This window comes from Schistocerca nitens, chromosome 5, assembly GCF_023898315.1.
Source record: "Schistocerca nitens isolate TAMUIC-IGC-003100 chromosome 5, iqSchNite1.1, whole genome shotgun sequence".
In the NCBI taxonomy this organism is placed as follows: Eukaryota; Metazoa; Arthropoda; class Insecta; order Orthoptera; family Acrididae; genus Schistocerca; species Schistocerca nitens.
In genome coordinates this window covers 481,567,164-482,720,596 of record NC_064618.1, presented here as the reverse complement: position 1 = coordinate 482,720,596, position 1,153,433 = coordinate 481,567,164, and the positions used below count along the sequence as shown (strand labels likewise).

The following is a 1,153,433-nucleotide window of genomic DNA, read 5'->3' as shown; positions in this document are numbered from 1 at the left end:
TGATTGTGGCGCTCACCTGCACGGCGCCAAACACGCATACGACCATCATTGGCACCAAGGCAGAAGCGACTCTCATCGCTGAAGACGACACGTCTCCATTCGTCCCTCCATTCACGCCTGTCGCGACACCACTGGAGGCGGGCTGCACGATGTTGGGGCGTGAGCGGAAGACGGCCTAACGGTGTGCGGGACCGTAGCCCAGCTTCATGGAGACGGTTGCGAATGGTCCTCGCCGATACCCCAGGAGCAACAGTGTCCCTAATTTGCTGGGAAGTGGCGGTGCGGTCCCCTACGGCACTGCGTAGAATCCTACGGTCTTGGCGTGCATCCGTGCGTCGCTGCGGTCCGGTCCCAGGTCGACGGGCACGTGCACCTTCCGCCGACCACTGGCGACAACATCGATGTACTGTGGAGACCTCACGCCCCACGTGTTGAGCAATTCGGCGGTACGTCCACCCGGCCTCCCGCATGCCCACTATACGCCCTCGCTCGAAGTCCGTCAACTGCACATACGGTTCACGTCCACGCTGTCGCGGCATGCTACCAGTGTTAAAGACTGCGATGGAGCTCCGTATGCCACGGCAAACTGGCTGACACTGACGGCGGCGGTGCACAAATGCTGCGCAGCTAGCGCCATTCGACGGCCAACACCGCGGTTCCTGGTGTGTCCGCTGTGCCGTGCGTGTGATCATTGCTTGTACAGCCCTCTCGCAGTGTCCGGAGCAAGTATGGTGGGTCTGACACACCGGTGTCAATGTGTTCTTTTTTCCATTTCCAGGAGTGTAGTTGTTCAGAACCATCATCGTTAACGCTACGTTTCAGCAAATTAAAATAGTTCATTTCGACCGTAATTCCGCCCTTGTTTCTATCTTCCATTGGATTCTGTCTTCCTTTGTTCCTGTCATACTCGTTTCCATTTCTTGGTCTGTCGCTGTTACTTCCTCATTGATTTCTACGTTTACGTGCATCATCCTCACTGAATATGAAATCTAATTCACGGATGATTCGTTTAAAGACTTGCACGTTATCTCCCCCTCTTCCTACCAATGATTATTGATACCATAATGGGAGCTTCATCGTACAGAGATGGATCAATTTCTCCATTGCTATTCGGATTACAAAGGTACTGATTCTTCTTCGCCATGTTCTCAAAGAATTCTGTGCTTCAGTAATGCGAGAGAAACAAAGATCTAAACTCCTCATACAGGGTGATAATTATTGAACTATGTGAAATAACATCATCATAACTTCTGAGCGGTTTGCGTTAGGACATTCAAACAGCACGGTTGGCCGCGGGGCATGATGGGACTTAAGAGGCGCAGTATGGCTTGGTTTAGCGACGAAGCCCAATTTCATTTGGATGGGTTCGTCAATAAGCAAAATTGTCGCATTTTGGGGACTGAGAATCCGCATTTCGGGATAGAAAAGTCTCTTCACACTCAATGGGTGACTGTGTGGTGTGCAGCATCCAGTCACGGAATAATCGATGCGGATCTGAATATATGATTCCTTTTTGTGGAGCTATATTAAACCATTGCTGAGCTGAAAACAGCCATTCAGGAAGTCATCGACAGCAGCGATGTTCCGATGATTTATAAATGTTCGGGGATGCAAGGTATTTCCATCCTCTTTGTAATGTTGAAATTTTCTTGCAATGTGGAGGTGGTCATTGTCAAATTTCGTCGTGGCATCACATTGCGTTTGTTCTAATACGCTATTCCTCCCTCCTCTCTAAGGTTGCCAACTATTATTCACAGATATGTGGGGAAACTAGAAATTTATATGTGGGACTTGTGAGAAAAGCGGACCCTACCTCCAAATGTACAGAAGCGAGAGAAAAACAATTTTAACCATTTTTACCAGTTTTATTTGAAATTTGAAACAAAATTAACAAAATAAACTCTTCGCTATTACAAAGTAATCGTCATAAAACATATTTAACAAATCAGTAAATAAGGTACTTTGCTCAATCATTTAGTTCTTCTTTTTGAAGGAGTACTTGTCTTGTAATTTGGCACATTTGAGCAATTTTTTGTTCTTCAAAGCATAATTATAAAAATCTTTGCAATTGTACTGAAACTTAATTTTTACTTGCAGTTCCGCCTTTATACGTTCATCACGCAGTCTGTTTCTTGAACCAGTCCAGGCATTACCACAAAGTGAAAATGGCCTCTCAGCAACGGTGTTAGAACATGGAACGGACAGAAACAGATTGGAAAATCTTTAATAAGTTGGGTGTATTCGAATGCTGAAATAGTTTATGCCAAGTTTCATAGAATTTGATTTACAGTTTCCTTAACACTACAGAACTCATCATAAAGTTCGCCCAAATCTATGAGTTTACTGAGTGATAATTTTTCGCAACACATTGACAGATCCTTGTAAATAAATGTCTTTTCCACCGCAAATGTTCGCATTATTGACACATTATCATCTTCCGAAAAAATCAGTGTGATCGTCCAGGTATTTCAATGCATTTTTGTACCATGCAATCAAAACAATTTTGAGACACTCGTTGATCATTTGTGAAACTGGCGGGGGCATTTGAGCAAATAAATCGAAGGAATTTGTAGTTAATTCTTTGCTCTGTTTTTAGGCATAAATCTCTTAGGATATTGTAGGTTTCACAAGGTAATGTTTTATCTTTTCCCATAAACATGATGCTGTTTGGAAATATTTTTAAAATATCATCTAGAAATCCAAGAATGCATTCTGTTTTCTTTTCGTGGTTGTCATCAAAATGTTTTCCTAATACAACTAGATAGTTATCTTCAAGGGTTATAAAATATGACTTCAACGTTGTAAACCAGCTTAGAATTTTTCCAACAGCAGAATGCAATGACAGCCACATTGTTTTGACGTGTGTTGCAGTATTTTGGTATTCTATTCCAGCATCAGTAAAGTGCTCTTTGAAGTTTTGAATTCTCTGGGCATGATGGGATAAGTGCCCATATGCTGTAAATACCAATTTCTCCACGTCTGTGTCGCACTTCTCCATAGCATGACGGACGATATTGTGTACCGTGTGCGCTGGAAACCTTGCAGGCAAGATGTTGGCATTATCTTGAGAAAGTAGTTTGTAAACTGAATTATTTTCGCCAAAACTAACATTGGCGTTGTCAGCTGAGTAGGCAGATACATTTGTGACCTCTAAATCCAGCGCTTTCAGTCTATTTTTATGTTAGTATAAATATCAATCGCTTTTTCATCCGAGTCCTCATAAAAATAAAGTAGGCAGGTGCCAATTCCATTTTCTGGAGAGTAAGATCTGACAATTACTGGAAATTATTTTTTATGTCCGTGAATGCGTGTGAAACATGCCTGGACTTGGTTTTTCCACGCTATCTTCGATTGATGTTGGAGCCAGACCATTTTAAATCAAAGAGGACGCCATAGTTCTACCGAGCGATATTTGGGAATCGTTATATGTCACGGTGCATAACTTTGAATCGCAGTCAATAGAATTGTACATGTTATGATTTATGCTAGGGCAACCGTTTGTCAGCTCTGCAGCTATCACTTTTTTTCGTCTGTTGTCAATACGCCTCGCTTTGTTAGCTGTTGTCAAGTCTGAGTACTCTGGTTCAAATGGCTCTGAGCAGTATGGGACTTAACTGCGGAGGTCATCTGTCCCCTAGAACTACTTAAACTTAACTAACCTAAGGACATCACACACATCCAAGCCCGAGGCAGGATTCGAACCTGCGACCGTAGCGATCGCGCGGTTCCAAGCTGTAGCGCCTAGAACCGCTCGGCCACTTCGGCCGGCTGAGTACTCTGGCACCCCGTTTGTGTTCCGGGACGCCTGCATGAAGCTTTACATAATTCAAACGTCCATGCAATACCATATATGCACATTTGTATCAACTTTTTTCAAAAAAGGATACGAATTCTCCCGTTCTTGCCAGTAGGAACGCATCCGTTTACACTTTATGTATTTTACTTTTTCACTGTCGCTGTCAGCTGTTTCTGAATCAGACATGATTTAACTGCGAACAAACTGTTCAAAAATAACAACAGCGAAGTTTCAACAAAACACTAATCACTATTTATTTTATGAATCGCATAAAAACATCGAAACCCTGTGACAAGTAGTGAGTACTAACTGCACGGCGCTGGCGTAACCGATGCAGCGGGGGAAGGGAGCAAACGAGTGACCGAACGCGTGCGACACTCATTTGTCTCTTTCGTCTCCGCGCCCGACCCCGTTGCATGTACGCAACGCGCCGCCCGTGTTTCCTTTGAATGTGGTGGTTTCTTTTCCGCTACTGCTATGGAGGCAGAGTTGCCACTGTTGTTACGGTGAGATTGTGAGCTCTGAAAGAGCTTCTGGTGCAGTACACCGCTAACACAATTTCTCCCTGCCACTATTACATAGCTATGCCTCAGGGTCAGGTAACACTCCTGAAAATTAGTAACAAAATCACACAAATGCGTTAAAAAGACTTACTTATCTTTATGACTTGTTGAATAATGAGGTCTGCAACACTGCTTGTAATATAACACAACTAATAGGTCCTCAATGGCTAAGTGCAAATAATCCTAGGTAGACTACACAGTACATAGAAAATGCAATTTACGACAACTGTCTGTTCACTTCTAAGAGTTCACTAGACGATGTTCCCTGTCTGATCTACAACCTAATAGACGAGAGCTGCTCTTCTATCTTCCGAGTAGGCTTCTGTCCGTTGTCGTCCGCAATTGGCCGAGGTGAAGACGATATCTTCATCGTGAGCGCCACCCGTGGCGCTGGTGAAACTCGCGCAAGTGGTGAGCCCCTTGGCAATGCCACCAGCTCGCATCCTTGCTCCTGTGGTGCTTTTGCCCAGGCTGTGCCTTGTTCCGACGACATAGCATTTCTTTCTAACCCAGGCCATAAATCTGAACAATTGGCCGTGGAAACTGGACGGCCCGCCTCACGCGAGATTGTTGACAAATCCACTCCTATCGTACCTACTTTACTGTCGTCTGTACGTTGTTCCGCCGTCTGGTATTACATACATCCACTGTCATCCAGACGCGTGTTACACTTTTGCAACTGTGCGCAGTTCTGTGCCTCAAATTGCGCCGTAGGTACTGGACTGCCTGTCACGGGTAATGCTTCGCGACCATTGTACATGCTGTGGTTACGGAGTTTGTGTCCTGACTCGCCAGTGGCACTGGACTACTGTACTATATTTACTGTCCTATACAGTGACCTGCTACTGTGGAGCTGTGTACTGATTTGTTTGACACCTGTCAGCGTAAGTTACATTTTGCGCCTGCCGTGTCGGACTTAGATGCGCTCCATATAGTTCCGTTCCTATCCCTGCGCAAGTGATGATTTCATGTACTGATTGTCAATACTCGCCGGCCGCGGTGGTCTAGCGGTTCTGGCGCTGCAGTCCGGAGCCGCGGGACTGCTACGGTCGCAGGTTCGAATCCTGCCTCGGGCATGGGTGTGTGTGATGTCCTTAGGTTAGTTAGGTTTAAGTAGTTCTAAGTTCTAGGGGACTTATGACCTAAGATGTTGAGTCCCATAGTGCTCAGAGCCATTTTTTTTTGTCAATACTCATTGTGTGCATCGCACGTTTTATCCGTTAGCAAATACATGCATTCAGACGTTCATCGACATCCGCGTCTGTTAACTGCTTCGCTATCTTTTTCTGTGTCATTGCCACATGGGGGTGATTTTGCTGTGCTCTTAATAGCTCTATTTTTCGGACGTGCTGTTGACTCTGACGTCACAATAATAGACTGACCACATGCTACATTGCTACTCTGACCAAACGTACTCTGTAACAATTCTGATGCGAACCGTTGGAATTGTTCCTTGATTTTTGATTCTACTTTTAGCATTCGGCTATTAAATCGATTCAAACCTGCTTTCGTAATCCTGCTCTGTACTATTGTCTCCTCGATTACATGTTGCTCTTTACGAGTTGCAAATACTTCGACTCGTTCGTTAACATTTTCGACACTCTGTTCAGTGTCGTCACGGAACGTGTTCATGTCCTTTTGTACCTTATCGATGTCCGTCCGCATTTGTTTGTGACCCACCATGAGCGTTTCAATCACGTGTCGTGATTCTTTTGCGTCGTTCCGAATCAGATCTGTTCGCGTGTGTTGGATTTCCTGGTCGATATCCTCGCTCATTTTTTGTTCATCTGTTAAGGTTTCGTACCCCCATATTAGGTTTTTTTTCAGCGTTTCCTGCAACCCCTTTTGCACGGTTCGCATGGTCTGAGTCACGTATTGAAACATTGCAAACTTATTATTTGGTACGTTCGTGCCGCCTCCTGTAGCTATTTGATGCAGTCTTTTCCTATTCTATCTTCCCAGTGCCGATTCATTGAGTTCGGAACTGTGTGATGGTGCACTAACACCTTTTCTTTCGGTCCTATATTGTGCCGGTTGGTTCAGTATGATTACGTTCAGTTCTACATACTCTAACTGATGATCATCTGAATCCACATGTACCTCACTCTAAACCTCTTCTCCACGTTCGTCATCTGAAACCAGGTACAGCTGTTCTGTAACTATGCCTTTCTCATAATGTGACATTTCCTGCTCTGAATCGTGCTCTTCACGCAAATCATGCGTGTCGAGCTCGATCCTGTCTAGGTCGCCAGAAACCTGCCTTTGCCCTGATCTACATCTTTCCGCCACTTCGGATCTTTCTAACGATCTCTAAGCTTCACGACGTTTGCGCGCTTGACTTCGTGTTAACATTCGATCATACGACGTAACTCTCTTCCAAAACAATATACATAGTCCCCATGTAAATTTCATACGCTTTTAAATCGAAATTTCAGTGCAAAGTTGTACTTTCAAACTCAATATTGTTGAAATAGAATCCAATGCAACACAAGAACGACGAGATTTTCACTTGTGCGCCGGCAACGAAAGACATAGAAATTTCTCTAACTACTGACTAACGTCAGTTTGGAGTAATCAATTTTTTTTTAACAGGATGACGCACCTTGTGACTGCTACTAACTCACAGAGTATCAGTCAAAAGAGAATCCTTGCAGTTGATACTACGTTTCCTAGAAACTAACAATTCCATCTGTTGGCAAATTTTCAACTCTTGTTTCCAGCAGGATGTTGCCCCTATACTGCATATGATCAGAATAATAACCATTTAAGCATGCTGGTAGGGTCGCCATCATCTAACGGGCGGAGTGCTTCAGCTTTTGTGTAATCTGCCCTACCTCTTACCGTGCAAAGAGAGGTTCTGAAAAGGAAAGTGTTAAGCCTGTGAACCCATGCCCTGCCATGAAGGGAGATCCCAGACACTTCCACTGTTACACATCCGAAGACCAGCTGTTGTCGGAATATCTACAATATGTCAATAAGCAAGAGGGACGTCTGTTTTAGGACAAACGAACAATCTACTCACTGTACATAGAAGTTTTTTATTACATAAATTACCATACACATTTGGGTTCAGGATGCGAAAATGGTAATCTTAGGAACATCCTATACAGTCTTGGAAGATCCTGTGTAAAAAATATAAGGCAAGAAAAATATATTCATCAAATTTAACAAAACTTAATACGGAAAAGTTATAAAAGTGCAAGTAGTAATGTCAACTGAAATTTCCGCCTCACTCTGACAACATAAACTAAGCTACTGTAGCTGGGCAATGTTTCCTATCACCTGTATGACTTATCCAAATATAAACCTCAGGGTGACGTGGCTGTCACGAACTTGAGGGAATTCTTGCTATTACCCCAATATTACGCGTACTTGCTTGTTTGAGCCAATCAGAATTTTCCTGGTAAATTTCTGCGTCGCAATAACGTCGCCTTCTGCCTCCTTGTCTTCCTTTCGTTCAATCAGCGTCCGAGTTTGTGTTTAAGTTTCGCCAGGGCCGGTGTGTTTACATGTGAAGCCCATGAGCTATCACGACAGGATCGTGTGGTCCGTATGTTTATGAAAAAGGGCCCAGACCATTGACGTCTTAAATTGGCTCCCTGCGGTGAGCGTCGTTTTGTTGTGTCTCGCTAATGTTTACTAAAGTGGATTTCCATGTTGTAGTTCTGCGTCCAAACCTGAGCGACTGGCCCCTTTCACTTCAGTTACAGGTTGCTATAAAAATGAAAGCATTTATATGCATTAATACCGTGTACACGAAAGCCACCACGTATGTGCTTATTACTCATTGCACTCCTCATTCTGCAAATTAAACTAATTACGTGCAAATATGGTATTGCCATACCAAATGAATCGACATCTCGTGGAGAATCACATGCGAGGCGGTAAAATACCCTGCCATCTTATAACACTTTGTAGAGATGTGAAATGGAATGATCACATTAGGCTTAGTTGGCGGTAAAGCAGATGGTAGACTTGGGTTATTGGTAGAATACTGGGAAAACGCAAGCAAGTCTACAACGGAAATTGCTTACAAATCACTTGTGTGACCCTATCTTGAATATTGTTCAAGTGTGTGGGACCCATACCAAATAGAAGTAACAGGGAATATTGAACGTATACAGAGAACAGAACAAATAATTCAGGTTTGTTTCAGCCATGGTAATGTGCCACAGAGAAACTGAACTGGCAGACTCTTGGGGATAGGCGTAAACTATCCCGATAAAATCTACTTACAAAGTTTCAAAAAAAGGGCATTAAAATGATGACTCTAGGAACATACTATAGCTAGGACCCGCTCTAAGGCTGGGCAAGCCGGACATTTGTTCGGGGTGCCAATATTTAGGGGCGCCACTTTGGCTGTGAGTGTAAGCAAGTGGTTGCCATTGCGTCGGTTAACTAAGTTTTCATTACTATGAAGACGTCTCTCGCTGGGCGATCGAGAGCGTCTGTTTGATTTACGCCGCTCCCTGCTATGGCGGAGGTTCTCCGCTCCATCGCTCCGAGACACACTATTGTCTCGGTTATGACACCTATTGTTACATGGCTCGCGGTAAAGGGAATGGCAGCATTGCTCCATCTGCATAAGAATTCGCCATAAGAATGACAATGAACTTCTCATACGAAGCACGAGAAGGACCCGTCAAAGATCCAAAAGAACAATATGAAATATATTTGTATTTTTAAATTTCACAATTGATCAAGCGTCTAACGCACTAGATGATAGATTTGAACAACTTAGTAATCATAGTAACTATTTTCAATTGTTAAATAATAAATACAATTTAAATGCCATCTCAAAAGATATACTGCTGAAACACTGTAAACATTTAGAATGTATTGTAACTGAAGATGATTTTGTTGACATAAAATTTGCAGAATTAGCAGAGGCAATTTCAGCAGTACCTCTGCTTTTGGGCGAAAAAAGAAAGCCTAAGCAATGTCAATGTTAAAAAATATATCGGCTCAACCACTTGTTTATAGTGTAAAACATTAAGATTGACGCGTTTCGGAAGTCAAGCTTCCATCATCAGAATAATAAAAAGTAAAAGAACCTGTTAAAACTCGCTAAAATGGAACATGCACCAGGCACAATAAAACTGATAATAAAATTAAAACATCGTGGCTACTTCCCTTGTTGCAGCCGTGTCTTCCAAGGTGCATCTCCACATAGTCGTCAAAATATAAAAAACTCTAAAATGATGTCGCCTATGGTGTTCAACATCTAACCACATGGCTCTCTCCCCTATCGTCGTAAACCGCCCGTGCGTCTTCGTTGATACCACACACCACGTAGCCAAACACGACACTGAAACGCGAGTGAGCTCACGCGCAAGTGAACAAGGAAGTCACAGAGATGTCTATACAAACAGATAACGTATACATGTTCCAAGGACCTCATGAAATGATGGTACCCTACCAATTGCTAAAAATGTAGTTACTAAAAGAAGCCAGTGAAATGTTTGAAAAAGCTATTTGTATCACCAGTTAGCTGTTCATTCAGTGTGTTCTGATTATCTACGCTATGTATCATAATTTCCAGCTGTTCTAGTAAATCCAGCTTTTTGCCTTTGTCCTGTCTATGTAAAACAACGAGATCCTGATCTATTCCCAACATGGGGTGTCCCGTTTCCCAAATATGAGTGGCTACAGCTGACTTTTCGAAATTATTAAGCCGGAAAGCATCGCTATGTTCTTCGTAACGTACTTTAAAGGACCTACCAGTTTGGCCTACATAGCTTGCCTTGCACGTGTTACACTGAATTTTATAGACCCCAGCTCTCTCATATTTATCGCTTTCCTGCTGCAAATTATTTCTTAGTTTAAACCGCAGCGCCGGCCGCGGTGGTCTAGCGGTTCTAGGCGCGCAGTCCGGTACCGCGCGACTGCTACGGTCGCAGGTTCGAATCCTGCCTCGGGCATGGATGTGTGTGATGTCCTTAGGTTATTTAGGTTTAGGTAGTTCTAAGTTCTAGGGGACTGATGACCACAGATGTTAAGTCCCATAGTGCTCAGAACCATTTGAACCATTTTTTAAACCGCAGCGTATTATTGGTCTGAAAAGCGGTATCAACTTTAAAAGGTTTGAAAATGTTAGCCAATATTTGCGAAATATCACCGAAGTATGGTATTGTGACTCTCGTAGTATTATTTGCGGTATTCTTCCTTGCGCGAATGCCATGGAGGCCACTTTGAACATCTGTTGTGATGTGGATGCGATGCACATCTACACTGTGTTCTGGGACGATCTGTTCTCGTTGCATACACACCGTACGTTTCCGGGCCTTTTTTCCTCCATTTTCAGCCAGGAAATAAAGGGTGGCAATTTGTCTTTTTGTCCGGGGCAACGTAACTGCTGGAGCTGGCCCTCCTACTTATCGCTCACAAAGGGATCGGGAGGACAAGATTAGATTAATTACTGCACAGAGACATTTAAACAGTCATTCTTACCACGCACAATACGTGAATGGATAGGAAGAACGCTAATAATTGGTACGATGGGAAGTACCCTCCGGCATGCACTCCACGTGGTGTGCAAAGTATAGTCGTAGATTCAGAAGAAGGCGAAAATCGTCTGTCGACATGCGGGTGAAGTTCTGCAATAAAACTAGTGATGGTTTCAGCTGGAATCCCCTAATTTGAGCCAAACCGCTTCTGCGCAAAAATTCACATTTTTCTGTTGGCCACGCTGTTTTACTTTGATGACCAACCGCGTGCTCGCCATGCAAAAATACCAAGTTGTATGTTCCTGTTCTTCATCTTGCTGTACGGAATATATGTTAAGCAACATCCCCGCGACAATGTTTTAGTGCCAAAAAACAAAAGACAACTGTGCATTCTCATACGTTGTTTTTTTTTCTTTATTGTTATTTCATCCCCCTTATATGCGGTGGAGGGGGGGATGGGCTGTCAGCGGAACAATTCTTCACTCTTCAACCAAGCGAATTAAAAATATATATAATGAGAAATAAAAACAAAATTTAGGGATGTTATCTATTTTACATTTAAAAAGCGAAAATATATACATTTTAAAAACACATCGCAGGAAGGTGAAATTCTTCTGATAAAAACATTGAAGCATCGCACTTTCACTTAAAATCTGAAGGAGCTGCACTAGGGTGAGAAATATCGCCGGAGGAGAGTGTATGCTCCATAGGGATGAGGGATTTCGGTAGAAACATCGGGGTCTGGTAGACAGGAAAACTATGGAGATGAGAAGTATTAGTTGAGAAGGATAGTGGGAAATTTGGTCGGTGGGTTCTCTTACGTTCGCTACAGTGTAAATCCTTATTCGCAGTTATAAGTCAGTGATGGTAGGCGCAAGTGACCTCCCTTCGTATTGTTTGCAGAAGCACATTCGCTTGTGTTCGCTTCGGTGTACAACGGGCTTTATGCTACAACATTGCGTATACGAGAAGAATGACTCTGTAACATGAAAATCAACGCTCAGTTTTGGGCTGCTTCATACGGAACCACTGAGAAACGCTTCACGGTAGCGTTTCTTCCTGGCGAAGTATTGCTTTCAATACCAGCCTTCAAGATCTAAGTCGAAACAATGCCCCAGATGTAGACGATTTGCGTCAGAACTACTGATAGCCTCAGGAGAGCCAATCATGAGAAAACATCTTCCATCTAATGTGCAAGATGTATGAGACAGGCAAAATACCCTCAGACTTTAAGAAAAATGTAATAATTCCAATTCCAAAGAAAGTAACTACTGCCAGGAATGAAAATTACCGAACTATCAATTTAATTAGGTATGGTTGCAAAATATTAACATGAATTCCTTACAGATGAATGGAAAAACTGGTAGAATCCGACTTCAGGGAAGATCAGTTTCGATTCTGGAGAAATGTAGGAATACGCGAGGCAATATCGACCCTGCGATTTATCTTAGAAGATGGGTTAAGTAAAGACGAATCCACGTTTATAGCAATTGTAGACTTCAAGAAACTTCGTGACAATGTTGACTAGAAGAGTCTCTTTGAAATTCTGAAGGAAGCAGGGGTAAAATAAAAGGAGCAACTTGTACTACAGAAACCACATGGAATTTATGAGAGACGAGGGGTAGGAAAGGGAGGCAGTGGTTGAAAGGGGACTCAGACAGAGTTGTAGCCCATCCCTGATGTTTATCAATCTGTACATTGATCAAGCAGTATGGAAAACCAAAGTAAAATTTGGAAAAGGAATTAAGGTTCAGGGAGAAGAAATAAAAACTTTGAGGTTTGCCGACAGCATTGAAATTCTGTCAGATACGCCAAAGGACTTGGAACAGCAGTTGAACGGAACGGGCAGTGTCTTGAAACGTAGGTATAAGACGAACATCAATAGAAGCAAAATAAGGATAATGGAATGTAATCAAATTAAATCAGGTGTTTTTAAAGGAACCAGATTAGGAAACAAGACACTTAAAGTAGTAGATCAGTTCTGCTCTATGGGTACCAAAATAGCTGACAATGGCTGAAGTAGAGAGGATATAAGTGTAGAGTGGCAATGGCAAGAAAAATATTTTTGAAGAAAAGAAATTTGTCAACATCGAATATACATTTGACTTTTGGGAAGCCTTTCCTGGAAGTATTTGTATGGAGTATAGCCATGTATGGAATTGAAACGTGGACAATAAACGCTTTAGGCAAGAAGAGAATAGAAACTTTTGAGATGTGGGCTACAGAAAAATGCTGAAGATTAGATGGGTAGATCACTTAACTGACGAGGAGGTACTGAATAGAATTGGAGAGAAAAGAAATCTGTGGCACAATCTGACTAGAAGAAGGGATCTACTGATAGGCCATATTCTCAAATGTCAAGGGATCACCAGTTTACTGTTGCAGGGAAATGTGGGAAGGGGAGCAGGGTAAAAATCGTAAAGAGCAAACATTGCTGAGAATGTCTCTATTATTCCTGCATCATGTGTGTACGCTACGAATGCAACATCTTTAAACATGAACTGTCTACACTCACCATCATAGAAACCCTGAGCGTCTGCAATGATGTTCACACCTTGAGATGCCATTGTGGAATGCTCTAGGTATGGTGCAGCACCTGTTCATTTATACAGCTCGTTGCACAACACCGGTGAGTGGGCACTAGCTGATCACATGGTCATGTAGAACTAGAGCATACGCGGCATTGTGTTCTGGGGAATTTGTCGAAGATTCAAATTCAATTCGCACATCTATAGGTCCAGACTTAATTATCTTGTTCTGTTTCGCGCAGGCTATTACGATGATCGGTGAAAGCTCCTTGAACTTCCGTGGTCTAAGTAGACACCCTCCTCCCTCTCCTTCAGCAATTTCATAGTAAGAAGCACGAAACCTTGCATACATGTCACATGCTTGACTGTATGCATTTTCATTCCATTGCAGGTGTATATTGTCATATGGGTAGAAATCTGAATTCTGGTAGACTTTGGCCTTAGTTAACTTGCAGTTGTCAAACATGGTGGAATCATTTGCTATATTACCTCTTCCCACAGTCTGAAACGCAAGTATAATGAATCTAGGTGTCTCTAGCGGTGAGGAGGTTTTAATAGCCCATGTTTGTCTGCTCGCAGTTGGCAACACTAGGTACTCGAAGACCACCCACAAGCGAAATGACAGTGATAGAAATGTACCGGAATTCAGAACTTCTAAAAGCTTCAAACGCTCCTCATCTGATACAAGGATGTGAGGCATTGACCATATTATCTTGCTGATTGTGATCACATTCTCTTCTTGATCTCCTTGGATGTATGAGTTATTATCCGTCACACTCCCCACCAGAATGAGTTCTTGTTTAGCTTTCATAATAATCATGTCCTCAAAGTAGCCCATAAGCATTTTTAGAGGTATGCATGCAGTAAATCACTTGTACTCAGCAAATGTTCTATCCTCCGGATCGTCTATGAACCACCCCGCATTTTCTAAACTATGCAAATCCGCAGGTGATTCAGAGACGTTATGTTTTAATGGTTGATGTTACGCTGACATTGCGTGTATGGTCGATCACAGACCCACTGAGTTCATAGCGTATCTCTTGGAACAGGAATGCTAAAGCGTTTGTGTTAGCTTGGATACCACTGTATCGCTGCCCCATCGGTTTTCTTGAATGACCCCTCTAGATATATGAAACTCTTGCATGGAAGCGTCAGTGCTTCCTGGTGTTGGTTGACAATCCTAATTTCATCGTTCTTGTTATATGTGGTTGAAGCGTAAGGTTTATGAGAGAAGTATTCGTGACGTATAATTCACTCAGTATACTCTGCTGGATTAGTCATATTGAGTGAGGACGTCATTGTAAGGTTTCAAGCCAACTGATTTAAGAAACTCGTAGTTTACACATGTTATCACTTTGCGGTTCGTTAGCAAAGTGACGTGCTGTGGATTTCGTGCACTTGTTTTATACCATATGCCCATCCTGGCTTAGATGTAATCTTACAATGGTTTCCTTACCACAAAAGTCAACAAGTTGATTATTCTGGTCCACAATACTCAACTCCAAATAGTCCACTGTCTGAGCTGTCACTGGAAGTTATGTTGCATTGGCAGGGGTCTCAAAAATCTTATACCTGATGCAACTGAGGGGAAGAATCGTAAATAGTATGAATCAGACTGTCGTTGAGGTAGGGGTTCGTTGCAATGTTACACTCGACTCGTATTGTGCTGATGGGAAGTACGTTCACAGTCTGATCTGACTTGTAAAATTTACTTGGATTCTTCTTCGAAACCTACCCTTTTGTGAAACCCAGTAGGTGCCCTATTGAACGTTTCTGGTTAAAGCCAATCATTGCATTTACAGTCCTTATTTCAGATTTAAGTGCATTTATGTTTGCATGTACCTTTTCCAGCCTGTCTTAAGACTTTGTTTAAATCATCGATATCGTATGCACCCGGTTTCATTTCCACAATGTCTTTTTCACCACTAATATCCAGATGCGGTTTGTTGTTAGTCTCAGTGATATTTGGGATGCTGTTGTATGTCCCCAGTCCAATCAATGCAATACTCCATCCTTTTAATATCAAAGTGTACGACATTGCATCTGAACCTCAACTGATAAAGGAATATTTAAAGCACCTCTTTATATAGCAGGTTTATTCTTCTTCTTTGTAAACGTCAAGAGAAACGTGATGCATAGATATCTGCAGAGGTATGTATTAAAGTCCTTATAGCGCTGATAATTGTAGGAAACATGTCTTTTGTGAGTGAAGTATCGCCGTAATTCATCTGGAGGTTGCAGGCCACCAAATGAGTCGAAATAGTAGACGATACCCACATTTTTCATAGCATATGATACCCAGTGGGTGCCGGGGCCTCCAGCAACATCTAAATTCACAATGCCACATTCACCAGTTTTCCACATAGTCTTCAGTAATGTATTCTGCATAAACACACCACGGAATCTTGGAATGTTGAATTTCTTTCTAACAAACGTAAGAAGATCAGTATTTTTGAGTGGTCGGTCTGGTAGGACCGCTAATCGACCTTTTTTTTTTAAATTTATGAATAGAGCAAGCCCCTTCCTGTACAGTTTCAAGTATAGTTTCATCATGCATTTACTTCTTCTTGCCTCTTCTAACCGCGCTTGGGAGTTTTGCGTGTTCTTGACCATTCGAGCAATAGCTGCAGCACCACCAGCGAGGGACTCTACCGCCGAGAGCACAGAGAGGGTCGGGATGAGAAATGGAAGGAAACCGGCAGATGTCTTGGGTATTGGTAGAACTCAATGTGCTTTAATTGATCCTCTTCTTCTTCTTCCCGCACCTTTCTGCTTCATACGTCTCTGTCAGGATACAGTTCTTCAAACAGCTCTGCCTCCCGCCCTTGTCCTTCTTCAGCATTTATAACTCGCTTGAAATTCATCACCCCTAAACTCAACTTAATTTTTCCTCGTATGGTTTTATCAACTGCAGATGCTGTGATGTGTTGACCTATACCAATATCCTTTCGTCTCTGTATCGCCTTAGCCTTATCAGCTAAAATCTTATCTGGAATTTGACGATTTGATATATCTTTATTTGCAGATATACAATGTCGTGTTCCATACACGCTTCGTAGAGCAGATTAACACCCTTATCACCTCGTGCCAAGCTTTGTCCCAGGTCCACAGTAGTTATACCCAGGGATGTGTAATTCCACTGGCAGTTTGTCTAGAATACCACCACCTCCTGTAAAGCGTCTCCATATAGCAAATCGTTAGCATCAATCCAACTGTTTCGTGGAGCAGGAAAACCAACCCATTTGACTAGTGCTTTATTTCCCCGACGTCATACGACTGTCTCCATGAGAAACACATCCAGATCTGAGCTTTTCTGCAACTCCTCGGTGTAGAAGCAGCCTGCAATTTCTTCATCTTTACCATCCTTCAATATATAAGTTCTAGGATTCGTTCTTTGCACCTTAGAAACTGTAAATATCTCTGTTGAACAGTTCGGTAGGTATGATTTCTCAAATGCCGTCCTGTGTTTTGAGATACATACCAAATGACCTACATTAAATTTCTGTTTGCATGGATCCAGCGTCTTAATGTTATAATACACCGTATCCATGAGTCCATTATGGTGAACGTCGATTGGTCTCCTTTTTATTGTAGTATGTTTGGTTCGATCATACTGAGCAATTATTTCTGGGAGGGTATCTATCCATTTGTATGAGACGCGAAGGTTAAAACGCATCCACATTCGACCTTTTATTGTTCTGTTCAGAAGCTCCACGATACTTGCCTTCATGTTATTGAATATTGAGTAGTAATGTATTCCATACTGCTGCATCACGGTCTAGAAATTCCTATTGTAAAACCCTGTGCCGTGATTGGTTTGCAGGATGTCTGGGCATCGGTTCGTCCCTGTCTGTAGCAAACGCGCAAAAAACATCCACAACATTTCTACCCGTTTTTTGTTTTAACAGGTAATGCCCAGGAAAATTTGGAGTATATATTAATAACTATTAAAATATATTTGAATCCATTATTCTCATGTGAATATTCCATCATATCTATAAGATCAGCTTGCCATAATTCATCCAAACCTTTAATCATAACATGCCTACGAAGGTTTGTTCTGGGTGCTGGTTTGTGCAGTTCTCGAACTACTGGCTCCGTACTTATTGGATGATACCTCGCTCTCTAAGCTCAGAGATTACTGAAACAGCCTCATTCGAGTGAGCTGTATTACCTGCAGCAGCTGATGCCATGAGCAGCCGTAGTCGATCTATTAACTCGTTGGGGTCGTCATAATATATATAAAATGGTTCAAATAGCTCTGAGCACTAGGGGACTTAACATCTGTGGTCATCAGTCCCCTAGAACTTAGAACTACTTAAACGTAACTAACCTAAGGACATCACACACATCCATGCCCGAGGCAGGATTCGAACCTGCGACCGTAGCAGTCGCGCGGATCCGGACTGCGCGCCTAGAACCGCTAGACCAACGCGGCCGGCCATAATATATATACTGCGTGATTCGATTGTTCACTGCTTTATGCTCAATGTCAATACCATCACCGCTGCTGCTGCTGCTGTTGTTGTGGTTGTTTTCGCCATCAAGTATTGGTTTTATAATGGTTTTATATTTCTTGTTGCTCAGGCTTTGCGCGATATTATGTACGCCAGTCATGTGCAGTATTTCACGGCACGTTTCCCTGTCATTAACTGAGTAATTTACAGATTTTTTGGTAGGTCTTAGGAAAATACGATTCATTAAGCCAGATGCTCTCTCAAACTGCCTATCACCAATCTGTATTGTGTCATGAGTTACAGTTACAGGATGCATGCCCAACATGTACGGTCTTCCCCTGCTAATGCCAAATGTTCTATCTATCTGACCAGGAGCATGGCAGATAATGAATTCGTCAATGGCAACACCATCGTTATCGTGTGCTTTTGTTTTTGCTGAGAGCTGTCGGAGAGATTCAGTAACCAGCTTAAAGGTCTCTGTTCGTGTTTGCTGTCAATCCATATGCCCTAACCTCAGCAACCGTAATTTCTCTCGAACTGCTTTCCGCACTTGAATCACTTTCTGCTTCATCGACATCTCGGTGCGTACTGATCAGACATCTCTGCAGCGTGGGGGGCTTTATATATCCGCTCTTATTCTTCCTCTTACTATGTGCCTGCACCCCCCCCCCCCTCTCAACAAGGAATTCTACATCTATTTTCCCCTCAATAACCTCGACCTTTTCAGTTAAGTCGGTTACTTTATTATGGACTTCATCAACTAACTCATTTAAAGCATTCACCATTCTCAGAAGTCTGGTTCCCTGCGCACACCTCTAACTTTATGCACAATAGCCTGAATTTTCGCATGCATGTACAGACGCATGTTCTGTCTGTGTACACCCATCTTCTCGGGTTGAGAGGTAGACATACGCGCGAATTTGTCCATGGTGTAGCGTAGACCGATGTACTAACCTCTCTTACCAAGCTATACAAGGTGGTCCAATGATAGTGACCGGGCCAAATATCTCACGAAATAAGCATCAAACGAAAAAAATGCAAAGAACGAAACTCGTCTGGCTTGAAGGGGGAAACCAGATGGAACTATGGTTGGCCGCTAGATGGCACTGCCATAGGTCAAATGGATATCCACTGCGTTTTTTAAAATAGGAACCCCATTTTTTATTACATATTCGTGTAGTACGTAAAGAAATATGAATGTTTTAGGTGGACCACTTTTTTCGCTTTGTGATAGATGGTGCTGTAATAGTCACAAACGTATAAGTACGTGGTATCACGTAACATTCCGCCAGTGCGGACAGTGTTTGCTTCGTGATACATTACCCGTGTTAAAATCGACCGTTTACCATTTGCGGAAAAGGTCGATATCGTGTTGATGTATGGCTATTGTGATCAAAATGCCCAACGGGCGTGTGCTATGTATGCTGCTCGGTATGCTGGACGACATCATCCAAGTGTCCGGACCGTTCACTGGATAGTAGCACTGAAAAATAATGACATTAATAAGTGTAATACTTTGACTATAATGAGAGAGGTATGAAATGGTATGAAATAAAACACAATCACGGTTTGAGATTATATATACATACATTCTTTATTTAAATATCATAGATAGGATGCAGTATTTCAAGAAAATCATCAGATTCTTTCTGTATCTTCTTCTTCTTCTTCTTCTTCTTCTTCTTCTTCTTCTTCTTCTTCTTCGCACCTGTACAGTATAACCCAAACAAAGCTTTTTGGCATGTAATAAATTCCGCGCACATCTCCATCAAGCCAATAGATGCCTCACAGTACTCGGGTTTTTCACACACACATTTAATCTGCTTCTCTTTTTGTTGAGCACTCATGAGCACACAAAGGTACTGCTCCAAATCATCGAAATGTAGACTATGCACCTGTAGGAACTTTACAACATCATTGTATGCAGAGTCTATGTTCAGCAACCAATGGTTCAGTCTCTCCAATGCAAGATGTAGTGCAGTATCCAGATCGTGCAAGTTCATAACTGAGGCGTGCCTTAGACAAACACAGTTGTCACCCGATTTCACACAGTGCACAGTCATCACACACTGTTGTAGTAGATAGTCACACCAGTAAGGCGAATGTCTGCCGGAGAACGAGTTGGATAAAGTAAAGCGAATGTCTGCCGGAGAACGAGTTGGATTGCTGATTGGTGTAGCGCACTGCATGACATATTTCGTCCCAGTCGAACTCGGAAATTGGCACTTTAACACCCTTCAATGCATTTTCAAATTCTATTCTCGCATGCAAGCCCCATACATGATGTCCTTCTATACCAATGTTTACGTGTTTCATTCCACTGGGAGTCAAATTGTATGTAGAACTAAAAAGCATGGGAAAAATCGATGCCTTCTTATCCACAGTATCTGCACACTGTGCCTGCACTAGCTCAGGGATGTTCTGCTGGGATGGGTTGTATGTTGATGACGAGTACTGTCCTCCATCTTGCTGCTGTTTAGGACCACCAGCAGCGTTCGATGTGCTGGGAGCAGATCGCATGTCCTCATCACACAAATCGATGAGTGGGACAGACAAAAACAGCTCCTTGTCCTGCTCCAGCAAGTGGGCTATGTGCACTACAGGATCCCACATGCTCACTACAGGCTCTGACGTGCTGGAGGTTGTTGCCGCCGTAGGTCCAGAGGTCGTTGCAGGTCTCAACAAGATGGCAGCTGAAGTTGCTACAGGTCCGAACGCGGCAGAGATCCGCATGTTGGCGCTCGACCCTATGGGCTTGGACATGTGAAGGGCTACTGCTGAACAAAGACGAGGAAGCATTACATATGGACCAAAACTTGAAAACAACTAATAATAATAATAATGCTAACCACAGGGAAAGAAGTGATAAGGGATACTTACTTTTCCATTTCCTCCTGTTGTGGAGGTCTGTGTTGGATTGTTACGGCTGTTGATGCTCAATGGTTCTTCTCCTTCTTCTGTTGTTGCTGACTGATTGAGCAAGACTGAGGTCCCAGAGCTGTTGAGCCTGCCCTGTATCCCCTTCAATGACATTACCAGATACCGCCATCCTACTGGCTGAAGTCACATGACTGGATTAAGGGTTCCTATTGGTTCCCACCACTTCCCCACCCCCCACCCCCCAGATCGCCATCTTGAATTATGTCACGGGAGGGACGACAGCGCCCTCTGGTGGCAGTACTGCGTACTAGATCAGTTGGACTCCGGACCTCATGGTGGACACACTGGATGGAGCTACTGCCTCAAATTCTTTAAATAAACACTGCATGCAAAATAAAGACTTATGTCTATCCTATCCAGCAGCCCAGCACAGGCTGAGTTCTTTCCCAGCCAGTTCCTAGGAAGAGGTGGCGGTCGGTTGACTTAGGTTAGTGGAGGTAGCCCAAGTGACCTATTTTTCCCGCCACTTTCTTAGGTTAGTGGAGGTAGCTGTGTGTTGCATTGTCCTGCTGGAATTTGAACTTCCCACCATTTTCTTGGGGGGGGGGGGAGAAGGGGGGGTAAGGTTAGTGGAGGTAGCCCAATTGACCTATCTTCCCGCCAAAGTTTGAAATTCCCGCCATGACGTCATTGCGATGTTACCATATCTATCGCTTCCATCTTGGATCCGCCATATTGACTAAATTTGGCAGCAGTGGAGAGTTGGGCCACACATACTTTGTTCCACTACTCATGTTGACTGAGAAACGTCACTGAAAATTCGTTTCCACAGTATCACGAACATATTCATTTGCCCATACACAAGAGTTGCATGTGTTGTTGATTCCATTGCGGGTAATTGTTGACTCATCAGTGAACAGAATACGTGGAATTAATCACTCATTGGCAATGATCCATTGACAGAATTCTTGCTGGGCGGCAGCATCTCCTTCATGTTGTACACCCTGCCGATGAAAGAGATACAGACGTTGCTCGTGTACTGTGCGTATCACTCATGTTTGTGGGATACCAAGTTGGGCAGCAATTCTTCTAGACCTAATACCAGGGTTGCGTTCACTACTTGAAGAATGTTCTCAAGAAGTTGTTGTACCGGACGTTCATTCGATTCCCGGCGGGGTCAGGGATTTTCTCTGCCTCGTGATGGCTGGGTGTTGTGTGCTGTCCTTAGGTTAGTTAGGTTTAAGTAGTTCTGTGTTCTAGGGGACTGATGACCATAGATGTTAAGTCCCATAGTGCTCAGAGCCATTTGAACCATTTTGAACCGGACGTTCATTGACAACATTTAGCTGGGAAGCGTACAACGCTCACACAATCCGTGGAACACCCTACTAAACACCCTACTATCTTGCATTCTGTGATTCGGAAATCGTTGTTAGTATTCTCGCACAGCAGCTCTGGAATTCCCATTGGACAAACCATAGACAAACACCATGTCAGCATATTCTGCACGTGTGAAGATCCGTGGCATTTTCACTACACAAAACTGTATTTGTTGTTCACGTAACAACACTGTAGTGCGGTGCACTACGACAAGCACTGTCGGACTGAGTCTTGAGGCAAACAACTGCACCATGCGCAAGTGAACTGCGCACTGACACGGTTAGTAAGGATGTCGCTACACGTTTCCCGTTCCTAGCTGTTTTCATTGGTTTACCCGGAAACGGTTACGAAAAGGGCGTTTGTTTGGCTGGTTCAAATGGCTCTGAGCACTATGCGACTTCTGAGGTCATCAGTCGCCTAGAACTTACAAGGGAACCTCCCCATCGCACCCCCCTCAGATTTAGTTATAAGTTGGCATTGTGGATAGGCCTTGAAAAACTGAACACAGATCAATCGAGAAAACAGGAAGAAGTTGTGTGGAACTATGAAAAAAATAAGCAAAATATACGAACTGAGTAGACCATGTGCAAGGTAGGCAACATCAGGGATAGCGGGACCTCAGCAGTGCCGTGGTCCCGTCGTTAGCGTGAGCAGCTGCGGAACGAGAGGTCCTTGGTTCAAGAAGTCTTCCCTCGCGTGAAAAGTTTAATTTTTTATTTTCAGTTTATGTGACAAACTCTTATGTTTTCATCACTTTTTGGGAGTGATTATCACATCCACAAGAAAATCTAAATCGGGTAAGGTAGATGAATCTTTTTACCCATTCGCCAAGTGTACAAGTTAGGTGTGTCGACATATTCCGTCATGTGACGCACATGCCGTCACCGGTGTCGTATAGAATATATCAGACGTGTTTTCCTGTGGAGGAATCGGTTGACCTATGTCCTTGCAATCAAATGTTTTCGTTTCCCATTGGAGAGGCACGTCCTTTCGTCTACTAGTCGCACGGTTTTGCGGTGCGGTCGCAAAACACAGACGCTAAACTTATTACAGTGAACAGAGCGTCTTTGAACCAACGAACAGATCATAACTTTGCGAAAATAAAGAAAGTAAACATTTCACTCGAGGGACGACTTGAACCAAGGACCTCACGTTCCGCAGCTGCTCACGCTAACCACGGCACCACGACACTGCTGAGCTCACACTATCCTTGACGTTGCCTATCTTGCGCATGGTCTACTCAGTTTGTATATTTTGCTTATTTTTTTCATAGTTCCACACAACTTCTTCCTGTTTTCTCGATTGATCTGTGTTCAGTTTTTCAAGGTCTATCCACAGTGCCAACTTATAACTAAATCTGAGAGGGGTGCGATGGGGAGGTTCCCTTGTTAGAACTACTTAAACGTAACTAACCTAAGAACATCACACACATCCATGCCCGAGGCAGGATTCGAACCTGCGACCGTAGCGGTCGCTCGGCTCCAGACTGTAGCGCCTAGAACCGCACGGCCACACAGGCCGGCTGGGCGTTTGTTTATTAGGAGTTATTTGTTCAGAATCACCACTAGTATCACCCCTCAAAGCATGTACCTATGCTCCTGACTCACCTTGTATATGAAACATAAAAAGAGATCCTCAAATGCATTTTACAAAGACATATGAAATTGCAAATGCATCTGGCAAGGTCCTATTCGTGGAACTAAGGGCTACTCTAGGAGGATATTTTCAGGATATTGTACACTGTAACTGTTCTTGGCTGATTCTACTTATCACTTTACCGAGCGAGGTGGCGTAGTGGTTAGCACACTGGACTCGCATTCGGGAGGACGACGGTTCAATCCCGTCTCCAGCCATCCTGATTTAGGTTTTCCGTGATTTCCCTAAATCGTTTCAGGCGAATGCCGGGATGGTTCCTTTGAAAGGGCACGGCCGATTTCCTTCCCCATCCTTCCCTAACCCGAGCTTGCGCTCCGTCTCTAATGACCTCGTTGTCGACGGGACGTTAAACAACACTAACCTAACCTATCACTTTATATGATATATGTGCAATGTCTTCATCAAAGAGACAGGGATCACAGCTTCGAGAGGTAATTAATTTTAACAAACGTCTCGTTTTATTAATGTTCGTGTGATCTGCCCTCGATCTCTTAATAGTAACAGTTTATGTTCTCGGAAGCGTCGGACTGGAAAACCAAGTTTGACCGTGAGATCTACTGCTGAATCGCCCGATACCATATACCTTTGACGTTAAGGTCCATGTCCGCTAACTTTATACATTCCGTTTTTGCTTGACTGGCAAGTCTTCTATGAAAATCGCTGTATCGTGGGGATGTGTCAGCGGGAAGTAGATGTTGCACAATTTTCGGCAGCTGGTCCGAACGTCCGTTATCCCTAAATCCAACATGTCCCGATATCCATTGTAGATGAATTACCTGACGCAGATACCTTGCTCAATGGAGACTTGGTATATCGCCTGCCAATGGATTTACAGTTCTTCCTTCAGCCGCCCTCGCAAGAGACTACAGGGCACACGTCGTGTCATTACGTGTTAGGGCTGTGTCAACTTATTAGTCGACTACGTAAGCCGTGGCCGCGCTTAATATCGGCACTTCGGTTGGCAACGAGAAAGATTATCCATACGCTGCTTGATAAAAAAAAAAAAAAAAAAAAATGCGGCTCCTGCAGAGGCAGACATTTTGGAACCATTCGTGTAAAATTTGTACCAGTCATGCCAGTCATGATCCAAGTTTGGCAGTGGGCTAGAGACAGAGTCCGTACTAATGATTTCATCTGTGAAATTAAAGAAAAATACCTATATGGAACGTGGAGTGTGAGGAATGTGCAAATAAACTGGAGAAGATTAATTAGTAGTTGACATTACTTTCCAAGTCGTCACCAAAAACGCTTCAGAGAAGAAGGCAGTTGGTGACTGTTATAAAAGTGATTAAAAACTGAAAATACACCACATTTTCATTTTATTACATGATTAAATATGGAAACAAAACTTAATGTAAATTAAATTTTGAGCGAGGTGAACTCATATTTTATCAAACTGCCATGGTAATTGTCCCTCTGTGCTGATAAATTAGACGGAAAATTTGTCACAAACACTGTTCACATTTCTTTCTACTTTTGTTGGCTCCGTTGATGTGTCAAGAACACTACAAGTGTCTTCGAATCTGTATCCATCTCGGTGTCCTCGGTGTCATATGTAATTGTGCAACACACAGCTTGTGATAAATCTTGAGCAAGCTCTGGAACACATTTAAAGTCAATGAAAAATTCTCCATTTGTTAGCAAGAATGCCGGAAGTACTTTAAAAAAAGTTCGTCAAAGGATCGTAGCTGCAGCACGACAGCTGCCCAGCGTGATTTCAGTTGCACCTCTTCTTAGTGGCCGCTTGCCTTGCCGCGCCGAGGGAAGGCCAGGTTTTCGGTGGTGTGTGAAGTCAGCCTTACACAGTGTGATCGAAAAGTTGCGCGCATGAAAATACATGTATCTATAGATGAGATCTGCACTGCATACGTTCCATCAGCCACCGCAAGATAGCACCACAGCTATTACCGACAAAAAAACAAAGACGCCAATGTAACGGATACAGGTCACACATCCGTGACGTTGCGCAGTTCACTGCTATTTTTCCCAACAGCAACGAGTTTTCTTTAATGAACAGTATTGTGCCAATCGTTCGTATGCACGTGCTGTAGACGCATTTCGTGGGAAATACTCGGATGCCGTATTCCCGAACAAGCCAACTATTACGAGTTTTGTCGCCCGTTTCCGGGAATGCGGCTCAGCTACAAGTCAGAGGAGAAAGCGGTGAACCGGCCATTTTAACGCCAAACTGACTCAGATGACGGACGGTGTTGAGCAAAAAGTGATGCAGAAGTTCATATTCGTAGTGAGGAGGAATTGAAGGCACCGGATAAGGAAAAGCACTAGCGTACTGCAAGTGGTTTCGGTCATTTGTTGCCTCCTTGGAATCGCAGCATTGGGCCGTGTTTTACTCACTGATGAGACGTGGTTTAACCTTAGTGCATACGCGAATAATCAAAAGAAAAGAATTTTGGCAAGCGAAAATGCACGTGTATTTGCTGAAAACACCTTGCATTGTCAGGGAACTGGTGTATAGCGTGTTGCATCACGTCGTCGGACAGCGGGCCCCAGAATTGAACCTCAAGACATCAGTACACAGCTGCCTCTGGAGACAAGTGAACGTTATTGTTGGTTGCAGTAGGGCGGCGCCACTTTTCGCTAGTCTAGTGAAACAATTCATATCTTGCCGGCCGGTGTGGCAGAGCGGTTCTAGGCGCTTCAGTCTGGAACCGCGCGACCGCTACGGTCGCAGGTTCGAATCCTGCCTCGGGCATGGGTGTGTGTGATGTCCTTAGGTTAGTTAGGTTTAATTAGTTCTAAATTCTTGGGGACTGATGACCTCAGATATTAAGTTCCATAGTGCTCAGAGCCATTTGAACCAATTCATAGCTTAAGCGACTGTTATGTCGACTGAGTTGTCTCTATCATCACGGCATCCACGTTCTCCCAATGTGACACCTCAAGACTTCCTCCTGTGGCGCCACCTTAAAGAAAGGGCCAATAAAACAACCCGCACACACACAGGCTAACTAAAGATTGACAACATCAGTGTCAACGTGTTCGAAAAGTGTCCTCAGACATGGTAAAACGAGTTCGGGCATGCATTACAGAACAGGGCAGCCATTCTGCGCGTATGTCTTGAACAATACGTATTCAAATGGTTTAAATGGCTCTGAGCACTAAGGGACTTAACATCTGAGGTCATCAGTCCCGTAGAACTTAAAACTATTTAAACCTAACTAACCTAAGGACATCACACACATCCATGCCCGAGGCAGGATTCGAACCTGCGACCGTAGCAGTCACGCGGTTCCGGACTGAAGCGCCTAGAATCGCTCGGCCACGGCGGCCGGCAACAATACGTGTGAGGTTACGAAATAAAACACATATTACATACAGAGTACTTGTTTTAAAATATTTCGAAAACGGTACATTGTACGAAAAAACTGTTCTAGATGAAAAGTTTATATTAGTGAAAAAGACATGTGTCTGTGCTACAAATGGCCACTTCCTAACTGCTCCTTCTGCGTGGGCGGGGTCAACTTTAATTTTCAAACGATAAGCCCCATTTTTATTGCGTAGTTGGGTCCTACGCCAAAAACACGTACAGTTTACTCCATTGTCTTTCGTTCGTGGCAGAAGGCACTATAATCGACAAATGTCAAGTGTGCCTGTTTTTGCAATCACGAACCGATGCATTTGATTCTACACGTTCACGGTGTACGAGTATATATAAACATTTGTGTCCGACATTCAAACAGCTAACCATATTGTATTTGCACAGCCAAATTTGCAACACTAAAGTAAATTTCGAACATTAATATCGTTCGTTGGAACACAAAGGTTAACATTTACATCTAAAGGAAATGTAGGATCAAATGAGGCAGTACTAATTGCAAAAACAGGCGCAACTGATGTTTGTCGATTACACCGACATCTACCACGTATGGAAAACAATGGTTTCAGTAAACTTTACTTTTTTTGTTTGTAGAGTGCGAGTATGCAGTAAAACTGGGGGGGGGGGGGGGTTGTTCCATTTGAAAATACGAAGTTGACGCACTTCACGCAGGAGGGGGGGTTAGGAGGTGGCCAGTTGTAGCGCAGACATATGTCCTCTTTACTAATAGTAACTTTTCACTTAGAACATTTTTTTTCGTATGATGCGTCGTTTTCGAGACATTTTATAGTCTCCAGTTAAACCGGATGCGGATATGGAGGGGCATGTGGTCAGCACACTGCTCTCCCGGCCGTATGTCAGTTTCTGAGACCGGATATATCCGCATCCGGTGACGCCTCTGGATCTGAGGATGACACGGCGGCCGGTCGTTACCTTTGGGCCTTCATGGCCTGTTCGGGCGAAGTTTAGTTTTTAGTTTTAATTAAAACAAACACTCTATATTTATACGCTTGATTATTTTTGATGTGCACGACTTTTCGATCAAGCTGCATAGGTACAGTATGTCCTCACGATGGCTCTTTCGTCATGCGTAATCGCAGAAGCACTGGAATGAAGGGGCATACACTAAAGTTTGTGGAAAGAACGCATGTACACATGGGCGTTCTCATGTCCACACGTTGCCTCATTATGCAGTCTGCTAAGCATTCCCGTCTTTGCCTGGGAGCTACTTTTGCTTTTACTGTCATGACAAGGCGACAGAAAACGACAACACAAAAGCGACTGTAGGTAAAGAAGTGCCTAAATAACAGAGGTGCGGGAAATGCGAAGAGATGACAACGTTTTTTCTGTAAATTTAAAGGAGGTCACAGCGAGATTTTTAGATTTTCTGCTTGCGAAACTGCAGTGGAAAGGCAATAAAATTTCGTTAGCTAGTGAATGGCGACTTACATACCAGTTTGATCTATTTATTCCTCATTTCAAAACAAAGCATTTCAGTGATTATTCTTGAAGCAGAGAAATATTGAAGGGAGATTCTTAGTTGTCATGTGAAAGATAATTAATTTTGGATGCGTCATTCTTATTTCATTTGTTTACACAGCTTTAATCATGAAAATTGTTGTCTAGCTAGCACTAGACAAATTTGGGAATCTCATAGATGCCAGAATCAACTACAACGGCGGTTGTATTTTTGTTTTGTGTTTGTACTTAATTTCAATTTTTAGCAGTTTTTTGAGGAGCTAAACATACCCCTTCACTTCTTTTGTTCAACTGTCAGGCTCCCCGGATGGTGTACTTTTAAGTCGCCGTAGCGTGAGTATTCGTCCACGTTTTCAGTGTGCTCCCTGCCGCCGTTGGATAAGCAGCTGCAGTCGTATACCCCTAGCTTACTTATTTGTTACATAATTTAATTCTTAATTTCTTTGCGTGTTTTTGGGTGCTTGCATTGTTTAATTCATAAATTTCGGGCGTCTTATAGTATTTGAGAGTTGTAGCATCGCGCTTTAGTGTTTACTTCGTAGATTCTTACTTAAATTGCGTGTGAGTTTCGTATAGGAGGTGTAATTTCGAGTTTTAGTTACTGTAATCGTAAATTCAGGCAGATTATAGCGCAGTCGTTAGGCATTTGTACAGGTTAGTTAATTCATTCTTTGCGTGTTTCCCTTGCGTTATCTAGGCACTGACTCGTGTTTCAGCAACTCTTGTTCAACATCGATTAGAATGGACAGGGACTGTGATTGCTGTGTTCGGATGAGGGCTGAGTTGGCATCCCTTCGGTCACAGCTGCAAGCGGCGCTGACTTCGGTCGCGCAGCTTGAGGCTGTCGCCAATGGGCACCACTGTGGGGAGCCGGACTTGGTTTTTTTTTTTTTTTGTCATCAGTCTACTGACTGGTTTGATGCGGCCCGCCACGAATTCCTTTCCTGTGCTAACCTCTTCATCTCAGAGTAGCAGCCCGCATCTCGTGGTCGTGCGGTAGCGTTCTCGCTTCCCACGCCCGGGTTCCCGGGTTCAATTCCCGGCGGGGTCAGGGATTTTCTCTGCCTCGTGATGGCTGGGTGTTGTGTGCTGTCCTTAGGTTAGTTAGGTTTCAGTGGTTCTAAGTTCTAGGGGACTTATGACCACAGTAGTTGAGTCCCATAGTGCTCAGAGCCATTTGAACCATCAGAGTAGCACTTGCAACCTACGTCCTCAATTATTTGCTTGACGTATTCCAATCTCTGTCTTCCTCTACAGTTTTTGCCCTCTACAGCTCCCTCTAGTACCATGGAAGTCATTCCCTCATGTCTTAGCAGATGTCCTATCATCCTGTCCCTTCTCCTTATCAGTGTTTTCCACATATTCCTTTCCTCTCCGATTCTGCATAGAACCTCCTCATTCCTTACCTTATCAGTCCACCTAATTTTCAACATTCGTCTATAGCACCACATCTCAAATGCTTCGATTCTCTTCTCTTGGGTGTCACGGGGATATCAACCACGTCCCGTCTGTCCCCAGATCGGTCTGCGGCTATGGTTGCCCCGGTTGCTGCCCGCAGTGGGGCTGAGCCCTCGCCTGTGGTTGATTGGGAGGTCGTTCCAAGGCGTGGCAGGCAGCGAAAGACGTCCCCGGAGGCTGGTCAGAAAGCCTCCCCGGTGCGTCTGACAAACAGGTTTCAGGCACTGTCTCTGGCTGTGCCAGATGCAGCTGCCTGCCCTGTTTCAGAGGATGATTCTCAGTCTTCAAGGTCCGGGCAATCACAGAGGGTGGGCTTATTGGTAGTTGGGAGCTCCAATGTTAGGCGCGTAATGGGGCCCCTTAGGGATATGGCGGCTAAGGAGGGGAAGAAATCCAGTGTGCACTCCGTGTGCATTCCGGATGGAGTCATTCCTGATGTGGAAAGCGTCCTTCCGGATGCCATGAAGAGCACAGGGTGCAACCAGCTGCAGGTGGTGGCACATGTCGGCACTAATGACGTGTGTCGCTTTGGATCTGAGGAAATTCTCTCTGGATTCCAGCGGCTATCTGATTTGGTGAAGGCTGCCGGTCTTGCTTACGAGATGAAGGCAGAGCTCACCATCTGCAGAATCGTTGACAGAACCGACTGCGGACCTTTGGTGCAGAGCCGGGTGGAGGGTCTGAATCAGAGGCTCAGACGGTTTTGCGACCGTGTTGGCTGCAGATTCCTTGACTTGCGCCATAGGGTGGGGTGGGGGGGGGGGGGGTTCGGGTTCCGCTGAATAGGTCAGGAGTTCACTACATTCAGCTGGCGGCTACACGGGTAGCGGAGGCTGTGTGGCGTGGACTGGGCGGTTTTTTAGGTTAGAAGGCCTCGGGAAAGTACGGGGTGGGCTGCAATCTCAAAGGGTGCATGGCAAATACAGGACGTGCTTGGATCAAGGAACAGTCGGAATTGTAGTTGTAAATTGTTGTAGTTGTGCTGGGAAAGTCCCTGAGCTTCAAGCGCTAATAGAAAGCACAGAAGCTGAAATCGTTATAGGTACAGAAAGCTGGCTAAAGCCTGAAATAAGTTCTGCAGAAATTTTTACGAAGTCTCAGACGGTGTTCAGGAAAGATAGATTAGGCAGAATTGGTGGTGGAGTGTTTGTGTCTGTCAGTAGTGGTTTATCTTGTAGTGAAGTCGAAGTAGATACTCCGTGCGAATTGGTATGGGTGGAGGTTATACTTAACAGCCGAACTAAGTTAATAATTGGCTCCTCCTACCGACCCCCAGACTCCGATGATATAGTTGCTGAACAGTTCAGAGAAAATTTGAGTCTCGTAACAAATAAATACCACACTCATACGGTTATAGTTGGTGGGGACTTCAACCTTCCCTCGATATGTTGGCAGAAATACTTGTTCAAAACCGGTGGTAGGCAGAAAACATCTTCCGAGATTGTCTTAAATGCTTTCTCCAAAAATTATTTCGAGCAGTTAGTCCACGAACCCACGCGAATTGTAAATGGTTGCGAAAACACACTTGACCTCTTAGCCACAAACAATCCAGAGCTGATAGAGAGCATCATGACTGATACAGGGATTAGTGATCACAAGGTCGTTGTAGCTAGGCTCAATACCGTTTCTTCCAAATCCACCAGAAACAAACGCAAAATAATTTTATTTAAAAAAGCGGATAAAGTGTCACTAGAAGCCTTCCTAAGAGACAAACTCCATTCCTTCCGAACTGACTATGCAAATGTAGACGAGATGTGGCACAAATTCAAAGATATAGTAGCAACAGCAATTGAGAGATTCATACCTCATAAATTGGTAAGAGATGGAACTGATCCCACGTGGTACACAAAACAGGTCCGAACTCTGTTGCAGAGGCAACGGAAAAAGCATGCGAAGTTCAGAAGAACGCGAAATCCCGAAGATTGGCTAAAATTTACAGACGCGCGAAATTTGGCACGGACTTCAATGCAAGACGCCTTTAATAGGTTCCACAACGAAACATTGTCTCGAAATTTGGTAGAAAATCCGAAGAAATTCTGATCGTATGTAAAGTACACAAGCGGCAAGACGCAGTCAATACCTTCGCTGCGCAGTGCCGATGGTACTGTTACCGACGACTGTGCCGCTAAAGCGGAGTTATTGAACGCAGTTTTCCGAAATTCCTTCACCAGGGAAGATAAATGGAATATTCCAGAATTTGAAACACGAACAGCTGCTAGCATGAATTTCTTAGAAGTAGATACCTTAGGGGTTGCGAAGCAACTCAAATCGCTTGATACGGGCAAGTCTTCAGGTCCAGATTGTATACCGATTAGGTTCCTTTCAGATTACGCTGATACAATAGCTCCCTACTTAGCACTCATATACAACCGCTCGCTCGCCGATAGATCTGTACCTACAGATTGGAAAATTGCGCAGGTCGCACCAGTGTTTAAGAAGGGTAGTAGGAGTATTCCATCTAACTACAGACCTATATCATAGACGTCGGTTTGCAGTAGGGTTTTGGAGCATATACTGTATTCAAACATTATGAATCACCTCGAAGGGAACGATCTGTTGATACGTAATCAGCATGGTTTCAGAAAACATCGTTCTTGTGCAACGCAGCTAGCTCTTTATTCGCACGAAGTAATGGCCGCTATCGACAGTGGTCTCAAGTTGATTCCGTATTTCTAGATTTCCGGAAAGCTTTTGACACCGTTCCTCACAAGCGACTTCTAATCAAGCTGCGGGCCTATGGGGTATCGTCTCAGTTGCGCGACTGGATTCGTGATTTCCTGTCAGGAAGGTCGCAGTTCGTAGTAATAGACGGCAAATCATCGAGTAAAACTGAAGTGATATCAGGTGTTCCCCAGGGAAGCGTCCTGGGACCTCTGCTGTTCCTGATCTATATAAATGACCTGGGTGACAATCTGAGCAGTTCTCTTAGGTTGTTCGCAGATGATGCTGTAATTTACCGTCTAGTAAGGTCATCCGAAGACCAGTATCAGTTTCAAAGCGATTTAGAAAAGATTGCTGTATGGTGTGGCAGGTGGCAGTTGACGCTAAATAACGAAAAGTGTTAGGTGATCCACATGAGTTCCAAAAGAAATCCGTTGGAATTCGATTACTCGATAAATAGTACAATTCTCAAGGCTGTCAATTCAACTAAGTACCTGGGTGTTAAAATTACGAACAACTTCAGTTGGAAAGACCACATAGATAATATTGTGAGGAAGGCGAGCCAAAGATTGCGTTTCATTGGCAGGACACTTAGAAGATGCAACAAGTCCACTAAAGAGACAGCTTACACTACGCTCGTTCGTCCTCTGTTAGAATATTGCTGCGCGGTGTGGGATCCTTACCAGGTGGGATTGACGGAGGACATCGAAAGGGTGCAAAAAAGGGCAGCTCGTTTTGTATTATCACGTAGTAGGGGAGACAGTGTGGCAGATATGATACGCGAATTGGGATGGAAGTCATTACAGCAAAGAATTTTTCGTCGCGGCGAGATCTATTTACGAAATTTCAGTCACCAACTTTCTCTTCCGAATGCGAAAATATTTTGTTGAGCCCAACTTACATAGGTAGGAATGATCATCAAAATAAAATAAGAGAAATCAGAGCGCGAACAGAAAGGTTTAGGTGTTCGCTTTTCCCGCGCGCTATTCGGGAGTGGAATGGTAGAGAGATAGTATGATTGTGGTTCGACGAACCCTCTGCCAAGCACTTAAATGTGAATTGCAGAGTAGTCATGTAGATGTAGATGTAGGCCAACACTTCTCATAAATTTTTGGCTTATTCTTCTCAGTTTTTCTACTTCTAAACTTGCGGTGCCTTATGCTTTACAAAAATATCATCGGAGACCTTTTGTGGTGTCACTGCCAGACACCACACTTGCTAGGTGGTAGCTTAAATCGGCCGCGGTCCATTAGTACATGTCGGACCTGCGTGTCGCCACTGTGTGATCGTAGACCTAGCGCCACCACACGGCAGGTCTCGAGAGACGTACGAGAACTCGCCCCAGTTGTACGACGACGTTGCTAGCGCCTATACGGACGAAGCCTTTGCTCTCATTTGCCGAGAGACAGAATAGCCTTCAGCTAAGTTAATGGCTACGACTTAGCAAGGCGCCATTAGCCTTAGATAGCTTGTATCTAAAGAGTCGCACTTGTATCGCCACAATCTCCAGATGTCTCATCAAGAATGCTGTATTCACAACAAGGATAAATAAAAAGTATTAGAGGAGCTGCATACTTTTCTTATTAGAATTCACTACTTATCCTGTTCCAGAATTCACGCCCGTCTGCGTTAGATAGCGTGCATTTCGGCCTCCTCTATCTACAAGGTGTTGGCACATTCACCAACACATCACCTTTTATATAATACTTGACGCTCAGGGCAACAAATCGCGAACTTATATTCAAATAATCTTCAGAAGGGGCAGTCCATACGACTTCCTTCTTTGTAATCATCTATAAACTTACGGGTCCTTCTTTTGTAGTCTGAGAGGTGGCATGAGCCCCCTCTCATATTTCTATCTTACGATTTTCCTCTCTAATTGCATGCGGTGAAAAGTGGCTATTCCTTCACACGCGGGCTTCCCACGCCGCATCTCTCGTCACCCGGGTGGTCCGGCGACAGGCGGGCTCTGCTGATCTCGAAAGGGTTAAGCCGACGGGTGTGAGGGAGTCGAGTGAATGCTTTCCAGACACCGACATTGTAAAAAGACACGCCCGCAGGGGCCTGAAGTAGCGGCTGGGCTAGAGGTTCCGTTACTTTGCAGAAACTTAGCGAAAACACTTTCTGGCGGGCTACCAGCGAGGCTTGGGAATGACTTGTGTACCCAGGCAGTTGTGGCGGGAAAATTCCCGCGCTTTCTGCAAAATAGTAACTGTGATTGGCTTGCTCAGGGCATAACTCCGTGACATAGCAAAATCAGAGCAGAAATTGGCGCCAAGAATCTCCATTGATGGAATGGTAGTGCTCCGGCAATAGAGTGGAATTTTCCGCCGGTTTTCGAGTTGCTGATTGGAACGTTTAACCACGGCCACTGTCGTGGGGGCGGGAATGTTCTGTGTTCGGTTTGTACGGGTGCTCTTGTAGGGGAGTCGTCTCTCGCCTTTCGGTCGGAGTAGGTTACAAGACTGAGCTCTCGCTGCTCTGGACAGCCTGCCTTTCGTTGGCTGTCTAATATACTTTTATTTAATTGTAACTGTTTGACGAAGTTGCTGAAGTTTCGACTTCAACGTAACTTTCCGAGTACAGTTGGCAATTGAGCGTTCTGCGTACAATCGGCCTATGTTGTCTGTCTTGAGCAGTTTTGGCTAAAGTTGACTGTATCGGAGTTAGAGTGTGACTTCGCTTGTTAAAATCAATCACTGTACCGTCAGTGATTGTGTGGCGAATCTTCTTCGTCTCCCTCAGAGGCACATTTGTATTGCTAGGAAGTCTTTAGTCTGGAACAACCAAACCAGGATAATTTGTTTCGGGCTATACTCGTGACATTATCATCACCACGACGGGACGTCGAAGCAACCAGCCATCGCCTCCGGTACGCCAGATCGTGTTCTGGCAGTTAAGAAGACAGTTTGGTAATGTATGTCCGCAGCACCGGCAGATAGGGATTTTCCTAGGTGATAATCAGAGCTCAGCAGAGCGCGCCTGTTCGTCTTTTTCTAACTTTGTTCTGTCTTGGGTAGCAGCAATTAATGTTGGGTTGGCTGTGTGTCTCTCTTAAGATTTGAGTTGCAAGGAATTGGCTCCACATACCACTTCATCATAAATGTCACAATCTAGTTTAGGGACAACTTCACCTTCACAGCATTTATTTGAGTATCCAATTTGAGCCAATTTGATGTGTTGTAAATTTTTTTATTATTATTTTGAGTTTATTATTTTTATTTTTTTTATTTTATTATTTTGAGTTTAGTCATAATAAATCATAGTTATTTTGGACAGAACTTTCATTCTTTTAATCGGTAGAGCAACCCTTTCATTTCTCACTACGTTACTGAAACTTCCCTTTATTTAATTAATGTCTATCAAACTAAATTATTGCAGGTGCCAAACTCTTTTCTACTCCACTTGCAGGGTCGATTACAGTCAGTTCGCGTTTCTTTTTAATCCATGTGCAACAGCAAAAGTCGGAGTTAGAATAGGGGGGGCTTAGAGCATCATTTATATATGAAGATTCTCGAAGAATTTAGTGTTAATTACACTGCTAGCTCCGGCACCTCGCATGAAATGGGTACCCTGCCAGGATCTTTCGTGTGAATCACTGATAAGCTAACAGTATTCTTAGTAGGAACATTCAAATTCTTTTTCTCTATTTTTTTTTAATAATTAATACCCAAGTTCTTTTTTCTTGTAGTTCTGCGATTAGTTTTTAAGTAGCGGCGCAGGATTACAGTTTTTGTTTTCAGTATATATATTTTCTTTGTTCATTGTTTTTTTGTGTTTCGTTAATGTGGTGTCCGTACCACATCGCACTTTGTCGGATTTGTGTGCGGTTTCTGTACCACATCAAATTGTGCTTGTAATTACAGCGTTGGAACAGCGTTGTTGAAATTTTATGTCTATGTGTAAAAATACAGGGAGTAGATTATTTTTACTGTGTATTTGAGATAAATTTTGTTTCTCATGAATGATCACGAGAAGTAAGGCACGACGTTTAGTGAGCGAAGCTAAAACAAAAGTGGATACTATAATGGATAAGGGGCACGTTACTGACGGGGATAGGTTCGGAGGTGAGATGGGCACATTTTTAGCAGGACAGGACGACAGGGCCATTGATGAGGACGGTGATTTGGACGCGATGTTAGAGCAACATCGCGACCGTGATTACGATAGTGAGGTAGAGGATGAAACAGAGACAGGCACACAGGTCGAGATGGCAGCAGAAGTTTATAATCAAACGAACGAGAGCAGACAGGGGCCAGCTCGGTCACGTCAGAGCTCTAGCGCCCAGGTGTCCAGAGTTACATCGCCCATGTGTGACGAGGATCAAAAAGATGGCATTAACCCGAAAATGAGCTTCCTACGATCAATGAAAGAAAAAGATGAGAAACAGCGTAAGGACACTCAGACTATAATTTCGTATATAGGAGAAATTCGTGGGGAATTACTAACAATAAAGAAAGAATGTGGAGAAGTAAAACAAATGTCAATGGCTGCACAAAAAGTAGCAGGCCTGGCCAAAACGGCAGCAATAGGGGCAATGAAAGTCGCGGAAGCAACTTCTAAACTCGCAGGGCGCTTGCGACGTACACTCTTTGACATAAAACTCGACCGGCGGCCGGCCGCTTCAGAGGCTAAGTCCGCGCCGATCGCGACATGGGACAAAAAAACTGGCCAACTCGCTAATTCTCTAAGTCCGGTTATCTGCACAATCTGGCAACACTGTAGACTGCGGAACTTCCTGGAGGAAAACTTGTCCCATGATAGAGAAACTCTACGCTGATTACGCCTGTGGTCTAGCGGTAGCGTGCGTTGTTTCTGTTCATAATGTCAGTGGATCGAGAGCAGGTGGCATAAAATATTTTTATAGCCTCTTCTGTCTGAATGCTGAAGACGTGAATGTAATGGTAGCGCAGATTCAATCTATTTCGCTTTGTGACACACCGATATCAAAATTTTATCCAGTAACGATTTTGCGGCAGATTTCCTGCAGACTGTCCTCCTCTGGACGCCGTATGCGGCAAAGCTCCGGGATCCATTTGCTGGCTACTGGCAGCGGCCGTGGCGACAGCAGCGGCGCTGCACTCCCCCGTTCTTTATCGAAAGCGCCTGCTACCGCTCATCGCTTTTGATGATTTAAAACGCTTTATTATTAAATGTTGCTCCACAGAAAATTTCTACAATTTCCATTCACGCTCAAAAGCAACGGAGACAGACGCCCTGATTAGTAGGCGGGTATTATATTACATTAATCGGCAAGAGCTGAGTATGGCCCGAAATTAATTTTATAGACTGGGACGAAATTAAACCACCTCACTACATTCGATGAATTTATAAATGCTTCATACCTCGTTTCTTTTCCCTTCAAACTCAATTATTTGTGCAACTTTTGGTCAATGTTTGGATGTTTTCGTCAAGCCAGAGTGAGCGTCTGTGGTGTAAAGTGTATTACTGTTCTTGTTTCATTCCTTATGGTAAGTCTATGTGATAAACTGTGTGAATACCTTGCAATGCATGCTCTGTAGCAGTGCAGGAACACTGCACATTTGGAGTTCATGAAGTATTTATTGTTGATCGGAAGTGATAGTTAAGGTCATCAGATTTAAACCAGAAAAATTTGTCGTTTTGAAGGTTTCAGAGAACGGAAAGGAATTACTAACGCCGGTGTTAGAAAACGTCTACAGTTAAATGCTATTGCAAAAATTTAGAAGAAGGGAACTATATTAATGAACATGTGCACTTCATAAACAACCTTCTGACATGTTAGACCTATATGACGAACAAAGCTCAAATTTATATCGTTGACAGTCGGTTTGAATCTTTTCAGGGTCTATTTTACAGTGAAGCACCTTGGAATTTGCAAAGCAGAAATCCATGATATTAACTTAATTTACTAAGTCGAAATCGGACGAAGATTGATGTTTAAAGGCATTCTTCAGATTTCGCATAAGAAATTTTTACTAGCAGTTTGCAACTCCATTAATTAAAGTGGAAAATAAAAGGTTGTAGTCAGCGGCTTCTACCGTGATTCGAACTGCTATGTTTTATAGTACAAGCACTGCAACGCACAAGGGAACCTCTGAGCTAACGACACACTGGCTGCCAAAGGCGGAATATAGTCACTGCGATGTTGCGTGAGCCTCAAAACGCAACCTTAAACACACGAACAGAGGAGGTGGAGATTACTGTTCTAACGTCCCGTCGACAACGATGTCATTAGAGACGGAGCACAAGCTCGGATTAGGGAAGGATGGGGAAGGAAATCGGCCGTGCCCTTCCTAAGGAACCATCCCGGCATTTGCCTGAAGCGATTTAGGGAAATCATTGGAAACCTAAATCAGGATGGCCGGGCGCGGGATTGCACCGTCGTCCTCCCGAATGCACACACCAACAGGTGTTACTTATGTGAAGAACGCCGTTCTTGGAGTCCAGAAATTAAATATACTTTCTACTTGTGTCATCTTGCAGTGGATTATATCGTACGAGTCTTCGATGTGGAAAACGAATGTCAAGTGAATTTAGCGAGGTAACGCCGATCTACACCCGGAAGTAAATGCACTATCAGAGTGTTGACAAATACTTGCTACGACGCTGCCATTTCTAGGCTCTCTGACGAGGCAGCTCTTCAGCGAAATGCTTGCCGTGATTCTCCGATACGGTTCTTCAGAGTGGAGACGCGCGCGCACGTTTGGTTTTTATGCGGCGTTCTCCCCTGATGGTTTCTGACGTCGCCTTGTGGGCTATGTATACATATGAGACATTCAATTATCATTAATCCAGAATCATACAAGTTTCAGCTTCCGGCGTGGAAGAAGGCTGTTGACGCCGACATTATATCATTTCAACGTAGGGAAAGCAAAACGGATCATTCAATGTTTCTCATTCAACATAAAGCATGTGAGATAATTTTCCGTAACGTTCATAATCATCTAAAAATACAAACGAAGTAAAAATACACCGGAAGTTTATTCGAATTGAATATAACGCTTTGCACCTCGATGTCGAATTTGTCCACTTGCAATCTTTTGCAGCATACACATAGAATGTCATGATTACCACGAGAATGAAGAAATATGTTGGTAAGGATGGAAGCAAGAAGAGACGCAGTCAACAAATATTCTATTCCTCATGGCATTCATTTCATTTGACACGTAAGAAGAGGTAAAGCGGGAATTTACTTTCGTTAACACGAAAGATATGCCGCACATATTGATAACGAGGAAGTCTGCGTCTTCATACGTTTCCTCCTTGAAATCTGTATGCTCTATTATACACTAAGTAGCCCGATCATTGTTTCAGTAATGTTACCCTCTTGTTTGACCCCGTAACGATGAACAGATTCCAAATGCATGTCTCCCTTCCTGGGATGTTTTTTGTGTTTTATTGCTTGGAATTCCTGAAGCAAACCACTGTGCCTTCCCCCCTAATGGGTTAGGTCTCAAAACTAAACCGCTTTGTATCCAATGGCATAATTTATTCAGACAGCATCAGCATAAGACTATCAAACAAAGCCTTCCATTTACAGTTGCAGCACTCTAACCAGCACTGACCAAAGTGTAATCCACGGTCATGGTCCTAAATTACCAGCTGTCTGCTACTGTGGCAAAGTCCGTACTACACTTTCGATTCCGCAGCACCATTTTATCTGGTAACACTGTGTAGTTGCACAGTTGTGATACCAGGTCTGTCCTCACACTGTCAACTTTATGTATCTCACTTCTCCTGTAGCGTAGATCACGAGGAGCCGAAGTAAATGAGTGTATTCTGCATGACGTAACATTCAGTATTCCCTTCTTTCATAGCCACTCTTCATGTGCATCGATACCAAATAGGAATGCGAAAACTCTTGCGAGTGAGAGAATGACAATAACAATCGTAACAAGAACAAGCAAATAATGAATGATGTTTATTCCAACGCAGAACGAGAATGGCTTTAAATATAAAAATCTGTATCTATATCTATATCCATATCTATTGATCTTTGAGTTGGCACAATGCAAATATATTCTTAGCATTTAGTTACTGAATTTAGTTCTGGATGTTTGCAGAGAAAAGGAAAAGTCGGTACTTCTTGCTAGTGTAATATAATGTGAACCAGCAACTACCCTTTCCTTAGAACACGACTCAAGCAGGTCCTCAAGTAGGTAGCAAGGCACTGCTGCATTCTGTTCCCTGGCATTGCTCTGATGACGGTTAATGCAGATAGTTCCGATTATGAAATACAAAAAGGATTGCAGGTTAGTTCCTAGGATAGTAACATTAAATTTGCGTTGTAGACGGCACATGAACGTGACTACTATCCATATTACTCATCAATATAAAAAGACAATATTTTGGGAATTTAGCAGGATTACTCAAAATGAATTCTGAAATTGGGTGACTGACTGCACAGGTGCTAAACGTCGTCAAGAGTATACGATGTCCTAATCGCATTAGGAATATGAAGATCGTCTTCGACAGCTCGCAACTTTCACATTGCTATCTCCACCCTACTCCAGACAGCCCTCGGTGGAGTTGCACTACGTTGCCGATGTTATGGAAGGCCTTCAAACCGACAACAGACCACATATTGAAAAATACAAGCGAATTCTCTTGCAGCGTAAGCTTATTGTAACTAATCTAAAAATTATTGGAGAGGAACATTGTCCTATTCAAAAAAAGTAAAATGTTACACACTGTTGACGTCAAACGGACATTATCTATGTCCTGTCTTGTGTCCTACTCATCTATAATATCAAGTGTACTATGAAAATGATTATATATAATGGATGATAGGGTAATGCATTGATACCAGATGGTGGGGGCCGGCCGGTGTGGCCGTGCGGTTCTAGGCGCTTCAGTCTGGAACCGCGTGACCGCTACGGTCGCAGGTTCGAATCCTGCCTCGGGCATGGATGTGAGTGATGTCCTTAGGTTAGTTAGGTTTAAGTAGTTCTAAGTTCTAGGGGACTGATGACCTTAGAAGTTAAGTCCCATAGTGCTCAGAGCCATTTGAACCATTTGAACTATTTAACACAAAATGACATTAAAAATTAAAGTTATTCACGAGCAGCTAGTTGAGAATATGTATGAACATTAAATGACACGACGAACTGAAATAATATGACGAAGAGTTCAACGCTCACTGGGAATAGAGCCCCACACATATCGTTGTTGACTACACACAAAGAGACGTCAGCTACCGAATTTTTCTCCACCAGCTGCTCAGAATAGCATCTTGAACTTACAGTCATCTCGCAAATAGTTCTGTGTCTCACTGGGAGTTAAAAACGTCAGATATCGTTAGTGTTGACAATGAATGAAAATACATTAAAAATCAAAATTATTACCCACCAGCAGATAGGTGTTCTCATGATAGAGCTTGATAATACATAATTAAATCTTTAGTGCCGGGCCAGGATTCGATCCCATTCACGCGTAATATGTGAAGGTGTTGAGGAATCTGCAGTTTTGAACAAACAACAAATTGTAGCCGAGCTGTATTGCCACGAAGGGATCAAATTCCGCGTTAAGGGCGGTCTGAGTTGCATTCCCACTTTAGAACCAATTTTATCGGCATACAGAAGCTCAAATAAAAGATGGAATAAGTGTCCTGTGACCATACATAGCGTTTGTGTCGTCACTTGAAATAAATAACTAGTATAAGAAAGGTTACTGGTGATAGAGTTTCTACATGTCGCCACTCCAGACTTTATTGTGGTTCAACCTACCGTCTACTTGGTAAAGAAGGAATATCATCTTTAATGTGAATTTTCAGACCACGCAGCCATTATATCTCCTTCACTTGGTGTAGCCAGGAGAGAATGGAATCTGTCTCTCCCTATCTAAAATCATTGACGGAAGTGGGAATCGAACCCAGACCATAGGTATAACAACCTACCATCCGTCCAACAGACCACGAAATCCTCTTCTCTGCGAGTCATTTTTCTATCGTAACGCAGTTGCGCCACACTGGATGAGAATTCTGACACACAGGCTCCCTGTAGTAATTTGCAGCATGTTCAGTAAATTCATTTACTTGGTTGACCGAATCACCATGAACTAGCTGCCTCGGCTACCCAGTGCATACATTCGACTATTTTGTAATCACAGAAATAAAATCACGTAACTGCCACCTACACACAACTGCAGAAGTTTAAATAGGAAGTGTTCCTTTCCACCTGAGCTATTCTATTGCGCTATCTGTTACTAGAAAACGTCGTTCAGGCCAAAAGAAAAGCTGTAACTGTTTGTCTCTCAGAAGTCAAGACCTGGCCATATGCATAATCTCACAGTGCTGTGGAATCCAAAAGTTCTGGAGGAATAGTTGCCGAGCTCTGGAGCTGCTGTAGCTACGTGTCAGCTTGTAGCATAGATAAGATGTCGCGAGTTCAAATACATTCAGTGCTACATTTTTTAAAACGCAATTCTGCTCTCTGCTGAAGGTATCAATCTAATGGAACTTTGAACATAATTCCCTTCACTTCTCAACCCAAAGTAGTCGCATGTGGAAAAAGGGCTAACTACTGTGACATTTTGTTCTATTCAGGTTTAATAGACAGCAGGCAGCAGATGCATCTCGAAGATGTGCAGGGAGAGCGCATCGTGCCATAATATGTCAGAAAAGTATTTCCTACATTAGCCGTCGTGTGGTAGTGATATTTTATTCTTCTTCAAACTTTTTTTGACAGCTTTAACTCAGAACAAGTTTTCTACATGCATGTAATCAATAAACTGCATGTGCATTGTCAGACTGTCATAGGTAACATCAGAGAATTCGCATGTATCGTTGATGATTAATTTCTCTCTCATGTTTACTATTGTTTTAACAACACTAAAGGAAACCTTACGAAAATTGTGCACTGTATTATAAGAAATGAAATAAAACTAACCATGATAACCTTACGACGAAAGTATCTGTACACAAGCATGCCTCTATCGACACGAATTAGGAAAATACTACTCACATAGATTTTGATTGGGTCTGTGTTTAATTGGTATGCTGTGTCATACTCAAGAGGTATGCAAATGTGGCATTTCATAAATATAGTTACGTATTCCTAGAAACCCAAAATTCGCTTGGCAGCAGTGGAAAGAGGCCTTACCTGTTGTGCAGCATTGTAAGTTTTTCAACATTGCACTATGAGCTGAAAGCATTTTCTTGCGATTTCCTTATTGATGTTTGCTCTGACTTCTTGTAGCTCTTTCACAGAAGGGATAAAAACGTTACATTCGGTGAGACTGGAACTGCGAACCGTAACAGACGCTTTTTCACAGGTCAGCACGTTACCACAGAGCTGGCGAGGAGGTATGGGTCTTAGCTTCCTATTACGAGGGCAATAGTAACTCGAACTCGTAAACCGCTATTTGAAGGTCGAGATTAGTTGCGGTTTCCACCTGCAACGACTTTCCTGGGCTGAAAACCGTAAATTTTCAATCTTTTGTTACCCTTCAAGCGATAATAACTCAGATTATTCAATGGAAATGACAGGTAAAATCAAGTGAACGTTGAGGCTTAATTCCGTGCACACCAGGAAGTAACTCGTCGATCACAGAGTTGCCAAACATACGTTGCCTTGTTGCCAAATCTCAGTTACAGTACCAGCAGGAAGAAGACGAACCGATGTGATCCTACAGCGGTCTGGGAAGTGACCATAGCTGGTGTCTCCAAGTCGCGGCTGCTACGGCCTGGAATACGTAATGCGTCTGATTCGCTTTCTGTAACTAGGTTTAGGGACTGGAGCGTAGTTACTAATAATACTCAGAACTGACTGCAAACTGAGCATCATAAATCAGTAACTCTCATTGTTGTTTTTATATTTCTTTCGTAAGTGTACTCAAAACTAAGAAAGTCATTCACAGGCGTTTTCGTGCCTCGCCGATAGTCGAGCACAACATACAAATAAAAATAAAAAAGAATGTGTGTGTGTGTTTGTGTGTGTGTGAGAGAGAGAGAGAGAGATAAATAAAAAGCAATGAGAGAGAGTGTAAAAAATTGTTGTAAAGAAATTGAATCATGGTATTTAAAGAAATCTTTCATTAAAATGACACGTTCCACATCATTACGAAATGTCGTATTCATGATCTATGGAACAAGAGTTAATCTAATGTAATCTAATCTAATCTAATCACATCATATTGATGATTAGCCATGAAGAGTCATGAATTACCGAAATTTTGGCCCATACCAGTAACCAAATCTAAACTTGAAAATAAAAGACGACAATTTTTGTAATAAACCGTGACTCCTATCAAGACCCTTTCGTCCCTGTTATCTAACCACGAAAGATGTCTGATATACCTCCATTCTGAAGTAACAAAGTGTGCATGCATTTAAAGATGAAGTGCATGATGTGAAGTTCTGTGACGGAGATACGAACCCCGAACTGCACACCTACCGTGCATCCACGAATATAGCTTAAGTATCAGTTGCTTACTCATGAACAGTAGGATGTGTGCGTGTTTGACCAGAAATAACGACACCTGTTGCGATTGTTGGAAACACATGAACAGACATTGAAATTGCGCGTTAATTTTCACTAGCAGGTGGTTGTGCACTTGATAAAGCTAGAAATGAAATTATGAATATTTTTGTACTCGATCAGGTTTCAGACCCACATACTTACCTTTGGAGGAGACCTAGAGAAGATTGCAGTCTTGGGAAAAGGAACGAAATGACTGAACTATACTGTTCCGAGAGATTCAGATCCTCGAAAGAGGAGATACGAATTCGAATCACAGTCCAGCATCAAATTTTTAAACGTCTCTAGTTCAATCAAGTACAAGTAAAATAAGAGCCCTGTCCCTTTAAATGGCTATCGGTTCATCAAATAAAATAAAATTTTCTAATGTAAGTAAGCTTACTGGCGACTGTATTTCTGTTTACCATGACTTCCGCTGTGTCATTTCCTAACGTAAACCGGCTCTGCCCAGTTGGTAATGAAGGAACGTGATGTTTAATGCGGATTCTGGATTATAACGTCTTTCTCTTGAGGTTACCACAGGTAAAATAAATCTGTTTGTGCCTCTTAAAAGTAAATGCCTGAACCCACGCATTGCACCTGTGATAGCTCGTTCCACCATACCATTGTGGCCACATTACCCAGCCCCAAGAGTGTGCTGTAACGGATGATGTGCTTAGCTTACAAAATTAGTCACGGTGGAAAAAATGCGAGTCTATTAAATGGTCAAGTAGAAGCAAGCTTCTGACGCAGAGATTATGCTATTCGCATGTCAGCAGGATGTAAAGACTCTTCTAGGCATCATAGGCTGGATGTGAAGCCATTTTGATTTTTCACAAATTCAGCAAATTTCATAGTTCGAGAAAATCCACTGTGAAGTGTGAAGTTGCGGGATAATTTGATTATTAGTGTTATTATTAATATCATTTTATTCATACCGCTGCTGTAACACAAGTGCTTGAACATCATTTAATGCCTTTTGGTCACTATAGATGTAATTTCCCAAGAACAGGTTCTTTCCCTGTCTACGGAATCCTTTTCATGTTAATATCAAACACCAGCAATTACTCGTAGATTACTTTAAAACTAAAGTAATTGACGAAGACGTTGCTTGGTAACAAAAACGCACTGTCTTTCTTCATTTACTTTCGCCTAGAAATGGCTATCGAGTACTGACAAACCAAAAGGCAAGAGATCTTACTGCCTTCCGATATACGTTGCTGTTAGTTCTTCCACATGATTTAGTCGACATGACCTGTTTCAAGTTGTGTATGACAGACAGTGTTTTAGAAAATCTATTGTTTCCCTTTGAAATAAACAGGAGTATTTTCATTCTAAGCTGTCCAAGTACAAAATTTTCGCAATATTAGTTCAAATTTAATATTCGCTTCTATAATGTAGGAAAGTATTTCACAGTCGCAAAACTCGCATCCGAAACGTTGACCTTACACTTAGTCGCTGACCATAAATTCTAGCTCAGAGTGACACCAGTTTAAATAACCTAATGTAGCGAAGACTGTTTGCCAGTGCTCTTTCTCACCGGAAAATACGCAATTCACTCATTTGGCTCCATAAGTACACTGTAACAGTAATTTGTGTGTGAAATTTGTCAGTAAGCTTTTGCCTTCCAACCGGCAAAATACGGCAGAGTACGGCCGGTAAACAATTCACAAACCACGATTTAGTGCCAATAAGACGATTTCTTTAAACATTGTCGAAGCTGAGGGAATTTAGTTTCTGCTTAAATCGTCTTAAGCAGCAACGTTCACAGATATCTCAAATAGGAAAAAGCTGAATATCCAGGTACGAAGGTTGTAAAACAAACTTCCCACAGTTTGTGTCAGGTTGATCTTTTCGTCTGATAACACTGCTTAAGTATTTTGTCTAAGAGGTATCACAGGTAGTATCCCTGTAGCTGTGGGAACCATTGGTTGAAAACGAGTTTAACACCAATGGGTACAGTGCTGCTAAATTTTCACAATTATTATCAACCTAAGTCTGAGTTCATCCACAAACTGAGGCGTATTTATAATATTGGAGCTAGACTGTGTATCCTTGTCTTTCTTGAGTGGTCATTGGAAGGCGTTTACACACACGTATACAATACTATGAATACTTCGAACGCTATGGTTAACGTTGCTCTCATAAACTACTTTTTTTTAAAATTCTTCTGGGTCTTCAGCGTGCAATATGTGTTGTAGATACAGTCTCAGACCAAAAAATTGACCGCGGAGTCGTTCACGTAAGGTGGACAATACAGTCGTGCTCCTCTCAGAATTCTATGTCTGGCAATATGCTCGATCTAGCAACATGTAGACTGCGGCACTTCCCAGAGGAAGTCTTGACTCCAGTCTTAGTACATTACTCTTGACTACGACCGCAGTCTTGAGGTAAAACGCGAGACCAGCTAATATGATATTGTAGATTCGCTTGAATTACACTCATAGCTTCAGCACCGAGAGGAAAGGGGCGATAAAAATTTTGTCGATATGTGCTTTCGGTCGCCAGACGTCATATTAGCTGGTCTCGCGTTTTACCTGAAGACTACGGTCGTGTTCCAGCAGCGGTATGAAAAATATGATAGTAATAATAACAGTAATAATCGAATTATCCGGCAACTTCACACTTCACAGTGGATTTTCTCGAACTAAGAAATTTGCTGAATTTGTGAAAAATCAAAATGGCTTCACATCCAGCCTATGATGCCTAGAAGAGTCTTTACATCCTGCTGACATGCGAATAGCATAATCTCTGCGTCAGAAGCTTGCTTCTACTTGACCATTTAATAGACTCGCATTTTTTCCACCGTGACTAATTTTGTAAGCTAAGCACATCATCCGTTACAGCACACTCTTGGGGCTGGGTAATGTGGCCACAATGGTATGGTGGAACGAGCTATCACAGGTGCAATGCGTGGGTTCAGGCATTTACTTTTAAGAGGCACAAACAGATTTATTTTACCTGTGGTAACCTCAAGAGAAAGACGTTATAATCCAGAATCCGCATTAAACATCACGTTCCTTCATTACCAACTGGGCAGAGCCGGTTTACGTTAGGAAATGACACAGCGGAAGTCATGGTAAACAGAAATACAGTCGTCAGTAAGCTTACTTACATTAGAAAATTTTATTTTATTTGATGAACCGATAGCCATTTAAAGGGACAGGGCTCTTATTTTACTTGTACTTGATTGAACTAGAGACGTTTAAAAATTTGGTGCTGGACTGTGATTCGAATTCGTATCTCCTCTTTCGAGGATCTGAATCTCTCGGAACAGTATAGTTCAGTCATTTCGTTCCTTTTCCCAAGACTGCAATCTTCTCTAGGTCTCCTCCAAAGGTAAGTATGTGGGTCTGAAACCTGATCGAGTACAAAAATATTCATAATTTCATTTCTAGCTTTATCAAGTGCACAACCACCTGCTAGTGAAAATTAACGCGCAATTTCAATGTCTGTTCATGTGTTTCCAACAATCGCAACAGGTGTCGTTATTTCTGGTCAAACACGCACACATCTTACTGTTCATGAGTAAGCAACTGATACTTAAGCTATATTCGTGGATGCACGGTAGGTGTGCAGTTCGGGGTTCGTATCTCCGTCACAGAACTTCACATCATGCACTTCATCTTTAAATGCATGCACACTTTGTTACTTCAGAATGGAGGTATATCAGACATCTTTCGTGGTTAGATAACAGGGACGAAAGGGTCTTGATAGGAGTCACGGTTTATTACAAAAATTGTCGTCTTTTATTTTCAAGTTTAGATTTGGTTACTGGTATGGGCCAAAATTTCGGTAATTCATGACTCTTCATGGCTAATCATCAATATGATGTGATTAGATTAGATTAGATTACATTAGATTAACTCTTGTTCCATAGATCATGAATACGACATTTCGTAATGATGTGGAACGTGTCATTTTAATGAAAGATTTCTTTAAATACCATGATTCAATTTCTTTACAACAATTTTTTACACTCTCTCTCATTGCTTTTTATTTATCTCTCTCTCTCTCTCACACACACACACAAACACACACACACATTCTTTTTTATTTTTATTTGTATGTTGTGCTCGACTATCGGCGAGGCACGAAAACGCCTGTGAATGACTTTCTTAGTTTTGAGTACACTTACGAAAGAAATATAAAAACAACAATGAGAGTTACTGATTTATGATGCTCAGTTTGCAGTCAGTTCTGAGTATTATTAGTAACTACGCTCCAGTCCCTAAACCTAGTTACAGAAAGCGAATCAGACGCATTACGTATTCCAGGCCGTAGCAGCCGCGACTTGGAGACACCAGCTATGGTCACTTCCCAGACCGCTGTAGGATCACATCGGTTCGTCTTCTTCCTGCTGGTACTGTAACTGAGATTTGGCAACAAGGCAACGTATGTTTGGCAACTCTGTGATCGACGAGTTACTTCCTGGTGTGCACGGAATTAAGCCTCAACGTTCACTTGATTTTACCTGTCATTTCCATTGAATAATCTGAGTTATTATCGCTTGAAGGGTAACAAAAGATTGAAAATTTACGGTTGTCGTTGCAGGTGAAAACCGCAACTAATCTCGACCTTCAAATAGCGGTTTACGAGTTCGAGTTACTATTGCCCTCGTAATAGGAAGCTAAGACCCATGCCTCCTCGCCAGCTCTGTGGTAACGTGCTGACCTGTGAAAAAGCGTCTGTTACGGTTCGCAGTTCCAGTCTCACTGAATGTAACGTTTTTATCCCTTCTGTGAAAGAGCTACAAGAAGTCAGAGCAAACATCAATAAGGAAATCGCAAGAAAATGCTTTCAGCTCATAGTGCAATGTTGAAAAACTTACAATGCTGCACAACAGGTAAGGCCTCTTTCCACTGCTGCCAAGCGAATTTTGGGTTTCTAGGAATACGTAACTATATTTATGAAATGCCACATTTGCATACCTCTTGAGTATGACACAGCATACCAATTAAACACAGACCCAATCAAAATCTATGTGAGTAGTATTTTCCTAATTCGTGTCGATAGAGGCATGCTTGTGTACAGATACTTTCGTCGTAAGGTTATCATGGTTAGTTTTATTTCATTTCTTATAATACAGTGCACAATTTTCGTAAGGTTTCCTTTAGTGTTGTTAAAACAATAGTAAACATGAGAGAGAAATTAATCATCAACGATACATGCGAATTCTCTGATGTTACCTATGACAGTCTGACAATGCACATGCAGTTTATTGATTACATGCATGTAGAAAACTTGTTCTGAGTTAAAGCTGTCAAAAAAAGTTTGAAGAAGAATAAAATATCACTACCACACGACGGCTAATGTAGGAAATACTTTTCTGACATATTATGGCACGATGCGCTCTCCCTGCACATCTTCGAGATGCATCTGCTGCCTGCTGTCTATTAAACCTGAATAGAACAAAATGTCACAGTAGTTAGCCCTTTTTCCACATGCGACTACTTTGGGTTGAGAAGTGAAGGGAATTATGTTCAAAGTTCCATTAGATTGATACCTTCAGCAGAGAGCAGAATTGCGTTTTAAAAAATGTAGCACTGAATGTATTTGAACTCGCGACATCTTATCTATGCTACAAGCTGACACGTAGCTACAGCAGCTCCAGAGCTCGGCAACTATTCCTCCAGAACTTTTGGATTCCACAGCACTGTGAGATTATGCATATGGCCAGGTCTTGACTTCTGAGAGACAAACAGTTACAGCTTTTCTTTTGGCCTGAACGACGTTTTCTAGTAACAGATAGCGCAATAGAATAGCTCAGGTGGAAAGGAACACTTCCTATTTAAACTTCTGCAGTTGTGTGTAGGTGGCAGTTACGTGATTTTATTTCTGTGATTACAAAATAGTCGAATGTATGCACTGGGTAGCCGAGGCAGCTAGTTCATGGTGATTCGGTCAACCAAGTAAATGAATTTACTGAACATGCTGCAAATTACTACAGGGAGCCTGTGTGTCAGAATTCTCATCCAGTGTGGCGCAACTGCGTTACGATAGAAAAATGACTCGCAGAGAAGAGGATTTCGTGGTCTGTTGGACGGATGGTAGGTTGTTATACCTATGGTCTGGGTTCGATTCCCACTTCCGTCAATGATTTTAGATAGGGAGAGACAGATTCCATTCTCTCCTGGCTACACCAAGTGAAGGAGATATAATGGCTGCGTGGTCTGAAAATTCACATTAAAGATGATATTCCTTCTTTACCAAGTAGACGGTAGGTTGAACCACAATAAAGTCTGGAGTGGCGACATGTAGAAACTCTATCACCAGTAACCTTTCTTATACTAGTTATTTATTTCAAGTGACGACACAAACGCTATGTATGGTCACAGGACACTTATTCCATCTTTTATTTGAGCTTCTGTATGCCGATAAAATTGGTTCTAAAGTGGGAATGCAACTCAGACCGCCCTTAACGCGGAATTTGATCCCTTCGTGGCAATACAGCTCGGCTACAATTTGTTGTTTGTTCAAAACTGCAGATTCCTCAACACCTTCACATATTACGCGTGAATGGGATCGAATCCTGGCCCGGCACTAAAGATTTAATTATGTATTATCAAGCTCTATCATGAGAACACCTATCTGCTGGTGGGTAATAATTTTGATTTTTAATGTATTTTCATTCATTGTCAACACTAACGATATCTGACGTTTTTAACTCCCAGTGAGACACAGAACTATTTGCGAGATGACTGTAAGTTCAAGATGCTATTCTGAGCAGCTGGTGGAGAAAAATTCGGTAGCTGACGTCTCTTTGTGTGTAGTCAACAACGATATGTGTGGGGCTCTATTCCCAGTGAGCGTTGAACTCTTCGTCATATTATTTCAGTTCGTCGTGTCATTTAATGTTCATACATATTCTCAACTAGCTGCTCGTGAATAACTTTAATTTTTAATGTCATTTTGTGTTAAATAGTTCAAATGGTTCAAATGGCTCTGAGCACTATGGGACTTAACTTCTAAGGTCATCAGTCCCCTAGAACTTAGAACTACTTAAACCTAACTAACCTAAGGACATCACTCACATCCATGCCCGAGGCAGGATTCGAACCTGCGACCGTAGCGGTCACGCGGTTCCAGACTGAAGCGCCTAGAACCGCACGGCCACACCGGCCGGCCCCCACCATCTGGTATCAATGCATTACCCTATCATCCATTATATATAATCATTTTCATAGTACACTTGATATTATAGATGAGTAGGACACAAGACAGGACATAGATAATGTCCGTTTGACGTCAACAGTGTGTAACATTTTACTTTTTTTGAATAGGACAATGTTCCTCTCCAATAATTTTTAGATTAGTTACAATAAGCTTACGCTGCAAGAGAATTCGCTTGTATTTTTCAATATGTGGTCTGTTGTCGGTTTGAAGGCCTTCCATAACATCGGCAACGTAGTGCAACTCCACCGAGGGCTGTCTGGAGTAGGGTGGAGATAGCAATGTGAAAGTTGCGAGCTGTCGAAGACGATCTTCATATTCCTAATGCGATTAGGACATCGTATACTCTTGACGACGTTTAGCACCTGTGCAGTCAGTCACCCAATTTCAGAATTCATTTTGAGTAATCCTGCTAAATTCCCAAAATATTGTCTTTTTATATTGATGAGTAATATGGATAGTAGTCACGTTCATGTGCCGTCTACAACGCAAATTTAATGTTACTATCCTAGGAACTAACCTGCAATCCTTTTTGTATTTCATAATCGGAACTATCTGCATTAACCGTCATCAGAGCAATGCCAGGGAACAGAATGCAGCAGTGCCTTGCTACCTACTTGAGGACCTGCTTGAGTCGTGTTCTAAGGAAAGGGTAGTTGCTGGTTCACATTATATTACACTAGCGAGAAGTACCGACTTTTCCTTTTCTCTGCAAACATCCAGAACTAAATTCAGTAACTAAATGCTAAGAATATATTTGCATTGTGCCAACTCAAAGATCAATAGATATGGATATAGATATAGATACAGATTTTTATATTTAAAGCCATTCTCGTTCTGCGTTGGAATAAACATCATTCATTATTTGCTTGTTCTTGTTACGATTGTTATTGTCATTCTCTCACTCGCAAGAGTTTTCGCATTCCTATTTGGTATCGATGCACATGAAGAGTGGCTATGAAAGAAGGGAATACTGAATGTTACGTCATGCAGAATACACTCATTTACTTCGGCTCCTCGTGATCTACGCTACAGGAGAAGTGAGATACATAAAGTTGACAGTGTGAGGACAGACCTGGTATCACAACTGTGCAACTACACAGTGTTACCAGATAAAATGGTGCTGCGGAATCGAAAGTGTAGTACGGACTTTGCCACAGTAGCAGACAGCTGGTAATTTAGGACCATGACCGTGGATTACACTTTGGTCAGTGCTGGTTAGAGTGCTGCAACTGTAAATGGAAGGCTTTGTTTGATAGTCTTATGCTGATGCTGTCTGAATAAATTATGCCATTGGATACAAAGCGGTTTAGTTTTGAGACCTAACCCATTAGGGGGGAAGGCACAGTGGTTTGCTTCAGGAATTCCAAGCAATAAAACACAAAAAACATCCCAGGAAGGGAGACATGCATTTGGAATCTGTTCATCGTTACGGGGTCAAACAAGAGGGTAACATTACTGAAACAATGATCGGGCTACTTAGTGTATAATAGAGCATACAGATTTCAAGGAGGAAACGTATGAAGACGCAACTTCCTCGTTATCAATATGTGCGGCATATCTTTCGTGTTAACGAAAGTAAATTCCCGCTTTACCTCTTCTTACGTGTCAAATGAAATGAATGCCATGAGGAATAGAATATTTGTTGACTGCGTCTCTTCTTGCTTCCATCCTTACCAACATATTTCTTCATTCTCGTGGTAATCATGACATTCTATGTGTATGCTGCAAAAGATTGCAAGTGGACAAATTCGACATCGAGGTGCAAAGCGTTATATTCAATTCGAATAAACTTCCGGTGTATTTTTACTTCGTTTGTATTTTTAGATGATTATGAACGTTACGGAAAATTATCTCACATGCTTTATGTTGAATGAGAAACATTGAATGATCCGTTTTGCTTTCCCTACGTTGAAATGATATAATGTCGGCGTCAACAGCCTTCTTCCACGCCGGAAGCTGAAACTTGTATGATTCTGGATTAATGATAATTGAATGTCTCATATGTATACATAGCCCACAAGGCGACGTCAGAAACCATCAGGGGAGAACGCCGCATAAAAACCAAACGTGCGCGCGCGTCTCCACTCTGAAGAACCGTATCGGAGAATCACGGCAAGCATTTCGCTGAAGAGCTGCCTCGTCAGAGAGCCTAGAAATGGCAGCGTCGTAGCAAGTATTTGTCAACACTCTGATAGTGCATTTACTTCCGGGTGTAGATCGGCGTTACCTCGCTAAATTCACTTGACATTCGTTTTCCACATCGAAGACTCGTACGATATAATCCACTGCAAGATGACACAAGTAGAAAGTATATTTAATTTCTGGACTCCAAGAACGGCGTTCTTCACGTAAGTAACACCTGTTTGTGTGTGCATTCGGGAGGACGACGGTGCAATCCCGCGCCCGGCCAACCTGATTTAGGTTTCCAATGATTTCCCTAAATCGCTTCAGGCAAATGCCGGGATGGTTCCTTAGGAAGGGCACGGCCGATTTCCTTCCCCATCCTTCCCTAATCCGAGCTTGTGCTCCGTCTCTAATGACATCGTTGTCGACGGGACGTTAAAACAGTAATCTCCACCTCCTCTGTTCGTGTGTTTAAGGTTGCGTTTTGAGGCTCACGCAACATCGCAGTGACTATATTCCGCCTCTGGCAGCCAGTGTGTCGTTAGCTCAGAGGTTCCCTTGTGCGTTGCAGTGCTTGTACTATAAAACATAGCAGTTCGAATCACGGTAGAAGCCGCTGACTACAACCTTTTATTTTCCACTTTAATTAATGGAGTTGCAAACTGCTAGTAAAAATTTCTTATGCGAAATCTGAAGAATGCCTTTAAACATCAATCTTCGTCCGATTTCGACTTAGTAAATTAAGTTAATATCATGGATTTCTGCTTTGCAAATTCCAAGGTGCTTCACTGTAAAATAGACCCTGAAAAGATTCAAACCGACTGTCAACGATATAAATTTGAGCTTTGTTCGTCATATAGGTCTAACATGTCAGAAGGTTGTTTATGAAGTGCACATGTTCATTAATATAGTTCCCTTCTTCTAAATTTTTGCAATAGCATTTAACTGTAGACGTTTTCTAACACCGGCGTTAGTAATTCCTTTCCGTTCTCTGAAACCTTCAAAACGACAAATTTTTCTGGTTTAAATCTGATGATCTTAACTATCACTTCCGATCAACAATAAATACTTCATGAACTCCAAATGTGCAGTGTTCCTGCACTGCTACAGAGCATGCATTGCAAGGTATTCACACAGTTTATCACATAGACTTACCATAAGGAATGAAACAAGAACAGTAATACACTTTACACCACAGACGCTCACTCTGGCTTGACGAAAACATCCAAACATTGACCAAAAGTTGCACAAATAATTGAGTTTGAAGGGAAAAGAAACGAGGTATGAAGCATTTATAAATTCATCGAATGTAGTGAGGTGGTTTAATTTCGTCCCAGTCTATAAAATTAATTTCGGGCCATACTCAGCTCTTGCCGATTAATGTAATATAATACCCGCCTACTAATCAGGGCGTCTGTCTCCGTTGCTTTTGAGCGTGAATGGAAATTGTAGAAATTTTCTGTGGAGCAACATTTAATAATAAAGCGTTTTAAATCATCAAAAGCGATGAGCGGTAGCAGGCGCTTTCGATAAAGAACGGGGGAGTGCAGCGCCGCTGCTGTCGCCACGGCCGCTGCCAGTAGCCAGCAAATGGATCCCGGAGCTTTGCCGCATACGGCGTCCAGAGGAGGACAGTCTGCAGGAAATCTGCCGCAAAATCGTTACTGGATAAAATTTTGATATCGGTGTGTCACAAAGCGAAATAGATTGAATCTGCGCTACCATTACATTCACGTCTTCAGCATTCAGACAGAAGAGGCTATAAAAATATTTTATGCCACCTGCTCTCGATCCACTGACATTATGAACAGAAACAACGCACGCCACCGCTAGACCACAGGCGTAATCAGCGTAGAGTTTCTCTATCATGGGACAAGTTTTCCTCCAGGAAGTTCCGCAGTCTACAGTGTTGCCAGATTGTGCAGATAACCGGACTTAGAGAATTAGCGAGTTGGCCAGTTTTTTTGTCCCATGTCGCGATCGGCGCGGACTTAGCCTCTGAAGCGGCCGGCCGCCGGTCAAGTTTTATGTCAAAGAGTGTACAACACAATCCCACTCAAAATCCCTAGCGTTCTTAAAAACTCAAGGTAATATCGCGGTTGCGAACAACACGAAACGAATGGAAGAAGTAGAGAGTCGGTTAGCAAAACTAGAGCAAAACGGGCACACGAGCACTGCGCGTTCGGATACCAATGATGGAGTACACAGAATTGTGTCTCCGAGGAAAAGCCCGCCGTGCTCTAGCCCAATGACCGAGTGCGGAACTAACAATGCACACGCAGAAACAGCGAGTAATAGCTCTAATAATGGTATCCCACTTAGGAGAGTGAATTCTGTGTGCCACTTCCACTGTGATACAGAGGTAGCACATCACAATTATCAGCAAGATAGATCAGGACACTCAGCTGACGTGCAAGTATCGGAAACGAGTGACAACACCAGTGCGAGGATCCGACAGGATTTTGATCACAACCACTTCCTGTCGATACTAAAATTCCAGAAGTTCAAAGAAAATGGAGGGTCGATGTATCCGAAGAGGTGGGTGATGCAGTTTACAAATTCATTACCGACATCATGGCCAACCCAGGCAAAATTAGAATTCATGTGTGGACACATCGAAGGCCAAGCCGCAGAAAAGATGCGAGGTGTGGCAGCGACGTGTCGAACTTATCAGGAATTTGTTGGTGCATTCCTGCGAACCTACTGGTCAAAGGAAACGCAAGACAGGATTAAAGAGGAAATAATACACTCCTGGAAATTGAAATAAGAACACCGTGAATTCATTGTCCCAGGAAGGGGAAACTTTATTGACACATTCCTGGGGTCAGATACATCACATGATCACACTGACAGAACCACAGGCACATAGACACAGGCAACAGAGCATGCACAATGTCGGCTCTAGTACAGTGTATATCCACCTTTCGCAGCAATGCAGGCTGCTATTCTCCCATGGAGACGATCGTAGAGATGCTGGATGTAGTCCTGTGGAACGGCTTGCCATGCCATTTCCACCTGGCGCCTCAGTTGGACCAGCGTTCGTGCTGGACGTGCAGACCGCGTGAGACGACGCTTCATCCAGTCCCAAACATGCTCAATGGGGAACAGATCCGGAGATCTTGCTGGCCAGGGTAGTTGACTTACACCTTCTAGAGCACGTTGGGTGGCACGGGATACATGCGGACGTGCATTGTCCTGTTGGAACAGCAAGTTCCCTTGCCGGTCTAGGAATGGTAGAACGATGGGTTCGATGACGGTTTGGATGTACCGTGCACTATTCAGTGTCCCCTCGACGATCACCAGTGGTGTACGGCCAGTGTAGGAGATCGCTCCCCACACCATGATGCCGGGTGTTGGCCCTGTGTGCCTGGTCGTATGCAGTCCTGATTGTGGCGATCACCTGCACGGCGCCAAACACGCATACGACCATCATTGGCACCAAGGCAGAAGCGACTCTCATCGCTGAAGACGACACGTCTCCATTCGTCCCTCCATTCACGCCTGTCGCGACACCACTGGAGGCGGGCTGCACGATGTTGGGGCGTGAGCGGAAGACGGCCTAACGGTGTGCGGGACCGTAGCCCAGCTTCATGGAGACGGTTGCGAATGGTCCTCGCCGATACCCCAGGAGCAACAGTGTCCCTGATTTGCTGGGAAGTGTCGGTGCGGTCCCCTACGGCACTGCGTAGGATCCTACGGTCTTGGCGTGCATCCGTGCGTCGCTGCGGTCCGGTCCCAGGTCGACGGGCATGTGCACCTTCCGCCGACCACTGGCGACAACATCGATGTACTGTGGAGACCTCACGCCCCACGTGTTGAGCAATTCGGCGGTACGTCCACCCGGCCTCCCGCATGCCCACTATACGCCCTCGCTCAAAGTCCGTCAACTGCACATACGGTTCACGTCCACGCTGTCGCGGCATGCTACCAGTGTTAAAGACTGCGATGGAGCTCCGTATGCCACGGTAAACTGGCTGACACTGACGGCGGCGGTGCACAAATGCTGCGCAGCTAGCGCCATTCGACGGCCAACACCGCGGTTCCTGGTGTGTCCGCTGTGCCGTGCGTGTGATCATTGCTTGTACAGCCCTCTCGCAGTGTCCGGAGCAAGTATGGTGGGTCTGACACACCGGTGTCAATGTGTTCTTTTTTCCATTTCCAGGAGTGTATTTTGTCCTGAACTGGAAGTGTCCGGGCATAGGAGCGCAATCAAATTTCTTGATGATTTACTCAAGAATAATCAATTTTTAGATAGCCCATATAGCAACGGAGAAATCATTAAATTTTGCTTTTCCAAATTGCCAGTTAGGTACCAACAGACACTTGTCGGGAAGTGTGGATCTGACAGAAGCATTCAAGAGTCTATTGCGCGAACTCGAAGTAGTCTTTGATAAACAAGACGCAAAGGACAGCAAGAAGGGGCAAAGTAACAAATACCACGGGCCAGGAAGGGAAGACGACAACAGATCGCATAATCGCACTGGTCAGTTAGGAAACCAGGGTTACGGAAATCAAGGTTACGCTATTCAAGGTTATGGAAACCAGAGACACGGAAACCAGAACGTCAGGAAACAGGGTCAATCTAGACAAGGAATCTGGGACAGGAGGAATAACGAACGGCAAAGCGACCGTAATTGGACAGAGCGAAACCAAGGACAACAGGAGATCCAGGAGATTCAAATTAGACCTGCAAATCCTAATGCACGTCAGAGGAGGGGGAGTCTGACAAGGGATTGGCGCTAGTCAATAGGACTCCACCACATCTCTCACACAAAGAAGTTCGTGGAATAATAGTAGTTTAAGCGGTGTACATAGTAGAATAGGCAAATATATGAACGTTTCCACGGAGAACAATAATCGTTGCATTAATAGATTAAGATTGTTAAAGTGTTAACACGCTGCGTTTTCTCGCATAAGAATTTACTGCTGCTAACATTTTTTTTGTTTATGTTCGCGATCTCCACTGTCGATGCGATAAGAGGCACTACCTTTCCATGAGCAATGTTTCTATCCTTTCCTATCTGGTGTCCATGTTAAGGGATAGTGATGAGTGACGAGATGTCGCACAAACGGGCGCATACAAGAACGTGCTCTTAGAAGCGTTCCGAGAAGTCGTGATACGCTCCATAGCGGCCACAACCAGTTCGTGAGACGTTCATACCAATGCTTGCAGGCACGCAACAGTGCACTGCAAGATTCTGGTATATTGCGTGATTTCGAGGATAAATATGGGCAGTTTAGTTTATACAGTGATGCGCCAGCATCGTTGTCTTGCAAGTCGGGGTGAACCTGTGAGCGTTTGACTCCAATGGTGCCCTGGACGGTAGAAATGCGGGCATAAAGCCTATCATGCCAATGTGCTGGTTGGGGAGTTAGCGTGCTGCTTGTGACTGTCACAGATGAATAACCAAGGAATTATACTTGGAGATTGGTGACATACTGTGTAGCTGGTGTGTGGTGGGCGACGGAATCGTCAACAGGAACCAGTCCTGGCTTGGTCATATTACATTGCCTCTGGAAAGGGGCGCTTTGATAGCGAAAACCGCATCACATAGAAAAAGAAGTTGCAACTATAAATTTATTGTATAGCCATGGCTAACCCAGTCTCCGGAGTTTCAGTGAGGTGTAATGAAAACTCGGAGGTCATGTCGTACAGCGCGCACATCACTGTCGTCAATAGCGGCGAGCAGCGAGACATCTCAACGTAACAGGAATTATGTAAGAGTATTGTATAAGGTAAACAAAAATAAATAAATAAATAAAAATAGAAAAAAGGAGAGTACTATATACTAGGATAAGTTAAACTTTAGGATTTAACAAAAGCTAGATCCTTAATATTGTGGGGGTTTTCTACCATAAGTGTTTGGCGCGCGCGTGTTTGGATGCTATTTTTCAGGTCACCAACCACAGACCCCAAGTGGAGGGACGACGGGCGAGCGAATGTAGAATAGTTGCATGTTCTTTATAACTCAGTAAAACTTCGACCTGCATAACATAAAATGAAGGTCGTTGGCAAATGGTAGTTAATTCTTGAGCATGTCTACTGTCGTTCTATATAATTAATAGTAATATTAGTGCGCGCCCGCACATTTAGTTGTTCATCCAATATAGCGTCACACACCATGTACAGTAGTGAGATCGGTCTCTACACAAATATCAAGATAAATTATTTCCATGTCTAAATTAGATACACCAAGATTTTGTTATAATGACAGCCATAGATTAATAACTATAAAAGTAAAATAAGAGTGTCTGAAATGACAGACCATCAATGTGTCGTTATGTAAATTTATTATAACATAGAAGGTCATGGGAAAAAGTTAGGCATAAGATTTTTGTCAGAATTGTGCAGATGACAGGTATCGTGGCAATGCAGAGGCCAGCCAGAGCAAAAACAAGAGGTCTTCGGCTACCTGCAAGAAGGGGAGCGTCAGCGCGCCACCTGACGAGAAGGGCGCGGGAGCGTCCGGTCCTGCAAGCTGACAGTCACTGGGCCGTATACCTGAGGGATTAGGCGGGATCCTCGCCGGGCCACAAGCGAAAGTGAGGCTGGCCGTTGACACTGACACGCGACCCACACGCAACAGCCTGCTAGCTCTCCGGACGCGGAAGCCGTTTGGAGGGATTCCCTGTGGCATACCACGTTGTTGTGAGTACACGAAGATCACATAATTTGTCAGAACCTGCGCCTCATGTGCCTCAGGACAGAAAGGGACGCTATATACTCACCTGTTTGGGTTTTTACAACTCACTAGCATTGGCCGATCTGCATACACAAAGCAGTATTGTGCCACACACTCCTACAAATGAATGGTCTCATTTCTAACTTCTCCTCTCTATTTGAGAGTAGTTGTAGCAATCGTCGCTCCTAGTTTGATCCAGTATGAATGACCTCACACACTTGTGGAGTCACTCCACGTGCCATCATCCCTCGTCGAACTGCAATATTGGGAAACGTAAAGTACTGTCCAGGGAGAGAAGAGACCTAGACTAGTGATGTATCCCAACAAGTAGACCTCAGAGACAATTAATTGACGTGAGGAGAGCCTATCACTGTGACTTCCTACCGTACTGCCGTGATCATATGCGTGGGTCTTGCTGCAATCTCAACAGAGTACTGCAGATGCTCCAGCACACCCTATTGCTGTTGCAACAACGTAGCAACAACACCCGAAGTTTAGCCCTATGTGATGTCAGTACTGTGGCCCCATCCCAAAAGCCCCCCTCCGATGCTCAAGACATGGAACCACGTGCATCAATGCATATGACTTAACATACCAACCCCCTGAGAGAAACTAACGAATTTGTGAAGTGCTTCGAATATTTCTAACAATTTGATTTAGCGCCTCATTCTCAGCACAGTCGTGAACATTCGGCAATGTGCAGGCACAACTTGACGCCCCATGAACCTTGTTTTTTTTCTTAAATTTCTTTCACGAGTGTTGTTTTTGTAATGTATGTTATACCTTGTGTGTGTTTGTGTTTTACACTGTAATTCTTATGTAAGTGATAGAGTAGGGCGCACAAATTGCAAATTACTGTATTGTTCTCCACACCATGTAGTTTTTTTGGTATTTTGTATTTATTGTTGTGTGTATGCAAACAGTGTGCCTGAAGTCCCCATAAACTGAAGCAGATACCACCACTGTCATTGTGAATGGACCATCAGTTCAGGGAACATTTTGTAAAAGTTATTCTTGCTGCAGGGAGACAGAATGAATCGGAGGTTGTAATTAGATTCTGAAAGCCACCTCTCATATTTCTATCTTACGATTTTCCTCTCTAATTGCATGCGGTGAAAAGTCGCTATTCCTTCACACGCGGACTTCCCACGCATCGTCTCTCGTCACCCGGGTGGTCCTGTGACAGGCGGGCTCCGCTGATCTTGAAAGGGTTAAGCCGACAGGTGTGAGGGAGTCGTGTGAATACTTTCCAGACGCCGACATTGTCAAAAGACACGCCCGCAGGGGCCTGAAGTAGCGGCTGTGCTAGAGGTTCCGTTACTTTGCAGAAACAAAGTGAAAACACTTTCTGGCGGGCTACCAGCGAGGCGTGGGAATTACTTGTGTACCCAGGCAGTTGTGGCGGGAAAATTCCCGCACTTTCTGCAAAATAGTAACTGTGATTGGCTTGCTCAGGGCATAGCTCCGTGACGTAGCAAAATCAGCACAGAAATTGGCGCCAAGAATCTCCATTGGTGGAATGGTATAGCTCCGGCAACAGAGTGGAATTTTCCGCCGGTTTTTGAGTTGCTGATTGGAACGTTTAACCATGGCCACTGTCGTGGGGGCGGGAATATTCTGTGTTCGGCCTGTACGGGTGCTCTTGAGGAGTCGGCTCTCGCCTTTCGGTCGGAGTAGGTTACAAGACTGAGCTCTCGCTGCTCTGGACAGCCTGCCTTCCGTTGGCTGTCTAATATACTTTTATTTAATTGTAACTGTTTGACGAAGTTGCTGAAGTTTCGACTTCAACGTAACTTTCCGAGTACAGTTGGCAATTGAGCGTTCTGCGTACAATCGGCCTATGTTGTCTGTCTTGAGCAGTTTTGGCTAAAGTTGACTGTATCAGAGTTAAGAGTGTGACTTCACTTGTTAAAATCAATCACTGTACCGTCAGTGATTGTGTGGCGAGCCTTCTTCGTCTCCCTCAGAGGCGCATTTGTATTGCTAGGAAGTCTTTAGTCTGGAACAACCAAACCAGGATAATTTGTTTCGGGCTATACTCGCGACATTATCATCACCACGACGGGACGTCGAAGCAACCAGCCATCGCCTCCGGTACGCCAGATCGTGTTCTGGCAGTTAAGAAGACAGTTTGGTAATGTATGTCCGCAGCACCGGCAGATAGGGATTTTCCTAGGTGATAATCAGAGCTCAGCAGAGCGCGCCTGTTCGTCTTTTTCTAACTTTGTTCTGTCTTGGGTAGCAGCAATTAATGTTGGGTTGGCTGTGTGTCTCTCTTAAGATTTGAGTTGCAAGGAATTCGCTCCACATACCACTTCATCATAAATGTCACAATCTAGTTTAGGGACAACTTCACCTTCACAGCATTTATTTGAGTATCCAATTTGAGCCAATTTGATGTGTTGTAAATGTTTCATGTGTTTTTGTTTATTATTTTGGGTTTAGTCATAATAAATCATATTGTTATTTTGGACAGAACTTTCATTCTTTTAATCGGTAGAGCAACCCTTTCATTTCTCACTACGTTACTGAAACTTCCCTTTATTTAATTAATGTCTATCAAACTAAATTATTGCAGGTGCCAAACTCTTTTCTACTCCACTTGCAGGGTCGATTACAGTCAGTTCGCGTTTCTTTTTAATTCATGTGCAACAGCAAAAGTCGGAGTTAGAATAGGGGGGGCTTAGAGCATCATTTATATATGAAGATTCTCGAAGAATTTAGTGTTAAATACACTGCTAGCCCCGGCACCTCGCAAGTCAACAGACATTATTGCGCATAATTCGCATCACAGCATAATCTCAACACACTACATACTTTAACACAAGTGAGCCTCAGCTACTTCTCATCTGCTAAAAAGTGCAAAGATTCCCACCGAAGACTTAATTCACGACCTCCATTTCCAGGAAATTACGCATGCTCAAATGCGCATGCGTAGCTGCGCTGTTCGATATTTACGGTCAAGCGGGAAGTTGAACACAAGACAGGCATCGTGTGGACGCATCTTATGTGCACCTCAAACAGTGCCACAGATAGGCGCGGCAAAATGATGCTATTGGCTCGAGCGTCACGGGATGTAATGGTCCTTGCCATTGAGCTTCACCCCATGAGAAGCCTTCTTCAGTGCGTTAATATTCTCACAGTGTTTAAATTACGGAAATTTAGTTCCGTTTGTTATGGAAAATAAATCATGTTTATTAATACCCAAACTTGTTTCACTACTTTTGTATTATCAATTGTGCATACTTTTATTCAGTTCTGCAAACATGGTTTAAGTACCACTTATTCTAACGAAAGTAAACCCAGAATTTTGATTGTCGGGTTCTGTAGAACCATCCGGACATTATTGTATACCGGTAGCTTGGTTAGTTGGTTGGTTGTTTCGGGGGAGGGGACCATACACGTTTCATCGGCCCCAACGACTAAAGGACGGATGGGGAAAGGGCCGTGCCGTTTCACAGGAACCTTCCCGGCATTTATGTGAAGCGATGTATGGAAATCACGGGAAACTTAAATCAGGATGGGCGGACGCGTGTTTGAACGGTTGTCCTCCCGAATGCGAGTAGAGTTTGTTAATCATTGCGCCACCTCGCTTGGTCGATAGCTTGTCATCTGCCCCTAAATAAAGTACGGTTAGCTGTCCAGTTAACAAATCATATTGTCTCTAAAAGTAATTTTGTCACGCGAAAATATTTCGCGACAATATACTGCATTTACTTGCAGTTATATTAGTAGTATCCGTGCTCGTGTGTATGCTCCTCTTTCGTGAAAATATACACAGAAACACGATACATGCTTCGAGAAGTTCCGCTCGCTAATTACACATTAGCACTTCACAAAACACAGTGTTTGCGTTGCTGCTGTATGATCAGCACTTGTTGAGGTTCACTTGTTTTTATACCAGTCTGGCGCCAATTTCGAACTTCGAACTTAGTTTACTTTCTCCGTCTCTCTCTCTCTCTCTCTCTCCCTGTGTGTGTGTGTGTGTGTGTCGTCTTTTTTTTTCTTTTTGCAGTTCCTTTAATGTGTTAGACACTGTGGTGTGGCATTGTGTAGTGTAGTCGTTTATTATCTGTTATCCCTCTGCTAATGCGTTCGTCTACGTGGAAGTTTTCTTCTGTTGTACACTATCTGGTCAAAAGTATCCAGATACGTAATGTGGAATTGACGACTAGATGTCACAAGTGACGGACACGCCAGTATAAAAAGGAGAGTGGGAGCTTTCTGTTGTCTGTAGAGAAGCAGTAACGACAGAATAGGTCAGTCATTGACTGTCAACTGAGTAACAAATCCATCAGGGACATTTCAACCCTTCTAAAGTTGCCCAAATGATATGACTGCGAAGTAGAAACGCGAAGGAAATACCACAACTATACTACGACTAGGCAGGCCTCATGTACTTACAGGGACCGTGGAACATTGTGGAAGGTGGTTGTAAAAACTCACTTGGAAGGAAGAAAGCACTACTGAGTTCCAAGACGCTGCCAACAGTCTAGCTAGCGCAATGAGTTCGAAGAGGGGTGGATCTAGTTGCTCACTTGTTAAGTCACGCGTGACGTCATTATGACGTGAACGTGCTGTACCGAAGACGACAGAGGTCGCGTATCTTTCGTGATAGCCATAGAGTAAATATCTCTGGAGTGATCATTCACATGCGCAGAACAGATTTTGTGTTCAGGGGGGTGAAACTCATATAGGGATTTCCGGTAACACGACGTTGGTTTGGTCCCAGGCCACTTGGAGCGCTGCAAGTTTAGCAATTTATAGTCTCGTGTTCCTATTGGATGACGTAGTCTTCCATAATTGTTTTGGTATCGTAGCAACGTGATCGTGATTTTTCGTTTAAATTGCAGTGTAAGTATGTTGCTATTATTCTGCTTAATTTTTGGATGCATTCGTAATATTTGATGGTGTGATGATTCAGTATTTACTTTTTTACTTTTGCTTCATATAGAACACGAGGTTGTATCATCACATTACGTTCTGTGGACTCTTGTATATTTGTTCCTGCAAAGAAATACAATTTCCGTTGCTCAGTTTACTTAAAGGGTAAGTATATTTCTTATTTCTGTTCATATTTCCTTGTATTTCATAGAGAATCCCATGCTAGCAGCTTTTGACATAGTTGGTATTCAACTTTCCGAATCCTGTAATGGAATATAATTGTGGCTTTGATTCATCTTCCTTTTTGCCACGAAGTACTCTTAGTGACATAATAAGTACCATTTATTGTGCCGTTTACTACATACCAAATATTGGACGTGTTACAATTGATTCGTAATGCCTCGAGTGTGTTCTATTTCCCGTTTTCGACAGTAAATATTCTGTACAGTACATAATACTCTATCCAGGTAAAAAGTGTTTGTTGCTGTTGTATCGACAAAGGTTGTGTTCTCACATAATAAGAAATTTGTTTGGAAGTCACACAAAGCAGGTCCTTCAAGCAGTTGGACATTTACACGTATTATTGTGGCAATATTCAATGCAGTAGAAATCTTCTCGCACTTTAATGCTCAACACAATGTAATACAGATTTACAGCTGTAACTGTTACTGATAATGTACATTTGAATTTGGTATCTACCATGGTATCTAGATGCTGAAATATACTGAAATGGTACAATAAGCAGTGTTTCTACTGCCTGATAGCACTGTTTAACGAAGTAGTGTTGAATATAGTGCAACTACGCTCACGCAGTTATATATAGAATGATGTTCATATCCGTAGTAGAAATGAGAATTTGTTTCGTTTTTTCACTATTTTGTAGCAATACCACATCAGATTACAAGCCATGATAACAGTTATCAATACTTCAGTACAGGGTAGCTGCATTTAGACATAAGCTAATATGATTTTTGATAGTGAAATTAATTTCACATTGAGTTTTCTTTAACATTAATCAATGTAAACCATACCTGATCTTTTTTCTCGTTCCTAATTTTTGGTTTGAATAACATTTCAGGCACATGAGGATGGATCATACAGGAGGAGAAGAATCCAGTTTGAGATTGAAATTGAAATACTCGTGCAAGTTTCCCGGATGCAGGAGTAGTTATTATGTAAAAACAAATTCCAAACACAAGAATAAACATTTCTATAAATTTCCAGCTGCATCAAAAAGTGAGACTTTAAAGAAGTGGAAATTGATCTCTAATATAGATGAAGGTGTCAACTGTAGTTATTATTATGTGTGTGAGGATCATTTTTATGAAGCAGATTTTGTGAACTTTACTAGACACAGGCTAAATCCTGGTGTTATACCAAAGCACATGGAATTGGTGTTGTATCACCCTTCCCCCCCCCCCCCCCCCCACCCATCTGTGTTACACTGGTGGTGGTGGCGGCGGCGGCGGTGGCGGTTTCACCACATTGGGTGCAAATATAAGTGTGCACGGGACGGGTCACATTGCAAAATCTACAGTAATACAACGAAGCAGTCCCCCTTTACAGAGCACAGATGATGGTGAGTACAGCTTTTTATCCTCACCTGTTTATGATGCTGAAAGTAGTCCAGGTGTAATGGGATCTGGCGTTTCTAAACATGATTTAACTCCAAGAAAACACAAAATGTATAAACTGCATAGAATTACAGTTTCCAGAGTGTGTAAATTGAAAAAACAGCTACAGAATGAGAGGAATAAATTGAAAATTCTAAAAGAGTTATATGATGACAGGAAATTTCAGTTAATTGAAGAAGAGTTGAATGATGTGACTAAAACTTTTATTAATAGTCAGTTATGAAATGCCAATATGCAGCCCACAGCAGTACGGTGGTCTATACAAGATAAGGCATTTGCTTTATCTATTTATAAGCGTAGTCCCCAGTTGTACAGATATTTGGCCACATACTTCTCCCTTCCATCTGTCAGGCTGCTCAAGGGAGTGCTTTCCCACATACCATTTGATACAGGACTTAATCCAGCTTTATTAAACTTTTTAGCAAGGGAAGTAAGTAATATGCATGAAAATGACTAGTATTGTGCTCTACTTTTTGATGAAATGTCTCTGGATGATGGTATGTACTGTGATGCACACAAACAGCTAATCTATGGGTATCAGGACTTGGGTCATTTAGGAAGTTCACCTGTAGCTGCTAGTCAAGCATTGGTTTTTATGCTGAAAGGCATTCACAGAACTTGGAAACAAGTTCTAGCATATTACTTTACCGCAACCACTTTCCACTACATCCATTTGAAATCGCTCATTGTTCACATCATAAGCGAATATTGGGTTCAAAGTGGTTTGTACTGTATGTGACCAGAATGCAACAAACCAAAAGGCCCTTAAGCAACTGTGTGAAGCAAATTTGTTGAAGCCCAGTATATTTCATTTTTTCGCCAATAATCAACCAATTGTTACCATTTATAATGTACCACATCTGCTCAAAAACACTAGAAATGCTTTGATAGATAATAAAATTCAATTTGAACCTCACAAAGCAGCATAGTTTGAGTACAACAGTACAGTGTTATTTTTGGATAAAAAAAACGGTTCAAAACTCTACCCAAATTAAAAGCACAACACTTTAACTTTCCTGATTCCCATGTCAAAATGAAGGTAAAAGTTGCTGCTGCACAAATGAGCCATACTGTTGCAGCTGCAATTGAAACATATGTTTCTACTCACACATTACCATCTGAAGCTATACACACAGCTGAGTTTGTGGAAAAGGTAGCTAATCTCTTTGATTCACTCAGCAGTAATGAGCAATATCCCAGGGATGGAAAACAATTTAGGTGTGCTTTATCAGAAAATTCGCCACATTTAGAAATGTGGTATAGCATATTGAGGGAAATAGGCAGCTGGCAAATAATAGATTTAAAAACGGGAAGAAACAAGACTAATATATTTAGCTTCATAAAAGGTTGGCAGATTACATTACAGTCTATTATTTTCTTGTGGAATACCTTGAAAGTGCTTGGCTTTAAGTACTTAAATTTAAAGGCGTTCAATCAAGATGCTTTAGAAAATTTCTTTTGTTGTATAAGACAACGTGGTATTGCTAATACAAACCCAACTTGTTTTCAGTTTATACAAGCTCTGAAGACTTGTGTTGTCAATCATATGACTTTGCCTTTCAAAGCCATGAGTGTAAGTAACTGTGAAAATGATGATTACACTCCCTTGGGCAGTTTGTGTCACTTTTTGGCAGCTAGTGGTAGGAGTGAACATTTAAGTGAATGTGAGATGAATGACACTGATACACCTGAGAAAATTTATTCTTACTCAGATGGTATCATCGAGTCTGTAGAAGATCAACAATCCTTAGCCTATGTAGCAGGCTATGTACTAAAAGCCATAGATGTACCAGATGATTGTGAAACATGTAATACCAGTCTCTACTCTGTTGTGACTGAAAATCATTTGTTTACCTCATTTAAAGAGAATAGTGAGGAACATTCTCATTTGAAATATGCAAGTGAAAGAGTCATGATTTTCCTAAGGGCACTCCATGATCATCTGTATGAGTATCTAAATAGTCATGGTCACACAACAAGACTACATGATAATTTTAAAAAAAATTTTGTTCTGTCTCATACAACAATTTGTAATAAACATGACATTGAAGAGAGACTTCTGAAGACAAGTATTCCATTTATAATATACAAGTATGTGAAAGAAAAGAAATTTACAAAGAAGAGGAAATTGTGTATGCAACAACTTAAAAAGAAGTTCAAATCATGTTAAAAGACTTTGTATTTTGTTTATTATGTGTACAATGAGAATAAGCTCCCTATACATATACAAATGTTGTGTTAAAAGCAGAGAATTACATGTTCTTGTATCAAAATCATGCCTTTGATTTGTTATGACAAAATCTGGTAATTCAGCAGGAACATAACTTAACACTTTCTAGATGTGATGATTGGATTCTAAAAGTATAATGAGTAAAATGAGTAAAGTGCTGTCAACGGGAATTTGTGTTAATTTTCAGTAGTGTACCAAACAAAGTTTTCAAAGAGGAAGTAACTAAATAAAAATGTTAAAAATAAATGTTGTACCAGCGTCTTCTTTCATTATTTAAACATGATGGGTGTTGCCAAAATAACAGCCAAGTTGGGGAAAAAAGAAAAAAGAATGTTATGTGTTGCAGTTCATTTTCTTTGTATGTCTCATTGGCAAAAACATTTTGGCTACATTCATGGAGTGTCTACCTGCTCTGCTCCCAATTTGTTTTTCAGTTGATGTAAAGTAGTATTTTGTGTGTTTCATAAATTTATTTGAACTGTGCAGAAGTTCAATTTCAGATGACTGAATATCCATAAATAACAATCAACAGCAAAAAATAATAAATCGGATTTTGTAGACTTTACAGTACATCCTTGGTTTGTAGCACAGATTTTTTTGTAAATGACCTCTTGGTTATCCATTAGCTGTGTAGTTATTTATTTGTGTAACCTACTATTCCACTTTCGATCATGCGAGTGGACATAATGTGCTTTAGGATATGTGGAAACGTAAAAATCATTTATATATGCATGCAATGTCAGATGATTTTTTAGTCTGACATGTGCTAAAGCTCGTTTATTTCCACATGATAATGGCCACACGGCCAAAATCGCAATATTGAGTTTTACAAAAAAAATTCACAGTCAAAAGGTGACGTAATTTACGAAAATTTTCACAATGTAAACTGCAGCTACGAGTAGGTTAATGTTTGTTTTTGATTGAGATTTCTTTTATATATTACTTTGCAAGATCTCAAAAATCTTTATTACTGCACTATGCGGCCCACATTCAAAGGTTAAATGAAAAATATTGTCATCTAATTCGCGTATTTAGAAATAAACATAAGAGATTTTCGCGCCATATTTTTTCGTATTGAAGTTCACAGCCAGGTCACAAGTAGCGCTGGTGTCGTTCTGTGTTTCCGTATAATAACGTGGTCTCTGCACTTCTACTATATTGGTGTTCTGTTTTTGTGTTGTCAACATACATTGGTCACGTGTTCTCGGGACGTCGTGTGTTTGTCCGTATAGCGCCCTGTATATTTAGAATGGCACTACATCCCCAGTACAGACGGATTGTTTTGGTACGTGTCGTAGATTATTTATTTACATTGCGCAGACATTTTAACAGAATCCATTTCATACCGGGAATAAACCAGCTACGTAACTTTTAAGGGCAAGTGATATTGCATTCTGCTTCTTTGCGATAGGTGTCACAGTTCAGATGCACTCGATTTTTGGTAGTTTTCGGTATGATACGGCACTTTATAGTATTACAGAGCCTGACGTACATATTTGCAGTGATAGTCTTGCAAAACGACTTGACAGTACGCTAGTACTTTTGCAATTGTCCGAAAAACACCGAATTTGCCACACATTAGTGATTATATCCCTGCTAATTCGTCCTTTTTTCTGCTATTTCTGCGTATTTATTTTCTCGTTTTTGCGACCTAAAGCACAATTTTTCCTACTGGTGACACTTTGAAGTATTTATTTAACGCATATTACCTACTTGCTCCCAGTTTATTAAATAAGTACTAGACTGAGTAAGAAGGGGGAAAAAAGGCGATCGGACAATAAATGTACTGTAAAGCAAATTCAGTTGGTCATGTAACAGTCAACCCATATAACACCATTAAGGGAAGTGGAAAGTGACACAAATGAAAGAGTTTGGGGACATGTTTACTAGTATTTTACGCTTCGTAATCAAATGGTGAGGAAAATAAAAAAATGGTTCAAATGGCTCTGAGCACTTTGGGACTCAACTGCTGTGGTCATCAGTCCCCTAGAACTTAGAACTACTTAAACCTAACTAACCTAAGGACATCACACACATCCATGCCCGAGGCAGGATTCGAACCTGCGACCGTAGCGGTCGCACGGTTCCAGACTGCGCGCCTAGAACCGCGAGACCACCGCGGCCGGCTGAGGAAAATAAATTGAAGGTAAAATACACCAAAGAAGATGAATGTGTACTTTGATTAGCTACCTTCAGCCACACACGTCCAAATTTTTCTCTGTCTAAACATTCCTCTTCAAAGTGTTTTGAACATACTTTGGAATATTTTGTGGGGACAAAATTATTTTCGGGAGCCACATCTTTACTCGTTGTTCACCCTTCGGGAACCTAAAATATAAATCACACATAATCATTCTCCGTGTCCTAGACACACTTAACATGGTCTCCCACTGTAACTTTATAGTAAACAAAAAAGTTTGGGCACACATATTATACGAAGACAATTACAGACTCCCACTCTATTGAATTTATCTGTCTCCCGTCTTTCAAATCTATATACATAATCGACAAGTCACTGAAAAATGCATGGAGGATAGTATTTGCTGAAACAACTAACCATTCCCTTTCCTGTTCCACAAGCAAATTTACAAGAGGAAATGGTTTCTTGTAAGCTTTTGTACGAGCCGTAATATCTATTATATAGTTATAAAATCGTAGAAAAATAGGTTTACAGAATCAAGTCTTAATTATAATACGTCTCGAAATTTTTAAACATATACAGTGTCTCTTACTAATATGATAACTATAATTAGAGCTACATGGTATGTACCCATAAAAGTTACTACCCCTCCTTTCACATATTAGTCTTTGCACCCTTCGCAACAACAGTAATTCACCATCGCTATTACACTATCAACGAACGGTGAAAACACAACAAAAACCCTTGATATTATAAACTTCAAACTCTGTGTAAAGCACACACGCACAGCGAAGTCCCGAAAACACGCGACAGTCCTGGTTTAATGATGACAACATGCGCAGTACGCAATGCTCACTCCAGAGATATGTACTCTATGGTGATAGCTCGAGTCGCTGTACTGCGGTAGCCATTTTTGCAGACGAATTAAAGGAGCGGCTCATTATATCTTTAGTTGGTATATTTGCTGCGGTTCTGGTAGCTATTGATGTCTTTATTTTCTTTGAAAATATGAATCTGCCAACTTTTTGAAAAAGCCTCACAGCACGATTGTAAACGGTAAAATTGGCAATCTGGATGCAACGTCAACATGGCTAATTCAATTAAATACAGTTTTACGTTGACGAAGATTCCGTGTTCGAATTATCGAGAGTGATTTTTTTTTTTTTAATTGCGAGAATTGCCGCTAAGTAGCAGCGTGGTGCGGAATCCACGTTAAACTGACACTTGACAGACATCACCTATATTGTCGACCTACTGCACATTATGGTATCATTAAGGACCTGCATCAGTGTGTCCAAAGTTGTTCTAGTAGTATAAGGATAATTGAACCTGACCTTCAAACACACTTTTGAGATTTTCAGTCTCACCACGGAAAAAGACAGGTGGCAATATCTGACTTACTTGCATTGGGACATCAGGGAAATCATTAGTCACATCTAATGCTAAATTTAACTTCTCATTTCGTTTCCGTGTACATGATGGATGTACTTTTTTCTCAAGTACCAGTTGCAAGGGACTGTACTCAGGTGACAACATCTGCAAATTTTTTAACGTTACTCATCGGATACTTTGAAAAATTTTTAAAATTTGCAGTAGTACTTTCACTGCAGTTTCAAAATGACGATGAATACTGAATTTAAAAATTCTGTGCATGTTGACTCTCGAGTAAAATCTACATCTACATCTACATTTATACTCCGCAAGCCACCCAACGGTGTGTGGCGGAGGGCACTTTACGTGCCACTGTCATTACCTCCCTTTCCTGTTCCAGTCGCGTATAGTTCGCGGGAAGAACGACTGTCTGAAAGCCTCCGTGCGCGCTCTAATCTCTCTAATTTTACATTCGTGATCTCCTCGGGAGGTATAAGTAAGGGGAAGCAATATATTCCATACCTCATCCAGAAACGCACCCTCTCGAAACCTGGCGAGCAAGCTACACCGCGATGCAGAGCGCCTCTCTTGCAGAGTCTGCCACTTGAGTTTATTAAACATCTCCGTAACGCTATCACGGTTACCAAATAACCCTGTGACGAAACGCGCCGCTCTTCTTTGGATCTTCTCTATCTCCTCCGTCAGCCCGATCTGGTACGGATCCCACACTGATGAGCAATACTCAAGTATAGGTCGAACGAGTGTTTTGTAAGCCACCTCCTTTGTTGATGGACTACATTTTCTAAGCACTCTCCCAATGAATCTCAACCTGGTACCCGCCTTACCAACAATTAATTTTATATGATCATTCCACTTCAAATCGTTCCGCACGCATACTCCCAGATATTTTACAGAAGTAACTGCTACCAGTGTTTGTTCCGCTATCATATAATCATACAATAAAGGATCCTTCTTTCTATGTATTCGCAATACATTACATTTGTCTTGTTAAGGGACAGTTGCCACTCCCCGCACCAAGTGCCTATCCGCTGCAGATCTTTCTGCATTTCGCTACAATTTTCTAATGCTGCAACTTCTCTGTATACTACAGCATCATCTGCGAAAAGCCGCATGGAACTTCCGACACTATCTACTAGGTCATTTATATATATTGTGAAAAGCAATGGTCCCATAACACTCCCCTGTGGCACGCCAGAGGTAACTTTAACGTCTGTAGACGTCTCTCCATTGATAACAACATGCTGTGTTCTGTTTGCTAAAAACTCTTCAATCCAGCCACACACCTGGTCTGATATTCCGTAGGCTCTTACTTTGTTTATCAGGCGACAGTGTGGAACTGTATCGAACGCCTTCCGGAAGTCAAGAAAAATAGCATCTACCTGGGAGCCTGTATCTAATATTTTCTGGGTCTCATGAACAAATAAAGCGAGTTGGGTCTCACACGATCGCTGTTTCCGGAATCCATGTTGATTCCTACATAGTAGATTCTGGGTTTCCAAAAACGACATGATGCTCGAGCAAAAAACATGTTCTAAAATTCTACAACAGATCGACGTCAGAGATATAGGTCTATAGTTTTGCGCATCTGCTCGACGACCCTTCTTGAAGACTGGGACTACCTGTGCTCTTTTCCAATCATTTGGAACCCTCCGTTCCTCTAGAGACTTGCGGTACACGGCTGTTAGAAGGAGAGCAAGTTCTTTCGCGTACTCTGTGTAGAATCGAATTGGTATCCCGTCAGGTCCAGTGGACTTTCCTCTGTTGAGTGGTTCCAGTTGCTTTTCTATTCCTTGGACACTTATTTCGATGTCAGCCACTTTTTCGTTTGTGCGAGGATTTAGAGAAGGAACTGCAGTGCGGTCTTCCTCTGTGAAACAGCTTTGGAAAAAGGTGTTTAGTATTTCAGCTTTACGCGTGTCATCCTCTGTTTCAATGCCATCATCATCCCGGAGTGTCTGGATATGCTGTTTCGAGCCACTTACTGATTTAACGTAAGATCAGAACTTCCTAGGATTTTCTGTCAAGTCGGTACATAGAATTTTACTTTCGAATTTACTGAACGCTTCACGCATAGCCCTCCTTACGCTAACTTTGACATCGTTTAGCTTCTGTTTGTCTGAGAGGTTTTGGCTGCGTTTAAACTTGGAGTGAAGCTCTCTTTGCTTTCGCAGTAGTTTCCTAACTTTGTTGTTGTACCACGGTGGGTTTTTCCCGTCCCTCACAGTTTTACTCGGCACGTACCTGTCTAAAACGCATTTTACGATTGCCTTGAACTTTTTCCATAAACACTCAACATTGTCAGTGTCGGAACAGAAATTTTCGTTTTGGTCTGTTAGGTAGTCTGAAGTCTGCCTTCTATTACTCTTGCTAAACAGATAAACCTTCCTCCCTTTTTTTATATTCCTATTAACTTCCATATTCAGGGATGCTGCAACGGCCTTATGATCACTGATTCCCTGTTCTGCACATACAGAGTCGAAAAGTTCGGGTCTGTTTGTTATCAGTAGGTCCAAGATGTTATCTCCACGAGTCGGTTCTCTGTTTAATTGCTCGAGGTAATTTTCGGATAGTGCACTCAGTATAATGTCACTCGATGCTCTGTCCCTACCAGCCGTCCTAAACATCTGAATGTCCCAGTCTATATCTGGTAAATTGAAATCTCCACCTAAGACTATAACATGCTGAGAAAATTTATGTGAAATGTATTCCAAATTTTCTCTCAGTTGTTCTGCCACTCATGCTGCTGAGTCGGGAGGTCGGTAAAAGGAGCCAATTATTAACCTAGCTCGGTTGTTGAGTGTAACCTCCACCCATAATAATTCACAGGAACTATCCACTTCTACTTCACTACAGGATAAACTACTACTAACAGCGACGAACACTCCACCACCGGTTGCATGCACTCTATCCTTTCTAAACACCGTCTGTACGTTTGTAAAAGTTTCGGCAGAATTTATCTCTGGCTTCAGCCAGCTTTCTGTACCTATAACGATTTCAGCTTCGGTGCTTTCTATCAATAGGACGGAGATGTCAAACTACCTGGAAAAATAACCTGCGGCATGCCATGCACTTCTATATCTAAAAGCAGCGCTTACATACATTGCCATTAGTCACTGAGTTCTTAGGATTGTGGTGAGTAATGTTAACAAAACTCTGCATTTTGCTGATATAAAGAAGCAGTTGCAAATATTATGCGCTCAGTACAGTCACCTTAAACTGGAATTTCAGGGAAAAAAGCCGGCCGGTGTGACCGAGCGGTTCTAGGCGCTTCAATTCGGAACCGCGCTGCTGCTACGGTCGCAGGTTCGAATCCTGCCTCGGACATTGATGTGTGTGATGTGCATAGGTTAGTTAGGTTTAAGTAGTTCCAAGTCTAGGGGACTGATGACCTCAGATGTTAAGTCCCATAGTGCTTAAAGTCATTTGAACCATTTCAGAAAAAAGCACATTTTTTCAGCAAAAATGCTGTACCCATCATGTGAACAGAAACGAAATGAGAAGTTAAATTTAGCATTAGATTTGGCTAATGTCTTCCCCGATGTCTCAATGCAAATAAGTCAGACAGGCACCTGTCTATCTCTCTGGTGAGATTGAAAATCTCGAAAGCGTATTTGAAGGTCAGACTCAATAATGCTTACTGCTAGAACAACTTCAGACGCACTGATGCAGTTTTTCAATAATACTGGTATGTGTAATTGGCTAACAATATGGATGATATCTGTCAAGCGTCGTGTTTTAACTTGCAGCTACTTGGCGGCGAAATTTCTTGTCATTGTAAAACTGCATGTAACTGACTAAGCCATGGTTACGTCATATCCAAAACTACCAGTTTTACCGGTTACAAATCGTATTATGTTGGTCTTTTGCCAAAAGTTGGCAGATTCACACTTCCAAGGAAAATGCGTCAAAAGCTTCCAAAACTGCACGAAATTTACCAATTGAAGATATAATGATCGGCTCCTAAAATTCGTCTGTAGGAAAGACTGCCGCAGTTCAGCATCTCATTGGATCACAGAAGTCCATACGTGATCGATACACGGCCTCTTGTCGTCTTTGATACAAGGTGTAGACGTCATAATGTCGTTACGCGTGACTTGTAACAGCATGCAAACACACACACACACCCTTGCTTACGAAGTTAAGGAGAGTTGGGTGCATTGGTAGAGCAGCTTCTTTAAGTCACTCATTTCTGCAGCCAATGTTAGCGACGCCTGAGGTGGTGTAAAGAGGGACTGGACAGAAGATGACTGGAAGCGACTCATCTGTAATGATAAATCAGACTACTCAGCGGCAATCCGATTCGTGCGTGGTGAGAACAATGAAGTACGGAGGATGTGATGTTTTGGCATGGGGGTGTTCTCTGTGGTTGGGTATAGTCCCCTTACTGCTCTCAAGAAAACACTAAATGCAGAAGGATGTAAACACAATAAAAGTATTGAGTACTGCGTACAGTAGAGGAACAATTTGGAGACGATGATTGTTTGTGTCAGCACAGTGGTTTGTGTTCCTGAGAAAGACTGGTCTCCACAGAATCCCGACCTGAACACTGTGATGAGTTAGAACGTCGACTTTGCTGCAGACCGCATCGTCCGAAATCACTACCTGCTTTGATTTCGGCCCGTGAAGGGAAAAAAAAGAGAGAGGCTACCATTCCTCCACAGACAATCAGATATCTCAATGAAAGTATCCTGGCAAAGGTCAAGCTGTCATACAGACTAAGGGTGGACACGTTCCACACTAATGTCCACTAACAAGCCTATCGATACTTTTGATCATATAGCGTTAAGTTTTTGGTATAGGCTGTGGCTGGATTTTAGAATTTTTAAATCTGTATCTATTGTAGCTGGGTGCTGATCGTGTGATGTTAAGGAGCTATGCGAGTTATTACTTTGTAGTGCTACAAGTTGTGCTTAATATCTTAATTATAACTTTCGTCCATGTTTGCCCTCTGTATAATGACTAGTGTTTGTGTTTCTATCTGCTTCGCCGTTTACTATTTTCCAGTGGCGGTCGTTGTGTAAGAACACAAAGGCACGTGAACAATTCAACTTTTGACGCCTTCCGGATTTATTGGTTATTTTTCTTTGAATGCTATTAAACGTCACGTAGATACGGTAATCTGAAGTATACGGCACTAAATCTACTGCACTGTGTTCAATTGCTGCTCCTCTAGATTGCGTGAAACTTGGTGTCGTCGTGAGCCAAACTTCAGTTGTGCACGTTTTACGAAGCTTTTGCGCATGCGCAATTGGCTTGGTGTAATTGCCCTACGGGTCAAATTCATACAGTTTTGAAAATAACGTACACGGTTTTCAGGTTGCACAACTACCTATACTCTGTAGCTAGCCGTTACCACTCAACTACAGGTTTACGTCAGTGCCACCAGGTAGTAGCACTGTCACAGACTCTGTGGCACAGTGCAGCACTCCTGCATCCCTGTTCGCTTGGCAGATTCCCGCTAGACGGTAGCACACTTCTCACATGCACCAATAGAAAAATTAGGTCGGACGTCAGTTTTATACTGACATAAAAACCTATTTTGTGAGAATCTGAATGAGATTTAATATATTAAGTTCTGAATTTTATCATACAGTAATCAATTTAGGGCGCTGAGAACCACGATTGTGAGACTTGCATTTATTCATGCTTCTGACATCTGTTGATGATGGGTCAAGTTGTATTGTATTGCATGTATGAATATTCACAAAAAGCTGTCTCTCTGGTTTCTCTGACATCCATTTAAATGTAGGATCGATGACGGTGTGCTTTCGGCCCTTGTGGTTCTCAGCGCATTTGTATTCTAGTCAAGTGACTATGTTAGTAGATTGTACTACTTGAAATTAATCATTTCCACAAACCGCAGTCTGTGTTTGAAGTTGGTTGGTTTACGATGCAGGAATCGGCTTTCGTATGCAGTGTCAACATGAACTCTGTTGAATCTGTTTTAAGCGCTAACAGATATGAAAATTACCGGAAAAGTTAGCGGTAAAGGAAGTAGGGCCTCCGAGATCAAATCCGTTGACTGAGAAAGTGACGAAATCAAATGAGGGTGACTACAAGCAAACATTTCACAAAGAAGTATGTAATAAACGTTTTTGTGTGGCTGCAAGGTTAAGAATGATTTTCAGCCCAGAAGTTAATTCGTTAACTAATGCATGTGCATTCAAAGGCATCGTTCAGTATGCCCTAGACAAGGTTTTAAGGGATCGGAAAGATCCACCACGGTTTAATAGCCGTGTTAGAAAAGCGCTACGTAAACAAGAGCACTTCATTTCGGATTCAAGAGAAGTAAAAACCTAACTGACAAACAAAAGCTGAACGAAGCGAAAATGAGCGTAAGGAGAGCAATGATTTCGAAAGTAAGACGTTTTCAACCGACCTGAGTAAAAACCCTAAGAGATTTTGGTCGTGTGTAAAATCATTCTCTCAGCGACCACACCGGCACAGAAACGGAAGATAACAGAGAGAAGGCCGAAATGCTGAATTTGGCCTTCCGAAGTTGTTTCAGCGCGGAAGATCGTAACACTGTCCCTCCTTTCAATCGTCGTGCGAACGTCTAAATGGGAGATATTGAGATAACCGATCGCGGAATTGAAAAGCAGCCAGAATCGCTTAGTAGTGGAAAGGCTTCAGGACCAGATGAGATACCTATAAGATACTATAAAGATTATGCGAAAGAATTTTCTCCCCTTCTAGCAGTAATTTATCGTAGATCCCTTGAGCAACGAAAGGTGCCTAACGACTGGAAAAAAGCGCAGGTCTTTCCCGTTTTTAAGAAAGGCCGTAAGACAGATCCACACAATTATAGACTTATATAGTTGACGTCAATCTGTTGTAGAATTATGGAACGTGTTTTATGCTCAAGAATTATGACTTTCTTGGAAAATGAACAGCTCCTCTATAAAAATCAACATGGATTCCGCAAACAGAGATCCTGCGAAACCCAGCTCGCTCTGTTCCTGCATGAGATCCACAGGCTGATGCCGTGTTCCTTGATTTCAGTAAGGCATTTGACACCGTCCCTATGTTGCCGTTTAATGAAAGAAATACGAGTTTACGGAGTATCAGAGCAGACCTGCGATTGAATTCAAGAATTTTTGTGCAGATAGAACTCAACACGTCGCTCTTAACGGAACTAAATCGATGGATGTGAAGGTAATACCCGGAGTACCACAGGGAAGTGTGATAGGACCGTTGCTGTTAACAATATACATAAATGACCTAGCAGAAAGCGTCGGATGCCCTTTAAGGCTATTGGCAGATGATGCAGTTGTTTATACCAAAGTAGCAACCCCAGAAGATAGAATTTGCATAACGACCTGCAGAGAATTGATGAATGGTGCAGACTCTGGCAGTTGACCCTGAAATTAAATAAATGAAACATATTGCGCATACATAGGAAAAGAAATCCACTGCTGTACAGCTGATAAACAGCTGGAGGAAGCGTCTGCCGTAAAATGTCTAGGCGTAACTATCCAAAGCGACCTTAAGTGGAATGACCATATAAAACAGATAGTGGGAAAAGTAGACACAAGACTCAGATTCATCGGAAGAATCTTAAGGAAATGTAACTCATCCACGAAGGAAGTGGCTTATGCTTGTTCGACCGATTCTTGAGTATTGTTTATCTATCTGGGATCCGTATCAGGTAGGGCTTATAGAGGAGATAAAGAAGATCCAACGAAGAGCGGCGCGTTTCATCACGGGATCGTTTAGCTGGCGAGAGAGCGTTACGGAGATGCTAAACAAACTCCACTAGCAGACGTTACAAGAGAGACGTTGTCCATCACGGAGAGATTTACTACTGAAATTTCGGGACAGCACTTTTCAGGAGGAGTCAAACAACATATTACTTCCCCCCACATACGTCTCGCGTATGGTTCACAAGGAGAAAATTCGAGAAATTAGAGCCAATACAGAGGCTTACCTACAATCATTCTTCCCACGCACTATTACGAGTAGAATAGGGTTGGACGGATCAGATGGTGGTACCGAAAGTACCCTCTACTACACACCATTATGTGGTTTGCGGAGTATGATGCAGATGTTATGGATCTTGTACGTTTGTCATAAAAAATGAAGTAGTCCCAACTTACACAAAAATGCGAAACGGACGTTAGTGAAAGCTTAAACGTTATTTAGTTCTTGCCCTAAACTGTTCTTAATTATCAATAAAATTCTTCTGGGTTTGGGACCGCATTGTCAGTTATAAAATTGCGACCAGCGACTATTGCAAGACGCCTTCCTCAGGGTGAATTGCTAACTGAGTAAGGCGTGTTGCAACAGTTGCCAAAACATCAGAATTTTAAGTTGACAATACGGTCTCAACCCCAGAATAATTATATTGACTGTAACAACGGCCGCGGGAGCCTACGCTTACATGTACTTAATTATGTACAAAATAACAAAATTCCACAAAAACAATTCTTTCTTTTTTAGACAAGGTATGCATATTGTTGTTGTTGTTATTATTATTATCGACACGGCTGCAAAATACTAACACGAATTCTTTACAGACGAGTGGAAAGACTGGTAGAGGCGGACCTTGCTTGGGGAAGATCAGTTTGGATTCCGTAGAAATGTTGGAACACGTGAGGCAATGCTGACTCTACGATTTACCTTAGAAAATAGATTAAGGAAAGGCAAACCTACATTTCTCGCATTTGTAGACTTAGAGAAAGCTTTTGACAATGTTGACTAGAATAATCTCTTTCAAATTCTGAAGGTGGCAGGGGTAAAATACAGGGAGCGAAAGGCTATTTACAATTTGTACAGAAATCAGAGTCGAGGGGCATGAAAGGGAAGGAGTGGTTGGGAAGGGCGTGAGACAGGATTGTAGCCTATCCCCGATGTTATTCAATCTGTATATTGAGCAAGCAGTAAAGGAAACAAAAGAAAAATTCGGAGTAGGTATTAAAATCCATGGTTCGCCGATGACATTGTAATTCTGTCAGAGATAGCAAAGGACCTGGAAGAGCAGCTGAACGGAATGGACAGTGTCTTAAAAAGAGGACATAAGATGAACATCAACAAAAGCAACACGAAGATAATGGAATGTAGTCGAATTAAATCGGGTGATGCTGTCGGAATCAGAATAAGAAATGAGACAAAGTAGTAAATGAGTTTTGCTATTTGGGGAGCAAAATAACTGATGATGGTCGAAGTAGAGAGGATATAAAATGTAGACTGGCAATGGCAAGGAGAGCGTTTCCGAAGAAGAGAAATTTGTTTACGAGTATAGATTTAAGTGTTAGGAAGTCGTTTGTGAAAGTAATTGTATGGAGTGTAGCCATGTATGGAAGTGAAACGTGGACGACAAATAGTTTAGACAATACGAGAGTAGAAGCTTTCGAAATGTGGTGCTACAGAAGAATGCTGAAGATTAGGTGGGTAGATCACATAACTAATGAGGAGGTATTGAATAGAATTGGAGAGAAGAGAAATTTGTTGCGCATTTTGACTAGAAGAAGGGATCGGTTGGTAGGGCATATTCTGAGGCATCAAGGGATCACCAATTTAGTATTGGAGGGCAGCGTGGAGGGTAAAAATCGTAGAAGGAGACCAAGAGATGAATACACTAAACAGATTCAGAAGGATGTAGATTGCAGTAAGTATTGGGAGATGAAGACGCTTGCACAGGATAGAGTAGCATGGAGAGTGCATCAAACCAGTCTCAGGACTGAAGACCACAACAACAACATTATCGACAGTGGCTTTAGTTGTATTAATATGTTCATAAGCATAACTGTTAGGCCGGTATTACACTGTCTTATTTCTTTGCCAATGTTGGTGTGTCAAATATTCAAATAAGTATAATCAAATTAGGGCCTCGCCGTAGATATGATCATAAAAGTCGTTCGTCTTCTGTTCACTGCAATGTGAAATGTAAGCGCTTCGAGCGCTGGCGTCGCTACAACTGTTTGACATCTCCGTGGTGTCCTTGTGAACGGGGCTTCAAAGCTGATTTGTTCCTTAGACTTGCTTGGTCTAGGGCGGGGGTGAGCAAAGTTGCACAGTGCATGCTATTTATTGTGTGGGCGACTTATTCTAAAGTCCACAATCACAGCTACAGCCATCTGGAAACATCCAGGCATCTTTTCAGCTACTGGAATAGAGGATCTGGTCATACTCTAAAGTAAAAAATTCTTTCTTAGCTTTCCATCCCACTTTGTCTATTTTTAACTCTGTATGCCACATGTTAAAAAGTGCTTAATCTGTTTCGTACTTCTTATTAATTTTGTAGTTGTTGGAACAATAACCCCATTCATTAAACTATTAAAAAATAAAATTCTTATTGGCCATGTAGTGTACTAAATATTTGTTTACATTCACATTCTTTAAAAATCGCTACACACGTTCCTGGAATTATTTTGATTAATGTGCGATGTGATACTCGATTGCTGTGTTGTAAACTGTAGTCCGTTCATCATAAGAATAAACCTAATGTAAACTAACACAAACGTGATGATTGAACAGAATCCGTAGCACACGTACACTGGGGTTGCTACGCTCTTGGAAGTAGGTCCTACTTACGTATTAGATATATTATTACTAAGTTACTTTAAATGAAACTTTAAGATATTCAAATGTATTAACAGCCATCAACGTTTTTCTTAATCACGCTTTAGCTACGTAGTTTTTGTTTCAAAAATCATTTACAGCCTCTGCAGCGTTGTGCTCTGATCTTAGCGCTGCTAATGCGCAGTATGGAAATGGCTGAGGTTGCTTTCTGTTACGTCGTGAAACACGCGTGTGGAATACGGTTAAAAAGTGCCGAGAAATAGGCTGTTCTTAATGTTTTTCATAAATATACGGAGATAAATCGGCTTTGAAGTTTTCTCAGCCACTGTACATAATACAGTTGATACACACGCCCATCTCATATAGGTAGTGCAGTCAGTAACGTAATGGAATGATAACCAAGGTACAGTTAATGCTTCGTTGAACAAATCTCCATGGAATCATTTTTTTTTTCTTGTTCAATTTGAAATACCGACATCTCGTAATTATAAAACTCATCATCATTATTTATGAATCATGCAGTTCTTCTTGTTTCTAATTACATATTGGACGCGAAATTACTGTTTTCATTTCAAATACAAATTCTTCATTATCGATGTTTTATGAAAGACTGTTCAAAAAAGTAGCTTAAATTAAGAACACATAATTTAATTTTTTAAGGTAAAAATAAAAAAACTAAGTCCTCTCTTTATTCATACCATAGAGGTAGATAAGTATATAGGAACATGAAAAACATTTTCACAGCATCGAGCACATCATACAAATGCTGCATTTTTGCGTTTGCTTCTGCACTATTACAATATTAACCCAACAGAACTGATCTGGAGCCAAGTCGCGGGATTTGACCTGAGAAGTAACAACACTGTTAAGCTGCCAGACGTATTGGAACTAACGACCGCAGTTTCTTCACATGTCGCTGCCGAACGCGGGCGAGATATAGAACGGCTCGTCATATAAGAAGAGAAAATGCAGAGCCTGGTTGGCTTTGTGAATTCTGTTGTTGACAGGTTCGTTATCAACGTAGCACATGACACTTCCAGAACTGAAATGTATTTCCCGGATTCGGTTAAGGAAGGAGCTAAGAGATTAACAGACGACTGGCTGTAATAATTAATACCTTCAGTGTTCAACAGTACGGTAAAATCCCTATAGTATGTTTTGCATTACACACAGCTCCCTCAGAAAAATTACCCTATGTTTAAGTTAGAAATTTTCATCACACTTGTTTGTAATTAGAATACTATGTCAAGTGAGAACGAGTGATCTCCTAAAGCGGTAGTGCTGGAGTTTCTCCGAATATTATTTCATTCTCTTCAAAAGTTAAATGACATTCGAAGCTATATTGTATCTTTGCTCGTCTCTTTTTACGTCTGAACTGCAACTACTCACACCGTTGCAGGTTAATTGGACCGCTGGCTGGCCAGTGCTGTCCAAGTTTAATGCGCCCATCAAGCTGTTGTCCCGCTTATCGCTCAGTCTATGTGCGTGTAACACAGCATAAAACGTATCCTTATGATCTTACGTGACTGCACTGGTCACAGTTTCGCTTCCGCTCAACGTGAAACGAAATCCAATGAGATTCAAGCAAACGCGGAAGAATACATGGTGTAATGTTTACACTAGGTTTATTCTTACGATGAACAAAGTATAGAGTATCTCTCGCATGTATCAAGAAATCGATGGGTTACAGTGTGTCTGTCTTCTGTACATATAGCATTTCTCACGAGAGTATTCTGTTTTGTAATATGAGAAGTCACTTTACTGAGCAAATACTGAAATACCGGGTGATCAAAAAGTCACTATAAAATTGAAAACGTAATAAACCACGGAATAATGTAGATAGAGAGGTAAAAATTGACACACATGCTTGGAATGACATGGGGTTTTATTAGAACAAAAAAAAGGGTCACAAAATGTTCGACAGATGGCGCTGGACAGCAAAACTGCTACCGTGACGGGTGAGAGGTACGCCGATATGTTACAGAATCGCATCATCCCCAGCCTAGCTGATTAACACCTGCTGGAACGTACGATATTTATGCAGTATGGCGCTCCACCCCATGTTGCTAGACGCGTGAAAGATCTCTTGCGCGCGTCGTTTGGTGATGATCGTGTGCTCAGCCGCCGCTTTCGTCATGCTTGGCCTCCCAGGTCCCCAGATCTCAGTCCGTGTGATTATTGGCTTTGGGGTTACCTGAAGTCGTAAGTGTATCGTGATCGACCGACATCTCTAGGGATCCTGAAAGACGACATCCGACACCAATGCCTCACCGTAACTCCGGACATGCTTTACAGTGCTGTTCACATTATTCCTCGACTACAGATATTGTTGAGGAATGATGGTGGACATGGACATTTCCTGTAAAGAACATCATCTTTTCTTTGTCTTAATTTGTTATGCTAATTATTGCTATTCTGATCAGATGAAGCGCCATCTGGCGGACATTTTTTGAACGTTTGTATTTTTTTGGTTATAATAAAACACCATCTCATTCCAAGCATGTGTGTCAATTTGTACCTCTCCGTGATTTATTCAGTTTTCAAATTTATACTGACTTTTTTATCACCCGGTACACTCACCCAATTGTAAGTAATTTATGTATTGAGACTTTGCTTCCTCCACTTGCAGCTCTCCTAAGAAAATTTTCTGAATGCTTTTATATCTCGACGTAATACTTAGCGCTTCATCTAAGTATGTTTCTTTCCGCCGCTTTTCTTCCAAATACACACAATACAATAGCGGTATAGCAATTGCAACGCATAATAAGTTGTCCGCCATCTTGAAATTTGACGAAAAATATGATGATAGTGTAATACCCCTTTTCAGCGCCACGTCAAAGATCTTTGTCAATGAAATTTGACAAATATTTGATCGTATTTATTCGCCAAAGAAATATGATGGTGTAACACTGGCTTTATACAGCAGAGGCTATTAATTGCACACTCCCAATGTATCTGAATCTAAAAATTTGTGAACACCCCGAATGTATACTCACGAGCCGCCACAGCTTTTTTCGCCGTTTTTTTTTTTTGTGGGAATTCAGCCACTGTGGAATTTTTATGGTTGCTGACGGGGAGGTAGCCGTTCGAGGAACAGCAGGTGACAACAGGTATAATGGCATAGGCGGGCACAGGGTCCCCGCTCCCACTGCGACGCCGGTCTTCTTTTTTTTGCGGGCTGGCGCCAAGGCCGTGGCGACTGGGTGGCTTTACATGGCCCCGTGAAGGGTGCAAAAACAGACAGAAACAAAAACGAGAAAGAAAAGAATTAACCGGAAGAGGTATGCGAGTTCTCCTACCGTTTGGGTTCCTATCTTCTGCGTAAGGAAAGTATCCTTTCCCTCGGCCTGCGACTGTAAACGCACGGAGCTGTCACAGCGTCATTTCGTCCGTGCAGCATCATAAAGAAACGGATAGTAACTAACGGTCGTCTATCACTAACATGGTTTATGTGGCATAAGTGCGCTTCTCTGATACAGCTGCCGCCTGCGCAGCACGTTCATGCTGCGTGCTGCATAACTTCCGACTTCTGCTACCGGATGACGAGCGAGACGCGTCTATGGTGGAAGCAAGCAAAAGCGTTGAAGAGATTGTAAGCTTCTGAACGGGACTTCGTTCTGATAAACCGCGAAAGTTGACGTTAACAATGCTAACGCCGCTGCATGGCGTCAGAGAGAGGGAAGAAGCTGAGTAATCCTCAGTCGGGTCTCGAACGGCAGCTCATTGTCGGCGCTTTCATTGTTTTCCATTAAGTACATTTTTTGTTAGATATTGTGGTTTATGAGACCCTGTTCCGAAAATGTGCATTCTCTGCTGACAGATAGCGTGTTCCTAAAAGTGTTGTTTTCGCCGGTCGCTCCGACCGGGTGTTCCTATGGAGTTTATAGCTGCTGTATCGTAATATTTGCAGCAGTTCCCAAAAGATGTTGCTTGACGATATTTAGTTTAATTTTAAATCACCAAGAACACACGCCACTTGGCCTGCTTAAGACTTCTTTATTGACTTTACTTAGCAGCTATCCCAGAATCATCACATCTTTGTTACCAAAGAATAAACAAAAAAATAAAAATAAAATTTTAAAGATATTACATCATGTTATCAGTAATTAACTATAACTATTAACGGTCTTGGCAACTTCATATAAGCCGGCCGCGGTGGTCTCGCGGTTCTAGGCGCGCAGTCCGGAACCGCGCGACTGCTACGGTCGCAGGTTCGAATCCTGCCTCTGGCATGGATGTGTGTGATGTCCTTAGGTTAGTTAGGTTTAACTAGTTCTAAGTTCTAGGGGACTGATGACCTAAGATGTTAAGTCCCATAGTGCTCAGAGCCATTTTTTGAACTTCATAAAATATAAAAATTCCATTTAGATTTCATCACTGTTGCCTTTACACTACTCCCCCACCAGTAACATGGTTACGAGTTAATACATGGTGATGAAGGAATTTTCTTAAAAAAAACTCAGCACAACATTAACATAAAACAATAAAAAAACATATTGGAATGACAAAAGAGATGATACAAAATAATTACAAAAACTTTTTACAATGTCTGGTCTGATATTCGATTAATTCTCCACAGAGACAACTGCTCTAAGAATCGAGGTGGGAACCTTATAATCCGTCCTGACTTCGATACTCTGATATTTGGAGATGGTTCCTCTGTGGGATTTGGTGGTTCAGTGTCCTTGGAAAAGTTTGGAAGTTCCTTCTCTGATTCGCATTTTTCTTGCAGGAGATAAGCTGGTTTAAGTCCGTCCACTGACACATTTATGTGTTTGCACTTCCTTTTAATAGTGCCGGCCGAGGTGGCCGAGCGGTTCTAGGCGCTACAGTCTGGAACCGCGCGACCGCTACGGTCGCAGGTTCGAATCCTGCCTCGGGTATGGATGTTTGTGATGTCCTTATGTTAGTTAGGTTTAAGTAGTTCTAAGTTCTAGGGGACTGATGACCACAGCAGTTAAGTCCCATAGTGCTCAGAGCAATTGAACCATTTTTTGCAATAGTGAAATATTTTTCATGTCTTGAAATGACAGGAAAGGGACCATCATATGTAGGTTCTAATGGTTTTCTAACCCTGTCACATCTCAGGAAGACATGGGAACAGGTTTGTAGATCTTTTGGAACAAATACTGATCTTGATTTGCTTTGTGTAGGCCTACCAGGTTTCAGATGAAGCATTTGCTTTTGCAAATTAGGTGCAAATGAATCAATGTCAATCTTTGTAGTGGGCTCTTCAAAAAATTCACCAGGAAGTCTTATAGTTTTTCCATATACCATCCGTGCTGTGGAATGGTTCGATGTTTCTCGCACTGCAGTGCGCAACCCCAATAGAACAGTAGGCAGAATTTCTGTCCAATTAGAACTGTTATGGGCCTTGATTGCAGACTTCAAAGTTCTATGTAGTCGCTCAATTTTACCATTGCATTGAGGATGATATGGCGTTGTGTGCTGAATTTTCATTCCACATACTATGCCCAAATTATTAAACAACTGCGATCTAAACTGTGTTCCTTGGTCAGTGATTACCTGTGATGGTACACCAAATCTTGCAATCCAGTGCTGGTAGAAGGCTGTTGCCACTTTTTCAGCTGAAATATCTTCAAGTGGTATGACTTCCATCCAAGATGTGAAACGGTCAATACAAGTTAAACAATAAGTCATGCCATTAGAAGAAGGAAAAGGTCCGATGAGGTCAATGTGTACAACACTGAAACGTTCATCAGGTTCTTCAAACTTCTCTAGCGGTGATTTAGTGTGGCGAGTGACCTTGTTTTTCTGACAACTGACACAGTAGTCCACTGTCGCACATCACTTTTGATGTTTGAGCAAATGGCTCTGCTAGTCAACAGTTTCACTGTTGTCTTTATGCCAGGATGAGCTAAACCATGAAAATGAAGAAATATTTGATAACGAAAAGGTTGAGGAATATAAAGTCTGCTATTTGCAGTGGATGTATCACACCACAATGTTTTCCCTGGTGGACATTGATATGACTTGAAGTTTAAGGAGTTGTTCCCTGTTCGGAGTTGCTGTAGTTCTTGATCTTGTTGCTGGTTTTTGGCAATTTCATCATAGTCCAGTATTACTGCTTCATCAGCTCTGGGCCCGCATCTCGTGGTCGTGCGGTAGCGTTCTCGCTTCCCACGCTGGGGTTCCCGGGTTCGATTCCCGGCGGGGTCAGGGATTTTCTCTGCCTCGTGATGGCTGGGTGTTGTGTGATGTCCTTAGGTTAGTTAGGTTTAAGTAGTTCTAAGTTCTAGGGGACTGATGACCATAGATGTTTAGTCTCATAGTGCTCAGAGCCATTTGAACCATCAGCTCTGGATAGGTCATCTGCAACAATATTGTCATGGCCACTGACATGACGAATATCGGTCGAAAATTGTGAAATGTACTGCAACTGTCTCATTTGTGGAGGAGATGCCTTATCATTGTTTTGCTTGAAAGCAAATGTGAGTGGCTTATGATCAGTGAAGATTATGAAGTCTCTTCCTTCCAGTAAATGCTTAAACTTTTTTACAGAAAGGTAAATCCCCAATAATTCTCGGTCATAGGTACTGTAACCCTTCTGTGATTTACTCAGTTCCTGTGAAAAGAATGCAACAGGTCTCCAATTTCCATTTTCCAGTTGCTGGAGCACAGAACCAACAGCAATATCTGATGCGTCTGTACGTAATGCTAGGCGTAACTCCGAGTTAGGAAAAGCCAATAATGCAGCATTTACTATATCTTGCTTAGATTTCTCAAACATTTTCTTTGCTTCTTCAGTCCACTAAATTTGTCTATTATCCTTCTTTCTTGCTCCCTTAAGATGGTCTTGCAAAACAGCTCGAGTCTGTGCCGCATCTTTAAAGTAGCGACGGTAGTAGTTGACAATGCCAAGAAATCTGCGGAGCTCATAGAGTTTGCTTGCACTTTCTCAGGTAGTGGACGGGATTCCTCTGATGTAATCCAGTACCCCAGGAATTCAATTTCATTTACTCCAAAGGTTGATTTTGATATGTTGATTCGAAGTCCATAATTAGACAATCGCTCCAGGACTAGTGTCAGGTGTGTTCGGTGTTCTTCAATACTGGATGAGGCGATTAAAATTTCATCAAGGTAAGGAAACACAAAATCTAGCCCAAACATAACTTCATTAATGAATCGCTGGAATGTTGAAGGTGCATTCCGCAGGCCAAAGCTCATGACATTAAATGCATACAGTCCAAATGGTGTGATTACAGCAGTTTTGTGCTTATCTTCTTCAGCAATAGGTATTTGATAATAGGCCTTAAAGAGACTGATTATAGAAAATATGTTTTTGCCTTGAAGAATACAATGGAAATCTGCTATTCTAGGTACAGGATAGTGGTCTGGAATTGTTCTTTCATTTAACCGTCTATAATCTCCACACGGACGTATTGAGCCATCCTTCTTACGTACAATATGGAGAGGACTTGCCCATGCAGATTTAGATGGTCTAATGATGCCACTGTCTAACATGAATTTAAATTCTTGTTTTGCCATCGCCATGCGCTTTGGGTCTAATTGTCTTGCCCTAGAAAACACAGGCGGGCCTTCAGTGGTAATATAGAGTTTGACATCATGTTTAATTTCGCTAGGTACCAAATTAGGTTTAGCTATGTCTGGATACTGTAACAGTAGATCTGTAAATTTTGTTTTGGCTCATGGTGCTCAGGACGTTTTCCTCTGAGATTGACATTACTTTACCCTCAGCATTCAGCTTGGTTACATCATCCATTAATACTTCATTATGGACATCTATTAATAATTGAAATTTATTCAAAAAATCGGCATCCAATATAGCTTTATTGATCTTCGCAACTATAAATGGCCATTGAAATTGACGTCGCAGTCCCAGATCAATAGTACGAAGTTCGATTCCGTATGTAGGAATTTCGGTACCATTTGCAGCATACAGTTTATATGGTGACTCACCATTAACATTTGCGTGAGCGGGAATTACAGAAACATCCGCCCCACTGTCGACTAAAAATTGCAATCCCGCTTTTTTGCCGGTTACAAATAAGCGGGTTTTGCGGCAATGGACTTGGGCAGCAGAACTTGCCGCTAATTCAGCTGCTGGGCCGCGTTTCCCTTTTCAGTCCAGCTACATGGAGGTGAGCATTTTTCAGGCTTGCAGTTTTGCCCAAAGCGAAAATGGTAATAACAGTACTTGCCCTTGGGGTTGTATTTATTTCGAGACTTACTACGACTTCTTTTACATTGACGCTCACAGCTTCTGTTACGAGACCTGCCTCGATAACCAGTTGACAGCGCGGCCATTTGTTGCTCTAGCCCCAAAATTCTCGTCATCAAGTCACTCATTGTTATCGAAACATCCTGTTGGCTACAAGCACCACTTTTTGTGACGAACAATTCGTTACGGGTATTTATTTCTGTTATTCTATCAGCCATTATAGCCACCTTTTCGAGTCGCTCGTTACTGCCAATTAAAATGTTCCTTATAGAATCCGGAAGTTTTTCTAGCCAGAGTGTCTTTAGGACTTTTTCTGACACAGCTACATCTGCCAAGGCTTGCATTTTGCGTAATAACTGACTAGGTTTTTGGTCTCCCAAATCAATTCCAGTAACTAATTTCTTAATACGCTTATCTTCACTTTCTTTGAAAATATTCAGTAGACGTTCCTTAGCCAACGAATATTTATTCGCATCTGTGCCGCAAATAATGTCCCAAATATTCTCGATGTATTTTGGTTCTAATTGTGACACTAGGTGGTTAAATTAAGTTTCTTCTGTGACAGTTTTGCAAATGCTGAACTGTGCTTCTACTTGATAGAACCAAATTTCGGGGTTTTCACTCCAAAAAAGCGGAATTTTGATGCTAACCTTGTTTGCTTCCAGGCGATCTTCGGAACCGCTCCCGTCTGTCGTCATATCTTCTTATTATCACGTCCGTGTCACCAAATATAACTGCTGTAACGTAATATTTGCAGAAGTTCCCATAAGATGTAGTTGACGATATTTAGTCTAATTTTAAATCACCAGGAACACACGCCACTTGGCCTGCTTAAGACTTCTTTATTGACTTTACGTAGCAGCTATCCCAGGACCATCACATCTTTGCTACCAAAGAATAAATATAAAAAAAATTTAAAGATATTACATCATGTTATCAGTAATAAACTATAACTATTAACGGTCTTGGCAACTTCATAAAATATAAAAATTCCATTTAGGTTTCATCACTGTTGCCTTTACAAGTTTATGACACTTTTGCGGGGAGGGAATGTCTGACATTTGCACGGAGCCGAGGACACTGTAGGTAGCGGACAGGGTGTTCCCGAAGCAGGATACATCGGCCTTCGTGTATTTTGTTTCGTTTAAGAAAGGTAAAAGGCGCTTCTCTTCAAATAAATAAAGGCTTTATGGTCAGCACAATACCTTTTTCCTTCTTCTTCTTCTTCTTCTTCTTCTGTAGTGGTCAATCCAAGGATTGGCTTGCAACCGCTGCAATGGCAGCTTGTCTCCATTCTGTGCGTCTTTCAGCTTTTCTCTTCATTTCTTTATATGTGTTACATCCCACATCTTTCACGATTTGATCCATGTACCTCAGCCGTGGTCTTCCTCTTGGTCTTTTTCCCTCGACTATCCCTCTATGATTGTGTTCAGGAGTCCTTTATGTCTTAATAGATGGCCTGTAAATTGCACTCTTCTTTTAACAATGAAACTCCAGACGCTTCTCTTCTCACCTGCTCTTTCCAGAACCACTTCGTTTGTGACCTTGTCGATACATTTTATTTTGAGCATGCGTCTATAGCACCACATTTAAAAAGAATTTAGCTTCTGGTCTTCCTCTGTCCCGAGAGTCCATGTTTCACACCCATAGCATGCCACACTCCACACATATGATTTCAAAAATCTTTTCCTGATTTCAAGGCTTATGCCCTTAGATGTTAAGATGTTTTTCTTCTTGTTAAAAGCAGCCTTTGCTTGAGCAATTCTACTTCTGCCTTGCTCCTTCCATCCCTGGTAATATTACTACCCAGATAAGTAAATTTATCAACTTGTTCAAGCAGTTCATTGCCTACATGAACTTGGACTATCACTTGATCTTCTTTGTCGCATGCCATTACTTTTGTTTTTGCTTTATTAATTCTCATATTATATTCTTCCCCCATAACTTTATCCATTCTATTCAGTAGGACTACAAGATCTTCACTTTCACCTAGGACAGCTATATCATCGGCATATCTTATCATATCTATTCGTTGGCCATGAATTACTACACCTGTCTGTGAATTTTCCCTTACTTTTTTCAGTGCCTCTTCAATGTATAGGTTAAAGATAACAGGGGATAGTGCGCAACATTGTCGTACACCTTTCCGTATCTGCACCTCTTCTTGTTTTGTCCGTCCACGGATAACTGCTGTCTCGTTTTTGTACAGGTTCCAAATCATTTTTCTATCTTTATAGTCTGTTCCTACATTTTTGAGTACCTCAAACATCTTATCCCATTTAACATTATCAAAGGCTTTCTCTACATCTACGAAAGCTATGTATGTTGTCAGGTTCTTATTTAGTCGTTTCTCTATTATTAGTTTTAGAGCAAATATTGCTTCTCTGGTTCCTCTATCTTTCCGGAATCCAGACTGGTCTTCGGAGAGTGTAGCTTCGACTTTTTGTTCTATGCGTTTTAGGATAATTGGGGTTACTATTTTAGAGGCGTGAGTAACTAGGCTGAGCGTCCTATAATTTTCACATCTTGCAGCGTTTGCATTCTTTGGAATGGGTCTCATAATGTTTTTCTCAAAGTCTGTAGGAATTTTACCCTGCTCGTACATGTTGAAAACAAGATTATACAACTCCTGATTCAGTTTTGCTCCTCCATATTTCAGAAGTTCAGCTGGGATATTGTCTATACCAGGCGATTTGTTGTTTTTCAGTTTTTTCAAAGCTAGTTCAAACTCTTCCTTTAATAGGCTATAGGTTCACCTAAGTTGTGTGCATCTATTTCTGTTTCTTCTTCTATGATGTTTTCAGACAGTTCTGCTCCGCTGTACAGTTTTCCTATATATTGTTTCCATCTTCTTGCAACTTCATCATCGTCATCCAACATATTTTTTCTTCAATCGACACAAAATCATTTGCTCCAAATAATCAACAGTTTAAAAAACAACCCGACCACAGCTCAAATGCTATAGATTCTTTCCAGAGTGGATACTGGAGTATTTACATGACCAACAAGAAAACGGTTTGGAAATAAGTTTACGTAAAACAGAATTTGGGAGCCCGTGTAATCGTTTTGGATACGTCAGTGCCCTGCACAACGTCGACCTGAGTATTTCTAGAGGAACACAATCTACCTGTCGCTTCTCTGCGGTGTTTTACGTATGTCCTCGTAACTATCGGTCATACGAATATTGCTACACATTTACGGCCAGCAAACCCGACCAATGGAAGACACGGCAGCGAGACTGCACGTTCTGTCCTGTAGCTACGCGGCTAGCCGCGGAACGAAATGCGGAGAGCCAAATTTCGGGTCAGCTGCTGTTCCTCTAAAAAAAATTGTATCATGTAAACGAAGCAAAGCTACATCTGTCTATGTAATTAGTTTCTCTACAAAACTACTTTTCGCGTATAATATTAAAAACCACTGTTCTGGGATTCGCAAGTGTTCTGCGCTATGCAATCTTTCTCATTCGATTGTGAGGAAATTATTCGATAAAAAATTTGGTTCTTCCGCATCTTACAGTCATATATCGCAGCCTGGTAATAAGCTGACTCTCTTTTCGTAACAGCTCACAGTTTTCATCATATTCGAAAAATATGTAAAACATCGCGCGCTTTTCGAAAAGTTTCCAGTGAAAATGTACTCGCTGACTAGTTTACGTCTGGTTCATTTTACGTCATACATTCCCGTGCACGAATTATACCTGATACATCGAAATTGTTTTTAACATTGGCAGGGCAGTCTCTTTTCAGTCCCGAGTAAAGAAGTGATATGTACGAGCTCTGTTCAAATAATTCCGGAACATTCGTAATTTCGCGCCAGTGTCGTCTTGGAGCGAAGTGCGGTTGGCGTCCCTGCACACGCCTGTGGTAATGTGTAACTGCCGGAAGTTTCATTGTTCATGTCCGTTCGTTATCGTTCAATTTTGTATTGCCTAGAACGTTGTTCGCACAGTCTGCGAATTTCGAGATGACTGAGTTACAGGAGCAAACGAGTCCCGAGTAAAGAAGTGATATGTACGAGCTCTGTTCAAATAATTCCGGAACATTCGTAATTTCGCGCCAGTGTCGTCTTGGAGCGAAGTGCGGTTGGCGTCCCTGCACACGCCTGTGGTAATGTGTAACTGCCGGAAGTTTCATTGTTCATGTCCGTTCGTTATCGTTCAATTTTGTATTGCCTAGAACGTTGTTCGCACAGTCTGCGAATTTCGAGATGACTGAGTTACAGGAGCAAACGAGTCTGCATTAAATTTTGCATGAAACTCAGCAAAACCTGTACAGAGACATCCTGACACAGCTTCTTGGAATGCACCGAGTTGCCCCGAAGTTCGTCCCACGGCTCATGAGTCAAGGCCAGAAAGACTTTCGCCTCGTAGTCTGTGAAGAGCTTTCAGATCGCGAAGATGATAACAAGATGTTCCTTAAGAGAATCGTAACTGTAGATGAGATGTGGGTCCACGGATATGACGTTGAGACCACGGTTCAATCTTCACAGTGGGTCGGGAAAGATTCTCCAAGAGCAAAAAAAAAAAAAAAAAAAAAAAAAAAAAGAAGCTCATCAGGTCGTGTCAAATATCAAAGCGATGCTAACAGTTTTCTTTGACTTTGAAGGATTAGTTCATCATGAATTCGTGCCACAGAAAGAAACTCTTAATCGATGGTACGTGTTGCGACGCCTGTGAGAAAATGAGACAAGGAAATGGCCTAAAATGTGACGAGAAAATTTATGGCTCGTGCATCACGATAGTGCACCCGCACATTCGTCCCTCTTGGTGCGCGACTATTGCACAAAAAACGAAATCACTTTGCTCCCTCATCCTCCATACTCTCCACACCTGGCCCTGCGGACCTTTTTTTATTTCCAAAGTTGAAAACCTCGTTGAAAGGGTGAAGATTTGCAACGATAGACGAGATAAAAGAAAATTCGCAGATGACGATTCGCGCGGTTCAGCAAGAGGCGTACCAAGGCTGCTTCCGTAAACGGAAACGGCGGTGGGAGCTGTGTATCAATTTTGGAGAAGAGTATTTCGAGGGCCGGCCGAAGTGGCCGCGCGGTTCTGGCGCTGCAGTCTGGAACTGCGAGACCGCTACGGTCGCAGGTTCGAATCCTGCCTCGGGCATGGATGTGTGTGATGTCCTTAGGTTAGTTAGGTTTAACTAGTTCTAAGTTCTAGGGGACTAATGACCTTAGCAGTTGAGTCCCATAGTGCTCAGAGCCATTTGAACCATTTGAAGTATTTCGAGGGAGGCCATGAACAATAAGTAAAAGGTTAGCATAGAAAAATTTTGCGGACGAAGTTCCGGAACGGCCATGACGCGGCATACTGGGGGCTGTGGGCGCTCGGTATGAGTTATGCCTCGTGTTTTTCTTTTGCATTGGTTTACAGTGACAGTCACATACTTCATGTTGACATTCCATTAAGAAGTTTTTCATTTTAAAAGCAAAGACAGACATTCGCAGAACCATGGACAGAGTTAGCTGTATGCTGCATGTATCACTTTCCTTGTCAATACAAACAGTTTAAGCCACAAAACATTCAGTAACTATTATTGTTAACAAAGTTTTTAAAAAAATAAAGTCGACCTGGTAATTTACCTTGCGACTAAATTACAATAGAAATTCAACACATAGACAAAACACACTGTTCATTCTAGAAGAACGAGAAATATTCTATGATGATGGCTCGCTCCGTACCTGCGAAGAGTTCGCGCGGATAGTCTGAAATTGGTTTCTTCACTTCTTTTTTTACATGTTAGTCGAGATGGATTCTCGACGCCGTGCAGTAGAGGCGTCCGTGGGCTGAAAATTTTGAGAAAGAAAAAGATATACTGAATGGACTCGGTGCATCCAGTAGTGAGTAGTCGTTTACTATAAGCTTTTTACATCTTGTTTAACGAGCTACGAGAGGATAAATCGAAATTTTTCAACTATTTCAGGATGTATTTCTAAAGCTTTGATCGATTACTTCGCTCGCCTAGAAACGCATAACGGAAGACACATTGATGTACCTGTAAACTCGTCTCAGACGTAAAACAAAGTAATGCAGTATCTACTTCCCATCGACATATCCCTACCATGTAGTGATTTTCGTAGTAGACTCGCCAGTCAAGCAAAAACGGAATGGCCAAAGTCAGTAGGCATAGACCTTAATATCAAAGGAACATGTTATTCGTCGATTGAGAAACAGACTCAACACCACCCTTGGTTTCTGAACTTGGCACTCACGGGAAGAGATAGATTGAGAGCTGCTCATATAAATGCGAATAAAACGGGACATTTACTAATCTTTAGCTTCCAGGGCCTTCTTTTTGCCACACTTTGTCCCAGAGGCGGTCTGACAGACCGCTATGTTTAAATAGCCATAAAAAATTGCATCACGAGTTTCAGTGAAACAGCTCAGTTTTCTTGTATAAAATTACATTAATACCACAAAAAATGTATTCAAAATAATTTGGTTAATATTTATGCAAAAAACGCATTTAAACAAAAAAATGCCAAAAATGAACACAATATTACATGATAATGTCAGTGCTATGAAAATCAAATATCCTGCACTCTAAATTTTACCTTTTGCCATATTTTAATTGTTTAATATACATATAATAACAAAAACATAAAAAAACTGCCACAAAACATTCAGAAAAATGAAGATTACGCTTGCCTGGCTTCTTGCAACAAGACAAATATAAGTCGTCTTTCTGTTCTTTTTTGGGTCACAGGTGGAGCATGTTTTGAGATTTTTCAGTCGTTCTACAAACGACTTCTTCTCTTGGTTCTGATACGAAAACACAAGGTAAATGGGCACACGAAGTCCACGGGCTATGTGATACTTGTTGACTCGCTTTTTATCTGTGGTGTTATCAACGAGTTTGCAAGCTTCTTCAGAAAATTAAAGCGGCTCATCTGTGTACCGTTTTTGTAGGAAATGTGAAGGACAAACGCATTCACAGTACTAATGGCCAACATGCGGGAAAATAATGCCATTGGTCATCATTGGAAGAGGTTTCGACGACCAGTGATATTTGTTTCAACTATATATATTTCTAACAGAACCCTTAGCTAAAGATTCAGTGTCTACAGTTCTGTCTTCGTCAGTTTGATCACTTGTTTCATTCAAGGATTTCTCAAGAGGCAAAACAAATTCGTCTTCACTTTCGTACTGCTCCTATTCTGAGTTATGTTCACATTCAGTTTCGTATTTACTGTCTAATCCAACATCACTTCCTAAACCGTCCTCAGGCCATTTTAAAACAGTATCCTCAAAATCAGGATCTTTTACATGAACAGCAGATGAAGACTTGGTTACTGAATCCATAACGCTAAGTCCCAGCTGCGGTTCAAAGACTGCTAGCACGAAAGAAGCAGTGATGGTATAGGTTCACATCACTTTAAAGTAGCGACAGAGTAACAATAAACGGCAGCGTCTGTGAGATCGCACGTGAGACGTTAACGTCAAGTTAGTTCCTTCCAAGCTATGAGTCCTGCTTCATTGAGGAGGACATTGTGCTTCTACTCATAGAATGTGATAAATACCGTCATCGAAGAACAATTACACAATACAATATTTTAAAAAGAGATGACTATTTTTTCTCTTAGAGTAGCTCTTAGTTTCATGAATAGGTCCGTTGCCAACCCTATTTGCCACTTCATTCAACTTTGTTAAACGGAACTTTAAAATTTGTAGGATATCTTCAACGTTTTATTATGTATGTGTATAACTGGATTCTATGACAAAATTTATTGGCTGTTATTGTAACGGTGTAGTCAGACTAAGGTGCTTTGTTGACTTTTCACCTCGTTTAATTATTTTTATGTTTTGTAATGAAATCAGACCACTGTCCTGTTTGTATCATCATATGCAGTAATAGTATATAGTGAAATGGGCTCTGCCTGAAACCAAATAAAAAATAAGCAAGGTGTAACATTTCAACAATAAGAGAAAAGTACGAGTTTCTCTAAGCTTATCACTGTTGAATCTCTGAACGAAAATTTGTAACGCGTTTGGGGAAACGAAATCGCTAAGCTGTTGCAATTCTGACAGATCCTTTAACTCAACGTATTGCAATAAAGAAGTACGAAGAAGAAACTTACCGGTAGATTTTCTCTCTCTACTTCAGCCTTCCCAACTTGAGGTAATTACCCTCTCAGCGGTGAAATGAAATTTTCTGAGGGGTAACAACTAAAAAAATTTTTTGTGTTTCAATCATGAAACTAAATTATGCTTAAAAGACCATTACTATGACCACCCTAATATTGTTTATATAAATCGTCAATAAATTTTTTTTCTCAAATTACTGGCATTACGCCACTATCCGGTGGAGCCTACAAGTTCTTCACATTAGACCACACTCACTGTACACAAGCTCTGTACTTTGTACATCACATCTATGATGGTAAAAGTGAGACATATACATAACAGATGAAAACGTCTTCTCATGGCTGTCAGTTTCTGCAATAAACCAGAAATTACTTCGTTACTCACTTCCAAACAGGTAAATGACCTAACTGACACCACGTCACAATAATAACTACATAAGGGCTACTGTAGTGCTGCCATGTGTGTGTGAAATCTGGGACTTAACTGCTAAGGCCATCAGTCCCTAAGCTTACACACTATTTAACCTAAATTATCCTAATGACCAACACACACACACCCATGCCCGAGGGAGGACTCGAACCTCCGCCGGAACCAGCCGCACAGTCTATGACTGCAGCGCCTGAGACCGCTCGGCTAATTCCGCGCGGCTACTATAGTGCTGCACACATTATTATTATTATTATTATTATTATTATTATTACTGTTGTTGGTGAGACACAAAACACTGGCAGCCTGGAGTTGTCAATTTCTGCCATTTCAGAAGCAACGAGATCAGCAATCAAATGATTTACCAATAGTAACTATAGAGCAAACATTTTAAGTTGGTTGGTTTTAAATGGTGGGAGCCAGGTGTAGGTGAAGCAAGTGCTGCCAGGGACAGCAGTGGTGCAAGAGAAGAATGTCTTGTAACGAGTAACTGCCCCCACTGTGGGCAGTTAGCTTTCTTATTGTAACACACACACACACACACACACACACACACACACACACACACACTTACCGAACACAACAAACGGAAAAAGAAATGTGGTATTCAAGATTTGTAGATGTCATAGTAGATTTTTGACCATGATGGCAATGAAAATAAAAACAAGAAACTGAATGGACTTTGAGCACGACTTCTGATGTGTACTGGCCGAGAACCACTCAAATACGAGCATAAAAAAGGTTGATAGACATAACCAGTGCCAACCGTCTGTCACTCGTTAATTCGTAGTTTAAGGGGGGATGTAATGGATTTTGGTCCAAAAAATCGATTTTTCAAAAATATTTTCTTGATCTGCACAGTGTAATCTACGTCGTATGTGACTTTTATGGTGATAGCAGCTTTACAAATGCCTTTAAATTGCGAAACTTAATTCTGCACTGGCGACCACTGCCACCTTTTCCGACATTTGGGAAACTGCTTGCTTCAGGGGAATTTTTGTCAGTGTGAAGGCAATTTTCTTTCGATATCTTTGGCTGACATCTATATCTCTGGCTGACATCATCTATATCTTTACCTGAAAACCTTCTTGCATGTGGTTTATTTATTTACGTTTTGACAACACTAACACATATTACTAGGTGGAAGGTTGAATTCGCAAACCTTTACGTGGAAGTCAAGATTTATGCATAATGAATGGGTCGTGGAAAAATTGTGTTTAGGAAACGGAGATTTCATGGAAACCGGTTTACCAACAAAAAAGAGGAAGCAGCTGGAAATGAGGAACAAAAGCTCTCAGCTTCAGCATCGGAACTTAGGAGGAGAATTTTACAGGTGCGTGAATGATGTAGATATGGATTCCACTGGATTCAGACTTATTGATTTAGAGCTTCTCTGCCAAGCTATAAAGCTTTGAAACGTCCCCTTTGAACAATTATACATGACTGTGCTTAAACTGACACACAATTTTTTTGGGTCAACAGAAGCGTCCGATCTTACCCGTCGGCTTTGACCCGTGACGTAAGCGTGTTGTGGTGTGTGACGTCATTACGGCGCGGAGTTTGATTTGCGATTGTGGCGTGTTTGTAGATGTCTTGTTTTTGTTTGTCGTGCTCTCTGGTGGTGTGTTCATGGTTTTCGTTTGTTTCGTGTGGTGGGGTCAGTTTTCTGTTGCTCAGGTGTTGGATTTGAAGCGGAATTTCTATTAGTGAGTTAATGGTTAATTTAATGCTCATTGCTGTACGTCTGGTGAGTTTGTTATTGAGTGTATTTGGTTGTGGTTTTTTGTTCAGGAATGGATATGAAAGACCGCCTTAACAGTGTTCGGTTGAGGGCGATGATGGGGGAGACAGCTTTAGAGCTGATTAAATTTCTTCAGCTATTTGGCTTAATTGCCGAGGTCGTGAAGTGCGGTGTGTGCCGTGAACCTATGAAATTGGTTAAAGTTCCGGACTCTCGGACCAGGGACGGATACATGTGGTGTTGCCGGAAAGATGGCGTATGGCGTTCTGTAAGGCGTGGTACCTGGTTCGAGAAGTCTAGATTGGCCATGCGTGAGATTGTGCTTATTACGTATTATTTTTGTTATAGTTGCGGACAGAGTTTTTGCGCGTTTGAGACTGGTGTGAGTGAGAGGACTGTTTTAGACTGGTATTCCTTTTGCCGTGAGGTGTGTTCCGAATTTATTAAGTACAGGGGTAAGTTGGGTGGGCATGGGGTGCTTGTGGAGGTGGATGAGTCGCAGTTTGGTAAAAGGAAGTATGGGAGGGGGAAGTCTGTGGCTGGTCTTTGGGTGTGGGGGGCTGTTGTTCAGGGGGGTGGGGGTACTGAATGTGTTTTTAGGGTTGTGGAGGGGAGGTCGAAGCCTGAATTAGTGGGGTTAATTGAGGAGTATGTAGAGCCGGGGTCCACAGTAGTTTCAGATGCGTTTTCTTCATATAGGGGGTTGGGTGAGAGGGGATTTAATCATTTAGTAGTGAACCACAGTCTAGAGTTTAAGAATTATGATACTGGGGCTTGTACTAACACAATTGAGGGGATGTGGGGAGCGGTTAAGTCAGTTCTTGGGAGGGGGAAGAGGCGCTCTTCCAACCTTCAGTCTCATTTAGATGAGTACTGTTGGCGGAAGAGTGTCCCAGAGGGCTATTGCATTCTTCGGGTTTTTTTAAGGGCTGTGGGTAAAATGTATAGACCGAAAGTGGTTAGTTAGGGTGGGCTGGATAGGTGGGTGGGTGGTTTATTTTGTTGTATAGTGTTTGTGTGTTGTATTTTGGAGTTGTGGGGGAGGGGGTTGACGTTTGGGTGGGTTGGGTTTCTATTTTAGTTCAGTATTTTTTCGTTGGTGTGTGTGTGTGTGTGTGTGTGCGTGCGTGCGTGTGTGCATTTGTGTGTGATTGTGGTGGCCAATCTAGTTTGTGGAGCTGGAACTTTTTTGAGGTAAGTTCCGTTTTTTTTTTTTTTTGGTTATTTATGTATGTTTTGTGTATTGGGTATAGGTTGGAAACATCCGATCTCACGCGTCGGCTTTGACCCGTGACGTAAGGGACCTACACATTGATCTGTAGCGTAGCCCTGAATACGAGGTTAGGTTGGGAGTTTTTTTTTTGGAATGCGGCCGCGGCAGCGGCCGCCTATGATTCGAAAATATTGATTTGACACTAATGAACATGTATACGTAATATGAAGCAATTTGATGAACATATTGATCTGTAGCGTAGCCCACTTGAGGTTAGGTTGGGAGTTTTTTTTTGGAATGCGGCCGCGGCAGCGGCCGCCTATGATTCGAAAATATTGATTTGACACTAATGAAGCCTGTGGGGGGATGGGGGGGGCACTGCAGACTCCCCCCACCGCATAACGACACATGATGATCAAATTTTGAAAAAAAATGAAAAATTTTTTCCGTACCTGCTAAACTGCATAAGTGCCGATGTATGTAGGTGTAAGGGAACCTTTCGTTTCTTAGTTTTCTATTGGGGGATGTGATCGGTAGGTTCTGTTGAGCTATATAGGTTAAGGGAAGTGTCCGATTATGGATAGGAATGTGTTTTTTGGTATTTGGTCAGTTTTGTGATGTTGATTTATTTCGTTGTTTTGCGTGGTTTTGAATGGCGGTCGGTGGCTACATTTCTGTATATTTAGTTTCTCCGCACCCAAAAACCCCTAATTTCCCACGCTTGTCCCGTTACAGTCATTACGCTTTTTGTGAAACTTGTGTATTTCAGTGTTTACAATACGTATGCGATGTTTTTATATCCGCCATATTGGAATTGTTTATAGTCGTTTCCGCGGTATTTGTGACATCATGGGTCAAAGCCGACGGGTAAGATCGGACGCTTCTGTATTTCCATTTTTTTTTAGCGCAACGCAATCTGACTTTCAAAAATCCATACAAAAGAATGGCCCTGACTAACATTAACCTATACCTTTCACAAATCACTTACCTCACAAAAATCTTCGTTACTCGAACTACTGCAATACAGCGAGCGCCACTACTGCCAGCTAAATAAAAGATTCAAACTACGGAAGGCACTAACTACTGATAGGCATAGTTAGCAAATGAAAGATTTTAATAGAGAACAAACAATGTATTTACCTTAATAGTGTTGAAAAATCATAATATACATAGCAGTTCATGACATCCAGTCTTACAAATTTCCAAACTCCGCCATTTCTCTCCCCACATCCACCACTGCTGGCGGCTCACCTCCAACTGTGCAACGCTACGCGCTGTTAACAGACAACAACCCAACACTACAATGGCGAATGTTACAACAATGCCACCCAGCCACAGACTGCACACAGCACAGCCAGTGATTTTCATATAGGGCGCTACATGGCGTTACCAATATAAAAACCTAAACAGCCTACTTACAGCTTTCATGTTCATGTGTTAGGTGTAAAAATACGGAATGCATGATTGTTGTTGAAGAAAGAAGAGCAGGAATAGCTTGTAATTTTAAATTAATTTGTAATTCGTGTAGCTATGAATTTTCATTTTCCTCCTCCAAAAAATGGACACTGGTACCTACGAAAGCAATTTTAGTTTAGCACATGCTCTGAGATGCCTTGGACAGGGCAGGGAAGGAAGTAGTTTATTGTGAGGTTTTCTGGTTATGCCTCCGTCTTGTGCAAGGTTTGAAAAAGTAGATAAAGCTGTATGCGATACTGCCAAAGTGTGGAGGAATTGGTGGAGATAAACCAAAAAGAAATAGATCCTGGGGTAGATATCATGATAGTGAATCTCCTACAAATGTTACTGACTTGTGTGTGTCTGTAGATGGGACCTGCATGAACAGGGTTGTATCTGTTATTGGTATTAAGTCAAGTTTCAGATGTATAAATTATGTCTAAATGCTGCCACCAGTGTGCAACAAGGAAAATGTCTAACAACGAAGACAGCGAGAAACTGTGGCGAGAAAAGCGTGCAGTAGCATGCTCTAAAAATTATAGTGGCTCAAGTGGGGCATAGAGGCCTCTGCAGTTTTGAGGATGTTCTCCAGATCTGAGAATCAGTATGGTGTTACATATACTGAATACCTTGGTGGTGGAGACTCCTCTTCGTTCAAAGCTGTAACAGATCAAAATCCGTACAACACCACAATAATAGAGTTGGAATGTGCTGGCCACATCCAAAACAGGCTTGGTGGTAGGCTTCGTCGCTTTCTGAAGGAGAAGAAAAGTGAAGAATTTGAGGATGGAAGACCACTACGAGGAAAAGGCAGGCTTACTCTGAAAGAAATTGATTCTCTTCAATTATTTTATGGGAGAGTTATCAGGAAAAACACACATACTTTAGATGCAACGAGGCGTGCTGTGTGGGCAATTTTTTTTCCACAAACTGTCCACTGACTAAATACCAATGCACATTCTGTGACCGAAAGACGATTGGTAAGTTCAACATTCATGTTACTTGCAAACCCTGATTTATTGTTCAACTAAGTCCATGGCTACGACCTAGCAAGGCGCCATTAACCATTTGTACCATTCCATGTACCTCAAGATAGAGTCTCACTTGTATCATCCAGAATGCTGTATACCAAAGGACAATATAAAAGTTAAGTGTTCTAGTAGCTACATTCTTTTCTTTATCACATTCATTACGAATCCTGTTCCAGACTTAACACCAGACGGCGTGAGTTGACGCGTGCCCTTTCGGCTACTTCACTGTGGACTGGCTGCCTTAACAGTCCACTACACCTTCAGTAGTATATGTCAGTATAGGAGTCAGAAGAATTTGTAATAGAGAACGGACTTAAGCAGTGAGATGCCCTGTCTCCGCTACTTTTTAATTTAGTCCTAGAATATATTGTACGAATGACAGCAGATAATTCAGAGGGTGTGGAGTTAAATGGAAATATTAGGGTATGCAGATGATCTAAACATCATTAGCGATAGGAAAGAATCTGTAACAGCAAATGCGAATGCGTTAATCAAGGCTAGTGAAGACGTATATATATATATATATATATATATATATATATATATATATATATATATATGTATAGTAATTGACTAGCTAAGACGAGAAAATCAACATACGTTAAATTTGTATTCCATACTGCAGTTATTCAATCTGTATATTGAGCAAGCAGTAAAGGAAACAAAAGAAATATTTGGAGTAGGAATTAAAATCTATGGAGAAGAAATAAAAACTTTGAGGTTCGCCTATGACATTGTATTTCTGTCAGAGACAGCAAAGGACCTGGAAGAGCAGTTGAACGCAATGGGCAGTGGCTTGAAAGGAGGATATAAGATGAACATCAACAAAAGCAAAACGAGGATAGTAGAATGTAGTCGAATTAAATCGGGTGATGCTGAGGGTATTAGATTAGGAAATGAGACGCTTAAAGTAGTAAATGAATTTTGATATTTGGGGAGCAAAATAACTGATGATGGTCGAAGTAGAGAGTGTATAAAATGTAGACTGGCAATGGAAAGGAAAGCGTTTCTGAAGAAGAGAATTTTGTTAACATCGAGTATAGATTTAAGTGTCAGGAAGTCTTTTCTGAAAGTATTTGTATGGAGTGTAGCCATGTATGGAAGTGAAACGTGGACGATAAATAGTCTGGACAAGAAGAGAATAGAAGCTTTCGTAATGTGGTGCTACAGAAGAATGCTGAAGATTAGATGGGTAGATCACGTAACTAATGAGGAGGTATTGAATAGAATTGGGGAGAAGAGAAATTTGTGGCACAACTTGATTAGAAGAAGGGATCGGTTGGTAGGACATATTCTGAGGCATCAATGGATCACCAATTCAGTATTGGAGGGCAGCGTGGAGGGTAAACATGGTAGAGGGAGACCAAGAAATGAATACACTAAACAGATTCAGAAGGATGTAGGTTGCAGTAGGTACTGGGAGATGAAGAATCTTGCACAGGATAGAGTAGCATGGAGAGCTGCATCAAACCAGTCTCCGGACTGAAGACCATAACAACTGCAGTTAACCTATACAGATCAGCTGAAGTTCGGGATACAACTCATATGTCAACTGAGGTAACGTTACTTCTGTTCATTTTTCTTTTTTGCAGTAGAATCGCATTCGTCAGTTGAGCTATATAGGTCAACTGAAGAATAGGATACTTGGACTCAAAGAAGCGATATCTCTAACATTATGTCCGAAATATGACTGTACGTGGTATACGTCTACCGTCTGTTTTCTCTGTCCTGCATTCCTTTGTTTATCAGTATTGTCTCTGCTGTTAAATCTATGCAATACATCATCTGTGGTCAAAGCCGACGGGTTGTATTCCATTCTTCAGTAATCCAAATTTTTGGGTGGAGTCAGTCCTTGAGCACCGCGCCGTATAAACTGTATGTTCGTATCTAAGGCTACGCCGAACCTAATTATGGTCTTTCCTCTGTAGGCAGCACATTGTTCGCACATCTGCGCTACCAATCGACCTTGCTCCTGTAAGTAACGTAGTCTGACCGTCCCATTTCACCGCGAGCGCTCACAACCCAGGCCGCGAGCGAACATGGGGGGGTTCGTGCTCGCCGAGTCGCAACTTCAACAGGCCTGCTGTCGTCGTATGTTACTAGAAATTAGTTTTAGCGTGTGTTGGAAGGTTGCAGAACTGTGACCAGTCACTTTTTATGATAATTTATTGTGTCTTTGCCGGTTCCATGCAGGTTTGCTCATCTTCTAACGGAGTGAGAAAGTATGGATTTAATTGCTTGTCATTTGCCTGCGTTTCTGCTGCAAAGATTTTGTATGCAGTGTCCATCCACATAGATTTTGATTCTAAGAACCTCTCAAGACGAATGCTACGACTATTCCCTAGAAAAGGCTTGTCCTTTGATATACTCTTGTCAGTCTTCATCAGAGAATTACAAATTTCAAAAGACGTTTAGCCCACTTGGTATCGTTTCTGGGGAACACCTCGAGTAGGTAGTCTTTTCTTGTTTCCTATTACATGTATTTATAATATTTACAAGACTGCCAATGCGCCGACCGAAGTGGCCGTGCGGTTCTACGCGCTGCAGTCTGGAACCGAGCGACCCGCTACGATCGCAGGTTCGAATCCTGCCTCGGGTATGGATGTGTGTGATGTTCTTAAGTTAGTTAGGTTTAATTAGTTCTAAGTTCTAGGCGACTGATGATGGTTCAAATGGCTCTGAGCACTATGGGACTAAACATCTATGGTCATCAGTCCCCTAGAACTTAGAACTACTTAAACCTAACTAACCTAAGGACAGCACACAACACCCAGCCATCACGAGGCAGAGAAAATCCCTGACCCCGCCGGGAATCGAACCCGGGAACCCGGGCGTGGGAAGCGAGAGCGCTACCGCACGACCACGAGATGCGGGCACGCGACTGATGACCTCAGACGTTAAGTCGCATAGTGCTCAGAGCCATAGACTGCCAATGCTTACATTAAACTACTTTCCGTATTTACAAATTTTTCAACGATTCTGACGTTTTAGTCGTCATTGTAACTTCGGAGCGTAGGCCATATAGGACAGAAATGATTTTAAGGTCCCATCAGTTCGAGCTTTCTTTAAGGCTTTTTGAATCATTTCGTCAGTCTTCATTGCTGACTTTCTTCTTCTTTTCCCATCAAGGTTTACAATTAGTCGGTCAAACTGGTGCCTGTGGTACTCCGCATCTTCTCGAAGATTTTACATTAATGAATATACATTCGGATGAACGTTTGATATTAATGTATTTCTTCTTCGGTTCCATCCTTCTGGGACGTTATTAGTGCGTGGCGCCTTCCACTGCAATTCCACGTTTCTTGGAATGTGTGTCATCGAGCCACTGGTCCACTAAATACGAAATGGTTCAAATGGCTCTGAGCACTATGGGACTTAACATCTATGGTCATCAGTCCCCTAGAACTTAGAACTACTTAAACCTAACTAACCTAAGGACATCACACAACACCCAGTCATCACGAGGCAGAGAAAATCCCTGACCCCGCCGGGAATCGAACCCGGGAACCCGAGCGCGGGAAGCGAGAACGCTACCGCACGACCACGAGCTGCGGACACTAAATACGAGCCACTGGTCTACTAAATAAGCAAAATAGTCCTGCAGGTTTTTGTTTTCAGGCGTGATCTGTATACACAGCCAACCATCATCCAACATTTCCAGAGAAAGATGTGCTAGAAAAGAACAAATTCTTATGTGACAGCGTATTGCCTCAACCTCTGCTCTGGAAAACAGTGTTAGCTGCTTGGACGAGGGCAATTTCGAAGTCCATCATCAGATATGCAGTGTTCCACCCATGCACTTTAGTTTTAATAGCTTCAAAAAAAAGTCCATTATGTTTCTCACTTTTTATATAGCAGCAAAGCGTAAACAACTGGTGCGGTTTTTGTTTCCTCCCAAGAACTATTAAGGTCGGTGTGGAATATAAAAAACTGTCCAACCTGCTTGTTCGAATTCTTGAACGTTCTACCCACAAAGAATGATTCGCGGTATGATAAATACGCTTTTCCCTTTACGCTGACAAACACCAGTATTCTGTCATTACCTGCAAATAAAAAATTGCTGCCATCATTCATCAGGAAATTATTTTGTTGGAAGAATATTCCTCCAGAATAGGTGGGATCTTGTGTAGTTCCCATAAATTTTCGCCTATTGTTTCGCACTTCTATGTGATGGTAATGATGTTACTGAGTCGTAGCCTCGATTGGAGGCAAACTGATGAAATTGTAGCTTCTGTTTCTTTTGCCCGCTTCTTTGCGATGACAAAATGTTTTCGTACTTCATTTGCTGCTTCATCTGGAATACAAACATTGCTACATTCCCCTAAACTGTGATATTTTTGTGGATAATCTTCCTTTGCATTTATTTTTTTTTAAAGTTTACACAACGCCAGTAAGCCACTTTTTGTGTGTTTGTATAGATCACTACCACACACACACACACTACGAACTGTAGCGGGGACAGGGAAATGGGGTTAAAGCCCCAGAATACTTCTAATTGGCAACAAACGTATTATGCTTCGTAGCTGGGAAAAGTGAAAACCATGATAATCGCTTCCTCTTACTGTCAAACTTTTTCGTCCATAATCATTTGCCGGCGACAAAAACATTCGCTAGCTCAGTGCTCTGGAACAGGAATGTGCGTTTCCCCATTCAGAATATTTCTTGCCATTCGAAGTGCTCAGAATTTTTGATAACAATAACGTTCAACCAGGGATCACTTCAGTTTTTTTCTAAAAAGCGTGTGTAATAAATGAGTCTCTATGGATAAGATTTTTAAACAACTCTTCTTGGACAACCTCCACTCATTAAAAAAATCTACGAAGACACCAAAAATCTCAATTCACGAAATTGTCTAAATCGAAACAGCTGGTTAACATAATCCATTTATATTAGACAAGTGACACTCGGAAACGGATATTTGGTCGTGTTAGCCTTATCTACAAACACTACAACGAACATGGCATTCGGATCTCGAATTCTTCTGCAAGTTGTGCCACACGTAAACATGATGATAGATGATTTCTGACAGTGCTCCACTTGTCAGAATGCTGGAATATACACCTGTACTACTTCCCCCTTCCTGTTTGTCGGGCGTAAATACGACACAGTGCTGCCAAGTGTGACCACATAACCAATTTGGTTTTACCTTGTAATACAGCTTGTCTTAGCTTATATTTCAATAGATTATTTTTAGTGAGATTGATTATCTCGTCTACATTTACATTTGTGTATAATAAGTTAACTACATTCAAGGATATGGATTTGGCCCTTCCTGGTATATTAATGCTTATGCAGGTCCATCCTACTGACTGGAGGTTTTAGGGACTTCAGCTGTTCACTGGTTTTCACGGATAACCTGTTACGACTATGTTTTATCTCCTACCAGATAGTCTGCCAAAACCAGCTGCTAGATGCTGGACACTGGTGAATCGTGTATACGATTGGAGTTAACCCCCTCAGCGTCAGTTAAGGCCTGAATATGGTATACTGAAGCACCGATACTGGTAGTCATGTAATACATAACATCGTAAGGACGGCTTAGGTGTTCCATTTTATTACATGAATACTTACTGTTAGCTCCACTAATTCATTCAAGTCTTTTAATAGAATAACGGTTTGTAAAAGGATAATGTTTGTTAATAGTGTTATTTAGTTTTTTAATAAGTAAATAACGAGGACTGCCTATATAGCTGACGACCAGCCTGATAGGATGACAATTTAAACTGTGATCTTAGTTTAGATGGACTTGGGTTCGTGGTAGCACAAGACTTTTGTCTCTATTTCTGTGAATTGAAGATCGTAGTTTTGAATAGTATTTTACTAGTCACTTGGAATGCATCAGTAACATCCCAACTCATTACTTTTGTTTTATTTTTATTAAAGAATCTTAAAAGTATCTTCTTCAATTATCACCACAGCATTTCCTGTGTCAGCCTTTAAAGCAAATGCTTTGTGGTAATGTAATTTGTCATGAATTTCTTTATAGTTAAATTAATAGGGTTCTGCTTATTTAAGGATTTTACTAATTTAATTTTTCCCCTACTATTTACGAAACGTTACTGATTTTATGGTGTTGTTCAACAACAGTCGTTTTAATAGAATCAGTTGCTGTTTTGTGTGTGCTGTTAATGTTTTTACATTTATTGTATTTAACTGAGCCGGAATCTTATGTTTAAACCTCCTAAAATTTCTGCTTCGTATGTTTTAAAAGCAGTATCAGTACGAAGACTACTTTGCTGTACAGCGCAAAAGTGGGCCAACCAAGTTGCTTACTAGTAATTTGTTTCATAACCTCTTTAATCATTTTACGATACCTTATATGTGAAACAGGATATATACCTCCGTACCTTAAAAAGAATATAAAACTTCCAATAACAAAAAAGAAAGGTGCTGTCAGTTGTGATTACAACCGAACACTCAGTTTAATAAGTCTCGGTTGCAAAACAATGACACGAATTATTTATAGAATGGAGAAACTGGTAGCGTTCGACTTCAGGGAAGATCAATTTGGGTTCCAGAGAAATGGAAACGCGAGGCAATACTGACCCAACGACTTACAACATAGACTGAAGAAAGGCAAATCTGCATGTATAGTATTTGTAGATTTAGGAAAACCTTTTTGCAATATTGGCTGTAGAACACCCTTTGCAATTCTGAATGTATTAGGGATACAATACAGCAAGGACGTCCATGCCTGGGGGCAAGGGGGAGTGGGCGCCTCGTCCCTCCCCCCGATTGATCTCAGTGAAAGGAACAAATAGGAATTTTTCTCTCGAAAAAATAATTTAAAGGCGGTATTATTTAGGCTTCTAAAAGGGTCGGAACTGAAACTTTATATGACTGCTTACAAGTTGCCATTCGTCTTCCAGAATATCAAAAACAGTTCATATACCCTTCCCCCCCTCCCCCCCCCCCTTCTTCCCGGTTTGTGTCCAGCCTGCAAACTATCGTATGGGCGCTCTTGAAATACAGGGAGCGAAAGATTATTTACAACTTCCACAGAAGCAGACTGTTGTAAGAATCGAGGGGCATAAAAGGGAAGCTGAAGTTGAGAAGGGAGTGAGGCATGGTTGTAGCTTCTCCCCAGTGTTATACAGTCTATGCTTGAGCAAGCAATATAGTAAATTCCAATGAAATTTGAAAACCGGAGAAGAAATGAAAACTTTAAGATTAGCCGATGACGTAGTAATTCTGCCGGAGGCGGCAAAAGACTTGAAAGATCAGTTGAACAGATTGGATAGTGTCTTGAAAAGAGGTAAGGTATTATTATCTTATTCCACTAACATATGAAGTACCTACTACCGCTACTTCACCAAGAGAAAAAAGCACAGACTTTGCCAAAAGAAACTGCATCATCCTTTACTCCAAATACTGCCCCCTTTGATCACCACGACATTGTCGCTGTAATAATACTGTCGCCAGTCAGATCGATAACGGCAAAGAGCGCGTCTATTTAACTAATCTGCGGAAAATTAACAATGTCCTGTATCAACTAAAATCACTTCAATCTCCCGGGATTGATGGAATAAGTAACACAGTGTTAAGAAACTTGCCAGAAGACTGTTGGTCACCGTTGTTAATTTAATGCCAAAAGTAAGGCATTTTTCCAGTCATTTGAAGCATGCCAAGGTAATTGCTATATCCAAACTGACCAAAGAACATAGATATCCCGAAATCTACAAGCAAATCAATATCTTACCCCAATTTCGAAAGGAGCTGAATGGATAAAATATCTTCGCAAAACATGCAACCACGAATCAGTCCTACCACATACCGAGCGAGTTCGGATTGTGTTCAAAACATTCAGGTCCATTACGGTTGTTGCGGCAAGTAGCAGCAATCGCAAGTGGCTATATGATGCTAAATCCACGACAATCCATCCCAAAAATTACCAGCAAATTAATCTCTTATCCTCCGTTTCGAAAGGAGCTGAACAGACTCCGCAAAATAGGCAACGACAAATCAGTCCTACCACATACCGAGTTCGGATTGTTTCCTAAACATTCAGGCCCACTATGGTTGTTGCGGCTAGTGGTAACAACCACAATTGGCTATAATGATGCCAAATCCACAACAGCCGTATACCTGGACATTGCTCTAGCCTTCGATAGCGTATGGCACAATGTTTTACTGTACAAGTTAATGATATTAAAATTCCCACAGTATGTTAATTAGCTCGTATCTTAAAGACGGTACTTTTAGTGTTTTTCTTGGTGATACTGCTTCTCATATCTACCGTATAGGCGTCGGCATACGACAAGTTCACTTTTGGGTCCGACACTGTTTAACACATATTTAACTGACCTACCACACTTGGACATAGCTTGCTTCACTGATGATACATCGTTCCGAACATTCACGACAAACTCCAATGGGCTCTAGAGCTGCTTGAAAAGTGGTTTACGCTATGGCGGGTCAAAATGAATGTGGCCATAAGTCAAGCTACTTTTTATACAAGAAAAAGACGGAGTTTACAAACGCCACAGACGCTAATTAGTGAAAGCGTTCCTTTGACTGACTCTACCAAATATCTTGGAGTTCACAAGGACAACGCCTTACCTTTAAGAAACATGTAATCGACGCAGCAAACAAAGCAAACAGTGTTTTAGCTGTCTTATATCGTTTATTACGCAGGTCTACTCTAAATGAAAAAAAAAAACAGTTTCCTACTTTCAAATGGCTAATACAACCTGTCATGTTGTATGCCAGCCTCATATGGGGACATGGAACGCACGCTCAACAAACTTCAGGTTGTCCAAAATGAGACATTCTGAATAGTATGGTTCGGTAGAAACACAATTCACAATGACCTGCAAGTTCGAACTGTTTCATAGGAGATCCGCTCCATATCTGAAAGCTTTTGAACCAAACTTCCTTACTCAAGCAACACACTTACTCGTCAATTATCCACGTGTATCAAACAGGACAAACATAAATGTCCTAAATTGGTATTGTTACCACGTCAGTAATATACAGGGTGGTCCATTGATCGTGACCGGGCCCAATATCTCACGAAATAAGGGTCAAACGAAAAAACTACAAAGAACGAAACTTGTCAAGCTTGAAGGGGGAAACCATATTGCGCTATGGTTGGCCCGCTAGATGGCGCTAACATAGGTCAGACGGATATCAACATATTCGTGTAGTACGTAAAGAAATATGAATGTTTTAGTAGAACTACTTTTTTCGCTTTGTGATAGATGGCGCTGTAATAGTCACAAACATATGGTTCACAATTTTAGACGAACAGTTGGTAACAGGTAGGTTTTTTAAATTAAAATACAGAACATAGGTACGTTTGAACATTTTATTTTGGTTGTTCCAAGGTGATACATTTACCTTTGTGAACTTATTTCTGAGAACGCATGCTGTTACAGCGTAATTACCTGTAAATTCCACATTAATGCAATAAATGCTCAAAATGACGTCCGTCAACCTCAATGCATTAGGCAATACGTGTAACGACATTACTCTCAACAGCGAGTAATTCGCCTTCCGTAATGTTCGCACATGCATTGACAATGCGCTGACGCATGTTGTCAGGCGTTGTCGGTGGATCACGATAGAAAGAAATCCGGGGACGTCAGATACGGTGAACGTGCGGGCCACGGTATGGTATTCAATACCGTTTCAACCGCACGCGAGCTATGTGCCGGACATCCATCATGTTGGAAGTACACCGCCGATCTGTCATGCAGTGAAACATCTTGTAGTAACATCGGTAGAACATTACGTAGGAAATCAGCATACATTGCACCATTTAGATTACCATCGATGAAATGGGGGCAGTTATCCTTCCTCCCATAATGCCGCACCATACTTTAACCCGCCGAGGTCGCTGATGTTCCACTTGTCGCAGCAATCGTGGATTTTCCGTTGCCCAATAGTGCATATTATGCCGGTTTACGTTACCGCTGTTGGTGAATGACGCTTCGTCGCTAAATAGAACGCGTGCAAAAAGTCTGTCATCGTCCTGTAATTTCTCTTGTGCCCAGTGGCAGAACTGTTCACGACGTTCAAAGTCGTCGCCATGCAATTCCTTGTGCATAGAAATATGGTACGGGTGCAATCGTTGTTGATGTAGCATTCTCAACATCGATGTTTTTGAGATTCCCGGTTCTCGCACAATTTGTCCGCTACTGACGTGCGGATTAGCCGCCACAGCAGCTAAAACACCTACTTGGGCATCATCATTTGTTGCAGGTCGTGGTTTACGTTTCACATGTGGCTGACCACTTCCTGTTTCCTTAAATAAGGTAACTATCCGGCGAACGGTCCGGACACTTGGATGATGTCGTCCATGATACCGAGCACCATACATAGCACACGCCCGTTGGGCATTTTGATCACAATAGCCATACATCAACACGATAGCGACCTTTTCCGCAATTGGTAAATGGTGCATTTTAACAGGGGTAATGTATCACGAAGCAAATACCGTCCGCACTGGCGGAATATTTCGTGATACCACGTAGGCCTACTTACACGTTTGTGACTATTACAGCGCCGTCTATCACAAAGTGAAAAGAGTGGTCCAACAAAAACATTTATATTTCTTTACGTACTACACGAATATGTAATAAACAATGAGGGTTCCTGTTTAAAAAAAAACGCATTTGATAATCGTTTGACCATCTGGTTTCCCCCTTCAAGCTAGACGAGTTTCGTTCTTCGTAGTTTCTTCGTTTGATGCTTATATCGTGAGATATTTGGCCCGGTCACTATCAATGGACCACCCTGTATATTGGGGCTGACGTAGGACGTACAACGCTATCATAATCGTTCTCACGTATGTTGCAGGTCACACATAATCGTAAACAATGTTTTACAGCTTTGTAAATTATAGTGGTGTAATTGCACTCTTGTAAATAGTAAATAATGAAAATTACATAGGTTGCATACCGTCTTTTACAATTGTATGAAGTTGAAAAAGACGGTATTTAACCTATACAATTTATATACCTGCAACTGCGGAAAAAAGAGGCCGAAAAACAAACAACAAGTAAATAATGTTTAGTTTTTTTATAATATCAATGTAAATTGCCCAGTGTTTATGTATAAAGATCATTGTAAACCTACCATTATTTACATTTCAATTATGATCTAGTCACTGTAACACACAATCTGAATCTTTGCTTATATGCTCATCTGTACCATGTCATGTTGTGTGCTCATCTTTACTCCACGGTTAATGATTTTCCCAATTATTGTGATGTTCTTCCAGTTATACGAACTGTATAATTATGTAGTTGGTGTAAGGATCCTCGGGTCGGAACCCTACAAGATAAATAATACGAATAAAGAATCACCGCCATACTGGCGCATTTAACCTGCAAGCCATGCTGCGCTCGGCGCCTCTGGAACCCTCTTGAGGGCGTGGATGAGGCTACAAATGTACAGCAGCTTTAACGTATAATAACACACGGTGAAACTTCCATTATGTGCTTCAGATGAGTTCCGGCGGAAAGCGAGAGGTACGAGAGAGCACGAGCGGTAGAAAAACCAATATTAAAAATAGGATATTGTACCTGCTTGAGGTTGCGTAATGGAAAATCGTATTAAGAGAATTTCGTCGTATAACAAAATACTGAAGCCACTCGAGACAATACTTAGTCATATCAGAATTCGAGGAAGCCATGTCGTAAGTGGAGCTGTCGTCTGTTTTATTCATGAGGAGGCGATCAACGACACCATCCAATTCCCAAAGATAATTTTCGACCGCATAGCACTTTCCACAAACTATGCACTTTTCCTAACGAACACTATTACCATCGTCTCGTCTTGGAGTAGACCCTCGACACAGAAACTCAGGTAAATTCTGACGTTATTTCTCAAATATGCTGTATTGTTAGCGACGTATTTTCGAAGAGATAAAGCGCAATATGTTTCTCGCTGCTTTTTACCGTTTTCAGTGCCTATGTTTCACTACAGAACACGAATCAAGTTCACACTTTCTCACACGAGAAAAGGACGACAAGACAAGAGGCGCAAGACTGGCGGGACAGAAAAATCGACTGTTCGGTGACATTTGAAACAAGAACCATACGAGTTAAACATTTAACACGATGACCGGTCAATGGTCTACCGAGCTCATACTCGCTAGAAAAATAAGGAAACGACTGGTACGTAAGTTAGGTCTATTTCCAGTGGCTTCACAACATCTTGTGTAGGTAACTGTGCCCGACGACCAATCGCTGAGCATGCTGAGCGATGAGCATAGTAAAGTGCGGTACACAGTTCCGGAGAATGCCTGGGCAGGGTTGAGGCACGGTGACGGTAACTTTCTTTCCCCTACCTCCGCCCCGCGGTTGCTAATGGTCTGTGGTGTTGGTCGTCCCAGAAATATTGACTGACGGGTAGACTTACTTATCTGACTTGCTGTGGCGTGTTTCATTGTTCGGCGTGTAAGTTTTCCAGTTTTTTCTTTAGTAAATTACATTTTCTAGTCATTTATATCTGTGTTGTTTTGCTGTTTTGTTTCGTACTTTTCTCCCATTTGTGAAAAAAACTACTTGGTTCAGTGACTGGTAAATTTGTAGTCCGCCTCCACAGTGTCGTCAGAGCACAAGAAGAGCAGACGATTTATAAGTGACGTTATGGAAATAATGAGGAATATCATGAAATCGAATGATCAGGAAGTTTGGGCAGGAAATTTGGCGAAGCAAAGCAATTTGCAAACTACTAACTATGCTAGAATGTCTACAAGAAAGACTACAAAAGCTCGGAAGGAGGAAATTCCTGTTGGTGAATGCCTTCCTTACACTTCTTCTAAAAGATATCCGAGATATGAAAAATTCAAGTTTCACTATGATAATTTCGGTACGGACGTGATAGACACACAATAACACATTTCCGCTCAGTAGAGACGACACTTCCTGCTGCACAAAGCTCCTCACAGCAGTGAGGGAAAGTATTTCCATTGTCTGTCAACATATTAAGGAGGCTATTGCATGCGATGGGGTTCAAATAGAAAAGGTGTCCTAGCATCAGGAAAATTTTGCTTGCGCGCGCGAAAAATGTCGTTTGGTAAACGAAATATCTGAGGAGCATCAGAACTTTCGGTTTGCAGGACAGAAACATTGTTCATTTAATCTTTTGTGGGCAGTAATGTGACATTTAGTAAATGGTGGTCGAGTGAAAATGTTATGTGTCACTACGAATAGCAGCTCATCAATACTTGTATGAACCGCTTGTTCGTACATGTTTCAGCAGCACATTTAAAGTAATTTTTCCTTTGATACCTGTTTTTTGACAATTTTTTTAATCTGAATCATCACCGCCAAAAATAACAACAATGACGCGAGCATATAGTCATCTCCAGTAGCGGATTCATGGGGCCGGGGCTAAGAGGCTCAGCTCCCCCCCCCCCCCCCCCCTCCCGATAAAGAATCTGGGTTCTCCCTGACAAATCTCAAATTAAACTTGATATTATCCTACTGTCTTAGTACTATACTCCTACACTACCTACAGCACAATTTTCATTAGTTGTTACGCAATCCATTTTAAGTAGATTTACTATGTTTTCAAATTTTACATTTCTCTAGGAAGGTGCTTATGTGACTAGTTTTTAAATCGCGCGCCACCCATTCGGAACGCAGCTACACACACAAACCACTGCCACTGCCACCGCCACCCACCCACCCGCTACGAGTGCGCGCGCCGCGCTACTGTACACATAGGGCAATGTGGAATCAATCTGCCTCCGTAGCGTAGCGGTAGCGTTACCGCCTACTACGCAGGGGGCCCGGGTTCGATTCCTGGCAGGAGAGTCATCATCATTGACTCGCAAGTCGCCGATGTGGCGTCACCTAAAAAGGGCTTACGGCGGCCGAACTCCCCCGAATGGGGCCTCCCGGCCATCAGTGCTATACCATCATTTCCATTTCCATTGTCGATTCAGACACAGTAGAAGGCGCTGTTCATGTGGTTTCTACTTGTAATCAAGGCCTGCTTTTGTTTGTATTTGTCAGATTTTCAAAACAATATCGAAACATAGACAAGGAAATTTTCGAACCAGTATTACCTGGAAACGATGTCGGTGACTTATTGTCGACTCAACGTTCAGCAGGTACATCTTTCTAATTATTTTGTATGCACTTAATGAAATTCATACAAACACGATTAGTTGAGTTTGTGACTTTTTATTGGGTTGAGTTCGTTGACCTTTCGGTCGCTGTGGTGTGGGTGGCTTGGGACTGGACTCTGGATCAGTATTGCGAAGTTAGTGATTTGTCCCACTAAGTTTGGTGGTTTTGAGTACCTGTCTAGTGTGCAGATTTTGCATCTACTGGCTGGTGTTAATTATGGTGGATTTTAAAAAGATTTCGATTGTTTAAGGTTGTTGTTGTTGTGGTCTTCAGTCCTGAGACTGGTTTGATGCAGCTCTCCATGCTACTCTATCCTGTGCAAGCTTCTTCATCTCCCAGTACCTACTGCAACCTACATCCTTCTGAATCTGCTTAGTGTATTCATCTCTTGGTCTCCCTCTACGATTTTTACCCTCCACGCTGCCCTCCAATGCTAAATTTGTGATCCCTTGATGCCTCAAAACATGTCCTACCAACCGATCCCTTCTTCTAGTCAAGTTGTGCCACAAACTTCTCTTCTCCCCAATCCTATTCAATACCTCCTCATTAGTTACGTGATCTACCCACCTTATCTTCAGCATTCTTCTGTAGCACCACATTTCGAAAGCTTCTATTCTCTTCTTGTCCAAACTGGTTATCGTCCATGTTTCACTTCCATACATGGCTACACTCCATACAAATACTTTCAGAAACGACTTCCTGACACTTAAATCTATACTCGATGTTAACAAATTTCTCTTCTTCAGAAATGATTTCCTTGCCATTGCCAGTCTAAATTTTATATCCTCTCTACTTCGACCATCATCAGTTATTTTACTCCCTAAATAGCAAAACTCCTTTACTACTTTAAGTGTCTCATTTCCTAATCTAATCCCCTCAGCATCACCTGATTTAATTTGACTACATTCCATTATCCTCGTTTTGCTTTTGTTGATGTTCATCTTATATCCTCCTTTCAAGACACTGTCCATTCCGTTCAACTGCTCTTCCAAGTCCTTTGCTGTCTCTGACAGAATTACAATGTCATCGGCGAACCTCAAAGTTTTTACTTCTTCTCCATGAATTTTAATACCTACACCGAATTTTTCTTTTGTTTCCTTTACTGCTTGCTCAATATACAGATTGAATAACATCGGGGAGAGGCTACAACCCTGTCTCACTCCTTTCCCAACCCCTGCTTCCCTTTCATGCCCCTCGACTCTTATAACTGCCATCTGGTTTCTGTACAAATTGTAAATAGCCTTTCGCTCCCTGTATTTTACCCCTGCCACCTTCAGAATTTGAAAGAGAGTATTCCAGTTAACGTTGTCAAAAGCTTTCTCTAAGTCTACAAATGCTAGAAACGTAGGTTTGCCTTTTCTTAATCTTTCTTCTAAGATAAGTCGTAAGGTTAGTATTGCCTCACGTGTTCCAACATTTCTACGGAATCCAAACTGATCTTCCCCGAGGTCCGCTTCTACCAGTTTTTCCATTCGTCTGTAAAGAATTCGCGTTAGTATTTTGCAGCTGTGACTTATTAAACTGATAGTTCGGTAATTTTCACATCTGTCAACACCTGCTTTGTGTGGTATTGGAATTATTATATTCTTCTTGAAGTCTGTGGGTATTTCGCCTGTCTCATACATCTTGCTCACCAGATGGTAGAGTTTTGTCATGACTGGCTCTCCCAAGGCCATCAGTAGTTCTAATGGAATGTTGTCTACTCCCGGGGCCTTGTTTCGACTCAGGTCTTTCAGTGCTCTGTCAAACTCTTCACGCAGTATCGTATCTCCCATTTCATCTTCATCTACATCCTCTTCCATTTCCATAATATTGTCCTCAAGTACATCGCCCTTGTATAAACCCTCTATATACTCCTTCCACCTTTCTGCCTTCCCTACTTTGCTTAGAACTGGGTTGCCATCTGAGCTCTTGATATTCATACAAGTGGTTCTCTTCTCTCCAAAGGTCTCTTTAATTTTCCTGTAGGCAGTATCTACCTTACCCCTAGTGAGACAAGCCTCTACATCCTTACATTTGTCCTCTAGCCATCCCTGCTTAGCCATTTTGCACTTTCTGTCGATCTCATTTTTGAGACGTTTGTATTCCCTTTTGCCTGCTTCATTTACTGCATTTTTATATTTTCTCCTTTCATCAATTAAATTCAATATTTCTTCTGTTACCCAAGGATTTCTATTAGCCCTTGTCTTTTTACCTACTTGATCCTCTGCTGCCTTCACTACTTCATCCCTCAGAGCTACCCATTCTTCTTCTACTGTATTTCTTTCCCCCATTCCTGTCAATTGTTCCCTTATGCTCTCCCTGAAACTCTTTACAACCTCTGGTTCTTTCAGTTTATCCAGGTCCCATCTCCTTAAATTCCCACCTTTTTGCAGTTTCTTCAGTTTCAATCTGCAGTTCATAACCAATAGATTGTGGTCAGAGTCCACATCTGCCCCTGGAAATGTCTTACAATTTAAAACCTGGTTCCTAAATCTCTGTCTTACCATTATATAATCTATCTGATACCTATTAGTATCTCCAGGATAAGGTAAAATTATTTATTAAAATAACTTGATTCGTTCTACATACGACGCGCGCAGTGGCCGCGCGGTTTGAGGCGCCATGTCACGGACTGCGCAGCCTCTTCCGCCGGAGGTTCGAATCCTCCCTCGGGCATGGGTATGTGTGCTGTTCTTAACGTAAGTTGGTTAAGGTAGTTTAAGTAGTGTGTAAGTCTAGGGACCGATGACCTCAGCAGTTTGGTCCCTTAGGAATTCACACACATTTGAACATTTTGTTCTACATACAGCAAACAGCACTATTTAATTTGCCGACATCTAGTAGCTCTTAAATTTATATCACCTAAACATTTATAATACACGGTATTTAGTCTTCGTTTCCGTGTTGTTTTGTGGCCGTATTATTATGCACCCATTTTGTTATGCCCTCTAGCATTAATAAATCTGCAATTGCATGCACAATGCATATCTGTATTGCCGGTGGTAATGTGGTGTTTCTTAAATCACTTGCTGTTCTTTTAGCGCTAAACATATGTAAAGTAAAGGGACAGTATCCTCCTCAGACTTGGTGTCCCCTATGGGGACATAACACATAGCATTATTTGAAATTTGTTCCCCGAGCTCGTATCATGTTGGCAACACTGAAATGTGTTTCTGAAGAAAGTTCAGAGATGGTAGCTCCTCATGCAACAGCAGTTCATCATCGTTGTGTTGAATCGCCTTGTTGCCAGGCAGAATAGAAAGCAGCAGGAAAAGGCATTTTTATTCACAAAATAAGTATGTATATGCTTTCTGCAGAGGATGGCCACACAAACAAATTTGTTAGAATAGAAAATGGCAGGCAAAAAAGCATGTTTTCAGAAGAGAGGCTCTTTGTAAGTATTTTATTACTACTTAATTCTGTTTTAATCAATATAATTTATATGGGATAATTATTTCAAATAATTATTTAAAATTATAATTTTAATAATTTTACAATTGTGTTTGAAAAATGTATTGAAATTCGAGTGTACCCCGTAGGGGACACCTGGACTTTGTGTAATGTATAACGTAATTTGTCAACAAAATATATTTCATCATTTTTTTTACAAAAATAGTATTTTAATTGTTCATTTTATATTCTGTAGTGAATATTACATCAATATCAATTATGTTTCAGGAAATTGTAATCTACAGGTGAACAATTTTACAATTTTTACGCCTGATTGAAAGGCATTTGAAGATTTTGTAAATGAATTATTTGAAGGGGATGTTAGTGAATTGGAGCTCTCTGATGATGGTGACGACGATGATGATGATGATGATGATGATGATGATATCTCTACAGATCCAGATTACCATGTTAGTAATGACCGGGAATTAGATATAGCTAATGAAGATGAAGATGAAGCTGAAGACAGGAACGATAGTAGATTTGAAAGAATCTGCTCTAGTCCATCTACCACTACCACCGATAGGACATTTTGGAAGAAGACTTTGGACTTTTTCCCATACCACCTGCACCTGAACATGAGGAACAAGTGGCAGTCGGTGTGAACTTACCATCACCTCATGACTATGTGAGTAAATATCTGCCAGAAAATATTACCGAATATACAAACAGAAGGTATCTTAGAAATACTGGGAAAAAGCTGAAACGTACTGAAACGAAAAGGTTTATCGCTGCAATAGTGATGATGTCATACTTGTGCTATCCTAGGATTAGGATGTATTGGGCCAAAACGACTGGGGTGGAAGGTATTGCTAAAGAAATGTGCGGTGACATATTTAACAATTAGTAAAGATTTGAAACTTGTTGATGATGAAGTGACCCCCAAAGTAAAACAAAATAATAAATTTTGGAAAATACAACCAATTCTTGAAAGTGTACGGAATGGTTGCAGATTGAACCCCAGGCAAACTAACGTTTCTGTTGATGCACAGATGATTCCATTTTGGGGTCTCAGTCCAGCAAGACAAGTCATAAAATCGAAACCTAACCCTTGTGGACTAAAGAATTTTGTACTGGCTGCAACTGATGGCCTACCTTTAGATTTAGATTTTACCAAGGGGAAGGTGATCCTAAAGTGACCGACAATCAATACCAAAATTTCGATGTAGGTGGAAAAGCTGTTATAAAACTGACAGCCACTCTTCCTCCTGGAGTGACCGTGTACATGGACCGTTATTCCACATCGGAGTCCCTTTTAGACAAATTTCACATTGAAGCTAAGTGTCAAGCTACTGGAACGTTACAGAACTCCAGAATTCGAAAAGCTTCCAAACTATCATTCGACAAGGATATGAAGAAAAATGGTAGGGTATCCATTGATCAGTCTGTGAGAAGTGATGGCGAAGTTTGTGTAGTGAAGTGGTTCGACAATCGCACTATTATCTTCATGTCCAGTAGAGAAGGAGTAAATCCAGTTGATAAATGTCGCCGCTGGTTCAGAAAGAAAAAAAGTACATTCAAGTGGACTGTTCCGCAATTGTAAGCACCTACAATTCAAATATGGGAGGTGCTGACTTTCTCGACAGGTTGATCAGCTGGTACAGAATAAGTGCCAGAACTAAGTAGCTGACGGTGAGAGTTATCATGCACTTCATTGATATCGCTATTTGTGCTTCATGGATAGAATACAGATGTGATCAATCTGTCTTGGGTGCATTGAAGAATGACGTTCTAAGCTGCCTCCACTTAGAGAAAAGTGTGAGGAATATCTATGGCACCTGAAGTGATATCTGATGATGATCCTGACTTCGAAAATCCAGCGCCAAAGCGTTCAAAATCGAGAGTTGATCACCCTCCTGATGCCCTTCGAAACAAAAATGTTCTACATCTACCAGAATTTCCTCAACTGGTTACCAAAAATCGCTGTCGATTTCAGGGTGTTCAACTAATGAGGCACGCATAAGATATTCCACCTGCAGAGTTTTCCTTTGTCTGCAAGATACACACAACTCCTTCAAGCTTTATCACGACTAAATGAATTAAATTTGTCATCAGAAATAAATGATTATGATAGACCTACCGTATTCCGAATTTTTTCTAATTACTTTTCTTTTGTTTATGTGATATACCTAGGTACAATTTTGTAACAATAAAATGTATTTTTAGTAATTAAAAAATAATGTTCTTAATGAAATATGATTTGTGGAACTTCGTTGCATCTTGATTTAACGTCCCCTGTGGGAGCAATGAATAATTTTTAAAACATTTTTCTTGTGTTTCTAGTGTTGCTAATAAACAGATTATATAAGAAGTATTAAAAATTAAATAAAAATTTTCTCAGGACTGAGGATGGTATACCCAGAAATTTCGTGCAGTGTCGCTACGCGACAGTAAATTTGCAGACGGGCGAGGAAGAATTCAAGGCGATGACACAAGAACGTATTGTAAATTTTGCCGTAATATTTTGTTAGCGTGTTCTGCTGCAATAATAAGTCACAGTGACGTAAAAAAACACAAGGCAGCGGCAGCATAATTGTCAACAAGTAAAAATATCTTTCAAAATCGTGAAAAAGTATTCAGAAGTGAATCAAGCTGACGGTTCCCTTGTATTTTTTGTTTACACCCATTGTCCGATCATGTCATGTCATCACGTAACTGATTTGTGCAAGAGTAAATTCACACACAGTAATATTGCCAGAAAACTTAAAACACGTAGAACAAAATGTAGTGCAGCTATAAAACATGTAATAAGGCGGTATTTTGTGGAAAATTTGCGGCAGGATATTGGAAAATGTAGCTTGGCAGTGGCAAAGAAAGCGTTTCTGAAGAAGAGAAATTTGTTATCATCAGGAAGTCGTTTCTGAAAATATTTGTAGGGAGTGTAGCCATGTATGGAAGTGAAACATGGACGACAAATAGTTTAGCGAAGAAGAGAATAAAAGCTTTCGAAATGTGGTGCTACAGAAGAATGCTGAAGAGTGATGGGTAGATCATACAACTAATGAGGAGGGATTCAATAGAATTGAGGAGAAGAGAAGTTTGTGGCACAAGTTGACTAGAAGAAGAGATCGGCTGGTAGGACATGTTCTGAGGCATCAAGGGATCACCAATTTAGTATTGGAGGGCAGTGTGGAGGGTAAAAATCGTAGAGGGAGACCTAGAGATGATTACACCAAGCAGATTCATAAGGATGTAGGTTGCAGTAGGTACTGGGAGATGAAGAAGCTTGCACAGGATAGAGTAGCATGGAGAGCTGCATCAAACCAGTCTCAGGACTGAAGACCACAACACCAACATCGGTGACAGCATGTATATCATTATCATTAATGAATGAACAGACATTAGCGTGACCAAATTTTTAGGAATAACAATAATGTGTTACAGTGCTGCATCCAATGCGATCATTTCAACGTTTTTAAAATTAGCCGATCTCGAACATTATAATGCACAGCCGACTCAAGAATTGAAATTAGATCTAAACATGCTGCAGGGTATAGACACAGACAATACGAATGTATTGTAGGTATTCACAGTGGCGTCAATCAAATTTTGAAAAACGTAGTTCTGGATTTGACTGTTATATTCAGCTTGCTACTTCTGCTGCAAATGAGACGCTCCAGGAAATCTGCACTTCTCAGTTAGGGAAACATATAATTGGTTTTTGAATTCTTCAACTTGGCAACAGTTGAATAGTGATATTTATCAGACTGTCAAAGGAGCAGAACCCCTTAAAATTCCAAGCGCATGTGATATGCGATGGTTGTCCATACAGTCTTGCGGTAACAAGAGCTACAGACCAGCGGTTAGAGGCTAGAACGCACGTTGAAATAATGCGAACCGAAGATAACTGTTACACTGCAGACGATCCGTGTAAGCTGTTAAATAACCACGTTGTGCTAACAGAATCATTAATAAAAAAAAGTTTTTGTCCCTACATCCTATGCAAAGAAAATTAAATTTAGACTTTGAAACCACTTAGGTCCCAAAACATATCTAGGATATTAGTTCGAAAATAGGATTAATGAACTGAGAAAACCTTAATTATACCCAGAACAAGAACATCTCCTATGTCTGAGATGCATCCAGTTTGTGTACTAGTTAATAATTCAGTTGTTGCAACGACTTCCAGACAACAATGAAATATTGAGGAGAATTTCACTTCTTTCAGTGTCCAAAGCTCTTCGTGTCTCTAAAGAGTCATTGATTCCCCTCCTTGAATCGTGTAACATTGATAGTGGCACAGTAACAAAAACTGATTTTCAGTGACAAGATTCAGCTCTTGTCAAATGGTCCGAAACAAACGCTGTTAATTTCTGGTGTGAAGTGCTTCAACGCAGGGATGCAAATGACGTCAACCCATTTCACGAACTCATAAAGTTTGCGCTGTCACGATAAATGTTACTATGGCCGAATGCGGAAGTGGAGAGAGTTTTTAGCCAGATGAACATTATTAAAACTAAAGCCGGAAATAAAATGAAATACGAAATGATGAATTCGCATTTGTCGATTCGAGCAGGAATCGGAAGGAAGAAACAATGTTGCCACAATAATGAACTGCCAACAGAAGTGCAGACGCAGGTAGGAACTTTTCAACTTTGTAACACGGGCAGCCACAGCCGTTGAAATTCATGGTGACCGGAAACAAAATGAAACCGCAGACAGCTGTTAACTGATGGTTTATTGATCCGACCGGTTTCGCTGCGTTAAAGCGGCGTATTCGGGTGTAAGTGGTGTCACATATATTAACACATGGAGAGGTTCCCCAAGTTCGTAGTCACAGAATCCACTACTGCTTTACCCTTGCGACTAGTGACTACAGTTGCCGCATCCCCTGCACTATTCGCCCCAATGTTTCGCCGATTTTTATTCGTTGAGCACTTCTCCTCTTCATGGGGTTGGATTCTCTGACTATGAACGTTGAGGTGTCTCCGTGTATTAATTTGTGTGACACCACTTACACCTGAAGATTTGCTTTAACGCAGCGAATCCGATCGTGTTAAATAGACCAGCAGTTAACAGCTGTTCGCGGTTTCACTAAATTTCATGTGATCTGATAGGAAGTGTTGACGACATGTAAAGCATCTGAACATACTTTATCCGCTGCTACCTCTGCCTCTTGTGTTGAACCTTCTGTCGAGGAAGACGTTGATAACCTCGAGCTCTTCATTTTCTCTTAGGTAAGTTCACTGTGCCACATTTCGTAATATTGTTCTAGCATTAAACAAAGGGTTAAATTGAATTGTCTCATACATTTGGTTACTCAACATACTCAGTGCCTAAAAAGTAATAATCTGATGGTTTTGTTAAATGCACGATTAAAAATGTAGCGGTTTACAGTAGTTTTGAATAAGTTCTTATAGCGGGAAATCTCATTTCACTGTTGGCAACAAAATTGCTCTGAGCACTGGATCCTCTCTGCCTGCCCTACAATGGACAGCGTGGAGTGATATTTAGCGTAAATGATGTAATGTAATATTAATCATCGGGTTTGTTCGGTTTTTTAAATCCTTTTTAAACTAGCTTTCTTCGCGCGCATGCCGGTGTTGCCGTGAATTTCATACTTTTACACTGCGTTATTTACCTAACATCGGTAAATAATCTTTTAATTGGTTAAAGTACTCATCAATAAGAACAGACTTCACTATGGGACCAGCTTTAAAATCGCGAAAACTCACCTGTTTCATACATTTTGGTCGAGTAGGTTAGTTTCTATGAAACTTTTACAGGGACTAGCTGATTTGAAGTTTGTCCCATAATAAAAGAAAAGCTTCATATTAATGAGTTTTATTTTAAACCCTTAAATGATTATTGGCCTTTTTAAATAACCCTGTAATTTAGTTCCGAAGAGTTATTTTAGTTGTTGGTAAGTTGTTGATTTGCTTATGTATGATTCTCTGATTGACGTACAAGTTGTAGTTTTTGTTTGCTGTTGTTACAGAACCGGAACCAGTGTCAGTGGGAGTCGCTGGTACATAGACTACTTGCACTGAAAATCCTTTTGGTATTCCTTATGTGGTAGAGAAAGTACTCAGAACAACTTCTTAATTATGAATTTCCGGAGCAGGCACAGGATGGACAAAAAATGTTCCGTTCTGATTGGCTAAAGGAATACTCTTGGCTAGTCTGTAGCCAACAACAGAACGTTGCATATTGTTTGCCTTCCGTACTATTTGCTGGTCCAGGTAGTGGGGGTAGGCATTCTGTGGCTCTAAGACCCTTAGTCACTCGTCCACTTCGCAAATACAAAAAAGCACTAGAAATCTTCAGAAACCATTCTGCTACAGATTAGCACAAAATGGCAGTTTTAAAAAGCACACATTTTAAAACTTCCTATGAAAACCTTGAAAAATCTGTAAATAATTTAATAGAAATTGAGAAACTGAATATGATTAAATCAAACAGAGAGCGGCTGATTCCTATAGTAACGACTATCATATTATGACATCGAGAAGACATACCGTTAAGAGGCCACAGAGATGATGGTACACTGAGTGATGAAATCAGCCAAGGAAAATTTCGAGCACCTATAAAATTTTGCATTGACTCAGGCGATTTGTCTCTCCAAAAACATTTAGGGACAACGTCAAAAAATGCTACATATCTGAGCGAAACAACTCAAAATTAGCCGATTGATTGTTGCCATTCTTCATTATGAAAAAGGTACTCGACAAAGTCAAAGAAGCAAAATATTATGCTGTCTTTGGCGACGAAACAACGGATACCAGTGGTACAGAACAACTCAGTGTATGTATCAGGTATCTGAATTTACAAAAAAGCACAATACACGAAGACTTCATATGCTTTCTATCTGCAACTGACATGACTGGTGCTGCATTAAGCGATTAAATCGTTCAAGAATTAAATCAAGTCGGCCTACAAGTTAAGAATTTGAGAGGTCAAGGTTATAATGGAGGTGCCAACATGTCCGGAAGTTCACTGGCGTACAATTCCGAATAAAGCAGCTCCAACCGCTAACGACTTACGTGCATTGTGCAGCTATCGTGAGGGCCTGCAGCTTGTCTAGTATTCGCAACATGATGGGAGTTGTAAACGTGTTACCAATTTTGTGTGCGAGTCAGCAAAAAGAAGGGAACTTATCAAGCCCTTGAAAAACACCCAGTGGCGAAAAGAGTTAGGTTACGAAGTCCTAGTGAAACACTAAGGCATGGTACACTCCTTCAGTTCAAAGAGCTCTTTTGAGTCTATCGTACAGTTCCTTGAAGAAATGGACAGAACTTCTCCGTCGTCGGAAAGTGCAAGTCTTCTGACTTCTATTCAACGACATGGCTTTGCCGGTAACCGCCGCTGTATTTGAAATTACTGTTTCGCCTTCACGGCAACTTCAGGCAGTTGCATTAGATCTCAACCTTTGGTATGAGATGGTGGACAGTGTAACAAGAACACTCGAACGATACAGAGAAACGAAATATGAAGAAATTTTCCCAAATGCGTCTCATTTTGTAGAACCTTTTGATATGCAAGTGCAGGCGCCCGGAATCGCCAAACGTTGTGCTCATTGCTGAAATATAGAAACACCTGATGCTAAGGAATACTACAGGCAAAATAAACCTTTAATACATGTTGCTTGTTGTCTGTTGCAGCATTCCTTTCTTTTCTTTTGTTTCGAGTTCGAGAATAATGTCATGTTGTGCTTTGTTTCAGATTGAATGTATTCCTTCCTTTCATCGATTTTGTATTGGTACAGTTGAGAAGTCGCTTTTCGAGAGCAGACCACTCTTCAGTTCTGGACCTGTTCACCCTTCTACCAAGTGCCATGGTAAAAACAGAAAATCTGAACTCTTTAGTGGCAGCTGCACGTGTTTACAGCAGCGACTTGCCTCATCCTCTCTCGTTATTGCGAGAAACAACTCTTTGGAGGAGTTCTGGAGAGACAGGAATATCCCCCCCCCCCCCCCTCCGAACAGCAGCAGAGGCACATCAAGAGACAAATTAATTTTTCCCTAGTATAAAAATTCTTTCGCAAATTCTCGCTACATTACCAATATCTACTTGTGGTGTGGAGTGTAGCTTCTCTTCGCTTAAACTGATAAAGTCGTACCTTCGTACGACAATGACGGATGACAGGTTGAGTGGTTTGGCTGCCATGTCTATTCACCGTGATGTATCTGGCAGCCTACAACCTGTCGAAGTCATTGAAGAATTTGCAAAGCGTTATGCGAGGAGACTCGCTGTGCGTAAAATGAGCAAAATAAAATTATGTGTGCTTTTTAGTATATTAATGTTTACCTTGGGTCAATCCCCTCCCAAAACAAAATTCTGGATCCACCACTGGTCATCTCATTGCGCATTAGAAACAGACGAGACAAACTGACGGAATAAGACGAAACGTGTATCATGGAGAAAAAACGCGTCAGCAGTTGAATGCACACCACAAGCTATTTACATAGCACCTGCAGAGCCCATGGTAAGTAAAGGATTAACCGTTATTATCCGAAAGTATCTCTACGTTGAAAAGAAGCGATGATTTCATGTACTGACGTCGCTTGTATGTAAATAAATCACTGACACAATGTTGACGCAATTCCATTAAAGATAATTTTAGAATGGCGCTTGCTATTCTGCTATCGACTACGTCACGACCTGCAGCCTATCTGCCGACAAATTTGCTCCATAGTCAGCACAACACAGTGACAAGGTTGTCGAGGAAGTGTGAAATTTCTTAGAGCGACAGAACCACACTACCACCAGGAAATAGTCGGACCTGGTGCTGTAATGGTAAAGTGCGTGCCTGGAAACCGAGTGGTCGCGGCATCGCGTCTTGGACGCAATACTGAAATTTTCAGTTTATCTTTAATTTAGCCTTCCACACTCAATTGTGTGAGGAGTCGCTAGGAACGGCGCCTCGTCTCCTTTCCCCAGTTGGATAAAGGCTGTAGGTTAGGGTGTCTCTAAGTCCACTTTCACGTGGCCATTGAGCCACGTCACACCAGTCATAGCAGGAAATCATATTGTGTGACAGAAAATGAAGATGTAGTACACATTGTTGGATGAACCATTCGCAGAAGTGTACCCGTGGAGGCCAATCAGTTGCTGATAGTGCCTGCACACGCTGTACATGGTACGGAAACAACTGGTTCTCCCGTAGCAATCTCCATACAGTGACGTGATCAACGTTACCTTGTACAGCAGCAACTTCTCTGACGCTGACATTAGAGTTATCGTCAACTGCACGAAGAATTGCCTCGTCCATTGCAGGTGTCCTCGTCGTTCTAGGTCTTCCCCAGTTGAGAGTCATAGGCTGGAATGTTCCGTGCTCTCTAAGACGCCGATCAATTGCTTCGAACGTCTTCCTGTCGGGACACCTTCGTTCTGGAAATCTGTCTCGATACAAACGAACCGCGCCACGGCTATTGCCCCGTGCTAATCCATACATCAAATGGGTATCTGCCAACTCCGCATTTGTAAACATTGCACTGACTGCAAAACCACGTTCGTGATGAACACTAACCTGTTGATGCTACGTACTGATGTGCTTGATGTTAGTACTGTAGAGCAATGAGTCGCATGTCAACACAAGCACCGAAGTCGACATTACCTTCCTTCAATTGGGCCAACTGGTGGTGAATCGAGGAAGTACAGTACATACTGACGAAACTAAAATGAGCTCTAACATGGAAATTAAGCGTTTCCGGACACATGTCCACATAACATCTTTTCTTTATTTGTGTGTGAGGAATGTTTCCTGAAAGTTTGGCCGTATCTTTTTGTAACACCCTGTATATATCTTTCTCTCTCCCTCTCTCTCTCTCTCTCTCTCTGTGTGTGTGTGTGTGTGTGTGTGTGTGTGTGTGTGTGTGCGTGTGTGTGTGTGTGTGTGAATAGGTGCAATTACACTTAAACTTTCTTACTGCAGACAGACACATACATTTGCATTCAGTTTTTTTTTTTTTTTTTTTACAATAGCCAAGGACATCCATAACCAGAGACATCCGCATTACACGCAACATTTCTGTAAGGAGAGATGCATTTACAATTTGGTGAAACTGTTGAAATATGAACGCTTACATCTAAACCTCAGATGCACTTAGCGCTACCTCTGTGCCAGAGGCCAGGGCCAGCAGCCTAGCAGTGGTGACCCATGGCCTGCGACTTCTGTGTGCAGCTCCTGCAGCGCAGAGCACATGAGGTTGTCTGATGCTGCAGAAGGCGGCATGAGGCAGCAGCACAGAGGACACTTTCTTGTAATGTGGTACTGAATAAAAACTCAGTTGCTCCTACTGCACAATATGACAGTGGCAATCACATAGTTTTACAGTACGCTTCAAAACAACTTGTTTAAACTGTGATGTCAGAAGAACAGTTGTTTAAACTTGGAGAAGTGGGCTTACAGATTTTTGAATGTAAATAACATGATGTGTATGATATATGTGTTGGGTACTTGGACTTCAGGGTGGCACCAGTTTAAATGGTGACATTAGAGGAGAGCACCCTGGAATTCTCAAAGTGACCTGACTGCTACAAATAGCCAAACATGTCAGATTGAAAAATAGCCTGTAGCAAACATGTGAAGTAGGTCAGCAGACTGATTACTTCCCTTTATCACAGCATCCGAAATTCTGACATCATAGAAACTGTGCCAGTATCGTAGGGGATTCTATACTTAATAGAAGTAACCTACTTCTACAGTGACATCGGGAAGAACTCAGAGATAATCTTGAATTCTATTTTTTTTTAATTTCCCATCAATTTATATGTAGGACAAGAGCCCTTCTTCCACAGTGACATCATAGCACTGGAGAAAAAACTTAGCTATTTTTGAATTTCTTACCTATTTTTGAATTAACGCCATTTTACATATAGGGAAATTGGTCTATGTCAAAGGGGTGAAGGTGGTGGGGTTGGGAAATGAGATGACTAATTGATGATGTCATCTATTATGTTACTGATGATGTCTTCAGTGACATATTTTGGGCCAGAGCTCTGCCTGTCTTTGTACTGATTTGTACAAGATTACGAACATAAAGTCAAATAGGGTTAATGCTGGAGCAGGCCCAATAATGGACAAGAAAATAGGAATGTGGTTAAGCTACTATGTACAGCATAAAATCGCATTGTCGTAGCCAAGATAGACACAAAGCTACCGTGCACCACAACTGTACAAGCATATATGCCAATTCTGCAGATGATGAACAGATTGAAGGAATAAAAGAATGTATGGTAATATAAATGAAATTTTCAGACAGTCAATAGAGACGAAAATTTAAGTGTGATGCATGACCGGCTTTCAACCTGCCAGGTTATCCGAGAGTGCTAATGCGCTGCTTCCTCGACTTGGGTAGGCGCACCGGCCCCAAATCGAATCCATCTGGTGGATTACCGACGTTGATTGGTGTGCCAGCTAGCCTGGATGTGGTTTTTAGGCAGTTTTCCACACCCCACCAGGTGAATACTGGGCTGGTCCCCATGGCAAGTGCCATGACTTGCAGACATTTGAACACGTTGACACTCTTCCATGGATTACACTAGACACAGACAGATGAGGTACACTAACTCCGTCCTGGGGGTTTTGGGGTGGCGACAGGAAGGGCATCCGGCCACCCCTTAACCACCTTGCCCAATCCGTCCTAACCATGCTGGCCCTGCAAAACCGGAACAAGGCACCAGCAAAAGAAGAAAGATGATTGGATTTCGATGGTGGGAAAAGGAAGGAGGAAAATCAGTAAGAGATGTTTGACTGGGCGAAAGTAATGACAGTTGCCTGGTACAGTTTTGCACAGATTGCTATTTAATCATCGCTAATGCTTGGTTTAAGAATCGTGAAAGAAGGTTGAAAAAGAAGTCTTTCACGACAGCACTATTGCTTCAGTTCAGGGTACAACGTCGAGCTTCCGATGATTACCTCCATTGTCTTCATGAGGATCGGCTGACTGTCAAAACTGCTACTGTGGCGATCTGAAGTATGTTACAAAATAATGACTATGGCTCACATGATATGAAATCAGCGTTCTCCTAGGAAAGGAAACGTGAAAATGTTGAACATTCACGTGATGAACCACCGATTGCGTTCTTTCTTTTCTGCAGCGCTACTTCCAGCAAAATAGAGTATTGGGAAGACAAGGTATAAGATTCATTTTCTGACCTCCTATGACGATAAAGGAGATGGATGATACACTCTGTTAAGGACAGTCTCGGCCTCAAGATCCCTGCAATTTACAACATCCCTTGTGAGCGCAGAAGCAATAACATCAGTCAGTCCATCCGCACGGTTTCCAAACAGTGTGCAGGCAATGACATATTAAAAATCAATAACTGAAGAAATCTGCAGATGCTGAGCACAGCCTCACAAGCATACATAAAATACTGTTTATCAAAACAGATGTTTTGTCCTAGGGTCCTACATCCAGGGATCCTGTAATTAAAGAGGCTACAGAAGTAACAATGTGTGGGAGAACGTCTTCAACCGAGACAGTGGATTTAATCTGAAAGGTGTATAAAAGCGAGTTCTTGTTGCAGAGAAGAGCCAGAGATATTTGTCGCGTGTGTTTACATATTGGCAGGAGCAGTGGCACCACCAGAGCAGACTTTGACACCATCTGCGACTGCTTTACGTAATTACCGACCGAACTAGGGGCTACATAAGGCCACCACAGCAGCAGTTTTGACGGTCGAGTGCTCCTGACGAAGGCGATGGAAGTAATTGTCGAAAGCTCGAGGTTTTACCCTGAATTGACGCAGCAAGAAGTCCAAGAATGTTTTATACTTGAAAGAAGAGACCAGGGGTCACTGGAAGGTTTCAGACTGATAATATAATGGTAAGACTGAGGTAACAAAACGACATTTTAAACTGGAAGACATTTCGAGGGGCAGATGCGGACTCTCAAGTATAAATGTGTTTCATTCTCAAATGTTGCTGCTACATGCCTAGTACATATTAGTTCGCGTGTTTGACAGCTCTATGATGTTGGTTATGTTATTTTCAGTAAATAGTCACCGTCCATTCCACACACAATTTTTTTGTGGTGAATTTTACAAACATAGCACCTTAGCACACTATTTTTTAGGCTTCAGAGCCACTGAACAAGTGTCTACTGTACCATGGGTTATCGATTCGGTAGTATGCATGTGGTGCTCTTCTCTGCCCTGAGCTGTCACTGACAGATGGTGAGCTGGACCCTGACGATTGACAGCTCAGCCCAACCTTCTCGCAATGGCGTGTGGTGGCAGACTTCTCAACTGCAGAAAGGGGGCTCTTTCTGAAAAGAAAGGTATTTGTTTAAATAAAGACTCAGGTATTCCTACAAAACAGTGTACAATTTGGACTTTAACATAGGGCAATAAATTAATGGGGTCGTATCCAGAAGTTCTGTCCCTTCTGGCGTTTTTTCAAATAAAGACACAACTAAATTTAGAGTTAGGAGAAGCAGTGAACATACATCTATGAGTAAATAATAGCCACATAAAACATGTCAAGTATGTCAGCAGACGGGCCTGGACCCACACAAACATCCTTATATATAAAGAATGAAACTTGTCTAGCTTGAAGGGGGAAACCAGATGGCGCTATGGTTGGCCCGCTAGATGGCGCTGCCATAGGTCAAACGGATATTAATTGCGTTTTTTTTTAGATAGGAACCCCTATTTTTTTTATTACATATTCGTGTAATACGTAAAGAAATAAGAATGTTTTAGTTGGACCACTTTTTTCGCTTTGTGATAGATGGCGATTCTGCGGTTGTCCAAGACTAAAGCATTCACTTCCGCAACCATTTCCGGTGTGATGACACGATGAGCCTGTCCAGGACGAACATCATCTTCCAGTGACTCGCGCCCCTCAAGGAATCGTTTACGCCATTCCACAACACTTGAACGACTCAAACTGTACTCACCGTATACAGCCTTCATCCCTCGATACATTTCACGGCCTCCAACTCCCCCCACTGCCAAAACTCGAATCCTCCTCGTTGTTCGTGCTTACTTGCCTGCATGTTCGGTAGTGGACGATAACTTACGTGACCACCTAATCTTAGGCGTGAAACCACACTGGCGCTATGCAACATCAAATGGTGTGCACACGTCAGTCTCTCTACCAATAGATGACTCCACCACACCTGCAGTTACGTGGTGCCACCTTCTGTGCAAGGCAAAAGTAGACGCACTGACCAGGTTTCATTTGAATGAACCTCATACAGTCCTGCACCATAGGTACGGAACTGCTACAGCCAAGTGTCAGAGAACCAACTCAAAAGTTTCCATTTTCCACTTCCCAGAGGAGTGAAACAAGGTGATCACATCTCCCCCCCCCCCCCCCCCCCCAGTTGTTCTCTGCCGCCTCGGAAATGGCAATGTCAGAATGGAATTGGGAAGGAAAAGGAATTAGAATCAACGAGAAGAGACTTAATATCCAAAGATTTGCAGATGACTTCATGCTTTTGGAAAATGATTTTGAAGAACTACAGACACTGGTATTGGATCTTCCCTTGGAATGTCAGGCGGTGGGACTGGACGTACACCTTTCCTAGGCAAAATTTATGTCTAATAAATTGGGCATGGTAGGAAACTTACAACTCAAAAATACACTACTGGACACTATCAGGGTATACATCTATCTTGGTCAGCTTGTAAATATGACTGAAGACGCAAGATGTGAAATTTTTCGATGCGTCAAGCTAGGCTGGCAAACGTTTGGAAGACATTAAATTATTTTTAGGGCAAACGTGGCAGTAAAACTTGACATGGCCACTCAAGAATATACAAGATGGAAACTTGGAATTGCACAGCGAGGGATGGAATTATACATTGGGATTTACGAGGAAAGACAAAGTAAAAAAAAGGGGGCAAAAGACATATTAGACAGAACAGTCACTATGAAATGGCAAACGGTCGGCCATGTCTCTGGAAGAAATAATGACTGCTGGGCAAAGGCAGTGCTGGGAGTCCAAAAGACAGAAACAGACCACGAGGGAGACCACCAGACCAAAGGGACAAAGACCTGTAGAAAACATCTGGAGCTAATTGGCTGAATGTCGTTGAAGACCATTGCTCATGAAAGAAGAACTCAGTACTTGGAGAGGCCGTAATTTAAGGATAGAAACAGCTGCTGATGATAATAATGAGCACTGCAAGAAAAACAAGAACGAGTAGATAATTTCAAAGAGGTTCGTAAGACTAAGATTGTCAAGTTACAAACCAATGTCTAAGTCTTTATAGCCTCTGATGATGACTCCTGTACTGGAAGGTGAAACGTTAGCACAGAAACATGGCTTCGACCATGGCCTAAAGCCCATACAACAAAAATAACTTAAAGGAGTTTTTCCTCGTTTCTGTACGTGCAAAATGGTTAATTAATTTACAAAATCAGTATTTCACACTCTTTCATTTTATACATAAATTATGTACAGCTACATCTCCACTCTGCAGATCGCTGTAAAATGCGTGACAGAGGATACTTTTTACAGAAAAATACGTTAAAATCTGATCCTCTTCCATTTAAAGATGGGACATGTGAAGATCCACTGCTTCTGTGCTTCTTTGTGAGCCTAATGTCATTTGCATGACCTCTACGGGACAGTTATGTAGGAGCTGAAGGACATTTGTGGTTCCTGCACTGAAAAAGGGCCACTAGTGTTTTCCAAGCACATAACTGACATGTACGATGTCTTACATCCAGTTCTGTTAGTGAAGATTTTTCAACATTCCTGTTACTGTCTCTCATCAGGCCTCCAACAATTCGCGCCATCCTCTTTCTTTTGATAATACTGCCAGACCAAATAGCTGTGCCTGTGTGATGGTAGAACGTAAGTATTTTTAAAAAAAATTAGCTTGGAAAAAGAGCACTCAGTTTTAGCAATGGCCGTAACATTTGTTAGATACATCAGGATGGTTGTGCATATGTCAGTGTATCTCGACATCAGCTCTGCTAAGTCTTGTACACCGGATGTTTTCTTACATTTGTCTTTTGAATAAAGTTCTTATCAACATTAGCTGTACTGGAAACAGAAGAGAATTGCCAGTACAATATGTCATTGAAAAACTTAACTGCCTCATTTTTAAGTTCTTAGCCACAGGCAGTAACTATGAATACAGGCAAGTAGACATATGCATCTGTTAACATACATCATTTCTTAAAACCAGGTACACTGGTGTGCAAGAGGTATGGACAAAAGTAACTATTGCGTGATGTGTCACTGTCAAGAACATAATGCGATGAAACTTGGACCATATATATAAAGAGCTGATTGGTATCCATATGCCGATTATGATCCAAAGAGCATATTTTTTTTAAATTCTCAGATTTAAAACCACGATTTTAGTTTCGCTGTTTCCCCCATTTAAAAATTTATATATCTTCGAACGATATTTTCATTTAATTAAAAAATAAAAATATAATAATTTTTTCTTTATAAATAAGTTCTTGAGATTGTGTTTAACTATATAGATGAATCAAATTTTCATTTATTTAAAAAACAAAAAACTAATAAATTTTTCTCCTTATAAATAAACTCTGTCAAACCTCATCTATCCATATCACTGTTTGAAAGTTTCATCCATAAACGCTTTTAAAAATTAAAAAACCTAAATTTTTTCTATATAATTATAAAGTAGAAACAATATATATATTCCAAAGCTGATTGAGATGCCCGCTAAACTCGCTGAGCAGAACAGGTAATAGGGTTGTGGAAAGGGCTAAAGGTTGATGTTAGTGTCTCCTTCTAATTGTCATTTATTGTAATTTAATAACCTTTACAACCAAAGAGGCACATAGCTGGACCTTTACCGAATGCAACTCATTCACGGCTGAGGGCCTCCAAACGAGATATCTTCACAAATCAACAACATAAAAATACAATTAAGATAGCAATAAAATAATTTAAAAAACCAGCAAACATATGCAAAGTGCAATACAGATGGCTGATGGCCACAATTAAATTTCAAAATTTTAGAATATATTACCATAGATTTTTAAAGGCAGAAGGCCAGAATGTTTGACAGCAACAAATCTTTAAAATCAACAAGATTAAAATGCAATTAAAGAGGCAAATCAAATAAATAAAGAAATGTATCACAGCTACGTGGATAGCCTTAAGGCTAAGCAGATAGAACATACATATGCAATGTGCAATACCAATGGCTGAAGGCCACAATTAAGTTTCAAAATTTTAGAATATATTACCATAATCTTTTAAAGGCAGAAGTCCACAATGTTTAAGCTTGAACGATAAATAAAAAAATTAATTTCGCGATTTAAAAAAACATAACCATAAGCTTTGAATTTAAAGTAGCCGACAACAGATAATTAAACACCAGTGGCACTCAGAAGCCTCCAGGGATGTCGGTCTGCCCTCGTTCATTTAGGCGAGTAGGTGGTGAGCCCAACTATACTTGATCCGTCGGAACCCAACCAGGGGACAGCCATGGACCGACCAACACAATGACTTGCTTCCCGTCAATCAGTACATAAGAACTCAAACCGGAAAGGTTACAAACGTCATAATCCACAATGGAGCATGTATTGGCTGTCAAAATTACACACCATGTTGGACAGCGACAACAGGTGAGGAAAGGACGCTGCCTGAAATTACGTTAGTGGCCAGGGCAGGTAACCGGAACGCTAACAGCCACTTGGCAGAACATTCCGCTGCTACACTTGATTTGGAACACGGCAATATAGTTAACTTCACTCAAAAGAACACTGCCTGAATTTACGTCAGTGCCCATGGCAGGTAACCAGAACACTAACGGCCACAAGACAAAAAATTCCATTGGTGCACTCAAATTATAGTAGACCAAAATAGTTAACTGCACCGCATGGCGGCTAAATTTCAGCAGTAGAAACACTCGGTGTTGCTCACAGGAACACCTCCCCAACAGCAAACCACCGAAAAGAACCACCACAACATGAATGGACGTGGCTTGGGTAGTTGAAACAACTACTCAAATTTGACGTCCTGGGTCGGTGAACCACGAATCTCGTAGCGATCGGACAGTTCCACACATGCTCCGACACTGCGCAGGGGCTGCCAGCGGCCCCAGCCAACTGCACCAAGCGGAGATAACTTCCCTCCTCGGCAACAACCTACCGACTGCCTGCTGGTCCATCTGTGACTGCTGCTCCGTCGCGACTGCACTGCTGTTGCGTCTCCCACTCACTTCCAGACACACAACGGCGAAAATACTGGCTCGGACCCAACCATGCAGAGGAAAAACACCCACTGGCTAAACGACATCCCTTCAGCAGGAAAGGACCAACCCAAGTTCCACAAGATGGTAATTGGAGGGGCCCAGAAGCACTCGGACAACCAGTTACACATCGCCCGGTGAGACGACTGACCTCTCAGATGCAGTACGCCGACAACATTTAAAATAACTTGTCAAGGAAATAATGCCAACTAGTCACACAACCTGACAAACACTTGCACAAAGACCGAAACGATACCCAACAGTAGCTAAGTACGCACGAAAACAAATCGGGAGTAGATGCACACACACACACACACACACACAGCCAACTCGGTGGTCTCGCGGTTCTAGGCGCGCAGTCCGGAACCGCGCGACTGCTACGGTCGCAGGTTCGAATCCTGCCTCGGGCATGGATGTGTGTGATGTCCTTAGGTTAGTTAGGTTTAAGTAGTTCTAAGTTCTAGGGGACTTATGACCACAGCTGTTGAGTCCCATAGTGCTCAGAGCCATTTGAACCATTTTGAACACAGCCAACTCATGAACGACTGCCGAGCCAAAACGCGTTGTCCGGTAGGACGACCGTCTGACGATCCACGAAGACTGTGGCCTGGCTCAAGTGATGCGTGGCATCAATGGTCGGGCGATCCATGTCGATGCAGAACTCACTGCTGCTCCAATCCAACTTCACTAGTGCCACATTGCAACTCCCCGACTGGCAGTTCCGGACTGCGCTCCAGACACTTTCCAACTCACTGGCCGACCCGAACTCGCAACCCAAACTCCTTATGACCGACAACGACTGGGAAGCAATACCAGTCGAGCAAAGATACTACGAGAGGGGATATATCGATACGCGCTGCTAACACCACTCATGGTCAGGCAAAGCAGCAACTCAGTGACAGTAGTAATTTAAATTAAGGCATTACGTATGGCTCACTGATTAAAAGCTTAAAAAACTGTTTTAAGGAAAATGAAGGACTGAGCTATACAGATTTAGAAAATTATTGTAAAGAATTTGGTTATTCAAATGTAACTAGAGAAGATCTCTTTGAATTTATTGATTATTTTAATATGAAACAAATGAAGAAGAGAGAACTATGACATATAACTATTTACCAAAAGAAATTAAAGATAAAAAAGCTGTAATTAATATAGAAAAACACAGATCAAAAATGTTTTCTTTAGTCAATGAAATCAGCTTTATGTGCAACAAATGATCATGTAGAAAGGATCAATAATTATGAGAGTATTGGGATGAGTATTCTAGATATTTCCAAAATAAAAATGTATGGTTTTCATTATAACATTATGAAACCAAAACATGGTGAAATTATTTATTTGTGTTACATGGGTACAGATTCATTTATTTATAATATAAGAACAGAAAATTTTTATAAAAATATTAATTGAATGATAAACGAATTTAACACAAGTGATTAGTCAAAAGGTAATATTTATGGAACTCCACAAATAAATAAGAAAGTTTTAGGAAAAATGAAAACTGCGGAAAAATTATGTTGGAGCACATTAGTTTAGATCGAAAATGTATGTTTATAAAGTTGGTGATGAAGAAGAGAAAATTCTAAAGGAGTTAAAAAACTGTTGTAAAAAGCGAAATTAGTTTTGATGATTATAAAAACATTTAGATAACAAAATAACACAATACAGAAAAATGAATTTAATTGGATTATTTAAACATGAATTGTATACAGCTGAATGTAATAAAATTGTTTTAAGTTCTGATGATGACGATAAACGTGTTATATTATAAGATGGAATTAATACACTACCATATGTTCATTACAAATTAAACTCAAATAAAATAATAAATGATGACAATGATTTCTCACAAAAATTGAACAATTGTATAGAAGATTAAGCAAAAACAAATAATAAAATAAAAAAAATTAATCAGTTTTTAATATATGTTCATGATGCAGTAATCTCTGATTTGTTTTCAGATACATTTTACAAACAAATTTTCCACAAATACAACCAACTTTTTGTTCATATCTTTCTTTATGTTTTTGGTAATTGGAACCTATTTTCTGTATTTTTGATTGATTATGGTCACTGTTATGAATATATTTAGAAGAATTTTTAATTCCCTTTTTACAATTTTCAGAAATAAATGTTTTTCATTTGAATTACTAACAAGTTCTTTTATATACTCATATCTCTTTTCCCTATATTCTTTTTGATCCTTTTTTATGCATTCGGTATATTCCATTTCTGAAGGCGCTTTGTTATTTTCATTTTTTAATGAGTTTATTGTTTTTTGATTGCCCAATGGACAAATCATTCTATTTATACTTTCTATTTATAAGGAAAAAATATATTCGAATATATTAGAATATACCTACATAAAAGTTTTAATAATTATGGATGAAAAAATAATCCATGGTTTTATGCAAATAAAGCTAGTAATATCTTAGGGTATAAATGTTCTCAAATGCTGTACAAGGAGTCGTTAAAGAAAACTATTGTAATGCATCTAGACTGTTGGTATCTAAAAATATTCATCCTCATACAAAATTTATTGATGAAGTTGCTTTATAGCCTGGGAATTTCATTTTCAATAGTTTTTGTTGTTAAAAAATTTCTTTTGTTTCTTCACCATTTAAGTCTTTCAGTTTACCTGTGGTTGTATTAAAATGAATAAAATCTTCCATTTGAAACATTTCTGTTGACTAATTTGCTGTGTGTCCATTTTAGAATATTCCTTTTGATTTACTTGTTCTTACTTTATCACCAATTTTATATTTAGCATTAATATCTAACAAATTTATTACATAAACAGTTTTCAATAAGATTTTTACATTTCCTTTGTGTACATCTTTTGGGTTCATTTTTATTTTTGAATGTTTTGTGTTATTATATTCATCAACTAATTTCGAAACTAGTTCAACCCAGCTTAAAAGTAGTTTTGCATTTTCATAGGCAGCCACAGGAACACAACTTCTTCTTCGTGAGTCAATGGAGAGCAGGGCATCAATAGAATTCAAGGTCCTGAATGGCAGCCAACTCGAAGATACGATGCATCCATTTGATCTTCTCCTCACCTTTGACATAGATGATGATTTCAGTGTGGTCAAATAATCAAAGTGACATCCAATGGTTCCAATGGCTCTGAGCACTATGGGACTCAACTGCTGTGGTCATAAGTCCCCTAGAACTTAGAACTACTTAAACCTAACTAACCTAAGGACAGCACACAACACCCAGCCATCACGAGGCAGAGAAAATCCCTGACCCCGAAAGTGACATCACCATTGCTTTATAGGGTATACCATTATCATCCTAGTGATTTCCACACACTTCTCTGTATTTTAGCACACCTCACAACCTTGAAAGACCTTGGTGATACAAAGTGTGCTGAGAATGTCTCTGTTATACGAGCATCTTCTGTTTATGTTACGAATGCAACATCTTTAAATATTAACTGTTCACTTTCATCATCATGGAGATCTGAACTTCTGCAATGATGTTCACACCTTGAGATGTCATTATGAAATGCTTCAGGTATGACACCACACTTGTTCATTTATACTACTCGCTGCATGACACCAGTTACCGGACAACAGGTAATCATACTATCACGTAGAACTAGAGCATAAGCTGTTGTATGTTTGGGGAAATTTGCAGAACATTGACATTCAATTTCCACATCTATAGGTCCAGAATTAATAGTCCCATTGTGTTCTGAGCAGTCTAGTATGATGATCGCCACTAGGTGCTTGAATTCCCATGGACAGAGTAGACATCCTTCCTCATCACAGTAAGAAGCATGGAACCTTGCATACATGTCAAATACTGGACTGGACACTTTTTCATTTTGCCTTAGGTGTAAGTTATCAGACAGGTAGAATTCTGATTTCAGGTGGATTCTGGGATTAGTTAACCTGCAATTCTCAAATTCATTGGGATCATTTGCTATATTCTCTCTTCTTTTGGGCTGAAATGAAAGTACGATAGGCATCTCCAATTGAACAGAAGTTTTAATAGCCCATGTCTGTCTGCTTGCTGCTGGTAGCATTGGGTACTCAAAAACCTCCCATGAACAGAAAGTTAATGGTAGGAATATACCTGCATTCACTACTTTTAAAAGCTGCAAATCCTGCTCACCAGATACATTGATGTGTGGCATTTTCCATATTATTTTATTGATGATGATCTCATTCTCATCATTAGCTCTGTGAATGTATGAGTTATTATCCGTTGCACTTCATATCAGGATAAGTTCCTGTTTAGAGTTCATAATAATTTGCTGCACATCCTCAAAGTAACCCATAAACAGTGTTAGAGGTATATGTGCAATAAATCTCGTGTGCTTCCCTTCAGCAGTTCTACCTCCTGGTTGATGTATGGACCATCCTGCATTTTCTAAATTGTTCAGATCCCAGGAACAAGCAGGGACATATGTTTTAAGAGTTGATGTTATACCCGCATTAGGTGTACAGTCAGTCTCCACCCCATTAAGTTCATATCATATCTCATGAAACAGGAACACTAAAGCATTACATGAAAGCTTTGACCCGACTCCAGCAGTATTAAGTTCATATCATATCTCATGAAACAGGAACACTAAAGCATGTTTTTCGTGTTCCACTAATGAATAAATACGATGTTCTAAGTGCAGACAGCTCAGAATCACGGACAAAAAATCTCAGTGTTACAGGTAACTGCTCAGAAAGATATGTTGAACAAATGAGGGCCAGCAGAAACACGTTATCATCAAATACTATTAAACGAAAAAATCGTGTGAGAGCAACTTGTAATAAAACTGAATACGAGACAAAATGGAAACAGAGAAGAAGAAGGAGGAAATATACATATTATCGACAAGTCATGGCAAGAGACTGGCTACAATCATGTCTGATATGCAGTCCGAATATGAAGTGACTGGAATTTCGAAACCTGGTGCTCCTCTACGAGAAGTGCTGAAAAACGGTGAAAGTTTCGTGAAAAGCGACGTCAACTGTGTCATAATCGGAGGGGGAAACGATGTCTATAAAAACGAAAGCAGCCTTGCTGTAAGAACACTGAAAGAATCGCTAGGAAAAATTTCACAGGTGAAGGTATTTGTTGTAAACATTCCCTACAGACACGACTTAACAGAAGACTCGTGTGTAAACAGAGAAATCATCGCAACAAATCGGAAATTCATGAAGATTTGTAGCGGTTTTGTGCACACAACTTTCATTGAAGCAACGAGTTCAGTAAGAGAGCATTTTACTAGACATGGATTGCACAGAAACAACCTAGGCAAGAAAGTGCTGGCCAAAGAAATTCTCCAGGTGATGAAGACAGCAGGAGTGGATGCCTATGTAAAAATAGCACTACCTGCAACAGGTTTTCTGCCAATGACAACAGAAAAGAAAAGTGCACCAACAGTATATGAGGAAGAAACATCTGCAGATACACTCTGTGATGAAAAAATTACAACTGTGCAAACATGTAAAGCGTCACAGTCACCGGTGGCATTATCAGTAGCAGCAGTGGAAAAGGAAGTAACAGTTGCAGTAACAGCAGAAGTTTCACCAGCAACAGTAACTACAGTGCCTCTAAACGGAGAAAAGAGAATTGCAGCAGGAGAAGCAGCATCAAGTGTTACGGGTAGACGGAAAACAGCGCCTCCTGTCCGTCTAAATGATTTTTTAGTGGAAGGCAGCAAGATGAAGAAGCCCACGAGATAAGTAGTGTAACAAATTTCATAACACCTCACCAAAACGTTCAATCTAAAATAAACAACAATTATGATCTTAAAATTTGCTATCTGAATGTTCAAGGACTAATAGATAAAGAATTTATTGTAACAGTTTTGGACTAGATAACAAATTTTATATTTTCTGTCTGAGTGAACATTGGGTTACTGAGAGTGTACTTCCAGTTGTCAAACTTGATAACTATAATGAAGCAAATAGTTACTGTAGAAAATTGCATATAAGAGGTGGTGTGGCAATATATATTAATCAGTCATTCAGCTGCTCCATTGTTAAGTTGGGTCTAGATTATTTATGTGAGGAACAGAACTTTGAAGCCACTGGTATAGTTATGGACAGTTTTAAGTTAGCAATAGTATCCTTTTACAGGTCACCTAAGGGTATCATCAATTTATTTCTAGAAAAATTGAACATGCTGTTAGATGTACTAAGAGGGACCAGATGGTTGCATTATGACATAGTAATTGGTGGAGATCTGAATGCAGATTTTGATATAACAACACTTAAACGTACTGTGACTGAGTTGAAAAATCTTCTAAGACAGTGCAATTTGCACTCAATCAATAACAGGCCCACAAGAGATAAAGCATTTCTTGACAATATTTTTGTCAACTTTAAAACTACAGAAGAATCATGTGACGTTACAGTGTTTCCATTTTCAGATCATGACTCTGTATCTTTAAACTATACAAGTAGGTGCTGTACTGATAATAGTAATATTCCTAAGCCTGTCCCAAAAGTAATAATCACCAGACCTGTCACAGATGACAAAATTGTTCAGCTCTGTAAGTCCCTTGCTGAGAGAGACTGGTTCAACCAATGTCATGGTGACAAGTTATAGTCTTAGTGCTGATTTGTCAGGGAAACTATTATTTGAGAGATTTTTTAAAACATTTCTGACACAATTTAATGACAACATCCCCATAAAGAAATGCAAATTAACTGACAAAGGCTTTACAAACAGGGCTACAAACAGACAAAATTCATGGTTCACTAAACAATTATCGCCGGCCTGAATGGCCGTGCGGTTCTAGGCGCTACAGTTTGGAGCCGAACGACCGCTACGGTCGCAGGTTCGAATCCTGCCTCGGGCATGGATGTGTGTGATGTCCTTAGGTTAGTTAGGTTTTATTAGTTCTAGGTTCTAGGCGACTGATGACCTCAGAAGTTAAGTCGCATAGTGCTCAGAGCCATTTGAACCATAAACAATTATCAAAATATGAAAAACCAAGTTATGGTGTTGCACAATATATGTAGCAATCAGAAAACAGAACATGCCAGATTAGTCTATATAAAATGCAGGAATGAGTATAAAAAAAACCATAGTGGAAGCCAAAAAAGCACATAATTTCAATACCATTGATAATTCCACAAATAAGTGCAAAGCTGCATGGAAATTAATAAATGGTGTTGCTAAAGATGTAAGAAGCAAAAAAATTAATATAAGTCCCCAAAAATTCATTGATTTCTTTATTAAATCTGTTGAAGATGTAGGAAATACTATAATCAAACCAGATATCAGTTCATCAGAGTTACTTTCTAAAAATGTTTGCAGAACACCAACAGACACAGGTACGTTTATGTTCTCCGAGGTCTCACCTAGTCATGTCCTAAGCATTGTAAAACAGATGAAATCTTCAGACAGTGTAGATATATATGATATATCCTGTAATTTAGTAAAGAAAGTAACTGACTATATTGTGTACCCCTTAACATTCTGTATAAATAAATGCATATCTGATGGATATTTTCCCGAAGAACTCAAAGTGGCTAGGGTAGTTCCAATACATAAAAATGGAGATATAGACTCACCTTCCAGTTACAGACCAATCTCCATGGTCCCAGCTTTTTCTAAAATACTGGAATGTGTAATTTACCAACAGCTATCTGTCTAGTTTGAAAAATTAGGAATAATTAGTGAATCTCAGTATCGTTTTAGGGAAAAGTTGTCTACTGTGGATGCTATAGACTTTGTAGTCAAATACTTACATCAAGTGTTTGAGGTTAAGGGCTATGCTCAACTCACATTTTGTGATCCAAGCAAAGCTTTTGACTGTGTAAAGCATAAGCCACTCCTAGGAAATCTGGAATTCTATGGCATTAGACATAACAGCCTTAAATTAATAAAATCATATCTTCAGAATCATAAGCAAGTTGTTTGTGTAGGGAAAGAAATGTCTAGTATAGAACAAGTCAAGGTAAGTGTTCCGCAGGGATCTGTGCTGGGCCCCTTTTTGTTCCTGATAATGATAAATGATCTGCCGTCATTTATCAAGTCCACCACTGCGTTGTATGCAGATGATACAACATTTCTTCATGCTAGTGATGATTTCAATAGCCTTAAAACTTGTGCAGCAAAGACAATTGACCAAGCATCCTATTGGTTCAAGGCAAATGGATTCCTGCTGAATGAAAACAAAACACAGCAGATGGTCTGTAGTCTTAGAGACAAGCTTCTGTCAGATGATCCAAGTTATGTCAAATTTTTGGGGGTATACATTGATGATAAATTATCTAGGGGTCAACATGTACAATATATTAGTGGTAAATTGTCAAGAGTTATTTACCTGTTAAGGCGACTTATGGATTGTGTTCCTGAAAAATATGTTAGAACATCCTATTTTTCATTCTTTCAAAGTATAATAACATATGGAATTATTTTGTGGGGCAACTCACGCTGTGTAAATGACATATTAATACTGCAAAAAAAGCTATAAGGATAATTACTGGTTCTGCATATAAGGCACACTGTAAACCATTGTTCTGTGAACAGAAAATCATGACTGTTATAAACTTGTACATATACTATGTTCTAATTTATACGAAGAAGAAATTACCAGAAACAAAAACCAGAGAAAATGTACATAGCCACAATACAAGAAGGAATAGGTGCCTCTATATTCCTTACCACAGACTGTCAGAGTCACTCAACAGCTCCGAAATCATGGGGTACAAATTATTTAATAATCTTCCTCAATCTGTTCAAGAATTACCTGAACAATTATTCAAACAAACAATTCATGACTGGCTATTTATTTATTTATTTTATCCATCTTTCAACATTAACATGCAATCGATGTCCTCCACCCATTCTATGATATAAGAGAATTTATCAACTGTAATATAATACTATAAACCTGTTGTTTCTTTCAAACTATTAATTGTATTTTAATATGTATATGACGTTGTCTATTGCTGTAATGGCCGAATGACAATAAAATTATTATTATTATTATTATTATTATTATTATTACATGAAAGCTTTGACCCGACTGCAGCAGTATTAAGTTCATATCATATCTCATGAAACAGGAACACTAAAGCATTACATGAAAGCTTGGACCCAACTGCAGCAGTATTAAGTTCATATCATATCTCATGAAACAGGAACACTAAAGCATTACATGAAAGCTTTGACCCGACTGCAGCAGTATTAAGTTCATATCATATCTCATGAAACAGGAACACTAAAGCATTATATGAAAGCTTTGACCCCACTGCAGCAGTATTAAGTTCATATCATATTTCATGAAACAGGAACACTAAAGCATTACATGAAAGCTTTGACCCCACTGCAGCAGTATTAAGTTCATATCATATCTCATGAAACAGGAACACTAAAGCATTACATGAAAGCTTTGACCCGACTGCAGCAGTATTAAGTTCATATCATATCTCATGAAACAGGAACACTAAAGAATTACATGAAAGCTTTGACCCCACTGCAACAGTACCATCCTTTTTCTTACATTCCCCCTCCAGATATATAAAACTCTTGCGTGGGAGAGTTAAAGTGTCCAGGTGATGGATCACTATCCTAGTTTCATCATTCTTGTTTAATGTGGTTGAAGCATAAGGTTTATTTGAGAAGTCTTCCTGGTGTATAATAACTTGTCATATTCCACTGGGTTAGCTATGTCGAATGACATAATTGCAATGTTTCAAATCTACTGACTTAAGGAATTCATAGTTTGCACATACTATCACCTTGGGGTCTGTTGTGAAAAGCCACATTTTGATTTGTTTGTGGTGGTCTAATACCTTATACCAATCACATCTTCATTGGCAATACATGGGTGTAGTGAATCTGCTGGCTGCTGCGAGTCCCGGCTGATTGAAGGCCACCACCATTTGCAGTCTGATAGATTCCAACAAATTCAAGGTTGATGTCGTCAACATGTGTCTGCCTGTTTGATGTCACTGCTGATCCCCCTTAGATATAGTTGTATTACAATTTCCTCACCACGGAAGTCATCCTCAACACACAGTTCCAAATAGTCCAATGTATGAACTGTTACTGGGATGTATATAGCATTGATAGGGGACTCAACAATCTTATACCCAGTTCCAAATGATGGGAAGAATCCATAAATTGTACGAATCAGTCTGTTGTCGAGATAGGAGTTCGTTGCAAAGTTGCAGTTGGCACACACTGTGCTGACAGGAAGTAAATCCACTGCCTGCTCTGATCTGTAAAATTGATTGGGTTCCTTCTTCAAAATGTGTCCTTTTGTGAAACTCAGTAGCTGTCCTATTGAACCTTTTTGTTGAAGTCAGTCTTTGTACTCCATGTCTTTATTTCAGATTTAAGTATATTGGTGTTTGCATGTAGCACAATCCCTTTCCCAGACTGTTTTTAAAACATCCTATAAATCATCAATATCACATGCACCAAGTTCTATTTCCTTAATTTCTTTTCTACCATTATTTTCCGGATGAAGTTTATTGTTAACCTCTGTGATATTTGCAATGCTTTTGTATGTTTCCAGTCCAGTGAGCACAATACTCCACTCTCCATTGCTTAAATCAATTGGTGGGAAGTAATTCACCCATAATACGAATGATCATTCATTTAAAATCAGAGAATATGACATTACATCTGGACCTCAAGAGGTGAGTGAATTCTTAATGCACCTCCTTATATACATGTTTCTTCATAGACATAGGGAGGAACATGATGCACAGAAGTCCACAAACGTAAGTATTAAAGACTGGTAGCGATGAAAATTGTACAACATACATCATCTGCCAGTGAAGTATCACTGTAACTCTTTTGGTGCTTGCAAGTCTTCAAATGACTCAAAATAGTAGATGTTATTTGTTTTTCTTTCTTAACATATGCCACCCAGTGGGTTCCGGATCCTCCACCAACATATAAATTCATAATTTCACATTCTGTGGATTTCCACATAGTCTTTGGTAGCGTATCTCACATGAACACATCTCAGAATATTGGAATGCTGATTTTTCCCTGTCTGATCTGTATTTGCAAGTGGTCTGTCTGGTACAATGTTTAATGCCCTTTTTTTAATTTATTAAGAGACTTAGTCCCGTCTTGTATGGTTTCAGGTATAGTCCTTTTCTGATGGCTGCTGCTTACATCATGTGGCTATGTCTTCTTGCTTCTCCTCCTAGCTGCTCCTGAGAGTTCTGGGCATTTCTGATTGTTCTTGCAATAGCCACAGTACCACCAGCCAGTGAATCGGTTGCCGATAGACCTGCGAGGGCTAGAATGAGGAAGGGGATAATTCCACCTGATGTCTTGTGCATTGGTAGAACCCAGAGTGCTTTAACCAGCCCTTAATGCTTCAGACCACTGTCAGGATAAAGCTTTTTAAACGCCCACAACCTGGCTTCTTCTTCTTCATCATTGTCTTCTTCTCCTTCTTCTTCAATGCACGATGTACAGTGTACGTAACTTGCTGGAAATTCACATGCAAGCGCAACTTAATTTTACCACACGTGGTTTTATCAACAAGAAATGCTGTAATGCACTGTCCTATGCCGATATCCTTTCTCACACATATTTCCTTGGCTTTATCAGCCAAAATTTGGTCCACAGTGTGGTGTCTTGGGTGATCTTTATGTTTCGTGTATGCAGTGTCTTGTTCCAAACACACCTCTTCAACCAGATTAACCTCTTATCACCATGAGCCAGTCGTTTTTGAAGCTTTGTACCAGGTTCGCAATAGTTATACCCAGGATTGGGCAATTCAACTGGAAGTCTGTTGAGAATATCAGCACCTTCTATAAGTGTCCCTTGTCACGCATGTTATGTTACTATGCTGGTTGTGCTCTATGCATCCCATTGTATAGCAAATTGACACCTTGACATCTTATGACCCTCTCTAAAAGAAACGTGTATCTGAGCTCTTCTGCAATTTTTATGTGTAAAAGCATCCTGAAATTTCAGTGCCACTGCTATCCTTTATGATGCAAGTTTTGGGGTTTGTTCTCTGCACTTTGGAAACTCTGAATATCTCACTTGACCAGGTGGGTAAGTCTACTGTCTTGTGTTTCGAGGTAATACCAAATCACTTACAATGAATTTCTGTTTACATGGATCTATTATTTAGTACGATAGTATTCCGTATTGATGAGTTGGTTATTACAAACATCAATTGGCCTCATTTTTACTGTGCTTTATTTGGTTCAATTACACTGTGCAATTATTTTTGGGATGAATGTCCCCTTGTATGAACCCCAGAGATAAAAATGTATCCACATTTGAACTTTTATTTTTCTGTTCATATGTGCCACGATACTCACCTTCAGTTGGGTGAATGTTGAGTAGTGATGTATTCCACACCTCTGCATCATGGTCTTGAAATACTTTTTGTAAAACTCTCCACTGTGATCAATTTGAAGGTTGTCAGGACATCGATTAGTTAGTGTCTGCAACAAATGCTCAACCATCTGGGCAACATTCTTCCCTGTTTTTATTTTAAGAGGTAGAGCCCAGGCGAATTTAGACTATGTATCAATGACCTTTAAAGTATATTTGAATCCATTATTGGCAGGTGAATATTCCCTCATATCTACAAGATCAGCCTCCCATAAGTCATCTGAACCTTTAATCGTAACATGCATACGAAAGTGTATGTTTTGCATGCTGGTTTGTGCAGTTTTCAGACTACTTTCTCCATTCTTATTTGATTATAGCTCACTCTCTAAGCTCTGAAATTACTGAAACAACCTCATTCAAATGAGCGGCATTACCAGCAGCATTGATGTCATGTGCAGTCGCAGTCTATCTAGTAGCTCATTTGTCGTAGTATATATACTACGAGGGTTGACTTCTGACTTTTTTGTACTGGATGTCAATACCATCACTGGTGCTATATCAAGCATCTAGGTATTATAATGGTTCTGTATTTTGCACTGCATCGGTTCCCCACTTTCCTGTGTATGTTGGTCATTTGCAGTATTTCGCCATACGTATCCAGATCTTTTAGTGAATAATTTAAAAGTTTTGCAGGATTTAGGAAAATGACATTCATTAGACCAGCTGTTCTTTGAATTCCCAATCTGCTATCTGTATTTTTTTTAACTTATAGGCTGTATGCCCAACGTGTATGGTTTTTCACCACTGACACCGAATATTTTGTCAATCCTATTGTTGCTCTGGTGGTTAACGAAGTCAGCAACTTCATTGTCCATTGCATTGAAATATTCAGTAACTGGTTTAAAGCTTTCTCTCAGTGTTTGCTCTTGATCCAAATGTCCAAATGTTAACAGTCGTAGCTTTTCTTGAACAGCCTTCCATGCAGTGATGATCTTATGCTTAGTTGACATCTTGTTATGTACTAAGCGAACTTCTTCATGGGATGTGCCTTTTATACATCCTGCCTAACTGAATCACACTTTACATGTAAGTCCTCTACTTTCTGTTCAATTCCTTCAACCTTTGTAGTTAAGTCTTTTAGGTTCTTTTAAAGTGGGGTGGCTCTAGCATCCAACTGGTTGATCAGTCTCAGAGGCTGTAGGGAATACATCTCTAGATCCTTAACTTTATGTTTGAGAAGCTGAAATTTTCCATGTATGTATAGACGATATATCTCTGTGTATGCACTCATATTCTCTAAGTTGGAGTGCTGGACATGCATATTAACTTGGCCATGGTGGGATGTATACTAATGTACCCATCTTTTTCATAGCTATGTATACAACAACTCCTAGAAATTGCATCTCTACTTACCATCATTCAGTTTTCTTGTTTTATCAGTAACAAGAAACCCACGCTGCATGTGATTCTAGTAATCCCTGCATTTATTTACAAATTCATTGAATGGCATATCAGTTCCTACATGTGCATGGTAATTGTGTTTTAAATTAATACTGTCTTTTTTGAAGGCTATAATAAGATTTGCATTATCCCTCACCAACTGTTATGAGAACAGCCTTGCTGCAGCTGGATGGACTTGCAATTATCACTCTTATACTATCAGGGAGGATTATTTCATGCTTCTTCTTCTTCTTGTGGTCTTTTTGCACATGGGACCAGTCGCTTGCAACAAGGTTCTGATGCTTCACCCATCCTGCTGAGATACTAACTACATCAGGCATTGACGTTCAATGGGTTTTTATGTCAAAACACTTGTAATAATATATGTAGCCACTATAGCACAATCAACACCCTACCAACTGAGCTACAATGGCTACATTATAATGAGAGGGTTATGAAGTAAGAAAAACAAAAGGTTTATGACAATATATTTTATTTACACTTCAGTAATCATAAATAGGATGCAGTACATCAGCTAAATCCACTGGTTCTTTCTTCGCGCCAGTATGGTATTTAGCAAGTAACAGTTTCTTGCCTGCACAGAATTCAGCATGTATTTCTCTTAAATTGATGGCTATTCTTTTAGTGTCTTCTTCTGGTCTCATGTTGATGCAGTGTTTTTAATTGTCTACATGTGCACTACATATGTGCAGATAGTTCACAACTCTTTATATGCACATTGAACATAGGGCAACCATCTGTTCACCAGCACAGTGAATAGCACCATCCATAGACTGAAAAAGTTTGTAATAGTAGACTGTGTATATAAATGGACAGAGCCCCCAATATCAGCATGAGTTCAGCACCACCATACAGTGATGTTATAGATGATGTTAGGTTGCCACAGCAAATGTTTGGGGGGAGAATGGGATAGATTGTACTCTGTGGTCACATGCTGATTGATATAGGGTTCCTCATTCCACAGCTCATCCCATCCGAACTCTGTAAACTGCACTTTAACACTTCTTGGTGCATTTTTTATCTCTAACATGCCAGTCACTATCTGCTGATGCTTCTTTTCCAATATATAAACCCTTTGAACTGCTAGGTGTTAAATTATAACTTGAATTGAACAGAATTAGAACACTAGGAGGAATCAGGCAGCTTCTCACCCACCACATCTACACCCTGTCCTTGCACCAACACAGGAATGTTCTGAGCTGCTACGTATGTCGGAGACCAATAATGACACCACTGTGGAGTGTTGGATCCCTGGCACACTTATTCAGAGATTCACAGACAGGTTGGGTGTCTAAATCGATAGTGGGATGGATAACAGCAAATCATTGTCCTGCTCCAGCATGCTGGTCAAGTGCACTACAGGGTCTCATGGTGCAGCACATCCTGACATGTGGTTGGTTGCTGCAGGTTCGGACACACTCGAGGTCACTGCCAGTCCAGACATGCTGGAGGTCATTCACAGTCCAGACATGCTGGATATCACTGTGAGTCTGGAATGCAGGAGCCCACTGATCATAGAATAACAACAAATAATAAGCATTCACAACAAAGACATGGAGTTGAACAAAGAAATGGAACTTGACAATGAACCACTACCTGTGTTAGTAGTAGCAAAGACTTGTAATGACTACTGCTCCACTGACTGAGACCTGGGGGTCACTGCGTTCACCTTATATCACCCCTGACATCACGATCATGTGACCAGTTGTAGCATTCCTGAATCTCTATTGACCTCTGCCAATTTTCAGGTGAGGGAAACTGGAATGTTACATGCCTACTGGTTCCTGGTGGGACAGCAAATCCCACTTCAAGCCGCATCTGTGGCAGTTTTGTGAACTAGCTCAGTTAGTCTGGGATTGTTGATGAAGAACATACATTTGTCTAACAATGGAAAATTCAGGATGGAATGTAACAATATTATGAAAAAAAAGTTGCTATTCACCATATTATGGAGATCTTGAGTAGTAGGTAGGCACAACAAAAACACTGTCACAAATAAAGCATTCAGCCAATAAGGCCATCATCAAAATTAGACCACAAACACACACATACATACACACTCACACAAATACAACCCTTACACACATCACTGCAGTCTCAGGCATCTGAGGCCACACTGGCTATGAGCTATGGAAGCAGTCCTCAGCTGTGTTCTTACATGCAGAACACTTATTAAAATACTGTCTGTTGTCACCAGCATCTCCTCAATTGAACACGTTCTGAATAAGGTGACTACACCAGAGTGGATGAGCATCTCACCTCTTGCACTTTGGAAGACTGTCTGGACGTTTCGTGAAAGATGACAGTTCCAGCACAAGCATCTATCAGCTTGAGTTGCAAAATGCATCTTCAACCCATCCCATTGCATCGTCATTATTTGATGAAACATATTCTTCGCTTATGCTCATCCAATGTCTGTCCTTTCTAAGCATCATGCAGGGAGCTATGAACACAGTCCTCAGCTGCACGATTACAGCCAATATATCTGTTAAACTCCTCCATGTCCGACACCAACATCTCATTCATTGAACCCATTGCACATACAACAAAGGCTCATGACCGTCATCTCCACCAGGTCAGCACAGACTGAGTCTTTTTCCTGCCAGTTCACAAATGGGAGAGGGGGAGTGGGAAAGTGGGAGGGGGGGGGGGGAGTCTGAAAGCGCTCTCTGGTGGTGGTATTGTGAACTAGGACCCCAAAATTTGAAATTTCCGCAATTTTTTGAATTTCTCACCATTTTTTGAAATTCCTGCAATTTTTTACTTTGAAGCCACTTTGAATTTAATTAATTTGCAGAATAAATTTAATTAATTAGCATACCAGTTTCATTAATTTGTCTATCAGTTTAATTGCAACATTGTCACATCGACACCCCAGGGAGAGGAGGTGGGGGGACCATCCAAGAAGAGCTGCCATCTAGGATAAATTTGGCAACAATGCAGACCTGACACACTTTAGCTTTATTTCCTACTTACATTTTATATCCTCTCTACCATCGTCATTCATTTTGCAGCCAAAATAGCAAAACCTATCTACTACTTTTAGTTCTAGTTTCCTACTCTGATTCCATTAGCATCACCTGATTAAATTTGACTGTAATCCATTACCCTTGCTTTGCTTTTATTAGTGTTCCTCTTATATCCTCCATTCAAGACACTGTCCTTTCTGTCCAACTGTTCTTCCAAGTCATTTGCTGTCCTTGACAGAATCACAGTGCCATCAGCAAACCTCAAAGTTCTTATTTCTTTTCCATGAAATTTAATTGTATCTCCAACTTTTTCTTTAGTTGCATTTACTGCTTGCTCAGTGTGCAGACTGAATAGGCTACAGTCCCGTCTCATTCCCTTCTCAACTATTGTGTCCCGTTCATGCCCCTTGACTCTTATAACTGCCATCTTGTTTCTGTACAAATTGCTACCTGTATTTTACCACTCATACTGTCAGAATTTCAGAGAGACTATTCCAGTCAACATTATCAAAAGCTTTCTGTAACTCTACAAATGCTATAAATGTGGGTTTGTCTTTTCTTAACCTATCTTCTAAGATAAGTCACATGGTCAGTGCTATCTCTCATGTTTGTACATTTCACTGGAATCCGAACTGATCTCCCCTGAAATTGTAATCTACCAGTTTTTTCATTTGTCTGTAAGGAACTCATGTTAGTACTTAGCAACCATGACCAATTAAAATGATATTTCGGTAATATTCACACCTGTCGGCACCTGCTTCCTTAGGTATTGGAACTATTACATTCTTCTTGAAATCTGTGGGTATTTCCCCTGTCTCATACATTTTGAACACCAGATGATACAGTTTTGTCATGTCTGGCCCTCCCAAGGCTATCAGCAGTTCTGATGGAATGTGTCTATTCCAGAGGCCTTGTTTTGAAATAGGTCTTTCAGTGCTCTGTCAAATTCTTCTCGCACTACCACATCTCCCATCTCATTTCCATCTGCATCACTTTCCCTTTCTATAATATTACCTTCTTCTCTTTGTATAACCCCTCTGTATACTACTTCCATCTTTCACCTTCCCTTCTTTTCTTAGTGCTGGTTTACCATCTGAACTCTTGATATTCACAGTTGCTTATCTTTTCTCCAAAGGGCTCTTTAATTTTCCACAATCTATCCTTGTGATAATACTGTTATTATTCCACCCTGGACTTGTTGATGCACAGAAGATACTGACGGTATGCTCTGGCAATCTCGTAGTTCTCACATGAGCTGCAGATCGCATTGCGGAAATGTATCCATCCATGTGTATTGCAGTTGTTTGTCCACAACTTCAAACAGATAATACTCTTGCTGCATTGCAAGCACAGATTGCTGAACTTACTGTAAAAGTCACTGCCTCGTACATGTGGTACATGTGGCATTCAAGTCACCAGTCACATCAGCACAACACACTGAGGAAGTGCAGCCACACACCTTTCACCACAAGAGTCTGTTGGTATCACAGAAGATTCTGTTCAGAGGCACAGGAATGTAGTCCTCTGTGCAAATGGGAAACACATCTGTAAGTCAGTGATGACAGCGACTGGCTCTGCAGGTGGCAGCTGTTGACCATTTGTAATGGGACAATATGTGAAGGTTCAATACATAGTGGACAATGGTGCTGACAAGTCAGTATATCCATCTTCCTGGCTACCATGCCACAACAGCAATAACTGGCACCTTTTCACCACCAGTGGTTCCACTGTTCTGATGTATGGTCCTTGTCAAACTGATATTGAAACTAGGCCTTTGTTCTATGTTAAAGTGGAAATTTGTCATGGCAGATGTGATACACTCTATTCTCAGGATAGACTTTTTGTTGTTCTGCAGATTCCTATCTGACCATCTTCATCGCCACCTTGACTCTAGCACCAACTTAGTTAGTTGTGAAAGTGTATAATGTGCAGTTGATAACACAGTGCAGACAAGTGCAGGTGATTCTCCACCTGTAGAACTACTGAAGCAGTTCACGGAAATCACTAGTGCCGGTCACAAAGTCCACGCTCGACTTCATTGTTTGACACCAGTGAAGTTGAAAGTAGCAAAGTGGGAGTTCTCCTTAATGCTTGCACAAGAAATCTTCCACCTGCCGAGCAATAGTGAGTCATTTCTATTCCACACAGACCCAAAGGAGAATAGTGGATGGTATCTGTGCAGGGATTATAAACAGCTCAATGCCAGGACTATCCCTGGTTGTTATCCAGTACCACACATCGAAGAGTTACATCCAACATCCATGGCAAATGCATCTTCCCCACATTGGACTCAGTAAGTGCCTTCTATGATACCAGTCACTCTACATAATGTAGTTAAAATTGCTGTTTGCACATGTTTAAACTATCTGAATTTACCAGAGTGCCTTTCAGACTATGCAGTGCTGCACAATCTTTTCAATTGTTCATGGACAAAGTCATGTGTGGCCTTGACTTTTGTTATGTTTACATCGATGATGTATTGCTGATATTGAGCTCAGAGACAGAACACGTAACATATTTATGCCAAGTTTTTACTTGTCTCTATTCATGTTGATTACTTATCGATCTGTTGATATGTGTATTTGGAGCAGCTAAGGTCCAATACCTGGGTTACATCATAATTGACCAAGGAATACAGCCACCACAGGAGAGAGTTGAGGCTATAACTGAGCTGTGCTGCGGCTCGCATTGGTGCTGTTTGTAGGTTTCTGCCCTCTGTTTCAGGCCAGACGTATCGTTTAATTAGCATGGTTGTGGTTGTTTCTTTTCTTCTCGTGTTGATTGGTGCCACTCGGTTTTGCAAGTGTTGCCTGTCCGCTAGTGGTAGCAGTGGCAATTATCGATATGTAGTAACTGTTGCCCTACCTTTGGGGCGACGTCGTCGTTTTTCCGGGTCGTGTGAGTGTGCCAGTTCGGTTGGGGACTCAGGAGGAGCCAGGTCCACGCAGTGCGAGAACACGCCGGGACCGCTGGTGGCGTGCATAGTCTGCCGGATGGAAGGGCTGTGGTCACGAGGATGCACGACCTCATTGTAAACCAGTCCTGCAGGCTTTAAGATGAGCGCATTTCAATTCAAGTAGACAAACCTCCACCATTGTGACATCTCGCGATTCTCCAGTGACTTGGGATCGTGTTGCTGCTCGTAATGTCACCGAGGCGAAGAGCACCGAGTGGAGGGCTTGGGGAAGGCGGATCTGTTTAGCTTCCCTCGACTTCTTATTATTATTTACTGTGTACAGCTTGTTACAATTTGTTAAGTTCAACCAGTGGTATTTTTCCTGCCTGGTAGCTGCTAACACCCCGGTTACCTGCCCTGGGGGTTAGTGTATGTAATGGCAGTGTGTGTTTCCTCACCTTGCCACTGCTGTCCAGTAAGGCATGTAGTTTTGACAGCTTTCTTGATTGTAGGCCATTTGTGATTCTTCTACTCTGGTGGTAGTGATTCCTTTCTCGTTCCGGGCGTCTACGCACAGTATTCTGGGAGCGTAGTGCAGTCCTCCAGTTCCAGCTTTCGCATGTTGTTCCATTCTTGCATTTGGTTTATTGGACATCAGGTAGCTTCACCAAGATTATCATTAGTAATATTTTTAGACTGCCACTAGTCTGAGTTGCCATCTTGTGAAGCGAATGCAACTCTTCGCTGCCTATCTCATCGCTCGCGAAAGTGTTTGTTGCTGGACCTTCTCAGAGGTCGATTCTTGGAGCACCATCTGTGACTGGTCCTGGTGTTTTATTATTGTATTATTTATTACCATACCTTGTAATGCCTACATTAAAGGTTATGTACGTCTAGTTAATAGTTCCGATCACCTTCTGGAATAAATCTAGCAGTGTAAGGGTTGTATTACAAGGTTACCATCATCTTATTTCACCTGTTTGGTGGTCAGTTGCTTGTTTCTTTTAATTAACCTTTGCTTGTATTTGCTGTTTTAGAGCAGGTTTCTAAATTTTTTGTATAATTGACGTTCCTGGTGTGATAGGCCTCCAGCAATGATTGTGTTCATTTGCTTTAAAAATATAATCCGATATTTGTATTTTAGCAGTAAGCATTAAAACCTTATTTACTGCCATTCCTGGCATCTGATACCTTTTGCTGTGTTAGTGGCCACTTACCTTTTAATATTTCAATAAGTTGTAATTTTAGCGAGTTCTTAAACATTCTTAATTTATTGCCATTCTTGGCGTGTAAGGCCTTCAGCTGTGATCACATTTTTTTTTTTTTTTTTTTAAACGTTATGTGTATCTGTATTGTATGGTGATTTGCTAAATTGTAACGCACTGAAAACACTATTATTTACAGTGTTGTTTATTCCTTCATTAATAATGTGTGGATATTTTTTATGTATTGTTGAGTCTGGAATTATTGTTTTAAAAATAAATGTGTGTAACTGTAAAAGGCAACCAATAGTAACTGATTACGGCCCCATCCACTACCAGGTCACGATAACTAACTTTCCACAGCCTTCAACAGTTTGAGAGTTGTGATGATTTCTTGGCACCATCAGCTTTTATTGCCATTTTGTGCACCACCATTCACCCTTAGCCACTCCACATAACGACTTGCTACGAGGTTCAGCAAAATGTAATATTAAACTACAGTGGTCTAGCGAGGCCAATATGGTATTTACCAAAGTGAAGAACGCCACTGCAGAGGCTACCCTGTTAGCGCATGTAGTTCTGCTCCAATGGTCGACGTATGTGCTGCTGTATTTGGTGCTATAATGCAACAACAAGTAGATGAAAACGGGCAGCCGTTGGCGTTTTTCAGTAGGAAGTTATCCCCCATCAAAACAGAGCTGGGCAACCTACACACATGAATTGTATGCAGCATATGCTGCTATCAAGAAGTTCCGCTGTGACGAAGCAAGCTGGGATAATTTTACTTCCCCTTTTGTTTTGCCATCTGCCTCCTTAAAATTCAGTTTTTCAGTTTTAACCAATTATCATTAACATATGTGAGTATAATCTGCATTTTTGTACAAGTTGAAGGTTGGACCTCAGTTTTAAAGAATATAACACCAGATCTAATTTTGTGCTTAGTTTACGTATGTAATTGATTTTCTAATTTATTTTGACTATTGCTAGTTAGTATCTTTTTTTATAGGCTGAAATCAGTAAATGTTTTGTAACTTAAATTCTATTGTTCACTTATAAGCAAATATAAATTCTGTACTAATTATAAAAATTTGGAGGAACAACTCATAGTATTCTTAAAGGATCTATTTGGCTCTATTTGAAAACATGTTAGCAAAGTCAACCCTTAATTAAATCCATAGTTTCATCAAAAGTATTGTTTGTGTAACTATTATCTGTTAATTTTATCATTTAAACAACTAATTTAACCTAACCCTTGTGGTGGAAGAAACTGTTAAAAGGAACCAATTTTTTTATGTATGCAGTTGATTTAATGAGCTAAGTTTTAATTGCAATTTCTGTAAATTAAACCTCAAACAAAGTGTAGTTTCAGTGCCTATTTTTGTGCCAATATATAAAGGCCCACTATTTGGTCATGAGACAGTCTGTCCAGAGCTGAATTTCAGACGAGAAACCCATAATGGTTACATCAGCAGCAATGTCTCAACTTAACTGTGAAATAAGTGCAACACAATTAGGCTGTGTGTTAAAAAAATGACAGTGTCTGTTACATACGTACCTTTTTATTCTTCAAGAATCGTGAAATATGTGGTTAGGCTTTTACTACTCATAGATGTTCAACAGTAAACTATTGTAGCAGTATGTGGATGTTTACCTGCAAACTATTAATGAGGCTTATCAAAAGTTAAACAATAGTGCACTGGCCCTATAACTGTATTATTGGGGAGGTTGTGAACAGTGAAAGTAAAGAACTGTGAAACGCAAATGTGCACCTGTTGGCTACATCATTTAAAGTAGTCAATGTTTGACTTCCACCCCCCATTTTTCTGACAGTATAGCAACACAGTACATCCACATCGAGGACCATCAATGAGGAAATAAAGCACGCAAACGTCGCACCACTACATGCTTTAGGGGCAGCAATTTACATAGGTTATGGATCACAAGGCACTAATATGTGTTTTCTGTCAGTGACCAGACAAAGTGTCACCATGCCAAGTGTGCCACCTTGATTACATAGGACTGTTCACCACCTGCATTATCCACATTGAGGGGGAACTGAATGTTCGAGTGGATGCTCTCCTTCAAATAGAAGTGATCACAGATGCAACAGATCTTGAAGCACTTGCTTTGGCACAGCAATCTAACACTGACCTGAGAGATTTGCTGATACAACAATCAGGTCTGCAACTCCGTCACGTCCCAGTACTGCTCTCAAGCTCACTGTTATACTATGCAGTTGCTACAGTGAAGTCATGACCATTTGTGACCAGTGACTTTCATCAACATGCAATAGCATCATTGCATGATATGTCTCATCCTGCGTTACATAGTATGACGCACCTAGTGAAGCGAGTTTTTGTGTGGGCAAGCACGGACAAAGACTGCCAGACATTTCTCCATCAGTGTGTGGCTTGTCAATGGAATAAGATTTACCATCATGTCAATGCACTCCTTGGCACGTTTGTCCCACCGAAATGATTATTCGAGCATGTACATCTGAACATCGTCGGCCCTCTCCCACTATCCAAAGCTACTGTTTGCTTTACTCCCTGGCCTGAAGTTTTCCCCATGGTTGACATAAACATCAAAACAGTTGTGATCACATTCTTCAGAGGATGAATAATCCACTTTGGAGCACCGCTCAGTCTTACAACTGACTAGAGCAGACAATTCGAGTTGTACCAATTCAAAACACTCGTCATCCTATTGGGCATGAAGTGTATTAGGACTACAGCGTACCATATGGCAGTGATCTTATTAGTAGAATGCCTGCTCAGAAAATTAAAAGTATCCCTTTGGTGTCATGACTCACTATAGTTGACAGAATCAATACCATTCTGCCCCTGGACCTCCGCACGTCCGTTGAGGAAGACCTATTAGCAACAACCACAGAGCTTGTCTATGGCCAACTGAACTGGCTGCCCACTGAGGTCCTCGGCATTGTGCCAAACAACCTAGCTGAGGCATCAGATTTAGTCCACAAGCTGCATTCACGAATTTAGCAGCTGTATTCTGTTGCTCTGAGTGCCAATACTTGCTGTCCCTCCATTTTCAATGACCTTTGGAACTGTAATCAAGTCCAACATGATGTGGTACGCAAGCCATTGCAGCCACCATATGACAGACCATATCCACTTATCACCATGGAGAAGAAGATGGTTAAGGTCAATTATGGAAAAACCAACCACCATATCTATTGACCAATTCAAACCCACCTTCAGCACCTCCTACACTGGTACAAATGCATCACTGGATAGACTTTCCACAGACAGGACTGACTCGCCTGCCGCTCCACCACCCGTCGTGGACCAGTGGCAACGGACGTCCTATGCTTACACTGATGATTCAATGGCAGTTTGCACAAAGCCTGTCATTATGCAATGTGGGCATCATGTCTGTTTTAACAAAAGGGAAGATGTAGCAAGGAGTTTGTCAAAGGGATGGTTCAAGCTGTAAAGAGCTCCTTAAAAATTCTCTTGTTTTTATTTATTCTGGTACAAAATTTATTTATTTCTTGATGTTATGTACATAATTTGCTTCATACAGAAAGTATGTGGTCTGTAAAATTAGGCAAGAAAGACTTTTCGTAACTAAGTATAATATTTATTCTCAACAGGGAGAGACAGACAGGGACACAGAGAGAGAGAGAGAGAGAGAGAGAGAGAGAGAGAGAGAGAGTCTGTGTGTGTGTGTGTGTGTGTGTAAGACTCTAATATAATGTATTGTCTCTTTGCTAATGATACACAGCTCGGTCTTCTAATATTAAGTTCACTATTGAGGCACAGACTAACCCTAACATTGGCCGCACGCTGTAGCCGAGCAGTTTGAGACACCTTGCCACGGTTCGCACGGTTCCCCTCGTCAGAGGTTCGAGTCCACCCTCGGACATGTGTGTGTGTGTGTGTGTAGTCCTTAGTGTAAGATAGTTTAAGTTAGATTAAGTAGAGTGTAGCCCTAGGGACCGATGAACTCAGCAGTTTGGTCCCATAGTAACTTATCACAAATTTCCAAAACTTCCTAAAGTTGGGTTGGATATTAAAGTTAAAGGGTTTAAACCTCTTTTGAGAATAGCCATCTTTCTCCTAAAACACTCATGTACTTAAATTTCCACTTGTCTGAAATCAAGTCGGAATTTCTTCAACACATCAAAGCATCCCAAGTTCCTCAATTGAATCTGAGATTAAAATCCTTCAATTTCCTTAAATGATCAAGAACTTCTTTTAAAATTATTATTTCAACAGTCTATAGCAACCAAGATCTATTTATAAAAGAAAACAGAATACACCAGTATTCCAGGCTACAGTTTGGGACCTTAACATTGATTTCAACTAGATTTGTATTGTATGAGACACCACAAATGAGTTTGGATTTATCCATGATAAAATGGTTATAATGTCTTCGATGCTAATAAACTGCTCTGTGATGTACAACATATGTTATTGGTTGTATGATGTTTATTTACAAATACATTAAGTCGTGAGGTTTGGACTCATTGTTCCTAAGATATTATGAATAAGACATTTCACAGTAGAACATCTTTCTTGTAGTAAAACTTGAAGATATAATATATCACCAATCCACTAGTGAGCCTTCTTTATGCACAAACAGATAGTACAAAATGAAAATTGCTAGCTACCTTCCAGTGTAAATATCACTTAGCTCAGCATATTGCCGAAATCTTACTCAAACCAACATTAAAACTGAATATTGTTTGCCTGAGAAATATACAACTATTCCCCAAATCAGGATAAGTACTGGTACAAAGCAATGAAAAAGTATTTTTATATAATTGTTTCTACAACTTAAAAACATTACAGTTTGAAGATAATCATAGAACATCTGGAAATACTTTGATTAGCATAGTGTTACAAGAGTGCAAATAAACTATGGATGAAAGGGATGGGTGGGGGGTGGGGCAAGGTTGGGGATGCAAGACGCAGTCAACTTGGACAAATTCAAGCAACATGTTGAAAAAATCTTTATAAACAACCAAACTATAGAGTATGCTGCCATCATATACCCCTTCTCCTGTCTGCAAACCCCTTCCCATTGTTCTATACTGTGACTGATTTTCCTAATTAAGTATCGCCTCTGTGGCTAGACTGGACAATATTTTGCTATTTGGGCTACTAATGATAGAATTTTGAGCACATTTTCTAAAGAAATGGAACCATTGCCATTTGGGTGACATTTTTGTTAATCAAAGCAATTTTTGGGTGATACAGCAAATACGAATGCATTTTTTTTTTTTGCACTGATTTTAATTTAATGTTATTTGTAGTTATGTTTATTGCTCCACTGCCTTCTGAAATACTGAAACACTGCAAACCAGTCTCCAAATAAAGACTCCAGTGCTATAGATAAGTAATTAGACTACTATAGTAGCACGTACATATTTTTAACTTATCATAACACAAGTGAACAAATCAAAATTGGTTTTTCTCTTCGTTCTTGTTACACACTTACCTGTAATTAGAAACTATTGCAACAACATAGAACAAAAGCAATAAACGGCAGCATTTACGTAAAATTCAACTGCAAGTACAAGAACTGAACTGATTAACAAAACAAAACAACCGAGCTCAAGTAAGGCCAACAATGTGCAGTAGTTGGTCTTGGATGAAATATGGATAGGCAACAGCTGATAGTGCTATCAATAATTTAAATCTATCCATGTCATTGTTGACTATCAAGAGTGCATATTGATTTTCATCATATGATTGAAAATCAAATATGCTTCAGTTTCATAACTTGTAAACTAGGTCATGTGTAATTACATTTATGTGACAGGGAGGGATCCGGACGCCTGGACCTCCTTTTTGGCTACATCCTTGACAAAAGGTACTGTTAATGGGGAGTGGTGAACTGATAGTGCAATGTAGTGACATATGTGAGCCAAACATAAAGTGAATAATATATAACTCCTGACATACATTTATTCTTGTATGTAATTAGTATTCCACTGTTGTTTGCATATTGTTGCTTGAACTGAAATGCCTAATTACATTTATGGTGTTTAACGTTGCAATAAAGCAAATCTGTTTAAAACTGCAACTCTTGCAACTGTGAACACATTTCTCCTACTCTGATATACCATGAACTTTCTCTCATCTGGCTACAACACATAATCCCAGAAGTCCACTGGACTTTCTTCATTACGTACTCACTGACAAATACTAAACACTTGTTCATGTTTACTTAACTTACATATGGTTTCCTTCTATCTGTTGTGGAATTGTACCCTGTACTGTTCAGAACCCCACAAATTCTTCTTTCATGAACCACCTCCCAAGATGTTCTTCCATATGTGCTTTGATTTCTGTTGCTGTTACTCAGGGATTTAACTCCACCATTTTCAGCACCTGTTAACTCTAGGAATATGTTTCAATGTAGCATTTGCCCTATGCTGATTCACTATGATATTATTCGTTTTATAGTGTTGGATGACACACCACACAGTGTCAGATATCTCTGTACAGATTTCCCAATTTCTTTACAAGTTCATGCATATGCAAGATGATTGTTCTCTCCTCCAGGGTCATCTCTTCCTTTTTGCCCAATGTGGACTGTGGCCATTAGCAGCTGAACTTGCTTGTATGACATTGGATGCGAAAGAGTTTGGAAGCTACAAAAGTCAACAATTCCACCATTTACTGTGTTTACTAATGTATCATAGGGCTCATTTGAATACTTATATGATAAGGTAAGGTAATGTTTTATGGGAAATCACATCTTGAATAAAACACACGAATTCTTATCATTCATGTATGGTGTATGTGTTTGAAAGACACGATAACAAATCATTGGAATCATGAAATAATAAATAATTCTGCCTTCTGTGTTGATTAATTCAAATTTAAAGCTGCATATCCATAGATATGAATATTGCTATCTGCCTCTGTAGAAAGACATGACAGCCTTACTAGCTACAAGGCCGACTGCATTGATTTGTCGAATGACATCATGAGTAAGTGGTGTTATCCAGTGAGGATGTGACAGATTACATCCTGCAACGGTCCATCACATATTTAAGCATCCAGTGGACACCAAGCATAATAATCATATCTTTATTATGCTACTGGGGTGAAATGACAGTGAGAACAGTGTATGTTTATTGTGAAATGACAGTTGGAACAGTGTATGTTTACTGTGGCGGCCCGAGGTTAAAAGCATGGGCAGAAACTAGCAACACAAAGGATAGAATTCACTCATCTGTCCCAGTTAATTCTTAAACTGTTTTCTTTTTCGCCGATTTTTGCACCCCCGTTGAGCTTCAATGTTTTATTCATACATAAAATTTTTATAATAAGTGGCGTATTCATCACTAGAGAATAAATACGTTTTCCAATAGTGAAATATACATGATTAGTGTTGTTATTATTATTAATAATAATATTTAGTTCCACTATCAAAAATATGTTGTTGGTTCATAAATCAAGACTTTTAGATATAAGTTATCTAATAATTATTATACTCTGATGCAACATTACCTTCTCACCAGAATTACTCTCTGCAGCGGATGAAAATTCATTCTGTAAAAAATCCCCCTGTGACTTTGCCATGTTTCTGCAGTATCCTTTCTTCCAACAGAGCTAGTCCTGCAAGGTATTCAGGATAACTTCTGTGAGGTTTGAAAGGTAGGACATGAGGTACTGGTGGGAGTAAAGCCATGAGGGCATCATGAATCGTGCTTAAATAGCTCAGTCAATAGAGCACTTTCCTGCGAAAGGCTAAGTTCCCAGGTTCAAGTCTTTGTAAGGCACACAGTTTTAGTATGCCAGATAGTTTCATTAGCGTCTTGTGCTGTGTAATCTCTCACTTGGCATGTATGATGTATGGTTAGTGACAAGCATACTAAAGTCACAAATCTTTCAGAAGGTTGGTTTTTGGAAAGCAGAATTTTATTAAGCCATGCAATGCAGTCAAATTTCTCATAGTACATTCACTTCCAAAGCTGAAATGAACATAAATGCAGGGAAAACACTTAGCGGAGTATAATTGAAGCAAGACATTTTGAGCACACAATTTATCTCCTTTACTGTTTACCAAACTTTCTATGATTCATTTTAAACTATGCTACTACAGACTTCTTATCTCTTCTCATGTAAAGTTCAGCAGAAGTTTTTATTCTGTCTTGAACCAGACAGACACGGAAGGAAATCATTCATGCCCTTTTTAAAGAACCATGCCTCCGTTTGCACAGCATAATATGTAAGCCAAATAAAATGTTAAAATGGGTGAAATGAGTATTTCAACCTTGCCCCACACACGTCTATAGCAGTACCCATTGAGTCTGATTCCTTTGTGCTAATCCTGCTCCAGTTAGTACTGTTCCAGCAACTGTGTAACTCAGAACTTAATATTTACTCAAATGTAGTTAAATTTGGTTCCAAGTGACAAAGGGCGTAACATTTCCAAGAACTTGCTTGAATGCATATACGAGGTGCGACAATAAAGTACTGACAAGGGAACCTCCCCATCGCACCCCCCTCAGATTTAGTTATAAGTTGGCACAGGGATAGGCCTTGAAAAACTGAACACAGATCAATCGAGAAAACAGGAAGAAGTTGTGTGGAACTATGAAAAAAATAAGCAAAATATACAAACTGAGTACTTCATGCGCAAGGTAGGCAACATCATGGAGAGCGTTGGCTTACGAGCGCCGTGGTCCCGTGAGCAGCTGTGGAACGACAGGTCCTTGGTTCAAATCTTCTCTCGGGTGAAAATTTTAATTTTTTATTTTCAGATAATTATCAAAGTTCAGGCACTCACACATAATCAACTTCGCTCTCCAAAATTCCAGGACATGTTCAGATTTGCTTGGACATATACAGAATTTGACGGTCTACGCACGGAAACATTTGAAATGGTAAAAAACATATGTTTTGACAGAACACAGGGAAAACTGTGTGACTCTGAAACTGTTGCATTCATTTGATGCAGTTTATGTGACAAACTCTTATGTTTTCATCACTTTTTTTTGGAGTGATTATCACATCCACAAGAAAACCTAAATCGGGCAAGGTAGAAGAATCTTTTTACCCATTCGCCAAGTGTGCAAGTTAGGTGGGTCGACAACATATTCCTGTCATGTGACGCACATGCCGTCACCAGTGTCGTAAAGAATATATCAGACGTGTTTTCCTGTGGAGGAATCGGTTGACCTATGACCTTGCGATCAAATGTTTTCGGTTCCTATTGGAGAGGAACGTCCTTTCGTCTACTAATCGCACGGTTTTGCGGTGCGGTCGCAAAACACAGACACTAAACTTATTACAGTGAACAGAGACGTCAATGAATGAACGGACAGATCGTAACTTTGCGAAAATAAAATTTTCACTCGAGGGAGGACTCGGACCAAGGACCTTTCGTTCCGCAGTTGCTCACTCTAACCACGAGACCATGGCGCTCATCAGATAATATTCTTCTTTATGTTGCTTATCTTGCACATGGACTACTCAGTTTGTATATTTTGCTTATTTTTTCATAGTTCCACACAACTTCTTCCTGTTTTCTCGATTGATCTGTGTTCAGTTTTTCAAGGCCTATCCACTGTGTCAATTTATAACTAAATCTGAGGGGTGTGCGATGGGGAGGTTCCCTTGTGAGACTGTTGTGAAACAAAATGTTGCTTACTTTTTTAGTCAAGTTTAGTGTTGTTTCCTACAAAGTAGTTCCCTTCTGATTCCACACACTTTTTCCAGTGCTTCTGCCATTAATGATATCATTTATGGAACTCATCTTCTGTAATATCCTCCAAGACCCTCGTCACAGCTTTTTGGACATCTTGTGTTGTTTGAAAAAGGTCCCTTGACCGCCGTTTTGACTCTTGGAAATTGAAAAAAAGTCGCACGGAGCGATATCTGGTGAATAAGGTGGCTGTGGTAGTACTGCAATTTGTTTTGAGGTTAAAAATTGCTGTAGTAACAGAGCGGTATGGGATGGCACATTATCGTGATGCAGAATCCAATTATCAGCAATGTTGGCACGGACACAAAGAACTCTTTTACGAAGTTCTTCTAAAATTTCTTTGTAGTAATTTTGGTTAACTGTTTGTCCAGGAGGCACCCACTCTTTATGAACAATTCCCTTGGAATCAAAGCAGCGCACAATCAAGCATTTCACTTTTGACTTTGATATGTGAGCTTTTATTGGTCTGGGTGATCCCTTTGAGCATCATTGTGAACGTTGGCGTTTTTTCTCTGGATCATACTAAAAAACGAACTTCCATCACCAGTGATAACACGGCTCAATTCTGGATTGATTTCTGTTTGCTCTAACAGATCGGCTCCCATCTTTTTCCGTGTTTCTCGTTGTTGCGGTTTGAGATTTTTGGGGACCATTTTTGCAAAAATCTTTCTCATACCAAGATCTTCAGTTATTGTTAGACGACCCATTTCTTGACTTTAGTTCAGTTCTTCTGCAATCATTTTCATGGATAATTTTCGATCAGATCATACAAGTTCACGCAACCTGGCCAAGTTGAAGCCTTCTGAAGCTTACCGTAAGTTGTCGGCACGTTTTCACCCAATTTAACGCAAAAAGAAATGGCATACTGTTGGGCAATATATGCGGTTCCATTTCCGTGACGAGAGACACAAACACGTATTAACATATTACAGCACAACTCACGACTGAGCAGACAGGCGTCTAAAGCTAGCGAAATGAGGGATGCTCAACTACCGGACCTACCGATAGATGGCTCTACCAGCTGATTACTGTCGTCTGTATTGCCCGCCATATTCGAATTTGGCAAGAAGTTTCTCTCGGTCTGTACGGTGTATAAGGAATTACGGATTATCGAAATGGTGATTTCTTGTTCCGCTTTCAATTGTACGAAGCGATGGAGTAAGGAGAGTGACTTACCATTTCACAGGTAATATGACTACCGACAGGTTTCAGATAGATTATATAATGGTAAGACAGAGATTTAGGAACCAGGTTTTAAATTGTAAGACATTTCCTGGGGCAGATGTGGATTCTGACCACAATCTATTGGTTATGAACTGCAGATTGAAACTGAAGAAACTGCAAAAAGGTGGGAATTTAAGGAGATGGGACCTGGATAAACTGAAAGAACCAGAGGTTGTAGAGAGTTTCAGGGAGAGCATAAGGGGACAATTGACAGGAATGGGGGAAAGAAATACAGTACAAGAAGAATGGGTAGCTCTGAGGGATGAAGTGGTGAAGGCAGCAGACGATCAAGTAGGTAAAAAGACGAGGGCTAATAGAAATCCTTGGGTAACAGAAGAAATATTGAATTTAATTGATGAAAGGAGAAAATATAAAAATGCAGTAAATGAAGCAGGCAAAAAGGAATACAAACGTCTCAAAAATGAGATCGACAGGAAGTGCAAAATGGCTAAGCAGGGATGGCTAGAGGACAAATGTAAGGATGTAGAGGCTTGTCTCACTAGGGGTAAGATAGATACTGCCTACAGGAAAATTAAAGAGACCTTTGGAGAGAAGAGAACCACTTGTATGAATATCAAGAGCTCAGATGGAAACCCAGTTCTAAGCAAAGAAGGGAAGGCAGAAAGGTGGAAGGAGTATATAGAGGGTTTATAAAAGGGAGATGTACTCGAGGACAATATTATGGAAATGGAAGAGGATGTAGATGAAGACGAAATGGGAGATAAGATACTGCGTGAAGAGTTTGACAGAGCACTGAAAGACCTGAGTCGAAACAAGGCCCCGGGAGTAGACAACATTCCACTAGAACTACTGATGGCCTCGGGAGAGCCAGTCATGACAAAACTCTACCATCTAGTGAGCACGATGTATGAGACAGGTGAAATACCCTCAGACTTCAAGAAGAATATAATAATTCCAATCCCAAAGAAAGCAGGTGTTGACAGATGTGAAAATTACCGAACTATCAGTTTAATAAGTCACAGCTGTAAAATACTAACGCGAATTCTTTACAGACGAATGGAAAAACTGGTAGAAGCGGACCTCGGGGAAGATCAGTTTGGATTCCGTAGAAATGTTGGAACACGTGAGGCAATACTGACCTTACGACTTATCTTGGAAGAAAGATTAAGAAAAGGCAAACCTACATTTCTAGCATTTGTAGACTTAGAGAAAGCTTTTGACAATGTTGACTGGAATACTCTCTTTCAAATTCTGAAGGTGGCAGGGGTAAAATACAGGGAGCGAAAGGCTATTTACAATTTGTACAGAAACCAGATGGCAGTTATAAGAGTCGAGGGGCATGAAAGGGAAGCAGTGGTTGGGAAAGGAGTGAGACAGGGTTGTAGCCTCTCCCCGATGTTATTCAATCTGTATATTGAGCAAGCAGTAAAGGAAACAAAAGAAAAGTTCGGAGTAGGTATTAAAATTCATGGAGAAGAAGTAAAAACTTTGAGGTTCGCCGATGACATTGTAATTCTGTCAGAGACAGCAAAGGACTTGGAAGAGCAGTTGAACGGAATGGACAATGTCTTGAAAGGAGGATATAAGATGAACATCAACAAAAGCAAAACGAGGATAATGGAATGTAGTCAAATTAAGTCGGGTGATGCTGAGGGAATTAGATTAGGAAATGAGACACTTAAAGTAGTAAAGGAGTTTTGCTATTTAGGGAGTAAAATAACCGATGATGGTCGAAGTAGAGAGGATATAAAATGTAGACTGGCAATGGCAAGGAAAGCGTTTCTCAAGAAGAGAAATTTGTTAACATCGAGTATAGATTTAGGTGTCAGGAAGTCGTTTCTGAAAGTATTTGTATGGAGTGTAGCCATGTATGGAAGTGAGACATGGACGATAACTAGTTTGGACAAGAAGAGAATAGAAGCTTTCGAAATGTGGTGCTACAGAAGAATGCTGAAGATAAGGTGGGTAGATCACGTAACTAATGAGGAGGTATTGAATAGGATTGGGGAGAAGAGAAGTTTGTGGCACAACTTGACTAAAAGAAGGGATCGGTTGGTAGGACATGTTTTGAGGCATCAAGGGATCACAACTTTAACATTGGAGGGCAGCGTGGAGGGTAAAAATCGTAGAGGGAGACCAAGAGATCAATACACTAAGCAGATTCAGAAGGATGTAGGTTGCAGTAGGTACTGGGAGATGAAGAAGCTTGCACAGGATAGAGTAGCATGGAGAGCTGCATCAAACCAGTCTCAGGACTGAAGACCACAACAACAACAACATGACTACCGATACAATACGATAAAAATACAGACTTAGTGTTGTTGTTGTTGTGGTCTTCAGTCCTGAGACTGGTTTGATGCAGCTCTCCATGCTACTCTATCCTGTGCAAGCTTCTTCATCTCCCAGTACCTACTGCAACCTACATCCTTCTGAATCTGCTTAGTGTATTGATCTCTTGGTCTCCCTCTACGATTTTTACCCTCCACGCTGCCCTCCAATGCTAAAGTTGTGATCCCTTGATGCCTCAAAACATGTCCTACCAACCGATACCTTCTTCTAGTCAAGTTGTGCCACAAACTTCTCTTCTCCCCAATCCTATTCAATACCTCCTCATTAGTTACGTGATCTACCCACCTTATCTTCAGCATTCTTCTGTAGCACCACATTTCGAAAGCTTCTATTCTCTTCTTGTCCAAACTGGTTATCGTCCATGCTTCACATCCATACATGGCTACACTCCATACAAATACTTTCAGAAATGACTTCCTGACACTTAAATCTATACTCGATGTTAACAAATTTCTCTTCTTGAGAAACGCTTTCCTTGCCATTGCCAGTCTACATTTTATATCCTCTCTACTTCGACCATCATCAGTTATTTTGCTCGCTAAATAGCAAAACTCCTTTACTACTTTAAGTGTCTCATTTCCTAATCTAATCCCCTCAGCATCACCCGATTTAATTGGACTACATTCCATTATCCTCGTTTTGCTTTTGTTGATGTTCATCTTATATCCTCCTTTCAAGACACTGTCCATTCCATTCAACTGCTCTTCCAAGTCTTTTGCTGTCTCTGACAGAATTACAATGTCATCGGCGAACCTAAAAGTTTTTACTTCTTCTCCATGAATTTTAATACCTACTCCGAATTTTTCTTTTGTTTCCTTTACTGCTTGCTCAATATACAGATTGAATAACATCGGGGAGAGGCTACAACCCTGTCTCACTCCTTTCCCAACCACTGCTTCCCTTTCATGCCCCTCGACTCTTATAGCTGCCATCTGGTTTCTGTACAAATTGTAAATAGCCTTTCGCTCCCTGTATTTTACCCCTGCCACCTTCAGAATTTGAAAGAGAGTATTCCAGTCAACACTGTCAAAAGCTTTCTCTAAGTCTACAAATGCTAGAAACGTAGGTTTGCCTTTTCTTAATCTTTCTTCTAAGATAAGTCGTAAGGTTAGTATTGGCTCACGTGTTCCAACATTTCTACGGAATCCAAACTGATCTTCCCCGAGGTCCGCTTCTACCAGTTTTTCCATTTGTCTGTAAAGAATTCACGTTAGTATTTTGCAGCTGTGACTTATTAAACTGATAGTTCGGTAATTTTCACATCTGTCAACACCTGCTTTCTTTGGGATTGGAATTATTATAGTCTTCTTGAAGTCTGAGGGTATTTCGCCTGTCTCATACATCTTGCTCACCAGATGGTAGAGTTTTGTCATGACTGGCTCTTCCAAGGCCATCAGTAGTTCTAATGGAATGTTGTCTACTCCCGGGGCCTTGTTTCGACTCAGGTCTTTCAGTGCTCTGTCAAACTCTTCACGCAGTATCTTATCTCCCATTTCATCTTCATTTACATCCTCTTCCATTTCCATAATATTGTCCTCAAGTACATCGCCCTTGTATAAACCCTCTATATACTCCTTCCACCTTTCTGCCTTCCCTACTTTGCTTAGAACTGGGTTGCCATCTGAGCTCTTGATATTCATACAAGTGGTTCTCTTCTCTCCAAAGGACTCTTTAATTTTCCTGTAGGCAGTATCTATCTTACCCCTAGTGAGACAAGCCTCTACATCCTTACATTTGTCCTCTAGCCATGCCTGCTTAGCCATTTTGCACTTCCTGTCGATCTCATTTTTGAGACGTTTGTATTCCTTTTTGCCTGCTTCATTTACTGCATTTTTATATTTTCTCCTTTCATCAGTTAAATTCAATATTTCTTCTGTTACCCAAGGATTTCTATTAGCCCTCGTCTTTTTACCTACTTGATACTCTGCTGCCTTCACTACTTCATCCCTCAGAGCTACCCATTCTTCTTCTACTGTATTTCTTTCCCCCATTCCTGTCAATTGTTCCCTTATGCTCTCCCTAAAACTCTCTACAACCTCTCGTTCTTTCAGTTTATCCAGGTCCCATCTCCTTAAATTCCCACCTTTTTGCAGTTTCTTCAGTTTCAATCTGCAGTTCATAACCAATAGATTGTGGTCAGAATCCACATCTGCACCTGGAAATGTCTTACAATTTAAAACCTGGTTTCTAAATCTCTGTCTTACCATTATATAATCTATCTGATACCTTTTAGTATCTCCAGGATTCTTCCAGGTATACAACCTTCTTTTATGATTCTTGAACCAAGTGTTACCTATGATTAAGTTATGCTCTGTGCAAAATTCTACAAGGCGGCTTCCTCTTTCATTTCTTCCCCCCAATCCATATTCACCTACTATGTTTCCTTCTCTCCCTTTTCCTACTGACGAATTCCAGTCACCCATGACTATTAAATTTTCGTCTCCCTTCACTACCTGAATAATTTCTTTTATCTCGTCATACATTTCATCAATTTCTTCATCATCTGCAGAGCTAGTTGGCATATAAACTTGTACTACTGTAGTAGGCATGGGCTTTGTGTCTATCTTGGCCACAATAATGCGTTCACTATGCTGTTTGTAGTAGCTAACCCGCACTCTTATTTGTTTATTCATTATTAAACCTACTCCTGCATTACCCCTATTTGATTTTGTATTTATAACCCTGTATTCGCCTGACCAAAAGTCTTGTTCCTCCTGCCACCAAACTTCACTAATTCCCACTGTATCTAACTTTAACCTATCCATTTCCCTTTTTAAATTTCCTAACCTACCTGCCCGATTAAGGGATCTGACATTCCACGCTCCGATCCGTAGAATGCAAGTTTTCTTTCTCCTGATAACGACGTCCTCTTGAGTAGTCCCCGCCCGGAGATCCGAATGGGGGACTATTTTACCTCCGGAATATTTTACCCAAGAGGACGCCATCATCATTTAATCATACAGTAAAGCTGCATGTCCTCGGGAAAAATTACAGCTGTAGTTTCCCCTTGCTTTCAGCCGTTCGCAGTACCAGCACAGCAAGGCCGTTTTGGTTAATGTTACAAGGCCAGATCAGTCAATCATCCAGACTGTTGCCCCTGCAACTACTGAAAAGGCTGCTGCCCCTCTTCAGGAACCACATGTTTGTCTGGCCTCTCAACAGATAGCCCTCCGTTGTGGTTGCACCTATGGTACGGCCATCTGTATCGCTGAGGCACGCAAGCCTCCCCACCAACGGCAAGGTCCATGGTTCATGGGGGGGACAGACTTAGTGCGTTTGCTAATTCGATGTTTTTGAACAGGTTTCCTCTAAAGCACCCAGAGCTACTAAAGACGTGGATTACTTCCGTGAAGCGGAAAGATTTTAATCCTAAGTCTTGCAGTTTTCTTTGCGGAAACTGTTTCCGACAAGATGATTACGTAGTGAGCCCTGGAACGTGGAAGAAACGTTTCAAACCCGAAGCAGTGCCATCAGTTTCCGATACATTTGATGCACCAAATAAACAGCCACGACGACATGTTAGGATTTTGAGTGACAACGATGATTCTACATTTGAGGTAGCTAATTACTTTCCTTGCTGTGTGTGCGCTTTTTACTTTTGTGAATTTATTTCATACGCTACATAGGTCTAAGCAATGTTGTAATACAGGTCCATATTTTTGTTTTTAGCATTCTGTCATGGAATCCGTGCTCGATTTGCCCATTGCAGACGCTACTGATTGTGTGGAGAATGTTGTCAATGAGAATTCTTCCGTGGAAAGCATGTCCCACTTAGCCAATGCAGAAGCTGCGAATTGTGTCGAAAACGTTACTATAAGGATGTTTTCACACCCCCAACGTTTTCTTATAATATTTTTTCATCAAGCCTTGAGTTATTTCAATCGTATATAATGAAATTATTTCCTTATTTAGAGTGCAGTTGGTTCTTCAGTAATTGATTGTGATATACAGTCGAAAGTAGAAATGGAAGACAAGCGAACGACACTTGCATTTTTTTTTTCTCAGACATTGTGCACGAAATAAAACGTAAACTGAAGTGCGTCCGTGAAAAACTTCGAAGAAGAAAGTGTTTTCCGTGGATGACATCATAAGTTCATTGAAGGAGAAGGGGCATCTTCCTGAGAAGTTACGTAACTTTCTCAATCATCAGAAAGGAACACAAGTGGAATTAGTGTGCAATTTAGTGAACAACTCTGTCTCATCAAAGGGTAATAGATACACAACAAATGTGAAAATGTTTGCGATGACTGTGTACTTTTATTCACCAGCAGCATATGAATACCTGAAAAAATTAATGCCTCTGCCCCATACATCATTGATTTCAAAATGGGTGGCAAGTGTAGACTTTGAACCTGGCTTCTTAAAAGATGTTTTCAAGTACATTGTAAGGGACCAGTTCAGCGATTCACGTCTAATTGTAGACAGTATGGCAATTAGGAAGCAAGCAGTTTGGAACCAAGGAACTAAGCAGTACACAGGTTTTTTAGACTTTGGTGGGGAAGTGCCTCAGTAAAAGAAGTAATAGAGCCATCTGAGGTTCTGGTTTTCATGCTTGTCTCTATTAAAGGCAAATTTAAATGCCTGATTGCATATTTCTTTATCAATGGTGTACAGGCAAATAATCAGGCCACACTGATAAAATCTGCTTTAGAGAGTCTGCATAGTTCTGGCATTAGGGTTTGGTGTGTTACATGTGATGGCTGTAAGGTAAATATAAGCACTTTACGTTCACTTGACAGTACTTTAAATTTTTCCAAGGGTGATTTTAAAAGCTACTTTCCTCATCCTGTGGAAAAATACAATGTTTAGTGTATCTTGGACATGTGTCATATGATTAAGTTTGCCAGAAATGCTCTAGCAGAAGTATCTGCTATTGAGTCTCAACTGGCATTATTAGATGGCATTTCATTGAGCAATTGAACAACGTACAACAAGGAGGTGGTATGACATTTGCCAACAAACTATCAGGACAACATATAAGTAGTGTAAATAGAAAAATGAATGTTTCATTAGCTGCACAGACTTTGAGTTCTAGCGTGGCAGATAGTATAGAGTTTTTGAGGAGGGTTAGTGATCCGAATTTTAAAGGAAGTGAAGCAACAGTAGAATTTTTGTATTATATTGATAGGATTTTTGATATTCTGAACTCCAGAAATCCATTAGGTAAAGGGTATAAGAGCCCCCTGATACTTGACAACAAATCTTATTGGCTTGGTATTTTCAGACACTGAAAATTATATCAAAAGCTTAAAAATCATTGGTGCTCCATTGCTGCTCCATGCAAGAAATGTTAAATCTGCATTAGAATGTATTTATCTCTATGCTTTTCCCAATATGGCCAATAAAAATGCATTTGTAAATTTTTTTAACTGTGGAAAACTGTTTAAAACAAGTGACTGCGTGTACTCTGTTATAGAATACTCAGAAACTGTTTCAGATGTTTGTGATTGCTGGGGATATGCGACAGAAATATATACAGGCCAAGATTTTGCATTGTGTTAAAATTAAATTTGTAGATTACCCATTTCCTGCTCCTGCTCTTGGTCATGATTACCATTATGAAATTGGGATTGAGGATTTACATCAGACTCAACTTGTTTGTAAGATTGCATCCCTGTACTCCTGCACATGCTGAAAAACATATGGAAAAAAAAGCCCGCTGAGAAAATTTTAAACAACAAATCAAGTATAAGGCAGAAGTTAAATAAACTCATATTGTTTAACCATGTATAGTGCTCAAATTGGAAAAGATTATGTATTGGGACATTTCATGCAGATGGGTGTGACATTTTGACAGATTTTTTAAAACTATTTTGTCCATAGATTTGTTGTTGTATAATGATGAACTTCAAACGATGAATCACATTGAAGTTAAATTAACTCTTTACATCATGTGTAGATATTGTAACAAAATTATAATTATTTATTATATAAGCTTATTTTAAGATGTTAGGTGTTACAAAATATGCACTTGCATTGAAAACAGGTGATTTGTGTGAAATTAATGAAAAAAAGTTCTGAGACTTATTTGACAGATAGCTTTCAGTGTGAGAAAATATTTCCCTCAATAACTATGTTAACTTGAATTTTTCACTTTAAGAAAACAGTTTAATCACAGAATGGGTGTGATCTAATGGAGTATGCAGTGGCCCTATGTTTCAAACAGTAATGTTTGTGGATACTCTGCAACATAAGAGCAATAAAATTGTTACTCTCTTAATTCTTGTTTTAATACTTTTTAGAATGAACACAATGTTCCAATTGATCGTAAGCATTCTTATTACTTTAGAACCATTCTAGAATAACGGGGCCTGATTCAGGCAAAACCTAATTTTCTTAATTTTGTCTTTATTTTGCTAGGAGGTCTTTCTATTACATTTTCCTGTGTTGAGGTAGGGGGGAGGGGAAGAGAATGCAAATAATCATATAGAATTATCTTTCTAGCACTACAAAGTACTGAATACAGTGATTACAGTTACACTTGGAAATTTCAAAAAATGGTTCAAATGGCTCTGAGCACTATGGGACTTAACATCTATGGTCATTAGTCCCCTAGAACTTACAACTATGTAAGCCTAACTAACCTAAGGACATCACACACACAGGCAGAGAAAATCCCTGACCCCACTGGGAACCGAACCCGGGCGCGGGAAGCGAGAACGCTACCACACGACCACAAGCTGCGGATTAGGAAATTTCAGTATTCATGTTACATGCCTAATTTTCATCAACATTTACCTTAATTATACAGTTACACTTTTTGTTGATTTGAACTGTGTACTACATGTTAAAAAGATTTTGTTTGGTCATAGTAATAAAAGCATTTCATTTTTTTTTTTTTTAGGTCATATGTCCCATATGGAACTGAAATTATCAAGTTACAATGACAAAGGAAGGAATTAACATTAAGGAATCTTACTTCACAGAAATTATGTAACAATGGTTACACTTTTTGCAAGTTAACTTTAACATAAACCATTTAGTTTTCCATTAAGAGTGAAAGCAGTTGCATGAGTCACGTAAAGAACAAAGTTTCCCATAGGGAACTAATGTATTTTACATTTGAGTTATTGCAGACCCAAAGTATTGTGATCTTCATATTTCTATTTAAAAAAGTTTGTAACTCAAATTCACAGACATTTTGGAATCTGTACATACATGTGTGTAACAACGTACTTTTCATGTGTCATGTGGAACCTTTAATTTTCTGGTTTAAATATAATTTATTTCATGAATTACCTTTAATGCTGACAAAGTCTGAATGCAATATTTGCCAATTAGAAGAAGAAATATTAGTGTACAGAATAACAAACCTCATGAAAAATGCGAGAGATTGTAATGTACCGAACTTGGAATGGCTCTTTATCAATAGCAGGTAAAAAGAAGGCTTCTATTAAATGTTCAACGAAACCAGTCAGTACCTCTTAATTCACCATAGAGGTGATACAGTAATAAAAGAATTTAGCCTACTTTTTTCAGAATTTCTACTAAGTATTAAAAGTGTGAAGACCTATTCAATAACTATTTGCTTTACCAATAACCTGTAGTACAAGCACATGTATAAGCATGTAATTAAGGGAGTCAAGACTTATGTTAAAATTAAAGATACTGACTGGCATTACTTGCTCACAAAACATTGTAGTGGAATAGTTGTATCAGACGTCTGTACCAGAAAACAAATCCCCACTGTGACACCCTCATGTTCTTGGTATGCTATTAGCTATTATTACAGGAATACTCTTCACATGGAGGAGGGGGAGAGGGAGGGAGGGAGGGAGGGAGGGAGGGAGGGAGGGGAGAGAGAGAGAGAGAGAGAGAGAGAGAGAGAGAGAGAGAGAGAGATGGGAGAAAATCATGTTCTTAGGAGGAGCAAGCTTTACAGCAGCATATGCTGTTAAAAGCGTAGTGAGATTTTCTTTTTCATCATTTCCAACGTTGTACACAACTTTCTTGCACTTTTATTTTATCAAATTTTTCCCTTGAGAATGGAGAAGAGAGAGGAAGAAGAAAAAAAGTAAGCGAGCTTTCATAAGAACTGAAAACTCTACTTGTGTCATTTGTTATTTTCAAAATGTTACTCTCTTTCCAAATGCTGTTCTATTTTTTCAAACCAATTCTGAATGTCTCAGTTTATTACATATTATTTACTGTACATTGTCCAGCAATACTCCTGTTGTTACTGGATAGTTTGTAATTTGGCACTACCTTTGTACCACTGGTATTGGCTAGTGTACTTTTGCAGATAAGAAAATCGACTGGACTAGAATGTCCTGTCAGTATAGGACAAATTCAGACAATACGGAACTTTTTACACTAAATTTGCAATATAATGTCACCCTTGTCTAACACAGATTGTAGCAGCCATTGGGGTGCCTGTGTGGCCAGCTTCTACAGCTTTCGCTTTCAGGTTTGTTTTTTGCTTGGGCCATATCATGACAACCAGTCATTCCAGTGATTGACACCATGTCAAAGACTGGAACCAAGATTCACAGAAATAAAATTCCATGGTTGTAATTCATAGTGTAATTAATTTTGCTCACTGACATGTTTTGAATTCAATTTTAAAATGAAACCATGGTACCAGTCATTATTTGGGTGTCAGACTGGAAAATTACAGTTTTACGACACCCCAACCTTAAAATTAACAGCTGTGATCAATGTTATTTTCAACAAGTTCCTTCACTTCTTACATCATCATGGATCAGTCCAATATAATATTATTACTACACTTAACTTCCAAATGATACAAGTTATGCATTTAAGAGGAGCCTTAACGTTGGCCTTTGTGTTTGTCTCATTTAAAGGTATTTCTTGTCTCGTATCAAAGACTGGAGCACTGTCAAAAAGTGGTGCTTCAACCTTATCACTCAGTTAAAATACACTGTGTCATATACAGGTGTTAATAAAATCATGGCATTTAAATTTCTGATCAAAGAGAGAGCCAAATTCGTAAGTGAATATTGCAATTACAGTGTCAGCATATATGCAGATCGGTAATGCATCACTTCAGATAAAGAAAAATAACAGTTTTTCCGTTTATAACTAGGTAATACTTTAATAGTTCAGTTGTAACTTCTGTTGTCAGTAAAGATACGCCTAAGCAAACAATGTCAACTTTTTTTCAAGACACGTCTTCACTGTTTTCCACACTCGATTTTCCGAATTATACCTGTAGTTAAAAGCTTTGGCAACCAAGGTAATTTGTTGAGCTCCATTGAATCTTAAATAGTATTTTAAAACGGGCAAATAAGTAAAGCACTCATAAAATTAATAGTAAACAATTTATAGGTCAGCTTGTCAAACTTCCAAAACACACTCGAATTTAGGAATTTCATAGCAGAACTGTCACTGTTTTTTCTCACTAGATTAGAAACACTTCATTATGTTGATGTGTAGATATCTAGAACATCCAATATAAAAGACTTATCAGGGCACAGAACGAAAAACATTTTCATCCGTGTTTTGACACTTCGTTTTTCGCCAAATTCATATATGGGGGACACTCAATGATATGATCTATGGCCGGCACGCGCTAGAGCCATATATCGGTAGGTCCGGTAGTTGAGCATCCCTCATTTCGATAGTTTTAGACGCCTGTACTGAGCAGTTGCATCAATGTGCCGTTGGACTAGAAGCAGCTTATAGACCAAGGTCAAAGATATTGTACCTACGCAAACCTGCAGGGTTGCCACATCTTGCAAAGAAAATCAGTGTCATTACTTTGTCACACCTCATAAGTTATATATTTCTTTATTCATTAGTATGTCAGTTTTAATGATCTTTTGCAGCTTACACAGTAAGTGTTCCAAATTACATTCTGGCTAGGGCCTGAGTCCCAGTCTAGCACAAACTGTGATGCAACATCCCTAATGTTGTAAACTTTGATAGATGACAAAATAATCTGTTGAAACCAGTAAACCGAAATAAAAATATCTGTGCAAGTGACGACAATTTTATTCTGAAACAAACTTTTAACCCATTTTAAATGTTCATCACAAATTGTACTGCCAGCTGTGGTGGCCCACTTTTCCATCTTCTTTCACATGTTAAGCTCTGATTATTTACAGTGCTCGTAAACTAATATTTATTTTAGGATGCATATCTCATGTGATACTAAATCCATGTGGTGCTACCATTTTTGACAACTGTTAATGACTGCAATATTTTTGAAAAAATTATTCCAGTGTTATCTTTGAGATGACTGTCCCTCATGTTCAAATCTATTTTCAGAAGTTAAAATGCACTGGGTCCTTGTTAAACCTACCAAAAACAATTACATTTTTAATAGATTGTTACTGCAGTTCAATGAATTGCTTATTTCCAAATGAAAGAGAGAAAATGAACAAGGAAAGTACTAATTAGTTTACTTTAAAAGCACAGCATAACTGAAATTCTAACAAAATTGATTATACAATGTTGCTCAATTCAGTAACAAACAGATTTCTAGCAATATATGACTTGATCTGGGCTTTCAGGCTACCTTTTCTCCATCCTGTCAACAACACAGCCAGTGTTGTTAACCTCTTGTTTTTCCTGGGTACTTTTCCCCCATTAAAAAGAAGAATCATTAATGGCTCTGAGCACTATGGGACTCAACATCTGAGGTCATCAGTTCCCTAGAACTTATAACGACTTAAAACCTAACTAACCTAAGGACATCACACACATCCATGCCCGTGGCAGGATTCGAACCTGCGACCGTAGCAGTCACGCGGTTCCGGACTGAAGTGCCTAGAACCGCACAGCCACCGCGAATCGTTAATAGCACAGTCTTCAGTGTTTATTTTCCCACTACAGCTCAATGATACTGCTCAGGATCTGCAAGCTCTTTGCTTTGTTCTGCTGATTCTTCCAGTGGCACATCACAGATCCCTCAACAAAAAATTGTGGTCAGTAGTTGGAAGGAAAGCACAGGCTATACCTGTCTACAAGGATAACAGAAGTGATCCACAAAACAACTGTCCAATATCCATGACGTCCATCTGTTGCAGAATCTTAGGACATATTCTGAGCTAAAATATAATGAGGTATAACTAACAGATAACCTTCTCCTTGCCAACCAGCATGGATTTTGAAAACTTCAATCATGTGAAACGCAACCTGCACTTTTATCACAACATATTGAAAGCCCCTGATCAAAGAAATCTCTAGGTGCAGTAGTTCTCTATTACCAGACAGCTTTTGTCTTAGTACCACACCTTAGCTTATTGTCAAAAATTAGATCAAATGGCGTATCATGCAAAATTGGTAGAGAATTGTTTGTAGTGTGGATGTAGCAAGTAATTTTGGATGGAGAGTCATTGACAGACAAAGTGAGTTTGGATGTGCCACAGGGAAGTATGTTAGGTCCCTTGCTGTATATTAATGACCTTGTGGACAGTATTAATAGTAACCTCAGACTCTTCACAGATGATGCAGTTAATTATGACGACACAGTCTGAAAAAAGCTGCACAAATTAATTGTGGTAAAATTTCAAAGTAGCACAAAGATTGGCAATCCAATTTAAATGTTCAAAAATGAAAAATTGTGCACTTCACGAAATGAGAAAAACTTATGACTCCAAAGTCAATGAGTATCTGTTGGAATCAGTCAGATCTTACAAATACCAAGATTTAACACTTTGTATGTAGGGCGCGCGCGCGCGCACACACACACACACACACACACACACACACACACACACACACACAGAGAGAGAGAGAGAGAGAGAGAGAGAGAGACTGTCGTTGGTAAACCAGGTAGCAGACCTTGGTTTACTGGTAATGTCGTGGAGATGACTGACAGAATTGAACTGGCAACTTGGAGATGAAACATGAACTAGCCTGAGAAAGTCAACTTACACACGATTTCAAGCACTGGCTCTTGAATTACTAGGAATATACTACAACCCTCTGCATATCACTCTCATAGTGACAGAGGGCGAGATTAATTACAGCATGCGCAGAGACATCTAAACAGTAATTCTACCCAAGCTCCATGTATGAAAGGAATGGAAAAAGTGCCATTAACTAGTACAATGGGACACCCATCTGCCATTCACTTCACAGTCATTTGCAGAGTATGGATGTAGATCAGGACTGCCATCTTCTGAGCAACTTGGCAATTAATTTTGTCTTCTTTTGTTAGGCTTGGACAATGGAGAGGAGACAGGTACCTGCTGCAAGCAGTTTGAGGTCTAACTTCTGTCTCCTCCTCTTAGCATCAGCTACTAATGTTAAAGCCACTTCTTTTTTCTATCTCTAACTTTTCTAAGACAGCCCCTCCTACCACGTCAATTTTTATTCATTGACAAGCATTCAAGAAGCTTTTGTCTGCTTAGCAGGACAGCTCCACACATGTTGAACCAAGAGATAAGGTTTTGGAGCATGGTTTCTTTTAAGACCTTCCGTCCATTTAGTAGTGCAAGAAACACTTGTCAGCCTAGACAGAAAAACTGTTTAAACAAGTAAGATAAAAAGAAATAAGCACTAGTAGGTAACAAAATTAACGAAACATACGCCTAAAACTGTTTGGGCTAGAGCTATCCCAAAACATCGTACAAAATTACCCCAATGGAAATATAGCCTATATTTCATACCAATGACATACAAGAGGTGCTGAGCTGCAGACAGACAGGATGAAAAAACTGCTAAATATTTAAGCTTTTGGACAAAAGAAGTCGTCCTGAAATATCATGCACACCTTCCTTTCATATTGTTTTAATTCAGTTCTGCACTTTCCATTGTCAGAAATTGAAATTTCTTGTTTTACACCTCGATCTTCACTTCTGTGACAGATGCAAATTGGACCATCACTATTTCCTACACTGATTGACACACCAGTCACATTAAGTGCTCCTGTGGCAGCAGACTGGTGAACTACAGAAACAGTGCACAAAAAACATGGCTACAAGTAGCATTTTGTAATTTAATCTGTTAGAGCTGCATAGCACAGAATATTGTTTTCCTCTGGGCCAATGCTACCTGCAAAGTGCCAATGTTACCCCAACTAACTGTACTTAATAGAAGAAATATGGCACATTTTGTCTTTTTAATCCCTTCAATTTCCTCAGTTCAAAATGTAGCATTTCGAACTTTTTTACAGGATTTAAAAAGAAATAGCTTCCTATTTTGTAGATCCATTTGCTGAAAGAAAATTATGTAGTCAGTTGCGGTCAGATTTGGTAATTATAGTATTGTTAAAAGGATGAAGACTTAAGAAAAAATAAATTAAAAAAGATCAACATATTTTTAATTTCCTTTGTTGACAGGAAAAGTCCATGTACAAAACACACAACCTTGAAATAAAATAAAATCTCGTGCAATGAAAATTATGAATGATTTTCATGATACAAATTTAGACAACTTCATTTCTCCCAACATCACAAAATAAGTTATTCCAGACAATATTTGGGACAACTTCAACATGAAGTTTACTCTTTAATTTATACACAATTGATTGCTTTAACAATCACTTTTATCATTGGCTGCCTGTGCAATAATTTTCAGGCACAAAAAATACAAGGAAGTCTCAACAAATAAATTACAATGCATTTTCTGTTAATGCTAATATTGCTATTATGGTAAGACAGCAGACTTGTCATTCATAATTGCTGCAAGAAGTTGTTTGTCCTTTAGAGCAGCAGCAACTTCTTCCTCATCCCACTGTAAGCAAACCTGGAAGGTGAAAAACAAAATATTAAGTTGAGAATGAACTTTAGCAGATAATACAAATACTGCAAAAAAATGAAGTGCTGAGGAGGGAAAAGGAAGAAGGGGCAATGAAGGGGAGGAAAAGGGGAGAAAGGGTGATAGAGAGGTAACTATTGAAACATTTAAATACATGACGAGTCTTGCTTGCCTAAGAGGAAATAAAATTATTTCCCAAGATAAATTTGTTATACCATCTGCCATTTGAAATTCACTGCTGGATCATTGAGTGTCACTGGTGTACACACACACACACACACACACACACACACACACACACACACACACACACACAACCACAACTTGTAAATAAATGTTTAACTGGTACTCTCCTCATTCAATGGTATGAATATTTACTACCCCATAAATATAAAAACAAAACTGAGCAAGTTTATTCTCTGCTATTTCCAAAGAGCACATTCTGACATATTCCACTGTTATGATGGAAAAATCCTTTTGTCACAAAGGACAATATCAGCTGGTTGCATCCAAGATCCGATTTCCAGAAAAATTTAGGGAAGTTTGAGCTCATTAAGACATGTTATCATGAAACAAGGAGGCAAAGAAAGACAGGTTTTTTCTTATCTTCAAGCATTTGTCTCTTCACAGTAGACATCACTACCGTAAATTTGTGAAATTGTGAGTCTTAGACGTAAGCCTGTTGGCATTGGATGACATGTGATTAAATTAATTCCTATCTTCTTCTCCCTGATATGCTTCTGCTTAGTCAAGTCATTCACAAAGCCTCTTCCAATCTTCTGTTTTCTCCCACAGTCAATCGTATAGCATTTGTTCCCACTATAGTTTTCTCCAATTAAAATTACACTTCTCCTGGTCTTCTTCCAGATTCTGTCCATTCCAGAGCTCACATCCCTATCGATTTCCTCCTATTCATCTCCTAATCTTATCTCATTACTTCTCATTGTTTTCCAACCAGTCAACTTATCATTTGTTTCACACTATAGTGCTGCCATGAATTTTCTGGCTGTGATTACTCACATTCATAAAAATGTAATAACACAGCATTAATTACACTGACATTTCTAAAATATTTTATATTCGTTACAATATATATTATTATGTGATTCTCAAGCACTACAGTATTACAATATCAACTGAACTAGTTTGGTTGATGAAATAAAACCATAAACATACATCAGATTCTGAGGATGTTATGATATAGCTTTCCCAACAGATTTTTATCCACATACATGTTTTGGAACCGGTAATGGGCATACGTCACTTAAGCATCTGGAAGGTACACCACTAGAATATGCAGGCACTAGAACCACCATATTTCACACAATACTTGGAATTTGTGCAGTGGTTTCTTCATTAAAATGCTAAAGGTGCTGCCTTCCATAAATGTGGCTTAGTTCATGTGTGCCACTTATTTTAACACTCACAGTCACATTTAGTAGAGTGAGCACCAACATGCTGTTGCTGGCAGATCTATCAAAATAAGTTTCCCATAAACATTTGAGCTGGAATGTTTGCTAATCTTCTAGAACCTGTATACCTGCAAACATACTTAACTGGAGCAACTTAGCATCAGTTCCTGCTTGGAAAACTTTACATGGTACCAGTTGCAATACAAAGCACCTTATGGTTCCAGCTTGATGGGATTCCAGCATACTTCAACACTTGACAGACTTCTGGCCACCCTCTGCCCCTCCCCCCATCCACCTCCAATATCCCAATAATCACTACAGCAACAGAAGAGTGAAGACAACTGTTCTAGGTAATTTTATACTACGATGTAGTCTTTATGTGACATCTGTATGCATGAACACCTGATGAGCAAAACATGCTTTAAATATGTTGAATGTGTTAAATTAAACATAAAATAAATAAATGACTACTAGCAGAAAAATACAAATAAAGTGTATTATACTTGTGAATTATGCTATTAAATTCTACAGATAAATTAGTGTTATTTTACAATCTGAAGGATTAACTTCATTATTAATGTATGAACAAATTTTAGCCCCCTCAAGACATCAGACATTTGAAGGAATTGCAGCAATACTTACAAGTGCAGGTCACAAATTACAAAACATTTTTCACCTGGGAAAATAAAGTTGAACATAAAAAGGTTTCTTTTAACTATATACTGATGCCTGTCATCCCAGAGTAACATTTCTATGTTGTAAACTTGGAAGTTATATTTCCCAAACACACACACACACACACACACACACACACACACACAGGGGGTGAGGGAGAGGGAGACGTGAAGACTTAGTAACACCTGAAAAGTTAGTATAAAGCAAAAGACTGAAAAAATAATAGCATATAAAATTTTCAACAGAGAAAAAGTAGAAACAAGATTGTTAGTCTGTACCCAGCAAAACTCTTAAGACATACTAAAGGTGGTCAAGTTACCTTTGTGAGCCGCGCTTCTTTACGAGCACCTTGTAACCGGATAATACCACGTATTTCAACCATTTGACACAAACTCCTGAACTCAGCCTGATCCACAGCTAAAATATTTCTTCTACTACAAACACGACGGTACACTTCATGTAGCTGCAATTGAAATATTATGTTGAAAATATGATTTACAAAAAGGAAAAACTTTATGTCATACAAATTCCAGATCTCAAGAAGCATAACAGAATGCTGTGTGACTAATGCTGCTATTCTGGCATTTAATTTTTTTGAGATCTTACCATATAATTCAACAAACACAGGAGCAACTCAACATATTAAAAGAAATTAAGGTTGGCTTACACAAGAACAACAAACACATGATGATCAATATTAATACATTAATTAAAACGAATCTATGTGAATAACCAGTATGCTATTTCTGCTATTTATGGATCTTTATTGTCTCATTTAGGAACTCTGGTGGTAACCATTATCAAGAAACTTAACATAAACAGAATATATTCAAGAACGAAAAATTTCAGTTCAAGTGCTCATCATGAAACAGTTTACTTAAGAAATTCCTATAATACTACCATCTGACAATTGAAATGGAGTACTAATTGTTCAGCATCACTTAAGTGGGCCCACTTCATTTTATGGATTCCAATACCTAAAGTGTAAGAATCATCTTGGGGCACAATAAAAAGGACAGCTGCCAGAAGGAATTAGTAATGTAAATGAGGTCTTCTGCATTTTAAAATATTGTTTAGTGCATGGCAGCAGCACAAAGTAGTCTGGACTGTATAATATCAAGGGAAATGAAGTTTAGCTATTGTCTGTTTACTTTCTAAAGAGCCATGGGCAGTGACTGTCAACAGCCACTGTTTCGATATTACCTCTAAAAACTGTATGTCTTTGGAACAGTACTCACTTGAAGCTTCCTGGCAGATTAAAACTGTGTGCCAGACTGAGACCAGAAATTGGGACCTTTGCCTTTTGCAGGCAAGTGCTCTACCATCTGAGCTACCCAAGCATGACTCACAACCTGTCCTCACAGCAGAAATTCTGCCAGTACCTCGCCTCTTAACTTCCAAACTTCACAAACTCTTCTCGTCTCCTACCTCCTTCACAGATTAGCTTCTGCGAAGTTTGGAAGGTAGGCAGGTACTGGCAGAACTGAAGCTGTGAGGGCAGGTCGTGAATCTTGCTTGGGTAGCTCAGATGGTAAAGCACTTGCCTGTGAAAGTCAAAGGTCCCAAGTTCAAGTCTCGGTCCAGCACACAGCTTTAATCTGCCAGAAAGTTTTATATCAGTGTACACACCACTGCAGAGTGAAACTCTCATTCCAGAATATTCACTTGTTTTCGATCGTTACCAACAACCATAGTTCTGATATTCTAGCAGTCATATTGTTTCCAGCTTAATTTCGCTGTGCTGTGACTTGTGATTTGCAATACAATTTACTGCTTCAAAAACGAGTGAGTCTGAGGATGCTGCTTCAATGATGGTGGCACCTTCAACTCCTTCCAGTCCTCTTCATGGAAAGAACAGCAATTTGCAGCCACACTCACACAATGATGGTGAATGTTGTTAAATATGCGACAAGGAAAAATAACAGATGAATTTGCTACATCCACTTGGTCAGTCAAGAAAGCAAGCTGCTAACGAGACTCTTCAAGTTCACAAATACTCATCCTGATGAATCTCCAAAGAAGAAGTTAGTTTCAGTAATTCTTTTATTCGACAGTCCTAGTCCATGAAAATTATTTTAATATGCGCATTCGATTATTGCCTGTATATCTGTGAGGAGAGGGAAGGTGGTGTCATATTACTTCTGAGAATACGCAGGTGGTCGAGCAGTCGGGACTGATCAAGTGGGTGTCCATGGCTGATGTTCAATGATAGAAAAGGAACTCAGATTATATATATATATATATATAACAGAGGGAAACATTCCACGTGGAAAAAATATATCTAAAAAGAAAGATGATGAGACTTACCAAACAAAAGCGCTGGCAGGTCGATAGACTCACAAACAAACACAAATATACACACAAAATTCAAGCTTTCGCAACAAACTGTTGCCTCATCAGGAAAGAGGGAAGGAGAGGGAAAGACGAAAGGATGTGGGTTTTAAGGGAGAGGGTAAGGAGTCATTCCAATCCCGGGAGCGGAAAGACTTACCTTAGGGGGAAAAAAAGACAGGTATACACTCGCGCACACACACACTATCCATCCACAAATACAGACACAAGCAGACATATTTAAATATGTCTGCTTGTGTCTGTATGTGTGGATGGATAGTGTGTGTGTGTGCGCGAGTGTATATATATATATATATATATATATATATATATATATATATATATATATATATATATATATATATATAGGGCATGTCTAAGGTAGGAAGTTACCAAGTGTAGATCAGTCTCTGACGTTGAATGACTGGAGAGGCAGTGGAAGAGGAGGCAGTTCATGTGAAGATCTGTTTGTGGCCAGTCATCGAGCACAGAGCCAGACACTCTGTCTCCCAAGAAAGATGTCTGTTCTACTCTAGATCTGCATCACATGAGAGAAGCAACTGTGTTCTGCTCTACATTTATGGATGAGCTGGATAGGACACTGTCTGTCAGTAAGGTTATTATATTTCAACAACTGCTGTCCACTGCAGATGTGGAGCCCACAAGTGGAAAGGCTGAATTGAGGCTTTTTGACATCAAATGGGTGACAGCTGTCAAAGTGGAAGTACTGATCCCAGCAGAAGTCCTGGTACCTTGCAAAGGCCTCAAATCTTGCCCAAAAACTAAATTTAACCATTCCATAATTATAAAAGATCTTTCCTTCACCCATTCTCTGCAGTGGAAACATTTCTTTGCCACACATCCCACTGACAACAACCAACCAAAATCCCACATAGCGTTGCTTAAAATAGTTCAAAACTCCAACGAAACTTGATCCTCTCTGCTTCCACCCACCCATGCCCCAGTCATCTTATAGGAACTCTTCACTTCAAACCTGACCTCGCCTTCCATTCTAAACCCTTTCCCAGTGTGTCCAACATCACTCTTATTGCACACACAGCTATCCGTAACCTCAAAATCAAGCCAGACCTGTTCCTTCTTACAGACAAAGGCTCCACCACAGTGGTCATGAATTATGGTAACAATGTGGCTGCAGATCTCCACCAACTCTGACACTTTTGCATACAAATTATTATGATCAGGATCGCAAACAATTCCACGTGAATCGATCTCCCTCCTCATACCAGCAACCCCCCCCCCCTCCCAGTTTTACCTTTTACCTACTCCTCAAACTCCGTAAACCCAGCTCCAAATATCTCCCCTCTGGTCATCCCATTGTGGCTGGGTTCTAAGCTCCTGCTGAACGACCTCTGCCTTCATTGTCCAACATCTCCAAACCATTGTCTGTAACATCCAACATACATTCAAGACACATTCAAGACACTGCTCACTTCCTTTGCCCAGATCCTGTCCCGTTAGCACCAGATGTCTGGTTTCAACATCCTTTTACACCAACATCCCCATACCCATTGTCCCACAGTGATGGAATACTATCTTTCACAATGTTGTCCTTAGTTAACCACGTCCTGATCCATGATTATTTCACTTTCAAAGGGCAAATCTATAAAGGAATCTGTTGTGCTGCCATGGTTACTTGCATGGCACCATCCTCTGCCAAATTTTTCATGTGGCACCTGGAGGAATCCTTCCCATTCAGTCAACACCTAAAGCCCCTTGCATGATTCAGGTTAATTAATATTTTCATATTAAGTGCACCAACCACCAGCAGAACCTCCCCTGACAGTTGTCACCTATTCCACATTAAAAACAAATTTGAAATTTCCATGCAAGGTATTTCCTCACAATGTGTTACATTTGTCATTAGTGTAGTACATCTATATGGGGGTGGGGGGAAAGTGAACATGTTGTGTGTTTTTGAAACTGGGACACTATTTGCAGAAAAGCACTCAATTATGCTTTAAAGGATATTATTTAACATTTCTTCCACTGCTGTATGTCATCTCTATTTACTTTCTCAATGCATAACAGTCACATAAAACATAACTGACACACTTATATATCCATTTACAATAACCAGTTAACTACACCATAGTCAATTCTACAGATCTTTCAGTATTTGTATATTCATGGTTGCATGGCAATGAAGTTTGTGGGTTGTGTATCACAAACAACCTGCCCAATTAGCATTCTTCAGTACTTAATTACTAAAAATTACTATTACTCTGTACAAATCTGAATTAATATATTCTGCATGTCTTCTCATCACTGGGTTTAAAATTGTCTGGATTAATTACAGTACTAGTATCATCTGCAAACAAAAGGTGGAAGGTCATTTATATATACGAGAAACATTGGTGCTTCTAACAGGAGGGTTACTATTCTAGAGTACACCATCTTCTCAAACACTTCGACAAAATGTAGCTAGTGAACAAGGTTGACATCTCTATCACCAATAACACATTCCACCTCCGATTGTAGAAACAGGCACTGCACTTAAGATTTCATTTCAGTCAACAGCAGACTGCTCTATTTCATGTCATAGGGCTCACAGCAGTGCTGAGCCAGGACTGGTCATTGTGCTGCAGGAGCTCTACGGACCTCACCTGTGGGTGCAGTTGCTACTCTTATTCAATCAATGTAACCCCTGAAAGCAGTATTTTTTTTTGTCTTTAGTCGGGATGTTCCCTGCTCCAACTATGATCACCCACCCCACAAACAAAATCCTTACAAAATTTTTTTATGTCCTCCATCATCTAGATAAGACTAGCAATCTGCTTTACAATACTGTTGATGCAGTACCATGTCCCTAATGTTTTCTGTACCATCTGGTCTACTCCCTTGCTTTGACTACCACATAGTAGCACGATTCTTCTTCCCTATCTCTTGATATTCGGCACTAAGTTTCTTTGCTGGAAGTCTTCTGCACCCTAATGTCATCTGCAGCTATATGATGCTCTTCCCCTCCTAATACAGGCAACAAGTCGAACTTATTGGATATTGGAAGCTCAAGTAGATAGCTGTTCCCTTTTGCCCATTACTGGTTACCTTTATCCAGCAGTTCCTACTCCCCCCCCCCCCCCCTCAAATTTAACAATATCTAATTCAGCATGAAGGCACGAATCTTTACTTTCTGTTCAGCAATTCTCTTGTCTTTTTTGCAGAGCTCACATTTCCATGCATGAGCCTCATTGAGTTCCCATTTAATTCCCCACCACAACTGCCCCAATGGAACTCCAACCGACAATCTTCACACACCACTCCTTGTCTGATTCATTGCAACAAGAGAATTAACACTTACCTATGTGCTGCAAAATCAGGTCTACAGTTTAGCATTTTAAGTGTACAATATAATTCAAAAAATTATTTTGGCTTAAAGCAAGAACTCGGCACTTAACTGCACTGTGTGTTAAGTTAGTAACAGCAAATGTTATTTTTAATCACCATATAACAAAAGTATCACTTGTCACTTGACAGTGTTTACTACTAGCAAAATACTGCTTGCTTTGTATGACAATTTTACTTGATTAATTAAATACAAAACCTCAGATCACAAAATATTTAATTGTCAAGATGAAGGTGATATAGAGGAATGCACTTGCATCACTTTTCCCTACAAAAATTGCCTATTTTTCAGTAGCAATAAAGAAGTATCTACAGATTACTACCAGTGATATATAAGTGCACAACACATTGTTTAACTTAGAATTACTGTGGGTATATAAATATTACATGCTTACCTTTGCTAAAGAAATGTCCTTTTTTGGTCCACTTTTCAACAATAGTAACAATGTGCAAACAAGAACCTTTTGTTGTATAGGAAATGCACTTTCTTCATTAAGGGTTTGTGATGTCCCATAAATGTTATTCAAAACATCCATAACTAGTTTAGTATCAACACCTCCAGTGCTTTTACGTGGTGATCTTTGATTGGCTGAATTTGATTCTGTTGGAAGACATCTTAGTTTAGAACATGAAAATTATTTGCATTTTCAAATGTGAGGTGTGTTTTCAGTACTACATACCATTTTGTGCAATTGGCTGTAATGGCAATGGGTCTGCCTGAAGTCTAGATTCGGCAATTTCAATTACTCGCCGTCCAATGTCTAAAGCACGTCTTGCATCTCCTGACACTGATGCAACTTTTGCAGCTAGAAGATGCACTACAGCAGGACTGAATATCTGGTTTACATTGAACTGAAAGAAATGTGGACATTAGAAGACATAAAAATAAATAGGCCTGGCTCACCGTAGAGGATTTCAAACCGTAATTAAAATGAAACACAATGACACTTACATGACCACAAAATAATGTTTGCTTCAAAGCTTTGAGAGATTACATAAAATAATCCTTTACAAAAATTACATATCTGTTAATAAGCTATCAGCACAAATGTTGATTTGAATCTGTATCATAAGCATTTGAGTTGAATCTGTATCATAAGCATTTCATTTCCTTACTCAGAAGTACCTAGCGTAGTAGTAGTGATACAATAACTCATCAAGCAACTGTACTCCTGCTATTTGACGTGAAAGAAAGCTGCTTAAAACCATAAATTGACAACAGTGAAATTTTTGGGGAAAATTTCATCATATAGTGGAAAGATAGGCTAATGGTAAAAGATGTGGTGTATTTGTCACAGCAGACAAACACAAATCCACCAAGACAATAACTGAAACTGTACGTGCAACTGTCTGGGCAAAACTCAATACAATGGGTGTGCATAAAAATTTAATTTGATCCTTCTATCTACCACCAGACTCACCTCCATGTGTAACAAAAACTTTAGAGGAAATCCAAGTTCACTAGCATGTACCTTCCCCACTCCAACCAATGTCATTACAGGAGACTCACAATCCAGCCATCAATTAGGATAATAACAGTTTTGTAAGTGGTGGATGTGTCAAGATGTCCCATGAAACAATACTAAAGCATTCCTTGATAACAACCTTTAACAGATTGTTCAGAATCCCACTCCTGATTCAAATACTTTGGATCTAATAGCAAATGGTTCAAATGGCTCTGAGCACTATGCGACTTAACTTCTAAGGTCATCAGTCGCCTAGAACTTAGAACTAATTAAACCTAACTAACCTAAGGACATCACACACATCCATGCCAGAGGCAGGATTCGAACCTGCGACCGTAGCGGTCGCTCGGTTCCAGACTGTAGCGCCCAGAACCGCACGGCCACTCCGGCCGGCATCTAATAGCAACAGACGTGACCTCTTCCCCAATATCCATGCAGAACTGTGTCAGTAACCATGAGGCAGCTGCAGCAACAATGATTACTAAAGCACAAAGGGCACTTATAACAAGTAGAAGCACCTAGATAAAGAGGGAGTAGTGTTGTATCTCAATAAGGAATTCTTTAAACATTTAGCTCTGAAGAGGATCATGTAGAAGATCTGGTAGTTTCGTCAAGTGGGTGCTTCATATTCCTCTTTTCAACAACACAATCTCAAAAACACAGGTGTCCACAATTATATTAGTTCGTCTTGCTCTTGCTCATTTCTTTTTCCAATCTCCTTGTTTTGCCACCCCCATTTGCACCGTACATCCTCATTTATACTCTACACATTTCTCTTTTATGTTTACGCATCTGGAGGACATCATAGAAACTTTTGCACAACCACAAGGACCCCTTGAAAATCATGTTAAATTCTTCTGAGTTTACACTCAAATTCCTGAAATTTTCCAATAAATTAACACATTTGCTCTATGAGCAAAATTACACTCATTCTGTTTGAGATACTTTGTTACACATAAGCATGTAATACAGGGTGATTCAAAAAGAATACCACAACTTTAGGAATTTAAAACTCTGCAACGACAAAAGGCAGAGCTAAGCACTATCTGTCGGCGAATTAAGGGAGCTATAAAGTTTCATATAGTTGTACATTTGTTCGCTTGAGGCGCTGTTGACTAGGCGTCAGCGTCAGTTGATGCTAAGATGGCGACCGCACAACAGAAAGCTTTTTGTGTTATTGAGTACGGCAGAAGTGAATCGACGACAGTTGTTCAGCGTGCATTTCGAACGAAGTATGGTGTTAAACCTCCTGATAGGTGGTGTATTAAACGTTGGTATAAACAGTTTACAGAGAATGGGTGTTTGTGCAAAGGGAAAAGTTCTGGACGGCCGAGAACGAGTGATGAAAATGTAGCACGCATCCAGCAAGCATTTGTTCGCAGCCCAGGAAAATTGACTCGCAGAGCTAGCAGAGAGCTGCAAATTCCACAATCAACTGTATGGAGAGTCCTACGAAAAAGGTTAGTTATGAAACCTTATCGTCTGAAATTGGTTCAAGCCGCCAGGCAGCCCGTGACAGAGCACTTCATCACTGGGCTCCAAGAAGCCCTTATCTTACCCCCTGCGATTTTTTCTTATGGGGGTATGTTAAGGATATGGTGTTTCGGCCACCTCTCCCAGCCACCATTGATGATTTGAAACGAGAAATAACAGCAGCTATCCAAACTGTTACGCCTGATATGCTACAGAGAGTGTGGAACGAGTTGGAGTATCGGGTCGATATTGCTCGAGTGTCTGGAGGGGGCCATATTGAACATCTCTGAACTTGTTTTTGAGTGAAAAAAACCTTTTTAAATACTCTTTGTAATGTTGTATAACAGACGGTTATATTATGTTTCTTTCATTAAATACACATTTTTAAAGTTGTGGTATTCTTTTTGAATCACCCTGTATATTCTACGACTCTACAACAAACAGATGCCAAAGATACTGGATTGTAGTTTTGTGCAACACCTTTGCCATTCTTCTTGTAGACTAATGTGACCTGTGGTTTCTTCCAACTACTCGGCACGATTTTTTGGTCAAATGATCTACAGTAAATTTTAGCTAATATGTTACACCCACTATATTTTCAAATAATTAAATCACTTCTTGCTGAATCAGCTGTTATTAAACGAATTTATTAATAAATATATGGGAAACATTGACACCCAATCTTTTAATGATCCTACTGCATGATTAGTCTTAATTTACTTGGGGCTCAGATGTTGACATCAACGACATAAGCCATTGATGAGGGGAGTCAACCCAATAAAGAGCTTACTCTCAGTCAAATAATCACTTCTTTTGTTTTTATCCTACTAACTTAACTAAATTTGTGTAATATTAAAATCTTACCTCTGATAACCTTGAAGACAGTATAGTTACAATCTGCTGTTTTGTATACGGTGGGAAATGAACAAGCGTTGGCTTCAATTCCACACGAGCTTGTAACCTAGGAAGTACTCGGTCAGTTAAATCAAGTGCATTTGCAATACCTATTAAGACAAGTTTTGAATCAGGTTTTGATGGCCATTCAAACAATGTATACAGAACGGACTGATTTCGACTATCCAACTGGTCTATTTCATCCAAAATAAATAATCTGCAATAGAAAAACAGATGTTAAATCAACACACAACCAAAAAATAATAGGTTATTTTCTCATTACATCTTACTCACATCATTTTCCCGCTGCTGCAGAGCAACTTTTCAATGATCTTTACATATTCCTTAACAGTTTTTGTTGAGGTCTTCAGATTCAGCTCAGAACATATTCGTGAATATATTGTTTGTGAAGTTTTTAATGCCGTGCAGTTTATGTAAACTGTTCTGTAACCTTCATTAATCTACAAAAAAGGAAGGAATTTTAGGAAAACTAACAGAGCAGTTAAACATGTTACCATCATTAACTCAAATCATGTGATAAAAGCAGTACTATTAATCTAAAAATGCACACTGCTTTTAGGCCCACCTCTTTCAGTCCCATTATCTTTTTCAGGCAAGCTGACTTTCCTGTACCTGGAGGACCAGACACATAAACAGTTCCTGGCTTTCTCTGAAGTAAGTGGTCCTGCAGATAATTTTGGAAGAATTCCAGCTGCTCTTCCCTTCCAGGTAATCCATTGCAGGACGTGCAATGGAGAGCCTTTCTTGCTTGATGAAAGGCAGGATCTGAAAAGTGGGAAAATGAATGAATAAAGGTAGATTTGTACCTGTTAGTATGCCAGGGTATAATAAACTAATACAAATTACTACATTTCTTCAAAATTTGAGTCAAATTATGCAAAGCAGGTCAAATAAACTTTAGTGATGTGACACACAGATACTGTGGGGATGAAGCCCTAGAAACAAAACTATAGAAAATACAAGACTATTTGGAATGCAAAAATTACAATAATTTAAAATAATGCAATTATTTAACCTCACGCAAGTGCACCACCACCACAAAGCATCTTACACTTACACATAGCTTAACTCCCTGGTAATATACTAAAGTTAGACTCACTGAGAGGTGGGTTGGGGAAAAGGATCATCTAGTGGGTTATACAAACAGTGGAGCAAAACACCTAATTTCAATTTCAAATAAACAGATGGATCAAGATAAAGAAACTATATTAAATTGAATGCTATATATATAGTGGAAATTTCATTTTTTAAACTGTTTCACTCAAATAGTATCCTCCACATCAATGTTTTGTCAAATGCACTTTGGAAATTCTGCATAACTAATGACTATTTCTTTAGCAGTAAGACTAGTTTCTTCCTGTACTTCAGTTTTTAGGGATGCGAAGACCTCAGCTGATGTTCTCAACAGCTCAGCCATCAGATGCCATAATACAAAAGGCTCACAGGGTGTAAGGTCTGGCGATCATGCTGGCCAGGTAATGTTACATGAAGAAATTAAGCATCTAGGAAACTTCTGTCTCAGCACTTTGAGAGAAATCAGAATTGCGTAGGCAGTGGCTCCATCTTGCTAAAACCAGATCTGATAAATCTGCAGCAGATTGAGACTTAGTGGGAAAAGAAAAAGGTGTTAATCAAGCATGTACAATTGAAGAGTTTACTGTCTCACTCGCTCTTCAAAAAAAACAAATACAAATCATCCCAAATCTTCCAACCACATATGAAATAGCAGTAATAAGGTCATTATGTAGCGTTTTTTTCAAGAAGTTCAAAACCATTCTGTCCACTCCAGTACAGGTAAAATCTCAAGTCGTGTTGAAAAATTTGATGCACCTTGTAATCAACTGAAGAGGTGTAACATGTTCTGAGCAGATCTCTTTACTGACAGCTGAAATAAACACCTTACCGTGTTAATGTTGTTTGGGGTATGGATGTTATGTGGCCTTCCTTCTCTTCGCACAGGGGGAATGTGGAAGCATCTCCAGAAAGCATACTGGGCAGCAACAACAGAATAACCATTTGCCAGAAATGATTCCACCGCATAAGCACAATCTTCATCCATCCACAGTTGGAATTTGTCAAGATTACAGAACGCACTAGCTTAATGTCAATTCGATGTCTTAGTCCTCATTTTAATATAATTATGTCAACCTTTCATTATAGCAAAGTGCAAGAACAAAACTTCTCACTCACTCATAGATATTTTGATCCACCTGTTTTTTTTATTTTTTTTTATTTGAACTTTGAATTAGTGAGGATGTTTTGAAACACACTTGAGTATTCATGTCTCCAAAGGAATGGCAGAAAAAGACCATACATGTACCACATCAACAGCAGTAACTCTTCTGAAAAATGGTTATGATCTATGACTGAATCACAATTCGTGAAGTTTCTGACAATGTTGACAATCAACTGGCTCAACCTACAGATGTTTTCGGTATGGGACTTGTGACAGCAAAAATTTGTTCCAAAATTTTGGAATTTTGAACTCTGCAACACATTAAAACCTCCATCCTAAAATCATTAGGGTGAAGGAAGGGCATACACTAAAATTTAGATCAAATGATAAAACCCACCCTCACAAATAAAATGAAAAATTAAATCAGATGGTGAAGCGTTATCAGATAAAATTAGCGGCAATGAGTCCGGTAACCCAAGATTTCGTCGCAGGGCAGTCAAAGTGAGACAATGCACCAGAATATGGGCCACTGTCAACTGGATGACGCATCGACACTGAGGCAGGTCTTCACGGCACACGAGATAGCCGTGGGTCACCCAAGCGTGGCCAACTCGGAGCCGGGAGGTAGTCGTGGGTCACCCAAGTGTGGCCAATGCGGAGCCGGAAGAGAACCAAAGAGTCCCTGCGAGAGACCAGCGTGGAGGACTGGCACACATTCGTAGTCTCCTTAACGGTACGCAGTTTATTATGCGTACTGAGACTACACCATTCCATCTCCCAAAGCTGAAAAACCTGGTGATGTAAGAACGAATGCAGGTCAGTTATTGGAATGCCGATCTCAATAAGCAGTTTCCGTGTAGCCTGTTGGCCAGCTTGTCAGCAAGTTCGTTGCCTGGGGTTCCGACATATCTTGGGGTCAACACAAACACCACTGAACAACCGGACCATTCCAGGGCATAGATGGACCCCTGGACGGTCACTACCAAAGGATGACGAGAGTAGCATTGGTCGATAGCTTGTAAGATGCTCAAGGAGTCAGTACACAGAAGAAATGACTCCTCAGGGCATGAACGGATGAGCTCAAGAGCACGAGATACAGCCACCAGCTCTGCAGTGAAAATACTGCAGTCATCGGGCAAGGAATGCTGTTTAGTAAGTCCTCCATGGACATATGCAAAGCCGACGTAACCATAAACCATCGAGCTGTCGGTCTAAACCAATTCATGGCCTTAGTACATGTCAAGAATTGAGATGAAGTGACTGCAGAAAGCTGCGGAGTGAACTGAGTCCTTTGGGCTATGTGAAAGGTCCAGGCGAATCCGCGGCCTAGGTGTACACCATGGAGGTGTACGCAATTGGACCTCGAGTATATGTGCTAAAGGCAAGGACTCCAGTTCAGACAGAAGGGATCGCAGGCAAACTGCAATTGTAAGCCCAGACCCCGGCCACCGATGTGAGAGATGAACCGCCGTGGGTGAGAAAAGGAGACGGTAATTTGGATGCGCAGGAGAACTACGAACGTGTGAAACGTAACTGGCGAACAGTTGTGCACGCCTGACCTGCAATGGAGGGACTCTGCCTCCACAAGGACGCTGGTCACCGGACTCATGCTGAAAGCTTCCATCGCTAGTTGAACGCCACAATGGTGCAATGGGTCGAGTAAACGCAACGCTGAGGGTGCCACAGAACCATAAACCAGACTCCCATAGTCAAGGCGGTATTGAACAAGAGCTCTGTATAGCTGCAGCAGCACGTAAAGTCATCAGCACCCCAGTTGGTGTTGCTCAGGCAGTGGAGGGCATTGAGGTGCTGCCAACAGTTCCGCTTAAGCGGATGAAGGTGAGGAAGCCAAGTCAATCGGGCATCGAAAACCAGTCCCAAGAATCGATATGTCTCCACTACAGTTAGTGGATTGACATGAAGGTAAAGTTCTGTTTCTGGATGAATGGTACGACGCCGATACAAGTGCATAACACACGACTTTTTTTGGCCGAAAACTGGAAGCCGTGGGCGAGAGCCCATGACTGCGCCTTGTGGATGGCTCCCTGTAGGCGCTGCTCAGCAACACCAGTACTGGTGGAGCAGTACGAAATGTAGAAGTCGTCTGCATACAGAGAGGGTGAGATGGACGGCCCTACAGCTGCTGCTAGACTGTTAATGGCCACTAAAAATAGCGATACGCTCAATACAGAGCACTGCGGGACCCCATTCTTGTAGATATGGGGGGAACTAAGGGAAGCACCAACTTGGATACAAAAAGTACGGACCGACAGGAAATTCTGTATAAAAATCTGGATTGGACCTTGGATACCCCAAGATGTATAATGTGTCAAGGATATGTCGTCACCAGGTGGTGTCATACGCTTTGCGTCGATCAAAAAAGATGGCAACAAGGTGTTAGCATCTGAAAAAGGCTGTTTGTATGGCAGACTAGAGGGACACAAGATTATCACTGGTAGAGCGACCCTGGCGGAAGCTGCCCTGACATGGAGCCAGTAGGCCACATGACTCCAGGACCCAACCCAACTGCCGACACACCATACGTTCCAGCAGCTTACAACGATCGTTGGTGAGGCTGATGGGCCGATAGCTATCCACATCAAGCGGGTTTTTACCAGGTTTGAGCACCGGAACGATGGTATTCTCCCACCATTGCAAGGGAAAGATACCATCGCAACAGATCCAGTTAAAGATGAGGAGATGGCACTTGTAGTCAGGCGAGAGATGTTTAATCATCTGACTGTGGATTCGATCCGGCCCAGGAGCTGTGTCGGGGCAATGTGCAAGTGCACTGAGGAGCTCCCACTCCGTAAATGGGGCGTTATAGGATTCGCTGTGGCGTGTAGTGAACGAACTTTCCTTTCCATGAGCTGTTTGAGGGTGCGAAGGGCTCAGGGGTAGTTTCCCAATGCAGAGGTTCGAGCCTAGTGCTCAGCAAAGTACTCAGAAATCACATTTGTGTCGGTACATAGTACGCCACTGATGGTAATGTCAGGGACACCTGTCGGGGTCTGGTACCCAAAAAGGCATCTGATCTTCGTCCAGAATTCGGAAGGTGATGTACAGCACCCCGTGGTCAACATGTACCTCTCCCAACACTCCTGTTTCTGTCATTTTATAAGCTTGCATACATAGGCATGGAGCCATTTCAAGGCTATAACATGCTCTATGGAACAGTGCCACTTATGTCGCTGGAGAGCTTGCTGACACTCTGTAATTGCCTCAGTGACTTCAGGCAACTACCAATGGACTGTTTTTTGCTGGGGGCACCCTAAAGAGTGAGGAGTCGCATTTATGCAGCAGAAATGATTGTGGTAGTCACCTCCTCAACCATCACATCAATGTTACCATGAGGGAGAGAGTCAACGGTGACATCAGAGGTGAAAGTTTCCCAGTCCGCCTTGTTTAAGCCCATCTGGGCAGGTGTCTGAGGGCGTGACACTGGAGCAGTGACAGGAAGATGTGCAAGTGGTGACTGCCACATAGGTCGTCAAATGCTCTCCAGCAGATAGATGAGAGAAATCCTGGGCTGCAAATTGATTAATCAATGGCTAAGTAACTACGTCGAGCCACAATGAAAAGTGTGGCAGCCCCCGTACTTAAACAGGCAGAGGTCGAACTGAGATGGTGAAGTTTCGACATCTCTGCCTCGGCCAGTAAGCACGGTGTCACCCGACAAGGAGTTATGGACATTAAAAACTCCCAAAAGTAGGAAAGGTTTAGGGAGTTGATCAATTAGTGCAGCTAATACATTCTGGGGTACTGCATATCTGGAGGAAGACATTCATTGCACACTTATTTCCTGAGCTGTTCGTATTCTAACAGCCACAGCTTGAAGAGGGGTTTGAAGGGGCACAGTTTCACTACAGATTGAGTTTAGGACATAAGTGCAAACTCCACCTGACAGTCGATTATAGTTGCTATGGTTCCTGTAATATCCCTTATAGCCTTGGAGGGCAGAGGTCCCAATTGCCAGGAACCAGGTTTCCTGGAAGGCAGTGCAGAAAGCAGGTGTAAAGCTTAATAGCTGCCGTAGCTCAGCCAGGCAGTGGAAAAAACCACCGCAATTCCACTGGCAGGTGACATAATTGTGAGACTGGGAAGGCATGGAATATTCAATGAGGCAGTTTACACCTCAGGGTTACCTGCTGCCAACAGCTTTTTGCCCGAGCAGTCTACATCCATTGTGTCTGAGGGTTCGGTGAGATCCAGGTCTCCAGGTCCGCCAGAATCTCCACCCCATCCTAAGATGCAGAGCTTGTAGGTAGCGGAGCTGTGGGTGCCACTTCAAGTTCCTTGTTCTTACAGGTCTTCTTTTTCAATTTCTCACGCTTTTCCTTGGGTTTCCTGGCTGGGAGGACTTCACTGAATGTGAAGCCCTATGACCAGCTGATTTTGGGCTCTTCAGCCGCTGGCGGGCGTCATCTTTCCCATTAGCAGAAGCCTGGGAAGGGAGTGACCAAAGGGACCCCTTTCTGGCGAGAGGAGCTGACTGGAATTCATGGAACTGATGGAGCTACAACCTCATAGCGGCGGCATATGCGGAGGCCATAGCCACAGGGTGTAGACACTCAAATTTCCTCTTAGCCTCAGTGTAGGTCAGTTGGTCCAGAGTCTTATATTCCATGATTTTCCCCTTTCTGTAAAATCCTGCAGTCTGGTGAGCAAGGTGAATGATGCTCTCCGCAGTTGACACAGGTGGGAGGTGGGGCACATGGAGTATTGGGATGCGATGAATGTCCACAATCTCGACAGGTGGGGCTGGAAGTACAGCGGGAAGACATATGACTGAACTTCCAGCACTTAAAGCACCTTATCGGGGGAGGTATATATGGCTTGACGTCACAGCGTTAGACAATCGCCTTGACCTTCTCGGGCAATGGGTCACCCTCGAAGGCCAAGATGAAGGCACCCGTGGCAACCTGGTTATCCCTCAGACCCCGACGTATGAAATGAGCAACTCGCCAGTCTAAATTGGCGCGTAGCTCGTCGTCAGACTGCAAAAGAAGGTCCCTGTTGAATATATTACCCTGGATTGTTTTTAAGCTCTTATGAGGCATGATGGTAACAGAAACTTCTCTCAACTTGCCACAAGCAAGTAATGCCCATGACTGGGCAGAGGATGCTGTTTTTATCAAAAGTGATCCAGAGCGCATTTTGGACAATCTCTCCACCTCCCCAAACTTGTCCTCCAAATGCTCCACAAAAAACTGAGGCTTCATGGACATTGAAGATTCCCATCAACTCTCACACATACGAGGTACAGGGACGAATAAGCTTCACTGCCATCCTTGGCCTGGCGTTCCTCCCGTGGTGAGGCCAAGGAGGCGAACGACTTGGGGACATGTTTCTTAGCTCTTAGATTTTGCCCGCTTAGAGACTGATGGCGGCAGATCACCAGCAAGAGATGATGTACTACGCTTCGTGGCGTGTCATCTGCCTTGATGCCACCCCCTCCGACCAGGGGGCCTACCCACGGGCGCCACCCAGCTGCAGCAAAGGCCACCTGGCAGGATGCCCATTGCCCCAGGGTGACGGGCATCTTCTCCTTTGCATATGTGGGGAGTTAAAAGGCACAGCCATCAGCAGAGTGATCCCTGTGTTGTCAGGGGACCACAACCAACAGCGTACATGGCAGCCCCACCACAACGGACTGGCTACCGTGCTGAATATGATTGGTGGAAAACGTACCCAGGAAGGTGTCCTCACAAAAGAGATGGAGAATGGGCACGACTGCAATGTGATGACAAGAAAGTGGGCTAAAGATCTCGATGCACAATGAGCACGATGCACCACGTAAGGCGCCCTTCCCCAATTAGCCCACTCTTTGGGAAAAAATTTTGAAAAATGAAGGTCAAACCCTACAGGGGACCATCACATAAAGGCTGAAACATGTGAGACTCCTTTTAGTCGCCTCTTACGACAAGCAGGAATACCTCGAGCCTATACTAACAACCGGATCTGCAAGGGTGTGGGGTGGGGGTGTAGAATGATTACAATCACTTTAAATTTTTGTAGTTTCATGTCCATGAGAGGAAGTGACATCATTTGCTCCAACAATGTCCACAGCAAGTAGGTTTCCCTGTATAGTCCGATTTAAACTAGTTGTGATGCTATAGCAAACATTGTCTACAGGCAGCCATCTTGATGGCAATAGAAAATCACTAAAGCCTCTTACAAGACCCACATAAAATATCTTTTATACAGGTATGATATATGTCTTTACAGTTTTTCTAAGCATTTCATAAACACATGGCACTTCAGTTTTATCAGGAGCAGGTTTTTCTCAAGAAAAAAAATTTTCAACACTGCATGCAGCATAAAATACAAATGATTCAACCAAGTAAACATTTTTCTTGGGAGCTTATCTGTATAGGATATGAAATTTATTAACATTAACTTTTTTGTAACGCCACAAAGAGTGGGGGAAAAAAAAATCAAATTCGAAGTTCGAGTTAGCACCAAATCCTTAAATTTAAGGTCGTTTCATTGTGGTTAGGCATACATACTCTCATAAATTTAATGTAATATCAACTGATATCCGTATTTGATTTCAGATAACTCCTGAGGGGTTACACTGCACGCAGTCTGCATACTTAAAACTCACAGGCCCTTGCTCAAACCCTAATTACAAGGGCTTTTTTCCTGTACTGAAAATCTAAGATGAAATAAAGTATGATCAATCATAATCCACAAACAGATCCTTTGAATGTCTTTCCATTGCCTCAAAAACATTTCCAAACTTTGCCAATTTTTTGCTCACTCAAATGAGAACCTAGCCTTAAAGAAGAGAGTAAAATTTCTAAAGACAGGGGTGAATATTACCAAATTATCAGTTTCATAAGTAATGGATGCAAAATAGTGACTGTTTTTTTTAATAGAAGGGTGGAAAAACTGGTGGAAGAGGACCTTTAAGAAAATCAGTTTGGTGGGTCTCAGAAAAAAGTAGACCCCAGGAATTATTTCAAAAGATATAATGAAGAAATTCAAAATTACATTTATAGCATTTGTGTTTAATGTTCTCATGCCACACATAGTTTGCTGCATGTTTTATTTACCACATTCCCATAGAGTTTAATACATTCCTACTTCTCCCAATCAAAGATCCTTTATTAGCCTGAGCTGACCTGCCATATTGTCATGAGGGTGTAAGATAACGTTGACATTTAAGTTTTTTCATAATGCTGACTATGACTGGAAGGAAAATAGAAAATACCAAGCGGAATGACAGTAATCACTATCCAGAAGATAATCACACTCCTGTTACTTTCACATTAACACCACAAACACCTTTCTCTGCCCTGCTGCTGCATTTCAACAAAATCAAAATGCAAACCATTCAAAGCGAAACAAACAAGAAGAGAACACAATGTTTATTGTTCTGCCATACAGCATTAGCTCAGCTGATCATGACAAGTAAGGTGTAGAACCACAATATAAAGTAAGCTACTAACAAGAGTGCTATATTCCATGCAAATAGCTTCCCACATTCAGTTCTCCTGTGTTGCATGATGGGAAACGCATCCAATCGCACAGCACAAGGGAATGGTTTTTATGGAATGTATGACCCTTTTATTCTTTTGACATTGAACTTTTGGTCCCATGGCAACAGTGGGTGAGGATAATGTCAGATAAGTAATTTTACTTTTTACACCAGATGACGAAATTAAAGTGTTCCAAAACTGAATGTTGCACGGTTTATTCATTTTTCCAAAATGAACTTATACAGTTGAAGATGATCCATAGCAAGCACTCTGTGTTAGTAGCTTATTTTAGATTGTGGTTCTACTCCTTACTTGTCTCTATCAACTGAGCTAATGGGGTGAGGATGACCTCAGATGGTCAAATGATTTTACTTTATACACCAGATGACGGAATTTTTTGTGTTTGAAACCAACCCCGTACACAATAAAAGACTGTCAATTAATCCAGCTGTTGTGTGGCTACAGCCACAGGGCTACCTAAACCAAGGGTGGGCATGCGGTGGTCCACAATTGGTTCCAATCCAGCCTGTGTAAGATATTCCGGGTGAACATGCAATGAATGTGCCCCATAAGGCACTAGGGATGCCATTCATATTGGTGCGTTAACCCACAAACATTTACATTTTGATTTTATTTACTAGGAGCACTGCTGTGTCAAATGCCGAGTTCACTCAAGAGCTTAAGTATGTGAATTAGGCCAGCTTGTCACCAAAGATCGTATATGTCTTATCTAACATTACACTTCTTATGATGGATTCATGGTAGTAAGATAGTGCTATTCAGCAAGTGACCATCTAACTCAGCTTGCCCTTTTATCATTTGATATCCTGCAGAAGAACAGATGAAAGGAAACATGTAGATTTCATATTGTTAGATTTCTGAAAAGTGACGTGCCCCACTGCAGACTTAATGAATGTACGAACACACCGAATAGGTTCCCAGGCGTGTGAGTGACTCAAAGATTAAGTAACAGAAACTAGTGCCTCATCCACGACATCGAGTGTTCCTCAACCAAAGATATCGTCTTGAGAGCACAGGAAAGTGTGATAGGGCTACATATTCTCTATATACATAAATGATCAGATGGACAGAGAAAGCAGCAATTCCGCAGCTCTTGGAGGATTCAAGATGACTTAGACTATTTCTAATTTGTGTGATGCGAAGGGCAGCTAGCTCTAAATGTAGAAAAATGTAAGTTATGCAGGTAAGTAAGAAAAACAATCCTGTAATGTTTGCATACAGCATTAGCAGTGTTGTACTTGACAAATCACATCAACTAAATATCTAGGCACAATGCTGAGAAGCGATATTAAATGAAACAATCATGTAAGGATTGTGAATGGACAGCTTTGGTTTCCTCAGGGAATTTAGGAAAGCTTGTTCCATCAGTAAAAGAGACCACATCTAGAACACTAGAGCAGCCTGTTCTGGAGTAATGCTCACATGTTTGGAATCCCCATCAGGTCAAATTAAACGAAGACATCAAAGCAATTCAGACATCAAAGCAATTCAGAGGCCAGGCTGCTAGACTTGTTACCAGTATGTTCAATCAACAAACAAGTATTATGGAGATGCTTCAGGAACTCAAATGGGAATCCGTGGAGGGAAGATTTTCTTTTCGATAAACACTATTGAGAAAATTTAGACCACTGCATTTGAAGCTGACTGCAGGGCATTCTACTGCTGACAACATATATTTCGTGTAAAGATCATGAAGATAACATCTAACATAAAGCAAGACATTGCAAAATGCTAGCAAATTTAAAGAAAATTAAAAACACATTTTCACTAATCACTGTTTGAATAAATTATCGCAAATCTAGATTCGTGGATTGCAAATTATTATCAAGCTACATGGAAAGCAGAGTTTTATTATGAAACATGAAGACTAGCAGCCAAGTACTGAAAGATGAAACGAAAATTTTTAGATGTACAAAAATTTATCTTTGAAAAATACATTTCTGATCAAGTAAATATTAGGCTACTTGCAGCAAATAATCGGCTACACGATGAAACTGACGCAGCAATCATACAAATTTACACTCAGATGTGTGTGAAAAGAAAAGGAGTTATATTTTATTGTTTCTATGTCGCCCTGCTCTCGTGATAGTGTATATCTTGACTCGTTACACAAGCCTGAAGGTTCTTCTTGATGGTGTATACGGAATACAATGAAAAGGAAAAGTATAACAACATACCTGAATCGAACAATTTTTTTGGGGTTAAGTGTTTTTCGTCTTGAGAATCACTTTTGGCTTTTGGACTAGTTAAGTTCAGTTTCATCAGTAGTTGGGATGGAGTAGTAGATGGGGTTGTTGCTGATACACATTTCTCTCTCTTTGGAGGACTCCCGCCATCAATTTGACTACCTAAAAAAATTCACATGTTAAGGCTAACGTCTTTCGTACATATAAATCACTTAATAATAATAATAATAATAATAATAATAATGGAAGAACTTACCAGCTGATTTCACTTCATTACTAGTACACCGTTTCCTTGCCGCAATACGATTCTCTGTATCTTGCTGCGGATTTTCGCTAGCAATTCCTGTCTTTGAGTTACTGTTATCATCTCCACATACATTCGTTCGTGATGCATCAGTATTTTCTTTGCACGAACCGTAGAAATCTTTCACAACCAAGGTTCTCTGGGGATTCTTTCTCACCTTAAATCTCAGATTCGTCTGTACCATTGACATTTTTGTGGAACTTCGTTTTCTAGTTCAGTTCGTAAGCAGACAAACTGATAAGCGTATAACAGACACCGGAATTATGCCGTTGATTTAGTAGCATACACCTTCACATCCACACTGAAAGCAACACTAGATTTGGCGCGAAAACCGCGCGGTAACGCTTGAATCGATAGCCGAAACAACGATCGGTATCGATAGAATGGAAGAAACATTTGGACATGTTTTTTCAAATTTGTATTTATTATCAATATTATTATTATTGGCCCTTGAATGCTCCAATTTAGCCATTACAGCGTATTGTTTTTAGTGCATAAGTAAATAATATTGTTCTTTACTCATTACGTCTCATTTCCCAATGACACTTTCTTATTTCTGCCTAGATTGGGTTGTATTTTGGAGAACACATGTAGATACGTGTAGAATAAATAGCAGCATTAAACAATCTCTAAACATCCAAAACTCTGATCGGTAGCAAAATTTTGCTTACTATTATTACTGTATACCGTCCCTTGCGTTATTCTGAATACTTGGAGCTCCCAAGACGCCTGGTTCAGATCGACAGTTTCGTAGATACATACATTAAACCTTATGCCATAGATCATGAATGCGACATTGCGCAATGATGCAGAACGTCTCATTTAACATAAGTTTTCGTTACACAAATTAATTGATTAATTTTTTTACAGTTACTACTTCATATCTAAAAATTTATCTATTGAGCAGATGGAGTTGTCATTCAGAAATACTTTTAATTTGCTTTTAAATGTTGGTTGACTATCTGTCAGACTTTTAATTCTATTTGGCAAAAGACCAAAGATTTTTGTGGTAGTATAATTCACCCCTTTCTTTCTTTTAAATGTTGGTTGACTATCTTTCAGACTTTTAATTCTATTTAGCAAAAGACCAAAGATTTTTGTGGTAGCATAATTCACCCATTTCTGTGCTCAAGTGAGATTTAATCCAGAATAGTGAATATCATCCTTTCTTCTAGTGCTGTAGCTATGCACTTCCCTGCTATTTTTGAATTGCGATGGGTTATTAATGACAAATTTCATAAGTGAATATATGTATTGCGAAGGTATTGTGAATATCCGGATTTCCTTGAATAATTGTCTGCAAGGTAATATTGGGTGGGCTTCAGCTATTATTCTGATTACACACTTTTGTGAAATGAATATTTTCTCCCTTAATGACGAATTACCCCAAAATACGATGCCATATGAAAGCAATGAATGTAAACAGGCATAGTAGACTAATTTACTGATATGTTTATCACCAAAATTTGCAATAACCCTAATAGCATAAGTAGCTGAACCCAACCGTTTCAGTAGATCATCGATGTGTTTCTTCCAATTCAATTTCTCATCAATGCACACACCTAGATGTTTTGAGTATTCTGCCTTAGCAACAGACTTCCGTTCATAGTCTATATTTATCAATGGTGTTATGCCATTTACTGTACAGAATTGTATAAAATGCGTTTTCCCAAAATTTAGTGAGAGTCCATTTGCAAAGAACCATTTAATAATTTTCTGAAAGACATTATTTGCAATTTCCTCAGCTGATTCTTCCTTGTTGGGTGTGAATACTGTACTTGTACCATCAGCAAAAAGAACTAGCTTTGCATCTTCATGAATATAGAGTGGCAAGTCGTTAATTTTTATTAAGAACAATAAAGGACCCAACTCTGCACCCTGTGAGACTCCATTCTTGATACTTCCCCAGTTAGAGGACTCTGCTGGTTTTTAATGATTGTCTGTACTGTGTTGGTGATATTGCAGCTCTGGTTCTGATTATACAGTTTCATGTTCCAGTTGCAATCTAATTAAAAAAGTCATCATCCTCCTAGATTAAGAAAAACTATTGGACCACATTTATGTGAATATGGACGACTAAGTATAACATCCACCCTTTTCTGTTCGTTGTGTAATGCAGTAAAAACGAGTAAAAATTATTTATTTTGGATGCCCTGAGATGAATATATAGGCAATTGGAAAACTCCCTTTCATCGTGAGTAATTTATAAAATATAAACCACTTAAAGAGTAGTGTAGCTGCCTGATACTCAAAATAATCATGTCATTAGAGGAGATATTTTGCACTGCAAACCCAAAGAACAAAAGTTACGGACTTAAATGTCATACACCAATATGGGTAACTTTTTGAAATACTTAAGGATAAGAATAAAAATGGTAAAATTCATCGAAAGTGTGAATTTCAGTAAGGTTTGCCTAAAGAAGAAACTCATCCCGGCCTACATCAACATCAAGATTTCAGCAGAACCAAGGTTGGTACCTCACATCAGACAATATGGGGCAAAATTATGGATGCAACGAGAAATCTGCAATAAACTGTCTTATAAGGAAAACCTAAATCAAGACATGTATGTGGCTCACCAAAAATTAAATAACAATACTACTCTATTAATTTTTCACATTATGTCACATTTTATAAATATCTATGTTCATAAGATTAGCCTAAGATCAGATCCACATACAAAAATAAAATCAAATGCCTCATGGAAAAATAATACCCATTTCAAAAACTAACAACGTAATATCTCCTTTCCATTTTTATCATACCATCGAACCTAGATTACACAATACTCAACAAAAACAACTAATTGCATCTGCAAAAGTATCACTAGACATAACAAACTTACATATATAGCAACAGAGTGAAATCACTCTCACAATAGTGAACACAACATAAAGAGAGCTCAAAATTGATAAAAGCTACTATTAACGAATAACAGTGGCCCAGTCTAGCTATCATAAATAAAAATGTCTGCATACAAAAAGTTAACGATTTCTTTGGTAGTAATGTTATCACAAAAATCAATAGAAACGCTACAAACAAATTTGTAGCCCCCACCAAGAAAACCATAAAAAGATGTCACACAGTGCTTACAGAATATGAAAAAAGGGCATGTATCCCAATGAACCCTAGAACACCAAAGCTCTGTGGACACCCTAACATACACAAACAATTTGTTCCTACACATCCCATAGTAGAAAATGTTAATCATCCCACATACTACATAAGCAAGAAATTAAAAAATTAATAAAATTAGTAATATTTATACATATAACAAAAAAACATACAATAAGAAACTCTAGAATAGTAGCTAAAAACATCAAAGACATAAAAATACCCCTGAATGCTAGATTTGTATCTTCCCATTAGTGAATTTATTTATTTCAAGAGGAAAGTCAGCTACATGAGGGTAAATTTTTAGCACATCATGGCTCTTTAATATCAAACCGCATGGTAAGTGACGGATAGGAATATATATATGGAGTGAGTGTTCAGGTGCACAGAACAGAATTATTGCCTTCAATCATGGAGGGACCGAGCGAGGTGGCGCAGTGGTTAGACACTGGACTCGCATTCGGGAGGGCGACGGTTCAATCCCGCGTCCGGCCATCCTGAGAGGAGCAATAATTTGTAACCCAAAAAACTGATCAATAGTACAAACAGGTATTTCACCAAAACTGCATCAAAACTACAGTAAAATTTTCCAGAATCATATAAATTGCATGCCAGAAGCAACTTAAACAACTCAATGGTTTTGTTACATGCTAAAAGAGCAGGAAGTCAGAAGCATAGTGTGCAGGCTAAATAATAAAAAAATCGTCAGGTTTATATAAAAATCCAATGTGTATGCCCAAGAAATGCATAGATAGCATAAGATATTATAAACGAGTCATTCAGATCAGGCATCTTTCCTGAGTGCTTAAAGCAAGCCAGAGTGTTGTCAGAAAACAGAAAGTGTGGTACTGAAGACATAGAAAACATAATTTAGTATCTTCGTTTTCAAAGACAGAAACGGTTATGAAATCCCAATCTATATTCAGATATAGAAGTAGTATAGAAGCATCAATAGCGGAATTTACTAAAATCCTAATAGAGGCTCTTTATGAGTTTTCCAGTTGTCTATATATTCATCTCAGGGCACCCAAAACAAATAATTTTTACTCGCCACTTTGATCAACAGTGGCGAAATCACTGGATTATACAACGAACGGAAAAGAGTAGATATTATACCACTACTTAGTCGTCCATATCCACAAAAATGTGGTCCAACATTTCTTTTTGAATCTAGGAGGATGATGACTTTTTTAATTAGATTGCAACTGGAACATACAACTAAGTAATCAAAACCATAGCCGCAATATCACCAACACGAAACTGTCGGCTTGCCATTGCACTTCTTTGGGGGCAAGGCTGCTGTTTTGCCTCGTCTTCCTAGTCTTTGTGATCATTTCTTCTCGGTTTGATCAGCTTCTGCTGATCTCTCCTGGGACGTACACTGCGTCATTTTACTGGTGCTAATCAGGCTTGAGAAGGCCTCGCAACTGCACCAGTTTATGAAATGGGGTTTACAACAGCGAGCACACGTTGGTCAATCATCCTTCTTCAGTGAGCAACCGTAACTGCCCTGTTTGCCTGATTGTTGCAATATTTGGCCATATGCCTCTCTTTTTGAGGCCTGAAGCACTGAGGCTTCTCATCAACTCCCACAGGGGGCGGTTATACTTGCACACGGCAGCCATGCAGCTTGTGCAGCACGAAGACTTTGTCAGCATCCTTTTTCCGTCGTCGGTTCTCCGTTCTGTCCACCGCCAAGATGAACAGCAATGGCTTCTGCTTACTGCCCTGTTGTGTAACTGGACCACCACATCTCTGAACCCAGCCTGGAGCAATCCTTTGCTGACCATTTCTTCGTTGCATAGCCACAGAAACCCTCTGAGGAGTACCCTACTTGACATCATCATCATCTTCTTCTTCTGCCGCAAGTTCTCCGGTGCAGGGACGTATTAGTCGAGGAGAGGGGAGAGGGCCTTATAATCGCTACAGTTTTCGACTTGCACCTCGTGAAGAGTGTCGTTATCTGGGCACTTTATGGCGATATCACTACTTGCAATACCCTACATTGTGCCAAGGAGCTCCATGCATTTCTCAACATGGTATTGGATTTAGAAAGAGAGAAGGGGAATCAACTTCTCTGTGTGCAGTGGTTCATCATCATCGCAGGCATAGTGACAGAGTCTACCAAATCACTGCCGGCCGGGGTGGCTGAGCGGTTCTAGGCGCTACAGTCTGGAACCGCGCGACTGCTATGGCCGTAGGTTCGAATCCTGCCTCGGGCGTGGATGTGTGTGATGTCCTTAGGTTAGTTAGGTTTAAGTAGTTCTAACTTCTAGGGGACTGATGACCACAGAAGTCCCATAGTGCTCAGAGCCATCTACCAAATCACTGGATGGTCACCCGATGATAGACGAAACTCGGAAGAAGCTAACGATAGCGTCTCCGCCGGTGACTGTTCATCGATCGTCCAGTGATTTGGTAGACCCAGGCAGAGTCACCGAGGGACATTTCATCTACTTGAACTTTCTCCTCTTAACGTTGCATCTGCCTTTGCGCATGATGGTAAGCACAGTGTCAATATAACAAATTTACTTTTCACTGTTAGAACAGCAACACGAAAATTTGCTAGAGTCATGCACACATCACTGGGCAAACACATCTCTCAGCATAAAACAGTGGAGCACTCAGCAGCAAAGATGCCCTAGCTACCGCTGCCCAAGAGTGTCTGGCGACGTTTGCAAAGTAGAACGGGTATAGTATTTATATCTACAGTCCGGGCCCCACCATGGCCAGTTCCAGGCATACCGGCTGCAGTCAAGTCCCACTTGTAGTGTCCTTAGTCGTTCTGTATTCAGTCCAGTGCATCTATCCATGTACTAGCGTTCTACTTTCGGTCCATGTTGCTGCAGGTGTTCTCGCTGTGGTGTAGTCCCATCAGGAACGTTCGTAAGTGCTCCCTCTTCAGTCCAGTGCACCCATTTGTGCACTATTGTTCAGTTTTCGCCCAGGAGGAGTTCTACTCGTAGATGTTCCCTCTGTGGTCCACACTCACTATTATAAGTGTCCTTTGAATTCCATTTTCAGTTTGGTGTATTGGTGCGCTGTCTGGAGCTCCTTTCCCATGTCCATGTTCTTAGTTCTTCTTTTCGTGGAGTTCTGCTGCTGCAAAGGGGGCAGCATCAGGATGCCAAAATGTCCAATAATTTATTGATGCTTTTTATTTGTTTTTTACAGAACTATTTGTGAGGTAAGTGCACTTATGTTAGCTGTTATCTTGTTTGCTGCAGCATACTCTTCACTTAAGTTTCCTGAAGCTGTGACCATTCCTTGTTTACAGTCGTCTTTATCGCAGAGAATGGCTGCTCACAGCGGTATGTTGACTCCAATGTGGACATAATCCGAGCTGAATTCCTACATGGCCTCAGATATGTTTCTGTGTTTAAATTAGGATACTATTGGGACAAATTCAAATAATTGCAGTACCTGCCCTTTAGCAACATTCAATTTTGTAAGTCAGGTAAAAGAATACTAAGAAACTGCTATTCTTTCTCTAAAACAATCTTTTCTTCGAGCTGTGACTCAAAATTATTTATTATCTGATTAATTATAGGTTGGTAATTTACAAACGAGATATCAGCAGATTAATTTAGAGAACGAAGGTGGGTGAAGAACTTCAGATTTCTCTTCCCTGTTTGCATCTCAAATAAATGGAGCTAATCTCCAAACGCCCTGAGTTTGTCATCCATGAATACAACTCTCATACTTTGTGAAGAAATGTGCCTGTGGGCTTGGAGGGTAGGAAAAAGCTTTCCACTCAGTCAGTTGAACCTGCTGCCCTTCAGGGTCTTACAGCCATCCAAGCCATACAACTTTACTTTTTTTACTATCAACAAATCTTTCGACTGCAATGACACAATTGGTGTGTTTAGGTGCATCGTTATAGCAGCCATAAAAGCAAGATCTGCTATTTATTTTGGTTCTCTGAGGCAAGGAGTTTCTTTTCTTTTTCTGTCTAGAAACGAATTTCCTCACGAATTGAAAAAGGGTCAAGAACCTTAATCTGCTGGTGCACTGAACAGTGCTGTGGTATGGCATATCTCAATATACAACTTCCTTCAGTATCTGGAAGAAACTCTTTGAACCGACGACAGTTGACACTGAGCCTTCATGCAAAATTCGCACACTTCATCACAATGTCCACTGCGTGACAAAGTTCCATAGTTTCGGTGCACATTGCCTCCCGATGAGGGAAACAGTGTGAATTGCAGGTATCCTTTCCAAAGGCGCCTTTAAGTGTATTTTTAAGCAAGATACGATACCTTTATAAGGTCCAATTATTTGTGGCGCACCACCTGTGGCCACAGAATGAGGGTTTTCCCATGCAAGTTCATTCTGTCCACATCACAGCTTCAAAAAATGAACCCTGTTTTAGTGTAATCCAGTGGTACCATGCTAGCTGCAACTCCATAACTTGCATTTGCTTGTCCATACTATGTACAAAAACAATGAGTTCCACACAATCAGATTTATCACTGCTCTTCTAGAGTGCGAGGGAACATGCTACTAAACTTCCGGTTTTATTACTGAGTTTTGCGGTGTTGTGTTGCCCTTATCATCGTTTCATTTCATTTTTCATCACCGGCGCGCAAGTCGCCCAATGTGGCGTCAACTGAAGTAAGACTTGCACTTGACGGCCGAACTTCCCAGGACGGGGCCTCCTGGCCAACGATGCCTTACGCTCATTTCCATTTTTGTCTCTAAACAAGTTCCCATGTTCGGGGTTCGACAGAAAGACGTTTTCTTTGAGAGACAAATGCCTTCAAAGGTTACAAACTCCGTGGAACTAAGCATTCTGCTTCTGCTGCCAAACATGACTTATCTAGAGGTATCAAAGAGAATGGTTTGCCACTCAGTGCTACGACATGAGCTACTTTATAACTTGCACAAATTACTGCTTCATTCAGGTTTTTTTTTCAGCAGAATTGAGATGAAATGAATAAACGTGTTACAGTAGTACAAGAAGTATTTTTACAGTCCTAAATAATCCTCAATCGCAGTATTGCAGTATTTTATTAACTTATTGTATGTTGCTCTTCAAACTGGAAAGTAGTTTGTGGCGAGCTGTGTCTTAAATACGATTGTAATCAGCTGCATGAAGGCGATTGCAGTTACGGTTTGAATTGTGTTTCATGACACACTATCACTTTCACTGAAGAGATATGTTCCTTCTAATCATGCAGGCAGCAGGCTTCTGTGACTAGACATTTTTGCTGACTTCACAACTACAAATCCACGAGAAGACAGAGGCACCACTGTCTACTTGTGTCCACAGAATACTAGCGTGCTTGATGCCAGCTCTCTTCACTATCACAGCTCCCTCAGAAAGCGTGAGTGCTACAGGGGTCGCCATCCCTTGACAGTCATTCTTCATCAGTACCTCACTGGAGCAGCAGCAGCATCAGTAAATTCAAGTACTATTTCACATTTCCAGCATGGTAAAAGCACCCAGGGGAATTGGCCTAGTTTTCACGAATTTTCGGCAACCTCCGTATTTCTGCAACACACGATGGTATTTAAGGTTTCATGGCTAATTTTTACCGATTTTCTAGGAAGACACCTATTTCATCGCTAGATTACCGATTCTCCACACTTTTTAACAATATACGAGTGAGTAATAGGTTTCTGAATACCTCCACGATACATATCCTACAGGCACCTCAGAGCATGATGCTATTTTCATGTTTGGGACAATTTTATCGATTATCCAATAAGATACACATAAATACACATAAATACACTGATATGGGTCTGCAGAATACCACCACCATATGTTTCCCCACCTCAGTGTATGACACTATTTACATTTCTGGGGTAATTCTTCCGATTTTTCGAGAGGACACACGTAAAAATTTAGCTGTGAATGTATAAAAATTTGTGCAATATATCTTCTGTAAGCACACCATTGCTACATATAGTTTAAAAATTTTTTCCTAGTAGTCCACAAATAGCTACCCTTTCCAGGAAGACCAACATAAAAGTGTCACTCAATCAATTGCCACATTGCGGTAATATAATAAATTATACGGATATTCAGCATTAGACAATTTATTCCCCACATTATTTGTGCATGACATCACTATCAGGTCCCATAAATTATGTGATTACGCTAAAAAAAATAACTGCTGAAACGTTTCCACAGAGGAATGTTTGTTCACTCACAAAGACCGCATTAGGCTGGGGGTGGGAGGTGAGTCTATGTGTGTGTTCGCATGTACCTAGCATATAGACATCACTTCCAGCTCAGGTCGTTGCTCCGCATTTTAGGGATGCAAACTACTGGGGTAGTATGCGAATAATTGCAACATGTATATTTAAACAAACACCAATGTGTCTTTCCACTGGGTGGAGGGTTGAAATACTGGGATGAAATTCTTAAACCATGGTTGAACATGCTGTGTGGTTTTCCAAATGCCTGTTTGGGCATCTTGTGAAGGTTAGGGATTTTGTGGCTAATATTTGTCAGATCAGAGATGCAAAAGTTACTGCAATGTATGCAACTGATATTAAACATCCATCAGGTGTTCTGACAGCAGCACTGTAAACCATAATATTGTGAGAGCTTATGATAATCCTCACCTGTGTAAAATCTGCTTCTGGTAAGAAACGGGAGTACTGTTTTACCCTACATATATATTGCTGCTCATGTTAAATGTGAATCTCCCCTTTCCTTGTATGCTATGTGTCAGAGATCTGTTTTAGATAGAGGAAGAGCTTTTTTGATGAAAACAGCGATGTTGTAAGAAATACTATTACTTTATGGTTTATTTTTATACACTGTTAATACACATTGTGAAAAATGAAGCATTGTTGCTAAAAGCGTTTTTCCTTGTTTTTTACTGTTGTTGTTGTTGTGGTCTTCAGTCCGGAGACTGGTTTGATGCAGCTCTCCATGCTACTCTATCCTGTGCAACCTTCTTCATCTGCCAGTACGTACTGCAACCTACATCCTTCTGAATCTGCTTAGTGTATTCATCTCTTGGTCTCCCTCTACGATTTTTACCCTCCACGCTGCCCTCCAATACTAAATTGGTGATCCCTTGATGCCTCAGAACATGTTTTTTACTACTTCAGTCAAACTTAGGTCTCCTCATAATACGATAGCGATGATTACACTGTGATCTTAACGCCTCCTGACCTGTGTTAAAGAATAGTGATTTTTTTTTAATATTCATAGACAGAATGGTTAGACAATATCATTATTCTGCCAATGTACGCAGTCTTCAACACGTTTAAAAAAAACATTAATTCATCCTAAACAAAGTACTATAGCTATGGCCTGCGCTAAGCAGTTCCACATGGTCCAGTAACAAGCGGTACAGCATGGAAAAAATGAAAATATGATTCTGTCTGTTCTGGCGTAACCACAAGCGCTTGAAGGAAGAAGAAGATGAATGCAAAACCAGAGAAGGTGGTGAAACGATGTGGGCCAATAGCGCACTGACCGGGACATCACCACAATAGAAGTGGCATCTAACTGAAGTGAATATAAGCGCCACTGCTGCCAGCCTCAGACAGACATTAAGGGACAGTATTAGCATAGCCTAGCAGAGAGTGCTACAATATCAGTTATTAGTGATCCATATCCACTGCTTGTTTGGACTTTGTTTATAGCGAAGAACATTACTGTTTGTATGTCGCCCATCACTTGTGACACTTGTTCTAAATATAAAGTTAAATATTGTCAATCTGCTTATTTAAATAAAACTGTTAATGTTATCTGCTTGAATTGTTGTACACCATTTCGAGAATGCAACATCCTTTAGGCACCCTATACGAGATGAATGGGCAGGACCCCAGATTTGGCGATGAGGACTCAACATTTGGTGACAAGTCTCCTCTGAACCTCGTGTCCGATGGCCACAGACTTTTTTTTATGTGCTGGCGCCTTAATTCTCTCTTGTCTTTACTTTCAGGGGCACTCATTAGCGTTAACAGTTTCTTGTCGTTTTTGCTAATCAGTGTTTTCAGGTAGGAGTTGCAGGAACTTTCTTTGCAAATATTTTTGTCTATTTGTTACATTTCTGTCTTCCAACATGGCCACCCCACCTGTCCCGCCCCCTGCTCATGCACCACAGCCACAAGCATTAGATGCCACACAGCTAATGCAGATGTTTCAGTTTCAGATGCAGCATATTTCTGCACTACTCAACATAGTGCAGCAGCTACTAATCAACGCAACATGCCCGATGGAACAAGCACTGCCTACTACAGCTGTTATACCATCTTTTGGACAGTATTGTGAACAAGAAGAAGAATGGCTCGAGTGGTTACACTAATTTGAGGCACACCTACTAGCCCACAGTGTTGTTGGTACTGTGAAACTTCCCTACCTACTGTCCACGGTAGGGAGTGATGTGTTCAGATTAATTCAAAAACTTTTTCCTAACGCCACTCCGAGTGAACTTAGTTATGACCAGATTATTGCTTCGCTAACTAACTGTTATGACCAACAAGTGAATGTGGTAGCAGCAAGGTATCAATTCTTCAATTGCAAAAAACGATCAGAACAACCGTATCGCGAATGGGTAACATATTGGCAGGGTATGACAAGGAAATGTAAATTCAAATGTGGTTGTGGTGTTTTAAATTCAGATGTTATGTTGTGTGATGTGATTGTGTACAATGTACCTGATTTCAAACTCAGAGAACAGTCCAATCCATCATTTCAGCAGGTAGTGCAAATACTACATCAGTACGATTCTGGTGCCTTATCGGCTCATACAGTTGTGCATTCAACTATTTGCCGGGTTGAGTCCCTTGCTTCACGATTGCCCCATTCTGCACCGGCGGCTTGTGCTGGCCATGCCGAGTAAACAACTTTCCACGTCGCGTAAGTAGTTTGCTAAACAGGAGGCTTCACAGGCAAACAGAATTAAGTCTTGCTCTAGGTGTTACTCACGGCACAGACGCCTAGACTGCCCCTCCCAACAAGCTCAGTGTTAAGCTTGTGGTAGGAAAGGTCATGTGCAATCCGTATGTTTGCAAAGGAACAAACATAAGAATTCAGCCCACTCACAAAACTCTCATCACAAGGCCCATGCCATTAATGTAGTATATTCCAAGCCTGCAACAGACATTAGTAAAACTAGCAAGTGTGCAGTTTCTTTGGTGATGTGCCAGTCAAACAAACTTTTTGTTCATTTACTTCTTTGTGGGAAACATGTGATACTTAAGTTGGACAAGCGTGCCTCTGCCACATCGCTAAATCATCACACATGTGAACTGTTAGGCTCCCCTGCCTGCCTAAAACTAGTACACGACTGATGGCTTATAATGGACAAGACATTCCCGTTCTTGGAACATGTACATTGCGTGCTATGCATCGCTCGCATATGTGAACAGTGACTTTTACAGTGCTACAATCATGCGAGTGTGAGAATATCTTTGGTCTTCATTCACTTGGTTTGTTCGACTTTAACATTCAGGACAATGTGTTGTCAGTGTTTGAATTCAATGCAAAAGACAGTGTAGTTAGCTTGCTAAAAGAATTCCCAGAACTCTTTTCTGAAGGTTTAGGCAAAGCTAACAATTTTGATACACATATTACGCTGAAAGACAATGCTCAGCCAAAGTTTTGCTGGGCCAGAACTGTTCCCACTGCGTTATGGGACAAAGTCGCTGCTGAACTTAAAGAATTGCAAGATAATGGAGTTATTGCGCCCATATCAGCTATAATGTCTGGCACGAAAATAGGACTTCAAGGTCATCTCTCCATCTTACAGCATTGCCAGTTCTCTTGTAGCGATAATTTCAAATGTTTGTAAAAATTTTAAAAAAGATATTGGGCAAGTTTATTTTTATTCTAGAATATGATTGAGTACTTTCCAAAAGAAAATTCTCACTAGCTGCTATGAAAAAATGTAAACTAACATTACAAGTAATTTTGGAGAAAAATAATTTTTTACTTCAATCTGTGGTGGTAACAGAATCACTAATGTAATTGGACTGGGAAAAAAAAGAACATCCTCAGAGTTTAAATATGCATATGCTGCGTCCTTTGTTTTGGAAACATAAAAGTATTCCGAGATAAAAAATAAAATATTATGAGAGGTGTGAAACTGCCAGCTGCATAGCGAAAAATGTAGTCGCTGATGAATTTTTCGTTCTGTAGGACTGCAAAGAGACTTCCCGTGAGAAAGACAACTACAAAATTATTTTTGGTAACTGTTAAAAGAAAAGAAAAAAAATCCTTGAGGTCTATGTTTATGTGCTGCTTCATGACTCTGCTGTCAATATCTTTATTCTTTGCTTTTGTGTAACTTCTGTGTTTTTTTTCAGTAAATGTGTTTTTCCGTATCCAGGGTGTAATTATAAAGTTAATAAAACTTTTTCTTGCCTTTAAAATAATATTTTTCATCAGGTTATGGGCCCAGTACACGTATAAAGGCAAACAACATAGTTTAATTAAAACAATATTTGAAATGAGCCTATGTCTGTAAAGAAACATGATTGCTACCGGCGATTATAGGGTCAGCATTGATAAGCTTGAAGGACGTGAGGACTGGGCCAAATGGAAATGGCATATTTCTATGGTGCTGCATTCATATGGACTAGAAGATATTAACGGTACGCATGAACGTGTAGAGTTGCCGCAAGATGCGACAAGTGCACAAAAAGAAGCGTATGTGGAATGGCACAAGGACGACGCAAAGGAAGCTACAAATGCACAAAAAAAAGCGTATTTGGAATGAAACAAGGACGACGCAAAGGCAGCAAGTCTTATAGCAAGTGCGCTAAGTAAACCTGTTGCAGAACTCGTCTTAACATGCAAGAATGCTAAAGAAATCTGGTACAAATTACGCGCCCAGTTTGAACGTAGCAGTACTCAGCGTTTGAATATGTTGATTGAAACATTTTTCCGTGTTAAACGTGATGAAACGGAAGATATTAGTGCACATGTGGCCAAACTGCAAAAGTTATTTGTGGACCTGAACGATGAATTAGCAAAACATGAAGAAAATACGCTATCTGAAAGAATCTTAAATGGTCGAATTTTGTCTACACTGGGAAAAGACTACGACAATTTTAAGGATCTTGGCGATACGATACCGACAGAAAAGCAAATCTTGAATTTATTAATTGAAAACCTCTGTACTATTGAACTGCGTGAACAACACATTAATGGAAGTGCAGCTTTTGTCGTTTCTAAAACAAGAAAACGGCAACAAGTAATCAGCAAATAAAGATGACGAAGTCACAATTAAAACAGAAGTTTCCGTGTAATATATGCAGACAATTAGGTCACTGGGCAGCAGAGTGTCCACAGAACACTCGTGACAGCAATAAAAGAAAAGAGAAGAAGGGAGAAAGTGAACACGCTTCATTTACTTCATACGCTATGGCTGTGTGTACCAGTAATCACAGCTACCCAAATAAATGGTATTGCGACAGTGGCGCTACAAATCATATCACTCCCAACAAACAGTATTTTGTTTTGTATAGTGAATCTGATGCTCCTCAAGTAATTTCATTGGGAAAACAAGATGTCAAAATGTGTGCGTACAGTCAAGGAACAGTTTACATCCAAATTCGACGAAACAATAAATGGTACAATGCTAGAATGGACAATGTTTTGTACGTCCCCGATGCAAGTGCTAATCTGTTCTCTGTGAGAGCCATTGCCTGCAGAGGCTACAGCACTAATTTTAGTTGTAATAATGTCTGTGTTCGAAAACAAGTCAGTGGCAATATTGTTATGACAGGTTATGTGAAAAATGGACTTTATGTGTTGAACACGCGTGTTGTTAGAAATGCAAAAATGAATCATGTGAACTTGATGACTTCATCCGAAACATTGCATGTGTACCATGAAAGGTTTGGTCATCAAAATAAACAACATGTGAAGAATATTTTCAAAGGAATGAACATTAATGTGGAAGATGCCAAGAGTGAATTTTGTGACGGCTGTGCAGTTGGAAAGATGCATAGGCTGCCATTCAAAACACAAACAATACGCTCTACCAGTACTGGTGAATTAATCCACGCAGATGTCAATGGACCAATGAGCACGAAATCTTTTGGAGGCAAGCATTATTAGGTATGTTTCAAAGACGATTTTAGTAAATTTTGTTTTTAAATGAAGCACGAACTAATGGACATGTTGTCAAACAATTTAGATATGATGGTGGCAAAGAATTAAACAATAAGAATGTCAGTGAACTGCTTGCAGACAGGGGAATAGAGCTTCTGATTCCTCCTCCTTACGCTCCTGAACAAAATGGTGTGGCTGACTGGGAAAATAGGACCATTGTCGAAGCTGCCGGTCAACGCTAAATCCGAGTAAATTACCTAAAGGGTTGTGGGCAGAGGCATGTAACACAGGAGTCTACCTAATAAATCGTACTGGAAAATCTTCAGTTGAAAATAAAACCCCTTATAAACTATGGTTTAATTGACCAGTAGGACGACTTGATCATCTCAGAATTTTTAGCACAGGCTGCTATGTTCACATTAACAAACAATTCCGTTCCAAGTTTGATGATAAGGCAGTTTTTGGACGACTTGTTGGATATGTTAATGACAAGGATGGGTTTAGAGTTTGGATTCCATCTAAAAGAAAAGTGTTGTTGAGTCACGATGTGAAATTTAAGCCAGAAATTGTTTGTGATTTACATAGTGATCATGTTGAATTTGAAATCCCTCAGGAACAATTTAATGATCCGAATTCATCTAAAGATGACCAATGTAAATCTCCTACGCTGTACACTTCTGGAGGAAGTCAAACTCAAGAAAAAATTGGCACTCTCGATTCTAGAGAAAGTCAAGAGTCGAGTGAATCTGATGAAAATAAAGAATTAACAGAATTTCTAAAAGCAGAAGCTGCTGAATCTTCTAATGAAGAGAAGCAGAAGAACAAAATGCAACAAAGAAAGCCAACCTGGATGGAAAGTGATGAATTTTGTATGGCAACAAAAGTTGATGCACTTGAATACAAAGATCCAAACTGTTTTTCAGAAATATTGCAGTCAAATGAGAAGGAAGAATTTTCTATGTTCGGAAATTGGCATGCAAGAGACAAAGCAATAATTTCATAATTTTTTTTTCTTATGGAGGAAGTGTTAAAAGAAAAGAAAAGAAATCCTTGAGGTCTATGTTTATCTGCTGCTCCATGACTCTGCTGTCAATATCTTTATTCTTTGCTTTTGTGTAACTTCTGTGTTTTTTTCAGTAAATGTGTTTTTTTCGCATCCAGGGTGTAATTATAAAGTTAATAAAATGATTTCTTGCCCTTAAAATAATATTTTTCATCAGTAACATTTCAGACATCATTATTGTATCGTATCACGGACAGAGGCAAATTACTTCCGCGATATTTCGTGCGTAGTAGCGCGCGAGTCGTCGTAGGCCGTCGCCAAGAGTTTTGTTCGGACGGCTCGCTTTACTATGGCCGAGAATATTCCCTACTTCCCGAAAATATTTTACTGGCTGTTAATACGTATCCTTCGTCATTGCATCCATCAATCAAAATGCCAATATACGCTACGCAAAAGTAATTGTAGTTAGTTTGAAGCCAATATTTTCACTGAAGTCGAGCAAAATATTTGTTCGAAAGGTTTTGTGAAACCCAAGTATTATCTAAATTTTCTGTAAGCCTATTATCATCAGCATGCAATACGCGCTTGGTGCACAAAACCTCGTTCTTACTACTGCAATGTCCATGTCTTCTGTTACAAATTTCGTCCATCATTACAGTTTCTGAATTAAAAACCAAGTGGGCGGAGAAGACAGTGCATTGCAGTGACTGGCGAGAATAATCAATTTTATCACAGACATTACTCAGTAGATTTCTATGCTCTTCTGCGGGAATCAGGTGTTGGGACTGTTCTGATGTTATTTCACTGTTTATATATACAGTCGATACAGAAGCACCACATCGTTTTGTCGTTTTATGAACTGCATTACCCTTACTACGAAACAGTCATCAATTTTCACACTATTTTCTTTCTTCAGCCATAAGTCCCCCCCCCCCCCCCCCTTCTCCAATAATATTCTCTTGCAATTTGATGTCATTCTGACCAGTGATGTTATTTCTACAGTGTTTTGAAAGTTTAACTTTAAGTATAATCACCATGTGTATTGCTGATTTTGAAACATATCTGCTGCCAACTGAAAACAGAACATGTAGACCATGTCTCTCAAGTATAGACCATGTTGGCATACATCTTGATGATTGGGCTATAAAACTGGAGTTGCAATATTGTCTTACAAATAACAAACAGTACAAATGTGTGCAGCATTTTGTTCTGCATATAGATTTAGGAGACCCTGAGAGTTCAGTAACCTAGGGTTATGGAACTAAGCTAGAACTGTGACTAATGTGCTATGCCCACATTAAAATCTGTATCATAGTGATACTGTCAACACCAACTGTTGTAACCGCGACTGGAACAGTCGCGGGGTGGCCGAGAAAGCGCGGTGGGACCAAACGGAGAGCGGCCCGCGAACAAACAAATGAACAGAAAGGATGGACACGAAACAATGACGGACGATGGATAGAGACCTTATGACGACAACACGCAGAAAGCAACTGAGTGACAGAGACAACCAAACGAATGTGAGATGTCCACTAGTAATGAAAACAAAGAACAGTAAACATGCTGTCTGTTGTTGAGACGATATGTCAAGACTCACGCAAGGATTATACTCGCTGGCTGAGCTTTTTTTTCTTTATTGTTATTTTTATACCTGTTACAGGTAGGCCATAAGCGGCAGAGTACGCTGCTCTTCGGCCACAGAGGAAACGAAAGATACGGAGGATGCTAAGTTCACCCAACCAGGATATGATGTGACGTCATTATGACGTATATACGCTTTAGTCGATTAACACACCTATCGACTTTTACGAACGTTCGAGATTATAAACTGTCGTCAGCTAGTGGTTTGTTTTGACACGTGCGATTCTGATAACAGCTGTGTGGCAGCGTATATGTATTTCGCCAAAATAAAAGTAAAAGAGCTGGATATTAATAGAAATATTCCTGTCCGTGGACTTGAAAACACCACGGACAACACGTTTCGTAAAAAAGTGAAGTCTTCTTATGTCCCGACCAGATTAGAGTGTGTGATTGTTGTATTGAATGCTTACGCCGAAAATAATATTTATTTATTATCAATATTTTAGTATAGTTTCATACAATTGGTCTTGTCAGTACATATTAGATTGTACCAGCATACTCTTGCTGACTTTTTTTTCTTAATTTATATAGCTGAAAGAGAACTCGTGCAAGTTTGTTAGCTAAGTAATTTATATGTCCATCCCAAGATAGTCTTTTATCAACCATAATTCCAAGTAATTTTACACTCGGACCGCAGAGACAGGTACCTTAGTGTCCAGTAATGACTGGTGTGTAGAATGATTGACTTTCGAACTTAAAAAGAAAAATATGAGGCATTGTTGAAGAAAAATCGTCGACCGGAGATGAAATACGAGGGGAAATGGATTTCTCATTGTAATCTTAACCAAAGGTTAGTGTCTTGACGCATCTGAAGATTTTGGTTGCTGAGTGCTTTTTCTCACCGAGTACGAATAACCGACGCACTTCAGCAGGGTCAGAAGTACATCAATTTCTGCTTGAGATTCACAATAGCCACGCAATTGCCCGTCGTCATTGATGCTGAACTCTTTCAGCTTTTCTCTCATTAGTCTCTCGAATGTTGAACACATAATTAGAGACGAGCAAACGAAAAACAACGCACAGGACGCAAATACAGTACAATACACGATTTAAACGCAAGGAGCGCAAAACACATTTAAACGAATGGTGCAGAGCACAGCGCCACCCTGTCACAACCTCTCGAAAGTTCACAGAAGTCGAATAGTCGATATACGGTTTCTATCGTTTTCGATGTAGCGTGTATACGTCATAATGACGTCACATCGTATCCAAGTCCGCTGAACTTAGCATCCTCCGAAAGATACAAATGAAGACAATCTAAGAATAAACATGGTGGATACATAGACGGAGACAGACACTTTTAAAAAACATGGAGCCGTTCACGGGCGTAGAGTGCAAGATAAAATTGTGCAGACACGTGGACACACACAGAGATGATAATTGTCACATTCGAACGTTGGAGCACAAAACGAATAACACTGGAACACTTGAGCACGAACGATGTCACACACAGAAACACTAGGAGATGATCTCCGGCACGCGAAAGTCCACTGATCGTGTACGAGTCCGGAGACCTGCCAATAGAGGAGGAGGGGGGTGGTGGGTGAGGAAGAGGGGAGAGCAGAGATGCCAAGGGCAGGGGAGAAAAGGGAGGGAGGATGGGGGGAGGTGAAGCCCAGGGGAAGAGGGGTGGAGGAAGGGGGCATGAAGGGAAAAGGAGAGAGAAGGGCGGGAGGATGCCCAAAGGAAAAAACACAGGAAGTGGGAGGGGAGGATCAAAGTTGATAGGAGGGGTAGATGGAGGGGAGGAGGGCATCATCAGGGAGGGGGAGCTGGTGGAAGCCACCTTTGGAGTGGGTAAGGAGGGTGGAGAGATGGAGAGCAGGTGGGACGTGGGAATACAGGCGTGGCAGCGGGCGGGGGTGGGAAAGGATGGGTGAGACAAGCGGGTGAGGAGGATCGAGTTTACGGGAGGTGTAGAGGATCCGTATCCGTTCGAGGAAAAGGAGGAGGTGGGGGAACGGAATTAGGTTGTACAGGATCCGCGTGAGGCTGGCTGAGCGTGAGGCAGGCGCTTAAATACTTTATCTGGAGTGTTGCTATTGGCCGCTGGAACCACGTGTTCCACTGTGGCGCCCTCACATTAAGTGCGGGCCAGGAGGCGCATGCCGCCACAGCTTCCGGCGCGATGGTGCAGAGACCTCTAGGGGTCTTCAACGTCCATGACAGCTGGCGGGGATTCAAATTCCGCGGCGCGCGGTACCAGACCAATCAATGCTCTGCTCTTGGAAGCAGTATAGATGCATGTCCATTGTGAACACCACCTTATGGTGGATACATTTATGTTTCATGGAATCTAATCTCTGGAGACCTTCCTTCTACAGACATTAGTTGAGCTACAGATGATCATCATTTCTCTTTTGATAAAAAGAAAGAAAGAAAAATGCTCTGCTTAATAGTGATTGGTACTAAACAGGAATGCTTACTAACTGTTAGCACTTCATAATTCCATTTTCTCTGCTTCAGTTTGTGCTCCATTCACCTGCTCCCCAAAGCAAAGTGTCAAATATTGTCAACATAGTCAAGACAACTATGTAAATGGATTATTCATGGTTGACTTGACAAAGTGCACTCTCTTACAGGATATGCAATAATAGTGGCTGCGGGCTGACTGATGGTTTGTATGCCTGGCACAAAATGAGGAGCTTTCACAGGACAAGCAGAGGCTTACCAGCTTTGGTAAAGAGTCAGGATGTAGTACTGGTCTTAAATGCTCATGTTGGCAACCTGTTCATCTCATTGTCAAATGATTTTAATGATCACCAACTCATATACAATGCATATCTATAATCAAACAGGGACTTTTTTGAAAGGTGTAGAACTTGAGCAGACTACCTATGTTACCCCCCCCCCCCCCGCCCCCAATCCCAAATTTTCCTTTAACAAGGCTGTCATGTTAGACTAAGATTTGAAATACTGCCCCAAAACGTTAACTGAATTGCTAAAATTGCTGATAGCGACCTCATCACTAATTCAACCAGATAACACATTACATAAAATTGTTTACAATCTGTTTTCTCCAAAGAATACATTAAACAACTAGCATTCAGCCACTCTGTCAACTTCATAATAGTGAGTCACAACTGCCTGGTAGTAGCTGCAAAGCAAAAAACAAGTAGTAGTGAAGTTGTCTGTGAGTATTGATTTTGTACAGGGCTCTTGGATGTTATTCTATTAATCACTATTACAAACAACATGACATGTATTTGTGGAACTTTCTGAGTTTGAATCATAATTCTTACTAATCCCCAAAACGTATTTCAGAATGGAGCATCAAATGCCGCCACCTTACATCTTAAGAAATGTAACTGAGTGCATCAGGATGGTCAGTATAAAAAGGATTTTGTGAATTACCTTCGTTGGAATATTTCAGATGGCAGTGAGTATTTAAAACTTAATAATTTCATACTTCTGAAGGTTTAGTTGTCATCTGGCAAATTGCTTAGCATAGTCAAGCAGCAAAGTTAGGGGTGTCTGTGATGGGAATCCAGTGTTTTTCAAAAAGAGATACACGGGCGGGTTATGGTTCAAATAAAGACAAGCTAATGTATCTTCAATTTTTCCAGCATTAGAAGTCTGGTTGCTTTCTATATCACTTAGAACATTTGCTGTGGCACTGACACTGGAAGTCGTTTGAGACATTTTCATCATGCTATCAGAGTAGGGCCTATAGGCAGTAAAAGATCTTTTGTAAAATGTCGAAGGATTCTCTTTCTTTCCTTCATAACTTTTTTATTCCTAATGGACTGTGTTATGTGGGTTGCAACTAATAACGGAATACAAGTCAAATAGAATAGTTTTTGTGTCACTCACTAATATAAGCAATTATGCCAGATGAGTCCTGCGCCAAACTCTAGCAATTCCCAGAGATGTTGGACGTCTGCTCTCACAATTTTGATAAATTGTCAGTTACTGAATGTAGCTGTAGAGAGCTGCTTACATCATTAATATTTATAGAAATAAAAAAAAATCAGACTCCTGTTATGGACCTGGATGTGAGAATGGAAACATTTCTTTCTATTCAATGCTGATAACCTTGGCACTGAGTGCCTGTAATTTCCTTCTTTCTATTCAGTTCAATCATCAGTGGCTGCAAATACTCAACTAACTTCTCAAATAATTGATGTGTTTCAACCAGGACCGTTGATAGGTATTTTGTTGGCTTAGGCGACAACTGAAAAATGATGCCCACTCTTTTCTACTTCCATCGGTCTCCCTGGAACCAACAGTTTTAACTCTGTGGGCAAGTAATTCAACACATGGCATATCATCACCATTACACATGTATCTGAGAACCTTAGATGGAGTTATCATCAAACAGGTTGCTATGCTTGACAGAGGGTGCCCATACAGTGGTAACCTATAAGCATGCATCTCTGTTCCTATTTCTGGCATAAACTTAGCAACATGCACCAACATCTCTAATGTAAAACACTCACCTGATTATGGCCGAATGGTTGTCAGCTGCAATTCCAAAACCTCAAGAAATATTCTGAGTTAAGTTCATCAGGTCATGTTCTATCTTCCATGCATCTCACTGTAGAGAACTGGCATAGATGTTGTATGAATAAAGGACTACATCAAATAGCAGATAGAAATTAAATTCGCATGCTGCACTAAACATCACGATGTTAGTGCAAGTGACCTAGGCATACACAGGCCTAAAAAAAAAAAAGACAATTTGCAGCAGTTTCAAAGAAGCTAAATATTTATTTGACCATGCTCATATTTCTCAAAAATAATGATTATCTACAAGATGTACAACTTTGCTTCCACAATTTTTTCCCCAAAATTTGAGGCTTTAATGAAAGAAACTGGCTGCACATGTATAATTCAAAGTATTTTCCATTGCTGGCCACTACTTTCTCCCATCTTTCAGGCAGTGTATGAATCCTGTGTCGAAAAAAACTGTTCATCTTTTGAATCGATCCACGAATTGATCAAATTTGTGACTTCTTCATGAGATTGGAAGTGTTGGTCAGCCAGGCCATGCACCATTGATCTAAACAGGTGATAGTTAGAGGGAGCAATGTCTGGAGAATATGGCAGCTGGAGTAGGACTTCCCATTTTAACGTTTCCAAGTACGTTTTGCAACATGGAGTCGAGCGTTGTCGTGCTACAAAACCACTCTGTCATGCCTCTCACTGTATTGTGGCCATTTGTCTCTTAATGCTCTGCTCCAACACATTAATTGCATTTGATGAAGAGCACCTGTGATTGTTTCACTTGGTTTTAATCCCCCATATTACATGATGCCGAGCTGGTCCCACCAAATGCAGAGTATGATCTCGGAGCCGTCAATATATGGTTTGGCCGTCGACATGGAAGCATGGCTGGGATATCTCCATGATTTTTTGCATTTAGGTTTATCGTAATGAACCCATTTTTCATCCCCGGTCACAATGCGATGCAGAAGTCCCTTCCATTTTTGCCTCTGAAGCAATTGTTCACAAACACACAGAGACAGTTCAACATCTCTTGGTTTCAGCTCACATGGGACCCAAGCTCCTTCTTTCTGAATCATGCCCATAGCCAGTCCCACTAATCATGCCAATTCTTCTTGAATTTGATGTGAGTCTTCACTCAGCAATGTCTCCAATTCTGCATCTTTGATAACATTCTCTCTTCCACCACTATGCCAGTAGTAGTAGTAGTAGAGGGGTTTTGTGGGCGCACGACAGCAAGGTCTTCAGCGCCCGTTCAGTATCCTAGTGAGACGGGTGTCAAGAAAAAAAGTTCAGAACATTTACATGAAACGGAACATAAAACACGGGGAACAATAATTTAAAAATATGTGCTCACCCACACCGAAGCGTGGGATGAAGCAGGGCGTCAGCAGTAAAACATGGACAACATAGGAAGAATTTGAGAGAGGGAGCTAAAACAATGTAGCAGATGGAAGTGGCTGGCTGACCGCAAAGAAAAAAAGGGAGGAGTCAGCCACTCTGCAATACACTAAAACCTCCAGCCTAAAAGTTTAGGCCAGAGTCCAGACACATCACAAAACTTAAAAACCCTAGACACACACGTCTCATCGTTTGCTAAAACACAAGGCAGATCCCCATCAACTTGTGCTTCTGCCCTTGCATCACGATATAAAATGCAGTCCGTTAAAATGTGCCGGACAGAGATGTGCACACCACAGACAGCACAAAACGGAGGAGCCTCCCGCCGTAATAAATAGCTATGCGTCAGAGGACAGTGCCCGATTCGAAGACGTGTGAGGGCCACCTCTTCCCGCCTGAGCAACCGGCAGGAGGAACGCCACGGCCGAGTGGTTGACTTTACCGACCGCAGTTTATTGGCCGTCACCGCCAGCCATTCGTCCTCCCACAACTCCATGCACTTCCTGTGGAGTGCAGCGATGACTGACTGCAAGGGGATAGGACACTGGACCACATCCTGCTCTCTGCAGGCCTCCTTGGCAGCCCGATCAGCCTGTTCATTGCCCCAAATGCCGACATGACCAGGCACCCAGCAGAAGGATACCTCTTTACCCCGCCGTTGGAGCAAGTACAGTTGGTCATGTATCAACTGAACCATCTCCTCAGTCGGGTATAGGTTCTGCAGCGATTGTAAGGCACTAAGAGAATCGGAGCAGAGAAGAAATCGATCGCCCTGAACACGATTCATCTGCTCCAGTGCCGTCAGGATCGCGTGGAGCTCCGCTGCGAAAACGGTATATTCAGCAGGGAGGCGAATCCAGGTAACATGATCAGGGAACACCACAGAACAGCCAAGGGAAGTCTCCTGTTTGGAGCCATCAGTATAAACGACAGTGAAACCGTGATGCACATCTAAAATGTTAAAAAACAGTGACTGGAATGTAAAATCTGGCGTGCCATCCTTCTGAAAACGAGTCAAATCTAAAATAAGTTTGGGTCTTCGGAGGAGCCAAGGTGGAGATCTGCTCCAACCGCGACGTAAAACACGAAGACCAGCCATAAACATTGCAGCGAGGCAATCCTGTGCGCGAATCCCATAGGGCTGCGTCGCACGTTGCCGGTTATGAAATAACCGTGCCAGAGGAGGCTGAGCAACGGTATGGTATGCAGGGGTGTATGGTGTGGACAAAGTTTTATACGCCTGGCGGACCGTAAGTAGCTGTCGCCGCATATGAAGTGGCGGTTCACCAGCCTCTGCACAGAGGCTTGGTATGGGGCTAGTTCGGAATGCCCCAGTGGCCAACCGAAGCCCTTCATGGTGCACAACGTCCAAAATCTTTAAGTACGAAGGCCTCGCGGACCCATACACCGTGCACCCATAATCGAGCCGAGATCGCACAAACGCCCTGTAAAACTGGAGCAGACAAGTCCTGTCAGCTCCCCATGTACTGTGGCTAAGACATTTTAAAATACTTAAAGCCTGAAGCGACCGCCGTTTCAGGTCTTTAAGATGAGGTAACCACGTGAGCCTCGAGTCAAAAATGAGCCCCATAAATCTCACCGTGTCTTTAAAAGACAGAATAGTGTCCCTCAAGCGCAACTCAGGAAAGGTGAAAATCGAACGAGAACGGTTAAAAAGAACACATACAGACTTCTCGGTGGAAAACCTAAATCCACTCTTCAGCGCCCAGTCATCCAAACGCCTAATCGTAAGTTGCAACTGACGAGTTGTCGTTGCAAGGCTTGAAGAAGAGCAGAACAAAGAGAAATCATCCACAAACAAAGAACACTGGACAGGACTTTTCACTATGGACGTAATGCTATTAATAGCGATGGCAAAGAGAGTCACACTTAAAACGCTACCCTGAGGGACACCGTTCTCCTGCTCAAAGCGATCAGACAGGACGTCACCAATTCGGTATCTAAAATATCGTGGCGAGAGGAAAGACTGAATAAAAAGAGGAAGACAACCACGAAAACCCCATTCGTGAAGCTGCTCCAGGATGAGACGCCTCCAAGTGGTATCGTAGGCCTTCTCGATGTCGAAAAATACACCTATAAGGTGATGACGGCGTAGGAAAGCTTGTTGTATAGCCGCCTCCAGGAGGGCAAGGTTATCGAAGGTGGAACGAAACCTCCTGAACCCACACTGAAAGCGACGAAGGAGTTGCCGGGATTCTAACATCCAGACAAGGCGGCGGTTGACCATCCGCTCCAAGGTCTTCCCTATGCAACTAGTGAGGGCAATACTACGGTAGCTACTTGCGCTCGTGCGGTCTTTCCCAGGTTTTAAAAAAGGGATTAAAACTGCCTCACGCCACGCGTCAGGAAAGTGACCCGACGCCCAAATGGCATTAAAAAGTGCGAGGAGGATTTCTTTGTTGCGCATTGTGAGGTGCCATAGCATACTGTAATGGATCCTGTCGTGACCAGGGGAAGTGTCACGAGCTCCAGACAATGCAGAATCCAGTTCCCACATAGAAAAAGGGCAGTTGTAAACTTCATGAGAGGTGGGCTGGAAGTTCAGACTACACCTCTCAGCAACCGCTCTATGGCGCTGGAAACCTGGATCCTGACTGGTTGTGGCAGTAACTGTCGCAAAATATGCTGCCATAGTCTGGGCAATGTCTCGCGGATCTGTGTGGAGAGTGCCGTTATTCATTACAGCAGCTATGGGGCACCTCCCTCCTCTGCCAGAAATTCTCCTAATGGTCTCCCACACAATGGAACTTTTGGTGGAACGAGTAATGGTGTTCAGGAACTTTTGCCACGACCTCTTCTTGCTCTCACGAATAATGCGGCGACATCTCGCCCTCGCCACCCGAAAGGCTGCAAGATTCTCAGCAGTCGGCCGACACTTGAACCGCCGCAGGGCCGCACGCCTGGTCCTGATTGCAGAGCGGCAGTCGTCACTCCACCAAGGCACAGGTGGCCTTTTCCGGTGGCCTGTGGACTGTGGAATGGATGCTGCAGCGGCGTGGTGGACCGTTTTGGTAATATGATCCACCCACACCTCAACATTCGCACAGTGTTCGAATTGGGCCAACTGGCTGTAAAGTGTCCAGTCAGCTCCTCTGAGCACCCATCGTGGTGGCCTCCTTTCGGGGCCCACGCCATCTGGCAGGTGAATCCAGATTGGGAAATGATCACTGCCGTGCAAGTCAGCGACCACTTCCCAGTGAGCACTAGCGGCAAGAGCTGGAGAGCAAAACGAGAGATCTATGGCAGAGAACGAGCCAGTCGCCGTGCAGAAATGAGTACTCTGTCCTCCATTGAGCAAGTAGGCACAGGATGACAGGAGAAGCCTCTCAATTGCTCTACCCCTGGGGCAGGTAATTGCAGAGCCCCAAAGCACATTTTGGGCATTAAAATCACCACAAATAATGAATGGCTGGGGGAGCTGTGTAAGAAGGTCGGTGAGGGCCGCTTCATCAAGAGCATCATGTGGGGGCAAGTAAAGTGAGCATACAGTCAATGGATGACGCACGTTCACGGACACAGCGACGGCCTGTAGAGTCGTCGTAAGTGAGAGAGGCGAGGAATGGTAGTCCGTCCTGACGAAAATACCTACGCCTCCTCTAGCTCTCTCTCCACTCAGGTCGTCCTTTTTATGGAGTGTATAGCCTCGTATCTCAGGGGAGTATGATGGATGGAAATACGTCTCCTGGAGACAGAGACACAGTGGTCTACCCTGAGAAAGTAGACGAAGTTCCTCCACATGCGTCCTGAACCCTTGCAAGTTCCACTGGAGTATGGGAGCCATCTATGTTGGGGGTAGCACCTTCATCCTGTCTCTCCGACGGGGTGGGGAGACCGCAGCAGGTGGAGGGGCAGGCGTGGGGCGAGATGATTGCCCCACACATACATCGTACTCCATCAACTCTGGGGAAGAGTCAGATTAAGCCTCGCGTAAAACAACATCCGCATGGTCAGAGGGTTTACCACGGGATTTGACCCGCTGTTGCTGCTGCACAGTAGCTTTCTGTGGCTTGGCGGACTTTGGGGGAGCGGATGTGGGAGTGGTAATTGGCGCACTGGGCTTGGGGACAACCTCAGCTGTTGGAGGCGCGAGGGGCTGGACCAAGTCCGCCACTGTACCTTTGTCTGCCGTGCGAGGAGGGGCTACTGGCTCTGGAACACTGGCTGCGTTGCAAGTGCACTGACAGCTACAGATGTTAGTGCCAACACTCACCACCTCAGTCTGCGTTGAGGCATCGACTTTTGGAGTAGGCTTCTGTACCAGGGATGCAAAAGATATAGCAAATGTGGGAGGTTGCATCGACTTATAAATCTTCTTGGCCTCACCATAGGGGATACGCTTGGTTGTTTTTATTTCCTGGACCTTGCGTTCCTCTAAAAATATGCGGCAGTCCCTACTCCAAACAGGGTGGTTCCCAGAGCAATTAATACATTTAGCCGGAGACGAGCAACCAACTCCTTCATGAGCAGCCTGACCACAGTTTCCACAACTAGCTTCGCCTTTACAGCCTAAGGTGGTATGCCCAAAACGCTGGCATTTGAAACAGCGCATTGGGGCCGGGAAATAAGGCCTCACACTAAGGCGAAGGAAGCCAGCTTTAACATGTTCAGGAAGTTTTGTGCTACTGAACGTCAGAATAAAGGAGTCGGATTTGACAAGAGTGCCATCAACCCTCTTCATGATGTGTTGGACATCAACGATACCTTCCGGAGCCCACTCACGTTGCAGTTCTTCCTTGGGAATATCAGCTAGATCCCGGCATGTCACAACACCTTTGCTATAGTTCAAGGTGCTGTGCAGTTCAGTGTCTATGGCATACTCTCCAAGGCATTTAGCAGATTGGAGGTTAGTTGCTTGCTGAGAAGTGGAAGTTTCCACTAGCAAGGTCCCATTACGTAAGCGCTTCACCGATTTTAAGGAGCCACAGATTCCCTCCAATCCCTTTTGAATATAGAAGGGCGAAACCTTCTCGAAACTACCCTCCTTCCGTTTCACAATGAGAAACACATTCGGATTACCAGAATGCATTCTGTTACCTAAGACTGGACTTTTCAAAGAAGCGCCGGAGTCAGGGGGACTGACTGCACGGGCCCTCTTAAGAGACTGGGTGTTAGAACCTTCCAGCGGCCCACCCTTTCCGCTGGGAGGAAGAAAAGAGGATTTCGAAGGATCCATCTCGGTCCCACGAGCAGCTAGGGAACTAGAAGTCCACCTAGACAGAGCCCCGCGTGCCTAGGTAAGCCTTATACAACTGAGGTGCGGCAGGTTCCCCAGAGGTTGCCCGCTATTGACTGGTCCACCTCAACAGCCATGCATCTCATCGGCGCGCAGCACACCTTGAGATTGAGGGGTTTTTTATAGAGGTTTATTCCATCCTCGCGATCCGGGCGGTCAAGCCAAGATCCCCATTCCCTGAGACACACAACGTTCCACCGCCGCGCCGCACGGTGGTCGTTGAAGTATGCCCAGAGGTTACGGTGACAGGGGACTGGCGGCGCTTACCAGTCCCCAGCTCAGGAACCCCGGGGTCGCCAAGCCCGTACCCAGCAAATGAATGCTGAGCCCCTGGGGGCACCACTATGCCAGTCTATGACTTTAAAATCACTGCTCGTGAAGTGTTGAAACCTCTCATGACACATTCTTTCACTAGTAGCGTCCTTACCATACGTACCTGAGAGCATTCGATGAGACTCAGCTGCTGTTTTCATCATATTGAAGCAAAACAGTAACATCTCCCTCAAATGATGAGAATTAGGCTCGTAAACTGACATTTTCAATCAAGAACAGCTTTATGTTGCAGACTAAAATCGACTAATGTTTGAATGATGTTATGTTGACCGAGGTCCAAGCTAACTGCCTGATGTCTGCAATCTGTTTCTTTAGACCGCTGCTTACCGTTGTCACCACCTATTGGCAAACAGTGGAAGCAATGTTGTACACCTTATACATTTGTAACAAGAGAAGCCTGTTTACAGTGATCATTGTTACTTCTTGCATGCAGCCAGTAGGAATATTCAATCATTGCATCTAGATAATCAGATAATTTGTAGGAGTGACTAATAAGTGACTTTTTAAATTTTCTTTTGAATATGTAAAGATTCCAAATGTTTAGTGGAAGCATGAAGAACAACTTTGTACCATAATGTAGAATTCTAATCTGAACCCTAAACAATGAATCAAACTCTAAATGAAAATAAGTTTGCATCTTTCATTGTGAATGCTTAAATAATGAACCAACTGAGACTGTTTTATATTATCAGCAATGAATACTACTACAGAATAAATTTACTGGAAAGTGGTTGTAAGAATTCCAAGATGTTTCAAGAAGTTTCTGCAAAATGGGAAGTTATCTATTTCACACATAATATTGGAATAAATAAGCCCTCAGTCACAAATATTAAGTCAAAATTGATCTGGTTTCGACACTACTATGGGCATCGTCTTCAGAATTAGACTAATTGTTCTAAAACATATTAGGTATATAGTACATTAATAAAATTATAGTTTGTACTGACTGGAAAAGATACAATACTTACAAGTCACATCTTTTCCAGTCAGTACAAACTTTAATTTTATTAATGTACTATATATCTAATATGCTTTAGAACAGTTAGAAACTTTAATTTTATTAATGTACTATATACCTAATATGTTTTAGAGCAGTTAGTCTAATTCTGAAGACGACACTCATACTAGCATCGAAACCAGGTCAATTTTGACTTAATATTTGTGACTGAGGTCTTATTTGTTCCAATATACGAGGGCGGTTCAGAAAGTAACCTCCGATTGGTCACAGTGCGGGTTGTGGGGGGAGTAGCGACGCCATCTGTGCGTTCACGCACTCAACAGGTCAGTCGGCATCAAGCCGTGGTCGAGTGAACGTCGTACCTGCGCTAGTTTAGTTTTTGTGGCAGTTTGAAATGTGTGCTGCAATAGAAAACCCCGCCAAATGTGAAGTGCGTGCTGTCATAAGGTTTTTTACAGCCAAAGGATATTCTGCAGCAGCTATTCATCGTGAGCTTTGTGCCATGTACGGACCAAGAGTTATGAGTGAAGGAGTTGTCCGTGAATGGGTACGTTTATTTAAAAGTGGACGAGAAAACGTTCATGATGAAGAGAGGAGTGGTAGACCATCATTGGTGACTGACGAACTCGTTCAGACAGTTGATGCAAAAGTTCGTGAAAATCGATGTTTCTCAATGTCGGAGTTGTCTACTGGTTTTCCACAGATTTCTAAGACTCTCTTGTATGGTTTGATGACGACGAAGAGCTCAAAGATGCGGTCACAGGCTGGCTCCAGGCACAAGCGGGTGATTTTTATGCAGAAGGAATTTCAAAGCTTGTGAAGAGATACGATAAGTGCCTCAATCGCTATGGAGACTATGTAGAAAAATAGTGCAAAGATGTAGTTGTAAGATGTATATATTAAAATATTTTTATTTAACTTGGTGTATTTTTTTAAATCAACCGGAGGTTACTTTCTGAACGGCCCTCGTAATTCTGACATGGTCACTGAACCTTAGCAGCTATGTTCAAAGTTTTTTTTTATTTTACACATGCTTATTACTGCTTGTTTTTCCTACCTATATATTATCAGTACTTTAACTGAATGATGTAAGAAGTAATTCCAAAAAGCAACAGTGAGAGGAAATATGCAAAATAAGCCATCACCCTGATCTTCAACTCAACACAATTAAAAATACTACCAAGTGCAAGAAATACAGTTTCTCAGTTGGTTTTCTTATGTATGGGCTCCTATTGTGTTGTTATGCAGTAAATTTGTGCATAGTGTCTATTCTGGACCCAAGTGTTAATGAGACTAAGACTCAAATTGTTAGCTGGGTAGAAGTTATAGGCTCCCATGGCCAGAGTCAGCTGACATGAAAGTATTTTGGGTTTTTTGTAGTTGTATTTTGGTTTTAGGGCGCAAAACTGCTATGGTCATTAGCGCCCGGTCCGCGACTGAGGAAAGAATAAAAACTGAAAATGGAAAACAGCAAAAATGGGAACAAAACTCAAAAAATTGGACACGAAAAGCAGAAACAAGGCTTAAAATTCCACTACAGAGAGGGGTTGATGGTCCCAGATAAAACTTCAAATGACTGACGTCATTTCACTGTCACTAATAAACTGGAGAACGCGGTCGGCTGAGCGCGTGTCATCTGCTAAAATCGACGATAGATCAGGCGATAGCTGTAGACGGGAGCGTAACGGATTAAAATAGGGGCATTCAATTAAAAGGTGTCTTACCGTCCACAGATGAGAGCAGTGGGGACAGAGTGGGGGAGGATCGCCGCTTAAAAGATGCCGATGGCTAAAACGACAGTGCCCTATCCGGAGTCTAGCTAAAATTACCTCCTCCCGACGACTCGTTCGGGAGGAAGAGGTCCAAGCGCAAGGAAGGGCTTTCACTTCCCGCAATTTATTGCGGGGAAGTGTTGACCAATGCGCATGCCATAAATGAGCAACTTTCCGACATAAACCGCTCCGTAGATCGGTGAAGGGAAGCGACTGAATAGCTGGCCGAGGAAGAGAAACTGCAGCCTTGGCTGCTATATCAGCCGCCTCATTCCCACAGATACCAGCGTGTCCCGGGAGCCAGAGGAACGCCACCGAGACGCCCCCCAGGTGGAGCAAGCGCAGACAGTCCTGAATCCGGTGGACCAGAGGGTGCACAGGGTAAAGAGCTTGGAGACTGAGGAGAGAGCTGAGAGAATCTGAGCAGATTACGTACTGTATCCGCTGATGGCGGCGGATGTAGTGGACAGCCTGGAGAACAGCGAAAAGCTCCGCAGTATAAACCGAACACTGGTCGGGAAGCCGAAAGTGATTTGGGGCGTCGCCAACAATATAGGCACTCCCTACACCCAACGATGTTTTCGAGCCGTCGGTGTAAATAAAGGTGGCGTCCGTCATTTGTGCACATAGAGCAGCAAATGCCCGACGATAAACAAGTGAAGGTGTACCATCCTTGGGAAATTGACAAAGATCACGGAGCAGACAGATCTGGGGACGAAGCCAAGGCGGTGCTGTACCCCAAGTTGTCAAGAAGGTTTTAGGAAAGCGGAAGGAAAGAGAATGGAGCAGTTGACGGAAGCGGACTCCCGGGGGTAGTAGGGAGGAGGAGCGGCCTGCATACCCTACATCAAAGGAGGCGTCGAAAAAAGGGTCGTGGGCTGGATTAGCAGGCATGGAAGACAGATGGCTAGCATAACGGCTCAGAAGGACCGCTCGCCGATTGGACAGCGGAGGTTCAGCAGTCTCAGCATAAAGGCTTTCCACAGGGCTAGTGTAAAAAGCTCCAGACGCTAAACGTAATCCACGGTGGTGGATAGAGTCGAGACGCCGAAGAATAGACGGCCGAGCAGAGGAGTAGACGATGCTTCCATAGTCCAATTTCGAGCGCACTAAGGCGCGATAGAGGCGGAGAAGGACCACTCGGTCCGCTCCCCAGGAGGTACCATTCAGGACACGGAGGGCGTTGAGCGTTCGCAGACAGCGAGCCGAAAGATAGGAAACGTGGGAGGACCAGCACAGTTTTCTATCAAACATAAGACCCAAGAATTTAGTGACGTCTGAAAACGGAAGGTTGACAGGACCTAGATGTAAGGAGGGCGGAAGAAACTCCTTACGTCGCCAAAAATTAATACAAACGGTCTTACTGGGAGAAAAACGGAAGCCGGTGTCGAGGCTCCAAGAGTGGAGGCGATCGAGACATCCTTGAAGACGTCGTTCAAGAAGGCTGGTCCGTTGAGAGCTGTAGTAGATCGCAAAATCGTCCACAAAGAGGGAGCCCGAGACGTCAGGAAGGAGACAATCCATAATTGGATTTATAGCGATGGCAAACAGTACAACACTCAGCACGGAGCCCTGGGGTACCCCGTTTTCTTGAGAGAAAGTACGGGAGAGAGTAGTGTTCACCCGCACCCTAAATGTTCGCTCTGCCATAAATTCGCGAAGAAAAAGGGGCAGCCGGCCTCGAAAGCCCCAAGAGAACAGTGTGCGGAGGATGCCTGTCCTCCAACAGGTATCGTATGCTCTCTCCAGATCAAAAAATATTGCTACTGTTTGGCGTTTCCGGAGAAAATTGTTCATGATATAAGTGGAGAGAGCAACAAGATGGTCAACTGCAGAGCGATGCTTTCGGAATCCGCATTGGGCAGGTGTTAAAAGACTGCGGGATTCCAGCCACCAAGCTAAACGGTAATTCACCATACGCTCCAAAATCTTACAGACACTACTCGTGAGAGAAATGGGGCGATAACTAGAGGGGAGATGTTTGTCCTTTCCAGGTTTCGGAATGGGAACGACGATAGCTTCCCGCCATCGTCTGGGAAAGGTACTGTCGGTCCAAATTCGATTATAAAGGCGAAGGAGGTAACGCAGACTATGGGTTGATAAATGCAGCAACATTTGGACATGGATACCATCCGATCCAGGGGCGGAGGAGCGAGAAGAAGAGAGGGCATGTTGGAGTTCCCGCATGGAGAAAACAGTATTGTAGCTTTCGCGATTTTGAGAGGAGAAAGCAAGAGGTCGCACTTCCGCTGCACGTTTCTTCGGGAGAAACGCTGGCGGGTAATTTGAAGAGCTCGAAATCTCAGCAAAGTGCTGACCCAATGAGTTAGAAATTGCGACGGGGTCCACTAAGGTATCATGCGCGACAGTGAGCCCAGAGACCGGGGAGAAACTAGGCGCGCCTGAGAACCGTCGAAGCCGACTCCAAACTTCCGAGGAGGGAGTGAAGGCGTTAAATGAGCTAATAAAGAATTTCCAGCTTGCCTTCTTGCTATCGCGGATGACGCGACGGCATCGCGCACGGAGTTGCTTATAGCGGATACAGTTTGCTAAAGTAGGATGGTGACGGAAAATGCGAAGAGCACGTCGCCGCTCACGGATTGCGTCACGGCATGCCTCGTTCCACCAAGGAACTGGGGGGCGCCGGGGCAATTCGGAGGTGCGTGGAATGGAACGTTCCGCAGCTGTAAGAATAACGTCGGTAATATGTGTGACCTCATCGTCGACGCTGGAAAAGCGACGGTCATCGAATGTCGCTAGAGACGAAAAAAGTGTCCAATCGGCTTGGGCAAACTTCCAGCGTCGCGGGCGCATATATGGCAGTTGAGGCTGCAGCCTAAGGACACATGGGAAGTGGTCACTCGAGTGTGTATCATCAAGGGCGAACCATTCGAAGCGCCGAGCAAGCGGAACAGTACCGATCGCAAGGTCCAAATGAGATAAATTTGTCGTGGAGGCAGACAAAAACGTGGGGACCCCAGTGTTGAGGCAAACTAGATCCGCTTGGTGGAAGACGTCTAGCAATAGGGAGCCACGTGGACAAGGATGTGGAGATCCCCAAAGCGGGTGGTGGGCATTGAAGTCCCCAACCAGCAAATAGGGGGGTGGAAGCTGACCAAGAAGATGAAGGAGATCAGCTCGTGCCATTGGTGTGGACGATGGAATGTATACAGTACAAAGAGAGAACGTGTATCCAGAAAGGGAAAGACGGACGGCGACAGCTTGGAAGGAACTGTCTAAGGGGATTGGATGATAATGGAGAGTATCATGGAGAAGAATCATGAGTCCTCCATGGGCTGGAGTGCCTTCCACAGAGGGGAGGTCATATCGGACAGACTGAAAATGAGGGAGAACAAAGCGGTCATTAGGACGTAGCTTTGTTTCCTGAAGACAGAAGATGACCGGCGAGTAGGATCGTAAGAGGATCGACAATTCATCCCGATTGGCTCGAATGCCGCGGATATTCCAGTGGATAATGGACATAGGGTGAACAGAAAATGGAGGAATGTGACCAAGGGTGCTGTCAACTCAACGACTGCCCAGAGCTTGCGACCGACAGCATGGAATGGCATTCGGCCGAAGGCAGAAGATCCTGATCCATAGGTTGGTCAGGAGCAGCTCCTGCCACCAGCGATCGGCCGGTTGACCGGCCACCAGCAGTGCGCCTCGGCGACACAGAAGACGGCCGAGGGCGATTTCCGCCAGGTGGCGCTGTGGATGGGACACGCCTTGGCGGAGAAGGAGAGGAACTGGGTTTCTTTGTAGCCTTCTTGGAAGTATGAGGTTTAGAGGAAGGAGGAACCGATGGTGGTGAAGTTGCCGTACGTAAAAAATCTTCACGAGTATGGTCTTTTTTCGAAGTCTTGGTGTCTGACTTTTGGGCTCGAGATTTAGCAGAACCCGATGAAGGGTGAGCCAAAGAGTGGGCAGGCGAAAGTGGTGAAGTTGAACGGGCGATCTTTGCGCTGGCCGATCGGACGACCGTGGCACTAAAGGTGAGGTCGCAAGTCTGCGTGGCCGCCTCCTTTGTTGGCCGAGGAGAAGCAAGGACAGTGCTGTATTTGCCTGTCTCAGGCACGGTGGACTGTCGACTGGCGAACAACTTCCGAGCAGCAAAGGTCGACACCTTTTCCTTCACTCTTATTTCCTGGATGAGCTTTTCGTCCTTAAAAACTGGGCAATCTCTAGAGGAAGCAGCGTGGTCACCCATACAGTTGATGCAGCGAGGGGATGGAGGTGGACAAGCACCCTCATGGGCATCCCTGCCACACGTAACACATTTGGCCGGATTAGAACAGGACTGGCTGGTGTGATTGAATCGCTGGCACCGATAGCAACGCGTAGGGTTTGGGACGTAAGGACGAACGGAAATTATCTCATAGCCTGCTTTGATTTTCGATGGGAGTTGCACTTTGTCAAATGTCAAAAAGACAGTACGGGTTGGAATGATCTTCGTGTCAACCCTTTTCATAACCCTATGAACAGCCGTTACGCCCTGGTCTGACAGGTAGTGCTGAATTTCTTCGTCAGACAGTCCATCGAGGGAGCGTGTATAGACAACTCCACGCGAGGAATTTAAGGTACGGTGCGGTTCCACCCGGACAGGGAAAGTGTGTAGTAGTGAGGTACGCAGCAATTTTTGTGCCTGGAGGGCACTGTGTGTTTCTAACAACAGGGTGCCATTCCGTAATCTGGAACAAGACTTTACAGGACCTGCAATTGCGTCGACACCTTTCTGAATTATGAAAGGGTTGACTGTGGAGAAGTCGTGACCTTCGTCAGACCGAGAAACAACAAGGAACTGTGGCAACGATGGAAGAACTGACTGTGGTTGAGACTCAGTGAACTTACGTTTGTGAGCAGACATAGTGGAAGATGAGGAAACCATTGCGGAAGAATCCCCCATGATTACCGGCGTCTCCGATGGCGCGCTCCTCCCTTGTGGGGGCCCTCTCTGAGGGCACTCCCGCCTTAGGTGATTGTTCACACCTCAGGTCACACCTCCTGACAAACGGACGGAGGGACCAATCGGCACTTTCGGAAGGTATCAGCTCGAGTAATCACCCCTCCCTGGGCCTGGCCGTTACCAGGGGGTACGTACGTGTCCTACCTGTCTACCCGGGGCGGGGAATTACGCGTTACCCCGTCACCGGCTACGCATGGAAGTGCGTGGGTCGGCCTTCAGACACGCACAGGGAGGAAGAAAGAGAAAGGGAAAGGAAAGAAGAGGTCTCAAACGCCGCAGCGGAGAAAAGGGTAGAGAGAAGAGGTAAGGAAAAGAGAGGGACAAAGGAAGGACGAAGACTTACAAGTAAGGAAGGCGAAGAATGTGGTACATTTACAAGCGTCCGTCTCCGGACGTAGGCACAAACCATTCCCCCAGAGGGGGAGAAAAGGAAGGAAAGAGCCAGAGGTGAGGGGGGGGGGGGGGGGCGAAGATGGCGGATGGGGAAGGATGCGGAAAGGGAAGGTATGCAGCCCGGAAAGGAAGGAAGGCCACATCAGCTCGGGGTCCCGTGCTCGCTACGCACGTATCCACAAAAGAGTTGTGGATCCCCTGGGGGGAAGTATTTTGGGTATAGTACTGTGTGTTTCAGTATTTCAACTGGCTCTCTCCTATCACATTTCACCATGGCACGGCAAGTATACTGGTTTCCTTTCTGCACTTTTTTGGTGTTCGGCCACTAGAGACTTGTTGTGCTACCCAAGTTGAATATAATACTTGTGCTCCTGTATGCATATTGCTACTGGCCTGCCAGTTTCTCTGATGCAGACTTCTCCATTCTCTCATTCCATCTTGTACATGCCTGCAGTGTGCAGAGCATCTACCTTGTTCTAGGTGGAACCTAGCACATCCTGGATCTTACTGCTGCTGCTGTTGTAGAGCATGGGCTGGATACCAAACCACTGCAGGTGGTTACCCATCTGATCAGTGACACTCTTATACGAGGGCTGCCCAGAAAGTAATGCACCACACTTTCTTAACCGAAAACAATGCTATGAATGCAAAACATTACGTATATATTATTTGAAGTCTCCTGAGTGAGCGCACCAAGTTTCTGTCACTTCCGACAGGTAGCATAGCTGCAGGACAGTTTCAAAATGGCGTCTGTAACTGAGGTATGTTACAAGCAATGTACTGTCATTGAATTTTTCACTACAGAGAAAGAAACTGAGGGGAATGTTCACAAACACTTGTTCAAGGTCTGTGGAGCATCTCTGTCAACAGAAGTACAGTCAGTCACTGGGCAGAGAGGGCGAGGCCATCAGAAGGCAGTTCAGCGGAGCTCCACGATTTCAGCGGTCAGGGAGACCATCCGTGGCTGTCACACCAGACATGTTGCAGTGAGCTTTGACTTGTTCGGGCCATTAAAGAATACCATTTGTGGAAGACATTTTCAGGTGACTCACACAGCGAAGCACTGGCTCCACCACGAGGACAAGGATTGGTACCAACAGGGCATACACGCCTTTGTTTCAGCTGGAGGAAGGCCATAGAATGGGATGGCGATTATGTGGAAAAATAGGGTGTGTAGATAAAACACCATTCTTTCGTGTGTGTAATTCTCATTATGTTCAATAAAGAATTGTTGGAGGGAAAAAATGTGCTGCATTACTTTCTGGGTAACTGTTGTACAAGGATGTTATCGCAAGAAACTTCATTCCCATTAATCTACAATGATGCCTTCGTCCCAGATTGCATTAACAATTCCACAAGCAATATTATTAAACTGATCAGGAGAAATTTCAGCTATAGTACAAATAACTGAAGTGCAGGAAAGTAAAAGGTTCCAGTTTGGGTTCAAAATCTGGATTGCTATTAACTGATTATCTCCATGTAGAGCGGACAGGGGATGCAAGACACTGCTTATGTTTTTGAATTGCTCTTAAAAATTGTTCCTAAAAGACCATTTATTTTTTATGGTTCCTTAATAAATTCAGAGTTGTGTTTGGACAGATGCTTTTAACAGTTAATTGATTATGTCTGTTGAAGAATTCAGACAGTTCTAGCAACCGTTTTACTCACTTAGCAATAAAAATAGTCTTTGTTCTTAAATTTGTGACAGTACTTTAAAAGAATGAACATAACCATATTTAACTAGCTAAAACTACTCCCATGTTGGTGAGTGGGGCTACTGTATTAAACTTCTAAGAAGGGTAATGAGTGTGTTTTTTCCACATAACGTTCAGACCTTTATTCAATCCTAAGCTAATACCCACATTTTACAGGAGAATTCATTTCTAAATGTTAGTATAGTATTACCCCTACGAGATTTCCTTTGAAGATTGTTGCATTCAGTTGTATCTGCAAACAAAGTAGAGATTTCCTTGAATGTCCTATTTATGTAAGCCAGTTTTTTCTTTGTTTTTTTTTTTTTTGTAATCATTGGAAAATAAAGCAGATAAAAAAAGATGTCGAGCCTTGGTTGCTCTCACTGATATATCATGAACACACATCAAGGAAAGCAGTCTTTTATGTGTAACACAGCACCCACTGTTTTGTTTCATGGCTGTATGAGATGACTGTTTGTAGGACTGAAACCAAACAATATGACACCACTCCTGTCCCATTGTATACTAATTTATAGTTTTATAATATATTAGGCAATAGTATGTGAAACCAAATGCCTAAGTTACACTAAAAATATTTAGTAGTCACAGCTCTTTTCAGAGAGCAAGTGAAAGCAAAAGGATAAGCGCTAACATCTCTTCTAATGATCCAGTACTTAATATCAAATGTTTATGGCATTATGTGTAATGAAACATACTTGTGGGAAAAGAAAACTTTAAAAGGTGTGACATAGGACCACGATATTAGGATAGAGTGCTGATTAATGACAGAAAGAGCAATGATTAACAGTACTGTGCTCTGAATGCAGTGGGAGCATGAAAACTCTGAAGAGTGCTTCATTGTTTCAGACACCATTTTGGAAGAGCAATTATGTCGACATGTCAAGAGAGATCCTATGAGCCCAATTCATGCAGTGAGCAAGCTAGGGCAGTAATTAAGACACTGCATTCATGTTCTGAAGGAATGGCATGCAAAACTCTTTTTAACACAATTGATTCTCTACATTACCTTTTAGCTAATGAGTTACATAGTCTGAGGTTTAGGTTCAATACAATTTCTCTAAATCAGTTAAGGTGAATGTTAGGATGGTTCATTTGAAAAGGTTGTGGCTTACTTTCTTCCCCATCGCTATCTATCTGAGATTGTGAACTGACTCTAATGAAATCATCGACGTGGCATTAAATCCTAATCTTCCTTCACAGTATGCAGTCAACATATTTTCAGTAAACTTAGCTGTAAGGTCAGTCTGAAGAATTGCTCAACACATTGGATGCAAAAAGGTTGACTGTGTATTTGCAAATCATGCTAGTTCCAGGTGCCAATGGAATACATTCAGCCTAGACCTCATCAGGCAATCTGAATGCTGATCACACAGTAACACCAGCACAAATTAGGGAGGATAAATGATGCCAAGTTAAGTCTAATGATGAGAGCAGATTCTGCCTTGGCATCAGCAGTAACTGTTGACCAGCAAAGCAGGAACTGTGGAAGTGTGTCATACCATGATGCAGCAGACCAACTCAGAGCATCATGAACTAGGGGAGTCATCGTCTACAATGACCATTAACTTCCGATGTTTGTTGAGAGGACACGGCGATATGGAGGGCATGTGGAACATTGTGTAGCTCATTCTGCAGCCTTTTCTACAGTGGAATCAGATAATACACCACTTCAGTTGTAAAAGATTTATTTGTTCAATCACAACTAGTTCTGGTCAATTAGAAGCCGATCTTCAGGTGAAAGAAGACTGCAGTAGGAGCATGGAGAAACTGTAATAAAAGATTGTCAGCAATCTAACTTCTGCTTAGTTATAATAATAGGAATACATCCCCAACTATAAATATGAAGCTGATACGATTAGGTTAGTCAGAATGGAACACAGGTTATGTGTCACATAATCAACAAAATTACTTAAACAAATGGGCAGTTAAAAGAGGGAAACAAGAAAAATGAACACTGTGAGATAACTTGCACAATGAGCTGTGTGGGCCACTGCACACTGAACTCCAAGCTGTGGGCTGGTGACAGCCACATGTGAAGTCTAGATATGGTATGATGTGGTGGTAGAATGCAGATGTGCCCAAAAACTAGTGACCATCATATTGCAGAAAAAAAGAAAAGCAATATAGTTGTGAATAACATCAGAGATGGATATATAAATTATAAATGGTTAGATGTATATTGTCAAAATATATTAAAACAAAATTATGTATAAATTATGAACTGGGCACAAATAGTGAGTGCCCAACCATCTGTTAAAAATGATATAAAGGTAAAATTTAAATTAAAAAAAGCCACAAATTGCCACTAGTCGCAAGTTGTATAAAAAACTTAATATAGTGACATATGAGTGTCCACAAGAAGAAATAGTGCCAGTTGATGATTAAAATTAAAGGGATACAAAGAAAATTACAATTCTTTGCAGAGAGAATTTTGAAAAGAATATTGCTGAGGTTTGAGTGCTGTACCAGAAAAGAATAACTATTTAGAAGATATTCATGCTTCAGCGTGATTTGCTCATTTAGGGCTGTTGAAGGCTTTTTGAGCCAGCCTCTGTGGCCGAGTGGTTCTAGGCGCTTCAGTCCGGAACCACGCGGCTGCTACGGTCACAGGTTCGAATCCGGCCTTGGTCATGGATGTGTGTGATGTTCTCAGGTTAGTTAGGTTTATGTAGTTCTAAGTCTAGGGGATTGATGACCCCAGATGTTCAGTCCCATAGTGCTTAGAGTCATTTGAACCATTTTGAAGGGTTTTTGTTTAGGCTGTGCATAATTTCTATTTCTTCTAATAAATTAAGGATGTGAACTTTGTGGTAATGATGAAGGTTACTGACACTGATTGAGCCAGGCAACTAGCGCGAGTTTTGGTGTTCTCGTAAAGATAAGTAATTTTAGATTATGACAACATTTAGTTTAGTACTGATTACATGGTAAATAGGTGTATTAGTGTGCTTTTTAAGCATGCCAATAAAGGTTTCATTTTTCTTTACATAATATAGCAGAAAAAGCGAAAAGATTGTACAGTCAGGTTACAGTCATATTTTCTTTAACATTTTGCCACAGCAAATCTATATAATTTTGTTTAATTGTTCTTTGCTTTCTCCAGCAATTTAACTGTAGCATACCTCTTCATTATTTAACTCACATTTCCGGAAAGTAGTGTAAAGTTCAAGTTGTTGTTTCAGAAACTTTGCGGTGTTGTTTTTGTTTAAATACAGCTATGTATAGGCCAAATTAGTGGAATCATATTTTCGTGTTTATCTGTAATTTAACTGACTTATCCTTAATAAACTATTACATTTATCATGAGTGAAAAGTGCTTGACTTACTGTAGAATTGTTAGGTCAGGGCTTTGGTGTGACGGGTGCTGTAGTTTTTCCCATGTGGGTGACTGTAGTGGCATGGGAATAGGGGAAGTAAATGAGACTCATTAGTGGTTTTGTACGATATGTAGTAGAGATAGGAAGATACTAGAACAGGAGGGGAAAATTGCCGCCCTTCAGGCTGAGTTAGACAAGGCCACAAGTGAGCTTGACAGGCTAAGGAGGGAGAAGGGTAAAGAGAGGTGGGAAGTGGCAACAGGCAACAGGAGGAACAGGCCTAGAACTTTGTCTGACAGCTTGATGGTGAATGTGGAAAATAGATTTGACCTGTTGCTTCAGTTAGAAGCTGGTGATCCTCAAGCAGTTGCAGGTGTAGACAGAGCACAACAAACTTTCAGCAGCAAATTGAAAAGTAAGAACGTAGGGAAATCAGCAAAGAGAAAGAAAGTGTTATTGTTAGGTAGTTCCCATGGAGGAGGTGTTGGCCAACTTTTGCAGGATAAACTAGGATCAGAATACCAGGTCATCAACTTTTTTAAACCTAATGCTGGTCTGGAGCATGTGACAGAGGTTTTAGGATCACTTTGCAAAGATTTCACTAAGGAAGACACCGTGGTTATAGTGGGTGGGCCAGGTGATAGTATTGACAGAGATCCTGGGTACAGTATAGAGTGTGACCTGGCAAAGATTGCATTAGCATCGATGCATGTATCTGTTCTTGAGCGCCATGACTGACCTCATTTGAGCTCTTCTGTCAAGGGAGTTAATTTGGAGTTGGAATGGCTACTTATGTTGGGTGCAGGGTCATACATTGGTGTGGTTCCTGTTGGTTCTCTCAATAGGTGGGATTATAGTAGGCATAGCCTTCACCTCAGCAGGAAAGGGTAGGGTAAACTGTCTGGGAAAATAGCAGGAAAGTTAAAGGGGGGAGGCACTGTCATGAGTGATAAAATACCAGTGGTTATAGGATTCAGAAAAGACCCTTTTTTCGGGTAGGGAGGACAGAAAGAAACCAAGTTTTAAGAGAGGTTAGGATTGAGACAAACCTTCAGTTTGAGAAAGAAACCGAAAAATATAATTCTAGCTTATTACATTAGCATAAACAGCTGTTCGGATTTCTAAAGGGTTCTGATATTGAGAAGGCTATCTACACTTACAGTGAAAATGTACTTAATTCACCAGACAAAAAATTGCAGGCAACTGGTATATTTTTGTGTTATTAGGCATCATCCAACTGGGGACTAATTACAAGTGGGGTCCCACAAGGTTCCATCTTAGGGCCCTTACTTTTCTCGTGTGTATCAATGACCTTTCATCAATAACATTACCGGATGCCAAGTTTGTTTGCCGATGCTACAAACATTGCAATAAATAGCAAATCAAGTGTAGTCTTAGAAAGATCAGCTAATAAATATTTGTGGACATTAATCACTGGTTCCTAGCCAATTCTTTGTCACTAAACTTTGAAAAAACACACTACATGCAGTTCAGAACTTGTAAGGGGTGTCCCACGAATATATGCCTAACAAATGATGACAAGCAGATAAAAGAAGTGGACAGTGTTAAATTTTTGGGATTACAGTTTGATAATAAATTCAACTGGGAAAAGCACACCACAGAACTGCTGAAGCGTCTTAACAAATCTCTATTTTCAATGCGAATTGTGTCAGACATAGGGGACATAAAAATGAGAAAGCTGGCATGTTATGCTTACTTTCATTCCATATGTCATATGGGATTATTTTTTTGGGGTAATTCATCAAGCCAAGCTAAAGTTTTCCAGGCACAAAAACGTGCAATAAGAGTTATATGTAGTGTGAACCCAAGAACATCCTGCAGAAGCCTGTTTAGGGAACTAGGGATACTAACTACTGCTTCCCAATATATTTATACCTTAATGAAATTTGTCATTAAAAATATATCACTTTTTCAAACCAACAGCTCAATACATGGAATCAGTACTAGAATAAGAATAATCTTTACAAGGATTTAAAGTCATTTACTATCGTACAAAAAGGTGTGCATTATTCAGGAACACACATTTTCAATAACTTGCCAGCAGCCATAAAAAGCTTAACAACCAATCAAATTCTGTTCAAGAGAAGCCTAAAGGATTTGTTGGTGGCCAGTTTCTTCTACTCCATTGATGAATTTCTCAGTAAAACCAACTGATTTTGTGTGTGTGTGTGTGTGTGTGTGTGTGTGTGTGTGTGTGAAGTACAATTTAACTTCTGCACCATTTCAGTGCAGTAATGTGTTCATTGTAAATAAGTATTGTTGTAGTTCTATTATATGTTGATTACCTTATAAGTAAAAAAAACATTTTTTTTTAAATTTTAAATTCAGTGCATCAATGCGATCTTAGTAAATGAGTGTCTGTAAAATGGTTCTTTCATATAGTGTTCATTAAAAAAAATGATGATCACTCCACTTGGGGCCTGTGGAAGGTATATTATCTTATTTGTTTCAGTTGTAAATATTTGTCATGTATTATTGTTTTTCTGACATGTTCTACATCCTGGAGGACCTCCTCACTATGGGTCAATTGGAATGAAAGTAAATCTAATCTAATCTTATCTCAAATTGGTTTTTATGTCACCAATAGAGTTGTTGTTGTGGTCTTCGGTCCTGAGACTGGTTTGATGCAGCTCTCCATGCTACTCTATCCAATGCAAGCTGCTTCATCTCCCAGTACCTACTGCAACCTACATCCTTCTGGATCTGCTTAGTGTATTCATCTCTTGGTCTCCCCTACGATTTTTACCCTCCATTGTTTTTCAAATGGATCGACAAACTGGATTTAGAATTATTAAGGTTCTGATGTTCCTTAAATTGATGTTACAAGTGTGCCCTGTCCACCCGATGTAGAGTCCTGGCCATCATTGTGCTTAATCCTAGCTAAATTTGTTGCTGAAATAAAAAATTAATTAAAAATAAGAACTTTCTTAACCCCGTAAAAATAAAAAGACCCATGTACCTATGAGTACTCAAAAATGCACTTTGCGTGGCCAACTTAACACGTGGTTGTTAACACAATTGATTCTCGTGATTAACTTTTAGCTAAAGAGTTAAATAGTTTCCCACTGAGGCATTTTTATTTTCCAGCCTCTTATACTGTGAAAAACAGGGATGAATTCATGAGACTTTTAAACCAGATTCCCATGATTATCTAGCTAGCTTCTCTGTCACCAATATGTTTACAAATATCCTGAATAAAGAAGTAATATTGATTACAAAATCCAATTAAGGCAACATGCTAATTTATATTTCCAAATAATTGATGAACTTCTTGCTCTCCTAAAGATGGTTCTAAACCACAATTTCTTTAATTTCAATAATGTCATTTACAGACAGACAGAAGGGTTAGCCATGAGATCACCCGTAGTTAGTGTTACTGTCAATATTTTTGTCAGCCGCATTGAATATCATTTCTTCCAATCATTTCTTCCAACACCTTCAGAATGTTGTTTGCTATAAACATTATGCCTATGATGTCTCAGTTCTCTACAGTGGTACTAAAGAACAAGCCCAGCAGCTTCACAAAAATCTTAATATGATGTACCATAATATTCAATTTATGTTAGAGCACCACACTAATTTTGCTTTACCATTTTTAGATCAGAAATCATTTTTTAGAACAATAACATTGCCTATCACACTTTTAGGAAAGAGACCACAACTGACAATATAACTCACAGCTTATCGAATCACCCACAGAAATATAAGATGGCTGCATTGCACGCAAATGTGCACCATGTCACTAAAGTGCACCTTAGCACACAGAGATATAAAAATGAACTTGAAATTATCAGGTACATTGCAAGTCCTAATGGCTACACAATTCAAGCTGTGGACATTCTTATGCAGCAAATGACATGTTAAGGACTTATTAGTACCCGGCAACAATTATTGAACTATATGAAATAAAATTGTCATAACTTCTGATGGGTTTGCATTAGGACATTCAAACTGCAAACTTGGCCACAGGACACGATGGGGGTTTAGCGACAAAGCCAACTTTCTTTTGGATGGTTCATCGATAAGCAAAACTGGCAGATTTGGGGGGGCTGAGAATCCGCATTTCATGATCGAGAAGTCTCTTCACCCTCAACAGGTGACTATGTGGTGTGTAATGTCCAGTCACGGAATAAGTGGTGCAATATTCTTTGATGGCATGGTGATTACTGAATGGTACATGAAGATTTTGGAAGATGATTTCATCCCCATTATCCACAGTGACCCTGATTTTGATAAGATGTGATTCACACAAGATGGAGCTCGACCCCATCGAAGCAGGAATGTGTTGATCCTGAAGGAGTACTTTGGGGACCGTATTCTGCTTCTGTGGTAGCCAGAGGCCACTGGCACGGGCCTTATCCTGAAGGAGCACTTTGGGGACCGTATTCTGGTTCTGTGGTAGCCAGAGGCCACTGGCACGGGACTTAATTTTCCACCATATTCTCCGGATGAATACATGTGACTCCTTTGCATGGGGCTATATTAAAGACTAGGTGTACAACAACCCCAAAACCATTGCTGAGCTGAAAACAGCCACTCAGGAGGCAATTGACAGCATCGATGGTCAGTCACTTCAGTGGGTCATGCAGAATTTCACTATTCGTCTGCGCCACATCATCACCAATGATGGCAGGTATATTGAACATGTCATAAAGTAAATCCAAATATCTGTAGTGATGTTTACATGTTGAACAAAGTGTGTGCATGCTGTAGTTTGTAATTAATTTATGTTTTTTTTTCCATACAATTCAATAATTGTCACTCTGTATTCACCATGGAATTACCCTGACACCCATTGATATAGACATTTAATGTAATTTGCACAGTGAAATATACTAGTTAGATAGTATTTCAGCTAAAGTTGGGTTTCAGTATAGGCGTTATGAAGCCAGAACCCACAAGTGCAACATGGCCTCAGGCATTTATCAAATTAAGTGCAGTGATTGCCAGTGCCTCTACATTGGGCAGACAGGGCACACTTTTAACACCTGATTTGAGGAATATCAAGGTCTTAATAATTCTAAAAGCCACTTTTTTCGGTCATTTGCAAGTCAATGGGCACTCTATTGGTAACAAATACCAATCTGAGTATCCTTCATCATCACTATGAATGTCATGTCCTTAATTTATTAGGGGAAATGGATATTGTGCACAGCCTGAACAAGAACCCCTCAACAAGCCTAAATAAGTGAACCACACTGAAGCACATGTACTTTCTAAATACACTCCTGGAAATGGAAAAAAGAACACATTGACACCGGTGTGTCAGACCCAACATACTTGCTCCGGACACTGCGAGAGGGCTGTACAAGCAATGATCACACGCACGGCACAGCGGACACACCAGGAACCGCGGTGTTGGCCGTCGAATGGCGCTAGCTGCGCAGCATTTGTGCACCGCCGCCGTCAGTGTCACCCAGTTTGCCGTGGCATACGGAGCTCCATCGCAGTCTTTAACACTGGTAGCATGCCGCGACAGCGTGGACGTGAACCGTATGTGCAGTTGGCGGACTTTGAGCGAGGGCGTATAGTGGGCATGCGGGAGGCCGGGTGGACGTACCGCCGAATTGCTCAACACGTGGGGCGTGAGGTCTCCACAGTACATCCGATGTTGTCGCCAGTGGTCGGCGGAAGGTGCACGTGCCCGTCGACCTGGGACCGGACCGCAGCGACGCATGGATGCACGCCAAGACCGTAGGATCCTACACAGTGCCGTAGGGGACCGCACCGCCACTTCCCAGCAAATTAGGGACACTGTTGCTCCTGGGGTATCGGCGAGGACCATTCGCAACCGTCTCCATGAAGCTGGGCTACGGCCCCGCACACCGTTAGGCCGTCTTCCGCTCACGCCCCAACATCGTGCAGCCCGCCTCCAGTGGTGTCGCGACAGGCGTGAATGGAGGGACGAATGAAGACGTGTCGTCTTCAGCGATGAGAGTCGCTTCTGCCTTGGTGCCAATGATGGTCGTATGCGTGTTTGGCGCCGTGCAGGTGAGCGCCACAATCAGGACTGCATACGACCGAGGCACACAGGGCCAACACCCGGCATCATGGTGTGGGGAGCGATCTCCTACACTGGCCGTACACCACTGGTGATCGTCGAGGGGACACTGAATAGTGCACGGTACATCCAAACCGTCATCGAACCCATCGTTCTACCATTCCTAGACCGGCAAGGGAACTTGCTGTTCCAACAGGACAATGCACGTCCGCATGTATCCCGTGCCACCCAACGTGCTCTAGAAGGTGTAAGTCAACTACCCTGGCCAGCAAGATCTCCGGATCTGTCCCCCATTGAGCATGTTTGGGACTGGATGAAGCGTCGTCTCACGCGGTCTGCACGTCCAGCACGAACGCTGGTCCAACTGAGGCGCCAGGTGGAAATGGCATGGCAAGCCGTTCCACAGGACTACATCCAGCACCTCTACGATCGTCTCCATGGGAGAATAGCAGCCTGCATTGCTGCGAAAGGAGGATATACACTGTACTAGTGCCGACATTGTGCATGCTCTGTTGCCTGTGTCTATGTGCCTGTGGTTCTGTCAGTGTGATCATGTGATGTATCTGACCCCAGGAATGTGTCAATAAAGTTTCCCCTTCCTGGGACAATGAATTCACGGTGTTCTTATTTCAATTTCCAGGAGTGTAGTTATTCTTGTTTTAAATAGTGCTCAGACCTCAACGATTTCAAACATTCCTCTTGGAAGAATTGTATTTTTTTTATCCCTTTAATTTTAACCACCAACTGGTACTATTTCTCCTTATGGATACTCAAATGGCACTATATTAAGTATTTTATCTAACATTCCACTGTTAGCCAATTTGTGGATTTTTAAATTTAAACCATTATATTATTTTTAACAGATGGTTGGGCACTCAATGATTTTGCCCCAGCACACAATTATTACATTTTTTAAAAATATGTTTTGATGATGGACAGTTTAGCATTTTTATCAGTTACATAACGAGTATCCATCTTTGTTAACGATTGGGCTAGTCAGCCCTGGCACTAGTCGCCACTAGATGACTTTATTTTCCCCTGGAATAAAATGGTCACTTTTTTTTGTGCGCGCCTGCCTTCTGCTGCTGCATCATCCTCTATCTCATCTTCGTGTGCAGCTGTCACCAACCCTCAGGCAGGAGTTTACAGTGCAGTGGCTACTCGCTTTATTGTGTAAGTTCCCCCTTTGACCACCCATTTTTTCAGGTAATTTTGTTGATTATATGAAACATAACCCATGTTACATTCTGACGAATCCGACCTTATCAACTTCATGTTTACAGTTGGGAAATGAATTCCTGTTATTATAACTAACCAAGTGTTATGTGGTTTACGATCTTTTGTTATAGTTTCTCCATATTTCATTACAGACAGTCTTGTTTCGGCTGAAGATGGGCTTATAATCACCCAAAACTGGTGATGATTGAACAAATAAATCTTTTACAGCTGAAGCAGTTTATTATCTGATTCCATGATGCTCAGTTGTGATGTCCTGCCAATCAAATTTTTTTTTTTTTTCCATTTCTACAATGTTACAGAGATGTGCTGCACCTGAAAAACAATACTCGTACACAGTCTTCACGCATTCCCCAATGCTCCTTCCGAGTTGTTCTTCAGTTACACTGGCCAACAAGATAAAATTTTGTTCATGCAAAACTTAGCTTTCATTTTCCATTAGTGTACTCTCCTTTGTTAACATGTGAATCCATACTGCAGCATTATAGTGATATGACCTTGTTTTTGTTTCTTTCATAGAGTCCTTACCAGAAGGACTCTAATAAATGAGCTGTCCACAACAAAATGTTACACAAGAGATTATTTAACTGATACTCATGTACCTCTTATTACTCCAGTTTTTGTGTACACTTGATCGCATAAGAGATATTCAGACTTGGCTAATCTGCAATAACTTGCAATTATTTAACATTCTTCAAATTTTTGGTGGTATCTGTGATAAGTTTAATTTACCATTTCACTGCCTTGCTCTAGGTAACTTCAATTTCTCTGTACATATTTTCACATTTTTCTCATAAACTCGTATATTAATTTAGCTATATTCTTTATGTGATGCTTTCCACTAGTGCAGCATATAATTTTGAATTATGTGGTAACATTTCTAAAAATATTGTAATAAATTACTGCAGATGACTGCTTGTCTGTGTAGTTAATAGCTCTGCCTTTAGCATCTCCAGGTAAAGCAGTTTTGGAAAAAAATACTAAAAAAAAGTTGTAAGAATGCATACATTTATGTTTCAGGATTTTGTACTATACAACTTCTTACTATTCTTGTTCTTTCACAATGTAGAGTGACCGTGCAGTCTGAAGAGCAGTGATTAATTTTCTACATGCTTGTCCAACTTGGCTTTCTATTCACGCGCAGTCTTTGCAACCCCCCCCCTTCCCCACCCCTTTCCCCCCACCCCTTCTTGCCCCAGCATATTGTGAGATAGTATTAGACAAGAATGATCTGTAGGACATTGAAAATGACTAAGAATGGCTTTTACCATTGAAAGATTTAAATCAGCATTTTATGGCAATAAACTTGCTAGTTAAAAGTAAGGAAGATTTAAAATTGAAAAATAGTAAAAAATTGTGATAAAGATATAGAAACCAGAGTGAAACCAGTAAAATGTAAAGATAGTGATTTCTAAAAATCAAAACTGGAAATTGAGATAAACTCAATATAAATTGTGAAAGACTTCTGAAATCAAAGCCAAGCGTGCAATGAAGCTTACAGGAAGAAGGGACTGGTTTGTGGGTCATATGATAAGGGATGTAAGAATGGGTAAATTTACTCCAGTGGTTGTTGTAGCATGACAAAATGTTCATGAAGGACAAAAGTTTTCAATATTTCAAATAGATAATTGAGGTTGTTGAATGTAGTAGGCATGAAGAGATGAAAAGTTCAGTGTTAGACAGGATTATACTATAGTCGAAGGACAAGTGGTGTTCCATAGAATCTCCGTATCATTACTGTGTATTGTGTAATGTCAGAGATGATAGAGTTTTTTGAAACACTGTCAGTACACAATTTATTGTCTGGAAGTCCAAGATATTTACACACACAGGTGTAGATATGATTACTTTATGAACTAAGTTTATGCCTTTGAGACACTATTTTGTATTTCTGTTTAAACTGAATTGGAACAAACTATTTTAAAAATAGAACATAAATGAATAATTAAAGATATTCATGATTCTTGTAGTTATCTTACTGTTAACAATGTTTTTACAGGACTTGCAGGCAGCAGAAAAAGATAAAAATACAGTAAAAGTATTCTGATATTCTTTGATTTTCATGGATAAAAAAGCAAGCCTAATTAAAGGGAATATGGCTGTAATTCAGGCTCCAATGAACATCATCAGATTTTTAGCTGCAGAAACAACTTTATTTTGCTCTTCAGTTTGTAAGTACAGAGCTTTTTTAAATGAATATAATTTATTTCTAACCATCATATATAGAAATTTACAATGCTGTCCCAAATAGCTTTACTCTAACCTTTCAATCAAGCACAGTCATTCTCTCAAACATCCAGATAATATTTATAATTTGAATTTACCAATATATATTTTTCATTCCTTTGGTGTAAAAAAAGAATTGAGGCAGCAACTATGACTTCTGCGCATAGTTTGTCTTCATTTATATAAAATCACAAAAAACCAAATACTGATTTAGCTCTAAGAGTACAGAGGATATTTTTCCATTCTTGGCTGGAATAGGTGGGTTAATAATTTAAATTTTATGATAATAGTTGGCCTCTTGTGCATGCAATAATAAAAATAAGATTTTCATTGAGGAAAATGCAATCATATGATATTAAAAATATTCATATGTCAAAAGTATTTTTCTCCTAGACAGTTTCTGTACTAACATTACATACCTATATTCTTTTGCGTGTAAGTAACATCTTAACATACAGAAGTGAATTTCTAAATGAATACAAAACTGATGCTTTACCTTCTATACTTTAAGGTAGATATTTAGCAGAAATGACATGAATTTAGTTGAAACTGTATTACTTTTGAACCCCCTTCAGACATGACAGGCAAGTGAATGAATTTTCATCACCTGGCATTTCCAAAAAATCATCAGCATTTTTTTAATGGTGATATTATAGAGGGTCACATATGTTAACACCACATACAGCATAGGAAAATTTGCATCATCCACAAAAAAAAGAAAAAAAGAAAAAAAGAAAAAAAAAACTTCGCTTAATGGGCATTTCATAAAGGCAGAAAAAAAGTCCAGTCCTCAATGAGAATCCTTCTAAAGTAAGTCTGAATTCATAAATACTTTTGCCAGCAAAACAGTTTTATAGTATTATTTTTGGAGAAAATAATTTCACAAAGATGTTTTTCATAACGTTATGTATACATGAGTGAACAGATAATCAGAGAAATTGCATAATTAAATTACATAGTACCATGCAGTTTAGAAAAATTTTGATATCAAAGATAGATCACTATATCTGCCATGTTTGGAAAACTAAGAGAATGAACGTTCTATTACTAATACAAGATATAAACTGAATGATTTGTTTTTGTGATTTTGCTATACTTCAGCATAAAAGAACAGTAGCACCATCCTGGTTGATGACGATAGCTACTAGATCACAGGGTACATCCAAAAAGATATGCTCATAATAGCATACAAATTTAACAGTGCAACATTAGCCTAAATGGAATCTGTATTTGGTATAATGATCACTTGTAAAAACATCATACACAAGACGTCAACATTTTCTTTTTTCTTCTAAAAGCAATTCATCCATATATTACTTAAAGAAGTATGCAACAGGTAAAAGTTACGAAAATAGTGTAGGCAAAACAGCTGTTTTTTAGCTGTGCCATCAGACTTAATGTGTTGCACCTTGGGAGACATCACTCCATATCAGCTAAAAAATTGCTGAATTTACATTTTTCCTATTTGCACAATCATAACAGTTACAGTGTGCATAACAATATATTACATTTCCTCTATTAATGAAAAATTACAACTTACAATTAAAAATGTTGATACCACAATATTTATCGTCGCGTAAAATCACAAGAAAAATCTGTTAGCATCCCGCATCAGGGGAGTAAAAACTGTTTATTGAATATTTACAAGGCACTTATTGATAAAACTGAAACACTCACAATTATTTGTGACCACTTAATTAGAAACATTTAATAACAAACTGTGTAATTCTTCTTACCTAACAACACAACAGCAGTTCGAACAACTTACATACGATTAGTTCACTCGCAGTATACCTCTGGTATCTGTGCCACATGGTTCGTTACGTGTTGTCAGGAGAGAGCGTAGTCAACACAAGCATTGATAATTCCCATTGTACATATCCTCGGAGAAATTTAAAGAACAAGCCGGAGTTCGGTATCTCTTAAAACGAGACACCTTCAGGACAGACATAGCAAATACTATGACCGACACAATTATTTTAAATTACTGATTGATTGGATATGTACACTTCTTTGCTCCCTAATTTACTGCTACACCAGAAACCTTCAAATTGACTCTGTATATCCTTTCCAAATGTTCAGTCGTCATCCTTTTTCTCTGGCTTTAACTCTACAGCAGCATGAACTTCCTCAGGAGAGCATCTGAAATTGCAAAATTATTTCATTAAATGGCAGTCAATCTTATAATATAAGTGGACAAAACTTTATTGGAATATTAAATGGAGCTGAAGAAGGAAATATAAATATCCAACAATCTTCATTAATATGCATCACAAGCATATATTTCCAATATTTCAGGGTGTAGAAACACTACAAAAATTTAAATCTACTGTATTGTACACATTTTACCAACTACTTTAAAACTGAATTAAATCACTGAATTCATCTGACCATTTGCAAAACTACTCGAGTTATAGTATCATATGTACAAACACTAACCCAAGAAGAGACTGTAAATCACACACAAAGCGATACACGTAGCGCTTTCCTGCTGTCTTGTGTATGATGTTCTTGTCATAATAGTAACGCAGGCCTCGGCTCAGCTTCTCGTAATTCATTTTGGGCTTATTTTTACGAATGCCCCAGCGACGAGCAACTTCATCAGGATCGGTCAGCTTGAACTCCCAACCATCTCCGGTCCACGAGATAAATGTTTGACACGATTTGTCAGTAAGCAGCTCCAGTAAGAATTGCCACAACTGGATTGGACCTGAGCCAGTGAAACAAGGGCCTCCACCTGACAACAACAAATTACTCATTAGAAAAACAACACAACAACAACCTACTATTCTGACATATTAATATTTGTAACTGTCTTTGTAAACTGCAGTGTGCTGTAAAGGGTAATGCACAAATTGTTACAATAAACTCTTCACGCCATTATTGCGCAAACCAATACTTACTACCCAAGTAAACACTTTACACAGAGTCGTGTTATGGCACTTAATATTACACACAATGCAGTAAGGAACAGGAGACAAAACCATCGGACAACATGTTAAAAAAAAAATATTAGAAAAATCATAATCAGTTCCTTCCATACATTCCATTTGCCCTAAAGGAAACCCTTACATATACAGCTTTCACTTCTTTGATAGTTAAGCTAACAGTCTGAATGAGGCTTTGGCCAAAAGCTAATGTGTAAGTATCTTTTCGTTGTGCCTATCTGCAACTCAATGTATCATCTTTACATTGAGTAGCAACCTGCCTTTTCCTTATATTGTTCATTGTGTCCCCTCTGTATTACCAGTAGTACCAGATTCTAAAGATACCAGAAGAAATTTGTGAAAATGATATCAACTCAGATTTGAGTCATATTTTACAATTAATTCATTTTTTGACATTGAGATTCTTGTGAACTGGGATTTGTTCCACTTCAAGCACATAAAGAAAGGTTGTTTCACATATAGCACAAAAAGAAAGGTTGTGGGTATTAGCATAATGCAGAAACAGTAGTTAAGATGTTCATGCCAAATCGAGTAAGCTGTTTTGAAAATTAACTTTGTTGTTGGTACGCAGTGGGCATTTCAAAGCAAATCTCTATTATCAAGTATTTAGTTCACTATGGAGGGGATGTACTGGCAGCATCAGAGCAAAATCCATTAACTAGAAATGAAAGAAAAATATTATAGTGGAATTAAAATATGTAAATGTACAGCCACATTTAGACACTGTTTTCTCTATTACTTATCAGTTGTATGCACCAGATATGTACATATATTCAGTCAAAGGTAATCATGCAGCTTCAAAGAACTTCACTTTATACACAGGCTGTCCAGTTGTTCTAAAGCTTTTGATAATACTGTAATCATTATGCACTGCACGTTTTTACTTTTATTTTTTCTAAATGCTGACCATTATTGTCATATTACTTCCACATGTGATTATGCGGCATGAAGGAATATTCATTTCCAAGGGTGTGTTAGAAGAATACATTCTTACTTTCATCAGCAAATGAGGGGCGTTTCTGCAGGAGTCAAACAGTTTCAATAAAATATTTTCATAAGAAGTTTCCATTTGAACATTACAGGATTAATGCAAACACTGCAGCACGTACTGTGAAATTTTTAAAGTTTAAGCCATTCTCACAGCAAATAATTCTTTTGTTGTTTTGTACTTAGCCGATATCTACAGATGGAATTCTCTACAAACTGTCTCTACAGACAAATGTTACTGTCACTTTGGCACTGAACTGAAGTTCTTCCGTAGTAATCTGAAGCACGGTGATGGAGCTGTTAACGACATACGCTGACAGTCGACTGACAAAGTTTAATTTTTAAGACAGCCAATTTCATTTGTCGCATTTAACATATTATTTAACCTTCTCAGGCTCTCAAGAAAAGCTATCAGTTGCCGTGAAAATGAAAGTGTCCAATACTCAGACAGAAAGCCACATTTATTCCACAGCAGTTTACATTTTAACACATCATTAAGATTGTGGCTGTTTATTCAGGATATTAATGAGTAAGAAAAGGAATGGTCATAGAAAATGGAATAGAAGAGTTGAATTATTGCTCTCAGTGGCTGTAATAATGAAGAGGGCCAAGAAATGGAGAACTGCATGTGACGATGACCCAATCATTTTTCTAGTTATCATCTGAGTTACAGATGCACAAAAGTTCTGTCATTAATCCCTAACTGAGTTTATATGTGTAATCAGATCAGATTAAATTAAATTAGCCAAAGACAGCAATAAAACCAGTCATTGGTGAAAATGCAATAGCTGTGCCCAAAAGGATGTTTTAAAAGTTCAAAAGCTGCTTTTAAAAAATCGAGAGCTCAAAGCTGCTATTTAGAGAATAAGGGAAGTCAGCATTAGTCAGACCAACTTAGTGAACTTCTCAACACACTGTGTAAAAGCTGTCACAGTGAACAAATATTTAGTAAATGCTAGACAATAAGATGTGGGCAGGCTCAGAAGAAGATCACAGACTGGCCCCATTAGTTTTATGTGAGCACTCTCCAAAATGTGACTCACATTGCAAGCACTGCAGACTGGCTTGTCTTATTGGGTATTTGTTAATGAGCAGTGTGCAATCTCTAAAAGTCTTATAAGAACCTGGTGTAGCCTCTATGGCCAGAGAGATGTATTCACTGATGACCCCCCCCCCCCCCCCCCCCTCAAATTAACATACTGCCTCCTCTTGACATTTACTATGGAATTGCAACATTGTTTATGAAGAGCAGTCATGAACGGCTATTACATTACATTATATTGGATCCTATACATCTTGTGGAGTGGGCTCTCCAGATTGTGGACAGATGTAGATGTTATAAATGCAATATAGTGAAATTACTCAACTTTATGAAATATTATTGTGTTGTAGTGTTTATATAAATTAATTTTAACAGTTTCTATGAAGATACTCTTCAATGGAGTATCAGGATTTGCCAACAGAAAATTCTTTAATTCAGCCTCAAAACCCACTGCACCACCCGCAACATGCTCTGGCAGAATGCTGAATAAGTGTGTACTAATGGTAAATCCTAAGTGTTTGTAGAGTGTGTTTTTCAATTACTGTGTTGTGTTCATGTTTCTGACTATTGATTTTGTGAAAAGAAAAATATTGCTATTGACAATGGACTTAAAAACTAAAAAAAAGTATCATAAATCATTTGTCAAAATAAGTTTTTAGAAGAAGTTTCTGCAAACTGACGCCAGATATAATAACAGGCGTAAGGTAATGAAATTACTCTCCCTTAAAGTCCACATTCACAAGAAAAGTATTCCACAACCCATTAGTAAATGGGAATATGCAGAATAAACTTATTTCTCCTTATATAAATTGTCTATAGCAGTAATCATGCACAGTGTAAATGTAGCTGAACTACATCTCTATGAATTCTAGGCAGTGGCTTTTCCTGTTCAATGACAAGTATTGGGTTGTATGTACCGAGTCTTGTCGAAATATAACAGTAATGCGTTTTCCTCGAACCGTCTGTTAATGATTTGGGTATGTCATTACCTGTCTTTTTTTTCTCATTAAGTGTACTGGTACTACTTTCTATACCTGTTCTCATATTCCCTCGAAAAAGAGGCAAAATTTGTAAGCGCAAGATCATTTATACAGGGTGTGAACAAAAAGTAACAGGAATTTTCCTTTCCCTTAATGAATCTTTATTTATTCATCAACATCACTTTGTTGCCCTTCAAAGTAATCCCCAGTAAGAAGTTACGGGGCGATACGTCCGGCGACTGCGGTGACCGAGTCGACGTAGCGGTTTTGTTTCTTTGCCAAAAAATCACAAATAAGCACTGAGGTGTCAGCAGGAGCATTAGCGTGATCCAATTTCCACAAGCTGTTTCACCACAATTTTGGCCGTTTTCTTCAGATTGCCTCAAGCAAATGAAGCATAACTTCCAGTCAGTATTTCTTGCCGACTGTATGACCACAAGGCGAGAACTCGCGATACACTATCCCACTGAAATCGAAGGAAACACTGAGAAGCACGTTCACTTGTGCTCAAACCTGTCAACTGTTTTTCAGTCTCGGCTCTTCATCCAGTTTCCATCGGGTCGTTCGGGCCCGAGTTTCATCGTCATACCTGTATACCTACGTTTCGTCACCTGTTATAATCTTCTTTACGAGTTCTGGGTTGTCGTGGACTTCATTCAACAATTTCTACACGATGTCTTTGTGACGTCTCATTTGATCGAAATGCAACACAATTTAGGAACAAACTTTGCTGCTATGTGTTCAGTACGCAAAAAAAAAAAAAAAAAAAAAAAAAAATCGAGCGAAGGGATATGCTGACATCATCAGCGACCCCAACCTTGACTGATAAATTGTATGCCTGGCAGGCATGGCCCCACGAGATATTAGAAGGAAAGTAGCAGCTAGGAAGGAAAAGACAAAGGCGTTGACCTCACCAGCCCACCCGCTCTACAAACACCAGCCAGCCTGCTGTCGACTAAAGTCTAGAAAAAGCTTCCTGCACACAGCAGAAAACATCGTCGGGACACCGCAGCAAGTGAGGCTGGCAACGTGGCGAGAAGAAAATGCGCACTTCGGGGAATGGTCAGTCCCAAAGGAAGAACTCCTTCCCGGCCATATGGAAGGATGGACGACATGGAAATCTCTTAATAGGCTGAGCTCTGGTGTCTCACGATCCAAAGAGAATATGAGCAAATGGGGCCTCTGAAATGAACTGGTGCTGTGTGACTGTGGACACACTCAAACCACCATCCACCTCACGCAGTGTGTGCTGTGCCCAAGCACCTGCACCAAGAAGGATTTGACGAATGCCACCGCAGAAGCGCTGGACGCGGCCAGATTCTGGTCCAAGACTTCATAAAATAAACTACTTGATCCCGCTTATATATCTGTATACTTTTTTACTCTTTTTGTTTTTGTTATATACTTGATATGTATGTGTAAATTATTCTGATTTTATGTACAATGTTTCTGACACGATTAAATAAAAATCAGCGACCCCTCTGGTGGTGATTTGGCTATTTTCCAGAACCATTTTCTTTACTTCTTCCACGCTGTCGCCAATAATTGTTGTTATAGGACATCAAGGACGGTCGTAGTCGTCTTGAATGTCTTCTCGACCCCTTTGAAACGTTTAATAACCCTCGTAAACTCTTGCCTTACTCGTAACAGGTTCGCCAAAAGCCACAGTCAACATTCTGGTTGCGGTGCTGCACTTAATTCCATTTTTCGAGCAAAATTTAATCCAACTTCTTTGATCCATCTTTTTCGAAATTAAAAATTCGGAGAGCACTCAAAAACGCATATAACTGACAACAATAAAGTAAATATTCAAAACAGCTGAAATTACAGACACACACATCGGGGACACGTGCACCAACGAGATAAGAAATCTTGGAAATGAGATGTGTAAAGCCCGCGAAATTAAGAAATTCCCGTTACTTTTTGATCACACCTCGTAGAAGAAAGGTCAGAGAACCCTGCAGGGCATCGTGCGAGCGGCTAGACACTGACCTGAGTATCCGGCGAGCATGGAGGGCTGCAGCACGGGCTTGGTGTCGGGCGCGCTGTGCGCCAGGTCCTGCGGGCCGCGCGCCGCGGCCGCGTGGTGCGCGTGTGCGTGGGCGTGCTGCAGGAAGGCGGCGTGCTCGCCGCCGGGGCCTCCCCCTCCGCCCCAGTGGTCGCCGCTCGTCGGCACCGTCTGGAACGCGTCGTACGGCGACCCGTACGCGTCGGCATAGCCGTCGTGGTGGCCGCCGTAGCGAGCTGTAACACACGAGGAAAGTCGAGATGAAGCCTCTGTCGCGCCACACACTCTACAATTAAGGGTCATATCTTTTGATAATATTGACTGGAACACACCCTTCGACATTCTCTGGTTATTACGGACGATGGAGTGCAGTTGTAAGAGGAGGAGGACACGAAAAGGGAAGCAGTAGTAGCGAAGGATTATAGCACCTCCTCTAAGTTATTCAGTATGTACACTGAGCAGGCTGTAGAGGAAACCGAGGAGAAATTTGGAAATGTAAGTCACGTTTAGACAGAGCGAAACGAATAAAAAATTGCGTTATTTTCTGATGACCCAGTAATTCTGTAAGAGATGGCGAAGGATTTGGAATACCAGCTGAGCGGAACAGATAGTGTCATGAAAAGAAGTTATAAGATGAACACCAACATAAGTAAATCAAAGGTAATGGAAGGTAGTCGAATTAAAATATTTAAGGAGGGAAATTATTAACAAATGAGACACGAAATGCAATAGGGCCCGCCAGGGTAGCCGAGAGCGCTAACGCGCTGCTCCTGGACTCGGGTAGGCGCGCCGGCCTCGGATCGAATCCGCCCGGCGGATTAACGACTGCGGCCGGTGTGCCGTCCAGCCTGCATGTGGTTTTCAGGCGGTTTTCCACATCCTACTAGGTGAATACCGGGCTGGTCCCCACGTCCCGCCTCAGTTACACGACCCGCAGACATTTGAAACTTTCACACTATTTCACGATTTACACTAAACACAGACAGCTGGGGTACACGGGGTATGGGGCGGCGACAGGAAGGGCATCCGGCCACCCCTTCAAATTAACCATGCCAACTCCGTTCTTAACCCTGACGACCCTGTGCACAATGCGGGATAACGGCAATAGCAAAAGCAAACACGAAATGCAATAGAAATGTTTTCCTAGTTGGACAACAAAATAACGAACGATGCAAAAGGTAAAGAGAATATAAAATGCAGACTGGCAAAAGCAAGAAAAGATTTTCTAGAAAGTAGTAGTTTGATAAAGTCGGATACAAATAAGTATTTTCTGGAAGCATTCAACTGGAGTGTAGCTTTATATGGCAGTGAAGTGTGCACAATGAACGTTACAAACAATAAGGAAAAGCATTTCCAGTGTGGTGCTACAGAAGAATACTGACGATTAGATGGTCGACTGAATGACTAATGAAAGGATACTGCATGAGACTGGGGAGAAAAGAAATTTGCGGCTCAACTACGATGGATCGATTAGTAGGACAAATCATGAGACATCAGAGAATAATTTGGTGACTGGCTAGTGGCTGATTGTAGAGGAAGGCCAAAAATCAAATACAATAAGCAGGTTCAAATGTATGGAATGTCCAGCAGTTAGTGTAAAATGATATGAAAAGACTTGCACAAATACGCTAACACGGAGAGATGCACGGAACTAGCCTAGCTACGACAGGAAATCACGCCTTAAGTATAATTTAAGCAATTTGTACAATCAAATACTAAATTAATAGGTGATGTAACTGCAACGGAAACAGCTGATAATCGTGAATTTACGTTGTTGCATCACTGATGTTGTAGCAAGACTCACGGGAGGTCTTTACTTGGAATGGTAGTTATTTCAACGAATAGAAGAGAAGATCTGGACTTTTAAGGGTAGGAGACATTTCACCCAGTGCGTCTAAAACTACCTAACAATCTGCCGTCTGTCTCAGCTGGAACCCAGAAACTGCTTTTACGAGCAAATTGTTACATTTCTGCGATTTAAAGAGAGTGCAAAAGACACAAAAGGAGAGAAAGTGAAAACTTGGAGATGCTAGTTGCGAGTGCCAAGCTCGAGAGGAAATGTGCTGTATCCCATACGAGTAACGTTCATCTACAGAAACAGACTACATGGATCATAACAGCGTTTCTCCTCGGAGAGGAAAATTGTTTGATACGCAGCACGTTGCGAGGCAGTTAGATGAAGAAGTGCTACAGCGTTACTCACCGCGGCTGAAGTTCTTGACGTACTGCTGGTACTTGTCGAAGAGCGGAGGCGCAGCAGAGTAGAACTCCGGGGAAGACTCGAGGTAGGGCGGTGGTTGGTGGGCGTCCAGCGAGTGGTAGTCCTGGTCGTGATCGAAGTGCGCGGGACCGGACGGCGGCTGCTGGCCCTGCGGGGGCGGCTGCGACGAGGGGGGCGGCTGCTGCGACGCCTGCGGGGGCGGGGGCTGCTGCGGGGCGCCGAACCCGTCGTCGGCGCTGCCCAGCGCCGCCGCCTGCGCCTGCCCCAGCGTCGGCTCCAGAGGACCGAATGCGCCGCCTGCGCAAACGGGGACACTCGTGACGGTCCGTGCTGGTCAACTCATTTCGACATTCACACTTCTTATGCAAGCCTGGGTTCCGTGTGAGCCACCTGAGAAAGCCTCACGAAGCCTAGCTCAAAGGTGCGTCCCTCTTACGTTCAAATCTCTGCATAAGCTGTTCTATTAACCGTTTAAAACTCCAGAACGAAAGGATAAGTATAGGACGACGATACTACTGTACTCTAATAGGCCCCATACGAGAGTGACAGATCGCAGTTATCCATACGAGGGTGACAGATCGCAGTAATCGTTCAATCTGGAGCGCGATCTGCCCATAGAATGCACTATGTGGGCAAATTGCATGTATGTGGAAAAACAGCCGACTGAAGCGATCGACTGTTGATCGTTCGGAATTCTCGTAAAGTCTGATGAATCGCATGTGGCAAATCATCCATGTGTGGCAATATGGCTGCGAGTCATTTGTCTAGTCACTGAGCGTGATTGTGTAGTTTTGTTTCATTTCGCTATGTGCAAGCGGAGTAAGGTCTTTTCGTCAGAATTTATAATTACTTAGGGAGGACTGGCCACTCTGAAAAGTGAACTTGAATGCAGTGCTGTCACTTATATTACGAACAAATCCAAATCTGAAAGCACTGATACCCTTAGATATTGCAGTTATTACCACATTGAAGCTGATCTGCAAAGTGGAAATTCATGGGGAAGTTCTTAGTAATTAGATATTCTGAGCTCCAGACGGTGATTTTTAGTTACTTATCGAACGATTAAACATGTTATTAAACGTTTTAACTTCTAAACAGAATGAGATAATATTAAATGACCGCTGTAATTTAAATGCTTAGGGCGTACTATTCTACAGATATACAACTATCCCTTGGCATTTCATACACTCCTTCGTCATACATTTTACAAGAGTTATGGAAACGAGCAGTGGTGCTGTTGATAACATTTCTGTAGAAACACAGAGATGGCAAGGAGACTGTGTCAATACTTGCAGTTAAACTACAAGACTAATAGACGCAAAAGGAGTCGAGAACATTAAGACACAGATTGGCAGAGAACGAGTCAAACGGATACAAAATATGTAGATATAAGTCTTGCCAATTAATATGATTCTACCAGGTATGTGATTCCTGAAATAGGCCTGCAACAGCAGAGGTTTATTGCACAAACAAAATGTTATTAAATACTTCGAAGTACACTGTCAATATTTCCCAACATTCACAACATGATACTAAAAGTATGAACTTCGTAATTACGTGCAGGACCTAACCGTTTCATAGTAGTGATACGTGTTGGAAGACGTCACGGCCGTTTCTATCCATATTCGTGATATAAAAATCACTCGTTCCCATCGTCGGTTTATACCATAAAAGTTTTCAGCCACTAGCAAGAATTAAGTACACAAGCATGGTGATACGTTGCCAGCTATCGTTGATTTTTATCTGTTTAACCAGTTCTGCCAGTTTTGTTGCAACTGAGGAATCGAACTGACGTAAAATAACACCGCGTGTTACGAGCTACGTTCAAAACTTTTGAGATCAATATCGTTTAGCTTGTCGTATAATATATTGTCACTGTCCCTGGCTGAGCGGTCAAGGTGTCAGACTGCGGGAGTATGACCAGAACCGCCAAAGGTTTCTCGATTTCAGGAAGACGAGGAGGAGGTAATCGGAAGCGGAAACGAGCAGTAATGAGATGTAGGTGGTGGCCGCAGCACTTACCGTCTTTGATGTGGTATCCGGCGGGCGGGCGGAGGTGTATGAAGGCGGGCGGCGGCGTCGGTTCGTCGCGGCCGCAATCTGCGTCGCGCGGCGGCACCGCCGGCGACCTCAGGTGGCTGTACCCGCCTGCACACAACACAACAACGGCACTTAGCACAACTGCACTTGCGTCTAGCTTGTCATTCCACCTGTAACGACGCATCCAAGGCGAATTGTAGCTCATATCGTTGTCCTTTCCTCGTTCATTCACGCGTGTTACGAGAAGACAAACGACTGCACGTACGTTGCAGACGTTACTTGCGGAGTGTACGTCTAGATAGGTATTTGTTGGTGTCATGCTTTTCAAATTCTATCGTTATGATTGGTTATACAGTAGGAGTGAACACACAGAATTACGCTTGTCGCAGATATTAGATCGAAATCGCCACACTGTGTGTACGTTTTGCTCTAAAGCCAACTTCAGTATTGTAAGTATCCTATTTTTACACATTTATTTATTAGTAACAGCAATGGTTGGTAATTGTTGCTGCTACCGATGTAAATAGCAATACGTGAAAGAAGCAACAGTAAATTTCATTGGGAAATACCAAGTCACCACGTGACCTACAGGGCAATGTAGGTTGAAAATAAAAATCTTTATCTGCTCATCTCAATGCTCATTCCATAGATATTCCTACTCTGATTCTCGTGTGACCTGCGCCAGCACGGTAATATCTTTTTACATCCTTCTGTGAAATCAGGTGTCCTTCGTAATGATTTTACTGAACGCTCTCACAGGTGAGTTTCTTGGAACTATATAACGCTTCCACTCTCGTCAATCAAAAGCCCTCGTCAATCTCGAAATGCTAACAATGCCCGATGAGATACACTCGGAAAACAAACGTACAAATTTTACTTTAAATGCTTCTTTCTTTATTAAGCTAGATAACTGAATTTCCTGTGTGCCATTTGTACTTCAAACTACAAAGGACCTATTCCGAGATAAAGCATGTAACGCTGACTGCCCACGATTTTCAATCTTTTGCTAGAGGTGTATTCCAAACTCTTCCCATCTATTTAATCCTACTACTTCTTAGTGACGAAAGCACCCTCTTAGGCTTCACTCCCAAAGTATCTTATTCCATCAATGGTGTGTATGTTTTGGAATTGTAAGGAGATTGGGTACGTAAGACGGAAAGAAGAAACTATGATGGCATTTGGCTCAACGGGTGTGAAAGTCCGCCTAAAATTATACCCTGATTAAGCGGCTGATCTCTCGCGATTTCGCCGCCCCTGCCGCACCCAATCCTATCTAGACAGCTAACACCTAGTGCTAAACAGATCAAATCATATACTTTGGGAGAACGATGCAGTCTAGTAAAGTGCAACTACTGCCGTATCTAACAGTGAAAATATATTAGTCATACAAAACGAGGATTTCCACAATAAGATTGCACACCAACAGTTTTCAGACTCTTGCCGTAGATATGGAACTTGCAATAAAACACTCATTTCTCGCAAACCCCTAACTATATACTTTTGCATAATTTGCAATGTTTTGAGACAAGTAAATTTATTTTACAATTATCGAATTATTAAATATTTTACTAGTCTCACTTGGGTTGTTCAAATGCTGAGTTTACTCTCAATGAGGTTTTCTTTGATAAAAAGCCGAAATGTAGACATTATGTAAAGAGTAACGTATCAATCGATGAGTATGTTACAAATAAGGTATATCCCGCACGGCTTCAGCCGCTGGGAAACTTTTGCTGTTGCAGAAAAATTTCGCTTACAAGTGAGAAGATGCCTGAATTTTACAACTGAGAGTAACCTGCTGTAGGAAACTCGCGAGAATAATAGATGCGTAACCTACAAGAATATGGCCCTGAACTTGTAGTGGAAAATAATGGCGTTGTAAGCACAATGTAAAGGACAATGTGGTGTTTCGTCAAGAATAAGTCAGTGATGTAAAGTGCTAAGAACTATGGCAGCTTACGCACGCCGAGTCTTCACAATTAGCGTCATCTAAATAATCCGTGTCCACTGTTTGCACTTCTAATCTAGTCGCGTTGACCTGCTTACACAGCGGCAAACAAATAACTATCAGAATCTCGCCAGTGCTCACTTCACGGAAAATTTATCGCTCATATATGGACAATCGGTTACAAGACGTCCAATTAGTTTAATACGTTCCTTGCACTCCATTGTCCATGTTAAAATCATCTTGTAAGCATTCTTTACTACAATGGCCTTCGCAGCGTAAAAAAGGTTGATTTCAACACTTGGGGCTAAGTTCGGACATGAATTCCTAATGCGAGAAAAACCAATGGAAAAAATAAGCCTACATAAAATATAAGTTCTTCACGTTTTGCCGCTCGTGTTCTGGCACATCCATAAAGCTACATTTTAAAAAATCTTTAAAAAGGGTGGTATTGAATGATTACACACATCTGCATATTCGTGAGATTCTAAATCAATACACAACTAACAGAAAACTCCAATATTTGTACTTTTTTCCGTTGTGCCCACAGAGTAGGAGCATGGAGTGGCAGCGTACTGCAATGTCGCCAACTTCAAACGAGAAATGTCACATGACTTTTGGTTCAAATGGTTCAAATGGCTCTGAGCACTATGGGACTCAACTGCTGTGGTCATAAGTCCCCTAGAACTTAGAACTGCTTAAACCTAACTAACCTAAGGACATCACACACATCCATGCCCGAGGCAGGATTCGAACCTGCGACCGTAGCAGTCGCACGGTTCCGGACTGCGCGCCTAGAACCGCGAGACCACCGCGGCCGGCCGACTTTTGGTGTAGCAGTGTTGTTCACACGAAACTTTAAAATCACCTTCAATACTAGGGGTGAACGTCAAAATACTTGAAAGAAGGAACACTTATTTTTCACAGGTCACACAGTCACGTGACGTGAGTGACAATGTAGGCGACAGAAATCCTACTTTGCGTATCCGAGTGCTCACTCCATGCTTGTTCTCACCACCCCAAACAATTTTTAAGCGTCTAATCCTACGGAAAGAAATCCCAGATGTTATGTACTCGTGTGCCAGAAGATATTTACAAGTTTCAAAGCGTTTAAAAGGCGTGCGCTATTTATCATCTAGCCAACGAGAACGTATTACTTCGTAACATCCGTGTACTGTCTGCTTCAAACGTGGCAAAGATTAATCCCAAACTAAAGAATTATGAGTACATACAACGTATATTTCGCAAACTGGGAAAAATTGCCTCGGTGCGGCCAAGTTCGGTGGTCGCTCGGCGTTCCATATGGGCAGCGAGGCGCGCGCCCACACGCGGCTTTCTCCCGGCTGCCTCCTCGCTCTGCCTGCCACCATTAATTGCACGTTTCGTAACACCGACGCCGCGTAATACTGCTCTGTAACGCGCGTGTCTTACTGCAAACGCGGAAAGCCGAGGGCCAGACATATAGTGCACCACATAAAACACCTCGTTACAGAATGGAACTGTCGAAATGACGTTTGCTTTTGAGCTTCCGCTGTGAAGACAGTTGCAGAAACTTCGTTATTCATTGTGTTCTGCCGGGAAGCTGTTACACGGGGACAACAAGAAGGTATACTCCGTACTGGATGCTGTAACAAGAGAGCCAGGTTGGTCTCCGCACGAGGGAGTGACTTTATCAGTGCCAAAGTCTGGCAGCAATGTGCAACTGCTCACAACGCGCTCACTGTGCTCCTCACACCTTATGTCAGTTGTTCCTCACGTGACAAGAATGAGGTATAGACCGGTGGCAGATCTCTGTGTCAACAAATAGCCTACACCTTTTCAGCATCATCAAGGGACCTTCTACGGATAACACCTTCAGAATTTTGCTGTAGGACGATGCAGAGAGATCTCCAAATCAACCAAGGGGAATGGCGTTCTGGCTGGCGACAGAGAACTGTGCGGCAGCATTGAGGTCATACCGAAGGACTGTACGTCTACATATTCCGCAAACTACCGTCGGTGCACGGCACAGTCTATCATTATTATCGATTTTCTTATTTGTTCTATTCCCGTGACGAGCAAGGGAAAAAATACCGTCTCTGTACGTGCCCTATTCTCTCTTCTCTTACACTATCTGATCAAAGTATCTGGACACACCTATGTAATTTAGAACTGAGAACTAGATGTCACTGGAAGTGGACGCCAGGATAACAGGATTGGGGGGGTGGGGGGGGGGGGAGTTTTGTGTTGTCAGCAGAGAAGCAGGAACAGCAGAATGGGTCGATCAGGAGGGCTCAGTGTTTTCGAACGTGGACCTGAGTAACAAACCCATCAGGGACATCTCAACCCTTCTAAAGCCGTTTAAGTACACTGTTGTTGATGTGGTTGTGAAATGTAACCAGCCACGGTTAAACCAACACCAGGCAAACCTCATCTACTGACGTGGAAGGACCGCTGAGCGTTGCGAAACGTGGTTGTAAAAAATCGCATCAAATCGGCGAAAGCAATCACTCGTAAAAGTCCCACCGAGCCGAATGACTGTCCGAAGGCAGTTAAAAAGAGTGGCAGGTCAGCCCCTCTACAGTCACACAGTTCTATAGTCTATGCTAAACGGCGCTTGATGTGAGGGACGCCGCTGGACAGTGAATGACTGGAAAGAGGTACTTGGAGTGATGAATGACGCTATACCCTGCAGCAGTCCGATGGAGGGGTTTGGGTTTGGAGAGTGCTTCGAAAACTTCACCTTCCATCATGTGTAGTGCTAGCGGAGAAGTACGAAGGATGTGATGTAATGGTATATTTTTGAGGTTAAGACATTGTCCTCTCATAGTGCACGCTAAATGCGGAAGAATATGATCACCATTTTACAGCATTATGTACTGCGGTCAGTAGAGGAACTATTCGGAGTCTATGATTGTTATCAGCATGATAATGCACCCTGTCATGAAGCACCGTCTGTGAGACACTTGTTTGTGGATAATAACATTCCTTTAATGGACTGGCCTGCCCAGAATCACGCGCTGAACCCACTATGTTTGGGATGAGTTGGAACGTCGATTTCTCTCCGAACCCCAGCGTCCAAAACCACTGCATTACCTGGTCTCATTCGTGATGAAGAATGGGCTGTCACTTCTCCACAAACGTTCAGACACCTCACTGAAAGTGTCCTTGGCTGAGTTGAAGCCGCCATAAAGTTGAAGACTGGACACGCCCCAGATTAATGTCCAGATACTTTTAATCGTGTAGTGTATACTGAGGGTCCCTACGCAAGACATATGCTCGTAGCAGCATAGCGGTCGCACAGTCTTATTTGAATAAATGTCCTGTAAATTTACTGGGTTTTGCGAGAACTATTTTGCCTTGCTTTCAAGAATCCACGTTTTAAGTTCCTCAGCTTTTCTGTTACACATTCGTATGGATCCGACCAACGTATGACAGTCCTAGTAGCGCGTCTCTGTGATCTTTTGATGTCTGTTGTCGTGCCTACTTGATGAGGACACCAACACTGGAACAGAACTCCACAACTCGTCACACCAGCGTCTCGTATGCGATCTCTATTACAGATCAGTCGTATTTTCCCAGAACCCTTCCAACAAATTTGGTCTTCCATTTGCTTTCACCAATAATGGCTTTGAATTCTGCTTGATCGTCTTATTTCATATAACTCATTAGTATTATCCTTAAATGCTTATATGATGTGGCGTGTGTATGTCGACAAGCGGCGCAGGTAATTTCTTGAGCTTGTAAATGTCTCGTGTGGCTTCCAAGATCGTGGACTGCCCCGAACGGTATTTATGGTGTACTAAGACCAACAAGGGGATGGGCTGAGAGTTTGAAGTTCGCTAGAATGCGTAGTGACTCGAAGAGGTTACCATATAAACGAAGAATGGGCTAAAACCGCAGCAAATTTCGAAATACCGTGGTAAATTGTGTGATAAGACACCCAAATGACAGTCAGTTCACCTGTACGGTTGACGTATGAGACTTGTGGATCAGTGTGCTGCAAAAAGCAAGACAAGTGATTTACGAAAAGGAAAACGGGTGGTTTATCAGACGCTCATCTCTTCTGTCCGAGAATCAGAAAGTCGACCTGGTGAAAGCTAAAATTAGTATATGGGCAAGCTCCTGACTCCCAGAGACTTTCCATGAGCTAATATCCTCCGCGAACTTTCAACGCTGGGTGACATACTAAAGCAATGATATAAATTTAATCAGAGGCCTACCGCTCAAAACGACGTGGGGCTCGTTAGAGTCCTCTTTCACCTTCGCAACATACAGCTGCCTACACGCAAGCGAAAATTCAGCTAGTGTATGTAATAACATTGTAGGATGTGTCAGTTTGTGAACATGCGACATACACCTTTTCAGGCAGGAGACTTAGCTATAGCTTCGCTGACAACAGACATTCTTTTTCCCCGAACGTAGTATTTTTAAAGTATCATCGAGATCATAAAACCAACTGTGGAAACTAAGAAGAGAAGTATGTAGTGGCTGCACATCCACATTTATTCAATTACAGTTACGTTAACTCGAATTAGTGTGACAGTTACAGCCTATGGCAACGAAAATGTGTGTATATCGAATAATATGATAACAACGTACACGGACTAAGCGTCGTGCAGTGAAATGGGCAAACGAAATTACAGACCCTAGTTTAGCACGCGTGTAGCGTAATCCGATACAACTTCGTTGTGACCATTGTCGCAATTATCTAATCAGCAGAGGCAAGCTTACCCGCTAATGAGTGACCCTATTTGGAGAGCGCACAGTTTCACTGTATCGGCTCAATGCGACCGCTCATTGTGTGCCGGTTGCTCGTTAGTGGCCGAGCGATGTTAATTAAAACTGGCCGCATCAGTGGCCAGATTAATGGCACACGGGCGGCCGACTGCGCCCACCTCGTGTCCAGCCCATTGTTCCCTGGACCCGCGGCCGGGTGGGACAGCGGGAGGCGTGGCTACGCAACAGCGGCGGCCAATGGAGGCCAGAGCGGAGCCCACGGCGCGCCAATTGGCTGGCAGTGTCACGCCTCCCCCCAATAGCGTCCTGCCCCGCCCGACCGGACAACAGCTCGGGCGGGAAAGTGTAAACAGACGGCGGAGTGGAAGGCGGGGACAGGCGCGCGCTCGCCTGGAACGGCCTCCGACCGGTGAAGTTCCACAGCCGCGCGACCTCATGCCTTTCCTCGCATCCGCCTCGTCTAAAGCAAAAGTTTCTTGTGAAGACAACTCACACAGCACAGAACAAAGGAAACGAAGTAGGGATCGCGCCGTCGAATTGTGCGAAACGTTTTCGTCGCCTCTGCGCTCAGTGTCTTTACCTAATTAAAGGGCATGATTACCTGTCTACGAGAAATACTGGGTAGTACACGAAGTAATACGGCACCTCGTCTGTTATGTGTAATGATATCATATGATCCTTCTCGGCGTATAGTATAGCTAGTGTATGAACCTTACGGGATGAGTGTAAAGAGATAGAAAGGATTCGAAGACGTGCCACAACCACTTAGTCGTTTGAGCCATTACTGAGTAATTAACAGATGCTCAGTAAGTTTAGAGGGGGGATGAGTGTAAAGAGATAGAAAGGATTCGAAGACGCGCCACAACCACTTAGTCGTTTGAGCCATTACTGAGTAATCAACAGATGCTCAGTAAGTTTAGAGGGAAGACATAAGAAAGAAGCGAGATACTTTCTGTGCAAGGAGAAACTGCTACAGACTTTTGAGTCTGTGACTACATAGATTTAAAGACTTTGAACCGCCGTCAGATAAACGGTTTTCTCCTTGTTGAATTCTCAAATGGATAAGTTACTTCCCCGTGTGCTCTACAAAATGTCACGCGCTGAACAGTGTCTTACAGAGAACGTATATATTTATCGTTACCAAAGGGAGGTCATCATTTGCCTGCAACGTTCATGCCTGAAATAGAATCCGATGTAGGATTTTGTACCATAGCGCGCGTCTTCTGTGCTGACAGACTTAACGCACTGAGGAAGGCTCACTTTCTGGTTTTACCCCTCCGTAAGGTAACGGTATATTAGCCTTCGGCAGCTTGATTAAGATCCTGTCAAGAGTTAGGCTGCGCCATACGGGAAAACTAAATAACTACAAAACAGAGAGCCGAGCTTCGATCGGTTTGCTTAGCTGCTCTTCGGGCCGACGAAACTGCAGTTTTAATTAAGTGGTCGTCAATGGGATCGTTCTAGAGAAAAATAAATCGTCATAAAACTTATGGGGTGTTTTGTATTCTCTTTCCCAGTCAAAAGAGCAAATCTGCTGCTCCGCAACTTGAAGTTTGTCGTTTTAGCGCGTCTCCCGGCCAAATGACGTTTCCATCGCAATATTAGTGTTGTATGAAATAGAGAATTACTCCTCACCTTGATCAATGTATTCCTGCAGATCAAAAGAGGAGCAAACAAGATGCCCTGTGAGTACAAACCACTCCTTGTGACTATCATAACTGCTCACCAAGTCGTAAATAATCAGTACATGTTCCGGATAAAACAAAATCTGGAACAAAATTTCTAACGTATGTGGTAGATATAACCGTGGAGTTAGCAGTTTCTTTTGATTGCAGACTCTTTGCATCAGTAATGTCATTCGACTCTAGGTCACATTATGCGTCGCGATGTTATGCAAACTATGCTTCGAGAGAGTAGTTGGTAGGCACTAATCTCTTGAAGGCCCTACAAGATTTCGATGTAAATCATGACAACAGGTCTTTAGGTTTGGATAGCGTGGAAATAAGTGAACAATTCCATGCTTCTGATACGAAATAACGTGCAAAGAAGTAGCTGCCGGTACATTTAAATTCTGACTGAATTACACATCTATATCATTTCATATTACTGCGGCAAAATCGCAGCATTCCGTTTTGAAGCCGAGGTTGTGGAAAACTTTTAATCGCTTCCGAAAAATAAATTGTCTTTGTAGCAATTGGTTTTATAACGCGCAGCTAACCAAAACCACCTTAGCACTTGGCGTGACCTGTATTAAGGCTTTGCGGGAATGAAAAATTCTGCAGACGTGATTCATCAGCGTGGCTCGTTGCAAAGAAAAAGCCTGTTCTGCTTGCGTGCATCTGCTATTTCAGTGATATTTTTTGCGCTTAAGGTAGCTTTTAAACTAAAGATTTTGTTTGGGAGTGGGCATGTGGCACTGTACACTGACAGGTCTATCACATTCTTCAGGAACTGGGTTGTGCAGTATCAAAGCTGATCATATCCCAATCATTAACAGCCATTAGACAAAGGAACAGTTTGCAAACATTTAATCCGGTGCTTCCGAAGGGAGTGCTGATAGATGAGAGACGAGACGGGTGTTGCTAATGGAAATGAGACTCTTGTCTCACACTTCGCGAGGAACACTTGAGAACAGCATAAATGACACACAGATCTGAAATATTTCACGTATCCAAAGTTGAAATAGTCTTGAACTAACAGTTTTGCGTAATCGTTTACATTACAACATAAAAATCTATTCTCGCAAAACCGCGAAACGGAACGCCGCTGCGTTTAACGCTGCCACTGTGTACTGCACTTAGGTGTTGTTTTACCGTAGAAGACATGGCTGAAACATGTTGTTCTTGCCAATCTTGGGGAGCGCTATAGGGGAAAAAAGTGCGACGATATTAAGAGCGATACCTGTTGTCAGCCAGGCCCCTGCCTGTTACAGTTATTCGCACGTGTCTATCGACTTCATGCTGCTCTAACCACTGTACAAAACTGTTGCATGTTACGTGAGAGAAACCAGAGACGCGCTCAAATGTAGAAGGCTCCGCATTTCTCGTCGAATCTCGAGTCGTATGACCAATTAACATTGTGACAAAAACACAGAATAAATGGTTTTAAAAAAATTGGAATGTGCGACAGAATACTCGGACTTCGATAAGGAGTGAGATAATCAAGATATCACGAATCGCTAATCCACTGCGCTATACTCTTAAATTCAAAATTATGCTAACGCTGAATCCATACTGTTTGAACACGCTACCATACTATATACGCTCTTGCATTTCAGCGCTCTAAAGTTTGAAAGGGAGCTCAGGGTGAATTATGCCGCAGCAAATTACGTGAGCAGTTTTCTGAAAATGTTCGCGATATTCAGCCGTGATGTTCTATCGTGCACGCTGTGATGTGTTGTTTCACAGCAGAATCAAACATGTTAAGTACAGTGTTCTGCGGTAAGTGATTCGTCGAATCAGTAAATTAACTGTGCCGCCAGTATATATACGCATGCCTGTACTATAAAAGTGTAGTACACAATCCAACAGGATCTGTCTCTTGCAGATTATTTGTTTTCAGTTAATATTTTTGAGACGAAGCCTGAGTCTCAAAGTATGACATATTACCCGCAACACAGTTTGCAAACAGTTTCCACATATACTACTGAATGGACCTCCAAGTTACATCATTTTACGACTCATAGTTCAAGAGAGATGAAGTTTATGGCAATGGACCACCGCTCGTCTAAAAAGTGTCGTGAAATTGAGCGAAAATGTCAATTTTCAAATTATTTTCACTTATTAGTTGCACTCATGAACAATAAATTCCCAAAGTTTCAATGATGAAATCGCATCCGAAGTGCCTGAAAAATAATGAAATGTGTGACGCAACCTACCTGCCACGCCCACATTTTGAAGCAACACTTCAATGTTAGCTCGGTGAACAACGATTCTGTTGACTACTTGGAAGCAAGCTTACGGATACATCTAGAAGGCCGTGATACGTGCTCTTTGGCTTTATGGATCATCTCTGATTTGTCAATGACAAGAAGGGTAAGATGTTGGAAGATCGAAAGGATATTGGTGGACAAAACGCACCCATAAAGAAGATGACAGACAATCTTCAAGTTGTTATGGCAAAGCTATCAGATAGAACTATTCAGTGTATGTAACATGAAAAGTGCAGTATGGGCTACATCCTTCCATATGGTGTCAAGAGATGAACATCCTATTCATCATCTGTGCCATATTAGCTGCTGTTAATGTCTACAGTCTCAGAAGGATAACAACCCCTACATTCACTAGGAAAGCCTTCCAAATTGTATCCTAGATGTTGACAGCCCCACGTACCTGAACTTCTAAAAAAGTGTGTTCGTAGCAAAACTCAGAATCCAAATGTGTCTCGTATGGAAGCGATTCTCTAAAAACCACATTTTATTTGCTACAGTTGTTAGAATTAGAACTTACGATGCAGTTCCTATATTTAATGATGGGACCCTAGGGAGGCTGAAGGTATCAGAAAGAATTGGCTTTAAGATGGGAAATTTCACTCAAGACATCTTGAGAAAAATAGATTTACAACGCCTGTCTGCAGCTGAGAAGTCAGTTGTAGACCTGGTAAAGGAAAGAAGGCAGAAAACAAGAAACCAGAAGAGAAGCCTTAAAGAAGGCACTGAGTACAAATCTGGGGCCTTCTGAAAAGGTGGCAAAAGAAAATAACGTTGGGTTGAACTTTAAATTGCATTTTCCAAAAAATACGTTTTTAAAGTTTATGTACCTTTTTCTCACAGTGTATAAAGGTTACAATTATGAGATTTTGCACACTTATTTCTATAAACCAAATGGATTTTGCCTCAAGAGCAAATTTTGAAATTCTGAGTGTAAGCTGAGATATGGGGCAAAGTGCTAGGAATTTTGCATGAATTTTCTATTATACTTACAGAACTACAATTAAAATTTTTTACAATACTTCTATTCGATATGTTCAAAAAACAATTACAGAAGCTTACTACATGCAAAGAGATTAAATAGAGAAAATTTGTAGAAATCTCTCATAGTTTCTGAGAAAAAGGTGTATAACGTAACAGTAAAGTGTCAATTTCACGTAAAGCATGGTACAAAATGTCATTGCCGTATCTTCAGAATTGTGAATTTGTTGGATTTTTTTAAATAGTGTGTGTTCTCCATGAACGCCCGAGCGCCGGCCGGCTGTTCCCGAATGCAGACAGGCGCCGCGACGCCGTGCGGCTTCCGGCTACAGCGGACAAAGGGCGCCGACGCCCATCGCGAGCCCTCCCCACTGTCCAGACTACCTCACACCGACTCCGCCACTTACACCTGCTCAGTGTCCGTACTCCTCCAGTACACCAATACACACCGACCCCGCAACTCACAGCAGACCCGTGGTTTTCTCTCGGCCACTCTCCACAACACGTCGGTAGGCAATGTTGTACGACTCTAGCAATGTTAAGCTAAACAATACTGTTGCATTTTTATTGCAAAACAGAGAGGGATGACGAAAAAGTACCTAATAACGAGCTTCATTTCCAGCTAATTTTATTGGCAATTTATTTTTAAGCATACTATACCATTTAAACTATGCACGAAACACTTCAGTGGGTGTAATCCCACATTTTACCATTTTGCAATTGCACGTTTTTGATCTGTGTTGATACCTGTCTTTCTTTAGTCTTACCAGTTTTGGTGCGAAACTACAGCCGACACGATTTACCCCAGTGTAATAAACCGTGTGTATTCTTTTCAAAATACTCATAAAATGTAGTGTTACAGGGAGCCGATTCAAACAAGGAGTTTAAAACGACAATGGAAATTCTTGCGCGCACTCTCCAAATGCTCGAGGATTCTACTGCCCAAATTTGTACACGCTCTTCTAAGTGAGGGGGCGAGATGCGGAATTCGGATAGACGTGTTCTTACAAGTCCAACGATGCAGCAAATATCCTAACTGCGTGCTGGCGAAGCCTAAAGCTACATCGATGAGCAGGCGTACTGGAGCACGAACAGGCGCCTACGTCGTTGAACTGGTGGAAGTACAGGAGTAGGACAAAAACACGAAAACACCGCGACAAATGAGTGCATAAACTTACGAGTAAATGCAATGCTAGCTAAACTGACAGGTTGCGCCGTTGTATTTGACAACGAACCTGTGCAATGTCCTCACTGCGTTGCAAAATGGTTCAAATGGCTCTGAGCACTATGGGACTTAACATCTGAGGTCATCAGTCCCCTAGAACTCAGAACTACTTAAACCTAACTAACTTAAGGACATCACACACATCCATGCCCGAGGCAGGATTCGAACCTGCGACCGTAGCAGTCGCGCGGTTCCGGACTGAAGCGCCTAGAACCACTCAGTCTATTCGTTGCAAATGTCAGTCGTGGTCAGAACAGTGTTCTGTGCAGTTGTGAGTCCATTATGTCGGAGCTGAATGGATTCGAACGTGGGCAAATTGCTGGTGCTTGAATGGTGGACGATTCCGTAACCAAGGTAGCCGAAGTGTTCTTTGTTTGAAGAGGCACCGTATAGAAGATTTATACCGCACACAGGAACACAGGAACATCATCTAAGTCACAAAGCGGACGAAAGTGTTTGCGTGTGTGCGTGTGGTCGTGACAGACGGTCAATAGGGGACTATGGATTGGAGGAATGTCATTTGGTCCAACTTCTGGCCGACGTTACTTCCCAAGAGTGAAATATGGTGCTGATTTAGGCAGAGGCATATCGTGGTATTCCATGGGCCACACGGTTATTGTGCAAGGTCTCGTGACGGCCAAGGGTTGTGTGACCGTTTTAGCTGATCAGATCTATCCCACGATTCGTAGATTGCCGTGTTTTGGAACGACAGGAGCCCCGGTATCACAACTCTCATCGTCCAGAACTGGTTTTGTGAGCACGAGGATGAACTGTCGCATGTCCCCTGGCCACCACCGTCACCACATCTAGACATTGTTGAGCCTTTGTCGTCTACTTTGGAGAGAAGGATGCGTCATTGCTAATCAGCTCCAACATTCTTACATGAACTTGCCACTAATTTGCAGGAAAAATGGCGTAGTTATTCATTCCGAGAAGACTGGAAGCGGTTTTGAACGCCAACGGTTTTCCTGCACCGTATTAGGCATGGTAATATGCATATTTGTCGCTTTTCCATATTTTTGTCCGCCCTCTGTGCATGCAGAGGAAATACTAGCATTAGCACTTAATGGATGATTTGAAATATTATCGCTGTGCCACATTTAAACAACGTGCGTAATGTACTGTCCTATTTCCAGGTTTACCAAAATACTCTAGTAGCCCACCACCTGTGCGGTTATGCCAAAGAAAACTGTTAAGATCTGTAAGTGGCGGAGCTTACAGTTAACTGGCGTTTTCCTTCGCTAGCTGTGAAGCATAACGACAGGGCCCAGTGATTAGAACTTGACTAGTGCGCGAGTTTAAAAATTCGGATATCTCTAAGTAACTGCAGGCGTGTACGAGGACAATCCCCTCAACAGTCCTTGTTAGTAGGGCATTAAAATCTTACGCTCTCCCCCTGCAGTAAAGCCGTGTCAATTTCCTTTTGTTAAACATTTTGTATTCTCCAGCATCAAGAAAGCTTTGTACTTATACTAAGTGAAGAAAGGAATTAGTATTGACTATTGAAACTTTATTCCTAACTGAATTGATCGTAATTAAATTACACCTTTTTCTCTCAGGAATAAGGGAAACAAACTGCTGTTCCATTATTTTAGACAGGGGTTGCCGACAACAGCGATAACAACAAAGCAGCTTCGTGGAAATTCGTGTCTGCTAGCGGCAGGCAAAGTGTGGATTCGCTAGAATTAAGCTAAGCTTTTCCACGAGTTGAGGCAGGAGCGCTATTGCGCCACAGGTGTCAGTGACTTGCTGCTTTCTGCACGCGATCAATAAGGTGGGCGACGCCACAGCCGCAAGGGCTACTTGAGCGGAGGGTCGCACGACAAAAGCTACTTGTGGGTGCCCTACTGCACGTGCTGTCAATAAGGAAGGAAGGAAGATTAAAGATTGACGTTCCGTCGACGACGACTTCATTAGAGCCGGGGGGACAAGCTCTGTTTTGCGAACCATCCCGGCATTTGCCTTAAGCGATTTACGAAAGACCGGAAAACCTAATTCTGGATGACCGGGCGGAGATTCGATACGCCGTCCTTTCGAATATGAGGCCAGTGTCTTACCACGCTCCCCTTCGCTAGATGCTGGCAAGAAAAAGGAGCTATTGTGACAGAGATACGCGCTGAAAGTCATCTAACATCTACTGATGCGGCACTAGAAAAACACAGGAATGATACTCTCCCAGAAGCAAGGATCCTATGCGTCGTCATTTACGTGTTATTGTTGTACACGTGAGGGAGAGAGAGAGAGAGAGAGAGAGAGAGAGAGAGAGAGAGAGAGAGTGAGAGTGAGAGAGAGAGAGAGAGGTAAATGTTGCAAACTGCAAGTTTTTGCGCATTTTTACTGAACTCATAATTGTTGTATTGCTGAAGCTGTGACTTTGGTGCACTTACTCAGATAACGTAGACTACACTTAATGTTCCATGTGAGAAAGGTGGTACAAAATTGTAAAGGGAACATGGAATACACATAGTTATCGAATGGACTGCACTTGGGCAGTTCAGTATAACAAAATCGGACTTTCCTCAACTCGCATCCACATGTGTGTGTGTGTGTGTGTGTTTTTAAACTGGTATACGCCTTACATCTCTTTCACTATTGATAAATTGAAGTCTCTAAGTACGAACAAAAGGAATTATTTTGTATTATAAGGGAGAAATAATACTGACATTTTCTCGTAAGTTTCTTCTGATGTTAGCCAGACATGCCAGTCGAGCGCAGTTCGCAGCGAGATCTGTGCCCTTGTCTAGTAGTTACTCGCCATCGCATCCAACTGGTTGAAACATGTTTACTCAGGCCCACACCTGACACGTTAAACTGTATGTTAGGCTAGCACAAGGCCCCAATGATTTGAAGATGCGATATTCGTAAAATGTGGACAACATGTTCACATTGTTATCGCAACATTAACTAAGCAATTAATAAGAGATTTGTTTAGTGTCATGTGTAAGACCGTAAGTTATATTTCCGATTCCTGCAAGGGTGCCGAACGTTTCATCGCCGGACTGCAAGTAGAAGAAAATGCCAGGCTTCACCCCGGTTCCTTTTTCCATTGCCACAATAAGGCTGTAGTGCCTACGCATAGTTCACATTTCCTCACCTCTGTTAGTGACCTGGCGGAAGGAAGGATTTCATTCTGCGGCGAAAAAGCCGCACAAACGTCAATGGAGATGGAGATCCCGAAACCACTAACAGTGACCTAATTTTTTGAAGCGCGTAGCGTGGTATGAATCCTCTTCGTTCATCAGGCAGAATTTACAGTGTTTGGAAATGATTCTTAGTGGCACTGAGGACTGGTTTTCACTGCACAAGCACATAATACTCTGGACTTGCTGGCAGGGGATCAGTAAAAATATGGTCCTCTAGAGAAATGAAGAACGACAAGGGCGCCCCATACCTGGGGGCAAGAATATGTTTTAAAAGTCGTTATTACGCAGGTTTTTAACTGGAACTAGAATTTTTTTATGGCTACTTACAAGTCACTATTCGTCTTCCAAAATACTAAAAATACTCTACATCCCCAGGTCAATCCCACCCCCATGCAAAATATCGTATAGGCACCCATGAAGGAACGAATATTCGAGATTTACCGTTCCGTCGACGCCTTTATTATTAGAGGCAGAACAAGAACTCACAATGGAGAAGGGGGGACTGAAATCGTTCATGGACTTGTAGCAGGAATTATCCTGATATTTACCTGAAGTGATTAAAAAAAACCACAAAGGTGAAAAAAATATGAAGATGACTGGTAGTTGACGTGAAGACCGTTGCTTCCCAACACACATGTTCTGTGCTAACAGGGGCACCAACCCACTAGTTTACATAGACAATTTCCAACAATGGTTTTCTGACATTTAGTTCATTTTGTAGAACATTGATAGCTGATGAAGAGGTACTGAATCGAATCCGGAAAATGAAATTTGTGGCACAAGTACCTCAAAGAAGGAATATGTTGATTCAACATATCCCGAGGCATGAAGGAGCAACTGATGAGAACTGAGGAGGGGGGGAGGGGGTAATAATGTGGGAGACAAAGGCGTGACTAGACTGAAGCAGCTCACCGATCACAGACTCTTAAGCGCAGTTCTCTGGAAAAATAAATAACTAATGAACGTACGTTACAGTTTAGCAATCCGTCAAAGAAATCGTAGGCGGAGCACCATCACAGTTGGAGAAAGATGGGGCGGTCGTCCACTTGATGCGGCGCCAATTGATGACACAAGTTGAGCCCGACCCAACACCACACTCACACTGACGACTACATTTTGTAGAAGCTCCCCAAGCAATTACACAAGGGCACGATATGAAGGCGGTTTCGTCTGGGGAATGAGGCGGTACGAGGAGGAGGAGATTTATGTTTAGCGTCCCGTCCACAACGAGGTCATTAGAGACGGAACACAAGCTCGGATTAGGGAAGGTTACGGCAGAAAACCGGCCGTGCCCTTTCAAAGGAACCATCCCAGTATTTACCTGGAGCGATTTTAAGTAAATCACGGAAAACCTAAGTCAGGATGGCCAGACGCGTGTTTGAACCGTGGTCCTCCCGAATGCGAGTCAAGTGTGCTAACCACTGCGCCACCTCGCTCGGTGAGACGGTACGAATCCTCGGAGCTTTATTTATCATTACTCTCTTTGCTGACGGTCTTTCGTTTGGTGTAATGTACGCCCAGTCACAGAGCAAATCCTTTTGCCGCTCGTAATTCTATTCAGGCATCTCCTCGGCAGTCGAACCACTTACAAGTTGGAGATCACTTGACTGCTCGCCAAAACAGTTTGTTGTCTTGTAATGACGATGACGAAGAGGTGAGATGAGGCGGCGCTAAGAGGGAACAAATAAAAGGCCGGGAGGTGGCAGGTGGAGGCGCACCTGCCCGCCAACAGATGGCGGCCGCCCGCCGCCCGCTGCTGCCCGGCTGGCCCACGCCGTTCTCTGGCACGAGGCCGCTCGCCACAGAAAAGCGGCACGACTATAAGTGAAAGAAGAGTCACGCGCACCCCGAAACAAGACTCTTCCAACACTAACACTAAAATGGAGGTGGCGGTCCCCTCCTCAACTAAACTTTCCCCGGTCGTGAGTGTATATCGATTCAGGGGAAACGCAGACTTTTATAGCTTGCATCACGTACTGCCATGTTTTGCATAGCACTGAGCAGATCCTACACGAATGTAATGGACTGATGGTGGTGTACCAAGAATGAGCCTTCCCGTCAGATATTATTGCAACAAGCCGTGAAGCAATGTGATACAGTGAGTGGCACCGAGCACGCACACTGTGCCTGTTTCAGTTCAGTTTCTATTTCGGTCACCGACTGAACACAGGAAAGCCATCCACCTCTGTAAAAAGAAGGTAAATCTGTGCTAAGCCCGAATACCGCAGTACTTTACTAGACACGCTCCTTTTGGAGGTGGTATGCCATACCATTCTTCCATCGTTTGCACTGACTTGAGCAGTGAGTTAGAGGAGTATATACAGTTCCATCTGCACTCCGTACCGAGGTATTAAAGCAGCGTTTTTCAAGTCATTGCCAAAGGTGAAACAACCGACTGCCGATGTAGCCCAGAATCTTTCGAGTTGTACACTGGCACTTATCGTGAGGGCCAGTTAAAGCTTTGAATAAGACCAAAAATATTTCGTAATTTTACTGCCATCCTTACACGCGAGATGATGACTGTAACATGTTTGTTGACGCTTCTTGAAACGTACATCGTAAGTTTTAAGCTTTTTCCTTATTGTCGGTGTCTTTCGTTTCCCCAACCGCCTTGAATTTTTTTTTTTTCTCGTAGCTCGCGAAGTAGAACAGCCAGCCCTTGTTAATTCCATTCACGATTTGAGATGCTCGTGATTGTAGCAAACTTTTTTGCAGCGTAATGGGATTTTGTGGAGGGAGGAAGGGGTGAGGGAGCGTTACGAGTGTGACCTTCGGACTGCTGTTCTGATGCTTGTTGATTTGTTCCCCATTTCTGGTGACAACGCCAACTGAAATCCTGAGAGGCCTTCCAACACCACTGCGTGCCGACCAACACCAATCACATGTACCGGTACTGAACAGTAGGGTTCCTATTTGAGTCATCGCGACAATCGTCTGCTTGATAGACGTTCACTTCTAGAGAGCGAATATTGGCGTCAGCATAGTACATACCTTTTTTAACGAGCGCAGTTTCATACGAAGTGACACGCCACGGGCATTTTCGGAACAAAAGTGCCCATCAATATTTCGCGCCGATTACATTTCAAGACAGCACATGCGTACGAGGGCGTATTTCACGAGCAACCGCCGGGACCAGCCACAAAGTCGATGACTGCAGCGCCTTAGACCGCTCGGCTAATCGGATGGAGGAGACGTCTGCCGGTCTGGGCTGGTAGGAAGGTTAGTGTGCCGGGAAGTCGGCGGCGGCGTGCTGAGCACGTGGTCAGAGCGCGAGGCTGAGGCGGCCGATGCGGGCCCCGAGTTCACGGCCCATGCGGGCACCCGCCCTCACCTTGACTCGCCTTGCTCCCTGCGGCGTCAGCTGCCCCTCATGTTACCTCTGTAGCAAACGTCCCACCACTTCTCGCCGTATTGTCTGCCAACTTAACTGCAACATTGTCATACACCGAGTGTACCACCAATCAATTTTAGCTTTATTTTCGGAATTACTCTTGCTCGCTGTTTATTCGCGATGATCCCCCGATACAATTAAGCTCTTGTTCTCCGATAAATTACACCGAGACATCTTTCTTTTCGATTGGTTCAGTAGTTAAGATCCGACGAATTCCACGACAAAGTATAATTTCCGGATTAAGGTGTGCAGCGTACTTTAAGCATCCGTTATTTGCAGCGTTGGAACGTTATGAAACAGGACTGCAATTATGTTTATGTTAAGACTTCACAAACCTCTAATCCATATTCTCGTTGATATTTTGCATCGCGGCTTATTTCCTCTTTTAATGCGCTTCTTCGAGTGCTAATATTACCCTACTGATCTAAATGCCGCCAAATGAAGTGAACGGATTTGCTTTCGTTTTTCAATACGATTAATGAAACATAACCTACTGTACCTGTAAGGAATCAATCAGAACGCGATATTTTCGTTTAGTGACAACTGATTCAAAATCTAAAATTTTCAGTTTCTCTTACTCAGCGATTAATTTTTCTTCCTAAGTGTGGTTTTTAATGACGCAATTGGACGACATTAAATCAGAAGTATCAGAAATCACAGCATTGATAGAAATGCTAGCTGCTGTTCCCTAAAGCTAATTCAATTTGGGAAAAGCTGTTCCCTGGAGCCTGCCTAAACACTGCTGACGTAGTCAGGGCTGGTGGGTGTTGTCCGATGAAGGAGGTGATGGAGGATGCTGAGTGGCGGCGCTTCCGGAAAATAAAGTACTGCTCCAATGACTGTCGCGTGCCCTAAATATGAAAGAGGGGAAATGGACTCTTCACTCCATCTTACGTATTCCGTCCTGCTAAAATAAGGCCGGTAAGTTGCGTGACGGTAGTCCCCAGACCAATTACGTAAGGTAAGGGGTCACTGGAGTAGTTGGATACTAATTTTCACCTCACGAATGACGCTGCAGAGACAAATAGCAAATTGCATCCTTCGTCTTTATCTGTAATATTACGTGTTTATACATCTCAAAAAGTCGCCAGTTGGTGTTAGGTTGTAGTTTTTTAGCTATCAACATTATCAGTTCCGTTTCGTATTCCATCCTCTAAAATCCCATTACACTGGAAAAAAAAAAGGTTGCTACAACCACAAACATCTCAAGTCGTGAATGCAACACCCTGTTCTCCTCCACACGAGTCCGAATTTCTCCAATTTTGGAACTTGATGATTACTAGGAGGTGGGGTGCACAGCAACAACATCCAGTACTCGTTTCTTAAGGACAGTAGTTGTACTTTAAGGCACAAAAACAGGCTGCTATTTGTGTGCGAGTGCACAAACTCCGCAGTTCAGTTTACGACCGTAATTTGTCTCTGTAGCAGTATGCGTGGCTTGACTTTTAATTGTATTATAGCCCTTCCGCTCTCTTATTTCGGTTAGTCGGTTAACACACCCTCATGCTCTGCACATGTGGTCTCTAGCTCATAGCTGAACAACTCAAGTGAAAGGACATACTTTATACTTGCGGCTGATACAGCTCGCTGCTTTTATAAACCATAATTGGGGAAAAAATCTCCCATTCGCTGCGCAATGAACGTTTGCAATTATTACGCAAAATACGTGTAATAATCAGAAGTTATCGAAGCTTGCTCGTGCTGCTTCGTCAGTAACAGTCACGAGACAACCAGTTTCTCCATTAGTACGCGTCATTATATTGACGTTGCACATTTTCGCGATGCCGAAGCAATAAACGGCTTTGTCGAAGCCGACTTACAATTATCTCGAATTGATCTGTATTAAAAACCAACAAGCATCTGCATTATGAGCCAATTTCAGGTGAATATACTGACCACCTTGCACATTAATTTATTATTTCACGATGCTACTTGAAATGAACTCCGTGGAAAAAACCGTTCATACACGTATTTCAAAAAATTTTAGGTAATGAAGTTCTGTGGCAATGAGCGTTCAAACGTGAAATTAAAAAAAGTGTTGAGGTATTACACTAAAACAAATTAGCTCACGCCTTCAGTTAGAGCATTAGAGACGCCAAGGACGGAGGAACATCTCGCAAAAGATGTCTAGCGATTATCGGGAACGGGAACAACTAAACGGACAGGATTCGGGTGTTGCAGTTTTGGCGCATCGAGCTGGCGCCGTGGTGTATGAGTGGAGGCCGGCGGTTAGTCGGAGACACGGGGCGGCAGATGCAGGCGACGCGTGGCAAGGCGGGCAGGTGCGGCGCCAACTGCTACAATTACGAGTGGCCGCTGGCTCACCTTTGTTCCCGGCGCCCGCCACCTGTTCCCTTCTCCACTGCTGCTGCCACTGCTCTTCTCCTACCTCACAACACACCATTCGTATCGCCAACCCTTTAGTGGCTTACTTTTTCTGGAACTGTCACAGACTTCAGAAAATAACAGCACTCTTCCTGAACAATCTGCTCGAGACGTTCGAAAGCGCCGGTTTTATTAGTATTGTATCACCTGAATTTTTCACCAAGCAGGCTTCTGTCTTCCACCATCTACCAAAGGACGTGCTGCGAAATGGATAATCGCACCGAAAGCCACACATTTGTCGATTCCCAATATTTATCCCTTAACATAACATACAATAAACACGGCTCCTTATGCTTTCGCAGTTAACAAAAACGTAACATCTTTATCTGACAGCTACTTCTTCAGCATGCAGTGTTACGCGATGAAAATGGATTGGGTGGTTGTTATCCCTTTCGAATGAAACCCTACTGTGTTCAATTCCTTCCAACTGCAACTCGACTGGGCCTAATCTCATCCGTGCTTTCTTCTACAATCGGTAGTCTATACACCCCGCCCTTTGAATCCAGACTAAGTGATGTAGATTCGAAAAAGGGAGAACAGAATTAACTGAAAACAGGGATTTTCTATTAATATCGAGCTGCTTTTGAATCATATAATTAAGGTATGTCCTTTCGGGCAACAGGCAGTCAAGTAACAACTTACACAGTATAGTAGTGTATTTACTTTCTTGAAAGAATGTTTCTGTTGCCATTCTGTCTTTTGCAACTTCTGTCTGGGTCCGTGTTACACGAAAATATTATGGTTTCTCTGATGTCAGTTTCTCCGGTTTCCTTCTTGCTTTTCTTTTTCAGTTTTCTTCTTTAAAACCTCTGCAGTACATAGATCCACTGCCTTCGGTTCCAGTTCAAATCAGTAATGCACTAGTGAACTGTATCGCAACAGACCCGAATTCTTCAATGTTGCCACTAGCCACACAACAGAAATGCATTCTTCAATTCTACCGCCTGTCACACAATCGATATGCAATCTTCGTTGCTGCCACCTGTCACACAACAGAAATGCATTTTTCAATGCTGCCACCTGTCACATAACAGAAATGCATTCTTCAATGCTGCCACCTATTGGTGAAGTGGCAACCATTCCTGTACGAATGGTCCTCTTACTGTACTGGATATATGACATACAGACTTTAAGCTTCTGAAACATTCACACGTATCCTACATTTTGGCAAAAAAGAGGCAGAAACAATGTTGATTTTTCGTAACACGCATCTAACCTCTCTCTTAACATCTAGCCCGTATCTTAGGAGTCCGAAAACTTTACGTGTAATTTTGCAGTAATATGCTATACTACTCTATCTTCTGTAATTTATTCTTCTGCAGTGATCTCTGTAAATGTGATGTAGTAACGAAACTGCTAACGAAATGCAACCACATAGACACTAATCACAATAAAAAAGTTAAGCTAAAGTAGCATTGTTGCAGAGGCACAGCAAGCTCGTGAGAAACACGCTATTCCAATCGCAAAACTACGGAAAGAATCAGGCTAATAAGCAAAATTTTTTTGCTATCACACGAAGCGTACCTGTGTCTGGATGTTCGAACGTAGGACTATCCGCGTAGAAGGCTTCGTGCGCCGCAGCGACCAGGTCTATAACTTGAAGCACCATGGCGACTAACGGCGGCCTTCCGCCTCGGGGCCGAACTCGTAACTGAAGCCAGCGAGCACCCAGTCCTTGGCTGGCGGCGGGCGGGAGGGGACGCTACACCGGCAGCGCCTCACGCGGCGGAGGACCCAACTAACAAGGTGGCGCTGCTCTCGGCGATTTTGTTGGTGGCGGGAGGGGGGGGGGGGGGAGCTGCGCCGCGTCAAGCGTTATTTGGCCTTCGCCTCGGAACACCGTATATTAGTGTCGGCGAGAGCACCCATAAGAAACGGACACCTCACGTGCCATGGGATGTAGCCAACTGTCGTGCCGCAGCCCCAAATGGGACGACTGTTTCCAGAAAACACCTGAAATATAACTAATTAGACATGTGCCAGCTATTTACGTTGTGACAAAACACTGGGGGATACTCCTATCGACTATACAGCAATGCTTATGTGAGGGGATATATGACATTATAAAAGACAGCCTTAAGCTGGCAACTTGAGAAAATTTTGCGCATTACGATAGGTAGCGATATGGCCCAGTTCAGTACCAACTCATTGGTTAATAATTTCGGGACAAGAGTTTCCTCAGTTGCACGATCCAGTCAGCGTATCAGCTACGAAAACAAAAGTTTTCCCTCAAATTCGGCTTACATTATTTAACTCAGTCTCGTATGGCCACAACCTCCACAGTCTTTTACTGTGTTATATTCCGAAATATCAGAACATGTTTGTGAAGAAGTCGGTAGTTAATGGCTGTAGATAACTGTGAATTGTATATTAAGCTCACATTCAAACAGTAAAACTAGTTCTCACTGTCTCCATCATAGCTGAAGTAAAACTAAGGTAAGAAGTCACTTACAATTCATAAATCTAAAACGAGAACCCTTTAATAATAACTGGAAACGAGGAATGAATGGAAGTGGTGCTCTGCTGTAAAAACGTTGTCTTTGGCTTCCTGTGGTGATGAAACCGTAATATGACGCGCGTCATGAATCTCTTAGAAGGGACTCCCACGCCTTCCGGAGATTTCCCCTCCACTGTTTTCCGAAATAAGAACACGCACGGTGCAGTCAGCAGAGCCTAACAGTACATGCACAACGGTGATAGCAAAGAAATTCACATTAACTTCATAACTTTTCAAGACTCGTATGTTGCGGACAAACTGTATGATCTAAGAATCAACTTTGCGCTGTGGCTAAGGCATATGGAAGAAAATGTGACAGAAATTAAAACGGTTTGCACAATGCAAGATAAACCGTAAAGCAGGTCAACCTCCAATAGTACTACATGAGCCACACATTTATCATATTCATTATTTTGTTGAGATATAAGTTACTGCCACTAAATCTCTCCAAGCAAACATCAGTTCGTAAAAGTATTGTGTGTACGTTTACGAGCTAAAACATAATAATATGCAGGTAGTTATCAGATTCATGCGTCAAGAACCGTTAGCGTCGCTTCAGCACGCTGATACGTTCCCACCCACAGAGAGAGAGAGAGAGAGAGAGAGAGAGAGAGAGAGAGAGAGAGAGAGAAAAAAATGCTTATCCAAAATGGTGTTAAGAAAGGCATTTTCATTCGTGGAATCAGTTCCTGCAATCTTGTTCAGAGCGTTCACTTGTGCTTTAGTCCTGTAGACAGCCAGAAGGAACAACGGGAAGCCTAAATCTCACAAATGGGCGACTACACTTCAACCCAGCTACCTCGATCGATGCGTTAATTTGCTGAGAGAATGTGCAGCACTGTAGTTTCCTTTTCTCCGTGTTGCCACCTCAAATGCAGTCTGTACAGGCTACATTATTAAGCTAAGAGCAAAATATTTCATAAAAGAAATGACCATAAGTGTGAAATGAAGGAAATACGAATGCTAACGGAGGTTTACCGACTTCCTCCTGGACACGATTCGCAAACGGAAGATGAAAGATAAGAGGAGAGAAGAGGAGCGGATGGTAGCGGTAAATGAAGTACTCTTTGGCACCCACCACAAGGTGCCCTGCAGTAGGCCCGTGTGCAGATACAGGGTAACGTCTGCTGTGTTATCTGAAACTGTGAATAAGGTATCTGTCTGACTCGGGAAGTAACAAACGCGCTTTCGTAATTCAGATGATCAGAACTTTTAGATTAAACGCACGAAACAAACGATGCTATGAGGTACATGAAAAGGAAAAGTCAGACGTGACAATGTCAGGTAGACCAAATAAGGTAGTACGGACTATAAGAGCGCTACAGATGTCTCAAATTTCTTGACCAAATGACTTACTTACTGGGAAACGAAGTGTAATTAATTCAGATAACGTAACGAATGTGTTTGATTGACATCTTTACGCGGAGATAACAGAAAATAAAACTGTGAACACAGAAAATGTACAGCTTGGATCTTTATATAAAGGAGGCACTGTCCGATACGAATACGGTGAAATTTAGCTTGTAGACTGAAGAGAGCGTTTCACTAGGAGCTTACAAGTAAGTACGACAGTTCCGTATAAAGTACCACGAGCTATTCGATTTTGAAGGTAACAATATCGTGAGAAACAGGTTACTGAAACAGCTAACGTGAATTTTCGGCTATCTGTCTACAGTAATAACTTAAAGAACGGTCTTGTAATCGAACGGTAAGGAAAATATTGAAGCAAAATCGAAAATTATTACAAGGAATATGTAGTGAACCGAAAATTCGTGCCAGACCGGGACTCGAACCCAGATTTGCTGCTGATCGCGAGCAGCCGTCATAACTATTAAGTTATCTGAGTCCACCTCCAGGTGCGAGTCAAATTTTTCAATTTTTATTACATATTTTCTACAAATCAAGTGCAGCATATATGAACAGTCTGCAGTGATCCTACTTTGTATCGTTGCATCTCCGGAGATTTCATCCCCATCGATGCATGCACTTCATTTCAGTGCAGCCAATTCGTTTCATTATTACAAGGTACAATAAAAAAAGAGCTTAGTTACAGTAAACCGGCTCACAAGACTTTCCGCTCGGTGTCCCGCTTCCTGAGACTTCCCTATACCGCACAAGAAGATAAAACAACCGCAAGCGTCCTGCTAGGACTTCTTAAGCAACGTACTGAAGAAATCGGCCGTGCGACAGAGCATTTTCACAAATACCAAGACAGAAAGAAATGACTATGTGACTACTTGCTAATGTCGCTGTATTTGTCATATCAAATTTGATATTTCTAGTAACTCTACAGGTGTGTCAGACTTATGGCGACGCAATTCATAGGTCGTAATACACTGATGAACTCTAAAAACTGAAACGTGTAAACTCATCCACATGAGTACTAAAAGGAATCTGCATAATTTCGGTTACACGAAAAATCATAAAAATCTAACGGCTGCAAATTCAGCTAAATACTTAGAGATTAAATAACGAGTAACTTAAATTGGAACGATTACATAGATAAAAAAGCAAACCAAAGATTACGATTTATTGGCAGAACACTCAGAAAATGCAACAGGTCGGCTAAAGAGACTGTTTACTCTTCTGGAGTACTGCTGTGCGGTGAGCGACCCGCATCAGATAGGGTAGACGGAGGACATCGAAAAAGTTCGCAGGACAGCTCGCGAAATAGGGGAGAGAGTGCGACGGAAATGATATGCGAGTTGAGGTGGAAATCATTAAAAGAATGACTTTTTTGTTAGGATGGAATCTTCTCATGAAATTTCAGCCAACAACCTTCTCCATAGGGTGCGAAAATATTTTGTTGGCGCTCACCTACGTAGAGAAATAATGATCATAATAAAATAAGATAAAGCAGAGCTCGCACAAAAATATTAAGTGTTCATCTTTCCCGCACGATGTTCGGGAGTGGGACAGTAAAGGAATAACTTGAAGCAGGTTGGATGAACCCTCTGCTAGGCACTTAATTGTGAACTGCAGAATACTCGTGCAGACATAGGTTTCTTGTAAACTGATGCTAACTGAGAAAATGGCAAAAAAAATTACAGTTTAAGGTTTTTCCCTCACTACCTGTGGATCAGATTTCATACACTCAAGTAAACACACTATAATTCTACATTCTCGTGATCACAGGTACCCCAGGAATTTCCCTAAAGAGTTTTCCAGTGTCATTTTAAGCATCTCGTAGAGATGGTGATAGTAGAGACCCAACTCTGACACACACGAGAGAGAGAGAGAGAGAGAGAGAGAGAGAGAGAGAGAGAGGGTAGGCTACGAGTTCGATGAACTAATCATTCCGGTGCGTGGAAACGTGATGTCGTATGGCTGATTAGAGATGTGATCCGATGCGGTATCAGAATTTTGTACGTGCACTACTCCGTTCGCATGCCTCCGCGCCGTTTTTGTAGTAGTTCGTTGAGACTGTCAGAGTCGCAGTCAATTCGACGCGAGCAGCGCATGCGAGAAGAGCGGCAGCCGTGATGGGACACGCATTGCGCCCGCTTGTGGTTTCTGCGCGTGTGAAAGCCAGAGCTCAAAAGCGACGATCCGTCAGCTGCCGGATGGCCGGGGCAGCCGCGTGTTTATGCCGAACGGGGCAGCGTGACGGAACGGAAAACAATGGCGCGGCCAGTGAGAGAGCCCTTCCGGTTATGCGGGGGCGTTTATTTGGGTTCGGCCAGGTCGGCCACAGGGAGGTGAGCAGCCATTTGTAAGGAGGGCCCGTAACTCAGGCGCACAAGTTTGTCAGGTTGTCGGCGCGGCGCACAGGACGCAGGTGCCGCGCCCAGCTGACACCCGTCAGCGCGCCGCCTCCGGAAGCTGGGAGCTGCCGCTGCAGCCTCCGGCCCACCGCTGCCACCGGGCTCTACAACCGGAACCACTAAAACACTGCGTTCGTTTTCTTAGTGAACGCTTTCGGATCCCGGTGCCAAATCCCGACCCGTAGTTTCCCGTATCTTCGATAAATCGCTCCTCGCGGATGGCACAGAGGCTGCAACAACTAGACAACGGTCGCCTGTTCCTTCTCTGAGTTGTATTTTCGACTCTGGTACGAATGAGGTCCAAAGAACATGATGCTACATGGGGCTCCCTGCTGCTCAGTGTGATTACAAGTATTCGTTTATTCTTCCCATCCTTCAACTTGAGCCGGCCGAAGTGGCGTTGCGGTTAAAGGCGCTGCAGTCTGGAACCGCAAGACCGCTACGGTCGCAGGTTCGAATCCTGCCTCGGGCATGGATGTTTGTGATGTCCTTAGGTTAGTTAGGTTTAACTAGTTCTAAGTTCTAGGGGACTAATGACCTCAGCAGTTGAGTCCCATAGTGCTCAGAGCCATTTGAACCAACCTTCAACTTGTTGACAGACGCATGTTCCAAAGTTCAGTCTCATCTACCTGCTATTGCTGAAATATTCTCAAATGAAACTATTTGTTGTGCACTCACAGAGCAGTAGGGCACCTTATTCTATATAAAAAAATTAAGATATATTGTGCTATTGTCATTTGATGATGCAATACAGCTCGCACCATAAATTCGCGTCGTTAACACACGGCACATCAATTTTTAACTAATTGAGCAAAACCATTTTTAAGTTATTTTAAACACTACCAGGAAAGGAACGAATACGATAAAACCTAATATAAGGTTCAACCTGTGCGACTTTCGAACCATTGATTATTTTAACGGATGTACATGTAAGTAGCAGTTACTACAGATGGCTAATTTCCGAGAGTTGCCTTACTCGGCACAGCTGTGTAACTGTCGGAATGTAAACCATTTACGAAAAAGTCTTTTAGTTTTTTATTAACCTATCTTGTCAGCCATTTCTACTTCTACAACTGAAAATGCTTTGAGAATGCTAATTTGTGTCAGTACTTAAGCTGGTTAACGATTTGTAACACACCGTCAGAAGACTGACGAATAAATAAATAAATAAATAAATAAATAAATAAAATGCATTTAAGAAAGTCGTTGGTTGCGAGAAATGGTCAGAGTTTTCGAAGTTACAGTAGAGTCCTGAACGTGAAAGTTACATTACGAGTAGCGATAATCGCAATTTTTGGAATTTTTATCGCATACGAGGATTAGGCCTGCACTAATTCAAATGGTTCAAATGGCTCTAAGGACTATGAGACTTAACATCTGATGTCATCAGTCCTCTAGACCTAACTAACCTAAGGACATCGCACACATCCATGCTCGAGGCAGGATTCGAACCTGCGACCGTAGCAGCAGCGCGGTTCCGGACTGAAGCGCCTAGAATCGCTCGGCCACAAACGCTGGCTGCACTAATTACTGCGCGTGCAAAATTTTCTGTACACCATCTGCGTCCAAATTTGTTCACTCACAGCATTTCACTTATAGACAAGTACGAATACGTCTGACTAAAAATTTCATGTATAATATGATGCACTATATTTCAGCACCAGTGTGCTAGGGAACAGTTATTATGGGTAACTACGTCAAAATGCATACGTTAAAATAAATGCATCTGAAAAAATGTGTGGAGTATGAAACGTACATGGTATCGTATTTTGTGTGATCAATTGATGTTACGGCAACAACTATAGTAATGATGAGAACCGTTCAAATACTCGACAAAATGAAAAGTTCGCTGCTGCGTTATAATAAAAGGAATAATCGAAAAATAGTGATCTATTATATAATGATTGTGTTGCAGAAGAATCCACGTGTCCCTGTGCCCTTTATGTCAGTGGTTCCCAACCTTTCTTAGACCATTAGCCCTGAGAGCAATTAGACATTAGCTAGTGCCCCCGCCCTCTCCCTCCCCCCCCCCCCCGGCCCCTGCTGACTGGTCCCTATCCCTCCTCCCCCCGCCCCCGCCGTCCCCTACATCCCACATTATCACCAACTTTAGTACCAAACTAAACTGTACAATGAAAGACTTTAGTTGGAACACTTTTATTTTTAAAGTGATGGAAGATGAATGACATTTAGTATTTAGTTTGTGAACGTACGTGTGTGTGTGTGTGTGTGTGTGTGTGTGTGTGTGTGTGTGTGAGAGAGAGAGAGAGAGAGAGAGAGAGAGAGAGAGAATGAATGAATGAATGACGAAGGAATTCGTGGTGCGTCGCAAATGCTACCCACAACTTCTTCCCAGATATGAAAGCTAACTATCCGCAGTGAGGGTAGACACTTGTTACAAAACATACTTCCCCTGCATTACTCATCTCTATTCCAGTACTTGCTTGATCTGCACTCTGCAACCCAGTTTCAAGTGAAGCACGTTAAAACGTGTGCACTATACTTAGTGTCGTAAATCACTACACTGCTGCGGTCCTTACTTCTGAACTGGCACAAACTGGAGATTGCAGGCTGTTAAAGCTTTGTGTCTGACCACAGCCACTAATAATAATAATAATAATTATGCTATACCAATATTGACCTACTCATTTGGAGTAGTAAAATGGAGTAACACAGACCTAGAAGCACTCAATACACTTACACGTTCACAATGCCACAAATATAGAATACATCACATACATTCAGCAACAGAAAGATTCACATTAAGCAGAAAGGAAGGAGGAAGGGGATTTATCGATATAAAAAACCTACATTATGGACAGGTAGACAATTTAAGAAAATTCTTTCTAGAACGAGCAGAAACTAGCAAAATACACAAAGCAATCACTCACATAAATACATCGGCTACACCACTGCAGTTTCATAACCACTTCTACAACCCTTTAGATCACATATCATCAACAGATACGAAGAAAGTAAATTGGAAAAAGAAAACACTACATGGCAAGCACCTGTATCATCTAACACAGCCACACATCGATCAAGACGCATCCAACACATGGCTAAGAAAAGGCAATTTATACAGTGAGACGGAAGGATTCATGATTGCAATACAGGATCAAACAATAAACACCAGATATTACAGCAAGATCCCAATACCACAACAGATAAATGCAGACTTTGCAAACAACAAATAGAAACAGTAGATCACATCACAAGCGGATGTACAATACTAGCAAATACAGAATACCCCAGAAGACATGACAATGTAGCAAAAATACATCAACAGCTTGCCTTACAACATAAACTTATAAAACAACACGTTCCTACATACAAGTATGCACCACAAAATGTACTGGAGAACGATGAATACAAATTATACTGGAATAGAACCATTATAACAGATAAAACAGCACCACATAACAAACCTGACATCATACTCACCAATAAAAAGAAGAAATTAACACAACTAATCGAAATATCCATACCCAATACAACAAATATACAGAAGAAAACAGGAGAAAAATTTGAAAAATACATCCAACTGGCTGAGGAAGTCAAGGACATGTGGCATCAGGATAAAGTTGACATTGTACCAATTATACTATCAACTACAGGAGTCATACCACACAATATCCACCAGTACATCAATGCAATACAGCTACATCCAAACTTATATATACAGCTACAGAAATCCGTAATTATTGATACATGTTCAACTACCCGAAAGTTCCTAAATGCAATATAACATATACCGTACAGTTAAAAGGAAGTCACGCTTGATCAAGGTCCGCGTCACTTTCCATTTTTGACCAGACATAACGTCTGAGAAAAGAAAGAAATAATAATAATGATGAATATAATAATAATTTGCACAACACTATAGTAGCCCTCATGTAGTTACTGCTGTGTCAAGCTGTTAATTAATTGATTTATCTGTTTCGAAGCGTGAAATGAAGCAATTTATGGACTACTGCAGGTACCATCTACAACAGGGAGAAGACATTTTCTTGAGATATTTAGAATTTATTAGGTATATGTCTCACTTTTATCATCAGCGATGTACGGGACAAACTACAACATAGGTGTTTAGTGGGTGGAGTCTGTGAGGAACTTTTAACTTCCACCGCATTAATGCTACTAACTGAGAGAAAGTAATTACTGATAACTTACATAATTATTATTAGAAAATTATGATAATAGTACTGATATTTTGAAAATAACTTAGTTTCGTGACTGAAACAGAATCGAATCGCTTAGTTTTTAACCCGCAGACAATGTCATTTTACCCCTCAGGGGACAGTTACCCCCAGATTGGGAACCACTGCTCTCTGTGGTGTACATTTTCTAATGTCAATTTAATCAGCGGCAGTGAACACGAAAGTCACAGGTGTAAAAGTAGTTAAATAATATAGACAATTTCCACTCATTAGGCCTATGCAAGTCGGGTAGGTAGTCATTCATTACTCTCCCTTTCACGGGAAAATGATTATCCGGAAGTAGCACTTGGCCCTTTAACTTGCAGATAGGCGATGTTCCGGGAACGGTGCAGCGTGCTAACTCATTTTTCTAGTAATTGCTTTGTATCAGCATCCACGACATAGTCTGTTTATGTTTCCCTCAGAAAGAGCTTAAAAAAATGAAATTTAATTCACGTCAATTTCAGTGCAAGCTAGAGAAGTAAGAATCTATCGCTGAAAAAAGCTACAACTTTACAATGTTTTCATGTGCCTGGAAAACTCATTAGGTACCACCAGTTAGAAAGGAACTATAAAAAAAAAAGCTACACGTAGCCCCAAGAGTAGTAACAGTGGCACGTAGCCGTAAAGCCGAGCATTTCGTTTCGTGTCCAGGCACGGCGAGGTCGCATTCCTTTGTTGGCCCGGCGAGTGATTACACGAGTGCAGAGAAATTCCTTTCCGCAGCGGCGGACCGTGGCCACACACACATACAGGTGGCAGTGGTACAGCTGATAAGTGGCGTGCGTGCCGGTGGCAGACAAAAGCGGGTGGGGGGAGGGGGAGGCCCACCGGAAGCCTATATATGGTCCAGCGGCGCTTTGTGCGCGCTTCCGGCCGGCCGCCGGCGGCACGGCTCGGCTCGGGTTCCACGGGCCGTCGTCGCCGTCGCCGTCGCGACCAGGGCGGCCTTGTCCGAACGGGAGGAATTTCTCGTCGCTCCTGCATCTCGGCGATCGGGAGCGCCCCCTGGCAAAGCGGCAATGATCTCCCTTTTCCCTACCGATCCCGGGCTGTTACATCGATGCCGGCCGCTGGTGGCCGAGCGGTTCTAGACGCTTCACTCTGGAGCCGCGCGACCGCTACGGTCGCAAGTTCGAATCCTGCCTCGGGCATGGATGTGTGTGATGTCCTTAGGTTAGTTAGGTTTAAGTAGTTGTAAATTCTAGGGGACTGACGACCACAGATGTTAAGTCCCATAGTGCTCACAGCCATTTTTTTGTTACATCGATAACAACCAGCTCTATCTTTCGTATTACTCCAAACCCTATTGAAAATGTCAATATTTACGGGATGGGCCCCAATGCAAAAATTTCGACGGCCAGAGAAGTACTCTGTTGCAAGATGACACCTCATAACCGTACAACGTTGGATTGTCTCCGAGCCATGTACACTGTCTGACAGAACGGTGAAACACCCAGAAGGGGAGGAGGAAACGAAATGAAACTTCACGAGCTGGAGGTTATGTGATGTTATCCCAGCGATTACAAATTTGAAATATACAAAGAACTTGGCAGTATGAGCCGATTTATCAGTGTGACGTTGCGTCACCTCTAGCCTGCATGCATCCGCACATTCGCTTGAGGACGGTGTCAAACAGTAGTATTATCACGCGAGGCAGGCTGGTCCACAACTTCATATCCCTAACACCGGCACTAGCAAGTGTTGTCGGAACTCGTCTGCACGTGTTCTATCGGGCAACGATCAGGGGATCTTGTTAGCCAAGGGATTAACTTATGACGGATACAGTTCGTGGATACACACGCAGCGTGACGACCGTTGTCCAGTTGAAAAATGGCACCACGATACTGTCACATTAGAGGTAACATTCGAGTACACAAGACGTGAGTAACATAACGTTGTGGTGTCAGAACACGGCCGTGCCGCTCCAAAACATTGATAAAATAAGACCCCTCACCAGGTCGACAATGGTCATCTGGGCTGGCACAGAACTGCGATTCACCACTGAACGCAAATGTGACGCCAATTAATGGCAGTCCATGCTTCCGGTTAGTGCTTCACGCCAAACGCAATGTTTGTGTTGTGGTGTTAACAAATGGTTCAAATGGCCCTGAGCACTATGGGACTTAACATCTAAGGTCATCAGTCCCCTAGAATTTAGAACTACTTAAACCTAACTAACCTAAGGACATCACACACATCCATGTCCGAGGCAGGATTCGAACCTGCGGCCGTAGCGGATGCGCGGTGCCAGACTGTAGCGTCTAGATGTGGTGTTAACAGCAGCCTACGCATGGTACGGTAATTCCCGACTCCGAACTTTAGCCAGTCTCCGACTAATGGTACAGGATGACCCGTACGTTACAAGGAGTCCGTTAGTTCTTTTCTGATGGCAGGCGCACACGTGGAGGGATTATGACGTGCTTGGTGCAGAATATGGCGCTCCTTCACTGTGGTGGTCAAACATACTCGACTGGAACCTTGTCGACGGGTATGTCTGCCGTCACGTTCCCATGCATTCCAATAAAGGGCAACTGTCACACCCGAATACCTCACAAATCTGGACACTGCAAGACGTGCCGGCTAAATGCAGACACACAATGAGGCCACCTTCAAACTGTCAGATGCCGAGAACGCTGCCACACACGAGTACGGGATGCCTCCGTGTTCTTCACTGCGATCGCTCAACATGCCACTCTGTTCACGCCCCTTACATACCCTACCAGGCCTGCTAAAAATACTAAACACGAACAGAATTGTGCGCTCTAGTGGCCCGTCTCAGGAAATTGCAACTCTAATCATTTACATACACCTCGACGCTGTGCTGTGGGAGTGGTGATTTAACAGTGATGTTTGTTGTTGCAAAAGTCTTTTGCTTGCTCCATTCTGCTGATTAAACACCCAGGAGACTGGACGTCCGAAGCTATAAATCCCTGTCACTGCGATTCACCAATCGACAAAACCGAAGGCAACAGGGTTTTTAACGCTCCGTGAACGACCAGATCGTTAGAGACGGAGTTCTGGATGGGGAACAAAATCGATCGTCTCCTTTTATTCCAAGGACCCGTCACGACATTTGCCTTAAATAATTTACAGAAAACCGAAATCTGACTGGCTTGGACAAGCATCTGAATCGCCGTCCTCTTGAACCCAAGTCCGCTGTTTTACTACTGAACCGCCTCACTGGTTAACATAGATAGTCTACGATGAAACGAAAATATCAAAATTTGTTAACTGATCAACTATTCTGCCGTCATGTTAGTATTAGTCCTTAACGTGACTAAGCAACCAAGGCAGCGCTGGAGCTGTGTTTATTAAACTGTTACGGAGGATAATTAGTTTCTGCACATCAAACTATGGTACAGTAGAGATATTATACTGTCATTTCAGCGGACCGCCGGGGCAATGTGGAGATGTCGCTGCGTCTCGCACGCGGAACTGTAAGTTTGTGAAGGCGATAAAATTTGTCACAGCGCGCAACCGTCACACTATTTCCCGCAGCTGAATGGCTACGCCACTATCAGCATCCGGGAAGTGTCGATGAGTGTTGCACGTGCAGAAGCAACGCACGGACGCACCATTGTTTTACATGCGTGTCTTCATCCTACTCTAATCCAAATCACATTTGTGGTACCAAAGCTTAGTACAGTTCATTTGCAAGTTCAGTCCTTGGCGAAGTATCTGTCCTTCAGCTGCTAAGGATAAAGGAATGGTTAAAAAAGTATAGTACAACTTGAAACTTCCTGGCAGATTAAAACTGTGTGCCCGACCGAGACTCGAACTCGGGACCTTTGCCTTTCGCGGGCAAGTGCTCTACCATCTGAGCTACCGAAGCACGACTCAAGCCCGGACATCACAGCTTTACTTCTGCCAGTATCTCGTCTCCTAACTTCCAAACTTTACAGAAGCTCTCCTGCGAACCTTGTCTCCGCAGTATCCTTTTTTCAGGAGTGCTAGTTCTGCAAGGTTCGCAGGAGAGCTTCTGTAAAGTTTGGAAGGTAGGAGACGAGATACTGGCAGAAGTAAAGCTGTGATGTCCGGGCGTGAGTCGTACTTCGGTAGCTCAGATGGTAGAGCACTTGCCCGCGAAAGGCAAAGGTCCCGAGTTCGAGCCTCGGTCCGGCACACAGTTTTAATCTGCCAGGAAGTTTCATATCAGCGCACACTCCGCTGTAGAGTGAAAATCTCATTCCATAGTACAACTTCTCAAAACATTTTCGGAAACGAATTAGCAATGGAGAACGTATGAATTAATGTGTGTTAATCGTTCGTTCTTATTGTTTCGTAATAATATAGAAAACAAATAAACAAAATCAATTTGCACATGTATTTCATTGCTGTCAGAAGAGACTTCACAAAATATCGATCCAGTTTAGCGTCATTCCATTCTAGTAAAAATCATTCAACCATATTACGGTTAATTTCACTTCAATAATGAATAAAGTTTATCACGCAAGGTTTCACAGGTATGGCGGCAGTTTGCGGTCTAACCTGAAAATGCACTTCAGCAACGATAGGACGAGGCAAAATAACAAACCTCCGGTGTGTTCGTCGCTAAGCAATCAAAGTCGTGTCTGGTCCGGCTGTGCAGAAATTCCGTTGTACGCTGAGTAGTGAACAATACTGTCGCGATCAGCAGAGCGTGATGTACGGGAGCCGTGGGTGACCAGAGGCTACCCGAGGGGCCTCCCGGCACGTCAGCGTGACACGGCACTATGTAACGGTCTGCACTCCACAGTAAGCGACAAACAACTGCTGCTTCCCTAAGGGAAGAGCCTGTCTGTTGTTCTGGTCAACAATATTCCAATGTCGGGGCGAGTGGATGTCAGTGAATACATGCAAACAAAAGTCACCGCTTTCTTACTCTAATCACTTCTACTTTTTTCTTCATAGATCGCTGTTTGATAAATAGACGGGAGACGTACATACTAAAAGTATATTGCATGGTGCAAAGAAAACAAAATCTGGCCGATGATATTAATGCCGTGACTACTGAAACGCGTAGTTGATTTTAAAGTCAAAATAAAAGTGGCTGAAGCAGCAGGTCGATGATATTGTTTATCTATTTTCTAATCAGTCTCAGGCCATGCCGAAACGTTCTTTATGAACGGAGTATTTCCCTTCAAAGCAAGGGAAATAAATGTTACAAAATTATTTTCACTCTGCCTTACGAAGCAAACGGGTCATAAACCTTTCACAATTAACACAAGAAGAAGCAGCACATGTAACACAGCGTAACATTCCAGAATCCGTATCATTAATCAATTTAGAGAAAATACAGTTTAGCCCAAGGCAAAAAATTAACAAATTTTATGTACAATTTACTCAACAGTAGTTTTTACAGGATCGAAATATACACCAACAAATTCGTTACTTTAAAAATGCTTGTAAAATAGCTAAAAAAGTAAGACAAGCACGAAGTCTGATATCACTGCCATCAGTTTTTATTTTCAACAATTCACTAAGAAGAAATACGAGACAAAACGACAGACAAGAGGAAAGCAATGAGTCAAACATAGGTAAACTACTTGTGTGTGTGTGGGGGGGGGGGGGGAAGCAAGAAATTTATATAACTTAAAAAAGGTCATAAAAAATCTGTTATGGCCGTTAACGTTAAACGAAGATAAATCAGGTGATGATGCGGGGAGTTGAGGATACGCTGGAAGAAGAATTCCGATTACGAGCAGATCGATGTTTCCGTTCGTTGTTCCGAACCACCTGTTGCGCCGATATTCTGGAGCGATGTTGAGAGAACAAAAACGAGGCGCGGCTGCAGGCGCTTACCGTCGGCGCAGCAGAGGCAGCCGTAGGGATCGCAGCGCAGCTCGTGTAGCGCCAGCATCGCACGCCGGCGCGGCCGCACTGTGCGCGGCGCGCGCTCTTCCCGCTCCTCGGCCGCCGCTCCGCTTGCGTCAACGACGCCGCCGCCCGGCCACCGGACGCCGTTTCCACACCTCCAGCGAGAGGGCGCTTCTGGCGAAACGCGTCTTCTACGTGTCGCCGTCCAGGACCACACTCTAATGTCTATTACGAATTTTGCCGCCTTGCTCCACATCTCTCTAAGGCGTCAGTCACGAGTCGACGTCCCTGTCTCTTATCTTATACTGTGCATCGCAAACAGTAAAAGCGAATTCGAGGAGTTCAAACTGTAGACGCCTTATTAAACGTATGGTCTGTCGCCTCCCGCGACCTTGGGCCTTTTAGAGCTCATTGAATTTCGTTTCTACTCGCATCCTTACGCGGCAGACTTTATTGCAAAATTCGCTCCCAGTATTTTATTATTTTCGCTCAAATATGAAATTAAGAGTGCTTTGTGGGCAATAGCATCTTTTGATCTCGCCCTGCAAAAATTGCGTGAAAGTTGTTGGTCCTCAGGACGTAGAGAAAATCGAACCTAGATTACACATAATATTAACACAATCAGCATCGGTTCCAGACATTACATCATCAACTGGACCCACTGCTGCCCACAATTAACTCAAAGACGATAAATCGGAGATTCGTCTCGTTTCAAAAGAAGTAACTTAGGCCCTATATGCACTCTATTGGAAAAAATGTTTTCAGTGGCCAAACAGTTCGTTAAAAAATTTATATATAAAGAAAAAACAAACTGCTCGTAATAAAGCTGAACGTCCAACTGTTACAGTAACGTCGTTAACTGGTAAACATAGCAGAGAACGGAAGTTTTTGAAATGTGATGTTTCAAGAGAATGCTGAAGACTATGTCGGCAGACCGGATAACTAATGAAGAGCGACTATATCAAATACTGCACAAAAAACACTTAAGGCAGAATTTTACTAGAAGGAGGGATGAGCTTGTAGGAAACACCTAAGGCATCAAGGAATAGGTGAGTTGGTGATGAAAGTGTGCGAGGGAAAAACTGTAGAAAGAAACAAAAGCTTGACTGCAGTAAGCAGGTTCAGCTCGATGTGGGGTCAAGAGGCTTGCACAGAACAGACCTGGAGAGATGCATCAACCCAGTCTTCGGACTGAAGGCATAACCAATACCGATTTATTGCACATAAAATTGAGTACACCAAGCATTAGCGATGGAAGAGACTGAAGCGTCGCCCATTTCATGTAGTTTTCTTTTTCTTTATTCTTGGAATTTTCTGTCACTTCATTGTTGAAATTATATGAAATGAACAAAACTAACCCAGATAGTAGCTTATTAAGGAAATGTTACATGAAGAATATCTGATACATGTTCGGCATTTGAAGAGCTACAGCATCAGCTGAAGTACATGCGGAAAGCCGATTAAGACTCATGTTTGATCCACCAAGAGATTCGAAAGAAAGTAGGTATCGCATCCCCGATCGACTGGGAAACTGCATCCTGAATAACGGAGTGTGTACTTTCCCATGACAGTCTGAGAAAAACACGCGAATCCTAAGTCGGCGAATCCAAACTCCTTGCTGGCTGTACGGAGCACGGGAACGGGCTCGGTTCGCCGACGCCGGCCCGTTATTCGTGCACTGCTTTCACCCGTACTCCATCATTACCCCCGTCTTCTGGCAGATAGCAGGACGGACACAAAAGGATGTTAATAAACGGGCGCGGAGCCGGGCGTATGGAAATGGCGTCGCCGGGCAACACAAGGGGCGGCATCTGATAGAGCGGCCGTAATGGAAACTGCGCCAACTGGACCGCGCGGCTTTCAGCCTGCCATTGTTTCCGGCGGTGCGGAACGCGGCTGCCGCTGTCGGCTGCTGGTTGCCGGCGTGCGCGGTGGCCGGCGCTGGGTGGACGCGCTCTGCCCCAAACCAGCCGCACACATCGCCCCGCTGCCACTTCGCGTCTCTGGATTCATACGCTGCTGTTGCCATATTAACAAGACTCCCGAAAATTCGTACTGCACAGAATTCGTGTTTCGTCGCTTCCCTTCGCCCTCAGCCCAACAACTGAATCACGTGGAGGGGAGCCAAAACCGTGCCATCTCAGCCACGTAAGAAATTGTTGTAAATTTCGATACACAAAAGCACGCACGCTCGCGAATGTTCTCAGTAACGTTCGTCGATTAGTGTGCACGCCGACCAGAAGGCAGGTGTGCACTAACTAAAGCCACCTCAAACAAGAAAATGCAAACTGTAACATCAGCGAGCGAATGATGAATTTTAACTCACGTCGACCTAAGGACGAGGGCATAAGGAAGAAATGTTAACCGGATATAAGAAACAAGTCCCAGAAGTACACCGTGCAGTTCACCGCAGTCGGATTAAAATAAGACGTACCCGCGGAACTGTTTGTGAAATCTGCTGACCACTAGATAAACGTCCCAGGGACACGACGAAAACATGTGCCGCAGCTGGTCTCCGCTTCCGCTTCCTCGGCGGTTGGAGTGCGAGATACGAGTTTCCGCTTGCGCCAGACTTCTCAGCTCTGCGTCGGCGATACGAGATAAACCCCTTACCATCGAACGCACCAGCCCCTGCTGCGTGTTATTCTCTTTGTGACGGTCTTCCCCCTGTTCTCTCTGTCGCTTTTTGTTTTACGCCCCGGCTTGGCTCCTCATTCTGATGCCAAGAGAACAGGTGAGACAAATCAGGAACCTTAAGTCATAGTTTCCAACTGAAAAATCAGCATCTATATATGAACTTTTTACCGATTACTAATATAATAAAAACCAGCTTCAGTTACCAGTAATTTCTTGTATACTACACGACCAGTTTTGAAGTTTGAACCTCCATCTCAAGGTGCCACCAAATAATAAAACTTGGTCAATCTATTCCTCTATGTTTGTAGATGCTTCGATTGCTTCCACCTCAGCCGTTTCTGGTATACTCTCCCCGCTCCCCCTCTCCACTCCCCCCCCCCCCACACACACACACACACATACACACACACACACACACACACACACTTATGAAGTCACATTTGAGACAGGCATGAATGAGAAAACAAGACCGCAAAGCTTTCATGATTCGAGGGTGGTCGGCAGCTAATTTCGGGGAAAGACAGTGACATCAGCGTTATAAAGCCTTTTATACGCATAAAACGGGAGAAAGCAGCAATACCACAATCTGATCACTCCCTTGACAAAGGGTGGGAAGGGTGATGGAGTACAGGGATGAAAGGGTAGGAATTCGCTTCTCACGACAAAAATAACTTTGGGGACACGAAAGATATGTCGCACATCGAGAAAATCAGAAGGAGCAATCGTAAAGAAGGCACTGGGATGGAATCCCAAGGAAACTGGAATGAGAGGCAGGCCCAAAGGCCCATGGAGAAGAATGCTGGAAGGGGAAGCAAGGTGAGCTGGCAAGATCTGGTTGAAAGTGAGGAAAATGGCCACAGACAGATGACGAGTTGTCCTGATGCCCTATGATCCCAAGGGGCCAAAGGAATTAAGTCAAGCAAGTGAAAGACATATCGCAGCCTTCTGAGCACGGGGCTACAATGGAACGTAGTTCTTCCCACAACCACGCGTAATAGGAAGCGAGGCCATTAAAGTGCTTTTAATAACTTACACCTAATTCACCCAGGACGGTGGCCAACGTCAAAACATACATTGTTAGCTACCGTACTCATCAGTGAAGCCATGGGGACTATGCTTCTGGGATAGGTTCAATTGGAACACTTCTGGGTCCACGTATTCTGATATGTCTGGTATCAAACTGTACGAAACATACGGTTCCAGTGGTGTGGATTTAGAAACGGTAGGCAACCCTTTGCTATTTCATACACACCTTGAGCAGCAATAAAGAAACTCCGTAACCCCTACATACGACAAGTGGCTCGTCATTATCAGTACCTACTACAACTACTATGCGAGTTATTGCGAGATGTATGAGGTTTAATACCGAACAGCGTCGCACATGCCCAATTCTGCCGCTGCTGATATTTGCCGCCATTTGAATTCCAGATACATACAGGGTCATCTCTCTCACGAAGCGAATGATAGGTCAACAGTTAAGATAGTGATGGGAAGCCGTTTCATTACCTGTGATTTATTCATGGTATAGCAATTTATCTTCAACTTTTCGTCAGCATGACGTCAGTAATCGGACATTGCATACGGTCAACTGCTGTTGAAATTGGCTGGGGAACAGACGTTCCCTCCAGCCTACTTTGCGTGTTTCCCGTCTTGCTAAGTTAAAGTGTTATTGAAAGAACGTCCCTGGCGCTATCTAGCGAGCTGTAAGGGGTTTCACATTGCATTGTGTTACCGGCAAATAATTTGGGCATTCAGTTAGCAGAACAATGCGAGTGGAGACTCTTTTGCTGTCGATATATACAATCTGTATTGTCTCCTTTCTTGGCTGTAGGTGTTTCACTTTGTGTAAGGTTTTTAGTATGAATATGAGCAACTTGTTTACTCAGGCGAAGAATACCTGAAGTTGCTATTAGACAGTGATTTCGAGCTCAGCAGTGAAAGTGAATCTGACAATGATTCATTACCACGACCAAGTGTTTCAGCACAAGTCACCTTCTGCAGGCCGTTCGATGACTTCAGATACACCGACGTCTTCAGGTACATCGGTGTTTTCCGCCCCTTCAACAATACCAGACTCAATGTCAGATGACTCATCAGAAGACGAGGAGAACGATGAAGAAGGAACCACGCCTTTGGATATAAAACAGAACCTGGTATGGACAAGTAATTATGTTAACAGCATGAAAACATCAGATTCTGGACTGAAAAGTGTAGTTGATACAGTTTCTTTAGCTTGTTTTCCCTGATTGTAAGTGGAGAAATTGTGGCTCATATTTGTAACGAAACAAATAGGTATTTTACTAAACGCTCTGAACACCTAACAGGCAGATGATGAAAGAGTGGACCGTGCGACACCAAATGAAATCTTTATTTTTGCAGCTATGTCTCAAATTATGGCAAGAGTAAAAACGATGTCTTTATCGGAGTACTGATCAAAAATCCACTTCTGTAAACACCAATTTCCTCACTAATTCTTTTACGAGATAGATATTTGTCCTACGATTTTTACACTTCAATGATAATACTGTGAATACAACTGACTACTTGTTCAGACTTCATCCTATTATGGATCACTTTCATATTGTTTCCAAAAAGCACTTATACCGATTTGAAAACCTTTACGTGGAAGAATCGCACCTTCTGTTCAAAGGGAGACTAAAAGTAAACCAACATAAAATACCAAACAACTAGCAAATAGTTAATATATCAGCGATGACATAATCAAACTGAGCTGCACGTGGCCGCGAACCAGCCATTCAGCGGGAACAAGCGGCCAGCCGTGCCTGCCGTCGACAGCGTTGCGCCCTACGCCCCCGGAGCCCGTCGTTAAAGGGTTATTTCACGAGTACGGTCTACGTACCAGGATTTTGTATAACATTACTGCCGAGGGGCCAACGGTCTAACGGTATGGCGGATTTTAAGTATGCTTATAAAGACGAAAATGTTGCAGGATTCTGTTACTTCCTCGAGTCATGCTGTCCTCGATGCGACCGGCGTACATGAAGCACTATGCCGGTGGCACTGTGTTCTCAGACAGCGACGGCAGCCAAGGAGCGCCAGCCTAAGCTCGCTGAAGAAATGAAATATCTTACAATATTATATTATGTCAGTTCCTGTACTGAAATGTACGAGTATAATAGACACATATCTGCTCCAGGTCAGATTTGCTCGATGTGTTAACGGAATGAAATTAATGTGGGTTAAGGATGCCAGGGACTCAAGGGGTGCAATATTTGTTTGGAATTCGAAACAATATATCTTGCTCGAGTTACAGAAATTTGTGACTTGTGATTAGTGGCTCGAAGTTTATCGGAGTGTATTTATCGGTGTGTTTACTGAGCACAAAGTTTAATATTGAGCATTTTGATTTTGTTTTGCTGTGAGAAATATTTGTGTTGGTTGTTTATTCTTTTGAATTCCTATACGACTTGTAGGAAGCAGAAATTCTCCATCTCTCTTTTCCAACTGCACGCAGACAGATACCAGAACGTTTCAGGGCTTATTAGACGATGAAAATAGCGGTTATGAGGGGATTTCATTTAGGCCCCCTTCGTGTGGTATTTGACCTAGATCGATGACAAAATCTTACTGCATCCAGGTTACGGCTGGGCAGGTTGATGGACTCATAGATCAGTCACCAACAGTAATTCCGTTTTCCCCGATAGCGACATCGTCACAAGGTACAAAAATATACGAACGCATTTGTTATTAGGGCTATGAGAATAGAAAATGTAGAAGAACCACAGGCACAAGGAACAGGTATTCTGATTCGTACGGATTTTAGACACCATGAAACCACTGAGATAAGGCAGTAGTACTGCAGGGATCAACGATGTCGCTGAAGAGCGTATTTTGTGTTATCAAATTCTAAGACAATGGTTCAAATGGCTCTGAGCACTATGGGGCTTAACATCTGTGGTTATCAGCCCCCTAGAACTTAGAACTACTTAAATCTAACTAACCTAAGGACATCACACACAACCTAAGGACATCACACACATCTATGCCCGAGGCAGGATTCAAACCTGCGACCGTAGCGGTCTAAGACAATGACGTAGATATATTAACGCAAAACAATTAATGTAGTAGACAGCGGTTGCTAGCAGTATGTATGGAAACTTCTTGTTATCAGCATATGATGCATTGGAAAACAGAACAGATCCGTCATCAGACTATTCGTTACAAAGTTGAGAGTTAGCGCTTTGTCGCCAACCACTTATATTCGTATTGTTTGTCTGTCTCTGTGTATACGTTTTTAAGAGGAAAACATATGACGTTTCGAGGATGATAATTTTGTTCGAAACGGAATTGTAGGCTAGTAAATAAACGTACTAAACAAAGATTATAACTGATAACAGCGCGCAGAAGAAAATTTGCATATTATGTGAAAACATTGTGGTAGGAGACTGGCAGCCGGAGGAGCAGCGGTCGACAGGTTGGTACCCGCAGACGGACACCAACTGACCAGCGCGACGGTGGGCGTCGGCGGAAGCGCGTCGGCGCGGCCGGAAGTGACGCAGGCGGGGTTCGGGGGAGGTGGTCCGGGCGCTGGCGAGCGGGTCGCGCCCCGGAACCGGCACCGGCGAGGCGCTTGCGTTATACTCGTAATAAGCCGGCGCGGCGCCTAGAAAGCGTGAACCGCGCACCGCGCTGTCTTGTTTCTCTTTTATTGGATGAGCTGCGCCGCGCTTGTGCAACACTCCGCTCGTCTGCCGCGCGACTCTGCCGACAGGCGAATCCTCAATTTTCCCACATTTCATCTGCATTTACGCGTAGTTCACTCATTATTCCGGCGCATCTCTACATGGCCGCTGCCAAAGCTTATGACTCATCAGTGGCTACAGTATGCCAAAAGCAAATTACTAAAAAGAGGTTTTGGTAAGGGCCGCAAGACTAATACCACAGTATCTATAGCAGTCCCCACAACAGAGGCCGCTGAACTGGCGCGTCACTAGCTGGTTGTGGCGGTCCTGAATAGCGGTACGGAAACAAATGACAACAACACGATTTGTCTCGTACACGGGAGAAACACTATTAAGTCATGAACTTCACTATATCCATTTGGCAGAGAGGAGAGCCCCTCAAGTTTATAATCTTATATTTTAGTTGTAGGAGTAGTACAAATCGTGAATAAATCGATAGGAAAATACTTCCCGCCTAGAAGACCGACCAAAGAATTATCTATACAGTTTACTTGTGCACATAAAGATGCGCAGTTAATTAGAACGACGGCATGCAGCATCACTTCCATACTGCCTTTACGTTCAATATTTATTTATTTTTCAGCGGCTTTCGATTTGCTCGCTTTTACAAGTATTTGCACCATCGCCATCACCACTCGCTTGTTTATTTATTTATTATTCCTTTTACAACTCAGAGCTATATTTTTAAGCCTGTAAGCTAATTACAAACTTCGTCCTCTGTCGCATTCAAGTAGGTCCACTGCCCAGTAAGGACGATCTACATAAACAGGCGAAATTCGGCTTATTAACTTGAGCACACGAGAAGCAGTGCAAGTTCTCGAAAATTGCAAATTCCCAATCTAGTCTCTACTCTTATTTTTCGTCTCAGGTTTTAATGGATCAAAAAATTTAACAGCGGACAGCCTGAGGAACAGTCGAATTTCTTAACCATCGACAGATTAAATTGTTTACAACTGCAAAGGTATAGCTCTAGGGAGTCAATACATTCCTGAATCTATCTTTGCTATGGAAGAACCATTTTTTCGATGACTGAACAATCCAGTGGTAGGGCGATGACTTTTAAGGAACGCATCGAACGCATGACTGGTGTGTTGATTTTGGTGCGTAAATACACGGATTAATATGTGCCCATATGAGTACAGTTTTATTGATTTTGAATTGGACATTAAATTTAACTTCGTCATTTTGGCCCAGAATCCTAGACGTAGAATTAATGATTTTTAAATGATTTTTTTTTTTACTGCAGAATCGCGTCCCTGTACCACAGAGCACTGAGACTGCCCTAAACGACCACGATAAGTCTACGGTGAGCCCATGTAATACCACCCCAGAACATCACTCCACACCACCTTGTTGCACATGTGAGACACAGATGTGGGGGCGTTTAATATACCTGGTTGTCTCCACACACCATGTCTGCGGTTATGTTACAAACAAATCGGAGTTTCATGCGTAAACAACACCAGACGCCAATCTTGGGGAGCCCATTTTGCATAATTTCTTGCCCATCCGTAACGAAGTACGTGGTATAGTCATGTACGACATGGTGCTCGCCGTGGTCGTCGCGAATGGAGATCCTCTTCGCACAAAATTAAATTTTCGAGCACTCAGCCCACGGGTCCTTTGACTCAAAAGTCGTAGATATCAATCACCCTGTAGACCTGTGGAACATAGAATGTAGACGGCCTGTGAGTCTTCCACACCACCTGTCAACTGGAACCGATTCATGTCCGCATCATATTACCTTGACTCAGTGCACACGTAGTGCAACACTGTTTGGCAAGTCTTCTGCGCTTAATCTTATGATGTGGATCCGACAATTGGTCGCAATTGTCCTTCATAGTATGATGGATGTTCACTATACTGTACCACAGATGACTAATACGTCCGTACTGGTGTTTTTCTTTCAACTGAAATGCTGGAATACATTGAAGGGCGGCGTTCTGCCCGTAGGTAGCGCTCATGGTAACCATATGTATGTCTACAGACATCGTCAGGGCGTGACCTTCCGAAAGGTAGAGGAACAGTTCAGATTTGCGAAACATTTGTTTATGTGTTTGTTTAAAATCAGAGCGACAATGCCCGTTGCATTATACAACTTAAGTATTGAACCTGCGAGTAATAAGATTGGTTTTGTACTTGCAGGGGTGCTTTCCAGTGCATATTGTATTCGAAAAATAAGAGAATCTACTATATCAAAGACCGAAGCAGCATCAAAGATATATACGTGAGATGAAGCCCACTCTAAACACGCCATCGTTAGTTTTGTCTCATTTCTACGAGAATAGAAGTGAAGCATTAATTTCCTGTGAACATCAAATCGGTTGCACAACACAATTTTACACCTTTTATTTGCAGGCAACAAGTGAGTGATATCTTAAGGGAAGTTACTTCTTGCTACGAAATTATATAACCGGTTTACAAGAGCGAGTGATTTTATTCGTAAGCAGTAGTTTACGGCGCCAATAAAAGGAAGAAACGAGAGCTGGCAGTAAAATGTACAGTCTCCTTTTGAGCTTCCGGCGTGCGTTCCCAAGGAGCCGTCTCGGAACACTGATGGAGGGAAATAGGTCCGGAGGTGATCCGTGTTACCTGTGCTCAGATAAATATCTCTAACGAGCCAATAAACGGTAGCTATAAAATTAATGTTACCGTTTATCTTTATGTGGCGTTTATGTCTTTGCCCACATGAGAAGACAGAGGTTATGGTCTAGCTTTAACCCCTAGGAGTGTGGCCACAGAGTTTTCGAAAAATCCGTTTGAGGAGTGTGTGTGTGTGTGTGTGTGTGTGTGTGTGTGTGTGTGTGTGTGTGTGTGGAGGGGAGGGGAGGGGAGGGGAGGGGAGGGGAGGGGAGGGGAAGGGAGCGATGAAACAGGTACGCTTAAGCAGTGCTGGTGTCAACATAAACACATGGCAAATGAAGACCTCTTCAGTACATTTTGGTCTGATAGGAATAGTGAGCGGTGGTTTAATAAAATCTCTAGAAATAATACTGCTTATGCAACTATAGATTATTCAGGTTGCTTGCACGCAGCCGTTACAGCACGCGGACTCTGTTTTCCTACATCTACATACATTGACGAAGATGACGGACTCCTGCATCTTTCATGTTCCAAGCGAATTTCCTGTGATGTTTCGGCAGGTATTTGCAATTTCGTTTTTGCAATGTTAAGTTGGTAGTCTAGTGGGATATATGTTTTATCGACGTGTGTTAAGAGGGACAGTAAAACACGAAAAATAACCAGTACTCCAGCAGCGCCGCCATGGCCCGCGCCATCTGCTACCGCCATGCAGCAGCGCTGCTCAGTCGCCGTTAGAGTACTTCACATTGTCTGTGTTTCACTGCCCCTGCTGTAGTCATACCGGCAAAATGAATATCGCACGTCACTAATTTGAGACAGCTGTATCGTATCGGCACATAAAATTTCGATTTAAAAATAATTTTGTTTGTAACGGGAAGCAAACCGACGTTTTCGGTCTACACTGGGCGTCGCAAGAAAAACGTGATGATCAGTATTTGTTTGAGCTGACTCCATGAGCACATTGCAAAAACCATATTGCAAATATATACCGAAATACCAGAGAAAGTCACCTGACGACTGTTACGAGGGACTCCATGTGTACGTCTACAACATTCAACAAAGGCAACACATTCGAAAGTTACAGCTTAATTTGTTGTCAAAAACTATACAAATCTTTAAGAACTCATTATTAACAACGTGACTGGAATTTGTTATGTTATTTCAGGGAACGCATTGTTTTGTAAAGCCCACGTCGAGGAATTGCTGACAAGTAACGTAATCTGTTTCGATGATCAAGCGACATTAAAATCAAACTCGTCACTTTGCCGGACGATGAATTTATTCCCACGCTGACACCACAGTGAGCGGCAACACGTGGGACAATATATCGACTGAAACATTGATCTAGTACGTATATAGTGTTGCAGCAGAATTCTTAATGTAAACTGGTAGCTTGCGTTAAGTGAACGTATTTACATAGCGGGTGTAACCGGTTTTTAGTGGGGAGACCGAAACAAACTGGAACATGAACGTCGTTTCTCTCTTTTGGATTGGGCTAACGTTCTTGTCACATGTACGGTTTTCCTCTTTTTCCGGCACGTGAGACTGAGACTCGAACTGGTATTAACTCTTAGCTCCAAACACTGCGAGTATCTAAGGGATTGACGAGACAGTTTTGCGTTGTGAATAGACTGAATTAGAGTTACACACACACACACACACACACACACACACACACACACACACACACACACACAAAGGAGGGGAGGAGGGGGGCAATTTTCATCACAGTAAGAGCAAAAAATGGTTCAAATGGCTCTGAGCACTATGGGACTTAACATCTATGGTCATCAGTCCCCTAGAACTTAGAACTACTTAAACCTAACTAACCTAAGGACAGTACACAACACCCAGTCATCACGAGGCAGAGAAAATCCCTGACCCCGCCGGGAATCGAACCCGGGAACCCGGGCGTGGGAACAGTAAGAGCAAAGATCAGCTGACGGCAACGATCGGCAGCGTGTCACGGAAGAATCTGCCTGAACTCTTGTATTTGTTAGCCAAAAATGCTGCATTCCGATAAAATGCCGTAGTGAGCCTCTCTGTTAATAATTATTATAAGAAAATATTTTGCTGATATTATAGACTGTGTGTCAAAATAGGCAGGATCTTCTCAAAAAAACAAAAATGATTTCATTTTTTATTGATTTAAATGTGTGTTGTAGAAGAGTAGCCAAAATAGTATTTACTACGTTCCGATGGAAGATCAAACTTGGCATGGTCAAGAGGAATTTTCCGGTAGCATCTAGTGACCGTTGCTACAAGTTGGAGATGCACGTTATGTGAGGAAGCTATATAACTAATGGTGGCAATTTGCGAATGATAATGTTTCGTGAAAACAATGTGATTGTTAAAAGAAGAGTACGAAGAGGCGTGAGACGAACTATGACAGCTGCCCCAATCGACCTTCATACGGAGAAGGTGGTGGTGGTGGTGGTGGTGGTGGTGGTTAGTGTTTAACGTCCCGTCGACAACGAGGTCATTAGAGACGGAGCGCAAGCTCGGGTTAGGGAAGGATTGGGAAGGAAATCGGCCGTGCCCTTTCAAAGGAACCATCCCGGCATTTGCCTGAAACGATTTAGGGAAATCACGGAAAACCTAAATCAGGATGGCCGGAGACGGGATTGAACCGTCGTCCTCCCGAATGCGAGTCCAGTGTGCTAACCACTGCGCCACCTCGCTCGGTTACGGAGAAGGAAGCTGCTTCTTGCCGACAAGGAAACAGCGTTAACACTAAGAATTACCAAAACCAGTGACATAGATACGTTTTAAGCTGAATTCTATCTTGTGTTTTCTTCCTAACATGTAATAACAGTTTTGAACCTATTTTACCAACGAAGCCTTTGTGTAATGCTGAGCAGTGGTTTATGTCACAAAACATTCTTTCAGAAACAATGGAGTTAGCAAAGGTATACTTGAACTAAATGAATGTTGCCCGCAGTTTATGTATTCCATTAAGCTTCTTCTGAGGAGATTTGAGCGCAGACTGGGTATTATCTATATGGCACGGAATAAAAGAACCAGGAGAGCAGTTTTGCAGACCACTGGTCTTAAGTACGACTCGCGATATCGATCTTTGTGTGTCTATCGAAGAATTTTCGGGAATAAGAGGTCAGAGCATCATACTATTCGAGCGGGTCGGATCTACACGTCATCGCCTAGTAATTCAAGTACCACAGAGAAACACGGTTGATCAAATTTCAAAAAACAAGCAGAAGGCAGAAAAGTCATAGAGATACTTGTACGCTATAATCAGACATCTTTTTCTTCGGATTAGCTACAATGACACAATGCTGCAGGTTACATGGACCTTACAACAGACATTACACACACAAAAAAAGAAAAATACGAGAAACAATTCCAAGCCTTAATAACAGGAGAAACTACGGGCTACCAGGAAAGATAACCATCAGCACCATGAGCGGAACGGAACAACACGTGATACTTTACGTACTGGAGAGGGAACAGAAAATGGCGAAAGATAGTGGAGGCGACATGCAGACTTGGAGAATGATGCAGCCTGTAATCACAGGCACAAATAGCATAAATCATTGTAGAAATGGAAACGAAGAACTCAAAAATACTACATGAACACGAGAGAACATTCATGTTGAACAGTTACTGAATGTGATTTCGCACTTGAAACACTTCCAAAGGAGTTAATGGAAGCAGAAATGTGCCGAGAAACATTACGTACGTGGTGGGTACTTCACTGTGCTAGCCAGTTTACAGCAGGTAATTGGTGAATGATCATTAGAAACGATGTTTAGATACAGCTCATAGTTTCCATTTACAGCTTTTTTTTTTTTTTTTTTTACGGAAGAATATTAGTTGGGACGATTAGTTGCGACGTAGATACCCATCGAAAACCTGCGCGGGCTCATTGCTAACGACGACCATATGCGGCAGCGGCCAACAGCGCCAGGAAATGTTTTAATGCAACATGGCACATTTTGGGGGATTACAGTATAGAGGCGTGTTACGAAGCAGTTAGAAGATGTTCAAGCGCGGGTTATCGAACGCGGAGGTGGAAAGGTCGATTTTTATGAATAGTGATACTGAGGATGAATTTAATGAGGATTACTTTAATTTTCCTTCGTCTCATAGTGAAGATATTGTTAGTACCGTCGATCTTGGTCTTTCTGCATCTCAGGCCTGAGAAAATCGTTCCTCGCGTTTCCCGCGCTCGACTTACAGGAATGAAAATGATGACGATGTTGATGAAGACAATTACTGCGAAAGAGATCCCCTTTATGTCTGTGGATAGTTTCTAGTGGTAGGGGACGGGCAGAAACGACCAGCACTGCACAGCCAGGGATAGGGTAAGGCGCGCACAGGAAGTGCACTGCTGCCACAGACTCACCAGCGAATGGGTTAATGGACGTGGATGTGCTGTAAATTTCCCAGTGAAACATTCCATCATTTTAAGACGCGGTTTGCCAACTTCCGACTGACTAAATAGTGACCAAAAGATACAAAATTTTCAACGTACATGTGAGGATACACTTAAGAAATAAGGCATCACAAATGAGCTGTAACTCATCAACATGACTCACGACTAGATGATAACTATCGTGTACAGTGATTTGGTCGGTGAGAATCGTTTAAAACTGTAGGCAACCGTTTAATATGGAGAGCGTCTTAAGAGTGACTGCTGTACCATACTTTCAGCTACTAATCTGCGGGGCGGCTGAGATGAGCGTGAGCGCGAGCAGCTGCTACACGCACTACATAGCGGGCCTACCTGTGAAGAGCATGCGTGGCGGCGAGGTGGCCGCGGCTGCGGCTGCGCCAGACTGCGGACTTTCGCCGGCCCGGCCCGCGCCTTACCCGCACGGCACGCCGCGCACGCTCCGCTGCACTTACTGCTCCACTCCAGACTGCTCTTCCTTCATGCCCAATAATCGGCCTACTCTGCTGTACCACGCACTCCCCGGTCGCGCTAACCCAAAAGAAACAACCGTCTACAATATTGTTAAGGCTTTCGTGGCCACTTGTTAACAGTCTTCCTACTGGCTTCTGTCTCGGGTTCTTCGGCCAAAGTTGGACGGAAAATTTTTCTGACGTTTCGTCAGCACGAGTGGCTGGCGTTGTCAAAGCTTCACCCTCCATTGCTGGTGGTGGACTCGCGGCCGCAGATTATATATACCTGGCACTCCAACAGCCAAGGGTTTTTCCGTGGTCATATTCGGAGCTGCTCATCCCCTGCTACCTACAGCGGTCGTCCGCTGCAGCACGGGAATCCAGGATCCGTCCAGCTTAAGGCTTTCTTCTCTGTCATGTTTGTGTATTTCTATAGCTTCACTGAACAAGCGGATATGATATCTCTTCTCTACAGCGTGTCGGCGAATTTTACTGTATGGTCGGTGTCGGACATAAGGCATTGATTTCTCCACCTGCCCCAACCTGCAACGCTTGTAGTTTTGTGCTGATTGAGCGTCCATTCATTCCAATATCCACTTATCCTCATGTCCACGGTATTCGGTAATAATCCCAACACAAGTGGGTCCCTTTCCTCCTCTGCCGATCTGAGTCACTCTTTCATCTTCTTTGTCGGTTTATAAATAGTCTTTAAGCTGTGTTTGCGCAATATACGACCTATTCTGTGCATTATCCTGCGAATGTGTGACAGAAAGGCAGTAGCCGCCACATTTTTTTTTTAACGACACAATGTCGCTACGTTTGTTTGATTCTGCGACACTTCTTATGTAGACTAACTGGTGAAGTACCCATTGTTCCTCATATCATTTTCCAGTTGTTGCATCTTGTGTCTGAAGTGTTGCGAACACATTGGTCTTTCTAAGCGTCACGAGCGTATTAATCATGTCTCTTTTCTGGCTCGGGTGATGACTGAACTGTTTGTTGCAGGTATCGGTCCCTCTGTGTCTGTTTCCGATGCAGTCTGTGTCCCACGTTTTCACCCTATGTCATGAGCAGAACACGTAGAAAGGGCAGCTGTTGGTCATTTCCACTCCATGGTAAATTTTACGTGCATGGAGGCTGTTCAGGTGTCCTAGGAAGTCACCGAGCTGTTCCTCACCACAGATCCACGCAACGTCAGTATCTATAGCACACCTTAGGTTTACAGGGTCCCCAGTCCAGCGCCTGTGCCTCAATGACCAAACGACAGCCTGGCAGCTTTGATGTTGCTTCTTTGTTTACCCAAGTGCCATCCCATGACTCTTTGGAATGCATTTGTTCCATTTTCCCGGAAGATGTCACCAAGCTCTCTCATGTACGTCTCACCACGAATTATTTCATGTGGAAGGACAACTTCTACTAACACTTCCAAGGCGTCGCGATGGGCAGTCCACTTAGTCCATTGGTGGCCAACTTCTTCGTGGAACATCTCGAAGCACAGGCACATGAGGTCGACAATACCTTCATTGCGCGGATCCATAGTGTGGAACAGCTCGGTGATTTCGTAAAACGCCTGAACAGTTTCCAAGCATGTAAAATTTATCATGGAGGTGGAAAAGGACCAATAGCTGCCCTTTCCAGATGCTCTGGTCACATGATATGTTGAAAACCTGGGGGACAGCGTGTATCGGAAACTGAGACATACGGACCGATACCTGCACCAACTGTCAAATCATCACCTGAGCAGGAAATAGGCACGATTAATACGCTCGTAACACGAGCAAGACGAATATGTGAGCCGCAACACGCGAGATGCAGTAGCTGCAAAGCGATCTGAGGAGAAATGGGTATTTCACCAATTAGTCTACATAAGAAGTTCACAGAATCAATGAGGTGAAGTGACACACCGTAAAAAGAAATGCTGGGTACGGCCTTTCTGCCATACATTCACACAGTAAGAAGATCGAAGAGTGTCTCAGGTCGGCAAAGGAGACTAGGGATCCATCCACAATGTCGGGAATATACCTCATACCTTGGACTTTCGGAAAAGTCTATGTTGGAATGAATTGACGATCAAGCAACACTAGGATTAGCGAACATAAGACGTATTGCAGGATGGGGCAGCTGGAGAAATTAGCCGCGGCGGAGGACACGTTATGTGACACCCATCACATAGTAAAATTCGCCGACACGGATGTTCTGGCTGTACAGAAGAGCTGTCGCACTCGCTTGTTCATGGAAGCTATAGAAATACACAAATATGACAACAGCTTCAACAAGAGAAGAAAGCCTGAAGGTGAACGGATTCTGGATTCTCGTGATGCAGCGAACGACTGTTGCCACCAAGTAGCAAGGGGAGAACCGCAGCGGGGAGAATCGCAGCGGAAATGACCGCGGAGAAGCCCTTGGGCGTTGTTGCAACAGGTACATATAATGTGTGGCCGCGAGCTCGACTCCAGTCCACCACCAGCAATGGAGGGTGAAGCTGTGACAATGCCAGCCAATCTTGCTGGCGAAAAGGCAGAAAAATCATCAAACAAACGTCAGCCGAAGAACCAGACACAGACGCCAACAGGCAGTTTGTTAACAACCATTTACTCAGTTTCTTTTAGTACAAACACACCTGGGACTGTGATTCACCTCTGTGACACCGACATTAAACTCTGCGGCCTATTCTTTCTTTTGAAACGCAGAGAGCCTTTTGTTGGCATCTAGTTTTACACCAATTCGGTTCCATAATCATGAATAGGGACAGATGTGACATTGGCACTTCGCTCACATGTTTGAGGAAGTCAATGTTAAACCCTTCTACACCGAGATACTAGTGCATGAATCTAAAGCGGAATTCCAGACCTGTCACCGCCTCTCGGTAACCACATCTACAGGGTAAAGCCCAGTTCCACCGACAAAATTTCGCAAGTTGCTCAGGGATATTTTTTCCAGTATCTCGGAATAAGGGACGCGAGGTCTCCGGTGGCTTGTTTCAGGCTGACTGCATTTCGTTCAATTTCTTGTCCCCTTTATCTTGGTATCTTTAGTGCACTGAAAATACCTATAAAACAGTCAACTGTTGGCATTATGCGGTATGCATGCGTTATTTGCAGAATAGTTCCATTCATTCACGATACTTGGCGTGGCCAACACTTCCGTTCACTTTACGCTTCGTCCTCAAACTTGCACTCAATGGTGCTCCGACCTGTCTACGGTTTGGTTGTTTTCCGGCAGTGTTACCTGTATGCCAACAGCGCTACATAGCAATACGGACTGGTTTAGCCTACTGATTACGAGTTGTATCACTTAAAGTTAACCAATACCACAGAAAAAAATAGCCCGACAGAGATCTGATCAGTACTATACGCACGGCCGCAGGCATTACTGTTGTCAACAGCAAGAATCGTTAGCAAATAAAACAAGTTTGTTTCAAGAAAGACACTACTTTTGCACTATTGTGCAGACATTTCCAGTGCAATACAATTACAAAGCTAAACGGCATTAAGAAATCAGTTACCCTGAAATATGTCCAAGGACACCATATGTCCCTCATTCCAAAATACTTAGAAAATTTCACTATACATCCTCCGAATTTTTTTTTGATGGAGTTAGAGTTCGCCCTATACATGAAGCAGACTAGTCAACATATAAGTCAATGTTGTTTTTTCCGGCACCTTACAGAATATTCCACTGGAAAACAACCCACCTCGAAAAACTGTCATACCTACTGCCACTAAATGAGATATACGTGTCACATTACAGTCTACCTATCCAGCCGGTCTGTATCTCACTGAAAAACGAAACGAGAACACTAAACATGGAAACATTTCGAATTTTCTTTTTCTTATTTGGTGTCCAAACACAAGCTACTGGCTTGGCTTAAATGGAAGAAATATTCCGTTCGATGTTGAAAGTGTTCAGTAATCAAAGTTAGTAGTAATCATGTCAAATTGACATAGCAGCGGAAAATGTACGAAATACCGCTGAACTAAAATAACTGACAGTCAGTGACTGCGGTTCGCGTATTTAAATTTCCTACGGCAGTGACTTGATATGAGATTTTAGTCTTGAGAGTCCATAGGTAAAGAATATGTTGTGCTCACTGGTGCAAGATCTTGAGTGTATTTACTCTTTTCCATACTATCAGTTTCTTAAAAACTTAGGAATTGCTGCACTCCTCCCCTATATGTTATTTCTAACGTACACTGATCAACAATGTCCGGACGCCCTTAGGCTTATGAAATGAGGAATCAAAAATGGTTCAAATGGCTCTAAGCACTATGGGACTTAACATCTGAGGTCATCAGTCCCCTACACTTAGAACTATTTAAACCTAACCAACCTAAGAATATCACATACATCCATGCCTGAGGCAGGATTCCAACTTGCGGCCGTAGCAGCACCGCGGTTCCGGACTGAAGCGCCTAGAACGCTCGCCCCCCAGAGGCCGGCAGTGCGGAATCAACCACTAAATGTCACGAGAGGTGAACCTGTTACTATACAAGCAGGCGAGGGGTATTGTGTTGACTGTAGGAAAGCAATACCAGCAGATAGGGTAGGTGAGGAGAGCTCGCCGACATCGAACGTGGAGTCGTCATTGGATGTCACCTGAATAACAAATCCATCTGGGGCATTTCAATCCTCCTAAAGCTGCCCAATTCGACCATTGGTGATGTGAATGAGAAGTGGAAACGCGAAAGAGCTACTATAAGCAAAACCAGGCAGACCTCGTGTACTGACGGGCAGGCACCGTCGAGCGTTGGAGAGGGTGGCTGTAAGAAGTAGTACCAGCAGTCCAGCTAGCACAACTAGTGTCCGCAAGGAGTTAGAGGGAATGGGGCACACTGTCGATCAGCTCCTCATAAGCGACACATTCCTGTCGTCAGTGTTAAGTGGCGTAAGAGATAGTGTACAGAGTCACGTCACTGGACAGTGGACGACAGGAAACGAGTAATTTGGAGTGGCGAGTCTATATACCCTGTGGAAATCCGATGGAAGAGTTTGGGATTGGCAAAAGACAATACACTGAAGTACAGAGGGAGTGGTGTTACAATATGAAGGTATTTTTCAAGGTTAGGCTGTGATCTTATTACATTTAAGAGGAAGGATGTGAATTTTTTTTACAGTATTGTGTTCTGCGTACAGCGTAGACGAGGACTGCTTCAGCATGCCAATGCACCCCGTCATAAGGCGGCACCTATGAGGCAATGGTTAGTGGACAACAACATTCCTGAAATGAACTGGCCTGCCTGGAGTCCCAAGCTCCACACGATCGAACATTTTAGGGATGAGTTAGAACGTCGACTTCGCTTCAGACCCCACCGTCCAACATCACTACTATCTCTAGTTTCAGCACTTGTGGAAGAATGGTCTGCCATTCCTCCACAGACACTTAGACATCTTAGATCAGATAGCTACAGCAACAGGCCTAAATGCGGTGAAACACGAGGCAGAGTGGACTTGGCGCCTGGCCGGGCACTCACCGTCGTGTAGGAAGGCCGCCTGCTGGCCGTGCGGAGTGTTGGCGCCGTACGCGCCGCCCGCGACGGCGTTGCCCAGGTACTCGCTCAGGTCCGGCACGCACACCGACTCGTACAGGCCGGCCGGCGCCGTGCCCAGCGACCGCTCCTTCTCCACCTCTGCAACACAACGCCCCATGCCACCAGGTCACTCCTCCGGCGAAACAACGTGTCCCCGCAAAGCCTCCAGTGTTACCTTCTACTCTTATGCCCAAAATACTCGCAGACGTCCATAGACGTAACCAACTTTCACAAAGCAATCTTTTCGTAACATCTTACAACCTTCTGCGACGTGTTCTTGAGAGGTATTTAGCACTTATTTTAAGTGCTCTCTCTCTCTCTCTCTCTCTCTCTCTCTCTCTCTCTCACACACACACACACACACACACACACACACACACACACACACACACACACACACACACACACGCGAGCTAACACACACACGCGCACGCACACACGCGCACGCACACACACACGAGCGCGCGTGCATACATATTATAAAAATTAATGTACGTATATATGAATGTATGTATGTATTTATGTATGTTCCACAACATCTCCTAAACACTGGACCGATTTCAACCAAACTTGGTACACGTGTATCACTTCCTGCCTGGAAAGAATCGCTATGTGGGTAAGTACAACTTGTACAGGGTGGTCAGGAAATGTGTGAAATTCTCGTAGGGATGTTACAGGGCAGGTTGTACTGAGACATAAATGTTAAGAAAGAAATTCGATACGTTGCTCCGTTTACGAGTTATTTAGCATAGAATTTAGCCAATCGGGGCGTCGCGCGCTCGCATTCAAGCGGCCTGCCAGGGGTGGTGTTGCCCAACGAGTGCTTTGTCTCGTTAGCTGAAACTTGAATTTACGCGCGCGACGAGATGATTGGCTAACTTCAATGCTACATAACTCGGAAACGGCGCAACGTATCGAATTTTTTTTGTAACATTCATATCTCGGTACAACCTGCCCTGCAACATCCCTACAAGCGTTTCAGACATTTTCTGACCACACTGTTTATCAAAGGGGTCGTGGTGGACTGGAAAAGCACTGCAGCCCATGAAGCGCGGCTACCCGCACATTAGTCGTCCGGTACTTGAGAATGGGGGCACTCAGTGCACTTTGCACATGATTGCAAACATTTACAAAACTTTTCCTTGGCGACGGCTCCTACAAAATAACGAAAGGAAAAAACTTTACCCCTTTCTGCATTTTCACTGTTAGTGCAGTAAAGATGCTGCATGAAGCACGGCGTTTTAATTTTGCTAACAGTATTCGCGACACATTTTGCTAACAGTACTCACATTTACCACTGAATGTACAATCAAAATTGTATCATTTTACGACGCACAGTTCAGAAGATATGAAGTCAGATACTGCGATGCGTAAAAAAATCTATGGCATCCCGTATGACGTTTTAATTTATTATTTCTTTACTACTAACTCTATTCGCAACCTATTTCGCAGACAGTATCTACAAATGCTGCTGAATGTCCTTAACAAAATATACCGTTATACGACACAATAGTTCAGGAGATACGACGCCATACACATTGACCTGCCTGAAAATAAAACTGCAGAGAGAAATTTGATAGAGATAAAGGTGAAATACGTGTACAAATACGTCTGAAATGTGTTAAATATATTTTACATATGCACGAGAAAAGTCACGAGCAATCAGCTCATCCTGGACCCCTAGAACGATTTCAACTAAAGTTAGTACACGTATTAGTTTCGATATGGAAAGACATATTGAGGAAGTAAGAACTATCAGAGTTCTATTCGTGTGTGATAACGTGGAGTGAGAGAGGGCGAAGGAGGAGGCGGACAAGGAGAGGGGAAGGAGGAAAGGGGAAGAAGGAGACAGACTAAGATTGGAATAAATACATACACACGGGCAATGTCTGTTACTCAGCTTGTTTCGAATAACGCTGTGGGCACGTAAATTGTTTTTAAGCTTACGATGGATCGAATTCCTGCACTTTCTCGATTTATTAGACGATTCCGTGGGATCAGTACATATCGAGCATAAGTTAATCCATGTTAAAGAGGAGTATCACAAATGAGATCATCAGAGACAAACTTAACATCAAAATGGAGACCATGTAGGAGACGAACGGAAAGAATTCTGTATCTTGGAATCAAAACAAACCATGACGGACGAAGAAACGATAATAATCAGACTAGCACAGGCAAAGAGAGCATTGTTGACCAAAACACGTCAAACTGTATGTGATACCTGGTTTAATTCGTTACAGAATTTTTCGAGGATGCACGTCTGGAGCACAGCATTATAAGTGTGAGCCATGGACTGCGGAAAAAAAAAGCAAGTAATCGGAACGTTTCAGGTGTGGTATGGGAGGATGCGATCTCTGGACGAAAGGAACTAACTAGAAGAAGACACAGTATGATAGACCAAGTGTTAAGACACCAGGGAATAATTTCCATGGCACTAGGTGGAGCGGTAGCGGGGAAGAATTTTAAGGGAAGAAACAGACTGGAATATATTTAACAAAATAATTGAGGAAGTTGAGTGTAAATGATACTCTGAAACGAAGAAAATGGCACAGGGTAGGAAATCTTGGCGGGCCACATGGAACCAGAAGACTGGTGAAAAAAAATCGAACTGCCACATAATGCAAAGGACAGGAAAGCTTTTATAAAGTGACAACACCTTGTATGAGCACGGCTGCGCTATTAACGTGCCTCAAGGTCATCTGACCTGGGCACGCTGCTTTTGTTCTCTACGTACAGCCGTCATGTGTACTAATAGGATAACCGGTCACATTCTATGCAACGAAATGAAAATGTTTTCTTGTCATCGTACTGTGGCAACTTCGGACGCTAACAGGAGCTGAAAGCACATCTGCTGTGTCACACTGATATCTTATGTATACAGTATCGAAGCGAAAAATTATCGAAACTGTTTTTCTGCCTAGGTTGAATAGGTTACCACTATCGTCGCTGAGTGCTTAATTGAAGACGAAGCCGAAAGAGCACAACGTCAGTCCAGACAACCGTGAGAAGAGTGGATTAGCACGTAGCTCTTCTACTGCAACCGGGTTGTTAGTACCGCATCGAAGGAATATTAGTCTTCGTCATGCTGAAAACGTATCATTCGAGCAAGCTGCCCCAAAAATGGTAAGGTGATACCGCAAGAGTGGTATTTACGGTAATGGCTTAAGTAAGTTTGTTTGGAGGACATGGAAGCAGTAACGTATTGACTGTCCCATGAACTACGTATGAAAATTTTGATTTAAAACATACAGATATACAGATCTTCCGCAAGCCAGGGCATAGTGCACGGCGGAGGGTGCTTCGTACTAATATTAGCTCTTTCCTTTCTCATGATCCCCACGCGAGGTATATGGTAGTGGCAGCAGAATAGTCTTTAACAGTATTCATTGAATACAGGTTCTATAAATTTACTCAAGAGGGTTACATACATAACTATAGCAATTAATAGTCAAAATAATAGCGATTAGAAACTTCACCTATTCGAAACACATGCCATATCCGTGACGACTTGACTACTGTGTTGAAGCTCGAGCTGAACGCAGTCGATTCGAATCCTTGTAGCAGAAGAAAAATTCTTCACCAGCATTCTTGACCAAAAGACTGAGTGCAGAGTCTGGAATAAATCCAGATATTCTCTGCAATGTCTCGTATAGTTAAGGTACATGTTGGTGATCCGTCCACCTGCTGATGACCTTAATGTGGGTGACACCCAATGTGCTATTCGACAGGAGTGGGCTACGTAGCGGCACCGAGGTTCTCCGTTTTCTTTCTTGTTGTCATCACCAACAAAAACTCATTCACTCAGTCCCCTTGTTACACAACAATTAACACTTCGCGAAAGTTGTGGTGACTGATTGACTGGAACAGTGAAAAACTGTAGCCATGTAGTGGAGCTCATAATATAGGTAATGAACTTTCAGCTTTAGTGACGTCTGCAGAGAATAACCACATCGGACAACGTTGCTGTCGAGGTAGCATAATTTCCATTCAGTCCATGTCCTGATGCAAGGCTGCTGCACGAGCGCCCACACGTCCAATAGGGAATTTGCACGTGTCCTATCACAAAGACACGAACTACACTCTTATGTGTAACACGAGGCACATATTCAGGGGCACCAGCTAGCGTGCTCGGAGAGTTGAAAGAAGCCTTCCTGTTGGCTCACAGAGTGCAGCTCGGGTCTTGTAGTCGACGAAGAATGGACGCCCACACGGAAACACACGATGGCGGGGAGCTTGAACGGCGGTTCCCTGTGCCTATACGCGAGCGATGGGCATGGGAATGTCCAACGCACACAATTCGTTAACTACGATTTTCCCGTTACATTTCCACGGTGCATCCTAGGCAGAAGGATACATTTCGGCGCGCTTGTAGTCACTCACGAGCCAGCCTGTATTTGATCCACCTGTGGAGTATAGAAGCCAGACACACAGTGGCCATCACAGTGTATTCCCCACTCACGCCTTCGTACACTGGTGACAATTTGTCAGAAGGGTACATTCCGGTGTTCTCGCAGTCCCACGGGGGAGAGCCAGTGTTGGCTGCAACCTTGCGATATAGGAGCTTGCATCGTGTATTCCGTAGCGACAACCGCACTCGCGCCCGTAGACATGGCGAACGACTGACAGCGCAGCGGCGGCAGCGGGACTAGCAGCGGCAGCGGCGGCTGCCCGGGGTGGCGTCCGGTCGCCGGCGGGACCGGGCCTGGCTTCCCGTGCCGGCTCCTGCTGCCGCTGCGACACTTCCGCGGCGCGACGGAAGCGTCATTGTCGCGGCGTTTCCTCTCATTAGGCGCCGCCAGCAGCAGCCGCTCCGTCCGGCCGGACGGCCAGCATCCGACCGGCATTGCCGATTGCTATTGAGCCCCGCAGGAAATCCTGCAGTCAATACGGGGGATGTGTGTCAGCGTGGTGCGCGCCGCCAGCACGCAGTTGTGGCCCGACACTCTGCACAGACGGACGCGACGCGACGCGGGAGATCCCGCGCCGCAGGTCACGCACGAGGCGAGCGGAGAGGGACGCCGGTCGCGGCGGGGTGAGTGTCGCGCTTCTGCCGTGCCGCCAGCCGCACGCAGCCACAGTGCGCTCACACCAATTTCCCCGAAATCGTGTGTCCTAGCTTTGCGTCTGTGTCGCTGCGTCCCACTAAGTATCAGGTGTTGCATCTCTTGCAATTATAATCCACTAAAAGATTGTGATAGGTCCTGATTTGCACGCTCTGAAAAACGTCTTTTTTATTGATACGAATTATGTGCAATCCCCAATTTCCGCAACAGTTATTACGTAACCGTATCTTGCGTCATTCGAGAACACTCTGACCGAATGATGTGGTTTCACACACACACACACACACACACACACACACACACACAAAATCACAATTTAGTTCTTTATAACTCAGATAATGGCTTATTTCGTTTGTCTGCTGTTATATGGAATTTTTCCACAGTTAATTTTTTGCTATCTGGTGCCTTAAATGTTCAAAAATGTTGACCATCAGATTGTTTGAAAATGTTTCGGAAGCATTTTGGTCCGACTCGCGTCGCTTTGACTTCGTGTGGAACGACACGAAGATATTTGACACTTGCAAGCGTTCGTTTACGTATTTTTCAGATACTGTGTGTGAAACAACAATGTACGGAGAAAAGATGAAATATCTGAATGTAGAGTTCTATTCCAAAAAATAAATGGAGACAAAATTTGTTGCAAGCATTAATACTAGATAGCGCGAATTGTAATGAATCTTTCCGTTACACACAGTGGCTCGAGGAGAATAGATGCGGAACCCGGGAACGTGTCAATATACGCGGGTTGTCTCAGCGTATTGACTCACACAGATGCGAGAAGTGACTGTTTAGCTGCTTATGGAAAGCAGGCGGGTAAGTAGCAATTTCCAAAGCAAATGTTTTGAGTTATCTTCATCTTGTGTGGTGTGTAGGAAGAGCCTGATGGTAAACCCTCTCGCAGGCTAGTACGTTAACGGACGAATTCATTTCTTTTAGAGCTGTGTGTTAAGCGCTACAGAACATCAAGTCTCATAACTCATGTACCACACTTTCTTCTTCCGATAGTATTCGGTGATATATCAGCTCCTGTTCTCGTTCCCTCTCAGTGACCTCACCAACGTCAACGATCCCGTACAGTGTTTGCTCTCTTAGGATGAATGGTTGAACCGTGCCTCGAGAAGAACTGCATCTATGTACACACAAGCAGCAGAGAGGACTGTGCGGTGCTTGAGAGGAAAAATGGCAAACAGAAGCTAGAGTAATATGACACAACGTCTCGCTGGCGAGGAATTCGGAAATATAAAAGATGTCAGATCATGTGAGATGTGACACTATCTCCTGGCAGTTATTGCATTAAGCTTAGCACCTGTGTCTCCAATACGTTGCGAATTATGCCTAATGTAGGTGGTTACTTTTTTGACACAGTGTCAAAATTTGATGTTAGTCTTCTTCTCCACCGCAAAAAATTTTTTGAAGTATTTATTTAGGGTGTTCCTAGCTGCAGTCACGAGATATAAGTTCCCCGAAGCCTTCTGCCGCATTGTAGCTCGACTGTCAGGCTTATCGTGCGACAGGAACTGCCAAACGACTTCGTCAACGCAGTTGGCACGTCGTGTGCGTGATCAACAGGTAGCAGGCCCCGGGAGCAGCAACAGGTGGAGGCGCGGTGCACGTACTCACCAGAGCCGTCGGCGGCCATCTGGACGCCGGAAGGCCTCGCACTGGCCGCCGCGCCGCGGACCCCAGCCGCCTGGCGGCACTCGCGCGCAACACCCGCCACCCGCCACCTGCTCCCGGCTTACCGCACGTCTGCCGCCGCACTACTGCACCTCCGCCTCACTTCTCTCATTCGACTGATCGGCGCCTTCTTTCGGCACGGAGATCGCGTCCTGATACACTTCCGTTTCCGTTGTAGCGTGGAGCCGTAATGGGATTATGGCTCAATATCGAACCTCGGAGGAAGTAACCGTACGTCTGACTTTCAAGCGCGAAGCGTGAGAAACAAACACAAATTACGTGGCAATTAGTCAACAGCATTCAGTTATTTCTTCCCATTTTATCGCTGTATTGGGTTTATTTCAGTTCAGAGTAAGGTCTGCCTGTCTTTCTTCGCCTGTGCGACATATCTACTATCCTCTGTCAATGGTTGTCAGTTGACAGTCTTGATGTCATATTCAGTCAATTACTTTCCGTTTAAATATATTTTTGGCCCTGAACAGCAACCAGGTCTTTCCGTCAAACGTGTCAAGTTTTGTCAGCCTGCTGCAATCATGCGAAATGTATGGCCGAAGGAAACCAAACTTCTTTTCTTGATGGTATCTGTTACCTTTACTACTTTGTTATGTAGTTCGTCGTTCTTCTGTATTCCATACATTGTTTTAAAGCACTGTCCAGTTTTGCACTTCAAGCTTTGTGTTTCTGATGCACACAGAACATCTAGTCTTACAACGGCCTGGTATCGTCACATCTCTGTTCCACTGATAGTGATTTCTTATTGTAGTATAGGCAAAAATGTATGTTAATTATTCTCTCATTCATGCCTAGCTCCTCGGTTTTCTTTATGCCCAGCTACTTTCCTATGCAGTGAAGGCTTCAATTCGTGGAGTGTCACCCCGCGTTGTTATTTGCTCAAACTGTCCCTGATGTTGGTCATATACACGAGGTCTGTTCAAAAAATTCCGGAACTTTTACTACAAAAAGTTTTTACGCTTACCTTTCGCTTATTGTGCATGGTCTCCTTCGAAATACTTTCCTCCGCAATTGACACACCGCCACCAAGGCCGTTTCTTGTTCCGGAAGCGGTCTTGCTAAGCCTCTTGCTGGATCGTGCGAAGCACCGTCTGCGAATTTTCTTCCAATTGGTCTATTGTTGCAAATCTTCGCCCTTTCAACGGGGTTTTCAACTTTGGAAATAAAAAAGAAGACCACGGGGGGCCACGTTCGGCGGTTACGCAGGATGAGGCAGAATAGTGATTTCGTTTCTTGTGCAATAGTCGCGCACCAACAGGGACGAATGTGTGTGTGCGTTATCTTGACGCAAAAGCCATGAATTGCCTCCCCACACTTCGTGTCGTTTCCTTCTCATACATTCTCGCAGGTGTCGCAACACGTCCCGATACTACCATCGATTAACAGTTGGCCGGCCGGGGTGGCCGTGCGGTTCTAGGCGCTTCAGTCCGGAACCGCGAGACTGTTACGGTCGCAGGTTCGAATCCTGCCTCGGGCATGGATGTGTGTGATGTCCTTAGGTTAGTTAGGTTTAAGTAGTTCTACGTTCTAGGGGACTGGTGACCACAGATGTTAAGTCCCATAGTGCTCAGAGCCATTTGAATCATTTGATTAACAGTTTGTCCCTGTGACACGAATTCACGATGGATTAATTAATCCTTCAAAGTCAAAGAACACTAGCAGCGTGGCTTTGACATTTGGCCTGCTCTGACGAGCTTTTTTTGGTCTTGCAGAACCTTTCCCGACCCATTGTGAAGATTGAACCTTGGTCTCAACATCATAACCGTAGACCTACATAATACGCGAAGCCCTCGGCTTATCACAGGTTATGATTCTCTTAAGGAACATCTCGTTCTCATTTGGGCGATCCAAAGGCTCTTCACAGATTGCTAGGTGAAGGTCTTTCTGATCTTGACTCACGAGCCGTGGGATGAACTTGGCGGCAGTACGATGGATTCCAAGGTGCTGTGAGGATTTCATGACATGATCCAGTTAAAATGTTACATTCTTTTGAAACCTCTTTGACGGTCAGTCTTTGACTCGCACGCGCAGTTTCGTTGACATTCCTAACAGGAGCGTCCTCGGCAGCCATCGAAGGGAGTTCTAAACAAGGGTCATCTTTAACTTCCGACCGGCCATTTTAAACGGTGTGAACCATTCGTAACACCGAGTATGGCCTAAGCACTCATCACCGTAGACTTCCTGCATCATTTGGCGGCTCTCTGTAAACGTTTTCCTGAGTTTTACGCAAAATTTAATGCAGACGCGTTTCTCCTCTGACTATGTTGTTGTTGTGGTCTTCAGTCCTGAGACTGGTTTGATGCAGCTCTCCATGCCACTCTATCCTGTGCAAGCTTCTTCATCTCCCAGTACCTACTGCAACCTACATCCTTGTGAATCTGCTTAGTGTATGCATCTCTTGGTCTCCCCCTACGATTTTTACCCTCCACGCTGCCCTCCAATACTAAATTGGTGATCCCTTGATACCTCAGAACATGTCCTACCAACCGATCCCTTCTTCTGGTCAAGTTGTGCCACAAACTCCTCCCCAATTCTATTCAATACCTCCTCATTAGTTATGTGATCTACCCATCTAATCTTCAGCATTCTTCTGTAGCACCACATTTCGAAAGCTTCTATTCTCTTCTTGTCCAAACTATTTATCGTCCATGTTTCACTTCCCTACATGGCTACACTCCATACAAATACTTTCAGAAAAGACTTCCTGACACTTAAATCTATACAGGATGTTAACAAATTTCTCTTCTTCAGGAACGCTTTCCTTGCCATTGCCAGTCTACATTTTATATCCTCTCTACTTCGACCATCATCAGTTATTTTGCTCCCCAAATAGCAAAACTCCTTTACTACTTTAAGTGTCTCATTTCCTAATCTAATACCCTCAACATCACCCGATTTAATTTGACTAAATTCCATTATCCTCGTTTTGCTTTTGTTGATGTTCATCTTATATCCTCCCTTCAAGACACCATCCATTCCGTTCAACTGCTCTTCCAAGTCCTTTGCTGTCTCTGACAGAATTACAATGTCATCGGCGAACCTCAAAATTTTTATTTCTTCTCCATGGATTTTAATACCTACTCCGAATTTTTCTTTTGTTACCTTTACTGCTTGCTCAATATACAGATTGAATACCATCGGGGACAGGCTACAACCCTGTCTTACTCCCTTCCCAACCGCTGCTTCCCTTTCATGTCCCTCGACTCTTATAACTGCCATCTGGTTTCTGTACAAATTGTAAATAGCCTTTCGCTCCCTGTATTTTACCCCTGCCACCTTTAGAATTTGAAAGAGAGTATTCCAGTCAACATTGTCAAAAGCTTTCTCTAAGTCTACAAATGCTAGAAACGTAGGTTTGCCTTTTCTTAATCTTTCTTCTAAGATAAGTCGTAAGGTTAGTATTGCCTCACGTGTTCCAACATTTCTACGGAATCCAAACTGATCTTCCCCGAGGTCCGCTTCTACCAGTTTTTCCATTCGTCTGTAAAGAATTCGCGTTAGTATTTTGAAGCTGTGACTTATTAAACTGATAGTTCGGTAATTTTCACATCTGTCAACACCTGCTTTCTTTGGGATTGGAATTATTATATTCTTGTTGAAGTCTGTGGGTATTTCGCCTGTCTCATACATCTTGCTCACCAGATGGTAGAGTTTTGTCATGACTGGCTCTCCCAAGGCCATCAGTAGTTCTAATGGAATGTTGTCTACTCCCGGGGCCTTGTTTCGACTCAGGTCTTTCAGTGCTCTGTCAAACTCTTCACGCAGTATCTTATCTCCCATTTCATCTTCATCTACATCCTCTTCCATTTCCATAATATTGTCCTCAAGTACATCGCCCTTGTATAAACCCTCTATATACTCCTTCCACCTTTCTGCCTTCCCTTCTTTGCTTAGAACTGGGTTGCCATCTGAGCTCTTTATATTCATACAAGTGGTTCTCTTCTCTCCAAAGGTCTCTTTAATTTTTCTGTAGGCAGTATCTATCTTACCCCTAGTGAGACAAGCCTCTACGTCCTTACATTTGTCCTCTAGCCATCCCTGCTTAGCCATTTTGCACTTCCTGTCGATCTCATTTTTGAGACGTTTGTATTCCTTTTTGCCTGCTTCATTTACTGCATTTTTCTATTTTCTCCTTTCATCAATTAAATTCAATATTTCTTCTGTTACCCAAGGATTTCTATTAGCCCTCGTCTTTTTACCTACTTGATCCTCTGCCTACTTCATTCCTCAGAGCTACCCATTCTTCTTCTACTGTATTTCTTTCCCCCATTCCTGTCAATTGTTCCCTTATGCTCTCCCTGAAACTCTCTACAACCTCTGGTTCTTTCAGTTTATCCAGGTCCCATCTCCTTAAATTCCCACCTTTTTGCAGTTTCTTCAGTTTCAATCTACAGGTCATAACCAATAGATTGTGGTCAGAGTCCACATCTGCCCCTGGAAATGTCTTACAATTTAAAACGTGGTTCCTAAATTTCTGTCTTACCATTATATAATCTATCTGATACCTTTTAGTATCTCCAGGGTTCTTCCATGTATACAACCTTCTTTTATGATTCTTGAACCAAGTGTTAGCTATGATTAAGTTGTGCTCTGTGCAAAATTCTACAAGGCGGCTTCCTCTTTCATTTCTTAGCCCCAATCCATATTCACCTGCTACGTTTCCTTCTCTCCCTTTTCCTACACTCGAATTCCAGTCACCCATGACTATTAAATGTTTCGTCTCCCTTCACTATCTGAATAATTTCTTTTATTTCATCATACATTTCTTCAATTTCTTCGTCATCTGCAGAGCTAGTTGGCATATAAACTTGTACTACTGTAGTAGGTGTGGGCTTCTTATTTATTTTGGCCACAATAATGCGTTCACTAAACTGTTTGTAGTAGCTTACCCGCGTTCCTATTTTCCTATTCATTATTAAACCTACTCCTGCATTACCCCTATTTGACTTTGTGCTTATAACCCTGTAGTCACCTGACCAGAAGTCTTGTTCCTCCTGCCACCGAACTTCACTAATTCCCACTATATCTAACTTTAACCTATCCATTTCCCTTTTCAAATTTTCTAACCTACCTGCCCGATTAAGGGACCTGACATTCCACGCTCCGATCCGTAGAACGCCAGTTTTCTTTCTCCTGATAACGACATCCTCTTGAGTAGTCCCCGCCCGGAGATCCGAATGGGGGACTATTTTACCTCCGGAATATTTTACCCAGGAGGACGTCATCATCATTTAATCATACAGTAAAGCTGCATGCCCTCGGGACTATGTCATCTCGAAATTCTCAAACTTTGCGACACAACGTTCTACTAAATACAGCACTGAACAATAACTAACAGACATACAACAATGTAACTTCTGGCAGTTACACGTTAAACACAGACGTGTACAGAGATGTCAACCGTATTCCGATACAATGTACCATTGTCTCGCAATTACGAATGTACCGGAATTTTTTGAACAGATCTCGTACTTTTCTTTTCCCGGTTTTCTTTGCAGCTTTGAGTTTTATTTATCTTTATCTAGGAGTGTTAAGACACTAATGTCGAACATAAAGGACAAGCACTCTCCATCGTGACAACCATTCGACCCTGGATAACAGATTCTTAACTTGCTTACCTTTGACGGCTTTTCGCCATTGTCTAATGCCCTTTTTTTTTTTAATCAAATAGTTCCAACGATGCGTCTTAACTTAACCAACATTTTTTCAGCAATACGTAAAGTTTGCATACTCTTCGTTCAGTTACATCGAAAACTATCGCAACTGATAGTGAAATAATGTGTGTAACTTCAGAAATTTTACTATTCGTACCACCAATTTCTTCACATGCTTCATGCCTTTAATTTTAGCAGAGAATGCTTCTTGATGTAGAGAACGATGAATCGCGTCTGTCGATTGTTGTTTTTTTTTTTTTTTTTTGCTCTTCCATTTTCAACTAAATCTTAAAATTCCTTTTTGCATGGTATTGCCATGTCGTTTGATAGCAAATTTAGAGATTATGTGACTGCATAATATATATCTAGAGTTCCCATCAGTCTCCTCTGTCATTCCCATTTATTTATAAAAATCGCTACACTGCCTCTTTTTGCGCAAACCTGTGAACGTCCATCATATGAAGAACAAACAGCGAAGGGTAAACAGAGTGGACACCATGATTCTGCCCTACTGAAGAGAGTTGTGCTGATCCAAAACTGCCACAGCGCAATTCTAAATGACATGTCGCACTGCACGAGGTACTTCTGGGAAGGACCTAGCAAAGCCGAGGGAGGGCAAGTCTCGGCCCTCGCGTCCGGCTCGCATGCGGTTTGGCACGCCGTGGCCGACCCTGATATAATCATATCCTACCCCGGCACGAAAAGTGACCCATGTTGAAAAACGGCAGTTTTATCTTTACCTAACTTAAAAATACGAAAATACTTGTAAAGTGCCCCGACATACATGAAACAAGTATTGGAATTTATTGCCAACGACACTTACTTGAAATTTAAAGGAAGCTTACACTGTTTCAATATAGCTAAGTTTCATAGACGTCATTAACCCCATTTTTCTTAAGTTATGCATTTTAAGTTATGCATTTTTGGGTTGGGTCACTGTTCGTTTTAGAGTTGACGTTAATGGCGTTTCAGGTACAACCCAACAACTTTACTTATCTGTGTACCCGTTTGACTCATTGTATGCTAGATGGTGTTGTTTGCCAAGGGAACTTGTTTATATTCGTCTGCCTTCAAGGTGTCCAAGAATGTTCAAATGTGTGTGAATTTCTAAGGGACCAAACTGCTGAGATCATCGGTTCCTAGACTTACACACACTTACTTGAGTGTGTAAGTCTAGGGACCGATGACATTCTAAGAACAACATACACACACACACACACCCATGCCCGAGGGAGGACTCGAACCTCCGGCGGGAGCGACCGTTCAAGGTGTCTAATGTGTACTTGTACTACAGACAGTGCGTTAACTGAAAGCGCACCGTTCAAACATGGCAGGATATTCATTTCGTGAGCTGGCAGACACGGTTTTTATGTACAGCGGTGCGAATGGTAATGGACACGAGGCAGCAGGGCTGTATCAGTCGGTGTTTTCATACCGAAGACAGCCGAGTCATCCAATCTTCGGTGCTGTTTATCGTCACGTTGCTGAGATAGAATCCGTAGCACCGCAGACTATTGATCGAGACGACCACGTGTTGCTCGTACGCCTGACCTTGAAGAGCACTCTGTACTGGCTGTTGAAGGACAGCCAGGTATTAGCGCTAGACAATTCCCCTGACGTGTCTACTGGCTGTTGAAGGAGAGCCAGGTATTAGCGCTAGACAATGCCCCTGACGTGTCGTCCACCTCCAAGTTCAGCATGGGGGATACTTCACGAGCAACTCGTGTATCCGTACCCTCATCAATGTGTGCAGAGCTTTATGTCTGCCGATCACCCACCACGGGAGAATTATTGCCGATTATTTGTTTCACAAACTGCCAATCCATTGTTAGTCACTTCAGCGTTTCAAGAGACATGACAATAAATCTGCACAACCTACACCTATTGGCCGATCGTAATCCTCGTGCTACAGCGTACACTGGACAGCAGCATCAGTTTTACGATTAATGTGTGGGCTGGAATTGTAGATACTCAGAACACCCTCCAAGGCCTACCACAAGATGTGCCTTTGCAAATAGGAAGAAAAATGTGATTTTTTTCACACAACAGCTGCGAGGTGGTTGCATACCGTAGAGATCAGATTGTACTGTAGGACAGGCGGACGTTACAGTGCATTTGAAGATGAGAATACAATTTTGCCGAAACATACAACAAAGTCAGAACTGAAACGGATATTTTCAATCTCATCAAGAAACATATGGTTTATGTATGATGGAGCTCCACCATATTTCAGTCTCAGTGTGCGAGATGCACTGGGTGGTATCCACAATCACAGATGGATACGTAGACCATGACCAGTTCCTTGACTGCACGTTCCTAAGATCTCAATCATTTGAATTTTATCTCCGGAGGTACCTCAAACCATTTATCTATGCAGCAGACCATCCGGATCCCGAAACTCTTCATCGACGTCGCATGGAAGACCGCGAAACCATTTGAACCGTCAGGGACTATTTGAAATAGTGAGACAGTCCGGGATTCGACGAATGCATGCGTGTTTTGAAGCCAGAGCAGGGAATTTTGAACATTTATTATGAGAGTTTGTGTGTTGATGTGCTCCAGTCACTTAACCAGTAAACTTTCATTAATGACTCGAAGACGAAGAATTTTCGGACATACGTTTATAGAAACTTTTTTCTTGTTTTATGTAAACAACCTGTCCCTAAAATTTGTAAAAGTATTTTTGAAAGACCAGTAATAAGAAATATACGGAATACTCAGTTTAAAAAAATTAGTACGTCATTAAGTCTACAAGAAAGAAAAACCACTTAACTTTATTAAGCCGAAAAGATTCCAGTAATGTAAAAGTTAAGGATCGCCGAACAACATTTTAGAGTGAAAGAAACTAATGTATGCATTTTTCTTACAAAACATTTTCACAAGAAATCGGCAAAACTTCTTACAGTTACTGAACGACAACTTCATTCTTACAGGAGGAACCTTGAAACAAACAAGAACTAATCTTCGTCATTGTAGCTTGGAGTGGAATGAGTAAGTTTTCTTTATTAGCATTCTTCCAGTGCTTCGGCATCGGAAAATTTCCAGTTACGCATACTTTAAGTACCAGCAGCATATTTATTTTCGGTACTGGAGTGGCACCTAAGAGAACACGAACTTGGGCCATCTACACTAACCCTGCTGACGAATTTCCACCCGTGCTGTCCTCCCCTCTATTTTTTAAGTCTTCTTCCGAGTAAATAGAAGACGACAGACACCTTTTTTTGCGTGTGTGTTTCTATCTGCCGCAGTTACTTCGCATATTTATGTTCAACTTCTGTTAGGAATACTTCAGTACTTCAGACTGCAAGATTATTTTCCCAAAATACTGTCGGTGTAGTTGCTGTCCCTGAGGTTTTTACATTTTGTGTGAACTGTGAAATTGTGCTTGAGGCTGCTGCACGCAATAAACTATTACGGGGTGTTCAAAACGTCTCTCCGGAGTGCCGTATGATTGTTAGCCGCGTGTGCCGTATGATTGTTCGCCTGCCTGGGTTACTTCCCTTCAAGCGGACTCTCCCAACATTCCACTGTTTCGTTTATCTCAGTAAAAATTAATATTCAATAAATTAATAACTTTTATTTCACTGAGCTTTATTTCGGTATATTCACTGCGGTATACGGCACGCGCGGCTAACAATTATACGGCACTGCTGAGACTTTTTGAACACCCCGTATTTCATAATTTCAGTGCCATTTGAGCGTTGTTCTGTGGTGTAATAATGAAACAGAAGATACACCTCGCAAACAGATAATTTTAATTTTGGTAGATTATGCGCTTACTCAATGAAATCGAAAATTCTGTCTCTGGGCGCCAAATTAACTATCTGAATTCTACCAAAATAATTATCTGAATTCTCACGGCACATTAAAAGAAATTGTAAATGGTCGTAGAAAAGTGCGATGATAACAATCATTGATACTTACACCGGGAATTCGCTTAATGACCTAGAGCTGTCTGATTCTGCTCACTATTGTGTTATCATTGTTTTAAAATATTTCTAGAGTAACGACATACGTTTAAAATCGTTAATTCTATCCAAATCTTTATTCTTAAAAATACGCCAATGGGTACTTTACGTTGTTTACTTGCAATCTGCGTGCACTCAATGTGAGTTAACTCGGACTTACCACTGTTTACTTGCTCTCGGACTTACCACTGTTTACTTGCTGGATGAGTTAACGAAACTTCACAAATTTAAGTAAAACATAAATCGGATAAAAGGCCCGAACTGTTTCAATTTATGACACTAATTTTAACATTAACAACTTTTAAAACAATGACGTGTAACAACCTCAGAAAATTACTCTATAATTTAGTATAATATAAACATTAACTTGCTGCATTGCTGCAGCACATAAAGAATGTTAAGGATGGCCCTGCCATCACACTATCTTGTAAATTCATATAAACAGTGAGTGGTAAAGGACACTACATTGTGTACTTATTTAAAGAATTATTCGCATTTACCTTAGCATCGAGTTTGAAGCGCATTTGCATTCAGAACCATACTCAGGATCTTTATCTGAGTCGTCGTCATCGCCATCTTCCTCAAAATTGTACAAATCGTCCCTGAAAAGCATTTTCCTGCACGAAGAACACTGTGTAATTTCACGTACTGGAAGCCATGTTTTTGGCACCAGTGTTTACATGCTCTCATCCTGACGATTTTACCAATAGTGAGAATCTGAAATTGAAGATGCTGTTGACATTTCTCGGTTTACCGTGGAGCCATCAGCTGATATGAATAAAGCACACCATGTGCCAAGTTTTGCCTACAATAACTCTGTTTCTCAGCGAGTGCCCCTTACCATTACTTACAACCGAAAGATATAGATATACCTTAGTATTCAATTTTACCCTGATCAGTAATCCACGACGTTGGTGATTTAGCCTTTACCATTATACAAACTGTAACATTCTAGACATAAAACCACATAAAAATTATCCACTTTATTTTGGTGCTCGCAGATACCTCGCCATACAGACTTGCAGATCGCATTTCTTTTGCTTAAAGCGAGCTTACCTGTTGCTTTGCTGCATCAAGCCTCTCTGTGTTCTGTCGTACGTACCTGGTTTTCATGTTATTATGTTTATTAACATGCTCCATTACAAAGAGTAATACTACATGTGTTGGTTTACTGAAGTACGGACTTCCATTATTCACTACACCACACTGGAAGAGAGGAATGTGGGTTAAAATTTTGTATCCCGCTGATGGTGTGATCACACAGAGAGAGCACTCTTTCAGTCAGAGTAGGACGGGGAAGCGAACTCAGCCGAAGCCGAAGCTTTTTCAGAAGAATTACGAGTACCCTGAATCAAACAGCTTCTTTTGCACAGAAATCAGAAAAGAAAACAGTATTTTAAAGCAAGTGAACGAAAGGACCATGAACTTTCACCGACTGAAATCCGCTGGTTAACTTTGTGGCACACATTTTTTGTGATGGGAACCTGTATCTTGCACCGAGATGTTTTAAACACTTCCCAATACTTCTCGTAAGTTGTTGTCGACAAAAGCGTATCCTTCCTTACATTCAACAAATATGGGAACAACGAATGAGCCAAATGTATATATTGCATGACCGTGTCTAATTTCCACGTTCTAGACCATCATGTCCCAAGTAACTGGTAATGTTACGTTATAGCAGGGCACTGGAATTTCATAAATCTTTTTAAAGGCGAGTAGGTGAGCGTAATGGCCAAAGGTAAAAGAAGGGCTTCGGAGAATAAGAATAGAAATCGATCTGTAAGAGAGGATTCAGCCAGATTACCTTACGTGAGGTCCGTATGGTTTGTTACCAGTAAGCGGCTTCTTGGTCACTGTCATTGCAACTCGCAAATGAAATTACATCGTAAAGAGAAATGCTCAAAAGGGGACGTAATAAACGGCGTATAATTACGGCAATTATGTGCAGGTGATATACGAACTGGACACTAACATTATATGTTTTATTTATGTGTAAGGAGGAGGTGCTCTGTAGCTTTTAAATATTTTTCAGAAATCATGATTGGATGGAATAACTGTATGTTGCTGTATTAAAACTATTATTTTCGATCAAATAATAAACCATCTTCAGATATAAAAAAACGATATTAATTAGAGGACATGCGTCAAATCATTAGCATTTGTAACTACAGTAACTTTATATATTAACTGCGTCAAAAATTTAGAATTCTGGAAAATATCCGATTTATGTTTTACTTAATAGGCTGGAGGGCATGGCCAAAATAACAGTCCAGCAATGTTCTTCGAGCTGTTAACATATTGTCTAACGTATAAATCAAGTACTTTCCTGCCTGCCATAATTCTGATGCCCTTAATGTATGACGTTGGTCTACATGCAAAATCATTATTGGACGGACGTTCTGTCAGTTTTTATGCACGATAATGGGCTGTTGTTCGATCACAAAATTATTGATTTATATTTAATAATGAAATGCAATTTTTTTTAGCACATATCATTCCCTCCCCTGAGAAGGGAGGTCGGGCCTTACTAGAGGCTGAAGATTGTATTGTTTCACATCTTTATTCACTGAGGGGGGGAGGGGGATTTTTACTAATGTCTCCCAATTGGGACTGTAGACCACGTAATGTAAATTTCGAATATGAGTAGTACTGCCGTGAAGGTGCTGTCATCAGGGGGTGTACGAAAGCGACGAGAAACAGGAAATTATTTATTTGTAGCGGGGCGGGCTGGTGGGACGACTGTGTGCGCTTGCGTGTGACGAGTGGGCATGTATTTTGTGTAGACCGGCGTTGGTCGAGTGGCGTGTAAGCGCGTACGCGGCGAAGGCCGAGCAGCTCGCAGGCCGGCGCGGCGCTGTGCGGCGCGGCAGGCCCCGTCATTATGCAGGTTAAAGGTAGCGCCGTGGGAACGCGCAGGTGTCCGCCAGCCGACACACAATGCAGCCCTCCTAATTTACGGTGGCCATTCCCAGACCGTCTGACGCGTTCCCTCCACGCCGGCCACCGCTGCACCACATTTCTCTACAACGCTGCAATGGCCGACACTGACCTCACTACAGCTCACCACACTGTCGTCTTCTTATTAGAATATGCGATGCTGGTACTGGCCGCGGATCGTCGTTTGGATGAACTATCAACTGTCATGTTTGTTAAGCCAAACACTAATTTTATAAACTAGCTGAACCTTTCCGCGTCGAAGCATTCTTGACACCCCTACACGGAATAATCAAAATTCGGCGCTCAAAGAACTATAAGATGTCGACTGGCAGAACGCCGATGTTACGGGGAAAATGGCAGCAAGAGCCAAGCTAGAGATTCGATAATAAGTAAGTGTTTCAACAGGGCTAGTTTCTGAAGCAGTAACTGAAGAAATGAGAATTCCTGGTGCATTTTATTGATATTTCTCAATTATTTGTTGTTTGCATATTCGTGAAAGGCTTCCAAAAATGTATATTATCAAGCTCATCATCTATGCACTACTCCTAGCCTATGATATCCATTATCGTCTCCATTCTGAAATCAGTTATGTACTGTATACAAAAGTGACGCCACACGTATACTTTGAAAACAGATTGAGTTAAAAGTTATGAACAGTTGGTGCGAACTCATTTAATAACACAACAGTTATACTTACGTCTTCTTTCAGGATTAGGCTATTAGCCTATTCCGACCTCAGTTTTCCTGCCAACACTTTGTGGGTTGACGAACATACGTTTTATCCAGCCACGCTTCCACACATCAATGTCGGCACAGTCACAGTCTTACAAAATTAAAGTCTCTTCTCCCACATCACCCTTCAGTGTTCGCACAATTGTTCCACGCATATATTGAAATGGACGAACGCTTTTCTTCATTACGTCACCATCGTTAAAAGATAAATCACAACCACAATGAGTCTAGCTTGAAATTTTTTCTGCTGATTGATCGGCAATTAGTCCCTTGGCATGATTCAGTATTTTCCTTACCATTCCATAACTTTCGTTTTTCTCCTAGATATCTGAAAATTACAACATATTTATCATAAGTAATGATTTATAAAATTCTTCAGCGCCCTGTAGGATTAACTGATCTTCTGCAAAAAGCCAAGTATTTATGTACACGTCGTTATTAAATTTGATTCCAGGGTGCACATTTTCCTACCAGTTCCTACTTATATCGTCTATATATATGTACTGAAGAGAGTTGAGAGCTTGCTACCTTGCCGTACTCTTTGACTTTAAAATTTCTTCCGTTAACTTATGCTTCAGATCCAAAACAATTTTTGTCTTTTCGTATGTACAACAGATAACTCGAATCCCTTTTTTTTTCTTTTTAATTTCAATTCAGCAGCGAAGACACATTTGCTACATTGAGATTCTGATACTTGGTTAGCTTCTGCTTTGAAAACCGTGCAATTCTCTGAGATATTTGCGACATAAATTGGACTAATGCGAAGTTAAAAAGGGAAAAGCGAAGAAGGAACTATACCGTACGTCTCGATCGACGTTGTGAATTAATTAAGGACTACGCCGCAACTGCCTTCATTATAAATGGTCAGATTATAATACGTAATGTCTTAACGACAACGAAGACTTTGAACGCATTCTCGTCTAAAGGAAAAATGTATCAAAAGTTTTCGTTTATTATTTTCGTGTGACAGAACCCACATGAAGACTAAATTTCAAGCACTAGTGCGAATAGTCATGCGATCTTATTACACACACACTTTCCTGAAGTTTTCAATCGTCAGTATAGTAAGCCACAAGCTATTTACATTCAAGACCATAATATTTTGCTTTTAAACTTTGTCTCATGTAGAATTCCATCCGCATAGAGTTTTGATTTGACTTTACGTAACCAGGATTAAAATCTACAAAATGACATCAATTACCAACAGATTAACCATTCGTTTTAGTTGAGTTCCCGATTCCGGCCTTTTCCGCACATCCGTGATGCAATTTGGGAAAGACAATACGACACCTCGAACGGACAGTAACAATCCGGCATTTGGACAAATAAAAGACGGAAACTTCTGACATTAGGAACGACAGTGGGCACGTCGAGATATGGGCGTCCCTGTTAGTTTTGTAAATAAGCTGTCTGGAATGAGTCCCCTCCTTACCGTAGAAAAAGAGCTATGTTGCTGTAGTATACTATTTCATTGACACTGACGTACAGTACTTTAGTTAGTCGTCAGATTACTCTATAATTCATGTTCAGTGCTAGCTGTCCTGCTTGACAGATTTTTAACAAATAGTGAAGTTATCTTTTCATAAGAAGTGTAATTAAGTAAAACCAGTAGTTTATGGCGCACTAGATGACACAGTTGAATTGCACTCATGAAATGACAATATTTTCAACGAGCCACAGTTTGTGCTATATTATATTTATTCCAACATCGGTTTCGGCCTGCCACCGTTTTCAAGTGGTTCTGAGGTGCCTTAGAGCATGTCACAGACTGAGAGGAACAGCCGATGCGCCATATGTTTGACACGGTCAACACTCATGACTGTAAACAGGCACATAAAATTGAAAGTCCGATGTGTCATCGGTCGTAGCATTGTGAGAAGAATCCTCAGTGTTAAGAGTGAGAACAAATCGGACACTCCATTTGATGTTCATGTATGCAAGCGCGATTCATTCTTAAAATTTTTTTGTATTTTCTCTGTTTTATGAGCTGTTACTGCTGCTTCAAATATCCGCTAATGCCACACGTTAACGCCTGCCTTTCGACGACTCTTTCTGAACTGTCTCTAGGTGTACTAATAACACTCTCATAGGCTTTGCCTGTCTTCAATGAGACTGCCGAACTAACAGAACATGATGTATCTGCCGGTAAATGAGTAGGCGATTGCAGCTGGTGTCAACCTGGAAGAAAATAGAAGCTTGTGCATATAATGGCGCATCATGAAGAGGTGACGTTTCGATCAAATCGAAACGGTAATTTCTTCTGGCCGTTAATACGCAGACCGACACTGGTGGTTAACAAGGCGTAGAGCAGTCCTTTGCCTTTGCTGGACGACAATGGCGTGCGCTACAGGACCAGTCTGCCCCACCCTGACCCGGGCGCAGCGGCGCCGCTGCCGCAGGCGTGGGAGCCGCCGCCGGCGTGTTCCGCGGTCGTTTCCCCGCGGTCGAGGTCATCCCAGCCCCACTCCTCGCCCTTCAGCTCTGGATGCCTATCCTGTCTTCTCACCTCGTCAACACTTTGTTCGGCCACAACACAAATATAAAGTGTAATTGGTGCTTCCGCTGAATGTAAGTTAATCGCTTGACTGATTATACACAGTCTGACCGAAAGGATCTGGCCACCCCTACGTAATGCAGAACTATGTTCAAATGTGTGTGAAATCTTATGGGACTTAACTCCTAAGGTCATCAGTCCCTAAGCTTACACACTACTTAACCTAAATTATCCTAAGGACAAACACACACACCCATGCCCGAGGGAGGACTCGAACCTCCGCCGGGACCAGCCGCACAGTAATGTAGAATTGACCACTAGATCGCACGGGAGACGGACACGCCAATATAAAAGGAAACGGGGGTGGGGGTGGGGGATACTGTGTTGTCAGTAGAGAAGGAGTAACAGCGCAATGGGTCAGTCCGGAGAGCTCAGTGACTTTGAATGTAGACTAGTCGTTGGATGTCACCTGAGAAACAAGCACATCAGGGATACTTCAACCGTCCTGAAGCTCCCCAAACTGACTGTTGATGATGCGATTCTGAAGTAGAAACGCGAAGGGACGACCACAGTTATACCAGGATCAGGTAGACATCATGTACTGACGAACAGGGACCATCGGGCACTGAGGAGGTTGTAAGAAAACAGCATGAAATCAAAGGAAGCAATTAAGCGCGAGTTCCAAGTGATACCAGCAGGCCAACTGGCACACCATTGTATGGGGTACAATGGTCGAGCAGCTCATCATAAGAAGAATTCTGAGATTGTATCAGTATGGCAATGCAACCTGTCATAAAGCAGCATGTGTGAGGCACCAGTTTGTGGACAACAGCCGGCCAGGGTGGCCGAGCGGTTCTAGGCGCTACAGTCTGGAACCGCGCGACCTCTACGGTCGCAGGTTCGAATCCTGGCTCGGGCATGGATGTGTGTGATGTCCTTAGGTTAGTTAGGTTTAAGTAGTTCTAAGTTCTAGGGGACTGATGACCACAGCAGTTAAGTCCCACAGTGCTCAGAGCAATTTGAACCATTTTGTGGACAACAACAACAACAACCTGAAGTGGAATGGCCTGCCCCGAGTACAAACTTGAATACAATGGAATAGCTTTGGTATGAGTTAGAACGTCAACTTCACTCCAGATCCCAGCTTCAAACATCACTGCATTCTCTAGTTTCGGCTCTTGAGGAAGAATAGTCTGTCATTCCTTCACAGTGGGTCACCCACCTCATAGAAAGTGTCCCCAGCGGAGTTCAAGGCTTCATAAAGGCGAAGTGTGGACACAGACCCAATATTAATGTCCATTAATAGGCATCCCGATACTTGTGACCAATGTATGTGATTTGTTTGTTTCGTGGCTGCCACAGTGCCTGTTCTTGGCAAAACCGAGACAGTGAAATAAATGGGACACTCATTAATAAGAAAATCGGTTTATTGTCTGAATTTTTAGTTTCGTAAGGCATTTCTTTTATGGAACGGTTAGAAGTTACCACACAGGAGCTGCGGCGTTCAAGAGTTCGTAACACACTTTTTTCTGCTTATTTATGGGAAATTTTCACTGTCAAAAGGCCGTCAAGCTTCCACTTGCGGCTACACTCACTAACATGTTTCTCCGCTTAATTTCTGTACAGGAAACGGAATACTAGCACACTTCTGAGTGACAAGAACACAAGAACTGTGGCTAGTTTGCCACAGCTTTTTTATATATTGCTCTAGAATTAGTTGTCAAGTGATGTGGGGCAAGTATAAAGATAGGTGTGTGTGTGTGTGTGTGTGTGTGTGTGTGTGTGTGTGTGTGTGTGTGTGTGTGTGAGTGAGTGAGTGAGAGAGAGAGAGAGAGAGAGAGAGAGAGAGAGAATGGTGCTCTTTCGTAGGGACTTCAAACAGTAAGTTGTAAACGTCGTGACACGCTAAGACCATTGCGCATCAGGAGTGGCGCACTATCAGAAGAGTTTACATGTTTCGGGTTTCCTGCAGAGACAGTTCTGCTGCAGTCCGGGTATAAGGCGCATCACACTGTGCGGTTGAAATAGCGCGACAACTGGAAACGTATTCCAAAGCTGTACTTGGTGGAACAGCACGATTCTCGTGGGCAAAACTAAATTGCACACAGATTCGCCGTGAAATTCTGCCGGTATATAGACCAAATGCAATATCGCGTAAAGCCGTGGTGAAATCGTGCCAACAGTTTTACCAGGGCTGCGCAGGAATGGGTGATGCCGATCAGGAGCTCCACATATCACAAGGTGCGGTTTCCATTTTTCCGGCAATCTGAAATAACTTGTTGGGGACAGATGTTTTCCAACGATGACGACATTGTCACAGCGGTTCTCGAATGGATCCGCTCCGTGACCAGGGAGTGGATTTCTGTAGTCAAGGAATTAGAACGACTGGTAGAAAGTTCCAACTGTTGTTGCAGAGTCATGGTGCCTGTCAAGTGAAATAGTATCATATGTCTGTATCACTTTAAACTACAGTGCAGCATTCAATAAAAGCTACTTGCTCGGCCTGCCACAATATTGTGTAACTTACTCTCTAAAGTCCCTTGTATACGTTCGCAAGTGCGCGTTAAACACATACAGGATGTTTCAAAGCTGTGCGACAAATGTCTCGTAATATATCACGTCATGGGAAACAACTTTTTTTAGAGATAAAATGATTGCTGTGGCGTCGTTTAAGACTGTTTAGGCCTCTAAGAGGCGGCAGGCCATAGGTACTCTGGGGCTTTCGTATGCATGTACGGTGCCTATCGTCCAGTCACTTGCTCCTTGTGATAGCCGGTAATCTATGCAAAATTGAAGTTCTTGATTCGCTTCTAAAATATCTACCTCCAGTTAGAGACATACATTCTTATGGATTTTCCCGTTGAAAATCACTATCACTTTTTTTGGAGTAGGTAGTATTCTGTACATAAGACCCTGCTACTTTGATGAAATCTCGTCGACACATGGCTGGGGAATATTAAAGGGCTCCGAGCGTTGCTGGAAGGAGTCAATGAAAATTTTATCTCTAACAAAATTTTTTCCCCTTGACTTTGTCTGTCACCACTAGATATTTGTAGAAAAGGCTTTGAAACACCCTTTATAACCATCTCCACGCTTGCTTGAAAAAGCAGAAAATCAAAACTTGGTGGACACGAAAGGATTTGAACTTCACTCCCAACAAACAGGAGTTTGAAGTCCAGTTTACGGCGACATATTGCTGGGCGCCAATACATATCCACATTTCTCTCTCGGCACTGAGGTGTACAGTTTCGCTTATAAACCACAAACCAGCGTGATCTGCTTTACGAAACTAGTGTACAGAGTGTGGCAAAATCTGAGGTAAACGTTTCGAAGCACGGTCTTCTGCATCTTCCTCCTGCCCGGACGGCATAACATAAGCAGCCAAGGCTTGAAATATGCACAAAAGTTATACATAGGCAGTAATCAAAGCGTTTACTAAAAATCTTTGTGAATTGTTGCAGGGTACTTTTAAATCTTTGCTGTCCGACAGGACTTAAAAGTCCCGTTCACTTTCTGGAGTCATAAAACAGCATGAAGTTGAATTCTTGTACTGTCATCCTGTGTGGACGCCTGTCTATCATTACTGTGGTACAGAAAACTCTTTGGTTGTGATAGTTCAATATATCTGTCCACAGAGGACAGAAAACAACGACACACTGTGTTTTAATTTCATCATTACGAAGTACGGACCTTGCTGACGTAAAAGGACATTATTCTGAGTGCTTTGATGTTTCTAATCTTGATTCGTATTGTTTTCGTTAACGTATACGGATATTACTAAATCCAGTAGCTAAATAGCCCTAACTTCCTGTGTGATATCAGGAGGATTCATCTGATCTGATAAACTAACTATAACACTCATATTCCTTATATGTGCTTAGAGCGAACAGTGAAGTTGGTTTGGTTGTCTAGAGACAGGCCAACCCTGCTGTCAACAGGAAGGAACATATGTAAATACACATTCACCTTCTCGGCGCAACGGCAACTGAAACACTTTTAATGTGCTGCTACGGTACATCATGCCACTACATACCGGTACCATTACTGTTACACAAAGCGCTCAATATTGCGCCCGTCAGTGTCCAGAGGAGTCAGAAAGCGCAGGATTACATTCTGCAAAGCAGAACGAAGCATGTCCGTAGCTATGCTGGCTACCTCTCTTGATATGCTGCGCTTCATATCAGCACTTGGGTGAATGATTCCCTGGTAAACCCCATCCTTCAGGTAGCTCCACAGCAAGAAATCACAGGATCGTGCTGGCCAAGCATTTGGAAACGCTCGGCTGATAAGTCGATCGTTTCCAAATGTGTTTTGGAGAAGCAGGTGAACTTCACGTGCGACGTGCTGTGGGGCCCCATCTTGCACGAAAACTGTTTAGTTCAATGCATCTCTCTGCCGTAAATGAAATGCTGGCGAAGCACATCGCAGTAACGCTGGCCAGTCACACTGCACGTCTCTGGTCCTTGAGCGCCAGCCTGTTCAAAAAAGAATGGGCCATTGATGAACGTAGCCATGAAGCCGCACCATACGGTGCAAAGTTCACCACACAGAGGATCTTTATGAACAATGAGTGGAGGTGAAGATCCTCATACTCGACAATTCTGTGTGTTCAACACAGCCGTCAGAAAAAAAAAAAAAAAAGATCGTCTGTCACAGGATGGCCGAGAGCCAGCCCTCGTCAACATCAGTCCTTGAGAAAAAGTGGAGAGCGAAGTCAATACGTCGTTTTGCGTCCTGTGGTGCAAGCTGCTGTACGATATGGATGTTGTATGGATACCATTCGTGAATGGTTAGAAGCATTTTCCGTACTGTGTACCACAGAATGTTCAACTGTCGTGACACAGCACATGAACTGCCTGAAGATCAGGAATTGCGCGCAGTATACCAACACCAGATTCGTCATGAAATACGCCTGGAGAAATGGAAGAATCACAACACCAATTTAATCAACCAAGTGTGGTGCAACCGGTCGTCGGCCTCTTCCCGGAGCGATGCCCAGTTCTCCAGTTTTTTTTTTTTTCGAATTTCAGCATCATGCTCCGCACAGCAGGTGGAGAAAGAGGATCCTTTCGTAATCCTTTCAGCTGGCGATATTTTCGAAGTGCAACTGCAGCAGTACTGTTATTTTGATAACGTAACTGAACCAATAATGCCCTACTCCTTTTGTCCAAGCTCAAGTTGACACGTTAAAATTCGATTTAAATGTGTGATAAGTTCCTATGGGACCCTAAGGTCATCGGTCCCTAGGCTTACACACTACTTAATCTAACTTAAACTAACTTACGCTAACGACACCACACACACCCATGCCCGAGGGAGGACTCCAGCCTCCGACGGGGGTGACCGCGCGAGCCGTGACAAGGCGCCATAGACCGCACGGCTACCCCTGACACGTTAACAAGGGCAATGTGGCTAGTTAGATGTGTGACTTGAATCACGGTGGAGGGAAAATTTAATTATAACCACCCAGTATGTGTGTATATATTTTCTCCGTCTGGTACCGCGTACATTGCGCACGGAACGCTGTCCTTGTTAGACAAGGATAAGGATATGGATATGGATTGTTATTATTTAGAATGATGGATCCAAGAATTAACTGTAAGTGAGAAAATCCAAAGTAAGGTTCGTGACGGAAATTTTGAAGACACTTATGTCGATTAGCAGTTTGGTGTCTGAATCACTAGATAATATTGATTCGCACCTTACTGTAAAGCAAAATGCAAATAGCTTCGGCGAAACATTCCCAATTTTCAAAACTTTAGCCACAATCATCAGAATAAATGGGAAATGTTCTTAATGACAATAGAGTCTTCATCAAACATCATACAGCGTTTCAGAATTACCCCTTCTGACTTGCACCGAGAAAAAGATCGCATTAGTGACTTACGCGTCTAGTAACCGTGTAGCTGGGTGGGTCTTAATGAAGCAACCGCCCTGTGGCGTAGTTTAGACAATAGACGTATACTGCGCGCTTCATTCGGGGGAGGGGGAAGTAGCTGCCATTGGTACAGACTGCCACTAATCAGGAGCACGCACACAGAAGGTGATCTCAGTATAGCTTTTCTCCCATCCAGAAAACTAATAACACTCAAACCCTTTTAGTTTATTATTACGATCGTATAATTACTGTGCCTTGTGTGAAATGCACATTTTGCTGAGGTGCGGCATCTTGAACGTGTGGTACAATGACAAGCTGCGGCGCCAGCACCAGGCCTCTCCGACCGGAGACCCCTGCAGATCTACCGAAGATGAACAATAGCGATCGATGTCCGGCGGCGTATTAGGCACGCCCACTGCCCCTCGTAACAAGGCGAGCAGCCAGCTCGTTACCGACACGCCCCACACGCCGACGCCGGCGCCGGCGCTAACGAACGCCACCGCCTGCCTTTGTCACATCCAGCTTCTCTGGGGCCACTCCAGGTTTCTAAGGAAATAATACCTAAGAACCTGAGTCTCACGGTTTTAATTCTGAAACCACCACGTGGGCGCCACACCAGTGGTTGTCCACTTCTCGAAATGAAAAAAGTGTTTTACAGGATTTACTAAGATTTCTGAAACCATTATTACAGTGGTTTCTTTCCCGAAATGGAGAAACTTTTGGAGCTGCAGGAGAAGCAGAAAAATGTTATCCAGAAAGGTAGCTGCGACGGGCGTTGTTCTTGGATGCCAAAAACGCAGAGATCTGCATTCGTCTTTGTGTCAGGTAGACGTAGAAGCCATGAACCCATTGAGCAGTTTGGATTCAGTGTGCAGACTCTCTTCTCGTTGTCTTCTTTTTTCCGATAATCGCTTCACAGCTATTTTGTATTAGGCTACCAAGGCTGAGATAATCTGAACTTGAGGCGTAACTGTATCATAATCCGTACGCAGTAAAATCGCAAACCTCAGGGTGGAAACATATTCCCAATATCTTTTAACTTAATGAACTTCGAGAGTATTAAACGTTGTGATAAGAAGAAAATTCCCAATATGATATGGACATTAAATATTTTAGAATTATAAATAACGCCACACTACAGTTAGTAATCAAATCGTTGAAGTCCGAAAGGGATATCTATCTGCAATGGCGACACTCTTTCAGTTGACAAGTTGCAATAAGAACAAACGAGAACAAGGGCTGACTTACGGCGTGTCGATAAAGAAGTTTGGGAAAAAAGTATGTCCTACTCTCAGGACGCCCACAGATAACTGAAGTAGAAATCACTAAGTTTAGTTATAATTAATGAGTACTACTCGGTATGACGAAAATAAATTACATGAAGCAATAAATTCGGCCAGAAATGAGAGCAAGATATCTACACGTGGTGGAGAAAGGTATGGCTTGAAAATTGAGGAAAAACACTACGTTGTTGTTGTTAAGGTACTTAAATGCGGCAAACGTTTGCTTCGTATTATGGTGCCGCCTTCTGCAATATGAATTATCGCTGTTATACCTAAATCGTGTCAAGCGTTTCATTGGGATCCTTATCAAAGCCAGCTAGCTATCCGCACGGAATACCAGCGTAGCCGGCTGAACAAAAGGGAAAGAAATACTTTAATATGGCGAGAGAAGTGGGTGGTTGCGAGACGTGAGGGTGAAAGAAGAGTTAAAATAAGAAACAAGAGAGAAAGATTGAAAGTAGTCCCGTAAGTAGTGAAATGCAAACCGTCAGATGTACCCTACTCGAACCATAACGATAACAGCAAATGACGAAAGCTGCTGACGGGATGGAGGTGCGGTATGCTTCAGGTAGGTGTTTTCCGCACGCTTTCACCTGGCTGTCGCACTGTGACTGGCTACGAATGCCGGGTGGAGCCAACCGGTCGCACACACCACACCCACCACTCACTGTACGTTCTCACACTACCTCTCACTGTATTGCCAGGCACTCTAAAGTCCACTACCGGTACGACAACTCCGTGTCGACATCATTTTACCAACAAGTTCAGTATGCAATGCAAATTTATGAGCGACACTCTCTTGTACGCAAATGTGTTTCAATAGAAAGTGGAATTTACTGAAGTGTCCATTAATTTCTTTGGAAAGAGGGAAAGAACATTTACTTTACTGAAGAATGTGAATACCGTTTATAGCCAAAGGTTACCATTTTGTTAGTCCGTTTACGACGTGATTATAATTAATTCCGCATTTTTGTTAAAAGGATGGACGACGTACCCATCAATTCAGAAACAACATTTATACCGTTCCAAAGTCAGCCTCGGAGAGCAGTTCTTAAACTAAGAATGCAACTGTGACAAATAGAAGCTGTTTCCTAGAGACTGGGATGAGCAGTTTTTGAAGGAACTTTACTTCTTTTAGATGTAGCACTCACTATAGAGCGGCAAATCACTGACTACTTATGAAAGCCGGGCACCGCAATGAATAGTGACCTTGTTCTGGGCAACGACTAAAGCGGTCGTCACGTGTAACGTCTTAGCTCAAGTTGACGTGGTGATCTACAAGTCCTGTGACGTCACTTCCTGCTATATCACGTTGAGAAGACATTTCGTCAGGTAAAACGCAAAATATTTCGGCCAAGTGCCACGTACAGTAGAACCTACAAGAACAGAGAACGCTCCCGGCATAACAAGCAGAACTTGCGAGACGTCACATTGTATTTTTCATGTTCAGCAGAAGCCCACATTCGTTGGGTTTTACGTTCTAACTTACACCCTATGAACGTATGCTGTTTCTAAGCATCCGCATATTGATTGTCTCGCTGTTATTGGTACGATTTGTTTAAAAAAAAAAAGGATGCGAAGCGTCATATTAATAGTTAAAGGATTTTAATGTTCCATTATTTTTATGTTATAACCCGTCTTTTTGAAAGTACGCCATTTTAAGGTAACGACACATTGAAGATTCATGAAAAACGTGTCGTTCTTATTAGGATTTGTTATAATTAAACGTCAGTTAATTACGTATCGGCGATTAAAGTTTTTGGGAGCTCGCAACGTAAAATACGAGGTCGCTCGTTGAAGAGCTCCAGTGTAGCGTAGTTTGCAGGGGCGCCAAATTACTGAACAGTGGGTAGAGGGCTAGCGTCCCTCTACATTAAATTTTTTTCCCTTCACTTTCGTGTTTTATAAAAGGTTGTGGAGATTTCATACGAAATTACTAGAAATAATTTGTGTAATGTCTGATGTTACGTAAATATGAGTGCGCTCTCTGAGTAGTAGTTTGTTCGATTTTGTGAAAGTCTATAAGCTGATGCTCCTACTGACTGGGCGTTTATCTTTTCGTCTTATTACATGTTCACGGACATTGCAGTTTTTATTTATGGATACCGCAGACAGAACGACATGACTAGCATATGGACATGAGAGGAAATGTTCGTTTTAACAGATTTGAAGTAGAAATTCTACATTCGTAAATTTTCGTGAACAAACAATGTTTCACGAGCCAACTAAAGCAGACAACTGCCACTGGAGAGCGCAAAATCACGATAAGCAGCTAGTCCCATGTGCCGACGGCGCTGTTTCTTATGACGTTGGATATGCCGTCCGTGTGCATGTCAATGTTAACTGCATCGTCCTCACTGACGACGGCTTTAGCTGGTCGCTTTATCGTCACAGAGCAGATGTCTGTTGCTTTGTATGGAGGCCACTTCCTACCACGAACGGTCCCCCACTCGCTAGTTATTGTTTTAACGCATCCCTTATGTACATCTGCTTTTTTCTCTACAGTTTAGAATCTGTTACTGCAACCTGACTGTCCATAATATAAGTTTTTGAATCAGTTCGTCATATTGTTTTATCTTCATTTGCAGGTTCACGAATGTTTCCAGTACCCGCGGCAAACAGCTGCCGGCTTGCGTCGGAAGACGCAGTACCGGCAGATGTCTACATTCAACCGGTTCGAACACACGGTGCACCTCAGTTCCCAACGCTGATTTCCTATAGTCGCCAGTCGTGACAGGTAGCTTATGTTGCACATTTCCTTCTTCCTACACTGCAAAAATACAAGAAAATGTTTTACGAAATATCACCAGTTTAAAAAGTCAGTGATATTCAGATAAAAAACAAGTAGAAACTAAGTAGAAACTAAGTACATAAGTAAACAAACTCAATAACTATTAAACTATTTATAGAATGACTGCTTGAACGCCGCATTGATGTAGGTTAAATAAATAAATGAAACATGTTAGGTTTCTTCGTTTTTTCTAAGACTCTTCTCTCGGTATGTGGGTAATTTGGAAATTAGACAACAGCACCACGGATAACTGCTAGTCTTGTGTTTCAGCGCGGAGTGAAAATTTTCTCTCTCTCTCTCTCTCTCTCTCTCTCTCTCTCTCTCTCTCTCTCTCTCTCTCCTCCCCCATCCCATTTAAACATTCCGCATACCAGACAATAACTTTTATAAAATTAAATTTCATGATATAAATGACGTTTGTACTTCATGTTAAATGGCAACAAGCAGAAAAGAAATGAATGGAACAACAAAACGCACGTCTTTCTTGTAGGCTACGGCTATTAGCAAGCAAAGCGAGCTACGCGCGTTCGATGTGACATTGGCTGTGCCGAATAGGCAGAAGCCTTCACGCCTCTCTGATTAATGGGCGGCAGACAACAGCCAATGGTGCGGCCGTAACGTAGCTCTGTATTACAGTCTTGCAACCCATTCTTAGCGCCTTCAGGTTTATATACATTTATAGACTAGGTGTGTTAACAGCAGTATGAACAGCCCACGTAGCTGTCTTCCAGACGATTCGGCGTTCTACAACATTCTATTAAAACTTTTCCTTGTTTGTTCTTCGCTAATTCCCATTGGGTGATCAGGAGTTTGAGTTACGTCCTTAATAAAATAACAGTAATTTTACAATACTGCCAGAAAATAAATAGTTTCACGACGCAAACAGATGGTGCCACTTCAACATAATTTGTCATCATAGATATATTTTTATTTTCACAAACATTGAGTTTTTTCACTATAAGTGTGCATTATTGCTTTAAGCACAACTCTGAATAATTTCTGATTAGGCGTTTTGCAACAACTAAAAGATGGGTTTTGAAAGCAGTCAAAAGAAGGAACACCGCAAATCCCTGTACTTCTTAGCGGTCTATAACTTTCTGTTCTTTGTTTTGTCTTTTATACCAAACATGTTATTAAACTTCATACCGAAATGCGAGAGCCATTGGTGAGTTATGATTTGAACAGTCCAGTACTCCATCATCGGAGAATCGATATTCACATGTTGAAGAATTATTATAGTTTAGTGTATACTTTAGAGCGCAGAAGCATTCATTCTGTTATTTCCCGTGAGCTTCAGAGAGAAATCGAGTGACTCAGAAGAAACACTTGGCACGATCGTGTTGCAGTTATTGATTTCCCAGGCATTAAATGGCATCTGTTAATGATGGTAAGAACACTAATTAGGTCGCATCCGGAGATTGTAAACTGGTTAGGAGTCAAAATGGTTTCTGAGTGTGTGTACATGTTTCACTTTGATCAAAGTGGCCTGGCTATTCTACAGTTACAACGGCTGGGTAATGGTGTTTGATGAGTGCAGAACTGTGGTGAAGCTGTAGCGAGCCTGTGCTGCAGCGGTCCCTGACTGCGGCGGAACTGGACAGATAGCGGTGGTCTGCTATCGCACAGTATCGCAATCCGCGGTGGTCTCGGGAAGTGCGCCTTGTCGCCGGAAGGCGCGGGTACAGTTGGGGACAAGCTTGTTGTACCACTGTACAGTCGCTGTTCTTTCCAACGACTCTTTGAGTGTTTCCAGGCCACGTCCTGGATCCCTATATCCTTCCATCGTGAAGCCGTTTCTGTTTATTTAATAATGATAGTGTAGGCAATTCTTCTTTCTCCATACTGGCGCATGTCACCATGCGAAAGTAATGGTCACTGCAATACTTCTGCACCAAGGAGAGCGCTTATTCAATCAAGCGACTGTAAAATTTGCACACGAAAACAGCAGAGATTCGTGTGTGTGTGTGTGTGTGTGTGTGTGTGTGTGTGTGTTGTGCGCGCAACGATAAAGCCATGTATCCCAGGACTTGAATTCGTGCGTGACGGTGTTTCAGAGGATGACTGGGAACCGATGTCTTGGCTAATTATAGAATGATTTTTTTTTTAAATTAGCATTCCAGATACAAATCCTGTAAAAAGCTGAAATCGCTGGGTAAGTAGGACCTTATATACTCAGGTCTTACTTAAAAGTCTACAATTAAGAGCATAATATTTGAAGCTATTAAGGAGATTTATCAGTTAGAACGGAATGTTGTCTTAAAATTTGGCTCCCAGCAAAAATATGGAAGTAGTGAACGAGTGAGGGCGGGAGGGAGGAGAGAAGGTGATGCCGTACGCTGGCGACGGCTTGCTATCCCGCGCAGGTGCGGCGGCTCAGCGCCGCCCCCGCCGCCGCACAGTTGAACGACTCGCCACGTACTGACGTCAGCGCCGCAGCCCTTATTCGGGAGCCCACGTGCCGGTCCCGCTAGACACGGCACGTCGTAGGGTTGATTGTACTCCGCTTCAAGGTGAGCACCGCAGCTCGATCCATCGCAGTACCACTGATACATAATAAAACAATCTGCGTGCGTAACAGCAAGAGCCACATAGTATCAGCTTACGTATTAGGTGAGAAATAACTGCACCAGCTACAGATTTAAATACCTACGAAAAATACGAAGAGGCACGAACGCTAAAATGAATTGCAGGGAAGGCGAATAGATTGCTCTGCATTTCTAATGCGATTTTTTTAAGCTGCTGTTGTAATTTCCGGATCCATTTATGGGGTCGGAGGGAGGCGTGGAATTCGCTGCACGGATCGCAAGAAGTCTGTATAGCAGACAAAAAAGAAAGGTGTCAATGCTGTGGTTAAAACTCAAGTCGCAAAACTTTAGAGACCAGTTATTCGAAGTGGACTGGGCACCAACTCTGGTCGAGGGTCACTCCAAAAGAAATGCACACTATTTTTGTAAACATACAGTTTTCATTCTGCATGTGTGAAAGGTTTACAGTGTGTAGATACATCCTTCCCGATTGTTTTCAAACTTAGTTCAACCAATTCCCGTGAGTGGCGCCGTCACAGCATGTCTTCAAGATGGCTGCTACACTTGACGTTCGTCAGAAGCAACGTGCTGTCATAGAATTTCAGTGCTGTGAAAACGAAACAGTGGGAAACATCCACAAGAGGTTGGAAAAGGTGTATGGAGATGCTGCTGTGTATCGCCGTACAGTTAGTCGGTGGGCAAGCAGGTTACGTGATGAAAGCGGGCACGGCAATATTGAGGATTGTCCTCGCAGCGACAGGCCTCGTACTGCACACACACTCCAGACAATGTGCAGAGAGTTAACGAATAGTTGACTGCTGACAGACGCATCACAGTGAAAGAATTACAGTGGCTCACAAAGAAACAAGAAAAATTGTATGCAGCTAACTTTTGGAACAGTACGAGAACGGTGGAGATGAATTTCTTGGAAGAGTTGTGACAGGTGATGAAACACGGCTCCATAATTTTTCACCACAGACGAACAGGCAATCAGTGGAGTGGCACCATGCAAATTCAACCAAGAAAAAAAAAAATTCAAAACCACACCTTCTGCTGGAGAAAGTTATGGCTACGGTGTTTTTCGATTCCGAAGGACTCTTGCTTGTGGACATCATGCCAAGTGGAACCACCATAAATTCTGATGCATATGTGACGACACTGAAGAAACTTTAAGCTCGACTGAGTCGTGTTCGACCACGTCGGCAAAATCAGGATGTTTCGCTGTTGCACGACAATGCACGGCCACATGTCAGTCAAAAAACCATGGAAGCGATCACAAAACTTGGATGGACAACACTGAAACATCCGCCTTACAGTCCTGACCTGGCTCCATGTGACTATCATCTCTTTGGGAAACTGAAAGACTCTTCGTGGAACAAGGTTTGAAGATGACTCCCTTGAGCACGCTGCCAAACAGTGACTCCAACAGGTTGGTCCAGAATTTTATCGTGCGGGCACACAGGCGCTGGTTCCAAGATGACGTCAGGCAGTTGAGAGGGATGGAAATTACGTGGAGAAATGAAAATATTGTTCCTAAAGGATGTATCTACACACTGTAAAACTTTCAAACATGTAGAATTAAAGATGGATTTAAAAAAATAGTGTGCATTTCTTTTGGAGTGACGCTCGTATATCCCCCTGTGGTCCATGAGAATAAAATGAGGCTAGGCCGCGTTTTTTCTTCGCGCCGGACCTGAATGGGAGTAACTGATTTTGGTACAAACTATGAATAAGAAGTACATTAGATTATCCGAAAGACATCGTGTAATGCGGGGCGATACATTTTCATCTAAATACGTATTCAACAAGCCACCTTATGGTGCATGGTGGTGGGTACCATGTACCAGTACTAGTCATTTCCTTTCCTGGTCCACTCACAAAAGGACCGAGGCAAAAACAACTATCTATATGCCTCCGTACAAGCCCTAATTTCTCTTATCTTCGTGGTCCTTGCGCGAAATATGGATTGGTGTCAGAAGAATTGGTCTGTAGTCAGCTTGAAAAGGCGGTTGTCAATAGTATACATTTTTCGTGGACGTACTTATCACAGGAAGCCTCTACTAGTAGTGATGAATGATTTCAGATCATTCAGGAAACAATCTGTTTTCTATTCGTTTCATTTTCCCTCTTGCTGTCCCTTTCAACTATTTTTTGTTTGAATCTTCACTTTAAAATACTAACAATGGTGTCTAATAAATTTTGTCATCGGAGCTCTAGATAACAGTTAAATCTCTACTAAGTATTTTAGTCAGCAGATGTTACCATAAAGTTACAGAAGATAAATTATAGGAGGTAGGGAGAGAGCAAACATTTTTTTCATTTGTTAGTAAACACACATTTATCACATTCTTTTTATTTTAAAGGAAGTTAACAACAAAGGAAATCAGCATACGAGCAAGTTGAAAATTGTAATATTTCATAAATACTTTTATTAACAGATGATACTCTTTTTTTTTTTTTTTACAACAAAATTCTCTAGTGCCGATATTTCAAACTAGTATGAAGTCATCACAAGCACTTACATATGTAGTCACCGTGGACACACTTGGAAGTTTCATGTGAACTGTTCACAGAATTTTTGGAAGTGTTTCTGTAGATTCTGCATAAAGTATTCCACCTAGTAGTTGCTTTATCACATTCATTTTGCAGTAGATCTGGCTCAGTGGATTTTAATCAAATATAATTATGGCTGATCCTCAAAGTGAGATATAAAATTCTGCTTAAAACTGCTCCAACAGGACACCGTCAGTGTGCTACATGAAGGTGCGGTTTTTGTAGAGCTGGTACGACATTGGCGGAAACAAATAAATTAAGGCCCACAGCGCGCTCTTGTGTGGCGGGACATCACCCTGGGCAGGGAAGTAGATCAGCAGGAGAGAAAGTTGGCTTACCCCACGTCAGACAGCCGCACGCCGCGCCGGGCAGTAATAACTGCCTGATGCTGATACTCGGTTGCGGTCCTCAATAACAAAAGATTGCAGCCTTCCTGTAACCGCAATTACACCAGTAGCTGTCGGATCGCCTTCTAGAGTAGTTGTGCTCGGGAACAACTACAGCCTACTGCTATACTGTTCTCGTTGGCGAGCAAGTCGTGTGGCTGCAGCAGCCTACGCCGGGATGCAAAATAAAACACTGTGGAGACTCAGGGCTGTAAAATCTCCTCTTTTTGTCCGTGGTCATTTTCAGAATAATTACTTCCATAAATTCGTGTGCTACAGTGTTGTTCAGTACTCATTCACAACCAGCTGTGGGGAAGAAGATTGTGCTCTTAATTTTACGTTCGCGTATAACGACCCGCCGGACACGTATTTTAAACACGATGCTTTTGACTTGGGAATAATTATCACAAATTGCACGTATCTCATGCTGCTTCACAAGGTTCTGTTATGGGAGGTAACCACATAATTCAAATAAAGTGTCATCCTACAACATAGCACAGGGTGAAAACGGTAGTTATGGTATTCAATCAAGCATCAGTTTTATAACTAAGTTTCTTTATAAGTAGTGAAGCTACTTATCGTCTGCCATTTGATTGGTCACTAACGCTGAACTATATTTTAAGGTACTTCTGGCCAATGTCTGGAGAACATAAATCTGAAATTAATAATGACCATGTTATATGCTCTCAGTTACTTAAGCATACTGTCGGAAGTAGTCTGTTTATCTGTTTACAGTAGCGCTCTCTAGGTTTGCAATATTCACACACAATCAGGATTTCTGTTCGACCAGGGGTACGGATCTAATTAGTTAATTACATGTATTCTTTTAATTTAGTTCTCGATAGACACAGTTCTGCGCCTGAGACAGAAGAGTACAAAATTCTTCAATTGACATTTGCCGTCTCTGACAAAGGAAGCATACACTCAAACGCTCGGCGAGTTCGGTCGTATTTCGTACCATGTTAGTACGTACCTATGTATCAACGTAAAAGGCAGCTGCTCTAATACGTTACGCTTCTCTAGCGTTTACGAGAAATCAAGGTTCAAAATTTTACGAGCCTTTTCAGTGGCACACGAGAGAGCCAGCCTTCGACGAGTGGCGTTTGCATAACCGGGTAAGGCAGCAGATCGGAAGTCTACCCGAACTGCGTTCGAGACATGAATGTTTTTCCTTTATAATCTTTTCCCAAATACTTATATAGTAACAACAAATCAAATCCCGTTTCTTCGGAAAGAGATTAAAAATAATCTTATGCTTATCCATTACGGATATTTTAGAACCGTGACTGTATATTAAATGTAAATAAGTTATACACAACAACTGCAACCAGTCACTTTTTTTTTTCAATAATAATGCTTTATTACATGAACCGGTTTTCGAACCCTTTCAGGTTCATCTTCAGATGATTTCGGGAGGATCCGGGAAGTTACATCATTACTGGTAGTACCATAATGCTGGGTGCTGGTTCTATGGCAGAAAGATGGGTCACACTTTAATGTATCGCCATGACTATAGCTTATCTGTCGACATGGACGTAAATTTAGTTTTTACTTACTGCGACAGTATAGGCGGCTTTTTTCGTATCTGACTGCCTCCATTTTGATGTCCAGAACACTTTCTAACGAACTACATTAGTTTACACTTTGACGGTGACACTTTACCAGCATCCAGCTTCAGAAAAGTTTTGACTTGTATAGAAGTATACATTGCACAGCAGACATAACGGTGTAACGATTTCTTATGATACCTCGATACAATTTTACTTCTATGATTGCCATTTTTATTGTTGTTCCTTTACGGAGAAATATGTTTCACTGTATTTGGTAGAAGAATGGAGAAAAAAGGCAAGACGTGAACGCAATACGAGCAGACCTACTGCACTAGCCTGTCTGGTATGGGATTCAACTGTCTCTTAAAACTGTAAAGCGCCATTTCTCGAAAACGCTAGAGCAGAATTTGTTGCACTAAAGCATATACAATAGTCGTAGGGAACATGGCTAAAATCGACGATCCACTGAGTGAACGCTTTCCCTAAAATAAAATTTTATATCATTACTCGTCAGCATTAATCATTAAAGTGTGTATAACGTTTAAAAGGATAGAAAATGTGTGGCTTTCGGTATGCTTGGCTGAAGCTCCAGTGCTGTTTTGGTACGGGCGCTCAAAAAGATTCAAATGGCTCTGAGCACTATGGGACTTAACATCTGTGGTCATCAATCCCCTAGACTTAGAACTACGTAAACCTAAGGACATCACACACATCCATACGCGAGGAAGGATTCGAATGGAGAGCAATGTAGCAAGTGAATGTTTCTGGATGTGGATGTTGAAGAGGTATTGTTTGTTGTGTGTTTCAGACGAGTACCTTTCTGGAGGATCTCGAGGTGCTCCCAGAGGATGTCGCCCATGAAGGGCGGCGTTCTGGCGAGGAAGGCCTCCTTGCCCATGTTGCAGATGTCCTTGCCGCGCATGTGCAGGTGCTGCATGGTGACGCCCTCCAGCGAGAACTCGCGGATGGCCCACGACAACCAGTGAGCCACCTGCGCCTCCGACCATTGCCTCGGGTCTGCAACACAGCGCAACCAACGTTTCAGTTAGCACGTTAGCATGCCATTCTGACACTAGCCCACGTTGCTGTCGACGGATGCTAGCTGAGTCAACCTGAGCTAAAGCAAATGGGTAAACAGATCCAGCTGTGGCAAAGATACTGAAGATACTCGTAGTCGATGTGGTGAGGAATGACTGCGAGCCGATAACAGCAAACACAGTGCTCCTGCTTCCTTAGCCAGCAAGGTATCATATAATTAAGTGAATAAATAAACCAAACATTTGAACAAAAGTAGACAGTTCTAAATATACACAGATTCAAAAAATGGCTCTGAGCACTATGGGACCTAACTTCTGAGGTCATCAGTCCCCTAGAACTTAGAACTACTTAAACCTAACCAACCTAAGGGCATCACACACATCCAAGTCCGAGGCAGGATTCGAACCTGCGACCGTAGCGGTCGCGCGGTTCCAGACTGTAGCGCCTAGAACCGCTCCGCCACCCCGGCCGACTACAGAGATTCATATTTTAGTTTCGATGTGAGCTCAATTTCGTGTAAGCATAGTAATTTGACTATCAGTCCAACAAAGGAAAATTTTCACCCGAACACTGTTTTCAACTACGTATAAGGGAAACATTAGAAAAATCGTTATCATGTATCAAATATTGCTGCCTTGTTTTTGTGACATGCCAATATTTTCTTCATGTAAAGCTAAATCAAGTTTTCTAAAATATGTTCCGCCTAAGCTTTTATTGCTGGTGAAAGTAGAAGACCTAGTTGGCGAAATATAGTAGCTGCATGATGCAATGGCACAAGTTTACTCAACACGTTTCCCTTCTGACGGTTCCCTGATATCTCAGAATGTGTCCTATCAACAGATGTCTTCTTTATTCGAGTTATGCCATCAATTTCTTCCGCCTTCCACACTCCAGTTCGAATCAGTGCCTCCTCATTAGTTATCCGACTTACCTACCTAATCATCATCGGCATGCTTCTTGTCTGAACTGTTTATCCTCCACATTTCACTGCCGCGGTTACAGTTCAGACAAATATCTTCAAAAAGAGTCTTCCTAATCGTAAATGTATATTCGTGGTGAAAAAGCTGTCTGTTTTAGAAATGCATTGCTTGCTATTGCCAGACTGCGTTTTACATCTTCTCTACATAGACCATCGACAGTTATTATGTTACCCAAATACTAAAACTCATCTACCACTTTTAGTAACTCGTCTACTACTTTTATCATCTCATTTCCTAATCTAACTCGATCAGAATCGCCTCATTTATTTCGACTACATTCTAGTTTCTTGTCTCCCAAAGCACTATGCAGTTGCTTTGCTGTCTCTGACAGAATTACGATCTCAGCGACAAACCTCAAAGTTTTAGTTTCTTCTCCCTGTACTTTAATTCCCTTTACAAATTTCTCCCTTGGTTTCTTTTTACTGCTTGCTCAATACGCAGACTAAATAACATCGGGGATAGGCTGCAGCCCCGTTGGACTCCTTTCTAAACTATGGCTTTCCTTTCATTCCCCTCAACAAACGTTACACTTTATAGATATGAAAACTGCTGCATTAAGTACTGAATAACGCTATATATGTTCTTCTGTAACAGAAGAAATTCTTGTTACTCATTTTATTCTTAAAACCTATATAGCTTGACAAAGATATTATGACATAAGTTTAATACAGTAAGGAAGCGCCGTTACTGCCCGTGAAATGTAAATCTGATTAAGTGTATTACCGAGAAGGTCATGTGAAGTTAAGGTGGAGAATATAAAATTGTCGCTCGCACGAATGCGGAAAATCGCTTGGACTGGAGACTTTCACTTGTTGGGACCCCTCTGAATTGTGGCCTGGTTGTGGGTGCGAGCAAGCCAAGCAGTTTCCCACTTGCCTTCACATGGGTACTTCATCATTCAAGGTGAAGGCTACAAACAGGAACACAACACTGCCATCAAGCGCAGGTCGGCGGCACAGCAGTACTGGTACCATCAAATTGTTATCTGTGCTGGCGACAGACTGTCACAAGGCGACTTAAGTAACGCAGCTGTGCAAATAAAAGTGCCCCCCAATTCCACTGCAGAAAACGAAAGCAAGGAGATTAAAAGGTGCCACTCGTCCTCGTCTTTGTAAAGGTCGTAGCGTACACACTTTCGTTAGGCCACACGGTTGCTTGTACGGTTGCTGCTAGGTTGCCCTTGAGGACATGTCCGGCAACTACGAAACGGATTCCTTATTTTTGTACTATGATTTAATTTCACCTTGTCTAAGCGCACTAAATACAGCGTCATGCTTGCGTAATTCAGACAATAGCTACACTTCTAATCTGTAAATGTAGTCTATATTTCGTGTTACCAGTATTAAGTACCTTGATCTCGTTTTGAAGCCAAAGTTCAGCCTTCTCCTACAATTAAACATAACAGTCACGGATAGAACCGTTATTGATCTAACCGATAAAGTGAAAAACTCATTAAAATTTGATAAACATACCGGCCGGTCGGACGTGCAATTACTATTCACCGTTCCAATACCTCCCTGTCTTCCGTCCTTCCATCACGCGCTCGACACTTGAACGCATTTTCACAATAGGAAAAAACCATATGTGACGAAACCATGAGAAACTTTTCTACACAGATGGAAGTGAACTTAAGCGCTTCGAGCAGTGTGCTGCACGTTGTCCTAATATGCAGTGTACTTCAGGAATAAGGGTTGCTTTTTTTCCTCTGCTTGTTAATGGATATTTCATCTCCTACCCATAACTAATCGTTTATACTTTAGCATGCAGGAATATACTGTACACACTATGTGATTAACTCTAGGGTCGTTCTAGCCTTCTCTTTAAAGGCACTGTCGAGGATGTCTGGAGAATGTTGTGTTACGCACATTCGCGTACTACTTTTGACAGGGAATACGTTTATGAAGAAATACTTTGTCAGATATTATAACTGGAATTAAATAGTATTATGGCTAATGCGTCCACAGTTAATAACCTAACACATCCTGAGTCCAAATTCATGTATATTCCGCAAGGGTGGAAAAAAAAATATTATGACCACCTCCTTATTGGTGAAATCAACAACTACTATTTTATTTTGTAGTTCCCTGGTCCTATACTTCTTTTATTGCATATCTTTTTGAACTTGACCCTCCTTCCACAGAGTCATTAACTATCTACCGGGAAAGCTACCGAGTTCACACTGCTTAAGAAACCTGAACAATAGTTTACAGCGGAGTGTGGTCGTCTTCCGGATGCAGCAACCATTTAATGAAGATTATTAACTGTATTTATTTGTAAAGTATTCTCACTTTGGAACATAGAACCAAAATTAAATGCAACATCGTCTATAGAGAATGTTGCGTAGTATAATGACAACTGTAAGATAATTAACTTCAGGGGAAGCGAGAGTGTCCTCATCCTTTTGGCTACACAGTGGAAAGCAGTTAATCAGGTTACTGGTCTGAGGTCTGTTCGCTGTGTGATATTTGCTACTGCTTTTTTGTAGTACTTATCCCTCCGGTGGAATTTCGCAATCTGAAGCAGCAGGAGCATCAGCAGCAGCAGTCTTGTTGAGTTAGTTTCATTTTAATCATTTACGACACCAATTTAATTTTTTACAATAAAATTAATTAATATAAATGGAGTGAAATCACCGTTGGAGGACGACGAGGCCATCCGGAAACACTCGTTTAAACGACAGCCCAGCAATAATGTCGAAATTGTGTAATTCGTGTATCTGCCTCGACTTAAAGAACCAGGTCTGTCAGTATGTGTGTTCGGTAGTCGGATATTTATTTGGAAGAATGAGCTTTCTGTTGATATTCATGTCGTTAAAGACAAAGCATTAATTTTGTTATGGAGCTCAAAAGTTACTCTCTTATGACTTCCAGTTAGTCACCTTTGTTTATCCACTTAATATACTCTAGCAACCCGTATGTTAAGTATTCGACTGTATGGGTATATCCTGTCGATGCATCCCATCATCTGCTAAACGTGGTAACTACAAGAGGTTGCTGGGATACATTGACAGGATACATTTGTGGTGGGATATTACATCGATTACACGGGTGAAGATGCAGCCGTATTTGCTCCGAAATGAAAAATGGTTGGTTCAAATGGCTCTGAGCACAATGGGACTTAACATCTTAGGTCATCAGTCCCCTAGAACTTAGAAATACTTAAACCTAACTAGCCTAAGGACGTCACACACATCCATGCCCGAGGCAGGATTCGAACCTGCGACCGTAGCGGTCGCGCGGTTCCAGACTGTAGCGTCTGGGACCGCTTGGCCACTCCGGCCGGCGCTGCGAAATAGGTTGCAGACAAATTACAGCAATAAACGCAGCTGACTGTGAGTGGAAAAGCAGTGCGAGAGTAACCTTTATGCCCCGTAGCAAAATAAGAGTATTTCGCAACTAACATCCTCAATTTCCAGCGCCATGGAAGCAATAAGATAAAGCATTAATTCCTACACAAGTTAAAGGAAAGGCAAAAAGGGTAAGAACGGACCAGCGGCGGCTTTACTAAGAGAGGAAGAAAAAAGCAAAAAAAAAAAAAAATTGAAAATGTCAACCAGGACCGCCGAACGGGAATATTAATAACGGTATGGTTTTTTTTCTTTTTTTAATGCTTGCTTTGCCCCTTTCTGAAGATCGTACTAATGGTCAAGTCTTATTAGTCTACTAAAGCCCTTTCTGAAGATCGTACTAATGGTCAAGTCTTATTAGTCTACTAAAGACGCAAGGAGCAAGAAACCTTATTCCCGCATCTTATGCGGTGAAACCGATGTCGCAAGCTGCAACCACATCGAAGTTTTCGTTTAGGATGAGAAGCTTCCACAGCAAAAGAAATTCCTCTGAAAGTTCTCATTCCGAAGAAACCGTCGACTAAGCCACAGAGGGCCTCCTGCTACCTGATGCGGCCCAGAGCTGGAAATCTGCGGCGTTATCGGCAGCGCCAGCCTTACGGGACGGCCCGAGGAATGGCGATAACGCCGGCGGCACGTCAGCTCCCGCCCGGCAGCACGTAACAAACAAACCGTTGTTATCACGCGGGAGCGGCTGGTTACTGGAGCGCGTGAATCACAGCCCCACTGTTAACGCGGAGTGACTTTGACAAATGCGCGTACAGTACGCGAGGTTTTATCGCACAGGCCTAATGTCGCTGCGGTTGTCAGTTGATGTGTCAGACACAGAAGTCCAACTAACGTACTCAAAACTTCATCTTTATGTGCAAAGTGAAATTTACGATGGGTAACACTGACATTAGGTAAATCTGCAATGAAGATCTAGGGGTATTCGAGTGCATGTGTGACGATTTCAGCAATTGGACATTTGAAATTTTATTCTAGTGTTAGTTCTGCGTCTTTCAATTTTTTTGGGATGGGGGGCGGGGGGGGGGAGGAGGGAGGCACGAGGGGGAGGGAAAGGAGGATGAAACTTCTGAATGCCGCATCCTGAATGTCGTCGCCTGAGTTGGTGTAGTTGATGGAAATTTTTATGGATCGTGGTAGTGATTGCACATGTCTCTGTCGAGTCAACTAAGTATGCACCGAGACTGTTTTCACACGTTGGCTGATGTCTGGATTTAGTGAAATCCTAGTAAGCCTACAGCGCTAGCCGTGTCGCAGAAGTTTACAGGAAACGGCGTAATTAGAGATGGAGCAAACTATTGTGAAAGTTGAGAAGTAAGTTTATTTCTAGGAAGTGAGTCCTACGAAATGATGGAAATAAAAACTATCTACACAATTTTGGTCGTTAAACAGGCCATACAGGCATGGGAATAGGAAATAGTTACCAATGTTGTATAAACGTCATCAGGGAAAAGCAAAATTTGGTCGAGAATGCAGAACGAACTTTTGTCCGGATTACGAACGAAAGTTGTAATATACCTCATGACACACACACACACACACACACACACACACACACACACACACTTGTACATCATTTAGTGGCAACTACACAAGAAGTTAATCATCACAAAGAAAAACAATTAAGCCTTTTTATTTCAGTAAAAAAATATTAATTGCTGAAGTTAATAAACGAGTGGTATTTTTTTCCAAACTCCAATTGGTCGCGGAAAGGAAACCACAGAAAAATAAATATTTGCGACATTTAGCTACATCTTTCTGCTACCTATCTACATAGTCGCCGCTTCGACTTACGACATACGTCGTAGCGCCTGGTACCAACTTTCCGATAACCTCATCATAGAACTCCTGTGATTTTCGTCAATTCCCTACGCTGGTCTGCAGCTCATTGTGCCGAAGTACTGCCCTCTTAGCCAGCGGTTCATGTGAACGAAGAGATGAAAATCAGAGGGTGCTAAGTCCAGAAGGTGTGGTGGGTGATGAAACACTTCCCACCGTAAACGCTGCAAGGAGTGTCTTAGTTGCACCTGCAGTATGAGGCCGATAATTGCCGTGGAGAAGGAAACGCACGACGGTTACGTTTTGTGGGCTGGATGAAATCGGGCAAAAGCCCTCAGCAGGACTTCACACGTGACGCGACAGATGGGCGTACTAGAGACACTGTGCAACCCATCTGCGCGAAGTTTCACCGAATTTTCGCTGTGGTTTGAATTCGCAACCTATCTGATGTTCATAAAAAAAATTAAAAAAAGGCCCCATGTTTGACAATAATGAGGCATAGTAATCAGAGGTAACCCCCTCGGGTTTGCTGCCGGATGCTAAAATCAACATGACTCGATATTTCGGCTATCAACCAGCTCGCTATCTTCAGGAGAGACGCTGCTGTCGCTGTTGCTGCTGCTGCCACCGCCGCTGAGTTCCACTGAAAACTGACGCCTAAAATGTGGCGGCAGATGGATCGCTGCAATACGGATTCATGTCGATTTATGGATCCGACAGCAAAACGAAGGAGACTGCCACGAACTGTTCATGCTTGCACGTGACCAGTGTCAGTAATAACGTTCAGATTTGTAGATCATCTTACGAGGGTCGTTCAATAAGTAATGTCCCACATTTTTTTTTTAAAAGCCATTAATATACATAGGCAAACGTCCTTGTTGGTGCTTCACATTTGATGTTTTTTCTGCGCGCCGGTGAAGTTTCGAACCGTTCTGACGGTTCGCAGAACCGTAGTACAGCATCAAAATGGCGCCTACTTACGACTCACGTTACAAGCAGCATGCTGTATTTAATTCGTGTGTGCAGAAAAAGAAACCGTGGTGAACATCTTTAACCGTTTTTGTGCAGTGTATGGCGATGCTGCACTTGATAGGAGAACTGTTTGGCGATGGGTTAAGAAAGTTACAGCCCCAGGAAATGCAGAAACAGAGCTCCATGATCAGCCACGCTTGGGACGTCCTGTTACAACCACTGCTCTAGACATGCTGAACCGTGCGGACGCCGTTATTCGTGCCGACCGGTGCATCACAATTCGACAATTGGCTCTATAGTTGTCGGACAAGAATCCAGCAGAGATCTTGCTCCAACACGATAATGCACGCCCACATCAAAGTCTGAGAACCTGGGGCACATCGTCAAATTCCGTTGGACATCATTGGCTCATCCATCCTACAGTCCAGACCTGGCACCCTCGGACTTCCATCTCTTCGGGCCGCTTAAAGATTCTCTACCGGGAACACACTTCGAAGATGACGAGAGTGTCAGTCATGCAGTGAAAATATCGCTACGCCTACAGGACAAGAGCTTTTACCAGCAGGGAGTACATGCTCTTCCCGCACGGCCATAGAGCGTGATGGAGGCTATGTAGGAAAACAGGACAGGGACAAGACATTTTCCCCAAATTCTGACTTAACAACAAATGTGTTCTGAGAAAAAAATGTTGGGCATTACTATTGAAAACGACCCTCGTAGTTTCATTCGGGTATTGTATGAAAAGATGAAGCTATGGAAGAAAACTGAAATTAGGGGACGATTATTAACAGTGTATATTTCCATGGACTTGCAAAATAATTTTGGCTTGTGGTACAGCGGATGCCCTTACGTCGGAAGTAGGTTTTTTTTTTATTTTTAAGGTTACGCCACAGAAGGCTCCACAGCAGGCAATAAACTGTTGATACGTATTTAACTAGTAACCGTTTCGTTAACCGCAAACGCGTGCACAAACAGTGACTCGAGACACACTTCTAACGCGGGTGCTACTGAGAGGACAACGCATCCAGGAAATGTTGTCAACGTGTTTGGAGACTTTTCTGATGACAGTGGTGGGTTCAGTTTTGGGCGATGCTAGCGCGAGCGTATTTGTGGGGGCGGAGGCAGGCGGCCATCCCGTCTACGGGCGTCGTACTTCCGGCGCGCGGCGCGGCGCGGTCCGCGGGCGCCTGCCAGCGGCTCGAGTTACCTGCCGCCTCCGCCACCGCCGCCGCCCATTGTTAAAAGCCGCCTGTCAGCCGCGGGACGCGCTTGGCACATCACACAGAGGTGCGAGCTCGCCTCCCCAAACCACGAGCCGTAACTGCTCAATCGCGTCGGCAACATTTTCCGCAAATAAGTCCACAGAAGCGTATGTACTCGCGAACGCGAACGCCGCGAAGAATAATTACGGCACAACTTGGAAGCTTCGGGATGCAGATATTATTGCACAATTCTGAATGTGCAAACTTCTTCCCTACCTACCACTGACAACTCGGGGAGCGGAGCGTTCATCTGGAAATGTACGGCGGCAACCTCTCCTTCTCCTCTATGGCAATTTCCGAGCAAGGAAATTCCTTTCAGCCAATACATCCGAGTGAGCACCACTGCACTACCACGGTTTTGCGAAATCGGTCGCAGGGCAGCATTCTGCAGCACATAAACTGTCATAAAGGCTACCTGAGTACCAATTACGTTTTGCAGCTACGCTGAGAGACTCTAAAAGGTGAAGTTAATTGTCTGCTTAAGAATGCGGAACCGAACAACATAGCTGGCGGCATGAGCAGCAGCATTTTAGTTCGCTGTACGACGAGACAGCGCTCTTAGTTTTGGTATTTCAGGGACAGTAGCAGGCAAGACATTTTTTTAACGTACTGTAACTCACGCTGGACGTATACTGTTCCTTTCTTTGCAAAAGACACAACCGTATTAAGACGAAAAATAACTCTCCGACGTAAATACTTTACATTTAAGAAAACTGAACAAGCGTATTGCTTTGAATTCCCGTATTTCCACATGTTCGGAACATTAGCCTCTACTAGATGAGGAACACGCCGTCTGCAAATTGGTTAAGCTATGTAGAAAAAGCAATTTTTTGAGAAGAGATGGAAGGAATTGAGAAGCGGAACGTAACGAATGAGACATGGACAATGGCCGGCACAGTGGACCCATCGTACGGCACAACGAACTGCCTCACTAGCCGTGCCACATTCCATTGCTTCTAAAAGACGGAACAAGTGTGGCTGGAGACGAACTAAGAAGTGACACTCAAGTCAGACCTTAGCCATTCATGGCAACAATCTGACAAATCACACGCACAGGCCACATTTTCAGATACTCCTGCTGTGGTCATACACATTGGAATGGGAACCTTATTGTTAGCATAATGTGAAGGTAACTATAATATTTTATGCTTGTCCAAGTAGGGTTTTGGGTTTCGTTAAAGGACGGGAGAGAGATTAGTGTTTCACGTCCCGTCGATGGGGAGGTCATTAGAGATGGAGCACAGTCTTTCCTTTGGTAAAGATGGAGAAGGGAACGAGGCAGTTCGAAATTTCCTGTAAACGGTTTAGAGAAACCAGGAAAACTTTAATACGGGACGGTGGACGAGGATTTGAACCGCCGTCCTCGAATGCAAGTAAGGGGGAGTTAAGTAATTGTGGGAAGCGGGTAATCGCACGTATTCAAAAATGGTTCAAATGGCTCTGAGCACTATGGGACTCAACTGCTGTGGTCATAAGTCCCCTAGAACTTAGAACTACTTAAACCTAACTAACCTAAGGACAGCACACAACACCCAGCCATCACGAGGCAGAGAAAATCCCTGACCCCGCCGGGAATCGAACCCGGGAACCCGGGCGTGGGAAGCGAGAACGCTACCGCACGACCACGAGATGCGGGCGCACGTATTCAGTACATGAAGCTTGCGACAAAAAGGACGACTTGCGACTACTGTTGCCCTCTTATGTTTCATACAAGTAACAAACTGGAACAAGAAGACAGAACCCATTTGAATTGTGGAGTGCGTGTGAAACAGGACAGTTTCAATTATTTTCAACAAGAAGCAAATAAGAAGGTAAGCTTACAGTTATTACAGATTTCTTTTTAACTGCATTGCTTTGCGTGCTAAATACAACCGTTCAACATCGTTAGTACGTAATATTACATTGGGGTAATGGAGTGCTGAAAGAGAACATGTGCCAAACCTGTGAAAAAGAAGCCAACAAATAAACACAACCAATAGATTGGGACGAAGAAGAAGAAAGCTGTTCGTAGGTGCTTTACTGAACAAATAGGAAAGAAGAATGGATGAAACACCAGTCATCGGACGTGCCTGATGTTTCCAGCAGATTACGACGACCAGTTTACTGGAGCATTGAAATCACTGGCTGAAAGTGGTAAAGAACCTGCTGAGTCGTTTGCATCTGGGGAGAAGTACGTAAAGACAAAGAAGTGTGGTAACGTGTGTTGGGAATCACGCTGCATATACTCTCACCGCAAGAATATGTTACTGATGACTCCTTATTCAAGGAATGAAAACTTGGTGAAATGTGAAAATGAAAGTAATTACACATTTCATCTTGTTCTTTAATACAATCCACTACAGATATTGGCAAGTAATTAAAGTTGCGATTATATTAATTCCTGTATATTTTATATAAGCTTCCCTTCTCGCGGAATTCCCCTACCACGCGGCTGGAAATCGTGCGTAATCGCATCTTTGTGATATTTGCAGTTATATTTCATTGTACTGTTTTTGGTTGCAGTTAAATTTATTTAGTATAGTAAGAGTAGGGAAAATGCAGCAAATTTTCTTAGCGTTGGCTTTAGGTTACTTACTGTGACTGTTTCAAAATAATAACTTTGTTCAAGTGCGCACCATTCCTCTACTTTCCCCCACAGTGTCTCACCACTGCTCCACCTCGCGCCGTAGGATTCCTTAAAGAAGACTTGCATGGTTGTAATGTCGGTGCCTCGTAAGGAACTAAAAGAAACAGCGAACTGCCGAAACGCTAGATACTCACAATTTTTTAGACTGATCTACGTACGAAAGAGTGGAAATCGACAAATATTGTAGGATATAATGCTAGGCATGAAAAGATGGTAACTCACTATAGCACTTGCCGTACCGAATTCCGATACAGTTAGCGGAAAGTGAGCAGGAGAGTAAATAGCAGCCGCATACACTGATGCTGCCTTTTCGTAAAGTCATTCAGGAAATAGGCTACAGCAAAAAATACTACTGACTCCCTTCTTTATATACACTACTAGTTTACTTTAATTAATCTTACTTTGGCGCTATAACATTAACTTTGCAAATAATAAGACATTTTGTAAATGTCAAATAGTCAACAACTACATCTGCATACATTATTTTTATCGTACGTAAATAATATTCTACTGTGAAGTCCTAACAGAATTGGGTTTATAACATTTGAATATGTTCATTGGAAGATATTACTCAACGGATATTATACAACATTTTCGTTTTCGTCAAAATAAAACAAAGGTTGAAGACAGTTTCTTATACGGAGTGAGATAAATGGCGATATATTTAGCTGGCTAACGTCGCAACAGAGGCGACGGTCAAGGCTCGCCATTTACATAGTGTCCCGCAGGACAGCTTGCGTCACGGCTAATCCTACTGCGGAAGAAATTTATTTTCCCACGTCTTCCGTTGAATTTAACGTCTCGTCGACAGCAGAATCATATGAGACGGATTAAGAAAGCTTTAAGGAAGTACAGCAGACAGAGAAATGTGAGGGCGCGTAACTGCACGTCGCATTACACGTATCTGTGAATGGAAAGAATGATCTTCGTTAGTACCTGTTGAGAACTTTTGCAGGTGCAGAAAAACTGTTTATACCCATGACATACACGGTTTGCCGTCCAGCTTCTAGTTTTACCTGCCGGGTATTGGCACCAGGCATTGCATTTCCCGTGGAAGGGAAGAGTAGCTTGTGGCACATGTTGTCGTGTGAATACGGAAGGCTGCGGGTGTTCGTTTTTCCACATGCTATTAGAGAGTGGACAGGTGGAAAAATAGTCAAACTGGTTGTATGAACCCTCTGTCAAGCACTAAGATGTGACTTGCACAGTAGTCATGTAGGTGCAAAATCTAATGTCATCGTACGATCACGAGGGAAACGGCAACGAATACCTCTTTACATCAACTCATCTTGATACAGCTCAGTATTCTATTGGTGTCGAGAAAAACCCTATGTTACGCTCTCAGCGATTAAAAAAAGCCTCTATGCCGCTTTTTATTCCATTTTTGTGAACAAATAGATATTTCAGGGCATTCCTTACGGCGAGTCGTCCTGCTCGCCAGCATACTCGTGCTACAAGCAAGATTCCGCTCTTTAAACTCAGCATATTCTTCGGCTGACTGCAGCATTTGGAAAGCGTTAGATGAGTTGTCTTGTGGTCTGCACACAGACGATGACCTTGTTTCCATCATCAAAGTTCCGGGCTTTGCTAGATTGTATTAATAGGACTTCATCAATTTTTCCAAAGATCATCTCTTCAGAATAACACAAGGTCACAGGATAGTCGTACGTTGGTAAGATCGCGAAACAGCTTTTAATGAGAAAACGTGTGCTTGCTTCCCTGAGTTTTTGCGCAACACACTCAAGACTACAGAAAGTGTTACTAAAATGTTATATCCTGCACCATGCAAAGTGTCAACGAACTTTTTCTGTAACTTTACCTCCAAATCAGTCCTTGCAGCCGTAACGTTTTTAATGAGTGCGATACCTGCCCAACCATCTTCTTTCGTCATCTCGCTTCGCATTTTTCGATACCGACAGCTTGATTTACTTTAGCGTTAACTAGAGCTGTGCTCTGCAAAAACTGCGGTTCGGTAGTTTTGGGACATTACATAAATCGGATTACCAGTGGTAACGTTGATAGGAAAGCACATAAATGGATGTGTAAGAGACAAACTGGGAGCCGACGACTCTTTTGTTTGTTATGCATCTAATTAACTAGAGCCGCACTTTATTGAATGTTAGTCCATTGTGTAATTTATATCCTTATAGAATATAAACTGCATTTTATAAGTATAAAAATCAGTTGTCACCTAACTTCCGCGCTTTTATGTACCCAAAGCAATGACTTTTGACACAAGTAGAGTTTACAGTAATAATATATATGTAATTATTACTATCATTTTTTACTCAGTAGACTGTTCATCATGAGAAAAGGCGAGAGTTTTCTGGTATTATTGATAGATGCGAAAGTTGTTTATGGATAATATTAACAAATTTATGGAAGTTCGACGAAGTGTTGAAGCTATATTTTTGTTTTGAGTTTTTTTTTAATTTTACCTTTTTGTTAAGGAAATGAGATTTCTAGTGCTGTATGATAAATCTGTATCGTTTATTTTTACAGCATCATCCCTCTGTTTCACGTTACAAAACGATTTTCGAATAACACCTGAATTAAACATCGAGAATTTCAATTTTGCTATAAATACTGTTTATTTTTAAGTAAGAGGCCGGAGGATAGCTATGTAGAACAAAAATATTCGGTAGGTTACCTAGCGCTTCATATATCACCACTCAGTTTCTAGACTGTTAACCGCTTCCAGGCTTTAGGGGAATCTTTCAAGACACTAATCGCATACATGAAGAGGGCGAAGTACCGCCCTATAGGTATGCAACACACCTAACGTACAGGTACCGAAGATACACCTTAAACTGACCAATACTACTAGGAAATTTACCGTAATCTGTGCTTACTTATGGTAGCCCTAGTTCTATCTAAAAATTATGATAATGTTCGCTACATTACGCGTAGCCTCCACTGGAAAGTAATCGCACACACAACACATTGAGGACCAACAGCGTAAAATGTCTCATCCCTGCGCGCGCGCGCGCGCGCGCGCGCGCGCGCGCGCGCGCGCGCGCGCGCGCGCGCACACACACACACACACACACACACACACACATACACACACACATACACACACACACCGACTCAAAGCCAGCCTGACCTCTTACTGCGGCACGTGTCCGCAACGCCACCAGGCGCCATTCAATCTCGCAGTCTGCAGTGGTCATAATGTTTTGTGTCGTCAATATATACTCTCGTTCTATCTGAGATATTAAATGCTAAGGAAGAACAATTGAGAGATTATTTAATCTTCCTTCAAAATTGCAAAAAGGTTCAAATGGCTCTGAGCACTATGGGACTTAACATCTATGGTCATCAGTCCCCTAGAACTTAGAACTACTTAAACCTAACTAACCTAAGGACATCACACAACACCCTTCAAAATTGCACCCAGTAGAACTTTGTTCCTCGGTGGTTTGGGGCTAGAAGAATGCCGTGGGGGGATTGGCAAAACAGAGCTGGGCCTGTCCTCGTGCTGCCGGCGAATTAGTCACGCCACGCTATCTGCCTTTGTTCCCCCGCAGGTGACGTCAGCGCCGGAGCGGTCGGCGCGCTTGTAGCCAGGTTCGCCGGAGTGCCGCCTTGTTGCAGTTATCTCGTCAAGGAGACCGCCAGTCTACGACTCATTCCACTCAGAGGCGCAACGCCCCCTTCGGAACCAGCCCACGGCGCATGGCCCGTGACCAGCGAGTCGACGCTGCCGAGGATCGCTAGCATATCATGACTCGTGCTCGGACGTACAAATCGGTTTCCACTTGGAACCCGCCAACTTGACGCCCTTGCGAGTCCAGAAACCAAAGCGATGCCAAAGCTTGTGTACAAAGCGACAAGAGTTGTTCCACCAACAATGTTGTCTCTCTTCACTGGTTTTTAGCGTTTGTACAAAGGGTGTTAAAAGTTTTGCACAGTCGTCTCTAATTTTTTATTTTTTGCACGAGGACAATGAAATTTTTTGTGAACATACTAGGAACATTCACCTATAAGTTGGTATATAAAAGTATTTTCTTTTATTTACAGGTGCGCCATAATGGACCGTGAAGCAGATGTCAGGTTGCACCAACGGTCAGTGATGGAGTTCCTCTTCAAGACCGGCGATGACTCTGCCACATCGATTCACAGGAAGTTGCTCCCTATTTATGGGGAGGACACGGTGGATCGCAGCAGTATCCAGCGGTGGTTGCAGAGGATTTAAAGAAGGTGATTTCTCTTTACTGTACAATCCTCGATGCCGTAGACCATCGACGGCAGTGAGTGATGTGAATAACGAGAACATTGATCAAATCATCCAAAATCACAAATGTGTGACTACACGGCAGCTTGCTGAAATGACTCGTTTGTCATTGGGTAGTGTGGTATCACTGGTATGGTCACTAGGGTACAGAAAAATCTGTGCACGTTGGGTGCCTAGATTATTGACAAGAGAAATGAAAACGACGAGGAAGAATACGTGTGAGGGTCTCATGAAGACCTTTACTGAAGAGTGGAAAAGTGCTTTGAAGGCGTTATCACCCAGGATGAAACATGGTTGTTTTTGTCCGAACCTGAGAGCAAAGCCCAATCCATGGAGTGGCGTTATCCGGGTTCTCCTCGGAAGAAAAGACCAAGACTTTCACGAACAGCAGGACGAAAGGTGATGGCCCCCGTCTTCTGGGATCAGTGTGGTGTCATTTTCATTGAATTTTTGGAACCTGGATCCACAATTAACCGGGACTGTTACTGTTTGTCATTGGACAAGCTGCGACGTACCATCAAGACCCACAGACCACAGCTTAAGGATCAGCTCATCAGACTACACCATGAAAATACCAAACCCCATACAGCCCTTATGACGCAGGAGAAAATCAGGAAAATGGGTTGAAAAATTTTTCCTCATTCTCCCTACAGTCCGGACTTGGCTCCGTCTGATTTTTACCTCTTTGGTAGTCTAGAGGCCCACCTGCGCGGTAAAACATTTCATAGTGAGAAAGACATTTCCTGTGTCAAGCGATAGTGTAAAAGTCATTTCCCAGAATTTTACCAAAGTGCATTTACATCATGGAAAGAACGTTAGGCCAGATGCATCACAGCTGATGGAGGCTACATTGAGTAGGCTCAATCTTTAGCTAAATGTTCCTAGTATGTTCACAAAAAATGTCATTCTCCTCCTGCAAAAAATAAAAAATTAGAGACGACTGTGCAAAACTTTTTTAACGCCCTTTGTATAATATAGTAAGTGCCAGCCTACACTTATCGTTTTACACTAACAATGCCCTTGAATGCAACAGCTGCCTGAAAGTGTAACGACAGCTACAGCCGAGGAGCATCCCACTACAGAGCAACGGAGGTATCTAGGAAATCAAAACATGGAAAATGTCTAACTACTATCTAAATCCGATGGACGAAGACGATGAAGGACACGAGAAGACAAATGTTTCAATATCTTGCGTCAATCACTTTGTATGACAGTGTCAACACAACGTGAACGGATCAGCGATGGTTAATAGTTCTCGGATACATAAAATTTTAAAGAAAAAAACTGTGGGACTGTTGGTGAACTGTCGTGCGTCGTCGTCGTCTCCTCCTCCTCTTCCGGTCCATACTTTTGGCTCTATCTCCACTTGACGTCATCTTGTGCGTTTTCAGAGAGGAGACCCACTATGTTGAGATATGCGTGGATGGTGGGTATCTAGCTAATTTAGTACGTTTACAACAAAGAAAACCAGTGTTCCACTATCTTTCTTCATTTGTTCGAAATACCTGCCGATATGTCGTAGACGGCTCAACCTCTCAATGATAGTTAACACTCCGTAGAGTATAAGAATTTTGTCATTTGTCACCCGATTCTAAAGTGTCAGACCAGATGTCTACCTAAGCACTTTTGTTTGCATTACACCAAGTCATTGCTTTACTTCTTTTGTTGCGGTAAGTAGAGCAGCAACTTGCTGTAGTGCTGAACCGTAGTGTGTGAAGCAGAAGACTGGGCGGCGATGACAAAATCTGGACAAGCTCTTCTCAATGAAAGTGCGAACGCTTGGAACCGTACGCCCGTCATATAACGAAAGTACTGGTATATCAACGAGCAAAAGGGCAACTGTGGGTAACAGTGTTATTGCTGTTGGAAACTAAAGAGAAACCCAGACTGTGCTCGGTCATACACCTTGCGGAGATGGGGACGCTCATTTCAATCTCACTCTGTGCCAAGGGCGTACACAGTATCAGTATTAGATACTCATTAGTAGCAAGTGTACCCAAAGCCATTTGCCGTGAAAAGTCCAAAGTATTTCGTGATGATGATGATTAGTGTTTTAGGGCGCACAACAGCGAGGTTATCAGCGCCCGTAGTATTTCGTCATTCACCGCGAAAGTAACATTAGGTGCTCCTCCACCCCCCCACTCCCACTTCCATATTTCTCGATCCTGACAACGTGCTTGCCTTGTTTGTATACGGAATATCAGTCGAGCGACAGTAGCGCAACGGGACGGAGATTTCCTGGTAAACAGAAATCATTGCTCCAGTCTGCACTTTCACTCCCTTCTAATACATACAAGGACTAGATTGGACAGTTACGAATACGCACCCCCACGTGGTGAGCACAGAGTGAGCTGAATCCTCGAAGAGAACGACAAACGCTTAGACCGCTCTTGCGGCTCCAGCCTGAAGGCGACAGACACGCAAGAACCCAGATGTGTTCGCGAGCTGACAAGCACGGGCGGCTCAGGGTTTTTGATGTCTGCCGGGTCGAGGGAGCAAACAGCGCCGGCCGGAGACTTCTCGGAAGTGTCGTATCTGGCAGGTACGCGGCGGGGCGCTCTCCCACTGTCCCATGCCCCAGGTCACGCCGGCCTTCTTTCAGCGGCGACGCCTTTCGTCCACTATACTACGACACAGCGTTTGGAGAATAACGCGGCACTGGCATTCACAGACTATGCGGCTGGCACTAGCTGTCGACCGCGAATGTGCGTCCGCGACTGTCCTGTAGAAATCCAGGTGTCACACACGGACAGACAGAACTCTTAACACTGTCTTCTATGTTTAATGCTGCTTTCATTTGAGGGTCAGATGCAGTAGGGTAGAAGTAACAACACGTTATTTCCAAGTAGAGATCACGGAGAAATTTGAAAAGGAAATTAAATTACAGGGAGAGGAAGGCGGAACTCTCAGGTTTGCCGATGACATTGTACTCACGTCGTAAACGGATATAAGATGATCATCATCAAGGGTAACGGAATGATAGCAAATTAAACCAGGCTATACTGCGGGAATTGGATTAGGAAATGAGACACTAGACCAGTTCTGCTGTTTGGGTAGCAAAATAATTGATTGTGGCTGAGGTAGAGGGCATACAAACGCACACTGGCAATAGCACGTGGAGTATTTCTGAAAAAGAGAATTTTATTAACGTCGAATATAATTGAACTATTTTAGCCTTGGACGGTAGTGAAATGTGAACGATAAACAGTTTATGGAAGAAGAGAATAGAAGGAATGTAGTGGATATTTCAGTCTGGCTTTATCGTTGGCGCGAGAAATCGCAAATGAGTGTACTGCATCAGCTCAGTTTTCTTGATATTGATGATAGACAGGGACCACCACACGCGTCTATAGGGAAAGTCAATATGTTAGATAAATTTCATACACAGCAACATATCATGCAATCTACACCGAACGCAAACTTACAGCGACCTCTATTTTTCACTGCAATTTATTTCGAATTTCGCGGTGTCTTATTGAAGTGCAAATATCGGAGTAACTATGGCCATTAACGAAACGATGGTCTCGTCATCATGAAGCTGACATATAAAGCTGTAACTAACGCAAAAATGAATTCTTTTACCGGATAGTGTCTGTAAAATCGTTTGAGAAAGGCTGCAGGGCGTGCGCCTCGACTCAGTCATCGCAGCGTGTCACCGACTGGTCGATAGAGGGAAAATACTGTCGGCCTCCCTTTCCGTACAAATTGTATGAACTCGTGCAGGGCATTCGACGTAAACTGGTCACTCCGCATCAGCCAACTTATTCTACAAGTGTTTCGAAGCACACCGTTCAGTGCACGTTGTTGAACACGAGGACCCGTAGCATACGATCTGTGTATGTTCCCATGCTGAACCAACCAAATCCTCAATTACGATTGCAGTAGGCGCGAAATCATTGAGATGAGACCGTGGATCGATGTAAATGTGTTACCCGATCGACCAGATCACGTTTCGTGTTACAGCAGGTCGGTGGCCGTGTCAGGATACGCTGTCACCCAGCCGAACAGCTCCTTGAAACACCCACTGCATTGAGGTCGCAGACCAGTTCGTGCATTATTATGCTAAAGGGGTCATTAGTCTGGGATTCCACCTGATCTGTGGTCGTAATCGAAGACACCATGACAGCTGTGGACAGCATTACCATTATTGCAGGCCGCATGCATATCTTCTCACTCCGTATCATCCCCGTCAGCGATGGCTCTTCCAACAGGATAACTGTCCGTTTCACATGGCCAGAATCGTGCTACAGTGTTTTGAGTACGATGATAGTGAATTCACGTTGAGATCTAGACCACCAAATTCTCCTGACCTGAGTCTGATGGGAACACATCTGGGACGCTGTGTGCGTGAATTGTGTGGCTCTGCATGGACATCTGATGCCATACCAACAGAAACCTTCTAAGGACGTGTGTAATCCATGTCACGCAGAATCGCAGCTGTAATGCGTTTATAGGTGGACCAAACTTTATCATGCAAGTGCTCATAATATTTTGGCTCGTCAGTGTACGAGACATGTGAGAAAAGTACTGAAACTAATTTTTTATCTACCAAAGCTTTTTTTTTTCAAACAATATTGTCTCCTTCAAAGTAGATCATTGTAGCAGTTCTACAGCGGCGGAATCGTTGTTCTCAGCCTTGGAAGCAGCGCTGAAAGGCTTCAACCGGCAGTGTCTTTTACGTGTCGGTTACATTCTGTTGAATGTTCTCCATAGTCCCATAATGACGTCCTTTTAAGACATTTTTTAATTTCGGGGAAAAATCCTTCATAGATCAGATGAATAGGGAGGTGGGGGGGGGGGGGGCTTTGGACCCACAGGACTACCTTTTGAGGTCAAAAATTCCGTGGTGGAAGTGTCAGTATGTCATGGGACGTTGTCATGATGCAGCATCCATTTGTCTAGAATGTCCAGTCTCACTTGATTCACACTTTTCCTTGGCTTTTCGAGGACGTCTTTATGAAACACTTGGTTGACAGTTTGTCCTAGAGGAACAATCTCTCAAGTACCCTTTCGACGTTTTCGTCGGTTTTTGAAACTGGAGTTCTCCCTGAGTGAGGTCCACGTTCAACGTGCCCTCGACCTTCGAAAAATGATTTGGGCCAGCGAAAAACTTGTGCTGTTGTTACAAGATGTTCCCCACAAGCCTGTTTCAACTTTTCGAAGGTCACACTCTTGGATACCCCAAGTTTAATACAAAACTTGATGGCATAATGTTGCTCTAAATTCCGCTACTCCAGTTCCATAAAAAAACAACTTCACTGATGGCGCTCTCAACAATCACGTGATGGCTGTATGGAGCTGGAACTCCTACTGAGCGTCTGGACGGGATGAAGACACCGGTGTACGTAAGTGGCACTACGCAGCGTTACCAGATCGCTCGCAGCGTTCTCGGTCTTACTGATTTTCTCACAGATGTAGTATTTTGTGAACTATGCGTTGCGCAGCAGTTATAAATCTGATAAAGATTTCTGGGTGGCGGTAAACGAAAAACGGTGGAACAGTTTACAACAAGATGCGAACAAATGCCCTGAAGACTTCTGTTAAGGATGTGTAATGTTTCGTCGTATTCCTGTGAAGTAATTATGAATATTTTCGTCTACCTTACGAGCAGCACAAATTACAGATTTGTTACACGATATCGAGATTATTGCTACATCCTGTCTTAAACAACAAATCAAGTTTTTAAAGAAAGAGAAAGTCCTGTCGTTTACAATATTGACACAAATGATTACTGATCATTGATACTGAATTTACCAGCCATAACACTGAAAATTCAAAGACCTAAGTTAATTTTTCAGCATAGGATTATACAGCCAAACGGTTGCATATAACTAGTAGGTATATTGACCTAGGTTTCGACACCTATTGGGGGGGGGGGCGGGGGGTCTTCATCAGAATGAAATTAAGATAAATCGTAAAATGAAACGTTCTAGCCTTTACCACGTGTGCCCAGCTGGGAACGACGTCAGACCTAAATAAATACACAACGAAGTCTTAACTAATACATCATCAGGTTTCATTAGTTACGGAGAAATTATCAACTTTTATTTCTCAGCCCGAAAGTGCTGAGAACGACTTTCCAAATGTTTCCAATGAGACTTGACACATTGTGTATCGATCTTGATACTAGTACACTGACGTGTGGAAGCCATTTTTTTTCCCTGGAAAGCGAAATGGGGGACAGGGGGGAGGGAGAGGGAAGAGCTGGAGGGAAAGTGAGGATAACAAATCGCGAAGGAGGTTGACACTCGTATAGATCTACACAGAGTTACAGCAAACAGCAGAAACCTTTGTGGTGGGCACTAGTGACGCCATAATTGGACGCGTCACCGGGGCAACCGGCTTCTGGTTTCACCGGTCGCTTGCGACACACAAAAGTGGCCCTGGCCCTGGGGATGATCCTCTTTGACGGACGCCGGCCGTGAAATATTTCTGGCCGTGCATTCCTCTTTCGCTGCAGCCGCCTTTGACTGGGTCCGACGAGAGCGCTGGACCGCACCACTGCCCGCCGTGGCGGCGACTGCACGCGCTGTCGTTCCGACAATGCAGGTGCCCGCAAAACGAACAGATCGCGCCGGTACGTGGACGGCCTTTTTTGTTTTAAAACGCTGGAAACTCCAACAGGCGTAAGCACTGAAGTCTTCTCTGACGCAGCACATAGGCAGGCAAATATCTGGATGAAATTTTTACACACCGATTAATCGAGAAGTTCTTTGTGTTTTTTCAACTGTAACTGGAATAACATGAAGCACCAAAGCTATTACGCTTCCAATTTCTTTTCTACCTGTGGTGCCAAATGTGCCCTATGCAGGACACATATAAAGGAATTGTATTTTATCAGTTCAATCATTTAGCACAACGATTCACAGAACATAATCAAATGGTTCAAATGGCTCTGAGCACTATGGGACTTAACTTCTTAAGGTCACCAGTCCCCTAGAACTTAGAACTACTTGAACCTAACTAACCTAAGGACATCACACACATCCATGCCCGAGGCAGGATTCGAACCTGCGACCGTAGCGGTCACGCGGTTTCAGACTGTAGCGCCTAGAACCGCTCGGCCACCCCGGCCGGCAGAAAATAATCCGTTGAATCTATAAATCGTCTTTACTATGGTAAAATTGTAATTTATCACGTTCCAAGCGCTATGTCCAAGCAAAAATTCATCCATCCATGTTCTGTCACAAATGAAGTTAAAACCTTGGTATTATTTTATCTTTTATTTGCAATTTCAGTGACATAACAGATACTGCAGATATGGAAATTTTTCGCTGGCATAGTAATGGACTACGGAAAGTATTTAAAATCACTCAAAACAAACGAGAAGGTAGCAAGAACGAATATCATGAGGGTTCAGTTTTGTTTATTCGTACTTTTATTTGGTCTAATTTAAATATTGATACTGCATTAAAATCCGTGTGTCACACAATGTATACCCTAATAACATTACCATAACTTCTATTTGGTTACATTAAAGACTCGCAGGAACAGTCCTAGAGGTACGAAAGTTAGGCAAATAGGTAAATATGATACAGCATTCACGTTGAAATAAAGAGGATAGTCTGTAAGGGACGTGAACAGGGGACTACACTCCTGGAAATTAAAATAAGAACACCGTGAATTCATTGTCCCAGGAAGGGGAAACTTTATTGACACATTCCTGGGGTCAGATACATCACATGATCACACTGACAGAACCACAGGCACATAGACACAGGCAACAGAGCATGCACAATGTCGGCACTAGTACAGTGTATATCCACCTTTCGCAGCAATGCAGGCTGCTATTCTCCCATGGAGACGATCGTAGAGATGCTAGATGTAGTCCTGTGGAACGGCTTGCCATGCCATTTCCACCTGGCGCCTCAGTTGGACCAGCGTTCGTGCTGGACGTGCAGACCGCGTGAGACGACGCTTCATCCAGTCCCAAACATGCTCAATGGGGGACAGATCCGGAGATCTTGCTGGCCAGGGTAGTTGACTTACACCTTCTAGAGCACGTTGGGTGACACGGGATACATGCGGACGTGCATTGTCCTGTTGGAACAGCAAGTTCCCTTGCCGGTCTAGGAATGGTAGAACGATGGGTTCGATGACGGTTTGGATGTACCGTGCACTATTCAGTGTCCCCTCGACGATCACCAGTGGTGTACGGCCAGTGTAGGAGATCGCTCCCCACACCATGATGCCGGGTGTTGGCCCTGTGTGCCTCGGTCGTATGCAGTCCTGATTGTGGCGCTCACCTGCACGGCGCCAAACACGCATACGACCATCATTGGCACCAAGGCAGAAGCGACTCTCATCGCTGAAGACGACACGTCTCCATTCGTCCCTTCATTCACGCCTGTCGCGACACCACTGGAGGCGGGCTGCACGATGTTGGGGCGCGAGCGGAAGACGGCCTAACGGTGTGCGGGACCGTAGCCCAGCTTCATGGAGACGGTTGCGAATGGTCCTCGCCGATACCCCAGGAGCATCAGTGTCCCTAATTTGCTGGGAAGTGGCGGTGCGGTCCCCTACGGCACTGCGTAGGATCCTACGGTCTTGGCGTGCATCCGTGCGTCGCTGCGGTCCGGTCCCAGGTCGACGGGCACGTGCACCTTCCGCCGACCACTGGCGACAACATCGATGTACTGTGGAGACCTCACGCCCCACGTGTTGAGCAATTCGGCGGTACGTCCACCCGGCCTCCCGCATGCCCACTATACGCCCTCGCTCAAAGTCCGTCAACTGCACATACGGTTCACGTCCACGCTGTCGCGGCATGCTACCAGTGTTAAAGACTGCGATGGAGCTCCGTATGCCACGGCAAACTGGCTGACACTGACGGCGGCGGTGCACAAATGCTGCGCAGCTAGCGCCATTCGACGGCCAACACCGCGGTTCCTGGTGTGTCCGCTGTGCCGTGCGTGTGATCATTGCTTGTACAGCCCTCTCGCAGTGTCCGGAGCAAGTATGGTGGGTCTGACACACCGGTGTCAATGTGTTCTTTTTTCCATTTCCAGGAGTGTATATTATACCATAGTTCCAGTTGATGATAGAAACAAGAACGAGTTATGAGGTATATGTTCCAAAGTAATGTGATACATTACTAACATCTTCAGCTTCAAGAACACACTATTTTAATTATAACTACTGATATTTCTTTGCTTTCATCTTTACAGTCAAGAGACCTAGAAAATATTAGAACTGACACACAACTGTTACTCTACTCCTAACAGGCCCTCGATGTAAAGATGTAACGGTCACATCTTGACAAACTTAGTACAGGTAATAAATGCTACGCACAGTTAGAAGCTCGTCTCAAAAAAATCCATTGGTTCTGGTAACCTCGTCATCACCGTAAATGAAATCCGGGAGGTCTATACGTTGCTAAACATTGATAATTGCGTTACACTTGATAATCACACTCAGTTATACTCGTAGAAGACATTCCGATGTGAAGTGGCTTCCGTTAATGATTTTATCATGCTTGACATTCTTCTCACTTACTGTACTATTGTTATTCCTTAAGTTTTGCTTATCAATTGTTCTGTTGCAGTGTCAAGTTAGATTCTAAAATTTTATCATCTACCTTCACTACCTAATGTTCGTGCTTGCGCAAGATGTCCTGGACTCTCACAATTATTCTCGGAACCCACGAACGCAGAATAGTGTAAGTGAACTATGGAAAGAACGACAATGTAAAACTGAAGTTATGATACAGATTCCTGTTTTTTCTTTTCCCAAACCACCATAGAATGTGTACAGGGGGAGTTCTTTTGAAAGATCATGGGTGATTTTTTCTCTGAAATCTGACTTCCCCTCTCTCCACCATTCCCTCCTCTTATCTCAAGTTTGGTACTCTTTCTGAGATTACACACATTACTGTCAAAAATATTAAATGCATGACTAATCACGAGCTTCATTTCGCTTCTACAAAAGGTAATTTCATCAACAACCGTAGGCAGTACTGACATCATCTTCCCTGAAACAATGAAATATACACAATTAGTTCCTGCATTTTATTTTATAATCTCATCGTCTGACAGGCATGACTTCGCGAATATCGGTTGTCCTCGGTCGCGGCGTGGCTTCAGAAAACTTGAACAGGTGATTACGACATCGCCAAGGGCGCCCGCACCACATTCCACAAAACTTGGCGTATACAGGTGGGCACAAAATAAAATTCTAGCGGGCCGAAGGAACACCATCATTCTGAGTGGCCAACTCATTTGTTTTACATTTTATTTGCTCCGTTCTACGGAAAGCATGACCAGATGGTTGGTCGAAAGCAGCATTTGTCGTGGTGGAGAAGGGCAAAGCGACGACTGGATGTAGCACTCAGTAAAGTCTGATGTTTCACCGTATTCCGTATCTACTGGACTCTGTCTGTCTCATATGAAGGCTTGCCTTCTGAACATGACAATCGGATTTGTTGTGCAAAAGCTATACAATATGCAGCTAACGGCAATTAGATCAATGCTACCAATTATGACTATCGCGATACGCGAGGAACGAATAATTATAACACGTACAGTAGAATTGCGCGATAATTATGATTTTATATCACATAAAGGTCTGGAAGCGAAGCGACAGACTTTTCGTGGTCGACTGACTTTAGTAATGCTATGGAAAATGCGAGAGAAACTGAAACGAACGTTTGCAAATTTGAAAATGTGGAATATCGGCAATATTAGGTGACAGGCAGGGACTGCCACTGCCAAGTACTTTAGAAATGCTACATGTTATACATCTTAGTGTAACTGCCACGTCGAAAATTCACTATCCTCGGTAATATTGTCTAGGTACGAAATTAGCCCACTGTCTAATTAGCCCACTGTCTAAAAAGACACTTCAAATGTTCAACAGGGTTCGATAGACAAGAAAAAATGAAATAATGGTGTCTCATATCATCCTGATACAAATATTGCAGGTTAATTCAAAAGTAATGCCAAATCATTACACTTACACATTACAATTATTGGCACAGATGAAAATTTGCACTGTTACACAAGAAAGTACGTACCGTGTATTATTTGGTGGATTTTTATTTAAATCAAGCGTCTCGCCCCACATTCATTTAATTCCTTTGCGAACGTGAAATGCGTATCAAATTTTATTACGCAGTTGCCTACAAAAAAGGGTATTCAAATCTGTATTTCATCATTGTTATTTACTATTTTCGTAAATTTTGCTGTGTGTGTTGTCCTTAGCGTAAGTTAGTTTAAGTAGTGTGTAAGCCTATGGACTGATGACCTCAGCAGTTTATTCCCATAGGAACTTACCACAAATTTCCAACATATTTCGCACGAAAGCCAGTATTGCGGAATAAGAAGGAAGTTTTTTTTACCACAGTAACGTAAGTCATTCACAACACCATGGGAATTTTTAAGTCGGTTTGCACTGTCATCAGTATTCACCGGATATAGCCGCTAAGAATAACGAATTGTTTAGAGGAATCTACAATGGCCGAAACTGCTACTGGAAAGTAGAATACAAAGCTATACTTCGACCAATTTTTCTGTGATGTACAATGCTTGGTACACAAATAATAAACGCTTATTGCGTATATTATGAAATACATTTCATTTTGCTGTTAAAAAGCTAAACAACTGCCTATCGCATATTGTAAAATTTGGAAAATTCTCGAATTATCTAACGTCATAAATCCACGGTACTGATGGTTCAGAATCTTGGAAATAGTTGCTGCACGTATTCCTCTCGAACGACAACGAACAAGTGAGGAACGGGAGGGGGGGGGGGGGGGGAAGAGGTGGAATCAGACGAACGAGCATGAGCCATGTAGGTCTGGTGGTGTACATGGACATATACACTTCATATACCATTAAGGTGTGTGTGTGTGTGGGAGAGAGAGAGAGAGAGAGAGAGAGAGAGAGAGACGGTCCCCTCATTGAGTGATGGCAACCCATTGAGGAGAGCGCCCCTCTTCAGGGAGAAGTGTCAACAGCGGCGGTCGTGTTTAATGTTTGCTCAGGGCGAACGGTATTTGCCGATCTCAGTCAACACCGTTCACGCACGCGACTCTACCTGTCGGCTGAGTGACAGTGCCGGGGCGGGCCTCGCCACACAACAGACGCACAGTTTCCGAGTCCGTCGCCAGGTGTTTCAGTGGGAGGAGCTAGCGGCAGGAACAGCAATTAGCACCCACCTACATTTTCTTGTTAACTCAGAGAATCGTTGTACAAAGCGTATCTTCCACGAGATAGTTCGCGGAACGAGTGAGCCATACTAAAATAAGCCTAAACTTGTCTTGAGGATAACTACCATACTATTCATAACAAGGGCAGTCACAGCCCTTGAAATTCATGATAATGAACTTCAATAAAACGGCAAACAACTATACATTGATGACTATCCACATGACCGGTTTCGCTGCTTTATAGCAGCCTGTTCAATTGGTAAGCATTATCACTTCTACTAGCACACGGAGACGTAGTCACCGGAATCCAGACCATGAGAGGGTATACATCCGGTCGCTTCCAGTGCTTTACCCTCGTGGTAACCAACTACAGGTGCCTCGTCCCCTACACCGTCCGCCCCAAATGCTCTGCCGATTATTATTAGTTGACTACTTCCCCTCATGGGCTGGATTCCGGTGACTTGAACATTTGGGCTGTCTCTTTGTGCTAATGTAGGTGATACTAATTATCAGCTGAAGAGGTTGCTTTAAAGCAGCGCAACTGGTCGTGAGGATAATCATCAATTACCAGTTGTTTGCCGTTTTATTCAAGATCAATTTGCAATACTGCTAGATTGCTAAGAAGGATGGGCGGGAGGAGGAAGACGGGGTGGGGGAAGGAAGTGCGCAGTATTCGTAGACTCCTTTAAAAATACTAATTGTTGTAACCAGTCAGATTTATTACATTCAACTTCCCACTACACGTTTCGGAAGGTTATACCTCCATCATCACGTAGACTTTTGTCAAGTAGTATTGTACGACAGTGGGTAACCTTTGGCACAACACGAAAAAAGAATTACTTTGGTGAAAAGCTCGAAGTTATGTGGATCGCTTGATTACACAGGTGAACAGTAAAATAAAAACGAGCCTTTGACCACTAAAAGGTGTTAATGTTAATACAACTGTTCAAGCAATGTAATCAAAACATCCACATGACATTGAACTTTGCAGTAAAACTGTATTTCTTGTTTGTCTTCTGTCGCCAGGCAGTGTAACAGTTTACCCAAAAGTCGCACTTGGCAATACATCGATGTTTTATTAACTAACGTAATCTACCTGATTAAGGAATAAGTTTAACACATTAAACGTCACTCGTTACAGCAATTTTAAATTGATACTCGTAACGGTGCTCAAACAAAAATTTTCCTAAACTCTCCTCCGGAAATATTCGTCCTTTAAATGTTTAGACAGATTTCCCGCAAGATGCTCACCGTCCTCCTCCTATCGTCTAGGCTGTTCACATTCTTGTACCTTCCCGAGACATTTATCGAGTCATACAAACGCATTCCTATCGTAATGCTCCTTACTGTGTGGCACCAAAACACGAGTATTTAAATGCCAAATGGTATTCACCAACATCTCCACTGCGGTGAGCTGGAATCATTCAGCTGCATGGTCCTCGTGATTCTACAATGTTTGGTATAGTTTCGAGTACATCCAGATACTTCAGCTAATATAGAGAGGTCAAGAAATCTGGTACCAGATGACATCATCATGGACGTTAAATGAGCACTGTAAGTAACCGCTCCTGATACAAGTGGGACCTTGAAGCGAAGATTATGTGATGGAAAAGGAGCAATAATTATAGTGTTAAGCGTGCAAATCATAAAATCGTCGTCTGTTAATGCAACATAAACATTAAAATAATACGGGATACTATTTCGTGATCGAACGAATTTCTTAAAGAAATACATTTCTCTGCGGAGGATGTTCAGGGGAGGAATGGGTCAGGTGGGCGTGGGTGTTGTTTCTTTGAAGATCCGATGCACATCCTGGCTCGCAGTTGCATCAGACCTTCATAATAACTGTAACCCCTGTCCCCGCAGTCCCCTCCCCCTTGAAGATGTCCTCCGCAAATGAGGACTGAACGCCAGGCTGCTACAAGAAAGTCACACGAGTAAGGCATAATATCCCGTAATATTTTAATATGTGAGACTTTTCCCGCTGCGAAAGTTTGTATTTTATTACTTTCACTCTCAACACTATGATTATTGCCGTCCTCTCCGAACATAACCTACTTCTCACTTCTACCAAAACCTATTACTTACAGGAATTGCTTAAGTTCGATGCTATGCACTTCCATTTCCTGGCCAACCAGTGAGCAGCAGAGCCTTGCAATAAAATGATACGATGTTGTTATATTAGCAACCAGAAGCAGCGAATTGTACAGAGAAATGTGTCATATTGCACCCAGAAAGAACTGCTGTTTCCACAGTGGGCGTCATTCGTATAGACTAGACAGGGAGGGAGAGAGAGAGAGAGAGAGAGAGAGAGAGAGAGAGAGAGAGGTGTGGAACTCGCGACGTTCGTTTGCAGAGAGAAGCCGCGACGAGGATGCTCCGGTAGCCCAGTTGAGGCGCCAAACAATACAGAGCTCGCGAGTTTCGCAACGCACCTTCTTAATTAGGCGAAAGTGGCGTAATTGCGAGAGCGTCAAGCTGCATGCGCTCGCTTTCGGGACTGCACCCGTGCCTCTCCTGTGACGTCACAGCTTCAGTCGTGTGAAGTTAGCACCCCTTTTTCAAGAAATATACGTTTTTTTCACAGCTCTTGATAGATGTAGCATAGTTCTAGAGTTCTTTGTACAAAATTTCAATAGTTCTGCAGAATTTAGCGACGAAAACAACAATCCTCGAAAAAATTTTCGTATCGAAAACATTCTTTGGCAATTTCCGCAGAATGTAAATAAGTACAAGAGTTCTGAGCACAGTTCTGAACAGAGCTCCAAGAGTTCTTTCGAAAATCCAAGTAACATTTTTTTGTGCAGCTAATAGTTTACGAGATAATTGCATTTTAATGAGAAAATCTTTTCACTTACTGTGAAGTTGGCACCCTTTTTTTTCAGAAATATATATATTTTTTTCAGAGTCCTTGATAGAAATGTCATAGTTCTAAGTTATTTGTACAACATTTGAATAGTCCTGCAGAATTTAGCGAAAAAAACAACAATACTCGAAAAAATTTTCGTATCGAATACATTCTTTGTCAATTTTCGCAAAAAGTAAATTCGTACAACAGTTCTGAACAGAACACCAAGAGCTCTATCGAAAATCCTAACAATATCTTTTTGTGGCGATGATAGTTTATACGGTAACTGCTTTAATGTTGGACGCACTTTCTCCACATAAAAAGTAAATTCGTTCAACAGTTTTGATGAACAGTTCTGGTTAACACCTCAAGACTTCTATCGATAATCATTAAAACATTTTTGTGGTTATAATAGTTTGTATGGTAATTGGTTAATTGTGGGGCACACAATGTCTGTTCGTATGTTCTGATGCCAGCTCTGGATAGCATTGTAAGAGTTCTATCGAAAATACTAGTAACATATTCTGTGCAGGTAATTGTTTACGTAGTAACTGCCTTTATTAAGGAATGCTTATGAGCATTTCCCGTGAAGTTTGAACCCCTTTTACGATAAATATACATTTTTTTCATAGTTCTTGATATATATGCAATAGTTATAGATTTCCCCGCTCAAAACACGAATAGTTCTGCAGAATTTCGGGAAGAAAACAATAACTCGGCAAAATTTTGGTATGGTAAGAAATTATTTGTCGGTTTGGAAAAAATAAATTTGTATAACAGTTCTGTTGACAGTTCTGGATAGCACCGGAAGAGTTGCATTGAAAATTATAAGAACATTTTTGTGGCGCTAATAGTTTATGCAAAAAAATGGCTCTGAGCACTATGGGACTCAACTGCTGAGGTCATTAGTCCCCTAGAACTTAGAACTAGTTAAACCTAACTAACCTAAGGACATCACAAACATCCATGCCCGAGGCAGGATTCGAACCAGCGACCGTAGCGGTCTTGCGGTTCCAGACTGCAGCGCCTTTAACCGCACGGCCACTTCGGCCGGCTAGTTTATGCAATAATTGTTTTAATCTGATACTCACTTTCTCTACTATAGCAAAATTCGTAGAATAGTTCTGATGACAGTTCTGAATATCACCCACAGAGTTCTACCAAAAACTATAACATTATTTGTGACGATGACATTATATGAGATAATTAATGTGGGACTCACTTTTGTCATGTAAAAGTAATAAATTCGTACAAATGGTCTGATGGCATTTCTTAATACGACCCTAAGAGTTCTACCGATAACTGTAATAACATTCTTTGTGGGGATAAGAGTTAATGAGATAATAGCATTTTCGAGAGACCCACTTGGTCTACATTATAATAAATTGACACAACACTTTTGCTGACAGTTCTGGATAGCACCGAAAGAGTTCTTTTAAACACCCTCATAACATTTTTATGGTGCCAGTAGATTATGAAATAGATTGTGTGTTCACTCTGCAGTGGGTGTGCGCCGATGTGAAACTTACTGGCAGATAAAAACTGTGTGCCGGAACGGGTCTCTAACCCCAGGCTATGACGAAGGAATATCGTCACGATATCCTTTCGTCCAGGAGTGCTTCTTCTGCAATTTTCGTAGGACAACTTCTACGAAATTGGGAACGCAGGAGATGAAGTACTGCTGGAAGTACAGCTATGAGGACGATCGTAAATTCTCTTTTATTTTGGAAAACCGAAAATCGAAAACCCGGATGTATACTACTAAATACAAAAAGTCTAAATGTTCAGCACTATACAAATGCCAGTACACCTTCTTAAGACTGACTGTAGTAACTGTAGGTGGAAGCGTGGGATGTGCACGCTTAGATGATTCAAGGAGAGAAGGCTCGTCAGTGCAAAACAAACAGATGGCTGAGAGGCAGATACATTCACACGCGCCACTAACCAGATGGTGTCACACCTGTCGAGAATCGCACCAGAAGTACAATGAGCTGTGGTGGAGTGTTGTTGGCGTGGTTACTATGCAAATTACTTGATGGGCATCAATACACCGTTATATTAATGTACAATACATGAGAAACAATGTCATTCACACACTCCGAGTTCCTTATCACTCAGTACTAGACTAAATCACCGGCCTAGTGATAAGCAGCCTATGTACCTCACCGACTACACATCTTCGTGTTATAAGAAAAAAAGAGAAAAATACCAAGCGACACAAAATATGAATCCGGATAAACCGGAAATCCGGATTACTGAGGACCAAATAAACGAGGTTCTTATTTACAAATTTCGAACTTCTTATTAACTTTAATACTGTATCCCCTCAACATAATAACACCTCTATCAGTCATGTATTGAATTAGGATTTAAACGTACTACTTAGTTCGTTTGTACAATATATTCAGTAAATATACTTACATTTCTATACATTGTAAAGACTTAACTCTCGCTGTAGTGTAACTCATCAAACTTCCACACTTCCTTTCTAACTAGAACAAATGTTTGCAACAATATTAACGACAGCAATTTCAAATTTATTCGTTACACACAGCACATGTTTTTATGTATCCTAGCGTCTGGTGATGTTGCCACATAACTTTCATCCATGAGGGTCCTGGGCATATTTTTAGCTGTTAGTGGGTCCTGGATGTCATGAGAGCTCAAAACAATTACTGTTTTACGTACTAAAATTCATCTGGTTCTTCCTGATTCTAAAAATACACACTTCATGTATGCCTTTCATTGTTGTATGATTCAGTATCGACGCTAATGCTCTCTTGATGAGATATGAGCCGATTGCTCGTTTTTATCCACTGTGCCCTTTCGTATTTCATTTCAGCGATTAATTTATTTGTTTATCAACGTAGTAAGTAGTACAAAGCTAATCCAGAATGTAAACTGCACTTAAATTCTGTTTGAACTGTTTAATCGTCAGTGTCCGCTGTCTGAACGTCAAATATCAGATTAATACACTGCGCCTGTTTGCGTTATTTTATAGGAATTTTATTATTTTAAGTGGGAAGTACTAGATAATGTTGAAGAAATCCAAAGCATATTGTTCGAAGAGCATAATATTATTCGAAATTTACCTGTACCAATAGGTGCAGCCAAAGCACCATTTGTGATGCTGTAATTACCTCATAGATAACGATATTTGTCTATTGTAGTTTTGTATTCCAATCAGAATTTTGAGAGCATCAAAGCCTCATTTCAGCGTGAGAGAGGGGTAAAATCAATAGATGATATTGAATTGAAAGCCTTCATCAGTCACTTGTTTTTAATTGTTGTTAACAAAAGTAACAGATAAAGTCTGGAAGATCTGTGTGGAACTGATGGTGATGGCATTGAAAAATTTCACCTCGCAAATGAACATAAAACGTTTCAAATTTATTCTGGAGAGCCTTAGATTTTACAGTCGCGCTATTCGTGATGAAAGGAGACAATTAGACAACCTAACAGCTATTCGGGAAATATTTACTGTGTTTGTACGCAACTACCACAAATCTTACACCCTTGGAGAAAATGTTACAGTAGACAAGAAGCTGGAAGGATTCTGTGGAAGGTACAGTTTTCGCCAATATGTATCAATCAAAACAAACGAGTATGGATTCCTAAGTGTGGATTCTTAAGTATTTTACCTGTATAATTTGGAAATATACGCTGTGTTGCAACCAGAAGGATTTGCCAACTGAGCAATAAATTATTCTGATGTTGTTCTGTGACTGTGTAAACCTATATATCAGTCAGGTCGAAATGACAAAGCGGACAACTGGTTTACTAGTACTGGAATGATAAGAGAGCTATGAAGGGAGAATTTTTCTTTTGTTGGCATGATGAAGAAAAACAAGCGTGGAGATTTCTCTAGAGTTTGCTATCAGTAAAAGAAGGGCTGCCCACATTGCCTTTTTTGGCTTCCACAAGACTGAACTCTAGTTTCCTCCGTACCTAAAAAGGGGAAGTGAGTGATCCAGGCATCACGTTTGCATGAAGATAATTCGACAGATGCTGACATTGTAGATAAACGGAAGCCATCCACCGTAAATTTTACAATAGCGTTAAGTGTGGTATTTTCACAGCGGATGAGCCGAACGCTTTGTACAACGCTGCAAGAAATGTGCGCCGCTGGTCAATGGTTATATTTCTGTAATGATCAGTACAGTTGGAATCTATGCACAAGTGATTTATTGTGGCAACAGTAAGAATTGTATCAGAAGGAAAGGGTTCCTGAATCAGCTATGTTATACAATGTTGTTTTCTTCGCTAAATTCTGCAGAACTATTGAAATTTTGTACAGAGGACTCTAGAACTATGACTTATCTATCAAAAACTCTGAAAAAAATATATATTTCTGAAAAAAAAGGGCGCCAGCTTCACAGTAGGAGCTCTTATGGGGTTCTTAATTAAGTTGCAATTACCTCTTAAACTATTACCTGCACAAAAAAATTCTACTAGGAATTTCGATAGAACTCTTCACGTGGTGTCCAGAACTGTCATCAGAACTGTTGTACGAATATATTTATATTTTCTGTAGAGAAAGTGTGTCCCACATTAAATCAATTTATCACAAACTATTATCGCCATAGAAAAATGTTATTAGGATTTTCGATAGAGCTCTTGGGGTTCTGTTCAGAACTGTCCTCAGAACTGTTGTACACGTTTAATTTTTGCGAAAATTGGCAAAAAATGTTTTCGATACGAAAATTTCTTCGAGTATTGTTTTCTTCGCTAAATTCCGCAGAACTATTGAAATTTTTTACAAAGAACTCTAGAACTATGGCATATCTATCAAGAACTCTGAAAATAATATACATTTCTGAAAAAAAGGGTGCCAACTTCACAGTAAGTGAAAATATTTTCTCCTTAAATTGCAATTATCTCGTAAACTATTAGCTGTACAAAAAAATGTTACTTGGATTTTCGAAAGAACTCTTGGAGCTCTGTTCAGAACTGTGCTCAGAACTCTTGTACTTATTTACATTTTGCGGAAATTGCCAAAGAATGTTTTCGATACGAAAATTTTTTCGAGTATTGTTTTCTTCGTTACATTTTGCAGAACTATTGAAATTTTGTGCAACGAACTCTAGAACTATGGCACATCTAACAAGAACTGTGAAAAAAATGTATATTTCTCGAAAAAGGGGTGCTAACTTCACACGACTCACAGCTTCTGAACACAGACTGTGGCTCAGCCGGCGCGCGCGCGCTCGCTTTTTACGTAAAAGTGGAACAATCATCCGTATAACACCACAGTTTACGAACAATTTCTTCATACTGACGGATCAATACCCAGTATGTTGCCTGTCCCCTTTTTTTAGAGGCACAAACTTCTTTTATCGTGTCGTTACACAATACCTAGTATTTGTTTGAGATTTCTGCAGCCTTTGTTCCCGGAGATCGAAAAGAGTGGCTACGCACCTACATATATATCCTCGAAAAGCCACTGTATAGTCGGAGGTTAGCTCGTACCTATATAAATGAACACTTGTCAAATGGTTCAAATGGCTCTGAGCACTATGGGACTCAACTGCTGAGGTCATTAGTCCCCTAGAACTTAGAACTAGTTAAACCTAACTAACCTAAGGACATCACAAACATCCATGCCCGAGGCAGGATTCGAACCTGCGACCGTAGCGGTCTTGCGGTTCCAGACTGCAGCGCCTTTAACCGCACGGCCACTTCGGCCGGCTGAACACTTGTCCCGTCTCATTCGCGAACGAAGTGAGGAGAAAATGCGTGTGTACATGCTGAGTTTTATCTTATTCTTCTGGCCCCTGTGCGAGATATACGATGGTTGCGAGCTAATGGTCGCATAGTCTTTTTCGAACGCAGGTTTTGTAAATTAATGGGATAGAATTTCGCTATAATTACTTTCTAATTCTTCCAAAAGTTCCCCGTGATTTTAATTAAACTTTTGTGTGGGCTGTACCGGTCTGTTACGATGATATCAACGCGTCTCTGTATTCGTTCGCTGTCTGTTTTTATGCCTACTTCATAAGGACTCCAAACACCGAGGTAATACTCTTTCGCTCATTATTTGTTTAATGTGTCAGTATGGATTCATTCGTCTCTAAATTGTTTCTCTTGCGTCTCCCTAGCATTTTCGCCAAACTGGTTACGTTTTATGAAGCCCACAAGAAACATCAACACTATTAACTCCTCTATGATAGGGAAAGCTAAAAACATGGAAACGACTCGCGCAGAATCAGCAGTGATCATTCGCGTATACTGATTTAGGAACCCTAAAAAACCTAAGTTGTGGCAACTGAACGAGAGAAATGGGATGTTTAACACACTGCCAACTTAAACTGATAGGAGTGCTTGATCTCGAATGAATGAGGTGTTCAGCCGTTCTGGTTTTGTTCAAAGAACCACGCAGACATGAAAATCTGAAAAACCAAATCACGTTAGCCTCAATGCAACACACTGTTAATCACTCAGGAGGGTTCTAATTGTCACCTCGAAGAAATAAAGTTGCGTTATTATTTTTGTTTGTTTGCAGGTATGTAACTGCAGTCCTGAAGCACACTGAAATCCCTGCGACACAGTACCGCAACACGCCGCTAGTAGGACCCAAACCCAAATTGGTGCGGCACGCTGATAAAAGACGAGTATCGTCTGATAATCCGCTTTCTGAATCTGAAGGAAAACAACACTGTAACAACCCACACGAATTGGTGAAATGTACAGTATCAATGCCATCAACATATGGCGCTATGGTTAGGCGACGCAGACGCTTCAGTTGCCGTCAAAATAATCTAAATGGCAGAGAACGAAGCGACAGAGAATCTCTCTTCGAAGAACCGGGGACAGCAAGAAGAGGAGGAGGGGGGGGGCACTGGTATACGATACCGATGTGACATTAGAGGCGAGAGCGGAAAAACTGAAAATCACTTATTAACCAGTTTGCACGACTGCATTCTCCGTTCTATTTTCTCCAGACATGGGACCCAGTAACTTCTTCTTCTTTCCTCAGATGAAGAAACTGTTGCGTGGCAGGCGTTGCAGAATAACATTTTCTAGCTGCAATGTTTCTTGTAGAGTCAAAACGTAAACTTCTATAACCTAGCTCTACGCCAAGCCATCCATTATCAGGAAAAATTTGTCGCACTGAAGGGTGATTACGTAGAGAAGGAATAAAACCATCACCAGCTTCCATGATCGCAGACTGGTTATTTCGCGGTGGTAGTTCAAACTTTACGATACTTCCTTCGCGGCGAAAAACGAAGCTGATTTTAGTGCCGATGTTCACGATGATTAACTAGATTGCTACTGCGGCTAAAGACCGAGCAGTGCTTCAGTTCCCCACTTGAGAGTATCTATGGCAACAGAATTTCAGATACTTGTACAATTGGTGGAATAAGCGTGTCATGCGATTGCCGATTTGTTTACTAATACAGCACAAAATCTGACATTTATGGATAACACACGTTATTTTACTGCAGTTCAGAACTACGCAGTCTCATAGTAAAACTCGCACAGCAACGGATACTTCAAGAATTGAAGTTCAAGCACAAACTCATATAGCCTGGAGTGCACTGAAATGTTATATTTCTCGCTCACGTATACAGGACACGAATGGAACACAGATGCAATGGTGTGGATCAGAAATCTGGAGGCGTTATGCAGTTCGGTACGTGCGCCGAAGCTAAGGTGGGAAATGTTACCACCGATTGTGAGACAGAAGCGACCGCGCTCCCTGACGCTGCGAACGCCGCTTCGGGGCATTGCGTCACATACGGCCACACTTACGGTGCCCCGACACGTGCCCTTTGTTCAACTCCTGGACGGGGAATGCTGGGAAGACGCCGCGTGACGCAAGAGCGCTACATGCGACAAGGACCAGGTAGGCGCGCCCGTGTTCTCGTCTGCTCTCGGCGTGCGGGACTAAAACCAGGTCACCTCACTGTTTCACGACAAACAACTTTGATTCTTAAGGCACTCCAATACGACGTGGCGCAAATAATCGCACAAATTTTGTATGGATGCACCAGTTTAAAAATGAGTGTCCCAATGATTCATTAATTGCTCATTTTGCTAAGTCGAAAAAAATCAGCACGTTTAATTGACTTTTTGTCAACAGGAAGAAAGCGTCCTTCCTAAATGTTTTTACTATAATTTATTAAGTCATGATCGCTAATATATAAGCACTGATGAGGCAAAACATTATGAGCCGGCAGCTGTGACCGAGCGGTTCTAGACGCTTCAGTCCGGAACCGCGCTACTGCTACGGTCGCAGGTTCGAATCCTGCCTCGGGCATGGAAGTGTGTGTCGTCCTTAGGTTAGTTAGGTTTAAGCAGTTCTAAGTCTAGGGAACTGATGACCTCAGATGTTAAGTCCCATAGTGCTCAGAGCCATCTGAACCAACCATTTCTCATTTCGGAGCAAATACGGCTACATCTTCACCCCTGTAATCGATGTAATATCCCATAGTGCTTAGAGCCAAAACATTATGACCACCTGCTTAATAGCTTGTCTGTCCGTCTTTGGAACGAAGTACATAATTGATTCTGCGTATCAGGGATCCTACAGATTGCTCGTAGCTTTGTGGAAGTATGTGGCATTAGATGTCTACGAACATGTCATGTAATTCGCGTGAATAACGGGCCGCTGATTTGCGTACGCGGTGATAGCGCCCGATAGCGACCCAGATGGGTTCCATAGGATTTACATGAGTCGAATTTGGTCGCTGAGACATCTACTTGAGTTCATTTTAATTCTCTTCAGACCAAAGTAGCTCGGCTCTGGCTCCGACACACTGGCAATTATACTGCTGAAATATGACATCGTCTTCAGGGAAGACATCAAGCATGAAGGGATGCAGGCGGTTCGAAGCTGTCAGCGTGTCTTCGATCACTACCACAGGTCCCATGCAAGCGTAGGAGAATGTTTCCGTAGTACAATAGTGCACCCAGCAGCCTGCGTTTCGAGCCGCCGATCATCTCGATGACAGCGTTTGTAGAGTGTAGCGAAAATATGATTCACTCGAAGAGCTGACGCGTTTTCACTGATCGACGGTCGAATCCCGATGGTCTCGTGCCCACTCAATTGTAATTGACGATCGAACACGTAGGGGTGGGTCTTCCGCGGAGCTCCATGTTCAAATGTACGATGTGCTCCGAAACACTTTTTGTCTCTCTTTGGGCGAGATGCCACAAGTCACCAACCATCCTGCTTTACGGAGCAGACAAGCCTATGGACCGCACGTACTGTGAAGAGTCGTGGACGTTCAACCATTTAGCGCTTAGTGGTGGTATCACTGTCGCTCTACCTCTTTCCGTAGATGCTCACGACAGTAGCACGTAAACATTCAATCAGCTTCGCCGTTTTCGAGACACTAGTTCACAGGCCCTGTAATAATAATGTGCCCTTTGTGAAAGTAGCTTATCTCAATGGATTTCCCCATATGTAGCCCATATCTTCGGTAGTGTGAGCCCCCGTCCGTGTCTGCTCCGCTTACATATAACCAGCGTGGCGGCAGACAGTGATTGTAATGTTTTGGCTGATCAGAATATATATATATATATATATATATATATATATATATGGTTTCGGCAACAGCTGCGATCTTCAGATGTGAAAAACTACAAAAAGCTTTGTACTGATATATAAGAAACAATTGGGCGCTTCGGATGTCATGAAGTCAACTAATATATTTAAAGGAATGTAAATCATATCGCCACATGATTAAAAAAAGTGTGTGTCATCCGGCCTCAGCTCAAAAACAACAGATTACAATTTACAAATTTCCTATAACTCAGCCAAAAATACTCATAATCTAAGAGTTTTATAATCTTTCTGAACGGACAACGGGAAACTACCACCAAAAATCCCACAGGATAATCTAGGCGTTTTGCGCAGGTCAGAAAATATACAAGCGGAAAAACCTTTTCACATAAAAATGCAGAATTGAGGCTTAAAGGAAGACTTCTCCGCAGCTGAATTGAAGACTTAAATGGAAAAAAGACAGGTTTTATTTGAATAAATTCTTCTGGAATTCAAAACAATCTTTGACCGTAATTTTTTTATTTTATTTTACGGCCGTTTTCGATCAGTTAGATCATCATCAGATGCGCCTTTCTTCTTAAACCTGTAAACAAAACGAAAAGGCTTGAAGCCAAGATGGGCGTCGTCATAAAATATAAAAGACATTATAATACTCTGATATAGACAGTACGCTGACGGTGACCCTTCACTATGGGTCATTTGTGTTTATCAAAGTATAGTAATGTTTTTACATCTTTTGTTGATGTCCATCCTGGTTACATGTGTTCTGTGTTCTGAATACTAGTTTGGGAAAACTGAAGCATCTGATGATAAGCTCACAGATCGAAATCGGTCATAAAATAAAGGCAAAAAATTTTCAAGACTGTACTGCATTCCAATATTTCTTAAAAATTAGGTCATTGTATTTTTTACTATAATCATGTTCGACTTCCTCATGAATGAATTTTATTGCCGACTGAGCCGATGAACTTTTTCATCTTTGTAGGAAAATCCATTATACAGAAAGCCACAAAATGAAAAGGACATGTTACAAAGAGAAATAAATTAAATGAAAATTAAGACGCTAACCGACAATCAAGTACAGTATGGACAAGCTTGTAAGAGAGGTTTATGCAAAGTTCTGGGATAGATCAACTAAAGAAATAAAGCATGAAGGTGAGAAGCAATAGGTGACTTAATTTTTGCGAGATAAGGTGGCAAAATACAAGCACTGTGACAGGTGGATTTTTCAACGCAAATGTTGTGATTCCTTAGTTTACGATACGTTCCCGTCAGTATAGTGCTCGTGTGGCGACTGCGCTGGCGGCGTCCGCTGATTCCGTGTCCGAGGGCGCGTGCTGCGCCGCGAGGAAGTGGACCGGAAGCAGACTCCTAGAGCTGCTAACATAACGGTCGCCGCACGAAACGTGGCCGTGGCCGTCCTCTAGCCCAGCCATATCTCTCTCTCTCTCTCTCTCTCTCTCTCTCTCTCTCTCTCTCTCTCTCACACACACACACACACACACACACACACACAGAGAGAGAGAGAGAGAGAGAGAGAGAGAGAGAGAGAACGCAGTTACATTTTCTCCTGATAGGATTTGCTACAGTTCCGTGAAGCAGAAAGTCGCCAGCGCCAAATAACGAACGACAATATAGCATTAAGACGACTACCATCTTCAGAGTCTGGTAACGATGAACACCAATTATGAAGGTCTCAGTTAAAGCCTTGTCAGGGAGAACTCTGTGTCGCATCACACGTACGTGCCGATATAATCTTTCGTATCTTCCATCCACTGCTAACAGCAAAGTCGTACTGAATTTGACCAATAACGTATAGGTTGCCTGCAGAACAGACCAGGGCCGTGGCGCGCGCCGGAGACCGAACCTTGTCGCAGCGCCCCTTGGCTGGCGGCTACCCGGCGAACAGATTCCGTATTATTTGTAACAACACAACTGAGATCTGGAGTGGACATTAAAAACACACAAGAACATACGCAGTTTGAAGGAATATCGCGTTACGAAATTTACAGGAATCTGATAACAGACTCTTCAACTTCTGAAGAAAATTAAAGGTGTCTGTTTGCAACGGCACACAGCTTTTTACCATCCGCAAAAGTCGGTGAGGCAATGTACCTACTACCTTACGTCACGCTATGACGAGGTATGAATGGGTTATGTTTATATCTGCTGAAAGTTCGCTACGAAAATATTCTCGACCAATACTATTCATCTGCTGGAACAGAACAGTGAACGACAAGGTTTATTTCAGAGCCTATCTGTCGTATTCTACTAGTGCTTGTGTTTCTTTTCAACTAAAATAGAAACGTTAAGGAATCGAAATATAGAATTTATATTTTCCTTAGTCAACTAGTCTGAAGTGTCCGAATAAAGTGTAAAAAAGAGTTTCTCCTTTCATAATAGTTTTGGGTGGAAGATAACATGAACTGTTGAAGGCGACAAGTGATATCGCAGAATTGAGAAAGATTTTCAGCGAGATCCCCTCAGCTACATCTTTATACCTCACATGTAGTTAGCGTCTAATGATGGAAAAAGAAAGGTAAAGTACTTGGGAAGTCACAGAGGTAGACTTGCTACAATGTCATCGAAGGACCGATTAGACATTAAGAACTGTCTTATGGCTTTTTTTTTGTTAAATAAAAACGGTCTGAAAATAGCTGTCGAGATAGTTCCAGAATCTCAAAATTGTATTAATCACCCCTTTTCTGTCAATGATTTGTTTAATTTTGACAGTATAATAGTACTTGACTAGTGCGTTTAGTTATTTTCTAATGAAAGAAAGAAGCACATGAATTATGAAATATTCCACTGATGAACGAACAGAAGGTAAAAATTATATACAACAACTAACTCTTAGTGCATTGTATTTTACTGCCAATATGCCTACATTGTGCATTTCGACACCCACATATCAATGTACTTAAAAAAGATAAGTAATTTCCGCTACGCACTACAATCACACCTTTTTGGAGAACTGACAATGTATGCTCGGTATATTAATACAAATACAATAATTAATACAATCCACTATTATTTAGAATGATACTTAGCACTCAGGGCCAGATATGGATGCGCAATTGCTTTCCGGTGAAACTCCTGCAGCGTAGTCTAAACAAGATTGGCAACATGTGGGTGTACCCATCTAGTCCCGCTCTGTCCCCATGCGATTTCCATACTTTTGGAGCCCTGAAGAAAGACATTCGTGGTCGTCGATTTGCTCCGACCTAGGTGCAATGATGGTTTCATAGACAACAATGAACATTTTCCCATGCAGGGAGCGACAGTCTCTTCTCACAGTAGGACAGATGTATGAACAGTTATGGAGATTACTTTTGAAATATTTAACAGTTTACTCACTTTTTTTCCCCATCTGTCTCGTTTTTTGACTGTCCATTATATTTATGTTTTGATAGTTCTGCTTCCGTCAGCGATACACCAATGGGAGCCTCGCATTATAGGGTACCACTGGATTGCCACTTTCACTGTGCACAGCTCGTGCCTGTAAGGTCTGAAATAGTAAATTCTAGCCTATTTCAAGAAAGAAACCTAATTCGAGAAGTAATTAAAATTAAGAACAAAATTTTAGTGGGTGTAGAGACGCTGTTCATAACATGTGAGGTCATCAGTCCCCTAGAACTTAGAACTACTCAAACATAACTATCCTAAGGACATCACACACATCCATGCCCGAGGCAGGATTCGAACCTGCGACCATAGTGGTCGCGCGGTTCCAGACTGAAGCGCCCAGAACCGCTCAGCCACACCGGCCCGCTAACATGTGTTAACTCCGGAAAAAATTACGCCACTGTTTGTAGGAAACAAAGACCTTAATCTTCATAATTGTTAAGAATTAAACGCTGACAAACTTAAGAAAGGACATTGAGTTCTCCAAAGCTTATTGTCGTACATAGCAAACACAATGTGGTAAGTAACATTCGAGACATCAAGTGAAGAGCAAGATATATTGGTGATCAACGAAAAAACAGTATTTCCGTGAATTCAGTGGCTCTGAGCACTATGGGACTTAACATCTATGGTCATCAGTCCCCTAGAATTTAGAACAACTTAAACCTAACTAACCTAAGGACATCACACAACACCCAGTCATCACGAGGCAGAGAAAATCCCTGACCCCGCCCGCCGGGAATCGAACCCGGGAACTCGGGCGTGGGAAGCGAGAACGCTACCGCACGACAACGAGCTGCGGACGTGAATTCAGTGTCCGCCTCAATAGCCCAGTGGTCGAAGCGACAGACCTCCAGCAGGGGGACACGGGTTTGGTTCCCCGTACTGCTAGCTAGGGATATTTCCTTGGTAGGAGGACTGGACATGACACCCAGAGCCACGGCCAAACTTCAGTGGCTTTCGTTGGCAGCCTGAACGTATTTTTCATTAAATACTGCACCGAGTCTAACACCTGGAACTTTCTATGAGATGTCATATGGAAGTCTGCAGCTGCTGTCACAGCGTACACTACCCGTGTCCAGTGGGGGCTAGTTCGGTTCTAGGAGACAGGTACTGCGCTCTAAATGTTGTAGGTTACCTGCTCGGATGTCGGGTCAACGACCTGCTGCTTCCTGCCACTTGATCTGAGTCACGGCGGCTGCGAGCTACTCAATGCACAAACGGTCGTAAAACGCAGATTACGCACAGTTTACTTTCGGCCGCATTGCCGGGCCGTAAAGCAGCGCCACGCATCAACGCCGACCCTGCCGTGTCCGGCATCGGACAGCTTTCCCGACAGCGCGTGGAATTCCACTTGGCACTGCCCCGATTGCCGGAAACGATGCATTACTCGCAACTGTAGGGTGTGTTAAACAGCGCGCATTATGCTACGCTGGGACTTCAAGAACTGCAACAAAGCTTGTAACTACGTGCTTGGCAATAATAATTGCAACTCAAGTCTTCCAGAACCCTTCAGGTGAAATGGTTCGCAAATATCATTCGCTTTCTTTACTTCCGAAAATAACTATTTAAGACTGTCGTTTTCAATAAGGAAACGATCTTCAATTAGACACACACAAAATGTAGGGAAAGCACAAGTTACGGAGTCATCCTCTTGCTGCAAGAGCTGAAGTGATACTCCAAAATAAAATACGGATACACGACCGCTCTGCAAGTATCTTTTTTTTCCCCAAATACCATGCTCTAAAAGGCTGTACGATGTCTCAATTATAGAAGTTTAATTTCGACCTGTTCAAAACGTGGTCATCCAGGATTCAAAGTTTATTAAAATATATGCTGTATAACAAGACTCATCTCCACAACTAAAAATTTCTGGAAAAGAGATAACAGAAAAGCGAACGGATCAATTACACAATTTTTTTCAACAGAAATGGGTTCATTTTCAGAAAAACGTGCAGTGTTGAATAGGAAATGGAACGCGTATAGGGAAAATATATATTCCGTGATTGGAGCAGCTTTTTATTTGTCGCCGAAACTCTAACACAGTCACTGTCAAACGATATTTATGGGTTCTGCATACTAGAAATTGCAGAAATGGATTTACGGTTCATCGGTAAGCGCTTTTGAGCATTGCTTGGTTCAGATGTAGATAAATAGTCCTTACGCCACTGCTTAGTGTATGGCCGAGGGCACTTTGTACCAGTTCGGTTTTGACCGAGGACAAATGCCTGCCTATATGCCTCTGTAAGCACCTTAATCCACTCCCTCGCAGCCTCCTTTCTCTCTCTCTTTTGACATAATTACGTAGAAGGAATTATCCCTACATAGGATATGCGAAGGTTGCAGATTAACAGTTGTACAATTTTCTTTGAATGCCGCTTCTCTAAATTTAACTAGCAGTTCTGAATTCTTACCCATTTAACTTCCCCAGACACTTTTATTACACATTGTTATGGGCTACACTGGTTTGCAGCTCTGAATTCGTTCAGTGTCTGCTTGTTATGCCTACTTGATGAAGACTCCAAACGCTAGTACAGTTCTCTTGAACTGGTCGCAGAAGCGACTTCTACGCGTATTTCCTTAACATATTCACTGCACTTTCCTAGAAATCCTGCAACGCGTCTTAAGTCTTCCATTCGCGTTCCCACTTCTTACTGCTACTCCCAAATATTTAAAAGATGTCACGTTTTCCCGATGTCTGCATTTCCCTACGATCGTACAATTACGAGTATGCTACTTCCCCGTAGACAATGGCATGGTCGGCGAACGATCTGACGATGCTACTGACACTGTCCGATGAATCGTTTACGTACTGCGAGACTATTAGAGATCCTATTACACTTTTTTGGTCGGCACACGATGTTACTTCCATTCCTGTTGTGTATTCGCCGTCCAGTTTAAGGAGCTGGTTGAAGAGCGTAGCCGGTCCCCAACATCCTAGCTGTACGCTACACACCCATCCCAGTTTCGCGTTGACTAGCGAAAGAGTTTTGGGATTACACGACAAATGCTTCTAATTACACTTGCAACTAGTCAGCCTTCTTCAAACTAATACTGTATCGATCCATACAATTGTGGGAGTGCAGCCGTAACCAAACTTTGCTTGCTGCTAACATTTCGGCTGCAGACCGTTTAGTCATTTTCGGAGCTAGTCGGAACAGACCGACGGTAAAGTGCTGGCGTTCACCTGATACAACAGTAGAGCGAGCCAACTGCATTTGGGGACAGGGCAAGTCACAGTGGGAAAAATAAAACAGAGACGGCAGAGGTATATGCTACCGTGACCCCTCTGTGGCAGCTTCTGGCAGAAAGGGTGGTCAGGTCCGTAGTCTATGAGAATTAACAACTGCGAATGTCAGATTCCAAATTTTGTCGAGCTTAAAACCATGATCAAGATTAATTAAATAATTCGTGAAACTTATTTCAATACCTGACCTGAAAACGCATTCCCAGTAGGATGGAACAGATGTTAAAATCCGGACGTTCGCGTTGTCAATATTGTGCAACCTGCCTGTACACAGTATACAGTGCTCAGCCACGGCAGAATTATCAGGCTGTAGCAGGCGGATGTAGCGTCTATGTTACGTGCAAACTTCAGCTGTATGTGAAGTACCGACTTCACAGAACTAACGAGCAGAAAAATGACCTTAACTTTATACTTACTGTGAGAAGCACAAATAAATTACAATACACAAAACATTACGTAACAAGAATGACTAGCACCAAGCAGGTGCACGAAAAATACATAGATGTCACATAAAATATATATAACAATTAAAATGAACAGATTCTGTTAAGACAAAATGTACACATTTGGGAATGAAATAAACCTAGTCTGAACAAGTGCAGTAAAAGAACAAAGATAAAAGTACATCTCCTGGCTGGTTACATTTAACCGCTCCTTTTGAACCGTGGCAGTTCTGCGGAGTTGAGGTGGAGCGATACGGACTCGGGTCGGAAGCCACGCAATGGGAATGGATTTCAATGTGTCTGTTACTATCCTCATTGTTTCGTTTAGTTGGACGTCGACTTTGTTAGCATGACGGCTCCTATACCACACCGGAGCGCAGTATTCTTCGGCTGAGTACGTTAAGGCCAACGCAGCGCTTTGTTCCCCACGAGGTTCCAGCTAGTTTGCTGAGAATTTTATTCCTAGACTTTATATTCTGGGCACTTTTTGTCGCCGGCCGTTGTGACCGAGCGGTTCTAGGCGCTTCAGTCTGGAACCGCGCAACTGCTTCGGTCGCATGTTCGAATCCTGCCTAGGGCATGGATGTGTGGGATGTCCTTAGGTTAGTTAGGTTTAAGCAGTTGTAAGTCTAGGGGACTGTTGACCTCAGATGTTAATTCCCATAGTGCTCAGAGCCATTTCAATCATTTGAAGAGCACTTTTTGTCAGATGTTGCTTATACGTCAATGATCTGTCCAGAGTGACTTCTACGTACGTGAGGCAGGTGTTGCGACGTACTCTTTCTCCGCCAAAGTAAACAAAGTCTTTTGTGAGCCAACTTAGATGGAAAGCACTTCTGATTTTTGGGGATTAGGTTCGAATCAGCATTCCATGTACTATTTGTGTATTATTTCTAAGTCTTCCGATAACTGGTCACTTCCTTCCTCCAATTTTGATATTGGGTTGTCAGTGCCATATCATCAGCATAGGTAAATTTCATTGATGATCTAGGCGATGCTTCATGCTTATATATTAAAAAGGACTGGTGCCAGGACTGATCCCTGGGGTAGGCCATTTTTTGAGAGAACGCGTAGAACTGGATCTTTCATTAACATGCAATGTAATTATTCTTTCACCAAGCATATTCTGGGTTAATCTGGTCATCTTTTTGCATGGAATTGCTTGTTGTAGTTTGCATATCATCCACTTTTTCGAGACCGTGTCGTATGACGAAGATAAATCTGTAAATGCTCATGCGGTTTTAGGAATGGTACGAATGCCATAGACTTTAATCTTTCCCCTTCAGCTTCTTGAGGTATAACACTAATCTTTGGTTTGAACTACAAAGCCTTCCGGGTTTTTCAATATAGATAACGCTAATCATCAAAAACTTTCTTGATATGTTAGAGTTCTTCCTGTAGACGGTTCTTGTCAGCAATCATACGTGCTCTGTGTACAAGTGTACTGAGGACACCAATGGACTGTGCTGGATGATGACAGCTGTCCGCTCACTGATAGAGATCCGTATCTACTGGCTTGCGAAAGACCCTATGTCTCAAGGTGCCGTCTTCCTTATAAAGAACCATTACATCCAAGAACGGGAGGCATCCGTGCTTTTCTACATCGAGGGTAAATTGAAATTTGCCGCAAATGGAATGATACTGAAATGAGACTTTTGCCTGTGCGGTGTAGCAGGACATGAGCTCGGTTTGTGAAGATTACTTTTCTTTCTGTTAGAAGCAGAGGAGTAGAAAAAAGAGGAGGGGGAAACAGCTGCCCGCCATGCCCTCGCCTAAGGTAGTTGCCAGCTCGATCAGCGAATACCGCAAGCTCTACCCGAAAGCGCCAGGGCTGATCCAGTGTGGACCCACTGAACACCCACACGTCTGGGCCGGCAGAGAGCGTGTCGCGCCTCTGGCGGAGCGGATCCGCCGCTCGGAGCTGCAAAGTGTGGCGCCAGCGAGATGTGTTTCTGGTCTAGTGGGATCAGCTTTGACTCGCGGCACTTCCTGTAATTGTGTTCGCCGGAGGCCGGGGAGCCGCGTATTGTCCTGTCAACAATGACTGAGCGACGGGCCCGGCGCACGGCGCCTGCCGCACGCGAGCTCTGGCCGCAAGGAGGGCACGTTCGCTTGCCGCCACTTTATGCACCTGTTTCCCTAAAACACTGCCGAGCTGCGGGAGGCCATCACTGGGCGGAATCTACATCGGAGCGTAAACAAAGTAGGCTTTTTGTAGGATCATAATTCTTGTCAAGGACAGTTTACCGACGAATAACTAAACTAGCGTACAACTTATAGTCAGTGTATGAAGGGAAGTAGCACAGAGAGAGCTACGCGTAACGGTGCAGGGTTCGAAACTAATGACGTGCGTTTATGAGTTGGGCAACAGAATTTCTCGTTATCAAGGTAATGTGGATTCCAATGAAGTCTTCGCACTTTCTTCGACAAAGAGTGTGAAATTTACATGAATATCGCACATTTCTTATCAGATGTTCGAAAATACATCAACGAAAATTAAAAAAAATTAAAAAAAATTAAAAATAAATTCTGTGTTAGCAACTACTTTGTAATTGGATGACGGGGTGAAGTAAGACAGATACACACACTGATCAAAAGTATCAAGACATCCCTACGTAATGAGAAACCAGATGTCACGAGAAGCGGACCAGTCAGTATAAAAGGAGGGGAGGGGGGAATATTGTCTTGTCAGTAGAGCAGCAGCAACAGCAGAATCGATAAGTCAGGAGCGCTCAGTAACTTCGAACGTGAACTAGCCGTTGAATGTCACTTGAGTAACAATCAATATCGGACATTTCAAACCTTCTAAAGCTGCCCAAGTCCACTGTTGGTGACAGCTCAGCTAAGATCAGGGAGATTTCAGGTACTGACGGACAGGGACCGTCGAACGTTGCGGAGGGTGGTTGTAAAATATCGAATGAAACTAGCGGAAGGATACCTGGTGAGTTGCAAACTACTACGAGCAGTCTAGCTAGAACAATGACTGCGCGTGGGGGCGCAATGGTCGAGCAGCTCCTCAAAAGCGACACTCAAGCTAAGCGGCGCTTGAAGCGGTGGAAGAGTGACGCCACTGAGCAGTGAGCTACCATCCTCCACAGGCTTCCAGACACCTCACCCAAAGTTTCCTCAGCAGAGTGTAACCCATCCTAAAAGCGAAGGGTGGACGCACCCCATATTAATGTCAACTAATGACCGCATACTTCTGATCAGACAGTGTATTGCTTTCCTCTGGCCTTCGAACTAACTGACTCAGCCAGTTATAGGAGGAGCTATATTTTAAAATGGTTCAAATGGCTCTGAGCACTATGGGACTTAACATCTGAGGTCATCAGTCCCCCTAGAACTTAGAACTACTTAAACCTAACTAACCTAAGGACATCACAAACATACAAGCCCGAATCTGTGACCGTAGCGGTCGCGCCCTTCCAGACTGAAGCGCCTAGAAGCGCACGGTCACAGCGGCCGGCAGCTATATTTTAACATGGACCCGAAATCACGGCCCAACTTTGTATTTTACAAAATAACAAATCACTGTCAGAGGTGGAAGACACGGTACATGATAGAGGGTTCGATCCCTAGTCTGGATAAGAATCTGATCTGACAGTTTCAGTTGAAGGAAAGAAGGAAGGAATATTAGGATTTAACGTCGCTTCGATAACGAGGTCACTAGGAACGGATCAAAAGCTCGGATGCAAAGGATGGGAAAGGAACTCTGCTATGTCTTTTACGAAATTAGGGAGGAACACGGAAAATCTTCACCTGGTTGACCAGTGGACAATTTGAACCGCCGTCCTCCCAGACGTAACATCTCGTTCGGTCTTTGAATTGTTAGTCTGGCACTTTAATGCTGAGTCACCGACACACATAGTTCTTTTGAATTCAACAGAAAAGTTGTTTGATATCGACGAATCATATCTCTGTCTAGTTAAAACATAGCAAAAATGAAATGGTCCATGCCTGCGTTGTTGGGCTACCTGGTGCAAATATTTCAATTTGACCCAACATCGGAAGTTTGCATGTCAGTGATGATGATTAGGACAACACAAACATTTGGTCCCTGAGCGAAAAAAATCTGCGAGCCGACTGGGAATCGAGCCCAGAATAGCGCGGTCTAGAGGCAACGACGCTAACCAGTAGACTACGAGCTGAGCACTAAAAACCGACCGTAAGTCAATCAAATCCATGCACTGCACCTTCCTGTTCCAGCCATCGAAAGATTATCAGATTGAAAAAGATATATATTTTTCTGCTGCAGTCCCTGTGATGCGATTAGCTGAGAATATCGGCGTTACATCATAAACAGCACCACGGATTTAACGTTTTAATGTGAACAACGGAGCAAGATACAACAATTTTCAACGTTAATGACTAGCTGAAATTCACTTTTCCACAATGAGCCCCATTTCAGTGTTTAAACTGTCACCTTCTAGACATATGATCACCATTCTACCTTTTCTGCCACAAGCTAATTGACTGTGACATGTCTTTCCAAAATTAGGTGCACAGTAATTCGCAATTCCTCCGGTAAGTATGGTAGTATTAATCGTGTAAGAGCTTCAAAACTGTATAGCAACTCACCAGTGTTGGGACGTAATAGTGTGAGATTTCTCTACAAGAATCAATAAATCAAAATTAATCAACATGAATAATTGATATGAACTGCGGGCAATGTGACAAAATTTTGTCCAGACGAGGAGGACTAGAAATGCTCGTTTTGAACAGCCATGCAATTCACTGCGTGTCTTTGTTTATATAAGAGAGTGTCATGCTGGTTTGTGTGAGTATGTGGCTGTAAGTGGAACAGCACTTCATGTATAACTGGCGGTCACTGTGGTTAATTCCACCAAATTAAAAGGCAAAGTAGTTCATTATAACGGGGACCAAAAAAGGCTGTAAGGAGGCAACCAAACTGTTATAGCTGCTCCAGTCTCGTACTGCCTCCACCGCTGGCTCAGACGCTAGCACATGCGCAGTGCGGGCAGCCTACCTTTGACGATGCTGAGGCGCAGTTGCTCCTTCTCCCAGGACGCGAAGGACGCCTTTAGCGCCTCCGTCATCTTCTTGTTCGTGCCCGGCGTCAAGGGGGGCACTTGAGTCGGCATGTCTGCAAAAACCAAACAAAACAACTGGTCAGTCACACGGCGCGCTGCTGCGGTGGGAATATCCCAATTGTGCGTACAAAACTGAGAATTCACTTCACCAGAGAAACGGAGACGAGTCTGACAGGCGCTCTTATACTGTAACAATTCCCTAACTTACCAGATATGGCTCAGAGGAAACCCCACTCAATTATTTGTTATAGTCAATATCAGTTTGCCTTAGTCCTTTATATTTTCCATTCGGAATGTATGTCATTTACATTAATCAGTACATGTTTTGGTCCTTCCAGTGTGGAATATCCTTCTCCAGGCTGTCATTATGTCTAAAACTAATGAGACAACTTTTAATGACAGATTGCGGTAGGTCTCAAAGACGCCTCTACAACGCAGGCATAATAAATATTAACAAAGATCTCATATGAAGTACTTCCTTCAAAACTATACAAAGGCATTTACAGTACACACAAACGTGAAATACGGAAATATGCGCCTGTTTGAAGAGTCTAATATTAACGACTGCCAAGAGCATTTTTAAGTCGAAGGCTAGTTAACGAAGAAGTCTCGTCGATAAGTTCAGCAAGCAACACCAAACGTACAAGTGGAAGTCTACATATAAGAATTGGCCGGATGTTGTGACCCTACACTCATTTCCCGCAGAGTTGTCTAATATTTATACAAATATAGAGCATTATATTGCGTTTACCCGGAAATTGAGACACACTCAATACCTGAAAGAGAATGTTTACCAAGTACTGCACGCTCAATTTAAGGCCATGTAATATTTTCATCGTGGAAGAAAGCAGCTGAATAATGCAAACGCTTGCAGTGTCATGCTAAGGTAATACTTTATGCAGCAAATGAGCCCGCACAGGCGTACACATTACTCATCGCGAGCTACGCTTTGTCACAGTATACGCCTCACATACCGATGAGGATGTCGTTTAGAATACTACTGCCGTCGTTTCCAGCAAGAACGACCACACAACAAAACTCTTCAAAGGCCCGTAGAACTTGAATGGTAGGATTATACACAAAGCAGCGCAAATTACGAAAGGTAAAGAGTCGAAATGCTCAGACTGAAAGAACGACGTGAAGTAACAATCTTAGAATGTTTTTAGAAGGAAAATAGTCGCTAGATAAACATATTCAGTGTTGCGTTTGGTACTCACCAAGAATATTGAAAAAAAACGTATTTCTCAACTCAAAAACAGCGAAACAGATAAACAACCGAACCAAGTTGATATGAAGCAAACTAGTTAAGTGTTAAAACAGTTGAAAAGTTGGATGAAATTGACAATGCTTGATTCCCATCAGATTGTAAACAAATGATCGAAATATGAATGTCTTAAAATAATGAACAGCGGCTACACTATAGAATTCAGCACAAGCTATAGACAGTTCTTACTGGGTTTCCTCGCAAATCAACTCCATGACCATAACAGGGCATAGTAGGTTACTCCCAGAGAATGGAGCACATTCGTCGCAATCTCAGCATCAAGCAGCACTGATGGGAAATTGAGGAAAACTGACACGCAACTACGAAAACCACATAAATCAGCGAATATTAGAATAAATGGAGTAACTCGTTAAACTGCACCCCTGAAAAACAGATCGTCTTGGTAGGATAGTGGAACTAATTTAGATTTAAAATCTCTTGGGTACATGCAGTGCGTAGCCTTGTAAACAGCAATTGAGAGCGGAATTTATATATTAATACCTCGGATTAAGGAGAAGGTACTTTTAGCAAACATTAAAGAAAACCAAAGCAAAACTTGGACAGAGAATTGAGGGAAAAGAAGTAACATGTTTCAGGTTTCCCGCTGACATTCTTATTTTGTCAGAGACTGCAAAAGAACAGATTGGATAGTGTTTTGAAAAAAGCTTATAAGATGAAAACCGAAAGAAGCAAAACAAGGGCAATGGAGTGTAGTCTAATTACAGCAGGTGACTTTGAGAGGAATTCGATTAGGAAATGGAATCTAAAAGCAGTAGATGAGTTTTACTATTTGCATAGCAAGGTACGGACGGTGGGCGAAGTAAAGAGGATATTCTACATGTAATGTTATGTAATAGCCCACTGAAGCGCCACGAAATGTCGTTCTACTGGCTTATACAACTGAAACCAGAAATAATTTGAACTTTAGGAGTAGCATAACTATTTTTTCGTCTTTCTTCGACCACTGCACGTAATATGCTCTGCATATTTACTAAGATACTACACAAAAAATTTCTCGAGAAAAATATTTTTCCATTCAAATGCAGAAGAAAATGTTGGTGATCTATCTCTGACGTCTACTGGCATCAGATGAAACTACCAACATACGCGATGTACAGGGATGTAAATTTGGGGTTGTCTCCGTGTATATTACCCTGTAGAAGTGCGTAAGGGGACAAACCGAGCTGTATGTTGTCCCTTAGCGTAAGACACTTAGTCTCAGCACAGTTTTGAGATGGAGTGTGCCCTAAGGAGGATTGTCTGGCTAAGTCGCAGGATGATACGTGCCCGCCGTTGTTTCTAGCATTCGTGGGCGGCCGACTGCTGGTTGCGCTCCGCTGCGCAGCCAAATTGCTTTCGACCAAGGACGCAACATGGCGGCGGCAGCGGCGACTGGCTGGACGAGCCAGCGCTGCCAACCGCCGGCGTCTGCCCAAACTTCCCACGCGGACGGGGCATTTTGGGCGGGGAGGGCGGGCGCCTGCCAACCAGTGGCCCTGCCCGCTCCCTTCCCACGGCTGACGGGGGGCGCGCCCCTGGCACCCGCCTAGTAAAGACGCATTTTTATGGCCGCGGCGCCGGATAATCCTGGCAGCGACAGCGGGTAATTGCCGGTGACACAGGAGGCGCCCGCGCTACGTTTCGGCAGCAAACAAATTCCCCTTGCCCGCTTGCTCACTCTCCTGGCCACCTGTGGCTCGCCCTCTGCCGCACGCTATACGTGAGTGCTGGTTATTGTGGGCAACCTCGACGCCAATTAAGTGTCACGCGAGGATAAGTGAATCCTGCAGCGACCAGCGTGTTGTTTGCGTGCTGCTCACTCATTAGTAGAATGACAAGATACGATGAAGATACATCTCTGTGGCCCAGTAATCTAACCACAGTGAAGTCCTTTAGATACTAGAATCCATTGCTGGTAACTATGAAAACAGACTATAAAGTGAACAGGACCAAAATTAAGACTACGGTAATTGAATGCAGTTGAATTAAATCTCAGGTGATGCTGAGGAAATTGGATTCGATGAGACACTGAAAGTAATACACCTGTTTTTCTATTCGGATAGCAAAAAAGGCGGACGTAGACAGGATATAAAATGGAGAATGGCAATAATACGAAAAAGGGAGATATTTTTTTATCTAATATAAAGCTAAGTATTCAGATGTCTTTTCTGAAGCACACTATTTGTCTGGAATATAGAAAATGGTTCAAATGGCTCTGAGCACTATGGGACTTAACTTCTGAAGTCATCAGCCCCCTATAACTTAGAACTACTTAAACCTAACTATTTTAAGGACATCACAAACATCCATGCCCGAGGCAGGATCGAACCTGCGACCGTAGCGGTCGCGCAGTTCCAGACTGTAGCGCCTAGAACCGCTCGGCCACACCGGCCGGCAGGAATATAGAACTGTACGGAAGTTAAACGTGGACGATAAGCAGTTCAGGCAAGAAGAAAATAGAAACTTTTGAAATGTGGCGCTACAGAAGAAGGCTGAAGACTAGACGGGTACATCGAATAACGAATGAGAAGGAACCGAATCGAAATTGGAAAGAAAAGCTTGCGGCATAACTGAGTAAAACAAGGGATCGGTTGATAGGACACATCTTGGACCATCTACGAATCGTCAGTTTGGTAACGGAGGGAAGAGTGGGGTTAAAAACCGCATATGGGAGTCCAATGCTCGATATCGGTAAGCAGGCTCAATGGATGTAGGCCGCAGTTGTTTAGCGGATGTGAAGAAGGTTGCACAGGAAACCACGACTGGGACAACAAAAACAACAGCAGCAGCAAGTAATACAATGCATTGTAAACAACTACTACAATAAACTTTATCACTTTTAAATTCTCTAACACAAATATTTAGAGAATGAATCTCTTCACGAAATTAATTTTAGCTCCGTCCCTCTGCTTAATTTGCCTGTCACAAATAAGACACCAAAGCAATGTAACCTAAACGTCAATAAGGCGTCCAGTAGACAAATTAAATTACGTCCCTTAAAATACGATAAAGTACTGGAACTTCGAGCCGCATTTAAACTCAACAAGCGCGTATATTTATTTAGTTTTAGAAGTTTACAGCTGATGGTGCTTCTCCCTTCCCAACTTCATAGTTTCTCGTCTTCCAATGCCCCTCTTTAAGACTGCTTGTGTGCGTAGCTTCCTTGACATCTGTCAACCATCTTCTAGCCGGCAGACCTCGTTTCCTTTTTTTCCCTTGGGTCAATCACCGTGCCTTCTTGGGCCAGCTTTATCGTCCCTTCGTTCTAAACGTCGGTACTATAGCTCCTAACGAATCTTTTGAGTGAACAGACAAGCAGCTTTCCATTTCAAGGTCAGTCATAGATACGTTTCATATTGAAATAAGTTGTCACATCAAATATGTCCGCTGTTATCTGTAGAACCTTCATACAAGGAAATTTTTTTTGTATGATGCACCTAAGCTTACTATTTCTGTAACTGAACTAACGTCGTATGCAACAAAGATTAGCAGTTGGTCTCAAAGAATTCACAACAATCATAAAAACACAGCTTGGATCTTATATTTACCATCAGTAATGTTGGAAATCTAACCCTGTGCCAATCATTAACATTACGGAAAACGTGAACTGCCATCACAGACTACAACACGGATGACGTTTAAAAATTTAAGAAAACACGTAGGACTTTTTTATTCATTGCATTTTGAAACTGACTGGCCTCCTTAGTAAACACTGTTACATTTTCATCATCGCTGTGAGTTACATTGAAGGTCAATTACTTGGCTCATAAGACAGGAATCAGCGATCGGCTCCTTGGGAAGCATGTTCCAGCGCTATCTGATACTTTCCTATGTTAACTTTTCATTACAATGTCATGAGATAGTTACTATGAAGAGATTCTAGTCACACATTAATCACTCACCTACCACTACTGCACAATTTGTTTGTGTCTTAAGAGTTTGGGTACTGGGAACATACGATACTGCACTTTGTGTTGACTTGTATTGTCGTTGCTGTATTGTTAAGGACGTTTAACGGTTATATACGGCTCAGGTCAATCTAGAAAAGTTCGATCCGTAAACAATCGATTGTGACTGAAGACTGCTACAAGAAGATATTCCCACAGAGGGCAGCGCTGAAAATGTAGCTCCTTATCTGCAATTCTGCATAGTTTCCAACAGCTGATTCCGGTTTCCCATCGCTCCACATGTACATAAATACTGCGAAATTGATGTGATAAATATCCACGGCAAATAAGTGTTTTGATACTGGAGCACACTTAGCTGTACTGCCTATACAGCAAACGTATTCAATATTCGCTGTTGCCGGTTATTCAGTTAATGCAGCTTTTCCCTTCAGTTCATACATCATCCATTAATCTTAGTCAACTCAGCTGAGCAGAGGAATATAAAGTGGATAATTCATTACGTTATCAGGAATGGGGTATCTGCTTTCTCTTCATAAAGTTAAGCAACAGTTAAACCTGTTTCTCCAACAATATAAATGCTGATCTGACGGACAAATACGCGCCTTCGCGTACGTGGTGTCTCCTCTTGCTATCAGAGTCTGAAACCAGATATTTCTGATACTGATATGAAATAACAGCTCTCGTGTTTTCAGTCACAAAATAAATCATACGAAGCTTAAAGCACAAATTTAAAGAACTTTATAACAGTTCCCTTCAGTGAATTCGTAGTCCCGCAAAATCATTCACAGCATTAGAAACTGTACGCAAGCTAGAATAGTGTTGTTGCAAAAACCAGAAACACCACAATCAATAAAGAAAATTCGCAACATTGACATGAAACGTCAAATTACTAACATTTAATTATCTGTTTAGAAAAACACGTGCGAAGCAGGAATCCGCATGGTACGTAAAGGCACAAGTAACCGATAACTTGGGAAAGGGATGCCTCCGTGCATTTGACACACCTCGTGGATAATACGAAGAATATTCAGGTACATACGGTAATCATTACGTCTCAGCCGTTCCATTTTACTTGACCCTGTACTTAAATGTACTGCAAGAAACAAGTTTATTCCAGACTGTCAAAAGTACGCCATATTCGTGTAGCTGGGAGCGCCAGTACTGTGGACAAGTCGCCGCCCCCAGCCTCCTAGACGTGCGCCGTCTAGCACACGATGGGGACTCCCTAGCGCAACTCTCCTCTCCTCCAACATGGCGGCGGCGCAACGCGCTAGGTATAAATAACCGGCGCGGTGACGTCACGGCCAAGCTAATCGACAGTTTAAAATCACATCAGGCGCTTTCCACCAGCTTCGTATTCATGATAAATGCCGCATTTGAGGGTGGCGGATTAACAGTAGGGATTCCGAAACAGCTGGCGAATCCGTGTAGGGTGAGAAGCGTCTCAGGAGAGCTGATGGCATCGTTAGAAGAATAAAACATTTCTCAGGGAGCAGTCACAGCATCACGGTTGTTTGAGCGGAAACATCTTCGTGAAGCATGAACCGAGTGAATAATGTTGCATAATTTAGTCTGTCGTACTGCTGTGTACCTTTTTTTCATTTGATTCATCAAAGACTTTCACCTGAAGAATAAAAATTAGATTTTTGAAGGCTACTGAAAGGTATCGATAATTTTTTATCGATGTCTCATCTGGAGACATCCTTTGAGAGATTATACGAGAGCGTCGTATGAAAATCTTAAAAGTGCAATAAAATTCCTAGAACATTATACTACCGTTTCGGCAGTTGGCAGGAGTTGTGAAAAATGACCAACAGTTGACAAAATGGCTCTGAGCACTATGGGACTCAACTGCTGAGGTCATTAGTCCCCTAGAACTTAGAACTAGTTAAACCTAACTAACCTAAGGACATCACAAACATCCATGCCCGAGGCAGGATTCGAACCTGCGACCGTAGCGGTCTTGCGGTTCCAGACTGCAGCGCCTTTAACCGCAACAGTTGACAGCCTGTGTCACAGCAAAGACGGCCGCCCCACTGTCGACCTGCATCGCACTGGAGCAGCGGTCTGTAATCAGTGGGATACACAATACAGTGTGTATTGTCATGGCGATACAATCCTCATCTCCGAACTGTTCCTCTAGCGTTTGCAGTCATAATCTTGTTAAAGATGTTTACATCTTTGCCATTTTGCGTTTTCTTTAGAGCAATAAGGGGACCACGCCCTACACACAAAAAACACACACACATACCGTAAAACCGCCTCCTTCAGTGTTGGCACTATACGTGATGGCAGCTAATGTTCTCCAACCAAACCCCTCCATCACATTGACACACCATGTAGGGTGATTCGTCACTTCACATCATTCATTTCGAGCCCTCCATTGTCCAGTTGCTTCGTTCAGTACACCACCTCAAGTGTCGCTTAGCACTGACTACAGAAATATGAGGAGCTGCTCGATCATTGTACTCCACTCTCTTTAACACCCTATGCGCCATCATTGTGCTAGCTGGACTGCTGGCAGTACTTGGGAGCTCACGGGAGATTCCTTCTGCTGCACCCTCCGCAATGCTCAATTACATTACACGAAGTCTATCTGGCCTTTCTTTAACTGTGGTTGTTCTTTCGCTTTTTCCACTTTACAATCATACCATCAACGGTGGACTTGGGCAGCTTTAGAAGAATTGACATGTCCTTGATGGATTTGTTAATCAGTGACATCCAATGAATAGTCCACGTTCGAAGCCACTGAGTCTTCCTGGCAGATTAATTCTGCTGCTGCTGCTTCTCTGATGACAATACCTTACACCCGCCTCGTTTTATAGTGCCGGTTTCGTCTCTCGTGATGATGATTGGTTTGTGGGGCCCTCAACTACGCGGGTATCAGCGCCCGTACAAATTCCCAACCTTTGCTCAATCCAAACTCGCCACTTTCATGAATGATGAGAACAACACAAACATCCAGTCATCTCGATGAAAATCCCTGACCCTGCCGGGAATCGAACGCGGGACCCCGTGCTAGGGAAGAGAGAACGCGACCACGCGACCACGAGACCACGAGCTGCGGACGTTCGTCTCTCGTGACAACTAGTGGTCAGTTCCGAGTTACATAGCGGTGTCCGGATGCTTTTGATCTGACACTGTTTTGCTGATGCTCGGTGAATACCGGTGAGCCGTGCGTGGCTCATGTTCATGCCATCTATTATTTATTATCTTGTTTTTACCGTACGGCCACTACGTCATTTTAAATTTCAATTACTGGTGTCACTGAATTACTGTCTTGCCTGCCCGTGAGTGGTAGCAGCAGCAGCAGCAGCGCGTATCGATATTTTCCCTGCCGTATTATCTTTGCTGGACGGTTATTACTTCCCGGTTGTGTTGTGAAGAGAGATCGCACCTGGAGCGGTTGGAGTTGGAACGCAGCAGAAGTGCAGTCGAGACGTAGCAGCACTCCGAGATGGAGCGCTAGGGAGGCGCGGACAGCAAGTACTCGCCGACCGCTCGCGACACAGGATGAACTGTCCGATGAACGGAGATGGCAGCAGATTCAGTGGGTTGCCTCTTTGGGCGACGTGTGTTTGGTCTTTTGACCGTTTCTGGGCCGCGTTACTGGATCATCTTGCTGGACGTGGCTGGGTTCCTTCTTGTGCGGAGACGTCGTGGGCCAATGGGCAAGAGTTACCTCTGCATGATTGGGTCCGAGCCAGTGTGCCCAGATCGCCGTGTCTCCCAGTTCCCGGCGGACGCTCATGGTTTGAGTGCCAACGACCTTGGTTGGTTGCTGGTCGGTCATCTGGTCAGATGACGTGTGTTTCGTCACAGACCTTCCTTCGGGTGTGTGTGTGTGTGTGTGTGTGTGTGTGTGTGTGTGTGTGTGTGTGTGTGTGTGTGTGTGTGCAGGTGATTTGTTCTAGTCGTTCATCAGTGATTCGTTTTAAGAGTGTTCGAGTCTCTTGTGGCAGTGTTTCGTGCAACACTGTGTACCCTGTGTCAGTTCCACTGAGCAATGCTTTAAATGCTGTAATGCTGTCTGCGTACTGCAGTAGCCAGTAGGTCGGTTGCGACAGAGCAGCGAGTGAGTGTTTTCTTATCGTGTTGATGCTGTCCGCCACGGCGTGTAGTTCCACAGCCGTTGCGATGTTCATGTATGTCAGTAGTTATTGTGCCTTGGCTTATTGACACACCAATATTTGATGAAGAGTGTTACTCGTCTCTTCGCCTCGCTGGCATTTTGGTTGTAGTGCCGTTTGGTCTGGTGACCAAAATCAGGTAGTTGGTTCGTTCGTCGGCTGTCTGTCGGTTGGGTTGCCTTCCGATTAAGAGATCGTGGGTCAGGCTGCCTGTCTCCCCTAAACGGGAGTTAGTGTTACAGTCCCAGGCTGACCCTTGGAAACTTCTGAGCGCCGTTCCTTGTGCGTTACGTAGTAATTTCCCTGTTTGGATTTTAGTTATTTGTTTGATGTGTGACTTTCAGCCGAGTATCAATATCTCTTAAATTAATGTCCTTGTCTTGCCCTTAAGGCACAAGATTGTTATGCTTTGAATGGGACCTCCAACCTATCTCCATTAAAATTAAATTGCTAAGACCTTCACCCGATTAGATTGAAGATTTAGAAAATATTCTTGGGTGAAACCTCCAGAAGAACCTTGTATTTCAATTTTGCTTAAGCCTTGTGTCTTGGATTTTGAACGTGGCCTTCAGCTGATCTAAAGTTAATCAAACGAGGTCGATTAAAGTATTTTGCACCCTTGTTGTGATATTGTGTGTAATATTGTATGTTCAGTGCAACTGACAGGAACTCATTTTGGCCCCTTTCTACAACCTAATCCGCTCTGTCCTGCTAGCCCAGGCATTTCAAGCGCCACGATACCAATGAAGCATCTGTGGATAATGCCCTGAGATATCGTGGTTCAATAGCTCTATCAACGGCTACGATTAAGAAGGCGCGGCGGTAACAGACGAAGACGAGCAAGAAGTGACGATAAGGAAATGTGTGTTTTACCTGCAATACACCACGATCCCAACATCATCAGCGTACGGGAAGTTGTTGCAGTCACAGGTATCAGCTTTACGTCAGTGTGCGTAAATGAAATGTGCGTTCAGGAAATTGTACAATCATTTGAGCACCTGGAATAAATGAACATTCCACCACCAGTACACCTATAGAACATAGCTAATCATACACAGGATGTTGCATCCATACCTAAACCTTTGAACGTTTCAAGCTCCGTAACTAAAACTGATAGTAATTTGATTTAAATTGATTTCTACACTGCTGGTTTAAATTCATCAGGGGCACGATTTAACAAAAAATTCTATTTAAAACATAACTGTATGTCGCAACACTCTGGAAAGGAACTAACTCCACATAAAAAACGTTTATTCCGTTAACCTGTCTAAATGAATGAATCGTTTACTGTAGAAAGGCTACTAGTCCGAAATTTACAGATTTCTATTTTTTGATGATTATTGTCCTGAGTGGGTTAGTGCATTGTTTACCGCAAATAGGAAACCTGTTTGCGCTATAACAAGGGTCTAGCAACGACGTCAGTTTTCTGTTTACTGCAGGTAAGGAACTAGTCAGGGACATTGTCCGGGAGAAAGACAGAAGCCTAGACCAGAGTTATCTACAACGAAACCCAGAGCTTTCATTTTGCAGTTTTACATACAGCATAAATGCAGACGTAGAAATGTACCGGTATGTAAAAAAAGCACTTATGGATACACTTTGAACAGTGATATCGCCTTTCATACCTCTTACAACTGAGCGATGATTTGCATGGTAAGTTCGTTCCTAGATGCCTGAAAAGGGTTCCCACTACTTCAAAATACAGTGAGATAACATTTTCAGCTGAAAATCTGCATAGTGCAACATTCATATTGCTGGCTTGACGACGGACACTTTCAGGCTGAGAAAAGCTGTACAACCTTTGGAACTCCCTTTAGTAAGAGCCTACATATCTGTACTGCTTATAAATAATGGATGACATCAATAAATCTTTGGTCTATATCCCTCAAGACAAGAAGCAGTTTTGGACCCCATGACCGACAACAACGGCATCTCGTCATGTAGCTGAAATAACTAAAAAATGCAGTCATGTAAAACCTCAAATATTATTCAAATACTTGCCAGGAGATCAACTGCGTATGCAACGTAAAAGTAGGAAATGTGGACATGTTGCCTTTCTGCAGTAATTGAAATATTTCTTTCACTTATTTTGTAAATTACAGGGAAAATTCCCATACATGAAACACTCTGCATATGACCTATGCACAACAGATACACTTAAAACAGCACACCCACTCTTCGCGAATGAGAAAAGGTACCACTGTTCGCGAAGGAAGAATTAGACGTCAGAGCATACCTCTCGGTGTCTTCCAACCAAGAATCACAAACAACTTCATTTTACTTACTAATATAGGCCTATTGTCTTCCAAATGTTGAAAAGAGATGAGTGTTGGACATCACAGCTAAGACGACAAAATATAAAGCGGATGTCGCGGTGCTAGATATTAGGTGAGCAATCCAAAAGGTCCAGTGATTTCTTTTAGCGGGACTTAAGCTATGCAAAATTGATATACTGCCATTTTTGGAGAAAATCTGTCATAAATGGCTGTACAATAAATTTCGTTGTCCGTCTAAATTGCATATATCTCTGATTTTTTTGACCGGTTTCCGTTCAGTGAAACAGTCTTTATACCGAACGAAATAAGATCTGATAATGGTTCGATGAAACTGAAACCGGTCATAGTATACTTTAACTCTGGTCATGGTTGCCGTGTGAAAAAAATTTAGTTCGACTCAGTAGCACACCTACGATTATTATCGATAATACGATTATATGGGGTATCGAGCGAAGTTTGTGACAGGACCGAAGATTTCTTTGTAGAGAGGACGCAGAATGTTATATTGAATATAGAGTGTTCGACAGATGTCGAAGTAGTTTCAGGTGTGCCAGACTGAAGTGTGATGGACCCTTGCCGTTCGTGTTATATGTTAATAACCTTGGAGACAATATTGAAAGAAACCTCAGACTTTCGCTAATGATGCTACTATAATGAAGTCTTGTCTGAAAAAAAAACTGCACAAATACTCAGTCAGATCTTGATAAGGATTTAGAAGTGATGCAAAGATTGGCAACTTGCTTTGAATGTTCGGAAACGAAAAATACTCAACAAATTTTATATCCTGTGGCTACAATATTAGTGAGCCACAATTCGAATTTGTCATCTCATACAAACACCTGTATGTAACAAATGGAGCAATCACATTGACTAAGTCGTAGATAAAGCGTAGAAGAATTTTGTTCATTGGTAGGATACTACAAAGTGCAATCTGTCAACAAAGATTGCTCGCAAAACACTCGTACGACTTACCCTACATCAATGCTCAAGTATGATGGTCCCACACCAAATAGGACTAACGGGGGATACGGAAAGCAGGTAAAGAAGAGCAGAACGAATTGTCGCCAGTTTGTCAGACCGATGGGTGGTCGTCGCGGACATGCTGAAAAAACTGTACTGCCAGGCGCTTGAACGTGGACGCAAAATATCCCGTGAATGCCTACTTACAAAACTTCAACAACCAGCTTTAACTGGCAAATTTAGGAATATACTACAAACCCCTACGTAAGTACAGCGCGCACTAAGGCGTCTAAGCGACCATTCTTCCCGCTCCTTTCGTGAATGGAATGGGAATAATGACCTAATAACTGATACGGGCAGTACCTTCTGCTACATATTTCACTGTGGTATTCGGAATCTGGATATAGATGTAGATGTCGCATGGTGCTGCGCAGTTCCCGTTAAAAAGTATGTCGCCCCAAAACTAGGTACGTGATAGTATTGTCAGGTGAGGGGTAAGTTGCTGGGGCTACGTCGAGTTGGCGCGTGGGGCGAGCAGGCGCGCCTCGGGCATCCGCCCAGCAGCGGCCGGCGGCCGGGCCCATCTCTCTCGTGTGTACGGCTGTATCGTAATGCCGAATGTCAGGAAACCAAAATAACGTACTTGGCACGGGGCACAGAATGCCTCCCACCGCCTGCTTAAAACTCTCGCAGAACGGGGCCGGCTCCAGGTTTCCAGCAGACACCGCCCAAATACCACTTCACTTTGCCGGCCGGAGTGGCCGAGCGGTTAAAGGCGCTACAGTCTGGAACCGCACGACCGCTACGGTCGCAGGTTCGAATCCTGCCTCGGGCATGGATGTGTGTGATGTCCTTAGGTTAGTTAGGTTTAAGTAGTTCTAAGTTCTAGGGGACTTATGACCACAGCAGTTGAGTCCCATAGTGCTCAGAGCCATTTGAACCATTTGAACCACTTCACTTTCATGCATCAGTTCAGGTTCATAAGTTTGTAGAGGGTGGGGTCCAAAACCAGTAAACCTGTAAACGGCGTGTGAGTACCTGTTGTGTCACTTAATACATTTCGTACGGCAAAAACTTCACACACGTTCTCAGACTTTTTATTGCTGCACTCTCACCTCAATAACTAGCTGTTGACTGAATATCAGAACATGACGATTTGGAGAGTGGGGCGTGCGGGGTGATGCGTTCACTGGGCAACACAATTACACAGCATCTTCACATAATTACGGCGTAAAAAAAAAAAAAAAAATGGCTCTGAGCACTATGGGACTCAACTGCTGAGGTCATAAGTCCCCTAGAACTTAGAACTACTTAAACCTAACTAACCGAGGCAGGATTCGAACCTGCGACCGTAGCGGTCGCGCGGTTCCAGACTGTAGCGCCAGAACCGCTCGGCCACCAGCGGCCGGCACGGCGTAAAAGCTGTACCACTGTTTTCTGCCAGTGAGACACAGGGTTTAGCACTGCCTATTTGTTTCATTTCTCCCTCGTGGACAGTATGTACACAAATGTAATTTTAATACAGTCTCTTCATCATTTCATTTCTTCCGTAATACTTTGAACCCATAAAACTTTAAATATAATGTGGTATCTGGTTCACTAGGTGGTGTGGACACTAAGTTACAAAGGAGCTTCACAACTTTATCTGAATAATTGCTTGCCTTTCTATGATAGTATCTTATACGGAAGAAGCACTGTCTGCGTTCCCGTCCTCCAGAGTTAAAATCAATAATCTTCTACTAGACACCACGGTCAAGGGTAAACGGAAATGCTACGAGTTGCAAACGACTGATGCCGTAATTGTGACAAACAACTGCACGTCAGCATTTAACTGTAGGTACACATTACATTTTCACGAAGAGGCAAGGACTGCGTTAAACATCTGAATCACCCTGAAAGGAATGAAAGTTTTTTCTAAGGTTGGTACCTTTTCCTGTGATGAAACCATTATTGGGTTTTGGACAACTGTCCAAAATGATAGCAGCTGTTAAGAATTGAGTATATTCCTAAAACTTTTGGGAAGTCCTAACTAAGAGTGACAGTAATATAAGACATCATACAAGCAGTCAGGGAGCGCTCTAGCAGGGTTGAGTGCGAAAGAAGACGCCGCAAACCGCAGTCAGTAACTTGCGAGTGCTCGAACAGAGCGGTCTGTTTGACACCGCCCCAAACCGGTGAATAAAAACACTGTGCGCCTCACAGAGAACCTCTATTTATAAACACGAGTTCTTTGGAAATGTGTCAGCTGCCTTATTTATGACGCAAGTGAACATGACGTCAACGGACAGCTCAGAAGCGTTCTTCACTCGGCAAAGCACTGAAATGAGTACATAGTATGGAAAATGAACCGATCCCACCATGTATCCCACAATTACCGCGTTTCGTGTAGTAAGAACACTTTCAAACTGTCATTGTATGTAATAAATATGAAATTTGACCTTGACATCAGATAAATAACCGCTGCAAACGGATAATACTCTACTTCAGCAGACTACTACTTATCCTAACGACAAACAAGCACTCCGTAAAGTTCATCACATTGTCTTCTAAAAGAAAAGGGCTTTTGTAGCCAATACTAACTGTACAACCACCATATCCTTGAATTGTTTCTCAGCGTTAGCGTTTTTTGTGTATTTTACCTGCAAAACTAGCGTGGCGATCCTTTTCGGTGCGTCCACGCAAGCCATCTGCTTTGAGCGGCATCAATGTAACATACTTACTAACTGAATAAATTGACGTATCTCATTTCCTAGTAGGTTATCATTACAGAGAGCTACCTACCAACGCCTCCTCATTCTGTAAACTTACCAGAATGAACGTACATTCTGAAGCAAAATGTGCGCCGATTCGAAACTTACTGACAGATTAAAACTCTGTGGAATACTAGGACCTTTGCCTTTAGCGGGTAAGTGCTCTAGCTACTAAGGTATCCAAGTATCAGTCACGACCATTCCTCACGCCTTTACTTCCGTCAGTATCTCATCACCTACCTTCCAAACGCCACAGAATTTCTGCACAACTTGCGGGACTAGCATTCCTGAAACAAAGGATATTGTGGAGACATGTCTTAGCCACAGCCTGGGGGATAATTTGCAGAATGAATTTTCACACTGAGCAGGAGTGTGCGCTGATGTGAAACTTTCTGGCACATTACAACTGAGTCAAATGACTTTCAAGTAGAGATATCGCCAGATTCTGATTAACCGAAATTTTATAACATACTGTCAAATAATGAAAGAAGAGATAGCTAATAAGCGTTCCAGCAAGTAATAGCAAGCCTTTGAAGCAACCCGATGAATTCGCAGACAGGAAGGAATACAAATGCAACAGCAGTAAAGATAACTTCGTGAGTTAAGTTAAATTTAAAAGTTGTTTACAGGATTTTCTCTTACTTTTACATTAATTTTGACGTGTATCATTATTTCCTTAGTCAAGGTGCTGGGGGAAGCTTTGCAAAACAATGTATTAGAATCGTACGAATTGGCAAGAACCTACTTGTTACGAACACAGTTTCAACAGAAACGAACGAAATAATTATCGAACTAAGTACTTCAGCGATGCATTAGAAAGAGAAGAGAGAACCAGAGAAATTAATCGGCGTAATCTAAAGCACTGTGTTGAAGTATTGATGAAGCTGTACTCGGCAGCCTTTATATAAGAAATTTCTATATATAACCGCTAAAAAGCTAACAAAATCTTTATTGTTCTGCAACTAGTTTCGACAGTACGCCATCGTCTGACAGGCTCTGAAAATTTAAAATGGTTCTGTCATGTATCTGTAATTTTAAATTATATCTATTTAGCACTGTGAGAGTACATGATGTTATGCCATACTCCAGGCCCTCTTGTTGTAACAGTGGTAAGTGGATGTTTTTTAGCATTAAAGACGTACGATATACACCAGTTCGAAATTTTGAAGTCTACCAGATGGCGACAAACTGCTGACAGTAATGCGGACAATAAGACATTTTAGCAGCTTTGTGGTGGTTGTACATAAGAATGACCCTGCTGAAGTGACGCCTCGCCCAGTTCCCACTTGGCTCGGGAAGGCAAAGTGTTCGTTGCTTCTCTCCTCTCCTCTCCTCCCCTATCCTACCTCACCTCACCTCTGCTTCCCACGACCACCGCCCTTCTTTTCTTTCATTTAGCGTGCGAAAGTAGGCGTCACGCTGCTGTCGCGGGCTTTGTTGACAGACAAACGGAGCTTTGCCAGTGGTGAAAACCATCGTGCCTCCAGCAGAAGCGAAACTTCCGTAAGCGAATCTGCCCGGCGGTACCGGCAGATAACGTCGTGTGCTTAGCCACAACGCAGGAGTAACTGCATGGAGGGCTTCTGTACTCATTATGAGAGGGATTCCACCAGGCTGCATTTGCTTAGCGCAGACGAATGCAGTACTGGGTAAAATGTCGCGTCATATCGCCCCCCCCCCCCCCCCCCCCCGTATGTCATTTCCTGATTATATACAGGGTGTTTCAAAATTACATCGACACACTTCGAGGAGGTGTAGAAGGTATCTCGAGGAACAAAATGAGGATAGGAACCCGTTTCCAGAAACGCTATCCAACTACGCCACAGAGCGTCGAAGTTATAGGCGCTGGAGGCTGACAATGTGTGCATATAAAGGCTGATTCCATGATGATGTCACAAAGTTTCTCGGATGATGGCGAACGATAAATATAACAATTTGAGTTGAGGGACCCTGGTGCGGAAACGAACGAGTCTAAAATTATAAACGAAAATCGTTCTGATTACTCTGACAGTAGAATACTTCTTCCGGAATTGTTGTTGCTAAGATTGTAGGATAAGCAACTTTGAGAGGTGTTAGTATGGACGAAAACACGAAAAAAAAGTCCAGTAAACATGGGCCCTACAATGGTACTTTAAAAACTATGAGCACTTATTCATCTTCGCCGCGGCGGTGGAGACAAAATCCAGGAATCAACAAATACAATTAGTAGTCACTACGCGTCATTAGACGCAAGATGTTTTCTTTCTGGACACACTAAAGAACTCATTGCGCCCCATGCCTTACCCAGTTGAAAGCTGCTATCATGATTAATAAGATATTCCACCAAATGTATTTCGACAGATTGTTTAATAATTGAATCACAGGAGGACTTCCGTAGAATAATCCACGGAATGTGTGGATACAATACTCGGCTATAGCTGACTTACTCGCCTGTGAAACAAGTGTGGCGATCTTTTTCTACGCACTTTTCCCGCATTGTGCGTGTGGTCTGACCAATGTAAGCTTTGTCACATTGACACTGTGTTCCGTAAACTTCAGCCATCCGCAAACCGAACCGAGAAGAGCACACGTCTTGTATGTGGCTAGAAGGTATTTACAACATAATGTTTCCTTAGGAGCCTACATAGTATCGATGAAATGATGTCAACACATGGAACGCCCTGGACTTCAACAGTTCCTATTGCTAGCATTCATAAGTGGCTGTACAAACAAAAACGCATGAGAGAGGTCTATAAGACCAGTACCTTAAAACAAGTACTAATTGTTAGTACTAAAAGGGATGTTACAAAGTTTTGAAGGCGTTGATGACATAGAATGTTATTATGGTAGTGTGGCTTTAAAATTACGTAATAGTTTTCAAGAGTTCAATAACTAACTGTCAATTTTACTGATCCACAGTGGAATACTTGCTCTTCACAAATAATTTCACAATGTTTTCTGCATGAATTTTTATTCATTTGCAGAATGATTGACCTATTTTCTGTCTAATCGACGTCGGCACATGAAGCATCTTCTTTTAAGCGGTCTTTCACTTGCTGTAATCTTCGTCTGTTGGCTAGTAATTCCACGACGTGCCGTGGATTGTAGAGCATTTTGGAGGCGTGGCTTGTTGATTCTCCTCTCTATATGATAAAAGTTCTGCTTTCGTCAGATCTGCCTGCCATGTAGTTGGATGTTACTGTGAAAATAAGCACAGAATTCTTATTGCTACTATATCCAATACGTTTGTCCACAAGACAAAAAACCATCTTTCTGACTGTCCGTTTCAAGTATGCACGTGCCTTCTAGTCAATAAATTCAACTCCTGATTTATATTCATTACAAAATAATATTTTTACGTCCTTCATCTACAGTGCTGGTGTTTTGCAGAGACTTAGCAATATCGCACATTTGTTCTTTTTGGTCACACAAGGCACAACTGTCAACTTGTCTTTAGACGAAAATGATGCTTATAAAACTGATTTAGAGTGGATTTTCCTCTTTGATTACTTAGATGAAAAAAGTGGAATTTTCATGATAGTGTGTATCCCTATTCTGCTCATTGGTGGCAGTGATTTACTCTACTGAGTTCAGTCATGACCGATAAGGAAATCATTAATTCCGACGTCTGTATCATCTAATTATTCACTGCTTGCTTCACTAAGGACACTAGAAGACGTGGGTTCCCTATACTGGTGATCGTCGTCGTCTGAAACTCTGTCATCTCCTTTGTCAAAGTGAGCTTCCCCTTCGAGCCATTCAGTATTAAATGATTTAAAGTTTTGATCATTTGAGCTACATTCAGATTTTGTTGTTCTGTTTTTTACAAGTACTTCGGCATGTATTTTCTAAAGCAAGGAATGATATTATCTCAAGTACTTATTCTGTTTGTAACAGAATAAACATGATCATCAGAAAGTAATTTGGCTTTGAGAAACACATATTCACCTGAGTACTGGGATGTTCCCAGATTAAAATTTTCACCCTGCAGCGGAGTGTGCGCGGATATAAAACTTCCTGGCAACTTCAATCTGTATGCAGTACTGAGACTCGAACTAGGGACCTTTTTATTTCGCGGGAAGTGATCTCCAACTGAGTTCCCAAGCGAAAGACAAAGGTCCCGAGTTCCAGTCTCGGTCCGGCAAATAGCTTCAATCTGTCAAGACGTTTCATACTGGGGTGTTGCTTGTACACTGTTTCTGACTTCTCATCAAAGCGTATAACTGTGCCAGACTGATACCTGTTAACAGTAATTTAGGTACTTTAACGCTTCATTCAGGTATACTATAAACTGGTTCTATAAGCTACAACACTGAAAGACCCCTGACATGCATTATATATGCAGGATCACCAAACTCATAATGTAATGTAATTACTTTGACTTGAGGCAAATATTGTTCCAGCTGAAGAAAGTCAGTTACATAGGACATCAAATAAAGGAATTCCCCAGAAAAGCTAAACGTTTCCGGGTCTCAAAGACCCCTGTTATTAGTCTAAGGGTTAAAGCTGCGCTAATGCTATGTGGAGAATATCGATAATCTTTGAACACAAATTGCAAGTGTTCCAGCTCCTTTTGCAGGGTTGTCTCCATCAGACACAACATGTGCCCGGTGTACCTTTGCAGGACACCCATAGTTTGTGAAGAGTCATGAAATGGTTTAAATGGCTCTGAGCACTATGCGACTAAACTTCTGAGGTCATCAGTCGCCTAGAACTAATTAAACCTAACTAACTTAAGGACATCACACACATCTATGCCCGAGGCAGGATTCGAACCTGAGACCGTAGCGGTCGCTCGGTTCCAGACTGCAGCGCCTAGAACCGCACGGCCACTCCAGCCGGCCAAGAGTGATGACTTCACGGCGACTGTCTGTATGTGTGGGCTTACGATAAACGAAATGCCCCACAAACCCATCCAGTTCCCACAAAGCCTCATTTTCACACTTCCATTGTAAATTGGACATTCTTGTGGACTAATACAGAGAAATGCTGTTAGAGGTCCTACAGCCAGACTCGCTGTCTACTGAAAGGACGACAATTCTTACTCACGAAACGTGAGCGAGAAAAGGCGCGAACGTAGGTGTCGGGTGTTTCCGTTACGGAGGGGGCCAGTTGGAGGACGGGCCGTCACGTCTGGAAAGGTTGCCGGGGGAGTGTATCGTTAATTACGGCAGGTGTGTGCCGGCAGGTGGCTAGCACAGACGCATCCAGCTGCGGCCCGCGCCGGCACGCGCCGCTCCACTGCGTACCTCTGCCACTGCCTCCGTCTACTGCACCACACTGCACTCGCGTCCTTGCCTACTTGCTCGGTTCACGTTTTCCGCTGACACGTCTCAGGAGCACTACACTAAGTTGTTTTTACAGCTCGTTCGCTTGGTTCTTATTTCATGTAGGTCGTACACTGAGGTGACAAAAGGCAGGGACCTAGTATTGTGTCGGACTCCTTTTGCCCGCTGTCGTATAGCATCTCGACACGACATAGACCCAACAAGCCATTGGAATCTCCTGTAGAGTAATTAAGCCATGCTGCTTCTAAGGCCGTGCAGGATACTTTTTTTTTGCGAACTGACTTCTCGATTATGTCCCATAAATGTTCGATGGGCGACGTAATCATTCGCTCGAACTGTCCAGAATGTTCTTCAAACCAGTTACGAAAAATTATGGCCCGGTGACATGGCACTTCGTCATTCAAAACACAGCGCATTGTCAGCCATAAAATTCCATCCCTGTTTGGAAATATGAAGTCCATGATTATCTGCAAATAGTCTCCAAGTATCTGAGCATAACCATTTCCAGTCAATAATAGGTTCACTTGGACCGTAGGACGCAGCCCATTTCCTGTAAACATAGCCCACACCATTATGGAGCCACCACCGGCTTGCACAGTGCCTTGTTGACAACTTGGGTGCACGACTTCCTGGGGCCTGTTCGACACTCAAACCGTACCATCAGGTCTACCAACTGAAATCGCGACTCGTCTGACCAGACCACGGTTTGGACACTGCAGGAGATACCGTCCTCTTATCACATGCACTCGCCTCGGTCGTCTGCTGCCATAGCTCATCAAAGGCAACGCCTAACGGATACGTTCGTCGTACGTCCCAGATTGAGTTTTGTCATTATTTCACGCAGTGGTGCTTGTCTATTAGCACTGACAGCTGTACGAAAACGCCGCTGCTCTCGGTCGTCAGGTGAAGGCCATCGGTATTGCGTTGTCCGTGACGAGAGGTGATGCCTGAGATTTGCTATTCTCGGCACCTTCTTGACGCTCTGTATCTCGGATTATTGAATTACCTAACGATTTCCAAAATGGGATGTCCCATGCGTGTAGCTCCAACTACTACAACTTGATCAGAGTCTGTTAATTCCCGTTGTGCAGCCACAATCACGCCGGAAACGTCTTCACGTGACACACCTGAGTACAAATGACACCTCCGTCAGCGTACTGCCCTTTTATATGTTGTATACGCGATACTTCCGCCATCTGTATGTGTGTCAACTCGTCATCTCAATTTAATTTCAGATATCGTTGCCTGAGAACGTACTTACTTTTTTAAACTCTTGTTCTTTATTTTGGCCTGTCTGAGCCATTGATTGGAACACACACTTCGGAATTTGGTAGTTATCAGGTGCCAAAAATAGAGTAGGTGGAAGTTTACCAACAATTTGTACAGAAACCAGACTGCAGTTATCCAAGAAGTAAATAGTATGAAATGTAATTGGGAAGTGAGTGCGACAGTGTTGTAGTGTATTACCTCTGCTATTCCATCTCTACACTGCGAAAGCACCGCAAGCATTAAAGAAAACTGTACTCAAATTCTTAAAGGCAATGGAAGTTATGGGAGAAAAAATAGAAGAGAGTTGTCTGAGACACTGTTTACGGTCAAAGACGGCAAAGGACTCAAAAGAGTCTAACGAATTAGTATCGTGAAATGATTGAATTGAATACCGGTAAAATAAATGTAGTGGAGTGCAGTCAGTTTAAGAAAACTGATGCTGTGGAAATTAGTAGTAGATGAGTTTTGCTATCTGGGCAGCAATGTAACGTATGACGACAGAGAGGAGAAATGCTTGGATTGGAGTGACACGACATTCAGAGCGCAATTTGGTAAAAGGAGGGACAGACTGGTAGAACACATCATGAGATATCGAGGAATAGTTAATTTGATAACTAAGGGAAGTTTGGGCGGTAAACCGTGTACGAAGAAATCAAGCCTTGAATTATGGAAACAGTGGCATACGATTGATCTGCATCAAACCAGCCTTCGGACTGACGGCTACGATGACAACAATCACAGGTGACTTTTATCTCGGTATTTAAGGAAATAGAACAATCGCACAGACATGGCTCGTTTTCGGCGCAAACTGAGTCAGCCTCGGAGATACACGTTACGAGACCAGCGAAGAAGCAGAAGAGCTCACTTTTCTCTTTTGTTAAGAGCGTTAGTTCTGTACTCTGAAATGTTACACTTTTATCTACCCAGTTCAGTTTGTGGTTCATCGTATCCAACGTACTGCCAAACAGAGGCTGTCAGGAGATGTATTAATTCCAGTTCGAGCAATGCTGATCCCTACAGAAAATGCAAGCTGAACTACTAGAGAGCACGTAAATAACTCAATAAAGCAGTGATTCACCGACTTAGTACACATCTGTCACGTAGTATGCATGGCCCTATTCGTCACGTTTCTGCGTTCAGTCTAGCTACACCTTGCTCACTACGCCATTTGAGAAATGCAGCCGAGTTTCGAACTCCAGATATTTCGGGTTTATGAATTCAGTTTGTCGGACGAGCGTTTCGAGACGTTGGCAGTACTGGACAAGAACGTGAAAAGCCACCAGCCATGTGGTCCAGGCTAGGTGCAAGTCTGTTTCGGCAGCTCGATAGGGTAGTTATTCTTGCCGTGGTTGCGCGGTCGAAATGAAAGAGAGCGGCGACCGCGCGGTCGCGTGTCTGCGGGCAGGCACCTGTCGCCGTCATCTGGCCGCCGCCGCCGCACGCGCCGCCACCTGCGCTGACCACCAGCTGCCTCCTCGAACACTCCGCAGTCTGCCCCGTCTCGCCCACATCTCCTACTTACTGACTCGTCGCCGCCAATACCGCGTAAGATGTTACGCTCCTAACCACAATCCCGATAGCCTGACTCACTGGTCACCGGAATACTGCCGAATCGAAAGGTAGGTACAGGCATTGTTAAGCGTCAACTGCACGCGGTCAACTCTGCCGAACACGGGCGGCTGGCGGGTACTTTGATCCGACGTATTCTTTCCGAAGCGGGCGGCTGTTGCTGTTTGCGTCGGTGCGTGCTTGTGTTACGTACGTAATTACCTATTATACAAGCTTGTATAGCTACATGCGCTGTCTCATTTCTTGCAGTACTAAAGGATAAGTTGTAATTGCTTGGCAGCAACTATGTTGCGAAAAGTAGTGACTGTCAATTTCTAATCAGCCTCCTACCTTTCCTTAAATTATGTCCCTATCCACAGAAAATGTGGTTAGGGACGTAATTTACAAAAAGTTGTTGAGGAATAATTAAGAGCTGTAACTACCACGATCTTAATTCACATTGTAGGGCGCTGAATGTTCTGGCTATGTGTCATCTGGAAACAGTTCTTTTCGTTTTCAACGATATAGCAATAGAAATACAACAAACATTTACTTGATTGATCTTACCACAGACCTAAATGCAATAGGCCATATGTGCACTGCGGCCACTTACATCTACATCTACATCCATACTCCGCAAGCCACCTGACGGTGTATGGCGGAGGGTACCTTGAGTACCTCTATCGGTTCTCCCTTTATTCCGGTCTCGTATTGTTCGTGGAAAGAAGGATTGTCGGTATGCTTCTGTGTGGGCTCTAATCTCTCTGATTTTATCCTCATGGTCTCTTCGTGAGATATACGTAGGAGGGAGCAATATACTGCTTGACTCTTCGGTGAAGGTATGTTCTCGAAACTTCAACAAAAGCCCGTACCGAGCTACTGAGCGTCTCTCCTACAGTCTTCCACTGGAGTTTATCTATCATCTCCGTAACGCTTTCGCGATTACTAAATGATCCTGTAACAAAGCGCGCTGCTCTCCGTTGGATCTTCTCTATCTCATCTATCAACCCTATCTGGTACGGATCCTACACTGCTGAGCAGTATTCAAGCAGTGGGCGAACAAGCGTACTGTAACCTACTTCCTTTGTTTTCGGATTGCATTTCCTTAGAACTCTTCCAATGAATCTCAGTCTGGCATCTGCTTCACCGACGATCAACTTTATATGATCATTCCATTTTAAATCGCTCCTAATGCGTACTCCCAGATAATTCATGGAATCAACTTTTCCAGCTGCTGACCTGCTATTTTGTAGCCAAATGATAAGGGATCTATCTTTATGTATTCGCTTGTCTACATTGAGATTCAATTGCCATTCCATGCACCATGCGTCAATTCGCTGCAGATCCTCCTGCATCTCAGTACAAATTTTCCATTGTTACAATCTCTCGATATACCACAGCATCATCCGCAAAAAGCCTCAGTGAACTCCCAATGTCATCCACAAGGTCATTGACACGTTTCGCAGCCTGTTGTACAACCTCTAAGACGAAACGTTTCCTTTGTTTTGTGTGTAGTCTCTATATGTAACACAACAAGCTCTACATTATTACACTTTTTTCCCAAGCTATTTTGTAATGCAGGTTTGGTAACATTAAAATAATACTACTAGCTCTGTGGACAATTTTTTCATTTGTGTTCGCGAATTATTGAGTACCGAACCACGTGTCAAGCTTACCTTAGCGTTAATGCCAGACATTCGTCAGGTGAAATTCGTTAACTTCGTAATCGCGTGCTGAATTGCTATAACGATATACTGAAATGTTTCCTCGTTAGACCTCTAACAGTAGAATTTTTGCTCTTTCCCTCTTCAATTCTTGAAGTAGGTGATGAAATTCTCCTCGTCTGCTTCGTATGGTGAGTAATAGACTTACATAGCACTAGGAATTTTCGCTTTCGCTGGCTTCTTTACCTGGTGTGGTACACATTTTCTGGGAAGTATATCTCACCGTCCATCGCCTAATGAAGCAGTTCACCTGCCAGGCGAAAGACTAGCGGCTGGCCACGTGTCGGACGTTAGTCAGCTGCAGGGGCGAGCTTCAACGGTAGACCAATACGGTCCCCATTGGAGGTCTAGAGTGTGTGTGGGAGCTTATTTGTGACATATTTTTATCACCAACTAGCAATCGTAAACTGGCCAGAAAGATAACTTAGCTGTACATTACGGCGTTCGTCCTGTTGCATATCCCCCCCCCCCTCCTAATGATTTCGAACACTTTCATGCAAGTAAGGGTAAGCCCAGTCTTAGCTTATGACAACACGTACAATGTGTGGCGTCTTAGATAATGAACAAAGCAATTATTGTAGAATAAGGGGAACCTGCATCGATCGTCACACGTTTGTGGAGAGCTCACCCATGCTTGCTCCTCTGCTGTAATCCCTCTAGAGTATCCAGATTTACAACTCACCTTCTTTTCGTAAATCAATAAAGCGAATGTCGCGACGGTTCCTTTCAGCGAGCTACTGCCGGGTTTCTTTCACATTCTAGTCCAGACCAAATGGGCCACGGCGTCGGGGGAACATGAACTACGACGAAGTTTTTTCCTCTGTTGCAGATCAAGTTCATCTCGCACCAATGGCAGGTACGTAAACCGGATAACTACCACAGCTTTTGCGGAAGAAGCTAGATACCAACTCCTCAAGTGACTGATAATATCTGTGCTTTACCAGTTGAAGGACGTGCTATCCAGCTTGTTATACTGTTAAGCTTTCAGTACTCACAAGAAACAAGGGACGGTAGTCCTCGTTTTGAACAGTTTCTCCCAGTTAACCTATTTAGCCATCACTGTATAATCGCTCAAGCCAAACCATCGTTGACGTTTAATTGTGAGAAATTTCAGTCCTATCTGCCATATCATTTCTCCTGATGGACGTTTTAGCGCCTATACTTAAGTATAACAATTAAATATTTATATTAGAGTATTAAGTACACCGAGCTCAGAAAATCGCTTCTAAAGGAGACAGTAACTGTGGGACAGTGTCAGAGGGACCATTAGGTACAAACGCACGAACTCATTTTGAATTATGTTACAGTGCAATCAACGTATTATTAGTTCAGACTCAAGGAGCAGATCGAGAGGACTCTACTATGTGCAATTATATTTGTATCCGATCGCAGTAAGTCTGAAGAAATTATAGGAAAAGGGAAATTAAGGTGGTGATGCAACGTTTCTTTCAAGAAAGATTTCCAAGTACTCTACGAAAGCCCGGGGTCGAACGAATTCTGCTGCTTATACATTTACGACGACAATAATGTAAAGAGAAGATGATACAGACGACGTGCCAGTTTCATTTAAAGTAGTTTGGCGAAATGACAAAATAAAAAAAAAAGAACGAATAATATTGATAACGTTATTATCCGTTACTAAACACTGGTTTGTGCATCTCGCCCAGGTGAGCCATAATAAGGAAAAACGTAGAGCAAAGTACCATGTGGAATTCAACATTACTTAGAGGTAGTTAATGACATCCCTACGTGAATTTATCTCTAATCTAGTCTGCTGTAACTTTCGTAAAAACAGTAAATTGGAGTTTCTGTTGATTTAAAGCATTTGCGAAATGAAAATCATATTCTTGTACTTCCCAACTCCGGCATTCTGACGCCAGTAACCTACAAATAACGGGGTAAATTTTATGTTGGGCGCCGTTGCAAAACTTCTTAGGTTCTTTCCCTACCTGGCGCTTCACGACAGCGGCGAGGCGTTAAAGAGGAGTAAACTGCAGACGTACTGCACGGAAGGGTAATTCGCGCGCCTGAACGCCCCAGTAACCGCCTGTCATTAACTGTTTAACTGGCAGATAAGCCGCCTTCACTCTCCAAGCGCCCGCCAGAAAAGCGGCCCGGTAAAGGCGCACTGTTTCTGGCGGAACGCGGTCACGCCCACAATAAGCGGTCACGCCCACAATAACTCTCAACACGGTCTCTCTGTAATTCGCAGTACAAATGCCAATTCCGTATTATGTAATTGCGTGATTATACAGGTTTGAGATCTAATCCAGTATGAACAAAAATTCGCGCACTCTTTGACACCAGCGCGCGATTCTCTGCACAGTAATAGTACGAAAAAAATCTCTTACAAAACTTCATCCAGCCTATTTTCGGTAAAGAATGGGGGTGTCAAAGCAAAGAAATTTGGCAACACTGTCGGTCGCGTATCTTCATTCAATACGCCAGAGCTGTGCTACCCAGTCAGCGCAGTGAGTGGAGTGTTCCGTTACAATACTTGAGTTCGAGAGTTCGATTCCAGTCCGGGAATGGTGCATCATGTTTAGTGGCGAACGAAAGAATATTCAGGATGATGAATGAACAGGCCGACCTCCAGTTGTGACTGACGAACTCAGGTCAACGATTGCGACATAATTCAACAGGACGGATAACAGCTACAGGATAGTGAATAAGGAAATATATACCGCTTGACAAGAAAAGTGGAGCACCCATAGACATGGTCAGAAGTCATTGCAACTTCGTACACGTGCACACCATTGCGGGTATGTGAATGATTAGAATTACAATTCTGTGACAGGTAGAGCGGCTACGAGTGTATTAGTGTTGCTCGTGTTCTGAGTTGTTTCTAGGACTGGCAGGGTAGATAAGCGGCGTTAACAACGTCAAATGTTGAGTGACACCGAGATGCTGCATACTCGTGTGAGACAGCGTTATTAGCATCTGACTGAGTTAAAAAGAAGCCTCATTGTCGCTCTCCATTTGGCCGGCTGGTCGAATCATGAAAGATCCAGACTTGTGAGGTATTCACATGTGAACGTCAGGTCAGGCACACTCTTCGACAAGGTTTCAGTCGACCACATCTGACCACCTCAGGGGAAGATCGCCCTACTGTGCACCAAGCATATAACGCTCCACAAACTTCTGTGTCTGGAACGGTGACATGATCTGGAAGCATGGGCTGCTGAGGAATGGCGTCGCAAGGTTTTCACAAATCGATCTCGGTTCTGCAGTAACCCGCACGACCATAGTCGGCGATTATAGCGGCGCCCTGGGGTAACGTCCCATTCCTCCTGTGTTCTGGAGAGGCACAGAGGTGTTACTCTAGGCGTCACGGTGTGGGGAGCCATCGGGTATGACTTCAGGTTACGGCTAGCAGTGAATGAAGGACTGCAGACAGAACGATACGTCACGGACACCCTGGGTCCGCATTTGTCACCTCTCATGCGACAGAATTGCGGTCCGATTTTTCAACAGGAAAATACTCTTCCACACATGGCACGTGTATCTATGAAGTGTCGTCGTCCTGCTGAGGTACTCCCTTGGTTACCAAGAACCCCAGATCTATCCGCGACAGAACATATCGGCAACTAGCTCGCACGTCAACTCCGCCGCAGTCAACTCAACGACCAGTTGCAACAAACGTGAGCCATCTTGTCTCACGAGAGGATGCAACTGCTTTATGACACACTTCCCAACCGATCCATGAAGGTCAGAGAGAGTGAAACGCCATACTGCTAAGTGGTCTTATCATAATTCAAAGTTCTTCGTAAACTTTTTGTAATTTTGTAGTCACTGAAATAACATCAATTATCCCTTTTTGTCACTTTTGTCATCCTTTTGTTACTTAGATATACTTCTTTTTCATGTTTACGGGCTTCTGATTAGGGGTAACTAATGACGGAAGAACTTTCCCAAGGAGGTACACTATGTGAGCAAAAGTATCCGGACACCTGGCTGAAAATGACTTACAAGTTCGTGGCGCCCTTAATTGGTAATGCTGGCATTCAATATGGTGTTGGCCCACCTTTAGCCTTGATGACAGCTTCCAGTCTCGCAGGCATACATTCCCTCAGGTGCTCGAAGGTGTCTTGGTGAATGGCAGACCATTCTTCACGGAGGAGAGGTATCGATGTCGGTCGGTGAGCCCTGGCACGAAGTCTGCCGTTCCAAAGCATCCCGAAGGTGTTCTATAGGATTCAGGTCAGGACACTGTGCAGGCCAGTCCATTACAGTGATGCTAGCGTAACGACTCCGCCACAGATCGTGCATTATGAACAGGTTCTCGATCGTGTTGAAAGATGCAATCGCCATCCCAGAATTGCTCTTCAAAAGTGGGAAGCAAGAAGGTGATTAAAACGTCGATGTAGGCCTGTGATATGATAGTGCCACGCAAAACAATAAGGGGTGCAAGCCCACTCTAGGAAAAACACGACCTCACCACAACATCACCGCCTTCGAATTTTACTGTTGGCACTATACACGCTGGCAGATGATGTTCACCGGGCATTCGCCATACCCACACCCTGCAATCGGATCGCCACATTGTGTACACTCCACACAACGTTTTTTCCACTCTTCAATCGTCCAATGTTTACGCTCCTTACACCAATCGAGGCGTCGTTTGGCATTTACGGCGTGGTGTACGGCTTATGAGCAGCCGCTCGACTATGAAATCCAAGTTTTCTCACCTCCCGCCTAACTGTCATAGTACTTGCAGTGGATCCTGATGCCGTTTGTAATTCCTGTGTGATGGTCTGGATAGATGTCTGCCTATTACACATTACGACCCTCTTCAACTGTCGGCGGTCTCTGTCAGTCAACAGACGAGGTCGGCCTGTACGCTTTTATGCTGTACGTGTCCCTTCACGTTTCAACTTCACTATAACATCGGAAACAGTGGACATAGGGGTGTTTAGGAGTGTGGAAATCTCGCGTACAGACGTATGACAAGTGACACCCAGTCACTTGCTCACGTTCGAAGTCTGAGTTCCGCGGAGCGCCTCATTCTGCTCTCTCACGATGTCTAATGACTACCAGAGCTGTATTCACGTACGACCCATTAAGTACATAGAACGAAAAAAGCGTATTGTAATTCAAAATTGTGAAAAATAGCCGAAAAGGAAACATTCACATAATGCTATGACATCTCTTGGAGATAAGTGCTATAGGCGTTTATATATCTCCTTCGGCACTGTTGTAAACATGGCAGAATCTTCGAACTTCGAAAATCTATCTGTAGCATTCTGTGACTGTTCCTGAATTGTAATAAATGCGCCCATTGGCTACCAGTACAGTAATGATAATATATTTGCACGACAAATTTCGGTAGAAAACTTTTGTCAGAATATGACAGAAGCACACAGGTGACAAAAGTCAAGGGATACCTCCTAATATGGTATCGTACGTCATTTTGCCCGACGTAGTGCAGCAACTCGACGTGGCTTGGACTCAACAAGTCGTTGGAAGTCCCCTGGAGAAAAATCACACACTGTTGCGTATGTGTTAGCACTGACAGCTCAATGCAAACGCCGCTGCTTTCGGTCTTTAAGTGAAGTCCGTCGCCACTGCGTTGCCCGTGGTGAGACGTAATGCCTGAAATTTGGTATTCTCGACACACTCTTGACACTGTGGATCTCAGAATACTGAATTGCTTAAAGATCTCCGCAACGGAAGTCCCATGCGTCTAGCTCCAACCACTATTCCGCGTTCGGTCTGTTAATTCCGATCTCGCGTCGGAAATCTTTTCACGTGAATCACCCGAGTACAACTCACAAGCTCCGCCAATGCACTTACACGTTGTGTACTCGATAGCAGCGGCATCTGTATGTGTGCATATCGCCAGCCATGACTGTCGCTTCACTGTACACTAAATGAAAATTATTTAACGCCTTCATTTCACTTCTTACGAATTCGACATGAAACATGTAAGTAACAACCACAGATCGAACAGGGTGAAACTCAAAGTGTACAAAAGATAACAACGAAGATATCAGCTGATCCCGGTTTACTGTAGAAATTAACGGCGAATAAATGTTTATAGGACAGTCAACCACGACAGATGTTACAAAGAACTGTTGTCTCTGTGTAATGCAATTCCGATCGCCAGAGCCACCTGGTCAGCTGACATCAGTGAGAGCGACGTTTCATTTTGAAAGCAGCTGCGGCAGAGCGAAGAACAGCACGCAACGTGCGTGTCGCCTGCAGACTGCTGCCGTCTGCCGCTATTGCATCAGGCGTGCACAAGCCTCCAGCGAGCACACCGGCACCGTGGCTCTTGATACTGTTTACCCCAACCGGTGCTCGTAAGTGGCGAAAGTGATCGAGACAAAATAGAAACGCTTTACAAATCTCGGATTTTACTTGGGCTACCGTGTTAACGCTACCATTTTTGAGAATATCGCCGTCGCAGTTCAAACGCTGTATACATGGAGTTATAAGTAAACCTTCGTTACTTGAGCCAGTGTAGACGGAAAAATAATTTGCATTAGGAGTACCCAACTTTCTAGGCATGATGTTCAGACAGGGTTGTGCAAGATTTGCGTTGTTAGTAGCGGTAGTTTCATGACTTGCCGTTAGGCGGCCGCCCTGGTACGGCTAAGTAGCGTTGAAACTCAAGCATGAATATGCATTACAGTTGCAGACAGTCAAGATGTGTCTGGAAGAGGTGATCTGGTCTTTACTCGTGAAGCTGTTTTATCAAAACAACAGCAATACTGCTGTTCCTCTTTGCGAGTATCGACGCATTAAGGGGAGGGGGGGGGGGGGGGGGGGAGGACGTCAAACAGGCCGACTTGGAGCAGGAGAGTGACCACAGGACATTTTAATTTCTACTGTCTATACTTTTACAAATAAATTCATAAAACTTTGTCACCATGACCAGGAAGGATTGAGAACTCACGTTCATCGCAGTGGAAGTTCAAAAACGTAGCAAAATACCTTTTTTTACATGTGAAATTTCATCATTATTTCACTTATTACTGGCTGCATTTGCTGCTATAGGTACACTTTTGTTCCTAAGTAAGAGAGATTCTTCGCTGAATTTTTCATAGCATACAAACAGTAGTTACAGGTGTATGAAACTCTAGAATTTTCCAAATCTATTTTTCTAAACATGAAGTTTAAAATGTAAAAGTTCATTCATTTTTTCATGAATTAAATAACTTCTGGAGTTTCATACACCTGTAACTATGGTTTGTATGCTGTGCAAAAGACATCGAAGGATCTCTCTTACTTGGGAAGGGAAGTGTACCTATAGCAACAAATGCAGCCAGTAGTAAGTGAAAAAAAATGATGAAATTTCACATGTAAAAAAAATGTGTTTTGTTACGTTTTTGAGCTTCCACTGCTGTGAGTATGAATCCCGAATCCTTCCTGGTCATGCTGTTAAAATTTTGTGAATTTATTTGTAAAAGTATAGACAGTGGAAATTAAAATGTACTGTGGTGCCTCTCCTGCTCCAAGTCGGCCCGTTTCACGTCCTACCCCCCTTAAAACAATACGGTGAGGTCCTCTTTCCGCAACAGGGTTGAAGAAGATGATTCGGAGGATCGAATTAACTGGCGACTTGAAAATTACTCCTGGCAGAGTCCGATGGTCAGCTACGACACAAATTGTTGGAGTGTTTACTGTTCCTATGGCTGAAATTGCTTGACGCAGTGCTCGAACTTCCAAACAGTGTACGAGCTGTGTCGTAACGGCTGAACATTGGATGGTCCGCCGTTCTAAAATGGCTACGAGTAATTGTGAAATGGTATCTCTAATGTGGTTCCAAGCTGTCGTGGTTGCAGATGGTCGTCACATTGAGCAATGTATGTAACCTGGAACGTAAACATAGTGTGCAATTAACAAATGTTACCCTCTCATGCGGAAATCAAAGTGTGTTTCTTTCAGTGGTTTATTCGTTATTTCTCTTCTGCTTGTCAAATGTTTTCACAAAGTTTCATTGCCCTATGATCGCCCGTTTTCCATAGGGGTCGTTGCAAATAGCGAAAGGTTAATTATAACGACCTGTGAATATTGTGGAAGCACCTTCAATACCAATACTCGTTGAACACAATAACGCAAATCAGCTGGATCCGTTGGTGCATGGACGTTACCTCATGTGTTCGCACTACACCAATCCTTGCGTTTAACATTTTCAGCAGGGTACGGCGTAAAATTCTGGCTGCACACAAAAGACTACATCCTCTGTTATCGATACTTATGAACACAATAACTAGGTTTCCTTTGTCGCCATGTGCTTCCAGATACTGTACTCATGCTTTGGGAGATCCGGTATCAAATTTCCGCCTGATGTTCCCTACGCCAACGAAACGTTTCCCTCTTACCTTAGCCGGCCGTAGTGGCCGAGCGGTTCTAGGCGCTTCAGTCTGGAACCGCGCGACAGCTACGGTCGCAGGTTCGAATCCTGCCTCGGGCATGAATGTGTGTGTCGTCCTTAGGTTAGTTAGGTTTAAGTAGTTCTAAGTTCTAGGGAACTGATGACCTCAGATGTCAAGTCCCATAGTGCTCAGAGCCATTTGAACCCTCTTACATTACCTTCTTCATTCCTCACAGTCGCTGCTTTGTCCAGTTAGAAACTAACATTTACCAGTTAGAAAATTCGTGTTAAGGTCTTATGGGAACAAACTGCTGAGGTCATCGGCCCCTAAGTTTACACACCACTTAATCTAACTTTAAACTAACTTACGCTAAGGACGACACACACACCCATGCCCGAAGGAGGACTCGAACCTCCGACGGGGAGAGCCTCGCGGACCGTGACAAGACGACCGCGCGGCACCAGTTAGAAACTAACTTATTTTTTAACTCTTATAATGTATTTTCAGACTTGCACCTTCGCTACACTTCCACATTTTTTAAAATAAATGAACAAGCATATACTATTCCCTATCCTTCTTTCCCAATGTGTCAGAAGTGAATTTCTCCTTCGTACCTCCGATGGCTTTCTTCTTTCACACCCATATTGGCAAGTTTCGAAGTGTTTAATCTTCTTGTTTACTTTACGGATTCAGTAACTTTGTTATATGTCTGGCAAATTGAATAACGATAAGGAGAGACAATATTACGAAGAAAACGTAAATCGATGAAGCACTAACTGTTGAATATCATAGTGTGCTGCACTTTACTCAATTTGGGACAGAGCCTCGTTCTGAGAATACTCATATAATGTGGATGGAAGCAGTTGCATTCCTAGCACAATTTTCACCTTTTCCATGCAATTTTCTTTTCTCTTTAACCTGTTAACTTCCCCGACATAGTTTCTTCCCTAGTGCGATTCCTCTGCTCCGTTTATGTCTGGTGGATTGTTCTGGGCTGTGTATGCGTGTCTTCATTCTTAACTTGTTCAATTCGTCATAACTGTGCACACAGTTCTAAATTATTCTGCTAGCGCAGAAAAATAAAGACAAAACAATGTAGGCCTATAAGAGTAAAATTCAGAACAATGTACGTACATCATTGATAGTCTCGATAATTTCTTTTTGTGAAGCTAGTAAACTATTATACTATGTAGGAGTATATAACCCTGGGTTCGGTGTGGGAGTAGGTGGACCGCTGTAGCCTGCTGTGGGGTTGTGGACCACTGAGAGCTACGGCGGGACGAAGCCCTTACGTTATTTCTAGGGCCCGGTTCAATACACAATACACACACAATGTAAGAGTATTTCGTGAAATCTGTTGCTCACTGACGAAAACATTTATTATTATTAGTTCAATATTTTATCGGTCATGTTACTTTTTGATTAGGTATTTCGTTCATCTAAATCGATGCATTTATACAAACTGCTAAGAATGGGGGAAGTACTACGTATCGTTCTTGCTCTTAGCTGGCACACGACATTAAATGACGCAATCGTGGCTTGTGATCAAGAGTAAACTCAGTTTAGACGGCATCGCTGTATACAACGTTTACGGGGTTGACGGCTCTACAGTAGCGTAGACTCGTGCGACAGGGAGGAATGTTCCACAGCGGCCGTTAGCCGGCGTGCTGTGCTCTGCTGGGACGGCCCGCACGTGAGACCGGCTCCGTTCCCACAGCTTCATTTCGTTTCCAATCACAGCACTGCCTGCCACCCATTGTTTCTTCTCGGCTGTTCTTCGTAGGTCGTTGCATATACAATCATATACTCTTCTGACTTCTCGTCTCGTCTCGCTGTCGAATAACTACTTAGTAGTACACTGCAAATGGCAGAAATGTATATGCGAAAAGGTACATGGGGCAAGATAAACTATTTTGTGAAGAACATCTCAAATTTGGTGGACGTCTCCTCCAAAACGATTATAAAAGACACGATAAAAGCGCTTCAACACACCGTAAAATATTTATAAAAGGTCGTTTATAAACTATCTTTAATAAATATTTTAGCGTGGTCTAGTGAAAAATCCACTTATCATTCATACCAAAGGTTTAGCCATAAACTGGAAGAGTATATCTAGGCCTAACGGGGACTATTACTGCTGCATAGTCACTGGAAGACTTGAGTGTCAGTGCTGTAAAAAATATTCAGTGACTGTTACAGCTTGGGGTCTGACATAAGATTAAAGAATTAAAAGTAAAACAAACATCGACTTTCCTTATTACTCACCTATGGCTTTTCCTCAACACTCTGAAACTACGTACCATAGGCATAAAGGTAAATGAAATTGTGTGCATACATTCGTGGAGATGTGAAATGCAACATTCAAATGTATTATACGTAGGTTACCCAAATGGTGTGTTTACGATCACGAAGCGTTATAAAGTCAACCGACGTGTGGTGGACTGGAAAATAGTTCTCCAGAGTTTGTCAAATTTAAGCCAACCTAGTAGGAATCTCAACCAAACAATATAGATCTACCAACAAAATGTCAGAATACGTGTTCACTGAGGAATCTAGCAACAAAACATGTAACCCCTACGTAACCTACACATAGGTACCATGTAGGCAAAAAACAAAATTAGAATTCGTAAGGAAGAGTGAATGTTACCATTTTCAAACTTAAAAGTGAAATAACATTACCACGATACTGTTAGAATACGTCACGACTCTAATCACGAAGAATTTCGTCGATTAAAATCAGAAAAGCTGTTGAATGAGAAGCATTTTTTTCCTCCATTCAGGATGCCAGCTCTTTTAGTTTTACATATGACTGCATTCTGCTGATATTGTGTATGGTGCCTATTTCACCTCCCACCAAATTCGTCGGTTAAGTCGCTGCCTGGAGTACACAGAAGATGATTTGTGACTTCAGCGGTAAGTCAAATCAGATTAAGAGAAAGACAGAGTGGTTCTGGGTAAGTTACTGTTTAGTTTTTAGCATAACATTTGCCTTGCAGCATCAACGAAAATATTTTTAACATTTTCTGTTATCCTCCAATTTATAGTTATTTAAAAGATAGCATCAGCATTGATCTTCACTTATATTTCGAAATTCAGTAAACTTTTAATGCAACTTTTTTTCCTCGGATTGGCACTTTATATTAACTTGAAAATTACAAAGCACCATCGTGCATGAGGGTGCATACCAGGTAGGAAAAGGAGAAATATTGAACTGGTCGGTACCACCCGTCTACTCTGATCCACGACATGGAGGTTGTAAACCGCTCGTCGAAATCTAATAATGCTTAAAATACCCAGCACAACAATAATTTCAGTTATTCCATGACGCTTATTGACTTTGCGAGCTCACTACAAAGCTGTCACCTTCCAAATTAATCTAGACCTCTTGCTACGTTGCAGATCAAGTATGCCTGCACAATCAGAGTTAAAAAAATCTTAGTTTTGACCTATGTTTGCTCATGTATGACGACGCACGCCACCATGTCATGGATCAAAGCCTGCGTCTAGATGCAGTCCCTAGTCCTAATTTTCCATTTGTGCAAGGGAATGCTATTCTGCTAATTGAGAGGGAGCGAAAGTTGATGTCTTCCAGTTACCTTCCCAGATCAGAGTAATTACCTCAGTGGGACCCAGGTTGCTGTCCAACTAACACTAAAGATATCAACGATAAACATCCAGCGTCTTGGCTAGTATCTGAAGAATTCCGACTTACGTAAGGAGCAGCATACCGATAGACTGGCCCTCATGAACTAGGCGAGCTGAGCCACATCACTTAGCAACAAAGGGCGCAGAGCTTGCAGAGTAAGTGTTTGATAATTAGGATATAAGAGCACGGGAAGGCGCAGGTGAGGCGCAGCAGGGAATGCCTCTCCCCTCCAGCTGTGTCCAGCCCCCGCAGTCGCCATCTGGCAAGCGACACGGGCGAGCAGCAGGCCTCCAGGCCTCTCCAGCCCACAAGGACTTGTCATCTGCCCGTACCTGCCCCGCTCCTGCTGCGCTGCCCCATATATTTCCCGCTCGTTCACAATGCCGCTCGGCACAGCCGCAGCAGGCGCTGTTTTGACACGTCCTCACCGGCCGCTGCTTAAAGTGAATTATTCTGTGACGTTTAAAAACAGCCTGCCTTGCCGAAAAAACAAAGACACTTAATTTCCGCGCCGCAGACGAAACAGGAAGAACCGCCACTCCCGAAAAAAGCGTTATAGCAACACAGTACGAATTAACGGCTAATCATTAAACTCCTTTTAAATTTAGCTTTGGTCTCAAGAAACGGAAGCGAAAACGCTGCTTCTGTATGCTAGTATGGAGGTACCCGTGAAACAAGCTTTGACGCTTCCCTTCGAAGTAATAATAAACGAAATGACAGAATGACTTTCCGTGGCATTAACTGGCAGTTACTTCTAGAATGTTGTCAGTAACTGTAGTTTATAGTAACGAATTGTGATACTTTTTCCATTTCTCCTTCACGTTTGATGAGCACAATACTGCTAATTAAGCTACTGATAGATTTCTAATTTTCGAGCCCAGTACAATCGCCACAAAGGAAGAAACTACGATAAACAAATATGTAAACAATGCACAGCTTTCAAGCATAGGATGCTTCTGGTTTTTCCGTCCTCTTAGGCGATCATCATTAATAGACAACTCAGATGCAAAAACGAGAGAGATGACACACAAATTAGATATTGTGTGTGTTTTAGCGCACCTCTCCATTCCGTCTTAATGTACGTAAATTACTGCAACGGAAAAAAAACTTAATGTACGTACTGGTTGCCGAGAAACATTATTTACCACGACGTACTGTGTACTTGAAGATGGTCGCTTAACCGAAGCTTTCTGTGAATACTACAGTTTTTTGGTAGTTCCATGATGCCATTGTTACCAATATCAATAATCTTAAAGGAAAACTTCTAGTATGTGCAACAACATGTGTAATAGCCGCAGTCTTTTGTAAGTTGTGCCGCCACCACCACGTGCCTCTGCTTACTGTTAACCAAGTGTTAAAAAGGGCAACCTTTCAGCCCGGATGCTAATAACCTAGCGGTTGCGGGTCCTAATCCCAACACTAACCTGACCAACTTTCTAGCTAGTAGCGTCAAAAATACAATGCGGCAAGCGAGTTACCCATAATGTGCAAAAAGGTGTCTCCTAAGAACAAAATTCTTAAACAATGTTCTACAGCTTTTATGAAACACAATATTTTAGGTAGTGGACGAGGTGTAACTAAAACACAGTTATGTAACTATCGGGTAATCAAATCGAAAATACACCAAGATCTAATATTAATCTTGGACCGCACTCAGTTCAGAAAATACAAAATCTTATAAAGGTAGAATCGACTTCAGTATGATCGATGGTATCCGCATGTTATCTGAATGCCGGCCGCGGTGGTCTCGCGGTTCTAGGCGCGCAGTCCGGAACCGTGCGACTGCTACGGTCGCAGGTTCGAATCCTGCCTCGGGCATGGATGAGTGTGATTAGTTAGTTAGGTTTAAGTAGTTCTAAGTTCTAGGGGACTAATGACCACAGCAGTTGAGTCCCATAGTGCTCAGAGCCATTTGAACCATTTTATTATCTGAATGTCCCCAATACCACTCTCAAAAATCGTTCTCGACAATAGAAATTCATAGAATCATTGTCCCTACTTGGCTGATGAATGCTGTTGACACTAACTCTCGCATCTGATCTTGGATAACAAACAAGAAAGAAATGTTTTGCACGATTCTCCACGTCAGGTAAAAAACGTCTTAAGCACTTCTGAAAACTAACTGACTACAACTAAAGAAAGAATTGCGTACGATTATGTACAAACGTGTCGATGAAAACTCACAGATGCGACTCGTCACATAGGGGTAACCCCTGTTGCTACAACATCCATGCAACATTTCCTGAAGCTTACGCCATGTCGTGGCGCAACTGCAAGTAACGCGGTAAACTTTACAAGCAAAGGCGTCAAATGGAAAGCCTAGGTCCAGGCTGCGGACTACACTATTTATTTAATTTTTTCTGGATTATTCAGAACTAATGAGTTTTTCCTTTATCACTCGGACCATATACCCAGTATATCAAAGATGAAATCCTAAGAAAATTTTGTCATTTGTAAATTTTTTGTGTGTATTGTACATATAACATGAGGTTCAAAGCCAACGTAGAATATGAATGATGCTCTAATTTGTGCATAAGACACAATACAAGTATATTGAAAAATCAAGAAAATAACCCAGATAATGTCTAACTATGGAACATAACTACTTCCAACAGCAGCAAAATTCAGTTGTGATTGTCATAGACTGTCTAACACTAGCTCTCGCCCACAGTCTCTTTCCTTGGTACTGTTCTGTCACTGCATTTAATGCCACTGTGTGTGTGTGTGTGTGTGTGTGTGTGTGTGTGTGTGTTTTTTCTCTCACATTGCCATTTTTTCCATCGCTCTTTCTATAACACAGCCGCCGTCTACTACCGTCCCGTATTCATTACTTGTCAGTCTCTTTCCCTGTTTCACTGTCTCCTCCTATTTCAGCATAAAAAGCGTGAACATTTCTGCATGTCAAAATTTTTCGGAAAATTTTTTAAAAGTGCTGAGGAAGGTAGAATGCGGCAACTGGTATCCCATTTTTCAATTAGTCTTTTAAACAGGAGCATATTAGCCTTTTTTGTGCTCCGATACGAGCATTTTTCCGCTGGTTCCCTTCTTTTTCCTACCACAGAACAGCACGTCACTCATATGAAAAGAACTTTATGGGTCAGAAAGATTTTGATAGTTTACTTACGGAACATTAAAACAACGCAAAAGTAATTTTACACCGCAGACCAGATTTTACGTGCACAGAAATTTTGCATATGTTTCAGTACTACAATACAGGGATCCCAGAACCATTCTGGTGATAACGGTGACGTGTTACAGCTACGTCACTTCATAAACTACGTTTTCGCCTCACACTGAGTTTATGTGCGTATTTTACGTGTACATATAAGGTAACTTTGTACCTCTGTATCTCAGAAAAGCATAAAGATATCAAGAAAATTTTCAAGGTTTTTAGAGACATATATTGTCAACATTTCAGCCAATTGCTGTGCATAGCCGTCTTGGAATCCGACCCTCGGTTTTACTTCGAAAAAGTGGTAAAAATTTCTTTTTGGGGGGGTTTTCTACACAACTGCCCCTGAACTAATGGTGCCTCCATAGTCCCTGAAGACCAAAGACTCACCAAAGACCATATCAAATGGAAAAAAGAAAAGAAAGGAAGAAAGAACCAAACGATTTGCTCCATTTGCCTATTCGTACTTTGACCCTATACTGTAGGATAGTGCTACTAAGACGATACTTCTGTTGGGCATACAAATGGCGCCTAGCACGATAGTTATCAAAAACACTTTATCCTACCTTTCTGTCACCAACAGACCCTTAGGTATGAGCCCCGGAAGAATCCCCTTTTAATGCGCGACGTTTTCGAACATATTAGGTAGCGCATGCTGTCACATTCGTATCGACATCCACCACTGTTTGACTTGCAGTCGTATAGACTAATTTTCACGCTCACCATGGAGGTAGATGATACATTTTAATTTTAATTAAAGACTTACACCCCGTAGTTTTCACTATAATGAATACAACAAATTTAATAAGAGCAGTTAAGAGAATAAATAAAAATCAGAAAGATATGCATATACAAAACAAATCGAAACATGAGACGAGAACTCCAGCTACGAGGCTGACAATATTCTGTGCTAACAAGAGACGTTTGTTCCTGTAATTTTCGCGTAAAATAATGAGGGTGTGCGTCATAAGGCACAAGCTTTGCCATTTACGTACTAAACGTTTATTATCGTTTAAGTTTCACTTAACAGCAGGATAATTGGAAACCAAAAAATACCACGGTTCGACACGTACGGAGAAATCGTGTTTCAGTGTCATTGCAGAAGATATTCGGGCATTCGCCTGAATCATTTTGGGAAAACATTTAAAACTGATTAGGATAGCCCCATAGTGACTCAAAACCCGTTTCTCGCCAAATCTCGTCCAATGATTTAGACATCGCGATAGTACCCTCAATCCCTCTTGAAATAATGTAAGAAATTGTCCAAAGTGATTATAATCATTTAATTCTTAATACGTGAAATCTTACGCCCTATGCGCCTCACCGCCTACAGCACAAAAGTCCCCATTACGTGATGCCATTAGCACGCCTGTGTCAGCCGGTAATCACTCCCTTACGAATGCCATCATTACCACGTGCCGACTAGCCGCTGCACGCCATTTCAGCTATACCAAATTACCTTAACGTCTTTACAAAGTTCCTTACAACAGTTCATCGGGTATTTTATTTTTTTCTTTTCTCCCCCTCTCTCCCACCCCCGTCGGCTTCTCCACGAATGATTCGTAACAAAACCTTTTGTGCTTTACGCAGAAACTGGGAACTAGCAGTCCCCACAAGCAAATCTCATCAGCACCGATTAAAGCTCGTTTCGCTGGTTGCATATTTGCATTTCTTGTCACCTGACACTCCCGTTACCCAGTAAAGAGGTATCTCCGGGCTGTCAGCGATACTGATTAGTCACACGAAACCGCTAATCGCCAAGTTAACACAGTGAGCAATGTCGCTGTTAACACGCGTTATCAGTCAATGAACTTACACTTGTGGACAACTTTGGCATGATGCTATCATACGTGTCTCATTGCTTATTTCCTCCTTTCTTTCGCATGGTCCCAACTGAACACAATATTTCATGCTGATGGAATGCCTTTGTAAGTTCCTTACAGTAACGGGATGAAATCAGTGAACATGTAATGTTATTAAATGATAACAGCGAAGCAACGCTAAGAAATGATAAACTCCGAAGTATTTAAAATGTTGCGAGGTCTGAAAAGTTGTGCCGTCCGAAGCTCTGATTTCCTGCTTTTCCTGAGTAATCGCGATATCCATTAGGCTATCTGAGCTCCTGACTTAAACCGTCATTATTAATGAATTTTCCCCCATTAAGTCAGAACAAATATAGGCCATATATGGATGTCCAGTCCAGAACAGTACAACCAGATGAACTGATATGATGGGAGTACTATGTTTCACCTTTCAATTGTTGCAACATATTCATTCTTTTTCTGCCTGTCCAACAACTGAGGTTGGGAATCGCAATAGGCCTATGTAGTAGTTTACTGCTTTACGTTATCGAACCGAGATATTCTTGTATTCTTCTTCACCCTTTTCTCGACCTACCCATCTCGAAGATGGAGAGGCTTGCACAGCATAGATTAGCGTGGAGAGCTGCAGCAAAATAGTCTTGGGACCAAAACAACAACCACCCACCTATTATCAACAGTACAAGTATATATTTTGCGTTCCGCGAGAGATCTCCTGATATGAAATTTATTTCTTTTAAAAGTGGTTAATATTTCTCGCTGATGGTGTATTCGTCACAGTACTTTTGTGTTAATTATCCTTGCTCTCCACGGTATTTAAACATTCTGCAGCCAATCCACGTTTCAAAGGCCTCGATATTCTTCGCTGTTGTCATATTTAGCGTCCATCCTTCAGAACTATATAGAAGGACATCTTACATATCGAGCTCTAAGGTTTAGGTCTGGTCCTACTTGTAAAAATTTTATGAAAGCATTACGTGTGTCCTCTATGAAATACTTTATCTCCGTGTTTGATCTACAATATTCACACTGCAACGTCCCTATGTGCTTAAACGTGTCTTCTCCTTGTATTGAAACTTGCCTACGTTTTGTAAAGGGGCCATTTAATTGCAGACTTGCATTTGTAAAGGAGTCGGTTGTCTTGTGACAATTATATAATGCATCTTTCTGATGTTGATATTCACAATAGTATTATTGTTGTAATATCCTCCTAGGTTTGCTAGTTGCTGATTATCATCCAAATTATAAGCAATAAAAATGGTATCATCATCAAAGCGAATGTTGTTGGTAAACACGATATTAAACTTTACGCCATTTTCTGCACCACCAAATGCGCCCTGAAAGACATTCTGTGAATAGAAATTCAACAGTAGAGGTGACTAAATGCATACCTGTCGGACTCCTCTACAAATATAACCAACTCTGTGTCCTCATTAACATATTTAGCTGTGATGTCTGATTCCAGAATAAATTCTCCATAGAATGTCTGTCTTTTTGACCTACATCCAACTTTTCTACAATTTCCTTAAGTTTATGATGATGTACTCTATCAAATGTCTTTTCATAATCAATAAAAGGAAGGCCTGCATCTTTGCCCTGGTCATAGCAGTTTTGCACTTGAAGTTTTAGTGCAACTATTGCTTGTCTTGTACCTAAACTCAAACTGCATCTCAGCAATGAATTTCCCAAATTCTTCATATAATCTCTGATGGATGACTGAGAAATATTTTTAAGGAATAACTAGTAAGACTAATGAGTTTAGGATCCTCATATTTTCGCACATTGTTCTTCTTTGGTAAAGGAGTTAAAGTTGATAAAAGCTGTTGGGCAGGAACAGGGAAGTGAAGCAGCCAACTAATCGAATCCGCGCTCTAGATTAACAGCGGTCAGTTTGCGTGTAGATTTCAAACGGTTAACTACACAAGTCTACACAAACTCTGGCCAGCTTCACATTTCCGCCTCAGCAACACACCATATAAACAGCAAATATAAGAAGACAATCCTTTGCATAAAGGATTGTTTTCACCATTCACAGATATGTAGCGCATTCCTGCCTTGGAGCAAAAGACGGTTAAAGCAACGGGAAGGATATCCAGAAACAGAATTATAATATAACATTTGTCACATCACGGCTGGGAAGCAGGCCCTGTCATGACGGGGCAAACACTAGAGGATGAGGAAGTAGTAGGCCATTCTGAAGCAACGCGATATTTTACTAACTCTCAACTCTCACAAGAATTATCCGCAGTGTTATGTACTATGAAGATCTATTATTTTCAGTCCATGATGAATACAAGAGCAAATACAAAAATTTAAAAACCATCCTTATCAGAAGGTTGGGTCGTCGTCGTCGTCGTCGTCGTCGTCGTCGTCGTCGTCTTTCTCGTCTTCTGTGAGGAGATCTGTTAAAGTAGCTCTTCACGCTAATGTATCCTGTGCAGGTCTCATCACGTCTGCCGAACTTCTGCAAGCTACATATATTTGAAGGTGTTTGCCATATACGAAACTTGATCTTCCTCACCGATGTTTATCAGCCATACTTCCCCCCATTATAAAATTAACTATTTGTTGATGAAACAGGATTGGTGTTATCAAGGAAACCCTTTTTCTATTGAATCTGTGACAAAGCTCTTCTCTCTGACCGCTAATTAGCGTACCCATATAACTTTCAGATTCCTACTGTAGCATTTTATTTCAAATTCTTCCCTTCTGTCCTTGCCCTTTCTGTTTATTGTCCACGTTTCACTTTCACATAACGTTGAACATCATAAATATTTTCAAGGACTTCCTTACAATTAAATTGGTATTCGACGTTAACGTATTCCTTTTCTTCGATAATGTTTTCTTGTTATTGGTAGCTTCTATTTTATGCTGTGTCACTCCTGCTGTTGTTAGTTATTTTGTTACACAAATAGAACAACTAGTTACTCCTTTCAGCGTACATTTACCAACCTTTTTCCTCGGCATCATCACATTTCAAAATTGTCCATTACCCTGGTATATGTTTACGTCCATCTTATAACATCGTTTGAAGACACTACCCATTCCATTCAAAACATCTTCCACATTCTTTACGTCACTTACAATGTCATCGACGAAGTTTACAATTTCTTTATTTCTTCTACCTGAACTTTAATTTCTTTTTCCCAGTTTCTCTGTAGTTTACTGTTCGCTGTATGGCCAACTTGGATAATATGAGGGATAGAGTATCATATCTCGCGCCCTTCCCGGCAGCTACCTCCGTTACATGAGACAGATCGCAGTTTTGGATCGTTATTATTAAGCTGCATGAACATACGGCAGGAAAATACTGTAAAACTCAAGTTTACTGAAGAACTGTGACCCGTATATACGAACAAAAAAGTAGTTTCCACTTGCCGCACTAAACTTTGCAAGGAACGGAAAGCAGAGAGGAACAATTATTTCAGAGAAAGAACGCCTCATTACGTACAACACCGTACGAATACAAAATATTCTTACGCGGGCACTCAGATTCGTAGTGAGATACTACGAACGACCACGACTGTAGTGGGGACGGCAGCGCCGCGCCGCGCGACAGCCACAGATGATGCAGCATTAAAATGCTAGGCCCGTGGCCAGCACCGTGCATGTTCGGCCCTCCCGTTGCCAGCTACCTAACTCCAGGAGAGGAGTGGTTGGTTGTATTCAACCTTGCATTTATTCCATTAACATTTGCCCATACCGCGCGTCGCAATCCATGCAGAGACGGACAACCTACCATAAATCATGCTAGTGTTTAACAATGCAACATCGCTGCTTTCTTTAACGCTTCAGGCTGGCCTCTGTGGCCGTGCGGTTGTAGGCGCTTCAGTCTGGAACCGCACTGTTGCAACGGTCGCAGGTTCGAATCGTACATCGGGCATGGATGTGTGTGATGTCCTTAGGTTAGTTAGGTTTAAGTAGTTTCAGAAGTATACGACAAAAATTAGAGCGGAAAGAATTGAAAACAGTTAAAAGAAAACTGTGTGGCGAATTAATATTCACGCATCTTTTTACTCACGCGGTTCTATATCTTCACTCGACAAATACATTTCGTTCATCGTGCGACGGAATCCTAGGATAAAATTGGCAGAGAAATTAAATTACAAGGAGAAGAAATAAGAACATTAAGATCTGCCGATGACATTGTAATTCTTTCTGAGACCGCAAAGGATTTCGAATAGTTGAACGGAACTGATGGTGGTCTTGAGAAGAGGCTGTGGAATGAACGTCAATAAAAGGAAACCGCGGATTATGGAGTGCATTCGAGTTAGGTTCGGTAATGTGGGGGAAATTAAATTAAGGTGTAGATATAGTCAATTAGTTCAGATATTTGGAAAGCGAAGTAAGTGGTAATAGCCGAAGCACGAAGGATATAAAATCCAGACTGGCAACGGTAGGAAAGGATTTTAGAAAAAAGAAAGAAAAAAATGTTAGCGTAGAATATAAATTTAAATGCTAGGAACAGTTTTTCATGGAAATAACTGCCTGGAATGTAGCGTCAGATGGAAGTGAAACTTAAATAATAAACAGTATGTACAAAGAGAGGATAGAAGATATTGGAAATCGGTGCTGCAGATGGATGTTGAAGATCATATAAGTAGATTGAATAATCAACGATACGACACTGAATCGAACAGGGGTAAAAAGAAATTTATACGCAAACTGACTAAAATAAGAAGGGATTGGCTGACAGGAGACACCCCGAGGCATCGAGGAATAGGTAATTTGGTTACAGAGGTATCTGTGACAGTAAAAATTGTACAGCAAGATCAAGACAGAACTACAACAACCAAGTTCCAAGTGGATGCAATAGAAGTGGCTTGTACACGACAGATTAGTGTGGAGAGATTCATCAGATCAGTCTTCGGTTAGACTACGGGTAAATTCAATTATACGAATATTATTTACAGCTTGAGGCAGACATTGGAGATACATCGAAAAGAATTGACGTAGACTCAAAGAAGACGAGGTGCTCAGCGCAGCCTCATTTGATGTTCTCTTATGCCCCTGCCGGCACTACTGGTATCCTTGACTTTTCTGTACAAAACTTGTATTAGCGAAAGCCATACTCCAGTTACTATTTCGCTTGTTTCTGGTGCTCCGCGAATCAACAAATGGTTAAGATCGATTGTTCTGAGACAGTTTAAAAACGGTACTGAAAGAGGAGACTATATTTCCACCGCTATTACGTCCCAAGTCATCGCCGTAATGAACGCAACACGGGGCATTTTACGCTGCGCTATACGCGGCCGTATGGGAGCGCGCGCTCGCACACAACCAGGCGCCGAACAATGCGCACCATCTATACGGCTGCTCGTGTTCTGAGGCGATAACAACCTCGCCATCACATAAAATGGCTCAGCTGCTATTGTTGCTGTATCGTTTGCAGCGACTTAGCACATTCGGGTTTGATACCTGCGATAAGTAGACCATGTTCTGTTGACTGCTGCAGGAGAGTTGTGCGAACTGCGCGAGGAAGTTTTCTCAAACTAACTTTGATAGAAGACTTAGTTTTCTGATCGATTTACTGTATGTCATATCATTCACTATTTGGATGAGCGTATCTGAACCCCAAACTATTAACTTTGTTGTCTGGCCTTACTCACTGACTTGTGTAACTGCCTCAGTCAGCATTACGCTACATAGATTGAGTCGTGATTCTGGAAGGATAGTCTTAAGCCGACCGGTGTGGCCGAGCGGCTCTAGGCGCCTTAGTCCGGAACCGCGCGACGACTACGGTCGCAGGTTCGAATCCTGCCTCGGGCATGGATGTGTGTGACGTCCTTAGGTTAGTTAGGTTTAAGTAGTTATAAGTCTAAGGGAGTGATGACCTCAGCTGTTAAGTTCCATAGTGCTCAGAGCCATTTGAACCATTTTTTATCGTCTTATGTGTTGAACATTGGAAATAGCCAACAGCATGCAAATGTTCCTACAGCTAATATGGCTGCCTGATTTTTCCTCTTCTCTGCCCCGAATCACATTTAAATTCGCTACAACTGCGCCGTTAACTGTTCCCTGCCTTCCGAATTACTAACATGACTCACGATATTGTACGAAGATATCACTCATACGCTTCTTAATGCTGAAAAAAATGGACATAAGTTGAGTACCGCATGTCTAATGGAAACTTCTTAACGGATTACACAGTCAAAACTTTTGTATTTATCTTCTTCTCATTTCATTGCCTTTCGATCTCAGCTGAGGATAATATCGTCGGAGACGGAAAATGAAATGTAGAGGAATTAGTCCATATTATGTAAATTGCAGGCGGCGAGGGAGAAAGGAAATGAAAGGGGAGGAACTCATGATTTCAGCTGCATAGGGACGTGATGCCGGACCAAGACTCGAACCTGGGATCTCCTGCTTGCTAGGCAGTTGCGTTAATCACTGCGCCACCTGGACACGGTGATTATTACAACTGCGCTAAGTATCTGGGTACGCCCCACGGCCGACCCACATCCACACCTATCTGCAGTCCCCTTCCATGTCGTCCGTGCTCGCTGCTTTGAGATTCCTGCAGGAGGTCGAACGTGATTGTGCATTCCAACTGAATGGTGGTGGATTCCTAGCCCATTGAGGCGACTCACTCGCATGAATGCGTTGTGTGTGTTCTGTTGGACATGTCCGAAAGAACAGACGCCACACATTCATATAATAGTTGTGTTGTTTGTTATTGTATTCATATTACATGCCGCTGTAATAGCACTAATAGCAGTAGCTGATGAAGGTAACTGTACAATTGTAGATTCAAATAAAGGAAGCCTGTTTTGTCTACATAATCACCGAGTATCGGCTACGAACGCTAGTTGCGCTGTTTCGGCGGCAGTACGCGAAACAGAACGCTATTCCACGAAGATGAAAAGCTTCGCGGCAGTAAACGTGAAGCCGAGGAAGCAACACCCACAGGTGAGCGGGCGGCCGTGATCGATTCTGATACTTGTTGCTGTTACGTAAAGAGCGTGTCTGCGATGGCTTCGCTGCCGTGGAGCAGTAATCTGGGAGACGTGCGCAAACCAGTGTGAGCACACGCGTAAAATGGGGGCGGCACGCTAATCAGGCATGAACTAAACCGCTAAACTACATCATCTTTTAATGCTTGAAATTTTTATTTATACTAGCGCCTGAAACCGCTCGGCCACTCCGGCAGGTACACTTGCATAACTTAACTCACATAGTTTCACGGCTACTCTGTTCACATCCCTCAGATAACTTGTGGGATCACAAGATATACGCTATACTGTTCACGTTATTACTGAGACACTCTATATGAAAGAGTACTATTACATAACTTTCGGTGAGTTTGAGATGTCCCTAAATCGAATTTATTGCGAACACATTTATGTACAAAACATTTTTTTCTTGTAGCATGCCACTCACGTCCCTCTGAATCAACTTTTTTTCACGTCAACCGCACATTAGTTCCGTATTTTCTAGAAGCGATGCAGATTACGAATTTAAACAGAGGCGGGTCACAAAGTGAAAGCAACAGGTGGGGGGCACGCGGTTAGAAGGATCGAGTTTCACACACATAACGTGTCCGTAGTAAATAGCAAAGGATCATTTTAAAATAAGTGATACCTGAGCCAGCAAACAAAATACTTTTGATATTTCAGCATTGAGCAGATAGCAGTGCTTGCAGTACCTGTCCGGTAGATATTTCAAGCGTCACTGTATCATAAAACTGAAGTATTCGGACAATTCTGTACCAGTCTTCAAGAAATGTCTTGCTGAGTGAGGTGAAGGTATTACGGGTTCTAATCAGAAAATATTCCGTCGGTTATTTAACATCACCGCCATCCGTAACAGGAGGCAGGCAGATTTAGATAAAGTTTCGATGACCGTTTTCTGATCAGCTCTGAAGATCTCTATCCCAAGAAGCCTTTTTGATACGCTGAATGGAAATAGACGAGATATAATTGTTTCTCAAGAAACTGTTGTTGATAACGCTGTTCCATAGGGGTGTAGATTTTTCATTGATATCCTTTGTTGCAAATGTTTTGACAGCACTAACAAGGAAGAAATGTTATGGTAAGTCTATCCTGGCATGGACACAAACTGCGGATTCAATTTCGGTAAAGTTCTCGGAAACGCGCGCTCAGGAGCAACCTAGATACTATGTAGCATATTTTCAATCTGCTTCACATCCGAGAGTCCACCTCCACACTGCGGGCCCCTGGATGACAATTTGTATCTGTTCTTTTATTTTATTGTTTTATCTATTAACTAGGATCCACTCTCTTGATGACAATAATGGACCGTTATACACAAAATTACGTTTATGTGTATCTTTATGACAAACGATTTTATTTTATATTCTGAAAATTGAAAAAGCAGTTTACAGCGCCTATACTATTTTTTTTTAAACTCTGTTTCAATTGCTATCCCTCTAACTTTTAGATGGCTATCTATAGTTTACTCCACATGTGGTTGTCGTATGGTATCTGTTTCCACTCTCAGTCGGTATTCCTCTATTGCGACAGAAAAAGAGCAATAGCTTTTCGTTATTTCAATCTATTTTGAACAATTTTACAATTACTTCTATCAGCTACTGCTATTAGTGCTAATACAACAGCATGTACTATGACAAACAACGCAAATTTTTTAAAATGGGTTTATATTTCTGCTATAGAACGGTTGTCGTCTGTCGAACATAAATGGCAAACAAAAGACCGCCAATCACGTTCGATGCCACAAGGAGATTGGTTTTATTCTCGAGACTGAATAATAGTTCATACCCTATCTCCTGACAAAAACGTACTGTGGAAGAGTTAATATTATCTACGTAATAATATTTTCACTGCATATTTGTTAGTGTTTTATCAATCACGTTGCACAAATCTACGTGATATTATATATATAGGAAAAAACATGCATAAAGGTAGTCGACTTGGTGGTTATCTCCGCTGTTCAGTATCGATAGAAAGATTCCATAGACAAAACCCTAAATTAGCGATAGTAGTTTGGTAACTGCACGGCCACAGTCATCTGAATTGAAGACTCGAACCATATTCACGCAATGGAAGTTACCGTACTGTAAAGTGAAGAGTAGTAGCCTACTGTGTAGCGGGCCGACTGTCAGGTTCTCCGCTGGTCCTAGGAAGCGGAGACCGTAGGTCATGGAACAGGGCGGCAACAGGTTTTCATCTCGCAAAATGGCGGCCGATGCAGAGGTGGTGTCGAGGGGTCTGCAGGGCGTCCCGCCTGTACACTACCTTGTAAGTAAAGCCGCTGACAAGCTGTCTACAGCCCAGAACGGGCATGTCGCTTCTTCACTAAGCACGCGACTGTACCACGCGCCCCTCCACTCTCGGAAGCTCCTTAGAATCAGCCACACGGCCGTCTGGATGTATGTAGGTAGGTATGTCACATGGAAACACAGATCGAGAAACATGTCATCCAAATTCGAGAAATTCTGTTTTGTGAGCTCAAGGCTTCTCGGCGAACCATATTCTCTCTCGTATGAAACAAAAACACAGCACCTTGGCAATTTTCTCCCCATTGCAAATTGAAAGAGCGGAACGCTCTCATTTTCTCCCTTCCTCTCGCCGTATATAAACATCAGAGTTGCCAATGAGGCCAACTTCCCGAAATAATCTTTTGCGACTGACGAAATGGAGCGCGCGGCTGCAAGAGGTTGGGCGATCATTCACACGCAATGCCTGGAGAGCAGCAACACCACCCACTTCCTACAACAGCAATTCAAAATGTGGTTATCGCCGTCCATCTGGAGCAAAAAGCGTAAAGACGTGCTGTAGCTAATTTTTCTGTTTTTTTATTTTTTTTTTTGTGGTGAGATGCATGCCCGATTATGGATTTATTCCTGAGACAATGTCGTTCATGTTTTGTATGTGGTTCCGTATGGAGCGATGTGTTGAATGATGAGCGTGATGATTAAGCACATCAGAATTTATTCCGAATCTATGTCAGCAATCTGCGCGTGAGGAAAGCCAGTCAAAATGCAAGAGGGATTCCCCTCATGTCACTATAAAAAAAATTCTATCTTGTCTTTGATGTTTAGTTCCTGTCGTAAATGGTAATACACACTAAAATAGGGAATTTATTTTTAAATGAAGCATCACAAAGATGGCCACACAGTAACCATCCCTTGTTGGACCTTGACGAGTGTATTACAGCAATGCGCGGTTTACTATTCGAAATAACTATTACGCTATGAATAGATTAAGGAAGATCGATGAGGAGTACCAATCTAGCAAAGTGTGTCAAAGTGCAGCAGAGTATTTACATGTTGAAAGAGTATGGAGTTGATTTCAGGAAAGTTATTTCTCGAGATAAAGAACTATATTCAAAAGGTAGCCATTTCTAGAACAAATATTCAACAGCGTTTACGTATACTGCATATGTCTCAAAAGATAATGGTTATTTTAGGGAGCGAGGTCATTAACAATAAAATAAACTGGAGATTAGTGTGATTAAAATCGGTTGAACAATAATAAACCCTAAAACCAAACAGGAACAGCTAAGAAATATAATGAACACGATTTAGAAAAAAACTCGAACCGAAAGCAGCCATAAAAACAAAACTCGAATACGTACTAAAAAAAAAAGGGCACCGTATTACTCTCAGTAAAATCTGTTGCAAAATAGCAGGACAATTTCTTTTTTATGGTAAAGATTACTGTGGCTAGATGATCACTTAATAACAATTGGTGACTTGTAACAATCATCCAGAAAGAAAAAAAGTAAGAGAAAATAAAAACAAATTGGCAGCTGAAAATCCTTAACTACCATCAGAGTAGTTTTAGAGCAACAGGACAGGTAGGTTAGCCCGAAAAGAATTCGGCCCCATGTATTGCTCGCAATAGCAACAAATAATTGCCCTCTATACCACTCGCAGACGTTACTATATTCTCAAGTTCAATGGTTTATAATCGTAGTCCACCAACATCCCTTCGCAGACCAGCAGACACGTAACTTTGACTGCCAGTTCACTTGCACACCAAGACGAAAAACTCAGTGCTGTCGTTGCGTAACTGATTCTGTGTGATTAATACTCCTTAACATTAGGTAGTAGAATATGCAGTAAAATGGCAATTCCTTGTTACACAAAAACGTGGAATAAAAATAAGCCTTCAGTTAAGAAAGTAATGTGAGAATATTTAGTCTACACACTTTTCTTATGAAAGGAAACCAACAATTTGTCACACAGACAGGTCGAAACATGTCAATTTACAATCAATTCACGCTCAGAACACCCTTTCTCAAATGCAATTACGTGTATCAGAGACGCTGCATCCCGATAAACGTAATTTTTCGCAAATAAATTTCTGTCTCGGATGCAACAGGTAAGTGAGATTAGAAACAAAGTATATTTATGTGAAGCATATTCCTTATAACATTACGACAATGCAAGCCACTAACCGCAAGCCGTTGAGAAATTTTTCAGTTACATGATAAATTTAACAGGGTGCGCTTTCCAAGAGCAATCGCAAATTAATGTTGAAGTGTTTCGTACAAATTTTTGTGAACACCGAATATCCATTCAGTTCCTGCTTTTCCTCGAAGAGGTACATTGAAAAGCGTAAAATTTCAAAGAATAATTTTTTAATAGCTCCGCAATAAATGTATTATAAGAGCAGTGAGATCGCAAGTATTAACTCAAGCAGTAGGCTTAATTTTTCAACGGTCTAAATAGAACTTTGTATATAAATCAGGTAATCAATTGAAGCAGGAACACAACTAAAATGTTCAATTGTAGCTAATTTTTCATATTTGTATAATAGAACAATACATCGTAAAACATGTGTACTTATTAAGACCAAAAATTCAAAGCGGTCGAATCAAGCACCACACTTTTGCGTGAAACCACTTCTTTACATCATATTACCTTTTGTATGAATATGTTGAACAATTTCCTTAGTACAATTTCAGAATTATTTCAATCTTTAACAGCAGAGAAAAATGATACAGTACGAAAAACTACAAACAAACCGGATTTTACAAGGGATTCTGATTAATGAGATGAACAGTGAATGCAGTGTTTTTGTATGTTCTAATCCTCCATACGAAATCTACGGACGACTGGCAGGGCAAACAGTTCCATAAATGGTGTTCGCCAATTCATCATAAAAGCGCTATAAGCTAAAAACAATCATTATCATTTTCGCTGAAGCATGTGAATATTTCCAGTAATTATCTAACACGACTGACAGAACTGTGTAACTAAGGAAACTTGTCACTGTATATCAAAACACTAAAAATTCTTTATATTCGCCGTGAGAAGTCCAGTAAATATGGGCACAGACTATTCGTTATGCATTCGCAATTGATAAGAAGTCCTTGTTGCTATTTTGTTTTAAAGTTTCACTAACACAATACTGGCGTCAAAGCCAATACAATCCATACTGTATTCAAAACGACTGCAACTGGCCAAGATTCTGATAGCTCAAGTAAACATTTTATAATGGAAAGGACTATTTTCTTAGAAAAAAAACTGCTATACCGCTTCAACATGAATCTACAGATTGAGAATACTTATAAGAAGAATCAGCACCAGAACGAAGACTCGAAAACGAGTAAAAGTTAAAAATGGTGGTTGGAGTCTCTATCTTATCACGGTAATAAACCATCGACACGTAGTTCGTAGGAGGAATATTACACAGCACCGTTATGATCTGTTTTAATTACTCTCAAATGAGAGTAACACTAAAACAAGGTGGGGAGGGAGAGGTGTTGGTGAAGGAGTGTAGCGGTGTTGCGGAAAGTAGAAGTAAATCGACTAGCTGATTCACTGAATGCACCGCGCACAGAGGGCTTTTCCAATTCGGCTGATCAGAGTGTGTGTGGGCGGGCTGGTGTTGTGTGTGTGGTTTAGTGGCACAGCTTTCAGTGTGTAGTAGTACATGCAGCTCAGCTACTGCTGGGTTAACACTACAAATGTGTTGTCTCAGCGATATATTTAAAAAACCCGAACCACCCCATCCACGTAACAGACAAATAGGGAACCAGACGCGTGTCTGACTGTAAGAGGAAAATAGGCTCATATCTCGGTCTTTTGTCAAAATTTTTCCTGAATTGTTAGTCGGTGCTTGACAGAATGTAACAATAACATTAACTGGCACATGAAATACACAACGTCAAGTCCTTGTATGGGAGATACTCTGAACGCTCTTTCTCTGGCGTATGCAGCACTAGAACTTATCGTGATGAAATTAGGGAAGTAACATAAGGAAAATGGTGATTAATAAAACTGAAGTATTTGAAATAAAATGCTATGTGGGCTCGTAATTTGCAAGAGTGTTACAAATGCAGAGGAAGTTTGAAACATTGCCCAACAGAAGGTAGTTAAATATTTCGACAAGTTTATCAGAAACAGAGATGCGATAGAGTAACTCAGAAAATTTTATAAAACATAGGATGAGAAAATATTAAAATATCGGTTCTTTCAGTCGCACGTCAGAAGTAAGTTTGTATGGAGAAGATTTCAGTAACAGGAATCCTCTAACGTACACTGTACTGTGGTTTGTGGAACAGAACTGGGTGTATGCATCTAGTTCACTCTGCAAGCCACTGTACAACGTGGTGGAGTGTAGTTCGTAGCAATGTGAGCAATTTTCTGCGCTATTCTGAATGAAAATGAATATAGGCGCCCGTAATGCCTGCACCTCCCTCCACACCGTCCCCCATCCGGAATTTGGAGTACAGTTTTTATTCATTAGAGAAATTTCACACACTTCTAGAAGTGAGAGTCTCAACGACAAAATTAGTTCTTGTGGCATGGTATGTTGCGATCTGACCATTTCATTTATATATAAAGAAAGAGTCCTTCCCCAATCCCTCGGCAGATAAATTTTTGCGATCGTTCGTGAGAATGTAGAAGCCAATTGGAAGTCTCTGCTGGAAAAGGACACGTTATCATTTGAATTGTACATTGCGGTGAAGTTACGGCTTGAAAAGATCGAAACAGTCGCAAAATTCATTAGCAACATTCGCTAAGACTGAACGTTTTGGCTTCATATAAGGCTCTCCGGGAGAGAAAAAGAAGTACCGCGAAGTGGCCGGCCCAGCGCACGCAACGTAGCCAGTGGGTGCCGACGGCAGCTCATTAGGCAGTGATTTCGAAACCGAAAGCGGGCAGACGATCCGCTGAGCGGGTTGCTAAATGCCGAGCCTCTACATTAAGGGCACTTGAGGCAATCGGTGTGGGCGCTGGGGCTGGGGCCGCAGCCGGCCTGCCGCAGCAGACGCGCAAATCCCATCTGGGCGGCGATAGCAGCCACAGCCGGCGACAAATGGCCTATTACGTCTCGTAAAGATAGGGCGCTGTCCACAGTGCCGGCCGTTTAACGTGCCGCGGACAGCGCGGGCCCACCGCCGTATCTCGGAATGTCCGTTTCACGCTGTTTTGTAAACACCGAAAGTCCCCGCTAACGTAGCTGCCGGGGGTGCGTTGACCAGGCCGGCTGTCTCAGCTAGCAAAGGCAAGGGAGGCGAGTTTACCCTCAACTGTCACTACGAAGCAACAGCGTGCTACAGATAATACTGCAAATTTAAGTACTGCGTGGTACGATTTGGGCCCAACGTGATGTCATGCCTGTTGGGTGTTTAGATCAGTTATGACTGGCGAGTAGCATTCCGTATCAACTCGTGACCGGCGCTACGGAATCTCTGGGACTCCAGGAAAGTATGAAGTTGTAGAAACTTTCGTATTTGTTGATCAGGGAGCGTGCTCTGTTCGGTACCTTCCTATGGTACGGAGGCACATCGCGTGCTCAGGCGACTGCATTTGTTATCTAGACAACCATTGTAAACAACGATCTTATGGAGTCCCCGGGACACCGCGGCGCAGTTAGTGTAATATTTTCAGTTTAGTGAGTATGTCGGCGATTGCAAAAAGGAGTTAACGTTACATATCCTAACTTTGAGGAACTTTATTAAGAAGGACTGAGGAATGTAATGCTGAGTTTTTAGATCCCGAGAACAACATTACCATCGAAAATAATAGTACCAAGTGACCACGAAACACCAAGTGAATTTTATGAGATGTAGGTTACTGAAAGTGAAGACGAAACTTGTGTGTCAATGCACTGCAAATCTACAAGACCCCTAAATTTTACCTCTTTTTAGATGCGTTGTCAATATTTCATAGTTTTCCCATGGAAGTAAATGTATGCTCGTTTCTTATAGTTTAGGCCTTACCAAGTGTGTATTTGAAAAAAAAGTTTGTCAGTTTTTTCTTGGAAAATAGATATAACAAAAAGACTATGCTACTTTCGTAATAGCTTTAGTTTCAGTTTTTCCGCTCTAGTTCTTGGTGGTAAGGTTTATGGGACCAAACTGCGAAGGTCATCGGTCCCTCGGCTTACACACTACTTAATCTAACTTAAACTAACTTACGCTGAGGACAACGCGCACACACCCGTACACCCATGCCCAAGGGAGGACTCTAACCTCAGACGGTGGGAGCTGCGCGAACCGTGGCAAGGCGCCGCCTTAGGCCGCACGGCTACCCCCCGCGGCACTCTTGTTTGTTTCTAAATTGGATGCAAATAAAAAAAATTGTTTCTTATACGTCTTTGATTACGTATATGTCCCAAAACAACAATAATAATAAAAAAAAACATCACCAGCCACAATTCATTTCTTTTAAAGTCCCCAGGATTCCGCAATGCATTTAGTGTTAAAATTTCGGACCACGCAGGTTAACGGTTGGGTAGACGAAGCCTTTTACAGCACACGCAGGTCACCGATGCTTGATAGGGAGTTCTGTTTTACAGTGCTTCTGAAACATCCATAACTATTTTAACTTCATTGTATTGCATACTGCATTCTGATTGTTTTATTGTGATTCTTCGCGAGCTTCCTATCCCTTTCCAGACCTTGAGTTTCGCATATTGCACTCAAATATTCCTTCGGACATACTTCAGAATTTGTTTTCTTTTAGAATTCTTCTCCAGAATTTTTCTTGAAACCCTCGGCAAGTGTCTCATTTTCCTTTTTCACTCTCTGGCAAATGACACGAAGTTCTTTCTATGGTTTTATTCATTTCAGCGGTAATTTATCCACAATCTCTTTCACTTTTTTCTGTTTCGCTTTTATCACTTACTACTATTGACTTTCGTAAAGGTGAAAAAAAAATTACTGGTAATCGAAAGTGAATGTGAAGCTCTTCTACACTGAACTACACTTCTACAAAATGTAGCTTCGCAGGCTAGTGAGGTTATTGGTACTGAAGACTGAAAAAAATCATTTCCCTTAAACACAAAATCTTATTTAGAGAAATGTAATATAACGTTAAGACTTACAGGACGTACGCCGTGGCGAACATAAAACACATACTCGTACAAAGAAAAAAAAAAATCTAAAAGTCAGCAATTTTTCAGGTTGAATTTATTAGGCCCGATGTTTTCAGAGATAACCAGTGGCACGCTGCATTTCTATCACATCAAACTTGTACCTAAACACGAAAATACAAAATGTGTGAAAATATTTTCGTAAATTTTGGTAAACAGAAGTTTGCACAGATAATAATCACGCTTTGCAACTTCCACTATTAAATATTCCTCCATTAAGAACTAAAACTGAAATGAGTTATTTCTAATTACTTTTCCTTCATAGAAATGTCAACGTAACTTGACACACTTTTAACTGTTACACTTCCTCAGCGTTCTGAAAATTCAAAAACACATGAAGCACCCTTCTTCCAGTACCATATATAACCTTTTAACTATTGGATTTTGTACGTTATAACAGCATTTTAACAAAGATACTCATTCTACAGACTGCGATGCACCGAGTTAGTAATGAGTCCCACGAACAAAGCGCCTATTAAAAATCTAATTCGGCCAAGACAAGTTGAACAAATACAAAACAACTAAGCACATATGTGTACGTAAATGAATAGGCGTTCTGAAACACACTAAAATATCCGTCCAATCGAATAGGGGGAGCAGTACTGATGCTACACAAAATATGAACAATTTAATTTGTAACGTCTCATAATCACTGCTAAACCAAATGCCTCTCTCTAATGTCAGCACACAAAACGTAAGACGTTAAACCATGATGCATGTGAGTGTTATTCCGTAAACACTACATCCTGGTGAATTTTCTTGTCGAAAGACGAGAATGTGTACGGTCACAAAATACAATCACAGACGTTGTTGTTGTTGTCGTCGTCGTTATTGTTATTGTTGTTGTTGAGGACGACGACGTTTTCAGTCGTAAGAGCGGTTTGATGCAGCTCTCCACGATTGTCTACCCTGTGCAGACATCATCTCTAGATACCTACCGCAACATCAACTTTCTAAGCGCTGAAACCATATTTTATGTCCACCATAGGTTGTAGGAAATTTTTAACACATGACTTTAATCACATCAAGTATCACATTAATGGCCAGTTTCAGGGTGTGGCCACTTTCAAATTCCGCAACATCAAATATCAGCGAGTTGATACAAGAGAAAAAGGCAGTACTTTCTTTCACTTTGTCACACTTTGGAAATTACAACTGGTGTTACATTATTTACAGTTGGGTCAGTAAATTATATCGTTATATCAAGCATTTATTAGTGATCAGCCCCGGCTTTGATCGGTCAGCATTAAGTACTTATGGCCGGTCGACTTGTCAGTCGTAGTGATGATAAATTATACACAGAAACCTTTCTCGCGATTCGGTCTATCTATCAGTGAAAACCGAATCAAAATCCCAGCAGTACTTCCCGAGATTAGCCTTGACGTACAGACAGAAAAACGCGGTAGAGGAGTTTAATTTATAACATTGACAGAGTTAATACTAATTGGGAACTGACACTCGTTCACCTGATACACGACGGAAATCTACATAAAGTATAACAATGTAACAAAAGTGTTACCTTTTTACCTGGTATGAGATCGTTGACATTTGACATGGCAAGAATTGGAAAGGGCCGCACGCCAAAACTAGCCAGTAATGTACATTTCCGACAATCTACGACTGATATTAAGAAATGGTTTTTGCACTCTAAAATTAAGCCGAGAGTGTGCTGTCGCACTTGAGGAAACTACATCCATCTGCCCCTGTTTTGCTGTATTCCAACCTTGCTCTCCCTCTACAATTTTTACCCTCCACAGTTCCCTTCATTAAAAAAATAATCTATTCGTAAATGCATCAAATGGCTCTGAGCACTATGCGACTTAACTTCTGAGGTCATCAGTCGCCTAGAACTTAGAACTAATTAAACCTAACTAACCTAAGGACATCACACACATCCATGCCCGAGGCAGGATTCGAACCTGCGACCGTAGTGGTCGCTCGGTTCCAGACTGTAGCGCCTAGAACCGCACGGTTCGAAAATATTTCCCAATATTTATATTCCATGTTAAGAAATGCCTCTTTTCATAAACTTTTTCTTGCTGTTACATTCCTGCATTTTACATCCTTTCTACGACGGACATTGTCTATTATTTTGCTGTCCATGCACGGACACGGATGCAGCGCCTGTAGGGCACTGATGGGGTGAGCTTGCAGTGCAGTTGTGCTCCCCTGCGAGTGTGGGAGTGCAGGCAGGTTAAGAGGCGCGCGGTCTCGCAAATCGGCGGCGCAGGCGCGTCAAAGGTGACGGCGAATGTGTGCCGCGAGGCGAGGCGACGGCGTAATCAGCGACCCCGGCCGGGCCCCAATTACCCTCTCAGGGCAATTGCTAGGTAATGGCCGGCTGTGTCTGTGGCTGCGGCCGCGGCCGCCCTCGCTGCGCCTTACGGCTGCCGCACGCCACGCCACGCCGTCGACAGCCACCGCCGCCGCCGCCGCCTAGGCCAAAAACTGCCCGCACTCGCGCCGCCGCCGGCGATGCCGTGCACCGGCCACTTCGCGGCGTCCACACGTTTTCGGCGGAAGCGCTCAGCACAGCCGACCGGCCAGATGTTCTACTCGCCGCTTTCGCGACCGGGCCTGTGGGGATTTTCCGTACGCATCCACGGTGAGGGCTACGTGCCGTGTGCGGAGCTAGGCACTGCTGCAGATTCTCTAAACAGCAAGTTCTCCCTCAGTGGAAAAGAGAATCTACCAATCACGAGGCTTTGACAACGTTTAGCTGTTACTGCCGTACAGCGGCATCTCGACTAGCAACAATACACCTCATCCGGAAGTACTTTCAGTCGTGGTACTATTCTAGCAGGTTTACTTAAAATCATGGTTTACTTAAAACGGAAACGGACAACAGATATAAAGTCATCACTTAACTAATAGCCTACATTGTGATAGACTGAGGGGCTCACTTTAAAAACGGTATTTGCACAACCTACAAAAATATTATCACGCTTTCAGAAGCACAAAGTTTTCTCGCGGGGGTGTACGGCAGCGAGAAGAACGAAACAGCAGAACTCTGTATAAAATATGTCATGGCAGCAACCACCTGCAATAACGCAAACTGTAGTGAAGCCACGTAATCCGACAGCGCATTGGGCACTATAATATACCGAGTCACTGATTCTTTACAAAAGCACTGGAAATAAAAAGAGACATATGTGACGCATGAAGTGTAGGTTCAGCAATGATAACAAACAAAACTTTATCGTACAGGCAACACATTTGAAAAACAAGTAAATAAATTGTGAAGTACCGTAACAGCCAAGATGCTGACTACAGTTTCCATGTTCTCCTTTCTTGTACAAAGTACAAGTGTCGAATACAACTGAAGAAAGCCCCTCATACGAAACAGTTTTGAAGGACTGACGCTATGTACGGCTTACATCTGCACAGTATTGTTGAAAGTAGGGGTGGGAGAATTTGGTTGGCAATGAATGAGATACGCTGTCAGCCAGAGGAATACAATGCAGTCACACAGAGCTATGACGTGTCTCGTGGAAGACACATCATGGTAAAAGGACCAAACACAACGAGTGTCAACAAACGCTAGACAAAGTCCACATGTGATTCAAATGTCTTGAAATTGCAACGGGTGTATAAAAGAAAAAAAAGAAGGGAAAATAAAATCGGCACGTCACATAAATTTTACAACGCCTCACATAAATCATAGAACGCACAAGCACACTATAATTTCCAACGCATCCGTCCTGGGGCTGAATGTAACGCAGCAAGGACAGAAGAACACCACTACGCCATCAAGCTTCGCACACGCCGCGCCGTCGGCTTTGCTCAGCTTCCGCGCACCAGCACCGAACACACGAGCGCCATGTGTCACTACGAAACCACCGCGCGCGACCTTTAAACGGTGGCGTCAGCCGGTCTTTCCGAAGCGTAAGGAAAAAAGGGAGAAGCCGAAAACGGCTGGCGGCACACGTGCGGAGTTGCGGCTTCCGTGGCGCGGCACGTGTCCGCCGAGGCATCTGTCGCCGTCGTCTCGAGTCTCACCTCTAGGCCTGGCGAACGACTTCATCGTTTTAATTCCCATGCTGCGGCTGTGCGTGTCCGGCTCATGCGATGCGTAGCTGCCGGTAGAGGTCGACGAGGTTGACCCACATGCCGGCCGTGGAGAGGTCCGCTCGGCAGCGCGCTCCGCGGCAGACTGGCGGCGCGGCGGCGGCTACCGCCAGCGCCCGCCCCCAGCCGCCGCCATGAATGGGCTGCAGCGCTCAGTACCTGGCGCCGCCGTGGGGAGGCGCGACGTAGCGCTGGCCGCACCACGCCGCACCGGGCTGCAGCCCATTCAGATGTGCTGCGCCTTTGGGTCGCTGCCTTACCGCCCGCTGCTCGCACTCCGCGGGGGAGCCTGCCGCCACTCACAGCGGGCGTGAGGATGCGGCCTTCCTTGCCGGGACTGCTCACTACAGGCGTACCACAACAGTCCCTTCTCGTTGCTGCTGCCACTGATGTTGTTTGCGATGAAGATGTACGGCGAAATACGGCGATGATTCATCTTTTGGGCCATCCGTCATTCATCTCAGTGGTCTGATGACTCACCAGTGCCAACCTCTTCATCTAAGAGTAGCACTTGCACCCAACGTCCTCGATTATTTGTCAGATGTGAAACGCGACCGATGAAGAGTTCATACAAGAGAATAACTAACATCTACATCTACATTTATACTCCGCAAGCCACCCAATGGTGTGTGGCGGAGGGCACTTACGTGCCACTGTCATTACCTCCCTTTTCTGTTCCAGTCGCGTATGGTTCGCGGGAAGAATGACTGTCTGAAAGCCTCCGTGCGCGCTCGAATCTCTAATTTTACATTCGTGATCTCCTCGGGAGGTATAAGTAGGGGGAAGCAATATATTCCATACCTCATCCAGAAACGCACCCTCTCGAAACCTGGCGAGCAAGCTACACCGCGATGCAGAGCGCCTCTCTTGCAGAGTCTGCCACTTGAGTTTGCTAAACATCTCCGTAACGCTATCACGGTTACCAAATAACCCTGTGACGAAACGCGCCGCTCTTCTTTGTAGCCCGCATCTCGTGGTCGTGCGGTAGCGTTCTCGCTTCCCACGCCCGGGTTCCCGGGTTCGATTCCCGGCGGGGTCAGGGATTTTCTCTGCCTCGTGATGGCTGGGTGTTGTGTGCTGTCCTTAGGTTAGTTAGGTTTAAGTAGTTCTAAGTTCTAGGGGACTGATGACCATAGCTGTTAAGTCCCATAGTGCTCAGAGCCATTTGAACCATTTTCTTCTTTGTATCTTCTCTATCGCCTCCGTCAACCCGATCTGGTACGGATCCCACACTGATGAGCAATACTCAAGTATAGGTCGAACGAGTGTTTTGTAAGCCACCTCCTTTGTTGATGGCCTACATTTTCTAAGGACTCTCCCAATGAATCTCAACCTGGTACCCGCCTTACCAACAATTAATTTTATATGATCATTCCACTTCAAATCGTTCCGCACGCATACTCCCAGTTTAGTGGGACAGGTCCTGAGGCATCAAGGAATCATCAGATGGTAATGGAAGTGGGGGGGGGGGGATGTTTTAGAGGGAGACCAATGCTGGAGTACAGATAACAGACTGAAATGGATGTACATTACGATGCGACGAAGAAGCTTGCTTAGGATGGACTAGCGCGGAGAACTGTATCAAACCAGCCTTCAGACATAAGACCACCACCACCAACGACGACGACGACGACGACGACGACGACGACGACGACGAATGTCAATCTCTGCCTTCCCTTAGAGTTTTTATCTCCTACAACTTCCACAAGAACCACGGAAGTTATTTCTTGATGTCATACTACATGTCCTATTCTGTCTTAGGTTACGTTTATGCTGCAACCTATGGGTAGAGGATAGGCGCTTTTCCATCTGCCACGAAGAACAATACTACACTTCGATCCAACCGCTGCTTAGAAGTTCTCCTTGGTTTTGAAAAGTTCAGGCAAGCAGGAAGCTGATAACTACCATGGTACGAATGCATATCAACCGTGGTTCAACTCTTTCCTACCTACTTCCGATGAGCGTCCCTTTCTGCGTGTCAGACGAAAAAGAAAGAGGTGTAAACTGTTTGTTGTTTTCCTGCAGTTTCTTCAAAGCTCGATAAACTCACATACTACGAAACATTCCGAAATGTAAGGTGTCCTTTCCAACAACTGCTTCTGTGTTATTATGTAATGAATATCTTCAGATATACAAAGCCTCTTTTCTATTTTATACGAGTTGGTAGCAAATGTAATGAAATTTGGTGTACGATCTGTGGTTGTAAAACATTCTAATCTTTCCAATTTCTGTTGAGTCTTTCTTACGTTCTATTTTGTATCCAATTGATACGTCAAGAATCCTTAGCTATAAATATTGTACCTCCGTGGACATGATAAAATAATTCTAAGTAACTGTTCGAATTTTTTACATTGTGATTTCTCTGTATATATGATGGTATATTTGTAGCGAGCTGTTGGCAATATGGCTTAATAAATCCACGCCAAATTTAAACATATGTTGCAATATCGCTGCTAGCCCATCGCCGCCATGGCTCACTGAATCATATCAGTAAATTTACACTGCACCATCGCAGATCAGGCCGCTGCTCGCTACGATACGTGCCACGCGAGGATATAAAGTTGTTTTGTGATACGACAGGGAACCATCACCGGCCATCCTAAAACCTGCACCGTGATTAGCTGCTTCGAGGTCACTCTAGCAGAGGCGTTTTTTTTGATGAGATGCCCCTCGTTTATGCAGTTTGTCGGACATTATACACCTACATCTGCATCTGCATCTACATCCACAATAACACACTGCACACCACTGTCAAGGGTATGGCGTGGTGGTTCCCAGTGAGCAACGTATCAGCATTTTTTCCGTCCAAACGCGTGCAACACGTGAGAAAAACGATTGCCTACATATCTCTGTGCGTGCTGTAATTTGCTTAATATTGTGGTCGCAGTCCCTAAAGAAGCGTTACATACAGGGTTCCTCGCTTAATACTGGCTCGCGAAACTTAGTAAGCAAGTTTTCACGAGAGCGTGTCTCCCTTTATGCGTCTGGGTGCTGAGGCTCTCCCGATGGTCAAATAAACTTGTGGGCATTAACGTCACTCTTCTTCGTATATGTTCAATCTCCACCGAAAGCCTTACCTGCTAAGGACCTCACACACTTGAGCAATATTCTATAACGGTTCGCAGAAATGTATAGTGAGCAGTTTCTTTTGTAGAGTGACTGTACTTTCGCATTAACCTAATAATGAAACCACTCTACGCAGGTGTGGGTCCAGAAGATAATTTCGGGAGTGAGAACAACAACAGACAATTGTAAACAAATCCTTATTTCAGCTGTTTTTGAACGGACAGCTATCTGGGACCAGTGGCATTACAACAGCTTCTTATTGAATAATATTAGGTGTAATAGGTTTTAGAAATTAGTTCCTCTCTATCTAATTTATCATGTTGATTCAGCAAAATATCAGGACGAAAAGCTACATGTGACAAATGTAGTAACTACCTAACTGTGTATAAAAACTCATCGCATAATTTAGAAAGACTTCTAGACAGATTCTTCGAGGCAAAACAGAGCGACGTGGAGCAGCTGAGACACTGAACTTGCACTCACAACGGAATGGTCCAGTCCGACATGTCGAAACTTACCCTGAAATTTTTGAAGCAGGAAGAATACACAAAAACAAATGCACTGTCAAAATTGTAGCTCCTAAGGCGCATTATGAGTATATAAAAAAATTAAAGTTATTGATTTTTACCGCACGAAGAACCACTTATAACACCACTTTGTACAGGCCTTCCCGTCCAGTGCGCGGATTGGCGGATAAGCAGACTCAGCCGTGACAAGAGGACATGGCGCCGCGAAGTCCAAATCACACACGTGAATTTTAAGCACATAAACCGTACTAAAAACACTCAAATAATAACCGTTTTGAGTAACTTACAGTTCATATGGACAGCTATGATGGAAACTGACAGTGCAGAAAAGACGGAAGTTAATTCTGTTCCACAAATAAATATGAAGTGACAAAGAGCTGTTGCAAATTATATAGCCCGAGAATTTTCTGAAAAATTGTTTACACTGTTCAAAAATTTTTTTTATCGAGGGGCTGAATCACACTATTAGTTCCTGGTGGAATCCGAATTATATACACACATCAAAAATGTTCTGCATCACTCCAGTTACCAGAACTCCTGAAGATAGACGTTGACTGTCGATATTTTATCACAGACACAGTCCCTTTGACTGCTCAGAGATGTCACTAAACCCGCCCAAAGATTTCCAGTCATTCCACCAGGACGGAGGTGCACGGCTCGTGTTGTCTGTAGATCAACCATGCCTAGACAGTCAATACCGCGGTTCGATCGCATCCGCATTGTTACTTTGTGCCAGGAAGCGCTCTCAACAAGGGAAGTGTCCAGGCGTCTCTGAGTGAACCAAAGCGATGTTGTTCGGACATGGAAAAGACACAGAGACAGGAACCGTCGATGACGTGCCTCGCTCAGGCAGCTAAGGGCTACTACTGCAGTGGATGACCGCTACCTACAGACGATGGCTCGGAGGAACTCTGACAGCAACGCCACCATGTTGAATAATACTTTTCGTGAACCCACAGGATGTCGTGTTACGACTCCGACTGTGCGCATGGCGAGGTCCATCGTTACAGCAACGACACCATGCACGGCGGTACAGATGGGCCCAGCAACATGCCGAATGGACCGCTCAGGATTGGCATCACGTTCTCTTCACCGATGAGTCTCGCAAACGCCTTCAACCAGACAGTCGTCGGAGAAGTGTATGGAGGCAACCCGGTCAAGCTGAAAGCCTTAGACACACTGTCCAGCGAGTGCAGCAAGGTAGAGTTCTCTGCTGTTTTGGGCTGGCATTATGTGGGGTCGACGTACGCCGCTTGTGGTCATGGAAGGCGCCGTACGATACGGGAAAGCCAACCTCCGACCGATAGTACAACCATATCGGCAGCATATTGACGAGGCATTCGTCTTCATGGACGACAATTAGCGCCCCCCATCGTACACATGACTTCCTTCAGGATAACGACATCGCTCGACTAGAGTGACCAGCATGTTCTCCAGACCTGAACCCTATCGAACATGCCTGGGATTGACTGAAAAGGGCTGTTTTTTTTTGGACGACGTGACTCCACCAACCACTCTGAGGGATCTACGCCTAATCGACGTTGAGGAGTAGGACAATCTGGACCAACAGTACCTTGATGAACTTGTGGATAGAATGCCACAACGAATACGGGCATGCATCAGTGCAAGATGACGTGCTACTGGGTATTAGAGCTACTGTTATGTACAGCAGTCTGGACCACTCCCACTGAAGGTCTCGCTGTATGGTGGTCCAAGAAGCAATGTGTTGTTTTCATGAGCAATAAAAAGGGCGGAAATGATGTTTATGTTGATCTCTATTCCAACTTTCTGTACAGGATCCGGAATTCTCGGAACCGAGATGATGCAGAACTTTTTTGATGTGTGTGTATTTCGTCGTCCTCATAATGACAGGGATGTCGTTATGTCCAGGCCAAAAGACCAACAAAATCAAGACATTATTGCCCGCAAATGGTAAGAGTGGCCTCTCCTGCCGGAGATTCGCGTCCACCCTCGGGCGTGTGTGTGTGTGTGTGTGTGTGTGTGTGTGTGTGTGTGTGTGTGTGTGTGTTGTTCTTAGCATAAGTTAGTTTAAGTAGTGTGTAAGTCTAGGGACCGATGACCTCAGCAGTTTGGTCCCTTAAGAATTCACACACATTTGAACATTTGCTAAGTCGATTATAAGATTTTTGCAAGTAAACAGTCCTTTATTTTTCGTTTTTGGTCCTAATTTGCGTTGATGTTCGTGAAAACAGAGAGAAAGCTGTGGAAACAGTAATCCACTGATACTTACCACTGGCACTGTTGTATACGAATGTTATAGCAGTATACGAATGTGATAGCAGTCATCGACTACACAAGCCATTCTCTCTCTCTTTCACTCGAAATGGCGAACTGCGCGTTCCTCGAAACGTGACTGACACAGCATCTTAGTAGATAACAAGAAGCTTCATTTTACGTCAGCTATGGATTTCTCTGTAGTATTATTTATTGACATCTCATCGACACGTTTACCTCAAGTAAACTTCGTAATTTTGCGACTTCCTTTTCCTTATAATTTCCTGTATCTGTTTAACCACGTCGGAGATCCCTGGAAATCAGTAATGTTCAGCTCACTTGCAATTCAGAGCGCCCAGTGTCGTGAATCTTCATCGGTAATGATGCATTGACTCTCACGAGCAGTGCTAGATCTTTCGAATAGTTTGTAATATTTTTCGCTATGCAGCCATCATATTCAGGTATCTGAAGCTTTGCTTAGAGCAGTTGAGGAGGCAGCAGTGGAAGATTACGTCATGTAGTGTGAGGTACCGATGACAGATGGTTTGTTCGGCACGGATATCGTGAGAAAGACCGCCTAAATTGTGGTCTTTCTCCGCGACCGGCTGCTGCTTTCGGAAGTTGCGTGCCAAAATTATAATCTTCTGTTATTAATACTAAAGAAACTAAACAGTTAATATAGTAGTATTTCATGTGAAAGTACCTCTCAACAGCAGGCTATCATTCCATTATTTCAAAAGCGCTAATTACCATCAGTATAAAAAAATAGCTAAATGAAAAGGCAGACGAGGCACTTCGGAAATCTTCGGATCACGCTTAACTTTGATGGCGGGCAAAGTGGTTCGGCTATAAGATCAGAGCTGGTTCGGCAGCCTCGGGGGACAGACATGTTGTCTGCCGCGGTCGGTGTCAATTAAGATTTTATTAGCAATTTCTGGTTATGTGGACATATAATTGAGAACAATATGATAGTAATCACGTAGATACGCCGTTCAGTGTTTTGTTCGTATGAAAGTGTGAAGATTGAAGATTATTTGTGACTCATAAAGTGGAATATAATTGTGCAGTTTCTAGTATTCTGCTAATAAAAAGCAGAGTGACATCCAGTATAAACAAACTAATTAGCAATTAATTTATTTATAAAATCTCAGTTCCTCACTAAGAGTTTATTATAGCCTCAAGATAACGGATTAACGACCTACGTGCTGCTTTCTGCGAAGAGTGGTGGAAGGAAATAGGCACCTTACCCATACTGCAATCTTGGTACAAGTGAGATCGGTGGCACGTCATCTGTGGTAACACAGAGGCGGCATGAAGGAGAGCAATTTTCCAGAGAAGGGATTCATCACACGCACGTATATATCTCAGCCTCTTTTTCAATTTGCTCTACGTTTTTCTTTCAGACTTTTGCGCAGTTTGTCGCGAATTTAGTACTTTGTGTACATCTTTCTTCCACTCGTACAATTTGTGTTCAGATTTTACGAAATCAAACCGGCTTTGTACATTGCTCGAATTTAAACGTTTTCCCTCTATTTCGTTCAACCAAAAAATTGACAGTCTTTTATTTCTCGCTGAGAGTTATTACTGTGCATGTTTTCTTTAGGCTTGAAAGGTACGGTGTTTTTGTTCTGGACTTCAATTAGCTCAACAATCATCGTTAGAGCCACAGTTCACGGAATCGCTACATTTATTTCCTGTTTGTTCTGACGTTTACACAATTTCTAACGGAATGTCGACATTATTCGAATGAACGTCCAAGAAATTAATAAATAACACATAAGGAGGCGTTCATTGCAGTGAGTCTTAGCAGGTAAAATTTTGACACTGGATCTTTCGGTGCATTTTTACTGCATAAAAAATGTCATGGTGAGTTTCAATATGTCGGATTGGACAGTTCCCTTTTCACTTCCGCTATACAGTTTCCTATGGATTCCATAAATCGCTTAAGCCAAATGCCGGAATGGTTTATTGGTAAAGGACAAGGTTGATATTCTTGCCTTCTCAAAGATTGTGCTTCGTCTCCAATGACCTCGTCGTCTTCGTTCTTTGGAGAGAACATCTGTTCTGCTTGCCGCGATTTCAGACATGGCACTTCGCCATCTCTTGCTGTCTTGTGTTTTCCTGTTTAGTTCCACGTAGTCATTGCTTTCCTGCCTCAACTGTCTGTTAGTTGATGTCTTCTTCTTCCTCTCCCAGTCGTTCCCTTTATCATCCATTTAGTTCCTCGCTTGTGTGTCTCGCTTGTTTAACTGCAGGTCACGAACTGGTTGTGGTGTTATAAACGCATCTGAAATATAGATGTAGTTTTTATTAACACTATAATTTAAAAATGTGTACAATACCGGCGCTCGGACCCAGAACCTTGCCTTTCGCGGGAAATGCTCTTACAGACTTTTTTTTATGCAACATAAAGGACATTTGTCTTTAGCATTGATATTACCTAAACCTATTCCTTAAGGCAATGAGAAAAAAAAATACCAAATTCTTCCTTAAGTTTTCCGTCCGTTGAAGTCTATGGTGCATTGTCGTGAGGTAGTCTCATCGGTCCTGTTCACTTTTTTTTCGTTCCCCGGAATGTAATATACGGTGTGACCTTTTAGCCAATTCACTGCGTTTCTCTTCATTTTGGGAAAAGGGGCATAGTTGCTTGAAGAAGTCCGCTGTTATCATGCTATGAGGTGCAGTCCCTTTGATGCTCGACATCATCGTTCTGTTTGTGGTCCATGTAAATCTGTGCTCCTCACTGTCGATAGCGGTACATGGGGAACACAAGGGTTAGTCGGTGAGGTGTACTGTGTATAGTTTGGAATCCGTTGGGATTTTCTAATTGACCGTGGTATATAAACTGGGCTCCCACTCTCGTGTGTAAATGTCTGTAATGAATCTTGTTCCATATCCCTTGCCAGTTTGTGGTCTTATATTTACCTTCTATCATGTTCTCAGCTTTGTGCTCCATTAACTTATACTGTAATTGACTTACCTATGTTATTTTCTATTGGGCGTTGTCAGTTACATACAGAGAAGTGACAAAAGTCATGAGGTAGCGAAATGCATGTATACAGATAGCGGTAGTATCGTGTACTCAAGATATAGAAGAGCAGCGAATTGGCGGAGCTGGCATTTGTACTCAGGTTCCGACGTGATTATAGCCGCACGATGGGACTAACAGACTTTGAAAGCGAAACGGTAGTTGGAGCAAGACTCATGGGACATTCCATTTCGGAAATCGTTAATGAATGCAATATTCTCAGATCCACAGTATCAAGAGTGTGCCGAGAATTCCAAATTTCAGGCATTATCTCTCACCACTGACAACGCAGTGGCCGAAAACCTTCGTTTAACGACCGAGAGCAGTGACGTTTGCGTAGTGTTGTCAGTGCTGACAGACAAGCAACACTGAGTGAAATAACCGCAGATGTCAATGTGAGGGATACGACGAACTTATCCTATGGACAGTGTGGTGAAATCTGATGATGATGGGCTATGGTATCAGACGACATCGCCTGCAGCGCCTCTCCTGGCTCGTAACCACATAGGTCGGACTCTAGACGGGTGGAAAACCGTTGAGTAGGAGTAGGAGAGGACTCAAATTTGACGTTCCGTCAACAACGAGGTCATTAAAGACGGAGCACAAGATCGGATTAGGGAAGGATGGGGAAGGGACTCGGCAGTATCCTTTCAAAGGAATCCTGCAGATATCTGCCTGAAGCGACTTAGGGAAATCGCGGACATTATAAATAAGGATGGCCGGATGCGGGTTTGAAACTTCGTCCTCCCGAAAGGGAGTCCAGTATCGTAACCACTGCACCATCTCGCTCGGTGATTCGATTTCAGCTGATAAGAGCTGATGGTAGGGTGGAGGTGTGCGCAGACTCCACAAAGCCATGGACCCAAGTTGTCAAAAAAGGCACTGTGCAAACTGCTGGTGGCTCTAGAATTGTGTGGGCTGTGCTTACATGGAATGGACTGTGTCCTGTGGTCCACCTGAACCGATCATTGAATGTAAATAGTTATGCTCGGCAACTCAAAGACCATTTGCGGTCAGTCACGGAATTCATGTCCCCAATGAACGACGCAACGATACGCCATGTCGCCAGGTCATATTGTCTGCGAATGGTCTGAAGAACGTTCTGGACAGTTCAAGCGAATGATTTGGTCAGATCGTCCGACATCAACTCCATCGGTCATTTTAAGGGACATAATCGAGAGGTCAGTTCGTGCAGACAATCCTGCACAGGCAACACATTCACAATAATATACGGCTACGAAGGCAGCAAGGCTCAATATTTCTGTAGAGGACTTCCAGCGACATGTTGAGGTCATGCCACGTCGAGTTGCCGCAGTACGCCGGGCAAAAAGAAGTTCGACAAAATATTAGGAGGTACGCTATGAGTTCTGTCACCTGTTTATAATTGTATGCGAAGAGAAAGCACTTTAAATGACAAGAATCCGTTCGGTATATGGTTAATGTTGGTAAGTTGAGAAGGCTAGCCAGTGGTATCTCATTTAGTAAACGTGCGGTGAGGCTAGGAGGCATATTTCTCCACTCTTAAGCATGTTGCCGAAGTGCAAGACCACTGGTCTGTAGTAGACGTCGGTGAGGCTAAACCGCCTTTTCTTAGTTGCTAGCGTCAGCCTGTTTTATTAAACTTTAAAAATAGGACCACAGCTTGTAAAGTGACCTAGCGCCGACATAATTCTTTTGGCGGTGTTGCGGGGTGGTGAGAGGACACGGGCCACGTAATTAATTTTAGGTATTAGATAGACATTCACTAGTTTTATTTTTTGTAATTCGTCGACTGAGCTATGCAGGCACGATTCACGCTCATAGCCCACGGTTTTAATCTGGCCGACTCCGTTAATCTCGTTGAGTTGGCAGTCGCGGCTGGCTGCCGCCCGCCCTGGCCGCCTCAGCGGTGAATGAGCGGGCGCGTGAAGTGCCCGGCGCGGAGGAGCAGCATCCGGGCCCGGGCGCGGACAGACGGGCCCGCACGTTCAGGTATTCACGGGCCGCACTCGCCCCTCCTAGCTCCCGGCACACCGGCGGCCTTCCCTCCACACGCCAACGTTCATTGTCCCGGCGTGGCCCATCACTAAGCAGACGCACTCCTCACAGTAATCGATTATACGACCACATATATTATTGGCTATCTTTTTTTTTATTTCGCTTCCAAGCCGCTGCAGTACACAAACTGAATACGAGCCTGAGATAATAACAACAAAAAAATATAAGAGCCCTTATATATTCTTTCACAGATGAGTGCTCTGCGCTTTGGAGAACGGCAACTGCGCCGTGTGAGAATCTCCCTTCCCGTTTTAACTCTTCGTTCGGGTCGGACCACATTTAAATTTTTATGGGCAGCTTGAGAAAAATACGAACAGACCCCTACATTTGGCTAAATTCTGTTAGCCCTCCTCCCCCAATCTGGTAAAGTTTCTATAAATGGTGGCACTATTCGTAGCCTTCGAAGTGGTGTCTAATGGAGGAGCGTTCCAAGCAGAGTTGCTTTTGGCGGAAAACTAGAGCATCGCAGATATTCGTAGGCGCTTCCAGAATGTATACGGAGACCTTGCAGTGAACAAAAGTACGGTATATCGTTGCGTGAGGTGTCTGTCATCATCGCAGCACGGTCGCGCAAACCTCTGTGATCTCCTGCGTGCCGACCGCCATGACTTCTGTAATGATAGAACGTGCGGACACTCTCATTCGAGGTTGGGGCTTGTTTTGGAGAAGGAGACCAGCCAGCGAGGTCATCGGTCTCATCGGAGTAGGGAAGGACGGGAAAGGAGGTCGGCCATGCCCTTTCAGAGGAACCATCCCGGCATTTACCTGGAGAGATTTAGGGAAATCACGGAAAACCTAAATCAGGATGGCCGGACGCGGGATTGAACCGTCGTCCTCCCGAATGCGAGTCCAGTGTGCTAACCACTGCGCCACCTCGCTCGGTCTCTCATTCGAGGTGATCGACTGATTACAATCAAAGACCTTACTGCTGAACTGGACATCTCTATTGTTATTTTAAATGTTAAAATATGTATGAATTCCGAAAGCACCAAACTGCTGAGGTCATCGGTACTTACACACTACTTAAACTAACTTAAGCTACGAAAACACACACACACACACACACACACACACACACACACACACACACACACACGTCCGGCGGGAGGGGCGGCGCAGTCCGCGACATGGTGCCTCAAACCGCGCGGCCACTCCGCGCGGCTCTATTGGTAGTGCTGACACACTCGTTCACCAGTTGGGGCACTCAAGAAATGTGGTTCCTTGCCGCTAACAGAAGACCATGAAGAGTAACCAAGAACAATCTGTGCAAAATTCCTTGCATGTGACTTTTCTTCTCGAACATTGTCCACAGGCGAGGGAACACATGTTCATCACTTCGAACCGGAAATAAAACGGCAATCCAAGGAGTGACACCTGTCAGAAGAGAAACCTCAAGGCCGCACCCTCAGCCAATAAAGTTATAGCGACGATCTTCTGAGACTATGAAGGGCTTATTCTATTTGATGTCCTCCCTCATGGTGGAACGATAAACTCTGAAGTATATGGCGCACCCTCAGGAAGTTGACTTCAGCGTGTTTGGAGCCAGCAAAATGCAAACGATCTTCTTCTCCGTGACAACGCAAGGCCTCAAACAAGTCTGCTTACCAGAAGGAAGCTCACAAAATTTCACTGTACTGTTCTTCCCTGTCCACCCTATAGCCCGGATCTCTCATCTTCCCACTTCCATCTGTTTGGCCCAATGAAGGATGCCTTCCGTGGCAAGCAGTACATGGATCAAGGGGAAGTTACTGATGCAGCAAAGACGTTGGCACCGACGTCGACCAGTAGAGTGGTTCGATGCGTGCTTCTGCCTTCTGAAAATATGTGTTACACGACTCACTGAACGCCTCTCATATATAACATGAACAAGGGCACCGAAACACTTCTCTGGGCACATCTGAAGCTACTTCTACATCTCTCTACGACTACATCCAAGAACACAAGCTGTGTACTTTCTAATAATAAATTCTAATTCCGATCATAACTTCGCTCCATATTCCGTATGGTCATACTTTCAGCAACAAACATAGGCAGGAGCCTGAGTCAAATGCTTTTCGGAAGTCAAGAAATACTACCTTGATCGTCGTGTGAGGTAAGCCCAAGTCATGAGTGGGCTATAAAGGTAGAGGCCATGGATTCGGATACAAGTTCGCTATGCGATAAAAAAATAGTGTTTTTTGCGGACTAGAGGTGGGGACGATGGCTGGGAGCGAGCAGTGAGCAGCAGCAGTTAACAAAGAGTGGCCGGAGGGACGCACCTGCCGTGGCGGCGGCGGCGGCGCGGTGCGTGGGAGGGCGCAGGCGCGGGCGCTACCCTGCCGCCGCCGGAAGTATCTTAACTCGCTGTAACTCGACCTTGCACCCCGGCCCCGCTCACAGCGAAGCATGCCCGCCCGCCTCTCTCCAATTTAAATACGTCGCCAAGCGGTGGGCATGCTTCCGCACCACCCTGCGGTCTATGTGCCCGTGTCTCTCCAGTTACCCCAGTGTGCGTCTGGGCCGTTACCTGCTATCTCGGAGAGTGGACTGTGTGCGCGATTTCACTAGTCTCTAATGCATCCACTTACATATTCTTGTCACAGGCCTAACACAGGCGGACAGCAACTACCAAGCATGTATGAGCTCAAACTATACATCTGTTGGAAGGAAGGTAAAAATTTAACGTCGCGTGAACGTAGGTGCCGTACAAGACGGAGCATTATGCACCTAGAGACTGAGAAAATGGGACTGTTACCGCCTCGGAGAAAGAAATGGTTTAAATAAACCACAGAAACTTAAATGAGGATGGCTGGATAAGGATTACATGTGTTTCCTCCAGAATACAAGCCAATAGTCTTCGGAGTGCGCGCATCCACTGTTCAGTTTATAAACCAGGAATAGTACCCTTGTTGTGTCGTTTGATCGCTTGTTCAGTCATTCATTCGTCTGTCATATAACCCTAGGTTTCTAGATATGTGTCTGGGACGTACCCCTCATTGCCAACTGGAAGTACTATCATATTCTGTACTCAGGGTAAGTTCGAGAACATTTTTCCCCACGAGCTATGTGTCATTTTGCGACTTCCTCCTCCTCCTCCCCCCCCCCCCCACCCCGCCCCAACTCCAAGCGGGCTCTTCATAAAACCTTTAAAAAACTCTAAATACAGTGGTAGTGAAAGTGAGTTGTTGTTTGTTTTAAAATAAGTACTACACAGACGTTTCCCTCTAATAGAATTAAAAAAAAAATCTGCGTCCAGTGCTAAACATTACGAGAAGAAACCATTTATATTTAAGGTAAACCCTGAGATCTTTAACAGCTTTTACTGAATAAAATTCTGTTATTATCTATCCCGCTACGTAGGAGGATCACATGTAATAGTGAAAACTGACACTGTGGAAGTATGCGACAACACAAGGAAAAGCTTTCCAGTAAACATGGGTCTGCAGACAAGCGGTTTGCGAGAAAATTATGCATGTGCCACCACGCAGCATTGTCCTAGTTAGCACAAAACTACCTGAAACGAAACTTTTCCAGTAAGTCCCCATTTAATTGGACTCCAGTTTCACCCTAGAACTACCTTACCTTGCCCAACGTTGGTGAATGTGGTACGTGCATGGTACACCACAGGGACATTTTGTTACTGACTTAACGCCAATAGGGTCCAAGACGGATAGGCCGACTACAGCATGTACCTTGGCCTTCAAGGCCATCTGATCTCAATTCTTTAGATTTTTCTGTCTGTGTTCATCTCAAAACTGAAGTGTAAAGCACTACCGCTGATACGGCTGAGGAACTGGAGCAGTGAATTGCAAACTTTTGTCAAGCTTTACGCTACGATCCGGGGACACGAGTGCAACGTGCTGATTTAACATTTTGTTCCTTGTCGAGGTAAGCCCTAGGCGAAATTTGATCCCGACTGGATGAGGATACATCCACGAAGTGTTCATATTTTATACAGAAATATTTCAGTAGCCCACATCCGCAATTATTTCGCCAACGGCTCTTTCGCTGGCCCATGTTCATTGGAATATATTTGCTTCAGCGAATACTATCGTTTACTTTCAATCCCGTCAGTTTTCGCTACTAATTAAAAAGTGTTCAAATGTGTGTGAATTCCCAAGGGACCAAACAGCTTAGGCCGTCAGTCCCTAGACTTACATACTACTTAAATTAACTTATGCTAACAACAAAACACACACACACACACACACACACACACACACACACACACGCACGCACGCCCGAGGGGGGATTCGAACCTCCGGCGGGAGGGGCCGCGCAGTCCGTGACCTGACGCCTCAAACCGCGCGGCGCCACTAGTTATTTTTTAGCCTATATACACATTTTGTACTAGGGGAGCCTCTGGCGCTCCTCTCAGTCTGGCGCCCCAAGCGGCTGCTTGTATCGCTTGGGCCTTTCGTGCCCTTGTTTGTAGCTACCCTCACGTCTGGCAGAACCAAAGTCCATTTAGTATGTGGCTTAGGACGCCAAGTTCCTATCTGTTCTGTCAGAGAGACAGAACTACTACATTATTCACTGTGTGTTCCGATACAGTCTAAAATGACCCCGTCGGCAAAATATCGAATAACAATTACGATTTATCCAGAAGAAAGATCCATGCGCTGTGCACACGAAGGCAACTACGTCTAGAAGTACAAAGCTTTCTGTCAGAACATCATCAGCGTTTGTACTTCCCGACATGAAGTGGAAAGATCCAGCGAAACTGGTGTGACGTGAAAAGCGTGAATTTTAGGACGTCGAAGATCAACTGCGAAGTTACACCTTAGAAACTGTTCTACTGATCGCACTTGTGAACTATTGCGGCACTCGTATCCCTATTCCGAAGGGACAATATGGACATCAATAAAGGAGCACCGGAAGTATAAAAACCTACCACCTTTTACAATATGAAGGTGTCGCATAAATGTTTACGCTTTTTCGATAACAAAATGGAAGAGGCGCAAAATGATTAATATTTACTTGCTTCATTTCCGAGTCGAACAAGGAAGGATAATATCTAGATAGCTTTCTTCTTCTGCACATAACGTATAGTGGACTCTTAGCTTTGTGCGAAGACTACAAGCAAACAAAATTTGCTGCACAGTTCTGCATACAATGAAGTATTCCTGCATTTAGCTATTTAAGTGCACGCTACAAAATAGGAACTTTCACCTTTTAACGCGCGACGGAAACCAAGGTTATAGAAGATCAAAAGCGGGAAAACTTTCAGTTTTTTCCGTTACTTCATAATGTATCAACATAAAGAAGGAACATAAATCGCTGGAATGTGGTCTCTTAAGTATCGAGTTCGATGTCGACTCCAGAAAATGAACGTTGTACACTGAGACGAAGTGATAGTGCCACCAGTTACTTATTTCTTTTCTTCGTTTCCATTTATGTTGCCGCCACCGGGAATGCAAGGACTAGACTCCTCGCAGTTGCCGCAAATGTGTTCCTCATCCTTTCACAGGTATAAATGTTCGTGAACAAATTTAAAACATGGGAACCACGGCACTCCGAATAAGGGCTGATTCACACAGGAGAACAGCGTTCCAGAAGCTCCGAAAGTGGAGGCATGAATACGAATGCGACGACAAACGGATGTCTCCGGATGTAGCAAGTGTCAAATAGCCCGGGTGTCCCCGCCGGTAGGTGGGTCAAGAACCTTTGCATTGTTGCGACGAGGCAGGTAGGGAGACCGTCTTCATTCATCCCGCCCCCGACACGCTGCGAAGTGGAGTGTCCACAAGCGTGCTCTACACACAGGCCCCTACACGTACATTTGCAGCGTCGCAGCTATTACGCGACTGCAGATTATTGTAGTAAGTTTGTTATGTTATGGCGAGCTGTTTCGGGAGCCTGCAGTATAGTAGCGTTCGGTGGCGGGCGGCATGTGGCCTACCGTATGCGTCATAGGCCCGCCTGTCGCTAAGGCGGACCGGGAAAATGCTCATTATGGTGCGTACTAAAATCACTTATTCACCTCACCTAAAAAACTAAATAACTGCGTTAAATATTAGCTGTTTTATTCCAAATTTGGTACATGACCTTTTGTTATTCAGACGAGCTTTGTGTCGAAATTTGATACCGCTACCTATAATAGTTTCAGAGATATAAAAAACCTATTAAAAAAGTACTTAACCGACACTTAACAAAATAAATTTAGATAGTAAAAACCACAGTTTATATTTCTTTTGTTATATGAAAACAGTAATAACATTCTTAGTGTGATGATTTAATTTATAAAGATTTTCAGTTCTAAACTTTCGATAAACTTTCATTCGTGATTGAAATAACAGTTTAAAAGTTAATATTTATATTTTGTGTTAGGTTGAGAGTAAATGATAGTGAGTGTGAGTATGTATGTGGGACATACGTCAAATTTCAATTCTATATTGTATTACACCTTACATAACTAGCAAGTGTTACGCCACCAGGATGTCATGAAAAACTGTGAATCCCCCTAACTGGCGGGTGACGTATGTCTATGAGCGTTTGCTTTTGTAATAATGCAGCCAGAAAGGTAATATGAGGATAATGAGTTCTAAAGTATATTTCAAGCATAGTTTTCTCTTAGTCTTTCGTTTGGTTTGGTTCGGTGGAACATTTTGTTAATACTTGCAGCATGAAACGACGTAGATGCATCTGCGGATGTTGATTGGAGTGAATTAGTTTGAGCGCGAAGATATCATGAAAGATTAATGTGATTGGCTGTTCGTTTTGATCAACCAGTGACAGGAAAGTCTTTCCCGCACACTGGGATGAGTTATATGCCCTGAAAGCAATGGCTGGCAGTCAGTCAGTCAGTCAATCAGTCGTGGACTAGCTTCCGGACGGGGTCATGTTAGACGTGTCCAAAAAAATTATTTGTAAAATGAAGAAAAGACTGTTATATCGCGTTCAGTTTGTATCGCCGTGCAGGTAGATGCAATTACGAACAGTTCTGTGAAGTTTGGAAGATTTTGGAGTGTTTGTTGTAGAGAAAACTGCGTGCTAAACTGTCGGCCTCTGTAAAGAATTCTGCGTGGCGTGTTCAGTATGCACTTACAGTACATTTTTGGCGAGCATCTTCATTTGAAGAATCTACTGAAAAGGACCTAGTGTGAAATTCATTTCGTAGCAGAGTATTGAATGTACACTCCTGGAAATGGAAAAAAGAACACATTGACACCGGTGTGTCAGACCCACCATACTTGCTCCGGACACTGCGAGAGGGCTGTACAAGCAATGATCACACGCACGGCACAGCGGACACACCAGGAACCGCGGTGTTGGCCGTCGAATGGCGCTAGCTGCGCAGAATTTGTGCACCGCCGCCGTCAGTGTCAGCCAGTTTGCCGTGGCATACGGAGCTCCATCGCAGTCTTTAACACTGGTAGCATGCCGCGACAGCGTGGACGTGAACCGTATGTGCAGTTGACGGACTTTGAGCGAGGGCGTATAGTGGGCATGCGGGAGGCCGGGTGGACGTACCGCCGAATTGCTCAACACGTGGGGCGTGAGGTCTCCACAGTACATCGATGTTGTCGCCAGTGGTCGGCGGAAGGTGCACGTGCCCGTCGACCTGGGACCGGACCGCAGCGACGCACGGATGCACGCCAAGACCGTAGGATCCTACGCAGTGCCGTAGGGGACCGCACCGCCTCTTCCCAGCAAATTAGGGACACTGTTGCTCCTGGGGTATCGGCGAGGACCATTCGCAACCGTCTCCATGAAGCTGGGCTACGGTCCCGCACACCGTTAGGCCGTCTTCCGCTCACGCCCCAACATCGTGCAGCCCGCCTCCAGTGGTGTCGCGACAGGCGTGAATGGAGGGACGAATGGAGACGTGTCTTCTTCAGCGATGAGAGTCGCTTCTGCCTTGGTGCCAATGATGGTCGTATGCGTGTTTGGCGCCGTGCAGGTGAGCGCCACAATCAGGACTGCATACGACCGAGGCACACAGGGCCAACACCCGGCATCATGGTGTGGGGAGCGATCTCCTACACTGGCCGTACACCACTGGTGATCGTCGAGGGGACACTGAATAGTGCACGGTACATCCAAACCGTCAGCGGACCCATCGTTCTACCATTCCTAGACCGGCAAGGGAACTTGCTGTTCCAACAGGACAATGCACGTCCGCATGTATCCCGTGCCACCCAACGTGCTCTAGAAGGTGTAAGTCAACTACCCTGGCCAGCAATATCTCCGGATCTGTCCCCCATTGAGCATGTTTGGGACTGGATGAAGCGTCGTCTCACGCGGTCTGCACGTCCAGCACGAACGCTGGTCCAACTGAGGCGCCAGGTGGAAATGGCATGGCAAGCCGTTCCACAGGACTACATCCAGCATCTCTACGATCGTCTCCATGGGAAAATAGCAGCATGCATTGCTACGAAAGGTGGATATACACTGTACTAGTGCCGACATTGTGCATGCTCTGTTGCCTGTGTCTATGTGCCTGTGGTTCTGTCAGTGTGATCATGTGATGTATCTGACCCCAGGAATGTGTCAATAAAGTTTCCCCTTCCTGGGACAATGAATTCACGGTGTTCTTATTTCAATTTCCAGGAGTGTATTAATCTCGTAATATTTCCGGTTGGACTTTCTGGCTGTCTTGCATGTGACATAAGCTGCATGAACTAGTAGTGGATGTGCTATCGACGTAAATGTGGGCTTGTTGACACCATAGCTAAATTTACATGTGTGAATAGGGCCTCCAGTCGAGTAGACCGTCGCCGGGTGCAAGTCTTTCGAGTTGACGCCACTTCGGCGACTTACGCGTCGATGGGGATGAAACAATGATTAAGACAACACAACACCCAGTCCCTGAGCGGAGAAAATCTCCGACCCAGCCGGGAATCGAACCCGGGCTCTTAAGATTGACATTCTGTCGCGCTGACCACTCCGCTACCGGGGGCGGACACAGCACAGCTGAAAGACAATACAAAAATATTAGTATCGATAAGCGGACATTTTCAGTTAAGGAAGGAAGGAAACACCCCCTTCTGCCCGTTATTACCAGAGATTTTCAGGTTTATTTTGTTACCTGAGTTACGCGGACTGTGCAATCTTAAGTATGGACGATGGTTTTGTTCAACGCTGCTTTTAACATCGTCTGCATAATACCTACGAACGCAGAGTAACGGATGCTGAACGAAGGCTATACTGAGGTAGGTGGGCATTAATTTTGCAGCTTGCTTCACTCAGTGCTAGCGATCATAGTGTCGAACCTGCTCCGCCGCACATTGTAATAAGGGCTACGTTCAACCAGCCTCAGGTTGTTGTCATATTACTGTCTTACAGAGAAATGGAATAACATAGACCGAACGAGGCACAATGATGGTTACTTTACTTGTAAACTGACGTGCAAACAGCCAGTTCCCGTATTTTTCTGCAAAATATTCTTTTTTATCTATACACCAAGTTCAAAAATGTCTAATTATAGCAGTAAAAACAAAGTTTCTTAGTGAATACATAATTTGTTGCAGTAGCAGGCAACATATGGTAAACTGAAATATTTTCGTTCATACGTGCTCTCTTCTTTGAATTTTTATCATAAATATTCAGAATGGCTTGGCTCTGAGCACTATGGGACTTACCATCTGAGGTCATCAGTCCCCTAGAACTTAGAACTACTTAAACCTAACTAACCTAAGGACATCACACACATCCATGCCCGAGGCAGGATTCGAACCTGCCACCGTAGCAATCACGCAGTTCCCGATGAAGTGCCTAGATCCGCACGGCCACCGCGTCCGGCCTCAGTCGAGTGAATAGTGGTGTGTTGCCTGATGTCACAGTGATTGAACATCTCAAAAATACACCGAAATAAAACCTGCGACCGTAGCGGTCTCGCGGTTCCAGACTGAAGCGCCTAGAACCGAATTCAGAATGAATACGACAAAATACTAAAGAATGATAACTCACCTTTAATTAAAAATACATTCCTTTATTACGTTGCTTCCGAGGCGAATTTGCACGATGAAAAAAAAACATTTCACACACAGTACTTATACGAACTTTCAAAAAATCTTAGTCACTAATACATGAATTATTTATGAAGGAGTCTACGTGGATGTAATTTGCGTTCTGTTTTCTTATATACTTAGGACGTGAATACAGTTTATTTAGTGCTGCAGTCGTATTTTAAGTGTTTGTGTATCATATTTTCTTAGGTGATTAGGAGTCAGACCTGCATTTGCCTAAATGCATGGAAGACCATTCAGAAACCACACTCAGGCTGATTGGTGTTCCGGACAAAAACTCGTCAATCCGCCGCGCCGATTCGACTAGGTCTGGCTCACTTGTCCGTCTAGGAAGCTGCGAGTTAACCTCACAACCAGATCATTTTTGACTGTTTGTGAAAGGGTGAACAGATGGGTAGGACAATTCTGAGAATTGCAACTCTTCAACAGCGACAGGTTGGTAGCCCCCAAGATACACCTCCCTCGATTATCAGCGATGCCAAATCTTACCATTTGCAGATATACGTTACGGGAACTCGGCTATTGGCAAAGAAACTCCACAGCGGAGACGGATCGCTTCGTACGAGGCATATTTCAAGCATCTTTCCGATGTAAAGTGCTCGGCTGAGTCACGTCTCCGCCGCATTCATACAGCGATATGAGGAAGGCGGCGGGGCGGTCAGGCCGCTCACTTGGCCGGCGCCCAGCGGCGCGTCGACTGAGCGGCCTAACACGCAGGCGCAGAGAAGCGTCACGGAGTACGTGCTGCTATTAGCAGTGGCCGGCTGGCCGACACCTGGCGAAGCGCGAGGCAGACGCGTGACGGCGCGCGCATTCCGATGGCGGGGGCGGGGGCCTGGGCCCAGGCCGCGTCTCGCAGTATTCGCTACTTTGGAACGGAACCGTCGGTGCCGCATCTTTGTCGCCCGACAAATGCAGGAGAGAGGGAGGGGGGGGGGGTAATCTCCGACAGAGTGGCAACACTTGGCTTCCAAGATCAAAAGCACAGGACAGTCTCGTCATTACCAGTACCCCCTTGCACTTGGCATCATCAGCCTCGCGTAGCCGATGACGTATGTCACGTGCTGTGAGCTGGCGCGATGAGTGTATTGGGGGACTCGACAACTTGTCTGTGCAAAATCACTAGTTACATTCATATCTAGGTCCCTTTCGTTGCCAATGTGACTTCTCAAACAGCTGTGCCAGAACTGTTTGGACGTTGCTGTGGTAGAAATCTGTCCTCAAAGGACAAACTGTATCAACTGTAAACATAACTTGCGTTGCCTTTACAGCACTACCTGTCTATAATGCAAAAGGGAGACGTAGATTGCGAAGACGTAAATCAGGTGCAAACGTGGAACATTTCACCGTCAAAAACATACCTGGTTATTTCGTGTGAGCATACGACGAACACACAAGGAACTGCTGCATTGGACGCGTCGAAACAGGCACATACTGTATCTACGCTCAAAGGCAGCCGCTACGAGAAACTTTCATCTCGTGGCAATGACAAGAACTGGACCTTTGATCACCACCGAAACATTTTTTCTTGAGGCGTGTCCTATTTTTTCTGCGGCACCCAGTAAACTGATGAACACGTTCCGGCCGAAAAATAATCGATAATGTATGAATACAAATGCGGGCGATAACAAGGAAGTGTCACGAGCAATGAAATGTCTTGGCTACTGAAACATACGATCGCCTTACCTGTGAAGCGTCGGACCTTAAAGCAAGACGTTTCATAAACAACAAGTTCACAGAAAAAATTGTGGAGTATGGACAAGCACTGCCTGAGTTTCTCAATATTAGTGGTCCCTTTGCCTCTTATTCCGAGGGCTTCAAGTCACGTGCACATGTAACAAATTGGCTCGGGGATTGGTTCTGCGATTCCTTGACCAAGAGACATCATCAGGCATCTGAAAACGCTACGAAAGCAGAGGTGTGTGATGACTTGCCAGTGTTTCCCTCAGTACATCCCAAACAATCTAGCTTCTATCTGCCCGTACAAGGCAGCATTAACTGGTAAACGTAAGACTAGAGCGTACTTATACCCGAACAAAATTTGTTCAGGTTAAGAGTAAGAATGTGACTAAAAGAAAAATCAGTATCAAATGGTAACAATCAAAATGGTCTATGTATTGAATCAGTATTTTGGAAGAGGACAGCAAGGGATTTTAGATTTTTTAAATATTTTAAGTACTACCGATTTTCCTCATCAGGTGATTAATTCAATACCGACAAGAACAGACGTTGACTAGACTAAAACACTTTATTCCAACACATCTAGAGTTTTAACATCGATAGAAAGGTAAACATGGGCATACATATCAAACAGAAGAACTGACGTAAATCTGACTGGTACATTTTCATTACCTACACGTCTTAGTGTTTCACGGCGAATGAATCAAGTCACATTTTCACTATTAATTCTTATTTATTATTACCGACCACAAAAATATGAGAATTTTGAAACACTTTAATGGATGACGTACTGAACTTTGCGACTGTATTACGTTGACAATTACATGAACTTATAAATTTAAATCATTAAAATAAATTCACTGAACGTAACCGTGTCCCATGCTTTAGTCACATTATTAATAAAGTATAAAAAAACGGTATATTAAGAAAACGTTCTTTACGAAAATACGAGAGGGGACCTGTTGTAGGATGGAGTTGCGGAGATGGAGCGAGGTGAATGATAAGAAGCAAGAAATTACCCTAACGCTAACGTCCTATGAATCAAAAGTTCTCTTGATGCTGCAACTTCCTGACAAACACATATTTCATGTAGCAATTAACGCAACTGTTTATCGTTCAAGAATGATGCAACAGATGTATGAGCAAAAAAAGTAAGAAAAAGGCCATCTCAGACGAAAGAGAATTTCATTACACTCGTGTGATATCACCTGATACTGGGTGAATCGGCAGTAAACGTGCACTAGCCCAGCGGTGGACTGCTCATCCGCTGGGAAATTGCGAAAGGAAGCCATGAATTTACGCCGCAGAATTCCAACACTACAACTGACAAACAGCCGTCCCAAGACTTTCAAGACATTAAAAGCAAGTTTTTCAATTGCCTCTCGCGCTCTTGGTTACGCTTTAAACAGACAACGGCGTAATGGATGGCAAGGAAGTTAACTACTGTAATCTTGTGTCTTCATTTCCTGAGTTCAGGTTGTAAGCGCAAAACAACCAAAGCGATTAACTCATTCAGCAGAGAGACGCTTACAGGTGATTCACGAATGTAGTTGCTTCGCTAATTTTCTCTCCGCACCGACATATCCGTAAATTGTGACTTGCAGAACCCAGAACCAGTAAGGGCTTTCCGAATAGTCCTTAACATGAGGCTGAAATTAAAGTAGTAGATTGCTAAAGGGCATTTATGCTTTATGTAATTTCTACAGAAGCCAAGAAGTAAATGTTTTCTGTAGTACAACACCAAAAAAGATGCATTAGCGTAGAAAGTTGACAATTCGTATTAAATGAGCTACTACTTCCCGTTTTAGCCATACGTTGGAAACATATACGTTCTACAGATAGTACTGACGGACTGTGGGTGGCTGCTATATAAGAGTAACCTAAACGATGAACAACTACTGCTAAAACGTCTCACTATGAATTTAATGCTCGAGGACGAGTACTTTTAAAATGTCACACATATATGCGACTCCAGTCCTCTCTGGAACGTTCCAGATGCTGTCATTAGATCTCCCGCATGTTTATAATTAATCTTTCCCTACTTATCACGTTATAACACGGAAACTAATTTCCGTACGAGTACCAAACTTCGTAGCATTAATGTCCAGGGCATGGGGTACATGATTTCCAGCGCCACCGTCCAGTTCCGACTATGGCCACCAGGTTCCGTGATCAGTCATCATGATTCACAGTCTCTCACACCTGACCAGTCGCAGTATACTTGTTGACGTGTCAACATGAGCTTGGACAAAAGCGGCACGGCATTATTGATGAAGCTCTGTTATCAAAACAACACTAATGCTGCAGCTGCACTTCGAGAATATCTCCGGCTGAAAGGACTTTCGGAAGGGTCATCTTTCTCCACCTACTGTGCGGAGCACGATCAAGTCCAAATCAACTGGAGAACTAGGCGTCCCTCCAGGAAGAGGCCGACGACCGGTTGCACCACAGGTGGTTGATGAAATCGCTGTTGCTAAGGCAGACAACGCTGCGCGCAATTCCCGGTCGTCACGCAGTGGACGTGCTGTGTCACGACAGTTGAATATCCCGTGCCCACTGTACGGAAAGTGCATCGAACCATTCTCAAATGGTATCTGTAGAAGATCCATATAATACAGCAGTTTGCACCACAGGACGCACAACGACGTGCTGACTTCGCTCTCCAGTTTCTCCTAAGTCCTATGAGCAGAAGTGCATTTTTCTCTGACGAGTGAGGTGAAAACGCAGAATTGCCGCGTGCGTGGATCTTCAGCTCCATTCACCATGCATGAAGTTCCTCTGTATGGTGAACGTGTCGCCGCATGGCGTCGTTTCAAGGCTACGTTCATCATTGGCCCATTCTTCTCTGAACAGGTTGGCGCTCAAGCACCAAAGACGTGCAGTGTGACTGGCTAGCGTTACTGCGATATCCTTCGCCAGCACGTCATACCCGCCCTACAGGAGAGAGACGCATTGAACGCAACAGTTTTCATGCTATATGGGGCTCCACCACACGTCGTTCATGACGTCCACCAGCTTCTTCAAAACGTATTTGTAAACGATCGAATTATCAGCCGGTCGTTTCCAAATGCTTGGCCACGATCACCCGACCTCACTCCCTATGATTCCTGGTTGTGGGACTATCTGAAGGAAAGGGTTTACCAGGGAAACATTCACACATGTGCTGATCTGAAGCGCAGCATATCAAGAGGGTATACCTACGGACATGCTTCGTTCTGCTGTACAGAATGCAATCCTGCGCTTTCAGACTCTTCTGGACACTGACGGGCGCCATCTTGTGTCCCTTTTGTAGCAGTAATGATACCGGTATGTAGTAGTATGATGTACCGTAGCACCACACTGAAAGTGTTTCAATTAAATTAAATCTGCATTATCTCTCTTCTCCATGTTCTTGACATCAATGCTACTAAGTTTGGTGCTCGTACGGTGACTAGTTTCCGTGTTATAACGTGTTTTAAAGGGAAAGTTTAATTATAACCACCCGTTATGTAAGTAGAAAACCGTTGCAGCCCCGGTAGTGAGTGAGTTCAATTCCTGATGACGATGGAGGAGATAGTTATCGAAAGCTTGAGTGTTTTATTCCACATAACGCCGCTTGTAAACCGAGAAGATTTTACTGAAGCATGGGACAGCGAAAGACTCCGAGGATACTTTCGAATTATCCTTACAGCCATATACATTTTAATATATTTACTGATTACAAAATTTTATCGACTATCTAGTAGTTTTCTCAAATCCTAAAACTTTTTAGCGAAGCTGATGAACTGACACAGAACCGATCGAAAATAGCATTTTGTAACAATATGAGGACCACTCAATAGCTGTTTCATATACGACAACAAAGGTCAGTGACATAAGGAATGGCTCTGGGCTCGTCATATCGTTCAAAGAAAAATGGCAGTTGGTCAAAAGAAGTACCAGAATGGAGCCCAGTTTGCCAATCCACGGGAAGACAGATGAGACAGGGACTTAGAGACAGCCGGATTAAATTGGCAACGAGAAGTTCAAGATCGCCAGAAATGGAAAGAACCTCCACGCATCACATGTTGCGAGCCAACTCAAACAGGCCATATTACCAAGTGATAGAACTGGATGATGATATATATATATATATATGCGTGAAATGTAAAATATTGATGTCAGAAATACTTGCGAATTGCCCACTACGAGCACCGTTACCACTCGTCACTACACTTCAAAACAGATCAACTAGCCAGTCCCCACACTTAAAAAAACACTCAAAAAATGATGATCGTTCTTGCAAGAGCAATGCAGTACAAGAACGGGCTCTATTCGGTACTAGACTACATGACGCAACTGCAAAATTACCACGTGCAAATCCCGTAACAAATGAACAAATACCTGCAAGGGGGAAGAAAGTCCCTGGAAACTACTGTCATCAGATTACCCGTCTGAAAAGGCTAAGTGGCAAATAATGAGTACAATCTATTCTAACGATCCCGTCACGGCAACAGGACCGCATCCACTGTGGACGATTGAGAGATGGCAGGAAGTGGAATGAAAGCGGCGCGGACAATAGTTGTTGCTTTTGTTTTTCGCTCTGGCAGTGGGTGAGTCACATGATAATGCCTCATCAGCGGCGAAACAAAACAAAACTGGACGCGACGGGACGGGACGAGGTGGGAGAGCGGCTGCGCAGTGCGTGTGCTGCCGAGAGCGCTGGCGGAACTCGCTGCCACAACACGCCAACTGTGACTGCGCACTCTAAACAACCAAACAAACGTAAGTTGTAGAACTGTTCTCCGAAGACCCTTCAGAAGGCTCAGGCAATAATGCACGGAGTAAGCTCAAACTAGTGAAACTGAATTCAAGCCGGAGGTCAAATATTTTTCCTGTGGACGGTTATATTACAAGTAAATCATATCTGCCGCCCAGGGACAAGTGTGTAAGGGAGTCGGGAGGGTACAGAAGATAACGAGGGTAGAGTGTAGAGACAGTTCGTGTAAAAGACAGGGATTAACATCCAAGGCAGTTGCAAGCACTTCTCGCTCTCTAAGACTTTACACGATTATCAAGAGTGTAAAACTGGTCAAAACAGCGCTTTGTTGAAGAAAGGCAGACTCATCAGAAACTTCTACTGATACATTAACTTTTCTATTTCTTGTTAGACGCATGTCATTTACCACCGTACAAACAGTGGTAGGTCGATTTAAAAAGCTAATCACGATTTTGTTTCAAAACAGTGAGCAACGAACAAGTTACTATATTATATCTACACCTTTACTCCGAAGCCACCTCATGGTGTATGGCACAGAGCACCTTGTGGGCTTGTGTACAAACGGCACTTTCCTGTTACAGCTGTGAATGGAATCCTGAGAATTCTTCCAACGAATCTCGGTCTTTGATCTGCCTTATCGGCAATTAGCTTTATGTGGTCGTTCCATATCTAGTCGCTCTGTAAGCATACTAGTTGATGTTTTATAGATACGACTGCTGGCAGCGAATGTTCTGCAACAATGCAATCATACAATAATGGGTCTTAAAATCGGCTGGAGGCTTTCAACCACCGACTCCCATATGTAGCAGCGGACACATTCCGCCGTCTCAGACCAAGTGGTTTCTGAAGAAGGAAGTAGGGAGGGAAAGAAAGTAGATAAATATTTAAGGGTCCGTCGATGACGAGGTAATTAGAGACAAACCCCCGGATTGAGGAACGAAATTGACTGGGTTCTTTTCGAGGGAACCGTATCCATGTCGTCCTTAAGTGGTTTTAGGAATCCCTTGGTTTTCCTTATGTGGTTTTAGGAAGAACGCGGAAATCTGAATACGCGAATTGGAAACTGAGGCCTAGTCCTCCCAGATGCGAGTCCAATGCCTTACAACTTCGATACTTTGATTGGTTTCTTCAGAAGGTAACTATGAAAAGTACTACATCACAGGCAGTCTTTAAAAAACTGTTTCACGTGTTTCATTCAGATGTACGACAACCCGTCGACGACGAGGTCCGTACGGAAAGCGATGGTTTACACTTTGAGTTTTGGAAATTCTACAATAATTAAAACCATATGAGGATGTTTCTGTAGCTCATCAAGTGATTTCGGGTTAAGGTTTCCAAATTTTGCTCGAAACATTTTAGCCACATGAAGAAATGGAAGGAAGGAAAGAGTGTTCATGTCATGACAACATCATACTTATTAGAAATTTAACATTTTCCGAATTCCAGAATGAGATTTCCACTCTGCAGCGGAGTATGCGCTGATATGAAACTTTCTGGAATATTAAAACTGTGTGCCGGACCGAGACTCGAACTCGGGACCTTTGCCTTTCGCGGGCAAGTGCTCTACCAACTGAGCCACCCAAGCACGACTCACGCCCCGTCCTCACAGCTTTACTACCACCAGTACCTCGTCACCTACCTTCCAGACTTTACACAAGCTCTCCTGCGAACCTTGCAGAACTAGCACTCCTGAAAGAAAGAATATTGCGGAGACATGACTTAGCCACAGCCCTGGAGATGTTTCCAGAATGAGATTTTCACTCTGCAGCGGAGTGTGTGCTAATATGAAACTTCCTGGCAGAGCACTTGCCCGCGAAAGGCAAAGGTCCCGAGTTCGAGTCTCGGTCCGGCACACAGTTTTAAACTGCCAGGAAGTTTCATTTGCCGAATTGACTTAGTACGGACGGAGAAATCCACTATGGGCTTCTCATAAGAGCTCTTCCGGTATTGGTCTTACGTGACACAGGAAAAGCAGAGAAAGCCTGTTTTAAGGACAAACAGAGATTCCAGTCTTTTTTCTACTACATATATATTCACCACTCCGCCTCCTCACACGGTGGATAAAACAATCCCTTCAGTAACCGAAGCCATAATTTCACTCAATCTTGTCAAAAAGTAACCAGTGCCTTAACTTCGTAACCTGACACTAAAAACTATGTACAGTACTGCCATGAACAAGAAGTTACAGATTTTGGTGTGTGCAATATTTTTATCGATATTGTAATTCAAATAATATTGCTCAATACCGCATGATTTTTTTTAGTAAACCTACTTAAAAAGACACACAAAATCTGCTAAATCTGCACATAAAAATTGCAGAAACTTAATTGTAGGGGAAGGGAGAGGGCAACGTGGTCAGTTCTGTGACGGGTGCTAGATCATTTTGGTACGGTTGCAGTAGAGTGACGCCATATGTGGAAGAGGACAGAGCGGGGTAGAGGCTTCAAGAAGTAAGGCGACAGGAGCAGCAGCGGCGGCGGCGGCGGCGGCGGCGGCGACAGCAGCAGCTGGCCAGAGACCGGCCCGCGAGCTGCTCTCTTGGCGGCGCTCGCTCATTGTCTCCGGCGCACTCAATGAAAGTCCTGGCGGAGGGCATTTGCCCGGGGCGGCGTGTCGTAACGCCCTTCAATTGAGCCGCCGGCAGCCGGCCCTGGGAGAAGGGGTCGGCGCGGCACGGCGGCGCACAGATCGCGACGCGCAGTTGCCCCGCAATTATCCCCCCACCCCACCCTCCACGCAGTCGCCCAGCATCGCGCAGCCTAGCCATTCGCGGCGCCGCGTCTGGTCACCGGTCGACAGCAGCCAATTTCTCATCGCGCCTTCTCACACTTACGGCAAGCACTCGCTAGCTTCCGTCGAAACTCTTTGGAAAACCGGTATAAGCCTAATCCTATTAAAACTATTATTTTCGTTCATTATGACAACCTACAAACCTCACGAAAAATTGAAACTTTCCTTTCGTCCGCCTTCGGATCTAACGTAGTGTGGTACGAAATGGCACTGTCAGCTGTCGCTGAACTTCGCGCACTCTTAAGATACGAAAAAATTCTCATAAATTAGGCTTTCCGTTTTTTGTCCCAAAATTACACAGAGGAGACAAAGTCTTGGGATAGCGATACGCACATATACAGATGACGGTAGTATGCCGTACACAACGTATAAAAGGGCAATGCATTGGCGAACTGTCATTTGTACTAAGGTGATTCACGTGAAAAGGTTTCCGACGTGATTATGGCTGCAAGACGGGAATTGACAGGTTTTTAACGCGGAGTGGTAGTTGGAGCTAGACGCATGGGACATTTCATTTCGGAAATCGTTAGGGAAATCAATACTGCGAGGGTGTGCCGAGAATACCAAATTTCAGTCATTAGCTCTCACCACGGACAGCGCAGTGGCTGACAGTCTTCACCGAATGACCGAGAGCAGCGCGGTTTGCGCAGAGGTCTCAGTGCTAACAGACAAGCAATACTGCGTGAAGTATCCAAAGAAATCAATGTGGGACGTACGACGAAATTCAGCGTTAATGGACTATGGCAGCAGAGACCGACGCGAGCGCCTTTGCTAAGAACACATCCACTGCAGCGCGTCTCCTGGGCCCGTGACCATACAGGTTGGACACTAGACGACAGGAAAACCGTCGCCTGGTCAGGCGAGTCCTGATTTCAGTTGGTAAAAACTGATGGTAATGTTCAAATTTGGCACACACCCCACGAAGCAATGGACCCAAGTTGTCAACATGTCACTATGCAAGCGGGTGGTGGCTCCATAATGTTGTGGACTGAATTTAAGTGAAAGGACGGGGTTCTCAGATTCAACTGAACCGGCTACTTGGTGACCATTTGCAGCCATTCACTGATTTTATGTTCCCAAATAACGATGGAATTTTTATGGATGACAATACACCATGTCTTGGAGCCACAGTTGTTCGCGAGTGGTTTGATGAACATTCTGGACAGTTTCAGTATTTACCTGCGTATGTTTCAAATGCTGCAGTCCCGCAGCCTGTTTATTGTTTTTGAGGCAGTGTGCCGCGAATAGAAGTCGCGAAGCAGGAAGCTGACCAGTCGGCTCGCAACGCGCGGCTCTGATCAGATGTACCGGATCGCGTGGCTGTAGACGAAATGGTTCAAATGGCTCTGAGCACTATGGGACTCAACTGCTGAGGTCATTAGTCCCCTAGAACTTAGAACTAGTTAAACCTAACTAACCTAAGGACATCACAAATATCCATGCCCGAGGCAGGATTCGAACCTGCGACCGTAGCGGTCCTGCGGTTCCAGACTGCAGCGCCTTTAACCGCACGGCCACTTCGGCCGGCGGCTGTAGACGGCTTGGTCGTCGCATTGGACTCGCATCTCGAGCAAAGTGCGGCGCCAGAGACAAATTACGCGATGTATCGATCCGCAAGAATTACACTGAAATGTTTATTGTCGGATCCGAATTAACCTTCTTCAGTCCGAATATTGGGGGGGGGGGGGGGGGACGCTAACCTCGTTTCGAGCCGTGAGACAGAGCTAAACTTCGCATTACTCCAGTTTAAATAATTAAAACCCAGTAACTAACTACTTCCACAAAAATTCCAAGGTCGGACCACTCGACGGAAAATCGCAACTACCGCCTTTAAGCTCCACACAACAAAATAAGATTACAATTTAAAGTCAATAGGGAGGTCATACTAACGTACACAAATTTCTAGGGAAAGGGAAATAATTTGTTGACATCAACTAAACCTTGCCACGTGCGTCTCGTTCACCAACACCTCCGTCCAGTTAGCTACTTTAATCCACAACCAACGCTAAGGTCTCTGCCTGACTCGCTTAGAATACCAAAAGTGACCCAACCAGAAATCCACGCTCGCGCAGAGGAACAAAGGTCTCTCAGTTTTCCGCACGGCACGAAACAACTTTGTTGACCACAAAGTATCACAAACTACACTACGAATACACCACATCTGCCCCAGGGGCCACAGACCTTCTACACCCCACAAGGACTGCTGGACGATTCCTTATTTCACGAAGTTGTTTAACATTTAGGCTTTCAACCGACCAACATCAGCAACAGTATTCAGGTATTTCAATAGAATTCTATAGGAATTTGTATGATAACATGCACATATCTTGAAACCAAGTAACTAGGCCAGTGATCAATGAGTCGCGAAAGAAGTTCGTTCCTACACTAAACTCCGTCCATGAAAATGCGGAAATAGTTGCTAAATAGATGCAGTTGCTGATGTCAGCTACAGTACTTACTCAGTCTGAATAACTCCTCCGGTTATGCTAATGCCGATAGGAAGATAGCAACCAAAACGAGATACGAGTACCTGCAGACTAAGCCATTTATTGCAGCCAGGACACAAATACGCTGCCTCATCAAGAAAAGTGAAGCACCTAGAAGACATGGTCGCATGTCAACGTAACTCCGTACACTAAACGCCATCGGCGATTATGTGAATGATTAGAGCTGGATTTTTCTGTGAAAGGTACAACCGCCTACACCTCCACATCCCATCTGTACTCAGCAAGCCACCTTACAGGTGTGTACCAATATACCAGTGTCACTTCCTCCTCCTCTTGTTCCGGTCGCTTATGGTTCGTTGAACTGTTTCTGGTAATTCCCCGTGTGGACTCGAATCCCTCTGATTTTATCTTCATATTCTTTTCGCGAGATAGGAAGCAGAAATGTATCCGTTGACTCTTCTACGAACGCACGTTTTCGGAATTTCTGCAATAAAGCTTCCATGGTTATTAAATTAACCTGTCAAGAAATGTGCTGCTGCTCTTTGGATCTTTTCTATTTCCTCTGTCAATCCTATCCGGTAGAGATCCCACATAGACGAACAATATTCAAGTGTTGGTCGAACGAGTGTTTTGTAAATCGTAAACTACTTCCTTTGTTGACGGATTACGTTTTCTGAGAACTCTTACAATGAATCAGTCCGGTATCTGCTTTACCCGCGATTTATTTTATGTAGTCGTTCCACCTCAAGTCGCTCCATACGTATACTCCTAGATATTTTATGGAAGTAACTGGTTCCAGTAATTGTTCTGCAATCGTGTATTCACAAAATAAAGGATCTTTGTGTCTATGTATCCGTTGTACTTTACATTTCGGGCCAATTGCCACTCCCTTTACCAAGCGTCGATCCCCTGTAGGTCTTCCTGAATTTCGCTACAATTTTCTAGCGTTGAAACTTCTCTATGTATTGTAGCATCATCCGCGAAAAGTCAGGAACGTGAACTGCGTCAGATGTTAGGTGGTTACTATAGAAGTCACGAACATGCCGCATATCCGTCTTAGACAGCGTTACCAGTACTTGACAGGGATTGAAAGAGACTTCATTGTGGGTCTCCATTTCGTCGCCTGATCGAAACGTACAATATTGTGATTTGTGGGGAATTTGGATGTGATAGTGCCTCAATATTGGACTGCAAGGGAAAGTGAGGGCATGCATATTCGTCGTCAAGGTTCTTCTCGACCACGTCGGACCATCACAAGAAAGGATCGCCTTCTTGAGCACCAAGCACATCCTAAGCATTGCACATCTCCGCCTGCCATCCGAGAACAAGTTATGGACTCCCTGCAACATTCTGTGTCATCCCACATCACTGGTCCGAGATTAGCAGAAGCGGAAAAGGAAATTACCATCCCTTGCGTAGGGTGACATTAACGCCACAACACACAGCTGCGTTTTGGAGTGGTGCCGCGACCGGGAAGCACGGACAGCTGATGAATAGCGTCGCACAGTGTTCAGCGATAAAGTACCGTTCGGCGCTACCCCCCGATGACCATCTTCGGCGAGTATAGCGGCGACAAGAAAGAGGTCTCCTTCTTCCAAAGTTTTGGATAGGCACCACAGTGTTACTCCTAACATCAAGGTGAGGGGAGCCATCGCGTAAGAGTTCATGCCATGGGTGATAGTGACTGAGGGAACTGACGGCACAACAGTACGTCACGAACACCCTGCTTTCTCTTGTGTTTCCTTTTATGCGACAGTATCGTGATACCGTTTTCCAACAGGACAATGCTCCTCTGCACATGCCTCTACGAACTGTCTCGAGTGATCATGATGTTCTCCCATCGCCAGTAAGATCCGGATATCTGTCTCCCACATAACGTGTGTGGGACCATCTCTGATGACCTCTGTTCCAGTGCCAGTATCCTGCATATCAAAGATGAGTTACAGCCTTATGAAATCCTTCCCAACCCAGTCAGTGTGTGCGTAGTAAGTTTACACATTTCGTGTGCCTTATGGCTGGAGTACTATGATCGGAATCTTTAATTAAATATCTTGAAGTAGCCCTGTATATTTGACAAGTAAATCATCACCCAGCAAAACAATGATAAAGGAATTCATTTGACTATGAAATTAGACAAGGATTTGAATGAATTCAGTTAATTACACGTTCACAGTAAACAAATGCAACAAACATTACATGAATAGACTAATGACTCGGCAATGTGGACAGGGGATTTGGAATGTCTTTCAGGTGAACACTTTTCTGGACAAAACATTTGCACATGCGGGAGTCATGCCGTGACTGCCGAAGGTTAGTGTATAAAGTTAGAAAATAATACAGAAGGATGTGTGTGTACATCAATTGCCGCAGATGAAAGCATGTTGAACCTGTAAGTGCAAACTAGTCTTAAGAATGAAGCTTGAAATTATTGTACCAAGAACGCCTCACTGCCTGGTCTGTGTTCACCTCGTCCCAGATGAGACTGAGGAAGTCGTCTAGAAGTGAAGTCTGCCCACCAAGATGGCTGCTGGGATTAAACGTGGCCCAGAAGTAACTTTCTGCAGTGCTCTTCCGACAAGACAAATTTTGAGCTATGAGTTTTTCAGTCTCGCGTAATTTGTGATTGGCGAAATAATAAATTTTGTGAGTGCCAACAGGTAATAAGTTATGTTAACTTACAAGAAACTGGTCTCCCTCCCGTATTCACGTTTCAGGTGGTTAACCAGTTAAAAAAATTGTTGGTCTTGGCGCTACAAAATGTATCCGAATTTCTCTCTATCTCTCTCTGTCTGCCTACTTTTGTGGACTAGCCGATCTGACAGATTTCTATAAGCACAGTCACACTCCCCACTCTCAGATCTAAATTATTTACGTGGATCAGTGGTAAGCGTTTTTACATTTCTTTAATTACTTTTCTTTGTGGTACCTGGGCGAGCTCTCGGCATCTCACGATCTTCAGAGGGGGCCTGTTCGCATTCCACTTTCTAAGATGTTGTCTTAAGAGCACGTGTTTCTGAGCGAATTTTGGCTGCCCGCTGATTGTCTCCACAGTGGTATATGTTCCGGGAGTCTGCCGCTAAGCAGTACGCACCCCGTGGCCACACCATTCGCTAAAAACAGTCTCTGCTGTCCCCGCACGTCCTGGAGCTGTAATCTGCATTGTATGACTTTGGCCGGTCGGTACCAGGGCGGCCTCCTTTCAAAACACAGCCGGGTCCGACTCTGATAAATGTCTGGCAGGTCCCTTCAGACGGCGGCGAGCAGCTATTCTGCGAATTGGGGTGGGGAACTGACTACCTGCATTTATGGCCCTGCCGCGCTTCCCTTGCTCTCCGTGGAGTCCAACTTGCTTCCACAATGGCTTCTCATTTAGCTATGCATGCAACATAACACAAGAAATTGTGATCTATGCAGCAGTGTTGGCAATCACTGTCCAGTGGGGAGTAATTTATTCCGATTAGATTTGACGCTTTCTTATGGATTTCATGTAATTTACGGGTCAGTATTGAAAAAAAACGGTCAAGTAACAACATCCAGCACAGAGGGGTTGGGGGGAGGGGTAAAACTACATAATGATAAGGTGGCCCATACTGGGCAACTATTAGTCAACCTGACTTGATTTTGTAATCAATGAAGCAACGTAACATACCCTGTGAATCTGTCTTCCTCCCCTTGTTGGTGCTTCACTTTTTTTCATGCAGTGTAATTTTATGTGTAACTTTTTGGTTTTTATTTCATCAAAGAGAATGGGAAAAAGGAATGTCTTTAGATGTTGTGACACTATTTGTTTTAATTTTCATCCTTCGTGCACAGAACCTACAGTTACTGATAAATCGACGTTTCCCCAAATATACATGGCACGGATGATTGACGAATATGATGGAAATACTAGCTGATCGTACCGTGTATGTTGTCTTAAGAGTTACTGTGTAGAAGCAGCCCTTCATCAAAAACGTCCCGTCAATTAATGAAACAGTGCCACGAGGAAAAGCTTGAAACATTGGTACGGTTTGCATCAGAAGACAGATGTCGCTTGTTTTCTCGTTAGTACCAGAAACATTGAAGTGATCTTTCTGTCACGTAGATGGAACAAAAGCCGCCACACGGCAGGTTGGAACGAGGCCACGCGATACAATACGCGGGAGAGCAACGGAGAGGCGGCGAGAGACCGCGTGTACTACGTCAGCCGCCTCAATGGGATGTCTGCCCCACGGAGAAATTTGGTAAACAGCTCCCGGCTCCAGACACGTGTCGCGTGCAACGCTCACGGAATTTCCGTGGCCCAGACAATGGCGTGAGGCGGAAGGTGGAGGCTGACTCGTCTCAAGCTATCGGGATGCTCCACAGGTAAAAAGCCCAACATGACCTTCGAACTAAGTTCTTGACTGCAATGGAGCACCAACAGCGGGTGTCAGAACAGAACACCAATGGAAATAGTTACGCTGTACTAATTCCAACACACCGATCCGTTGCAAAGAGTCAAATGGGTAGACTGAACTAAAATGAAAAAGTTATCATTAGTTTAATGCCGCACGCGAAGTAACAGAACGCTCAAAACACACCAATGACAAATGCTGGATTCGAACCCACGACCTCAGCTGTGTGTGTCATTGCCCCGATGTTACAGAAATCAGTCCGGAAACACTGTATACATATTTCAAAGAGTTTACCAAATATTAGAAGTACACTGCACGACCTTAGTCTCTTAGTCAATTATGAACGTTCACTGACGACTTAGCAGTAACGCCAAGACATTAAAGGTAAAGCTGTTGTCAAATCAGTCTAGCTTTAGAACTACAGTATGAAAAAACACCAAAGGCTAAATCACGAATCTCTGTATTTGTACTCTGACAGAGTGTGTCCACCAAAACACTGTAGAAAAGAATTTAGAGTGTACCCATGTGTCGCTATGTTGTCTCCATATAGTTCCACTTCTTGTAGAATAGTCCATCATATCATTCACAGTGTACCACCATGGATGTGAAATAGAAATGGCCGATGCCTGAAAAAAAAAACTAACCCAATTTTCCGTTAATTTGTGAATTGTTTCAACACACAAGGAGCGATTCATGGACACCAGACCGGGCATAAGCGCCGTGACGCCCCGCGGAATCAATTCGGGTCGAATTACTTCGCACGAGTTCCCCGAACGCTGCGTCATTCGTAACGCCTTTCTTTATCTGATTCAGTTGCTCTCCGCCCACTAGCTAGTTAGAGCACCAAGACAATCATAAAAGATCAGCTGACTCCTCAGCTGCTTTTACTCTTACAGCCCATAGCAACTGGCAGGGACTGGATTTTTTCGGGACGGTTGGCGCAAGTGATAACCTTGAAACGCTGCGCAGTAATGCATTACGCAGTCAACAGCAGGTCCCTCACAAGAAGCGGCGGCGAGCTATTCTCAGAAGGGCCTACACGCACCTTCCTGGTAGGGCCGACGGCGTTCCCTCCCAGATCACAGTAAGGCACGGCATATTCTTGTTGCTGAGAAACCACAGACGCGTGCTCTCTTTTTGACTAATACTTGTCGCTAACACAGGGAACAAGATGTTGCGGAAAGCACACTGACTGCAGGGCAGCGTCTGTAGTTGCAAGATCGTTAAGGGCATTGCACCAGCCCGTGAATATCACTATAGACGCTCTCAACTCTTTAGTGGGCATGATGTGTAATCTGTCATGAGTAGCTAATGAGTTTATTCAAAGGCAGCAATTATAAAATGTGTTTTTTCTCATTTATTGCACATTCGTGACGAATATGTAATACAACTTGCAGAAAAATGTCTCCCTCACTCGCCACAAAACCGATATGATCATAACCATCAGAAGGGGACGCATTTGACGGAGATGTTCTTCTCCGGAGATAAAGTATGGAATATCACTTTTTTTTGCTTTATCGAACGTATTTCATTCCTATTGAAGATGCAGCGATATACTCGTAACACACTCCGTCCATCCAAAAGGTTCAGAGGCCGAGTTTATCCCTTGCGTGTAAGCGACGTCAGTACAGTCACTGAAGTAGTAGCTTGAACTAACAACTGTAAACGACAAATGTTCATTCGAGCAGTCAGTTGTGAGCAGGCAGTGTTAAATACTGCACGTGATGCCATCCTTTCGCAACGTTGTTATCACAAATCGCAATCGGGCAACGACACGAATATCTCTAAATCAAGTGTTCAAGCCGGCCGGAGTGGCCGTGCGGTTCTACGCGCTGCAGTAAGGAACCGAGCGACCGCTACGGTCGCAGGTTCGAATCCTGCCTCGGGCATGGATGTGTGTGATGTCCTTAGGTTAGGTTTAATTAGTTCTAAGTTCTAGGCGACTGATGACCTAAGAAGTTTAGTCGCATAGCGCTCAGAGCCAAGTGTTCAAAACGTACTCCAGAATGTTTTGAAGAAGAGGAAAGTGTGTGTGCAAAGTTTTTCCCGCATCCCTTTACTACCAGACAAAAACAACGACGCACGGACGCCTTACACGACATGATTGAAGTACAAAAAGTGGACAGTTCTTTTCTCAAAAAATCGAAGCTTGGCTTTATCATTACGAGCCTACCAAAAAAGTATAATGTGCAGAAATTCACAAGAAGGATCAACGCTTAGACGACATAACTGGTATTCATGCCAAAGGGACGCGCGAGTTGAGCAATTTCCGAAAACAGTACTTTTCTGTACGTATGAACGTTCTGTGCTTCGTACTCAAGTGGGGAGAACGCCAACTTCTCTATTCTTTACTAACGCACTCTCCAAAGTTTTTTCGCTAACAGGGCAGATATCGGTAAAGAAGTTAAAACTACAAAGGGCATAGAGGTTTTCTTTTTTAAAAAAACGCTGAAGATTCTTGTGTCTCTTTTAGATAATACTATTAAAATATGACAATTTTGCGTGAACTATAAATTGTTCCATCTGCTCTCAGTATAAACATGTCAGTTCACACCAAAAACGCACCATGTCTGTCTCTTAAAGCAGAGCAGTACGTATTCAGTTCTTTCAGTGAGTGCTCCTGAACAAGAAAAAGTATTAAAAGTACTGCAGAAAGACTGAAAATGCCAGCACAAAATAGTACTAGCCGGAATATCCAGGCAGAACGGTGCAACATGGAAAGTATGTAGGGGACTGTCCAGGTGACCCGTGAATGGCTTTATAAATAGCGCTTCTAGATGAATCACCGGATGCGTCGGAGGAGACGGCCGTCGACCGAGGTATCGCCGACTTCGTTTTAGATGTCTTACAAATCACAGAATGGAGCTACGCGACCGCTTTTACAGCTGGCAAGAAATGATCACATTTTGGTATGTTAGTCAATACGTTTTGCTAATTATATCAGTTTCCACGCCATGGAGTCATAATCCACATCTACATATATAGTTCGCAAACCAAACGCTGCATGGCGGGGAGTACCTTGTTTCACTCGCAAATGCAGCGAGTGAAACACGACTGTCTATGTGCTTCCGCATGAGCCATGGTTTCTCTTGCCTTTTCTTCCCAAATCCTTGGGCGAAAAGTAAGTGAGTGGTGGTAGAACCGTTCTACATTCTGTCGCAAATGGCAGTTTTCTTAACTTTCTCACATTGTTTCGCAAAAAGAACATCTTCCATGTGAGTTCACGGAGCATTTCCGTAATACTCGCATCGAACCTACCGGTAACAAATCTAGCAGCACGTCTCTGAACTGCCTCAATGTCTTCCTTTAATCGCACCTCGTGGGTATCCCAATCATAATCAGCACTCAAGAATGGATCTCTTTATAGGTGAGTTACACTTCCCTAAAACTCTGCAATCTACCATTCACCTTCCCCATTACCGACCTTACGTGCTCGTCCCATTTCATCTCGCTTTCTAACAGTGCTCCAGGATATTTAATAGTCGTGACTGTGTCAAGAAGCACACCACTAATATTGTATTCGAACACTACAGGATTGTTTTTCCTACTCATATGCATTTAACTTTTATTTTTCCATATTTAGAGCAAGCTGCCATTCATCGTAGCAAACAGAAATTCTGCCTAGATCATTTTGTATCCTTCTACAGTCATTCGACGACCACTTTCCCGTACACTGCACCGCCATCACTAAACATTCGCAGCTTCCTGCTCATCCTATCTGTCAGATAGTTTGTATACAGAGCAAGAGCGGTCCTAACACATTTCCCTTGGGCAGTCCCGAGGATATCTTGCCTGCGTTAGATGCAATATTTGACATCAGCATGACAATATCTGTACAGCCTAAGTGAGCAGATATTGTCATTCTGGTGTGAAAGTTGTATCTCACGAAAGTTAGATCGACGACGATAGGGACATGACGCTAGACCGCACTGCAATTAATTCAGTTATACAACTATAACGGCTGAAAAAGTCAATTTGTGCTGATTATTCGTAGAGACCAGGATTATAAAACTGAAAGGTAAGTAGTGCAGTTGTACTACAAGACTGTTCTAGCAACTGTGCTTCACAAAGATTAACCCCCTATGGCTACAGGGCGGTGATATGGTAAACAAAACGTAGCTTCAAAAAAATGGTTCAAATGGCTCTGAGCACTATGGGACTTAACATCTATGGTCATCAGTCCCCTAGAACTTAGATCTACTTAAACCTAACTAACCTAAGGACATCACACAACACCCAGTCATCACGAGGCAGAGAAAATCCCTGACCCCGCCGGGAATCAAACCCGGGAACCCGGGCGCGGGAAGCGAGAACGCTACCGCACGACCACGGAAAACGTAGCTGTCTGCCGTCAGGAAGATAAATGAGGAGAAATTTTATGGTAAGTAGCCCGAAGAAACAGCTTGCGTAATTTAGCAGCCGCATCTCTTATTCAGTCACATGTTACACAAAATTCCCACGTAATCTGCATTTTGTGTCTCATTAAGTAGACAAATGGACTCAAATTAAGAAGCGAGGTTATATTATTTTCGAATAGCTAACAGAGATCCACCGACCGGGGAACTGGAAACAGAAGATGCAAGTTGTGTCTTGATGAGGAGACATCAATCCGGTACCTGTCACACTCCCCATTAGCCTTGTACACGTCATGAAACCAGTTCGTCAGTTTCAGGTGATGCTTCTGAAGGACGGACATCCGTCTGATGTAGGCATGAAAGGCCTTATTCCCTCAAGATCGAAATAGCAAGCGCTCATCATGCTGCATTAAACGACCAGTATGAGACCAATGAAGTCTATGAAAAGACCTCATTATCAAAGACTCAGTATCGCATTATACCTCTCCTTCATTCTCTTGGGAATCTAGAACTTGGCAACTGAACTCTGACATGTGACTGGTTGCTAGGATGCAGATCCGGTACCTCTCACACTCCCCATTAGCCTTGTACACGTCATGAAACCAGTTCGTCAGTTTCAGGTGATGCTTCTGAAGGACGGACATCCGTCTGATGTAGGCATGAAAGGCCTTATTCCCTCAAGATCGAAATAGCACGCGCTCATCATGCTACACACACACACACACACACACACACACACACACACACACACACACACACACACTATCAAACTGAAGCTTCTAATGACTATGCCTTACTGTAATAAATTAACCTGGTGCGACAAGTGAAGAATCCACTTATAATTTACATTACTGTCACTGCTTAAAATCGTCGATTAAATTTTGTTCTCCGACTTAAAAAATAATTGACGCTCGCATCTGTGTTCTGAATTTGTCTCTGTTTCAGCTTTTTAATAATGTTGGAAGGCGATTGGTTGGATGACGTGTCCATTGCGCGTCATTAGATGCACATTCGTATTTTTCGGAAGTCAAACCTTGCAATCTAAGTCTCTGTTTTCCGTTGCAATACATCAGATTATCAGGGTCCGTCGTCACCAAGCTTTTCTGCTCCCCATCGACGACTCTGCACCTGAATACAAAGAAAATAGGTAACACAGGAGTTTTATTTTGACCAAGCGGGAGGTTTTGAGCTTAATCAAAATTGAACTCTTGCTTGATGCTATATATTTCTTTATTTTGCTCCTGCTGTGGTCACTGTGATAATAATGACGCTGATCCCAAGGCGTGGCAGCACTTAGCAACATATTTAGCAGAGACTTTCGCAGTTTTCTTGTCTCTATTATTCGCAGGAATACCTCTACTTCAAGTAAGGCGGTTCGTCAAAGGATTACATCAAACTCTTTGCAAATATCTGACACTTGCCACACACATAGAACGTAAAAATTACATCTTTTATGCTTGTACACCAAAAAAAGCAATACCGAGTCATACTCTTATACTATATGGAATGTACTTGTACACATACATACTTGTCTCTGGTGTTTGGGTAACTTGTGTTTATTCGGGAAAAAGTGAAATGTTATACTAAAGTTTGGTATGGTAAACTAGATGGATGTAAAATCGCTATAAAGGAAACAATTACGAACCTATAACCACGGAAAAGGTCTAAAATATTTCTGATATTTATAATTTTCGCAACATGTCTTCTGTTGGCGGATAAGTACTGCAGCACAGAAAATGGCAAACAAATTCACTACTGAAATTAGCTGCATTCCAAATTAATGTTACCATAGGATGAGTTTATTTATTAGTTGCCTTGTTTTAATGTTACAGTTTCCGAGACCCACTTTTATTGCTAAAATTTGATGTTTAGCAGCATTGTGCAGACATCCACGCACTATTTCCAGGTAACCACTATCGTCTCTACCAAAATTTTTCGTTGTACATGTCCATTATATTAGAACTGACAAGTTTCGTGTTTCTATTTATTAATAATTCATCAACAACTGAGTCATAAGAGAGGAATATTTTAGGTATCGGACTTAGGTGAAGTTCACAGGCTACTTACCCGTTAAATGTGAAGGATCCAAAGACGTAAGTGGACAAAAACTACAGTCAAAATGTGTCGCAGACGAGTGTTTGCATCTACCAGAAATGACGAACTGAATAACACGATTCGATGAGATGATTACCTTTACTTGATACTACATGCTACAACCAGCTGCACGGCGAGATTTACCCGTGCACGGATGAATAATAATTGATTCCACTCCCGGCTGTTGACTTTGTTTCAGCTGTTGTTGGCGATATTGTGCGCACTGGAAGCGGCAACGCGCTGACGATGCTTGCCACACGACACGAAACTCAAGATAACGTAAAACTAGTGTATAGAACAACCACTAAACGGCACTCACATAGTTCACCGTCCTCGTCTTGTGGGAGCGTTCTTGTGTTGCGTAACGTGCAAAACGAAGTAAGAGCGACGAAGCCATGACTGCCGTGCAAAACGCAGAGTTTGCAAAAGTGTCAGATAATCTTCAGAATGAGGCTGTAGCGGCCTTGGCTATAGTAAATATCACTTCTTTTACTTCCTAGGGCGAAAGATGCGGTGTGGTTGCATCTTACAAAACAACCCCCCACTAGGGTATGGTTTGGCAGCAACCGACTCGAGGCTATGACAGGGAGGAAGAAACTCAATGCAATAATGATGACGAGAAAATTATTTGAAATCATGACGTGTTGTTGCCGAGATATAACGTATGATGTTCGTAATTAACTAGTATCCCTGAAGATGTCAAAGACTGACAGATGAAGTAAAGTTTAATGAGAACGTGCAATGTAACATTTAAACAGGGAAGAAAACAGGAATAGAATAAAAATGGAGACTCATATCAAAATAGAACGATCAAGAATTTTTCAGACAGATTTCTTTTTGTGAAACATTTTTCTGTCCACACATTTTAACGTTTATATACCTGCGTTTTGGTCAGGAACCACACGCAGCACTGAAAAATATTCCCTACAAACTGCAGATCTGTGTCATTTATTACTCGTGTGCTCCAAGTAGTCATAACAACGCAAGGAAATGTATACGGCAATGATAAGGAAAAAAATTCTGTTACAAACAGAGTTTCGATCATTTTACGGAAAGTTTGTCGCTGCCATTCGGGGACTTTATGTGCAAAAAACAATATTACTCATTTATATACTGAAAGCAGTTTAACCGAACGTACAGTGTTTTGAAAGGATGATATAAAATTAATAACAACAAAAGCAAAAAAAAGGGTAATGGAATGTAATAGCATTAAAAATGTAGACCGACATTGGCAAGAAAAGCATTCCTGAAGAAGAGAAATTTGTTAATATCCAATATAGATTTAAGTGTTAGGAAAACTTTCTGAAGTTGTTTGTCTGGATTATAGTCACGTATGGAAGTGTAACATGGATGATAAGTCCAGACAAGAAGAGAAGAGAGGCTTTCGAAGTGTGGTGCTACAAGGGATTGCTGAGGATTAGATGGATAGATCGCATAACTAATGAGAAGATGTTGAGGTGTGTGTGTGTGTGTGTGTGTGTGTGTGTGTGTGTGTGTAGGGGTGGGGGGAGGGAAGGAGGGGGTTAAAAATAGTAGAGGGAAACCAAACGATGAATAAAGTAAGCACATTCAGGAGTATATAGGTTGCAGCAGTTATTTGGGGATGAAGAGGTTTGCACATGGCAGAATAGGATGGGAAGCTGCATCAAACCAGTCTTCTGACTGAAGACCATGAAGACAACAACAACGAAAGCATAACTGGGAGGAGAGGGGATAATCTGAGAACTGATTGATTGGCTTTGCAGACGATCTTGCCATCTTAGCTGAATCTATAGAAGATGTAACATGCATATAAATCTCCTAGAAGAGACAGCTTCAAAAGCAGACCTACGTGTCATCTTAAGAAAGGAAAGAGTATACGACAGATGCAAAGAGGCACCAGAATACATAGGTACTGATTATGGAAGAATAAAGAAAGGCTACATAACTGAAATATGTAGATGAAACAATAAAACCAAATACTTTGGACAAAAATGTAAACTGCGCCAAGGGCAAGGAAAATGACAGTGGCTATTCAATAACAAGAAATCGTCCATAAACACAAAACTGCAGCACTTCACCATTGTCATTAGACCGGAATGCCTTTCTATAAATACAGCCAAACAATTAGGTGAAACAGAAAACAAGAGGAGGAAAGCAATGAGGAAATTCTTGGGACCAAAATATGACACCAGGAAATGGAAAATAAGAAGTGGTAAAGAAGTTTATGATAAAATAAAACGAATACTAGACACCATGAGGAAGAGTTGTATTCTATGGACACCAAGAAAAGCCAGATGAAAAAGAGAATAACGTCAAGAATTTTTAACTTTTTTGACAGAAATCCAAAAACATCTATGACGTGGATGAAGGAAGTTAAGGCGGACCTGACGGAAATGGAAATAATGGGGGAAGAAATAGGAGAAACAGAGAAATTCAGAACAAAATTAAAAAGTTTCAAGGGCTTCCATGAGAAAAACAAAGAAATAGACGCGCAATATGGACAGAAGAAAGAAGAGAACACCGCAGGGAAAGGATGAAAAACTGCTGGACAGAAACAAAGGAGAAAAAACAGACGACTTAAGATTTTTTCATGAATTTCCCAGTAGATCAACCCTATTACAAAATATGTTTTGTTGTTCCTTAGTCGATAACTTAATTATGGATACCTTGCTAGCGTCCAAGGTATGTCTATAAAGAAGGCTCTGTTTCTTTGCCACGCGTGTTTTGGTTATTTTAAATTTATTTCGTTTGAGAAGTACACTGAGTAAACAAGGGGCAACGCGAAGCAGTATATGGGAAAAAATGAAACAATTCTGTTTCTAATGAAGGAGCATCTAAATGAAGAATCAAAGATTTCACATCGAAGTCATTAATGACTGTACACATTTAGATTGGACGAGGATGGAAATAAATTCGAATGTCGGTTCGCTTAAGTAACTATCTCGGCATCGAACGTAAGTACTGTACGGAAAACAAGGACAACTTGAGTGTGAATGATCGGGCGATGTTAAAAACCACCTAATCATTGAGCGTCAGTCCAGTGTCTTACGCCTCATCTCTCAAGGACTTTCTGAAGCAGAGACAGACGCAAAACTATCTCGTATACGGCAGTACTTTTTAAATGGAGACAGTGCCAATGTAGTATACAATAAAAACTTGTCATAAAATGTATGAGTCGTTATTGCTTACTCGAATGTTAGCCACCGTCTACAACGTGCGCTGTTGTGGTACATTAGTGTTGGCGTCTTTCCTACTAAGAGAAAATATTGCAATCAGCGTTGATAGTTGACACTGTCTTTTGAAAAGGATGAGTTGATTTTAAGCCTTAGTGGTTCGTGGTTCTTATAAGCGTAGTGCTGAATGGTATTTTAATTCGTGCAGTAGGCTGCCGCGCTATTCCGCTATCATTTGAAGCCCGATCACACGCTGCTTTTAGTTCGACACGAAAAGCTAAGCGACTCCTGACGTTTTGTATACTAAGACGGATGCAGGTACAAAATTGCCTGGTGTTCTACATCTACGTATGAGTGTTAGATACTGCACACTGTCTCAGGAGAGGGTGAGAAACCGGGAACTGTACTTTAATGTAACAGTGACTGTTGCGCCTAGCCGGCCGGTGTGGCCGTGCGGTTCTAGGCGCTTCAGTCTGGAACCGCGTGACCGCTACGGTCGCAGGTTCGAATCCTGCCTCGGGCATGGATGTATGTGATGTCCTTAGGTTAGTTGGCTTTAAGTAGTTTTAAGTTCTAGGGGACTGATGACCACAGATGTTGAGTCCCATAGTGCTCAGAGCCATTTGAACCATTTTTTTGTTGCGCCTACAACAGAAATGTGCCTGGCTACAGGTGGCAGGTGAAATCCCATTAGTCGCTCCACGTGGGCCCGGCAGAACGCGGCTACCGTGTGGAGGTACGCGAAAAAACGAAGTCGGTAGCGGCATGATCGCAGGCTGTGCAGGGCACGTCCGCGTCATTAGGGCTGCCGACGCCATCAAGGGCTCCTCCACCTCCCTTTCCCCCTATAATCAGTAATTGCGAGAAAACCTGCTGCCTGGGCGAGACACAGCTACTGCCTCATTAGGGCCGCTGCCACGCTGTTTACTCGTACGTGGCATTAGTGCTCTCAGTCAAGACTCCGCGTCAATTTATTGGCGAGCGCAAGTAACTATTGTGAAGCAAAGGACAAAACAGAAGGATGCTCTCCATCATGTTTAACAAGAGGGAATGGTGCTGCAAACATGAGCCGTACTGTACGTCTCTCAAAAGTAATGCAGCAAAATGACTTAGAAGCATAACATAACGGCAGTGAAGCTGTTGCTTCAGTTTACAGGAGAGAGTGCACGAACACTAATCCACGCGGTATGCTGAAAGGAGCAGATGTATCGCACAACGGCCGGATTCGTATTAGAAGGGCCTCTCCTGCTTCCACAGCCAGAGTGTGTGACGAAACCCGACACGCAGGTTAAAGGAAAAAAATAAGGTGGCGCAGCATTGCACGCGATAGCAGGCGACAGTGCGACTCGTAATCCAGGCGCCAGCACCGCGTCGCTGAACCGGTTACGGCAGAAAGCTGCGTAATTCCTAACTCCCATACGTAGTGTGCAGCGGTAGGGTGCTGGGAGGTGGTATACGCCTGGCCGCGACAGTTATTTCGGCGAACGCGGAAGCCGGCCTGCGTTTAACGGATAACTTTCAGGGGTCAAAAAATAGGAATATATATGACGTAAGTACAGCTTACTGCGCATGTCGCCAACGTCAAGCTAAAGTAGTCACATGTGACGTTCAAATGGCGCTGTTGACGTTTTGCGTCAGGACCGGAACTTTCATGTTACACGCATTTGTCCGTTTTTCACACATTTATTTATTAGTGAAAGCAACTGTAATGAAGTGTAGCTGCAACACATGGAAATCGAAATTTGTCAAAGGAGGAAAATTTACTTTTCACAGGTAGTGCCACGAAGCTGTAGCTGTTGTTATCGTAGTAGTAAGAGGCGCTTTATGTATCGTAGTAGTAAGAGGCGCTTTATGTATTGATCACTATCGAGACCCATTATAATAAAGTCCGCCCCCGGTACCTTAATGGTCAGCGTGACGGATTGTCAATCTCTGGGCCCGGCTTCGATTCCCGGCTGCCTCGGGGAATTTTCTCCGCTCAGGGATTCGGTATTGTGCTGTCATCATCATCGTATCATCCTCATAGACTGCAGGTCGCCGAAGTGGCGTCAGATTGAAAGACCGGCACCCGGCGAAAGGCCTGCGCGACGGGGGGCCCCCTAGCCATACGATTAAATAAATAAGTAAAATAGAGTTAATATTGTAGGGCTAATCTACGCGATTGTATCTCCCTATATTTACGATGGCGTAGGTGCCAGTCAATCAGTCTAATGTATATACATTTCGAGCAATTTTCGCCAGCATGTAAGATTTGTTTATGGAAGTCTGAGTCACTACCTGCCGATTATAAAGATCTCCGAAACATTACATTTGTTTGAAACTAACAGGAAGACTTTAGTTAAAGTGTCTATGATACTAAAATAAGTATGTGCGTCTCATAGTTTAGCTTATTTAAGGATGAGCAAATACTGAACGTATGGCACTAACCCAAGTAGAGTCAAGATGCCGAACAACAGTTTTTAAAATGCCTGTAAATGCGTGTACACGTTACAAGGTACTTTTGATCGGTATTCATTTATACTAGTGGTGACATAACACTTACGGACAAATTTTGCGCTGCACCACAGACACGTCACTGTTGTATCTGTGTGTGTTTCCGACAAAAATTCAATTCTGTGCATCTGAACGCTGCCTCCTTAGGTATTCCTACTCTATGTGCAGGGTACGAGTAAAGATTCAGGTGCGTAACATCGTGTATATGCCCCTTCCAACACGATGAAGTGCTTGAAGTCCATATGGTTCAAATGGCTCTGAGCACTATGGGACTTAACATCTATGGTCATCAGTCCCCTAGAACTCAGAACTACTTAAACCTAACTAACCTAAGGACATCACACAACACCCAGTCATCACGAGGCAGAGAAAATCCCTGACCCCGCCGGGAATCGAACCCGGGAACCCGGGCGTGGGAAGCGAGAACGCTACCGCACGACCACGAGCTGCGGACAAGTCCATATGGTATTTATTCAGTGAGTGGGCGAAATATCTCTGGACATACATTGATCACGCTAGGTGATTCTTGCGGCCTTTGTATTCGAGACGTATCCTATGCGACACAAACATCTCATCGTGAAGATAGTCAATTACGAGGCCGTAGTGGAAAGTAATGTCCCAAATTTTCTGTGAAAACTCAGAAATCTTCTTTAAAGAAAGCAAAAGTTATTAGCATTCTGCTTCTTAATTCTTCCTGTCTACATACTTATTTCTCAACACAGTCACCCTGGCAATGAACAAATTTCTCCCAACCAGACCAGGTTGTTGCTCAGAATGATATTTTTACTCTGCAGCGGAGTGTGCGCTGATATGAAACTTCCTGGCAGATTAAAACTGTGTGCCCGACCGAGACTCGAACTCGGGACCTTTGCCTTTCGCGGGCAAGTGCTCTACCAACTGAGCTACCGAAGCACGACTCACGCCCGGTACTCACAGCTTTACTTCTGCCTCTCGTCTCCTACCTTGCCCGCGAAAGGCAAAGGTCCCGAGTTCGAGTCTCGGTCGGGCACACAGTTTTAATCTGCCAGGAACTTTCAGGTTGTTGTTACCGTCACCGTAAAATGTTTAATGTAGTTCACGGAGCTGCACCTTATCTCTGCTTGCACCGCTTCATCACTATCAAACTGAAGTTCCCTAAGGTGTTCTTTAAGTTCTGGAAACGAATGAAAATCGGATGGCAGCGAACACACGGCGTCGGATTGTTGCAAATGTCGTAACGCTCGTGTGTGATCTTGCGCACTGCCATGCTCAGGGAGAGGGTGCTCCATGTGTTGAAGAATTCTTCGAATTCTAAAATCGATTACAGCACGCTGTTTCTCGCGCACCGACGTAGTTACGTTACACAGTGCCATGTGACACGCAGGAAGGCTGAAAATCTATAGACGTGACGAATAAAGATGCAGAATGTTAATAATGTCTGAAGAGTTTTCACATAAAAAATTCGGAGGCCATACTTTTCAGCACGCCCTCGCAGCTTCATATAGGGACACTAGAAAGAATCCAGAAAGGCGTTTGGAGCTACTAGTCATAAAAGGGAGCAGATGACATTCTGTAAGCTCGGCAAATATAGAGAAGTACACAAATATTATCATAGTAGCACACCAGTTTTCTACTGTGGTGCCCGCGTTAGTAATATGTGATGAATTTCCTTGTAGTTTTAAGTTCGTTAGTAGGCTCTCTTGTCCCCATTTCTGCTGAAATTAGCAGCTCGGGTGCAAATATTTATTAGATAATTTGTAGCACCACCGACAAATTGAGCGCAGGTGCAAAAGTTGGTGAATGAGAAGCTTGGCACAGTGCCACACTCGAAACGGGGAGTCTGCTGAACGAGCAGTCGTGGAGAAAGGGTGGCACGACATTAAAGCTAGTCGCACGCCTCAGACACCAGTTTACGAAATGTCGGCTTCAACATAGGGAAAGGGCAAAGACCATATTTATTGAAACCATTTTGGGCGATTCTTATGAAGTATGTGAAGCTGCAATCACGAAATAATACGTGACTCAATGAAGAGAGTTCCACTTACTATTATTAGGGAGTGGATTACTATACATCATTCTAAAGTGAACTCTTCAATAGTGCTGGCTGCTAAAAATGCATATAAAGGAGACACCGAATTTTATCGCATCTAGCTGCATCGTTACCCTACATACGTTACGAAAGCTTTATTTTTTTCTGGATTGGACAGAGGTTTCACGACTTCCTTGTTGCATAAAAACCATAAATTGGCTGTTGTTTTGACAGTGATGAATCGCCTTTAAAGATGTCTCTTTTTTGAATAAATGTTTTAGTTTTCCTCGTTTTCCGTTATTTCTGCCTTCCCTGTTCGTACTGCGCTGCTCTTTAGTTCCATTTCACAAGGAAGACTTAGCCTGCGTATTCTAATGTCTTTTTGAGAGTTTTAATGTTTCTATTTTGATGTGAAGATGAGTGTGTCTTAGCTCTATTCTAATGCTTCTGCGTATAGGCATCGAGTATTTTGACTATATTTTGGTGAATCTGGAGACAATTTGAATCCTATTTAGCAATTTATTTTGTAATAACCTTAGCTTATTGCTTTTACAAGTAATCGACCATGCTACTGAGCCATAGGCTGAAGTGACACGACAATTTTATTAATGGTTTCTATACACTGAATTTAATTTGTACAACCATGATTTTAATTTACTTGTGCAGTTATTGATACGTCCAGGGTTGCACAACTGATGATTGGGAAACAATGCTGTCTTTCGGTAGATGTTGTTGTTGTTGTTGTTGTCTTCAGTCCTGAGACTGGTTTGATGCAGCTCTCCATGCTACTCTATCCTGTGCAAGCTTCTTCATCTCCCAGTACCTACTGCAACCTACATCCTTCTGAATCTGCTTAGTGTATTCATCTCTTGGTCTCCCTCTACGATTTTTACCCTCCACGCTGCCCTCCAATGCTAAATTTGTGATCCCTTGATGCCTCAGAACATGTCCTACCAACCGGTCCCTTCTTCTTGTCACGTTGTGCCACAAACTCTTCTTCTCCCCAATTCTATTCAATACCTCCTCATTAGTTATGTGATCTACACATTCAGTAGATATGGCTCCTGATCGAGCAGGAAGTTTCACGTACTGACGAGGGCATTATGTGTGAAGCGTATGTTCAGTTCGACTCTACTAGGAAGTGACGGTCTTTTTTAAGCAATTGTTATAGCTTGCGCATATGAAAGTATAGGGAAATCGCTGAAGACTTACGCCAGGATAGTCTGTTGAGGATTTGAATACTGATAATCATCAGGTTACTCCAGTGAGTTAACTACCTCTAGATACGTACTCTACATGTCACTGTTCAGTGTTTGGTGGGGCGTGGTTTGTACCACAGCTAGTCAGTCCCTTTCCTGCTCCACTCGCAAATGGAGCGTGGTTGGCTCTATGTATCTGCACGAGCCATAATATCCCTTACTTTCCACTTACCCAAGACGAACGTTGTAGGCAACAGACTCCATCTCTGGTCTATCAGAAACGCTGGTCCTCTAAACTTGCTCTACAGGTTTTGTGAGAAGATCGTAATCTTTCCTCCCAGGATTCCCGCCTAAGCTCACATTTCGCAATACTCTTTTACTGATCAAACCGACCGCTAATTAACTGCGCCAGCTCGCTTGTTTCTAGTCACTGAACAATTTCAAATTCGATTTTAGTTTCGGCTGAGAGGGTACGAATATAGCAATTACGGTTTTCGGTGTGTACTGTTAAAATTTCTGTTTATTTGGTCGGAATTGCAGAGCATTCGTCAGTGTCATGTTGTTGTCGTTGGTTTTCATTCCTAAGACTGATTTGATGCAGTTCTCCACGCTTGTCCATCATGTGCAATTTTCTTTATATCTGCATAGTTGCTCTATTTGATACTCCTTACTGTATTCGAGCGTTGGCCTCCCTTTATAATCTATACCCCCACATTTCCCTCTTCCATTATCAAATTGATTCCTCAATCCATCAGGGTGCGTCGTATCAATGGATCCCTTATTGTAGTCTAGCTGTTATTCTCTCTACCCGTCTAATCATTAACGTTCCTCTGTAGCGTCACATTCCAAAAGCTTCTAATCTCTTGTTTGAAAGGTTGATCCTACGGACTTTCTGAAGGAATTCCGATACGCTCTCCCAACCCGGGATTAATGAGTGATCACTGTCTTTCTCTGCACGGGACAACCTGCTGGCAGCAACTTTTGCTACACGCTCGCAGTACGGGGAAGTCCCGGGTGGCGCGGCGCGGCTTCAGCAGGTAGAGCTGGCTGGCGTGGTGCGGCAGCGGCCGGAAGCCGGGCACCGGAAGCGGCCGGAGCCCCGCGCGAGGCTAGCGAACAGTTTTTGTGGGCTGTCCTTGGGCCGCATCCGGCCGCGTCGCCGCACCAGCTGATTCAATAGCCTCCTCTCCTCTCCTACACACCCACACCAGCTCCAACTCCAACTCCCGCAACCGCTCGGCCAGGCTCGAGAAAGACTTTCGCCAGGTTGGTGGCCTCGTTCCTCTGCTGTCATCGCCCGTCAAAAAGTACTCCTATCTAGCGGCAGGGAACCACCTAGGAGAGCTCGCTACGGAATTCGCGTATCCTAGACTAATAGTTTCCTCGCTGCTGGAGATGTAGTGCTATATTCTATACGCACTGGTGAACAGATCAACTACGACAATAGGCTTGTAAATTATATAAGATCAAAGTAATGCACAATTAGATGTTGGTGTCAAAAGAATAAAGGTATTAGTACTACAGTATGGCATTACAGAACATACACGTATATACTATCTGATCGAAAGTATCCAAACACTTCTATGTAGTGCGGAATTGATCAGCAAATGTCACGAGCGGCGGACCCACCAATACAAATGGAGGCGAGGAGTACTGTGTTGTTAGTAGAGAAGGTGTAATAGTGGAAAGGGTCGATCGCGAGAGCTCTGCGACCCCTACTGTGGTGTAGTCACTGGATTTCACCTGAGAAATCCTTCAGGAAAATTTCAGCTCCTCCAAAGCTGCGCAAGTCTACTATTGGTGATGCGACTGTGAAGTGGGAACGCGAAAAAGCAGCCATAGCTAAACTAACGGGCACACATCATGTATTGACGAACAGGGACCGTCGAGCACTGCTGAGTATGTTTATAAAAAATAGCACGAAATCATCGGATAGGATCGCTCCTGAGTTCCAGAGTGCTACCAGCTATCAAACCACAACAATTATTGTCCATAGGGAGTTAAAAAAAAGTGGGGTAAAACGGTCGAAGGGAGGGAGATTAAAGTTTAACGCCCCTTCGACATCGAGGTCCCACGGAGTGCACGCTCGGAATGCTTCAAGGATAGGGAACGAAATCGGCCGTGCCCTTTAAAGGAATCATCCCGGCATTTGCTTGTAGAGATTCAGGGAAATCATGGAAGATCTTAAACTCGATGGCCGGACGCGGATAAAATGGTCGAACTGCTCCTCATAACTCATACATTTCTGTAGTCAGTGCCAAGCAACGATTCAGGCAGTGTAAAGAGCGACGCCAGTGGACGGTGGATACCTGGAAACGAATGATTTGGTGTGATGAATCGCGCTGTACCATGGGGCAATGCGATGGAAAGGTGAACGCATGGAGAACATCACGTGTAGTGCCAACAATGAAGTACAGAGGAGGTGGGTTTACGGTATGAAGGCGTTTTTCAAGGTTAGGGTGTGGTTAGTTATCGCACTCAAGAAAACACTGAATGTGGAAGGATATGAACCCATTCTGCAACATTGCGTACGGCGCCCATCGAGAATCCCGAGACGATGACTGACTGTCTCAGCATGAAAATGCAGCCTGTCATAAAGCAGCATCTCTGACGCAATGGTTTCTGAACAACAGCATACCTGAAGTGCACTAGCCAGCACAGTGTACCAATCTGAACCAAATGGACCAACTATGGGATGAGTTGGAACATCGACTTCGCTCCAGAACCCAGACACCTTCACTGGTTTCTGATCTTGAGGAAGACCGGGCTCACATTCCTCCACAGATATTCAGACACGTCCTTCAACGTGTTCCTGGCAGAGTTCAAACAGTCATACAGGTGAAGGGTGAACACACTTCATATTGATGTCCATTTCTAGGTGTCCAGATACTTTGATCAGATAGTGAACATAAGCAATGAGAGTACAGTTTAGTGTTTCAAACTGACAACCAGATCGCCTAGAACTCTGTGTCATTTCATGCAAGTCTTTCAGACCACCTTTAAAAGCATGGAGTGGGTACAATAGGTCCTGCTGTCAATTTTTAAGCACCAGTCACACGCAGCACTTTCACAATAACTCAGTTCAAGCTGTTGCCATACCTGCGTTCACTTGAAGTGCAATTCAGTCTCGACCAATAGTGACAGGGAAGATCAACTCTGCCATCTCCGTCGTTAAGTTTCGAATTAGGCAAGCTTCTGGTATGGCTGTTCATTACAGCGTTCTTTCCACTATTTGGTGTCGAAGAATTTTCTGATACTCAGGTCGACCCAAAGTGGTTAGCGTGATGTCAGGCGAATACCTGGTGGATTGCGGACAGTATTATTTCTAAACAAGTCCTTATGGGATCTACCTACCATTTTTATGAATTTGCAGATTTTATTTTGAGATCTGGAGAAGCAATAAGGGGTGAAACTGGCAACCATTAAATGGGAATGGATCTGACGGTAACAGGAATAGTTCTCATACCCTCCTTCAGACGTGTATCACCCTCTCTCTCTCTCTCTCTCTCTCTCTCTCTCTCTCTCTCTCTCTCTCTCTCCCCCCCTCCTTCAAGTTGGCATTCAGTCATAAATTTTTTTTATTGTTATTCCGGCACGCATCTGAACATGTCCAAGACAGGCTCTTCTATATTTTGTTAATCTGTGACTGGTCCTTGTATAAAGCGATCCAACTCAGCATTTGTACTTGATCTTTACTATTGTTATCCAGAACTGCCCTACACATTTAGCGCCGCATCCTGTATTTATTTTTTCTGGGCTACTGTATATCTCGTTACTCATTTTAAAAGTTCATATTATCCGGTGGAGTAGAAACTTATTACTTTTTCAAAAGGCTCCAGGCGTTCGTATTTTACCTTCCTAATGATGCAGTTCTCAGGGACCGGCACGGAGGCGATTTGTGAGAAATTCTGGAGGCTATTTCCTCTTTCGTGTTGAAGTTCAACGGTGGCGCATGAATGCACGAAACAGATTACAGCTTATGAGAAGCCAAGCTAAAATGGAATAGCTTGTGTACCTATGGTATCCGATAATGTTGGAGATACTATAGTTGTAGTTACAAGATAATTATTTGTAAGAATATAAAATTTTGACGTGAGTACGTACGTTGCTTTCCCAGCCCCCTATAGTTCTGCGGAATCTACTCAGGACTTCGACATAATTATATTTTTCCTGCAGCTGTCTACTTATTGGGTCAGTTGAGTTGTACACGTGCAAGAAAAATTCATCGTAGATTTTGTTAAGTGTCCTACGCTGCAGATCAATCGTAGTAACTCGCACAATCTTCTACTGAAAACTAAATGGTCATCCGATTAGCCTTATTTGTATTGGTAGTACTGTCGTGCTAGCAGAATTTTTCCTTTCTTTTCAATGTTAATCTCCTGAACACGAAAGTTGGCAAGATTTCTGCAAAACATTTTGCTCTCGTGGGAATTCTTTAGGAGTTGTCTGTGAAGACGAAACGGAGGTGTGAAGAGAGAGTAGTAACAGTAGACTTGCCTAGATATCTGTAAGGATACTGCTATAACATCCGACAGATACGTTTCACATCCACAACAACAATTTAAACGTGAATTGTAGCACCAGTTTGCGCGGCGCTACTAATTCCATTAAGTCCATAAACGAGAAAGTACGGGAAATCTCTCCTTTTGGTATTTAGTCTGAAAAACTGGTGTGACCTTCAGTTTATTTATGTGATCTTCTTACTATTACCTTTATTCTCCTGGCCCCACAAACCGCAATCGATTTTTGGCTTCCTCTACAGCCTTTCGTCCTTAGTGTTTCTTCTGGCATTTCTCTCAGTATTAATCCCTCCTCTCTTCTACAGACATGGCCAGCGCATCCCAGTCTCCTTGCCTTGGCTTTCGGAACAAAATCCGATTCATTAGACATAATAACTTCAAATACATAAAACAAAAATCAAAGTGCGAAAATATTAATCATTTGCCTCCACTGTTAACTAATATTTCAGAGAGAATTCTACTTGTCAAATTTGTGCCCGGCCGCTGCCAACAACGACGATCTAAAAATAAAGTATCTGTCCGTACCGTAGTCATTAAGCAAAGATTGCCGTGTAGTGTCCTGCCGTGCGGAACCAATAAGCACGTGCGTAGTGCCAACACTGCGTGAGAAAGTCGCAGCGTGATCTCTAACACCGCCACTGCCCTCGCGGTTGCCTATGTATTTGGTTTCTGTAAGGCACAGTTAGCGTCCTCTACTCGAACATCGTGAATAAAATATATTTCATGGAGGAATCATAAGGTATAATCCGGTCGCCAGTTCCTAATTTAAGTACTTTTTTTTACGGTTCCTGCTCCCTTCCTTAGTAGTACAGTAAAGTGCTTTTCAAAAGTTTAAAAAAGGAGATATATCTGAAACGTGAAGAGGTTGGAGTGTGAGCAACGCGTTTTTGTTAAGTGCACGACAACTGTGAACTAGGCGTAAGGTAGTAGGTAAGCGACTCATGGCCACTGGAAACTGGCGCTCAGAGGGGACGCTTCTGTGAGGCCCTGTGAGACCCAACCTAAGCACAGGCCGGCAAACATCGCTAGTGTCACAACGGAATAGGCGGCGGGGAGCCGCGAGACTGCTTGTTTCGTCGCTTGCAGCAGCTGGCAATGAAAAGCTGGACACCGCTGTCAGCTGCGCAGGTGGTGAGGCAACAGCCACTGAAGACAGCCGAGCCGCCTCACACCCCTGATGCAGCAACGCCCACCAGCCGCCAACACACTTCTCCAGCGGTTAAACACAGTGACGAAATTTCTTAAACGTCGAACTGCGCGACGCCGTCTTTCAGACGGTACTTTCTGTCTTTTCTGTCTCTTAGTACCTCCTTCACACACACACACACACACACACACACACACACACACACACACACACACACTCCCCCGCCCCCCTCCCTCCGCTATGCGCGTGCGCGCACAAAGTGCAGCGCTCTTGAGAAAAGTGCGTAACGAAGATGCATAGGAATGCGTCGTAAATTTAAAAACTAAATTTAGTGGCTGATTATGTTGAGTTTTATTTGTATTTTAAACAGTTAAGGAAACAGCCGACAAAAATTTGGTTATACTAAATTCTAATTAGTTAATTAATTTGTTTATCCTGGCAAGATTAAGATCATAAAGCCCTCCCTTACCTCTGACCAAGCATTCTACTTATTTTGTATTTCATTCAGTGGAACACACATTTCTTCAAAAAATTTTAATATGGGATACAACATTTAGAAATAACTATTATATAAACAGAGGAAAATAGTAGCAGCTGTAGTAGGGAAAAAATAGAGTGCATGTTAGTTCATGAAGATAGAAATAAGTTAGTTATATGTTGGTAGATTTAAGCTGAGGACACTGACAGAAATGTTAGTGAGAGAAAGTGTAGGAGAGAGGAAGAGAGAGGTACGTGACAGAACACAGGTTACGAGGGAGGGGGAAAGAAATAGTATAATTCACTGTGTAATACGAAAAGAGAACGAAGCGTAACTGGAGAAAAACTGAACGATTTGTTTTACTCTTTTGACAGAAAAAGTCTGGCCGTGTGCTAATTTTTTACGTAAAGTTATATCTTCTACGAATTCACTTTCGGCATCCTAACATCGGCTATCTGAAAGACTCCCCAAAGCCTACCCAGCTGTGCAAATCGGGCATAACACTGAAACTGGTGTACAATTGAGGGAGGGAAATTACGGCAACGACGTAAAAAGCTAAGTAAAACCGAGATAATGACGCAATTAAGTTTTTTTCTTGAGATCACTATTACTGTTAGGAGGATACAAACACGGAAATATTATGAGGAGAAGGATGGGGTTCAAATGGTTCAAATGGCTCTGAGCACTATGGGACTCAACATCTGTTTTCATAAGTCCCCTAGAACTTACAACTACTTAAACCTAACTAACCTAAGGACATCACACACATCCATGCCCGAGGCAGGATTCGAACCTGCGACCGTAGCAGTCGGGCGGTTCCTGACTGAGCGCCTAGAACCGCTAGACCACCGCGGCCGGCAAGGATGGGGTAACGAGATCGACAATATTCAGATACATCCCCAGAACTCCATTTTCACCCTCGCTGTAGCTTTAAAATCCAAATATAGTACAACCATTTTCCTTTCTCGCAATAGCGTCCAGCTTTGCATAAACTGATAACAGGGTGCCCGCCGCGGAACACACGGAGTTGGATAATCCCGAGACAAATTTGAATGCTTACAGAAGCCACAGAGTGCTACACCCAAAAAATTAACCAAATTCGTGTAATTCAGAAACTCGATTTTAGTCAACACCACCACATACATAATTCCTCGTACTGGACGGCTCCTGACGCCACTGCTGTTTCCGTCCGATGCTATTCCAGGCCAGCTGCTTCGTATTGTGGTATCTTTCTCTTTTCACTTCATCTAGAATTTTTTCTTTCTATTTTCTTCTGTCTTTCTATTGTACCTTCAACAGATGTTACTAGAATTCGTTTTCGTCGCAGAATATATCCCACCAAGCCTGCTTTCCTTTTCGTAAACAGATTCACGGGAGCCGTTCGTTCGTTTACCATCTCCATTGCTTCACTTTTCGTTACTTTAGCCACCCATTCTATTTTCTTCAAGCTCCTTCAATTAAACACTCCACACAAAGCATTTAAACAGCCTTTTCCTTAACCCAAACCCCAATTTGCTGCATAATAACGGTTTCTGTTTCGCGAAAGCTTTCTTTGCCATTGCAATTCTTTATCTTATTTCTTAGCACGCTCCCCGAAAATGTACTGTGCAACTTGTTCAATTTGACCTTCTGTTGTTTTCATTTTCGCATCTTCTTTGTCACATGCTCTCCCATAAATTCAGTTTTCTTTGCGTTGATTTTCATTCCGCACTCATCGAATCCGTAGAGAGTAGTTTGCGTTCTTTGAAGAGATATTATTTAATCTCCAAGCAGTACCATGTCATCAGCAAATTGCATTGCAGTTGATTTTCCAGCCTCCTACGCTTTTTCGTGCATATTTCCTTTTTTCCACCAAAGTATTAATTTCACAAAACAAGGTTCTGACGGTCGTTATAACCTGCGTCGCGCCGCAAGGTCGAGCGTCGAACTTATTTACTCTTCTGATTCATTGCAGAGGCCTCTTTGGTTCTTTTTTCCTCTTCAAGCGAATGTAAGTAAACCTCATCTTTATTTGGAAGTTACGAGTGTTCCGAGAAATCTTGTAAAAAAAAATAAAAAAAAAAAAAACAATAACCACAAATTAGCGGAAACACTTCACGCCAGGCATTCAGTGAAATGTTAGTAGGAGAGGAGAGTGGCACACGAGATCTGCCGGCAGCTTTCGAGGGCGAAGGGCTGCTGGCGGCTGCGAGCTTTGGCTCTGGAGTATGAGCAGGTCGCGCCGCAGCGACTGAGTGACGGATGTCGCCAAGTCGTCCCACAGAGGCTGGGCTCGCGTGCGCGCACTATTTCTGCTGCCGCTGCCGCTATGAATAGCCACCGGCTGATTTTATGGACCAGCCGCTCGCAATGCAACGACACGCACGTACACACGTCGCGGGTGGCAACATCCTTCTCCGCTAGTACAGCCAACTAGCCTATCAAACGATGTCTTTCCTGTTCTTGAAGAGTTAGCTAGCTACGTCGGCGGCGACGCTGCTCGGCGTCGAACACAAGCTCTCACTGTCGACGAGGTCACAATAAACCGGCCAGAGCCACCTAGAAACGTACATCCCGGCATTAGTCTGAAATCACTTAGGGAGCTGGCTGGGAACCTATGTCGGAGCCAGGATGTCTTTGGGACTGCTTCCAAATATCAATCTGTTGTTTTAGCACTTTTCTGCATTATTCGTTAGCATCACGTAACTGCAACGAAGGACAGTGTGTGAAAGAGCACTTTTTCCATAGTTCTATTCGCTCTAATCAATCTGATATATTCAGTGGTAGTTCTCAGAATCACTCGCTTTGCTAAACCACTGAAACAACTCACTCACTTCATCAGCTCCCTTAAGAATGCAAGACGGAACACATCCGATGTGTAAAATAACAGCTATCTGATAATGAATTAAATAGGGTCCTGTCTTCTTACTAGAACACTTTTTTTTGTTTTGTTTAACCCGCAAACATTTTTCACTACAACTGTGGCATCTTCAGTCGGTTTTCTTGTACTGTTTCTGAAAACTGTACATACAAATTTTTATGTATGTTAACATTGTGACATACGATTGTTATTTCTTTGGTTACATACGTATTTACCCTTTTTTTAACATTATTTATGCCTTGTACAGGTAACAGAAATCAATCACAGAAATGTATATTAATGTAGTATGTCATTTGAAATACAGTGATGTTAGGGCAGCGTCTAACTTTAATTTTGTTTACAATGTAATCTCCACACTACACATTCAAGTAAAATCGTGGCATATTCTCCGTGCAGACTTTTGCCATTGCTGTAACTGATCTGTCTTTAACTGTTCTTGGTTATTATTTGCCTGCTAAATGTGTATTTTTTTATGTTTAAATTTACCTGTCGGCATCGGTAAAATTTTGCCGAGTTTTGGTTTACAAAACTATTTGGCGCAGTTTGCTATTTATAAATTGTATAGCGTATTTGTAACACGCTCGCTTTCGTTTTCTCGTCCTCATTATCGAAGTTTGGATTTTACTATGTTGCTGTCTGTTATGCGGACTTTTCACAGTAGATTTACGTTTCAGATACGCTGTTGACAGTAGACTGTTTCCCTTTTTTGTTTTGATTGGCTACGAGGAATAATACTGTAAGTATCAGAGGACAAGTATTAGAGAAAAGGGGAAGTCTGAATTACCTGGGGATGATAAGATTAGTGAAAGGAGATGGAAAGCACATGGAGTCCTGAAGAGCGTAAGAAGTCTAGTCTGGAGCAAGGATGTACAGGGTGGGGCAAATAAAAGTGGCACGGAGAACAGAGTTCAAGGATACACAGGAACACAGCAGAGGAAATAAAATAAAATACTGACTATAGCACATGTTGAAAGCGACCACAATTCATCTCTTGGCACTTTTGGGCGCGTTTCGGAATGTTTCTGACTTGTTCAAAACAGCTCCTGTCTGACACTATTTTCAGACTAAGCGTTGCCTTGCTGGCACTTTATCATCATTGAACTTCTCAGCAAATAACTGATCACACTGTTTCCACCACTTTGTTGCCACACAACGTTTCACAACGAATACCCACTGATCCACTGTGAGTAGCAGCGTCCCCTTTGCACTGCTCCCCTTGAAGCTTCCCCTTAGAAAAATTTATACATGACTGTGCTTAAACTGACACACAATATTTTTAGCGCAACGCAATCTGACTTTCAATAATCCCTACAAAAGAATGGCCCTGACTAACATTAACCTATACCTTTCACAAATCACTTACCTCACAAAAATCTTCGTTACTCGAACTACAGCAATACAGCGAGCGCCACTACTGCCAGCTAAATAAAAGATTCAAACTACGGAAGGCACTAACTACTGATAGGCATAGTTAGCAAATGAAAGATTTTAATAGAGAACAAACAATGTATTTACCTTAATAGTCATAATATATATAGCAGTTCATGACATCCAGTCTTGCAAATTTCAAAACTCCGCCATCCTGACACAGTCCGCACTACGCTCTGGACCGGTGTGGATCTCGTGGCGAGCGTACACATGGTGTACGTGTCACGGGCTGCGGTTATACGCATACATTCACGTCCAATCATACCCACGCGTCCTGTTCACTTATTTGCCCCACCATGTACCACCAAACAATAAACGTACGTTATATCGTGCATATGATGCTCCAACATTCACGTATGCATCGGAAACGTCGGTAATGAAGAAAAAACATGTGAGCAGGATCCAGATTTGCGAGATGAATTTTGAAAGACGCAGGGTAGGACTAACGGGAATGGACAGTAAGGAAAAGGGACGATAGGAAAGACAAGATTAAGATGGTATGGGAGTGTGAGAAGAATGGGAGTTGGCAGGATACCGGGGACAGGCTAATGAAACGACAACAGGACGCAAGAGACCTAGAGAATCACCGAGAAACACACAGATCGTTGGGGTGATGGAACGGGCGAAGAAGAGAGTAGACGACTGTGATGGAGTGGAGACGCAAAGATGACGGGAGGTCAGGAAAAGACGAGAGGCTTATGTTACAAGCAGACACAGCCAGGAGTGGAAACTCTAGAAAATGATGATGAAGTACTATATTCCATCTCACAATGGTGCGTCCAAGACGGCAGGTACATAGTACTCATTATCTTAGTGCCATTTGTAACTGAGCAAAGTACTCAGAGAAGACGACTGTCTCTAAGTTTGTAGACTTATCTCTATTTCTTATATATTATCAGTGTGTCGGGTGTGTGGATAGCACGTAGTACATAGCAACACACTTTCAGTTGTTCTCTGAACATACTTTCTTCAACTCTGATGAGCAACGATAGTGACGACTGACGAATTGCATGTATCGAGAGTTTACTGCGTATCTCGGTAGGAATTTCTAACTGACCGAAATCTCATCACGAATTTTGTCATCTTCCTTGAATTTCCTCTGTCTCTCTCGTCATTCTGATCTGGCAAGTATAGCCCCGACAGACAATACGTAAATGCTGTTTCTGATAAGAAGTCTCGAAATGGGTCACAGCCTGACAACTCCTCTTGCCTCCCCTATACATTTAACCAGTCGTTTGCAACTCGAACGTACTCAGGAGGTCCGAATTTCAGGCATTTGTGCATGTATCATAGTGTCCTTGTTGACAATGTGCTGCTTAACACTACACAATACGTTTCAGTTCTACAGATGCCAGGCTGGGCGCGCTGCGGCGGCGCTGGCAGCGCGGACGTCGACGGCGCCGCGCGGCTCCAGCTGACGGCGGTCGGGCCGGCCGGCCGGAAGCGATCCATCAGCGCACTCCGCTCTCTCCCGCTTCCTCGCCACGCCGCTCTCCGCGTGACGTCACTGCGCCAACACAAGGTGCGCACTGCCGGGTCACAAACAGGAAGGCGCAGCGCAACGAGACGGGACGCCAGCACCCGCGCGTCGTCACCGGCGCCGTCTCGCGCCTTGAAACGAGCAAGCATCAAACGAGACTGGGGATCCACCTGGCCGAGATGTCTGTCACAGCTGAGCATGTGTATGCGTGTGGTGTACCAAGCAAAACGGTCACCAGTCTGCTCAAGTGAACACCACAGTGCTTTACTCGTCATGAACAAATGGTTCAAATAGCTCTGGGACTCAACTGCTGTGGTCATCAGTCCCGTAGAACTTAGAACTACTTAAACCTAACTAACCTAAGGACATCACACACATCCATGCCCGAGGCAGGATTCTAACCTGCGACCGTAGACGTCGCACGGTTCCGGACTGCGCGCCTAGAACCGCGAGACCACCGCGGTCGGCCGTCATGGACATTCTGGATGTGGTGTGGCCTTGTCTTATTCCCGACTTAAAGGAAGCCGGTGTAACAAGGAAACCGAACGATGGCGTAATTTTGCGTTTTTCGAGTACACGTCTTCATACATGAAACCTCATTACCGCCCAGAAAGAAATATAACGCAGAGAATGCATCTTGAATCTCATGCACTTCGATCACATTTTTATTATTTGATGGGAGTTGTGTGAAATCCAAATTTTTCTGCTCCGTTAGTCAACAGGGAAAAAGCAACAGTTTCGTCCGTTCCCTCTAAAAGACGTCGAATTTATTATTTTTATGCCTATAAAATCCCAATTTCACAAGACCCGTACCTGGAAGAGGAACATCAAACTTACAGTTGGTCCAATAAGTATAATACTCGCGCAGATATTGAGGGATAGCTCGATTTTCCGAAAATTTCCAGTCACCATCGTCGTGGAACATAAACTGGAAAGTTGAACGTAAATGAAAATAGGAGAACTGGGGGCAAAGAAAGGAAGAATAGAGTTTATCGCCTCGTCGACAACGAGATCTTTAGAAACGGAATACAAGTTCGGATTAGGAAAGGAGAGGAAAGAAATCAGGCGTGTTCTTTCAACGGAAGCATCCTCACACTTGCCTTAAGCGATTTAGGGAAATCACGGAAAACCTAAACCTGGACGCCCAAACGGGGATTTGAACAGTCTTCCTCCCAAATACGAGTCCAGTGTGCTATCCACTGCGTCACCTCACTCGGTTGCCTCTTTCTGCCATACAGTTATCTAGAATGAGCTTTTCGGTATACGGATCCACAAACTCGTTCGGTGGTGACAGGGGCGGCTGAAATTAGGTCACCAGTTGCTTTTGACACATAATGTCATCTCGTATGCCAGGTGCTCCATGATTTGTAGGCTGTACTACGATTAAGAAGGAAACTGCATGAATTTTAAATGGTACGAAAATACATTTCGCCGACTCCCAGAATTTTCGCTAAGTTTTACCAAGTTTTTCTGTGCCAAAAGTGCTCTTGCATCACGAAATGAGTCACGTCTATATATTACGAATTTTCGCAATGTCTGATAAGAATAGGAAAACTCGCTGGACAATCTCTTTTGTTTTATTTGTATTGGTTTATTTTTTACCACTTATTTATTAGATGCTAACCTGAAACAAACGTTCAATAACTACTAACAAAGAGGTAACAGTCTTCATGCTCGTGCAGGGTGAAGGGCCACTGAATATTCCAAACAGCTGGTCGTGTGGGAGACGCTTTATAGCAGATCTCTAAAGCCTGTTCTCTGTTTCAGACGCTTAATGTGGTCACCACTGCGATATTAAAGGCTGGATTTAATTACCGCTATGATTAGTCATAAAGCTTTCATCATACCATTCTGGTTTTTTCTCATTAAGGGAACACAGAGCAGAGACGTTCTTTCTTGTGCTGGGCGAGGAGAGACGAACCACCATCATAAACAAATTAGAAATCTTGAATATTTGTTGCGATTTCAAGTCAGATAGATCCTACAGCTGTTTTGTTTGCGTATTTACCTAGAAAAATGGCTTTCCCATGTCAAACTGATACTCACAAATATGCATGCTGTAGAAAAAGGTGGCGCCGATGTGGCACAAGGTTCTTATATCAGTAACCGATCAAACCAAGTGCATCTGAAGCAAGATTTTGATATCTTCCTGATATTCTTTAGAACAACTATCAAACGGAGTATGAAGTATTAGTCGCAGTGTAAAACCAATGATAAGTGTGTCGAATATAAAGATAGAAAACAGAAATTGTTTCTGAGCAGTGGGACACAGTTCTATTAAGAGAGAACACTAGTCAAAAACAGTGCGCTTGGAAAGTAATAACGAGCTGACGACATAGCTGCTTTCTCATAGGGGAAGAGGGAGGTCAGGATTTAATGTAAAGTTGACAACGAGAACAGGAAAGATTAGGTACAAGCTTTACCACTGAACAAGGAAACAATAAGAAATCATAGGTTCTTTCAAAGAAATGTTCAAATGTGTGTGAAATCTTATGGGACTTAACTGCTAAGGTCATCAGTCCCTAAGCTTACACACTACATCTACATCTATACTCCGCGAGCCACCTTACGGTGTGTGGCGGAGGGTACTTATTGTACCACTATCTGATCCCCCCTTCCCTGTTCCATTCACGAATTGTGCGTGGGAAGAACGACTGCTTGTAAGTCTCCGTATTTGCTCTAATTTCTCGGATCTTTTCGTTGTGATCATTACGCGAGATATATGTGGGCGGTAGTAATATGTTGCCCATCTCTTCCCGGAATGTGCTCTCTCGTAATTTCGATAATAAACCTCTCCGTATTGCGTAACGCCTTTCTTGAAGTGTCCGCCACTGGAGCTTGTTCAGCATCTCCGTAACGCTCTCGCGCTGACTAAATGTCCCCATGACGAATCGCGCTGCTTTTCGCTGGATCATGTCTATCTCTTCTATTAATCCAACCTGGTAAGGGTCCCATACTGATGAGCAATACTCAAGAATCGGACGAACAAGCGTTTTGTAAGCTACTTCTTTCGTCGATGAGTCACATTTTCTTAGAATTCTTCCTATGAATCTCAACCTGGCGCCTGCTTTTCCCACTATTTGTTTTATGTGATCATTCCACTTCAGATCGCTCCGGATAGTAACTCCTAAGTATTTTACGGTCGTTACCGCTTCCAATGATTTACCACCTATGGCATAATCGTACTGGAATGGATTTCTGCCCCTATGTATGCGCATTATATTACATTTATCTACGTTTAGGGAAAGCTGCCAGCTGTCGCACCATTCATTAATCCTCTGCAGGTCTTCCTGGAGTACGTACGAGTCTTCTGATGTTGCTACTTTCTTGTAGACAACCGTGTCATCTGCAAATAGCCTCACGGAGCTACCGATGTTGTCAACTAAGTCATTTATGTATATTGTAAACAATAAAGCCAATGAAATATCTTAAAGTAAGAGACCAAAAGATCGAAATTGTTAAAGAATTCAAATATCTTGGTGAATGGATTAGCTGGAACGCCCTTGAGAAAAAAGCAATAGAATTAAGAAGAAACAAAGTTGAACTAGCCTTTCAGGTTACTAAAAATACTTATAATAAAAAGTCCCTCTCATGGAATTCAAAAATAAAACATTACAACACTGTCATTAAACCAGAAGCACTATATGCAGCTGAGACATTATCTATCACTAACCATGGCCCAATTGAAAGGCTAGAGATCAAAGAAAGAAAAATATTGAGAAAAATTTTAGGCCCCAAATTTCATAACGACAAACTAATTCATACCAAAAATGAAACACTCTACAAAACCACAGAAAAACTTTCGGATACAATGAGGAAAAGAAGAATTGAGTTTTATGGGCACATTCTCAGAATGAACCCAAATAGACTTACAAAAAGAATGTTTGACTACTTCAGGAATAAAAAATCCGAACCAAATTGGTTTATCAGAACAGAGAAAGACTTAAGAGAACTACACATCACAGAAAAAATGCTCACAGACAGGACCGCAAAAATGATAAGCAAAGACAGAAAAGAGGGATTCCAGCTCCAAAATAGGAAGAAAAGAACGATTGTCATCTCTGATGAGGAAAGAAAAGCAAGATCAGAAAGAATGAAGCAGTACTGGGCGAAAAGAAAGGCACAGAACACACAGAAGTGATTGATTCAACGTACCCCAAAGTTGGGTGAAACGAAGAAGAAGAAGAAGAAAGGTCCTATCACGCTTCCTTGCGGTACTCCCGAAATTACCTCTACATCTGCAGATTTTGAACCGTTAAGAATGACATGTTGTGTTCTTTCTTCTAGGAAATCCTGAATCCAATCACAAACCTGGTCCGATATTCCGTAAGCTCGTATTTTTTTCACTAAAAAAACCTAAATTATCCTAAGGACAAACACACACACCCATGCCCGAGGGAGGACTTGAACCTTCGCCGGGACCAGCTCTTTCAAAATAAGATTCCAGCATTAGCCACATTTGATGTACGAAAACCATGGAAAAGAATGTTCATGGAATGCTGTGACTCTAGTGCCTTAAAATCCGTATCATACCGCTTTGTGCCATGTTACCGAAACGTATAAATGTTTACGCTCATACTGGACAAACTGAGCGTACGTAGTTCAATCGGTACAGCATTTGCCCGCGAAAGGCAAAGCGTTTCATTGCAGGTGCAGCATAGTTTTAGTCTTCCAGGATGATTCAGATCAGAGCATACTCCACTGCAGAGTGAAAATTCATTGTGCAGGTAATTCCCTAAATGTGGAGAAGTGATTTCTCTGCCGTATTCTTTCTCCCTGAATTGCTAGTTCCGCAAGGAATGCAGCAGGCGTTCTGTGATGTTTAGAAGATTGGAGAAGAGGTACTCTGGAAGTAAAGCTGTGAGAGCGAGTCATCAGTCGTGTCTGGGTAGCTATGACGGTAAAACATTTGCCCGCGAGAAGCAAGAGGTCCAGGTTCGGGTCCAGCTCCTGTACAGTTTTAATCTGCCACCAACCTTTTATTTGTCATGTTTGACAAAAGAATGGCTTTCGAGTGGTTTGACCACGTTTTTAGATAGATGGCGTTTTATGTGCAGTTATACTTGTCAGCGAGTAATTACGATCAACTGGAGCACTAGGTCCTTTTGGGGTTGTTCCTTAGGCTTGCGCAGTTCGGGTATGAATGTTTTAGACATACCGTTGAATTGGAACATTTTAATACTGTGTACGGGTGGGATTATTCCGTTTTTTATGTTCAAAGGTGTCGGCACGTCACAGAGGTTGAAGGTTAACTGGCACATTGATTGTTCGTAACAGTTTGCACGACTTGTATTATTGGAGGCTAGAAACCAGCGCTATGCCGCTTAATTATAATTATGCACGGTACAGTGAATTATAATTGGATAAATATATTTCATTATCATTTAACATTAATTTTTTTTTTTTTTTTACTTTGTGGCTCGACTGTTGAACTGTGTTTTCATATTTGATAGATGACTAAAGATGGAAGATTAATCTACCGAAACAGGTACGGCTTCAATGAAAGACATTGCACCAGAGGCGATCTATATTAACTACTAGCTCAACGCCTGCTGCTTCGCAGGTGTAAACTATATGATCTGAAAAGTTTTTTTTTGTTTTGTTGCCGTATAATCGAATTTTTTGTTGTTAACAAATTGCAACAGTTTCTAAACTTTGCACGCCAATGAAGACCGTAGAGCCATGGCCTTTTCCAATTAACCAAAAAGCGTTTCTGGTAATTAGAATGCAACGTTTTTGTTAATCATGCATTTTGCGTTGTTGTGGTGGTATTTGCACAGAAACTACCATCAAAAATGGTTCAAATGGCTCTGAGCACTATGGGACTCAACTTTTGAGGTCATTAGTCCCCTAGAACTTAGAACTAGTTTAACCTAACTAACCTAAGGACATCACACACATCCATGCCCGAGACAGGATTCGAACCTGCGACCGTAGCGGTCTCGCGGTTCCAGACTGCAGCGCCTAGAACCGCACGGCCACTTCGGCCGGCAAACTATCATCCCGTAAGACATTTCTTTATATCTAACAGAGAAGTGAAATACCAGTTCTCACAGATTTAGCTTCAAAAAGGCTTTCACAATGAAATGTTTTCAAAACTTTCATCCCCCGTTTCACCCTGACAGGTGTTGAATTTCCAAAAACAGTGAAACACGTATTTTTACTAATAACGGACAAGCCAAAAACTAATTTTCGTAGTTACAGTTTCAAAATTGCCTTAACATACATTCAAAAAACATTTCATGCCCTATTTAACACCTCTCCCTAGGGGTGGAATTTCGTAAAATCGCTTCATAAACGACGCCTACAGTATAAGATGAATAACCTTTCCAAATATCAGGTTTCTATCGTCAGCGGTTTGGGCTAGACGATAGTGAGTGAGTGAGTGAGTGTGAGAGTCAGTCAGTCAGGACACTGCCTTATATACACTGAAGCGCCAAAGAAACTGGTATAGGCATGCGTATTCAACTACAGAGATATGTAAACACGCAGAACGCGGCGCTGCCGTCGGGAACGCCTACATAAGACAACAAATGTCTGACACAGTTGTCAGATCGATTACTGCTGCCACCATGACAGGTTATCCAGATATAAGTGAGTTTGAACGTGGTGTTATAGCCGGCGCACGGGAGATGGATACAGCATCTCCGAGGTGGCGATGAAGTGGCGATTTTATTCACGAGTGTAAAACGAATATCAGGAACCCGGTAAAACACCAAATCTCCGACATCGCTGCGGCCGGATAAAGATACTGCAAGAACGGGACCAACAACGACTGAAGAGAATCGTTCAACGCGACAGAAGTTCAACCATTCCACAAATTGTTGCAGATTTCAATGCTGGGCCGCCAACAAGTGTCAGCGTGCGAGTTATTCAACGACACATCATCGATACGGTCTTCAGAGCCAAAGGCCCACTCGTGTACCCTTCACGACTGCAAGACACAAAGCTTTATGCCTCGTCTGGGCCCGTCAACACCGACATTGGACTGCTGATGACTGGAAACTTGTTGCCTGGTCGGGCGTGTCGTTTCAAATTGTATCGAGCGGATGGACGAGTACGGGTATGGAGACAACCTCTTGCATCCATGGACCCTGAATGTCAGCAGGGGGCAGTTCAAGCTGGTGTGGGACGTGAGCACCTCTGAGACATCTAAATACGACTCTGATAGATGACACGTACGTAAGCATCACGTCTGATCACTTGCATCCATTAATGTCCATTGTACATTTAGACGGACTGGGGAATTCCAGCAGGACGATGTGACACCCCACACGTCCAGAATTGCTACAGAGTGGCTCCAGGAACAGTCTTCTGAGTTTACGTACTTCCGCTGGCCACCAAATTCCCCACACATAAACACTATTGAGCATATCTGGGATGCCTTGCAACGTGCTGTTCAGAAGAGATCTCCACTCCCTCGCACTCTTACGTATTTATAGACAGTCCTGCAGAATTCATGGATTCAATTTCCTCCTGCACTACTTCAGGTATCAGTCAAGCGCATGCCACGTCGTGTTGCGTGCTCGCTAGGGCCCTACACGATATTAGGTAGGTGTACCAATGTCGTTGGTTCTTCAGTGTATAAGATAATTAGACAAATGGAGAAGTTTATCACTTGGATGGGCGTTTAGTAGCACGAGGCAGTGTATCGCTATCTCGAGAGGCGGTGGTAGCGGCGGACAAGATGCAGCGAATGCGAGGCCGGTGACACCCCGAGCCGGAAGCGACGGTCTATCTGCAGCCACAGGAGGCGGCGGCGGCTGTCCGCGCCCACGCGACGCGCGCTATCGCCGGCACCACTCGCGCACCGCGCTGACGCTCCTCGCCGACTGACACAGTCTGGCTCGCCTACCAACGGCAACTACAGCTACAGCCACGCGGGAGGCGATGCGGGGGAAGGATGATCTTAAAACCCACTGCACGATCTTTCCAAGACTCGATTCCTGTGTCATTTCGGACTGGGTCCGCAATAACTCCGTTCCAGAAGTAGCGAGGGGCGTTCAATAAATAATGCAACACACTTTCTTTCTCGCCCAATTTCGATTCTGTGGGACGACGTGGAATATTCCCGCATAAGCCCTAAAAGTTTCATGAAGCTCCGATAGGCGGCGGCGCTGTATTTAACCTTCAAAATGTCTGTAGCGCAGGCGCCTTCCAAGGAGAGAGCTATCATTAAGTTTCTTTTGGCAGAAAATCGGAGCATCGCAGATATTCATAGGCGCCTGCAGAATGTCCGTTACTTCATCACCACAGCTACAGAGCCGCTCTTATCCAGAAGTATCGAGGGCGATTAAAATTGGAAATTAACAGACGGTTTAGTCTTATCAGAATTACACTGATAAGCCCAAATATTATGACCACGGCCCACCATGACGTTGGGTGCCGCCTGGTTGCGTTGCGGCCACCTGACGCGATAGCAAAAGTACGTAAGCGGAGCAAACGCGCGCGGGTATCACAATAGCGAGATACGGGCTGCAAATGGGGAAACCCCTTGACATAAGCGACTTCGACAAAGGGCAGATTATTATTACGCCGAGCCTGTGAACTAGTATCTCGAAAACGGCGAACCTGGTCGAATTTTCACATGCTACTGTCGTGGGCATCAATGGAAAGATGTGTAGGACAATGAAATGAAATTAAAGTCGCTGAAGTGGCGTCAACACAGAAGACTTGCACCAGGTGAACTGTCTACCCGATGGGAGGCCCTAGTCACACGACATTTCTTTTCGTAGGACAGTGAAACTACTAGACGCTAAATGGTTGAACATCCACGACTCTTCACAGACCGTGAGGTTCGCAGCCTTCTCTGCGCTGTAAAAGTAGGATAGAACGTGATCTATGGCATCTCTGCCGAAAGAGCACAATGCTGGTGCACTCAACTATTTTGGAGTACACCGTACATTGATGAGCATGGGGCTTCGCATCAGACCACCCCTACGTATTCACATATTGATCCAACGTCATCTTCAGTTACGACTGCAGTGGACACGGGATCATCGGGATTCAACCGGCGATCGATGGAATCGTGTCGGCTCTTCAGGTGTATCATATTTTTGCTACACTAGGTCGCTGGTCGTCTCCACGAATGCCGTCATCGAGGTAAAAGACGCCTCGAAAGGTGCAGCGCGTCACAGACGCAGGGTGGTGGGAGCAGTATTGTGCTATGGGAAACGTTCTCTTGCGTCTGCATGGGATCTGTGGTTGAAATCAGAGACACGCTAGTCGATACGATCGACCTGCATACTTTTACGCTTGACGTCTTCCCCGACGGTGATGTCATCTTGCAGCAATGTAATTGTCCGCTTCTCGAAGCCACAATCGTGCCACAGTGGTTTGAGTATCATTATAGTGAACTCACGCTGATGTCCCGGCGATCAAATTCGCCTGATTTAAATCCTATGGAATCCATCGCGGTCGGTATCCGGCGCCATCACCTCGTACGCAAATGAGCGGCCAGTTATTTACGCGAATTACATGCCCCCCCCCCCCCCAAACCTACTAACAAACTGCCGGATCCCTGATACACAGGATCAGTGATGCATTTCGTTCCAGAGAGGGGCAAACAAGTTAAGCAGGTGGTCATAATATTTTGGCTCATCAGTGTACGTTTTCACTCAGCACTGTACTGCGGGGGAAATTTGGAATTTAAAGAGTGTCAATGCATCTGGTAATTGAGAACAGTTTCCTACCACAACCTCTCTCTCTCACTCTCTCTCTCTCTCTCTCTCTCTCTCTCTCTCTCTCTCTCTCTCTCACACACACACACACACACACACACACACACACACACACACACACACACACACACACACACACACCGGACAACTTCCAGCTAAGAACATCCTACCCATGGACACTTCAGGGTAGAGGACAGCGGAATCGTGCGACCTGGCTGTACAAGCCACGAAGGAGTGCGTACGGTTTCTACGTAACAACTTTCTGACTGCTTGTGCTGTACACGTGAAGTAAACAAGTGCCACACGCTTAGCAGCAGTCTATTAACTACGTGTCTTGAGCCTCCAATCACGTGTGCGGCTGCTGCTGATCACGGCGGCTCCGTGTGGAGAGCGGCCGCGGCAACAGGTGCCGCGTCTATCTCCGCCTATTCGCACACACCGGTTCGAGGACGGCGCGAAGTCAACGACATATCCCCACTGATGCAACAGCACGTTAGCCGTCAGTCTTAATATATGCAATCTTCACAACTGCTCTTTCAGAGCTACCAAAATTAACAAGGCCGCAGTTTTGTGGGTAGGCTACCAGTTTTTGGTATAACAATTTTTATTCCGAGACACAGTCACGTGCATGGATTTAATTTCCGATTTCCACCGTCAATCAAATGCATGGTATAACTGGACAGTACACTAATATAAAGTTGACCGTTTGCCAAGGTCTAACCGGTAACATGTGGTAGTGTCTGGAAATAAAAATTATTGCAACAAATGCATCATTCGGGTCCGTTTTCTTTGATCAAAAGATTATACAAATCTCTTACTGCCCACTTCTGCTTGTCTCAGGATCTCCTCTCTCTACGGTAATAAATATTGCAACATGTGCAAAGGAAGTAAAAAATCATTGCTTTTTCGTCTTAAGCTTTCAGCAGTTTGGAAGTGTGTTTCACCTGGCGCGTTTATTGTTATTACAGAACATCTTCTGTGGTAATTCTGAAATATGGTATACAAAATGTGTTTCTACATTTTGCTATTTATAGATTAAGCACAGTTTTTTCTTAATAATCTATAAATAACAAACAAATTCGGTATACCATATTTATAATGACCACAGAAGATGCTCTGTAAATAAAAGTGAAACGCATATGGTGAAAAACACTCGCAAACCGCAATAAACCTAAGACCGCAGAAAACAATAATAATTTGATATATAATAGCTGATGCGGAAGATAACCACCCAAACAAACTGCGTATTATTCTTAAACAACTTTATACTAATGCAGGAGCGGTTTCTTTAAGATGTGTGTAGTTGATTACTCCCGTCTACTAGTCCAACAGAGCAAACCCTCATTTTCAAACATCTGAAACTGCTGCATGACTGAGGCTAATCAAAACCACATTTTCTGTATTTCTGCACGTAGGATTGTCGCGAGTGACATCTGCCATCCCTTACACAATCTAGGTCTTCATTAGTGCATTAAAGTCTGACCAGCAAAGCAGTTGAAACCGCCCCCTCTTTTTTTTTGGGGGGGGGGAGGAGGGGGGAACATTACGACGCTACATACCACCTTTATAATCAGACACGTCCATTGTTGTCTTTTCTCCATATTGCATTGGATTCTATGTCAGGATTTTGTCTTCTATGTTCATATCAAGCACCTATTTCGCGAAGTTTGCATTTTAAGAGGTTCACATGATGTGTTTACTTATAAAAGTAGGTTTTTAATTATTTTGATGCGAAAGGGACCATGGCCACCACAAACTGTCTAGCAATGTCGCTAGCCACGTATGATTAAAATATTACATCCGTGAACTGGTAAGTTGCTCCACTCCGATCCAAGTATGGCGATTCTGACGGACAATTGGAAATGGCCATACAGCCGACACAGTACAGTAATGGCAACAAAATAAAGGGAATTTTTACTTCAATCTGTGACAGCCAGTGTTTTGCTGAAATATTGCAATTCAGAAACTCTTAATTGGCTGACAGACGAATCTATGAAAAGGCGACTTCCCGTTCATCGTTCTCACAGGCGAGGGAATGAAATGGAGTCTGAATACCTTGGCTGGCATCTTGTAATAGAGACGTCCATGGTGAGAATCCAAAGACATGTATCCAACGACGAAGAGCGCCTAGCAAAACAAAAAGTGAAATATAGATAGACACCTAGCCGTTGGCCCATCCCCCCACCCTCCCCTTACGAAGCAGGGGGCGTTCGTTCATCCGACAGCCGATGAGCAGCTGCAAAAGCCCTCCGCCGACCGTTACGGTTCCGCCTTGTTGACTTTCTTCCAAAGCTGCAGAGTCCGTTCGGAAGCGCCACAAATTGGAAAGTAGATTGATAAACGAAGATTTGCAGCTTACCCAACCAAATTACATAGCTAACTTAAATTGCAAGCAATTTATTTAAAATGGATAATATTTCAATATTTAAAGGAACCGACACCTGAAAGCGACTAATAAATTGACGTGCTTTCTTTTATCTTTCGTTTCGTGTAAAATTTTAACAGGATACCATTATAGATTTTCTCGAGAGCCAACAAAGACTCGGAACACGTGTACAGGAATAAATAACGCTATAGTTTCGCCAAAACGACCATTCCGGCCCCTATCTACGATGAATATTATAACGCTAGGTTACAAGAACGTTACTGGTTTTTTCCATTAAAATTTAATTTCGAATACATGTGTAAATTAATGGCCTATTTTCATCCCCGAATATCTAAGAAAGTTAACAAAATCAAATAAATTCAGATTTGAATTTTCATATGCTACAAATATGCTATTTGAACTTCTGGAAGTTCTCGAGTGCCGCGCAACGCATGCAACTGTCTAAGTCAGATGAACTACAGCAAACAATATAAAACAGATCCACAAAATAATTTTCCGAAGGTAAATCAGCAATCCCGTGTCAATGTCTCTCAAGCAGTTTGCAACTTACGGTTGCGACGTTTACTTTACTTGCTTAGAAAGAAGCCTCCATCAACACTGCCTAACAATCGATGTAACCAGGGCCACGTTTATCCATTTCTCATACCTGTAATTGGACAGCGACAAATAGCTGTCTCTTTACAGAAGTATCATTTCCTCTGAAACAACAGTTGTAGGCTTTTATTCTAACACAGGTTAATAACAGCCGGGTTGATATTCGCGTTATACTGCTTACCACAAACAGCCAAAAAATTTTGTACCATTACTTTTTGTTAACATGTTTGTCTATGGCATGAAGCAATATATCTTGTAAAACGCGAACAACGCAAATAAATAGCTCAAAGATTTTATTCAGTCATGTAAGGTTGTAGAAGTTCTTTCCAGTTACACTTTCGGATGGAAAGTGGAAAGAATCTATGCTCATATGGCTTCGAACCGAGTGAGTGACGTGCTCATGGGTCCCAAGACTGGGCTGCTGCAGCCGGTAGCGCTAGTTGATCCCGCGCAAGTCTCTTCCTATCTGCATAACAACTGCAGACTACAGTACATCCATTTGAACGCGCCATTTGACGTCCCTCTGTAACTGTTAACCCCCCCCCCCCTCCCCCAGAAATACAGATTTCCTTCTGTTACCAACTACTCCTTTATCCCACAGGTTGTGTCCCATCAACCTACCCCGCTTTTAGTGGGGTTTATCCTAAAGCTCTTTTCTTGGCAGTTTTATTCTTTTAATTGATTACTGGATCTGCCAGATTTTCATGGTTTTTTCTATGGCACCCCAAGTCAAAAGCTACCGTTTGTTCTCTTCTTGTCTGTACTGCTCCTCGTCCAGCTTTCACTTCCATATAGAGCAACTATCCTTAACCCTTGAATTAATATACGACTAACGACCTGCCCCGGCTTCGCATGGGTACCACTAAGTACACCCATCTGCCGTCGAAATAATAAGCTATGCGTACAAACCTTCTTCATGAATCATTTCCAGTATGTATAGACAAGTGGTTTCCAACGTTTCTAGACCATTACCTCTTACTGTAATGAGATGTTACCCCCATCCCACGCCTCCCCCATCATCATTAGCGTCTAACGAAACTAAACTTCGCGATGAAAAAAAAAATTCCTTTCAACACTTCAGTTTTAAAATGACGAAAGATAAATAATATCAATTTTTTGTAGATGTTTTATTAACTCACGAACTAATGAGTCAATGAGACAGTTGGTACAACTTATTTCTAATAATCTTTTTATAGTATGCCCAAGTAATTCTCAGTGCATCACGAGTCCTACCTACAACTTCTGCTCAGAAAGAGAGCTGATTATCTACATTGAGGGTAGACACTTGTTACAAAACATACTTCCTCTGTGCCACTCCTGTCTCCAGCGACATTTGCTTCACCCACAGGCTTCATCCTCATTTAAAGTCAAGCAATTTAAAATGTGGCCTTGTGTTTGTTAATCACTTGACTGCTGGACTTTTCACTTTTTGAACTGGCGGAAACTGGAAGGCTTCAGGCTGCCAGCGGTTTGCATTTCGCTACTGGCAATAATAATAATAAACCCCGTGGAGGCCCGGGAAAAGAATAGGCCTCCGGTATGTTCTGCCAGTCGTAAAAGGCGACGAAAAGAACGAACCACTAATAGGGCTAACCCCCCTTTTAGTGTGATTAGTTGGTTCAGGACAGAACTAAAGAAGCCTCGGACAAGCGCCGTCATGGTCGGGGACGACGCTTGAACCCTATGCCCGCCCACAATGGTAACGACACTGCTAGCCAACTGGAAAATGATTTAAATCAAAATAGAGGTGTTTTGCAGGATATGCTTCCTACAACCACCCTAGAAGGAAAACAAAGACAGAGGATGAGATGGTCAGATGAAGTTAATCGACACCTCATGTTCTGTTATTACCAAGCAACAAACCTAGGAACCACACAACTGGATACAGATCACAAGTATACACAACATTTATTACCAGATACCCAGAATTAAAATTTTTAACAGAACAACGACTAGCTGATCAGATCCGTGTAATAATAAAAAATAACAGGATACCCCAGTCAGAATTAGAAAACATCAAACAACAAGTACAACAAATACTAGAACAAAATAATGTGCTATCAGAAGAAGAAGAAAATACAGTAATGGACTCAAACATCCCAGAGCAAACAAAGAAAGTACAACACGCATCAATTAAACAATCAGAGGAAAACGAAATCTTAAGACAGCCACCAGAACAAGCACAAATAGAACACGAAGTGACACACATGTTAGATATAGAAGAAAAATTTCAGCTGACATATATAGAATACAAAGACACAAATACAGACATTAGACCATTCTTGCATAGACCGCCAAATAACCCACAAGTCGAAACAACAATAAAAACTATCAACACAATCATACACAACAAAATAAATGAAAACACAACTATGGAAGAGTTACAACTACTGGTTTATATAGGAGCACTCACTACACTAAATATACACACTAGGCAGAGATCAGAACCAACCAAGACACAGAAGAAACCCACAAAACCAGCATGGCAACACAGGCTACAGATCAGAATAGAAAAACTGAAAAAAGACATCGGACAGCTAACACAATTTATAAGAAATGAAATGTCAGAAAAAAACGAAAAGGGTTAGGTAAAATCTCACAACAAGAAGCGATAGAGCAATTAGATGAAAAGAAGCAGAAATTACAAGCATTGGCCAAACGACTTAGGAGATACAAAAAAAGTGAAAATAGAAGGAAACAAAACCAAACATTCAACACAAACCAAAAGAAATTTTACCAGACAATAGATAACACACACATTAAAATAGACAATCCACCAAACATAACAGACATGGAACACTTCTGGAGCACATATGGTCAAACCCGGTACAACATAACAGGCATGCACGGTGGATACAAGCAGAAACAGACACAATACAAGATGATACCACAAATGCCTGAAGTGATAATTTTGCAACATGAAGTCACCCAAGCAATTAATTCTACTCACAATTGGAAATCCCATGGAAAAGATAAAATAGCAAATTTCTGGCTAAAGAAGTTCTCCTCAACACATTCACATCTAATTAAATTATTTAACAGTTACATTGCAGACCCATACACATTCTCTGATACCCTTACACATGGAATAACTTATCTGAAACCTAAAGATTAAGCAGACACAGCAAACCCAGCTAAATATCGCCCCATAACATGCCTACCAACAATATACAACATATTAACTTCAGTCATTACACAGAAATTAATGACACATACAACACAGAACAAAATTATAAATGAAGAACAATGTAGGCTGTTGCAAAGGAGCACGAGGATGTAAAGAGCAACTGATAATAGATGCAGAGGTGACATATCAAGCTAAAACCAAACAAAGGTCGCTACACTACGCATACATTGATTACCAAAAAGCTTTTGATAGTGTACCCCACTCATGGTTACTACAAATATTGGAAATATACAAAGTAGATCCTAAATTGATACAGTTCCTAAACATAGTAATGAAAAATTGGAAAACCACACTTAATATCCAAACAAATTCAAATAATATCACATCACAGCCAATACAGATTAAGCGTGGAATATACCAAGGAGACTCATTAAGTCCTTTCTGGTTCTGCCTTGCTCTGAACCCACTATCCAACATGCTAAATAATACAAATTATGGATACAATATTACTGGAACATACCCACACAAAATCACACATTTGCTATACATGGATGATCTAAAACTACTGGCAGCAACAAATCAACAACTCAACCAATTACTAAAGATAACAGAAGTATTCAGCAATGATATAAATATGGCTTTTGGAACAGACAAATTTAAGAAAAATAGCATAGTCAAGGGAAAACACACTAAACAAGAAGATTACATATTGGATAACCACAGCGACTGCATAGAAGGGATGGAAAAAACAGATGCCTATAGATATCCAGGATATTGACAAAAAATAGGATAGATAATACAAATATTAAAGAAGAACTAAAAAAAATTTAGACAAAGACTAACAAAAATACTGAAAACAGAATTGACAGCAAGAAACAAGACAAAAGCTATAAATACTTATGCTATACCAATATTGACCTACTCATTTGGAATAGTGAAATGGAATAACACAGACCTAGAAGCACTCAATACACTTACACGATCACAATGCCACAAATATAGAATACATCACATACATTCAGTAACTGAAAGATTCACATTAAGCAGAAAGGAAGGAGGAAGGGGATTTATCGATACAAAAAACCTACATTATGGACAGGTAGACAATTTAAGAAAATTCTTTATAGAACGAGCAGAAACTAGCAAAATACACAAGGCAATCACTCATATAAATACATCGGCTACACCACTACAATTTCATAACCACCTCTACAACCATTTAGATCACATAACATCAACAGATACGAAGAAAGTAAATTGGAAAAAGAAAACACTACATGGCAAGCAACCGTATCATCTAACACAGCCACACATCGATCAAGACGCATCCAACACATGGCTAAGAAAAGGCAATATATACAGTGAGACGGAAGGATTCATGATTGCAATACAGGATCAAACAATAAACACCAGATCTTACAGCAAGATCCCAATACCACAACAGATAAATGCAGACTTTGCAAACAACAAATAGAAACAGTAGATCACATCACAAGCGGATGTACAATACTAGCAAATACAGAATACCCCAGAAGACATGACAATGTAGCAAAAATAATACATCAACAGCTTGCCTTACAACATAAACTTATAAAACAACACGTTCCCACATACAAGTATGCACCAAAAAATGTACTGGAGAACGATGAATACAAATTATACTGGAACAGAACCATTATAACAGATAAAACAACACCACATAACAAACCTGACATCATACTCACCAATAAAAAGAAGAAATTAACACAACTAATCGAATATCCATACCCAATACAACAAATATACAAAAGAAAACGGGAGAAAAAATTGAAAAATACATCAAACTGGCTGAGGTAGTCAAGGACATGTGGCATCAGGATAAAGTTGACATTATACCAATTATAGTATCAACTACAGGAGTCATACCACACAATATCCACCAGTACATCAACGCAATACAGCTACATCCAAACTTGTATATACAACTACAGAAATCCGTAACTATTGATACATGTTCAACTACCCGAAAGTTCCTAAATGCAATATAACATATACCGTACAGTTAAAAGGAAGTCACGCTTGATCAAGGTCCGCGTCACTTTCCATTTTTGACCAGACATAACGTCTGAGAAAAGAAAGAAATAATAATAATAAAATATAGCGTAAGCCACACAGAAGTGTAGTATCCATTACATACATACTGTTGTTTTATGCCGTCAATTAGTTCATTTATTGTTGCGAAGAGCATACAGAAGCAATTTCTGGTCTACTGTGGGAACTACGTTTAAATTGGAGAAAGTATTTTCGTGAGATATTTAAGCATACGTGATACGTGTACAAAGTAGAAAGTATACGTGTAGGCGGTGGAAAATGTGAGGAAAATGAATGTCAAACTTTTGTTTTAGAAACTGTAACGCCTATCACACTGTGTCGCCTGTGAACGTTAGTACTTGGAAACAAAAATGTAATTACTGGTAACCTTTGTAATGAATACTACTGTCTTTCGAATAATACTATGAAGGGTGTTCAAAAGAAAACTACGAAACAACACTGAGCGTAAATGAAGTCTCTATTCAAAAGTCACCGAAGATCTGAGCACAACTATCTCACTCTTTCACGAGCCGATGGAGTCCCTTTTCTCAGAATTCTTGTGGCTACAAGACCCAGTCCTCCATTGTGTCCTTCAGTTCGTCGTCCGAGTTAAAGCGCTTCGCTTTGAGATGTTTCCTTAGCGGACCAAACGTATGGAAATCTCAATGCGACATGTCCTCGCTGTAGGGCTCATGGTCCCACTTGAACTTTGCCATTATATTTTTTGTGACCTTGAGGACGTGCGGACACGCGTTATCGTGGAGCATAATCACTCTTTATGTGAGCAGTCCAAGTTGTCTGTTCTTGACGGAGTTGCACGTAGGCTGAGGAGGGTCTCACAGTACACGTCACTGTTAATGGTTTCTACGTGTTCGAGAAATTCGATGAGATCGGATCTCAGACGACGAAAGAGACGGTGAGCATCACCTTGCCTTGCCTGCTAAGGGCACAGCTTTGAATTTTTAGGGGGAGATGAAAACGCTACATCGCGTCCCTAGATAACTCACCATCTTATCCCAAAGCGGGGTATGCAAATTTCAACCTGTGTGGTTGTCGCGAAGTCTCGTACGTTTCCATTTGCACACTCCTTGTACCAATAATTTTTCAAAAATAATTGAATTTCACAACTGAAATACGACTGACCCCCTTTATTTTTACTCCTCAGGAAATCAGATGTTACCTCTCAAGGGATAATTACCACACGTTGGGAAGCATTGGTATAGATGTTAACATACACTGTCGGAAAAAAAATATTATACCCTTGTAGAGGTTTCCATTTCACTCAATATTTATTGTTGCAATAGTGCATATGGAGAACACGTAATGATTACACTTACAGATCAATAATACAAGCAGTTATGAGGTATCAGGTATCGACCGAAGCTGAAGCACCAGCACCCATATTAGTAACTGATGCAGGCTCCACCGGCGGCAATGCAGGCGGTGACTCTGGCATCCAGTCGATCGTAAAGATGGCGTATACTGCCCTGGAATATGTTATGCTACGCCTGCTCGACCTGTTTATGTACTTCTGTAAGAGTTATTGGTTGATGAGCCCATCGTATCCAATACGTGCTCGATTGGAGACAAGTCCGGAGAGAGTACTGGCCAAGGACGTAGCTTCACGTCTTGCAGAGTACGCTGAGCGCCACAGGCAGTGCGTTGGTGAGCATTATCCTGATGGAACATCGCATTACTTTCCAGTTGCAAAAACAGCAACATAATGGGTCTAATAACATTCTGCACGTACTGGGTGCTGGTTAGTGTCCCCTCCGGAAACAACGCAGGTGAACGGGAGCTGTAGTTCACTGTGCCCTGGAGGAACGCACTCTACGAGACAGCGTTCACTAAGTTTACGTCGCACGCGCAAACGACCATCGCTTGCGTGCAGGCAGAGTCTGCTTTTATCTCTGAAGACCACGGCACGCCATTCCATCTTCCACACGATCCTGTGACGGCATCACTCGACTTCTTGTCATCTTCTACAACGATCTCCGCGAAAGGTTAGACGTTTTCGTGTCTGTCGATATAGAGTTTGCACGATTCTTACCAGAGAGTCAGAACAGCCTACGATCAAGCCGAGTCTTAGCTTACTATAAGCGCACACGCACACCGAAACAGCTAAGCTCGACAGTAGTCACCTGAGCACGAAACACAGCTCGCGAATCCGAGTGGATGGAGCGAGGAGGGCAGAACGCACGTGGCAAGTCTGCGCCGCGTGACTGGCTTTTCTCCCCCTGCCTCTGCCTGTGGCTGTGCGCCCGTCGGCTGCCTAATTAACAAGCTCGCCGCCACAAAGGGGGGACTAATTACACCACACCCCGGCGCCTCCCCAAAGCCAATACAGCAGATGGCCCTTTAATAGCTCCAGCACCTCACTCAACAATTCGCCTCTGTCTGAAGGCTTAACCGCAAACGTACCGATCGTAGCAATAGATGCCAATTAATAGAGTAACGAGAACAACGTAAGTGTGAAGGACAAACATACCAGCTACATCAACAGCGAACTGGTTCATTCCTGGTCTCAAATACGGCTTGCGTCAGACGTTCAAGCTTCAACGATGGATATCTGTACTAAAATAAACTGTAATTCGTAGTATTAACTATTTTCACACCAAAAAAATTTCCAGGGTGAGGAAATATAGCTCTCACTTTTTAGCCTCAGAAAATCTCATTGCTGTGAAATAGAGATGGGCCCCTGATTGTAGGTGAACGTCGTGCAGCAGGCGTTACGACTCACTCGCGCTAATCAGTATGGTGGTTAGGCACTATGCTCTTCATGAAGTCTTCCACGTGCGAGACCATCTGCTGAACTGGAATTCGAATGATTAACTGAAGCCTAAAATCAAGAGAGAACTTTCCCAGAGCAGCTATGGACCAACTATCAAACGCTGCCTAATGCGTAAATGTTATCAACCATCTCGAAAACTGGATGGTCTCCAAATTTCTTAAAAGATTACGAACATGAACTGTACGAACCACAGCTAATTCCTTAAAATTAATATAACAAGTGTCTCATAATCCGTGAAATTGAGGTGAAGTCAAGACTACCGAAAACATGTATGCCTGTTCTGATTGCCCCACACAGCGCACACTCGGGGACCTCGTGTCAGTTAACAATACGCTCTGTGTCGTACATATTTACTTACCCTTTTTTTGTTGTTTGTCGAAAAGTGTTACAAACGCTCAAAATGTACTTTTCTGCTCCATCCCACAACTTGTATTCACCTCTTTCTTTCGATCTGTAACCTCATGCCTCGGACATCAAGATCACCGTTTTCCTTGATTTCGATGATCAGACCAAACGAATGCCAGTATGATCACAGCCAATTGCTTTCCCACCCTCTTCAGTTATTGCCCAGTAGCAAACCAACTGGACATAAAGTCGCTGCTGGATCGGTATTTACAACGAATGCCCATGCTTGAAGCACATTTCTTGCCTGAAGGACTGTATACTATATGGCCTTACAGTAACGATGTAATATAAATCGTTTTGACTGTGTTATCTACTGTTCGGGCAATTTTACTATTTGATTTCCGTGGTCGGAAAGATAACACTATGGCTGTACGTGTGGAACAGCAGGACGTAAGGTGAAAAGTTGTGTTCTTCATCATGCATCCATTTGTTCGAGTTCAACAGTTTCGTCTGTCATCCAGTACCCACTATTTGTTTATCGCAGTTTTTTGGCGGACTGAAACAGCATGCTGGGCGGGACTCTAAACCTAACAGTTGTCTTACGCAGGCAATGTTCTTATGAACAGAGCTACATAGGCAAACCTCAAAACAGTGTTCTAAAAAGTATCTCACCCCCTCTCTTTTCATAGCTCCATAGACGCAGCGCATTAGGTAACCACGCGTTCTGCGTTTTGTTAATTTATTCGTAATACAAATATATTACGAGGCCAAAAGTAACAGCAGTAGTGCACAAGCGCAGTTTTCGAAGGAATAATGACAGACCCCAGTACTGTATTTCCGTCTCTCAGACGGAGTTCATCAGTGCCCCCACATATCTTTCCTACAGTTTAGACTAAAGAGGGAACTAGTTGAAGATGTGTTATCGTATATGTTGTCATTTTCGTTTGTAAAATGTCCACGCACAAAGGAGTCTACTAATCGGCAGAAAAGTTCCTTACTTTGCAGTACTAGAAAAAAATTTCCAATAAATGTAACAGCTATAAAGGCGAAACCATTATCTCGTGATGAGTGCTTACAAATAGTGCTTGCAGCTTGCTTAGCCACTTCGATCTGAAAAAGTTTCATGAAAGTATACTGAAGAGGAACTACAGCTAGTTGACGCTCATCATCGCCGGAATTGAATATCGAAGGAAGCTACAGGGCATGTTATTTTCTTAGCACATGGAGTGTACACAGAAACTGATCATATAGTACTTGATAAATTCACAGTGAAAGTTTGTTCCCTCTTTCGTCTAAACTGTAGATAAGATGTATTGGGCACCGATGAACTCAAAGTCTGAAAAGCGAACAATTAGTACTGGGATGTCATTATCCCTTCGAAAGCTGCTCTATGAATCGGAATCCATAAATAGACACTCCAGCCATTTTACCTCCAAGTGACGTAGAACTCGGGACAAGGAGAAGACGTTAGGGATCACTTTGCGTTATGAACAACGAAAATGAATCATCATCATCATCATCATCATCATCATCATCATCATCATCATCATCATCATCATCATCATCATCACCACCACCATATTATTTAGCAATTTCTCATCAATAGATGGATAAAATTCGCCACATCCACCACTCTAAGACTCCATAAACTGCACTCTTCAGATATAAATACCCATCTCGGCCCTGGATATTCTCTTGTCCACTGTTATCCATTCATTCACCATCCTTCAAGTGCTTTTCCAGGTCTTGTCTTATCTCTTAGAATGCGCAATACACAAAACAAAATAGTATTAACACAAATATGTGTATACGTCAGGTCACTGAAGATGCCTTGCAAATAATAAAGGCGAAAGATGCAGTGCAGAAAAAATTCGTTATATTCAGTTGTAATTCGACGGATCCAGAGTAGTAATTGTCAACGTAATATCATAATTATATCTTCCTCTTCAGTCTGCTCCATCATCCATTTACTTGTTTATCTGTCACTCTTACAACTTCCCTTCAAGTATCCATCGAGTCCACGCTGAACAAATCTGTTCCTCAACAGTTTTCCAACCGGAAATGAACGCTTTGAGTTGTATGTGTAGATCAATAAAGGCCCATAAATTAAAAATACCAGATAACGATATACTCTGTACGGACAGAGTATAATGCTCGCTATATTTATTAGGGCAGACAGTGCTCAAGGCAAATCTGGATACAGTATAAAAATGCCCCATTGGGGACGTAATTCAGTCCCTTCGGCGAACTGTTCTCATTCCACTGCGCCGTCGCAGACATGGGAGGTCACACGGCAGCACCTGCGCCGCAGTGATGGAGGTTCAAAAACAACAGTAATGTGGCAACGTTGCGATCCAGTTACAGGAACAAGCGAGCTGACGCGTCCCTTTGAAGTTCCGCCGCCCAGCCACTAGCTGCACCAGTGGATCACCGCCGCCAGCAGTTTAGGGTCAGAAAACATGTTAAATCACCCAAAACGGCCGCCTAGCATTCCGTTCCTAATACTTCAAACACGCGCGGTATCTGGCAGTACCTCTCTTCCGAAGCGGAGTCGGCACAAAATAGAAATTCAGAGAAATCGCACGTGGCCGCCGGCCGGGCGTTCCCAGAAGGCCCTGGCAGCCTCTCTGGAACGTCGCGAACAAGTCTCCCCGCGGCACACAGATAGCCTCAGAAATTCACCGCCCCAGGTCCTGAAGAGGACAGACTCAAACGAGATGCCGTGCTGCATTATTGCTTCCTAGTGTTCGGTCTCACGATCACAACAGAGTTGTAACTAACCTTTATATACAGAAGCAAAAAGCATTGCTAGTGATCTACATAACATAGTACATTAATACTATCCAAACGTACCAGCACTAATTATGTAAATTAAAACGGTGAACTAGAGAAGTGCATAAAAAGTACACATAAATGTACAGATAGCTGCTGTATGGGAAAATTTTAGTGGTTCACGTAATAGAACCAATCTTGTAATGAAATGAAAATGCGTTTGAAACTTTGCGTACCGTTACTCAAAACGGAAAGCAAATGCTCAGGAAGTACACAGACTGCCCTCAAATCGGTACAATACAGAAGACTAATAGTCTATTGTCACGTCTACGACACGGTCGTTAGCGACGGAGAACAACATCGGTTTGGGGAGAATAGGGATAGAAGCGGGCATACCCTTTCCGAGGAACCGTTCCGACATTCTCCTTAAGCGATTTAGGAAAATCGCAGAGAACTTAAACCTGTCTGGCCGTTCTCATAAACCAAAGTCTGTTGTCCCACCACCGCATCACCACGCTCGGTAAAGAAGGTACACAGCACCAAAATATGCACACTGCATGTCATCCCACAGTGAAGGAGTTTACATGTCAAAGACACTCTCAGAGGCACCAGAAGAGCAGTTGATCTTGTGTTAGTGGTACGGTTGTCGCTTTTTCTGACCGCAACATAGTGTTCATTAATATTACAAAAGTGTAATCAATACAATTACGTCAAATTTGCTATTCCATTACTCTCGTGAGATGTTACCTGTGTGTTAGACTCGAATTCTCAGTTGTTCTGTATACAGTGTTGTAAAATTTCTTCATTTGTTAACACCCTGGTGCCACATGAGAGCGACAACAGTGCGATCTGTATGGCGAGCACCAACTTTCTGTAAGATTCAATCTCAACACATGCGATTATTCTTTTTCCTTTGTTTCTCACATGCTGCAGCATACACTAAACAACGCGCTTTTAGTTTTTTTGCCCTCAATCGCACATTGTTTTCCATATGAATCGGCATACACTAATTTTATTTACTTCACCATCGGTTGGTTGTGCGAAAGCTTGTTTCACTATTTCATCACTGAATTATACCAAAGGTTATAAAAAATTCCTTACGCAGAGTAGTACTGCGCTTGAACGTTCTTAATTTTTGTTAAAGATCACAAGTTCAGCACATCTGTAATCGTCTCACTAAATCTTTTCTGGCCATCACCTATGACACAAAAACTGAAACCAAACTCCGTCATCGGCCACTCGGTTACAGAGGCGAACACCAATGACACATCCACAATAAAATAAGACTTCGTTGGCTGTTACACAGTCTAAAACAAGAGCGTATCTGCTCTTTGTCGCAGCTATTGGCAGATTCCGAATGAATACTATTCCTCAATCACATTTACAAAGTAGTCGAAAGAAGTGAATAGGAGGGGCCGATGATGTCGGTTCACGTTTGGCTCCGCTCACAATGTGTCCTTGGCAGCAACAGCTGGACACGCAGCCATTTAACAAGCAATACAGGATTTGTTTCATAGTAGTAAAACCCATCACTTTTCTAGAACTTTTGCAACTAGTGTATGTATATGAAATTATGTAGCGTAAAATAAACATTCCGCACAGGAAACGATGGGAATAACGGAAACGAGTCACGAATGTTACGTCGCCGGCGTCTGCCACTAAGTGTGGCAACTAATACTTGAGGTAGCAGAGCGATTGACAATATTAAAATGAACAGAAGGCGTGATCAGTCTGATTCTCAGATCGTTTGCTGCTATTGTAACTGTCCTGTTACTTCGGTACCACTAAACATCAGTTGGCAACAGTGAGTTGTCACGGTTCTATGAGCGATTCCTGGGTTCAGCCTAGATTCATCACGCGGAGGAGTATTGTGAAGGGTAGCTTACCGACAGTTTATCGTGGAGGAAATCAATCAGATGTAAAAGGGCGACAAGGCACCCCGCTATACTGTCATTACTGCGAATGCGTAATGCAGTCAAGAGTCAGTTGCTATGCTTATAACACTGCCTCTCCAGATTAACAAATTCAGTTCCCCGTCCGTCTGTAACTCTCTCAATAACCAGTCAAAAAAGTTATACCTGTCATCTACGGAAGAATATGGTTCCGCTCCAGCCCATGCAACGAACAGGCTGTAGAAAGCACCCTCGACGAAACTCTTCTCTTCAGGAATAGCTGCTCACTGTAAGCTGTATTCTGAGTGTGCAATTTCTTTCTGGTTAGAATACTCTGAATATAGTAACCAAACTTACACAGCTGTCATGTCAGCTGATTCCAAGGATTCGATTATAAAGTTGTCACTCGTTGAAATCAGGGCGATTCTTACGAAAGTGTCATTTTCACTGTCCACCACAAAGGAGCTGATATTGTATGTAAGAACAGTACATGGGTTCAAGGGAAACTACGTTCACATGCAGCCGATGGTGTTATTGATTTACAGCGTAAAGAAGGCGTCTTGCATCGTATGTAGTTGTTGCTCGTAACATGTAGAGCAACGTGTGTGTTTGTAAGAATAGCGGTGCAATTTGGAGCTACATGAGAAGCAGTGTGCACAGGATGTATTTGCCTCTTACTATTTTATATTCATTCTGCAGAAAGGAGAATAATATGCGCTTTCAAATTTCTTATAGACGTTCTATTTTTTCAGTTTTTCTCAACAAGTGAAGTCTTTTCCAAACAACGACACTGTACAGTGTTGCCCTCAACAACAATGACGCTAGTTTCCCTTTGAATGCACTAAATTCCTTTTGTAGAGCTACAGAAATCGTACTTTCTACATAGAATCCTTATTTGCGTGTCGAATTATTTCATCATTACCGTTTTAAATTTATTTCATTCGCTTTGTCCCACGTTGATGTAGTACTTCCGCTGGCGATAACTTACTCGTTTTTATCATGGTATCTATTACACATTCATCGATAAATTAAATGTACTTTTTTCACAGAAGCACTTCGATGACTTTTTAATCTTCGTTAAAATAGAAATATTCATGGAAATAAAATGGAGAGGTGGAAAGTCTGAGCTAACAAAAAGTCACGATATGAAGCTAAAGATGAAGACTGGACTTTTCCTTGGCCGCTAACTGCAGGTTCCGAACATCCTATTAAACGGTTTAGGTGAGACTGAAGAGAAGCCTGGTAAGGTGTGAAAGGATGAGAAGTAGCTAGGCAGGCCGATTCGTGAGCGCTATGACTACAGTCGCACTCTGCTACAGACGCTACTTGATTCGTTCCTACAGTCGATCGATACAGGACAGAAAGGTCAGTATTCGAGCGCAAAATAAAGAAGTTGGAAGGATGCAAGATGCGACTAATTGAAGCAATAAATGTCTGAAGTCTGGCAGAAGTTTGAAGATATGAGGAACTTTTAAAGTGCGCCGAAGACAGGGCTCTCTTCGGGTTGAGCCAGCGACAAGGCTAAGGTCGAAAGCAGCGCTAACCGCCGAGGGGATCGGGCGGCGCTGTTTGATCGGCCGAGACAATCCTGCAAGTTTAATTGCTCCCCGCAGCGCAGAAGCCCCTGCCAATAAAGGGGGCGCCGTGAAGCGAAGCGACGGCCTGTTTGCCGAGATTTGGCGCCGCCGTCGACGCCGCAAGGAGAGAACTGCAGACAGGCCCCTAATTGCGGACGGTAATTGCGGCCCGCGGCGGTCAAGTCGAGTCGATACTTTTAATGAGCGCCACAGTCGCCGCCACATCAAACGACACCCAAGAAGCCCCTGGCGGCGACGCCACGTCAGCAGACTTGCCGCCGCAATGGCACGTACCTCTCGCACCAGAAGCATCGACGGCTCGTTTACAGTAGACTACCACTGGATCACACGCGCGCTTATGAGAGAACGCACCGTCTAAGAAATTTACTCATCATGAACTCATTACTGTAGAGTGGTGCTCTGATGATCACAGAGCACAGTGTCCACCAGAAAAATCAAATGTCTGCTTTCGTTTCAATACGGGAATGCGAAATAGTGAATCTGTGTACAAGATACACCTGACAGCACACAGTAAAAGAATAGGTGCGGCAATACAGGCAAAAACGTCTTTTTTGAGCGTCTGCCCTATATATAGTCCTGCATGATAGGCATGTTGTGTTGGCATAGTATCAGCTTACTTTATTGGCCTGCTTTGCAGGGCAGCGTACAAGTCAGGGGAAAAAAACAGTTTCAAATCTCTGATGTGTAGGTTGCCCTGCATGACAGGAATGTTGTGTTGGAGTAGTGCTGGCTGGCCTACTTTATTGACTTGTCTTGGGGGGACTATATATACAGATGTTCATGGCTGGGGGAAAGTTGAGATGGATAGTGGTGCTGAAGGACAAAGAGAGACGTGAGTATAGGAATGGGAAGGGGGGAAGAATGGTAGGGACAGAGAAACGGGAGGAGGAGGAGTTGGACAGACAGTGGGGTGAATGGACAGATATATGGATAGGGGGGATGGATAGATAGAGAGAAAGTCAACGGGGGGGGGGGGGAGACAGTCAATGAGACAGGGCAGAGGAGATGCATGGAAAGATGAGGAATAGGGAGAGATGCAGAAGGGAATCGGAAGGTGTATAGGGATAATGGGCACATGTAAAAGGAAAAGAGGGGAGAAAGAGATCGACAGAGAGCGGGGAAAAGGGTATGAACAGAAGTAGGGGGAAGGAGTGGGGCAAAGACAGGGGGAGGTGGATATAGAGGGGGGAGGGAGGGACGGAGGGAATGGGTGGAAGAGAGAGAGAGAGAGAGAGAGAGAGAGAGAGAGAGAGAGAGAGAGAGAGAGAGAGAGAGAGGGGGGGGGGGAGGGGATGATGGACAGATAGAGTGGAGGATGAGTTGGACAAAGAGATAGTTGGAGGAAGAGGTGTACACAGAGAAAGGGGAGGAGATGTGTACAATATGTGAGTTGAACATGTGATGAGCGAATCATCTCGTATTCGTAGGCAAACATTTAGAGACCAAACCAGACAATCTGCACATCGGGGATCGGATGAGATCTTACCTTTCTCAGTAATGCAGAAATACCATGTTAAATGTAAAACAGACATTCCTTCCACGACTGTATGAATTCGTCTTGATTTTTTTTTTTTTTTTTTATGAAATCATAAAAAATGTTGGTGCATTAATAGCTGACACTCTTCTAAGGCTCTGGACTGAGCTGCATTAGGGGTTGGGTTGGGTTGTTTGGGGAAGGAGACCAGACAGCGAGGTCATCGGTCTCATCGGATTAGGGAAGGATGGGGAAGGAAGTCGGCCGTGCCCTTTCAGAGGAACCATCCCGGCATTTGCCTGGAGTGATTTAGGGAAATCACGGAAAACCTAAATCAGAATGGCCGGACGCGGGATTGAACCGTCGTCCTCCCGAATGCGAGTCCAGTGTCTAACCACTGCGCCACCTCGCTCGGTGCGCTGCATTAGGAACCTGCAGTATTTACTCTCTGCAGCACCTGCAATGGAGTCAAAAGTTCTGGGGCCAATACGTTTCAATAATGCAATGGCCATCTTTCTTTCTAGAAACAGAGCAAGCGGGAGGTGCCCTAATACTATTCCACTGCAATTGCATCCTTTTTTCGTGCTGGTACCTGCATCATCTACAAAACGAAGAGTATAAATTACCCTAAATGAGTGCCTCGGTTGTGAAAGGATGCATTGTATTGTAATGTTCTATGAAGATTATGTTACAATGGAACGATGCCTCGGGTTGATTACTGAACATTACAAAATGTAGCTTCCGTAGGATCCGAGTGCCTCTGATGTTCTCGCAAGCTATTAGCGGTTAAAGAGTCCATTTATGCTGCAGATAACGAGTTACACCATCACTCCCGTCTCGCAATGGTACTGCTTGATCAGATATCATTCTTACAACAACAGAATGTGAATCATAAGCGAAGTATCGGTCTTCCTTGTTTGCGATACTAATGTCTAACTCCGAACCACGGTGCTCTGACAACATTTTAACAATACTACTAAAAACATACTACGAAGGGAAGTAAATATTAATTACATTGTCCACAAAATCAGTTACTGCACTGTAAGTATGGCGGTCACAATAGGTTAATTTCCGACGTTAGCAGACGATGGCATGCTTCCTCGTTTCTGTGAATGTGTAGAGTCATAGAACTCTACCCTTGGCACAGCCAATTCATCATTGACCCCACTGACCTATATTTGACATAGTTAGCAGTTGATTTAGAAGCAGGTATGAATTATTGTCGTCGTCGTCGTCGATATTAGGATTACTAGTAGTTATATTTATCCGTGGATCACTTTAACAAGGATACTGTTTGTTTGTAAATCATTTTTACAAGGACTTTTAAACATCTTACAATATTACAGTTTAAGACTTAGAAAACATAATTCATATTCCTGGGTATTAAGTATTTGTATGTCTAGTCTGACAAACATGTGGTTCCTGAACAGGGGCAGCAGCCTTTTCAGTAGTTGCAGGGGCAACAGTCTGGATGATTGACTGATCTGGCCTTGTAACATTAACCAAAACGGCCTTGCTGTGCTGGTACTGCGAACGGCTGAAAGCAAGGGGAAACTACAGCCGTAATTTTTCCCGAGGACATGCAGCTTTACTGTGTGATTAAATGATGATGGCGTCCTCTTGGGTAAAATATTCCGGAGGTAAAATAGTCCCCCATTCGGATCTCCGGGCGGGGACTACTCAAGAGGACGTCGTTATCAGGAGAAAGAAAACTGGCGTTCTACGGATCGGAGCGTGGAATGTCAGATCACTTAATCGGGCAGGTAGGTTAGAAAATTTAAAAAGGGAAATGGATAGGTTAAAGTTAGATATAGTGGGAATTAGTGAAGTTCGGTGGCAGGAGGAACAAGAGTTTTGGTCAGGTGATTACAGGGTTATAAATACAAAATCAAATAGGGGTAATGCAGGAGTAGGTTTAATAATGAATAAAAAAAATAGGAGTGCGGGTTAGCTACTACAAACAGCATAGTGAACGCATTATTGTGGCCAAGATAGACACAAAGCCCATGCCTACTACAGTAGTACAAGTTTATATGCCAACTAGCTCTGCAGATGATGAAGAAATAGATGAAATGTATGACGAGATAAAAGAAATTATTCAGGTAGTGAAGGGAGACGAAAATTTAATAGTCATGGGTGACTGGAATTCGTCAGTAGGAAAAGGGAGAGAAGGAAACATAGTAGGTGAATATGGATTGGGGGGAAGGAATGAAAGAGGAAGCCGCCTTGTAGAATTTTGCACAGAGCATAACTTAATCATAGCTAACACTTGGTTCAAGAATCATGAAAGGAGGCTGTATACATGGAAGAAGCCAGGAGATACTGACAGGTTTCAGATAGATTATATAATGGTAAGACAGAGATTTAGGAACCAGGTTTTAAATTGTAAGACATTTCCAGGGGCAGATGTGGATTCTGACCACAATCTATTGGTTATGAACTGCAGATTGAAACTGAAGAAACTGCAAAAAGGTGGGAATTTAAGGAGATGGGACCTGGATAAGCTGAAAGAACCAGAGGTTGTAGAGAGTTTCAGGGAGAGCATAAGGGAACAATTGACAGGAATGGGGGAAAGAAATACAGTAGAAGAAGAATGGGTAGCTCTGAGGGATGAAGTGGTGAAGGCAGCAGACGATCAAGTAGGTAAAAAGACGAGGGCTAATAGAAATCCTTGGGTAACAGAAGAAATATTGAATTTAATTGATGAAAGGAGAAAATATAAAAATGCAGTAAATGAAGCAGGCAAAAAGGAATACAAACGTCTCAAAAATGAGATCGACAGGAAGTGCAAAATGGCTAAGCAGGGATGGCTAGAGGACAAATGTAAGGATGTAGAGGCTTGTCTCACTAGGGGTAAGATAGATACTGCCTACAGGAAAATTAAAGAGACCTTTGGAGAGAAGAGAACCACTTGTATGAATATCAAGAGCTCAAATGGAAACCCAGTTCTAAGCAAAGAAGGGAAGGTAGAAAGGTGGAAGGAGTATATAGAGGGTTTATACAAGGGTGATGTACTTGAGGACAATATTATGGAAATGGAAGAGGATGTAGATGAAGACGAAATGGGAGATAAGATACTGCGTGAAGAGTTTGACAGAGCACTGAAAGACCAGAGTCGAAACAAGGCCCCGGGAGTAGACAACATTCCACTAGAACTACTGATGGCTTCGGGAGAGCCAGTCATGACAAAACTCTACCATCTGATGAGCACGATGTATGAGACAGGCGAAATACCCTCAGACTTCAAGAAGAATATAATAATTCCAATCCCAAAGAAAGCAGGTGTTGACAGATGTGAAAATTACCGAACTATCAGTTTAATAAGTCACAGCTGCAAAATACTAACGCGAATTCTTTACAGACGAATGGAAAAACTGGTAGAAGCTGACCTCGGGGAAGATCAGTTTGGATTCCGTAGGAATGTTGGAACACGTGAGGCAATACTGACCTTACGACTTATCTTGGAAGAAAGATTAAGAAAAGGCAAACCTACATTTCTAGCATTTGTAGACTTAGAGAAAGCTTTTGACAACGTTAACTGGAATACTCTCTTTCAAATTCTGAAGGTGGCAGGGGTAAAATACAGGGAGCGAAAGGCTATTTACAATTTGTACAGAAACCAGATGGCAGTTATAAGAGTCGAGGGGCACAAAAGGGAAGCAGTGGTTGGGAAAGGAGTGAGACAGGGTTGTAGCCTCTCCCCGATGTTATTCAATCTGTATATTGAGCAAGCAGTAAAGGAAACAAAAGAAAAATTCGGAGTAGGTATTAAAATTCATGGAGAAGAAGTAAAAACTTTGAGGTTCGCCGATGACATTGTAATTCTGTCAGAGACAGCAAAGGACTTGGAAGAGCAGTTGAACGGAATGGACAGTGTCTTGAAAGGAGGATATAAGATGAACATCAACAAAAGCAAAACGAGGATAATGGAATGTAGTCAAATTAAGTCGGGTGATGCTGAGGGAATTAGACTAGGAAATGAGACACTTAAAGTAGTAAAAGAGTTTTGCTATTTAGGGAGTAAAATAACCGATGATGGTCGAAGTAGAGAGGATATAAAATGTAGACTGGCAATGGCAAGGAAAGCGTTTCTCAAGAAGAGAAATTTGTTAACATCGAGTATAGATTTAGGTGTCAGGAAGTCGTTTCTGAAAGTATTTGTATGGAGTGTAGCCATGTATGGAAGTGAGACATGGACGATAACTAGTTTGGACAAGAAGAGAATAGAAGCTTTCGAAATGTGGTGCTACAGAAGAATGCTGAAGATAAGGTGGGTAGATCACGTAACTAATGAGGAGGTATTGAATAGGATTGGAGAGAAGAGAAGTTTGTGGCACAACTTGACTAGAAGAAGGGATCGGTTGGTAGGACATGTTTTGAGGCATCAAGGGATCACAAATTTAGCATTGGAGGGCAGCGTGGAGGGTAAAAATCGTAGAGGGAGACCAAGAGATCAATACACTAAGCAGATTCAGAAGGATGTAGGTTGCAGTAGGTACTGGGAGATGAAGAAGCTTGCACAGGATAGAGTAGCATGGAGAGCTGCATCAAACCAGTCTCAGGACTGAAGACCACAACAACAACAGTCTGACAACGATCGGAGAGGGAAACGACCGTGGCCTTGCAGTAGGAAACATTTCGGTTCAAATGGTCAAAATGGCTCTGAGCACTATGGGACTTAACATCTGAGGTCATCAGTCCCCTAGAACTTAGAACTACTTAAACTTAACTAACCTAAGGACATCACACACATCCATGCCCGAGGCATTCCGACATTTGCCGAAGAAATTTAGGAAATCCACGGAAAAAATAAATCGGAATGGCCGGATATAAGGCCTGTCTGATCAAAACAGTCAGTTTATCCGATCAGGACGTCTCTCTTTTAAGACCGTCTTTATAACAGGTTGGTCAGTCCGTGTTGCCTGTTAGAGAGTGTGTGTGGGGGTGGGGGGGCGGGGGGCAGGTGAGCGCGGAGGAACAAGGCGTCGCGCGGGCGGCGGTGTTTGTTTTGCGACGACTGGGCTGGCGCTGGCACCGCCGCCGGATGTGCGGAGAGCGTCGCGCGTCCCAAGGCTATTCCTAGCTGCTAGCCGCGAGCGCTCAATGACTGACTGCAGTCGCCGCGGGCATACAGACTTCAGAGCACAGCCGCGCGACACCACGCAGCCCTGCCCTCATTCAATAGCCAATTTCCGATCCGTAGGTAAGCACCAATGTACACGAAGATGAACAACCACTTCATTCCGAATATGGGGAAACACAACCACAGGACTTAGGAATGTGTGTCTCAAAATAATGAAATACCTCTAAGAAAACCATCTGTTGACACACAACTATCACGTTTTCAGATAATAACATGCTTGTGAACACAACTGGCTCTTTATTCGCGCGAAGTAATGAGTGACTTCGACTGGGGATCTTAAGTTGATTTCATATAGGGACTATTCCTTTTTTTTTTTTTCATTCCAATCACTATCAATGGACCACCCTGTAGACTCCTCACCCCCGCCGACTATTTCTTAGAGAAATCAAATAACTGTAAGCTGAAAACAAACTGCGCACGCACCTCAGTACCTGGCATCAGAGATTTACCTACCGTGTCACCAAAATCACAGCTCAATGTCTCACCTAGCTGTAGGCTTCCATAAACACAGTCACGAACTACTCCTCGGCACGGCTCTGGAACAAGCTACCCTGCACTCTGAGCGCAGTCCAATGCTCTGCTGCATTTAAAAATAGCTATCAATCTCATAACTGTTCCCTAGAAGTATTAAAATATTTCCCAAATTTTCCCCTGCCAAACGATAAAGCAAATGCTGCCCCTTCCCCCTGTTACGCACCTTTCTCTTTTCCTTTCTCAGTCAGTTTTATTTCCCACTCTGTTCATTATTTGTGTCGGAACACGTTTCTCTGTCTCTTCCTCTTCTGCCCTCCTTTCGTGTCAGTTGCTGTCAGCGCTCGCACCTTAAATCTGCGTAAAATTTGTCTTTATCCTTAGACTTTTCATGGACGAATTTAAACTGCCTTTTTCTGCGCTAATTTTGTCATACTAGTTTCCACTTCTTGTATTCTACACTGAGGTGACAAAATCACGTGATACCCCCTAATAAGATGTCGTACCTTCTTTTGCCCGCCGTTGTGCAGCAACTCAATGCGGCGTGGACTTAACAAGTCGTGGAGGAAATAGTGACCCATGCTGCGTCTATAGCCGTACGTAATTGCGTATATGGCCGGTGTAGGATTTTCTGAACGAAATGTCCTCTCCATCATGTGCAATAAATGTTCGATGGGATTCACGTCGGGCGATCTGGATGGCCAACTGATTCGCTCGAATCATCCCGAATGTTATTCAAACCAATCGCGAACAACTGAGGGGCGGCGACGCGGAGCATTGTCGTCCATAAAAATTCCATCGTTGTTTGGGAACATGAAGTCCACGAATGGCTGCAAATGGTCTTTGGTTCAGCTGAACCAGAGGACCCAGTCCTTCCATACAAACACAGCCCACACGACTATGGGGCTACTGCCAGCTTCCACAGTGCCTTGATGACAACTTGAGTCTATGGCTTCGTGGGGTCTGTACCACACTCGAACCCTGCCATCAGCTCTTACCAACTGAAATTTAGACTCATCTGAGCAGTCGTCTAGGGTCCAGACGATGTAGGCACAAGCCCAGGAGAGGCGCTGTAGGCGATGTCGTACTGTTAGCAAAGGCACTCACGTCGCTCATCTGCTGCCATAGCCCATTAACGCCCATTTTTGCTGCACAGTCCTAACGGATACAAAAAAATGTTCAAATGTGTGTGAAATCTTATGGGACTTAACCGCTAAGGTCATCAGTCCATAAGCTTACACACTACTTAACCTAAATTATCCTAAGGACAAACACATACACCCATGCCCGAGGGAGGACTCGAACCTCCGCCGGGACCAGCCACACAGTCCATGACTGCAGCGCCATAGTCCGCTCGGCTAATGACGTGCGGCCTAACGGATACACTTTGGTCGTACGTCCTACATTGATTTCAGCGGTTATTTCAAGCAGTGTTGCGTTCCATTTGCACTGACAACTCAACGCAAACGCCGCTGCTCTCGGTCGTTAAGTAAGTCCGTAGGCCACTGCGTTGTCTGCGGTGAGAGGTAATGCGTAAAATGTGATATTCTCGCCACACTCTTGACACTGCGGATGTCGGGATGTTGAATCCTCACACGATTTCAGAAATGGAATGAACCATACATCTAGCTCCGTCTATCACTCCGCATTCAAAGTCTGTAAACTTCCGTCGTGTAGCCATGATCACGCCGGAAACCCTTTCACACTATGCACTGCCCTTTTATACCTTGTGTACGCGCTACTACCGCCATCTGTACATGTGCTCATCGCTAACCTATGACTTTTGTTAACCTCCGTGTTCATTATACGGAAGTTAAAGGATGATTCGTGTAATGAATGCGATGTAACACACACAGAATGGCTGGTAAACTATAAAGAGAGGGCCTGACGGCCCTAAATGTGCCAACATAAACCACTGAATAAAAATGTCCCTGTCAACCATCGTCGTCATTCTGTCGATTCTTGACACGGCAGCAGCTCCCGCCACAACGACTGGCCTGTGTGAACGGGCACTGCAGCAACACGCTCAGCACATTAGGCAGGTGGAGGCCCGGCGCCGGCATTCCCATGGAGCGGCGCACGCTGTCACAGGTGCGCGCTTAATTGCGTGGCGTCCCCACTCGCGCGCCGGAAGTTCCTCCCCTCCCCGCCTGCCACCCACCCTTTCCATCGACCGGAAGCAGTAGGGGATCGCGCACGCTCGAGGCTACTGCCGCGCTTCCACGGACCCGTGTTCGACGTGTATGATTACAGTGCGACATTTAACAGAGCTGCCGTCTTCGGTAACGTAATCTAATTTCTCTGGTTCCGTAACAATTGGGGAAAAAATAGAGGAATGAAAATGTTTCTTCACTGAGCGGAAGCGATTATGTAATTCGTCCAATTTGAGCGTAAACAATTGTAAGTGGCATTGTCTTGCCACTTTATAAGGTGCACCTGTAAATGTAGGTACTGAGTCTTGTATCACGCCGGCCGAGGTGGCCGAGCGGTTCTAGGTGCTACAGTCCGGAGCCGCGCGACCGCTACGGCCGCAAGTTCGAATCCTGCCTCCGGCATGGATGTGTGTGATGTTCTTAGGTTAGTTAGGTTTAAGTAGTTCAAGTTCTAGGGGATTGATGACCTCAGAAGTTAAGTCCCATAGTGCTCAGAGCCATTTCTTATATCACTTGTTTATACGTAGATATGCAGTTTTTCACCCAAATGTATACTCTGTTTCTGTTGTCAGTGCTACGCGACGTTGAGGTGATGTAAAGAGCGACTCCTTGGGCAGCGGATAACGAAACGAGCGATTTGGAGCGATGAATCACGCGATATGCTGTGTCAATCCGATGGAAGGGTTTGGGTTTTGGCGAATACCTGGAGAACGCTACCTGCCGTAATGTGTGGTGCCAACAGTGACGTATAGAGGAGGTGGTGTAGCGGTATGAGGGTGTTTATCGTGGTTAGGGCTTGGTTCCCTTATGGCGCTTAAGAAAACGCTAAATGAGGAAAGGATATTTCACAGCACTGTGTACTGATAGAACAAAGGAACAATTCGAAGACGATGCTGATTGTATCAGCACGACAATACAACCTGTCACAAAGCAGCATCTGTGAAGCAACTGTTTTGTGGACAATGACATTCCTGAGACGGACTTGGCCTTCCCATAGTGCCGACCTGCCAAAGTTTGGGATGAGGCACAAAGTAGACTTCGCCACAGGTCCTTTCGCTTCGGTTCTTAGGGAAGAACGGGCTGCCACCACAAACACTCAGGCGCCTCACTGAAAGTGTGCGCGATAGTCACAGAGTGGAAGCCCGTATTGAAGTTCACTAACAGATGTCCGGATATTTTTGACCATTTAGTACATGTACTGCGGCTTTCAAAGGAACCGAATCGTTGCTGGATACAAAATTAATAAGTGTCGCATTTGATATGAATTAAATGCACAGCTCGCGAAATGCCTGAAGTCGAGTTTGAGTCCCGTTCTGGTACAGATTTTCAATTGTGAGAACGAATTAACTAACACACTAATTGCGAATTTTACTTTGATTTTATGTGCACGGCAGACACAAAATTATATAAACTACACATTACAATAATTGACGTTTTAAGTTATTTATTAGCTATACATTATGAGTTGGGGGAAATTTAATTAACTACTGCTGGTTATTAAAGTTTAAACAACTCCAGCGATAACAAACCTAGTTAATACTTATTTTAATGCAAGAACTGGCGGTAATAAATATCTGTTTCTGGTGCGATGAATGCTCCTGTACATTGCTCAAAGCTCTTGTAACCTCCTCTAAGCGCTGATTATTTCCCCCTAACTGCGTCAATAAAGTAACTTTATTAAAATGACCGCTGCCCACTATCTACCGTGGCAAGATGAAAACAATATAAGGAGCCGATCGTATATCATTGCTACATCTAAACTGGCACGATCGCAGTACAACTTACTAATGCCAAACGTACTATATTCTGGCTTATCTTGGCATGTACGACGTCGAGTTCCTCGTTTCAGCGTGGAATTACAGGTTACTGAATATTTTACTTAATTAGTTCTAAGCACATACAGGGTGTCCGAGGGGGAATGGTCAGTATTCAAGGACATGACAAGAATGACAATATGAAGCACGAAATTTAATATAGACATATGCCTTATTCGGAAAGGTTTCCGAGACAGAGCATGTTTAGTGTATATTATTACTTATATTCTGTGTTATTCAATTCATTGTCAGGTTAACACACATACTCATGTAAAACAGTTGCTAAACTATACAACAAGAGTTTTACAAAGTATCAATTGAAAAATACGTATTTTTAACACATTCACGTCTAAGCATTATCGTACGCGTCACAGTACAGCTGTGTTCTGGCAACATAAATACTGTGCACCATTTCCGTAATGTGTTACTGTTCCCGCACACGTAGTTGAACTACACGTTCAGAAGATAACAGGATCTTGGAAGAATACGTTTTTTATTCAGTGTGCTGGAAATTCTGATAAACACTCTACAATAAGGAATTCGAAGAGTCGGAAAGCGCCTTCGGTATTCTTCGACAGCAGCACGAGCACTACCACCGCAGAAGCCATAAACATACATTATAGCTGCATATTCTTCATTAGTGTAAAAGTGTGGCACTTTAGCCAGCTCGAGTATGAACACAGTTCACTTCTCTGATACTCGCTCAATCCCTTCCGCTACTTCAGTGTCAGAACAGCACAGTCCAGAGCGCGTTCAACAGGCTATTTTAACTGCAGAAAGACTTTCCGAGTAAAGAGATTGAAAGCAACTAGGGGGTTGGGCTAGAATAAAACGTCACGGAGGTCGGGTGGGTAAGACATATACGTGCGCACCCCTAGTCGAAAAACAAATGTACATTAAATGTATTCTATCCTGGGGACCACTCGAAATAGTGCGTATGTCCATATAAAGTATTTTGCTTCAAATGAGCGTTTCTGCCACATCTCTGAATATTGACAATTCCTCCTGCGACACCATGTATAACAACGAAAGTGATGCCGAGACGATATTAATTTTTTGTTGCAGATGTACGCTGAGTGGTCAAAAGTGATGTAAGGACACTGGCTGTCCTGTTTGCCATCGACTGCTGAATTCTATGCGGCGCTACACGATATGAAGACGAGCGGTGGCTGGAACAGCGGTACTGCCAAGTCCCGAGCGTTAGGCGACGGGAGCAGACGGTGCGATGACTGGTGACGAGAGACGCACTAGGCGGCGGAGGACTAAGACCCCGCGACGACGTTTTCCTTAGAACTCGTGACAGCCACAAAAGGAGACGCAAAGGTGCAGCTGCTCATAAAGCGCAATTACGAGTGGATGTTTTGTGGTGCGCGCAGAATAAAGACGGAAGCGGCTCCGCGCCGTGCGGCGGCGGCGGCGGCGGTCAGGTGACCGGAAGCTCAGGGCCCCTCGGCCCGCGATCGGACACAATGGCTGGGCCCGCGCTCTGCGGTGCCAAACCCTGCGGCAGTGCCATGTGCGGTGGGAACGCACTGATACCTGCTGCTCCATAACCTTTTCGTATTACTGTCTTACTAAATGTCTCAGAAACAGGTCATCCATCTGAAGATTCCACATCTACAGCTACACATGCACTACTCAAGTCACTGCACAGTGGATAGCGGAGGGTACAGTGTACGCCTATTATCGATTTTTCTCCTATCCTGCTCGCGTATTGAGCGAGAGAAAAAATAACCATCTGCTTTTCTGTGTATATGCCTTAAGCTCGCGCATCTTATACTGTATTTTCTATCAGAGATCATGTGCGGCCCAGTTTTAGGTTATTCAATAACAGTAACAACGAAATACATAGAATATTCAGGTTTGATTCCATACGGCAACAGTTGCGCCCGTCGACTGTGTTCGTTTCAAGTAGTACAGGGTACAACTATCAGTCGTAAATGATGTTCATTGCATATCTAGATTTCGGTCCTATGTGGCCATCTACAGTGCAGTAAATGTTAAGTTAACGCATTAAGACCACTTGTACATGCACTAGTCCCAAATGGACGTTGTTAGAGACTGTGTGCGATTCCTCTTACTACTTGAAATTTTTATTTACAGTAATGGCTGTAGCATGACTTCCAAGAAATTGCAATTCAGAGAAATACTGCATATCATTTAAAAGTATTTTCAATACTCGTAATGCTACTTTATTCCCCGAAAGTTCAATGAGAAACTTTCTGCAGAAGATATACGATGGGGGCAATAGAATCGTCGCACAGTATTCTTGGAATAATGCAGATTTTGAACATTTACCCAACAAAACCTCGGGGAAACTATGTCGTCATTCTTCGTTGGACTCCCATTTAAGTTACCAAGCAATTTCGATCCTAGCAGCGCATCTCCAGATTCGATCGGTGTCTGTTGTCATGCGTACTTAATAAGTAAGAGGTGTGACAAAATAACGTAATGACCATAGATGTTAAGTCCCATAGTGCTCAGAGCCAAAATAACGTAAGAGGTATGCATCGATTTTCATATAATTTGAAGGTTGTATCACTGCAGTAACAGACAGTATAAAAAATTCAAGGAAGTCACAGGTCGTTTGGTGACTACTTTCTTTGGTTTCGTTTTTCTATTTCTATATCAGATTAATCTGAAAAAATCCGTAAAATACCACAAATAATATATAGCGCAAAATAATAGTTATAGACCAATAAACAAACACAAAATGGTTCAAATGGCTCTGAGCACTATGGGACTCAACTGCTGAGGTCATAAGTCCCCTAGAACTTAGAACTACTTAAACCTAACTAACCTAAGGACAACACACACATCCATGCCCGAGGCAGGATTCGAACCTGCGACCGTAGCGATCGCGCGGTTCCAGACCGTAGCGCCAGAACCGCTCGGCCACCAGCGGCCGGCAAACAAACACAGGAAACCTCTCAAAGTACAATACGAAATCATACCAGGGTTTGGGTGACACGTCATACATTGGCATGGAATCACCTGCCTCGTTCATGAGATTACGCAAAACTGTATCATTGCGGCACTTGCCTCGTTCAGGGAAACAGCTACAAAATGTTCAAATGTGTGTGAAATCTTATGGGACTTAACTGCTAAGGTCATCAGTCCCTAAGCTTACACTCTACTTAACCTAAATTATCTCAAGGACAAACACACACACCCATGCCCGAGGGAGGACTCGAACCTCCGCCGCGATCAGCCACACAGTCCATGACTGCAGCGCCCCAGACCGATCGGCTAATCCCGCGCGGCAAACAGCTAGACCACCAGGTAGCAGTACTGGTGAGCATTAATACTTATTACTTGAATACAATTGTTAAAACCTATGAAAACGACAAAGACACGACATGGACATCGTATATCATTACAAAACAAACGCACAGCATATAAAGCACTATAAAATAACAACTGTATTAGACACAAGCCAAAACTTATGTCGAAGAGAAGTAAACTAGAAGCCGTAGCACACTTTGGACGCTAAGAATCTCGAGTATATTGATGCAAATGTAAAACAACTTCTTTTCACGTAACTTCATTTTGAAACGGTAGCTTGACTGAACTAACATAGCTACCAAATGTTTGAAAGCATACGTAGAAAAAAAGTGTGTAATAGAGAATAAATAAAGAAAGAATGACTGTAAAAATGATTAAGTTCGAGAGAGAAATCATTTGGAACATGCTACATGGGTGGCATATTTCATTCCGAAAATGTCAGTATATGATCGTTTACATATTTATCAGGTTCCTTGAGATCATGTAAGCCAAAGCTACTTGGTCATGGAACGGGTCAGTGCTCAATTTATGGAATTCTTATTAGAGAGTTTATAAGCAAATAATTAGAGATTTAATAAAAGACGGAAAGAATAGAGAGATAGTATACAGATAAATAACAATTAACAGACAAGATTTCAACTATGTCGAGGAACTCCAGTACAAAATACAAGGATCGAGATACAAGGGAACCTTTCAATTTTGACTTGAATACATAGGTTTTATCACTCACTGTTTTCTGTTCTCCTGGAAGCTTACTGAAAATGGAAACTGCTGAATCGTGCACAGCTTTCTGTACAATGTTTACGGAAGTGTTGTCCAAGTTTTTTCTGAATGAATATTGCAGTTTCTTCTGTGTAAGTCACTACTGACAACAAAAAACCGCATGGTGGAATATGTGCAGGACTGGCAGAGTAGGAATTGCGAGACACTTGAGCAACGGACTATGCGAAGTTCGCGAACTGACACAACGTAGCAATCTTAATGCCTTCTTTCTGGGCTAAGAATGTTCTTGTGGAGTGAACAGTATTGTCCACAAATATAACACTACACGAGACAACAGAGCGAAAGTAAGCGAAGTAAACAACCGTTCGCTTTTTCAGTGTCAGAGACAGTAGAGGTCCTTCTTATAGTGAAGACCGCAGCATTCAGTTTCTGCATGAAGTCTTGAATGCGTTATTTTCAAAAAAAAAAAAAGTCTTCCATCTTACCTTAGTGTTAATAATTTAAATTTCTCGACTTCACTGACTGACTACATTGGACAGTAACATTTCGCTTTGACGAGTTCCGTGTCAGAAATAGCATGCATGCATGCGTTTTGTTAATCTGTTCTCTCGAAGCAACGTTCTGATCATGCTCACTACTGTGCCACGATTTAGCGGCATACTATACAATTTAAGTCCCGCAGATCTCTTCCACCGCTGCGACAGAAAACACACGCAACATCAAAGTAACCGAGCGCAACGCCACAGCGAGGCGACGAATGACCCTGAAAGACAACCGAAGGCGGTCTGGTGTGTGATAGGGAAGTGGTCACAACTTGGAGCCAGCGCCGCGGTCCGTGGGCAGCAACGGCGGTACAACACTTCGTGAGTTACGTCAATTCATGGAAGGTGTCCGCTACCCGGTGTTCTGTCCCGGAATGGCTTGGCCCTGGAGTAGGTAGGCAAGCTGCAACACTGGTCTTTAAGTGTATGCCTGGGCAGACGAATCGCGGTCAGCAGCTGAAGTAGAAGCGAACGTCCGTTTCACTTGCAAGGAGTACGGGCCGACCGGTGATGTTTGTTTGGCGGTACCAATGGAGCCGCCAAGTCTGGTAACATGGGCCTGCGAAAAACACTGGCTTTGGCAACCTATGATAGTAGTCACACATGTAAGGAAGAATAGTGAATGGAACAGTGAGTGAATCTGTGGAAAACCAACGAGAAGAGAGCAACAGAGACGGCAGTGTGGGCAGTACGGACGGAGCTACAGGTTCACATGGCCAGCATGGGGCAGCCTGGTGTCTAGTCCAGGTATGAACGAGCAACAACTTATCAGCACACGGACACTGGCTCCTGGTCCGAGTGAGTGGACAGTGCCTAACATCTTGGCTCGACTGAAGACCGTACTGGCTGTACCCGTGTAACAATGTCATTCCGGTGGGGCTCAACAAAAACATCGGTTGTGCAGTCGCCTGTGGTCAGACTGTGACTCCCCTTTACGCCGTTATAGGGTTTCCTTGTTTACTATTGTCTTGGACGATTACATTGTGCTTCCCTGAAATACATTGCTATTGTGGAAGGTGCCATCTTAAATTAGCCCCTTGTTGGAGTGCTCTTGCATTATTATTACTATTATTACTATTATTATTATTATTATTATTATGTTTAATTGGTTACTTTTTCTTATATTGTTTGTGGATTTAGCGTCTTTGCATTCCTGAACAGCTTTCCATCATATTCTAGCAGCATGCAGGCGTTTTCCTATGTTGCTTAAATTGAATGTTTCTTGCTGTTTTTGGTTTCGATTAGCAGAATTAGCGATCGCTATAACATGTCGTCATCTCTCATCTCTAGTTTATTTGAGAAATAGTGCCTGAGCTTATGTTCATAAACCTTGATTTATTGTTGTTCTTTTCCAGATTGTGCAGTTATTTAGTTATAGCCTCGTGGATTTACAATGTGCTCTTCTTTTACTGTTAAAGCAACGTCTGTTTAAAGTCCCAAGATTCTGTCAAGTTGATGTTTAATGTAAGATACACTGTTCAAGTTTTGTTTGTTGGAAGCGAGCGCAAATAATATTTCCTTATTTTGTTATTCAAGCTCATGTGCTCTGATTATCTGGGTTGTATTTGTGGCATCGACGACGTCTTATTCGACGGCAACCGGCGTGTCGCTCACAGCTACACGGGAGACGGTTCTTTTAAACCTCCCGCCAATCCGCCGCGGGCTATGTCGCTGTTCTATCGGTCGCTGCTCTCTGATGGGTGGCGGCACGCAAACACATCACCAGAGGGCGCTAAATTCACATGACTCTCTGCTTGCAACCCTCATTGGCCGGCGCGACTTTTTAAGCAGATTCAATCCATCTGTAGACTTACCGACATTACTACGAAAGAGTGCACTGAGGACAATACATCGACGTAGCACGACGCTACTAAGCATTGCTAATGTTCAAAGACTAAGTATGTCAGCATTTAAGACCATCTATTCCTATCAAGAACATTACTCTCATTGTACACATAATATTTTAATGGAACAATGCCTACTGACAATATCGCAATCAAAGTATACTAATTTACAACGTGTTTGCTGCAGCAGTCTAGTGCAAATAGTTTACGAGATATCGTACTTTGAACATTGTAAGCAACGACAGCTGTTTGTTCCAAGTTGTAGTACAAACGAATGTGAACTTCAGAAGGGTGCGTGTGTGCAGCCGTACACAGAAGTTAATACGTCTCCGGAGGTGTCGTGTTGTTAAACTGAACATTGCCTACGACAAACGAAAGACAAACAAAGGCGAATACGGTACCTCTGTAGAATCTAACACGTAAAGAACTAACGTGTCCTGAACGCCTTTGCTCAAATGACCACCAACAGCGTCAATACAAGACTGCAGTTTGCTATACAATGACTGCTGCACACGTTCTAGCACTTCAGCGGAAACTGCAGCGCAGGCAGCAGTACTACGCCATAATTGTTTGAAGAGGTTGACGTGAACTGGGACATCTTTCGGCGTACACGGTACACGAACGAACGGCAAACTTCTTACATTCACCATAAACCATGAACATGTCCGCTTTTTTCGCATTGGGAAATACCATCTTCCAAGCACGTCCTACTACGTCCACTATCATACAATAAGTGATAGGAGCGTCGCAATGGAGTTGCAGTGTACACACAACATATTGTAAACGAACGTAACGTCGTCGCCTGGCATCTATGCAGTAGGACGAAACAAACAGCTTTCAGCGTTTACAATGTCCATAATACGATAACTCTTCAACTACTCGCATTTGCTTCCTGCAACAAACGCCACTGACATTCTCATTGAAGCTAGTTTTAAGATTTTATTGTCAATAAGCATTGCCCTATTTAAAATTTTGTAGTTATTGTAAAATACTGCAATTTCATCAACGTCTCAAACTCTGTGTACTGGCCGCGAATATACGCCCTTTCCTACAATTCCATTTTTTGTAGAAACCGCATATCCACAGTGCTTTCCATGCCCGAAATATTTATGTGTTACGTGACTCACCCTGTATAACCCAGCTCCACAGAAGAATCAACAGAATTTAAAAACATTTTCAAAAAGAGTACATAGTGTGAATAAACTTTTTAATGTGTTAACCTTTGGTATATGTGTTTGTGTTTATTGACCACCTCCACTATCGGAACGTCACTATAATTAATAAATAATAAAGTACTGAAGTTGGTAAGTATTTACGACACCACATCTACAGCCACCTACCAGTCCCAACGAAACCTGCGTTGCATTATCCTGTTACCTACATCATTTATATTCCGTTCCACATCGTTCGTAATTACGATTGCGTCATATGAAAAGCGAAAAATTTATGAGCCATCTGTCACGTTTAGTGGCAGATCACTGATACAAAACAAGAACCTGTGGCGCCCAATGCAACAAGGCAGTGTCATACAGTTAAGGACGACCGTACTTTAATTCAGAGGCACTCTATTACCGTACTCGTGCTCCGTACAGGGGCACTCTACGAGTTCAGGCGTTACGGGGACGACTGCCAGACTGTTCGGGCTAATAGAAGAAACGCAGCTACCCCCTCCTATCGTACAATCTGCTGGTCTCGACGTACAGCGCGGAGTTAAGAACGCCGAGCGCTCAAGACGCAGCAGGAAGGCAAAAAGTACACGTGCCCGTGGCGTGGCTTGCGCAAAGGACGTGCGTGCGTTCGCTCGCGGCCCGCGAGTGCTCTGTCTCCGTCAGCGGCTCGCAGTTTCGAGTGTCCCGCTTCCCGCGATCAATAGACTTCCGCACGTGGTCGGCTCACCAGGTGTTTCGGCCACGAACCTACCCCAACAGGCTCGGGTTACGCGCCCTCTGTACAGATCGAGCGTCGCGCGGAAATGCCGCTGGCACGCCGGAAGCCGAAGCCGCCCCCGCAGGGGACAGCCGTGGCGAGCAGAGGTGAGGTGTCGGCCCCGGCCACCGCAAGGCCAGTCGCAGTTGCCACGGACTCGATGTGGCAATGATAGTGCAATTCATTGTTCACTAGCCATGAAGCCGTTTGTTATGGCATTTTTATTTCACTCGTATAGAATTATAGCGAGGTTGAGGAGACGGATTAAAATTCAGGTTGAAAGGATATCAGTGATAATATTCGCTGACGATATTATTCTCAGTGAAAGTGGTGAAGAACTTCAGGACCTGTTGAATGGAATGGAATTATCGACTATAAAACATGGCTTGAGAGTACACCAAAGAAAGATGAACCTGATGAGGAGTAGCAGAAATGAGACAACCGATAAACTTGGGATCAAAATTGGTGACCACGAAAGAGACGAAGTTAAGGAACTTTGCAAACTTGGAAGCAAAATAACATATGAAGGACGAAGCTAGGAGACAAACAAAAAAAAAAAAAACTTTTTTGGAATAAATTTCTAAGAATATTCGTTTGAAGCAGCACAGCGTTGAATGGTTGTGATTCATCGACAGTGGGAAAAACGGAAAAGAAGAGAATCAAAGCGTTTGGGATGTGGTGCTATGTCATGATGTCGAAAATAAGGTAAGGCATTAGGAGCTGCAGAACCTGTAAAGATAGGGGTATGCTGAAAACACTGAAGGAACAGAATGATACAACATACGTTAAGACGTCAGGGAACAACTTGTTTGGTACCAAAGAGATCTGTGGAGCATAAAAACTATGGGGAAAGACAGAAATTGGAATATATTCAGCAAACAATTGGGGACGTAAAATTCAAGTACTACTTTGATATCAAGAGGTTAGCAAAAGAAACGAATTAATGACCAAAAAACTAAGAGAGAACTGTAGTCTGTGAACAGGCTGTCGATGACTATCATCATCAGTATTTAGAAGCGCGAACAGTATTATTTTCTATCTTCTTTCTCGATTAATATCACCACAATGATGGATGACAAAAGCAATGAAATATACGACCAGCCACAAACGATAATGCTACACATGAGAACAATCAATTACGGAAATTTGTATTGACATGTAAGGCTTTTTAAATCATGCCATGCACAGAATAAAACAAAAACGTCCAACACAAACAAACAAACAACAGGTGTTTTCTAGCATTTTAAACCTGATGTACATTAGTTCCTTTCCGGTAATTTAATATTTGCTGTCAAAGTCGTCACAACTATTATTTTTCAAGCAAAACCGATCTCGCGTAATATTATAAAACAATTAATTTTAGATGTAACGAAAAAGACGTAATATTGGTGCGTGTTCACTCTCATCTTCAATAAAGCTTCTGCTGGTAAATGATGGCAAGGTAATATTCTCCTATTGACATACATTCGGCCAATGTTGAAAATGGTATTCATCATGGGACTGCATACACTACTATATTTTACTGAAAATTTTACTTTTCACAGTTCGAATAACACTGCACATTACGTGTTTTCTTTTTTTCTCGGAATCATGAAAATTTGATCTTAACATTGCTGTTGTTGTTGCTTCGACGTGGAAAGTTGGTTGGTTGATTTGGGGGAGGGGACCAAACAGCGAGGTCATCGGTCCCATCGGATTAAGGAAGGATGGGAAAGGAAGTCGGCCATGCCCTTTCAAAGGAACCATCCTGGCATTTGCATGAACCGGTTTAGGGAAATCACGAAAATTTTAATTCAGGATGTTTGAACCGTCGTCCTACCGAATGCGAGTCGTGTGTGCTAACCACTGCGCCACCCCTCTCGGTGACGTGAAAAGTGTTTTGTTCTCAGCTGAAAGCAATTTTACCGTCTAATCATATTCTTGAAATCTCTTAGTCGATTTCAGTGTTATGTGACTCTGATTAGATTGGATTGTTTGGGGGAAGAGACCAAACAGCGAGGTCATCGGTCTCATCGGATTAGGGAAGGACGGGGACGGAAGTCGGTCGTGCCCTGTCACAGGAACCATCCCGGCATTTGCCTGGAGCGATTTAGGGAAATCACGGAAAACCTAAATCAGGATGGCCGGACGCAGGATTGAACTGTCGTCCTCCCGAAGGCGAGTCCAGTGTGCTAACCACTGCGCCACCTCGCTCGGTATGTGATCCTGAGAACAATCAGGCTAAGTAATTACAATATATGCACGGACGACGAAAAGTATATTTAATAGGACTGCACGGAAACTTTTGAGTTGTTAATTTGCAGTCTGCGCTTTTTCGGCAAAAATTGAAACTATATTGATTACTAAATAATAAAAGTTTACATTTGTTTAGGAAAATTTTATCTACAACACTGCCAGAGGACACAACAGAAACTCTCATTAACAGCTTACTTTAGGCACTCTTCCATTAACTGCTTGTAGCATAATGCTCAAAGGGAATGTTTTTTGCAGAATGTATCAGCGAATGTAATGATAGCACCAGGCCCACGTTAACATTATCTGTACTGCATTTCATCCTACGACAGCAACGGCTGTGTCTCCTAACATAGATACTACTTTTAATCTCGGTGTTCCTGCAGACAATGTCGGTACCTCTGTCGACTATCCAGAGCATTCTTCGAATACACTAGTATTTTACTGGCATGGTCCTACTGAGAGTCGTACTGTGTTGCGTTCCTCTGACTACTGGACCTCAACTATTGAGGGAAGTGTGGGAAGTGAAGTGACAACTTCATTTTAATGTTGCTTCCACATCACACTGATGTATTTATTCATGCGTTCAACCTAAAGTGACGGACAAAAATCGCGTTATTCTGACAAACAAAACATTTAAAACCAGGCGGTGTCGAGCGCCGAGACTTAGCACCATTAGTTAGATCATGAACACCCTGAGTTACAGATCTATACGTTCACCGCATTAATAGACACCAAATGTGTGGTACCGCTTGTAGAGTGGACTGACATCATTCTGAAAACAAAATGCTGGCAAGCTCTAGTCGTCATTTCATGAAGTCATCTCAAAGTCGTCAGTTACATTTCCTGGGTCATCTACAACATATTCCCGTAAGTAAATTTCTACTACTGCAGTTTATCCATGACGCTTCTGTTACATATGTATGCAAAACTGCTTTTACTGAAGTCAGTTCAAAAAAATTTGAGTTACTGGACCACGAATGTTATTTACAATTTATTTACAAGCGTGTCACACTTGCTGATAACTTACAAGCACTGAACTTTAATCACTTTGACTTAAATAAGTTGCAGTGTTTCTAAATACAAGCCTGAGTTCTTAAGAACGTGGTCGTACCTTGGATATATTCCTCAGCGCGGCAACCTTGTTGTGAAGAAATTACTTCTAAAATGTCGTCGAGAGCTGCGCTCGTGCAGTTTCTACTCTCATCCATCTGCTGCACGCCAGTAGTCTGAGGATCCAAGCCCTCGTAACAGCCCTCGACTGGACACTGCGCTTGTCCTGTCGATACTACATTGATGACAATACTTCAGATGTCGACTGAGCTCGATGCCGTCTTATTTGATACAAGATCGGTTATTCGCTGTGCTACCCCGGCCGGGACGCTAGTACTGAGAGAACGTGTCGTAACAAGGAGGTAGGGCGAGCGTACTCGAGTAACGACAGTTCCGTGTAACAAGCAATAAGGAGATAAGAAATCACAGCTAACACATCATCCCCCCGAAGCTTTTCTAATGTCACACCTACAATTATTTCTCTCTCTCTCTCTCTCTCTCTCTCTTTCTCTCTCTTTCTCTCTCTCTCTCTCTCTCTCTCTCTCTCTCTCTCTCTCTCACACACACACACACACACACACGTCTAGTATGAATTTAACAGCGAATGATTCACTTTGGTGTAGCAACTGTTGACATCAACACAAGGTTGGTTTTTTTTCCATATTAGTGATGAAGGCCAGCTGACAAGGGCTTTGTTGTACGTTTCACCTTTGGAATGAAGTATTTTTAAATACTTAAAATCAACAAGAATTAGAGAGAGTTGAAGCTTTGTGGCATGTTGGTAATGTGAAGACATTGGTGCTTTGAGCTCCTGGTAACATGCTGGGTAAGGAATACGGATTCAGACTGGATTTTAAAGGAAGAAGTTATACAAGGTGGGGACAAATAAAAGTGGTCCGGACGAGTGGATACGACTGGACGTAGATGATGCATATAACAACGCCCCGTGACACGCACAACATGTGTACGCCCACCATGTGATCCACACCGGTTCCTTCGAGTACATTTGCACAAGCTTCACGCTTTACAGAGTTGTAAGCAGAGGACAGTCTGGTCGCGGCCAAAGCCGCCCACCCAGGTCACCTGATCTGTCAGTTTGCGATTACTCTGTGTGGGGAGCTCTCGAGTTTAAGGTGTTCGCAACAACCTTCAGTCTTCAAGAAGTGCAGTAGAACATCTCGAATGAGATTGCAGTAATCCCAGCTGTCCAACCTCGATCCGTCTTCAGCAACTTGCTGAGCAGACCCCAAAAGTGCCAAGGGATGAATGGTGGTCATTTTCAACATCTGATATAGTCAGTTTAATACTGTATTTCCTTTGCTCTGTTTCCTTGTACCCTGGAACTCTGTTCTCCGGGTCACTTTTATTTGACCCACCCTGTACGATAAATGGATGTGAGACGAGTGTTGCGAAGTTTCAAGAGGAAGGATGAACGTGGTAAGATAGGTGGATACGATCGCGGTTAAGCAGATAGTGGACTTACTGGAGCTCTCGTTTGGAATGTAATAGGTACGATAGGGTTAGTTAACAGAATGACTAGACTGCATAAACGATTAAATAGTCTGGAAAGGCGGCTGAAATTACCAGGGAATGGACACGAATGCCTGAAGATATAATGACGGTTGGACGAGGTTACCAAGGATAACCGATACAGTGCGGTGTTGGGATTTGATCGTACGAGCAATATGAGACTGACACAGGTATTACAGAGAAAATATGGGGCCTTTATCAGCTGGTAAATGATTCTGGTGGGAGAGGGTAAACGTATACGGAATGGAAGGTGAAGGGTTTGACATGCGATGACTGAGAAGGGGTTGTAGGATTTAGAGAGAGAGAGAGAGAGAGAGAGAGAGAGAGAGAGAGAGAGAGAGAGAGAGAGAGAGGGGGGGGGGGGGGCAGCGGAGGCACATTCAATATTTTCATAGGTACACATGAGATCGGTGAGGGTCTTAAGTATCTATGATAGTCGTGAGATTTATCCTCTAGCTCATTCGGTCAGTAGTTTTAGTCAACTGTGGGTTTTCTCTTGGATAATTAGTAGGTAGGGTTTCAAAGTTAGCTTCTGATCAAGTGTACGGTATTGGAGCGTTTTCGTTAAGTGAACTGGACAGTTTTGGGGCATGATTTAAAGATATTGGTGACGGAAAGTTCATGTGGATATTCCTATATTATAGCCCAGCCTGAAACTTAAGTCGTCCCTCTCTAGCCACGCACAATATTTCACCTGGGCGCCTGCCAGTCATCTGCAGGTGAGCCGTAGACGCCTGACATCGGCTACCCACGTCGCAAAAGTTAGTAAGACGCTCTGTAAATTTCGCTCCTGTGTCCTGACTGTATTGCAGAACTGACCACACTGCCTGCAGCTAGCGGAAATGCTAAACTCAGCAGTTCGGTGGGTTGCCGCTACGATAAAAAACGATTTTTGCAAACAACTAACTCTTTTTAGGATTCCATTATTAAAGAGCCCGTGGAGATACACTTTCGTATGGACTACATCCACTTATGACGATCCTAGCAGCCCGTCTATGAATTCGTTCGATGTCTGCTGTCGTGCCTGCTTGAGGGTTGATAGAGAAGTACCACTGGTTATACCAGACGGAGTAATCGTTGAGACGAATGGAGACTGGGCTGTAAAGCAAAGAAAGAAGTGTTGTCTCCATGATGAAGTAAGAAGTAGGAACACACGAAGGAATTTTTTAAATTTATTGGACTTTGGCATTAACTGTTTAGCCATAGAAGGGAGTGACAACAGATCTGGTATACAATATCACATATATAGCATAGGCACTAAAAATTACATTAATTCCAGGTAAATTTCATGGTACACTTTGTACATTCACACACTCAACACAGTTCCATATCACAACCCCTCACGCTGGATCCTTGCGTCAGATCTTTAAATTGGATGACATCTTCTTGCAGAAACCGGGCACTACTGACATAGTCCACTGTGGACAGCTTTCTAAATCGGTCCCTCAGAGATGTAGGTTGGGAATACCTGCTCTGATGAAGGCCTTAACAAACTTGCGGCGTTGTCCGTCAGAGTGTCAACCTAGTATCACGCGCTTGTCCGCCCCCGGTAGCTGAATCGTCAGCGTGACAGATTGTCAATCCTCTGGGCCCGGGTTCGATTCCCGACTGGGTCGGGTAATTTTCTCCGCCCAGGCACTGGGTGTTATGCTGTCATCATCATCATCATCATCATCATCATCATCATCATCATCATCATCACCACCACCACCACCATCATCATCATCATCATCATCGACTGCAGGTCACTGAAATGGCGTCAAATTGAAAGACCGGCTCTCGGCGAACGGTCTGCCCGATGGGGGGACCTAGCCATACGATTAAATTAACTAAATCACACGCTTGAGGTCTCTGCAATCTCAGTTGGGTAGACTTCGCAGTAAGGAGATGGCTGAACTTTCATCCCATAAAGATGTGAAGAATAATGACTGTGATCCAGATAGACCGCTGGATGAGCGTTATAGCAGTGGTATGAAGTCTACATAGCTTGATATCGGAGAAACAGGTTTCACGCGAAATACTCGGCTGTATTGCGGCATAATTTCTTCCTCTGGACTGCTGTGCGATCTATGTCTGTGACCATTTTTAATGGGCCTCTTTCTCGACGCAAGTAACAAAATCTGTAGGTGGAAGGGAATTGTAGAACGGTGGGCCATTAATCACACTTTGTTTCGCCAGGTGGTCCGCATGAGCTATAGTGTGTCCATTGATCCATGATAACTGGACACGTTTATGTTGACTTTGACACTGATAGATTAACTTAATTACATGAAGCACTTAACGGTTAGTGTTGGAGCCCCACTGCTGCTTCTCCAGGTTTTCTAGTTCACCCATCAAATCTGTGACAATAAGAACGTCATTGAACTGATTTGCGGGATATCAGAGGGTCTCCTTCATTGCAAGAACTTAGGCAGTGCAAAGGCTGCCTTCTGTCGGAAGCCGACACACAGCCAAAGACAGTGAATCTCCGCAGGAGCAAGCATATCCGGTGCTCTCTCTTGTTTTCGAGCAGTCAGTGAATATTTTGACCGATGAGAGCTACGTTTGTTGTTGTTCTGGTCTTCAGTCCTGAGACTGGTTTGATGCAGCTCTCCATGCTACTCTATCCTGTGCAAGCTTCTTCATCTCCCAGTACCTACTGCAACCTACATCCTTCTGAATCTGTTTAGTATATTCACCTCTTGGTCTCCCTCTACGATTTTTACCCTCCACGCTGCCCTCCCTTGATGCCTCAGAACATGTCCTACCAACCGATCCCTTCATCTAGTCAAGTTGTGCCACAAACTTCTCTTCTCCCCAATCCTATTCAATACCTCCTCATTAGTTATATGATCTACCCATATAATCTTCAGCATTCTTCTGTAGCACCACATTTCGAAAGCTTCTATTCTCTTCTTGTCCAAACTATTTATCGTCCATGTTTCACTTCCATACATGGCTACACTCCATACTAATACTTTCAGAAACGACTTCCTGACACTAAATCTATACTCGATGTTAACAAATTTCTCTTCTTCAGAAACGCTTTCCTTGCCATTGCCAGTCTACATTTTATATCCTCTCTACTTCGACCATCATCAGTTATTTTGCTCCCCAAATAGCAAAACTCCTTTACTACTTTCAGTGTCTCACTTCCTAATCTAATTCCCTCAGCATCACCCGACTTCAATCGTCTACTTTCCATTATCCTCGTTTTGCTTTTGTTGATGTTCATCTTATATCCTCCTTTCAAGACACTGTCCATTCCATTCAACTTTTTTTCCAAGTCCTTTGCTGTCTCTGACAGAATTACAATGTCATCGGCGAACCCCAAAGTTTTTATTTCTTCTCCCTGGATTTTAATACCTACTCCAAATTTTTCTTTTGTTTCCTTTACTGCTTGCTCAATATACAGATTGAATAACATTGGAGAGAGGCTACAACCCTGTCTCACTCCCTTCCCAACCACTGCTTCCCTTTCATGCCCCTCGTCTCTTATAACTGCCATCTGGTTTCTGCACAAGTTGTAAATAGCCTTTCGCTCCCTGTATTTTACCCCTGCCACCTTTAGAGTTTGAAAGAGAGTATTCCAGTCAACATTGTCAAAAGCTTTCTCTAAGTCTACAAATGCTAGAAACGTAGGTTTGCCTTTCCTTAATCCAGCTTCTAAGGTAAGTCGTAGGGCCAGGAGAGCTACGTTAACGCAGTAAAATGGGAAAAGCCGGTAGAAGTAGTGAAAGTTCGATCCGACCCTCTGGGCTGATAGAAGATTGTGGGTCGGTAGTTCAGTGATTCGTATTCCAAGCTAAATACAGAAGGGGATAGTCTGAGAAAGTCGTCTGTCTGTAGAATATAATGTAGCGATGACTAGGCAGGTCCTTCTTGGTGCACGCCGGCAGTTGGGTGGAAAATGGAAGATCGAGTGGTGTTTACTGCGCTGACGGCTTTTAGGAGTCTCAGAAGACACGGGATGGGAGACTGGTGACGGGATGAGCGGGGTGGCCGGGTGACGTCACGGCAGGGCAGGGCGCGTCGTCACGGCAGCGCAAGCACAAAGGTCGGCCCAGCCGGAAGCGCGCTCCAACAAGCGCGCCTCCCGCCAGCGGCGCGCACTCCACACGCAAGCCGGACACGGCGGGCCCGCCGGCTCAGCGCCGCCTATCAGCCGCTGCAGATGCACCTGTGCTGCCGCAGGTCGTGGGAAAGCCGCGTCAACCCGCTCTCGGGGCACCGACGAACGTTAAAAATTACGTTCCTGTCTGCGTCCCGCTCATCATGGACGCAGCTCTGTTTCACGTAAAAGAAATTCATATTGCTAGATCGGTTGGGAGTACCTCAAGATGGATGTTCAACTGCCTGTCTGCAAGTTCTTTCAATTGGATGTCACTTCGGAGACTCAGCAGGGATGTGCAGCCGCCTGTCTGCAAGTTCTTTCAATTGGATATAGCTTCGGCGACTTGCATACCCTTGGCCTTCCCCAACAATCCTATCAGGGAATTAAGGTCTTCAGTTTAAGCTTGAACTGATCCACCTGTCTTTTCTGGTATATTTTCACCTTACTGAGAGATTGAGGGCTGCGTAAAACCAGATTGAAAAATTAGGTTCGATCGCGTGAGCTAATGGTTTCCAGGCTCCAACTTTACCACTAGATCACACCACGCCCGACTCTGGCTCGGGCACCCGTCGGGGGAAGAGTGTCGGATATTGCCTTCTTGAAAGAACCGTCAAGTTTTTTTATCTGAAGTGATTTAGGAAAATGGGGAAAGCATTAATCAGTATGACTCGGTGCAGATTAGAAAATTGATGTTGCGGGTCCGATACGTTAACAGCTGCCTCACCTCACTCATTGATTTCATTCCCCACCAAAACGGCTTCTCGTAGATAACTCTTATTAATGGGAACACAGGAAAGTAAACTGTAACACTTCAAGCAATTAAAATTCAGGGACAAGAAACAAGAACTTTGAGGTTACCCGAGACATTGTTATTCTGGCTGTGGCAGCAAAGGATGGTTAGTGGTTTGAAGAGAAGTTGTAGGATAACATAAATAAAGTAAAACAGGAGTCACAGGCAGCAATCGAATTAAACCAGGTTATGAGGATATGGTTTGATTGGGAATTGAGACAATGAAAGTGCTAGATAGTTTTTGTTATTCTGACAGCAAAATAAGTGATGATGATAGAAGTAAAAAGGATATAAAAGGTAGAAAGGAAATAACAAGGGAAACGTTCCAGAAATAAAAGAAAACATTTTTAAGTCGAATATAATCTTGGAAATATAAATTTAAGGAGTTTTTTTTCTTTCAGAAAGTAGTTTTTTCGAGTGTAGCCTTATACTGAAATTGATGATCAACACTACAGAAACCAAAACAAAGTTTTCAAATCAGTGCAACAGAAAAAATGCGTAACATCAGACGAGTAGATCAAGTAAATAATGAAGACGTGCTCAATCGAAATAGAGAGAAAACAGCTTTGTGACCCAAACTGACCGAAAGATCATACAGGTTGACGCATCAAATAATGGTTAATTTAGTAAAGGAGAGAAGTGTCGAGAAGTTTTAGATGGACAAAAAATGGTTCAAAAGGCTCTGAGCACTATGGGGCTTAACATCTGAGGTCATCAGTCTCCTAGACTTAGATCTACTTAAACCTAACTAACCTAAGGACATCACACACATCCATGCCCGAGGCAGGATTCGAACCTGCGACCGCAGCAGCAACACGGTTCCGGACTGAAGCGCCTAGAACCGCTCGGTCACAGCGGCTGGCTGTGGATGAACACCAAGGCTTCAAAACAACAAGCAGGATGAAACGGATATAAGGCACATTATGTGGTATCGACGGCATCTTCGTCGGCCACACCCGGCGCGCCGCTTAACAGCTAAGCGTGAGGCGGCGCTTTTCCATCTCCCGCTAGCGCACCGCCGGGCGAGCATCGCTCACAGTTCTCGTCGCGGTGGCGGCACGCATGCACGCTGCCAGAGAAAGATAAATTGACATAAGCTCGCTGCGTGCGACTTCGATTGTCCGGCGTATGTTTTTAAGCAGCCGTACTCCAGGGCTTTGTACCCAGATTTAGTGTATGTTTAGATTTATAAACATTAGTATCGCAGACTGCAGTGAGGACAATAAATCGTCGTAGCACTACGCTGCTATACATTACTGACATCCAGTGACATTCAAGGCTACTTGTTGGATCCAAGAACGTTACTCTCTTTGTATATACCTCAGAATCGGAGGAAGAACCTTTAGCATTCAAAGTTATTTATACACATTGAAAATACACTTATTAACATGTTACATTTTTGTAGATGTATGATTGTGTTTGTTGGCCACCTTCACTAACGACACAATACAATAGCTATGCAGAGGTGAAAATACTTCCATAGTATAGATTAATATGGAGAGGGGCATTAAAATAGTCTTCAGACTGAGAACAACATTAAAATACAGCAGACGTACATCTGACTGTCCCGAACATTTTGATACATTTACTTCGAATGAAATGTCTATATCACTCACAGTGCAACGAACGCAAATTTGCGACCATATGTAAAACACAGTATACAAAAACAAGAAAAGTAATTTTCTTAGTGCACTTCTACACTCATCGTGAAGCATGTTACACGAGCCATACGTGTGGATACAGAACAACGACAGAGTTTCCAGCACATAGCTTTATTATGTCCCACACAAACAGTCCCCTTTTTCTTGTAACCTAATAAAAGTGGAGGCATTCCTAACGCCTCTGCCGATTCTCTGGGACCTGAAATTCTCCTCAAAGCTTTGTGAAGTAATCAGACCGTCACTCTTGACAGCAACGTGTCTCTTACTACACAGTCGACTTCTAGGGTACAAATATATTACTATCCTTTCTCTTGCTGTAAAATCCAAATTAGTAACCTTTCATTTATGAGATCTGACTTTTCTTGAAGCATCACAAAATCACTTGTTTGCACCGAGTCCAGTGCTTGGTGTTTCAGGTGCTTTTACGATGTAATTTTCAAGTAGTTCACATTACCCATTTACTATCTCACTCAGTGCAGCAACAAATTAGAAGGCGAACATCTAGAGCACCTTACTCGTGTCCTCGTAAGTAAGTGACCTAAAATCATGGCAGCTTAGCGGCGAGAGTTACAGGAATGGTACAACGCTACACATTACCTGCGTTATGACATTTCCACGCAACTGCTAGACTAACACAGCTTTACAACTAATCAACTAAGAAAGGAAACAAAGTTGAGGAGCAAGGAGAGAGATTGCTCTTGACTTACGAGGTAACTGATTGGAGAAGCGGGGTGCGAGCAGGGGAGAGCGTCGTTATCGGAGTTTGCCGTAACTTAGCGAATGTGTACCATCTGCACGACAGCCTGGCCACGCTACGACTCCAAACAGCTAGGCTGTAACAACGGCGTTTGCGCAGCCGTGACTCACTTGCCGATGTTAGTCTACGGGCCACCCGTAACCCATGCAACATATGCTGAAAGCGGTGAAACGGAAGCGCGCAACTGCATATGTCCGTCCTCAGGAACTGGCCCATGACTGTTAAAAGGTAAACAAAAATTATTCTTGTGGCAAGACTTCGACGAAGCCGTCTGTTGGGTGCATTCATGTTCTACTGTAGACCTTGCCTTTTTCCTTGTCTCGGATGAAAGTTCCATCAGGTAAACCGGAATTATAAAAAGCTCATTACCTACAGCACATCGGAAATGTCTGTATATTAGCAGTTTGCACGCGTGATATGAGGTATACAACCGAGAACTTGCCAATGATTGATTGTATGAAGACTCTATCCCGCACAAAATTTCTGACAAATACTTAGTAAGGGTAGTAAATCGAAAGTTGCTCTAATGTGCTATAAGAAAAAAAAAAGATACCGTCTCCCAAGTCATTGCACAGGTTCTGGTCCAGAAATGCATGCGGTTATAGTGTAGAACTTCCACGAGCCTCACACCTATACTCAATTACACTAGGCTGTATCCCTATTCACCACATTCACAGCTGCGAATATCGCTGCAGGAAGCTATAAATGTGTCGAACATCGATTTCATGCCAGTATGCGAGTACATCCGTCTGACCTGTGCCACAGCATAGCTCAGCAGCGGATGTAGCTAAAACACGGTAGCGTGCGGTTCTGATGTAGCCGTGTCAGGTCCTGGCAGTGGAACAAATTTTCCTTTGAACGGCAATCGAAAGAGAGCTAGATAATTTTTGATCACCCAACAGAGCGCAGATGACAAGGGTTAAATCTGAATCTTCTCCTTAGTGTCTTTCTGAGTGAGGGTAAGGGTCAGTACTTATGGTGATCCGTCCGAAAGGTGGGACGCTGGTCCAACCGCTACAAGAACAGAAGACTACGTACTAGTTCATGTTTGACTAGCTTTCTGTCAAATAGGCACCCATTAAAATACAAACACAGCAATCCACTGAATAGTGCTTCTCTGTACAAATATATACCACAGTCGTTCATCAAGCACGTGTTTCTAGTCCACACACTACGCATAGTAAAAATAAGAGAGAATGGACTTCAGTATTTGGCATGACCACGCGTCTTTGAAACAAATGACTCTGGAACACATGTGGATTATAATTGGTCACGTGTGATAACTCACATTTCTCTCGAGATTCCTTCACGGCGTTGATATTTGGTCTGTCAGCAGTTGAATAATTTAATTTCAATTATTAACCACAGCGAGATACATGAACAGTGATTATGTTGAAAAGAGATTTTGTAGCCAGAAGAGTGGGGAATAATATGGTGTACTGGTATCCTGAATAAAACCTACTTGCTTAGAGAAAAAAAAATAGTTGCATTACTGATTGAACGCCCCTCGTATTTAAATCCCAGCTCACTCTTGTCTTGAGGACACACACAATCTCTAATCGAGGTCCTTTTATTTAAATTTATAACTTAATTCCCTAAACAAATAAATGTAGTATCCCAATATCTTGATCACCAACTACATCTATGTGTATGTGATTACGGGAATGTGTAATCTACATCGGACTAAAAATGACATGCCTCTATATACAGAGAAAAATTACATTCTTTTTCGATCACTTAGCTCTGTCAGAAGGGATTTAAAAATTAAAATAAAAACATACAGAACTCTAAAAATATTTCCAAAACGTAAGAAGAAAGAGTAAAACTTTTAGATAAAAAAGAACCGGTATCAATATTCAGAAATGTTCGACTCAGCGTAACGTTATGGGAAGACGCGAGAGCAGCTTCCCAGCAGGAAGCAGGTAGGTCAGTAGGCAGACGAGCGCCCTGAATCACGTCAACGCCAAGTGCCTTTACGCTAGGGCGCCAATCGGATTGTAGCCTTCCGTCCTGTCAGAGGGCGGCTTACTTCCAGAGTCGTCGGAAATGCGATTTTGCATCTTCGATCTCGAGTCGCGCCTGCCATGTACAAATTGCCGTAAACTCAATATTGTCGACCTTGAGGAATAGTCGTCCAATTGAAGACACAATACCGGTAACGCACAACCGAACAGCATCACTCCTGCTCTCGATTTGTAAAGCAATAGGTAAAGGTCCCCACGTGCGCGCCCCACGTTGCATTCGATCCCTATTGTGAGCTGTTCCTTTTTTTTTTTTCCTCGGAAAGAGATCCAGTACATGTCGCAACAGTGTGGCAATCACGAGTCAGAAAATTCAATAGTAGTCGCTCACTTCATTTAAACAGAACGTAAGATTACGTAGATTATGGAGTATACTGAATACTTCCTTGAGAGACAGTATAGAATTTGTAGTTGTTCTGGTTGTAACAGAACGCATACAGTAACACCGAAGTACGTTGTTCCCTATATATGAATACCAAGACTTGTGTTTTAAAGCTACTTCTTAGTACATGACACTCTGAGATGACAAAAGTCATGGGATGCTTTATAATATGGTGTGGAATCTCCTTTTGGGCGGCGTAGTGCAACAACTCGACGTGTCAGGATTCAACAAGTCGTTGCAAGTTTCCTGAGGAAATATTGAACTATGTTGCCTCTATAGCCGTCTATAATTGTGGAAATATTGGTGAAGCAATTGGTGAACGAACTGACCTCTCGATTATGTCACATAACTATTTGATGGGACTGATGTAGAGCGATGTCGATGCTCATTTTATTCACTTGAATTGTCCAGAATGTTCTTCAGACCAATCGCGAATAACTGTGTCATTGTCATCCAAAAAATTCCATTATTGTTTGAGAACATGAAGTTCATGAATTGTTACAGATGGCCCCCAAGTAGCTGAATATAACCAGCACCGTCCATTCCCACACCATTATGGAGCCACCACCGGTTTGCACGGTGCATTCTTGACAATTTGGATCCCTGGCTTCGTGGAGTCTGTGCCACATTCGAACCCTACCATCAGCTCTTACCAATGGAAAATAGGGACTCATCTGACGGGGCCACGGTTTTCCAGTCGTCTGGGGTCCAACCGATACTGTCACGAGACCAGGGGATGTACTGCAGGCGATGTCGTGCTGTTAACAAAGGCACTCGCGTCAGTCGTCTACTGCCACAGTCCATTAACGCCAAATTTCACTGCATTGTCCTAACGGATACGTCCGTTATAGGTCCCACGTCGATTTCTACGGTTAGTTCACGCAGTGTTGCTTGTCTGTCAGCACTGACAACTATATGCAAACGTCGCTGCTCTCGATCGTTAAGTGAAGGCAGTGGACCACTGTGTCGTCCGTGGTGAGAGACAATGCTGAAATTTGCTATTCTCTGGACACACTCTTGACACTGTGGATCTCGGAATACTGAATTCCTTTATTCACGAAATGTAATATCCCATATGTCTAGCTTGAACTACCACTCCATGTTCAAAGTATGTTAATACCCACCGCGCGGTCATAATCACGTCGGAAACCTTTTCACATGAACCACCTGAGTATAAACAACAGCTCCGCCAATTCACTGCCCTTTTGACCTTTTGTTAGCGATACTGCTACCATCTATATATGTGCATTCCCTATCCCATGGCTTTTGTTATTTCAGTGGATACGGATTGCGTGGCCGTATTATGTCGCGAAACAGTTACCAACCACTAACATGATATCTTTCTTTAATACACTTTGTTTCTTGCCATTACAGTTTTTGAACGTTTTGCTGATGATCAGATCGGTGCATTGTATTTTAAGAACGTAGTTATTCAGCTGTTGAATGCTTCGAATGCCATGGTGCCAGTGAATATGTCCTAGTTTCTTTGTAGGTTAACATTTAGTCCACGTAGCGCGAAATATTATATTGAATAAACATGCCGGTGTCACTACGTTGCGTGTTTTTAACCACAGTTATGGAAGCACAGAGTTAAAAGCGTATCACCATTTGCGCTTATGCGTTGAACAAAATGATATTACGTTCTATCACGTGTTCTAGATGCACTCATGGCAAGCACAGATGCTACACTATTGAGCTTACTGCGTTTTATTACTGAATCTTTGGAAGAAAGAACGATTCACACCCAGGAATGAAATTGGTAATAACACAAGAACCTGGCCCCACTGTGTTAGTGTCTGTAATCTATGTATGAGCAACAGCACGACACAACATCTCTCCTTGCCAACCTAATTTCCGCACTAGACTTATTTAGGCAGATTCAGGAACAGTTAGGGCCATTATAGAGCGCCTAAAAGTTGACGTAATTCAGCGAACTCTATGATACTTGCGGATAGTATGACTAACGACCATTAACGTAACAGGATCCGCCAAACTTAAGCACTGACAACGCACGCGTACTAATAATGGCTCGCAGTACCTAACAGCGTGTGAAAGACTTTTGTGTTTTACAATATAGAAGTCGGCAGTTATTTATGGAATATTTTTTATTCGAAGTGCTCTTGATTTCATATAATGATTGCCTGAGTTATAGGTATTCGAATGAAACGACTTCTACATTATCAGTAGGATGGCCTCAACAGCAGGTTCACTCAAAACGAGAAAAATAACAGTGCTTTCAGCACGGGGTTGAAAATTTTGTTTTCCATGCAAGAATATCTTAGTTCCCTAGGGCAGATGAAATTTCTGAACAGATTACTATTTATTTACATTCATTAGAACGATTTATTGAGATGCATAAAGTTAAGTCTGTAGCAGAATCTAAGCTGTTTTATTAGCTCATAATGTGTAATGGTGTAAATAGTAGTTGAAAGAAAAAGTTACCGTTGTTTATCAAGGTAAAAGTTTATTGCTACTCATTAACACATGGAGACCAGATAGGTTGCCCATTTCTTTAGTCGGTGGAGGCGACCAAAAAATGGCTCATTTCCCAGCCAAATTCCTTCAGTCGCTGGTCATCGACCCAGATAATTATTAACAACTGTTCTACTGCTTCAGTCACACTTATTCTAGTCTAAAAAGCATTTCGATTATCGTACCATAATCATCAGATGGTGTCTTTCAGACCTTCTTTGTGACATATACCTACGTCGTTTACTTGGCAAACAGCTCTGTGACTGGGAAGTAATGTATCGTAGTGGATTAGTGCAGAAACGTTAGCTTTATTTACAGCAGTGAAATAATTTACACACTTTTCAATCCATACATGGAAGCGGTACTTTCTGCATATCAGAGTGCATATATTTGCTGTATACTACTATACGCGTGGAGGTAGGCGGGTCACGAACACATGTATGGTAGTGCACAAGAAATATGTTCGCTCAGATATGCAGCAGGTTTAGCTGTCATATATATAGAGAAAAGTGTGTAAACCATTTCAGCGCTGTAAATAACGCTACTGCTTCTCCACAAATGCAAGATGACACATAACCTCCCTGCCAGAGTACTATCTCCCAAATAGAAAAAAACGCATATTTATGCAACAAACAAATTCGACCTAATCCATCTCATTATGATGGCATTATCATCGAAAAACGTTGTTGCGCTAAAATGAAAGTGACTGAAGCAGTTTACCAATAACTGTTTGTATGCACATCAGTCTCGGCCCTTAAGAAGCACTCCATTAAGGACAACAACATATTTAGAAACGATAAATGGTAAATTCTCACGAAACTCAAGCCAACCTCGATGCAGGTTAATCACTTGTTCAGCACCACTATAGAGGTGATTCTTTTCGTTGAACTCTCACGCAGAGCCATGACTGTCGGGGCACCTCAGCTATGGAAAATAGTGACCCATTGTTGGTACTTTACAGTCCAACGTTACTTGTTTTCAGAGAGCTCAGATGTACTACACAAAAAGTGAACAGGGTACCAGCAGAGACCTCGCGACCCTAGCTAGCATTCCCACGCGATCACCAGCCAGCAAAGTTTACGGACCGGGTATAGGGGCGGCACAAAAAGAGGCCCAATATTTGGACGGTAAATTGAAACGAGGGGGAGGAAATTACCTATGCTCCCCTGCTACCCTGGGCAGGGCAGCGCGGCCCGCAATAAAGTAGCGAACCTAGTTGGTAGAGGGCGCTGCAGATACTGATCGGCGGGGGCTTCCGGCGGCGGCGGCTGCGCAGGTGGCGGCCGCCGGCGATGGCGGCGGCGGTGGGAAGCGTCTGGCGCTGACCCGCACCTGCGCCGCCGCACCTGCTGCCGCGGTCGCGCAGCCGCGAAAAATTCCCGTTCCCGTTCCCGCATGCCCGCGCTCCTACAAGGGTATTCCATCAGCCGGCCGGCGACGCTAATGTGGCCAACTGGCGACGCACTTGCGCGCCGTGGCAGTTACGCTCGCTGCCTGTTGGCGGGAGTGTGCCGCGCGAGGCAGTTACCACGCCTCTGACCTCGTCAGAGGTCTGCATGACGGAACTACACTAGTGTGCGAAACGTAAGGACGAAAGTAGCTTTCGTATGACGTGTCACTGCGAACTAACGTAGTTTGATGGAACTTGGACCATACGCTGAAAGAACTGCTACAGTGTAGTACACAAGGTAACTGAGAAGTGCGCAATGAGATTATCAAGAAATGAGATTTTTATTGAAAGACAATAGTTACACTAAAGTCCCCGCGGTCTACGATGGTCCCCTGGACGATACAAAAGGCGGGACATGGTTCTTAATAGGATGCGTGATCACCAAGGACGGGACAAGACTGGCAAAGATTTCTTGTCTTAAGGCGTCCAACTCCTCTACAAACTTGGCAGACAACTGCTAGACGATGGTTAGTGCACGTAAATCTGCTGTAATACATTTCCCCAATGCATCCAGGATATGCTTGATAGGATTCAAGCGGGGGGAGGGCGGGAGGGAGGTGGAGGGGGGGGGGATAACGGGCAGACCAGTCCACTCGACAAATATCCTCCAGTTCCAACAGCACCTCCATCTGCTCTGTTCGATGCGATCGCATTGTCATCCACAAAATTTAAGTGAGGGCCGAATGCACACCTGAAAAGACGCACGTGGGGAAGCAGTGCTGTGTCTCAATTAACGTTCACCGGTGGGTCTACAGGTTCGAAGCTTTGGAAATCAGTGCGCCCATGAAATATTATACCCCCCCCCCCCCCAATACAATAACATTTAGACCACCAAAACGTAATTTTCGACAATGTTCCTGGGTGTGTTACGTGTTCGCACTCCTCGCCATACGCCGGTACCTCCAGAATCACTACTCAGACAGAACCTGCTCTCAATCGAGCAGAGCACGTGAGCAGTCCTCCACCACAAACGGTGCGGGTGGCAACGGAAAACAACGTACCTCAGGCAAAGAGACCGTCCCCGTGCAGTAGCCATTCCACTGTGGAGGGTGAGATTGCATGCCTTGTAGTCCTGTTAAATGTGGTTGCACTTGCACCCGTTGTTTGACGTAGGATCCTTTTGCCTGTTGCACAATCTAGCGGTCATCTGCTCCTCCCGGCAGCAGTGCCTGTGGTTCGCAACGTTTTCCATGCCCGTGGAACAAACCTGTGTGCAATACCACACTCCTGGGCTACACCCCTCGCACCTCGTCCTCAAGTCCGGTTTCCCGATGATTGTTCCCCGTGAGAGGTCATCCAAATATCGTCACTGAGCCATGTTATAATGAAGAATCTAACCACAGTGCGCCGTAATTGCTCGCTGATTGAGACGCCAAACCTGATGCGAACAGTAAGAATTAATGTTATTACCACTTCTGTAGAGATGACCATACTGTGAACATTAAACTGCGTGTTATTAGCTCGAACTGTATCGATATATGCTGTTAGTAAACACAAAGCTCTTACGACGATTTCTGAGGAATATTTAGAAAGTTCAATAATCTGAGACTGAATATTTAGGAGAGTTCTCCTTCTAATTAACTGAAAGTTAATTCAACATAGAAAGGGAATTAGACGTTCAGGAAAGGAGAAGAATATTTCATTGACATAAAAAGGGAAAAAGTGTTTGTTATGTGCAGTAATATATCAGACTATACACAATTTAATCGAAAGGGAAGGTGATGTGTTTTTGATTGTGGAATCATAGGATCTACTTGAATTGTGAATTCTACGGCGAATTAATGGACAAGATCAAACTAAATCATGAACTGAACATTCCAAGAGACAATTCGTAATGTGCTTCTATTGAAATTACATTACCAATCTGTACTTTCGGGAAGTGCAAGTTCAGAATAGCGTGTAATGGACTTCACTGATAGCTCTGTAGGATCGAAAGACCTCTCAGTAATCGTGTGATACATTGCGTGAAGTTAAATTTTTTTAAACATCAATTTAAAAAATAAATAACATGTATAGAAATTAAACTACTAGGAGTATTAATATCTTTTACTACGACTCATAATTAATGGAAACTGATTGTAAATACACTGAACTGTATTACGGGAACGCCTAAGTTAAGCCAAGATATTTATTATTCAGAAGATTAATTATCCAGTTACGATAATCCAGAGTCTTGTGGAAAGTGAATTAAATGGTTATTGATATCACAGAGAACATTTAAAGATCGATATAACAGCGACGGCGTTTTGTTTTAGGAAAATTTTAAGTTAAGCACAATGCTTTTTTACGTAAACAGCAGTAGGAAGATCTTCGGGGTTTTCTTTATTGGAGAGAAAAGGATCTACAAGATACAACTGAATCCACCATTAGAGGATGTTGCATCGCCGTGAAGACAAATTTTTATGCTTCGGGCCTGTTCACACACAAAATATTGTATATATATATTATTATTATTATTATTATTATTATTATTATTGGTGTTTTGCCCTTAAAGAGCGCATTTGGACTAAACTACATGGCCAGTTCCTTTTGCTGCCTTCCTTGCTGCCCAAACTTCCCTCATTCGCTCGCTGTGTTTCTGTTTCCGGTCCTCTGTCCATGCTTCTTGTCGGCTTTGTCTCTTCGGCTTCATCTTGATTGCCTTTTTGGTTGCCCATATTTCTTTCATCTTCTGGCTGTGATCTTGCTTGCGTTCTTCGGTCCATTTTATGCCTGTTCGTTTGTCGCATTGTATCTCATGTAGTTTACTTTTCTTAATGATGTTTCTGAACTTTATTCTGTCGTTTATTGTGTCTGCTGTTATGTTGAGCTGGTTCAGGTCGTTTTCTACCTCTGCCACCCATTTGTTGTTTCTAGTGGTTACCCAGTCAAAGATCTGTTTGGTCAGCCTGTGTGATGGCATTCTGTATAGGTGTCCATAGAATTGTAGTCTGCGTTTTCTAATCTTTTCTGTGATTGTCTCCGTATGTTTGTACAGTTCCTCTGTAGGTTTCTTGATCCATATTCCATTGTTGTTAGTTGCGACAAATATTTTCGTAAGTATTTTCCGTTCTACTTTTTCTAATTGTCTGATACGTGTATGCCCTAGGATTAGTGTGGTCTCTGCTGCATATAGTGCCTCGGGGAGCACCACCGTGTCGTAATGGCGTAATTTGGCTTTTTGTGAGATAGACTTCTTGTTGTAATGATTCCACACTACTTTGTATGCCTTGTCCAGTTTAGTCTTTCTTTCTTCGTTTGAGTCTCTGTTATGTCCACTCATTTGTAGTGTTTCACCGAGGTATTTGAAGTTTGCCGTTTTGTAAATCGTGCCATACTTTGTGTTCAGAGATGAGAGTTTCTTTGTGCTCATAAACTGTGTCTTTTCGTAAGAGATCTGTAGCCGTAGAAGTATATATATATATATATATATATATATATATATATACACTTCTACGGCTGGCTGCTCACAGTTTAATCAGAAAGTAACAGATATAAGCAAGTCCTTATCCATTTCGAACATCACTGCCGTGGAAGGTTTGATAATCACCTTTTCGTTATGAAGAAACGTGGACTGAGTCATAGATCTGAAACTCACTGCGTTTGGCTTCGGCACGGTACTTCATTGTAGGTGTGTCCGGTACCAAATACCGACACGTCTAGTGAACTGTTTGTCAACTCCAACACACTTCTTATATTACCATAGTCACAGAATTTCTCGGTCTTGGAGTTGTCCCTCAGAGCCATGTTACTCTTTTTGCCTCTTGACGATCTATACACAATGACAGCATACGAGTTTTGCTATTAGGACAGCAAAACAACTGAATGGCCAAGGTGCACACGATGTAACATGCCGATTGGTGATAGCAAGAAAAGAGCGTTTGTGAATAAATAAATTTGTTAACATTGAATACAAATGTAAGTGGTAGGAAGTCTTTGCTGAAGGCATTTGTATAGATTTGTATGGAGTTTAGCCTTGTACGGAAATGAAACGTGAACGATAAACATTTCAGGCAAGAAGAAAATAGAAGATTTTGAAATTTGATGCTGCAGGAGAATGCCGAAGACTGGGCAGTTATATCGAATAAAAAATGAATCGAAAACGGAGAAAATAAATATGGCACTACAAGATGGGATAAGTGCATAGGACTCCTCCTGAATCATCAAGATACTGTCAATTTGGTGATGGACGGAAGTGTGGAAGGTAAAAATTGTATAGGGAGATCAAGACTTGACTATAGTAAGCAAGTACGAGTAGACGAAGGTTGCAATAATGACGAAGAGGCTCACGGAGGATAGAATTAGGTGGGCAGCTGCATTAAACAAATTTTCATGTTGAAGACGACGACGACGACGACGACGACGACGACGACGACCACCACCACCACCACAACAACAGGCAAACTGCACATGCAGTCATTGTATACTTAGGGTTCGCTTGGGTAAATACATACATGAGAGAATCATAGCTAATAATCAATCAAAATACTCGCCCTCTGCACTCTACGATAGGCTGAAAACCCTGTTTCGGTGTTTCGGGTACTTGCAGCGTTTATGGCGTATAGGTGGCTGGGAAGGGTGACCAGGGGGGAAGGGTGGGAGGGGGTAGACTACAGGTGGGACTTCATTTACCATACACGAACTGCTGCAGAGTATAGTTTTATTTGTGTTACTATATCCGTTACGAACTTGGGAACTGAATAACGTACAGCAGCTGTGTTGGGCTAGATGAGTGAATAACCCACGATCTATGCTCCGCATGTGCGGGTGTGAGTAAATCTGAGTGTGTCGAGCAGTCTGGGGCGCGGGCCGTGGCGACGGGCGCATCCGCTCATTAACGCGGCAGACGGCACACGCGGGTAATGGGCAGAAGTGCCCGGTTCCGCTGGTCACTGGTCCCTGCCTCTGCCCACACCCAAACGCTACGTCCAGGCCGTCCTCAAGGACACCTCGGGGCTCCCAAGCAGCTATTCAGGTGTTCCCCACTGATTGCTGTTGTGGTCTTCAAGTTCGATGACTTACTTCATGCATCTCTGCATTTTAGTCTACCTTGTGCCAGACTTCCTTATCTGCGTTACTACTGTCATCTATATCCCTTTGAACCTTCTTACTGTATGCAAGCTATGATCTGCCTCTTCAGTTTTTACCGTCCCTCTCTTTCCCTTTATCATCAAATTGGTTATTCTCTGACGCCCAAGGATATGTCCTGTCAACCTACTGCTCTCTTAGTGAAGATTTATCATAAACCCCTTATCAGTTAGACTCAGTACCTCTTCATTAGTTACTCGACTGACAGATCAGAACTTCAGCGTTCTTCTATAACACCGCATATCAAAAGCTTCTATTATCTTCTTGTCTGTGATGTTTATATTCCACCTTTCGCTCCCATGTAAGACTACACTACAAACAAATACTTTTATGAAAGAGTGCTGGCGCTTAAATTTGCAGGAGAAGTTAAGATATTTCTCATTTTTAGGTACGCATTAGTACCTATTGCCAATCAATATTTTATATCCTTCTTGCTCTTGTCTTCAGTTATTTTGTGAACCAAATTTCAAAACTCTTCTACCTTTAGCGTGTCTGTCCCTAACCTAATTCTCTCAGTATAACCTAATTTAATTCGACTCGATTCCACTACTGTTCGCTTTACTTATCTTTTTGAGATTGTATCAATTCCGTTCAACTGTTCCTCCAGGTCCTTTACCGTCTCTGTCAGAATTACAATCTCATCGGCAAATCTCTAAGATCTTATTTCTTCTACCTGAACTTTAAATCACTTTCCAAATTTCTCTTTTGTTTCCTTTACTGCCCGCTCAATGTACATACTGAATAATGTTGGGGTATAGTACTAACACGTCTCAATCCCTCCTCAACCATTTCTTCCCTTTCATGTCTTTCGGCTCTTACAACCGTAGTTTGGTTTCTGTACAAGTTGAAAATAACCTTCCACCACGTATTTCACACCCTCTCCATCAGAATTACAATTTGTGTATTACAGTCACCACGGTCAAAAAACTTTACTCACTCTATAAACGTTGTAAATGTAGGTTTGTCTCTGTTAAACTTATCTTCGAAAGTACGTCACAGGATCAGTAGTTCCAACATTTCTCCGCAATCCAAACTTAACTTCTACCGTAAAACCTGTCAGTATTTTCGAGTTCTGGTATATAGCCACAGTATCAGACTCCTTCGTAGTCATAATCATCAATAAACACAAGTGCTGTGGCGCTCGACCCATAGAAGCACCGTAATTCGTCAGATCACGCTAGTGTTTTGGGTTAAAATTCAAACGTCTCCGGCCGGCCGGGGTGGCCGTGCGGTTCTAGGCGCTCCAGTCTGGAACCGCGTGACCGCTACGGTCGCAGGTTCGAATCCTGCCTCGGGCATGGATGTGTGTGATGTCCTTAGGTTAGTTAGGTTTAAGTAGTTCTAAGTTCTAGGGGACTGATGATCAGATGTTAAGTCCCATAGTGCTCAGAGCCATTTGAACCATTTGAACCAAACGTCTCCGATGTCTTCTTAGGGGTCAGGGGACCGTACATTGCTGATAATGGTTCATCCCATAGTAGAGGCAGCATTCCAGTCCTCCTACCAAGGAAAATCACTGCTCCTATGAACTGAAATCAGCCCTTCAGCGAGGCCGTCACACACACTAATCGCTCAGCTGCTAAAAAAGTCCAGAAACTTCTTGTTATGAATTTTCTGCACAAATTCTGTTCATGCCGCAGCTCCACAATCGAATAGAGCGAATGCGATATAGCACTTCTAGTATTGGTGGGAATGGATGTATTTGAGCCCCGTATGTTCCATCTACAGATACCAACAAACCATGAACATATATTTTTAAACTAATGCATATCATTTTATTTCAGAGGTCTTCCGTCTAGCCATTAACTAGATGTCACGTCCAGGTCTTCCAATTTAATGACCTCGTGAGACAGCATAGTACCTACAATTGGCAAGTCACTCTTAACTTCAACTCTTGTGTCTCACTAGCTCAGCGAATCGACCCTGCCTTTAAATATTATAAAACGAGTCCGCAGCCGCATTAGCGTAACTTAAAATACACTTAAACAAGAAGGCGTCGAAAAAAATGGTTCAAATGGCTCTGAGCACTATGGGACTTAACATCTGAGGTCATCAGTCCCCTAGAAATTAGAACTACTTAAACATAACCAACCTAAGGACATCACACACATCCATGCCCGAGGCAGGATTCGAACCCGCGACCATAGCAGTCGCGTGGTTCCAAACTGAAGCGCCTAGAACCGCTCGGCCACACCGGCCGGCTAAGGCGTAGACATTAAATCAAGTGACAGAGCTGTGCTAAGGGCATGAACCAAACTAATACCAAATCAACATCTACACATGATGCATTCCAACGTGCAAAGCTATGCGAAAATGCACTGTACCTCGTGCAATGAATTAATAAAGTGGTAGACAGTTCGCTGCTGTGGCGAATCACGTACCGCAAATACTTTCAGTCTGGGCTGGCTGCTACTCACCTGAAAAGAAAAAGACAAAGTTTATTTAGCTTTCTCACAGTCAATAACAGAATCTTTAGCACTGACGGAACTGCATGGAACACACTAGAAGCTTCATGCCATATGACCATTATATTTAATTTTCTTTGAACCAAGTTGCACTTACGGGTTATTAGCCGTCACGGAAGATTAAAACAAGATGTCTTGGGAATATTTCCCACTTAGTAATAAGTCTGGTCTAAGATTTGGTGCGAAACCGAATTTATTTATTTTTCATGGTAAGAATATTCCTCTGTTAGAGCAATATGATACTGTATGTTGTAGTTGGTGTCACCACTGAGTGGGTTCATTCGTGGATGTCAGGTTTATGGGGAGAAGGCTGGTTTACAAGTGTGTCAACATTCGCCAGATCAGATTAAAGCATTTAAGTGCGAAAGATAAGTAAAAGCAGCGACTCATTAGGTAAGGTCTTCCGCACGAGAAACAAGTCAGGTTCGTAGACGATATGGGTGGTAACTGGTCACTTGTGAACGATTTCCCAAGCAGTTGGATAGGTGTCCGTAGTCTGTGCGTCCTTATAGAGACTCAAAAGTACATTGTTCGCAGTGTGTTCTCGACCAATTGCCAGCGATTTGGAAGTCGGCGTTGTAAAGCGAACTTACAATGAAATGCGTCATCTCCTCGAACAAGTGTTGTATTGTTTTATTTTGAATATGGACGAGCAGGTTTTGAACAGTAACTTTGTACGGGAGTGGAAAAAACTTCAGTTTTATACAATTATTTGTCCTCATGCTCTGCAGCAAAGATTTGACACACAATGTTGTTTGTAGAGGGGAAAATACGTTCAAATGACAGGTATGTAATAAACTGAGCATTTATTGCTTGGAAAAAAAAATACGTCGATGCAAGTAAGTACACACCGGGAGTATTATTTTGTGAGAGTAACGGTGGTCATGTTCTGTAAACTTACATTATCGTGTCCAAACGAACGGTGAAAACGGCAGGAAAATGACAGAAACCTCTTAAGTGTACAGCAAATTGTGTTCATAGACCAAGAGAGAGAATTTCGAATGTGCCTGTGTCAGCTCGTTGTCTGCTACGAACATTCCGCAGCTCATGTTTCTCCAGACGTATAGATGACTTTAGAATTTTCTTTGTTTTCACATTCGTCTGTAATTATAACAGAGTACCACATCTTTATCTATACTGTACATTTCGAATGAAATAAAAGGATGCCGGCCGCAAGAAATGATATTCTTCCGCCATCACAAATGACAACAACAGTTTGTTACTTCAGAGATGTCGCCGCGTGTAGAACTGTGTATCCGGATAACCAGTGACCGATTGAGATCGGTAGCCCGTTCCGATGCTTTGGAGTCGCTCCGAGTGCGGACGGCCTGAGAACGGCAGAGGTCGTTGGGATATGGGTTCGTATAGGCAGATGTAAAGCATCGTACATTATCCAATCAAAAACAACCAGATAACTCTGCGGAATGAGGAATCGACAAACAGATGTCAAGAGATCCGGAACATCCACGATAAAAGGAGGCGGGGAGTATTTTGTTGTTAATAGAGAAGCAGTAACAGCAGAATGGGTCTGTCAGGACAGTTGATTGACTTCAGGGAAACCTGAACCCTTCTAAAGCTGGCCAAGTCGACGATTGGTAATGTGACGTAAAGTGGAAACGTGAAGGAGCAACCACAGCTAAACCAAAACTAGACAGACGTCATGCGCTCACGCACAGGCACCGTTGGTCATTGTGGATCGTGGTAGTAAAAAAATCGAATGAAATCAGCGGAAGAAATCACTCTTGAGTTCCAAAGAGCTACAGGCAGTCCAGCTACGACAACGACCGCGCGTAGGGAGTTAAAAAGAATAAGGTGCAATGCTCTTCATAAGCCACACATTTCTCTAGGGAACGCTAAGCGACGCTTGAGGTGGCGTGAATTGCGACGCCAATGGACAGTGTACAATAGGAAACGAGTGATTTGGAATAGTGAATCACGCATGCTGTGGCAATCCGACAGGGTTTTTCGTTTTGGCAAACGCCTGGAGAACGTTACCTGCCATCACGTGTAGTGCCACCAGTGAATTACGGAGAAGGTGGTGTTACGGTATAGGGGCGTTTTTCGTGGTTAGTGTGTGTGCTAAATGCGGAAGGACACGAACACATTTTACAGTAGTCTTTACCACGTACAGTAGAGAAACTATTCGGAGACGTTCATTGTACAAGCATGATATTGCACCCTGTCATAAGGTGCATCTTTGAGACACTGGTCTGTGGACAATAACATTGCTGAAATGGACTGCCTCTCCGAAGTCCTGGCCTGAACCCAATATAACACCTTTGGGATGAGTTAGGACGTGGGCTTCGCTCCAGACTAGAGCGTCCAACATCACTACCTTCTCGGGCCTGCCATTCCTCCAAAGACATTCAGACACCTCGCTGAAAGTGTCTCCAGCAGAGTTGAAGGGGGAATGGGGACACACTCCGTAATAATGTCCGGATACTTTGGATCAGACAGTGTATGCCCCTGCTGGACCGGCAACGTGGAGGAGTGCTGTGCCTGGCCAAGTCGTCCGGCGACACCAGGGGGGCAGGAAGGAGGCGCGAGGGAGGCGGCGACGCGTGTGAGCGGAATGAGCGATCCGCGACACACATTCTTCGGCGTCCAAGGTCGCATTCCGCCCACGCCGCACGGGCGGCTTCATTCATGAGTCGGCGAGAGGCGGGAGACGGGAGTAGAAAGATGCGCCACGGCGAGGCACGCGGGAGCCGCGCGGAGCGGGCAGGAAGAGGCGGCGCGAGCGCCTGCAGCCGGTGCGGCGCCAGCGCAGTCGCCCGGTCTACATTTAAAGGGTGGCCCAGTCTCATTTATTTCGCCGTCTCTGCGTGCTGTCATAATCTGCTGTCAGTTAGTATGTGCACCTGTATTTCCTTACACAGTTTATTCAACCCTTTCGTGGTTTACCAAAGGAATATGCAATTTTGAGTGTTGGGACGTCTATGTCCTATATCTATCTAGTGCTACCGTCTTGCGAGTACCTTTCAGAACTTTGAGAAAATACTGTTGACCATAGGCTGGATGTATAGAACGCTAAGAGCGAGCAAGTGGTACGGTGTGTGTTTAGAATACGCATAGTTCAGCTTTCTCAAGAATACGAATCGAATCTCTATCTTCTTTGCTACAGGAATGTCTTATGTGAGTAGGTTCCTTCATGCATTGCAGGCATTATCTTGAAACATTACCACACTCTCAAGTAACTGTGCGTGTTTGAACATGATTTGTTGTTAGTGGGATGTATATGCCTTAGTATATTTGTTACAATGAAAAAAAAGTAATATTTTACGTCAAAGTCATTTTATGTTCAAAATTCATTGTTCTCTCATGCAAACGGAAGGGGGAAGAATGGGAATAGAAAGGAAGTAATGATATCAGCTGCTTCAGGACTTCACGCGCAGTCAGCAGCGACGAGTGAATGTGTGTGCCAAACGGGGACTCGAACCCGGAATCTCCTGCTTACCCGGCAGCTGTGTTATCCACTGCGCCACCCGGGCACACTTTACCGCAAATGCGCGGGCTACCTCGGCATTCTCCCCGGCTGACCCAGACTCCCACCTAGCGCCACCTACCCGCAGTCCCCGACAATGTCCCCATGCTCGCTAATTTTAGATTCCCGCTGGAGGTCGAACGCAAATGCACATCCGCACTGAAGGTCGTGGATTCATAGTCCATCGAGGCGAATCGATTATATGAATTTTTGGTGTCTGTTTTCGGACATGCCCGAAAGAACAGACACGACACATTCATATTATTCATGGTTTTTATTGTCATGAGAATAAATATGTTTTCACACATATTTGTAACACTTTTACCAAGTTTACCAATCTGGTAAAGTCCTTCTAAAGAGAGAAATGTGACTTTGAAGATCATAGGGTCAAATGAAAACATGGACTTGGTTAGGACCTGTGACACGTGTCCCACCACGATGACTGGTGGACGTCTAACTTCTCTTTGTTACGTAAAGTGTAATATTGATCACAAAGGAAGAAAGTTTTCTATCTTTTATTTTTGAAATATATATAGAATGAGTTTAAAGCATGAAAGGGTTAAATAATAAGGCGTGCCAGTTGCAAAACAAGATTCTAGTTACAAGAAAAGAACATTATTTTTTAAAAATTCCCATTGGCTCTTTCACCCATTCGCTTAATAGAAGCTTTGTGACCTTTATTCTTACGCTACTTCATGATTATAACAACAGGAGACATGTTACATTTTTTATGGTTAAAATGGCTCTGAGCACTATGGGACTTAACATCTGAGGTCATCAGTCCCCTAGAACTTGGAACTACTTAAACCTAACGAACCTAAGGACATCACACACATCCATGCCTGAGGCAGGATTCGAACCTGCGACCGTAGCAGGCGCGCGGTTCCGGACTGATGCGCCTAGAACCATTCGACCACAGCGGCTGGCTTTACATTCTTTAAATTAATCCTTGAAAAATGTAGTAGTTTTACAGTGTTTAAAGTATCAACCTGTCGCAGACAATTAGCGACTCGCCCCTCGACCGTTCCATATTCAATAAAAGTCTGTGACAAAAAAAGAATCATTGCAGCCCTTTCGAGAGGGTGGTACGACGAGCGCTTTGGAGCGATAGAAAATAGCACTCTAGTTCTAAACAGCCAAAACATGCTGGACTCTTTCTAGCAGGCTGGTCCCGGCGGAGGTTCGAGTCCTCCCTCGGGCATGGGTGAGTGTGTTTGTCCTTAGGATAATTTAGGTTAAGTAGCGTGTAAGCATAGGGACTGATGCCCTCAGCAGCTAAGTCCCAGAAGATTTCACACACATTTGAACATTTTTCTTCTAGCAGGTAACTCGAACTAACATCAATGTTATGTTAACAAGAACTGAATTGTCTTTCTTCCAAGAATTTCCATCCAAGTTCCACGAATATCTATGTTATACTTTGATACAAGTTACATCAACCTGTTACGATCCTAGCAGCGCGTATCAGCAGCACAAGCGCCTTGTATGGGACTGGGATTTTCGTAACAGGTGTGTTACATTTTCCCAGAACCCTTACAACAAATCTCTGTCTTCTGTTCGCGTACTCTAATACTCATTTTACATGATCGTCCCTTTTTATATCGCTTCTATATTCAGTGTGAACCACAACTCCAGCGACAAAATTTCGGAGCTTGTTCATGGACATTTTCTAAGTATTTTGTTATTAGAAACCCGTGGTATCTGGTGTCTCGTTACAGAGTAATTACATTTAGTTTGATTTCTTACTGCCTCATATCGTTGTTGCATTGAAAATACGTATAGAACAGTGGAAATGTTTTGCGTGTCTTGTCTGGAAAGAAATTTGTTCCATTCACTCAAGGTACTTGCTGCTGACAACAGCAATGCCTACTTTACTCTTTGTCCTCAAGACTGCATCCAGTACTGTTCGGTTGTGTGTTGCGTTTGTTTTTACGGCAGCATTAGCTGTATATAACAAAAAAATATATATAAAAAAAACAGCATGCAAGTAACTGGCGAGGGGTTGACATATGCTGCTCGTGTATTGTTTCACTGAATGCGCCGGCCGCGGTGGTCTCGCGGTTCTAGGCGCGCAGTCCGGAACCGTGCGACTGCTACGGTCGCAGGTTCGAATCCTGCCTCGGGCATGGATGTTTTTGATGTCCTTAGGTTAGTTAGGTTTAAGTAGTTCTAAGTTCTAGGGGACTAATGACCACAGCAGTTGCGTCCCATAGTGCCCAGAGCCATTTGAACCATTTTTCACTGAATCCGATGGAAAAGCGCCACGACTACACTATGTTCAGCTGTTTTCGCAGCGACTGCAACTACATTACAGCAGTGTTGTTTGTGTCCTTATGCGCCCCTGAGTAACTGGATCTTTTGGTGTTACTACGTTTTTGTGATTGTGTAGTACAGGCATTTCAACTGTTATGAAAGTATGTTGGCAAAAACAAAGATAATTCTGCAACAAAGTCGAATAAACCGTGACCACCCAAGACCACAGGTCCCTTACACCGAAACAGAAGGTGTCCGCGAACAACCTCCGAAATTTTGTTGGGTGGAGTTCTGGTGCAGCCCATATACTGGCTAGATATACGATGTGACGTTGCTCTCCAAATTAGAGTTTGTGTGTCCGTTGTCGACGAGACATTAAACCCTAATCTTTCTTTCTTCCTTCCTTCCTTCAAACAAAGTGATCAGTGTGTGGTGAAGAGCCATCAAGCACAACCACATGAATCATCTTACTGTCACGAACACTTCGTGTAGATGTGGAACAATCAACTTCATCGCATAAAATGTTCTTTCAATAAAAAAAAAGCTGTCCAGGTGTGAGCGAGACCCGTGCCATGAGGGTTCCGTTCGAACGAATGAAGTATACAGACAGTTTATCCATTCCGGCAAGATGTCACTCCCAGGGATTCAAAGACTTCCGAGAATATTTTAATTTCAAGTTTTCCGTGTAAATAATTGTAAATTAACGATTTTGGATTTTTCCCCTTTACTTGTACTGTGAAATATTGTTTCTTGCAAAATTTCATGATTCTAAGTCAACGGTAAGTACCCTATTGGTGACTACACTGCCTTAGAAGCTTAAAATTTCTGCACCGTCATTGAACCGTATACCTTCATATGTGACCTAAATCTGAATTTGACACGTCTACTCGTTCCTGAGAAAAAGGGTTTTAACAGTCGAACAGATAAACACAAGGACAACAAAGCGATCCTATAGGGGTTCCTTTTTTACAAATCGATGCACAGAACCCAGATGAAGCGTTTTGGGAAGCGTGTTTGAGGAAGCAGTTCCTAATACTTGTGTAACGATTTCCGATGCAGCCTGCAGTTTTGTTGGTGCACAAAGTAAGGCTTAAAGAGTTCGCAACAAGGAGACTTGCGCTGGAGGTATGTGGTGCAGGCTAATTTGTGGGCAGCGACAGAGAGGCGCCGTCTGGCCGCCTGCAGTGGCGTGGCGTGACGCGGCGCGGCGCTGGCCGCATCCGCCGCCGACGCGCGCGGCCCACGTGGGGGCGATTCTTCTCAATGAGCCGGCCGCCAGTCCTCTCCCACCACACCGGCTACTGAGCACCTGTCACCAAGGTATGCTCAATTCCACCACGGTACGTGGGTCTTCCTAAAGATAAAGAACCTTTGTTTTTAACAGACATTTGTTTTCAAGGCAAGGGATGAAAATATTTTAAAACATATTTTGATACCTTAGCTGTTTTCCTACGTAGTCACCGATCATTACTTTGGGGAAAAGGAGGTAATCACTCGGGTGGGGGGCCAAGTACTAACACAAATTTTCAAGAACTTCCCACTTAAACTGCCGAAGAAAATCCTTCGCCGGCGCAGCAGAATGCGAAAGAAGCGTTTTCTTCAAGAACAATGCCGCTCAACAACAATCGACACCGTTTATTTTGAATGGCGCGGCATAATCGGTGAAGGGTATGAAAGCAGGCCGCTGTATCTATGGTTCTCTAGACTTAGACGATGAGTAGGACGCCGTTTCAATCCGAAAACACTGCACTGTGGCTACAACCTTTTCGGTGCTCAGCGTTTTTTTTTTTTTATTTTTGTGGGGATTGTGACATGCCATTTCAATGGCTATCGCTTTGTTTGTGGACTTTTACGTGAATCCGAGGTCTCATCAGTTACAATGTCGTTCAAATACTCCACTCCATTCATGTCCCGAGTGAAAACAGTAGCGCAGTTTTCACACTTTTTTTGTGTTTATCTGTCAAAAGTCGAGTAATCCAATTGGCAAGCAGTTTCCTATAACCGAAACCACCAGTTAAAGTTAAAAAAGGAACTGATCGCGAAATTTCCGGAGAGCACTGTCTCAGTCTGTCCGTGATGAAAGGTCTATCCTGTTTATTTTTTTTCCTCAACCCTCGATCTGAGTTCGTCAGTCAAAACTGAAGGTCGACCTGATCGGTCTTCTTCATGAATATTCACTCATCCGCCATTAAACATGATGCACCACTTTCGAACTGAAGCCTGATTCATCACATTTCCTAAGACTTGGGCTTCCTGCCTGTCAATTTCTACGTAGAAGGTAATTTTTTTTTTTTCAGAAAGAAAATATATTTCACTACGAACCTCATACTTACTTGATGGGATCGTTAATTCAGTCACACATTAAAAAATTGCAAAAACAGCCAGCAAACAACGATCCTATTCGCTGATGGCGTCATACTGGCGCCAACAATAAAGAACGTTTATAACAGGGGGCCGGCCGGCGTGGAGGCAACAATTGCATGGTTCATCAGATGAAAACGTTCTTTAACCCAGCCTGTGGTAATTACGCCCTGAAGGGCAAAACGAAATTCTGTGAAGCGGTAAACACAAAAGGGTTCGACTGTGTTTCGATCACGAAATTACAATATTTTTAAAAGATCATTATCACTATTTTATAACTCTGTAATGCTGATTACATATGTTACCAATAATTACGTTTTTTTATTTCAAGTACTGGCATTAACGCACGACAAAGTCTGGCGAGGTTAGAGCTTTTGAAAGGAATGTATGAACATCTTCCTCACGCTTTCAGCCACATATACTTCGTAACTTTCACCACGCATTTTTCATACAAACAAACATATTAACATTATCATCACCATCCTTATTATTATTATTTTCGTGGCTGTGGTCAGACACGAAACATTGGCAGCCTGATAACGTATTCGAGCTTGAGCTCCGGACGTAATGATCTCGTTCTGAACAGTACGTTATAGGGGAATCTCCCTCCCTTCCCTCTAAGTGTCGAAAAAGTTCTATACAGTGGCGCTCTGTTACTCCGGGAACAAAAAAAGAAAAAGAAAACGAAAAACGAAAACGCTCGTGTATTATGGTGGCCCAGAGCCTACCTAGTCCCTCTGGCAACGACCAGTTCCGCGTAAGAACTCTGCTCGCGCCTAGTAGCATCCATCCCGCATGACAGCTGGTTCATCAATGGTGTTCTCTCGCTTTCCGGGCGGTAACTATGTCCAACTGCTATTTAACGATTTTTTTGCATGCTACATTTGACCCTCGGAATTCACTATCAACATAGTATGTCTCTCCGAGATTTGCAATGAGTTATGTTTCTAAAACAGCCTCCTACTCACAGCTTATTTTCAGACTGGCCTTACCACATTCATCATGAACGTGATTATGGAAAGAAATTGAAGCCACTTTTGATGTACGAATCCATTCCAGAAGCTTAAAATGACTAAGAGGAAAGCACTGGAAACTAAAGGCAGGCTGTCCTGCGCAAATTTGAACACAGATGTTCCTGAATATCTTAGCAGTGTAGCACTGCGTTGCATATCTCACAGTAACTAAGTGCTGCGCGGTTTGTATATACACTCCTGGAAATTGAAATAAGAACACCGTGAATTCATTGTCCCAGGAAGGGGAAACTTTATTGACACATTCCTGGGGTCAGATACATCACATGATCACACTGACAGAACCACAGGCACATAGACACAGGCAACAGAGCATGCACAATGTCGGCACTAGTACAGTGTATATCCACCTTTCGCAGCAATGCAGGCTGCTATTCTCCCATGGAGACGATCGTAGAGATGCTGGATGTAGTCCTGTGGAACGGCTTGCCATGCCATTTCCACCTGGCGCCTCAGTTGGACCAGCGTTCGTGCTGGACGTGCTGACCGCGTGAGACGACGCTTCATCCAGTCCCAAACATGCTCAATGGGGGACAGATCCGGAGATCTTGCTGGCCAGGGTAGTTGACTTACACCTTCTAGAGCACGTTGGGTGGCACGGGATACATGCGGACGTGCATTGTCCTGTTGGAACAGCAAGTTCCCTTGCCGGTCTAGGAATGGTAGAACGATGGGTTCGATGACGGTTTGGATGTACCGTGCACTATTCAGTGTCCCCTCGACGATCACCAGTGGTGTACGGCCAGTGTAGGAGATCGCTCCCCACACCATGATGCCGGGTGTTGGCCCTGTGTGCCTCGGTCGTATGCAGTCCTGATTGTGGCGCTCACCTGCACGGCGCCAAACACGCATACGACCATCATTGGCACCAAGGCAGAAGCGACTCTCATCGCTGAAGACGACACGTCTCCATTCGTCCCTCCATTCACGCCTGTCGCGACACCACTGGAGGCGGGCTGCACGATGTTGGGGCGTGAGCGGAAGACGGCCTAACGGTGTGCGGGACCGTAGCCCAGCTTCATGGAGACGGTTGCGAATGGTCCTCGCCGATACCCCAGGAGCAACAGTGTCCGTAATTTGCTGGGAAGTGGCGGTGCGGTCCCCTACGGCACTGCGTAGGATCCTACGGTCTTGGCGTGCATCCGTGCGTCGCTGCGGTCCGGTCCCAGATCGACGGGCACGTGCACCTTCCGCCGACCACTGGCGACAACATCGATGTACTGTGGAGACCTCACGCCCCACATGTTGAGCAATTCGGTGGTACGTCCACCCGGCCTCCCGCATGCCCACTATACGCCCTCGCTCAAAGTCCGTCAACTGCACATACGGTTCACGTCCACGCTGTCGCGGCATGCTACCAGTGTTAAAGACTGCGATGGAGCTCCGTATGCCACGGCAAACTGGCTGACACTGACGGCGGCGGTGCACAAATGCTGCGCAGCTAGCGCCATTCGACGGCCAACACCGCGGGTCCTGGTGTGTCCGCTGTGCCGTGCGTGTGATCATTGCTTGTACAGCCCTCTCGCAGTGTCCGGAGCAAGTATGGTGGGTCTGACACACCGGTGTCAATGTGTTCTTTTTTCCATTTCCAGGAGTGTATTTATTGAAACCCATCGGCATCCATGAAAAACTTTTTTATTATGGAAATATAAGAAGCAAGCATGGAGAGAAAAAAGGGAGTTTCAACCAGAAAATGAATACTTTTATTATAGTTAGCGATTTGTATTATTACAAACACTAAGGTTCCTGCGACGCAAAAACGAACATTTAAAAAAATTAACAATGTGCAATCAGTGCGCAAGTACAGCAGTACGTGTGCTTTCAGTCATGATTCAGACGTCTGATGGAGATGTCTTCCAACGCTTTAAAGATATTCAGGTGCTTGTCTCTTGTGAACACTGTTTAGATTTTACCTATCAGGTGCTCATTTCCAGATTGCGTGTTTGACTGGCTGCAAATCACATATGTATACACTAAAATAATGTGACTGGAAAAATTTCTGTTCATCATTCAGTGCTATAAAATTGTGAAGTTCCTATCCATTTCTTTTTTCATCAAAAAGTCTACGCCGGTTTGTATCCGTGGTGTCTGACGATGAACTGTCTCAATGTAAATTGGTCGAAATAATAAAGGTTTTTCATAGGACGTAACTGTGGCACAATATTATTTTCGAGAAGTAAATAAATGATTGCTCCTCCACTACTCTATGATACCAAATGTGTTTCAGAGAGCTAAACAGCAGCCTCCGTTAGATTCTGACAGCGTAGTCTTATCGTCACTGGTGTTCTAGCGTTAAACGGAAACGTACTCTGCTATATAGACTGTCCCCAATGGCTCATCACACAAAAACATTTCGCGTCAATGAACATATTTTCAGACACCCCAAGTGCAAATAACTCCTATTGGTAGACTAATGTAGCTGTCGTAAGATTATGTTCAAAATTTTTAGAACCTGTTCTCACGAAAATTTGCAGAAAAACTAAGATAGGGCAAATAAGAACAACGGAATTGTGGTAAAGTGGCACCACTTCGTGACAGCCAGTCCCTTGGCTACATGTGACTAATGTAGAGTCTAACAAGAGGGTGCAGCAGACTTAATAAGAGAGCGCTTGTCGAGCAGAGGGTTGCTCGGCGCGCCGCACCCCACTGCCTACGTCACGCTCCGCCTCCCTGCAAATACTTCATTACAACGGCCGATGTTTCGCCGCCGCGCTGGCCAGCAACTGCTGACCATTTCATGTCACCAGTCAGGGAAAGTCATTTTTTTCTCAAATGCTGTTCGCTGTTTTCAGTGCGGTTGTAGCACTACAGCGCAAAATAATTACTTCTTCAGGATATGACATTTCATCGCACTAAGTTCGTTAGCCTTTTTTTCATGTGTACCAAGATGACAGCTCGTTTTACTTACAAGGATATTTCGAGAAGAATGTCGGGAAAAAAATCTGCCTTGATCGAGGTATCTTTCCGAAATTTGCTTGGAGTGGTTTCAGGAAAACTTTATCTCGATGACTGCACATGCATCCGAACCCGCTCCTTTTGGACATGGACTCACTGTCAGGAACTTGGGGTCTGGAAATTTAAAAAAAAAATATTTAACGTGTAACGCGGATCTTCATGGCTCAATAGGCCTACTCTTGAACCACTCAAGATGAGGCACAGAGGCATCTGCGAGACGAACTCCGAAAAACAGTCTTCCACTATATACAGTTAAACACCTTTACACAGAACATCCTGTTAGCATCAGGTATATATACGAGAATTTGAGACCACAAAAAGTGGAATATATCTAGGACAGATGCCGCAAAGATCCCAGGGTGCCGATATACAAAACGGGAGTTAGAACTCACAGTGAATACGAGTGAAGTGGGAGTGCAAAGGAGTGACAGTGAAGTGAGCGGTGACGACAATTATGCATGTGGATTTCGCACCTTGAAGAGTCGGATGTCGACATCGTCGGCAACTATCACACTTAAATCCTATCTAAACAACTGCTATTGGCTTGGTTCAAATGGCTCTGAGCACTATGGGACTCAACTGCTGAGGTCATTAGTCCCCTAGAACTTAGAACTAGTTAAACCTAACTAACCTAAGGACATCACAAACATCCATGCCCGAGGCAGGATTCGAACCTGCGACCGTAGCGGTCTTGCGGTTCCAAACTGCAGCGCCTTTAACCGCACGGCCACTTCGGCCGGCTCAACTGCTATTCCCGCAACACTTAGTTTCAAGTAGCTATATATTAGTGCTATATTTTAGTAACAGTAGATGGAAACTGTTCTCTATGCAAAATTCAGGTGTTACTTTACAACGCACAGTGATGTTCCATAGTGAGTAATAACAACGGAACTGTAAGGCGTACAAAGGCTCTAGAATTTCAGATCCTAATCCACACCTGCAAGACAGCAGAACTCGCCATGGTGAGTACATTTCAAGGCCACAAAACCCCGGCTGCTGTGAAAGGGATGTACCATATCCCTTACGAATTTCTCTTGTTTCTTTCCTCTTATTATGTTTTATTTATATGACTCCACTTTTTCTTCCTAATTTACATATTTTACATTACACAGTAACAGGTTGCAAAAACACGAACAGAACTGTAGTTCTTCAATTACTGTACTACTAACTGACGTTGTACCCAAGTTGTGAATGAATGCGACAATTTTATATCACTTCATTATTGTAATTGCGATTGTTACTGTGTGACTAATGGAATGTAGGGTCCGTCATAGCAACTGACGACTGTCCCAATTTTTTCCGGCAATTTTAAAACTCAGATGTCTCTCTGCACATAGCTGACAACTAGAGTACCACGGACTCTATCTGCAGCGCCGCAGCAACAACCTACGACATACTTCCGTAGGCATCTTATTTGTAATGCCTTAAATAGCGCCGTCTGGTTTCCGAAGGGCAGGCATCGAATATAATTGGGCATGTCACAAATTAAACAATTTGCATTAAGGAAACAACAACCAAGCTAACGACTTAAATCTAAAAAGAACGCCGAGCGAATTCGGAGTCTGATATTACAATTAATTAATCTCAAGTTATCGAATAATACTTCTTCAGGGAGGTTCAAAAAGGTCAGCAAGTATTCAATCAGGAAGTACCTGACTTTCTGCCCCTCTTTCTAATACAAAATAAGACCTAAACAGGGTACGCGGAATCGGAGGTAAAGACAATTCTGAACTATTTCCAGTTTCACTGTACGAGAAATAAACAAGGGTACCTAGTAAAATTACGCCCCTTTGCTCCGCCCGATACCACTAAAGCGGACGAGAAAGTTCTTTCCTGATCATTTATTGCATTTGTACCAGTTCCGTAGCCGAAATCCCTAAATCACGCTTGTGCGTTGGCGCTCGATTCGAAGGTAACGGGCTAGAAGATGGAGGACAGCCGTGAGAAGCCATGACAAGTAAAAATATTCGATAACGACCGGTATTAGAACAGAACCCACAGTTTTCGGGAACGCTCGACTTACTAGTGACAGTCCCGATGACGTTTCATCTCCAGAGGTTGGGGTGGGGGAGAGGGGGTGGAGGGCGCAAAGATAGTGACATATCAGCATCTATTTGTGCAGCCTCAAGCAATTCGAACTTGGGCATTCGTATCACATCTGTCTGGAAACAAATGTGACAATTAACACACTCCTAGCACACCTACCTCTGAGTGTGGGAATAGGAATGACATGAAAGCATAACCCACATCACCTGGAGCAATTTTATGCGAATTTGTTACGTGCATGGTTCATTATATGAACAAATACGCTGTGGCAGTAAGATATCCCTACCAGCCCTAGAGATAGAGTTGGGCATGAAATGGAGTTATATGTAAAGATATTTGAAAACGACCTGGTGGTATTTCTTCCTTGTGTTTAGTTGACCATGTTGGATTGTAGATACAGATGAAATGTCTGAGCAAATACTTGGAAGTGTAAAACATGTTGAATATATGTGAAATATGTTTGACATATCCGTATGTGGGCGAAGTAGTTGGGAAGAAAGCTGATGCTTTCCAAGTACACTGACGGAAAAAATCGCAGCATCAAAAAAATTTAAAAAAAATCAATGCAGAGTAATGAAATTTCAGGAATACATGTGTCAAGGTGACATTTTTAAGTGGTTAACGTTACAAGATCAGAAGTTAATCAACGCGAGAGAGAAACCATTGCAAATATGAAATGCTGGTACATTAATAAACGGTGTAGCCGCCAGAATGTTGAATGCAGGCATGCAAAAAAGCATGCATTGGTTGTACAGGTGCCGGATGTCAGTTTGTGGAGTGGAGTTCCATGCCTGTTGCACTTGGTCGGGTAATACAGTGACGGCTATTGCTCTTTGTGGATGACGCTGGAGTTGTCGTCCGATGGTGTCCCATATCCGCTCGACGGAGACAGATCTTGTGATCGAGGAGGCCAAGGCGACATGTCGATACTCTGTAGAGCATGTTGTATTACAATAGCGGCATATGGGCGAGGCGTTATGTTGTTGGAACACACCTCGTGGAATGTTGTTCATGAATGGCAGCAAACTTCAGGTGCGGGCCCCTGAACTGGCCTCCGCCCAATCAACACCGCCATCACTGGCACCGAGGCAGAACCTGCTTTCATCAGAAAATTCAACAGACCTCCACCCTGCCCTCCAATGAGCTCTCGCTTGACACCACTGAAGTCGCAAATGACGGTGGTCATTCAAACTCAGTGAAGAGTTAAAAATGGCAACCTTGTCCCCTTAAAGGCGTACTGGACTAGTATCAACTCACCAAGTCAGTCTAAACGCTCACGATCGTTACAGCGTGTATTTAAAGCAAACCTGGCTTGCATCCTCATAGTGGGGCTTTTAGCGCCACTCTTATGCGACTGGCGCGAAATGTAAATAGACATCATCTTTCAGATGTACACACATGATTATCAATATTCGTTTACATCGTACACCTCCATCTTGGCGTTGGGAGATTTTTCTTTTCTTTTTTTCTTTCTTTGTCAGTGCATAAATGTGGTGGCGCCAACACAACAAGATAACCGATATCAGAGTCTCAGCCTCAACAGTATTACTGTGTCGTCTTCTGAAAATTCTCGTTTCTGTCACTCGCATCACGGAAAGGGCCTACGTGTGTGTGCGCGCGCTCGCGGCAAAGCTAGCTGTATGTCCGTAACGAGCGTGCCGGACTCATTTCGTGCAGCTGTCGTCGCGAAACCGGGAGGGGCTGGAGGCTGCGACTGTGCGACGCTAGAAGTCGAACCGGTAGAGCAGGGCGGGTGGATGCTCGAGATTCCGCTAGGACAAAGGCGGCAGCTGAGGCGGCGGTCCCCTGGAAAGAGCAGGCGCCCGGCCGCCCGGCCGCCCCGCCCCCCGCAGGCGCATCTGCCGGTCCTGCACGTGCGCGCCGCTCCGGTGTCCATTGTGCGCGCCCGGAAGTGGGCGGCCGCCGCCCCAGGTGGGCCTCGCGGGCCGCCGCTCCGCCAATCGCGAGCACGCGCTACCCGCCGCCCGAGGAGAGCGTCTCGCCTCGCCTCCATAATCACATTCACCCGATGCAGTCCAGAAAGGGGCGTTGCCCGGCTTTCGTCTTGTCCTACACGACTGTCTGTACGTACCCCTCCCATCATCCCCCGAGGCATCACTGCCGGCTGTGTGCCCTGCGACCACCTGGAGACCAGTTTACACACACAGTCGAATACCTGGTCAATCCGCAAAATTAAACACCGCCGCGTCAATTATGAACTCGACCACCAAATACGAGGGGGCAGTCATCGAGCTTTGATTACCTCTAAAAAATAACGTTAAGTATTTAATTTTTATCCTCTGTTATCGTTTTTTCGCCTCTTAAATTTACTGCAATTTCAGCTTTTCACAAGACCAGTATCGGTTTCATTTACAAAGCATCTTCAGTGTTCATTCTGTAAAGACGATAGTCTGTACATAATGTTTCTACATTTTACTATTTGCAGAATAAAGTAGTATTTTTTAATGAAGTTGGATAATTGTCCTGCATCTTTTACACGTGAGATAATTGTATCTCATGAAATGGATTTTGCCTGAAACCGGTAAATAATAATAATGTGATGTAGATGTAATAGTTAACAAATGGAGAGCGCATATGGTTTGACAAAGATGATTTACAACAAGAAACGCAGATCTAAAAAAACAAAACTAGAACACTGTACCACAGTGGCACGCCGAGAATGTTCAAATGGATGTGAATGCCTAACAATGACTATAAGCTGGACAGAGTAGACGTATTGTAAAGACGAATTGTTAGAAAAATAATGGGTGTAATACAAACTATAGATGGAAAATGAGAAGTAATGAGTAGATTTACAGAAAACAGAGAAAATATCAGAAGCAACACGTCCGCAACTCGTGGTCGTGGGGTAGCGTTCTCGCTTCCCGCGCCCGGGTTCGATTCCCGGCGGGGTCAGGGATTTTCTCTGCCTCGTGATGACTGGGTGTAGTGTGATGTCCTTAGGTTAGTTAGGTTTAAGTAGTTCTAAGTTCTAGGGGACTGATGACCATAGATGTTAAGTCCCATAATGCTCAGAGCCATTTCAGAAGCAACGGCTAAAATATTTATCTCTTTTGGACACGTCTACCGGATGAAAGACAACAGGCTCATGAAACAAATATTCCTGCGGGTGACAGACGCAACCAGCCACATTCACCAACTACCATTAACGGCCGCGAAGTTCACAACATCCAACATGGATAAAATAACATCTGAATATCCATGTATTTCTGGAAGAGGAAATCGACAATAGCATGACTTACAGAAATTAGAAAAAAATAGAAAGAAACAACATTTAAAAAATCTGAACAGACAAACCTTTCTAAGAATAAGATACTGAATTTAGAAGGCTTTCAGTCCAGAGAAATAGGGAACGACATGGACAATGGAAAGGAAAATACAACACGGGGAGAAGATGAAGGCGTACTGTAGAAAAACAAGACAGCATGGAAAGATGACGATCTGAAGTTGCTACGTGATCCTAGTTCGTCAATATGAAAATTAAAAAGAAGGTGAAAACGGAAAAAAATACCGTAAGTAAATCGCACACCACGTTAACACGACCCAGCGACTTTAATGTGACCGCCGCTTTTTATTTTCGACATCATCCTGCAATAACTACTCACAGACGGCAGATGACAGCATTAGCAATGGAGGTTACATAAAGCGCGGGCGTGTGTGTGTGTGTGTGGGGGGGGGGGGGGGTCAAAAGTGCAGTCGTTGTCGTAAAGTGTTAACGGAGCGGTTTATCTGTCGTCTAAGAGGGTATTATCATTCGATTTTGAGTCAAGAGTCGGGGCGCTTCTGAAACGGCTAAGTTTGTAAACTGTTCGGCTACCGCCGTGGTTAAAGTATACCGTGCATAGCAAAATGGTACTATCCAAAACTGGCGCCGATGCAACTGTGGTGCGTCACAGGCCATAGGAGGGTCAAAGACGGCTACGGAGATGTGTGCGGGCGAATAGACATGCAACTGTTGACCAATTCACTGCCCAGATGAGCCAAGGAACTAGCGACAACGTCTCTTCAACGACCGTTCAGCACACATTGCTGCGTATGGGCCTCCGCAGCAGGCACCTGGTTCACGCAGCCTTGTTGACTGCTGTTCATTGGAGACGAAGGTTGGAACTTTGCACTCCGGTACCTCAGCTGGAAGTCCACTGAATGGCGACAGGTGACCTTTTCAAATGATTCACGCTTTATGCTGAAACGGACATATGGCCGTTGGCGTGTACGACGTGAAACGTCCCAAAGCATAGAGGCCAGGCCGGATGAAGGAGCGTTATGGTCTAGGAAACGTTTCCGCGACATTTCCTGGGTGATCCCTTCATTCTGGAAGACACAGTGGACGAACACAAGCATACGTCTATCCTTGGGGAACATGTCCACCCCTACAAGCATTTTGTTTTTCGGCACGATGGCATCTACCATCAGGATAATGCAACGAGTGACACAGCTCACAGTATAAGTGCGTGATTCGAAGAGCACCAGTATCAGTTTACGTCCCCTGGCCACGAAACTTCCCGGATTTAAAGCCAATCGAGAATCTGTAGGAATACCTAGATCAGGCTTTTTCGCGTCACGGATCGTCAACCGAAAACCTTAGCGCAGCTGGCCACGGTGCTGGAGTCGGCATGGCTTCACGTCCCTGGCAGAGCCTTCCAGAACTTCACTAAATGACACTCTTCCTGCACGTCTGGTGGCGGTCCGTGCTGCAAAAGGTGGTTATTCAGGCTTTTAAAGGTGTTCACAATAATGTGAGTGGACAGCCTACAAAGGAAAACTGATCTTAATCTATAAACAGCAAAATGTAGAAACATTTTATGCATACTGTATGTCCAGAGCGATTACTGAAGATGATTTGTAAATAAAAGTGAAACGCTAACAGCTGTTCCGGCAGTCCGTCATACAAACAAACTTAATTATAATTAATTTCTTTGTTTGTTTGCAGGTACATGTCTGCAGCTATGTACACATGACATTCTTAAGCAACAGTATCGTAGTACGCTTCACCTTCCTCGAGCACCTGCAGCTAAATAAAAATCTACTATCTAACTATACTCATCTTTTTTTTTTAGGAGTGATAGTTAAAATTTAATGACTACCCCGTCGAAAAGCCATTCCCCATTTCATAACAGGGCATAAAATAGTCTCTCCACCCGAGAAAACAGTTTGTTTTGAATCACACTTTCTTCTAATTACGTACATGTCAATGTCTTATTTTGCATCTTTGATATAATATGTTTTAGGAACGAAATAAGATTAAACACTTGAAGTCTTGTTGACATAATAAAATACTTGTACGTCGCATTAGTTCATATGGACAATGCAAGAGTATTTTATCTGCTCGTCCAAGTTAGTTTGTAACTGGACAAATATTCGTTGGTCATTGCAGTTTTGACAATGGGGGCTTCTGGTAAGAACAGGTGCGCGTTCCTAATTTTAGTCAGCTTTGAGTCGTCGTGACACATGCGTTAGTGTCGAGCAGTATCGCATATTAGATGATGTGTGCAGATGATGGGTGTAAAAGAGAAAACTGAGAAGAGAGGAAGGAATAATATTAAAACGAGTGATACGAAGTACGAAGAAGTAACACTGTAATTACGACTGAGTAAAATAATTATGGTTAGCAATAGCGCATGAATATAAACTAACTGCAAGTTGTCACATATAATATTTAAATTAAACCCCGTGGGTTTACTAGTGCAAGTTAAATATTTATGAGATAAGAACAGTAAAATACCTTCTATAAAAATGATTTGGTAAGAGTCCAGAATGGCATACCCCGCAGTGAAAGTTGTACTGTAAAGAAACTGAAAAGTGCCGGCCGATGTGGCAGAGCGGTTCTAGGCGCTTCAGTTTCGAACCGCGCGACCGCTACTGTCGCAGGTTCGAATCCTGCCTCGGGCATGTATGTGTGTGATGTCCTTCGGTTAGTTAGGTTTAAGTAGTTCTAAATTCTATGGACTGATGACTCAGATGTGAAGTCCCATAGTGCTCAGAGCCATTTTAACCATTTTGAAACTGTAAAGTGCGAAGGTAAACATAAACTGTTAAGATTGAGATTTTATGATTATAAAATGAATAGTGAATGTATTCGGTACTTCAAGTGTTCAGAATTACAGAATATACACCTGACCACCGTTATTTTGAATTAATGAGTTATTATCATATCGTATTCAAATCGAAAAAGGACTATGGAAGAGGTATTAGAGGCAAGGTCACGGGTTTTAACATCCGTGTGTTTATCTATGTATGATTTCATCCGTCCAGAAAAATGTATTCCGATAGTGTAACTGAATTTCCGACCGAAGAAATCCTGTTCACATTTTAAAAAAATGTACTGTGTGTTTTTCATGAGATGTATCCATTAACGACCGCTAGATTTGTTCAGTCGCACAAGCAAGAGTGAAGACACGCCGTTACAAAAGGAAATTACACGTCACCGGCCATAATTATCTCTCAGGTGTATGGCTATAGCAATGTCGGACGAAGAATACAACAGATATCATAAGTTTCCCGATAGGTCTGAGATGTAGCGCACCACTATTTACCCTTGGATATTTTTACGTCAATTCTGAAAACATGGAACTACTCATGAAAAATCTAAGGCATTTAGTTTGGCGACAGTATTTACAATTCACGGAGTGAGCGGTTTTAATTGTTATAGTAATATTCTATGCATATCACAAAAGGAACAACGGAGTCTGAATGTGAGATTATTTCTCTCATGCTGTGTATACTACTGTTCTCGCTCTTAGTCTTGTTGTTTATAAAATACATAGTTGCTTTCCCTCACCAATAAATGTAGGTACTTCTGTGCTATCATCAAAAAGTCCATGTATGTTTTCGCACTAGCTACTCACACCTATATGTGCTGTTTTGCGATATTTATCATAGATCTAATAAGAGTTATTCCGTGAGGGTTCACTATTCAGTCTTCCTCACGCAGACATAAAATGAGGATTCCAATTTTTCCACCAGGAGTTCAAAAATTTCGCTGCTAACACTGCTAAGATGAACAAGCACTGCGATAATTATCAGCAGACTGTCGGATGATGTTTCTTAAGAATAGATATAATATTAACGATTCTCAGTTTAAGAATACACCAGAAAATGTCATTAAATTGCCAGATCTTGAGTGAAACAGATACAAAAGTTCTTCGATTTCTTGTCTGCAGATATGGTGACGTCTTTGAATTACATTATAACAAAACAACAGTCACAGTATTTCTTGAAACTAAATTCGAAACACAAACAGATGTGACCAAGCAAGAGAACATTTCATTGTGAGACACTTTAGGAAGAATCAGCTGGACGCCCCAGACTAGAAAGAGACGGTAGCCGCGTAGAAACGATGCAGCTGAGCACCGACGTGGCAAGAATTAGACGGCAGCCGTTACACAACAGACGCGCAGGTGCCTGCCTACACACGAAGGTAGCCAGTGAAGTAAGCGTAATGGATGCACACGGCCGCACGAAGTTCAAAAGAGGTTACAGCAGGAAATGCAGCTAACAAAATACATTTCCCATAACGGCGTTCGTTCACAGGGCACAAGTAAACTCAGTTTTACAAATGACAAAACTAAGTGCTTCATTGGAGAATGTGGTTAATTCAAAAAGGCATAATCTTCGTAAATCAAGATCTTTAATTTTTATCGTCTCTCTTACCGTGTACGTGGCTAAAAAATTTCACTAACTGCTTTCTAAATAAAATTTTAATTGGAATTTTATCGGAGCAGCGTGAGCCGACAGATATCACAAACGAATACACCAGTGAACTGGGACGCCAGTATGATTTTTGGTAGAAGATGCCCATGCAACCAACGACCTGTAAGAACCTGTACCCAAAAGTAACTTATCAGTTTAGACTGTCCCTGTGTTTCCCCCCCCCCCCCCCCTCTCTCTCTCTCTCTCTCTCTCTCTCTCTCTCTCTCACACACACACACACACACACACACACACACACACACACACACACACACACACACACACACAACCTCCCCGCCACTTCATATACAAATACTCTTCCAATACTAAATATTCAATATATCCACAGTCTTGTTATATTTTACAGCCTCATGTCATACAAATAAGTTGACCGCCAGTTACGAATTCATAGCGAGTCATCGACTGTTGACCTGTTTAAAATTAAGGAGGAGCATAGTAAAATTCTAGGCTAGTATCGTCATTTTACTGTTTTCTGTCTTCCTTAGTTGCTTCTTGGAGTTGCGGCCCGTTTAAGCAACTAAATGAAAGTTTTCTTTCTATGCTATATGCATTGCACTTTCATTTTTTTTTCTATGTATCCTTAGTGGCCTGTAATACATGTTTGTTGTTTGCATACTACAATTGCCTTTCCATATATATTACAATTTTACAGATTTTTCCTTATTCTCTTATTGTCAGATAAGTAAGAGCTTTTTGACGGCAAAGTTATATTTACCAAATAATAACAGACTTACGAAAAGTATAAACATGGATGCTTCGTCAGTAAAAGGAAGCAAAAGGCAATTGAATCTGCTTAGACGGCAAACATCTCAAAGATGATGATGATGATGATGATGATGATGATGATGATGATGATAATACATGCTAAAAAAAGTTAAGCACCCACATGGGAAGGAGGAAATGAAATGAAACTTCACGTGTTGAGATGGTATGCGATGTTGTTTCAGTGATTACAATAATGAGTCAGATTTACAAATTACTTGGCTTAGGTTAGCTGTATGACTTTGCACTCCCTATTGCCAGAATGCATACACTGATTCAGTCTGGAAGTATGTCATAATGTCGCCTTTATCATCTCCTGAGGGACGCTGGCCAACTACTCCCTGGATACTGGCACTAGGACGGAGTTTACGTCTGAGCTGGTTCCAGACAGGGGTCAGAACTGGGATTACTGGCCACAGGAGTACCCCAACATTTCGTAGATAGTTGTTACAGAGACCTGCCAAGTGTGGACGAGTACTGTCCCGTTGATAAATGGTACCATGATTCTGTCGCATGACACATGAGGACGCACGCTGTCCGTTACGAGCCTCAATCACTGTCAGTCGTGACCTGAGGGCGTATCCGATGGCTCCCCTCACCATAAAGAAAGGAGTAACGCAGCTTTGCCTCTCCAAAACTTTGGAAGAAGGGGAACTTTCTCCTGGTCGCCGCCATACTCGCCGACTATGGTCATGCAGAGTTGTGCACAACCGCGATTCATCGCTGAAAACAATGCGACGTCATTCCTTAGCAGTTGATGCCCGAGGGGGCATGCACCACTCGAAACGCAGCCGTTTGTGTTGTGCTGTTGATGGCAGCCTGCACAAGGTACAGAAATTCACTAGTCCAGCTGCTGCTTGTCTCCGACCAGCGGTGTGGGGTGACGCAGTATGTGGTACTGAGTCGATTTCTTGTTCTCTGACGGCAGAGGCATACATGAAGGGGTTACGATGAGCTTGGTGCACCACAAGTCGATCCTCACTTGCAGTGATTGGACACGATCTAGCAGAACCGTGACGATACGTCTGCCGTCACGATCCCGTGCAGTCCTACATCGGGCCATGTCATATCCGAATAGCCCGCATGTCTGGATATAGCACGATTTTACCAGTCGACCAAATGGAGATCCACAATGAGACCCTGTTCAAACTCTGTCATGTGCTGATGACGCTGTCTCACACGGACACACGGTAACTCTGTGCCCTTTCCTGTGATGAACATCCGACACTGTTGACGCCCCTTCATTCCCTACCGGACTTGGCAACGACAATAAACATACAACACATCAAAGCAACCTGGTTGCCGTTCTGTCACTGGTAATTGGAACTTCAATCATTTTCGCACCAGCTGATGGTGTGTGCATGTGCGAAGTTAACATTGACATCTAACCATGTATTCTGCTGGCTTCATTTTTTTTTTTTTTTTTTTTTTGTAAGGCGGTCTACTAATAAATCGGGAGATTAAATTAAAAATGAGACTAACTTCTATACAGAACTATACGCATTTGAATACATTACATAGTAATTCGTCAACTGAAGAAACCAGGACAGGCGCCCAGAATGTGAACGGATCAGGGCTCTGCTTGCTGAAACTGGCGGCTACCATTTCCTTCCAACGGTCACATCGCAAATACAGTCTCGTTCTGAGAGCCTTTCCTGGCCTGTTATGTTGACAAGTTACTATTTAAAGTACTCAGATGCGTTTGGTTGTGTGTAGAAGCCAGTCTAATTTGTAATTTACTTCCACAATATTTTATTGTCCGACCTGCTAATTTAGCTTAACGCGCAGCGCGCTAGTTTGCTAGACACGGAGGTGAGCCAGACATACATCAGGATGGAATCCTCGCGACGTATTAACGACCGTGCGCTGGTACAGCGGCCATTCTGAATGTACGTTTTAGGCGGTTTCCACGCTAATTTGGGCAAATGCTCCTGTGCTGGTTCTCAAATTTCGCCTCAGAGAATACGATACAGTTAAAATGTAACACACAGAACAAAGTTTACACGTTTCAGACACAGGTGGTTACCTTGACCTCTGTGGCATCAGGAGGGCACCCGGCCTCAAATTAAAAGAAATAAAAATAAATAAAATTAGCCAAAACTGAAAAGGTGGAGGTCGTCCTCGATGGGATCACGCTAGGAAAAAGAAGACGTATTTCACTATCCCCCTTCTTTCTTTTTAAACGTCATCTGATCATTGCTTGACAAGAAGTCGAAACCAGAAGTGAAACCTTAGGTGCGCCAAGGCCGTAAAACACAACCAAAGATTATTATTTCAACACGTTCGCTGTGTTCCGATTAAGTAGAGCATATATTTTATAAAGTATGAACTCATCACGTTTGACTTCACAACGTCGGCAGTAGATGGAGATTGTACAACTGTAATGAGTCGCCTTTTAAGCTAAATCAAACACTCTGAAGACAAACAGAGTTATTCATAGGCACCGCAATGACACTGAACGCTCGATTCAAATTCTGCACAACAGAATAGAGGGAATAGGGATAGAGTGATTAGCGGTTCTGCCGTGGATTTCCGGTAATGTGACAGGCGACAATGGCTTGCGCATCGCTTGGGTACTTTTCTTGGCCGCAGTGACCGTGCCCGGCCAGCACAGCGGCTGGATGCTGATCGCACGTGGCGGCGACAGCCGTGACACTGGTAAGCACCGGCAGCGGAACAATGCGGTGACGCACGGCGCGCCGCACGCCGCACGCCGCCTGCCTAGCAAGCGCGCCCGCCCCCGCCGCCTTATACAGGCGCATCGCGCCGTTGCGACGCTGGCTGGACGTGCCGTCCTCGGGCAAGTGGACGCTGACGCTGCCGAAGGCGACCGAGTAGCACCTTTTGTCTCTCCGATACACTGATTAGTTGGGAGTAAGGAACTAAACAGCAGGGTCTAGCCCCTCGTTCATGGGAAAGTCCATCTGTAATTAGTGACGTCAGCTAGAAATTTGATTCAAGACACAAAGGAATTAAAGACATAAGCTGTCAATGAGCACTGACTTAAATCAATGGGGAAAGTTAAAATTTTGCGCCGGGCCGGGATTCAAATCCGGGTCTCCTCCTTACTAGACAGATGCGCTGACCACTGCGGAATCCGGATACAGTGGTCCTCGCTATTGCACGGACTACCCTAGCACGCCTTCCGTCAGACCCAAATTCTCAACTTATTCACACACTACTGATGTGACCTTGCCCATTATCCTCATTCCTCGCGGCATTTCGTCGATTCCCGCAAGAGTTCGAGCCTACTGTGCATCAGCACGGAATGGATCATTGGCCATTCTCGCCTTTATTATATATCTAGCGAATGTTCTTTCTCAAATTTCCGAAAGACAGACACCACAGATACAGAAATCTGATAGTAGGAAGGTGTGGTAATATTGAAGTGTTGAGAGCAATTTTCATGCTAGACATAAATAATTGCATGAAAGATGGTTCCGGTCGAACGACAGGCCAGAGAGTAGACGACGCTTGAGTCTTGAAGATAGTGACGCACCTAAAGATCTCAAGTGTTCTTTCAAGGAAATTTTGCAAACCCCAAAGCTGAAGAACAAAAACCAAACACCACGGAAGAAGGCATTAAATTACAAGGCGCAAGTCGTATCTAAGACACTATTCAAGCAGACTCAGAAGAAAAATGGTGCCAACGAAAGCACTGGGTCTAAGGCAGATTCACGTCGCCAAAAAATTTCACCCTCAGTAATGAATATTCAGAAGAAAAAATGCAAAAATAAAGACTCCACTGAAGCAAGTAGCAGTTCTGCGTCTAAGAATGTGTTGCAAGAGGTTGGCTGGTTTTGTCATATGCTGTGAAGACAGGATATTCGACATGAGACTTTGCAGAAAATGTATGAAATATGTGCATGAAGATTGTGTAGGGTTGACACGAAAAGACAAAGTGCTAACTTACCTGTGCCCCACCTGTAAAAAATGATTTAAATGAGCCAAACCAGTTTCACAAATCATTATTCATGTATTCATTGAAAATGCAATGATTAGAATTATTGTTCCTATTACGATAAGGAAACTTACTGCTGTCAGAACAATTTTGATTGCTGATTGAATGTAAAAATCTGAAGAGCTAGTAAGCAGTAAGTACCTACAGTTCTGCATGAAGCGTTTGTAAAAACAAGTAATTATAAAGGTCTATGTATCAACTCATTCTACTTATTTCTAAAATAAACTTACATTACAACTCTTGCAGTGTATTGAAACAGTTTTCCTGCCATTTACATGCCCCAGAATGTTAATATGAACAGGTTGTGCCTACGGGCCATATTAGGAACAAGGTCTCCTAACAAGGCCCACTTGCAAGGGTTAAACATTTTCTTTAAAATGATATTATTTAAATAAACTCTCGATGTTCATTTATTTTTGAACTCAATATAGTTGTAGGATGTTTCACTTACGATCTCGGAATCTTACCACTTACACATACTGAATACGAAAATCCTAAAAGTTAGGTGGGCCTTATTTGGTACACGTGCCTTACTTGAAAAGCATGCCTGTTTTATACCTCATAATTGATTTCCATTCCTATATCTTCAGTTTATTTTGAGATTCTCTGTTTCACATGATTATGATACTAGTCGTTTCATCTGGTAGCACTGGACTGCCAACCATTTCACTTATTGCTGAGAGAAACGCTAATGTGATTCATTAGGGTCTCTCTCAAGAATTTTTAATGCTCCTTCTGTATTACGCTGCATTTAAATGGAAAGGATTCCGAAAGTAACATTTATTTGTCTTATTCGCTGGATACGATGTTATACTCGTAAAACGTTGATGGAGTATTTAAGTCGTGGTAATGGATTCAGAATAGTTTCCTTCACAGGAAAGAATAAACGAATTTGAAGGTTGGTCTCGTGCCATCTATCAATATATTAGGGGAATGCACGTGCAGTTACTTGGCTAAAGTGAGTGCATGATTCTGCAGGGCGACAACCGTGTGACGGCACTCTATTCGCGGGTGGTCACCCTGAACGTCGTCTTTAATTGTCAGAAACTCATCCAGTTCTCCAACTCAGTTATAATGATAACTAGGAAACGAAGGAAAACAGAATTCACGGGTGGTGTTCTTTTTTGTTTCACCGTAATCAAACTAATATGAGTCCCTTAGGATTCGAACCGAAAAACCTACAGTAAGCAACACATAGCAGTCTCTCTGGCAGTCAGAGGTTAGTGAGTTTTCGGACATTCCAGTAATGATGATTTTACTTTCGAGTAACTTGATTCGTTTCCCTTTCTCCGCTTTTCCAGTTCCCACGCACAGCAGATTGATCCAGCTGCACGTAAGCATTACTGGTTTCCTGTCCCACACTTTCATATCCTCCGCACGCTGATTGCGTCTTCTTCCCACGGGCAGATCAGCGCAAGTTCGAGTTCAGAGATGTCGAACAAGAGAGAGACTTGTGTAGTCAATCTCATCTTCAATGTGTTCACACTCCTGCTTGCGTTGGCCGGCAGTTACTTTTCCGCTTAATACTTCTGAGACATATTTAAAATGTAATACTTGCCGTGTATTTGTAAACAACTGAACAAGAACGTAGCAGTTAAGTCTTTAAAGGCACGTGTGCTGCTTTTAAACGGATAGATTGTAATCGTGTGTCGGACCTTGTCTTTCACAGACAGCGTACTTACCGACTCAGCTATCCAGCCACTAGTGACGACCAGCACTCATACTGCCTGCAGAAGGTAAGGTTCCATCTTAGAGACACGGTCGTACGCACAGTTTGAGTCTGTTATGAGCTTCCACGAACTTCTTCAGTTTATTATTGTGCGTATGGCAAACAAATAATGTAGATACCACGTCCTGAGTCGCTGTTGTCTGATATTACACTCAAAGATTTAATCAGCGACAGTAATTGAATTCCATGTTCTCTCAGTTATTGATTCTGTAGGTATTCCAGCTTCTCTAAGCGTAGATAAATACAACTGACCCTATGAATATAATGTGACTACTCATTTTTTCGTCTACTTTCTTCCAGGTTTGGTTGGATGGAACAACGGTTGTTCGTAGCGAGAACTTTTTTTTACTTTTTGCCATAAACCATATATCAAATAGCAGGTTGGTATGAAGATCCACAGCCAAATACGAAACAGATAGCAAGAAAACTAACTTACTCTTTTACATTTAGGTATGTTTGGCGCGTCGAGGAGACGTGTGAAAAGTCAAGAGAAAAGAGGACTGGTCCTCAGAACAGGAAGTTAGATATCTTTTAAAAACTAATTCTACATTTGGCGGAAGCCATACACAAATATTGAAGTATATTACGAGAGGTAACTGAAACGCCAGCCGAAGTGGCCGCGCGGTTCTGGGCGCTGCAGTCTGGAACCGCGAGACCGCTACGGTCGCAGGTTCGAATCCTGCCCCGGGCATGGATGTGTGTGATGTCCTTAGGTTAGTTAGGTTTACCTAGTTCTAAGTTCTAGGGGAGTAATGACCTCAGAAGTTGAGTCCCATAGTGCTCAGAGCCATTTGAACCATTTTGTAAATGAAACGGCAGCTACGGAAACCGAGTATACGGCAATAGGATATACAGCTGATTACGCTGAATAAAAAACAAACTCGTGTATAAACAGCAGAGTTTCTATTTTAGAAATGTACGCTTCAACATTACCAGATGCTGAGTTGATCATGTACCATCGCTTGTTCGGTATTCGGAGAGCTAGTACATACGAACTGTTAGAGGCGTGTCAGTGATCGTTCTGGCGAACACGTAGACTTTTTTTAAGTTATGAAAAGCCAACGCCTCACACTATCCCTAGCTGGCTTCAACGCATAATGTCGACGATAAAAACGGAGTATTAAAAACAAAGTAGGACAGGTGGAGAAAAAATGACGACGAACGGCAGCCACAAAAGCTTAGAAACCCTCTGATGTGTTCCTACGATCCTCTTATCAGTCAAAATCGAATAACGACAAAATGAAGTTTATAGTTTAGGTTGTGGAAGATACCGAAGTTATTGCTAGCGGACTATTTCATTCGGGCATAATTATGGGGGCCAAATAATTCAAAGTGTTGTTGAGACAATCTGGATTCACTTGTAGCTATTTAGTAAAACCATAGTAATGAAGACCAGATATCTCTCTCCTCTAGTACGCAATACCAAAATCTACAGTATGAACCGAAACTCTCCGACAAAATTTTGGAATTTGTCCAGCGGTATTTTCTGAGCATTTTGGTATAAGGGGCCCATGGCCTCCGGCGACTCGTTTCAGAGCAATTGAATTTCGTTAGATTTCTTACCTCAATCTATCTTTGTATCCGTCTTGCGCTAAAAGTATCTGAAGAGCAATGCAAATTTCGTGTGTCTTGTTCGGAGACAAACTTGTTCGATTCACTTGTTATTGACAGCAGTAATACTCATTTTACTAATCACTCTGAAACTTGTGTTCGGGACTGCTCTGTTCTGTCTCTGGTTTGTTTGTCCTGCAGTGACAACTGCATGTTAACAGTGATAAAACGCAGTGTGGATAGGTTTTCTGATGAAGGGTTACAATAGTGACAGATGCGAAAGTAACGGTACTGTTACTTTTCTTCGTGTATGTACCATACAAAACTTCTGAAATGAACCATCGGAGACCTCCAGTCTCTTAACCAAAATATTCAGAAGAAATCTCTGCCGAACCTTCGAACATCGCCGCGCGTCGCAGCCGCGTGGCCTAGGGCGCATTGTCACGGTTCTCGCGGCTACCCCCGTCGGAGGTTCGAGTCCTCCCTCGGGAGCGCGCGCGTGTTTTGTGCTTGGCGTAAGTTAGTAAGTACTGTCTAAGTCTAGGGACCGACGATCTCAGCAGTTTGGTCCTACAGCAGCTTACCACAAATTTCAAAATTTCCTGCATATATCGCTGCACTGTCACGCTCGGAAAGAAAATTAGGATGGCTCCTCCGGCCTCGCACATACTGAGTCCCAACAGCTATGAGAAAGAGGACGCGCACATATCGTGTGCAGCTGATTGACTTTCGCACTGCCTTTATTCCTGCAGAAAATCCCTAATTTGAAATAAGAATAATGTGCCAAGAAGTACAAAGGTACACCCCACCCCCACCTCCCTCTCATGCTAAGGTGGCCACACCTGGCTACTTGAAACCTGTAAGTACACGTAGCAAGTAGCAGGTAGGAGCTGAGTGCAGGGCGGAAGCTGTAATGGCGGCGGCGTGCAGCGGGAGCGGCCGGAAGGCGGCAGGTTTGCCAGGAAGCGACGCTGGTGACCCAGGCCAACGCCCACTCGACGGCGAGATCTCGCTGGCCTCGCGCGGTGCCATTTCAATGGCTACCACTCTCGTGTCGGTGTACAGTCTCGGAATAATCTATATCAGAAAATCGACGACGTTAGGTTATAGTGGCGCACAAGTAAGGTGGAGAGTGATGGGGCGATGCGCAGCAACAAGGGGCAGTGTACCACGTAATGTTCCAGCCAGTACTGTCATTCTGACGCGTCTTGCTGTAGCGTGTACTTTGCGGTTCGTGTGGGACATTTAGCGTTGATTTTCATGTTAGTTTATGCGTGGCGAAGGTACTTAGCCAGTGCAGTCTTTTTTTATGGGTGGCACAACGATGTCATTCCCTGAAGCTTCAGATTATGCTCACCAGAATAAGCAAAAGGTTTTACCTTCCTTGGTCCTCCGTCTAGTGGACGAACATTGAAACACCTAACTGTTAACATCAGGGAAAAAGAAGGAGAGAGGAGGTGGGGGTGGGGTGTTCAAACCTCGCTGTCGATACAAACAAACGTGTGTGTGTGTGTGTGTGTGTGTGTGTGTGTGTGTGTGTGTGTGTGTGTGTGAGGGAGAGAGGGAGAGATTCCTTCTAATCACGACAGAGGTATTACCAGGAGGTCTAAAGGTAGAAACAAGAGGTATTAATTGTGTGTATATGTACAATACATCATACATAATATTTACCGAATAGCAAGTCACACAAACCTGAGGAGCCGCCCAACTTTTGCAATCTATTCTAATTATCGAGGATAAACGGGCTGTGTTGCAGTTTGTCCAGGCTACCATATTAAATAATACAGGATTTTCTCTTTGCAGCATTTAACTCTATAGCACATAGCAACCGTAGCCGCTGCAACGCGAGGCTTGCCGAACCAACGTGGATGGAAAATTGTTAATTACTATCCGGAGCGATTTTCTACTTCTCACAGAGTTTAAAGAGTTCCTAGGCGGGGCACGTTCTAAAAGTAATACCGAGCTGAATAATGCTGTAAACAAACGGCGGCAGACAACTTCGACACGGGCATTCTAAGGCTCGTAGTCAGAAGTTAGACATGCGTAAATAGAGGTGACTATAGACTTCTAATGGCATCAAATATTCTGGTTTACGTACTCCAGTACTAACCTGCCGCTACAAGGATGTGAGGGCATTTTGCTCCCTCGGAAACAAAGTAACGCAGTGCGGACGAATCAAGTAGGCTTTGAAGAGAAGGTTATCAGAGGCAAAAAATAAGTTTAGTATCAAACATATGTCTTAGCTCGAGAAAGAAGCATTCTGGGAATGACTCCAGTTCGGCACACAGTTTTAATGTTCCAGAAAGTTTTAGTCGATACTGCGATGCAGAGTGAAGATTCACTCTGGAAACTAACGCTTCCGTGACGTCGATTTTCATACAACTGATATTTTTACAAGATTATAAGTCGTTCCCAACGTTGCAAATCGTCTACTGGTAGTTTTGTATCTACGTGAAGTATTCCAATTTATCGTACACTACACAATCCTCTGGAGGTTGCATAAAAGAAATGTTTGAGAGTAGTTTATGTAGAAGACTGCGAAAAACGTAACTGAAGCTGTGACGCATGTTTCGTTACCAAACAAAGGAGAAGGAAGAAGTCCAGTTGAAAAGGGACAATATTTAGCCGGACAGAACAGGCGAAGGGGGCAGGAGATGAGGACGACGTGGCGCCACCTGCGAGTGGCGGCCACAAAGGGCGGGCCCCACAATGGTCGGCGCCTCACGCATGCACGCGTGCTCTAATTGCCTCCGCGGCCATTGTGGGTGCGCCGCCTTTTTGCCGGCACCCTGGCCATGTACGCGACACTTTAATGAAGTTGGCGCGCATCGCCTGATGCCCGCAGCCCGGGAAAAAGCCGTAATCTCCCAAATGCAGGCCCCTGGCCAGGCCGGCCGGAGTTGCTAATTTGCGATATTGGCCGCTTAACGCGTGGCGGCACTAAAATCACAGCTAGCTCCGGCCGGCCGGCTCGCCACCCCTTCCGCGCAGGCGCGCGTAATGACATTGTGCCCGGACGCGCGTAATCGCGGATCACTCGCCAGAGAGCGCGCTCCCGACAAAAGGCCGGCCCTGGGAACGAGCATTCCTGTCTGCTTTGTGTGCACCCTGCGCGTCACAGGCCAACTTTACTAAAGCACTGCCTCACAAAGGGTTCGACCACACTTTTATTGCGTTCGCTGACGCGTCTTCTTAATACCGTTCTCCTTTTACACAGCCTAGTCATCAATCTTTTGGCTAATTTCTTGTCGTCCTGCATCCTTCCTAATTTGGGCTAATCGTTTAATATCTAATTTTTCATTCGATCCAAAACTTTTCGATGTACTGTTTTACAAATCGATAATAGGTAATGAAAACGTAATTCCATTTTGTTAAGTTTTACAGGAGAAGTAAAAACCGTTTCTCAAAAATAATGTAAAGTAATACAGATGAAGTTGCTACATGTGTAACTATATAGCAGAAGTCCGGTTATTAAACTTCCTGGCAGATTAAAACTGTGTGCCGGTCCGAGACTCGAACTCGGGACCTTTGCCTTTCGCGGGCAAGTGCTCTACCAACTGAGCTACCCAAGCACGACTCACGCCCCGTCCTCACAGCTTTACTACCACCAGTACCTCGTCTCCTACCTTCCAAACTTTACAGAAGCTCTCCTGCGAACCTTGCAGAACTAGCACTCCTGAAAGAAAGGATATTGCGGAGACATGGCTTAGCCACAGCCTGTGGGATGTTTACAGAATGAGATTTTCACTCTGCAGCGGAGTGTGCGCTGATATGAAACTTCCTGGCAGATTAAAACTGTGTGTCGGATCGAGACTCGAACTCGGGATCTGGAAATATCCCCCAGGGACTATTCATGACTGGAAATGGAGAGAAAAAGGTCCTATGAACATGTGTCCGGAAATGCATCGTTGTCACGGCATATGACGCTGACGAATGAAAGTTACTCTGTCCACGTGCCATGTATTCCTTGGGTGTTGCAGGCTGTGTGCTAGACGTAGCGTATAGTAAGTAGCAGAATGGTCCGGTATTCATGTCGGGAACCAGCCAAGATGGTATTTATGTACGGCCAAGCGGATGGAAACGGTCGTGAAGCAGAGACGGATCAGTAGATGGAGTTGGACAAGGCTTTGGTACGCAGGCGGCGTTGCTTTGTTTTTAAGTACGACCACAGTGCTCACTTGATGCAGTTTACTGAAACAAGTGGAAAGCTGAATCAGCGTAGTCTATCTGGGATTGAATGCTCGGTCCTCACGCATGAGAGACGGGTGTCCCGCCCACTGCACTAGCTCGTTGTGCCATAGCTGCTCAGTGACGCTGCTCTACGTGCAGCAACAATCCGCCACTTGATAATGCACCGTTAGGTTCCCATCATGTGCAAATACATTACAGATATTTATGGGCAGTTCGTATGGGTGAGGAAATCAGCATAATGTCAACACAAGTAGCAATGAAACCCATTCAAAACTTTTTTTCATGTTTCTTCTCAATTTCAAAAAGTCTGTCAATTTTAGTGGATTCAGTATCTGCCTTGAAACTACTACTTTCCGAAAGTTCTGAGTAATGTAACATATACGATAATCAATACTATGAATTCAACTGCACCAAATACTTTGTTTTCATTACCGTACTGATAACCTTACTGTAAGTTCTTTGCATTAGTAATTTCTGTTGTAAACATTCCTCGTGAAACCATTGCGTTAGCAAATATTTGTAAACTATTTTTTGTATTCTTCCTCCAAAATACTTCAAGATAATCGCTGTTGGACTAGTATCAGACATTAAAATTTGGGAATATTTAATGTTCGTAATGAATCGATCTTTTTAATGTGCAGAGATCCATATATCTGTTTTGGTTACTACCTCCAGTAACGTACTGACTTACATCGCGTCTATTGTTAGATTTCCAGAAAGTATACAAAGCTATTAGCTAACACCTGGCAGTTTGACATGTATGTTCTTGCTACCCAGTATCACTCATTTAACGCTCCGATTTTCAATACGATTTTCTCCAGAGCACAAGTGGAGGGAAATGTAGATCAATTAATCGTCACCTTGTCATGATCCTGTAATTATTTTGATTGTACGAGTATTTGATATTCCATCAGCATCTATTTGAGACAATGTTTGTGGGTGTACCTAACTTTCAGCGAAGTCAAAAGGCTTTTGACTATGATCTTAGCGTCTGGTAATTCCTAATGAATTAGGAATTTAAATGGTATAGTTTAAACTGGTTCAGAGTTCAGACTGAACTATGCCCTTTGTAAATCCACCTTGATATTTGCATATATGAGTTAAGCGTCAGTAGCCCGTCAGCAATAGTTTTGATAGCATCTTGGAGGCAATTTTTGATTTATAATTATCATGTACTTAATTCTACATATTGTGTTTTGATCAAACTGGCGCACAAATACGAAAACTACAATTTCATCTACTATGATTGAGGAAAACATTCCTGGGACCGTGTGTAGTTCTGCTCGTTCATTATTCACAGCGAAGAAAAATATAAGGGATAATCTTCCTTCTAATGCCTTTGTCCCTTTGGCGAGAGGGAACAGAGCCCAGGTAAAATAAGCAATCTGTGGGCAAAGCAAAGAAGACAAGAGAGAAGCCTCTTTTTTTCTAAAAATGTCTTGTTTATTACAGTAAGTTACCATTGAATTGGTGAAGTGAAGTCAGTGTCGTGATTTGCTTAATTTCTACAATGGCCCTCATATCGAGTCTAACGGTTTAACGGACACGTTGGAAGACACACACACACACACACACACACACACACACAGAGAGAGAGAGAGAGAGAGAGAGAGAGAGAGAGAGAGAGAGAGAGGGGAGTGGGGGGGAATGGGGGAGGTGGAAGGCAGCTGCACGTGTGGCCCCATGGGAAGGTCCGCAGCTGGTGTCCACACTACTGCTGGAACGCCATGCGGGCGCTATGCCTTCACCGTCCAACGCCGACCATCGCTACGCTTGGCGTGGCGCAGACATCGTAAATGGCGAAGCGCAAAATGCGTATCGTCGCTTCCTAACATGAATCCGGCTTACAGCTATGTCCACGTCATAAAACCAATCGCAGGAAAGGCATATGCTAGACTGCCTCACTGGAAGAATCCCCAGAATATGTAGTGCACCCACACACCAGGTACTCTTTCGCCCGATAATTTGAGTACTGTCTGTCAGTGTAAAATCAATGAGATAGGACTGATAGCGGATACAGAGAAGAACAGCGCGTTTCGTTATAAATAGCAGGCGCTTCAAGAGTGGTGGTGTGGACAACGGTGTGGTTTACTTTTAAAATTACAAGAGAGTACGTTCCTACAAGTATCAACCAATATATTGCTTCTCTCTACGCAAGTCTCGCGAAAAGACCGGAAGCTAAAATTAGAAACATTCGAGCTCACTACAGGCTGACCGACAATCATTCTCACGGCAGACTATTCGCGACTAGGGAAAGAAGGGGGCTGAGTAACAGTGGTACCCTCCACCACACACACTACGTTACGGCATTCATTTCAAACACCGCTTAAGTTGCTTCATTTAAACGGCATGTTAACTGATTTTTCTCCACGCTCACCATCACTGTGCAGTTCGAAGTTCCACTACAATATTGGAACAGTTCAGCAAAAATTATTGCGAGTTTTGGTGCATGTGGGACTATCTTTCTCTGGAAGACAGAAATGGCGACGCATAACCACTGTCTCCTAGTTTGCACCGGTCTCTCACTTCAATCCCTAAACGCTAGTCGTCTTCTAACAAGTAGAAGAATGGGAGGGCGGTGACCGAGATCTGAATGGACTGATCAGTTTTAAAATTTTTCATGTGCTCTTTGAATGGTTTCTGAGCTGAGCGGCATTAGTTTATCGATTCATTAAAATCATCGTGTTTCTCACTTACAATGACTTCGTCTTCACTACTGTTTGATTCATAGGGCGAATGTACGATTGACCGGTTTTACAGAGCAAATATCGGGTGATTTGTAATTATCTTACAAGTTACCGTCTTTTCGTTGATATTTTCACTATCAATGTATACGTCGACACTGTGCATTCAAATTCATATTCAATCGCCTGGTATTCACTACTAAGACCTCCGCTTATTACGTGGATACGGCAGACACGTGTGTACTTGCTTCATTAAAATAGTAATTACTGAGTCATTTTTATCTGTACTCCGAAAGCCAGCCTACGAAGTGTGACTAAGGCTATACAGTGCAACAGTATTCTTTTCTATCTTTCGTACTCCATATGTAGATGGTACAGGAAAAAAAAACTGCCAGCGCCTTTCGGTCCGAGCCCGAATTTCTCTAATTTTAGCGTCTACTCGAGGTACGTACAAGTAAGAAGTAGTAATAGAGTATTTCTCACGTTTGTTTACCAAACTCGTGGCGAATCGCTCATCTCTTCGAATCTACATCTACAGTTCACGGCGGAGCACGGTGCCGACCCTCTCCCCCCCCCCCCCCCCCCCAATCACCGCCAAGAACACACACACACACACACACACACACACACACACACACACACACACAAATAATACTAAAGAACTGGTCGAACAACCGTTTCGTAAGGTACCTCTCTGCTGCATGGATTACATTTCTGCCCGCATCTCGTGGTCGTGCGGTAGCGTTCTCGCTTCCCACGCCCGGGTTCCCGGGTTCGATTCCCGGCGGGGTCAGGGATTTTCTCTGCCTCGTGATGGCTGGGTGTTGTGTGATGTCCTTAGGTTAGTTAGGTTTAAGTAGTTCTAAGTTCTAGGGGACTGATGACCATAGATGTTAAGTCCCATAGTGCTCAGAGCCATTTGAACCATTTTTTGATTGCATTTCTCTAGGATTCTCCCAAAGAATCGGAGCCGATGTTTGCCGTCTGCAGGTACTCATTCAACATTAAATCACAGCGGCCAGACACTCTCGAAATACTTTAAGATTGTGACCGATTATAGTGACTAATCTCCGACAGCGAAGTCAAATGACTTCGGATCCCTTTGTCTACTAAACTGCATTTCGTTGCATTTATTGGTGATGGTGGTGGTCCGCCTATCTTTGCACCAGGCACTGGTAGTCCCACAGATTTCTAAAATGGTTTTAAAGTTGTCTGCTCGCTGCACACGACTGCATTGTCTACGAACGGCCACACAGGACTACGTACTTTACATGCCAGATCACTTTTATTTATCAAATACATCAAAGATAGAATTTCCTTTGCTGAACGTCAAAATCACCTTTGTAATGGTAATCTAAGAACAATTCGTACGTGCCTGTCGTCGTTGTTGCTAGTGTTGGTGTTGGTCTTCCGTACAAAGACTTGTTTGACGCAGCTATCCACGATAATCTACAATGTGTAAGCCTTATCATCTCCGAACATCTATTAGAAAAAATGGTTCATATGGCTCTGAGCACTATGGGACTCAACTGCTGAGGTCATTAGTCCCCTAGAACTTAGAACTAGTTAAACCTAACTAACCTAAAGACATCACAAACATCCATGCCCGAGGCAGGATTCGAACCTGCGACCGTAGCGGTCTTGCGGTTCCAGACTGCAGCGCCTTTAACCGCACGGCCACTTCGGCCGGCCGAACATCTATTAGAATTTCCGCCTATTTGAACCTGCGTCCTGTATTCGAGACTTGATCTCCCCCTACAGTTTTTATCCTCCACACTTCCCTTAATTACCAAACAGACAAACCCTCGACGCCGCAGGCTGTGTTCTATCAATCAGTCTATTCTTTTAGTCAAGTTACGGCACAAATTCCTTTCTCCCAAATCCGATTCACTGCCACATCATTAATCATTGCACCTATCTAATCTTCAGCATTTTCCTGTAGCATTATATTTCAAAAGCTTTATATACTCTTCTTGTCTGAACTGCTTATCGTTCACATTTCATTTCCGTACAAGGCCACATTCCAGATTATAGCACCGTGGCTTCAACATCTTCACATAGAAGGTTATTGTTTACTTGAATCTCTAGGGGATTATTTACGTTCATTTCTTTGATTTGCCAGTTTTGGCGTTAAAACTTGGTTTATTAAAACATAAGTAGCTAGATGAGAAAAGAAAACTCACTGTTAAAAAATCACTTTATTCCGAACATGACTACATGACTCCAATGGGAAGACGCCAAGTATGATATGTCTGGGTCCCCCAAAATCTGTGCTACTTGCGCAATAGTCCGAACACAGAAAGTAGGCCCCTCTAAAATTACATTTTTGCAAATTTCACACGCTCTGGAATTCTAAAACCAATTAGTATGGCTTTTAGCGAAAATTTCATGTTGTTAATGAAATATAGTTATTTTGTTTAGGCTCAATGGGAAAAGTCGTCCACAGGGCGTGGCGCATAGATACAAACATGCTCACATACCGCGTGGCCTATGGGTACAATGCCCAAGAGCTCATTATCTGGTGGAAGCAACTGACGTCTTAAATCTTCGGGGTCTCTGTAGTTAAGGATACGATTTTGACGTTACGCGGCGAATACGTAACACTAATTCAAATTACATGTTAACAAAGTGTCCTGTTTCAGAAATGCCTTTTTTGCCTTAGATGGTCCACATTTTGTATCTCTTCTGCTGCAGCCATAAGCAGTTATTTTGGCAAATAATAAAACTCATCTACTGCTTTTAGTCTCTCGTCTTCTAATCTAAGTACCATGGCACCACCTGATTTAATTCTGATGTTAATCTTATAATATCTTTCGAAATACTCTGTCAAGTTCTTTTCCATCTCAGACATGTTTACAATCAGCAAACATTAAACTTCTTATTTCGCCTCCATGACCTCTAATTCTCTTTCAAAATTTCTGGATTCCCTCATTGCTTGCTCAATATACAGACTGAACAAAATCGAGGATAGGGGACAACCGTGTCTCACTCCGTTATCAACCGCCTAACGTGATGGAACGGTGTTTTCAATAGCACTGCCCGACGCAAGCAGGCAAGGTAAGCCAAGCTTTCGCAGGAGCAGATACCGTCCCGCAGCACGTGACAGTTCCACGATGGACGGGAAGCAGTGCCGTGCCAACCGGGCGGGGATTGTTTCACTTTTGCGTCAACCTTGCAGCCACAGTATCAGGTAATATTTCTTTGTGATTTAATAGTTCGAACAGATCTCTAATTATTGTTCCTATTTAGGTCACATTTACTTACTGAACATTAAGTTCAGGTTAACTGTTTGTCCATGCGGTTTCAACAGGAGGAATGGGGGAGGGAGGGAGGGAGGGAGAGAGAGAGAGAGAGAGAGAATATTGTCAATAGTGCATGAAATTCCCACAGCAATTCACGCACTGCGTAACACAAGAGGGATAAATACGCAGGGTTGTTGTTGCAGTGCTGGAGGAACGCAGTTTTGCTCGCGCCAGGCAGGAGATAACATCACTTGTGCTGTGGTCGCGCACGGGCGCCTCCCCCACACGGCTGTAGCAACTAGTCACGGCCGAGCGCAGACGAGCCCACATCACCTGGTAGGAATTCCCACAGACGGCCGGCCGGCCACCTCGCGTGTCCGTCGTCGCAGCGAGCAATATGTCAGCTTTCAGCAGTGCGTGATCTGCGTCGGTACGACTCTGGCCGACATCTGCTCGTCAGCGGAGTCCACTGTGAAATCTGCGAAGCCGCCATTCTCACAGCAGTCGCGCTTCCTGAGGGTCTCCATCATTCAGACAGCTGTTGCTGTCGCAAAGGGACGAAATGTTGCGCTCAAGCGGTTTTTAAAATAACTCGTGCTCTTCACACTCCATAGTCACGTTCCACTTACAGAGCCTGTAATGTCAAGCGTACTCCACACTGTCGATACGAGGAAATGGATGTGTAGAGACAACTGATATTTGCGCCAGACCGGAGAAATCTAACTAAGATTTACTGCTTGTCGTGAACAGCAGCATTACCTACCGGGTAGTCTGACCATGCCCGAAGGCTGGTTACGTGTCCTGGATTGTCACGAATTTTCAGTTGTTGCTACATATTAGGGAAGTTCGATGATCATCGATATTTACATATCAAATACACACAATATTACATTTCGGAGTGTAAAAATCAATGTTTCAATGTCGACATAGCAGCCTTTGAAACATCGTACCAAACGATGTTAAAGACAAAATATAGGCTTTTGCTGCTGAAAAGAAAAAAGGGCGTCTTGTTACCACCGTTAATTTTTTTAGACATTTAAACGAGTCGTTTGGTGAACATGTATCTCGGCAACAACAGCAATGAACACTTTTGCTACTTCACAAACGCGATCATGAGGGAGGGCGAGAGTACAAAGTTTTTCGACGAACTAAGCCAGAAAAAATTTTGATGTTGCTGTTCTGTTTCAAGATGGTGATTTCACGTCTGTCGTTTCTTGGGGAGTTAATATTTTTCTTAATTTGGCCAACTTTGAGCTTGACAACATGTTAAGTGCCCTGCAATATATGTTACAGGCATAAAATCAAATACTTGAAAATGGCATAAGAGACCGAAAATTGGGTTGTACCTAAATAAACAATAGCACGGTCAAATGGCGGTGTGTCTTATTAACAAATAAGGCAGAAACAATGTATATCGTTGTAGCTCAGCGTGGGTTAATGCCTCTCATTATTTATTCAATCACTGTCTTCGTGGTATAAAGTAGTGTGTGCCTCTCTTCTCTGAATGCTGCAATTCTTTTTCCATTTGCTAAAAATTACATTTTCAGTTTGTGATGCGTAAGACTACATCTGTTCCAGGTAAATTTAAGTGCTTGTATAAAGGAACCCACCATATTCACAGTTAAGGTTTTCCAGCAGTTCCGCATTTTGCCAGTTTGTGTATAATTTTACTATTTTCGTTTGTTACTTATTACGAGTAATCAACACTTTTAACTTCCTTTCATTTTCACGCGGTTCCTGTTAACATTACATATGATACCGACATCATATGACGATATAGGAAGCCGTATTCCCGACAAGTGATGCCAGCAGTTGTTAATACCTCATTTTCATATTTTAACACTTACGTTGATACGAAACCTCTATAAACACAGAGAATTTCGAGTTATTTGAAATGTGGAGTGGGCAGTTAGAAACAGTTTGTAACTGAAGCATTACTGTAACTACCAACATGTAACAGCAAAGCATTACAGTCCACAGAGAGATAGTTGTGGGAAATTTAACGTTAAGTATTGCTATATTTATGGCTTAATAAAGATATTAGATGCATTTGCACGTTGCTTTTGTGTCACTGAATACATTCTTAATTTAACATCGTTGTTAAAAACATCGAGCTTTTGGTGTCGTTTATTATCGGCTGTAGATGATTAGACGTCGACAATGAAATCTAAATCAGCATCCATTATTTGCCACCATCACATCTCTACTGCATATTCATTGCACTGTGGTTTTAGTATATCTGACAGCATATTCGCGCTGACATCATTTCATATGATAGCATTTTTATTGGTTTGAACCCTATCCCTCAGTTCATTTTGGTTCAGTGAATTTAGTTCATTTCATCGAGATCCCTTAGGGCAAGTTAAGCCACGATCCTCCACCGACCTCGTGTCCCGGTGGTGTTATTCTCACATACACCGTAGAAGAACCTCTGGAACTTATGCCCAGAAATCCACGATGGAAACTTCAGTGAAAATTGAGTTTCGAGTCAGGCCCACACGCGTGCCCGGGACGCATAAATGTTAGGGCGACTGCTCACAAGAAACAGCAAATATGGATGTTAATCCCATCCTGAAACAAAATTTTCAGTTTTCACTGCAATTTCATCGCATTGCATTGCATTTAGGCATGTCTAGGCGGTATGTGTATTGATACCACTTCATGTCATATCGTCTATACCGATTTCATGCATATTTACCATTTTATTTCACTTCATTCCAGTGTATTTAACATATTTCAAAAGGGGAGATGATTACAGACTTTTAACGAAGATGTTGGGTTCTAGGAAAATAATGGTATCGTGCTTTTACACAGTAAATTTGAATGTTCATGGACATGGAAAGTGCCTCCTAGCCTTGGCAGTGGAGAGTGTACGTGCAGAGACAAAGTACAAATGCAGCTATCACTGTGCACGATTTAATTATGTTTGTTGCTCCAATATTTACCAGTGAAAGTATAAATTTTCTCGGATTTTAAGCATGAGTGATGACATTAGCCACAGCTGCAAGTGTACAGACGGAATAATCAAGTTGGCAATTGGTACGATTCTAATGACATATGCTACAGATTCGGCGATTCAAGCCATAATTATAGAACATATTCAGTAAGTCTAGTTCAATAAGTTTACGGCGATGTTAAAACTCAAGTCATAATGTTCCGTCAATTTATTTTGTGCATCATACGCTACAACTTGAAAATATCTCGCCAATAACGTCGCATTATCTGTCTGACTCCTAAATTGCAAGAACGATGTGGACAGTAGGCACTAAGCGCCATAATTTGACGGCTTTCTTGCAGCACTGTAGACTTAGCTCGACTCTTGTATTCTTTAGCATAGCACGTCATATTTAGATGATCTGAATAACAATTGCCTGTATTCATATCACAAAACATTCCGACCTAAGTTATCTAAGTGAGGAAAACTTTGCATTTTAATGATTACGACGTGCGGATTAAAATCTATTGCGTATCCAATCAAACAACATTTTATGTACGAGTTCATACATGTTCAAATAGCTAGTAAAATTATATTTACCGACATGGAGATTATGTTAGACATTAACACAGTAACACAGTAAGTTGCCTTAGTTCTGTGGAGTTATCGTCCTTGTAGGAAACGCATGCTGTCCGACCGCTGCTCCGTCTGCCGCCTAAGGTCACACTGGAGGAAGGAAGACTAGGTTTGAAGTCCCGTTCAGGAGAAACTCATTGGACACGGAGCACATGCTAGGATTGGAGAAAGATGGTGAAGGAAATCAGTTGTGTCCTTTTTCAAAGGACACTCTGGCATTTGCGTCAATCGATTTGGCGAAACCAGGAAAAACCTAAACGTGGATGGTGGGAAGTCGATGTGAGCCACTGGCCTCCACGAAGCTAGACCAGTGTCTTACAGTATTGTAGGTGTATGTGGTCAAAATGAGTCTCTGCCCTCGATATAAATAGACAGCAAATTGAATAAAGTGCAGCGTTCCGTTGTAAGAACTGGAATAAATTTTACTTATCAGGTAGACCGTCGCATGCATTGTATTTTCAGTTTCCGAGAAATATGATGTTAACCGTCTTTCACTGGTGTTGTTATAACTGATGCGGAGGACTTCATCTGCTGTCAGTACGAGTATCAGTAAAATATTACGGGGAAGGGGAAGGCAGAAGTAAACAGAAATTAAGTACTAGATACGAAACACTATGATTAACATAACGATGTCATTATATTGAAAAACCACAACGTAACAAACCGCATGATTGTGGAGGTTGCTTTAGTACCATGCACATTACTCACGACACGCTCCGCAAGCATCGTATACCAGTTGTTTCGTCGCCAACTGAGTATGCGACGAATTCGTTTGCTAGGCATTGCTGCCCATCTCTAGCTACAAACTACAGGATTTCAATAAATGCAGAATTTTCTCTAGTCAATAATGTGTTGTGCAGAAGCAGTTGTTACAACGCATATCTGTTCCATTTCTTAACGGAAACTTCTTGTGTGCTGATGAAGCTGAAACTACACTCCTGGAAATGGAAAAAAGAACACATTGACACCGGTGTGTCAGACCCACCATACTTGCTCCGGACACTGCGAGAGGGCTGTACAAGCAATGATCACACGCACGGCACAGCGGACACACCAGGAACCGCGGTGTTGGCCGTCGAATGGCGCTAGCTGCGCAGCATTTGTGCACCGCCGCCGTCAGTGTTAGCCAGTTTGCCGTGGCATACGGAGCTCCATCGCAGTCTTTAACACTGGTAGCATGCCGCGACAGCGTGGACGTGAACCGTATGTGCAGTTGACGGACTTTGAGCGAGGGCGTATAGTGGGCATGCGGGAGGCCGGGTGGACGTACCGCCGAATTGCTCAACACGTGGGGCGTGAGGTCTCCACAGTACATCGATGTTGTCGCCAGTGGTCGGCGGAAGGTGCACGTGCCCGTCGACCTGGGACCGGACCGCAGCGACGCACGGATGCACGCCAAGACCGTAGGATCCTACGCAGTGCCGTAGGGGACCGCACCGCCACTTCCCAGCAAATTAGGGACACTGTTGCTCCTGGGGTATCGGCGAGGACCATTCGCAACCGTCTCCATGAAGCTGGGCTACGGTCCCGCACACCGTTAGGCCGTCTTCCGCTCACGCCCCAACATCGTGCAGCCCGCCTCCAGTGGTGTCGCGACAGGCGTGAATGGAGGGACGAATGGAGACGTGTCGTCTTCAGCGATGAGAGTCGCTTCTGCCTTGGTGCCAATGATGGTCGTATGCGTGTTTGGCGCCGTGCAGGTGAGCGCCACAATCAGGACTGCATACGACCGAGGCACACAGGGCCAACACCCGGCATCATGGTGTGGGGAGCGATCTCCTACACTGGCCGTACACCACTGGTGATCGTCGAGGGGACACTGAATAGTGCACGGTACATCCAAACCGTCATCGAACCCATCGTTCTACCATTCCTAGACCGGCAAGGGAACTTGCTGTTCCAACAGGACAACGCACGTCCGCATGTATCCCGTGCCACCCAACGTGCTCTAGAAGGTGTAAGTCAACTACCCTGGCCAGCAAGATCTCCGGATCTGTCCCCCGTTGAGCATGTTTGGGACTGGATGAAGCGTCGTCTCACGCGGTCTGCACGTCCAGCACGAACGCTGGTCCAACTGAGGCGCCAGGTGGAAATGGCATGGCAAGCCGTTCCACAGGACTACATCCAGCATCTCTACGATCGTCTCCATGGGAGAATAGCAGCCTGCATTGCTGCGAAAGGTGGATATACACTGTACTAGTGCCGACATTGTGCATGCTCTGTTGCCTGTGTCTATGTGCCTGTGGTTCTGTCAGTGTGATCATGTGCTGTATCTGACCCCAGGAATGTGTCAATAAAGTTTCCCCTTCCTGGGACAATGAATTCACGGTGTTCTTATTTCAATTTCCAGGAGTGTAGTTATTTGTATTACGACTAGTAAATATTACTTTATGAGAAAGGAAAACGATTAAGAAATTCAGTAGTTCCAGTTCATCTGTTATTAGAATTTTAAGGAATTACGTCACAAATGACAAACACATAGTCGTAAGTATATGTCTGAAAATCAGTGAGTTACAACTTCAGTAACAATGCCGTAACTATAAGAAATTAACGTAAATGTACAGGTGCGTCAAGTTGTTTTCGACTCTTCTGCAGACAGTCTGTAGCAGCATGCTGCATAGTTGGCAGTTACACGGCAGTGCGGCCAGACCAGCCCAGGTGTGGGCGCTCGTAACGAATATCTCGTGGGAGAATCTGCCCCGGACTGAGTGAGTCGACGCCAGCGCCAGGTGCTGCAGGCAGATGCCGCTGCTAGGAACAGGCAATTACGGTAACTAGACTCGCGAGGCAGCGAGACAAAGCCGCAGTGATGTTGCAGCTGGTCTCGGTTCGAGCCACATTTCGCGGCAGCGTCCTTGGGATCTTCTCCGAACGCGGTTGATTCATGGCCGTGTGACGTACGGCTCGCGTCGAGGGCTGTGCATCACCTCTGCACGTCCGTCGCACTCGCCTCTGGGTGCGAGACTTGCCACGTAACATTATCTGATGCGACTTTTCTGTTTGAACTCCACTTAAATGTTGTGCGAGTGAGGTAAGACTATTGGAGATACCCGTATTAGTCGAATGGCGTCGGCGAAATCATTTGCCGAATGATCGGCGATAGAAGGTTATTGACACTGCTGGTGGCAAGTCGCTGTCTACGGGCCTTAATCACGATTTGAAGGCCACTGACTGAACATCCATTCCCTAAATAAGTACATTGAAATTCTACGAGAGAGAGAGAGAGAGAGAGAGAGAGAGAGAGAGAGAGAGAGAGAGAGAGAGAGAGAGAGACCTCGAGACCTCTAAATAAAATTTTTGAAAACTCATCAAATGTTTTGTATAAATGTAACACAGAGTGTTTGAATGATGTTCTGAATCATGCATAGTAGCTGGGTTGCTCATGCGTCAATCACGTAACGATAATATTGGGTAGTTTTCGCCCAACAAACATCCCGAAGTACTCCTTAAACTTTTGATATTCTAAATTGAACATTAAACTTTAAAACATTTAACGCGCCTCTGGGTGATGCTGATCATCCAAACACGCGTTAAATGTTTCTCTAATCCATTTCATTTCCTACTTTTAGACAAAACATGACGCTTTTTTCAAAATTTTTTCTATTTTGAGGTTGTTCCAAAAGCATGAAATATATTTAAATAGCTATGGACATTTTATTATCACTAATGGCAGGCAGCTTAACTCCAGAACTTGGGATATAAGTGTAACACAAATTGTTTCCTTTACTAAGTAAGCACTGTAAGCAAATTACGAGTAAATAACATAAATGATCTTCACATTAAAAAATGTCACATTTATTTCATTCGTCCATCTTCCAAGACACGATTAAACACAAAACATCTAAGAACAAATAAGAGAATGGAAACTCTTACAGTTATATTGCTTAAACAACGAACATACCATCAAAGAAAATCAAAATAATGAGGAAAAACAAATCCTTCACGACATTCCACGCGTTTCTCCACTGTGGACAATGTTGATTGGTACCAAGTCGATAATCATTTCGCCTTATGTTAACGTCCACTAGTAGGACGGTCGTCTTCTGCACGGTACATCCCAACTGCAAGCAGGGTTTATGAAGATACCGCGCAAGTAATTTGTGAAGAGTTAGTTGTTGATAGCGAGGAGTGTGCTCTATGTGATGTGATTATCTTGGATATTACCAATAGTCAAGAACCACCTTCTCATCGTGGCACAATAAGTAGTATGTTATTGCATGTTAACCGGGGGCCTAGAAACGACCGAGAGGCTCTATCCCCGCCGCAGCCGCAGTGGTTCACAACCCCACGACGACTACTGCAGTCCACTTCACTCCTCTGCCGCCCCACGCCGAACCACTCTTTCAAGGTTTTGTGCGTTTCGGCCCCCGGTGGACCCCGACCCCAGGGAACGTCTGTAACCCCTATGTTAGCGTTGGTAGAGTAATAGTGGTGTACGCGTACGTGGAGAACATGTTTGTGAAGCAACCGCCGACATAGTGTAGCTGAGGCGGAGTAAGGGGAACGGAGCCCGCATTTGCCGAGGCAAATGGAAAACCGCCTAAAAACCATCCACAGACTGGCCGGCTCACCGGACCTCGACACTAATCCGCCGGGCGGATTCATGCCGGGGCCCATGCGCTCCTTCCCAATCCGGAAAGCCGTGCGTTAGACCGAACGGCTAACCGGGCGGGCTAATAAATAGTAAATGAACATGCCTTTAAACCCTATAAGAGCGCGAATGTTGGTCGTCAGGAAGTAAATATTCTCCGGGCATAGGAGGAGCCGGGTGTCAATCGTGAGAGCCACGGCACGAAAGTAACAGGTGAGGACCTTCTGTATCAGCGTCCATACATCAAACGCTGCACTCAGCTACTGGCTAATATGATAAGCTCTAAAAAATTTGTAATCCTCGGTGGTCGCAAATCTAATTTTCAAGTCCCTCTCCCTATCCCTGTGTGTGTGTGTGTGTGTGTGTGTGTGTGTGTGTGTGTGTGTGTGTGTGTGTGGTTTTTTTTTAGCTCTACACTAATACATCAGATTTCAATACCTTTTGAGACAGCAATCAATACTTCGATGCTGTAAATAAAATCACGAAAACAACGTTGCAGAGTAAATTCTTCCTGTCTGGAATGGACGAGTTCCGCTATGACTTACTCTGGTCAAGAGCAAGAGGATAAAAGAAATTAACTGTATTTGGAGCACCCATCTGGAGTATGATGCTGGCAGGCAGACTGGTCATGTCCTCAATACACGAGTGATACTTTCACGCGATGTTAGAATTTCGTTCGGTATAGCCCACTAATGGTTTCCGACCGTTGCGCCATGCCAATGAACGTATTTTTCTTCACGCAAGGCCCCGTTGTTCCTTTCACAGTTGCCGACTGTGCGGAGTAAGTGTTCCGCCTTTAACGACCGTGGTAACGACGACACATTAACATTAAGCATGGAGCGGTAATTTCTGGCTATGCTCCACACGTAAAAGTCAAACTGGCCCTAAGAACATTCTCAATGGCAATCAACGCTCGACTATCTCAATTTATTGCTCCTAGCTCCCTCGCCGAAAATTACTTTCAGTGGTTTGTCTCTGAACAGTCTTGGAGACTTTACAGGCGACGTTATTTCACACAGTATACTATAAACATGACATTCCAAAAAGTATAGTCGTCAGGAAGAGGACAATTAAGGCGAAAGTTAGTCGTAAATATTCTTAAGTGTCATCAGAAAGTCCAGCGACCGGCAGTGGGCGATGTTGTCATGATCTAATTTGTTTTGGGTACGTTTAGCGTCGACGTGTATCAATCTAACGAATGTTCTCGTCTTCATGTAGATCCAGTGACACCAACGTATATTTCCAGAATGTGCATGTCCAGAATTTGGAGGATGCTCACTAAAAGCTGGGTAGCGTTGCAAGATTGATTGCAATGGAAGCTGGAAGAATTACCTCGACTGTGGCTGCCCGCCCGGCAGGATACTCAGATGACGCGGAAAGACACTACAAAAGTTTCTATCCTCTGCAGTGCATCACTGAAGAGGCTACAGCCTAGCGGTAGTGCTGATTTGGTCGCGACTGAAGTACACTGTCTGTGAAAAGTATTGTCTCCTTGAGCGGGTTCCAATACGACCTACCACCAAGAAGTGTACGGTGGATTATAGCGTATATACAGGGTGTTCAGTGGGTCATGCAGAATTTCGCTACTCGTTTGCGCCACACCATGGCCAATGCAGGCAGGCATATCGAACATCTCATAACCTAAATACGAATATCTGTAGCGACGTTTACATGTTGAATAAAGTGTGTGCACGCCATAGTTTGCGGGTAACTTACGTTTTACCATTGTTGTTGTTGTTGTTGTTGTTGTTGTGGTCTTCAGTCCAGAGACTGGTTTGATGCAGCTCTCCATGCTACTCTATCCTGTGCAAGCTTCATCTCCCAGTACTTACTACAACCTATATCCTTCTGCACCTGTTCAGTGTATTCATCTCTTCGTTTCCCTCTACGATTTTTACCCTCCGCGCTGCCCTCCAATATTAAATTGGTGATCCCTTGATGCCTCAGAATATGTCCTACCAATCGATCACTTCTTCTAGTCTACTTGTGCCACAAACTCCTATTCTCCCCAATTCTATTCAATACCTCCTGATTAGTTATGTGATCTACCCATCTAATCTTCAGCATCCTTCTGTAGCACCACATTTCGAATGCTTCTATTCTCTTTCGGTGTAAACTATTTATCGCCAACGTTTCACTTCCATACATGGCTACACTCCATACAAATACTTACACAAACGACTTCCTGACACTTAAATCTATACTCGATGTTGACAAATTTCGCTTCTTCAGAAACGCTTTCCTTGCCATTGCCAGTCTACATTTTATATCCCCTCTACTTCGACCATCATCAGTTATTTTGCTCCCCAAATAGCAAAATTCCTTTACTACTCCCAAATGTCTCACTTCCTAATCTAATTCCCTCAGCATCACCCGACTTCATTGGACTACATTCCATTATCCTCGTTTTGCTTTCGGTGATGTTCATCTTATACCCTCCTTTCAAGACACTGTCCATTCCGTTCAACTGCTCTTCCAAGTCCCTTGCTGTCTGACAGAATTACAATGTCATCGGGGAACCTCAAAGTTTTTATTTCTTCTCCGTGGATTTTAATACCTACTCCGAATTTATCTTTTGTTTCCTTTACTGCATGCTAAGTATACAGATTGAATAACATCGGGGAGAGGCTACAACCCTGTCTCACTCCATTCCCAACCACTGCTTCCCTTTCATGCCCCTCAACTCTTATAACTGCCATCTGCTTTCTGTACAAATTGTAAATAGCCTTTCGCTCCCTGTATTTTACCCCTGCCACCTTAGGAATTTGAAAAAGAGTATTCCAGTCAACATTGTCAAAATCTTTCTCTAAGTCTACAAATGCTAGAAACGTAGGTTTGCCTTTCCTTAATCTATTTTCTAAGATGAGTTGTAGGGTCAGTATTGCCTCACGTGTTGCAACATTTCTACGGAATCCAAACTGATCTCCCCTGAGGTCGGCTTCTACCAGTTTTTCCATTGGTCTGTAAAGAATTCGTGTTAGTATTTTGCAGCCGTGGCTTATTGAACTGATAGTTCGGTAATTTTCACATTTGTCAACCCATCTTTCTTTGGGATTGGAATTATTATATTCTTCTTGAAGTCTGAGGGTATTTCGCCTGTCTCATACATCGTGCTCACCAGATTGTAGAGTTTTGTTAGGCCTGGCTCTCCCAAGGCCGTCAGTAGTTCCAATGTAATGTTGTGTACTCCCGGAACCTTGTTTCGACTCAGGTCTTGCAGTGCTCTGTCAAACTCTTCACGCAGTATCATATCTCCCATTTTATCTTCATCTACATCCTCTTCCATTTCCATAATATTGTCCTCAAGTACATCGCCCTTGTATAGACTATATACTCCTTCCACCTTTCTGCTTTCCCTTCTTTGCTTAGAACTGGGTTTCTATCTGAGCGCTTGATATTCATACAAGTGGCTCTCTTTTCTCCAAAGGTCTCTAAGTTTCCTGTAGGCAGTATCTGTCTTACCCCTAGTGATATGCGCCTCTACATCCTTACATTTGTCCTCTAGCCATCCCTGCTTAGCCATTTTGCACTTCCTGTCGATCTCATTTTTGAGACGTTTGTATTCCTTTTTGCCTGCCTTTTAAGGCATTTTTATATTTTCTCCTTTTATCAATAAAACTCAATATCTCTTCTGTTACCCAAGGATTTCTACTAGCCCTCGTCTTTTTACCTACTTGATCCTCTGCTGGCTTCACTATTTCATCTCTCAAAGCTACCCATTTTTCTTCTACTGTATTTCTTTTCCCCATTCTTGTCAATCGTTCCCTAATGCTCTCCCTGAAACACTCTATAACCTCTGGTTCTGTCAGTTTATCCAGGTCCCATATAGTTCAATAGTTGTCACCCTGTAAATTCGAGGTTTTTTCAATAAGCATTAGACGTGTGTAGTTTTCTATAACATGCTCGTCTCTAAATGAGCAAGCAAGCCGACAATTAATTTTATTTTAAAGGTTACACTGTTTAAATACCGGCCATGTGCGTCATTTCTGTATATAGGATATTTTGTATTGTTCATATGTTTGTTTTGTATTTGTTTGTTTATTTGAGGTACTCCTTGTGCGACGTGCAACCACTGTCGTTTGTCGGCAGACGTACTTATCACTGCAGTTGCTGCATGGAGCTACAGGACTGTTACAGTTTTTGCACCTGGAGCCCGTTTGCTGTCGGCGCAAGTAAGCTCGTCCTTGTTGCCTACTGTGGACCAGAGGGTCGGTTTTCTGTATCCAGGGATGAGCGTTCGATCCAGCCTTGACATGATTCGGAGTCTGATACTATTAATCTTCTTTTAGGCAGAAATGCCCTCTTTACCTGTTCTAATATACTTTTTATGTCGTCCTTGCTTCATCCGTCACGTGTTATTTTGCTTCCAAGGTAGCAAACACGCTTCACTTCATTTAGTAGCAAACACGCTTCACTTCATTTAGTAGCAAACACGCTTCACTTCATTTAGTTGTTGGTCATCCGTTTTTAAGTTAGGTTTTGCAATAACTTCATTTCACATTCCCCTTCATTATTTTCTTCTTTCTTCGGTTTACTCTCATCAAATTTACACTCATCAACCTGTTCATTCCCGGTAACAGGTCCCATAATTCTTATTTACTTTCACTGAGAATAGCGCCGCAGCTCGTGGTCTAGTGGCGGCGGCAGGGTAGCTCTATGTGTTGCTCAGAGGGCATACCGCTGTAATAAAAAAATTGAGTGAAGTATTCAACAATGAACTTGAAGAGGTGTAATGTGACGCCCGCCCAGACCAAAAGATGAGATGGGAAAGAAGTGATTGGAGTCGCTGGCTCTAGATCACGAGGTCCCGACATCCATTCCCGGTTGGCACCACTTCGCACCGTGAGTCAGCACTACGTCGTTATAAACATTTCATCTCATCTTTACCACAGCGACGCTCAAGTAGCTGACCAAATAGAAAGACTTGCGCCAGGCGGTCGAACTACCCAAGATGGGGTCTCCTGCCAGTACATTCATTCATACTGAGAATACTAAAGAAATCTTATTATTGATATCCCATCACCGTGAATTTCCGTCACTGCTTCTTCCATGTATAGACTGAACAACAAGGGTAAAAAGAGTGCATCCACGCGTTACACCATTTTTAAACGGACCACTTCGCTCTTTGCCTTCCATTCTTATATTTCCCTCTTTCCGTAACCCATCTGACTGACTTGTAGTTGGGGCGTACTATGACTTTCAGAGCTAGCGACTTCCCCCTCATCGCAGGTGTTTCACAATACGTGTTAGAATTAAACTTCTGGATAGTATTGTCTGGAAGCAGTTTGTAAACGAGTGCCATTTGTGGAGTCGGAAACCGCCAATGAAAATAGCGGAGTATGACTGGCTGGAAGGTCTGAATGTTGAAACAGTTTCGGGGAGCAGTGTAGTGCTCGGGAAAGCGCAGGACCGCCCGTTGGCAGCCATCATGTGTGTAGGAAACGCGTCGTCGGTCCCATGGGGCGGAGCTGGTGTTAGTGTGGTTGTTGGATGTTTGCATTCGCAAGTGAGTGATTTTCCAAAAAATCATTTCTGCAAGACAGAAAGCCTAAAACGGGAGGTCTAAATGAAGGCAATAAATTCCATTGGTTTCTCTTTATGTATTGTGTATTTTGTGAACTTTTCTCCCAACTGACATTGAACTGTTATCCTCATTTATTTTTTGCGAGGATAAACAACTAAAGTTGCTACGTGTCAGCTACAGGCGATGTATGAACCGTTAGAAGCGTCCGTTTTCCAGTCCTCTGATCGAATCTCTGAACCTTATTAGTTCATCTTGCGCGTCGCACATCGCTAGTGGTCCGTTGTAGTCTGGGCTGGCCGCTAGTGGCATTTCTTGCGGCGGCACGGAAGGAACATTAGAAGAATGTTTCAAAAATATTTTTAGGTGACATTCTAGGTTTTTGCACAGGTTGAAACACATTCATCAGCCAAAACACTATGACCACCTGCCCAATAGCCTGTCAGCCAGAACATTATGACCACGCACTTACGCCGGTATGTCCACCTTTCGCAAGGGTAACAGCGCCGACGTGTCTGGAATAAAAGCAATGAGGCCTCGGTAAGTCACTGGCGAAAGTTGGCATCACATCTGCACACACACACACACACACACACACACACACACAAACACACACAACACACACAACACACACACACACACACACGTCACCTAATTCCCGTAAATTTCGGGGAGGGGGACGATGAGCCCTGAGGCCACGTTCATCACATCCCAGATCTGTTAGATCAGGTTGAGATCTGGCGACTTGGGGGGGGGGGGGCAGTATATCAACTGGAACTCGCCACTGTATTCCTCGAACCACTGCATCACCCTCCTAGCCTTGTGACATAGCGCATTATCATGTTGAAAAATGTCACCTCGTCGGGAAACACGATTGTCATGAAAGGGTGTACGCGGTCTGTAGCCAGTGTACGATATTCCTTGGCCGTCATGGTGAGTTGCAAGAGCTTCACTGGACCATGGATTCCGAAGTGAATGTTCCACAGCATAATGGATCGCCGCCAGCTCGTCTCCGTCCCGCAGTACAAGCGTCAAAGAGATGTTCCCCTGGAAGACGACGGATGCGCGCCCTGCCATCGGCATGATGAAGAAGATATCGGGATTCATCAGATCATGCAACGCTTTGCCTCTGTGCCAACGTCCTGTGCCGATGGTCACGTGCCAATTTCAGTCGTAGTTGCCGATGTCGTTGTGTTAACAATGGTACATGCATGGGTTGAAGGCTGCGGAGGCCCGTCGTTAGGACTGTTCGGTGCAGTGTGTGTTGAGACACACTTGTCATTCGCCCAGCATTAAGGTCTGATGTTACTTCCACCATAGTTCACTCCATGTCCTGTTTTACCAGTCTGCCCAGCGTACGACATCCGACATCTGTAATGAGCTACGGCCGCCCAACAGCGCGACGTCTGGGCGTGGTTACACCTTTTTCGTCACGTGTGGAAGACATTCACCACAGCACTCCGCCAACACGCGACAAGTCGTGCAGTTTCCGAAACGCTCGTGCCGAGCTTTCGGGCGATCACAATCCGCCCTCGGTCAAACTCAGATAGATCGCGGGCCTTCCCCATTCTACACAGACACACGCACAGTGCATGTAGTATCAGTGTGCGTGCTGCCCCTAACTAGCAATCATTCGTCTCCTGTCGCTTGGACGGGTTTATATCGATAGTAAGTTAGTGGTCATAAAGTTCTGGCTGATCAGTGTAAGTTTACATGTTGTCATTTTTGTTGGTAAGCCTACTCTCCGTAGTCGTAGTTATACAAATAATGTAAGTTATATACCGTGTTTTGCTACTGTGATTATAGTTGTTACTTAGATCATAGGCGTTTCGCTTTATTTCAAAGCAGCTTGCGCGGTCACTGTAACTACGTTTTTTTAAATTGAAAATCAGTTTGGCAAGATGATAAACGAGATTACAATTTAATACTGTTTCATATCTCGGCAAACAGACTCTTAAGAAAAATCTTATTGTTACACTGATCACTGAAAATGCTTTGAAATAAAGTGAAACGGATATGGCGTAAGTAAGACTTTTATTACAGTTGTAAAAGACGTTACTCTATGTTACTTGTAAAGTAAATTTCTTCTTTGGGAACTACACTCCTGGAAATTGAAATAAGAACACCGTGAATTCATTGTCCCAGGAAGGGGAAACTTTATTGACACATTCCTGGGGTCAGATACATCACATCATCACACCGACAGAACCACAGGCACATAGACACAGGCAACGGAGCATGCACAATGTCGGCACTAGTACAGTGTATATCCACCTTTCGCAGCAATGCAGGCTGCTATTCTCCCATGGAGACGATCGTAGAGATGCTGGATGTAGTCCTGTGGAACGGCTTGCCATGCCATTTCCACCTGGCGCCTCAGTTGGACCAGCGTTCGTGCTGGACGTGCAGACCGCGTGAGACGACGCTTCATCCAGTCCCAAACATGCTCAATGGGGGACAGATCCGGAGATCTTGCTGGCCAGGGTAGTTGACTTACACCTTCTAGAGCACGTTGGGTGGCACGGGATACATGCGGACGTGCATTGTCCTGTTGGAACAGCAAGTTCCCTTGCCGGTCTAGGAATGGTAGAACGATGGGTTCGATGACGGTTTGGATGTACCGTGCACTATTCAGTGTCCCCTCGACGATCACCAGTGGTGTACGGCCAGTGTAGGAGATTGCTCCCCACACCATGATGCCGGGTGTTGGCCCTGTGTGCCTCGGTCGTATGCAGTCCTGATTGTGGCGCTCACCTGCACGGCGCCAAACACGTCTCCATTCGTCCCTCCATTCACGCCTGTCGCGACACCACTGGAGGCGGGCTGCACGATGTTGGGGCGTGAGCGGAAGACGGCCTAACGGTGTGCGGGACCGTAGCCCAGCTTCATGGAGACGGTTGCGAATGGTCCTCGCCGATACCCCAGGAGCAACAGTGTCCCTAATTTGCTGAGAAGTGGCGGTGCGGTCCCCTACGGCACTGCGTAGGATCCTACGGTCTTGGCGTGCATCCGTGCGTCGCTGCGGTCCGGTCCCAGGTCGACGGGCACGTGCACCTTCCGCCGACCACTGGCGACAACATCGATGTACTGTGGAGACCTCACGCCCCACGTGTTGAGCAATTCGGCGGTACGTCCACCCGGCCTCCCGCATGCCCACTATACGCCCTCGCTCAAAGTCCGTCAACTGCACATACGGTTCACGTCCACGCTGTCGCGGCATGCTACCAGTGTTAAAGACTGCGATGGAGCTCCGTATGCCACGGCAAACTGGCTGACACTGACGGCGGCGGTGCACAAATGCTGCGCAGCTAGCGCCATTCGACGGCCAACACCGCGGTTCCTGGTGTGTCCGCTGTGCCGTGCGTGTGATCATTGCTTGTACAGCCCTCTCGCAGTGTCCGGAGCAAGTATGGTGGGTCTGACACACCGGTATCAATGTGTTCTTTTTTCCATTTCCAGGAGTGTATTTTCAAGGTTACTTTTTAATATTTCGTAATGTGTAGCTAATAACGACCTTTTAGAAACTAGTCCATCGTATTCCAGGGGAAAAAACACTAGCGTCTGCTATAACCCGCGGAATTCTTCAAATGTTCAAATGTGTGTGAATTCCTAAGGGACCAAACTGCTGAGGTCATCAGTGCCTAGACCTACACACTACTTAAACTAACAAACTAAGAACAATACACGCACCCATGCCCGGGGGAAGATTGGAACCTCCGGCGGGACGGGCGGTACAGACCGTGCATGGCGCCTCAAACCGCACGGCCACTACGCGCGGCGCGGAATTCTTTTTAATATTTGAAATTATTATGTTTTTGCAATGCTATGACGTGAACATGCCTGTTGGTTGAAAATTTTCACTGCCAGCATTTGACAGGCAAGGGGAGGGGAGGTAGTGGCGTAAAGTTCGTGATCACCAGTCTTCGGGCCAATATGCTGTATTACATTCTCAACCACTCCGCAGTTTCTGATGAAGTGAGCTCATTTGATAGTGTTGATCGTCATCCATCCGTCGGATGGGGATGTTAAGTTCGGTGGCCCCCTATGTGTTACTGTAGAGGAATAGGCTAAGTGCCGGAACCGGGTTTCACCCCCTTCTTTCCTTTCATCCAAAACAATAGAAACGCTAGAATGAAATTTTCACTCTACAGCGGAGTATGCACTGATATGAAACTTCCTCGCAGATGAAAAGCGAAAACTCCGCTGTAGAGTGAAAATTTCGCAGGAGAGCTTCTGTAAAGTTTTGAAGGTAGTAGACGAGGTACTGGCAGAAGTAAAAGCTGTGAGGCTGTGAGAACGGGGCATGAGTCGTGCTTGGGCAGCTCAGTTGGTAGTGCACTTGCCCGCGAAAGGCAAAGGTCTCGATTTCGAGTCTCGGTCCGGCACACAGTTTTAATCTGCCAGGAAGTTTCAATAGAAACCCTGCTCTACACTGTACAAAAACTCATCACAGTCAGCCACACGACGAAGGTACATAACTGACATTCGTAACAGGTCAGAGGAAGGTAATGGCAAACCACTTACAGTAAGGACGTTGCCATGAAAGGCGGTGGACGATCCCTGCTTCTGCTCCCCTACGCTCCTTCCCGGAGTATCGGACTATGTTGCCTTTTGGTGGTCTCATAATGCAGATACCTGCAGACTTGTTGAACTATACCCCTCTTTGTTATTTCGAAGAAACGTGTGGACAGTGCGCGGTATTCAGAGAGAGTCCTGGTAGTTGTGGAGTAAACAGGCTACCGCTGGCACACTTGTTTGGAGGCACATACAGGTGCGGAAGGACGACGTGGAGCGGACAGCGCCAGGGCGTTGTAACGGCGGCCGCGCGCTCTCTTTCAATTTGTTCCCGATCGGCCGGCTCGGGGCCAATTACGAGGCATAAAAACGCGGCCTGCGGGAGGCGCCGATAGCTATCTTAATCGCCGTGCTGGCGCTCGACTGGACCGCGGGCGAACCACCGCCGGCGCTGCTTTCGCGCGGCTACTGCGGCCGCGGAGCGGGGAGCGTGGGAAGACAACACACGTGGCTGCTATTGTGTCGGCACAGGCCTACTTGTCTCGCTGTTGAGGCTGTTGTAGACTTGAACCGAAGGTAAAGGAAAGAAGATGAGGATTTAACGTACCATCCGCGTCGAGAACGGACGGAATGGGTCTTTATTTATTTATTTAATCTGGAAGACACATATTGCATCTTAACAGGCATTCTACATATTTTACATCACATTTATTTCAGTAAGCCTGTAATACAACGATTAGAAATCAAAAATTAAAATCTTACAGATAAAAAACGCACACACTAACCTTATACGTTGAACAATAAGGAATCATAAAAAGGTAATGGAGTGCAGACGAGTTCAGTCTGTCGATGCTATAAAAATTAGATAAGAAAATGAGATACTACAATTAGCACGTGAAGTTTGGTATTTGGGTGCCAAAAATAAAGGATGATGCTTGAAATACAGACAATATAAAATACTGTCAATAGCGAGAAAACGATTTCTGAAAATGAGGAATTTATATAAAGCGACAGTTTCGGTCACAAAGTTATTTTATCACATATAAAGCGTTTCGCCTGGTTAAGGCTTCCTCGGGTTCTCTAAGAGAAAAGGAAAAGCAAGGACGTAATTATACAAAATTATATGTCACGGGGCATGGTTCTAAGCTGCGCTAAAATATTGGAAATTTTAAAAAATTAAGGAAATAATTAGCACTGTCAGAGTATTACGTATCACAGGGTGGTGGGACGGTAAGTCAGAACGATGGCAACGAACCGTCTAAAGGAAGTATCGCCGAACAGGATGCTGGAACAAAACCATGTGTATATATTTAAAAAGGATAAAACAGAGGATAAATAAAGGCAACGATAAAGCGGAGGAAGGGAAAATACCTTAAAATAGTGAGAGCCGCGATGTGAAGCTCAGCATAGAGCCATACGTAATCGAATGAATATGGATATCAGGCGACTAAACGGTCTAATAGATCGTCACATTGAAACTCGAGTGCAGAGAAAGGCCATGTTGTCCGCGTTAATAGGGCAGTAAAACAACAGAAGGCGGTATTGTGGTAAAAGTTAGTTAATCTAGGCATAATACTATAAGAAGAAGCAGCTAGAGGCAATAATGGAATGGAATAAGCATTATAATGATGAATTTGTTAACAATGAATGTAAATTTGAAGGTCAGAAAGCCTTTTCTGGCGTTATTTGCCTGGGTCGTATCATTGCACGCAGGTTAAGTTTGGTGACTAACAGTTCAAACAAGAAAAGTATTAGCAACTTATGAAGTGTGGTGCTCCATGAAAATTCTGATGAGTGGTTCGGATAACTAATGAGTAGGTACTGAATCGAATTAGGGAGAAAAGAAATATATGGCATAACTCGCCTAAAAGAAGGGACCGCTTGATAGGGCATATCCTGAGGCATCAAGCAATAGTCAGTTTGGTTATGGAGTGAAGAGTGTTTGGGGATAAACACAGAAGAGGGAGACCTAGACATGAACGCAATAAGCAGCTTCAAATGGATGTAGGTAGCAGTATTGTTCAAACTGCAGTTATTCAGACATGAAGAGGCTTTCACAAGACAGACTAGCGTGGAGAGCCACCGCTGCCACAACCACTACCACTAAAACAACACTAACATCCATTTTGAGACAGTTGGAGATGCAACTCGCTTTGATCAAGTGCGTTGATTAAAATAGGTGGTGGCCTTTTTTATGGAACCATCCTGGCATTCGACTGAACTGGTTCTTTTTCCGGAAACTATATCAGTACTCATTTGAATTAAAGAATTAATGCCTGAGCTACAAATAATGCAACGAGTTTCAAGAATTTCTCATTTCCGGATATTACATTTTTTAAATCAAATGTTTGATTCCGTGTTTCCCACTCCAGTCGTCTTTTTATGTTCACACTACAATCGGAAAACATAATATATTGAAAAAGCAGAGGTGCTGTCTTTTATCACTTGTAAACCACACATCATAGCCGTACTCTTTCTATAACTTTATTGCAGTAATACATCAGTTCTACTGAACAACATATGAATAAAAATGAGTGTTCCACAACGTCACTGATGACAGGACACTGGCTTCGGAAAGGGTCATTTCCTCGCGGCGTGGGAACAACTGCGCGAAACCCGCATCACTCTTCCCGAACCAGCATAACGATTCGGGGCACGTTGTCCTAATGCGCGAATTAAGCTGGTCGTTCCACTGACCGGGAAAAGCTTCGCCGGAGCGCCGTGGGAACCCCCTCAAGGTTACGATCGCACCCGCGACAAGCGTGCCAACTGCGTACACGCAGACCGGTTTCGAGGTTCGAGGAACACCCACGTTTCAATTATGCAGTGGTCGGTTAATGGCGCTGTCAGTAAGTGCAGAACACCCTTTCCGAGAAATCAGCACGTTGTTAGTAGTTGTTTCTACTCACAATCTGCGTCTAGGCTTTTACACCTTGAAGAAAGAAAAAGTTATTCATTCGCTTTCGTTATACACCATCATTACAAAAGATGCTGCTACTACTTCCAGTCTATAATAAGATTCGATTGTAATTCCAGTTAAAGTCGTACTCATGCAGGGAACACGACTGTTGAGACCTGTGACCAACCTGCTATAAAGAATATCTACGTGGGAAAGGTAGTTACTTTCTTCGGGAGGGATATTTCACATTATAAGGTTGTAACACCTAGTCGAAAGCGTGATCGTTAGCACTGTTACGGGGTAATGTAAATTACCTTAGGAAGGAATCACCTTAGTCTCGCAGAAGGATGCGTACAGACATAGACCTAAGAAGTACACAGAGAATACACACACTGAAGCACAGCAGATATTACAAATTACGAAAACGAATATTGTTACATGATTGTGGAATCACACTGTCATTTAGAATCTATAGAATGGTTACTGCCACGTTATGTGAGAGTAAATAGTCACTTTCAAATAGTATATGTGAAGGGCTTATTTCAATAGTGGTACAAGTCCATTACCTCCACTTTTCTGCCTATAATGCTTCTGAAATTAATGATCCAAACAAACAGAAAGAAAGGGTCGTCTCTAGCAAGAACCCACATGCTTGATTATTTCTGATATCTCAACTGCAGATTTTTCAGCGCTCATTTAACTTTAGGACTCTGTATCTCAAAATGAACATAAATGTACTATTGAAATAAACCCATCATATGTCAATTACATCTGTGTTGTGAGTGTAAAGTGATCCATTTTAATATAACAGATTTTCATAAGACTTGTAAAAACCAAGTATTTAGATGATTCTTTTACATTTAAGGCGCTTATCATACAGGATTTTTTGATGGGGGGGCAATGCGTTACAGTGTCTGTTTCTAAATATTTGATTAAATATGTTAGTAATGACTTTTTGTAGCGTATACATGTTTATTAAGAATGAGGTGTCGTCAGATGGAGCTGTTGATGTAAATTTTGAGCTCTTAAAGGGGACTCACTGTCTTCCTTTTGCTGACAATTTGTAGTATCTGCTGCTTGTCTTCATTACCTGTGACAGAATGGCCACGTTCTTTAGGATGTGGTGCAAAAGGAGAAAAATTATTCCGATTTCCATAGTCCATTTGATCTATCAGATCTCGACTTACGAGATCTGAAGTTGCGCTGGAATTTTTTTCCTTCATCCCTTATTTCGTGTATATTATATAGGGGAATTACATCAATTAACTATTGAATAAGAGACCAGTATGTTAACTTCTACGCCACTTTCCCTGTGTTGTAACATCGGTAACACCAGGTCATTGAGCACCTTAGGGTCTCACATGGTTCTCTTTCACAAAAGCAGAGAACTGAAACTGATTCGCGGTATCGATAATAGCAGTATTTTGTAACTTATTCACGACAGTTTAAAGTCGTGACGGAAGTTTTAAAGTGATCTTACACAATGAAGCTCCAACGTAGTCCTTAAACTCGACTGCAGAGATACCACCAACAATGCCACCTTGATGTGTCAAATACCCGATGATATAAATTTGTATTTTTCCAAGCGATTTTTTTAAAGTTCTTATAGACTATCTGTATTGAGATTGTCAGTTGTATTGTGCTTTGTTGGGATTTCTTTTGGAAATGCAGTTGAGCCGGTCATTTTCTATCTGGATACCTAGACATTCACGAGTAACAGACTGAAGAAGGTAGTCTAGGGTTGTTGCATACAATGTCATGTAGAACGGACAGCCTTTTGTACTGGACCTGCTCCACTATTCACGCTGCTAAACAGTTCAATCGAGAACGTCACGCGACTTTTCATGGATTACGCATCTCTCGTCCCTGTCTATTTCAGGTACCCTCTCGAGATGAACTACTATAATGATTGATGCTGCCTGTCAAAGCTATTTTTATACTTCTACTCTTTTACTGTTGCTCACATTGTCCTCTAAGGACAAAATTATTATATTCCCGAAATACAGAAGATTTAACCGAATCACTACGCCTATTTTAGCACATATATGCTCTAGCACAGCTTAAAAATAGTTATGAGTGTGCACTTCATTCTGAGAAGAAGTCGACGCCACTCAATTTCAAATGCACCACATTTTTCCGGTTGACTTACTTCAGGATCCATGATTTGCAGTCACAGGCGGGTTTAAGTGAAACGATGACGTTTGTCGATATCAATTTCGTTAACGTACTAAACTCCTTAGTCTTATCTATTTTTGTTTTCATGCTGATCTTAGCAATCGTCGCTTAATTTAGAGCAACGAGAGATAAGTCTGACACTAAGTTTCTTAACTATAAATTTAGTCTTCGATCAATATAAGGTAGTTTAGGGTTTAATATGCCTCCGACGGCGATGCCATTAGAGACTTGTGAAAGCATGGGGAAGGAAATTAGCTGTGCCCTTTCAAATTTCCCATTCTGGCACTCGTCCTCAGTTAAGAAGGGATACCACAGAAAACCTAGATTTGAATGGCCGGGTGATAGTTTCAGTCGCTATCTTTCCGAATGCGAGTCTAGTACCTCGCCACTATGTCACCTCGCCTGGTCTACTGGATCAAAATGCTTTTTGATTTCCTGGTATTTACGTATCCACTAGCTATCAAACCATGTTAACCTTTCTGATCAGATACAGAAGATTTAGTGCACTCTTTGCCGTCACTATTGTTTATCAACATGTCGTAGACAGCTAACGTTTCTACAGTCAATTTACTCACGACAGACTCTTGGAAAGCTGAATTTCTCATTGTAACCTGCTTTATAACTACGAAAATGGCTGTGAAGGGAAGAATTTTAAGCAGTAAAGTACACGTATCTCCTCGACAGTACAGTAACTAATCTATGTCACTACGCAATGACTGAACAGTCATCAGTCACTAGCAGTTCATAGTTACGAACATAGGTCTGATTCCCGTGTTTCGGTAGGTCGACAAGATCATTCTGCTTGTCAATCCTACATATGTGTCCGTTACTGGTGTACACATGGTAAGAGCTGAAGCTGAAGTCAGCAGAGTGTGTCCCCAGACGTCTCTATTGACGACAGGCCCCTTTCGACGGCAGCAGATAAGGATGTGGGGGAGGCCTCCTCAACTCATCGGCCTTGGCTGCAGACCCTCTGTGTAATTGCGTGCAGTCATCCGCGCCGAAGCAGTACGCCCACTACGCCTTTCGCGGCACTGCGCAACACGGCAAAAAGATTTTCAGTGTTGCTCGCTAAATGCCTCTGAAACATTTGTGAAGCTCTATTGGTATGACTTATAATTTACATCTAAAATTTTTATGTACGTTACTCTTTACAACACATTTTGCTCCGTGTGGTCCGAAGAATGCGACAGAGAATGCTGTCGCAGGAATGTCGTGATTGCAACGGCCAAGAAATCTTTGTTCACTTAAGAAACATTCACAACACTTAATTACGGCTTTCTGACATTTAATTCCTGGCCAGAAGATTATGTTGGATTATTCTCTTTGGTTCATCTGGTGGGATACATGTGGATGAGTATCGCAGCTGACAGAATTCCTCAGTAAAATACTATACTTTGCTTTTGAAAAAAGAATACGCCTAGCTTAGTGCCGGATCAACTGGGCGTTCTAGTTACAAATACGATGGGTTAATCACTATTAATTGTAGCTTTAAAGATGTGTTACAAAGTTCTGAAGTTATGGTCGGAAACTTAAGTAAGAAACAAAGGATTTGTCGGCCTACAAAAGAGTTCTACTACATAAAGTGGTGCAAGATGTCTGTAATGCTCAGAAAGATATACGCTACAGAGAAAGACAGGTAAAACAGAATATATTCAAGAACCAAAAGGGAGTAATAAGATGAAAGTCCAAGACAGAAATTTCCGGATTAAAACGGCTTGTAATGCAGGGATGAAGTAGTTCCCCTATGTCGTCCTCCCAGTATATCGAGAAAGCAATGAAGGAAATTTTCAAAGGTGGTATTAAAGTTCAGAGTGAAATGATATCAATAATAAGACTCGCTGATGACAATGCTACCCTCTGTGAAAGTGAAGAAGATTACGGGATCTTTCATAGAATACGGACTGGGTGTCAACCATAGAAAGATGGAAGTGCTAAGCAGCAGCAGCACGTAAGAGATTAGCAACAAATTTAACATCAGGCTGGGGAGCACGTAGTAGATGGTAATTATACTAATTCTGCAACTTTGGAAGCAAAATAATGCACGACAGACAAATCGAGGAGGACGATTAGACTAACACAGCAAAGAGAATATTCCTAGCCGAAAGAAGTCACTAGTATTAAACATAAGACGTTATTTTAGAATTAAATTTCTCAGAATGAACGTCAAGGACAAGGATTTATGTGGAAGTGAATTATGGCCTGTGGGATAACAGGAAGAGAGTTAAAACGTCTGAAAAGAGATGTTGCAGTAGAAGGCTCTAAATTTAGTGGACTCATAAGGTAAGACCTGAGAGTGTTCTCCACAGAATCGGCAAGGAAAGGAAATGTGTGGAAAACCTTGACAATAAGAAGGGACATGATGGTATCGTGTTAAGACATCAAGGGATAACTTCCATGGCATGGAGCAGTGAGAGCAAACACTGTAGGAGGAGGATACATACAACAAATAATTAAGAATATTGGGTGTAGGTACTACTATGAGATGCAAAAATTGGTCCAAAAGCGAAAAACTGTGCCGTGTTGCATTAAAGCAATCGTAAGTCTGATGTGCAAAAACGAATTTCAGTTTAAATTTATTAATCCTAAGATGATGTTTTTGTGAGTAGGGGTTTTCGTGGGAACTTCAAGGACCAAAATACTTCATAATTTCCCAACATTGGTTTGATAATCTAAGAGAATTCTCTGTTGAAGTAAAGTCGAGCAATCTAAGATTGCGACCATAAAGTACGTCCTGACGGAATAGTGATGGCGGACATCTTAGCCATAGTGTCAACTTGTTTGATGAAATTTTGTCAGAGTAACTGGCGACGTATATAGCGTAGAAATGTTTCCCTCATCCTTGACATGACAAAAATTGTATTCTCACAGTTTAGAAAATTATGCCTTAAAACCTTACCGACCAGACACAGCTGTAGAATACGTCATAGATAAACTTTTTGTGGTGGCAAGCATGTAAAACGCAGACGATTTATCTGAAGGGAATAGTCAACGGAGATACACTAAGTGCCGCTTATACAAAGTGCGGCTTAAACTAAAACATGTAGTCATTTCCGGTCCATATTTTCTGAATCGCCGATGCAACGTTGTACCGTAATTCTGCTACGCTATACGCAATTAGAATTACGTCCTCAGCTACGTACCCAAAGCAGTGCAACAAGTAAGGCTCATAAAAAGCGAGGGGAGAACGTGGCTGTTAAGAATCATTATCGCGCAATCGACCTGCAGCACGGCCTTTTTTTACACTTTCACAGGAAACGGCCGATGTGGGTTAAAGAACCCAAATGGTCTTTATGGAGGGAACACAACACCCTGAGTTACAAAGGACATCGGGAGCAATAGAGGCGGAATCATGGTTTTGTTAAAGAAATCATTGGAAGTACAAAAAATCGCTTGTAAGTAGGAGAGTTATCAATTTATCACTATATTAAGCAAGACTCATTATCATTCACCGTATCCCTAGTACTAAACGTAAATTTTCTGCGATGCAGAACAGCGTTGTTCGCAATACGACGCTGGTGTATCAAGGTTACTTCATGTTTTTATGGGTTTTCACTATAGAGTCATTTCGTCGATCTGTATAAAGCTCCTTACGAAACAGGTACACAACGGCAAAACGGCCGTGTTCTCCAAGTAAGAGAAGCTGTTACTTTTATATTGTACATAGAGAAGCAATTTTCGTTCTCCGAGGAGAGGATTTGGATAGAAATATACATCAGGACAGTAGTACTACAGAATAATAATGGCGTGTGACGAGGGCCTCCCGTCGTGTAGACCGCTCGCCTGGTGCAAGTCTTTCGATTTGACGCCACTTGGGCGACTTGCGCGTCGATGGGGACGAAATGATGATGATTAGGACAACACAACACCCAGTCCCTGAGCGGAGAAAATCTCCGACCCAGCCGGGAATCGAACCCGGGCCCTTTGGATTGACAGTCTGTCGCGCTGACCACGCAGCTACCGGGGGCGAACTACTACTGAATAAATGTTGGTTCCCGTGAACAGAAACAGTATGATAGGTCGTCTTGTTGAAAAGTGAGCGGAAAAAGGAGCCTGGAATTGTATGCTGAAAATGTAGCTGAGTGTTTCATTTACCCAAATGGAGCTGCTTTTTCCAAGACTCGCTATGATATAAACACATTAGAGGTGTACACAAGATTGCAGAATTCCAGTGGCAAATAACGATACTACGAAAACAGAAGCGCAGAATCCATCTACTAAGTAAGGCACCTACCTAAATTGCTACATAATTACACCAATACGTCGAACTTTCATTCGAAGCAATGTCAGAATGAGCGAAGCCGTTCAGAGGGATCTTTACATCATGTCGACTATTTTCCGTTAATTTTGCATATCTGAACATCTGTTAATCGTAGACACCACAGCACGAATAAACCAACGTCACAAAACGCTTGATTACACTTACATAGCAGACGCAAATTACAGCTAGTATGTTCTACTAAAAACTGGTGGCACGGGAAAAAATTATTCGTAAAAACATTGCCAATGGGAATAGCAAGTACACTTCACTAGTCACCTCCTCCGAGTCTAACCTGTAATCGCAATAACGAGCAATATAAAAGTTACGTAATAACGTGTTTCATTGATAATAAGCGCTACGGTATGCTGCAGTGTTACTTACAAGGGTGAATACAATGACTTAATTATATACCTGTTTGCTTAGTTACATACTCTAATGTAGACATCGTGATATATCCCCTTAATCAGACAAAATCTAGGCAAGAGCTCCTCACAGCTCTTCGTTAAAATGGGGAAAAACTCCCCAAAGGATTAAGGAAAAAAACTTTCTAATATTTTCACCTGGAATATACAAAATAAGAGAAGCTTTATTCAGTACTCCAACAATTCGGTATTATGCCTGGCATCAAGGATCATTCTCACTGAATGCATTACTTCCATCTCGTAGGAATCATGCTACTATTCTTCAATATATACACTTATACAGCTTCGAATTTTGATCCCAGGAAGTATTTCCAAGTGGCTTGACTTCTATTCTGTACTTCCTGCATCTATGCAACTTACAGTACACAGGTGTGTTGCGTGTTTAATTCGTAGAGGGGTCAAGCTACATCAAGTGAACCACGGCACGCAATCCATCGACCCGAAATTCTATGAAAATTGGTACACATGGTTTCTCAAGCCAATTCAGAAATAGAACATCTTGATTTTCAGATTAAAATACTTGAAAGAATCATCCGTGGCTGTCGCAAATTCAATAAATAGTTTTTAAAACTATTTAATTTCTCCTAAAAATGAAGTAGGAAAGTTTTTAAATTTTCCATACTCCTGTAAAATTTTCTGCAGAATTCACATGTATCAAATATGAAGCGTCATTTGAGCCTCCAAAATGAAAATATTACTTTCTTTTGAATGCCCACAACTTAAATTGCAAATTTCCGTGTATATACTGTATACGATGTCCCAATATTATGGCTGGTATCATTAGAAAGAATCATCATAGGAGACTTTTCAAATTTTTCTTCCACACCAGCTGTCACTACTGATAGTGCATTTTCCCAGCTAGCTGCCATGAGAAGTTGCAGCTAGTGTGGTTAGTACACAATTTGAATACCTATAAAGAAGCATGCTTAATTTATTGTGTTCATTTTATAGGAGAAGTAAACCATGTAAAAAGTTAACGTTCTTGCACGAGTGTGACAAGTTGACCCGTAGATGGCGCAAGTTACCCATCATTCATACTTTTCTGCAGGGAGAGTGCCTGTCCTAAGACTGTCTACTCACCTGTTGCGACTAACTTTGTGGCTAACACCTTCACTGCTGTACCCAATGAACTGTTGCTCTGGAGAACAGGAATTGAGTAACATGTTGATTTAACTAATGTTTGCAGTCGTCATAAAATTTAGCACCTGAATCAGAATGAAAATTACGCTCATGTGCGTTTGATGTGATCCATTTAAAAGGCACACAAAAGCAATAAAGCATGATTTGCGAGTTTTTTTCCACTTGATTTCGCTAAGCAGTTCCGTGAGACATTACATGTAAGACCCACTGTAATTTCAGGGTCGATGTTGTGTTCAACATGTCGCAAGCATGCCTTAAGTGAAATTTCAAGTCCAGATCAGGAGGAGCCAAACAAACACAGCAGTTATGAAAACTACAGTGAAGGGAAGACTACATCCGATGAAGACTGTTAAAAAGGGGAAGCAGCAGAAGATACAATACAGAAGGACTGGATAAAGTTAATATTAGGTTAACAGGCATAGAACACTCACCAATGAACATGAATTCTCTAGCTCCACGGCAAAAAGTAAACCACGGGAAATGTAAAATAAAGGCAGCTAAGCAAAATCTCCGACAGAATATGGCTCGAGTGCTTCATTTTCCAGAAGAAAAACTACGCGAAGACAATACATTCGACTCAAAGTATACCAAGAAAACGCGACGAAAAACTAAAGAGTTAAAATTTAGACAGACTGGTTTAATTAAAGAAAAATTACCAACTGCAAAGAGGCAGGGAAGTATTCGTATTCTTACTTTTACCCCTCCATCATGGCCAACAGAAAAAAAATTAACGAACGTTTTGTGCATCACGAAGAATAGTGCGTAAAGTTAGTGAGGTTCTTATGCGAAAGGAATCTGTTCACTGCCTGACCCAAAGCAAGGCAGAAAGTTGTCAAATAAAACTGTATTACTTGTAAGGAATTTTTGTGGCAATGATGAGTACAGTTGACTAATACCCGGTACGAAAGACTATGCCAGCATAAAAAAGGTTCATGCTCAGAAACGTTTAATATTTAGTAATTTAGAAGAGTTGTATGCAATATTTAAGCAAATTCATCCCATAATTAAATTTCTGTACATGTAAATTTGGATATTATTTTGAATTAATTTTGTTTCTGTGTGTAAATGCGGATCAATTTGTTAATATGCCCTAAATATAGCTTTTTATCACTACTAGTGTACTTGTCATTTCTCCAAAGATTTTTTAAAGTATATGTTACAGGACTTTTCTTCCCGGTGGTATCAGCCATAATACTGGTACACTGTAACTGCAATCCGTAGGCAAAGGCTGTTCAAACAGTACCCATTACGGTAGAGTTACTGTATTTGGTAAGGTAATTTAAATGACAAAAATTGTTTTGCATACACAGAATTCTTATTTTTTAAGCTATCAACCAGCTTCCACACAAACAAAAATCTTTTCTGAAGGTGGGTTTCCAACGTTTTTTGAAATATGTACCTTCTGTACGATTAAGGCGCCTGGTTTCCTGGCATGTATCCCTTAGAGCCTAGAGCGACGACGCAATAAATCAATCGAATAACGTTTTGTTACATCGCAAAAACAAATTACAAATTCTAAACGTAATGTTACTTTCACAGTTACACATAATGTAATTACACATATGAAACAAAATATAAATTCTTAACAAATTAAGCTGTTTTAGTTGGCATAACGAAACCTTTACCTTCCAGGCAGTTATTACGTCTTCTTCTCGATCTTCCTCACACAGTTGACGTAGCCCATTAACTCTGTCCTTTATTTTTCATCCTTGTTAAAGTTTTCATTCGCCTGTCTTTTTTATAGGTTTTTTTGCAAAGGACTCTATTTATTTGCCTTTTCTTTGATTTCTATTTCTTTTCAGCAAGTATTTGGTCTTAATTCCATTGTTGGTTTAGGTCATCTCGTATTTTTCTTGGTAACTGTTGTTATACATGGGGTAAGAGATGAAGTATTCAAGTAAGACTGTGTTAATTTCGTCAACTGTTGCAATATTGATTTTGTATCCACATTCTTGAGACACTGTAGGAAGTGGAGATCCAACGTTAGACGGCCTTTCTGATTTTCGCGTCGTTGCCTCAGTTCTATCAGGCGATTCTTCGTCTGAGTGACCAGCAATATTTACAGTGGACACTACAAAAGCCTCTTCTTTGACAACATTTCCATTAAATGGCCACAAAACTGCTAGCATACAAACCGATCTGGGTTATGCATTACCCAGAAGTTGTGCAATGTTAGCAGGTTTCATAACACTGCCAGGATTTGAACGTACCCACGAAGGTGCCGCGTCATTTTAGCTATTTTTTAGTGTTTTAAAGAACGATCTGTTGAACGGCTGTAGGCGATGGATCGTGTGAGGCAGGAAATGATAGCATGAATATACCATACTCACGACTCACCTGAAGTGCCTCTAAATTTCTGGTGTGTGCGCGCTATCTCCATCCAGTAAAAGTAAAACTTGTCTCTGGTCCCTTTTTCTAACTTTATACACGTTTTAAAATTTTCTTGCCATCGTACAAATATTTCTGATGTTATCCATTCACTTGTGAGCGTTCAAACGCTGTGTCTGAGAGCTCCTCTTTTAGGGACATCATTTCGCTGCGCCAAATATTTAACATCGGAGATATGAATTCGCCTGTTACATTCATTGCAGTCGTTGTAAGGCCCCTTTCTCCGCTTGTGATTACGCCCTTTTGGTGTTTGCCTTTTCTGGTAATTACTTCAGAGGGTTTGTTAACAGTGGATAATACAGTTTCCTCCAGGTTACATATTTGGTCAGCAGTGAACTTATTTTCATCTAGCATTTCTTTATATTTATCAAAATCTCATTAATATGCTCTTTATTAAACCGCCTCATTCGTGTCATCGATATTGCTTCGCGAACTCTCAAGGACAAAGTGGGATGATATTTCATAAACCTTTTATATTTTTTACCGACTATCTTTTTTTGTTTTGAAGTGATGCGATAGATGATATTTCTTAGAAAGTCTGTAGGCAAGTTTTCTTAATTCAATAGTGGTTTCTCCGAAGAAACTAGACTAGATTAGTTGTATGCTGCGCATGGTATGTAATTTCCATAATTTCCATCAACGCCTAAGTCGTACCAGTACGATTAACGTATTCTCCGTAAGTACGACTTAGGCAGTTAGACCTCTACCGCTTCATGCCAGAACTATAGGTATAACCTGTAAGTTTCCTATCGGTTAATTGTGAATATCAGATAACCACGAAAGTAGACGTGATACAAAACAATTACTTTATCATCATGTACTTCTCTGAAACTACTTACAAATGAGTGAAAGAATGTTATAAAAACATTCATACAAACTTACTTGTTAATTATTTATCTGTCACGACAGCCAGCGGTCTGCACACGTGTTTTTGCCTACTCGCACGACTATCAATTTTAAAACACTTGATGCTCCATGTTATGAACATGGGATCTGATATTACTAGAGTACGAGTTAGGCCGTGGTACGATTAACGCAATTGTACCATAGATAGGAATTTGTATGTTAAGTTGTGGACATTTAAAAGAAAGCAATATTTCTATTCTGGTAGGCTCAAATGAGCCTTCAGAATGTGGTACGGATTTTACGTAAGTATGGAAAATTTCAAATGTTTCCTACTTTAATTTCAGGAGGCATTAAATAAATTTAAAATTAATTATTGAATTCGCGACAGTAACGGATGAATTTTTTTTTAGTATTCTATGGTTGAAAATCCGGCTGCTCCAGTTCTGATATGCCTACAGAGAGATGTCTCAAATTTTAAACATGTCGCACATGTAAACAAACCATGTGCACCAAATTTCATGAAAATCTCAGTTGATGGGTTGCATTTTGCCATTTTTCTGGTCATTGAGACGGAATGACCCAGGACGACATTTCCCTCTGTGGCGCAGTGTAGAGACCGCGATTACGAACAGCACGTGCAGCATGGGAAAATTTTGCGACGTACCCATCGTTTATCAGTAATTTTTAGTTTATGTTCAACTTGAATGTCTGATTTACATCAAAATCTTCAGACTCAAATAACTACCATTAACTTGCGGAAAAAAATGTACCATTCGAAACAATACTGCAACTGATGAATTACTCAGTTACAGTTTACCACCTATGTGTCAGCACAGTATTTCTAATTGTATGAAGCCTTTTTATTTTCGATGCAAACGGAAAACTTAGCGCAATAGACTTGCCAAATTTGTTTTGCTTGGTATACAAGCATTCAAATGAACAAAATGGCAGTTTGAACATAACGTCTAACGGGACGAGATTTCATTCAGCGTTTGTGGGTAATTACGGTAAGACCTCGCTCTGAGTCATCGTGCAACAATGAGGAAGGTGCATTGGCGATCAGTAACTAGAGTTGTATTATAAGCAGAGTTTTTCGTAACGGAAATAAAAATGGATGTCAGTCTGCCTCGCCCTGTGAGCTGTCACCGCAGCTGTGAAACTTAGCTCTTGCTGCACGAGGAGAGACGAGCACTTTAACGAGACGCCACGCTGGTCGGCGTTTGTGGATAAAGCAACACCGACGCCTGCAGAACACGTGCCTAACGTAAACGATGTTAGTAAAGAGCACCAACGTCGAAGCCGGCTATTCTTTGCATCACAAAACATACGCCATTCCGTGCAAATAAACACTGGCAAAAGGGCAAAGGTAAATAAAAAAAGAAGAACCCGGACAAAGGACGGCCGAAAATAAGTTTTAGTGCCATTAGTAAGGTGTCCGCGGGTGCGGCGGCGGGCGCAGGTGATTTATGAAAGTGTTTTGAGCAATCCGCGCCGCCGCGCCGAGAGTGGCTGTAAATATTTTCGCCAATAGCAGTTAACTCCCTATCAGCGGGTGTTTACCCGCCTCCGTGTATTTGTTCAGCGCCGGCGGCCGGGCGGCGCGCGACCGCTAAATGCAGTCCCCGGCCCGTTGTGTGCTGGCTCCTCCACCAGCACACTGCGACAACGTAACTCGTGTCTCCCACAACATGGTATTACAATCATCTGAATGTTATTCTGTAACAACTGTACAAGACCACATAATGCAATTGCAGACCCGTTATGCACAACTGATGGGATACAAAGTGCTACACCATGAAGCAACTATCCAATATTTATCAAACTTCATGAAGATATCATCACATAACGGACATTAAATGAATAAATTTTTATTTCATTCCGAACTGACGCCTATCATAAACATCGGCATGAGGTGCGACATCCACAGGCACGACCCGACCACGATACAACTGCAGTTGCCTTCCCGTGACTTATGGGAAACACGCGGTGACTAAACAGAAAACAAGTACAGTGGTGTTTTTACGAAAACGCCTTGCTTCCGGGAGGCTAGTGTATATATTATAAAGTGTTCAGCGTGTCCTCCCGAATGAAACCTCACGATTAGCCGCCCGAAGCACCCTCACTGCCAGGTGCAATAATACTGTGGTCGACTGACACACGCTTTTATTTGTTATGACATCCAATCAAACAGCCTCTGAAACTCATCTTGGGCCGGCCGAAGTGGCCGTGCGGTTCTAGGCGCTGCAGTCTGGAACCGCGAGACCGCTACGGTCGCAGGTTCGAATCCTGCCTCGGGCGTGGGTGTGTGTGATGTCCTTAGGTTAGTTAGGTTTAACTAGTTCTAAGTTCTAGGGAACTAATGACCTCAGAAGATGAGTCCCATAGTGCTCAGAGCCATTTGAACCATTTGAAACTCATCTTGAGGAATTTCTTGCCATGCCTGAAAAACATGCTGTGTCGGTTCATGATGACTGGTGTGTGGAGGATGGTATGAAAGTGTACATCTTCCCATCGCATCTCAGACATGCTCCATGGGTGACAATTCTGGGAACCAGGCAGGACAATCATACATTCCTCAAAGTGGCTGTGGTGTGAAACTGTAGCGTTGGGTATTGCATTAACCTGCTAGAATATCCTATTTGGTACTCTTGTCATGAAGCTTATGACAACAGGGTGTACCAACGGTGTCATACACAGGCAGCATCCAGTTAAAAAGTTATCAAATCAGTCCCGCTGACTATGACTTTTCTGTAATGAAAATAAGATGGCGTAAGGATGAAGCAATCAACGTATACCAAAGGCAAGTAAACACTTGAGTATTACGTCTGTTAGCGTTCGGCTGACGTGTTCGTGGTGTAACACTTTCCATTTCCGCCAGTGTATTAACATTACATATCGCACAGAAAGCAAACGTGAAGTATGTTTTACAACGTTGTAATGAACTTGATGAATGCGAAGATTCCCTTGTACAGAACGATTCGTGATCTTCGCAATCCAATAAAGTGAAAAATATGGTCGTTAAAGAGAGACATTTTTAAATGAATTTTTACGGTATGAAGAACCATTTTGAATGAGTGGAAGGTTATAGTTTAATACCCTATCTGGACTGAGACCGTTATAGACGAAGTTCTAGCTCGTATTGGGTAACGATAGGGAAGAAAAGTGACCAATTATTTTTTCTGTTACATTACTGGCGGTAAAATCACTGAACCAGTAGCTACCGCAGAGTATCTAGAGGTATCCTGTGTGTGGAACGGTCACATATAACTAGTTGCAGGAAAATCAGTTGCCAAACAGAAATTCTTCAGAAGAATCCTACAAAAATGCTAATTATTCATGAGAAAAAATGGCTTATAAAGCACTACTTGCTCCGATGCTTGAATAATCCTTGTCGGTCTGGGGCCTTTGCCAGGTAGGATTAGCAGAGGAAATTGAAAATATTCAAAGAAAAGCGGCATCTTTCTTAACAGGAATTTTAAGCTGTGTGGTAGCGATACCGAGATGCTCATCAATCTCCGGTGGCACACAATGCAAGAGAGGGATTGTGTATCAAGGAGGAAACTGATGTTAACATTACGAGAAAGTGCGTTCCAAGAAGAGTACGACAGCATACGGATATGGAATGGAATAATCACATAGACTCAATCGAAGGTAAAGCAGACGGCAGACTTCGGTTCATAGGCAGTATAATGGAAAAAGGTAGTCTACAACGAAGACCGCTTGCAAGTCACTTGCGCGTCTCATCTTAGAATAATGCTCCATACGAATTAGGACTAACAGGCGATATTAACTGTATATAAAGAAAGGCAGTAAGAACAGTGACAGGTTTGTCTGACTCAACAGAGAGAGTCAAGGACATGTAGAGAACTCATAAGTGGCAGACGTGTGAATCGTGTCGGACCTTATTTTGCTCGGCAAAGCGCAGCAACTCGATATGGCATGGAGTCAACAAGTCGCTGGAAGTCCCCTGCAGAAATATTGACCCATGCTGCCTCTATAACCGTCTATGATTGCGAAAGTGATACCGGCACAAGATTTTGTGCACGAACTGCCCTCACGATTTCGTCCTACAAATGCTCGATGGGCGATATGCGTAGCCAAATCTTTGCTCGAATTCTCTAGAATATTCTTCGAACTATTCGCTAACACTTGCGGCCACTGACATAGCTCATTCTCATCCATAAAAATTCATCGTTGTTTGGGAGCATGAAGTCTATGAATGGCTGCAAATGGTCTCCAAGAAGTTCAGCTGGTTCAGAGCGCCCACTCACTTTATGTATACACAGCCCACAGAATTATCGAGCCACTACCAGCCTGCATAGTGCCTTTTAGATAACTTCGGTCCATGGCTTCGTAGCGTCTGTACCACGCTCTAACCCTACCATCAGCTCTTACCAACTGAAATCGGGACTCATCTGACCAGGCCGCGGTTTTACAATCGTCTAGCGTCCAACTGATACGGTCAAGAGCCCAGGATACGCGCAACAAGCGATGTCGTACTGTTAGCAAAGGCACTGGAGTCGGTCATCTGCTTCCATAGCCCAGTAACGCCAAATTTCGCCGCACTGTCCTAACGGATACATTCGTCGTACGTCTCGCATCGATTTCTGTGGTAATTTCACGCAGTGTTGCTGTCTTTTAGCAGTGACACCTCTACGGAAACTCCGATACTCTCGGTCCTATCAAATTCCCTGACGGTTTTCGAAATAGAGTGTGCTATGCGTCTAGTTCCAACTAACAAACAAAAAAAAAAACCATGCCCGAGGCAGAATTCGAACCTGCGACTGTAGCGCCTAGAACCGCTCGACCACCTCGGCCGGCTCCAACTTTTTATTTGTTTTATTTAGCGTATGGCACCTACAGAGTAAAACTGCACACATACTATTAGTTAATGTAATAAACGAATTACAAATACATAATTAAATGATTGATTGCAAACAACATTCCGCGTTCAAAGTTTGTTAATTCCCGTCGTGCGACCATAAGCACGTCGGAAAGCTTTACACACGAATCACGTGAGTACAAATGACAGCTCCGCAAATGCAATACATTTTTGCATTTCGTGTATACGATACTATCCCCATCTGTATATGTGCATTCGTTATCCCATGACTTTTGTCACCTCATTTTATACGCTAGTTACCCCGCGAAGCCTACTTACATAGTATTAAGAAACAGTTTTAAGAAAAGAATATAGATATGTTTTCAGCCCGTTCAAAATGGTTCAAATGGCTCTGAGCACTACGGGACTTAACATCTGAGTTCATCAGTCCCCTAGAACTTAGAACTACTTAAACCTAGCTAACCTAAGGACATCACACACATCCATGCCCGAGGCAGGATTCGAACCTGCGACCGTAGCAGTCTCGCGGCTCCGGACTGAAGCGCCTAGAACCACACTGCCACCGCGGCCGGTTTCAGCCCGTTACGTGTCGCTCCCATAGCGACGGCCAAGAGAAGATTAGAGTAATCACAGTGCGCAAAAAGGTATTTAATGAGTGAATCTTCTCTCCCTCCATACGTCTATGGAACAGGAAGAAATCCTGAGACGTGGACAGTCCTAAGTACCATCTGCCATGCATGTAGTCACATTACTTCCTACAACACACATCTTGTGAAATGACCATGCTGGGAAAAAAAAAATCTGAGAAATTAGTCCTCCTTTCCAGGCACAAGCTGAAAATGAACGAGAAAGGGGACATTTTATAGTTGTACACGACGTACCCTCCGCCCAAAATCGTGACGCCGAAGACTTCTCCTGTTTAACTGCCAATGTTTTAGGCGAGTAGTGAACCGTGTGTAAAGAGATCTATTAATGGTGCTTCATTATGACAGAGGGAACGAGGAACGCGATCGGTTTGCGTACGTAGCACGGATAGGGGCAACGGCCCGAGGCAGAGACAGGGAACTGGCGGGCTGCAGACTTCCTCTCGCGCAGCGTGTTCTGTGTCCGCTGTAGGCGCGTCCGGCCACACTTGTCCCGCAAGACAGAAATACTGCAACAGTTGCTTTGTGTCCCGCCCGCTTTACAGTGTTTACAGCGCCGCGCCGCGCCGTTATGAAGCAGTGTGCACATCTGTTGTCTTCGGCGCTAACACGTCCTAGCCAGAGGCCGCCGCGGCCGTTGCCTGCGCTAAGCCGCCCAGTCCTATCTTCCGCCACTCGTCTTGCGGTTACGTGCAGCCAAGTGTAGCAGATCCGTTTACAAGTTTGTGGTTTTGAACAAACGCCCGAGATCAGAGTCGCCGTCTGGGTGTTTAGGATCCACTTCTACTGTTGCGCTCGGTATATTAGTGCCGATTTTCAGCTACAGTACACCTCGTAACTATTGCACACAGGGTAGCAAACTGGAAATAAGGAATCACATTCATAGGACATCCGAAAACCATCAGTTTTGGACTTATTCGGTGATTACGTAAAATACAATACCGGAACTATGCAGACCAACAGTTAAAAATAATTTTAAACATTTTTGAAGGCGGTTACCGAAATCTAATATGAAGTATTTTATGAAGAACATGACATGCAGATCTCAATTATTGTCATTACCTGTTGCGCCCAACAGCCATCCTCACGGTGTCTGTGTAAAAAAAATTTACACTGAAGAGCCAAAGGAACTGGAACACCATTGTAATGTCGTGTAGGGCCCCCGCGATCACGCATAAGTGTCTCAAGACTACGCGGCATGGGCTCGACTAGTGTCTGAACTAGTACTGGAGCGAACTGGCACCATGAATTCTGCGGGGCTGTCCATATATCCGTATGAGTACGAGGGGGTGGAGATCTCTTCTGAACAGCACGTTGCAAGGGATCCCAGATATGCTCAATATTGTTCATGTCTCGGGAGTTGGTGGCTAGCGGAAGTGTTTAAACTCAGAAGAGTGTTCCTGGAGCCTCTCTGTAGCAATTCTGGATGTGTGGGGTGTCGCATTGCCCTGCTGGAATTGCCCAAGTCCGACGGAATGCACAATGGACATGAATGGATGCAGGTGATCAGACAGGATGCTTAAGTACGTGTAACCTGTGAGAGTCGTATCCTAGACCCATCAGCGATCCCATATCACTCCAACTGCACACGCCCCACACCATTACAGAGCCTCCTCCAGTTCGAACAGTCCTCTGCTGACACGCAGGGTCCATGGATTCATGAGATTGTCTCCATACCCGTACACTTTCATCCGCTCGATACAATTTGAAACAAGACTCGTCCCATGAGGCAACATGTGTTCATGTCATCAATAGTCCAGTAACGGTGTTGACGGTCCCAGGTGAGGCGTAAAGCTGTGTGTCGTGCAGTCATCAAGGGTACACGAGTGGGCCTTCGGCTCCAAAAGCCCATATCGATGATTTTTCATTGAACGGTTCGCACGCTGACACTTGTTGATGGCCCAGCATTGAAATCTGCAGCAATTTGCGAAAGGACTGTTCTTCTGCTGACGTTGAACGATTCTCTTCAGTCGTAATTGATCCATTTCTTGCAGGATCTTCTTCCAGCCGCAGCGATGTCGGAGATTTGATGTTTTATTGGATTCCTGATATTCGTGGTACACTAGTGAAATTGTCGTACGGGAAAATGCCCACTTCATCGCTACCTCGGAGATGCTATTCAAAATGGCTCTGAGCACTATGGGACTTAACATCTGAGGTCATCAGTCCCCTAGAACTTAGAACTACTTAAACCTAACTAACCTAAGGACATCGCACATATCCATGCCCGAAGCAGGATTCGAACCGGCGACATAGCGGTCGCGCGGTTCCAGACTGAAGCGCCTAGAACCGCTCGGCCACACCGGCCGGCTCGGAGATGCTGTGTCCCATCGCTCGTGCGCTAACTATAACACCGCGTTCAAACTCACTCAAATGTTGATAACCTGCCATTGTAGCAGCAGTAACCGATCTAACAACTGCGCCAGACTCTTGTCTTATACGGGCGTTGCCTATCGCAGAGCCGTATTCTGCCTGTTTACGTACATCTGTATTTGAATACGCATGCCTATACCATTTTCTTTGGCGCTTCAGTGTGTAACAACCAGAAATGCATGGAATACAAGCAATTGATACATAGGGTTATATAACCTAATACTTACGAAGGTTGATATATTATTTATGTACCACGTCATACTCTATGGCAATGTTTTTAATGCATCCCCATCAAAACCGATGAACATCAAAAGAACCAATAAGTATCCGTACACTGGAGGTGGTATGTTAGATGTGAAAGCATAATACACCTGATTATGAGTTAATCCCCACTGAACCCCAGGAATCAATGTTGGGGCCACTCCTGTTCCTTATTTATATAAATGATATGCACTCTAGTATCACGCGTAACTCTAAAATATTTCTTTTTGCTGATGAGACTAGCTTGATGATAAAGGATGTTGTGTGCAACATTGGCTCGGTTTCAAATAGTGCAGTTCATGACCTAAGTTCGTGGCTTGTAGCAAATAAACTAACGCTAAATCACAGTAAGACTCAGTTTTTACAGTTTCTAACATAGAATTTAACAAAACCTGACATTTTAATTTCACAGAATGCGCATATGATTATTGAAACTAAACAGTTCAAATTTCTAGGTGTTCAGATACATAGTAAATTGTCGTGGAAAACCCACGTTCAGGATCTTGGTCAAATACTTAGTGCTGCCATTTTTACTATTCGAAAGGTATCTGGAATGAGTGGTCGTTCGACACGAAAATTAGACTACTTTGCTTATTTTCATTCGCTTATGTCGCAAGGTATTATATTTTAGGGTAACTCTTTCCATTGTAAAAGGATATTTTTGGCTCAGAAACGGGCGGTTTGGGCAATACGTGACGTAAGTTCACGAACCTCTTGTCGACCCCTGTTCACAAGTCTGGGTATTTTGACATTGGCCTCTCAATATATATATTCCTTACTGTCATTTCGTGTTAACATTATTAGCTAATTCCCAAGGATAATCAACTTCCACTCAGTTAATACTTGGCAGAAATCAAACCTGCATTTGGATCGGACTTCCTTAACTCTTGTGCAGAAAGGTGTGCCGTATACTGCTGCATCCATTTTCAATAATCTTTAATTCAAAAATCTAAGCAGTAATCCGCGCGTTTTCAAATCGAAACTGAAGAGTATCTACAGGGGTCACTCCTCCTATTCTGTCGAGGAGTTCCTTAAAAGATTAAGCTGATTCTTGTTGTATTGTTGACTGCGTTTACTTAAACTTCTGGCTTGGCCCTTTTTTGGGTTCATAAACATTTTTTTATCTCTTATTACTTTTATGTTATACTTTCATGTACTGACTCGTTCAATGACCTTTGAGATTTGCTTCTCAATTTGGTCCTACTGAACTTTACGTGTAAATAAATAAATAAATAAATAAATAAATAAAAATAAATAAATAAATAAATGTGGTACGTATATCCACTACCACAACTACGGGACATGAAAAGCAGTAAATACAAAGGAGAAGAATGACATTCTGGATGCTACCGTCGTAGGAGGAGATCTGGAGCACTGAATCATAACTGTATTCTAGACAGGTTCGTAAAACTTCTATACTCTTTTTGTTTTAACTTCATTACGTGTTTTATCGGTCATGAGTTGCAACTTTCAAATAGTCCTTTTTTTATTACGGCCTTTGCAAAGATTACTTTTCACGTCCTACAACTTTGATCGTAGATGCATCGCATTTATGATATTCGTAATTCACTCTTAGTACTGGCGAAAAACAAAAAAATCAATGAGATATTAACATAAACGCCTAATTTTTATTTCAAACTACTTTATGAATTCCTTGAGTTCTTCCACTAAAACGTTACAAATGTCTAGTACAATGACGCATAACGATGAAAAGTACCCTTTGAAGAACTGTGAATCAAACTCCTCTATGAATCGCCGGCAACCAAATCACCAATCTTGTTTTAAACTAGTATGCAGTCTTTCTTATTCTACCGCATCTCAGACCAGTTGCCTTTATTTTACACTCGCGTTTCAACAAAGTGAAAGAAGTATGTCGCGCGGGATTAGCCGAACGGTCTACGGCGCTCCAGTAATGGACTGTGCGGCTGGTCCCGGCGGAGGATCGAGTCCTCCCTCGGGCATGGGTGTATGTGTTTGACCTTAGGATAATTTAGGTTAAGTAGTGTGTAAGCTTAGGGACTGATGACCTTAGCAGTTAAGTCCCATAAGATTTCACACACATCTGAACATTTTGAAAGAAGTATGCATTTAATATCAGTCCACAAGTTACACTTTCCGAAGTAGTTCGCCTACTTAAAGGAGAACGGATCCAGCAAGCCCAGTTCCTCTTTTTATCACTGACTTTTATTCCTCATGGACGAAAGCAGCACTCACTTTCCGCAGCGATACTGTGGCCCTTGTTAACACAACTGGCCCGAAAATGTATTACTGCCGAACATTGCTGGGCAACAGCGGTTGTTAATGTTGCCGAACATGACTGCTATTCTTGTGGCCACCAATATTGTGAGACAACATTGCCAGGTTATGTTGTCGGCTGTATACCATTTCTGTGCTCCATGTAAACGTACCTTTAGATTTGTCTTGTTTGATAGGCAACACTCTTCACTACAACCGTACACAAAATTAAAAATCTGTCCGCCTACAGCTGTCTAAACCAGTTGAAATTTGTGGAGTTTTTAGCATGCTGCCACCCTCTATCGCACCTAACTTGACCTTTTATTAGTGGGAGCAATGAGCGATCTTCTGCCAGACAGACTTGGTTGTCGCGATCTTACGGCCCGAGAGGCGGTGTTGGTGGTGACGCGACTGACGGTGGAGGCGGCGGTAGAGCCGGACGCGGGAGGAGACGGCCGGCAGGTGTGTCAGCGCGACGCGTGGGAACATCTGCGCCACCTGTCCTCTCTGACCACTCGCGTCGCGCCGCTCGGCGGCGGCGCCGTGGGAAGTCGCAGCAAAACACAAACGCGCTGATGCTGCCCACTTTTTATTTCGCTCTGGGCGCCGGAATATGTGAGTCACCGCCGCCGCCGTCCAGGTTCCCGCTCTCCTTGCTCCTGCAGCGCAGCCATTAGTCGGTATGCCTCTGGCGTCTAGGTGGAGCACCTGGCGGTACGTGGCACTTCTTTAGCTCGACTAGCACTATCTCACTGAGCAGTGTGCTACACGTACGATACCGTACAACATATTTCGTGGCCGCTCAAGGGTGCTAGTCCTTGCGTTGCTATGGTCGCCACGGCCAATTTCCTCTTGCAGGAGAAAGCGGGTCTTTGTCCAACCTGAAGATATAATGAGCTGGTCTTTCCTTAATTCTCCTAGATTGATATTGGTCGGAACAGACTACGCTGGCTGAACTGCGATTGACTTTCCTAGGATGGCACGTCTTTTGAAGCATCTGTTGGAAATAAAAGCCCTGGCAGCAGTCAGTATTTTGCAGTAGAGTTATTATAGCGAGCGAGGATTGGCCAATGAAATTATCTGTGTGCCGCTACTAATTCTGACTGGCCGAAAGCCTGGAATATTAAACAATTTCGTGGCGCGCTCGGGAGCCTGCGACATCGAGGAGTCGGCCGACAGCCCTCGTGTGGTGTAGTAGTCGTGTCAGCTCTGTGGTGGAGCTGGTGTATTCGCAGCGTATTTCAGGAGAAGGGAGTAGGTGATACTTCGCGATCAACCAATTTGCAGCTTATAGCACGGAAAATTGAGATATTCCAAAATGTCTTTTCCGTACGCGAATGGGGGGGAGGGAGGGGTGTGAATTTCGGGTTGAGCTCCTGACAGATCCCCAACATCCCGTAACAAGGCCATGCTGTGCCATCTACCAAGGAAGGACTGCAAAGTCCCACTTTGCAACCATAGTTCATTGCCTGGAACAGGCTTTGCGTGTTCCGTGTAACGGTACTGCAGTTAACGATATGTTACTCATCGCATAATGCCTTTAAAACAGAGAGAAAAGTTTTATTGCTAACTGAGAAGAAATAAAAAATACAGCTTTCTAAAATAAATTCCACGCGTGAACCAACTTCATTCCCTATTTACGAACTTCAGGCTATCAGCAAAAGTAAAGTTTGACTATGAAAATACTTCGATATAACTAAACTGTATCCTGTACTTTGAATTTTTCTGCAGCGAAAGTTTCTTTTTTTTTTTTTTTCTTGCCACGTCATGTGAAAGGCCATCCTTGGGAAGCGTGTCGCGAAACGAGGGTTGTGTCACATACTAAGCTTATATCAGATCTGCGACATCATGCATACTGCGAGAACTTACCGTGGTGGCGGGGAGAGCTGTATACATCTTAACAGCGAGCGTTTCCACCTGCAAGGCGCATTAGTAGTTCTGTTAAGTGCACATTTAACGAAGGGAAAAGCCTGCAACGAGCACACCGCAAAAAAAAGCCGACTGTTCCGTGGTGAGCAATATACTGTACGGAATTGGCCGGGAAGGAGAGGCAACGCGGACAAGTCTAACTGGTGTGGAAGGTGAAAAGTGTTACTGCGTTTTCCTGACTAATCTGTATTCTTTCACGTTATTCTCCGTACATTACGTCATCACTGTGGACGCCCTTTGTGCACGATGGGTGGCACAGCAGTTTTCAGAGAAAACACACACACACACACACACACACACACACACACACACACAAAGACAGCAACGACTAATATGGAACACTGCTCACTTCGGCGAAAACAAATGACGTGCATGCTGTGCCAAACCAGCTGCTACCAGCGCAGCGACCAATTTGTGCCACGAGGGTAATGGAAGTATTTCGCTACGTGACGTTACTAGCGCGGTGTCAATGCCTGCCGCACCAGCGTTGGCACCAATATCGTCAGACGTCTCTCCAAAGCCACAACAAACGGTTAGAACAATTTCCTGTTAATTTAGACTCAACGTTTAATGTAAACTCAGAGCAATAGTTAAGGAGCTCGTTACAGTGGACTCTTACACGGAATCAGACTCTTGCTCGTGTCTACTCGCTCATTCACCTACGGTGCTGTTGTGTGTTTTGGTTACAGGGCTGGGATAATGGAAGGCGATGTTGAGTAGCCAGCCAACGAGTGCGTCCCGTGAGTACCCTGTTTACAAAACAGACCGCCCGGGGGGGCGGAGCAGGTGCGCTTTAATTAAATTATTCATTAAAACAATACCTATATATAGCCAACGCGGGTTGGGAATGGTGCTTGCTAAGAATAGAATGGAACTCGCTATTTTAATAACACGGCAGATGAAAAAACGTAATTGCACTTCTCGCGCGACCGGACGGAGCTACGCTCAGATCGCTGCGCTGCTGCCATCTGTTGGCTTCGCTCAACGTCGCGCGACTTCTGCAGTGGAACGAAGCAGATGGAGGTTCGTTTAATCAAACCTCCGACTACTCAGCTGCAATGGTTGAATGTTCTGTGTGTCTACTAAATCAAGCTGAATAAAGAGATGTGTCTGATGTATGGCGACAGAAATATTTCGTATACCACAGTTTGGGAAAAATTTGAGGAAAGGGGAACGGTAAAACTTTCCAGCGTGCAGGTCTTATTTTCGTTACACATTGTGCTGACTTCAAGGAAAACAGTCCGCAGAGCTCTGAAAGACTTCATTAAATGTTTTCGCAATTATGAATAAGAACGACCACCAGTTGTAGAATGGAATGACGGCAATGAAAATTTGTGCCGGAACGGGACTCGAAACCGGATTTTCCGCTTATCGCGAGCGGTCGCCTTACCATTTGGCTATCCGTGCACGACTCACGCCAGACCCCAACTTCCACGTGTCGTCAGCCATGCGCCTAGGACCTCTACTCCTATTTCCATTGTGTATATTCCCGTGCAGGTCAGATGTTATACTTTAAAGACGCTTGCCCGGTATCCGCAGATATATACGATACTGCAGTGCCCGTGTTAATCTGAATTACGATGCATGCATGTCCTAAGGAACTTTGCATTGTGATCAGAATAACACAGGCACTACAATACCGTATTTATCTGCCGATACCAGACAAGAGACTTAAGTACAATGTCTAACTTGCACGAGAATATACGTAATGGATGTAAAAGTAGAGGTCGTAGACGCATGACTGACGACATAGGGAAGTTTGGGTCTGACCGTGAGTCGTGCACAGATAGTCAAATCGTAAGGCAACCGCTCGCGATAAGCGGGAAATCTGGTTTCGAGTCCCGTTCCGACACAAATTTTCATTGTCATTCCATTCTACAGCTGACGATTGTCCTTATTCGCAACTACGAAAACAATGTATTTCATAACGCCTGTAGTCACAGCAGTGCCTGTTCCTTTGGAAATGCTTCTTTGCACAGTGATTAGAATAACACAGGCACTGGACTTCTGTCGGTGCGGTAACTTGACCGAAGAACTCCAGTCTTTCACCCTTCTGTAACATCACCGCCACATCTTCCCCTCACATTTTAAATAAACCAATGATCATACTAAAACCAAACGCATGACTGCTTTCACTTATCTAGTGCTATGGACTCTTCTTCATATTCTGTTGAATTTTCCAACAAAATACTGCTTAAGTCAAAGAGCAAAACTAAGCACATGGCAGCTGACATGTAGCAATTTGCTCTGTCTTCTCTATTCATCGTTGCATAAACAATGAATAGTTCTCAGAACACACACACACACACACACACACACACACACACACACACACACACACACACACACACACACGTCATCTTGACATTTTTGTCTTCGTAAAGGCAGGTGCCACGAAATTCAAACATTTTGCTCTGGAAAGTGGAAACAATTTTCTGCATGCCGTTGTGGTATGCGTATGCTCAAATCACCAATGCACAATACCATGGTCGTGCTCATTGCTGAGCGTCGTGATCCCATGAACCAAGCGTCTCCATCCTGAACGGTTACCACTTTTTCTTAGAGCCTGCTGAAGAGGACGATCAGAAATCATCTTGACATGATCCATCCACCAGTTCGCTGCTCTTCTACTCAGTCTCTTGCCCTTAATTTTCCGTTCCATGATTATTTTCTCTGGGTTCTCTCTCTCTCCTCATAATATAGCCAAACAACTTGTGAATCTTTTGGGTGACACGAGAAGGAGATTCGAGATAATGAGTTGCCTAATAATGGACACATTTGCTGTTCTTTCACACAGTTTTATGCGCAGCACACTGTGGCAGCACCAAAGCTCAAACGCTAGGACGCGCAGCATGTCTGTGGCCTGAAGGGTTCATGTTTCGCAACCATGAAAGAAGAACGAAAACTCGAGTGATGCTGTGTTCCTAGTGCTCTGTTCTGCCGGATCCTGGTGAGCTGCTTCACAGCCACTCGCCCTTGAGTGATCCGTGTTCTTATCTTCACTGGTTCCAATGCTAGATGAAAGAATACACAACTTCCGTTTCCTTTAATCGATCTGTGAATTGAACCGATGCTCCTCTATCGATTATTGATCTGAGATTGAGATTCAGTCTATACTATAGACTAATGCCCTTTACTTTTGTTAGTAGCTCAGCAAATTCATCTTCGATGCTGACTAAAAGCACTGTGTCATCAGCAAATCAGAGAATTCTACCACCATTGAGATGCCTTTAGTCCAAACATAAAGAGCATTCATAATGACAAGTTCTGCATAGATGTTCTACAGTTGAGGGGGATAGAACACAACCAGACGTGCTAGCACATGTCTTCACAACTGTGAGGTGATTGTTGTATAGACTTCTGGTGTGCTGTAAAATGTGGTGGGGCACCGAACTTTGCAAGCACCTGCCACAACTTTTCCCAGACAAGGCTGTCCTATATCTAAGGAAGCAGCTAAAGACAGGAACACAGAACTGGCGATTTCTCGAATATTTGTGTTATGTAGAGTATCTGATCAAGAGTTCCTTTTCCTTGAACAAAACCTGGTTGTTCTGTGGATATCTAAGGCTGAATGCATAGATTCGAACACTCGTTCAAGATGTGGAACAAAAGTTAGCTTGCTTGGAATATGAGAATAGTTCAGTAGCTGGAGCAGTTTGTGTTTGACTCTTTCTTTTGAAGTGAGGTGAACAGAGACTTCCGGTCTCCTGGCCGCTCCCCAGTTCCCCATATTATTGTGCACGTTGAATGCAGCTCATCAACATCTTCCTGCCCATTTCCTCGATCATCTCATCAAAGATACTATCTAGACCAGGGGATTTATAGTTCTTCAGATGTTGAACTGGGTTCTCTATTTCGCTGTAGGTTCCAATGTAAGTTGCTCAACTGCTTGGGTGTCCATTCTGTTGTTATTCCCAGGATACAAATTTTCAAAGCACTGTTTGCACGTCGCAACAGCCTCTTCCTCGTAGTGTATGTAATTATCATCAGCGGTCTATCTGAGGAGAAGCTGACACAATCAAAGTAGATGCTAATGTGAGATGTACGTAAGTAACTTCTCTACAGTTTCTTGGAGTAAGAACATGCGATATTGCAGACGTTAAGTTTCGTGCAAACCGAAACAAGGTTATTTGTCGATGCTGTGTTTATCTCTTGCTTCCTAACTTTTCACAACAATCCATGGATACAAAAACTCATTGCTACAGCGCCTAAGTCACTCATACGCTCAAACACATATCCTACCCTGATAAATGACACAGATGCCACTATAATAGGGCCTACTTCAGTGTCGGAAGAAAGTCCATAGCAATAGATGTAAATAAGTTATACACAACTGCAACCAGTCACTTTTTTTCAATAATAATGCTATATTACACGAACCGGTTTTCGAACCCTTTCAGGTTCATCTTCAGATGATTTCGGGAGGATCCCGGAAGTTACATCATTACTGGTAGTAGCGTAATGCTGGGTGCTGGTTCTATGGCAGCAAGATGGGTCACACTTTAATGTATCGCCATGACTATAGCTTATCTGTCGATATGGATGTAAATTTAGTTTTTACTTACTGCGACAGTAGTGTAGGCGGCTTTTTTCGTATCTGTCTGCCTCCATTTTGATGTCCAGAACACTTTCACACGAACTATATTAGTTTACACTTTAACAGTGACACTTTACCAGCATCCAGCAAGCGCTTTACAACTGTTGCTTGTAACAAAGATCTTGACAGAGAGATATGGCATAAGCCTACTTTGTACAGAGATGTAATTTGTTGTTCTTTAGATGTGTTAAAGTCGATATAAGGGCAAGTATTTTAATCAGAATGGCGATATAATGAGAGCACAAGACAAATAATAATAAATTACTACAAGAACAAATTTCAGGTTATCTGATATGTTATTTCTACTTGTATGTTACAGGCAATGTTACATAGCAATGGGTTTGGGGGAAACATTATTATGTCAGATTTATCGGAGTGTAATAAGAGGCTTGGTAATTCAGCCTTGAAATTAAAATCTTTGCTGGGACACACACATTAGAAAGGCAATCTACACTGAGCAGCTGTCACTGCACTACAATAATAAAGCACCATGGGATTCTAGTAATGTGAAGCCGTACTGGAATTATAAGGGAGGTAGGGGGAGGGGGGGGGGAGGTACTTGCGCTAATTGTTTAAGCGCTATATGCATCGTCAATTACGCAGAGGTATAGGCCGAATTTTCTGTGATCTACAGCTTGTGTCACTGTCAACAGTTCCGGAAAACGACTGAACGGAGACATCCAAAGAAAAGTCTGTCGGTCACGGTAGAGACAAGAGGGAGGATCCGCACTGCTTAGTGGTGGACATTATGGGTACTAAAAGGTCTTGCCAAAGGTAATCTACTGCATCATTCACTTAAGATCGTCCGTCTGATCACTGAGTCCACAAAATCCCCTGTAGACAGCTGCGTAACAGCTGGTAGGGCCATGATCTGGAGCCCATTATCGAAAGGGTGGAAGGTGTCTGCTCACCGATTACAGGAGTGATAGGCCTGGTGCGACAGTTTTAGTTTTGACTTGTTGCCATATGCGAACGTTTCTTGGGCAATATACAGGGGAGAAGGTGAGGTTCTCTGACCTCATGTCTTCCGAAACAATGAACTTCGTTCTGTACGTCAGATTGGGACGTCACACTCGGCAATGCCATAGCAGCTTTTCGACAGAAATGTGTTTGGTACCAGGATGATTTCTACATCTCATCCATAGCGACACCACATCGTACAACACCTCGTCGCAGTACCCCACAGAAGTGTGACAGGACCACTCCACTCCCTGTTCTCTCGATCTGACGGAAAGGGTGAGCGACAATCTGCGACTGTTTGATGATGAGGCTGTAGTGTGCAGTGAAGTATCGTTGTTGATTGGCCGTATGAGGGTACAGTAGGAGGCACACAAGCTCTATATGGTGTAATTAATGACATTGTTCTAAATGCAGAAAAAATGGAATGAAATGATAGTATGGTATTGTTGGCCAGGAGTTGCCACCTAGGAAAGTTGGACTGCCGAGTTGTAAGCCTTTCCAGTTGACGCTACGTGGGGCGACTTCCGTGTGGATGATGGCGAAATGATGATGACAGCACAACATCCACACCCCGAGAGGAGAAAATCTCAGACCCAGCCAGGAATCGAACCCGGGCCTGCTGCATGGCAGCCAGACACGCTGACACTTAGCTAAGGGAGCAGAAAAATGGAAGCAAATGCAGATGATTACGAAAAAGTTACTGTACTGTTCGAATATAGTTTTAGTGCTGTACTACCGACACAGTTACTTCGATTAAATATCAAGGTGTAACGTTGCAAAACCACTTGACATGAACCGACAACGTGAGCTCGGTTGTAGGTTGCGAATGGTGGCTTCGGTTGATAAAGAGAATTCTAGGAGTCATACTTCATTTATAAATGAGATCATATAGAGAACATTTGTGCGACCCATTCTTGACTACTGGTTGAGTGGGTGCAATCCCCACCATATCGGATTAAACGAAGACATCGAAGCAATTCAAACAAGCGCTTCGAAATTGCTTCCAGTATGTTCGAACAACATGCGGATATTACGGAATGCTCTGTGAACTGTAATTGTAATTCCTGGAGGGAAGCACAGGTTCTTTTCGCGGAACACAAGAAAGTTTAGAGTGTTGACATTTACGACAGACTGCAAAGCGATTCTTCTGCCATCAACGAACATATCGCGTAAGGATTGTGAAGACAGGATAAGACAAGTAACGGCTCGATTACCCTCGTTCCATTTCCAAGTAGAACAGGAAAGGAAATGACTAGCAGTGGTACAAGGTAACATCTGGCATGCTCCGTATGGTGGCTTGCGGGAGTGTACGTAGGTGCAGAAGAAGCAACGTAACGTGAAACGGACAGATAACAAATAAATAAAGGCGGTAGCCGGTAAATAGGCGAGATGTAACCGACGAGTCACTTGACGGTAAGCAGATAAACCGGCTAGGGCGCGACGGACGCACATGGAAGACAGTCTGATGGATGGACGTGGCTGCCGTCACAGGTGCCAAAGTCAATTAAGAAGATTACGCCAAAGGGACCTGACAACTGCACAGCCGCGGACGCGAGCGAAACAGCGCCGGGCAAGTACTCAGGAAGCGCGATAAGTGGCGAACAGTGAAGGGGAGTGGTGTGTGAGTCAGAGGCAGCGGCGGTGCACGAACCCGGGACCGCGGCGGGCGCAGGTGAACGACCGCCGGCACGGCGCGGCGCAGCGCAGCGCAGCCGCCGCGCCGGACGTCCATTAGAGTAACGGGCGGCGCTCAGGACGGCTTTATGAATGAACGGGCCGGGCCGAGCTGCTGGGTCACATTTCCGTGGTGCAGCTCCAGCCAGACCAGAGCAGGCCAGGCCGGGAGGGATGGGGGAGCGGGGACCAGCCGGGGCCCGAGAGCGGCCGCAAAAAACCCGGCCCGCCGGCGGCGCTTTGCGTAACAGCCAGGCCGGGCCCGGCCGGATGCTGCCGGCGCGGCGCCAGCCAAAACACCGGCTACCTGCTGGACCCCGCCCGCACCTCTTTGTCTCGCGGAAGCCAAACACGCTGCCGCCGAAACCACAGGTACTACTTCCGTAACAGCTAAAATTATTTTTCTTCTAATTAAAGAATATCCCCAATAAACTAAACACAGCTCTCTAGTTATCGAAACGACTGTTCCTTTCAACAATGTTATAAGTGAAGGTATTAGTAACCAACGCGATACCGCTTCGACTGATCGATGATGCCATCAACTTGACGGGTACAAGAGTCTCGAGATACGATCGATGATGGCGTAGCGAACAATTTGAACACATTACCCAAACAGCAGCTGAAAAACTAAGCGGGCCTCCACGGGAGTATGGATGTCTTTTTTAACGCCTTCGTACACATTAAAAACTTTTAAATGGGAGGCCAGGGACTTTCAACAGACACGTAAATATAACTGCAACATATTAAAAACAAAACGATTTTCATAGTACTAACAACCAAACTACGACTTTTCAAATACAACACACTTCGTGCTATGCTACATATCAGTCTGTAACCACAACCACCATTAAATAAAAATAAAATAAATAAACACACAGACTACAATTAAACTGACGAAAAAAAACGCAACACAAAAAAGATAATTTAGAGTAATGAAATTTCGAGAATTCATTTGTCTAGGTAACATACATGATTCACATTCAAAAATCACATGTTAATGTAGGGGCGAGATAAGCCATTGAAAATGTGAGATGCTAGTACATAATCGGTGCAACCGCCAGAAAGTTAATTGCAAGCATGCAAAGGTGCATGCATTATGCTTTACAGGTGCCGGTTGTAAATTTTTAGGGTGGACTTCCATGACTGTTTCGTTTTGTCGCTGGATACAGGACGTCAATGTTGTTTGTGGATGACGCTGGGGTTGTTGTCCGATGACGTTCCGTATGTCCTCGATTGGTGACAGATCTTGCGATCGAGCAGGCCAAGGCAGTATGTCGACACACTGTAGAGCATGTTTGTTTACAAAGCGGTATGTTGAATAGCGTTATACTGTTGGAAAACTCCCCTGCAATGCTGCTGATTAATGACAGCTCAACAGGTCGAATCACATGATTGACGTACGAATTTGCAGTCACTGTGCGTTGGAGACCCACGACAGTGCTCCTGCTGTCATAGGATATCACAGCCCAGACCACAACTCCAGGTGTAGGTCCACTATGTCTAGCACGCAGACAGGTTGTTTGCAAATTCCCATTTGCACTGAGGCAGAACCATATTTTATCAAAAAACATATCTCCCAACCTACCCTCCAATGAGCTCTCGCTTGACACCACCGAAGCGGCAAATGGCGATGGTCATTCAAACTCAGTGAAGTGTTGATAATGGGGTCTCTATCGCCTTAAAGGCATTCTGGACTGTCATTAAGTCACCACGTCTAATCTCAAAGGTAACTAACGCTCACGACCGTTACAGCGTTTAAAGCAAACCTGATTTGCATCCTCATAGTGGCGCTACTAACGCCACTCTTATGCTACTGGCGCGAAATCTGAACAGACATCATCTTTCATTAGTGTGGAAACACGTCTACCAAGATGTCGCACAACTCCTCCTTGGTGTTGCGATTTTTTTCCGTCGGTGTATACACTTACAGTGATGCCAATGAGCAATGCAGACTGTCAGTATTGCAAAGTACATCAAAAAAATGGTTCAAATGGCTCTGAGCACTATGGGACTTAACATCTGTGGTCATCAGTCCCCTAGAACTTAGAACTACTTGAACCTAACTAACCTAAGGACATCACACACATCCATGCCCGAGGCAGGATTCGAACCTGCGACCGTAGCGGTCACGCGGTTCCAGACTGGAGCGCCTAGAACCGCACGGCCACACCGGCCGGCGCAAAGTACATCTGTCACCTTAATTGACGTATATATTTCTTACATACAACAAGATCCTAGTCATCTATTCCTTAATGGGTCTCTTACTTCAGTATCCAGAGACGTCTGGTGAACAACACGATGCAGCCTACCATCCGGAAGAAGTAAACATTTTGTAAACGAAACACACGAACGACATCCACAACACACAAGCGAAAAAATTTCATAGTCCATCTCCCTTAATATACGACTTAAAAGTTTCCAGAATTTACCGGTGCCTCGTCTTGTTCAAGGAGAATAATACTGAGTCAGGACAGTAAACGATAGTGACAGATGCTGCGGGTCATTAACGAGCAGTAGAAACTAGGTTCCCTCGACGTGAGCCCATAGAACGTACACCCCTTCGACTGTTTCTGCTTCGTTCCACACAGACTTAGGAGCAGCTGAATTAAACGCACCCACCTAGCAGCGTGTAGCAATGGGTTTTGACCTGAAGATGACGGGCAAAGCTTTGTAGTATAGACTCCCTAAGATGATGAATGCTTTGTTGGAGATACTATGTCCACTAGCGCACAACCTTCACCCACAACGCAAGAATAATTCCCGGAGCTACGTCTAATACATACACATATCGCCGATAGCGTCTCATCTGTTGTCAACAGGGTTCTGATCAAGTGGTCGAAGGACGAGAGGGAAAAGGGGCGGGGAACTAAGGAGAGGGGCGGGTCTCTAGAGACAACCACCATCGCTGCTATGTTCCTCAAACCGTTCTGAAATGGACCGTGTTGAAAGTGCAGGTCGCCTGCAGAATGCCGCATAGCCAAACAAAAAGACACACATCTACCTGTATACCTCGCTAGCCATTTTACGGTGTGCAGTTGAGGGTACTTTGAGTATAACTGTCAGTTAGCAATTTTCATGTTCCATTCACGAATGGTCAGTAGGAAGAACAATTGTTGGTAATCTGTCGTCTCAACTACAATCTCTTTAATTTTACTTTCAGTCTTTTCGCTAGATAAATATAGGAGAAATAAATATATATTCACGACTCTTCTAGGAACGTACGCTCTCGGAATTTTGACGGTAAATCACATAATGATGCATAACGCCTCTCTTAACGTCTGCTACTGCAGTTGCTGAGCATCACCGTGAGGATTTCGCAGTTACTAATAAAATAAACAACCTGTAACGAGACACGCTGTTATTCTTTGGATCAGCTCTCTATGCGTTCTCGATCCTATCTGGTACGGATCCCAGACTGACGAGCAATATTCAGGCATTGGTCGAGCGAGTGTTTTGTAAGTTATCTCCTTCGTGAGTGTATTATATAGCCGGCCGAAGTGGCCGTGCGGTTAAAGGCGCTGCAGTCTGGAACCGCAAGACCGCTACGGTCGCAGGTTCGAATCCTGCCTCGGGCATGGATGTTTGTGATGTCCTTAGGTTAGTTAGGTTTAACTAGTTCTAAGTTCTAGGGGACTAATGACCTCAGCAGTTGAGTCCCATAGTGCTCAGAGCCATTTGAACCATTTTTTTGAGTCTATTATACTTCCTGAGGATTGTTCCAATGTATATCAGTCCAGCATTGGCCTTACCTGCAATTAGTTTAATGTGGACATTTCACTCTAAATTGCTGAGCATGTATACTCCTTGATATTTAATGGATGTGACTGCTTCCAATGGTTATTCTGGAATCGTTTAACCAAACAAGAATAGGACTTCCTGTCTATTTACAAGTAATGTATTACATTTGTTGATGTTGAGGGATAACTGCCCATCCCTGAACCAAGTATCGAACATCTGCACCTCTTCCTTCCTGCATTCCGCTGCAGTTCGATGGCGTTGCGAGTTCTCTGTGTACAACAGCAAAACAGCAACATTAGTGAAAATCCTAGTCATCCAGAAGCTCATTTATATACAAATTGTGAACGGTACTGCTTTCATAACACTCCACTGGAGTACGACCGGAGTGACTTACGTCTGAAAGTTTCTCCCCTTTGAGAATGACATGCTGTGTTCGGTTTGCCAGGAACTCTTCAGTCCAGTCACAAAGATGGTCTGATATTCCGTGCGCTCTTATTCACAAAGTGGCAGTGTGGAACTATAGACCGCCTTCTGTAAGTCAGAAACGTGACATTAACCTCGGCGCTGGTATGTCTGCTGTTTTCCGGGTCTCGTGTTAGAGTAGAGCGTGCTGGGTTTCATACGATCGTTGTTTTCGGAATCCATGATGATTCCTATTGGGAAGATTTTCGGTCTCAACAAATGTCGTAATACCCGAGCATTAAACACTTTCCAAAATTCTACTAAATACTGTCAGCAACATAAGCCTATCGTTTTGTGCATCTGTTCGACAATCTTTCTTGAAAACGATAATGACCGCACTTCTTCGAATCACTAGGAAGGCTGTGCTCCTCCACCGACCTATGGTACAGTGCTACTAGAAGAGAAGCATATTCACCCACATACTCGATTACATCTGACGGAATACCTATACGTTTCTACATAGCCTTTCATCTGTTTCGGATCTTTCTGCATCTCTCGATGGTGAGAGACGAAGGCAGATGTATCAGGGCCTACGTTTCATGCCGTGTGAACATTCCCCACACGACAATACCTGTACCATGGAGACCTATTGGCAAGCTAGATGCATAGACTCATGCGATTTTCAATGTAGTCGCACCCTGGTAATAAATGTGTACTGCGCGTAGTCAGGCCAAGACAACTTTTTCCATATGTTGGCACCTCCAATGGCGGTGTTACTGCGTTCATATTACCTACGTCCTGTGATGTGCGTAACCAGAAATGCACATTTGGGGCGATCGCTTCAGTACGTCATATGGAGGTGGTGGCTCAGAGTAACATAGCAGGGTATTGATTGATTGATTGTTATTGTTGTTGTTGTTGTTGTTGTTGTCGGCTCCAGAGTTATATTGGTGAGTGACTTGCTGCATTGTGTCGTGCCATTCCGCAGGTCCAGTCGACGGCGAACCCTGTCAACAGAACGGTGTTGACAGCAGCTGTTTAATCTTCTAGTACGACCTTTAGACTGTAACACGAGGAAGCCCCAGTGCTCGCACGGATTCAGATTTGTCCCACGCATCGGGGACTTATAATCTGGTAGTGATGGCGCATGTTCCATCCTGTGCACAACTAATGTCGCGCCGAAAGCTAGTACAAGGTCTGCAGATATCCCTAGCATCACGTGACACGCCAGTCGCCGAGGAGCGTCCCCCCTCCCCCACCCCTCCAACCGCCCCGCCGGCAACTCTTAACTCTCGTCCCCAACCAAAATTGGTCTGTCTAAACAGCCATCTTTCATTGATGACCGCCTTCCTTTTTGGTAGAGTAGTGGTTAATTAAACGGAACACAAAACAGTGAAACAAAATGAGCTTATGTTAGTCTGGAAACGGATGTATACTTTGTTTTAATGAAGTCCAATGGAAGTCCACTACTCCAAAATTAGTACCTTTTTATATGAACGGTTATTATCAAAGTTGTGGAACTGTAGATAAGTTACAAGATTCCTCAGTTCCTAAAATATAATCTTAAGTCCTCTCCAAAATATGAGTTTTGTCAATTTGGAGTTTTTCAGTAGATAATGTCAGTGGCTGTGTCTAAGCGAATGCTCCGCAATATCCTTTCTTCCAGAAGTGCTAGTTCCGGAGGTACCTCCCGCAAAGACTGGAAAATAGCAGAGGGGCAACTGCCGGAAGTGAAGATGTAAGGGTGGGTGGCGAGTCGGGGCTGGACAGTTCAGTCGATGCAGCGTTTGATGTGAAAGGCAAAAGTCCCTGGTTTCAGTCACAGCCTGGCACACTGAAGATAATATCGCACTGAGAGGAACTGCACTCCAGCAGAGAGGCGCGGCACAACGCCGATCTATTTAGTACGCCGCATGTGAATTGCAGTGGCGCGAGAATACGTAGCAAATTTTACATGTAAGTCGTTCAGCAACCTCAGAGTAAAATGGATGAAAGTAACGGGGATGTGATAATACTTTCTTTGTTACGTGAGGATGAAGACTATAAATTCGTGTGTGTGAAAGTCGGTGACCTTGGAAAGAAAAGTGATGCGAGGATTTAGTACCAAACTGGAAACACAGACCTTGAACATACCAGAGCCAAAAGAATTACCAGGCACGAGAGCTGGAGTCGTGTGAATATTTTAACTAAAAACCTCTTGATGGGACCTTACTCCTGGTATCAATCGGAAAAACTATACGATTACAGACTTAACAGAGCCCGAGGAGTTCCACAAAACGCTTTTGGGATACTGTGCCAAATGAACACGTAGAGACCTCGAGTCTTGCCACATCTGTCTTGCATTATTTTCTAACCCATGATATAGTGTTGTTAGACAACGACGAGACTGAAGATATACAATTACGAGACCTTCCTCAAATAGGAGGCAATTTCGTAAATAATGCTATCCAGATACGGGATAGATTCAAAGATTATTTCAATTTCGCGAAAGACAGTTTGGTCTGGAAAAACGACAAGGTAAAAAAGAATGTCGTCGAAGAGAAAATAACTAGTAAAAACGTAATACTAAGCATGTACTCATAAAAAATGGAGACCTACTAGTCCGTTTCACAAAATAAAAAGAAAGTAATTTGCAGGTATTCGTAATTTATGCTTACTCCCATTTCCTTGCCAATTTCTTTCCAGTTGTTGCTTTTTCTGGTGCTATTCATATAATGTTCATTTTGAAGGTCATAACTCTGGATATCCAGTTACATACAGTTAACTTTTCCTCGTCTTACGCCATTTTGGTAAACAAACTTTTGTTTCCCATGTCAAAACTTACCGTACTAGCGAAAAACGGAACTCCGCGACGCCGCACGGGGTGTCACAGTCGGCCAGCTGGTCAATATTTTGCTTCGCAGTACTGCGCTGTGCAGTACGTTCTTCTCATACGATTTCATATAAACAGTACTCTGTCACGTCGTGCCATGAGCCTGTGCTGCTGTCTTACCTTCAATCTACCAAGAACTTTCAGTGCTAACTCTGTTTGCAAGTATGAAAATTTGAAGGTAATAAAGGGAATAGACGCGAACCCTGAACTGAGATTTGTGGAACTCCTATTTGTACCAGTGAACTTAACTCAATGCAAACAATGTTTCTGGTATGCGGGGCAACGGAACTTTTGGTGTAATTACACCTATCAGAAGAATGTCACAGGTTAGTTTTGTAGCCGTCAGAAAGCAGGTCCCAAAGGTAGCGGTGTTGTGTTGTGTGGTGTGGTGTGGTGTGCACGCCTTCGCTCCTCAGCGGCTTGACGCAAAAACGCCTGGGGCAGCCGGGCTGCAGCGGAGAGTAAATCACATCTGGCTGGCCGATAGCGCACCACAGTTCCTAACTCAGTCAGCGCCTCGCGCCGCCACGAAATACGCCGACAGGCGCCGGATAACGGCCTCTAGCGCCCACGGCCTACCCTCTTTTTTTTCCGGCCCCTCCTGACACCACTATCAGATCAGCCCCTGGTGGAATAGCTGTTAGAATGAAATGTGAAACCAGCCCGACGTGTGTTTTTCTCGGCAGTGGTAATTTGGACGCGGCCCGCCAGTACGTCACGCGTAATGACGTGTCCCCCGCCCTACAGACAAATAGAGGCACCCCGCAGAAAGCCGGGGCCCGCTTGCGGTGGCGAGCACCCCGTAATTAAAACATATGCCTGCTCTGCAGTTTTCCTGTAACTTATCGCGAAGACCGCACTTGTGTGTTCGCAAATCAGAGAACGTCTCTTAGTTGAAGTTTGTGAGGTGTTATACTTAGGACCGCTGGTCTCCGTGCGCTAAATAAATTTAACATTAGATCGTATGTCGCTTCTGACAACGGAATATTCAACATTCTCTGTAACTTTCCAGCCCAACTAAATCGCAAGAGAATGTTTTTAACGTTCAAGATATTGATCGAAGAACAGAGAACTTTTAGTAATCCAGAACATTGTTACTAAGAACTAAAACAAAATAAATACCTACCGAAAACTTTTTAGGATAAAAGCCTGTCTGTTAAGGGCACCGAACACTTCAACCACGGAGCCGGCTGTACTTGTAAAATTCGCGTTTCTCGAAGTGTGTCTACTGCATAACGTGGAATTTCTTACAGCTACTGCGACCGTAAATATGTAAATGAAGCAAAGCTACATCCGCGTCTTAAGTGCTAGTGAAACCGAAGTGATATCTGCTGTTCGCCAGTCTCCAGTTTTTAATTTATATGAACGATGTAGGAGACAATACGATGAGACCTCTTAGGCTTTTTGCTGTCCTTTACCCTCCAGCGAAGTCAGTGGAAGGTCAAAACGAATAGCAAAATGATAAAAAGACGTTAAAATTTGGTTACACGTTAAATATTACAAGTTTACAGGTTGTCGATTCAACTAAATATCTAGGGATTACAATTACGAACCATCACTTAAAATTGTCGTGGAGAAGGAGATCAAGGATTAAGTTTTATTACCGGAACACTTCGATCAGACAACAATTCTGCTTAAGAGACTGCCAATACTATGCTTATTACAATCAGTAAAATGGATAAATTAATGTTTACACTACGCTTGTCTGTCATCTTACGGAGTATTGCTGAGCGGTATGGCATATTTAAGTATGGACGGAGGACATTAAAGAAAGCCGAAGACTGTCAGCTTGTTTTACAGTATCACGAAACAGGGGGGAGAGCGATGGGTATGATAAGCGAAATGGGAAGGCAGGCATTAAAACAAAGGCCGTTTTAGTTGCAGTGGGACCTTTTTACGAAATTTCAATCAGCGACTTTCTACTCCAGCTCCCAAAGGTATTTTGCAAACTAAATACGGAGAAATAACCATCGTAATAAAATATGAGAAATCAAAGCTGACACGCAAGTTTTAGACCCTCATTTTTCCTCACATTGTATCTGACAGCAGAACGGTCGAGAAAAAGTTTGAAAACAGCTCTGAGAACACAATGACAAACACGTAAGTGTTAATTGCAGGGTAAGCGTGTAGGTGTAAATGGGAAGATCAATTTAGTTTTCGGAGAAGATTTTATTTTTTGCAATAAAATGGAAAAAACAGTTGTTAGTTTACAATGTTTCCATTGCTAAGGGGATATACCAACAAAAATCAAATACTATGCACGCTCCATGCTTTTTTTTTTAATTTATCTTTCAATTCAGCGATCTTCTCTGAGTAACAAGTGAAAACCGTTATTCAAATTCTCCCAATGAGAGGCAGGTGGTTTCAGACGGAAACGAACACAACGGAGAAGCTAGAACTTTACGCGAATGACGAAAAATGGTTCAAATGGCTCTGAGCACTATGGGACTTAACATCTGAGGTCAACAGTCCCCTAGAACTTTGAACTACTTAAACCTAACTAACCTAAGGACATCACACACATCCATGCCCGAGGCAGGATTCGAACCTGCGACCGTAGCGGTCGCGCAGTTCCAGACTGAAGCGCCTATAACCGCTCGGACACACCGGCCGGCCGCGAATGACAGATGACTATGTTATATTCTCTAGCACTGCTGGCTTCCTACCAGATTTGAAGAACATTGAGATATATCTAGCAGTTTTTACCCTGCACGGTGAATAATAAATAACTCATGCACAACTAACGCGGCATCACTTAGCAGTCTCATTATTACATTTTATCACTACAAATATCTGTCACACATAACAACCTGGTACAAAACTTCCTATGAGTGTAATTTTTTATCAACAACTCACGATAGCATTGATATACAATACGAGCAATCTCTTTTCGAGTATCCTGAAAAGTCACAGAATACAAGGGCGTGCTGAAAAGTAATGCCTCCGAATTTTTATGTGAGAATTCTTTAATGCTTTTTAAATAGAATAAACGTTATTAACATTCGACATACACTCCTGGAAATGGAAAAAAGAACACATTGACACCGGTGTGTCAGACCCACCATACTTGCTCCGGACACTGCGAGAGGGCTGTACAAGCAATGATCACACGCACGGCACAGCGGACACACCAGGAACCGCGGTGTTGGCCGTCGAATGGCGCTAGCTGCGCAGCATTTGTGCACCGCCGCCGTCAGCCAGTTTGCCGTGGCATACGGAGCTCCATCGCAGTCTTTAACACTGGTAGCATGCCGCGACAGCGTGGACGTGAACCGTATGTGACTTTGAGCGAGGGCGTATAGTGGGCATGCGGGAGGCCGGGTGGACGTACCGCCGAATTGCTCAACACGTGGGGCGTGAGGTCTCCACAGTACATCGATGTTGTCGCCAGTGGTCGGCGGAAGGTGCACGTGCCCGTCGACCTGGGACCGGACCGCAGCGACGCACGAATGCACGCCAAGACCGTAGGATCCTACGCAGTGCCGTAGGGGACCGCACCGCCACTTCCCAGCAAATTAGGGACACTGTTGCTCCTGGGGTATCGGCGAGGACCATTCGCAACCGTCTCCATGAAGCTGGGCTACGGTCCCGCACACCGTTAGGCCGTCTTCCGCTCACGCCCCAACATCGTGCAGCCCGCCTCCAGTGGTGTCGCGACAGGCGTGAATGGAGGGACGAATGGAGACGTGTCGTCTTCAGCGATGAGAGTCGCTTCTGCCTTGGTGCCAATGATGGTCGTATGCGTGTTTGGCGCCGTGCAGGTGAGCGCCACAATCAGGACTGCATACGACCGAGGCACACAGGGCCAACACCCGGCATCATGGTGTGGGGAGCGATCTCCTACACTGGCCGTACACCACTGGTGATCGTCGAGGGGACACTGAATAGTGCACGGTACATCCAAACCGTCATCGAACCCATCGTTCTACCATTCCTAGACCGGCAAGGGAACTTGCTGTTCCAACAGGACAATGCACTTCCACATGTATCCCGTGCCACCCAACGTGCTCTAGAAGGTGTAAGTCAACTACCCTGGCCAGCAAGATCTCCGGATCTGTCCCCCATTGAGCATGTTTGGGACTGGATGAAGCGTCGTCTCACGCGGTCTGCACGTCCAGCACGAACGCTGGTCCAACTGAGGCGCGAGGTGGAAATGGCATGGCAAGCCGTTCCACAGGACTACATCCAGCATCTCTACGATCGTCTCCATGGGAGAATAGCAGCCTGCATTGCTGCGAAAGGTGGATATACACTGTACTAGTGCCGACATTGTGCATGCTCTGTTGCCTGTGTCTATGTGCCTGTGGTTCTGTCAGTGTGATCATGTGATGTATCTGACCCCAGGAATGTGTCAAAGTTTCCCCTTCCTGGGACAATGAATTCACGGTGTTCTTATTTCAATTTCCAGGAGTGTATTTATTCTTCATGTCAAAGTATTTGGAGACCTATGTCGCTTGAGGGCTCCGAATTGTAGTGTGGAACATGGCGTTGAGTAACGTAACTGTGTCGGTTCGTGAGAAACAGCGTGCTGTAATCGAGGTTCGAATTTGTAGAGTTCGTCCACAGATGGAACACCCTCTCCTTCAGCATGGCAATACCAGAACACACACGAGAGCCGCGACATCTGCAACAAACCGACGCTTTGGGTTGACTGTCATCGGCCATCCTCCATGCAATCCCAACCTGGCCCCATCTGATTTTCATCTGTTTCCAAAATTTAAAGAACACACCTTCGATGACTTCCCCAGTCGCGAGTCATAGGCTGGAATGTTCCATGCTCCTTAAGACGCCGATCAGTTGCTTCGAACGTCTTCCTGTTGGGACACCTTCGTTCTGGAAATCTGTCTCGATACAAACGTACCGCGCCACGGCTATTGCCCTGTGCTAATCCATACATCAAATGGGCATCTGCCAACTCCGCATTTGTAAACATTGCACTGACTGCAAAACCACGTTCGTGATGAACACTTAATTGTTGATGCTACGTACTGATGTGCTTGATGCTAGTACTGTGGAGTCGCATGTCAACACAAGCACCGAAGTCAACATTACCTTCCTTCAATTGGACCAACTGGCGGTGAATCGAGGAAGTACAGTACATACTGACGAAACTAAAATGAGCTCTAACATGGAAATTAAGCGTTTCCGGACACATGTCCACATAACATCTTTTCTTTATTTGTGTGTGAGGAATGTTTCCTGAAAGTTTGGCCTTACCTTTTTGTAACACCCTGTATAATCTCTAATAGACTATATGTTAGAGACTATGCACAATCATTGTGCTAACAGGTCTGCTGATAACACTTTGGATCCCACGTTTTATACCCCCCCCCCCCCCCATATCCCCCGACAATCGCTGTCCATATGTACATGAGATTTGCTTGGTCTTGCTGACGTATTTGTTAAGAGGAAAGGCGAATGAACAACCACAGCTAAACCAGCACTTGGGCAGCTTTAGAAGAGTTGAAATATCCCTGATGAATTTGTTACTCAGGTGACTAGTCCACGTTCGGAGTCATTGAGCTCTCCTATGCTGTTACTGCTCCTCTACCGACAACGCAATACTCGCCGCCTCTCGCGACGTCTAGCAGTCAGTCCGGATACTTTTGATCAGACAGCGTGCGATAGCAGCGCCACGAGACCACGGACAGAGCACGCCCCGCACGCGCAGGTGTGCGCCAGCCTGGCGGCGCAGAACGGGAGCTAGGCGCGGCCCGCGCGCTGGCCGCCCCAGGGTTTCCGGCGCCGCTAACGGCAGCGCTTCCTGCCGCAGAAACCGAGAGTTGCGCTGCTCTTGCTCACAGCACGCCACGCGACCGCGTCTCGGCTGCCAGCGCGCACTCATCCGAGACTCCGTACGCCGCACAGGTCGTAGTTTTGTCACCCTACAGGGGCCTTCACTATGACGACTACAGTGAACAAGCCAGGACGTGGTGCCGCACTTCAAATCACAGCTTAACATCTCGTCAGTAGCCACTCAACAGCTGGCGGACAATAATCCCACATCCATACCTAAGTTTGCCCTTTACTGATGGTTTATAGTTCCCCCCCCCCTTCTCCCCCACCCCCCCACCCGTGAATTAAGCATACGCCTCAAGATAGTACATTGTCTCGAAAAGCGGAGGTCACCGGTGCGAGTCCCTCCTCATGCAATGCATTGGTGAAGGTGTCAAGATTTGAAATATACAATTAATAATAATAATAATGATGGTGCTAATGATACGGGATTCAACAGGGCGGTTATTAGTCCCTTTACCTTAATAATCAACGAACGATTAATGTGCAGTCGCTCGGGTCAATACTGAGACGATAGGAGATAAAATGACAAGAACATAACGATGAACTATGAGTCTTGGTAAAAGAAGATATAGCAAATGCAAAGGTGAAGGTGAAGGAAGTGGGTGACAAAGGTTCTCTCCCCCCCCCCAATACGAATTGGGGAGGAATGTGTACCCCGCGACTCCATCTTTCTGCCTCCTCCGTACCGATACCAGGAGAGAATACACGAAAACAAAAAAGGTACTCTGTGTATTATGGGTGATATGGACGAACAATATGTAGATAAGCATAGGTTTCAAATTAAAGGAAGTAAGATTTGCACTTTATGCCCGGCGGCACAGGTGGAACTGTGTAGTAATTCCGTGAGTAAGAAGAAAACACTGAATACCGCAGCCCCTCCGCCCCCTCCCCCTTCCATCATCATTTTCTGGAGCAAAAGAAAATACCAAAAGCAGGAGGTTTCCCCTTCTCATCTACACAAGTATGTTAGCTATATGCAGACAGTGTGTCCACAGAGAAATAGAAAAAAATGACTGTGTGTGTGTGTGTGTGTGTGATAGAGAGAGAGAGAGAGAGAGGGGGGGGAGGAGAGAGAGAGAGGGGGGAGGAGAGAGAGAGAGGGGGGAGGAGGAGAGAGAGAGGGGGGAGGAGGAGAGAGAGGGGGGGAGGAGAGAGAGGGGGGAGGAGAGAGAGAGGGGGGAGGAGAGAGAGGGGGGAGGAGAGAGAGGGGGGGAGGAGAGAGAGGGGGGAGGAGAGAGAGAGTGGGGGGGAGGAGAGAGAGAGGGGGGGAGGAGAGAGAGGGGGGGAGGAGAGAGAGGGGGGGAGGAGAGAGAGAGGGGGGATGAGGAGGAGAGAGGGGGGATGAGGAGGAGAGAGAGAGGGGGATGAGGAGGGGGGAGAGAGGGGGATGAGGAGGGGGGAGAGAGGGGGATGAGGAGGGGGGAGAGAGGGGGATGAGGAGGGGGAGAGAGGGGGGATGAGGAGGGGGGAGAGAGGGGGGATGAGGAGGGGGAGAGAGGGGGGATGAGGAGGGGGAGAGAGAGGGGGGAGAGGGGGGAGAGAGAGGGGGGAGAGGGGGGAGAGAGAGGGGGGAAAGAGAGGGGGGAGAGAGGGGGAGAGAGAGGGGGAGAGAGAGGGGGAGAGAGAGGGGGAGAGAGAGGGGGAGAGAGAGGGGGAGAGAGAGGGGGAGAGAGAGGGGGAGAGAGAGGGGGAGAGGGGGGAGGGAGAGGGAGGAGGGGGAGAGAGAGGGGGAGAGGGGGAGGGAGAGGGAGGAGGGGGAGAGGGAGGAGGGGGAGAGGGAGGAGGGGGAGAGGGAGGAGGGGAGAGGGAGGAGGGGGAGAGGGAGGAGGGGGAGAGGGAGGAGGGGGAGAGGGAGGAGGGGGAGAGGGAGGAGGGGGAGAGGGAGGAGGGGGAGAGAGGGGGAGAGAGAGGGGGAGAGAGAGGGGGGGAGAGAGGGGGAGAGAGAGGGGGAGAGAGAGGGGGAGAGAGAGGGGGAGAGAGAGGGGGAGAGAGAGGGGGAGAGGGGGGAGGGAGAGGGAGGAGGGGGAGAGAGAGGGGGAGAGGGGGGAGGGAGAGGGAGGAGGGGGAGAGGGAGGAGGGGGAGAGGGAGGAGGGGGAGAGGGAGGAGGGGGAGAGAGGGGGAGAGAGAGGGGGAGAGAGAGGGGGAGAGAGAGGGGGGAGAGAGGGGGGGAGAGAGGGGGGGGAGAGAGGGGGAGGGAGAGAGGGGGGAGGGAGAGAGGGGGGAGGGAGAGGGGGAGGGGCGAGGGGGGGAGGGGGGAGGGAGAGGGGGGGAGGGAGAGGGGGGAGGGAGAGAGGGGGGAGAGAGGGGGGAGGGAGAGAGGGGGGAGGGAGCGAGGGGGGAGGGAGAGAGGGGGGGGAGAGAGGGGGGAGGGAGAGAGGGGGGAGGGAGAGAGGGGGGAGGGAGAGAGGGGGGAGGGAGAGAGGGGGGAGGGTGAGAGAGAGAGGGGGGAGGGTGAGAGAGAGAGGGGAGGGTGAGAGAGAGAGGGGGAGGGTGAGAGAGAGGGGGAGGGTGAGAGAGAGGGGGGGAGGGTGAGAGAGAGGGGGGGAGGGTGAGAGAGAGGGGGGAGGGTGAGAGAGAGGGGGGAGGGTGAGAGAGAGGGGGGGAGGGTGAGAGAGAGGGGGGAGGGTGAGAGAGAGGGGGGAGGGTGAGAGAGAGAGGGGGAGGGTGAGAGAGAGAGGGGGGAGGGTGAGAGAGAGAGGGGGAGGGTGAGAGAGAGAGGGGGGAGGGTGAGAGAGAGAGGGGGGAGGGTGAGAGAGAGAGGGGGGAGGGTGAGAGAGAGAGGGGGGAGGGTGAGAGAGAGAGGGGGGAGGGTGAGAGAGAGAGGGGGGAGGGTGAGAGAGAGAGGGGGGAGGGTGAGAGAGAGAGGGGGGAGGGTGAGAGAGAGAGAGGGGAGGGGAGAGAGAGGGGAGGGGGAGAGAGAGGGGAGGGGGAGAGAGAGGGAGGGGAGAGAGAGGGGAGGGGGAGAGAGAGGGGAGGGCGAGAGAGAGGGGAGGGCGAGGAGAGAGGGGAGGGGGGAGAGAGGAGGGGGGAGGAGAGGAGGGGGGAGAGAGGAGGGGGGAGAGAGGAGGGGGGAGAGAGGAGGGGGGAGAGAGGAGGGGGGGAGAGAGGAGGGGGGGAGAGAGGAGGGGGGAGAGAGGAGGGGGGGAGAGAGGAGGGGGGAGAGAGGAGGGGGAGAGAGGAGGGGGGAGAGAGGAGGGGGGAGAGAGGAGGGGGGGAGAGGAGGGGGGAGAGAGGAGGGGGGAGAGAGGAGGGGGGAGAGGAGGGGGGAGAGAGGAGGGGGGAGAGAGGGGAGGGGGGAGAGAGGAGGGGGGAGAGAGGAGGGGGAGAGAGGAGGGGGGAGAGAGGAGGGGGGAGAGAGGAGGGGGGAGAGAGGAGGGGGGAGAGAGGAGGGGGGAGAGAGGAGGGGGGAGAGAGGAGGGGGGAGAGAGAGAGAGCGCGCTGTGATTAGGCGCAAGGAAGTCGTATGGCAAGTCGGCCAGCAAACGCCTTGGGGTAGATTGAGCCGCCTACTTGGGAAGGTTTCCCTTCCTCGCGCACATTGACACCTTCCCTTCGCAAATTGCTGGTGACTGTGACGAAAGCGTATGGCGCTCTTGTTTCGCTTTTGTGTTACTGCTGACTGTGTGAAGGAAGGGCACATAGTCTCGTCTGCTGCAATACGACCAAGGAACTCCCGAGCTTAGCCTTTCCTTCCGATGCACGGATACCATCAACAGCGTCGGATGTCCTCATTCCACGATACTGCAGAGAGGTCTGGAATTTAACCGAGGATACTGGCGCAATGTCCGATGAGCAGCACCTATACACCACCTATCCTCTCTTCACCAGCCACATACGGGCAATGATGATTATTCCCTCCGCCAAGATTCGAATCTGCTACCTCCGAGTCAAATGGTTCAAATGGCTCTCAGCACTATGGGACTTAACATCTGAGGTCACCATACACATCCATGCCCGAGGCAGGATTCGAACCTGCGACCGGAGCGGTCGCGCGGTTCCAGACTGAAGCGCCTAGAAGCGCTCGGCCACACCGGCCGGCACCTCCGAGTCGATTAAAACCTTACTCTTCATTCACGTAACTCTCAGTAATACCACTAAAACCAATCCAGTCGAATCCCAAGATGACTGTTTCAGTGAGATCACGCACAGTTCTTCCCCCATCTTACTAAAATACGTTAATGCTTCATTTAGAATGACCTCAACATCAACGGGACATTTTTTCATAACACAGTGTATTATTTTAAAACAAGGGCTCATTCTTTCATGAAAGCACTTTGATGTGTAGTTCGAAACAGTGCTCATCGCAGACAGAATGCGGTCCCTCCATGACTATCCTGGTAAAAAGTCCGTCGGCTAACGACGCAACGGAAGATCAGCAATGAGTGATGTCAAGCAGATTGTACCATTACGTCTTGTGTACGCGCCTCTTTTTAATTGTCCGGTATCTCCTCTTCCGTAGTACACCAACTTTCGTTCGCTTTGTGCTAGACACTGAGAAAGTGCCGAATGCAACTCTCTCTCTCTCTCTCTCTCTCTCTCTCTCTCTCTCTCTCTCTTTCTCTTTCTCTCCTACAAATTTATTTTATGTCTCTCGCAGGAAAATATACATCAACTACAATTGTTTGCAATGTAATAGGTTTGGAGCGCTTGTAGAGGACAGACAGTATACATCTTATTAGGAACATTCATCGGCTGTGTCAGCTGTATTATATTACCGTCGCTGATACAACCTAGGAATAATAAAGCAAAATAATATTACACTTGAATCTACGAAGTGGCATTGCAGGCTGATTGAAGCATGTTATGATTAAGGTTAATCCGAAACTCCGCTGCGCTTAACTACTACAGATCACAATAAGGTTCTACCGTTTATTGATTCTCACCTTATCCTCTTACTCCTTTCCCTTACCAGAAGTAATCCATGCTCAGTTAGCCACGGATCCGTCAAGGAAACATGTTTCAATATAAAATCAAACAGAAAAACAGGCAGGTGGAAAGAATATACAGTAGTGTCGTTTGCCGTATGTGGGGAATAATGTACATGGCACACCCATGTCAACGACAATCTAACGTTACAAAACCGAGATTGCATCTATTCTACGTGAACAACATTACGAACAAGTCAAAAGATTTTCAACCTATTTTAGATTCTTCAGTTCCAGTGCACTCAATAAAATACTATCTTGTAATCACTTAATGCAAATACAACTTCATCACTAATGGAGCTCATTGCAACAAAGTATTTACGTCGACGATGCCAGAAGCGCATTTTTTTTCTTTTCTTTCGTTATTCCTGATGTAGCCGACCAACAGAAAGCGAAAGAACCATTTCCTATGCAATCGATAATGTAGCTTATGTTCAGAGCTACAAAAAAATAAAAATTGAAGAAAATAAACTATCGTGCCGAAAATAAATTGAATAGTATACGCAAAAATATAAAATACGGAATACAGTGAGAACGTTTGACAAGGAAATAACGGCAAAAATCAAATCTGCTCGTGCCCAAGTCATCAGCGTTGCGTTTCAGATGAATGTACGCAATAAAAGTTTTCCTTCGGTTTTTAGGAGTCTACCATATTTCTTGAACACGAGGACGTACTCGTAATTTGGTTTTTTTATCACCTACTTATAACAGTATGCTCTCGTATAACTACTGAAGTAAATTAATTCTAAACTGTCGCCAACATTCGTAATAGTGTGTCAGTATTACCTTATTTCTTTTCAACACAGGTTGTACTATAGAAATCAAACTGAAAAATCATACTTTATTTATCGTTGTACACCTAGCTAGATTTTCCTTAATATTCCTCATGTATACTATACTGGTGTCTTGCACTCGCTTTTCACGGTGTTTCTTGAACATTTATTTATCGCATTGTAGTCTGTCACTTAAAATTTAAACTCAGCTGTACTCATCCTTTTGCAGATTACTACATAAATTATGCTATATTACCACCTACACGATACTACCTCTATCACCATCACTGTTTCTACTCTTATTAATAATAATTAGAAAAAGTAATTACTTCTAAGGTTTTCTGTTTCCTTGAACAGTAGAGGACCATGAAAAAATCAAGATTCGGTGTCAAGAAAGAGACTCGTTTAACCACCAAAAAAATGAATCGCCCTGTTTACCGGATAAAGGACTTGCTGAAGTTTTAAGTGCAGTATAGAGAAGTTCACTGAGATGTCTGCATGCGTTCGTATACGGCAACAGAGTTTGGAAACTCCTTGGGATTGGGCAATAATCTTTTTCCGTGAGACGACTTTTGAGGAATGTTGAGAAACTAGCAGAAGGAACTGGGGGGTGGGGGTGGGGGGGGGACGATTACTTTGCCCTAGTGAACGGCGGAGAGCTCGCCAGCTGCGTCGCCCGTTGGCCGAATCGCCAGCGGAGCGCCATCGGCCGCAAGTGGTGCGGAACCCGCCCAAACTCCATTACGTTGCTAATTGCGTGTGGAGAGACGTGGAGGAGAGGGATAAAAAAAATGTCTCCGTCGCCGTCTGCGATATTGCGTTAGCCGCTGAGGACAGACAAACAGAATTACCAGTCGCGAGCAAACTTAATAAACGGGGCGCAGGGGTTAATTGTATTGCTCTTAAAAGCCCCCGGGAGGAGCCGTGGGCGCCCGAGCTTTTACCTACCTTTTAATTGTTGCACACCACCGCTTTGGTAGGGGCCACGCCGCGAGTTCTCCCCTGCAACAAGCCAATCACAGAGGGCGTTAGAGCGCCACCGGCCAATGGCAGGCCGGGCAAGGGACACACACACAGACAGAGTATCCGGCGAGCGAAGAAAACACGTAGAGGGTGGAAGCGACCCACGAGATTCTTAAAGCCTGCTAACAAATTCATCGGTGATGACTCCTCGAATGGATGTCTTCCGTATCGCCTACTTCCCCATCACTCGGAGGAAAAATTGTTTTACTTTACGCACACAACCACTACGAAACTGTTCTCCAGAACGGTCCTCCTTGGCATTTCCTCTGTTTCACAGGAGTCGAAGTAAAAAATCCAGCCACGAAAGAAAATAGCCATTTCGGATCAAAGAACCTCCATATACAGAACGTTACTTAATGATTAAAATGAAAAAAATACACACTTTTAACACTTAACGATGCAGGGCCGTTATTAATACATTAATACATTAGAGTGCTCGAATGCATAGAGAAAAATCTGGGATATTTCAGTTAACGACAGGCTGGTCGTCTGGTTTTGAGAGATTCCAACATCTACATCCATGACATTACTTCAGATCTCTATGTTCAGTGCACGGCCGGGGAAAATCCATAATGCTACGAGTCGTTTCCTTTCTTGTTACATTTATCTAGTTACGGAGTGGGTGGGAATAAGACATTCTGCATGCTTCGCTTTTATACATCCATATTGGCCTTAGGTGAAGTACACAATCGAGGCTGCAGCATAGTTTCATAGACAATACGGATATTTAAAGTTACACAGTAACCTTTTGAGAAAATCCGCTGCCGTTCTTCTGACAATTCCCACTGAGCCGTGGCGGCTCGTTTCACCTCCCCCTATCGATAGCTTCTAACTGGTGTCTCAATAGGTGGCAGCACAATCACTCTGCCGTCAGTCTTAAATGCTGGTTGACCAAACCTACCAGTAAGAAAGTTAGCAGCTGCCTCTAAATAGCTTCGATGTCTTCCTTTAATCCGACCCTACAGAGATCCGAAATACTCTAGCAGTATTCGAGAATGGACACGCTCTCGTTTATGGATAAGCTAAGTTTTTCTAGAATTCCCCTAATCAACTGAAGTCAACAATTCGCCTTCCCTACAACCGATCTAAACCGCTCGTTCCATTTCAAGTCCCTTTGCAAAGTTACTTCTAGATATTTAGTAGATGTAACTGTGTCGGCAGCACAGCGCTACAACTATATTCGAAGAGTACAGGATTGTTTTGTCTGCTCATCTGCAATACCTTACATTTCTCTACATTTAGAGCAAGCTATTCGTCACACGGAATAGATATTAACTCACCTTGCATCCTCCTACAGTTACTCAACGACACAACTGCAATATCGCTGCTCAATCTATCTGTCAGATAGTTTATGTATATAAAGAACAAGAGCAGTGCTATCAAACTTCGCTTATCTCTGATGAACACACACTGTCCAAGACGACGTACTGGTTTCTGTGGTTAAATGTTTTCACAAGACTCTCACAGCCAAAAAGCCTATTCCATATGATTGAACCTTCGTCAACAGTTTGCTGTAGGGCTCTATGTCAAACGTTTTCTGGAAATCTAGGAATCTCCCTGTTTCCCTTCATCCATGATTCTTAGAACATCGTACGAGAAAACTACGTCCATTCATTTTCATCGTCACATAAGTAAACATATTTTCAAATGGCTAGCTACGTTTAATCTGTGACCTGTTTTTCGTTTAGAATCGGAAGGACATTACAGTACTTTGTCACAAGTGCCGGGTTCCTGTTAGGACATTCTTTTTATCACACCTGAAAAAAAGTAGGTTTGTTTCACAACGCTATTACCGCAACAGCGAGGCCCTTGCAGGTACTGAAGATGCACGCTGCGGAAGTGAAGTAACAGGAAGCCAACAACGATAACACGACTTCTCGGTCGTCTGGCGTGTGGCGACACATCTCCGGTAACGAACACACTCTGCCCAACGAGTGGTAAGACTCTACGCAACGTTTCCTCTACGTGGCCGTCACAACTGCCGACAAGTGTGTCCTACAATCACATTTGCAGTTCCATCACAAGGGAACACCTCCGACAGACTAACGCAATGCCTGCTGCGAGTTTCACACTGTTGACAAATTGATATGTCTAAGGAAAACATCGCCCGAGTGAAGATACGACCAAAGCGTCAGACTGCTTGGGGAGCTAAACGAAATAAGTCAACATGATGAAGCAACCAATCGAGGTACGTTCGCAGCTACATTCCTGATAACCATAGCGTGCGTCATAATTCAGAATTTAACGGCAAATCTGTAGACGGTGTGTGAGCGTTGTTGTTCGGCGTGGTTCAAGCTACGATGCTGAAGAGTAACTGTGGGGCTACATACGTACATTACCCAACAATAAATATTGTTAATGGAAGCGACAGGAGAGCTATTTGGAATGCTCGAAAAATATAAGAGAAACATGTTTTATAAGAATTTGACAGCGTGGGCGGAAATAAAAATCTGGATCGTTGAAGAAGTAACGTTACGGGCTACATTACGAAAAGAGTAAAATAATGTGTCCTGAAAGATAACGTCAGTGTTGCATGTAGGGAGGTAAGGCCAACTAAGACGGACACTGAAGTGTGAAGAAATTAACGATATTTTGAAATGATTTTGTAAGGGCAGAAGTAAGAATAAGCGTATCGGGTTTGACTGGTGCTCCTCCTAAACATTAGTCCAGTACTTTAGCAGTTGCGTCACGTATCTCAGAACTCGGGAAGTCAAATCTGTGGTGTGAGAGGGGGAAGATAAGACCAAAGAGCAAGTAGAAGCGTGTCAGTCGGGGTTGTTTTCCCCCTGGAAAGAGTGGCTGGTAATTGTGTGGGGCGACTGCGCTCCCCGCTGCGCGGTGCCAGTTGTGACAGCAACACCCCAGCGAGCCACTGCCGTAAACAGCGAGGGAGCCCCGCACAACAGGTTGCTCCCCAGGCAGTCGCCCTAATGATCTCCGGGGCGCGTAGCGGACAGGCCGACTAAACATCCAGATACAGCCACCACTACAGACTTAGCCCCTAATCTCGAAGTAAGAGAGCTACAGTATTTAACGGAAACGGTATTATGTTAAGCAGTTTTTTTTGGTTGGGGGGGGGGGGGGCGTCTCGAGCACCTATATGTACCATCTTCTGGTGTGCTGCGGAGGGTACTTTGTGTGCTATTGTTTCTTTCCCGGTTTCCTGCTCCAGTCGCGAATGTTATGCGGGAAGAACGATTGTTGGTAGCTCTCCGTGTCAGTTCTAATTCTCCAATTTTACATTCATGGCATTTTTTCAATATACATATTGATCCACTCTTCTAGGAATGTGTGCTCTCAGACTTCAACAGTAAACCATGTACTGGTGGGTGAGACCCTTCTTGTAGTGTGTAAAACTGAAGTTGGATTAGCACCGCAGGGACGCTTTCGCGTTTACCAAACAAACCTGAGACAAAAGGCGCGGCTCTTCTTTGGGTCTCGTTTATATATCATTTATACCCTTTATTTCTTGTGTCATTTCTGTCTGGTAAGGATCCCAGTCTGACGAGCAATGCTCACGTAATCGGTAGAAAGTGCTACTTGCTACCTCTAAGAATCCTTCCAATTTGTGTGTTCGCCATCTGCCAGTCCCTCAAAAAATGTTCAAATGGCTCTGAGCACTATGGGACTTAACTGATCAGGTCATCAGTCCCCTAAAACTTAGAACTACTTAAACCTAACTAACCTAAGGACATCACACACGTCCATGCCCGAGGCAGGATTCGAACCTGTGACCGTAGCGGTCGCGGGTTTCCAGACTGTAGCGCGTAGAACCGCTCGGCCACTCCGGCCGGCCCGCCGGTCCTTCGATTAGTTTTATGTATGTGGTCGTTCGACTTTAAATTTTTCCGTACGGATACTCCTAGGTTTTAACGGTTGTAACCGCTTTCTTTTATTGTTCTGCAATTGTGTAATCATAAATAACTGGTCTTTTCGCCTACTAACGCGCAATACGTTACTGTTTGGGTAAAACTGTCGGTACCTGCTCTACGTGTAGATCCTCAGCTAGGCATTCTTGCAATATAACTGGTTGGAACATCTTCAGTGGAAATTTTGAAGCTAATATTACACGATGCAAGAAGCTTTTATCGATCGAGTAGAGCACATCTGGGTCGTATAGTTGTAATAAGCAAGAAACGAGACTTCGCATTACTATGACTATTTGATGAGGCAAATTTGTGACAGATTCTGTTCCATGAGCTCCATCCTTATACTGTTGCACGTTTCAAAATATTCCGTCAGTTCAGCAGTTGTGTACAAGAAATTCACTAGAAATATGACGTTCTTGCAGGTGGAAAAAAAATGTAGGAGCTCTGGGGAAAAACCATGAGAATGAAGCAGTAAATTTGTGTACTTAGAAAATATGTTCAATTAATGGCGGTCGATTTCAAAATAGCACTCACTTCAATCCACACACGGTATACTCCTTGCTTAAAATGTTCGAAACATTTCTGCAAGCTATTTAATGTATGTCACTGCTTTCAGTGACTGCTCAGCAATAACGTATCTTTTCTCCTATTTATGCGCAATACAAGACATCTGTTTACGTTGAGGATCAAGTGTCAAACAAGGCGCCAATCGTTCGTCTTTTGCAGGTCTTCCTTGATATCAGTATAATTTTTAGTATACTTTTCTATATACCGCAGCATTATGTGCAACAGACTCCTGGAGCTTCTGATCTGATCTTCAAGGTTATTTATATCTGTGACTAAATCGATCGTCATTGTATCTTTGGAATGTTTGGGACTTCCATCGTAGCGTCTTTGGGCTTCTCAGTTAAAAATGTGAGAACAGGGTGGTCATAACCGTCGCTGATGTTGTCAAGGCGTAACTGCTATCAACAGTTAATAATAGTAATGGAAGATTCAATAAGCTACATTTGGCATTTCAACTGTGACAATGGACAAATTAGTTGCATTTGTAAGTACCTTTTTGTGCTCTGTTGATGAACACGGGATCGAGTATGTTGTGGACTTACGTGTATCCAAACATGCAAATTGTGTATACTGAAACAGCCTTCGCGATTAAACAAAGCCTCGTCGGTGTATAGGGCATGGGCCGAATATTATGGGTGCACGCATTTGGGAAAATCTACATGTGCTAGTGCTGACAAGCGCTGAAGCTATAAAGGATGAAATTTCTGGTCATGTAAGAAGGCTATGTCTGACGCCAAGGATGTGTGAAATACGTCGTGTACTTGTAGATAGAGCGTCGCAGCATCTCATCTTCCATTTCGGGAGTTCGCACTGTTTGATTCCGACTTTTATCATGCTCACTTGCACGGAGAGTGCCTGTTTCAGATACCAGGCGATGTAGACGTCCGAGTGTTCGTTGTTGTGGAACCCGCCGGTTGGGAAAGCGCTGTCTATACCGTCTCACTGCAGTTCGTCCATTTTCATTCACAGACCCGTATACCAGATGTATGTCAGCCATTTCAGTGTACGTAAACCGCTTCATGTTCACTGTTATCACAAGGCGGTAATGACTGCGACTAAATCTGTATGTTTCCAAGGACACATCAGAGCCAAGCATCCGTACAAAGAGCAGTTTTCAGTGTCAGAATCACTAACAAAATGTTCCCTAGCATTACAAGTTGGCATCAGAGACCAAATGCTCCATGTCGAAACATATTTGTTTTTATGTTCTCTATATCCTGCATTAATTTGAGCGAATAGTTAAGGAACACCGTCTATATACTCGATGGTTACACATTGTAAACACTTGTTATTTGGTTTTCTCCCTTTGGTGGAAGAGACCCGAAGGCGGTCTGATGTTGGACCGAAATCGGTTGTTTTCAACAGAAACAGTACAGCTGTGTATTTAAAGTGCATTTCTTAACCCTGCCAAATTTCAACACCGCCCACACAAAATATTTAAATAAATGTGTTGTGGTCGGTCAATCTTACAACACTTCCTTACTCTCTTGCCATTCGCTCGTAGTCACTTTTACGTGATGACCTCGGCGTGACTCTGCGACATGGGCCGAAGTGGCCGTGCGGTTAAAGGCGCTGCAGTCTGGAACCGTAAGACCGCTACGGTCGCAGGTTCGAATCCTGCCTCGGGCATGGATGTTTGTGATGTCCTTAGGTTAGTTAGGTTTAACTAGTTCTAAGTTCTAGGGGACTAATGACCTCAGCAGTTGAGTCCCATAGTGCTCAGAGCCATTTGAACCATCTGCGACATGCTCTCAGCCGTCAACAGAAGAGGAGTCCGCACCAACAGCGGTCGGCGGGCAGCGACTGTGTCCGCTAGGTGACGGCCAAGGCACGGGAGGGCAGAGCACGGCGAGACGCGTGTAGCCGCATGCGCCGGACAAGCTATTTGCGCCCGTTTCTGGGAAGCGCCGGAAGGAGGTGTTTTTCTGGCGCGGGCCGAGGGCCGCTGTGACAGTGTCCCGGCCAGGCGAGGACAGCCGCGCCGCGCGAACGCCTCCCTCCGCGCTAATTGGCAGCGCAGTAGCGAGGGACCAACAACGGGCATACTCGTTTAGCTCTCCTAATATTATGTTTGCTTTCAGTAGGTAATGAATACCAACGTGTTTCTAGTGCTTGTGTGAAAGCTACTGCCATCTCTTGCTAGCTGTCTGACGCGATTTTGGTGTAACCCAGAGTGTGTTTCCGGATCGAGTGTTTTTTAAATCGTAAATCTTCTGACAGGTGTATGCGGTCCGCTAATTCGTTTGTATTCGAAACTTTTTCTCATGGTCACTTCTCCCTTGGCAGCCCACTGCCTCTGATCCGAATGGGGGACAAATCTGTGTCATTTGCCAATGGAGAAAACATTGTGAAACACTTTTTTTTTTCAGTTACTGAGGACATGTCTTGTGAATACAGGCCTACATGATGTGCCTTTAATAAAGTGGTTTCTATTGGCTTCCCCATCCTCCTGTCATTGACCGTTGCTGATTCTTCCGCAGTCAGGGCTAGTTTCCCAACTCAAGGGAAGAGGTTACCATGATCCTCTGTCCTCTTTGACAAAGTCGCTGGCAGAATGAGGTTGACTCCTCGTACCGGAAGTCTTCGGCCACCGTTGTTGAGGGATTTAATTCAAATAAGCAGTGGCTGAAATCGAATCGAGACTCAGACAAGACGCTGCTCTCCAGACCACGGTGACCGCCTTGCCACCACATAAACATTCTGTTCGCAGCTGACTGTAGTAAGCGCTCTCCATGAATATTTTAATGAGATAAGATGAAAATGAAGGATAGTGTAAAAGCAGGTGCTGGCACAAACCCTACTAATCTCGAAATGTAAATTTCAATCAGATGATCTGATTTGCGTAAGGGAGGATGGCAGTTAATGCACAACTTGAATAACATTCATGAAGTTGTCAGTAGCAGAGCACCCATATCGTCGAGGAGAATTGACGTGTACTAGATATTAAGAGATTCTTTCATTCCACTAAACTACGAAGTTGAAATTTAGAAGAAATTATTGGTGCTAAATGGCGTATTCATTTACTGTATGCCGCCAACCCGCTCTTGTTCCCTTGCTGCCCATATTCTTCAGATGAAAATTTTATTCGGATTCAAACCAGCTACTTATTTCAAAACCGAATGGCATCACCACTACTGAGCGCCACAAGAGGCGTGTGATTATGAAGGTAAAGTAAGCGCGTGATAATGAAGTTACAGTACAGAAGAATCAAAAAATTGTTTTACACAAAATAATGAACAAGTACAGTGAGGACCAAGGCGTATATCAAGCAATGTTTACTTTCGAAATACTCCGGTGAAGCATGTCTGCATGCAGCTTCTTACTGTAATGAAAAAAAAATCGATACTTATGAGAGTTGATAGGAATGAATCGACTCTCTAGACGGAGGGTCGCGCGAGACGGGAGAGGATGGCAGCCAACAATTGGTAATTAAGTTCGTATGTACGTTTGCTACAAGTTACTTTGAGTGGATTGATGGCTACATTATGAATAACGAACACATAGTGGTAATCTACAATTTGCACCCTCTCTATGCTAGCAATCGCCTGGACCATTAAACAACCTGAGAACAGCTCTAGGCCTGGCTCAAAGTTGGTCACCGATATTTCAATCTGATGAACACTACCCGCGGGAGGGGGGTTTGTGTTATGTAGGTGTCAAATTCTAAATCTATGAAGTCTGAATATTCATATCTTCGCCAGGTAAACGAAGGACCTTGGACATACCCTGCCACAAGTGAAATATATGAAATGAATTAAATGTACGGAAATTAACCGTATGTATCGACATGGATGAAAGCAATGCAGCTGCAGAGTCGCGAAATGATATCAGTGCAAACAGTTCAGATGTGATGAACCTGGAATGTAATGAATAAGTAGTGACACCATACTTTAAAGGTTTGCACTGAAGTCACTTCATGTCATTCCAGCTTCACTGATTTCATCCCCATCATCAGTCCAGTCACTTCATTTCAATGCAGTTCAATTAATTTCATCACGAATAACATTCACCGATCTAGTAGCGTTTTATTTGCAATTTATTTTTAAGGTGGGCACCGAATATGACTGAATGTGTGAGTAGTAGCGGGAACCACAGGTTTCCGAACCTTTGTATACTAAGTTTATTTGAGGGGCTGGCAGTACAGCTGATACAAGCACTTGCCGAAACAAACTAAGTAAATGACTGCCAAAGGTAAATCGCTATTTATAAATTGAGTTACCAGATTTTTTTCCCCTAATTGTCAGTTAATCTGTGTATAGTTGTAGGTATGGTTAGAGACCGTAGTGTTCCTGTATTATTTTTTTAAATACTTAACTCCTTGCGTCTTAAAACTTTGTAAAGTAAAACAGGTACAAGTGCAAAAACAGTTTACTTACTGTGCTATATTTGGAAGAATTTTCGGTACAACATAAATGACATGTATAGTAATATAAATGTTCATTATAAAAAATGTGAGTAATTAAAACGAAATTAATATAAAAACTGAAAAGCAGTAGGTAAATAGCAAAGACAATTAATATACCTAAACGAAAATATATTGGTGTGGTTCCAACGCATACGACAGTATCCATAGTTGCTTTCCATAATCACCTCACACTCAGTGTCTATAGAATCATCATCATTTTCTTCTGTGGCGTCTCTTGAAGAACGTCCGTCCCGGGCAACGCTCATGACGCTGTATCATTGCTTGTTCCTTTTTCGGTCTTCCTCGTCACCTTCTTTGACCACGTCCTCGTCTTTCTCCATTCCCTCTTGTTACACCCATAGTAACTGCTCCCTGGGAGTGAGATATGTTATAAACTCATGACAAAGTGGAGGGATGTAGTTCTTCATCTTCTGCAGATTTATATACTTCTCAAATTTTATTTCAAACCCATCTTGATTCAAAGGCTACAGAAGAGGTACCGATGAAGGACCAACATTTGGTCTCCTAGAATCCGCTGCTCCGCTGCTATAAACTCAAGATCACTGTTTAGTGACTACTTGAAGTACACTGTTAGAGAATTTTCTATGCTGATTCAAATCCATCTGGTATTTCTCCGCTGTATTTTGTTTTCATCCGTCATTAGCTACTTATTCTTTGCTATGGCAGCCATTCCATAACTGGGAAAAGTTTTCTGTTTGCATCTCTATGGGGAGAATTTTCTGCAGACCTGCTTCACTGCTTACATTCTGTCTTGGGAAACAAGTACATTTTCCATATGTTTCTTTGCCTTTTCAGAGAGACCAAAATCTTTATCACATTCCATGTATGTATGGCCAGAATCTAAGACCATCGACATACGAGATCCTAAGGTCAATGTTGATTTTGCGTCGAGATGTAAAAGTGATATTTCAAAATATTGTCTGCTTAAACATCCATTAAATATTACTGTAAATACTTTTAAAAACACACGTATTACTTTCAAAAAATACGTACCCTAACCTTACGCAAGGCTAGGTTCTCATTCAAAATGGCTGAAAATTCGATTCTTATTGCACTTTTTCAAATATATGTTTTTCTACAATGATGGGACGAAAAGGTTTCTTAATCCGTGCGTTACAAACGTTTCTAGAGTCCATTGTTCGTAGCAGTGTCTCGGCCGCCATGGGACGCTCTCAGCCGGAGGTGCCTGCCTCAAGTAGAAAACTTTTCGTGCCGTGTGTAATATTTCTGCCTTGACAGCCATCAATACGGCGACAAGAAGCTCTTCTTAAAGCAGTTGAGAAGGTAGCAGTGGTAAGATGACGTAATGTGGTGTGAGGTACCAGAGACAGATGGTCTATTCGGCAGGGGTATCGTGAGATCGCCTAAATTGTGGTTTTCTTCGCGATCTGGTGCTGCATTCGGGATATGCGCGCCAAAATTGTAATCTTCTGTTATTAATATTAGACAAACTATAAAGCGTATTCACTTGGATTTAATATTAAAGCATCCCTCAACAGCGTGCTGTCATTCCGTTATTTCACAAGTATTTATAACCAGCGCAATGATAAACTACTACTAAACGAAAAGGCAGACGAAGCACATCGGTGATCTTCGGATCGCGCATAAACTTTGATGGCGGGCGAAGTGGTTCGGCTGGAAGATCAGAGATGGCTCGGCAGTGTATGATAAGAGAGATGTCGGCCGTGGTCTGTGTCAGTTAAGACTTTATTATTAGTCTATGGTTATTTGGACATACAGTTGAGAACAGTGTGATAGTAATCATGGAAATGCGCAGTTCATTATTTTGTTGAAGAATGGAAAATATTTGTGACTCTAAAGTGGAATGCAATTGTGCCGTTTCTCCTGTTCTGTCAATAAAAAGCGAGTGGCATCCCATATAAACTAATTCGAAATTTAATTTCTCACTTAACATCAGTTCCTCGCTAAGAGTTTCTTACAACCTCAAGATAACGGATTCACTATCTACGTGCTGTTTTCTGCGCAGGGGACAACAACCGTAGATGACTGCAGGTTGATGAAAATTAATTAGAACGCATTCCAACCAAGGCGGTGGAAGCAAATAGGCTCCTCGCGTTTAACTGCAACCTTAGTACAAATGAGATCAGTGACATGTTATCTGTGGCAACACAGAGGAAGTATGAAGAAGTGAAATTTTCGACAGAAAGGGTATATATACGCACATATAAATATCTCTATTTACATTGAGGTATGCATGCAAACACATTCGCCGAAACAGCTGACGAACAATCTGAGCAGGGTACTAACGTAGCATATTAAGCTCAGTCAGATCGGTTTTTCTCGCCACGAAGAACAACTCTCCAGGAACATCTATAGCTAGGGGAAGGGTTAATATACAGTCCCGGAACTGCGGACTCAACGTTAGTAACGAAAACACTTTTTTGGTCAAATTTTGGTCCGCCGTACTGGATAAGCAATTTTGAATGTCTAACTTCAGATTTGTGTTTAGCGACATAAAAAATATATAACACGTAGTTTTTACGCAAATTAAAATAATAATATAAAAGCTTTTCCTGAATTTCAGACTGGTTTTTCTCGAGCAAGGAATTTTCAAAACTGCGTGCAGCATAAAATAAAAACCGTTGAATCTATTAACTTCTACCTTTGACCCCGAAAAGTAATCACTTTTCTTGAGATCTTATATCTATAATCTATTACAGTTGTTAATATTAACTATTTTTCGTAAAGCTATGAATAGCGAAAAAAATTAAACTCAAAGTTCGAATTAGCAGCACACCGTTAAATTTAAAGTTATTTCATTGTGACTACGTATAAGCTACCACAAATTTAATGTAGTATCGACTGAATTTATCCATTTTCCATTTCAGGTGACTCCTAAGGGGCCACACTGCACGCAGTCTTCGTACTTCAAACTCTCAGGTTCTTGATCACATCATCAGTACGGGCGTCAGTCTCTTGTTTTGGTATTGCAATTCTTAACAAAATATCAAAGTAGGAGCAATCATAATCCCCATGCATCCTTTTTATGTCTTCATTTTCTTAAAAAAAATTACAAACTTTGCCTATTTTTTGCTCATTTGAATGAGAACCTGGCCTTAACGATAACAGCAATTCTACTTGCGGCCGCCATTTCACTTATACAAGTCGTATTCTAAATGCAGTCCAGACATGGACTTGGATCTCAGACTTTACCATCACAATGTACGGCAATTTCTCGTGAATTGTCAATGTACTCTCAGCCCCTCATTTGCGTGTTTTACTGTTTTCTACTTGTCCCTTTCGTTTGTAACAGTAATAGTCAAACACCCAGTGGATGAGAAAGAAGCAGACCGATAAGTGAAATCAAGGGTGGCTTTACAGATGTGACATAAGGCTCATAGTTAACGAGCTGAGACGGAAATTCGTCTACAGGTAGTGAACTTTGTGAGGTGCGACGTCTTTATATCTGACAAGCTGAGAGCAGTGTGTGCAAGCCCAACATCGGCTCGTACCTGTTTACTGTGGCGAGGCGTTATGAAACGCTTTAACGAGAGGCAGTCCGAGAGACCAGAGGCAGCGGCAACGGCGTGACTCACGCGCCCGAGGCCACCCGCGCCAGGTTTAACAGCACGCAGATACCATCAGGCGCTCTGCGATTGTTTGCCTTGTGCCCCAGGCCCACTTACCGCCTGCTGTGCGCTTCAGGACGTGACATCACCTGATTAACTTACCCGCCCTATGCAGTTCCCGTATTTTCTCCTCTTCGTTTTATTGTTTTGTAGACTGACTGGACTCTAGTTCTCCACTGTTATTCTTCATTAAGTAAAGAAGTTTTTGACTTTTTATCCCGTGCCGTAGTTAGTTAGCTCACCGGGCAAAACATTAGTCTCCAGCTTAAAACAGCACACTGGTCACTTTGGAACGCTGTACATCTACATCTACATTTATACTCCGCAAGCCACCCAACGGTGTGTGGCGGAGGGCACTTTACGTGCCACTGCCATTACCTCCCTTTTCTGTTCCAGTCGCGTATGGTTCGCGGGAAGAACGACTGTCTGAAAGCCTCCGTGCGCGCTCTAATCTCTCTAATTTTACATTCGTGATCTCCTCGGGAGGTATAAGTAGGGGGAAGCAATATATTCGATACCTCATCCAGAAACGCATCCTCTCGAAACCTGGCGAGAAAGCTACACCGCGATGCAGAGCGCCTCTCTTGCAGAGTCTGCCACTTGAGTTTATTAAACATCTCCGTAACGCTATCACGGTTACCAAATAACCCTGTGACGAAACGCGTCGCTCTTCTCTGGATCTTCTCTATCTCCTCCGTCACTGATGAGCAATACTCAAGTATAGGTCGAACGAGTGTTTTGTAAGCCACCTCCTTTGTTGATGGACTACATTTTCTAAGGACTCTCCCAATGAACCTCAACCCGGTACCCGCCTTACCAACAATTAATTTTATATGATCATTCCACTTCAAATCCTTCCGCACGCATACTCCCAGATATTTTACATAAGTAACTGCTACCAGTGTTTGTACCGCTATCATGTAATCATACAATAAAGGATCCTTCTGTCTACGCATTCGCAATACATTACATTTGTCTATGTTAAGGGTCAGTTGCCACTCCCTGCACCAAGTGCCTATCCGCTGCAGATTTTCCTGCATTTCGCTACAATTTTCTAACGCTGCAACTTCTCTGTATACTACAGCATCGTCCGCGAAAAGCCGCATGGAACTTCCGACACTATCTACTAGGTCATTTATATATATTGTGAAAAGCAATGGTCCCATATCACTCCCCTGTGGCACGCCAGACGTTACTTTAACGTCTGTAGACGTCTCTCCATTGAGAACAACATGCTGTGTTCTGTTTGCTAAAAACTCTTCAATCCAGCCACACAGCTGGTCTGATATTCCGTAGGCTCTTACTTTGTTTATCAGGCGACAGTGCGGAACTGTATCGAACGCCTTCCGGAAGTCAACGAAACTAGCATCTACCTGGGAGCCTGTATCTAATATTTTCTGGGTCTCATGAACAAATAAAGCGAGTTGGGTCTCACACGATCGCTGTTTCCGGAATCCATGTTGATTCCTACAGAGTAGATTCTGGGTTTCCAAAAACGACATGATACTCGAGCAAAAAACATGTTCTAAAATTCTACAACAGATCGACGTCAGAGATATAGGTCTATAGTTTTGCGCATCTGCTCGACGACCCTTCTTGAAGACTGGGACTATCTGTGCTCTTTTCCAATCGCAGAACTGGTACCAGGCTGTCATACGATCCACCGCTGCTGAATTACGTCGAGGTAGTGAATGGTGTGCACGTACCAGCCACTTTAATGCAATCAGCTCAGTACCATGGGTCCACTTGGAGATGTGACAGGATGGCAGAGAGGAGCTATCGTGTTTGGACGTATCAATGACTACACCACGAATAAAGTTTCCCAGCTTGTTGGTGTTTCAACGCGGGCTGTTGAACGTGGCTAAAAGAAATGGGATGAGAAGATCCAGACAGACAGGAACCGGCCAAGTGTGTGACACCTTGCCAATGACAATGCGTTTCCAAACCGGAAACGAACTGTAAATAAATGCGAATTTATTTCAACTAGTTTACAAGTGAACACAGAGAGGAAATACACGCAGTGATCATTTGGAGTCGGGTACCTTGCAGAAACCGTTGCTCCCCGCAGCACAAGAAGCTTCACAAGAAAATGGGCCGAACAACACACGACAGTAGATAACTGAAAGCGTGTAGTGTGGTCCGTGTTTCTCCACAAATTATGCAAGGTGTCGAGGACAAGTTGGACGAGTGAAGCATTTAACCCATCAAGGGAGAGGGTGGGGCATCTGCAATTCGTGGGGCAGGTGTTTCTGTGACATTTTGGTGTGTTTTCCGTACCATGACTCGTTCCGTATGAGAAGAACATCAAGCAAGAAATTTACTTCATTCTAGGGGATGAAGTCTTGCTCTTCCTTCCACATATTTGCAGTGTGTATGCTGTGGGTATTCCCATCTTCCAAGAACGGAAACGCCGTGTTTACAGGGCTGCACTTAAGCGTTCCTGGTCTGATTATAACGAAAGCATCCTATCGCACCTCTACTGGCGCGTTAAATCATTCGAACTTTTTTAATCGCAAAAGCTATGTCTTGGGCTATTTGGAACAGCGGGTGAAACGAAGGAATCAACGTCCTGTAGTTTGGAAACACTGCAGGATCTAATCATCAATGAGTCGCTTCAGCTGGATATGTCACATCCGAAGAAGCTTGTGGACACTCTTCTTCGACGAACTGAGACCATTATCAGAGCCAGAGGTGGTGTTACACGGTAACAGCGTCATGTCTCTTGGGACTGACTAACTTTTTGTGATTCCTCTGTAGTGAGCTCCACATTTTGATAGCAGTGGGAAATACAGTCTAAGAAAAACAAAACAAAAAAATCCGACGTATTACGAAGGAATTTTCCAAAAGGGACAGAAATCAGTAGAAGTGATTTAATTACATGCACAGACAAACAAAAGAATGCAATTTAAGAAAACTGGCTGATTAAAGAGAAAGACCGCACAAATTGAACAAGTCAATAACGCGTTGCTCCACCTTTGACCCTTATGCAAGCAGCTATTCGGCTTGGCATTGATCAGTCTCGTTGCTGGATGTCCTCTGGAGGGATATAGTGCCAAATTTTTCGCTCGTCATCGGGGCTCAGTTTGAAGCGGAACCCGTCACTGACGACAATTCTACTCCAGTCAATGAGATTCCAGGCCGAAGACGTGTCTGGGGACGACCTGGACAGCGGTCGAACAACAATCTGATTGTCGCTCGCCATATGAACAGACGACCAGGAGTTACGGTCTGGCATGCCATTTCTTTTCATAACAGGACCGCTTTGGTTGTCATCCAAGGCACCCTATTCCTAGTCATAATACGTCAACGATATTTTACGTCCCGCTTTATTGCCCTTCATGGCAAGCCAACATGGGCTTACGTCTCTGCAAGAGAATGCCCGTCTGTACGCAGCGAAAGGTTCTACTGTTTGTCTTCGCCCTTGCCAAATCCTACCTTGGCCAGGAAGGTCGCTGGATCTCTTCCCAACTCAAAACGTTTGGAGCATTACGGGCAGGGCCCTCCAAACATGTAGGGATTTTGTCGATGTAACGCGCCAATTGGACCGAATTTGGCACGATATCCCTCAGGAGAACATTCAAGAACTCTATAAATCAATGTCAAGCCAAATAACTGCTTGACTAAGGGCCAGAGGTGGACAATCTCATTACTGACCTGCTAAATTTGTGAGGTTCTTTCTCTTAAATAAATCATTCAGTTTTCCTGAAATTGTAATTACTTATTTGTATGTATATTTATATTACATCTATCAATTTTCGTACCATTCTGATAATTCATTCGTGGTGTGTCTTTTTCTTTTCTTTTATTTGTGTTACAGGGTATTATGCCAGCAGCAGTACCGTTAGGAACGAAGCATGTTAACCATTACTTTGACAAGTATCTGAACATGATATCATGTCGGTGTCTAGCTGATAGGAAACAGAGCTATTCTGAATCAGCAAGGATGGTCTGGCAAACAGAAATGCGAGTGCAGACTCAACTCGATCTCACATTAACCTCAGAGACGCTTCATTGGTAACGCTCTCTTCTAACTAATCAACTTTTTCTATAGCTGCAAACCGAAACGTAACAGTGGGTACGCCCCAGTTACCAGACAGACAAAAAAGGTTAGTTGGTTCCAGTATCAAGAATTTTAATCTGCGTATCTTTCGCACAAGCATTGCCTTAGGTGCGTCATATTCTTTTGATTGCGGCTTCCCATAACACTGACCTCATAAATATACATCCTGTACTCTTACCAATTTGTGACCTGTAAAATAGCCCACTCGAGCGAAGTGTAGAGCTGCAAGGACATTTCGACCGTTTTGAAACAACATGAGTGGAGTATGTCCGTGGCATCTGTTCACTCAGAGATGTAAATAAATAGTAAAATGCAATACTTACGTCTTCCATTTTTTCATTTCTTAAAACACCAACATCTCCACTGTCACATTCGTGCTCATGCACAAAACTTTTGTATTCGAGAAAGGCTGATGAAAGGCAGGCATAGAGACATAGCGATTTTTAATATATCTCGAGTGAAACTCGAAACTAGAAAAACTCACAAATGTGTCAGATGCATTACCTTTGTCTTACTTTTGTCGGTGTTCATCTTCTCAATGATGATGATGATGACGACTGGTTTTGTGGGGCGCTCAACTGCGCGGTTATCAGCGCCCGTACAAATTCCTAACCTTTGCTCAGCCCAATCTCGCCACTTTCATGAATGATGACGAAATGATGAGGACAACACAAACACCAAGTCATCTCGAGGCAGGTGAAAATCCCTGACCTCGCCGGGAATCGAACCCGGGACCCCGTGCTCGGGAAGCGAGAACGCGACCGCGAGACCACGAGCTGCGGACATTTCTTCTCAAGACAATCTATCTGTTCCCTTCAGCTTCCGACACTTTCGCCGTCTTCTGACAGAACTACAATGTCATCGGCGTGAAGGAATTACTCCCTCCTTAATTTTAGTGCAGCCAACGGCTTGCTGCACTGCTAACGCCGGTTCCCGCCGGAATCATCGAAGGTAAGTGCTGTCGGGCTTGGCTAACACTTGGATGGGTGAGCGTCCTGGTCTGCCGAGCGCTGTAGTAAGGCCAATAGAGGAACTACTTGATTGAGAAGTAGCGGCTCCCATCACGAGAACTAACAACGGCTGGGAGAGCAGTGTGCTGATCACATGCCCCTCCATATTCGAATCCAGTGATGCTTATTGGCTGAGGATAACGCGGCGGTCGGTCGGTACCGTTCGGTCTTCCGAGCGCAGAAACGCCCAGATACGGGCTGGTACATGTAAAGAGAACCATTGCGTTCCAGGACGCCACACATTTAACAGCGCCATCGATACTGCCTTTCCGGTGCCATTTAGTTGGAAATTCCTCGCTCTCAGTCCATTCATTCAATGTCGGCTTGTAATTTGTTTGGTGTCTCCTCGTATTAACTCTAGATGGAAAAACAGAGGACGCACTTCACTGCTGCATTCCTTCGCCGATCGCATTACTAAAGCGACCGTTGCGTCGGAAGGCAGCATTACCGAAGACGCGGCTTAATGGTGGGAGCGAGGCGGAAACGGTGGCGGCGTCGTCGTCGCTGACAGGCGGCGCCGTGTAAACGCCTGAGATGCCGCGGCCTGGGAACGCCGCGTCGCGGGCGCCGGACGCGGCCCTCATTAGCATACTGGCAGCGGCAGCGGCCGCGACCGGTGACACTGCCGCGCCTCCCCGTCCCGGCGTCGAAATTGGGCCGTTTCGTCTTGCGCCCCCGCTTCAACGGAGCACGCATTATTCCAACCGATAATAACGCAAAACTCGTTCCAGCAAATAAAATCAATCTCACCGAGCGACAGGTTGCAGATGAGGCTGTCGTTTACAGTCTTGTAAAGTCATGAAAATACTAAAACCAATTGTAAAATGATTTACATGTCTGTATGGTGAGAAAACTGACATCTGACTCCAAACAACAAAACATGTGAGGTCATCCACATGAATATTAATAGGAATCCGCTAAATTTTGGTTACACAAAAAATCACACTAATCTAACGGCTGTCATTTCAACTAAAGGAGAGTTGCCTAAATTGTACCACTTTTGAGATTTTGTGTGTTACAACTGAAACAGTAAGCTGAAGCAATGACGTAAAATTTGTACGAGCACCAGTATACATACCTTGTCTCCTGCTTACTAGGCAGATGCGCCACACTGGCACTTTGCCTTCAACAGCTGTACAGAATACCAGAGCAAGCACGAGACGCGGCTTCGAATCCAGGCACTGGTACAAATTTTAATTCATTGTTTCAGGTTACACCACTATCGTAGATAAAGGTGAGACTCAATATGTCTCAGACTATCAAGTGTGTATGATCAATGTATCATTTACACCTGGGGCACGGATAGGATTAAACCCTTTTCGCTCATTTCTAAGGTACTATTCCAATGTCGGAAAGCCTCTGCAATACTGATGAGTGTTTAGAAGGGGAATAGCAATGGGCTAAGGCATGAATTGGAATTAATTATCAGCGAGGGAGATATACGACGTTATTCCATGCAGCTATGGTAGTCGGACTGCAAGGTAGCAGAACTGCCAGAGTAGTGCAGCTGATAGCGCATTTATCAGTAAGCAGGAGACCAGAGTTCGAATCCTGACTCTGGTACTAATTTTAATTCACTTCTTCAGTCTACACCATTATCATAGACAGAGGTGAGACTTAATATGTCTCAGGAATATCAACTGCATATGATTAATAAACAGTAAGTTACAAAATTATTTATCCTATTCCATTCTCAACGTCAGGATGCTGTTCTTGATATCAGATTAAAAAGATGGAAATTTACAGAAAAGTAAACACGCTACGTATGATTTTCTAAACATCCGGAAGCGGTACAAATTAAGAATCTGGTTTCTTAATTCGTACCAATGGGTCCTAAAATTATACCACTCTTATGAACTAAGTCCCTGACCTTAAAAGATATGTACTAGTCTAAGTTTAAGCAAATGTTCCTCATCTTAGTTCTTACATCACTATTTGCAGGAACTGCGACAGAATTTTCTCACCCCTTTCCTCACGTTTGACCATTTTCTACGACTCCAGTTTTACATTACATGCATCTGGACATTTTCTTCACCATTCTATCTTCCTCGCACAACTCGCAATACCATTACTCTGTTTTAAGAATGAGTTTTTTTGTGGTAGTTTCGCCCCAGAAATTATGGGACGATACATTTCTTTCTGCAATGTCGTAAGCAAGTTTTCTTACGTCCGATATTTATTTATTTCATTAAGAGTACAGAGGAATCCGCCGCCTTGAAATGTAAGTTGGGTCGGATGCTTTTAAATCTAACAGCAAACACTTATTATTATTACAGTATTATTGCTATACAGTTGTTAACGCTTTTTCAAATAATATAAAAAACATAATTTATATAACTTTCTCTAAGGTTGCAGAGAATTGAAAGCTTAACAATTGTTAAAGCGGTTCTATAGAATTTGTTTCTGCGTATTTGATGAGAATATAATTTATATAATGCAAATGTCAATATACATAAACCCAACATCATCTCTTCAAATGTAAGAATATGCTCTTCCAATTTATTTTCAACTTCGTTGAGAAACATTTTCTGCGGCCAAAAATTTTAGCAACCTGGTTTGCACGGTTATTTTCAGCATGTCCTTTTATTGTTGGCTAAGGCACTTTTTACATCATGTACTTTCATTTAACCCACGATCCCCATTTGGATATACTGTTACAACTAAATACTGTTCATCAGCGCTCCACTTTCCATAACGCCTTTCCGTTGCCATACTGTAATAGAAAATAATGATTTAATTAATACGAGGGTTGGAACTTTAATAGTGGCAACTATTTATTTACAGCTCGTACAAAATAGATACGTGTTTCAAAGTTTTACTGACCTTCAAAGTAGTCACCAGCATTGTGCACAACCCGTTGCCAGTTATGTGGAAGTAGTAGGATACTCTAAGCTGGTCGTAAGTTGTGTTCCAAAAATGAACGGCATAGAGACAGCAGTGATGACACTTTCTGCAGGACCTGACCATCATTTTGCAGGACAGTACTCAAGCACGTACAGTGCAAGCTCTTCCTGAATTGTTCGACTGCTAAGTGCTATACCACCTACTGCACTCCCCTGACATAAGCCCTCGTGACTTCAACTCTATTTCTAAACTGAAGAAACACTTCACGGCACTGCTACAAATTCGTCGGGCAATAGACCGCGCCGCTCGAACTGTCAACACAACTGGCACTGCTAAGAGTGTCCTACGACTTGCACATCGCTGGCAACGGATTATGCACAATGCTGCTGGTGACTACTTTGAAGGTCAGTGAAACTTTGAAACACGTATATATTTTGTACGACCTGTATATTAATACTTGCCACTATTAAAGTTCCAACCCTCGTAAATTAGGATAAAGAATGCATTAGAAAATACACAGTATCCTTTCTAACTATTATGTTGCACTAATAATGCTAAACGCATTTTCTGAAGCTCACTACATCGGTAAGTTTCTTAAATTGTACCGGTACAATATCATAAACATAAGGCGATACAATATCAGAAACTTAGAGGGGTACATTATAGGCAATGTCATCATTTACAAACGAATCACAACGAATGCTGATTCGCTACTCTGTGTAAAGTAGGATTATTTCAAGAATATTCATCCGTAAATAAAACCTTACACTGCCACTTACCTTATACATGCAACTCTCTTCGCCACGTACACAAAAAGATAGATGAACACTACAACCAAATAAACGCTGTCTTCAGACGATCTGTTTTTCAACACACAAACCTTACAGCTCGCAATATGGCACCAACAAACGCGTAGCTCACGCTGACCTCTCTAAATATCGGACAGCACAAGAGGTATGAATTTTATAGTAGCAGCACTAATTAGGAGCCAGTACACTATAGTCTACACTATGAGATCAAAAGTATTCGGACCCCAAAAACATACGTTTTCATATTAGCTGCATTGTGCTCTCACCTACTGCCAGGTAGTCCATATCAGCGACCCCAGTAGTCACTAGACATCGTGAGAGAGCAGAATGGGGCGCTCCGCGGAACTCACGGACTTTGAACGTGGCCAGTTGACCGGGTGTCACCTGTGTCGTACGTCTGTACTCGAGATTTCCTCACTCCTAAACATCCCCAGGTCCATGTTTTCGATGTTATAGTGAAGTGGAAACGTGAATGGACACGTACAGCACAAAATACCTCGTCTGTTGACTGACAGAGACCGCCGACAGTTGAAGAGCGTCGCAATGTGTAATAGGCAGACAGCTATCCAGACCATCATAGAGGAATTCCAGACTGCATCAGGACCCACTGCAAGTACTATGACAGGCGGAACGGCGGGAGGTGAGAAAAACTGGATTTCATAGTCGAGCAGCTGCTGATAAGCCACAGATCATACCTGTAAATGCCAAACGACGCCTCGCTTGATGTAAGGAGCGTAAATATTGGACGACTGAACAATGGAAGAACGTTGTGTGGAGTGACGAATCCGATACACAATGTGGCGATCCGATTGCAGTGTGTGGGTATGGCGAATGTCCGGTGAACGTCATCTGCCAGCGTGTGTAGTGCCAACCGTAAAATTCGGAGGCGGTAGTGTTATAATGTGATCGTATTTTTCGTGGAGGGGCCTTGCACCCCTTATTGTTTTGCGTGGCACTATCACAGCACAGGCCTGCATTGATGTTTTAAGCACCATCTTGCTTCCCACTGTTGCAGAGCAATTCGGGGATGGCGATTGCATCTTTAAACACGATCGAACACCTGTTCATAATGCACGGCCTGTGGCAGAGTGGTTACACGACAATAACATCCCTGTAATGGACTGGCCTGCACTGAGTCCTAGCTTGAATCCTTGGGGATTTTTGGAACGCCGACTTCGTGCCAGGCCTCACTGACCGATATCGATACCTCTCCTCAGTGCAGTACTCCGTGAAGTATGGGTCGCCATTCCCCAACATACCTTCCAGCACCTGATTGAACGTACGCCTGCGAGAGTGGAAGCTGTCATCAAGGCTAAAGGTGGGCCAAGACCATATTGAATTCCAGCATTACCGATAGAGGGCGCCACGAACTTTTAAGTCATTTTCGGCCAGGTGTCCGGCTACTTTTGATCACATAGTGTACGTAGTTCTCCCCTAAGTATATTCGGATTACAATTGCGAACAGCCCCGAATTGGAAAGATCACATAAAAATATTGTGGGGATGGCGAAACAAAGACTGTGTTTATTGGTAGAATTCTTACAGGTGCAACAAATCTGCTACAGAGTCTGCCAACAATACGCTTATCCGTTCTCTTCTGGAGTGTTAATGCACGGTTTGGGACCCTTACTAGACCAGATTGAAGTAGAACATCGTAGAAGTTCAAAGAAGGGCAGCCTGTTTTATATCATCGCGAAACAGGGGAGTGTGTGTCACGGATAAGATATGAAAGTTGGGAAGGCAGTTAATGCTAAAGCGTTTTAGTTGTGGCGAGGTATTTTCACGAAATTTGATCACAAATTTTTTCCTCAGCATGTCAAAGTATTTTGTGACTCCCTCCTACAAAAATAACCATTGTAATAAACTGAGACCAAACAGGAATCACACGTTCTATTCCAGGGTGGAATAATCGAGAAAGAGTCTAAAATTGGTTTTGTGAATTGGAATCATGTAGCTGTAGATGTTAGTCAAACTTTTGATTGTAAGCTCGAAAAAATAAAGTCACGTAATTGATTGTGAGCTGATCCTAGGTACATGTCTGCAGAACTGATATAAAGTATCGAAGCGCGCCGCCAGAAACGCCGAAACAAAGTGTTGCAGGTCCACAGTAAGTACGTGCAGCCGCATTCGACGAAGTTGTGGATAAAATACTGGAAGCTACAATTTATTCCGCTGTCTTTTTGCGAATTAACTGGCTCTGGTCAAGCGATCAGGATATTCATCGTGATAGAAAGAATAGTCAACGAACATTATGCAGTATTCTAAAGATATATGAACTCGTGGAGAGAGAGAGAGAGAGAGAGAGAGAGAGAGAGAGAGAGAAGCACTCGGTTGCTTGAAGTCACGTCAGACATACCAGCTTTTTCCTTTCCCTGCAACAGGAGAATTTCTGCCCCTCGCGGCCTTTACGACAGCCATAAACCTGACTTTTACCACAAAACCGTTGCTATTCCCCTGAGTCACCATTTTCTTGCCCCAGAGTGGTATCTTTCGACATCGCCAGGTGTAGGTGCTTTCGGAACAGTTCATTATGTCTAATTTCATATTGCTCCAACCTGAACTACAGCATAAATAGGGACAAAGGCAGTAACATAACCGAATAACTACGTTGGCGCTGAACTGCTGTCAAGGCGATAACTGAGTACCGGAGTACCGTATCTCACAAAAAATGGAAATTAGTGGAGAACATTCGCCGAATCCAGATACAATTGTGTACATATTCATGATATTCCGACAACAAAAATTTCTTGAATATTAGTACCATGAACTTTTTTTCCCGACGTTAACGTCAAGTTGAGAAAGAAAGTTTTGTAGTTACTAAAGCATTCATCCAGTGAGTATCCGGGCATAAGCATGATTATAAATGAAACGTAAATGGAGGTTGCTTACCAGTAATTGAATTACGTTCATCGAGTTATGAGGTCAATGGCAGAACCGATGGCCGATTGTTATTAAAAAAGGCCAATTGGTAACTCGGTTAAATAAGTAGAGAGAAAATCCGGGGCTAATTCTTGTTGAACTAAAGCATGTGGCTTCTGTTTTCGAAGTTTTCTAAACAGATGCAAGTTTATTGCTCTGTGTAAAAATCTGAATGGGAAAGGGCAAGAGCTTCGCATACCTGCAGTTATATTTGACAAAATGTGGAACTCTGTAACGTAGAGTATCTTTACTTCCTCTCGCATCAATTCTAGACAAAATAAATGTTTTCTCTCTCTCTCTCTCTCTCTCTCTCTCTTTAAAAAAATCCTACTCACTCTTTTCACAGATGACATCCTGAAAGCCATACATCAAATCAACAGGGTACTCCTCCCTTTGGAAAGTATTAGGTACAATACTAAACCAACACAACAAACTATACGGTGTATCAAATATGTAAGTCCCATTTTAATACAACATAAACGGGTGCAAAGATTCGGAGTTTCTTTAAAAACTCAGATATGTAAAACTGTGTTCTTCACATATTGCAACCACATTTTACCTTAAGAGTAAAAAAAAATTCGAATTTTTCAACTCGTATGAATACCTGGATGCAACAATCACCTAAGATTAATTTCAGCGCGTACACAGCCCTTTAACCAGTCGTTCTTTCTGCGCTCCATACACGAGTGAAACACTAGTAACTGGTACAATGGGACGTACCCTCTGTCATGCTCTTCAACCTGGTTTGCAGAGTAGAAATGTCTATGCAGATGTACGGTGTCTTTCTTTGAGTGCCCGACCGTTAAGATTTTTCAACAGTTCCGTCAGACACTCACTCTCTTGCGACCATTCTTATTACCCTTCTACGTATATGCTCGATAGCCACTGCTAGTGTGACTTGATATGAATCGCACACATTTTATCAGAATAAAGGATGAGGAGTGCAAGTATTTTGGATGCCGTCTCTTTTATAGACAAACTGAATTTTTGCAGCCTATTACTAACGTATCATAGTCAGCCAAGAACTGAACATATATGGCTGCTCCAATTCATACTTCTGCAATTCATTATTCCCGAACAGTTGTATGACACGACTAATTCTGCCTGTCACTCATTAATCCAGCTATCAAAGAGGACCACGCTTTCACTTTTCATGATGTGCATATCTTTGCATTTCTCCACACCATGAAGAAGTTCCCAGCCTTTGCACCAGGCCGGTTTTTGTAAAGATCGTACTGAAATTTGTACTGGATGGAACATCTTCATGAACAAAAATCCTCGTGTGCGAAAATTGTAAGACTGCAGTTAGTACTATCCCTAAGTTCTTAATGGGTGATGTACGCAGCAAGATATTAGATATTGTTACTTCAGTGTTTGTAGACGATTCCCCATCAAAGATGACGCGTTGTATTCTGTTTGTCAACAAATTTTCTGGTCGCAAACCTTTCTAGATATACCATAGGGAAATATTTTCTTAAAGTGTCATTATGGTACTGCCCGAATCAAAAGATTTAAAACTTAGCTATTCTTTTATGCTCTTGCAACATTAGTAAGCTTTGGTTCTACGCAAGCCACTCTCTCAGACCTGTTCCGCTAGCCACAAAGCGCCACCAGGCGGCAAAAAAGTCCTCTGTCGTGTTCCAGTAGCAACATGCAACACACACACACACACACACACACACACACACACACACACAGCGGCATCCACAAGAGAATGTCGCTGCGGAACTGCCAGTCTAGCGGGCATATTGTGTGGACTCGCAAACAACACGTTAAGCAGTTCTATGTGAAATATGCTGGGAAGTAACTCGTGAGTGGCGACAGAGCTACATAAAACAAACTCCAGATGGCAGTGTGCATACGAGGGTTGCCCAGAAAGTAATGCACCGCATTTTTTCTTCAACACTTCTTTATTGAACATAATGAGAACTACACACGAAAGAATGGTGTTTTACCTACACACCCTATTATTCCACGTAATCTCCATCCCGTTCTATGGCCCTCCTCCAGCGCGAAACAAGGGCGTATATGCCATGTCGGTACCAATCACTGTCCTGGAGACGAGGCTAGTGCTTCACTGTGTGAACCACCTCCAGATGCAGTACCGTCTGCAGAGTCGTGCTGTGTCTGTCCTGGCGAATGACATCAGCTCGCTGCAACATGTCAGGTGTGGCAGCCTTAGATGGTCTCCCCCGGTTGCTGCAAATCGTGGAGCTCCGCCGAACCGCCTTCTGATGACCTCACCCACCGTGTCCAGTGACTAACTGTACTTATATCGACAGCAGATGCTCCACAGGCTTTGCACATGCGTTTGTGAATTTTCCGCAATTTCTTTCTCTGCAGGGAGAAATCCAATGACGACACGTTACTTGTAATGTATACAGACGCCGTTTTGGAACTGTCCTGCAGCGACGCTATCTGTCGGAAGTGACGGAAACTTGGCGCGCTCACTCAGGAGACTTCAAATAATACATACGTAACGTTTCGCATTCTTTTTTTCTTGGGCAACCCTTGTATATTTCAACAGTCTCGGTGAACAAATGTTGCCTTTCCTTCTACACATTCATGGTGAGTATGCCGTGTACACTGTAGTCTTCAAAGATGTTCACAGGACTGCACACATGCCTTCCTGGTTTGAGGAACACTAAGGTACTCTATCGCATCTCGAATGACCCGCTGTATCACCTGACCGTAACCCCAAAGAAAATTTACTGAGGTATTCCGAAGAGTGGGTGAAACGCAGCAATTGACATCCCTGAAGTTTCGTTGCGATACAAGATCTAATCATCAACTGAGTGACTTCAGTTGAAAAAACTTGTAGACACTCTTCCTTGAGGAACTGAGGCCATTATGAAGGCTAGAGGCAGACGATATTAGCATAATGTCTTCTAGGGGTGGCTAATTTTTTGTATGATCTGCTTCTATCATAATGTGGATGTGGGTTTACCATAATGTAGCACTAGAGCAAAGGCCTTGTTCAAAGGAGGCTGAACTGTTGAGGGTTAATGTACAATGAGGATCCCTGTGGTTCTACAGTTCACTGTAAACCTTGGTCTCATCAACAATTCTCCACCAGTTATCAATAACAAATGCCCGAGGTTTCATCGCCTACGCACATTTTCTGCAGGCCCTCCAAGTCTCCGCCCAATAATCTGGTTCTATGTCGACCCAGTTCTCTTTGAGCCCCCCGCCACACTCCCCATGGGTTTCCATCTAATTCAATTGCAGACACTTCCGAATCGCTCATCCGTGCCATGCGCCTTGCCCTTCTCAGTCACTATTCTTGTAATAGGTGGATCTTCATCCGCACTGTATATATCATGCTGTCTCTCCTCCTCCGGGCCGGCCGCGGTGGTCTCGCGGTTCTAGGCGCGCAGTCCGGAACCGTGCGACTGCTACGGTCGCAGGTTCGAATCCTGCCTCGGGCATGGATGTGTGTGATGTCCTTAGGTTAGTTAGGTTTAAGTAGTTCTAAGTTCTAGGGGACTGATGACCACAGCAGTTGAGTCCCATAGTGCTCAGAGCCATTTGAAACATTTTTTTCCTCCTCCGGCTTCGTCTTTAACACATGGGCAACCGATTTTTCGAAGTTCCTTCCTCTCTCAGGCACCTAGCATTCCAACACCTTGGATGCTAATGACCAAGATCCCGATACATATGTAGACATTTTCTTAGTTTCATAAATCGTTACTTTGGTGATACAAGTTAGACTCTTGAGGGAAAGTAGCTTTGTAATGCAAAATAGGCTTGTTGGATGCAATAGCTTTCTATTTAATTTCATGAAAGGCTTTATCTGAATGGGGGACTGTCGATCCCAGGTATTTACATTGATCATCCCTCTCAGAAGTATAAATGCCAAAAGCTGTTGTAGTGGGTTTCATGTTCTCACTGCGTGCTTTCTAGTAGCTATTTGCTTTGTTTTATGCTGGCTGATATTCAATCCATCTTCCTACTGGCCTCCTCAAATGCGAAATGTGATTAATTCTCCGAGTTTTTGGAACTGACGTAAACGAATTTCCGTACTGATTAATGTATACTTATAAGACATATTTATGAAGTTTCGTGTGTTTCAAAAGAACTACACTGCCTGCCAAAGAAAATTAAGCACCCAGCATGGGAGAAGAGAAACGAAATGGAACTCCACGAATTGGGCAGGTAGGGCTGTATGATGTTCCTGCAGTGATTACAAAATCGAGTCAGAGTTACATAGTACTCTGAAGTATATGCAGACTTATTACTATGACGTTGCACCCACTGTGGTCTGGATTCGTGCAACAATTCGGCTGGGAATAGTGTCAGCAATCCGTTTCATCTTCTCCTGAGGCAATCTGGCCCGGAACAGTTTCAGCTGGTGCTTGATACCCTGGATACTGGCACTGAAACGGAATAGACGTCACGAACTGATCCCACACTTGTTCTATTGGGGACATATCGGGAGATCTAGCTGGCCACTGGAGACCTCAACATCACGCAGAGAGTTCAGAGACACTTTCCACACGTGGAGAAGCTCTATCTTGTTGAAAAGTGGCACGACTAAACTGTGCGGTAAGATTTCCGTCTCCTCATCATGACGCCAGGAGTAACACCGCTATGCCTCTCCGAAACAGAGGGAGGATGATGGGATCTCTTCCCAGGTCGCCGCCGTACATGCGAGCATTGTCATGCAGGGTACTGCAGAACCGCGATTCATCCCTGAACAAAGTAGGACGCCACCCATCAAAGGGACGACAATTCACTAGTCCGGCTGCTGATAGCTACAATATAGCAGGTCAGCAACTGGAAGCAGTTAATTCCATAAATTATCTGGGAGTACGCATTAGGAGTTATTTAAAATGGAATGACCATATAAAGTTGATCGTCGGTAAAGCAGATGCCAGACTGATATTCATTGGAAGAGTCCTAAGGAAATGCAAACCGAAAACAAAGGAAGACGATTACAGTACGCTTGTTCGCCCACTGCTTGAATACTGCTCAGCAGCGTGGGATCCGTACCAGATAGGGTTGATAGAAGAGGTAGAGAAGATCCAACGGAGAGCAGCGCGCTTCGTTACAGGATCATTTAGTAATCGCGAAAGCGTTACGGAGATGATAGATAAACTCCAGTGGAAGACTCTGCAGGAGAGACGCTCAGTAGCTCGGTACGGGCTTTTGTTGAAGTTTCGAGAACATACCTTCACCGAGGAGTCAAGCAGTATATTGCTCCCTCGTACGTATATCTCGCAAAGAGACGATGAGGATAAAATCAGAGAGATTAGAGCCCACACAGAGGCATACCGACAATCCTTCTTTCCACGAACAATACGAGACTGGAATAGAAGGGAGAACCGATAGAGGTACTCAAGGTACCCTCCGCCATGTATGGATGTAGATGTAGATGTAGATAGTCTGCGACTATTGGTGCAGTGTGACATAGAATGTTGCAGGGAGTTCAATTACTTTTTCGCGGAAGGCAGGTGCATATATGAAGGTGTTACGATGTGCTTAATTTACAGCACGGCGATCCTCCCGTGTGGCGGTCAGATGTGGTCCACTATGACCTTGACATCGAATATTTCCTTCTCTCACATTTCCATGGTGCCACTTCCACATTCGAAAGCCCCACAAATATGCACATTGCACGATTCGACCAGTCGGCGGAATGGAGATCCACAATGAGATCCTATTCTAACTGTTACATGCAGATAATGCTGTCTCACACGAGTACACGGAATCTCTGCGTCCTTCACAGTGATGACTCACCATCTAACTCTGTTCACGCCTCATATACCCTACCAACCTGGCAGCTGTTCTGTCACAGACAATTGCATTTCTAATTATTTACATACCCTGCGATAGTGTGTACGTCTACGAAATTACACTGACATGCTATCGTGTCTTCTGTGTGTTTCATTTTTTGTCAGGCAGTACGTGTCATTCAAAACAACACCGCGAAGTTTCAGAGGGAGTGAAGTGGTGATCAGGAAGACGGTGAAAGTTGCGCAGTTGAGCTTTGGTGTGTGTGTGTGTGTGTGTGTGTGTGTGTGTGTGTGTGTGTACCCCGGAAGCGGCGAGCCGTGCGGCTAACGAGCGGAGTGGAGCAGGCGAGGCGAGGCGAGGCGAGGCGAAGCAGGCCCGGTCGCCCACGCCGGGCCGCGCGGCGGGCGCGTGTGGCCGGCCGGAGGGAGGGGGCAGCGCCACGCGACCGGTCCGCGGCGCTCCATTCATGAGAACCTGCCGGTCCATTCAGCGGACGTGGGAACCGGAGGCTGCAGCGCTGCGCCGGCCGGCCGGTCACTGAACGCCGTGTCAAGGCCGGCTGCCGGCCCAGCCGCAGGTGCCCCAGCTGCCGCTGCCCGCGCCCGCACCGGCGCTTCCCTCCTACACTCGCACTTCGCTCACCACACACTGACTCCTACCCACACCAAACTACCCCAGTGCACACTTCCCATATGCTCTACTTTCCTTTCCGACATGCCCCAGCACAAACTTGGTAGGCTCCTTTCACTTTCGTAGAACAGACTTGAAAAAGCACCGTGGCTGCACTCGTTGACGGGTAGGGTCACTTTCTGCAACATGTTTATAGTCTTTTACTTTATTTTTATTAACAATTCTTCATCCATATACAATCTTTTTCAGACCACTGTGAAATGCATGGTAGAGAGTACCTTGCATTTACAGCACATTTTAGAGCTTCCTCCCGTTCCATTCGGGCATGGAACACTATGTCGTAATGCTGAATCAACACTAACAATGGCCATGGTTAACCACGCCTGTCTACGAACAATTTAACAACCTGTCAAAGCAAAGTCAAAAAACCTGTCTTGACTATGCGAAATACCCATAAGCTTAGCAGCATCAACATTCATCTTATACTCGGTCTCATCATCTAAAACAGTTTTAAAATAGGACGCCATCTCTGGACGCGATGTATACGTCGGCGCGGCGTGGCATTACTTATACAGCAATGTGCGAGTAGGATGAACTGCCTCTACGTGCTGTGATTAGGCAAAACATGTCTTTCCGGTCTCCACACGATCGGTACATAGGGGGTTGTAGTACCTCCCTAGGATCCTCATTTAAAACCAGTTCTTGAAACATTGTATTTATATTTCCATTGGATAGTTTCCGTCTATCTTCCACCGTTTGTCAATTCACACTTTCCAACATCTCCGTGACACTCAACCTCCGCTTTGAATTGCATTTTCCCAGTATCCTGACAATGAACCGAAATCTGTGTTCTACTGCACCTACTATTGAGCTTATGTGAAATCTCTGTTTCTCATTGTTACAAACTGTATCAACCATGAATTTGCATGAGCTGAATCCAACTGTGACTGTTTTCAGTTCAAATGCACTTTATGATTTACAAGTGCTTTATGTTTCGTCTTCATTTATACCACTATCCCATCTCCCAATTTCATCGCGTAAATGAAGGCCTTCAGACCACAGTTGTTCGTAAACTGAAAATAATAATTATTCGGCTAATTCACTAAGGACGGAAAACTTCAGTGTTGCGCGGAGTGCACCAGTGCAGCACATTTTCAAACGACGAATATTATGTTCTCATTGTTTGAATATCCAAGTGACTTCCATGCCATCCTAATGTAAACCAGAAATAGGCTGACACAAAGACCACTGAACAACGTACCACGATTCTGCGAGCGTTATCAGAATATCAATTCGTAACTATAACGTCGTTATCGTTCTAAAGTCGAAACTCTTAGACCTTCCACAGTTGTCAATTACCCTCGAGTGCATGAAGTATTTAGGCGGGATTATAATCCAAGCACAGATAATTTGTTTTTTCTTATAGTTCTCCTTTGTTATGGATGAGCTTCCTATGAAAGGAAGGGAACGATAGAGTCAAATCTGACTCCTACATATCCTACTCCTCTGAAATAGCAACATATGGGCCTCGGAGCCGGCCGGTGTGGCCGTGCGGTCTAGGCGCTTCAGTCTGGAACCGCGTGACCGCTACGGTCGCAGGTTCGAATCCTGCCTCGGGCATGGATGTGTGTGATGTCCTTAGGTTAGTTAGGTTTAAGTAGTTCTAAGTTCTAGGGGACTGATGACCACAGATGTTAAGTCCCATAGTGCTCAGAGCCATTTGAATTTGGGCCTCGGAATGTAAACGTCTCCATATGACGGGAAGAACAACAGTATAATGTGGTATCACTCCACGGGACACTGCGGAGAAAGTTGGGTCTTAATACAGAGCTGTGATGCGAGGTGTGGTGTGGTGCTCAAGAACTTTTTCGTCACCACGTCTTTCATTCTTGGCGAAAGACCAATGACGAAAATTTCGTCCATTATCAAGAGTTACTCGGGTAATCTTGTTTCGTGCTCCAGCGCACTAGGGCGTATTCTCGACGGCACGTCGGTCCTTAAGTAACGAAAAGCATTTTTCAGCGTTTTTACTTTACTTATATATACATACTTAATTGACACCTCCGCTGCTAAATTGTCAAAATATGTTCCTCGATCTGATAAAGGTCCACTGTACGCATCGCTTTGCTTCCTAGTCGTCCCCCTACGACTAATGTTTGGGCTTTCTAACACGTTGACAAAGTGCCCCTGTGGAACACGCCAACTGAAGTACTTGAGTATTAGAAACGCACGTATACTGGAGGAGTTAACGACAGGGGAACATTGGGCAGGGGGAACAAGCTGAGGTCAACACCTGCCCCGGCTTCTCGCACTGGCTTCCGGCACCCGCCGCCCGCGAACCGTTACACATGGCTGCCCATGTCACTACCTGGAGCGGACAGCGCAAAATCTGACTCCTACCCCTTCTAGTGAGCTGGGACAAATGAGGCGAGCACATCGTAACAGTGCTGGTGCCTTCAGGTAGGCCAATGACAAAACGTAATCTGCAGCCTGAACCTGTTACTGTCAATGCACGAAATGGGATGCCACACCTTCAGTATTTGTAAAGTTACGAATTACTGCTGGCAACAATGCTCTCTTTTTCGTTCGAGCTACGACAGGTAGATAGATTTTCATATTGTAATATTTTAATTTATTTACAATATTCTTGTGTATGTATTCAGTGGATCTGTTTACCTTCGTTTCATGAGAAGTTAACGGGACTCCTGAAAACGCGGTATCGTCTTTTTCAGGTAAAGTGGCCTTTCGCAGCGCCGGACAAACTCTGATCTTTTAGCTAACAGCCAGCGGCCGCCAGATGATGGCAGACGCGCTGTCTTGTCTTTCGACCATTACTGTTAACATAAAAAAGAAATCTTATATATTCAACGTTAGCCAACTCACGAAAAAGTATTTCCTGGCCTGTTGACAGCTGTAGTTCATATTTATATTGTATCTATGATGGTGAGTTGGTGACAGTTATCTGCAAACTGAATATAAATGTACTACAAGTCAAGATGAGATTGTTTTTAAAAAATTAACACAGACGGCTTTCTTCTTCCGCAGAAATACATTCACTTTACGAAACTGAAATAATAGCGTTCAAGTCTGAGCCGAAGTAAGAGAACAAAAAATTTGCATTAAGCCAATGATTTGAAATTTGAAACTTCCTGGCAGATTAAAACTGTGTGCCGGACCGAGACTCTAACTCGGGACCTTTGCCAGGCTGTGGCTAAGCCATGTCTCCGCAATATCCTTTCTTCCAGGAGTGCTAGTTCTTCAAGTTTCGCAGGAGAGCTTCTGTGAAGTTTGGAAGGTAGGAGACGAGGTACTGGCGGAATTAAAGCTGTGAGGACGGGGCGTGAGTCGTGCTTGGGTAGCTCAGTCGGTAGAGCACTTGCCCGCGAAAGGCAAGGGTCCCGAGTTCGAGTCTCGGTCCGGCACAAAGTTTTGATCTGCCAGGAAGTTTCATATCAGTGTACACTCCGCTGTAGAGTGAAAATTTCATTCTAGATTTGAAATTTTATTGCATTACGAACGCAGAAGAATATTTACAATCTTTCGTAGAAGTGAGTGGTAACTCTTTAACCTGACTAGTTATGAAATACAATTTCTAAAGGAAAACGTTAGTCGTCGTGGCATGTCTTCATTCATCTGTAATTACCAGACAGAACGAATCTGGGAATTGAAGACAAAAAACAATGTAAATACAAAAGGAATTAAAGACAATTTATGTCAAACTGAAGTTATTTCACGTTGTATTTTCCAGCTATTCATGCTGTCAAAGTCTATTCCACGCACTGTCATCAGAAAGCGGTGTCAATTTTAAATAAATACATACTGGTGGAGAAATAATACTAAGCCAATAAGTGGGAACACGGGATATTCAACCAGTATTATACATTATCTCAGCGGCTGAATACTTGCTACTGCAAGGCAACGTACAGCAGAAAAATCTGAACTGTACCAGTAAACAGATCGGAGTAATTCCAGAAGTCTGAATACCGGATCAGTGAGGTGTTCGTGAGAGGGAGGGTTTAGCGTCGATAGAGTGCAATTCACTCAGAATAGAAGCCCATGGGAGAATTACCTCGTACAGAAAATACGAGTGCTGAGAAACGCTTTACTAATGAGTTACTTAAAAAATAAATTGCCCACTAATACTTAATTACATATAGCAACACAAGTGGGATAATGCCTTCATCAATTGAATCTCCCTACAGATTAAAGCACGTTACAGACGTGAAAACAAACTTTTAGCTTTGTCTTTCACTGGTACTGCGCTACAGGTCAAATGCTCTCAGCACGCCGTACAATCGACACTGCACTTATTTCTCTCCTTTTCCAAAGTCTAAGTATCCACATCTGGGAGTATCGTCAAAGACCAGTGGTTGAGGGAGGGGGGACGAGGATGAGGATTATGTCTCGTCGACGACGTGGTCATTAACAAACTGGATACTACGGTATTATTAAAATTACTTGCTAGTTGACACATCATAAGCGGAGAGAAAGGTATATACGAATTATATAGATTTAAGTGTCAGGAAGTCGTTTCTGAAAGTATTTGTATGGAGTGTAGCCGTGTATGGAAGTGAAACATGGCCGATAAATACACTCCTGGAAATTGAAATAAGAACACCGTGAATTCATTGTCCCAGGAAGGGGAAACTTTATTGACACATTCCTGGGGTCAGATACATCACATGATCACACTGACAGAACCACAGGCACATAGACACAGGCAACAGAGCATGCACAATGTCGGCACTAGTACAGTGTATATCCACCTTTCGCAGCAATGCAGGCTGCTATTCTCCCATGGAGACGATCGTAGAGATGCTGGATGTAGTCCTGTGGAACGGCTTGCCATGCCATTTCCACCTGGCGCCTCAGTTGGACCAGCGTTCGTGCTGGACGTGCAGACCGCGTGAGACGACGCTTCATCCAGTCCCAAACATGCTCAATGGGGGACAGATCCGGAGATCTTGCTGGCCAGGGTAGTTGACTTACACCTTCTAGAGCACGTTGGGTGGCACGGGATACATGCGGACGTGCATTGTCCTGTTGGAACAGCAAGTTCCCTTGCCGGTCTAGGAATGGTAGAACGATGGGTTCGATGACGGTTTGGATGTACCGTGCACTATTCAGTGCCCCTCGACGATCACCAGTGGTGTACGGCCAGTGTAGGAGATCGCTCCCCACACCATGATGCCGGGTGTTGGCCCTGTGTGCCTCGGTCGTATGCAGTCCTGATTGTGGCGCTCACCTGCACGGCGCCAAACACGCATACGACCATCATTGGCACCAAGGCAGAAGCGACTCTCATCGCTGAAGACGACACGTCTCCATTCGTCCCTCCATTCACGCTTGTCGCGACACCACTGGGGGCGGGCTGCACGATTTTGGGGCGTGAGCGGAAGACGGCCTAACGGTGTGCGGGACCGTAGCCCAGCTTCATGGAGACGGTTGCGAATGGTCCTCGCCGATACCCCAGGAGCAACAGTGTCCCTAATTCGCTGGGAAGTGGCGGTGCGGTCCCCTACGGCACTGCGTAGGATCCTACGGTCTTGGCGTGCATCCGTGCGTCGCTGCGGTCCGGTCCCAGGTCGACGGGCACGTGCACCTTGCGCCGACCACTGGCGACAACATCGATGTACTGTGGAGACCTCACGCCCCACGTGTTGAGCAATTCGGCGGTACGTCCACCCGGCCTCCCGCATGCCCACTATACGCCCTCGCTCAAAGTCCGTCAACTGCACATACGGTTCACGTCCACGCTGTCGCGGCATGCTACCAGTGTTAAAGACTGCGATGGAGCTCCGTATGCCACGGCAAACTGGCTGACACAGACGGCGGCGGTGCACAAATGCTGCGCAGCTAGCGCCATTCGACGGCCAACACCGCGGTTCCTGGTGTGTCCGCTGTGCCGTGCGTGTGATCATTGCTTGTACAGCCCTCTCGCAGTGTCCGGAGCAAGTATGGTGGGTCTGACACACCGGTGTCAGTGTGTTCTTTTTTCCATTTCCAGGAGTATAGTTTGGGCAAGAAGAGAACAGAAGCTTTCGAAATGTGGTGCTACAGAAGAATGCTGAAGATTAGATGGATAGATCACATAACTAGTGAGGCGGTATTGAATAGAATTGGGGAGAAGAGGAGTTTGTGGCACAACTTGACTAGAAGAAGGGACCGGTCGGTAGGACGTGTTCTGAGGCATCAAGGGATCACAAATTTAGGATTGGAAGGCAGCGTGGAGGGTAAAAATCGTAGAGGGAGACCAAGAGATGAATACACTAAGCATATTCAGAAGGATGTAGGTTGCAGTAAGTACTGGCAGATGAAGAAACTTGCACAGGATAGGATAGCATGGAGAGCTGCATCAAACCAGTCTCAGGACTGAAGACCACAACAATAACAACAGTGCAGGCACTTTAACAACCTGTTCAATTCGAGGTTCACAGAAACAGTTCCCATGGATAAGAAAGAACAAGCAAGTGAAAAGACTTTTGTTCCTACAACACCTGGAGAAGTACGATTTGACATGGAACGACTTGAGGACAACACGGCGTCCGCAACAGACAAAAACCCTGCAGAGTTACAAAAACAGCATAATCACAAATTCGAACAGCTCCTTTTAAAAATAATGACGTTCATTTGACAAGGAGAGAAAATGCCACAACAGTGGAATAAAGGAGTTACGTTCACACGCTACAAGAAAGGAGATCATACGGAGTGAAGAAATTATCAAGAGCTTACAATCCGATACTTGTGGTGTAAGGTGTTCTATCTCCTGTTTGATCGCCTCCTTCCAATCATTCAGATGGGCACAGGTCGATATAAAAGTGGACCTCTCCCACAGAAGTTAGCCGTGGATCACATTTTCACCCTGAGATAAATCCTAGAAAAGAAAAAAAATTGGAATCGACACATGTCATCTATTCATCGACTTGAGAGCTGTGTATGATAGCGTAAATCGGGAGAAATTAGATGCTGCCCTGGGAGAGTTGTGAGGATTACGATGAGCAATGTGAGAAGTAGAGTCATCGTTCGAGGAGTGTTGTTGGAGTCACTGGATATTCACAGTGGTTTACGCCAAGAGAAGGCGCTGGCATATCTTCTCTTTAATGCAGCACTGGAAAACGTGATAAGAGAGGGTAAACTAGCAGCCAGGGCAACGACCTTCCGCAAATCGATGCAAATATTCGCAGCCCCGTTTTTGCCACGCCGATACAATCTCTCAGGAAGATCAGTTTCAACCACAGGGTGAGAGACTCATTCTGGATCTTGTAGTTTCGTCAAGCTAGCTACCGAGTGAGGTGGTGTTGTGGTTAGCACACTGGACTCTCATTAGCGAGGATGGTACTTCATATCCTTATCCAGCCATCCAGATTTAAGATTTCGTTATTTCCGTAAACTGCTTAAGGCAAATCCCAGGACAGAACCTTAGAAATCACTAATCCGATCTCTTTCCCCCGTCCGAGTTTGTGCTGCGTCTCTAGTGACCTCTTCGTCCTTTCCATCCTGTGTGTGTTGTGTCGCCTGTGTGACGGGGAGCACCTGACCAGTGTGTGCTGGTTGGCCGCGCCGCGGCAGTGACGCACATCCCGGCGCCAGCGAGAGGCCGCCGCCTCGAGCAATTGAGGGCGGAAGTCTAAACAGGTTTTTCTCTCGTTTGCCCGCTCGCAGCTTCACACCGGGACTCTGGGGTCATTTCCTGTCACCGACTTCTTCTGATTTCTGCCAGTGCTGACCCGCTAGAAGAGGTTGCCTCCTCGCTGACGCTTCACGTTAAATTCATGTGAGACTGTCCTCATATCGCCACCTCGCAAAGTGTCCATTACTTTGCTTTCGTGTTGTGTATGCTCTAGAATGTTGAGAGAAACTGCAACTCGGTGGCCTGAAGTGAGACTGCATTGTAGTCTGTACCCTCCTGGAATCCTCTAGTACTGAAAATAGCTTCAGACGACGTAAGTGTTCAAACATACGCGAAGCATCCACTCACAACCATACACTACTTTCGCAATATGACACGTATTGTTTCCTGGAGTTGCAGGAAAACGTTGTGGCGTGATTGCTATTAACGGAGTCATTATGATGTACCATCCGTCACTACACATTATAAGCAAACGTTAATAACTCATGGCACATGATAACGCTACGCCATAGTTATCCAGTATGTCACCGTTGCGCTGTACATTTGACTGTGACATGTTACGAAAACTAGTCGTTGAGTAACAGTAATAACTGGTAGTCTTTAACAATTTCAACAGTTTTTATGCCCTACATACAACTCCACAACGCGTTTCTAGAGAATGCTGTCATCAGCAAGGCGTCAAACTCAGCTGATAAGGTCAAAATACTAAAACGTGTTACCAACCTATTTGCGGTGCTCATAAAATAAAATTGAATAAAAATAAATTGGATTGTGGGTCTTACATTAAAAGTGGTCGTCCCATCTCACACAGTACCGCAAACCAAGCTGATCCGCTGTGGGCTCCAAGCCTGTCAAGTCGAAGTTTCACCCATTGTGCTCGAGTTGTTGTGAACTGACATGTCAGAATGCCACAGTATTGCACTAATACGTCGGACACGTCAGTCTACAACACTTCCCCGACACCTGTGGTCATGTCGTTGTTAGAAGCTGCAGAGAATCATCTGAGCAAAATAGACTATTTTTTAGATTTTTTGGGGCCCTAACGACAAATTGTTACTCACAACGTAAATTTTAGCAACCAGATAAATAGGTTCACACTTAAAACGACAAAATATCGAACACACTTGCAAACGCAAATATTACCCCCAATTCACTCTATGGGCCAGCGTGTTGCTATCTATCCTTACTTTATCCACATATCCAGACCGACAGCTCAAGATATTCGTATCAATCACCATGAGCCGACCTTCTCTTCCCCACTTCCTGCAGCTTCATTTGTCTTTGTTACGTGAACTACGCGACGGCACATTACACTCAAAGACAGCTAAAATTCCCTGACAGCAAAGAGATCCTCGTGATGAGAAACGTGCAGAGCGTCAGCAACAGAAACCAGATCCTGATTTAATCAAACCACAAGACAATCGGCAAAGGATCTACTACACCCAACAACTTGAATGTGGTTCAATGTTCTGCCGAATAGGCTGTGCCACATGTAGGAATTATAAACACCACGTGAGGTATGATCGCAGGGTTCGGCGAAAAACTATATACTATCATTACACCCTACGCCTTTCCCTTATATACCAGATTAATTATGTGCTGCAGCGAGAAGATGGACATACACCGAAGGAAAACGAAGTATCAAATCAGATAGCGAGCAAATGCATGTCTGTTTAGACCATGCAGAAACTGGGACGACGACACCGAAAATTTACACTGGTGTTCAAAACTTAAGGACGAAAGTAACTTTCGTACGATATGTCACAGCCAAGTAATATAGCTCGATGATATTTGGACAGTACATATAACGAACTGCTACACTACACAAGTAAGCAGAAAAAAATACGCTTGAAACTAACAGACATGACAATTTTACTCAAAGACAATAATCACACTGAAGTACTGCAGTTCATGATGGCCCCCCGAAAATTACAAAAGGCGAGAAATGGTTCTTAATAGTAAGTGTGTGTGTGTGTGTGTGTGTGTGTGTGTGTGTGTGTGTGTGTGTGTGTGTGTAGACCAAAAACGGCAATGCATGCTCTGCAACGTGCTCCCACACAGGCCACTATGTTACCAATGGAAGGGCGTTCCATTCGGTTTACAGCGGTTGACAACTGCTGCATGGTCATCGATGTATGTGGACTTGCTGCTATTCGCATCCCCAGCGCATCAGACAATTACTCAAAGGAAATTAAATGTGGGGAACGGGAGGCCAGTGCATTCCCTCATTACCTTCTCGTTCAAGAGCTTCTCCACCTGTGCTGTTTGTTGCGATCGCGCACCGTCGTCCATAAAAGTCACAGCCAAATGCATCCCTGCGACGTCGCAGATGGGGAAGGAGTACAGTGTCACAATAAAGTTGACCAGTGAGTGTACAGTGTTGAAATATTTGGAGGTCAGTACGCCCATCCAACATTACGCCTCCCCACACCATAACACAAGGACCCCTAAGACGACAATGTTCCTAGGTGCATTACGTGTTCGCCCCTGTCGCCATGTGACGGTACGTCCAACATCGTCGAATATGATTGTTTTGGTGCTCCTGGTGTTATGGTTAGTCGGGATTCGTGTGTCTATGAAAATACCTAAGCGCGAAGCATCCAACAATTACCACCGTCATATCTTAGCAAAAGATCTGACAGACAACCCGACACAATTCTGGTCCCATGCAAAATAGCTAAGCGAGACTAAGGCTTCCATTCAGTCCTCTGTTGACCAATCTGGCGTGGTAGCTGAATATAGAAAACGGAAGCCGAAGTTCTAAACTTCACCTTCAAGAAATTGTTGACGCAGGAGAAACGTACAAACATACCGTCGTTTGACCATCGAACAGACTATCGTTTGGACGACATAGTAATAAGTATTCCTGGAGTAGAAAAACAACTGAAACATTAGAAAGCAAGTAAGTCACCAGGACCGGATGGAATCGACGACACTGGCCCCTTACCTAGCTTGCTTTTATCGCTAATCTTTCGCCCTGCGCAAAAACCCAAGCGACTGGAAAAATAGCCCTGGTGACCCCTATATAGGGTGACCAAATTTTTTTAAAAGAAAATAAGGGAGATTAAGAGCGCGGCGAATCTTCTCCAAAAATCAAAGCAGTATTTGTAAAAGATAACTCGAGTCCAAAATATAAGAAGGGTGTAAGAACGGGCCCACAAAATTACAGACCAATATCCCTAACTTCGGTTTTCTGCATAATCCTTGAACATATTCTCAGTTCGAATATATTAAATATTTTTGAGACTGAGAATCAGCATGGTTTTAGAAAGCATCGCTCGTCCGAAACTCAACTTACCCTTTTCTCACATGATATACTGCGATTTACGGATGGAGGGCAGCAGGCAGATTCCAAATTTCTAGATTTCCGGAAAGGATTTGACACGGTGTCCCAGTCGAGGCTGATAACGAAACTACGAACAGGTAGAACAGGTTCACAGATATATGAGTCGCCCAAAGATTTTTAAGTTACAGAATCCAGTATTTTGTCATCGACGGCGAGTGTTCGGAGACACGGGTATCGCCAGGGAGTTTGTGTCACTTGCACGGAGTGACACTTGTACGGAGAGGGAATGTGTTGATATTTGCACGGAGCCCAGGACACTGTGGTGTTCCAGAAGTAGGATACACCAGCCTATCCACGCCTACCTGCGACGTATTCTGGAGGAGGCCAAAGCCCATTTTCTGCACTAAGTTCCCTGTCCCCGCACCAGTTCGTAGTGTGAGTGGCTTTCTCGCAGAGCTAGTACTGCAGCTGATCTCTGACTCGCAAGTAGTGTTTTACTGCTGAGATAACTGAATTCACCGAGATCACGTAGGGGAAGCCTTTATTGATTTACAACGGACATTAGTATAAGCAGACTATACAAACAACAAGAAATGACTTAATGGCATTGTGTAAACTTTAAAAAGAATAAATGCAAAGGAAAACTATCCACAAAAGAAGAACAGTTTTAGGCGAAGGCAGCCAGTTTTGTATTCCAGATGAAGCAACAAATGAAGTGCGAAAGCATTTTGTCAGGCAAAGATGTGGGCAAAAGAAACAGACGCTACATACATCAGTTTACGTTGAAAAAGTAGGGCAGGTCTTCTGTCGAGGCCACGACTTAGTAACATCGTTACCTTCACACAGAAGTGCTACACAATCGTTACATATTGTTGTTGTTGTTGTTGTGGTTGTGGTCTTCAGTCCTGAAAAAATGGCTCTGAGCACTATGGGACTCAACTGCTGTGGTCATCAGTCCCCTAGAACTTAGAACTACTTAAACCTAACTAACCTAAGGACATCACACACATCCATGCCCGAGGCAGGATTCGAACCTGCGACCGTAGCAGTCGCACGGTTCCGGACTGCGCGCCTAGAACCGCGAGACTACCGCGGCCGGCTCTTCAGTCCTGAGACTGGTTTGATGCAGCTCTCCATGCTACTCTATCCTGTGCAAGCTTCTTCATCTCCCAGTACCTACTGCAACCTACATCCTTCTGAATCTGCTGAGTGTATTCATCTTTTGGTCTCCCTCTACGATTTTTACCCTCCACGCTGCCCTCCAATGCTAAATTTGTGATCCCTTGATGCCTCAAAACATGTCCTACCAACCGATCCCTTCTTCTAGTCAAGTTGTGCCACACACTTCTCTTCTCCCCAATCCTATTCAATACCTCCTCATTAGTTACGTGATCTACCCACCTTATCTTCAGCATTCTTCTGTAGCACCACATTTCGAAAGCTTCTATTCTCTTCTTGTCCACACTAGTTATCGTCCACGTTTCACTTCCATACATGGCTACACTCCATACAAATACTTTCAGAAACGACTTCCTGACACTTAAATCTATAATCGATGTTAACAAATTTCTCTTCTTCAGAAACGATTTCCTTGCCATTGCCAGTCTACATTTTATATCCTCTCCGACCATCATCAGTTATTTTACTCCCTAAATAGCAAAACTCCTTTACTACTTTGTCTCATTTCCTAATCTAATTCCCTCAGCATCACCCGATTTAATTTGACTACATTCCATTATCCTCGTTTTGCATATTATTAGGCAAAAATATATGGGAACTACACAACATCCCGCTTATTCTGGAGGAAAATTCTTCCAAGAAAATAATTTACTGATGAATAATGGTAGTAATTTTTAACTTGCAGATGATAGCAGGGGACCGAATGACAGAATACTGGCGTTTGCCAGTGCAAAAGGAAAAGCGTGTTTATAAAGCTGCGTATTATAATTCCTGGACGGAACGTTCTAGAGTTCGAGCAAGCAGTTTGGACAGTTGTTAATACTCCTTGCTGACCTTAATAGTTATTGAGAGGAAACAAACACCATTTCAGATGTTTACGCTTTGTTGCCAAATAAAAAGTGAGAAATATACGAGCATTTTTTAAAGCCATTAAAACTAACGTGCCTGGATAAAATCCTGCCTCTTTGACGATGCTTCGAAACTGCTATCATCCAAGCAGGTTTACGCCTCGCTTGGGCCCGTCAACATCGTCACTGAACTATTGATGACTGGAAACATGTTGCCTGGTCGGACGAGCGGATGAAGGTGTACGGGTATGGAGACAAGCTCATGAATCCATGGACCCTGCATGTCAGCAGGGGAGTGTTCAAGCTGGTGGAGGCTCTGTAATGGTGTGAGGCATGTGCAGTTGGAGTGATATGGGACCCCCGATGGGTCTAGATACGACTCTGACACATGACACGAACGTAAGCATCCTGTCTGATCACTTGCATCCGTTCATGTCCATTGCGCATTCCGTCGGACTTGGGCAATTCCAGCAGGGCAATGCGACACCCCACACATCCAGAATTGCTACGGAGTGGCTCCAGGAACACTCTTCTGAGTTTAAACACTTCCGATAGCCACCAACTCCCCAGACATGCACAATATTGAGCATATCTGGGATCCCTTGCAACGTGCTGTTCAGAAGACATTTCTACCACCTCGTACTCACGGATTTATGGACAGCTTTGCAGGATTCATGGTGTCAGTTCCCTCCAGCACTACTTCAGACATTAGTCGAGTCCATGCCACGTCGTGTTGCGCGACTTCTGCGTGCTCGCGGAGGCCCTACACATTACTAGGCAGGTGTATCATTTTCTTTGGATCTTCAGTGTACATTCACAAGACATACATAGTTCAATGGTTCTGTGCATTCATTTCACGAGAAATATTAGTAATTTGTTTTCACTAATTATTTAAAAATAAACTTTGTAAGTCTTTAATTACCAGTACATAAACTTTATGATAAAATAAACAAGTTACATTTTCGATAATATTAATGAATGTAAGTAAGGAGACATATCAAGTCTCCTCCCTTCAAAAAATTCATTCAGACTAGTTAATATTTATAATAAAGTTAACACCGAGCTTAGAAAAACAAATGTATTTTACATTTTATCAAAAAATGAGTGTTACTAGAAGACCCATACCCATTAAAATTCACCGGCACCATAAAGATTTCCCTTCCTGCTTACATGAGGCTGCTTCTTGGAATTTCAAGATCAGGGCAGGTTTTTTCCTCAAATGTTCTAAATGTCTTCTTGAGGACGTGCAGTGGCAGGGATATCTTATTGCAAACCCATGTCCGTTTCCTTAGAGCTTGTTGATTCACACAGTCAACAGACAAAGCAATTGATTTCCAACGACTGGCTGCCAATTGTTTCGCTTTAGTTTTCCTAGAAACGCTACGATCGCAGGTTCGAATCCTGCCTCGGGCATGGATGTGTGTCATGTCCTTAGGTTAGTTAGATTTAATTAGTTCTAAGTTCTAGGCGACTGACGACCTCAGAAGTTAAGTCGTATAGTGCTCAAAGCCATTTGAACCACTTTTTTTTCCTGGAAATCTTGCAACTTGTTTTTCCCAATTTGACTTTATGCCAAGTTCGGAGTAAAGATGGTTCTGTTTAAAGGTGATAGAAATAAAAAATTACCTTTGGGATCTTCCGGTGTGAGACAGTGCCTTACGCAATCTGTATTTTAAACATTACTTAGACGTAATTGTAATCCGAATACAGCCGAATCGTTTGGGGATTTAAGATTACACACACTAAAGATGTGAACTACGCTTTTTTCTTCCTTTTTTTTAAATGGAGAGTAGCTGTTTTGAAAGGGATGAAAAGCAGCATGGTGGATGGGTTAGGAACTTCAAAGTGGTCAGATGCATCACCATCAACGTATCAGTGCAGGATGTCTATGTGTTTTATTGTACGTGATGATGTCTTGATGCGTTTAGTGTTCTATTAATGTGCTTCAAAACACGAAAATATTCAGTTTACAACAACATTACAACAGATTCCATGCAAAAGATTATAGTCACTTAGAAGATGAACAGCGAGAAGCCCATGTGGAAAACTTAAGTGATATCACTGAAGAAAGTATTTATCATAAGGGAGGAGAGAAATAAACATCTCAATAATTTTCCCAACGTTTTCACTAAGAAAACATTTGTTTTCAAGAGGAACACTCGAAGAATGAATCTGAAGTTGAGTCAAATTACCATGCTGAGTTTCAGCTTGAAAAGGGTTGCGCAGTTTCACTGATTTCCAGGTTATGTTGGCCGTGTGGAAACTCTTGCTACAGTTAGAATTTACACATATACTGTGTGACGTTTGCGTCTAAGGCGCCTTGCCACGGCTCGCGCGGCTTCCCCCCCCCCCCCCCCCCCCGTCGGCGGTTCGAGTCCTCCCTGGGGCGCGGGTGTGTGTGTGTGTGTGTGTGTGTGTGTGTGTGTGTGTGTGTGTGTGTGTGTGTGTAAGCCTACGGACCGATGACGTTAGCAGTTTGGTCCCATAGGAACTTAACACAAATCAGAGACTTCTGTTCCCTCAATGTGAATTTTCACGACTTCGTAAGTCTGCAGCTACGATTATGTCGATGTTTAGACACACATGTACAAGCTGCTTTTTCTCGCAACTAAGAGAAACAAATCCACCCACAGAAGCTCATGGGCAGACTTCACCTTAAGAGCTTGTTCTCGAATTAGCATCAATCAAAAAAATGGTATTAGACACTAAGCCTTTAACGGAAAGCAAAACAATTAATGTTCATTGACATTCTGTGTTTTTATGTTTAAATAAAATGGCAACGAAAAATAAATTTGTCAGTTTAAATTTCGGCCTAAAGCGGCAGTCGTCATAAGGCTGCAACCGCCTTAAGAAATACCATGTTTCTTACTTTGTTGTCCCCCATTCCTTGCAACAGCAAAATGTTAAAAGATATGTTGAATTACATTGGCAGTTCTCATTACTACAACAGTCTTAAAAATAAATTTGCCACGAAACCTGTTAATAGGCCACCCTGAAGCGATACGTGGTTGCTCACTGCTGTGATGTGAGCGCGAGCCAGCTCGCGCGAGAAGCTGTGCTGACTTTCTAGACTTCTTAGAGCGCCTGTACCTGTGAAAAGTCCGCACCAGGCTCCGTGCAAATGTCACTCACTGCACACGTTCCAACCCTACCTTCAGGAGTGCCCCAAGGAAGTGTGATATGAGCGCTATTCTCCACATACGTAACTGATTTGGCGGGCAAGGTGGGCAGCAATCAGTGGTTGTTTACTGATGACGTTGCGATGAATGGTAAGGTGTCTGGAGGAGGATCCAAGATGACTTAGACAAAATTTCTAGTTGGTGTGTTGAAGGGCTGCTAGCTCTAAATGTGGAAAAATGTAATGCGGATGAGTAGGAAAAACAAGCCGGTATTGTCCGGATACAGCATCAGTAGTGTCCTTGGTTTAAGAAACGTCGTTTAAATATCTAGGCGTAACGTTGCAAAGCGGTAGTAAATGGAAGGAGCGTGTGAGAACAGTGGTAGAGAAGGCGAATGGTCGACTTCGGTTTATTGGGAGAATTTTAGGGAAGTGTCGTTCATTTGTAAAGGAGACCGCATAAAGGAAGCTGTTGCGACCTGTACTTAAGTGCTGCTCGAGTGTTTGGGGTCCGTATCAGTTCGGGTTAAAGGAAGGCATGGAAACAATTCAGAGGAGGGCTGCTGTGTTTGTTACCGGTAGGTTTCCATCAACGCAAAAGTACTACGGAGATGCTACGGGAACTCAAATCGGAAACCTTGGAGGAAAGACGACTTTCTTTTCGAGGAACACTACTGAGAAAATTTAGAGAATCGGCATTTGAATCTTACTGCCGAACTATTCTACCGCCGCCAACGTAAATTGCGCATAACGACCACCAAGGTAATTAGGGCTCATACGGAGGCATATAGTCTTTTTTTCTCTCGCTCTATTTGCGATTGGAACAGTAAAGGGTATCACTAGTATTAGGGCAACCTCCGCCAAGCGCCGTACGGCGGCTTGCGGAGTACCTGTGTATGGAGGCGTGATGTTGCATGAACATACTAACCTCCAAATCTTTGAACACGGACACTCACTGATGAACATTATTGAATAAAAAGTGTCATTTCTGTTCGCCTCATCGCTTATTTTTTCAGTTACCTACTGCTCTATACTGTAGCTGCATGGTCCAAGTTTCATCGAGCTACGTTACTTGGCAGTGAGACATCATGCGGAATTTACTTTCGTCAGGTTTTGAAAAATAGCCTACTGTAGATTTAACAGCGGGAATATAGTAATAATAATAGACGTAATCAACTCCAATCTACAAACAGTGGCAGTGATTAGGAATCTGCGCTGAATACCGTTTCCCTTCACTTCTTTCGTTTATAAGCTAAATACTCTCTTTCGAAACTACGCTAAGCTGGGAAGACGAGAGACGCATAGATCGCCTGGTTGCGCGCAAGAGCTGTACTGGAAGGGCGGCGGAAGTGGCGCGTGCTGAGTGTCTGCAATAAAGAAACGCAAGCGGGGGCGGGGTCCGCATTCCTGGCGTAGAAAGCGCTAATTGAAGTGAACATCCGGGAAAGCCCTCCCCGTCCCCTGTCCCCTCTCGCCGTGGCGGGCGGCAAAGGCGGAGGCGGAGGCTAGCAGTGCAGATCGCAGAGCCGCTCCCTGCCAACCGAAGTTCCGATTGAAAAAGCCAGCAAAAAAGACAGCTGCGATGCATTCACCTGCAACGACCCGCAGCGCAAATCGCTTGGTTACGCTGGAGCAATTTTTCCGTTGCTACGCAATTTCGCACAGAAAATGACGCTGTTACGAAAACTCGCACACACTAGACCCCAGTTCCCTCGCCAGTAAAGCTATACATCGAAATGATGGTAAAGGAAATGAACTGACTATCTTCAAAAAAAGTAAAATACCGAAAAAGTAAAATACCGAAAAAGTAAAATACCGAAAAAGTAAAATACCGAAAAAGTAAAATACCGAAAAAGTAAAATACCGAAAAAGTAAAATACCGAAAAAGTAAAATACCGAAAAAGTAAAATACCGAAAAAGTAAAATACCGAAAAAGTAAAATACCGAAAAAGTAAAATACCGAAAAAGTAAAATACCGAAAAAGTAAAATACCGAAAAAGTAAAATACCGAAAAAGTAAAATACCGAAAAAGTAAAATACCGAAAAAGTAAAATACCGAAAAAAGTAAAATACCGAAAAAAGTAAAATACCGAAAAAAGTAAAATACCGAAAAAAGTAAAATACCGAAAAAAGTAAAATACCGAAAAAAGTAAAATACCGAAAAAAGTAAAATACCGAAAAAAGTAAAATACCGAAAAAAGTAAAATACCGAAAAAAGTAAAATACCGAAAAAAGTAAAATACCGAAAAAAGTAAAATACCGAAAAAAGTAAAATACCGAAAAAAGTAAAATACCGAAAAAAGTAAAATACCGAAAAAAGTAAAATACCGAAAAAAGTAAAATACCGAAAAAAGTAAAATACCGAAAAAAGTAAAATACCGAAAAAAGTAAAATACCGAAAAAAGTAAAATACCGAAAAAAGTAAAATACCGAAAAAAGTAAAATACCGAAAAAAGTAAAATACCAAAAAAATTAAAATACCAAAAAAATTAAAATACCAAAAAAATTAAAATACCAAAAAAGTACGTAATGTGTGGCTCAATGCTTCAGTGTTAGAAAACACATATAAACGTCCGGACTTCGAACCACAATCAGTTCTAGATATTTTTCTGTCACTTATTGCTCCGTTCGCTTCAGCAATGAGTTTGTAAGGTCAAAAGGAGCAAACTGTACTCTGATTCAGGGTCCCTTAGACTGTAGTTCCCTCTGTAACTGGCTAGGTGAGTTGGACGGTCGGCGAAAGGACCAAGTTTAGTACAGCACTGTGATGTTCAAACCAACCAACAGATTCAGGAGAGCTTACGTTTGTTACAGAAGTAGATAAGGGAGACTGCTGCTTAAGAAAAATGAAATTTATATACGACACCTAGGCTTCCGACACACCATATAAGTAACTACTTCTGATTTAACTTCCGGTTTTTCCAATAAATTTTCATTCGGTCGCAGTGTTGTTTCCGAACTTCTGACTATTTTGCTCAAGTTTTCTTTAGCTACTTCCTCCGTATATATAAATTTAAAGCCTTCGTTCGAAACTTATCTCTGTTCATAATTACATGTTCTTCACCCTTCATCTCTTTCAGGTCACTTCTGATTTCTTGGATCCACTTGCACCAAGGACATTTCTTGCAGCTGACACGTTCAGAAACTCTCTTGCATATCCTGTTTTCACAAGACCGTGAAACATCTTCCTACGTCTTCTCATAGTTACATTTAGTTGTTTAATTTTCTTGGACCTCCCTTCACTGCTCCTGTTCCTGTATTCACCGTTGTGCTTTACTGTCCTCATATTTCTCTTAGGATTTTCCTCTGTCTTTTACATGTTTTCTATTTCTCTTTTCTTAGTCGAATCCATGCATTCGACTGCGTACAAATACTCTGGTTTTATTACTCTAACAGGGGACTGATGACCTCAGATGTTAAGTCCCATAGTGCTTAGAGCAATTTGAACCATTATTATTCGAACACAGTATTGTAATAACAATAATTTCGTGTGGCTCAACGGCCTGGTGTAAGTCTTTCTAACGGACGCCACTTCAGCGACTTAACGTGTCCCTAGCCTACCTCCGTTATCGAAACGGGGAAACGTGGAATTGAAACCATGTACCGTTTCTGGCGACTCGTCACATCGTTTAAAGGTGAAGGCTAATAGTTTAAAATGTCAACTGACAAAATCCGTGGCCAGGCCAGCCAGCATTCGACCCCGTGACCTCTTGGTTTCCAGACAGGCGCTTTACAGCTAGACACCCATTCCCGACTAAGTGTAGCAACTTTCTTGAGATGAGATAGATCTCTGTAAGTGTACATTTTAAATCACCTGATGGGCCATTTGTATTTTGCCTACCATGAATCTATCATCCTCTCTTTCACAGCCGTTCATCTGAGTTACATCACCGAGGACCTGTTTTTATCTGCAGTTCTTTCAAAATATCGATTTTTTCTTCTTTCCACTTGTATGTTCCTGGACAGTTTTACAAGATCATCGGTAACATGAAAACACTGAATGCTACGATTACTGTTTCCATATTCCCATTGGACTTCGCCATTTATTTCCATAAATTTTGAGTTCTTTTTCCCGTCCTCGGATCACCTTGTCAAGGAAAGAATTGAACAAAATAGAAGATGGACCAACTTCTTGTCTGATACCCGTTCACACCTCGAAGGTATCAGATATCTCTCCCAAAAATTTATATTTTGGTTTTATTACTGTTTGCCGACGTATTTGTTTTTAATCCAAACAAAACTCTCCCACTACTTGAAACAGAGACGTTCTGTCAACAGTCGCAATCACTTTTGAAGTCCACAAACAAAGCGACATAGGGCATGCGCCTTACTGTTCTGTCTTGGACTCTCGGATTAAGCCTTAGGCTCTGCTAAACACACAACCTTCCCTTCCGAACTCCACCTTGATACTCCCCGATTTTGCTGTGTACCTGCTTTTCTAGACTCTACCGCTTTGGAAATGAACTTGTATGTAATTGGTAGTAGTGATATTCCTCTGCATTTGTTGGTATCAGTTTTATCTCCTTTTTATATGAAGGTCTGATTACTGCGCACTTTCAGTCCTCTGGGATTACTTCTGGGTCATACATTCCGCATTATTCGCTTTCAACGTCTGTGATACATTTATATCAGCCAGCTTCCACGATTGTGCCAATTCCATCTTCACTTGCTGCTTTCTTGTTTTTCACCTCTTGAATGATTTCTATTAAGTTCCTTCTTATCTGGAGGCTTCGATTCTGAAAAAATCACTTCCGTAGTTGAGGTGAGAAATCTCCTTTTCAGTTCGTCAGAGATTAATATTTTCTCGAAACGCCTGTTTTCTTTGTTGGATAAGGCTACCTTTCCATTTTCTTTTTGAAAACAAAGTTTAGAGGACATACCCTGCGAGCCTATATTTAAACATTTTGCAGTGGTCTCCGGTCTTGCTTTCCTGAAAATCATTTTTAGTATGACGGAGTTTGTCTTTATCATATACACGCTTAACATTTCTGATCACTTTTGCTATTTGTTGTCGAACTTAAAAACTAATTTTCTTTCCTGTTCGTATAACACTGTCTCCATGTCTACTTTCGTTTTGTCAGAGCTTCCCAAAACTCATTAGCAACATTAAGACAAGCGTCTAGAACAAATGAAACCGCTAAAGATCGTACGCTTAAGTTGGTGGCTGGGACGTTTTGAAGCAGAGTATTATCAGTGAAGCCAGGCAGGTTTTCCATATGACGTGAGGAGCTAGGACACTAATGGCTAACAGCTGATGGAGAAACGCGGATCACACAGCAGTTAAGAGAGGATTCACTGAAGGTATCTTTCACACAGTTTGTATTTGCTTCATTACGTCTACCTCTAATATCAGAATGCAGATGTATATATGAACTTCGTTAAAATTATTTAATTTAACCAAAGCGTTGTAATTACAATTATCAGGTTGTTAAAGTAGCTCCCTTATATGGTGCTGTTAATGGACTAAGTACACTAAAGGTCCAAATGGAATAAAAGGTTAGCTAGAGTAATTAAAGCAGTGATAAATTATGAATCGTAATTAGAGTTTATAGGTGAGAGATGGCTAGCGTATTATTTTGCTCGGACGAAAGCGGTTCATCAAGTCCATCATGGACACTAAGTGAACAAGCATTTTAGTCCTCAGTTATCTTACAACATTATCCAATTCAGCCATGACTAATAAGGCGTAATCAGTTTCAAGATACCGAAATCCAAAGAACCTCCTGTGCCCGTTCACGACGAACAGCGCATTCACCAGAGTTTGGCACATAGTTAGCACAAGTCTACTCTTTGTTCAAGTCCAATGCTAACCATTCCTCAAGCGCCTGCCTGGAGAATTTGCGCTGTCGTTTCTGTTTCGAACCATACAAAGTACAGGCTACAAACTGCTACAATCTCTCTACGATGGCGAGAAACAACAACACAGAGATCCGCGAATTCATTCTAGGCGTGGAGATTGTAGATGAGTTCCTTTAACGTTTAGTGTTCAGTGATGAAGCTTCGTTTCGTTTACGTAAAAAGAGAACCATCAAAACTTAAGAATAATGGGAGCACAACAGCCACATATGGGTAGTCGGGCACCGAAGACTCGACAAAGCTTCGTGTATTCTGGATCATTCTCTCAGAAAAAATTACGGAGTTTTTTTTGTTTTCTTTAAGACGCTTAGAGGAATCTGTTTAGGAGTGCGTTGAAAGAGATCTGGATTCTTCCACAATTGTGAGAATATACCATATTTATTTATTTAACAGTGCACATACCCTCACGTCAGAGCATTTCTTAACGAGCTGGCTCATCTATGATTCGCCTGATCTCACGATAAGTGACTTTTCTTTCCTCTGCAGTTTGTGAAATACTCCGCCTGAATTGCGGCGTCGAATAGCAAAAGCACTGAAAGTGCCGTGCGGATTTTAGCCATGCGTGTGTTGTACTACCCACTGAACATTGTGAATGGGATACGAAAATTTTAACGCTAAGGTAATTTCAAAATGTACCCGAATGTTGTATGTTTGTGTGCATGTAAAAGGTATACCCTTTTAAAATTGAACTGTTCTGTTGAAAATAAAAGCGCTGTAGCCCTCCTATGTGTAAGTTAAAAATTATACAGATTTTCAGTCTTCATTCATGTAGAACATATGATCCCAAGGATTTCAGTGGGTCTATTTAAGCCATCCTCTACTGTGCTCCTAAGATATTCCTTAAGGTGAAGGATCTTACCCCTTCGTTTTTGTTAGCGTTCGCCGTTCTTTCCAGAGACAGATCTTTATAGATGGATGCTTTGTCCATAGAATTTGGTGCCATGGGAGGCTGATAGGGAGATTGCCATGAAAGAAAATCTTGCAAGCCGAGCGAGCGCAGAAACAAGTGGTCGCAGGTGATAAGGCCGGGAGAGCGCCCAAGCGCGTAACGAGGCGTGCTTCCAGGTCGGCCGGATACGTCGCGTCTAACTGCAGATCCTTGACGGAGCGTGCCCAATGCGGACTGGGACCTCGCCCGATCCTATCTGGCTCGCAACCCGCTACCAGCTATCTGCCACTGCCTGCACCACGCGCCCTTTCTTAGCCTTTTCTAACCATGATATCTCGCGACGTTTGGGTCCCAAACCTCCAGACACTTGATAAAATTATACTCACTGCTACAAAAAGAAGGGACGAGAATCACCTTACTGCATCCTTACGCCCACACATGCTAATGAAACGCTGCCTGCCCTTGGAGAAGTCTGAGGAAACTAGCACAAGTCCACCACGAATTACAGAATAAGCTATAAGAAGGAAAACAGCCCCTCAAAGAGCTCGGGGTTCAAAATCAAATTTAGACCAAGCACATAAATGCACTTCTGCAGTCCCTTTCATATTTGCGTCAGTTTCACGACTTGCATGAAATGCCTCTTCAAAAGCAAGCATTCTGCCCTGCCAGCTGCAGCTGTATTAAACGTTTCACCCACATTTCCACTTGGCGCTGTCTTCTTGTTGTTGTGGTCTTCAGTCCTGAGACTGGTTTGATGCAGCTCTCCATGCTACTCTATCCTGTGCAAGCTTCTTCATCTCCCAGTACCTACTGCAACCTACATCCTTCTGAATCTGCTTAGTGTATTCATCTCTTGGTCTCCCTCTACGATTTTTACCCTCCACGCTGCCCTCCAATGCTAAATTTGTGATCCCTTGATGCCTCAAAACATGTCCTACCAACCGATCCCTTCTTCTAGTCAAGTTGTGCCACAAACTTCTTTTCTCCCCAATCCTATTCAATACCTCCTCATTAGTTACGTGATCTACCCACCTTATATTCAGCGTTCTTCTGTAGCACCACATTTCGAAAGCTTCTATTCTCTTCTTGTTCAAACTGGTTATCGTCCATGTTTCACTTCCATACATGGCTACACTCCATACAAATACTTTCAGAAACGACTTCCTGACACTTAAATCTATACTCGATGTTAACAAATTTCTCTTCTTCAGAAACGATTTCCTTGCCATTGCCAGTTTACATTTTATATCCTCTCTACTTCGACCATCATCAGTTATTTTACTCCCTAAATAGCAGAACTCCTTTACTACTTTAAGTGTCTCATTTCCTAATCTAATCCCCTCAGCATCACCCGATTTAATTTGACTACATTCCATTATCCTCGTTTTGCTTTTGTTGATGTTCATCTTATACCCTCCTTTCAAGACATTGTCCATTCCATTCAACTGCTCTTCCAAGTCCTTTGCTGTCTCTGACAGAATTACAATGTCATCGGCGAACCTCAAAGTTTTTACTTCTTCTCCATGAATTTTAATACCTACTCCGAATTTTTCTTTTGTTTCCTTTACTGTTTGCTCAATATACAGATTGAATAACATCGGGGAGAGGCTACAACCCTGTCTCACTCCTTTCCCAACCACTGCTTCCCTTTTGTGCCCCTCGACTCTTATAACTGCCATCTGGTCTGTACAAATTGTAAATAGCCTTTCGCTCCCTGTATTTTACCCCTGCCACCTTCAGAATTTGAAAGAGAGTATTCCAGTTAACGTTGTCAAAAGCTTTCTCTAAGTCTACAAATGCTAGAAACGTAGGTTTGCCTTTTCTTAATCTTTCTTCTAAGATAAGTCGCAAGGTTAGTATTGCCTCACGTGTTCCAACATTTCTACGGAATCCAAACTGATCTTCCCCGAGGTCCGCTTCTACTAGTTTTTCCATTCGTCTGTAAAGAATTCGCGTTAGTATTTTGCAGCTGTGACTTATTAAACTGATAGTTCGGTAATTTTCACATCTGTCAACACCTGCTTTCTTTGGGATTGGAATTATTATATTCTTCTTGAAGTCTGTGGGTATTTCGCCTGTTTCATACATCATGCTCACCAGATGGTAGAGTTTTGTCATGACTGGCTCTCCCAAGGCCATCAGTAGTTCTAATGGAATGTTGTCTACTCCCGGGGCCTTGTTTCGACTCAGGTCTTTCAGTGCTCTGTCAAACTCTTCACGCAGTATCTTATCTCCCATTTCATCTTCATCTACATCCTCTTCCATTTTCATAATATTGTCCTCAAGTACATCGCCCTTGTATAGACCCTCTATATACTCCTTCCACCTTTCTGCCTTCCCTTCTTTGCTTAGAACTGGGTTGCCATCTGAGCTCTTGATATTCATACAAGTGGTTCTCTTCTCTCCAAAGGTCTCTTTAATTTTCCTGTAGGCAGTATCTATCTTACCCCTAGTGAGACAAGCCTCTACATCCTTACATTTGTCCTCTAGCCATGCCTGCTTAGACATTTTGCACTTCCTGTCGATCTCAGTTTTGAGACGTTTGTATTCCTTTTTGCCTGCTTCATTTACTGCATTTTTATATTTTATCCTTTCATCAATTAAATTCAATATTTCTTCTGTTACCCAAGGATTTCTATTAGCCCTCGTCTTTTTACCTACTTGATCCTCTGCTACCTTCACTATTTCATCCCTCAGAGCTACCCATTCTTCTTCTACTGTATTTCTTTCCCCCATTCCTGTCAATTGTTCCCTTATGCTCTCCCTGAAACTCTCTACAACCTCTGGTTCTTTCAGTTTATCCAGGTCCCATCTCCTTAAATTCCCACCTTTTTGCAGTTTCTTCAGTTTCAATCTGCAGTTCATAACCAATATATTGTGGTCAGAATCCACATCTGACCCTGGAAATGTCTTACAATTTAAAACCTGGTTCCTAAATCTCTGTCTTACCATTATATAATCTGATACCTTTTAGTACCTCCAGGATTCTTCCAGGTATACAACCTTCTTTTATGATTCTTGAACCAAGTGTTAGCTATGATTAAGTTATGCTCTGTGCAAAATTCTACAAGGCGGCTTCCTCTTTCATTTCTTCCCCCCAATCCATATTCACCTACTATGTTTCCTTCTCTCCCTTTTCCTACTGACGAATTCCAGTCACCCATGACTATTAAATTTTCGTCTCCCTTCACTACCTGGATAATTTCTTTATCTCGTCATACATTTCATCAATTTCTTCATCATCTGCAGAGCTAGTTGGCATATAAACTTGTACTACTGTAGTAGGCATGGGCTTTGTGTCTATCTTGACCACAATAATGCGTTCACTATGCTGTTTGTAGTAGCTAACCCGCACTCCTATTTTTTTATTCATTATTAAAGCTAATCCTGCATTACCCCTATTTGAGTTTGTATTTATAACCCTGTAATCACCTGACCAAAAGTCTTGTTCCTCCTGCCACCGAACTTCACTAATTCCCACTATATCTAACTTTAACCTATCCATTCCCCTTTTTAAATTTTCTAACCTACCTGCCCGATTAAGGGCTCTGACATTCCACGCTGTCTTACCGAGACAGTAATATAGTAATGTTTGGAAGTTTAGAAATACCTCCAAATTCTGAATCGTCTGCATTCTGTTCTTTAGCCTCTTCCCCCAAGTCCCATTACACTATCAGCCTTGACTTCATACGCCACGGAAATAAGTCAACTGCATGAAGTCATTCTCACAGATCTAAAAGAAATATTCACGAATATCAGTATGATACATCTAATTACAAAATCCAACCAAATATGAGTAAATAATACGCCTATGACATTCAAGTCTTTGAATAAACTGTTTTCGTTATGTTGCATATTTTCAATAATCATCCAAAATGTGCACTGTCGGCGGAAATAACTTATACTATCTCAGCGGCTAACATTTCCGAGATAATTTGTGAAACAACATTATTTGCAATGTTTGTTCTTCATTAAAAGAATGATTTCACAGCATATAACCAGTGAAATCGCGACAGTCTATTTGCTTACATTTAAAGCAATGATGAAAACTAGGCGTAAATATTCTTACGAACGACTCCATCATTCATTTCATATTTTGTAATTTATGAAATGTTTCTGTGAATTGAAATTATCGTCGTTTATGTCAGAAGATATCAGAAGAGTGAATTCACAGATGAGAAGAGCTAGCTGAACACAAACCCAGCTCTGGAGACCAGTGGCCCAAAGGCCATCGGTAAATGTTCACAGCATAACTCACTTGTTCGCAGTCATCTCAAGCCTACTGGCTTAGAAAGTAAAAATGGTATAGGCCACATACTTATCAGAGAAACTATCGTGAATATATTTATACCAATAAAATGATTGCTGTAAATAAAGTAATCAACAGAAATTAAAACCAGTAAAGCAAACAAACACAGTCCGAACAGGCATTGAAGGCCGAACGGTACCGATCGGCCGCCGTGTAATCCTCGACCCCTAGGCGTCGCCGGATGCAGATACGGAGGGCATGTCGTTGGTACACCGCCCCGCTGGCCGCTGTCAGTTTTCGTGACCGGTGTCGCTAATTCTCAGTCAAGTAGCTCCTTAGCTGGCCTCTCAAGGGCTGAGTGCACCCCGCTTGCCAACAGCACTCGGGAGACCAGAAAGGTCATCCAACCAAGTGTTAGCCAAGTCCGACAGCTCTTAACTTCGGTGATCTGACGGGAACCTGTGTAACCACTGCGTCATGGCCGTTGGCAGTATTTAAAACCAATGGTATACATATTTACCAGTATCACTTAAATAAACGGTTACGTCGAACATTTTAGAGAAAATGAGCTGATATGAAGCGGTAATTTGTTACAATCGCTGTGCATTTTAGGTTCATATGAAACTCATTATGACTTCCGACAAATGCTCACTTACATTAAATAGTATATACTATCAAGTTTTAGCTCGGTGCACATGAAATAATGCTTGTATTTGGCATTCATCGAATTACTTCATACACTGTACTGATTCTTCGGCGTACCAAAATAATATAACATCTTCAGAACCAATCTGTTGATCTCGAATGCAAACCACACAAAAAAACCGACGTGAAAAAACGATTTTTCTCCAAAGAAAATAACGACGATCTAGCTCTGACTGATACACATATTCACAAATTCCCTGCTCATGGGTTATCACACCCACTCTTTTCCATACAACACTTCGGAATTTCGTATTACCTTAAAAAGTGATTGGTCTGTAGAACAACGTAGCATGCTGTAGCTACATATACTTAAGGAGAAACATGGAAATACTGAGACAATACACAAAGAATTAAGGCTGTGATGATCTGTACCACTAGTAACATTGCTCTGTGTGTGTGTGTGTGTGTGTGTGTGTGTGTGTGTGTGTGTGTGTGAGAGAGAGAGAGAGAGAGAGAGAGAGAGAGAGAGAGAGGAGTAGCTTCCAGTACGTTTAGAGTAAGATTCGGTCCTACTTTTCGTGTTAACACAATGTAGGCCACTGCTATCACACGAAATTTGTTGCTTATCAAGTATCTATCCGCCAAGGTGTGACATCGCGCCACATTTCAGGTTCAGTCCGCGTCTGGTCTATCCAATATGACTAAGTCGAGTCATACATTTTGAAAGTGTCACTGTAATGCATTTTTTGTACTTAACTCTCACTCTTACTGGTTACTTGTACATGCCGAGTTGCAGCATATTAAAGTTGTCTACAACGTGGTTAAAACAAATAAGGCTATACTTCCGTCGTTCTGAGCTATAAGTACATAGGTTTGCGCTCTAAGATTGAAGAAACGAAAATTTTCATTGCTAGAGTTCTTCTATCTTCCAGATTAAAGTATACAGGTATTAATGGTTGTGGCATATTTACAATGTCATGTGGCAGTTATCGTAATACAGCGAATTTCATAAACGATGTATTCGCCTTCACTGACATAGGAAATAAACAGTGCTTCACACGACTCCAGCTTCCATGCACACCGCTCGCAGCGTATATGACAAATGAATCTTTTTTCTTCCACTGTGGCACTGAAAGATAGAGCCATATTGAGGAATAACAACTGACAATTATGGACTGATAGTTTACAACGTGTTTTGGTATTTGAGTTGGCTGCCACTATATTTTTTTGCGAGGTTATGTTCGTAAAAACTCTCACTTTTCCGACGCCATCGCTTTGCGGTTGAAACAGGTGACATGATACTGGAGATGCGTAATGCGACACTCGAAAAAATTCAATACCATGTGCTGCTGTATTATGTTGTTACAGCCTCATTTACTTCCGATAAATACGTAACATTCCCGCACAGGAGATAACACTTGTCATTTCCCGTTAGGTGGACGTATCCGTACTCTTTCGACCAATTCATAAATAAATTTCGAATTTTCTACGCTGTCTTTTATCCTCATACGTTTAACTGCATTTGGATAAGCAGACAGATCAGATATTTTTCATAACAAATAAAATCTAGAAGAATAATTTTCAATACACATATTTGTTCGTGATGCACACCGCTTTCATGGCAGTAAGGGTACAGAACGCCCGTGAATCCTAGGTTTTGAAATTTCGACCTTCTCGTGGGATATAGTGTTAACTATTTTACGAGTCGGTTATTGTCGGCAGTAAAATGTGCTCTTTCCTCCACATAAATGAAAATAGAAAGTCTGTTTCATTTTACTTATATTGAAGATGTATTTCTTTTCAGAAATTGTTAATGTTCCCAGAAATTACAGTAACCGTCATTTAAAATATCCATTGTTTCATAAGATGCTTAAAATGTGATTTAATATACGACAAATAGCATTCTTTCACTGTGACAATCACAAATCAGTTGAATTACTTATGATGGAGTGTTACATCCTAAATATGTTCACATACCGAACCGTCGAAGTATGCGCAAGGTACAGGCGAATTACGTATCAGCGGAAAGAACAATAGCACACGCCCGCTACACATCTATTGGACGACTCACTGCGCCTGCGTCAACCGCAAACTTGCGCACAAAGCAGTGCGGCGGGTAGCATCCGACTGTGCGTCAGGCGCAGTTTCAGGCAGGTAACCCTAGGCTATTCCAGTGCAGTGCCGTCAATGTACTGTCACTTTACAAATAGAAAGTGTTTCTCCTGGTATACAACTACAGCACGCCATGTCACTGTCCTGTTGAGATTGCACCTTTTCGACGAGAAGTGCGGAGATGCGATGAGCTTAAAGATGTAAATCTTGCAATATGCAGTTGCTGTCGCTACTCCTCGAATGGAACGTGCGGCCATTACGGGAGAACATGCACTGAGTGCCTCCAAGCGTCACATTAATTGAAATCTGTCTTGCAGTTAATCTACAGAAACATGGAAAAAGTAATGAGCTGCAAGCCGCACCAGCCCCCCACCTCTCTCTCTCTCTCTCTCTCTCTCTCTCTCTCTCTCTCTCTCTCTACTAAATTGTGTGCTTACCTAGAAAGAGCTTATCCTTTCTACCGTAATTAATTCTGGATTATCGTGAACAGCTGAGCGGAGTATGCAGTCGGGAAAAAGTTTTGGCAAACAGCTAAATAGTTTTGTGAGAAACAATGCTGAAATAATTTAACATTATAAGCGTTCTTCGTTGTCTGTATCTCATGAACATCCAATGTGTCACAGTATTACGAATATAGAATTTTTCCAGGCAATGAACTGAACTTTAGTTCCCGGGTACGATTACATTACTCCACTCATGCTTGTGGATTCCTTTCAAACTTATCGGAAATGGCCACACAAACAAACTTGTTTTTAATCGTCGTTTGGTGCGTACTTAAGAATACAATTTCTAGCATATGTTTGTTAGTGGCGGTGAGATCAGATTAGTAGATAACCTCTGTCACTGAGAACTATGCGATTTTACCAATGACAATAAATAACTACACACTCCTTGACACCGTTCGGTGCTTGGCAAATAAATGGCCACATGCAGGGAGAGATCTCTCCCAAAGTCGTGCCTGCCTTTGAAGAATGGGAATACCAATCGGCAGCGGCGACTAAGGTATATTTGTTCGTTGCGGGCGTATCCCATTACGCGCGCTAACAGTTCCCTTGCAGGTCGGGCGTCTCCGCTTGCAGCGACAACAATCCTGCGATATTTCTGCGTGTTTATGTGCCCACACCGGATGTCGGCCGGCGACCTAGTTGCTGGGGATGCTGACAGATGGCAGCGCCTACAGCGCCAGGCGGCCAGCCTGCAAGGCGCGAGCGCCCGCCAGCCGGCACCGGATGTGACGTCACGCGGCCAGGGCTTCATTCACAAAGCCGCAGTGCCAGGATGACGTCACCGCCAGCCCCCGCCCGCTCATCCTGAGCGACGACACCTTCCACACACAATCCCCTCTTTCATATGAAGTGACACCAACAACTCTACAAGAACCCTGCGTTAACGATATAGGCGTAACTGAGTTGTCACTCGTTTTGAACTTTTTTTTTTAAATTTTAATATGGAACCATAATTTATAAATTCTTGCGAAATTCGCAGAAAATGATGTGCACAAACTTTCGTTATAAAGCAACACTGCTTGCGATAACTCCTGATTCAAAGACCATTAGACCTGTTTCTCATGTTTGTATTTTCCACACAGGTGAGTACGTTATATTCGGTAGTTATAGCAGATGCCGGGAGATGTAGACCAGGATGTTCACAGATTATCAACCACTCCTAAAAATGTACAGAACACATTCTTCGTTGATTTCGCACACACAGGGTGTTCGGAAATTCCCGTTACAAACCTGTAGGACTTGTAAAGGGGAGTGAGTACGTAATATTTTGAAATCGAACCCATGTCCGGGAAGTACGGTTTCCGTTCGACGACAGTTTCTTTTCAAATGTTTAACTCATCCACTTTTGCTTGAGGAACTGATTTTGGCGTTATGACAAATCCATTAATTACTCAAGCACATTTGCTTGTATTAAAACTTTAACGTCATGTGTTTACATTACTCCAAATCAACAACGAACCCAGCACTGATGCATTATAACAGCGGCTGGATGTGGCGACCACCAACGTTGTTGCGGACATCGTACCTAGGAAGCATGTTCTGATACACATTCTCCACCCCACCTGGTCTCTCTCCAGTTCCAATGCAGCGGTCAGAATGCATGCCAGCAGATCTTTCTCTGTTTCTACAGAAGTTTCGTAAACTAGACTTGGCATACCACCCCACAAGAATAGCCCGTAGGAGCAGTGCATGTCATTCTGTCTACACTAATTTATACCAACACAAGTAACTCTGAGATTTTTCTCTTTCCGTCAGGAGACGTGGACGCGTTATACATCCAAACTGAAAGCGTGGTAGAACAGAAACGTACGTTTCTGCACACGGGTTCCTATTCAAGAAACTATGTGCCGGCCGAAGTGGCCGTGCGGTTAAAGGCGCTGCAGTCTGGAACCGCAAGACCGCTACGGTCGCAGGTTCGAATCCTGCCTCGGGCATGGATGTTTGTGATGTCCTTAGGTTAGTTAGGTTTAACTAGTTCTAAGTTCTAGGGGACTAATGACCTCAGCAGTTGAGTCCCATAGTGCTCAGAGCCATTTGAACCATTTGAACCAAGAAACTATGTACTCACTCTCCTCTACGAATGCTAGAAATTTGTAACGGGAATTTCCCAACACCCTGTACAGGACTTCCAACGTTTCCAGCCCCAAGCACACCACTCTCCGTGGAATGTACGTTGTAAAATCAGACGCATGAAGTAATCCGCATAAGGTGTACCAACGTATGATACCTGCTTGCAACTGGCGTTTTATTCCTTTTAATACAACAAATATCCTATCAAATTCTCTCTCTCTCTCTCTCTCTCTCTCTCTCTCTCTCTCTCTCTCTCTCTCTCTCTCTCTCTCTTCCAGCTAAGTTGCATTCAGAGATGTTAGCACTGTAATTTACACTGATGAGACAACACATTATGAACACTGCTACCGCCTACCGCGAGATTGAATGCACATGCCGCGGTAAGGAAGGTATATACGCTGAGCAAAGACAAATGGAAATCATTTTAGGATAGGGAAATCCATTGACATAAGCGATTTTACAAACGGTAGATTATTATGTCCCGACCCCCTGGAAACGAACATCTCGGAAACGGCGAAGATGATCGGTGCTACTGTCCTGATCAGTTACGGAAAGTGGTAAAATGACGGTGAAAACACGAGTAGGCCACAAGATGGACGTCCACGCCTCAACCCGTAACATGGAAGTTGGAGGCTTGCACGCTATGTAGAGCGGTCTATACCAGATGTGACGACAGAGTACAATGCTGGTGTATAGCTCTTTCGATACACACCAACACTGAACATGGGTTTCCGCAGCAGACGACCCCTGTGCGTTCTCAGATTGACCAAAGACACTGTCATTTTCGATTGCAGTGGTGACAGGACCGTCGAAATTGAACGGCAGATCAATGGAAGTGTGTCGCCTGGTCGAGTGAATCACGTTTCTCATCACACCAGGTCGATAATAATGTGCGGATACGTGGACATCCAGGCGAACAGCGGCTATGCACATGCGCCGCGCCACGTACGCAGGCGTGCGTGCGCGCAGTATTATCCTATGGGATTTATGCAACTGGGCGTCCATGAAAACTGTGAAAATAACTGAAGGCACCATTAATTTAGACAACGTTATCACCACTGGAGACATCCTGCATTCCTTCTTGCTTGCTGTCTTTCCCCCGACAGCGATAGTATCTTCCTGCAGACTAGCTGTCCCTGTCACAAAGCCAGAATCGTGTTATAGCGATTTGAGGAACATGATAGTGAACTGAAATTTATGTCTTGGCCAGCAAATTCCCTTGATATGACCATGATTGAACATATTTGGCACGCCGCACGTAATTTTCGAATTGCATGATCTTTGCGTAGACGTCTTGTGCCACATACCTCCGGAAACCTATAAAGGACTTACTAAAACCCCGCGACCCCAAAGTTCTTGCTGCATTGGATTCCTAATGTGGAACAACGTGCTACTAGGGAAATGGTCATAACGTTTTGGTTCATCAGAGTATGCAGACGTAGACTGCCATATGCGTTCAGTAGAGCCAAAAAGGATGACACAGATAAGATTCCGTCAATACTTTATATGCTAAGCACACTCAAACAAACAATTACCATCAGTGAAAAACAAAGAAAATTCTTCTAGCAACACGCAACGTAATCATAATCGACCATTGGCAAAGCAGGTTTCCTCGCCACGTCACGAGTTTCAATATTAGTTATGAATACAATGCGAAAATTACACCCTAAAGGCCTACCGCTATGGGGTGTTATTCATGGACTTACTGTGTATCAGCGTGACATTTTCAAAGAACATCTGCTTTTTGCTATCTAAACTATTCTAGACGGCCGCCGATCAGATCGAAATGTTTGATGTTTCCAATTAGTCGACGGCTGCAACGGGGCGAGTAGTATAGGCATTACGAAATGCCCTCCTTATACGGCCTCCTGTTTCTCGAGCCAAATCAATGCGGGTTAAGATCATCAAATAGACAAATCTTATGAACCGTGAATGACAACTGTTATTGAGGTGATGTTGAAAGCTTTCCCGGCGTACTGATTGTTCCATAAATATCTCCGGCAGTTCTCCCGTATTTTTATGGAATAACTGTTATTGAGGTTCTGAAAGGCGCTCTGGCGCCCACACACGCAATCACACACTTGTAGCCAAGGTATCGACATATCGTGGGTGGTTAAAAGTTAGTCAAACAAAGGGAAAATTCAGTTTTAGTGGAGGTTAGGGATGAAACAAGTTGGAGGCTTGCATTCAGCAAGTTGGACCAGAAATCTTGTAGCCACCCTCCGTCTATCTGCTGTCGTCGACTTCTCTGACGTAAGACATTGATGTTATCTACATTATATGTCCGACATTTCATTACATCTACACATCAGATGGACCAGCCACAAACATCTTCACAGTAACGGCGACAAAATTGCGGGTTTTCAGATAGTTAATGTTGACTTTTTCCAAAGTCGATTACCCTTCATTTGTTGCTGCGTTACCCAAGACAATTTAGTTAATAACGTCTTTTGATATTAGTTATCTCAATTCCTATTTCCACCGTTACTTTTTATCCGCACTGTTTTTGGTTTTGTATTATTTCCGTCCGATTGGAAATGAAATGCTGAATAACTTTTAACTCACAATTAACGTTTGGAAATATTTCATACTCAAACCTTCCGTAATCCAGAGACACAGTTTGCAACTTGCTTATGAATATCGTTGATTAATACACACGCTATTATGGAAATCTCACTAGTTTTTTATTAACTAATAATTAAATAATCATGAATGATTTATTGTGTTTTGTTTATAGGGAAAATGGGGGTTGATCCTACAATTACTCTCAGCAATTACGGCAACTAAAATGTCCGTGATTTTTGTAGTTCGTCACTCAAAGATATTGCACTAAGGACTATGGCCCATTACTGTATTTTGATACGGTCATACACTTCGTACGCTTTTACTTTGACAAAACTAAGTGTCCAATTCCGTTCTTATATTCTATTTAACGTCCCTCCGTATAGACCACAGATCCCATTATCGGTTATTCGGCATGTAATAGAAGTTAATACTGAGCGCTACTTTTTCTCCCCTAGACAATTTCTCAGATATTCTTAGTCCGTGACCTTACGGCAAAAGTCTGTCCCGTGTAAATTAACTATAGTCAATTTTCTTGCAGTGTAACAATAGTGTCCTGATCCCTTCCGTATCATATCACACGGAAACGCCAGCTATATCGCACGCCGCAGCTACGTAGACTTACTCAGGTCGCATAAAACAAGAAAGTTAACAATGCCCGCGCATGGTTTATATAGTAGAATTTAGAAACAAAAGTAGCCGCATTAAACCCTCTTTGATTTCCTTGAAGCGCTACTTTGCTACGGGCGTTATTCTGATGACAGATTATGTATCGACAGTTTTAATTGAAACTTCTTGAATGCTATTAGTCATTTCCGATATTATCGATCCCTCTCCCCTATATGAGAATAAGCCTGATAATACTGTAATCAATTAAAAGAGCGGTCATAATCTGCATGCGACATATGGAAGCCACTCACTTTCAACAGGGGTAGAACTGACTGGTGGCGAGTATGAGAAGGGAAAACTACCTCCCAGGGTGAGCGTTAGGGAACCCACATTTCGTAATGGAACCAGAAGCTACACTGGAGTATCTCCCGTTCCGCCTTTTATACTGAAACATCTCGACAGACGGATACACTTACTTCCAAGAAATTGATTAAGTGTTCGTAATCATTACTAGCAGACTGTTCACAGACAAAAACCGAACCCTATGTCAATCACTGCCGCTGACACCGCTACATCCTGGTGCTGTGAGTGTACCAATTTCGAAAACTGACAGTGAAATTCATCTTCCTCATCGATAATGTATAAGTTCCCCAATATTTAAAGCATTTGTTTTTTGAGTTACCAGTCTTCTGACTGGTTCGCTGACCCACCAAGAATTCCCTACTTACGATAACCTCTTCATTTCAAAGTAGCATTTGCACCGTACGTCCTCAGTTATTTGTTGGATGTATTCCAGTCTCCGTCCTCTTACAGTTTTTACCCTCTACAGCTCCCTCGAGTACCACTGACATTTTCCCCTGGTGTCTTAATACTCATCACCTCCTGTCACTTCTTGCGTTATTTTCGTTATACTCCTTTCTTCGACAAATCTGCGGAGAACGACTTCATTCCTATCTTATTAGTCCCCCTAATTTTCAACATTCTCCTGTAGCACCACATCTCAAACGCTTCGATTTTCTTCTTACCCAGTTTACCCAGTGTTCATGATTACCATACAATACTGTGCTCAAAGAAACACATTCTCAGAAATTTCTTCCTCAAATTAAGGCCTGTATTGCATACTATTAGACGTCCCTTGCCAAGGTGTGCCTTCTTTGCCTGTGCTAGACTGCTTTTCGTGTCTTCTTTGCTTTGACCATCCTGGGTTATTTTTCTTCCAGGGTATCAGAATTCCTCAACTTCGTGATCATCAAGTTCGATGTTAACTTTCTCGCTATTCTCATTTCTGCTGGTTCTCATTATTTTTGGTCTTTTTCAGATTTACTCTCAACCATTTTCTGTTCCCATTAGACTGTTCATTACATTCGACAGATCCTGTAACTATTCTTCACTTTCAGTGATGATTGCAATGTTGTCAGTGTGTCTTATCCTTGATATCCTTTCACCCTCAATTATAAACCCACTTTTGAATCTTTCCGTTATTGCTTCTTCCATGTATAGAATGGACGTGATGTTTAACACGGCAAAATAAGGGAAGTTATAATGAGACAGTCTTCTTCGCCCAGGAGCCAGTAAGAAAGTATTGGAGTATTTAGTACAATGAATTCTCGCATTCGTCTTCACAATAATAACTGCTTTCGTTCGTATTCAGAACATCTTCCGTTCCATTGTAGTTGTAAAATAATCTGTCACTGTTGGTGGCCGTTAGTCCGCCAGATGGCAACGTCAAACATGTGCTTATCCTTACTATTTCTCTTACTCATTTAGTTTTCGATGTATTCCGCTACGGTTATTTTATCACTGTCAATGTTAAGTTCAATTCTACACATTTACAAAAGAATATTCGGCTGTATTTACAAAATAGTCCACTGGTCTTGAAATCGCTTTTGATCATTCTTTGTTTCCTGATGTTGGTGTCGGCAAACGGCAGTGTGATTTATGCGAAAAATCACCGCAATGAAACATTAACAAGCTGTGTTTTGAAACGTAACAAATTTGTTCAAGCAAACAGCGTTCGAGAATCCAGCAATATCTTTCAGTTTTGTTCATTCACAACGAAGGTCGTGCACCTCACATTGTCAGCCATTGTCTGTTACCTGTCATTCCAAAAAATTCATAGATCAGTGGTTTAAACCAAAGACAATAATATAATTTGGAATTTTGTTACAATCTTCAGTCCGAAGACTGATTTTCGTCTACTATTTTTACCCATTTCCCCACGTTTCCCTCCATTATTAACCTCTTGCAACCTCAGACTGTTTTCTTAACATATCGTTTTTCCCTCCAGTATTTGGAAGCCTGTCACTACATTATGAAACTTCAACCTCTGAGTTCATTAGGCACTACGAGCCTAGTTTTAATGTCCTGGAACTTTCGCTTTTTAATAAAATTTGACACACAAAAGAGCAAAATCTTTGATTTCATACGTTTGGGCAGTGAACTGGCAACTCATACAAGTACATAGGTGTGATAATTTGTACGGAAATGGAACTATCACCTAGGCTAAGTCGTTGGTAAAGCAGGTGGCAGCCCTTGGTTCATTGGCAGAACACTAATGGAACGCAGTCTGTCTACAAAGGAGATTAAAAGGCTCATGTTATCAATCCTACCGTACAAAATATGGTGAACAATAGAAAAAAAACAGCACACATGATTACAGGTTTGTTTGACCCATGGGTGAACGTCACAGAAACTGCTTGAAGATAGTTTGTGTCTATCCAGAGAAAGCCGGTTTACAAAGTTTTAAGAACCAGCTTGAAGTGATAAATCTATGAATATACTACGAGCCCCTACTTAGTAGTGGTTCAAAATGGTTCAAATGGCTCTGAGCACTATGGGACTTAACATCTGCGGTCATCTGTCCCCTAGAACTTACAACTACTTAAACCTAACTAACCTAAGGACATCACACACATCCAAGCCCGAGACAGGATTCTAACCTGCTACCGCAGTGGTCACACGTTTCTACTTAGTAGTCCAGCAGGGACTGTGGAGACAACGCAACTACTGTGCGCACAGAGGAATTAAAGTGGTCACTTTTCCCGTGCTCCAAACGCCACTAGAATGAGAAGAGACTCCAACATGAGGGGTCATTCAAAGCAACCGCTGCCATACGCTTCATAGCAATTTAATACCTCCCTGTAATTCAACTATCTTCCCAGACCTACCCTTAATTTCCTTAGCGCTTGCTCAATCATTGTGTGTGTGTGTGTGTGTGTGTGTGTGTGTGTGTGTGTGTGTGTGTGGTGGGAGAAGAAAGAGTCGCCCGACCCGTCTCGCTCCAGCGTGGCGCCATAACTGTTGACAGCTGGCGGTATCTAAGGCCACTGTCAGAGTGGCGAGAAGGCCGCGATAGGCGCGGCCGCGGGTAATCGGCGAGCACAGCCCACACAATGCTGCCAGATAGCGGCCGCTATCTGCAGGCACCAGCCCCAGCTAAACAGACGGCTTCTTCCCCTGTGACAGTCGGCCGATGGGTGGTCCCCACACGCAGCCACACAGAGGGGAACAACACGTCCTCTTGCTGACAACTCCCTTGAGAACTAATTAAGTCACACAGCACTAACTGAGACGTCACGTTCAGCAAACTGACGGGACACAGATAACGCTTCACAGCCAATGAAAGCTATCACATATCCTTTCTTAGAGAGCTTATGAGACATTTCGGACGGATCAGTGTGATCCACTCTCTTTACTTCAATATTCACCCAGAGTCAAAATTAAGAAAGGTGTAAAGCAGGGTAGTTCATTTAAATTTGGGGAGCTGGTTCATCTGAATAGTTCGGGACGTGAAACTTCCTGGCAGATTAAAACTGTGTGCCGGACCGATACTCGAACTCGGGACCTTTGCCTTTCGCGGGCAAGTGGTAGAGCACTTGCCCGCGAAAGGCGAAGGTCGCGAGTTCGAGTCCCGGTCCGGCACACATTTTAATCTGCCAGGAAGTTTCATATCAGCGCACACTCCGCTGCAGAGTGAAAATCTCATTCTGGAGTTGGGGGTTGTTTTGGGGGAAGAAACCAGACAGAGAGGTCATCGGTCTCATCGGATTAGGGAAGGAAGTCGGCCGTGCCCTTTGAAACGAACCATCCCAGCATTTGCCTGGAGCGATTTAGGGAAATCACGGAAAACCTAAATCAGGATGGCCGGGCGCGGGATTGAACCGTCATCCTCGCGAATGCGAGTCCAGTGTTCATTCTGGAGTCCGGGACGTATCAGGGATGATTTGTTTGCGATTCTGACTAACACGTGTAAGATTTTTGAAGACTTACTACAGCCAACGCCCGACTCTTATCTTAGCTGTATTATCTGCACACTATCGACGACAGAAACGAGATACTAAAACCATGCTAATGGTAGGCAGAGTAGAGGAAAACATTTTGAAAATTAGAAAAAGTTGGTCAAAAGTTTTATGAATGACATATCCGACAGCAACAAATAGAATAGATTAGACAAACATCTGACGCACCTCATTTGCCGTACACAATTTCGAGCATCATCCTAGTAGAAGGCAATTCCCGATGTAAGCGAGAAATCAACCGAAAGTCACCGTAAGTACAAATCAATTTATTCTTAACGAACTATTTTTCGATCTAAAAGCAAATCAAAGCGTAAATAACTTAATTACAGACCACTGATGATGCTTCACCTCGATAAAGTGAAACGCGTCTGGTGAAAATAATAATGCAACGACAGAACAAAGATACCCTCAAGAATTATAAAGCAACTATGGACACTATGGCCACACTAATGAATTTATGGCCACACAGATGAAGAATAAAACTACGCACATCGGACATATTGATTGGAACTCATAACTTTGAGTGAGATACAATTTAAAGAAACTAATAAACATCCTAGGTACATGATTACGAACCATGACTGGGAATTTCCTAGCGCTTATGTCTATTTTTCCTTGCGGATTCTTTCATTTGTACAGGATGAGAACGCCGCTACAGATGTTTTCATCTATAATGTCCACAGTTTGTGTTCTAATGGTTAGTGTTGCTGCTTCTAAATCGCGGAGTCCCAGGTTCGACTTCCTTCACTCGTGGACTGGGTGTTTGCAACGCGTAAGCCTCCTCCGAAGTGGTGGCAAATAGAAAGAATTGCAACAGGCGGCATCTCCCGAGCAATAATGCGATATGATCATTCATTTCACTTATAATGCGGACAAATTTAATTTACAACTGATCAAATCCTCTTCGTCACGGCCAAAAGAATAAGTCACGGAAATATATCAACGTTTTCAACCGACAGCTAACTGCCAACTGAAACTCTGACGTTGTAGATTGCCCCACCTTTTCCTTTTTTTTTTTTTTTTTTTTTTTTTTACCTGCGGACGTCTGTCTCAGACACGTAATCAGTGCAACAAACAACTGCTATGTAGTGTTATGATTCATCACTTTATATGGCAACTGCCTCCGTAAATCGGCAGAACTCACTGGTACCTTTCACATCCATCTAGCAGAGGTATAATCAAGCATTCTTTTCAGCCCTCCTTGTCCTTCGCAGAGCAGACCAGCCATACAAAAAGAAACACCGCGGCGGAAGCATCGTGCAGGGAACACCAGATAATTAGCTTGGTCCGTGGGGTCGCCAATTTGAGGGCGCCAGCGACCCACTTAGTATGATGCAAAGTAGTAGACAGCAAAACTTAGAAAATTGAATTCGGAGACTGGCGGCATATGATGACCTTTTGGAGAGGGCGGAGAAAGTGTAAGCGGTGGAGAGTGGCACTAAACGTTACGCAAAACGCCCCGCGCGTGGACAGCTGGAGCGAGGGAAGTGGTGCCAAGTTACGCAAGCAGGCGGCGCGGGTTCGAATCCCCGGCGGAGAGCCAGGTGGCATATTACATAAGCAGCGGCGTGGCGAAAAGTTGCCATGGGAGCACTGTTCCTTTCACGAGTATCCGAACAACGCTTTAGAGATTTTGAACCCCAACACTGGGCTGCTGAACACAGTGCAGTGCACACCATTCGCATAAGCATCAACCGAAATTAGGGACTGGACGCAACACTTCGTTACTCAATATGGTCTTGCTGCAGAAGCTAAGCCTTCGTTTTCCCTTCGACATTTTGAGATATGCCCACATTTCTCGTCTACACCTTTGCGATGTAACTACAAAAGAGGGGGAGGCGACGGCGGCTATCAATTTCTATTTTGACTGAGACGACAGGAAAGAATTCAAAGATGGATCTTATCGCGACGCACTTCTTACAAAATATCCAATGTTTTTTGAGCACCTAACTAATAATGACATTGCCCAACTCTTTCACTAACTCCACGCAACTTTTTTCTTTGAATTATCTCCAAACAGCCACTCAGGACTCCAGGAGAAAATGTATCAGGCAACGATTTTCCACCTACGCCATTAACAAAGCAGAAAAGCATTTAACCCAATAATCTCGAAGACTTTCCTTCCAGCGTATTTTGAAAGAGACTATATGGCGACAGAAATGGCATCCGACTGTAATAAAAAAACACCAGGTGAGGAGGAGGTGTACTGAAGGGATACAAGAAAATTCTGTGTGTGCTCTCCTGTCACAGTAGAAACAAGGTTTGGCTGTGGAGTAATATTCTGTTCTAAGGCAAGTCTAACTCACTCCGGCTCTATGACACCTAACAAAGAAATTTTGCTCTACGCGCGAATGTCACCTAGTGGTGTCTTACGTGGTTCTGTTGAGCGTGAGCGTAGTTACGTGCAGGTGTAGGTGTGTGCGTGTGTGTCCCCTGAGGTCATCAGTCCCCTAGAACTTAGAACTACTTAAACCTAACTAACCTAAGGACATCACACACATCCATGCCCGAGGCAGGTTTCGAACCTGCGACCGTAGAGGATACAGCGGCCGGCAACCCGATGTCGAGACACACCATAGTCCACCCGAGTAGCATGCCCTACTCCACTGCAGTCGCACCGAAGGTACCGTGTGCTGAACATCCCCATGCCCTCATGCCATGGGGGACTTCGGAAAGGTGAATTTAATTCAGAACACTGGCGCAAACTATAGTGATAAGGAACTTTACGCCACTAACTCTCATCCCATTATCGACCAAATACAGGCTACGAAAATTTCTTCCTCTTCCATGATTGGAACTAGCTGCCTCAGAGTCGAGTGACACCGCATAGCTATGCGTTAGCGACATCTATTTCGGAGATGGGTTTGGTTACACGGGTCATCGTTGTCATCTTCGAGTGCAGAAATCTGAAGAACAACCTAAATTTCACCTGTATACACAAAAACACTCAGTCCCTTATTCGCTTACAGCTTACGCTTTATAGACTCCCATTATCGCCGGTGACTACACTTCCCAAGCACAGTCGACGAGAGCCTAGCCTTTGTTGAAAACATCACCCCGTTTACATTGTGGTAATCTACTTTGTAGGTTAAGTGACTTGACGAGAGCCCCATGAAAATATTTTTCCACTGATGGGAGAGCGGGGGGGGGGGGGGGGTGTCTCAAGGGTGCCCCGGGAAGAGGGGCGCGCACCGACGACGGGGAGTAGATCCACTTGGCGAGGGCTAGGTGGTTGTCCGTGCCCGGGCCCCGCCTGCAGGTGTAGACGGAAGGGCTGCTGCGGCGCGGCGCGCCGGATGTTTGCATTGAGAGGGGGTTCGTCTGCGTCTGGGGCGGCCGACAAGAGCGGACTCAATGCGGCGATTTGTCACGAGCTCTCCGCGCCGCTGCGAGCACAATGCGCGCGAGAAAACCCTGCCACCGCGCACCCCCTCACGCCAGCTGCGGGGGCGGGGCGGCCATTCTTCATTCCCGGCGGGCCGTCGGCTGGAATGTCAGACAAAAGGCGCTCCGCTCCTAGCTGCCATCAAATTCTCGTAAAAATTTTTCGACCCTATACAGCATTTATATCTGAGGCCTCGCTCGGTGCACCATGATCTCTTAGCCATTAGTTGTGGTTTTATTTCACAGGCAACGGCGATTTGGGATTTCAGGCCGGCATTTCGTCAATTCGTCAATTAGTAAGGAAAATTATGCACCACGAACAAATTCCAACATTTTAGTTGCAATGGAGCCTACAGCCATTACAATTTTTTTAAATTATATCAGACTGCCACACTGACTGTTATTGTTAGAATTAAACCATTATTTTTATTCTATACTGTTCACTCATATGTAGTTTCGGCTGTGCAGTCATTCTGAAGTATTTGCAATACATATAACATATACCGTGATTAAAACACAAAGCATACAGCCATCATTGGTTCTTTAGTCGACAGAATAACAAGAGAATTTGTAGAGTATAAACCGTTAAACGCACATACTTGCGTTGCTGTCAGAATACTTTACGTTACACAATTTTAGAATGAAAGCGTGGGGGACCTGATATAGTCCTACAACAAAATGAACAGGAATTAAGTAAAATAAATAATTAATTAAAACAACAAATAGACACAAAGGGAAGATACATTACAACTAAAAATTTAGTTACATTACTGGACTCTAGAATATAGACATAACTCCAGGTGTTAAAAACCAATAGTTACACAGCATGGTCACCTAACCAGTGTACGGGAATACTGAACTAGGACAAAGACAATTAGTGCCTGTTTGGTCAGTGAGAAACAGGAGTGGAAGTACTATATTCTTTAACCACAAAACTAACATTCTAGAATATATGAGTGGCGGCAAGGGAAAAGGTGAACATTCCATAAGATTTCGGGATTGCAGCCGGATCTCATCGACTTCTTTCCACGATATTTCGGCTGCCAACCTTACAGCCATCTTCAGGCGAGTGTTAGACACTCGCCTGAAGATGGCTGTAAGGTTGGCAGCTGAAATATCGTGGAAAGAAGTCGATGAGATCCGGCTGCAATCCCGAAATCTTATGGAATGTTCGATACGCCGGGAAAATTTCAAGAGTCACAAGGTGAACATTGTGTGCTACGGGCTTTAGCCCGTAGTATGTGGTTCGTGAATTCTCTTTTTATTACGCCGAGTAAACAACTAATGGTTGCTTTATGCTTCATATTTCAATTATGCTACATTTCGTATATACTTGAATACACCTGAAAATAGCTACGCCGATGAAATTACGTAGTCGCGAACAATATAAAATAAAAGGATTGTTTAGTCCTAGCAAAATAGCCAGTGCTATCACTCAAAACAATCAAATAAACGTAAAATTCAACGTACTACTTATGAAACCCGTGTTTCTAACCAGTTATCGTACGAACAGGACATATTCGATTCGAGCTCTGGCGCTGACAGTAGTTTCAGTCACCATTTTCCAGCCGGCAAGGGGAGGAGGGAGGGGACGGTTGGAGGTGTCAGTTCTTGGTCGCGAGGCTTGGCATCTATTTCCTGGGTTAAATCGCAATACCTGAAGCGTCTTTGAAGACAGGGTACGGGACACCGTTGACGATGATTCTTCCCATTGTATGTGGATGTTAAGTGCGGCGGTTACCCATGGCGTTGTTAGAGAGGATTATACAATGTGCTAGCGCTCAGCGTTTCTTTAGAGAACTAAAAAATGCTCTGTTTCGGTATTAGAAGAAAGAACAGAGAAAATTAACTGTACGCATTATCTACGATTACTTTCGCACAAACAGCTGTTGACGACCTGGAAGAATGATAAGAAGACTGGATTACGAGGTTTTCGCAAATGGCTGTTGCGTTACAGCTATAATACAATCCAGAAACACTCGGGAACGTAGTAACACAGATGTTCATTACGCGATTACTTACTTACCGTTTTTATATCTCCTTTTACGTAGGTAACGTAACCACACATATGAAGAATTCTGTTTCCCACTGAAATGTTTCCTGCTGAAATGTCCATCACAGGCTAAAACTAGGAATCTAATATGGAGAGTTAACTTTCGGTTGCACCGGTATGTCAGTTTCGTAATCAAGATACGTCTAGAACTAGCCTACAGTTTTCCTGCCTTTCATGCCATAAAATAGAACACTGACTAAAAGCTTGTAGCAAATCGCCCAAGAGGGTCTCAGGGTTCATTCAGAGGTGCCGTGGCGTATCATGGCTGCCGATGGAGGTTTCTTAAATAAGCTTCAGAGGATCTTAATAACGGAATTAGTAACTGAAAAGTATTTTACGATATGATTCTACATGACTTCACATTTTAATGTAACTGTGCTTTTAACGAGTTGCAGCCGTTTCGTTCGTCTAGAAAATACATCATCGTAGAGCATGTGGTATTAGAGTCATGGTTTGGCTTAAAAACCATTCCGAAATCCCACAGATTTGATGAAATACCACTGGTATTAGACGTAGTTGTACTAACAACAGATGTAGTCACTGCTACTAACACTAGGAGTAGACTCCTTGCGATAGTGCGAGAGTGTGGGCTGGTGTGAAGTTCTTTCCAGGACATAATCAGTGGGTTGGTGGTGGGGAATCTGTAGGTTAGATTTTTCTTCTTCTGTTTTCTGTTCATATCATAGTTTATTTTGCATCAGAAGTTTCATCATCAGTTTTTGTTTTCGGATAAACTTTTGTTATCCTTAAGGTGGTTGGTTTCTTTCTGTTTTTCGTTTAATTACTTTCAGTTGGGTACTTTTTTTTTACACACACACACACACACACACACACACACACACACACACACACACACACACAGCTGAGGGCTGGATCTGCTTTACACAGTTCCGTCATGCATCGACTGATGCTTCCGTTGTTGGCGAAAAATTTGCCACCTCCAAATCACATTACCTTTCAGGGGGAAGTTCATCCGGAGGTGCTGGTGCCAAGGACACGTCACTCGCAGCGTTGAAATGAATGGTGTTTGTGTCGGGAGAGCCCGCCGGACGCACCGCGACTAGCACAACATACGGCCCGCGCCGTGAAAGCAGCCTCCTAGCTCCCATTCAAACGGCGCGCCAGCAAGAAAGGACAGGAAAGGGAAGGGAGTGGACAACTCATTCAGTACCATTAATTCGCTGGGGCCTCGCTTAATCGGCCACGGTCCTTACCTATGGAGGCAAATGGGAAGAGACGGGAGTAGGAGGAGGAGGAGGAGGAGGAGGAGGAGGAGGAGGAATGAAGATGAAGGAGTGGGAATAAGGATGGGAGGAAGACGCACAGCAGCGCGAGCGACGGCGTGCGGCAGCGGCGGCGGCGGCGGCGGCGGCGGCGGTGCAGGCGAGTCGACCCGTTGCGCAAAGCCGGGCCAGGATGTAAGCAGGCGCAAAAAGTGGTCTTGCCGCCGGCCACTTCAGGAGTTTTAAAGGCGCTACCAGTGCGCCACGGCGCACGCTAGGCGAACGCATAAATCATGTGTGCCTTTCGCAGGTGAGGTATCATTACAAAAGCAACAAGCTGCTCGTCTGTGCGACTCTCATGCGCACAATGAAGCGCCATGATGTTACATAAAGCCACAGTTTCAGAAGCAGCTGGTCGTCCCTCGGGAGCGAATAGGTACTCCTGTGTTAGCAGGTGTGGCTATGGTTGTTCGTCACTATCTGACTACCAGCCTGATCTCTAGTTGATACACGAATAAGGTAAAGATCTTTAAAGCTTTATTTATTTATTTATTTATTTATTTTCAGTGAAAAGAAAGTGTCCGATATTCAGTGCGTCTCCCACTACAGAGCAGACGAGATGAGTACCCAACACATACTTAAATTTCCTGAGCCGACATCTGAAACGCAGTTATTCGAGTCACACAACAGAGGTATTAACAAAATAAACAAAAAATGTGTGGCAATCTTTTCTAAACTACACCGTCCAGTCACATTAATGTGGTCAGCTGCCAAAAGTCTGCATAACCACCTTTTGCAACGCGAATCACTGCGAGAAGTGTGGAGAGAGAGAGAGAGAGAGAGAGAGAGAGAGAGAGAGAGAGAGAGAGAGAGAGAGAGAGAGGTTCTGGAAGATACAGACAAGGATGTGGAACCACCTTGACTCCAGTGCCGTGACCAGCTGCGCTAGTTTCTCGGTTGAGAATCCATGGAGAGTACAGCCCGAACGAAGTGGTCCCACAGATTCTCATTTTGGTTTAAATCCGTGGAATCTGGTCGCCAGGTGAGTACAGTACACTAAACGTGGTGCGCTTCGAACCACGCACCGTGCGACAAGTTACATTGGCCTGCTGGTAGATGCCATCGTGTCGAGGAAAAATAAACTGGACGTAGGGGTGGACATGGTACCAAAGGATAGATGCACACTTTTGTTGATCCATTGTGCCTTCCAGAATGATGATAACACCCAGAGAATGCCACGAAAACATTCCCCCGACCCTAACACTCTCCCCTGGTTGCATGGAGTTTGCTTTCAGACTACACTATTCATGAGTTATGAGACAGTCATTAATAAGCCCCTCTAAAAGAGAGGCAGAAGTAACATCTGAGTCTGTCGAAAGCATTTCATCATAATAATTGTCCTTTACGCCGACTGCAGAATAACGGAGCAATAGAGAAGGATTTTTTCCGTAATCACTTTCCCGCGTTGAAGTAATAAACAGGTTAAAGGATGTGGCTAACTTAATTTTTAGAACATTTAATATCAGTCATCGCCCCCTTTCCATTATATATTTTCTAAACTTTCTTAACCGACAATACAGTACGTTTACCAATACAACATTTAACACAGTAAACTGCCTTCAACAGTCTGTTACAGCGCGATCGAAATTCCGTGCTAAGCATTTTAGATTTGTATCTCTGAGGCTTATTTTAATCATTTCCAGACGTTTCTATGTATTTGTTTGTACTAGGTACACATGCTAATATAGTTGCGAAACAGTCTCTGTCTTACATCACAGAAAATTTGAACGCCTGCCAGCTTTTCCTCCTCCACAGTTCGCAGTTCTCTCTCTCTCTCTCTCTCTCTCTCTCTCTCTCTCTCTATCTCTCTCTCTCTCTCTCTCTCTCTCTCTCTCCCTCCCCCCCCTCTCTCTCTCCCTCTCTTTTAATACAACTTCTAACTTCCCCCACTGCTGTTTGCGTTTCCGCAACATGCTTGGTACTGCCTTCGCAGTCCTTGTCAGTGACTGCGTTTCACTGTTCCGCCTAGAGCAAATGGACTATGCTAATGATGGAGAGCTCCGCTCATCTCTGCGCACGATGTAATATACTGACTTCAGTACACACTAAACACCTCTAGACATATCACGAAACTATAAAGTTAACGATCTACCTAGAAGTCCGTATCAGACTAACCGCTGACAGCTCCTTAGTCTTTTGTTGGTGAAGTGTGTGACGTTATCCACATCCATTTTAAGAGACTTTCCCAAAAAACCTGAAAAAGCAGAGATACTTTGTTACTATCAACGACATCCTGTCAGGTATACTTTATGTGCTGTGTCGGAACAGTCTGTTCTGGAGATCAGTTATTCCCAGTTATGTCCTTTTCAGTTTCTGTCAGCCAGGTGGCGCGACGCTTCGTGTGTTGCCAGAAGGTGAACGTACGGTTGGTCAATCTGTTTGGAGGCAATCTTGCAACAAGGCTATAGAAAGTTACCCTTCTTTCTCTTGCACAGTCAGGAAGCCTCTTTTCACAGCTAATCAGTAAATTAGTCTGTCTAGCCAATGCTTGTTGCAAGTCCTCCTTCCTCCAATAAACAGGTAACCACATCTTCATAGTATGCCCGGAGTTTGACCTATATTTTCGAAGGAATAATCTTCATCATAATCGATTCACATCTGGAGTTACTACCTGCGTAGAGATAGTTTCATATTTCAATGCGGCTTTTACAGCGTAAAACACACTGTTCATTTAATCAACAACGGGAGTCCGGCATGGAATTTTCGCTAACGTTGTTAGTAGTAGTCTAAGGGCGTCAAGTTTTCTTATGCGCCTTAGAGGCAGATTGGAGTCTAGAACGTAGACATCTGTCTGTGACGACTTCTGTTACCTTTCAGTTATTGTATCTGTGAGTGCAAAACAGAAGAACTACACCGCTGACAACGTTGGTTACCGATTTTTATACAAGTCCGTCCAGCAAGCCCCAGACGATGAGAATTGGGGAGAATGATGGAAACTGTCATTGCTTTCCTCAATAACAACTTGATAAAAGTGGTGCGCTACTTCCTTCTTCGACCTAAATATGATCTGTCGCATATATGGCTGTCGTATGATTGACTGTGAGGTAGCGCTAGGCAAAAATGAGAACTTCAAGGCGTCGAGAACTCTGTTCTCGAAAACCAAAACAAACATTCAAGAACTCAGACTTTCTTACAATTACAGGCTAGCTACTATGGGTACCACATGGTTGAGTAATGCAGTATTTAATATTGTCTCTGTCTTCTGAACAGTACCCAGTGGGCCTGCATCCATAATGTGGGATTTCATTTCATCAGCTGAGCCTTTAATGAAAATAGTTTTGTCAAAATGAAGTTAGTTTTGAGATAATATTTTACTTTTTGCTGTTTTAGATTAGCGTGTTTATAAGTAAATTATGAAGGTAGGAAATTGAGTATTTAGCTTATTATCCGTCTACGAACTATGGGCCTTGCCGAGGTGCGATGGCTTGCATGCCTCTACGGTTCAGTACAGATAGCCGTACCGAAGGTGCAGCCACATCGGAGGGATACCTGTGGATAAGCCACACAAAACTGTTCTAGTGTCATCAGCCTTTTCAGTAGCTGCAGGACCACCGGTTTGAGTGACTGACTTAACGCAAGGAATTAGCCGAAATGGCCTTGTTACGGCGAACGGCTGAAAGTAAGGGGAAACTGCAGCTTTTATTTTTTCCGAGGCCATGCATGTGAACTGTATAGCTTAATGATGATGGTATCTTCCCGGGTAAACTTTTCCAGAAGTAATACAATTCCCTATTCGGTTATCCAGGCGCGGACTACTACTCAGGATGGTGATGTCACCAGGAGCCCATAAATCTCATGAAACCAAGTCGTCTGTCTGAAGACCACACCAACAACAGGTTATTATAGCCTCACATCGCCAGTTCCATATGAATCTTCTTCTTATTGGTCATAGTTATTATAATGCTCCAAAACCAAGTACCTCACTGCACATAATACGAAGAATTTGGAAAGAAAATCGTAGCCACTGAGTACTTCATGTTCCGTTCACATTACGTAATTCACTGACGCATACAAAATATAGCTACCATACCGAAATATTACAGTATATTCATAAAGTCTTGTTTGCAAAATATTTTTCTTCTGTTTTCATAATATTTTTTGAAATTTAATGGAACAGTTCGTAGCAAAATTGTATCATTGTTTTATGTTAATGCAAATATACAGTTGCTTGAGATAGTCTACCTCTATACTCCGTAAGTTACCTTACGGTGTGTGGCGGAAGGTACTTCGTAAACCCCTGTCACCTTCCCCTTCTCCTGTTCCAGTCATTGGTTGGTGGTAAGTCTCCGTGTGGGCTCGAATCTCTAATTTTATCTTCATGGTCTTTTCGCGAGATGAACGTAGGAGGAAGCAATATATTGGCTAACTCTTCTAGGAACGAACGCTCTCGGAACTTTTAACAGTAGACCATACTGCGATACAGAATGCATCTCTTGCAGCTTCTACCACTGGATTTGGCTGAGAATCTCCGTGACGCTTTCGCCCTTGCTTAATGCAACCTGTAACGAAGCGTGCTGCTCTTCTTTGGATCTTCTCTACTTCCTGTATAAATCCTGCGTGGTATGGATCCCACACAGACGATCATTATTCAAATATTGGTGAAAAGAGCGTTTTGTAAGCTTTTATACATCTTTCAGTGTGTATGCTGCACATCGTACACATCGATAATCCGCCGTTAGTGTCGTCATTGTTGCTTTGGCGCGCGATCAATGGCGACTGCCGCGAAAAGAGTGTGTTGGGATCCCCAGATATAAAGTAACGGAATAGTGGGGTCGCTCGTCAGAACTTGGAGTGGGACTCCAAGATAAAAACTCTATTTGAGTGGTAAAGCAATTACTTAGTGGTGAATGTGTGTATGTTGATGGTGGATGGTATAAGCCACGGTCGTAAAACCATCTTCCCTATCTTCTACTGAAGGCAGTGTATAAAAGCTAATATTTTTCCAGCCAGGCCGCTCAAATTGCATTTTTGTACAAGAAGTGAACAAATGAAAACCGTTGTAGATATCGCATGGTAAGAGGGAGGTAGAAGAAATGGAAATCAAAACACTCCAAAAGCGAAACCTTTTACGAGAACAACGTACAAGACTGTTCTCGAGTGCTTTCGGCATGAGCCGATACCCAACGTGAGACGTGACGCCTTCTTCTCACATACTGGAAGGCAGTTCTCGAAGACTGCGAGATCACGTTTGGATCGAAAACTCCTCGGATGGCCAACAACACAGCAGCTGGAGACAGGGTGAGGATCTCCGGCACGTCACGTGAGCGCGCGACGGTGCCGCTGCTGCTGCTATTTATAAGCGCCTAATTGAACCTGTTCTGGCGAGCGGCAGCGGCAGGAAGGCGGCCCGTTCTCACGGTCAGGTGTTGTCCAGGCCAGGCCGCCCAGCCTCCAGCCTGCCCCCTCCACGCCGCCTCGGACCGGTCGCGGCTTCGAGCCCCGCGGCCACTGCCGGCCGCGCCCGCTTCCTACTGCCAGCCACTGCGTCGTGAATAATCACCTTCGCGAGACACTCGCCCCTAAATGTTCGCACCTCCTCTTGCTTCCTGTCAGTGATAAGTGACTTACAACCCGAATCGTACAAGACGACGTTACAGCCAGAAGCAGTTAACAAAATCACGGCTGAAAATTGCTGTTTGAAACTTTTCCTGTAGTCAGCCTGTAGAAACATTACAATGAATGCATCATCTACTGAGTGATAAAGTAAGATTGACACACACAGGAAGAGAGAGAAAGACCATGACGCCGAAGAAAAAGAGGCACAGGATCGCAACCACTTAAGAGCAACAATGAAGGTACCTCCCAATTAGAAGACGTTGAAGACATTTTTTCCGTGAATAGATACAGAAGATTATATAATAGCCCCCACTGAAGAAACGGAATGTAAAAAGCTTCGTTGTAAAGCCAATTGGTTAAGCATTTATGGAAATTTCGTCGGCACTTGGAGGAACACAGGCATACAAGGGGCAGTCAAATGAAAACGAGACAGGCGAGTGAAAAGTAAGTAAACTGTTCATTATTTCTGAAGTAATCGCCATAACTCTTAATACATTTACCCCACTGTGGGACAAGACGGTCAGTGCCTTCACGGAAAAAAATTTGCGGTTGCCTACGAAACCATGATTGTATCCTGGCATGCACGTCTTCGTCCGAAGCAAATCGACTGCCACGAATGTACTTCCTTAGGGTACAAAAAAAAATATGGAAAACGCTTGGGGAGAGATTGGGACTTCACAGAGGGCGTCTAAGAGTTTCCCTGTGAGACTTTTGCAGCGTAGTCTAAACAACCTGCCAACGAAATGCCCGCCCGTATGTTCCAAAGATGTTTCGACGGGACTGCAGAAGTTTCGGTGGGCAGAGCAGCTCTTAAACATTCTCCGTACAGTCCTGATTCCCTCCCTCCCCCCCCCCCCCCATGCGATTTCCCAATTTTTTGGAGCCTTGACGAGAGACATTCGTGGCTGTAGATTTTCCTTCGGAAGAAGAGGTGCACGCCTGGGAACAATCATCGTTCTGTAGGCAACCGCAAACGTTTTATCACGAAGGAGTTGGTTGTCTTGTGTCACAATGAGAAATGCATTAACAGATATGTTGATTACTTTTAAAATAATAAACAACTTACTTATTTTTTCCAGCTGCCTTTTTCAGTTGACTGCTCATTATATTAAAATACAGGCATAATGCTGATGTTCCACAACAATGTTTATTTCATAGTTCATTGTGGACCTGCTTTCGGCTTTTTAGGCTACCCTAAAAACAACTTCAGCCTAGACAGACGGTCTACCCAACATCAGGGACTGTTTAGAGCTGTATAAATATTGTTTTCCAAAGATATGTGATCTTTTATGATTAACATATATAACTATATGAAAAACACAAGCATACGAAAATACACGAAGTAGCTATAACGAATAAATCTTATCTTGTGTTTGTTCATGCCTGCTTCGTGTATTTCATTATGCCTGCGTTTTTCGGGTAGATATATAGCCGCAAAAGGCCACGTCTATTTTGAAAAATAGTCTTTTTACAGCTATAAACTTTCGATGATATGTGGATTATCTGTTTGATCTTAAGTTGTCTGAGGGCGGTCTAAAAGCTGCAACTGTTTCACCGTGAACTACGAAATAAATATTATTGTGTAACATCAATACTGCGTACTTCAGTTTTCAAAAATGGCTAATAATGCAAAGAAGGAAGAATGAAAGGCCTTATATAACTACCAGAAGAAGTAAAGAGTAAGGTGGCTCATTGGTAAGCGCGAGACTGCAAATCGAAATATCTAGAATTCGATACCTATTCAGTGCAAGGATTTTGTCTGTCACTTATCGTTTCTTTAACTTCTGTCAATTATTTGTTAATGGTTTGGAGTCCACGATAAACTATCGCTACTCCTTCCCCTGTAACTGGCTAAATCAATTCAACTTTCGGAGGAAAACAAAAGGATATACCACCTCTCATAGCACCATGTCTACTAAAATAGTATGGTGCTCAACCCATTCTTTGTGTCGACGACAGCTTTACTAAAATGAAATCTTCGTACAAAATGTAATCGTATGATACAATGGCATGAGGTGTGCATATTGTAGAAAAACTTAAGCTCGAGGAGTGCAACATTACGGAAATAGAGTCTTAGAGAAATAAAACATCTCTTGCTTCGCGATATTTTTTAAAATTAGCTTAAAGTAGTGAATCGTAAATGTGCTGTAAAGCAACGAATTTGGAAATATAAGATATCGGAAAGTCCAATATTACGCAAAAAGAAAAGAATGTGGAGTGAAAGACTAAGACATATACGACAACAGGATTTAGCAACTAGAATGTACCTTGAAAACGGAAAGTTCATTTTATGAATCTTACACTTAAAGGTAATTCACACTATTATTTACGTACATACCTTACGTATGTCTGTCCATTCTGTTTTTATTACAGTGATATTTATCAATTGGATAACCAGTTTTTGCTACACACAGTACAGCACGAAAATATTGTGTTTTAGACTTCAGATTGAAACTTGGGATCGACACATCTAGATGCATACTTTTGTTCCGTTATCCCCAAGAAAAACGCCAAGCAGCCATCAATATATTAAGGTGTTCCATCTAGGGACAGCATCCCATAAACATTGACCCTCAGTGAAATCTCTTGCTTCTGCCAACGCTAATACAGCATTCCCGACAGATGGCGGCGTTGTGCTAAGGACACTGACGGCACAGTAGTGAATCAAATTCCTTCCATTAATTTCGATTTAGACTTTCCTCGAATTAAACAAGAATATACATTCCCAGCTAAATATCTAAGGTGTTCGGCGTCGATAGAACAATAAATCCAAACAAATGTGTACTGCTACACCATGATGGAATTATCAGATACAGAATTACAAACAAACGTTAAGACTAGCACAACCACATCACTGGTACAAATGAACTGATACAGTCTTTCATAGAGTCCCCCTGACCATATGCATCATGTTGCCTCAACTTGACGACCTCCACCGTTCTGGCTGCATTGAGTACGCAGCTAATGACTATTTCAGAACACCTACTGGAAGGTTGGTGCGTGAGTATATTCTACTCACGAAGAAATGGTGAAAACGATGCTGTGTTTGACATTCTGCCTGGCCGAATAAAAAGCAGTACCTATTCAGCTGCAAATGGAAAGAAAAACTGTGCTTAGCTATTGCCTGTCGGGGTAAAATGACAGCTGAACCGACGAAGAGGTACAATTTCGGCACCACATGCTGGAATGTAGCCCTGAAACTACAATGATTTAGGCCTGAAAGCGTGTATCTGTTAATAACAGCACGCGAATACAAACAGAGCGAGGATTTGTTTCTTTTACATTTTTCTTCACGCCCAGCTAGAATCGCGACGAATACAGCATGCGCATTTGAAGAGCGTTGGATCTTAATTGATACCTCTAATTCTGTCTGCAGTGCAAGGTTGTGGTGAATCACTTAAATCATACTGTTCCCAAGATCTTTATAAGCCCAAGGTCTACCCAAAATGTGAAAGATTTCCACGAGATTACCAGGGGGTGGGGGAAGTGGAAGAAGGAGGATGTACAACAGAAGAAACAACCTTTCTCCAACTCCTAACCGTGTCTGCTTTGAGTGGTCGCTCAGCAACGTTGCGGAAATTATGCAATAACCCGTGACTCACCGAATTAACTGCACGGCGTGCTTCCTGCACCAGTACTTTGCGACTTAAGATCTTTGCAGTGATAGTTTCCGGAGTTATTCGGATCAAGGAAGACCGGTTTTACAGCACCGCAACGCAAAATTGGATATGCTTTTTGCAGAGGACTAGGCAACAGTTACCGTATCGCCCATTCATATCAACCTGGGGAACATACATTGTAAGGATTTTGACGAAACGTGGCCGTTTCTGTTTACTATGCCACTGAAGAAGCACATAGAAGTTTGTTTACATTTCAACATCTATCTGCAATTGTAATACGTTAAGAAAAATCGTACGTGTACATTTCGCAGCCTAGTGACAGACCTACGTTTCACCATCAACGACATCGGTCGTTGGTTTCCACTAACTAAAGTTCGTGCTGAATGTTGATTCTACCCAATTTTATCAATAGGCTGCCTAAACATGAACTAATGGTTCAAATGGCTCGGCGCACTATGGGACTTAACATCTATGCTCATCAGTCCCCTAGAACTTAGAACTACTGAAACCTAACTAACCTAAGGACATCACACACATCCATGCCCGAGGCATGAACTAATCACACGTGCTTTGAGACCAGATTAAAATCCTGCACAGACTTTAACGGTACCATATTAATTGCCTAGCATTCCCACAGGATGGCGAAGGAAGGACTGCTAGGGGTAAGCACTTTGTTTTGCAGCACTAGCTGAGTCTGACAAGGGTTAGGGAACGGCCGTGACACTATTAAAGAACCTATCCTAAAATTCGCCAGATATAATTTAGAAAAGTTAAGTAAAACTTATATATGGATGGAAGTTCTACGATGGACTCATACGATCTTAGGATAATATATGCCTTACCTGCTACGAATATGTTTGCACCCTGTTACCACAGTGCATTCCACTGCAGATAATACCAGCTGTCAGTATCATTTAGTTTCTCAAGGTATATAGGTTTCCATATGAGTTCTATGTAGCTATTCATGCGGTCCATACTTGTATTTAAGTGGGAACTTTGCAAAAATTTAAGCGCGACATCATGTCAAACGCCCAGGAATGTTGACGGAAGACATCATTCTGCTGCAGGATAATACGTGCCCACATGCTGTCAAGGCTGTTTCGACTAGTCTGCAGAAGTTTCGCTGAGAAGCCCTTGCGCATCCTCTATACAGTCCTGAACTCTCCCAAGCGATTTTCATATAGTTTAGAGATATGAAGAAAGTCATTCATTTTTTTTCGGATGAAGAAATGCACGCCTGGATACCATCATGGTTCCATAGCCAAAGCGAACATTTTTCCATGAAGGCGTTAACAGTCCTCTCTCACAATGGGGTGGATGTATCTACAACTATGGCGATTACTTTCGAAATAATGAACAGTTTACTTACTTTTTGTCCATCTGTCTCGTTTTCATTTGACTGCCCCTTATAATTTGTAGTATTACACGTATCTAGTACATTTATGATTTAGCAACTCAACACTTAATGTTACAGTCGCTTTTAAATTTCAATTTCTTGTTTGTTATACATTTTCCCATACATTACATTCACAGGCCATGTCTACTATCAATTAAGCAGTACTTAGCCATTTATCTCCCTTTGCTGCTCTACAGCGGAAAGTGAAACGTTAGTTCGCGTCCTGTAATACCTGAATGAAACTTGAACCGGATGTGTTATTAGCAACATCAAAATCGATGGCATTCTTGACAGAGTGGCGAACCAGGAAGCGGAGATTAGGGCAGCGCGGACGCTCATGCATATGCAGACTCGACAACTTTCGCCACGCGGTCCACGTTCATTCATCCGAGCGCGTCCGGTGAGTGACCCCATCGTGAGGGGATTGGCGGGGGAGGGGGAGCGGGGATACAGCCTGCCCGGCTCCATTCATAAAAGACGCGCCAGGGGTGCCAACCTGCGCACCTCGCGCACCAAGATCGTACGCGGTGCAGCGCCTTTTCATCCTCCGACCCCTGCGTTAACTTAGAATCCGCCAGCCCTCGTACGCAGTGTAAGACAAGTGGTGCTCCTGAAATGGCGGAAACATGAAATTTATATCCGATGGTTGGTTCATTTTTCTCGCCTACATTCCACTAAGCGATCGTTGCTGTCCGTCTGGATATCACGGCACACTCTATCAAGACTTGCGACGACGTGGCTAATAGGGATAGGGGATCGACCGAAATCTAAATACGGTGAATGGTATTGAATGCTTTCCAGCTGTACAGGCATTACCCAGAATATAAAATAGCCTTTAACCCGTCTGAAATTAAATAAATAAGATATAATCTCCGTTGCATATAACACTTCGGCCATGGTTAATTAGGGTTTAGTAGACGTTGACACACTTCACTTCACACAGTGTTGCACGGCAGTGAATGCTGACAGCGACGTAAAGCAATTTCTATCGAGTGATGTCATTCGATACCTATCGATTTAGGTAAGCCTATCAGTAACCTAGGCCAAAGTATTGTCAGAGCGCGCGAACAGCAGGGTGTAGGCTGCATCTTCTTCTGTGTACAACATACTACTGCAAACAAAGTGCTTCATATACCGGCGTGACCTACCATGTTGACATCCACCAAATACCGCATCTTCTGCACAGTTTCTAAACCTCTTACGATACGCCTGAGCGAAGAGAGTGACTGTAGTGACGACCGTGCGTCTTCAAAGCAGCTTGCTGATGCGCATCCACTGTAGACAGTTCACGGACAATCGTTAATGTGCAGGCGCAAATGCAAAACAACAAGACAGAAACATTTCATTTTAGTGTATTCAGTATACACCAGCAGAGCACCGATTCTGTAAAAGATCGAACTCCCATGTATAAACAGCTTCAAATTTCTGATTAAAATTGAGTTAATGTTTTAAATATTAAAGCATGTAAACGAGAAAAAGTTCATAGAAATGGCCTGAACTTATGTTTAAAGTTTGTTGGAAATATTTAAGTGCCCTCATTATCAAACACTGGATGAATATAGTTTAGCTAATTTGCGCTAGTTTTTCACGTATCTCAATGTTCATGACGTTATTTCTCCTGAATATGTGTCGCACAATGATACAATTTTTGTAGGTACCATGAGGGGACTGCAAAATGTGTTGCGATTAGAATTAGTAGTGAAGAAGCAATAAATTAAGAAGACAGGCCTAATGCGACAGTTTTACTGCAGGAAAAGTGGAAATGTAGTAAGTGATAAACTTTTTCCTTTGGTCATTTATGTAGAGGGTGTCAGTGAGAAAAAGTTCCCAAAATGTATGAGATTACGTGTAAAGTTTGTTGCAGGGCCTAAGTGCTCTCATTCTTTACTGAATGAACGCGGTCTTTGTGATTTTTCGCCAGTTGCATTGTCTCACGCCATACACACGGTTTCCAACTAAAGTACTTCGCTTACTGTGTTATGCATTTAACAGTATACCTATTAATAAGTAAATTACGAGACCATTTTAAATGTGTTAACACTGAAAATAAAATTTCTGTCTCCGCCGGAAGTTGTTAAGCACGTAACTTGCATCTGGAGCCTTGCGCCATCAACCATATACAGTAGGTCCCTGGTATAGTGTCTTCCATACTCCAAAGACACACGTCACTTATGTAGGGTGTCACAGTAAAAGGAACGGTAGCGGATTCTAACCTGCGTATTTTTAGATCGGGAACCAATGTCCTAAAATTAATATTTCAGGTGGTATATGGTTCTGAATGAGAAATTCTTGCGAGGCACGTGTTTATGAGACGCTTATATCTCATGGAACAACTACTTCCACACAGATGATGTAGCGCTACCTTGAAAAATAATACGCAGTCTTCAGTCATGTATCCATGTTTAACATCGCTTAAATTAAATCCCTGAAGCTTAAAATAATGTCTGCCGTAGCGATTGTTATAATCCGACGCTCCGGGAGTGGATTTTGAATCCCTGTCAGCCTTCTTTTACCACATTCCATTATGAAATAAAATAAAATGCTCTATTGAAAAACCACTATTTTTTCCTTGTCAGATAGAGTGTCCGGATATATATTTGATTGACATCATATTCTGAGGTGCACCGTACCAAAAATTACTCGGCCTACTCGGTGTACTACATAAATTTACGTAACATTCTAATTATTTCATTCAAGCAATTCAACTGATATTAATGAATACATATCAGAAAGGTCATACGGACTTTCCAAGTACTTTTGTAGTGCAACAGCTGCGTGTCCATCTGATGATACAACTAATCAAAGCGCTGAACGCTCATTTTTAGGGTTCCCTACCTAAGTCAGTAAATGCGAAACGCTTATAGGATCACTTTGTTGTCCGTATGTTAACAGATCTTTCTCTCAGACACGGTTACAGGTATAAAGTTGAAATTCATGTCAAATGCTAAGGTCTACGGTCCCTTGGTGATGTACAAGATTTAAGCTTGTAAGTCAATGCAATCAAATGATACTGCCATTTGTGTGTCATATTTTGATACTCGCGAACTCACTAATCAAATCTTTTAACTTAACTATCTATCTACTTAATTTAGTTTGTACGGCGCCCTGTTACACTTGTCCTGTTTTTGTTCATTCATTTAATTATACTTACGAACCCACATGTTCTCGAGAGTTTTTCCAAAGACATTCTTAATTTTAACTTACAACGTTATCACTTATTTATCATCATGAATCAGCTGGTGCAGCCAAATATTTACATTATACGTGGTCGAATTAACCGCTGTTTACAGTTCATAACTAGTCTAAGAAGACGCATCATTACTCATTATATGAATTTGTAACCATGTATTTAATGTATGTAGGACTGCCCGTAAAGCCGAAAGAATGTAGACCTGCAGAGGAACGTTTTGCAGCAGACGTCCTCCTAGCTGGACGACATCGCCGTGGACAGAAATTGACAAGAAGGACGTTCGTTTACGCCACAGGAAGCTTGCCATAGTTGCCGACGAAGAAGTGTTTGCACTGTAGAATTTGAGAGTCAGTGTCGAATCGTGTGGAGAAGGTTCTCCAGCAAGCATCTGCCAACTTCGCGGACTTCAGTAAGAAACAATAAATTGATTTGAAGTTTCGTTGTTGTTGTGACGTTATGTCAATAGGTAATTGAGTAGTCAACTATGAAGATTAGTTCCTTACCTACCACTGCTCCAAATAGGATCCCCTACCATCTGTATGGTTTTCATCCTAAAGCTTTGGAACATACTGTAACTTTTCATTTCTTTTTCGTGAAAGAGAATACAAGAGACTGTTCCATTTTCACATTGTTTTGAATATATCTATATCACAATACAACGCGATGACCTTCCGTCCTAAACGCCAGGCATTCGTTTTGCTTGACCTAGCTACAGATAATATCTCCCTATTTGTACTTACAATGAGTATCAGTATAATTTTTGATTTTAGCTGCAAAAAAATTCCTTTGTAATGGTATAATTTTCGCACACGTCTGAACATCGATTATTTCCTTATCTGCAATGGCAAGCTTCGTTTAATTCCAGCGTTTTTTCATACACACACAGCTGGATATTACAGTTTAACGTCGACTAGGAACAAACTAGTAATTTGGGATTTTTTGCACATAAATTATAAGGAGCGACAGAGTAGATATATTCCAGAAAAACTCCTGTGATCGACAGACGACTGCAACCACATCGTTTGGGTTTGTTGCTTGAAACAGCCAAAATCCAAGTTAAGTTACGAGTCAGGAAGAAAGCAGTGAATACTTTCAGTTACTCAATTACTTACTGTACGTTTACAGTCTCCCACCCTGTTTCTAAAGAAGATACTTATGCATATGGAATAAAAGACTGCAGCATTGCTTTGTGGCTGCAGAATGTGTTAGATGCTCGACAAACAACACCGTTTCGTATTCTATGACTCTTCAAAAAGGTGAGTGGTTGAACTCAAGGAAATTGCCAGTCCTAGGAAAGCTTCAATGTTTGTTGTTGCAAGTTATACCACAGTATTCCTGGTCAAGACACAAACGTGAATTTGTGCGTAGACGCATGAGTTACTCAATAAAATTCTAGTGCTCCCAGACAGTAACCAATACAAAACACTAAAATGAATACACCTTTAGGAAGTTTTCATGAAGACTACATAGAGGCAATGACTTCAACGACGTAGAAAAAGAAGAAATAAACAAGTTACTCACATCAACGTCCACACAAAGTATCTAACGAGCTGGACAAGAATGGCCTTCAGCTTTTGTCTGGTCTGATTTACGAAAAATAAGGATGCCTGGTACCAACGAAAGAGTATTCATGTGGACTTGGACCTGATCTAGTATTTCCTCAAATGGTAATATTCTTTTCTGCCTTGTTAGAGGTGTAATCGTGCTTAGACTTTCTAAATTAACACATACAAACAACCTATTCCGCTAGCTTGTCATAGTGACCTGTAGGAGGTTCTCGCCAAGTCGTGCATTTGACGTTATTTATAAACGGAAAAGCAAGCTTTAATGTCTCAGGGGGAGATGTTCAGATGATGATATTTGGTTTTTAGGGCGTTCAACTGCACGGTCATCAGCGCCCGTACGAAGTCCCAATTTTCACCCAGTCCAATTATTTCACGTTATCCAATCGAGCCACTGTCACGAATGATGATGATGATGATGATGATGATGAAATGAGGACAACACAAACACCCATTCCCGGGCAGACAAAATCCCTAACCAGGCCGGGAATCGAACCCGGGACCCCGTGATCCTGAGGCAGCAATGATAGATGATGTTCAGAAAGTAAAAAATGTACAGTATTGCGTACTAAGAGGAATTAGTTAACAGCCCATACATATCGTCTGTGCCTTGAGATCGAAGGAATTCCGAACGCATCATATATCCAGTCTTAACGTAAAAAATTTATCTTCATTCTATTGTCCCAAGACTTAACCATGACCATGACATTTCACTTACCTGCTATCTACACCTTGCGTAACGTACGTTGGGAAGTACTCCGGGGCGTTCTGTACAATGCAGATCATGTGTAACGGAGCAAGTTGAGTAGCAACAACGAAAAAACGATCGTAGCAATATCTTTTCTTTATTAGCTTAAAATGGGTGTTTACGTTGTTAAAACTAAATACCATTCCGATAACGCGGGCACAATAAGTTATTCGAAACAAAATAATCTCTCAGTTCTCTTAATTATCAGTGCTTCCTGTCTGAACATCACCATTACATTTCTCGCTTTTTGGGACTTAAGACAGTTGATCGGTGTCGTTGCTGCCAGAGAAAATAAGTGAACAATCTTTTTTCTCTGGCATTAAATTCAAGGAGATGGGGAACTAACTGCTCTGAACCAACAACACGATTGACTCCTACATTCGTGTAACTGTTTCTGGAGAGTTTCTCTATTGTCTATCTTCACGAACGTGGCTGTCTCGCGCAGTACAGTGCGTCGTGAGGGACAGCAAGTCATTAACATAATACCACTTGCTCGTTTCCCACGCTCCAGTTTTACGGTCACGGCAGTACAGAGGCCATGAAAGCGGGTTGTTCACTTGCATATTCATAGGTTTTCATGAATATGCTAATCCTCAAACGAAACAATGTACCACTTGCAGCAGGAGCCCTACTGCAGCGTAGATGCTAGACGAAGAAGAAACACACATACTACATCAAAACACACAGAAATCTGTGACAGCAGCTATTTGGTTTGTTCGAGAATTGCATGACGTCTTAAAACCAAGCAGATAAGGGCGACGCGAGATACAGTGAGGAGACTTGGCAGCCTCTCTCGTTTCCCTGTGGGCACCTGGGAGTCCAAAATTAGTTACCGGGCACACTGTTTGTAGGTCAGGAGAGCCGTAAGCGACTGAAGTCGCATTAACGTTTTGCCTCATCTGCGGCCTCCCGCTGTAAATGTTCGCTCAACTGGCGTTGCAGCAGCCAGTGCCACCTGGCGGTCCCTCTGTGAAACTCCTCGCTACCTGCGCGTCTCCTGCTGCCCTCTGGCAGCCAAACTTGGAATCTCCAGCTGCCGCTTGGCGCTAACGTCTCGGCAGCGAGTTCATTGTAAAAAGGAAATACGACAAAATTTATGGAGTAGCCAACAAATTAAGCGATGGAGACGAGCATACACAGAGCATCTTGTTCCCATGAATAGTCCGAATGTGAAGCAAGTCTAAATAATTACTTCACGCAAAAGTTAAGTTCGGATAAAGCTCGCTACTGAATTCCCGTTCGCACGTGCATCGTTTCTTCGGCACTTGTTGATAAGTCACTCAGTGACTGTAAATCAGTCAGGCGTCATGTATGATGCGGGGGTACTTGTTATTGCGTCGAGCCTGCCAATTCTGGTTCAATGGAGTAATAAGAAGAAACCTTCGATCCTAACTTTTAACGGCAACCAAGACGCTTCTGCTATATTTTTTTCTTAGTATAAAAAATAATATATAACAAAGAATATCACAGAATTTCCCTGAAGATGTTTCGAAATAATCTAGTGTAATAAGACAATACAAACATACGCGCAATCTTTTTTCGGACACAAAGAGGAAAGTCTTACATGTGAAATACTTATTTCAAGCACTTTGCTAAAGCAGGCAGTGGAGAGAATGATGAAGCTGATCTGAGCTCACGTGATCACCTGCGCTCGTGATTTACTTCCATTGCATCACATTGGAGCAACAGACTACATATTCTCGCAGAATTTCAGTCAGCAATAAAGTTTTTAGACCACGTCTAAGTGATTATTTAAAAAAGATAACAATAAAAGACTTGAGCCTATAACGATGATGTTAATCGGCCTATGTTCAGCCATTTATTTTTAAAAAGGGAAAACCATTCATTACAACTTATTTTCTTAGTTCCACGTATCGTATGTAGTAGGCGCATTGGTAATGGAACTGATGTGCTATTCCTTTTCGTTCGCTCTTCATTGATATGAGGTTCTTAAATTTTATTTCTGTTAAATACAACAGTAGTAACGGCGCCATAAGGAAAGGAAAGCTACATCGTTTGAACAGGTAAAGCAAGGACCATTTAGTGCCCTTGTTTTGGGACCAACTCAGTATTCCGATAAAGCGATAGCTGCAAGCCGCACGAAACGTTAGATGTGCGCTCACCGAAAGCTGAAATGCCTACGAGTTCCATATTTCTCTAGTGCATAACAGTGCCATATTTCGCAAGTATTTACACTACATGGAAACTTCCAACGTTATTGTCGTTACTAAATGTATGCGTCACAGTCTTCCAACAATCCCGGTAATTCTTACACTGACAGAAAGGATAGAGTCTTTTAGCGTCACTACAGAATTAATCGTCGGATCGTACTACCAATCGACCGTTTGAACCGTGTGGACTACCGCCTTAGCTCCTAGGCCGGGTTTTTTAGTGTGACTCAAGATGGTTGCTCCAGACTTCTTTAGTCCAATGATCAACCAGAAACATTTATCTGTCGTATTTGATTAGACCTTTCCAATCGCGGTGAGCACACATTGTTTTAGAGAATTTTATATTTAAACACTGGTTTAATTTTTAAAATGGTTTTACCTTTTTACGCACTCGTCTCTTAAGATGTTTTTAAGCAAGGGCGCCATGGACCTGACATTCGTGAGCCCAAATCAACGTCGCGTATCCGTCGTCGTCGTCGTCGTCCTCACACTGTGAAAAGTTTTAACTTGCTCCATCAAATCAATGTCGGTGGGCCAACAATTTATTTCCTACGTGTATTTCCGTTTCTCCAGAGAATGTGTACGAGGTCCAGCACAAATAAAACGAGACTGATGCTGCAAATTCGTGCCCACATACGTTCAGTTAGTGACGTTCCCAAGTGCATTACAGCGCGAACAGCGGTGTTATTTAAACAATCCCCCCCCCGGCCCCATACGTGAATGGAACGGAAAGAAGCCTTAAGAACTGGAACAGTGGGAACTGCTCTCTGTCGCACTTTACTGTAGCCAGAGTATGGATGTACAGTTAGACGAAGCAGTTGAAGCACGTTATCTTTCCGACACTGAAGTTCGTGTCCTCCACCCACTGCATCACGCAATCGCCCTTTCGGTCAGCATATTTGTAATCTTTTCACTTTTAACATCTTGTGAAAAATCAAACAAGTAACATAAACTTATCGATGTATTTTAATAAATAGTAAGGTAAAATAATCTTTGCTAGTTTCATGCGTGGCATTATTTGTTCCCGTAGAAAATAGTCGCAGAACAACAATAATTGACAACATTAACGGTTAAATTACGAAAGCATGTAAGAAATGCAGGACTGCTACACACATCCCTTCTGAAATTTTTAATGAGTCGCGTTATTTTAAAGGTCCTGAATTATTATTCCTGTAAGTGACTTATTTTTTGCTTCCGCGCTCTCCGACTCAAAGCAGGCATTTAAGTTCGAGAATATCTTCAGCAACGATTTGTTGACATCGTTTGATATAGCTTCTTAATTATGGAGGATGGAAGGTACATCACCAATGAGAGGGACGTGTGGGGCCTTCCTTCTCCTAGCACCTCTCCTTTAACCTTTATGTTGCAACTCCTCATTTCAGTCACGCGCATTTAGGATACAATTTCACTGATTTTACGCGTTTGCAGCACCACCGAATTGTATGCTTACTATAGTTCTGTGAAGATCAAGTTACAGAAGGGACACATGCGGTGCTAGAATCGAACCGGTGATCTTCATACCTGACGATCACACATGCAACCGTCACTTTTACTTAAATTTGTGGGTTTTTTCACGTTTTTAGGGACAAAAAACTGCAATAAAAATCTTCGGGCTGTTGGGAGTATGGAGATGGTCTGCTTCGACAACGTAGCGCCGCAAACTGGCAAGAATGTCGTAAAACAATGGCAACGTTACTCAGGCGCAGCTCAGTCAGCACTTGTAGCTGTGAGCCGACCAGAGCAGAGACCGGAAGCAAGGATGTTCTCTGAAATGACGTTAGGCGCCGCTCCCGGTGACACAACTTCTCTGGAAATTCGATAACGCGGGACGCATCACTATCGTTGTGTGCATCACACGCATGCTTACTGTGGCAGCCCCTCTACGAGAACAAGGCTTCACGAGTATTCCAAAGGGATGCTATAGGGCCGTTACTGTTCACCATATAATATACAGAGTGAACCGTAACACCACCGACAAACTTTCAGCGGTGATTCTACAGACCAGAACAAGAAAAAACTTTCCAGTAAACATGGTCTCTAAAATGCATACCCTAAGAACCATGAGGACTTTCTCATTAGACGAGATGTTTTCCACACTTGCATTTTAGAGCCCAAATTTATTGGACTTTTTTCCTGTACCACCACCTCCGAAAGTTTGTCAGTACAGTTCTGGTTCACTATATATAGTGGATAACGTAGGAAGCACTGTTGGCGGTCGATACTATTACATGTAAAGTGGTGTGGAGGCTGAGAGTTGATGCGGAACGTAAACAAATGTAACGTACTGCAAATAACTAGACGGATAATTCCATTACGGCTCGATTACACTATTGACAATAAATCACTGCAAATAGCAAAAATCGTAAAATGTTGTGGAATAACTCTTTTTAACAGTTTTATACATCACAGGGATGATGTTTGATATGGTAATAAATATATACGTTAAAATGAACACACGAGATCGCGCTAATATATCTTTACTGACCAGGTTCGACTAACACACAAGCCATGTTCAGGATTTCATGGCCCCCTATGGCTGGTGCTGACGGGCCTTCGGATTTCTCCCTGTACCCTGATCGTGATACTGCGGACAGACTGACAGACAGACTGACAACAAAGTGACCCTAATAAGGGTTGCGTTTTTACCAACTGAGATAAGATATCTTAAAAACGACGAAAAAAACCCCGAGCTCATGTGTAGGTTTATCGATAGTCAATGTTCAAGAGCGCCAACTGCGAATAGAACAGGGAACGGAGAGAAATGATAACGATAACAAAAGAACCCCGGCCACATCTGGAAGGTAACACACAGAGTACAGGGATGGATAAATGTGTATTTCTCGTCATCATTATAGCCCTGAGATGTTACTGATATCACGGTGGCTTTGGGTCAGAGAGAAATTTTCTCAAGATGAGATCTGCAGAAAGATCAACACCGTGCCACAAACCAACTACTGTCTCCTGTGTCTGACACCTAGGCAAGTACGGACCAATTCTGTGAGGAGCTAGGAGCGAACTGTACGATTTCTAATCAAAAGTATCTGGACACCCTCACGTAATGTGGGACTGACCACGTCACGAGAGACGGGGGAGGAGAGAAGTATTGTGTTGTCAGTAGAGAGGCAGTAACAGCAGAATAGCTCGGCCAGGAGAGCTTAGTGGTTTCGAATGTGGACTAGTTATTAGAAGTCACTTGAGCAACAAATCCATCAACGGCGTTTCAAACCTGCTAGACTGTAGGTGATGGGCACATCACCAGTGGAAGCGCGAAGGAACAAACCACAGCTAAAGCGATACCAGACAGACCTCATGTACTGACGGATAGGGATCGTCGAGTATTGCGGCGAGTGGTTATAAAAAATAACATCAGCTGAATGATCATTCGCTAGTTCCAAAGTGCTATCTGCAGTCCTTGTAAAACAATGACTGGGCGTAGGAAGTTAAAAAGAACCCACGTTAGTTGACATCTTCCAAGTTAAAACTGACGCTAAAGTGACCAGGCAGCAGTGCGGTTTCTCACAATAACGCGTACAAAAATGTTTTCTTGATTCCATTTTTAGGCCCTATTTCGCATAAAATTCGTCATCTTTGATTTAAAAATATGGAGTCAAAGTTAGCTTTTCCACGAACAATAAGTTGAAAAAGAAAAAAAAATCTCAGTCACAATCTTAAGTCCACAATTGCTCCTACATACAATCCAGGAGAGTATAAAATCACTTGTGATACGTATCCCGTTTATTACACAGAACCAACTGGAAAGTCTTTTAGTGTCAGGTACAAGGAACATTTATTGGAAAAAAAGAGGCATTACTGTACAGTATTCCACTTTTGCTGATCATCTGTTAATTTCCGGACACAAAGCGAAAGACGTCGAAGAAATTTCCATTTCACGTAGAGAAAACAAAGGTCATAGGCTTGATGTACTCCAAGAGCTGGAGATTTCAATGCATATTTCTAAGAACGATGGCCTCATCCTCGAAGAGTTACAACTACGTAACAAAAATTTTTTCAATGGCTTCAATCCACAGCTGGCGAAGTTTTGATTCCTCTGTTTTTACTATATTTTCCTGCCTCTGGTTCTGAAAAATTTTCTTCGAAACTCCTAGATATGTACTACAAAAGTTACCTTCAAGCAAATACTTTCTAGATTGTACAGTTGTTTGTTGTAAAATTTTTCTGTATTATCCTATTCTTAACGTAATAGTAATTCCTGTAAAGCCTAACAGATGGTTCTTAGTTACACTTAATCTGCTTGACTATTGTGTATTTTCAAAAATACATTAAGCTCTCTTCCTTTATATTTTGTTTTTTAAAATTAACTGTCTTTTTTTTTTAAATTATTTCTGTCATAATGTTTCAAATGGCCACATGTCACTGTCCGCGCCCGATAAGCAGCACAACTTGTATTGTTTTCGTGGGAGCAATGTAAGCCACTGGGCCAATTAGTCTGACGATGTTCCTAGCTAGGCACACGTGGCAAAGGCTGGGACTTTATTTTTAGCTTGAGCATAGCTGCTCTAAATTCTTACCATTGTTTTTTCGCAATGTAATTTTACGTAAGTAACCTTTGTACGTCACGACAATTGTCATCTTGGTTAATGTTTTTCGTCATAGTGCATTTTCTATGTATTATTTTATAGAGTTTATCAAAATTTCATTATGATGAAGATTCCCTTAGTAGGTGTCGAAACCTAGGTCATTGTACCAAATAGTTATTTGAAACCGGTTGTCTGTATAAATCCTATATTGAGCATGAAATACAGCCGGCCGAAGTGGCCGTGCGGTTAAAGGCGCTGCAGTCTGGAACCGCAAGACCGCTACGGTCGCAGGTTCGAATCCTGCCTCGGGCATGGATGTTTGTGATGTCCTTAGGTTAGTTAGGTTTAACTAGTTCTAAGTTCTAGGGGACTAATGAGCTCAGCAGTTGAGTCCCATAGTGCTCAGAGCCATTTGAACCATGAAATACAACTGTCGTGCAGCTCCTCATAAGGCACACATTTCTGTAGTCAGTGACGCTTGAGGTGCTGTAAAGAGTGACGACACTGGACGTGAATGACTGTAAACGAGGCAGTCCGATGGAAAGGTTTGGGTTTCGCGAAAGCCTGGAGAACTTTACATGCCATCATGTATAATTCCAAAAATGAAGTAAAGGGGAGGTGGTGGTGGTACGGTTTGGGGGTGTTTTCCGTGATTAGAGTGTTGACACCTCATTGCGCTTACGGAAACGCTAAATGTGGAAGGATATGAAAACATTTTACAGAATGTTGTACGGCATGCAGTAGACGAACAGTTTGAATATGATGGTTGCCAATGGGTTCTGAACAGCTGTATTCCTGAAATGGACTGGCCTGCCCAGAGTCCCAACATGAACACCGTGGACCACCTTTTGGGATGATTTAGAACGTAAACCTAGCTCCAGACCCCAGCGTCCTATACCACTGCATTCTCTGGCTTCAGCTCCTGGAGAAGAATGAGCCGCCATTCTTCCACAGACATTCAGACAACTCAGTGGAGGTCCTCATAGCATAGTTCAAGCCGTAATGAAAGCGAAGGGCGGACACACCGCCTATTGATGTCCACCACTATGTGTCAGCAAATTTTTGATCAGATATAATACATATGGATCATAAGAAGCTGACACTTAAAACCCGCGAGAGAACTGCAGACTCAGTAAACGAATGAAGTAGCTAATTTTGGGAAAGTACTTTTATCTACTTCCGTACAACATTTTTCCGATACAATGTAAACTTACTACAGAATTGGAGAAATTCAGATTGGTCGCACCATTAAAAGACGTTTAGTGCATTATTTCTCTTGTGCTGCACTTAATGTTCCCTCCAGAATCAAGCTTAGAAGTCGTTCGCGGGGTTATTTTATTAGGTCTGTACATAAAGCATATATCCTTACCGTTCTTGTGAGTGTAGTCTCAATAGGTTATGCCACCAGTGTACCAGCAAAATAATTATTATACACTTTATGAAATAGCTCCTGATTATTTTATCGTAGCTACATAACAATAAAAAGATACTTTTTACTAAACCACAATATTTAGTACTTTATTCGCATTCCAAATTCCCGCAATATTATTGGATGCTGCATGTTGGTTCGAAATTTGCATTTCAAATACTAGTGCGTTACTCCCGCAACAGCTGACAAAACCAGAAATACAGATCACTGGTAGTATCTCAGTTCGGTTCAAACAGAAACAAGCCTGTGAAACCTCACACTTTTCATCAACACGAAATAATTCATAACTTGTAATCGAGGTAGCCCCCGAGTACGTGTTCCGTTATTTGATGCTCCTACAGGCGACATCATTGTGATATTTTGGTGATGAAATGTAATATTAAAACAACTCTGTTATTAGACTTTCACTCATTGAGGACATATTCGACTCTATATATTCCACATGCCGTTAGCAGTTCAGTATACTCCGAGAAGAGAGTGTTCTTGCAGCTGTTGGCATGGTGAGTGAGACATTTATGTGAGGTGGTTTGTAAAGAAGTAGTTTAGTGGAGAATATTCGCACATTACTCATAACACTTTGTCTAACCCACGCTGCAGTATGCATCTCGCTACGGCTGTGAAATATCTTAAGCTTATCTAACAGAGACGACACCTCTAATCTTATTGCGGAGAGAAAATAGTTCTTATCGCTGCGCGTGAAATTTTAGAGAGAAGCTAACAAATACTGAACACATTGTCCTTGACAAGGAGTTCTTTTCTTCTTGTGGCAACTCTAGGTCCTCCCGTTCCAGAAAACAAACCTGACCTGCAGGGCTCCTGCATATATTGAACGACGCAGTAAAACAAAGACACATGATTATTCTACGCGAAAAGGGCCCCATATGGAACGTATCGATGGAGGGCATAAGTACGTAGAGTACGGAAAGTATGAGTAGACTATGTTTTCCGTGTTTTGTTTGTGAATACACTAGTCTAACTCTGGTAGTAGAAAGTGTTAAAACGGCATATACTTAATACAGTTGCCCCTTCTTTTTATACAGTAAAGATAAAATGGACGATCAGTTATGTAACTCGAGAAGTTTATCTCTTAACTTTTACTGCCCGATCATTCCTCGACCTGCGTAAATGCGCAGTTGTTCGGATGGTTGTGGAGAAACGAGAGCAAGAGGAGGGTAGTGTTAAAGAGTTTACTTGCCTGAAACAGAGGGAACTAGAGACAGAATACTATCTCATCTCGAAAAGATTGACGAGGGAGTCGACATTTGTTTTAGCAGCCGTAATGGAACTGGTTTGAAGAGAGTTAGAGGCAGCAACGGAAAGCCTTGAGGATACGGAGGCAGAGACGAGTTCGGAATTTCGTCGTGTCTGCGACTTCCTATAAGACATGAACTTTTCACAGTACGAAAATTTTGCTTCCCCTTAATGACAATTACGTATTTGGCCCGAAACTAAAGTCGTTATAATGGAACGTCAACAATGGAAGCTCGGACAGACTGGTAATATCTCATTGATCTTGCTTTTCCATGCATGACGTTAAGTACCTTCACCCCCCGGCGCTGAAGCGTAAGCGCATAACTGCGATAGTCTCAGGATACCACACTGAGGCGCCACGCACAACTCGTAATCGCACTCCTGCGAGCCTCTGCACATTCTTCGTAGGGCTTCCCACAAGGTCTCACGTGCGCCACACGGTCGTAATACTGGTCGCCAATATCTTCGCTTTGCACCCACAGAAAAATGACGCCAGTAGTCAATTATATTGCCTTATGAGTCTTGTTTGATACCTACGGGGTGATTCCGTGATGATGTTACTAAGTTTCAGGGTCGATAGAGAAGGGTAAATGTATCAAATTGCGGTAAGCAACCGTGGTCCGGAAACGACCTAGTCATCAGTTACAAGGGAAAATCGTTACCTCGGACAGCGCATGCCTTCTACTGCAAGGTCTTTGCTTTCCATATTTCGGGAGGAGACAGCATACACTAAAAGAAGATGGTCCAGTAGACATGGACTCTAAAATGCATACCTTAGGAGATGTGAGCATTTGTTCAGTAGAAGTGATGTTTTACAGTAGCAATTATGCATTTTAGAGCCCATGTTTACCGGACTTTTTCTCTGGTTTTGGATCATATTACTTCCACTCAAAATATGGAAAGCAAAGAGCTTGCCGTGGAAGAGGTTCACTGTGAAAGCTATCACATCGATTTTCGATTGTAACTTTTGACTGTGTCGTTTCCGAATCGGGATCCATTACAGCAAACTGGTTCATTTGCCTTTGTCCATCATCCCTAAAAATTTGTATCGTCATCACGGAATCACCCTGTAGGCATAGAAGCTAAGCATATATTGTATGTGGTTCCACTTTCATGGTGTCAGTGTGTCTAGCCCGAAGCCAAGGGAGCAGCCATTTGCAAAATACTGTGGAAATCTTGATATTAAACAGAAGTTGAATCACTCTTTAGCTCGAGTTTCTCTATTCCAGGTAACAAATTAATTTCATTCAAACTGCCACTATCGTGTAGAATAATAGGCAGTGTTTGACTATGTCTTTAGAGGACGAATACAAGAAAATCCCAGCAAAATTTGATTTACAACTTTAAAAAATCCTTGCACTCAAGCAACGCTACAGGACAATGGAGTCGTGACCATATAAATGTTAATTTATCCCTATTTTACAAAGAACTTTAAAACGCATTTTTTCCGATTACAGAAAACTCAATTACCAAGTACAAATTTATCATTTTCAACTATCAAATGTCAAGACACGCTTTCAAGTCTGATTAATTCCCAAAATTCACGCAGTACAAAACTTTGCCAATACCAGTCTACGCGACATTCTTTCTCCCATTAATTCTGCAAAGATTCTAATACCTTAGTTGCAGTGGGGGCCACAGTCGCAACAATTTCTTTGACTGACAATCTGCCGAACCGATAGACGTTACATGGATTACAATTCTTCATCTTCATTACTGTACAGTTACGGCTGTACAGCCGTTTTTAACCATACGCTATCTGATCGTCAAATGTATCCAGACACTTATCATCAGTGGACACATATACGAGGTGGCCCACCCTGCGCCTTTATGAGGCTTTTACTCTGCTGGAGACATTTTCAATGAGGTGTCAAAGCCTGTGGAGGAATGACAGCTTATTATTCCTCAAGAGATGAAACCAGGAAAGGTACTGATATTGGACGCTGGAGTATGGAGCGAAGTCGATGTTTTAACTCATGCCGAAAGTGTTCAGTTGTGTTCTGGCCGGATTCTGGGAAAAGCATTCCGTTTCAGGTACGTTTTCGTCCACAAACCATTGACTCACAGATGATGCTCATAACAGATAGCGAACCACTGACTCACAGATGATGCTTCATGACAGAGAGCGGAGTCACGCTGATACAATCATCATCTCCGAACAATTCCTCTACTGTACGCAGTGAACAGTGCTGTAATGTGTGTTCATATCCTTCGGCATTTGCGTTATCTTATGCCCAATACGTGCACCTCACACTAAATACGAACAGCACCTCCTTACCATGCACCTCTTTCGTACTTCGCTGTTAGTACTACACACGACGGAAGATAACTTCCTCCAGGCATTTGACACACCCAAATCCTTCCCTCGGAATGCCACAAGGTACAGCATTATTATTCATCGCTCCAAAGCACTTGTTTCCAATCACCCACTGTCCAGTGGCGTCGATGTTTACACCACTTCACGCGTCGCTTAGCACTGAGTACGGAAATGTATGGCTTATGAGGAGTTGCTCGATCATTGTAGCCTATTATTTTTAAGTACTACACACAGCTGGATTGCTGGTAGCAGTCTCACGATTAATTCCTTCCGCTGATTTCATGCAACATTTTACAACTGTCCTCTGTAATACTTGCCTGTCCGTGCCCGTCAGTACAACAGGTCTGCCTGGTTTTGTTTAACTGTACTTGTTTCTTCGCAGTTTCTACTTCACATTCTTATCACCAAAATGGTTCAAATGGCTCTGAGCATTATGGGACTTAACTTCTGAGGTCATCAGTCCCCTAGAACTTATGAACTACTTAAACCTAACTAACCTAAGGACATCACACACACATCCATGCCCGAGACAGGATTCGAACCTGCGACCGTAGCGGTCGCGCGGCTCCAGACTGTAGCGCCTAGAATCGCTCGTTCTTATAACCAACAGTCGACTTTGGTAGCTATAGAGGGTCTGAAATGTCTGATAGATCTGTTAAGTTAAATGACATCCAATGACCATTGCACGTTGCAAGTCATTGAACTGTTCTGACTGCCCCATTTTATTGTTACTGCTTCTCTACTGACAACACAACACACCCTGCCTCTTTTTATATTATCGGATCCGCCTCTCGTAGCATCTAGCGCTCAATTGTATAGGAGTGTACGAACACTTTTGATCATACGTGTATAGTACAATCTGCGCAACGGATATATTTTGGATATTCGTAACTTACTTTATTGATACGTTATTAAAATGCAGTGGGTTGACCTGATTTAAAAAAAATGTCGCCAGTTCACTGCATTTTATCAATGTTAAGTATTGACTGTAATCCAAATATCCGTTTGATGGTTTATAGTAGATAAGTGGAAATGGCTACACAGCTGAAACCATAAAGTAGTGAAGAAAATAAAAGGATTAGTTATTCAAGCAATGATAGTGCTGCTGATCATCACCATTTAGAAAATTTGAAATGGCAAATTGTGAAATTTGTATAACAAAGCGAGAGAAAGCGGCAAGCTGAACCATCGCGTATGCTGCACGTCTGAATAGCTCGGCATGTAAGTAGATTGCCTAAGAAACAAACATGCAGGATGGTACAGCACTGATGAGGGTGATTGCTTCAAGCCAGTATGAAGCTTTAAAATGTCAGTGTTCACTTTATTCACACGTGAGGCTACATCCCTTTACACGTTAGAATATCTGTTACGTACCGAAACTTACCCGGATGGCTATAGCACAGGATTATTCAGGCACTTCATTCTGTGAGGAGTGACCAATAGTGGCATGCAGTAATGAAACATGTTTTACGTGAATCTCTCAATGAGACTATTTGATGACCTATCCTCCCTTGAAGAACGATATATAAATTAAGACCGTATTCACAGTGTTTCCTTGGTCCTTCACTCCGACGTCACATGCTTCGCAACTGACCGTAGCATGCCAACAGATTTTAATAATGGATGAAAACTTGGTTACTGCAACCGAAATGACAAATACGAACAGCAGAGCAGACACAGCAACAGATTAGAGACGAGCGGAAGGGGGAACGAAAGGGCATTGCGGAGCAGCTAACTATAGGAAGAGGAAGCGGATGTGGTTCTGGGAGGCCGGAGATGAGGAGCTCAACGCGACTGCTGTCTCCTCGAGAGGGCCTCTGCTGGAAAACAAAAACACCAATCTCTCGCACGCAGCTTATGTCTCCGAGTGAGGAAGAAGCAGAATGCCACAGCATGTCAATGAACGTATTTCAGCATATCAGAACAAACATATGCAGGCGTTAACAGATGGCAGCCTATGAAATAACTTAAAACACACACACACACACACACACACACACACATTCATTCATTCATTTCGGAAACTAGCATTACACGCACCGGCAGTTGTTGACATTTTGATATTTGTGTCTTCTGAAATAAAGACATTTACGCTATTTTGTAACAAGACGGTTGATATATGAGTCGATCAGGCGTGTGATGAACATCGCTGATACTTTCTGCCAGATTTAAACTTTTACATCAGCTAGTATACTTTTTGCTGATTAAACGCTTTCATTCACACTGTGTCAACATTTTTGAGCATATTTCGAACGGTTTCACGTCTTTGGATGGCGGAAAACATTACTAGAAGTTGAACCGCTGACGTACACATATCGAGAGGGGCGATGTTTTAAAATTAACTAAAAGAAGTTTACTTGTTTTACGCAGCTGACTGAATTTTTCCCAAAGATTAACAACTTGGTCCACAAAAATTACGATCTGCATATACCCAGTGATTTTCCTGCTAGTACATTTTTCCATTAATTTTTGAATTTCCCTTGTACCCCACGTCCCGTGAACACACGAAATTACAAAATATTCCGCAGGCCCTACACAGAACAGAAACATATGGGAACATTTACGTTGTGTTGTATGAGCGAACTTATTATGCAGGGCAACAGCGTGCTTCAAGCTGAACAATGTTCGATATTCTACCTCCACTGTCCTCATTTTGGGAACCTATTGGCTGAGAAAAAATGGGCAGTAATGTTCATTGAGAAAAAGCCTACGGTTACAACAAAGAAAAATGCCTCTTACGACCTACAATGTAAAAGCAAAACAGATTCGCAATACATGATTATTGTGATTACTGCTTTTTACTGTAAACCTACCGATTCCACTAAATTCATCGATGTGTAATCGGTATAGTACAAGGAATGGCAGACGCAAATGGAATGAAATTTGACAGTGTGAAGACTGCTGACTCAATGCCGTTTACGTTAAGTTACCTTCCACCTGAAGGCTTTAGGACCCTCTATTATTGGCGTCGATACGGATTGAGTAATTTCAGGCTTGGTTATGCAAACTCGTTATACTTCCTATTCTTCCGAAATCATAGAGAACAAAAAAAAAAAAAAATCAACCAGTTAGTCGCCAACTCTCTCACTCTCTCTCTCTCTCTCTCTCTCTCTCTCTCTCTCTCTCTCTCCGCCTCTATCTCTAATCTCCAATTCTAGCTCCCGCCAAAGCAAAGAGAACCTCAGAACAAATAATACAAGAAAAAGCCGAGGACAGCAAAGTGAGTGTTTTATTTAACTGACGTCCTGAATTCCAATAAGGAATTCCGCTAGCAAGACGAAACTGATAACAACGAAGCAGTCAAACTGGAGCTGGCCACAGGGAAGTAATTGAGGGATCTTAATTTCCGCGGACAATGGAGATCTTCCAGTCGCGTCCGAACCATCTAGTGTTTGCTTTCGTTGTCTTTTGGCAGGGCGTGTTTTTCTGCAGGCGGCAGCCAGAACGCCCGGCGGTGTTGCCGCTGGTGAGGATGCGGCCGTTGGCGGAGGCGATGGTGGCGGCGGTGGTTGCGTCGATGGTCGTTGTGCGGCTGTCCCGTCCGGAACAATGGCCGGCCGTCTTAGTATGCGCGGGTGTGTGCTGTCATCCCGCGCATGCGCGATGCTTCGTCTCGTCCCGTCACCAACTACGGGGCGCGCTACAGGGAACTCCGAATCTCACAGTTCCTGCAGTGTGTGTGTGTGTGTGTCATAGGGGATGTGACCTGGAGCAAAGTGATACATACATGAACTTCATGTGTTAGTTTCATTCGCGCTAGAATAACAACCAAATGTCCAATACATAGGTATTGTCAGCATTCTTACGACACCAGGTGCTTGATCAGTGTAGCCTATCACCAATGGCAGGCATAGGTTTGTTAAAATCAGGGTTCATCTTAGATACGCAGAATATAGCTGTCTGTAGGCACAACGACTGACAACTCTGGTTATATTATTCATCAGGCACGCACGATTATTACCGAATCTCTTTTTATGTAGACAGCACCGAAAGTTGCCATTTTTTTTATATAAATGCGTTTGTCAGTTTCAAGACGTGTCGTGTCACAGGTACTAAATTTTGTAGGTGACACTAAAAGTTGTTATATCCCAGTGAATTTCTAGTTATCCATAGCGTATCAGAATTCTGTAATGCACAAAACCACTGTGCCCCTTTCGCCCCGCCCCCCTGCCCCCTGCGGAAGACTATGTAACCCCGCCAGTTTTTTGCTTGGTCCCACCACCGTTGCGTCTAGCTCGATTCCTCAGTTGGTACAAATCGGTAAAAATCCGATTGCTGAACGTGAAAGAGCTGTGCAGGAGGCAGCTGGTGATTTAAGGACACTGTTGGCATATTAACATTTCAGCGATAGACGTCTGTCCGATAATAGCCGCATCTTTATGATTCTGTATGGACGAAATTATACTGTCGAAATGACACCGTGACAACAGTGTGTGTTTACAATCCCGGGTGAGTCACTTGAATCAGTTGAAGAGAATTGGGTTTGATCAGGGATTTACTCACCTGGGGACGTTGTATGAGACATTTCAAAGGTCGACTGTTGATGGGGTTACTACGAACTGTACTAAACACTATAACGGCAGCGGTAGGCCTAGAAATATTTGCTAAAGACCGCGAATCCCCAGATTGTATTGCGCGAACCAGATGCCAGACATCATTGTCAAGTGTTTCAGAGGGTATCAGTGACAAAACGATCGGCCAAGAGGTGATAGGGTTCGGTTATCACGGCCATGCTGCTGTCGAGAAGGCAGCGATTACACGAAATAGTAAGCGAAATTGCTTGATGCGTGACAAACAAAGAAGTCTTATCTGTGGAACAATGGATGAAGACATATGGAGTGGTCAGCGGTGATAGACGATGCAGAACTCTGCTGGACGTGCATGGAGCCCGTGGTTTATCCGAGTGTGTATGAACAGGGTTCAAACAGTAAGTTGCGGAATACAATCAAGCAAAAACAGACAGTTTCCATGATCTCGAAAAGCAGTGTTCAGTACCGTTTGGAGCATAGGAGCATGTTTTAAATTTGTCGCTACACAGATAGAACTTCAGTTCATATACACCAATTCATAGTGGATCTGGTAATTTACACTAGCGAAAAGGTAAATAAATTTCGCCAGCTATGCAGTCCTATACAGGCCAAAAGACAATCAAATTTAAAACGAAAGGAGAAACGAACGTAGATAACATTTCTGACAACAGCGCTGTAGCAGCAACTTGGAGTCAGACCTTATCTGTATCAGCACGATAATGTTCCTCACCATATCTAGCTCCGCATTAAGCAAGCTACTTTACTGTGTATGACAGAGAGAACTTCGAGTAATACTACCGTACTACCACAGCCTCCCTCCCTCCCCTGGCCCCTCCTTTCTCCATTTACATTCACTAATGCAACAACAAAAAGTCGCAAGAGTATGGTAGTAAGGTGGAGCGGGCATACAGTTTAACTTTGGAAACCACCTACGATGATCTGTTTGAAGAGTCCTGAAGAAGCGTAGTGCATGTGTAAGGGACTCTGTATCGTTACAAGTCGGTGTAGCCCACACGAAAGTGTAACAGGGATACTCGGCGAACTTAAAACGTGAATCTTTCATAGAAAGGCGCAGTTTTTCTTCCGAAATCCCCTTTTTTATTGAGAACCTGTATTTGAGCAAGAACGTTGTCATCAGTGTTTATTTTCCCTACGGATAATGAGAATAAGATTCGAGAGGTCGGGCGCGTGCAAGTACATATAAAGTCATTTCTTCACTCGCTTATTTCGGGAAGATACCGCGACACAAAATCTCTAACACTGTTTTGACAAACCCTCCGCGACACACAGTATACTAGATTGCGGAGTATACAGATTACTTCAAAATCTTTATATCAAAGGTCTAGGGACGTTCCCGGCGCCAGCCATGAGACAAGAATTCACCGAATTAGTAGGGTCTAGTAACCAGATGGTTCAAAATGGCTCTGAGCACTATGGGACTTAACTTCTGAGGACATCAACTACTTAAACCTAACTAACTTAAGGACATCACACACACCCATGCCCGAGGCATGATTCGAACCTGCGACCGTAGCGTAACCAGATGCGCTGCGTACTATTACCCCAGTAAATAGATACGAGTGATTTTCAGCAACAAAACCATAAGTGGAGAAAGATATTTTACAAATGAATCAGAAACATTTCACACGAACAACTGATTTCAGCGATGTGCTTACTCATTATTTTACGCAGTCACACTAGGTAGGCGTATATAGTGTATGTGTCATTTAAATATCTGAAAATATCTGAATGACTGACATGCATTGTATACAAGTACACAGTGACGGTAAAATGACGAGGATTTGTGTAAGCACTTGAAAATGCTGCAGCGGCAAAATCAGCTGGCTGTGTGAAATAAATGTGCGCGATGGAATATTCTTTTGAGAATGCAACAACAAAAGGTCGCAAGAGTATAGTAGTAAGGTGGAGCGAGCATACAGTTTAACTTTGGAAACCACCTACGATGATCTGTTGGAAGAGTCCTGAGGCCTGGCCCAGAAATGATTCCAATCTGGATCTGAACAGCAACGTTGAAGTAAAAAGATTATGAGAATTTATGACAATGGAATTCACGTTGTTACGGCGAGTTACATTACTTTATATACTAATAAACTATATATTGTGAAAATTAAATGTAATGCTATTTGCTGTAGGCTGCGAAATGTGGTGATTATATCTGGTTTGACCTCTTATTTCTCGGATAGCTAATGGAAGGGGGTGAAACAGTTGCATGATTACTTGCGTCCGAACAGATGAGAAATTTGCAGGAAGCAAATTCTCTGGCGTAAAGTCAAAGGTTCGTCGGTATTGTTTTCTTTGCGAGCCGGCATTACGAAAGGTTTGGCGGGCATCTACAGGGTGTTACAAAAAGGTGCGGCCAAACTTTCAGGAAACATTCCTCACACACAAATAAAGAAAAGATGTTATGTGAACATGTGTCCGGAAACGCTTAATTTCCATGTTAGAGCTCATATCAGTTTCGTCAGTATGTACTGTACTTCCTCGATTCACCGCCAGTTGGTCCAATTGAAGGAAGGTAATGTTGACTTCGGTGCTTGTGTTGACATGCGACTCATTGCTCTACAGTACTAGCATCAAGCACATCAGTACGTAGCATCAACAGGTTATTGTTCATCACGGACGTGGTTTTGCAGTCAGTGCAATGTTTACAAATGCGGAGTTGGCAGATGCCCATTTGATGTATGGATTAGCACGGGGCAATAGCCGTGGCGCGGTACGTTTGTATCGAGACAGATTTCCAGAACGAAGGTGTCCCGACAGGAAGACGTTCGAAGCAATTGATCGGCGTCTTAGGGAGCACGGAACATTCCAGCCTATGACTCGCGACTGGGGAAGACCTAGAACGACGAGGACACCTGCAATGGACGAGGCAATTCTTCGTGCAGTTGACGATAACCCTAATGTCAGCGTCAGAGAAGTAGCTGCTGTACAAGGTAACGTTGACCACGTCACTGTATGGAGAGTGCTACGGGAGAACCAGATGTCTTCGTACCATGTACAGCGTGTGCAGGCACTATCAGCAGCTGATTGGCCTCCACGGGTACACTTCTGCGAATGGTTCATCCAACAATGTGTCAATCCTCATTTCAGTGCAAATGTTCTCTTTACGGATGAGGCTTCATTCCAACGTGATCAAATTGTAAATTTTCACAATCAACATGTGTGGGTGACGAGAATCCGCACGCAATTGTGCAATCACGTCATCAACACAGATTTTCTGTGAACGTTTGGGCTGGCATTGTTGGCGATGTCTTGATTGGGTCCCATGTTCTTCCACCTACGCTCAACGGAGCACGTTTCATACGGGATACTCTACCTGTTCTGCTAGAACATGTGCCTTTACAAGTACGACACAACATGTGGTTCATGCACGATGGAGCTTCTGCACATTTCAGTCGAAGTGTTCGTACGCTTCTCAACAACAGGTTCGGTGACCGATGGATTGGTAGAGGCGGACCAATTCCATGACCTCCACGCTCTCCTGACCTGAACCCTCTTGACTTTCATTTATGGGGGCATTTGAAAGCTCTTGTCTACGCAACCCCTGTACCAAATGTAGAGACTCTTCGTGCTCGTATTGTGGACGGCTGTGATACAATACGCCATTCTCCAGGTCTGCATCAGCGCATCAGGGATTCCATGCGACGGAGGGTGGATGCATGTATCCTCGTTAACGGAGGACATTTGAACATTTCATGTAACAAAGTCACGCTGGTACGTTCTGTTGCTATGTTTCCATTCCATGATTAATGTGATTTGAAGAGAAGTAATAAAATGAGCTCTAACATGGAAAGTAAGCGTTTCCGGACACATGTCCACATAACATATTTTCTTTCTTTGTGTGTGAGGAATGTTTCCTGAAAGTTTGGCCGTACCTTTTTGTAACACCTTGTATACTGTGCAAGGAGAGCAATGTTGGGGGAACATGCGAAATGGCGATAACATTTCTCAGCAGGAATCTCGTAATTTCATTACTTTTCACCAGAGCAATATGTGAAGCGCCGGTATCACGGTAGATGTTGCGACTGACAAAGAATAACCACTTAGATATCAGTTCAGTTTTCGTTTTTCTTTCTGCTGCGGCTCGCAGAGTTCAACCTCTATTGTTACATCCGATGAGAGTCCCTTGCAACAAACAATTAACAAAAATTGCTAGTATGAAGCTCTGAGTCGGCGGCTAATGAGGCACGTACGACAATAGAAGGCGCTTTACAAATTTGTCCTCGTCACAATTTGTTGCGCTAGAGGATGACGAGAGCAGGCACAGCGCAGCCGTCGTCGCCGGTGGATAAGACCGCGAGCTGAATGCTGGCTGGCAGCGCGGCAGTTGCGTGACGGCGCGTGCACTGGCGCAGGCGGGCGTGGCATGCAGCCCGTGCGGAGCACTGCGGCTCGATCGCCGCGTTCGCTTCCACGAACTCCGCCGCGACACTGCGGCCTCGTCTTCCAGTACACACGGAATCGTGGCACCGACTACTCTCTGACGTAAACTGCAAACCTCAAAACAGGCGTGCGCCTCACTGCTGCTCAGAGAGTACGCAACAAGTTTGTTGCTGAAGTCGATCGGCCAAGTGCTGGAGCGTGCGTTCCAGACCTGACAGGCTAGGCAGACTGACTGAAGGGAGCACAGCGCCCATCCTGTAACGAAATTATTTTACTGTATTTCTGAGCGTCGCAAGTAGCACGTACCATGACTACCGGTTTCGATTTCTTAGAAAGTCACAATTACATGATGTGAATCCTTTATGTAGTAACTCGTCAATTGTGAGTTATTGTGTAACGTATTCACATCATTTGGTGATGACTTACTATGAAATCTAAACCGGTCATGATGCTGTCTGTGTAACCCGAGGGCCGATGCTGAGAAATAACTATAAAATTCTTCTTTATAGAGGTGGACTGATAGTTTCCCGCCAGCGACAATTCAACATGCTGAAGAGCACAGCAGTGCATCTCCATACAGTTACAACATGTCTGAGATCAATTATCTGTAATCACTTGCTTCCATGCTCTTTTTGCTGGTCTTTTCTACATCAAAATAGCAAGCCTGTGAAAGACTAAGTGCTGTAACTTGTTCGTAGGATGTTTCGAAGGTTGTTGAAAATCAGGATAAGAAACGAGGAGCTTCTCTGCAGAATCGTCCAAAGGAGGAACATGTGAATAAGCAGAAGGGACACTATGGTAGAGCATATGTTAAGACATCAAGAAATAACTTCCGTGGTACTCGAGGGAGCTCTAATTGGTGAAACGTATGACAATAGAGACTGAAATACGTGGGTCAGTTGAGGACGTTGGGTGTAGGCCCAAAGTGCTTCTCTCAGATGCAGACATTTGCACAGGGGGATAGGAATTCGGAGTGGGCCGCGTCAAACCAATCAGAAGACTGATTTCAAAAAAATATGGACAAGAAAATGTGAAAAATTTGTGGAATTTTGTGCATTGCTGTTGCCGTTTGAATGGCGCTGCCCGGAAGTTTACACCACTCTCCTCGTATACTAGTTCCGGCCTCGACGGAGACTGGTGGACTTCTTGGCGAGGCCTACCCACAAAAAGGAAACAAAAACAACTATCGGCGTAACGGGCACCTCTGTTCCGGGCTGACACTATCTCTCTCTTTGTCCTTATGGATGACTTTTGCGAAGGGGGAGATGCGTATGGTGGGTTGGGAGTGACAGAGTGGGGAAGGCATACTGCGTCGTGGAGTGGTCCGTGATCGAGGCTGGCAGCAGCAGCCGCCTGCGGCGTTGGCGCGCATCTCCAGGCCCACACTAACTGCGCTAACGAGCCAAGGCTGCTCACGACAAGGCCGAGGCGGTGCTCACAGCGACGATCGCCAGCCAACTTCGCAACCCAACACCGACGTGCTCGTTGGCCCAAGCCAGAGCAAAGCTTTCTAATCTTGTGTCGCGTCCGACGCGGCCGTTATCTTCTTTGTAAATGTGATTCCCTTTCCGCGCGGCATTTCTGATAGCACCAATAACATCCATCAGGCCTCAGACGTGATGGACCGCTCCTGTTCCCCTTTTACATAATCTGTTGGGAAGGGTAAGCAGCTACTTTCAGTGTTTGTTAATGACGCTGTTGTGTAAGGGAAATCGTAATCATTGTGACGAATGACAGGTCGCTTCAAATTCGGAAAATATAAGTTAATTCGGATGGATACAAGAAGTATTGCACGAATGTTCGAAGGCACTATCAAGATAACGAATACATGTGATGTATCACTCAGCCACGCAGAGCAAAAATATTTAAGTGTGATTTTGTAAAATGACATTAAATGGAACGAGCACGAAACGTCATTGCAGGGAAGACGACTGACAGGTCGGCTATAGCATGTGGAGGGAGCTCTGGAAAAACAGCAATGCGCACCTGTAACGGAGACCGCTTGCGTGAACCATTCTCGAGCATTGCTCGAGTGGTAATTACCCACCAAGCGGGATCAAAGGACGGCATCGAAACAGTTCAGAGGTATACTGCTCGATTTGTTATCACTCGTTTCGACCGGAAATGCTGCGTAACCTTAGACGGGAATCTTACGACTTTTTTTTCCAATTGACGAAATTAAGAGAATAAGCGTTTGCGACAGATTGCAGCACGATTCCTCTGTCTGCAGTTGGGGGGTTGGGTTGTTTGGGGGAGGAGACCAGACAGCGAGGTCATCGGATTAGGGAAGGACGGGGAAGGATGTCGACCGTGCCCTTTCAAAGGAACCATCCCGGCATTTACCTGGAGCGATTTGAGGAAATCACGGAAAACCTAAATCAGGATAGTCAGACGCGGGATTGAACCGTCGTCCTCCCGAATGCGTGTGCAGTGTGCTAGCCACTGCGCCATCTGTCTACAGTCTCCGATTAAGGAGATCACGTTTCAGACAGGCAATCATTATTCCCTCGTTTTGTTTGCGAATGAATAGTAGAGGCTACTACTAACAATGGTAGAATGTATCCTCCGCCACGCACTGTACAATGGCTTCCGGAATATGTACGCACGCATGTATGTACACAATCTGATCTAAAGTATCCAGACAACCATACGTCATGCGAAACTGACCATTAGATGTCACGAGAGGCGGACCCGCCAGTATAAAAGGAGGCGGGGAGTACCATAACGAAGCAGCAACAAAGGAGTGGGTCAATTAGGAGAGCTCAGTGATTTCGAACGTGGACTGCTCATTATATGTCATATGAGTAACAAATCTATCAGAAGCATTTAAACCCTTCTAAAGCTGCCCAAGTCGACTGTTGGTGATGTGATTGTGAAGTGAAAACGAGAAAGAACAACTACAGATAAATCAACACCAGGCATACTTCGTGTATACTGGGAGCGTCGAGCACTGCGGAGGGTGGTTGTAAAATATGCTGTCATCAGAGGGAGAAATCATTCGTGAGTTCCGAAGTATTACCAGCAATCCTGTTAAAACAATAACCGTGAGTATGAAGTTAAAAAAATTGATACAATCATCGAGAAGCTCCTCATAACAAGTAAATGCTAAGCGACGTTTGAGGTGGTGTACAGAGCGACGCGAACTGGACAGGAAGTGACTGGAATCGAGTGATACGGAGTTCAAAATGGTTCAAATGGCTCTGAGCACTATGGGACTTAACATCTGTGGTCATCAGTCCCCTAGAACTTAGAACTACTTAAACCTAACTAACCTACGGACATCACACACACCCATGCCCGAGGGAGGATTCGAACCTGCGACCGGAGCGGTCACGCAGTTCCAGACTGAAGCGCCTAGACCGCACGGCCACACCGGCCGGCTTGATACGGAGTGATGAATCACGCTATATCCTACGGAAATCCGATGGAAAGGTTTGGCGAATGCCTGGATAATGTTACTTGCCATCACGTGTAATGCCAAGACTGAAGCACGGAGGAACTACTGTTCTGGTATGTGGGTGTCTTCCGTGTTTGAGATGTGGTCCCCCTATTGCACTTAAGGAAACGCCAAATGCGGAAGGATATTAACACATTTTACAGCACCGTGTACTGCGTGCAGCAGAGGGACAGTTCGAAAATGCTGACTGTTCGTATCATCATGACATTGCATCCTCTCATAAAGCACCATTTGTGAGGCAATAATACGTGGACAAGAACATTCCAGAAGGGTAGTGGCATGCCCGAAGTCCCGACCTGAACCCGATGGAATACCTTTGGGATGAATTAGAACGTCCATTTTTCTCCAGACTCCAGCGTCCAATATCACTCCCCTCTCTGGTTTCGACTCTTAAGGTAGAACGGAATACCATTCCTACACAGACATTCAGACATCTCATTGAAAGGGTCCCCGGCGAAGTTCAGGATATCTTAGGGGCGGAGGGTGGACATACGTCTCATCAGTGTGCACCAATAAGTGTCCAGATACCTTTAATCAGATTGTGTCCATATGTAGATCAGTCCTTGCCACCATCTACTCATTTTATTCTCTTCATGAAGCAGAAAAAGTTATATTCATTCGGCTATGAGGAGGTGACCTCAAATGGGCACAAAATGACGAACCATATTTTAATGTGAAACATACACTGTTGTAACGGTTCCTTAAATCTCAGCACCCTAGACTTCATCCTTAAACCATTCTTCATCACACTTTATTTATAGAGACAGGTGTTGGAGTTAGGTGGAAGAGTCCATGCAGCGTTACGAACCACACGAGGGAAACAATGGTAATCGAAGCATCGATGCTCGACATGTAACATCTCCGGACACGAAGCTTCAATATGTCGGTTGTGTCAATAATGGTCAGTATGCCGCGAAAGGAAATAACATTTTGTGTTTAACATCCTGACGAGGACGACATCATGAATAGGGTATATGCTCTAGTAGGCTGCAGGATGAAATGAGGATTTGAAGCTTGCTTGTCCAGAATGCAGATCCATTGCGTTAACCTCTTCGCCACTTCTGTCGATAAATACTCCGCGAAAACAAGTTTACGTCCCACAAACCCTGGCGCAAATCTAATACTACTACGTTGCTGGACTTCTAATCTCATTGTGGTCAACTCTGTACCTATTGAACAGTATACAATTTCTTTTAATTTCCATCTTCGACAATAAGACGTGCTAAAACACACACATTTTCCGTGAGTAGAAGTGGGGGAAGGTTCAACATAGTTTCGCCTTGCTATCCTGACTGTGGTTTCCTTGTAACACTTCAGTCAATGTAGAGATAATTACTTCAACAGCGTCAAGGTAAATTCCTTCACCTTCCTATCTTTATCCACCCTCTGTGTCTAATGAGCTCCGTGAGACATTGAAATCTTTTGCTCTCCTTCCGCTTTTTTCCCCATTACATGTTATTCATACACAACTGGACACTTCAACGCTCGATACCTGTAAGTAATGAATGCTCTCCCAGCTATTCTGCACTGAGTCATAAAACGCTAACCAATCGTTAACTTTACGTAGACCGTGTAGGTACCTGTTATTAGCTATGGCATGTAGATTTACTCAAACGTGTCACATACATCTGCGGTTACCTAGAGTACCGAACGTCTGCAACCATTTATTACGGAAGCTCTTAGATGGCAACGTTATGGTTTTCTGGCTGAGGATAACTTGTTCTCGGGAATATTTGACGCTTAAATTTCGTAGGTTAAATTGTTACTATTGTTACTTTGGCAACAAATCTAAGAAGAAAAAGTGGCAGTGGGATTGAGGGGTATACATTTTATCATTGTTCTGAAAGGATAATCAGTAACGGCCAATTTAAATCGCGTAAATAAGTGTAGTCTGTCCGACAGGAGTATCTTAACACGTGGATGAACAACGAGTCTCACTGTCTTTTTGAATGAGACTAGCGTCCGCCGAGATACGGTCAATATCAAACTTCCTGAGAGGTGGCGGGATGGTTTGTGTTCAGCGCATATCGCTTGCCATCCCCTGGGGCAGAAACCTCATTTCCATGGCTGATTGCAAGGAGACTGCCTGCCCCCCCCCCTCCCTACACACACACACACACACACACACACACACACACACACACACACACACACACACACACACGACGAAGCAGCATGTAAGACAGTCGGTGAGACCAGCGAAAGATGATACATACGTTCTAAAGGCAGAACCGTTTGCTCCCCTGAATTAAGACTACCCTCCGCCACTCACTGTAGGGTGGCTTGGCGAGTATAGATGCAAATATAGATGTGTAGAAGCTCATCGAAAATCCAGAATCGTATATAGCCGTATACGGCCGTGAAACACGTTTTCCAAAAGGAGGAACTTCACATATAATACTTCGAAAATGGCTAAGAATAAGAGCAGTGCAGGAATTCGAAGAAGTTTAATTCATTCAGAATTATAAGAGAATTCGCTGAGTTAAGAAGGAAACTTCCTGTACCATACGACAGTGGCTAATGGGGAAATAATTAAAGCGTTCATTAGTCCAAATGTTGGCCGGAATACTCGTGCATCACTGCATATTGACATCTTGGAGGTATTAATGTTGGATTACTTTGATCTGTAAGCTGGATGATACAGCCTGAGGACCGGCCGTTTAACGCGCAATCCAGTCGTGTTCAACTTCAGTTTCCCACAAACAAAATAGGCCTAATACAGAAGGTGCAAAACTAGAGTTCCCAAAAAAAAAAAAAGGCGATTTATTCAACTGGTTCGCTGCTTGCAACATTAGTGGAAATGATAAGAAACTCTGAGACGTCGTCCTCCTCTGTTAACATACACGTGATCCCGCTCCTTTACAAACGCGGTATTGATGTGCTCCATATGGTACCTTGAATATCCGGCGAGCATGGACGTGTCTATGGCAAGGAGACACGCAAGTAGAGGAAAAATACATGTTGCAGACTAGAACAAAGGCACGACATGTTTACGTCGAACCAAAAGCAGCTGTCAGTGCACGCTAACTGCACTTGTGTTCTGGTCACGTGAGTCAAATAACGGTCCACAATTTCTTCTTTTGAAGTCTTCATAGCAAACGCTTTTATTAGGCGGTTAGCTACAAGCATTAGAAAGAGAAACACAAGGGAACACCCACAAGACACAAACAGTCTGACCGAGAACGACCAACTATTTTGCGCAAGGGAAAACAACAAAAAGTTGTACAAGAAGGAGTAGCAGAAAAAACACACACACAGCAGAGCAGTACTAAATTATTTGTAGCCAGTCGTTCTTTGCTAGAATTTGCAGAATGTTCGGTACCTTGGGCGCAACAACTTATTTTGACGTAGCTACGGGAACAGATGCAGGTAACGAAAAATTTCTGAAATTCATGAATTATGTAAATTATACCGCACATCACTAACATCAATTTGTTTACCATGAACCCTCCCTAGTTTTAATGCCCCTTAATACGAAGTTCCAAAAGCTTGCAGTTCACACTGACATAGCAATGTAACCTACATGCTATGCCCATCCTACAGGTTAAGACTTCAAATTTCCGGCTGATAGCAGTGAATAACCAATGTGTGAATGTTATTCATCACTACAAATACTGAAGACTTGTTTCCGCACAATCTAATCAGATTTTGCATTATTTCGCGTTGTCCTCTGTTAAGAAACATTTTTATCAACACACGTAAATCATTCAAAACTGTTGCTGCATTCTAATGTTCACGAACTCTTAAGTACTTAAACTACTTTAGAAATAAGATCCCAAGTGTCCTTACCTTATATGCATTTCTCTCTTTTGAGCTAAAAGTCAAAATATAAGAGCTCAAGGAAGCATTTAAAGATAAATTAATAATTCTAGTTGTTAGTCTCGCCTCTCCAAAGATACCTCTCCAGTGTGGCTGCAGCCACAGTACGGCTATCTGTATCGTTTAGACACACAAGCAACCTCTCAGCAGCTGGGTCCATAATAATCATGGTTAGTGCAGTGCAAACGCTTCAAATCGGTGTTCAGTTTGTAAAGCCTAGTCTTAAGACACAATTTACTGTAAGAACTAACAAAAATGGATATATGTAAATATGTGTGAATCAGTCATGAAATTACAGACAAAATGCCTGGAACAAAATCTGGTCAGCCATCCCAGACATACTGAGCAACCAGAATATTCACAATTAAAACTGTTGGCAAATTACATCTCTATGTCGCACTAGGACTCGAAACCGCAACCTCACCTTTCAACGCTCTCAGTGAGGGCGGACATTGTTTCTTGGCTCGATAGCTCAGTCGGTAAGTGCATTGCCTCTCAAAGGCAAGGATTCAAGTTTGAATCCCGACACGGCATGCAGTTGTAATGTGCCAGGTGTTGGCGTTCACTCCGCTGCAGAGTGAAAGGCTAGTTTTAGTTACGCTAGACAACGGACACAAAAAGTAAGGAAATCAGAATGAAACAAACGTCGTTAAAGCATATCGATGGCCGCAGGAATACTAATCCGGAGAAGGAGAAATTTGAAGCATTTTCAGTGTAATGCTTTTTAAAGACCGTCAACAATTAAGGGACAGATAAGGTACGAAATAGAAAGATAAAGAATGAGGGGGAAAGTAATTTTATGGAAACATTATCTTACAACGGGAAGGATAATAGTTCTCATGACGCTGGAAGAATAAGCACAGGTGAAAACTTCTGCAGACCGACAATGATTGATATATTTAATGTAGGTTAATGATGTTAGGTGAAACAGTTATGTAGAAATGGAGAGACTAACAAAGGACAAGAAGATTTGAAGGACAGCATTGAACCAGTCCAGAAGGATTAGCTTTAGCAAAAGGAGTAACAAATGGCTAAATATAGCTGTTAATACTGTAGATGAAATTAATTCATGCCCCTCTTTTGCATTACCAGCGAGTTTGCGTAGTGGTAAGACACTGGACTCGCTTTCAGGAGGACGGAGGGTCGAATATCCGTACAGCTGTCCATATTTGTGTTTCCCGAGGTTTCCCTAAATCGCTTAAGGCGAACAGTGGGCGGTTCTTTAGAAAGAATAGAAGGGGCGATTGTCTTCTCTAATCGGAACCTATGTATTAAGTGGACCTATCCCTCTCTGCAATAAGAGAGTCAAAAGATCAGGGAGGCATTTGATGAGTTTCTGAGATGTTACGGTTTCAGTTAGTCTGGAACAGGATGCCTAGACAGTACAGATGGTCCTGTTGCCCAGTAACAGTCTGATCCACATTCGTAACTGTCTACACGTAAGGTCATCAGATAAGATAGGAATGAAGCGATATATTCTGTTCCGTGGAATACAGAGTTCTTCGTTCCAGGAAACGTATGATGGGGCGATAACTTGCAAAATAGAACCAAGAGAACGCCGAAGAAAGATCGTGCCGCCTCGCTCCAAAACCAGAGCAGTTACTGATGTAGGGACGTTGCCTGATTTGTATGAATCTACACTGATTAGGAGAACGAACTGATTATATGGCACTTGTCTGATCACAACGGGTGGAAATTTTACCCCTCACTTACATAATTACGAGACCGTAAGGTTATTTAAGGATGAACTTTAATATCTAGGAAATAGAACAGATATTGACGGAACATGCAAGGAGGACATAATAGCAAGAACTGCACAAGGTAAAATAGCTTTCTGTAAAAAGAAACACCTGCTAACATCCGAAAATAAACCTTGAACCGCAAAAATAGTCATCCAAAGCAATGTCTGGAGCAAAGCTGTGTATCGGAGCGGAATATGGACAATGGAGACGACATAAATGAAACGAAGAAAAGTCTCTGAAGTGCTATATTACAGGAGACTGTTGAAGATCAAATGGACTGATCGAGTAAGAATAGAAAACTTTCCCCAGCGAGTCAAAGAAAAAACGTGCAGTTAAGAACATAAGGAAACGGAGAGAGAGAAAGTTTGGACAGACATTACATGAGTCTTAGCCGAAAACATTGGAGGGGCACGCATAAATATGAGTAGACAGTATGTATTATAATTAGTGGCGAAAATCGAAAAGTGTGGAAGTATACGACAATAGAAGCGAAGAATTTCCAGTAAACATGGATCCCCAAATAAGCCGTTTGCGAGATAATTGCAAATGTATGGTTACGAGCCGCCACTGGTTTCAGCAGAAAATATTGCCTTAGTTAGTAACAAAATTCCAGTATTTCATTAGTAAATCTTTCGATTAACTTCCCAAATAACTGGACTAAAATTTCAGCTGTGGTTTACCTAAATAAGGAATACAATACTAATTCAGCACGTTCTATTTACAATTTACTGTACACTTTAAGATGTTAAGACTGGTGTTCCACATGTCAACTTTGCATTTGTATGCAGTAGTGCACTCCCTTCTCTAGTAAGTCACGGATCATCGTGACAAGACTGTATAATTCGCTGCTCCAGCTATTCAGTGACATCAACGGGAGTGCTGTACTCTTCACTTCTGAGATGACTCTAGACAGAAAAATCCATGGGACTGAGGTCAGATAATGTTGGAGGCCAACGATCAGGTCCACCTCGACCAACCTAACATGTACCAAACTGGCGCGTTGGACGTCGTCCTACATCAACAGCAAAATGGACCCGTACCCCACCACGCTTGTAGCACATTCCTCAACCATGGATCCTTCGAGATATTTCAGCCAGTTGGATGAGAATCTAACTAAGTACTTCGTGCTGCAATCAGTTGCGGCTCATAATCACATATTCTAAATTATCTCGCCAACGGGTCATTGCGGATCCACATTTACTGGAACGTTTTTGCTTCTATTGTTCTATACTTTCACACATGTCACTTTTCGCTATTACATATAATACACCTTGTATCGCCAGAACCACCTAGAGGAGTTCAACAAGGGAACAATGAGAAGGGAAAGCAAATCTGAACATTCAAAGTTCGGGTAGAGATGATGACCGAGTGGGGCACTGATGAGTAGGTTACTTACTGAATTTCAAGGCTGCTGATTTTCATTGTAACAGAATAGTGGCTACAAAGGGTCCAGGAATGGTGGGTTTTTCTTTCGCTTCTGCTTCACTCTTCTCGCTTTCTTTCATTTCTATATGTTTTCTGTTAATAAGGCTGCAGAAAGTAGTTGCAGTCGTTTAATGTTATGGATTAAATGTCATATGGAAAGAAATATACACTGACGGAAAAAATCGCAACACCAAAAAATAATTAATGCAGAGTAATTAAATTCCGGGAATACATTTGTCTAGATAATATATTTGCATGATTAACATTGGAAGATCATAGGTTAATGTAAGAGCGAGGTAAGACATTGCAAAGATGAAATGCTGGTACATTAATAACAGGTGTAACCGCCAGAATGTTGAACGCAAGGATGCAAACGTGTATGCACTGTGTTGTACAAGGGTCGGATGTCAGTCTATTGAAAAGAGATCCATACCTCTTACACTTGATCGGTCAGTACAGGGACGATTAACGTTGTTTGTGGATAATGCTGGAGTTGTCGTCTGATGATGTTCCATAGATGCTCGATTGGAAACAGATCTGGTGATGGAGCAGGCCAAGGCAACGTGTCGACACTATGTAGAGCGTGTTGGGTTCCAACAGCGGTATGTTGTCGAGCGTTTTCCTGTTGGAAAACACACCGTGTCCATGAACGGCAGCTGAACAGGTCGAATCAACAGACTGATGTACAGATTTACAGTCAGGGTATACGCGGGAAAACCACGACAGTGCTTCTGCTGTCATACGAAATCGCTCCCCACACTATAACTGCAGGTGTAGGCCCTCTGTGTGTAACACGCACACAGGTTGGTTGCACGCCCTTTACTGGCCTCCTCTCCTGACCAACACACGGCCATCACTGCCACCGAGGGAGACCAGCTTTCATCAGAAAACACAAGAGACTTTCATCTTGTCCTCCAATATTCTTTATGCCGTGTGGCTAGGGCCTCCCGTCGGGTAGACCGTTCGCCAGGTGCAAGTCTTTCAAGTTGACGCCACTTGGGCGACTTGCGTGTCGATTGTGATGAAACGATGAAAAGGACAAAACATCCAGTCCCTAAGCGGAGAAAATCTCCGATCCAGCCAGGAATCGAACTCGGGCCGTTAGGTACAGCATTCCGTCGCGCTGACCACTCAGCTCCAATGAACTCTCGCTTTACACCAGTGAATTCGCAAATGGGGTGGTTTGGGGTCAGTGGAATGCATGCTACAGGGCGCCTGGTTCGGAGCTGTCCTTGAAGCAACAGTTCGTTGTGTCACTGTGGAGCTAACTGCTGCTCAGGCTGCTGATGCAGATGCAATACGATGGATCAGAGCCATACGCATAACACGAGTGTCTTCTCTCTCGGTACTGTCACGTGGCCGTCCGGAACCCGGTCTTCTTGCGACCGTACGTTCTCGTAACCATCGTGCCATCAATTACTTACAGTGGCTACATTCCTGCCGATTCTTTCTGCAATATCGCAGAAGGAACATCCAGTTTCTCGTAGCCCTTTTACACGACATCGTTCAAACTCAGCATGCTGCTCATAACAGCGTCTTTGTCGCGTTAAATGCATTCTTGACTAACATCAACTCGCCACGTGTAATCTCGAAGGTAATTAACGCTCACGACCGTTACAGCGTGTGTTTGCAGCAAATTTTATCTGTATCCCCAAAGTGGCACTACTAGCACAACTGTTATGCAACTAGTGCGAATTTTGGATAGACATCTTTCAAATGTAGAAACACGCCTCCCTACTTCCGCATACGTCGTATAATTCCTTGGTGTTGCGATTTTTTCCGTCGCTGTATATAAAAGACCTCTGACAGCGTACCACGCAGCAGCTATACCGAATGAAGAGGATGGCTGGCAAGCTAAAGGAATAGGGAATTGCAACAAACCAGTCACAAAGCTGATGGCCGAAACTACAGAGCTATTGGACCGTTACATTCATAGGAGTAGAAATTGCAGTTATAGGTACCGGTCGGATTACTGCTAGACAGTAGCGTTCCACAATTGTGAGATGTCGTTTTGTGCAGGGAGTAGGTGAGGTGGCAGCCCTGTGGTAGGGGCCGCCCCGCGCCCGCCTAATAGAATAATCGCCAGCATCCTCATCAGGCGGCCGCGACACGCTAAATCAATGCCAGCCAGCTACGCCTGGCCTCGCCTCGCCTGCTCTAGCCAAGCGGCGCCACCTGCCTCACCGTGAGCGCAAAAAAACACACACGCAAATAGCTATGCCAACGAAAGTTTTGTTTTTGCGCGACGCCTCAGCACCTGCTGGATGCTTGCTTTTCTTCAGACACTGTCTACGATCTGTCCAGAGGACGTTCGTACGCTCAGATGCACCACAAGGTACAATGCGTGAAACTACGTAAACTTTATTTAATACGTAGCATCTTGAGGATGTGTATCACTGATATAGAAATTCTGAAAAGCTGTTCTCCTTATCGTATACGTCATTTACAGACCAAGCTGTGTAAATTGTACTGTTCCTCTTCCTCGTGCATGGGATATAACTTTAACCTAGTGCCCTCTTCCTGTGCTGTTCCTTCCTCGCTTCATTCCACGATACTCCTGTTTTTAGTTTTTTGGAAAGCGTGGTGCTCACGGGGTTTCTTCTTAAACGGAGTGAGTTGCTAGATACCTACTCTACCTCCTTGGTTTTCTTGCTGGAAAGTAGCGGAATATCCGGTAGCTCAATCATGTAGAATTCAAACAAGCAATCCACGTCCTAGGAGTGGTCTCTATTATCTTTCCTACGTGTGTCTACAGTTCACGATTCTTCTCTCTGAATGCACCTAACATTCTCCTCTAGATCTGTCTTTCCCTTATTTCTTGAGCTGATCTTTTCTATTCATAGCGAGCCATTCATCTGCATATAGGGCCTCTGGCTGTATCACTATACAACAATGACGTTACTGGACGTTGATTTGTTTTTGTAGCTGCTTTTGGTTCGATCAATGGCACTAAGACTTTTTCTCTCGGAGGTTTTGATTCTATAATAATACATAATAATATACACAAGAACGACTATGAATTGTTTACATTTTTTTATCACAAAATCCGAAGAAGAGGCTGGAATTTATTGATTGGCTCTCACTTTCCGACAATGACTTATTGTATGTATTTTACAAGAGACGACGGAAAAAGTGAAAAGAAGTAAAATGTTTTAAGGCACTCTTTTTGGCCTGCCTCTGGTAGGCTTACTGTCTTCCAACAGTTCTCTTACCATATATCAATGATCATTTAACATGGCAGCCCCCAATTCACCATTCTATATTTGTTTCACCAGTGAAACTGTCATTTGCGACTTCCGAAAGATCCACGGTGTTGCAGCCATTAAACGAATCATACGTCAGAGTCGAATTTCATAACCACATTATGGCGCGACAGAATTTCAGTCCGATTTCATAAAAGCGTTTTTCATGGCATATTACAGTGCGGCTCTTCGTAGAACCATATCATGTAACCCTCAAGCTCTTAGGAATTTTCTGCTTTTAAGTGTTGCAGAAAGCCACTTGCACCCTTCTTTTAAGGTTTGCCATGGAGTTTTCTTTTTTCCTTTTAGAGCTCATCACGTTGAGTGTTGTTCAAAGGTTATCTGACCTGTTGACCGATAAACACATCTTTTTTCATTTTTTCGAAAGTAGACTTTTGATATAAATGAATGCTGGGAAATTTATGTGAAAATCTTATACAAAAAGGTCCGAGTTTTATATATTTGAATTTCAGGGCATATATTGGTATACAGATCTGTTTCCTCTTCACGAACGAGATTAGAGAAGACAACAGGTACTGACCTTGTTGACGGTATTGTACTGGCCATCACCTGAATTTACTAAGTACGGACCGCTGAGGACTATGCGAATGTGATAGTCTGATGTGGATCTGAACCTCCAGAATTCGAATCGAGAAGCACATTGCTGTCGGAAGAAGTGCATAAAAAGCTGTAAGGTAAGTAGTGCACACTGCTCGCTATAAATGTTCTATTACATCACGACAATGTGACTATGCGAGAACAACAGTGGAGGAAAATCCCCAACAGCTTGGAGGGTCAGACACCTAACAAGCTGTCCTAGCCATCGGATATCTCAGCAATAAGCGTACCAATTTTTTAAAATTATTCTCCGAACTGTAACAGTCCACCTACATAGTAATTGGCTAATAGCACTTCTGAAAGATTCTCCTGCCAATAACGTCTATTACTTACGTAATTGTTAATAATGTGTAAGTAGAAGTAGGGAGAAGTGTATCGTGTAGTCTGATAAACATTTTAATTACTAAAATTTCGTAACTGCTTTCGAAAATATCATTATCAACTCTGACGGTTAAAATGCGACAACCTGGCACGTGGCACTTATAATACAACGACAGTCGTTGAAATAATCATATACACAGTAATAAACTAGTATAAAACCTATTCTTTGAAGAAAGATTTACAATTAGTATTCCACTGGGCTTACAGTATTTTATAAACATAATTTTATTAATATTCTCTCACATTATCTAAGGTATAACAACAACATACCGACAAAGAACTACATTTAAATATTTGCCAACCGCCAATTATCTACCTCAGGACGTTTCTGCCGAAATACTGTTCTTTTACAAATATATCCCCTTCTTAATGCATTATGCTATATTTAACAAGTACTGTTATGACGGAGAAAATATATCACAGGTGAATCGGTAATTCCGCAAACTGGAAGAGAAGTGAGATTTCTAAACAGCGTTTGATCTTTGTTGGAATAATTTCGACGATGAGATGATGTAGTTACAAAAATTGGGTATTTAAATGTGTGCGGATTGCTATCTTGTCTAAACGTGCCCTGTTTACAGGATCGTACTCAGCCGAAGTATTGTGTAAGGTTCGCTGGCTGACTGACTGAGCTGCGCACCGGTTCCTGACAGCTATCGGTATACGCGAGTGCCCCTCTTTGCGGCGCTCGGTCTTAGCTGCATCTGTTTGGAATAATACATGCTTAATAGTGCGTCGGCAGCTGCATCGCCTTCATAGTTTAAAGTGAATAATTCACCACTTTCGTCTTGGGCATCCTTGTTCCCATCTAGCAAACATCCGACGTCAACCATCTCATGGAAATTCAGAATTAATCTTCACCTCCGACTGAAAATCGTACCACGATAATGAAGATGAATACTAATGCTCAGTATCTTACGTATTCGCATATTACAATTTATGTCGTAACGAAGAAATTGTAATATCAAAAATTTTTCCCATGACAAAGTGTACACTCGATAGAATAAACTATGAAAGCAAACCTCCCTGTGTGAACTCAGTCATTATTACCCAGTTGACGGTTGCAAAATGGTTCAAATGGCTTTGGGCACTATGGGACTTAACATCTGCAGTCATAAGTCCCCTAGAACTTAGAACTACTTAAACATAACTAACCTAATGACATCAAACATATCCATGCCCGAGGCAGGATTCGAAACTTCGCCCGTAGCAGTCGCGCCGTTCCGGACTGAAGCGCCTAGAACCGCTCGGCCACAGCGGCCGACTGACGCATGCAGTGTTCATACTAGAGCAGGCACCGCTCACGGTTATCTGGCATAGCCACTTCTGTAAGCCATCTGCCTTCACTTTTCCATTTGGAGCAAAAAGAGTAAAGCCCAATCCTCGAGAAAGAGAACGGAGATGCATATATCGCAGCAGAAATTCCAACTGAACTCCTCGGTAGGCTCCGTTGAATCACAGTCTTCAGTCGGAATCCCATGAGGTAATCGCCGTAAGACGACCGTCCACTGCTCCACAGCCCAGTGTGGTTTCTGCATACAGTATCTGGTATGGTGCAACAAGCATCTTATGGACCAATGGCGGGATATGGAAATCGAAGTTGCCCATCTCGCAACGAACATTCGTGGTACTGGAAGAACGAAGGGTGATTATGTTCAATCAATGGCGGAGTCTTTAGAAACGAGGGACAAGGTCGGATTGAGAAAAGATATGAAAGGAAATCAGTCATTCCCTTTCAAAGGAACCACGCGCACGTATTTCTGCAAGGCGCGAATACGTTGAGAAAAGTGTAAATCGAAGGTGGAGAGGGGAAGAAAATAAACACAAGGAAAGGGAGGGGAGGTGATCACTGCTGTCAGTTGCACGGGGACATTAGGCGGAATCAGCGGCAACGAATGAAAATGTGTACCGTATCGTGATTCGAAAACAGGATCTCCTGCTTACGAGGCTGTTGCGTTAGCCACTGCGCCATCCGGGACACAGCGTTATCGCAACTGCGTGGACTAACTCGGCACGCCTCACGGCCGACTCACATTCCCATCGAGTGCCACCTATCTGCAGTCCCTGTCCATTTCCTCCACGTTCGCTCTCTGAAATTCGCACAGGAGGTCGGACGTATTTGTGCATCCCGGCTAGGCCAATCAAATTATATGAATGCGTGATGTCTGTTCTTTCGGACATGTCTGGAAGAGCAGACACCAAACTTTCAAATACGTTGAGAAATATCTCGCTTAGAAAGCGGACAACTATCTCTCGTTACACTCAGAGCATCCAAGCCACACACTATATAGATTCTGTTCTTCCCGTTTTTATCTCAAGTAAGTACCATATCAATATACACAGTGCACCAAAAAACACAAAATTTGGAGGTGGTATTCTCGTACCAAAATTAAGAGTAAAAACATGTAAAGGCAGGACAAATAAAAAAAACTCGTTTAGTCACTATCTGAAGGTCTTTGGCATGTTGACTATTTACATACTACAGCCCACAATAACTGTTCACAACGTCACCAGCTCATGGAACACTAGCATAATTTTTAGCATTTTAGATATTCGACAGCTAAACTTTACACCTCGGCTTTTATTTTAATTTTATCCCTTTCACAACCTGTGTGTGTACATGACAGAATAACACCCTTATCCACCATCTTTGTACGTTGAGTACTTCGGCTCTGTGTACGCCTAAGCGTAAGATCTTTGGAAGAGATCTGTGGTTAGTAGTCGCATATCCACGTTGAACAGTGTGTGGCCTTGAAATCTTTGTTTAGTGCGATGGAACACGAAATGCATATAGTTTTTAAAACTATGATGTTCTCCCGCGACAACTGAGTTAGTGATTCCATTTTTATAACAGTTACGACATCTGCAACCATAGGCAACGCTATTTAGACATGAGCAGAGACTTTTTAATGGCATAATGTGCCATCACTGAATTTGTTGTAAAGTAAGTTATACATCACTAACATACCCTAATATCTGACTTGTTTATGTTTGATTTTTAAGTGTTTAATATATTGAATCTATGGTGCTTTTGCTGTATACATACTTGATAATTATCTAAAAGCAAAACTGTATATACGAACAACCAATGAAATAAAAATGACTGCTGCTGGCGGCACTAAATCACAAATAATTCATCGCAGCTGCGGATCCAGTCCAATGAAGACCATCGAGGTTGGCTCTTAATGATTACACCAATATCTTTTGATATGAACTCGAAAACGGAAAATTTCGGACCCTCTTTCAGTGAAATTTTTTCAGTTTTGTGAATTGAGTGACCCGGTTCTCAAAATGTGCCCAAGTATGCTTCGTTGTCAAAAGTCAGTGGTTGATACTCGTTCTAAGTACCTCGCATGACGCACTTCCCATTGTTTTCCGAAGTATGTACGGAGACTTAAGGAACGCTGAGGTACGAATTTCGATCGTCTTGCGCCGGTCGAATGACATCCGTGTGACCAGCAACGGACCGCGATGGGAAGTCCGTAAGAAGAACGCCCCATTTTGGACTCGTAGCCACTCTCGTTGCTACGGGAGACGCTCTCCTCCTGTGTCACTCCGAAGGTGAAGTCGGATTGTGTCCCCATGTTTTATGACACAATAGCACAAATCATACGAGGAACTGAAGCAACCGGTGCTGCTTTTTATCTCATGGCTACTGTTTTTCCACATACGAGATCGCTTCCATCCCTTGGCAGAGCATCTTATTAGTATATACGACATGCAGAGTAGGTAGCAAAGTACTCACCGAGCGAGCTCTCGGGGTCGCTGAGGTCAGACAGCGAAGGCACCTTCTGCATGGAGCACGAATTGGGGCCGGAGCCGGGTACACACGAGTCCCCGCCATCGACGCGCTCCTGCTTCACCACCAGGGGCACGGGTTCGCGTTTCTGCAACGTGAACACCACCATCACTATACCGCTACACGCATGGACCATACAGCTAATACAAACGTTTACACTAGGTAAATGGCAATATTCAAAATTTAACAGAAACATTAACCAGAAACAGAATTACATGTCTACACTTTTCAGAACGCAACAGCAAAGGATACAAAGAAAAACAGTATTTCAGCATTACTATCATCATCATCATCATCATCATCATCATCATCATCATCATCATCATCAATTACCATTTACATTATAATTTTTGCTTCGCACGAAGAGTTATATTGTCAATGAAGCACAGCGGCCAAGTAAAAAAGATTTACTAGTTTAATAGAATACAGGAATAAAAAAACTAAATAATAAGAATTAATGCCTTTATGTTCCGTTGGTACTGCCTGGTGAAGTTATCATACGAAAATGTTTCGAGCAATACTCAAACAAGGTGGTTGGGTAACTGGAACACCATTCGAACCTCACATCTTACGAATCATGTGTACACGAATGTGTTGATGTACCGGTCAGGCAATTAAAATACTCTGCGACACTGCCAAAATAAGAAAAACAGCATGAAATATTGTGAATTAACGTCTCGTCAGTAATTAAGTCACTGGAGACTAATAACAAGCTATGTTTCAGCGAAGCAGTAATCTGCCGCGGTTTTTTGAAAAACACACGCAGCATACACACCGACTGACTCACGGGGAATGAGGATCGCACGTATGACTTATCCTCGAGTGCTGGAGGGTGGGCTTGGACCCCGCCCCCTCTGCCGAATCTGAGACCACCCCATAACTGTGCACCACGAGAGAGAGAGAGAGAGAGAGAGAGAGAGAGTTGATAATATGAATGGTTCTAGGAAACTTGTGAGACCAAATCGTTACAAGGATGACATATCCCAAGGCCTAATCGAGGAAGAATTTATATGCTTTTGGGGTTTTGCTCGTTGCTCCTCAATGATTTAATTTTGTTTGTCCCCACCCCTCCCTTCTCTCTCTCTCTCTCTCTCTCTCTCTCTCTCTCTCTCTCTGTGTGTGTGTGTGTGTGTGTGTGTGTGTGTGTGTGTGTACACGCGCGCGCTGAACAGAAACTCAGTGACAGCTATTAGTTCTTCTGAAATAAATAACGTCACTTAGTCGTGACGAATAACTTCCGGCAAATAACGAGGCTATTAACATTGTAAAACATTTTATTACTCGCAAAATCAGCAATAAAAGTGGATTGTATTGTACATGAAAGTATGAACGATGCATTATTTTTCCACATTATTTTCTCCATTTGCGATCCTCATATATATATGGCGTGTGATCATTTCTTTTATATCACTGTCGTATGTTGTGAATGATAATCAGCTAGTAACATTTTTCATAATTTCCTTCCGGCCACAGGTGCAACTTTCATCAAGGGTTGTTTAAGAAGGCCTGCAATGAACACATGGTGCAATGTGCCACTTCCCTATAGGCTGTCATTTCGCTGTTTACTCAGACAGCCATGTAGCTGAGAGGCGATGTGGCTGACTAACGGACGAAAAGCTGCACTCAGTGAAGCTAACAGCCCGGCTGTGGCTCCCAGTGCGACACATTAACTCATTGCTTCATACTCCAGCAGAAGCCGACTCCCCCCCCCCCCCCCCCCCCTCAGTCTGGGATGCCTCTGGTGTGCATGATTTTATATTCTGACAAGATGGAACAAGCAAATCTAAGTTGCGGTATGACCTCTGTTTTAGGTGAAGAGAGGAGTGCGGTACAAGTTATAAAATCTTGTGTAGTGCTTTTACAGAGGAGGATTTAGTGTGTTGCATAGTAGCTGTTCCGTTCTTTTTAGCCCTGTGGTCAGTCAACCACAGTTATTGGTTGAACTGCTTTAGATCATTAAACTGAATTTCTCATTTATATAGTAAGTTATAAATTTGACTTCTTCTGCATCTGCACTTTAAGTATCAGGTCGTTGTCTGTTCCGATGCCCATCTCTTACTTGGCCTTCTCATATTTCTCCAGCCAACTGAATTAGACTCTGTAAGGTAGTCTGCTGATCTTCATTCTTTCGAAATGTCCACTCTATTTTCTTCTGCTGCATTCAGTTTTGTTTCTTACGTTAAATACGTGTAATTCCTCTCTAATCTCGCTGCTTTTTAAATCTGTCTTCTCTGGTACAGCCTTTCACAGCACTAAGATCCCATTTCAGCAGCCTGGATCTTACGTTATTGTCGTTTGTAAATGACTCACGACCCACTTTGGTAGTCTATGTAGTGTATGCATCCAAAAAATATTTTAACTAGTGTTATTTTGTATGTCTCGTTCTAAAGTATGTTTTATGCTCCATAATTGTTTTCAAATTTTTACTTTCTGGTCCATGTCGTGATCACACTGGTATTGATTTAAAATCACCCATAATTAAAACGTTTGACCTAGTCTACTACGGTATTGTTCACTACTATAAAAAAGCAGTTTTAATTTTTTTCGGGATATAGTAATACTCTACTATTTTGTTAGGAAGGTAAATTCTAACTATAAACAAAATTTTAGTATTTTTTGAATCAACACAGCAATTGCGAATTAAGTCACAACAATTAGTGACTAACTGCACTGTATGTTGGCCCGTGTGCGTGCGTGCGCGCGCGCTTAGCACGGCTGCTAAAGGCCAAACCATCACACAGTAATAATAGCGACCACGACGACGACGACCACCACCACGAACAACAACAATAATAATAAGTGAAGAGACAGATTCCAGCTGTAAGTGGTGACTAGGGGCGCCTTCGGTTTCAAATCGGTACTTTCATGTGAGCAGCAATCTGTAGACGTAACGTTTAGCTGCTAGAGAGAAGTGAATACGATAGCGGTATGCAGCTGCTAAGGGGCACTAGTTGAACGTTACAAGGCGGGCGCAGAGTGCGTGACGCAGCGCGAGCAGCGGGGCGGCCAACCCAACGGCCAGCCCGGCATGCGTGCGGCGACAGAAGCGGTGCGAGCGAGAGGCAGGCAGGCAGGCAGGGGGGCGGGTGTCGGATTGCCGACGTCCACTCGTGTGTCCAGCCAGCCGGCCACGAAATCTACGGCTACCGCCGCGTCTGCCACCTGTTGCACCAGCTGCCTCCACTCGCTACCTCCACTCGCTACCTGCCATTCGTTCCACTTCCATCACATACGACGTACTAACTAGTCCTTTCAAGATTGAAATGACTTTATGGTATACGTTGTAATATATATCTGCCAAAGCGGCTGTTCATTTTCACAACTCTATTATCGATCACTCAAAGCAGTTTCATGCAACTCTCAAAAATTCTCAAGAAAATCAACTTTCTATTTCTCCGCGCGACTTTAATTAACGGAAGGGAGGACACTTTTCGATGGCTGCTTGGCGTTATCGGTAGCGTTCAAGACGGGGTCGCTGGTTCGTGTCAGGTTTCAGTCATTAATGTTTCTCGCTTTTAATTTTCGTTCAGTTCGAATACCTACGTCGTTTAAACATAAAATTTATCATTATTTGATTTAAGCCCACTAAGGAGTGCTTATGACTAGTTCTTCTTCGATGATCTCTCTATGTCTTGAGCCCTGCTGATAATTTCTCCTTCCACTTCTGTGAAAGGGGCTTCCGACGTTTAGGGACTCTAGGAGGTGGTGTCCAAGGCTCTACCATAGCACAAGATTTGCAACGATATTCTACCTCAAGATCAGAGATCCCAGCCGAATACAAGCCCTATAGCACTTCATTAAGCCACAGACTTCCAGTCTTGTATCTTTGAACCAATGAGAAGTTCTTGGTAAGCCTATTGTAGTTCATTCGTTGTAGGTGCCCACAGAACTTGAGCCTCCTACGTCGCATACTGGTGTTCTCTGATTCTAACTGTTGATACAGTTCACAATTAGAGTTCAGTCGGTAGGTTACATCTGGGAGCAATCTCGGGCCATGAATTTTTCTGACAATACGTCTTTCGGCTTTCTCCAGGTCATCCATCGCACCTTTTCTGTTCATCGAGAGGGGGTCTGCGGCATGCAGAAACTGTGGTCTGGCAGCAGTTCTGTAATGACATACCTTAGCATTATCCGAAATACACTTCTTGTTGTACTGATTGTGGGACAGATAGTATGCTGCGTTGAGTTTGTTGCCCCTTTCTAAGATGAAGGTGCCGTCTCCACCATTGGGGTGGATCCGTTCACCAAGATAACGAAAGCGATCGACCCTCCCAATCGTTCCATGTATAGTCGTTAAAGGGGTGTTACTGGAGTGCCGGTTCTCAAAGTATTTGGTCTTCCATACGATATTTGTAACCCTGACTTCACCGCTATCTCATGCAGGGCTTGGACAGCAATGACAGCATCCTGCGAGTTGTTGGTTAAGATTGCAATGTCATCTGCGAAAGCAGGGCATCTTATCTCGATTCTTCGGGTCCCAGCTCCAATGGTAACTGGTTTGATTCCTAGATTCCTCAGCGTATATTCCCAGGTTTTGATGGCTATCAAATTCTAGATTAAACAGAATGGGTGATACACCATCATCTTGTCGTACTCCCGTTTTGATGTTGAAACTCTGAGGTAGTTCTCCCCTGAACTTCACCTTAGAGGCTGTATCCGTGAGAGTCTGTTTGACGAGTGTGTGTGTGTGTGTGTGTGTGTGTGTGTGTGTGTGTGTGTGTGTGTGTGTGTGTGTGTGTTGTAATCCACATCTCGTTCTTGTGATACTAAGAAGAGTGTTTGGCGGTCGATGGAATCATAAGCTTTCGTAAAGTCGGCGAAAACCACGGTGATGTTCATACTCCTTTATGGTTTTCAGATTGAAGATCTGCTTCCACATCGAAATCCTCCTTAATATTCACAAACTGTTTGATCACACTGACTTTCTACATTGTCCAGTAAAATCTTTGAGAGCACTTTGTATCCTATTGGCAGCAGTTGCTGACATCGCTGCGATAGCCTTTCTTATGTAAAGGTTGTATGATAGCTGATTTCCAGTCATCAGGGATCCTGCCAGTCACCAAACAGTCGGCCAAGATTAGGTGTAGGGCCTCTGAGATCGTATTTCCACCTGCTTTCAGAGCTTCTGCAATGATGCCATCTTCCCCAGGTGCCTTGCAGTGCTTAAGATGGTTGATGGCATTAGCAACTTGCTGTATAATTGGTGGGTCAGATGGTAGGTGTAACTCTTGAGGATCTTCAACAGGCAGTCTTTCGGTGGGCTCTTCACATTTAAGTAATTGCTCAAAATAGTTTGTCAAAACTTCCGCGTTCTCGCGGTTATTAATGACCGGCTTCCCGGCCGTATTCTTAAAGTGAAGGCATTGTGGTTTGTACCCTGATAGTTCCTCTTTGAAGGCCCGAAGTTTCTGGTATTGTACATATTAAATTCTTCGTCCAACTTTTCCAGTCTTGGTCGATAGTAAGATCTCTCCACATGCCCGATGGTCTTGCTTGTCAGTTTCTTCACCATTGTGAAATTCTCCCAGTCTTCTTGTCGTTCAGTCGAGTTCCACTTCCTCCAGGCTGTGGCACGCTCATCAACTGCAAGGTCACATTCAGAATTCCACCATCTATGGCGTCGCTTCCTTCGAGCGAGGTTTTTGGTCGTCTCGCTTACAGTCGACCTCAGTTGGTTCCAGTCTTTCATTTCTTTTTGCATGATGTCAGTTTTGAAGCGTTCTTTATTCTCTGTAAAGAATTTGAAAATAATCCTTGGTGGAATTGTAGCAGGAGGTACCTTTCGATTAGGTAGTAGTCTGGTCTTTATTTGTGTGAAGAAATGGTCAGAGTCAACATTCCAACCTTTGCGTACTCTGACGTTCATGATCTCTTTCCTACTCTTTACACTGATTGCAACATGATCGATTTGAAATGATCCAATAGCAACGTTTGGTGACTGCCAAGTGGTCTGGTATCTTACCTTTCTAGGGAATACTGTGGACATGATCTTCAACTAATACAACCTACACAGTTCAATTAAGCGTTTGTCGTTGACATTTGTTGGTCTATGTGCTATGTAAGGCCCCAATATGTCTTGGTGCCTGGTATGCTTGTTAACACATATACCGTTATTTTTTTTATGAAAACTGCATGTCTTCTGATTTCTTCTTTCGTCGAAAACATTTCTTCGTTCTATTCGCTGAACACGATTAACACTCTATATTTTGCAAGCTTTTTTCGTGTAAATCCTGTAATGTATAATGGAACACGTCTTCCGCTAGTAGCATTGCTTCGTCAGGAACTACCCCGATGGTGTTTGTTCGAGGACGATGTGCTGGTAATAGGCAAAAGCATCTCTCATGTGCAATTTTGAAACAACCTGCATAAAGGATCTTCTACAGTATGTTTTTGCACCATCAAAGAACCCCGTAAATTCGACATTAGGGTTTTTTTTCGTGTTAGAAGCTTTCCACGTAAAGCGCCGCAAAACACTATTTTATGCTTCGGCAACGTATACTTACACGCTACTACAGCCACAGGCTTCCTTTGAAAAGCCGTTTTCTCTCTTTCAATCATTTTCAAATTCGCCAAAATATTTTGTCTTCTGGAGCTATGGCCGTCTCCGCATGTACTATTAATTGTGTAAGTGTGTGGCCAGAGGCGTGGAATCTTAGTTTCGGCAACCGTCTTCAGTGTTCAGCTAAAAACATGCAATTTTCATACAAAATTATAATTAAACGTGTTAATTACCATATATTTGACGCATTTCATATTTAAATTACGTAGGTATTCGAACTGAACGGAAGAAAACTGAAACAATAGTGACCGTAATGAGACTAACATGCGATCCAGCAATTGTCAGTCTCGAGCGCTATCGAAAAACCCACGTGACCCGTCAAACATTATACTCTCTTTAGCGAAGAAGTCACGCGGAGAACTTCAAAGTCTATATTCTCGAGAATTTTTGAGAGCTGCATGGAACAGCTTTGGGACACTGATGTTTTAGTTCTGAACTTTAAGGACGGCATGTATATAAATAAAAAAATTACAAAAATTCGATTGCCTTGTAGTCTCCTTGTTACTACGCTGTTTTAATCAGATGTCACTTAATTTTCTGTAAGGAAGGAAGGAAAGAAAGAAAGAAAGAAGGAAGGAAGGAAAAAAGATTTGGATTTTATATCCCACTGACGGCGAGGTCAATTGAGACGGACAGCACAGGTCGGATTTGGGAAGGAAATCGACCGTGCCCTATCGAAGGCAGCGTACCGGAATTTACCTTAACCGAGTTATGGAAATCACGGAAATCCTAAATCTCGATTACAATAAGAAAATTTGAACTGCCGTCCTCACGAAAGAGTCCAGTGCGCTCACCACTGAGCCATCACGCTCGCACTTCTGCATAAAAGCCGCAAACGCAGAATTTTAATCAATGTTCTGTGTTGTGTTAGGTCAGTGTACCTAAAGTGGAATGATTACACAAGACAAATAGTAGGTAAATCAGATGTCTGGCTCAGATTCACTGGAAGAATTTAAGGAAATGTTAGACATCCACAAAAGATTTTTCTTGCCAAACATTAGTTCGACTGATTCTTAAACAATGTTCATCAGCCTGGAATCCTTATATCGAAGGAAGAAGGACGCGTTTCGTCACGAGATCATGTAGTAGGCGCACAGAGGCTCTCAATGAACCGTCCGTGATAAATGCTACAGGAGAGTTTTTGTGCATCGCGGAGAGGACTACTATTAAAGTTCCGAGAGATTACGTTCCTGGTAGTCAGACGACATAGTATTTTCTCCTACATAGGGCTTGCGAAATGACCACGAGAAAATCCGAGAAATTAAGAGAAAATACGGAGATTCACGGACAATTATTTATCCACGCGCCATTCACGATTAGCACAGGGAAGTGCGGAAAACACAGTGGGTCCAGAAGTACCATCTGCCACATATCGTAAGGTCGCCTGCGGAGTTTAGGTGTTGAACCGATGTTGATGTACACACTATCTGCCTATTTACGGGAAAGAAATGTAATCTGTTATTAACCTTGGAATACTTCGTTGTATTTCCCGTTATCAGAAGATGTATAGATCGCATGTGTGATTTTTTTTTATTACAAGAAACATTTATGTCCTCCGCCTTTTCGTGGGTGACCCAACGTTCTTACGCAAACTCACACTACTCCGTCTATGGAATGCCCAGGGGAACTGCACGGTGTTAGGGCCGACCATGAAATGTATCTACACTTTGCAAAGACGTTTCCAATCTACACACTATTTCTCTGCCTGTTCAAACCTCGTCCTTTCGCGCGCGTGTCTTTTTCATGTTATTAAAGGCGATCAATTATGCATGGTACTATGCAACTGTTCGTTTCCAGAAACATATTTCTTTAGTTCCTTTTCTTTCATCTGTTGTTAAATAATAACCTTTCCCTTGGTCTCCCACGCTTTTTTGTGATTATAGCTCCGTTGATCTTGCGTAGTCTTGCTCCTTTAGCACCACAATTATTTCATTTGTTCTACCAGATATTTCCAAATTTCAGTGCTTTCGTGATTATTGTTTTGCCTCTTTAATCTTTAAACTTTTCTCGGTATTCTCATGAAGCCCAGTTCCGTGTTTCGTTTCGTTTGAACTTCTAGACAGCCACATAACGCCACGTGAGCGCTGACAGACCAGTTCATTTCCTTTCACTTTTTTCCTCCTGATCTTAACTTCATTTTAATCACTGTCTTTTCGACGTACCATCAAGTAATAGGGATCATAAATTTCATATGAGGGCTCGGACATACATAACTATGTACATAGCTAGTTCACCTTTTGGGTTTTTGATGAGTGAGTTTGTGTCATAACAGCTGACATAAATGGCAGTATCTTTTGACTGAATTGACTCAGAAGCTTAAATTATTTACGACGCCAAGGTGCAATTGTATATGCTCGTCCCTCAGAAATATGATTCTTGGGAGTGTCCTCTAGCATGTGATTAAGCGAAATAATCACTTTCACGCATATACAGTCTGACACAGCAACTGCAGAACGCTAGTGTTGGACTGTACTAATACTGATGTCGGAGTTATTAGGAGTAAACTGAAAATGTAGGTTACTATATTCTAGAAACGGTTTAACAAACAGGAACGTATACGTTCAGCTTAGATCCAAGACAGTTTATTCTCAGTGTACAAGTATGTGTCACATCCTGTATGATAATCTCCGCAGGAAGTGATTAAGATACATATCGGCATCGATAAAGAGATGAAAGTGTGTGACGATATTTTCACACTTGACAACTCCGAATACAGAAAGTACTCCTGTGTCCTGCTACCTTGTTAAGCATCCTGGTAGACTGAAATCTCCACCGAAAGCTGGATAACCAATGGAAGCAAGTGAACAGCAAAGCGCGACCTCAACGAACTACGGTTTTTCCATCACCGCTCAACGAAACGCTTTCATATCTTTTACTGTCCTGGAAGTTTGAAACGTACTCTACCTCTTTTTATACTAGGAACTTTATTAAATCCTTGGTGAACGGTACTAAATTCTGTAATTAGTCCCTCATGATTAAAGTAAGTAATAAGTAACAACCCAGGCTTTTTTTTATTAATTTCCCATAAAAAGGTATACATGTAAGTTCGCCCTCTAACGGGTTGTGTATTGAGTCCTGGTATAACCTACCAGTCTTTCATAACTTCACGATACCGATATGGAGTTGCTGATTCATGATGGAGACTATGTCTTTCGCGCACATTACTAGAGGAAAATAAGCGACAATTATGTAACACTACTGGAGTATATTCCACGCTTCTCCAACGTAGTTTCATTATTTTCACCGCTTGCTTTTACGAATAAAGGAGAATCCAGTGACTAAGTCTGAAAATATTTTTTTTACTGTATTTTAGGTATAGACACGACGAACATAAATACTACCGCATTTGTTGGACATGTGTTCATTCGGTACAAAGATATTTGTCCTAGAGAGAGTGACACAAGGCCCTACAGCATCCACTGTATGTTTTTTTTTTCCTTATGAAGAGGACACGTAGCAGGCTGTCTCACCCGCCGATCAATTTTTTGTTTAAATTTCTGGCATTAAAAGGCTCCTCCAACAACAGTTCAAGTGTTGCGATACTAGTGATGCAGGTACTGAATGTAACTGGTTCTCTTCCTTCACCGTGTGGAAATACTCTTTTTTGTCTTACATAATAAATAATTTATGGTTTCTTACTTTTCACTTTGTACTTTTCATTAAGGCTGATATGAAGACATAAAGCACTTCTTGTAGTTCCACACCCAATTGCTATTTTCCGAATATGTTCACTTTCCGAGTTTAATGCCCTGTTTAGCTCACTATCTCAGGGCAGATTTCAGCGCATCCAGTAAAAACAGGTGTTATAAAAGGTCAGACCATTTCTTCATTACACAGACTATGCTACAGCGCTTTGAGAGGCTAAGATTGTATTTCAGTCACATTTGTCAAACAGTAAAAAATTAGAAAAACTGAACGGCACTAAGAAAAATTTCAGAAAAATGGGTCGTTTGTGCACCATGAGACTAGTACAATATAAATTAAAGATTAAAGTTTCAAGCAGGCGACAACGTAAACGGCACGAAGTATTTGTTGAAGTTGGCAACGGCTCCAATATGAGCGACTGTGTTACCATGACGTCTGAAATGTTATCGTTTAGATTCGAGTCACAGTGTATTATTTGCCGACTGCGAGAACATATGTGGCTTAGGTGCTAAACAAACACTATATATCATAAACTGTAGATCGGTGACTCGCCTGGTATCAAATTACAGACCGGTGACTCCTCTAGTGAATGAGTAGTGCAGAGAAGGTTGCTGTTCTGTGACACAGGCTAGGGAATTCCTCTTGTTAGACGTTCGTCTCCAACTGTAGCGCTGTTTAAGTGTTTCGTTCTCCGTGTATTGCTAAACATTCGGTCAACTAACGCTACGGTTTCATTCACTGTTGGTCCGAGGAGCGTTCTGCGTACAGTACCTGGTCTTCCACTTCGTACCTTTTCCCGCATCGTTCACTGCTTGCCGCCTTTTGTGCTACATCAATGTAATACCCCTCTTAGTTTCCGAACATTTTTATTCAGCAAGTTTCACACACGCTGCGGAATTAGTGAAGTGAATGTCTGTTTAGTTGATACGTCAATGCTAATTTTTTACGCAGTGTTGCTGCGAAGACTGTTTGCTGTAGTACTATGTACTCTTTTATATAGTGTTTTTCTATCTTTGACTATAAGCCATGTATATCTGAAACGTCGTCAAATGGGCTCTACATAGGGGGCTGTGCATTTTTTACCAGAACTATGTCATGGAGGAGCCTGCTTGCTTGCTCAACACAGAGTTTTGTAATGGTTTATTTACTTACTTACACTGGCCACACAAACCGCAGCCGGTTCTTGGCCTCACTCCAGCCTTCCACGCTTTTCTGCCATCAGCATCTTCATCTCCCAGACCCGGTATCTGCTTGTCTCCCATGGTATTATCCTTCCATCTCATTCTCGGCCGTCCCAGTGGTCTCTTTTCTTCAGCTTCTCCATCCATTACAGCCTCCATTACCGTGTTCTCCCCTCTCCTCCTCACTTGTCCCTACCATCTTAGTCCCCTAATTTTCACACTCGCTACGACGTCAGGCAATGTGTATAATTGTCTGAGATCTGTTTCTCCTTATTCTCCACTGTTCATTTTCTTTCACTGGTCCATATATTTTTCTCAGTACTTTATTTTCGAAGGTGATGAGCTCTTTCTCTGTTTTCTTTGTCTTGGTTAATGTCTCACTTGCATAGCACTTGATGGTGGTCTGATATATTCTTATTTTAACTGGAATTCTTGTTACTATCTCTTGTTCTGTAAGGTTTTGTTGGTTGATGTTGACACCGAGGTACGTGAATGTGTGTCTTCTGTATTGTTAGATTTCCGATTTTTAGATGGTTTGGTCCTAAATGAGCTCTTCTTCCTACTACCATGAACCTTGTTTTACTTTCATTTATACTTAGACCTATTTTCTTAGCTTCTTACATTAGCACAGTCCCCATTTTCTCCAGGTCTTCCATGTTCTTTCCTATCAGCACAATATCATCCGCAAAAGCCAGGATGTTTATCTTTTTTCCTATGATGACTCCTGATCTTTCATATGTTACTCTCCTCAGCGTGTTGTTGAGGGCCAAACTAAACAGGGTTGATGATATAATATCTCCCTGTCTCACTCCTGTTTTTACTTCAAATGCTTCTGAGAATGCCCCCTGTACTTTCACTCTACACTTTGATTCCATCACAAACATTTTAGTTAGCATTATCAGCTTTTCAGGTATCCCATACTCTGCCATTATCCTCCACATTTCCTCTCTTACTATGCTGTAATGATTTAACGATTGAAATTGCTAGAAACAAAAAATAAAGACAGTAATAAAACCAGCCAGCAAAATAACTTTGCACTGCGTTGGTGAGCATGGTGGATTATTTAAATTACGATCCTGAAATATAGTCACTTAATACCTCCTAAAGAGTCCCAGTAGAGCTCCCTCGCTCCGTGAACATCTTAAACATTAATCCGTGATCATGATGGTTGAGCTTAGTGGCTGTGGATTAAGATCTTTAAGAAATACATGAACTGGCTGCTTTTTACATAGATTTATGTTGTGGGTTTTTACCCAACGTCAGATGGCGAAACAAGTTTGTATCTTCATCAATACAACGTTTTTGACGACTGCATTTTGAACGCTGAGCTGCCATGTAAAAAATAATTCGTTTCAATGTTTCTGGAGTTGTATACTTACGTTTCATTCACAGTCAGGCGCACTTTTATTATGTAATTTTTAGCTCCTTTTTCGCAAATACGTCGCCTGACAAAAAACTAAAGCATACATAAGGGGAGGAGGGAAACAAAACTTCACGGGCTGATAGGGTGACTGACATTACTTCAGTAACTGCAACATCGAGTACAATTTACAAAGAACTTGACAGTATGGGCCCACTAGTAGTATGACGTTGTACCCCCTCTGGTATGGATGCTAGCACTCATTCGGTTGGGATAGGTGTTGTAAATCCCTTTTATCGTCTCCTGAGGCAAGCTGGCCTACAACTTTTGTAGCTAGTCCGTGAGATCCTGGATACAGATACTGGGACAGACTTTACGTCCGAGTTGGTCCCTTACATATTGTATAGAGGACAGATCTGGAGACCCTGCTGGGCACGGAAGTACCTTAACATCACGCAGACAGTTCATAGAGAGAAGTTCCATGTGTAGATGAGCACTGTCCTGGTGAGAAATGGCACCACGATGCTGGAGCAGGAGAGGTAACGCATGATGTAGGACGAGCACGTCGTACCATTGTGCCTTCGGAGTGCACTCAGTCACTACCAACCGTGATCTGAAGTCGTATCCAATTACACCGCTATGCCTCTTAAGAACACAGGCAGAATGGGACCTACTGGCCGACGGTGGTCAGTTGAAGTAGTGCAGAATCGCGATTCATCGCTGAATACAAATGCGACGCCACTCCATGCGCAACCGTTTATGTTGTGGTGTTAATGGGAGCCTACGAATGAGACTGTAATTCCTTAGTCCGGCTGCTGCTTGTCTCCGACCAGTGGTGCAGGGTGACACACAATGTTGCAGTGAGAGCAGTTCTTGTCCTCGAATGGCAGGCGCATATGTGAAGGGCTTGCGATGTTCTTGGTGCACAATATGGCGATCCTCCCTTGTGTCAGACGTGGTCGACCGGAACCTCGATGACGTGTACGCCCGGCAGCAATTTAGTTTGTGAGCACTGACATCGTTCAAGCCATGAGAAGTGCATTTTCGTATCCAGTAACGGTGCTAATGACAGTATGTGGTGGTGTCCTTTCAACGTGTTCCCTGTGGCTTCAGTACTCACCAGTATTGCTGCCGAGGTAAAAGAGGTCAACACTTTGCAGCTGCTCTGTCGTGCCTTTTGCGGAGAGTGGGATTTGTGGAACGATGGCGACGTAACGCGCCGGGCGCGCGCATGTCGCCGTGTCCTGTGTCCGCTGTCACCGGCGGATTAATGACCCCGGCGCACCGGCGCGCGTCTCGGGCGCACATGAATTAAATATCGCGCCGGTAAGTCCCGCCTCTTCTCTGAAAACTACTGCGCCACAGTAGCACCAGATACGTCCCAACTTCAGAAAAGTGCGTAGCCGACGTTCTTCCGATAGAATATGAGGCTGTGCCTCCCTCCGTTATTGAATTCTGATACTGTGTCAGAACCTGTGGTCACTCGCGGTTTCGGAAAAACCGATCTGTTTTCGAGAGCGCATTTATACAAGATGCTACATCTAACTCTGACTTCTGGAAGAATTAAGTTAATTTTATGAGCGCAAACAGGAGATGCAGCCATCGTTGGGTATTTATAAATCATTATGATGTAATACAGTTGATTAGCGGTTTCGGCCATCTTCATTTGTTTTCGCATTGGTGTGTGGCTGCCTCACGTTAAAATGCGAAAGCTGTCACTAGCAGCCATGAAGTTTACGTATTACACTGCATTTTATTTCAAAAGAGCTGAAATAAATAACCAGTTTTTATGTTAATTTTGGTGTGGCAAGAAACTGGTTCATACAAAAGTTGTTAGGTCCAAAAGGCATATCTCCTTACGTTATCGTGTATCACCTGAATGACATTCTATTAAAAAAGGTTGAGCTACGCTTTTTTACGCCAAATTAGCGGACTTGTATGAGGCAGATTTTGTTATAACACTTTTGTAGCTCTGGCAACAATACTGAGTAAAAATACACTGATTGGTGATTTTTCTGTTTCGTTGGGATCGTTTCAATGCCGTAATGCCGACGCTTCACGAAAATTAGTGCAGCCTGAGCAAGCGATATGTGACGTTTACGCTACTCTCGGCGTTGAGTTTAACATCTGGCTATTCACACGACCGCAGCAATAGGACAAAAATCCTCGTAATCAATGTATGTATATTCCAAACTTTCTTACTCTACCAACAGAAGAGTATCACTCAATTTGTCTCATACGGATCTCTGCTATTCCGTAGTAAAAAATACCTTAGTTCCATTTAAAAGTCTGTTACTGCTCCTTTTATTATTTACAATGTGCCACTCAAGTGATTTTCGATAGTGTAAGAATACAGAGCTTTTGCAACCAAACAACATTTGTCTCCACCGTTTCCTAGAGACACAACAAGTTGTGTAGTTACTGCTGATGGGAGCGTTAGGTGGTACATCATCTATAGGTCATTGATGGATGGGGTATATATTTCATTAGCCGTCGGGATTTGTGAGACATGTCTTAAGAACGGCTTTCTTTCGATCGGCTGTTGGACATCCAACAACGTAAATAGATAGCAGCATCCAATCAAATCCACTAATGCGAGCTTAACCACGCGCTACTTACGTTGCGGCGGAACATTCTCCATTATCACGCCCCCACACAATGTTCAGTCGCTATTGGGACATTGAGCTAATCCAAGAGCATTGCTGCACAACGATTTCTCAAGAATACAAGGGAAATGTAAAACAGTGCCTCGAGCAACTGGAGTTTGACTTTTTATCCTGTCGTGGCCTTGGCCTTTCGTTTATTCCACAAGCTAAAGTACGAAAGAATGTGTGTTCACATTAAAAATTTGTCTGAGCGCCAAAAACAACTGTTACAGGAGAATACGTCTCTTGCATTTGGTGAATAATTGAATAGGATGCTCGGCGCATCTGTCAACTCTTGAGACTGCATCTTTACAATATTACATGAGTGTTCATAGATGCCACATGTCTGCAACTGATGGAATTGGCACAACTTGATCTGAGAACTTTTTTCAGCCTCTAAACTTTGTCAACGAATGATTCGTACAAATGATTCTGCCTCGCCAAAACTCACTTTCGTCAATTTAACTGGGAATGAAGATGGGTGCACTAATTTCCTCCGTACATGGTTGTCCAACATAAGTGAAAACTCCATGCATTGTATTTCAATTTTTTTTTTAATTTTCACTTTAGTCTTAGACTTTTGTGAGTTTCAGGTATCTGTGCGTATTTGTTGCGTTTGGATAGCATCTAATTCTCGTTCCCATTTACTCTCCTGTACCTTTAATTTTCACTGCATTTCGAAAGAAAATATGAAATTAATAATAATGTCCCGCCGGCTGTGACGTCATCGGAGACTGTACCAACTGGAGGATGATCGAAAAAGAAACAAGAAATGACATTATTCGAAGGAACCATTGCGACATACTGTGAAAATGATTTAGGAAAGCCATGGTAAGCTAATCCACGCTAGCCGGACAGAGATTTTAACTCGGCTCCTCGTGAAAAGGGGCCTACCGCTTTCATTATACACCACCGTGCTTGGCAGGAAAGACTGTGGAGGCTGCGCTAGCAATGTAAATGGATCTAAGAGCGTCAATGTCATAGGACTATTATGTTCTACATCTACATACTTACTCCGCAAGCCACCATGCGGTGCATGGCGTAGGGTACCTTGTAAATTAGTAATTCTCCTGTTCCAAGAGTCTCTTATTCGCAACAAAACCTCTCAAAAATCGTGTATGTCCCCACCATAGCCCAAGAACTGGACACAATTTGTACCTTGCTGTCGTCTACAGGATGTGGTGGATACCGACTGTCGTATCTGTTCTCGGCAAGCCCCAATAAGGGGTAGCCCAGGTATCACCTTTGTCACAATTATATAAAACTAGAGAATATCGAAAAATGCACGCCCCATGAACAGTACCCTCTCATAGAAACAGAGGGATTTTAACAAACCGTTACCGCATTGTCGAGAAAATATTACGTAGGCTGCGAGATCTAAAAACAATGTACTAAGTACGAATTCAAGTAAGCCACACGTTTTTCTTTTGAAAATATTCAGCAACGATCTGTCTAGTATATTTCTTCAATGTACTGCTTAGTATACTACAGTTTTATTATTTATTTCACTTTCTAACGCTTCTATTACCCGTACAATCAACTCTCATCATTATGTAATTGTTTTCTTGGTATTAACGCAACAACTTAAACTTTAAATGCACTTTATAGACGATTTTCTAAGTGAAGGCAATACGATGCAAATTTCTCATTAAACATCACACCGTTATAAACATGAGTAAGGATTTCCCTCGAATTATTGAAAAGAGTAGGAAGAACAAATAGGAATGTTTAATATAGTAATCATTTCAGTGCCTACCTACCTACGATTAGTAACCGATTTAATTGTAACCTCACGAAGATAGCGGGAGATTTCATTTCTAACATAATCCATCATTAAAAGTAACGTGGCAAGCCATTAGGAAACAACGAGCAGCAACAGCAAGAACCAGATCACGGATATTGTTCCATGCATTCAAGCAACAGTGTGACATAAAAGTCATTTTTCGTCGTCCAGCCTCATGTGATAGAAGACGCGGGAGATCTTATTTGTTTGCGAAAAATGTGTCACTATTATTAGTTACATTGCGAAAATGGTAACTTAACGGCGGTAGTGTGTGACAAGATATGCTTTATCGAGATACGCAGTCATCGGGCAACAAATAGTATTTGCTTGTTTGGATGAAGACTGAATATGCCCTTGCTCTGCGGCACCTGTGAGGACACAGCGTTACGTAAAGCATCGCCGTAATCTCAAGTGGTTCCATCCGCCTACGCCGGCTGTATCCAAGCACGTCGTCTGCCACAAGAATGCCAACACTCAGCCAGGCCCTTATGGCTACGTATTTCAGACTACAGTTACTGTTAGAGAAGGTACCGTGGTAGTCATCTCAATACGAAGCAGTTACATCGGATATGGTTACTTGGGCACCAATTAAGTTTCTTTTTTCCATGAAGCTCCTCAGTTGCCCTCAGGCTACTCACTGAACCTTGCCTCATACATCACGACTAAGAAAACGAGGACGTACAGAAAGCTGAAGACAACGTTCCCTAGACTTCGTAGTACAACGCTGCATACTATAAGTAGATCAAAAGTAAGAAAGCAGCGGACCACTTTCGCGTAAACAGCTTCTGTATTCGACAGCCAAACAAGGAACGGGAAATTGTCAACATCAGAGTTCTTACCAAATTAAAACCGTGTATTGGACCGGGTCTCTAATTGGGAGTGGCTAGCACACTAGACACGCATTCGGGAGGACGACGGTTCAATCCCGCGTCCGGCCATCCCGATTTAGGTTTTCCGTGATTTCCCTAAATCGCTCCAGGCAAATGCCGGGATGGTTCCTTTAAAAAGGGCACGGCCGCCTTCCATCCCCGTCCTTCCCTAATCCGATGAGACCGATGACCTCGCTGTCTGGTCTCCTCCCCCAAACAACCCAACCCTCTAATTGGGACTTTCGACTATACCTTTGACTATAGCGGGGAAGTGCTCTACCGACTGAGATACCGAGCACAGCCTCCGACCCGCCCTCGTAGCCTTACTTCCGCCAGTACCCCATTTCCTGCCTTCGAAACTTCATGAAAGTCTTATCTTGGGAGACTAGCACGTCTGGACTAAAGGATAATGCGGAGACACGATTTTGCCACAGCCTGGACGTTGTATCCGGAATGAGTGCTTAGTGGGTAGAGCAATTGCACGCGAAAGGCAAAGGTCCCAGGTTCGAGACCTGGTTAGCATACAGTTGTAATCTGCCAGATGGTTTCAGATCAGCGCACTGAAAATTTGATCTGGAACTGTCGATATGTTCCATAACGACAATACGTAAAGTCCACTAGGAGCACAACTCATTTTTAAACGTGAAGTTTACTTTGTTTATTTGACGCCTGCTAGCGTTGGAAAGATGTAGTTCACATTATTTCAGTGTCATACGAATATTCCCTTCGATGTAGTAATATAGTATATCTAGTTCTTGTCGTCTCACTCGAAAATCATGATTTTACAATATTTATACGAACTGTCCATAGGATTTAGTAATGTTCATGGTGCAAAAGGATGGAAACAAGCAGCAATGATACTCAAATGTCAAGGTAAAGATTTACTCGCATATCTTCAAAAGCTTCTTTTCGGGTACCTGCAAAATGAAGTCTGCTGCAAAAAATTTACATGGTTTTGTTTCAAGATCTCATTCTTTACGTACGGGTACCTGCCAGTCCACATGTGGTTGCTACTGATCTGTGTGTTCTAGTGATATTTTTACTTGTGGGACATGGTCCATGAGAAATGCTGTAGCTCGATTTATGCCGAATCATGTGAAATGCTGTAGCTCGATTTATGCCGAATCAAACAAGTTAACTGGGTTCTGGGGACTCAGAAGAATACATTAAGAATGTACACGAAGTACCAAATGATGCGACGAGACTTGTACTTTTACGCGGAGAAAAAAAAACACAAGGGCAGCAGGGTTTGTAAATTTACTGTTGGTATAGCTGTATGAATGGTTCTTTGAGTCATTTTTTTCCGGTTTTCTTAGATGTCATCACTCTTCTCTATAAACTCTGAAAAACTACCGTAAAAATTGCGTGCGTGATGCATTAATTGTTGTACAAGACTTGATCGCTTATAGGCAACTGATAGACTTACTACTAATGAAAATGAAAATGTTCATGGAATTCTCACAGATTATAATCGCGATTACAAGTTGTGGTTTATGCATTTACGAATTTCATGAAGAGATTACAAATACACAGAATTTAAGGAGTCAATGGCAATCGCGTTACTATACATCTGATGCATCTGACCTATCGCTGTCCCACAATAATTTGCATTGAAAATATCAGACAAGAGTCAGATCCCGATTATAATCTCTGCATACATTGTTTCTTCGTAATGTCCGGGTAAAAAGCAAACAAATACAAGTCTCTTATCGGAACGTTTGCTGACATACAGCCAATGTCTTTCGATTGTTGTCCCCGGCATCCTCAGCATATATCGCGACTGATCTAAGCGCCATCGAGCTGAAGACAGCTTACATCAGGCACAGGTCATATATCCTGAGTGAACCTCATACATTAACATTTGCGAAAATCGCAACACCCAGTCGATAGGGTGACAATGGGCCGCAGCAAAGGTATATATGAGATATAGAAGATCGAGATTCAAAACTGTGCATGATCTCTGGCTTTAAAAATTGACTGTGAAGTGGCCTTTGTTTTGTGCTGCAATCAAAACGTAATCGTGCACTGAATCAAGTTTCGAGCGGAATGTTCTTTCCATCAGTATGCGTGTGAATCCGGAAAGAATCGACAGATCTTGGTGGAAGAATATACTGAACGAGGTACCGACCAACTGCACCACTGACAGTCTAAGAAGACACCTGACACGCTCCGCCCCGCCCACCCACGAGTAGATGTATTCTGAATTATGTTGACCGGTTTTGAATGCTTTCCGGTTGCTTCCAACTTAAGCTAGCAGGCCACATCCGAAGAGTCCAACAATATCAGTAATAAGTTTATTTTAAACTGAAGTTCAAATAACATATTTATGATCATTAGCTCCGCGTGTCACTTCCGCTTTCGTAGATATATACACGCACGGAAGATAGTATTGTTTGTTAGTTACCGTTGACAGTGATCAGAAACGTATCAGTATCGGCCATATAACTATTTTGATTTATTCAGCTACACCCGTCAGCCGCTTCAGTGCGAATCATCTATCGCTGCGCATACAGTAAATCATATAGGTTCCGTAAGGTCGGTGTCGGGCAAAAATGCACGTCAACGAAGTAGCGATACCCGTGGTTTATCGAAGATGCCTTGCACGTTTATTACCACACGTAGGTGGATGTTGTCCTGCTAAAAGGAGGGTCGAATGAAAAGTTAATTCCTCCTCCTTAGGAACTCTTCAACAGTTTGCATCATTGGTGTGAGGCAGGTACTGGCTTGTTCCGTAGTAGCCTCTTCTCCACAGCTCCAGTTGGCGGGAAGCCTTAGCATTGAACGGCTGTACTGTTACAGTGTTAAGTATGGAACACTGCACAGACGGTCGGTCAATGCGATTTAAGCAACGTGCAGTCATTGAATTCTTGACAGCAGAAGGTGTCACGCTAAAGGACATTCATCGGAGATTGAAAGCAGTTTATAGTGATTGTGTTGATGTGAGTACTATGCATCTTCATTCTCGTAACGCGAGAGGAGTTCCTGGCAAATTTCAAGTCTGTGCGCTTTCATTTCAGGAGTCAGCATCCGGGGTACCCATCGTGCACTGACCTTCAGACAGCTAAGCAAAACAATAATGTGACCCACACGTTCTCGTGAAATGCCGATTGTGCTTGCAGTTTCTCTCTGAGTGATACGACGATCGTCCTGAATCAATTTGTCAACATTTTGCTTGCGAAACACTGTGGTTTCTGACACAGGACGTCCAACTTTTTGTTTGTCACACAGATTAGAAGTTACCGCCTCAACATCTTTAAACTTACTCGCCCAACGGCGCACAGTACTCACATCAGCACAATCACCATAAACTGCTTTCATTCTCTGTTGAATCTCCTTTGGGATAACACCTTCTGCTGTCAAGAATTCAATGACTGCACGTTGCTTAAATTGCGTTGACCGACCGTCTGCGCAGGGTTCCATACTTTACACTGTAACAACACAACCGTTCGATGCTAAGGCTTCCCGCCAACTGGAGCTATAGAGAACAAGCCAGTACCTGCAGCATTCCAATGCTGCCAACTGTTGAAGAGTTACGAAGGTGGAGGCATTACTCTTCAGCCAACTCTCGTAGCATGTGGAGCTCTCTGAAGCAGGGGCTGTATCTCGGTTTCGAAAACCTATTTGACGGAGCGATTGCTATTAATTCCATAAATACATGTCAGTAGTACCACTATTAAAGATAGCATGTTATATCCAGTGGTGTCCTAAACTAATGCGCTTAGTGTTTGCCCGTTATCGCCATCAACAATACAAACTGCCTGACTATTGCCATCGTGACAACCTCTTTTACTGCCATCGCTGGAGGACAAGTTGAAATCGTGCCCATATGCAGTCACTACACATCGCTACACATCCTGCCAGCATTGGGGTTCGCGTGGCCATTACAATACGAGCTGTTTGTGATTCCTTGCTTACAACCAGTGCAGCCCTCAGTGAACAGTAGACAAAGAGACTTCCATGCCCACTGTAGTGCTCTACAGATGCGTTTATATAGAACATATTTTATTACACACACAAGCTACATCGGCATGCCCCTGCAAAACAGCAACATTGACTGGATATGCCAGTGTTATTAAACCCGACCAATAGGCTACAGCAAGGAAGCCGACAAGCTCGCACATTACGCACGAATAAACCACCAACACTATCCTACACTGTGTGTATCTCATATATGACCTATCGGACACTGAACGATGATGAACTCAACTGTTACAGCATGCTGATGCTGACCGAGAAGCTAACACCGGTACCCAGCTGCATCCGCCGAGTAAAACCGCTCCATAACGTCAAAGGTATCCGCCTGCGTGATACCCATCACTAACACAAGCCTACCCTTGTATGGCCTGTCGCAAGCAGCAAGAAAACCACTGCTGCTCTTATAATACGTCCCAACTAGCCCAAGGATTTCTTTCCCTTGGAAAGAAAGTGCCTTGGCACTTTTTTTCCCCTTCAGCCCTTCAAACCGCTACCCTTCGTTCAACTTTGCACCCAATCTGTCTCCAGATGAGCGCGTATTAATTGGTAATCATAACCAGACGTATGCAAACATCGCAGTACCGACATCCTGCGAGATCTCACTTAGTAAAAACTAACCAATATGCAGAGATGGCAGTAGACCTGTTTGTGTTGGCCATCATGCCGGTGTGGGCGTGGAGGGGCTCCACCCTACTAAAAAAATTACGCTAATATTGGTGCAATGGAGTTGCTGTCGACATTGCTGCAATAGAAGGCTATTTTGTGGTATGGCTGGGCAATATAGTTGACGTCGCAGACTGTTGCAGGGAACTGGCAACGAATTGCCTACAGATTGCCAGTGTTGTCCACCAAAGGCGTTGATCACTGCAAGACACTATCTCTGTCTTTTTCTCTAAATGCTTCCCTCTCGTTCTCATCTTTGTTTCCTACTTGTCTCACCAACAGCGCTGCAGCCACATGTCTGAGCGAAAACAACATTGTATGGCTTTTGTTCAAAAGTTAGGATACTTAATACAGCCACATGTTTTGTAGCTATTTGTTGTCGTGCATTTATCGTGTACAGCAATGGAGAAGGGATGTATTATCGGCAATATGCAATTTTTATGGACCATGTAAACGTCCCTTAACTTCTATCCAAGGAGACCGAATCTGTGCAGGCCATCACGACTATATAGACGGACACGATTTTTCCGTGACGAAGTCACACTGCGTTGTCCCATACCTTCTCGACACCGTGTATGATCCTTTTCCATTAATTGATTTCACACAGGTATTACGACAAAGTAAAGCACCTAAGAGTAGTGTCACAAAGAAGTACAAACAGTTTATTCAGCACATCACAGTTTGGATTACGGGAGGGTCGCACGGATCAGTTATATATTTACTCACCTTTACGTGCCTTAAATAACGAAAAACATCAGTTGGTATTTCTCGTCTCCTGTTCAAGGTGTTTGTTTGTGCGGGTTATGATGCCCTCTTAATGCATATGGTTTACGTGATTGACGGTTTTACAAACGACTGGTTTAGCTAACACTTAATAAATATAATGCAAAAAGTTGTGCAGAATAAGTCAAACAATGCTGGAAGAAGACAAAAATTTACTGAGTGAGTGGAAAGCACAAGAGAGCCCCACAGCCTCATTTTGGTTTCACAAATATTTTCTGTATGTGTGAATGAGTTTGCAATTAACACACATCAAGCAGCGTTTGCAGTTTTTGCAGACGGCACAAGCTCTGTAATTAATCTCGTTAGAGAGAGTAAGCAACAGAATAAGTTGTTACTGTTTATCAAAGAATTCACTTGGTTTCCTAAGAGTTGACCCACCTTTAGTAATAACAATAAATAAAACAGTATATTCTGTATAACAAATAGAATACCATCATCCATTAATGTAGCTTATGAACAGAATTCAGTAAATAGTGTAGAATATTGTGAGCTTTTCAGATGGATATTTAGATGAAATCTGTAACTGGAAGAAACGTATTACTTAATGCAACAAATACGTTCAGCAACTTTTGCCCTTTGTATAACTCGTAGGAGGGAGCAAACGAATCAACATTTTAACATATTTTGCATATTTCCAATAATTTCTGTCTCATGGTACAATTTTCTAAGGCTGGTGACCACTTACAAAGAAAGTATTCATTGCGCAAAAACAAGCAGAAGAAAAGTGGTGCGGCACCTACAAAACTATAAATAAAAATTACCTTTATTTTTAATTTCTAAAACTAATAATAGCTCAGAAATGAGATCGGTATGCAGCCACAAAAATCTCCGATCATTTGCACAACAACATGAAATGCCGGACAGGGAATAAATCAAATTTTAAATCCAGCCTAAAATCATTTTCTGAACAATAACTTCTACTAAAACAGATGAATTTTTAATTAAAACTTAGTAGCCTGTGTAAATGAAGAAAACTACATTCAAGTGTATCACTACTTACATGAGTCGTTTTTACTACATTTTAGTTTGCTTGGAGTTTTGTAACAATGCCAAGTTTTACGTGGTTCGCACGGAGCCAAAGTCACAAACACATCATGTATACATAATCTATAAACTGAAACACTCCACATTACTTCGATAAAAATCGTGCAAATCATATACGGAACGTATAACTGATTGTAGTAGTAGCAGCAGCATGACCTTAAGGAACCGAAATGACAAGCTCATTCCGCTCCTGAAACAGGCGGAAGATGTGATTTTCGCGAATAAAGCTAAATTTCACACAATCGACGGAAGTTTATTAGACGTGTCTACCGTGTACAACCATTTTGCTTTTCACTTCTATTGCGCTGAGACATACAACAAGAGTGAAGTCTTTTGGCGTTGTTGGCGTGCATATCCAAAGGGATTGGCGCAGTCGTCTAACTGAAAACTTTTTTTTCTCTCTCTTGCTCACAATAACTCCTAGCCTTCGTGAAGTCTGAAGGTTGTTTCGTAAATGTATCTATGATTTCAATGGGTGTGTGTATACTGTAGTGTAGTGTTGTGTAATGATGAACGAAGAGTGTGAAACCCTGTGTTAGCACACAGTCTTGCCGTCGCGAACAGCACCAAGACAGCCGCCAAGCTGAACGTCCACATGCAATAAACCGATCACAATCAACAACCCCACAAGCCCTCATTCCATGAGACACTGCGGAGCGGTTCAAAATTCAAACGAGGGCATTGCTGCAAATTCTGGTGGTCGGGAAGTGTATTACTTCTCCTATTGCTAGCCATATAATAGCTTTCTTTCCAGCCACAATGATTCGAATCGGCTTTATCGGAGTCCGGCGCCAACAGCACAAGCATACATTGGCAACAGAGCCAGATACACATACAATGACTTCTAGCAAGGGAGTTCAAATGCCGTCTGAGGGTATCCTTGGCTTTCGGCACGAACATAATTCAGAATGCTGCACGAGATAAGCATTTACGCAGTTCTCGCACAGTGGTCAATTCAATTCTTTTATGCTCCATGCCAGATTATTCCATAACATTTAACTCCTATGGATGTTTCGAGCTCTGAATGTATTGAAGATCTTTAATGGCACTTAGGTTGTTCATCTTACATAAATCACTACTTTGTTGGAAAAGTGGCAGCAGCATGTGGGAAGAGCCTTGGGACATGGAAATGAAGTCGTGCCATGCCAACTGGCTTCCCGCTGTATTCGCGGAGCAGCGTCACTTTTCTGCTTCAGCCAGCACCGGCCTCGTCAGATAGTATTACCGCTGAAGCGCCCTTCTGTTTGCGGCAGCCGCAGGTTTCAATTACAGCCGCGTTGAGCGGTGAAAGAAGCTAGCACCCAAATATTTATGCCCGATCACGCCTGCACCGCTACTTGGTCACAGTGAAGATAAATGAAGGACCGATGCCAACTGTTGTATGCTAGCTTTCGTAACAATCACATGACAATAGTTACAGTTTTACATTCTCCCGGACGTGACGATAGAATTCAGCAATGCTGGATATTCCAGGTTCTCGCTTTCGCTTTCTGAGAATCTATGTCGTTACTAGATGGAGTCTTCACCAGATTGTGATGCTCATTAGAACAGCCACGAAACGTAAGATAAATTCGATCTTCTGCCTCTGTTCATCTACGTCTATGTTTTACATGACAGGGCATTTGGAAATCAATACTGTGTGCGTGTGTGCGCGCGCGCGTGCGCGTGTGTGTGCGTGTGCGCGCGCGCTTCTAGAGGGAAGTTAGATCAGAGGAAAGGAGGCGTGTATCCGCATCATACAACGAGCTCGTTAGCTAAACGTAGAACTAGACGCAACTCAAAATAAATAATTTTTTGAGAAACCTTATAAACTATAACGTTTACTATCCATTATATAACGAAGACTTAACGGCTCCTAGTGAGTAAGAAATCACGTAATTTCTTTTACTGAAATTTATGGTAAAAGTGATCCGTTGTTGTGTGTACTCACCCAAAAACCAGCGACCTCGTCGGCAAAACTCAACATTTTTCAGTCTGTTAAACTCTAATAGACAGACGTTCAATTAGTGGTTCCAGAATAGACACTCAAACGATGCGCCTTCCCTGTTTACTGAAAGAAATTTCACTTGGTGATGATGTTATAGTAAAGCGCACGCGATTCCCGAAGGTACAAAGGGGAAAAGTAGTACACACCACGCAGTTACCAGCGTGTAGTATTTGCAGGCACACACAGAAATTTGACACCAGTTTCTTTCTAAAGCTTGCCGACGACTGAACTTCATAACGCAATGAACAAAGTGCAATGAAGTAATGTTATCTGTGCGCATATCTGTTGGTGGGCTCATGATAACTCACGATTAGTGTGCCTTATCTGAGTAGATATCTGCAACCACGTTTTATAATGTCGTAACATCTTGACACCAAAGGAACTGTTTTGTGATGAGAACATTACGTTTGCAGTTATTTTGGATTATGTGAAATGTTTCGTGCGCTGTTTTATGCTTACTTGGGAAAAAATATTGATCCAGAAATTCAAATTATGCGTAATCATATGTGAATACAGGAATGATTCCAATGAGCGAGGCGGCGCAGTGTATAGCCAATGGACAGTGGTAGAAAGGAGGAACAACTACGGTTAAGGCTGATTTGCAGTACGAAGTAGTTCGCGACGACACTGTTGTATATGACATTCTCAGACTTTTTGCTGCGTCAGTTCAGGAAAATACTTCGAGCTTTATACGGTTACTTCCATCGTCTTCGTCAGGGAGCAACTAAGTAATCCGTACGGCTTCCGACCGTTGTGCAGAACATCAACGACATATTAAAAATCGAAAACTAGAGAAACTTGCAGTTGAACACAGCCTCACAAACAAACAAAAAATATTGTTTGACAAAACAAAATTATTGACTCAGGGTACTACATAATGGAATTCTATAATTAGAGAGATTATAAAAATACGAATACGCGAGACGAACTTCAACGGTAACAGTGGATGTAATCCTAGCAATGCATGGAAGCGAGCTCTCGATGCAGAGAAGAGGCAGAGCTATTCGTCGCAATGTTTACGCCACTACGGGAGCGGGGCGCTACCAGTGCAGACGTTGACACCAACTGCGACAGCACTACGTAATTATCGATCTATCAGAAGCCGTCTATGGGCTATATAAGGCCACCACAGCAGCAGTTTAGATAGTCAGTTGCTCCTGATGAAGACGATGGACCTAATCGTCGATAGCTCGAGGGTTTACCTTGAACTGACAACAGCAAGAAGTCCGAGAATGTTTTAGACAAGCCTAATTACTGTTGGAAGCCCTCTAATTTTACGTTCGTGGTCTTTTCGCAGGACGTCTGAAAGAGAAAATAATATATTGGTCGGCTCTTCTACGACCGTTAGCTCTCGGAATTTGAACAACAAACCACATCGTGATACACAACGCCTGTCCTGCACTCTGAACTGGGGTTGCACGAGAATCTCCGTGAAGCTTTCGCTTTAACTAAACGAAACTACGACGAACAGCGCGGCTTTTCATCGGATCTTCTATATTTTCTCTTTCAATCCTACATGGTAAGGGTCTCAGGTTGAGGAGCAATATTCAAGCCCTGGCCGAACCATATCTTTGTAAGATACCGCCTTCACGGGTATTCACTTCCAGAGAATTCTTCCAATGACTCTCAATCTACGAATAGTTTTAAGTGGTCGTTCCACTTTAAATCGCTCCACACGCTTAATTCCAGATATTTAATGGATGTGACTGATTCCAGTGGTTGTTCGGATATCGTCTAATCTTACAATAATAGGTCTTTCCGCCTATATAAACAAAATACATTTTGTTGATATGGAGGATAAACTGACAATCTCAACACAAAGCGCCCGTCCTCTGCAGATCTTTCTGCATTTCGCAATAGTTTACTAGTGTGACCATATCTCTATGTACTTGGAGCTTTCGACATTATATACTTGCATAGTTCTTAAAATGTTGAATTGCGTAATGAGAAATGCCATCATATTCGGTACTTCCAGAAATTAGATACCCTGTTGTTGTTTTAGTGTTTTATAGAAGAAACCTATTAATCCGCCCTTGGTTTTAGAGACAAATGGACACACAGATTCATTTCTATGTGGAATCACCAACGTAAGACATAAAAATGACGAACGCCAGTGTGTTTACTTAATAGAAACGAGGAAACTATAAAAGTGAAAGAAATGAGCTAACAGCAAAAAGTGGCCATCATGCAAGAAGATAACTGATATTTCGATAATGGGTTGGAACCACGCATAGTAACTCCGGCGGCAGCATCGATTCGAGAATCAATTACTGCACGCGCGCGGGATGGGCGAGACCTCTGCCGGCTGCGTCCAATCCATAAAACTGAGTACCTATTCTACCAACGTCCTAGCACGGCAAACTTCTAGCCTTATCAGTAAAACTTTACGTTTCCCTATACTGCTAATGTAAACAAGAACTGATATTATTCGAAAGCATCGAAGTACAAATCTCGATTCAGTGTAGCTTTGACTTTTGATTCTTTATTTCACTCAAATATTAAGTTTAACTAGGACCTAAGTCTGAGGTCTGTCTCGAAAACACTAGGTACCGACGGAATGTTGCAACACAACATCTAAACCATACAGTGAAAGGAGACAACTGATTTACCGTCGCGTAAAAGTAGGCCTTACCGAAGAAATGGGAAGCAACACAGCTACAGGGCTTTCAATAACTGTCTTTGGATTTCAAAAAAGTTTAACCCAGTGTAGTGTCGCACGTCAAATTCAGGCCGGTGACGGTTCAAAAGTGACGGTTAATGTAGCAGAGTAAATAATTAATGCCTGCCCGCCAATAAACGCGTTTTCAGTTATATCTGCGAGAGCAGTATATCGCATAATTTCCCTCGCGCGTCACACGACGCCGAGAGTGCGTGGATTCTGGACGCGACCGTGCATCGTCACTGGAGCTCCGAAGGCGAACGGAAGAAACATTTCAAAGATAACACCCAACACAGTTCGTAACTTCGGGATCACAGGAAAGGACTCCGACGACTCGGACTTAGCTCTGGGGCAGGCGCTGGCGAGTGAAGAAACGCAAGCCCAGACGCAGAGCTATAAGAGTCGACGTGGCGTAACGCCCTGCTACGAACAGTTACCGGAGGAGGCGGTTACAAAAAGCGGACTGCGAGGCCATTCCGCCGCCTTCTGCCTGTCGGCACCAGCCAGCCGAGCTGCATTCTGCGCTGCCAGCTAAAGACAGACAATAGATGTACCACGTGCCAGATGCAGTTCCTGAGATCCATGACTATTCCGTGCAGTTCGAGGATGGCTAGTAGTCTTAGTACGATCAGTAATGGATTTTTTTTTTTTCAATCTATGACATCTCTTGAGGCAGTTCGAAGTTATACATGAAAATTATCCTTTTCTTCGCATATACGCATCCTTCCGTTATTTCATCCCAAGACAACATTTTAAAAATAAGATTCATCTGCTCAAGGCTATGGACTCGCTTCACTGCACGACTCCAAAGGCTCCCACTAGATGAGCGGATGCTTGAGCGGTGGCGCCCAACTCGAAGATAGTCTGTGTGAATACTGGATGAGGAAATGTTTGAATCGCAAGGATTTCGCCACCAGAGGAACTAACAGTTCCTGCTCACCATTCTTCGCTTGAAACCCCATGTCGGACATCGCATCTCTCCGCGGCATATCTGGGTATCTATTTAATTGTATGGCTAGGACCCCCCGTCTTCCAGTGATATCAGGTGACGGAAGCGAAACTGAATCCAACTGGGGTAAAAAGAAATTTGTGGTACAACTCAATTAAAGGAAGTGGCACGTTGATAAGACACCTTCAGAAGCACCAAGGAATCGTGAATTTAGTAATGGAAGGAAGCGTGGGAGGGGGGAGAGACCAAGGTTTCAGTACAGTAAGAAGGTTCAAATGGGTGTAGACTGCATTAGTCATCCAGAGATGGCTTTTATGAGATAGACTGGAGTGCAGAGGTGAATGAAAAGTGTCTTTCGAATGAAGACCACAACAGCATTACGATGGTAGGCGGTGTGATTTGCAGAACAAATTACACAGTTGAGTTCCAAATGTCTACAAGAAACGTAAATTCTTCCTGTGTTACGTTTGTTGCGCACACATGGTTTGGCATATTTCTGCAATTACCAGTAGGTTCTTATGAAGTTGCAATCTGAAAGTAGGTTAGGTGGGAGTAAAGCCCCGTGTAGGGTTAAAACCTACACCAAGTTTTTGAACTGACTGCCATCGATTCAGGAGTTGACCACCAGGTGTCAGGTTTGTCTTACTGCAACTTACTGTTCCATGAAAGTTAGTCCCAGCAGGTCGCCCCGAAGGTGAGAAAAATTAGGTGACACTGGTTTTTACGACTTACATTTAACTTTTCTGAAGTTTTACTTGAAAACTGTATGACGTAGGGTCTGAAAAGAAGAATCGACGATTTACTCGTTGACACTACTGCATTTACGGTTCACTTTCGCGTGGAAATAATTGTTCCAGTTGCTCCTCAAAATCAAGAATAGCACACTTCTCAGAAAATAGTGAAATGGGGAAATCCACGCAGGTATTTTGGGGGTATATCCCTGCAGCTCCAATGCAACAACAATTCTTCAATGATAATCCCCACCCAAGACGACAGCACGCACTGAGTAAGATTACCTGTCTTGAAGATGTAATTCCGCTGTCTAAAAAAAAAAATTAGTGGAAACTTTTTGACAAAGCTTTGAAATCTGTGTTTCTAACGTCGACACCCAATAATCAACGAATGGAAGAAGAATGCACGATATGAGAAAAGAAAAGGTTTCTAACTGAGAAGGAATGACGTGCCAATGAAAGAAAAGAGTGTGGCATAGAAACAAAACGACGTAAGCTGTTTTTTATTATATCAATGCCAATAAAACACAAAACAGATCGAACAGCCAGCTAATTATTCTTCAGCGTCAGTTTCATACTTCTCACATTATGGCAGCAGCTCAGATATAGACAAGGACTTATTATTTGGCGAAGAAGTATTCGAATACGAAGAAAAAAAGAAGAAGAATCGGGGGCTTCAAGGAAGACTCAGAGGACCTAGCAAAGTACACTATTTACTAGGTACCTAGATAGCTTAACTTCAGTAACTGAACTCTTTTCAGGTTGCCCTACTAATCGTCCTTTCGTGACGAAGACAGTGTCTTTTTTGCAAGTATTTTTAAGCATGAATTTACGAGACATTTCAGTTCAAACCCTTCAAATAGCCCTTTGTGACATTGTGTTGTGGCCATGTTTAGCTCAAATGAGGAAAAGACTCGCACTGCGGGACTTTAACCCGCAATAGCTGTTTTAACTAAATTGTAAATTTCTCTGTAATTAATAATTAGATAGAGCTGTAATTTGTATGTGTTATAGGAAACAGCCCAACCAATGACTTCAATTTGAAATCACAGGAAAAAATCTACCCTTCGTTGCTACAACGATAGAAAAATTGAATACTGCGTGGCTATATCCCCTACTACCATAAAAAAAGGTTTTGTGATAACATTTGCGACTGCCAATTACCCCTAAAATATTTTTTATCTGTTGCGGTCTCGTATCTTAATAGTGGTCCAATCTTCTAGTAATGAATGTCCCACAAAGCCTGACTAACTAGTAGTTAAGCTAGAAGACCGCAATAAATATAAATTGTTTTAAGCCTGTTTTACATTTGCAAATTACACTACTGGCCATTGAAATTGCTACACCACGAAGATGACAGGAAGAAGATGCTGTGATATGCAAATGATTAGCTTTTCAGAGCATTCACACAAGGTTGGCGCCGGTGGCGGCACCTACAACGTGCTGACATGAGGAAAGTTTCCAACCGATTTCTCATACACAAACAGCAGTTGACCGGCGTTGCCTGGTGAAACGTTGTTGTGATGCCTCGTGTAAGGAGGAGAAATGCCTACCACCACGTTTCCGACTTTGATAGAGGTCGGACTGTAGCCTATTGCGATTGCGGTTTATCGTATCGCGACATTGCTGCTCGCGTTGGTCGAGATCCAATGACTGTTAGCAGAATATGGAATCGGTGGGTTCAGGAGGGTAATACGGAACGCCATGCTGGATCCCAACGGCCTCGTATCACCAGCAGTCGAGATGACTGGCATCTTATCCGCATGGCTGTAACGGATCGTGCAGCCTGCAGCCATGTCTCGATCCCTGAGTCAACAGATGGGGACGTTTGCAAGACAACAACAATCTGCACGAACAGTTCGACGACGTTTGCAGCAGCATGGACTAGCAGCTCGGAGACCATGGCTGCAGTTACCATTGACGCTGCATCACAGACAGGAGTGCCTGCGATGGTGTACTCAACGACGAACCTGGGTGCACGAATGGCAAAACGTCATTTTTTCGGATGAATCCAGGTTCTGTTTACAGCACCATGATGGTCGCATCCGTGTTTGGCGAAAACTGCGGTGAACGTACATTGGAAGCGTGTATTCGTCATCGTCATACTGGCGCATCACCCGGCGTGATGGTATGGGGTGCCATTGGTTACACGTCTGTCACCTCTTGGTCCCATTGACGGCACTTTGAACAGTGGACGTTACATTTCAGATGTGTTACGACCCGTGGCTCTACCCTTCATTCGATCCCTGCGAAACCCTACATTTCAGCAGGGTAATGCACGACCGCATGTTGCAGGTCCTGTACGGGTCTTTCTGGATACAAAAAATGTTCGACTGCTGCCCTGGCCAGCACATTCTCCAGATCTCTCACCAATTGAAAACGTCTTGTCAATGGTGGCCGAGCAACTAGCTCGTCACAATACGCCAGTCACTACTCTTGATGAACTGTGCTATCGTGTTGAAGGTGCATGGGCAGCTGTAGCTGTACACGCCATCCAAGCTCTGACGCAATGCCCAGGCGTATCAAGGCCGTTATTACGGCCAGAGGTGGTTGTTCTGGGTACTGATTTCTCAGGATCTATGCACCCAAATTGCGTGGAAATGTAATCGCATGTCAGTTCTAGTATGTTTGTCCAACGAATACCCGTTTATCATTTGCTTTTCTTCTTGGTGTAGCAGTTTTAATGGCCAGTAGTTTATGTTGCCAAACGTCCTTTATTTTCAGATTTCAGTCAAATAAGAAATCGTTGACGACGCACATGTGTGCTGAAACACGTTTTGGAGGCAAAGGAACAAGAATAATTAACTGTTTTGCATAAACAGGTGTAACCCAATGCTTTAATTTGTCCATAGGTTTGCTAAAATGCGGCCGTGTGATAATTGTACAGGCCGGGAACACGAGGCTATGGGTGCAGCCTTATCGCAGCCGGCGGCGCGCCTTTGCTGGAACAGAGGGCCCTTGTTAACGTCGGCGCGAATGCGTTTCGGTCCGCCCACGCGGGACCACACAGTGGCGACGGCGCGCCAGCTGAGCACCGTCACAGACGCGACCTCATTCTGAAGCCGCCTGGTGGCACCCGTTCGTCACGCTCCTCCACAGACTTAGGCCTTGCAGTCACAAGACACGCCCAGTCAAAATTATATACGGATTATTTGGAGAACTGGACGCCAAAACCGTGAAAATATTTGTTTTCGCTTTCTTCGATTTCTGTGTGTGCAAGCATGTACACCTATTCACATATTCCATAGTCCGTAACCATTCATGTCTTAAATCTACTTCATTCTCCTTTACTTCCGCTCCCATTACAATCAGATTCGTTTTGTCGATATTCATCTTACAACTTCTTTTGAATATCTTACCCATTCCGTTAAACTAATCTTTTAAGTCTTTTGTTGCCCCAGAAAGAATTACGAGGGGTGTTCAATAAGTATTACTATATAGCTTGATTCCAATATATCATATAGTCCCCATTCTTCTGGCTACAAAATCACATTTTTTAACATAATCTACGTTCAATGCGACGGCCTTACGCCATCTTACTGGGAGGGCCTCTACGACGGCATAATACCACTCTACTGCTCGACATCGGTGCCACCGTCTTGCTGAATCAATAACCTCCCTATCATTCACTTACTGCTTCCCGCGGAGAGCATCCTTCATTGAGCCATGCGGATGGAAGTCGGAAGGTGCTGATCGGGGTTTTACGGTGGATGAGGAAGAACAGTCCAGTATTGTTTTGTGAGCTCCTCTCGGCTGCGCAGATTTGTGTGAGGCCTAGCGTTGTCATGGAGAAGGAGAAATTCGTTTGCAATCTTGTGGCGACGAACACGCTGAAGTCATTTCTTCAGTTTCTTGAGGGTAGCACAATACACTTGAGTTCGTTGCACCATGAGAGAGTCAATTAAGCAGAACAGCCACTTCAGACTCGCAAAAGACCGTCGCCATGACTTGACCGGCTCGGGGTGCGGCTTTGAACTTTTTCTTAGGAAGAGAGCAGATATGGCGCTACTTCATATATATTGCCATTTTGTGGTTCAAATGGCTCTGAGCACTATGGGACTTAACATCTCAGGTCATCAGTCCCCAAGAACTTAGAACTACTTAAACCTAACCAACCTAAGGACATCACACACATCCATGCCCGAGGCAGGATTCGAACCTGCGACCGTAGCGGTCGCGCGGTTCCAGATTGAAGCGCCTAGAACCGCTCGGCCACCAACGGCCGGCTTGCCATTTTGTTTCCGTATCGAAGTGATGAAGCCATATTTCATCGCCAGTGACGATCTTCGACAAAAAATTGTCACGATCAACCTCGTAACACGTGAGCAATTCCGCACAGACGTCCTTCGTTGCTCTTGGGTTAGCAGGCGAAAAACCCAGCGGTCACACACCTTTCAGTAACCCAACTTGTGGATGAATGTGTCAGCACTGCCAACAGAGAAGTCCAGTTGTGCAGCGAGATATTTGATTGTGATCCCTCGATCACACCGAATGAGGGAGTCCGCACGTTCCAACACTGCAGGAGTCAGAGCTGTGTGCGCTCGGCGCACGAGAGAGATCGGTCAGGTTTGGGAGACTTGTTGCGATGATGACAGGCGCTTCATCCAAAGACTCACAATGTTTTTGTTCACTGCCAGGTCTCCGTAGACATTCTGCAAGCGCCGATGAATATCTGCGAATGTCTGGTTTTCCGCCAAAAGAAAATAAATGACAGCCCTTTGCTTGGAACACACCTACGTTACAGATGCCATTTTAAACGCTACGTATAGCACCGCCACCTACCACAACTTCATGAATCTACAGGGGCAGAAGCAGGAATATTCCACGATATCCCATGTAAATTCTGTATTTTTCATCTGAAAATGGCCGAGAAAAAAATGTGTTCTATTACGTATTGAGCGTCTCTCTACAATGTCATCGGTAAACTTTAGTTTTTAATTTGTTCTCTTTGAACTTCAATTCTTTTTGTAAATTTCTCCTTTGTTTCCTTTACTGTCTTCTAACTGTACAATTTGAGTACGTTGGGGGACGAGCTCCAAAGCTTAGCATGCCTTATACGCGCGCTGATGTCTTATTCTCACGATGCCTGTGAGAGTTATACGGTTACGAGAGCTGAAATGTTGCTGTCTTCCTATAATACCAGTTCTCCACATTTGCCAAACAGGGTTTCGCGAGAGCACCGTCGCCTTTCTACCAAAGATTACCATTGACGAAAAGTGTGATTTCATCCACATGAGTGCTAAAAGGAGTTCGTTAAACTTCGGTTACACGACAAATCAGTCAAATATAAAGGCCGTAAATTCAACTAAATACCTAGGAATGACAATTACGAACAACTTCAATTGGAAGGAACACACAGAAAATGTTGGGGGAAGGCTAACCAAAGACTGCGTTTTATTGGCAGGACACTTAGAAAATGTAACAGATCTGCTAAGGAGACTTCCTACACTACGCTTGTCCGTCCTCTTTTAGAATACTGCTGCGCGGTGTGGGATCCTTACCAAATAGGACTGACGGAGTACATCGAGAAAGTTCAAAGAAGGGCAGCACGTTCTGTATTATCGCGAAATATGGGAGAGTGTGTCACAGAAATTATACAGGATTTGAGCTGGAGATCATTAAAAGAAAGGCGTTTTTCGTTGCGACGGAATCTTCTCACGAAATTCCAATCACCACCATTCTCCTCCGAATGCGAAAATATTTTGTTGACACCGACCTACGTAGGGAGAAACGATCACCACGATAAAATAAGGGAAATCAGAGCTTGTACGGAAAGATATAGGTGTTCGTTCTTTCCGTGCGCTTTACGAGATTGAAATAAGAGAGAATTGTGAAGGTGGTTCGATGAACACACTGCCAGGCACTTAAATGTGACTTGCAGAGTATCCATGTAGATGTAGATTAGGTTCCCAGAATATCTCACTTCCAATGTAATGTGAACTATATCAACCTCTCCGAATTCGTTCGGTATCTCGTGTAATACCTACTACATATGGGCTCCATATAGTCGAGTACTTCCCTAGTATAGAACGCAATGTAAAGCGTTATACATATAGTGTGCAGCGCTGAAACTACAAATGTCCCGTGTCCTACCTGGTGCACGCTCATAGATGATAGTGCAGTATGACGTGAATTCGACAGAAATCACTATTGTAAGTAACGTATTTGAAATATGTTTAGTGGATTCCTGTCCCAACACCTAGTTTGACATACCGTTCTCGTTTTTAGTGAAGTGCTATATACTTCCATATAGATGAACGAATCCTGTTCCACCTAAGCCTCCTCCAACCGCACTTGAGTCTCCTCGTCGAGTGGAGTAATATGTGGGAACTTCAGATTTCCACCGCTCAATATACAACCAACTCAACACACTAACACAGAAAAGTGTTTAGGACTAATCACTGATAGAAAAATAACATGAAATGCACAAATCCGATAACCACGAACTACCAACAGATCGCACCTGGGTTTTACAGCTTTCTACCATTATCTTGAACTATGAATCCCTCATACTCCCTATGCAAACTCTTGCCAAGATTGCCTGGACCTCCGCCTCATCTAAATTTTATAAATCTTTTGAATTCTAAAAAGACATGCACTCGGCTTCGCCTTCTGCATCCGACTACCTTCACCAACTTGCGTCCTATACCAACTGATCCACTTCCCACAGCCTCCACCTGGAGCACCTTCTAGCCCAATATATGTACTAATCGCAAAACCCAGTCCCGGCACCCAATATCTTACCCACTGTCATCATCCAGGCAGCCTGCTGCGCCACTACATATCCCACTTTCAACACTCCTCAATGCGTTCATTATCCATCCTCTCATGTCGTGACCTCATCCAACACCTACTACCCAACGATGAAATACAGCACGAGATATACCCTTCTCCCTAGCCCTAGTCACAATGCCCCACCTCACACCATTCTCCCAGTTTAATACCTACACGTTAATGACTTTTCGTCGCTACCTATCGTTCCACAGAGCCCCACAGTCAAACGACCATTCCACCGCCACCATAACCCTGATCATATGCTTGCACCACCGTTACACGCTCTCGTCATTCACATTATCATCAGATTACATTTTAACTGTAATATTAAATAATGTAAAAAGTTTCAAAAATAATATGCAATGAGGTGACAAACTCTTGGGATATCAATGTGCACAGGTGACGGTAGTATCTCGTACACAAGGTATAAAGGGTATAAAGGGTAGTGAATTGGCGGAGTTGTCATTTGTACTTAGGTGATTCATGTGAATAGCTTTCCGACGCGATTAAGGGCGCACGACGGGAATCAACAGATTTTGAACGCGGAATCGTAGATGAAACTAGACGCAAGGGAGATCCCATTTCGGAAATCGTTAACGAATTGAATATTCCGAGATACACAGTGTCAAGAGTCTGCCGAGAATACCAAATTTCAGACACTACTTTTCACCATGCACAACGCAGTGGCCGACAGCCTTCACTTAACGACCGAGTGCAGCGGCGTATGCGTGGAGTAGTAAGTGCTAACAGACAGGAAACACTGTATGACGAATGTATCTGTTAAGACAGTGCAGCAAAATTTGGCGTTATGGGCTACGGTAGCAGACGACCGACGCGAATGCCTTTGCTAACAGTACGACAATGTCTGCAGCGCCTCTCCTGGGCTCATGAACATATCAGCTGCAACCGTGGTATCGTCAGATGTATCCCGATTTCAGTTGGTACGAGCTGATGGCAGGATTCGAGTGTGGCTCAGACCTCACGAATCCATGGACCCTAATTGTCAACAAGGCACTGTACAAGCTTGTGTTGGCCCCATGATGATGTGAACTGGGTCCTCTGGTTCAACTGAAATAATAAACTCCAGTTCTATTATGCACAGTTAACAAGATTGACACGAACACGATGTCCTCTTAAGACGCATAACGATGTATCGACGCGCTTCGTAATGAGGCAGGATGTGGAATAACTAATAAAAAATAATTTGGATTTTAGAAACTTTTGAGAATAGAATGGTTCCATTAAACTAAATTGAAAGACTTAACGAAGCACTCAGCAGAGAAACAGATAAAGCGAAGGAAAAGTACGTAGGAGAAATATGCGATGAAATAGAAGAACTACAAAGAGGAGGGTACGACCTCACGTGCCAGGAAACGAAGGAACTGGAACGGAGCGACAGCAAGGGAGTAAGGAACCTCAGAATAGATGACTGCAGACGACAAATGGTTACTGAATCAGGGGAGGGGCTGAAAATATGGGAAGAACACGTAAAGGAACTCTACGTTAAGGAACGTCGTAAGACATCGAAACAGAGGCAGAGGAAGCTATCGACGAAGACGTCAAAGGCCCAAAATACTGACAGCGTAAGTAGAGAAGACGATTAACGACTTGAATAGGAGGGAAGCTACAGCAAAGACGACGACATGCCGGTGGATTTGCTGAAAGAAATCGGAAACGGAGGTTTGAATGCACTGACGCAACTCATCAACACGATCTACGGAACTCAAGAGCGGACTAAGATCTTTTCGGACGTCACAATGGCTGCTCTTGAGAAGAAACAACAAGCCAAGAAATACAGTGATCACAGAGCAATTAGTCTGATTTCACACGTGGCATAGATCATCGTAAGAATACTCGACAAACGGATGGAACACAAAATTGAAAAAGTAATCTATGTTGTTAGATCTGTTACTTGAGAATGGTACAAGGGCCGAAACTACGATCCCAAATGAATTTAATAACAGTCCAGGTGAAAAATGTCATTTATGAAAGACGTTCTGTAGACGCTCTACACAAGCGTGTTCACCACTGTTTCGAAGTGCAGTTGCACCGTGAATCGCGCCTGATCACAGTACAGTCTCCGTCCGTCTCTGCCCCCCCCCCCCTTTCCCACCCGTGTCATTACTTATGACCTGTCGGTTATGTCAACAGCAGCGTATCATTTCGTGTGATGGCCATTCGAGCGCGTTGCGGCAGCGCAGCCGGGCTTCACTTGTTGCGCCGCACGTGATACCAGAGGGCGCGGCCCCGCGCTGCCAGCGTTGCCAACTTCACTGCCCTCGCGCCGCCGCAACCCCTAGGCTGCGGGCGGGCGCGTGCCGTGCCGTGCCGTCTCTCCTCGTCCCGTCTCCTGTCTCCTCGTGTCGCAGCGCGGCGCCCGGTTTTTCCGCTCGACTTCTTATCGCCCGTTGCCGGGCACAGCAGCCGGTTTCACCTTGTCGCCCATCCATCAGGTACACGTGCAGGAATCCGCGGCACGAAGCGGCGCCAACGTTCATTCACAGTTCGCTTTTAAGGCAAGGAATTCAGTCTTTTTTAACGGCGGTATACTGTCGAGCTAAAAGGTTTCTGGAATACCAATGAGGGAGCATATTTATTCGTGCCTGTTGCTGCACATCAAATAGTATGACGTACTTTCGATTCGTAAATGCTCCCAAAGAGAATAAATTGGTCCCGAATAACATGAAACTACACGCTGGTTGTTCCACGGTTCCTACGTCTCATTAACTCTGTTCACGCTGCTTAATACGCATTGTGTTAGGTCAGGTTTGTCCTGTACACTTCGACTCCAGAACAAAATCAGCGACTTAACTCAAATGCAAAACGCGGATAATTCTTTACTGGAAAAACATCACAGATGAGAGACTGTGTTACCAGCCCGAACATACCATAAAGCGAATAAAGTGCAGAATTCACATGAAGGGACAACACTTTGACGACATACTCGATATTCATGCCAACGTGACGCGCGAGTTGAACAACGTCCCAAAGAAGACATTTCTGACAGTTTCACATTGTCTTATGAAAGTTTTGTTCGTTGCACTGGAGTACGTAGTGATTAGGGGCCTATGCAGAGCACCTGTAGCACTAAAACTAAATTCGTAATTTTTCTCTTTTTTAGTACACCCTCGAAACTTTTTGGGCTGATAGGTAAGAAGGAAACGCAAACTGTGAATATTAAATAGAAGAGAAGACTAGGTTCTGAATGATGTATTATAGGAGAACGCTGAGGATCAGATGTGATCAGATGACTAATGACGAGATGGTTGTTGTTGTTGTTGTTGTCATCGTCGTCTTCGTCTTCAGTCCGATGACTAGTTTGATGCAGCTCTCCACGTTACTCTATTCTGCACAAGTTTCTTCATCTCCGAACAACTACTGCAATCTACATCAGTTTGAACATGCTTACTCTATTCATCTCTTGGTGTCCCTCTTCAGTTCTTAACCGGCGCACTTCCCGCTAGAGCTAAATTGCTGACCACCTTGATGTCTCAGAATGTATTCAGTCAACAGATCCCTTCTTTTAGTCAAATCAAGACACCAACTTCTTTTCTCCTCATTCCTATTGAGTACCTTCTTAGAGGTCACATGATCTATTCGTGTAATCTTCGCTGTTCCTCTGGAACAGTAGATTTCAAAAGCTCCTATTCTCTTCTTGTATGAATTTTCTGTCGCCCATGTTTCACTTCCATTCAATGCAACTAAGCCTTGTCGTTTCACGTGTTTGAGTCTCTTCTGTCTTTAACATTTCATCTCTCAAAGCTACCAATCCATCTTTTACTGTATTGCTTTCCACTTGTTCTAATCAATCGTTGCCTAATGCCTCCCTCAAACTCTCAGCAACTTCTGGTTCTTTCAACTTATCCAGGCCCCCATCATCTTAATTTAGTACCTTCTTGTAATTTCTTCAGTTTTAATCCACAGCTCAGAATACACAGTTGACCCTGGAAGTGTCTTACAGTTTCAAATCTAGTCCCGAGATCTTTGTTACCATTACTTACTTCATCTGAAACCTCCCGTAATCTCAAGGTCTCTTTCGTAATTATTAAACCAAGTGTTAGCGATGGTTAAACTATTTCTGTGCAAAACTGTACCAGTCTGCGTACTCTCATTCCTTTCCCCTAGTCCATATTCACCTACTATTTTTCCGACTCTTCCTTTACAACTATCGAATTTCAGTCCGCCACTACAATCATATTTTCCTCTCCCTTAACTAGCTGAATAATCTCTTTTATCTCATCATACATTTCTTCCTATCTCCATCATCTGCGGAGCTAGATGGCATGAAGAGGTATAGCATCAAACTAGGGAGAAAATAACTGTATGGCACAACTTGACCAGAAGAAGGAATATGTTGATGGAACACGTCCTGGAGCACCACGAGATAGTTAGTTCGATAATTCAGGGAAGAGTGGGGGTACCTGGGTTTCGGTAGTTATGCAGAGATGAAGAGATCTGCACTGAACAGACTGTTGGGAAGAGTTATACCAAATTAATCTTCGGACTGAAGGCAACAAAAAAACAAAAAAAAAAAAAACAATGAACATGCTAGCTATTAAGTCTCTTATCAGTTAAATCTTTTAAACGAATGAAGTACAGTGAGTTCATTGCTGAATCGTTCAAAATTTAAGTTGCCTTTAGTATTTTGTGTCAACTTTTCAAATATAGAGATAAAAATCTATCAACTTCAGTGACATCTGGTGCAAAAATAAAGGAGGGTTCACCACTTTTACTGCATTATGCAATTCACCTTTCGGAGTTATTTAATTTTTCTATATTGCTTAAAATATTTCTGTAGCTCTAAAATTACCGTTAAACGAGCCTGACGCCGTTCATAGGTTTCACTCTTCTGCGGAGATATATTTATAGAGGAAGTTCATCCCCGTTTCCTTTTTCGTGGTGAATCTGTCCATGGCTCTACCGCTGAAATTTGGAAGCCTGTGAACCATTTCATTTTCAGTAGACAGCATAACAAGAGTAAACAGCCTATCTTCAAACACAGTACTTCTGTGAAACGTCTTGATCCGCAACGAAGTGGAGGAACTCCTCTCTGCTTCACACGCTGTTACTGGGATAGTAGTTAGTAATTTCAACTATTTCATAACGTCACCAGAAGATTCTTGTAGGAACAGGAACACTATTTCACTTTACATTTCTAGAAAATCATTTCGATAATAAATGATTTGTAGTTCTTGTTGCGACGGGACCTAACTACAATCGTCCGGCCATTGCTGTGGGTACTTTGCTTGCTCGCTCGCTGAGTTGGCGCATTATACTGTAACACATGAAATATTGGTTTACTTTATTACAGAAATGAATAAAAGATTTACTTAACTTTGGCACAGGATTGTTTGATAAGTTACAACTTTTATTGACTATTAAGCATCACTTGATGCACAGATTAACGAACTGTTGTCTTTCAGTACAGTGTTCCATATTTAAATGAACAAGACCATCAGAAACTTTTCACGTTGGTCCTATGCAATGATGATGTCTCCTTCAGTTGAGGTCACGAACTGGGAGCAGAGTTCTTGCTGGACCGACACTATATTGACCTCAGCATGATTCCACTGCTATAGTGAGCGGGAACGCGTGGTCTTCAGAAACGCCTCCTATACATAGCTGCAGATTGCAGTGAGCCTTCGCTAGTGCCTGTGGTATCGATATTCGTTGCAAACTTTGGTGTGGCAACGCGATCTCTGTACGGTACCACAGTTCTGATTTAACTTAGCTTTGTTTAAAAATGACAGGACCGTACAACAGCAGAAAATTTATTTTTCAGTGAAGAGTAGAACTGCTGGTCAATTAAATTAGACGCCAGTAAGTGGCAGGATAATTCAAACCTCTATTTGCTCTGCTGAATTATTATATCACAGACTTCCTTTGATGCTACGTTCCTAGATGTAGACATGCCCTCGCTCCTTTTTGCTGCCGAACGAGGTATCGCAATGGTTAGCACACTGGACTCTCATTTGGGAGGACGACGGGTCCAACCCGCGTCCCGCCATCCTGATTCAGGTTTTCCGCGATTTCCCTAAATCGCTTCAGACAAATGCCGGGAATGGTCCTCTGAAAGGGCGCGGCCGACTTCTTACCCTATCCTTCACTAATCTAATGGGACCGATGCCATCGCTGTTTGGTCCCCTCCCCCGAATCAACCACCCTACCTTTTTGCTACAATTGATTCTTCCTCATTTATGATATTATCAACACTGCCCTAATTTTCAAAATTTCGTTTTCTGATGATGCTGTTGCTTGCTTTATTGAGATGGGGTAATTCGCTATACAAGATATCCATATACTTCAAACCAACAGGGAAATTTTGGCTGTTGTAGTTTCAGTCTTAGGCCGTGTTCTGGATTCACTATTGTCGTCTGCTTGTCGTTAATCTTCAATGTGTTGAAGACAATCTATAATGGCTTCTTTATTCTTATGATCGGTGAGGACTGTTCTGGATTCAGAGCTCCATCTTGTGGCTAATCCATGAGACTTTTTGTTTCACAATTGCATACAGAACAACCACTCTGAGGTTAATAAGAGAAGATCATTGGTACTTCTGCAGTAGTACTGAGAAACAGTTTTACTTGTTTATTTTGACTTATAGCTTGGGCAAGAATTATGTTCAGTTGATGTGTATAACAAGTGCCTTTAATACGCGAAATAATACTCTTCCCTTACAACTGTTTGTGGTTTCGCTAAGCTACAAGCAGTGGTCAAGATGAATAAAGAAAGAAAAAGAAATCATATGGAAAGCCCACGTGAGATTCCATCGTGACATTTACATATCAACAGAGGTGTAAAAGGGGCAAAACGTAAGCACGTTCTTGCGCTCTCTTCATAATTCATTTATAACTGTTGTGTAACATATTTGATAAAAGACTGTGTATCTTACTGCCCAATTACGGCTGCTCATCTCTTCTCAGAAACTAGATGCAAGAACACCTCTATTTCGATCTGAATAAGTGCACCAATGTTGTTCACACATCATAAATGAATCTGGAGGGGGAAAATAACGAATGCCAAAGAAATAACGAAAGCCAAGGAAGTCACCTTGCGAAGTCCTGATAGTGCATACTGCAATACGGTGTAGTTACAATCCTCTTTCACTGTACTGTCAAACACACACTTTAAAAATATTTCTCGTATGACAGTAATTCTAAAATATGTTTGGGTTAATAAACATGCTAACTACCTCCAGTCCAGTTAAAGATAATAGTAGTCTATTCCATACTACAGCGATGTTTTACTGAAGCCCAAATGGTCTCTGCTACGAGAACGACTTACTAAAATATTGTTTTGTAGCCGATTGGCCAAGGGTGCTTTGGGCTCTTACTGGGATTTCGCTCTAAGACAAACATAATTCTTTTTGGAACTGACTGATTGCAATATTCTTAATTTCATACACTTTCCATGGTTTCTGAGCGATATGACAGAAAGATGTTAAATAAATACCTCTCTTCCGCCCTCTTTATTGAGATCGAGCCATGGAAAAAAAATCTAGACAGATATACAATACGAAAACCTTTGGCTGTATTTAAATGTTAAAAGCATACCATGTTCATTAAAGACAGCTTACTATGTGATTTCAGCGATTTTTCCAGCCTCCCTGTCTTTCAAAGATCTCAGCTCTTTGAATAGCTTGTTTTTTATTTCTTATGTTAGTGGATACATCCGCACTTCCCTGTATGTTAATGCGCTTGCTGCTCCGTTCAACGTTTGTGTTTACAGCAATCTGAAGAATACAATCTTATTCTAATCACGCCAACAGAAAAAGAAAGAAAGGCCTTCCGCAACACTTCATTAACTAGGCTTTGTCGGCTCTACTGTACGTGACTAAATATACCGCTATCAGTGGCCGGACAAGCTTGTGCCCTTTGCTTTTGTCGGTAAGTAAATTTGTGGACCCAGATAAATCAGTGTCCGTAGCGAGCGAGGGCAAGATGTTTCTGAATGAATGAGTCATTCGATACAGCGCGCGTGACCCCACAGCAGCTTTCGTTGCTTATTATCTGGCTCCGCTTTTTTGTGCTTTCGATGTCTTTCATTAACGAGTTGGCTTGCGTCCCATTTATTTGCAAAGAGTTACTACAGTTCTAATGCCTCATGTGGAACTGCTTACACACGACCTGGCCCCTGAATGGATTCTCCTTCATTAACAATAATCTATTAAGCAGTCTTCAATTGAGTTTCCAATCATGAGTATTTATGAGATGACGGATGCGGGAGGAAAGAAGCATTTCTCATCTTGCGTAACAGCAGATAGACGCTTTCTGCTGTTTTCAGGAAGTTCTCTTTTTTTATAAGTATTGCACATGGTGAATGATTCTGGAATTGTCTGTGACACACTTAAATTTTTTGCCTCCGAAAAGAGATTACTATCTTTTCTAGAAGGTTCTCGAAATTTCTTAAGTTTCTCTTGTTTGTATATTCTCAAATTCCAGATTCGTAGTAACAGTAGCACTCTCCATCTAGGAGTCAGTTTTGTTCGTTCTGAAAGTTGGTGTCAATATAGAACGTGATTTATGTATCAAGTATTTATATATCAAGTATTTATGTATCAAGTATTTATGTATCAAGTATTTATGTATCAAGTATTTATGTATCAAGTATTTATGTATCAAGTATTTATGTATCAAGTATTTATGTATCAAGTATTTATGTATCAAGTATTTATGTATCAAGTATTTATGTATCAAGTATTTATGTATCAAGTATTTATGTATCAAGTATTTATGTATCAAGTATTTATGTATCAAGTATTTATGTATCAAGTATTTATGTATCAAGTATTTATGTATCAAGTATTGTACCTCACTGACGGTCCTGCTTACAGATTTGGACTTGAGTGCGGTTACGACGTTACAGTATCAATACTATCCCACGTCTCTGCAGTTAGAGACTACTGAAAATGAAACAATTCTCTTAATTCACTTTAGCAGGTAGATTATAATGATGTTTTACTACTCGAGCCAACATAGAACAAATCACATTATGATGCATTTGCTAACGGCAGAAAAATATGTATCTGCAGTAACCACAGCTTTTTCACGAAATGACGGTGCGCGCGCTTGGTGTATGGCGCTGATTCTTCAAGGAAAGTATATTTTAGGAATTGTAAAAACAACTGAACGAGCCGTTTTTTGAGAGGCTTGTACGTGTTCATCGAACTATTCAGTGTCATCCTCTCGCTAAACGAATACATTCGCGGCGGTCTTCTGCACACTCCTCTGACAGCGTAGACCACTACGCAGATGGTAATCTGTGTCTCCACTACACGTGGAAGCATATTGGTGTCCACCAATTCGGCCAGCCGCTGGAAATATCTGAGATCATCACCACAACTCAGACGGCTGGCGTCAAAGATCGTGCCATGAACCGTACTGTAGTTGACTGTCCTCCGCGAACTCAGTAGGCCCTGTCACGCAGCATCGGACCTGGTATGAGTGTTAACAACACGCCTCACATCCGTCATAACAAGACTATTGTCTCCCTCCGACATATCAATACCTGCATAATTTCGGAGGTCCTAAAAACTAGCAAGATGCCCTAACTCTATCCATTTCCGGGTTTTGGAGCGAAAGGCTCTCGGTATTGGAGCGGGTTCGAGCTGTTTTAGGCATCATATGAACAAAAGACAGAGCTTGATATCAGGAGGACGTGTGGGCTGGTAGGTTCGTAGAACCATCAACGACCTCCTATCCTGTGGTCCAAGACCTGGATGCGGTCTGGAAAAACTGGCCATATCAGGTGCATCGGAAGCCACAACTGCGTGAAAGCCACCAGGCGACTCCTTCGGCACTTTAGGTGCTTCAGTCGTCCTTTTGCGCCTATTCCCGGAGTAGCTGATTGAAAAATAGAAGTCATAAGTTTGCTCCACTCACTAGATGAACTAAAAAAAAAGTTAAAACCCAATCAAAAACTCGGAGGAAAATAGCATACATTACCCGAAATTTAATTTAAAATGTTGTAAGAGAGGGTTTCCTAGAAGGATTCCGAGAATATGCATCTGCTACGAACACACACATCGTATAGAGAGGAGCAAGATAAGATTTTAATTGACTACATACAGTGCCTTCCCCCATGAACCATGGACCTTGCCGTTGGTGGGGAGGCTTGCGTGCCTCAGCGATACAGATGGCCGTACCGTAGGTGCAACCACAACGGAGGGGTATCTGTTGAGAGGCCAGACAAACATGTGGTTCCTGAAGAGGGGCAGCAGCCTTTTCAGTAGTTGCAGGGGCAACAGTCTGGACGATTGACTGATCTGGCCTTGTAACATTAACCAAAACGGCCTTGCTGTGCTGGTACTGCGAACGGCTGAAAGCAAGGGGAAACTACAGCCGTAATTTTTCCCGAGGACATGCAGCTTTACTGTATGATTAAATGATGATGGCGTCCTCTTGGGTAAAATATTCCGGAGGTAAAATAGTCCCCCATTCGGATCTCCGGGCGGGGACTACTCAAGAGGATGTCGTTATCAGGAGAAAGAAAACTGGCGTTCTACGGATCGGAGCGTGGAATGTCAGGTCCCTTAATCGGGCAGGTACGTTAGAAAATTTGAAAAGGGAAATGGATAGGTTAAAGTTAGATATAGTGGGAATTAGTGAAGTTCGGTGGCAGGAGGAACAAGACTTTTGGTCAGGTGATTACAGGGTTATAAATACAAAATCAAATAGGGGTAATGCAGGAGTAGGTTTAATAATGAATAAAAAAATAGGAGTGCGGGTTAGCTACTACAAACAGCATAGTGAACGCATTATTGTGGCCAAGATAGACACAAAGACAATGCCTACTACAGTAGTACAAGTTTATATGCCAACTAGCTCTGCAGATGAAGAAATTGATGAAATGTATGACGAGATAAAAGAACTATTCAGGTAGTGAAGGGAGACGAAAATTTAATAGTGATGGGTGACTGGAATTCGTCAGTAGGAAAAGGGAGAGAAGGAAACATAGTAGGTGAATATGGATTGGGGGGAAGAAATGAAAGAGGAAGCCGCCTAGTAGAATTTTGCACAGAGCATAACTTAATCGTAGCTAACACTTGGTTCAAGAATCATAAAAGAAGGTTGTATACCTGGAAGAATCCTGGAGATACTAATAGGTATCAGATAGATTATATAATGGTAAGACAGAGATTTAGGAACCAGGTTTTAAATTGTAAGACATTTCCTGGGGCAGATGTGGATTCTGACCACAATCTATTGGTTATGAACTGCAGATTGAAACTGAAGAAACTGCAAAAAGGTGGGAATTTAAGGAGATGGGACCTGGATAAACTGAAAGAACGAGAGGTTGTAGAGAGTTTCAGGGAGAGCATAAGGGAACAATTGACAGGAATTGGGGAAAGAAATACAGTAGAAGAAGAATGGGTAGCTCTGAGGGATGAAGTAGTGAAGGCAGCAGAGGATCAAGTAGGTAAAAAGACTAGGGCTAATAGAAATCCTTGGGTAACAGAAGAAATATTGAATTTAATTGATGAAAGGAGAAAATATAAAAATGCAGTAAATGAAGCAGGCAAAAGGGAATACAAACGTCTCAAAAATGAGATCGACAGGAAGTGCAAAATGGCTAAGCAGGGATGGCTAGAGGACAAATGTAAGGATGTAGAGGCTTGTCTCACTAGGGGTAAGATAGATACTGCCTACAGGAAAATTAAAGAGACCTTTGGAGAGAAGAGAACCACTTGTATGAATATCAAGAGCGCAGATGGCAACCCAGTTCTAAGCAAAGAAGGGAAGGCAGAAAGGTGGAAGGAGTATATAGAGGGTTTATACAAGGGCGATGTACTTGAGGACAATATTATGGAAATGGAAGAGGATGTAGATGAAGAAGAAATGGGCGATAAGATACTGCGTGAAGAGTTTGACAGAGCACTGAAAGACCTGAGTCGAAACAAGGCCCCGGGAGTAGACAACATTACATTAGAACTACTGATGGCCTTGGGAGAGCCAGTCATGACAAAACTCTACCATCTGGTGAGCAAGATGTATGAGACAGGCGAAATACCCACAGACTTCAAGAAGAATATAATAATTCCAATACCAAAGAAAGCAGGTGTTGACAGATGTGAAAATTACCGAACTATCAGTTTAATAAGTCACAGCTGCAAAATACTAACGCGAATTCTTTACAGACGAATGGAAAAACTGGTAGAAGCCGACCTCGGGGAAGATCAGTTTGGATTCCGTAGAAATGTTGGAACACGTGAGGCAATACTAACCTTACGACATATCTTAGAAGAAAGATTAAGAAAAGGCAAACCTACGTTTCTAGCATTTGTAGACTTAGAGAAAGCTTTTGACAACGTTAACTGGAATACTCTCTTTCAAATTCTGAAGGTGGCAGGGGTAAAATACAGGGAGCGAAAGGCTATTTACAATTTGTACAGAAACCAGATGGCAGTTATAAGAGTCGAGGGGTATGAAAGGGAAGCAGTGGTTGGGAAGGGAGTGAGACAGGGTTGTAGCCTATCCCCGGTGTTATTCAATCTGTATATTGAGCAAGCAGTAAAGGAAACAAAAGAAAAATTCGGAGTAGGTATTAAAATTCATGGAGAAGAAGTAAAAACTTTGAGGTTCGCCGATGACATTGTAATTCTGTCAGAGACAGCAAAGGACTTGGAAGAGCAGTTGAACGGAATGGACAGTGTCTTGAAAGGGGGATATAAGATGAACATCAACAAAAGCAAAACGAGGATAATGGAATGTAGTCAAATTAAATCGGGTGATGCTGAGGGGATTAAACTAGGAAATGAGACACTTAAAGTAGTAAAGGAGTTTTGCTATTTAGGGAGTAAAATAACTAATGATGGTCGAAGTAGAGAGGATATAAAATGTAGACTGGCAATGGCAAGGAAAGCGTTTCTGAAGAAGACAAAATTTGTTAACATCGAGTATAGATTTAAGGGTCAGGAAGTCATTTCTGAAAGTATTTGTATGGAGTGTAGCCATGTATGGAAGTGAAACATGGACGATAACTAGTTTGGACAAGAAGAGAATAGAAGCTTTCGAAATGTGGTGCTACAGAAGAATGCTGAAGATAAGGTGGGTAGATCACGTAAATAATGAGGCGGTATTGAATAGGATTGGGGAGAAGAGAAGTTTGTGGCACAACTTGACTAGAAGAAGGGATCGGTTGGTAGGACATGTTTTGAGGCATCAAGGGATCACAAATTTAGCACTGGAGGGCAGCGTGGAGGGTAAAAATCGTAGAGGGAGACCAAGAGATGAATACACTAAGCAGATTCAGAAGGATGTTGGTTGCAGTAGGTACTGGGAGATGAAGAAGCTTGCACAGGATAGAGTAGCATGGAGAGCTGCATCAAACCAGTCTCAGGACTGAAGACCACAACAACAACAACATACAGTGCAAGGGCTATTTCTTCTAGCGCTCTGTCCGTGTATATTGAGACCTTAACGAATGTTATGGATTTCACTGTTATTTGTAATGTGTAAATGCAGATTTTATAATATCTTGTGTCTGTATCACTGGTTCAGCATACTCACCACCGTCAAGTCATCTAGTACACACTTCCAGCATAACTTCGTCAAATTGTCTGTTCTATATAATGTGTACTTAGACGTGCGCAACTGGTCATTTCCTTTTCGCGCGACTTTCGTTTGTATAAAGGTGGCAGGCAGAACGCGTATTAGTGAAGATTGTACTGCAAAGTGACTTTTGGAAAATACTGAGGATTTACTGACAGGAATGAATAAGCAGAATCTCATCTTCAATCCAGTGATAAAACTCAGTGAATCTGAACTTAGCGACAAAGAAAGACGTGACGATAATGTGGAGACCGTCGTACGTATCTATAATATTTATCGTGATGGCGATCTTATCATGTTCTCGTACACTTTCTTAAAGTTCTTGGGCAACAATAAAACTTGCATATCTATGTTCAAATGTGTGTGAAATCTTATGGGACTTAACTGCTAAGGTCATCAGTCCCTAAGCTTACACACTACTTAACCTAAATTATCCTAAGGACAAACGCACACACCCATGCCCGAGGAAGGACCACTTGCATATCTCCAAGGTTTTTTTATACATATGATATTGGCGAAACTGTTATTGAAATTCAGTTTCACTTCGAAAATAAACAGCAATTGGGGAGCATGTTATTGCCAAAAGAAAGGAGGAAGAAATGGTTAAATGGTTTGGGAAACAGTCAACGAGTAAGTGTTACAGGTAACATGAAATCGATCTTGCAGATTTTCATCTCAGGTGCCGACGAATTTTCTTGGACGCTTAGAGTAATAAGATGTGATACGAACATCTGGATTCGTTACCACACAGCCGGACGCCTGCTAATCAGGCAATATTATGTACTTATAGATATATTTTTAAAACAGTCAGTCAATGACGTGAGCAAGGCAGATAAAAGATAACAGCATGACACACATTGGCGAAATACAATCCTTGGCTGCACGCTGGAGGGATTTTGCAGAATGGGCGCTTCCTGGGGACAGGAAGTGAGAGCATTGCTGACAAGTTCATACTCGATGGAAAAATGGCGAAAATCTCGAAGTGTGCGAGGTGCCGGGGCTAGCAGTGTATTTAACACTAAATTCTTGGAGAATCTTCATATATATAAATGATACTCTAAGCCGCCCCCCCCCCCCCCTATTCTAACTCCGACTTTTGCTGTTGCACATGGATTAAAAAGAAACGCGAACTGACTGTAATCGACCCTGCAAGTGGAGTAGAAAAGAGTTTGGCACCTGCAATAATTTAGTTTGATAGACATTAATTAAACAAAGGAAAGTTTCAGTAATGTAGTGAGAAATGAAAGGGTTGCTCTACCGAATTAACAGAATGAAAGTTCTGTCCAAAATAACAGTATGATTTATTACGACTAAACTCAAAATAATAAACAAAACACATGAAACATTTACAATACATCAAATTGGCTCAAATTGGATAGTCAAATGCTGTGAAGGTGAAGTTGTCCCTAAACTAGATTGTGACATTTATGACGAAGTGGTATGTGGAGCCAATTCCTTGCAACTCAAATCTTAAGAGAAAACACACAGCCAACCCAACATTAATTGCTGCTACCCAAGACAGAACAAAGTTAGAAAAAGACGAACAGGCGCGCTCTGCTGAGCTCTGATTATCACCTAGGAAAATCCCTATCTGCCAGTGCTGCGGATATACATTACCAACTACTGATGGCCTTGGGAGAGCCAGTCATGACAAAACTTCTTAACTGCCAAAACACGATCTGGCGTACCGGAGGCGATGGCTGGTTGCTTCCACGTCCCGTCGTGGTGATGATAATGTCCCGAGTATAGCCCGAAACAAATTATCCTGGTTTGGTTGTTCCACACTGAAGACTTTCTAGCAATGCAAATGCGCCTCTGAGGGAGATGAAGAAGGCTCGCCACACAATCACTGACAGTACAGTGATTCATTTTAACAAGCAAAGTCACACTGTAACTCAGATACAGTCAACTTTAGCCAAAACTGCTCAAGACAGACAACATCAACGTAGGCCGCTTGTATGCAGAACGCTCAATTGCCAACTGTACTCGGAAAGTTCCGTTGAAGTCGAAACTTCAGCAACTTCGTCGAACAGTTACAATTAAATAAAAGTATATTAGACAGCCAACTGAAGGCCGGCTGTCCAGAGCGGCGAGGGCTCAGTCTTGTAACCTACTCCGACCGAAAGGCGAGAGCCGACTCCTCAAGAGCACCCGTACAGGCCGAACACAGGACATTCCCGCCCCCACGACAGTGGCCGTGGTTAAACGTTCCAATCAGCAACTCGAAAACCGGCGGAAAATTCCACTCTATTGCCGGAGCACTACCATTCCACCAATGGAGATTCTTGGCGCCAATTTTTGCGCTGATTTTGCTACCTCACGGAGCTATGCCCTGAGTAAGCCAATCACAGTTACTATACGGCAGAAAGCGCGGGAATTTTCCCGCCACAACTGCCTGGGTACACAAGTCATTCCCTCGCCTCGCTGGTAGCCCGCCAGAAAGTGTTTTCGCTAAGTTTCTGCGAAGTAACGGAACCTCTAGCCCAGCCGCTACTTCAGGCCCCTGCGGGCGTGTCTTTTGACAATGTCGGCGTCTGGAAAGCAGTCACTCGACTCCCTCACACCCGTCGGCTTAACCCGTTCAAGATCAGCAGTGCCCGCCTGTCACCGGACCACCCGGGTGACGAGAGACGCTGCGTGGGAAGTCCGCGTGTGAAGGAATAGCGACTTTTCACCGCATGCAATTAGAGAGGAAAATCGTAAGATAGAAATATGAGAGGGGGCTCATGCCACCTCTCAAGTGCTCGTGCAACTTCTACTTTACCAGGAAACTTAAATTCGTTTTTCTTTCTCCGAAAGGCCACCGGCTTTCGTCGTGTAACAAAAGATTCCTTCTAGATGGACAGTGCTGGAGAGGAGATTTGTCGTGCGGCCGTCCCAGTGAATAATGAGTCTGCTTCCGACGCCGAGTCTGCGAGCCATAAAAGGCCACTGTCGCCCCGGCAAACGACGTTGGAGTGTGCAGGTACACTCTCCGTGCCGTATCAAAACCCTGACGCAATTATTCCAATAGTTTCTCCCGCGCTCAGTGCAATTCTGTGCTACTAAAATATTAAAATCTGGAACAACCGCATAAAATTCGTGATGAAGTCACGAGTCAAATGACGTGTTTCGAGAGCAAGCTCTCATCGTCAGGTAAAATACGACACAAGAACCTTTAAAAAGGTTCATAATTCAACAACTTAAAATAACAGTAAAAGCGTCGAGCTAAACAGCTACTGAAACAACACACTTTTTTCCTCCTGCACGTCGTCTTCTTGTATGGCTGACACAACCAGCTCACATCGTGTATTCTCCTACGGCTTTACTATGGGACGTTCATCGGCACCTTGCAGCGACCGTGATTTAAGCAGTGCTGAAGATCAGAGCCTGCTCTCTAAACGGGTAGTGTGACTTGTGATCTTATCATGAATTTTATGTGGATGAACCAAAGAACTGTAGTATTTTAGTAATATTTGACAACCACGACCTCACTGACAGACAAAATAGAAAATTCTAAACTGGAATTCTGTTCGTTTTTATCATCATAATTTGAGCATTGATATTCACTAGCAAAGCATGACTAGCTCAAGTAAGACACCAACTCATACAAGCACAGATTACGCGTAAGTAGGGACACGCCTCTGCGGTGTATTGCCGATGTCAGGTGTACAAAGATGATCTGCCTCTTGAGTTACAAATGCCTCCTTCATTCATTTAGTGACACACACACACACACACACACACACACACACACACACACACACACACACAACCGCGCGCGCGCGCACGCTTATGCTCCTAGATCTCATATTAGCTTATGTAAGTGAAGTGTATTGAACAGTGTAAATAGCTGTGTGTATGCCATCCGTTAGTTGTTTCGCTGTCTTTCTGTGGCATTAGAATACGAATGACTCTGCTCTGCACTGATTTGTTTTACCAAACGATTAAACAATTTAACAAAATTGCCCGTATGTTACATTTCTGCTTTATGATGCATTCAGGTACCACCTCATGTAGGTTATGCGTTATGAGCCACACCAACTGTTTTATGTCACTGATACAAGGAGACTATAGCCCCCTCCCAAGGCCGATGTGGCACTATACGTTTCTACATCCTAATGAGTAGTCTCATGTACACCAAATCACTTTGTGTACCATCACTTCTCGTAACTATTATTGTATTAATATCATAGGCTGTTTAATCTGAGTAATAATTATAAATATGATGCAGTATGGGCAAACATTTTGCTGGTCATGTGCACATATAAAACAAGAATCTTTTTAATTTAATGGAATTAATGTATGATCAACTTTAAAGGTAACTAGAAACAATTTAATACCGCATTTTGCACAGTTATGACAAAGATATGTTTACTGTATTCAGAGATCTGGCCATGGCTTTACGTGACACAGAAATCGATTGGAAATAAATTAAGACTTATAAATACGGTTTATGGTGTCACCCCTACTACCCTCCTATCCCAAACATTTCCGTCAGCCGGCCGAACTGGCCGTGCGGTTCTAGGCGCTGCAGTCTGGAACCGCGAGACCGCTACGGTCGCAAGTTCGAATCCTGCCTCGGGCATGGATGTGTGTGATGTCCTTAGGTTAGTTAGGTTTAACTAGTTCTAAGTTCTAGGGGACTAATGACCTCAGAAGTTGAGTCCCATAGTGCTCAGAGCCATTTGAACCATTTCCGTCAATACTATTTTTAGTAGTGTGAGGGTTACTCTAACGGAGTAAAAGTCGAGTGACATTAATCTGGGACCGTCTTTTATTCATTTACACTATCTGAGCGAAAGTACTTAGACACACAATAGTGGATATTAATATGACTGTGTCCACCCTTTATGACGGCTTAAACCCTACTGGAGACACTTTCAGTGAGATGTCTGAATGTGTCTATAAAAATGGTAATCATCTTTCCTCACGAGCTGAAAACTGAGAAGGTAGTAATGTTTGACGCTGGGGTCGGGAGCGATGTCGACGTCCATAAAGTGCAGGTCGAGCCTCTGGGCAGGTCAGCCTATTTCAGGATTGTTATTCTTCACCAATAATTGACTCACAGATGCTGATTTATGACAGGGTGCATTGTCATGCTGACAAAACAGTGATCGTCTCCGAATTGTTCCTATACTGTACGCAGCACACAATGGTGTACAACGTCTTCATATCCTTCCGCATTTGGCGGTTCCTTAAGTGCAATAAGGTATTTAATTATTCTCAGGCTTAGGCAGACGGGAGGGGGATGGGGGAGGTGTAATGCTACAGAAAGACAGCAGAACCAGAAATGGGGCAAGGAGCAGACGCGTTGCTGCTCGGTCTTTGTACAGTGGGAGACACGGTCGAATGAGCGATCTGCAGACGGCGCGGCGGATAAAAAAGCGGGGCGCGTGGTGGCAAGGCCGCGGTGCGACCGCCAGCTGCGATCGCGTGCAGCCTCGCCGGACCCCGCGTGTCGGCGGCGGGCGGCCAGACGCCTCGCCGGCGAGGAGATGGCGCCTTTGTCTCGCAGTGGCGGACACCTGTGGCGACTGGCGCCCTGCGTTTGCCGTACTCGGCCTCACGGCCCTCCGATGTCCTCAGACAACACCACGACACACCAGAGTAGATCCAGGGTTCGGTTCTGAGGAGAGACAGTTTGCCATAAACACCGCTTTTAACGTGCCACAGAAGCCTATGATTTTAATAATAAAGACAAAATGTATAAAACGTCTTAATATGATGATAAACCAAAATCTCTACAAGCCTAATCAACTTGGACGAGGAAAAGGTGACAGTATGTCCTACTTGCTCTCGCAGATGAGTTAGCGATACTAGCGGCAGTGAAACCACAATAATCAAACAGATGTCTTCAAAGAACGTGCCGTAAAAGCTGGCCTACAAATCTCTCTTGAAAAACCTGAGTTCACTAGCGCTAAATTCAATATTCAACAATTAAACACGATGTGCGGACAAATCAAAAGGGTCGGGTACTTCAAGCATCTCGGCGAGATCATAGGACTGACGTGGGGCCTGAAAAGAAAGCACAGATAGTTGGATTACAAAAACTCGGGAAAGCGTACGGGAGAACACATGAGTTCTACAACAAAAAATGCAAGTGCACAAGCGTAAAGGTTAGATTTTACAACACGATGATGAAACCTGAAGCTCTGAAAGAGAGAATAACTAATTCTCAACAGAGAGACGATCTGGAAAACATTCTGAAGGAAGGACGAAGCATATATGAGAAAAATTCTTGGCCCTCCGAACAATCAGGTTTACACACGAGATTGTATATGTATACATGAAAATTACATAATGTAGCATGGATTCAACAAGTAAAAAGTGTGTCTCGAGAAAGTCCAGATAGTAGCAGTGTAACTAGCAGATAGGGATATGTTCAGTCAAAAGATAAACTGTTACGTAGTTTCGCCAGAATACGAGATATAAAAAAGATAATAAACCAAGTGGACTGAAGAAAGTAAAACAGTCCACGTAATAATTTAAATTCAGAGTAGTATATATTTTGGAAAGTATTTGTCCGAAAGTATGGTAAATATGTGTGTTGTGTAATTTATTTAAAAACTACAATAACAACAAACTCTAACAATTCTGAGAACGTCGTTAAATCTTTCTGTTCTTCCTTGCTTAACTTCCTGTGGTTTTCCATTTCTGCCACTGTCCCGGCGAATCTTGTCACTTTCGTTGATGGTAGGAGACATGGGCACCGAACCGATGTCTGTACCTGAACGGAATGATTCCTGCTGTGTCACGCCGCATACCCATCCATGAAGACTATCAGAAAAGCATTGAAAATATTGTTTTTCAGACTTCAGTGCTCGTGCCATTTTATTCTCCGAATATTAGCTAAAAAATTTGAAAACTGGTATTTATAAAAATAGAAACGCTTACAAAAACATTTTCTTAGGGGTGGGCTCATGAATTTAAAAGACAGCTTGAGTTAATCGTGGAATCGTCGCCTGCAATGTATAGCAAACAGGAAACCCACAAACTTAAGGATAGACGATGTCACTCCAAAAACTCTTCTACTGACACTGACTGTAGCAGACTTCTCGCTTCAAGAATGAACGCAGGGGGGAAAGCGAGACAAAATATAAATACACAGTATTGTGAATTTAACATTAATAAACAAAAGAATGTTGAAACTCACTTTAAATTTTTTTGTGACTTCAATTTTGCACCTTTTATAAACAATATTAAAAACGTTACATGTCGAAGTTACCTTATTATACAGGATAGGTGAAAAGTCGCTACTCATTGTAACCTAATTGTACACCAATAGAGCCGGCCGAAGTGGCCGTGCGGTTAAAGGCGCTGCAGTCTGGAACCGCAAGACCAGTACGGTCGCAGGTTCGAATCCTGCCTCGGGCATGGATGTTTGTGATGTCCTTAGGTTAGTTAGGTTGAACTAGTTCTAAGTTCTAGGGGACTAATGACCTCAGCAGTTGAGTCCCATAGTGCTCAGAGCCATTTGAGCCATACACCAATAGACGCAATTGTGTCTGTTGACATGACTTGATAATTTGGAAGTTGCCTCATCACTCCAAAGTATCTTAGAAAATAACTCATTATCACCACTCCTTTATTTGTTTGATATTGTCTAGCAATATTGAAGCCTGCGATCAGGATCGCTTTTCCAGTAGCTCATGTTTGAATTTCATCTCACCAGAGGAGTTCCAGAAATATCCAGTTCGAGAAGTAGCCTATTAATAGACTTTTTAGGGCTCTGGATAACCGCTTGTATACCTTTCAGCTTAGTTTCATCACTTATTGATGGCCTACCTGTCCTGTGGCAATCCGCCAGTTTTCTCATAAGCTTTCCCTAAATTGTATACAGCCTTCCTTACAGATAGAAGTGTTGCAATTATTATTCCACTCTTTTATTATTAAATTATAACCACCTTTGTGCTACGTTTCTCAAGCAAACACTCTTTCTTCATTAGGAAACATCATAATCAACCATAAAGAGTGTCATAGATGTTTTATTTAATAGCATTACACCTGATATTTGTATCAATAATTACCTGGAAAAAACATAGTGGTGTACTCTGGTGTTTGCACCTATAATTATCACAAACAAATTACAAATTGAATGGGCTACGAAAGGTAACCCGATTTTAGGATGCACTAGTTTCGCCTAGGTCAAACTCGTTCACCCTGTTACCGGTAGGATAGAACAGTTTAGCCTAGGTTTGTTTTGGTATAGTGCTGAAATTCCAGTCTTATGGTATGTCTGTTAATGCCCAATCCTGCTGCACTGCTTTGAGAGAACTGCAACGACCTGTACTCTTGACAGTGAGCGTGATACGTTTGGATAATACCCGCCTTCAAACAGCAAAACAAACGCAGGGATTATTGCAAACATTTCACTGTCAGTGTCTGAAATATTCACCGTACAACCCAAACTTAGCGTCAAGTGACTTATTTGTTTCTGCCCTTACAAACCAGCTGGGTGGGGCAGCTCTTTCAAAACGACGAGCCCGTATCCCGAGAAGTCACTCGTAGAATGAGTTGCTCTAGGCTTTCTTGACACTACGATGGTATACCTGAATTTGCAGGGGGAGTTTTATGGAACGTAAAATAAATTACATGATTGTACTCGGGGTGCTAATGTCGCAATACCATTTAGTGACTAATGGCATAGAAGACAGTATTAATAGTAACCTAAGACTTACAACAGATGGTCGTGATATCTAACACTACTGTCTGAATGGAGATGTACAAACATGGTCAGATCTTGACAGAATTTCAATGTGATGAATAGGGTGACAACTTGCTCTAAATTTCTAAAACGTAAAATTATAAAATTTACGAAACAAAGAATGTAGTATACCATGAGTATAATATCGGCGAGTCACAATTGGAATCAATCGGGACATTTGCTAAGAGCACGAGATGACCTGCAGCGCCTCTCCTAGACTCGTAACCATATCGATTGGACCCTAGACGACTGGAAAAAATGGCCTCGTCAGACGAGTCCCGATTTCACTTGGCAAGAGCTGATTGCAGAGTTCGAGTGAGGCGCAGACATCACGAAGCCATGGACCCAAGCTGTCAACAAGGCAATGTGCTAGCTGTTGGTGGCTCCATAATGGTGTGAGCAGTGTTCACACGGAATGGAGTGGGTCCTCTGGTCCAACTGAACCGATCATTGACTGGAAATGGTTATGTTTGGCTACGTGGACGCCATTTGCAGCCATTCATGGAGTTCACGTTCCGAAAAATGGAATTTTCATGGATGACAATGCACGAGGTCACTGAGCCACAATTGTTCGCGATTGGTTTGAAAAACATTCTGGAGAATTCGAGCGAATGGTTTGCCCCCCTCCCCCATCAAACATTTATGGGACAAAACCGAGAGGTCAGTTCGTGCACAACATCCTGCACCGGCACACTTTCGCAATTATGAACGGCCATAGAAGCAACATGGCTCAATATTTCTGCAGGGGACTTCCAACGAGTTCTTGAGTCCATCCCACGTCGAGTCGCTGCACTACGACGGGCAAAAGGACGTGCGACACAATGTTAGGCGGTATCCCATGACTTGTCAGGTCAGTGTAAGTAAGTTCGTATAACTGTCTCTCTTTATATCTTACAAAATGCAAGCATATTATCATGTTTTTGCTACGCACACAACATACGAAGTGGTGCTAAAAACTCCAATATTCTCGTGCAATGCAGAAGCGGACGTCATATTGCTGACTAACACGTTACTGTAATTAAAGAAGTTGGCCTTCTGAAGATTGGCATGATAGCCCTAAATTGCTACTGAAACTGAAATAAAGCTTTTTGAAATTATTTGCGGTTGATTTCATTCTTCACCAAAAGTGTCCGCTTAGAAAAAGTTTCAAGAACCAGCATTAAGTGAGGAATCTATTACTATACTACGTCTCCTTGCGTACCACTCCCGTAGGGATTGCGAAGGCAAGATTATCCTAATGACAGTTAAGGGGCGTTGAAGCCTTTATTCTTACTGCGCTCAATCCGGCCATGGAAGGGAGGTAAAGCCCTAATAAGTGGTACACTGGGAAGAAACCACTGACACGTACTAGACAGTCATTTACAGATATAGGTGTAGATTTATAAATTCATACTCGTGTTAGTGACAGAGGATTACTGATTTGTTGCATAGGTTGTTGGGAAGTGCTATGGTCAACTAGCAGCCCGTATTAGTCTCAGAATCATCGAAACAGTGGTCTGGATTTTGTGCATTTTCGGAAACTGGCGTTTGACGGGTACACGTCTACTAGCACACCAGGTCGTGTTGGCGCAACAGAGCGGGGAGGCGCTACCCCCACGGCATAGGCGTGGGCGTGCGGAGCGCTGGTGAGAAGAAGCAGGTCCCGGAGCCAAGCACGGGGCTAAATGCGGACCCTCCCCCGAAATAGCGGCCGGCGGCCAGCGCGAGCGCACGGCAGCCTCCATCGCTGGCGCCGTGCTGGACGCTCCAGCCGAGCCTGACACCTGGTCCCAGGCGGCCGGCGTGCCACTCGCCCAGCTGCCAGCAACACTCCGCGCTTACGTCTAGGACAACAATTCGTGCTGCCAATGTATCTCACACGTCCATAAACTAACAACGAGTAAAGATAGCAAGTCGGACACCGGATAGGCTCATTCCAAAGCTGTAGAACACAAACTTGCATACTGTGCTCAAGTGTAGGGGGCCCAAATCAGATCGGAATAAAAAGGGACGGCGAGGGCATACAAAAAAGGACAGTGCAAATTGTCACAAACGAAACTTTTCATGCTAATTCAACATGTTAATTTTTTATCTACTATGTCATTTCGTTCGTCTGTGTGTTCACGATAAGACATACCTACTTGATTTTTTTTTTTTTTTTTTTGCTGTTAACGTGGTTCGTTATCTTGTTGACTAATACAACTGAGTGTCTGCAATTAGTCCGAATTACAGTACCTGATCAAAAGTATCCGGATACGCCTATGTAATGCGGTACTGCGCACCAAATATAACGAGAGAACCACCTACCAGTATAAAAGAAGGCGTGGAGTATTGTGTTCTGTCAGTGCCGAAAGAGAAAAGACAGAATGGGTCAGTTATGAAAGCTCAGTGACTAGTCACTGGATGTCACCTGTGTAACAAATCCATCAGGGATATTTCAGTCCTTCCAAACCAGAGAAAATCGACTGTTGATGCGATTGTGAAGTGGAAACTATAATCAACAACCGCAGCTTAACGAAGCCCAAGCAGACCTCGTGTAAACACAAACAAGGATCGCTGAACATTGCGGAGGACGGTTGCGAAAAATCGTAAGAAACCTAAAACGCTAACAGCAGTCCAGCTAGCGCAATAATTGCAAAAAGAATGTGATACAATGCTCTAAAAGCACTTCACAATTTACGTTTCTACGGACAACGCAAAGCGATGCGTGAGGTGATGTAAAGAGCGATGCTACTGGGCAGTGAATAACCGGAAAGGAGGAATTTGAAGTGATGAATCACGTTATACAACGTTGGCACATCCATGGAAGGGTTTGGGTTTGGCGAATGCCTGTTAGCATGAGTAGCGCTAACAGTGAAGTACGGAGGAAACCGTGTTACGATAGGAAAAAATTGAGTGTACTGCGTAAAATAGAGGAAAAGTTCGGAGTCAATGATGTTCCAGCAGGACAGTGTACTGATATGAAGCAGCAATTGTGAGTCACTGGTTTGTGGACAACAACAGTCCTGAAACGGAAAGCCCTGCCCAGAGTCCCGACCTGAACTCAACGGAACACCTTTGGGATGAGAAAGAACGTAAACTTAGCTTCACATCCCCATAGTTCAACACTGCTAACTTTTCTGCTTTCGGCTCTTGAGGAAGAATAAACTGCCACAGACGTTCAGACATCTCGCTGAATGTATCCCTAGCAGATTACAAGCCGTCATAAAGCGAAGGGTGAACCCACCACATATTAACGTCCACTAACAGCTGTCCGAATACAGTACACAAAAGGCACTGCAAATGGTCACGAACCACTCTTTTCACAATCAGTTAAATGTTAATCTTTTCTTACCATGCCATTTCGCTCATATCTGTTCGCATCACGAGACACCTATTTGAGCATATTATTTCTTGTCTCTTGACTGAGTTCACTGTGTTGTTGATTATTACAATTGTCTACAGTTATGCCCAAGCTAATGCCCGCTTGGACTACGACTAGATGAGACCGTCAGAAAATACATGCCCCCAAAGACCAACCAACATCGTTCAAATGGCTCTGAGCACTATGGGACTTAACTTCTGAGGTCATCAGTCCCCTAGAACTTAGAACTACTTAAACCTAACGAACCTAAGGACATCACACACATCCATGTCCGAGGCAGGATTCGAACCTGCGACCGTAGCGGTCGCGCGTTCCAAACTGTAGCGCCTAGAACCCTCGGTCACGCCGGCCGGCATACCCCCAACCAACTTCCTTCGAAGGAACGTCGGCGTGAAAAATATGGAGCGGTATTCAGTTAGAGGCTTTTAAAACGACTGAAACCTTACTCTTTCAGATCATCATCAGACTATGTTGAACAGCTTAAGTGAGCAAGATATGAATTCTAATGAAGCCCTTACGCTATAATGTTACATATCATTACACATCATGTTTGAAAAGCTTATGTTACGAAAACAACCTGTTCACGTCTATTGTTGGCGAATTATACGTGATACACGTAGTATTGTTATGTCATTTGATAGCTAAAGGTCTCAGCTAAACATCCCGCTGTACATTTTGCATAATGCCGCTACCGCAACCCCTACCCGTGTCAGGTGGTGAACTTTACGTGTGCGATCTGACACAAGAACACCTGATTAATTTATTTTACTGTGATAAAACCAGTAAACACGTTAACCAGTTTGTAGCATAAGTGTAACTTATCACTTAAAAATGGAAATCCTGTCAACATATATTAAGAATACTAAACAAGACAAACATGATAAATAAAAGGACCCAAAAATAACTCCAGCAAGAATATTGAAATGTCGCCAGGAGAGCGGCACAAAGCTTGCCGAGAAATAAATAAGAACGCTAACAGCATGTGCCAGTTCTTCAACTGCGGACGAAACGACAGCGACTCGACGTGGCATCGTGAACAAAATTGGAACCAAGTCTATGGCAACAAGGGATCAAGTTGGAAACACAAATGGGTTCGTTCAAATCAGCTTTACAGGGTTACATTTATTGACAATGATTGTGGATGCAAGTTCCTAGTGCAACTTAAGTAGTGGTCTAAATTTAAATTCGGTGCGACAAACGAGCATAAATAAAAACAGTGCAATGGAAAACGATAATTTTTTTTCATCGCAGACAAATGTCATGACCGAAATCTCAACGACCATGTACACGGAATGATCTCATTGTTTCTGTTTGGACACCAGTGTTCCACAAGAGACCGTATTGTGTGTTTCGAGCAATTCATAGGTTGAAAGATCCTTCACTCGACTGTGACCCTGGAGATTTTCATACGGTTCCGTGACACTAGCAGGAATCAAAAAAGCCACTGACTGTTCTTGCTACCTTCTTTGTATACGATGAATATTGTGTGTGTTTGGTATGGATTGATTGCAATGTTCCAAAAATACGCCCACAACTGTTTTATAAGCAATCTCATTCATAATGAAACATCTTACGAATCCCTTCGCTTGCTGTTCCCATGACTGAATCTATATCATTACATCACTTTATCACTCTTAAAGATTAGTCTGTGTAGCCAAAATTATGTATAGGTGTTTACTGCAACTTTGTATGTTCCCATAATTTTAGTATTGGATAGTGAACTGCTCATGGCGTTTACGCAAGAACCATTTGTCATAATGTTACATAGTTCTATGTCATTTGCTTCACTTCACTAAAAAAAGACCTCTACAGAAAGATGACGTCAAGGTAAACTTTCCCGTGGAATATCAAAAACCACACTGAGAACCAATGACGCACGAATTAAACTCAACGGCCAGAACAAATAACTCACAGGACCCGTTCTCTCATTACTTCGAAAAAACCACAAAGAACCTTACGTGTATTGCGTTTTCATTAAAAATGCCCATTCTTTTTAGGACATTTATTTCTGCATTTCAATGATGAAGTTTCGTTCATTATGTCCAACCACAATCGAAACAATGTGAATTAGAAGCATGCAGAGAGAGAAAATTTGAGAACGGCTGTTTTTTCTGGTCTTTAATATTGCATTTTGGGGAAAGATTTTGTTACCACTTCATCCTCAGGCTTCCACTCTTGATGCTAAGAGTGAGGGAGAGTGTCCATGGTGGATGAAGTTACGTTCTCCTGTACTGCGACAGGAACCATATCGCCTTAGTACCACATCGAGGTCTTCACGCGTAGGGTAATGTTCAGGTAACGGGTAACTCGTAACATCTTTCGAGCCCTGTTCACGAGACTATTACCGAATATTATACTAATGTTTTAACTTTTCGGCAGTTGGTAGCACTTGATGTTTCCGAAGAACCGTTTGTTAGTTTTCTATGTTGTGACGTGTCCAATGCGCTTATTAACATTCTACAAAATATGTCAGCTAGGGAACAAACGCTCTCCCTGAAGAGTGGACTGCAGTTCTTCATAAAACATTCACATCTGCGACCGGATACACACTTGCGTAAAACTGTGGTAGAGCAGGCAAGAAGACCAACAAAATCAGATACTAGGGTTGATGTCATTACAGCTGCAGTAATGCAGTGTGTTCGGAAATTCCCGTTACAAACTTGTAGGATTTGTAGAAGGAAGTGAGTAAATAATAATGTGAATAGGAACCCATGTCCGGAAACAGACCGTTTCCGTGCTACAGCCGTTTGAAAACATGTTTGATAGGTAGGTATGCAGGGGGTAGTCATGGTTACGTCGGATCGGCTGATGCCATTTGACGTCTACACTACCTCTCTGACCTGAGTGTTAGAGCAACATGGTTGAGTACACGTCTACAGAATACAGCGACATGATACTTCTGAAACGTGAAGCTTACTGTAACAGAACAGCCGCTCGTTGCCTTTATCCAAATTGTTCTTCACAACGTCCGACTCCATCGCATACGCTTTTCGCCACAATTACGCAGCGGCTTGGAGAAAGGGTATCTTCATCGTCAGCAGGCGTTACTGGTGCATCTTGGAGACGCCGCACACCCGACTTGGAAGAGGCCGTACCGGTACTGCATCAACGAGTACATGAGCAATTTCTTTAGCCACTAATGAGTGGAACTTTAAAACAAGCGATGTACTGGATTACGCCAAATCAGTTACTTGTAAAAATGGTCGCGCTATAAACATGTTACCAAATGGTTGTGAACTGTACTTTACCGGACGTGGGTTCCAATTCAGAATACTCACTCCCGTCTACAAGCCCTAGAAATGTGTGACGGGTATTTCCGAATACCCTAAAAATCGGACATTTGTACAGAAGACTTGATGATATGCCGTCATTACAACAATTTTTATCTCCTTTGGGAATTGTAATTTAAAGACGAGTGTTTTCCATGGTAATCCTAGATCCGCTTCGAAGTCAGTATAGAACTCTTAAACGAAGTAATTGGGCACTCACTTCCGCACAAAAGGAATATACAATTTAATTTCCAACGCAAAGCCTCCCTTGCTACTGACTGTCTCCTATGAAAAGGAAGCCCGACGGTAGGTAGGTAGGTAGGTTAGTTCACGCAAATGATCTAGTAAAGGAAGCAATATTGCTGTTTAATGTCTTGTCGGCGACAAGGTGACTAGAGGCGAAGCAAAAACTCAAATTGGACAGGGATGATGAAGGAAATCTGCTGTGTAATTTTCGAAGGAACCATCCCTTGTATCTGACTTAAGCGAATTACGGAAACTGCAGTTCATTCTGGATAGCTGGGACTTGAATACAGGTCTTCCCAAGCTCGACGAATCCTTAGTGCCTGTTAACGGTAAGCCCTACCAGCGGCTTGAAGGAAAGAAGGAAGCAAGCAAGCAAGCAAACGTGTCGTCAATAACGGGTTTATTAGAAACGAAGCACAAGCTCGGATTAGGAAAGGATGGGGAAGGAAACCAGCCATGCCCTTTCAGAAGAACCATCCCAGCATTTGCCTTAAGCCATTTAGGGAAATCAGGGAAAATCTATTTTTGGGTGGCTGGACTGGAATTTGAACCGTCGTCCTTCCGAATACGAGTCCAGTGTGTTAAACATTACGTCACCTCACTCAGTGTATCTATGGCTCGAGGTTACAAGTAACAGCTAACGAGAACGTTACTGTTTGTTTGTGCATTCCGCAGTATCTTCTCTCATATGTTGATACTGTGGTGAACATAAAAAGATATGAGTGCATAGTTAGCTTTCTTATCCAACTATTTCCACTTCCAGTTACAACGAGTTATTACTGCCACTGAATGATTGATTAGTCGGCACTTGCCGCGAGAGCTGGCGATGCAACGTCATCCGTCCCCCCCTTTTTTTTTCTTTAAACTGTGTCACACCGATCAATGAACTTGTGTCAAATTTTGGTACAGAGCTACTGAGCCAATATTCAAAAATCTCCACAAGCGCAGTCGCTATTAGAACAAGCCCATGGTCAGACGTTATAGGTAAGAAAAAAAAGAGCGCACTCTACCACGGTGTTACGAGTAAACTGGTCACGAGTGCCTAGTAATCCCTGAATCGTTCAAAACACAGTATTTTCTTTCAGTAATAACAAACGTACGTTTCATCTGCACACACTGCTGGATTGGAAATTTACATTTTTGATAACTGACGCAGTACATTCCTGTAGCGTTTTATACTGGTTCTAAAGGTAGAGGAGAGCGACGTAATTAACTCAGTAAGGAGAGATAATGAACTTCACTCTATTCGTGAGGCGTAAATAATCCATGTGATTGACACGATCGGAGGACCATCGCTGTCCGATGTCTGCACAACACGGCGAGATGCTGTGCATCCTACAGTCTAGATAAAGCGCCATCGTGTTCCACTGTTGTTCTTCGTTGCAAATATATCTCTCTCGCTCTTTTCAACAGTATAGTAGTTTCCTTGGTATTATTTTGTAGCTTTTCTTTTTAACTGATGCTTCATCACATTTGCAAAAATTTACTGAATATTAGTGCACTCTTTCTATCCAATTTGAAAGCATAATATTAGTTTTCCTGTTACTATATAAATCTCTCCCATTTTTATGATTGTGGAATGGCACTTCCTATTTACAGTAACCCCCACGACAAGCCTTCAATAATCAGTGTCCAAAGTGCCTGTCTGATCCACGCCTGTAGATAGGAGAGAGTCTGATGCTCACAGTATGGCATCACCACCTTTGGATTCCACTTGTTGGAGGAAGTGTGGGGGCAGGCGTGGTGTTCCACCACAGAGTCTTTCCTCCCATTTCATAAAGTACAGTTCCTGCAACAAGGCCAAACGTCCAACTACGATGGATGATCACTTTTCATAGCGTCTGAGCCCTCATTCTAAAGGACCCTAATGTAAGTCATTAGCTTAACTGAAATTTTGTTCCGTAATGTGGTGATAATGACGTACATGAACTTGGCCGCTGCTCTGCTTGCAAGTGAAACACTCCAACTCGACCAACAGGCTGAAACCTCAATTGTACGTAATAGATATAATCAGTTTGACAGTATGTCTTTCAATTTATTAGTCGCGGAGGACTGTACATTTCTTGGATTTTAGTTTTGTACCAGATGAGTTCTATTTACTTCTAAAGTGAGTTAGAGTATTGAAAAAACTTCCAGTTGGCTCTGATGTCATTGGAGACGGAGCATAAAGGATATGAATCGCTTTGCGCGTAAATACAGCGACACCCAATCAGTAGCGAATTTAAAGTAGATGATTCGATCACATGTCTGTGTCGCAAAAATCCTCCGCTATAGCTTCTTTCGAGCTATGCCTCAGGAGACACATTTTCCGATTTCAGTTCAGGAGGAGACTGATAGTTACTACACCCGGACTGACGAAGAGCCAAGAGCCCACTGGCATGTTTCAGATGTTCAGGATGGAGGAGCGTGTCTGAGTTAGTGGGGCAGTTGTCCGGTGTACAGGGGTTCACACGGTGAGCGCAACTCGGACGGCGTGCGACACCCTATCCCCATGCCAGACCAGCGCAGCCGCCGTTATGTGGGCTGCTTGGGTTTCCTCAGGGCAGTCTTTGTTTCCACTCACTTGCTCGCCCTGTGCAAGTAGCCAGCCGCCTTCAAAAACCCTTGTTCCACAGCACCGACCTGTTACATGTTATGCTGGACTATGTGCCGCACGTCTGTTCTTGTAGTTCTTGATATCACTCCGAAGATTGGTTTGTTGTATCTCTCCCTGCTAGCCTATCTGAAACAAGTCCTTCCATATCTGCACTCAAAAACCGTTTGAACCTGCTTACTATATTCACATGTCTTGGTCTCCTCCAACTATTTTTCCCCTCGACAGTTCCCTCCATTACCAAATTAACTATTTCTTGATGCGTGAATAATGTCTTACAATCTGTCATTTCTTCTTGTTTTTTCGTATTGGTCAACTACGCACACGACATTGAACTATTTTGTTTGCGGTCTGTTTTGATGTTCGTCCTGTGATTGCGTGTCCTCTGGCTGCGTTGTTTATTCCTTTCCTCTGTTCAGAGAGCACCTGTCTTCTTTCTTGATGGTTTGTTCTGGAAATTAAGTTAAGTAATCTCCTGAGAAATATCCGTTCTGTTACTGTGTTTGTCCAGTTGAGATTCAGCTCTGTTTAACATTACGTTGGAGTACTATACGTGAAGTTGTAAACGAGATCTCTCGATAGTTATTGAAGTCAGTCAAGTCTGATTTCTTGCGCAAGGCATAAATCAACGAAGAACGCCAATCACTAGGTAACATTTCAGTCTCCCAAATACTTAGTAGTACACATGTCATCTTGATTACAGTCCTATGTGCAGCTTGCTTCCATAGTTCAGCTGCTACTGAATTGCTAGGGCTCCGACCTCAGTAGGGACAGAAAATTGCTTTAAAGTTTCTATCTCCAACAAAAACCACGTAATGAATCCGAAATATCTCAACAATTTTATGAAAAGGATAGTTGCTACCCACCACGTAGTGGAGATAAACTGAGTCGCAGATAGGCACAACAAGTAGACTGTCAAACCAGTAACCTTTCGGCCGGAAAGACCTTCCTCAGAATTGACAAAACAACACACACACACACACACACACACACACACACACACACACACACACACACACACACACGACCAGTCTCTAGGTGCCGAGGCCAGAGTGTCTCTAAGACGGTTCAAATGGCTCTGAGCACTATGGGACTTAACATCTGAGGTCATCAGACCCATAGAACTTAGAACTACTTAAACCTAACTAACCTAAGGACATCACACATCCATGCCCGAGGCAGGATTCGAATATGCGACGTAACAGTCGCGCGGTTCCGGACTGAAGCGCCTAGAACCGCTCGGTCACCACGGCCAGCTGTCTCTGAAAAAGCCGTAAACATATTCTTAATTTGAATTGGTCGATGCTGCAGAAGAATCACGCGTATAATCGGTCACTCATGGTAGTAGGAGCACCCCAACAAAGTACTTGCCTCGGAGCGACGCACCGATAAACAAAGCGTTTCCATCTCGAGGTGTTTACAATTTGATAGAAGAATCCTGCGAAAGGTGTTCAGGACAAAGATCTGAAAGTTTTCTACGACGACTAGCTAGACAGTAAAGGCGTGTGAGTACTACAAGTTCAGTGGGCTACGACTGTCGTCGAATTAAGTCAGACAAACCAGGAAATAAGACGCCGTAAGTGGCAGACGAATTTTGAATGTGGGATGCAAACTAACTGTGGAACGCAGAAATGTGTTAAGCATCTAATACAAAGTGAGACCTACGAAAGTAAGAATAGTTTTCCTTGAAAACAGAAATGTGTTAGCGTCTAATACAAAATGTAAGAAACTATTTTCGAAAGCATTTGTCTGCACTGAAGTGAAACGTGGACGATAAACCGCACAGACAAGATCAAACAAGAAGTTTCTGAACTACAGGCGTACAAAAAAGTGCCGAAGATACGACAGATAGATCAAATAATTAACGAAGACGTACTGAATCGACTCTTAGAGAAAAGATCATCCAGGGGGGGGGGGGGGGGGGGGGGGACAAAGTCTTGCCAACAGTATGCAGATTTAAATGGATGTAGATGCAGGTATTTGCAGAGATGAAAATTCTACAGCTGGAAGACTAAACAACAACCACCACTAGCAGCAGCAGCAACCGTTAATAGGCATGAAACTGAAGAAGATGACGATGATAAGTGAACCTACATTAACAGTTGGGTGCTCTGCCACAGAGCTATGGGCCGAGAGGCCCTCGAGACACTTGTAGCTGTAGACCCACAGTTGCATGCCGGGAATACGATTTCAATGCAAATGAGTGACGCGGATCATTACTCTTCAGGTGGCAACAGTAGCGGCAAGAGACAGGTGGTAACGAGTCATTGTGTAGGTAATTAGCGTGTCACTGTGCCACCGCATAAACAGCAGTAATTGAGTTAGCGGTCGCTATTCCCACGGCTGGTTGCCGGGTGACGTCGTCCGGGGTCCGGTAAACAAATTCGCTCGGTGGTGTCCACCGTGGGAAAAATTCTACACTTACAAAAACGCACTGCAATTCTTCCCAACGAACGCAATGACTAGGTGGTAAGATGTGGCCTTTGACTCGGAAAAGGCCTGATTTAATTATCACTCTAGTACGGGGGGTGGATTATCCGCAGTGGCTTTAAATCACTTGAGAATATCGGGATAGTCCACGACGCCGTTACTGAGATAACGTAGTAAACTCTTCATCGCCATCAATTGCTTCCTGCAGATGGAAGAATAAGCTATGTGGTGATACGGTCTGTAGTTCAATGTGTCACGTGGCCGACACCATTCGCAGAAACTAATAAAGCGAATTTTTCGTAAGATGAATGCAAAGCTGGTCATTTGACTATACTATAAGAGTATAATCAAATGATATTCTACACTAATGCGCCAAAGTAATTGGCACAGGCATGCGCATTCAAATACAGAGATATGTAAACAGACATAATACGGCGCTGCGGTCGGCAACGCCTATTTAACACAACAAGTGTCTGGCACACTTGTCAAATCGGTTACTGCTGCTACAATGGCAGGTTATCAAGGTTTGACTGAGTTTCAACGTGCTTTTATAGTCGGCGAACGAGCGATGGGACACAGCATTCCCCAGTTAGCGATGAAGTGCGGATTTTCCTGCACGATCATTTCATGGGTGTACCATGAACATCACGAATCCGGTAAAACATCAAATCTCCACATCGCTGCGGCCGGGAAAAGATCCTGCGAGAACGGGACCAAGAAGTGCAACCCTTCCGCAAATTGCTGCAGTTTTCAATGCTTGGCCATCAGCAAGTGGCCGCGTGCGAACTATTCAACGAAACATCATCGATATGGGCTTGCAGAGCCGAGGGCCCACTTGTGTAACCTTGATGACTGCACGACACAAGGCTTTACGCCTCGCCTGGGCCCGTCAACACCGACATTGGACTGTTGATGACTGGAAACATATTTCCTGGTCAGACGAGTCTCGTCTCAAATTGTGTCGAACAGATGGAGATGTACGGGTATGAAGACAACCTCATGACTCCATGGACCCCGCATGTCAGCAGTGGACTGCTCAACATCCTGGAGGCTTCGTAATGAGGTGAGACGTGTGCAGTTGGAGTGATATGGGTCGCCTGATGCGTCTAGATACGACTCTTGACAGGTGACACGTACGTAAGCATCCTGTCTGACCACCTGCATCCATTCATGTCCATTGTGCATTCAGACTTGGGCAATTCCAGCAGGACAACGTGACACCCCACAAGTTCAGAATTGCTACAGAGTGGCTCCAGGATTTATGGACAGCCCTGCAAGATTTATGGTGACAGTTTCCTCCAGCACTACTGCAAACATTAGTCGGGTCTATGCCACGTCATGTCGCGGCACCTCTACGTGCTCGCGGAGACCCTACACGATGTTACGCAGGTGTTACAGTTTCTTTGGCTCTTCAGTGTATTATCTGATGAAGTAAAAAGGTTGAAGGTTTTAGGAAAATATAAGTAGCACGGACCACATTTTTAACTAAGTCGGTCGTCCAATGTAGCCTCAGGGGGCACACTTTGAGTCAGTCATCGGCGAAGGAATTTTTACGGGTTGTTACTAATAACTGCTATATTGGAAACCAATATAGCCAATCGACAATTTATGTGAGCATTATAGTAGTTCGACAGTTTACTATTTTCCATATACTAGGATCGCAAAATTAAACATTAATAACTTCTGACATCGTTAACGGTACACTGGGATCGTACTTAATATTTTAGTAACAATCATTCTACACTCCTGGAAATGGAAAAAAGAACACATTGACACCGGTGTGTCAGACCCACCATACTTGCTCCGGACACTGCGAGAGGGCTGTACAAGCAATGATCACACGCACGGCACAGCGGACACACCAGGAACCGCGGTGTTGGCCGTCGAATGGCGCTAGCTGCGCAGCATTTGTGCACCGCCGCCGTCAGTGTTAGCCAGTTTGCCGTGGCATACGGAGCTCCATCGCAGTCTTTAACACTGGTAGCATGCCGCGACAGCGTGGACGTGAACCGTATGTGCAGTTGACGGACTTTGAGCGAGGGCGTATAGTGGGCATGCGGGAGGCCGGGTGGACGTACCGCCGAATTGCTCAACACGTGGGGCGTGAGGTCTCCACAGTACATCGATGTTGTCGCCAGTGGTCGGCGGAAGGTGCACGTGCCCGTCGACCTGGGACCGGACCGCAGCGACGCACGGATGCACGCCAAGACCATAGGATCCTACGCAGTGCCGTAGGGGACCGCACCACCACTTCCCAGCAAATTAGGGACACTGTTGCTCCTGGGGTATCGGCGAGGACCATTCGCAACCGTCTCCATGAAGCTGGGCTACGGTCCCGCACACCATTAGGCCGTCTTCCGCTCACGCCCCAACATCGTGCAGCCCGCCTCCAGTGGTGTCGCGACAGGCGTGAATGGAGGGACGAATGGAGACGTGTCGTCTTCAGCGATGAGAGTCGCTTCTGCCTTGGTGCCAATGATGGTCGTATGCGTGTCTGGCGCCGTGCAGGTGAGCGCCACAATCAGGACTGCATACGACCGAGGCACACAGGGCCAACACCCGGCATCATGGTGTGGGGAGCGATCTCCTACACTGGCCGTACACCACTGGTGATCGTCGAGGGGACACTGAATAGTGCACGGTACATCCAAACCGTCATCGAACCCATCGTTCTACCATTCCTAGACCGGCAAGGGAACTTACTGTTCCAACAGGACAATGCACGTCCGCATGTATCCCGTGCCACCCAACGTGCTCTAGAAGGTGTAAGTCAACTACCCTGGCCAGCAAGATCTCCGGATCTGTCCCCCATTGAGCATGTTTGGGACTGGATGAAGCGTCGTCTCACGCGGTCTGCACGTCCAGCACGAACGCTGGTCCAACTGAGGCGCCAGGTGGAAATGGCATGGCAAGCCGTTCCACAGGACTATATCCAGCATCTCTACGATCGTCTCCATGGGAGAATAGCAGCCTGCATTGCTGCGAAAGGTGGATATACACTGTACTAGTGCCGACATTGTTCATGCTCTGTTGCCTGTGTCTATGTGCCTGTGGTTCTGTCAGTGTGATCATGTGATGTATCTGACCCCAGGAATGTGTCAAAGTTTCCCCTTCCTCGGACAATGAATTCACGGTGTTCTTATTTCAATTTCCAGAAGTGTAGATGGCAATAATTTTTTTGTTCATTTTTAATTCTGGTTACCAGTTTCGGTCTTCAAGAAATCCTCAGAGGAAGGCTCCAGGCAACATGAGGAGCAAGAGCACAAAGCCATTGTGCAGTTCGAGGAGTTCCTGACTGGTACCAGATGGTATTACGTATTGGCCTCATTGTGTCATCTGATGCCTTTCTCTGAGAGTAGTCTTGAAGACCAAATTTGGTAATCAGGATTGTAAACAAAAAATATTTTTAAAAAATAATCGTTTGTCCGTAAATTTTTATATACGTATAAACACTGCCATCTCTTTCTAATAAAATGGGATGCAGAACATTCACAAACTACAATCTAGTGAATAAAATTTCTGACCACACTATGATACAGAAAAAGTAGACAGAAAAAAGCCCGAGAAATGACTGAAGCTCTTTGCCTTGTTGATCTTGCTGGAATGCAGTAAATTTACTGCAGAAGTAAAGTTTGTCCTGTCAACATGGAGATCAACAGGAGAGGGCACCACTGAAAAGTTACATCACAATAAATACAAATACAGACAACTGCCACCAGCCAGTAGGGTATCAAAGATATAACAGGAACAGATAATGATCTTAAATCAAGGCAACTCGTCAGCTTCAAGGTCTGCAGGAACCCCCCCCCCCCCTTCCATCCCACCATGGCGCCCTCCCCCCCCCCCCCCCCGTCACCCTCGGGAAATCCTCACCTCATGGGCAGCCTACATGGTAAATTACCAATGTTCACCTCTGCAAGATATGGCATCAAGGTGCAGCTACCACTTCCACTAAATGGGAGCAATATTGTGGCAGCATGAGGAATATCTTAAAAACTGCAAGGAACCATTTTGAGGAAATGTAAAAATCCTGTGGCTGCACCAAGTATAACGTGGAACTGATTGATGTCAAAATTTTCCAATGGACCAGCTGCTTGAAATATTGCAGCAGCTTATTTCATTATCAGTTCAGACATAATGCAAGACATTCTTGGGTTTCTAACAAAATGGAGACGTGTGACTGCCAAGTACCAAGCCATGAATCTTGTGTTCAAGGAGACTACCAAGGAAATACAAATGTGATTGTAAATAACGATAAGACATTTGTAAGAGGCTGTTTAATGTGGATGAACAGTTGCACACAAAGATATATAACAAATTTATATCCCAAATCCCAAGTCCATAAGTGAACAAAGATATCAGTGAACCTTTTAGATTTTATAAAGTATACACACATGCATCTACGAGAAACTCTCCTTCGCTCAAGAAAATGGTATTACCAGGCTGGAGGCTACAATATACAACCACAGAATGGATCATGTGTTTGATCACTGTTGAAGACTGTATTAGTGTTTTGAATATTAACATACAGTATACACAATGTGCTGCACTGCACCCCATGCGAATCACTGCCATATGATATCAACTAACAAGTAACTTACAGAACAGCTGCTGCGTCATGTTTAACAGTGTTCTGTGGTTCATTTACCGGGATAATAAGAATACCAAAAAATTGATTGGTGTGCACGTAACCTTTGTAGGCAATCAGGACTGAGGAAAGATTGTAAACTATGGACAGTCTGCATATAGTTTTAACTATTTGCCTGGGTAAACTATGTAGAGTTTCTTAACAAAGATACAGATATTGCCAAATTAGGACTGGTTCCCGCAACTAATGTTATTCCACACATTGTAATTAAAAAATAAATAAAGTGAATGTACCGCACTGACTTAAGCCATACCTCATTACAGAACTTACTTCTTTAAATGCAATTATGTGTACGAAGAAGAAAACTGGAAATGGAAGAGAATGAATTTTAAAAAAGGGGCAAAATTAAAATTCCCAAATGCTAGGAGAATTGCAAGGAGGAACGGAAGTAATAGCTCAAGCTGTAACAAGGGTTTAAAGGAAAAAAAAATTAGGTATGTATTGGAATTTGAGAATATACCTTTCCTGTACTTGTCAAATTACAACATTTGAATGTAAATTTAGATTACAAGTGAAAACTACCCCAAACACAAATAGAGGAAGAGTTATTTTCTGTATGTAAATTTACATGCAAAAATGAAAAGTTTTCATACAAGAATATTTGTTTTCTTATTTGCTAAGCTGACAAATCCTTAAAAGTCGTCTATTGTGATTATGTACAAGTGTGTCTTTCGAATGGAGGATATGGGTAGTTTGGTGGTTTTGGAAAGTAGTTGAAACTAGGAATCTGAAATCAATACAATCCTCATTTTGTACCTATATGATAATAATGTAACCCAAACAAACCTGATTTTTTCACTATGGAGTACAAATGATTAGGCTCATAGAATTGCTCTAGAACCAAAAGCAGGAGGGGGAGAGATTTCCCTACCTTCCTATTGTCCCAAAGATAAAGGGGGGAGGGGTTTCATACTTTTCTGTTGGCTTAAATCCTTATCTGTGCCTTAACTGACACAGTCGTTCAGTGACCTTGAATGCACTGTGTACAAATGCCTGAGATGTGGGGATTCCCCAGGGAATGGGATAGGGGTTCACCCTCACATGGAAGATAAACCCAGTTGTCTCAGTTGCACAGACACAGTTCACAGAAGTATTATCGTATCAGTGACCTTGAGATAAGATCGTTCGCTCTTTTCTACCCTACTCCAGGCACTTTTTGAATTATGTTTCCATATTTAAGTTTTTGAGGCTTATCTTCTGATGAGGCAAATTTAGTTCTCTTTATTTCTGTGTACTGATGCTGGATACTGACTCCATAAAGTCATCATGTGACATTGTATGCAGCATTTTTTGTCCTACAGAATTTCCATTATTTGCTGATTTGCGACAGGTAATTAGTCAAGCCTCCCATCCAGCTTCGTTCTTCCCCTTCACTTCTTAACTGCACTTATATGGTTATTACCATGCACTAACTTACAGGTGTATACCTCCTGTGCTATGTAGCTAAATAACTAATCTTTCCACTGTTAAATAAAAAAATGAATGACTTGACAGCTATGCTAAACATAATTACATACATACTGCCTTAATACCCATGTAGCTGCAATAAACTGAATCTATGCATCTTTCAGGCCACTTTAATGTAAGATTAGTAACGAAGCGGTAGTTAACTTTGAAGTTTTGTTCAGTAAATTTAATATCCATAAACAACTGAGTTTTTGATCCCCTAGTTACTGTATTACTACATCTTGGCATAAACGTTAACACCAATTTAAGTCAATATCTTTTCCCCCACCAGACTGCATAAGATGCGCAAGAGCCAAGGAATTGTTTCTAACCGAAATACGTATTTAAACTGTGCCAATAAACAATAAAATGAAGATGCCAGGTGGATAATAATTGTAACGTTGCCCATACTGTCGCGTCGTGATACATTAATGATCTTTTTTTAATCTTGTTGTCACAGAGCCAGTACCCATCATCAAGCTACGGAACTACAGATGAAATTGCATGTGCTCCATCTGAAGTTTGTAGCAATAAACAAAAATTTCAAAAAGTGACTGGTTGCAGGTTTCTGTATTTAAGTCACGGGTTCAAGAGCATCCATAATGGATAAAATTAACATATCACAATGCTCACAGAATGCTTTGCATGATCTCCTGAATAAGAATCCAATGCTTTAACTACCACAGTAGCTCACTTCGTTGGGACGGTGTACGATTAGAATACTGTTTCATGCTGAATGTTTAGTTTCAATAAATTAACATTTTCTCTCAGTTTATCTCACGGGTTTATTGATGTTAATAATAGAAATGTGTGCTGCTGTGAACAAAGGAGCACCGTTTTCCTAAAGAGCTCAGCGTGAAAACAAATATACGACTTCCCCCTAGCGTCTTGCTAAGGACTTCCGTTGAACTAATTTCATTAGCGATAGTTTTCTAACAAAGGTAATTGCATCCACATACATACTGTTGTGTCAGCTGTGTGCGGTTGACACTGTGCAGCCATTAAAAACCACAAGGAAAATGGGCGCAAAGAACTACTGAAAAAAAGCAACGTGCTTTTGCATCAAAATTAGGTACTTTTGCTGTCATAGCATTTGATCAAATTTTCCTTTATATGCATGCTGATACTCTTTGTAGTGGCATTACAACAGCGTAACACACACACACACACACACACACACACACACAACACACACACACACACACACAAAATGTCAGATGCGTACTGTGTTTTGTCATGCTACAAATTCTTCCACTAAAACTTCCTCAGAAATTCAGAAATTACAAAGCAGCAACAGACATTGATGGGCTTTCAAAATTAAGATAGAATTATTCTCACGCAGAACGTAGATTTGACGTGATCGTTCGTTACTAGGTCTGTCCTTGTCGAAGGTGGTGGTACGTTGTTGCCTTCCTTTGCTCTATGAGATAATAGATCCAGCCAGTTATAGATTTATCTATATTTCGAAGTGGTCTCCACCGGCGATACAGGTTGCCGAATATAAGCCAGTACCGAGGGTGAAACAGGTAACAGAAAAAAATATCAGACCCAACTAGGGATCGAATAGTGAACCTTTGATTTTGTAGTTTGACGTCTATTGAACAAACTTCACATACTCATTTCGGTGCAGCTACCTTGCTTCATGCACGCAGCTAATACTGATTTTGTGGAATAATTTAATTACACCCTAGAAACGCGTAATATGAAGCAGGCAGAGAAAGAGCAAGCTAGAGCATTAATATCATGTAGGTAGAATTTAGTAACTTACTGTGCGACAGAAAACGTCATTTTTACAAGGAGGTAATTCAAGAGCAATGCATGGTTGTACATTAATTTCCGGACATATGCTATGTTATGGAAATTCTTACCAGTGTAGAAAAACAACTAAGAATCGTGATGTGGTGGCGAATGAGGCTCATGGATAAAAATCCTGTGGTTCGTTGGTTTGGGGAGTAAAGGGATCAAACTAAAGAGTCATCAGTCCCTTTTTCCTCATGCAAACAGGTCTCGGGTTAAACCATTCTCAAAAGGAATTGGGGAAAGTGAAAAGGCGTAAAACTAACTGGGAACCACACTGAAAGAGAAAAAGAAAGAAGCAAATCAAAAGGGGGAAACTTGCGCTAAAAGGGAAAAAAAGCGGTGGAAGATATTAAAACTACACAGAAGATGGCCTGGGCTGGTTGATTGCAGGAATAAAACAGCATGCGTCAACTACTCTGCAACACACTAAAATCTCCTGCCGAAACACACAAGACTGGAGAAACACAAATAGGGAAAAGGCGAACAAGCAGCAAAGAAAGAGCGAGTTAAAATAGAGGGAGGGTGAAGGTATGGGAGATAAAGCCAGACGCCCACCCTTAGACTGAGTGATAAAAACCTCCCTCTTGAAGAAAATGTGAAACTGTATCAGCTGTTGAGACATTATCTCCTAACACCGTTGGCAGTGTGGCGGGAAGGTCCAACCAGATGTGGACCACAGTCAAGCGACACTGAGGTGGGTCCTCGTGACGTATGACGTGACCGAAGAGTCAGCCACGTACGCCCGATGCGGAGCCGGCAAAGGAGTCCCTGTGAGTGGCTCGTATGAATGATCTCCACACATTCGTTGCCTCGTTGATAACAAGTAGTTTTTTGGTGCACTGAGGGTGTGCCATTCAGTATCCCGGATCCCAAAACCTTTACGATGTAAGACCAATCGATGATCAATCACCGGTGTGCCGATCTCTAGGGTCGGTTTACCGGTAGCCTGTTTGGCTAGCCTCTCAGCAAGTTCATCGCCCAGGATCCCGACATAACCTGCGGTCCATATGAAGGCCACATCATTCGCTCGAGTTGCCCAGAATGTTCTTGAAACCAGTCGCGAACAACTGTGACTCTGTGACATAGCGCATTGTCATCCATAAAAATTCCATTGTTGTTTGGAAATAGGAAGTCAATGAATGGCTGCAAATGGTCTGCAAGTAGGCGAACGTAACTGTTTACTGTCAGTCTGTGACAGGTTCAGTTGGACCAGAGCGCCCAGTCCATTCCACGAAAGCACAGCCCACACCATCAAGGAAACATCACAAGCTCGACAACCTGCGTCTATGACTTCAGCTCTTACCAACTGAAATCGGATCTCATTTGACCAGGCCACAGTTTTCCAGTCACCTAGGGCCCAATCGATATGGCCACGAGACCAGGTGAGGCGATGCAGGTGATGTCGTGCTATTAGCAAAGTCACTCACGTCTGTAGTTTGCTGCCATAGTCCATTAACGCCAGATTTCGCCGCTCTGTCCTGACGGATACGTTCGTCGTACGTCCCACATTGATTTCTGCGGTTTTTTTCGCAGCATTGCTTGTCTGTTAGCAAAGATAACCCTACGCAAATGTGGCTGCTCTCGATCGTTAAGTGAAGGCTGTCGGCCACTGCGTTGTCCGCTGTGAGAGGTGAATCCTCTAACGATTTCTGAAATGAAATGTCCCATGCATCCAGCTCCAACTACCATTCCGCATTCAAAGGCTGTTAATTCCCTTCGTGAGGATATAATCACGTGAGTCACCTGATCCCAAATGACAGTTCCGTCAATCCACTGCCCTTTTATGCCTTGTGTACGCGATACTACCTGCCGGTATGTATGTGCATATCTCTATCCCATGACTTTTGTCATTTCAGTGAATAGAGGCTTGCTGGGTATACTCTTAGATGTAGCAAGAACACTTGGCCAGCTCGCTGTCTGTCAAGACCCCCCCCCTCCCCCGGTTAGCCCACACGTCCTCGGCGCCAGCCTCCTGCGGCGCTGTACCTGAGCCCCGGTCACTGCTCCCACTGCGAAGTGGCCTCCGCATTATTCCGCGCCATCAGTCTCTCTCGTCTTTTCTGCTGCTGACAAATGGCGCACGCATTGTTTCGCGACCGTCACATCTCGGTCACACGTTCGGAGACTAATGTTTGTAACCCATGACAGTGCCGCATTACGGCAGGCCACAGAGACCACCAGCTGTGTCGATTTTTCGCTGGCCCTGACACGTTACATTAGGTTACATTTCATTCCGCTGTCGTAAAATATAGAGCTCTGGTACGCAAAAAGACATGAGCTGTCGCCGGTGGTAGCAACAGTGCTCTTGTATTTCAGTTGTAACTCTCAAAGATCGCCCGATTCGGCCGAAACCTAGAGCAACATTTAAGTAATAACCTAATCTAGACTATTTTGTTCACAAAATAAAAAGATGTGTGCAGCGCGGACCTACTCTACTGGTACTGCATTTGTATTCACCAGTGCTGACGTATGTATAAGTGAGTATGTCCTTTTTTGGTTTTGACAATGCAGTGAAAGGAAACTCACAAAATACTGAGTGATCCAAAAAGGAAAAAATATTAATTCGAAAATCATTGTGAAGTAGCAAGATGCAACTTTTACACAGAAACGCAAGGAAAGCCGTTTCGAAAATGCTTCCACACTTGGCCCGAACGCCAATGCTCATACCCTCTTGGACGTCAGATAAATAGCTCCAGTACCCAAATATAGATGGTACCCGTCATTTTCAGTCATTGCCAAGAGACAGCAAATCTGCTTAACGACGTGAATCAACAGTAGCTTTTTTACCGTTCTGACGATTGCTCATACTTCAATGCACGGATGCATGGCACCACTTCGCTTGTCAATCAATTTGGAGTATTCTGTTTTTGTTACTTTAAAAATCAACTGCTGGTTTCCTGTTCTGAAAGATTTTCAGATTAAACACGAAATGATTGTGACAGACATCAAACTGGGGTCACCATATCTTTCGCAAATGAAGTCCTGAAATGGAAAACACGACAACGGTGACAACACTAAAGTGGTTTACGAAAATCTGGCTATTCTTTGTTTATTGCCATTTACCGGTAAACTCATATGGATACATTTACTTTGGACTTTATTGCAGAGGATACTTGCCATTGTTTCCGTTCCATTTGTGGTGGAGTGGCGATAACATAATTGAGATAGTTTGCTGACACATATACTTTACAGCGCTTTATACATCACTCCGTCTCAGTGGTAAGGTTTTCATAGTTTTGAGAATAATTTGCTCCCAATCTTTTTGATACAGCAAATAACGTAAGTGACATTCGGACAACTAAAGCCACAACGACCACTACTATGTCTGCAACACTCTACGTGTAATGGCTCTGCCGGCCGGTGTGGCCGTGCGGTTCTAAGCGCTTCAGTTTGGAACCGCGTGACCGCTACGGTCGCAGGTTCGAATCCTGCCTCGGGCATGGATGTGTGTGACGTCCTTAGGTTAGTTAGGTTTAAGTAGTTCTAAGTTCTAGGGGATTGATGACCTCAGAAGGTGAGTCCCATAGTGCTCAGAGCCATTTGAACCATTTTTTGTAATGGCTCTCTGTAGAAATTATTGACGCTCACCGTGCCTTGTTCTCTAAAAGAAAGACGTTGGGCGTCTCGCAGCCCTTCTTAGAAGAATCCTCAACTGCTGATCTGCTAAAACAGATGTGATCTACTGCAATCTATAGGACGTGTATTTTCCCAACTATTCTCTCCTCAGGCTCTCAGAATGAAGAAGAGTCAGGCGACCAAGTTCGCAACTGAATATTCGAGATCAACTCACTGTCTGACAACACAGAAACACACTACTGTAGCGCATGTTCTGAAAAACTTAGTGCTTCCACGATCGTTTTAGAATCCTGCTTCCCAACCTACCAGAGATCTTTACCCCTAAACGGTGTAAGTTATCCATCAATAACGCCAACAAAGCTCATCGCATAACCAAACTTCGAAAAATTTTCTTTGTAGATTTCAGGTTTATAGTGATGAAGATAAAGAAATACTTAGATAACGTTCAAACAAATGAAAATAACGTCTTCCAGTACGTGTTTTACTGAAGTTAGAAATAATGAGCACGGGGTGGCCGAGCGGTTCTAGGCGCTACAGTCTGGAACCGCGCGACCGCTACGGTCGCAGGTTCGAATCCTGCCTCGGGCATGAATGTGTGTGACGTCCTTAGGTTAGTTAGGTTTAAGTATCTCTAAGTTCTAGGGGATTGATGACCTCAGCAGTTAAGTCCCATAGTGCTCAGAGCCAAATAATGAGCGAATGAGGTGGTCAGTACTGGTATTTTCCAATGATATTTTTTAAATATTAGGTTTCATTTCTCTCAGTGTACATTTGATGTTGGTTGACCCCTTCCCTTCTGGTTGTTATCATAATCTTACCTTCGCTGAAAATTATCTTAAATGGTTCAAATGGCTCTGAGCACTATGGGACTCAACTGCTGTGGTCATAAGTCCCCTAGAACTTAGAACTACTTAAACCTAACTAACCTAAGGACAGCACACAACACCCAGCCATCACGAGGCAGAGAAAATCCCTGACCCCGCCGGGAATCGAACTCGGGAACCCGGGCGTGGGAAGCGAGAACGCTACCGCACGACCACGAGATGCGGGCAAAATTATCTTAAATTCCTATCACTTACCTATAGTTTTTCCAAGTCATGAATATAGTTCACCTACATCTACGTGACTATTCTGAAGTTCACAACTGAGTGCCTGGCAGTGTGTTCAACGAACCACCTTCAAGCTATTTCTTTACCGTTCACTCTCTAACAGTGCAGCGGGTGGGTGGAGGAACACATCTTTCCGCGCTTGCTCTGATTTATTTTATTACGACTCATTTCTCCTCATGTACGGGGCGTACACAAAATATTGTTGCATTCAGAAGAGGAAGCTGGTGACTGAATTTTCGTGAAAATATCTCGCGTCAACGAAAAACGCCTTTGTTTCAGTGATTGCCACCCCAATTCGCGTATCGTAATCTTGACACTCTTGCCCCTAATTCGTGATGATACAAAACGAGCTGTTTTCTATGTCCTCCGTCAATCCAATCTGGTAAGGATCTCATACCGTACACGAATATTCTAGCCGAGGACGGAAAAGCTTAGTACAGGCCGTCTCTTTAGTGGATTTGTTTCATCTTATAAGTGTTTTGCGATAAAACGTAGTCTTTGTTTCGCCCCCCCCCCCCTTACCTACGTGATCACTCCAATTTAAGTTATTCGTAATTGTAATCCCTTAGTATTCAGCTGAACTGAAAGCCTTCAGATCTGTTTAATTGATCGTGTAACCGATATTTAACAGACTTCATCTACACCGACCAGTCACTTTAATGTGACAACTTGTCAAAAGCCTGAATAACCACGGTTTGCAGCGCGGACCGCTGCGAGAAGTGTCAGAAAACTCAGTGAGGTTTCGGAAGCTATAGACTGGGATGTGGATTCACGTCGACTCCATTGCTGCGCTAGGTTTCTCAGTTGAGGATCCATGGCGCGAACAGCCCAGTCAAGGTGGTCCCACAGATTCTTGGTTGGGTTTAAATCCGGGGAGTTTGGTGATCATAGGTGTACGATAAAATCAATCTGGTGCTCTTCGAAACACACAAATACGAGTGTGTGACACGTTGTGTTGTGCTATTGGTAGATGCCATTGTGTCCAGGGAAAAATAAACTGAATGTGATGGACATAGTCCCCCAAGGATAAATGCGTACTTTTGTTGATCCATTGTTACTTTTGGAATAACACGATCACCCAGGGAATTCCACGAAAACATTCCCCAGGCTAACTGCTGCAGGGTGTTTCCTTTCATGTGCTTCACGCCGTAAACGCCAACGGCAATCCGCACGGTGGGAGGTAAAACGTGATTCATCCGAAACGAGCCCTGTTGCGGTATTGGCGTGCAAATTCCAGCCTTTGTCGCTAATGAACAGCGATAAACATGGCTGTACGAACCAGGTGCCTGCTGCGGTCGCCCATACGCAGCAATGGTCGCTGAACTGTCGAGGAGATACTGTCGGTAACTCCTTGGTTCATCTGGGCGGTCAGTTGCTCAACAGCTGCACTTCTGTTCGCCCGTACACATCTCCGCTGCCGTCGTTCACCCATGTCATCTATGACCCGTTCTTCACTAAAATCGCCTCAGCCCCGGTTTTGCTTAGGGCCATTTTGCCATGCAGTTTGCAAATTTAGCCGTTTCGGAAATGCTTCCACCCTTGTCCCGAACGCCAGTGATCATACCCTCTTGGACGTCAGATAAATAGCTCCAGTGGCCATTAAAACAACAGCTGCACTGTTTCCCGCGTTCGCCGGTACATTTTACGTACCTTCCACTACTGGTGCTGCCATCTGCCGTCTGTGAAAGGCTACTGCACATTGACGTCGAACATACGCGGTGGTAACAATGTCACTGGACCGTGTAGTACTAGTGTGAATGACCTCTCACATTTTTTATTCAGCATCAATGGCCATCTATCGAATCATACAGATATCATGTGTAAGTCATTTTTAAATTGGTTTTCATCTTTTTAAAGCTAATAGATGGTAAACGACAGCATCATCCGCAAACTAAGAGGACTGCTCAGGTTGTCTTCTAAATTGTTTATTTAGATTTGCAACAGCAAAGGGCCTATAATACTTCCTTGGGGAATACCAGATATCACTTCTCTTTTACTCGATGACTTTCCGTCCAAGAACTTGTGACAGGGAATCACGAATCCAGTTGCACAACTGACACGATACTCCATAAGCACGCTATTTCATAACGAGTCTTGTGAGCAAAGCTGTCAGACGCCATCTGGAAATGCAGAAATATTAAATCGATTTGAGATCTCCTGTCCATAGATCTCATTAAGTGTGAATAAGGAGTTAGTTGTGTTAAAAAAAAACTTTTTTGAATACGTGACCTAATGTGTGTGAATAGATGATTTTCTTTGAGGCAGTTCAAACTGCTCCAACAACCAACACAGTATATGTACCAGAATCCCAATGCAAATAGTTGTCAGTGATATGGGTCTGTAATTTAACGGATTACTCCTATTTTATTTCTTGGGTATTGGCGTGACCTGTGCTACTTCAGTCTTTAGGTACGAATCTTACGTAGAGTGAGCGATTGTATATGATTGCTGAGTATGGAGCTATTATGTCAGCATACTCTGAAAGGAACCCAACTGGTAAACAATTCGGAGTGAAAGACTTACCTTTAAAAAAGTAATTTAACTGCTTCACTACATCGAGGAATCTACTACAAAGTTATTCATGTTGGTGCCTGTTCTTTATTTGAAATATGGAACATTTTTTTCGCTGAGGGATCAGTTCCGTCCTTTCATTTGTTAACTGCCGTCGATAGTAATCGTTTGAGAGCAAAAAGAACGTCAGCATCGGTCGTAATATTATCTATCTTTTTTTATTGCAGATTTAGATTTCAGTTAACAGTTCAGCCATCATCAGCGCGTTATAGGTAGCCATGTGTACTCAACGTAATTATAACGACACATATTCCAATACAACTTAGGCATGCACAAGCATTAGTCCAACGTACTGCCTGTACAAGCCTAAATTATACTGGAATATGTGTTGTTATAGTACAGTGTTGTTATAGTTACCGATAATGCATTGATGATAGCTGCACTGTTAGCTGAAATTTAGATATGCAGTAAAAAAGATAGGCGATATTACGACCGACGCTGACCACCGTCCTGGATTACATCACAGTCGTGGGGCACAATCATTGCCATGGAATCAAACATGATTATTTCTTTGAATTCAAACCATACCTGGTCTACGTTTACATAGCTTGGAAAGAATGGAGACTGTCTTAAGAATGCGTCAAGCGAATTTTTATTTGCTTTTTGAAGTACTGTAGATATATTTGCATTTATTTTTGGTGGATTTGGATGTTCAAGTCTCGGCACAACGACCTTGTGGCCACTAAGTCAGGTAGCCGTTATGATGCTCCCTATTTGTTTAGGATTAATTGTTGCTAATACGTCAAATATGTTTTCGCAACCATTTACTCTTCGAGCGGACTCCTTAACTTAATTCTTTAATTTTCGGAGAGAGCATCCTGTATAATTTCAGTCGATGTTTTATGTCTACGACCCGATGTTTCATACTTACCACCTACTTTATATATATATATATATTCGCCAACATATGGAGGGTAGATGGAAGTCGCCACCAATTATAACTGTATGAGTGGGGTACCTATCTGAGACGGTACTAGAGTTTTCTTTGAACTGTTCGTCAACTGTATCATCTAAGCCGATGAGTCAGTAAAAGGAATCTATTGTTAATTTATTCCGGTTGAAGTATAACGTATACCTACATTAAATTATGGGAACTATCTACTTCAGTTACACTACAAGATTAACTACTTCTAACAGCAACAAATATGCCACCACCAACTGCATTTAATCTATCCTCCCTGAATATCATTAGGTCCCAAGTAATAATTTCGGCTGAACTCATCTCCGGCTGTAGCCTGCTTTCAGTATCTGTAACGATTTGAGCTTCAATTGAATCTTTTCGTGCCATCAGCGTTTGGAACTCTAGTTCTTTCACAACACAGCTTCGATAATTTACAACAATAATACTAATTGAATTTATTACTAATTACTGGGATTTGACGTATTTGATCTGTGAAGGAGCGGTTTTCATTGCTTGAATTTGACATCATTGTCAGTTTTTCGAATAAACCACAAGTAAGCCTTTTCAAGAGATATGTAAGTGTTCTATACTTTCGTGTCACTTTTTACTTTCGTAGATTCTCCTTATGTACGAGTACAGAGCAAGCATGTTGTGATTTTACCACTCGAGGGATAAAGAGCTTGATTCCTTCGAGTTTACGAATGGTGTATCTTACCAATTTAACTAATTATGCTCAATGATAAACGAAAGGCAATGGTTAAATTACCATTTGCTGTCAAAAAACTTGGCAGCTGTATCTACATCTACGTGATTACTCAGTAAATCACACTTGCGTTGGCAGAACGTTGATAGAATCCATTTCATACTATTCCTTGATCGCTGCATTCTCGAATGCCAAGAGGAGGGGGGGGGGGGGGGGACTCACGCTTGAATCTTTTCGTGCGAGCTCTCATTTTTTCTTATTTTATTACCACCGTCATTTCTCCTTGTGTGGGTGGAAGTCAATAAAATATTTTGGCGTTCGGAGAAAAAAGTTAGGGATTTTAATTTCGTGAAAGTATTTCGCCGTAATGATAAACGCATTTGTTTTAATGACCGACACCACAACTTATCATATCCGTGATACACTGCCTATTTCGCGATAGTACAACGAGCTGCCCTTTCTTGAATTTTTTCGACGTGCTTCGTCAACCTAATCTGGAAAGGATTCCGTACCGCCGGCCGGGGTGGCCAAGCGGTTAAAGGCGCTACAGTCTGGAACCGCGCGACCGCTACGGTCGCAGGTTCGAATCCTGCCTCGGGCATGGATGTGTGTGATGTCCTTAGGTTAGTTAGGTTTAAGTAGTTCTAAGTTCTAGGGGACTGATGACCACAGCAGTTGAGTCCCATAGTGCTCAGAGCCATTTGAACCATTTGATTCCGTACCGCGCAGCAATACTAGACAACAGGGCGGAGAAATGTAGTGTAGGCAGTATCGTTGTAAGTTTGTTGCTTCTTCTACCTGTTCTGACAATAAAACACGTTTCTGGTTCATCCCCCCCGCAAACATAGTGTATGTGACGGCTCCAATTTAAGTTGTTTGCGACTGTAATCCCTTGAATCGACAATCTTCAAATTTATGTGCTCTATAGTTTAACCGAAATTTAACTGGAATTTTAGCACTTTAAGTGGGCGACATCTCACTTTTTATTGTTTATGGGCAACTGCCACTTCTCGGAAAACGCAATTATCTTGCCAAAATCATTTTGTAGTTCGTTTTGACCTTTTTTTTACTTCTGTAGTTATCTTTGACTGTATGCGATTTCCAAATAACGTCCTTCACATATCCGTTTCAAGGGATGTGGCTTCTGTCGCACCAGATCTCGCTACAAACCTTGAATCTGCAAATTTTAAGTATTTACTGTTTGCTTATATAGGAGGTGTTAGATTAACGAAGTATTGATAACACGCATAATTTATTAATAATTGCTTAGTTTCGTGACTGTACGATAATAAAACCCGTTTTTCTTTCACCTTTCAGAAAATTTCAATCCCTCCCACTCCCAAGGGAGCAACTAACCCCAGTGTGGGGACCAGTTCTAGAACAAAGGGTAGCATACACTTGCTAGTGTATACGAGTGGGTTGTTCGCGGCAGTAGACATCATAAGAACATCTATAGAGAGGAGACCAGCGTTCGGCGTGGTCACCAACCGGTTGAGAGGCATTCCGCGCACGTCGAGCCAGCCGCTGGAGCGCGCCAAGTCAATGAACAGAGCGGTGGGTGGACAGCGAGCTGCACCGCGGGTCAGAATAACTGCACCTGCGTAGGCGCAGCTACCTCTGCGACACCAAAGGCCATTTTCACGAGCAACTTTCTGGTCAAAATTCCCTAACGCATAGTGGGTGTGCGTCACGTGCCTGCGTGTGAATGAGTCGCGAGTGGATCATTGGCGTTAACAATCAGCTGACTCTCTCGAATGTAAGCTCGCTTGTGCAGAAACAGGAGACATCAGCGTCGTCTGGTAACAAATGGAATTTTACCTATCCCGCAGCGCTCTCTCACGTTGTGGCAACGTATTTTGCGCTTTTGTGCCCCCTTGATATTTATTTTATTGTTTTTCTGACCCACAGTATATGTTGCATGTGAACTTCATATTTTTGCTACTAGTATTATCTCGAAAGAGAGATCAAATACTTGAAAGTGTGAAAGCATTTAGGTTGGGCAACACCTGGGCAAAGAAAACGCCTACACTGTGCATATAAAATGAAAGCATTTAGGTTGGGCAACACCTGGGCAAAGAAAACGCCTACACTGTGCATATAAAAGAACGTAAATACCCTCCTGGAAATGGAAAAAAGAACACATTGACACCGGTGTGTCAGACCCACCATACTTGCTCCGGACACTGCGAGAGGGCTGTACAAGCAATGATCACACGCACGGCACAGCGGACACACCAGGAACCGCGGTGTTGGCCGTCGAATGGCGCTAGCTGCGCAGCATTTGTGCACCGCCGCCGTCAGTGTCAGCCAGTTTGCCGTGGCATACGGAGCTCCATCGCAGTCTTTAACACTGGTAGCATGCCGCGACAGCGTGGACGTGAACCGTATGTGCAGTTGACGGACTTTGAGCGAGGGCGTATAGTGGGCATGCGGGAGGCCGGGTGGACGTGCCGCCGAATTGCTCAACACGTGGGGCGTGAGGTCTCCACAGTACATCGATGTTGTCGCCAGTGGTCGGCGGAAGGTGCACGTGCCCGTCGACCTGGGACCGGACCGCAGTGACGCACGGATGCACGCCAAGACCGTAGGATCCTACGCAGTGCCGTAGGGGACCGCACCGCCACTTCCCAGCAAATTAGGGACACTGTTGCTCCTGGGGTATCGGCGAGGACCATTCGCAACCGTCTCCATGAAGCTGGGCTACGGTCCCGCACACCGTTAGGCCGTCTTCCGCTCACGCCCCAACATCGTGCAGCCCGCCTCCAGTGGTGTCGCGACAGGCGTGAATGGAGGGACGAATGGAGACGTGTCGTCTTCAGCGATGAGAGTCGCTTCTGCCTTGGTGCCAATGATGGTCGTATGCGTGTTTGGCGCCGTGCAGGTGAGCGCCACAATCAGGACTGCATACGACCGAGGCACACAGGGCCAACACCCGGCATCATGGTGTGGGGAGCGATCTCCTACACTGGCCGTACACCACTGGTGATCGTCGAGGGGACACTGAATAGTGCACGGTACATCCAAACCGTCATCGAACCCATCGTTCTACCATTCCTAGACCGGCAAGGGAACTTGCTGTTCCAACAGGACAATGCACGTCCGCATGTATCCCGTGCCACCCAACGTGCTCTAGAAGGTGTAAGTCAACTACCCTGGCCAGCAAGATCTCCGGATCTGTCCCCCATTGAGCATGTTTGGGACTGGATGAAGCGTCGTCTCACGCGGTCTGCACGTCCAGCACGAACGCTGGTCCAACTGAGGCGCCAGGTGGAAATGGCATGGCAAGCCGTTCCACAGGACTACATCCAGCATCTCTACGATCGTCTCCATGGGAGAATAGCAGCCTGCATTGCTGCGAAAGGTGGATATACACTGTACTAGTGCCGACATTGTGCATGCTCTGTTGCCTGTGTCTATGTGCCTGTGGTTCTGTCAGTGTGATCATGTGATGTATCTGACCCCAGGAATGTGTCAATAAAGTTTCCCCTTCCTGGGGCAATGAATTCACGGTGTTCTTATTTCAATTTCCAGGAGTGTAGATGAAAGACTGGTCAGATCTAGTGAACGACACGGTTTTCGATGTTAATTGGCACTCAAGCTCGTATTACAATGATAAAGTTGTTTGACTGACTTTTTATTAAAGCTAGGATGGGGTCTAACTTCAATTACAGATAGGATAACAGTATTCCAGTACACTATCAAATATTTTACAACACGTCTTTTACAAAATATATTTGACAAAACTCTTTCAGAGTGTAATGTGGGCCTTAGGGGAAAAAATATACATATAATGAATAAAATAAAAAGGCGCTTCTAAATATTGTTTGATGTGTTTCTATGTATAAATTTTATCGAGCAAATAAAAGTTGATGTATGGAAGACATCTTCGTTCAATTCCCAGCGGTGTGGAGATTTTAACATACGGCGTTTGTTAAGAAGAATTTTGCTTGGTCATTAATAAACTTATTTATCACTGCTGTTCCCGCATTTCGACATTTAGTAAGGACGGTTCCTCATATCCTCATAACCGCCCTTCATGTGCCAAACTGCTCTGCAGACGTTAATCCCACTAAACGCAAATATTGCGCTGACAGGTAAGCAAAAATATAATTACTCGTGACAAGCGAGACACAGTACAGGAATAATACGCCAGAACTCACTTGGCACGAACAGGCGACTGACGTTAGGGGAGTCGTCCGTGTAAAAGGGGCTTGAGGTATTGCAGCAACCATCAGTATTCCATCTGTGAGAATTTCGATGCTGTAGAAAATTTTTCACATGAAACGCATTGCCCTATACTCCGGTGGTCATCATCTTATAGTTGTGCAACAAATGAAGTGAGCCTAGAAAAAGGAAAGAAAATATTTTCCTAGTCTGCGCTCACATAAATGACGTGTTTCATATTCCTGGAGAACAACGAAATGGACTGTTTGGGAACTGGTGCAAAACAATCAGTTTTTATCTATCATATAAAACCTCTAATATGATTCAGACATTGACAGCCTGATCAGAAAAGTGATTTTGCTTTTTTCACTTATGCTTTATTCGTTCATTCCATTGTTATGTGATACAATGATACAATGCCACGAGACGCAGTAGAAATCCATAAATTAAATACCATTTTACTCAAATCTTTTAGTATGCGTGATTGGTAATATTTACTGTGTCGAACTATGCATATGTCTCTTAAACAAAAGCTGAGATTGTTTGCTGAGACATGCCGCTTTGATGAAAAAAAATGCAAATGAAATGTGCAATGACATGTCAATTATTATTAATGTGTTATTTCTGGGCCGGCCGCGGTGGTCTAGCGGTTCTAGGCGCTCAGTCCGGAACTGCGCGACTGCTACGGTCGCAGGTTCGAATCCTGCCTCGGGCATGGATGTGTGTGATGTCCTTAGGTTAGTTAGGTTTAAGTAGTTCTAAGTTCTAGGGGACTGATGACCACAGCAGTTAAGTCCCATAGTGCTCAGAGCCATTTGAATCTTTTTTGTTATTTCTGGTCACCTACTTCCAAATCTTAAGCTTAGTGTAGCTTTCCATACTTGCTACTTTAAATGATGTTTTGTCTAGCCGGCACTTATTAGGCCTACTATCGCGCTGATCGCTCTCGTGGAACTTTTCTCCTCGTTACTGGCCAGGAATGTATCAACTGATCTAAATTCACTGAATAAACTGATATCAATGATACGTCCGTAGGTATAACCTTTAAATACCCTACACGTGACCCCTGGGTGGTGCTAAGAAAGCAACAACGATAAGATGAGACCGAACTGTCTGAAAAGACCTCTCGGTCAAAGAATGACGAAGGACACGTGCGGTCCTATCCAGGACCCACAAGCTCGTAGAATTGGACCATCTCTGCGCATCTGTCAACTGAATATCGAAGGGATAAGTCGAGCAAAATGTATCTTTCCAGGCTCACCCAGAAATATGCAGTTGATATCATCGCACTTCAAGAAACGCACACAGCTGATGAATCACAGCTGCAGAGTAGGGGGAAAATACCGGGCTTTAAACTGATAGCCACTAATCACCATCAAAATTATGGCCTTGCAACTTACGTCAAGAATCACATAACGAACAACCAGCCGCTGTCAGAAAATTCTGAAAATGACATTTTTACAACTGTTGTTAAAATTGAAAACCTAACGATAGTTAACGTGTACAAACCCCCAGGGACTAACTGGCCTAATCCCGTTCTACCGTCTCTGCAACACCCAACTATATACCTCGGTGATTTCAATAGTCATCATCACCTGTGGGGATATATGGAGAATGACCTCAACGGTGAAGCGCTTGAGGACTGGATGGAAACTGAAAACCTGAATTTAATTTACGATGCTAAAGATCTGCCTACCTTCCACTCAGCTCGCTGGTCCCAAGGCTATACCCCAGATCTGTGCTTCACAACTCAGTCTCATAATTCCCTAAATCAAGTACGACGAACTGTGCTCAAGGAATTCCCACATAGTCAACACAGACCTGTTATATTGGAGGTGGGGATGTCTATACCTGTTGTACGATCACATCCTAAACCGAGGTGGAACTTCAAGAAAGCCAACTGGACTGAATTTGCAAAGCAAACAGATTCCAATATCAGATGGATCAAACCAACGTACAACAACTACAGCAGATTTGTTGGGGTTATCAAAGGTGCAGCCAGACGATGTATTCCTAGAGGGTACCGTAAAGAGTATATCCCTGGTTGGAGTTCCGAGAGTGAGGAGTTACTAAAAGAATATGAAGACCATCCTAACTCTGACAATGCAACAAGCCTCCTCCAGTCCCTGGATGATAATCGAAGAAAGATCTGGCATGAAACTGTGGGGTCCCTAGATTACACCCATTCTAGCAGAAAAGCCTGGTCTATCATCAGGAAATTAAACTCTTCAAACCCTACAACAAAAAGATCAAAAAATGCCATCAATTTGAATGACTATGCTAAACACCTTGTGTCAGTTACAAAGAATATAAAGGACAAGCAAGCCAAAAGGGATATCAAACTACAGTTGAACACCAAGAAAAGAGCAGCCCTACAGTCTTCCGAATTCTCTACTCCATTTCAAGAAGAGGAAACTAAAGCTGCAATCAAAAGTATGAAACTTGGAAAAGCAGCTGGATATGATGGAATATACCCAGAATTCCTGGCTCACTGTGGACCAGCTACAGTAAAATGGTTGACCAACTTCCTTTCAAACATCCTGCAAACTGGAAACATCCCACATCTGATGAAGAAATCAAAAATATTAGCCATACTGAAACCAAATAAAGATCCCACAAAAGTGGAAAACTATCGTCCAATAGCACTCTTGAGTATCACTTATAAACTCCTTGAGCGTCTGATCTACAACAGAATCTGTGAAACAATCAACCATCATATTCCTATCGAGCAAGCAGGATTTAGACCTGGGAGAAGTTGTAACGATCAGGTACTATCTCTCACTACGCACATTGAAAATGGGTATGAGAAGAAATCAGTAAGTGTGGCTGCCTTTTTGGATCTATCTGCTGCCTATGACACTGTCTGGCGAGAAGGACTCCTTTTAAAATTTGTGAGTGTTATCCCATGTCGTAAACTCACGGCCTTACTCAACAATATGCTAAGCAATAGGTACTTTCAGATCTACTCAGATAATGATAGGAGCAGAATGTTTAAACTAAATGACGGCTTACCTCAAGGGTCTGTTCTGGCTCCCCTCCTTTTCAATTTGTATACACACGACTTACCAGAAACATCTTCAAGGAAATTCATATATGCTGATGATATTTGTCTGGTGACTCAGTGCTCCAACTTTGCTGATGCTGAAACTATTCTATCCACTGATCTGGAAGCCTTAGACAAATATTTCAAGAAATGGTGCCTCCACCTAAATCCTCAGAAAACAGTTATATCTGCATTCCACCTACGTAACAGACAGTCAAATTACAAACCAGAAGTTGTATTCAGAGACCAAGTGTTGCCATACTGTAGTACACCAAAGTACCTGGGATTAACACTAGATAGAACTCTGTCTTTCAAGCAGCATTTATCAAATGTGGCTGCTAAAGTTAAAACTAGAAATAATATTCTTCAGAAGCTTGTTGGTACATCATGGGGAGCCAATACTAACGTCCTGAGATCTACAGCATTAGCTCTGTCATATTCTGTTGCTGAATATTGCTGCCCAACCTGGATCAACAGTGTTCACACTAAGAAGATAGACGTGCAACTCAATCAGGCAATGCGATTAATCACAGGATGTATTCGGAGCACAAACACGCTGTGGCTGCCGGTTCTAAGCAATATTCCACCTCCAGCCCTAAGAAGATCAGAAGCTCTCCTAAAGACGTGGAAAAACATTCAGCAGAACCCCCAGCTCCCCATCCATCAAGATATTGTACAAGGAACACACCAACGCTTGAAATCGAGGAAACCACCATGGCGCACAGCACTCGACCTTGAAGGATCTGCTTTCAACATTAACAGTTCATGGAAACTCCAGTGGGATCAGTCTTCAGTAGCCAATAAACATCTAGTCGAGGACCCTTCCAAGCAGACGCAAGGATTTGATCTTCCAAGGCGTCAGTGGAGGATCATTAACCGCATTCGAACTGGACAAGGCAGATGTGGCTATCTACTGCACAAATGGGGATGGGTTGGCTCTGCAAATTGTGACTGTGGTGCCCCCTCACAGACGATTCATCACATTGTTGCTGACTGCCCTCATCGTACTTTCAGAGGAACTTTAATGGACATTCATCGTACATCGGATGAAGCAGTCAAGTGGATTGAAGAACTAGATATAGAGCTGTAAAATTGTACGAACTTGTGATTGTACATTTTAGTCCTGAAAATATTGTATATAAATGTAAATCAATGTACACATCATACGATAAATAAATAAATAAATGATACGCAATAACATGAAATATCAGAAATATGTTCAGAGATACTGAGACTTTGTGGTCCATGCACAGAGCTCGTTTCTAGGTCTGGGCGAGTCTGTTTACTTCACTGTGAACGTTTCGTCTCATCTAAATCACGGAATTGTAAACTACAAGCGAAAGGAAACAATTTTGTCGATTTTATAAGCTATTTCATTCGAAAACAAATGATCTCTTTTTACTCAAGATTTTGAAAGAGAAACACTGATTCAATTTCCAAGCCTGTTGAAATGTCGCTAAAATTATGATTCTGATATTGACATCGGCTATTTCAAAACACTTTCAAATATAAGGGAAGCTTCCAAGAATTCAGAAACACCAAAGTGACAAGTAACGTTAGCCTTTGCTAAAAAAATTAAAAAAACTATAGATGTTAGTGTGACAGAATTAAGTTTCCCTACAATTAATATTGACATTAGAAACTTTGAAATGCAATTACTGGATTCAAAAAATAAAAATTTTGGAGCTCGAAATTTAAACGTCTTTGTTCTGGTACAGATATAGTAGAGAAAAACCAAGCGTGGACTTTGTTCGCAACTCAAGGAGCCCGCTTTGAAAGACCTGGAGAAGGACGATATGTTCATTTTTAAGAGTATTACTGACATTCGTAATCAGCTGAAAAATCTACGATTTTCTGCTCTTTCCTCAGTCAGATCTACATGTTCACGTAGACAATCATTTTCACCATAAACCTTATCACGAGTAAATTAAGAAGTCGTGTAATTGATAAGAACCTGGAACCGATCTTAATTTTAGCCACAACAACACTGAATTTGACTTACTCAAACATACCAAGGAGACGCAAGATCGTTTTCCACATTGGTGTTTGTCAGCACTGTCATGATTTAATTTTATATCGATAAATAATATCTTTCTTAAATATAGTAATATTTATTCAATGTAACTACGACTTATTTAGAACTCACAAAACAAAGGAAGACAACACAAAAAATAATAAGGAGAGTTAAACGTCAGTACCAAAAAGATATACTTCTAATGATAGAAACAAATAGTGAAAAAACAAACTCAAGAGACTATTACAAAATATTTGGCAGACAATTACAAAGATATGATCCTCCAACATTAATGTTAAAAGATAAAGATAATAGCCTAGCCCATAGCAATAGTAAAAATACAGAAATTCTAGCAGAAACATTTAACAAGTTACTAAATTGTGAAGATCCCCCAGAACTTCTTCAGATAAACACAGAAACCCCAATTAAAACACCAGCAGAAAATATAAATCCACCTACAATTAATGAGGTCTACAGAGCTTTGAAAGAACTCAAAAACTACAAAGCAAGTGGAGAAGATCAAACGTTTGCTGAACTTTGGAAATATGCAGCAGAACCAGTAAAGATAGCATTACACAAATGCATAGTAAAAATCTGGAATGAAGAGAAATTACCAGAAAATTGGACTACTGCTATAATACATCCATTACATAAGAAAGGAGAAAAATCAAATCCAGACAACTATAGAGGAATTTCCCTTTTGGACTGCACGTATAAGATCATGTCAAGAATACTATACAACTGCTGTAAAGATCAACTAGAACTGGAACTGGGAGAATATCAAGGAGGATTTAGATCCTGGAGAAGCTGCCCAGAACAGATAATCACCCTGAAGTTAGTTATGGATGTCTACAAAAGAAGGCAAAAACAACTAGTCATAACCTTTGTAGATTTCAAAAAGGCGTATGATTGCATCCATAGATCTTCAATGATGAAAATATTAAGGAATTTTGGACTTCATCCTAAATTAATAAAAATGATACAGTTAACCTTAACAAACACCAAATCCAAAGTAAAATTTAGAGGAGAAATATCTGAACCATTTACGATTAAAACAGGGTTGAGACAGGGAAATTGTTTATCACCATTGCTATTCAATTGTGCTCTTGAATATGTAATGAGAGAATGGTACAAGGAAAATCCTATGAATATTAAAATTGGAACTAAGAAAGATAAAATAAACCTAAATTGCTTGGGATTTGCTGATGACCTAGCATTACTAGCTAATAATATTCAGGAAGCCACGAAACAAATAACAAGCTTACAAAATATAGCACAAAAATTAGGACTCCAAATATCATTTGAAAAGACTGAAATAATGGTAACGGATCCACTTGTAATAGATCACATCACAGTGAATAATAGGGAAATTAAAATAGTGAAACAATTTAAATACCTGGGTGAAATTATAACACATAAATTGGACGAGAAACCTGCATGGCGAGAAAGAACTAATAAAATGATAAAAGCTCAAAAACTAACGTGGTCTACGTACAATAAAAAATGTCTATCAATTAAAACAAAATTAAAACATTACAAGACGGTGGTTCAACCAGAGGTTACATACGGAAGTGAAACACTTTTTAAAGTCACCCAGAAAAACAGAATTGACAAAATTTTAAAAGTAGAGAGAAGAATTGCTAGAACATGCATAAATAAGAAATATCAAAAAGCTGGGCAATGGCGGATAGTTCCAAATGAAGTGGTATACAGAGAACTGGAGCCCATCACTGATACTATACGAAAGAAAAGGATCTCTTTTTGTGGTCACATTCGGAGGACACCAGAAACCAGATTATCAAGGAAAATTATTGAGAAACTCTGGAAGTTGAAACAACAAGGAGGATGGCTTAAGGAAATAAGAGAGGATATGGAAGAACTGGAAATAACCCTGGATGATTTGCAGAACAAAACGCCAAATTTAAAGAAGTTGAGGGACACAGAAATAAGATTTAAACCAAAAATTGACAAACGACATACAATGAAAAGGGTATTTACAGATGAGGAACGACGAAAAGCATCGGAACGAATGAAGAGATACTGGGCCACTCGGAAGGGGAAAATACCAAAGAAGAGGACCAGAAATGATTGACTGAAGTGGTCCAATGAGGCCGTAAAAGCAGAAGAAGAAGAAGAACTACGACTTAAAACTTTATGTAAATTTTATTAAGTTAATTTTAGTGGGCACTGTGTAGTGAAGAAGATACAGTGATTAATAACGAACAAGGTATGTTTCGATGGTTTGGACATATAGAGAGGATGAACGAAATGAGACAGATAGAACAAGTATACAAAGCAAGTTTGGATGGGGAAGTTGGAAGACGTCGGCGAGCGTAACTCTATCAAATTGATAACGTTTTTAGCAAAGGACATCATAGTAGTAGACTATTAAGTCAATAACACTGTACCTATGTACCTACCTATGTGGCTTAAGTTTATAAAACTTGGTCCCAAAAGAAATTTCAGTCGTTGTATTGCTCATATCTGGCTCTGTTTACTAATGAGTTTGCCGACTACTGAATTATGCATCATATCACGCCGTCAAAAGTGACCCAAACTCTCCACGTTATTTCCACTGTCTTCCTAATTTTCCTGACCAACACCCAAAAATTTTTTCCTTTTGGGATATCCGCATTAGAGAATGGATATGATGCAGGGTTGCGACTTAAATTACATTTACTGTGATGGAATCAATGGAATCTAAGGTAACACTTTCCAGAAAGTGCTCGCGATAATCACGATATCCCGCTTTGAAACCCGGTCTGGCACAAATTTTCTTTTCTCACGATGGATGCCTTTGAGACCCTCTGGTTATAATTGGGTACATTAACTTTTACTGTGTCTTAGCTGAAATAGAAGTATTTTTCCCCAATGGAAACCTGAGGAACATATCTGCGAATGTTCAATGTTTCCATCGTGCCTAAGTGCTGTAGATGTAGATAATTATCAAAATATCAGTACGGCTATGCAGCAATGCGTAGCAGCTCGTGACTGAATGTGGTTTATTCGCAATGTATAACTGAATATTGTAATTGTTATTTTGCATGGTAGTTGTTGAATGATCACTTTATTTATTACAATAGAGAACATTTCTTGATTGGCTATTTTAGTCCATAAGATGAAGCCAATTGTACGAAGTATGTTTTGAAAACATATTTTTGGATAAATCTTGCATCATTAAAAATCATCTAAGAGAATAACCACAAAAAAAGTTTTCCTTCTTCCAGGAAAAAATTCAGGTCTGAAAGGGATGTACAGTTCTCGTGAAGAGTACCGTATCTGCGTGTGTAATAGTGAAAGCAGAGGGCAGTGAAGCATGGTCGCACGTCAGTAGTAGCAAACGCTTGGAAACGAGATTCAGCCGTTTGTTTCTTCAGTCCTTGTTGCTATGGATTCGGAAGGCTCTTTCGTAGTCTTAACAGTGGCGTTCGCGTAAATAAACATCAATTCAAAACAATGTAGCCAGGAAGACGCACCCGGTGGAATACGTGCAAGAAGCAAATCCGTTAGTGAATGTATAGTTTTCTCTACTTATTTGGTTCATACATTTTTATGTCGAACAACACAGCTAGCGCACAAATTTCAGGTTACAAAGGAAATTAGTAACTAGAAGCAAAAGAGGAAGTTGTTAATCATACTCATTATGAGCGTGAAACTTCAACTTTTGTGTTCTTCAAACACTGAATAACAGTAACTGATTCGTAAATACTAAATGGCGAACTGTTTTCTGAATATTTACGTTATATACAAAATGTGTTTCCATTAGCGCACTGAAGAAAGTATAGCACCAGATTCCCTTCTGTCAATTTTGTCCATTGAAACTGATATCAAGAAACTGCAGAAATTAAATAGGAAAACCCAATCGCTTTCCTATTGCGGTTTCGAGTGCCTGATGCATTTCATTCGCGAAGATCTTTAGAGAGATCTATTTCCTTAGTAACGATGAAAGGTAAAACCCAAGAGGTGGTCCCAAATGCAGTGACAGGCACTCTTCGCAAAGTGCTCCTATTCTCTTCTGGCCGTGAGTCTTGATATGAATCGCTCCTGAGAAATGAGTCACCGTCAGCCCAGGAAAACTGAAAGGGAACGACAGGGAGGACCAACTGCCTTTCTCCCTTTAAGAACTCGCAGAGCTCGGCCTGTTCCCGCTATGAGCGAAGCAGTCTCAGACACAAAGGGATAGCAACTTTGATCGAGATACTACGCGAGATGAAAAAAACCTGGTTCGCGCATCACTTCTGGTTGGCTGACGCTGGGAGGTGTAACAAGTGTTAAGTGACCAGTAATGTCCCAGCCAGGCCCGTAACTCTGTGTAGAATACGTGGCATGAAACTTGTTCACGTCCCACTGTTATTCTTGCAACAGTTCCGACGTCACTTGAAAAACCCTCGCCTACTGCTTAGGCACTATATAAAAATTTGTGTATTGGATTATCCATGTGACGCTGGCGCATAAAACATCGTTTGCATTTAACCTGATCTACATCAGAAAACTATTAAATTTTCAGAAAATACGGCACGCGGAGTTGACCAACTGAAACACGTCAGTGTTAATGACAGAAATTATTAGAACGGCATAAATGGATGCATTCCATTAGCGAGTGAAGACAACTGAGTCTCCCTCCCTTCATCTTTCGAATCTACTGACTACTATTAAATGTTTGACATATCTAAGAATGACGCTTTTTTTACATTTCTCAGATCCGGATTGGGAAGTTAGACGCTTGGTGGCCCAATTATCCTGTTTCGTCATTTTATTAATGTCTGAACCGTGCAAGCTGCTTAGCATGAGAGAGTCATTACAAGTGTTTAACACATCTCTCTTGGAAACAAAGGGTTGGCGTAATACTTTTGTTACAAACTATCGAGTTTCTTTTCACCTATGTGGTACAGTAATCATGAAATACACACTCGCATCAACATAATATGTAAAGTAGAGAAGAGAGCGTTGACTTTTCCTTGCCTCGCTATTCTTTAGGGGAACTGAATCCTTAAATATCCAGAGCAAGCCCGGGAAGTTTCGTGCTGTTTGTTGTCACTAGATCTGTTTAAAACACGTCAGTTTCGAAGAAACTTAAAATTTCTTGACACGTATCAATGAACCAAACATTTCACTTTGCGTCAGGAGTTCGATATCATGTTGACGGTACGGGAGGCAGCAAGAGACTCTTGGAGGCTTTCCAGCCGACTAGTTTACAGAGGATCAGATATTGGGTATATCGGTTGGTTAGTAAATACACAGTAACTGGTGACAACAATCTGCGTCATGTGCTTTCCAGTGAAGTACCAAAGTCGACAGCAGTTAATAACGGTAGCTGATAATTTTTAACAATACGCCCATATTCACGTTACCGGTCAGGAAGTGAAGTTACATGACATGAAACTATGAACTCAACATCATACGCCTAACTAATGACTAGTTTTACGAAAGCTGTTGGTGTAAGAAAAGTTTCATAGACTGCCGCGTTTTTTGACCTTTCAACTGCGGATCATGGATTATAATATTCTAATTGCTGCTTTCGAATTTGTGTGTGTGCACTATCGCTTCTGATGGCTTGCCAAAGCTATCAGTTTTAGCTACTCCTGCGGTCACTTCAAAAGAAATTAGTTGGCTTTTAATGACGTTACCAAACACAGCACGTTAATTATCTCTAACTCTGTTACAATTAGGTGAGAACAATGTCACTTAACAAGTATTACGTACTCCTTACTTCGTACCACAAGACGTTGGTACGTTCTGTGCCATTGAGAAACAAAACTACATTGCGAAAGACTTCCTGTGTTTGTCGCGTCCAGCATCTAATATGCACTTCGTGAATAGGGTACAAGTACTGAAAGAATTAGGCTCCAATGTTTGCTGAGCATTAAGATTCTAACTATTCATTCTACAGTGCACTATTCAAAGCTAAATAGCAATTACAGTTTCTCGTTTCTGATACTGTTACTGCTCCTCAGTGAAAACTGCAATTTTCTATGCCACACTAGCCAATCGCTAGAAACACTTTTCCTGAAGACAAACTGTACAAATATATCCTAACAACTGTACATGCGCCAACCAATAGGCAATGTACATGTAGTATAGTCTGAGCAGCACATTACATAACGCGTCAATATTCAGACACGGCGCTAGCCTCAGAAAACATGAATGAAGGCTTTGCGGCGCATACTTTTCAATTTACCCAACTTCGGAGAGTGCCTTAGTGATTCAGATGACACAAACAAAATTTGTGTCCTTTTAAGACGCGTACTGCGCAAAGGGACACATTGTTCACGTGGCATCTACATCGGCCCATACCTCCAGCTCTGAACATTCGACGATTTTACTAGCGAGATCAGATATCTTACAGTTTCTTAGCGGTGCACAGTAAATCTGGAAAAGAAGCTACCGTACTGAGCGTTTAATGTTTATTACGTAAACATTATATGTATCTAAATTGGACTTTTTCCACTCACAAACAAACTACTGAGCGGAAAGAAAATGTAACGTTGGCGCTTGCTTCTATATAGGATTTTAAGGCAGTTTCCGCTGATATATTTTCTACATCATTGTTGACTCATTGTGTTAGTAATATCAGTTACTATGTTGGGCACTATAAGGACCGAACGAAAAATAAATGTTTATTTGAGATAATCTAGCGAACGAACAGGTCAGTGAATAACAGAACTGAAAGCAGCAATTCAACGATTATTTCGGATTACCTATTATGCCCTGTTAGCAAGTGGCGTTACATTCCGAACGTACGTACCCGAAAAACCAAAGCGTCGCTTTCATTAGCTCAGAAATGGGCAGAGCAACAGAGGAAAAACGTACATGAGCGTAACATCCAACAGTGGGGTTTTCAAATTCCGTCCGCTTTCTTGTAAACTTCGAATCTGTTTCTTGCATGGTGGGCGTCGGCGAATCTGCGGACAATGCGGACTAGATCGTTGCCGGACAGGGCAAGCGACTACTCTCCAAAGTAGCTGCCTGCGTTGCTTACTGGGCGATCTGAGACTTGGTCGCAGCACGTGACACGAAATCACGTGTTCTTTCCGAGGACGCTTAACCGTCGTCCGAGTAGCTTCTCCCTCAATTACAACATCAAAAGCGGAGAGGGGCGCTGATACTCTGCGACACGTGCGTCGTTTCAAAGCCGCATAGTGTCTTAGAAAAGGCGGCGATACAAATGACATCTCTCGTAACGTTTCCTTGAGGCCACTCCCCAAATACAGACGTTGTTGAGTACTTAGTACAGCGAGTACCAGCAATGCAGACCCCACATTGCTATGATAGCAGCATTCCAGTGCATTTGGCATGCCAACAGTGTTATGTGTCGTTATGGCGTACGTGAAATCATTGTTATGTGTGTAGAACAGAGTACTGCAACGAATTATCTTTAAGAGTAACTCCGTTATTTTGTTGCTTTTGTCACACCTGAGCGTAAATGAAATGGCTGACAAATGGGGAACATGAACTCCGACGTTAGCAAAACACATTTCTCTCAAAACGTACGAAATGGACTTGTGGAGTCATTAAGCAATGTGCCACCGAGATTTGCATAATAATGTGTCACGGTTTACCAAATAATACAAATGAAATGCGTAAGTAATAAGAATTTAAAATTTGTATCAGGTTGTGACTAACCCAGTTTTTCTGCTTTTCATGGCAGACACCTGATCATTACACTGTACGAGCACCAGCAAATCGGTCAATTTCATTCGAAGTGAGGCCATGGCACGGTAGTAGCTCTCTGCTGTTCTGTCACGTCTCCATGTGGAGCTATCTTACTGTGCTACAGAGCCCCAAAATCTACCAGTGCGTTATTTTAAAAGGGGGGGGGAGGTGGGGGGAGTGCTAATGTTTTGCCTGCCGTCTTATATATAACTTGGATCAAAATAACGAAGCGATTGATAGCAATCTGTTACAGGACACTTACCAAAGCCATAATCAATTAGAGAATGAGCATCACGTGTGTGCTATGTTCACAGCTATCATATCGTTGTTTCCCGAAATGCCAGTGACCACAGTCACTTGCAGTCGACGACCGCAGCCAGTAGCGCTACAGTAGTGATTAATTTTTACTGTTTGCTTTGTTTCTCTGTCCGGTGTGTTCTTCCGATTCCGAGAGCATTACCAGTTTTGACTTACGGCTACGTGCACACGTACTTTCTATGCGAAAACCATTTATAAACTGAGGATTACCTATTGGGAATATGGCGATACACGAAACCAAATAAATCGATAAAAGAACAGATTAACGTGGAAGACGGAAACACGATTGCAGTGAAACGTTTGCGGGAGTAGACGGGACATATAGGGATGTAAATGGATGGGCAGGTGGATACCCAGAGATGAGGCAAACCGGCGACGTAATGGTCGCTGTATAGAATATATCACAAAAACGTGATGTAGTGATCTGAATTTTATTTTCATACATAATCTCCTTCCCCGTCTCTCTGTCCGTCTCGTCATTCAGAGAGAGAGAGAGAGAGAGAGAGAGAGAGAGAGAGAGAGAATCTGAAATTGCTTTATTTCCGAGTTATGGCGCATAATGTCATTTGCGATAGGCATTATATCATGGGTGTTGAGAACATTCTGGAAATGGTAGATGATCCGACCATAAGTATCCGCCGTGTGAATAGTCCACTGCAGGAGTTCCTCAATCAACTGTATGGCGGCTTCTTGGGAGACAGCAATTCGACCCTGCAGGCGATACAGGAGCTATCTGTCGACTGACCTAGACGTCAGTATTTCTGTCAGTGGTTACTCGAGCACCATGCTGCTGATCCACTGTTCAGTCGCTTGGTACTGTTTACGGATGAGGGCCTACTTACCTGTGCAGGTATAGTGAACGCTCGTTACATGCACGTGAAAATCCTCGTGTAACTACAGTAAGAGGATATGAACATCGTTTTGCGGTGAGCATTTGGTGTCGTATAGCGGACAATCAGTTACTCAAACCGCATGTTATTCCAAAGCGCCTGACTGGAAGAGTGTGTCGACAGTTTCTTCATGATATCCCATTCGCTACACAAATCCACTTACGGTTTATGCACGACGGTGCCCCTTCACATTTCATTCGGGAGGCAAGATAGTATCTCAATGTTGCTTATCCCGATTAGTAGATACATCATGCAGGACCAGTTGCTTGGTCGACCATATCTCCGCATCTTAATGCCCTGGACTTCTTTCCTCCTTTGGGGCCATCTCAACGAGTTCGTGTATGGAGTTGCAACTGAGGATGTAGGACAACTACAACAGAGAAATGAAAATGGCTGTGCAACTGTGCAGGACGAGATGAATGGGGCCTGCAACATTTCGAAAACGATGAGACGTCGAGCACGGCACTGTCTTCATCCACACGGACATCATTCCGAACAAGTTATAGGGAAATGTACGGTACGTAGTGATAGTGAATTTCAGTCTCCTTCGTGTCGTTGCTTTTTGAGAAGAATTAAGTTTGTGTTGCATATCTCTGAAACAAAGCAATTTCAGATAAAACTTTATTTAACATTTTAGTCATACTTTTATGCATATATTACACTAATCAAGTGTGTACAGTTACTTTTGAATCACCTTGTATATTAAAAATATAAATCCTGTTTCTCTTCCGATGTTCATCAGAGAATTGTGTAAAAGTTTTAAGTGAATCTGTCAGGAACTTTTCGAGATTTTTGGTTGCAATATTTCCCCTGTATGTATTAAATATTTCGTCATATACTACATATATATTACAAAATTTAGTATATAAAAACGCAACGTTCCGTCAAAATTTCGAAGCAACTGGTGAAGCACTTTCGAAGATTTAAGATTTGAACAAACGAAAATACGTACAGCGCTTCAGTATATGCTTCATTCGCAGTGTTGCCATGGCACGTGTAAACACGGTAGTAGCTTCCTGCCGTTCTATCACGTCTCCACGTGGAGCCATCTTACTGGTCTACAGATCCCCAAAATCTACCAGTGTGTTATTTTCGTATTCGAGTGCAACGTTGCGTCAAAATTTCAGAGCAATCGGTGAATAACGTTTGGAGGTGCTCGATTTTGAACAAACGAACATTTACATTTTTATTTATATAGATTGGAGTAGCCAATTACCAAATCATGTGAGGCGCAATCACCCACCACACGTCTCCCAGCGAGAAGAACCGCCAGTTTCTTCGACCATTTTATTATAGTTGTGCTCTTAACACTCATTTTCTTGCCTTTTCACCCCGGAGTGAGCAGAGCGCTCGCAGTCAGATGCCCGGCGGCAAAGCGAGCGTGTCAGGGCGTGAGAGCGCGTGCCAGCGCGACGCAATCCGACGCCGGTGGCGCGGCGCAGTGCGGGGCGTGGTGGGGTGGGGGCCGCGCGGCGTCCCACGCGCCGCTCGCCGCTGAATGAGCTGGTCGCGGCCGCCATGAATGGAGCCGTCCGTCCCGTCCAGCAAGGCCAGCGAGAGTGCCAGCGCCGGCCTTGGCTGCCGCCCAGGAGAACGGCCGCAGCTCCACACCCCCTCCCTGCTGGACCATCTCCTCTACGCTTCTCATTATCAGCCACCCATGATCCACTAGTAGGAAAAAACCACCCTTCGGGCTTCTACTTCGACCTTTATCTCTATTCGTTTGTTGGGGCTTTAGGGCGCAAAACAGCTGTCATAAGCGATTAAACCATGACTGAAAATGGCCGTTTTCTAGGGAATGCGATCCGGGGTTCTTGAAATTACTTGACACATAAGAGCCTAGACAGCATAAGAGGGTAGGTAAAACTACAATCAATAATGACAGTGATCCTGAAACGCTACTTAAAAAGCAACAAACGTAGTGGAAACGTAGAACGAATAATTATAACAAAATTCCTTTTTTAAAACGGTTTCTGTATGGGACACTCAAAAATGAGACAGATGGGAAAAAAGTTGTTATTTCAAGAGCAGTCGCCATAATCGTTAATACATTTTACCCGCTGAGACAATATGGCCAATGCCTTAATGGAAAAACGCTTGCGGTTGCCTGTGGAACTATTATTGTACGAAAGTGCGCATCTCCGTCGTGCGAAGCAAATCGGCGCCCACGAATACCTTTCTGTAGTTCCCCAGAAATATGGAAATCGCACATGGAGAGAGAGTGAATGTGTGACGGCTTCCGTGTGAAACTTCTGTAAGTTCCACATAACATAATAACAGAGTGCCCCCAGTGGCCTGCCTCTGGCGCAGTACAGGTTTCAAGCAGGCGTTTGTCTGGGCGTCGACGCGACGTATCCGGACACGACCATCAACCTGGTGTAACAAGATACATGGGTTATCCGACCAGGCGTCACGTCTTCTTGGACCCGTGGTCCACACTAGGTGGTCCCGTGCCGTGCCCACTCCAATCGTAACTGATGTTTTCGTATGAAGGAAGGAACACGTCCTGTCGACAGCTTGGTCATTAGGGACTGAGCACAAACTCGGTTTACGAAAGGATTGTGAAGAAAATCGTTCATGCCCTTTTCAAAGGACCTATCCGGACATTTGCTTAGAGCAATTTACGGAAATCATCGAAAACATACTACTGGATGGGCGGATGGGGGATCTGAACCGTGTGCATTGGCGGAGCTGTCATTTGTACTCAAGTGATTCATGTGAAAAAGTTTTTGACAAGAGGATTTAACAGACTTTAAACGCGGAATAGTAGTTGGAGCTAGATGCATGGGACATTCCATTTCAGAAATCGTTAGGGGACTCACCTCTCACCACGGCCTTTACTTAACCAAGAGCAGAGTTTGCGTTGTCACTGCTAACAGACAAGCAACGCTGCGTAAAATAACCACAGAAATCGATGTGGAACGTACGACGAAAGCACCGTCATGACAGTGCGGCACCAGATGACCGACGCGAGCGCCTTTGCCAACAGTACGTCATCGCCTGTAGCGTGTCTCCTGGGTTCTGGACCATATCGGTTGGCTCTAGACGACTGGAAAACCGTGGCCTGGTCAGATGAGTCCAAATTTCCCACTGGTAAGAGCTGATGGTAAGATTCGAGTGCTGTAAAGATCCCACGAAGTCATGGACCCGAGTTCTCAACAAGTCACCTGGCAAGCTGGTGGCGGTTCCTTAATGGTTTGGAGAGTTGTGTTCACATGGAATGGATTGGGTTCTCTGGTGCAACCGAGCCGATCATTGACAGGGAATGGTTATGTTCGGCTACTTGGGACCATTTGCTCCCACTCATGGGTTTCATTCTCCCCCCCCCCCCCCAAAAGCAATTTCATGTCACCAGGTTCGTTTGAAAAACATTCTGGGCAATTCGAGCGAATGAGAGTCCAGATCGCCCGACATGAATCCAACCTAACAGGGACATAACAGATCTTTTCATGCACAAAATCCTGCACGTGCAACACTTGGTATTATGGAGGGCTACAGAGGCAGGATGGCTCAATATATCTGTACGGAATTTCCAATGAATAGTTAACTCCATGACACGTCGACTTGTCACCTCAGTGTATATCTAGTTCGTGTGAAATGTATGACGTAGACCAAACGGACGTAATGCAAACTCTCGTTCTTGGATATGTGCGATATGGTAAGCAAACACTGTGCTCTAGCTGGTTTAACTGATAACGCTTTTCTACCAATCATTTAACTCTTCGATTTTCCGCTTATCGAACTGGCTGTTACACTGATCTTCTGTGTCCAAGACAATGTGCTTACATTTCAAAAAGCAAAAACCAACGAAGACCCTCTGTACTTACAATTTTACAGTGGAAGGTAAAAGTCTCAGACTGAGTCACTTCTTTGTGTTGTAGAAATGTGTACGAAAATACAAGTGGCGTGTCTACAATGTGTTCTACTATCGTCTGGCGAATTTTACCATTTTTTCATGTCTTCTAAGGGAGATGTTACAAAATCCTCTATCGAATCGTTCAATTGTGATTTGTTGATTTTTCGTAGGTGACTAGGATAACCTCCTGGGAAAGATTCTAGTTTATACCGATTTACAGTCTTGATATGGGAAACCATCGTCCACATACACGAAAAAGTGTTTAAAATCAGCTCGAAGAAAAATATTGACTACATGACTCTGAAATAATTGATTAACGATGGTCGAAGTAAAAATAACCTCACGCAAGGTGGAGCTAGAGACAGCACTGTTTGTATCCTGTAGCACTACTTTTACCTATTATTTTATTACAGGTGAACCGTTTCTAGCACGAACTGTAAAGTATTGGATTAGTGCATAAGTTAGGAGAGTTTTTCCATGAGTTTAATAAACACAACAGAGGCACATGACAGAGTTTTAGTCGTCAATAATACATTCTCCTCCACTATTTACAACAGTCTGCCAACACTAGGGTAACTTTTCGATTTCGCGACTGTAAAATCAAGTGATTCTGAGGAGAACTACTCTTCGAGCCATGTTCAGTCTCGCATTTTCATTAGGGAAGGACGTTCCTCGAAGATTGTTAGACAGAGAGCGGAATAGGGGAAAATCTGAGGGTGCAAGATCAAGTGAATAAGGCGGGTACGGAATGGCTTCCCAACCGAACTCCTGTGTAGTGTATTTTGTCTGTCTAGCAGAATGCAAGCGGGCGTTATCACGGAGTAGTATCGCTTTACGCAGTTTTGCTGGTCGTTGTTCTTGGACTGCGTCTGCAAGACGGCTGAGATGTTGACAATAAATGTCAGGAGCAATGGTAAAGCCTCCGGAAGCAAGTCTTAGTATTTCAAACTATCGCTATTCCACCAAATGCCTCTATTGTGGCTGCACTCATGTCGTTGTACAGAGTTGCTGCTTTGTTTGGGCTCTATCCTTCCTTCCTTTCTTTCTTTCTTCCTTTTCGTTGCATTAGCATAAAGCTCTATTTCCCGTCACCAGCAACGACACAGGATAGGAATGATCGCTTCTATTCATGAGCCAATCGATGACGAACAAGGAGAGATGGCCCACCCGCTGATTTTTGTGGTTATGGCTTAGAGCAGGCGATATCCGTATAACAGATTTTTAAACCTTCCCCGCTGCATGCGAATGTTGCACGACGGCGAGATGATCACAAAATGACAATACGCAGACAAACTGCAACAGTGAACCACAAATACAAGATGACAATAGATAAATAAGCTCATAGAAATCGGAATACCACCAAGCAAACCAAAAACGCTGCGAACTTATGCAGCAACCTTGTAATTAGATTGGAAGAGACGAGCCAAAATTTTTAAAAGTGTAATAAGCCTATCATTGAACAAAAACTTTTTTTCTTGATTTGCAAGCTTAAATACGACCCTGTCTTAGAAGAAAGATTAAGGAAAGGCAAACCTACATTTCTAGCATTTGTAGACTTAGAGAAATCTTTTGACAATGTTGACTGGAATACTCTCTTTCAAATTCTAAAGGTGGCAGGGGTAAAATACAGGGAGCGAAAGGCTATTTACAATTTGTACAGAAACCAGATGGCAGTTATAAGAGTCGAGGGGCATGAAAGGGAAGCAGTGGTTGCGAAGGGAGTGAACAGGGTTGTAGCCTCTCCCCGATGTTATTCAATCTGTATATTGAGCAAGCAGTAAAGGAAACAAAAGAATAATTCGGAGTAGGTATTAAAATCCATGGAGGTGAAATAAAAACATTAAGGTTCGCCGATGATATTGTAATTCTGTCAGAGACAGCAAAGGACTTGGAAGAGCAGTTGAATGGAATGGACTGTCTTGAAAGGAGGGTGTAAGATGAACATCAATAAAAGCAAAACGAGGATAATGGAATGTAGTCAAATTAAATCGGGTGATGCTGAGGGAATTAGATTAGGAAATGAGACACTGAAAGTAGTAACGGAGTTTTGCTATTTGGGGAGCAAAGTAACTGATGATGGTCGAAGTAGAGAGGATATAAAATGTAGACTGGAAATGGCAAGGAAAGTGTTTCTGAAGAAGAGAAATTTGTTAACATCGAGTATAGATTTAAGTGTCAGGAAGTCGTTTCTGAAAGTATTTGTATGGAGTGTAGCCATGTGTGGAAGTGAAACATGGTCGATAAATAGTTTGGACAAGAAGAGAATAGAAGCTTTCGAAATGTGGTGCCACAGAAGAATGCTGAAGATTAGGTGGGTAGATCACATAACTAATGAGGAGGTATTGAATAGAATAGGGGAGAAGAGGAATTTGTGGCACAACTTGACTAGAAGAAGGGATCGGTTGGTAGGACATGTTCTGAGGCATCAAGGGACCACCAATTTAGTACTGGAGGGCAGCGTGGAGGGTAAAAATCGTAGAGGGAGACCAAGAGATGAATACACTAAGCAGATTCAGGATGTAGTCTGCAGTAGGTACTGGGAGATGAAGAAGCTTGCACAGGATAGAATGGCGTGGAGAGCTGCATCAAACCAGTCTCAGGACTGAAGACAACAACAACAACGACAAATACGACCCATGCAAATTTTGGTGATGATTCCGACATTTTACTCGCATTATTGTCACTTATGTAGGAGATCATTGAATATTTCGTGAACAGTGATAAAATGAGTGATAGCAACGTAGACATCACCTTGACAATGGGATCATGTCTTCCCTAAACTTGGGTTTTTACGTTACATAAATGAGACAGTTGGACACGTGATGCGTTATCACCTCCGTACTGTGGAGGCCAAAAGAACTGCAGAGGGCAAACTGTACCAAAATATTAGCTCTACTGTAGACATGTGACTATGTGACCAATAATACGTGCTAGTACGGAAATAAAGGAAACAATGACGACGGTGTAACTTCACCGAAACAAGTGTGAAAACTGAAGAAATCTCTTTCCTGGAGGCAGAATCCTTTTCCGAAACATACTTATTCCAGCACTTAACTGCGCGTGCATGACCTCATAGGCCGAGCGACCGCCCGCCGAGACTAGAAAATTGCGTTTAAGCGCCGATGTGTCAGAGTTGCGGCAGCTATTGGCACGGTGACAGGGGCGGGCAATTGAGGCTGGCCGGCGGCGGTGAATTAGGCGCGTCTCCCACGCCGGCCGCCCACGCCCACGCCGCCGGCGGCAGATGCCCCGCTGCAGCTGGGCCGGCCGGCGCTGCAGAGCTGGCAACAACGGCCGCTGGCCTATGAGCTGCGTCCTTAGCGGCCGGCACCGCGAGTCGATTGCCGCGCGCACTGGCCAGCGCGAGTGACCGGCGAGCGGCGACCGTTTCGGCTGGCTGGTCGCCACCGCCGCAAACTCGTGCCGCACGGCCACCGGCCGGGCCTGTTTTGCACCCGCCCAAAGGCGCCGGCCGACTCGGCCGAAAAACGCCGCTGCCGCCCCGTATCCGCCTCTGCGGCAAGCTTTTCCTCCACGCTATTACATCCTGTGGGAGCCATTACATCGAACAACAACTGCTACAACCGACGTCCATTTGAACCTGCTGACAACTCACACCTTCGTCTCCCTCCACAATTTTCACTCCCCTCATTTCCCATATTACCAATCTGACGATTACTAGATGCCTCAGGATGTGTTCTAGCAACCGCTCCCTTCTTTTAGTCAAGACGTGCCATAAAATTCTCTTCTTCCCAATTCGATTTCGTACCTTCTCATTAATTATTCAATCCAACAACCTAAGATTCAGCATTCTTCTGTAGCTTCCATTTTCTTCTTACATCAATGAGTTGCGTGGCGGAGTGTACTTCCTACCATTGTATTAAGTCTTGACTGAATTTTTTCATGTTGAGAAATTAGGCGCGATCTGTTTTACTTGGTAAAAAGCTTCCAGTAACCAAGATCGCATAAATTCGTGTTTATTTTTGACAACCGTGTTCGACAGATATAGGCTGCCATCATCTGTTCTTCAAAAAAATTTTTTTACTAAACGTGTTCATTGCGAGTTAGAGCCTCCCGCAATGTTCTCATTATGGTGTATAAAATATAGCATTTCATACACTTGTTTGTCAGAAGAAAAAAAACATTTACAGTTAAAAGCACCTTGTGCACATGGCTATGTCCGTATGTGTTCGCTCACAGATGACTTAATTCGCTACATATACGGTCATGGCCATGTACACGAGATGCTTTTTAACTGTAAATGTTTTATTTCTGACAAACCTGAGCATGAAGTGCTATGGTTTAACCACCATAATGACAATGACATGAGGCTCTAACTCACAATGAACACGTTTAGTAACAAATTTTCTTGAAGACCAGAAGATGACAGTCATATCTGCCAAAGACGGTTGTCAAAAATACAGACGAATTTATGCAGCTACAGACAGTTTTTTATTACGTTTTCTTCCCGCTCCACACGCGTGTAATCCTAAACATAAAGAAAACTTTGTTGTCCTTGCACGTGATATATAGGTTGAAGATGGCTCTCGCTTGTGCTTATCCAGTACACTGTACGGTTCTGACATAAAAAAACCATGAATCCAGTTTCACGAGATTTAATTTCATCTGCTATGTACCGCTGGTGCATGTGACGAACATGAGCTATACTTTTTACTTTTTTTACCAACGTTAACAACTGCTTTGTTCTCAGTACCTTAGTCACTTGGAAATGATTTAAAACTCGAAGCTGCTATTGAGGAAGTCATAATAAATGGTGCTGTTGATGGCGAACGTGTTGCCATTCAAAAAATTCAACGAGACTGGAATCCCAAAATAGATGGCATTCTATGAAGAAAACTTCGTTGCATGGCCGTCTTCAGCTGCAGCTGTTAAAAGTCGATTACTTTCTCCTTCTTAAGCCTACTGCAGTTTAAACAGTGTTTTACATCAGTTAAGTTTCGCTTTTATTTACAAAGCATCAGGTGTAGTCCTTGGTGTTTACTATTCTTTCTACATGTTCGGAACTCGGTAAGTTTTCCTCCCTTGTCAGCAGAAACTTTATTACACTTTCGGCCTTCGTGATTTTTCGGCTTTTGAGAACCCGTTTTTTTCTTTTTCTGCTATTGTCTTCTTTGCACTTCTCTTCCGTAAAACTTCTACTAAAGTTTGCATCATAAAAATTGCCTATACTTGTTTTGCATTCGACACTATGCTGAATGCAAATCAGGTACAAGAACAATCATATTTTACCAGACAACTTTTGTGATGACGTTCAAAAGTAAAGTGAATTGAAGTTCAATTGATCCGCCAATTCTTTGTTTACAATACTGAAAGCAATTCTTCTTCACCACAATTCTGAAATTAGTGTTGATAACGCTGAAATAAAATACTGTTTATTTTCAAACTAACTCTTAAAACAGGTGTTTTTATGTAACTAAAGGTGGAGTGGGGAGAAAGGAAAGGGATGAAACTGATGTTACGAGTCCTTTCTCCCCCTCCTCCACCTACAGTTACATGTGTCACAGCTACGGATTCCGCGTGGTATCTGTTCTTTCGATATGTCCGAAAGAACAGACACCTCGCATTGATATAATAAATTACGTTTCACTACATAAACTACCGCCTGATTTAGTATAAAATTAAATTGATTGTGGTTCTGTGGCTCAACAGTTAAGTTTCAGAAAAATGCATTAGTTCGATGTCGGATCTCATGTCATTATTTCTGCGTGATTTAACTCTTTTAGCCATTCCAATGCTTTCTGCAAGTGAAAAATGCAAAGTTAATTAATGTTTTGGATTCTACATTAACTCAATGAGCAAGTCTGTTCACAGGTCTGAGGAAGACAGGACAATGTCTGTATGGCACAACACAATCGGGAAGGAGGTAGTTCTAATTTTGTTAGAAGTGCCGCACTTCGTTTCAGAGCAACTGTCTAAGCAGTTATGGCGTGCCCCCTCCTTATTTTTAAAGTAAGTTATAAATATGTGGTCCAATTGTACGAGTTTGTAGGGGAATATAACGCAATAAAGCACAAACACGAAAAATACCTGCCTCTTCCTCGGTGGTATGGTCACTGGGGTTCCCAGCGATCGGGACGACAACTGATAGGGACAAGGAATATGTGAAAGTTGGATGGAGGAGCAGAAGCGGGCAGCGCTTACGAGTAGCAGAAGGTCCAGGCGCAGGGTGCAGCAGGGCCCCCAGCTGTCGCACGGCTGATGGCTATTTTTGCCTTCCGATCTGCCTCGTGGGGCACGCCCGGCGCCTGCAGCCCTTTGGAGGACAGACTTCGACGTTAGTCACGGAACAGATCTGGTCAGCGACCACACCATAGTAAGGCGAAAGATAGCCCGGCGCAGAAAAAAGTACTCTGCCGTCTCCCCAGATACTACACCTGCTCCATCACCAACGTGAACACGCGTTTGGTATGCACACAGCTCGAAGTATCACTTCACCACGTAAAAGTTACGAGAATTTACTTCCTAAACTCATCATACTCGTTCATTGTACACCACTTTTGTACTCTATTTGTATTTTAAGACCGGAAGAATTCTTCGTTCATACAGTTTTTGTCCTCATCTTCACGCTGAAGACTGGTTTTTTGAAGCAGCTTTCTACACCGGTTTATCCTGTGCACGTCTCTCTCTGTGTAACTACTAGAACCTAAATACACTTGAACCAGTGTATTATTGTCAAACATTGGTCTCCCTCTACCCCCACCCCCCCAAACACACACACACACACACACACACACACACACACACACACACACACACACACATTTCCTCCATTATCATATTGGTAAGAAAAGAATAGAAGATTTTGAAATGTGGTGTCACAGAAGAATGCTGAAGATTAGATGGGTAGATCATGTAACTAACGATGAGGCACTGTATAGATCCGCAGAGACAAGAAATCTGTGTCACAACTTGACTCGAAGGTATTCTGAGACATCAAGAAATCGCCAGTTTAGTGTTGGAGGCAAGTGTGGGGAGTAAAAATTGGAGACCAAGAGACGAATACAGAAGGCAGTCTCAGAACGATGTAGTTTGCAATTGTTCTTCGGAGAAGAAGCAGCTTACACAGGATATAGTAGTATGGAGAGCTGCATCAAACCAGTCTCTGGACTGATGACCACAACAACAACAACAACAACAACAACAACACGAAATTAACTATTCCTTGATGCTTAGTATGCCCCTTCTCTACCTCAAGTTGTAGCATAAATTATTTTCTCCCCGATTGAATCTAGCACCGTTGCATTAGTTTTCTGAACTACTCATTTAATCATCACTATTGTTCTCTTGCACCTCATTTGAAATGCTTCTGTTCTCATCTTGTCTGTAATGTTAATTGTCCACGTCTCAATACCATATATGGCTACGCTCCAAAAATTTATTTTAGAAAATACTACGTAACGCTTATATTTGAGTTAGATATTAACATATTTCTCTTTGAAGAAAAGGCATTTGTAATTGTTTACACCAAAGCTGCTATTCATTTATTTATTGGATGAAAAGTTTCGGGTTTTGCCCATTTTTAAAGGTCACACATTACTAAGAACGAAATATTCGATGATTTTCTACGTCAAATGTGGATAATAGTATCAGTCATAATATGGTGCAAATTGTAACTACTTAAGTATTTTGTATTTGGGATACATTTGGTGCGGACAGTTGTATTTATGTCATCAAACTTTAAATGTAGCTCAGCTCTGCGTTAAAACATGTCACAATTGTGGCCATACCGTACTGTGGTATGTCAAAGTAGGAGCATAATATAAGATCTGACATAATTGTGGTACCTTCATTATACAGTATGACCTGATCCATGTGACAACGATTTTTTGTGTACTACTCCACGTTGGAATATACTAGATGTCACGCTCGGTTATTTTTCTTAGGTGCTACGAATAAATAGATTTACGAGTAAGTATAAGTACGACTATAATAAATTTGACTGATATTAATGCTAGAAATAAAATGGACATATTTTATACAGCTGTTATGTAATTCAATGAAAAGTCTTTGCATCAACACCTGCCAAATTTAATATAACACCTAAGAAAAATAAGCCAGCGTGACACAGTGTTTATTCCAACGTGAAAAAATGCTCCATTATACTCGTATATGAAATATTGTTCTCACTTGGCTCAGATCATGCTGGATAATGACGGTACCACAATTAATACACGTATGTCATATTACAATAAGGTGTAACTGCAATGTTTTAACACAGATCTGAGCTACATCTAAAGTGTGATGACAAACAGAATCCTTCATACCAAATATATCCCAAACACAAAATGCGTAAGTAATTACCATCTGGAGGAAATTATTAGCGATATCTTTATCGTCCACATTCGAAGTATCCTCTCATAATAATTTTGTTCTCTGTAATAGGTGGCTTGTGAAAATGGGCAACTGAAATTCCTTAGCCAATAAATAAATAGCATCTTTGGTGTAAACAATTAAAAACGTCTTTCCTCAGTATTTGATAGCTGTAACCCACAGCGTACCGAAAACCTTTACATCTCTCTTTTCTGAAAAGCATAGGTACCTACACTAAGTCCACAATTTTTATCCCCTCCACCTCGACCGTCATCAGTTATTTTGCTGTATAAATAGCACAACTTTTCTACCAATTTTAGCGTTTCATTTCATTACCTAATTCTCCCAGGATCACCAAACTTAAATAGCTACACTCCATAAGCCTTATCTTACTTCTGTTTGGTTTCATCTCTCAACCTCTTTCCAAGACACTTTCTATTCTGTTGCGTTCTTCCCGATCGTTTCAAGTCTCTGACATCATTACAGTGTCACCGGCGAACCTCATAAATCTTTTATTTCTGTTCCCTGAACTTCAATTTCTTTTCCAAATTCCTACTTAGTTTCTTGTACAGCTTGTTCACTGTACAAACCGAATATCATATGCTTCACTTCTGAAGGTTACGTGCATCTATGCTTCTCAGGAATGAAAGATCTCCGGGTCATATGTCACTTAAAACAGAACAAGAAGTCCTCTAAGCAATATACATATCCGATCGTTGTCTAATACTCTTTTTTTAAAAGTAGGATTTCGTGTACAGTACAGTTATTCACGCCGACTGTGACTGTTTAAGATAGTAATGCAACGACGAGATGTAAAGGTCATTCAAAACAAATCCAGTACGCTACTTAAAACCAACATTACGTAAAACCACTGAACAACAACTATTAACCGACCTGGTCCACTGACCTGCTCAGACAAGGGCGTACAGTGGACCTGAATAGTGATTACTAATTAATTTTTTGCGAAACACTATATCATGAAGCATCACACCATCTCGGCAACTCAAAGTCCCTTTAATCTGTACCTCCGCATGGTTTTCAAAGGAAATGAACTGAAGCGCAAATGAAATTGGTACAGGCATACGTATTCAAATACAGAGATATCGAAACAGGCAGAATACGGCGCTGCGTTCAGCAATACCTATGTAAAACAAGTGTCTGGCGAAGCTGTTAGATCGGTTATTGCTGTTACAAAAAAAGGTTATCAAGATTTAAGTGAGTTTGAACGTGGTGTTATAGTTGGCGCACGAGCGATGGGACACATCTCCGAGGTAGCGATGAAGTGGGAATTCTCCCGTACGACCATTTCACGAGTGTATCGTGAATAGTAGGAATCTGGTAAAACATCAAATCTCCGATATCGCTACGGCCGGAAAAAGATCCTGCATGAACGGGACCAGCGACGACTGAAGAGAATCGTTCAACGTGATAGAAGTTCAACCCTTCCGCAAGTTGCTGCAAATTTCAATGCTGGGCCATCAAGTGTCAGCTTGCGAACCATTTAACGGAACACAATCGATATGGGCTTTCGGAGCCGAAGGCCCACTCGTGTACCGTTGATGACTGCACGAAACGAAGCTTTACACATCGCCTGGGCCCGTCAACAACGACGTTTATGACTGGAAACATCATGCCTGGTCGGACGAATCTCGTTTCAAATTGTATTGAGCGGATGGACGCGTGCGGCTATGGAGACAACCTCATGAATCCATGGACCATGCATTTCAGCAGTGGAAGATTCAAGCTGTTGGAGGCTCTGTAATGGTGTGGGGTATGTGCAATTGGAGTGATATGGGACCCCTGATACGACTAGATACGACCCTGACAGTTGACACGTACGTAAGCATACTGTCGGATCACCTGCATCAATTCATGTCCATTGTACATTCCGACGGACTTGGGCAATTCCAGTAGGACAATGCGACACCACCCACGTTCGGAACGGCTACAGAGCGGCTCCAGGAACGCTTTTCTGAGTATAAACACTTCCGCTGGTCACCAAACTCCCCAGACATTGACATTATTGAGCATATCTGAGATGCTTTGCAACGTGCTGTTCAGAGGAGATCTCCACCGCCTCATACCCTTACGGATTTATGGACAGCCCTGCAGGATTCATGGCGTCACTTTCCTCCAGCACTACTTCAGACATTAGTCAAGAACATGCCACGTCGTGTTGCGGCACTTCTGCGTGCTCAAGGGGCGCAACACAATATTAGACAGATGCACCTATTTCTTTGGCTCTTCAGTGTAAAACAAAAATTCGGCACACGTCGATCGCAATTACCGCCAGTTGCTACTAGCACCAATCAAAAGCGACAACTTCAAATGGCTCTGAGCACTATGGGACTTAACATCTGAGGTCACCAGTCCCCTCGATTTAGAACTACTTAAACTTAACTAACCCAAGGACATCACACACATCCATGCCCGAGGCAGGATTCGAACCTGCGACCGTAGCGGTCGCGCGGTTCGAGGCTGTAGCGCCTAGAGCCGCTCGGTCACACAGGCCGGCCAAAAGCGACAACTTTGATAATACTTTATGTACATGTAGCGAACACGCTGTGAATTATCCAACTATGAGCCGCACATTACAAAATTTCTCTTTCCCGAAACAGATAGCTATATAGTCAGTCACGACCGCATGTTAATATTTGCCGTGTTATAATCGGCAGTGAGTACTGTTGGAAAGTTACGCACTATATAATCCGTGAAATTTATTTTCGAGAAAAAAAATTACAAAAAATGGAAGGAATAATGGAGCTTCGAAAACAAACTGATGTACATGAAAGCATCAGTGTTAAATAAACTAATATCTGAAAGTCGAAATGAGAACATTTCATCATAAGATCTGTAAGTATTTGTGTTGACAGTAAGGGTATAAGTATTTATTTTTTCAGCAATATTTTGCCCAGGGAAATTCTACAACCACCCAACTCGTTTTCTTAAGATATATCCGTGAAATAACGTTTCACTCGCTGTTACATTTTTGTCTCTTCCACGGGGATGGAGTTATCGGAAAATACGCATCACAATACATCGCGAAGTCCCGACGGAGGGCGTTCCAAGGTTGTCCTGAACAAATATCTATCTGAAGTGATAACACCTTATCTCGACAGCCCAACATGTGCTGCATTAACGCAAGAATCAACAGATACGGTCCTTTGATTACAATTTATCGACAGAAATTTTCCATCTTAAATATGGTAATCTGTACGTGCGATGTTACCACAGGGTCCGTTAATAGCTACGTCTTTATTTTGTCTACAGTATGAAATGCAGTCCTGTACATAATCCCCAATCAATAGACGTGTAGTAAAGTAATCTGTTTTGTATTGAGCACTATTATCTGGACCTTTGTACAACTTCTGCAAAAGGACAAAGAAACACCTAGGAAGAGGAATATAAGAACAATAAAAAATGTTTTTGAACGTATTTGTTTAGATTGTAGTTTTATATGGAAGTGAACCGTGGGCGATGAACAATTAAAACAAGAAATGGATAGAAGCTTTTGAAATGTGGCATTATTGAAGAATGGTGACTTTTATATGGGTAGTACGTATAACAATTGCAGAGGTTCTGATTAACTGTGATCGAAATTTCTTTGTGGTACAACTTGACTTAAAGTCGGGATAGGTTGAATGGATTCACTCTGAGACGGCAAGGAATAGTTAATTTGGTGGTGGAGAGAAGGCTGAGGATAAAGCTGTAGAGGGAGATCGAAGAATGAGTACATTATGCAGCTTAAAATGGACTGTGGTAGTTATGTAGATATGAAAAATTTTGCAGAAGATAGTTTAGCGTGATAAGCTACAGCCATGCAGTGTTTGAGCTGATTACTACACCAGCAGCACTCACAAACTAAGTTTTATTGATATAGGTCAATGTTGGGATGCAGGTGTCTTTGTATATAGCTGACTTATCCCATCCAGTACTACACACTTGCTGAGAGATTAATGTATACCTGACAATTTTAGTTTCCAGACTAAAAACAGGGTTTTGGTTTACCTAAGAACGTTTCTCCGAGATAATCTGTGTTTTTCTGAGTGTGTTGGCCAGGTGACCTATTTCAGCAATTATGTTACTGTCTCTAGCTAGTCAAACCTGCCTACTATCATTCACGCTGCTGTTCTTTGTATACGCTGTATTCCCAACTAGATCGACCTGCAGTGGATACCCCAAGATAGAGGCTCATCACAATACTGATTTTTCGATAGTTTAAAAATGTATGTTTTTCGTAGTTCCCGGTATCCAACCATTGAAAAAGTGGTCCCTAATTCATTAAGCTCTGGAAAAAAAAAAAGGTCTCACGCGAATACAAGAATGAAAACAAAAACGAAGAATATAAAGTTAGCACCCAAACTCACTATTAACATGTAGACCAGGTTTCCCCAAAGTGGTCGATGCCGACCCCTTGGGGTCGATATCGATTTCCTAGGAGTCGACATAAACGAAAACTGCTTTTGGGGGTCGACGAGGTCTAAAAATCGACCCCTATTAAATTAACACAAGTTCTTATTTAAAACTTTCAAGATAGGTAGGTACTGTATTGTTTATGTTGTGTTGCGTGTACTAAGAATAATTAATATTTTTGTAGGAAATAGCATTGTTGTAGTAATGTAAAGTCTCAAGTTCGTACAAGATGAAAAATTCGGCAAGTCTGTGTGGACAAGTTTGTGCAAGATAATGAGTTCGAGCGTACATCTTTCAGGCGCGTTTTGACTTGTTCTCTATTTGATGCTTACGCGATTTAACACGAACGAATTCATGATCAAGTCCAAACATGTTCCTGATATTTTACTATTTAACGAGCTTGCACTTAGGTTGAAAGTTCATTTGCGTTTTGAAGAGGTTTGAGGATATTTTAAATATACAAATTCCTCAATGGATAATAAATCCGTACAATACCACAGCCATAGCAGAAGCCAATGTGATAATGCAAGAAGAGTTGATTACCATCAGCACAGACGAAGAGCTTAAGCAAAAGTTCAACCAAGGCTGTCAGAAATTCTGGATGCAACGCAACATTGAAACACAGTAACCTACATTGTGGAACATTGCTGAAAAATACTTTATCACTTTTCCATAATCATACATAGTTGAAAAAAGCTTCAGTGTGGTAACAAACATTTTGACGAAACAAAGAAACCGTTTGAAAATCAACGAACGTGGAGATTTAAGGCTGCAACTTACCAATATTGAACCGGATGTAGCTAGATTGGTAGTCACCACGTTCATCCATCACAGTGAATGTTTTATTTTCTCTTTGTGAATTAATACTTTTTTAAATATAATTTCATACTTACTTAAGATTCTTGAAGTACTTAATTTGTAATAATCATTATAAATTAAACTTGATATTTACTGAATTGCATGTTTTTTTATTTTGTTAAATTTTGATGAGAAAATGAAGTCAACTTTACTCTCTTAACCAAGTGCAGTTTTCCAATTGGTACCTTAGTACCTAGGTATTTTGTATCAATAGGAAAAAACTAAAGACAGGCCCCCTTATTCATAATAGTCTGCTAACTTAAAGCATCGCTAATTCTCACTCTGTCTTCTTCTATTGACCTAAGTGAGAATGAGAAATAACACTCTGTAGCAGTTGTTTTAAGTTAGCGGACCATTATGAATAAGGGGGTTGATCTTAAAAGTAGGTAATTTGGCCATGGGGGTCTGAGGTAACAGTTCATTTTGGAAAAGGGGTCACTTGTCCAAAATAGTTTGGGGATCCCGGATCTAGACTAAGAAGAATTTTTTTATCAATGAAAAATTTAGACATTACCAGATAACGATCCGCCCTGAAGCCTTATTCGCAACGGAAAGTCTGCACCTCATAAGAATAGTACTTAAGATGGTACAACTTGCGAACGAAGGAGTCCTAGGGGCATAATGGGACCTCTAAGAATTGTCATTACAGAAGTGATACAAGTACCGTGTACCGATACAGAGACACACTGGCACCGTCTGGGGAAAAAAAAGCACAATATTATTCGGAAATATCCTTGCAATGGACCTGGGGAGATTGACACATCAGATAATGCGTTTTTGTGAACAAGAGAAACAAAGTACGCTGAACCCAAGAAGTACAAAGGAATCTGGAAGAAGGAGAATACGGGAAACAAATTTACAACATGGTGACTTTCAAACAGCAATAATAAAAAAAAAAAAGATTGTCGTAGGTGTGCAGGACAGAATTAAACCCAGGGCAAAACCATTATGACGTTTCTAGAGAATGAAAATGTTATCTGTAGAAACAACATAGATTTTGTAAACAGGGATCTGTTCTTTCATGAAATCCTTAGCGGCGTAGACAAAGGCGACCAGGTTGATATAATGTTAATTGACTTTTGAAAGGTCTTCGATACAGTTACGCACATACAGTCAGTGAACACAATACGAGCTTATCGAGTATCGGAACAGATTTGCGACTGGGTTCTATAGTTTTCAGGAGATAGAATACAGGTATAAAGGTAATTGCTGGAGTACGCCAAGGGAGTGTTATAGGGCGATTACTGTTTACACGATATATAAATGAACCAGTGCACTAGGAAGCTCTATGGGGCGGTTTCCAGACGTTGCTGTTGTCTACAGGAAGGCTGCAACGCTGGAACACTGTAGCGAAACGCTGTGGAGGTTCGATGATTGGTGCAGGAACAGGCACATGATCCTTAACGTAAATAAATATAACATATTTAATGTCTTAAATAGGCAACAATACCCATTACGGTTCGGCTGTTGCTGAAAAAGCGCTGGCGACAGTAACACCCATAAAATACCTAGAACTAACCGTCCGGAGCCAATTGAATTGGAATGACCACATAAAACAAACTGTAGGAAAAGCAGATGGCAGACAGAAATTCGTTGGTAGAGGCTTAGCGAAATTCAATTCATCCCCGCGCGAGAGCTCAACGAACTCCAATGGCGGTCGCTACAACAAGGTTACTGCTGAAATTCTGAGAGCGTACGTTCATGGAAGAAATATGTTCCTAACATCGCTAGAATGGAGGCGATCTGTGGTATAATGAACTCCGGAAAAGCTCCACACAGCCAAGATCGCTAGCAAAGTATTTACTCAGGTAACCGGGTTCAGTGAGACTGTGTTACTATCTTGGGATCTTCAACTTTACGATTCAAGCAATATCCGCAATCTGCGCTTTGTGTCATGCCATATCACAAATGTATGTACAAGGACCATGCAACACACTGGATGTCGGCATGTCATAATTAAAATAGCTGTATATACAAAACAAGATTAACGCGCTGACTGCCGGTGTCCATGTTCATACCACAGCTAAATACAGACTACCTCGGTAGTTAGCCTGTTTTCTATGTAAATACTTTACTAGCGATCATGGGTGTTTGGAGTTTTTCCTAAGTTCGTTCACAGCTTCATTTTTATGCTCTTTATCCTTGTCCAATATTCTTTCATTCTCATACTTTTGCAACCTCCTTCGTTCTTCTGTTCATGTTGTTCGTCTACATCTATACTCCGCAAGCCACCTTGTAATGTGTGGCGGAGGGTACCTTTGGTGCCACTATCATTCTCCCCTTCTTTTTTCTATTCGTTCGCGATAATGAGTCGGGAGTACAACAGTCTATAAACTACCATATGGGCTCCAATTTCTCCGATTTTTTTTCCGAGACATATGTTGCCCAACTGTTTCGCGAAATGATCACAGCGAAAAAAAATCAGAGAAATTGGAGCCCATACGGTAGTTTATAGACTATCGTTCTTCTGTCGCACCATCGCGAACGAATAGAAATCAGAAGGGAAAAATGGTGTCACTAGAGGTACCCTCCGTCACACACCGTAATGTGGCTTCGGGAATATAGATGTAGACGTATAAAGTGGACAGAAGAGCGAAGAAGGTTGCAATAGTATGAGAATGAAAGAATATTGGAAAAGGATAAAGACCAGAATGAATGAATTTGATTCGAATTATCGTGGTCTTCAGGTGGACGAAAAGAAGAAAAAAGGCCCTTGAAACGTACTATGGTAAATTTTGTGCTCCTGTGGTAATAGATATGGACTTCACGGTTCAATGCGATTCAGGACTTCATTTACGTGAACGACATCACAAAAGTGTGTGTGTGTGTGTGTGTGTGTGTGTGTGTGTGTGTGTGTGTGTGTGTGTGTCCATCCGTGCTTGAGGCAAGGTTCCGGGTGACTCGTTTATAAGACTGAGATGGAGTAAATTCGGCGGCAGTGCTGGGCGGTCCACAAGAAGTGTTTACAACAGGCGCATCTGGTGGCCGCGTGCGCCCATTGAAGCGAGCAGCGGGGCTGGCTGCTGGGGTCACAGGTTCCAACGCGGATGCGCATGCGCGGGTGCGGGCAGAGCGGACGCCCGCCTCCGTGCACTCAGCTGCCCAAACTGCACTAACAACGCAAGGTTATTTTTCTTCTCTTTATCCGCACTATTGCGGTTTGTTATTACAGTGCCCCATTACGTACAACTTTGGATGAAAATAGATTGGGGAGAGCGGCGGAGGGACTGATCAATACTTGTTTTATTGGCAGGTAACAGAGCTGCCCATTCACATTTAGGTGGCGACATAGTTTTTGTAAATCGGTCTGACAGTCTGAGAAATAGTTCTATACCACCAGCCTCTGCACGTGGTGACATGTTCATAGTGATCCGTCCATCGAATGGAAACGTGTAGCTTGTCGACTCCTTGATGGTGGTGGTAGTAGTAGTTTTATTCATCCGTGGATCATTTTTAGAATGATATTGGACATATCGTGGTGTTACAGTTTAACAAAAGCAACCTGATAAGGTAAGAGCATGGTGGTCATCGACAGGCATGAAGTATATGCAAAACTATTAGAAAAGATATATACTAACAAATCTACAAATCAAATTAATCGCAAAGTAATATCTCAGTTTATAGTCGGGTTGTTGCATTTCGTTAGCATAGATGGTATTTAAAAGTCATGTAACCCTTTTGTTCCTGAATATCAGCACTAGTGGCTCGAAATGTGTAGCAAATAAACTATTGTAAACAACAACACAAACATTGTGCCTGGTTGCGTTGAACATACACAATTTTCAGCTTGGGGGAGGAGGAGATTAGCATTTAACGTCCGATCGAGAACGAGGTCATTAGCTACGCAGAACAAATGGCTCTAAGCACTATGGGACTTAACATCTGAGGTCATCAGTCCACTAGAACATAGAACTACTTAAACCTAACCAACCTGAGGACATCACACACATCCATGCCCGAGGCAGGATTCGAACCTGCGACCGTAGCAGCAGCGCGGTTCCGGATTGAAGCGCCTAGAACCGCTCTACCACCAAGGCCGGCTTACGAAAACAAGTTCGGATTATGGAAGGATGGGGAAGGAAATCAGCCGTGCCCTTTCAAAGGAACCATCCAGGCATTTGCCTGATGCGATTTAGGAAAATCACAGAAAACCTGAATCAGGATAGCCGGACACGGGTTGGAACCGTCGCCCTCCCGAATACGAGTCCATGGTGCTTATCAGTGCGCCACCCCGTTCGGTAATTTTCAGCTTGAAGAAATCGCGGAAACTCACAAGGAAATCTGAAGCTTCGTTCCGTGAGTAAAGTACATCACAAAGAAGAGAAAGGCATGAAAAGACTCGCTGAAGCGCAATTTTAGTATCATACACCGGTATGTTTTCACAGCGTCTATAAAGGCATCTCCAAATGAAATGTGGCACATTGATAAGGCTAAGAGAATCCAATACAACTGTCAAAAGGTCAATAATGTGATTCATTAATTGCATCTTGCAAGTGATTGACAGCATGGTGACACTCATTTAATCTCCCTGATGTCAAAACTTAATTTCCTGGTGAGTTCCACAAGCCTGTATTTCTGAGTGTCAGTTGTTTTGTAGGCAAAACAATTTAAGAACGGCTGGAGATGAATAAGATACTTGTACTTAAGAACTTTTAGGTAAGACCGTAGACAAGGACCATAGTAGAAAACAGATTTCTGTAGTGCACAAGAACAAGCTATTGTCAGTTATGAAGGTACTTCGTGTCTAGCACAAGGACGGAAAGCTCATTGTGTGTGTTGAAAGGGGTGGGGGTGGGGTAAACAGACACTATTTGTTGGTAGGGTTCACACAACTAGGTAAACCACAACATGAGATGCTATTATGGAAGGAAGTACTGTGAGCCACAAAGGATGAATGAAGGATGGGAAACCAAGCTCATTTGCACAGGGACGAGAAATGAAATCGGTAGCGGTCTGTTTAAAGGAAACAGTCTTAATGTATAGGATAAACGAGGAAAATCGTGGCCCGACTAGGATTACAATTTTGCTCTTCCTGAGTCTGAGATCCAACTTATAGACGTTTCTCACTCCCATTTATTGTAGAGCGGTATACTGAGTTTAGCCACAGCAACTTCAAAAATGTTTACATTGGTCAAAATTATTTTATTTATTAACTAATTTGTTTAATAAGGCAAGAGCGAAGCCTTCAGACCGTCTCTTACTTCTAATTTAGCATTCTACATGTTTTACATGTCGTTTACTATGATAAGAATGTCATATTTAATATAGGACCCAATGTTTAGAAACTACTGTAGCACCGAGATAAAAAAAAACTGTTTACATTCAGTAAGCCACAAGGAAAAATTCTTTCCATTTCCAGAGAATTTTTTTTTTTTAATTTCAAAAAAGCGATTCCGAGGGAAATAGGACACTAGAAAATGCTTCTCCTGCTACAAATCAGTTCAGGCAAATCGCAATTTTAAACTGTGATGCCCACAAAACAGAAAATTCAGGACGTATCGGAGTTTTGTGGGTGCAGGTGCTCTAAAGCTCCCCTTGCAATTTCTGTGTCTTTTACAGGTCACTGAGTAGATGATATTTTGAAATGGAATCCATGTCCGGAAACGTACCGTTTCCGTGCTACAGCCGTTTGGAAACATGTTTGCCAAGTAGGTATTCAACAGGGTAATTATGGTGGGGTGGGGTGGGGGAGGTTGGGAGAGGGTGCTTACATCGTATCAGTTGACGTCATTTGACGTCTATCCTACCCCTCTAACCTCATTCGAGCCTCATTCACGTATCTGTGGGTGTTAGAGCAACTTGGTAGAGTACGTGTTTGGAAAATACACCGGCATGATCCTTTAGTACAGAGAAGCTCACGGTAATGGAAGAGCTGCTCGCCGCCTTCATCAATATCGTTATGCACAACGTCCGACTCCATAGCATACACTTTTAGCCACAATTACGCAATGGCTTCACCATCAGCAGGCGTGACTGGTGCTTCAAAGAGACACCGCGCACCCGAACGGGAAGAGGCTGTAGGCAGCACGTTGAAGAGAACCGATCAGTAAGTAAACGAGCAACTGTGCGTGCAATGGCTGTTGCTCTCTGCACCGAGTGGTATGCTCTGCGTGTCCAACAGGTACATCTATTCCATCTGCAAAGACTACAGTCACTAAAGCCAGCTGATTTTGCACCACGCGTTTAGTTCTGTAGGCAGTTTCTGCGCCGCTGTACTAACGGGCTCCCGGTATTACTACGGTACATTATTTTCACAGAAGAATGTAAATTTACTAGGGGTTGTTTAGTCAATTCTCGGAACAGCCACGTTTGGACAGACAAAAACCCACATGCCACGCATGTCCAGGGATTCCAACACAGATTTGATACAAATGTGTGGGCAAATATTCTGGATGGTCATGTGATTGGGACGTACGTGCTTCCACCGGAGCTCGCGCGTCCGATCTACTTGGCCTTCCTACAACGAGTATCGGGGGTGTTGTTGAATGCTCTGCCACTGAACGTGTCAAGACATGCGGCTTCAGCATCCCATCACTTCACGTCATGTTCGGCAACATCTGGACCAACGATTCCAACAGAGATGGATAGGCCGACGTGGTATAATCGTATAGCCTCCGCTATCACCGGAATTGACTCCACTGGATTTCTACTCCGGGATCGAATGAGGAGTTTGGTTTATGAGACTCCTGTAGAGACGGAAGAACGGTTGGCACGAGTCGTGGTCGCTGCAGCACAGATTGCAGAGACACCAGGTATGACAGAGCGCGTGTACTACATCATTCGTAGGTGCAATGTGTGCACCGAACTTTGTGATCGCTACATCGAACCTTACTTGTAGCGGATCAGAATGTTAATCATTCGTTTAAAAGGACAAAAACGGTTTAACTGTAAACAACCGTGTTATGTTGCTTTGGTTATTAATGAATGGATTGGTAAAAAAAAAAGGGATTAACTGGGTCACGCCTAACGAATAAATTCTAAAAGTGGTCGCGTTGACAACGTGTTTTCAAATGGCCCAGTCACCTCTCCAAGTTATCGAAGTTTGTAAGGGGAGTTTTAGAGCACCCTGTAGTATACACCGTTTAGAAACTACTACAGTGCAGAAATAAAATACAGTTTACATTTAGTAAGACAGAAGGAAAAAAACATTGTTTTTTTCATTTCCAGAGCACATTTTTTGGAAATTCGAAAAACTGCGATTCCAAGGGAAAGAGGGTGCTAAAAAATGCTTCTCTTATAAATCAGTTCAGGCAAATCGCAATTTTAAACTGATGCCCACGAAACGACGAAAGACTCGGGACGTATCGTAGTGTCGTGGGAATAGATCTGTTATTTCAGACGTGGTCCGCAGGTGGCTACAAATTTGTTGGACACAAGACCTCTCTGTCCTGCAGCTGCCAGCTGTGGCAGTAAATCTGTCACGCAGTCGTGACCCGTTGCCGCCATCCTTAGCCCAAGGCACTGGAGAGAAAGAAATGTCCAGCGAACGGCCCATTATATCCGTAGGCCGTTTCGTCTCGTTAACTCTCCTCGGGAACCACAAATCTCGCGCCCACGTGGAGAAACGAGTGATCTATGACAAGGTGTTGTCTTATTTTACATTCTCTGAACCATCGTACTACGCTATCTTCCTTTATATTACTGGACGATATGTTTTAATATGTAAATAAGGTGGCGACTCTTTTTCCAGTTCTTCCGATTACGCATGTCATTTACCACAAGGCCCACATTATGAGACGAAAGCCGCACAAGGATAAGAGGAAGACTGCGCTGGAAGGTTGGTGACCTCAAAAATGGACAAGAAAATTTTCAAACCTAATCTTTAAGGTAAGATCTTCCTGTCTCTGCAGTGTGGAACTAACAGTGGCTGCTGGGAAGAAACATTGCAGACAAACTACGGAACCCCTGTAAAATACTCAAATTCGTCTAGTATACGATTAGCAGGCACACTGATAACTTTAAAAAATTTCATGTACCGACACTGACGCTAATGTTACGAAATGAGTAATTTGTTTCTACAACAGATTTGCAGCGATTCATCAAAACATGTACGTGCGGTCACAACTCGCAGTTCACCGATAACAACTGTTGGCTCAACTACCGATTGGTAACAGTCCTTAAGAGAACGATCGCTTACAAATATGGTGAACGGACAGTCCAGGGAAGAAGCAAAATCCGCTATGTAGCAACCAACACCGGGGCTTGACGACCAACAGTGTTAGGGCCTTGCAGTGGAAGTGCTACAGTTATGAGCAAAAACATTATGGCCTCTGCCCGCTGCGAGGCTCTTTGCTGCCTGGTGGCGCTGAGGAAACGTGACGCGGTAAGAAGTGTATGAGCGGAGCATAGGCGATGGGGAATCATTCTAACGACGATATGGGCGGCAAATGCGGAGATCCGCGATTTAAGGGACTTTGTCAAAAGCCAGATTGTTGAGGCCCAGTGCATGGGATCGCGCATCTCGGAAACGGCGAAGCTGGTCGGCTGTTCTACTGTGCTGAGTAGCCATGGAAAGTGGTTGAAGAATGCTGAAACCGCGAGTAGGCGACAAGAAGTTGAACGTTCGTACCTCATGGCAGAACATATGGATCAGAGGCTTGTCTGCCCTCTAAAGCAGCCTCGGCGGCCGATCTGGGGCAGATCTGACGACAGAACAGTGCTGGCGCAGGCACAAGTGTTTTGGAGCACATCGTTCAGCGTACAGTGTTGAACATGGTGTTCCGCAGCAGAGGGCACATACGTGTTCCGGTAACGAGCCAACAGCATCGTCAGTTATGATTACAGTGGGCACTGGGTCATCGACATTGGACCACGGAACAATGGAATCGTGTCGCCTGACTGGATGGATCTTGTTTATTGTTAAACTAGGTCGATGGTCGTACCCAGAAGCGCCGTCATCCAGGCGAACGGCTGCTCGAAATATGCAGCGCGCCACGGACGCAGGCCGGTGAGAGCAGTATTGTGCTATGGGGGACACTCACCGGGGCCTCCATGGGACCGGCGGTAGTAATAACAGCTGTGGACTACGAGAACATTATTAGGGAACACCGTGTAACTCCTTATGCTTGATGTCTTCACCAGGCCAGAATCGAGCTGCAACGGTTTGAGGAGCTCGATAGTTTAACTCACGTTGATGTCTGGGCCATCAAATTCGGCTTATCTGAATCCGATGAAATCCAGCTGGGACGCTATCGGGAGCCAGCTACGGGCCCACAAACCAACCGCCTGTAAATTACGGGAAGAGAGTGACTTGGGCGTAGGCATCTGGTTCCACAAACCTTTGGAAACTTATCAAATACTTTTCAGATCCGTGACGCGTAGAGAATCACTGCTGAATTGCGTTCCAGAGGTGACAAACACGTTTTAAGTAGGTGGTCATAATGCTTTGGCTCATCAGTGTATACTGGAGTTAGACTGCACTCCAGAGTTCCCACAGATCAAGGAAGTCGGGATCGCCTTTGATGTCCTGGACCACTCTATACCGCTAGACCCGATTACCAAACTCCAAAACTTATGCTGTAGCATAATGTTGCACCATTAACGTGAGCACGTTATGATATGCACATGCGAGTTGGCAACTAGTGATGTTTCCGCCGAAATGCAGCTTTAAATTAAACTGCATACATGAATAGAATGTTATAGTCGTTGGATTCAACTTTTATAATGCATTTTAGGGACTAATTTTGGATAAAGAATAGACGGGGTGTCAGTCGCAGAATCGCAGAAAGTGGTATATGCCGTCATCCGTCAGCACTGTACATTCCTTGCGCTGTATTCCAATAGAACAATGCCGAACTCCTTGCTGCAAGGAATGTCCAAGTCTTCAAAGCGCTGGTGTCTGTACCTACTGCCCTTGAGATATCGCTGACTGCTGATGTTGAGTGGGTGAACAATAGATATTTATTGAACACGACTCAAGCTTCACTGATTTGTAAACACAATACATGAAACCTCTAAGGCAAACTTCTGTCAGCCATAAAAAATACTGATATTTTCAAACCAGTGAACTGATAATGACTTAATTTATAAGACTTCATCATCATAAATCACTCAACGCCTAAGTTTCATTTAATGAAAACCACAGTGGCTCTTATTTGCAAAGTATTATATCTAGTAAACAGGCTGTACACTGTTTTCAGTAGCGTATTTTATCGGCCAGCGCAGATTTCAAAGCATAGCGTCATCTTCGGCGTCCGGTTGATTATCGAAGAGCCTTCCTTGTGATATCAACGCGACAGAAACGTGTCTATCGGAGGTTAAAGCCCGGTTTTAAATGAAATCTGCAAATTACGGTAAAATATATAAAAATTACTGGAGAATTCATGACAATTTCCTTAAAAACTTATAATTACCTGTACATTTTACTTATTTCAACTGCATATGACCTCGCAATTAAGTACTGTCTACCTGTGCTTACAGTCTTATGTATCCACATCGTGTTCAAAAACGACGCTACAAGTTTCAAAGAGCATCGCAAATCGAATAGATGTTTTAACTGTTCAAAGATGATAAACATACATATAATATGTGGTGTTTAACATGTAAGCTGACAACTAAAATATGCTTTTTAACGAAATCTACATATTTTCTATCGCCAATGCGGGTATATTCCATCGTAACTGAGAATTTCAATTAAAATTGCAATCTGACCTTCCACGGTCGTTTCTGTCGCGATGACACAATGCAGAGTTATTGAGAGCAAACTGTGCCCTGAAGATGACGCTGTGCTTCGACATTGGCGAATAAAACAAGTTATTGTTAAGAAAGTAGACGGAAATAATTACTATGTTTTCTATCAGTTCCATATTTAATATTTATTTTGCCTGACGAATAATTTCTATCCCGCGGCAACAAACAACGACAATTTGTAGTTTACGTTTCGATGTCGTGAGGTGGTTATAAACTCAATTCCTGACACTGCCAAATCGCAGTTTCTTTCGGGTACTCATTCTGACATTAGCTGATGATATTTTCTGTGACTACGAACGTATTCATCGTTGGTGCTGGTTAGACAAGTACAAGAGGTAGCTGCAGAAAGTTACAACTCACCAGACAGTGAAGTCATAAGGTGAGGTCCCGAAAGACGGGAGGGTTAAGATGTACAGATCGCTCTGTGATTTTAAGCGGGTTTATGGTTTGTGCTTTTGACTCACGTGATACAGATACGTGCACGGTGAAAACAAAGTTCGCGCTAATGTAATCATAGCTGACGACATCCAGACTCGCCGTGTGAGGATTCATGCCTCTGAAAATGACTACCTAATAAATACGTTTTGGCTTTTAAATCATATTATCAAACGCATTTCTCCGACATGCGGCAAGTGTACGAAGTTCGGAGGAAAATAAGCCATCCCAGCAGTTAGTTCCGGGCACGGTGGCAAACTATAGATCGGAAAACAAAGGCTGTGCTTGGCGAGGCGTGCAGGCGCAGGTTGGCGTGCATCCTTCGCAGGTTACGAACATGACAAGCGTGGGCGAACCAGCAGTCAAAGGACGTACCCCGATAAAGCTGCGAGCTAGCGACCAAGTCGACGCGCACTTCTGTACACTCACAATTCGCGTCCGCGTATTTTCTCCCCAAACATTAATATTGAGTTACAAATAGCTGATGGTTGTGACGGATAGCCTTATTTCGATCGTCCAGGTATTAATTAATTTATTAATGATACAGAATACTTCGATTGAGGTACGCTTCCAATGATACAACCGTGGACTGACAGCAGCCGGCAAAGGCAGAGAGCAACCGACAGCATGACGATAATGAGAGGCGTGGAGAGTCAGCGAATCCCCATCGAGGTCGACTGGATATTATAAAAAGTTATATTGAACTGTCAGTTCTGTTCTGTTTTGTATGATCAGCTGTACTGATAACTATTCAAAAAATTGGTTCAAATGGCTCTGAGCACTATGGGACTTAACATCTTAGGTCATCAGTCCCCTAGAACTTAAACCTAACTAACCTAAGGACATCACACATCCATGCCCGAGGCAGGATTCGAACCTGCGACCGTAGTAGTCCCGCGGTTCCGGACTGAAGCACCTATAACCGCATGGCCACCGCGGCCGGCAGAACTATTCAGCACCTAGCCATGTTTAATTGAGATTGCCTATGAATAATTTACACTACCGAATGATATGTACACAAATGGCGCTGTAAAAGCCTAAGAATGGATTTTGAAGAATATATGTCACTTTGTTACAATTATAATTTGCGAATGTGATTGGTAGATTGCATTTCTTGAAGCGACTTATCGTACAGACAGCGTGAAAGTTCACCGACTCTGGTTCATTCAATGATTACTCCATAGTGACAGTCATTAAGTCTTTGAAGTGCTAGATAGTCTGTGGAAGTTGTGGATTTTAAAATCGTGTGACTACATCTCCCTTAACTTTGTCGGATTACTCAAGATTCTCATCATTGTTTCGGTACATGACAGGTATGTAAAAGTAGCTATAATTTTAGCATTAATTCCCCTATTGCGAAGCATCTCTCTGTGACGATTAACGTGATAGCTGTGCTCTGAAGTTCTGGTGGACCATTTGGTAACAGTTCTAGTAATCCCGACGGTAAGGAGAGCCCCTAAAATCCGAGGTTTGTCACACGGAGGGCGCGCGCTACGACACTGAACGGCGGTAATTTCGTAGTTTCTACAAGTACTTTCGTCAAAGAGGCATGCAAAAAGCAGTCAGTTGACTACATTAGGGCCTCCATTAACAATTACAATTAGACAGCTGAAGAGGCGTCTTTACCAGAGAAGTTTTAAGGGAATTCGTGACTAGATTGAGAGTAGATAACTACGCATTGGCACTTGGAAAGGATTTTTGAAGGTGAGAGGAGGTGATTTTCCACGTGATGTTCAGTAACTAAAACATTAGTTCTAGTCATTGTTACCCAGCCACCGCTTCGCAGAGACTTTTTACGTTTTTTTGTTGTTCTTTTTCTTATTCCTTTTACGATTCTGTAGCTCTTTTTGTTGTGGAGCTCTTCAATCTCATGAAATGCTGATTCAATTGGATTATACGTCATCGTCAGGAACAGGAACATTTATGCTGGATTCATTCCATAGCCCTCATGTTTCTGTTACTTAAATCTTTCCTTCTCTTTGTAATCCAGAAATCTGATGATTTCTGAATTCTGTGCAGTATTTCTCGTGCAGTTATGTAATACTTTGGTATTAAACTGTCTTTAATATTTTATGTGTAAGAGTAATCCCTGCGAGGTTCTCTCCGGAGAGACAGTGGAATCTGTTTTTGCTCTGTTGGTGGTTTTATACTGTTCCAGTTTTGATGGTAGCGTTTAGTTATTATTGCAACTACGCTATTTTTTCCTTTCTACGTCTTTGTTTCTCTTGTACTTAGCATCGTTTCCAAACGCACCAAAACTAGCCCAAAAATCTAGTGATTCTGATAAGAAACCTTCTAAACATTATTGGATCGTTCTGATGGCAACTCATTTGTATTGCAAAAACACACGTATCATCATTCAGAAACAAAAACAAGCTTAATCCGAAATACATAAGGTTTCATATAAAGTTGCCTGTATTTCCCAACCACGATTATTAACGTCTCTTTGTGGACTTAAGGAAATATTCCGAGTCGCTTTTCTACGTTTACGTTAATCAAGCCCTACAGATCTAAAACCTAAATTATTACCATTACTCTTTACATTACAGTAGCTTCCGGTTCTCTCTCTGTGGTGCTTTTTATCGTTCAGATTGTTCGCCAAGCTTACAAACACTATTCACGACACACACCAAGTAACAAGTTGTTTTTACTGTTTCAGTGTCAACTGGAATGTACCAGTCCATCATACAATAAAGCAAAATTTGTACACAAACAATTTTGCCTTTGCGGTTTCGGAAAATAATAAGCCCCGACGCTGCTTTAATTACAAATAGCTTCTATATCGTCAAACATTCTAGAGTAGCGTGCATTATATCTAGCGAAATGGCCTGAAGACCAACAAAAGATAATGTGAAACTGAAGCAGAGGAAGCGCAGTGTGGTGCTCTGAGAACTTTAAATAGAACAGTGGGGTAGAGTATTTGGAGAAAATTCTCAATAGTTGCCGTCTTTTGTTTACTAAACAAAATCTACACAGTTCCTCGAAAATATCCTTTCTATAACAGTCTTCGGTTCTCAAGTTCTGAGTGCAGTTCTCAGTACAGCGGTGACAAACTTATGCTACGCCTCGATGAAAATCTGTGCCTTGCTTTTAAAGATTTTACCCTTCATCAAGCGGGGCTTCCTAAAACCTCTTGACAACGTAGGTGGGGTAGTCAATACTTTTACAGAGCAATACTCAAAGCACAAATTAAGAAAATTAAGGGCTACCAGCCTCTTTTTTTAAACTGTTTCCCGAAACTATAAACTTTTCATCGACAGTGTCAAAGTCTCTAAACAGGTAATAAATGCTTGAAACTAACTTTCATGCTGACACGTCACGCAAACAAAATGATAGCTGTAAAAATATTGCCAGCCCTTGACAGCAGCCAATCAGTAGCCCGCGATGTTCAACCAAACCAATCCAAACCATGATGAAGATACACAGACCATCACTATGGTTTGGGTTCCACGTTCAAAAGGATGATCTTACCTCTTTACCATCCGTAATTTCTCTGGATGATCTGGTTTACATGTCCTATGACAAATCACCGCCAAATACGAGTATATTTAGAAAAATCACACCACTGACCACACGTTTCTTTGTATTGGAGGTATCTTTACTTCGTATGAACTTCATAGTTTTGTGATCTGTATCACGTGTTAGACGCTGGAGTTGTCGTCCGTTGATGTCCATATGAGCTCGATTGGGGACAGATCTGGTGATCCAGCACGCCGAGACATGTGGACACACTGCGGAACATGTTGGGTTACAACAGCGGCATGTGGGCGAGCGTTATCCTTTAGGGAAAAAACCCAAGGAACGCAGCTCAACAGGTCGAATCACCTGATTGACGTACAAACTTGCAGTCGGAATGTTTGGCATTACCAAGAGGGTGCTCATGTTGTCATACGAAATCGTCCCCCACACCATAACTCCAGATATAGATCCAATGTGTCTAGCACGTAGACAGGCTGCATGCAGGTCCTCAACTGGCCTCCTTATAAAAAAAAACACGACCACCATTGGCACCGAGGCAGAGCCAGCTTCCTTCAGAAGACACAATAGACCTACACCCTGCCCTCGAATGAGCTCTCGCTTGACAACATTGAATTCTCAAATGGGGTCAGTGGAATGCACGCTACGGGGCACCTGGTTCGGAGCTGTCCTTGAAGTAACCGATTTGTATCAGTTCGTTGTGTCACTGTGATAACAACTGCTTTGCAAATTGCTGCTGCAAATGCAGTATGATGCGTCAGAGCCACACGCCAAACACGATGGTCTTTTCTCCCGGTAGTGCTACGTGGCCGTCTGGAGCCTGGTGTTCTTGGGACCGTACATTTTCGTGACCATCGCTGCCAGCAAGCATGTGGAGTGGCTGCATACCTGCCAAGTCTTTGTGCAATGTCGCAGGAACATCCAGCTTCTTGTACTCCTATTACACGACCTCGTTCAAACACAGTGAGGTGTTTATCATGGCGTCTTTGTCGCCTTAAACGCATTCCTGACGAACATCAACTCACCACAATCAGTCTCAAAGGTAATTAATGCTCACGACCCTTACAGCGTGTATTTAAAGTAAACCTGATTTGCATCCTCAAAGTGGCACTACTGGCGCGAAATCTGAAGAGACATCATTTTTCAGATGTAGAAACATGTCTACCATCTTTCGTCTATGTCGCTTAGTTCTTTTGGGCGTTGCGATTTTTTTCCGTCGGTGTATATACCTGTAACAAAACTCCCACTAAAATTCTATATAGTAAATATTTTGTTGTTAGTCACTTATACTCGGTTAAGAGTCTTCACGGATATAAACATGAACTGAAAAAAAATTGAGAATGTGCATATAAATATCAGATGTATTTCGATAAACGTATGTAACAGTTGCCATAGTGGCTTAGTGTAAAATACCTAACTGTTGTGGAATATTTACTTGTGTCAAACCAGTCATAATCTTGTTCTTAAATTTTCGCACATGGTGCTGTTTTTAGTGAGCGTTTTGCTCATACAGCTATGTTAAATGTTCTGTAGCTAGGGTGTCAGCTGGAAAACTGACACCAATTTTCTTACCTGCCCCTCTCCCTCTAACTTTGACCTCAATTTGCGAGCCGTTAATAACATTGGACATACTTTGTTCCGCAGATTCATTGTTATTTCAAAAGTATTTAAGTAAGAGGTGATTTAGCGTAACGTAGTAATCTGTATGCAGGTATCACTGAACATGAACAAAATATACTCTAAAACTCTTTCCTATTTATTCACTTAAAACGTGAATATGAGACAACTGATAATGGGACAAAACAAACATAAAACTGGAAACTTTCATTTTCACCTCTCTCGACAGTGTGGATGTGTCACGATAGGTTTTTCCTGAAACTGCTTCTGGACGCTTTCCTGGTCTCATTGTCTATTGGTTCGAAGTTATTTTTTATTGTTGAACAATAAGCCACACAATTCAGGAGCCTCTTACTAGCGTATCTTCCAACACAATTTGCGTGACAGTTCACAGACCATTTCGTCCGCAGCTCGTGGTCTAGTGGTTAGCGTTACTGCCTCTGGTCACGGGATCCCGAGTTCGTTTCCTGGCGGGGTTGCCGATTTTCTCTGCCCAGGGACTGGGCATCTGTAATGTCCTCTTCATTTCATCGTCTTTCATGAAAGTGGTTAGATTGGACTGTGTAAAGATTGGGCCACGGGCGCTGATGACCGCGCAGTCGAGCTCCCCACAAACCAAACATTGTTAACAGATCCTTTGGTGTTTTCCTTACTGCCCTTATAGTCAACTTTCCTGACATGTGGGACCAGATCTTTGGCACCTTTCAAGACTCCTATATAGAGTCAGTCTGCACGATTGTCATTAGAACATGACTATACTAAATGCGTATTGTTCTGTTAAATCTTTTCTTGCCAAGGTTATTCGCAAACCACTGTTGCTACCGTGTCTTCGAATGAAGCACTAGTCTAACGACTGAATTCACAACATCCAGAGATTTATGGCTCTGTATGATATTTTCGCTTGTTTGGAGAGATGCACATGGGGCCTGAAGAAGGCATAATGAAATGCTGAAACTGGTCGCCTTCAAAATAAAATAACATCTTAAGTTAGACGGATGTTGGTGAACCTCACTAACATTGACAATTACTTAACCAGCCGATGTCCCCTCCTGTCCATGATGGACCAACAGAGAACAAGAGGAATGTTCATCACTATCTTCTGTCAAGACCGCAATTCATTTCGGTTGGTTATTTTTTCCCGTAATAGTCGTCTTTTTCTATATAACGTAGAAAGCAGCAGCGCTTTGTGTGGCCATGCTGCATGACGACAAGAATTGCAATTTTCTTGAGGTCTTCGCATACACGCCATTTTTATTTGTCGTACTGGTTAAGCGTGAGCAGCAATTTACAGTTTTCACATGTGTCCTTCAAATTAAATGCATGAGCAGCCGGAACGAAAGGAACTTTGTACCTGTTGTGAAAAAGTGTCGTTTTCAGTCTAATTGCTGGAATATATAAATACGGGCCACTCATTTACACTGAAATCATGACCAAGAGCCTCCATGTGTCATTTGTTGGAGGTGCATTTTTAAACATCGGGTAATGTGTTAAAATTTTTGCATATATTTAGATTACTTTTGAAAATTTATTTTACAAAAGAATAACCAATATTCACCGTTTTCAGATATTTTGATAGATGAAGGTTAGCATGTCAGAAGGAAACTACGCCCGACAGCCAAAAATTGATTTCATTTTCGCATCCAGCATAATTTTGTGTAACAGAAATATCGTCGGCAAGTGTAATAACACTTAGTGTCTTCCCGCTTTGGTCATATGTTTTACCGGACAAATCGTTGATTCCTTTCGTTCCCGTCTGTGACGAACAGGCTGCTCTGTTAGGCAGACTGTTCGGTTATGAGTATCAAAAGCCATCCACACGCACGGAAGCGCGATACGCATTTTAGGCGGGTGCCCCACGGCGCAACTTCCCCCCGGCCCCTTTTGTAGGAGGCACAAGGCGTGGCGCGCGTCCAACAAGATTAGTCACCGGACCACACACCGCAGGCGCAGCCAAGCGCCGTGCTCGCTGCGTACAGCGGACCACGACAAAAAACAGAAAGAAACGCAACGGCGCAGCTTGCCCCGAGTCACAGAATTAGTGTGGCGCCGTAACTCAAGCATCGTCGACTCACTTCTGTCCGTCTTTCTGCAGCCAATTACAACAGTTTCTGTTTCGTTAGACGTAACTAATCGTTTTCCAGAATTCCACCAAACACATCTACATCTGCACTCTACAAACTAAAATTAGTCCCTCAATATAATAAACTTAAGGCAAGTTATTTCAGTTTCCTTCCGCTTTTCGAAAATACTCAGCGAGTTTTCGTTAAATTTCTCACATTGCCCTTCCTTACATTAGGTTTCGTCCAAATATATGCTTCGTCACACCTGTTGCAGTTCCAACATCTGAACGAGCTTTTCAGAGCCAGTTCGCATGTAAATGCTAGCTCGAGGTAGGTTCACGTATCTGAGCGATGAAGGCTTGGACTCTAAGACTTGTTTAACGTTTACTAGCGAATTCCTACACGGCCACCTACGGTGTAACAAAGTCAAAAAGTGGCTCCAGAACAACACTCCACCTCACACCGGAAGGTGGTTTGCGAAGTACAGAGGTATAGGCGCCTTCCTGACTATCACTGTTTTTATTATTTCTGTAGGAAAAGAAAATCTGAAACGTTGTCAACATTATCAATCGATTACTGAGAATCTAATTTGAATACTTTGTTTATGATCAGCAATTCGTCGACGGTTACTTTAATACTCTTACACACCTCAGTTTTGACAATGAACTTGGGAGAGGGAAGACTTATTGACAACATCCTGAATTTCGCTGAAACTACTCTGGGAAATCGAAATGAAATTCTGGACGGGCGAATCGCAAATGCGACCATTCAATTAGCGTCTAAAAGCTCGAAGTTCCACACTCAAATAGGTATGGACTTTGATTACGATAATGGAGCTTTATTCTGAGGTATGGTGTTGCAGTGCCCATCGAGATTATAGTGTACTACGGTTTTTGTAGATTACTTCAGCCAATGGCGAATTCCTTCTCTCTGCTTCAACGTTTTGTCTCTTGTCCTGTGAGCAAACATGTCCCTAATTTTCTTTTCCTTACTTGAATTTTCGTGCACATAAACCACTAATGGTCAGGGCCACCAATTATTTTTATGTGACGAAGACAAAATTCGGAACGTAGAGCTTCAAACACTCTTTTCAATGTACAGCAAAGGACGTCGAGAGTTATGGGAGTAACGGGCGAAGCAGAATATAGCGTCAGACATCGGATACCTACCAAACATTGTATACGAAACGTAAGTTTTGCTATTTGGGCGGCAAAGTAACTGATGATGGTTGAAGCAGAGATAATGTAACATACGAACTGGCAATACCAAGAAAAGCGTTTCTGTAAAAAAGAAGTTTGTTAACATATAATATTTAGGAAGTGTTTTATGAAGGTATTTATCCGAAGTGTAGCCTTGCACGGCAATGAAACGTGGACGATAAGCAGTTCAGACGAGAAACCAAGCATTGGATATGTGCTACAGAAGAATGCTGAAGATTAGATTGGTAGATCGGGTAACTAAAGTCAAAGTACAGAATCGGTTTGGGGAAGGGATTAATTGGTAGCACACATTCTGAAGCCTCAAGGAATCGTCAGTTTGGTAATGGACGGTAGTTTCAGGCAAAAATTGTAGAGAGAGAGAGAGAGAGAGAGACCGAGCTTTGCACATAGTAATCAGGTCAAAAGCATGCACTAGCGTGGAGAATTGGATTAATCCAAGTCTTCGGGCTGAAACTGCAGCAACAACATTGTACTCGACGTCGCTTAGCCTATCTAATAGCATGGTCCGTCGTAGTAAGGGTGTGAAAAGAAGATTAATCCATACAGTTAAGAAACAAGCCCGTAAGACATCATTCTGAATCTTAATATTTGGTCACGGACGAAAAACTCGCATATTCAGAATGATGTTTGATTTGATTCACACGACGCTGTAGATAGCAAAATTACGAGCCAAAACAGGCCAGAACGCTCTTCACATCAGTGTCAAATGATGTTGGTAGAGGAGACACGGCGCACTGGCGCACGTTGCAGGGTATATCAGGTTCAGACAGCGCGCTCAACCGACTAGCAACTGAATGTACAGGGCGTCCCAGGAGGAATGGTATTCAGCAATGACAGGAACGGCCATTTGAAGCAAATAAAGTGTACTGAATCTAGGTTCTAAAATGTATACCTTGAAATACCTTCAAAACTATGAGCACCTTTTAGCTTTTAGTTGAAGAGATGTGTTTTACCGTAACGAAGATGAACAAGTGCTCATAGCTCTTAAGGCAAACATTTTGGAGCCCATATTTACTAGGTTTTTTCTTCTTCGAATGTTCGTTCCTGTCATATCCGTGAATATTGACCATTCCTCCTGGGACAAAAAAATGGTTCAAATGGCTCTGAGCACTATGGGACTCAACTGCTGAGGTCATTAGTCCCCTAGAACTTAGAACAAGTTAAACCTAACTAACCTAAGGACATCACAAACATCCATGCCCGAGGCAGGATTCGAACCTGCGACCGTAGCGGTCTCGCGGTTCCAGACTGCAGCGCCTTTAACCGCACGGCCACTTCGGCCGGCCCTCCTGGGACACGCAGTATACTACTTTTCTGCTGTACGGAAGACCTGGTACGTAGGTGCAAACATGTTCCACGGTGAAAACTGAAATCGATGGTTTCTAGACGTTTGCCTTACGTCTGGCAAACGCTGTTAACTCGTACCAACTGAAATCTCTATTCATAAAATGCAGTTACGTTTGTGGTTTCATCTAGGACCCGGTTAATGGGTTACCGCGCCCAGAAAAGGTACTGTTAGTATTCGTACTGATGTCAACCATATGATATCATGTTTCTGTTCTGATCTAATCTATAAATCTCTGGTGCTCTATTATTTAATGTGGACCCAATGTCCATCTCTGTTGCTGTACAGGGCTCTGCTCGCACGCAGGTAATCACCGTCACTACACATGTATTCGATCAAGGCGACGACCGTGGCGGGAACTGCCACCTTCAAGCTGTTATTCTGTACGATCTCGATACATGAAATATATTTCTGAAGTATAAAATCTTGTATGTTTCGCTTCAGTTAACAAGTTTCATTCAAACACGAAGACCTACGCTGTGGGAAAAGCCATACGAATGGGCAGAAGCTTATGTATATCATCTTTACGAAAAGTTACAGACCTATTGCTGCCATCGCCATCAGAAATTAAGTAGAAAGATCGTTCTATCGTCATAACAAAGGACAACGCTGTCGAAGGAATTCCCTGAACAAAATTGTTCTAATCAACAGTATACGGAGACTGCTGTGCGCTCAGTATTACGACTCAGGTGCCCTCGCAAGATGTTCAGCGCAAACGTTCCCACAAAAAGCGCGCTGAATGCAACTCGAGACCCGCTCCGATGCAGGTTTCAAGAAACCGGAGCTCAGCGGCCGACAATGCAGGTGGCAGTCTACCGTGACAGCAAAGTGGCTGATTTTCCACTGACTTAGCAAACTGCTTTCCGAATAGCGATCATTCTACGCTCCCACCTACCACTCCAAGACGCAGACGAGTTTAAGGGCACCGTTTCGCTTGGCTTGTGGACACAAGGACATTTTCAGCGCTCCGCGCAGAAGACCCGTCCCGAGACGCAGCCATTTCGCAAACAGTTGAGGCACACGAAGGAAAAAAAAAAAAAGTGCGCCGTCGCTAACGTGCCGTGTCTGTTATCGATTAACAAAAGCCTCGACCTTGGCGCGCGCACGGTAATCCAATCAGGCTCGGTGCCGTGTCCGCAGCCTGCAGAGTTGGAAAACAAGCGAGAAGCGGCGTAGTGCGCCAGTACATCCGCGCCTTATCCCATTTCTTTACGCTTCAAACATAGAGCTCTGTAGTGTAACTGCGAAACTTAACGAGCTGCAAAGAGTTACGTGGCAAATTGTGTCTTTATTCAAGTAACAACCTCAGGATTCCTAAACGCAGTGTGCGTAGCAGATGATCTATGAAACGGGAAGTGACATCTCATCAAAGCAAAAGAGTGACAAATTAGAAATATTGATGGCGTAACGTGAGTCATAGGAAAACAAAATTACATCGACTGCTTAAGGAAAAAAAACACGGGCACTGGTTGCGAGTCACAGAAATAAATCACTTTCAAATTCCGATAACGGGCGAAATGCAACACCGTTGCAGGAAAAGGTAAGTTATTTCCAGGATAGATGTCAATAAAAGTTACCAGTTTATCAGCTATATATGTTCAAGATATCGCTGTTTGCCAACCATATCATAACAGGATAACATTAGAACTCCAATGGGGCAGTGCCACTGATGTTTCACATCAACAACTTTACCTGTGGCTAAAAGAGCCATCAGATTTTTACTTCGATTTTAATCTACACGTCCACTGTACGGAAACAAGCTAAAATACTTCCATTCGGTATCTACTCGGCAGTCTTGTGTGTAGTTTTACAACAGATATCACAGGCAACAGGAGAACGTGGTGAAACTCAAAGAATTACACGGATAATAAACTTTACCAAAAAATTGTAAGGGGATGCTCAGGAATGTTAACTGGCTCACCTGAGCGCTCTTGCAGAATAATTCGGTTCTTTTAGTTCAGCTTGCTTTTACATTCAGCAACTTTTATGTTATTTAAGATCAATTTCACTTTGTAGGTCATAATTTCGTGTTGCAGTGCTCTCACGCTGTAGTTCAGCGACTCTTTACAACTACAATCAAGCTGAAACAAATTCTTCTACATTCTACGTATTCGTTTAAATATCTGGAGTTACAGGACGTCACGGAAAACAGCCCATGTTATGCATTCCTGTTTTACGCACAGCTGTCAATCAGTATTGAAATGTTTGTTGGAGAAGAAGCAGAATAATGTGGAATATTCCGTTTAGTGAGTCGTTCGTTGCCGCCCAAGTCTGCTTTTGGCACTTATCTGAGAATGGTGATAAGGGAAGAGCCTTCCAGTATATGCTGATAGTCACAGCAGGATAATGGAGATGCGGCACTAACACGCAAAGACCGTTTCCACAGCACGTGACGTTCACATAACAGCCTAATAGCAATATCTCAGTATGATACACAGTACACACAAACTAGTCGTATGTGGTTTGTAAGAAATTTTAACGGACTTTCAATGAGGAAATACAAGTGCTACGTCTCCTTCGAAAACTAACTACATTATTCTTCGCAGAGCTTCTATGAGTGAAGCAAAGATAACCATACTTAAAAAAAAATCTTTTGCCTGCCTTAGAAACGCTAAACACAACTGAAACCGGTATACTTCAATGATTTTACCGCATCACAAAAACTTATAGTAAACTGAGTAGACGTTGCGCAGAAAGCATAACAAAAACCACCAAATATCGGCATTACGTTGTACATATCAGGTGGGTTCATTTGGTAGAAAATTAGCTTTTTCCATACATATTTGTAGCAAAATTTCCTTTCTTTCTATATACTTTCGCTAGTGTTAGGGATTTTAGTCTGTGTTAGTTGGGACGAAAAAGTTGTGTGTCAGATTTTAGAAAGCATGGATCCAAGTACAACTATAGAAATGGAGAGGGGGAATGAAGAGAGCGTGACAAAGTCGTCAGGAAATAAGGACGGTCGTGGAAGAGGGGCATATCTTGGAGCTTATACTGTTGAACAGTACGAAACGCAGACTCCAGTATGAACGTCACTTCGATAAATGCGAAGATGTTATGTACAGCCTAAAATAGTTCACAGGCATTGTATACTACGAAACCGCCAAGGATGAATTAGTAATTCGTTTTTAATGCTAAACGATATGTCATAGTTACCACTGCGTTGCATTTATTCTAAAACAAAATGCTATGGTACTACGACAAGCTCTTGAAATCACAAACAGCTGCGACTCACGAAAACAGCGTGGATTTTATATAAAACTAAGAATCTTATCAATTCGATTTTTTCTTTTTCACAGCCTACGTTTTTGTAGTACCTTTGGTTTTATCAATAAAAAGTTTCCAATAGCCTTTGTTCGAATTTTACACGAAAGATCAACACGAAATTATGAGTGACAAAGTGAAATTACCTTAAGAAAGAAACGATATAACTCGTTAGAAAACATGTCATTGTTTGGAGTAATTTGACTAAATTTATACCAAAATGACTGGTTTAAATGACTTCGCATTATTCCCCCCCCCTTCTCTGCTACTTACTCGGTCTGGTTTTCAGTGGGCACACCAATCTTCTCACCTGTATGTACCTTGGACAGCAATCTTAATGATGAAAACGCTGGGAAACTTTAATGATTTGTCATAAATAGGGGGAACGAGTTTACCAAACGGTGCGGATGCGTATTCGACTAAAATCCTTCTACCAGGCACGCACGTCTAATTACGATTCGCGTATCATAGTCTTATTATTACGGACGGGAGGATTGCTCACTGGATCTCGCGCAGAGTTGCTTTCAGGTAAGAATGGCGGAAGTCCGCCAAGCCGTACACCTCAGCGTCGCTTATCTAAGGGTGAGGATCTACTGGGACATAGGCTGGCAACGCGCATTCACTGGCACCACATCCCGCCCTCCCCACCGCAGGCTCTAAAATTAGGAGCAAGGTCGAGATGTAGTTCCCCACTCCGCCACGCACCTGTCTACTGGCGTGGCAGAACTCAATCTGAAAACTCTCTCCTCATATCATTAATCTCTTACACTTCGCGCGAATGCTGGTATTGGTAACATTACAGAAGTACTTCCTGTTCAGTGTGGCTGTTATGGAAAGGATGTGAAAGTCACGAAATAAGAAAATCCCATTTCATCTTTACTCTGCAGCGAATGTAGCTCACTGGTTAACTTGTTTACCACTTAAAAAGGCAAGGTCTGCGGATTTGCTTTGTCATCTAGCGCTTCTTTTAATCTCTGGCAGTGACCTGTTTGTGTGAAAATGCTATTTTGTATAATCTAATAACCACTTCGTCATGTACAGACAACAACCTCCGCTGCTCCCAACTTCATTTAGTTTGTCTAATGAAGAATAATAACCTCCAGTGCGACAGCACAGCGACACAGATAAATCGATATCCGACTTTCAACATCGGATGCCATTTGTGTCGCATCCCACGGATTTCTAGTCGTCACACTCAATTAGAAATCAATATTATGCCACTTTACTGTAGTTTCACTTTCTCCCCAGTGCGAGTGTGGCTGGCAGCGGTCCTGTCTGTCGTTCTTCAGCTAACGCGATTTTAAAATAGCAAAAATTATGTGAAATATTCAAAAAAGGAAATATATTTACAGTTACTATTTGAACACAGAAAATTAAAAGCTAGGCTGTAACTGTTGTCTTTTGAAAAACAATAATTCAAAGGAGAGGAAGATAAAAGAAGCAACGCACGTAACAGGAAGGGTCTGCTCTAGCACAGGGCAAATTACGCGAGGGGAGACAGAATGGTTTTGTGGGGCAGTAAAGTGTAGAAGCGACGATGGAGCAGGCGTAATGTGTAGGATTTGTATTAACACGCCATTAGAGTTAGAGTAAGAAAACTGAGAGGCAGTCGGGCCTTGGTCATGGGAAATGAAAGGAAACTTCAAGGGGAGAAGGGACTGGGACGGGAAGGGACTGACGAGGGAAAGGATTGAGTGTCTTTGATGTAGTAGCAATAATAGCTTTCAGGACAGATTTCACGGCCAAAGAATGGGAATCTGTCTATATGCCCTGGCAGAAAATGTAGCGTGTGTAGTGTAGAATCGCATAGGGGTGCGAGAAATGTATGGTAGGTACAGTGGCATACTGTTATATGAAATTAAGGCGAAAACAAGGGAACTATGTGGCTTGTTGCAGTCTATTGTGTGCAATGCATTTGTAGGTGCGTTGTAATACCCGGCGTTCCGTCGGTTATGAGGCTAAGTGTGTTAATTGCATTGGCTAGATGAGGTGACAGACTACAGATATTAGGATTTTCATCTGTCACTTCTTTCACCTTTACCAATTTTTTTTACGACTTCGGCCTATTACGTACAGCGGGAAACAACTGGTTTTTTGCCTAGTCTTTTCCCAGAACCTCTTCGTTCTTTCACTAAGGTTCCTCCTCCTTTCCTCTGTCCAGATGATCTTGGTCCTTTTGATTGTGGTCTTCCTGCAAATACCTGAATTTTTTCAACATACGAAATCTCTCTCTGTTCTACACCTCTTCCTGATCGATCCCAAGTTCTTCCATGTCTTATTTCCTCTACTCATTTTGTGGTCGCATTTGTTTGGTCACGCAGTTGAAGATTTTCTTTGTCTATATTCATTGACTCATTTAGAACAGGTGCCGTCTCTTGCATAAGGTATCTGATCTCCACTTGTTTATACAGATACTCATTTTTGTTCATCTCCCATGTACCGTCGTTTCTTTTTGCAGTCCGAGGATCTCCGAATTTCTTTCTTTCTGTTCTGGTTCTTCCATTTCTCCTTTTTTATTCAGCATGAGGCATTGTCAACTGTTAAGTAATTCTGACGTAACAACCGTAGTGCGGTGTCTAATCTTTGTTTTGTAGGAGAATTTTCTATTGTTATATCTATTCTGTATTAACCAGTGTGCTAGTTCTATCTTCTTGGATCGTCCTTTGTTTGCTTCTTAATCTAGCCCATTCGGTTGGACCCATTCACAAAGATACTCGAATTTGTCTGTTCCCCTCGTGTTTCCAAACCTTGTATTCAAATGAATTTCCCCATCGTGCTGGTATCCCAAGTACTCTGTGCTTTCGTAGATCATGAGTTCTGTTCTTTCTGGTATCTCAGTTTTCCGAGCATTATTAGAGCTGCTTCTTTATCGTTGGCTAACGATGTCAAATGATCAGCGAACGCTAGGCACCCCTCCTTAAAAGCCCGCTTCTCTGGAGGTAAACAGCTTGCTTTTACTCGATCTTACGTAGCTTCCTTCCATGTTCTGATCCTCTTTTCCGGGACTATATGAAACATATTGGGCGATGGTCGATTTCCCTGCCTAACTCTCACCTTGATCTCAATGGGCTCTGAAATTTCTCCATGAAATTTTAATTTAGAGATGGTTTCCATAAGCGTTTCCGTTTCACGAAGCATAAGTAGTTTGTATTTACAATGTTTATTAATGTGAAAAATGCGGAGTCGCACTGTGATCTGGAGTTCACTTTGAATTGTGTGTCCCCCTATAATTGGTTGGGTAAGTCGGACGAAACGTTGAAGGAACGCAACGGCTTACCACCTACAATAAGACCATGTGCCCCTGTACTTTCGGATTGATAACAGCTTCATTAGTTTGATAGGATAACTGTCAATAGTTACGTAGAAGTCGCCGAGGCTAAAGCTGCGAGCGCTTCATCATGTTATCATCGCATGTGTCTTGGGATGGTTTATGTTAAGGCGCCAGTGCGGTAAACTAGCTGATATTTTACTACGGGACCTGGACGACTGCACAACACACGAGAAGCACACAGAAAAGGATAGAAGAGAATGGCCTGTAAATGAGGAAGAAGGGCGAATCTACAGTAGGATCTGAGGAACAGGAGGAGGATTTGGGCGACACGGAAGACGGCGCACCCTCCCAGAGGCGAGTGTGTGTGCGTGCGGCTTCCTGGAGGAGGCAGCGAGCCGCACTTCCCCGGCTGCGGGACGGGACGCCCACCTGCCTGAGCGCAGCGCCGAGCTATCTGCTTACCGGGGACGCACTCTGCAGCTCGTCGCTCGCCACCTGACCGAGCAGCCATCAGGCACGCAGCCGACACCCATACCGCGTCACGGAAATGGCTATTTGCTTATCCTGTGCACCGCTGGGCACTCACAGGGTTTCTGCGCCCTCCACGAAGCATCCGCCGTTTGTAATTCCACACTACGCAATATACCGGTCACTTTCACATCTGTATAAATATAGAATTTACTCAGTGGTGTGGTTTGGGGTGTTCAGCCCAGTTGTTGAGGCTGGTCGTCGAAATATCGTACAGAAAACTCGGCTGAACAACTACAGGTACACCACGAGAAAACTCATGCACGCACAAGAATTTCAATTATTGAGCTACATGATTAAGTTGTAATTTAATTCTCAGTTCTTCTTACCAATCTGAGATCCAGTGCTAACACTCCATCTACGTCCAAGAGAATGATTGAGATGGAAAACTCCACGTTCATAATAACGCAAACAAAGTTCGTTCTGATGGGACATAACAGACTCTTTCAGCGGCTCGTGGTCTTGCGGTAGCGTTCTCGCTTCCCGCACACGAGGTCCCGGGTTCGATTCCCGGCGGGGTTAGGGATTTTCTCTGCCTCGAGATGACTGGGTGTTGTGTCTCATCATCATTTCATCCCCATCGACACGCAAGTTGCCGAAGTGGCGTCAAATCGAAAGACTTGCACCAGGCGAACGGTCTACCCGACGGGAGGCCGTCGTCACACGACACCATCAGCGACAAAATGAAACTGCTGGAACTATCCGTCTCTCTTCGTACCAGTCACTGAAATTATATTTACTCCATCAACTCACATTGTGTAATTCATGTATCCGCTTTTGGTTTCCTTTTCAGAAATTATATCTGACATTACTAACATTTACTGAAATTCACCGCCACCTCTTCCTCACAGTAAAATAATTAAGCTTTCTGGGCGGCAGCTTCAATGACCACTGCTCAACTTTTTCTGGCAATTTTTTTTAGAAAAGCCTTTCAAGCAATTGCAGACTCTCAGGCGAAGCAGGTGCTCAAAATACCTCGACTAAGATAACTAGTTTCACATAGAAGACGATGCTTTACTTCGTATCAATTACGACAAATTTTCATGTCTGTAATCCCTTAATGAAACTAAAGCATTTCATATACGTAACAACATTCTTTCACAAGTTGTGACAGTCACGAAGAAGTTCTCAGTGATCCAGGAAAATATTTGTTTTATTATAATTCTAGTCTTGGATCACAATGTTTATCTGTAATCAGATAATTAATTTTGGTCGGTAATTACCATCTTCAAACCTGAGTAGAGACGTGCTGCAGTACAAATAACATGTCATTACATGACAGTACTATCACATTTAATGGCGTGATATATAATGCAACACGTTTCTACTCAGGTCTGACGATGGTCATTACCCGTCAAAATTAATTACCGCATTACAAATGAATATTGTGACCCAAGGCTGGAATTACAACATTTTGCTCAATCTGTATCTCGCACTTTTGTAGCGACTCTCATAAGTTCTAAGTTTTATCATTCACATGACAACCCAGTTCAGTCAAAATACTATGAGCATCATTTCTAGGCGGACAGAACCGGCAATGCTCCGAGAGCTTATGACGCACTTCATCTTGCATACATTTTCCTTCAGTTGAGTTTATAAGTAAAATTATATAAAAACTAATTTGAATTATAGGACGTGTAATTACGATGTACGGCTCGGTTGACGTCATAACAATCAAAGGTCGCCATTATAAAACTAATTGCCTGAGCTAACGGTGGACAGGGACGGGCAACAGTTGTCAGACAGCAAAATGGACGGTTAATACAATCTGTGTGCCGCTGAAGAGGGTTCTGTATCTTCATTTTAAATAATTCTATGCTAGCAACATAGATGCGACCAGACTGGTGTGATACAGATATATTTTTTCTTGTGTAGAAAATAAAGACAAAATAATCATTTCCTAATGTTTTTCTTTATTATTCGAACAATTTTTATCACCTCAAACATCAATTTAACCCGTAGAATTTTAACTTTGGAGAAAATACCACCAACAAAGGTAAGTATACACGACGAAGTTGTGTGCCTTGGTATCTACTAACAGAGTCCGGCTAAAATGTAAGAAAAAAGCATAGGCAGGATTCATAGTATGATCATTTATTCAAAACTTCGTAAATGTAAACCTACAGAAACTTCATAGGGCGCATAAACCACAATTCTCACAAATTAGCTTTCAGACCCACTCGAATAAATAACACGAAAACTTTCGCCAACTTACCAACTAATTCGGATTTTTGCTCTTGTGATGTTTTCTGTCTCACCGTAGATATCACTGATTTCCTATAACGAAACGTCACTACATCGTTCTAAGGGAATCTAGAAGCATCGCTCTGTTCCTAATAACTATTACGCAGGAGCTGACTAGAAGATGGGATTGGTTGATGGGACGCATGCTAAATCATCAAGGAATAGCTAATTAACTTGCTGATAGAGGGAAATGTGGTGCTAAAAATCTTAGAGGGAGACCAAAGCCGGGATACAGAAACCAGGTTCTAATGAGTACATGCAGATACGAAAAGACTGACAGTTAAATAGATTGACATGGAGAGCTGCAACGAATCATTTTTCTAACTGCTAGAAACTATAGCAATAGGCAAGGCTTATATCACTATGTTCTCCACCCTTATGAATTCCGTGTATTACTCCACGGCACCTGTCTGTTCTACACTGCTTGGAAATGACGCTATCAATCCGCTACAGACCGACCTGCTACAGATCACAGAGCTTGCTCTTTCAAATTCGTTGTCGCTTGTTTCTGCTTCTGTATCTTGTGACGTAATCAAGTCATACATATTCTGAAACGTACGATACCAATGGTTATCGGTAATTTGATTTACGAGTAGAAAAGTTTTGTACAAACTGATCTCTACAATTCATTATTTCATGTTTCACTATTTATACTTTACGTAATTATGATAATTTTGAAGCTTTAAATTGAAAATCTGTAAATTTATACTAATCTTGTTGAATTATGTATCAATTAATCGAAACATTGTCTTTAACAACAATGTACATAATTTAAATCTCTTTGCCTCAAACGTAATATTTGTCCTCCTCCTTGTTCGGACTTGACGGGAAGTAGTTGTGTAATAGAGTCAAGTCATGCTTTGATGCTTTAGACTGAATTAGAAGCTGAAGGGAGCCAACTGATGTTAAATATTGTTGACCTGACATTTGAAGAGATGAAAATACCTAAGTTGTAAATGGAGAGAGTTTATTTTATTTCATAGTCAGTTATTCATCGAACATTCATGTTAGAACCTGTACACATTCTTTGCGCAATCAAGACCTGCGACCATAGTCACACTCCTGATTAGACGACAACGAGACCGACTTCACGACAATCAGCTAAGTAAGAAGTTTTATTTTAGTAACGTGAACATGTCCTACAGTGACATTTTCTTCGGAATAATGACGAAAGTCCGTTCATAGGACGAATCATTGTATAGACGTTATTGAAGAGGTGTGTTACAGTCTGCACATACAATATTCAGTCCAGGGCGTGGCGAAGGGCACTTAGAAACAATATTAAGGATGTTCCGTCCATTCGTGCGTGAAGCAATGTGAATACATTCGTGTGTGAAGCAAACGGAAAAGTGCAGTCTTTTTGCCTCGGTCAGTGGCCTAATTGCTCTTATCTTATTCTCGTGCTCGCTACACGTGATAAACGATTGGAGTGGCAGAGTCAACCCACCGTCTTCTTCGAAAGCCGATCCTCTAACTCGGAAAGGTCCCGCGAGAAAAACGTACCCTTGCCTCCAAAGATTCCCGCTGATGTTCTCTGAGCATATGTCACGTGTTTCTATGAGCTATGGCGACCTGATGCGATCCTAACAGCGCGTCCCTATATTCGTTCGATTTCTGCTGTCATGGATACTCGGTAAGGATACCCAATCGCTGGCGCAATACTGCAGCATTGGTCAGTCTTGTCCGTAGCCCCTCCACAATTCGCCTTCACTACTACAGTAGTGATTTCACGTGTTCGTCCCATCTAATATCACATCTAAAGGATTAAATGATACGCCGAGCTCCGTTTACCACACTGGTCTTATAATGCGATAGAGGGCACGCTACTACAGGGGCAAGAACTCTTCGGATATCTTAGGAAGATAGGAGCACCATTTCAGAAGAAAGTTACAGAAGAGCGTTCGGGGTTTCCGAACTCCGACTTCGTGCGAGCGTGCACATTGTGTGTGTGTGTGTGTGTGTGTGTGTGTGTGTGTGTGTGTGTGTGTGTGTGTGTGTATGTGCACTTCCATCTCGCGATGCGCGCCTCTCCAGAAGGGAAGAAACGACGTTTAAATAATTTCGTAGGCTTCCGCCTTCAGACTCAGGTAACACGAAAGTTTGCTGGCCTTAACGACGTCACATTCTGAAACAAGTATCAATATTCTGAAATAAGTATCACTGGATAAAACATGTTTCAGTCACGAATACAGTGGTCTCCTCCCGGTAACCAGTACAGCCAAGAAAGGCCACTGTGACTGAGACGGCAGTTTTATCCAGTGTTAATTATTTCACAATGTGACGCGGTACCACATCAGACCCTCCCGGATAGCCAAGCGCCGCTTCCGGAACTCGGGGAGGAGCGCCGGCCACGATCGAATCCACCAGACGGATTAACGATATCAGCCGCAGTGCCGGCCACCCTGGATATGGTTATTAGGCGGTATCCCACATCCGACTGGGTGAATACCAGGCTGGTAACCCAAGCCCTGCCTCAGTTACACGATTCGCTAACATTTAGAAAACGTTCGTTCACCTTCACATGGGATAAACACAAACACTAGACGCAAATGTGGTACATAAATCCCACCGGTAGGGGAGTTGGGGGGCGGGGGGCAGCGTTGACAGAGCATACAGCCAACCTCTACCAGTCATCACAAGTGTTCTGCCCAAAGTCAGGATTTATATATATTGACTGTCCGTACTCTCCTGTCTTCTACAATCCTATTCAGGTCCACCTAATTTCCGCTTCCGGTCGGTTACGTCGTGTATCATCCCGTATCTCCTCCTTCCTCTCCATCTTTTCCCACAAACTAGTCCTTCCAACGCATCTGTTAGCAAGAACTCCCGTCTCAACGAATGTTCCATCCAGTTCTTTTCTGTTGTAACCTGTAACACCCTTCTCCTCTAATCAACCCTACCCAACACTCTTTCGTTACTCTTTCCATCCTGATTATCCTATTCTCTTACATATCCACATACCAAACGTTTCAAGCATTTTTTTCCCCAATTTCTCGTCTCAGTGTCCATGTTTCTGCCCTGTATAATGCCACTCACAGACAAAACACTTGCCAAGCATTTTCCTCATACCTTTTCTACACATAATATCCTCTCTCCATTGAATATCTCCTTCGCTATAGCAATGCGAGTGTTTACCTACTGATGACATCTTAAGTCTCACTGATCGTAGATCCAAGATATTCAAATACTATTACTTGGCTAATAACAATTTATCATATAATTGAAATAAATGGTCGTAGCTACGTAGCAAGTTGCATTGAGAAGTACTTATTTTTTATTTCTTGGATGGTGACTAGTTTCGGACACCTGTGTTCATTTTAAAACCAACCGTGTTGTAACAAATGAAGGCAATAGCCCTTGTACAGAAGCTATCCCTGCAGTAATCACAGTGTATATGGCCGATTTAAAATTTGTTAAGCTGTTGTTAAGTCGGTCATATATCGCTTTGATAACCTCAGATGCAGTTTCTGTAGGCTACATGGGCTATCGCCTGTATTTGTCACACTTACAGCACGGATGGTTTGAAAACCGACACACGTGTCCAAAACTAGCCACCATAGAGAAATAAAAAACAGACACTTCTCAGTGCAACTTATGGTGAAACGCCCGCATCTCGTGGTCGTGCGGTAGCGTTCCCGCTTCCCACGCCCGGGTTCCCGGGTTCGATTCCCGGCGGGGTCAGGGATTTTCTCTACCTCGTGATGGCTGGGTGTTGTGTGCTGTCCTTAGGTTAAGTAGGTTTAAGTAGTTCTAAGTTCTAGGGGACTGATGACCATAGATGTTAAGTCCCATAGTGCTCAGAGCCATTTGAATTTTTATGGTGAAACTACAACCATTTATTTCAATTACAAGATAAGTTGCGGATCTATAGGGTGTTCAAAAAGACTCTCCGCACTGCCGTATGATTGTTAGCCACGCGTGCCGTATGCCGCAGTGAACATACCGAAATGAAACACAGTGAAATACAAATAATTAATTTACTGAATATTCATTTTTACTTATAAATTTTCACATTAAATGTTGAAAGTGTCCCCCCTGTTGTTGAATACACAATTCAATTCATCTAATCATGTTTCCAAACACAAGTTGTAACATTTCTTCTGTAACAGAAGCAGTGAAAGTGGATACTGCAGTTTTCAATTCATCGATGGATTTTGGACGGTTTTTATAGACAGTTGCTTTCGCTGCACCCCAGAAGAAAAAGTCAGGTGGTGTTAGGTCGGGCGATCGTGGAGGCCAAAGTCCCTGTGAAATTATGCGACCACCAAAAAACATCGGCAAGCAGTGACATTGAAACGCGAGCTGTATGCGCGGTTGCACCATCTTGTTGAAAATAACGGTTCAGTATTTTACTTAACACAAGTTCTCCTATGAATGGGTGCAGAATACACTGCACTATCTTTGTGCAGGCGAACAACCATACGGCACGCGCAGCTAACAATCATACGGCACTACGGAGAGACTTTTTGAACACCGCGTATTTTTCACCCGCAGCATGTTCCGTTCGTAAACTTGTCCTACATTAATATTTGCCAGCCTCCTCCCTCTACCAATCACCATAGTGTTTGTTTTTGTTGTGTTGATCCTCATCTCATGAGCCACGCAAGCTTCGTTTAGATTTTTTAGCATTTTATCACTGCCATATCTAGAAAAATTGGTAGAAGCCGACCTCGGGGAAGATCAGTTTGGATTCCGTAGAAATGTTGGAACACCTGAGGCAATACGGACCATACGACTTATCTTAGAAGAAAGATTAAGGGAAGGCAAACCTACATTTCTAGCATTTGTAGACTTAGAGAAATCTTTTGACAATGTTGACTGGAATACTCTCTTTCAAATTCTAAAGGTGGCACGGGTAAAATACAAGGAGCGAAAGGCTATTTACAATTTGTACAGAAACCAGATGGCAGTTATAAGAGTCAAAGGACATGAAAGGGAAGCAGTGGTTGGGAAGGGAGTGAGACAGGGTTGTAGCCTCTCCCCGATGTTATTCAATCTGTATATTGAGCAAGCAGTAAAGGAAACAAAAGAAAAATTCGGAGTAGGTATTAAAATTCATGGAGAAGAAGTAAAAACTTTGAGGTTCGCCGATGACATTGTAATTCTGTCAGAGACAGCAAAGGACTTGGAAGAGCAGTTGAATGGAATGGACAATGTCTTGAAAGGAGGGTATAAGATGAACATCAACAAAAGCAAAACGAGGATAATAGAATGTAGTCGAATTAAGTCGGGTGATGCTGAGGGAGTTAGATTAGGAAGTGAGACACTTAGGAGTAGTAAAGGAATTTTGCTATTTGGGGAGCAAAATAACTGATGATGGTCGAAGTAGAGAGGATATAAAATGTAGATTGGCAATGGCAAGGAAAGCGTTTCTGAAGAAGAGAAATTTGTTAACATCGAGTACAGATTTAAGTGTCAGCAAGTCGTTTCTGAAAGTGTTTGTATGGAGTGTAGCCATGTATGGAAGTGAAACATGGACGATAACCAGTTTAGACAAGAAGAGAATAGAAGCTTTCGAAATGTGGTGCTACAGAAGAATGCTGAAGATTAGGTGGGTAGATCACATAACTAATGAGGAGATATTGAATAGAATAGGGGAGAAGAGGAGTTTGTGGCACAACTTGACTAGAAGAAGGGATCGGTTGGTAGGACATGTTCTGAGACATCAATGGATCACCAATTTAGTATTGGAGGGCAGTGTGGAGGGTAAAAATCGTAGAGGGAGACCAAGAGATGAATACACTAAGCAGATTCAGAAGGATGTAGGTTGCAGTAGGTACTGGGAGATGAAGAAGCTTGCACAGGATAGAGTAGCATGGAGAGCTGCATCAAACCAGTCTCAGGACTGAAGACCACACCAACAACAACAAATCCAGAATTAAGTTGCGGACCCGTGAAGATAAGGAATAACTGTCAGGAAAAAGAACAAAGATGCGGTATCACAGCTAGAAAAAGTTTATATGTTAACGGAACTTAATGTTTAATATCTAGTCAAAGTCAGTAGAGATAAAGTATTAACGCTGATGGAAGGATGTAGAATCATATCACCATGGTTCTGTTAAAGTATTCATCCCAGCATTCGCACTGAGTGATTTAGGGATACTGCCGAAAACAGCAGTGTCCCACTCTATTATATAGCTTGGGCCCAGTGAAAAGTTGACGGCTTTCAGTCGTCTGCGGCTGATTAAGCGCGCTATAAATCAGTTGCGTCTGCGGACGAGAGCTGAGAGGGCGACTCCTCCGTGACTCACGCCCGCCCGCAGCGACGGAACGGCAATGCCGCGTGGAGACAACTTTCGGAAGCCAAAGAGGGACGGGCGCCTCCACTCCAACATCTGGCAGCGGCAGAGGGGGAATATCCTCGCAACTGGAAAAGCGTTGTCCCCAGCGGGGTGCGTTCTACTTTCAGACAAATCTATCTCTCCAGAATGAGAATTTCACTCTGCAGCGGAGTGTGCGCTGATATGAAACTTCCTGGCAGATTAAAACTGTGTGCCGGACCGAGACTTTAACTCGGGACCTTTGCCTTTCGCGGGCAAGTGCTCTACGAACTGAGCTACCCAAGCACGACTCACGCCCCGTCCTCACAGCTTTACTTCTGCCAGTACCTCGCCTCCTACCTTCCGAACTTTATAGAAGCTCGCCTGCGAACCTTGTTGTGAGGGCGTGAGTCGTGCTTGGGTAGCACAGTTGGTAGAGCACTTGCCCGCGAAAGGCAAATGTCCCGAGTTCGAATCTCGGTCCGGCACACAGTTTTAATCTGCCAGGAAGTTTCAAATCTATCTCTGTTCAATAACGATCGCCTAAACCTTTCACTGGCGAATTCGTTTCACTAAATGTGATGATGCCGTAGTAAATATAGAATTCTGAAGAAATATAAAGAGACGCCGATCTATCGGCTTGGCTAGTTTTTCATAGTTATATTTTGGAACGTAACAAAAATCCGACTTCTGAGAGTGGCAACGGATATAAGTATCAGAGGACAAGTACTAAAGAGAGTGGGAAGTTTTAATTACCTGAGGAGCGTAATAGAAGACTACGGGAGGAATGATATGGAGATAAGTGAAATGAAAAGGCAAGCACATGGATTCCTGCAGATTGTAGGAATCCTGAACTGGAGCAAGCATGTTCCACCAAAAGCAAACAAATACCAAATGTGATACAGAGCAGATTTTATTCCAATACACGCGTAAGCGTCGGAGAACTGGGTAATTAAAAAAGGCTGGGCTGCAGGGTACGAATTGCGACATGAATTCCAAAGACGCAGGACAGGACTGACTGGCATGAAACGCCGAGAGAAATAATAATGAAATAGAAGCACATGCAATGTATCACAGAAAAGACAAAAATAAGATGGTCAGAAGAACGAGAGTTAGCAGATACCGAAACAGGCTAGAAGAAAACCGAGAGACGCACATGGAGTGTTAGAGTGAAGGAATGTGTGAATAAGAGCGAAGACTGGAACAGAGTGGAAAGGAAGTGGTGTGAGGGCAGAAAAAGGTAGAAACTGTACACGATTACGAATTCCGACTTCTGAGCTTATGACAGAGAAAAAACAACATAACTTCAAAGAAATGGATCCATGACGACAGTTGGAGGACGGTTTTATAAATTCACCGTCTGTATGTGAAAGTACCAAGTGTTTCACATTGACACACTTTTTCAGAACATTCGAGTGTAATTTCTGTAATCTGGGAAAATAGTAAGGAGATTTAGTGCGCGGAAAGGGGAAAGGGCCCGGATCTAAGATGGAGCAAAACCAGAATATCTGCCCCAAGCGGCAATTTTAGGGGGCGCCGAAGTAGTATACTTGAAGGAAAAAAAAAAAAAAAAATCTTTCACAAAGCGCCTAGCATCAAGCGCACGTTGGTCTATTGATTGTTCATTTGATTTTGAAACGCGTTCCTTTTGGTTTTCGAACATTTTTGAGCACATTCTAACGAATCACAAGTTGATTTTTGAATGCGTTGCATAATTTACGTAATGTCTATGCCGGGTGAAACCCCGTCGCATCTAGAAGTAAACTTTCCCGCAGACAAATGGGGACGTGACTATAGGAGCTGACGGTGAGATGAATAAACCCCAACGGGTGAATGCCAATCGCTATTTGTTTATGTGGTTGATTGGCTGCGCGAATGATAAGCGTCGTTGTGATTTTAGTGAAATCCGTAGATTCAGACTAACAAAGTGGAAATAAACGACTAACAAAAATAACAGGTAAGAAAGATTACATATCTTCTCGGTGTAACCAAGAAAATGAAATTGACAGAAAATTTTCGGCAGATCGCTACACTACTAAGGGCCAGTTGTACAGTCCCCAGTTAGCAACCGCTTAATTCTATTCTAGTGAAGTTAACCGGACAATAAGTTTTGACGTGGGCAGGAATAGTTAGAAAATTGGTGATGACAAGATTGTTTGTTAGGAGGAAGAAGGAGAAGAAACGGGGGACATCACACAAATTATATGTAGAATAAGACGGTTTCAAATTTATATATAAATTTCGTACTACTACCACTACTACTACTACTTTCTGAAGTCGTGCTTGAGGAACTGGAGCATATGAATAAAATTTGAAACTATTTCCTAATATAAAACTTTTGTTTGTAATAGGCCTAATAGGCATTTGATATTGGTACCTCGTTAATTATATTCTACCGTATTAGTTATGAAAATGAGGTGGATAAAAATGAACATTTGTGCCAAAACTGTCTTACTTAGTTGGCGTGTGTTACAAGTTTTGCAATATTAGAACGACCCGTTTCGTTTTACCTAGCAGACAGTGACAAAATAGACGTAATCAAGTTGAGGAACCACACCAGTCTTGGCTACTATTCGTACTAACAGTTGTTTCAGTATTAGACAACAACGTTTTGATTTTTCATGTAACAAAGTGTATGACGAACTCTGATAAGGTAATAGATTCTTTCGCAGAAAGGAAAGCACGGCGTGTAGAGCTGTAGCAAGATTAGAGAGAGAAAAAAATGCTGGGACCTAAGGATTGAAGGAATGTGTACTGTTTTGCTTGCCTCTTCTCTTTACTGCTTTTATCTTTCCTACATTTAATTTTATGTCACTCAAAATAGAAAGTTATTAGATAACAGGAATTAAAGGGTGCAAATTTTCTGAAGAGTTCTTATTCTTCCGATCGCAAACAATTCCAACCAATAATAATTGTGGGTTTTTTAAGGGTGAAAGGGGTCGGGGGGGGGGGGGGGGGGTCGGATATCTAACCGATCCCTTGGGAGAAGGCGAGGTACCACCCGATATTTTAATTTCCACTGTGATGGCTTCCATTACAAAATATACACGTTTGATTTCCACAGAGCGAAATACAGCGACGTGCGATAGAAAAACGTTGTGTGAAGAGGCGTGGCACTGCACTTTAGCACATTTAAGACCAAATAACATGTTTTACATTTCCTGGAACATACATGTTTTATATAGCAAACGCTTCAGAAAGATGTGTGCTACACAACGAAAATATTTTTGACAATTTTGTTTTTAAAGTTTTGACGCCCTACCTCAAACGCTGGAGAGGGAGAGGGAGAGGGGGCGGGGGCACTATCAAGTTTTCGCCCCGGTTCGGAAATATCGTAGGTCAGGGATTGAAGGGGAAGTATTTTTGACAATAAATGCGCGTACATAATGTGGGTAGCGCGCTGAGACATTCGGCTGGTGGACTCAAGAAACATAAGTACGCTGGTGCTTCTAGAACTCCTTGGCATTTTCTAAAGGTGACAGCTTTGAACTGCATACCGGACAGAAAATTTATACCGATAATAACGAGTTTTATCACTACAGTTCGAGCTAAATAAACTGAGATTAATGAACTACAAGTTAATTAAATTTAACCAGCAATAGCTGAAGAGAAGACTGAACAGAAGACAGTATATCTGGCCATTAGTAAGAAAATCTTAGTGATGCACCTTTCACCGTAGATGGATTCACTCTCACCAGTTGAGTGCTTCAAGAACTTAGGGTTTTTTTCTAGTAAACACAACAGAGCGGATATAGAAATACACGCTTGTCCAGCAGCAGCGAAGAGAGACCTTTATGTTTCTATCAATATTTTGAGGAAAAGATAAACATAGGTTTTGCGAAGTCTTTTCTCAAGGTATAAGGGGCGATCAAAGAGTTTCCATTCAAGGGCGTTGCTGCAGTGTATATACAACGTAGCACGACTATGATGCAGGTATGTAAGCACCTACATGGAGGCAAGGGATTAGTACGGCATTCGCGTCTTTCCGACGTGCGTGCAATAAATGCGGAAATGAAGTATGGAGACGTTATTACCAAATGCTTTGAAACAGGGCCAACGTGTTGTTATTCTTTCCTTGGCTGCCTGCGGACAAACGCCGGCAGACATCCGTCGGATAGCGAAGGATGTATATGAGGCAGCATGCCTCAGAAGTTACGCTAACTCAAGTGGAAAGATATTCTAGCACCCGCCCTATACACTGATCCTTCCCCATGCGATTGTGATGCTTTCGGTCCCTTAAAAAAGACCTTAAAAGCTCGACAACTCTTGTCGGACGAGGATATATAGCAGGCACTTACGGACTTTTCCTCGCAACAGGACACTGTGTTTAACAAAAAGGTTATCTTCAACCGTGTGCGTCGTTGGCATGATTGCCTCAGTGATCACGGCGATTTTGCAGGATTGGCGTATCGATTCTGGATTGCATGGCCTTCGAACGGAAATTTTTTGAACGCCCCTTATATTTTTTTGGGGTGTACACTTGTACGGAATTGACAAGAGGACGATAAACAGTTCAGACATTAAGAGAACAGAAGCTTCCGTATGTGATACTACAGAAGAATGCTGAAAATAAATGGGTAGATGGTGTAATTAATGATGTGGTGCAAAATCGAGTAGGGAAATTGTAATTTACGGCACAATCTGACTGAAAGAAGGGATCAGTTCGTTGGACACATCGTGAGGCATCATGGAATCATCCGTTTGCTAATGGAGGGAAGTGAGAGTTGGTAAGAACTGTTGAGGGAGACCAAGGTGAGTAGGTTCGAAGGATGTCGGTTGTAGTTGTTACGTAGAAACGAAGAGATTTGCACAGGATAAGAATGAGTGAAGAGTGGCAACAAACTAGTTTATGGACTGAGGGTAACTAACAAAAACAACAAGGAAAAGATTACTAATTATTTACTTCAAATATTTTACCAGTAATATTATACATTGTAAAACTGCAGGTTCCAATGGATATATGTTACATTAGTTACGCAGAGATAAAGACAGACTAACATCGACAGCGCATCAAATCAGTCTTCCAACTGAAGACCACAACACCACCACTTAAGCTTTAATGTACAAGAAGAAAGATGAAGAAAAACTATTAATATTCGAAAAAATATTATCAAAACTTTTTGGGTCTGTAATAGACAATAACAACAAAGAACGGAGAATAAAATAAAATTTAAAAATACGGAAGTCGTACAAACATCCTGACATTGTCAAAGAAGAGAAGGCTCAGCTGGAAGAATGTCATTCTCAGACATTCTCTAGTACAATAGTGGAAACGAGAGGAAGAAGACAACGGTGGTGAGACAACATCCGAGATGATATAGCTAGGCTGAACATCAACCGAGAACGCACTCGACAGAAATGACTGGAAGAGGTTTGTATAGCAGGCGTATGTTCGAAAGTAATAAAACTGTGGACAGGTTCGCTATTTATATATTTTGGTTACGAAAATGTTATGAAGGCTAAAATTAAATTTTCAGCGATCGTGATATTTCATTTAACTGTGAAGAACGCACTGTGGACAGAACCATGGCAGTTGATGGCCTTATATAAAGGATTATGATTAAGTCTGTATTTTGGTATTTACTAGAACATGGGCAATATATGTTGAGGGAACTATCAAGGAAGTTTATGCGTTTGATTGGATGACTTCTGCCGTCAGCTGCGGAATGATGAGTGTTTCGCTAAGAATATATGCGCCCGAAATTCCCCAACAAGGAAATTGTTTAAAACAGTAAAGAATCTACACGCTTTAGGCAACTCGTTTAGTCACGGTTTGAAGGACATGAACTTCAGCAACTAGCCCAACCATGTCGACCAGTGTCAACACGAGGAATATTCTGTCATCTAGCATAACGGTAGAAAGTGAGCTATGCACTGTACTTGAGATGGTATTTAAAATCATTAGCAGTATGAACAAATGTCCATCGATGCCGTGATAAAAGGTTCTTTTGAGCAGTTGCCAGTGCGCTCGTGCGCATGTGCAGAGCTGAATTCTCGCATTAGCAGTGTATTTTGCAGCTTCTGGCCACTTTAAGTGTGACTGTTAGTCGTATGAGCAGTAGCAGCAAGTACCTAGGCGTTTACTCGGAAAAAAAAGCCGGCCGGGATGACCGAGCGGTTCTAGGCGCTACACTCTGGAACCGCGCGACCGCTACGGTTGCAGGTTCGAATCCTGCCTCGGGCATGGATGTGTGTTATGTCCTTAGGTTAGTTAGGTTTAAGTAGTTCTAAGTTCTAGGAGACTGATGACCTCAGAAGTTAAATCCCACAGTGCTCAGAGCCATTTGAGCCATTGTACTCGGAAAAATGTTTCTGGTGTGTCCAAGCTGTACGATTTGCACATGCGCAGAGCAATCTGAGTTGTTATTGGAAGGAGGGTGAGGGTCATTTTCCACGTGACCCGTGTATACGACTCCTGATACTGCTGTTCTCTCCGTTTACAGCTCAGACGTCAAATGAAAACAAAACAGAGTTCTGTGGCCGGGAGCCATCAACTGAATTAATATACATTCCCATAACCAGGGAAGACTAAAATAAGTTAATAGTTTCAGTGTTCTCATTTTATATTATTTCCACGTTATCAGCAATCAACCGTTAAGCATCTTGCATACTAATGAAGTTGTTTTGTCGGTTTACTAGAGAAATTTTGTTATATTAATATTTTCCGCTGAGGCAGTCAGTATATTTATTGGCTAGTTTCAACTGCTCGTTCAATTTCAAATGCACATTTCATTTTTGGCACGTATGGCATTATACATAATAAAAACCAAACATGAGATAATACAGTACTGGTACTCCAAGAAAACTGGCATACCGAAAACCACTCAGAAAAGCTGTATAAACGTGTTTTAGTACGTTTTACGAAATTCCGATGTTCTTGAAGTAGAGTCTGATGTACTGTTTCTTTTACGACATTGTAAGATCTCTTAATGCTATACACGTAGGAACATTGATAGATATGCACTTGAAGCTGATTAAACAGGCAAATTTAGTCAGTAGTACTGCATTAAATATTTTGTTTCAAATATATTGACAGCTTTAGCAGTATTTTAGAAATCTGCCTTCCGTGAAACAATGTTTTTCGATCACAAGACATTTGACTAGTACTTCCACTAGGCTTGACATTATTTCTTGATTTGTGTTGTTTACATGTAGGATTCATGGAATGCCATTCAATGGTAAATTTTAGACCGGCAGCACACTGTGATTTTATCATTTTAACTCGCCACATGCCTCTATATTTATTCCTAGAGCAGAATATAAACTGCAAGCTGTACAGTTTCTTAGCCTCACAGATAACCTGTTTATTTTTATAGAGTTTGAAATAGTCGTGGAATAATTTGTTGTTTGCTCCAGTGCACGCTACACAAGGAACTTTATTTTTTTCCAAGAAATTTGTATTCCTCCTTACTAGCTTTTTGCAGTACTGTGTAGATGTAAACCTGATTGGAAATGCTACATAACAATATTGCAGAGTATGAGTAAAAAAAATTATGCAAAGTCACCACAAAGCAGAATGGTAGGGTACTTTGAGATGTAGGGTCTAGTTTTGAAATGAGTATGATGCCAATAACTGCTTCCTTATTTGCATTCCTTTTCTGGGTAGGATATGAAAAAACGGTTGCTCGAAGTACAACTCCGTATGTCCTCTCAACAACATGCCGCAATGGTGCACATGCATACGTGATGCTCCACCACGCATGAATACCAAACAGCAATGCCACGAAAAGCGTATGAGCAGAGCAAACGCCAAGCATGGGCTTTCTACGTCATCGCAGCTGCACATGCGCAGTAACGCCTTGTTTTCTGGCGCTCTCTGGCAACTGCTCAAACTAACCTAAGAACAACGCTATGTGTAAAAAAATTTGAAGAAATGTGTGGTAAGTCATATTTTTCTATTGTTTTGTGCATGCACTGCACACGATAATACGGTGAAATATCTTTCTTGACGCTTAACGCGAAGACAGTGCATCAAATGACTGCGCGTTACGGACAAAATTATTTGACAAGTAATTTAAGGGCAGCAAGCAAGACGTACCACGGCTGATGCGCTCTTGAGCGGGCTGGAGGACGCGTAGAAGTCCTGTTCTTCATCCATGGCGAAGTCCCCGTACAACGACTCCAGCTCCATATCCGGCCTCCCACCTCTGCAAACAAGATACTAGTTGTCAGTTAACTATAAAAGCTGCCGAAAGAAGGAATTATACCTAGTATTCAAAATATAATACATCAAGTAAGTCGATCTGAAACAATCAGCCCCAAGAAAGTAATAACACGTCACAGCTAGGAAATAATCTGAAGATCTTTAACAGCTTGGATGCCGGCAATAACAGAGATCATTTATATGCAGTAAAAAGATTAATAACACGTTTTGGGCTCTTTGTGATACTCTTCTTACCTTTGTAGTATTGTTTTTACTGTGACTTCAGAACAAAATATCCTACGCTACATGAAACGTCTAATGTTTAATGACGCTCAATCCTTGAACAACACCATCACAATTCGTAGCGAAGATAGCATCGCAAGACAATTTTTAGCCATTCAGTAATCAATTTTGGATCTCTAGTCGTTAAATGCAAAAAACGATGTTTTCCTTGTATCATCCTTGACCTAAGTCAGTAGCCTCAAGGGTTACATATCGGTGTGCCTCCATTTTTATGACTTCTACGAGTTAAATTATTAGGCACAAGTCACTACTCATTCGGAATAAGATATCCCCACCCCCTCCACCTTCGGTGTAAGAGAAAGTATCAATGTCTTCGCTGGATAATGGCAGTTTGAAATATGCACACATCCATATATTTCATTCGCTATTTTAAATGTCCTTTTACAGAAGAGACATCACATTACCAAGCGCGCGCGCGCGCGCACACACACACACACACACACACACACACACACACACACACACACACACACACACACACACACACTTACTTTATTGAGCATTCTTGTTATTGCAGATGAAGAACACTTGCGGTGTTAAGGCAGGTTTCCTAAACAAACCAACGTAACATCTGCATAGAATGGAACTTACAACACAAAGAGCATTCGATTCTCTCCTGTATTCACAGTGTTATTCTCGAAGACTGGAGGGGTGGTGGAATCGTTGGTGCTTTTCTGGAATATGAAGGGTGTGTCCGAATCGACGTCGATATTCTCGAACGAACTGGACGCGCCCATAAAATAGTTCCCTCTCTGTTTCGCTTGGTACGCCATAGCAACAGTTCTAAAAGCGGTGAACGTTAGCTCTGCGACGCACTAACAAAACTGTGCAACGCCTATCTCAGCCTAACATTTTGCCTGATAAACCCTGCGATAAGGGATAAGCGCGCTCGCGGACTGCGGTATGTCCTGCCACATGTAGCTGTATCGTTCAATGAACAGAGACACAGTTACGCTATTTGCACACTCTCTGGCTGTCAGTCTAATGCTGAGACGACAGCTACTCCCCGTGGTGAGCCCGAACGTTTTGCTCCTTACAACTTGAGCGTTGGAAGCGTTTTTCTTGGCGGAATATTCGGGGTCGCGATAGCGTGGAGAAACGGCGAAATATGCAGAAATTGCCGCACATTAATTTGTACGATGTGTAACTAAAAAAAGTGCAGCTTCCAGAAGTACTGGATATCTCAGCTTATTGGAGGTCTTGTGTCACAAAGGGGGAGAGTGATACAAAACTGTTTCTTTTCTCTCTTTGTCTCTCTCCAGTTTAGCATTTTTTTCTGCATAGTAACTAATCCGGCAACTACGACATTTTCATCACCATGTAACAATGTTATAACAATTCCAATTCACTCGAAATCTCTTCTTTACAAAACTTTCGTGGAGCTTCACCTGCGTGGAGAATCAAGCACTGAACAGACTGCATAGATAAAGAGAGTAAGCATTTTTTTGTCATATTGACAGATCATGACAAACTACCCTTGTGTGACGCGTTAGCCAAACCAATAATCATTTTTCAGGAGCAAATTGATCAATATCTACAAGCAGCTGCATTCGTATTTCTTTGCATAGTGGATTCAAAATGACGGTGCTTAACAGTAAGCGCACCATGGGCACTCGAGTCACTAGTTTAAAATAACCACATGGAACTGTTTCCACAACACATTTAGTTTTTGTTATTCTCCAGAGTTACGTTGTCTGTGACTGAGGATGCACGATAATTACTGGAATATCGCATAGCTTTGCAGATCCTGGACACGATGGACCAATGGGGCCATAGAGCATTGCAGGATACAAAGGGAGAGAGTGCACGGTTACTGGCTTGTTTGACGAGTCAAGAATACCAGAAATATCCCTAAGAAAGACGCCGATTATTGTGAAAGTGTTTTTTCATGAACTCAACAGCTCGTTTCCAAGATAATCTGTTTAAATCGGAGATACATTTATTAATAATATTTCATCTTGAGCTCAATAGTTTTATTTTGCAATTACTGTCCAACTTGTTTACGAGCTACAGGTCCATTTTCAATGACCCTGCAGACTAATGGGCATTACAACTGTTAGTTTCTCACTTAACAGTAACAGAAGGAAACTGAAGTTTACTTTACGAGAAAAGTGTCTCAGGCTGGTTTAATGACAGAAATAAAGTATTTTAATATATTACCTACATTTTACCTTTCGCCTTCTGCATTGGTGAAAAACTTCCACATATGCACTTACATTCTGAACGATTCCGAAGTTTATGAGTGCACTACGTGGCTCAAATGAGGTATATACACAGAAGCGCCAAACAAACTGGTGTGGCATGCGTATTCAAATACAGATATATGTAAACAGGCAAAATCAGCACTGCGGTCGGCAACGCCTATATAAAGACAACAGGTGTCTGGGTACAATAGCCGGTTATCAAGATTTAAGTGAGTTTGGACATGGTGTATAGTCGTCGCACGATTGATGGGACACAGGATCTCCGAGGTAGCGATGAAGTGGGGATTTTCACGTACGACCATTTCACGAGTGTACCGTCAACATAAGGAATTCGGTAAAACATCAAATATCCGACATCGCTGTGGCCGGAAAAAGAGCCCGCAACAACGGGAGCAATGACGACTGAAGAGAATCGTTCAACTTGAAACATGTTGCCTGCTCGGACGAATCTCGTTTCAAATTGTATCGAGTGGATGGCGACAACCTCATGAATCCATGGACCCTGCATGTCAGCAGGGGACGATTCAAGCTGGTGAAGGCTCTGTAATGGTGTGGGGCGTGTGCAATTGGAGTAATATAGGACCCATGATACTACTAGATACGACCCTGACAGTTGACACGTACGTAAGCATACTGTCGGATCACCTGCATCAATTCATGTCCATTGTACATTCCGACGGACTTGGGAAATTCCACCAGGACAATACGACACCACACACGTCCAGAATTGCTACAAAGTGGCTCCAGGCACACTCTTCTGGGTATAAACACATCCGCTGGCCACCAAACTCCCCAGACACGAACATAATTGAGCGTATCTGGTACGCCTTGCAACTTGCTGTTCAGAAGAGATCTCCACCCCCTCGTACCCTTACGGATTTACGGACAGCACTGCAGAATTTATGGTGTCACTTACCTCCAGGACTACTTCAGACATTAGTCGAGTCCATGCCACGTCGTGTTGCGGCACTTCTGCGTGCTGGCGGGGCCCTACACGATATTAGACAGGTGCAGCACTGAATTTCATACTATTTGTTGAAATCAAATGTTACGTACAGGAGTTAAAAATGTATGTCTTTTATTCTTACATATTCAAAACTAGATTTGACATACTTATTAACAAAGAGTGACTGAAAATACTCGTTACAATTTACTACTTCTCTTGCAAAGTGTGTAATTTGCACTTGTTGGGATTGTAACCTAGTAATAACATATTACTTTAATTTATGCATACAAGTCACTTTAAACATCCGCTGCAAAGTGATAGTGTGTACGGTATGGAGGGAGGGGGGGTGGTTAATGGGAGGAAGTATTGGGACAGAGAGAAAAAGAGAGAGAGAGAGAGAGAGAGAGAGAGAGAAATCGCGATAGTGGAATGAGAAGGAGGGTGTATTTATGTCTGAGCTGAGACAGAGAAAGAAATTGTGTTTATCATTTTTTGTGAGGTTCTTGGAGGAGGAGGAGATTAGTGTTTAACGTCCCGTCGACAACGAGGTCATTAGAGACGGAGCGCAAGCTCGGGTTAGGGCATCCCGGCATTTGCCTGAAAGGATTTAGGGAAATCACGGAAAACCTAAATCAGGATAGCCGGAGACGGGATTGAACCGTCGTCCTCCCGAATGCGAGTCCAGTGTGCTAACCACTGCGCCACCTCGCTCGGTGTGAGGTTCTTGTCTTAAGAGACAGAAAATGATCTATTGTATTCACTATCTGTTCCTTTAGTCTGTCACAGTGGGTTGGAAAACCTGTTGTCTGTGTATTTCTATGGCTTTCAGTATGTTGAGTCTTATGCCTGAGTGTTGTCTAGAGCAGATTTTGATATCTTTATTAACGTCTGGAAGAATGGGTTCGCTGTCAAAAGTCAGATGCCACTGCAACTGCAAATTTATGGTGTACATTTAAACTTAGAGCTGACATGTGTTCAGTACATCGTCTAACAAATGATATGCCTATTTGAAAACTGGGGCAGTCTGAACACGTCAATTGCTAACACCTGGTTGTTTATGTTTGTCAAGTTTGTTGCAACTGTGAGGCAGGACTTTATTTTTTGTGTAATAGCTCATTTCAGCGCAATGTGGTCAGACGCAGGTAATATGTTATAATACTTTGTTTCTCTCGTTAATACAGACAACGACAGTTATCTCTTAAAACTAACAACTGTGTCCGCCTGTTAGTGTTAGGTGAAAAACAAGACATATTGCCCAATATGTCTCTACAGTCATTGAAAATAGATCTGTGGTTCCAAAACCCATTGGAAAATAATTAGAAAATACAAATATTGTGACTGAAGACGAAATATTGTTAATAAATGTAACCCTAATCTAGAAGTCACAGTATCGTTAATATCCGCAGCCATCTCTCTTCTGTTGCTATTTCAGCTATGCTATATTAAGCGTAAACGTTATCTCCATCCGTAGGCTCCGGCGACCCCTTCGGTACTGACCAACCTCCGCGTCATCTTCAGCCAATGACGTCATTGGGTGCAGTATGGAGGTGGGGGGGGGGGGGCGTGGAATCAGCACACCGCTCTCCCGGCCGTTGTTAGTTTTTTAAACCAGGAGCAGCCACTACTCGCTCGAGTAACTTCTCAGCTGCCATTAGCTGGCTGACTACACCCTGTTCCATCCCTCCCACTAATGAAAAGTTCCTACCCGTCCTCCAAAAGGCAATCAGAGATCATGACCACTCACATAGTTAAGAAAAAATACGTCTTTGCATCTGAATTATTTATCTGTGTGAACCAAATTTGTTTCGCTTATTCGTGCTAGGCATTTTCAGTGGGATTCATTTTTACGTTCTTTTCATGTCTCCATGTGATGATCTTTTTTAGGTCCTAGATGCATATACTATACGTCTCTTCCAATTAACTGACACACAAAACAGTCAGCTGCAAAAAAAGGCAAATTGTTCTTATCTATATGACAGAGCATACTAGAAGTTACAATCATGTACAGCCCATGACTCAATGTCTCCTCCCTTCGCCCCCACGTTTCCTTCATATGTGGTAGAGAAACAGGCAGTAAAACATGATAAAAGAAGTTTCTTCCGCTACATACATTAAGCGGTTTGCATAATATACATGTAGCTATGTTTCTGTTTCTCGGTAAGTAAAACGCATTCGCTTAATTGAGTATGTTTTCTTCTAGGAGATCTTCTAAACGGCTTTGACTGGCGGACAAGATAGATACGGAGGGGTAACAAAAGAAGAGATGAAGTAGTGTCACAGCAAAAAACAAGCAAAAGAACACGATAACAGCGACAAAACGCAATAACCAGCCAAAATTAATTACATATTTATCATTTTTATATTTCTATTTAGTAACAAATTACTCAAGCTGGATAAAATAAAAACTTATAATTGGTATTACTACAACGTGTTTAAAATCAACCTTTTTAAATTTCATTCATCATAATAGAGGCTGCAGTTATGGAATTAATGATTTACATAGTAAAACACTGCACCAGTTATGATTTTTCATCCAACGACACGTTTCAGCAGTTCGTTCCCAACTAAGTGCAATTATTTCATTGGTATTTTGCATGATATCTGCTTGTATATTTCCATGCTTCTCTTGCCCTGCAGTCGCCTTGCTAAGTTTTTAGTATGACCAGAAAATATAAATCTTGGGATGTTTTACACACTAACGTTTGAAAATACTATATTTTTAACATTAGCGTCTAAAAACACACACGCAGACACCGCAAACAATACGTATGAAAGTAGTTGCACTGGAAACTGGAAATGCATCTCTGCTAAGCATGATAAATCTTAACTGCCTCAGTTTTTAACTATTTAAAATCATCATCATCATCATCAGAGTTATTAAAGGGTTTTGTGATTCAAGTTCTGCAGCTTATGGGTTTCCCCACCCACCCACAGACGACAGAAGCGTACAGGAGACAACGGTTGTCCAGTTAATGCGGTTTCTTTGACATCACATTGAAGCAATGGTTTTCAATTGTTTCTCACTTCAGTTTCGAAGAGAGGTCAATTTCTTCTTATTACATACATACATACATACATACATACATGTCGACTTTAAATGGCAGTGAATCACCTCCACTAGGCGACATTAATAGTTGACCTATGGAGGATAATATAATTATATCACACAGCGCTGAGGTAATTAGATTAGGTTTCGAGCATCGAAATTATTAACGATGGCCGATGTAAAGAGTATATAAAAATGGAGATCGACAATAGCAAGTAAAGTTTCAGTTAAAGAAATGAATATCTTAACATGAGATACAAATTTAAATTATCACATTAATATACATACGACTTCCGCTGTTCAATACAATGTACTCTTTTACTCTTTTCATTCTGCTCCCAGACTACTATTTGTCAGATGCCCATCTTCAGTGCCATCTACTGAGCAGCTTAAGTCTGTTAGTACATAGTAACAGGACATAGTATTTGCGAGGTGCAGAGCATCACATGTACAAGACTTAAATTTAAAAGTCAGGAAGTACTAGGAACATTTTGGTATGGAATGTCGTCTTACATGGAAGTGAGACGTCGACGATTAAAAGCATAGACAGATAATAGAAATTTTTGAAATGTGGTGCTAGAGGAGAACACTGAAGAATAGACGGGTAGATCACTTAACTAATGAAGCGTTACGGAATCTAATCAGTGAGGACAGAAAATTAGGTCAGAAATTGGCTAAAGGAAGAGAGAGAATGTTACTCGAAGGATCAAGGAGTAGTCAATTAGGTAATGTAGGGCACTCTGGGGGTTACAAATGGTGTACTGAGGCCGTGGCTAGATTACAGGAGGAAGTTTCAAATTTATGTAGGAGGCAGCATTAATGGAAATATGAAAATACTTACGCAGTAAAGACTTCTGTGTAAAGCTGCATCAAACCAGCCTTCGGGTGAAATACCAGCTGGTTACCAGGAAGTAACGTGAAACGTGGTTTCAACATAGATATTAGTATATATTTCACCAACAAAATACACGTGGATAAAAACAGTAAGCAGATAAATGTTCCGTGAAAGTATTCTAGGAGAAACACGGCTACAAAATCTGAAATGTCGCAAATAGTAACGGTTGCGGACAAACTAATTCAAACAGGTATAACATGTAGCACACACCGAACGAATTTCAACTATGATTACAACTGCTACACAAAGCAAGTAATAAATCTTAAACATTCCACTCGCACGAATTTTTGTCGTCTTCTATGGTACACACAGCGGCGAACCCGCAAACACACAATGGCTCTAGCGCACACAACGGCAAGCAACGTGCCCAGGCAGGGCTCATACAGGCATCCCGAAACGCGGCCGCTTAAGGGATAAACGTGGGGAAAACCACGACGGCGAGAGTCTCTCATTGGTGGGCTGCTCCCAGGTTACAAGGCATTGTCAAAGACTACGGCCACAGGGCGACTTCGTCGGAAAGGGGCATCTGCGTTTCGGGAAAGAACTCTTATCTAAAAATTTGTTGCGTTTTTATTTCGGAAGTAATACGCCGGTAAAGCAGAAATGAATATCCTCATTGGCTGATACTGCGCGAAGCGCATGCGGTACCATTAGTAGCTAGATTCGCAAACATGTCCTACAAATTTACGAACTCTTCCAATAATGGTGCTCAGTGCAACACGATATCTGATGTACAATTTTTTTTAAGCTGTTGTTTCATTAAATATAGAAAAGAGGGTACAAGTATTATTCTCCAAATATAATGTACCTTTTCCGCTGAGTATATTCTATGTCAGAACAGAGATCCTGTAAGGTCTGCAAAAGAACCAACTACGAATTCTATAAACTTATCACTGAACTGTAAACGTTTACCAACCACAAACTTCTTTAAACGGCGAGTAGCAGGAAGTAGAGGGTATACATCTGCTGACTAGAGTGGATGCGCCAATAATTCTGACTTCAAATCCCCCTCTTTTTCCACTGAACTGGAGTAAGTTTTTTCCTCATTATTTTGCAATCCACGTCTCCTCCCGCGTAATTTTTCATCACGCTGGTACCGAAGGTTTTCGTAGTATTTGCCAGATTTTTTTTACCCTTTGCTAGGAAATTAACAGCGCCAATCTCATTTACGTCAAAGAAAACACTGTCCATTATCTTTCCGGCAAATAAAATTGACCCTTTTGTGCTCGTACATCAGCTTCCACCCACTGAGTGGTTTGCTATTTAATAGTGCTGGATTCACGCAACGTTCAGAGTAAAAACTATGGCGAACAGTCGCCTAATTATTTGATTATCTGAGTACACCAGCAGCCCTGACAAATATATACGGTCACTGATATTTCTACCTATGATTTTCGAACATTATTACTAGACATTCTCCCAGGGGGTATGTGCGAATTCGATATGATAGATAATACACCGTTACTACACTTCCATGATATCGTAACTACATCCTGCCAGGCTCGCAATATATCGGCTCCTTTTTTAGATGTTTTATTCATATCTATAACGCAAATGGGCGTACAGTAATTATTAGGTTGATGCATAAGTTCGTACCTTTTTTCTTTTGCATGTTGGTAATCCAGTTGCTATGGGTTTATTTACCGATTGTCATTTTGTAGTTTACTATTGCTATTTGAGTTTACGCATTGTCATTTATTATCTGTACATATTGAGTGCAGTTGTAGACTGCTTGAAAATAGAGTGCCAAGTGGGAGAAATCGGAACATTTCCGACACATTCTTCTGTTTGTGTTCAGTATAGGAGTGACAGCAGCGTAGGCACACAGAAACATTAGCGCCGTGTATGGGAATAATGCCATTGGACAGAGCACAGGAAGAAAATGGTTTTCTCGTTTTAAGGGGGGGGAGGGGTAATTTTGACGTTAGTGACTCTCCATGACCACGAAGACCTTCGAGGTTTGATGAAGATCGTTTAAACGCATTAATCCACAATGCCCCACGTCAGTGTAGTCGAGAAATGGCAAATGTGATGAACTGTAACCATTCCACCATCGTGTGACATTTGCATGCAATGAGGAAAGTTCAAAAATAGGGTGTCTGGGTACCACAGGCTCTAAGCCAAAATCACAAAAATCAGCGGGCGGTCGTATGTGCATCTCAGTTTGCTCGTCACCAATCGACTCGAGAACAAAAGCGACCATTCCTATCCAGTATCGTTAGAGGTGAGCATGAAATGGTATCTTTATGCTAACATATTGAAAAGAAAGTAGTGGTTGAGCACAAACAAAACAGTAGTTTCCCATACAAAGAGCTGCGTGCATCCACAAAAGATGTTATGCATGTGGTGGAACAGCGACGGTGTTGTGTACTACGATTTGCTTCCTAGAGATGTAACCATCACTGTTGACATTTATTGTTAACACCTGAGACGCAATCCAAGAACAACGGCCAAGATGACTGCATGAAGTGATGCTACTCCACGGTAAAGCCCGCTCGCATTCTGCTAGACTGACAAATATCACTGTACAGGAGTTGGGTTGGGAAGTCATTGCGCACCCATCTTATTCACCTGATCTTCTGCCCTCAGATTTTCACCTTTTCCGCTCTCTCCCTACCAACCTTCAAGGAATTTCCCTTCCGGATGAAAATGTGCTCCGAACACGGCTCGACGAGTTCTCCGCCTCAAAACCATGTAATTTCTACAATAACGGAATTAAAAATTACCCCAGCGCTAGCAGACACTTGTAAATAATGAAAGAGGATATATTACTGATAACTGAAGTCTTTGTTATGTGTGTCTGTTGTGTTTAGTAAACTTACGGGAAAACCCTACGAACTTATGCACCAACCCATTACAGCAACGGATGACACATGGATATTATGACAAGATAGGCGTGTCACGTTAAGATAGAAACATAAGTAGTAAAGAACAAATATTTCAGCCCTACGCAAAAATATAAACCATGAGAGAAATTTTATGCCACACTTACGTGTCATCATTACAGTACTTTATTAGAAGCTTTCGTTTCAGACAAAAAGTTCGCATTTCGAAAGTGGTAGGTATATACTTAATGTTACTTGTATATACTGCTGCAATGTAATACGTTCATTATTAAGTGCACATAGTGTGCACTTTTTACTACAGCACTAGATTTTCATGTACACATTTCCAAACGGTTTGCATTGATACCATTTGATATCATTCCATTCCCACCGATTTCATCCCCACCTATCGACTAAGTGCTTTGTTTTCGGCATGCGGCAATATTGACTTTGTATGTTTTATTTCGCACAATTACGCGTTTGGATTGTAGTACTGAGAGGAGAGAGGGTGAGTGAAAGTTCCGTTCGTTTGAAATAAGCAGTAGGAAGGCGAGTGAAACAAAAAGCTGGCGACGGCCGTCCCCTGGAGTAAGAGGCGGCGCGTTCGTGCGCGTTGCTGCCCCTCGAGAGCCACTCGGAAATTGCTTATTGACGGCTTGCCACGGCCCGGCAATCTCGATATCGCGCCTGGACGACTAGTCTGCAGCCCGACACCCCAGCACGGCAGATTTGGAGTCGGGTGGAGTGGCGCAACACAACTTTTAATACTACTGGGCGTTTGCGCCCGCTGCTCTGAGGCTGTTCCGCCATCTCTTCCTTATTAAAACCCAATCCCGCATACCTTAACATAGACTTCGGTAGACAGCGTCGAAGTCTGATAGGCGTCTCTCGCTTGTAGAAGATTTCATTCGATCTTTAGCCCGTTCCTTCAACAGATAAACTACATTAAAAGACTACCTTTGGGCTCATACAGCCTTTGATTTACACTCTTTTTTCTGATTCATTCTATAGAGTTCCACAGCATTCATAATATGGCATTCAACCTACATTGTTCATTTGAGACGAAGATATATAAGCGCGTCGGACAAAATGTTAGTCACTTCCAGGATACATCACGCTAATGATGATTAACACCTCGTCCAGTCCTGATAATGGCCCCAGTTCGGCGGGGAAGAAAGATCACAGGAGTCTTCGGGGATGTCACAGCCTACTGGAGCCACTCTTTGATTATTCGAATCAGTAAAATTACCATTATTGCAGGGATGACGATTACTGCGTTTCACTCGCTGTTCCAAATACAGGGGATGGGCAAAACTATTGGAACACCAAAAACACAACTTATTACCATGCCTAATATGGCTTAGGAAAGCCGTTGGCATTCAAAACAGATTCCAGTCCTCTCGGAGTGGATAAATACGGGTCCTGTATGGTTTTCAAGGGAATTTTATATCATTCTTTCTAACAAAATACCGGCAAGTTCAGGTAGCGATCATAGAGGTGGACAGCGTTCATGCACCCTTCTCTCCAAAGTAGACCTCAAAGTCCCAGTAATACTTAGATATCGTGTTTGATGGTCAGGCCAGATGCGACAGTTCATTCTCGTGCACACAAAATTAGTCATACACGATGTAAGGTATCTGAACAGAAGCCCTGTCTATAGCACAGAAACACCGTTGATGGACAAACGTTGCACCATAGGGTAGACCTATCAGCCAAAATACACATAATCCTTAGCAGTAAACGCGGTCTTGCAGAGTATCCGCAGGGCTAATGGAATTCGACGACATGGCTGCCTAAATCAGTACCTAACCGAAACCATGTTTCACTCTAGTGACGTAAACTCTGCCAGAAGCTGGAAACAGTGTGAAACGAGGCACTCCATTACTCCATTTATGACTTCTGCACCATGTTTTCCCGTTAAAGGCATTTGCACCACTGATGAATGAATTTGGAATTTCAGCTTACCTACAGTTCTCTGCTTATGGAGCTCCGTTCGTGTTGTTTTGGTGCTGACAAGGTTCGCGAGTGCGACAGTCAGTTCGGCAATGACTTTTACAGCTATCGTCTAATTTTTGTCAAAATCCTCTTCAATGACCGTCCGTCACTGTCACTCAACACACGTTCGTACGCATTGTGCCTTGGCTGATGATGATTTTCCGCATTCCTGTAAGTGATATAAATATTCGATTTTGTTCCAAACGCTTCAGCTATCTTCGTTATGGAAACACCCACTATGCGAGCACCAACAACCTGCCCACGTTTGAATGCACTGACCTCTGACATAATGCATTCACAACTACACATAACACTGTTCCCACCACGACTTACACTTTTAACGTTCAAATGGTTCAAATGGCTGAGCACTAAGGGACTTAACTTCTAAGGTCATCAGTCCTCTAGAACTTAGAACTACTTAAACCTAACTAACCTAAGGACATCACACACATCCATGCCCGAGGCAGGATTCGAACCTGCGACCGTAGCAGTCGCGCGGTTCCAGACTGTAGCGCCTAGAACCGCTCGGCCACCCGGCCGGCACACTTTTAACGTATTGAGGACATTGCACATGTGCCGTTCGTGGCCAAATTGAAATGCGGAAGCTGCAGGCTTGGCTAGCATCTGTATTTAAGTTCAAGGATCCATTTTTCGCGGTGTTCCATATTTTTGTCAAATCCCTGTAGCTCCAGACATTTTCTATGGCATTAAGATCGGGAGATTTAGCGGGATAGCCGAGGTGCGGTAGGATGCTCGAATGTTCGTCGAAGCAGGGAAGTATGCGTGCAGCATCTCGAAAGACGGAAGTGTCCACAGCATATTCATCAAGAAGATGTGGAAGGAAGGGCAACACACGACCACCGAAAATATTGTAATAAACATCCTGCTTCGTGTTCATGGTAACCTGAATGAATGAGCCCACGCCACGTGACGAAAAACACCCTCAATACATCAAAGAACCACTTCCGACCTGAAATATACGACCTGCAAACACTGCGCGTGCAAGGCCGTCTGTGTACTCAGTGCATTGCACCATTCGAAAGGAGGTAAAATCGGAACTCGTCGGACCGCACTACACACATCAGTTCATTCGCGTACTGTCCAGTTTCTATGTTGTTTAACCTTGTGAAGACGTGCAGCTTCATGTGCCGCTGTGAGAAATGGCCTTAAGAGAAGTACATGTTTCAAATTGTCGATTGTGTGCAGTTCTTTTCTCAATGTTCGCTAGGAAACTCGTTGAGATGGATCCGCATTCACTGACAGCAGCAATTCCTTTCGGTTTTGAAGCCGTTGTCATTGACAAGGCGCGTCATTTGTCTCTGGTCCCTGACGGTCAGAACATTTTCACGACTACCGTTCTTACGCCACGTTAGCTGGCTGCGAGTGAATCGCCGTTTCTTGTACATACAATGGACAGTTCACGTTGATACACCGACAAATCGAGATTGAGCTACTTCATTCATGGTTTGTTCAATGGTTAAGTCCAAATACGATAGTTCTTTTCTGCAAGCTTGTCACGACGACCCAGCCTACTGTGCTGGCTCCATACAACCGACTGACATATGTAACACTTCACTGTTATGACTTACGTCGATGGTGAAGGCCGCGTGACCGTCTGGCAACAGTTCTACACAACCTACAGCCCTCCAAATCGACCCGTGAACTTTTATAAAGGTGAGCAAAATTATGTTCGACGAGGCTACGTTGATTCAGGTAGTTTAAAGGAAACTACTGTAAACGTGTTGGAAATGCATATTAACGTAAGGTAGTTTCACACCTCAGACTTGACTTTCAAAAAGTCTTTGCTGCAGCTGAGGAAGAAGTTGCATTCACTACGAATAAAGCCACTGAACAAACGGAACCTCATGAGGGACCCATGCTCACAATAAATACATGAAACAGTCCGGCTTCTCTGATGCAACTACGTTTGATTACTGCATCTGATTAGAACAGGCAACACAGGGCGGACAATCCTGCGAGCAACAGACCGGCTTCGCTCACGACGGCATACTGATTGGTCTGGAGTTGCGCTTCAGAAACCATATAACTGCTCCTCTGCAAGTGCCCCGAATGCAGTTCATTTTCTTTTCTGGAGCACAATTTTGCGGCGACCTCTTTCACAGTAATTCAGCTACTTGCTTCTAGGCCATGGGCGCGGAGGCGGGAGTCGCGGGGGGAGAGGGGGGGAGGGGGAGGCGAGGGAGATGTAATGATAGGGTACAAGTGACTGATTTTCTCCTTTCTCTGCTACTCACTTCTGTTCTGACAGAAGAGAACGGGATAGTGATAAGCAGTTATGTCAACCAGTAAACCAGAAAGCTGGCCTTTTTATCCGTCATGGACGTTATAAATAGGCGGTATTTTAACTTCTGGATGTGACTATCCACATCACTGCCCTATCTCTCAACTTTTTTTTCGTTTCCTTTCAACAATCCAAATACAGTACCCACCTGTTAAACCTCTAAGCGCATTAGGATAATTAACCGAAGTCTCTGAAAAAAATGCTGTCATCGAATATCAAACTAGCTGGACTTAGCTGTAAATTTCTACAAAAATAGTGCTACAGTCCATTGTTTCATTACAATGTACGTTCAATTGTAACAATGAGATTTAAGAATATGTTTTCGTTAACTCTTACAGTAAGCTTACTGACTTTCCTTGAACTCTCACACTGTTTCTTCCATAGCAAGTGAGAGGGAATATACTACATTACAATGTGGTAGTCCTTACGAAAGTAAATAGACATAAACCGGAAAGAAGATTAATAACTAAACAACCGTTTTATCCGAAATTGGACAATCGAAATAAAGCCATTTAGTAGTAAGATTCGACTGTTCTCATACTCATACTGTTAGGGCAAGAGGCAGGCTGAACTCGTTATAAACTTCCACACAGAAAGAAATGCTCTTTCAAAATGACAGAATAGGAAGCGAAGATGCTATCATCATCTCACGTGCGTGACTGCTTTTCTATTTATTTGCTTTCCTTACACCAGGCATTTTTTTCGTATTTCGAAAACGACAATGTTTAACGTCAAAAGGAATGGAAACCATGAACGGCCATCACTGACAAATGAGATTATCTTTACCACGACCATGAGCATTAATATGGCGTAGCTGTGTGAATTTCAGTACAATGGTCGGGACCAACAAAATAAATGGCCACGTCCTTTCCACTGAAGTCCTTTGGAGAACTACGATTAACTTAAATCAGGATGGCACGACCAGCCCTCGAAAATGTTATCGGTCGTGATTTATCACTTCTCTTGTGTGCAAGAGTTGAAACTTCTAAAATTTGTACCGGGAGGGAGCACCCACGCTAAAGCTCTGCCATTATAAAGTCGTTAGAGTAAGGCGTATAATGTTTAATAAAAGACTGGAGAGAAGGTAGTACGGCTGTAAAGAAGATTACATCATCCAGTCAGTCGCCTGCGAACGTAACGGCCAGCAGCCAAAGTATAAATATTCGAGAGAAAGGATTAAAAAACTTCCTTTACCTCAGCTACAACCCAGTATCATAATGGAATTAACAGGTGGCTTCTCGGCTCTCGGGGGGGCGGGGGGGGGGGGGGGCGGGGGTTAGGGGAGGAGACCAAACAGCGATGTCATCGGTCTCATCGGATTAGGGAGGAACGGGGAAGGAAATCGGCTGTGCCCTTCCAAAGGAACCATCCCGGCAATTGCCTGGGGCGATTTAGGGAAATCGCGGAAAACCTAAGTCAGGATGGCCGGACGCGGGATTAAACCGCCGTCCTCCTGAATGCGAGTCCAGTGTGCTAACCATTGCGCCACCTCGCTCGGTGGTGGCTTCTCATTCACAACATAGCACAAAGAATGAAACCGGTATTTAGCGAACAAAAGTACGTCTGAAATATGTGTGGCACACCCTTCTATATTTTTATGTCTTTTTCATTTAGGCATTGATTTTCTTTCACAACTTACCTCGCACGCGTGCGGCTATATGGAGGGAAACAACAGTTGTTCTTTAGTGGCACCCGACGTGAACTCTTTCCATTCTTTCCATGCAATGCTCCTGTTAGGGCCTCAGCAGAATCTAGGATATGTGAGATTCAGCACTATCTCATTAAAGAAGGATAGGAAAGTTACCGAACGTGCCCTTGTTTGCGGATCCATTCCGGTACTCCCGTAAAGTAACTTAGTACAGCTATAGAAAATCAGGAGGTGCGAATGGATAATTTAACACCCTACCTCACCTGTGCCATCTCGTTTAATAATGCCAGTGCTCTAGTGTCCAAAATCGCCAACCGTAAAAGTCAGATGTTACTGAACATGTGGAGTCACAGTTACGGTAACAGCATATTGTACATATGACAATGAAGTGATCTGAACAAGGCAGACCTAGTTCTTTACTAGTACATGCAAATGCGACAAAATGACTTGATACGAGGTGTTGTTGTTGTTCTTGTGGTCTTCAGTCCGAAGACTGGTTTGATGCAGCTCTCCAAGCTACTCTATCTTGTGCGAGCCCCTTCATCTTCGAATAACTATTACAATCTCCATCCTTCTGAGTCTGCTTGCTGTAGTCACCTCTTGTTCTTCCTCTGCGGTTTTTAACACCCATACGTCCCTCCAATACTAAATTGGCGATCCCTCGATGACTCAGACTGTGTCCTATCAACCGAACCCTTCTTTTGGCCAAGTTGTGCCACAAATTCCTTGTCTCCCAATTCTATTCAGTACCTTCTCACTGGTCACGTGATCGACCCATTTAATATTCAGCATTTTTCTGTAGCACTCCATTTCGAAAGTTTCTACTCTCTTTTTATCTAAACTGTTTTTGGGCCGGCCGAGGTGGCCGAGCGGTTCTAGGCGCTACAGTCTGGAACCGCGCGACCGCTACGGTCGCAGGTTCGAATCCTGCCTCGGGCATGGATGTGTGTGTGATGTCTTTAGGTTAGTTAGGTTTCAGTAGTTCTAAGTTCTAGGGGACTGATGACCGCAGCAGTTAAGTCCCATAGTGCTCAGAGCCATTTGAACCATCTAAACTGTTTACCGTATATGTTTCACTTTCATACATGGCTACACTCCATACAAATTCCTTCAGAAATGACTTCCTTCCTATCACTTAAACCTATATTCGATGTTTACAAACTTTTCTTCTTCAGAACTGCTTTTCTTGCCATTGCCAGTCAATACTTTGTATCCACTCTACTTCGGCCATCTGTTATTTTGCTGCCCAAATAACAAAACTCATCTACTACTTTCAATGTCTCCTGTCCTAATCTAATTCCGTTAGCATCATCTTATTTAATTCGATTACATCCCATTACAGTACATATCCATTATATTCCGTTACATCCATATATATCAGAGGTATATCTTTACAAATGAGTGCAGCCACAAGTTCGTAACACATTGGAGAAACAAATAATAGTATTTGTCTTACGTCCGACACGAACTGACGTTTCCATCAATATCCTAATCCGCGAGTGTTTATTCTTTTGTGCTACAGGGCTTCTGAAAAACTGATGAAGCAGTAGCATAAAACAATGACATGCATGCAGTTACAGCTGCAGCTCCAAGGGTCTTGGAACGTCAGTGTGGTTTGCACAGCTGGTTCCACTAGGCGGTGGTCTGACTCGCTGCAGTCGAGGCCACATTAGCACAAGCGCTCGAAAAGTTACACGAGCGAATATGAGAGCTCGCATATCTGAAACAGTGGTTTTCCACATCTGTTCCCTCAAACATTTGTTTACACGATAAGGAGCACAGATGTTAAAAAATCAACAACAGCATTGTCCCTCAACAACGAATGAGAAGGGAGATTAAGAGCTTGACATACTGTCATTCTAAGGTCATAGAAGAATTAGTGTAAACCTGGATATGACTGATGGTGTCAGAAAAGTAACTACGTTAAGGATGAAACACATGTCCACAATCTTCAAGAATGAGCCATTACGCTTGGTACCAAACCCGAGAATCAATAAAACCGACGCCCGCATCTCGTGGTCGTGCGGTAGCGTTCTCGCTTCCCACGCCCGGGTTCCCGGGTTCGATTCCCGGCGGGGTCAGGGATTTTCTCTGCCTCGTGATGGCTGGGTGTTGTGTGATGTCCTTAGGTTAGTTAGGTTTAAGTAGTTCTAAGTTCTAGGGGACTGATGACCATAGATGTTAAGTCCCATAGTGCTCAGAGCCATTTGAGCCAATAAAACTGACAGTTCATGAGATGCAAGCGTCAATTATTTTTGCACTTAAGTATGTTAATCGGCGTTCCGTTGTCATAACTGTTGCAGATGTGTTGACGGCATTCAGCTGAAGGCCTTACAATTGGCTGCGTGAAACGTTATTCAGGCAGGAGAAAGGAAGCAGGAAGCAGTCTCCAACAGGATCATAATTATTACAGGATTATCGTGCCTAAGCTGGCTTTCCTATTTGGGAATATTGCTCTTATGCAGGCTTTCTGTTTTAAAACCTTTTGAAGTTATCATTTAGATATACGTTGTATTACGATTTCATTATCTTACGGTGAAAACAGGAGAAAAACTGGAAATTTGTGATAAGTACCTATGGGACCAAATTGCTAAGGTCATCGGTCCCTAGGCTTACACACTACTTAATCTAAGTTAAACCAACTTATGTCAAGCACACACACACACACACACACACACACACACACACACACACACACACACACAAACGCCCATGGGAGGGCTCCAACCTCCGACGGGAGGAGCCGCGCGAACCGTGGCAAGCCGCCTTCAGACCGCACGGCAGAATGTTTCTTAGTAACAATCAAAAATGAATATCAGTATCACTATTGTTTTTTAGGTTGAAGGTGCAGAAGATCTAAGTCTACGTTGCGACACGAATAACTTTGTAATTGACAGCTGGTTTGACAAGCCACTGTTTTAGTATTTTAAAAAAGTGACCTCGAAGCAGTGAGTCATACCACCGCGTGGTGTTATCAGCTGTGCAAACCACGCTGACGTTCCCAAAAACTTGGAACCGTAGCCTTAACTGTATGCGTGCCACTGTTTTACGTAACTGGAACTGGCAATACAGAGCATGTGGTGCTCGAGAAAGAACTGGCGGTCGGCCCATACCAGTCGATCGCTGAAACCGAATCACAAAGTTATATTAACTGATGTATTACGGCGAAAGGTAAAGCGCTAAGGTATGATTTTGTAATTTAAAAAATCATAATATTTATGATGTTGGGTGATCGTGTTTCAGCCCAGAACGTGGTGAAGAACACACATTGCCAGTGCGTATACTACATATTTCTACTTCTGTAACACAGGGGTATCGAAGAAACATTGTCGTCTTTCGCGACCTATTGATATGTAGCTAAAGATAAGCTATGTACACATTAAATGTGACCAAGGAATACACCCTACCCCGTCAAGAAAAGTGATAAGTCAAAAAAAATGGCAATTTTCAGTTTATGTCACTGATCGGCAGTTCGTCTGTCGCCATAGACTGCTACTTTACACTGATGCAAATACAATTGTTGATTCACTTTTCTGGATCTGGACATTTGACTCTGGAACTCTCACTGTGTGCGCTGCTGTTTAGCAAGATTCTGGCGTAGTCCATCGGTGCTGATTTAATCTTACGACATTTGCAGCCGTAATTGTCGCACGATACTGTATTTTAGACTGTGGCCTCGCTGCCGATCTCAGTATCCACACACGATGTGCGCATTTCTGCTAGCGTAAGACGTAAAACTTATTATGGAAGAACTGCAGGCCTTGTGGGGACGCTAATGTTTCCGTCAACAATAGCAAATAAAGCGCTGCGCATCAGCTGTTACAAATCACATGTTCCACAAGTTAAATTGGTAAACAACGCAGCACATATACTTGCAAAGGGAACATCAAAAAAGTGTGAACTGTGAAAACAGTGAGACTTCCCCATCGTACCGAATGGGATGTGCGAGACGTATGTTGCTGGACTTTTGCACGAATAATAATAACTGTTTTGCAGATTACCATAAAAAGTGGATAATCTCTGATTTACCAGTGGTTTCCCTTTAAAGCTACACAAAAATATTGTAAAACATTTTCTACGAAAAATTCTTTCGCTTCAGTTAATTCGACATGTATTTGACAGAACTTGAAAAATACTATTCAAACAAGGGTTTTATTACTGGCAAACAAAAGGTTAAACGGATTTTAGGAGGTATTGCAGTGAAATTCAAGGTGGGGCGAGAGAAGGAAAGGACGATTTCAGTTTTCCCACTTGCATACGACTCAGGAGAAGCAAATATCACGTTTCTACTACTGACGAAAACATTGCAGACTGGTAAATAGACATCCACGTGCCACATCGCCCTCGTTAAGGTCTTGGACGTTAATATACAAGGTGCTCCATTTGCTTGAACAACCCATATAACTTTTTCTCAAGGGGCAAAATTAAAAAAAAAATACCATCATGCAAATGCCGTTTAGTTACAAGGGTGACGCTAATCAGCACGATTGTTGTTCTTGTTATTTTTTGTTACGAATATAGAACGAGCAGTACGTCTTTATTAAAGAGCATCCTATATTTTTTTATTCGGAAGATAACTTTTTTTCTCTGAAGGTCTCTTCAAAACCATATCACAGTGTGGCTTTCACGAAAATACAATATTCTTAAAAACATAACACAAACTCCACTTTGACTTTCGTATACACACCGTGCAGGTATCCGGGGTAACCATCAGAACTCTCATTTGCTGTAGTCGGCAGTAAACAAATGGAAACACAAGGAACTTATATCCTCCATAGATCAGTACCATTTCTAGCTTATCTTTATTTGTATATACCGTAATCACACGAAACTTCAATTGAAGGCGGTTGATTGAATGACTAATGTGCATTTTTCTTGTGTTTCCATTTGTTTATTATCAATCCAGCAAGTGGACGTGTTACGTTACCCCGGATACCCGCACTGGGTGCTATTAGTGGAGAGTCAAAGTCAGTTTTTAATGACTTTATGTATACGCGCAGATGATATATGTTTGAATAGATATTGAGGAGAGGATATGGATTATTGAATAAAAAACACGCCGTTTACTATTTTATTTACAACAAAGAGTCTATTTTCTTGGTATAAATATAATCATAATAGTTTCTCTGACAAGTATAAATACAACTTTACTGTCTCTATGTCGGTAAGTTGAGGTATCAGCGAACACGTGAGTAATAAGAATATTTACCGATGCCCATTTAGACACTCGTCTTCAGAGCTGGATTTGTGTTAAGTTAGCGTTTGTCACCTGCGGATTAACTCGTCTGATAAAAATGACAGTAAGGTCAATGAGCAGTAACATTTCCTGTATTATAAAGTATAAAATCAATATGGGTGTCGTTTACAAGCATATTTGCAGCTAGTTTTCTTCCGCGTCGTACATTTCAATAAAAAGATTTTAGTAAAGTCGTTCCTAGCTACTTCTAATGAAGAATGAGCATTGCAGATATTATTGTTTCACAAATTATCTGGAAAATGTTAGCCGATAAGATAATATAAATTATTTCCGTTGACAGTGCACATGTAGGATTTTCGTTAAATAATATGTATTGCAACAATGACAACATGTTTATGCACACACTTTAATGTAATAGGCATATGTTTACTCGTTTTCGGTTGATTTTTATAATTAAATGGCTCGTATTGGCACTCGTGAATATTTTTTTAGCTCTATATGAATGACGTCATGGAGCTGGCATAGTTCCAAAGCAGATGACGGTCTGGCTGATCGTGTAACGAAGTGCTGGGAATAGATTACAGAAGAGGCAGAATTTAGAAGAGACTCGGATTCTACAGTTCCAGATACTGTCACAGTAATTTTTTTTTTTTGTTTTGGTTTTAGGGCGCAAAACTGCTATGGTCATTAGCGCCCGGCCCGTGACTTAGGAAACAGTAAAAAACTGAAAATGGAAACCAGCAGCAATGGGAACGAAAGTCATAAAATTAGAGAAACTAAAAGCAGAAGGAAGGCTTAAAAATCCACTACAGAAAGGGGTTGGATGTCCCCAAAAAAAGCTTCAAATGACTGACGTCATGTCACTGGCACTAATAAACTTGAGAACGCGATCGGCTGAGCGCGTGTCATCTGCTAAAATCGACGATATATCAGGCGACAGCTGTAGACGGGAGCGTAACGGATTAAAATAGGGGCACTCAATTAAAAGGTGTCTTACCGTCCACAGCTGAGAGCAGTGGGGACAGAGTGGGGGAGGATCGCCGCTTAAAAGATGTCGATGGCTAAAAAGACAGTGCCCTATCCGGAGTCTAGTTAAAATTACCTCCTCCCGACGACGCGTTCGGCAGGAAGAGGTCCAAGCACAAGGAAGAGCTTTCACGTCCCGCAATTTATTATGGGGAAGTGTCGACCAATGCGCGTGCCATAAATGAACAACACGACGACATAAAACGCTCCGTAGATCGGCGAAGGGAATAGACTGAATAGCTGGCCGAAGAAGAGAGACTGTAGCCTTGGCTGCAATATCGGCAGCCTCATTTCCACAGATACCAACGTGTCCCGGGAGCCAGAGGAACGCCACCGAGACGCCCCCCAGGTGGAGCAAGCGCAGACAGTCCTGAATCCGGTGGACCAAAGGGTGCACAGGGTAAAGAGCTTGGAGACCGAGGAGAGAGCTGAGAGAATCTGAGCAGATTACGTACTGTATCCGCTGATGGCGGCGGATGTAGTGGACAGCCTGGAGAACAGCGTAAAGCTCCGCAGTATAAACCGAACACTGGTCGGGAAGCCGAAAGTGATTTGGGGTGTCGCCAACAATATAGGCACTCCCTACACCTAACGATGTTTTCGAGCCGTCGGTGTACATAAATGTGGCGTCCGTCATTTGTGCACATAGAGCAGCAAATGCCCGACGATAAACAAGTGAAGGGGTACCATCCTTGGGAAATCGACAAAGGTCACGGAGCAGGCAGATCCGGGGACGGAGCCAAGGCGGTGCTGTACCCCAAGTTGTCAAGAGGGTTTTAGGAAAGCGGAAGGAAAGAGAATGGAGCAGTTGACGGAAGCGGACTCCCGGTGGTAGTAGGGAGGAGGGGCGGCCTGCATACCCTACATCAAAGGAGGCGTCGAAAAAAATGTCATGGGCTGGATTAGCAGGCATGGAAGACAGATGACTCAGAAGGACTGCTCGCCGATTGGACAGCGGAGATTCAGCAGTCTCAGCATAAAGGCTTTCCACAGGGCTGGTGTAAAAAGCTCCAGACACTAAACGTAATCCACGGTGGTGAATAGAGTCGAGACGCCGAAGAATAGACGGCCGAGCAGAGGAGTAGACCATGCTTCCATAGTCCAATTTCGAGCGCACTAAGGCGCGATAGAGGCGGAGAAGGACCACTCGGTCCGCTCCCCAGGAGGTACCATTCAGGACACGGAGGGTGTTGAGGGATCTCAGACAGCGAGCCGAAAGATAGGAAACGTGGGAGGACCAGCACAGTTTACTGTCAAACCTAAGACCCAAGAATTTAGCGACGTCTGAAAACGGAAGGTTGACAGGTCCTAGATGTAAGGAGGGTGGAAGAAACTCCTTACGTCGCCAAAAATTAACACAAACGGTCTTACTGGGAGAAAAACGGAAGCCGGTTTCGATGCTCCAAGAGTGGAGGCGATCGAGACATCCTTGAAGACGTCGTTCAAGAAGGCTGGTCCGTTGAGAGCTGTAGTAGATCGCAAAATCGTCCACAAAGAGGGAGCCCGAGACATCAGGAAGGAGACAATCCATAATTGGATTTATAGCAATAGCAAACAGTACCACACTCAGCACGGAGCCCTGGGGTACCCCGTTTTCTTGGGAGAAAGTACGGGACAGAGTAGTGTTCACCCGCACCCTAAATGTGCGCTCTGCCATAAATTCGCGAAGAAAAAGGGGCAGCCGGCCTCGAAAGCCCCAAGAGAACAGTGTGCGGAGGATGCCTGTCCTCCAACAGGTATCGATGCTCTCTCCAGATCAAAAAATATTGCTACCGTTTGGCGTTTCCGGAGAAAATTGTTCATGATATAAGTGGAGAGAGCAACAAGATGGTCAACTGCAGAACGATGCTTTCGGAATCCGCATTGGGCAGGTGTTAAAAGACTGCGGGATTCCAGCCACCATGCTAAACGGTAATTCACCATACGCTCCAAAACCTTACAGACACTACTCGTGAGAGAAATGGGGCGATAGCTAGGGGGGAGATGTTTGTCCTTTCCAGGTTTCGGAACGGGAACGACGATAGATTCCCGCCATCGTCTGGGAAAAGTACTGTCGGTCCAAATTCGATTATAAAGGCGAAGGAGGTAACGCAGACTATGGGTTGATAAATGCAACATTTGGACGTGGATACCATCCGGTCCTGGGGCGGAGGAGCGAGAAGAAGAGAGTGCATGTTGGAGTTCCCGCATGGAGATAACAGTATTGTAGCTTTCGCGATTTTGAGAGGAGAAAGCAAGATGTCGCACTTCCGCTGCACGTTTCTTCGGGAGAAACGCTGGCGGGTAATTTGAAGAGCTCGAAATCTCAGCAAAGTGCTGACCCTATGAGTTAGAAATTGCGATGGGGTCCACTAATGTATCATGCGCGACAGTGAGCCCAGAGACCGGGGAGAAACTAGGCGCGCCTGAGAACCGTCGAAGCCGACTCCAAACTTCCGAGGAGGGAGTGAAGGTGTTAAATGAGCTAATAAAGAATTTCCAGCTTGCCTTCTTGCTATCGCCGATGACGTGACGGCAACGCGCACGGAACTGCTTATAGCGGATACAGTTGGCCAAAGTAGGATGGTGGCGGAAAATGCGAAGAGCACGTCGCCGCTCACGTATTGCGTCACGGCATGCCTCGTTCCACCAAGGAACTGGGGGGCGCCGGGGGCAATTCGGAGGTGCGTGGTATTGAACGTTCCGCAGCTGTAAGAATAACGTCGGTAATATGTGTGACCTCATCGTCGACGCTGAGAAAGCGACGGTCATCGATTGTCGCTAGAGACGAAAAAAGTGTCCAATCGGCTTGGGCAAACTTCCAGTGTCGCGGGCGCATATATGGCAGTTGAGGCAGCAGTCTAAGGACACATGGAAAGTGGTCACTCGAGTGTGTATCGTCAAGGGCGAACCATTCGAAGCGCCGAGCTAGCGGAACAGTACCGACCGCAAGGTCCAAATGAGATAAATTTGTCGTGAAGGCAGACAAAAATGTAGGGACCCCAGTGTTGAGGCAAACTAGATCCGCTTGGTTGAAGACGTCTAGCAATAGTGAGCCACGTGAACAAGGATGTGGAGATCCCCAAAGCGGGTGGTGGGCATTGAAGTCCCCAACCAGCAAATAGGGGGGTGGAAGCTGACCAAGAAGATGAAGGAGATCAGCTCGTGCCATTGGTGTGGACGATGGAATGTATACAGTACAAAGAGAGAACGTGTATCCAGAAAGGGAAAGACGGACGGCGACAGCTTGGAAAGAAGTATTTAAGGGGATTGGGTGATAATGCAGAGTATCATGGAGAAGAATCATGAGTCCTCCATGGGCTGGAGTGCCTTCAACAGAAGGGAGATCATATCGGACGGACTGAAAATGAGGAAGAACAAAGCGGTCATACAGAAGATGACCGGCGAGTAGGATCGTAAGAGGATCGACAATTCATCCAGATTGGCTCGAATGCCGCGGATATTCCAGTGGATAATGGACATAGGGTGAACAGAAAATGGAGGAATGTGACCAAAGTTGCTGTCAACTCAATGACTGCTCAGAGCTTGCGACCGACAGCATGGAATGGCATTCAGCCGAAGGCAGAAGATCCTGATCCATAGGTTGTTCAGGAGCAGCTCCTGCCACCAGCGATCGGCCGGTTGATCGGCCGCCAGCAGTGCGCCTCGACGACACAGAAGACGGCCGAGGGCGATTTCCGCCAGGTGGTGCTGTAGATGGGACACGCCTTGGTGGAGAAGGAGATGAACTGGGTTTCATTGTAGCCTTCTTGGAATTATGATGTTTAGAAGAAGGAGGAACCGATGGTTGTGAAGTTGGGGTACGTAAAAAATCTTCACGAGTATGGTCTTTTTTCGAAGTCTTGGTGTCTGACTTTTGGGCTCGAGATTTAGCAGAACCCAATGAAGGGTGAGCCATAGAGTGGGCAGGCGAAAGCGGTGAGGTTGAACGGGCGATCTTTGCGCTGGCCGATCTGACGACCGTGGTACTAAATAAAGGTGAGGTCGCAAGTCTGCGTGGCCGCCTCCTTTGTTGGCCGAGGAGAAGCAAGGACAGTGCTGTATTTTCCTGTCTGAGGCACGGTGGGCTGTCGACTGGCGAATAATTTTCGAGCAGCAAATGTTGACACCTTTTCCTTCACTCTGATTTCCTGGATGAGCTTTTCGTCCTTAAAAACGGGGCAATCACGAGAGGAAGCAGCGTGGTCACCCATACAGTTGATGCAGCGAGGGGATGGAGGTGGACAAGCACCCTCATGGGCATCCTTGCCACACGTAACACATTTGGCCGGATTGGAACAAGACTGGCTGGTGTGATTGAACCGCTGACACCGATAGGAACGCGTAGGGTTTGGGACGTAAGGGCGAATGGAAATTATCTCATAGCCTGCTTTGAGTTTCGATGGGAGTTGAACTTTGTCAAACGTCAAGAAGACAGTGCGGGTTGGAATGATGTTCGTGTCAACCCGTTTCATAACCCTATGAACAGCCGTTACGCCCTGGTCAGACAAGTAGTGCTGAATTTCTTCGTCAGACAATCCATCGAGGGAGCGTGTATAAACGACTCCACACGAGGAATTTAAAGTGCGGTGCGGTTCAGCCCGGACAGGGAAGGTGTGGAGCAGTGAAGTACGCAGCAATTTTTGTGCCTGGAGGGCACTGACTGTTTCTAACAACAAGGTGCCATTCCGTAATCTGGAACAAGACTTTACAGGACATGCAATTACGTCGACACCTTTCTGAATAATGAAAGGGTTGACCGTGGAGAAGTCGAGACCTGTGTCAGACCGAGAAACAACAAGGAACTGTGGCAACGATGGAAGAACTGACTGTGGCTGAGACTCAGTGAACTTATGCTTGTGAGCAGACATAGTGGAAGGTGAGGAAACCATTGCGGAAGAATCCCCCATGATTACCGGTGTCTCCAATGGCGCGCTCCTCCCTTGTGGGGGCCCTCTCTGAGGGCACTCCCGCCTTAGGTGATTGTTCACACCTCAGGTCACATCTCCCGACAAACGGACGGAGGGACCAATCGGCACTTTCGGAAGGTATCAGCTCGGGTAATCAACCCTCCCTGGGCCTGGCCGTTACCAGGGGGTAAGTACGTGTCCTACCTGTCTACCCGGGGCGGGGAATTACGCGTTACCCCGTCACCGGCTACGCACAAAAATGCGTGTGTCGGCCTTCAGACACGCACAGGGAGGAAGAAAGAGAAAGGGAAAGGAAAGAAGAGAGGTCTCAAACGCCGCAGCGGAGAAAAGGGTAAAGAGAAGAGGTAAGGAAAAGAGAAGGACAAAGGAAGGATGAAGACATACAAGCAAGGAAGGCGAAGAATGCGGTACATTTACGAGCGTCCGTCTCCGGACGTAGGCACAAACCATACTCCCAGAGGGGGAGAAAGGGAAGGAAAGAGCCAGAGGTGAGGGGGGGGGGCGAAGATGGGGGATGGGGAAGGATGCGGAAAGGGAAGGTATGCAGCCCGGAAAGGAAGGAAGGCCACATTAGCTCGGGTTCCCGTGCTCGCTACACACGTATCCACAAAAGAGTTGTGGACCCCCTGGGGGGCACAGTAATTCTAGTCAAGTGGACCAGTGGATGAAGCTTCTAGTACAAGAAGCAGCAGGTAGGGCAGACTGTTTGCTTGTGCTTGAAGAAGAATTTAATAAAAGTCGAAAAACTGACTCTGATGCTGAAGTGGCTGCAAGATGTGGATTTACAGCCACTGAAAATAGTATTCATATACCGTTATTCATGCGGAATAACTATTGATTGAAACTAAAGATCACAACCACAGTTGTTATTCGGTAATTAACATTATGGGGTTTCCTTCCTAATCTGTATATATATAAAAGGATTAACTAAATTAGTATTCTACTCGAATTAAATAAAATTTCTGTACCAACTAGCTTCACACAGTGGTGAAAAAAGTATTCATACGCTATTGCAAATGTCAACATTGAAACGACTCACGAACCTCTTGCAGCAAGGAACGCTTTCAGTGGCACATTGCTCCTCCCGGATGTTCTGATACGAGGTGCATGCCGTGCAACGGAGAAATGAGCCGCGAAGGAAAGGAAACAACTGTAAAGGAAAGCCAATATGAAAAGGAAAATCATTTTCAGAAATAGATGATATTGGAAGAAGGCTGGGAACTGGCAGGCCATAATATCATGACTTAGAGAGATAATTACTATCTTTAATAGCGAAAGAAGAGGCTGACCACAGAAGATAACGCAAGAACAACTAAATTTGTTAATAAGGATGGTCAGAAAAGACCCTAAATTGACAGCTTTTGAATTGTCTGCTCATGTTAATGATCAGTTCGGAAAAAAATCATACCAAGGGCTGTTCGCTACATTTTAAGCAGTGTAGGTTATGGAGCTATGAAAACCGTACATCAGCAAGAAGAATGAGACATTGAATTTGCTCGAGAGCATACAAGCAAGAACAGAAGTTTCTGGGACAATGTACAGATGAAAGTAAATTTAACATATCTTTAAATTATGACAGAATTTTGATATGGAGATGACCAAATACTGAGCTAGGCATTGTACCCACAGAAAAGTAAAATGGTGGTGGAACTGTGGTTGGGTGGTGGGGGGGGGGGGGAGGGGAGGGGGATGTATGGCTACATTTGGTGTTGGGCAGCTCCTTTTTGTTGAAGATAACATGGATAAATTTCAGTATTTAAATAACCTAAAGGAAAATAGGCAAAAAGAATGTATATAGCTGTGGTTTAGACACGTATTACAACTTTCAACAAGACAATGACCAGGATCACAAAGCCGAAATTGTTCGCTGTGGTGGTTGTAGCATACTCCCCATGTTCTGAAGTTTCCCTCACAGAGCGCAGACCTTAATACAGTTGACCATCCTTTGTGTACGCTTGAAAGAATGATCAAAAAACGCGAAATACGAAGTAAGACTGATAATTTTTTCACAATGTGGGGCCACAGTCATAATATATTTCTTTAAAGTCAGTACCGCCATTGACTTTATTTGCTGTGTTACATTTACACGATCAAGATTTCGGCTTCAAAGTACCATTATCAAGTGTTTAAAGTGTTATACACAGTGCCTAAGATAGCATACTGTCGTATTTTAAATACACTATTAGACACATTGTCTAAGGGTCGATATTTCTGGTAAAGCCTACTGCTTTGTTTTATCACTGAGTATACCATCTTCAGTCAAGTCTTGACTCAGTGATAAAACAAAGCAGTAGGCTTTACCAGAAATATCGACCCTTGACTGAAGATGGTATACTCAGTGATAAAACAAAGCAGTAGGCTTTACCAGAAATATCGACCCTTAGACAATGTGTCTAATAGTGTGTTTTAAATACGACAGTATGCCATCTTAGGCACTTTATAACACTTAAAACACCTTATGATGATACTTTGAAGCCGAAATCATGATAGTGTAAATGTAACACTGCAAATAAAAAACAGTCTAATGGCGGTACTGATTTAAAGAAGTAAGACTGCTTTGAAATGACGTCTGCTACAAGGAGGCCAAATTTTTCCTCAGAAACTACAAAATAAAAAACAAAAAAATGGTTTATTCCATGCCAAAGAGGCTAACAAAATGGTTCAAATGGCTCTGAGCACTATGGGACTCAACTTCTGAGGTCATTAGTCCCCTAGAACTCAGAACTAGTTAAACCTAACCAACCTAAGGACACCACACACATCCATGCCCGAGGCGGGATTCGAACCTGCGACCGTAGCGGTCTCGCGGTTCCAGACTGCAGCGCCTAGAACCGCACGGCCACTTCGGCCGGCAAACTGGCAAAGAGGCTAACAGAAGTGATACATGGAACAGGAATGATTAGAGAGTATTAATATTATCATTCATCGATGTACACTCTAATTTTCTATTAAGTACGAATACTTTTTCCCCACTATGTGAAGCCGTTACAGAATTTTTATTTTCTTTTTGCAGCAGGGTAACTTAGTTGATCCATTTTTATGTACAGATTAGGAAGGAAATCCTATACTGTTAGCTTACAAAATAACATCTCTGGTCTTCATCTTTATTTCTAATACATAGGCAAGTTATTCTACATGAAGAACGCTGTATGAATACTATTTTCCAAGGCTATATATTTGTTGTATAACGTTGGTTGTGAACCCCAGCGCCTTGGGAAACTACTTCCTCCTGAGGGCATCTGTTTGCTAACGGAAAGTGACATTGCTACCCTGTTGTCCATTTTTGGAACTTCTTAAGCAAAAATTTAATGCTCCTGATTCATTGGTATGACCAGTAACTCACGGTGGACTTTGAAATACATATAAATTTGAGAGATTTTACTTATTACTACTCCCAAAGACTACATACTGGCATGTATTTCTTTGTCATGTCGGATGAAAGATTTTGTCACAAAGGGTTACAAAAGACGTACTGCTGTTCGAACAGTGTTAGAAGAAAGGCAGCCATGATAGTTATGATCCCTGGTGACTAAACCAAACAGTACCGTTTTTTATTTTTGCTGCCGGCCCGGGTGGCCGAGCGGTTCTAGGCGCTACAGTCTGGAACCGCGCGACCGCTACGGTCGCAGGTTCGAATCCTGCCTCGGGCATGCATGTGTGTGATGTCCTTAGGTTAGATGGGTTTAAGTGGTTCTAAGTTCTAGGGGACTGATGGCCTCAGAAGTTAAGTCCCATAGTGCTCAGAGCCATTTGAACCGAATTTATTTTTGCTTCTCGACAAAAATGTTATTTGAGGTGGTCAAGTGCATCGAAGACGTTCTTGAAATCACAGAGCAAGCGGGGGTGGTAGCTGAAAGTGCAGCGGCTGCAGACACCGGAGAGACTCCGGCAGCGGTAGCGCGGGTTCCCACGGGATGGGCCTGCAGGTGCCGCGCGCTACCTGCCGCAGCCCTCCCAAGCCCACAACAGATGTCTGACAGCCGCGCCGAGATCTTGTTCCTGTCAACGCGCGCGGCTAAAGTCTGTTTTACACGACCACAGGGCTTGTAGGAAGACGAACACAGTCTGCTGCACGATACCTGGCGGACTATGCTGTAGCTCAACACAGATTACCGTTAGTGTAAATAAAATCATTCAGTTACACCCACAATCTAGAATTTTTAAGCCCGTTTTACAGGAGCGACACCGTCTCTACCTGCTACTCGTGGCAAATGGCCAAGTGAGTCAATCGCCCCTGGCGTATTACTCTTGTGTACGAGTTTCGCCTGCCGCAAGTGGTCCTTTTCGTATACAAGTTAGCGCCAAACTTACATGTGTCGCCAGAGTTGTCTGCTTTGCAGTTTGGCATCCGAACTGTGCAAGAGAGTTTATAAGAGACCAATCTTCTTACAAAGAGCTGAAATATAATCGCAGAATTAAGGACCTAACAGTTACAATAGAATTTACTATAAGTGGCATAAACATCCTCCACTGAAATTATTTCAAGTATAAAAATCCTAAAAAACAGAAGTCCAATTTCAAGTATAAAAATCCTAAAAAACAGAAGTCCACGCGGGGGTGATGGAAAATCTGAAAATCTGTACCAATTTAATAAGTAATGTCCTTGGTGATATATGCTATGCATCACTGGCAAGAGAATTTTTCCAGGCAAGTTAAAATATGCAGTTGTTAAACCACTTCATAAGAAAGGAAACAAGACTGAGCTAAACATTTATTGCCTATTTTCCTGATATCTTTTTTTTTTAATTTTCCAAAAACGTAATGTACTTAAGAGTAGTGGCACACTTAAGTGGAAACAATTTACTTAGCATATCACTGCTTGGATTCTAGAAGGGTTGCTCGGCAGATAATGTTTTTTATACATTCACTCATCAAACAGTACAAGCCTTAAATAATAGTACATCTCCAGTTGGTATTTTTTGTGATCTTTCGAAGGTGTTTGTTGTGTAAATTACGTACTTTGCACACAGCTGGTTTGAATCATACATAACGCCCAAAATGCAAAAGGTTGAGCTTGAATAATTCATTGTCAGAAAGGTAGAAAATTTTAGTGATTGTTAAGAAAATGGAATCACAAAGGGAGTCCCAAAGGGTTCAATTCTAGGTCCACTCCTATTGCTTATATATGTGAATGACCTTCCACTTAACACTCAACAAGCAAAATTGGTACTTTTTCCAGATGATACTGGTGTTATAATAAATTCCATTCGAGAGAAAGCAACAGAAGAGTCAGTAAATGATATTTCACAAAGAATTATTCAGTGGTTCTCTGAAAATCGACTCTCCCTAAACTTTGAAAAAATACATTACATTCAGTTCTATTAAACAAATAATCATATTAATAATTGGTCTAGCACATCAGCAGGAGTCAGTAAATAGAGTAAATGCTCCAAATTTTTGGGTGTAATATTGATGAAAACTTGAACTAGGAGAAGCATATTACTGAGCTTCCCAAATAATTAAGTTCAGCTACTTTTGCTCTTCGTATAATTACTAATCTTGGAAACAAACTTAACATCCTGACATAATGTTGCATATCGCCACTCAGTAATGTCGTGCGGAATAATTTTCTGGGATAACTCATCAATTAGAAAGAGTATTGACTACATAAAAGCCAGAAATAAGAATAATATATGGTGTTCAACCACAGAGGTGCCTCTTTAAGATGCTAGGCATTTTAACTGTGATGTCATACATAATACATACATTCGCTAATGATATTCTCGTAAATAATCAATCACAATTTGACAAGAACAGTGAAATCCATACCTACAACATTCGAGGGGAAACTGACCTTTATTACCCATTATTAAGAAGAAAATGACAAAGTACCCCAAAAAGCTGTAGAAGCGGGGCGAAAAGGTGTGCACACACGCAAAAAATATTTACATGGAACATCGACATCGTGATGCTTCAAAGGAGCAACAGCTTCAAAAGAGTGTGACCGAGATATCGACATTGTCTCAGCCATGTGATGGAAAGCACTTTTCTACAAGTATGAAAACACTGTCCACTGATACATTTGATAAAATTACAGTTAAGAATTACGAAAGCATATGATATGGAAATGGAAGAAAAAGTGGGTGAGGTGACATGGAAGATGTGATAGTGGTCTGATTGACCTAAGTCGAGGTAAGGCAACAGGAGTAGACGGCATTCCCTCTCAGTTATTAAGATGTTTCGGCGGACAGAGGGTTCACGAAAAACTATTCCACCTGCTAAGCAGTATATATGATACAGGGAAATTATTTCCGAGACTTCAAGAAGAATGTAATAATTCCAAAGATGAAAGTCTTGACAAGTGTTAATGTTACCCAACCATCACTGTAATAAGACATGACAGCAATACACTCACGCAAAATACTTACAGTGGAATGTAAAGACTGGTAGAAGCCGACTTGGGTGAAAATCAATTTAGATTTCAAAGAAATGTGGGAAAGCACAAAGCAGTAATGTCCTACGATTTACTTTAGAAGATATATTAAAAAAGAAAACAACATTTGCAGCATTTGTAGATTGGAGAAAACTTTTGACAGTACGGTCAGCAACACAATCTTTGAAACTCAAAATGTAGCAGGGATAAAACACGTGCAGCGAAAGATTATCAACTAGTGAAGAAACCAGACGACTGTTACGAGTAGGATATGATACGGAAGCAGCGATTGTATCACCTTTATATTTTAATCTTATATCCGCGGCAGCACGAGGTTGCAAGATTTTTCGGTTGTATGCCCGTTCCTGAAATTCACCAAATTTTTTATTTTGGTGTGTGTCAGTTGACTTTTTTTGCATTTCTTGACTATCGGGCGCGACTAAAAAAATAAGTGACCATTCGCATTGTTGTTATTTGCACACGCTCGCTATTTTTTATTCGTTTAATGTTACATTGATTCTATACCCAGCATCTATAGCCTAGTACTGGCTGTACAAGAGTTTTATTTCTGTAGGCAAACTGCCGATGCCACAAGGTGTGGCAGAACATTTTACATTCACGTAACACGTTATGTGAGACATTACGGACTGCAGCAGACTGGGGCCCATCACAATAAGGATATATTAAAATTAGTTTTCGAGGGCAGTATCCTAAACAACTGAGAACCGATAGTTTCTTGTACCTATCTTTAATCACATATGACTACATGGGAGGAGTGGCGTTACTTAGTAAAAGCAGTGCTGCCCGGCGACGGAGCTCTATCTATTTAACCACGGTACTAATCCCATTCCGAAAATCCACCTGTCGTCTTCTGTTACTGAACTGTACTTTTGTAATAAGTAACCAAATTTTTAAATACTGCATTAATTCTGCGGCAATAAACCAAGCAATGCAGAAGTGGGCTTCATTTTATTTCACTTTACCTATTAGCAGCTGTTTACGCCGAAGTTTTACTGTTTACTACTTTATTTCCTTCAACAGAACTATTGCGTTACCACTTACTACAATAAACAGGCAGTTAGGAAAAGTTTCATAGTTAATCGGTAAATTAACGTTTAACGAAGAAATGATGCTGTGTACGTACCTTCTCTGTAAATGAGCTTTTGCATTTTAAGTCTGATTTCAATTATGTTATGAACTGAAATTAGACCGCACATATAATAAATACTTCTTTTGCTCCGTGATTGAAAATAGGGACATTTCCGAGATGACTGCAAAATCCGATGGAGTAGTTCCCAACATTTAAAACAGACACAGAGCCTATTGCAGAAATAACTGAACAGTGCAAAGATAAAAAAACCGTGAAGGCAAGCACATTGATTTACTTCCGTTGTTCCTTTAGCGATATCGATTTCGCAAAAATATTTTACTTCTCAGAAATATGTAGTGTGTTTCATCCAGTAACAATGATGTTTTGAAAATTAATAATCCTATTTCTAACATATCATTGAATATTCAATTCTACAATGACATACTGAGGAGATAGATTTCTAGATTACAAAACGTCATCTCTTTCTACAGTGTTTCATTGTTATATGAAGCGTTTCTTTCTATGCCTTTCTCTATTACTCACGTAAACTGCGTTTAATGTAAATGTAAATATCGTGTGACTAGGGGCCCCCGTCGGGTAGAATGTTCGCCTGGTGCAAGTGTTTCGACTTGACGCCACTTCGACGATGGAGATGAAATGATGACGATTAGGACAACACAACACCCAGTCCCTGTGCGAAGAAAATCTCCGACCCACACGGGAATCGAACCCGGGCCCTTAGGATTGACATTCTGTCGCGCTGACCATTCAGTTATGTGGGGGAGGGGGAGTGCGGGGGGGGGGGGGGGCGACTGCCTTTAATGAAATCAGTGAAAGGTTAGGGGCAGTTGTTGCAGTAGTAAGACATAAGAAATACATGATCATCTGCGCATAAAATACGTTAGCATTTTTTGTTGAAGAGGGTAAGCAGCCTATACACTATCTGCAAAGCTTCGGTTTTATCCAGAAACGACGAAACGTTTAGAAGTCCACGGAGATTGTGTTTCTATAGAATAATATGTTGTACAGCGTACGCTTGACCACAACCAGTTTTGTCGGTTTCAGCTCTACTTTCGCTTGACGTGTTCACAGTGCCTAAGTGAACGACACTTGTAGTGACTCAAACTTTATTATGAATGCACGCCTGACATCAGGACTGGGCAGAAATAACGCTGTAATACGGAACTAATAAATCTTGACACAAAAAGGAGTTTATTACGGGCCACAACTAAAGGCAACGGAACACTGGCAAGGCGCGTACCGTACCAACAAATTCACAAAGAATAAACAGAACACACAGAAAACATACAATATAAGAAGCACAGCGCCCCTGGCGGTTGGACATGGAACTGCACATACAACCGTGACTCGCTTGCCAAGAGTACTGCAGTGCACCGTATAATACAAAACACCGCGTTAGTTCGTGGCGGCTGGCGTGTAGGCCGCTACAGTTCGTTAGACTTGTACGAGCATGTAAAAACGCTATTACTACTGTCTTCTAATTCTGTAGATGTGGCACTACAAACAACAAAGGTGAAGTGTTAAAAATATTTTTCTCGATCTAAACATAAATTTTAGCAGCTGCTAATACATCAAATTCCTAGGAAAACAGTTGTTCAGCACTAACTTAAAAATTCGCGGTTAGTCTACTAAGTGTAACGTCAACAGAATTATATAAATCTACAGCTGTAAATTTTGGGAAATGATGTAGGGTAAAACTATTAATATTTGGAAGAAAAAGAACTAAGAACCATTTTTGGGCCTGTGATCAATTAACATCACAGGGAATGGATTATCAGAAATAAATAATAACATTCGAAGCTGTACAAACACTGCTGCGTCGTCAAAACGCTAAAGAAGCGAAGACTGACTGAACGAACGAGGCCATATACTAAGGATATCAGGAAAAACACAACCTAAAGTTTACTAGAAAATTTAATAGAAGGCAAGGAAGAAGCAGACCCAAAAGAATATGGTGGGATAACGTTGAAAAATACTTAGCAAGAACGGGTATCAACACGAAACAGACGCTCAGTGAAATAGAAAGAATGTAAGAGGCTTATGGAGCAGGCACATGTTCGATAAGGCTGATGCCATAATAAAGCAAGTAGTCTATTATTTCACCCCTCATAATGCTTTCTATGAGTGAAGAAAGGAAAGTAGCTCCATGTTCTGGATTCAGAATTCAATCTGTACTCCCCCTAGTACTGCCCGAATAGTACTGTTACCAAATCTGAGGAAAACAACGGCGTAGAACGTCCAATATTACCAGATTCCCAGTAAAAGCACTTAGACAAACCTATCTTCAGAGGATTTCAACCTTTTTTTTTTGTGCATCATACGGAAAGGGAGCACGGTCAATCAGTTACTTCATCGTTTAAGCGATAAAAAAAACTGCTTAGTACGACGTGTTTCGAGAATTTATTCTCAATATCAAGGGCAAATATTTACATTAGTATTTTATGTGATGTTTGCCTGTGTGTCGTTCTGCCTCTCTTGCCATGCAGTCGTCTTTTTAAGGTTTTACTGCAATCGGATACTATAAATTGATATTTTTTATATGTCAATGTTAGAAAATAGTATTTTTGTCACCTAATTACACGTACAGCCCCTCTTTCACTGAGCAGAAATTCACATACACGCAAACCATCACACACACTATTTTGTTTATGTGAAGTCAAAATATGACTCGATAATATTACGATAGTACGGCTTCCCAAAGAGCCCGGTTACTGTCAAGAGTTATACCATTTTTCGTGTAAATATTTGCATTTATAATGAGAATAATTTCTTTACAGCCAGACGACGACAGGAAGTCCATGCAAGAAAATGGATTTGATCATTCACGTAATCAAGGAAGATAAAAATGCAACAGTCAGTTCATATTATTATTCTCTCTACTGAAGAAGAAAAGATTAAGAGTTTTTTTAAACATAATTATTATTTGGAGGGGTCTTACGTAATGTTTTCCGGGGAAGTGTCCTGGATAGTTTCAAATTTTGCAGATATCGTGATGACGTTTCTGCTTCGGTGCTCAGACACTCCACAGCTCTCTTACAGCACATTGTCATATGTGAGGTTGATACTGCAGAGCGGTCTCTGCAGTCTGGGTGGGGTGTGTAGCACATATTTCTATCCCCCCCCCCCCCCCCCCCCGGTTCCTCCCACCCAATCTCACCCAAACACATAAGCAGCGGTAGCACATCAATGTAACGGTCCAATTCGATATTAAAACATTTATCAACACCCTACACGAACAATTCGCTACCGGGGGAGGGACCTCCTCTTCTCAAAAAAGTCCGCTATCCATATTTAATGCACCACAAGCTAATACAGTTGCATTTTTTTGCAGTGTATAATGGTCACCGGAAGCACGACATTGGAATTGCTTCTTACAGACTCAAAAGATATTGCAAATCCGCAAACCTGACCGTTGGCTGATAAAATGCATAACTTCTCCGAGTTACTTCGATAGTTAGGGGCGGCGTAAGTACCGAACCATCGTCCGGAAACCGTAAACTGCTTCTGCAGATCATACAGACGATTTTTCGGAATTTGTTCAGGATATTTCCAGAGTATTTTGGTATAAGAGACCCGCGGTCTCCAGTGGTTCGTTACAGAATAATTACATTTCGTTTGATTTCTTACCTTTATTTATCTCCGTATTTGCTATGCACTGGAAATATCGGCACAACAGTGTAAATGTCGGCGATATGCGCTGTGTCTTATATGGAAACTAACTGAATTTGATTCATTCATGGTACCTGCTGACTTCACTTTTGGGCTTCTTTTCCTGGCGTTCAGTTGTACGTTCAGTGACGCACAGCTGTACGGACAGGATTATTGACGAAGAAGGAGCTGAGCCATATGACCTAGTAGATAATGTCGAAAGTTCCATGCGGCTTTTCGCGGATGATGCTGTAGTATACAGAGAAATTGCAGCATTAGAAAATTGCAGCGAAATGCAGGAAGATCTGCAGCGGATAGGCACTAGGTGCAGGGAGTGGCAACTGACCCTTAACATAGACAAATGTAATGTATTGCGAATACATAGAAAGAAGGATTTTTTTATTGTATGATTACACTGGTAGCAGTTACTTCTGTAAAATATCTGGGAGTATGCGTACGGAATGATTTGAAGTGGAATGATCATATAAAATTAATTGTTGGTAAGGCTGGTGCCAGGTTGTGATTCATTGGGAGAGTCCTTAGAAAATGTAGTCCATCAACAAAGGAGGTAGCTTACAAAATACTCGTTGGACCTATACTTGAGTGTTGCTCATCAGTGTGGGATCTGTACCAGGTCTGGTTGACAGAGGAGATAGAGAAGATCCAAAGAAGAGAGGCGCGTTTCGTCACAGGGTTATTTGGTAAGGGTGATAGCGTTACGGAGATGTTTAGCAAACTCAAGTGGCAGATTCTGCAAGAGAGGCGCTCTGCATCGCGGTGTAGCTTGCTGCCCAGGTTTCGAGAGGGTGTGTTTCTGGATGAGGCATCGAATATATTGCTTCCCCCTACTTATACTTCCCGAGGAGATCACGAATGAAAATTGAGAAATTCGAGCGCGCACGGAGGCTTTCCGGCCGTCGTTCTTCCCGCGAACCATACGCGACTGGAACAGGAAATGGAGGTAATGACAGTGGCACGTAAAGTGCCCTCCGCCACACACGGTTGGGTGGCTTGCGGAGTATAAATGTAGATGTAGATTCACCTCGTATAAAACGGGTTGTCTGAATGCAACAGGAGAGCGGGACAACAACGCTGCGTTGTCTCCACAGCACATGGGAACCACATGGCAGAAACGTTTGCAAGCCTTCAGCAGTAAATCTATCCATACCGTTATGCTACCGTACGACTAACACTGTCGCAGAACCAAACCAGGGACAAAAGCAACCAGTATTGAATGCAAGCCCCAGGGCGTTACAGTTGTAAACAGTAAGCAACGTAAGTGTAGATCACAACTTTTTTTCAAATCAAGACACAGCATATATCGTTGACATTTGTACCGTTGTGCAAATGTTTTCAGTGCGATACAGATACAAAGAGAAAAATCGAATGAAATGTAATTACTCCAACACGCCACCGGAAACCGCAGGCAGCATGTTTCATATGATCCGGATTAATGGGGACCTGAGACTGCACGGATAACCGAAAAACATGCATACTCCAAATACTCCTTTTTTTTACTGGAAACCACTGTTTATTGTATTTACAAAACATGTCACAGCTGGAAACCCACTGGATTACTTATTACTTCCCGGATTATTATTAAAAAAAATACACCCAAAACACACAATATTTCGTATCATTTATTTTCAGTTCACTATTCGTAAATGATCGTCTAACTTTTGTTTTCGTTTTTCAGTCGCTGTTTTCCTAACGGCGGCCTTCGTTTTGCAGGGAGTCAAAATTATGGTAAAGTAAACCGAATGTTGTGCAGCATACTCTGATAACGTATCAGTCAGTGCCTCGGTGTCTTGTAACTAATTCCTCGATCGCCCATCTTCGCTGTCTTTTTTTTATCTAAGATACTTCGTTAATTGCGTCACTTCAACTTGTTTCAAGAGGCCAAGCACTGTCTCTGCAGCCACAGCTTCCTCTCTTCAGCTGTCCTTTCCATCCCCATGTGTGAAGAACGTCCCATCTCACTGATCGTGTTTCTTAGATAGGATGGTCCCGGTTGTCCCCTGCTTTTCTTCCCTATGATCTTGATTCAAAAACATTTTGCAGAAGAATATCACGTCTAATTTAAGTGCCCAAAGAGCTCTGCTTTGCTTTGGCTGCAGCTCTTATTACTTCTTGTCTCCTGTTTCTTGTAGAACTAGCTCATTCATTTTCCTGTCAGTCCAGCTAGCTGTAGCAGTTCTCCTCCAGAACCACGTTCCCGCAGCTTCGAGGCGAGCTTTTTGCCGCTTTGCTACGTCCCGGTATGTATGTATGTATGTATGTATGTCAAGACACTCCACAGAGAGGTATTTACAAATATTTCGTTAGAGTCAAAGCTGATGGCTTGTTCAGCAGAAGCTGTTTCTTATTTTGGCAGGCAGTCTCGCAGTGGTATTCTTCCACTGATTTCAGTCACTTGGCGGCTCAAATCCCGGTTCACAGGCATCGCTGCTCAACAACTCGTAGTTGATTTCTCATTATCACTTCAAAACCACAAATCTGTATTTCAAACAAAAATGTTCGTTCTAATTACACTATACAACAGCCATTTTGCAACTGGGATATGTCAACTAATACGTACTTTATTGTGTAGAATACGAATCGACCTTTCAAAATGTCCTAGCACGCAACATATTTACGTTTTTTAGTGTTTTTGTTGTTTATTTTCTTTATTTCGATCTTGGAATGTTGTTTTGTGCCTATGAATAATTTTTTAAATTTTTGTTTTTTGGGTACAGGTGTAGTAGATCTACAAGTCAGATGGTAAGTGTGATAAAGAATGACAAAGAAAAGAAGAGCATCGTTGTCACAGTTTTCGCATACCAAATAAGAAATAACTTGACAATGTTGTGAACTAATTGGCGTCATGTCCTAATATACTGCATATGTACATTAAATGGTGTCTATTTCTAACGTCTGCATACGTATTTCCTGTTTGTCTTAATCCAGTCCATGTTCGCCAGTACCGTTTTTGATTCTGCTATTTATTTAGAAAATGTGACTTGACAGAAAACTGATCATACCAATGACTTCAGCACCCCAAAATTAGGGAAATCCAGATAATCAGCCAGCCAGATAATCCGTACCCGGATAACCTGGAGATTGCTGTACTTAAAATAACATCCGAAACATTGTCACTGGTATTAGAGTTCATTGTGTATGCTTCAGGTAGTGACCATCTCGAGCCATCGCAGGAAATTGTCCGAGAGTCGTCCAAGCAATAAGGCTAAAAGAATTAACGTTTACTTTGCGTTATTTGAAATTACGGGCCAAAAGAAATGTTGGCTCGAAGAAGAGGATCAGTTCACAAGCGGAGGGTCCGAGACCTTATCGGGAGAATGTGCGGGACAGGGATGAAATCTTAGCCAGCCAGAAGGATGGAGCTAGCGGGAAAGAACAAATGTTAGATGGGGGCGGGATTTGTGTAGCCCCCGGTGGAGATTTACACCAGAGAGATAGTGGTGACGGGTGACTCCTCGTTACGGGGGCGCGATACACCCCAGGCGACAGCCACCACCCTCTGCGAGACGATTATCAGTGGCGAGGCAGAGGTTGCGCCTGCACCGTTACGTCACGGGTGGCTGGCGGGCGGAGGGCCGCGATCTCTGGATGATAGCAACAGGTGTCAAGGGCTGGACCAGCTGTCGGCCGGCGCTGTTGCCAAGCGCGTCGCGCCGCAGCGGTAGCTGGTGGCTCCGCTGCAGCACGCCCATCAGCGGCCCGGCCCGCTGCTACGAGACAGCTGCCGGCCGCGCAGACAAATTGGATACACTGGGGCCGAGAGGCGCCCTCATTCTCATCTGCGAGGGTGTGAGGACGCAGACACCCGCGGGAATAAAGGAGCAACCAGGACCTGTGGCTAGAAACGAGATGCTGCGAAACGCTGCTGTCACAACTAACGTTGCTAGAGATATGCTTCGAAGCAGTAATATGATTCTAAATGATGAAACAATTTTAAACCGCCGCACGCTGTCAGTTTTATTATGTTGTTGTTGTGGTCTTCAGTCCTGGGACTGGTTTGATGCAGCTTTCCATGATACTCTATCCTGTGCAAGCTTCTTCATGTCCCAGTACTTACTGCAAGCTACATCCTTCTGAATCTGCTTGGTGTATTCATCTCTTGGTCTCCCTCTACGATTTTTACCATCCACGCTGCCCTCCAATGCTAAATTTGTGATCCCTTGATGCCTCAGAACATGTCCTACCATCCGGTCCCTTCTTCTTGTCAAGTTGTGCCACAAACTCCTCTTCTCCCCAATTCTGTTCAATACCTCCTCATTAGTTACGTGATCTACCCATCTAATCTTCAGCAGTCTTCAGTTGCACCACATTTCGAAAGCTTCTATTCTCCTCACGTCCAAACTATTTATCGTCCATGATTCACTCCCATACATGGCTACACTCCATACAAATACTTTCAGAAACGACTTACTGGCACTTAAATCTATACTCGATGTCAACAAATTTCTCTTCTTCAGAAGCGCTTTCCTTGCCATTGCCAGTCTACATTTTATATCCTCTCTACTTCGACCATCGTCAGTTATTTTGCTCCCCAAATAGCAAGACTCCTTTACTACTTTCAGTGCCTCATTTCCTAATCTAATTCCCTCACCATCACCCAACTTAATTCGACTACATTCCATGATCCTCGTTTTGCTTTTGTTCATGTTCATCTTATATCCTCCTTTCAAGACACTGTCCATTCCGCTCAACTGCTCTTCCAAGTCCTTTGCTGTCTCTGACAGAATTACAATGTCATCGGCGAACCTCAACGTTTTTATTTCACCTCCATGGATTTTAATACATACTCCGAATTTTTCTTTCGTTTCCGTTACTGCTTGCTCAATATACAGATTGAATAACATCGCGCCCGCATCTCGTGCGGTAGCGTTCTCGCTTCCCACGCCCGGGTTCCCGGGTTCGATTCCCGGCGGGGTCAGGGATTTTCTCTGCCTCGTGATGGCTGGGTGTTGTGTGCTGTCCTTAGGTTAGTTAGGTTTAAGTAGTTCTGAGTTCTAGGCGACTTATGACCACAGCAGTTGAGTCCCATAGTGCTCAGAGCCATTTTTGAATAACATCGGGGAGAGGCTACAACCCTGTCTCACTCCCTTCCCAACCACTGCTTCCCTTTCATGTCCCTCGACTCGTAACTGCCATCTGGTTTCTGTACAAATTGTAAATAGCCTTTCGCTCCCTGTATTTTACCCCTACCACCTTCAGAATTTGAAAGAGAGTATTCCAGTCAACATTGTCAAAAGCTTTCTCTAAGTCTACAAATGCTAGAAACGTAGGTTTGCCTTCCCTTAATCTTTCTTCTAAGATAAGGCGTAAGGTCAGTATTGCCTCACGTGTTCCAACATTTCTCCGGAATCCAAACTGATCTTCCCCGAGGTCGGCTTCTACCAGTTTTTCCATTCGTTTGTAAAGAAATCGCGTTAGTATTTTGCAGCTGTGACTTATTAAACTGATAGTTCGGTAATTTTCACATCTGTCAACACCTGCTTTCTTTGGGATTGGAATTATTATATTCTTCTTTAAGTCTGAGGGTATTTCGCCTGTCTCATACATCTTGCTCACCAGATGGTAGAGTTTTGTCTTGACGGGCTCTCCCAAGGTCGTCAGTAGTTCTAATGGAATGTTGTCTACTATTATGTAAAGCGCCTTTATTCCACAAAGTGCGTTGGTGAAGTGTGTGTCGCATTTAAAACCTGTTTCGTGCTAGGGTGGGGGGGGGGGGGGCGACTGACATCAAATATGACCCACAAATTACCAACGCTATACACGGAGGTGAAAAAAGTCACAGGATACCTCCTAATATCGTGTCGGACCTCCTGGACTTAACAAGTCATTGGAAAACTTCTGCAGAAATATGGGGCCATGCTGCCTCTACAGTTGCGAAAGTGTTGTCGGTGTACGATTGTAGCACGAACTCACCTCACGAATATGTCTCATACGTGTTCCGTGGGGTCCATGTTGGGCAATCTGGGTGACCAAATCAGTAGCTCGAAATGTCCAAAACGTTCTTCAAACTAATCGCGAACAATGGTGGCCCGATGATACGACATCGTTGTTTGGCGACAAGAAGTTCACGAGGGGCCGCAAATGGTCTCCAAGTAGCCGAACATAACAATATCGAGTCAATGACCGGTTCGGCAGAAAGAGAACCCGGTCTATTCCATGTAAACACAGCTCACATCATTACGGAACAGCCACCAGCTTCCATAATACCTTGTTGACAACTTGGGTCCATGGCTTCGTGGGGTCTGCGCCACACTCGAGCCCTACTATCCGCTTTACCGACTGAAATCGGGAGTCATCTGACCAGGCTACGGTTTTACAGTCGTCTCGGATCCAACCGATATGGACACAAGCCCAATACGGGCGCTGCAGGCGATATTGTGCTGTCAGCACAATTGTTGTCTGCTGCCATAGCCCATCAACGCCACCTTTCAGCGCACTGCCCTAATAGATACGCTCGTCGAACGTTTCACAATGATTTTTGCTTTTATTCACGCAGTGCTGCTTGTCTGTTAGCACTGACAACTCTACGCGAACGCCGCTGCTCTCGGTCGTTAAGTGAAGGCCGTCGGCCACTGCGTTATCCATGGTGAAAGAGTAATGCCTGAAATTTTGGTACTCTTGGTACACTCTTGACACTGTGGTTATCGAAATATTGAATTCCCCAACCATTTCCGAAATGGATTGTGCCATTCGTCTAGCTCCAACTATCACTCCAGTTCACAGTCTGTTAATTCCCAGAACTGGCCGTAACCACGTCGGAAACTTTTTCACATCAGTCATCCGAGTACAAGCGACAGCTCCGACAATGCACTGCTCCTTTATACCTAGTGTACGCGATACTACCGCCATCTGCATATGCGCATGTCGCTATCCTGTGACTTTTGTCACTCAGTGTACATTTGAACATGGCCGAAGGCCGATACTGGCCCGTAACATGAAGTATAGACATTGTTCAATAAAGAAACTATGCATAATAAAATTGGCAGCCTACTGTGTTCTAAAATCGTTTCATCATTTGAAAGTTACATTGAAGGTGTGAATACATAAATGAAGAAAGATTCAGTGACATTGCGAACAAAAGCCTACGACGCTTTGATATCGGCGTTTGACTCATGAGGAGAACAAGGGAAATGCCATAGCCCTATTTTCCAGAAACTTCGCTCAGTGGAAGACGGACCAAAATAAGCAAACAGATATCTCTGTTTATCCGTACATACTCGACAGTTTTTAAAAAGAACCACGTTCAAAGTTTTTTGAGGTGTCTTTTACCCCGCGATATCTTCAGAGAAATGGTGGCTCAGTGGGTAGCGTTGCGGCTTCTTAATTTTGCGCATTGTTCGAAATCCAATTATTACCATTATTTTTGTTTTTCATTTATGTACGTACTTCCGTAAGTTAGTACAACAATGGTTTCCAGTATACACTGATAACGTTGTCCTTATTCGTCTACTAATTGTATGTCAGATGAACGAATTATAAAAAAAAAAGAAAAAGAGAGAGAGAGAAAATTATTGGAAATTGTTTTCGGTCTCATTCCTGTAGTATACCTTTATTCATAATCAGCTGTGTGCGTCAGTTTCCAGGAAAGCGATCTGTTATGCATAAGTTGCCGCGAAATTATTGCCAACGCGCGAAATCTTCACCAATGTTGACGGTGTTTCTTCCCCAAGTGAGAATCATACGAAGAAACATCACTGAGGCAAACCTGCCTTGGTGCTATGATCGTAGTGTTGACAATATCTGTACTTCGAATGTCTCTACGATCGGTCTCATCTAAGGCAGAATGCACCAAATCTTCATGCAGAATAAACATATGAATAAAATATAGGAAGAGAATGAAACATCGGAATACGAGAATTTAAAAAGATTGTAACACACATATATAAATGCGTGGCACTTACTGTGAAGGCCAGTTGTAATTTTACTATTACTATAACGCTCTTGTATACTATAATTTAATAGTAAACATTCATGCAGTAACCTTTTACACATATGGTTAGATAAATGCAAACACTAAACTAAAATAAATAAAAACAAAAATCGGATTTCGAACACTGGGTGCACAGTTAAGAAGTCACAACGCTGACCACTGAGCCACCATTTCGTCTGAGGATATCGCGCGGTGAAAGACACGCAGAGTACCTGGAAGACACCCCGAAAACTTTGAAGCTCGTTTCTCTCGAAACGGTCGAGTGTCTACAGATAAGTCGAGACACGTCTTTGCTTATTTTGACTCCTCTTCCACTGAGCGTAGTTCCTGATAAATCGGGCGATGGAACATGCCGTGCTCTCTCGTCAGTGCCACACCTAAGTTTATTACCGAGAGTACGACAGTACGGTTTTTTTTTTTTTTTTTTTTTTTATCAGTCTACTGACTGGTTTGATGCGGCCCGCCACGAATTCCTTTCCTGTGCTAACCTCTTCATCTCAGAGTAGCACTTGCAACCTACGTCCTCAATTATTTGCTTGACGTATTCCAATCTCTGTCTTCCTCTACAGTTTTTGCCCTCTACAGCTCCCTCTAGTACCATGGAAGTCATTCCCTCATGTCTTAGCAGATGTCCTATCATCCTGTCCCTTCTCCTTATCAGTGTTTTCCACATATTCCTTTCCTCTCCGATTCTGCGTAGAACCTCCTCATATCTTACCTTATCAGTCCACCTAATTTTCAACATTCGTCTATAGCACCATATCTCAAATGCTTCGATTCTCTTCTGTTCCGGTTTTCCCACAGTCCATGTTTCACTACCGTACAATGCTGTACTCAAGACGTACATCCTCAGAAATTTCTTCCTCAAATTAAGGCAGGTATTTGATATTAGTAGACTTCTCTTGGCCAGAAATACCTTTTTTGCCATAGCGAGTCTGCTTTTGATGTCCTCCTTGCTCCGTCCGTCATTGGTTATTTTACTGCCTAGGTAGCAGAATTCCTTAACTTCACTGACTTCGTGACCACCAATCCTGATGTTAAGTTTCTCGCTGTTCTCATTTCTACTACTTCTCATTACCTTCGTCTTTCTCCGATTTACTCTCAAACCATACTGTGTACTCATTAGACTGTTCATTCCGTTGAGCAGATCATTTAATTCTTCTTCACTTTCACTCAGGACAGCAATGTCATCAGCGAATCGTATCATTGATATCCTTTCACCTTGAATTTTAATTCCACTCCTGAACCTTTCTCTTATTTCCATCATTGCTTCCTCGCTGTAGAGATTGAAGAGTAGGAGCGAAAGGCTACAGCCTTGTCTTACACCCTTCTTAATACGAGCACTTCGTTCTTGATCGTCCACTCTTATTATTCCCTCTTGGTTGTTGTACATATTGTATATGACCCGTCCCTCCCTATAGCTTACCCCTACTTTTTTCAGAATCTCGAACAGCTTGCACCATTTTATATTGTCGAACGCTTTTGCCAGGTCGACGAATCCTATGAAAGTGTCTTGATTTTTCTTTAGCCTTGCTTCCATTATTAACCGTAACGTCAGAATTGCCTCTCTCGTCCCTTTACTTTTCCTAAAGCCAAACTGATCGTCACCTAGCGCATTCTCAATTTTCTTTTCCATTCTTCTGTATATTATACTTGTAAGCAGCTTCGATGCATGAGCTGCTAAGCTGATTGTGCGATAATTCTCGCACTTGTCAGCTCTTGCCGTCTTCGGAATTGTGTGGATGATGCTTTTCCGAAAGTCAGATGGTATGTCGCCAGACTCATATATTCTACACACCAACGTGAATAGTCGTTTTGTTGCCACTTCCCCCAATGATTTTAGAAATTCTTATGGAATGTTATCTATCCCTTCTGCCTTATTTGACCGTAAGTCCTCCAAAGCTCTTTTAAATTCCGATTCTATTACTGGATCCCCCATCTCTTCTAAATCGACTCCTGTTTCTTCTTCTATCACATCAGACAAATCTTCACCCTCATAGAGGCTTTCAATGTATTCTTTCCACCTATCTGCTCTCTTCTCTGCATGTAACAGTGGAATTCCCGTTGCACTCTTAATGTTACCACCGTTGCTTTTAATGTCACCAAAGGTTGTTTTGACTTCCCTGTATGCTGAGTCTGTCTTTCCGACAATCATATCTTTTTCGATGTCTTCACATTTTTCCTGCAGCCATTTCTTCTTAGCTTCCCTGCACTTCCTATTTATTTCATTCCTCAGCGACTTGTACTTCTGTATTCCTGATTTTCCCGGAACATGTTTGTACTTCCTCCTTTCATCAATCAACTGAAGTATTTCTTGTTACCCATGGTGTCTTCGCAGCTACCTTCTTTGTACCTATGTTTTCCTTCCCAACTTCTGTGATGGCCCTTTTTAGAGATGTCCATTCCTCTTCAACTGTACTGTCTACTGCGCTATTCCTTATTGCTGTATCTATAGCGTTAGAGAACTTCAAACGTATCTCGTCATTCCTTAGTACTTCCGTATCCCACTTCTTTGCGTATTGATTCTTCCTGACTAACGTCTTGAACTTCAGCCTACTCTTCGTCACTACTATATTGTGATCTGAGTCTATATCTGCTCCTGGGTACGCCTTACAATCCAGTATCTGATTTCGGAATCTCTGTCTGACCATGATGTAATCTAATTGAAATCTTCCCGTATCTCCCGGCCTTTTCAAAGTATACCTCCTCCTCTTGTGATTCTTGAACAGGGTATTCGCTATTACTAGCTGAAACTTGTTACTGAACTCAATTAGTCTTTCTCCTCTTTCATTCCTTGTCCCAAGCCCATATTCTCCTGTAACTTTTTCTTCTACTCCTTCCCCTACAACTGCATTCCAGTCGCCCATGACTATTAGATTTTCGTCCCCCTTTACGTACTGCATTACCCTTTCAATATCCTCATACACTTTCTCTATCTGTTCATCTTCAGCTTGCGACGTCGGCATGTATACCTGAACTATCGTTGTCGGTGTTGGTCTGCTGTCGATTATGATTAGAACAACCCGGTCACTGAACTGTTCACAGTAACACACCCTCTGCCCTACCTTCCTATTCATAACGAATCCTACACCTGTTATACCATTTTCTGCTGCTGTTGATATTACCCGATACTCATCTGACCAGAAATCCTTGTCTTCCTTCCACTTCACTTCAATGACCGCTGCTATATCTAGATTGAGCCTTTGCATTTCCCTTTTCACATTTTCTAGTTTCCCTGCCACGTTCAAGCTTCTGACATTCCACGCCCCAACTCGTAGAACGTTATCCTTCCGTTGATTATTCAATCTTTTTCTCATGGTAACCTCCCCCTTGGCAGTCCCCTCCCGGAGATCCGAATGGGGGACTATTCCGGAATCATTTGCCAATGGAGAGATCATCATGACACTTCTTCAATTACAGGCCACATGTCCTGTTGATACACGTTACGTGTATTTAATGCTGTGGTTTTCATTGCCTTCTGCATCCTCATGTCGTTGATCATTGCTGATTCTTCCGGCTTTAGGGGCAATTTCCCACCCCTAGGACAAGAGAGTGCCCTGAACCTCTATCCGCTCCTCCGCCCTCTTTGGCAAGGCCGTTGGCAGAATGAGGCTGGCTTCTTATGCCGGAAGTCTTCGGCCGCCAATGCTGATTATTTATCAAAATTTGGGCAGTGGCGGGGATCGAACCCGGGACCGAAGACGTTTTGATTATGAATCAAAGACGCTACCCCTAGACCACTGGTGCTCACCCAATGGGTACAGGGTATGAAGTGTAATTTGTGATTGGTGAGGGGTGGCATGATTATCTTTAATATTACAGCGATCCAGTGTTTAACCAACATCAATAACAATATGCAAGTCGTACATATTGCAGCGAAGGAGCGCCTATTGAACCTTCTGGAGGGAACAGATCTACGGGTATAAGAAACATGATACCACTAAAATTTTGAATGAACGAACTCAATTCACACTGTACACCCATTATTCACTCTTCAGTCCGGAACCGCGCTGCTGCTACGGTCGCAGGTTCGAATCCTGTCTCGGGCATGGATGTGTGTGATGTCCTTAGGTTAGTTAGGTTGAAGTAGATCTACGTCTAGGGGACTGATGACCTCAGCAGGTAACGTCATGATCAGTGTTCTGGGATGTTCACGATGTGGTGCATTCAGAATTCATGCCTGAAGGCGTCACCATAAACTCTGCAAGGTCCTGTGAGCACCAGAAACCAAAGCACGAATTCTAAATAGTTCGTCCACAGAAAAAGCAGCCTCTCCTTCAGCATGACAATGCCACACAACACATGAGAGCTGTTACAACCGCAACAGTCCTACACCTTAGGTTCACTGTCATCGATCATCCACCATAGTCTCTACATGGCCTTCCATGATTTTCGTCTGCTTTCAGAACTCTAACCACTTCGATGACTTCATTTTTATAGTGAAGGAGCGGTGCAAGCATAGGTGAGGTTGTGGTTCCGTCAGCGAAGCCAATCTTTCTACAGTGGCAGCATCAGCAAACTGGTCTCTCATTAGAAGACATGTGCTCTTCCCAAGGGTGACTATGCTAAGAAATATAAATGTAGACATGAAGAACAAAGAGGTACATCGTTAGTAAAATTTGTTTCATTCATGAAGTTTCAAGAGTTATCACATAAAAAAATTCAGAGGCATTACTTTTCAGCACGCCCTCTTAAATACTTGGGTGTTGCAATTTGCATGGATATGAAATGAAATGATCACTCTGGATCAATAATGGGTAAAGTGTCATACTTCAGTTCATTTGTAGGATACTAGGAACAATCAATTATTTGTACAAAGGTGATGGCTCACGGAACACTCGCGCGACCCATCCTACAACATTGCTCAAGGATGTGGGGACGTACATCAAATAGGGTCAACAGGGGATAGCAAAAATGGTCACACGTATGTCTGAAATGAATTTGGGAATTTACCACAGCTGCCAATATTTCGCTCTCGCAGGGGTCCACTAAGGGAAGGTTACACAGATTATAACGCACACGGAGGAGTTTAAGCATTAGATATGTCTTACTTCGCAAGCCATATAATTGAGTGTGGCGGAGAATACTTCTGATTCTACTAACTGATCCCCCCTGCCCTGTTCCATTCGCGAATGGATGTGGGAAGAAAGACTGAATAAGCCTCCAAATTAAATCTAATTTCTAGAATTTTGAAGTCGTGGACATTACGCGACATGCTCTTCCAGGAAAAAACGCTCTCAAAATTTCGGTATTATACCTCTCCGTGATGCACAACTATCTTGTAACGGCTGCGAATAAACTTTGTTGACCATCTCGGAAGCGCTCTGGCGCCGACTAAACGATCCTGTGACGAAACGCACACCTCTCGCTCTCTTACCCCCCCCCCCCCCCTCTTCCCCCCAGCCTATCAGTACTACCTGACAAGGATCCCCTACTGATGAACAATACTTAAGAATCGGTCGAACAAGCACCTTATACGCCACTCCACTTCCTTCGTGGATGAATCACATCTTAAGATTCTTCCTATGAATCTCAGGTTGGCATCTGCTTTTCCTACTGTTCGTTTTATGTGGTCATTACGCTTAAGGTCGTACTGGATAGTTTCTCTTACGTATTTCACGGTAGATGCTATTTCCAGCAGTTTGTCATCAATAGTGTAGTTGTACAGTATTGGCTTTCTTTTCCTATGTATACGCAATATGTTACATTTATTTACGTTCAGGGTCAACTGGCACAGCCTGCACCATTCATCAATCCTCTGCAGATCATTCTGCAAATCGATACTGTCTCTTGACGTTGCTACTTTGTTGTAGACAATCGCATCATCTGCGAACATTCTTAAAGAGCATCCGACACTTTCTACTACATCATTTATATACGAGGAGAAGTCCTAATATGTCGTACAATAGAAGTACCCTCTTTCGTGCATTTTACGGTGTACAGATGTAGATGGGCATACACAGCGTTACTGCTTTACTGGGCGTGGAGCCACAGAAGGTGATATCTATTTGTCCTCTTCGAAACATTAAAATGACAATCGACCAGACAGAATCAGACGATACGACGTCTGTAGCGGCCATTTTAAAGCAGCATGACGTAATTAACCTGAAGTGAAACTGAGGGAAACCGCAAGAAAAAACTAAATCACAAAAATAACTGGTCAGTTTTCGCAGCACACCGCTCCTCCTAAAAACAGTAGGTTGTGATGCACACGGAAACTGCCAGCCTAACAGCTCTAATGCCACGGTGGGATATGAAACCGCACGCTGAATGCGAGAATGAAAAATTTTCGCGAAATTCTTCACGAAGCAACATGATGCCACACAGTACGTATGTTTACTGGGAAAACTACGTTAACTCTACTCGGGCCGTTCTTCGAAACGCACTGAACGCTCACATGTCGCTGGGGGAAGGGTGGAGGGAGGTTAGTTACCTTCCTTGTGTGCTGTGACTGCGGAAGAGTTCGTTCGCATACATGCTCATCGCAATTCATCTTGCACTAACGCTTTAGTGTTACACAAAGAAAAGTATAAAAGCAAAGGATCTCACCAGCCAATCCACAAAATATATTTTATTCTCTTTGGAGGGAGGCTTGTTACAGCAGGGCTCCCTTGGAAGGAGGAGTCACTGGTTCGTGATTTGGAGGCTGCGCGTTGGCATCCCGCTTCGATCGTGATGTAGGTTTCACATGTACCGTTATTGTATTTCTCCCCTAAGTACAATGACAGACATGTAGAATGATACACCACGATGACCACCGAACACTCCGTTATTTCCATACTCATCAGATATACCGATTAAAATTTCGTCTTTATGCGAGCAGCGATAGGATTGTTCTCAACGGAGTCAACAGCAAACCACGGCGAAAAATAGCAGTTCAGCTATACATGCCGGTGCCGAAGTTACAAGCAGAGGATGAAGGGAGAGAGAAATTATATGGGGATATTGAACGGGTAGTTCGGTATGTAAAATGACGTGATAATCTGAAAGTCACGAGGTATTGGAACGTGGTAGGAGAAGACGAAAATGAGATTGGTGGCAGGAGTTAGCGAGTAGGAAGACTAATTGAATTCTACAATAAATTTCAGATAGCAATAGCGAATACACAGTTCACAAATCCGAAGAGGTGTAGGTATACTCGGAAAAGGCCTGAACATACGGGAAGATTCCAGCTGGATTACATCGTGATCTCTCAACGATTCCGAAATCACACGTACCCAGGTTCAGATGTAATTCTAAACACGATTTAGTAATGATGAGGAGTAGGCTAAAGATTAAGAGGCGCGTCCGGGAGAATCAATGCGAAAAAAAAAAAAAAAAAAAAAAAAAAAAAAAGTGGGAAACCGAAGTACTGAGGATTCATGAGATGCGTTTGAAGCTCTTTGAGACTATAAATATACTGCGAGAATGAATCCCGCAGTAGGCAGTTCAACTGAAGAAGAATGGACATCTCTAAATAGGGCAATCACAGGAGTTGGGGAGGCAGACACAGGTACAAGGAAGGTATCTGCGAAGAAACCTTGGGTAACAGAGGAAATGCTTCTATTGATCGACAAAAGAAGTACAAAAATGTTCGGAGAAGTCACTTAGCAATGAAATGAGTAACAAATGCAGGGAAGCCATAGTGAAATGGCAACAAGAAAAACGTGGAGAAATCTAAAAAGAAAGGACTGATTCACTACATAGAATCGTCAAAGCGACTTTCGGCGAAGTAATAAACAAAAAAAGGGGGGGGGGACATGAGCGATCCAGTATAAGAGTCAAAATTCAAAATTCAACATAACTTTGGAAGATTTGCGATCAAATAAAGCAGAAGGGACATACCATTCCTTCGAAATCGCTAACTCCACTGGGAGAAGTGGACACCAAACGACTAGTGAGGTTGCAGGGGCAGATGAGCGTGAAATATCGCACTATCACATTAACAGCTCACACATCAGAGTTGCTGATATGAATAATATGCAGAAGAATGGGAAAGAAAATTGAGGATCTATTAGATGACGATCAATTTGGCTTTCGGAAAGGTAAGGGCACCAGAGACGCAATTTTGCCGCGATTAATAATGGAACCAAGGACTTGTCGACCAGGTAAAAGCGTTCGACAATGTGAAATGGTGCTAGATATTCGAAATTTTGAGAAAAATAGGAGTAAGATACAGGGAAAGATGGGTAATATAAAATATGTACAAGAAACAAGACGGTACAATAAGAATGGAAAACGAAGAACAAAGTGCTCAGTTTAAAAAGGAGTAAGACGAGGATCCGGTTTGTTGCCCATATTATTCAGTCTATACATCGAAGAAGCAATGACGGAAATGAAAGAAAGCTGCCGTGCTGGGATTAAAATCAGGGTGAAAGGATATCAATGATAAATATTCGTTGATGACATTGCTGCCCTCAGTGAAAGTGAAGAAGAATTACAGGATGTGTTGAATGAATGGACAATCTATTGCGTACAGAACATGGTTGAGAGTAAATAGAAGGAAGAAGAAAGTAATAATGGTTACAGAAATGAGATTACCGACAAACATAAGATCAAGACTGGGCATCACGAAGTAGACGAAATTAAGTAATTCTGCTACCTTTCAAGTAATATAACTCGTGACGGACGAAGCATGGAGGACATAAAAAGCAGATTAGCACGTGCAGAGACGATTCTTGGCCAAGAGAAGTCTGCTAGTATCAAACATCGACCTTAATCTGAGGAAGGAATTTCAGCAAACGAACGTTTGGAGCACAGCATTATATGGTAGTGAATCATGGATTTTGGGAAAACCGGAAAAGATAAAAAAACGATGCATCTGAGATGTGATGTTGAAAATTGGGTGATCATCATATACCGAATGAGGATGTTCTCAGCAGAATCGGACTGACAACAAGAAGCGATACGATGATTGGACGTGTTAAGAGAAATAAAAACTATAGGAGAAGCCAGAGATTGGAAAGTATCCAAAAAATAATTGAGGACATCAGATGTAAGTGCTACTCTGAGAAAAAGAGACTGGCACAGAGAGGAATTCGTAACAGGCCGTGTCGAACCAGTCAGAAGCCTCGTCACTTTTAAAAAGTGCGAGCTATTTTCGGTACAAGAAATAGCCATTCCTACGTATGATTAATGGTGTATGTGATGCCTGTTTGGTATGTTCTAACGTTGCTGGAACTTTTCAGGTCCAGGCCCAGAGGACGCCATCGCCATCTTTCGGACTTTAGAAAAGTCGAGTCACTGGCATGAGGAATATGAGAGCATCACACAGGCAGACTGCATAGACATTTGGCTGTGGTGCAGAGACTGCGAAACGAGTGGGTACGAGATGAACTCAGGACCAATGAGCGCTAGTAAGAGTAGGAACGACTACACCACGCGTATATAGTACGATTGTTCGAATGGCACTGACGAGCAGACAGATGACAACTGAAATTTGGGAGGAGGTTACAGGCAGTGTGTCACCACGACCCGCCGGGAAAAGATTTCCGAAAGCTAGTTTGGGATTTCGACTTGCAACGCTACGTTTACCTTTGATGTCATACCACAGGCAACATAAGCTTGCATGGTGTAGAGAGAGTCGACTTGGACACGCATTCTGTGACGTTCAGCGATCAATTGGGCTTTTTTATGGTGCCCAGATCGACGACAACGTGTCCATGAACCAGCTGGTGACATGTCTCTGTTTCATCCAAAGGAATTATGGTGTGGGGTCCTACTGGATACGGCAGTAGATTTTACTTGCTACTGGTTGAAAATATGCTGAATGTTTAACATTAAGTGGCAAGAATGCTAAACCCTTCCTGACCAGGGCAAGACCCCACACTGCAGATCACACCGCAAACAAAGCCTTCAGCAATGTACGGATCCTGGACATATCTGTCCTCTCCCCTGATTTGTTACCCATAGAGTATATTTCGGATAGAGCATACTTCTCACGAACATATGAGTCACCCGCACCAACGAAACGGGTAGGTGTTACCTAAGAAGGTCTGTCAGTTGACCTTTTAAGATTCTTTCCCTTCAGTTGATTGAGAATTGTTGCTGGTTTTCTGAGACGAGCGTGGCGTATGATTTTGCCTATGTGGCTTTTGCGACATCAAAAACGTCGTCACTTGAGCATATCCTGTACGGCAAATCGAACTTGAAAAATAAAAGCCATCTGTGATTAATACAAACTGTGTTATTTCGTCAATGGATTATTGAGCTGCATGATCCGTTGACAGATTTGGACGCAGAAATTTAGTCAGCTTCTTTGGTTGCACCAATTTTTTTATGACAGTGCTGTAATTATCGGTCCACCAGTATCCTCCATCCAGCATTCCTTGGAGTGCGTCTTGACGGGTGTTCTGTAATCAAATTTTTCTCTATAGGCCTACATTCGTTGGACTTCCTGGGCACTACACCTTCTGTTACATGCATGTCCGCAATTCCTGTAAGGAGAAATGCTCCATGTTCGACAAGCAGTCACGAACTGTAAGAGGTTGCAAATTCCACCATGGACACATCACGGACGATTTTCAAAGAAACGACACCAATGTCTATGCGGTAACCAGCTATTTGTTATGAAACACAAGGTGTTCAGGACTTAGTAGTGCCTCAAATATTCGGTTCCGAATCTCTGCATCTGCTCTTGTAAACCATAACCCACATTTAAGATGTGTAGCGGAAGGCTGTTGTGGAACCACTATCTTTGAACCCTTCCCTACTCCGTCCACGAATACTGACAAGTAAGGCGATCAATATAGCTCCGACTGAGTTCTAAATCCTTCGTGTTTATTTTTTATTTATTTTTTGTAATGGCCATTTCGCCATACGTTCGTGGGAAGAATTTCTTGAAATTTACGCTCTGGTAATTTTAACAGTCAACCTCGCCGTGATGCACACGCCTCTCTCTCAGTGTCCGCCGCTAGTTCGTTGAGCATCGCTGTAACGCTCTGCTGCCGACTACACCAACTCTTGACGAAACGCTCCTCGTTGGATCTTCTCCCTGTTTTATGAATCTAATATGGGAAGTGTACCAAGGTGATGCGCGATAATCAGCAAATCCACTGACCAAGTTTTTTCGGGAATAAATTGCATTTGCTTAAGATTCCCAATGAATCTCAGCATGGAATCTGCTTTGATTTATGTGGTTATTTCACTATACGGAGATCCGGATTGTCGCTCCAAGGGCATTTTACGGTGGTTACTGTTTCCAGCCATATGTCGGCATTTGTGTAATCAGTTTAGTTTTGGGGCGCAAAAACAACTAGGATCATACGCGCTCATGTCAAAACTGTAGGAAACGAAGACGGAGTTAAAAACGACTACATGTCAATCCCAATCGATGGAAGAGAAGACAGCTTAAAACAGGGACGCGGAGAAAGGTCTATAAAATACGCCGTAGAAAAACGGAGATTCAGAACTAAATATTAAATGGCCTTCGCCATATTGCTACGACGGATACAAAGAAAACTCGGTCGACAGTCCGCGCATCATTCGCAAAAACGGCCGGTAACTCAGACGGCAAACATAAACGGGAACGTAAGCGGCTAAAAAAGAGGGAATGCCGTCGAACAGTAGTTGATTACTTTGCCTCTTTATGCCCATCACCAATCGTCCACCCTCGGCAAGTCATCCTGTGTTTCGCTGCAGCCTTCTCAATTTTCAGACAGCAGCATCGCCCGCGAGTAGCCTCAGAGAACCTCCAACGTTATCCACTAGTTCATTAACAAACTGTAAACAATAATGGCCATCCGAAATTCCTTCACCAAAGCATATAAAGAAAATATTCCCAAATTCGAGTAAAGAATAGCTGTCAACACGAGTAACTTGGAAGTAGGATATCTACGGTGTAGCGAAGCAGCTTAAATCACTTAAAGGCAAGGCCTCCGGTTCCTATTGTACACCAGTTAGGTTCCTTTCAGAGTATGCTGATACAACAGCCCACTACTTAGCAATCATATACAACCGCTCGCTCGTCGGAAGTTCCTTACAAACAGACTGGAAATGAAATAGGGCTAATCCGATGAATTATACACTCCTGGAAATGGAAAAAAGAACACATTGACACCGGTGTGTCAGACCCACCATACTTGCTCCGGACACTGCGAGAGGGCTGTACAAGCAATGATCACACGCACGGCACAGCGGACACACCAGGAACCGCGGTGTTGGCCGTCGAATGGCGCTAGCTGCGCAGCATTTGTGCACCGCCGCCGTCAGTGTCAGCCAGTTTGCCGTGGCATACGGAGCTCCATCGCAGTCTTTAACACTGGTAGCATGCCGCGACAGCGTGGACGTGAACCGTATGTGCAGTTGACGGACTTTGAGCGAGGGCGTATAGTGGGCATGCGGGAGGCCGGGTGGACGTACCGCCGAATTGCTCAACACGTGGGGCGTGAGGTCTCCACAGTACATCGATGTTGTCGCCAGTGGTCGGCGGAAGGTGCACGTGCCCGTCGATCTGGGACCGGACCGCAGCGGCGCACGGATGCACGTCAAGACCGTAGGATCCTACGCAGTGCCGTAGGGGACCGCACCGCCACTTCCCAGCAAATTAGGGACACTGTTGCTCCTGGGGTATCGGCGAGGACCATTCGCAACCGTCTCCATGAAGCTAGGCTACGGTCCCGCACACCGTTAGGCCGTCTTCCGCTCACGCCCCAACATCGTGCAGCCCGCCTCCAGTGGTGTCGCGACAGGCGTGAATGGAGGGACGAATGGAGACGTGTCGTCTTCGGCGATGAGAGTCGCTTCTGCCTTGGTGCCAATGATGGTCGTATGCGTGTTTGGCGCCGTACAGGTGAGCGCCACAATCAGGACTGCATACGACCGAGGCACACAGGGCCAACACCCGGCATCATGGTGTGGGGAGCGATCTCTTACACTGGCCGTACACCACTGGTGATCGTCGAGGGGACACTGAATAGTGCACGGTACATCCAAACCGTCATCGAACCCATCGTTCTACCATTCCTAGACCGGCAAGGGAACTTGCTGTTCCAACAGGACAATGCACGTCCACATGTATCCCGTGCCACCCAACGTGTTCTAGAAGGTGTAAGTCAACTACCCTGGCCAGCAAGATCTCCGGATCTGTCCCCCATTGAGCATGTTTGGGACTGGATGAAGCGTCGTCTCACGCGGTCTGCACGTCCAGCACGAACGCTGATCCAACTGAGGCGCCAGGTGGAAATGGCATGGCAAGCCGTTCCACAGGACTACATCCAGCATCTCTACGATCGTCTCCATGGGAGAATAGCAGCCTGCATTGCTGCGAAAGGTGGATATACACTGTACTAGTGCCGACATTGTGCATGCTCTGTTGCCTGTGTTTCTGTCAGTGTGATCATGTGATGTATCTGACCCCAGGAATGTGTCAATAAAGTTTCCCCTTCCTGGGACAATGAATTCACGGTGTTCTTATTTCAATTTCCAGGAGTGTAGATCCATACCTCTAACGTCGATTTGCAGTAGGACTTGGAACATATACTGTATTCGATCATCATGGGTTACCTCGAATAGAACGATTTATCGACAAACAGCCAACATCGATTCACAAAATATCGTTCTTGTGGTACTGTATGGAACTGGGGACCTAGAAACGACAGGCTTCGTCACCGCCGTAGCCCTCAGTGGTTCAGAACTCCACAAAAGGCTACAACAGTCCACTCACCCCACAGCCACCCCACACCGAACCCAGGGTTATTGTGCAGTTCGGCCGCCAGTGGACCACCCCCCCCCCTCCGCCCCCCCCCCCGGGAACGTCTCACACCAGACGAGTGTAAGCTAAATGTTTGAGGGGTAGAGTAATTATTGTGTAAGAGTACGTGGAAAGAGTGTTTGCGCAGTGTAATTGAGGCGGAATAAGGGGAACCAGTCCGCATTGGTCGAGGCAGATGGAAAACCGCCTTAAAAACCATCTACAGACTGGCCGGCAAACCGAACCTCGACAATAATCCGCCGGACGGATTCGTGCCGGGGACCGGCACGCCTTCCCTCCCTGAAAGCAGTGCTTTAGACCGAACGGCTAAACGTGGTACTCAACTAGCTCTTTATTCTCACAAAGTAATGAGTGATATCAACGGTGGATATCAAATGGATTCCTTTGTTATATATTTTCAGAAGGCTTTTGACACTATTTCTCACAAGCAATTTCTAAGCAAATTGCGTCCCTATGGAGTATGTCTCAGTTGTGCTACTAGATTCGTGATTTTCTGTCAGAAAAGTTGCAATTCGTAGTAATTGACGGAAATTCATCGAGTAAAATAGAGGTAATATTTGGCGTTCCCGAAAGAATTATTACAGTCCCTCTGCCGTCCCTGATCTACATAAACGATATAGGAGGCAATCTGAGCAGCCCTATTAGATTGTTTGTAGTTGATACTGTCATTTACCGTCTTATAAACTCATCAGATGATCACAACAAATTGCAAAACGATTCAAACAAGATACTGGTATGTTGCGGAAATTGGCAATTGATTCTAGACAACAAAAAGTGTGGAGTCCATCCACATAGCTACTCAAACGAACCCGCTAAATTTCGATTACAAGATAAATCACACAAATCTATAGGCTGTAAGCTCAGCCAAATTCTTGGGGATTACAATAAATGGCTCTGAGAGCTATGGGACTTAACAACTATGGTCATCAGTCCCCTAGAACTTAGAACTACTTAAACCTAACTAACCTAAGGACATCACACAACACCCAGTCATCACGAGGCAGAGAAAATCCCTGACCCCGCCGGGAATCGAACCCGGGAACCCGGGCGTGGGAAGCGAGAACGCTACCGCACATCCACGAGCTGCGGACGGATTACAATAACGAATAATTTAAATTGGAGCTGTCACATAGATAATGTTGTGTGGAAAGCAAATCAAGGACTGCGAGTTATTCACTGAACACACAGCAAATGCCACAGGGCTACTACAGAGACTGCTTACACCACATCTGTCCGCCCATTTCTGGAGCATTACTGTGCTATGTAGGATCCGCAGTGGATGGGACTGAGAAAGGACATCCAAAAAGTTCAAAGACGGGTATCGCGTTTGGTATCATCGTGAAATAGGAAAAAGAATGTCACGGATATCATAAGCGAATTGGGGTGGTAATCATTAAAGCAAAGGCGATTTTGTTGCGGCAAGATCTTCTCATGAAATTTCTATCAACAACTTCGTCCACAGACTGAAAATATATTTTGCTGGCGCCCACGAACAGAGGGAAAATGGATCATCATAATAAAATAAGAGAAATCAGAGCTCGCTGGGAAAGATTTAAGCGTTCATTTTTCCCGCGCGCTGTTACGAGTGGAACGGTTGCAAAATAGCTCTAAGGTGGTTCGATAACGCTCTGCCACGTACGTAATTGTGACTTGCAGAGTAAACATGTAGATGTAGATATTTAAACTTGCTCAGAGTACTCCGGAAATTACCGCCCCATCTGTCGATTCTGTTTCGTTAAGAATGGCGTGTTGTATGTCAGGAACTCTTGCCACAAATCTCTTCCACCACTCGGTAAATGGTCGCATTTTGTTCACTAAACGACTGCGCGAAACTGTATCGAATTCATTCCGGAAGTGAAAGAAGACGGGATCACCTTATCGCCTTTATCTACAGCACTCTGGATATCATGGGCGAACAGAGCGGTCTTCTGTTTCCGGAGTTCAAGTTGACTTTTAGGAAGCAGATTTTCGTTCCCAGAAAGAGTCATAATGCGTGAGGATGACAAATGTTCCACAATTCCACAACATCGGTATAAGCCTATAATTATGTACATTTACCCTATGACCCTCCCTGACCAACCGCTGGGTATCCTTTGATGCTCCAGTGGCCTACCATAAACAACTGCTAGGATGGGAGGCATGTTCTTTCGCATGGCCACTGTACAACCTCTCCGATGAACTGCCTTTCCACTACTGAGATCTTTTTATTTTCTATTTTGGGGTCGCTTATTATTATCTGCCATTTCGGCGTCAGTGCGGCAGCAGTAGGAAGACCCGTATTATGATCTTCTGCCACGAAACATTTTCGGGAGATCTAATTCAGTATTTCGGCCAGTCTTCTGTCGCTCTCCACTCCGGTGCCAATATGGGTACTGAGCGACTGAACAGACTATTTCGATTCTCTTATCTGACATTATGTTACAACAAAATTTCTTAGCTCTTCTTTTTAAGTTCGCTTGGCAAAATTTTACTTTGGCTTTACATATGAAAAAATTCACTTTAGGATCCTATAAGGTCCGCATAAACTTGAGTCTGAATATCTGAGGCAGCGTCTCTGTTTTCCAATCCGAGCGACGTATTGTTATCATTCTCGGTAAAGTCTGATAACTTTCTTGAAGTGGACTACTGACCTGGTATTCATATGTTTGAAATTCGCCATCAACAACATCGCTGCTGGTAGAAAAGTAAATCACGAAAAGAACATTCCGCGATGCGAATTCAAATTGGATATGCAATATTTTGAGCTACTACGTAGAATGTAAAACTACGTGAAAGCTTCAGAGAAGGGCACAAATTAGCCATTCCAGAGATATAACACCACTTACTGGAAACGGCAGTATTACTTGTGACATAGCACAATGGCACTTGCGGAAAGGAGACGTCTCCTTTTTTGTGTTCTTCCACCAGCTGTAGAACACGGCCGTCATTCTTCACGTGGCAGAAGTGCAAACGAAATGTACTGTATGTATTGCATGCGACCTACGCCATTTCCATAAAAAAACAGTGAAAATTTTCTTGAAAACTGCTCTATGTAGAGAACTTCTGCCTTGTCCACAAGGTAACTACGCTCCTTTTGGGTTAAGTAGAAAACTCTGTATATGGTGGCTAAGACGTCTTTCATCTGTTGTTAGATACAGACTCCCTTGTCCCTTCAGACGTCTCCATGCATAATGCTCTTAGCTACGCACGTTCACGCACCATCCATTGGATTGGCATCTTGTTAATTTCTTATTTCCTAGGCTAGAATCCCGCGAAGAAAAGCTTGGTCCATTTACCACCATTTCGTTGGCCAAATGCACAGCTCACTTTAATATCAATTGAAGCAGTAATTACATTTTCCTCTAGTCTGTCCCCTAGTCCATTTCTCTGCTCACTTCTCTCTCCTGGTAAGTCCATAGTTCTACTAATAATTCGCGTAATTTCTCGCTGCGCTGCTCTCAGGTTTTGAAAAGTTTTCGAATTAAAAGTCCATGTCTCAATGCGGCTAGTCATAGTTGGCAATACGAAGCGACTGTAACTTTCCTTTTCAAACGCTGGTCTGGAGTATCAAAATCACTACAGGCAACTTTTTCTCTTTGGTTTATTTAATTTGCTGACGATCAAAGTTGTTAACTACAGCTGCACAGTATGCAAAAAGTTCTTTATTGGTCTATGGCTCCATTGTTAATTTGTATAATTTTTGTTTTCCGTAATTGGTTACACGTTATTTAAATCTTATTTTCAGGCCCACTTTCAAAATTTTTCTGTGAAGTTTACTGGTTACTGCCGCTTATATGTACTGGAGACAAACAGTGAAGTGTCAGCAAAACGAAGAATGCCTTTTATCATGAGTGCTGGCACCTGAAGACTGCCTCTACGGCAGCTTTTATCAAATATTAACTACAAACTGGGTAAGAAGTTTCTATAATTACGCCTGGAGGGGAGTTTTATACAAAAGTGAAACGTGGTGTACATGAAAAAGGGAGAAGAAACGCTGGAAACATTTGAAATGTGGTCGTAGAAAATAATGTTAAAAGCTTTGTGAGCGCGTTAAGCTCGAAATTAAGAGACACACTACAGAATATATGTCGTCTTCGTTTCTCGGATTCTTTCTTCCACAGTTTAAGATATCCAAGTTACATAGGTTAAATAGCTACCGTTGCAAAATGACAGTTACCATTTAACCTATACAACTAAAAGAATGTTTAAGGAAAGAAGTTCATCGGAAACTTCTTACAAAAAGAACGATGACTTAAAGTGAAAAATTGAAGGAGCAACTGAGAGAAAAAAATGCTGGGTCAGAGAAATAAATCGACATATAGATGAAACATTGGAGGCGAAAATAGATGAAAGTGCAAGAAAACAAACACGTTACAACGAAATAAGGTGATTCATCAGTTGGAAGTGCAAGCTATTTCGAAGGTGAGCTTTGAAAACTTAACGGAACCTCCATAATTTCTACAGCCAACCAAAAGAGACTGGTAAGGCGTTACCTTACATATGAAGCAGGCCCACCGCAAAGTTGTGCCACAGAATGTTCCGACTGAATTCACTGGAAGACGGTCTGATAATAGGAAGGATGCCTGTTAAGAGATTACGAGCTTCGGCTACGGTAGGGCGAACTGGCTGCATAGCGTTAGCTCATAAAAATGATTGCAGTGATGCTATAACATTCGGTTCCATACATCAGTAGTTTAATATTCGCAACTTCGATAACACCAGAGATTTTCTCTTTTTGGCGATTGGACGTTGGTACGCTCCACATCTCAGTCAATGTGAATGAAATAAAGGCGACGATCAGGCATAGGGAATTTTCTCGATATCTCTCTCTCTCACTCACACACACACACACACACACACACACACACACACACTATTTGCGCTTGTATGACATTACAATTATGCTATTCACGATTTAAATATAGTGTTAGCTACAAGAAACATCAGTGTTGTCGTACACCCTTCAAAGCTTCCTGCAATTAGGCAGATGTAAATGTCTCTCACGTCGAATATCGACATTCTTCGGAATTACACCCTATATCAACCACCACCTGTGATTTTTGACCCGATAATTTTAAAACCGCCAAAGTTATGCAACGTGACACCGTTGTCCAACAGTTCAGTTACCGATGGTTCTCACAAATTTATACATTTGATTAAACACAGTTTTTCAAAAGAACTAGCGTATCTTTGTTTTAACTTTAATACTGATTAATATTCGACAGACAAAATTATATCGTGCAGGAATATACAACATAAACAACTCAAAATATACACAGATGTACAGCAGTTGTCTATCCCGAATTGTTATTACCTTTATTTGCTCACAGATGCCTGTTTGCTTAGACACTGCACTTTTTTTATTTTATTTACGGGGACGAATCATTTTCATTCATTGTTTCCTACATGTCAAATTCTCTAGCCACATCAAAATTAGTGTGTTCTAGATTTCTTATTGTGAATTATTTTTGTGTGTGTCTGGTTACTTTCGAGGAACAAAATTTTAATATATTGAAGAAGACATGGGATGAAAATTCGAGTTATCTATCAGTTTTATGAGCTTTACACAAGACGACGACACTACATTTAACGATGCTTCTGTGGATTTGTTGGACAAGAATAGTGGAACGAGTCGTCCATGTAGCTGATAAAGGAATCCTACCACTTTTCAGTCAGATACCACAGAAAACAAAATTCAGGTTGACCGGACTGAGGTGTGTACTCTGATTCCTGCGAACATGATTCCCCGCGTCTCGAGGACTGCGCCAGCCGGCAATTATTATTGTCAGAAAACAGTTTTCACGTATATAAGGACAGATATAAAACTTACATATTCAGACCCATACATAACAGGTTTTTCTGACCGCATGTGCACGACATGCTTTTCCGACAGCGATACAAAACCAAATTACTTCATTTATTGCTGTGTGGAAGTTCGCCGATCTATTTTACAATTCTGCGTCAGTACAAATAGACATATACCAAAGTTCGAAGATGTCACAAAAAAGTGTACAACTGGAGAAAAACCTCTTACAACAAGCTCAGATTTTACAATTGGTATCTATACAGTCATATTAGAAACTCAGAGGAATACAGTTCCTTTGATAATGAGAGTATGCGATGCCGCCCGGTCCTGGAAGCACAGATAAACAATGTTCATTGTTGACGCGGAAACCGCGTGTCGTCGCGCAAGGCATGTTCTACGTTTCACACAAGACATGCGATGTAAATGTTGGGAAATTACAGAGATGGTACGAGTTTCTTACGGGCTTTTCAATTTATTAATAGATGACAACCATTTTCCCGGTCAGGCAAACGTTGTGTACGATTAGTTCTAATTTTTAACGGCCTCACCTTTCAGTAGCAAACACAGCAAGTCGCTCGAACTGTTCTAGGTTTACGCGTCCTCACAGCTAATGACAGCCACCTTTGTACGTCACGCTCGCGCACGCACACACACTCACACACACTGCTCTGTAGTACTGATCACAACATAAAACGCAAAGATTATGGCTGCCGAGCGCAGTCAGTAAATGAATGAATGGATGAATGAAAGGAAACAACGTTTCCTATTGGTCGCCTCTACCACGCTGCTTGTGACGTGGGAAAACACTATAAACATCAGTGACGTAACTAAACATAGAAAAACTTGACTGTTTTGAACGCATTTTTGCAGTTATAAATAATAATATATATTTTTGTATTTGTTTTCATATGCAGTTAACCTGTTGTTTCTTTCTTACAATTGCTGCGCCAGTAACGCAGTGGTTCCGCTCCCCGTCCGCCATTAGCGCCTGAGCATCTTATAGCGGTCGTTCTCGGTGGAAGTGATCGCGATAAATAAGTTGTGCACGTAAGAAGTATATTAGAAAATTAGTTTGTGTTTAATAAGAGTATGGTACTAGAAAAAATATGTTGATGTGGTTTTTAGTGGATACAATCCGAAATCAATTGTGTATTATAAATTGTGTAACTGACTCAGAAATAAAGCTCATATACTTTTAAGACTTTCCCTATCGTTCTTTTGTGTTATTACACTCTAATGGCTGTATTATGGAGTTCCAACGTTAAAAGTCTGCCCTCCTTTTCAGAATGCTCACATCTCATTTCCTGCAGCGTTCAAAGAAAGCCATCCCCCTTCTGCTTCGGCGCAATTTTGGTATAGTTGCACCTGCCCTCCAGAAGGCTACAGATCCGATTCAGCAGTTATTCATCGATAAAGTTAGAGATTATGCCAAGAGAAGCCAGTAAGTACTAAAAATTAAACGAATTTAGAATAGAAAGGAGCTAGATTATGTACTTGTATTACATTGCACCCTAATGCATCGAGTTCCCGGAGTAGTGATTAATTAGAAACATAATGAATATAATAGCATTTCGTTCTGTAGGATGTAAAGTTAAGAACTTCGCAAATCTAGCTTTCACATTCGTTGGCTACTCCAACTCTCCACCGAATTATCATCTTGCAACCTAACATAGACCTCAAGATATGCTACAGGCAGTCTGTCAACACAACCAAGCTATCAGACAGGTCAACCAAAACTTTTTAGCCAGTTCTTGGAGCAACAGAAATCCTATCACTTCCAGGTACTATATGAATAAGCCCAGATTTCTGTAGGCTTTGTTAATGTGTCAACAGCTGCAGAGGAGTCAGTTCTTACCTTTTGGGTATCGAGATATGAAACTACTTGAAGAAAATAGCATGAGTGTAGTTTGAGTGCAAGGACCACAACAAAATTATGATTAGGCCTAAGTGAAATTAACTCCATTTGCGTAAGGCAAATGCCTGTGGTTGTTCAAAGCACTACTCATGTTAAATTCCGTGCAGTTTTGATATGATATTCAGATTTTACGTGGGCTGTATTTCGTAGCTTACCTCTGCCCTCCTTTGCTAGACTTACACCCTCCAGTACCTTACATTAGCGGCACTCTGTTGAGATTTTCCCTTGTGCCCACCACCGAACTACAATGTACTTGATACTAGCAGAAGTATTGGATGTATTTCCAAACAGTCTACACAGAACTTCAAAATGAATATGTGTAAACTAACTTGTATGGTATGTACAGATTATGCTTTGTTTGTATGTAATACCTTGTGTATTACTTTACACATCTTTGTTTGGGTGGTGACGAGGATGCCATTTGTGTAGTAATATATTCTAGAACGTATTGATCATTGATATCTTACATCCATAAACAGAAATTGAAATAACCCAATGTTTATTGGGTTGCCTCAGTGTTATTGTTTTAAATGAGGATTGAAATGGCATACTGGGCCCAAGGTCTTGATAAGATTGAAAGGTGACAATTGATTTTGCTTCCTCCTTTGTTTTATACAAACATATCACAATAGACCATGAAGGTTGAAGTAGACATTCAAGCTCACACTGAGGCTTGCCAACAGTTGATCTTTGTGTGAACCATTCATGCCTGGAATTGGGGAAATGACAGTGGTGTATGAACTACCATCTGTCACACATTATAATGTGGCTTGTGGAGAAAAGATGTAGACGGGTAGTGCACTGCTCTTGACAGGCAGTGTTTCTCGTTTGAGGCCCAGTCTGCCTTCTAATTTTCACATACCATGTATTGAACAATGGTATACTTTGAAGTTTAAGATGTATAACAGAGGATGTGAAAAAATACTGATTGCTACTTACCATAAAGAAGACATGTCAAGTTGCAGAAAGGCACAATTAAGACACTCACATATAGCTAACGGCCACAGCGTTTGTCAGTAAAAAACACACACACAAGCAAGCACATCTCACGCACACATGACTGCCAGCCCCAGCATGTTGGGCCAGAGTTTATTTATCTAAACAACAGGTAGCACTGTAAAGCACAAGCTGCAAATTAGCAATAATTAGGAGTTAGGTGGCTTGTCTTTAGAATTGCCATGCTTAAGAATGCCAGGCAGCCAATGTGTGGGACATATGTTCATTGTGAGAGTAAAGGTGTTGCAAGAAAATTCCACTGATTGCTTAGAAAAACCCATTTCAATTGCTTAGGTTAACTTCCTGTCACCTCTGTCCCACCAACAAGTCCCAAAAAGATACAGCTATCGGCAGGATGGGAAGTCTTCGTAATTCACTATCTGGCTACTGATAACACAATGTTCACCACCACAGAATTACTGCCTAAAGACAGCAGATGTGATCCCAATGTTCAGTGCACAATATCTGTACTTATGTGTGGCATCACGTACTTTATCCTTGGCAACCATTTGCATATTTTTCTGCATGAACAACACTTCAGCTACTCTCTCTTCTGAAAATATGATGAAGTAAATTCTAGTACACAAACAGTATGTGAGAAAAAAGTGCTTAAACTAGATGAATATATCGTTAAAGAACTATTATTAAGATAGTGGATTCAGTCTGCATTTGCTATACTAATTAGGATTGAGTGATTACTACAGGCACCCCTTCAGATTGAGTGCTTTAATCTCTATCCTAGTTTGTCTTGGGAAATTGACTTTATGACCTAGGGACTAGAATTATCTACACTCTTGAAATATAATACTTCTAGTCTTTTCAGTAATAAGCTTCCACCCAGTGTTGTCACATCTCGATAAAACTAACTGTAGACTATGCCACATCTGGAACTAACGTGGTCACCTGACTGGGTAAACCATGTTCCATTTCAAAGTAGCACACATTGTTATCTTGCAATGCAAAGATGAAAACTGTTCATAGAAAATACTTTCTGTTAACTTTATTACATTTATTACCAAGGAGAAAGGGGTGGATGTGCTAACATCTAGGTGTACAAAAATTTTTTAAGTAGAGTAAGTCAGTGTTGTGCAAAATAAAATTACAAGGTAATGATGCTGAGTAGGATATGATCGAAATTCAAAATCAATTACATCGATGACGTGGACCAGTGTGTTAGGCATTAATTTGCAGTATTTTGAACAGTGCAAAGAAATACCAGTTTTGTATTTAAAATAAACACCTTTTGTTGCACAGAAGTGTGTTTCGAGGCTAACAGGAGAACTCTGAGAAAAATTATTCTGACTGTGGTATTTGGTCTTAAAAAGGTGTCAGAACAAATGAATCATCACATCCATGAACGAGATGTTTCAAAATGGGCATGGTACATTTGATTTTTATGAAAAATGCAATATGACAATGGAAGCAGTCAGTGGTTAATAGTGGCTCTCAGATTTTACACTGTTAATATGTTAAAGTGTGAGGGGAGTGTTGTCAGACAAAAGTGCCAGTCAGTGTTTAATTGTTGTGCTGTTGAAGGCTTTGACTTATAACTGTGTAGTGTGTGGTGCTGTCTCATTTGCAAGACTACCTCAGTGTATGCCATTAATGCTTTCCATCCCTGTTGCTTAGACATAAATATGACAGTGCCACCACTCTATCTAGACCTTCAGTTCGCTTTGCAGGGTGATAAATTGGCTAGTGGTAATGCAGGTGTGTCAGCTGTAATGATTACTGTGGTAGTTGGCAGCATTTTGAATAGAAACTGAAATCTCTTTAACGCCTGTGAGATCTCATAAAAATATTAATAATACAGTAGTTCCAAATATTAAGATTATAGCTGTCAGTACTGTGAGGTATTGTAGATGTTACTGTTTAGTGATGGATTAAAATAATAGCGCAGTAAAAAAAAAGGGGGGGGGGGTGATTCACTGTAGTTTAATGAGGAAATTAAAAAGCTGTTAAAAAGAGAGAATAATATCTCGGGTTTAAAAGCAGTAACATGCTTGCATACAAATGTTAAATGTCTTTAAGAAGAGTTTGACTTCAAACTTCAAGGAATTCCAGAGCTAAACAGAAAGCCACAAAACCAAGCAAGTTGTAGGACAACCCTGCAATGCCTCAAAGGCAGTCCCCTGCTGCTTTTACTGGTATGGAAATGAATTACTGGACAATAAATGCTATAATAATGATGTTCACCACTTCTTGTCACACTTTCTTTGTAATGTATTTATTTTTATTTATTTGCTACATGCTCTGTTATAATATTTGCAATACTACATACGTGTGTGTGTGTGTGTGTGTGTGTGTAAGTGGTGGAAGGAAGGACCACCACCAATAATGTCTTATGCCTTCACTTCATGAGACACTGCAGAGATGTTTGGTATGTAAACCAGAACATTGGCGCAAAGTCTGGTGATCGGGAATGCCACTGCCTCTCCTCCCCTTGCCAGATAAATACTGGCAGTGAAAATTTTTCCCGTGCTTTGTGTGTAGTGTGTGTGATTTTCTTGTTTCTGGATTGAGTAATTTTTATGGAAAACAGGAAGGTGTAGGTATAGCACCTTTAGTTCAACTGACTGTGAATGATGGTATCCCTGTTACAGAATATACTACAGATCTAGCCTGATTCTTGATAAATTTTCATTTGGGTATTCCTGTAATAATAGAGCCTCTCTCATGTTAACAGGTCATCTACACCCTTCCTCTTTTAATAAGGCTGTTCTCAGATACTACATGCAGGTGATGTCTTGTTAGATTGTAAATGTATCTTGTTGTTTCAAATACAATGAATACTCTGTAAAAATCAGTGTGACTTTGTGGTAAGTGTCAGATTACAGATTAAAAAAACTGTGTTTATACCATCAGTTGGTCTTAGGATTCTTTTTTTGTTGATCATTTGTTTTGCTTCTGACAAGGATTTGTAGATGTGAAAGTTGACAAGTTGGGCTGTTGTTTGACATCCACATCTTGCTGTTGGTTGGCAAATAACTGGCCTGGATAAGTAAGTTCAGTGGTCGGAGGAATGTGATAGCATGCCAGTTTTAATAGGGCCATCCGTGGGTAATGATTGCAATGTGATGTTCAAACCAGCTTTTTGGTTTGATGACAGCTTTACCTTACCTTTATGGTTTGCTTTAGTTTTCGATATAGAGAATTCCACAATACTTATAAATTTCCACAAATGAGATTCTTAATCTTATTTGTCGTGTTGTTAATATATTATATGCTTTATAATTTTTGAAAACCTTTACTGAGGTTCATTTTGTTACTTAGTTACGGCAATACATTATATGTGATTACCAGATTAGATATCCATTTGGGTTGAAGATGACTGGTATAATTGTCCATTATGTCTTTAATGCAGGAAAGTGGTTACCAGAGGTTCGTATGCCAGTGTGTTGCTTGTAAATTATAGGTTACTAAAGTTCCTGAAACATTAAAACCAAGCACAGGCATCTTGTACAATGTGGACAACATTTGGAATAGTAGCATATCCTGATGTTTATTAAACATTACTGTAATGAGACATCTGGAGAGGACTGAACAAATGAATGCCCATTTCCTAAAATAAAGATATAAGTAATGTAACTTAAAAACATTTATATGTAAAATAAATTATGTAAATTTTCATGTACAAAAGTAAAGAGCAGCAGCTTTCTAAATAGTTGTGATTTAGTAGTTACCTGACAATGTCCTCCCAGTGCTACAGGTTAGGCATCAGATCTAGTGCATCCAGGGCTCATGCATCCATCAGTGAAGCCAGTAGGTTTTTTTTTTTTTTTTTTTTTCTGTTGAATTATAATAGCATGCAGTTTAAAACTGAAACTTGGTCAAAAACAGTCCTACACATTGTGATGCCACATGTTTGACTATCCTCCAGTGACACGATGTTAGTGGTCAAAGAATGTGGAATGTCGTGCAGCTTCGCCCTATATTAATCAGTTTAACTTCAGTATACTGGATTTACAAGCAGTGCCAGTCAGTTCTTTCAACAGTTTGAATTTCTGAAATCATTCATTCTCACCATTCATTGCCACAGCAGTTAACACATTGCACTCATGTTTTAAATTTATATCTCACCATTCTGGTTAACATTTTCCGTGGTTTCCTTAAACAACTTAAGGCGAATGTACATGTTTCCTCCAGCACTTTGATAGCCAGTTCCTGATTCTTGCAGATAAAATGGAAGACATGGATAAAACCAAGGCTGAGAGCAATGAACGACAGTGTCAAATTTGGAATAGATAATTGCATTAATAAGAGAGGTGGAATGACAATTTTCAGTTGCATAAAAGCTTTGACCATTGCTGAAGTATTTCTTATAGAAACTGGGTCTCTTTTGACCAGTTGACACTTAACCCACCATCTGTCACCTCTATGTGCTTGATTATTATTGATTGTGCAAGTCATTTCTAAGATTTTATTAATGAATGTAGTGTATTTTAGCTCATCCAGGAGTTTCATAGCTTTATGCCATTGCATTTCTTAATTTTTGATACTTCCACAGGGCAGCAGGAGGAAAATTAGTAGATATGACTCCTGAAATAGAACGTGAATGGAAAGCAGAACTGGAAAAGGTAGCAAAGCAGTTTGGTGGCAAGCCTGGAGAAGATATGACAAAATTCCCAACTTTCAAGTTCACAGGTTTGTGTTAATTGTAACTTTCATATGAAAAGCAGAAAAACTTACTCATTTTAGTTATTAATTGAGGTACTTTTAAGCAGTTACTATATTTGACTTAACATTTTATTTGTTTCAGATCCAAAGATTGATCCTATCAACATGTCCTAATTGTATGGAAATCAACTCAATTAGTGTTAATTCTCATTGTAAATATTGTTCAAATAAATGTTGTTAATATCAGATATCTGAAACCTATCATATTATATTTATTTTGTGTTAATTAGAAAATGTTGTTGTGCCCGCATCTCGTGGTCGTGCGGTAGCGTTCTCGCTTCCCACGCCCGGGTTCCCGGGTTTGATTCCCGGCGGGGCCAGGGATTTTCTCTGCCTCGTGATGGCTGAGTGTTGTGTGATGTCCTTAGGTTGGTTAGGTTTAAGTAGTTCTAAGTTCTAGGGGACTGATGACCATAGATGTTAAGTCCCATAGTGCTCAGAGCCATTTGAACCATTTGAAAATGTTGTGAAGATTCATAGAGGAAGTAGGCCTACGTGTAAAGCTGCTATTAATCCAGAAGTCGGTTTGAAGAAAGTGATCTTCACCAGGTGTGGACCTAGTGCTCTTGCTTTCACTGACTTGTACATCCAACTAAATGAAGACTTACAGCTTAATGTGGGACACAGTGCAGCTAGGCATCTTCCACGTGTATAAAGTATTCCCAGAGGTAAAGTAAGTGATAACATTTGTAGGAATCACTGAAAACCAAATCTCAAGCTTATGGATTTGTAAACTGACACCTACTTACCCACTGAGTTGTGCAAAATTCAATTGTATGACAAATTGGATGGTTGGTTTTGTAATGAAGCATAATTTGGGAGTTTGGATCAATATATTTCTGCTTCAGCCACCAAGATTTCAGCATTTTTATGAAAGGGAATTGATGTCGTTATAGCTAAATATCTAACTGAAAGTACTTAAAATGTAATACTGCATATTCTTAGAGTGCTGCCTTTGTCTGGTACAAGTATTTACAGAAATAATGTAATTTTGTTGGTATGCAGCTGACAGTACTGTGAAGTGTTAGTGGGCTCAAGTTAAGAGGTGTAACTGAACCAACAACTTCATTAACAATTTGTCACCCAAATATTGTTCAGGAGTACTTTTATGGTTACCTTCTCATGTTTTCTGGGTTCAGTGGACCTGCAATGCAGTGCCGCTACTTGTACTATAGGGCTACTTCATTGTCTGCAGAGGATCATGGGTTCTAAGAGAGCTCCAGACTATATAAACTAGCTACAAAATCATGTAACCACTTCTGAAGAACTTTTCTGTATTTGGTTGTTCATGTATTTAACAGTTACAGCATTAGGTGACAAATCTCTTATTATCCAGAACAACATATCGTATGTGAATCTCAGAACAGAACACAGGAGAAAGACATAGATCTCAGTTTGGCTTCTTTCATGTAATTCCCCCCCCCCCCCCCTCTTGTTCTCTGCCTTCCAAAACATCACCAAGCTGCATTGCCAAAGCATATGTGACCCATTCACAGGAAGTGAAGACACTCAGTTGGTGTTGTTCCTTGGTAACATTCTGTGCTCTTGTGTCACAGTCTCTACATTGGCAAACACAATGTGTGTGCAGTAAAAATTCTTTATGCGCTAACTATGTAAACGTTTTTGCATGAACATCTTTCATCTGATTGTGAGGAAGAGATGGAACAACCTGTTACACCATAATTTCTATAGTTTTCTAAAGTAATATTTGACAGAGGCTTACAGAATTGAGATCCTGAAAATTTGTTTTGATTTTAATTCCAATTCAGCTTGCTTATAAAGGCAAAAGTATTGGAAAATGCTGTGTTACAGGGTTTCTGTATGATATTATTGCCTACAAAGATTATTTTGGCTCAGGGTAGTATCCAAGGTCACAGAATGGAGGAGTTTGGCTATGACTGATGAAATAGCTTTTAGATTACATGAGAAATGGGCCATGATATTTTTTACTGCTAGTCAGAATCAATTACATTTTCTTTCTTCAAACTGATAATATATATATATATATATATATATATATATATATATATATATATATATATATATATAATATGTGTGTGTGTGTGTGTGTGTGTGTGTGGTGAAGCAGGATTAGAGTTTAGCTTTCAATTACTTTTCTGCCCCCATCCAGGTGATTGAGAATAGGGTTCAGCTTCCCTCCCTAGCTCCTCACTGGGTACACCCTTGTTTTATTTCCTACTTCTTGTAGGCATTTCCATAATTTCCCCCCCCCCCCCCCCCCAAAAGTTGTCGCATTCGGGAGGACGACGGTTCAATCCCGTCTCCGGCCATCCTGATTTAGGTTTTCCGTGATTTCCCTAAATCGTTTCAGGCAAATGCCGGGATGGTTCCTTTGAAAGGGCACGGCCGATTTCCTTCCCAATCCTTCCCTAACCCGAGCTTGGGCTCCGTCTCTAATGACCTCGTTGTCGACGGGACGTTAAACACTAACCACCACCCACCATCCAAAAGTTGTCTGCGTGCTTTCTCTTTTGTCATCCATGTGGAACTAGCCAGTATTATTTTTTTACTTCCTGAGAGTTGGCCTTTAAGTAGTTTTTAAACTCTTTGAAATTTCCTACTTTTGGTAGAGTGTATTGCATCTGTCCCCTTGTATTGATGACTGACCTGTGATCTTTGGCATACTTACTGCCAGTACTGCCGCTGTAAACTCCCAAGATATTCAAAATTTGATGCGTACAAAGTTTTTGTTAGTTGGGCTTGTGTGATATCTCCTTTTCATTATTGTATGTTAGAATTTGCGCTTGGGTGTAGTTACTTTTATATCAGCGGCTCTTGGTAGGTGACTTGGGTTGCCACTTTAGGAGCCTGTCTGGAAAAGAATATCTGCAGGAGCACACTTACTTGATTCCAAATATTCAAATTAAAGAATCTTGTGTTATATGGTGAGTGAAATAACACTGAACATGCTTGTTAGTTCAGTGCAGTGGTCATGCTCCAGTTAAATTTCTGACATCTTCATTTTGCACATGAAAAATTTATTCATGTAACGAGGAGGATAGAGTCAGCCAGTTATTTAATGGATGTTTTAGACTTTTATGAAAGTTAGCAGATACATTTGAAAGTAGTGTCCGTTAAATGCTTCAGTTTGTATTCATTAGTGAGAAGCCAAATGTCTTAATTGTATCGGAAGGAAAAATGCCTTGAGAAAAACAGAAATAAGAGACAGAGTGGCTGCCCTGTAGGTGTAATTCTTGTACTGCCGGTAGACATATCCAAATACGGAAGAAAATAATTCTAACTTTTGGAATTATTTATTCCTTCTCCAGAGGGAGAGAGAGATTTGCTATGGGAAGGTTAAAGTGGAAGGGCAGTCAGCTTCTATTCATTTCCACTGGTTTCATTCTGTTTCACCATAAGAACACATTTTGTTCTTGTTGTCACAGCCTTTGTAGTACTTGCAGTAACAATAATATGGATAATTGACTAATCTGGCCTTGTAACATAGCCATCATGGCCATGTTCTGTTGATGCTGCGTACAGCTAAAAGTAAGGATAAAGTCAGCAATTGCATTTCCTGAGGACATGCAGCTCTACTGTACGTTTGAATGATCATTGCTTTCTCTTCATTAAAATAATTCCCCATTTCAACCTCTGAGAGAGGTTTAAAAAAAAGACTGGCACTCTATGGGTCAGAGTTTGGTATATTAGAAGTCTTAAAAAGATTGATAGATTGGAGAATTTGAAGAGAGAAATAGATAGATTGAAGTTATAATTAGTGATGTATAATAGCAGGAAAAGGCAGACTTCTGGTCAGGTCAGTATAGCATTGTCAATATAAAATCGAACAGGAGTAATGCAGGAGTAGGTCTGATAATTTAAGTGTTGTAGATGCATTATCAAAGCCAAGAGCCACCACAGTGGTTAAAGTGTATGTGGCCAGTAGCTCTACAGATGATGAGATAAAAAAAATAAATAAATAAAAAAGAGAGAGAAAGGAAAAACATTGTTTGGTTGAAGGAGGGAGACATTTAATTGTAATGGATGATTGGAATTAAGTAGTATAAAAAGAAGGAAGGGATAAATATTTGGAAACGTGGTCCTTGGGAAAGGAATGAAAGCAAAATCTGAAAGATAGAATTATGCTCAGAGCACAGTTTACTCATTGCAGAAACTTGGTTTAAGAGCCACTAAAGAAGGTTGTATTGATGGAATAGACCTGAAGATAGTGAAAAGTTCCAGGCAGATTATATAGTGATAAGACAGATTTAGAAACCAAATTTTAAACAGTGGCCCATTTCTAGAAGCATTTGTGGACTCTTGACTGCAGTGAAACAGTTATGAATTGCAGAAAAAGCTAAAGAAATTACAGAAAGTTTGGAAATTAAGATGTGACCTGGACAAATTCAGAGGCCCAGAGGTGGTTGAGAGTTTCAGAGGGAACATTGGGTAATGATTAATGGAAACAGAAAAAGAAGACAAATTGGCAGTTGTCTGAGAAGGCAGCCGAGGATCACATGGGCAACAAGGCAATGGCCAGTAGAAACTCTTGGATAACGTATTAGATATTGAATTTATAATATAATTCGCTTTCCTTCTTATCGTATTCAGTAAGTCTCTGCTGATCTGAGCTTCTGAGTGACTTTTCCACAACTTTTCCATGTTCTGAACATTGCCACTCCTCTTCCTTCAACCCTTTCCTTTCCCTTGTGCCAGAAAAAGGAGCCAGTGGCTCCAAAAACTTGCACATTTCCATAGCTATAATGTTTTTCCCCTGCCACCATTTTGTGAGCAGAATTTTTTATCCATCCAGTTGTTGTTGTTGTTGCTTTCTGTCAAGAGACTGGTTTGATGCAGCTCTCTATACTACTCTATCCTGTGCAAGCCTCTTCATTTGTGAGCAACTACTGCAATCTACATCTTTCTGAATCTGTTTAGTTTATTCATCTTGTGGTCTCCCTCTACGATTTTCACCCTCCGCGGTTCCCTCCAATACTAAACGGATGATACCTTGATGCCTCAGAACGTATCCTACCAACCAATCTCTTCTTCTAGTCAAGTTGACCCACAAATTCCTCTTCTCCCCAATTCTATTCAGCACCTCCTCATTAGTTATGTGATCTACTCATCTAATCTTCAGCGCTCTTCTGTAGCACCGCATTTCGAAAGCTTCTATTCTCTTCTTGTCTAAACTATTTATCGTCCATGTTTCACATCCACACATGGATACACTCCATACAAATATTTCTAGAAAAGACTTCCTGATGCTTAAATCTATACTTAATTTTTATATAAACGTCTCTTCTTCAGAAATGCTTTCCTTGCCAGTGGCAGTCTACATTTTATATCCTCTCTACTTCGACCATCATCAATTATTTTGCTCCCCAAACAACAAAACTCATCTACTATTTTAAGTGTCTCATTTCCTAATCTAATTCCCTCAGCATCACCTGATTTAATTCGACTACATTCCATTATCTTCGTTATGCTTCTTATATCCTCCTTCCAAGGCACTGTCCGTACCGTTCAATTCCTCTCCCAGGTCCTTTCCTGTCTCTGACAGAATTACAATGTCATCGGCAAACCTTACTGCTTGCTCAGTATACAGATTGAACATCATCGGGGACAGGCTGTCTCACTCCCTTCTCAACCACTGCTTCCCTTTCTGTGAAAATTGCAAATAGCCTTTCGCTACCTGTATTTTTCACCTGTCACCTTCACAATTTGAAAGAGAATATTCCAGTCAACATTGTCAACAGATTTCTCCAAGTCTAAGAAATGTAGGTTTGCCTTTCCTTAATCTGTCTTCTAAGATAAGACGTAGGGTCAGTATTGCCTCACGTGTTCCACCATTTCTACGGAATCCAAACTGATCTTTTCTGAGATCGTCTCCTACCAGCTTTTCCATTTGTCTGCAAAGAATTCGTGTTGGTATTTTGCAGTCATGACTTATTAAACTGATAGTTTGTTAATTTTCACAACTGTCATCAGTTGCTTTCTTTGGGATTGCAATTATTATATTTTTCTTGAAGTCTGAGGCTATTTCGTCTGACTCGTACACCTTGCTCACCAGATGGTAGAGTTTTGCCATGGCTGGCTCTTCAAAGACTATCAGTAGTTCTAATGGAATGATGCCGACTCCCGGGGCCTCGTTTCGACTTCAGTCTTTCAGTGCTTTGTCAAAGTCTTCATGCAGTATCATATCTCCCATTTCAGTTTCATCTACGTCCTTTTCCGTTTCCATTCCTCAAATACGTCGCCCTTGTATAGACCCTCTATATACTCCTTCCACCTTTCTGCCTTCCCTTCTTTGCTTAGAACAGGTTTTCCATCTGAGTCCTTGATATTCATACAAGTTGTTCTCTTTTCTCCAAAAGTCTCTTTAATTTTGCTGTAGGCAGTATCTATCTTACCCCCAAGTGATATATGCCTCTGCATCCGTACATTTGTCCTGTAGCCATCCCTACTTAGCCATTTTGCACTTCCTGTCGATCTCATTTTTGGGACATTTGTATTCCTTTTTGCCTGCTTCATTTGCTGCATTTTTATGTTTTCTCCTTTCATCAATTAAATTCAATCTCTCTCCTTTTACTCAAGGATTTCTACTAGCCCTCATCTTTTTACCTATTTGATCCTCTGCTGCCTTCACTATTTCGTCTCTCAAAACTACCCATTCTCCTTCTACTGTATTTCTTTCCCCTGTTCTTGTCAATTGTTCCTTAAAGTTCTTTTTCTGAAACTATCTACAACCTCTGGTTCTTTCAGTTTATCCAAGCCCCATCTTAAATTACTACCTTTTTGCAGTTTCATCAGTTTTAATCTACGGTTCATAACCAATAGATTATGGTCAGAGTCCACATCTGCCCCTGGAAATGTCTTACAATTTAAAACCTGGCTCCTAAATCTCTGCCTTACCATTATATAATCCACCTGAAACCTTCCAGTGTCTCCAGGCCTCTTCCAATTATGCAACCTTCTTTCGTGATTCTTAACTTAAGCTCCATGCAAAATTCTACTAGGTGGCTTCCTCTTTCATTCCTTACCCCCATTCCATATTCACCTACTACTTTTCCTTCTCTTCATTTTCCTAGTATTGAATTCCAGTCCCTCATGACTATTAAATTTTTGTCTCCCTTCACTATCTGAATAATTTCTTTTATCTCATAATACATTTCTTCAATCTCTTCATCATCTGGGTAGCTAGTTGACATACAAACTTGTACTACTGCGGTAGGTGTGGGCTTTGTGTTTATCTTTGCTACACCAATGGGTTCACTATTCTGTTCATAGTAGCTTACCCATGTTCCTAGTTTTCTATTCATTATTAAACCTACTCCTGCATTACCCCTGTTTGATTTTGTATTTATAACTCTGTATTCAAGTGACGAGAAGTCCTGTATCTCCTGCCACCAAACTTCACTAATTCCCTCTATATTTAACTTCAACCTATCCATTTCCCTTTTTAAATTTTCTAACCTGCCTGCCTGATTAAGGGATTTGACATTCCAGGTTCTGATCTGTAGAACGCCATTTCTCTCTCTCTCTCTCTCTCTCTCTCTCTCTCTCTCTCTCTCTCTCTATAACGGAATCCTCCTGAGTAGTCCCTACCTGGAGATCCAAATGGGGGACTATTCTACCTCTGGAATATTTTACCTAAGAGGACGCCATCATCATTTAACCATACAGTAAAGCTGAATGCTCTCTGGAAAAATTATGGCTGTAATTTCCATCTTGCTTTCAGCTGTTTGCAGTATCAGAACAGCAAGGCCGTTTTGGTTAATGTTACAAGACCAGATCAGTCAATCATCCAGACTATTTCCCCTACAACTACTGTAAAGGCTGATGCCCATCTTAAGGAACCACATGTTTGTCTGGCCTCTCAACAGATACTCCTATGTTGTTGCGTCTGTGGTATGGCTGTCTGTATCACTGAGGTACATAAGCCTTCCCACCAACGGCAAGGTCCATGGTTCATGGGAGGAGGATCAAATTATGTTTTCAAAAATTGGTTATTTTCGTTGATATAGATATTGAATTTAATTGGCAGAATGGGAAAATATAAAAATACGGATAATGAATAAGATGAAAGAGAATGCAGAAATCCAAAAAATGTTCCGCAGAATGGCCAAGTAGGAATGACAAGAAGGTAATTGCAAAGCTGTAAAAGCATGCATGACTGTGGGAAAGATTCTATCATAATATAGGAAAATAGAAGAAAACTTTGGATAAAAAAGAAGTAGTAAATGAATGTCAGGGATTCAGGTGGACAAGCACTAATAGCAAAGAAGGAAAGGCCAAAAGGTGGGAGGAATATATAGAAGGGAAGGAAAGATACGACAAGACAATATTATCGAAGGGGAAGAGGCCGTAGATGTAGATGAAATTGAAGGTATGATTATGTGAGTGGAATTTGACAAAATCATTAAAGAACTAAGAAGGAACAAGGCAATAGAAACAGTAACATTTCCTCAGTGTTATTGAGATCCTTGGGGGAACTGGCCATGACAAAACTATTCTATCTTTTTTGCAAGATATAATAATGGAAAATCTACGATAAAATAATGAAAATACAAGGGAAAGGCACCCACTCACCTATAGTGGACCGATGCATAGAACACAGAAACACACAACAGGATACAGCACTCACATTGGCTTTTGAGCTTTTCTAGCAGAAGTATACACATTCACACACAAGTGTGCATTTAGGTGGTTGTGTATATGAATAAGTGTACTTTGCTAGAAAAAGAGCAAGAGCTTGAAAGCTAGCATGAAAACATCATTTTTCTTTAGTGTGTATGTGCTCCACACACTGGTCTGCAAAAGGTGAGTGGTTACCTTTCCCTTATTTTATGTATTGCTCCATCCAGGAATTTCCATTATTTTTGAACCCTATGAAATAGTGTAGACTGGTACTCATCATGGAGGGCAGCGTGGAGGGTAAAAATCGTAGAGGGAGACCAAGAGATGAATACACTAAACAGATTCAGAAGGATGTAGGTTGCAGTAGGTACTGGGAGATGAAGAAGCTTGCGCAGGATAGAGTAGCATGGAGAGCTGCATCAAACCAGTCTCAGGACTGAAGACCACAACAACAACAACGGTACTCATCACATAGTATGGGTGTTTAGCGGCAAACAGTTAAATTGAAAGGAGACTAGTAGATATTATCAGCTATGGGACTAAGTTCTCTGTCAGATGCCCCCCCCCCTCCCCCACCACACACACACACACACACACACACACACACACACAGCCACTGCTGTGTGCCAAGGTCAGTCTGTCATCTACAGTGGCGCTCTCTCTCTCTCTCTCTCTCTCTCTCTCTCTCTCTGTTTTATGCAAGACATATAAGACAGACTAGATACATCCACACTTATGTTGTAATACCAATTTCAAGAACTGGTGTGAATATTACCAAATGATCAGTTTAATAAGCCATAGCTGCAAAATACTAACACAAATTAACAAACATGTTAGTCAATAATGGGCCTGCAACTTAGAGGTTAGCCTAAAGAAAGGGAAATCTACATTTCAGCATTTGTTGTGTTTGAGACAACATTTGATGATTGTGATTGGAATATAATCATTGACATTTTTATAGTAGAAGGGGAAAACTCTGGGAGCAAAAGATTATTCAGAGCACATACAGAAACCAGACTGCAGTTACAACAGTCGATGGTTATGAAAGCAAAGCAGTAGGTGAGAAGGGAGTGAGAGTTTATGACTATGGGAAAGACAGGTGTCATATATGGGAAAATTAAAAAAACTTGTGGAGAAAAAGAAATGCCATATGAATATCAAAAGTTTAAATGGGAAGCCAGTACTAAGCAAAGAAGGGAAGGCTGAAATGTAAAATGAATATGTGACAGGGGAGGAAAGGTATTAGAAAACAGTATTATGATAAGAGAAGTTGTAGATGATCCAGGACGTTATTCAGTTTACAATAAACAAGCTGTGGAAAAAGAGGAGTAAAAACTTGCAAGGTTTGCTGATGACATTTTAATTTGTTTAGTAATGGCAAAGGATACGGAAGATCAGTTAAAAATAATGGATAGGGCCTTGAAAAGAAGGTATAAGATGATCAACAACAAAATTAAAAACCAAGGTAATGGAGGTGTAATAAAATTATGATGCTCAGAGCATCAGATTAGGAAATGAGACCCCAAAAGTATGAGATCAATATTTGGGCAGCAAAGCACTAATGATGACTGAAGTAGAGAGCACATAAAACGAGGCCAAAGCAGCAAAAGCATTTCTGAAAAAAATATTTTAACATCCAATAGAAAATGAAGTGATAGCAAGTATTTTTGTGGAGTGTAGCCATATTTGGAGATGAAACATATAAGGTAAAGACAGTAGCTTTCAGAATGTGTTGCTAGAGGCAAATACTTGTCAGTGGCTTGATCAGGTAAGTAATGAAGAGATACTGTTTTGAAAGAAATTTATGACACAACTTCCCTAAAAGAATGGATAAGCTGATACGGTGTATTGTAAGGCATTAAGGAATATTCCATTTGTTAATGGAGCAAAGATGTGGGTGGTGGGGAGGTAAATAAGCATGTTCAGATGGATGGGGTTACAGCACTTGCAAAGAGATGAACAGTCTTGCACAGAGTAGACTAATGTGGAAAATTGCATCAAATGAAGCTTCAACTAACAAGGAATGCAGAAACACTCATGCAGCCTAATGGAAGCATGGTGAGACTTATCAGACCATGCTGCACTTCCATATCGGTCTGTAATATGCTGTTAATAGCAAATTGCTTTCTCCACTGTCGTTTTGACTGTCACCAAAAGAAAAGGTAACATTTGTTTGGACATGCAGCTAGCTTTTGAAACGAAAAGCTCAGTAGTGGGCTGTGTTTAGATTTCCTAAATTACCTACACATGCATGAAGACTTCATATAAATCTCCTGTAAAGATCCCACCATTTTATAGTTAAACGTTTTAAAAGATTCAGAAAAAAAGAATGTTTCATGGATTTTCAGCTTCAAGTAAGAGTTACAACGCCCTCAAATGTGTTTTTTTACCCTCCTAAGACTCTTGGCCATGTAATTCCAGACCTGTCAAGTGAAGTTGAATATATGAAACTAAGAAAATGAAATACATTTTAATATTAAGCATTTTAGGGACTTAACTGAGGCATAGGTTGCTCAACCAGTTGTATTTATTTAGCAGGCTGCAGATTAATGGTAAATATAAATGTGCATTTTCAGAGTTGTGCTCTCATTATCTAGCTGTCAGCGATTAAATAACCAATCAGAAGTACTTCAAAATTTCAAACTAGCAGTGATAAAGTAAATGTCAAATTTATAATTTTACTTTTATGGTGACAAAAGCTGTTCTTCATAGCTTTGGTGTTTATTCTCACTGTTGTCTTAATCATTGCTCTTTAGTTTGTACACTCCTGTTAAAAAAAAAAAAAAAACACGGAACACCTCGATTGATTAGGTGTTGCCTAGTAGGCACAGGGTCCAACATGGGCCCTGATAACTTGTTCCATACCGAGCGAGGTGGCGCAGTGGTTAGCACACTGGACTCGCATTCAGGAGGACGACGGTTCAGTCCCGCGGCCGGCCATCCTGATTTGGGTTTTCTGTGATTTCCCTAGATCACTCCAGGCAAATGCTGGGATGGTTCCTTTGAAAGGGCACGGCTGACTTCCTTTCCCATCCTTCCCTAATCCGAGCTTGTGCTCCGTCTCTAATGACCTCGTTGTCGACAGGACGTTAAACACCAGTATCCTCCTCCATAACTTGTTCCATGTGTGATTGCATCAATGCGTATTAGGTGGTATAGCCATCCGTGCTGCATCCACATGGTTCCAAAGTTCACCTGTGTCAGTTGGCATTGGGCCACAGCGTCGCACCCATCATTTTATCATAGCCCATACATTTTCGGTTGGCAACAAGCCTGGTAATATGGCAGGCCAGGGCAAAAGGCTGACAACCTGTGACACCAAGAAGGCAAGTGTTCATGCAGCAACATGTGATCGTGCATTGTCTTGCTGAAAAATGGTGTCTGGGGTGTTGTGCAGAAAGAGTATGGCTACAGTTCGCAGGATGTCTTTCACATAGGCCACATTGGTTACAGTGCACTGGACACACACCAACTGTGGTTTATGATTGTACCCAATAGCACCCCACATCATAAAGCCTTCAGTTGGCACTGTATGTCTTTGTGAACGCAGTCACTGTGATACTATTCCCTCTGATTGTGATGAACAAAAATATTACAATCATTTTCAAACAAACAGAACCTGAATTCATCTGAAAACACTATCTGATGCCATTCCTGTCTCCAGTGGTGTTCCATACCCCATTGTCATCTAGCACGTTTCTGTACATTTGTCAAAGGCAGGCGGAGAAGTCGATGACGAGCATGTATGGTCCCCATTCATCTGTATTTTTCATTTCCACTGTTTCCTTTGTTTTTCTCCCACTGCTTCTATCTCCATCCTTCTCTCTTTCTCTTTTACTGCCACTCTGTCAATGACCATCTATATCTCCTCTCTGTGGCTCCCATTGCCATCGTCTATATCTGTCTCTCTTTCACTGCCACTTTCTCTTTCCCATTGTCAGTGTGTCCTCTCTCTTTCTCTCCAACTAATGCTGTCTTCTGTCCCTACCACCGTCTCTCTCTCTCTCTCTCTCTCTCTCTCTCTCTCTCTCTCTCTCTCTCTGCTACACTCTTTCAACACAAAAAAAGCAATAATATGTTTGCATGGCAAAATTTTTGGTGAGGAAGGTGGAATGACAATTGAGGCAACTGGTTCCCCACTTTTCTGTCAGTCATTTAAAGAGGAACATATTTGCATTTTTCTGCTGGTTCCATTTTCCCTGCTACAGCAGGATGTGCTGTGATTGTATGAAACAAATTCTATAGGTTAGTAAATTTTGACTGTTTGTTTATATATTTCAACACATATAAACAACAAATAATTATGCATAATATAAGGTTAACATAAAATCATTTGCCTATCATTTTTTCTGGATACTTCGCTCATCAATCAGTTAATCAAAAATGCCTGGCTTATGATTTGTGTGTTAAAAGAAGAAAAATATTGTTAGAAATATTTTACTGAATTTGCAGTCTTTCCAGTTTTATATAATGCTTTTAAGACCCTTTTTAGCCCATTTTTTGTTATTGCAGTACCACTTTGGGCAAATCTGTATCGGTGTGAAGTGAAGTGCCCATTAGACAGAGAGAGAGTGTCATAAACTTTCATTGGTGAAAAAATGCTAACTAAAACATAGTTTTGTGACCTCAGAACCCTTGCCATGTGTACATTATGCCAGTTACAACTACTGTGCAGTTCAGACTGGGTATTATGTGCATAAGTAGGGTAACTTTGAATGTCGGTAATGGATAATGATATTGAAACAACCTAGAAAGTTCCCCGAGAATGTCAGCTGCCATGAACAGAAATTATAGAAGTGCCCATCCCCACAACTGTCAAAAATAGAATGTAATTGGAAAGATAAATAATCTACTCACCAAGCAATGACAGTGGAAAACAGTTGGGTAGTCTCGGTACGGCACACAGTTTTAATCTGCCAGGAAGTTTCATATCAGCGCACACTCCGCTGCAGAGTAAAAATCTCATTCTGGAAACATCCCCTAGACTGTGGCTAAGCCATGTGTCCGCAGTATCCTTTCTTTCAGGAGTGCTGGTTCGCAGGAGAGCTTCTGTAAAGTTTGGAAGGTAGGAGGCGAGGTACTGGTAGAAGTAAAGCTGTGAGGACGGGGCATGAGTCGTGCTTGGGTAACTCAGTTGGTAGAGCACTAGCCCGCGAAAGGCAAAGGTCCCGAGTTCAAGTCTCGGTGCGGCACACAGTTTTAATCTGCCAGGAAGTTTCAACAGTTGGGTAGATAAATAATCTACTCGCAAAGTGGCGACAGCAGAAAACACATACAAAGTTATTGAAATTTGCAAGTTTTCAGAACCAGTAACTCGTTCTTCTGGGAGAAGGGATGAAGGGGAAGGACGAAGGGAGAAGGGAAAGGACTGATGAGGTTTAGGAAGTGGTGAGAATTCGGAAAAGTCACCCAGAAATGTGAGACAGGGGAAACTTACAAGATGGGATGAGAAAGAAAGACTGGTTGTTGAGGATTGCACTGGACAAGATTTGTAAATCTGACGAAAAAAAGGACAGGGTATTATATAGACTGGTTGGGTTAAAGAATACACTTGGGATGTGGGAAGGCTGATATTGATTCCTCTTTCTGCGGCTTGAAAATTGGCGACAGTTTGTTGAAGGACGTGATTCATCTGTTGAGATACACAGAGCTGCCCATTGTGAGAAGATTGCTGCTGTCTCTTGGCTGTTAGGAATGGTACAGGGAGTATTGGCAATGGGAGAATCTGATACGGAAGATTTTGTCAGTACCAGCTGTGGAGAACACTTCCTGTTATTAAAGGTTTTGGCAAGATGTTCACCATATTTAAATATAAAATAATTGTTGCCACATATGTAGCATCTACAGTAATTCAGTTTATGTGGGAGGCTTTATATGTGGAAAGCTTAGGTGTTTTAGGTATTGGTGGCATCCCCAAGGTATTGGAATTAAATGTCGAGTAGTATGATTTTAATATGGTTGTTACAAGTGTTCACTATTTTTCCACATGATGCCATAAATTAATCTAAACCAGATCTAAGGATTCTTCTAGGTTACAAACATATCTGAATAATTGGGTGGTCAGAGTGCCCATTCAGCCCCTATTGTAAGCAAACGAGAAAAATCATTTCTGTGCTTCCAAACTGTAGATTGAGGGCTCTTCATCGGGAACAATGATAGGACTCTTCCTTTCTACCAAGTGAAATTAAATGCTCTTTGAGAGTTTATTAAATAGGCATGAATAGTTGCATGGATGGAATGCCCATTGGTGGCTTAGTACCGGACTATACATGTAAAGAATCAGATTTCAGTCATCATTTGTTCCGTCACCGTCTTCTTTCAACTCTGACAATTATTGGTATAGGTGAAAAATGAGAAGTTGCATCATGGTTCAGTGTCCACATTAAAATGTAAATTTTCGCATAACTGGCTGGATGTGTCAGTCCAAATGTGAATATGAACTGACCACTCCATAGGACTGTGCCCAGTAAAACAAGGCTGTGTTCAAAGCAACTTGTGGGTTGAGAACAGTTTGATTTTGACTGCCTGTGACTATGGTGTGAATCTGCTTCTATGCATTACATTCAGAGGAAAATGTGTGGAATATTATATGTCATCTTTATAACGAAGAAATCTTTATTTAACAGGATGTTATTCAGCAGTAATAAGACCATCGCCATGGGAGATATTGGTGTAAAAGAATGTAGTACTTACAGTGATAAACAGAGAACCAAGTATCAGACATTGTGGAGAGGTGCATAGGAAAGGTGTGTTCATGATAAGAAGAAATCACCTATGGAGAACAATAAGTAGTTACAAGGAAGCGTCTTGAGTGGTTCAATTTATAAATTTTAGAAAGTATGTAAAATGGAAAGGGAATCGGTGGCTGATAGACAAGTTTTGAGGCGAGTGTCAAGATGGAAGGTGTCTGATATGATGTTACGTGGACATTTATCCAGAATGGAAACAATATGATAGCTAAACATTTTCAACTATTTCCACAGAAATAAACTAAGGAAGAAAGGCCACAAACAAGAAATAATAATAAGATGTGCTTATGGCTCAAGGTATTCCATTACAGAAATAAGCAATCTTTGAAGAAAACAAAATAATAATTTAATGTAAAGAAGAAAATAGATGAGTATAAATTAAAATTAGGGTTCAGCACCAGTAAGACATAAAAAACCCTCATGAATGAGATGTAAATAACAGCATGAAGTTATGTAAATTGTGTGTACAATGTTTGCCTTCGCATGTAAAGATAACTTCATACCCTACTCCCTCTTACCCCCCTCCCCCCCCCCTCTCTCTCTCTCTCTCTCTCTCTCTCTCTCTCTCTCTCTCTCTCTCTCTCTCTCTCTCTCTCTCAGCTTGTGATAGATGAAATCTTGAAAATAATTGAGACAGTAGGACAATGTAAGTATATGGTCACAAAAGCTTAGTAGCCATTAGAAATAAAGTTATAATGTACACTGGTTTCCTAAAATCTAGGAAAGGAAAATGAAAGAGGCAATGTGTAGAACACAACATGTAAATAAAAAGCGGAAACACACCCCTAGACAAAAGGGTGTTTTAATAAAATCATTAATTCCACAAAAGGGCACTCAGAGTTGCTGAGCCAGACTTCATCATCACATGTTGGTGGTTAGTGTATTACTAGTAGACTATGGTTTATGTTGCTGTTAATGATGATGCATATGATCTGCACAGGTAATGAATGCCAAATTGGCTGCAAAGCTGCTCTCTGTTTTGCAGAAGTCTCTAGAAGGGGCAGGCAAGTAGTGGTATGCTTCCCGGGACATCACACACATGCTCTGTGCTTCCTTGCATTTGTGGTTTGTAATGAAATAGTAAATTGCAGAAGATAACATATCATTAATGTCATTATAAACATTATAAAACTAAGAAAACTCTGTATGAATGTATAATATCTGTAGAAGTGGTCAGGTATTGTTGATTTGTAAAAGCCATTGTTAATACACTGTATGCAAGTAAGAGTTGGATGAGAGAGGCCTAAAAGTACAGTACACATGGGTTGAAAGAGCCATTATTGTATATATTGATGACTAGTTTGGCATAAGGGCCACTGTATAGAGTTATGATGTAAGTTCAGAGAACGTCATTTTAATATAACTAAGCCGATTTAAGCATTGCAATGCAGGAATGTTCTCAAGAGACATGACTGCAAAGTGTTCCTTATTTATATGGAAATGATAGAAGGTGTGAGCTAATGCACCACCCAGTCTGCCTCAGATCATTGTATCAAAATCCTTATAGTACTTCCCAATGTTAACCTTTACATACAGACAGAAGCGAGCAGAGAACTTCATTTTATGTATGTAGAGGAGAAGATATAAACTGAAGAGCCAAAGAAACTGATACCATACACCTGCCCAATATCATGTAGGGCTCCCGCGAGCACGCAGAAATGTCGCAACATGATGTGGCATGGACTCGACTAATGTCTGAAGTAGGGTTAAAGGGAGCTGACACAATGAATCATGCAGAGCTATCCATAAATCAGTAAGATTACAAGGCAGTGGAGATCTTTTCTGAACAGCATGTTGTAAGGTATCACAGATATGCTGAATAATGTTTATGTCTGGGGAGTTTGGTGGGCAGTGGAAGTGTTTAAACTCAGAAGAATGTTCCTGGAGCCACTCTGGTGCAATTATGAATGTGTGAGGTGTCGCATTGTCCTGGTGGAATTGTCCACGTTCGTTGGAATGTACAGTGGACATGAATGGAAGCAAGTGATCATACAGGATGCTTACGTACGTGTCACCTATCAGAGTCATATCTAGACGTATCAGGGGGCCCACATCACTACTACTGCACACACCCCACATCATTACAGAGCCTCCACCATCTTGTACAGTCCACTGCTGACATGCAGGGTCCATGAGGTTGTCTCCCAACTCGTACACGTACATCCGCTCGATACAATTTGAAACGAGACTCGTCCAACCAGGCAACATGTTTCTAGTCATCAAGTGTCCAATGCCGGTGTTGACGGGTCCAGGTGAGGTGTAAAGCTTTGTGTTGTGGCGTCAGCAAGGGTACACGAGTAGGCCTTTGGCTCCGAAAGCCCATATCAAAAATGTTTTATTGAATTCTTCACATGCTGATACTTGTTGATGGCCCAGCACTGAACCCTACTGCAAATTGCAGAATGGTTGCACTTCTGTCACATTGAACAATTCTCTTCAGTCGTTGTTGGTCCTGTTCTTGCAGGATCTTTTTCCGGTAGCAGCGATAGCGGAGATTTGATGTTTTACTGGATTCCTGATATTCATGGTATACTTGTGAAATGGTTGCATGGGAAAATCCCCACTTCATCGCTGCCTCGGAGATGGTTCGTCCTATCGCTTGTGCCCCAACCATAACACCATGTTCAGACTCCCCTAAATCTTTATAACCTGCCATTGTAGCAGCAGTAATCGATCTAACAACTCTGCCAGACACTTGATGTCTTACATAGAAGTTGCTAACCACAGTGCCATATTCTGCCTATTTATATATCTCTGTATTTGAATACACAGGCCTGTACCAGTTTCTATAGCACTCCACTGTATACCCCCAAAGGAGAGTAGCATGAATGATCACAGGTCTTTTTGACACGCAAGAGTGTGTCACAGAACCTAAACTGGCAGAATTGGTGACAGCCTTCAGCCATGTATCACTCTTGTGAAGACATTACTAGACTAATTAGATTGCTCAGAGGAATTATTCCGTTGCTTCAATTGTGACTGGAATGAGAAGAAACCACTTGTGGTGTCATGCTAACTACCCTCTGCTAGGCACTTAACAATGGTTCGTGGACTATGTATGAAAGTGTAAATGGTCGTCATTAGCTGTCCTGTAACTTGGCATGGATAGAATGCTGCAGTGGGTACATAAACCATTCTTTTGTGTGTTGGTGGGGTCCAGCCAGATGAAACGAGATGTACATGGGCAGACATTGACTCACAATTGCGTGAATCTGTTCATGGACTGTCACTTCATCACTGCAGTGTTCTGGTAATAAGTTGACTCTGCACTGTTTTTAGGACAGAGATTAAATTTGGCCACTGATTGCATTTATCTAGATTAAAAGCAATACATAAGCAACTAAAACTTGTGTCCGAGTAAAGTGATTTTCCCATTAGTTTTTTTATGGTATATCGTCTATTGTATCGATGTCATCTGTTTACTTGAAAACGTAAATTGTGATTTCTACGATATGTATGCATAGCCAATGATCCTTTTTTATTGTCAAACAGTTTTACTAGTTTTAGAATGAGAAACTGAACTCATCTGTGTGAGAGATCGAAGCTCTTAGAACCCTAGCACTACTCTGGGAATTTCCTTGCCATGGTAATGTAATGAAGAACCTCTATTTTGTCTTGCGATTTGATGAGAGTGTACATGTATCGGCATTTATTTATTTGGCCTCCGGCAGCTAAAGGCCATTTAACTAGCTAAACGTTAAATATGAGTCTTGTGTTCGTTTCTGTTGTCTTTCGACAGAAGAATGTGTTAACACAATGAAGTTTTAAGTTTGTTTTATTCGCTGCCGTACACCAAGTACAGTTCAGGAACCATATTACATTTTGATTGAGCGCGAATAGACCGCTGACGCATCCTTCAGAACAACGGAAACAGCTCACAGCGCTCCCACCCAAAACGGCAGATGTGAAGTGATCGGGTAATAGTTATTATTTAAAACATGTTTTTTTCTTGGGGGTGGGGGGTGGCGCTTATAATATGCTGGGCCTAGGGGCGCGAAGTTTTTAGATCTGCCACTGACCACCGTCACACCTTAGCAACAGACAACAGAGAGCACGAGGAAATTCTGCTCTTATGTAAAATTGCTAAGCGAGCCTAAGGCTTCCATTCAGTCTCTTATTGACCAATCTGGTGTGGTAGTTTAAGATAGCAAAAGGAAAGCCGAAGTTTTAAATTTCATGTTCAAACAATCGTTCACACAGAATTGTATAAACATACCATCATTTGAGCATCAAACATACTCCTGTAGGGAAACACGATAATAAGCGTCCCTAGCTTAGAGAAACAACTGAAAGATTTGAAAGCAAATAAATCAACAGGTGCACAAGGAATCCCAGTTAGATTTTACGAAGATTACTCTACGGCATTGGCCCCTTATCCAGCTTCTATTTATCGCGAATTTCTCACCAAGCACAAAGTTCCTGAAGTGCACGTCATTTATGACGGCGGCCGAGTTTAGGTTCGTTCTGCGCATCTAACGTCACAAAACAGTGAGCTAATGAACAGAGAACGACGTTGCCAGAGCTCGACTGCAGTACAGAGCACGGACAAGTGTCTTCAGTTTTAGATAGGTTCAGTCATAAATAAAGTAACTGAACGAAAGCAATGTCATGATAGCAAAATTTCTTTTATAGAAAGTTTGGAAAAAGCATTCTTTATACCAGTTGTTTCATATTCTATTAATTAATTAAACCAAACAAGCAATAAGCCTCATAATTCAGGCGATAGCAAGGAAAGGTGTTTGTATCATTCTCACTAACCGCTTTTTCGCAATAAAGAACAGCGGTAATTGTTTATTTCCTATTGTAGTTCGACGAAACGTGAGTAATTCATAGTCATACCAACAGTGTTTGTCGGTATTTTGCGTCCTAGTTTAAAATCCTTCAGCAACAACATTTAATGACGAGCTGCGTTAGCGTAATGGTTAAAGTGTTTGGCTGGTAAGCGAAAGGTTTCCGAGTTCTAACCTTGTTCTGTGATTAAAAATTTCTTTATTTAAAAACAATACCGAAGTGTCTTACTTCATGAATTTTATTCGTTTGAATGTAATTTTTTGAAATTTCTAGTGACAACTGAAATCAACCATACGGAAAGTATATGCTATGGACTTTTACCTCTGCAAACTCTTCAAAATTTCGTGCAGTGGTTTACTACATTTAATGCTGCACAATAACTGCATTGAACATTGAAACAAAATTAAGTCATTTATGGGGGTAAGGTATCAGTCAAGGAGATGTGTAAAAATCAAATTTTTGGGCCAAATAGTTTTTGTGAAATAGAATAAGTGTGTCAAAGCAGTCGGAACACCATGTATCTGCACAGGCGGGCAGTGCAGTGATAAAAAATCGCGCACAGCGCGGAATACGGGGAGCACGTCTCTGTAGCAGCGAAAAAGTTAATGCGGCCTTCATAAACTGCGCGCTCCCCCTAAACGTAAGTTTGCTTGGCGCGTGTAACTGGCAACGCAGCAATCTCCCGCGTCTGGGCGGGCATGCGCGAACCGCCAAGATAAAAGAATTGAACTATAGTAACTGGAAAAAACTGCAGATGAGTCCAGTATATTAGAAGGGTAAAAGAACGGACCCTCATAATTACAGACCAATACACCTAACTTCTGTTTGCTGCAGAATCCTTGAACATATTCCCAGTTCGATTATGATAAACTTTCTTGAGACTGAGAAGCTTATGTCCACGAATCAGCTCGGCTTCAGAGGGCATCGCTCGTGCAAAACTCAGCTTGCCCTTTTCTCACATGGTATATAGCAACAGGCAGATTCCATATTTCCGGAAAGCTTTTGACACAGTGCCGCATTGCAGGCTGTTAACAAAGATCGAGCATATGGAATAAGTTCACAGATATGTGAGTGACCCGAAGACTTCTTAAGTAATAGAACCTAGTATGTTGTCCTTGACAGTGATTGTTCATAAGAGACAAGGATATTGTCAGTAGAGTCCCAGGGAAGTGTTATAGGATCGATGTTATTTACTATATACATAAATGATTTGGCAGACAGGATACGAGGAGCAGTCTGCGGTTGTTTGTGATGATGCCATGTCGAAATTGAGTGACTGTAGGGCGATAAAAGACGACTTATACAATTTTTCCAGTTGTGATGAATGGCAGCTAGTCTTCAATGTGGAAAAATGTAAGTTAATGCGGATGAGTAGGAGGAACAAACCTGTTATGTTCGGATACAGTATTACTAGTTTCATGCTTGACACGGTCAAGTCATTTAAATATCTGGGCACAACGTTGCAAAGTGATACGAGATGGAATGAGCATGTGAGAACTGCGGCAGGGAAGGCGAACGGTCGACTTCGGTTTATTGGGAGAATTTTATGAAAGAATGGATCACCTGTAAAGAAGATCGCAAATAGGATGTTGGTGCAACCTATTCTTGAGTACTGCTCGGGTGTTCGGGATCCGTACCAGGTCGAATTGAAAGAAGACATCGAAGCTATTCAAAGGCAGGCTGCTAGATTTGTTACTGGTAGGCTTGACCAACACGTAAGTGTTATGGAGATGCTTTGGGAATTCAAATGGGAATCTCTGGACGGAAGGCGACGTACTTTTTTGAGAAACACTGTTGGGAAAATTTCGACAACCGGCATTTGAAGCTGACTGCCGAACGATTTTACTGGCGCCAACTTACATTGCGCTTAAGGACCATGAAGATAAGACATGAGAAATTACGGCTCTTTTGGAGACATACAGGCAGTCGTTTTTCCCTTGCTCAATTTGCGAGTGGAACAGGAAAGAATAGACTAGTAGTGGTACAGCATACCCTCAAACACGCACTGTACGGTGGCTTGCGGAGTATCTATGTAGACAGTACTTGCACCTGTACAGACACTGTTGATTCTGTGAGGGCAAGTAAAGCATGTTTCTATATTAGGATCTGATATAGCGGTTTTGTGTATGTAAGGTGTGTTTGCTTGTGTGAATACGTGTGTGTTTCCTTTTCTGATGAAGGTTTCGGTCGAAAGCTTAATGTGTAACAGTCTCTTTGATGCACCTACACTATGTGATCAAAAGTATCTGGACACCCCAGAAATATACCTTTTTCATATTAGGTGCATTGTGCTGCCACCTGTTGCCAGGTACTCCATATCAGTTACCTCAGGAGTCATTAGACATCGTGAGAGAGCAGAATGAAGTGCTCCACGGAACCAACGGCCTTCGAACGGGGTCAGGTGATTGGGTGTCACTTGTGTCATACGTCTGCACGCAAGATTTCCACACTCCTAAACATCCATAGGTCCACTGTTTCCGATGTGATAGTGAAGTGGAAACGTGGAGGGACATGTACAGCACAAAAGCGTACAGGCTGACCTCGTCTGTTGACTGACTGAGACCACTGACAGTTGAGGGTTGTAATGTGTAATAGGCAGACACCTATCCAGACCATCATACAGGAATTCTAAACTGCATGAGGATCCACTGCAAGTACTATGACAGTTAGGTGGGAGGTGAGAAAACTTGAATTTCATGGTCAAGCGGCTGCTCATAAGCCACACATCACGCCCGTAAATGCCATACGAATCCTCGCTCGGTGCAAGAAGCGTAAACATTGGACGGTTGAACAGTGGAAAAACGTTGTGTGGAGTGACGAATCACGGTACAGAGTGTGACGATCCGATGTCAGGGTGTGGGTGTGGCGAATGCCCAGTGAACGCCATCTGCCAGTGTGTGTAGTGCCAACAGTAAAATTCGGAGGCAGTGGTATTATGGTGTGGTCGTGTTTCTCATGGAGGGGGCTTGCACCACTTGTTATTTTGCGTGGCACTATAACAGCACAGGCCTACATTGATGTTTTAAGCACCTTCTCGCTTCCCGCTGTTGAAGAGCAATGGGGGTTTGGCTATTGCATCTTTCAACACGATCGAACACCTGTTCATAATGCACGGTCTGTGGTGGAGCGGTTACACGACAATAACATCCCTATAATGGACTGGCCTGCACAGAGGCTTGACCTGAATGCTATAGAACACCTTTGGGATGTTTTGGAACGCCGATTTTGTGCCAGGCCTCACCGACTGACATCAATACCTTACGTCAGTGCAGCACTCCGTGAAGAATGGGCTCCCATTCACCAAGAACCGTTCCAGCACCTGATTGAACGCAGGCTTGCGAGAGTGGAAGCTGTCATCAAGGCTAAGGGTGGGCCAATACCAAATTGAATTCCGGCATTACCGATGGAGGGCGCCACGAACTTGTAAGTCATTTTCAGCGTGGTGTTCGGATACTTTTGATCACATAGTGTATCTATGACTCAGCATGTCATCTCTGTGGTGCGTAGCAATCTAGCCTTTCCATAATTGTTGATATTTCAACCAAGGCTTTCCGTTGTTTATATTGGTTCTTGCTTTCAGTCGACGAGTTGAATGCAGCTTCCCCTCCCCCTCCCCCTCCCCCACCAAGAACCGTCTGCAAAGGGGCACCCCCATTGTCACCCAAGATCAGCTCTGCTGCAATCATTCCTCAGATTTTTATACTGTTGTGACTACCAACCAACTGTCTACCAGAATGAATGGGCAAACTTTGGCCAAGAGTAAAGTGAACCACCCTGTGGCACAACATGCAGCTGAACGTAACATGCTAGATTTCAATAGTTGCTTCACTACCCAGAGCATCTGAATCCTCCCCTCCACCAACAGCTTTTCTGAGTGGAGCAGGGAATTATTCTACCAACACATTCTCTGCTCTCAAAATCACCCTAGCTTCAACCTACAGTATACTACTGTCCCCCACACCCTCCACCCAATATTTTTCACCCCTCTGTTCTACGAAGGTGAGTCAAATGGAAACTTTAAATTTGTAATTACAAATCGAAATTTTGCGCCGTTATCCTGTAAGTTGGTAAGTGTGCTACAAACAGCGTGCAGAATGGCATGTAGTGGCAGCATAGTGCAGATGCACACATACCGTCGCAGTATCAGTATAAAGATGGCCGCCCCACTTGCGACTTGCACCAGGTAAGAACAGCTTTCTATTATTCGGTTTTTGCGTAGTGAAGGTGTGAAACCTATTGAAATTCATCGACGAATGAAGGTTCAGTACTGTGATGCATGTTTGTCACAGCAGCAAGTCTACGAATGGAGTAGGAAGTTCGCAAATGCTGTGACTTCAGTGGAAGATGCTCCTCGCCCAGGTCAGGCACAACGGATTGTGACTCCACAGAACATTGTAGCAGTTGAAGCCATAGTGAAGAAAAACCACCGAGTGACACTGAATGACATTGCAGCATGTTTACAGATTAGCCATGGGTCAGCACACCACATTGTGCATGATGTGCTCCAGTTTCACAAAGTGTCTGCAAGATGGGTGCCACGGCAGCTGACTCCTGAAATGAGAGAACGACGTGTTGATGCTTGTGAAGACCTTCTTCGGTGCTTTGAACGAAAAGCTGATGGCTCCCTTGCAAGAATCGTTACTGGGGACGAAACCTGGATTCACTTCCACCAACTGGAAACGAAGGGAGCGAGCAAGGGAATGGCGCCATTCCTCATCACCAAAACCAAAGAAGTTTCGAACAGAACCATCAGCAGGGAACGTTATGCTGACTCTCTTTTGGGACGAAAAAGGCGTCATTTTGGAGCATTACATGCCTAGAGGGATCACTGTCACCAGTGCATCATACACAGATCTCCTAAAAAATCATCTGCAGCCTGCAATCAAATCAAAGCGACGTGGATTGCTGTCAGCAGGTGTCCTTTTGCAACATGACAATGCAAGGCCCCACATTGCCCGCACAACTGTTGCAACAATCACAGACCTGCATTTTGAGTGAGTGTCTTCCTCATCCACCATACTCACAAGACCTTGCCCCAAGTGATTTCCACATGTTTGGACCACCCAAAGACGCAATGGGAGGAAAGAAGTTCCGTTCTGATGAAGAGGTACGCCATGCGATGCATGAGTGGACTACCAAAAGACTTTTTTTCTAAAGGAATTTATGCACTTTGTAAGCGCTGGAGGACTTGCATTGAGCGTGGGGGGGATTATGTTGAAAAGTGATACAGAATGTACCACTTCTGCACAATAGATAATATTTTTAAAAATATTTAAGATTTTCATTTGACTCACCCTCGTACAACCTCCTCCCAATTCACACCCCCTCATTGCGCACCACACTCTGCCAACGCAGCCACTGGTCTTTTCGCCTTCTCTGCTCCTACCTTTTTCCATCCTCTGCCTCCCATCTGCCACAGCTTCCCAACTATACTTGGGCAGCATTAATCAAAAAGTTAATTTCGCTAATTATTAATCTGTTACTAAAAAGGTAGCTTCGTTAAATGTCAAAGAGTCACTTTCCAGGAAATTTATTGTAAGCTGAAGTAAATCGTTAGTTGTTAACTCCTAATAGTAAACTTTGGGTGTAGTGAAATAAGCATGTGAATCAAATGTATTACCAGTGCTTAAATCAAAATGTTTTAATTGGGAAAGTCCAGGTCGAATAATGAAGATAAATTTAAGAAAATAATTTAATAATTTAGTTTTGTAGTTATTTAGGTATCAATGTTACTGTAAACAGGGGTGAATAGGGGCAGATTTTACAGGTGTTAAACAATAAAACGAGGAAAGCAAACCGCAACAGATTTTTTTTAATCATTCAGGTGGAAGATGGTACTGGTACTCATTCTCAACTAAGTAGAATTGGTAATGCTTAAAATAATTTGTACTAATTAGAAATTAAAAAGTTCCCTGTTCGCCCCATGAATGGGGTTAGTAGAGACAGTCACAAATGTAAACACAGAATCCTATTGCGACAGACATTGGGGTCAATAGAGACACAAAAACACTTTTTTTAAATGCAAATTAACCTTTAGAGTATAAAAACGCCACTAAACTTATACTGGCTCATTTTTATCATCTGTGGAGGTTTGTCTCAAAAATGATGTCACATGTGTTTTTCCTTCACTCACAACATTGATAATTCTCCCAATAAAATATTCTGCAGCTCCCTCGAGGTTCTCAAATTTTACTTTTACCCATTGCCCAATGTGTAATACCCCACCAAGAGACTGTTCTTCTGCATTCTGATTAGATACGCATAGATGCTCCTGCGATGTGGTACATTCAGTTTCCTTTCCCTACGCGGTTTGGGCAAATTATTATCAAGGCACCTTTGATTCTTTAAGAAATCAACTAAGTTGTCATTAATAGAGCTGCCCTCCCCATTTTGATCAGATGGTAACATTTCAAGAACTTGTTCCTTATTCAGAGGATAAATACCAGTCCCCTTGAAACATGAACAAATATTTTTCTGCGGGGTTTGTGATAACATGTCGAGAGCTTGTTTCAAAAGTCGAGGAAAGTACTTCTTATCAGTTCCTGAAAATTTGCTGTTAGTTTGCTCTTCCAATTCTCCAGGAGCTTTCGTCTAACCTGTTTCACTGGCCTAAACAGGGCGCCCTCTAGAGGCTGTGTAATCTGTTGAGTTTGGAGGTAAGAAAACACACTCAATATCTACGTCTCACAAATAAGAGACAGCAGAAGACAGATGAGAACTCAAGTTGTCGCCAATAATGACTTTTCTGCCCTCAAAGCAACGAAAAAAATGTATCATTATAAACTTCAACCAATCTACGAAATAGCTGCCACCCATCCCACCTGATTTACATAGGTTAAACCTTTCCCCAGCAGGACAATGTTCACTCCATAGATCGTCTAGGTGTTTAGTTTTACATGTTACATAAGGTGGCAATAATGTGCCATCGCCACTAGCAGCAAACATCAGACTTACGTTGGATTTTGTTTGATTCCTGACTCTGTCAGGGTAGTTGCAGCCTCTTTCGTACAGAAGTTTTCTCCTTCCAGGATCATCCCCCAAGTTCGTCTCATCGTAATTTAATATTTGCTCTAGAGGAACATTATCGAGAATTATTTTAAACTCTTCAAAATAACGAACAATATCGTGTGAGTTAACTTTAGCTTGATGAAACATTGTACCCAGTCTGGGTCTGGATGACTGTTTTGAAATTGTTTTATTATTCTTCCTTCGCTGTCCAAATGGTACTTCACAAAACATTGTAAGTCAAAAATGTTTAGTGGATATCCCTGTCTTACACAAGTAACAACAATACTTTTTCCAATCTTCACTTCGATGGGTGCACCAAGGACTGTTTGGCCTCCTTTCTTTTTCCCGTTTTCAACTTTTTCATTAGATATTTTGATGTTATTTTTCAATGCAGACTTCGAAATTTTAAATTTGCTTACATCTCAGGTGCTCTGGTGCGGCATGTTTGTGGCGATGACCGATAAAAAAAGTTCAAATGTGTGTGAATTCCTAAGGGACCAAACTGCTGAGGTCGTCCTTCCCTAGAGTTACACACTACTTGAACTAACTTACGCTAAGAGTAACACACATACCCATGCCCGAGGGAGGACTCGAACCTCCGGCGGGAGGGGCCCTGCAGTCCGTGACATGGCGCCTCAAACCTCACTGCTAATGAGCTGTAGGATAAGACTGATACTTCCTAACCATGCTGTCCCTATTTACTCCTGAAAGTAAAACATAATTACAGCATAAGAAAAAAAACTTAATAGTTTCTACAAAAAGAATTGTAGCGTAAATCTCTGCACATGTGTCTTATAAATAGTATTTACCTGGAAACTTTTGAAATGATTCCACGAAAGTATGTTACATGTACAGCAAAAGTATTACCACCAAAATAAATACAACAAAAATAACTGATGAGTTTGAACGTACCCTGAAGTTTTTTGCTGAATTACTACTACAGTTCAGTGCAGCATGGTGGAATCTTGACGAAAAGAACACAGACCTTTCCATCCGCCAACATTTCGTCTTCATAGTTAGTACTTTACAGTGCCTTTAGTTGGATGTGTTAACTTTTGTCACTTACGTCACTTCCCATGTTTCGCTGCCAGAAAAATCTTCAATTACAGAGAAACAAAATCATAAGATGTTTCCAACCTTCTTGGGAGTTTCGGACAGCAAATGTACTACAGTCACATTTCACAATGAGTTAGTGACAAATAAAACTTTTTCTTGAACTGCTGTCCCTATACACTCCAGTTTACGGCAAATCACAAGAGAACCAAAATACAGGAGGATCAGATTGTATCTTACGTAAGGTGCATGTTTCCCTCATGAACATGAACATGTTCAAGTTTTAATCAGAGATATAGACTCGTTTAGGAGAGAAAATGTTGTTCGACTGCAACACTCGAGGTTATTGGGGTATTATATGTAATAGATAAATGAACTAAAACCTGTTTCCCAAGAATTACTGCATCGTTGAATGAGTCTTTTGATTTCACCCCCAGCCATATTTTGACTGGACTCTGGGCTTTGCCTATTGCAGATGTGTTACTACTGGGCATCTCTTTAGCTTGAGTGATAGACACAAAAAAATGTACATCTTAGATGTTCTGGCCCCTCTACCTCCGCTTAAAGTATCTCTGATCTTTGAACTTCTGACAGCTTCCCTCAAAGTCTCTTCTACAACTTTATCCATTCATTGTCTTACTAGTTCCACTCAGTTGTTATAATATGTTTCCAGCCATATCGCCCGTAACTTTGCATGAAAAGCCGCAGCATGTTAGCACTGGTTATCGTCTAGTGGAGATCCAAGCATTTTATCTCTGCCACTTAACAAGGCACTGGCTAAATCTGTGCAGTTGACAAGACTCATTGCCTTTATATTATTCAATTTAAATATGGTTGCCACAGCTGTCAGTTGGAGTAAGCCAAGCCGGGTTCACACACTCAACGAAAGTGTCGCCACAACTAGTGGCGTACTGCAGTTGCGTGTTCCCACTTATAGTGGAGCAACTTAAGGGACCTAACTTTTGTCACACCATAAAAAGTTCAACTTGGTTGTTCAATGTACTTTGTTACGCCATTTTCCTACGACCGCTGCTCCCTGGTGGCAGTATTTCGAAACACAGTATTCTGTTGCAGTTATCGTGGTGTAATTGCTGTTGTATGCCATTCGATTTCAGTGTTTTTTTATTTTCTGAAAAAAGTGAAATCAGTGGTCGGCAGATAACTTTTGCAGCTTCTAGACCCACAAGAACAGCAGCCTACATTTGATTTGTGTGTGTGTGTTGGTTGGTTTTACATTTCAGGTAGCATTATCGTCTCTGCGTGTTATTACGAGGGCGGTTCAGAAAGTAACCTCCGATTGGTCACAGTGCGGGTTGTGGGGGGAGTAGCGACGCCATCTGTGCGTTCACGCACTCAACAGGTCAGTCGGCATCAAGCCGTGGTCGAGTGAACGTCGTAACTGCGCTAGTTTAGTTTTTGTGGCAGTTTGAAATGTGTGCTGCAATAGAAAACCCCGCCAAATGTGAAGTGCGTGCTGTCATAAGGGTTTTTACAGCCAAAGGATATTCTGCAGCAGCTATTCATCGTGAGCTTTGTGCCGTGTACGGACCAAGAGTTATGAGTGAAGGAGTTGTCCGTGAATGGGTACGTTTATTTAAAAGTGGACGAGAAAACGTTCATGATGAAGAGAGGAGTGGTAGACCATCATTGGTGACTGACAAACTCGTTCAGACAGTTGATGCAAAAGTTCGTGAAAATCGACGTTTCTCAATGTCGGAGTTGTCTACTGGTTTTCCACAGATTTCTAAGACTCTTTTGTACGAGATAGTGACAGCAAGATTGGGTTACCGTAAGTTCTGTGCACGATGGGTGCCCAAAATTCTTACCGACCACCACAAAACTCAAAGAATGGCCTCTGCATTAGACTTTCTGTCACGTTATGAGGACGAAGGAGAACCATTGTTAAACAGAATCGTGACCAGTGACGAAACCTGGATTAAGTACGTGAACCCTGAGACAAAAGAACAATCAAAGATGTGGGCACATTCAAATTCGCCTACCAAACCAAGAAAAGCCTCGCAAGATTTTTCTGCCAGAAAACTGATGGCAACGGTGTTTCGGGATGCCAAAGGGGTGTTGTTGGTTGAATTCATGGAACGTGGTACGACCATTAATCAAGACGTGTATTGTGAAACAATAAAAATGTTACGACGGGCTATACAGAACAAACGCCGTGGTATGCTGACTTCCGGTATCGTTTTTTTGCACGATAACGCCCGTCCTCACTCTGCTCGCAGAACAACGGCCCTTCTTGAGTCCTTCAAGTGGGACGTTATCAACCATCCACCTTACAGCCCAGACCTGGCGCCAAGTGATTATCACCTCTTCATGCATTTGAAGAAATGGCTCGGGTCACAGCGGTTTGATGACGACGAAGAGCTCAAAGATGCGGTCACGGGCTGGCTCCAGGCACAAGCGGGTGATTTTTATGCAGAAGGAATTTCAAAGCTTGTGAAGAGATACGATAAGTGCCTCAATCGCTATGGAGACTATGTAGAAAAATAGTGCAAAGATGTAGTTGTAAGATGTATATATTAAAATATTTTTATTTAACTTGGTGTATTTTTTTAAATCAACCGGAGGTTACTTTCTGAACGGCCCTCGTAGTTTTATAAGTGTGTTTGTTTTCCCTGATTTATCTCTGTGCGAAATCTATTTTCGGATCCAACATTTGGGTTTCGTCTGCCTTATATTTATCGCTTGTCACAGCTCTAAGAGCATAACCTGCACTATGTCATTTATACCCGCCCATTCAGGGTATATATGCGGACAAGAAGCAAACAAACAAAAAAACCGTATTTTCGTCGGATCTCCCAGTTAAAAACGCACTTTTTCCTACGTGGAAATATACTTCTTTCAAGATGAAAATACACTTTTTCCATGATAAGTAAAGTGTACTTTCCCTTGGAGCAGGAAAACATCAATCGTTTGAATGGTAAAGGCTTTACGCACCAGCGAGAATTTCCAGGCACTTCAGAAAACGAAACTCGGCAAGGTGGGGAGAAAGGAAACGCATTTTGGTAAGACCTTTGATGTGCAGCAACATGTATGCTGCATGTTTTCATATTACGATACGCTGTATACTTTCGCATTATGAAAGCATAAATTCGAATTCCATCAAACACAGCACGTTAGTTTCCGAAGCATTGAAACAGAGATTGCAGGGTGCTATTGTAAGCCAATCATAGCTCATGTCACGTGATCTCGTCAGCCAATCACACCAGATATTCCTAGCATTGGACACGTGATGTAGCCAGCCAATAGCAACATCACTGTTAAGTAGCGTGAACACACAGGAAAAGTTAATTGTTTAAATTAATGTACATAGTGTAACTATAAGAAAAGCTAAGTGTTCATATACACTGCTGGCCACCGTAAATGCAACACCCTGAAGGAAGCATCCGAATCAAATGAAATTTACACCATGGGTTTGCAGCGATGAGATATGCAACTGATTAGAATTTCAGCGCAGACGCACATCACGCGCGCCTGTGGCGCCACCTCATAGCGCCATTTAAGGCTTGGCGATTTCGACGAGTGTACGTTCGGCACGTGTGTTTACCTTGTGGTTGTTTCACAAGACGATCAGTTATGCTTCGTAGACAACAGCGAACATCTTTTGATCAAGTATCAGAGTTCGACAGAGGATGGATAGTGGATTACCGAGATTGTGGATTATCATACAGAGAAATCGCTAGTCGTGTTGGACGAAACCAAGCAACTGTAATGCGGATATGTGACCGTTGGATGCGGGAGGGTACGACGGACCGACGTGGTCGATCGCATTCACCTCGGTGCACTACTGCACGTGCTGATAGGCAAATTGTGCGCATGGCAGTGACGGATCGCTCAGTGACATCCCGAACCATAGCACAGCACATTGCGTATGTAACGCTTCATCCAGTGTCTGCGCGTACCATTCGACGCCGTTTACAGCAGAGTGGTCTGTCCGCAAGACGTCCATTGCTTCGTCTACCATTGACGCAGAATCACAGACGTCTCCGTCGCCAATGGTGTGATGACAGACGGATGTGGACGGCAGAATGGAATGACGTTGTCTTTAGTGACGAGGCACGCTTCTGTCTGCAGCACCACGATGGTCGGATTCGAGTGTGGAGACACCGTGGAGAGAGGATGCTGGACAGCTGCATTATGCACCGCCACACTGGTCTTGCACGGGTATTATGGTATGGGGCGGTATTGGATATTACTCTCGCACGCCTCTAGTACGCATTGCCGGTACTTTAAATAGCCGGCGCTACATATCCGAGGTGCTGGAGCCAGTTGTCCTTCCTTACCTTCAGGGCTCGGCCACAGCCATATTTCAACAGGATAATGCACGACCACACGTGGCACGCATTGTCCAAAGGTTCTTCGTCAATAACCAGATTGAATTGCTTCCCTGGCCGGCTCGCTCTCCGGATCTTTCGCCGATAGAAAACCTGTGATCCATGGTTGCTCAACGAGTGACCCAGATTACATCCCCAGCTGCCACACCAGATGATCTTTGGCAACGTGTGGAAGCTGCTTGGGCTGCTGTACTCCAGGAACACATCCAACGTCTCTTTGACTCAATGCCGAGACGTGTGGCAGCGGTGATCTCCAACAATGGCGGCTACTCTGGCTACTGATTCTGGCAGGAACCACATGTCACAGACGTCTGTAAACGTAATCATTTGATACTTGGTCAAAATGTTATCTACAAAATAAATCTTGTTGTGCTACCTCTTGTCTTTCTTGGTGTTGCATTTACGGTGGCCAGCAGTGTATAATACTGGTCTTGAAGATTACTAACAAGGGCACCTCCCCATCGCACCCCCCTCAGATTTAGTTATTAGTTGGCACAGTGGATAGGCCTTGAAAAGCTGAACACAGATCAATCAAAAAAACAGGAAGAAGTTGTGTGGAACTATGAAAAAAATAAGCAAAATATACAAACTGAGTAGTCCATGCACAACATAAGCAACATTAAGGATAATGTGAGCCCAGGAGCGCCGTGGTTAGCGTGGGCAGCTGCGGAACGATAGGTCCTTGGTTCAAGTCTTCTCTTGAGTGAAATGTTTAATTTTTTATTTTCAGACAATTATTATCTGTATTCATATTGCCCACGGAATACAACTCACGTATTTAATGCACTCTCGTCCAAAGTAGCTAACAGTCAACTGCCAGCCAGGGAGCCTCGTTAGCAGGAATACTCTCTCTTCCGTGCGCTGTAGTCGACTGACGTCGTGTGTTTCGATGTTTGTTTAGGTGTAGCGTCCCCATACTACGGCGCAGTTTCATCGGACGGACGGACGGCCAGAAAACCTGTGATCCATGGTTGCTCAACGAGTGACCCAGATTACATCCCCAGCTGCCACACCAGATGATCTTTGGCAACGTGTGGAAGCTGCTTGGGCTGCTGTACTCCAGGAACACATCCAACGTCTCTTTGACTCAATGCCGAGACGTGTGGCAGCGGTGATCTCCAACAATGGCGGCTACTCTGGCTACTGATTCTGGCAGGAACCACATGTCACAGACGTCTGTAAACGTAATCATTTGATACTTGGTCAAAATGTTATCTACAAAATAAATCTTGTTGTGCTACCTCTTGTCTTTCTTGGTGTTGCATTTACGGTGGCCAGCAGTGTATAATACTGGTCTTGAAGATTACTAACAAGGGCACCTCCCCATCGCACCCCCCTCAGATTTAGTTATTAGTTGGCACAGTGGATAGGCCTTGAAAAGCTGAACACAGATCAATCAAAAAAACAGGAAGAAGTTGTGTGGAACTATGAAAAAAATAAGCAAAATATACAAACTGAGTAGTCCATGCACAACATAAGCAACATTAAGGATAATGTGAGCCCAGGAGCGCCGTGGTTAGCGTGGGCAGCTGCGGAACGATAGGTCCTTGGTTCAAGTCTTCTCTTGAGTGAAATGTTTAATTTTTTATTTTCAGACAATTATTATCTGTATTCATATTGCCCACGGAATACAACTCACGTATTTAATGCACTCTCGTCCAAAGTAGCTAACAGTCAACTGCCAGCCAGGGAGCCTCGTTAGCAGGAATACTCTCTCTTCCGTGCGCTGTAGTCGACTGACGTCGTGTGTTTCGATGTTTGTTTAGGTGTAGCGTCCCCATACTACGGCGCAGTTTCATCGGACGGACGGACGGCCAGAAAACCTGTGATCCATGGTTGCTCAACGAGTGACCCAGATTACATCCCCAGCTGCCACACCAGATGATCTTTGGCAACGTGTGGAAGCTGCTTGGGCTGCTGTACTCCAGGAACACATCCAACGTCTCTTTGACTCAATGCCGAGACGTGTGGCAGCGGTGATCTCCAACAATGGCGGCTACTCTGGCTACTGATTCTGGCAGGAACCACATGTCACAGACGTCTGTAAACGTAATCATTTGATACTTGGTCAAAATGTTATCTACAAAATAAATCTTGTTGTGCTACCTCTTGTCTTTCTTGGTGTTGCATTTACGGTGGCCAGCAGTGTATAATACTGGTCTTGAAGATTACTAACAAGGGCACCTCCCCATCGCACCCCCCTCAGATTTAGTTATTAGTTGGCACAGTGGATAGGCCTTGAAAAGCTGAACACAGATCAATCAAAAAAACAGGAAGAAGTTGTGTGGAACTATGAAAAAAATAAGCAAAATATACAAACTGAGTAGTCCATGCACAACATAAGCAACATTAAGGATAATGTGAGCCCAGGAGCGCCGTGGTTAGCGTGGGCAGCTGCGGAACGATAGGTCCTTGGTTCAAGTCTTCTCTTGAGTGAAAATAAAAAATTAAAGTTTTCACTTTAGAGAAGATTTGAACTAAGGACCTCCCGCTCCGCAGCTGCTTACGCTAACCATGGGACTACGGCGCTCCTGAGCCCACACTTTCCTTGATGTTGCTTATGTTACCCATGAACTACTCAGTTTGTACATTTTGCTTCTTTCTTTCATAGTTCCACACAACTTCTTCCTGTTTTCTCGATTGATCTGTGTTCAGTTTTTCAAGGCCTATCCACTGTGCCAACTTATAACTAAATCCGAGGGGGGTGCGATGGGGAGGTTCCCTTGTAAGCTACAAGAAAAGTTAAGCTTTCACATATAACATTGGTGTTTTTAATGTGTGTTACACTTTAAGATACATCATACAAATGTGCCAGTAAAATTTTAAACGACGACAATAATGTCTGGTCTTCAGGACTCCAAATTATTCTAAGTGGCTGGTCCTGAAAGTTTTAAATGAGAGTCAAACGCTCTGTGATTTAAGAAATTCATTGCACTTCTCACATGTAACATAATTCATCTTGCGTAAAAGAAAATTACCTTTGAAAATAACGCCTTTCGATGAACCATTCGCAATATTTTCCTGCGACCTGTTACACATGGGTTCGTTTCAGTAGCTGCCAGAGAGCGCCAGAAAACACGCGTTACTGCGCGTAGGCAACTATGATAACGTAGGAAGCCCGTATGTCCGTACACATATAGTATTAAGAGATCTTGCATGGCGTCATAAAAGAAATAGGACATCAGAGGATAATCCAAGAGCATAGGAATTTCGTAAAACATACTAAAATGCATAATTGGTCTTAAGGGACACATTCATATGTCCAGAGTCACGATGAAGTAGGCCCCAACCTGATATTAAGATTTTCAGTCCGCTTTTCAGGCTGCAAATTTTCTTGGAGTACCAGTACCAGGACTCGTGATTGATTATTTGTTATGGCATAATGTAATACATGCCAGAAGATGAAAATGTGCACTTGAAATTCAGTGAACAGTTGAAACTAGCCAATAGTGTGGAATGAAACACATCGTCTCTTATAAATCGACTGCATCTGCGGAAAATATTAATCAAAGCCACATTTATTTAGCAAAGCGACAAAAATAACTTCATTGTTGTGCAAGGCGATTAATGCTTGACTGCTAAAAACATGGAAATAAAATGAAATCAGAAAACTGGAACTAATAACAGCCTTCCGTAATTATGTGCATTTTAAATCACTTGATACCTCCCGGCCACAGACATCCGTTTTGTTTTCATTTGATGGGTGAGCTGTGAATAAACAGGACATCAGGAAACAGCAAAATCACTAAACATAAACACGGGTCACTAGCTCCCTCCCTGCTAAAACCCAGACTACACATTCATACTTCAACTAGCCAGAAGTGGGAGAAGGCACTTCTCACTCATAACTCAACTGCGCATCCGCATGAGCCCGCTGGCAACTGCTCAAAACGAACGTAATGTAAACAGTTGTGACATCACGCTCATCGGAAGCAGTTTGCTGTTATAAAGTATTCCTAGTCTTCGTCCTAAAGCGTTTGACACATTTTGCTGTTTATCAGTTTTTACCAGTCAAAATTACAAAAATTTAACCAAAACTAAAACAATGAAAAATTCCTCGAATACTGGAAAACTTCCGGGTTTTTCTCAGTTTTCTCCTGAATAAAAAAATTCTCGCATTTCCCTGTTGTCCCAGAGCGTATACACCTTGCCATATGATTTCAACTGACGCCATACTGGAAGTTGTGCAACTAAGTAAGATTTGTGGCGGTCTGTGTGAATGGTACTGTAGCTCACGAGGCCACTACACCAAGCCACAAGTTGTGGCGCCACATTAGATGCGTGTGTGAACACAGCTTTAGCTTCTTCTTGAATTTGCTATGTTACTGGCAGCATGTGTGATCCTTTAGGTTATAAGTTTGAGGGGGTGGCCCAGTTACCCCAAAGGTTTGTCAAAAATGGGGCAATTGGGACAGGTGCTTGGGGTATCTGGGCCCACCTAGGACCCATTTACCCCAAGTATATCCATTTACCCCAAGTCATTAATTATCATTATTGTTATTCTTTAATTCAGAACTTAAGTCAGTTTTTATTATTTCCTTGTGAATTATGTTAAATTAATTTTACCTGAAGTCTACTATTTGAGTTCTAACGGCGACTGACCTTAATTTAACCTAGCCTAAACTTCTTTTGACTATCTCACTAACTTTTTTTTTTTTCAGATAATGTTGAGGACATACGTCAGAAAAACTCAGAGGGAAGCTGGTATTAACTACTGTGAAAAGGATTTAGAAAAAGCTATTGAAGATGTTCAGAATGGCAGTAAAACCACCAGGGGAGCAGTTACATTCTACAGTGTTCCTAGATCTACACTGAAACACCGTATTCTGGGCACATGTGGTGAAGGATTCACGTCAAGAGACGGCAAAGGCGGCGGGTGGTGGTGGTGGTGTTGAATTGTTCTTGTCTGCTGCTGAAGAAGAAGAGATTGTGAACTGCTTGAAAGTAATTTTGGTTTATCTCGACAAGAAGTTTTGGATTTAGTTCAATGTTACATCAGACAAAACAGCATCCCTTGTAGATTTAAAGACCAGAGGCCTGGTGTAGACTGGTTTATAAATTTTAAAATTAGGCACCACTTGTCTCTCAAGAAACCACAAAGTATTGAACACGTAAGGTGTGACCAAGTCAACCCATGGGTTGTAAGGGAACTGAATCTTCATAGAAAACCAGAGAGGATTTTAAATTGTGATGAAACCTCGTTTAGTCATGATCCATCGAAAACTAGAGTTGTTGGGGTCATTGGCGCAAAAAGTAGACGCAAAACAAGTACATCTGGGTGTGAAAATACTGGGTGACCAAAAAGTCAGTATAAATTTGAAAACGGAATAAATCACGGAATAATGTAGATAGAGAGGTACAAATTGACACACATTCTTGGAAAGACATGGGGTTTTATTAGAACCAAAAAAATACAAAAGTTCAAAAAATGTCCGACAGATGTCGCTTCATCTAATCAGAATAGCAATAATTAACATAACAAAATAAGACAAAGCAAATATGATGATTTTACAGGAAATGCTCAATATGTCCACCGTCATTTCTCAACAATAGCTGTAGTCGAGGAATAATTTTGTGAACAGCACTATAAAGCATGTCCGGAGTTATGGTGAGGCATTGGCGTCGGATGTTGTCTTTCACCATCCCTAGAGTTGTCGGTCGATCACAATACACTTGCGACTTCAGGTAACCCCAAAGCCAATAATCACACGGATTGAGGTCTGGGGACCTGGGAGGCCAAGCATGACAGAAGTGGCGGCTGAGCACACAATCATCACCAAACAACGCGCACAAGAGATCTTTTATGCGTCTAGCAATATGGGGTGGAGCGCCATCCTGCATAAACATCGTACGTTCCAGCAGGTGTTTATCAGCCAGGCTGGGGATGATGCGATTCTGTAACATATCGGCGTACCTCTCACCCGTCACGGTAGCAGTTACAAAACCAGGATCAAGCATTTCCTCGAAGAAAAAAGATCCGATAACGGTAGATGTGGTAAATCCAACTCATACCGTGACTTTCTCGTCGTGCAATGGAGTTTCCACGACAGTTCTAGGATTTTCGGTAGCTCAAATTCTGCAGTTGTGGGCGTTGACAGACCCTTGGAGCGTGAAATGAGCTTCGTCGGTCCACAAAACGTTACTCAACCAATCGTCATCTTCCGCCATCTTTTGAAACGGCCACACCGCAAATGCCCCCCGCTTCACTAAATCGCGAGGTAACAGTTCATGATGCCGATGGATTTTTTACGGATAGCATCGGAGGATACGCCTAGGTGCCTACCAAACAGTAGTGTATGGAATGCCGGTGCGACTGCACGAGCGCTGATTTCCCCGTGCATAGACGAACCTGCTGTAGTCTCCATTTCTTCCTGAGCTGCCTCGGCAGCATTTCGCCTCGTGCTCGGTCGGCCACTACGGGGTCTATCGTTTAAACAACCCGTGGCTTCGAACTTAGAAATCATTCTCGCCACAGCTGCATTTGTAAACGGACCTTTACCCGTTCGAATCCCCTTCCTATGGCGATGGGATCGTAACGCTGAACTAGCACATTCCCCATTCTAATAATACAGCTTCACTAAAAGCGCCTTTTCAGGTAACATCAACATGCTGCGACTGCTGGCGCATCTGATTCTCTCTCTCTTTTTTTTTTTTCGTTATTGATTTTCAATTCCCCCCGAAGGGGCGGGCTGGCAGCGGCTTACTACGCTGCTCTACAGCCTACAGACTTTTTTTAAATAAAGGAAGAAGAAAGAAACAATGAAAAACAGGCGATAAAATGGTGATTTAAAGTGTAAAATGGCGTAAAATTGCGGAAAGTGAAAACAGAAAGCAAAAGGGGTTGGCAATGTAGATAAAAGACACAGGAATCAGACAAGTAACATAGTAGACACACAATTAAAAAACATGGCGACAGTCTGGTTTCTGTTCGCAAGAGATAAAAGGCACACCCAGCGACAGTATGATGGCCGTTCGCAACAAGTCCCAAAAAAAAAAAACACAACACGGAACACTCACTGTAAAACATGCACTGTAGAACACTCACTGTAGAACACTGCACGAAAGTGGCAGCACAAAGACGACACTCCCGAGCCAAAGGCAGATGGGGCGGGGGGGGGGGGGGGGAGGAGACCTGCAGGAGGGGGAAAAACAAGGCGGGAGGAGAGGAAAAAAAAAAGAAAAAGGGGGGGAACCAAGGAGGGAGGGGACTAATAAAGGGGGAGATGGGCAGACACGAGAGGGAATGAGAGGAGGCAGAGGAGGGAAATGTAAAAGGACGCGGGGGAGAGAAGGGGGCAAAGAGAGGGGAGGTGGGGAAGAAAGAGGATGGAAGGGGGGGGGGAGAGGGAGCCCCGGAAAATTGGAGGGTAGGGGGGACACAACAGTGAAGACGGGGCAGGGGGCGGGGATCGGAGAGGAGAGGAGCAACCAGGGGGTGAGGGGGTTCAAGACGGCGGGAGGTGTATAGGATGTGGATATGTTTGAGGAATAGGAGCAGATGGGGGAAAAGAATGAGATCATAGAGGATCCGCGTGGGGGACGGGAGGCGTATACGGAATGTGAGGCGGAGATTCTCTCTCTCATTACAGCTCCTTTTATACGCGATTGTCATGTGCAGTCACTGACGTTTTGCTGTCCAGCTCCATCTGTCGGACATTTTGTGAACTTTGTTTTTGTTCTGATAAAACCCCATGTCATTCCAAGCATGTGTGTCAAGTTTTACCTCTCTATCTACATTATTCCGTGGTTGATTAAGTTTTCAATTTTATACTGACTTTTTGATCACTCGGTTCATTGGTGCTTTTACGCTGTTATGCTGCATGACAAAAGCTTCTACTACTGGGCGTATTCAGAGACAAAAATGTAATGGTGAATTGGATTAATGCAGATCTTGCTTCACAAACAGCAGTTTCAGCAAGTGCACGTGGATGGATGGCAACCACTTTATTCTTCAATTGGTTTTGTGATTTCTTTCTACCAATTATAGGTGAAGAAAGGCCAGTGCTGTTAATCTATGATGGTCATACTACACATATTTCAACTAAATTGATTAGACTAGCCCAACAATATCAAGTCACCATTATGAAGCTACCTCCCCATACTACACACCTATTTACAGCCTCTTGATGTGCCAGTTTTTAAAAGCCTCGAGACCAAATGGGACAGTGAATTATGTAAATGGCGAAATCCATGCAAAACAATCTGTAAGCAGACATTT

The 1,153,433-nt window shown here is 42.8% G+C and overlaps 3 protein-coding genes and 1 long non-coding RNA gene across 8 annotated transcripts; 2 read left to right on the top strand and 2 right to left on the bottom strand.

Moving 5' to 3' along the window:
• Positions 1-188,929: 188,929 nt before the first annotated feature.
• On the bottom strand, positions 188,930-213,584 carry LOC126260126 (cell division control protein 6 homolog). The gene is made up of 9 exons (XM_049957371.1): positions 213,147-213,584; positions 212,882-213,052; positions 201,589-201,788; positions 201,297-201,463; positions 200,973-201,219; positions 197,850-198,021; positions 197,565-197,770; positions 191,795-191,938; positions 188,930-189,376 (listed from the first exon to the last, which is right to left on the bottom strand). Exons 1-9 carry the CDS (start codon positions 213,382-213,384, stop codon positions 189,278-189,280), a joined length of 1,644 nt encoding a protein of 547 aa, XP_049813328.1. The 5' UTR covers positions 213,385-213,584; the 3' UTR covers positions 188,930-189,277.
• Positions 213,585-264,927: 51,343 nt separating this feature from the next.
• On the bottom strand, positions 264,928-1,105,782 carry LOC126260016 (ETS-like protein pointed). Of its 4 annotated transcripts, none has more exons than XM_049957178.1 (12): positions 1,105,625-1,105,782; positions 1,039,120-1,039,228; positions 870,600-870,741; positions 738,349-738,402; positions 427,871-427,987; positions 375,858-376,058; positions 335,479-335,634; positions 277,231-277,356; positions 275,191-275,505; positions 272,972-273,223; positions 267,462-267,759; positions 264,928-267,164 (listed from the first exon to the last, which is right to left on the bottom strand). In XM_049957178.1, exons 2-12 carry the CDS (start codon positions 1,039,210-1,039,212, stop codon positions 267,101-267,103), a joined length of 1,818 nt encoding a protein of 605 aa, XP_049813135.1. In that variant the 5' UTR covers positions 1,039,213-1,039,228; positions 1,105,625-1,105,782; the 3' UTR covers positions 264,928-267,100. The 4 variants fall into 4 exon arrangements, with proteins under 4 accessions (XP_049813135.1, XP_049813138.1, XP_049813136.1 ...); XM_049957181.1 differs by lacking the exons at positions 1,039,120-1,039,228; positions 1,105,625-1,105,782 and adding exons at positions 897,091-897,210; positions 897,294-897,358; XM_049957179.1 differs by lacking the exon at positions 738,349-738,402.
• On the top strand, positions 340,463-392,192 carry LOC126260019 (uncharacterized). Of its 2 annotated transcripts, XR_007546592.1 has the most exons (4): positions 340,463-340,570; positions 367,825-367,973; positions 375,850-376,285; positions 391,074-392,192. It is a non-coding gene; the product is annotated as an uncharacterized LOC126260019 (long non-coding RNA). The 2 variants fall into 2 exon arrangements; XR_007546591.1 differs by lacking the exon at positions 391,074-392,192 and having other exon boundaries at positions 375,850-376,334.
• A 245-nt stretch (positions 1,105,783-1,106,027) lies between the features above and the next one.
• LOC126260017 (ATP synthase-coupling factor 6, mitochondrial) lies at positions 1,106,028-1,112,852 on the top strand. The gene is made up of 4 exons (XM_049957182.1): positions 1,106,028-1,106,123; positions 1,106,362-1,106,517; positions 1,112,495-1,112,631; positions 1,112,747-1,112,852. The coding sequence occupies exons 2-4, from the start codon at positions 1,106,363-1,106,365 to the stop codon at positions 1,112,776-1,112,778; spliced, it is 324 nt and encodes a 107-aa protein (XP_049813139.1). The 5' UTR covers positions 1,106,028-1,106,123; position 1,106,362; the 3' UTR covers positions 1,112,779-1,112,852.
• Positions 1,112,853-1,153,433: the final 40,581 nt, after the last annotated feature.

Bases quoted from the DNA above. Each gene is read 5' to 3' on its own strand.
- LOC126260017 (XM_049957182.1), top strand. From the start codon at position 1,106,363: ATGCTCACATCTCATTTCCTGCAGCGTTCAAAGAAAGCCATCCCCCTT. The intron at 1,106,518-1,112,494 runs GTAAGTACTAAA...ATACTTCCACAG, and splicing joins GATTATGCCAAGAGAAGCCA to GGCAGCAGGAGGAAAATTAG. The intron at 1,112,632-1,112,746 runs GTTTGTGTTAAT...TATTTGTTTCAG, and splicing joins CCCAACTTTCAAGTTCACAG to ATCCAAAGATTGATCCTATC.
- LOC126260126 (XM_049957371.1), bottom strand. From the start codon at position 213,384: ATGTCAATGGTACAGACGAATCTGAGATTTAAGGTGAGAAAGAATCCC. The intron at 201,789-212,881 runs GTATGTTGTTAT...CCCACTTTTCAG, and splicing joins AAAAAAATTGTTCGATTCAG to ATCCTGCCTTTCATCAAGCA. The intron at 201,220-201,296 runs GTGAGTAAGATG...TTTCTATTGCAG, and splicing joins TGCAGCAGCGGGAAAATGAT to ATTATTTATTTTGGATGAAA.
- LOC126260016 (XM_049957178.1), bottom strand. From the start codon at position 1,039,212: ATGGAGCTGGAGTCGTTGTACGGGGACTTCGCCATGGATGAAGAACAG. The intron at 376,059-427,870 runs GTAGGCTGCCCG...GCTGTGTTGCAG, and splicing joins GCGCCTCAGCATCGTCAAAG to ACCCGAGGCAATGGTCGGAG. The intron at 335,635-375,857 runs GTACTCGTCTGA...GTTGTGTTGCAG, and splicing joins CCTCGAGATCCTCCAGAAAG to AGGTGGAGAAGGAGCGGTCG.